Genomic DNA, 1,153,433 nt, shown 5'->3' with positions numbered 1-1,153,433 from the left:
ATTAACAACTGAGCAATTGCTGGCTGTGGGAGAGAGTTCTAAACTTCTACCACCTTTTGTGTGTCAAAGTGCTTCCTAACATCTCTGCTGAACGGCCTAATTTCTAGATGATGCCCCCTAGTTCTAGAATCTCCAACCGGTGGAAACGGTTTATCTTTAACTAGGGGCTGGTTTAGCTCACTTGGCTAAATCGCTGGCTTTTAAAGCAGACCAAGCAGGCCAGCAGCACGGTTCGATTCCCGTACCAGCCTCCCTGGACAGGCGCCGGAATGTGGCGACAAGGGGCTTTTCACAGTAACTTCATTGAAGCCTACTCGTGACAATAAGCCATTTTCATTTCATTTCATTTTCATTTCATCTTTATTTACCTTGTCTTTTCCTGTTAATAACTTGAAGATTTTGATCCGGTCACCCATTAACCTTCTGAGTTCTTGAGAAAACAGGCCTAATTCATATAATTTCTCCTCATAACTTAACCCCTGAAGTCCAGGTATCAATCTTATAAACCAAAGTTGCACTCCCCCCAAGGCCAAAATATCCTTCCTAATATGTGGTGCCCAGGTCTGCTGACAGTCCTGCACGTCGGGTCTAACCAGGGTTTTGTAAAGCTGCAGCATTAGCTCGGTGTCCTTATACTCCAGTCTTCTAGTTATAAAGGCTAGCATTCCATTAGCCTTCTTGATTACTTTCTGCACTTGTCCGTGGCCCCAGGTCTCTTTGGACACCCACTGGATTTAGCTTCATACCATCTAGAAAGTACCCTGATTTATCATATATTGGTCCGAAATGGATAACCTAACACTTGCTTACATTGAAATTCAACTGCCACAGTTTTGCCCATTCACGTAGTCTATCAACATCCCTCTGTAATTTATGCTGTTGTCAACACTGTCTACAATGCCACCTTAGTTAACAGTCTCTTATGTACGACTTCACCAAATGCCATCTGGAAGTCCATATAAACAACATCCATAGACATTCCCTGTCCACTACTTTAGTCACCACTTCAAAAAATTCAATGAGGTTTGTCAGGCAGGACCTTCCCTTCATGAATCCATGCTGGCGGGGCAGCACGGTGGTGCAGTGGTTAGCACTGCTGCCTCACGGCACCGAGGTCCCAGGTTCGAATCCTGGCTCTGGGTCATTGCCCATGTGGAGTTTGCACATTCTCCCTGTGCTTGCGTGGGTTTTGTCCCCACAACCCAAAGATGTGCAGGTTACGTTGATTGGCCACACTAAATTGCTCCTTAATTGGAAAAAATAAATTGGGTATGCTAAATTTAAAAAAACTTAATCCATGCTGGCTCTCCCCAGATTAACTGAACATTCCCAAAGTGTTCAGTTACCCTATTCTAGATTATAGACTCCAACAATTTCCCCACCACAGGTGTTAGGCTAATTGGTCTGTAATTCCCTGTTTTGTTCTCTTTCGCCCTTCTTAAAAAGTGGAGTGACGTGAGCAACTTTCCAATCCAGAGGGACAACTCCTGAATGTAGGGAACTTTGAGCATCTCAATGTTCTCCCCTACTTCCTATAATACCCTCAAATGGAAACCGTCAGGTTCTGGGGATTTGTCACTCTTTAGTTCCATTAATGTCCGCATTATCAATTACTTTAATTTTCTTTAGATTTTATTTGGTCCCTGTCTCCAATCCAATATTAATGTCCTCAGGACATTATCCTCCTTTTCTACTGTAAATATTGAGGCAAAGGCATTATTCAACAGTTCTGCCATGTCCCCAAAGTCACTGACAATATCCCCCCTTTCAGACTTTAGCAGCATTGCTCCTGACCACCTGCTTTCACTAAATGTAACTATAACAATTCTTATTGATTTTGATGTCCTTTGCAAGTTTCCTTTCATAATCGCTTTTAGCAGCTTGGCCCTTTGCTTGTGTTTGTATCTTTCCCATTTGGTTTGACCAGTGCTGTTTTTTGCAGTTTTGTAAGCCCTTTCTTTTAGTTTTATCTCTTATCTCTTCAGATTTCCAGGCTGTTTTTTCTGTCAAATGGAGCTGTTCCCTCTCAGCGGTATAATTTGGTTCTGTATTCCATTAAATGTTTCTTTAAGCATCTTCCACTAATCTTCAGTTGTTTTACCCATTAGCAGAATTTCCCAGTGTGTTGTGGACAGTCTCCACCTCATCTCATTCAAATTGGCCTTACCTAAATCTAAAACTCGAGTAGCTGATTTGTGCTTTCCACTTTCAAACCTGACATTGAACTTGATCATGTTATGATCACTATTCGATAAATGTTCATGCACAATTAGACTACTAATCAATTCCGGCTCATTACCCATTACTAAATCCAATATTACTTGTCCCCTTGTTGCATCCAGGACATATTGTTGCTGGAAATTATCCCTGACATACTCCTGAAATTCACTCCCCTTCTGACAGGTGCTTTTCTGCCTCTTCCAATCAATGTTAAAGTTAAATGTCCCATTTGTCATAATATACACACAAGTTTATGATGGTGCATAGACAGACACTGACTGACATACTGAATAACCAATCAGCACACAGGACACAGTAGCCAATCACCAGACAGGACACGGCCACTATAAAGCCAGAGGGCACTAGTTTTCCCGCTGTCTTGGGATGCAGCCTCTGAGACAGCCAGAGCCTGTGATCAGCAACACGAACATCTACCATGTGCTAGCAGTATAGTCTGGTCAGGTTAGCCTCGGGTCTCCAGTCAACTTAACATAGTGTCAACCCATAGTGCAAGTATGTTTAACAGCTCATAGTTAAATAAAATAGAGTTCTTCTACGAGTGTTGGTAGCCTGTCTCAATCACTGCTATGGTAAACACAGTCCTCACAGACCCAGCATACCCAATACATCATGGTACCAGTGCGTGATGTTACAGTTTGATGGACCCACCCTGAGATAGTCTGCCTTTGACCAGCGATCAGCCATCCAGTAGTATGGACAGCGTCCGCACTACCCCGCCGCTCCGCATCCCCGGCAACCTCGGTGCCAACTGGAAGATATTTAAGCAGAAGTTTCAGCTGTACCTCGAAGCCACCGACCTTGAAGCCGCCTCAGATGCCAGAACGATTGCTCTCTTTCTCTCCATGGCCAGGGACCACGCCATCCACATTTTTTACTCCCTCACATTCGCTGAAGATGAGGACAAGTCCAAGTTCAAAACAGTCCTGCTGAAATTCGACAGCCACTGTGACATTGAAGTCAATGTTTTGAACGCTACGTCTTTCAACAGCGTCTGCAGGGTAAGGATGAACCTTTTCAATCTTTCCTCACCCATCTTCGCATCCTTGCGCAATCCTGCAATTACGGTTCCACCTCCGACTCAATGATCTGCGACCAGATCGTTTTCGGAGTGCACTCGGACCCCCTACGCTAGCGGCTCCTTAAAGTGAAACACCTCACCCTCGCTATAGCCATCGAAACCTGCATTCTGCATGAGCTCGCCACTAACCGATACTCGCACATTCAAGCGGCAGAGACGGCGCAGCAGGGCCCCCACGATGCGGAGCGGGTGCAGGACGTAAAACAGCTCCAGAGCCTGAGCCTGGATGAGGGCAGCCATTTTGCGCGCATTTGCCGGGCTCCCACGCATGCGCGCATCGACCGAGGGGATGGCGAGGCCGAAGACCGAACTGCGCAGGCGCGCACAACGTACGACCACACCGCGCATGAACGGTGGCGCACTGAGTGTTCTGACGTCACGACGTGCAACAACTGTGGCTCCTCCCACTTAAAGCGGCAATGTCCCGCGAAATCGCGACACTGTCTCCAGTGTGACAAGCTTGGCCATTACGCAGCCCTGTGCAGGTCTGCTCAAACACCTGCCTCCTGTCGTTCCCAACAGCAGCACAGGAACGTCCAGACCGTACAACAACCGGTCACAGATTCCGACTCCGACATGGTTCCAGACCCTGACACCGAGGATCTCAAATCACCATTCCCGGTGGACATCATCACCAAGCACACGGTGCTTCAACAAAAAAAGGCCAAGCCCTTCCCAGTGATGAGCATTGATCCGGACGATGAGTGGTGTGCCATCCTTACGGTCAACCAAAATTCGTCGCCCACCACAGAGACTGAATTTATGAACTGACTGAATTCATGAACTGATTGTTTCGTTACCCTGGTTCTTCGTTTGCTCGTTTGTACATATTGTTATTTATATCCCATGTTTTGTTACATACACTCTAACTGCACTAGACACCTTCCCGTGTAAATATGTTAGGATTTTTGTATATAGTCAGGATCATGGTCATGTAAATATGCTCACATGCTCTCTATATAGTCAGGCACATTCACATACCACACTATTTATTGCCACGTACACATTTTTTTTTCAAAAAGGGGGAGATGTCATAATATACACACAAGTATATGATGGTGCATAGACAGACACTGACTGACACACTGAATGACCAATCACCAGACAGGACACAGCAGCCAATCACCAGACAGGACACGGGCACTATAAAGCCAGAGGGCACTAGTTTTCCCGCTCTCTTGGGATGCAGCCTCTGAGACAGCCAGAGCCCGTGATCAGCAACACGAACACCTACCATGTGCTAGCAGTATAGTCTGGTCAGGTTAGCCTCAGGTCTCCAGTTAACTTAACATAGTGTCAACCCACAGTGCAAGTATGTTTAACAGCTCATAGTTAAATAAAATAGAGTTCTTCTACGAGTGTTGGTAGCCTGTCTCAATCACTGCTATGGTAAACGCAGTCCTCACAGACCCAGCATACCCAACACATCACCATTAATACAGCTTTGCCTTTAAGACACACTTGCCTAATGTCTGCATTTATACAAGCTAGCACTTCCGAGCTGCTACCAGGAGGTCTATACACAACACCCTTCACAGTTTTAGATCCTTTACTGTTCCTCAGTTCCACCCACAAGGTCTCCACTGGATGCTTTCTCCTCATTATATCCTCTCTCACCAATAAATTATGTGTTCCCCCCACCACCGCTATTTTCCCTATCCATCCTGTAAACCAGATATATTAAATTCCCAGTCCTGACCATCCCACAGCCACATCTCAGTCATGCCTACTATATCATTATCTCCAATTTGAATTTGTGCCTGAAGCTTTTAATTTATTCCTTACACTCTGTGCATTTGTGTATAGAACTCTCTCGTGGGCACCTCAGCACTGATGCTTTCTTCACCCGTTTATTATTTCTCTCTTCCAGTTTAATCAATATACTTATTGTTTTTCCATTACCTGCCGTGTCTGAAATAGGATTCCTGATTGTTTCTTCACTCTCTGTCCTGTGACTTGTTTTTGAAACTGTATTGACTTCCCCCGAGGCCCCCCCACTCCCATTTACTAGTTTAAAGTCCGTGTGACCATCTTAGTTAGTCTTTTTTCACCAGGATACTGGTCATGCCTAACAGATTTGATAGAATGTTTTGATAAACTGACCAGTGTGTGGATGAAGGAAGTGCAGTTGATGTTGTTTATATGGATTTTAACAAAACCTTTGACAGGGTTCCACTTTGTGACAGATTGAGAAGGTTGATACATAGATACATAGAAGATAGGAGCAGGAGGAGGCCTTTTGGCCCTTTGACCTATTCCGCTATTTATCACGATCATGGCTGATCATCCAACTCAATAGCCTAATCCTGCTTTCTCCCCATAACCTTTGATCCCATTCACCCCAAGTGCTATATCTCTCTTGAATATATCCAATGGTTTAGCATCAACTACTCCCTGTGGTAATGAATTCCACAGGCTCACCACTTTTGGGTGAAGAAATGCACATGGAATTCAAGGAAAGTTGTCAAGATGGATCAGAAACTGGATGAGTAATAGGACACTAAGGACGGTGGTGGAAGGCTGTTTGAGTAACTGGAGGCTGGTGTCCAGCGGCGTACCACAGGGATCAGTGCTGGGTCCCTTATTGTTAGTTAGATATATAAATGGGACGGCATGTTGGTGCAGTGGTTAACACTGCTGCCCGACGGCGCTAAGGACCGGGTTCAATCCCAGCCCCGGGTCACAGTCCGTGTGGAGTTTGCACATTCTCCCCGAGTCTGCATGGGTATCACCCCCACAACCCAGTGGAATCGGAATCATTAAATGGTTTCAAGAAGGAGATAAATATATTTCTGGGAAAAGAAATGTGTTAAAGGGATATGGATTTGAGGCCAGGAAGAGATCAGCCATGATCAGATTAAATGGTGGAGCAGACTCGAAGGACTGAATTACCTACCTCTGCTCCTAATTCCTACGTTCCTATGTCCTATGTCCCTATAATTAGGGATAGGCAGGGATAGTGCAGGGGGGGATAAGCATAGGGTGTCCTTATATGCCGATGACTTGTTATACGTGTCAGAACCGAGTGTGTCAATAGGCGGAATACTGCAGCTGCTTCAGGTGTTTGGGTCTTTCTCGGGGTACAAATTAAATCTAGACAATAGTGGATATTTTGATTTTGTGGTGTAGGCCAGGGGTGGGGGGGCTGCCATTCTGCAGGACAGGGTTTAACTTTAGATACCTGGGGGTGCAGGTTGCTCGGGATTGGGGGCGGCTCTGTAGGTACAACATTTCTAGTTTGGTGGAGAGGGTGAAAGCTGATCTGGCAAGGTGGGATGGTCTCCCTCTGTCACTGGCGGGTCAGGCACAGGTGGTTAAAATGAATGTGCTGCCGCGATTTCTGTTTATTTTTCAATGCCTGCCGATTTTCCTGCCAAAGACATTTTTTAGAGAGATTGAAGAGATGATTACCTCATTCATATGGCCAGAATTAGAAAAGTGCAACCACAGAGAGGAAGGCAGGCAGGGGGTTTGGGTCTGCCGAACCTGATGTATTATTACTGGGCGGCGAATGTGGAGAAGGTGCGGAGCTGGTTCAGAGGGGTTGACTCCCAGTGGGTCAGAATGGAGGAGAGTTTGTGTAGGGTGTCGGGATTGAAGGCGCTAACAACAGCACCGCACCTGACGGCCCCAGGGAAATACTCGGGGAGTCTGGTAGTAATAGCTTCATTGAGAATTTGGAGGTAGTTTCGCCAGCACTTCGGGTTGGGGGCAGGGTCAAGGGAAATGCTGTTTCGGGGGAACCATAGATTTGAGCCAGGGAAGTGGGATGGAAAGAGAAAGGAATTAGGACACCAAAAAATTTGTTTCTTGGGGGTCGTTTTGAGGGATTGAAGGAGCTGGGAGTGAAATATGGGCTGGAGCAGGGGGAAATATTTAGATACATGCAGGTTCGAGACTTTGCCAGAGAGGAGAAAGTGAGCTTCCCAGTAGAGCCGGCTTCCACATTGCTGGAGGAGGTGCTGACTACAGGGGGACTGGAGAAGGGGGTAGTATCGGCGGTTTATGGGGCTATTTTGCAGGAGGCGAAAGGGCTATTTTGGAGGAGGAGAAGGCAGCGCTAGAAGTAATCAAGGGAAATTGGGAGGAAGAGTTGGGAGAGGGTATGGAGGAGGGGTTCTGATGTGAGGTGCTCAGGAGGGTGAACGCCTCCACCTCGTGTGCGAGGTTGGGGTTGATACAGCTGAAGGTGGTGTACACAGCACACCTTCCAAGGGCGAGGATGAGCTGGCTCTTTGAGGGATAGAAAATTTGTGTGAACGTTGTGGGGGGGGGGGGGGGGGGGGGGGGGGGGCGCTCATATGTTTTGGTCCTGTCTGATGTGTTGGGTGCTCTGGATCCGTGGAACACATACAGGCCACCAACACTTAAAATGGTACAACACAGGGCAGCACAATGGCGCAGTGGTTAGCATTGCTGCCTCACGGCGCCAAGGTCCCAGGTTCGATCCCGGCTCTGGGTCACTGTCTGTGTGGATTTTGAACATTCTCCCCGTGTCTGTGTGGGTTTCGCCCCCACAGCCCAAAGATGTGCAGGCTAGGTGGATTGGCCACTCTAAATTGCTCCTTAATTGGAAAAAATGAATTGGATACTCTAAATTTCGGGAAAAAAAATAGTACAACACTATTTTATTAAACTATAAACTGTTGAACGTACTCTTACTGTGGGTTAACACAATGTTAGATTAACTAAAGACCTGTGCCTATCCTAACCAGTCTAATCCCTCAGCACATGGTGAGGATCTGTGCTGTAAGTTGTAAGCTCTTGTACTTCTGAAAGGCTGCATCCCGAATGAGCGGGAAAAGTGATGTCTTTATCGTGAGTGTGCTCTAACTGGTGATTGGCTACGGTGATTGGTCCTACTCTATGTCCATCAGTGTGTGTGTCTACACCATGATATTATGACACTGTCCAAAGCTGGAGGATTACTGGAAGGAGGTGTTTAGGGTAATCTCTAAAGTGGTGCACATGAAACTGTTTTCGGGCCCTCGGGAGGCCATATTCAGGGTGTCAGACCAGCCCGGGTTGGAAACAGGCCTGGAGGCAGATGTTGTAGCCTTCGCCTCATTGATCGCCCGAAGGCGGATCCGATCAACCTCTCCGCCCTGTGGCACAGCGGGGAGACCTGCTGGAATTCTTGATGCTTGAAAAGGTCAAATTTGAACTAAGGGGAAGGATGGAGGGTTCTACAATTCATGGGCGTTATTCATTATGCACTTTCGAGAATTGGATCACATCAAACATTAGGGGTGGGGGCTGGATGGGTTGGGGAGGGAGGGACTGCATGTGTTAATGGTGACTGTGGATGATTTCTGATTCCTTTTTGTCATTTGTTAACATGGGGGTTAATGACTGTGGTTTGGTGGGAGGATGGGATCGTTTTTATTGATATGGGGATTGCTACAAGGCACATTCATTACTGATTATTGTTTATTGTTGGGTGTAAATGTGGGCGAAAATGCGAAAAAGGAGAATAAAAATTAGGGATAGGCAATAAATGCTGGCTCAGCCAGCGGCGTCAACATAACATGAATTATTTTTTTTTTAAAGTCCTTACAGGGTTTGAGGAGCTGTAGTCAAGGTAGCTGTGGGAAATGGCCACTGTCCCTTGTTGTTGAGTGTTGCTTCCCCTAAGCAGTGACATCAAATTTCCTATTACACATTCCTGGGCTGGATTCTCCGTCGGTGGGATTGTCCGTTTCGCCGGCAGCACACTCACGCCTGCGGATTTCCTGATGGTGTGGGAGTGCCCACAATGGGAAATCCCATTGGCCGGCTGCCGGGATGGAGGATCCCACTGCTGGCGGGGGCGCACGGAGAATCCCCCCCCCCCCCCTCGTTTTGCCACTATTAACACCTCAGTCTCTTTTTTTAAAATACGTTTTAGAGTACCCAATTCATTTTTTCCAATTAAGGGACAATTTAACATGGCCAATCCATCTACAAGGCACAACTTTGGGTTGTGGGGGCAAAACAGGGAGAAACTCCACACGGACAGTGACCCAGAGCCGGGATAGAACCTGGGCCCTGGGCGCAGTGAGGCAGCAGTGCTAACCACAGTACCACCGTGCTGCCTGTAATATCTCAGTCTCTAATGGCAACCCCTGTGCCCCATGTCCACGACATCCTTGCCAATCTTTCCTTGGCTCCAACCTATCACTGACTTTTCATTCTGCCCCACTCCCCCTCTCCCAGTACATAATTCATCACATTCCTACCCCTTTCAGTTTAGTAGAAGGGTCAATGAACTCAAAACGTTAACTCGGTTCCTCTCTCCACAGTTGCTATAAGACCTGCTGAGCTCGTCCAGCATTTTCTGTTTTTATTTCAGATTTCCGGCATTTGCTGTATTTTGATTTTATGTAAGCATTTTATTTTAAACTGGTGGTCAAACCAGCTTTTAAAACCATCTGCATCATTTTCAGATTGAGCTGTTGAGGTATTACAATGTCTCGATCTTTGTTTCTGCACGTGCTTTTTTGCAACATTTTCTCATTATCCCTGCCCTTATGAACCTATTGGCAATTATACAGTGACAGTAGCAAACATTGTGACCTAACACTCCACTCCCGCTTGTTCCCCTAAACCCATCTATCTTGCTGAGATGACCTATCTGTATCATGATTCGTTGCACTTTTGCAATGACTAATACCTGCAGCATATTCTCCAGCACAGTAAGCAAGTATTGCTGTTGAAACCAATGGTTTGCACCTGAATGCACAATTGAATGTGAAGTATGGGTGATCTCGCCAGAAGTCAATATCATTTTCCATGCACAGTTTACATCAGTTGAGATTCAATTGAGAACAAGTTGATAGATCTTTATTAGACAAGAGTATTTAGCAATTATGAAAAAAAGTTAGGAAAATGGATTTCAGAGAAAGATCAGCCATGATCTAAATCAATTGCAAACCCTGTGCAAGGTACTGAATGGTCTTCTTTTGTTCCAACGGATTGCCTCAAAGAAAACCCTGGGCTCCTCTCATTTTATTGGAGATGTGGGTGGAATGGCAGGGAAGATGGTGCGACCAAACTACACCGGTGCTGCTAAATAAAGTAAGCGAAGGGTTATCTTTGCTTTGAAAATCAGCCTGCTGTGGAGAATGGTTTTAGCAAATGAGACACTGCAGCCTGCATTGCTAAAGAGTCAGTGGTTAGGCTTGTGTGCAAGAGGAAGCCTCATGATAGAGATCACCACAAATCTGCAATGCATATCAGTCATTACCCAGCTATTTTCTTTCTCATCACTGGCTGAATCAGGCTACAGGAATATTGATTTTTGAGCAATAAATTGGAAAATTGAAGTGGTACCGCTCTCTGGACAAATGACAGAGAGAGTTATTTTACCTGCTGTTTGTAAAGAAAGGAGTGTTGTTGCTCTATCTGAATCATCATCCTTGGATTTGTCACATTCTTTCCTGCAGGTTTGGGTCTCTACCACCCAAACCTGCAGAATGGCTTCTTCCTGCCGTGATCTGAAGACCACTGAATTACTGGGGTGTGAAAAAACTGCTGAATGATAAAGAAGCAATTGCTACCTTATCTGATATTCTTCACCCGTATTGTACTTAATCGTTTTTGTAATCTCCTATGGGTCAACATGAAATGTTGTTCTAAGTATTCCACAAGACTCTGATTCTCCACACGAGCAGGCGTATCAAGTTGGACAGTGAGACACAATCTTAACAGTGCCGCAACTGACAGCATCTTAAAGGGAGATCATACCTCCCTGTGATTTCCCCGATGAACAATCTAGAACTGATTGAACTCCAAGGAAACATTAAAGGATGGTGTTCTCGTTTTTACAACCCCTGTAGAGATCGGTAACTTTGAAAAAGTGACAGAAATTTTCCAGTCACTAACCCATGACAAGATTTTGCTTTTTAAAACTTTTAAGATTTTAGGACTTTTACTGTAACAAACAAACCGAAATCAACATTGGCTAAGCATTAATTAGCATGCAACTAATATTCTAAGTTACAGAAAAGGTATTTCTTCTTAACTGAACAAAACATCCCACCCACATTTATACATTCCACTGGACTCTCAGCAGAAATGTAGGTTTATTTTTAAAGTCTCGAATCCCTCCCGGCATTTCAACAGGCTCCGTTCTCTCGGCGCAGGCTTGGAGGGCTGGAGGGCCTATTCCTGTGCTGCATTGTTCTTTGTTCTTCTACACCAGGGCAAATCTTCACAGCCCTTTTAAAAGTCCGTTCACTCGATCTTCCTGAGTATAACTGAATCGATTTTGAGCGGCATTTAAAATGGCTTCTCCATCTTTAAATCTCTGAAAGCTCTTTCTCTTCAAATGGAGAATCCATTTTCACCAGCATTCTGATCTCACAGCAAAAGCTTTCCTGTTTTGCACAGACAGAACTAGTGCGTCAACTTGACACCTGGATACTTCACATCATAACTGTGACCGTTTTTGATTTAAGAATGCACAACAACGTAAGGGGAGTGGAAATAGTAATAGAATTTACAGTGCAGAAGAAGGCCATTTGGCCCATCTGCACCGGCTCTTGGAAAGAGCACCCGACCCAAGGTCAACACCTCCACCCCATCCCCATAACCCAGGAACCTCACCCAACACTAAGGGCAATTTTGGACACTAAGGGCAATTTAGCATGGCCAATCCACCTAACCTGCACATCTTTGGACTGTGGGAGGAAACCAGAGCACCCGGAGGAAACCCAGCACACACGGGGAGGATGTGCAGACTCCGCACAGTGAACCAAGCCAGGAATCGAACCTGGGACCCTGGGGCTGTGAAGCAATTGTGCTAACCACTATGCTACCATGCTGCCCATGAAGGAAATGGATTAAGGAAAGGAGATTGTACACTTTGATCAAGTTCAAGAAAGCCAAGGATACTCAGTCATTCCATCTTCACTTTCCAAGTCATGCCACCTTTCAGGATGAGAGTGAGAAGTGAAGGACAAGTTGGACAAGGGTTGTTGCAGACTTGATGGGCTGAATGGCCTCCTTCTGCACTGTAGGAATTATATGGGTGTGTGATTGTATGATTCTTTCATCATGGGTCTCCGTTTAAGAGCGTAGACTTGTAATTTTTCAACGCTGACAGATTCCCTGCTCCACGATCAAATCGTATTTGGTATTAAAAATGAAAATCTTGGTCAGCATTTGCTTAGGCAGCACATTTTATTGTTAGAGGATGCCATAAATTAATGTCGAGTGAGTGAGCTTGTTGCGAGTCAGTAGGCAGATATACAGTCCCGGGGAAAAGGCTCAAAAGAAGACAACGTGGATGATGCAATTAATGCTGTAGCTCAGTTTAGAAAATGGCGCGCTGCAGCTGGTGGCCATTTTTCGAATGACGTAAGCAGTGTGGTGATGTGTGCACGTTGTGGCCGTGCCCACCGAGGAGAAAAATGCCCAGCCATCGGGAATGTATGCACGAATTATTGCGAACTTAAACATTGCACTTCACAGTGCCGTTTAAGCATAAACAAGCCTCAAATTAACACAAAAGGCTCTATTAATAAAGCCTTATTTAAAACAGATATCATCTGTTCATGTGAAGAAAGATTGGAACATACCATTAAAAGTAAATGGGCCCAAAATATTTTTCAAGTTGGATACTGGAGCTCTTGCAAATTTGATCACTGAATCAGACCTCTCTGACATACAGTGTCATCCTAGAATTAAAGCTACCAAATGCCAATTGAGGGACTACAACGGCAACATCATTAGCACAAGAGGATCGTGTTGTCTAACAGTAAGCAACAATTATATCCACCTGCCAGTGCTATTTGAAATAGTTGATGCCGATAAATTGTCTCTACTCGGTGTTGATGCTTGTTTAATGTTGAATCTTGTGAAAGGGATTCACAGCGCCAATCGATGTGTTGGTTCACAGCAAGATGACATAGAGGATATCCTTGCTAGGTTTCCAGATGTGTTCATTGGTATGGGAATGTTACGGTTACCTATAAAATACAGCTTAAAGAAAATGCTATACCAGTAATACACTCTGAGAAGAGCATCAGCCCCTCTCAAAGAACGTCCAGAAGGCTGTCCACCTCCCCCTTTACGTGAGTGCACCAGTTAGCAGATGGTTCTTTTTGGCGCCTAGCCAAAAGTATTGCACGCTCTAGACTGTGATGGGGGGGGGGGGGGGGGGGGGGGATCTTACTTATGTAAATACAAAGCTGCTTTTGAATGGGTGCATTTGGAGGCCAGTGATGTTGGCCAACCTGTTTTTAGCAAACAGAAATCTTGCTTGAAATTCCCTTTATTGTCATGTAATTAATTATCCAGCCTTCCGTCAATGTCAGGAGATCACATTTACCCCTGGCAGTATAAAATATTTTTTTGTTATCATTGGTACTGCAGGTATTTTGCCTCTGGATCTACTTTACATTTGCAATGCTGGAATATCAGTTAAAATTCAGTCCTGAGAAGGGCTTAGGACACAGTTAATGTGCAATTCTTCAATATAAGCAATTTTGATGGAAAGATTCTGTTACATTGTGCAGTGCGAGATTAGTGCAAATGCAAAACGTTTAGCATTTTGTGATAAAGTATATCAGTGTTGAATATGAATTCTACCTTGTTCCAGATTTTTAAATAAACTGTTGTAAAAAAAAAAGGGGCAGCAGGGTAGCATGGTGGTTAGCATAAATGCTTCACAGCTCCAGGGTCCCAGGTTCGATTCCCGGCTGGGTCACTGTCTGTGTGGAGTCTGCACGTCCTCCCCCTGTGTGCGTGGGTTTCCTCCGGGTGCTCCGGTTTCCTCCCACAGTCCAAAGATGTGCGGGTTAGGTGGATTGGCCATGCTAAATTGCCCGTAGTGTCCTAATAAAAGTAGGGTTGGGGGGGGGTTGTTGGGTTACGGGTATAGGGTGGATACGTGGGTTTGAGTAGGGTGATCATGGCTCGGCACAACATTGAGGGCCGAAGGGCCTGTTCTGTGCTGTACTGTTCTATGTTCTAACGTCTCAAGCAGGAACTTGATCGTATGCAGAAACATCATATCCAAATAACTGAACCTACGGATTGGGTTAGTTCCATGGTATGTGTATGAAAGCCTAATGGAGATTTCTGCATATGCATCGACCCAAAAGTTCTGAACAAGAATATCAGGAGAGAGCACTATCCAATTCCTAAGCACGAAGAGATTATGGGAGAGATGGCACACGTGAAAATTTTCTCCAAGTTAGATGCCTCAAAAGGATCTTGGCAGCGACAACTTGATAAGTCCAGCAGAAAGCTCTGTACTTTTAAGACCATAAGACATAGGAGCAGAATTAGGCCACTCGGCCCATCGAGTCTGCTCTGCCATTCAATCATGGCTGATATTTTCTCATCCCCATTCTCCTGCCTATTCCCCATATCTCCATCTTAAAGACACTCAGTGATTTGGCCTCCACAACCTTCTGTGGCAAGGATTGCCCATTTAGTCTGAGATGGTGTCCTCTGGTTCTAGTTTTTCCCTACAAGTCGAAACATCCTTTCCACATCCACTCTATCCAGGCCTCACAGTATCCTGCAAGTTTCAATAAGGTCCCCCCCTCATCCTTCTAAACTCCAACGAGTACAGACCCAGAGTCAACCGTTCCTCATACGACAAGTTCTTCATTCCAGGGTCTGCAACACTAGAAGAGCACAATTCCAGACTACGACAAGTGCTAAGATGCATTGATTCGTATGGATTGAAGCTCAACAAAGCCAAGTGTCAATTTGGGATTTCCAAACTGAAGTTTCTTGAGAGATCTCATATCTAAGGATGGTGTACAACCAGACAGTGATAAAGTTTTTTTTAAATATAAATTTAGAGTACCCAATTATTTTTTCCAATTAAGGGGCAATTTAACGTGGCCAATCCACCTAACCTGCCCATCTTTGGGTTGTGGGGGCGAAACCCACGCAGACACGGGGAGAATGTGCAAACTCCTCACAGACAGTGACCCAGGGCCGGGATCGAACCTGGGTCCTCAGCGCCGTAGGCAGCAATGCTAGACAGTGATAAAGTTAAAGCTATACATAAAACGCCTGTTCCGACAGACTAAAAAGCAGTCTCGAGAATGCTTGGCGTTATCAATTTATTGGAAAATTTATTCCGAATCTTTCGTCCAGGATGACAGCTCTTCGACAACTGATCAAGGAAAAGGTTTCTTTTTCTTGCATTTCACAACCTGATAAGGAATGGTCCGACCTCAAATCCACGCCGATCAGAGCCCCAGTTCTTGACAGACACGAGTCAAGGCGGGAAAGGAGCTGTTCTTCTACAGAAGGCCTCAGAAGATGTGTGGAGACCGGTAGTGTATGCTTCTCGAGCCATGACAGCCACAGAACAGCGCTATGCACAGATTGAAAACGAATGTCTTGGTCTGGTGACGGGTGTTGAAAAATGCCACTATTATATTATCGTCTACCTACATTTGTGATTGAGGCTGATCATAGGCCGCTTGTGCATATAACTCACAAGGGTCTAAATGACATGTTGCAATGAATGCTAATGAAATTAAGATGATATGATTTTTGTCCACCCAGGACCTCCCTTTAGGTTCTGTGGCAGAGCTGATGACGTCAGTGTGATAGACTTGGCAAGCAGCCAATCGGTGAATCTGAATTCTGAACTATCTCCTGTTGTTGCTTGGGATTGGTGGAGCCATTCAAAATCTTCCAGAAGAAAGGTGGGTCATGTGAAGAGCTCCATTTTGTCCTGAGTTCTGTGAAGATATTCAGCCTGCAAGCATCTGGAAGGCACTCTGCTCCCTCTCTCTCGATCTGCCAGGCGATTTTAGAAGCACCAGGTCAGATCTGTAAAGGGAAACTTCTGGAATGAAAGATTGCAAGCAGTTTCTCAACCAGGTCTGTGATTCTTTAATCCTATGAATGGCTGGGACGAACACAATCTGAGAACACTCTTTATAGCACAATTGGAATTCCTGCACAGAGGTCAGGCAAATGGAAAACACTGAAAAATTCTCTGGTTTAAAGTTCCAGTAATATCACACAGAGATGGAGGTTTCATCCAGTGGTCAGAGGCCAGAATTGCACCGATCTGAATCTCTTACATGAATCAATTCCCCAGTGGGTCGCATTCAGAGAAGACCGGCACCTACTGAGGCCACAATCCCAGCAGATTTATCGCAAACCTTTTCCTTCAATTCCGTTGTTTTCATTCTTCCCCTCCCCTTTCCGTTGTGTGTGTCTGGGTGGAGAGTATGACGGGGTTTTGTGAATAGGTAAACTAGTAGACCATAGTTCCAATTACAGCAGCACAGTGGTTAGCATTGTTGCTCAACAGCACCGCGGTCCCAGGTTCGATTCCCGGCTTGGGTCACTGTCTGTGCGGAGTCTGCACGCTCTCCCTGTGTCTGCGTGGATTTCCTCCGGGTGCTCCGGTTTCCTCCCACATGTCCCGAAAGACGTGCTGTTAGGTGAATTGGACATTCTGAATTTTCCCTCTGTGTACCCGAACAGATGCCGGAGTGTGATGACTAGGGGCAATGTAACTTCATTGCAGTGTTAATGTAAGCCTACTTGTGACAATAAAGATTATTATTATTATTTCCGTTATATGTTCATCTTTTACTCCTGTTATAAATAAACTGTTTGTTAATATTTTATTTATGAATCCGGTGTCGGTAACTCATTGAAGCAGTGACCTGGTGGAATTCCTGAGGCTGGAGAAAGTCAAGTTTATCCTGAGGGGGTCGGCTGATGGGTTTGCTCGGAGATGGAAGCCATTCATTGGCTTCTTTAAGGAAGATTAAAGGGTCAGCAAAATGGGAGTGGGGAAGGAGGCGTGTAAGGGTGTTAAAACGAGGAAGGCAGATGGGAGAAGGGGGCGATGATGGGGAGCAGGGGGGTTGGTGGGGGGGGGGGAAGTAAGTATTGGTTATTTATAATGTTGTATGACTTATCTTCTACTTTGGTTTGTTTTTATAAAAATGCCTGAATAAAATATATTTTTTAAAACTCATCGGAGCAATCAGGGGTTAATGATCTCAGGAAAACACCAATTATTGGTTAGTTCACTTACCTTGGGTCTCTGGGTTCTATGGGGCTGGAACTGATCGCACGCTCACCCAGGATGTGGTAACAAGATGTAAATAGACATAGGGACTTCTGTCTCGGTCATGGGGCACCAACCATTCCAGAAAATTCTTTTGGCGATCCAGCACCTGGACTTAAAGGACACTAAGGCAAGGCTGGCGATGTACACCGGAGAACAATTATTGGGACAACGATGACCCCGGTTACCTATGGATAACAATCAGTTCGCTTACCACTGGTAGTGGTGCAGGGGCCTGGACCCAGTCTTCTGGGCCGTGACTGGTTAGAGAGGCTCTGCCTAAATTGGCAACAGATCTTCATAGCGGATACAGGCGGATTGTACGGGTTCCTGGAAAAATACCCGGATGTCTTCCAGGAAGGCCCAAGTATTTCAGGGCCTGCCGAGGTCCATACGCCTTGTCAAAAGTGACGATGGGCTGAGCCGGCTAGACTACTTGGGGTTTATTCGCCCAGTCCAATTCACAGAATGGCCCCATGCCACACATGGAAGACATATGCGAAGTTGGGTGGGGGGCCATTCTTTCACGAAGCTGGACATGAGCCACACATACCTCCAACTGGAGTTGGACACAATGTCCAGAAAATACGTAACCATTAATACCCACAGAGGATTGTATGATTACACAAAACACCCATTTGGAGTATCGTCCTCAAGTGCCCTGTTCCAGTGGGTTATGGAAAACATTCTTCAATGGCTGTCAACATGGACAACGTGTTGATTACATTCGCCTCCGAGAAGGAAAACCTAGGTAACCGAGAAAAAGTTCTCAACGGATTCTCGGAAGTAGGTGTCCACCTGAAAAGAGGCAATGTATGAAATGAAATGAAATGAAATGAAAATCGCTTATTGTCACGAGTAGGCTTCAAATGAAGTTACTGTGAAAAGCCCCTAGTCGCCACATTCCGACGCCTGTTCGGGGAGGCTGTTACGGGAATCGAACCGTGCTGCTGGCCTGCATGGTCTGCTTTCAAAGCCAGCGATTTAGCCCTGTGCTAAACAGCCCCAGGCGAGAGAATTTATATACCTGGAATACCGGATTGACAAAGACGGGTTTCACCCAGGGGAAGAGAAGGTGCGAGCCATTAAGCAGGCCCCAATCCCAGACAACACGAATGAGCTGAGGTAATTCCTAGGGCTTGTCAACAATTATGGAAATTTATTCCAAATCTGGCAACCATACTGGTGCCTCTCCATGAGCTCTTAAAGAAGCACCAGAAGTGGGCATGGAAGACACCACAAGAAAAGGCATTTGTTAAAATAAAGCATCTATTATCTTCCATATTACTGAAGCACTATGGCCCGTCAAAAGCACTGATTCTCATTGCGATGCCTCCCCATTTGGCATTGGGGAAGTGTTGTCCCATCAGAGGGACAATGAGACAGAGAAGCCTACAGCCTACAATTACCTTGGCTGACACGGAGCGCTGATACGCTCACATTGAAAAAGAAGGACTGGCCGAGATCTTTGCAGCCAAAAACGTTCAACGATACGTCTTTGGACGCCATTTCACAACAATCATGGACCACAAGTCCTTACTTTTATTTTTTTTTAATATAATCTTTATTGTCACAGGTAGGCTTACATTAACAGTGCAATGAAGTTACTGTGAAAAGCTCCTAGTTGCCACATTCTGGTGCCCGTTTGGGTACACTGAGTGAGAATTCAGAATGTCCAATTCATCTCACAGCACGTCTTTTGGGACTTGTGGGAGGAAACCGGAGCACCCGGAGGAAATCCCTGCAGACACGGGGAGAACGTGCAGACTCCGCACAGACAGTGACCCAAGCCGGGAATCAAAACTGGGACCCTGGGGCATCAGTGCTAACCACTGTGCTACCGTGCCACCCACTTTGCCTTTTCAAAGAAGATGAAGGGATACCACCTATAGCTTTGCCCAGGATCCAGTGATAGACATCGCTGTTGGCAGCATATGAGGATACTTTCAAGTATTGCACAGGTGGACAGATTATGCACGTGGATGCCCTTAGCCGTCACCCATTGCCTATACGCCCATCCCCCGGTCCCCACCAGTAGAAGATGTTGTGTTGGCACTTAATATTATGGACAATTTGCCTGTCACGGCCACACAAATTTGAGTATGGACTCAAAAGGACCCCACATTGGCAACATTGCACCAGGTCGTCCTATTTGGGGGACTACAGCGGAAACCTCCAAAAGAAATGCGAGCATTTGCACCCAAGCAACTGGACTTAGTGTAGAGGACGGCATTCTCCTGTGGGGAGCCCACATGGTAGTACCAAGGCAAGGTCGAAAAAACATTTTGCAGGGCTTGCACATTGGACATCCAAAACAGAGATGTTCGCTAGGAGCTACCCGTGGTGCCTTAGGCTCAATGCCAATATTGAGAGGTTGGTGCAGCAGTGTGCGGCATGACAAGAACATCAAAAGCCACCGCCATCAGCCTTGCTCCACCCATGGGAGTGACCTGGCCACTGCGTTTGCACGCCGACTTCACTGGACGCTTCGTGGGGTCAATGTTACTGCTGCTGATCGATACTCACTCAAACTGAATGGTTATACACCGGATGCCTTCCGCTACTTTGGGAGCCACCATACAGAAGCTAGGCCAATCATTCAGCATTCATTCATAACAACACCCCCTTCACAAGTGAGCGATTTCTGGGTTTATGCAGACTAATGGGGTGAAACAAATTTGAACTGCTCCATCACCCTCCTTTTAATGATCTGGCTGAGCGGGCAGTGCAAATCTTTAAGAGAGACATGAAAAAACAAACCACAGGATCAATGGAAACAAAATTGGCATGTTTTAAAATGTAATTATTGGACCATGCCACCTGTTACGACTGGGGTAGCACTGGTGGAGCTACTGATGGACCGACGGCTCCGAACCCATTTAAGACTTACATTCCCAACCTTGGTGAAAGGTGGAGAAGAAACAAGACCTCCAGAAGAGACATTATGATTACTGGAAGCAGGAAAGAGGGATCAAGCCAAGGGACATAGTTTACGTCTGGAATTTTGTGGTCAAAACCAGAAAGTGGACTGTATGCAAGCATGTGGACTACCTCAAAGGCAGGGAGCGTGCACCAGAGGAAGCTCCGCCAGATGAAACGCCCCCCCCCCCCCGTCCCCCTTGCCTACTATCCGTAAACCCAGGGTGCACGGCTCTCCAGGGATCACGTCCCAGGTCTGTATGCGAAACAAGACTTTATATCAGATATGGGTACGGAATCCTCAATACTTTCGAAAGACAGTATGGTCAGAGACGCAACGGTCAGTGCAAAAACCACACTCCCTGATGTGTTACCCTTGGCCCAGCCCGACAACTGTTTGAAGTACAGTTACAGGCGAAGCAGTGAAGGAGACCTCCTCTGCATCCAGCAACTGAAGGATCTACGGACGTCCGGGAGGGCGGGTGGCACGGGGGGGGGGGGGGGGGGGGGGGGGGGGGTAGGGGATGTAATAACCCTCCCAAAACCATGGGGATGACTCGATTGATCTCCTGTGTGGCCCCCAGTATCTCAGCTCTCCCGCTGATGGGTGGAGGCCTATCAGCTGGGGGTCTTCTAATCAACCCTTAAAAGCCGGCCTGGATTGGGACTGCCATGATCGGTCGTCTCAGTTGGGACCTATGTGCTGCAGGCGTGCTTCGCCCCTTTGTTTTGGTTGGAAATAAGCCTCCATTTTGATTCCCTCTTTCGGTCTCCTGAGCTTTTATGAAAAGATTAGATAAGTTGATTAAGGAGCTGTTGATATGGAAACAGGGAGAGCGCATATGATTGCGACTGCCATTTGCGTGTAGCATAAACAGCACAGGCTGGTTCGACCCATTTCTCTGTGGTAATTTTGCCAATTCTGTTCAACATTTAGAAGATTTCACGCAATCTAGATGGGAGACAGCCAATGAGGAGAGACGGAGCAATCAAACCAGGTTTGGGTCATTCTTACCTTTGATTCAATACTTTCCAATCTGTCTCTGTGCCTTTTATTTGAAAGATTTTAAGAGTGAAATGACTGACTAACTCTTCAAAACAAAATTCCACTCTAACCACAATGAGATCTGACTATTCAGAGAGGATGTGTGTGTGGGTGTGTGCGTGGGGGGAGCTGGGGTGCGGTGGGAACATGGGGCTGGGGATGTGGGTGGGGGGAGTGGGCGGTCACAGATAATGTACACATCTTCCAATCTGAACATTTGCTTTGATAGGTCTCAAGTCTGACATGTAATTAATTATGATGTGGAGGCATCTGAGTCACCTGAGGAAGGAGCAGTGCTCCGAAAGCTCGTGTTTGAAACAAACCTGTTGGACTTTAACCTGGTGTTGTAAGACTTCTTAATGGAATTAATTGACAGTGTGTCTGGATACACACTTTTGCCTTTACCTCCTCATCTTTTGAAAGAACAGTTACCACAGTCACAGGAACAGCTCGCATTTTTATTCTATCTTTGTTAAGTAATGCCCTGTTCTCAGTTAATGAAATGCAGAAAACTCTTTTAATTGCATAGACTGGCAAGGATCAGACTCTAATCCAATAAAATCTATGCTCCAGTAAACATACATTGTCCAAATTACTGTTTGATAGCCAATTAATGTGGCAACACTCAAGTCGGACAAGTGGTCATGTTATTGATGTTATTTGAACTGCTCATGTCTTCAGTCAAGACACATCTATGTCTAGTAACTGCATTGTCCGACGTAGTTACTATTGTAAATCTATCCAAGGTAGCAGTGGGATTGTCCTGTTGAGTATGGGGCCAAGGGCCGGCCACGTAATTACCGGGCTGTTTTACAGAATCACAGAATTGTTAAGGCGTAGAAGGAGGCCACTCAGCCCATCGTTTCATCAACTCTCCAAATGAGCATTATGACCCAGGGCCATTCCCCTGCCTTTTACATATACCCCTGCACACATCAAACACTCTCTTGAATGTCTCAATTGAACAGGCCTCCGCCACACTTCCAGGCAGTGCATTCAAGACCCAAAATGCATTGCTCACATCACATTTGCTTCGCAAATCACTTTAAATCTATGCCCTCTCGTTTTTGATCCATTTATGAACTGGAACATTTGCTCTGTCAAGCCCTCTCATGATTTTGAACATCTCTACCAAATCTTCTCTTAGCCTTCTCTCCAAGGAGAAAGTCCCAACCTCTTCAATCTATCCTCGTAAGTGAACTTTCTCATCCCTGGAACCATTCTTGTAAATCTCTTCTGTGCTCTCTCCAATGCATTTCAGAGTCTTCTACTTCCAAAAAAAGCTCTTCTACTGCTATGTAATGGATTAAATGCTCAGAAAAGGCAGAGCTAATTGTAGCCCCTTCTCAAGCTGGAGGCTGGTCATCCAAAATGGATGGAATTTTAGGATTTCTACCAAACACTAATTGATAGGGACTATAGCCCCCAACCTTCTGCAACAAATTATTTGCATATACTGCCCATGCCAAGGCTGAATTTAACTTGCAATTTGGTCTATCTGCCAAAATTATCCGGAACATGTCATTCACTGCAGCATGGTTTCTTTCACACGCGCCATTACTAAATGGGCTTTCTGCAGCCATATTCATATTGTGATATTGCCGTTTTCACACATATTCCTAAACTCATCATTATCAAATTCTACCCCGTTGTCTGTAAGGAATTTTGCCAGTGGGCCCATTCCTGTCCCTATCAGTGGCGTGCAGAGGTCTGGTGATGCCCGGGGCAAATCTTGATTGTATGCCCCAAAGACTCAAGTATAAGGCCTAATATACTGAGAAATATTATGAGAAAGGAAAACATTTTGAATATATAAACACAGATGAAACATGAAATAAACGCTTTATTCGATTTTAATATAAATCAATCAAATTTATTAAGTTCTTTTCCCCAAATGATACCTCCTGTCACAAAACACCTGAGTTACTTCACTTTTTACATCAGCTGTGAGAAATTCTTTTTCAATGCTTATTAAAGCCAGGTTGGTCAGTAGCTCCTGTGACATAGAAGACCTCAGATATGTTTTTATTAATTTCAGTTTTGAAAATGACCTTTCACAGCTTGCGACTGAAAATGCGATAGTAAGCAGTAATCTGTATGAAACACACAGCGTCGGAAAGACATCCCTCCCATACTGCAGTAAAGACTCCAGAGCATCTTTAGGATCAGGGGGAACTCTATTCCCTCCAGCTCGAAAGAGCATCACAAAATCAATAATTTTGTCATATAACTGAATTGCAACCACATCATTGTCATAATAATTTGCAAAGTCTGAACATTCCTTTTTTAATTTCTCTCTTTCTTGTTCATCTTCAATCACTCCTGAATTCAAGTTCAGAAGAAAAGAAAATCGGTCACTGAGTCTTTGAAGACGGACACTGCGGTCTTCAATTTCAGTTTTTAATCTGTTCACAATCTCTACCATTACTCTATTCATTTCTTCTTGTGCCGTCAGTCCACTATCTCTTGCTGACTCTCCAGGCATTATTCTTCTTCTCCTTGTTCGTGCAATTGGTATTCCCCAATTTTGACAATATTCATTGGCTAAATCTATTCCATTGTGGATAATTTCGTCATTCTTCAAATTCAAGATATGAATAAGTCCTCTCAGATCACAAGAAGCTTCATGGAACCCCATTTTCGGATCCTGCAAACGTTTTGAGACTTTATCCACTGATGATAAAACTGAGTACCAAAAATTTAATAAAGCTATAAACGGGAACTGTTGAATAGAGTTCAGTAGCGATCCTGCATCAGATTTAGTTTCCCTTGAAAATTCTCCTTCCAGCAGGTGTTGAAGGCTTGCAATAACGTTGTCACACTCTTCGTGGATTACTTGCACAGCATCATGGCTGGAACTCCATCTTGTGTCACACTGTCTTTTCACAGTCCGAGTGACAAATGATTTTAACACTTCCCAACGAGAAGTAGATGAAGAAAAAAAAGTAAAGAGTTTTTCTAGAATGCCAAAAAATGTAACAACAGGTTGCACCTCACTTGCATGGACACAGGACAAATTGAGGCTGTGGTTCTCGCAGTTCACAAACACAGCTTTTGGGTTAACTTCAAGAATTTTTTGTTGAACACCTCCTCTCACTCCAGCCATAACTGCTGCGTTATCATATGCTTGACCACGACAGTCATTCATGGAAATTTTGTCTTCTTCCAATTTTTCCTGAATTTTATTTACCAGGCTGACTGCATCTTTCTTGTTGACTTGAAAAAATCCCAGAAATGTCTCCTTTATTTCTACTTTTCTGTTTTCATCAATATGAACGTAACGCAGAATTTCAGAAACCTGATCTTCATGGGCAATATCTGGAGTTGAATCCAGCATTATGCTAAAATATTTTGCGTCCTTAATTTCGGAAATTATATTTTTCTTGACAGTTTCACCAAGAAGATTGATTATTTCGTTTTGAATTCTGTTGGACAAGTAGGTGACACTTTTTGGTTTCTCTTTCCCTCTCTGCAAGTGTTTTGCTAAGATATTTGGCCAAAAGTCTGATTGTTGCTAGAAAGTTTCCTGTATTTTCACTGACTGTCTCCCCTGGCTCTGATAACCCAGATATTCCTTCTCCTCGATGTCCACGATAGGCCAGATTCTGTTTTGCCAGAAAGGATATAACCTCGACAATCCGTTCAGTTATAGCTTTCCATCTTTTCTTTTCAGCAGACAATTGCTGTTGAAGTTCAGCATCTATCGTAGTTGAATGATGGAGTCGAACTACGAGGTTCAGGTATTCCCTCATGTGAGCTCTATGAGAAGGGCTTTTTTCATGGTCAGGTATTGTTGGATTTAATTTTCTCCAAGTGGAGAAACCGTCTTCCTTTCCAAAGTTTAACACAGACGACAAATGCTCCTTTGAAAACAAAAAGCAAACAAAACAGTAGCATGCTTTCCGATATGGAGAGTATAACAACCATTTTCTCTCCACAATTTCTCCGTTTGTGGAAACTTTATCAAACCGCTGTTTGGAAAATGATCTCCCATCCTTCTCAGCAAATGGACCACTTTTATTCTGATATCTTTCAGGGCCATGTTGTAATATTGTCATCTTCAAATGATCTGGAATCGGTTTCTTCAAACAGCCAAAATCACTTCTTTGCAAAAATATGCAAAAATCTTCTTTATTTTCTTCACATGGATCATCATCCTGACAACGAGACTGAGGAGAGAGAGTATTATGTTCTGACCGAGCTGAATCCGTATCAGAAAAATCCTTCTCTGCACCCACATCATCTTTTACTTCTCCAGGTTCTCCTACTTCTTTACTTCTTTTTATCCATGCATCTAATGCCCCTCTTTGATGGGACTCTTCTTCGACTCTGGCCCTCTTTTTTTTCCTGTTCTGTGCTCCACTCGGTTGTACACGAAATACTCGTAACATTTCATTTTCTATCTCAAAAACCGTAAGACGCATGAGAAAATGGGAAGGAAATGGTAAACAATCGGTCAGTTGCAGACGGATAAACCATATTTCATTTCTTTGTTCCTTCGTATCAAATTATTTCACACTGATTCTCCACTGATAATTTTGTGCAATTTATATCATAGATTTGCAAATTAGTGGTATCTGTATTCGAATATTAGCATGTTAAGGAATAAATGTCTCCTATTCCGAGATTAAATGCCATAGCAGTCCTCTGATCATCCAGGCTTCACTCTTACTACATCCCACGTAAATATTTCATTAAATATCGCCAAAAAAACCTATAAAAACCGTAGTTACACCTGTTCTAGAGCTATTCACTGACATGAGTAGGTAAAAGAACTAATCTAGATGCACAAAAAGCAGAAGAAAAGACGAGTTATGACTCGAGGAAACGCAGGAACGAACAGCCATGTCTGCTTGTTGCTTTTGATGGTTGCACCACGTACATCATCCGCATGCGTGTGGGGGGATGGGGAGAAGGACCATTTTCTCTAGACAGAAAGGTTACACCATGTTAAAGGAATAAAGGGCTAACAACTGCCTCTGCAGTGTGGTGAGCCTCCAAAAATTGATTTATCACCGCTGAAATTTTAAAATTACTATCTTATTTCCTTCTCTGGGGCAGCACAGTGGCCTAGTGGTTAGCACAACCGCCTCACGGAACTGAGGTCCCAGGTTCAATCCCGGCTCTGGGTCAATGTCCGTGTGGAGTTTGCACATTCTCCCCGTGTCTGCGTTGGTTTCGCCCCCACAACCCAAAAAATGTGCAGAGTAAGTGGATTGGCCACGCTAAATTGCCCCTTAATTGAAAAAAATAATTGGGTAATCTAAATTTTTTTTAAAAATTTAAAAAAAAAAAAAAAAAATTTAAAAAAAAAAAATTTTTTTTTTTCCTTCTCTGATTGGATGCCCCCATCCAATGGATGCCCGGGGCCAATGCACCGTCGGCCCCCCCCTCTGCACGCCACTGGTCCCTATCCATTTTTCCACGATCTGATCCAGGATTACTCTATTTTGTTTACTAAGTACACTGGTTGATTGACTAAATCTGGTCACTAAATATACAAAATGCAAAATAAACATATTGCTAGCTTTATCTCAGATCTTAAGGTCCATGGCCGCAACGTCGTTAAAATCCCTGGCTAAAGGTAGGGTTACTATCGGTCATGATGGTGTCCTTCTGTACCTCCGACAAACCTTACAACGATCACTAACCTGTTCTATCAGCTTAGTATAGCCTTCATCCCTTAATGACTTTTTCAGCCTCCAAGGAGATGGATGCGCAAATTGCCGATGCAGTTTTAATACAAGCTTTTTATCAGCTAAAGCCCCATTTCCAGCTGCCAATGACACATCCTTAACAACTACACCTGCAATATTATTTTTCAGTAATGGAATACAATAGTGTCCTGACTGTGTAAATATGTAAGTCCACCGTCTTTCCAAAAACTGTTGCCTTATCCTATTCCATATCCAGTTTCATATGTGCTTTCTTCATTGACGGTCTGCTCAGAAGCAAAGGTCTTGATACAATATCTGTGCTAATGAAATGATTCACTCCGGCAATATTGCAAGGGATCACCTCTCTTTTCAGCGACTTCAGGGTATTATTATCCACAGACCTGAAACTTGTGGAGTTTTCAAATTCTTTAACCTTGTTACGGTTTTCAGCAGTCAAAGAGTACAGGTAACATTTTAACCAGTCAATTCCACACACAGTAGATGTGCAGCCACTGTCCAATCCAGCACAATTGAAGGATTCTGCGACCAACACTCATTACTGGAGTAAAACTGCTTGTTAATAGGACAATGCATTCTTTCTGGTCACTATCTTTTTCCTCTTCCGTGTCATGTGTAGCTTCAAACACTCTATTATAACGTGTTGGACAGTTGAAAGCATAATGGTATTGAGAGTCATACCGAAAACATTGGTTTATCATACCCCGGGCATTTCTGGAGTTCATTTTCCTATTACCATTCTCCATGTCCCTCCTCCTGTTATATGTTTTAAATGGGTTTCCGTTCTCTTAATTTCTGGGTCCCGATTTCCTTCCATACTCTCATAACCTGTTTGTAGCCGTACAATCTCGTCATCCTGTCAGTCATGTATCTTCCATAGTCTGCTTTGTTGCTGACTGACCCATTTGTGTCATAAGAGCCAGAGGAATTGAATGTTTCTCCAGAAACTTCTTTAAGGCCTCTATCATCTGATCGAATAATGTATCATTATCCGCAAACTTAACTCCTGCCAAAACCATGAGCCTATCCATATTGGTCACTCTGGTCCAGTCCAGTAACTCAAATGCCAACACGGACGGTGGAAATTCCGGGCAGTGTTTATACAACCTTTTGTATAGTCTGTTAAATTCCATTATATGGTCCTCATTAGAGATATCCTTTGTTTTCCAAAATCTATCAAATTCTGACCTGTCTTCATATGCACTTAATAAATCACCTTTTTGATAAACCTTATCCATAAAACACAATAGAGTCTCCAGACCTTCTTCTGAGTCTAACTCTTCCAATTCCAACTCAGAAAACACTTTGCTTTGGATTTTACTCTCATTAGGTAGAGAAAGAGCCAATGCCATACCTTGTTTCCTCTTTCCCATGGCAGTTACCTTAGTCCACATAACAACTGCACTTGTCCATTGGTCGTATGAACCCCTTTCAGAAAATCATGGTGGATAGTCATATCTGGACATCTTTAGTCTAGGTTCAGCCATATATATATATTTTTTTTCTTCTCACTCACTCCTTGAGTGATGCAGAATTTTTTTTTCTGGAAAAGTTGTATCTTTCAATACTTTACATTTGCACAGCAACCATCCTCTGCTACAACTGTTAGCTTGTGGCTACTGTTGAGTAAAGTGTCAAGAATTCTGCTCCTTTCACAAGACCCCTTTATTTTTTCCTTGAACACACTATACTACACTCTATAACCACACACGACCAAACAAATGCCTCCTGCAACCCCTTTACCTATCAGTGTTAATTATTGGATACTTAACACCAATGAGACATCTAATTGGAATCAGAATGTCCAATTCACCTAACTTGTGGGAGGAAACCGCAGCACCCGAAGGAAACCCACGCAGACACAGGGAGAACATGCAGAGTCCGCACAAACACTGACCCAAGCGAGGAATTGAACCTGGGACCCTGGCACTGTGAAGCAACAGTGCTAACCACTGTGCTACCTTACCACTAGTTTAACACCACTTTCTCAAGGATGATTACAAATAGACAATAAATGTTAACATTGCCAGTGACACCCATGTCTTGTGAATGAAAAAGATATTCACTGCCAGACAGTGAATAGGTGACAGTAGATTGGCTCCCCTAATTACAACCCACTCAATTCTCTTTTCCGGTGACTTGCTGATTTCCATTTCTCCATGGTCCCATCCGTTCACCCTCCAATTTACTTTCAAAACCAACTACAAATGGATCATTCATGCAGCTGTCTCTGACATCACTCTCCCTCATTAACATATTAAAATGATAGACAGGAAAAGCTGGTCCCATACAGTCGTGGAGCATCACGATCCCCAATGCTGTAGTTATAAACACTCTGGACCTGGAACAGGACAGGAAGAATGAACAGAGTCAACACAGAGAACAACCTGCTGAAAGAGAGAAGAGGAAGTTGAGGGACTCACAGCAGGAGGCCTTATTCACCAAGAGATTCAGTGAGCAATTCCTCTATCTTAAACTCACTGATCAAAAGTGTGTATGAAGTCTCAATTTTATGAAAAAGGTCTCACTGAAGTCTATGACCTGCTGCAGGCAGGAATGCAGTTGAAGAGCAAGGCGAGGATGGCCCTGCCAGTGGCTTTGAAGGTGACCGTAGCTATCATGTTCTTTGCATTGCGATTCTTCCAGGTTGGAGCAGGTGAGATCTCAAAAATCTCCATGTGTGGCATCCAATGCATCAGAGCTGATGGACTCATTAATGGTTTGGATGAGGGAACTAGATTTGGACGAGGGAACGAAACGTATTATCTCCAAATTTTCAGATGATACAAAGTTGGGGAGGTGGGTGAGCTGTGAGGATGCAGAGATGCTTCAGCGGCATTTGGACAGACTGAGTGGGCATATGCCGTATATTATGGCTAAATGTGTGGTTGTATGCTTCGGTATCAAAAATAGGAAGGCAGATTATTATTTGAACGGGTGTAAATTGAGAGAGATGGATCCTCAGGGAGACCTTGGTATCCTTGTGCATCAGTTGCTGAAAGTATGCGCGCAAATACAGCAGGCAGTAAAGAAGGCAAATGGTATGTTCAAAGCGAGAGAATTTGAGGATAGGAATAGAGATGTTTTACACCTATTATATAGTTTATTGGTGAGACACATCTGGAGTATCGTGCCGTTTTGGTGTCCTTATCTGAGGAAGGATGTTCTTGCTCTAGAGGGAGTGCAGCGAAGGTTTACCAGGCTGATTCCTGAGATGGCAGGATTGTCATACGAGGAGAGACTCAATCAGTTAGGATTATATTCATTGGAGCTTAGAAGAGTGAGAAGATCTCATAGAAACTTACAAAATTCTAACAGGATTAGACAGGACAGATTCAGAAACAATGTTCCCGACGGTGGGGGAGTCCAGAACTAGAGGTCATAGATTGAGGATAAGGGGTAAACCATTTAGGACTGAGGGGAGGAGAAATTTCTTCACCCAGAGAGTGGGGAATCTGTGGAATTCATTACCAAAGTAGTCGAGGCCAAAACATTGAGTAATTTCAAGAAGGAATTAGATATAGCTCTTGGAGCTAAAGGGATCAAAGGATATGGGGGGGGGGGGGGGGGGGGGAGGCTGGATCATGGTATTGAACTTGATGACCAGCCATGATCATAATGAATGGTGGAGCAGGCTCGAAGGGCCAACGGCCTCCTCCTGCTTCTATTTTCCATGTTTCTATGTAACACAACTCCCCATGCTACCATGGGGGCTTCACTGGCTGAGTTGCTTATGGACTGTTGCGTTAGAATCTGTTTGGACTCAAAGTTGGTGGGGAGGGTGGAGTCAGGTCAGACCTCCCAGAGAAATAAAATACATCACAGTGGGGTGACAGATCATTCCAGGTGGAGGACCTGGTTCTAATTTGGAATTTTGCCTTGGGCCCACTCTGGTTGGCCAGTCAGATTGCATCCCATTCAGAACCTGTATCGTATGTGGTTGAAGACAATGGCAGGATATGTGAGGAGATCAGATAGTTCCAACTACTGACACTGGCACTTTGTGGCCATTCCAGAGCGGAGGAAGTCGGGAATTTCGGAGCCAGATCCACCAGCTTTCCAGGAGGGAGCCAGTGAGGTGAGATGAAGATACTTGAACTGTTGCCTCCTGCTGACAACAATACTACCTCGAAGATTTTGGGGCCGGTTGGGGGACCAAGGAGGTCCATGAGGATTCGAAGTACTCCAGCCAGACTGAAAACGTGATAAACTTTTTCCCCCTCATGTCTCTTAACCTTGTATATATTTTGCTTGTAAAACATAGTGAGGAACTTAAGGGGGGAAGGATGTGGTAGTACGATCCCGTTTAAGGAGGATTTTGCGGTTCACGTGACTGGCTCAGGACCTATCGCGCAGCATCACCCAAACCCCTACCAATAGTGAGAGAGAGCGGCCCCTTGGAGCAGGGGCCGTGCAGTGTGGACCCCACAGCTGGAGAGTCAAGACCTACCCAGCATTGCTCTGTGCCTGTATAGAGTTGCCTTTACCTACTGTTAATAAACCCTTTTTTGTTGCCAAATGCTCTTTCTGCACTGTGGCAATTAGAGCTGTACATTGTATTCCAAGTGTAATTGCACCAATGTTTAAAAAATAATAATAATAATCTTTATTGTCACAAGTAGGCTGATATAAACACTGTAATGAACTTACTGTGAAAAGCCCCTAGTCGCCACACTCTGGCGCCTGTTCGGGTACACAGAGGGAGAATTCAGAATGTCCAAATTACCTTGGGCAGCAGGGTAGCATGGTGGTTAGCATCAATGCTTCGCAGCTCCAGGGTCCCAGGTTCGATTCCCGGCTGGGTCACTGTCTGTGTGGAGTCTGCACGTCCTCCCCCTGTGTGCGTGGGTTTCCTCCGGGTGCTCCGGTTTCCTCCCACAGTCCAAAGATGTGCGGGTTAGGTGGATTGGCCATGCTAAATTGCCCGTAGTGTCCTAAAAAGTAAGGTTAAGGGGGGGTTGTTGGGTTACGGGTATAGGGTGGATACGTGGGTTTGAGTAGGGTGATCATGGCTCGGCACAACATTGAGGGCCGAAGGGCCTGTTCTGTGCTGTACTGTTCTATGTACCTAACAGCACGTCTTTCGGGACTTGTGGGAGGAAACCGGAGCACCCGGAGGAAACCCATGCAGACACGGGAAGAACGTGCAGATTCTGCACAGACAGTGACCCAAGCCGGGAATCGAACCTGGGACCCTGGAGCTGCGAAGCAACAGTGTTAACCACTATGCTACCGTGCCGCCAATTATTTATAAAGCGGTGAGATTATCGAACTATTTTGGCTCAATATCGACCTTTTAATGCATTCAAACATCAAATTTGCTTTAACTTGATTCTGCCATAGTCGTGAGCAGAGCACTGAGCTTCAAAAGTCCTCAGTTCCTGAAGAAGTGTCATATTGGACTCGGAACGTTAGCTCTGTTTCTCTCTCCACAGACGCTGCCAGACCTGCTGAGTGTTCCCAGCCCGTTCGGGTTTCACTTCAGACCTCCTGCAATGCGATATTTTGCTTTTATTACTACAACATTTCAATAATGTGTTTCTAATAGTAACTGAAAATGCAGATTCTATGCGACCGTAACCTGATCAAGATTTTTAACCAGCTCTGGATCTGAAGTCGCAAGTGTTCCTAGTGGATTATCTTCTGCTCTCTGTATGGTCATTTGACCGACATGTTGTTTCATATAGCTCTGAATGAAAGAGTCACTCTGTTGATCATTGCACTCTCGTTCACTTCTGTTAGCCTGGATGACTGTATCATTGCTTGTGATGGTTGGCATTATTTGTCGGAAGTTCTCCATGGTTGTGTAATCAGTTATCTGTATAACCGTTGGTTTCTCATTGAGATCACTCCCAAGTTCTTGATCTGTTACATTGTATTGTTCGTTCTCTTGCAGCCCGCAATCTGTGAGTGTACTGGTGACCTCTTCGATTGTGTGAAGGCTTTCAAGTTCCTCTTCCGTTCCTACTAGAGGTGAGTTTGCTTTGAGATTTAACAATTCATTATCCAGATACGGCTGTTGATTCAAAAGAAAAAAAACCAAGATGTATTAGTCAGCTCAATACCTGTACCCTTTGCTGTATACATGTTGTCAAGAAAGACTCTCTGTTAAGAGGCAGCACGATGGTGCAGTGTTAGCACCCGGGTCACTGTCCATGAGGAGTTTTCACATCCTCCCCGTGTCTGTATGGGTCTCAATCCCACAACCCAAGGATGTGCCTGATAGGTAAATTGCCCCTTAATTGGAAAATAAATAATTAGGTACTCTAAATAATTTATTTTTTAAAAAGACTTTCTGTTAATATACTCATACTATAAAGTCTACTTCAAGGTGTCCAAAGCAGGATTCTTCATTAGTAGGAGAATCTAGAACCCGAGGGCACAGCCTCAGACTGAAGGGATGATCCTTTCAAACTGAGATGAGGAATTTCTTCAGCCAGAGGGTGGTGAATCTGTGGAACTCTTTGCTGCAGAAGGCTGTGGAGGCCAAATCACTGAGTGTCTTTGAGACAGAGATAGATAGGTTTTTGATCAATAATGGGATCAGGGGTTATGGGGAATAGGCAGGAGAATGAGGATGAGAAAAATATCACCCCCCCAACCAAGGTATGTAAAATATTTGCCCACGATATTTAATGGAATCTGAGGACTGTACATAGTGGTTACTGGGTAAATGGCTATGGAGGCGCATGTATAAAATGGAAAGAAAATGTTTACATACCAATGATGAACCTTTTCCTATAATCTGGATTGCGTGACTGTTTCCAGGATTTGGTATACTTGGCCAAAACACTTTCTTTGTTCTGAAATTAGAGTTATTTTCAATATTAGATATTTTGCAATGGCTACAATTAACACATCTAGTCGTTCACGAAAGAATGTCGCTGTCCAAATTAACCTTGTGAGGCAATTCATTTGACTTCTATTTTTCAATGCAGGCTGCTCATGGATTCAGCCGTGCCATTTACTGTTGCACAACAAAACCAATAAATAATATATTTCACCAAGAACCATCTTCATTCATTATCAAATAAAACAATTCAAAGAAACTAATATGTTATTCACAGGATAATTAAAAAACAAAGGGCCATACAGCCCATTTTCATTCATCATTTCGGAACCCTTAAACCTCCAGAACTGTTGCTTAAATGATTCTTGAGTTCTTGCCTCCACTACTGTGTGTGAAAGTTTATTCCATGTATTAATCATCAAGCACAACTCCCCTGAGCAACCCCCCCCCCCCAGCACTGGGACAGCAGTTCCAGTGCCATTGAGCTGCATTCCAGAAAACGGAAATGGCTAACCACCTCCTCAGTTTCCCTCAGCGCCATTGCGCCAGCTTCACGTTTTTAAGAAGGAATACTAAATGACGCCCACATGATTTCTCAATGGGGAGCTGGTTAATTGCAGGAGGCCGTTACATTCAATTTCAATCTCGCTAATGTGATGGAAATTACTGCAAATTAGGGGTAATGATATGCTCATCGTATTTGGGTGAGATCTGGAACTCGCCATTGGGAGCGGACCTGTTAGCAAATTGATTTGCGCCTTTTCCGCTATTTAACCAGTGTACCCAGATCCACGCCACGTGCAATGCAGTGGTTAAATCGTGCCCTTTCATTTGGTGACCCATCACAGTTTAGTGCACATTGCAGGGACTTCAGAAAGCAAGGGCGGGATTCACCCCTACTCGGTGGGGCGGGGGGTCCCGGCGGGACGGAGTGGCGTGACCCACTCCGGCGTCAGAGCGCCCCAAAGGTGTAGAATCCTCCGCACCTTCAGGGGCTAGGTCCGCCACAAAGTGGTATGCTCCCCGCCGGCCGGCGGGAAAGGGGCTTGGCAACACGCCAACCGGTACCGAAGGGCCTCTGCCGGCCGGCGTGAGTTGCCACATGTGCGGGAGCGCCAGGGCATGCTGGCGTAATCTCCGCGCGTGCGCAGAGGGCTTCGCATCCGCACCAGGAATGGCGGACTGGTACAGCCTCCGATGCGGAAGGATAGAGTGCCCCCACGGCACAGGCCCGCCCGCTGATCAGTGGGCCCCGATCGTGGGCCAGGCCACCGTGGGGGCACCTCCTGAGGCCAGATCCCCACTACGCCCCCCAAGGACCCCGGAGCCCGCCCGTGCCACCAGGTTCCGCCGGTAAGGGACCTACTCCAATTTATACTGGCGGGACTTCGGCCCATCGCGGACCAGTGAATTCGGGCTGCCCCGGCGCCCATTGAGTCGCGCCGCCCGCCTCGGAGAATGGCGGGGTCCGGCGCGACTCACGCGGGCCAATTTTTGGGGGGCCGGAGAATTAGGAGGACGGCGGGGGCGGGATTCACGCTGACTCCTGGCGATTCTCCAACCCGGTTGGGGGGCTGGAGAATCCCACCCCATATTTGGTTTTGTTGCCGACTGAATTTCAATCAGCCAAGTATCCCTGGGCCTGCAGTTGTACCTTCGCTGGATTTGGGCGGTCAATTTCCTCCACATTCCAACTCCTGACCTCCTGATCAGCTGCCTGCTCTATTGCTCTATTCAGCAAGGCAGAGTGAAAAATGGTTGCCACCTGCCTTTGCTGCTCAGGCCGGGCAGACCACTCCTGTCTCCTGGAGATGCTCAAGGCCACTAATTGGGTGCCAAACTGGCCTCTTGTCCAAATAGGGCATTATCACTCAAAGCTATCATGAGAGTGACACAGTTGAGGTACAGGATCAGGACCTAAAAATCATCCAATACTGGTTTCCCAACTCTGCTTTGACATTCTGGCTCCATATCTCCCGTCTACAATTATTTCTTCCACAGTTATTAATCCATCTAACTTTCTAGATTAGTTTTGAACATTGAATTCCATTTCCAATTTTTTGGCAAGTTGAATTTTATTCTTTTTCCTGGTTTCCTTATTTAATTTTTGATCCTTTGTCCCTTCCGATTTCACCTTTCTCCACATGATACTTTGCTTTCTCCTTTGAGCAGCCATTTTAGTGAAGTGTTTTGCTTCCATTCCAACACCAATGTTACTTCTGCTCTCTGTCGTAAATCAGACATTTCTAATCCCTTGCTTTATTAGATAAAATTCTCTACAGCAGCTCAGGACATTGGAGCCATTTCAGTTCAGTGAAGGCTATTGTATTGGTATTTTTTTTACATAGAATTTACAGTGCAGAAGGAGGCCATTTGGCCCATCGAGTCTGCACCGGCTCTTGGAAAGAGCACCCTACCCCCTACCCAAGGTCAACACCTCCACCCTGTCCCCATAACTCAGTAACCCCACCCAACACTAAGGGCAATTTTGGACACTAAGGGCAATTTATCATGGCCCATCCACCTAACCCGCACATCTTTGGACTGTGGGAGGAAACCGGAGCACCCGGAGGAAACCCACGCACACACGGGGAGGATGTGCAGACAGTGACCCAAGGCAGAATCGAACCTGGGACCCTGGAGCTGTGAAGCGATTGTGCTATCCACAATGTTACCGTGCTGCCTCTATAGTTTCCTCTTGTTATAGAAATCACTTCACTACCCTCAACATGTGAACCCTTCCCTCTTACGCCAACCCTGTAGTTTTGCTTAGATTTTTCCAATCTTCTGCATCTTTAATCTGTGTTTGGGAAACATTCAGGAGATTGCCATCCGATGTCATGTTTTTCTTCTTTATTTCAAATTACTCAAGTTATATTATATGTTGCTATTATCTGTCAACTATTTTAGAAACTGGAGATATCACAATATTCATTCACAAATAAGAAGGGACAATTCAGGGTATCATTGCTTTCAAGGACAGTCATTCATTAGTACTAAAACCAAGGAAGTCCTGTTTTTCAATCTAATGTCCCACTTTTAAAGTTCATCTGAAGTGTTCAAGCGCACTTCTGTCTGTCAGTTGTAACTTGACTTTTGATTGCTTTCCTTCCCTCTCTCAGAGTTTTTCCTCTACTCTGTGATTCATTCCTGATACCAGTGCAGTAACATGCCATTCATAACCCCTGGCTTAACAGGAAAAAACAATGGGCAGGATTCTCCGTCCCACTGCACCCGTTTTCAAGTGCGGCGCGCCTCCACCGGCAGCGGGATTCTCCGTCCCGCCAGCCGGCCAATGGGATTTCCCATTGTGGGCACCCCCACGCCATTGGGTAATCCGGGGGCCTGAGTGCACTGCTGGCAACACCGGGATCCCACCGGTGGAGAATCCCGCCAAATGTTCACTGCCCTGACTAGAGAATGTCCCACTGCTACCATTCTCCAAAAGTAGCTGGCCCACCTCTCTCACTGTCTTTGCAGTGCTTCCATGTTTCTCAAAATCACTGTCCTCTGTTTAGTTTGTTAACAACATAACTTTTAAGTCATTGCTGATTTACTTTGACCTGTTTTTGTGACATTTCTGTATTACAGCACTTCACTTTATTTTATCCACATTCATCTACATTTCTGTCAGCTCTTAAGTGCCATTAAGTCATTTATTAATGATAAAAACAATTGAACCTGGGGCTTAGTAATGAGGAGTGTTAGTGGGTAAATGATCAAAATAAATTCCTGTCACAGATTAAATGTTTAGTTCAATCAACATATTAGTGTTTTTTTATGCATTCATGGGTCATGGGCATCGCAGGTTGGGCCAGTATGTATTGCCCATTCTTTATTGCCCTTGAGGGGGCGGTTAAGAGTCAACCATGTGGTTGTGGATCTGGAGTCACATGTAGGCCAGACCAGGTAAGGATGGCAGATTTCCTTCCCTAAAGGGCATTAGTGAACCAGATGGGTTTTAATGACAATCGACAATGGTTTCATGGTCATCATTAGACTTTTAATTCCAGATTTTTAAAAAATTGAATTCAAATTTCATCATCTACAGTGGCGGGATTTGAACCTGGGTCCCCAAAGCAGTACTCTTGAATCTCTCGTTAACTAATTCAGGGCCAATACCACCGTGCCACCGCCTCCCAATGATGAGGCCTTGCACTTAATGGGGGCTGGTTAGCTCAGTTAGATAGATGGTTATGGTGGGGTTCATAATAATGCAGTCTAACAGCTTGGGTTTGATTGCCATTTTGGCTGAAGTAGACAGGGGACCTGCCTCCTCATCCCACCCTTGAGTGTGGAAGGCAAACCACAACTGACAAAGTAAAGTGACAAGAAAATAACTCAGGAGGAAGCATCAGGAGGCAATGGACCGAGGACTTGCCTTCAGGAAGAGCACTCATGAATAAATGAAGCACTTGACCACCGAATGCAATGGCAAAGAACTTTGAAAGACTTTCCTCCCTCATGTCCCGCAGAGGTGAGCTGAATGGCAGCATTGCTTCAGAGGTTTGTGTGTTCAGATCCATCCAGGACTTAAACCATATCATTGTGTCTGACACTTGAGAGCAGTATTGAGTATGTGCCACACGGTCTGGATGAGATGCTAAACTGAAGCCCTGGTTGCCTGGTCAGGCGAATGCAGGAACCAAATATGTGCGCACCACAGAGTCTCGCACTCATTTTCGGTTATGTTATTTGCACGGAAAAAGTATCGCAATAACAGTGAAGGTAATGTGCCTTTAAACGATCCCCTTTTATTATATTTCTCACCTTCTAATAAGGAAGAAGCAACTCCATGCCACCAGAAGCACAAAGACGATGATGGCAATGCTAACACCAGCAGCAATTTTGTGTAATTCACCATCGTCTGAATTGAAAAAAGAAAACCGTTAGAAAGCATGCTGTATCTAATGGTACCCAGATATATACCGAACATCCATGTGTAATTAGTTTACATTTAATCCACCTAAACATGCAACATTCGGTGATGTGTGCAGACTGAATAATAATACATTTGCGGCTACTAAAAGGGGGTGGCCATGGAAATCATGGATGCAGTGTTTTCATCTTCCAAAATTCAGTTTATTCTGGAAAGGTCCTGGCAGATTGGAAGGTGGCAAATGTAACCCCACTATTAAGGACCGGTTAGCCTAACATCAGTAGTAGGGAAAATACTGGAGTCTATTATAAAGGATCTGATACAGGACAGAAAATATCAACGGGATTAGACAAAGTCGAGATGGATTTATGAAAGGGAAATCACGTTTGACAAGCCTACTGGAGATTTTTGAGGATGCAACCAGCAGAATAGATAAGGATGACCAGTGGGTGTGGTGTATTTGGATTGTCAGAGAGCATTTGATAAAGTCCCAGATAAGGGGCGCGATCGAACGGCTTCATTGTGCCCGATTCGGTAAATCCCGTTTGATACCGGGGGTGTTCCCCGTGTTGCAGGCACCGAGAAACCCGCTAAATGTGCCCAAAACAGGACTCTGTTTCTTTTCCCGTTAAATCGAGCCCAAGAGGTTAGTATGCAAAATTAAAACACATGCGATTGGGGTAATATATTGGCAGGGATTGAGAATTGGATAGCAGACAGGAAACAGAGAGTAGGAATAAATGAGTCTTTTTTGGAGTGGCAGGCAGTGTCTCGTGGAGTCCCTGAGGGATCAGTGATTGGGCACCAGCTGTTCACAATATACATCAATGATTTGTATGAGGGAACTAAACTAATATTTCCAAGTTTAGTGATGACACAAAATTCTGTGGGCATGGGAATGGTGAAGAGGCTGTTAAGAGGATTCAAGGTGATTTAGACAAGTTGAGTGAGTGGGCAACTACATGGTAGATGCAGTATAACAGAGATAAATGTGAAGTTATCCACTTCGGTCAGAGAAACAGAATGGGAGGCTATTATTTAAATGATGATAGATTGGGAACAGTTGATGTACAAAAGGGACCCAGGTGTCCTAGCACACAGTCATTGAAAGCAAACAAGCTGGTACAGCAAGCAGTTAGAAAGGCAAATGGTATGTTGGCCTTCGCTGCTTCAGGACTTCAATACAGGAGCATGAATGTCTTACTACAGCTGTATGGGGCCTTGGTCAAAACAAACCTGGTGTAGTAAATACAATTTTGGTCTTCTTATCGTGCCACAGAGCAAGTGCAGCAAAGGTTCACCAGGCTGATCCATGGGATGGCAGGAAGCTTGTATGAGGAGAGATTGGGTGGATTGGGCCTGTATTCACTGGTGTTGAGAAGAATGAGAGGGGATCTCATTGAAACATATAAAATTCTGATAGGGTTGGACAGGCTGGATGCAGAGATGTTGCTCTCTCTGGCTGGGCGGTCTGGAACAAAGGGCCACAGTCTCAGGATATGGGGCATGTCATGTCCTCGCTGGGCATTAACGAGATTAGCATATTTAATGTTTTAATCCGAATTCCCTCGCCTCCTGCAATTCTCCCACCCGCTGGCGCAGCGAGTAACTGAGGTGAATCACTACTAATTTCCACAAACGGAGGCCCGGTGTGATGGCTATGCTGGCGGAGGGGGGAATGGCAGGGCAGTACCCTGACTCTGCCCCCTGGCCCGCTAACCTGACACTCTAGCTGCCAGGTTGGCAGTGCCAAGGGGTGGGACCTGAAAGGGGAAAGGACATGAGTCGGGGGCATGAGAACGAGTAGGGCGGGAAATTTGATGACCACAATAGCAGGGTATTTCTCATCTGTGCTGGAGGTGTCGCTTGTTCTCCTGATTGGGGAGGAAGGGCACTGGTACTGGTGATTGGGAGAGGTTGGGGAGGGGCGATGCTAGCAAGAGGAGGCGGCCTGTAGCGTTTTGATGAGATTGTGGCGCCCTTTAAAAATGATGGCCCGATCTCTGCAGAACTGGACCTGCTGGCATCTTTAGGCCCGCCCCTCTCAATGTCGGTGCAAATCACGTCACCCTTCAAAAAAATGATTAAGAACAGGAAGATCGCAATGAGAATCTTGCACCGATTTTCGCATCTGAAATGACACCTAGTAATGTTTTGGGAAAATTCTTTGCAATGTTTCTGTGACTGGCTGGGGTTCACAGACAGTAGGGGAGAGGTGGTGTGTAATGGTATTGCCGCTGGATTAGTAATCCAGCGACCCAGCATAATGTTCCGGAGACCTGGTTCAAATCCCACCATGATGAAATTTGAATTAAATAAAAATCTGGAATTAAAAGTCTAGCGATGACCATGAAACCATTGCCGATAGTCGTGAAACAAACCCCCCTGCCCCATATGGTTCATTAATGCCCTTGAGGGAAGGAAATCTGTCATCCCTTCCTGGTCTGGCCTAAATGTGACTCCGCATTGACAGCAACGTGGTTGACTTTTGAAATGATCTAGCAAACCATTCAGTCCATGGGCTGAGGCAATTAGGGATGGGCAATAAATGCTGGTCCAGCCGACAGCGCCCGCGTAGAAAGAAAACTATCTCCTTAAAAAACAGCAATTAACTGAAATAAAAGGACACATGATACATGCTCGATCATGTTTGTTCCTTTAACTGCTGGTGATTGGAAAAAGACTTTGTGAAACAAAGGGATCAGCCACTCATTGTATTTTAATAATAATACTTTTATCATCTTAATTATTGTCACAAGTAGGCTTACGTTAACGCTGCAATGAGTTTACTAATCCCCTGGTCGCCACATTCTGGCGCCTGTTCGGGTACGCTGAGGTTGGGACTATTTTTCTTGGAGTATAGAAGTTGGGAGAAGATTTGATCGAGATAGTCAAAAACATGAGGGATCTGGACACAGTAAGGAGGGAGAAACTATTGCTTTTGGTGGAAGGATTGAGAACAGAAAGTCACAAATCTAAGGTCTTCGTCAGAAGAAGCAATGGAAACATGAGGAAGAACCTTTCACGCAGCGAGTGGTTGGAATGCCTTGCTCGAGTATGTGGTAGTGGCAGGTTCAACTGAGGAATCTAAGAGGCAATTGATTTATTTTCTGCGAAGGAAGGATGTGCAGAACTACGGGAAGAAGGCTGGTGAGTGGTACAAGGTAAACTGTACTAGGGTGGCACGGTAGCATAGTGGTTAGCGCTGTTGCTTCACAGTGCCAGGGTCCCGGGTTCGATTCCAGACTTGGGTCAATCTGTGTGGAGACTGCACGTTCTCCCTGTGTCTGCTTGGGTTTCCTCTGGGTGCTCCGGTTTCCTCCCACAAGTCCCAAAAGACATGCTTGTTAGGTGAATTGGATATTCTGAATTCTCCCTCAATGTACCCGAACAGGAGTCCGACTGTGGCAACTAGGGGCTTTTCATAGTAACTTCATTGCTGTGTTAAGGTAAGCCTACTTGTGACATTAATAAAGATTATTATTTTTTCATTAACTGTGTGTTTGTAGAGCCAACACAAACAACGTGCCAAATGGCCATCTCCTGTGCTGTAACAATTCTGTAATCGGGGATTCACCAATTGAGAAACTACTTAAATAGCCCTCGCACTGTCTCACAATCAAGTCCCATACTGAGTCAAAGTTGGTTACAGGCGCTGTGTTCGGACCATGCAATCTTTGAACTTGCACAGAGCACTAGCCCGTCAGAGGCCTTAAGTGGACCCAGTAGTAGGTATTTAGTATGATTGTCTGTTAAAATGCTGGGATCCTAAGCTGAACCTTTGGTTGGTGAACAAGAAGCTGGAACAGAAAAGCCACTTTTCAGCCTTGACCAGCTGGCGGGCTACTCCGTTACGCTGCGGTCAATGGGGTTTCCCATTGTGAGGCAGCCCCACACCGGGCGCTGGCAAAACGGAAAATCCCACCAGCGGAGAATCCCGCCCAGGGCGTCAAGAGGCCAAACCTACACAGAATTCCTTGGTTGGATGTGATATGAATAACACCGTATCTGATGGTATTGCATCCCTTTGGTACAGGTACAGAAAGAAAATTGACTCCTTCATGCAACTCTACCTATTTTTTTTATTCGTAAATGGGAGCCCTTAGCTTGATAAGGCATTTCCGAAGGCGTGCAGTCACATGTAAGTAAGGACAGCAAATTTCCTTCCCTACCATACGTGTTGTTACAACAACTGGTAATGGTCACCATTACTGAGGCACAGATTTCAAATCCAGATTTAATGATTACATTTTAAATTCCATGATGAGATTTGAACCACATCCCCAGAGAATTAGCCTGGACCTCTGGTGACATTACCATCATCTCCCCAACGTGCCGTGAAACAATTAGGTGTAATCACAACTGCTGGATGAGTAGTTAGGGAAATAAGTTGGTTGTCATGGATTTCTCAATGTTCTGTATTCATGGACTGTAACAGTATGTTTATGTGAACATTACCAAATTCTTTTGTGGCAAAAGACACTGCTTCACTTCTGCTTCCTTCTCCTGCCTTAGTAAATCCTGAGATCTGTACGGCATAGACAGTTTTTTGCAAAAGTCCTGTGAGCATGTAGCACGTTGTAGATAAGTTAACTGAAATGGCTGAAAAGATACAAAACAGCAAAGGATTAGTTAGATAATGACCTAGAATTGCCTGGTGGGCCACTGGACTACCAGGAGTGAGGTTAGGGGGTGGCGAGTGCAAATTCAGCCCAACTAAAGGCTGGGTTTTACAGCAGAGTTGAGCATTAGTTTAGTTGCTGGTTTTTACCTGCAATTAATTGCTCTTCAACCAATGTCCGATGGAAAATGACATTATGAGCCTGCTTACCTCACCTGCAATCAAATGCAGTAACAACAGGAGAGGTAGAACTGATGGGAATCCTTTCCTCCAGTCCTGCCTGACAGTGATGTCAGGATGGGGGCAGTGGGCAGAAAGAGCATCTGGCCCACTTATAAACCTGCATCAGGATCCAAAATGGGCAGGTGCCCAGGGAAGAGCGGCAGATTTCACACCACTTCCTCTGCCCAGATTACAGGGTTCTGTGCATGGACTCAGAGATGAAATTGAGTTATTATTTAGTAATTGCCCTTATCATTGAATGTTACTTGATTTTCTTCACAACCCATAAACTATTCCCTGACAATTTTGGTTTTATTATGTATATTAAATAAATAAAGCGCATGAATACTGTCATGAAAACAGAGGTAGTTTTAAGTGGTCTATTACTATATTGTTAAATGTTAGAAATATAGATCAAGTGGGTTGTGGGTTTAATTTAGTGTTTTTGTGTAGGAAAAGGTAAAACTCTATGTCAACCAAAGGTGTATAGGAGTTTTTGGTTTCAGCTCAAACTGTGTTTCTATTGTACTGAGAGAGTTTATGACGTGCATCATAAATAAAAGATTGGGGATAGAATGAGATGTTGCTTAGCAACCAGGTGCTACTTTTAAGGAAAATAACTTTTTGAGGTCAGCTTTAACTGGAACCCAGAGTAGACTGAGCTTCGTAGGGAGAGAGGGAACATCACTTGCAGCTTTGCTAGAAGAAAAGCCATACAGTGGATGAAGGGGCTAGGAAACAAGGACCAGAAACCCAAAGAACAGTTCAGGAATTAAGAGAAGTTTCCAGGAAGTCTGAAGTTGAAGGAACACATAAACTACCATTGGAACAGAACATTGGTCATTGAAGCTAAAGACAGAACTCGAAGTGCAGACCTGGGTGAAATTGCCAGAGATCGGAATCAATTAAAAGTTTGGTGTCCTTATTTCTAGCCTTTGTAAATAATTGCAACAGTATTCTGTTGGGAACTGAGTACCTGAGATTTTGTGTAGCAGTTTGGATTCTGTGGCAATTCAAGGAATAGGAAACCCTGAAAAGACAATTGGAAAACCTGGAAACATACCCTTGCTAAAACAGTGAAGAGAAATACTTGTTTAAAAGGGCAGTTGGAAAACCTGGAGGCAGCTCCTTGATGAAAACAGCTGAGGGAGGGCATTGTTTGAAAGAAGATTTTAAAGGATGTGTTTTTCATAAGAAATCCGCAGGAGATCGATTGAGTGGCATCTGCCACTGGGTTTCAGAGTGGGGTGTTATCCTTGAAATCTGTGTACCTTTGTGAAGTTATATTGGAGTAAAGGAGTATTGTATTATAGTTAAACTTTTCATGGTTAATATATATTTTTTCCTACTGTTAAAAACTTATTAGCAGTCCTGTTAATCTGTTCCTCCGTATTCTCCAAACAAAAAAGTAAAATGTTTCAGTCTTCTGAGCCAGCTTTCCATTCTGGGACCTCTCTGTCCAATAGTAACACCAACAAGGATCGTAATATTAAGAATTCAAAATATTACGGTAATATTAGATTTTAAACATCAACAAAAATTAATACTGTAAACTTACATATAAAAGTATTTGTTTCGGAAGCCTTGTTCAAATAACAGAAAATCTTGTAGCCTTGAAGAAAACCTTGGCATTCGTCTTCAGGTATTCGATCCCATCTTATCATTGCAGATGTTTTTGAAATATTGGTGACCATAATATTATTGGGACCAGATCTTGGTGCTTGGATTGAGAGAGAATTCAAATATACATATGTTTAGTAATCTTATTTCTTTTAATTAAATAAATAAATAGCAAGTGTTAATAGAAATATAATAATATAGATTTGATCCAACATACTTCCTTCCAATGTGTAAACATCAACCATCCCAACTGTTATCTCAGTATTGTTAACATTTTTCCATTTTTCTGTTTTTTTGTGTAACATTATTCTGTATCGTTGTTTTGGCTGAAAGATTCCTGTAGAAATGAAAATGGTTTTATGTTCTGACCAACCAGCAATTTGACAAAAATCAAAAATCAGAGATCAAGTGCAAGATCAAACATCAGAGTGGTAGTATACAGCCTTCTCCTTTTAATTTCCATCTCTGAGCCACCAATTTTAATCGAGCTATTGATAGAAAGTGCTGAGTGCTGAAAAGGGGCTAGATTTGGTGGACTGCAAAAGTTTGGATACAGTTACAGGTGTCAACAGGGAGGACCCCAGAATTAGATTATCGCAGTTCATTCAGTAGTTTTGGAGATTAAAATAAAAACTCTTAATTCACGCCCCCCCCTCCCCAAATATTGATGCACCGTGGCAGCTGTGTGTACCAGATACAAGATGCATTGCAGCAAAGTGCCAAGCCTCCTTCCACAGGGCCTTCCAAATCTTCGACCTCTACCACCTAAAAGGACAAGGCAGCAGATGCATGGGAACGCCATTGCCTACAAATTCCCCACCAAGCTATACACCATGCTGACCTGCAGTTATATTGTCATTCCGTTTGGTTGCCTTCATTCAACACTAAGGAGCAATAAAAGCTTTGGTGTCCCATGCTTCTGAAGATAATATATTGTACCGATTAGTACTATTTTTCCAAGAAATTTCCTGAGTAACACAACCACAGTCCTTATATAAGTGCTAAAATTTGGTTATGTAATGAAGTTTAGTATTTAAGGGAAACACAGTGGTTAGCACTGCTGCCTCACAGCGCCACAGACCCGAGTTCAATTCCAGCACTGGGTAACTGTCTTTGTGGAGTTTGCACTTCCTCCGTGTGTGCATGGGTTTCCTCCGGGTGCTCCGTTTTCATTCCACAGTCCAAAAATGTGCAGGTTAGGTGGATTGGCTATGCTAAATTGCCCTGTAGTGTCTAGGGATGTACAGGTTAGGTGGGGTTACGGGGATACGGTGGGGGAATGGGCTTAGGTAGAGTGGTCTTTCAGAGGGTCGGTGCAGACTCGATGGGCCAAATGGCCTCCTTATGCACTGTAGGGATTCTATGATTCGCAGTTTAGTATTAGCTGAGGCCCATTAAAGGACTTTCTCACCTCTAGGTCAGAAGACTGTGGGTTCAAGATACACTTCAAGGGCCTGAGCACATTATGCTAAGCTGACACTCAAATGCGGTATTGAAGGTGCCGCTTTTAGGTTAACACTTTAAACAGAAGTTCCATTGTAAGCAATGTCTACTTCTTTGTATTTTGTATGAGCACTTGGTAGACGAAGGGTTAATTTTAGATGTGTACTGCCTGTGACACACTGTAACAAGAATTACTGGTATGAATTGTGAATAGGAGAAGGAAAGTAGGGACAGATGTCTGAACTATGTTATAAGTTGTGATCAAATGATTTGCTTTGAAATGTATCGATCAATGGACTTTGGAACTATAACTCAACGAGGATATTAATGATCAAATTTGGCAAATGGTTATACAGGAAAACGTTCATGCTGGGCTGTATAAGTGTTGAGGTTGGGTTCTTTTTTAAAAAATGTTTTTATTGAAGTTTTTCATTTTGTACACTGAACAATAAACAAAGGTATGTGGATCAGATACAATGTACAAGGGTTCAACATTGGAATTGGACCCCCATAACCCCAACTTCTTAGCGCCCCACGCACCCCTGTTTTTTATTTTAAGATATTTTATTGGATTACATATTTTATAAAAGGTGGTGATCATCTATTTACATATATGTACAGTTCTTTCCCCCCTTCCCTTCTTCCACCCTGTTGATTAATATCCTCCCCCATGCTTTAGATGTTTCTTTGGGGTCTTGTTCTTTGTGGCCTTATTCTTGGCCCTCCGTGGTCTATTCTGGCCGTCCCCAACCCCGTCTCCTCTCTCCCTGGCTTCCCTCCGCCATTCTCTCTAACTGCTTCTTGGTGTTTTTTGGCTTCTGTGTAACCCACCACCCCCCCCCACCCAAATCTCCCCTTGTTGTATTGGCAGTTGGCTTCAAAAAACTTGGTGAATGGCCTCCAAGTTTCGTGGAAGCCATGCTCTGACCCTCGGGTGGCAAAATTGTTTCTTTAAAAAATAATCTTTATTGTCACAAGTAGGCTTACATTAACACTGCAATGAAGTTACTGTGAAAAGCCCCTATTCGCCACATTCCGCCGCCTGTTCGAGGACACAGAGAGAGAATTCAGAATGTCCAAATGACCTAACAGCCCGCCGTTCAGGACTTGTGGGGGGAAACCAGGTGGAGAAAGTCCGACAGGTCTGCCAGCCAGTCCGTAACTTTGGCTGGTGCTGCTGTTGTGGGTATGGTTGGCTAGGCTTCCCTGGCATTATTCACACCTGTCCTCCACCTCCGGGAAGAACCTGCTCACTCGGGTTCTGGTTAGGTGTGCTCTGTGTACCACTTTCAATTGCATGTGGCTTAGCCTTGCACCACTTCCACTTGCGCATGCAAATGGAGGTGGAGTTTGCCCTGTTCTGTGCTTGGAACAAGGGGATGTTTAGGTCTAGTTTTTATGGGCTAAATTTGGAAAAAAGTGCCTATTATCTTGTCTTTTGGCGGAGAGCCACCTGATGTGTGACTGCTCAGCACACCCAGTCACTGGAAGTCTCTCCTGTTCAGGTTCTGACCACGGGACCATGACCTTTGGAAAAGTGGAATAACCACCACAATATCAGAACAGACGAAGAGCCCTTGCTACAGAGAATGAAATAACTCACTTGAAGAGATTTGTTGTGCAGATCTGAAAAAGACATGGAAACAAAGAGCAGAAGTCACAACAAGCCTTTGGTAGCTGGTGGAGCCAGTGGGAAGCAAGAACCAGTAAGCTTTGACAAAGAGTCATCCAGACTCTCAGACATTAGCTTTGTTCTCTCTCCACAGATGCTGTCAGACCTGCTGAGATTGTCCAGCATTTTCTGTTTATGAACCAGAATACTGACTGTCTTATTTTGTTAAGAATAACGTTTGTTGCTGACCATACTGTGCTGATACTACTTGTGGTTGACTCTTAACTGCCCTACCACTGAAAAGGCCTAGCATGCCGCTCAGTCCAAGGGCAATTAGTGATTGGCCTAGCCAGTGACACCCACATCCCAAGAACGAATAAAATCAAGTGTCTTCTTGTCTGAAATGTATTGTCTGGTCTCTGTACCTCTTACACCATCTGCCCTCTCGGGTGGATGTAAAAGATCCAATGTCAACTTTACGAAGACAAACAGCGGGGTTATTCATGGTGTAAGGCGAGTTATTCATTATTCGGGCGGCACAGTGGTTAGCATTGCTGCCTCACAGCTCCAGTGTCTGTGTCGGGTTTGCACGTTTCCCCCGTGTCTGCGTGGGTCTCCTCCGGATGCTCCGGTTTCCTCGCACCAGTCCACGGATGTGTAGGTGGATTGGCCATGTTAAATTGCCCTTAGTGTCCAGGGATGTGCAGGTTAGGTTAAGGGGCTACAGCGATAGGGCAGGGTGGAAGGGGGGAGTGCAAATGTGTAGCTCATTCGAAGGGTAGGTGCAGACTCGATGGGCTGAATGGCCTCCTTCTGCACTGTAAGATTCTATGATTCTGTGTCATCAGGACACAATGGTTTTATGCTGTCCCAGGTTCTCGGGAACATATTGTCCCGTTATCTGCATATTTCAGCATCGTGGAATAAGGGATATGATTTTTGAATCAATTCAAAAATTGAACTGGGGGTTGGTTTAGCACAGGGCTAAATCGCTGGTTTTGAAAGCAGACCAAAGCAGGCCAGCAGCACAGTTCAATTCCTGCACCAGCCTTCCCGAACAGGTGCCGGAATGTGGCGACTAGGGGCTTTTCACAGTAACTTCATTTGAAGCCTACTTGTGACAATAAGCGATTTTCATTCAATTCAATTACAAAGCTGGTTGGTTGTGTCTGTGTTCAGGCTGCTAATCCTTAATCTTAGGCAGTCTTAATCTGTATTCTCATTGTCATGAAGCCAAACTTCTAAATTATGTTACTCAGTTTTGCCTGGTTACTTAATGTGCCTTCATTGGCGTGGGAGAAACAAATGTGGAACAATAATGTCCTATTGAGGCAAGACAAAATTCTTTGAGATTGAGCCACGTGTTCAGAGCAGTGTATTGCACCAAACAACTCCTGCAACCGGCAAGAAACTTGTTTTATTCTGGGGCTGGATTAGCACAGGGCTAAAGAGCTGGCTTTGAAAGCAGACCAAGGCAGGCCAGCAGCATGGTTCAATTCCCATTCCAGCCTCCCCAAACAGGTGCCGGAATGTGGCGACTAGGGGCTTTTCACAGTAACTTCATTCGAAGCCTACTCGTGACAATAAGCAATTTTCATTTCATTTTATTTGTGTTGTACAATATAAAGTTTAATTCCCTCCAATTACACACAGTTACGCATAGTTACCTCCAACTTTGATAAGCACGGCTGTAAAGTCAATTAAGAAAAATCGATCCCATGTAATGATTCGAAAAGATGTTTAACCTTTCTACACCAGAATGATAATTGTGTTAATGAAAGAGCAAGAATGGAAAGCAAAAACATACCTTTCAGATTGTAAGTCTGAGATTGTTTCTTTATTTTTTCTGAGTGCTCAATATGTGTTTCGTTCCCAATGACAGGGCCCCAATCGACAATATAACCTTTTGTCAACTTATTCCATTCTGAGTTCCAGCTAATTAAAATACTGTTGTTTCCATGTGGAGTGGCATTTATCTTATTGTTTAAATCTGCATTAAATTGAAACATTACATTTTGAGTGCAAAACTCAGACATTTGCCGTAATTTTTCAGAGTGAGATTAATTAAATGCAAATAAAATTACACTTACTCAGCTGATTAAAAGGTGGGATTGCTATTTCATTTGCAGGTGAAGACCCGGCTGAATTGAAAGCTTTCACTCGGAATTTGAAAGGTCCTTGTGAAAGGATGAAGGTACACTCTTTGTTGACTGTGTCAAATGATTGGTTGACATTAATTTTGTTTGCAAGTATCCTTGCGATACTGATGCTGTATCCACGTACAGTTGCATTGATGGCTGTCACTGGATTCTGGAAAGAAAACCCTCTTAATGAAAAAGATCGACAGGAGTTTCTGGAACAAAATGAACATCACACCTTAAGAAGTAACAATTACACAAGCCCCTTTAGTGGCCTGGGGAGAAAAGAGTGAGGCAAACAGAAATCTCCTGTTGGGGTAAGATTATCACAGCATACGCACAAGGCACAATGCCGAACATCCAGAGCCAACAAACGTGGTTGATACTGTTTATTTATTGATTGCTGATACCTAATTGCCCTTGAGAAGCTGGTGGCGAGCTGCTGCCTTGAACTGCTGCAGTCCATGTTTTAATTCTTAAACTTTCAAACTTATCTTAGTTTCTTTTTTTACATTCCGATAATGTGGAAGCTATTAATTTCACTTGTCACAAATGTGGAAAAGTATTACCAATTAAAGAACACAAAATGTGTCCTTGGTATACAGAACTCTACTTAAATCAAAGTTTAGGATATTCATGGGAATTTAAGATACTAATAGGGTAATAGGTTTGCCAACTCTGGATGGACATATTCCAGGAGACATTGGCGGGAGTGATGTCCTGGAAAGCTTCTGGAAGTGTACCTGAGTGACAGATCCCATACACTACTCCAACCAACACCAGAACCCTCCCCTGGAGTGTGAGCCTGGAGCCGAGGCTTTTCACCGCAGTGCGTGGTGCCGGAGCCTGATGCCAATTCCGGCTTTTGAGAGCTGACAACCCTCGAGGGTGGTGCTCCAAAATCACCTGGATTCTGGACAGGGCACAGCGGATACGAAACCGCAATTGTAACACCACTATTCAAGAAAGGAGGGAGGCAGAAAACTACAGACTAGAGTCAAACATCTGTCATTGGAAAAGCATTAGAATCCATTATTATGAATGTATTAGCAGAACATTACAAAATCATAATATTATGAGGTAGTCAACATGGTTTTATGAGAGGAAAATTTTGTTTGATAAATCTATCAGAGTTCTTTGAGGATGTAATGAGCAGAGTGCATAAATGGAAACCAGTAAATGTAGTGTACTTGGTTTTCCAAAATACATTAATAAGATGGGTATTGGGATAATATATTAGCACAGCTAGAGGATTGGCTGACTAACAGGAAACAGAGAGTTGGCATAATTGAGTAATTTAAGGTTCGCCAACTAATTGTGGAGTCCCACAAGACCCAGTGCTGGGACCTCAATGATTTGTAATCTACATTTATGACTCAGAGGAAGAGATCCATTGCATTGTAGCCAGATTTGCTGATGTTTCAAAGACAGATAGGAGAGAAAGATCACAGTCTAAAGTTGTTGAACTCAGTGTTAAGTCCTGAGACTGTAACATGCCTAATCAGAAGGTGAGATGCTTCTTCAGTTTGAGTTGGGTTTCACCTGCGCACTGCAGCAAGCCAAGTTTGGAGGTGCGAGCATTAGAACAGGATGCTGACTTGAAGTGGTAAGCGACTCCAGCATCCGCAGTATCATCGAATCATAGAATTTACAGAAGGAGGCCATTCGGCCCATTGAGTCTGCACCGGCCCTTGGAAAGAGCACCCTACTTAAGCCCAGGCTTCCATCCTATCCCCGTAACCCAGTAACCTGACCTAGCCTTTTGTACATTAAGGGGCAATCCCCCTAACCTGCACATCTTTGGACTGTGGGAAGAAACCGGAGCACCCGGAGAAAACCCACGCAGGCACGATAAGAAAGTGCAAACTCCACACAGTCACCCGAGGCCAGAATTGAACCTGGGATCGTGAGGCTGTCAGGCAGCAGTGATAACCACTGTGCCACCGTGCTGCCCCTAGCCACTGTGCCACCGTGCCGTATTTTGCTTTTATTTCACTAAGCTAATGCCTGGGGTTGTATGATGAGGAAAGGGCGAGTAGGTTAGGCCTGTACTCATTGGAATTTAGAAGAATGGAGACAATTCAAAGGGGGCTTATCAGGGTGGATACTGATTCGTTGCAAAGGGGAATCTAGTACTAGGGGAAACAGTTTACGTGGTGCTCCGCTCAAGATGGAAATGAGGAGGAATGTCTTCTCTCAGACAATCATTAGTCCTTGGGATTCTTTTCCACAGACAGCAGTGGAGACTGTGTCATTACATATATTTGAGGCTGAACTAGACACATCTTTGATCTTCAGTCAGGTGTCAAAGGTTACGAGGGACAGGCAGCAAAGGGAAGTTAAGGCCTCCATCAGATCATGAATGAAATGAATGAATGAAATGGGGAGAATCAATGGATGAAGAACAGGCAGCTATGCCTGGACATGGGCTTTTCACTTCTCAGAGACAGAAAATCCCACCTCAGAAAACTGCCAGCCGCTCTCTCCAGTACCAATAGCACCAGCAGGAGAGGTGGTCAGTGCTGGTATTGCGCTCAGGCAATGTGGGTGCAGGGACCTTGGAGTCTCGTATAATTCAGCCCAGAGAGAGAAGAAAACAGTGGCCATTGTGGACAGCAAGAAAAAGGATATTCTCTGTTACCTACCAGGCAAAATGTTTGTGGGGGCTTATCTTCTTGCTAAAGAGAAGGAGCCTGCATAGATTTAAGGACACTGGAAGATTTGTCCTGATGAGGCCCAGGGAAGGAATCGCGAGAGTGGGCCTGGCTACTTGTTTCAGGGACTCAGAAGACAGAGGGAAATGAATTTTGATTTATGACTCAGTGAAATGGGGAGATGTGTGCCCATGGAAGCTGCAAGTAACTTTGAAATTGTTGCAGTGAAGACTATGGGTGTGATTCAATGGCCGCATCGTAACTGACTTGATGTCGGGACAAGGCCGTTGAATCATACTAGAAGCTTCTCAAAAAAATGACAAGTGTGACTCTGGACCTCACCCAAAAAGCCGGCGGCAAACACCCTGCCCAAAATGACACTTGAAATGTTTTGGTTCAATCGTGTCCAAATTCAGCAGTGAGTGCAGTATAATTTAACAGTGAGTGTGGCATAATGTATAAATGTGGTGTGGAGAAATGGGTCATGTTAAGAATCTAATTAAGGGATATTTATTCTATAGTTTCATGTATTAGTTGGCAATTAAGAAATGTTTAGTCAATGTTGATTTTAGTTTGTTACAGTAAAAGTCTTAAAATTTGAAAACCTGTGAGATTCCTTTGAGTCGATCTCTATGAATTCAACCTATTTTTAAAAATTGTTGCTCTCTACAGGGATCGTAACAGTAGATAGAAACTATTGCTGCTGATTCGGGATTCAGGAGACTAGCCTAAATTTCAGGAGTGAAATTAGAAAACATCTGCACACAGAGCCGTAGAAATTTAGAACTCTCGTCTACAAATGGCAATTGATGCTAGTTCAATTTTAAAACTGATATTGATACGATTTTGTTCATCAAACGTATTAAGGACTCTAGGCAAAGGTGGATGTATGGAGTTAAGTGGCTGATTGACCATGATTTAGTTCAATGGTGGGATAGTTTGAGGAGCTAAATAGTTTACTCCTGTTCCTGTTTCTATGTCTATTGCTCCTCCGGGGATGCCATCTTTTGGATAAGAAGTGTGGCCCCATCTGTCCTTTAGGTGGATGTAAAACATCCCATGGCAATATTTCAAAGAAAAGCAAGGAGGTTATCACTCATATCCAGGCCAATATTTATACCTCAAAAAACATTTGTAAGAAATAAAATCAGATTATCTGGTCATTATCACATTGCTGTTTATGGGGTCTTTCTGTATTTGTTCATCTTGCCCAGATTGACAAGCACCCACTTCCTCTCCTCTGCTTCACTATTGTTGTTTATAAGGTTTTTATGTTTTGGGATTGCTCCTTTAATTTTGGGTAAAGGGGAGGAACGAAGGGGCTCATGTGACCTGCTGTGAATCCTGCCCAACAACAAGCTTGGGTTAAAGGGGGACACTGGTTTTCTTATTGGGGAGAAAAGTGCAAGATATCAACACCTGTAGACAATAGCAAGACTATTTGTGCTGACTCTGAGTAAAGTATTGGTTGCCATGTCTCACAGGTAGGTGTTCGGAAAATCAAGATTTTACAAACAGATTTAAAGTTAAACTATCTATTTAATTTCAAGATAGAATAGAATTTCGGATTTAAAGGATACTAATTACCATTTCTTCCTGGATACAAGGCCCATACAATTCACAGCATCATGGGACTGGGCTTCAGGAAGGAATAGTCAACAGAAAGTTATTGTAGGATCAGCTTACATGGTTTTTCTAAGATATCATGGAACATGTCAGAAACAGGGCACTCTAAGAATCAGAGAGAGAGAGAAAGCAGAGAGACAAAAGCAGCAAGACTTTATTGTTCATCAGGCTAAATGAAGTTGGGACCTGTGCTTTCACTGAAGAGAGATAATTCATGATGATTTAAATGAGAGGCTGAAAGATTCACCTAGCTTTGGTTAGGGGAGGAATCTTCAGGGTGACATCACAAAGACACAAGAAACTCACGCTCACCTAGGAAATCAGTTTGGTGATCAGAGGTTATCTTAGTGGAAAAGAAAAAAGGAAGCAAATCATTGAGAACTGACAATAGCTTTGGACTACTTCCTGGATAATAAAATGTCTACTTAATGGAGAGAGTAAAGTGGGGATGGGGGTGGGGTGGGGGGGGGGGGGGGGGGGATGGGAGGGTGTGCAAATTTTCAGTCATTTAAAAAGTTAAATGAGGAAACTTTCCTGTAGTGTAGAGTATAAGTTGAAGTAGTGAATAGTAGTGAAATATTATTTAGTCAATGCTACTTTTAATTTGTTTGTTACCCTAAGAGTCTAAACATTTGACACAAAACAGAAATTACTGGACAATCTCAGGTCTGACAGCATCTGAGGAGTGAGAAGAGAGATAACATTTTGAGTCGACAGATGCTTTAAGACCTGTTGAGATTGTCCAGTATTTTCTAATTCTGTTGCAGATTCCAGTGCCCACATTAATTTGTTTTTCACATTTAAAAATAATAATAATAATCTTTATTAGTGTCACAAGTAGGCTTACAATTCAGAATGTCCAATTCACCAAACAGCATGTCTTTCGGGACTTGTGGGAGGAAGCCGGAGCACCCGGAGGAAACCCAAGCAGACACTGGGAGAACGTGCAGACTCCGCACAGACAGTGACCCAAGCTGGGAATCGAACCCGGGAACTGAAATCTTTCAAAAGGTTATCGGTCTCTGTGGGGATTGTAACACTATTTATCCATACCTGTTCATTAAAATCTTTGTGGAATACATTGTTTGTTAATATTTATTCCCACATATGTTGCATTTAGTTAGCTGGTCTAATAACATGGTCTTCAGTTAATAAGAACATGCATGCAATAATAAAATAGTGCTGCCCCTGGTCAGAAGCATTAAAATTAGTACACATACCTCCCATTGTATCGTAATAATGCGTTTCCCATCATTGTGCAATAGTTCAGTCACTGGTGTATGTATCAGTGGCATGTCTATAAGCTCTGTGATAAAGCAGAAACAATAAGTGTTTTTCAACCATACTCTGTGAAAGTAATCCTACACTCCCAGTCATCTGTTTTGAGTCTTCTGTGCTGCTCAGGAATGTTTTTGATTAGACTTATTTTGGTAGAAAAGAATGATATACAGATGGTGATCCGATGTGAATGTAGCCAGTGACAATTCCTCTTGCATTTTTAACAGGGATAATCAGTGATGACTTTAACTATCAACCTTCTCTTTCAATTAAAAATGCAAAGGTGCATTTGATTTAGATTTTGATTGATGACTTGATAAAATATAAAATTCTGTTGTCATTATATTTGTGTCTGGACTTCCTCAATATTGGAAAGCTTGTTACCATTTCAAATTAAAATAGAAGAAAAGGTGAAGTCCAAGAAATAAGTTAGCTGCCCTTTATATGATAGTCTGGCACACAAAGCAAGCTTTCAAACCCTTACACTATATATTTCTAAAATTCTTTCTTGATTTGGACATCGCTGGCCAGGCCAGCATTTGTACCCCATCCCTAATTGTCCTTGAGAAGGTGGTGAGCTGCTGCTTTGAACCGCTGCAGCTTGGATAACATGCAGGCTTGGGCTCCTTAGTGGCAAGTGACATTTGTGCACACAAGTGCCAGTCAATGACCATCTCCAGCCAGAGAGAATCCAACCATCTCCCCATGACCTTCAATGGTATTTCCATTGTTGAAACCCCCACTACAACATCCTGGTAGGGGTTACCATTGACTGGAATCTAAACTGGACCTGCCATATAAATACTGTGGCTACAAGAGCAAGTCAGTGGCTGGGAATTCTGTGGTAAGTAACTCGCCTCCGGACTCCCAACGCCTGGCCTCCATCTACAAAGTACAAGTCAAGAGTGCATTGGCACACTCTCCACTTTCCTGAATGTATACTGTTCCAAAAACACCCAATAAACTCGGCATCATCCAGGACACCCCATCCAGCATCTTCAACATTCACTCCCTCCTGCATTGACATGTAGGTGGAGGTCGCACGTTGGGTGGCTCCTGCTAGATATTTTGTTTTTTTGACCCATTTCACCCAGATTTGGGGGAAATTTTATACAATCGGCCTTCAGAAAAGTTGTGGTAATTCAAGGATGTCGAAACCCAATGGAAGAATACGGGATGAAAAGGAATGAGTGCAAGTCTGCCTGAGAGCTCGGGTTTGGTGTGGAGAACTGTGGGAGGAAGACAGAGGGGAGCAAGCTCGCTGGTTGGGGCTGCGCTCATTACGGTGACCATGCTGGCCGAGGTGATGGCGGTGGAGTTTGAGTGGCAGTTTGGCAAGCGTTTTGAGCAACATGGGAAGGGGATGATGGGAACACTGTAACAGTTGGTGGACGATATATTGGCCCCGATAATGGAGGCTCTTGAAAAGACAACAGCAGTGGGGGAGCAAGGAGGTCTTGAGGGGGTGGAGGAGGTATTGTCGCGGCACAGCGACCAGCTCGCCTTGATGCGAGAGGAACTGTGGAAGGGAGAGGAGAATAATAAAGGGCTGAGAGCCAAAGTGAAGGACCTTGAGAACAGGTCACGATCGCAGAATCTGCGGATACATAGATACATTGAAGATAGAATACATAGATAGATACATAGAAGGCCGAGAGTAGCAATGGAAGGGTGCTTTTCTAATTGGAGGGCTGTGACTAGTGGTATTCCGCAGGGATCAGTGCTGGGACCTTTGCTGTTTGTAGTATATATAAATGATTTGGAGGAAAATGTAACTGGTCTGATTAGTAAGTTTGCAGACGACACAAAGGTTGGTGGAATTGTGGATAGCGATGAGGACTGTCAGAGGATACAGAAGAATTTAGATTGTTTGGAGACTTGGGCGGAGAGATGGCAGATGGAGTTTAATCCGGACAAATGTGAGGTAATGCATTTTGGAAGGTCTAATGCAGGTAGGGAATATACAGTGAATGTAGAACTCTAAAGAGTATTGAAAGTCAGAGGGATCTAGGTGTACAGGTCCACAGGTTACTGAAAGGGGCAACACAGATGGAGAAGGCAGTCTAGAATGCATACGGCATGCTTGCCTTCATTGGCCGGGGCATTGAGTATAAGAATTGGCAAGTCATGTTGCAGCTGCATAGAACCTTAGTTAGGCCACACTTGGAGTATGGTGTTCAATTCTGGTTGCCACACTACCAGAAGGATGTGGAGGATTTAGAGAGGGTGCAGAAGAGATTTACCAGGATGTTGCCTGGTATGGAGGGCATTAGCTATGAGGAGTGGTTGAATACACTCGGTTTGTTCTCACTGGAACGATGGAGGTTAAGGGGCGACCTGATAGAGGTCTACAAAATTATGAGGGGCATAGACAGAGTGGATCGTCAGAGGCTTTTCCCCAGGGTAGAGGGGTCAATTACTCGGGGGCATAGGTTTAAGGTGTGAGGGGCAAGGTTTAGAGTAGATGTATGAGGCAAGTGTTTTTACACAGAGGGTAGTGGGTGCCTAGAACTCGCTGCCGGAAGAGGTGGTGGAAGCAGGGACGATAGTGACATTTAAGGGGCATCTTGGTAAATACATGAATAGGATGGGAATAGAGGGATACGGACCCAGGAAGTGTAGAAGATTGTAGTTTAGTCGGGCAGCATGGTCGGTACGGGCATGGAGGGCCGAAGGGCCTGTTCCTGTGCTGTACTTTTCTTTGTTCTTTATAGGAGCAGGAGGAGGCCTTTTGGCCCTTCACGCCTGCTCCGCCATTTATCATGATCATGGCTGATTATCCAACACAGTAGCCTAATCCTGCTTTCTCCCCATAGTCTTTGATCCCATTCTCCCCAAGTGCGATATCTAGCCGCCTCTTGAATATATAATCATGGGACTGCCTAAGGGGTTGGAGAGCCGAAAGCCGACGGAGTATTTTTTGGAGATGTTCGCCAGGTTGTTGGGGGAGGAGGAGGATCCCTCCTTCTTTGAGCTGGATAGGGCTCATTGGTCGCTCCGGCTGAAGCCAGAGACAAATGAGCTACCAAGAGCTGTGATCGTCTATTTTCACAGCTATCAGGTGAAGGAGAAGGTGCTGAGATGGACCAAACATAATCAAGAGGCGAGATGGGCAGGGGTATTCGTACATACCAGGATGTCACAATGGAGCTGGCAAGACGGCGGGCGGTTTTAACAGGGTGAAGGAAACACTTTACAGGAGTAATGTGCGGTTCGGTGTGGTCTACTCGGCAAAGTTGAGAATTACGCATAACTCCAAGGACTGGTACTTTGAGAAGGTGGAGGCGTTCGTGAGGCCTGAAGGATTGGGACTGAACTGAGTTTGGGCTTTGTTTTTGTATGTGTTCTCCCAGTGAGCCAGAGAAGACACAGCCAGAGTGAGACACAGCTAAGAGTGAGTTTGGGAATTTGAAGCTAGGTGGGAAGTTGAAGCTGGGTGGGGAGGAGGTGCTTTTTAACCCTGGTAAGTGACTGGTAAGTAGTCTTTCTTTTCTTTGTCTAATTTATTTATTTATTTTTTCTTTCATTTTTAATAAGTTAATCGAAGGTTTAAGACATGGCAGGAGGCCACATCTGGAGTATTGTGTTCAGTTTTGGTCTCCTTACCCGAGAAAGGACATACCGGTGCTGGAGGGTGTGCCGAGGAGATTCACTAGGTTAATCCCAGAGTTGAAGGGGTTGGATTACGAGGAGCGATTGAGTAGACTGGGATTGTACTCGTTGGAACTTAGAAGGATGAGGGGGGATCTTATAGAAGCGTATAAAATTATGAAGGGAATAGATAGGATAGATGCGGGCAGGTTGTTTCCATTGGCGGGTGAAAGTAGAACTAGGGGGCATAGCCTCAAAATAAGGGGAAGTAGATTTAGGACTGAGTTTAGGAGGAACTTCTTCACCCAAAGGGATGTGAATCTATGGAATTCCTTGCCCAGTGAAGCAGTTGAGGCTCCTTCATTAAATGTTTTTAAAGATAGATAGTTTTTTGAAGAATAAAGGGATTAAGGGTTATGGTGTTCGGGCCGGAAAGTGGAGTTGAGTCCACAAAAGATCAGCCATGATCTCGGTGAATGGCGGAGCAGGCTCGAGGGGCCAGGTGGCCTAGTCCTGCTCCTAGTTCTTATGTGGTGGTCGATAGGGGATGGTTTGGGAACGTTGGGATAATGTGTTAGGGTTTCTCCCCCTTTTGTTCGGGGCTTATCATGTTTGGTTGTTTCGAAGGGCTGTGTGTTGGGGGGGGTTTGTAGTTGGTATGTGGGGGGAGGGGGCTCTGGCGGGCTCACCTTGCAAACTTGTCAGCTAGTGAATGGGAGCGAGGTGGGGTGAGGGACCATGGGCGGCCGAGCTGGTGTGGAATGATTTGATGGGCGTGGGAGGTGAGAATGGGGAGGATGTGGAGAATGCAGAGAGACGTCTTTTGAGAGGAAGTAGTTAGGGTTGCTGGGAAGGGGGTGGTGTAGCTGGCTGAAGATGACAACGGATAGGGCTGGGTCCAGTTTGTGGGCAGGACCAGGGGTAATGGTCATGACCGGGGGTGGACAGTGAGAGACCCCCCAATCCGAATGGTAACGTGGAATGAGCGAGAGTTGGGGGGACCGGTGAAACGGGTGAGAACCTTCTCGCATTTGACAAGCTGGACAATCAATGTGCTGCTGTTTGCCCCAGGGAAATACTCGGGTAGTCCGGTGGCGGTGGCCACGCTGAAGATATGGAGGCAATTTCGGCAGCATTTTAAATTGTGGGCAGAGTTGAATGCGATGCCGATCCGAGGGAATCATGTGTTTGAGCCGGTGAGGCTGGGTGCTAAGTTTCGGGGATGGGAGGAATGTGGGGTGATGAAAATGAAGAGCTTATTTGGAAGGGCGGTTTGCGAGTTTGGGGCAGTTGACGGACAAATTTGGGATTCCACGGGGAGGCCTTTAGGTCTATGCACGTGCGGAACTTTGCAAAACAAGTTTTCCTGTCGTTTCCGGTGATATCGCCCGCCTCATTGTTAGAGGGGGTTTTGTCGGTGATGGGGTTGGAGTGGGGGGGTCTTCTCGGCGATTTATATGAAGATTTTGGAGGAGGATATCATGTCACTGGGTTGGATAAGGCCAAGTGGGAGGTGGAGCTGAGGTTGGCATTGGAAGAGGGGTTGTGGTACGAGGTGTGGAATGCTTCAACCTCATCTGCGAGGCTGGGGTTAATACAGTTAAAGGTGGTGCACAGGGCTCACCTGACAAAGGCGACTATGAGTTGTCTGAGTGGGTGGAGGACACTCTTTCCATCACCGCTCCTTTAGCCACTTGTTTACTTCCAGAAGGGGCTGATGGGAAATGGAAGTACCACCAGGGGAAGCGCGGGGACATATAAGAAGGACGCCGAAGGCCCGCCCTCGCCCATTGGACTGGAGAGTCAAGGAGGCAGGACGCGGAAGTTGAGCTCAGGGCTGCAAGTCTGGGCCTAGTTGCAGAGCATAGAAGAGCAGTATATTCACAAGTGCAATTCTGTAAGTAAAAGCCAACAAAGTAATTTATTGTGGAGCACAATAAACCATCCTTCAACTTCTAAACGACTTCGAGCATTCTATCAAGAAACATAACATGGTACAGGAGTGGCTTCTTTGAACAGAAAGAACCAACGCAACCAGCAAAAGCAACAGGCCGGCCGCCTGACTGTGGAAGACTTCGCAGCCTCTCGACTCCAGACGACCTTCTGAAACAATGGATCACACGCTACTTCCAGGGACAATGAGAACTACAGGTAATTTAAATTACAACTGGAAAATGTTTAAACAACAGTTTGAGATATACTTGTCAGCTCAGGACTTACATGCAGCCACCGATGACAGAAAAATTGGACTTTTACTCAGATCGGCAGGCCAGCAGGCGGTAGACATTTATAACTCTTTCACATATGCTGATACTGAAGATAAAACCAAGTATCAAGTGATAGTCGCAAAATTTGATGACCACTGTAAATCTCAATCCAATTAAATCATTGAAAGATTCACCCTGCGTAACAGACTCCAAAAAAACAGGGAGACTATCTCCCACTTTGTAACAGATCTACGCTTGCTAGCACAAGGCTGCAACTTCGGTGATTTAACAAACTCACTCATCAGAGATCAACTGATCTATGGTCTTGCCGATGGAAATCTAAAAGAATCACTAATACTGCAAAACGATTTAACACTTAAAACCACCATAGATAAATGCTTACTACAGGAGCAGAAAAAGCAGCAGTTACTGGAGCTATTTGACAGACATTCATTGCAAAATACTCACCACGAGGCAGATATAAAAATGGTGACCTCTCCTCACAGGCCGTCTCTTCCGCTCTCCGGCCCGTCTGCGCATGCGCGTCATCCCGAAAGACGCGATCCCGGAAGTGATCGGTACGCGCATGCGCACTTCTCGCAATACCGGCCCCAGACTGAAAATCGCACTGCGCATGCGCGAACGCAACATACGCATGACGTCATGACGTGTCATTATTGTGGCTCCTCCCATTTAAAAGGGCAATGTCCTGCTCAAGGAAAAAGGTGCAGAAAGTGTTCAAAAATGAATCACTTTGCCTCCCAATGTCAGTCCACAGCCAAATATCACTCAACAATGCAAAGGCATGGAAACTTGAAGGTACGCACAGTTGATGTAATGGACACTCCGGCACCCGAAGACAATTTCTCCGACCACGAAGAATTCAACTCCTGGGAGAACACGTACAGCATTGGAATTATAAACGCCACAGCGGAACCACAGGAGCTGACGACAAAACCTCGACACGTGCATGCTATCGACTCCGCAAGCGAATGGAATGCTACGGTGCAAGTCAATGACTTCCCCATCACATTCAAGCTGGACACGGGAGACTCCGCAAACTTGATGACGAGCAAAGATCTCGCATCCGTCCCAGGGACGCACGAGATGTTACCTGCCGCATGCAAGTTAACTGACTACAACGGAAACCAGATCACCTCAAAGGGATCCTGCCACCTACAAGTTGCCAACAAAACGGTCACAACAGGACTACGATTTGAAATTGTAGATGACAAAAGATCCTCACTGCTAGGTGCTCAAGCCTGCAAGGATTTGCGGCTAATTCAAAGGATCTTCATGCACGCGGCTGTATCATCACGCATTGCCGATGACACACAGCTGCTACTCAGCGGGTACCCCGACGTCTTCTCGGGCATGGGTACGCTACCCTACACATACAAAATCCTACTCAAAGAGGATGCCATACCGGTCGTTCATGCCCCACGGAGGGTGCCGGCTCCATTGCGGGACAAGCTAAAAGCTGAACTTCAACGTCTCCAAACTCAAGGCATCATCTCACGAGTTACACAGCCGACTGACTGGGTCAGCTCGCTGGTGTGTGTTAAGAAGCCATCTGGTGAACTCCGGATCTGTTTAGATCCCAAAGACTTGAATAAGAACATTCGCAGGGAACACTACCCTATCCCCAAGTGAGAGGAGATAACGAGCGAAATGGCACAAGCTCGCATATTTACCAAGCTTGATGCCTCACAGGGCTTCTGGCAAATGCAGCTCGATGAGTCCAGCCGCCTGCTGTGCACCTTCAACACGCCGTTTGGAAGGTACTGTTATAATCGGATGCCCTTCGGCATTATATCTGCATCCGAAATATTTCACAGAATAATGGAGCAGATGATAGAAGGCATTGAAGGCGTCCGTGTCTATGTTGATGACATCATAATATGGTCAACGACAGAGGAAGACCACATTGCGAGGTTGAAGCAAGTCTTCCAAAGGATCCACCACTTTGGACTGAAGCTCAACCGGGCCAAGTGCACCTTTGCACGGTCCTCTCTGACCTTCCTGGGCGACACAATATCAGAGAACAGGGTGAAGCCGGACGCTGAGAAGATCGCTGCAATTCAGAGCATGCAGAGACCACAGGACAAGAAAGCGGTGCTAAGATTCCTGGGATTCATCAACTTCCTCGGCAAATTTATACCGAACCTAGCAGCACGGACGACGGCGTTGAGGAACGTGACAAGGAAGGACACGGAGTTTGCCTGGAACCAAGATCACCAAGGTGAATGGGATGATCTGAGACACCAATTGATGGCAGCTCCAACGCTCGCATCTTTTGACCGGGCAAAACCTACAAAGATCTCCACTGACGCCAGTCAACATGGAATTGGTGCTGTGCTACTGCAACAGAATGACCAGTCGGACTGGGTCCCAGTGGCTTACGCTTCACGAGCGATGACCGCCACAGAGTCCAGGTATGCACAGATAGAAAAGGAGTGCCTAGGGCTAATCACAGGCATGACCAAATTCCACCACTATGTGTACGGTCTCCCCACGTTTCTCGTGGAAACTGATCATAGGCTGCTGGTCAACATCATCGACAAAGACCTAAATGATATGACACCGCGCCTACAACGCATGATGATGAAGTTGTGGAGGTACGACTTCACGCTGGTCTACACCCCTGGCAAGGACCTTGTGATAGCTGACACATTATCACGAGCCATGGACGCTGACAACCCGCCACTGGCTTCCATCAATGATGTGGAAGCTCATGCGCAGTGGTGCAAGGAGACACTCCCGGCAACGGACGAGAGGCTGCAGCAAATTCGTCAGGCAACACAGGAGGACGCCACCCTCCTTCAAGTCATACACAACCTTCAGCATGGCTGGCCAAATGGGCGGTGCCCACAGTTCCAAAACGTCAGGACTGAACTATCCGTGGTCGATGGCATTATACTACGAAGTGACAGAATCGTCATCCCAATGGCGCTCCGGGCGGACATCCTCCACAGGATTCACGAGGGGCACCTTGGTGCCGAAAAGTGCAAAAGGAGAGCACGACAATCTGTTTACTGGCCATGGATAAACGAGGAAATAACAAACATGGTGCTCACCTGTGACACGTGTCAAAGACATCGACCGGCACAATGCAAGGAGCCACTGCAGCAGCATGAGATGGCCACGTCACCGTGGGACAAAGTTGGCATTGACTTGTTCCACGCCATGGGCCGCAACTATGTTCTGCTCATCGACTACTACTCCAACTTTCCGGAAGTTCTGAAACTCCCGGATCTCACAGCGGCATCAGTCATCAAGGCCTGCAAAGAAACTTTCTCCAGGCATGGCATCCCACGGACGGTCATGTCCGACAATGGTCCTTGTTTTGCCAGCTGGGAGTGGACGGACTTCGCCAAGAACTACAACTTCAAGCATATAACGTCGAGTCCACACTTTCCGCAATCGAATGGCAGGGTGGAGAAAGGTGTCCACATAATCAAACAACTCATCAGCAAGGCTGCGGACTCAAAATCCGACATACACTTGGCCCTCTTGTCATACCGATCGTCACCTTTGAGCTCTGGACTATCACCAGCTCAAATGCTCTTCAACAGAGATGTGCGGACAACATTACCGGCACTACAATTCACCAATCCCGATCACTTGCCTGTCCTGGATAAGATGCGTCACCAACGTCAAGTGCAAAAGCAACACTATGACCAGCAGGCAAAAGTACTGCAACCGTTGGCAATCAAAGATACGGTGAGGTTGCGACACCCGGCTGGGGGCTGGTCTAAAATGGCGTCAGTCCTCCGCCAAATATCGCCACGATCCTACATCGTGCAGTCTGACGATGGAACAATGTTACGACGAAATCGCCGAGACCTTCTAAAAGTTACACCTCGTCAACGGGTATTTCCGACACTCGATCTGCAGGACGCACTGGATCTACAGGACGCTGTCATACAACATCCTGGAACTCCAGCAGCTGGTGTCCAAATGGACATAAAAGACCCTGGATCTCCATGCCCACTCAGGAGGTCTACCCGGATCAGACGTGCACCCAACCGTCTGAACCTATGAACATGGACTGACAATTGCATTGCCCTGCCTTGTCTTTTGTATATAAACCTAACTGTTTAAATTTGTGTTTAGTTACAGCTCTGCAACTACAAAAAAAACAGTGGAAAAGGGGGATGTAGTGATCCTCGCCTGAGTGTGTACAGAAGGGGCTGATGGGAAATGGAAGTACCACCAGGGGGCAGCGCGGGGACATATAAGAAGGACGCCGAAGGCCCGCCCTCGCCCACTTGGACTGGAGATTCAAGGAGGCAGGACGCGGAAGTTGAGCTCAGGGCTGCAAGTCTTTTGGGCCTAGTTGCAGAGCATAGAAGAGCAGTATATTCACAAGTGCAATTCTGTAAGTAAAAGCCAACCAAGTAATTTATTGTGGAGCACAATAAACCATCCTTCAACTTCTAAACGACTTCGAGCATTCTTTCAAGAAACATAACACTCCCCCTCCCACTTCAATATCCTTTCAAGTCGATCAGAGATGTCCCTCACTCTGGCACTGGGCAGTAACATACCATACTGGATTGTCGGTCAAAGGACGCTATCAACCCCCCAATTATAGAATCCCCTACAACTACCACTTGTCTTTTTGCTCCCCCCATTTGAATGGCCTCCTGTACCACAGTGAAGTGGTCGGCTAGCTCATCCTCCCTGCAGCCCTTTTCCTCATCCACATAGGGAGCAGGTACCTCATACCTCTTGGACAAGCTGAGGCTTCTCTGTTCCTGAATTCAGGATCCCTCTACCTGCTGCACTTTGTACTGACCACTGACTGACTTTGAGGTACTTAATCCACTGGGTGTGGCTGCCTCCTGAAACAAAGCGTCCAGGTAACTGTCACCCTCCAAGGCTCCTTCGACAGAACCTTCCAAACGTGCAATCTCTACAACCTCAAAAGACAAGGGCCGCAGCCACGTGGGAACACCACCATCTGCAAGTTCCACTCCAGGTTCCTCTCCAAGCCACACACCATCCTGACTTGGAACCAGATCATTGTTCCTTCACAGCACATGTACTGCAGCCCTCAACAAGGTGGCTTACTGCAACCTTCTCAAGGGCAGCTGGAGATGGGGAATAAATCTTGGCCTAGCCAGTGGCGCCCACAACCTATGTTTAAAAACAATTGGGGCGCATTTTCACCTGGATCTCTGATTTTGTCCAAAGTCAAAACTCTACCCAGTGCACTTGTTCTATCTCTACACTACAATGGAGATAGTCTTAGTCTGACTATGATTAAATTATCTGGTGCGTGTGTGTACGTATTTTGAATTATTAGAAGTCCAAAATTGGCAAAATTCTTAGCTCAACAGCAGGAAAAGCTGAGCTATCCAAGCCTTATTGTGATGTAAACCCCAGACATTCATAAAATGTAACCTTGTGATGTATAATCCCAAAGCAGCTACAGATTTCCGTGTTTTTGAAATTATTTGAGTGTCTGAAATTAAGACATTCCACTGTCTGAGGAGAATCATGCAAACTGTAATTTTTCAATTCCTGCTGCATTTCCATCTCACCATGGTACTTCCTGTCTGGATTATAGGACCAACGTAATGATCAAATTGATAACAGACAAAGGAGGGAATTGGAGTGGCTAACAGCTATGCCTGGTTGAGGTACTATACTTCACACATCTACAATACTTATTCAGATAGTGAGCAAGACCTGGACAAGATCCAGGCTTGGGCTGACAAGTGGCAAGTTCACCACCACCTTCTGAAGGGCAACTGGGATGGGCAATACATGCTGGCCTAGCCAGCGGTGCCCACATCCCGTAAATGAATTTCTAAAAGTTCCTTATTCTGTAAACATGCAATGTGTACAAGTAACACTCCAAGCCACAAACCATCCTGACTTGGAACTATATCGAAATTCCTTCACTATCACTGCGTCTAAATCCTGGCACCTCCCTTCTTAACTGACACTATGGGTGGACCTACGGAATAACGACTGCAGGGTCTAATGAGGGTGGCTCACCACCACCTTCTCAAGGGCAATTAGGGCTGGCCAATAAATGCTGGCCAAACCAGCAATGCCCACATTCCGTGAGTTAATGTAAAGTCCATGGGTAAGTATGTAGGTTGGATGTCCCAACAATCAGCTGATCGATTCAAACATGTTCCGCTGGCTGTTGGTAATAAGCGGAGTACAGACTGGACTGACCCAGTCCATGCTTGCAAAACGCCCAAATAAATCTACAGTTCAATGTGATTCCACAATTGGGCAGAACTTGCTGAACAATCCTAACACTAACAACCAATTTAAGATAATCAGCAAAGGCCATAACATTGCGTACTTACACTTTTTAGAAGTGATATACATTCATATACTGGGACCAGTGTTTGCACCTTGTTTGAATTATCCGGGAGCTTGGGGAGCCAAATGTTCCCCATTGCTTTCTCTATGACAAAGCCTCGGCCAATTAGAATTGACCTGCCAACTAATCAGCACCCCTTTGGTCCTGTTTTTTAAATTGGTGTGATTGTTTGAAATTTGACATTCTTCTGTATGTCCTGATGAATACAAAGCCAACAGCATGAGGTGTCTTTTTTCAGCAATAGACTGAACATTGAATTCAACATTATACGAATAATTACGATCAATGTCAATGTGTGATCATTCACCAACCCCCCCCCCCCCCCCCCCCCCCCCCCAGCTTCTCTCTCTCTCCTCTACCCAGCTCCTCCCACTCCCCCCTCCAACCCCTCCCCACCCACACCCCGCTCCCCCATCTTGGTCAACACACATAGTCCTCAATTTCAAAAGGGTAAATTTTGCATGTCATAGAAAACAAATACAGATATATTGTACAGCTGATGAGGATTTCCTTCCCTTGTAAATAAAGCCCCTCTTTCGCTTAAACAATTTGCCAATGTTATTGCAGCACATTTGAGATTGCCAACAGAAAGCAAATAAAACATCTGATAAAAATGCTAAAAGAAATATACTTGAGGAGAAAAAAATGTTTAAGGAGCAGCTTATTATGTCTCTTCACACACAATGCAATGCAGTGACCATTAATTTGACAAATTCAGCAGGGACTTAGTGCAAGTAAGATCCCACCACTAGAAATAAGGTCAATGACCAGATGGTTTTGACTGAGACAAACCTTTGTCTTCCTTCAATGCTCCGATTGCGTGCCTAGAATGGGACTGGAAGTTACACCGCCTTAATTATCAAAAATAAAATAAAATACAGATGTTTAAGCTGCTGCAAACACAAAATTCTAGACTATACAACCATGGTTGTACAGAAATGGTTGTTTGCAATCAGCCTTTCTGCACCAATTGCACTGGCAAAGAAGTTATCACTACCAGCTATGGAGCATCTATTAAAATCAATGGATTCACATTTGGTTTGAAGGCACAATGAATGGCAAGAACATAGGAATGGGAACTGGTCAATCTGCTACTGGCGCTTGCTCTGCCATTGTTAGTCAATTGGTGACCCTTGCCCCAACTCCACTGACACTCAGGCGACAGGGTGGCGCAATGGTTAGCACTGCTGCCTGACGGTGCAGAGGACACGGTTCGATCCCGGCTCTGGGTCACTGACCGTGAATGTTTTTTTAAAAACCCACTGACACTCCTTTTCACCATATCTCTTAAACCCCTTACCCATCAAGTGCCTATTGATTTCAGTCTTCAAACTTTCCATCGAACCAGCATCCATTGCCTTTCGTGGGCTGTGTCGTTAATGTTATAATTCATAAAGCATAACTACTTACCGGGAGGGACATGGTATATGTCACTCCACAAACTCCAAAGGCTGACTTTTGAGACATATGTGCAGCGCATCCGAAACTCATAAGCAGCCAGTTGTTCCAATTCTAGTGGTGTTCTAAGCGATGTCAAATCAACCTGTAAAATAGAGATGTAATTAGTATTTGCATTCTTGCTGCAAAATATAAGATTGCATTACTTATTTTATCAAGTTATTGCATGTTTTCATTTGAGTACTCATTGTCCGAACTAGAGTCCAACCTTGGAAGGACACTTCCGCCTGTTAGGAGGTACATTCATATCTTTGGACTTGTGTTGTTTCCTAAGGTGTTAGGGAGCACAGAAAGGAGCTTTCTCTCCTGCTCATTTGTTGCTCTTGAACACCTTCCAACTCAGAGGATTGGAGATAGTCAAGTGCAGTTGAGTGGAGTGATTGTAAAATGGCCCATATCAAAATCAGTTGCAAGTAATTGGGAGAGTAATAAGAATCCTAAAATAATGTGGCAGGTGGGTATTGGTATTTTAGGAACATGCAAGAGAAGAACCAGAAAATGCTGTAGGAAAATCATAATGGTCACGGGAATGGAGAAGCTAAATGCTAAAAGAATTGGCAGAAGTTTGTTTTAAGAAATAAACTTTTGAGTGTTGCTAAAAAAAGAGATGTTGTCAAAGCTTTTCAGCTTATAGTCATCAGGACAATTTGCAAGAACATGAAATATGAAGGGAACAATGATTTAAATGACCTGAAAAGTGAGTGCTGATTAGTTGGCAAGGGGACCCTGATTGGAAGAGGTGTTGCCATGGAGAATGCACCAGTTAACTCATGACTGGCAGTGAACTGCCAAGTTTTGTTTAAATTCAAATCAGGCAGGTTGAGTCGGTCAAGACCTAGCCCTGGGGATGGAATCAGAACTGGCTTGGCCATAGAAGACAGAGGGTAGCAGTGGAAGGGTGTTTTTCCGAATGGATATCTGTAACTAGTGGTGTTCTGCAGGGATCAGTCCTAGGACCTCAACTCTTTGTAATATATAAAAATGACTTGGAAGAAAACTAACGGGTCTGATTAGAAAGTTTTCGGATGATACTAAGATTGCAGGAATTGCGGATAGTGGTGAAGATTTTCAGAGAATACAACAGGATAGAGATAGGCTGCAAAATTGGGCAGAGAAATGGCAGATGGAATTTAACCCGGACAAAAGCGAGGTGATGCATTTTGGTAGATCCAATTCAGGTGGGAGCGCAGAACCATCAGGAGTATAGAGACACAGAGATCTGGGCGTGCAGGTCCACAGATCCTGAAAAGTGGCAGCACAAGTGGAAATGGTGATAAAGAAAGCATATGGCATTCTTGCCTTCACAGGATAGGGTATCGAGTATAAAAGCCCCCATAGCCCTTTATAGCCCCCTTGCCACCCATCATAGAATCATAGAATTTACAGTGCAGAAGGAGGCCATTCGGCCCATTGAGTCTGCACCGGCTCCTGGAAAGAGCACCCTACCCAAGGTTAACGCCTTCACCCTATCCCCATAACCCAGTAACCCCACGCATCACTAAGGGCAATTTTGGACACTAAGGGCAATTTATCATGGTCAATCCACCTAACCTGCACATCTTTGGACTGTGGGAGGAAACCGGAGCACCCGGAGGAAACCCACGCACACACGGGGAGGATGTGCAGACTCCGCACAGACAGTGACCCAAGCCGGGAATCGAACCTGGGACCCTGGAGCTGTGAAGCGATTGTGCTATCCACAATGCTACCGTGCCGCCCCAAATCTTATCCCTGCCATGCAAACTCACTTATATCCACTATATCTCAGCTATATCCACCATGTATCGACCTCAGGTCCCCTGTCGAGATTAAATAAACTAAAATGTCTATTGCAGCCTATGGGCGTTCACGCTGCCGGGATCCTCTGGTCCCGCTGATGGCTCACCCCTTCTGCGGGTTTCTGAGCAGCGTGGGGTGATTCAATAGGAAATCACATTGTCAGCGGCGGGACCAGACGATCCTGCTGTCGGCCACACCTGCAACCAAGAAACATGCTCCAGGGAGGCCAGAGCATCATGCCCTATATTCGGAAAAAAGAAAAACGCACTCATTCACATAAACCCTTTTATTACATTTACATTCCTTCAACTGCATAATCCCAAATAAAACAAACATTTAATTCAAGTGTTTAATCCTTTATAAAAATAAGCATTGGAATTCATAGTCCCACTCCAAAGAGTCGATAACTTCTTGAGGCTGCAAATCTAACTGTGAAATGAAAAGCATCTATTGTGATAACTGAAGTTGTAAAATCCGTCATGCAGCATTAATCATAACACTCATGTTTATGCCAACAGAGTGAAACAGTAAGCAATTGAACTTTTTTAATACTCAATGATTATCATTCAAAGATTTAAAGAACAAGAAGTGTAAATGCCTTGATAGTTTGACAGCTGTTTTTGACAATTCACTTCTGGCAGTTTGTTTTAACAGCTCTGTTGACAGTTCCAATGGGATTATACTTTCTATGTGCATTCATGTGTACTTTGGTTAAAATTCCAAAGGGCACCTCATCTCTCCTAAAGGGAGCTTACCTCTCCTACAGGGCACTTGATCTCCTCCAACGGTGATTTGGGACCATATCCAAAGGGGCATCCTACCTCTACAAAAGGGTACCCCTCCTCGCCAAAGGATTCTGCAAAGTTCAGACTTGCTCCTATCAGATCTAATTCATGCATGTAGGGGGGATTCTCTTGTCCGCCAGCCACGTTTTCCTGTGCTGCGCGATCTCGCCTGCAGCAGGATCCTCCATATAGGGGCTGGTTTAGCTCACAAGGCTAAATCGCTGGCTTTTAAAGCAGACCAAGCAGGCCAGCAGCACGGTTCGATTCCCGTACCAGCCTCCCCGGACAGGCGCCGGAATGTGGCGACTAGGGGCTTTTCACAGTAACTTCATTGAAGCCTACTCGTGACAATAAGCGATTTTCATTTTCATCCTGGCAGCCGGCCAACAGGATTTCCTATTGTGGCCACCAGATGCCATCGGGAAATGTGTGGGCGCGCTGTCAGCGGAGTGGGGGATCCCGCCAACAGAGAATCCCGCGGGTAATGTTTCACACTCTTAAATTACCAAAATCAGACATGAGTGGAGGTAGCTGTTGGTTTATATGGGCAGTTGGATGACTGAAACACACATGCATGAAATGTGACTCACTCCCGCAAAAATGGGAGGTGTTATGTTCAGGAGCGGGACTTCCTGATTTCAACCTCACCTGCCATTTCAAGCTTCCCCTCTTGGCAAATCCAGGCCTTAATAGGACAAGTGTAAGATTCGACTCACAGGAAGGAAAAATGAGCAAAGCGTACACCATGAAGAGGCTTGAAATACCCAAGTGTGAAGAGACCAAGAAGCCATGGTACATTCGTCACTCAATATATCCAGCCAATACAGAGTACCAGTCAACATTGCCGTAACAGCAAGTCATCAGAAGTGTGATCAAACTGCAGAGTTATCTGATAAACTACGCCTTGAACAATATGGTCATAGGAGACACTCTAGCAGAGAAGCAGTGCAAAGAAGAGCCACAAGTATGGTCCCAGTATAGATATAATTGTTATGGAGAAATCTGTACTTCTCAGCCAGGTAAGCAAACATTTGAGTGAAGGCCGAATATATAAGATAGGGTGGAGTAGTGGTTAGAACTGTTGCTTCACAGCGCCAGGGTCCCAGTTTCGATTCCCATCTTGGGTCACTCGCTGTGCGGAGTCTGCACATTCTCCCTGGGTCTGCGTGGGTTTCCTCCGTGTGCTCCGGTTTCCTCCCACAAGGCCCGGAAGACGTGCTTGTTAGATGAATTGGACATTCTGAGTTCTCCCTCTGTGCACCCGAACAGGTGCCGGAATGTCGCGAATAGGGGCTTTTCACAGTAACTTCATTGCAGTGTAAGCCTACTTGTGACACTAATAAAGATTATTATTATTAGATGACAGAATATAAAAGATAAGAAAAACAAGCTTGTTTTCACACTTGAATTAAGTGTTTCAAACGAAATGGTGCGTACGATAAAGGTCCACAGGTTTAAACCTTTAATGAGTGGTGGACGTGGTATCAGGGAGTTTTTCTACACATGATTTTCCAGAACAAGCAGTGCAGGTGAAAACCCTGTAATAGCATATGAAACTTTGTGATGCCATGTTAGATAGAGGGAATAAATTAAGCTGGACTAAACTGTCTGATGTTGTCATGCAATTTGTTCTAAAGTCAGATGTATATGACTGTTTTTTTTTTAAATGCGGGAGCGGAAAATACCTTTGAACACAAGCCTAAAATTATACTTGCAGCGATGACGAAGATAAGTGTATCTCCAATCTTCTTTTAATGTTGTATCCTTTTGTAGGTAAGAGCTCAGGACATGTGCCCCAAAAGAAGGAATGAACAGGTGAAGATAAGCGCAAGAAAACATACATCAATAACAACCAAGTCTGTGGATAACCAGTGGCAGGCCATGGTAGACAAACAAGAGAATACTTTAAGTAATTACAATACTAACTCCGCCACTTGTTGTAGCCATTTTTTTTTTTAAAGCAGCTAGATCTTTTGTGGTTTAATACTCTCAGTTTTGCAGACATTGCATGTTTACAGAATAAGGAACTGTAGGAAATATTGTAGATGTGTGAAATGTGGTATCTCAGTCAGGCGTAGCTGTTAGCCACTTCACCTCCCTGCTTTATATGCTTTCAATATTACGTTTTTGATGGGCCTATAAATCCAGACAGGGGGTACTATTTTGAGATGGGCCAGACACCACAGTGGAAAGGTGCATCATTTGCATAATTCTCCTCAGGTACCTGCTAAGTCTCCAAAAAGGCGGGATCAGGAAACTCCAGTGTTTGAAATCCATCCTCCCATTCTCACTGTCTTTTGGCAATGACTTTGCCAGAGACAGGAGATACCCTGTTCTTCACTGCTCACCCAGAAATTTTGGCATTAAAGCCAGGTGCCCATGTGTAACCAGCTCGCAGCTGATTATCTGATTGCTCTGGAAAGCTTCTGACAAAATTACAGTGGGCATTTTGGTTAGCTCCTCCACTTGTGGCCCTGACTATATGTCAACTGTGACAGGGCTGCTCGTTAGTTACACTGTCAGCCTCATTGTGGGATCTTTATCAGAGTCTCACAGCGAAGCCAGACTGTGAGCAGGTCAGTATACTTTTGTACACATTAGGCAACTACTCGGTCAACATTTTAGTTACCCTGGGAATTGATTCAGTTGAAACCACATATGCCAAAGTTATTGATTCATTGGGGACATATTTCAATCTCCGCAAGAACTACAGCACTACAGAGTCATGAACACACCCCATTCCATCACGCAAACCCGCTTCCCATCCATTGACTCTGTCTACACCTCCCGTTGCCTTGGGAAAGCGGGCAGCATAATCAAAGACCCCTCCCACCCGGGTTATTCTCTCTTCCAACTTCTTCCATCGGGCAGGAGATACAAAAGTCAGAGTACACGGACTCAAAAACAGCTTCTTCCCCGCTGTTACCAGACTCCTGAATGACCCTGTTATGGACTGAACTGATCTCTCCATGCATCTTCTCTACAGTTGTAGCACTACACTCTGTATGCTTAATCCGATGATTATGTCCATGTATTTACATTGTGTATTTATCGAATGTCCTATTTTTTTCAGACATGGAACGATTTGCTTGGACTGTACGCAGAACAATACTTTTCACTGCAACTTAGTACATGTGACAATAAATCTAAAGAACACTACTGGGGAATGCGCAAAGTTCAGTAAATAATAATAATATAATAATCGTTTATTGTCACAAGTAGGCAGCGCCGGCTCTAGGGTTGCTGGCGCCCCGGGCAAGCTGAACTTCGGCGCCCTTGGGGGGGGCGGGGCCGGGGGGGGGGGGGGGGGTCGGGGGGGCGGGGCGGGGGGGGCGGGGCCGAGGCCGAGAGGGGGGGGGCGAGGGTGGGGGCGGGGCTGAGGGGGGGCGAGGCCGAGGGGGGGGCGGGGCCGAGGCCGAGGGGGCCGAGGAGGGGGGGCGGTGTGGGGGGGGGGGGCGGTGTGGGGTGGCCGAGGAGGGGGCGGGGCCGAGGAGGGGCGGACCCGAGGGAGGCGGGGCCGAGGGGGGCGGGGGGGCGGGGCCGAGGAGGGGCGGACCCGAGGGGGGCGGGGGGGGGCGAACACGCGGGGGGGCGGACGGACGCGGGGGGCGGGCGGACCCGAGGGCGGGGCGGGGGGGCGGACCCGAGGGGGGCGGGGGGGGGACCGAGCGGGTGGGGGCGGACCGAGCCGGGGGGCAGCCCTGGGGGCTGGCGGCCACCGCGCATGCGCTGGTTGGCACCGGACCAACTGCGCATGCGCGGGACCCGAGTCTGGCGCCCCCGAGCACATGGCGCCCCAGGCAACAGCCCGAGTTGCCGGTGCCTTGAGCCGGCCCTGCAAGTAGGCTTCAATTAAGTTATTGTGAAAACCCCCTAGTCGCCACGTTGCAGCGCCTGTTTGGGGAGGCCGGTACGGGAATTGAACCCGCGCTGCTGGCATTGTTTAGCCCACTGTGCTAAACGTACCCAGAGACACTGGGAAAGCATCAACACATTTATTGATGATTTGCTCCGAATAGCAGAAGATGGTGAGTACGGGCATCTGAAAGAGGAACTGATTCGTGACAGAACAGTTGTTAGAGTAAGGAAGATATGATGTGGAGATGCCGGCGTTGGACTGGGGTGGGCACAATAAGATGTCTTACAACACCAGATTAAAGTCCAACAGGATTGTTTCGAATCACTAGCTTTCGGAGCGCAGCTCCTTCATTAGGCGAGTGGGAATGTTGCATTATCAGATCATTTGCAGTCCTGAGGAGACTTGAGGCTGGTAAAGGTGATTCAATTAAGTAGACAAATTGAGATCAGGGGGAAGGGAGAGACGTAGCAGACACAGTTGAATTCGTCAGACATAGAAAATGGGAAACAGAGAAAGGGAGACATCAGCGACATGAGAGAAAGGCACTGGCCTGGGAATTGTCCTGCCAAAGACGCACAATGCCATTAGTGCAAAATGATGGGGCTTTCTTTTTCATTCCAGGGATATGGCGTCACTGACTAAGTCAACATTCATACCCACAGGCAGTGTGAGACAGCAGTAAAAACAGAACACTCAAGAAGAAAATGTTTATAAAGGACAGAGTCCCATGAAGATGAAAATTTACATGTCATTGAAATAGGGGCTGTTTAGCACAGGGCTAAATTGCTGGCTTTGAAAGCAGACCAAGCAGGCCAGCAGCACGGTTCGATTCCCGTAACAGCCTCCCCGAACAGGCGCCGGAATGTGGCGACTAGGGGCTTTTCACAGTAACTTCATTTGAAGCCTACTTGTGACAATAAGCGATTTTCATTTCATTTCATTTTCAATACCCTTCTTAAGAGTGTAAAGAAATATATGGAAACTACTGAAATGCAGAGATCCTGGTTTTAGGACACACTTTAAACAAGAACCGCAGTTTCAGTTCATCCTGATACTGAACCATGGTTCAACAAACGAGTTACATAGAACATAGAACAGTACAGCACAGAACAGGCCCTTCGGCCCTCAATGTTGTGCCGAGCCATGATCACCCCACTCAAACCCACGTATCCACCCTATACCCATAACCCAACAACCCCCCCCCCCCCCTTAACCTTACTTTTATTAGGACACTACGGGCAATTTAGCATGGCCAATCCACCTAACCCGCACATCTTTGGACTGTGGGAGGAAACCGGAGCACCCGGAGGAAACCCACGCACACAGGGGGAGGACGTGCAGACTCCACACAGACAGTGACCCAGCCGGGAATCGAACCTGGGATCCTGGAGCTGTGAAGCATTTATGCTAACCACCATGCTACCCTGCTGCCCAAACCATGAAGAACCAATGGTTCTTCATGGTTCGGGCAGCAGGGTAGCATGGTGGTTAGCATAAATGGTTCTTCAACCATTCTGCATAAAGCCACATGGGCAGGAATAAAAAGAGCTGAAAGTTCTGTGAGAATTCATGATGGCATCACTTCAAGCTTTTCTGATTTCAGGAGTGTGACTGCAAGGGGAAACAATGGCATAGTGGCATTGTCATTGGACTCGTCCTCCAGAGACCCAGGGTCTCTGGCGACCCGGGTTCCAATCCTGCCATGGCAGAGGGTGAAATTTGAATTCAATAAAAGTCTGTAACTAATGATGACCATGGAACCATTGTCAATTGTCGTAAAACCCATCTGCTTCATTAATGTCCTTGAGGAAGGAAATAGCCCATTCTTGCCTGGTCTGGCCTACATGTGACTCCAGACCCACAGCAATGTGGTTGAACCTTCAGTTTTTAAATATCCTTAAATACCCAACATTTATTGCCCATCCCTAATGGGGAGGGGGTTGTTCAAAGGTTTAAATTAAGATTGATGAGGTTTCATGCTCATACTGTAAATGTTCAAGGGAAACAACAAAGTACATCAGATGCATTATCAGGCACTGATCCAGAGAATCAGTGCAATATATCTTTGGCTAGAACTGGCTTGGTTTTAGAAGACAGAGAGTAGTGGTGGGAGGGTGTTTTTCAGAATGGAGCTAGTGGTGTTCCGCAGATTATCAGAGCTGGGACCTCTGTTTGTAGTATGTTTGAATGATCTGGAGGAAAATGTGGGTGGTCTGATTAGTAAGATTACAGATGACACAAAGCTTGGTGAAGTTGCTGATAGTGCCGAGGATCGTCAGAGGATACAACAGGATATCGATAGATTGGAGACTTGGTTACAGAAATTTCAGATGGAATTTAATCTGGACAAATGTAGGTGATGCATTTTGAAGGATCAAATCTAGATATGCATTATACTGTAAATGGCAGAACCCTTAGGAACATTGAGCGGGAATCTCCGACCCCCCATTGGGAAATCATGTTGCTGCTGTATAAAACCTTGGTTAGGCCGCATTTGGAGTATTGCGTGCAGTTCTGGTCACCACATTATCAGAAGGACGTGGCAGCTTTGGAGGGATTGCAAAGAAGGTTCACCAGAATGTTGCCCTGGTCTCGAGGGTGTTGGCTATGAGGAGTGGTTGAATAAACTACGATTGTTTTCACTGGAAAGACAGAGGCTGAGGGGAGAACTGATAGAGGTCTACAACATTATGAGAGGCATAGACAGGGTGGCTAGCCAGAGGCGTTTTCCAAGGGTGGAAGTGTCAATTACAAGGGGGCACAGGTTCAAGTTGAGAGGAGGAAAGTTTAAGGGAGATGTGCGGGTAAGTCTTTCACGTAGAGAGCGGTGGGTGCCTGGAACAAGCTGCCAGAGGATGTGGTGGAAGCAGGCTCATTAGCAACATTTAAGAGGCATCTGGAGGTGTACATGAATAGGGAGGAAATAGTGAGATATGGACTGAGTAAGGGTTGAAGGTTTTTTTTAGGTTGGGCATCATGATCGGCCCAGGCTTGGAGTGCCGAAGGGCCTGTTCCTGTTCTTTGTAATCCATAAATTCGGATAACGAATTTGTGGAACAAGTAATGACGGTCCATACATTACTAACAATTATACCTAGATTTTGTGAAACCAAAGAGGCTCAAAAATCAGACGATGAAAGTAAGCAGATCAGAGAATTTTGCGTTAGATTTTTAAAAATAACTTTAGAGTTCCCGTTGGCATGGCCAAGTCACCTAACTTGCACAAGTTTTTGGGTTGTGAGGGTGAGACCCAAGCAGACACAGGGAAAATGCGCAAACTCCACACGTGACCCGGGGCTGGGATTGAACCCAGGTCCACAGCGAGGCAGCAGTGCTAACCACTGCGCCACCGTGCTGCCGAGCAGACAGCATATTTGACAGTGATCAATGGTGATGATAGAATAGTAATTCCAAGAGTATTGAGACTTGAAATCTTACAACATCTACATCAAGGTCATTTAGGTATTACCAAGAGCCAGGGTACAATATTTGGTTTGGTGGTTGCGTCTGTCAAACCCATTGGATGAAATGATATCCAGATATCACATGTTCAATTCACAGAGAGGGATCAATGAACCATTAATGTTGTCATCCTTTCCCACAAGGTCATGGAAATGCCATGAATATATTTATTTAAGTGTGAAAGGGAAACACCCATAATAATAGTACATTACTACTCAAGGTGGATTCAAGTGAAATAGTTGCATGGCCATACATCAGAAGTAGTGATAACATCATTGAAATAAATTTTCACTGTCCAAGGGACTCCTGATATTCTGATATCAAGCAATGTTCCGCAATTCGGGAATATAACATTTCAGGAGTTTACAGGATCACAGAATCCCTACAGTGCAGATTCATCCCACTGACCCTCTGAAAGAACACTCTACTCAAGTCCATCCCCCCACCCCCTCATAACCGCACCTAACCTTTAGACATTGAGGGACAATTTAGCGTGGCCAATCCACCTAACCTGCACATCTTTGGACTGCAGGAGGAAACCAAAGCACCTGGAGGAAACTCATAAAGACACGGGGAGAACGTGTAAACTCCACACAGTCACCTGAGGTCAGAATCAAACCCAAGTCCCTGGTGCTGTGAGGCAGCAGTGCTAACCAGTGTGACACCATGTTGCCCATAGATTATTTCGAGTTATTCACACAAGTTTGTCGGGGTTTCCTCAGACTAGTGAAGAAGCTGAGAGAGGCGTCAGAACTGTAAAGGCACTACGGAAAAAGAATGAGGATTCTCAGCCGGCACTCTTGAGGTATCGATCCTCATCCTTGCAGAATAGATTGGCTCCATGTAAGTCGAAACCAGGGAAAGGTTGCAGACATAGTTTTCTACCCTTCCGTAAACGTTGTATTATTCATTGTGTCTGAATAAATAAAGCTTGTAGTCTGACAGTTGAAGTAGATGCTTTATTTGTATGAGTTCGTTCTCTCTCCAGCGCTTATACTTTGTTACATCTGAGCTGCCTGTCTGTGTCCTGCTCACCAGCTGCCGTTCCTGTGAAGAGTGCCCCTGACTTCCTGTCTGTCTGTATTTATACATCTCATGTGCTCCCTCTAGTGATTGCTTAGTTGTATTGCATTTACATTGACCCCTTGTATATATACACGCACAGATCACTACAGACACCACAGGCCAAAGGCAGAGACTTAGAGGAAGTGCGGAAAGCGAGGAAACTTGTACCAGATGAAACCTGTACCAAATTATAACCTTCGCAGAGAAGCACATTATCATATCTATGACAAGGAGAACAGGTTTGGATCAGAGATCAATCACGATTTGGAAAAAAAGCAGAAAAATTGGGACACACGAGATGTTTTATTTGTGCAGATGCTACAGGACAGTAAAAAGAAACAGAAGAGCTTTGATTACAATTGAGCAACAGTGTGAAAATCAGACACCAGAGAGGTTGTAATCATCAGAAATGAAAGAAAACACAGAAGCAGGAGATTCTGAACCATCTACTAGTTTGAGTTCAGTGCAATGGCGCCCAGAGGATGAAGAGCTGAATGATAAGGCTTTGTCCCCTACAAACAAGAGGAGAACGAGGTACGGGAGGTTAGTAAAGGAACCACAATGCTTATCAAAGTATGGGAAGGTGAAAGGGAACGAACCATCAGAAGGAGAGAAATTAGAAAACAAGGGGATCATGGAGAAAGAAATAAAAACATTTACTGAAGAGAACTAAAATGGGGTACATTACCCATAGGTCGACAGAACACTGAAATGTTCAGAATGACGAGGAGACTCAAACATTGTTTCCAGGAATCTCAGAGAATACTGAAGTCTGAACAAAGACTTTGGGGAGGGGGGAATACAGTATCATAGACTATGCTGGACTAAGTCCCATAAAGAGTAACTTTAATAGTCCGTAATGTCTTTGAAGGAAGTGACATATACGGCAAGGCAGCACAGTGGCTAGCACTGTTGCTTCACAGCTCCAGAATCCCAGGTTCGATTCCCGGCTTGGGTCACGGTCTGTGTGGAGTCTGCACGGATTTCCTCCGGGTGCTCCGGTTTCCTCCCACAAGTCCCAAAAGACGTGCTGTTAGGTGAATTGGGCATTCTGAATTCTCAGTGTACCCGAACAGGTGCTGGAATGTGGCGACTAGGGGCTTTTCACAGTAACGTCATTGCAGTGTTAATGTAGGCCTACTTGTGACAATAAAAGATTATTATTATTATTATACAGTCATGTGATCATAGAATTTGGGAGAAAGCAGCATGGAAAGAAGTTTGTATAAAGCAGCGCTTTTATAACTACAATATGTTCGAATAAAATCTGTGTTAGCAGCCAACCCTCTTCGGGAGTTATTGAAACTACTCCAATCCAACATCACAATAGTGTACATTCATCAGGCAAGTTGAGGGTATTCCCTCACATTGCTGATTTGAGGCTTTGGAAAGTCGGGAGTGCAATACTCATTGCAGAATTCCCAGCCTCTGGCCTGTTCTTGTAGCCATACTACTTTTATGGATTGTCCAGTTCAGTCCCTGGTCAATGGTAACTCCCAGGACATTGATTAAAACTGCACCAAAATGAGAAGGTACTTTTTCCTCCTCAAGTTTCTACTCAAACCTATTTGTATGTTGGGAACCCAAAAACTGCCATGAGTCAGTATGAGAAGCATTTCACAAGGAATTTAACTAAAGAATCTGCTTTTTAAAAAAAAATCCCTGATATATTTAAGAATGCAGTTTGATTATTACAACTGAAAATGGGGTTATTGCAAAATACTCAAGAGGGATGAATTTTCCAGGCCCCGTGGCGGTGGGCTTGAAGGTGGGAGGGTTGTTGTGTGCTGGAAAAATAAGGAGGAGCGTTTGCCGGGGAGCATTTCCAGGGGAGAGCTTGGAACCACTTCACCGAGGTGGGCAGCCATTTTGAATGTATAAGGCCTCAGTTAGGGATGCTTTTTGTAAGCTCTCCCACCATGTGGAGCCCATCAAATCAATGGAGCCATCCTCCCTGTGGCAGGCTGGGGGTTCATTGGAGCTTGAGGCTCTGTGTCCAGAGGAGGCCTGATGTCACACAATAACCAAAACGATTCACAGAGAGGGCTATGTGCTCGACTCCAAGGGCCCGAGCAGTTTCAATATACTAAAATGTTTTTGATAGTGTGATGAATATAAAGAGTACATACGTAGATTTTATGTAGATATGGTCGTGTATGTAACAATCCAGACAATGTGTATGATTGTGCATGTAACAAACAATGTGCCTCAACGACTATCGTCCGGTGGCCTTGACATCGATCATTATGAAGAGCTTCGAGAGTTTGGTCATGAGGCACATCAACTCCATACGCCCAGAATGCCCAGACCCACTGCAATTCGCATACTGACACAACCGGTCCACAGCAGACGCCATCTTCCTGGCCCGACACTCATCCCTGGAGCATCTCGTCAGACTCCTATTCATTGACTACAGCTCTGCCTTCAACACCATAATCCCAGCCACGCTCATATCAAAGCTCCAAAACCTAAGACTTGGCTCCTCACTCTGCAACTGGGTCCTCGATTTTCTGACCTATAGACCACAATCAGTAAGGATAAACAACAATACCTCCTCCACGATAGTCCTCAATACGGGGGCCCCGCAAGGCTGTGTACTTAGCCCCCTATTATACTCCCTATACACACATGACTGTGTGGCAAAATTTGGCTCCAACTCATCTGCAAGTTTGCTGATGAAACGACCGTAGTGGGATCGGATCTTGAACACCGATGAGTCAGAGTACAGGAGGGAGTTAGAGAACCTAGTGGAGTGGTGTAACGACAACAATCTCTCCCTCAACATTAGTAAAACTAAAGAGCTGGTCATTGACTTCAGGAAGCAAAGTACCGTACACACCCGTCTGCATCAACGGGGCCGAGGTGGAGGTGGTTGACAGCTTCAAATTCCTGGGTGTGCACATCATCAACAATCTGTCTTGGTCCACCCATGTCGTTGCTACGTTCAAGAAAGCACAACAGCACCTATACGTCCTCAGGAAACTAAGAAACTCAGCAGGTCCACATTAACTCTTACCAACTTTTACAGATGCATCATAGAAAGCATCCTACCTGGCTTACCAACTTTTACGGATGCATCATAGAAAGCATCCTACCTGGCTGCATCTCACTTGGTATGGTAACTGCTCGGCCCAAGACCGTAAGAAACTACAGAAAGTTGTGAACATCGCCCAGTCCATTACACAAACCTGCCTCCCATACCATTGACTCTGTCTACAGCTCCCACTGCCTTGGGAAAACGGGCAGCATAATAAAAGACCCCTCCCACCCAGCTTATTCATTCTTCCAACTTCTTCCATCGGGCATGAGATACAAAAGTCTGAGAACGCGTACTAACAGATTCAAACCATGATGTGGAGATGCCGGCGTTGGACTGGGGTGAGCACAGTAAGAAGTCTTACAACACCAGGTTAAAGTCCAACAGGTTTGTTTCAAACACGAGCTTTCGGAGCACGGCTCCTTCTTCAGGTGAATCATTCACCTGAAGAAGGAGCCGTGCTCCGAAAGCTCGTGTTTGAAACAAACCTGTTGGACTTTAACCTGGTGTTGTAAGACTTCTTACTGAACAGATTCAAAAACAGCTTCTTCCCTGTTGTTACCAGACTCCTAAATTACCCTCTTATGGACTGATCTGATCTCTTCACACATCTTCTCTACTGAGAAGGACTACACTCCTGTATGCTTCACCCAATGCCTGTACGCATTTACATAGCGTATTTATGTTTGCCCGATGTATAGTTTCATGTATGGAATGATCTGCCTGAACTGTACGCAGAACAATACTTTTCACTGTACCTTAGTACATGTGACAGTAAGAATTCCAATCCAATCTTTATAAATACTTCCATGTTTGTGTTTGATAATCTGTGAATGTGTATTTTTTAAAATTTAGAATGCCCAATTCTTTTTTTTCACAAAAGAGGGACAATTTAGCGTGGCCATTCCACCTACCCTGTACGTTTTTGGGTTGTGGGGGTGAGATCCATGCAGACACGGAGAGAATGTGCAAACTCCACATGGACAGTGACCTCAGGCCTGGATCGACCCCGGGTCCTTGGTGTCATGAGGCAGCAGCGCTAGCCACTGCGCCACAGTGCTGGCCCGGTGAATGTGCATTTTGTAGTTATTGATAAAGGACACAATTTAATGGACAAGAAACAATCCTGTTTTATGCCCGTTTTGTGGGGTGTTTCCCAGTGCTTAATACCCCTATTAAATGGACTCTGCTTAATTTTCGGGCCTTGGTGAGCATGAACCAGCTCAGTTTGCCAGTGCAAGAAGAGGTCAGGGTGCCATTTTTCAATGCCCCTCCCGATCTCTGGATCCGCCCAGTGTGGCCTCCGGTTCTCCCCCAACACCCCAGCTTACCAATTAGGGGGTCCTCAACCCCCTTGCACCCCACGTCATAAGGACAGGGCACCTCTGGGCCAGATCCTGGCATAGGCAAGATGCTACCTGGCATCTTGGCACTGACAGCCTGGCATTGCCAGGGTGTCACCAAGGTCGCACTGCCAGGGTGCGAAGCTGGCAGTGCCAGGTGCCAAGGTGGCATCAGCAGTGCCAGGGTACCACTTTGTCCAGATCCCAACCTCCTCGGGGGCCCCGCCTCGGAGACCTCGCCCCCAAGTGCCGGTACGCCTGGTCCATGCTGTGAAAACCAGTGCTCAACAGCGCCCCCTCGGGGTCTCTGAGGCAAGGCCTTTAGAACATATAGCATAGAAAAATACAGCACAGAACAGGCCCTTCGGTCCACAATGTTGTGCCGAACCTTTGTCCTAGATTAATTATAGAATTTACAGTGCAGAAGGAGGCCATTCGGCCCATCGAGTCTGCACCGGCTCTTGGAAAGAGCACCCTACCCGTGGTCAACACCTCCACCCTATCCCCATAACCCAGCAACCCCACCCAACACTAAGGGCAATTTTCGACACTAAGGGCAATTTATCATGGCCAATCCACCTAACCTGCACATCTTTGGACTGTGGGAGGAAACTGGAGCACCCGGAGGAAACCCACGCACACACGGGGAGGATGTGCAGATTCCGCACAGACAGTGACCCAAGCTGGAATCAAACCTGGGACCCTGCAGCTGTGAAGCAATTGTGCTATCCATAATGCTACCGTGCTGCCCTTAAGAACAAATTAATCTACACTCCATCATTCTACCGTAATCCATGTACCTATCCAATAGCCGCTTGAAGGTCCCTAATGTTTCCGACTCAACTACTTCCACGGGCAGTGCATTCCATGCCCCCACTACTCTCTGGGTAAAGAACCTACCTCTGACATCCCCCCTATATCTTCCACCATTCACCTTAAATTTATGTCCCCTTGTAATGGTTTGTTCCACCTGGGGAAAAAGTCTCTGACTGTCTACTCTATCTATTCCCCTGATCATCGATTCCCCTGATCATCTAACAAACCTCTATCAAGTCGCCCCTCATCCTTCTCCGTTCTAATGAGAAAAGGCCTAGCACCCTCAACCTTTCCCCGTAAGACCTACTCTCCATTCCACGCAACATCCTGGTATATCTCCTTTGCACCTTTTCCAAAGCTTCCACATCCTTCCTAAAATGAGGCGACCAGAACTGCACACAGTACTCCAAATGTGGCCTTACCAAGGTTTTTTACAGCTGCATCATGACCTCACGGCTCTTAAATTCAATCCCTCTGCAATGAACAGCATTGTCTGACAGCATCGTATTTACTCTTCCCCCAATTGTAAACCTTACCCTGTTGCACGCATCAATCTCTCTCCATTACTAAAGTGCAAGTCACAGAATTGTGGTCACTATCTCCAAAATGCTCCCCCACGAACAAATCTATCACTTGCCCTGGTTCATTACCAAGTACCAAATTCAATATGGCCTCCCCTCTGGTCAGACAATCTACATACTGTGTTAGAAAAGCTTCCTGGACACACTGCACAAACACCACCCCATCCAAACTATTTGATCTAAAGAGTTTCCATTCAATGTTTGGGAAGTTGAAGTCACCCATGACTACTACCCTGTGACTTCTGCACCTTTCCAAAATCTGTTTCCCAATCTGTTCCTCCACATCTCTGCTGCTATTGGGGGGCCTATAGAAAACTCCCAACAAGGTGATTGCTCCATTCCTATTTCTGACTTCAACCCATATTACCTCAGTCGGCAGATCCTCCTCGAACTGCCTTTCTGCAGCTGTTATACTATCTCTAATTAACAATGCCACCCCCCACCTCTTTTACCATCCTCCCTAATCTTATTGAAACATCTATAACCAGGGACCTCCAACAACCATTTCTGCCCCTCTTCTATCCAAGTTTCCGTGATGGCCACCACATCGTAGTCCCAAGTACCGAACCATGCCTTAAGTTCACCCAGCTTATTCCTGATGCTTCTTTCGTTGCAGTATACATATTTCAACCCATCTCCGTGCCTGCAAGTACTCTCCTTTGTCAGTGTTCCCCACTGCATCACTACGTGCTTTGGCGTCCTGAATATCGGCTACCTTAGTTGCTGGACTACAAATCCGGTTCCCATTCCCCTGCCAAATTAGTTTAAACCCTCCCGAAGAGTACTAGAAAACCTCCCTCCCAGGATATTGGTGCCCCTCTGGTTCAGATGCAACCCGTCCTGCTTGTACAGGTCCCATCTTCCCCAGAATGCGCTCCAATTATCCAAATACTTGAAGCCCTCCCTCCTACACCATTCCGGCAGCCACGTATTCAACTGCAGTCTCTCCCTATTCCTAGCCTCGCTATCACGTGGCACCGGCAACAAACCAGAGATGACAACTCTGTCTGTCCTGGCCTTTAACTTCCAGCCTCACTCCCTAAACTCATTTATTACCTCCACACCCCTTTTCCTACCTACGTCGTTGGTACCAATGTGCACCACAACTTCTGGCTGCTCACCCTCCCCCTTCAGGATCCTGAAGACACGATCTGAGACATCCCTAGCCCTGGCACCCGGGAGGCAAAATACCTTCCGGGAGTCTCGCTCGCAACCGTTAAATCCCGTATTACTATTGCTTTTCTATTCTCCCCCCTTCCCTTCTGAGCCCCAGAGCCAGACTCAGTGTCAGAGACCTGGCTGCTAGGGCCTTCCCCCGGTAGGTCATCCCACCCCAACAGCATCCAAAACGGTATACTTGTTTTGAAGGGGAACGGCCACGAGGAATCTCTGCACTGTCTGCCTGGTCGTTTTCTTTCCCCTGACTGTAACCCAGCTACTCTTGTCCTGTACCTTGGGTGTGGTTACCTCCCTGTAACTCTTCTCTATAACACCCTCTGCCTCCTGGATGATCTGAAGTTCATTCAGCTCCATCTCCAGTTCTCTAACACAGTCTCTTTAGGTCCCACACCTTGGATAACTCTGATGTGAAAATATTTAAGTGTGCTTAACAGGCTTTCTCCCCAGAAACCCACCTCGATCACCAAAACTGTCCCATCGCCTTCCCTGTCATCAGCAAATCAAATCCCCTTGCAACTTCATCTGCTCTCTGGCGGGGCAGCCGAATACCACCGGTCCACTTCTAAAATTGCCCCACCAACCTCCGTCTCTCCGCCATCTCCACCACCTTGTAAGATATCACCACCCTTACCGATAGATACCGGGAGAGGCCTCCCCCAGGATTCCTGATGGCCGTTACTCCTCGCGAGGAGTAGACCGGGGGTAGCACGGCAGTTAGCACAGTTGCTTCACAGCTCCAGGGTCCTGGGTTCGATTCCTGGCTTGGGTCACGGTCAGTGTGGAGCCTGCACGTTCTCCCCGTGTCTGCATGGGTTTCCTCCGGGTGCTCCGGTTTCCTCCCACAGTCCAGGCTAGGTGGATTGGCCATGCTAAATCTCCCTTAGTGTCCACAAAAAGGATAGGTGGGGTTGCTGTGTTACAGGGATAGGGTGGAGGCATAGGGCTCACGTAGGGTGCTTTTCCAAGGGCCGGAGCAGACATCATTGGGCCGAATGGCCTCCTTCTCCACTGTAAATTCTATGAACTATGATCTACCAAATCTTTCCTGCATGCTGGCTGCATATCCCAGAGTTCCAAGTACACTTATGTTTATCTGAAGGACTGAGAAGAGGTTAATAAAATTATTCACGTTTTTACTTTTGTGGTTAACAATGTCATCTCAAGTCCAAAATGTGTCACTGCTGTTCTGGTTCATGCCCCCTCTTATATATGTTCAGAGCTAATCGTACAATATACTTAAAATAGTGCAAAGTCTAGGTTTTAAAAATAATCTCTACTTCGAAAGATTAACCCACTGCTCATTCTTAGCCACAAAAGTCTCAATATTTCCATTCATCCTTACATACTTATCTTTAATACATATTTTAGCCATTAACTTGGCATAATCATGATTGACTTGATATATCACTGCAGCTATAATAACTTTCCCACCCCCAGGAAACTCCACCAGCCTGCCTTCGCACAACCCCAAACTCCTAGGAACCCCCCCCCCCCCCCCCCTTAACTACCTCCATCCCCACCAGGAGACTACCCCCTTCCCCCCTTTCCACCCCCACGGGATGCCCCACCCTTACAAGATTTCTCCACCCACCTGGACTCTCCCTATACTATTTGGACTCTTCCACCACATGGGAACTACTCTTCCTGATTGCTGACCTTTCTTCCCCAAACCCCCAAGACCAACTCCATCCCCCCTCCCCTATCCCGCTGCCACTGCCAGGCCTGACTTTCCACCACTCCTGACCCCAGCACTCTTAACAATTGCCGTGCACCCGAGGCCTGGCCTGTTCCAAAAACCCTCTGAACCCGAACACAATGACATGGGGCGGGATTTTCCACACCTCCCACCCGCCCCAAAATTGCAGCAGAAGCGGGTCGCCATTGGCCGGGTGGGGGTGGTCGTCTTTGGCAGGATTGGAGATCCCACCGGCGGGAACGGCTGGAAAAAAAAGCTTACAATTACCCCTTAAACAATGCTAATCAGTACAGTGACACAATAACCCTCAACTGCTATCTTTACTTCCACTCAAACAACAGGACCATCTCAGATCCCTTTCCACTTTTAAATACAGTTAGCACTCGGGGATATTTGCTGTACACAGATCTCTTGAAACTCCACTTTGAAAAAGAGAAATCTTTTGAGACTGCTTTAAAGAAAGAGAGCTGACCTCGTCAGAGCACTGCAGGATCTCTAGCTGAAGACTTGAGAAACTGCCTTCATAGCTTGGCTTCCAGCTCCCAACAAAAATTCTGAACTGCTTGGAAAGTAACTGCTAGTTACTAACTAACTAACTACTAACTTCTGTTCACATCCCAATCTAACCCCAAACTGAACTCTCAACACCTGACTGCTTCAGCCCTTGGCTCTTCCCATTAACTACATCATCTTACTATCATTGAATTTACAGTGCCGAAGGAGGCTAATTCAGCCCATTGAGCCTGCATCAGCCCTTGGAAAGAGCACCCGACTTAAGCCCATGCCTCCTCCCTACCCCGTAACCCAATAACCCGCCCTTTTGAACACTAAGGGGCAATTTAATATGGCCAATCCACCCAACCTGCACATCTTTGGACTGTGGGAGGAAACCGGAGCAGCCGGAGGAAACCCACGCAGACAGGGGGAGAAAGTGCCAACTCCACACAGTCACCCCAGGCCGGAATTGAACCCGGATTCCTGGAGCTGTGAGGCAACAGTGCTAACCACTGTGCCACCGTGCCGCCCCACTGAACACAATGCTCTAATTAAATACTCAACAGGGAACTCTCTTAACATAAACAAAAATACATTCATCCAACCTTTTATGATGTTTTAATTGCACCTCTGGCTCTCAAAAAGCCTTGCTGTCTTACAAGCCAGGATTTTTAAAACACCACGACAGCAGTCGTACACATACTATTCCAAGGATTTTAACCCTTACTGCACAAAATATATGTAATACAATATATCTGAAATTTCTACATTCATCACACCATCACATGGCTGACCAGGAATCTCTCCCACTCTCGCCACCTACCATTGGCCTGTGAGGGAAGGATTTCCACATTGATATGTAGCCTGTTTGGTTGCATTGTGAAAGCACCTTCCTTCGCCATCAAGTGTAGCAGCGGGACTTAAACCTGCAGCTTCTGGCCTAGAAGCAGTCTGTTTCTCAGTGAGCCACAAGACCTCTGATACTGATACTGATTCAATCAGGGATAGGCGATGACTGCAGTTTGTCGTGCTCTATACACCTGAATTTTCAAATATTCTGTTGGTTCCATACCTCCACTAGTGTGCATCTTACTGACAATGGCTGCAATTATATGAAGCTCAAATTCAAATGCAGCCTGTGTCACAGGTCAGCAAAAACCTGCAGGAGTAGGATTGCCATTCCACTCCGAGTTACATGCCAGCTGCTCCTTTCTCGCCCAATCTTCGACTCAGGCCGGGCGAGGGCTGGAGACCAAGAAGTAAATAAGGCACGGCCCCCTTTTTATGGTACCAGCTTCCATAAAGCAGGAATGTTTAAATGTCCAGTCACATTCAGATGCCAGGGAGAAGGCAAGTTTGTAAAATATGTGGGTAGGAATGGTGGTGATGGGTCGGGTGGTCTGGGAAGTGGGGGCGTCACTTGGTCAGTGGGAGGGGGTTGGGTGGTCGAGGGGGGTCGGTTTGTCTGGTAGGTTGGTCAGAGGAGAGACAGTGTGGGGTGGTCAGCAGGAGACGGGTTGGATGGTCAGGGAGGGAGTCAAGAAGTTAGGTGTTGGTGGGGGGGGGGGGTGCTTGGGTGGTCAATTGGAAATTGGTCAGTGGGGGAAGGTTGAGTGAGTATTCAGGAGGAAGGGTGGTCAGTGTTGGGGGTGGGAGTCGGCGGTTCGGGGCATTTGGTCAATGGGGGTGGTCCTTGGGAGGAGGTCAAGTGTTCAGGGGGTCTCATGTGGGGAGGGGGGGGGGTTTACCATTTATTTTCCTTGAGTGGGTGGAGTCCCATGGGGAGGGGGTGGGTCAGTACTAACAGCAATTAGAAGTGGTTTTAATTCTTCTAACTTTTTCAGAACCACCTGAAGTTTGCGATTTAATTTATACTTTAAGATGGTTCTGAATGCAGGACAGTCACGGGATCTCCAGGAAGGGATTTCCCAGTGCATCTTTGCAGAGGTATGGCTCCTGGATAAACAACAACACAATGCAATATATTCTAGTGGTAATATTGATAAACACAAACATCATAAAAGAATCTGGTGGTCAGGATTTCTTGCCTTTTATATGCCTGATTGGAAGCTCTCTTGACTTAAATGGAGAATCAGGATGTGGAATAATGGTCACCGTTTACCATCTATGGCAACATTTGCGGCCGGTGCATTAGTCTTTGGTGTGACAATTTACCTTTCCTTTTATTGTGTGTGTGTGTGTCTTTGACTTGGTTGTTAGCTCATTTTTTGGTGAAAAATTGGTGTTTTAAATCCCATACCTGGCAGCGTGGGCTCATAATCTAAATTGAGCAAATGCACTTTTTGTTGTGCTTGCTTCAAATTACATGCTAAACTAATCCCATTTCCTGTTTAACTGAACAGGTGCCTGTTAAAACCTCCCCATAACACTCCACGCTGAGAGTTCTCCGGCTGTCCTCATCAACATTTCTCTCGAGGCTTGTGACATACAAACAGATTGATGAGGCTTTCAACTCACCAGTGTTAGCAGGATCTTACCCCCGTCCCTTGCTGCATTTATATGGAATGTGCTTTGAGATTGTTCCGAAACTCAAACGGTGCGATACTGAGAACCACCTGCTGGGCCTTTCCAACTTCTTCGTAGTTTTTTGTAGCTTTCTAGTGTTTGCGCTTTCCTCATCCCCCCCCCCCCACCCCGCCCCAAGGCATTTAATTTGCACATAAATATTTAATTTGTAATTCCAAAGATTGACTTTACTTACCGAATGCCAGTTTGCAATTCCAGCCTTCCTGTAATTTAACTCATACTGCAGTTTCTCTGAAAAATCATATTTCAAATGTAACCGACCAGTCATCCTCTTGTACGATATGTTCAAAGGTGTTTTGGGTCTCTCTGAAACAATCAATACCGACCAATTAAAATTTAGGCGCAATCATCCAACTTTGGTTATGCTATTATCTTTTTAACTGAATGTGACTCCCTGAACTGCTCAGTCACAGTGGTGTCCTCAACTTTGTGACAGAAAAGCATGAGCTTTTCTGTTAACCTTAATGATTTTGCTCAATTTTACATCAAGGGTTTTCATATCACAAAATCGGAAGAGTTGAGCTATAATAATCCATCAGATCCTTACACATCTGTTATACTCCAGATGTGTCGGTGACGACTTGATGGCCGAAGCTCCTCTTCTGCACTGTATTTTCTGTGATGTAAAACAGCTATACAGGGCATTGGTGCGACCACATCTGGAGTACTGTGTACAAGATGGGTCTCCTTGTTTAAGGAAAGATGCAAATACACTGGAAGCAATTTAGAGAAGGAATACCAGGAACGGGTAGGTTGGTTTATAAGAAAAGGTTGCGCAGGCTAGGCTTGCATCCATGCTGGTGTGAGCTGGCAAAAATGGGAACACCAGTCTGCTGCAGCAACATGACTACTCTCTGAAATTGCCGCATGAAGGTCTTGATCTTTATCAGGCTACTCAGTTGAACTGTATAGAAGGTGGAGACTTCCCGATAGGAAGAGAAGAAAACCGAAGCGCAAATCAATTTTGGCTACATAATTATAGAATACCATGCAGTGCAGAAGGAGGCCATTTGGCCCATCGAGTTCCTACTGACCCTCCAAAAGAGCACCCACCGAGGCCCACTCCCCTATCCTAACCCTGTAACCTCACACAACCCTGGACACCAAGGAACAATTTTATCATTGCTGATCCACCTAGCCTCCACATCAGAGCACCCGGAGGAAACACAGACAGGGGGAGAACGTGCAGACTCCACCCAAGGCTGGAATCGAAACCGGGTCTGTGGTGTCGTGAGACAGCGGTGCTAACCACTGTGCCACCATACCGTCCGTACTTAAAGAAGTGCTGGCTCCTTGAACTGGTACATGAGGTACGCTTCTGAAAATGAACCATAGCACAAGTGTTTTTTAAACCTGCCAAATGATCAGAAATGGCCTCAGATCTACATTTAGCTGCACAAATAGCTAAATGCCAAATCTGTTCCAAAATGTATTACCTAGTTATTTATTGGAAGGAATCCTCTTATTCTAAGCTAAAGGCCGTTGAAAGTGTTGCACATTCACCCTGCAGTGAACAGTTGAAAACACAACTCACAAAGTATTCTCAAGATTACCACCGATACAATGGTGCTGCAAATGTGTTGTGACCTTCAGCAAAAAAACCTATGTGTAACTTTCACTTTTGATTATTTTGAGGAACCTTTGAGAATTGACCAGTTTGACTTGTTTTATCCAATTAGTATTTTATTCCTGGTATCTTGATAAGCACTAATTTAGAGCCAGTAATTGATGTCTTATGACTGGGTCCTTCATAGAATACAGGTCAAGAAACAGATACGAATGAGATGCTTCCCAGAAATTAGAGTACGTTACCTGACTCCTGAGGTATCAGTGTGATAGGCCTTGTTCTCTGACTCATGTTTTTCGGATCTGTCGTTTCTACCCATATTGTTGCATTTTCCGAAATGTAAAGATCTTTTCGTTGAATTGTGTAATATGTACTGGTGGTGATTACAGATTTTATACTGTTACGAGATTTTCTACTGCTGAAAAGCGAAACAGAGTTGTTGCAAATTTCAATCATTTTACACGTGGAAAATGTGATCTTACATAATCATTTGTAAATAACTTTTCTTCATTAAAAACAATCAAAACTTCTTGTAAGGGCATCAATTATTGATTAATTATTGGCACATAATGATACAAGTCTGGAAATAACTATTAAAAAATAAGCAAAATACTGCAGATGCTGGAAATCTGAAATAGAAGCAGAAAATGCTGGGAAAACTGAGCAGGTCTGATAGGACCTGTGGAGAGAGAAACAATCCATACGACTTCTTGCTGCCAGTCATATAATTGGATGAATGTTTGATGCACTTGTATGATTTTCCACTCTCCGTTATTTTAACATGATTTAGTTTATTTAAAAATCAATACATTAATTCTTCAGTCGAAATAATAGAGAAATATTGGGCGCGATTTAACCAGACAAAAACAGAGTCCGGGCACCATTGTCGCCGTGAACTCCCCCCCCCCCCCCACCCTCACACCCAACCTCTGGACCCCCTCCACTGCACCCAACATATCTCTTGGGGGGGATCCCTGACCAGAGCCTGACCACCCAGGCCTGTGAGACCCCCCCCCCCCCCTCTCCCCCCCCCCCCCCCCCCCCCCCCAGCTGTCGCTATGCCTGGTCCACGTTTGTGGAAACCAGTGCGTAACGGCACGCGGGCGAGGTTCCCCAGGCACGGCCGTTATTTCCTGGGCTCTGGAGAATACGGCGCAGCCATATTTAAATGAGCCATTCTCTGATCTCACCCAGCAAGGGCGAGATCCAGATCGTGACGTCTCACAAGATCTCGTTAAATCTTGCGAGATGTTTTGAGCGTCTCGAATCTCGTGAAAGGCCTCTCGGGCTCGGCAAGGCCATTAAATCGTATCCGACATACACAGCAATATTGTCGGTAGTCTTTTTCCAGCCATACCGTGCGTCTTTAAGTTAGATTCAGCATTGCTCGGAGGTCAGTAATTGGGCTGGGAAAGAAGTTGATGAAGGATAGAGAGGGAGGAACATGAGGGGAGAAAGAAGTGAAAGTTAGGATGGGATATTTGTAGAATACCAACATATCCAAAGGCAGTGAAATGCTGATTCCAATCATCTGTCCCTCTAAATGCTGCAAAGTGAGACACCCATCCACCCCACTGACCCGACGCTGAGCCTGTCCGGAACAGCAAGACCAGAAAATTCCCCTGATAGCAACTATCCAATTAACAGCGAGAATCCCAGAAGACATATTGCAATGGGATGTTGCAGGGGTGAGGTGGGTGCATTCGATGAGACCCTTCAACAATGAATCTGTTCCATTTAAAGCTGTTTTGCACTTACATCATGCACGCCTGCCTAAGCCTCACTATTTCGCAGGGAATTAAATGATAAGGGCCGGAATTCTCCAACCCCCCCCCCCGCAGGGTCGGAGAATCGCCCGGGGCCGGCGTAAATCCCGCCCATGCCGTGGCCGGAATTCTCTGCCAAATGGAAATTGGCGGGGGGGGGGGAATCGTGCCGTGCCGGTCGGCGGGCCCCCCACGGCCGGCGATTCTCCGGCCCGCAATGTGCCGAAGTTCCGCCGCTGTCAGGACTCTCCTGCTGACGTGGTTGAAACCACCTCTGGTGCCGGCGGCCCGAGCGGGCCCCGGGGTCCTGGGGGGAGCGTGGGGCAATCTGACCCCAGGGGGTGCCCCCACGGTGGCCTGGCCCGCGATCGGGGCCCACCGATCGGCGGGCCGGCCTGTGCCGTGGGGGCACTGTTTTTCTTCCGCCGCCGCCAGGGACTCCACCATGGCGGAGGCTGAAGAGACCCCCTCCACCGCGCATGCGCCGGGGTGACGTCAGCAGCCGCTGATGCTCCAGCGCATGCGCGGACTCACCAGTGAAGGCCTTTCGGCCAGCTGTGGCGCCGGTCGGTGGGGAACCAAAGGCCATTCACGTTGGTTGGCGGGGCACCAACCACTCCGGCGCGGGCCTGGCCCCTAAAGGTGCGGAGAAATCCGCACCTTTGGGGAGACCTGACGCCGGAGTGGTTCTCGCCACTCCGGTACACCGGGACCCCCCGCCCCGCCGGGTAGGGGAGAATCCCGGCCAAGATTTGAATTCTCAAATAGTTGTCAAATTCAGAAGTCTAGAACTGACAATAACGAGCATTCTTCTGTTATAAAGAAAACAATTGCACTTCATTCCCAAGATGGACAGATTTCAGGAGGAGGAGCAGGAAGCAAATCAAGAGGTTGGAAGAACCTTTAATGTTAAAGAGATGGACAATTGGGTGTACACCCACAAACTTCTACTGATGGTTAAAGATTAGAAATTATTTCTCCCTGTTGAGGTAGATGCGCTGCAAAGGCCTTTACATGCGTAACGGGGGGAAAAAAGCAAATGGACTGCAGGGAACTCACAGCATTTCTCATCATCTCTACAGAAGCAGAAAAAATGCTGTACAACGAGTGAAGGAACTGGTGGCAGATCTTTCAATGTCCATCACTGTAGGCAGGTACTGACCACTCGTGAACTCTTAGTTTCACACATCAACCTAGGCAAGTTAACTTGCTGTGAAGTAGATCATCCAGATACAGCTTCTCTTCAATGCGAAGCATCCTGGAGCAAGTAGCATGCACATGATCCACACCACACAGAGATTTCTTGAAACTCCATGGAAATGCTGGGGAGTGATCTGTAACCCTGGCAGAGCTGGCTATCAACAGGAGGATCTACCTTTCCTGGAATGCTGCCAATGTGCCTGGCTTCTTGTGCTCTGATGAAAAGTCATCGACCTCTGTTAACTCTGTTTGTCCTTTCACAAACGCTGCCGAATCTGTTGAGTATTTCCAGCATTACCCATGTTTTAAATTTCATTTTGCTTTGAGCTTCTTGCATTGCCTGCTTTTCACCTCTAAGAATGGTGAAGTTGGAATCCCCTGGGTAAAAATATTTCCTTTTATTTCAGGGAAATTCCTCAAACCCCAGAATCCGACTTGAGAGAGTCATTAAAATGAAGCCAAGAACCTCGAAAAATAAGCAAATGAAACAGGTAACAAAAGATTGAAATAAGGTGCCTCACACCCTCAGACTGTGCATAAGAAGTTTATCCTCATGTCCCTTTTGGTTCTTTACCATTCATCTTAATTCGGTGTCAGCCGGTACTCAACTATTCCACCAATGAGGACAATGTGGTAACCAATGTTGGCCTAGTTTTGAGCCCGATTAAAATTGGACATCTCAAATTAAAGAATGGGACACGTTAAATTAAAATACAGTGCTCCGATTTAGGGAGGATGTCATTTACTGTCAAACTGAATGTAGGGAAAAGAGAGGGGCGCAATTCCCCCACGCCGGGTGGGAGAATAGTGGGAGGGCCTCCTGACATTTTTCACGCCCTCCCGCTATTCTCCCCCCCCCCCCCAACGCCACGAATCACCGCTCGCCATTTTTTACGGCGAGTGGCGATTCTCCGAGGCCGATGGGCCAAGCGGCCGGCCCTTCACGCCCGTTTCACCACGGCAGTAAACACACCTGCTCGCTGCCGTCGTGAAACGGGCACCAGATGCCCATTTGGGGCATTTAGAGGCCCGATTGGCACGGGAGCACCACAGCTGTGCTCGGGAGGGGACAGGCCCGCGATCGGTGCCCACCGATCGTCGGGACAGCGTCCAAAACAGACGCACTCTTTCCCCTCCACTGCCCGGCAAGATCAAGCCGCCACGTCTTGCTGGGCGGCTGAGGAGAAAGACGGCAACTGCGCATGCGCGGCTGACGTCATCGGCCGCGTCAGCTGCCATGACGCTTGACGTGCGGCCTTGACGACTGTCGTCAAGGCCGCGCCACCGTGACGCACGGGGCCGCGCTCCTAGCCCCGCCCAGGGGGGAGAATCGGCCCCGGAAGTGGCCATGAAGGCTGCCGTGGGTCACGGCCTGTCCCACGGCAGTCTTTACGATTTTCCGCATTTGCAGAGAATCTCGCCCCATGGGTTTGAGCCGGGGGGGATGGATAGTGTACACAGGAAGTGGAGGGAAGTGGGGCTGGTCAAGGTGAAGGATTTGTATTTGGATGAAGGGTTCGCCAGCCTGGAGGAGCTAAGGGAGAGTGTGGAGCATCCGAGCGGGAGTGAGTTCAGGTATATGCAGGTTAGTGACTTTGCGCGAAAGGTTTGGAGAGGGTTCCCTAGGTTGCTAGGATACACCGTTCTGGAGCGACTGCTACTTCCGGATGTGTAAGGGGAGGGAAGGATTGGGGATATATACAAGTGGTTGGGAGAGCAGGGAGGTGAGCGTTGGTGAAGATCAAGAAGAAATGGAAAGCGGAGTTCGGAGGGGAGACCAGTTGGGGAGTATGGAGTGAGGCACTGCATAGGGTAAACGGAACCTCTTCTTGTGCAAGGATGAGCTGATACAGTTTAAGGTGGTGCACAGGATGCATATCATAGAATTTACAGTGCAGAAGGAGGCCATTCAGCCCATCGAGTCTGCACCGGCTCTTGGAAAGAGCACCCTACCCAAGGTCAACAACTCCACCCTATCCCCATAACCCAGTAACCACACCCAACACTAAGGGCAATTTTGGACACAAAGGGCAATTTATCATGGCCAATCCACCTAACCTGCACATCTTTGGACTGTGGGAGGAAACCGGAGCACCCGGAGGAAACCCACGCACACACGGGGAGGATGTGCAGACTCCACACAGACAGTGACCCAAGCCGGAATCGAACCTGGGATCCTGGAGCTGTGAAGCGATTGTGCTATCCACAATGCTACCGTGCTGCCCATATGACTCGGACGAGAATGAGTGGCTTCTTTCAGAGGGTAGCAGATGAATGTGAGAGGTGTGGGTGGGGGCCAGCGAATCACACGCACATGTTTTGGGGTTGCGAAAAATTGGGTAGATTCTGGGCACGAGTGTTTGCGGTCTTAGTCAGGATAGTGGAAGAGGTGGACCCGAACATTTTTGGTGGCGATATTTGGGGTTTCAGAGAAGCCGGAGCTCATGGACAGGAGGATGGCCGATGTCGTGGCCTTTGCCTCTCTAATTGCACGGTGGCGAATTTTGCTGGAGTGGCAGTGGGCATCGCCACGGGGAGCAGCGGCATGGTTGGGTGACCTGTATGACTTCTTGCGGTTAGAGAAGATAAAGTACGAATTAAGGGGCTCAGCAGGGGAGTTTGAGAAAATGTGGGGGATGTTTGTGACCGTCTTTGAGGAGCTGTTCGTCACAGGGGGGTGGGGGCGTGAAAAGGGTTAAAAATCTGTACGGACTGTTGATTGTTGGGAAGTATGTTTCCCGCGGTGTTTATTTTCTGTAACCTGCTTTGATACATATTTGGAATAAAATACATTTTTTTTAAAAAAGGGAACATTTAAAAAAAATTGCAGTGCTCCAGCAAACGGCCTGATGAGAATTCGGACTTGGCCAAGTTGGTACATTCAAACTCAGACAGGTTGCCTGGGCATGTCTGGACCTGCCATGTCAATCACCTATCAAGAGATCATCACACCCTATTTATAGGCACCGGTCTGTTGTCCGCAGCCCAGATTGAGCCAGACTCCCGGGAGCCCAGAGTTTCCGCTGGTACCCTATTTGCTAAGGGGGTAGGTGCAGACCACGCCACTGGAGATGGACACCTGGGCGGGCTCAGCTGTCCTTTCAACTAATCATCATCCAGACCATTGGGTGCTGAGACCTCCTCTCGAGGCCTCATTGGCAGGAAGCCAGAGGAAGTGGCAAAAGGGCGCAAATGGATGGAGGATAAAAATAGGCACCCGAGATACATCGGCAGCAAAGGCTCGTGTGGGAGGTGACCGTCACCATCTGAAGACTGCCCAGGAACGAAGGAAGGAAGGAAGAAACTGTCAGCAAGACCCACCTCCATGACGGCGGACCAAATGGACTCAAGAATCGGGCCCACAGTTCAATCAAGCCATCTTTGGTGGGTAGTATAATTGAATCTTGGGTATTTCTAGGATAATATATTTTGGGTTAATTTATGGATTAATTGTGTGTTTAATAAAGATTGTTTAATTTATACTTGTGTTTGTCCTTTGTTCTGCTCTCTATTAAAAGACACCTAGGTTAAAACCCTTGAGTAAGTAAACTGGTCGAAAGTATCTGAATTGGACAGATACAACAATAGTTTCTTCCTATTTATTCTGTCTCGCCCTCTGATGATGTTGAAGGGCCCCCTCGAGGTTGAGGGAAGTTAAGGGTTTGAAATGGAAAGCAGCGTCACAGTGCCACCAATGGAGAAAGTGTGTATTTCAGGCATGATTTGTGACTGTGAGCCTACCCCACTGATTTTAATGCTGATGTTACCCATGCCCAGGAAAGGTGACCCAAACTTGATGTTTTATCTTGTTATGGACACAGGGCTGGATTCTCCCACCCCGCCCGCCGCAAGAACGCTACGGGCAAGACGCCGACAATGGAAAAAAAATCCATTGACCTCGGGCGGAATTCTCTGGTCGGCGGGCGGACGGAGAATCCCACCCACAGTGTTATAAGAACGTGAAAACACTTATGTGTCATCTCTTCCTCCCACCAATGACAATTCTGTTCATAGCCCAAAGGAACAGTTTTAGTCGTGTAAATGTAAGGGCCAGCACCCAAATTAAATGTAAAGACGTGTTATCAGATGTATTTATGTATATCTGCAGCAAATTCTGGCTCTCTACTCCAATACTTGTAGATCACCCTCAAATTTGCTCTGTCACTGGCTTGAAAATTCTTGAGTCCTTGACGCAGCGATGTTGGTGTGACTTGATGTGATTCATAGAAATATAGGAACAGGAATAGGTTATTCAGCCCCTCGAACCTGATCTAATAATAATAATTGCTGATTGTCACAAGTAGGCTTCAATGAGGTTACTGTGAAAAGCTCCTAGTCGTCACATTCCGGCGCCTGTTCAGGGAGTCCAGTTCGGGAATTGAACCCGCGCTGCTGGCCTTGCTCTGCATTACAAGCCAGCTGTTTAGCCCACTGTGCTAAACCAGCCCCTGCCAGTATTTCAACAAGATTATGACTGATTTATACTCTTATCATAGAATACTACAAATAGCATGAATTTGAAAAGTGTGGATAAGCAGCGAGATCTTGGTGTCCAGCGGCATGAATCCTTAAAGATGGCCAGGCAAGTTGATAAGGTCTTTATACGGACCGATGCTAGCAGCGTGGGTTCAGTTTCCGTACTGGCTGAGGTTACTCACGAAGGCCCTGTCTTCTCAACCTTGCTCCTCACCTGAGGTGTGGTGACCCTCAGGTTAAATCAACACCTGACAGCCCTCAAAGGGGGAAATCAGCCTATAGTCCTCTGGGATTGTGGTGACGTTTATATATAAATGGAGGGACAGAAAAGCAAAGAGATCGTGTTTGAACTTTATAAATCACTGGTTAGGCTTTGGCCATTCGGAAAATTCTAGGCATCACACTTCAGGAAAGATGTAAAGGCCTTAGAAAGGGCACAGAGGAGGGTTACCACAATGTTACCAGGGATAAGGGGCTTCAGTTACGAGGAGAGGTTGAACCTTCTCCTCAAGGAGACTGTCTTCCTTGGAACACAGAACCTAACACGGGTTTGCAAGATGATGCGAGGTTTTGCCAGAGTAGACAGAGAAAAGCTGTTCCCTCAGTCTAGTGGGTCGATAGCCAGAGGTTCAAAATCATCAGCAAAAGAACTAGAGGGGAGATGAAGAAAAATATTTTCACTTAGAGAGTTGTCGGGATCTGAAACATATGCTGAAAAAGTAGCGGAAGTTGATACCATAAATAAATTAAGAGTGAACTGGACTGGTAGTTGGGAATGAGGAACCTAATGGGCAATGGATTATAATCAGTAATGAAGCACTAAGCACAACTGCTTTTTCAAAGAATCAGCATAGTTATGAGCAGCTCTCAGTTCCCATGATTGTATCAACGCCCATCTTAACTCCATATCCCATTGTACCCTTGTGCTAGTAAAAACTGTGGGAGATAGTTTCACACTTCTACCAATCTTTGTATGAATAAGCGTTTCCTAACTTCTCTCTTGAACAGATTGGTTCTCATACTAAGGTGAATGTCCCCTTGTTCTAAACTCCTTCATCAATGGAAAAGATTTACTCTATCAATTCTTCTCAAAATCCTAAAAAACCTCAATCTTTACATTGCAGAGACTACAAGTTGAGTTTATAGACTCCCTACACTTAATTTAACCCTTGAAGCCCTGGTAATTTTCTGATGGATTCGTGCCAGAATTCCTCCCAGGCCATCATCCTTCCTAAGATACAGTACGCAGTACTTCAGATGTGGTCCAACCAGAGTTTTGTATAGCTGCAGCAAAACTGCCTCCTCTTTACATTCTGTCTCACTAGATAGCAAAGCTAATATTATGTTAGCCTTTTGGATTAGTTTTTGTACCTGACCACTATATTTTAATGATCTGTGTTCATAGATCCCTGAATCTCTTTTGACCCCCCACTGTTCCTTACTTTTGACCATTTAGAAAATATGTATATCTATCCTTTTTTGATCCAAAATGGATGCCCTTGTGGTTACTTACAGTGAAATCCATCTGCCACAATCTAGCCCACTCACTTAATCTATAAATATCGTTTTTCTAACATTCTGCTTTCATCTACTTACTACTTACTATGCCACCAATCTTTGTACCATTGGCAAACTTTGATATATGGTTCTCTATTGTGATATCCAAGTAATTAATATTGTGAATAATTGAACCTGCAACACAGTTCCTTGTGGGATATCCCGCAGTCACTTCCTACTAATGTGAGTACACACCCACTATCCCTACCTTCTGTGTTCTACCGTATAATCACTCTCCTAACCATGAGCTCCATTTTATTTCATAGAGTTTACAGTGTAGAAGGAGGCCATTCGGCCCATCGAGTATGCACCGGCTCTCGGCAAGAGCACATGCCTCCACCTCATCCCCGTAACCCAGTAACCCCACCTAGCTTTTTGGACACTAAGGGCAATTGATCATGGCCAATCCACCTTACCTGCACATCTTTGGACTGTGGGAGGAAACTCCAGAGCACCCGGAGGAAACCCACGCAGGCATGGGGGAGAAAGTGCAAACTCCACACAGACAGCCACCCGAGGCCGGAATTGAACCCGGGACCCTGGAGCTGTGAGGCAGCAGTGCTAACTACTGTGCCGTCATTTTAGCAATGTTTTCTTAGGTGGAATTTTATGGAGTATCTTTTGGAAGTCCATATAGGCTACATTCATAGACATGTTGCTGTTACTGGCTTTGTCTACTGCTTTAGTTGCTTCCTCAAAAAATTCAATTAGATTCGTGAGACATGACCTTTCCGTTGAAAAATCCTGTTGGCTTTCTCTAATGAGCTCAGTCACTCTGTTCTTAATTGTAGATTCCAGTAACTACCCCACGATATATGTTAGACCAGGGGTGGGCAAACTACGGCCCGCGGGCCGCATGCGGCCCGCCAAAGGTTTTTATGCGGCCCACCAAGATCAAGTCATAAAAAAATTTTTAAAAATTGTTTTTTGTAAAAAATGTTTTTTTTTATATAAGGTTAATTGGGGGGGGGGGGGGGGGCTGTTGGGTTACTGGTATAGGGTGGATACGTTGACTTGAGTAGGGTGATCATTGCTCGGCACAACATCGAGGGCCGAAGAGCCTGTTTTGTGCTTTACTGTTCTATGTTCTATATGAGGCGCCCAGAATCATAATCGGGTGAAGCGCCATTTTTGAAAAGTAGAGAAAAAGAGGGCTAAAGGCAGGATGCCGCCGGGGGAAGCGCTGAGGTATATGCCGCACGCTAATTGGTTACAACCGGGACTATTAATTAATATACTATGCGGCCCTTTAAAATTGTGAATTTCTGAATGTGGCCCTTGCACAGAAAAGTTTGCCCACCCCTGTGTTAGACTAACAGGTATATAATTTCCTAGTTCTTCTCTCACCATTCTTAAACAATGGAGTTCCATTTTCAATTTTCCAATCTAAAGGCACAGTTCCTAAGTTGAGGGAGCTTTAGAATATTATGGATAAAGTAACTGCACTTTCTGACCTACCTCCTTTAAAAACCTATGGTACAAACCAACAAGTTCTGGGGATTTGTCAGTCTTCAGAGTGGCTTTTTTATAATACTTCTAATACTAAGTTACATTTGTGCCACACAAGTAACAGGCATAGTGGTTAGCACTGTTGCTTCACAGCGCCAGGGGCCCGGGTTCGATTCCCGGCTTGCGTCACTGTCTGTGCGGAGTCTGCACATCCCCCCCGTGTCTGCGTGGGTTTCCTCCGGGTGCTCCGGTTTCCTGCCACAAGCCCCGAAAGACGTGCTGTTAGGTGATTTGGACATTCTCCCTCAGTGTACCCGAACACTGGGTATGTTCGGGTACATATGACGACTGGGAGGTTTTCACAGTAACTTTACTGCAGTGTTAATGTAAGTCTACCTGTGACACTATTAAAGATTATTTCCAACACGCAAGAATCTAACCATCTCTCCTCGACATTCAATAGCATTACCAAGACTCCTTAGGCAGCACTTTCCAAACTTATGACCTACCATCTAGCAGGTCAAGGGCAGTAGACTCAAGGAACACCGACAACTGGAAGCCTCCAAACCCGCACTATCCGAACTTGGAAATATATAACCATTCCTTCATGTTGCTGGGGCAAAATCTTGAAACTCCCTCCCTAACAACACTGGGTGTACCTAGGCCACAGGGATTGCAGCAGTTCAAGAGGGCAGCTCACCACCACCTTCTGATTACCACATACCATCCACTGTCAGCCGATGAATCAGTACTACTCCAAGTTGAACACCAGTTGGAGGAAGCACTGAGGGGGCAAGGGCACAGAATGTATTCTGGGTAGGGAACTTCAATGTCCATCACCAAGTGTGGCTCAGTAGCACTGCTATTAGCGAAGATAGCCGAGTCCTAAAGGACGTAACTGCTAGACTGATTGTACTCAGCCACAATCAGTAACCTCATGTCTCCCACTCTACCACCAAGCCAGGGGATCAACCCTGGTTCAATGAAGTATACAGGCGGGCATTCCTGGAGCAACATCAGGCATACCAAAAAATGAGGTGTCAACCTGGTGAAGACACAACACAGGACTACTTGTGTGCTAAACAACACAAGCAGCAAGTGTTAGATAGAGCAAAGCGATTCCACAACCAATGGGGCAGATCTAAACTCTGCAGTCCTGCCGATCCAGTCATGAATGGTGGTGGACAATTAAACAACTCACTGGAGGAAGCTCCACAAATATCCCCATTCTCAATGATGGAGAAGCGCAGCACATCTGTGCAAATGACAAAGCTGCAGCATTCGCAATAATCTTCAACATGAAATGCTGAGTGGACGATCCATCTCAATCTACTCCAGAGGTTCCAAGTATCACAGATGCCAGTCTTCAGCCAATTCAATTAACATCATGTGAGATCAAGAAATCGCTGAAGGCACTGGATACTGCAACGGCAATGGGACCTGACAATATTCCGTCAATGGTACTGAAGACTCATGCTCCAGAACTTCCCATGCGCCCAGCCAAGTTATCCAGTACAGCTACAACACTGGCACCTACCCGGCAAAGTGGAAAATTGCAGAGCTTTGTCCTGTACACAAAAAGGGGAACAAATCCAACTTGGCCAATTATCGCCCTATCAGTCTACTCTCAATCATCAGTAAATTAATGGACGTGATCATCAACAGTGCTATAAGTGGTACTTACTCAGCAATATGCTGCTCACTGACACTCAGTTTGCGTTCCGCCAGGGTCACTCAGCTCCTGACCACATTATTGCCTTGGTTCAAACATGGACCAACAGCTGAACTCCAGACATGAGGTGTGAGTGACTATCCTTCACATCAAGGCAGCATTTGATCAAGTATGGCATCAAGGGGCCCCAGCAGAACTGGAGTCAATGGGAATCGGGAGGAAACCCTCTAGTGGCTGGAGTCATACCTGGCACAAAGAAAGATGATGTGGAGATGCCGGCGTTGGACTGCGGTGAGCACGTAAGAAGTCTTACACCAGGTTAAAGTCCAACAGGTTTGTTTCAAACCACTAGCTTTCGGAACACTGCTCCTTCCTCAGGTGAATTCACCTTCCAAACCCACGACCATCTATACAGACAAGGGCAGCATATATTTGAAAACACCATCTCCTAGTAATTCCTCACCGAGTCATTCACCATCCTGACTTGGAAATATATCGCCGTTCCTTCACTGTCACTGGGTCAAAATCCAAGAAGTCCCTCCGTAACAGCACAGTGGGTGTACCTCCACCCTATGAACTTCACGGATTCAGGAAGGCAGCTCATCACCATCTTCTCAAGGGCAACTAGGGAAGGGCCAGCGAAGCACATCACGTAAAAATGAATTTGAAAAATATTTAAAATCTCAGGGAGGGTGACCTACTTCACCACCCAACATACTCTCCACCTGACCCAAGTAAACAGTCACTACTGTCCTAACCTACTCAATCAAGTGGCCACTGCCATTACCTGCGCAGCCAAGTAAATGTAGAAGACCCGGAGGAAACTCCGGCAGTCACGGGGAGAATGTACAACTTCACACAGTCACCCAAGGCCAGAATTGAACCCAGGTCCCTGTGCTGCGAAGCAACCGTGCTAACCACTATGTTGCCATACTGCCTTGTCTGTACACAAAATGAAGGGTACCTAAAAAATGTCCTCCCTCATTATAAAAGCAAGGATTACAGCACATATATAAACACAAAACTAGGTAAATAGAGCACAACCCCTCATGTCACACTACCAACCCAGCATGATTTTTGCAATATAACAGGATAACGGGCGACAAACACCTCTGAGCTCAAATATCATTCACCCTCGTCAGGATGAAAGACGTTAACACAAAATCAGCGATATAATCATAATAGAACATTACAGCGCAGTACAGGCCCTTCGGCCCTCGATGTTGCACCGACCTGTGAAACCACTCTAAAGCCCATCTACACTATTTCCTTATCACCCATATGTTTATCCAATGACTAGGGGCCTCACGGTAGCATGGTGGTTAGCATCAATGCTTCACAGCTCCAGGGTCCCAGGTTCGATTCCCGGCTGGGTCACTGTCTGTGTGGAGTCTGCACGTCCTCCCCATGTGTGCGTGGGTTTCCTCCAGGTGCTCTGGTTTCCTCCCACAGTCCAAAGATGTGCGGGTTAGGTGGATTGGCCATGCTAAATTGCCCGTAGTGTAAGGTTAATGGGGGGATTGTTGGGTTACGGGTATACGGGTTACGTGGGTTTAAGTGGGGTGATCATTGTTCGGCACAACATTGAGGGCCGAAGGGCCTGTTCTGTGCTGTACTGTTCTATGTTCTATGACTATTTAAATGCCCTTAATGTTGGCGAGTCCACGACTGTTACAGGCAGGGCATTCCACGCACTTACTACTCTCTGAGTAAAGAACCTACCTCTGACATCTGTCCTATATCCATCTCCCCTCAATTTAAAGCTATGTCCCCTCGTGCTTGCCATCAGCATCCGAGGAAAAAGGCTCTCACTGTCCACTCTATCTAATCCTCTGATCATCTTGTATGCCTCAATTAAGTCACCTCTTAACCTTCTTCTCTCTAACGAAAACAGCCTTAAGTCTCTCAGCCTTTCCTCATAAGATCTTCCCTCCATACCAGGCAACATCCTGGTAAATCTCTGCACCCTTTCCAATGCTTCCACATCCTTCCTATAATGGGGCAACCAGAATTGCACGCAATACTCCAAATGCGGGCGCACCAGAGTTTTGTACAGCTGCAACATGACCTCATGGCTCCGAAACTCAATCCCTCTACCAATAAAAGCTAACACACCGTACGCCTTCTTAACAACCCTATCAACCTGGGTGGCAACTTTCAGGGTTCTAAGTACATGGACACTGAGATCTCTCTGCTCATCCACACTACCAAGAATCTTACCATTAGCCCAGTACTCTGTCTTCCTGTTAACCCTTCCAAAATGAATCACCTCTCACTTTTCTGCATTAAGCTCCATTTGCCACCTCTCAGCCCAGCTCTGCAGCTTATCTATGTCCCTCTGTAACCTGCAACATCCTTCCGCACTGTCCACAACTCCACCGACTTTAGTGTCACCTGCAAATTTACTCACCCATCCTTCTACGCCCTCCTCCAGGTCATTTATAAAAATGCCAAACAGCAGTGGCCCCAAATCAGATCCTTGTGGTACACCAGTAGTAACTGAACTCCAGTCTGAACATTTCCCATCAACCACCACCCTCTGTCTTCTTACAGCGAGCCAATTTCTGATCCAAACTGCTCAATTACCCTGAATCCCATGCCTTCGTATTTTCTGCAATAGTCTACCATGGGGAACCTTATCAAACGCTTTACTGAAATCCATATACACCACATCAACTGCTTTACCCTCGTCCACCTGTTTGGTCACCTTCTCAAAGAACTCAATAAGGTTTTTGAGACACAACCTACCCTTCACAAAACCGTGTTGACTATCCCTAATTAAATTATTATTTTCTAGATGATTATAAATCCTATCTCATATAAACCTTTCCAAGACTTTGCCCAAAACAGAAGTAAGGCTCACTGGTCTATAGTTACCGGGGTTGTCTCCACTCCCCTTCTTGAACAAGGTGACAACATTTGCTATTCTCCAGTCTTCTGGCCTACTGGCACTGTTCCTGGAGACAATGACGACATAAAAATCAAAGCCAAAGGCTCATCAATCTCCTCCCTAGCTTCCTATAGAGAATCCTAGAGTAATCCCATCTGGCCCAGGGGGCTTATCTATTTTCACACTTTCCAGAATTTTTAACACCTCCTCCATATGAACCTCAAGCCCGTCTAGTCTAGTAGCCTGTATCTCAGTATTCTCCTCGACAATATTGTCTTTTTCCTGCGTGAATACCGCCAAAAAATATTCATTTCGCACCTCTCCTATCTCCTCGGACTCCACGCACAACTTCCCACTACTGTCCTTGACTGGCCCTACTCTTACCCTAGTCATTCTTTTATTCCTGACATACCTATAGAAAGCTTTATGGTTATCCTTGATCCTACCTGCCAAAGACTTCTCATGTCCCCTCCTGGCTCTTCTTAGCTCTCTCCTTAGGTCCTTCCTAGCTAACTTGTAACTCTCGAGCGCCCTAACTGAACCTTCACATCTCATCTTTACAAAAGCCTCCTTCTTCCTCTTGACAAGTGATTCAACTACTTTAGTAAACCACGGTTCCCTCGCTCGACCACTTCCTCCCTACCTGACAGGTACATACTTAGCAAGGACACGCAGTAGCTGTTCCTTGAACGAGCTCCACATTTCAATTGTGCCCATCCCCTGCAGTTTCTTTCCCCATCTTATGCATCCTAAGTCTTGCCTCATCGCATCATAATTGCCTTTCCCCCAGCTATAACTCTTTCCCTGCGGTATATACCTATCCCTTTCCATCGCTAAAGTAAACGTAATCGAATTGTGGTCACTATCACCAAAGAGCTCACCTACCTCCAAAACTAACACCTGCCCTGGTTCATTACCCAGTACCAAATCCAATGTGGCTTTGCCTCTTGTTGGCCTAGCTACATACTGTGTCAGGAAAACCTCCTGCACACATTGGACAAAAACAGACCCATCTAAAGTACTCGAACTATAGCGTTTCCAGTCAATATTTGGAAAGTTAAAGTCCCCCATAACAACTACCCTGTTACTTTCTCTCCAATCCAGAATCATCTTTGCAATTCTTTCCTCGACATCTCTGGAACTTTTCGGAGGCCCTTATAAAACTCCCAAAGGGACAAAGTTCGGGATTAGTGATGAACTGCAGGATAATATCATTGTCTACAGAGCTTGGAAAGGGTAAAACCATGATTGGATCGTCGAGCAACATCCAGCATCCATCCAGAGTTTCACCAAAGCCTTTGCACCTCCGCCATGTCATAGTCCTGAAGCCCCAGTAGTAGGAAACCTAGGCCCTGGAGGGTGGCGACAACCAGTCACATCAGGCCACCTCCAACCCTGCTCGGCAAACATTGGGGACGAGACAACACAAGAGCAGTGGTCAGAACCCTCAACCGGCTCCAACCTTGAAGACCGGACATAATGTGCTCCATCGAACTCGAAATGCCCAACCTATAGCTCGAGATTGTGACAGCTTGGCAGCCAGTTCTCAAATTCGACTGAGCACTCAGTCCCAAATCCCTTGGACGCCCAGGTGCACGTACACTCCCTGTGTAGCCCCATCTCCCTGAATTGAGCAGGATGTTTTTACATTGCGTGCATTCAGAGTTCCAAGGGCAGAGGATGAGCCCCCACTGAGCAGAATGCCCTATTTACTGATAGAATTCTCTTCCCCGCTTCATCTTTAGGTTATCTCACAGTTAACCAATGTGAGCACCAATAAATGACCTGTGCCATGGGACCGAGATCGTCATCCACTACTTCCCTCACAATGGCAGCCATCTCGACGTCAATGGCATCGCTGAGGTGTCGGCCTGCCCACTAGCGAAACCATCACTGCGAACTGGGGCCCACGCCAGCTGCCTCTGACCGCCTCAGTCAAACAAAGATTTTCTTTATTTAACGCAATTTCCCATCGCCAAAATCTAGCCAGGATCCTAGCACAGGGCATACACACCAGGATCAAATAATTATGGGTTGTGCATCAAAGAAAAAAAAGGATTAAAGGATGAGTAATGCCAGAGCTCGCAAATATGCAGCCGCTCCTGCGTTCCCCCCTCCCTGGCTTTTTTGGTCAGTCTTAGAAAGATATTCTATTTACCATGACCAAATCTTGATGAAGGATCGCACCAGAAAGACTCAGAACTGCTGACTGAATCTGGTACATTTCCAGGAACATTAAATGATATGATAGCGTACAGCATAGCTGTGTCATTAAAGAACTATCAAAATAGCTCACTCCCCTCTTCTTTGCATGGAGTCCTGCAATCTCTTCCTAACCATTTATCCAGTTCCCTGTTGAATGTTACCACTGAATCTGCTTCCATTAATTTTTCAGGCACTGCATTCAAATCAGAAGAACTTGCTTTCTTTGTGGTGTTTCCGAATCTTTGGCCATTTAACTTAAAGAGGAACATAAGAACAAGGGCAGGCCACTTAGCCCCTCGAGTCTGTTGTACCATTATCATATCAACAGATGTCAAAAAAAGCAGTAGTTGCAACACCAACCTCTGGGAAACGCACTACAGATTCCTTCTGGTCTGGAAAACAATAATTTGCCGATACGCTCTGCTCTCTGTCCCTTAGCCAATTCTGCATCCACACAGGCACTGCCACTTTAAACTCAAAGGCTTCAATTTTGCCAATATGCATTTGGTACTTTACCAAATGCCTCCTGAAAGTCCACGCATGCACGTTGACTACACTACCTTCATCAATCCATTCCATTACTTCATCAAAGAACTCAATCAAGTTAGTCAAAACACATTTTGCCTTTTACAAATCGGAGTTGGCTTTCATTTATTAACCCATAATTTTCCAAGTAATCTTGTCCTGGATTATTTTCTCTAAGCGTTTCTCCACCACCAGCATGCCTGGGCCTGTAGATGCCATGTTTATCTCCTATTTTTCAAACGGAGGTCTAATGATTGTAAATCCTCTAGTCCAGCGGCACCTCTCCCAAACTTAAAGAGTATTGAAATGTTGCGGACAGACTCCTCAACTTCCACCCTACTTCACTCAGCAGCTCAGCGTGTATCCTATCCAAACCGGGTGATTTGCCAATGCTTTAAGTACATCCTCTTTTATCCAATTTATCTATTTTTATCCTAACCAATTTCTGTACGATCTCCTCCTTTACTGTGACATTAGCAGCACCCTCAACTTTAATTAAGACCGATGATGAACACTATTTTCGTTCCTCAGTAATGCCTTCTGCCTCCACGGGAAGATCTCCTTTTTGGATCGTAATTGACTCCATCCTTTCTTTGACTATCCATTTACTATGTTTACGAGAGATTTTTGGATTCACTTGTATGTTACCTGTTAATCTAATCTCATGTACGTCCTTTGCTACTCTTATTTCCGTTCTAATTTTTCTTTGTGCTTTCTGTTTCTGGCTTAGTCTTCCAATTAATTATGGAACTGGCATTTATCATATGCCTCCTTTCTCGGTTTCATTTTAATTTCCATAACTTTAGTCACTCAGCAATCTCTAGCTTTGGATGTCCTTTCTTTCTCTCTCATGCGAATGTGTCGAGGCTATACCCCAAAAAAACCCTCTCTGAAGATCTCATTGAACTCATTTGCTTTATTTCTTGCCAATCTTTAATTCCAATCTACCTTGGCCAGATAACTTTTGAACTCAATGAAATTAGTCCTTCTCCAGTTGAGTTTTCACGTTTGATTTTCTCTCATCCTTTTGCACAACTGTTCTCAACATAATGATATTGTGATCACTGTTTCCCAACTGCTCCCCCACTGAAACCTACTCCACTTGGTCACTCATTGCCCAGATCCAGGAAAAACGCTGCTTCTTTCTCCATTTGGCTGACAAGATACCTCGCAAGCAAGTTATCTTTAGACATGTCAGGAATTCCTATTACACCAACACCTCCCCCCCCCCCCCCCACCCCTGCCCTTAATACTGTTATTTTCTCAGTCTGCTTTGTTTTACATTCCCAACATTTGCAATTTTTCTTTTTATACATTCATTATTTAACACATCCAAGTTAAAATAAAACAGAATCTGCAATGATGGAATCCAACTGAACTCACAGCCAGGATATGTTTAGTGTGTAGGCAGTAGCATTTGTGTGGTGACTTCCAGGGGTCCATGAGCAGGTCAAGCCATTTTCAATTTCTCCAACGTAGTAGCATTCCAGGTCATGTGGTCCATCTGACGTGCACAAGATCAAACACACATTCTTTATGACAATGCAAACTGAAATTATCTTTCATCACAACCACTTTTTCATGCTTCAGACATTTTGTAAAGGCATCAAGCTGCGCTGAGCTTCGCTCCAGAGCTATATGTGAGCCTGGAACTCACGGTGAGCGATGCAGTCATATGCAGCCTCTTCGCATGCACATATGAAATTCTACTCACTGCAATTTAAAATCACAAGAACCTGTGTTTATTTAGCACCTTTAATGGAGTAAAACAGTAGCATTAACAAACAGAATTTAGCACTGAGCCATTTCAGGAGACGTAAGCCAGCTGACTAAAAGTTTGGTCAAAGAGGTAGGTTTTAAAGAGTGCCAGGAAGCAGGATAGAGAGGCAGTGGACTTTAGGAAGGGATTTTCAGAGTTCGCGGCCTTGGTAGCTGAAGGTATGGCTGGCATTGGCGGAGTGATTAAAATTGTGGATGCTGATGGGGCCAGAATTGAAAACGTACAGTTGTCTTGGCAGGTTGTAGAACTGCAGGAGATTACAGAGAGAGGAAGGGGTGAGGCCATGGAGAGATTTGAAAACAAGGATGTCTAACATCCAGGGACAATGCTGGAAAATCTCTGCAGGTCTGGCAGCATCTGTAGGGAGAGAAAAGAGCAAACGTATCGAGTCCGATGACTCTTTGTCATTTCTCTGTCATTTCTCTCCCTACAGATGCTGCCAGACCTGCTGAGATTTTCCAGCATTGTCCCTTTCGTTTCAGATTCCAGCATCCGCAGTAATTTGCTTTTGTCTAACATCCAGGATAAGCAACATCAGACTTAGCTTGGTCAAGTCCACTTTAAACGGGAAAACAGACTGGTCCGAACGTTGAGGCGGGCGCACACGTGAGGGATGAGGAGCAACTTGCCGAGGAGATGCAGCCACTAGATTTTTTGACCCACGACTGTGGGCAGGCCAGCCAGCGAGGCGTGAGCGAAAGCCATGAGGTAGTAAGCGAGCCGGTCGGGGTCAGCAGCCGTGGGAGCAGCATAGGGAGCAGGCAAGTAGCAACTCGACTCAGTCACAGCTGAGGGCAGGCCAGCAACAGCAAGGTGAGAGGCGGCAAATCAAGCCTTACCAGCATAGTCAGGCAAGAGGCTGCCTTGATGACTCCAGGCAAGCGAGATTAGTGAGGCTGAGAGTGTGAGGGATTGGCACAGTGTCAGGGTGTGGGGGAGGGGAGTGTGTAGGGGTGAGATTAGCTGTGTCACAGACTTGCATTTAGGCAGTGATCCAGCTTGTATTTTTGTGGCTTGTGTCTTTGTGTTCTGTGGGGCAAGAGTGGGTGGAGTTGTGAAGGCCAAATATCATGGGGGTGGGGCGGGGAGCAAAAACAAAAGCGAGCGCGAGGCCCACAAAGTGGAAATCTGCCCCTGTTTAATATGACTTAGGTCGCAGGCAACACCATTTTAGACGAGTTCAAGTTTATAGAGGGTGGTACATGGGAGGCTGGCCAGGAGTCCATTGGAATAACCAAATTTGGAAGTAACTGTGTCTGAGACAAGGTTTTCAGCAGCAGATGGGTAGCACGGTGGCACAGTGGTTAGCATGGCTGCCTCCAGACCCCATCGGAGCCCCCCTCCCACAGCTCCAGGGATCCAGGTTCAATTCTAGCCTCGGGTGACTGTCTGTGTGAAGTTTCCACATTCTCCCCGTGTCTGCGTGGGTTTCCTCCGGGTAAACCAGTTTCCTTCCACAAGCCCCGAAAGATGTGCAGGTTAGGTGGATTGGCCATGCTAAATTGCCCTTAGTGTCCAAAAAGCTAGGTGGGGTTAGTGGGTTTCAAGGATAGGGTATATGATTCTATGAGTTGAGCTGAGGCAGAGTCAGGTACAATTATGACGGTGGAAATTGATATCATAGTGATGGCACCAATGTGTAGTCCAAGTTGTTTTTAATTAAGGGGCAATTTAGTGTGGCTAATCCACCTAAACTGCACATATTTGGATTGTGGGGGTGAGACCCATACAGGCATGGGAGAATGTGTAAACTCCACACAGACAGTGGCTGGGATCGAACCCGGGTCCTCAGCACCAACGACAGCAGTGCTAACTACTGCACCACCATGCCACCCTATAGTCCAAGTTAATCTCACAACCGAATATGGTTTTCTCCCACTGTCCAAAAATGTGCAGGTGAGGTGGATTGGCCACGCTAAATTGCCCCTTAATATTCAAACGTTAGGTGGGGCTATGGCAACAGGGCGGAGGAGTGGGTAGGGTGCTCTTTTGGAGGGTTGGTGCAGACTAGATGAGCCGAATGGCCTCCGTCTGCACTGTAGGGATTTCCTGACTCTATGACACCAAATGCAGTATGTAATGGAATAGCGATGAGGGACTTTCCATGCTATCCTTTACAAAGTGATCAAAACTATGGGGGCGATTCTCCGATATGGTGCCCAAGTGTTCGCGCCATCGTGAATGCCTGGTACGACCGATTCTACGGCGCTGGAGTGGTTCACGCCACTCCAGCCTCCTTTTGCGGCGCAGTTGGGCCGTACCAACCTGTGCATGCGCGGGTGACCTCTTTAGCGTGCCGGCCCCGACTCAACATGGGAGTCGGTGTTCAGGGGCCAGCGCGCCAGAAAGTAGGCCTGGGTGGGAGAGGCCGGCACGCCGATCGGTGGGCCCCGATCGCGGGCCAGACCCCATCGGAGCCCCCCTCCCATCATCACCCCCCCGCAGCGACCAGGGGTGAACGGCGCCGGCGGGGCTCTGCCGTATCGGCGCGGCCGCTCGGCCCATTCCAGCGGCCCGCGCTAATGGTGCCGATTCTCCGCATCTCGGAGAATCGCGCGCCAGCGTTGGGGCGCCGTGGCGCGGTTACGGCAATTCTCCGGCCCGGAGAATTGTTTTGAAAAGTATTCACAATACTCATTGGAATTTTGGATGTTTAATGAAGGGTACATTTTCCATTTGAACACTCCTGATCAGCATCATTCACTGGGAACATGTAATGGCTGTCCAGACATTCCGTTTAATTTTGTAGCTGGGGGAACCATAGACCGTTTGAACTCACTTTCCCAATGTGCACTCCCAACAGATGAATATCACCACTGAAAGTGTCCAAATACAACTTTCAGCTGTTTCTCCATTGCTTTTGATGGCGCAAGAGAAACTTTACTGACTGTGAATAACTGACTAATAAAATCCAAAAACATTACCATTGTTTAATTCATTTCATTGCCTGGAACATAGAACAGTGGCAACTGACAAACCACATTGTGTCAGGAAGCCTTGAGAGTAACAGTGTAAAATCTGAGCTGCTACTTTCATTCCTTGAATGTGAAATTATGCTTGAACTGTCAGTGCCGTGGATTAGAATAACAAGTAGAATGTTGTCAGTTTCAGAATTACAGAATACATTTAGCTGTCTAAATTCACTATTATTCACAAATAAAGGAAAATAATATGTACTGTAAATGAGTTAGATTGATAGTTTGGCCTTTAACGTCTACAGCACAAATTAATGCGGATGGAAATCTAAGACTAAGGATCTCAGTCTATATAGTTTGGCATTCTTTAGTTTAAATAAAGGTCCAAATGACAGTGCACTTCTAACTTCTACAACAAAATAAACTACAGCCATAATTATTATTCGTGTGATAGTTCAGAATACCGTTGCAAAGAATGTAGAACATTACACATTGCCTTCTGTAATATCATTTAGTCATCTTGTAGCCCCAGTGTGCTCAGGGGGTGGGAGGGGGAGTGGATGTTTTAGATGTTGCATGGGCTGCCAATCAAGCGGGTGGTTCTGTCTTGGATGATCCCATACTCCTTGGATGGTGTTGAAGCAGTAGCCACCCTAGAAGGGGCAGCACGGTAGCATGGTGGTTAGCATAAATCAGGGGTGGGCAAACTTTTCCGTGCAAGGGCCGCATTCAGAAATTCACAATTTTAAAGGGCCGCATAGTATATTAAGTAAAATAATTACTTCACCCGGTTAGGATTCTGGGCACCTCATATAGAACATAGACCAGTACAGCACAGGACAGGCCCTTCGGCCCTCAACGTTGTGCCGAGCAATGATCACCCTACTCAAGTCAACGTATCCACCCTATACCAGTAAGTAACCCAACAGCCATTAACCCATTAATCTTAAAAAAAAAAATTTTTTTTTTAAAATGACTTGGTGGGCCGCATAAAGACCTTTGGCGGGCCGCATGCGGCCCGCGGGCCGTAGTTTGCCCACCCCTGGCATAAATGCTTCACAGCTCCAGGGTCCCAGGTTCGATTCCCAGCTGGGTCACTGTCTGTGTGGAGTCTGCACGTCCTCCCCGTGTGTGCGTGGGTTTCCTCCGGGTGCTCCGGTTTCCTCCCACAGTCCAAAGATGTGCAGGTTAGGTGGATTGGCCATGCTAAATTGCCCATAGTGTCCTAAAAGTAAGGTTAAGGGGGGGGTTGTTGGGTTACGGGTATAGGGTGGATGCGTGGGTTTGAGTAGGGTGATCATTGCTCGGCACAACATCGAGGGCCGAAGAGCCTGTTCTGTGCTGTACTGTTCTATGTTCTAATGATAGAATCACTACAGTGCAGAAGGAGGCCATTCGGCCCATTGAGTCTGCACCAACCCTGGCAGGTGAATAATGTCGGAGACCTGATTTGTGCTTCACATGTGGTGGAGTGGCATCAGAGGATGACCACTTTCCACAAGATCTCCAGCCTCTAACCTACTCCAATAGCTACATCATTTATGTGGCTGGTCGAGTTGAGCTTCTGGTCAATGGAGATTCCCAGACCAGAGTTTCTCAAACTTTATTTGGTCAATGGTCAATTGGCCATGGCCATCCTTCGGAGCCAACGCTGGTTGACCTTCGGGTCCCACACCGGCCAGCTTCGGCACCCATGCCACGTTCGCTTATCCAGTCCATCCTGAATCAAGGCAGTGTTTGGGACATTAAAGTTTTCTTTACCCAGGCAGAGGAGGGAAAGAAAAGCATCTAATATTCCTGTTCTTAATCACTATTCACTAGGCATTGAATTTATGTCAGCATTGAGTGAGAACAGGATCAGATATGAATGTGATGTCCTTCTTTCTATGACAATTCACTGTCCAGAGACACATATGAAGGGCTGGTTTAGCTCAGTGGGCTAGGCAGCTGGTTTGTGATGCAGAACAAGGCCAGCAGTGTGGGTTCAATTCCCGTACCAGCTGAGAATTCAGAATTCTCCCTCTGTGTACCTGAATGTGGCGACTAGGGGCTTTTCACAGTAACTTAATTGCAGTGTTAATGTAAGCCTACTTGTGACAATAAAGGTTATTTATTTATTTAGTTACTCAGGAGAGATACTGGAGGGCCGCCAACAATTGTGAAACTGCATTCATTGTTGGACACTGCCTTGAGGAAACAAAGAAGCAAAGGAAGAAGACTGAGGAGACGAGAACAAAGAACAGATATCATTGGAGAGGTAAACCAGTCATAACTCTCAAGATAAAGACATTAAAATCTTGATTTATAGTTGGCTTAAGTGCAATTCAATTGCTTGATGTAATTGACAAGTCCCGAAAGATAATTTGGACATTCTGAATTCTCTCTGTGTACCCGAATAGGCGCCGGAGTGTGGCGACTAGGGGATTTTCACAGTAACTTCATTGCAGTGTTAATGTAAGCCTAGCTGTGACAATAATAATAATTATTATTTTGCTGCATGAGGACATGGATTATTTAAATATCTGAGGAATTGCAAATGGTGATGAACACTAAGCAATCATCAGTGAACAGCCTCACCTCTGACCTTATGATGGATGAAAGTCATTGATGAAGCAGCTGAAGATGGTTAAGCCTGGAACACTGCCCTGAGGAACTCCTGCAGAGTTGTCCTGTGAATGAGCGAACTGACCTCCAACAATCATAGCCATCTTCCTTCGCCTTGGGTATGACCCCAGCCAGTGGAAAGTCTACCCCCCTCCCTCATTCTCATTGACTTCAATTTTACCAGTGCTCCTTGATGTCACTTTTGGCTAATTGGTGGCTGGGTGTGCAGGGCAGTCACTCTAACCTCGTCTCTTAAATTCACCTCTTTTGTCCGTGTTTGGACCAAGGCAGTATTGAGGTCTAGAGTTGAGTGGACTTGGCAGAATCCAAACTAAGAATTGGTGAACCAGTTGTTGGTGAGTAAATACCGATTGCTAACCTATTTAATGGCTTAGTGAGTCACTTTGTTGATTGAGAATAAACTGATAGGACAGTATTGGCTGGGCCGGTGCGCCTCTGCTTTCAGAGGATAGGACGTACCTGTCAGTTTTCAACATTGTCAGCTAGATGCCAGTGTTGCAGCTGTACTGGAAAGGCTTTGTGTGACGCCAGCTTAAAATAAGGGGTGGGTTTCTCCTGTGTCCGGCGGGGCAGGGGTTTCCCGGCGGGACGGAGTGGCGTCGGCCCACCCCAAAGGTGCGGAATCCTCCGCACCTTCAGGGGCTAGGCCAACGCAGAGTGGTTTGGGCCACGACGGGGCCGAAGGGACTCCACCGGCCGGCGCAAGTCCACACATGTGCAGGAGCGTCAGCGGCTGCTGACGTCATCCCCGCGCATGCGCAGGGGGGGTCAAGCAACCGCCGACCAGCGCGGCGCGACCCCCCCCCCCCCCCCCCCCCCCCTCCGGCCGAATCTCCGGTGCCGGAGAATTCGGCGGAGGGCGGGATCCACGCCGCCCCCCCCCCCGGCGATTCTCCGACCCAGCGGAGGGTCGGACAATCCCACCCATGGTCAATAAACATTATCAGAAAAATGTAAAGTACTGATTAGGAAACAAACACGATGATAATGAGCAAAAAGACAGATAAAGATTAGTTGTGGTGAGAATATTTTTTAAAATGGCCTGCCAGTTTTGCTCAGTGTTTATATCATTTGGCTTAGAGTTCAAATACTGAAAACATATTTAAATTAAAATAGAGTTGCAAACGATAAAGAAATAATCAAAATCATTTTTACAATGCTGCAGAAAGTTGAAAATATGTTTGGCAACAATGGGAGGAAGAAATCTAAAAAAAATCAGACGGAAATGCAATGCAATAAAAGCGAAATAGATTAATGAAGATAACAGGAAAACCTACCCAAAGAAATCGAAATATTTGCGTTTCAAAAGTCATATTAATAGTTGTGACTTTCAAGCTGTACATTAATATCAATATGAAGCACTTCAATATTAATAGCTGAGTGTGGCCTGTTGTTAATTTTGCTGTAAAAATTAAGAATGGGCCATCATTTGAAACTCCAGTTTTAAACAATTCACTCACTTATTCCCAATTTCTCAATAAGAACCACCTCTTATGCACTGACATTTAAACATTAAGGGCTTTGGGTTAGATCCTGACATTGGGGTCAAAAAGGGATCCAGCATTGTGTGAGGAACAGACATCTATCTGGGAGTGAAGGTGACTCAAGAGCCAACAGGTGCCGGCAAGGCAACGGTGCAAATATTTGTGCCTGTGCACCTCCATACTTGAAATTAATGAAAATCACTTATTGTCACAAGTAGGCTTCAAATGAAGTTACTGTGAGAAAGCCCCTAATCGCCACATTCCGGCAGCTGCCCTCATCTGGGAGTAAAATTCTGACCCAATTCTTGGATTTGATCCTATTTAGAGTTCAGCATTTAGTGCTGGGCACGACATCTCAGAAAAGTTACACTGGCCTGTGACACAGTGCGGTGTCGATTCACCAGAAAGCTACATGGACTAACAGAGGTAAATAAGGAGGGTGGGTTGCATAGATTATACTTCTATAGGGAATATTAAGGTGTGATCTAATTGAGGTCCTTAAGATGATTAAAAGTATTCATCGAGTAGGTAGAGAAGGACCAGTTCTTTTGGTTGGAGAGTACAGAACAAGGGGCACAACATTATAAGTAAAGCATTCAGGGAAGTTGTGTGAGCAAGCACGCCTCCACACAAAAGGTGGAGGAAATCTGGAGCTCCCTCACAAAAGAATATTCTGAGGCTTGGTCAATTGAATATTTCAAAATTGAGATGGGTAGATTTTTTTTTTTTTGCTGGGTAAGAATATTGAAGTTTACAGAACCAACTAAAATGGCTGGATGAGGTTAAGACACAGATTAGCCTAGCCATGATCTAACTGACAGGCCGAGCTGAATGAATGCTCCTACTCTTGGTGCCTTTGTTCCTCAATCAAATCCTGAAGCTCAGAATCTGACAGGCACCGACCGAGGTACAGTGTTGCCAGACTGCAGAAGCCCGGGCAGAGAAGTTTAAAGAGAGATTATATGGAGGTCTTCAAAATCATGAAGAGCTGTTGATGAACGAGGAGTTGTCGTTTCTGTTGTCAAGGAGACAATAAACGGGAGACAGAGGTTTGAGGTATTTGGCCACAAGGACTCCTGATTTGAGACTCTTTAAGGTTCAATGTTAAACTACACGACGCTGAAGCTAGAAGAGATCGAGAAGCAGATAGCAGACTTGAATCATGAAACGCATGTGTGCAGTGTGTGAGGGTAGATAGAGGAAGCATGTTTAACAAAGTAGCTGTAAACGGCACACAATATTCCAATAACCAGGATTAGTTTATAACGGTCACTTACCTGTAGATTCACACAATGGCTCGTTTTCACAACTTGCGCTGCCTTGGGAAAAACCTACAAAAAAATAACAAAGGAGGTTTTGTCACCACAGTTTGTCTGGGTAGCCATTGTTGTACAAGAATGAATTGGTCTGGAACACTATGAGGGGGGAATTAGTGAAGGGTCTCACTTGTTCTGAGGGCGGCGAGCAGGCACAGCAGAGTAACACGCTTCATCTTGCTTCCCTGAATCCAGCAGTGGGACCCACAGGGCAGGCGATGTCTTCCTCACACACACACTCTCTCTCTCTCACCTTGGGAAGCTGCTGCACACATCAGCGCGGCTGCCAAACATACTGTGGGGAAGAAAGGTCCATCAGCTGGACTTCAGTTCAGGCAGAACACCAGAGCCAGGGACGTGCCATGAGGTGGTCAGGGGCTGATGGGAAACGCTGCTCTCCGCCTGGAGAAGATTGCGGGACTGATGAATAAGCCCCGCCAGGCTGGGGAGGCGGGGTCTGCACCGCCCCCTCACAGCTTGGTACTTTTCTCACATGATTCATCAGTTCGCACCCAGCCTCCCCCCTCCTCCTCTCCCAGTCACACATCCCCTTTCTGGACATTCCTCGGTCTATCTGGATTCGATTTTCTTTTTAAAATGTATAACATGATGTAAAATAAATGAATTTCAAATTTTCAGTAACCCAACACGTACGAATTGCTTTGATGCCGATTTACTGCCGTTAATTAAAATGTATTGTTCGAGACAATTGGAAAGTCTGTGTTGCACTTCAAAGAAGAGATTTCGCATCGCTCTTCAGAAAATGACGTTATTTTGTCAGCCTTGTAGTGCTGGTATGAATCTCCGGTGCACTGGTTCCCGAGGTTCTTTCCAAGAGCAGTCAGCACGGGCTGGTGCTGGAGACCAGAGACACCAGGGCTGGGCGTGGTCTCAGGTGTGAAGCTAAACCAAGTCTTCATTTGCTGCCGGCATTGCAAGCGTCACACATGAAGACGTTGTTGGTGGGCTAGGGGTAAGGTAATCTTCAGGTTGCTTGACGACCAACTGATTTTTCTCCCTGTCCAGAGTCCTCCAGAGAAAAATAGTTTTCACTATGCTTCAGTACACGTGACAATAAACAAATCCAATCCAATCTAATCCATTTCCCATCTAGCTCACCGGATGAAGGAGCTATCCTCCAAAGGCTAGTGATTCCAAACAAACCTGATGGACTTTAACCTGGTGTTGTAAGACTTCTTACTGTCTCCATCCAGCGGGGTCCAACCTCCATGCTCTGGGATTGTCTTTCGGAATGTCTATTTGTATCTAGGTTGGGGCTGTGCTATGGCCTGGCTTCCCATGCTCAGCTGATGTAGAATACTGCCTTTGTGTTTCAGGAATCCCCCAAGGGAACCATATGGCCTACTCTGGGATGCTGAGCACTGATGAGCAAGCTCTCCAGGTAGCTGACACATTGCAAAAGCGTCTGTATTATTGATGTTGGTCCTGCCATTTGAAGCTGCAGATAGATCTTAAGCAGAGACGGTGGAATGCATCTAATTGCTGCATAAGACACTATTAGTTTGTCCATGCCTCCCAGCCAAAGAGATGTGATGTGAGAGCCACTGCCTGGGAGACTTTGATTTTTACTTTGAGACAAATTGCATGCTCTCTCCAAATTCGTGGTTGAGGCTGCCGAATACTGAACTTGTTTTTGCCAGGCGATGAGCGATTTCATCATCCAACCTGATGTTGTTGGAAAGGATACTCTCAATATAGCAGAACTCTTGAGCTGAGTTGAGGGTATATTGCTGATTGTGACTGTGGAGACTTGGAGTTTGTGCTTAGGGGTACAAGATGGCTGTCTCCAAACATTTTGGAGTTTGGGCAAAGCAGCTGGATGTTCTCCAGAATGTATACGATCAGAGCATGGTTGTCAGCAAAGCAGGTTTACTTAGCAATTGTTGTGTCATCTTTATGCGAGCCTTAAGCTTTTGCAGATTGACGAGTTTGCTGTTCATCCTGAACGGAATGTGTGCTCCTATGTCAAAATCTTTGAGTGAGTACAAGAGTGCGGTGAAATGTAAATGACAAACAGAACCGGAGCCATTCGGCAACCTTGCCATTGATTCAAAATTAACAAGTCAGCAGGGCGAGTACTCTGTAATCAAAATTTATTGGCTTGTGCACAAGGAGAGCAACACAGTGGGATTCACTGCGATGTTCTGCGGAATCCAGTGAAACAATGATACTGAGAACATTTTTCAGCCAATAGGTTTACAGTAACAGTCCAATTCCTTAATTTTCATGTCAACACACCAATAATATCAAAGTTAAACTTTCATTTTAAACCAATGAAAGGATAGCATACTCTGGCCAATCAGAAATGGTGTATGTTAGACCAATAGAAAACAAATATTTTCAATCCTTCATTTGCATATCACATCTCATCATCTGTCCTCGGGTGGTTGTGATTTACAGAGAGTACATTTTGTTTGGTTACCTTCATCATTCTGAGCTCAGCAGATTCACACCCTTCGCTAAGGAACAGTTTATAATGGATTCCACACTGCCCCCCTTTTGTCCTTCAAGGACAACTCAGAACTATACTCAAGCTCTATCTCCCCTAGTCCCTGGGTTTCCTTACCCGTAGAAACGTGATCATTGAGGAGAGGGAGCTGTGCTGCTGGGTTGTTACCCAGGGCTTGAGGGGTCCTTAATTGGCAACCAGAGTGAACGCAGCGAAGGATGAGCTGTATGACCACATACAGGACGATAAGAAGGACAAGGCCTACCACAAGGTACTTGTATCCTCCAAGTCACCCTCCAAAATCAGGGAGCCATCCCCACCAGTCAGAGGTCTGTCGAGGCTCGTTGGTGGAAACAATGGTCGAGGCAGCCTCTGGGACTATGGCCACTGCACTGACGGTGAGATGCTTGCGAGCACCTTGGCGGCAGAATTTGACAAATACTGGCGGGTTGTGTTGAGAGACCTCTGACAATTGATGGAAGAGACCTCGGCTCCCATCCGTTTGGCGTTGGAGAGGACCAACAAAATTGTATGGCACATGGAGCCATGATACAAGGCATGGAGGAGGCCCTTTCGAGGTACAGTGACCAGATTGCCTCTCTGGAAACGGAGATGTGTCTGATGCTCGATGCGAATAAAGTGCTGAAGGCCAAAGTGAATGATTTAGAGAATCGTTCCAGGAGGCAAAACACCTGGATTGTGGGACTGCCAGAGGGGATGGAAGGCCCAACTCCCAGAGTATTTTGCAGAGATGTTTGAGAAGATGGTGGAGGGGGGTGGTCCTTTCCTGAGCTGAACCAAGCCAACCAGACATTCCGACAGAGGCCCCATCCCAATGAACCACCGCAAGCAGTAATCATGAGGTTTCACAGCTTCAAAGAAAAAGAGTGGGTCCTGAGATGGGTGAGGGAGCATTGCAACATTGCTTTGACAAAGGGTCATCACTCCCTACAGACGCTGCCAGACCTGCTGAGAGGCGAAGGACAATATAAAGACAAAAACTAAGGTATACCATGTTGCAAAGACCAGTGACAGGCTGGAAGATTGGGAAACTTTCAAACATAAACAAAGGGTTACTAAAAAATAATTAAAAGAGCTAAGGTAAATTCCGAAAGAAATTTAGTGCAAGACATCAAAAAGGATAGGAAAAGCTACTACAATACATAACAGGGAAGAGAATCACTAAAGTGAATGTTGGTTCCTTGGAAGATGAAACTGATGAGTTAATAGTGGAGAACACATAAATGATGGAGGTGCTAAATCAATATATTGCCTCAGTTTTCACATTGAAGGACACTAGCATCATTCCTACAGGAACAGGCAATTGAGAGGTAATAAAATGGGCGGAACTTGGAACAATTAGCATCAAGAGGGAAACAGTACACAACAAACCATTAGGATTGAAGGCAGACAAGTCCCCAGGGCCTGATGGCCTTCATCCTAGGGTGTTGAGGGAAGTGGCAGCGTAGACAGTGAATCCATTGGTTATAATATTCCAAAATTCAATTTCCACGGGAAAGGTTCCAGTGGATTGGAAAAATGCTAATGTAACGCCCTTATTCAAAAAGGGAAGAATGCAGGAAATTACAGACCAGTTAGTATAACATCTGTTGTTGGGAAATTGCTAGAATCCATTATTAAGGAAGTATGATCAGGACATTTGGAAAGTCAAAACTCAACCCATCAGAGTCAGCATGGTTTTATGAAGGGCAAATCATGTTTGACAAATTTGCTAGAGTACTTCAAAGATGTAACAAGCCAAGTGGATGATGTGGATCCTGTAGATGTAGTATACCTGCACTTCCAGAAGACTACACAGAAGGTTACTACACACGGTTAGATCAAATGGGATTAGAGGTCATTTATTAGCTTGGATAGAAGACTGGCTGTCACACAGAAGGCAGAGGGAGAGTCGGGATAAATGGGTCTTTTTCTGGATGGGAAGATGTAACTAGTGGGGTGTCACAGCGTTTGGTCCTTGGGCCCCAACTATTTACAATCCACATTAACAAATTGGATACAGGGATAGAAGGTTCTATAGCCAAATGTGCAGATGGCACTAAAATATGTGGGACAGTAAGTTGCAATGAGGAAATAAGAAACTTACAAACGGATATAGATAAGCTAGGTGAGTGGGTCAAAATGTGAAAGATGGAATTTAATGTGGATAAGTGGTCGGAAAAATGGAAAAGCAACTTATTATCTAAATGGGGAGAGACTCTGGGATGCCCGGTGCAGAAGGATCTGAGTGTCCTCGTGCACGTGTCGCAGGAAACTAGCATGCAGGTATAGCAGGTAATAAAGAAAATGAATAGAATGTTAGCATTTATAGCTAAAGGAATAGAGTATAAAGGTAAGGAAGTGTTGTTGCAACTGTACGAGGCATTGGTGAGACCGCACCTGGTTTATTGTGCATAGTTTTGGTCCCCTTAGTGGAGGAAAGATGAAGAGGCATTGGAAGCAGTTCAGAGTACGTTCCTAGAATCCTAGAACCCCTACTGTGCAAAAGGAGGCCATTCGGCCCATCGAGTCTGCACCGACCTCTGAACGAGCACCCTACCAAGGCCCAGTCCCCATCCTATCCCCGTAACCCCACTCAGGCGTTTAACACAACCAGTCTACCTAACCTGCACACCTTTGCACTTCAGAGCACCTGGAGGAAACCCACGCAGACAAGGGAAGAATATTCAACCTCCGCGCAGACTGTCACCTGAGGTCGGAATCAAATCCAGGTCCCTGGCCCTGTGAGGCAGCAGTACTAACCACTCTCCCACTCCCCTTCTAGGTTCAGCAGATTGATTCCAAAGATGAGGGATTTGTCTTGTGAAGAGAGATTGAGCAGTTTAGGGCTATACTTTCTCGAGTTTAGAAGAATGAGGGGAGATCAAATTGAAGTATATAAGGTGATAAAAGGTATGGATAAAGTAGATGTGGAGCAGATCTTTCCTCTTGTGGGGCATTCTAGAAAAAGAAGTCATAGTTTCAGGATAAGGGGTGGCAAATTTAAAACAGAGATGAGGAGAAACTACTTCTCCCAAAGGGTTGTGAATATGTGGAATTCGCTACCCCAGATTGCGGTGGATGTTGGGCCATTGAGTACATTTAAGGAGGAGCTAGACAGATTTTTAACCAGGAGTGGGTTGAAGAGTTATGGAGAACAGTCAGGACGGTGGAGTTTAGGCCATGATGAGATCAGACATGATCATATTGAATGGTGGAGCAGGATCGAGAGGCTAAATTGCCCACTTCTGCACCTGGTCCTTATGTTCTCAGAAAGAACTATTCTGTCTAGGGCGGCACATTGGAACAGTGGTTAGCACTGTTGCTTTCCAACTCCAGGGTCCCAAGTTCAATTCCCGGCTTGGGTCACTGTCTGTGTGGAGTCTGCATGTTCCCCCTTTGTCTGCGTGGGTTTCCTCCGGATGCTCCAGTTTCCTCCCACAGTCCAAAGATGTGCAGGTTAGGCGGATTGGCCATGATAAATTGCCCTTAGTGTCCAAAGATATGCAGGTTTGGTTAAGGGGATAGGGCGGGGAGTGTGCCTGCGTGGCGTGCTCTTTCAGAGTGTTGGTGCAGACCCAATGGGCTGAATGGTCTCCTTCTGCAGTGTATGGATTCTAATCCTGTATCTTGCCATTATGGTGGACATTCCCACCCTCCTTCCCGAGCCCATCACCTGCAAGACGGTAGCATGGTGGTTAGCATAAATGCTTCACAGCTCCAGGGTCCCAGGTTCGATTCCCGGCTGGGTCACTGTCTGTGCGGAGTCTGCACGTCCTCCCCGTGTGTGCATGGGTTTCCTCCGGGTGCTCCGGTTTCCTCCCACAGTCCAAAGATGTGCGGGTTAGGTGGATTGGCCATGCCAAATTGCCCGTAGTGTCCTTAAAAAGTAAGGTTAAGGGGGAGGGTTGTTGGGTTACGAGTATAGGGTGGATACGTGGGTTTGAGTAGGGTGATCATTGCTCGGCACAGCATCGAGGGCCGAAGGGCCTGTTCTGTGCTGTATTGTTCTATGTTCTATGTTCTAAGACATCCATGCCACATGTGGACTTGTACCCACACCATCTGGAGTCAGTGTGCTCCACAATGTATGAGGGTTCCCCCCATGCCAGCTGCACATACCACTCTTTATTAATGTGTTTCTTATCTACAGGCTGCAGCTGCTCCCAGTGATTATTACCATACCCTCTGCAGCCCAGTACAGAGTCTGCCACACTCAGGGACGTTGACTGTTGGGCACCTCTGCACACCAAGCTGTGCATTTTTCCTGTGAAGCACACAGCCCTTGACCATTCCTACAGCTGGAGTATACTATGTTTATAATGATTGTTCCTGCTGCATGCTCACTGCTCTTCTGCACTGTCTCCTATCTTTGACTTCAAACTGAGGTCCACACATCCCCCGAACTACCTGTCATCTGTGATTCTTGTCCATTTCACTGCAGTAATGTCTGCATTCTCTGACTCCTGTCTGCCAGCCCAGAATTTAAACAACAGCCTTGACATAGCTTCCATTTCCAATGAGGACAACAGTGACCTTCATTAACCCCTGCAAGCCTGGACCTGTTAAGTGTTTGTGGGAATTATCGCTGTGTCACACTGACCCACATCCATCTAATAATCTGCCGTCTGAGTGCATCCCCTCCCAATAATCCCTCTTCTTGCACAGCCCCCTTCCACAATGCCCCTGTGTTTAACCCGCCCCCACACCCAGCTCAATGACAATGCCCTTATTTTGTGACTTGCTAACAATATCGTGAAGCCAAAATTGCTTTTTTCAAACCCCATGTTATTCTCCAATTTTCTAAGAGGGTGATCAATTACGAGAATAATTTGGGCACGCTCCACCTTTTCCATTAAAATGGGAATCTCATCTCTTTTTTTATTGGCATCGAACTGGAGTAGAATCTCTGCAAGGGTCCCGGATCTCCAACTCAGTGACAGCAGAGCATTAGTTGAAGATAGAGAGAAACCCTGGTGAAACAATGTAAACCGCAGATTACTCAGGTTACCCTGAGGTTCTGGCAGAAGATTGTGATGGACACCTTGGAATTTTCTGGTATCTACTTTTCATATAAACATGGTTATTAAAAAGTGTTAATAACTTTTCGGCGGTTGTACCATGCGGTCTGACAGCTGCAATGCATAACATTGTGTTTGCATCAATTCTGAGTTACGTACGTAGATGCCTGTTCACACAATTTAATCTCAACCCATTGCAGAAAACTTAATCATACCTTGCAATCAGCGGTACCTGTGGATGCTATGAACATAATCATTGTAACAACGTCAATAATTTTAATCATATCAGATCATCAAATCACTTTACATCTTTTGTAGAAATGGTTCAAAGCACTAAAGGAGGTTGAGGTTGACTTGCAACTTGAAATAATTTGAAGAGACAGCAAGTTACACTTCTAATCTTTCTTTATCTTCAGACCTTGAAAATGAATGAAATGAAAATTGCTTATTGTCACGAATAGACTTCAATGAAGTTACTGTGAAAAGCCCCTAGTTGCCACATTCCGGCGCCTGTTCAGGGAGGCTGTTACGGGAATCGAACCGTGCTGCTGGCCTGCTTGGTCTGCTTTCAAAGCCAGCGATTTAGCCCAGTGTGCTAAACAGCCCCTAAAATTGCTTATTGTCACGAGTAGGCTTCAATGAAGTTACTGTGAAAAGCCCCTAGTCGCCACATTCCGGCGCCTGTTCAGGGAGGCTGTTACGGGAATCGAACCGTGCTGCTGGCTTGGTCTGCTTTCAAAGCCAGCGATTTAGCCCAGTGTGCTAAACAGCCCCTAAAATCGCTTATTGTCACGAGTAGGCTTCAATGAAGTTACTGTGAAAAGCCCCTAGTCGCCACATTCCGGCGCCTGTTCAAGGAGGCTGTTACAGGAATTGAACCGTGCTGCTGGCCTGCCTTGGTCTGCTTTAAAAGTCAGTGATTTAGCCCAGTGTGCTAAACAGCCCCTATTGGAGTAACTTCCTGAGCACTGAACTATTTCTCAGCTGGGAGGTTAGTTATATAAGCCAGGTTTATATAACTAACCTCCCAGCTGAGAAGATGTGTATGAGGTGTACAAGAGTGAATAAAGGCACAAAGAAAAACTTGCATCAATATTGCAACAAGCTTGACCTCAGGATGTCCCAAACCACGACACAGCCAATGAAGCACTTTCAAAGTATCATTCTTGCTGTCACATAGGAATGACGACAACCAATTTCCACCCATCTAGCTCCTGCTGCAATGAAATAAATGTCCAGGCTTTTAGGTTTTGCAATCTTTGGAAGAGAATTGGCGCTGAATTAAATAATAAAATAAAAGCAAAATACTGCAGATGCCTGAAAGCTGAGATAAAACCCAGAAAGTGCTGAAAATACTCAGCACGTCTGGCAGCATCTGTGGAGAGAAAAACAGAGTTAATTTGGCCAGAATTTTGCCGGCGGGATATTTTGGTTGAGCCCATGTCCAGGGGAAACCCCTTTGAGAGCGGTCAGATTAGAAGATCCCACTGCCCCCCAATGGTGGGCTGCCTCCACCGCAGCGAGACGAGGGGGAATCCCGCCAAATGTTTCGAGTCAAATAAGACTCTTTGTCAGATTGTCACGAGGTAAAAATGTGATGGCTTTTCTGCAATTGTTAGAGGGAGTGGAAACAAGTGGTGGGATTCTCCGCCAGCGGGATTCTCCGTTTTGCTGGTGCCCCATGGGTTTCCCGATGGCGTGGTGCTGCCCCACAATGGGAAACCCCATTGACCTTCCGGCATAACGGAGAAACCCGCCGGAAGGTCGAGGTAGAAATGTGGCATTGCGGGGGTGGAGAATCCAGCCCAAGAACTTTAAAAAATATATATATTTTTAGTGAACATTTTTTGATGACTACATGATGCTAAAACAGGAAAACAGACAAAAAATGATAGTACCCTCATCTCCCAAAAACCCTGCTGTAGTGCTATAATGGTTGTGTTATAATTCATCGACTGACCGCTAGGGGTCTCATTAGTATATAAGTGAATGTTAGAGTCAGGTGACCTCAGACTGACAAGGGAGCTGGGAGAGAGGTTGCTTGTGCATGATCATACTATTATTCACCTGTTGTTTGTATATATATTTGACCCACAATTAATGTTAATAAATCAATTATAGCTTTAGCTACAAGTGTTCTTGTAATATAAATCAGGCCACTTGACAAGATCATTACATGGTACCAGGATTGGATGGTATTAAACAGAAAAAATTATAACATCATCGAGTGAAGCCCTGCCACGAGGTCCACAGAGATTTGAAGATTTTGTAGACTGCAAGAAGTCTACATGGAGTCATTGAAACCACCAATGAGTCACAGATGTCATGGTAATGTGGTCAGCAACTGGCATGTGTTGAAACAACAATTTAATCTGTTTCTTACTGCAGTAAGTTTAGGCGATTAATCAGATTCGCGTAAGGTAGCGATGCTCCTAACAGTGGCAGGGCCCGAAGCAATTGCTGTGTTTAATATGTTTACATTTGCTAACAATGAGGATAGTAAACAATTTAACAAAGTAATTTGAAGATTTGATGAACATTGTCCCCCAGAAAGAATGAAATTCATGAACTCTATGTGTTTAGATCACGTTTACAGAAGACAGAAGTGTCCATAGATCATTTCATCACTGATTTAAAGTGAAATGCTAAAACCTGTAATTTTTCAGCCGTGGAATCTTCCATGATTCGGTACCAAATTGTATTTGGTGTGAATGAAAGTAAGCTGAGGGAACGGTTGCTGAGGGAATTGGAGCTGTCCTTGGATCAAACAGTTAAGATTTTTCACGCTCACGAGCTAGCAGCACAGCATTCTAAAATGTTTCTCAGTAATGACGGCATCTTCTTGAAGGAAAGAACTCTGGTTGTCACCCTTTTTCCAAAAAGGCGGGAAAGTTCCTGCAGCTCCGCGCACACCAAGAAACAGGTTAAAGATCAGGACAAAATACTTCCATGCAAAGCATGTGGTCAAAGGCACAAATGAAGGCAGTGTCCAGCATTTGGCAAGTTTTGTTCCAGATGCAAAGGGAAAAAATCACTTTGCTCAGAATTGTTACTCTAAGCTCAACCCCAGATCAGTTAGCACAGTGGAAAACACAGTCTCCAGTGGTGAAACATCATTGTTTGTTGGAGTAATAACAGAGAAGAAGAATTTTTTGGAGACATCAAAAAATTCTCCAGCACTTTAAAAAATGCAAACTGTTACTCCATTTAAAATAAATGCAGTTGATGAGGACAAATGGCTGGGAACACTTGAAGTTAATCCAATTGAAGTTAGACACTGGTGCCAAAGCCAATTTAATCAGCATGACTGATTTTAAAAATCTAAAAATTCAGCCAATTAGAAGAAATCACAATATATTCTTAGAGATTATAACGGTTCAAACATTAAATATTATGGTGCTTGTGACCTGAGTGTGGTGGTGAAGAACATAGTTTATACCGGCCCATTCTGTATTGTATCCAAGTGTTTGGAGTCATTATTAGGTGATCAATCCAGTGAAGAATCAGGTCTAGTGCAGTTAGTATATCGTATCCACGATGGATTGGATCAACACTCCGATGATTCTGAGAACATTATCAGCAAATTCAGCGATGAGTTCACTGATTTTAGTGCACTACCATTCGACACAATTTAAAGAAGCACCATACAAATATTTGCACTGAAATTGCTGAAGATTTAGATCTGCATGTCAATCTCATTTCTACCCGACCACCGTATCAGATATGAAACCACAAGTTATCAAGAAGATGGAAGAACCTATCAATGGGGTAAACAAAAAAATGGTGATGCTCTTCTAGGCATGGATCCCAAAGATCTTAATGAAAAAAGTGTACATATTGTAAAACAATCATTACAGAAAGCAATGGACAGCCAATCTGATCTATATCTCATGAAATCACGTTACAAAGCGTCATCATTGTCACATGGTAGATCGTCAGCAGAGTGAATAGAGTTTTGTGTACCACACTTCCATACGTGGCAAAGAAGGGGGAGAATACAGTGATACTGCAGGAAATGCAAAACATTAAAGCAAAACAAAAGCAGTTATACAATAGTGTCTGGAACTTTACCACCTCTGAGTAGTGATGACATTGTGAGAATAGAAGATTCAGATAATTGGTTGAGAAATAGCACCTCGTTCCTACAATGTACAGACAGAGGAAGGGTTGGTTTAAAGAAGAAACCATCGTGCACTTTTGAAAACCAGAGAAGATTTTCACAACATAGTGATGGATGACAAATCTAGGTCAGAATCAACGTCAGCTGCAGTGTCAGATAGTTCAGCAGTTCCTGAGCATGAGAACATTGAATCTACAAGTTCTGAGCAGCAAGGACAAACTTTGAGAAGATCAACTGGAGTCAGAAGAAAACCTGATTGACTCAATTTGCAGATTTAGACTATTTATACATACTATGCTTGCTGTTCTTGTGTAATATATATATTTGTTAAACCAGTTTTAAAAATTTTAAAGAAAAAAATTAATACTGTTAGACTCACAGGCTAATGATATCACATGTAAATATATTGATCATAATGTATTAATTTATTCCTCCAAAGGAGAGGAAATGTAGTGATCTCATGGTTGTATTGTAATTCACTGACTGACCACTCATTAGTATATAAGTCTCATTAGTATATAAGTGAATGTTAGATCAGGTGACCCCAGACTAACTAGGGAGCTGGGAGAGATGTTGCTTGTGCATGGTTACACTCTTATTCATCTGTTGTTTTGCATATGATTTTCACAGTAACTTCATTGCAGTGTTAGTGTCAGCCTGCTTGTGACAATAACAGTGCAATGAAGTTACTGTGAAAATCCCCTGGTTGCCACATTCCGGCGCCTGTTTGGGTACACAGAGGGAGAATTCAGATTGTCCAAATGACCAAACAGCAGGTCTTTGGGAACTTGTGGGGGGAAACCGGAGCACCCAGAAGAAACCTACGCAGACACGCGGAGAACGTGTAGACTCCGCACAGACAGTGACCCAAATCGGGAACGAACCTCGGACCCTAGCACTGTGAAGCAACAGTTCTAACCATTGTGCTACCATGCTACAATAAAGATTATTATTATTATATATTTGACCCACAGTTAATGTTAATACAGTAATTTGTTTATAGCTTTAGCGACAAGTGTTCTTGTAATATAAATCAGGCCATCCGACAAAAACATTACACCTGCCCCCCCCTCCCCAACAGCTGACGGTGACGAGCTCTTTAAAGTACAAAATAAACAGCTGCCGTCTTTTCCAGAACCTCTCAATCGCACCCCTCAAGGTATAAAAACCCCAGTCATACTGACGCATTGGGTGGAGAAGCTGACCTCCACTCCAACAGAATCCGCCTGTGAGCAATCTGAAGCGAAGGCTCGGACATCCTCCCCCCACTCCTGTCTGCAGCTCCCTCAGGTCTGACACCCCAAATATGGATCCTAAGGGACTGGGCTCAAGTTCGATTTGTAGAAACGCTGACATTGTGCTGAAGAAGCAGACTCAAAATCTCTCAACCTCAGGATATGCCCAGAACTTATGTACGTGGTTGGCCGGGCCCCTCCCACAATGCTCACACTTGCCCTCCGCTCCCTCAACAGCCAACCCATGCTAGACCTTGTCAAATGCGTCTGGTGTACCACTTTTAACTGTATAAGGCTTGCGCACGAAGATGTAGCATTCATCCTTTGCAGGGCTTCACACACACTCCTTCCTCCAGGTCCACCCCCAACTCCTCCTCCCACAAAAACCTCATCCCTTCCACCTCCATGTCCTCCCAGCCTCTAATCCTGGCTTCAAATCTTCCAGCTCAAACTTCTGGTTAGCACAAATCAGCGCCAAATACGACATCATTCCTGATTTAAAGTGCTGCCAAAATTGTCTCCGTTTTTTTCAATGCAACGAGCACTACCGGGTTGCCCGAATATTTCCCTGGAGAGAACGGAAATGAGACTGTCACCAGCGCCCACAACCCGACCTCCTACATGAACCTGGCACCATCTTTACCAAACCGCCTCCTGGTCCCCGCACCAGGCCAACATCTTGTCCACATTAATTTCCCAATATAACAGGCTCGGCAACTCCAAGCCAGTCCCTCTGTAGGACCGTTTTCGGAATCCTGGCTACCTTGCCCGCCTATGTGAAAGGCGAGATTATAGGAACATTGAAAATAGGAACAGAAGGAGGCCATTTGGTCCTTCGAGTCTGCTCCGTCATTCATTATGACCATGGCTGATCATCGACTCAATAGCCTAATTCCGCTTTTCCCCCCATATCCTTTGATCCCTTTAGACCTAAGTGCTAATCATAACTGTTTCTTGAAAACATACAACACTTTGGCCTCAACTACTTCCTGTAGTAACGTATTCCACAGGCTCACTCACTCGCTGGGTAAAGAAATTTCTCCTCATTTCTGTCCAAAATTGTCCACCCTGTATCCTCAGACTGTGACCCCTGGTTCTGGAAACACCATCCATCGGGAACATCCTTCCTGCATCTACCCTGTCCAGTCCTGTTCGAATTCTATAGGATTCTATGAGATCCCCCTCATTCTTCCGAACTCCAATGAATACAATCCTAACTGATTCAATCTCTCCTCATTCATCAGTCCCGCCATCCCAGGAATCAGTACTGGTAAACCTTTGCTGCACTCCCTCGAGAGCAAGAACATCCTTCCTCAGATATGGAGACCCAAACTGCATACAATATTCCAGGTGCAGCCTCGCCAAGTCCCTGTATAATTGCAGCAAGACATCCTTACTCCTGTCCTCAAATCCTCTCACAATGAAGGCCATCATACCTTTACCTTCTTTACCGTCTGCTGTCCCTGCATGTTTACCTTCAGTGACTTGTGACTGAGGACACCCATAGATCTTGTTGCATATTTCTTCTCCTAAGTTATGGCCATTCTGATAATAGTGTGCCTTCGCGTTTTTGCTACCAAAGTGGATAACCTCACATTTCTCCAAATTATACTGCATCCGCCATTCATTTGCCCACTCACTCAACTTGTCCAAATCACACTGAAGGATCTCTGCATCCTCCACACAGTTTACCCTCCCACCCAACTAGTTGTAATCTACAAATTTAGAAATATTAAATTTTGGTCTCTCATCAAATATATGTTGTGAATAGCTGGGGTCCTAGCAGTCTCCCACTATTCACTGCTGCCAATTTGAAAAAGACCCGTTAATTCCTTCTCTTTCTTTCCTGTCTGACAACCAGTTTTCTATCCATATCAATACCACCCCTAATCCAATGTGCTTTAATTTACACACTAATCTCTTATCTGGGGCTTTGTCAAAAGCCTTCTGAACATCCAAATATACCACATCTGCTAGCTCCCCCTCGACAACTTTACTAGATACATCCTGAAAGAATTCCAGTAGATTTGCCTAGCGTGATTTCTACTTCATAAATCCATGCTGACTGTCGTATCGGATCCTTCCACTGCTTTCTAAATGTTCAGCTATAAAACCTTTGATAATGGACTATATAATTTTCCCCTCTACCGGTGTCAGGCATATGGGGATGGACTCTCCGGTTTTGGGACTATCTGCCCAAGCCGTCGCAAAAACTATGGCCTTTCACGACAGAAAAACTGGCATGAATGGGCCATATATTCATAGCACTGCAGGGGGCTAGCAGTGAACTGTCGGGAAACTCGCAGCTTTTGCTGCAGATACGGCGCCCCGCACTTCTGGGCCAGAAGCCACACATGCGCAGAGTGGAGGCCTTCAGCGGCTGCACTGTGCTCCATGGCAGACTCAGACCATGGTGCTGGACTCTCCAAATGATGCCCCCAATCGGCCGCGCATCCGACCAGAACCGCCCACCCTAAATTAGTCCGGTGCCGTATAAGGCCCCCCCTGCCCTCTGATCGGCCCACCCCCGACCATAGTGGCGTGGACTGAGTCCGCAGCCGCCATGCTAGTATCCCGACCGGCAGGACCACATTACGTCCACACCGTAGGGACTCCGGCCAGTCGGGGGCGGAAAATGGCGGGACGGGCCTCCAGCAATGGCCGCAGGAACGGTATATGCGGCGCCCTACTGCCCCCGACATATCACCACCTTCCCTATTTGAAACCTAACTCTCTTGTTAATCAGGATTACTACCCCCTGGGCCCTCCCCTCATCAGTCATCTTTGTCACCTCCTCAAAAAACTCGATCAAGTTAGTGAGGCACGCCTCCCCTTCACAAAACCATGCTGTCTATCGCTTATGAGTCTCACTTGAAGGGAAAGACTGAATGGAACATCTAACCTACCCAACCCTTACAGAGCCTTACCTGGTCCTTGGGTTTCTTGAAACAGCATCATATCAGCCCTCAGACTCTTCAAGTGAGCAAAAACTCTCACCCGTTTTACCAGGCCATCCAGCCCCCCACAAATTCCATGTCGCCAAAAGAATCTGGGGTGTCTCACTCCCCCCTCCCCCCACTCCATCGCCCTCAACTCAACCATCACCACCACAAGGGATGCCCCCCACCAAACCCCAAAAACCAGAACCCACCCAAGATGGCACCCAGCGCCACCCTTCAGGTGAGACTCATAAGCGATAGAAAGCTTGGTTTTGTGAAGGGGAGGCGTGCCTCACTAACTTGATTGAGTTTTTTGAGGAGGTGACAAAGATGACTGATGAGGGGAGGGCGGTGGATGTTGTTTACATGGACTTCAGTAAACCCTTTGACAAGGTACCTCATGGCAGACTGGTACAAAAGGTGAAGTCACGTGGGATCAGAGGCGAGGTGGTAAGATGGATACAGAACTGGCTCGGTCACAGAAGGCAAAGGGTAGCAGTAGAAAAGTGTTTTTCTGAATAGCATTTTGTGACTCATGGTGTTCCACAGGGATCTGTGCTTGGGCCTCTGTTGTTTGTGGTGTACAGAAACGATTTGGAGGAAAAAGCAGCCAGTCTAATTAGTAAGTTCGCGGATGACACCAAGGTTGGTGGAGTGGCAGATAGTGTTGAGGATTGTCAGAAGATACTGCAGGACGTAGATAGTTTGGAGACTTAGGCAGAGAAATGGCAAATGGAGTTTAATCCAGACAAATGTGAGGTAATGCATTTTGGTAGGTCTATCATAAAGGGGAAATATACCATAAATGGCAAAACTCTTAGAAATATAGAAAGTCAGAGAGATCTGGGCGTACATGTACATAGAACATTACAGCGCAGTACGGGCCCTTCGGCCCTCGATGTTGCGCCGACCTGTGAAACCATCTGAAGCCTATCTGACCTACACTATTCCATTTTCATCCATATGTCTATCCAGCGACCACTTAAATGCCCTTAAAGTTAGCGAGTCTACTACTGTTGCAGGCAGGGCGTTCCACACCCCTACTACTCTCTGAGTAAAGAAACTGCCTCTGACATCTGTCCTATATCTACTAACCCTCAATTTAAAGCTATGTCCCCTCGTGTTGGTCATCACCATCCGAGGAAAGAGACTCTCACTGTCCACCCTATCTAACCCTCTTACTATCTTATATGTCTCTATTAAGTCACCTCTCAGCCGTCTCCTCTCTAACGAAAACAACCTCAAGACCTTCCCTCCATACCAGGCAACATCCTAGTAAATCTCCTCTGAACCCTTTCCAAAGCTTCCACATCCTTCCTATAATGTGGTGACCAGAAATGCACGCAGTACTCCAGGAGCGGCCGCACCAGAGTTATGTACAGCTGCAGCATGACCTTGTGGCTCCGAAACTCAATCCCCTTACTGATAAAGGCTAGCACACCATATGCCTTCTTAACAGCCTTATTAACCTGGGTGGCAACTTTCAGGGATTTATGTACCTGGATGCCGAGATCTCTGTTCATCTACACTACCAAGAATCTTGCCATTAGCCCAGTACTCAGCATTCCTGTTACTCCTTCCAAAGTGAAACACCTCACACTTTTCCGCATTAAACTCCATCTACCACCTCTCAGCCCAGCTCTGCAGCTTATCTATGTCCCTCTGTATCCTATAACATCCTTCAGCACTATCCACAACTCCACCGACCTTCGTGTCATCTGCAAATTTACTAACCCATCCTTCTACACCCTCTTCCAGGTCATTTATAAAAATGACAAACAGCAGTGGCCCCAAAACAGATCCACTAGTAACTGAACTCCAGGATAAACATTTGCCATCAACCACGACCCTCTGTCTTCTTTCAGCTAGCCAATTACAGATCCAAACCACTAAATCACCTTCAATCCCATACTTCCTTATTTTCTGCAATAGCCTATCGTGGGGAACCTTATCAAACGCCTTACTGAAATCCATATACACCACATCAACCGCTTTACCCTCATCCACCTGTTTGGTCACCTTCTCAAAAAACTCAATAAAGTTTGTGAGGCATGACCTACCCTTCACAAAACCGTGTTGACTATCGCTAATCAACTTGTTCTTTTCAAGATGATTATAAACCCTATCTCTTATAACCTTTTCCAAAATGTTATTCACAACCGAAGTAAGGCTCAGAGGTCTATAATTACCAGGGTTGTCTCTACTCCCCTTCTTGAACAAGGGGACAACATTTGCTATCCTCCAGTCTTCCGGCACTATTCCTGTCGACAAAGACGGCATTTGAAGATGACAAATGGACAAGGTAGTCAAGATAGCATATGGAATGCTTCCCTTCATTGGACAGGGCATCGAGTATAAAAACTGGCAAGTCTTGTGACACTTGTATAGAACCTTGATAAAGCCGCATTTGGAATATTGCGCACAATTCTGGTCGCCACACTACCAGAAGGATGTGGAGGCTTTGGAGAGGGTGCAGAGGACGTTTGCCAGGAGGTTGCCTGGTCTGGAGGGCATTAGCTATGTGTAGAGGCTGAATAGACTTGGACTGTTTTCATTAGAACAACGGAGGTTGAGAGGTGAGCTGATAGAGGTCTACAAGATTATGAGGGCCATGGATAGAGTGGATGGGCAGGCACTCTTTCCCAGGGTGGAGGGGTCAGTCACCAGGGGGCATAGATTTAAGGTCGGTGGGGAAAGTTTAGAGGAGATGTGCGAGGCAGGTTTTTTACACAGAGGGTGTTGAATGCGTTGCCAGGGGAGGTTGTGGAAGCAGATACATTAACGGTGTTCAAAAGGCATCTTGGCAAACACATAGATAGGACGGGTATAGAGGGAAATGACACAAAGAAGTGCTGAGGGTTTTGGCAACGGTCGGTATCATGACCGCTTTAGGCTTGGAGGGCCGTAGGGCCTGTTCCTGTGCTGTATTGTTCTTTGTTCTTGAGACAAAGAACAGCCTTCAGTCACCGTCAGAAAACTACCCCACCCCCTCCCCTTTCCCAGAAATCCCCCAACCACTTCCTTTTGAAACAGCACCTTGCTAAACCCATCCCCTCATCATTCACACTTGCTAGGCACGCCAAAACCTGCCTAAACAGGTTCAGCAGACTGCAGCCCCTCCCCCACCTCGCTCCCCTTCACGAGCGAACTGCAGTTTGCTACCCCCCACCCCCCATCAGAGTCCCCCTCCCAGCAATGAACAACAAAGGATAAGCAAACCCCCATACCCAACCCCATCCACCTCAAAGTATCAAAACTCCCCGGCCCCTACTCCACCCTAGCAACTGCTAATCCCCTCTCTGCTTCCATACATCCTCACAAATCCATGGAACCTCGAGAAAGGGAGAGAAGCAACCACAGCAAAAAGAACAATTCCCCAAACATACTTTCAATTGACAATAACAATGTATAGAGAGAATAAGGGGCTTCAGAAAAAATAAACAAAAGAAAACATATCCCCTAGTGCAACAATATCCCCAAACAAACCCATCCCAACAACAACAGCAAAGTACCACTTTCACCATTCTCAGTTCAGCCCAAATCCTTCAGCCTTCACGAACACCTCCGCCTTCTACGCCATCTCAATGAAGTCATCCCAGGAGTTATGTATGACCCTTCGTTTTGCCAGGTAGACCACTCCACCGACTGCTTGAGCATCTCCAGCATCTCTCTCCCATACCGTTCAAAGTGTTTGCTGAACTGCCATTTGAAATCAGCTGCCTTCACCTTTGCCAGCATAATAGGAGGAGCCTATTAGGTGGAGCTTGCCCCCACCATCTTCCCTCCCAATGTACTCTACATTGTGCTCGGCTTTTCCGCTGGATTAGTTTTCGCACCTTTCTTCCCAATGGTTTTAGACATCCTTTAATAACCAAGCCTCAACTGGGACGAGCTTGCTTACAAATTCTCCCTGAAAATCATCCAAAAACCGAGGGTAACGGGAGCTACCCAACGGGTGGCCTCCTCCAACATCTCGCCACTGAAAGGCGGTGAAACAAGAACTGAAGGGAAGGTCATAAAAAGTGTCGGTGCCAGGAGAGATTAAATGACACGGATGTCATGGAATAAAAGGCAAAGGGAATGGTAATGGTTGTTGACATGTAACAATACAGGATGAGTGTGAATGGCAGAATAATGAGCAGCTCTGTCCAAAAGCAGAAACATGGAAAACAAGATTGGGACCGGCATGGCAAAAAAAACAGAATCTAAATAGAGGACAGATCTGTTTGTCATTCTGCCATTCACACTCACTCTGGACAAATGCAGAGGCAAATTGCTTCTACTTTATTTTTTTCATGAGATGTGGGTGTTGCTCACACGGCCAATATCTGTTGCCCATCCCTAATGCCCTTGAATTAAATGGCTTCCTATTCAATTTCAGAGTTAACCACATTGCTGTGGGTCTGCAGTCACATGTCGGTCAGATTTGGTAAGGACGGCAGATTTTCTTTTATGGCATTAGTGGACGAGGTGGGTTTTTACAATAATCGAAGGTGACACCTCCTCCATGATAGTCCTCAATACCGGGGCCCCACAATGCTGCGTACTTAGCCCCCCTACTATACTCCTTATTCACACAAGACTGTGTGGCAAAACCTGGCTCCAACTCTATCCACAAGTTTGCTGATGACATGACCGTAGTGGGTCGGATCTTGAAGAACGATGAGTCAGAGTGCAGGAAAGAGATAGAGAACCTAGTGGCATGGTGTAACATCAAAATTCTCTCCCTCAACGTCAGCAAAACTAAGGAGCTGGACATCGACTTCAGGAAGCAAAGTACCGTCCACGCCCCTGTCTGTATCAATGGTGCCGAGGTGGAGAGGGTTGACAGCTTCAAATACCTACGAGTACACATCACCAACAATCTGTCCTGGTCCACCTACATCAATGCTACAAAGAAGAAAGCACAACAGCACCTATACTTCCTCAAAAAACTAAGGAAATTCGGCATGTCCCCACTGACTCTTACCAATTTTTACAGATGCGCCATAGAAAGCATCCTATCTGGCTGCATCAGTCTGGTATGGCAACTGCTTGGCCCAGGAGCGTAAGAAACTAGAGAGTCGTGAACACAGCCCAGTCCATAAGGTGAACCTGCCTCCCATCTATTGACTCTATCTACACCTCCCGCTGCCTGGGGAAAGCGGACAGCATATTCAACAATCCCTCCCACCCGTGTTATTCACTCTTCCAACCTCTTCCATCGGGCAGAAGATACAAAAGTCTGAGAACGCGTACTAACAGATTCAAAAACAGCTTCTTCCCTGTTGTTACCAGACTCCTAAATGACCCACTTATGGACTGAACTGGTTTCTCTATGCATCTTCTCTACTGTTGTAGCACTACACTCCAGCGGCAGAATTCACTGACAATGGGGCTATGTCCCCACGCCCGTGAGAGAACAGGCGCAAATCACTCTGGACTGTCAAGAAAAAAAGTCCAGAGTGATTCTCCATTTTGAAGGGGGCTTGCAGGGCCCCGGAGTGCTCCAGGCAGCTCTGGCTGCCGATACGGGGCCCTGCATGTTCAGCCACAGGTCCCTGCATTTGCACGGCCGCCACGGTGGCCCCACGCAACACGGCAGACCCACACAGCAAGCTGGCGCCAACAATATAGGCACTCCCAGATCGCGCTCGCCCGCGATCAGTGGCCCCCGATTGCGAGCCTGGCTGTGGGGGATCCGTCACTGGAGGCCATGGGGTGATCCGTCACTGGAGGACCCCCCCCCTCTCCCCCCAGTGACAGATCCCCCCGCTGCCGGCCACGGACTGGGTCCGCAGTCGCCATGCTGAGTGCCTGCGAGTGGAACCATGAGTGAACGATGCTGGCGGGAACTCGGCCAGCTGCCAACATAGAATCGCCGTGGGGGCCACTTTCAATGGCTCCCGACCGGCGCCGCGTCGATCACGCATGCGCGCCTGGTGGCGATTCTCCGGTCCATGGGGAATCATGGGAAGGTTTTGGACCCGATCGCGGGTCTGATGCCCCATTCTCCGCCCCGTGGCGAGCACGATTTTGGCATAGAGGCTCAGAAAACACTGCCCCATGTGCTTCACCCGATGTGTGTCTATGTATTTCCATTGTGAATTTATCATATGTCCTATCGTATGTCCTATGTATGCAACAATCTGCCTGGACTGTATGCAGAACAATACTTGTCATTTTAGCTCGGTACACGTGACAATAAATCTAAATCTAGTTGTCACAGTCTCTATTACTGAGACTAGTTTTGTTATATTCCAGACATATTAATTGAATTTAAGTTCCACCAAGTGTTGTGATGCTTCTTGTCAAGAAACAACATTTGGAAAATTCCTGAGGTGAATGAAAATTATTCCAGTGTTTGGACTGATCTGGACCAATTCTACTTTTAAAAAAGACCTTTAATGAAATGAAATGAAATTATTGTCACAAGTAGGCTTCAATGAAGTTACTGTGAAAAGCCCCTAGTCGCCACATTCCGGCGCCTGTTCGTGGAGGCTGTTACGGGAATCGAACCGTGCTGCTGGCCTGCCTTGGTCTGCTTTAAAAGCCAGCGATTTAGCGCAATGTGCTAAACAGCCAAGAAAATGGTGGCTGACGATCCTGGATTGAAGCCTGCTGTACAATTAGGGCGAGTGCCTTTTTAAAAACATGTCATCTCTTAAAGTACATTAAGGGTTCATACCAATGCCACATGGTGGAATTTAATCCAATAATTTTTTATTTAAAAATGACATGAAATGGTGGAATTTAAAATACATCTGTACATTTGCTCATATATGTCATACTCGCACCTCAGAGATTACAATGTTAAACCCACATGAGGCCTACGGGGGAGGGCTAATTAGCTACCCGGTGAGTCTCGTAGAATACGAGCTTCACCGCTGGAGGGGGGGGGGGGGGGGGGGGGGAGGGGGCACCAGCAGAGTAATGGACTCTGTCATAAAAGCCAGCCCAGATGGGAGCCAAGCAGGAGTAGTCACGGCTGGGACCTGGATTACACTGTGTATGTAGTTTGCTTTGCAATAAAATAAGTTTTTTTACGCCTCTCATGTTGGACTCCTCTGTGACCACTAAAACAATCGAACATGAAAAATATTTTGGAGTTTTGCTCGATTACCTCTGGAGTTCAAGAAGTGTTTACGCAGAGCTAACTAACCTTCAGGATTAGTGGCTCAGAGCCCACCATAATATAGATTCACTTGGCCTGTGAAAGAAACAACTTTATCTGTTAAACAATTCTTTCTCATTCCCGCCCTTGTGGCTAACCCAATGCTTGTTGCAGCAGCAACACCTGCCTATCTGTAACACTAAAGGTGACAACTTCACTCGCCTTCTTGTGCTTCAGATGGAGCTCAGTAAAGAGTTGGACCCCCACAAAAATAACCCACCAAGAAAAAGGTTTGACACATTTGTTTAAAACTAAGCTGGGGCCCACAGTTGAAAATCAATTTGGGTTTTGAGATACGGGAGAAGGGTGGCCAATTGTGTACGGTGGTAGCTATTATCTTGTGCAACTTAATAATTGGGGTCAGCTTTCTTTGTGCTGCATCAGATAATGCCACTGTGTAGCTGCCGTGAAGGAGAGAGCACAATAAAATCCCAATTACCAGCATCCCTTAGGTCCTCAAAATGCTTTTTAACTCCTGGCATTTACACATCAGAAAAACACAGGACAGCCACTCCTGTTTCCGTGACAATGGGAGAGATTCTGCAATAGTCTGGTGGCAATCTGCTACTTCCAATATTCACTGGATTCTATTCACAGGTTCAGAAAGTTTCTTTATCTGTAGTTTTCTGATTAAGGACTGCTGTTTATTGACCCACAATACTGCAGGCCCGTGTTACTGTCAGGCCAACAGACCGACGGACAGCAACACCTAAATGAGCGGGAGAGGGGAGCACCTGGAGATGAACAAAAGCACGCAGAGAGCTATCCAGTACAGTCCGACCGAGCCCAAGCTCTGATTCCAGAGGCAGGCCGACCGTGTTCGAAGAAAAATCAAAGTGTTCGATGGCAAGAAAACAGATGGTTGATTGGTTGGTCAGTACTTTTCTCATTTATCTTTCGAAACTCAGATTTGTTTTGTAATATTATGGTTTTACTAGTAGCAGTGAGGTTTGCTGTTAGTAACACAGCTTATTAGATTGACTGGCAATCATGTCTTATTTATCTTAACTGTTATGAACCCCACACGTACCTTATTGTAGAGTGCGGAGGTCAGGAACTCAAGTCCTGACTATCTTCAGCCTTCCCACGCACGCCTAGCTTTGGGCCTGGAACAAGCACTGCACTCCTTCACATAAAGAGAAATAGAAGGACGAGACAAACTCAGGTCAGATTGCTGGGTGCAGAATGCCATAGCCTAGAAGTGTCACAGGCAAGGGACAGGGGGGGGGGGGGGGGGGGAGAGAGAATGGTCCCAGTTGTGGTGTTCTTTGTGAATCTTGTTCTCAGGATGGATGTTGTAGTGTTCACAAAGACCTCAAGAAGCCATGTTAATAAACAAAGCTAACATTTATTTAGACTACTTAAATTAAGCTCGACCACTTACTTCTAAAGTAAACAATAACCTAATCTACAATCTATACTCAACTACTCTAGTCTTAACACTCTAATACTGCACTGAACTCTATCACTGCTCACTCTCGCTCTCCTCTCCAGCTCTCTCCCAGAGATCTGTGAGTCACTGCTTTATATACTTCTGTAATTAGCTCCATCTAGTGGTCATAGAATTTACAGTGCAGAAGGAGGCCATTCGGCCCATCGAGTCTGCACCGGCTCCTGGAAAGAGCACCCCACCCAAGGCCAACACCTGCACCCTATCCCCATAACCCAGTAACCCCACCCAACACTAAGGGCAATTTTGGTTATCTACATCATGACATTAGCCCTTTGTTATCTGTACATTTCCAATAACGTCACACCAGTCAGGAGAGCTGAGGTAGGGAGAGATCCAAAAAGGAAGGCTGAGGCAATGCCCCAGTAATTGAAGAGGGCCACTGTGGCAAAGGTGCCCCTATGGATCTTTAGCATTCTGCTCAGAACAGCCAAAGATCTAAGCTTGTGCCTTTAACTTGGTGTTTAGGTGCATTCTCGGGAATCGAGGGGAATGGAAAGTCAGGAGATGAGACTGAAACCATACGAGGCGGTCCGTAATTGATGCCATCTGAGTTTGGTAAAAGAAGAAGACTTAAGAGAAGCCATGAAGATTCAAGAAGGCAGCTGAATGTTGGTGTCTCCATTCTGCGGGCCAGTGGGGCAAAGGTACCAGTTTGAAGCAGTGGTGATTTCCTTGTCACTGCCAAAGAGCTGAAATTGTGCTTGCATTTGAGGTGGTGCTTGAGTGTACTCAGGAATCCAGGGGAAAGGAAAAGAATGAAACCTAAGAGGTAATTGAGGCCACCCAATTTGGAGAGACGTTTGGAGTGATTGCAAAGACAAGCTTTTCGAATGTGAAGGTTAAAATCCCTTGTGAAAGGTGGCATTTCAGTAAGATTGGTTGCCTTATAGAATTACTGACATCTGGGTGGGTTGGTGAGAATTCCATGGTATCCATTTTAGTTGCATTTGTCATTTATTGTGTAGTGTGGTGTATTCAACCACAGTTTATTTATTAATTCACATGTACTTCATATTTGACCTGAATGTTATAGAGCATAAGGTAGACATTGTAGATTGCTTTACCTTTCTGACTTTATGTAGTAAAGTTTAATTTTGTTTGTTATTCAGCGGGCAAGTATCTTAAATCTCAAACTCTGTCTACTTTCAACAAAAGTTATTGTCCCTAACCAGTTTAGTGCTTGTACTGTTTGTTTTTGTACAACTGTGTTGTTTACCGTTAAACATAATAAAAAAAAAATCAGAATATCCTACCCCCTTACCCCCTCCCCATATGTTGGTACAGAGGTGAGGGTACCCAGTTTCTCCAATGCAAAATTCGTGTTTGTACTGTTTGGCCTTGGACAACTGTAATGGTTACTGTTCTTAATAAAATATTTGACACATGTCAATGTGGCAATCAATCATTCAAACGGGGGAGTAAATAGGAATGTAGTGATCATAGACGGCTGTATAGTCAGGGCAATGGACAAAGCTCTCTGCAGCCGAGAGCGAGAGTCCAGATGGTTGTGTTGCCTGCCCAGTGCCAGGATTCAGGCCATCTGTTCAGGGTTGCGAATAAACTTGCAGTGGGGAGAGAGGATCCAGTTATCTTGGCCCACAAAGGTATCAACAACTTTGGTAAGACCAAGAAAGGTGAGGGAGTATGAGAAGCTTGGGGCTAAATTTAAAAAGCAGAACTTCAAAGGTAATAAACTCTGCATTATTTCCTGAATCACAAGCAAATTAACATTGGGTTAATAAGATTAGAGAGTTATATGTGGGAGAAGTGTGTTTCAACTCATGGGGCACTGGCATCAGTACCAAAGAAAGTGAGAGTCATGTTTTTGAGATGGTGGAAAACACAACGTGATAGGACCAGTGTTCTGGTGAGTTGTATAACTAGGGTCGGTAGAAAGGGTTTTGAATTAGAATCAGGGGTTGTGGGATCAACTGAGGGAAGATGTGATGAGTTAAAGAGAGATGACGAGGTAAGAGAGCTAGATGGCTTCTTATGTTTGCTTGGATGTCGGGATTGTAAACGGGTGGCACAATAGCACAGTAGGTAGCATGGTTACTTCACAGTTCCAGGGCCCCAGGTTCGATTCCCGGCTTGGGTCACTGTCTGTGTGGAGTCTGCACATTCTCCCTGTGTCTGTGTGGATTTCTTCCGGGTGCTCCGGTTTCCTCCCACAAGTCCCGAAAGACGTGCTTGTTGGGTGAATTGGACATACTGAATAGTCGTTCAGTGTACCCGAACAGGCGCCGGAATGTGGCGACGAGGGGCTTTTCACAGTAACTTCATTGCAGTGTTAATGTAAGCCGACTTGTGACAATAAAGTTTATTATTATTATTAAACGAGGTGTTTGATATGTTACTAGGAGGGGAAGAGGAGTATAGTAAGAGTATTAGGGGCTGGGCACCTGGGAAGAGAGTGGCCAGGGCGATTATGTTCTTGTTGGTTTTTCGGGCAGGAACCCTGGGTGGGGGCCACCTCACTAGCAAGCGGGAGTAATAATAATATTTATTATTGCTACAAGTAGGCTTACATTAACAGTGCAATGAAGTAATGTGAAAAGCCCCTCGTTGCCACACTACCACTGGGTTGTGGTCAACACTTCGGCGGGGGGAAGCTAGTCTGGGGGGGCTACGTTTCCACCTGGCAGGGGCTAGTTTTCGGTATTTGGGAGGCCTGGTGGTGCAGGATTCCGCGCTTCCCATGTAAATTGAATTTTACCAGCCTAGCGGTTGGGCTAAGTCTGACCTGCAAAACTGGGACAGCCTCCCTTTGTCCTTGGCGGCCATGTTCAATCCATCACAATAAACATCTTAACGAGATTCTTGTTCTTATTTCAGTGTCTTCTGGTATTTTTACCCTAAGTTATTTTTCAGGCGGGGGTTGGCGCGGGGGGGGGGGGGGGGGGGGGGGGGGGGGGGAAATACAAAATATCCAAACAACAACAATAAACTAAAAGATTGACAATAATAAACCAGGAAACCAACCTCAGTGTATTTGACCTTCTTGAGGTGAAAGAACATCATTAGGTCACTCATCCACGGTGCAGCAGGGTGGTGCAGTGGTTAGCACTGCTGCCTCACAGCGCCGAGGTCCCAGGTTCGATCTCGGCTCTGGGTCACTGTCCGTGTGGAGTTTGCACATTTTCCCCATGTTTGCATGGGTTTCGCCCCCAGAAACCAAAGATGTGCAGGTAGGTGGATTGGCCATGCTAAATTGCCCCTTAATTGGAAAAAATGAATTTTGTTTTTAAAAAGGGAAAAAAAGTCACCCAGCCACACCTAACACTTGGTGGCGTCACCAACCTCCAACTCATTAGGATTCACCTCGGAGCAACCAGCGAGGCGAAGGCTAGGACATCTGCCCCTTCCCCCGTCCACAGCTCTGACACCCCAAATATAGTCACCAAAAGGACAGGGCTCCAGCTCAATATTCAGAATCACCAACATGGTGCTGAAAAAAGAAACCCAAAACCCCACAAGCTTGGGAAAGGGCCAGAACATGTGTATGCGACTCGCGGGCCACCTCAAACAGCGCTCGCACCTTTCCTCAACCCCCACAAGGAAGCGACTCATTCTGGCCTTCATAAAATGGGCCCTAAACAGTACCTTGAGCTGGATTAGGCTCAGCCTCGCACAGGATGGCATTGCGTTCACCCTACGAAGGGCCTCACTACACACCTACCCCTCTAATATAGGCCCCAGCTCCTCCTCCCACTTGGCCTTCATCCCTTTCACTGAGACCAGATCCTTCCCAAAATCCATCCGTATACACCAGCACAGGATAAAATCCTATCCAGTAGGGTTGATGGAGGATTCACTGGGAATGTTCGTCAAATGTACCTGGGCATACCTAAACGCATCCGACTGTCTCTTTCAATTCCTCCAAGCTGTCAAACTGCCCCTCCAGGAATAAATCACTCACTCTCTCCAGCCCCTTCCCTTTCCATCCCTCCAAATGTGGCATCTAACTTCATCGGCTCCAACAGGTGGTTCTCACCAATGGGGGCCAACCTTGACACTGACCCCAACTTGAAGTGCCTCCCCACTTTTAAAGTGGAGACAACTGTTGGGATTTGATGAATATTTTGCCGGAGCAGAGACGGCAGAGATGCCGTCACCAGCACCGCCAAACTGGACCCTCTACACAACCCAGACTCCACTTACACCCAGGTAGATCCCGGATCTCCGCACCACCCCAACACCTTCTCCCCATTGGCAGTCCAGTAATAAAACGCCAATCTCCTGGATGGTGTGAAGCAGAGGCGTAACATCCTCGATCGCAAAAACAGAAAAATCTGGATAATCTCAGCAGGTCTGACAGTATCTATAGAGAGAGAAGGTTGCTCGCATCGAGAGTCGGGATAATTTTTTGTCAAATCTGGAGAGAACTGGAAATAGGGTTAGATTTGTACTGTTATGTTGGCGGGGGGGAGGTGCATGATGGCTAGAGCAGTGGGGCTGGATGGGGGACCAGGTGGAGATGGACAACGATGCCATGGACAAAAAGAAAAAGGGAACGTAAACAGTGGTGATCATGGCCAAGAAGGGTGCTGATAGTGGCACATCGAGAGATCAGAATGTAATAATGGCAGAACAAAAGTAAGCAGTGTGTCAAACCTAGACCAGGAAACAGGTGGCCCTAGTGGGATGGGATGGGGGGAGGGGAGACAGCGGTGAGGGAAAAATGGATCGATGGAAGAAATGAAAAGAAATTGATAGAAATAAAAGTGGGGTAAAGGCGGATGAGAAAGTTCATGGTCTGAAGTTGTTGAACTCGATGTTAAGTCTGGAAGGCTGTAACATTCCAGAAGAATGTAACATGCTCTGGAAACAGCCAAGCAGCTCTGAGGAAGACATCTTGGAGTCAAGCATGGAGAAGCTGTCATCCGCATGTTCCACCAGGGCAGATACTCACACCTTGGTGAGATTAACTAATAGGCAGGCTTCTGGGTCACCGACTGGTAAGCACCACACAGCTGAAGATCCACAGCAGGCAGAGGAAGGAACGTCCCAGGGAACGGACACTCGGAGGCATGCCAGAGCCTAGGACTCAGCTGAGCCCCTGGCTGGTGACATGCCCCTGGATCCGGTCATCCCAGGGCTGTGCGAATTGTAAAGGCAGAATTGCGAGCATCAAGAAGGGACGATAGCATCCCTCCTCGAACTACAAGGTGGACTGGAAGAATCCCATCGCCATCACTCCAACACAACAAGGCCAACACTGCGAGGGTTGCGTCTGCCATGACCTTCATGGCTAAGGGCATGGACTCCATGGTACAGGGCTTCAAGAGGATCTCATTTCAGTTGCCCCTCTATTCCATGGAGGGGTACAGATGACCTGGGGCACCTGAAGAGAAGAGGATTGGCAGGAACGCATCCCAGGCCTTCCAGCAGGTGACCCTGGGGGTGCCCAGCCCATCTGACATCCCACTCACTGTGTGCGACACACATCCAGCCCTGTACACCAAGGAGGGCAGCGCGACAATACTTGTGCAGCCCGAAAGCAGGCCAGGACTTTCAAGTTCTCAGACATCCTAGGCAACAAGGTATGGAAGGCAGCATGTTGCCTCAACCTCAGCTGTGAATCCTGAGGATACACTTAGATGTAGCGGTAGGGTGGTGTAGAGTAAGGCACCCCGTGGGCACAGGTGGATCTCGGCTAGAGATGTATTACAATGGTGACTAGTAGGGATGAGTCACCATTGTAATATTGCTTTTTTATTAAACATTACTTTGTTCACATACAGATCCTCCACATTGTCATTTCATTGTGCAATGGTCCACAAAACCCCGGGGCACACTCAGCACTTCATCCCCGTGGAGAATAGCAGTGCCCTCCCCACCTCCACAAATCAACATTCTTGCCTCTCATGTCAACCACTCTTCCCTAGTGATGAGGATGCCAAGGGCTGGCAGAGTTTTGGGAGCCTGTCCACATATTATGTAAGGTGAAAGAAAACACCAGGACCCCTAACGTTGGAGGGGGCAGTAGTAACTGAGATTTATCATCCAGCATCTCTGAACCCATGATAAGTCTGTTCATTGGCAGGACATGTTCAGCTGTTGGTCAGGCAGGACCTAATCATCGCCCCATGACATTCACTGGCATTGCCATCGCTGAATCCCCACAATCAACATCCTGATGTTTACCATTGATCAGAAACTGAACTGGACTAGCCACATTAATACTGTGGCTACCCGGGCAGGTCAAAGGCTAGGAATCCTATGGCAAGTAACTCACCTCTGACCTCCCCAAAACCTGTCCACAATCTACAAGGCACAAGTCAGGAGTGTATTAGAATACTCCCCACTTGCCTGGATGAGTGCAGTCCAATAACGCTCAAGAAGCTCAACACCACCCAGGACAAAGCAGCTGTTTGATTGCTCCCAAATCCACAAACATTCAAACCCTCCACCACCGAAGAACAGTGGCAGCCGTGTGTACCATCTACAAGATGCACTGCAGTAGCTCACCAAGGTTCCTTTGACAGCACCTTCCAAACCCACAACCACTACCACATAGAAGGCCAACAGCAGCAGATACCTGGGAACCCCACCACCTGGAGGTTCCCCTCCAAGTCACTCAGCACCACGACTTGGAAATATATTGCCGTGCCTTCACTGTCGATGGGCCAACTCCCTCCCTAACAACACTGTACCTTCACCTCAGGGACTGCAGCGGTTCAAGTAGGCAGCTCATCATCACCTCTTGAAGGGCAACTAGGGATGATCAATGAATGCTGGCCTAACCAGCGACCCCCACATCCCATAAATGAATTTATAAAAACGAATCAGCCATATCGTTGAGGATGAGGAACAGCGCTCTGTCCTCAATGCAAGTCAGCATCATTCTCCTGCAGAGTTCAGCTCATGCATTTAGCACCCTGCCCATGAATGTTGGAACTATCACAAGCACTTCCTGCAGGCACCACAATAGTGATTTGATGTCAAATCCCATGAAGGGACAGCCCTCCACACCCTAACCTGGTCGACTTAAACCAAGATGCGGAAATGTCCCTAACCCTTCGCGGGCTCTGGTTATCGCCTGAGGTCTTTCTTCCTCCCCCTCTGCATGTTGACCCTCGCCACTCTCTTCGATCTCCTCTTTACCCGAGGAGACGTGGCACTCCTCCACCTCCTCCTGGTCCAGCTGCTCATCCGCTGCACTACCAGGTTGTACAGAGCGAAGCAGCCCACTGTGATGCGGGACACTCTTTGAGGGCTGTCTTGAGGGGCTCCCCCAACCGGTCCGGGCACCAGAACCGCAACTTGAACAGTCCAATCGCCTGCTCGACCCGTGCACATGTTGACATATTAGCCTTATTGTAGCGAGTCTCGGCAAGTGTTTGCGGTCTCCACATTGGAGTCATCAGCCAGCTCCCAAGGGAGTACTCTTTGTCCCTAAGGAGCTCTCCCTCCAGCCGCTGCTCTTTCTCAAAGATGGCTGGGATCTGCCAGCACCCCAAGATCTAATTATCATGGGCGCTCCCCAGGAAACGGGCACGCACCATGTGCATCCTGTGGTCACAGACGAGCTGGACATTGAGGGAGTGGTATCCCTTGCGGTTCAAAAATGGCGCCCCTATTGCCATGGAGACAACAGAGCCAAGTGGGTGCAATTAAAGACACCCTGCACCTGGGGCATGCCTGCTATATGGAGAAGGCCCATGGAACTGGCATTCTGGCCTGGTCCCGGTCTAAGAATTATTTTGGCCCTCGCGAATAATAGATCTCTGATCTCCTTGTTGCACTTGTGCGGGCTAACTGTTGCGCTGATTACCTGTGCTGCCCTGAAACGAGCCACGGGCATAGAAGTTGAGAGAGGCAGTAACTTTCAGGGCCACAGGCAACAGGCGACCCCTCAGTTCATGTGGTGCCAACTCTTGTATCACCTGGCACATGCTCCACAATCTCCTGGGACAGAGACAGTCTTCTCCGGCACTGGAGCTCTGGCCTCTGGAGGTAGGAAGTTTCACATTGGAACACTCATGGCCGGTAGTGTCTGCTCTGAGATTTTGCCATATGTGGCCCTGTTCCAGGAAGATCAATGGTCCCTGCCTTCCTCTTCTGTACAGAGTGCGGTTCCTGGCCGAGGGCAACAGCACGTCGAAGTCGCTGCTGCTGCTCGATCACAGTCAATAGAATAGCCAATTCGACTCCCCTCTCAACTCCACTTGAATGAAGCGCTTTGACCCTTGAGTCTTAGTGGTCCCTAACCCCCAAACCCCCTCTTAGAGACCCCATTCTGCCCATGCAGCCTGACCTCTCATGGGACCCCAGCCAAGAACCTCAGCCACCCTCCTGTGCTGACCCTGTGGATTTACCTGCTCCCACCCACTTTTCGGCTGCCACTCTGGAAGGGAAATCCCTCGGTGGTTATACCACCACCAGCCCAGCAAGGAGGACAGGGGAAGATCGGAAGTGGCCATCTTGCCGGAGAGAATCTCGTTTTTCAATTCTGACTGAATTGTCCGCCCACAGTACGCTCACTGACAGCTGACGCAGGCTCAAATCACCCGCAGCATGTCAATTTTGAATTCCAAAATTAACCAGTATCTGATTCAATTTAGATAAGCACAATAAAATGGGTTAAAATAAAACCATTCTGACTTCCTATGTTCTATTTAGATTGACGTCCTTGCTAGTTTCACAAAATGTGAAATCAGCCAATCGGCTTTTTTTCTAGGAATCTGCTTAGTTCCTGAGATCTCAATAGGTGATTGCAGTTGAACGTTTGAACTTGAGGAAATGACAGCATTGAAAGGAATGCTGCAATTGCAGCATAATCGTTTTTTTAAATGAGAGATGTTTACTAGGTCGTGCATTTGAAGTTGATTCTTTAACTACTCTGCTTTTGATGCATTTGTCTATTTTGCTCAGAAATCAACCCGTTTTAATATGGCGGGTAGTACCGGTGGGAGGGGAGCGGACTTGTGCAATATGTTACGATGGAAGTATTGAAAGTACGTGGATGTTTGCACATTTTTGCCTTTTTTTGCTTTCTTTCTGATGATGTCTGTAACTGTTTATAAAGCCAAAAACTACCTCAATAAAATTATTTATTAAAAAAAAAGAAATCAACCAGTTTTATATTTGACACAGTGGCACCGTGACACATTTGCACAGTGCACCGTGAAACTGACTGGGTTTCACATCAATTCCCTTTCAGTCTCTCAAAAGTGTGTCAGAGATAAAGAACAAAATGGGGTTGGTGCAAATGAGCGATGAGAAAAGCAATAGGGGAAGTGGGAGTAGAAGAGGTAGGTCAGACCAGGTGTGAGGAGAGTGAGAAGACTGGGTGAGGGCGGAAGGGAAAGAAAACTTTATGAAAAGCAAGTGAGAAGAATGGGAGGGAGAGATGGGGGTCGAGAAGTGAAATGTCAACCCTCAAAATCACCTCAACCAGCCTTGCCATCTCTGCCCGCTCCCTCTCCTTGTGCATCCGAATGGAAATAAACTCCCCCCGAACCACTGCCTTGAGTGCCTCCCATAGCGTGGCAGCCCTACCCTTCCCCGTGCCATTAAGTGCCACATACCACCAGATGGCAGTCCGCATCCGTTTGTACACCTCCTCATTCGTCAGCAACCCCACATCCAACCTCCACCACGGACGCTGCCCCACCCCCGTTGCACACAGTGCGGCGCGTGGTCCGAGACCACGCTCGCTGAATACTCCGATTGACCACCTCAGCCAACAACACCCGGCCTCCCACAAAAAAGTCAATTTGGGATTACTTCCCACTCACCATCACAAACCTCCCACCCGCGGATCTGCCACAATGTTCCCCACCTCGATCGCCACCCGATTATTCACCAGCACCGCCACCCCCTCGTCTTCATATCCAGTCCCAAATGGAACACCTGCCCCACCAAACCCTTCCTCAACCTTGTCTGGTCCCCTATCTTCAAATGTGTCTCCTGCAAAAAGGCCATATCTGCCTTTAGACTCCTCAGATGCGCGAACACACGTGACCATTTGACTGGGCCATTCAGCCCCCTTACGCTCCACGTGACCAGCCTGGTCGGGTCGCGCCCCCCCCCCCCCCCCCCCCCCCCATACCTACTGACCAGCCATAACCCTTTTTGAGCGTGCCCCCGGTTGTGTCATTCCACCCTCCCGGCCCACCCTCGGCTGTCCATCATCAACGATCCTTTTCCAACTGCGCCACATCAACCACACCCATGTCAGCAACCCTCCTCCCCCTCTCCCAAACAAAACAACCCCCCCACCCCCTTCGCCTACCTCCATCTCCTGCCCACCCCCCACTGCACTCCCATTAGCTGGTTTAGCTCACTAGGCTAAATCGCTGGCTTTTAAAGCAGACCAAGCAGGCTAGCAGCACGGTTCGATTCCCGTACCAGCCTCCCCGGACAGGCGCCGGAATGTGGCGACTAGGGGCTTTTCACAATAACTTCATTGAAGCCTACTCGTGACAATAAGCGATTTTCATTTTTCATTAATCAGGCCGCCCAGCTAGCATGGTGGGTCCCCCGTTCAATTACCCCCTCCATCCACACTCCCCCAATAAACAGAAAAAGGCGAACTCACCTTGATGCTCCCACAATGGAGGGGGGGGGGGGGGGGGGGCTCCCTTCCAAACTCCCGCCATCAAGAACCAAAGAAAATTTCAAGGGGAAAAGTTTCCTGAGAACAGAGAAAAGAAAACAAAAAATAATACATCCTCACAAACTCCTCCAATGTTCAATGTCCTCCTTCTCCTCCCAGTCCATTGTCCCTCAAAAACTCCATTGCCTCCTCCGGCATGCCAAAGTAAAGCTCTCACTTCTGGAAAGTCACCCAGAGGTGGGGTGCGTACAGCATGCCGAATTTCATCCCTATCTTGAAGAGTAAGAAGTCTTACAACACCAGGTTAAAGTCCAACATGTTTGCTTCAAAAACTAGCTTTCGGAGCACTGCTCCTTCCTCAGGAACGTGTTGGACTTTAACCTGGTGTTATAAGACTTCTTACTGTGCTCACCCGTCCAAAGCCGGCATCTCCACATCTTGAAGAGGGCAGCCTTGACCCGATTAAACCCGCCCTCACCTTCGCCAATTCTGCCCCCATGTCTTGGTACAACCGCAGCTCGTTCCCTTCCCAGGACCACTTCCTCATCTGCCTCACCAACCAGAGAATCTTCTCTTCATCCAGAAAGCGGTGCACTCGCACCACCATCGCCCTTGGCGGCTCGCCGGCTTGCGGCCTCCTGATCAGCACCCTGTGCGCTCAGTCGACCTCGAGGGCCCGGTCAAAGGTCCACTCCCCCACCAGCTTCTCCAGCATTTTGGCCACATACGTGTCGGCCGCCGCACCTTTGATGCCTTTGGGCATCCCCATGATCTTCAGGCTTTGTCTTCTGGAGCGAACCTTCAACCTCTTCTGGGTCTCCCACATCACCCTAAACCTCGGCCACCAATGAGGCAACTGTGTCCTCCCCCGCCGCCTCCTCCACTTTCTGGAGCGCCCGGCCTTGGGACTCCAGCCTCTGCTCCACTCTCTCAATCCCTGCTTTCACCGGCTCCAACTCATTGACCATGTCCTCCCGTGCCTCCTTCCTCTGCTGGCTGAACTTAGTGTTCAGAAATTTCACCAACTGCTCCTTTGACAACTGAGCAGGCAGAACAAGAACTTTGCCCTCGGCCATCTTATCCTGCGGCGCACCACAGAGACTCTCCTGTTCCAGCAGCTCCTTTCTTCTTGCCCCACTCATAGTTCATGCATCCATCCACCAGCTGCACCAGAGGAGTTACACCTTCTCCAGGTGTAACTACACCTCTTTCCATCCAAAACCTCGCCTTTTAGATGCGGAAAGGACAAAACAAAATACATTGAGCGGGAGCAACCCGGTGAGGAAATGAAAGAATAATGGAGATAATGTACCACAATGTATTTGACTTGTGGGGGTTAGTGTCAGGTGGTTATAGGTATGTTTGATGCTTATGGGACGGGTAGGCTGAAGGTACAATTCCTGAGAATCATGGTAATGGTCCATTTTTCAGACCTGGGGAGGGTCCTAGAGTTGGTCAAGGCCAGAACAGATGTCCTGTTCACCCGAGGATCTCAGAGGGTCAGCCACAGGCCAGCAAGTGCCGCCTGGGAAGAAGTGGCAGTGGCCTTCAGCTCAGGCAGCGTGACCAGGAGGACCGGTACTCAGTGCTACAAGAAGGTCAACGACCTACACTGGGCCGCACGGGTGAGTTGGCACCGGATCCCCCACAATGGGAATGAGCCTGGCACCATTCCTGCCAAGACATGCCCTGGCCTATCCATGGCAGCCACGCTGCTCTCCCCAGACCTCCCTCCCCCATGCAAACCATTCTCCCCTACCCCAAGCCCCTGCCCCCATCCTCCCGCGGTAAATCACGCATGTGGCAAACGGTGCCATCTCTGTGTCCCCACAGGAAAAGTTGTCTCACAACTGTTGGGAGAGGGCTCAGGCAAGTGGTGGGGTGCCGGACATCAGAACCGTCAACACATTTGATGAATGGGCTCTGTACAGTCATCAACGTGGAGGTCAGTGCATGGATAGGATATGACCATGATATTCAGAGGGGGATGCCAGCGACACTCCTGCAGGTCCCTAGCCAATTGAAGGAGTCCCAGAGGTTATGGGTGCAGGAGATAGCATCGGCAATGCATGGCACCGAGGCCAACACTGCCGGGTGCACAACGTCAGCAGCATTAGTGAAGGTGCCCAAGGTTTGGTGCAGTCGGTGACGGCCATGGCTGAGGGCTTCGGCAGCGGGTGGGTCCGGCAAGCCCGGATGGCCAGGGAGGCCCTCATTGCCGCTCATTTGACATTGGACCTGCCGGGTCTGCCGTCACAAACCCTCCCTCCCTCCATCATTTCCCGTCCCCCCTTTCCCACCCTCCCAGGGTCTGTGTCACATCACTCCAGGGTGCTGAGACTGTGTGGTCACTGTCAGCGGTAACTGTCGAGGGCAGGGGGATGACAACCCGCGGAGAGCTGAGCACAGAAGCTCCTCAATCTATGCCATAGTCTGACCTCTGCCTAGCTGCTGAGTGCTCGCTCACACCCATCACCTGCACGTGGTGCACCAGGGGACATGGGGGGTCCAGGACCTCCATGTCTGGGGAGACGAGGGAATGGGTTTGGTGGTCGGCCTGCATTGTGGAAGAAAGTGGCAGAGGTGTTCTGCTGGTTGTGGTGAAGGTTTTTTATTGTATCTCACATAAGTGTCCACCACTGCCCCACGCTCCCAATGGTGCCGCCACTCTCTCCATCACCCTGCACCCACAACCACCCCTTCCTCCCCCCCACATGCACTCATACCCCTTTACCCTCTACCTACTTTTACCCCCTCTCAGTGATTCTTGATGTGTTTAGCCTTCCTAGCTCTATCGCTGCACCTAGGGGTTTCCCCAGGATGCACATCAGAGCTTGTCCTCCAGTCTCTGGCTGGTAATTCAGGTTCCTCTCCGGGATCGTCCTCCAGCCTTGTCCAGTGCCTCCTCCTCGTCCTTTTCATCCTCCTCCTCCTCCTCGGTGGGCACATGTGTTTCTTCCTCCACCTCCAGCATACGTTGCCCCACTGCTGGGGTGCCAGGTTGTGGAGGACACAGCAGACCACCACATAGCGGGCGACTCTCCGGGGGGTGTACTGCAGGACACCATCGGGTTGGTTGAGGCATCGGATCTGCAATTTGAGTAGTCCGAGTCCGATGCACTGCTCACTGACAACCCGGGTGGCCACATGGGCCTCTCCGCATCAGTCACCGGCCTCTGTACGGTGTCATCAGCCAAGTCCCCAGCGGGTACTCCAATCCCCCAAGAGCCAACCAGCCATCCTGGGGTGGTCCTCGAAGATGCCAGGGATATCTGATTGTCCCAGGATGTAACTGTCGTGCACACTCCCTGGGAAGAGTGCACACACCTGCATGATCTTAATGTGGTAATGGCACACAAGCTGGGTGTTCAGGGAGTGGAGCCCCTTCTTGTTGACATAGGGTACATCAACCATGTAGTGGTCCCACATGGACATTGCTGTGGTGCTCCAGAGCTTGGCCCAGTCAGAAAGGGTCATGACTAAGGACATCAAGAGCATTGGCCAGACGCTTACTGACCTGGGCCAGTCACAGAGGGACATGACTGAGGTGCAGAGGGACATGACTCACTCGCTGAGTGACGTAGCCCAGTCTCCGTGCCCCATGGTTGAGGGCATTGAGAGCTTGGCTGAGACGAGAGCAGGCCTCCAGGACTGGCAGCGCCAGGTGATGGTGGAACCTCTGGAGCTCACTCTGGCCTCACCTCCAACCCAAGGAGTAGCCCAGGGGGCCATTGAGCACCCTGAGGAGGAGTAAGTGACGGGGTCTGTGCCAGTACCTTCTGCAAGGATTCAGCATTTCTGAAACCGCCCCCCTCCCCTCACCTGACACTGGTACAACTGATGGGCAGCAGGCAGAACAGGCTGGCTGCTCGTCACCTGTGACACCCGATAGTCGGCTGGGTGCATCCAGGTCCAGGCCCTCCAGTAGGTGGCAGCCTAAGGCATCTTAGGTCAGAGGGTAAGACACGCAGCAAGCCGCCTCTACGCCTGATATGCTATTTAGGGCCAAATCGATATGGAGCGGCAGGCCACGTAAAATCAGGAAATTAGACACCAGTTAAGTTGGCATAGGTGCAGCACATAGGTTAGAGTTAGGTATCAGAGCACAATAATGTATATAGTCATTATTAAACACCTTTTTACCAACATTCCTACCTGCCTCAATCCTCTGTCTGGAAGGTTTGATGGACGGGCTGGGCTAGGTGTAGAGGGTGTGCCTGGTGGGGGGCTGTGGAAGGTTGTTGGTGCAGGATGTGGGTGTTGGAGAGTGACGTGAGACAGGGCCCCCAGGACCACTGAAGGTTCCACCTAGGGTCACCCTCAGAGGCAGGAAGGAATGGGGTCGGAAAAGTAGGACGACTTACCCACCATCTCCATAACTGCTCCCCCTCCATCCCTGCTACCTGCCCCTCCCCCCACCACACCAAAGAATATATGGGCCCATGAGATGGACTGGACAGCAGACATGCAGGGATCACCCGGACGGAGAGTGGGATGTGATCCTGGAGGCAGGAGTCAGACTTTGTCAAACGATGAGGAGTACCAGAGCTCATCTCACAGCGAGTCATCATCATCCTCCGTCCAATGGACAAGACCCGCGGATACTGCCTGTCCAGGGCCAACACCCTGTAGTGATGCTCGTAGGATTCTCACCCTTGGAAAGGTGATGACGAGCTGGGATGGTGGGAGGGAGTGAAGGGAGTATGGACAGAGGAGGATGTGAGCGGCTATGGGGAAGGGGGCACCATTTGGAAGGAGGCAGGGGAGGAAAGTGTGGAAAGGTGGGACAGGGTGGCGGAGCTGTCGGTAGCCAGGCCTCTGAGTCGGCAAATCTAGAGGTGATGAGGTTGCCCCATGTGAAGCCAGTGTGGAGCACACATTCGTCAGCCTGCCGTGCCAATCCCGGCTCCATGCCCGGTAGTTCCTGGTCATCCTCCTTATCGTCCTCGTCAGATGAGGCCTGGCGTTCCTGCTCCTCTCCAGCATGTCCCCCACTCTGCTGTGAGATGTTGGCCAACACAATGTGAGAGACCTTCCTGCAGCTATATTGGAGAGTCCCACCAGAGCGGTCCAGGCATCAGAAGCACATCTTGAGAACGCTGATACACTGCTCAATGTCGTTCCTGCATCAGTTGCTGCATAGACGTCATTATAGCGCATTGTTATAGCGGTTCTCCGCGTCGGTCTGGGGCCAAGTCCTCAGCAGGTAACCCTCGTCACCCAAGAGCCAACCCCTTACCAGAGGGAGCGTCTCGAAGATGCCGGGAACCGAGAAGTGCGCCAGAATGTATGCTGCCTGGTATTGGGTGCAAGATCCCCAGACGGTACATCTGGAGTGGAGGCGGCCTGCTGCGATTCGCACCCTGCTACCCATTAACGTCATCATCTGGGGCAACTGGGTCTGGATGGGCCCAGCTGCTGCTTGAGTGCCCCAGGTGGTGTGATGACACCCTGCTCTGCCCGCTGCCCTCCAGATGCGGCAGTGATGGGGTGGGGTTGGGGTGTCCGATATACTGCGGTCTTCCGGCACCTCGCATGCGGACTCACCAGGAAGGGCCCCAACGCCTCCTCCTCCCTCAGGGTGCCCAGTGGCCACATCACGCTGCGCCTGTGCCACCACCTTTTTGGGTCTGTGACATATCAGCCAGTGACTGCGCCATCTCCACCTGGGACTGGGCCACCTCCCTCTATGACTGCGCCAAGTCGGCCAGTGCCTGGGCAATGCTGCCAACGTTCTCAGTCATGGCCTGCTGTGACTATGTCACACTCAGAAGCGCATCTGCGTGTGTCCAGATGGCTCTGGCACATGCTGTCTGTGAGACCTCAGTCCTGTCCTGGGACATGGCCAGCACCTGCACAGAATTCCCCAGGCCTTGGGCATGCCAATCCATAGCCAAAACCCTCGTCCCCAATGCCTCCAACGTGGATGCCACCGGTGCGGTGTTGGCCTGGGTGGAACGTGTGGTTGGCACCACCTCCTGCTCCTGCACGCTATTGGACCTCTCCAATTGGACCTGCAGGTGCTGGATGCTCGCTGACATCCCCTCACATCGTCCCTGGCTCTGTGACTGCATCTCCATAATCAATGGGACTCTCTGTTCCAGAAGCCCAATACCATCGGACAGCAATTTAGTCCCTGGGGACGGGCCTATACTCCGACCGTCCACCCCTTTGGGAGTTCCTACCTCCACCTGCTGTACCGGAGCAGCTGTGTTGTGCGCACCAGATAGTGTCCCAGGAGCCTTTTCACTAAAGTGCCCAACCGAGGTGAGTGTCTCTGTGATGGTGACGGGAAATTAGTGTCACCCCAGACTCGAGCTCCGTGATGTCTTGGGCCTCGCATCGAGGGTCCGTTTTTTCCTCCTCCTCCTCGCTGCTCTCATCCTGAGGTTATGGTAGGGGGCACCAGAAGGGCACGACTGATTGCCAGATGATCCAGCAAGATACAAGAAAAGACGCATGATTGGACCGTGGGTTGGGATGGCGAATGGTGGTGGAGGGGGGGGGGGGGGGGGTTGTGTGAGGGTGGTGGGGTAGCAGGGTCCTCCCCAAGCAGCTCCAGCTCGTACAGCCTCAGTGCATCCCCCAGGACTGCAGTGACCAGGAGGTAGGCCACCATTCCTGGTTGGGTTCCGAGGTCCATTGTCTGCAGGGGGGGAAAGTCAAACATGTTAGCATGGTGTGAAACCCATGCACAACCAGGCCCCAATCTGCACTGCAGACCCAGCACCCGCATTCCCCCCCCCCCCACCTACACACCCACCTTGGCTGTTTCCCCTGGCACTCTACCTTCCGCAGGCCTGCCCCCATCGATGCCCAACATCGTGGGGGCTTCTTGCCCTGGTGCCCATTCCTGCTGCAGTTGTACCATTGGCTGACACTACCCATGTTAGTGGCACGCTCCGTGTTCCCGTTCCAGCGCCCTCTTCCAGGGGCTACTGTAGCCGCTGCCTTGGGTGGCGGCCATTCGGAGGCGGGGGGGGGGGGGAGAGTTGGTGGGGTTGGGGCACCCATACAGCTGATGGCACTCTGCACAAACAGGGGCCACAGTGGGCGGTCAGTGGAGTTCATAGCAAGATGGCTGCTTTGCAGGCCACAGCAATAGCGGATCCGTGCCATGACACCCCGGTCCTGTGGGGGGTCCCCCTGATCCCACGGTCCATTCACTGGTCACCCCCATCACCTTCCACCCCCCCCCCCCCCCCCCGCCGCAGCCTCCCCCGGGTCTGGCGAAGACCCCACCTCCCAGTCAGCCATGCCAGCGGGGGGGCCGGCAGCCACAGTCGTGTCTCTGTGTGTACTACCTCCTCTCTCCCCCTCATCAGCCATGATGTCTGCTTCCTGAATTTTAAAATCACAAGTGAAACACACCGTCAGTAATTCCGACCAACAGAGGCTGAGCATTGCAGATGCCCCGGAGAATACCAGGTCAGGCCTGCTTACGGTATACGAATGCCGTTTACTGTATGTGCGGCGTAGAACGCATCGGAGCCGCTGTCGAGGCACTGGAGCATGGAATTCTAGTGTGCGTCCGGCACCAGCCACGATTTTGGTGTCACGACCAATTCTCTGCCCAATCGCATTTCGCAATTTCGGCGTTGGTCAACAGAGAATCCGGCCCATAATTTTTAAGGACCATTGAATGATACAGCACTAACGATGGCCAAGTGGTCCATCGTGCATGTGATGATATTTTGGGAAAGCTAGTCCATTAGTTCCACTCCCTTGCTCCTTCCCCATGGTCTTGTCATTTTTCTCCTCTCAAGTAGTTCTCCAATTTCCTTTTTCATTGTTACATTTGAAGTTGTTTCTTGAGACAGTGAATTCCAGACTGTATAGAAATCAATGTTTTCACATCTTTGTCTCTGGTTCTTCTGCCAATCACCTTAAATGTCCTGTGGATACCAAACATTCTGCCATTTGGAAAAAGTTTCTCCTTATTGATTCTATCAAACCTGCTCATCACTTTGCACAGCTTTGCCAAATCTCCTCTTAAGCGACTCTGCTGTAAAGGGAACAACGGCAGTTTCTCCAGTCTCTCCATGGAACTGACCTTTGACTCCAATCGAGTCAATATCTTTTCCAAGCCTTGGCATCCTTTCTGATGCTGATTGCCGTGACCTGAACAGAATATTCCAGCTGAGGTCCAGACGAAAGGTCTAGCTTAACTTACTCGCCTTTCTCCTCTATTCCTTCAAGAAAATCAATAGCCCACCCGGAACCTGTTTTAATTCATCTGGTGGCATGTAAATGAGGTCCACGTGTTAAATCCCCCCCTAAGCCTCATTTCTGGATCAGTGGATGAGCTTTTAACTCTCCTTTCAGCAGTAATACTACACATTCTGCGAAAAATGTTAAATTGATGGACCGGATAATTTGTCTCTCTGCAGGTTTTTACAATCTAGGCCAGGCATTGTCAAACTCGGGGCGCAACCCACGGGTGGGTCACGGGCGGGTGTCAGGAGGGTCGCGGAGCCGTCCGGCGCGGAGCTCCCGATCGCGCAAATCTACGCGCAACAGCCGGAGCTGCCAGCTGTTAATAACGCCGGCTGCAAGCGGCCTTTAAAATGGCCACGAACATGTAAAAAAATGCGGCTGCACAGCGCGTGCGTGCCAGATCATTGGCGCACATACGCAAAACTACGTGCATGCGTGCCGACGATCGGGCACTCATGCGCAGTGCGGCCGCTTTTTTTAAAAAACGGTCGCAGCTTTTTGTTTTACAAGTTCGGGGGGGTTATATTAATTTATTTTATTCATTTAATTTTTATTTTTTTCATTTATTTTATTCATTTTTTTTTACAAGTTCGGGGTGTTTTATTTGATAAAATTTACAGGAACAAAATGCAGAACTTTGGACAGATGGAGACTGCATACTTTCCAACACCGGAAGGATTCACCTTCATCCAACCTGTTCCATTGGAGGAGTGTGTACAAGGGCCAAAGGGACCCAAAACCATTTTCCTCCATTTTTGTCAGCAGCAACCAAGGTAAGCGAAAATGGTGGGTCGCGCAGGTCGGCCGGCGTGGGTGACGAAGGTCGGCCGGCGAGGGTCGCGAAGGTCGGACGGCGAGGGTCGCAAAGGTCGGCCGGCGAGGGTCGCAAAGGTCGGCCGGCGTGGGTCGCGAAGGTTGGCCGGTTGGTAAAAATGGGTCCCCGGAAAAAAAGTTTGAAGAACACTGATCTGGGCCACATCATCTGATATCACAGCATTAATTACCACATGCACACTGACACCACCCAGCTCTGCCTTATTACAGGAACACAAGGCAACCGCCTCTCTCAACCCCTTAACTTAAACTGCCCGCCCGATTCCCAGTACTGGATGAAGAGAAATTTTCCCCAACTAAATATTGGTGAGTATGAAGCCATTGCTTTTTGTCCCCACCACAAACTCTGCTCCTGAACCCCTCTCCCGGCAACTATCAGAGGTTAAACTAGTCGGTTCGCAACCTTTCTATTACCTTTAACCCCGAGATGAGTTTCTGATCACATGTCTGTGCTAAGTCTATGCATTTCCATCTCGGGAACATTATCTGATTCAGTCCCAGGTTCAGCCGAAACCTTCACCCATTCCTTAAATTAATTTACGGGATGTGGGCTTCACTGGTTAGGCCAGTGTGGTGAATGTGATTCACACTATATATAGTTGCCAATATCACTCCATGTATATATGTTCGTTATCTACCCATTGTAAGTGCAGTTGCACTATCCGACCACCAGGGGGAGTCGCTCTGGGAGTACGCAAGAGTTTGTACTGGGCTCCTCCCTAGGCTCCGCCCAGAACTCCTCCCCCTGGGATCGATGTATAAAGATCAGTGCCTTAGAGCCAGCCTGCCAGTTCACCTGAAGTTCAACGACGAATAGGCTGGCTCTATTGTAAGTCTATTAAAGCTTCTGTTCAGATCCAACTACACGTGTTCGCTAAATTGATGGTTCCATCAATTTAATACACTTAAGAAGCTGCCGAAGTAAAGCATGGAATCCGCTCTAAAACCAGGACGTCTAGAACTCGATCCGCGGGATGCAGAGGCGAAAGAAACCTTCTCCCACTGGCTGAAATGTTTTAAGGCCTACCTGGCCGAAATCAGCACCGCTGAAACTACGGAGGAACAAAAGCTCAGCCTACTGCATGCGAGGGTAAGCCACAGAACGTCTACACAACTAAATCCAGCCGGTTCCTACACCACAGCGCTGGCGATTTTGGACAAAATGTATTAGGCCCATGAACGAAGTCTTTGCCCGCCATGTGCTCACGACTCGCCGATAAAGGTCTACTGAAACTTTAGCTGAATTTGCACGCGAGTTGACCAATCTCTCAAATGACTGCAATTACCAGGCCGTAACCGCGGCCGAACATAGGGAGCTTGCTGTGCGGGATGTTTTTGTAGCGGGCCTTCGATCTAGCTATGTATGCCAGAGACTATTAGAAAATGGGGCCCAGGGCTTAGAGACTACCGTAGAGGCTGCTATCACAATGGAAGTTTCCTTCCGCAGCCTCAACTCGTTTCCCGCGGACCCCGCTAACCCCGCATGGGCCCCCGACCTGAGGATCCCCCCAAGCCTGTGCCGCAAGGCCCCCCAGCTATCGCGCTGCCACAGCCGGTCCTACTGTCCCAGTCAAATACTCAAACTATCCAGCTGCTCCAGCTAATTACTCAGCTCCCCCAGCCAGCTACTCAGCTCGCCAAACCAGTTATTCAACTGCTCCAGCCTGCCACTACTCAGCTCGCCAAACCAGTTATTCAACTGCTCCAGCCTGCCACTTCTGTGTACAAAGCCAGCACCCGCGGCAGCACTGCTCAGCCCGATCCGCGACCAGCAGCAGCTGCGGGAAGAAAGGCCACTATGCTAGAGTGTGCCTCGGCAGAAGGGCCCCAGCCCTCAACACCCCAACAGTCCAAAAACATCGCTCCCAGCACCAGCAGGCCCGCGGGGCCCGAAACGCTGCAGCCTACGCTCAGGCTCCGCTCCCTCCCGCCACATGCGATCCATGGGGGCCGCCATCTTGGCAAATCTCCACCATGCGGCCGGCCATGTGCGATTCATGGGGGCCGCCATCTTGGACGCCATCTTCATCATCACCCCCCACGTGCGATCCACGGGCCCTAGCTGCATTCCCAGACTCAAACAGCTCATCGGAGGAGTACAGCCTCCCCGGGCAGTCACCACATGGCCTGCAACTCAGCGCAGTGTTCCTGCATCAAGCTCGCCAGAACGCAGCAGCAGCTACTCGACAGGACGCCCGATCAGAAGAATTCGACTCCCCCGGGCACCCACCACGCGGCCCGCAACTCAACGCGGTCACCCTCGACCAATCTCGCCCCAAACATCTGAGAAATTTGATGACGGAGGTCCAGATCAACGGGTACAACACGTCGTGCCTCTTCGACTCCGGGAGCACAGAGAGCTTCATACACCCAGAGCTGGTAAGACGCTGTTCCCTCCCTATTTATCCCGTCAACCAAACTATCGCCCTCGCTTCGGGCTCCCATTCCATCCAAATCCAAGGCCGCACTACAGCAACGCTAACGATTCGAGGCGCTAGCTATTCCAAATTTAAACTGTATGTCTTGCCCGACCTCTGTGCGCCACTCCTCTTAGGCTTGGATTTCCAATGTAACCTCAAGAGTCTCACCCTCAGCTTTGGCGGGCCCCTGCCCCCACTCACTATCTGCAGCCTCGCCATGCTGCGCATTGCCCCCCCCCCCTCTCTTCGCCAACCTCACCCCGGATTGCAAACCGGTAGCCACCCGCAGCAGGCGGTACAGCCTGCAGGATAGGGTATTTATCAGAACGGAGGTCCGAAGGCTGCTCAGTGAGGGGATCATAGAGGCCAGTAACAGTTCCTGGAGAGTTCAGGTGGTGGTCGTCAAGACCGGGGCAAAATTCTGCATTGTCGTCGATTATAGCCAGACCATCAATCGCTTTACGCTCCTAGACGCGTATCCCCTCCCCAGAATTGCAGACATGGCAAACCAGATCGCCCAATATCGGGTATTTTCCACGGTGGATCTGAAGTCTGCATACCATCAGCTCCCAATCCGCCCGGAGGACCGCCACTACACGGCGTTCGAGGCCGATGGCCGCCTCTTCCATTTCCTCCGGGTTCCCTTCGGCGTCACTAATGGGGTTTTGGTGTTCCAACGAGCAATGGACCGAATGGTAGACCAGTACGGGCTGCGGGCCACGTTTCCGTATCTGGATAATGTTACCATCTGCGGCCATGACCAGCAGGACCACGACGCCAAACTCCACCGTTTTCTCCAGACGGCCCAAAAAGTAAACCTTACATATAACAAGGAGAAATGCGTGTTCCGCACAAACAGACTAGCCATCCTCGGCTGCGTCGTGGAGAACGGAGTCCTGGGCCCAGACCCGGGCCGCATGAGCCCCCTCTTAGAACTCCCCCTCCCCCATTGCCCCAAGGCCCTCAAACGGTGCTTGGGGCTCTTTTCGTACGACGCCCAGTGGGTCCCACAATATGCGGACAAAGCCCGCCCATTCTTCAAGGCCACAGTATTTCCCCTGTCTGCTGAGGCGCGCCAGGCCTTCAGCTGCACGAGGGACGACATCGCCAAAGCAGCCATGCGGGCGATGGATGAATCCACTCCTTTTCAGGTTGAGAGCGACACCTCAGAGGTAGCGCTAGCAGCCACTTTAAACCAAGCAGGGCGGCCGTTGCATTTTTCTCCCATACCCTATCCGCTTCAGAACTCCGACACTCCTCAGTCAAGAAGGAAGCACAAGCCATCGTGGAGGCTATCCGTCACTGGAGGCACTACCTCGCAGGTAGGAGGTTCACCCTCATTACCGACCAATGGTCGGTCGCCTTCATGTTCAACATCTCGCAAAGGGGCAAAATTAAAAATGACAAAATTCTTCGGTGGAGGATTGAACTCTCCACCTACAATTACGATATCAAATATCGACCGGGAAAGCTCAACGAGCCCTCAGATGCCCTATCCCGCGGGACATGCGCCAGCGCGCAAATCAGCCGCCTAAAAGCCATCCACGATGACCTCTGCCACCCAGAGGTCACCCGGCTCACCCACTACATCAGAGCCCGAAACCTGCCTTTCTCCAACGAGGAGGTAAAAGCGGTCACCAGGGACTGCCCGATCTGTGCAAACCGCACTTCTATAGACCAGACAGGGCCTACCTGGTCAAGGCTTCTAGGCCCTTTGAACGCCTTGCGATCGATTTCAAAGGGCCACTCCCCTCCACTAACAAAAACATTTACTTCCTTAACATTATTGACGAGTTCTCCCGATTCCCCTTCGCCATCCCATGCCCCGATATGACCTCCCACACAGTCATTAGGGCCCTGCATAGTGTCTTCACCCTGTTCGGTTTCCCCAGCTACGTGCAGAGCGACCGGGGTGCTTCCTTTATGAGCGACGAGCTGCGTCAGTACCTGCTCGACAAGGGCATTGCCTCGAGCAGGACTACCAGCTACAACCCCAGGGGGAACGGGCAGGTGGAGAGGGAGAACGCGACGGTCTGGAAGACCGTCCTACTGACCCTCCGGTCCAGGAAGCTCCAAGTTTCCCAATGGCAGGAAGTCCTCCCTGACGCGCTCCACGCAATTAGATCCCTCCTGTGTACAGCTACCAACCAAACCCCCCCCCCCCCACGAGCGGCACTTCATTTTTTCCAGGGGCACTACCACAGGGGTCTCACTTCCGGCGTGGCTGAGGAAGCCAGGCCCGGTTCTCCTAAGGAAGCACGTCAGGGCGCACAAGACCGACCCCATTGTTGAAAAGGTGCGCCTGCTTCATTCCAACCCACAGTACGCATTTGTTGAGTTCCCGGACGGTCGCCAGGACACAGTATCCCTCTGGGACCTGGCACCCGCTGGATCTAGCCCCCCATCTACCCCCACCGAGGAACTTCTTTCCCCGTTCCCTATGCGGCCGCCCCCTTGCGCCCCCGATTCTGCGATCTCACCCCACCAGTCCCAAGCGCCAGCACCAGCCCGCCCCCTGCGCCCCCAGTCTCCATTCGACCAGGAGGTGTATGAGACTCGGACAAGACTCGCCCCGGAGCTGGCAACCGTACCCCAGACCTCGACGCTCGCCCAGCCACCGCAAGAGGCTGCAACCCCGGTGCTCCGCAGATCAAAATGGACAATTTGTCCAACGGACAGACTGACTCTTTGAGCCATCACCCCCGCCGGACTTGATTTTTTAACAGGGGGTAAATGTGGTGAATGTGATTCACACTATATATAGTTGCCAATATCACTCCATGTATATATGTTCGTCATCTACCCATTGTAAGTGCAGTTGCACTATCCAACCACCGGGGGAGTCGCTCTGGGAGTACGCGAGAGTTTGTACTGGGCTCCTCCCTTGGCTCCGCCCAGGACTCCTCCCCTTGGGACCGATGTATAAAGATCAGTGTCTTAGAGCCAGCCTGCCAGTTCACCTGAAGTTCAACGACGAATAGGCTGGCTCTATCGTAAGTGTATTAAAGCCTCTGTTCAGATCCAACTACACGTGTTCGCTGAATTGATGGTTCCATCAGCCAGCATTTATTTCCATCCCTCGTTGCCATTCAGTAGGTGGTGATGAGTTGCCTTCTAAAACTGCTGCAGTCCATGAGGTGTAGGTAAACCCACTGTGCTGTTAGGGAGGGAGTTCCAGGACTTTGACCCAGGGACAGTGAAGGAAGGCGATATATTTCCAAGTCAGCGTGGTAAGTGACTTGGAGGGGAAACTCCAGATTGTCGGGTCCCCAGGTATCTGCTGCTCTTGTCCTTCTAGATAGTAGGTTTGGAAGATGCTGTCTAAGAAACTTTGACGTGTTCCTGCAGATAGTACACATGGCTGCCACTATTCGCCGGTGGTGGTGGGATTGAATGTTTGAGGAAGGGGGAGCAATCAAGGAGGCTGCTTTGTCCTGGATGGTGTCGAGCTTCTTGAGTGTTGTTGGAGCTGCACTCATCCAGGCAAGTGGAGAGAATTCCATTACACTCCTGACTTGTGTCATGTAGAGGGTAGACAGGCTTTGGGGAATGAGGGGGTGATTACTCGTTGTAGGATTCCTAACGTTTGACCTACTCTGGTAACCACAGCATTAATATGGCTAGTCCCATTCAGTTTCTGATCAATGGAAACACCCAGTATGTTGATTGTGGGGGATTCAGTGATGGTAATGCCATTGAATGTCAAGGGGCAATGGTTAGATCCTCTCTTGTAGGAGATGGTCATTGCCTAGCCAAAGCCTAGATATTATCCAGGTTTTGCTTCATTATCTGAGGAGTCATGAATAACGCTGAACATTATGCAGTCATCTGCGAACATCCCCACTTCTGACCTTATGATGGGAGGGATGTCATTGATGAAGCAGCTGAAGATGGTTGGGCCTAGGATACTACCCTGAGGAACTCATTCAGTGATGTCCTGGAGCTGAGATAATTGACCTCCAACCACCACAACCAATTTCCTTTGTGCCAGGTACGACTCCAACCAGAGGACAATTTTACCCATAATTCCCATTGACTCAAGTTTAGCACGGCCTCCTTGATGTCAGAATAGGTTAAATGCTGCCTTGATGTCAAGGACAGTCACTCTCACCTCACCTCTGGCATTCAGCTCTCTTGTCCATGTTTGAACCAAGGCTGTAATGAAGTCAGGAGCTGAGAGACCCTGGTGGAACCCAAACTGAACGTCTGTGAGTAGGCTATTGCTACGTAAGTGCCATTTGATAGCACAGCTGATGACGCCTTCTATCATTTTGCAGGAGATACAAAAGTCTGAGAACACGCACTAACAGATTCAAAAACAGCTTCTTCCCTGCTGTTACCAGACTCCTAAATGACCTGCTTATGGACCGATCTGATTTCTTCACACATCTTCTCTACCGAGTAGTACTACACTCCTATACGCTTCACCCGATGCCTGTGTCTATGTATTTACATTGTGTATTTATGTATGCCCTATGTTCATTTCTCATGCATGAAAAGATCTGGACTATACGCATAACAATATTTTCACTGTACCTCGGTACATGTGACAATGAACAAATCCACTCCAATCCAAATGGTGGAGAGTAGACTGATAGGGTGGTAATTGGCTGGGTTGGAATTGTCCTGTTTCTTCTGTGCAGGACACACCTGGGCAAATTTCCACATTGCCAGGTAGATGCCAGTATTGTAGCTGCACTGGAATAGCTTGGCTAGGGGTGCGGCAAGGTTTAGAGCACACGTCTTCAATACTATTGTTGGGATATTGCCAGGGCCCATAGCCTTTGCGGTATCTTTGCAGTGTCTTCAGCTGTTTCTTGATATTACCTGGAGTGAAACGTATTGGCTGAATACTGACATCTATAATGCTGGAGACCTCCAGAAAACAACAAGATGTATCATCCACTCGGCACTTCTGGCTGAAGATTGTTGTGATTGCTTCAGTCTTGTCTTTTGCGCAGATGTGCTGGGCTTCTCTATCATTGAGGATGGGAATATTTGTGGAGCCTCCACCTCCAGTGAGTTGTTTAATTGTCCACCACCATTCACAGCTGGATGTGGCAGGGCTGCAGAGTTTAGATCTGATACGTTCGTTGTGGGATTGCTTAGCTCTGTCTATTACCTGCTGTTTATGCTGTTTGGCACACAGGTAATCCTGTGTTGTAGCTTCATCAGGTTGACACCTCATTTTTTGGTATGCTTGGTGTTGCTCCTGGCTTGCTCTCCTGTACTCTTCATCGAACCAGGGTTAATCCCCTGGCTTGGCGGTAATGGTTGAGTGGGGGATATGCAGGGTCATGAGGTTACAGATTGTGGCCGAGTACAATTCTGCTGATGGCCCACAGTGCCTCATGGATGCCCAGTCTTGAGTTGCTAGATCTGTTCGAAGTCTATCCCATTTAGCACAGTGGTAGTGTCACACAACATGATGGAGGGTATCCTCAATGTAAAGATAGGACTTTGTCTCCACAAGGACTGTGTGGTGGTCAATTCTATCGATACCGCGGGGAGGTCTCACCCTCCACGTTCTGGGAAGCGCTTAAGGCCGTACTAAGAGGGGAAATCATAGCCTACAAAGCGCAAAGAGATAGGGAGGAAAGGGTGGCTAGGCAGAAGCTGGTCGACTCCATACTGGAGGTAGACCATAAATACTCCGAGGCCCCGACTGTAGAACTCCTGGCGGAGAGAAAAGAATTACAAAGGAACTTTGACCTGCTCTCCACCAGGAAAGCAGTACACCAACTCCGCCAGGCATGCGGGGCCCTATACGAACACGGAGACAAAGCCAGCCGCCTGTTGGCCCACCAGCTGAGAAAGCAGGCAGCCAGCAGAGAAATTGCGCAAATCAGAGATACCAGAGGCACGTTGGAAACAGAACCAGAGAAGATTAACAAAACCTTCAAGGCCTTCTACCAAGAGCTGTACACCTCAGAGCCCCCAACGGGGAAGGCTGGGATGAACCGGTTTCTTGACGGACTGAACATACCAGTTGTGGGAGAGGGCAGAAAACGGGATCTGGAAGCACCACTAGCACTGGGGGAGATCATGGAGAGCATTAGCTCCATGCAGGCGGGGAAGGCGCCGGGACCGGACGGATTCCCGGCGGACTTCTACAAAAAATTTGCGACAGCGCTGGCCCCGCACATGCGGGAGATGTTCACAGACTCGCTAGCTAGGGGCACGTTGCCACCCACGTTAGCACAGGCCTCAATCTCGCTGATACCTAAGAAAGACAAAGACCCAACGGAATGTGGGTCATACAGACCCATATCTCTGCTGAATGCAGACGCCAAAATACTGGCCAAAATCCTAGCCAAAAGGCTAGAAGACTGTGTACCTGAGGTGGTCACAGAGGACCAGACGGGCTTTGTCAAAGGTAGACAGCTGACCGCGAACATCAGGCGCCTGCTGAACGTGATAATGACCCCCTCCGGGGAGAGAACACAAGAGGTGATCGTCTCCCTGGACGCAGAAAAGGCCTTCGACAGAGTCGAATGGATATACCTCATAGAGGTACTGGAGCGGTTCGGGCTTGGAACAGGGTTCACAGCTTGGGTAAAGCTCCTGTACAACGCTCCCATGGCGAGTGTACAGACCAACAATACCAACTCCCAATACTTCCAGCTGCACAGGGGCACCAGACAAGGATGCCCACTGTCCCCGCTGCTGTTCGCACTAGCAATCGAACCGCTAGCAATCGCGCTCAGGGCAGCAAAAATTGGAGGGGGATCCGAAGGGGAGGTAGAGAGCACAGAGTCTCACTCTATGCGGATGATCTGCTCCTCTATATCTCGGACCCACAAAGCAGCATGGACGGAATCATCGCGCTCCTGAAAGAGTTTGGAGCCTTCTCGGGCTACAAACTCAACATGAGCAAAAGTGAGATCTTCCCATTACACCCGCAAGGGGGGGGGGGGCAGCACTAAAGGGGCTGCCGTTCAAACAAGCCCGACATAAATTCCGCTACCTGGGGATCCAAATAGCCCATGACTGGAAAGGGATCCACAAATGGAACCTCACCAGCCTGACGGAGGAAGTTAAAAAGGACCTGCAAAGATGGAACACACTCCCGCTCTCCCTCGCGGGGAGAGTTCAGACGATCAAAATGAACGTACTGCCCAGGTTCCTCTTCCTGTTTAGATCCATTCCGATCTACATCCCCAAGGCCTTTTTCAAAGCGCTGGACAAACTCATCATGGCGTTCGTATGGGGGGGTAAAAATGCTAGGATCCCAAAGAAGGTCTTACAAAAAACAAAAACCAGGGGAGGGTTAGCCCTCCCGAATCTACAATTCTACCACTGGGCAGCAACAGCCGAGCGAGTAAGGCGATGGATCCAGGAGCCAGAAGCTGAGTGGGTGCGTGCGGAGGAGGCCTCCTGCATGGGAACCTCCCTCCGGGCCCTCGCCACGGCAGCACTCCCATCCCCACCCAAAAAACACTCCAGCAGCCCAGTGGTGACAGCCACCCTCCAATCCTGGAACCAACTGCGGCAGCAACTTGGCCTGACCAAAATGTCGAACAGGGCTCCCATCTGCAACAACCATAGGTTCAAACCAGCACTGACCGACGCCACCTTCAAAAGGTGGAGGCAGGACGGGGGGACACTGACAGGGACCTATACACGGACGACAGGATCGCAACACTGGACGAACTGACAGAGAAATTTCAGCTAGCTGGGGGGAACGAGCTACGGTACCTGCAGCTCAAAAACTTCCTACGAAAGGAGACAAGGACGTACCCACAACCGCCACGACAGACACTACTGGAAGACCTACTGGACGCAAGTATCCTAGAGAAAGGGAACTGTAGTGACATGTATGACCGACTGGTAGATAGGGACGACACCGTACTGGACGCAACAAGGAGGAAATGGGAGGACGACCTGGGGATGGAGATCGGGTGGGGACTCTGGAGCGAAGCACTGCATAGGGTCAACTCCACCTCCACGTGCGCAAGGCTCAGCCTGACGCAACTAAAAGTGGTACATAGAGCCCACTTAACAAGAACCCGTATGAGTAGGTTCTTCCCGGAGGTGGAAGACAGATGTGAACGGTGCCAAAGAGGCCCGGCCAACCACGCCCACATGTTCTGGTCCTGCCCCAGACTCGTGGAGTACTGGACAGCCTTCTTCGAGGTAATGTCCAAAGTGGTGGGAGTGAGGGTGGAGCCATGCCCGATAGTGGCGGTCTTCGGGGTTTCAGAACAGCCAGATCTATTCCTGGGGAGGAGGGCAGACGCCCTTGCCTTTGCCTCCCTGATCGCCCGCCGTAGAATCCTGTTTGGCTGGCGGTCAGCAGCACCGCCCAGAGCTGCGGACTGGCTGTCCGACCTCTCGGAATCTCTCCAAATGGAGAAAATCAAATTTGCCATCCGAGGGTCGGACGACGGCTTCCACAGAACGTGGGAGCCATTCATGCAACTGTTCCGGGACCTATTTGTGGCCAATGTACAAGAGGAAGAATAGTCGGGGGAAGGTAGCGGGAGGGGGGGGGGGGCTACAGGTTCGTTACGGGGGTTCGATGGCTAGCTAAGGCCCAAAACCAAGCTAAATAAACATGTTGAGGGGGGGAGGGGGGGGCGCAGTTACTACTACGAAGATGCTTACCTGTAAATATGTATGTTAATTTTTGCGTGTTTGTTTTTGTTTTTTTTTTTTTTCTCTCTCCTAACAATTTGTAATTTGTTCAATATAAAATACGAAAACTGAATAAAAACATTTATAAAAAAAAAAAAATTCTATCGATACCGTCATGGAGAGATGCATCTGCAGAAGGCAGTTGGTGAGGATGAGGTCAAGTATAGTGAGAGGATTTGAGTATAAAAATAGAGATGTTTTACTGCAATTGCATAGGGCACTGGTGAGGCCACACCTGAAGCATTGTGTGCAGTTTTGGTGTCCTTATCTGAGGAAGGATGTTCTTGCTATGGCGGGAGTGCAGAAAAGGTTTACCAGGCTGATTCCTGGGATGGCAGGAGTGTCATGTGAGGAGAGATTAAATCGGTTAGGATAATACTCATTGGAATTTAAAAGAGTGAGAGGGGATCTCATAGAAACGTACAAAATTCTAACAGGATGAGACAGGGTAGATTCAGAAAGAATGTTCCGGATGGTGGTGGAGTCCAGAACTCAGATTCACGGTTTGAGGATAAGGGGTAAACCTATTTGGACTGAGGTGAGGAGAAATTTCTCCACCCAGAGAGTGGCGAATCTGTGGAATTCATTACCGCAGTTGAGGCCAAAATGTTGTGTAAGTTCAAGAAGGAATTAGGTATAGGTCTTGGGGCTAAAGGGATCATGGGATATGATGGGGAAGGCTGGACCCGGGTATTGAACCTGATGATCAGCCACGATCATAATGAACGGTGGAGCAGACTCGAAGGGGCAAGTGGCCTCCACCTGCTTCTATTTTCTATGTTTCTATGTTTTCCCCTCTTGATCGTTCCCTCACAACCTGCTGTAGTCCCAGCCCAGCAGCTAAATCCTTTAGGACCCAGCCAATTCGGTCTGTGGTAGTACTACCTGAGTGATATGCCTGTAGATAATATTACATGTACCCAGCAGGTGGTGGCAGAGATCTGTCAGGTGACATCCGGCTACCAGAAGAAGTTTGTAATACTGTAATAACTTGGTCTGTATAAGATTCTGATCGTTACCTTGCCATATGTACATTAATAAATCATCTCGCTAAGTCACTGGCAGTTCTGTAGATTCATTGCAAGACAAGAACACGGAACACGACATGGTACCAGAAGTGCTGAAGATTTGAGGGTAATGTCGGAAGAGGCAAAGTTAAATCGGCTGAATAACCAACCTGGTGAACTGGCACCATTGTCGACTGAACGCAGTAAAATACACTGAAGTTCGAGATGGAAGGTTTAAAGGCACCTCATCAGATTCAAGTATCAGGTAACATCGACAAAAACTGGCGTGTCTTCAAACACCAGTTTAAGCTCCAGGTATCAGGCCTAGGCCTGCAGGCACAGCCTGCGAAAGGCAAATTGTGTTGCTGCTCATGGTGGCAGGTCCACAAGCAATTGAAATATATAATACTTTTGCTTTTGATAATGAGGAGGAGAGCATGAGATATGATGAAGTCATTGGGTACATTGATCGACATTGCTCTCCCCCAAAAAGAATGAGGCATTCGAGAGATACATGTTCCGTATGCATACCCAGAAACCCGGTGAATCTTTCAACAGTTTTGTCACTGCCTTGAGGCTGAAGGCCCAGTCCCTGCAATTTCAGTAGTCTGAAATCTTCTGTGATTGCGACCAAATTGTGTTTGGTATATCAAATGATAAGCTTCAAAGAACAAAGAACAATACAGCACAGGAACAGGCCCTTCGACCCTCCAAGCCTGCTCCAATCACGTGTCCTATCTAGACCAACCGTCTGTATCCTCCTATACCCCATCTGTTCATGTGCCTATCCAGATAAGTCTCAAAGGTCGCTAACGTATCTGCTTCAACCACCTCACTTGGCAGTGCATTCCAGGCCACCACCACCTTCTAGGACATAGAACATACAGTGCAGAAGGAGACCATTCGGCCCATTGAGTCTGCACCGACCCACTTAAGCCCTCACTTCCACCCTATCCCCGTAACCCTTCCTAACCTTTTTTTGTACACCAAGGGCAAATTAGCATGGCCAATCCACCTAACCTGCACGACTTTTGACTGTGGGAGGAAACCGGAGCACCCGGAGGAAACCCACGCAGACACGGGGAGAATGTGCAGACTCCGCACAGATAGTGACCCAGCGGGGAATCAAACCTGGGACCCTGGCACTGTGAAGCCACAGTGCTATCCACTTGTGCTACCGTGCTGCCCTGTGTAAAAGCTTCCCCTGCACATCTCCACTGAACCTTTCCCCCCTCACCTTGAACTTGTGCTCCCTTGTAATTGTCATTTCCGCCCTGGGAAAAAGCCTCCAACTGTTCACCCTATCTATACCATATTATTAGGTTGCCCCTCAGCCTCCGTCTCTCTAGGGAGAATAATCCCAGTTTATTCAATCTCTCCTCATAGCTAATACCTTCCATACCAGGCAACATCCTGGTAAACCTTTTCTGTACTCTCTCCAAAGCCTCCACGTCCTTCTGGTAGTGCAGTGACCAGAATTGGACACAGTATTCCAAATGTGGCCTAACCAACGTTCTATGTAACTGTAACATAATTTTCGAGCTTTTATACTCAATACCCCATCATATGAAGGCAAGCATGCCTTATGCTTTCTTTACCACCATTTCCACCTGTGCTGCCACTTTTAAGGATCTGTGGACCTGCACGCCCAAATCTCTGTGTCTCTATGCTCCTGATGGTTCTGCCATTTATTTTATAGCTTTGTGAGAGGTTGCAGTGTGAAGAAGATTTGGTATTGGAACAACCAATAAAGATTTGCCTTGCAATGCGAGTTAGCTGCACAGCAAATCAGCACACTCAGCTCAAAGGATTTTGGCCCCAACATAGAGGAAGACGCCAGTGCTATTAGTGCTGTGACACACGTCATAAAGAAATATAGGGCGAAATTCTCCGACCCCCAGCAGGGTCGGAGAATCGACTGGGGCCACCGAAAATCCCGCCCCCGCCGTGGCAGAGATTCTCCGCCACCCGGGAAGTGGCGGTGGCGGGAATCTCGCCACTCCGATTGGAGAGGCCCCTGCGGTGATTCTCCGGCCCGGATGGGCTGAAGTCCCGCCACTGGGAGGCCTCTCCCGCCGCCGAGGTCTGAACCACCTCTGGAACAGCGGGATCAGCGGCGCGAGCGGGCCCCGGGGTCCTGGGCGGGGCGGGGGGGGGCGATCGAACCCCGGGGGGTGCCCCCACGGTGGCCTGGCCCACGATCGGGGCCCCCCGCTCAGACTCCGGGCCAGTGCCCTGGGTGCACTATTTCTCCTCCTCGGCCGCCACGGCCTCCGCCATGGCGGAAGCGGTAGAGAACCCCACATCGCGCATGCGCCGGCAGTGACGTCAGCGGCCAGCTGTCGCTGACGTCACTGCCGGCGCATGCGCCGACCAGCGAAAGCCTTTCGGCCAGCCCCGCTGCCGGGGGCGCCGGTTTTTTGCGCCAGTCGTCTGGTGCCAACCGCTCCGGCGCGGGTCTGGCTCCCAAAGGTGGGGAGAATTCCCCACCTTTGAGGAGGCCCGACCCCTGAGTGGTTGGCGCCACTCCCCTACGCCGGGACCCTCCGTCACGCCGGGTAGGGGAGAATCCCGCCCATAGTCTCAGTGTGGGCAGCTATTTTAAGCAGCCGACAGGAGCCGCCATCTTTGCCAGAAATGTGGTAATCAGCATGGCCCATGGCCTTTGGAAAGGTCTGTTTCAGGTGCGGCCGTGTTGGCCATTTTGCGATACAATGTTTTTTGCGTCCTACAGTGGACCAAATATGATCAGTCGACAGGGTTGATGAGATGTCTCCTGACGAACAGTTCTTCATCGATCTCATTGCAACCAAAGACTTAAAGTCCAACTCATAAAGGTGAAGATATAATTTCAAAAAAGAACAAATCTATTAAGAACAAACTGGATGCCATCAAAACCAGATGGAAAACGATGGTGTTCTTGAATGACTCATTAGTACACTGTGACCTTGACATTGGAATGAGGGCCAACCTCCTCAGCCAGTCTGCTTTGCACAAGCTGAACACGCAGCCGAAAGTTGTTGATCGACCGGGACTGCTGGTATGCTACGGTATGAAAAAGACTGAGACATTGGGTGAATGTTAGCTTGAGTTAAGCGTGCACAACACAATATACATGTTGCCATTTCATATTGTAGACAGGAAAATCAAGTCCATCATAGGAGCAGTTGGATATGAATCTTGACTGGTGCCCCAGACATGGCTCAGTCTGTGACAGCCATCACTGAGGGCCTCGACATCATGTCCCAGTTAATGAGGGACATGTGCCAGACACAGACAGACAGGCACTCCAGAGCATGGCCCAGTCACAGAGGAACATCGCTGAGAGTGTCAACACCATGTTACAGACAATATGGAGCTGCCAGGACTGCCAGAGCCAGATGACGCAGAGGCCTCTGGAGCTCACTCCATCTGCCCCTCTATCCCATGGAGACCCCCAGGGCCTGACAGGCACTGTCAGAGAGGAAAATACTGGAGGCCAACCCAGGGCCTGCCACCACAGAAACGATGGCAGTCTCCAGTTCTTCCAAATCCTCCCACCCAACACCGGTGCGTCTCACGGGCAGCAGACAGAACAGGATGGCACGGCAATGCCAGTGACACGGGTAAGTTGGCTGGTGGGCCCTCTGCCTCCAGGTCCTCCATAGGATATCTGTCAATGGCATCAAAGGCCACAGGGTTTGGAAAGCAGCAGGCTGCTTCCACATCTGATATGCTCCTGGGGACACATCTAGATGTGGCAGTAGACCACAAAAGATCAAGAGGGAGGATAATTGAGTGAGCACTGGGGGGTCACTATCTGTAGCTGGGGGAATGGAAATGTCAAATGTTCACAATTAAGACATGTTACACCTGGTACATGTGAAACCCCTGTCACATTAGTCTTCACAGTGGGCCTGCCTGCACCCCCACCTGTTGCCCCCACCCCTGCCACCTGAGTACGGTGGTCCAAGATCAAACCCCCCCCCCCCCCAATGCAGACCCCTTTTAGAAGGTGGGTGTGATAATACTTTGGCATAGACTGCAGAGCACCAGAGTCACCATCACTGTCCTGTCCTGTATATTGACCCACTGACAATGCCAACACAGGCTCATCACCCTGGGGTGATGTTACTCAGACCCTTGGAGGATGGAATAGGGTATTCGGGATGGGGGGTGATGTGTGAGAGGGTCAGGGAATGGGGGGCGAAGGTGGGAGTGGGGGCACTGGAAGGATTGGGGGAGGGCGGATTGGCGAGGAGGGATGAGCTGATGGACAAAGCCTCATCCTCTGAGAATCAGACAAGGATGAGGGCTTCCCTGCTCCTCCCGGCATACTGGACCCTTACCGCTGTCTGTCCTCCATCCAACGGCACCCCCTGTGGCTCATCCCCAGGCTTGTCCTCCAACCCATTCTGGTCTGGCTTCTCCTCAGATGAGGCCACATGTTCCTCCTACTCCTCCAGCATATTGCTGTGCCAGTTTGTGAAGGGCACAGCGGACCACAAAGCGGGAGACCCTCTGGGGATGGCCTGCAGTGCACCAGCAGAGTGGTCCAGGTATCAGAACTGCATTTTGAGCAGTCCGATGCACCATTCAATGACAGCACGGGTGGCCTCATTATATTGGGTCTCTGTCTCGGTCTTGAACCTCTGCACTGGCGTCATCAGCCAGAACCTCAATGGGTATCCCATATCCCCTAAGAGCCAACCTATCATCCTGGGGTGGTCCTGAAAGATGGCAGGAATCTTCGGGACGCTCCCTGGGAAGTGTGCACACACGTGCATGATAAGTAGGCAATGGTCGCGCACAATCTGAACATTCAGGGAGTGGGACCCCTTCCTGTTATTGAAGGATACTCCTTGATGCCCTCGTGCGCGCAAGGCCTCATGCATGCCATCTATTACCTCCTGAACAATGAACAATAGTGGAGAATGCTGCATCCTGGGCATCTTGGTGGGCCTGGTCCAACTCAAAGTTGATATAGTTTGATGCCCGGACATATAGGGAATTGTGACCTCACAGATGCACTTGTGCGCTGTAGGTTGAGTTATGCCGCACAGGCCCTGGAATGTGCCGGCTGCATAGAAGTTCAGGGCTGCAGTAACCTTCACAGTGACCTGGAGTGGGTGTCCTCCTCCTCCACGGGGTGCAATGTTCACGAGGATGTGGCACAGGTGCCACACTATTTCTTTGTTGAGACAGAGCCTCCTGTGGCAGATGATGTCCATCATCTCCTCAAGACCAACAACGCCTGTACACCATGGGCAGTCGCTGGCATCCCCCTCTGGGTTGCTCCTCCACTTGATGGGTGGCCGGGTCTTCAGGGTGTGCAGCGACCCCCTGAACATTGGTCCCCCTCCAGCCTGCGTCAATGCTGCTTCAATCTTCCCTGCCATCTGGCCACCTGGGCTGGCACCAGCACCGCGAGGGCAACCTCTGCGGGACTGATATCACCAGCCATATTCTGTATATCTGTAAGGAATTGGAGAAGGAGAGAAACCGATAATCATTTGCAGCTGCCACCCCGGGACCCTTAAATCCTCCAAGCTTCCCACCCGAATGCACCCTGCCTTTTCTCAGAATGCCATCCAGCAAGTCATTTGTGCTGGAAAACCTCACTCTGCACATTTACTCCCGACCACAGCAGAAAAACCTAGACCCCAGACCCCAACTTCTGCCAGGACCATTAGGGAGACTGTGCTCAGGTGCCCTTTCCTGATCCACACAATTACCCGATGGTTGTGAGCATATTCCCAGTGCTGAAGTCCAGCTCTTGAGTGTTTGATTGTTGGCTTCTGCCTCTATGGTGCTGAAGCTACTAGACTTCAGGCAAACTGTTCAGGCTTCAAAGTTTAATTGAAATACAATAATCCTAATCTGAGACATTGCACATACACCCACGAGAATCCGCTTGAGAATAGCGCTCTCACAACTAACAAGGCCAATTCCTCATTAGCAATAGCCTTCAGCTGTGAAGCTACGGGCTGCTCACAGTCAAAGGGAGTGAAAGTGATCTTCAGCACAGCTGCAAATGTTCAGTAGGACAGGCAGGCATCAGCTGTAGTTGCCCCTGTTATGGGTATTCACAATATTTAAAGGTGGTTTGAAGGCCTCACAGGCAAAATGCCCCTCACTTCCCTAGTCCAGGGCTGACCCCCGACCTGGAACTCTTCAGCCTCCCAACGAAGCGAATGCAACGGAGGCAGGGACACAAACCTGCTTCCCATCCACTGACTTAATCTACACCTCCCGCTGCCTGGGGAAAGCGGGCAGCATAATCAAAGACCCCTTCCACCCAGCTTACTCACTCTTCCAACTTCTTCCATCGGGGAGGAGATACAAAAGCCTGAGAACACACAGGAACAGACTCAAAAACAGCTTCTTCCCCGCTGTTACCAGATTCCTAAATGACCCCCTTATGGACTGACCTGATTAATACTACACCCCTGTATGCTTCACCCGATACCGGTGTCTATGTATTTACATTGTGTACCTTGTGTTGCCCTACTTTGTATTTTCTTTTTATTTTAATTTCTTTTCATGTACTTAATGATCTGTTTGAGCTTTTCATTGTACCTCGGTACACATGACAATAAACAAATCCAATCCAATCCAATCTCACTAATGAGATGGAAATTGATGCAAATTATGGTGAATCATATGTTCGCCATATCTGGGCATGATCCAGAACTCGCCATCGGGAGTGGGTTGGTTAGATCGCAAACTAATTCGCACCATTTAACCGGTGCGCCCAGATCCACATCGGGCACAACACGGTAGTTAAATCATGTCCGTTATTTTTGGTTAGGCAGTTTAGTTACCCTCAATGTATTTGTAATCTTATTGAATGATATACATACATCTTTACCAATTTAGGCATATTACTAACTGAACTGATTTATCTGATAAAATTCCTGGAAACAAGTAGATGAGAGAGTATGTTAACCATAACCACATGGCATCACACCACTATTATGTGACTTGTGAGAAAATACTAAGGTGCTGCATATAACCTCATTACAGTAATTCTCCCCAGACTGCAAAATCTCACATTTTCCAGTTTCATACAAATATTCATTCTGAGACTAATAGATACAAGAAATCAACATGTTTTGCAGAAATTAATTTCAGAATGGAATGGGTTTTGCAGGTAGCATGGGTCAGTGTGCACATTCTTTTTGCTGAAGACTATTTCTGCAAGTTACTTGTGTACACTGTTGAGCTCCATTGGTAGAATCTGTTCACTTTAACCTTCAGCGAAACCAATCATGTTTCTGATGATAAACTGACGTGTGCAGAAATCTAACTGTAATCGCAGATTAGCCTCAGGAACGAAGGTTATGAACCACCAACAGTGGCAGACTGTCCAGGGTGTCAGCTTGCCCGATGGCAAGTGGGCCCCTGATGAAGTGGGCCACCTATATCAAATAAAAATGCAATAAAGAAACAAACACAGAGAACTGTTTTAATAATAAAAAGGAATAAGAAAAAAAAGAGAGTAGGACACAAATAAGCAGTGCATGAAAAGGAACGAAGCAGGGGAGGTAGTGGAAGGATGTGGAATAGGGGGGCCCGGGTTGGGCATAATTAAGGAAATTCCATGTTTTCAGCAAGAGTGTGTGAATTTAAAAATAAAGTTACAATTCGTGATTTGAGATGGTCAGCAACTTCAAAGGATATCAAGCAGTAGTCTTGGTTCAGCCGGTACATCGGTCCGGGGCCCGGAGAGCCAAGAAGGGGCCCGTGAATCTCTGAAGGGCCCTTAAAAATTATAATTAATTAGATAAATAAATCTCCAACTTCTTTCCTGAGATTTCTATTCTATCTTAATAAAATATAATTGTTTTTAAAAAGAGCAATATCAAATAAAAATGCAATAAAGAAACAAACAAATAATCACTCAGTGTATGAAGGAACGAAGCAGTATTAAACGGATATGAAAAGTAGTGGACTGTCTCCCCTTCTGAAGCTGCATAGGCCACAGTAGTATTGACTAATGAACATAGCCTATTGAAGTGTAAGTAAGTTATTTTATATTTTTTATCAAGTAGGGGTTTATCTGGCGTTCCTTCAAGTTATTCTTGCAATCATCAATATTCATTTTTCCCAATGTGGGCTATTTTTAATTAAGTTTTTATTTCAGGAATATTACCCCTACCAGCATGGAAAAGAAAAAGCATAAATCTGGGTCACTAAAACGCAAAGAACAAAAAGAAGCAGAAAGGAAGGAATCAGCCAAGCGATGCAGGCCTATTACAGAGTTTATAATACCACAAGCACAATCCACATCAATATCCAGTTCTGCAACAAATAATCAAGAAGCAAGAAACAATGCTCATGGTGATGATGTAATGACATGCAAGTTACAAGAACAGAGAAGAGCTACTTTGAATGTAGAGACAAATACAAGTGCATCCATTACTAATCAACCCAGGCCCAATATTTCTTCTGGCTTCCTTGTTCCGGTATCTGTACTGCCTGTAGTTGCAACATCTGAACACATAGCTTCAACTAGTGACAGGGAATCAGATATTCCGTCAAGCATAAATGACTTGGTTTCTGAAGCACATCCTGTAAATGAACCTACGCAAGAAAATGAAAGATCAATTACTGGAATCTTCCAATATCCATCACGAGCAAAGCTAAAACAGTTTTTTGCTGAACATCCACTTCAGCCACTTGATGATCTGCCATTTGATGCTTGTTTGTATGAGAGGAAAATTATGAATGACTCAGTCCCAAGAAAATGGCTAACATATAACAAAGAAAATAGATGCTTATATTGTTCATACTGCTTAGCCTTTGAGTTTCCCAACACTTGTAATCCATCACCCTTTGTACGTGGTTTTAGTGACTACAGGCGTATTAGCCAGAGCTTGACTTTACATGAATTGACAACACGTGTCAGAAATGCTCAGCAATATATCAGTGTGGTTAATGATGGCACCTTAGATAAATTTTTTGCAGCATCACTAATTAAAAGGAAAGAAGAAGTATTGAAGCAGAGAAGTATTTTCATGAGGATTATAGACATCATCATAAAGATGTTAGGCAAGCAAGCACTTCCTTTTCGAGGTCACAGAAATGAATCGGCCTACACTCTAGATAATGAGGTTCTGAATCATGGCAATTTTTTAGCTACAGTGCAGTTGATGGCAAAATATGACCCCATTATGGCAGCTCATGTTTCTGCAGTGCAAAACAAGTCTAAACAAAGAATCAAACGATTAGAGCAACAAGGAAAGGCTCAAAGTAAAGGTCGTAGTGGACTTGTTACATACCTGAGTAAAACAACTATAAACATGTTAATCAAAATTATGAAGAATATGATACAAGAAAGAATTAGTCATGAAGTTTCTCAAGCAAAATATTATTCTATTCAGGTTGATTCAACACAAGATAATTCATCCATCGATCAGTTTAGCATTATTATTCGGTATGTGCTTAAAGGTATTATCTGTGAGTGACTACTTTCAGTTGTGCCAAGTAATGATGGTACAGGACAGGGACTTTTTGATCTAATGATTGAAACATTACAGCATCTTAAAATTGACCCCCAAAAATGTTTATCTGATAGCAAGATGGCGCTGCAAGCTACCATGGCCAGTATAATGGTTTACAAAGTAAAATTGCTGATGTGGCTGATCAACATGTTCATATATGGTGCTATGCCCATGTCTTGAATTTGGTGATAACTGAAACAACAAAATGTTGTGTGCCTGCAGTTTCTTTTTTCAATTTGCTCTAGAATATAGCAACTTTTGTGAAAGCATCATGGCTGTATGGATAGAAGTTGTTGGAAAACATCTAGGACAAGAAAAAAATGAAACGATTAAAGCTAATTGGTGAGACCAGATGGTCAGGAAAATCCAATGCAGCAACAACTATATTTGGACGTTTTGATGATGCCACTGCCAGTACTTTCGTAAATCTATTGACATGCTTATCAATGATACAAGATTCAGAAAAGTTTGATGCAAAAACAAAACATGAAGCAAATGTTTTACTTCAAAGTCTTCTAAAGTTTGAAACCATATTGACAGCATTTACTTACTTGTATATATTTGAAACTACAACCCCGTTATCAAGTTATCTACAGACAAGTGGTTTAGATATGTTTACTGCATGGAGTTTGGAAGATTCAGCTACAACAAAGTTGAAGGAACAGACAAGAACATTTGATAACGTTCACAGCAAGGCTTTGGAATTTGTAAATAAATGTAATGACAGGATTTCACAGATGAATATGGATGAAAATCAAACATTGGAAATTGATGCATTGAAAACAGCATTGCCAGTTAAGAGGCAGAGGAAGAAGAAAAGAATGGCAGATGAGCTTATTGATGATGAAAGAAATTCCTCAGATTCTCTAGCTGATTTTCAAGTAAATGTGTTTAACCTAATAATGGATCGCATTGTCCAGTCACTAGAATCACGCTTTGTACAACACAAACAGTTGTATAAAGATTTGTCCTTCTTGGACCCAGCAAAGTTTAAAACTATTGCGGAGAAGGGCCTTGAAGATGAAGCATTGGAAGGTATTATTAAGCTGTTTCCACAAATCAGCAAAGATCAAGTAATATTGGAATTGTTTTTTTTTGCTTCAAACTTTGACATATTAAAGCTATTGCTTAATGATGGTGAGAATATGGATTCCAGTTGCAACAATTGTAACATTTGCAGCACTTGCCCATCGTGTGTACTAAAAATTCTGGCATCTAACAGACTTCATGACAAGGCATATGATAACCTTTATGAACTTTATAAAGTCATCTGCACACTATCAGTTACTCAAGTCCAATGTGAGAGGACATTTTCAAAGCTAAAGATCATAAAGATAAGGTTAAGAAATTCGCTGTCTGAGGAGAATTTGGAATCATACATGTTGCTATCCATTCAAAAGGAATTGTTAGATGAATTGGATGCAGAAGCAATTATTGGCAGATTCGCACAATCATCTAGCGAACACAAATGATTGCTCTTAATATAGTGGACTGCATGCAATGCTCTATTGTGCTTTTGAACTATCTGTTAATGTGTAAATTGTGCAGTAAACTATTTAAAAATATCAACCAATTACTTAGAATTTAAAAAAATAAATAAAAAATTTAATTATAACATTCTGTGTTTACATTTGGTATCTACTGCCAGTAATATGTACAGTGCATGTACACTGTAATTACTAAGAAATACACATTTTTTCCACAAAAATTTTAATTGTACCCTTTTTTCCATATGTATTTTTTGAAAATTTTATTTATTCGTTATGAAAATTAAATGATAACATTGTAGTTGTGGGTCTCCTGGCAACCAATATTTTTAGACCCAGTCCGCCACTGACCACCGAGATTAGATTATAGCCTTGGAATACATCGAGTCACCTCAACATTTCATGCAGTCAGTTCCACCAATGGAAAACAAAAGTGCAACGTGCCTGCAAAGGTAGTACATGCTAACTCCCCCCTGGGTCCGCTCATTTGCATATCGATTGGAGCGGTGGTTAGCAAAGAATTTGAGTAAAATGGGTGCATGGAAATTACAGTGGAGCTTTTTAACTGACTGAAGCCTGTAGCAACAACTGGGAAGCAATGAATAAGTGTTAATACGTTTTGCTTTCTCAGTTGACGGCCAGCTAACGTGATTAGATATCTCATGAGTGTTTTCCTGCCATTTTCTAAGAATGTATACTAAAAGAACACCAGAGGAAACCAAATAAGGAGCAAGGGGATGCCAGAGGGACAGAAACACAGATGTTACTATTTCACAGAAAGGGACTAGTCAGCCTTCCTGAATGAAATTGAGCCTACAAGAGGCAGATTGTCGAGTGCCTCCAGCAGGAAGCCTGACAGAAACCTCGGTCATGCCAGGTGGAGAGATTTGGAGCAGGTACGGATCGCCAGCACTCACCCCCCAGGACATGTGGCAACTGACAGATGTGACTCGAGCCTACCACTCGAATTTGCAACAATGTGAGGGGAGCTTTTCTTCCACTCTGATATAGGTAGTGGCACGGGATCAATCACTGCCATCACATCCACAAAATCACAGACTGTAACTTTACTGGCAGTGGGCGAGAGAGAGAGAGAGAAAAGTCACCAGACTACGGCAGCTGTGGTGTCTACTGTGTCTCTCGAAATTCTCAGGATCTGATAGCTACCGATAAATCAAGCACCCTGCTGCTGAATGGAGAAAGAGACCCAGGATCCAGTACAATGGCGACGGCTGAAGCTGACCTCGATGATATTACTGTCTGCTTCTTAGGCTGCCTAGAGGCCGACTGTATAGTCTAGTGTTCGTCTAACAGTGGGACAAGCTATTGGCATATATTTAGCCTTACTTATCCACTTTACCTTTATTCTTTTTTTAAAATCTTTTATTAATTTTAGAGTACCTAATTAATTTTTTCCCAAATAAGGTGCCAATCCACCTTCCCTGCACATCTTTGGGATGTGGGAGTGAAACACATGCAAACATGGGGCAGGGGGAAATGTGCAAACTCCACACGGACAATGACCCAGAGCTGAGAATCAAACCTGGGACCTCGGTGCCGTGAGGCAGCAATGCTAACCACTGCACCACCGTGCTGCCCTCACTTTACCTTTGTTGAACACTTACATGCCTGTGCGGGAGGCAGTGGTGTAGTAGTAATGTCACTGGGCTAGTAATCCACAGACCTAGCCTTCTGCCCTTGGAACACAGGTTCAGATCCCACCATGACAGCTGGTGGAATTTAAATTTCAGGGCTGGTTTAGCACACGGCTAAATCGCTGGCTTTGAAAGCAGACCAAACAGGCCAGCAGCACAGTTCAATTCCCATACCAGCCTCCCTGAACAGGTGCTGGAATGTGGCAACTTGGGGCTTTTCACAGTAACTTAATTTGAAGCCTACTTGTGACAATAAGCAATTTTAATTTCTGAGTGTTATGATCAATTCAATCCCCAGGGTCTGACCGTATTTCCTGCCACATCATAGATCTCGAGTGCCACGTACCACGGCCTCCAGTTCTGGTATTTCATTTTTGGTGCTTCAACCATTCCAATATTCACACTTTGTGATGGCCCAACTTCCTCTCTCATTCCTCAATCCTTTGTTTTATCTGGATTCTAGTTCCTGGGAGTCTCGCTGAACTTCTGACCCTATGCCTGTTAATTGAATAACTTAACACACGATCTGTCTCAGTTGATCCTTGCCCCACCACCTGTCCAGTAGAATTGATTTTCTCCTTCTGCCTTTTTGTTTCAGGCAAACGTTTTGGCTCTTGATTGGTTTAAGAGGGTCCGGTCTCACCTGGGCCAGTCTTTTTTTGTGGTGGATTTTTGAGTTGGTTATGAAGTTAACATTGTTGTACGTTGGGCATGCCTCCATTCATTCCTCTAGCCATCTCGTCAGATGACCTGTTCTGTGCATTCAAAAATTGACTTATTGTCTCACCAGATATATTCCAAGCTAAGAGATACAAATTACACCTATCCCAAAAATCATCAGAAGACATTCCTGAAGTGAATGGGTCGTTTTGAAAAGAAGAAAGTAATTATCTTAACTCACCAAGATGGATGTCTCGAAACAATGGATCCAGTAATCCAGGAACAATGAAGCAGGATGGGTCCCATCAAATTTGGCAAAGAAACCACAATTGTGAGACTGGTGGGTTTTAATAATAATAATAATAATAATCACTTTTTGTCGCAAGTAGGCTTCAATGAAGTTACTGTGAAAAGCCCCTCGTCACTCCGTTCCGGCGCCAGTTCGGGGAAGCTGGTACAGGAATTGAACCCACGCTGCTGTTCATGTTCTGTATTACAAGCCAGCTGTTTAGCCCACTGTGCTAAACCAGCCCCATATAAGGCCACAAAGGAGTCAACACTAAGTAGTTCAAAGAAACTTTGTTTATTTATTGGCTGGCTTTATATACCATACAACTGAAAATTGTTTAATAATAATAATCTTTATTAGTGTCACAAGTAGGCTTACATTAACACTGCAATGAAGTTACAGTGAAAATCCCCGAGTCGCCAATCTCCAGCGCCTGTTCGGGTACACAGAGTGGGAATTCAGAATGTCCAATTCACCTAACAAGCATGTCTTTCGGGACTTGTGGGAGGAAACCGGAGCACCCGGAGGAAACCCACACAGACAGGGGAGAACGTGCAGTCTCCGCACTGACAGTGACCCAAGCCGGGAATCAAACCTGGGACCCTGGCGCTGTTCAGCAACAGTGCTAACCACTGTGCTACCGTGCCTTTCTAAAGGTCCCCTGCCCCTGAATGGAGGAGCTCGGATTCTGCAAGGCTCATGGGGAAGTTTAAAAAAAAAAAATTTTTATTGGAATTTTTTCAAAAATATATATCAACAGAACAATAATAATAATAACAATAATAATAAACACCCCCCGGCACCCGAAACAACGCATGTAGCAAACCCCCCCACCCTCCCCCAAACCCAATAAACAACAAAATAATAAATTAACAATAAGCAAATGAACTTAAACAATACCCCCCTGAGACACCCCCCCCCCCCCTTTTCCCCCCTACCCCCCGGGTTGCTGCTGCTGCTGACCTAGTTCCTTATCATTGAGCCAGAAAGTCGAGGAAAGGCTGCCACCTCCTAAAGAACCCTTGTACCGACCCCCTCAGGGCGAATTTGACCCTCTCCAGCTTAATGAATCCCGCCATGTCATTGATCCAGGTCTCCACGCTCGGAGGTCTCGCATCTTTCCACTGCAGCAAGATCCTCCGCCGGGCTACTAGGGACGCAAAGGCCAAAACATCGGCCTCCTTCGCCTCCTGCACTCCCAGCTCCACCCCAACCGCAAATATCGCGAGTCCCCAGCCTGGCTTGACCCTGGACCCTACCACCCTCGACACCGTCCTCGCCACCCCCTGCCAGAATTCCCCCAGTGCCGGGCATGCCCAAAACATATGGGCATGGTTCGCTGGGCTCACCGAACACCTAATGCACCTGTCCTCACCCCCATAAAACTTGCTCATCCTCGTCCCGGACATATGAACCCTGTGCAGTACCTTGAACTGGATGAGGCTAAGCCTCGCACATGAAGAGGAGGAGTTCACCCTCTCCAGGGCGTCCGCCCATGTCCCCTCCTCAATCTGCTCCCACAGCTCCACCTCCCACTTAGCCTTCAGCTCCTCTACCGACGCCTCCTCCACCTCCTGCATCACCTGGTAGATGTCAGACACCTTCCCATCCCCGACCCACACCCCCGAAAACACCCTATCCCTTACCCCCCGCGGGGGCAGCAAAGGGAACCCCTCCACCTGCCGCCTAGCAAATGCCTTGACCTGAAGGTACCTGAACATGTTCCCCGGGGCGAGCTCAAACTTCTCCTCCAGTTCACCCAGGCTCGCAAACCTCCCGTCAATGAACAGGTCTCCCAACTTCCTAATGCCCGCCCTGTGCCACCCCAGGAACCCGCCATCCATGTTCCCTGGGACAAACCGGTGGTTCCCCCGCAGCGGGGCCTCCACCGAACCCCCCACTTCCCCTCTGTGTCGCCTCCACTGCCCCCAAATTTTGAGGGTAGCTGCTACCACTGGGCTCGTAGTGTACCTCATTGGAGGGAGCGGCAACGACTCCGTTACCAGTGCCTTCAGGCTCGTGCCTCCACAGGACGCCATCTCCATCCATTTCCATGCTACCCCCTCCCCATCCATTACCCACTTACGTACCATCGAGACGTTAGCCGCCCAATAGTACCCAGAGAGGTTGGGCAGCGCCAGCCCCCCTTTATCCCTGCCCCGCTCTAAAAAGACCCTCCTTACTCTCGGAGTCCCGTGCGCCCAAACAAATCCCAGAATGCTGCTGTTCACCCTCCTAAAAATGGCCCTCGGAATGAAAATGGGGAGGCACTGAAACAAAAACAAAAACCTCGGGAGCACCGTCATTTTAACGGACTGTACTCTACCCGCCAACGACAACGGCAGCATGTACCACCGTTTAAACTCTTCCTTCATCTGCTCCACCAACCTAGTAAAATTAAGCTTGTGCAGAGTCTCCCAACTCCTAGCCACCTGAACCCCCAGGTACCTAAAACTCCTCACTGCCCTCTTTAGTGGGAGCCTACCAATCCCCTCCTCCTGGTCTCCTGGGTGTACAACAAACAGCTCACTCTTGCCCAGGTTCAATTTATAACCCGAGAAACTCCCAAACTCAGCACGAAACACCATCACCTCCGGCATTCCCCCCACTGGGTCTGCTACATACAGCAGCAAGTCGTCCGCATACAGCGACACTCGGTGCTCCTCCCCACCCCGCACCAGACCCCTTCACCTCCCCGACTCCCTGAGAGCCATGGCAAGAGGCTCAATTGCCAACGCAAAAAGCAAGGGGGACAGGGGGGCACCTCTGCCTCGTCCCACAGTGGAGCCTGAAGTACTCAGACCTCCTCCCATTTGTCACTACACTCGCCATCGGGGCCTCGTACAGCAACCTCACCCATTTAATAAACCCCACCCCAAACCCGAACCTCTCTAACACCTCCCACAAGTACCCCCACTCAACCCTATCAAAGGCCTTCTCCGCATCCAATGCCACCACAATCTCCGCCTCTCCTTCTGCCGCCGGCATCATTATCACATTTAGCAGCCTTCGCACGTTAGTGTTCAGCTGCCTCCCCTTCACAAAACCCGTCTGATCTTCATGTATCACCCCCGGCACACAGTCCTCCATTCTAGTGGCCAAGATCTTCGCCAGCAACTTGGCGTCCACATTCAGCAGTGAAATCGGCATATATGATCCGCACTGCAAGGGGTCCTTATCTCACTTCAGGATCAGGGAAATCAGTGCCCGTGACATCGTCGGGGGCAAAACACCTCCCTCCCATGCCTCGTTAAAGGTCCGGACCAACAGGGGGCCCAACAGTTCCGCGTATTTCTTATAAAATTCCACCGGGAACCCATCCGGTCCCGGCGCCTTCCCCGACTGCATGTGGCCAATCCCACTAGCCAGCTCCTCCAACTCGATCGGCGCCCCCAGTCCCTCCACGTGCTCCTCCAGCACCCGTGGAAATCGCAGCCTGTTCAAAAAGCTCTCCATTCCCCCTCCCACCAGGGCTCCGACCGGTACAGTTCCCTGTAGAAGTCCCTAAAGACCCCATTGACCTCTGCCCCCTGCCGCACCACATTCCCACCCCTATCCTTCACTCCACCAATCTCCCTAGCCGCGTCCCGCTTGTGAAGCTGATGCACCAGCATCCTGCTCGCCTTCTCTCCATACTCGTAGACCGCTGGCTCATGGGGAAGTTGATCGTTCTCACCTTGTAAGACACTTGTGGCTTCTAACAGTGGGACACCCATGATTCTCCCTTTTAATCTTTAAGTGCTGCTTGCAGAAAGAGGACTTTGGTGTGTGTGTGGCGAGGGGGGGGGGGGGGGGGGGCTGCCAGGGGGAGGCTTACATCTCAGCCTGCGAAACATCAGAAAGCTACAGCCCCGTAAGCCCTTCAAATCTATTCCATTTTGGGTTCACCGAAACAGCAAACTGACCTCGTGTGACAGACGTTTTGTGACTGACAGAAAGTCCACCTCTCAACAAAGTCCTGCGAATAACTTTGCCATATGACTTAAGCTATTGAATTTATCTAAATTGATGTTGTATAAAATTAAAATCAACATTTTTCAATAAAAATTATTTTAAAAAAAAAGAATTTATCTAAATTGCATTTCATTGGCGAAGAAGTCCTTCCATCAGGCCTGAAACATATCCGAACATTAGACAACCATGTAAATCATGAACTATGAGTGTGTGAGTTGCCTGGTTTGGGTGGCTTGCATCTAGGTGGCGAATGGATGTGAGGTGGAGATAGAAGAAGGGCTATATCAGTGATTAGGATGTGGGGAATCAAACACAATATTTCCAAGTCTGCTGATGACATAAACCTACTTGGGAATTTGAGTTGAGGCAAAGAGGATGCAACGCAACCTCAAGGGGATATAGACAAGCTAAATGAGTGGGCAAGAACATGACATGGAGTATAATATGGAAGAGTGTGACGTTATCCCCTTTGGTACGAAAAACAAGGGTTTTTCTTCAATGGTGAGATATTGAGAAGTGTTGATGTCTAAAGAGACCTCGGTGTCCTTGCCCATAAATCACCGAATGTTAACATGCAGGTGCAGCGAGGAATAAGGAAGGCAAATGGTAAGTTGGCCTTCATTGCAAAGTACAGGAGGAAAGGGGCTCGATTCTCCGACCTGGGATGCATTCCCGATGAAATGGGGAATCGGTTGTCGCGGCAAAATCGACACGCTCCGTCCCACCGCTGGCTGCATGAATGAGTTCCACTCTGCACTCCAGCGGCAGCATGTAAATAAATGCATGTGGGTCGGAATCTTTTTCTTTCTTTTTTTAATTTTTCCAATTATAGGGCAATTTAGCGTGGCCAATACACCTACCTGCACATCTTTGGGTTGCGGGGGTGAAACCCACACAGACACGGGCAGAATGTGCAAACTCCATACAGACGGTGACCCTGGGCTGGGATCGAACCCGGGTCCTCGGCACCATGAGTCAGCAGTGCTAACCACTGCACCATCGTGCTGCCCTTTCAAGTGTGTCATAATGAGCCATTTGTAATTGTTTAGCAGGCTCGTGCCTTTTTGTGCACCCTCCCGTGATCCTCCAGTCTCTACAGCCAGGAATCACGTGGGTGCAGTTCACTTGTGGTCTCTATAATGGTGGCCCTGGCGTGCTGGAGCTCGTGGAGGGCCAATAGGGCGACGGTTGCACTGGTGCACTAATGTACTAATGAAATTACTCAAGCATGTGATTTCCCTGCACTTAACTCTCTTTAATTTGGTAAATGTTTACGGACAATGTGGTTTCACCATTTAGGCCACTGAAGCGTGAAAGGTTATGAATGGATCAAAGCTGCAAATGGTTTCTACGAGCTGTCAATCACAGACCACTACTCAAAAGCTATGAATGGATTGCACATAGTGGATCTGTGGGAACTAGATGCAGGCATAGCTACTTTCTTTCGATTATTGGACATGTGGAGCTGCAAGGAATGTATTGCAGCTATATTTCTTCCTTCTTCCATTGTCTGGACTGCTCTCTAACTTTCAAACATGGGTCCCTTTTCTGGAGGGGGGGCTGATTTGCAGTGGGCGGAGGAGGGGGGGGGGGGTTTGGGGCTGATTTGGAGTGCAGGAGCGAGGGTGCCGCCTGCAGGACCTTGCTATCGGGTCGTCCAATAGTGGGATTCCCTGGGACAAATTTGCATGGCATGGAAGACTGAATTGCATCCTGCTTTACGACTGCAAGGAGATCCTAAAACTGGTGCAATTCAGCTCCAGTGGAAGAACATAGTCTCCCAAATGGAGGCTCCAGCCCAAGAAGTCTTGCTGCAATTGTGCAGAGCATTAGTCAGAGTGCACCTGGAGTATTGTATATAGTTTTCGAATTATGTAAGAATGTTTACATTTGCACCCTCAACGGACCCAGTGCGCTCCTATTATTGCTCCTTATTTTCTAAATTCGCTGATGAAACCAAACTTGGTGGAGTGACAAACAGTGGGGATGAAATCAATTAACTTCAACAGGACACAGATAGGCTAGCAGAATGGTCAGACAAGTGGGAATGGAATTTAATACTGAAAACCGTAAAGTGATGTACTTTGGCAGAATTGGGATGGAGAAAGACCGATATAGACTCGATCGTACCATTGTTTAAACCGTGCAGAGACAGAGGGAATTGGGATTGGCTTCAATGGTGAACATTATAGGATGATGATGTTTTAAAATGTCCCATTTAACTCAAAGCAAAAGAGAGAATTTTGAAAAGGATTATACGCCTGATAAACATCTCTAGCTGCCTGGTGAGAGAAACTCAAACAGAAACTCATTGAGGCGGAGTGTTAGTTTAACATCTATCACAGTATCTCATAGAAAAAGGGTCAGCTGCAGCTCAGATGCTGGGACAAAGTAGCTGCTGCTGTGGAGGTGCAGGAAGCACTGTTTTGTGTTAAAGACAAGCACGGCGCTTCTCAGAGTTTGGTTTCTGCTCATAAGAAAGGAAGCAGAACCAACTGGGCTCTTGAAGATTTAAGGAACAGGGGACTTGGCAAGGTGTGCCTAGCTGGTGAATGTCAAGACATGGATTCTCCCCCGTCGAGATGCTCCATTTTCCCGCAGCCCAGGGGTTTTCCGATGGTGTGGGGCTGCCCCACAATGGGAAACCCCATTGACCATCTGACGAAAGGGAGCATCCCGCCGGCGGGGTGAAAAGAAATCTGGCGATGGAGAATCCAGTCCCATATCCGAGAAAACTTGGGAGGAGTGGAACAATTGTCAAAGGACACTGAGAGTTTGCAGCTGGCATGGCAGGGAGACGCGAGCCTCTGCTGGAAAGCTGGGAGGGACTTTGGGATTTTTCATTTAATGCCACGTATCCACCAGTAGTGTGACTATGACACAGTGAAAATTGTTGCTCGTAACTTCCGTGTGTTAGTGCCAGAAACTGACAAACATAAACTTAGGCATTTAAGGATGAAATAGAGTTGGACTCTTGTGGAATTGGCGAGAGAAAAGGAAATTGTATTTGATCAGTGAGGGAGGTCAAATGCAGGGAAAGCATGTGAAAGGTGTGGCAAAGCAGAAAGTAACAGTACTGAAAGCTAATGCTGAAACAGAGGGAGGAACACTTTGAAGAAGAGTGCTAAAGCTGAATCCAGTGATGATACTGGAGATCAGCGAGGAAGGGTACATGTTCTTGAATGTAAATTCGAAGTTTGAATCATTCTTGCTAGAATCCATCGAATCCATAGAACCCCTACAGTGCAGAAGGAGGCCATTCAGTCCATCGAGTCTGCACCGACCCTCCTATCTAGCCCACTCCTCAACCCTACCCCGTAACTCTGCAACCCCACTTAACCTGCACATCTTTGGACATTAGGGGGCAATTTTATTTTGAATGGCCAATCCACCAAATCCACAGGGAGAACATACCAGCTTCACACAGACAATCAGCCAAAGCAGGAATCAAACCCGGGTCCCTGGCGCTGTGAGGCAGCAGTGCTAACCATTGTGCCACCGTGCCGTCATTTGAATTAAACAAAGCTGTAAAAACAGAGAGAGAAAACAAAGCAAAGAGGATTGAAGAAAAGTTGTGAGCTGAATAAAGAGTAGCATCAAGTGACCTTGGATTACAAATACATCAATCACTAAAAGTTAGAAGAACATAAGAACTAGGAGCAGGAGTAGGCCATCTGGCCCCTCGAGCCTGCTCCGCCATTCAATTAGATCATGGCTGATCTTTTGTGGACTCAGCTCCACTTTCCGGCCCGAACACCATAACCCTTGATCCCTTTATTCTTCAAAAAACTATCTATCTTTACCTTAAAAACATTTAATGAAGGAGCCTCAACTGCTTCACTGGGCAAAGAATTCCATAGATTCACAACCCTTTGGGTGAAGAAGTTCCTCCTAAACTCAGTCCTAAATCTACTTCCCCTTATTTTGAGGCTATGTCCCCTAGTTCTGCTTTCACCCACCAGTGGAAACAACCTGCCCGCATCTATCCTATCTATTCCCTTCATAATTTTAAATGTTTCTATAAGATCCCCCCTCATCCTTCTAAATTCCAACGAGTACAGTCCCAGTCTACTCAACCTCTCCTCGTAATCCAACCCCTTCAGCTCTGGGATTAACCTAGTGAATCTCCTCTGCACACCCTCCAGTGCCAGTAGGTCCTTTCTCAAGTAAGGAGACCAAAACTGAACACAATACTTCAGGTGTGGCCTCACTAACACCTTATACAATTGCAACATAACCTCCCTAGTCTTAAACTCCATCCCTCTAGCAATGAAGGACAAAATTCCATTTGCCTTCTTAATCACCTGTTGCACCTGTAAACCAACTTTCTGTGACTCATGCACTAGCACACCCAGGTCTCTCTGCACAGCGGCATGCTTTAATATTTTATCATTTAAATAATAATCCTGTTTGCTGTTATTCCTACCAAAATGGATAACCTCACATTTGTCAACATTGTATTCCCTCTACCAGACCCTAGCCCATTCACTTAACCTATCCAAATCCCTCTGCAGACTTCCAGTATCCTCTGCACTTTTCGCTTTACCACTCATCTTAGTGTCATCTGCGAACTTGGACACATTGCCCTTGGTCCCCAACTCCAAATCATCTATGTAAATTGTGAACAATTGTGGGCCTAACACAGATCCCTGAGGGACACCACTAGCTACTGATTGCCAACCAGAGAAACACCCATTCATCCCCACTCTTTGCTTTCTATTAATTAACCAATCCTCTATCCATGCTACTACTTTACCCTTAATGCCATGCATCTTTATCTGATGCAGCAACCTTTTGTGTGGCACCTTGTCAAAGGCTTTCTGGAAATCCAGATATACCACATCCATTGGCTCCCCGTTATCTACTGCACTGGTAATGTCCTCAAAAAATTCCACTAAATTAGTTGGGCACGACCTGCCCTTTATGAACCCATGCTGCGTCTGCCCAATGGGACAATTTCTATCCAGATGCCTCGCTATTTCTTTCTTGATGATAGATTCCAGCATCTTCCCTACTACTGAAGTTAAGCTCACTGGCCTATAATTTCCTGCTCTCTGCCTACCTCCTTTTTTAAACAGTGGTGTCACGTTTGCTCATTTCCAATCCACCGGGACCACCCCAGAGTCTAGTGAATTTTGGTAAATCATCATTAGTGCATCTGCAATTTCCCTAGCCATCTCTTTTAGCACTCTGGGGTGCATTCCATCAGGGCCAGGAGACTTGTCTACCTTTAGCCCCATTAGCTTGTCCATCACTACCTCCTTAGTGATAACAATCCTCTCAAGGTCCTCACCTGTCATAGCCTCATTTCTATCAGTCGCTGGCATGTTATTTGTATCTTCCACTGTGAAGACCGACCCAAAAAACCTGTTCAGTTCCTCAGCCATTTCCTCATCTCCCATTATTAAAACTCCCTTCTCATCCACTAAAGGACCAATATTTACCTCACCCACTCTTTTTTATTTTATATATTTGTAAAAACTTTTACTGTCTGTTTTTATATTCTGTGCAAGTTTACTCTCATACTCTATCTTACTCTTCTTTATAGCTTTTTTAGTAGCTTTCTGTTGCCCCCTAAAGATTTCCCAGTCCTCTAGTCTCCCACCAATCTTTGCCACTTTATATGCTTTTTCCTTCAATTTGATACTCTCCCTTATTTCCTTAGATATCCACGGTCGATTTTCCCTCTTTCTACCGTCCTTCCTTTTTGTTGGTATAAACCTTTGCTGAGCACTGTGAAAAATCGCTTGGAAGGTTCTCCACTGTTCCTCAACTGTTCTACCATAAAGTCTTTGCTCCCAGTCTACCTTAGCTAGTTCTTCTCTCATCCCATTGTAATCTCCTTTGTTTAAACACAAAACACTAGTGTTTGATTTTACTTTGTCACCCTCCATCTGTATTTTAAATTCCACCATATTGTGATCGCTCCTTCCGAGTGGATCCCTAACTATGAGGTCATGAATCAATCCTGTCTCATTACACAGGACAAGATCTAGGACCGCTTGTTCCCTCGTAGGTTCCATTACATACTGTTCTAGGAAACTATCACGGATACATTCTATAAACTCCTCAAGGTTGCCTTGACCGACCTGGTTAAACCAATCGACATGTAGATTAAAATCCCCCATGATAACTGCTGTACCATTTCTACATGCATCAGTTATTTCTTTTGTTTATTGCCTGCCCCACCATAACGTTACTATTTGGTGGCCGATAGACTACTCCTATCAGTGACTTTTCCGCCTTACTATTCCTGATTTCCACCCAAATGGATTCAACCTTATCCTCCATAGCACCGATGTCATCCCTTACTATTGCCCGGATGTCATCCTTAAATAACAGAGCAACACTACCTCCCTTACCATCCACTCTGTCCTTCCGAATAGTTTAATACCCTCGGATATTTAACTCCCAGTCGTGACCATCCTTTAACCATGTTTCAGTAATGGCCACTAAATCATAGTCATTTACGATGATTTGTGCCATCAACTCATTTACTTTATTCCAAATACTACGAGCATTCAGGTAAAGTACACTTATGTTGGGTTTTTTTTTACCTCTGTTTTGAATCTTAACATCTCCAGTTTTATTCCTTTTGTTATTACTGGGCCTATTCACTGAGCTCCCCTCAGTCACTGTACCTTGTACTGTCGCCCTTTTAGATTTTTGACTATGTCTTCTCTGCCTTGCACTTTTCCCCTTCCTTTTGCTTCTATCCCTGTTTTACTACCTTCCAACTTCCTGCATCGGTTCCCAACCCCTGCCACATTAGTTTAAACCCTCCCCAACAGCTCTAGAAAACACCCCCCCTAGGACATCGGTTCCAGTTCTGCCCAGGTGCAGACCGTCCGGTTTGTACTGGTCCCACCTCCCCCAGAACCGGTCCCAATGCTCCAGGAATTTGAATCCCTCCCTCTTGCACCATCTCTCGAGCCACGCATTCATCCTATCTATCCTGACATCCCTACTCTGACTAGCTCGTGGCACTGGTAGCAATCCTGAGATTACTACCTTTGAGGTCCTACTTTTTAGTTTAACTCCTAACTCCCTGAATTCCGCTTGTAGAACCTCATCCCATTTTTTACCTATATCGTTGGTGCCTATATGCACCACGACAGCTAGCTGTTCACCCTCCCCCCACAAAATGTCCTGCAGCTGCTCCGAGACATCCTTGACCCTTGCACCAGGGAGGCAACATACCATCCTGGAGTCTCGATTGCGTCCATAGAACCGCCTGTCTATTCCCCTTACAATCGAGTCCCCTATCACTATAGCCCTGCCATTTTTCTTCCTGCCCTGCTGTGCAGCAGAGCCAGCCACGGTGCCATGAACCTTGCTGCTGCCTTCCCCTGGTGAGCCATCTCCCCCAACAGTATCCAAAGCGGTATATCTGTTTTGCAGGGAGATGACAGCAGGGAACACCTGCACTGCCTTCCTACTCTTGCTCTGTCTTTTGGTCACCCATTTTCTATCTCCCTCAGTAACTTTCACCTGCGGTGTGACCAACTCGCTAAACGTGCTATCCACGACCTCCTCAGCATCGCGGATGCTCCAAAGTGAGTCCATCCGCAGCTCCAGAGCCGTCAAGCGGTCTAACAGGAGCTGCAACTGAACACACTTCCTGCACGTGAAAGAGCCAGGGACAGTGGACGTGTCCCTGAGCTCCCACATCGCACACGAGGAGCATGACACGGGTCTGGGATCTCCTGTCATGTCTTAAACCTTAGGTAAACTTATACAACTACAATTTCAAATTAAAAATAAATAAATTAGACAATGAAAAGAAAAACTACTTACCAGTCACTTACCAGGGTTAAAAAGCACCTTCTTTCGCACGTTCGGCAGCTCCCGCCAGGAACGGACTTTTGGGCTCTTTTAAGGGCCCCCAGCGGTACTTGCTCGATGGTTCCCGACGTGGGAAGGTGTCTGCAGCGGATCCCCAGTGGTCTATGGTCTTGACCAGGAGCGGGGCCAGCAGAATAACGGTGGCAGAGCCTAAGAAAAAGCGGGGGAAGAGATCAAGATGGCGGCCGGCGGGGGCCTCGAGGAATGGAGGCAGGGGGCGCAGGTGCAGCAGGAGACTCTCCAGCGCTGTTTTCAGGAGCTAAAAGTGGAGCTGCTGGACTCGCTGAAGGCGAATACGGACAAGCTGCTGGCGACACAGACAGCCCAGGGGGTGGAGATCCGGGAGCTCCGACAACAAGCCTCCGAAAGAGAGGATGAGGCCGCGGCCCTCGCGGTAAAGGTGGAGATGCACGAGGCGCTCCACAAGAAGTGGCAGGAGCGGTTCGAGGAGATGGAGAACCGGTCGAGGCGGACAAATTTGCGGATCCTGGGCCTCACGGAGGGGCTGGAAGGGTCAGACCTGGGGGCCTATGTGGTCGTTTTGTTGAACTCGCTGATGGGAGCTGGGTCCTTGAAAATGAAATGAAATTAAAATCACTTATTGTCACGAGTAGGCTTCAAATGAAGTTAGTGTGAAAAGCCCCTAGTCGCCACATTCCGGCGCCTGTTCGGGGAGGCTGTTACGGGAATCGAACCGTGCTGCTGACCTGCTTGGTCTGCTTTCAAAGCCAACGATTTAGCCCTGTGCTAAACAGCCCCCTTCCAGGGGCCCCTGGAGCTGGAGGGGGCCCACAGAATACTGGCCAGGAGGCCCAAGCCGAATGAGCCGCCACTGGCGGTGCTGGTGCGGTTCCACCGGTTCGTTGACCGAGAGTGCGTGCGTAGGTGGGCCAAGAAGGAGCGGAGCAGCAAGTGGGAGAACACGGTAGTGCGGATCTACCAGGACTGGAGTGCGGAGGTGGCCAAGCGGAGGGCCGGGTACAACCGGACGAAGACGGTGCTCCACAGAAAGAGTGTGAAGTTTGGCATGTTACAGCCGGCACGTTTGTGGGTCACCTACAAGGACCGGCACTTTTATTTTGAGTCCCCGGAGGAGGCGTGGGCCTTTGTGCAGGCCGAGAAGTTGGACTCTGACTGAGGGTCGGGGGTTTGTAAATAACTGTGTTAACTTTTGGTGGGAAGGGTCTCTGATTTATGCTGTTTCATGCTGTTTTAAGCTGGTTGTGTGTTGTTTCTAGGGTGGGTGGGTGCTGTCTTTTTTGCGGGGGAGGGATCGGGCAGAGGGAAAGCGTGGGCTTTTCTTCTGTTTCCCGCGCTGAGGGTGGATGGGGGCGGGGTCGGAGCTGAGAAGCGCGGGCTTTTTTCCCGCGCATGAGAGGGAGGGGGAGGAGGAGGGTCTGCTGATGGGTCTGGGGGAGGAGGAGTAGCCCCACGTTGGGAGGGGTCGGAGGTGTGGCGGGAGCTGCCGGGGTCAGCAGAAGTTAGCTGGCTCACGGGAGTGCTACGGAGGGAGTAACGCGGCTGGGAGGGGCCCCTAGCCGGGGGGGAGGAGGGGGGGGGGGTACCGAGCTGCTGCTGAAATGGCCAGGAAGGAGCTAGAATCTGCAGGGGGGGGCCGGGGTGGGGGTTTGCCGCCGTGGGGAACGCGCCGAGCGAGGGGCGCTGGCCTGGGGCGGGCAAGGGACGGGTTATGGTTAGTTGGCAGGGGAGGGGGGCAGGGAGCCCTCTGATCCGGCTGATTACTTGGAATGTGAGGGGGCTGAATGGGCCGGTCAAACGGGCCCGGGTGTTTACGCACCTGAAGGGGCTGAAGGCGGATGTGGCTATGCTCCAGGAGACGCACCTGAAGGTGGCGGACCAGGTTAGACTGAGGAAGGGGTGGGTAGGCCAGGTGTTTCTTTCGGGGCTGGATGCAAAAAATCGGGGGGTGGCGATTCTGGTGGGAAAAAGGGTGTCGTTTGAGGCGTCAAAGGTGGTGGCTGACAGTGGTGGGAGGTATGTGATGGTGAGCGGCAAGTTGCAAGAGGAGCGGGTGGTGCTGGTGAATGTCTATGCCCCAAATTGAGACGATGCGGGTTTTATGCAACGCATGTTGGGCCGCATTCCGGATCTAGAGACGGGGGGCTTGATACTGGGGGGGACTTTAACACGGTGCTGGATCCACCATTGGATCGATCCATGTCCAGGACGGGCAGGAGGCCCAAGGTGTTGAGGGGGTTTATGGACCAGATGGGAGGGGTGGATCCGTGGAGGTTCACGAGGCCGAGGGCCAGGGAGTATTAATTTTTTTCCCACAAGCCTATTCCCGGGTCGATTTTTTTTTGTCCTGAGCAGGGGGCTGATTTCGAGGGTGGAGGATGCCGAATATTCGGCAATAGTCATTTCGGACCATGCCCCGCACTGGGTAAACCTTGAGCTGGGGGAGGAGAGGGACCAGCGCCCGCTCTGGCGCCTGGAGGTGGGGATGCTGGCGGATGAGAAGGTGGGCGGGCGGGTTCGGGGGTGTATCAAAAGGTACTTAGAGGCCAATGGTAATGGGGAGGTCCGGGTGGGGACGGTTTGGGAAGCATTGAAGGCGGTGGTTAGAGCTGAGTTGATTTCCATCCGAGCCCATAGAGAGAGGGGGGAGCAAAGAGAGAGGGAGAGGTTGGTGGGGGAGATGGTGAGGGTGGACAGGAGATACGCAGAGGCTCCAGAGGAGGGACTGACATAACCTTCAGGCCAAGTTCGACTTGCTGACCACTGGAAAGGCGGAAGCTCAGTGGAGGAAGGCACAGGGAGCGGTGTACGAATATGGGGAGAAGGCGAGTAGGATGCTGGCGCATCAGCTTCGTAAGCGTGACGCGGCCAGGGAGATTGGTGGAGTGACGGATAGGGGAGGCAATGTGGTGCGAAGGGGGGTGGACATTAATGGGGTCTTCAGGGACTTTTATGGGGAATTGTACCGGTCCGAGCCCCCGGTGGTGGGGGGGGAATGGGGCGCTTTTTGGACAGGCTGAGACTTCCGAAGGTAGAGGAGGGACAGGTGGGGGCGCCGATTGAGCTGGAGGAGCTGGTCAAAGGGATATGTAGCATGCAGTCGGGGAAGGCGCCGGGGCCGGATGGGTTTCCGGTCGAATTTTACAAAATGTATGCAGACCTGCCGGGCCCCCTGTTGGTTAGGACTTTTAACGAGGCAAGGGAAGCGGGGGGGGGGGGGGGGTGGGGGGGGGGGGAGGGAGAGGAGGTGAGGGGCGTTGGTTTCGGGGGAAGGAGAAATGTGTATATGTGTTTATTGAATATGCCGGGTGCTTATCTATTTCTTCTTTTTGTAGTTACTGGGGGGGGGGGGGGGGGCGGGTTAGTTTTGGGGGTTATTGTGTTTTTTCTTTTTGTTGTTGTTAATACGGTTTTCTTGTTGTAATTTTATGTTTTTGATATGTTTTTGAAAATCTTAATAAAAAATTTTTTTTAAAAAAAAAAGCACCTTCTCTCACTCTGCACCGAGTTACCAAGTTGCAAATCCCACTCTGGATGTGCATCACTCCGGCTGTGTCTCCTTGACTTGCCACGGATTCGCAAGGCAATTGTAAAGCAAACCAAACACTGGGTTTTATTTCTAGAAGGATAGAATTGAAAAGGAGGGACATTACGCTAAACATATATCAAATGTTGGCTTGATCACACTTAGATTGATATGAGCAGTTCTGGTTGCCATCTTACAAAACTAATATAGAGGCACATGATACGGTGCAGAGAAGATTTACAAGGATGATACCAGAAATGGATGAGTGCGTATATCGAGAAAGGATTGACAGAACCCGGGGCGGGGGGGTTTATTTCAGTTTCGTTTCTATATCTTGGAGGTTTTGTCTGGGTGTATATATTTGCTATGTGTTTGGGCGGGTGTTAACTTATTATTTTTGTTACTGAGTTTCCTTTACATTTTTTGCATTTTGTACTTTATATTTTTGTTGTTGATATTTTGTGAATATCAAAAATAAAAATTATTTTTTAAAAAAAGAAAGGATTGACAGGCTGGATCGCTTTTCTCTTGATGAAAGAAAGCTGAATAATGACATATTGGTGTTTGTTATAATTATAATCTTCATTGTCACAAGTAGGCTGACGGTAACACTGCAATGAGGTTTCTGTGAAAAGCCCCGAGTTGCCACATTCCGGCGCCTGTTCGGGTACACAGAGGGAGAATTCAGAATGTCCAAATTACCTAATTTTCGGGACCTGTGGGAGGAAACCGGAGCACCCGGAGGAAACCCATGCAGACACGGGGAGAACGTGCAGACTCTGCACAGACAGTGACCCAAGCCGGGAATCGAACCCGGGACCCTGGCGCTGTGAAGCAACAGTGCTAACCATTGTGCTACCATGCCGTCCATAAAATTACAAGCAGAGAATGGTTACGATCCATTGACCTCTGGATTATTTTAATTATTAAAGGTTTTGATAGAGTAGATACAGGGAAAATAGTTGCTCTTGAGGAGAAGAGCATAAGTAGAGGCCATCAATACAAGATTGTCACCAAGAAATACAAAAGGAAATTCAGAAGAAACATTTTCACTCACAAAATGGTAAGCATGTGGACCTCGCTGCCACAGGGTGTGGTTGAAGCAAATAGTATCGATGTATTTATGGGAAAGCTAGAAAAACATATGAGGGAGAAAGGAAAGGAATAAATTTAGATGAGGAAAGCTGGGCAGAGGCTCGAGTGGAGCGTAAACACCAGTATGAACTGATTGGTTCCAATGGCCTGTGCCGTATATCCTATGAAATTCAATGCAATCCTATGTACCTTTTACCATCTTGGCAGCCAGTCTGTTTGATAGATTAGCCGCAGTCCTACACATTATTCTTTTCAGTTAACGATACAATTTCTCTTTGAATGCTTTGATCAAACTTGCCGCCCCCCCCCCCCCCACGCGCACACACACACACACTCTCTCTCAGGCAGCACATTCCAGATCCTAACTGCTCACTGTGTAAAAAAAGATTTTCCTCATGTAAATTTGCCAATTGACCTTAAATCTGTGCCCTCTGGTCCTTCCAGCAATGCAAACAGTTTCTCCGTATTGACTCTCTCCACACCCCTCATGATTTTGAATACCTTCAGCAAATCTCTTCTCAACCTTCGCTTCTCCAAGGAGAACAGTCCCACCTTCTCCAACCTGTGTAACTGAAATTCCTCAACCCTGGAATCATTCTCTTGAATCTTTTCTGCACTCTCTCCAATGCCTCAATTTATTATTGTTTGAAAAAATCCCTCTGCCGCCCTCAGGCGCAGCAGTACACACAGCTATACATCCAGAATGTACATGGAAAGAACTTAGCTTATCCCAGCTTGTTCATGTTACCTCATCTTGAATGAAGTCATTTGTATCTGTCTAATAGACTTATAACACTTATTGAGTGTTTTATGATTTTTGGATCATTAAACATATTGTTGGACAATGATGGCAGGGGCTTTATGTCCTATTAGACTGTACTTCCTATCCTTTCTCTTTCTGAATTATAATCTTTGTTGTACAAGCCTTTGACGTCTTATCTCTTGCAAGCTCCACAGTAAAAGGAACCTACTCCCCTTGTTTATACTGCAGTAGTTTCCTTCTTTTACTCCTCCCTGCTGAAATAGCAAGCCTGTTTTTTAATAACCTAGGGGCCTCCTGAACACATTGAGTGGTGCTACCATGGCTTCGCACAGCCTAACCCAGGCATTGTCAAAGTCGGGGACGCGACCTGCCGGTGGGTTGCTGGCGGATTTCGGGAGGGTCGCGGAGCTGCCCGTCACGGCGCTCCCGATCGCGCAAATCCGCGCACAACAGCCGCAGCAGCCGGCTTTTAATAATGCCGGCTGCAAGCGGCCCTCAAAATGGCCACGAACATATTTTTAAAATGCGGCCGCACTGCGCATGTCTGCCTGCTCATCGGTGCGTGCGGTGCGGCCGCATTTTCTAAAATCTGGTCGCAGCCTTTTTTTTAATAAATGTTTTTTATTGGGTTTTTGAACAAGGTATAATTACCATTATGTACACAGAATAAGATACATATATATATATACACCTATCTAGAAGAGAAGGGCACACCCCATCCTACCAAGGAGAAGGAAATGGTACATAGTTAAAAAAATACAATAAAATATGAAATAGAATAACTGGTAGGGTATTGTGCACCAGCTCGACAGCGTCAGCTCTGTATACCTGGCAAAATTATTTACACCACGTAAGTAGGCGACTGTTTGCGGGGGGGAGGGGGGGGGGCGGGGATTGGGGAGGTAAATATACATTTGGGTGCCGGGGAGATAATTACAGTGTGCGATACTTGGCTGCTGTGGTGAATTATAAACCTCAGTAATTCACACTGTATTGTACCACATGTATTGAGCCTGTACTCTGTACCGGATTGTGTGTAATTGCGCGGCCCTGCCCATAGGGGGAGATGAGGAGTTTGTATGGGACTTCACCCGTGGCTCCACCCATGGCTCCGCCCATGACTCCTCCCCCAACCGGAAGTATAAAGATCAGCTGTGAGCCTGCTGCCAGTTTATCTCGAGTTCATCTCATCACAGGCAGGCTCTGTTGTAAGATGATTAAAACCACTGTTCACTTCGAAACCACGTGTTGCGTGAATTGATGGTCTCATCAATTTAATCGTCTTAAGAAACAGTAAGAAACGACTATCGAATCAGCCCTCAAACCTGATCGACTGGAACTCGACCCACAGGATGCAGAGGCGAAATAAATCTTTTCACACTGGCTCAGATGTTTCAAGGCCTACCTGGCTGAAGCAAGCATTACAGAAACTACGGAGGAGCAGAAACTCAGCCTACTGCCTGCAAGTGTGAGCCATCGTAGCTCTACTCAACTTAATTGTACCAACTCATATACGGAGGCCCTGGCCCTGCTCGACAGAATGTACGTGAGGCCCGTCAATGAGGTCTACGCACGCCACGTTTTTACGACTCGCCGCCAGCGCCCCACAGAATCGCAAGAAGAATTCCTGCGCGATTTAAAAGCCATATCCCAGGATTGTAATTATCAAGCTGTAACTGCTGCCGAACACAGGGAACTCGCTGACCAAGATGTATTCGTTGCAGGCCTCAGGTCCAACTACGTGCGCCAGCGGTTGCTTGAGAAGGAGGCCCAGAACTTAGAAGACACTGTAGAACTCCCCACTACTATGGAGGTCTCGTTCCGCAGCCTCACCTCGTTCCCCACGGACCAAGCAACCCCGTCATGGGCCCCCGACCAGCGACTGCCCCATGCCTGCACCGTGCAGCCACCCAGCCACTATACTGCACCAGCGTGCCACTTTTGTGGACAGCACCCGCGGCATCACTGCCTGGTCCGCAACGCGACCTGCAGCAGCTGCAGTCACAAAGGACACTATGCCCGGGTATGCCTGGCGAAGAAAACTCCTGCCCCAAACTCTCTCGCAGCCCAGAGCACTCGGTCCCCGAGGTCGCAGGCCTGCAGGCCCCGGAACGCTGCAGCCTGTACTCCGACTTCGCCCCCAACCGCCACGTGTGACCCATGGGGGCCGCCATCTTGGCAACCCCCTCCCCACGTGGCCGGCCACGTGCGACTCATGGGGGCCACCATCTTGGACGCCATCTTACCCGCCACCCGCCACGTGCGATCCACGGGGGCAGCCATCTTGGACTCCATCCTCTCCAAACTCAGAAACTCAAATCGAAGACTGCGACCTCAGCGGGCATTCATCACGGGGCCACTCCAGCACAGCTGATCAAGCCGCCGACTACCCGCAACTCAGCGCAGTCACGTTGGACCAGTCGCATCCGAAACACCTCCGCAACTCGATGATGACCGTTAAAATCAACAGGTACAGTACACCGTGCCTCTTCGACTCCGGGAGCACCGAGAGCTTCGTACACCCAGATCTGGTAAGACGCTGTTCGCTCCCTGTTTTTCCTGCACGGCAAACTATCCCTCGCTTCGAGCTCCCACTCTGTTCACCTCCAAGGGCGCACCGTAGCGACTCTAATGATCCAAGGTGTTAGCTACTCGCATTTTCAGCTGTACGTCCTGCCCGAACTCTGCGCCCCACTCTTAATGGGACTCGATTTCCAGTGTAATCTCAAAAGTCTCACACGCAGCTTCGGCGGACCCCTACCCCCACTCACTATCTGCAGTCTAGCGACGCTAAGAATCTCCCCCCTCCACTCTTTGCCAATCTCACTCCGGACTGTAAACCCGTAGCCACTCGCAGCAGACGGTACAGCCTGCAGGACAGGGTGTTTATCAGAACCGAGGTCCATAGGCTCCTACGTGAGGGGGTCATAGAGGCCAGCAACAGCCCCTGGAGAGCTCAGGTGGTGGTCGTCAAGACCAGGGAAAAATTCCGAATGGTAGTGGACTATAGCCAAACCATTAATCGGTTCACACTCCTCGATGCGTACCCCCTTCCCAGGATTGCAGACATGGTGAATCAGATCGCCCAGTACCGCATTTTCTCCACGGTGGATCTGAAGTCTGCATACCACCAGCTCCCAATTCACCCGGAGGACCGCCACTACACAGCATTCGAGGCAGATGGCCGCCTCTTCAATTTCCTCTGGGTTCCCATTGGTGTCACGAATGGGGTCTCGGTGTTCCAACGAGCAATGGACCAAATGGTGAACCAGTACGGGCTGCGGGCCACGTTTCCGTACTTGGATAACGTCACCTTCAGCGGCCATGATCAGCAGGACCACGACGCTAACCTCCATCGATTTCTCCAAACTGCCCTGAAATATAACCTCACGTATAACACGGAGAAATGTGTTTTCCGCACGACCAGGCTAGCCATCCTCGGCGCCCCCTCTTACAACTCCCTCTCCCTCATTGTCCCAGGACCCTCAAAAGGTGCCTGGGATTCTTCTCGTATTATGCCCAGTGGGTCCCTCAGTATGCGGACAAAGCCCGCCCACTATTTAAGGCCACACTCTTTCCTCTGTCAGCTGAGGCTCGCCAGGCCTTCACCTGCATCAAGGAGGACATCGCCAAAGCGCCCATGCGGGCGGTGGATGAATCCATCCCCTTCCAGGTGGAGAGCGATGCCTCAGAGGTTGCTCTCGCAGCCACACTAAATCAGGCAGGGAGACCAGTCGCCTTTTTCTCCCGAACCCTCTCCGCTTCGGAACTTCGACACTCCTCAGTCAAAAAAGAAGCACAAGCCATTGTGGAAGCTATACAACACTGGAGGCACTGCCTCGCAGGTAGGAGGTTCACCCTCATCACCGACCAAAGATCGGTTGCCTTCATGTTTGACAACTCACAAAGGGGCAAAATTAAAAATGATAAAATCCTGCGGTGGAGGATCGAACTCTCCACCTACAAGTACGATATTATGTATCGACCGGGGAAGCTCAATGAGTCCCCGGATGCCCTGTCCCGCGGCACGTGCACCAGCGCGCAAGACGACCGCCTGAAAGCTATCCACAATTACCTCTGCCACCCGGGGGTCACCCGGCTCGCCCACTACATCAAAGCCCAAAATCTGCCTTTCTCCACCGAGGACGTAAAAGCCATCACTACGGATTGCTTGATCTGCACGGAGTGCAAACTGCACTTCTATAGACCAGACAGGGCCCACCTCGTAAAGGCATCCCGGCCCATTGAACGCCTGAGCATCAATTTCAAAGGGCCACTCCCCGCGACCAATCGGAATGTGTACTTCCTGAACATCATCGACAGGTTTTCCTGCTTCCAATTTGCTATCCCGTGCCCCGATATGACCTCCCACAGAGTCATCAGAGCTTTGCACAGTATCTTCACCCTGTTCGGTTTCCCCAGCTACGTACACAGCGACAGGGGTTCGTCCTTTATGAGCGATGAGCTGCATCAGTACCTGCTCGACAAGGGCATCGCCTCGAGCAGGACGACTAGCTACAACCCCAGGGGGAACGGGCAGGTGGAGAGGGAGAACGCGACGGTCTGGAAGACCGCCCTACTGACCCTCCGGTCCAGAAATCTCCCGACTTCCCATTGGCAGGAGGTCCTCCCCGACACGCTCCATGCTATTTGGACCCTCCTATGCACAGCCACCAACCAGACCCCTCACGAACGGCTATTTGTTTTTTCTAGGGGCACTAGCACGGGGGTTTCGCTCCCAGCATGGTTGAATACACCGGGCCCAGTTCTCCTCCGGAAGCACGTCCGGGCACACAAAACTGACCCACTCATAGAAAGAGTGCTCCTACTCCACTCGAACCCCCAATACGCTTTCATTGAATACCCTGACGGCCGTCAGGACACTGTTTCCCTCCGGGACCTGGCGCCTGCAGGATCCAAGTCCACCACCACTACCGCCGAGGTACCCCTCACACTACACCCCACCCAACCCTCTGCGCCCTGCGCCCCCGCACCTACAGGTTCACTGCCCGTGCTCCGTGCCGCCGCGCCTCTAGGGTTCCGGCGCTCCCCGTCGCCCGTCGAACCAGTCGGGTACGAAGCTCGGACGAATCATCCCCGGAGTCCACTATCGTACACTCGCCGACCGCCCCCACCCAGCCACCCGAAGAGGCTGCAACCCCGGTGCTCCGCCGATCCCAAAAGACGACTCGGCCACCGGACCGGCTCAATTTGTAGACCCATCACCCCCGCCTGACTTGATTTTTTTTACAGGGGGTGACTGTGGTGAATTATAAACCTAGTAATTCACACTGTGTTGTATTATATGTATTATGTCCTTGTGGGCTCTGTATACGAGCCGTTGCGCGGCTCTGCTCATAGGGGGAGATGAGGAGTTTGTACTGGGCTCCACCCTTGGCTCCGCCCATGGCTCCTCCTACTAACCGGAAGTATAAAGCTCTGCAGTCGTGAGCCTGCTGCCAGTTCATCTCGTCGCAGGCAGGCTCTGTTGTAAGACTATTAAAACCACTGTTCACTTCCAATCACGTGTCTTGTGAATTGATGGTCTCATCAATCAGTCAACATCATAAAAACAGATTATCGACCCGGTGGTGGCTCTCTCCTAAAAACTTTGGTTTAAAACTTTTAATCCCGTCAAACGAGCATCAAAAGTGCAAAAGGTTCCCCAGCTTAACCTCCATCTACTACTTAACTGACCACACATGGAAACCATTCACCAGCCACACCCACACCACAGAGAGGAGGAGGGGAAATTTGCGCAATGCACCAAGAGGCGGGGGAGGGGGGCCAAGTGCAGGCCCACAATGCTGCCATACAGAGGGCGTAACCCACCATGCCAGAGCCCATCTCCTGTCTCGCTCTGTCCCAGGATGCAGTGCTCTCTAGGTAACCACCGCCTCAGGCCACCAAGGGGCAGCTTGGACCATATCCATACTACGCTGGTCACCACAATGTAAAGAGATCACTTACCTCTGTTGCCTTTTTTTTCTTTTGCTCTCGACTTTTGTTTGATAACACTCATGTAAATTTTTACCACATGGATAGTAAAAGAGTGTAAATGATTTGCAACCTCAGTCATGATCAATGCAACTGTACAATTGAACTGTATGATGACTAGACTTAGCTGTCATAAATGAAAAATTCCAATAAAGACATTTTTATAAAACAGATTCTCTGGTCATCACCGCATTGCTGTTTGCGGGAGCTTGTTGTATACAAAATGGCTGCCGGGTTTCTGACAGTACAACAGTGACTGCACTTCAAAGAAAAACTACTTAATTTGCTGGAAAGTGCTTTGAGGCGTCCAGAGAAAGGCTCTGTAAAATGTAAGACTATATTTTCCGAAAAAGAAATATGAAACAGGAAGGTGAACCCTGCAGCACTAGAAAGACTCAGGCACCTTGATTGTTGTAAACAGGATTTATGGAACGTTTTCTGTTGGAGAGTGTCTGGAAGTACTCGGGAGTGCTTTGGAAGCTGTTTTGATCCATTAAGCAGCAAGTGTTGCCACGTTCTCAGAGGAATAGATAACCTGTTTGCACTAAGGCTGCAGTTGGTATGAGGAGAGCAGTGATAGTTCATCTGGGTCTGCAGCACCACAGTGAGATATGGAGACTGCAGAGAGGGCGAGATTTGTGGGATGCCCTCCGCCAAGTTGGGACCAAACTCCTCCATGCTCCTTGAGAGTGACAGGAGGCTGTCCCGTTAGGCCAACCAATGCACCCAGCATCTGAGTCCTCAGCAACAGTGCTTGTCTAGCATCCTCTGGTGAGCTGGCAAAAGACCGATCCTTTACCCCTGACCTGCTTGCCCAGTGACTCACTGTGCACTGATCGCAACTTAATAATAATAATAATAATAATAATCAGTTATTGTCGCAAATAGGCTTCAATGAAGTTACTGTGAAAAGCCCCTAGTCCCCACATTCTGGCACCTGTTCAGGGAGGCTGGTACGGGAATTGACCCCACGCTGTTGCCTTGTTCTGCATTACAAGCCAGTTATTTAGCCCAGTGTGCTAAACCAGCCCCTAATAATAGCGGTCAAGGTATGTGCAGTCAGTGACTACGATAGATCGAGTGATGGGACGTCTACATTATCGCTGCACTGGCGCTCTCTACATCTCCCTCCTTGGGTTGTTGCAGCTGTGCAATTGGCATTTCTTGAGAAGGTGGTTGTGAGCTACCTTCTGCTGTTGTCCATTTCATGTAGGTGCACCTACAGGGCTGCAAAGAAGGGAGTCGCTGGACTTTAAGAGGTTTAGCAATGGTCAGGCCTGGGTAAAATGTATCCCAGGCTTTTAGAACAGAACAGAACAGAACAGTACAGCACAGAACAGGCCCTTCGGCCCTCAATGTTGTGCTGAGCCATGATCACCCTACTCAAACCCACGTATCTACCCTATACCCGTAACCCAACAACCCCCCCCCCCCTTAACCTTACTTTTATTAGGACACTACGGGCAATTTAGCATGGCCAATCCACCTAACCCGCACATCTTTGGACTGTGGGAGGAAACCGGAGCACCCGGAGGAAACCCACGCACACAGGGGGAGGACGTGCAGACTCCACACAGACAGTGACCCAGCCGGGAATCGAACCTGGGACCCTGGAGCTGTGAAGCATTTATGCTAACCACCATGCTACCCTGCTGCCCCTTTTAAGAGAAGCAAAGGAGGAAATGGCAGCGGCTCTGATCATCATTTTCAATCCCTTGGCCAACAGGTGTGGTGCTGGAGGACTGAAGGAATGCTAACATTGTACTTCAAAAGATACACTGGGTGCGATTTTCCCACCGCATTGGTGCTGAATCTGGCATGCCGGGTGAATAGTGGGATAGGCCAAAATTGAGATTCCCGCCGGTCATGAACCATTTTGCAATTCGCGCAGCCCGCTCCTAATGGTGAAATCCGGATGGCGAGAAGCTAATTAAGCCTAATTTGCCTTTAATACAATCTCGTTCGCAATACTTTTAAAAATAAAATAAATAATCTTTATTGTCTCAAGTAGGCATACATTAACACTGCAATGAAGTTACTGTGAAAACCTCCGAGTCGCCACATTCCGGCGCCTGTACGGGCAAAGTCGAATGCACCGGCCTCTCAGGAGTCACCTGACTCCCCAGTGAGAAGTCACGTGGGTGTCGATTTGTGCTCATCCACAAAAATGGGAACCTTGCGCAATGACTACCGAGGGGAAGTGAGAAGGTGGGTTGCTCTCTCCATTTACCGACATGTAGCTCAAGGGCACCAGAGCTACTGCCCCAATGCTCAGGGTAAGCGGGGTGTAGGCCTTAAGAGGGTTGGGTTGTTTGGGTGGCTTGAGGGGTCCAGATCAGGGGTCACCCCGGACCAGGGCGGGGGTTGGGGGGGGGGGGCTGAGGTGTTGGGTAGGGATTTGGTCTATGAGGTCTTCAAGCCATCTTCAAATATTATCCAAACTTATAACAGGGGCAATCACAGCTGCAGCCAAAACTCTCACAGGCAGAGCCCTGCTGCAGCTTCTCTCATGAAAGTCAATTGCACCCCCTTTGACTGTGAGCAGCCTCTAGCTTCACAGCTGAAGCTATTTCAAATGAGGAATTAGCCTTGTTCGTTGTGATAGCACTTGATGGTCTCTGAACTCTCAAGTGCCTTCCCAAAGGAACAAGTGCCCTGTCTGAGAGGATGATTAGTGAATGAATGCACTGGAACCTTTGATGCCTGAACAGTGTGCCTGTAGTCAAGGAGCGTCAACACCATAGAAGAAGCTGCCAACAATCAGACATTAAAGAACAGGGTTTCACGACTGAGGACCCTCTCGCAGCCAAAGGGTAAGTGTCTGAATGAGCGGAGGACAGCTGAGTGTGACCTCCCTAATGTTGCTGGCAAATGTGTAGGGTCTAGGGGTTCCTGATCTGGCCGGGCCTGCGTGTACAGAGAGATGTTTGCCAGCATGACTGGCTCGCTGGATGGCACTCTGAGAAAAAGGGGAACTGACATGTCATGGAAGCCCAAACTGATTGTCGGTCTCTCTCCTACTCCACTTCCTTCCAGAGACAAAACTGTTTGCTGAAATTCTTGCACTGGAGGCTACCGTTATTGTGCTTTCCTCAGCCGAGGCAGGCAGGTACCAAAGAAGACAACAAGACCAACGCAGGCTGGAGGCGGCTCCACATGTGCAAGGGGCTGCTGCATACCCCCAGGACCTAGCCAACCATCAGGCTGAGGTGGCGGCTGTAATGTTCTTGTCAGGTGGCCTGATTTATATTACAAGAACACTTGTAGCGAAAACTATAAACGATTTATTAACATTAATTGTGGGTAAACTATATACAAGACAACAAATGAATAACTGTAAAATCATGCACAAGCAACGTCCCCCTTCAGCTTCTTCAAAGTCAGCCTGAGGTCAGCTGACTTTAACATTCATTTATATACTAGTGAGACTCCGAGTGGTCAGTCGGTGAATTACAACATAAACATGATATCACTACATCCTCTTTCCTTTGAAAGAATAAATTAATACATTATCATCAGTATATTTACATATGATATCATGAACCCATGAGTCTAACAGTATTAATTTAAAAAACAATTTAAAACTGGTTTAGCAAATATACATATATATATATATATATTTATAAATTTAGTGTACCCAATTCACTTTTACCCATTAAGGGGCAATTTAGCGTGTTCAATCCACCCACCCTGCACATCTTTGGGTTGTGGGGGTGAAACCCATGCAAACAAGGGGAGAATGTGCAAACTCCACACGGACAGTGACCCAGAGCCAGGATCGAACCTGGGACCTCAGTGTTGTGCTACCACTGCGCCACTGTGCTGCCCTATATACGTATCTATATACACCAGAACAGCAAACATAGTATTTTTTTTAAATTGTATTTTATTACAAACATAAATCAAAACAGGTTACAGTAAATAAACACCCTGGGAAACATACTTCCCAACAATCAACTATACAGTTTGTACAGATTTTCCCCCTTCTCTCTCCCCCCCCCCCCCCCCCCCCCCCCCCCCCCGCGACGAACAGCTGCTCAAACATGGTTACAAACATCCCCTACCCTTACTCAAACCCCCTTGCTGAGCCCCTTAACGCATACTGTATCTTCTCTAACCGCAGGATGTCATACGGATCACCCAACCAAGCCACTACCCCTGGTGGCGATGCTACCAGCAAAGTTCACCATCGTGCAATCAGAGAGGCGAAGGCCACGACATCGGCCTTTCTCTTCTCCATGAGCTTTGGTTTCTCTAAAACCCCAAATATTACCGCCAAAGGGTCCGGGTTCACCTCCTCCTCCACTATCCTGGCTAAGACCGCGAACACTTCCGCCTAGAATCTTACCAATGTGCGTGTGATTCGTTGGCCCCCACCCACACCTCTCACACTCATCTGCTACCCCCTGAAAGAACCCACTCATTCTCACCCGAGTCATATGCACTCTGTGCACCACCTTAAACTGTAGCAGGCTCATGCTTGCGCAAGAGGAGGTCCCATTTACCCTATGCAGTGCTGCACTCCATACTCCCCAATTTTTTTTTTTTTTTTTTTTTAAATTTAGAGTACCCAATCATTTTTCCAATTAAGGGGAAATTTAGCGTGGCCAATCCACCTAGCTTGCACGTTTTTGGGTTGTGGGGGCGAAACCCACGCAGACACGGGGAGAATGTGCAAACTCCACACGGACAGTGACCCAGAGCCGGGATCGAACCTGGGACCTCAGCGCCGTGAGGCGATTGTGCTAACCACTAGGCCACCGTGCTGCCCCATACTCCCCAATTGATCTCCCCTCCCAATTCCACATCCCATTTCTCCTTGATCTTCACTACCCTCTCGCCTCCCTGCTCCCTCAGCCACTTGTACATATCTCCAATTCTTCCCTCCCCTCCAACATCTGGAAGCAGCAGTCGATCCAGCAGGGTGCATCTCGGCAACCTAGGGAACCCCCTCCAGACCTATCGCACAAAGACCCTAACCTGCAGATACCTGAACTCACCTCCCCTCGGCAACTCTACCCTCTCCCTAAGCTCCTCCAGTCTGGCGAACCTTTCCTTCAAATACAAATCCTTCATCTTGACCAGCCCCACTTCCATCCACCTCCTGTATACACTATCCATCAACAGCAATCATAGTATGTACAAATAGTACAAATCTACAAATTGATCAGGTTTTTTTCTGACTCGTTGACCTTCTCAAAGTTTGACTTTGCTGCTCAGAACTTGTAGATTCAATGTTCTCCATGACATTCTCATGCTCAGGAACTGCTGAACTATCTGACACTGCAGCTAGGGTTGATTCTGACGTAGATACGTCATCAATCACATTATTGTGAAAGTCTTCTCTGGTTTTCAAGAGTGAGTGACAATTTCTTCTAAAACCAACCCATCCTCTGTCTGTACATTGTAGGAACGAGGTGCTTCTTCAAGTACAATGGTTTTTCTTGACCAATTGCCTGAATCTTCTATTCTCACAATGTCATCACTGCTCAGAGGAGGTAAAGTTACAGAAACTCTATCATATAACTGCTTTTGTTTTGCTTTAATGTTTTGCATTTTCTGCAGTACCACTGCATTCTGGTCGTGTATGCATCACGATCCATGGCAACAACGGAGCAGGGGTATGCTCAAATCGAAAAAGAATGTCTGGGTTCAGTTGTAGGCTTGGAGAAATTCCACTACTGTGTGTATAGGCTGCCAACTCCTTCTTGGCCAAGTATGGAAGTGTGGTACGCAACCTTCTATTCATGAGTAACTCTGCTGACGATCTACCATGTGACAACGGTGATGCTCTGTAACTCAATAGTGCGAGATATGGATCAGATTGGCTGTCCATTGCCTTCCTCAACAATTCCTTGGTATGCAGTATTACACTGCCTGCCGTTTTGCTTGACAGTAGAGCTATTTTGGGATAGTTTGAAAGATAGTCTATGATAGTCTAGGTGAAAGAGATTAAGACCTACTTTCTGCCATGGTGCCGTAGGTAAATTAGATATTTGCTTAGGTTCTCTTGTTTCCTTGCATGTGTCACAACACCTGACCATCCTTTCAATATCCTGGTTTATACCTGGCCAGTAAACAGAGTCACAAGCTCTCTGTTTATATTTTTCAATCCCAAAATGTCCTTCGTGTATTCTCTTTATTACATCCTTGTGAAGAGATTGTGGTATGGCCATAGTGTTCAAATGAAGTACCACTCCTTAATGATACAGAGTTCAGATCTTATATTGCAGAACTCCATAGTTTGACCTCTGGGTCAGTGTGGGTTGATGTTCCTCATCACCCCTTGAAGAGTTTGATCCTTCCTGGTCTCTTCTTGGATATCACGCAGTTTTGCAACTGATAGTGGTAGTGTGGAAATAATTGATATGCAAATCTCCATCCTCTGCACTCTCGCCACCAATAATTTGCATCGGCGCTCTCGATAATGCAGCTGCTGGTGTGTGGATGAGATGGAAGTCATAGCATTGTAACTTCATCAACTTCTGAATGCACAGAGACATCTGGTTGAGATTTATTTAATGATGTTAACCAAAGGACGATGAGCTGTCTCAACTGTGAAAGTTGGAAGCTCATAGACGTAGTCATGGAATTTCTCCAAACCTACAACTAAACTCAGGCATTCTTTTTCAATATGAGCGTACCTTTACACTGTTGTGGTCATGGATCGTGATGTATACACGACTAGTTTCCAATTGTCATGCTCGAGTTGCAGAAGAACTGCCCCCTGATCATCTTTGGAGCATCTGCTGACACTTTAATCTGCTTAAGATGGGTCAAAAAATGTGAGAACTGGCGTGGTGGTTAGTGAAATCTTGAGCTTCTTGCTCAGTCCAAGTGAAATACGTTGCCTTGTGAAGGAGATCACGTAGATGTGTTGTTTTTGCTGACAGGTTTGGAATGAATTTTCCTATAAAATTAATCATACCCACCACTCTGAAGATGGCTTTCTTGTTGTGTGGTTTTGGCATGTTGATAATTGCTTGGATTTTGTCTTTGTCAGGTTCAATGCCACGTGATGAGAGCTTGTCATCTAGGAATGTGACATCAGTTACTCTAAATTGGCACTTTTGCTTATTGAGCTTCAGTCCATTTCCCTTGACGCTCATTAGAATTTTAAGCAACCTCGTATTGTGCTCTTCTATGGTTGAGCCCCAAACGATGATATCATCCAAATATACATGTACACCTTCGATGCCTTCGATTATGTGCCCCATGGCATGGTGAAACATTTCTGATGCCCAAATTACTCTCACCAAACAACATCCCAATTGAATGACCAGCTATCATTACCACACAATAGAGGGATGATACTCAAATCTGGGAACTGTCTTTTTCCTAGTCCAGCAAAGATATTTTAAAACTGCTGATACAAAGGTTTTCTGCACTGCCTTTGTTCTAAGACCTGCAAGCTTTTTGCTGGAAACCTGACCTTCAGGCTTGGTGGCTAGAACCTGCCTGTCCTCTTTCTGAGACTGTCAGATGGTAACTGCCTCTTTGCTTCTCAGGGTCTCGGCATGGCTAATCCACCTACCCGGCCCATCTTTGGGTTATGGGGGTGAAACCCACGCAGACACAGGGGTGCAAACTCCACATGACAGTGACCCAGGGCCGGGATTCGAACCCGGGTCCTCAGCACTGTAGGCTGCAGTGCTAACCACTGTGCCACGTGCCACCCTCCCCATCAACCTCTTGACTAGATATAAACATATGTACGTCTCAGGGATTTCCCAGTCAACCATAATCTGATTCGCCTCCATAAACTATTCACACTTGATTATTATCTAAACTGCCGTTCTGAACTTGTTACTGGGAAAGAAGCATACCAGTTGAGGCCCTTTGAAAACTGTCTACTGCTATCTCCAGGCAGATTTATGACAGCAAAATCTCACAGAAAGAGAACCCCCACAAATGGCGAGAGCTGACTGTATTAGAAACATTTCTGATGGCCTGCATAAATCATCACTTCGCAAGATACAGCTCATCAAGGACAATGAACATGGATTTATTAAGGGAAGATCTTGTCTAACTAATTTGATTTAATTTCCTGAGGAGGTAACAAGGACAGTTTATGTGGGCAACGTGGTTGATGTTGTCTGCGTAGATTTTAGCAAGACTTTTGAGAAGATCCTGCATTGCAACCTGGTCCAAAAGGTAAGTGCCCATGTGATCCAAGGGCAAATGATAAATTGGATCCAAAATTGACTCACTGACAGGAAGGAAAGAATATTGGTTGACAGATATTTTCTAATTTAATTAATAATCTTTACAAGTCGGCTTACATTAACACTGCAAGGAAGTTACTGTGAAAATCCCCGAGTCGCCGCATCCCGGCGCCTGTTTGGGTACACGGAGGGAGAATTCAGAATGCCCAGATTACCTAACCGCACGTCTTAAGGGACTTATGGGAGGAAACCGGAGCACCCGGAGGAAACTCACGCACACACGGGGAGAACGTGTAGACTTTGCACAGACAGTGACCCAAGCCGGGAATCGAACCTAGGACACTGGCCCTGTGAAGCATCAGTGCTAACCACTTTGCTACCGTGCCGCCCATATGATCAGAAAACTGTTTCCACCAGGGTTCCACGGGACTCAGGGGCAGCTCCCTTGCTTTTGATGTCAATGATTTAATCTTAAATGTAAGTAGCATGAGCAACAGGTTTCCAGATCATACAGAAATTGGCCCTGTGTTTGATTGTGAGAAAGAAAGCTGTAAACTTCAAAAAGATAATAGATCGATCAGGAAGGTAAAAAGTTGCAAAATGGAACTCAATCAGAAGATCTGTGAAGTAATACATTAATGCACTTGAGGAAGGCTAAATAGGCAAGGGAGTACACAATAAATGATAGGATATTGAGAAGTGTAGAGGGACAGAGGAATCTCTATCGAGCTCTTAGCGAATAGAAATTAGTCTTTCCTATCCACTCTATCTAGGCCTCACATAACTTTGTGCATGTCCACAGGCCCCTGAATGTAGCGAGAAAGGTAAATCAAGTGGTTAAGAAGATATACGAGTTATTTTCCTGTATTAGCTGAAACTAAAGAATATGAGAGCACGGGGAGGTTAATCTAGAGTGGTGTAAGACACTAACTAGGGTGCTGTAGTAATCCAGGAGGCATGAAGACAAAGGTTTAAACAGATTCATTCTAAACTGAAAAGTAAAGGCGCATCTGGGGTGCACAGTATGAGTGTCCCAGCTTGGAGCTAATGTAACACCTTGTCCGGGCCTAGGATAGAATTTGATGGGGTCAGTAATGGGACCCCGCTGGGCAGGCCTCCGTCCGTTACCATGGGAACTCAAACACCACGAGTCCAACAGGGAGATTGATGAATGATTCCCCGTGGTCCACGTGAGGGTTATCACAGGTACTTTTAGAGTTCTTCATACAGTTCTAGGCCACCGCGTTACAGGAAGGATGTGATTGCATTTGACAGAGTATCGAGGAGATGTACTGGGACATTTCCAGGAATGGATGATTTTATCTATGAGGAAAACTTGGATAGACAGGGATTGTTTTCTTTGAATAGAATTCACTGAGGGGAAATTCAATTGAGGCGCACAAAGTTATGAGGGGCCTAGATAGAGTGGGTAGGAAAGACTAATTTCTGTTCGCTAAGAGCTCAGTAGTCAGAGATTTATAGTAATTGGCGGAGGGATTTAGAGGGGAGCGGAGGAAAGATCTCTTCACCCAAAGGGTGGCGGGGTCAGGAAATCACTGACTGAAAAGGATGGCAGAGGAGAGTCCCTTACTGCGTATGAAAAATACATAGATATGCACTTGAAGCACTGTGACGTGCAAGGGTACAAACCAAGAACTGAAAGTGGAACTAGGCTGAATTGGTAGATGATGGGCTGAATTGCCTCCTCTGTGTCATAATGTCTATGTTTCGAAGAAGTATCTTGTTCCAAAATAGGATGCATTCATCAAGTGGGCAAAGAACATTATTCGCAAACTGCTTTTAAAAATAAATTTATTTCCTTTAGCCGTTTGCTGAACTTACAATGTGCTAAGATCTGTGACAGTGCATACAAATGCAATGTTTATTTTTTGCAGAACAAAAAAACTCAAAAACAAGAAATATGTTTACTTAGTGCCACCTCGTGGAGAGCAAAAATAGTGCAGGTTTCCATAATTTGAAGGCTTTTCATAAACTACTCCAACAATCTTGGTTCAACAAGTGACTATCTGAAATTCTATATTAGGAGACATAGAATTTACAGTGCAGAAGGAGGCCATTCGGCCCATCGAGTCTGCACCGGCTCTTGGAAAGAGCACCCTACCCAAGGTCCACACCTCCACCCTATCCCCATAACCCAGCAACCCCACCCAACACTAAGGGCAATTTTGGACACTAAGGGCAATTTAGCATGGCCAATCCACCTAACCTGCACATCTTTGGACTGTGGGAGGAAACCGGAGCACCCGGAGGAAACCCACGCACACACGGGGAGGATGTGCAGACTCCGCACAGACAGTGACCCAAGCCGGAATCGAACCTGGGACCCTGGAGCTGTGAAGCAATTGTGCTATCCACAATGCTGCCGTGCTGCCCTCAAATACAGTGCTGGGCCATAAATCCTTCTGAGAGAGAGAGAGAATGACAGAACAGACTTGGCAAACCTTTCAATGAGCAGAAAAAGAGAATTTTATCTGTCAAACAGCTATGTGATTTGCCCCTTTTTTGCATTAAAGCTCAGGGCCTCGGAGATTAACATGAAAAGTAGGTCACTGTTACTGGTGGAGTGGTGATTGGTGGCTGAAAAAGATGCATCAGATAGTGAAAAAAGGAGGCTGTCAGACATGAATGGTAATACAAAATCTGGAATTAAAAGTCCAATGATGGCCATTATACCATTGTCGATTGCTGCAAAACTCAACTGGATTACTAGTATCACTTAGGAAAGGAAATCTGGCATTCTTATCTGAACTGACTCCTGAGCCACAGCAATGTGGTTGACTCTTAAATATCCTCTGAAAAAGCCTCCCAAGCTAGGGGCTGGTTTAGCTCACTGAGCTAAATCGCTGGCTTTTAAAGCAGACCAAGCAGGCCAGCAGCAAGGTTCAATTCCCGTACCAGCCTCCCCGGACAGGCGCCGGAATGTGGCGACTAGGGGCTTTTCACAGTAACTTCATTGAAGCCTACTCGTGACAATAAGCGAGTTTCATTTTCATTTCATTTCAGTTCAAGGGCAATTAGGAATGGGCAACAAATGCTGGCCCAACCAGCAATGCCCACATCCCATGAATAAAATCTAAAATAATTCTTAATCTCCACCGTACTTCATGGTCTTCAGAGCCGAGATCCTTTCTCACATAGGCCCTTCTGTCATCTTTTACTTTCAGGGCTACCCCTCCAACTTTGCCATGTGTCAGTCTTTACAAAATATTGGGTGCAATTTAATGGCTGCTTTGCGTTTAGCCCAGTCCATCACACGAACCTGCCTCCCATCCATTGACTCTATCTACACCTCCCGCTGCCTGGGGAAAGCGGGCAGCATAATCAAAGACCCCTCCCACCCGGCTTACTCACTCTTCCAACTTCTCCCATCGGGCAGGAGATACAAAAGTCTGAGACACGCACGAACAGACTCAAAAACAGCTTCTTCCCCGCTGTTACCAGATTCCTAAACGACCCTCTTATGGACTGACCTGATTAATACTACACTCCTGTAAACTTCACCTGATGCCGGTGTCTATGTATTTACATTGTGTACCTTGTGTTGCCCGATTATGTATTTTCTTTTTATTTTATTTTCGTGTACTTAATGATCTGTTTCAGCTCCTCACAGAAAAACACTTTTCACTGTACCTCGGTACACGTGACAATAAACAAATCCGAATCCAAGCAAGAGCACGGCGAGGTTGTTAACTTGCAGGAGAAGCCAGAATCGAGAACCACGCTGGGTGTTGATCTGTTTACGATCGAAATGGCCCACTCTCATTGGCAAAATCAGGACCTCGCCTGAGCTTGGCGAGACACCGATAATCATGACTTAAACTCAATCTCCATACAATTAACGGGAAATACCCCTTATCTAATGGCCTCCCATGATCTAACCCCCTCTCCAGCAAGAGGTCACACGGGCGCTGATTAATGAATGGCAGAGGTCACTGTACTTCTTTTTGTATTGGTCCACAGTTCTGGGGTGTGAGACTTGGCAGTTGCGGTAAATGCCATCTCCCTCCACTGGGCATGGGGCACATTTCTCCACAGTTCCCTCCTGAGGAGGCCGGGCGTTCTGTCTCTCCCTTGCTTAATCAATTCCAGGAAAGCTTGGAGGTTGCTGTCACAAAAAAGTGCCAGCTTGTTTTCTGCTCCTTTCGTCCCTCTTCCGGCTGGTTGTCATTGCCAAATCCTACCGTGATAATCTTTCTTCAAAGTGGAACAAAAAAGACACATGATCCATCTAGTGCAATTAGCTATCAGTGGATTAAGTGATTCAAACAATTTGCTACTAACCTGCTGCTCCCTAAATCTGTTGCTGCAATCTTCAGCCAGGACAGGCTTTTTTAAAGGCTTTACTCCAATTCCCAATTACTTCCATTTTACATGGGACTCATGCCAAAGAATCTTCTGATGCGTGTGCAAATTAGCCACCCAATAAAATTCAGAAAGATTCAGCACTACAATGTAATATGGACGTGATTTATACTTGTCGGTGCAAATCCTGCTCAATTAACCACATGGGAACTTTGGACAGTGGCCATCAGGTAAAGTTCAGATTCCTGAAGAGATCAATTAAAAGGCTTCTGTTGTTCAGTAAAAACTGGATGAGCTCATATCGCAATATATTAACATACTGCAGGCTTCTTTCTAACATTTTAGGTCTTTGGAGGGTTAGAAACATAGAACAAAATAGGAGTAGGAAGAGACCATTCGGCCCTTCAAGCCTGCTCCACCATTCATTATGATCATGACTGATCATCCAACTCAATAGCCTAATCCCACTTTCCCCCATATCCTTTGATACCCTTCACCCTAAGTGCTATATGTCATAATATACACCAGTATATCATGGTGCAGACACACACTGATGGACACACACAGGGACCAATCAACATGTACAAACACCGCAGCCAATCACCAGTTAGAATACACACACTATAAAGGCAGAGGGCACCACGGTTCCCGCTCATTCTGGGTGCTGCCTCTCAGTGTAACAGGAATTTATTCAGCCCAGCACGGACTCACAACACGTGCTGAGAGAATCAACTGGTTCGGACAAGGCTTAGGTCTCTAGTTCAAGTTAGCATTATTTAGACCCACAGTCATCGTGTGTTAGTTAGTTAGAAGTAGTTAATAAAATTGAGTTGAACCTTCATCTGTGTTGGAAGTGTCTCTTCATCTCTCAAGCCTACACATCATGATACCAGGAGTTGAGGAATGCTCGCACTTCTGAGACCTACCCTTCAGTGTTCTGCCTTCCACCAGTCTCCAGCCATCCTACAGAATGGACTCCGTTCGCCCGCCGCCGCCTCTCCGCATTGCAGGGAGCCTGGGCTCCAACTGGAAACTTTTCAAACAGCGTTTCCAGCTGCACCTCAAAGCCAGGGACCTGGAAGCTGCCTTGGACGCATGTAAGATTGCTCTCTTCCTCTTCACAGCCGGTGACCATGCTCTGCACATTTACAACTCGCTCACCTTCGATGAGGGGGAGGACAAATCGAAGTTCAAGACCATAATTCTGAAGTTCGATAGCCACTGCGCGGTCGAGGTCAACGAGAGCTTTGAAAGATACATGTTCCAGCAGCAAACTCAGGGTAAGGCCGAGCCTTTCCAGTCCTTTATCACCCACCTCCGCGTCCTTGCGCAGTCCTGCAACTACAGGTCCATCTCCGACTCCATGCTCCGTGACCAGATTGTTTTTGGTGTTCAATCTGAGCGCTACGCTGGACCGCCCCGCGCATGCACAGTGGCGCGACAAACGTCCCAACGCTCCGGCGTGCGGCAACTGCGGCTCCGCCCACTTAAAGCGGCAATGTCCCGCGAAGTCCCGACTCTGCCTGCAGTGTGGCAAACGAGGCCACTACACTGCAATGTGCAGATCTTCGATGGCTGCTGCTTTCTAAAGGTCCACCCAGCCTCACAGAGACGTCAGGGCTATCCAGCCTGCCATCAATTAACCTACTCTACACCTTGATTCCGACTATGCCTGCAATGACCCACAGGTCCCGTTCCAAATCGGCGTCATTACTACCAACAGGATGTCCCCCAAGCGTGGCACTGAACTTGTCCACTTCCATAGCGTCAGCCAGGATGATGAGTGGTGTGCCACCCTTACGGTCAACCGGTCCCCTGTTAGGTTCCGCCTGGACACTGGCGCTTCTGCCAATCTCATCGCGTTGTCTGATTTCCGCAAGCTCTGCGTACAGCCTGCTATCCAGCCATCTGCCTGTAAATTGCTGGACTACAATGGCAATGCCATCGCCGCCAGCGGCTCCAGCCGCCTTGAGGTGACACATCGTGCTCACACAGTCATTCTCCCGTTCGAGATTGTTGCTGCCTCAAAAGCCTCCTTGCTTGGTGCGCAGGCATGCAAGCTGCTCCACTTAGTGCAGAAAGTACACTCTCTCTCTTCAAGTGATACACCTGCATCCTCTGACACAGACTTCAGGGCGCAGCTCGACTCCATCATCCAGCAATACCATGATGTCTTCGAAGGCATGGGCACGCTCCCTTACACGTACAAAATCTTACTCAAGCCCAATGCCACGCCTGTCGTTCACGCACCTCGCAGAGTCCTAGCGCCCCTCAAGGACCGCCTCAAGCAACAGCTCCAGGACCTCCAGGACCAAGGAGTCATCTCTAGGGCTACGGAACCCACAGGCTGGGTAAGCTCCATGGTCTGTGTCAAAAAGCCATCCGGCGAGCTGCGGATCTGTATTGATCCTAAAGATTTAAATCAGAATATCATTCAGGAGCACTACCCGATTCCGAAACGGGAGGAGCTCACGTCCGAGATGGCCCACGCCAAGCTATTCTCAAAACTGGATACCTCGAAGGGCTTCTGGCAGATCCAACTAGATGAGTCAAGCAGGAAGCTGTGTACGTTCAACACACCCTTTGGCAGGTTCTGCTACAACCGGATGCCATTCGGCATCATCTCTGCGTCCGATGTTTTCCACCGGATCATGGAGCAGATGATGAAGGGGATAGATGGCATCCGGGTATATGTCGACGATATTATCATCTGGTCAACCAGAGTTCGTCGCCCACCTCAGAGACTGAACTTATGAACTCTGTACACATGTGGACCTTTTGAAATGTTCTTTTTCCCATATTCTTTGTTGTTGTATTCGTTATTCAGTGATTTGTAAATAGATTCGTTGGTTGTTCCAGTTCATGGTAGTCATCTGCACCAGGCACCTTCCTCTGTAAATAGTCTTGTTCCCTGTATATAGCTTTGTACATATGTCTTCGCACCTCACACGTAGCTAGGTACATTCTCCACACACCCACACTATTTATTAGCATATGCCTAGATCAACATTTTTTTATAAAAGGGGGGATGTCATAGTATATACTAATATATCATGGTGCAGTCACACACTGATGGACACACACAGGGACCAATTAACATGTACAAACACCGCAGCCAATCACCAGTTAGAATACACACACTATAAAGGCAGAGGGCACCACGGTTCCCGCTCATTCTGGGTGCTGCCTCTCAGTGTAACAGGAATGTATTCAGCCCAGCACAGACTCACACCACGTGCTGAGAGAATCAACTGGTTCGGACAAGACTTAGGTCTCTAGTTCAAGTTAGCATTATTTAGACCCACAGTCATCGTGTGTTAGTTAGTTAGAAGTAGTTAATAAAATTGAGTTGAACCTTCATCTGTGTTGGAAGTGTCTGTTCATCACTCAAGCCTACACAAGCCAACACATCACTATATCCACCTGCTTCTTGAATACAAACAATGTTTTGGCCTCAACTACTTTCTGTGGAAATGAATTCCACAGTCTCACCACTCTCAGGGTGAAGAAATTTCTCCTCATCTCTGTCCTGAATGGTCTACTACCCAGCATCCTCAGACTGTGACCCCTGGTTCTGGACACTCCCACCATCGGGAACAGCCTTCCTGCATCTACCCTGTCCAGTCCTGTTAGAATTTTGTAGGTTTCTACGAGATTCCTCCCCCCCACCCCCCCGCCCCCCTCATTCTTCTGAACTCCAGCCAATACAATCCTAACTGATTCAATCTCTCCTCATATGTCAGTGAATTAGATTGTTCCTCAAAGTGTAACAGAAAATTGCTGATACTTGAAGGCAATGATAGGAAATACATGTCAGATCTATTTGCTCTGCCCATCAAACACACCATTTAAAATGACCTCCACCGACAAAACCGACCACACCTTGCACTCGAATGCAAGTCTTGACCCACTAGTCTGCCAATGGCGCTTGCAAACTTCAAGATGCAGCAGGAAACAAAATATATTTTCTGATCTTTAAGTTGTAATTCTTTGAGTGGTTTCAATACGTATCCTCAATTCCATGTTTAACTGTTCTGTTTAACTTAATTTCATGGCAAAAGTTTTGTTAAAAATTTAAAACTAAACCAATTAGAAGATCTCAAACAAGTTGTGCAGGATGTGCACTAATGTTACATGGTTACAATTTAAGACTCAAAGAAGGAATATACAAATTTGGGTACAGAATTTCATTGTGACGTGAAGGTTTGTGCTGTATGCCTGTTTACACTCATTTTATGTTCAAGTGTATGTTTTTTTCTCTTTTAAAAATTTAGAGTAACCAATTCTTTTCAATTAAGGGCCAATCCATCTATCTACCCTGCACATCTTTTTGGATTGTGGGGAGAAGACCCAAACAGACATGGAGAGAATGTGCAAACTCCACATGGATAGGGATCGAACCCGGGTACTCGGCAGCATACGCCAGCATTGCTAACCACTGTGCCACCCTGCTGCCCCCATGTTCAAGTCTATTCTTTTTTTATTATTAATTTACAGTACCCAATTCATTTTTTCCAATTAAGGGGCAATTTAGCATGGCCAATCCACCAAGCCTGCACAACTTGTTTTGGGTTGTGGTGGTGAAACCCACGCAAACACGGGGAGAATGTGCAAACTCCACACGGACAGTGACCCAGAGCCGGGATCGAACCTGGAACCTTGGCGCCGTGAGGCTGCAGGGCTAACCCACTGCGCCACCGTGCTGCCCTTCAAATCTATTCTAATAAGATTGGAAGGACACTTGGGCATAACCTGATCTCAACATAGCTGCATTTTTGGGTTTAATTTCTGGATCATAGTCGAACAAAATCCAGGACTTTAAATTATTAATGCTGCACCATGTGCGTGCACTGGTCTCAGTCAACCCGACAAAATAATGTAAATTTTTGCAAAGTTCAGATTCCCTTTGTAGCTTCTGGTTTGTTTCAGCACTGTGTCGTGAGGGGCCTGTAAACATGTGTGAAAGAGTTCTACCATGTAAAACCACATGCATGAGACATGGATTTGAATTGCTGTTTGTGACTGGACAAAATTAACTTTGTCAAATTTGTGCATTTTTGTACATGCGTTTTCCCCCTACTACCTGCTGCTGTTCTCTTTCAGTTTAGCATTCCTTTGATGCACGCCATGCACAGCAGAATTCCTAATGCCACTATATCGCCCTTGAACTGAAGACAGTGCTGACCAATGTTCCATCGAGTAAGCCACTGGCTAAGCCATTTGGAATGGGAAGTGGAAGTAGGGCCTTCTCCTTAAATTACTGTATCCTTTTTTTATTTGTTCATGGGATGTGGGCATTGCTGGCTGGGCCAGAGTTAAGAGTCAACTGCATTGCTGTGAATCTGGAGTCACATGTTGGCCAGACTAGATAAGGAGAGCAGATTTCCTAACGGACATTAGTGAACAATGGTCTTCATTAGACTTTTAATTCTGGATTTTTATTGAATTTAAATTTCACCATCTACCCATTGCCCTGGTCCTCTGGATTACTAGTCCAGTGACAATCCGACTGCACCATCACCTCCCCCTTATAGTGATGGTGTTTCCCACAGTAGTACGAGGCAGGGCATTCCAGGGCACTGACCCTGCAACATTGAAGGAATAGTGATATATGTCGAACAAAGGGTTAAAAGATGGGATATGCTAATGTATGTCGTAGATGGTGACGTACCACTGACACTGTTAGACTCTCAAGATAGAGGTTGGAATCATTCCTAAGAGCCATGTGCCTACTCTGTAACCTGCTTAGAAAGTACTAATAGAGAAGTATTAAACAGATCCCAGATTTTGTCTACAGCAGTGATGGATAATCTGGGCTAGAAGTGAGTGGAGTGCATGAAAGGCCCTCCTTCATCTCAATGAGCCGCATGATTGACATCAGGCATGTTCACTAACGATGGCGCCATGAATAAGATTATATACATTTAATACACACCAAATATTTCACACCACGTTATAGAAAATTCTCAATAATTTATATGTGGGGCTAAATAGCTGGCTTGCAATGCAGAACAATGCCAGCAGCGCGGGTTCAATTTCCGTACCGGCCTCCCTGAACAGGCGCCGGAATGTGGCCACTAGGGGCTTTTCACAGTAACTTCATTGAAGCCTATTTATGACAATAAGTGATTATTATTATATTAATAGAACTGTCATCAACTTCAAAAGGTAAAAACAGGAGAAATATTTACACTTTGGATTCAGAGAGAGAGCATGGCTCTCGCAGTCAAGGACCCAGTCTTGGAACATGGTTGCTGTGGTGGAGACCCTGATGTAAAGAGACATCAGTGTGACCAAAGGAACCACGGAGAAACCTTTGATACTGAACCAAGTGAGCAGTCCCTGTCCTAAACTGCACCAGTCTGGCTGCCTCAAGGGCAAGTATTATGCCCAGCAAGTGGGAGTTATACAAACACATTTTCTCAGGTACTGAACTTTGTTAGGTCTTCATGAAAAAGCACCAAAACTTCAAGCTAGTTCTTTCCTTCGTGGAGTAGGTCCGGTAGCAGATGACATTCTCTTAAAGCAGGGTGTGTGGAAATCCACCACAGGTTTTGATTCCATTATGAATGCCTTTGATACTTTTTATAATCTGCCATGGAACCTCGTCATCGAGCAGGCTGTTCTCGGTGCATTGATTCAGGCTATAAACCAGGGCAATTCAGAGGCTTTACAAGAATCCTTGATTGGGTCAGCCCATGGGCAGCAACCCCACCTGCTAAACCGGGCAAAAGGATGCGAAAGTGTGGTAGCTCAAAAAACAAGCATAGATGCCAGGACTGCCCAGCAGGGGGTGTGAAATGCTTCCAGTGTGGCAAAACTAGACATTTCCAACATTTATGCAAATCCAATCATTTGGATGTAAGTGCAAAAAGTACAGAAAGTATTTATGAAACATATTCCTTCCAAGTATAGAAAACGGCAATCCTACAGAGTTTTTTGGGAAGTAGACCATCTTAATCCAGATTACTGGTCTGTTACAGTGCAGGTTCAAGGTGTAATGATATGTCGACAGACATATAACTAAAGGGTTAATCACAACACCTAGCTGTGGCATGACGACTAGAGGGCATTACAAGACCCACTATATAATAAGAGCTCCCAGAGGCTCTCTTTCCAGCAGTCATTACCAGAGAACAGCAGTGTAGTAGATGATCTCAGCCTAGACACCACGTGTAGCTTAGATACAGTTTGTACAGTTAGTTATCCTTACTTTATTGCTAGAGGTAGTTCAGTAGACTGTCAGACTCATTTATTTGTTTTATCGTTACTTAATAAATTCTTTCAGTTTACTTTGAAGACTCGAGTGTTCTTCAACATCATCTACAGTTAGTAACGACATATATTACTTAAACCCAGTAAAATAACATGCTGCCAGGAGTAGCAATATAATATAACACGGTACCGGAGTGGTTACTGCATCTACCTAGTTAAATTTAGTATGTTTAGAGAGAAAACCAGACAGCTATTCAGCAACAGAAGCATCGCCTTCGGAACAAAACCTGATGATTCCCGGCACGATGGACAGACCACAAGCTCTTCGTCATCTCAGGATCACCGGTAACCTTAATGTTAACTGGCGGCTGTTTAGACAACAATTTCAACTGTATCTAGAAGCCTCTGACTTAACAAGCGTGACAGATGCTCGAAAAATAGCTCTTCTACTGACTATGGCTGGTCCACACGCAATAGAGATATACAACTCTTTTACCGACACAGAAGGTCAGGATAAGACAAAGTATGAAGCAATCCTTAAAAAATTTGGCAGCCACTGTAAAATACAGTCAAATGAAATATACAAGTGCTACATCTTTGCAAAGAGATTGCAAGGGAAATTTTTTGTAAATGTCCGCTTGGAATCAGTCTGGTCCCGGAGCCTTCCTGCCTGCATGGAGTTGATGCTCTCCATTACTTCTCCCAAATCTAATGGTGCATCCAGCCCCCATTTCCAATGTACCCTCACGGTGGCATGTCTAGTCCATCGAGTAACTGTTTCACCCCCAAGCCACCTGCGGGGAGCTCGGAGGTGTCCAGCCCCCAGTAGAAGCCCTCAAATGCCTTGTTGACCTTCTGTGGCTCCGTAAATAGAAAAAAGAACAAAGAAAAGTACAGCACAACAACAGGCCCTTCGGCCCTTCAAGCCTGCACTGACCATGCTGCCCGTCTAAACTAAAATCTTCTACACTTCCAGGGTCTGTATCCCTCTATTCCCATCCTATTCATGTATTTGTCAAGATGCCCCTTAAAACGTCACTATCGTCCCTGCTTCCACCACCTCCTCCGGCAGCGAGTTCCAGGCACCCACTAACCTTTGTGTAAAAAACTTGCCTCGTACATCTCCTCTAAACCTTGCCCCTCGCACCTTAAACCTATGCCCCTAGTAATTGACCCCTCTACCCTGGGAAAAAGTCTCTGACCATCCACTCTGTCTATGTCCCTCATAATTTTGTAGACCTCTATCTCCTCAACCTCCGTCTTTCCAGTGAGAACACACCGAGTTTATTCAACCGCTCCTCATAGCTAATGCCCTCCATACCAGGTAACATCCTGGTAAATCTCTTTTGCACCCTCTCTTAAGCCTCCACATCCTTCTGATAGTGTGGCTACCAGAATTGAACATTATACTCCAAGTGTGGCCTAACTAAGGTTCTATACAGCTGCAACATGACTTGCCAATTTTTATACTCAGTGCCCCGGCCAATGAAGGGAAGCATGCCCTATGTCTTCCTTCTCCACCTGTGTTGCCCCTTTCAGTGACCTGTGGACCTGTACACCAAGATCTCTCTGTCAATACTCTTGAGGGTTCTACCATTCACTGTATATTCCCTACCTGTGTTAGGCGTTCCAAAATGCATTACCTCACATTTGTCCGGATTAAACTCCATCTGCCATCTCTCCGCCCAATTCTCCAAACGATCTAAACCTTGCTGTATCCTCTGACAGTCTTCATCGCTATCCGCAATTCTACCAAACTTTGTGTAGTCCGCAAACTTACTAATCAGACCAGTTACATTTTCCTCCAAGTCATTTATATATACTACGAACAGCAAAGGTCCCAGCACTGATCCCTGCGGAACACCACTAGTCATAGCCCTCCAATCAGAAAAGCACCCTTCCATTGCTACTCTCTGCCTTCTATGACCTAGCCAGTTCTGTATCCATCTTGCCAGCAAACCTCTGATCCCGTGTGACTTCATCTTTTGTACCGGCCTGCCATGAGGGATCTTTGTCTCTGCTGTCTCTCACCTGTGCTATTTCCCTCTTGGCTGCCTGCTTTCTCAGCTGGTGAGCCAGCAGGCGACTGGCTTTGTCTCTGTGTTTGTACAGGGTTCCCCTGTTCCTGGCATTGCTGGTGTACTACTCTCTTCGTGGAGAGCAGGTCAAAGTCCATTTGTAGCTTTTCCTCTCTGCCAGGAGCTTCATGGTTGGGGATTTGGAGTATCACTGGTCTACCTTCAGCATGGAGTCGATTAGCTGTTGCCTAGCCACCCTTTCTTCCCTATATGTACATGCAATTTCACAACCTGATCACAGTCTCCCAGAACGTGGAGGATGAGACGTCCCCATTCCGGTAATTAGTACTATTCTTGCCTGTGGCCTGTGATATTTTCTTGCAGAACGCTTCATTGGCCCACAGGGCATGTCCAACCTCCATGGGGGGCATTGAGCACAGCCCGTCTCCAACCTCACATCAACGTTATATGGAGCATGGTCGGAGTTTATAATCGTGGAGTATTCCGATCTTCCAGTCCTGGAAGCACCAATTTGGCTACTACAAAGAAGTCGATCCATGTATATACCTTGTGTACCGGGGAGAAATAAGAGAACTCCTTCTCCCCTGGGTGCATGAACCGCCATGGGTCCACTGTCCCCATCTGCTCCATGAATTTGCCGAGTTCTTTTGCCATGTTAGAGGTCTTGGCGTTCGACCTATCTGTAGATGGGTCCTATACACAGTTAAAGTGCCCCCCTCCCCCCACCCCACTAATCGGTGCATGTCGATGTAGGGGTTTTCCACCGTGGTCCTTTTATAAACACCATGTCATCCCAGTTGGGAACGTACACATTGACCAAGACCACCAATGCCCCGACCAGGACACCACTGACCATGATGTACCATTGTCCCCTTGGGTCCATAACTGTCCTCATCACAGTAAACATCGTCCTCTTATTTAAGAGTGTGGCTAACCCCAGGCCGTCATCCTGCAGGAGTCTGTTCCACCCAGCCCTTCCTTACCCATAATCTGGCTTTCTCACTCAGGTGTATTTCTTGGAGGAAGACGACATCGGCTCTCAAACTTGAAATGAAATGAAAATGAAAATCGCTTATTGTCACAAGTAGGCTTCAAATGAAGTTACTGTGAAAAGCCCCTAGTCGCCACATTCCGGCGCCTGTTCGGGAAGGCTGGTACGGGAATTGAACCGTGCTGCTGGCCTGCCTTGGTCTGCTTTCAAAGCCAGCAATTTAGCCGTGTGCTAAATTTTTCAGGTAGGCAAAGACTCAGGATCTTTTTACCAGGCCGTTAAGTCCCCTGATGTTCCAGGTGACTATTCTGATGGGAGGTTTCTGTCCCTCCTGCGGGATCAACCATACTTACCTTGTGGATGTGCCCCTGCACACCGGGGTTTCCTTTTGTTAGGGGCCATCCAAAATGGCTGCGGTCACCATTCTCACCATGGGGCCGGGCCCCCGTGCTCCGGAGTTTCCCTTTGTCCAGGGGCCACCCAACATGGCCGCCAACTGTGTGTACGCCATGTGGGTGAACCCCTGCTCTCTGGGGTTTCTGTTGGTTCAGGAACCCTCAATAGTGGTTCCTTGCATGACTTTGTGTTCCAAGTCGCCACATATGGCCTGTTGTAGCCAGCCTAATGCCCATACTATCCGTGTTCCTTTGTTTCCCCTCTGATTCTTTCATCCTTCTCCCACTTATCTCTTCCCCCCCCCCTTCCTGTTGCTGTCCCCCCTTCTGTGTTCCCTTCCCCTATCTCTTCCCCTAGTTGCCCCCTTGTTAGTGATGCGAACACTCCTCCCCCGTTGCCAGGTGCTCTCTCCCTTGTGGGAGACGTGCTGTGGCCACTCTCGCTCGTGCTTCCTGGTGCTAGCTTTCCTGCTAGTGTGGTGGCTGCCCTCCCGTGGTTGGCTATACTGCTACCCTTTGCCTGCTGTCAGTTCTCCATTCCGGCTGTTCTCCTCACCCTTTCCTGCGCTCTACTGCCCTCGCCCTTTCCTTCCTACACTGTTGCTCCTATCCTCAAAACGAGGCAATAACGTCTCACGCAAAGTGACTGTCGAGTTGGTTAACTAAAGTCACTTTGGGTGCTCTTTTCACCGCTGTCCCTGATGCTGTTTTCTCAGCCTGTTCTCCTGGACAAATCTGCCCGCATCTGCAACGGGCCGTTAGGAAGTGTTTCCTGCCCTAGAATGTGACCCGGAGTTTGGCCAGATACAGGATCCCAAATTTTACACTGTTTTTGTACAGGGCTGTCTTTGCCCGGTTGAACTCTGCCTGGCGCTTGGCCAGGAGCGCCAATGTCCTGATAGATCCTGATCCGGTTGACCTTCCCACTTACTGTTTTTTTGTCTGTCTTGCCCAGCGCAGGACTCTTTCCTGGCCTGGTATCGGGTATCAGTGCATTTTGGTGATTATTGCCCTCGGCTGCTCTCCTGCCCTGGGTCTTGGATGGAGCGACCGGTGGGCTCTGTATATTTCTGGTGGGTTGGGGATGCTATCCCTTCACACCAGATCTCAGTGGGCTAGACAGCTGGTTTGGGATGCAGAACAAGGCCAGCAGTGCGGGTTCAATTCCCGTACCAACTGAGGATTCTGAATTCTCACTCTGTGTACCCGAACAGGCGCCGGAATGTGGCGACTAGGCTTGTCACAGTAACTTCATTGCAGTGTTAATGTAAGCCTACTTGTAACAATAAAAGAATTATTATTATAGATTGCCCAGCATCTGGCCACATAGTCCGTGGGTCCCTGCCTTCGATTCCTTCTGGCGGACCTACTGTCCTTAAGTTCTCCTGATCCTCTATCTTCCCCTTCAGACTCCCTTGCGTCGCGACCAACCTCGTTATTTCCTTCTCTGGGGTGGTGATCCAGTCGCTCGGGTCTGTTGAGGTCTTTTCTATTTCTTTTATGATGGTCCCCTGGCCCTCTAGTCGCCTCTATGCCTTGTCCAGGGCACCTAGTGGTCACCAGAGCCTCTGCGACCAACACACTAAACTGAGCCTGGATATCGGTCTTTGTCTCTTCTCTATGTTCTCTTAGTTCCCTGGAGAGGAACATCCTCCATCCACCCTCTGGTGAGGGCGGAGGGGCTCCATGTGCGGTGAGCCGACCCTTCTCGTTCTGGCGTGGCCGGCACTTCCTCGCCTCTTGCATCCGCCATTTGTTTCTCCTGGCTTTCCCATCTATTTGCGGCCTCTGGAATTGCTGTTGTTTGGCATCTTTGTTCGTATTGTTGGTCATTAGGGTGCGGGGATACTTTTCTCCCTGTATTAATGGGCTATTTTGAGTAAAAGAGCTTATTTTCGGGTTTGTAGGAGGAGAGCCACCTGATATGCGACTACTCAGTACATCTCCGGACCAGAACCTCTCTATGTTCCTCACAATCAACAGATATCCTTATTAAGTAGTGATGTTGGCCTCTAGGAATCCCAGCAAAACCAGAGGATTCTTATAGTTTAAATGACTCTTTCATGTAATAGTTTTCAACCTTTTAATTGGAAGTGGAAATTAAACCTTAAGCAGTGGAGGAAGTTTATACACTCAGCAGTAAGTTCCTTTCTTTCGCAAAGACACTATGGGAAATTTAGCATGGCCAATCCACCTAACCTGCACATCTTTGGACTGTGGGAGGAAACCCGAGTACCCGGAAGAAACCCACGCACACACGGGGAGAACGTGCAGACTCCAGACAGACAGTGACCCAAGCCGAGAATCGAAGCAACTATGCGAACCACTATGCTACCATGCTGCCCAAGATATTATCCTATTCTGCAGAAGATGACCTCCTACCAGACGCAGAGGAAATGTCTAGGGCTGGATTCTCTGCTTTGTGCTGCCAGAAGCGGAAATCACGATTGGGCAGAGAATTGTGCAAAATTGAAAAAAATCCGATTTTTGCCCGACGCAATTTTGATGCCATGCTACGGTCCCTTGCTGGTGGTGAAATTGACGTTTGTGCCCTGCCTCAGCAGGTCCATGAAAAAACTTTATTTGCATGGGGGTGCCCAGTGCTGAACGGAACAGTCCAGACACGGGACCCCTATCCCAGGGGATGGTCCCAGGATCAAGCCTTCAACCCCATCCTGAGCCCACCCAACCCCCAGGATCTTGGGGACCCACCCACCCAACCACCAGGATCTTGGGGACCCCCCCACCCAACACCCAGGATCTTGGAGACCCACCCACCCAACCCCCAGGAACCCCCCCCCCCCCCCCCCCCCCCCCCCAGGAGCAGGCTTGGATGTCTCTGCCCGGGTGTCAGTGTCAAGATGCCAGGGAATAGTGCACTGTTAGCAATACCAGGGGGAGGGGACTGAAGGGTGGTGGCTGAAAGGGGGAGGGGGGATCTGCAGGTGGTGGCTGAAGTGGAGGCTCAGGGGTGGGTGTTGTCTCACACTCATGCGTGCATGGCATGGGGGGGGGTTACCCGCTATTCCCGTGATTGGAAGGCAAGGACGATGTACTTCCTCGATGAGGGATTGGGGATTCTCCCCTTGCCAGCAGGGGGTGGGGTGGGGGTGTTGACATTTGCATTGCAGAGGAAGGGGGGCCTTTTGCTGGACTTTGGGATCGGGGCTCCCATTCCGAATGACAACCCGAGCTGGAGAGTGATTGGAATCCAATACACTTGTTGCTTTCGCTTATACTTGCATGTCAAAGGACTGTGACTCACACCTGGGCACTGCTCCTAGTGCAGGCAGTCCCGATTCCCTGCTGGTGGGAGCATTTAGACTCCGGAACGGAGAACTCCTCCCATCGTTTCCTGTTGCTGTTAAAAAGTAGAATAGCATACTTGGGAGCTGGGTGGCGGGGGAGGACTGTGAGAGAGGTTGGAATCATGCCTGGGAGCTACATATCTATTCTTTAACAGTTTAGAAGTAGTGTGAATAAACAACTGTTAAGCAGGTACCAGAGTATGTCTACAGTCTGTGCAAGAACCAAATCCCACGCCGAGAGTCCACGATAAAAGGACCCAATCTCAGAAAGTGATGGCAGCTCAGACTTTCTCTATGTCAGTCAGGCTTTTGTATAATTACTTTGCTGCTCCTGTCCTCAGTGGGAAAGGTTGCAGGAGCAAGAATAACCTTGGTGATTTGCATCCTACAGATCATATAACGTAGGATATTGATATTGATGGATGTAATAATATGTATATAGTCAGGTTAGTGAAGGGTTAATTATTACATCGCTGTGTAATTCAAACACTAGAGGGCACTACCACTTCTCTGTATATAAATCAGACCTCAGGGAACGCTGGGTAGTTAGTGAAGGAGAAAGCCTGAGAACAGCACAAGGAGAAGATTAGATTAGATAGAGTTAACACAAGGTTAGATCATGGTATAATTAGTGACTATTTAGATTATTGATTACTGCTCGGCAGATTCAACATTACTTAATTATTAACTATAGATCAGTAGAGAGTGCAAACTTCATTTAATTAATATTTATACAATAAATCAGTTTCTTTTAATTTAATGATTGGTGGATTCTTTGTCATTAACACAATGGACCATTCTCGAAGAAAAGACAAAGAACACAACATATTACCACCAAGGATAATATAACAACGGAAAGGGATAGATACTGAGTCTAATTACAGGAGTGCCAAGCAAGCAAACTACTCAGTCCAGCAAGGCATCAACCTTCTTGTGTGTTGTTGCAAACAGTGAGTATTCTGGGATGTTCCTACAGCGATGGAGTTGCTTTGAGGGGAAACAACCCATAGCAAGGCTCTACCTTGCACTTGCAGCCACAGTGTTGACATGACTGGTTCAGTTTAGCTTATCATTGGTGAGTCCAAGAATTCAATGGTGGGGCCTTAATGCTTTTGAATTACAAAGGGAGGTACCTTTTTGTTCAAAATGCAAAATGTTGCTTCGCACTTGTAAAGCCAAGTCTTGATGTTATCAAGGTCCTGCTGTAAGCTCGTGTGAGCTGCATCATCGAAAGAATTGTGAAACATTCCAACTCCTCGTTATTTGATGGAGGGAAGGAAGGTCAATGATGATGCAGCTGAAGATGATTGGGAACAGGATGCTTTCTTGAAAAGCCCTTGTTGTGATGGGTCTGTGTATCTTGGCTTCTATCTGACTTCCTTTGCATCAGGTGTGACTCGAGCAACTGGAGAATTTTCCCTTTGGCCCCAATTAAATTCAGATTTGAATCCAGTTCAGCGGCAATCTGCCAAGCCTCTGACTCTCACTCCCAGGCAAGATTGCCTTCCATTCACACTGGCCTCGGGCCAAAGATTTATTTCTTGTCATCTGTAAAACTACTACTTCTGTATTTTCAGAAAGAGTTCTGCAATATATAAAGCGTAGTTTTTCAAAAAGGATTAGTTGCGAGCATTCCATCTGAATTGATACATGTGATAATAAAATGTGGTGTAAATGGCAATAACAGATGGTGAGCGTGAAAAATATGGATCTAGCTAGTTAAAGCCTTAATACAATTGCAAAAAGGGAAAGTGCACTAGCGTCGATCTCTCATGGAGCTTAAGTCCTCAGAGATTACTGACAGAAACCTTGGAATATAAATTTTTGGCATTAGTTATTAATTTTGAATGCCAAAGATAATTTTTTAACATTTCCATGGAAACAGAAAACTTTGTTTTTTTTTAAAATTGGTTCTCTCTTGTTTCATTTTAGACAGCGTGGAGTGCCAGATGTATTTACTTCAGTGACTCCTTCATCAAAATAAACTTGAAGAGATTTCTCCTCGGAAAAGTTTTTGGAGGAATGATTAGTTGATATTTTAACAACTGTAGTTGCTGATAAAAATAATTTTAACGGACTTATGATAAGAATTGGCAGATACTACCAGAGAGTTAGCATCAAATTCTTCTTATCTTGAGAAGTTCCCTCCAACACCAGTCTTGACTTTGGTGGAAGATTGACAGGGAAGGCGGTGGCGTAGTGGTATTGTCACTGGACTAGTCATCCAGAGACCCAGGTAATGATCTGGGGTCCCAATGGCATTGTCGATTGTCATAAAACCCATCTGGTTCACTAATGCCCTTGAGGGAAGGAAACGTGCCATCCTCACTTCGTCTGGCCTAAATGTGACTCCAGACGCACAATGTGGTTGGTACTTAAATGCTCTCAGTTGCAGTCAACCACTATGAAAACACAAAAAAGGAATAAAACCAGACAGACCACCTGGTATCGACCTAGGTACCGAAAATAACAACGGCAAACCCAGTCCTATCGACCCTGCAAAGTCCTCCTTCCTAACATCTCTCGAGGCTTGTGCCAAAATTCAGAGGGCTGGATTCTCCGGTCACCGGTGCCGAAATCGCGTTCGCCGATTAGCCGAATCAGACAATCAAAGTTCCCGACCAAATCAGGGGCGGCACCGCTTCCGCGATGCTCCGGCCTCTCCAAAGCGGCGTACTCGGATAGTACCGCGTATTGATGGCCTCAGGCAATGTCCCCGATGCTCCGCCCCCACCGGCCAAGTTCCCAACGGCGTCGGTCGCGTGTGGTCTCATTGTCGGGCCCTTGGCACGGCGGCTGCGGACTCAGTCCAGCACCGCCACAGTCGGGGAGGGCTGATCCACGGGCAGGGGGGACTTCATCAGGGGCTGGGGGCATTGTGGGGGGGGGGGGTTCCAGGCTGTGGGAGCCGGCCAACGTGGAGGACTATTTTGCAGGCCAGGTCCGTGCGCATGCGCAGCCACGGACCCGGCAATTCTCTTGGTTGTATCGGCAGCTAGACAGCTAGAGCCGGGTGCTCTGTGCTGTCAGCATGCTAGCCCCCAGCAAAACGGGGAATCGGTGGCCGTTTTATGCAATTTTTTCTGCCGTAAAACGCCACAGTTCCCAAGCCGGCGTGGGGGCATAGCCCCAGAATCGGAGAATCCAGCCCTGAGAGCTGTCTCAAAAACTAGTCAAGCAACAGCCTGACATGGTCATACTCACGGAATCATACCTTACAGCCAATGTCCCAGATACCACTGTCACCATCCCTGGGTATGTCCTGTCTCACTGCACAGAGTTGGCGGCACAGTGGTAGACAGTCGGGAGCGAGTTGCTCTATGAGTCCTTAATATTGTGTATTGAGTCTGAAGAGATAGGAGAGGTCTTGAACAAGTATTTTTCTTCAGTATTTACAAATGAGAGGGGCCATATTGTTGGAGAGGACAGCGTGAAGCAGACTGATAAGCTTGAGGAGATACTTGTCAGGAAGGAAGATGTGTTGCGCGTTTTGAAAAACTTGAGGATAGACAAGTCCCCCGGGCCTGACGGGATATATCCAAGGATTCTATGGGAAGCAAGAAATGAAATTGCAGAGCCGTTGGCAATGATCTTTTCGTCCTCGCTGTCAACAGGGGTGGTACCAGAGGATTGGAGAGTGGCGAATGTCGTGCCCCTGTTCAAAAAAGGGAATAGGGATAACCCTGGGAATTACAGGCCAGTTAGTCTTACTTCGGTGGTAGGCAAAGTAATGGAAAGGGTACTGAGGGATAGGATTTCTGAGCATCTGGAAAGGCATTGCTTGATTAGGGATAGTCAGCACGGATTTGTGAGGGGTAGGTCTTGCCTTACAAGTCTTATTGAATTCTTTGAGGAGGTGACCAAGCATGTGGATGAAGGTAAAGCAGTGGATGTAGTGTACATGGATTTTAGTAAGGCATTTGATAAGGTTCCCCATGGTAGGCTTATGCAGAAAGTAAGGAGGCATGGGATAGTGGGAAATTTGGCAAGTTGGATAACAAACTGGCTAACCGATAGAAGACAGAGAGTTGTGGTGGATGGCAAATATTCAGCCTGGAGCCCAGTTATCAGTGGCATACCGCAGGGATCAGTTCTGGGTCCTCTGCTGTTTGTGATTTTCATTAACGACTTGGATGAGGGAGTTGAAGGGTGGGTCAGTAAATTTGCAGATGATACGAAGATTGGTGGAGTTGTGGATAGTGAGGAGGGCTGTTGTCGGCTTCAAAGAGACATAGATAGAATGCAGAGCTGGGCTGAGAAGTGGCAGATGGAGTTTAACCCTGACAAGTGTGAGGTTGTCCATTTTGGAAGGACAAATCTGAATGCGGAATACAGGGTTAATGGTAGGGTTCTTGGCAATGTGGAGGAGCAGAGAGATCTTGGGGTCTATGTTCATTGTTCTTTGAAAGTTGCCACTCAAGTGGATAGAGCTGTGAAGAAGGCCTATGGTGTGCTAGCGTTCATTAGCAGAGGGATTGAATTTAAGAGCCGTGAGGTGATGATGCAGCTGTACAAAACCTTGGTCAGGCCACATTTGGAGTACTGTGTGCAGTTCTGGTCACCTCATTTTAGGAAGGATGTGGAAGCTTTGGAAAAGGTGCAAAGGAGATTTACCAGGATGTTGCCTGGAATGGAGAGTAGGTCATACGAGGGAAGATTGAGGGTGCTAGGCCTTTTCTCATTAGAACGGAGAAGGATGAGGGGCGACTTGATAGAGGTTTATAAGATGATCAGGGGAATAGATAGAGTAGACAGTCAGAGACTTTTTCCCCGGGTGGAACACACCATTACAAGGGGACATAAATTTAAGATAAATGGTGGAAGATATAGAGGGGATGTCAGAGGTAGGTTCTTTACCCAGAGAGTAGTGGGGGCATGGAATGCACTGCCTGTGGTAGTAGTTGAGTCGGAAAATTTATGGACCTTCAAGCGGCTATTGGATAGGTACTTGGATTAGGGTAGAATAAGGGAGTGTAGGTTAACTTCTTAAGGGCAGCACGGTAGCATTGTGGATAGCACAATTGCTTCACAGCTCCAGGGTCCCAAGTTCGATTTCGACTTGGGTCACTGTCTGTGTGGAGTCTGCACATCCTCCCCGTGACTGCGTGGGTTTCCTCCGGGTACTCCGGTTTCCTCCCACAGTCCAAAGATGTGCAGGTTGGGTGGATTGGCCATGACAAATTGCCCAAAATTCTATGATTAACCTAGGACAAAAGTTCGGCGCAACATCGTGGGCCGAAGGGCCTGTTCTGTGCTGTATTTCTCTATCTATCTATCAACTCTGAAGTCTCATGGTTTCAGGTTAAGCATGGACAAGGAAACCTCCTGCTGATTACTATGTGACGTCCACCATCGGCTGATGAATCAGCACTCCTCCATTTTGAACACCACTTGAAGGAAGCACTGAGGGTGACAAAGTTGCAGAATATGCTCTGGGTGGCGACTTCAATGTCCATCATCAAGAGTGGCTCGGTAGTACCTCCATAGACCGAGCTGGCCAAGTCCTAAAGGACATAGCTGCTAGACTGGAACCAACAAGAAGGAAAAACATACTTGACCTCATCCTCACCAACCTGCCTGCTGGAGATGAATCTGCCCATGATAGTATCGGTAGAAATTACCACCGTATAGTCCTTGCACAGTCCCGTCTTCACATTGAGGATACCCTCCATCATGTTGTGTGGCACTATCACCGTGCTAAATGGGATAGACTTTGAACAGATCTAGCAACTCAAGACTGGACATCCATGAGGCGCTGTGGGCCATTAGCAGCAGCAGAATTGTACTCAACCACAATCTGCAAACTCATGGCCTGGTATATCCCCCACTCTATTATTACCAACAAGCTAGGGGATCAACCCTGGTTCAATGAAGAGTGCAGGAGAGCATGCCAGGAGCAACAGCAGGTGTCGATGTGGTGAAGCTACAACACAGGGCTATTTCTATATCAAACAGCGTAAGCAGTAAGTAATAGACAGAGCTAAGCAATTCCACAACAAATGCATCAGATCTAAGCTCTGCAGTCCTGCCACATCCAGACGTGAATGGTGGTGGACAAATGAACTACTCACTGGAGGTGGAGGCTCCACAAATATCCCCATCTTCAATGATGGAGGAGCCTAGCACATCAGTACAAAAGACGAGGCAGAAGATTTTTGAACAATCTTCAGCCAGAAGTGCCGAGTGGATGATCCATCTTGGTCTCCTCCAGAGTTTCCCAGCATCACAGATGTCAGTCTTCAGCCAATACGATTCACACCATGTGATATCAAGAAACAGCTGAAGGCACTGGTTGCTGCAAAGGCTTTAGCCTTGACAATATTCCGGCAATAGTATTGAAGACTTGTGCTCCAGAACTTGCCGCACCCCTAAGCCAAGCTGTTCCAGTACAGCTACAACACTGGCATCTATCCGGCAATGTGGAAAATTGCCAAGATGACTCCTGTACACAGGAAACAGGACAAATCCAACTCAGCCAATTACTGTCCTATCAGTCTACTCTCCATCTTCAGCAAAGTGATGGACGGATTCATCAACAGTGCAATTAAGTGGCATTTACTCAGCAATAACCTGCTCACCGACGCTCAGTTTGAACTCCGCCAGGGTCACTCATCTCCTGACCTCATTACAGCCTTGGTTCAAACATGGACAAAGGAGCTGAATTCCAGAGGTGAGGTCAGAGTGACTGCCCTTGAGATCAAGGCAACATTTGACCGACAATGGCATCAGAAGCCCTAAAAGCACTGGTGTCAATGGGAATCAGGGGGGAAACTATTCGCTGGTTTGAGTCATACCTAGTACAAAGGAGGATTTTTTTGGTGATTGGAGGTCAATCATCTCAGCTCCAGGACATCACTGCAGGAGTTCGTCAGGGTAGTGGCCTAGGCCCAAACATCTTCAGCTGCTTCATCAATGATCTTCCTTCAATCATAAGGTCAGAAGTGGGGATGTTCGCAGATGACTGTACAATGTTCAGCACTAATCGTGTCTCCTCAAATAATGAAACAGTTCACGTTCAAATGCAGCAAGGCCTGGACAATAGCCAGGCTTGGGCTGACAAGTTGCAAGTTACATTTGCGCCACATAAGTGCCAGGCCATGACCATCTCCTTGACATTCAATGTCATTACCATTGCTGAGTTCCCCACAATCAACATCCTGGGTGTTACCATTGATCAGAAACTGAACTGGACTAGCCACATTAATACCGTGGCTACCAGAGGAGGTCAAAGGCTAGGAATCCTGCAGCAAGTAACTCACTTCCAGACTACCCAAAGCATCTACAAGGCACAAGTCAGGTGATAGAATCTTTTCCACTTGCTTGGATGAGTGAAGCTCCAACAAAACTCAAGAAGATCAGCACCATCCAGGACAAAGCAGGCCGCTTGATTGGCACCCTTTCCACAAACATTCATTTCCTCCACCATTGACACACAGTCGCAGCCGTGTGTACCATCTACAAAATACACTTCGGGAACTCACCGAGGCTCCTTAGGCAGCACCTTCCAAACGTATAACCACTGCCTTCTAGCAGGACAAGGTCATCAGATACATGGGAACACTACTTGGAAGGTCCCCTCCAAGTCACTCGCCACCTTGACTTGGAAATATATCACCGTTCCCTCACTGTCACTGGGTCAAAATCCTGGAAATTCCTCCCTTACAGCACTGTGGGTATCTACACCTCAGGGACTGCGACAGTTCAAGAAAGCAACTCACCATTACCTTCTGAAGGGCAACAAGGGGTGGAAAATAAATGCTGATCCAGCCAGTGACCCCCACTTCCCGTAAAAGAATTTTCAATAAAAAATGCCCAGCAGAAAACCTACTAGCGAGAGGTAAAGAGCAGTCGGTGGTTTTAAGATAAGCAAAATTTGCAGACATTTTTCTTTTTCTGGGCGATCTGTGAAGGAGGTTGATATGACCACGAGCTGCTTGTCTTTGTATATCTGAATTGGCAATAGCACTGGATAAAATTCTTGGATTGTGAATAGCTGGTCTGTTTACTCTGGTTGTGCTGTTGTATATATATATGTAGGTTGACAAGTTTATCTTCACACAATAGCGTTGCCTCCACTTTCCATTAGCACACTGGGTTGGCAACAGCCGTGATTATGAGCACAGGTCATGCGCCAGAAATGATATTTGTGTGGATGTGGTATGAATTAAACATTGAAAGGTCACAAACTAAATCGCACCACATGCTGTGGACTTCCCACTCTTGATGGATTTTACACTCAATCGACCAAGGGACAAGTATTCTGTTAATGTGTTGTCATAATTCTGTAATGTTGTGATTCAGTGACATCTTGCTGGCAAATTACTCCCAACTGATTAACAGAATTGTTATTGTGCAGGAAGAGGCCATTCAGCCCGTCAGGGATATTGAGAGATCTTGGAATATCCTAGTGAAATGGATAATCTGAAGAATACAAGTGTTTTTTGCAGCAGTTGGCACTGAGCTCTGATATTCCTCTTTAGGACCTTCCACCCTGCCTGTGTTTTCATCGTGTTCCCCTGACCATAAAGATAAGTGTCGTTCTGCAGAGGTCAACCCCTCCCTTCTATAAATTTGAATCTGATGTTGACCTGAGGGCTCTGCACTGCGTAATGCAGAAATCCAATTTGTGTCTGGTTTAGTCCTTTCTGTTAAAAGTACAGACCTTTAAATAAATATTTTACATGATTTGTTTCATCTCATCATCAGTAATTGATGGCCTTTATTTGTGTGGAAACACTGGAAAGAGAACTTTCTGCACATGCACTGCCTATGATATCATTGACAGCAATGTCCCAGCCTGTATTAAAATGAATAAGGAACAAAATTAAAACCCAATATTGCTCTGGTTCCCCTCAGCCTGCAACCTATTACCATCTCCCCCTTGCAGCCCATTGCCACAGCCTCTCACCCTCTGCAGCCCCTTGTTGCTCCCGCATATCCTCCTACTTTCTTTGACTTTCCCCATGGCCCCTCATTAACTCACAGATCCCGCTCTCTCTCCCACATTCCCCATGGCCCATCGCCATTACTTCACATCCCTCATTCCCTCCCACTCTCCCTTTGGCTCGGAAATGCTTCCTTCACATCTGCCACTCCCTTCAGCTTTTCCCACAGCTCCTGGCAGCTCCCCTGACTGATTCTTCATATTCCCCCCTTTGTTCTCGCTTTTTTCTTAGTTTTTAGCTTGCTTCCAGGATGGACAGCGGGATGTGGAAGGAAGCAGCAGAGGGAACAGGGAGGGGACGCAGGAGGGAATGGAAAGTGGGGGAAGGGTTGGAGAAGCAGTGGAGGAAGCAGGAGGGAAATGAAATGGAAGAGAACAGGGGGGGAAGCAAAACAACAGTGAAGGAAACGATGAGGGGTCATGGGTGAATCAGGAGAGAGAGTGTGGGATGCGAGGAGAAGCAGCGAAGGGGACAGGTGTGAGGATGGAGAGGTGGTGAAGGTAGTATGCAGTAGGTTGGCAGGAGGGGGTGTGCAATGTGTCGGATGGAGCAGGCAATGGGTCGGAGCTAAGATTTTGGTACAAATGGCATAAGAGTTTAGGTAAACCACGCCTGCATGGCAGCCAGGGTGGAAGCTGACTTCCTGGTGGCGGCAGGAGGTACTGTGTTTGCAATTTAGGAACTAATTTCACAAACCGGTAGGGAGCCGCACGCAGCAAGGACAGGTCGGAGAATCACAGCTACAGGGCTGGATTCTGCACAACGGCACGGTGACAGTGGTTAGCAGTGCTACCTCACAGCGCCAGGGACCCATGTTGTTGGTTGTGTGTCTGCGGGGGTTTCCTCTGGATGCCCCGGTTTCCTCCCACAGTCCAAAGATGTGCAAGATAGGTGAATTGGCCATGATAAATTGACCCTTAGACTGGGGTTACAGGGAGGGTGATTGGGCCTAGGTAGGATGGCCTTTCACAGGGTCGGTGCTGACACAATGAGCCGACTGGCCTCGTTCTGCACTGTAGTGATTCTATAGGCAGTGCCAATCTTGCACCCTGGCAGTGATACCCAGGTGGCAGAGGAAACGCCAGGGCACCATCCTTCCTATAGGACATGCAGCTGGGGAACTCCGACCCCCTTGGGTACCCCGAGTGCCATTCCGTCTTGTCCCCATATGTGGGCACCAGTACCAAACGGTGCTCGCCCGAGGTCTCCGAGGAGAAAGGATTGAATCCCAAAGCCTCAGGTACCTTGGGAATCCGCATATTTGAATATGCTCTAATATGCAGACTAGTGATTGTGCCTATTGTGGGCAGGATTCCCCTTGCAACGTCTCCCGAGATTGCGTTGAATCTGCGAGGCTTTGCGAGCCGGTTAGGTCCAGGGAGCGGAGGTCTCCTGGCTTTCACCAGCCATGCTGCTCCGCGGCAAGATGCTTTCCGGAGCAGCGTAGCCAGAGCATCGCGCCCTATGTTCTCCCGCCAAAGCTGAATTGCACACGGTTTAGGATTCCCTCTTCAGAGCGCAAACCAGTAAGCGATTCAGTGTTCCTTGCCATGCAAATTTATGCATGGCGTGGAATACAAGGGATTCCCAGGGAATCCCGCTATTGGGCGGACGGCTTGATAGCAAGGTCCGGTGGCCACCCACGCACTGCAAAGCACCCTCGAACACCCATCCCGCAAAGCAGCCCTAACCCCTTCCACTGAAAATTGGTTCCAACCCGCTCCCCGCAAATCGGCCACCTACCCCTACGCACTGCATGGCAGCCTCCCTCCACCAATTAAGGGGGTGACCCAACGCGTACCCCCTCCTCCCTTCACCCACCTGGGTCCTCTATAATAGTGGTACCTCCCCCACAGGGACCCCTGTAATAGAGAGACCCCCATAGGGACCCTGTAATTGAGAGACCCCCCACAGCGACAAATAATGTTTGTAAATATTGGGGTTTCGCCATTTAGGCCACTGAACCGTGAAGGAAGATGAATGAATCAAAGCTGCAGGTAGTTTGTAGAAGCTGTCAATCACAGACCACTGCTGGAAAGCTATGAATGGCTTGCAGCTAATGGATCTTTGGGAACTAATTGCAAGTCGCAGCGGTTCTTCTTCCAGGAATGGACAGGTGGAGCTGCAAGGTAAGTGTTACAGCTGGAATTCCTCTCCCTGCCCCTGTCTGGACTGCTCTCTAGCTTCCAGAAAGGAGTCTCTTTCCTGGACCGTCTGTGTGGGGGCAACCTGTGGGGAGTCCCCTATTACAGGGGTCCGTGTGGGGAGGTCCCCTTATTACAGGGGTCCCTGTGGGGAGGCGTGGGGGAGGGGGGGGGTCTGGTAGAGGAGGCGTGGGCAGGTTGTGCATTCACACCGGATTCTCTGTCCCATCGATGAACACATTTCAGGCTTCCCAGGATGGAGAATCCCGCCCACAATGTTGGAGTTCAATTGCTGATTATCTCTTCAAGTTGCGAACCTGGAGAATTGAACTAGCTTATTAAAAAAACATATTGTCAGCAGGTTAGACGGGCACCAGATTTCCTCGGCCAGTGAATCTGGAATGAGAACACGTCTTTTGAAGAGACAAATCTGTTTCTTTCACAATCTATAGGCAATGACCAAAATCACAGAATTCCCACTGCTGACCACCTGCCCATTCTCGTCCCCATGTGAATGGGGAAGGGTCATATAACCATCGTCCCCTTGACTGCCAGGCATTGATTTGGGTTAAGTTTTAAAGATATAAACTGACACTGATTTAACCTGTTTTACTGCTAGCCTGTTGCACATAGCCCTGGTCCTGTGGGGTCTCACAGGAATTTATTAATCTCATTTTGGAAATCTATGCAGAAGCCTTTCCTCCTTTTTATGGCACCAGCTGCATATTCCGCTCAGGGAAGTGTATAAATGGCCCAAATGGCCCTCTTTGAAATGGTTATGGACAGGAGAGGGATTCATTTAAACAGCCCTGATTTCTCCTCCCACTACCCGTCATATGGGCGGCACAGTAGCACAGTGGTTAGCACTGTTGCTTCACAGCACCAGGGCCCCAGGTTCAAAACCCGGCTTGGGCCACTGTCTGTGCGGAGTCTGCACATTCTCCCCGTGTCTGCGTGGGTTTCCTCCAGGTGCTCTGGTTTCCTCCCACAAGTCCTGAAAGACATGCTGTTAGGTCATTTGGACAGGCTGAATCCTCTCTCAGTGTACCCGAACAGGCGCTGGAGTGTGGCGACTAGGGGCTTTTCACAATAACTTCATTGCAGTGTTAATGTAAGCCTACATGTGACAATAATACAGATTATTATTATTATAAACAGAAAGGTGTTTATTATTTTCTCCCTTTATAATTGGTGGCGTAATTTTTCCGAACCCTTAAATGTGGAATGTTCTAAAATCTATGAATAACTTACACAGCAAACTCAAGATAAAATAAAAGAGTTGATTCATTTCACACACACCGAAAAGTCAGGAAATGTGGGCGGCACGGTGGTGCAGTGGTTAGCACTGCTGCCTCACGGCGCCGAGGACCCAGGATCGGACTAAATTTATAAAGATTGGATTCATAAATATTGGCTTTGTATAATTATCAATATCATAACAACTTCTACAGATATACGTATCATCATTTATCCACCCGTTTTGTACAATTTTCTTTAAAATAGTACAGAAAATATGTAAAAAGAAAAAAAGGGGGATGTAGTGATCTGCATATCTGTATGTACATAAGGGGTTAATGTGTAAGCAGTAGCACAAGATGATCATGAGAGGGCCGGACCAACAGGGATATAAAAGCAACAGCATTGTGCCTCTCTCTCTCTCTCTTTCGGGAGTACTGTGACCAGGACAGGAGTATAAGATTAGCTCAGATGGTTAGTGTAGTCAAGCATATTTACTGTAGTTAGATCTTGTTGACCTTATCACTAGTATCAATGTTAAAATAAAGAATTCATGCAATTATTGTTATAAACCTTTGCTATAAACTCAATAAACCTTTTGTTACTACTGGACGAGTTTGAGTCTTCATCGAGATTCAGAAAACATCTTCAGCAACCAAGGTTTGAGTAATACATGTTACACTCCGTAGTATATCAACACACACAAAGGAGTGCAATAAAAGACATGTCTGCGTGGGTCCCACCCCCACAACCCAAAGATGTGCAGGTTAGGTAGATTGGTCATGCTAATTTGCCCCAAGTTGAAAAAGAAAGAATTGGGTGCTCTAAATTTATATATATATAGGCAGGAAAGGGGTATTGCAACATCTGCCCCTTTTGCACTCATACAACATAATAGGGATAAGGGAAAGAAAAGGGTCTGGATTCTCCTTCAGCGGGTTCCTCCGCTTTGCCGGGAGCGTAGTCACGCCCGCGGATTTCCATACGACGTGGGATACCCACAATGGGTAACTCCATTGGCCGGCTGCTGGGACGAAAATCCCGCTGCTGGCGGGGGCATGCCACAGCAGAAAACAGGTGCGGCAGGATGGAGAATCCCGCCCAAGATGTTCAGGGCAAGGCCACAATAAAAATACGATCTTGATTTTTATGTGAGTCCAGAATCCAACATCTAATGGCGTATTCCTTCAGAGCGTAGGCTGATTGTTGCAGGCTGATTTGGCTTTCCAGAAGGCAAGACTTCCATGATGGGGGAAGAAAGGCATGGAGAGACAAATTAGTCTTTTAGGCATACGTTCTAGTAGTTCACTGTGTATATGATGGCCAGGCATACACCTGGACAAATCTCTTTCTGCTGCTACCTGCTTGATGGTAAGGTAGTTGACAGCACCAGGCTGTTTGCATGATGTACTGTGTTCTTCAGAGGTCAAATTGTTACAATAAGATCCAGGGCTGGTTTAGCTCACTGAGCTAAATTGCTGGCTTTTAAAGCAGACCAAGCAGGCCAGCAGCATGGTTCGATTCCCGGACAGGCGCCGGAATGTGGTGACTAGGGGCTTTTCACAGTAACTTCATTGAAGCCTACTCGTGACAATAAGCGATTTTCATTTTCATTTCATTTCAATAGCTTATTAATTAAAGAAAGTCAGATTGCTCAATTCTCAGTCATGTGACCGGGTGATTTTGAGTTGAACAAGGTCCCTGGTTGAAACCCACTGTATTTTGGAGCAGGTAATGGTTGGGACATTAACGCCACTTTGGAGGTTCGAAGTCACAGCTGCCTTTCACAGCTGTGCTGGGGCAGACATATAACCTCTAGTGGATTGAGCTCTGCCTTAGAAATTTAAAAAAAAGTTGATGTATTCTTTGGAATTTGGTTATCAGCAGCCACAGAGGACATTGGCATCTCTTTAAAGATAATGAGGTCCATGCTGATTTTCTGAAGGTTAGAAATTCCTCTGGTATGAGCCATGGTTAGTCAGGGAGAAGCCTTGCCCATTTAAAAAATAAACAATAATTTTATAGAGTAGCCAGGTGGACGCAGATATGTATTTATATTTTCCTTCCTGTCACCTCCGGGACACTACAGAGAGAAGATAGTGAGTAGGGGTGGGTAAAGGTTTGGGGGTAAGGTGAGGGGGAAAGGGGGTAGGCTGGGTAAGAGGGGTAAGGTGGTAGGTGAATTAGCGAGTTGGTAAGTTAGGGATAGATCAGGTCGGGGGGGGTCAAGAGGTGGGGGTATCTCAGGTTGGGTCAAGGAGTAGCCAGGTCAGGTCGGGGGAATAGTTGGGTGATGAGGTAGTACTCAGATTGGGTTGATGGTGAGTCAGGGGGGTTATTGGGCGGTCAGGGGAGTAGAGAGGATCGAGAGAGTAATCAGGAGGGGGGGTCAGTGTGTGTGACTGCGTGGTTAAGTTGCATAGTTGCCCAGGTGTCAGGCTAGGTTTTCCTCTGTCCAGCATTTCCTGGGTAATTTTCCAATGGTGGCCAGCGGAGGGTCTTTGGGAGCGGGAGGATTTCCCATTGGAAGTTCAAACTTCCTGGGTGATTCCCATGGAGTCTTTGTGTAGCAATCTCCAAGGGTGCAATTTCCATGATATGTTCAGTCTCTGACTATCCAAGATCTGAGCTTGTAAATTGTAAAACAGTTGATTCTGGGACTGTGGGCACTGCTGGATAGACCAGCATGTTGCTCATCCCTAATTGCCCTCAAGAAGTTGGTGGCGAGCTGCCTTCTTGAACCACTGTCACAGACGAGCATTACAGACTCTCGGCAGTTGTGGCAAGGCCTAAACAACATAACGGGCTATAAAGAGAAGCTGAGCAGTATCTCCAGCAGCAGCGCACCCCTCCCCAATGAACTCAATGCATTCCATGCTCGGTTCGAGCAGGAAACTAATGATCCATTGTCGAGTGCACCAGCCGCCCATAACACACCCATACCCACCATCACAGCTTCCAAAGTCAGATCGGCTTTCCTGAAAGTGAACCCTCGGAAGGCAACGGGTCCAGGCAGGATCTCTGGTCGTGCAGCTGGCAGATTTGTCGCGGACATCTTTAACCTGTCCCTACTCCGCCCAGAAGTCCCCACCTGCTTAAAGAAGACCACCATCATACCGGTGCCAAAGAAAAACAGGCAAGGTGCCTTAATGACTACCGTCCGGTGGCCCTGACTTCAGTCGTAATGAAGTGCTTTGAGAGGTTGGTCCCTAGATGGATAAAGAACTGGCTGGGCAACAGGAGACAGAGAGTAGTGGTGGAAGGGAGTGTCTCAAAATGGAGAAGGGTGACTAGTGGTGTTCCACAGGGATCCGTGCTCGGACCACTGTTGTTTGTGATCTACATAAATGACCTGGAGGATGGTATAGGTGGTCTGATTAGCAAGTTTGCAGATGATACTAAGATTGGTGGAGTTGCAGATAGCGAGGAGAACTGTCAGAGAATACAACAAAATATAGATAGATTGGAGAGTTGGGCAGAGAAATGGCAGATGGAGTTCAATCCAGGCAAATGCGAGGTGATGCATTTTGGAAGATCACATTCAAGAGCGGACTATATGGTCAATGGAAGGGTCTTGGGGAAAATTGATGTACAGAGAGATCTGGGAGTTCAGGTCCATTGTACCCTGAAGGTGGCAACGCAGGTTGATAGAGTGGTCAAGAAGGCATACAGCATGCTTGCCTTCATCGGACGGGGTATTGAGTACAAGAGTCGGCAGGTCATGTTACAGTTGTATAGGACTTTGGTTAGGCCACATTTTGAATACTGCGTGCAGTTCTGGTTGCCACATTACTAGAAGGATGTGGATGCTTTGGAGAGGGTGCAGAGGAGGTTCGCCAGGATGTTGCCTGGTATGGAGGGTGCTAGCTATGAAGAAAGGTTGAGTAGATTAGGATTGTTTTCGTTGGAAAGACGGAGGTTGAGGGGGTCCTGATTGAGGTCTACAAAATTATGAGAGGTATGGGCAGGGTGGATAGCAACAAGCTTTTTCCAAGAGTGGGGGTGTCAGTTACAAGGGGTCACGATTTCAAGGTGAAAGGGGGAAAGTTTAAGGGAGATGTGCGTGGAAAGTTTTTTACACAGAGGGTGGTGGGTGCCTGGAACGCTTTACCAGCGGAGGTGGTAGAGGCAGGCACGATAGCATCATTTAAGATGCATCTAGACAGGTATATGAACAGGCGGGAACAGAGGGAAGTAGACCTTGGAAAATAGGAGACAGGTTTAGATAAAGGATCTGGATTGGCGCAGGCTGGGAGGGCCGAAGGGCCTGTTCCTGTGCTGTAATTTTCTTTGTTCTTATGAGGTGCATCACCTCCATACTCCCAGAACACCTTGATCCCCCGCAACCGGTCCACAGCAGACACCATCTCCCTGGCCCTACACTCATCCCTATAGCATCTCGCCAACAAGGACTCCTATATTAGACTCCTATTTATTGACTACAGCTCCGCTTTCAACACCATGATCTCAGCAAAGCTCATATCGAAGCTCCAAAACCTAGGACTTGGCTCCTCACTCTGCAACTGGATCCTCAACTTTCTAACCCACAGACCACAAACAGTAAGAATAAACAACACCTCCTCCACAATAGTCCTCAAGACCGGGGCCCCACAAGGCTGCACACTTAGGCCTCTACACACACAACTGCGTGGCGAAATTTGGTTCCAACTCATTGCCCGCAAAACTAAAGAGCTAGCGACAACAATCTATCGCTCAATGTCAGCAAAACTAAAGAGCTGGTCATTGACTTCAGAAAACAAAGTACTGTACACTTCCCTGTCAGCATCAACGGGGCCAAGGTGGAGATGGTTAGCAGTTTCAAATTCCTAAGTGGACACATCTCCAAAAATCTGTCCTGGTCCACCCGCGTTGACACGACCACCAAGAAAGCACAACAGCCCCTATACTTCCTCAGGAAACTAAGGAAATTCGGCATGTCCACATGAACGCCTACCAACTTTTACAGATGCACCATAGAAAGCATCCTATCTGGCTGCATCGCAGCCTGGTATGGCAACTGCTCAGCCCAAGACCGCAAGAAAATTCAGAGAGTCGTGAACACAGCCCAGTCCATCACACAAACCTGCCTCCCATCCATGGACTCCATCTACACCTCCCGCTGCCGGGGGAAAGCGGGCAGCATAATCAAAGACCCCTCCCACCCGGCTCACTCACTCGTCCAACTTCTTCCATCGGGCAGGAGATACAAAAGTATGAGAACACGCACGAACAGACTTAGAAAGAAATTCTTCCCCACTGTTTCCAGACTCCTAAACGACCCTCTTATAGACTGACCTCATTAACACCACGCCCCTGTATGCTGCACGTGATGCCGGCGTTATCTAGTTTTTAGCACAGGGCTAAATCGCTGGCTTTGAAAGCAGACCAAGGCAGGCCAGCAGCACGGTTCAATTCCCGTACCAGCCTCCCCGAACAGACGCCGGAATGTGGCGACTAGGGGCTTTTCACAGTAACTTCTTTTGAAGCCTACTTGTGACAATAAGCGATTTTCATTTCATTTCATTGTTTAGTCAGCAACAGTGAGGGAACAGCGATATATTTCTAAGTCAGGATGATACTGACTAAGGAACCTTGGTGAGTTTCCTAACTCTCTAAAGTCTGTCCACCATCTACAAGGCACAAGTCAGGAGTGTGATGGAATATTCTCCACTTGCCTGGATGAGTGCAGCTCCAACCATACTCAAGAAGCTAATACCATCCAGGACATAGCAGCCCGTTTGATTAGCATCCCTTCCACAGACATTCGCTACCCTCCACCAATGATGCACAGTAGCAGCAGTGTGTACCATCTACAAGGTGCACTACAATAACTCACCGAGGGACTTCCGGTGGCAGCGATGTCCGAGTGAGCCGCACATTCGGCGGGCTCTCACTCCGGCGGGGCTGAACAGCTGATTCCCCGCGATAGCGGGACCACGGGGGCGGCAGAAAGGCTGCCGTGAAAGAAGAGGAGAGCGAGCTGCAGCAAATGGAAGTGTGGGAGGCCAGCAGGTGAGGAAGAAAGAGAGAGAGACGGAGGCAAGGAGGAAGCTGACCTGAAGGGTAAGATGGCGGACCCACGGACCTTCCTTCCTCCAGGACAAAGGGAAAAAAAAGTTTGGAGTTGCTGAGGAGGGACAGCTTGGACCCACTTCAGAGGCCCAGGAGGTAAAATTTAAGGAGCTGGGCGAAGGAAAGCGGCAGCGAAGGCGCTGAGGAGCGGGCTGCGGCACATGGAACAGCGGGATTCCAGAAGGCAGAAGAAGAAAGAGAAAAAGGGACAGAGACAAGGACCTGAAGAAAATTACCTGGGACCTAAGATGGCGGACACACGGACCCCAAACTCAGCAATCCAGCTGGCGCTGGATAACATGCTCCAGGTAATGAAATCCAGTTTTGAAGCGCTGAAGCGGGACAGCTTGGACCCAATCCAGAAAGCGGTGGATCAGCTGAACCAGAGGCTGGACGCCCAGGATGTTAAAGTTAAGGAGCTGGGAGAGGTGGTGGAGGAGCAGGCGGATGCGCAAACGGTTGCAGCGCTAGAAGTGGACGGCCTGAAAGAGCGGCAGAGAAGACTGCTGGACAGACTGGAGGAGCTGGAGAATAGAGTCCGCAGGAACAATCTGAGGATGGTCGGCCTCCCGGAGGGGGCGGAGGGAGCTGATGTTGCAGCGTTTGTAGCAGACCTGCTGAAGCAGCTGATGGGGGCCGAAGCCTTTCCGCGACCACTGGAGCTGGAGGGGGCACACAGAGTGCAGGCAAGGCAGGGGCGGCCGGGCGGACCCCCCCGCCCGATGGTGATTAGGTTCCACAGGTTCGTGGACAAAGAGCGGGTGCTGCAGTGGGCAAAGAGCGCCAGGAGCAGCACGTGGAACAACAGTGTTCTCCGCATTTATCAGGATCTAAGCCAGGAGGTGGCTCGGCGGCGAGCAGCCTTTAAGAATGTCAAGGAGGTGCTGTTCAAGAAGCACGTGAAGTTTGGTCTGCTGTTCCCAGCTCGGCTATGGGTCACGCACCAGGGTCAACACCACTACTTCTCCGAGCCCGAAGAAGCGATGGATTTTGTGAGGGATCTGGGGCTGGTCCCGAAAGGAGGCCCCAAGGACGCGAGTTAGGGCCCGAGGATTTCTGTGGGAAGGAACGCCGAATGTGCCTGGACTGCTGCTCAACGGTTTGCTGGGCCAAAGGGGCCAAGCGGAACATTTGAGACTCTTTCCTTTGTTCATGGACATTTATGTGCTTTTTCTCTTTTTTCTGTGGTTTTTTCTTTTTTTTTTCCTGTTTGGGCTTTTTGTGCAGCTCGCGGAAGACACTGGAGCCGGCTTGCCCCAGTGGGTGAGGAGGAGGACGGGGAAACAAGGGGAATGGGACAGGAAGGCGCCGGAGTGTTGAGTCACCGGGCTAGCAGATTGGCTAGTCAAGGAAGTCAGATGGGGGGGGAAGTTACAGCCAGTAGATGGCAGGGGTGGGGGTATCGGGGGATGGGGTGAGGGGAGGGGGGGTTGTTCTGCTGACGGGAGAGGGACTTGAAATAGGCACTGGAAAGGAGGTCGAGGGTGGAGGCAGCCAAAGGGCGGGCCAGGAATGGCGCGACGCACGGGTCAGGGGCCGGCCCGAGAAAGGCTATGGCTGACCGGTGGGGTGGGGGGGGGGTGGGATGTGCCCCCCGACCAGGCTGATCACCTGGAATGTCAGGGGACTGAATGGGCCAGTTAAGAGGGCGCGGGTGTTCGCGCACTTGCGGGCCCTGAGGGCGGACGTAATTATGTTGCAGGAGACACATCTGAAAGTGTCAGACCAGACCAGGCTAAGGAAGGGCTGGATTAGCCAGGTCTTCCACTCGGACTTGGACTCGAAGTCCAGAGGGGTGGCAATCATGATCAACAAGCGCGTGCAATTTGAGGCAGAGGGCATATCCGCAGACAGGGTGGGCAGATACCTGATGGTACGGGGCAGACTGGAGGGGAGAAGAGTGGTGCTGGTGAATATATATGCCCCGAACTGGGATAACGTGGACTTCATTAAAAGAGTGCTGGGGAAGATCCCGGACTTGGATTCTCGCAGGCTAATAATGGGAGGGGACTTTAACATGGTCCTTGACCCGACTTTGGATCGGTCGTGTCCCAGAACGGGTAGACTCTCAGCAATGGCAAGGGAGCTGAAAGGGTTTATGGAGCAAATGGGGGCAGTGGACCCCTGGAGAGAGGGACAGCCAACAGGAAGGGGCTACTCGTTTTACTCGCACGTCCATAAAGTATATTCCAGGATAGATTTCTTTGTACTAAGCAGGGACTGTATGGGGGAGGTAAAGAACACGGAATACTCAGCAATTACCATTTCAGACCATGCCCCGCATTGGGTGGACCTGCAGTTCGGGGGAGCGAGTTATCAACGCCCGCAATGGAGGCTAGATGTGGGACTGCTGTCGGAGGAGGGGATCTGCGAGAGGCTTCGGAAATGTATAAAAAATTACCTGCAGGTGAATGACACTGGGGAGGTCTCAGCGGCGACCGTGTGGGAGGCGCTAAAGGCAGTAGTGCGGGGGGGAGCTGATTTCAATTGGGGCCCACAGAGCCAAGGCAGACCGGGCAGAGATGGATAGATTGGTCAGGGAAATGGGTCGGATAGATGAAGAGCACGCGGAGTCCCCGGGGGAGGTTTTACTCAGGGAGAGGCAGAGGCTACAGGCGGAACTGGGGGCACTATCCACGAGCAGGGCCGTGGAACAGCTTAGGAAGGCGAGGGGAGTGGTGTACGAGTATGGGGAAAAGGCTAGCAGACTGTTAGCGCAGCAACTCAGGAGGAGGGAGGCGGCCAGGGAAATAGGTAGAGTGAGGGACGAGGGGGGGCGCAAAGTGGAGGATCCGGCAGAATTGAATAGGGTATTCCGGGACTTCTATCGTAAGCTGTATACTTCGGAGCTGCCGGAAGAACCGGAGGGGATGAAAAGGTTTCTGGACGGGTTAACATTCCCAACAGTTGGGGGGGGGGGGGGGGGGGCGAGTGGGAGAGCTGGGGGCCCCGATTAGAGTGGTGGAGGTATTGGGGGGCCTAAAGGCCATGCAGTCGGGGAAGTCCCCGGGGCCGGATGGATACCCAGTAGAGTTTTATAGGAAGTTCTCTGAGCTGGTGGGCCCGGTCTTGGTGAGGGTTTTCAATGAGGCAAGGGACAGAGGGACCCTGCCGCCGACGATGTCTCAAGCCACCATATCTCTGATATTGAAGCGGGGTAAAGACCCGGAGGTGTGCGGGTCCTACAGGCCAATCTCCCTGGTTAATATAGACGCCAAGCTCCTGGCAAAGGTACTGGCGGGTAGAATGGAGGACTGTGTACCGGAGGTGATTGGGGAGGATCAAACGGGGTTCGTGAAAGGTAGGCAGCTGGCGGCCAATCTGAGGAGATTGCTCAATGTGATAATGATGCCCCCGGCGGGTAGAGAGGTGGAGGTAGTGGTGGCAATGGACGCCGAGAAGGCCTTTGACCGGGTGGAGTGGGACTATCTATGGGAGGTGCTCGGACGGTTTGGGTTCGGGGAGGGATTGGTGGATTGGATCAAATTATTATATCAGGATCAACAGAGAAGTGTCGGAGTACTTTAGGTTGTACCGAGGGACCAGGCAGGGCTGCCCGCTCTCCCCGCTGCTGTTTGCGCTGGCCATAGAGCCGCTGGCGATTGCGCTGAGAGCCGCAGAGGGTTGGAAGGGGATGGTGAGGGGCGGGGTTGAACACAGGGTTTCTCTTTATGCAGACGACCTGCTCCTGTACGTGTCGGACCCAGTGGCCGGGATGGGAACTATACTGGGAATGCTGAGGGAGTTCGGCCAGTTCTCAGGATACAAATTAAATACGGTCAAGAGTGAAATGTTTGTGGTCCAGGCAAGGGGCCAGGAGAACAGATTGAGAGGGCTACCGCTTAGGCTAGTTGAGGAAAATTTCCGGTATTTGGGAATCCAGGTGGCACGAGACTGGGGCAGGCTGCATAAGTTAAATTTGGCCAGGGTGGTGGAGCAAATGAAGGGAGAGTTTCGGAGATGGGATGCACTCCCGCTGTCGCTGGCAGGGAGGGTGCAGACTGTAAAGATGACAATCCTCCCTCGATTTTTGTTTATTTTTCAGTGCCTCCCGATCTTTATCCCACAGTCCTTCTTCAAAAGAGTTAACGGGCTGATCATGAGCTTTGTCTGGGCGGGAAAGTCTCCGCGGGTGAAGAAGGCGATGTTGGAGAGGAACCGCAGCGAGGGAGGGCTGGCTTTGCCGAGTCTGGTCAATTATTACTGGGCGGCCAACATCGCTATGATAAGGAAGTGGATGGTGGGTACGGGGTCTATTTGGGAGCGGGTGGAGGCGGCTTCGTGCAGGGGCTCCAGTTTGGAAGCCCTGGTCACGGCTCCTCTACTGCCGCCGGCCAAGTACACCACCAGCCCGGTAGTGGTGGCGACCCTGCGGATATGGGGCCAGTGGAGGAGGCATGTGGGGGAGATGGGGGCGTCTGTCTGGGCGCCAATCTGCAACAACCATCGGTTTGCCCCCGGCAGAATGGATGGGGGGTTCCGAGTATGGCGGCGAGCAGGGGTGGGAAGGGTGGGTGATATGTTCCTGGAAGGGAGCTTCGCGAGTTTGAGGAGCTTGGAGGAGAAATTTGGGTTGGTAAGGGGAAATGATTTTAGATACCTACAGTTGCGGGACTTTGTTCGTAGACAGGTCCCATCTTTCCCGCGCCTCCCGCCAATGGGGATCCTAGACAGAATAGTCTCTGGGAGGGACGAAGGGGAGGGTAGAGTCTCGGGTATTTATAAGGTGCTCATGAGGGAGGAAGGGTCCCAGACAGAGGAACTGAAACTTAAATGGGAGGAGGAGATAGGCGGGGAAATGGAGGATGGGCTGTGGGCAGAGGCCCTGAGTAGGGTAAACTCGACCGCGACATGTGCTAGGCTCGGGCTGATCCAATTTAAGGTCGTTCACCAGGCCCATATGACGGTGGCTCGGATGAGCAAATTTTTCGGGATAGAGGACAAATGCGCTAGGTGCGCGGGAGGACCAGCGAACCATGTTCACATGTTTTGGGCATGCCCTGAGCTGAGGGGGTTCTGGGAGGGATTTGCGGGGGTCATGTCCCAGGTGCTAAAAGCAAGGGTGGTGATGAGTCCAGGGGTGGCAATTTTTGGGGTTTCGGAAGACCCGGGTGTCCAGGGGGAGAAAGAGGCCGATGTTTTGGCCTTTGCTTCCCTGATAGCCCGGCGACGAATATTATTGGCGTGGAGGGACTCAAAGCCCGCGAAGACTGAGTGGTGGCTTGCGGACATGTCGAGTTTCCTGGGAATGGAAAAAATTAAGTTCGCCTTGAGGGGATCTGTGCAGGGGTTCACCCGGAGGTGGCAACCATTTATTGACTTCTTTGCAGGAGAGTGAGCGTCAGCAGGGGAGTGGGGGGATGGGGGGGGGGGGGGGGGGGAGAGTAGAGTAGGAGGGAAAATATGGCGGGTAGTACCGGTGGGAGGGGAGCGGGCTTGTGCAATATGTTACGGTGGAAGTATTGAAAGTACGTGGATGTTTGCACATTTTTGCCTTTTTTGCTTTCTTTCTGATGATGTCTGTAACTGTTTATAAAGCCAAAAACTACCTCAATAAAATTGTTTATTAAAAAAAAAATAACTCACCAAGGTTCCTTAGTCAGCAGCATCCAGACCCACAACTCCTACCATCTAGAATGTCAAGGGCAGCAGACACATGGGAACACCACCATCTTGAAGTTCTCTCCCACGTCACTAACCATCCTGACTTAGAAATATATCGCCGTTTGGAGCTGAAAGATAAGTGGGAGTTAGAGCTGGGGGAACAGATAGAGGACGGGACATGGGCAGACGCCCTGGAGAGGGTCAACTCGTCGTCGTCATGTGCGAGACTAAGTCTCATTCAATTTAAGGTACTGCATAGAGCCCACATGACGGGGACAAGGATGAGTCGGTTTTTCGGGGGTGAAGACAGGTGTATTAGATGTTCGGGAAGCCCTGCGAATCATGCACATATGTTTTGGGCATGTCCGGCACTGGAGGAGTTCTGGAAGGGGGTGGCAGGGACGGTGTCGAGAGTGGTGGGGTCCAGGGTCAAGCCAGGATGGGGACTTGCGATCTTCGGGGTTGGGGTGGAACCGGGGGTACAGGAGGCGAGGGAGGCTGGAATATTAGCCTTTGCGTCCCTGGTGGCTCGGAGGAGGATCTTGATTCAGTGGAGGGACGAAAGGCCTCCAAGTGTTAACACCTGGTTAAACGACATGGCAAACTTCATCCAATTGGAAAGGATCAAATTCGCCCTGAGAGGGTCGGTGCAGGGGTTTTTCAGGCGATGGCAACCCTTCCTGGACCTCTTAGATCAGAGATAGAAACTGAGGCCGTGACAGCAGCAACCCGGGAGGGGAGGGGAGGGGCGGGAGGGAGGGGGGGGGGAGGGGGGGGGAGGGGAGACAACAACGAAGGAAGTACGGTAGCGGTGGTGGCACGGGCAAGGCCTGCCCGAGGACACTGCCAGAAATGATAAGTTGGTCTGACTGTCGGTTCGCCGGCGGGGGGGGGGGGGGGGGGGGGGGGGGGGGGGGGGGATGCGCGATTAGGGGGTGGGGGGGACTTTTTTTTTTGTTAAGTAGGGGGGTCTGACTTTGTTTTGCTATAATTTAAATGTAAATGTAGGGGAGGTTAAAATGTTTGTATTTTGAAAAATTTCTTCAATAAAAATTATTTTTAAAAAAAGAAATATATCACCGTTCCCTCACTGTTGCTGGGTCAGAATCTTGGAAAACCCTCCCTCACAGCACTTTGGGTGCACCTACACTACATGTACTTCAGTGGGTTGGATTGGATTGGATTGGTTTCTTGTCACGTGTACCAAGGTGCAGTGAAAAGTATTTTTCTGCAAGGAGCTCAACAGATCATTAAGTACATGAAAAGAAAAAGGAAATAAAAGAAAATACATAATAGGGCAACACAGGGTACACAATGAACCTCGATAACACCAGATGAAGCCTCAGGTGAAGCATACATGAGTTAATGAGGTCAGTCTATAAGAGGGTAATTTAGGAGTAAGTGGGGAAGAAATTGAAAACATGTAAACACAAAAAGTCTATCCATGTGTGACATTTGTGCACAATCAAATAATTTGAAAGCAAGTACAGACTTTGGAATTCGTAAAGCAAATTTTTTTAGTCTTTTTAAAAATAATTTTTAAAAATAAATTTAGGGTACCCGATTCATTTTTCCAATTAAGGGGCAATTTGGTGTAGTCAATTCACCTAACCTGCACATCTTTGGGTTGTGGGGGCGAAACCCACGCAAACACAGGGAGAATGTGCAAACTCCACACAGACTGTGACCCAGAGCTGGGACTGAACCTGGGACCTCGGCGCCGTGAGGCAACAGGGCTAACCCACTGCACCACCGTGCTGCCCTCTTTAGTCTTTTATATAACCTTTCAAAATTCAGGACGTATTCTTCTATCCACTGATTACCAATCTTCTCAACTTTATTGAATATTGACCACACTTTGTAGGCTTCTAACAAGTCATTGTTTTGGTAAACTATGTCTGTAAATTATATTAGAATCAGCAATCAGTTCCGAATATACTGTGTGCGCGATCTAACCAAATGGGAGCGTGATGCGGCCAGTAGATGCCGGGAGAAGACTCCCACGAGGTGTCACGATTAGGATTCTGCCCACAATGGGCATGACCAAGCCTCGCACGCCCCCAAGTCAGTTTTAAACACAGTCAGACGTGCTCACCCAGGATCTACCAGGATCCCAGCATCTAACGGCCTCCCCAAGGAGATCCCAGCTTGCCGTCAGTCAATACTGGTCCACATGAATATGGACCGACACCCGGGAGGGTCCCCCGGGGCATTAGATGCCCTGGGTGGTCAGAGACAGGGCAGGATGGCCTCCTGGCCCTCCCCCTGGAACAGGGGCACCTTCGTACAGCCAGGCTGACACCTAGGCACTGCCAACCTGACATTGCCGGGTTGCATTGCTGGCAGGGTGCCCAGGTGCCAGGGTGACAGTACCGAGGGTCAGAGCCTGGGGAAGCCATGCCCATGAAAGGAGGGTGGGGGGGGTAGAACCTTTGGAAGGTTCGGGGACGGAAGTGTGGGGGTCCTGGAAGGGGGGCAGTCCAAAAGGGGGCATGGGAAGGCCTGAAAAGGGAGGGCCATCAGTGACGCCATAGTAGGGTGTCATCACTTGGGGGGGGGGGGGGGGGTAATGCCCATGTATGTGGGGGGTGACATTGTCCATGGGTGTGGGGGACTCACAAGCCCTCTTAGAGATAGGGGCACCTTTCAAAATGGCGGCCCGATCTCTGAGGAGCAGGTCTGGCCAGTGGGTTCAGCTCCTCAGTGGTGAAAATAATTGTAAGCGTGGACTTGACCACGGAGAAACTCCCCAGGGCATAAACAAAAGTGACTAACTGTGTTTGGATAGCGGCGGTGAGCTCGCTAACAGGGCTGGTGGGCAACTCCCAGCTAAACCCGCCACAAATGACATCTGGTAACTTTTCTGTTCCGTCGCGCCCTTTATTTCTAACTTTGCTCATTCCCGATAAAGACAAAGCCAAAGCCATACCTTGCTTCCTCTTGGCTAGTGAAGTGACCCAAGTCCACATCTCCACGATGTTCTCCCATTCTTTGTATGGTTTGAATTCTGAAAAGACTGGTGAGTAATTATAGTTTGTGATCTTGCAGCGTGACTGAGTTATTTTACCTTAAAAGCCACTGGGAGCTTTACATTTGTCAGAAACAGGGATTGCTTTATCTTCCCACCTGAAGAGATCAGAGTCAATTCTCTGCTACCATATTTTATGAATGAATATTCATTTACCAAATTAAGGCAATGCTATAAATCAGCACAAACACTAGTTTCCACTCTTTCATTTTGGATTCCCTCTCAGTCCAGAAGCCAACCCAAACTGGAGAAAAACCGAGCTTATTGAGTGCAAGCTTGAATGAGTATCACCTGCTACCACTTCACACTGAAGCAAGACCTAGTTTACTCTGAAAGGGACCTGCATTTCTAACATTGTTAGTCGCTGCCAAGAGTCAGGAAGGTCAGGATGTTGGCAGCCAGGGGCCAGTGTGACATGGAGTACTGGCATGTAATTGAATATACTGCACTGGGAGTAACTACCTGCAAATGTCAGAGCGGCAATGCCAAAGACCGCTGAGTTGTCACGGCAGTCAGTCACTGACCTATGTCAGTTGCTTCAAGTAGGCCCCCACAGAATGGGAGACATCCCTCTGCCATTAGCCTTAAAAATCACCCCGGTCTTGAAATTCTGCGTCATTCCAGGGCTCTGAGAGGGACATGTGTGGTATCTTCCAGTTAACTTTGGCATGGGCAAACACATATACACGTTTCTATCAAAACTATACCCAGCTCTGACTTGGAAGGAAGTTGCACATGACTCAGTTTTGACCCACTGGGAAGTAAGGGAATGTGCATCATCCGGTTCCCATGAACTCATAAAGAGTATGAACTCACCTGGAGCTTTGTCCTAAACATGGCTCCACAGTATAAAAACCCCGGCTTGGGTGCAGGTTGGGGAGAGTCACTCTTCTAGTAGTGTAGTAGTGTATCTTAATAAATCTCTTTCTTTATATTCGACCGTGCATCCTATGAGTGTTTCTTCCCAGTTGGATTCTAAACTGGCGATGAGGCTGAAGTAGAGTTGCTGCCGGCACTGAGTGTTCCACACCCGGATCACTTCATCGAAGCCACAAGAGGCTTTAACCAACTGACCAAGATGCCTCACACAGGAAAGCTGGAGGTCTTTGATGTGAGTAACGATGATTGGGCTCAATATTATAGACTGCATGCAATATTTTTTTCGGTCCAAAGCCATAATTGGAGATGAACGGCAGACCATAACCTACTAATGGTGGTTGGTGGCCAATGTATGCACTTATCAAAAGCATGATTCACCTTGATGCGCCTAACTCCCGGTGTTTTGCAGCTTTGATAACGTTGGTAGGAAACTGTAATGAACTCCAATTGGCTTTATTGGTTGGCCAATTGGAGTATGAGCTCCCTCAACGATAGCTCATTGAGGGGGCCCATATAAGCACCTGTGTAGGCTTTGTGAGCCAGTCTTACGTTGACTGGACTGCTAGAAGCACTGTTTGTAGCTGCTCCTGTAATATCGTTATTGTAAATAAATATTGGTGTGGTGACGGAACTCCTGCCTCCCGTGGATTACTACAGTGGTGACGAGGTAAACTAAGAATTTTACAGAGATCAGCTGCCGCACTTGGAGGGTAAGCCTTGCCATTTTAAAAATGCCGTTTTTTGGGAGGTTAGAGGCATTCGACCCGGCTATTGAGGACTGGTCCCAGTATGTGGAGAGAATGTGTTACTTCTTCCGGGCAAATGATATACTGACGGACGAAAGGAGACAGCTTATCCTCATATCGGCATGCGGACCCTCAGCTTTCGCCATTATACGTAGTCTGACTTATCCCGATGCGCCGGACACGAAAACTTTCCAAGAATTAACGGAATTGGTGAAAGAGCACTACGACCCAAAACCACCCCTCATTTTGCATAGGTACAGATTCTACACAGCGAAGCGGGAAGACAGGGAGTCAGTCACAAATTTATTGACCCGCCTGAGAAGGCTGGCGGAAAAATGTGAGTTCGGCCCGACGCTAAATGAAATGCTTCGGAACTGGTTAGTGTGTGGTATAAACGACCTCACAATACAGAAACGCCTGTTGGCGGAAACGGAGCTAGACTGCAGGCAGGCGGTACAGCTCGCACTGTCCCTAGAAAAGGCAGCAAGTGGGGCGCAGGAACTACAGGGCACGCCAATGGAGGTAGATACCTGTGGGAGGGACGACCACAAAGGGTCCAGCTACCAGATAGCCGCTCTCAGGAAAAGCCTGAGGAATAGAGGGAAAAAGGAAAACCCCAGAACTGCCCCCAAGTCTGCCAGGACTAACTGGAGACAGAGGGAAGTACCGGCTGAGGCTCCCCCAACAGAGAAGGACCGTTTCTGGCACCAGACAGAGTGGGGTAACAGCGACAGAAACCCTAGAAGGAGGTGGCAAAAGAGGAATAGCAGGTGGGGACGCAGGGAAGTACACAACCTAGACGCCCCATCCTCCTCCGAAGGGGAACAATTATATAATATTGCAATGAAGAAAGCAGAACCCATTAAGATTACCCCACGGGTGAACGGGCGGCCGACAATAATGGAAATGGACACGGGTGCGGGCGTATCAGTAATGGGAGTGGCAGCATTTAGAAAAATCAAAGATGGACTCCAGCCACTAACCCTAACAAAAACATCGACGAAACTTAAAACCTACACGGGGGAACCCTTGGAAGTTCTAGGCACGACTCATGTACCCGTGGAATATGAGAAACAATTGCTCAGATTACCGTTGATGATAGTAGAGGGCTCCGGACCGAGCTTAATTGGACGAAACTGGCTGAAAGACCTAAAATTAAATTGGATGAAAATTTTCCAGAGTGGAAGCGGGCAGTTGAGTGGAGTACTCCAAAAATATCCGAAGGTCTTCCAGGAAGGTTTGGGGGAAATCAGAGGCGCCAAAGCAACTTTGCACGTGGACCCAGAAGCCCTTCAAAATTTTGTAAGGCCAGGCCGGTACCTTTTGCATTAAGGAAGAAAGTAGATGACGAAATATAAAGGTTACGGTGCGACGGCATTATCAGACCAGTACAGTTCTCGGAATGGGCAGCGCCAGTGGTACCAATTTTGAAGCCAGACGACTCGATAAGTCTCTGTGGAGATTTAAAACAGACGGTAAACAAATACGTACTGCTGGACAAATACCCAATCCCGAAAATAGACGACCTATATGCCAAATTGGCAGGTGGGCTTTTGTTCACGAAACTGGACATGAGCCACGCCTACCTGCAGTTAAAACTGGACAAGGACTCCCAGAAGTTCACTACGATCAACACCCTGAAGGGCCTTTTCCGTTATACTAGGCTACCTTTCGGAGTGTCATCAGCCTGCGCTATATTCCAGCGTACGATGGAAAATATTCTGCAGGGACTACCGCAGGTAGCGATTTATTTGGACGATGTCTTAATCAGGGGTAGGACAAACAGGGAACACTTAAGGAACCTGGAGGAAGTGCTCAGGCGTTTCGCAAAGGCAGGCGTACGGCTAAAAAGGGAAAAATGTGTTTTCTGGCCCCACAAGTGACGTACCTGGGATATAAAGTAGACGAGTCAGGCTTACACCCATTAGAAGACAGAGTAAGGGCAATAAAAGAAGCCCCAGCTCCCACCACGGTCCAGGAGTTACGATCATTTCTAGGGTTGGTAACCTATTACGGAAAATTTATTGAAAATAGGGCGTCCATCCCAGAACCCCTCCACCAGCTACTAAAAAAGGGGCAAGAATGGAAATGGTCCACCCGCCAAAACCGAGCATTTAGGGACATTAAGGAACAGCTGTCATCCGAAAATGTCCTAGAGCATTATGACCCAAGGAAGGAGTTGGTGGTCACTTGTGATGCATCCCCCTATGGGGTAGGAGCCGTCTTATCCCATAGAGGAAGGAATGGGGAAGAACGGCCAATAGCCTATGCTTCGAGGACCTTGGCGATGGTTGAGAGGAAGTACGCCCAAATCGAGAAGGAAGGACTGGCGGTGATATTCGCAGTAAAAGATTTCACCAGTATCTGTACGGGCGGAAATTCACCATCGTGACGGACCATATGCTGTTATTAGGGTTATTAAAAGAAGACAAGTCAATACCCCCGATTGCATCAGCTAGAATCCAACGCTGGGCGTTGCTACTGGCGGCGTATAGATACGTTCTGGAGCACAGACTGGGAACACGAGTAGCACATGCAGATGCTTTGAGCAGACTTCCCCTCCCGGACACTCCGCCGCAAATACCAAAAGTAGAGGAGACAGTAATGACTCTAAATTTTTTGGACACCCTACCAGTAGACGCACAACATATTCGGTTGTGGACGCAAAAAGACCCAGTTTTAGCCAAGATTAAGTATTTACTGCTAACAGGGGAACTGGAAAGACCACTGGAGCCCCAGATGCACCCATACTGGAGCAGAAGGGACCAAATAACCGTAGAATTATTATGGGGAGTCCAGGTAATAGTCCCAGCTCAGGGCCGTCAGGCAACCTTAACCGAGTTACATCATGGACACCCAGGGATGTCTAAAATGAAAATTCTAGCTCAAAGCTACGTTTGGTGGCCAGGTTTGGACACAGACATAGCAGCCTTGGTACGTTGGTGCCAGGAGTGCCAACAGGGGCAAAGGGTGCCACCAGCGGCGCCATTGCACCCGTGGGAATGGCCAGGCAGACCGTGGACCCACCTGCATATTGACCATGCCGGCCCTTTCATGGGCTCAATGTTTTTGGTGATAGTGGACGCCCACTCCAAATGGTTGGACGTCCACCGGGTAAACACGGCAAGCACAGCACCGACAATTGAAAAGCTCAGGGCCTCGTTTGCAACACATGGACTTCCGGAGGTATTGGTGTCGGACAACGGAACGGCATTCACAAGTGGGGAATTTGGGAAATTCCTGAAGGAAAACGGAGTCTGTCACATCAAAACGGCCCCCTACCATCCAACGGCCTGGAAGAGAGAGCGGTCCAGACACTTAAAGCGGGACTCAAGAAGCAGCCGGCAGCGTTAATGGACACAAAGCTCTCCCGCTGGCTGTTTGATTACAGGACCACACCGCATTCCACAACGGGCATACCGCCAGCTGAACTCTTAATGGGAAGGCTCTTGCGAACGAGGCTGAGTCTCCTTTTCCCAAATTTAACGGGGAAAGTGGAGAAACAACAGGAGGCCCAATGCAGGGGGCATGATAATAGTCGGCAGCAGAGACATTTCCAGGTGTGGGCACCGGTTTGGGACATGAATTTTGGGAATGGGCCAACGTGGGTCAAAGGCACGGTAGAGTCCCAAACAGGGCCCATATCCTATGAGGTTTCGATAGGAGGTAAGGTGCTGAAGAAACACCTAGACCAAATAAGGGCAGCGGAACCGCACCTGGAGGCAGGCGAAGCAGGACCACCTCAAGCTGGGATAGCCCAGACGGAAAGGATACCCACACCCCAGCCCCGAGCAATTTCTCCAGACCCCGTCATCCAGTCATCAGAGTCGGAAATGGACACGTTCGACGAGGGCACCGCGACACCTCTCCCCGAGGAGGAGGAAGAACAACTTCCAAGGAGGTCGTCAAGGAAAAGACGGGCACCTATAAGGTACACCCCGCCCACTTCGGAGAACAACCCGGCGGACGACACAGAGGTGACAGACCCACACATGAGGAGCAGGAAGAAGCTCAGAGGAATGCCAGCTGGCAGGAATTCCTCGGACCTTAGGGGGGAGGGGTGTAATGAACTCCAATTGGCTTTATTGGTTGGCCAATTGGAGTGTGAGCTCCCTCAATGATAGCTCATATAAGCACCTGTGTAGGCTTTGTGAGCCAGTCTTAAATTGACTGGACTGCTAGCAGCACTGTTTGTAGCTGCTCCTGTAATATCGTTATTGTAAATAAATATTGATGTGGTGACGGAACTCCTGCCTCCCGTGGATTACTACAAAAATCAAATCTGCCACTCATTGCTCACCGCTTCCGCTTCCACACAGCTACTCAAGCCCAAGATGAATCAAACAACGGTTTCTTGGCGCATTGAAAGGAGCTGGCTGGCCTAACCTGAGTGAATTCCTTTGCGGCCATTTTGTCTGCGGGATTTGGGATGCTGCCACACAGAGGAAGTTGCTAACCGAAACCCAGCTGATTTTGCAGTGGGCAATTGAGGTTGCCGTATCCTGCAGAGCACGGACCTTGGAGTCCAAGAGCTTCAAGGCATGGTGGAATTGAATCTGGGGCACTCCGGACGATGCCGCCAAGATCCTTCACAGCCGGAGGACCGAGAGACCAGGCAGTGGAGTGCCCGCCCAAAAGATGGCAGCGGCCGCTGCAGAGCAGCCATGGAGTGCAGGGATGAATCCGCGGAGCAGGGTTACCCAAACAAATGTCCAAGCCGCGTCCCAGTGGACTACACATCGAGCAGCCTGCCCGCCGCCCCTCCAGGCAGTTCCGCTCCCCTCGTGACAGGGGACATGTCGACGACCACAAAGAGGACCCTTACCAACACTCCGCAGTGTTATGGCACCTCCAGTCACTCCAATTTGAGTGTCCCATTTGGTAAATGGGCACCCCATTGACATGGAGCTGGTTACATTTACAGGCACACATCCAGGGTCTACACTGACCATAAGCTATGTTCTCGCCGGCTGAGAGCAGGCGTGGACGGCGCCGATGGGAATCGTCTTTTTTACGACGGTTGCTCGGACCGAGAATTGGCAGGGGGTTGCGTAGAGCGGCCCGCGACCGGGGCCGCGCCAATGGCGAAGAATCGTGTGACGGCATCGGGGCGGCGTAGCGCGATTTTGCCGGTCCTTTTCAGGGATCGATGTTCCTGATCATTGTAGACGCACACTCAAAGTGGCTCAACGCCTACAGGATGCAGGCAATGACCTCCAGGATGACAGTGGGCCGCCTGCGCTATACCTTCAGCACACACGGTATCCCGGAGGTACTGGTCGCCGATAACACAGCCGCTTTCACTAGTGCAGAGTTCATGATTCTCCGGCCCGGCCCTATCTTGTTATGCTATTTAGGTGTAGCATAAGCGGCTTCCTTGTGGTGCACTCGACACAGGAAGGATCAGACGTGAAGATAACTTCAACACGTTTATTAAACTATGTACACTATTATAACTTGGGTTCGACACTACTGTAAATCCTCCTATAGCTCCTCAGACTGACTAACCAGATTGCTACACTCCACGTGGTGGGAATGATATCGAATCAACCTTGTCTCTGTACTCTCTGACTGTCTCCACTGGAAAGAGGCAGATAATGTGTGTGGTGTCCTTAATATATGAGTAGGTGTAATGCCCTCCTGTGGTCGTGTCACCTCTGTGAGTATCGTGAGTGCCCATTGGTCGTGTCCTATCTAACTGATCTATTGGTTGAGCGTGTGTGTATGATGTCTCTGGTGCTCCCTCTAGTGTCTAGCTAGTCTACATGTATGTACATTAACCCCTTGTGTATTTACAGTGATGAACATCACCACAGGCCCCAGGCTGAGAAAATCCCGCCCAGGGCATTCACTACCTGATGATTTGAAGGCCTATACCTGCAAAATTCTGATGAACAGCATGGAGGACGGTGGCCTGGGGTGTCCAAAATGAAGATGCTCACCCACAGTTATGTCTGGTGGCTGGGCATCGACACGGATACAGAGAAGATGGCCCAACATTGCAGGCCATGCCAGGAACATCAGAAAGCTCCGCCATTGCACCCTTGGGCATGGCCAGGCCAACCATGGTCACCCCTTCACACAGATTTTGCCGTTCCTTTTCAGTGATCGATGCTCCTGATCATTGTAGACGCACACTCAAAGTGGGTCAACGCCTACAGGATGCAGGCAATGACCTCCAGGATGACAGTGGGCCGCCTGCGCTATACCTTCAGCACACACGGTATCCCGGAGGTACTGGTCGCCGATAACACAGCCGCTTTCACTAGTGCGGAGTTCATGGCATTCGTGCTGTGAACGGGATCCGTCACATGTGGACCGCCCTGATCACCCAACCTCAAACTAACTGGCCAAACAGACAGTCCAAACATTTAAGATAGGAATGAAGAAGCTGATCAACAGAACCTGGGAAACCCGGTTGGCCCGCTTTCTGTTTAGTTACAGAATGACACCACTGGCGACCACGGGGGTAGCACCGGCTGAGCTACTCATGGGTTGTCAATAAGGTCATTTTGGACATTGGGAAGAAGGTCCGGCAGGGTCAACAGCAGGTCCGAAGCCAATACGGGACGTCAGAGGTCACTATGCAGTTTCACTCTTGGGGACGCAATCTCTGTCAGGAATTTTGGCAATGGAGCCCCAGGGATCGTGTTACTCCAAACTGGGCTGGTATCTTACTTTGCATGGGCTTTGGGCTGGGAATCTAACCGCCATGTGGACCACATCCACTGCTGCCTCCAGGAATTGCCAGCGCCCACTACCAATGCCCAGATTCCACAGATACTTCAGCCATAACCTCCGCCGCAACTGGCATCCCCTCCAACTGTTGATGGCCAAGAGGTCGAGTTGCCCGACGCCATTTTCTCAGATCTCGACTCGGACTCCGACATGGACGATCAACAACAGGAAGACACAGATCCGTGGCACCAACACTGATGCCGCGCCTGTTTCTCCTCCAACCAGCCCCACCAGTCTAGCCTCAACGCTCAGCATGAAAGCGCTGCTCACCGATCAGGTATCCGCCTTCTGGGGGAACCCCTTCAACGCTGGAACATCGACATCAGGCAAAACGGACAAAGGATCCAATGGATCGGTCAGAAGACTTGGACATTTCTCCAAACTTGGGTGAGGGGGCGGTGTTAGGACCCCTGGGAAGTGAGGGAGTGTGCACCATCCGGTTCCCATCAATCGTAATGAGTATGGACTCCCCTAGTAATTGGGGCGGAGCATCCCCCAAACAGGGGAAGACCCCACAGTATAAAAATCCCGGCCCGGGTGCAGGTCGGGGAGTGTCACCCTTCGGGGCGTTGGAGTTTAGAAGTGTATCTTAATAAATCTCTTTCTTTTTATCCTACCCGCGTGTCCTGTGAATGTTTCTCGCCCATCAGATTCTACATTACCCGTGCTCCAATTCCAAATAAGGCCTTGCTGAGGGTTCCCTCAGTGCACCCACAAACTATGGAATGCCTGAGCTGCAGACACTGTTGAGCCAACTGTGAATGATGGCTGATATGGGTCATGAGCATCATATTCTGGCTTAGCTGCAAGGTTCCAATCTCTTGACCTAACAAGAGTTGACAAACACAGAAACCTCCACGTGAAATATGCCACTAGTTCTGTCACACCACAATAAATAGTGGGCGAGATTCTCCGGCTTCCCGGCTGCGTTTTTCTCGGCGGCAGGAGGCAACATGCCATTCTTTTGCGGTGGGATTCTCTCCTTCCGCTGCTGTTAATGGAAATTCCCATCCCATGTTGCCGGGTGTCCCGCCACCAGCGAACGACCTGAGAATTCTGACCAGTGTGTCCATAACACCCACATCAGCCGTCATTGATTGTCAATGTAGCACCCAAGCCCTTAACAAGAATGATCCCTGAAATGAAGAGCTTGTTGTCTGAGGAATGTTTGAGGACTCTGGGCCTGTACTCATTGGAGTTTAAAAGGATGAGAGGGGATCTTATTGAAACTTACAGGACACTGAGAGGCCTGGATAGAGTGGAAATGGAGAGGATGTTTCCACTTGTAGGAAAAACTAGAACCAGAGGACACCATCCCAGACTAAGACAGAGATGAAGAGGAATTTCTTCAGCTAGAGGGTGGTGAATCTGTGGAACTCTTTACCGCAGAAGGCTGTGGAGGCTAAATCACTGAGTGTCTTTAAGACAGAGATAGATAGGTTCTTGATTAATAAGGGGCCAAGGATTATGGGGAGAAGGCAGGAGAATGGGGATGAGAAACATAACAGCCATGATTGAATGGCAGAGCAGACTCGATGGGTCAAATGGACTAATTCTGCTCCTATGTCTCGTGGTCTTATTGTCTTATGGAGAGATTTAGTTAAGAAGAGAGATTGGATAGACTTGGATTGTTTCTCTTGGTGTAGCCATCTATGATGGCCACTTCCACAATACAAAATGGACGCTCGCAAAGAATGGACAATGTTAGGAAAACAAGCAGCACAGAGCCTGTATGCACATTGGAGAGACAGCTCCCAGACGGAATTGAAACTATAGGTCAATTAGCATATTGATGGCCCATCTCCGGGAAACAAAGGAAAAACACTCAAGCAACCGATACTGTTTCAGACATCCCGGCGCCAGTTCCCCAAACCGAAAGCACAAACAAAGCCAGGCCAACGGCCACCTAAGACACGCCCAGCCATCAGTGCACCCACCCTTTATTGGTCAAGATCGATAACAGTGATTGAGAAGCGGCCCAATTAATTGGGGCCAAGTTTAAGGCCCGCCTAAAAGTGCGCGAAGCCCCTCCAAGTATAAGAAGGAACCCCCACGAGATATTCTCTCTCTTGGAATTGGCTCTCAAAGCGGAGAGACCCATCCACCAGCATCACCAGAAGCAAGTAAGTCCAAGGTCAACGCTCGCTACCAGACGGACGGCCTTAGCTGTTCTCCTGTTACCTCTTCGAACCCAACAACCTCAGATCCGAACAACGGCCATTGTTCCTCTGACTGAGTGGGCACCCGAAGTTAAGTATAGGCGTTGCATTAGAGATAGTTTAGTTTGTAGTACTTTGTGCATGTGTAGATCTTACAGTGTGTGTAAATAAATAGTATTGACTTTGAACTAATTAACTGGTATATTGGCTCTTTGATCAGTATTCGGGTTTGAACCTTGTGGAGGTATCGAGAGATACCTGGCGACTCTAAAGCAAACGTAATTAGGATTAAGGAAGGCGACCATATTGACTGCTATATTTATGGCAAGTAAACAGAGCAACATTGGAGCAGAGGAGACTGAAGGCAGACATGATTGAGATGTATAAAATGACGAGGGGCATAGATAGAGTAGACAGGAACAAACTGTTCCCATGGTGGAGGGATCAATGACCAGGGGGTATAGATTTAAATGAAATGAAATGAAAATCGCTTATTGTCACAAGTAGGCTTTAAATGAAGTTACTGTGAGAAGTCCCCAGTCGCCACATTCCGGCGCCTGTTCGGGAAGGCTAGTACGGGAATTGAACCGTGCTGCTGGCCTGCCTTAGTCTGCTTTCAAAGCCAGTGATTTAGCCCTGTGCTAAACCAGCCCCGAAGGTAAGGGGCAGGAGGTTATGTGAGGAAAAGTCTTTCTACCAAGAGGGTGGTGGGAGTTTGTAATTCGCTGACTGAAGGAGTGGAAGAGGCAGAGACCCTCATCACATTTAAGAAGTATTTTTTTTTTTATAAATGTTTTTTATTCAGTTTTCATGTTTTATAGTGAACAAATTACAAATTGTTAGAGAGAGAGAAAAAAAAAAAAACACGCAAAAATCAACATATATATTTACAGGTAAGCATCTTCGTAGTAATAACTGTGGCCTCCCCCCTTTAGCCGGCATACATATTTTACATTCCCCAACATGTTTATTGGCATTTATTTAGTTTGGTTTTGGGCCTTAGCTAGCCATCAAACCCCCGTAACGAACCCGTAACCCCCCCCCCCCCCCCCCCCCCCCCCCCGGTACCTTCCCCCGACTATTCTTCCTCTTGTACGTTGGCCACAAACAGGTCCCGGAACAGTTGCATGAATGGCTCCCACGTTCTGTGGAAGCCGTCGTCCGAGTATTTTGATGTACACTTCCAAGCTCAGGGCGTACAAGGCTATGGGCCAAGTGCTGGAAAATGGGATTAGAATGGTTCATAGAATCTTAGACTCATCGAATTTACAGTGCAGAAGTTACAGAGTCTCCACCGGCTCCACTTAAGCCCATGCCTCCACCCTATCCCTGTAATCCAGTAACCCCATCTCACCTTTTTGGATACAAAGGGCAATTTAGCATGGCCAATCCACCTAACCTGCACATCTTTGGACTGTGGGAGGAAACTGGAGCACCCGGAGGAAACCCACGCAGAAACGGAGAGAACGTGGAGACTCCGCACAGACCCAAGCCAGGAATCGAACCTGGGATCCTGGAGTTATGAAGCAACTGTGCTAACCACTGTGCTACCGTGCTGCCCTTAAGTAGTTGTTTTTGACCGACACTGATGCAATGGGCCGAAGGACCTTTTCTGTGCTGTATGATTCTAAGACTCCATGAGAGCACTCATCCCGCTGACCCAGACAGCACTCACAATCCTGCCCCAGACAGCGCTCACCTCCCCTGCCCCAGACAGCGCTCACCTCCCTTGCCCCAGACAGCACTCACCTCCCCTGCCCCAGACAGCACTCACCTCCCCTGCCCCAGACAGCACTCACCCACCTGACCCAGACCGCACTCACAATCCTGCCCCAGACAGCGCTCACCCTCCCCCTGCCCCAGACAGCGCTCACCTCCCCTGCCCCAGACAGCGCTCACCTCCCCTGCCCCAGACAGCACTCACCCCCCTGCCCCAGACAGCACTCACCCTCCCCCTGCCCCAGACAGCGCTCACCTCCCCTGCCCCAGACAGCACTCACCTCCCCTACCCCAGACAGCGCTCACCTCCCCTGCCCCAGACAGCACTCACCCTCCCCCTGCCCCAGACAGCACTCACCCTCCACCTGCCCCAGACAGCACTCACCTCCCCTGCCCCAGACAGCACTCACCTCCCCTGCCCCGGACAGCAGTCACCCCCCCTGCCCCGGACAGCACTCACCCTCCCCCTGCCCCAGACAGCACTCACCCCCCTGCCCCAGACAGCGCTCACCCCCCCCTGCCCCAGACAGCACTCACGTCTCCTGCCACAGACAGCGCTTGCCCTCCCCTGCCCCGGCCAGCAGTCACCTCCCCTGCCCCAGACAGCGCTCACCTCCCCTGCCCCAGACAGCACTCACCCTCCTGCCCCAGACAGCACTCACCCTCCCCCTGCCCCAGACAGCACACCCTCCCCCGCCCCAGACAGCACACACCCTCCCTTCCCCAGACAGCACTCACCCTCCCCCGCCCCAGACAGCGCTCACCTCCCCTGCCCCAGACAGCACTCACCCTCCCCCGCCCCAGACAGCGCTCACCCTCCCCCACCCCAGACAGCACTCACCCTCCCCTGCCCCAGACAGCACTCACCCTCCCCCTGCCCCAGACAGCACTCACCCTCCCCCTGCCCCAGACAGCACTCACCTCCCCTGCCCCAGACAGCACTCACCTCCCCTGCCCCAGACAGCGCTCACCTCCCCTGCCCCAGACAGCACTCACCCTCCCCCTGCCCCAGACAGCGCTCACCTCCCCTGCCCCAGACAGCACTCACCTCCCCTGCCCCAGACAGCGCTCACCCTCCTGCCCCAGACAGCACTCACCCTCCCCTGCCCCAGACAGCACTCACCTCCCCTGCCCCAGACAGCACTCACCCACCTGACCCAGACAGCACTCACAATCCTGCCCCAGACAGCGCTCACCCTCCCCCTGCCCCAGACAGCACTCACCCTCCCCTGCCCCAGACAGCACTCACCTCCCCTGCCCCAGACAGCGCTCACCTCCCCTGCCCCAGACAGCACTCACCTCCTCTGCCCCAGACAGCACTCACCCCCCTGCCCCAGACAGCGCTCACCCTCCCCTGCCCCAGACAGCACTCACCCTCCCCCACCCCAAACAGCACTCACCTCCCCTGCCCCAGACAGCACTCACCCCCTTGCCCCAGACAGCACTCAACCCCCCCTACCTCAGACAGCACTCACCCTCCCCTGCCCCAGACAGCACTCACCCTCCCCGCCACAGACAGCACTCACCTCCCCTGCCCCAGACAGCACTCACCCTCCCCCTGCCCCAGACAGCACTCACCCACCTGACCCAGACAGCACTCACAATCCTGCCCCAGACAGCGCTCACCCTCCCCCTGCCCCAGACAGCACTCACCCTCCCCTGCCCCAGACAGCACTCACCTCCCCTGCCCCAGACAGCGCTCACCTCCCCTGCCCCAGACAGCACTCACCTCCCCTGCCCCAGACAGCACTCACCCCCCTGCCCCAGACAGCGCTCACCCTCCCCTGCCCCAGACAGCACTCACCCTCCCCCTGCCCCAAACAGCACTCACCTCCCCTGCCCCAGACAGCACTCACCCCCTTGCCCCAGACAGCACTCAACCCCCCCTACCTCAGACAGCACTCACCCTCCCCTGCCCCAGACAGCACTCACCCTCCCCGCCACAGACAGCACTCACCTCCCCTGCCCCAGACAGCGCTCACCCTCCCCCTGCCCCAGACAGCGCTCATCTCCCCTGCCCCAGACAGCGCTCACCCTCCCCCTGCCCCAGACAGCACTCACCCTCCCCCTGCCCCAGACAGCGCTCATCTCCCCTGCCCCAGACAGCGCTCATCTCCCCTGCCCCAGACAGCGCTCACCCTCCCCCTGCCCCAGACAGCACTCACCCTTCCCCTGCCCCAGACAGCGCTCACCTCCCCTACCCCAGACAGCACTCATCTCCCCCTGCCCCAGACAGCACTCACCCCCCGCCCCAGACAGCGCTCATCTCCCCTACCCCAGACAGCACTCACCCCCCGCCCCAGACAGCACTCATCTCCCCTGCCCCAGACAGCACTCACCCTCCCCCTGCCCCAGACAGCACACCCTCCCCCTGCCCCAGACAGCGCTCACCCCCTCTGCCCAGACAGCACTCACCCTCCCCCTGCCCCAGACAGCGCTCACCCCCTCTGCCCAGACAGCACTCACCCTCCCCCTGCCCCAGACAGCGCTCACCCCCTCTGCCCAGACAGCACTCACCCTCCCCTGCCCCAGACAGCACTCACCCTCACCCCTGCCCCAGACAGCACTCACCCTCCCCTGCCCCAGACAGCACTCACCCTCCCCCACCCCATACAGCGCTCACCTCCCCGGCCCCAGACAGCACTCATCTCCCCTGCCCCAGACAGCACTCACCCTCCCCTGCCCCAGACAGCACTCACCCCCCCTGCCCCGGACAGCACTCACCCTCCCCCTGCCCCAGACAGCACTCACCCCCCTGCCCCAGACAGCGCTCACCCCCCCTTCCCCAGACAGCGCTCACCCTCCATTGCCCCAGACAGCACTCACCCCCCCTGCCCCAGACAGCACTCACTTCTCCTGCCACAGACAGCGCTTGCCCTCCCCTGCCCCAGACAGCAGTCACCCCCCCTGCCCCAGACAGCACTCACCCCCCCGCCCCAGACAGCACTCACCCTCCCCTGCCCCAGACAGCACTCACCTCCCCTCCCCCAGACAGCACTCACCCTCCCCTGCCCCAGACAGCGCTCACCCTCCTGCCCCAGACAGCACTCACCCTCCCCTGCCCCAGACAGCACTCACCCTCCCCCACCCCAGACAGCACTCACCCTCCCCTTCCCCAGACAGCACTCACCCTCCCCCACCCCAGACAGCACTCACCCTCCCCCACCCCAGGCAGCACTCACCCTCCCCCTGCCCCAGACAGCGCTCACCCCCCCTGACCCAGACAGCACTCACCCTCCTGCCCCAGACAGTGCTCACCTCCCCTGCCCCAGACAGCACTCACCCTCCCCCCGCCACAGACAGCACTCACCCTCCCCCTGCCCCAGACAGCACTCACCCCCCTGCCCCCGACAGCACTCACCCTCCCCCTGCCCCAGACAGCACTCACCCTCCCCCTGCCCCAGACAGCACTCACCCTCCCCTGCCCCAGACAGCGCTCACCTCCCCTGCCCCAGACAGCACTCACCCTCCCCCTGCCCCAGACAGCACACACCCTCCCCTGCCCCAGACAGCACTCACCCCCCTGCCCCAGACAGCACTCACCCCCCTGCCCCAGACAGCACTCACCCCCCCTGCCCCAGACAGCACTCACCCCCCTGCCCCAGACAGCACTCACCCTCCCCCTGCCCCAGACAGCACTCACCCTCCTGCCCCAGACAGCACTCACCTCCCCCTGCCCCAGACAGCACTCACCCTCCCCCCTGCCCCAGACAGCGCTCACCCTCCCCCTGCCCCAGACAGCACTCACCCTCCCCCTGCCCCAGACAGCACTCACCCTCCCCTGCCCCAGACAGCGCTCACCCTCCCCTGCCCCAGACAGCACTCACCCTCCCCCACCCCAGACACGCTCGCCCTCCCCTGCCCCAGACAGCACTTACCTCCCTGCCCCAGACAGCGCTCACCCTCCCCTGCCCCAGACAGCACTCGCCCTCCCCCGCCCCAGACAGCACTCACCCCCTCTGCCCCAGACAGCACTCACCCCCCTGCCCCAGACAGCACTCACCTCCCCTGCCCCAGACAGCACTCACCCTCCCCTGCCCCAGACAGCGCTCACCTCCCCTGCCCCAGACAGCACTCACCCTCCCCTGCCCCAGACAGCACTCACCCTCCTGCCCCAGACAGCACTCACCCTCCCCCTGCCCCAGACAGCACTCACCCTCCCTGCCCCAGACAGCACTCACCTCCCCTGCCCAGACAGCGCTCACCCTCCCCCACCCCAGACAGCACTCACCCTCCCCTGCCCCAGACAGCACTCACCTCCCCTGCCCCAGACAGCGCTCACCCTCCCCTGCCCCAGACAGCACTTGCCCTCCCCCGCCCCAGACAGCACTCACCCCCTCTGCCCCAGACAGCACTCACCCCCTCTGCCCCAGACAGCACTCACCCCCTCTGCCCCAGACAGCACTCACCCCCCTGCCCCAGACAGCACTCACCTCCCCTGCCCCAGACAGCACTCACCCTCCACTGCCCCAGACAGCACTCACCCTCCCCTGCCCCAGACAGCACTCACCCTCCCCTGCCCCAGACAGCACTCATCCGCCTGCCCCGGACAGCACTCACCCTCCCCCTGCCCCAGACAGCACTCACCCTCCCCTGCCCCAGACAGCGCTCACCTCCCCTGCCCCAGACAGCACTCACCCTCCCCTGCCCCAGACAGCACTCAACCCCCGCCCCAGACAGCACTCACCCTCCCCTGCCCCAGACAGCGCTCATCTCCCCTGCCCCAGACAGCACTCATCCCCCTGCCCCGGACAGCACTCACCCTCCCCCTGCCCCAGACAGCACTCACCCTCCCCTGCCCCAGACAGCGCTCACCTCCCCTGCCCCAGACAGCACTCACCCTCCCCTGCCCCAGACAGCACTCACCCTCCTGCCCCAGACAGCGCTCACCCTCCCCCGCCCCAGACAGCACTCACCCCCCCCTGCCCCAGACAGCGCTCACCCTCCCCTGCCCCAGACAGCACTCACCCTCCTGCCCCAGACAGCGCTCATCTCCCCTGCCCCAGACAGCACTCACCCCCCTGCCCCAGACAGCACTCACCCCCTTGCCCCAGACAGCACTCAACCCCCCCTGCCCCAGACAGCGCTCACCCTCCCCTGCCCCAGACAGCACTCAACCCCCGCCCCAGACAGCACTCACCCCCTTGCCCCAGACAGCACTCAGCCTCCCCGCCACAGACAGCACTCACCCCCCGCCCCAGACAGCGCTCACCCTCCCCCTGCCCCAGACAGCACTCACCCTCCCCTGCCCCAGACAGCACTCACCCACCTGACCCAGACCGCACTCACAATCCTGCCCCAGACAGAACTCACCCCCCCTGCCCCAGACAGCACTCACCCTCCCCCTGCCCCAGACAGCACTCACCCTCCCCCTGCCCCAGACAGCACTCACCCTCCCCCTGCCCCAGACAGCACTCACCCTCCCCCTGCCCCAGACAGCACTCACCCTCCCCCACCCCAGACAGCGCTCACCTCCCCGCCACAGACAGCACTCAACCCCCCCTACCCCAGACAGCACTCACCCTCCCCTGACCCAGACAGCGCTCACCCTCCCCTGCCCCAGACAGCACTCACCCTCCTGCCCCAGACAGCACTCACCTCCCTGCCCCAGACAGCACTCACCCTCCCCCACCCCAGACAGCACTCACCCCCCTGCCCCAGACAGCACTCACCCTCCCCCACCCCAGACAGCACTCACCCCCCCCTGCCCCAGACAGCACTCAACCCCCCCTACCCCAGACAGCACTCACCCTCCCCTACCCCAGACAGAACTCACCCCCTTGCCCCAGACAGCACTCACCCTCCTCTACCCCAGACAGCACTCACCCCCCCTGCCCCAGACAGCACTCACCTCCCCCTGCCCCAGACAGCACTCACCCTCCCCTGCCCCAGACAGCACTCACCCTCCCCGCCACAGACAGCACTCACCCTCCCCCTGCCCCAGACAGCGCTCATCTCCCCTGCCCCAGACAGCACTCACCTCCCCTGCCCCAGACAGCGCTCACTCTCCCCCTGCCCCAGACAGCACTCACCCTCCCCCTGCCCCAGACAGCGCTCATCTCCCCTGCCCCAGACAGCACTCACCCTCCCCCTGCCCCAGACAGCACTCACCCCCCGCCCCAGACAGCACTCATCTCCCCTGCCCCAGACAGCACTCACCCTCCCCTGCCCCAGACGGCACTCACCCCCTCTGCCCCAGACAGCACTCATCTCCCCTGCCCCAGACAGCGCTCACCCCCTCTGCCCAGACAGCACTCACCCTCCCCTGCCCCAGACAGCACTCACCCTCCCCTGCCCCAGACAGCGCTCACCCCCTCTGCCCAGACAGCACTCACCCTCCCCTGCCCCAGACAGCACTCACCTCCCCCTGCCCCAGACAGCGCTCACCTCCCCTGCCCCGGACCGCACTCACCCTCCCCCTGCCCCAGACATCACTCACCCTCCCCTGCCCCAGACAGCACTCACCCTCCCCCACCCCATACAGCGCTCACCTCCCCGGCCCCAGACAGCACTCACCTTCCCTGCCCCAGACAGCACTCATCTCCCCTGCCCCAGACAGCACTCACCCTCCCCTGCCCCAGACAGCACTCACCCTCCCCTGACCCAGACAGCACTCAGCTTCCCTGCCCCAGACAGCACTCATCTCCCCTGCCCCAGACAGCACTCACCCTCCCCCTGTCCCAGACAGCACTCACCCTCCCCTGCCCCAGACAGCACTCACCTCCCCTGCCCCAGACAGCACTCATCCTCCCCCACCCCAGACAGCACTCACCTCCCCTGCCCCAGACAGCACTCACCCTCCCCCACCCCAGACAGCACCTACCCTCCCCTGCCCCAGAAGGCACTCATCCCCTTCCCCGGACGGCACTCACACCCCCACACCAGATGACACTCACCCTCCCGCCTCGGACTGCACTAACCCCCTTCCCCAGATGGCACTCACCCCTCCCCTTGCCCCAGACGGCACTCACCCCCCTGCCCCAGACAGAGCTCACCTCTCCCTGCCCCAGACAGCTCTCATCCCCCCTGCCCTAGACAGCACTCACCTCCCCCACCCTTACCCCAGAAAGTGACTCCTCCTCTACCCCTACAGATAGTGTTCACCCACTCCGTCGATTATGCTTATCCCCTCCTGCACCCACACTCCCGCTCCCGGCTGACCCTCTCGAATCCCTGGCTTCTGCAATGTTCTTGTCCGATGGTTGATTTTTTACAAGACTACTTGTAGCTAAAGGTATAAACGATTTATTAATATTAGCTGTGGGTAACTATATTCAAGACAACAGATGAATAACAGTAAAATCATGCACAAGCAACCTCTCTCTTCAATTTCCTCCAGCCAGTGTGAGGTCAGCTTCCTTTAACATTCACTTATACACCATGATGTGGAGATACCTGTGTTGGACTGGGGTGGGCACAGTAAGAAGTCTTACAACGGCAGGTTAAAGTCCAACAGGTTTGTTTCGAACCACTAGCTTTCGGAGCGCAGCTCCTTCCCCAGGTGAGTGACGCAGACTCACCTGAGGAAGGAGCTGCGCTCCAATGCTAGTGATTCAAAACAAACCTGTTGGACTTAAATCTGGTGTTGTAAGACATCTTACTTATATACTCATGGGACTCCTAGTGGTCAGTCGGGTGAATTACAACACAACCATAATATCACTACATCCCTTTCCTTTGAAAGAATAAATTCATACATTATCATCAGTATATTTACATGTGATATCATGGGCCTATGAGTCTAATAGTATTACTATTATTTTTTTAATTTTTAAAACTAGTTTAACAAATATATACGCACAAGAACAACAAGCACAGTGGTACAAATAGTCCAAATGTATAAATTGCGTTGATCAGGTTTTCTTCTGATCCGGTTGATCGTCTCATAGTTTGACCTTGTTGCTCAGAACTTACAGATTCAATGTTCTCCATGACATTCTCAGACTCAGGAACTGCTGAACTATCTGACACGGCTGCTGACGTTGATTCTGACGGAGATGCATCATCAATCACATTGTTGTGAAAGTCTTCTCTGGTTTTCAAGAGTGAACGACAATTTCTTCTTAAAACCAACCATTCCTCTATCTGTACATTGTATGAACGAGGTGCTACTTTTTCAAGTATAATGGCTTTTCTCGACCAATTGTCTGAATCTTCTATTCTCACAATGTCATCACTACTCAGAGGAGGTAAAGTTCCAGAAACTCTATCATATAACTGCTTTTGTTTTGCTGTAATGTTTTGCATTTCCTGCAGTACCACTGCATTCTCCTCCTTCTTTGCCATGTATGGCAGTGTGGTACACAACCTTTTATTCATGGATAACACTGCTGGCGATCTAACACGTAACAGTGGTGATGCTCTGTAACTCAATAGTGTGAGATATGGATCAGATTGGCTGTCCACTGCTTTCTTAAACAATTGCTTAGTAATATGTATACCTTTTTTGGCTTTCCATTGGCTTGAGTGTACAACGGTAATATCTAAACAACATAATGGGCTACAAAGCGAAGCTGAGCAGTATCTCCAGCAGCAGCGCACCCCTCTCTGATGAACTCAATGCATTCTATGTTCTGTTTGAGCAGGAAACTAATGATCCGCTGTCGAGTGCCCCAGCAGCCCATAACACACCCATACCCACCATCACAGCTTCCGAAGTCAGATCAGCTTTCCTGAAAGGGAACCCTCGGAAGGCAACGGGTCCGGACGGGATCCCTCGTCATGCACTAAGAACCTGCGCGGACCAGCTGGCAGATGTGTTTGTGGACATCTTTAACCTGTCCCTCCTCCGTTCCGAGGTCCCCCACCTGCTTCAAGAAGACCACCATCATACCAGTGCCAATGAAGAACCAGGCAACAAGCCTCAATGACTACCATCCGGTGGCCCTGACTTCAGTTGTAATGAAGTGCTTCGAGAGGTTGGTCATGAAGCGCATCACCTCCATACTCCCAGAACACCTTGATCCACTGCAATCACTCACTCTGCAACTGGATCCTCAACTTTCTAACCCACAGACCACAATCAGTAAGAATAAACAACAACACCTCCTCTACGATAGTCTTCAATACCATGGCCCCGCAAGGCTGTGTACTTAGCCCCCTACTATACCACCTGTACACACACGACTGTTTGGCAAAATTTGATTCCAACTCCATCTACAAGTTTGCTGACAATCCGACCATAGTGGGCCGGATCTCGAATAACGGCGAGTCAGAATACAGGAGGGAGACTGAGAACCTGTTGGAGTGGTGCAGCGACAACAATCTATGGCTCAATGCCAGCAAAACTAAAGAGCTAGCGACAACAATCTATCACTCAATGCCAGCATCAATGGGGCTAAGGTGGAGATGGTTAGCAGTTTCAAATTCCGATGGGTACACATCTCCAAAAATCTGTCCTGGTCCACCCACGTCAATGCTACCACCAAGAAAGGAAACAGTGCCTATACTTCCTCAGGAAACTAAGGAAATTTGGCATGTCCACATTAACTCTAACCAACTTTTACAGGTGCACCATAGAAAGCATCCTGATCTGGCTGCATCACAGCCTGATATGATAACTGCTCAGCCCAAGGCTGCAAGAAACTTCAGAAAGTTGTGAACACAGCCCAGTCCATCACACAAATCTGCCTCCCATTCATTGACTCCACCAACACCTCCCGCTGCCTGGGGAAAGCGGGCAGCATAATCAAAAACCCCTCCCACCCGGCTTACTCACTCTTCCAACTTCTCCCATCGGGTAGGAGATACAAAGGTCTGAGAACACGCACGAACAGACTCAAAAACAGCTTCCTCCCCGCTGTTACCAAATTCCTAAACAACCCTCTTATAGACTGATCTCATTAACAATACACCCCCGTATGCTTCACCCAATGCTAGTGTTATGCAGTTACATTGTGTACCTTGTTTGCCGTATTATGTGTTTTCTTTTATTTCCTTTTCTTTTCATGTACTTAATGATCTGTTGAGTTGCTCGCAGAAAAATACTTTTCACTGTACCTTGGCGCACGTGACAATAAACAAAATCCAAATCCAAATGTAACTGCAAAGTGTGGCCACTTTTTATCGCTTAAACAAGGACAATTGTCACTCATGACAACTTGAGGAATTCTGTGCCTGGCAAAAATTGACTTGGTATGAAATATTACACTGCTTGCCGTTATGCAGAGACTTTTCAGGATAGTTTGAAAAATAGTCTTGGATCATTAAATAATCTTTCCATCGTAGGTGAAAGAGATCAATAGCTACCTTCTGCTGTGGTGCCATAAGTAAATCAGATATTTGCATAGGTTCTCTTGTTCGCTTGCGGCGGTGAATCTGGCATGTGTCACAACATCTGACCATCCTTTCAATATCCCGGTTTATACCTGGCCAGTAAACAAAGTCATGAGCTCTCCATTTATATTTTCAATCCCAAGCTGTCCAAAATGTCCTTCGTGTATCCTCTTTAGTACATCCTTGTGAAGAGATTGTGGTATGACTATAGTGTTCAAATGAAGTACCACTCCTTAATGATACTAAGTTCAGATTTTATATTGCAGAACTCCATAGTTCGACCTCTGGGTCAGTGTGGGTTGATGTTCCTCATCACCTCTTGAAGAGTTTAATCCTTCCTGGTCTCTTCTTGGATCTCACGTAGTTTTGCATCTGATACTGGTAGTAGTGTGGAAATAAGATTGACATGCAGATCTACATCCTCAGCACTCTCGCCACCAATACTTTGCAACGGCGCTCTCGATAATGCAGCTGCTAAGAACAAATATTTGCCTGGTGTGTAGATGAGATTGAAGTCAAAGACTTGTAACTTCATCATCAACCTCTTAATGCACAGAGACATCTGGTTGAATTTGTTTTGATGATGTTAACCAAAGGACGATGAGCTGTCTCAACTGTGAAAGTTGGAAGCTCATAGAAGTAGTCATGGAATTTCTCCAAGCCTACAACTAAACTCAGGCATTCTTTTTCGGTATGAGCGTACCTCTGCTCTGTTGTGATCATGGATCGTGATGCATAGCATGACTGGTTTCCAATTGGTCATGCTCGAGTTGCAGAAGAACTGCTCCCAGATCACCTTTGGAGCATCTGTTGACACTTTAATCTGCTTAGACGCATCAAAATATATGAAAACTGGCATGTGAAATCTTGAGCTTCTTCTACTTTTGCTCATGTTGCTCAGTCCAAGTGAAATCCATTGTCTTGTGCAGGAGCTCACGTAGATGTGTTGTTTTTGCTGACAGATGTGGAATGAATTTCCCTATAAAATTGATCATAGCCATCACTCTTAAGATGGCTTACTTGTCATGTGGTTTTGGCATGTTGATAATTGCTTGGATTTTGTCTTTGTCAGGTTCATTGCCACGTGATGAGAGCTTGTCATCTAGGAATGTGACATTAGTTACTCTAAATTGGCACTTTTGCTTATTGAGCTTCAGCCCATTTCTCCTGACGTTCATTAGAATTTTAAGCAACCTTGTATGGTTGAGCCCCAAACGATGATATCATCCACGTACACACGTACTACACCTTTGACACCTTTGATTTTGTGCTCCATGGCATGGTGAAAAAATTCTGATGCTGAAATTATGCCAAACGGCATTCTCAGAAAGCAGTACCATCCAAATAGCTATTAAAAGCATAGTATTTGATACTTTGTTCCTCTAGCTTTAGTTGCCAGAAACCCTAAGATGCGTCAAGTCTCGTAAAGAATTGTGCCCCAACTACCTCAGATGTGATTTTCTCATGCTTTGGTATTTGGTAATGTTCTCTTTTGATATTCTTGTTCAGAGCTTTAGGATTCATGTATGTGCGAATATCGCCATTCTTTTTCTTTCCACAAACCATGGAGTTAAACCAGTCAGTAGGTTCTTCTATCTTTCTGATTACTTTTAATTTTGTCGTTCTGTCCTACTCATTTTTGAGGCAATCCCAAAGAGGTGCAGGTATTCTTTCTAGTGCCTGTATCACAGGTTTTGCATCCTTTTTGAGTTGTACCTTGTAGGTGAATGGTAGTGTACCAAAACCTGTGAACACATCGCTGAATTTGCTGATAATGTTATCAGAATCATTGGAGTGCTGATCCAATCCGTTGTGGATGCTATATGCCAACTGCACGAGACCTAATTCTTCACAGGACTGATCACCGAATAATGAATCCAAGCCCTTGGATACATTATAGAATGGTACGGTATAAACTGTGTTCTTCACCACCACTCTCAGGTCACAAGCATCATAACATTTAATGCTTGAACCATTATAATCTCTCAGAGATATTTTGTGATTTCTTCTAATCGGCTGAATATTTAGATTTTTAAAAATCAGTCATGCTGATTAAATTGGCTTTGGCACCAGTGTTTAACTTCAATCGGACCACTGTACCACTCACCTCAAGAGGTAGCAGCCATTTGTCCTCATCAACCTCATTTATTTATTATTGAGTATCAGTTTGCATTTTTTCAAGTGCTAGAGAATTTTTTGCTGTCTCCAAAAAATTATTCTTCTGTGTTATTACTCCAACAAACAATAATGTTTCATCACTGGAGACTGTGTCTTGCACTGTGATGACTGATCTGGGGTTGAGCTTAGAGTAACAATTCTGAGCAAAGTGATCTTTTTCCTTTGCCTCTGGAACAAAACGTGCCAAACGCTGAACACTGCCTTAATAATAATCTTTTTCCATATTGTCACAAGTAGGCTTACATTAACACTGCAATCAAGTTACTGTGAAAAGCCGCTAGTCACCACATTCCGGCGCATGTTCGGGAATGCAGAGGGAGAGTTCAGAATGTCCAAATTACCTTACAGCACCTCTTTTGGGACCTGTGGGAGGAAACCGGAGCACCCGGAGGAAACCCACACAGAAACGGGGGGGAATGTGCAGACTCCACACAGACAGTGACCCAAGCCAGGGAATCGAACCTGGGATCCTGGAGCTGTGAAGCAACAGTGATAGCCACTGTGCTACTGTGCCACCAATTTGTGCCTTTGACCACACCTTTTACACAGAAATACTTTGTCCTGATCTTTAACCTGTTTGTTGGTGTGCAAGGAGCTGCAGGAACTTCCCCACCTCTTTTGGGAAGTTTCCACCCTTTTTGGAAAAGGGTCAGCAACTAGAGTGTTCTCCTCCAAGAAGACACCGCCATTACTGAGAAACATTTCAGAATGCTGTGCTGATAGTTCATGAGCCTGCCAAATCTTAACTGTTAGTTCCAAAGACAGCTCTGAGTCCCTCAGCAACCGTTCTCTCAAGCTTATTTCATTCACAACAAACACAATCTGGTCCCGAATCATGGAAGATTCCATCATTGAAAAATTACAGGTTTTGCTTTTAACTTTAAATCAGTGATGGGATGATCTATGCACTCTCCTGTCTTCTGTATACATTATCTAAACACATAGCGTTCATAAATTTCATTCTTTCTAAGGCTGCAATGGGCATCATATTTTAAAATGACTTTGTTAAAATTTTTACTATCTTCATGATTTTCACATTTAAATGTATTAAACACAGCAATTGCTTCAGGTCTTGCCCTATTAGGAACATCGCTACCTTACATGAATCTGATTGATCTTCTAAATTTACTGCAGTAAGAAACAGATTAAATTGTTGTTTAAACACTTGCCAGTTGCTGTCCACATTACCATGAAAGCTGAAACTCTCTGGTGTCTTCAATGACTCCACGCTGATAATTCTTCAATCTGCAAAATCTTCAAATCTCTGTGGCAGGCTTTGTCAGTGTTTAACAGCATCCAAACCTGGTACCATGTAATGTTCTTGTTGGATGGCCTGATTTATTACAAGAACACTTGTAGCTAAAGCTATAAACCAGTTATTAACATTAACTGTGGATAAACTATATTCAAGACAACAGATGAATAACTATAAAGTCATGAACAAGCAACCTCTCTCTTCAACTTCCTCCAGCAAGTCTGAGATCAGCTGACTTTAACATTCACTTATATACGAGTGAGACTCCTGATGGTCAGTTGGTGAATTACAACACAACCATGACATCACCACAGCTTATGTCCGGACAATGTGAGAAGATATTCGGCAAGTGGCGATGAGCTGAGAATTTTTGTGTTTTTCTTGTATACTCTAGAGTTTTGAAGAATTAGAAGTAGTCTCATTGAAACCTACAAAACACTTAAAGGAACAGTCAAGGTAGAAGATGCAGGTAAGATGTTTCCCTTGGTCAGGGAGTCTAGAACCAGGGGGCATGATTTCAAAATAAGGGGGTGCCACGTAGGACTGAGATGAGAAGTTTCTTTACACGGTGGGGGGCTGTGAATCTTTGGAATTCTCTACTCCAGAGAGCTATGGATTTGCCATTGTGTGTCTTCAAAGCAGAGATTGACAAATTTCTGATTAACAATAACGTGAAGGGTTATTGGGATAGTATGTGTAAAAGAGATTGAAGTGTCCGATCAGCCATCATCGTGTTACATGGCGGAGCAGGCTTGACGGGCTGAATGTCCTATTCCTGTTGCTATGTTCCTAATTGCACAGAGCTCTCAGCCAAAAGGCGAAGTGTATTTAACAGCCATGGACAGCTGCAATATAACTTGGGTATTTTACTTAACACCACATTATTCCTTATGTTGTAATACAGCTGAAGACTGGGGCATACCTTTGAATATTCTGGTGGGCTGGCGGTGAATGTGTGCAGGATTTCTGCAGATTTAATGATAACGTTTATATGTGTCAACGTTCTCAGTGCTCTGTGGTGCAGCGACTTTTGCTTTGGACTTTATGAATACCTAGAACCGTGAGTCTTCCAGAAGCTTGAAAAAGCCAGAACATTTGCTTCACTGTGAAGCTGACTCTGTGAATGCATTGCAAACATTCCCGTATCAGCCTCCCCGAACAGGCGCCAGAATGTGGCGACTAGGGGCTTTACACAGTAACTTCATTGAAGCCTACTTGTGACAATACGCGCATTTCATTTCATTTCATTTCATTTTCATTGTACATACTTCTTGCGATTGCTTTCTGTTAGTTATCCTGTTTGAAAAATGAATGTCTGTGTAAATATTTCCCAGCACAAACTACGCAAGATATAATTTTGGCTTGTTCCAATTATCCAGAGAACTCCCAGATTTTTGGCAGTGATCTCCAGTCATGCAGTGTTAATTGTATCCGTGCGGTTTCTCAACTACTACATAGTTTCTCAGAGTCTGTCTCCATTGATATTACAGTGAAGCGGTTAATTAACCAACATCTGGGGAAGCACTCTCAGTAGAAACAGGAAACGCAGCTTCACAAGTATAACAATCATACAGTGAATGGTAGGGTTAATTTAATAAATCATGTACTTAATTTGAGTTGATATATATTCATTTATGTCGATAATATAAAATTGGATGAGATTAATTCTTTATATCATCCCGCTCGTCCAACGTAGTTCTGTTCCTCCTCCAATCGTGCCACAGCTGGCACATTCAGAACATGGATGATGATGCAATAGGGTAATCACATAGAATCATAGAATTTACAGTGCAGAAGGAGGTCATTCGGCCCATCGAGTATGCACCGGCTCTAGGAAAGAGCACCCTATCCAAACCCACACCTTCACCCTACCCAGGGCCGGCTCAAGGCACCGGCAACTCGGGCAGTCGCCCGGGGCGCCATGTGCTAGGGGGCGCCAGAGACTCGGGTCCCGCGCATGCGCAGTTAGGCCGGTGCCAACCAGCGCATGCGCGGTGGCCGCCCTCCCCAGGGCGCCCCCCCCCCTCGGTCCGCCCCCCCCTCGGTCCGCTCCCCCCGCCCCCCCCCCTCGGTCCGCTCCCCCCGCCCCCCCCCCCCCCCTCGGTCTGCTCCCCCCGCCCCCCCCTCGGTCCGCTCCCCCCGCCCGCCCCCTCGGTCCGCGCCCCCCGCTCGGTCTGCTCCCCCCGCCCCCCGCTCGGTCCGCTCCCCCCGCCCCCCCGCTCGGTCCGCTCCCCCCGCCCCCGCTCGGTTCGCTCCCCCCTCGGCCCCCCCTCCCCTCGGCCCCGCCCTACCCTCGGCCCGGCCCCCCGCCCCCTCGGCCCCGCCCCCCCGTAACTCAGAAACCCCACCCAACACTAAGGGTAATTTTGGACACCAAGGGCAATTTAGCATGGCCAATCCACCTAACCAGCACATCTTTGGACTGTGGGAGGAAACAGGAGCACCCGGAGAAAACCCACGCACACACGGGGAGAACATGCAGACTCCGCACAGACAGTGACCCAAGCCGGGAATTGAACCTGGGACCCTGGTGTTATGAAGCAATTGTGATAACCACTATCCTACTGTGCTGCCCATTACAGCATGACAAAGAATGAAAGAACAAACTTGCATTTATATAGCACCTTCCACATTCACTAGACATCCAAAGTGCTTTACAGCCAACAAAGTGCTTTTGAAGCATAGTAAATGATAGATTCATTGGCTTTCTATGTCACAGATGCTTCATAATTACTTTGAATGGGTGAAAATAGGGGGTGTCAGGAAATGTACTTCAAGATGTCCGGAGTATGTGGAAGGCACTAGATAAATGCAAGTTTGTTTTTTCTTTCATTCTTTATCATGCTGTCATGGTCTTATTGCACCATCATGTGGTCCTGAATGCCTGAACAACACTATAGTCACTCGGTTCTCCTTTTAAAAGGATGTTACAGGGTTACCTCAGGTTGGATCCTCTTTATTAAAGGTCTGTCAGCCCAGTATTTATAAAAAAAGGTGGAATTTACTCCAACTACAGGTTGAAAATCCCTTATCCGAAATGCTTGGGGCCCGAGTGGTGTGTATCTGATTTCTGAGCTTTGGGGATTTTGGAATATACTGCGTAGGTGCGGCATGCATTGGGAACTTAGGGCGCGATTCTCCGCTGCCCACGACGGGTCAGAGAATAGCGGGAGGGCCTTCCCGACATTTTTCCCGACCTCCCGCTATTGTCCCCCCCCCCCCCCCCCCCACGGCCGCCCCACGACACGAATTGCTGCTCGCCATTTTTTACGGCGAACAGCGATTCTCCCCAGGCCGATGGGCCGAGTTCCCAGGCCTTTACGGCCGTTTTCACGAACGCAAACACACCTGCTCTCACCGTTCGTGAAAATGGCCGCAAAGTGCCGTCCCGGACAACCATGGCACTGATTGGCACGGCCGTGGTGCGGCCGTGCCAAGGATGGCATGGGCCTGCGATCGGTGGGCACCGATCGCAGGCAGCGTGTCCGATACCTGCGCACTCTTTGTTCCTCCGCCGCCCCGCAGGATCAGTCCGCGGGGCGGCTGAGGGGCATGACGGCCCGCGCATGCGCGGGTTTGTCGCATATGCGTGATGATGTCATCCGCGCATGCGCGGGTTGTAGCCGTCCAACCTGCGCATGCGCGGCTGACGTCATCGTGCGCGTCAGCCGCTGTGAAGCTTGGCGCGCGGGCTTAGCGACGGTCGATCAGCCCGCGATGCCGTGCTTCACGGGGCCGCGCTGCTAGCCCCGCCCGGGGGGGGGAGAATCGGGTCCCGGGAGGGGGCGTGGAGTGTTGCACGTTTTACTATGGGCGTAAAACGCGTTTATTGGAGTGTATTAACACGCCTCCGAGTTCGACGTGTGCTTAACACTGCTAGGCTCTGTTCTATGTAATTATTTAGCTCTGGAGTCGCCAGTTGCCGTATAGGCAACGTCACAAGTATTCCAAGGTCAAGTTCAAAGTAATAAAGACGATACACCGATTAGTAAAGTTCAAACGATCAATATTTATTATACAGTTATAATAAATACTCATGCACACACTAAGAGACTAAGCTATAACTAAACTTAAGCAAACAGAATACTTATCTAACAGGAACAGGCAAGGTCAGAGAACGAGGCCTTCGTCCTGGTTTTGTCTGCAGCCTTCAGCAAGCGTTCTGGTACTTGGGAGTCTAGTGGGCTTGGATCGCGTAGCGAGCGTTGAACTTACGGTTTCGGCGGCTGGTGCTCAACGGCTGGAGTCAGGATGCAAGGTGTCAGTCAGAGCCGGAGCACGGGTTTAACAGACCGGACAACACGAGGTCCCTATCTTTTATAGGGGTTCCATTGTCCTTCCCTCTTCTCGGGCGGGCTCTACCTATTGGATCAATTTCTTATCGATACTGGATTAATTCCCCAATGCGAGGGGGTCTCCGTGATGGAGGGGGCGTTTCTTATGTCCTTTTGTTTGGAGGTTTCTGGTGCCTCGATGTCTGGGTCTTGATTAGAATGTGTCCATTCAGAACCAAATGTATCTATTGTGTGGGTGTTCAAGTCTGATGGCCTCATTAGCATGCAAAGCGTTTTGCCATTTGCACCTAGCTAAGGTCTTTTCACCTGAGCCCAAACTGGTTTCTGCTGCTGCAGAATGCAAACTGCTCTTTGCAGACTGCTGTTCTGGCTAAACTGTCTGTTTCCCAGCAGTCTTCCATTTTAGTTTGGCTCAGTGTCCATTTTGCGTGGCCAGCATGGCTACATTCCCTCCTTGTGATCCTCACAATCATACTATTGTGAAGGATCACCTATGTACTTTGCCTTCCTTGTGTTCTGACCTCTTGCCAGTTCCTGTTCTACTCTGTTCTAAACTATGGGAAGAAGAGAAAAAAAATTTTAACTAACATTTCTACTTGGCCCTATGTCAAAGGGACATGCATTACTACAACTGGGAACCTCTACCTATCACTATTAACCTTAACCTTAACTTAAACATTTAATCACTCTAAAACCTTAACCATTCACACCACAACATCACACTTCCCAACTCGGCAGTCGAGTATGGAACAATATAATACATGGCTGAATTTTATTTACAGAGTGTTGTAATCAGTGAGGGGTTGAGGGGTTTGGTGGAATCCGAAGATGGGGGATTGCACTCTATAGATGGGTGAGGTGCTGGAACGAGAGGCTCTCCTCTTCCATTTCCTCAACCTGAGGGTCTGCACTAGGATGATGAGGATCGCGATCACCAACAGTGATTCGATTATGTAGGACATGGAGTACCACGTCATGAATTTAGTACACCAGGTCTGAACCTCGCTGATCAGAGCTGAGCACTGGGGGTTTGTTGTACTAACATTTACGGTGGGGGTTGTGGGGGAAACGTGTCTTGTTTCCACACATATACATATGACATTAAACAGTAATAAGTGGGCTTCCATCATTTTGCTGTTCTTCCTCTTTCTCTTCCTTCTTCCTCCGGTATTGACAATCCTGGCTTCGACCTCTGTCTCGTCCTTTGAAACCTTTGGGATCAAGCACAGTATCTGTCAATACACAGTTTAAGACCTTTACTTGTTAGTGCATCTGTCTTTCAAATCCCAATTGACCCTTTTAAAATGACTGGCTAAGTCACACCCTGTGACTCCCCTCATTTTTTTTTTTCAAAAAGCGAATTTAAAGACCAGCATACACCTAACAATCCTTCCTTCTGCGAGCCGTCTCGCAGGCTTTGCTGATTTACCATCCGAATGTTCCCGGATGTAAATAGCATGTGGGATGGCGGCCGAAGGGCTACCTAACGTAAAATGAAAACAAACTTGGAAACAAACATCCGAATGAGTTGCGTATGGGCCGCTACGGGTACGAGTTGGATGGGATCCCCGGGTAGGGCGTGCTGTGCCATACCCGAGCTTGGCTGACCAAGGGTTGGTTCTCAGACAGGGCGGGTCCTCAGTGCCGTTTGTCCACTGCCTGAGTAACCTGGAAAGAAACGGGTACGAATGTGTTGACCATGACTTGCAGCCTCTATTTCGCCGAATAGAGGGGCACCTAAAAAACCAAGGGAGCCAAGATGCTCCAACTGAGGACATGAGCTGGTCTTCAGATATTTTAGACGATACGGTGAGCTGCTCACCAGGCTGTCACAAGTGTTACAACTTTGGAAAAGATCTCCAATCAAACCGAAGTTCTCAAAAGTATCTGCGGACAAGCTAACGTGTATGTGAGGTGGTCACAATCTTTTCAGCTGAAAAGAAGATGTCCATCCTCCAGCTGAACAATGTACATTCCTGAAAACAAACAAACATAAAACGAAGACAAACATACGTGCAGGTTCCATCAGAAAGGACATCGTTTCCCTCAGACGATTCCTATCTTACATCATCTGGACACCTCACTTTGATTCTGCCTCTGTGAACAGGGTCACAAAGGGGTTGCCGTGTCGGGAGTCAGACACCGTGTCGTCCTGCTCTCCCGGATCCCACACCCTTGTGTGGATCAGGCATGCTATTTTGGAGTTGTGTGACCGGGGGTCACTCTCGTCATTGCGGACAAGTCTGTAGGAATTGTCCCTGTGCCATTGTGTAGCGTCGAGTGTGTTGTCGGGGTAGTCGGGGTCGAGTGGTGGTTCTGGATATTTGAGGTAGGTGACTTCCATGGGGTCACTGGAGTCGGGGTCGTAGTTGGTGCAGTGTGGGCTGTATGGCTGTGTGGTGTCGCTGTCTTCAGAGTCAGTGTCAGTCCTACTGTCTCTGCTGTGGCAGCTTGTGGGCGTGTCGGGGCGTGGTCTGTAGTGGTCTGTGGGCGGAGTCGTGGGCGAGTCCGTGGATGAACTGGTCTGTGAGGGGGATGGTGGAAAAGTGTCTCTGGTGGGCGGGGTGAAGTGTTCTGCTGCATCCAGCAGGACATGGTGAGCATGGTTGGCCTGTGTTCCATAAGCCTGTAACTGGTTTATATGGAACCACGCGGTCTTTCCATTAGGATACTTTATCCTGTAAACGGAGGGGCTAATTTTGTCCGAAATTGAGTAGGGACCGGAATATTTTGGAGCCAAAAAACTGCTGGGGTTATAAACAGATAACATTACCTGTTGCCCAACCTGGAATTCTGTGGTGTGGACGGTCTTATTGAAACAGGCAGTACGTTGCTGTCGGCGTTTCCCTAGCTGGACTGCGGCTGCGAGCTGTGCAGACCTCACAGTCTCAACTAGATCTTTAACTGCCTTTTCATGTGTGAGGGCCGTCACTTCGGGGCTTGTCATGTCCAGTCCTAAAAGGAATTCTGTACCTTTCATAGGGCGTCCGGTCATGAGTGTGTGTGGTGTGTATCCTGTCGATGTGGAGACAGTGTTCCTTATGAACATAAGTGCAAAGGGGAGCACTGAATCCCATGTGGAATTATTCTCCTGAACCATTTTCCTAAGGGTAGTTTTTAGGGTCCGATTCATGCGCTCCACAATCCCGCTGGACTGTGGATGATACGCAATATGGAAGTTCTGTTTGATTCCGAATATTGTCAGGACGTTCCTCATGACCCGTCCTGTAAAGTGAGATCCCTGGTCCGAATCGATACTTCGGGGTAAACCCCATCTCGTGAAGATGTGGTGGGTCAGGATCTTTGCAGCTGTCTTTGCTGTATTTGTTCGTGAGGGAAATGCCTCTACCCACTTGGTAAAGGTATCTATCACCACCAGAACGTATTTATAGCCATTCCGACAAGGGGGCAATGGACCTATAAAGTCGATCTGGAGGTTTGTCCAAGGGCCGTTAACTGGGCGAGTATGCCGAAGTTGTGCTTTCTTAGAATACCTCTCCGGGTTATTCTGAGCACAAATCAGGCAATTCTCTATGTAATGTGTTACATCATTCCTGAGATTAGGCCACCAACAGAGTTGCCTGAGGTGCCTCGTTGTTGCATCAATTCCCTGATGCCCGTGTCCGTCATGGAACAAGGCAATCATCTGATTCCTGTCCTGCTGTGGGACCACATAAAGTTGGTCCTTAATGATCACACCCTCATGTGTGGTCAGTGCGTGTTTAAAGTGCTCGTACGCAGGCACAAAGTTTCCCTTGAAAACCTCCCTGAGGTCTCCGTCCTGTTTCTGTGCTGCCACGAGATCTTTAATATCAGTCTGTGAGACTTGGACTGCGCTCACAGGGGTGCTAGCTGGTGCGCTAGCTGGGGGGGTCCATAAGTGTCCTCTCCTGGAACCTGCCTTAGCCAATGCGTCGGCCTTTACATTCCCAGGGGGTGATGACCTATGGTGGCTTCTTACTTTTATTATGCCGAAGGTCCTGTCCTTCGCTTTCTCTAGGATATGCTGGAGTAAGGGGGCTGATGGAAGGGGTTTTCCGTCTGCGGAGACAAAACCTCGTGTCCTCCACAGGGGCAGAAAATCTGTTAGGCTATTGCAGACATATAAGCTGTCTGAATATATGTCTGCTGGGCTGGGGAAAGAATCGGGGTGGTCCACTATGTACGCTATGGCCGCTAGCTCTGCTGCCTGCGCGCCTAAGTGACCTGGTAACTTAAGAGCTATCTCTTCGAGAGCGCGCCCCTGCGCGTCCTCTACATAGATGCCGCATCCTGTGATACGCTCACCATTTAAAACTGTGGAGGAACCGTCTACATAAATCCTCAAGGGTCCACACGTGTCTGTGGGCTGGGGGCTTTGTTTTGGGTTCCCTATCTTCCTGGGGGGTGTTTTTGCTAAAAAGGGTCCTGTGTTATGCAGGGGAGCTACAATTTCACAGTCATGGGGCTGTCCGGGGTATTGGAGGTTGTCTGCTAAGTATGTGTGGGTGCGTGTCCGTTTCACTGTAATGTCCCGTCCTTGTAAAAGTAGGGTCCACCTAGCTGCCCTAATCTGGCTAACTGAACCGTCCTTCAGGCGACCGTCTAGTAGTAGCTGTGTGGGTGTGTGTTCGGTCAGAATAGTAATGGGGTTGAGTCCGGTGATGTATGAGAAATACTGCACTGCCCAGAAGACAGCAAGGAGGTGCCTCTCACAGGCTGAAAATCCTTGTTCTACCGGGTCTAACAGTCGGGAGGCATAAGCCACTGGTCTTAGCTGCTCGTGCCGTTCCTGAAGCAACACGGCCGAGAGGGTCAGATCGGTGCTCGCTACCTCTATTGCGTACGGTGAAAGTTGGTCGGGGACTAGCAGCGCGGGTGCTGCACTAAGGGCTCGTTTCAACTCTTCCACAGCGCCTGTATGCTGCGGAAGCCATTCCCAGGGGGCTCCTTTCTTAAGGAGGTCTGAAAGTGGGGCGGCTTTTGTCGCGAATCCGTCTATGTGGTTCCGACAATAGCCAACCAGTCCTAAAAACGACCGGAGGGCTGATACATTCTGGGGAAGGGGCAATTTGACAATTGAATCAACTCTTTTGAATTCGATCTCGCGTTTGCCGTGCGTGATGACTGATCCCAAATACATCACTTTACTTTCCAATATTTGGGCCTTTTTCGGGTTAACTTTACAGCCAATTTCAGTTAAGAGTTCCAGGAGTTCGGCCAGAAGCGAAATGTGCTCTGCCTTTGTGTCTGTCTGCAGTAGTAGGTCGTCTACATACTGTACCAGACATTCGGGTCGGGAAAATTTTTCTAATCCACTTGCCAGCTGTCGGTGGAAAATGGAGGGTGAATTGTGGAATCCTTGTGGGAGGCATGTCCACGTGTACTGCTGAGTTTTAAAAGTGAATGCGAATTTGTATTGGCACGCTTTTGCCAATGGTATTGACCAGAATCCATTACTGATGTCCAATACCGTGAAGTACTTGGCGTTGAGACCCTGCTTGAGCATGGTCTCGGGACTAGTAGCTACCGTTGGGGCTACTGCGGGGGTTACTTTGTTGAGTTCCCGATAATCGATGGTCAGGCGCCATGATCCATCGGGCTTCCTCACTGGCCAAATAGGGGCATTGTTGGTGGAGGCTACCGTTCTCAGTACACCTTGGTCCAACAAGCTGCCTATAACCTTTTCTATTTCCACCTCTGCCTCGAGGGGAAATCTATATTGCTTTTGCGGTCGGGGGTCCTGTCCGGTAACATGAACTTGTCCAGTCATTCTACCACAGTCATGACGGTGACTTGCAAATGCTGTCCTGTGTTTGTTTAGTAGGGCCTTAATTTGTCTGTCGGTGTGGAGCGTAGTCAGGTCGAATGAGTACTCTCCCACTGCGCTAATCCGATTAGCGTAGTCTCCTACTGTGAGGGTGGCTGGGGCTCTGTCTGATCTAGCCATTCGCCAGACACACTGGTTCACTAGGTCGAACGACAAGCTGTGAGCGTTCATAAAATCTATCCCCAGGATGTGCTCTGCTGTCCGGGGAAGATTTACTAGAACTACGGGGTGCCTTGTGCTAATGTTCCCTAGCTGAATTGCTATGGGTGCTGTAATGTGTCCCTGCTGCGAGTGTCCGGTGAACCCGCTAAGTGTGATGGTGGAGGTGGTCGGCCACGTGTCTGCGTGTGCCGTGGTTGTGGAGTTAATGGTGGTGCGGGATCCTCCTGTGTCCCACAGTAACTCTATGGGCTTCCCTTTGACTTTTGCCGTGACTACGGGCCTCCCTGATGAGTCCCATAGTGTGTCACAGACCCAAGTGGGGGAGCCCGAACACCGTCAGTTCGTCTCGTCCACATTGGTGGGTCCTGACTGTACTGCTACATTGTGGATGGGTTTTGCTTTGTTGCGGTTCAGAGTGCCTGTCTGCTGGCCTCTCTGAGATCGCTGGGGTGCTTGGCATTCTTTTGCCCAATGCCCTAACTGTCCACAGTTATAGCATTCCTGTCCTTTCTGTTGAGGGCTGCTCTTGCCTTCATTTACCCATGCGGGCTTCTGGTGCTCTCTGACTGCTTGGATATCTGCAGCAGCCTGAGCCTCTTCTGGGGATCTAACTTTTCCTTTTGCCTGAAGCGATTGCTCCCAAGCGTGGGACAATCTTTTCAGGACCCATTTTTCGTTATGGGCCTCTTCTGAGGGGTCGTAACTGTTGCAAGCGCTCTGTCCTGCTTCTGTTGCGTGTGAGATAATTGTGCGCGTCCACTTAACCATGTTTTCGCGGGTTAAATGCGCTCTATCTAGCTGTCCGAAAACTGCGCTGAAATGAATCCACAGCCTTCCTGCGAATGCTGTGGGGTGTTCGGATCTCTTCTGCCTGCACTTATTCAATCCTTCTACGGGGTCACCTCTATTGTACCCGATGGCATCTAAAATGGCAGTGTGCATCTCCTCTAGGCTGCCTCCTGCCACGTTCTGTGGGTCGGGGAGGGCTGCCACTACACTCTGGTCTAAGCTCAGCACGGTGAGCTTAACCTGCTCTCTCATCCAGGCCGTACATGGTAGCCTGCTGTTTTACTTTAGCGAAAAACTGGTGGGGGTCTGCGGTGGGGAGGAACGGAGTGATCTTTTCACAAGCGTCCCTTAGCTGGGTTACTGTTAAAGGGGTGGTGTAAGTTATGTCTGGGGCGCCTTCTGATTCGGCTTTCCTCTGTGTGGTTACGGGATTCATGGGTGCGGTTATGATCTGAGCTGTGGGGGGTTGGGGTGCCTGTCGTTTCTGCTGAGCTGCTGGCGCACATGTTCCCTGAACATAACGCTGCGCTGTCTCGCTTAATTCCTGCCAATCTGGGGCGTTTTCCCCATCTAACTGTGCTCCAAAGGTGCTTTGGAAGCCATTCTGCACCGAAAGCAGAGATTGCAGTTCCGCAATCTGTTTCCTGCATTTCGCGTGGTCAACTGTGCTTTGTCTTTGTTCGGTCGTTGCAGCATGGAGTGCTCTCAAAGCTGCTTTGAGATCAGAACATTGCCTCTGCAATGCCTCCACCTGCTTCTCCGATTCCTGTCTTATCAGAACGGCACGTTGCACGTCCTGATAGGCTTTCTCATACTGGGTCTGGGAACTGTTCAGATGAGCTAGACAAGACTGGTGAGCCCTCTTGGCATCATCCACCTCTCTACCCTTCTCTGCCAACTTCCCTTTTAATTCCAGGTTTTCTTTCTCGATATCCCTGACATCGACCTTACTCATTCGGTTCCTTTCCTCTAAATCTGTCCGGAGCGTCCTGATGACCTCCTCTGCGCCTCGCAACTGTGCCAAACAGGACACAATCGCCATCGGCTTGCGTGCTTTACCTAAACTCTTTTTGTGTATTTGAGAGAGGTTCTCCCACCAAGTATGACCTATACTTCCGGGACCTGTCTCCTCATTTGCACAAAACTCTTTCCAAAGGGGCCATCCCTTTCCCTGCAGATATTTGCGGAGTTCCAGCTCCCACGTGGGACACTGGCCTACCCTGCTACTGCTGCTGGTCGCTGCGACCACAAACTTTGCTGGATCCATCAGACGTTCCATTGCCTGCATGGCCATTTCCTCTGGCTCTCTTTTTATAATTTGGAACAGGGGGTTGCTGGGGTGGTGTTTCGAGAAACGGGTACGGCTTACGCTATTTTCCGATCACAAAACTACCGAAAGTTTGTCGCAACAAAAAGCTTTCAGTTTTACCTTACAGCCCTGTTAGTACGCATGCACTAAACACACTTCCGAATTTCGCTTATTATTTTGAACACCTTGAATACTTGTGATCTCTTTCTTTCTCTGCAATTTGGAGTTCTAATTCAAATTTCAGGGTCCTGGACACTGTGGTGTTTCCACTTACAACAGGGTCCCGGCGGATGTCGCCACTAAATGTTGCACGTTTTACTATGGGCGTAAAACGCGTTTATTGGAGTGTATTAACACGCCTCCGAGTTCGACGTGTGCTTAACACTGCTAGGCTCTGTTCTATGTAATTATTTAGCTCTGGAGTCGCCAGTTGCCGTATAGGCAACGTCACAAGTATTCCAAGGTCAAGTTCAAAGTAATAAAGACGATACACCGATTAGTAAAGTTCAAACGATCAATATTTATTATACAGTTATAATAAATACTCATGCACACACTAAGAGACTAAGCTATAACTAAACTTAAGCAAACAGAATACTTATCTAACAGGAACAGGCAAGGTCAGAGAACGAGGCCTTCGTCCTGGTTTTGTCTGCAGCCTTCAGCAAGCGTTCTGGTACTTGGGAGTCTAGTGGGCTTGGATCGCGTAGCGAGCGTTGAACTTACGGTTTCGGCGGCTGGTGCTCAACGGCTGGAGTCAGGATGCAAGGTGTCAGTCAGAGCCGGAGCACGGGTTTAACAGACCGGACAACACGAGGTCCCTATCTTTTATAGGGGTTCCATTGTCCTTCCCTCTTCTCGGGCGGGCTCTACCTATTGGATCAATTTCGTATCGATACTGGATTAATTCCCCAATGCGAGGGGGTCTCCGTGATGGAGGGGGCGTTTCTTATGTCCTTTTGTTTGGAGGTTTCTGGTGCCTCGATGTCTGGGTCTTGATTAGAATGTGTCCATTCAGAACCAAATGTATCTATTGTGTGGGTGTTCAAGTCTGATGGCCTCATTAGCATGCAAAGCGTTTTGCCATTTGCACCTAGCTAAGGTCTTTTCACCTGAGCCCAAACTGGTTTCTGCTGCTGCAGAATGCAAACTGCTCTTTGCAGACTGCTGTTCTGGCTAAACTGTCTGTTTCCCAGCAGTCTTCCATTTTAGTTTGGCTCAGTGTCCATTTTGCGTGGCCAGCATGGCTACAGGAGGCTGCCGTGAAACACGGCCAGTTTCACAGCAGCCTTTACGACTCGCCACATTTGCGGAGAATCGCGCCCTTAGTATGTGCGGTGCGTGTTGGGAACTGCGCATGTGTAAAATGTTGGGAACTGCACATCTGCAGCGCACGTTGGGAACTGCAGCGCGCATTGGCAACTGCGCTTGTGCAGAGCGTGTTGGGAACTGTTCATGTGGAGTGTGCATTGGGAACTGCACTAGTGTGGAGCACGTTGGGAACTGCGCATCTGCAGCACGCTCAAATAAGTGCGGGTTTTGGAATTTTCCGGTTTTTGGAATTTCGGATAAGTGATGCTCAACCTTTACTTCATTGGCTCTTCATTTTTTTAATGCTCTTTCAAAGCATAAAGTAACAAAGCAACATGCACCCTTTTATAACCTACCTTCCTTCCATCTGTCGATGTTTTTCAAGGAAACTGCAACTGAACATTGCTCATGTAGCACTGCAACACAGCGACATGTGTCACTGACCAGCCCAATATGTCTCTCACAATCAAGGTACTCTTAAGTTTCCACCTGTATAGAGAAGTCAAAGCAATCAGTGTTTGTACAATTAGCGTTCATATTTTAATGATTGATTTACTCAACTGCATAAAGTTAACATTGATGGATCCCTTGAGTGCACACCAATGTTTACATCTCTTCTTTTAGTAATAAAGTTGAGATTACCAGGAGAGGTGGACTTCCTCTTTTAACAAAAAGCAGCAGAGTGCCTGTTTGTTTCTGGATCTAATGACTCACCATCAAATTTGTAGTGAAGGTAACTTTGAAATGTGTAATTTATGAGTAGTTAATTGTACTGACAGATTGTTAATTACCCAGAAAAACAAGCTGTCTCCCATTTGTGATATAAAGAGGAATTTCTGATGCTAGTCCATAAGCCTGATATCTGAGGGGAGGTGGTGAGGGAACTGGCCCTACAGAATTAAATGGCAGGATCTAATTTGAATCGTGGTTCTCCATTTCCCCAATTCCCACCTCCCAGTTGGATTGAGAGGCTGGCGGATGGGTAGGATGGAGCAGGTGACAGGAGAAGAGAGAGATAGATCACGTCAACACTACGATTAGCCGAGTATACGTGTGTCTTTCCTAACAACGGAATGGTGGCACAGTGGTTAGCACTGCTGCATCACAGCATCAGGGACCCGGGTTCAATTCCGGCCTTAGGTAACTGTCTGTGTGGAGTTTGCATATTCTCCCCGTGTCTACGTGGGCTTCCTCCAGGTGCTCCAGTTTCCTCCCACAGTCCAAAGATGTACAGGTTAGGTGGATTGACCATGCTAAATTGCCTCTTAATGTGCAAAGATGCAGAGGTTATATGGGGTTATAGGGATAGGGCAGGGAAGTGGGCTTACGTGGGGTGCTCTTTTGGAGGGTCGGTGCAGACTCGATGGGCAAATGGCCTTCCTCTGAGCTGTCTGAGCTAGGGAGTCTATGGGCAGAAGAGAACACAGGGTTGGGGTGGGGGGGAGGATCAGGAGGCGCGATTGCAACATCAGATTGGTTGATGTGAGGTCAGCTAATCATAGAGATGGAGACAGGTTGGCTGGGGAGAGAGGGTATAGGCTGCTCTTCACCTCCTCATGGTCCACCTTTTATTACCACAGGTTATTCCAAAGTGCTTTATAACCAATTAATAGAAATCAGTAATATAAGGTAGGAAATGCAACAGCTAATTTGCACACAGCAAGATCTGATAACCAACAAGGTAATAAAGACCAGATAATTTGCTTCAGTGATGTTGAGTGAAGGAGAAATATTGGCCAGGACACTGGAGAAACTCTTTGCACTTCCTCAAAATAGTACCATGGGATCCTGCGTATCTGAGAGGCAGGCAGGGTCTCTTTTTAGCTCTCATCCGAAAGATGGCATCTCTCACAGTACAGCATTCCCACAGCCCTGTGTCTTGTTTCTTTTGTATTCAAACCGCCCCCCTCCCCCACTTCCAGTGTTTTTGAAGGTGAAGGGGGGATTTGTAAATTAAGGCCTTCCCATCGACTTCCCACCCACTCACGACTTGTCTGACTGCAAGTCTGTGCTGAGGCACTGAAGTGGCCGGTGAATGGCCAAGTGGCCTCATTCTGCCTCTGTTGCTATTTTACATGTGGCAGGGAAGACAGAGAGGAGGTGAATAGCCCACAGTTTTCACTGCACGGACTACTGTCAGGCAGGAGGTTTGTGGTGGTGGTGGTGGTTGGGGTGTAGGGGGGCCGTTCCCCCCTCCCCCCCTTTAATCTTGTGTCTTGGTCTTACAAACCCAGCGCCCCACAACACCTCTCCTCACTGGTGTTCACCAGCCAGACTGTCTAAAATTACAGACTTGCATTTAAGTCTGGGCTCCATCAATCTTATTCCATGGGGACAGCCTGTAGTGCAGGAGTGTCCAGCAGTGCACCACCACTCCATCCTGGCACTGCTGGGACTACAGAGACGCTGGCCAATCTGGCCGGCAGGTCTGTAGTGCAGTTCATCCTCTTCATTCCAGGTTGGGGCAGAATTCCCACTCTGGAACAAATCAGGCTGCTCTCCGCGATATCACCCCAGGGCAGCCAGGTGGACGGGCTGATGTCCGACTGGCTGGGCTTCGGGCGGGTAGGGAATACAGTCCCTGTAACGGGATTGGAACCTGCTACCTTGTAATTCAAAGGGGCACGTTCTACTAAGCGGGTCATAGCTGACACTGGATCTAGAAGTTGACACGTTCCTTCAGCTGCCTGCTTCCCCAAACCCTGGGAAACCTGGCCACAGTAGCTAGAATACGTGCCATCTACTGGCTGCACTAGACCAATTCACCAAGGACTCGTCAACAGAAAATCCCAAACACACAACCTCTACCGCCTAGCAGAACATGGGCAACAATTGCAGGGAGCACCATCACGTTTCTCACCTCGTCACACACAATCTGACTTGGAACTGTAACGCAGTTCTTTCATTGCCAATGGCTCAAAATCCTGGAACTCCTTCCCTAATGATACTACGGGTGTAGGTACACCACATAAACTGCAGCAGCTCAAGAAGGTTGCTCAGCGCTGCTTCTCAAGGGCAATTAATGATGGGCAATAATTGCTGGCCTTGCCAATGACATTCAGCTCTCAAGAATGAATAAATATTCATTAAATATTCACCGGGAGGTGGGGGCACTGTAGTATTGTTACTGGACTAGTAAACCAGAGACCCAGAGTAATGCTCTGGGGATCCAGGTTCAAATCCCGCCACTGCACATGGTGAAATTTGAATTCAACAAAAATCTCGAATTATTGAAACTACATTTATCCAGATTAGTGGGCAGTATTCCCTCAAGCCTCCAACTTGTATCATGCACAAGATGGACAGGGTTTGGGGGACTCACAAGGTCACTAGACAGAATGAGGAGCGTCTGCAACAGAATTGCTCACAAGCCATCCTCAATCAGGAGAAGACAATGCACAGCAAGCATGAGATGGTGAAGATGGGAGGGGGCATGCCAGAAATCTACCCCTTCACACAGTTTGAGCAGCGGACTGCCGAGCTAGCAGGAGAGGACCATGACTGTGCCTGTGGCAGTGGAGAGGCTGGCCTCTGCCCAGTCATCCAGTGAGGAAGTATGCTTAATCTCTGCCAACTGGAACTGTGGCTGAGGCTCTGCGCAATGTAGGAGGCAAACCATGCAATCACTCATTCTCTCCTCTTTCATTACAAACACCATCCAGGAGAGGGCAAGGCCAGACTCCATGCCTGAAATCAGCTCCCCACCCAACAAAGACACATGTCCCTATAGATCCAATAGGCTGGGCCTCACACCCTTGTTTGTTCCCCCTCACTGTCTTCTGCTTTCCTCCCTCATTGACTGGGAGAGGGGGAGGGGAGTCTGATGAGGACAGGGGGTGTCCGGTGTAGGGTCGGACCAACGGAAAGTTGGTGGTGATGGGGGGGGGGGGGGGGGGGGGGGGGGGAAGGGTTGCATGTGTGTCTGGTATTGGGTTGGGCCAGCGTCAGACTGGGGAGGGAGGGTGGGCTTCCGAGAAGGTAATCCCCCACCTCCAAATGTGATGCTGGGGAACCAGGAAGTTATGGCCCATTAACCCTCTTCTGCTGACTGTGAGCATCCAATAGTTCAAATGCTCCTCTACTATAAACTTCTGTAATAATGTTGTCTAAATTCAGAAAACTGTTTTAAAATTGCTACTATATACTTGTTGGTCTGAAATGTTTGGGGTAATAACTTCTATCGGACAAATACAAAAGGCAAAGTTAGTTTCTTGGAAATGGGAACATCCTTAATTTCTAAAGAAGGAATGATTAAGAGTTGAAGAACTTGTACATCTGGTTCTTTACTCTATATATTTATCAGGTAATGCCCAGAAGGCTTCCCACTTGAGTTTATTTTGTTTTATAAGCAGAGTAAGAAGTCTTACAACACCAGGTTAAAGTCCAACATGTTTGTTTCAAACACTAGCTTTCGGAGCACTGCTCCTTCCTTAGGTGATTCACCAAAGGAAGGAGCAGTGCTCCGAGAGCTAGTGTTTGAAACAAACACATTGGACTTTAACCTGGTGTTGTAAGACTCACCCCAGTGCTCACCCCAGTTCAATGCCGGCATCTTGCGGGGCGGCGGAGGAAAGGAATGCATCTCTCAGAGAGGCCGGCCCACCGATTGCGGGCCAGACCCCTTTTGAGCGTGGTTGGAGCCGGCGTGAACACGTCGTATTGGGCAGGCCACTCGGCCCATCCGGGCCGGAGAATCGGCGCTCGCCCGTTACAAATAGCGAGCAGCGATTCTCCGAGCGGCCTGCTGGGGGGGGGTGGGAGAATCGCGTGCGGGTGCCGGGGCGGCGTGACGGGATTCGCCCGACGCCCCCGCGATTTTCCCACCCGGCGTTGGGGGGGGGGGGGGGGGGGAGAATTGTGCCCCTCATCTTTTCGGTTGAGATGCTCGATTGATGTCTAAAGTTGGATTTTCCACTTTGATGAAACTCCACTCAGGGAAACTTTGACTCAGTCAGGATACTGCACTGACCCTGCATGAATTCCCGAGGACAGCCCAATTTTAATGATTTCAATGGGCTTCCAGTGTGATTTATAGGGGAAACCCATTCAGAAAAGATGAAAAATCACCAAATCAACTCCTGAATTTCCACTCCTGGGATCCACAAACAACTTTCCAAGGAGAAAATAAGTCTTAAATTCCCTCTTTTCCATCCCCATAGCCTAAAATATATTTTGGAGCAAACAAATCTGACCATATTTTTGGATGAATCTGAGTAATCGAACTCTCACTAAAAGTGGCCATTTTTATTATTTATTCTTGGTCATCACTGGAAGTGGACTATTTATTGTCTGTCCTATTTGCCCTGACGGCATTGAAGGTCAACCACACAGAGGAAGGAGCTGCGCTCTGAAAGCTAGTGATTTGAAACAAACCTGTTGGATTTTAACCTGGTGTTGTAAGACTTCTTACTGTGCTCACCCCAGTCCAATGCCTGCATCTCCACATCATTTTAATTAACAAAGAAAAATTTCAACTCTATCAAACAAGGGGCTGGTTTAGCACAGGGCTAAAGTGCTGGCTTTTAAAGTAGACCAAGGCAGGCCAGCAGCACGGTTCAATTCCTGTACCAGCCTCCCCGAACAGGCGCCGGAATGTGGCGACTAGGGGCGTTTCACAGTGACTTCATTTGAAGCATACTTGTGACAATAGCGATTTTCATTTCATAAATGTATGAATATAATTTTCAGCACATTCACAAATGAAAGTGACCCACAGTGATCCAGGACACTGTCGGTGCAGTATTTCAGTGGACAAAACTCCTCTGCCTCTGGTGGGAAGGCAGCAAGCTCTTACTCTGTTTCCACAGTTTGGGAGATTGTGATCTTTATTCCAATGATCTGAATGACAGAATCACAGAATAACACAGTGCAGATGAGGCCCTTCAGCCCATCGGGTCTGCATCGACACAAGAAAGAATCCTGACCTGCCTACGTAATCCCATTTGCCAGCATTTGGCCCATAGCTTGGAATGTTATGATGTGCCAAGTGCTCACCCAGGTACCTTTTAACGGAATGTGAGGCAACCCACCTCTACCACCCACCCAGGCAGTGCATTCCAGATGTCACCACCCCTCTGGGTAAAAATATTTTCCCTCAAATCCCCACTAAACCTCCTGCCCCTCACCTTGAACTTGTGTCCCCTCAAAACTGACCCTTCAACTAATGGGAACAGCTGTTCCCTATCCACCCTGTCTTCTCTGCTCCAGGGAAAACAACCCAAGTCTATACAACCTCTCTTCGTAACTCAAACGTTCCATCTCAGGCCACATCCTGGTGAATCGCCTCTGCACCACCTCCAGTGCAATCACATCCTTCCTATAATGTGGCAACCAGAATTGCACACAGTACTCCAGCTGTGGCCTCACCAAAGTTCTATAGAACTCCAATATGACCTCCCTGCTTTTGTAATCTATGCCCCGATTGATAAAAGCAAGTGTCCCAAATGACTTGTTCACCACCCTATTAACCTACCCTTCTGTCTTCACAGATCTATGGACAAACATTCCAAGATCACTTTACTCCTCGGAGGGTGGTGACATCTGGAATGCACTGCCTGGGAGGGTGGTAGGGGCTGGTTGCCTCACATTCCGTTAAAAAGTACCTGGATGAACACTTGGCACATCATAACATTCCAAACTATGGGCCAACTGCTGGCAAATGGGATTAGGTAGGCAGGTCAGGATTCTTTCTTGTTTCAGGCCATTCATTGAGTACTTCCTTGTCACATTACTCCTTCCAAAGCGTATCACCTCACATTTTTCAGGGTTAAATTCCAGCTGCCACTTTTCTGCCCATTTAACCATCCCGTCCATATCTTCCTGTAACCAAAGACACTTAACCTCACTGTTAACCACTTGGCCAATCTTTCTGTCATCTGCAAACTTACTGATCCTATCCCCCCCAGATAGTCATCTATGTTGTTTATATAAATGACAAACAATGGGGATCTAGCACAGATCCCTGTGGTACCTGTATCCCTGTGGATACTGTCTTCCAGTCACTAACGCAGCTGCCTGTCATCTCCCTATGTCTCCTACGGCTAAGCCAATTTTGAATTCACCTTATCAAGTTACTTTGTATCCCATCTGCATTTGCATTCTTTGTAAGTCTCCCATGTGGGATCTTGTCAAAGGCTTTGCTAAAATCCATGTAAATTACGTCAACTGCACTATCCTAATCTACACACCTGGCCACTTGCTCAAAAAATTCAGTCAAATTTGTTCGGCATAACCTTCCCCTGACAAAGCCATACTGACTATTCTTGATCAAACCTTGCCTCTCCAAGTAGAGATAGATTATTCTCTCCTTCAGAAATTTCTCCAATAGTCTCCCTACCACTGATGTGAGACTCACTGGTCTGTAGTTCCCTGGCTTATCTCTACAGCCTTTCTTTTATTTTTATATAAATTTTAGAGTACCCAATTATTTTTTCCAATTAAGGGACAATTTAGCGTGTTCAATCCGCCTACCTTGCACATCTTTGGGTTGTGGGGGCGAAACCCAAGCAAACACGGGGAGCATGTGTAAACTCCACACGGACAGTGACCCAGAGCCAGGATCAAACCTGGGACCTCGGCGCCGTGAGACTGCAGTGCTAACCACTGAGCCACCATGCTGCCCGTCTACAGCCTTTCTTAAATAGTGGGACCACATTAGCTGTTCTCCAGTCCTCTGACACCTTCCCTGCGGCCAGAGAGGAATTAAAAATTTGGGTTAGAGCCACGGCAATCTCTTCCCTCACCTCCCACAGCAGCCTGGGACACAATTCATCTGGACTTGGAGATTTGTCCACTTTTAAGCCTGCCCACACCTCCAATATCTTGTCACTCCCTATGACAATTTGCTCAGGAACCTCACAGTCTCTCTCCCTGATTTCCATATCCACCTCCTCATTCTCTTGGGTGAAGATAGATGTGAAATATTCATTCAATACCCGACCAATGTCCTCTGGCTCGACCCATAGATTTCCCTCTTGGTCCTTAATGGGCCCAACTCTTTCCCTGGTTATCCTCTTCCCATTGATATACATAAAGAATATCTTGGGATTTTCCTACTTTTACCAGCCAGAGCTTTTTCATATCCCTCTTTGCTCTCCTAATTCCTTTCTTAAGCTCCATCCTCCACTTTCTGTACATCACTAATGCCTCCATTGATTTGTTTCCCTTGTAATTGCAAAAGAACACACTTTTCCTTCTCATCGTATCGTGAATGTCTCTGGTCATCCGTGGTTCTCTGGGCTTGTTACTCCTTCCTATTACCCTCGAGGAACATGTTGGGCCTCTAACCTCCCCATTTCCTTTTTTGAACGTCTCCGCAGCTCTTCTGTAGATTTCCCCACAAGTATCTCTTTCCAGTTTACCTTGGCCAGATCCTGCCTTATTTTACTGAAACCTGCTCCTCCCCAATCCAAAACCTTTTTTGCAGCTTGTCTATTTCTGTCTACCTGGATTAGGTACTTGCCGAGGGAAAGAGGATGAGCTTGCATGGACAACTTTCTAATAGCTGATTATACAAAACAGAGATGAGGAGGAATTTCTTCAACCAGAGGGTGGTGAATCTGTGGAACTCTTTGCCGCAGAAGGCTGTGGAGGCCAAATCACTAAGTGTCTTTATGACAGAGATAGATAGGTTCATGATTAGTAAGGGGATCAGGGGTTATGGGGAGAAGGCAGGAGAATGGGGATGATAAAATATCAGCCATGATTGAATGGCGGAGCAGACTCAATGGGCCGAGTGGCCTAATTCTGTTCCTATGTCTTATGGTCTTTTGGTAGATGCCTACACATTTTTTTATTTTGGTCTTCTTTTTAGAAGAGAGACTTTTATTGATATAATGTGACTGATGGCTTCAAGACATCCCAAGGCACTTTACAACCAATGCAGAACTTTCTTGAAGTGTTTAATGTAGAAAATGTGGCAGCCAGTCACACACAGCAAGATCCCACAGACAGCAACACAATAATGGGAAGGTAGCTATTTTGCAGTAATGTTAACTTTGCTGCTCTACTTCAGATAGTGCCACAGAATCCTTGACATTCACCTGAAAGGGCAGCCAGTGCCTCAGTTTAATGTCTCATCTGAAGTTGAATCGTCAACAGTGCAACACATTCCAGGTACCACACTGGAAAGTCAGCCTAGATTTTATACTCAAGTCCATGGCATGGGGCCGAATTCACAACCTCCTGGCTCAGAGGTGCGAGTGGTACCATAAACCACAGCTGACACTTGCAAATTCTGAAACTGACATGTGGCAGTGCGACACTGAAAAAAATGGAACGACGAGTATAACTTTTTTAATAACGGAGGAAGTAACGAAGGAATGTGGGTTACATGATTTCCTGACTCATTGATGCTGGCATGCATTGTATCACAGTGTGGCAGTTTGTGGCTTACGACCTAAAGTTCCTCACAGAATGAGTTCCTTTATTCAGCTTGTTGAAAACAAGCAGGGTAGAGAAGGAGAAAGTGCAAGGTGACTGCCACTATGGGCTGGATTTAGTCCTACAGTCACGGTGCCCGTCGACGGACCAGGAAGTTGTCGGGGATCTGGCACGGGGCTGAACTCGATTACCTGACCACAGGCTAATGAACGTGGGTGATGCAAGCTTGTTGCTGGATCAAGTGGCAGAGAGCCTGTGTGGCTCTGATATCAGAAAGCCCACATCACCTGATGGCAGTGCAGGAGCCGGCACCCTACTTCAAGGGCAGTCGCTCTACTTCAGAGTGGGAAATTACCTGGCACATTTATTTCAAGTAATTGCAGCTTAAATCTCCAGCATCTGAAATTCTGTTGCTCCAGCATAAAAGGTCATTCCAAAGTCCAGGGAGAAGAATCCCGACCGCCACACAAGATCATTCAGGACAAAGCACCCCGCTTGATTCCTCCCCCTTCCACAAACATTCAATCCCTCTACCACCGTTGCAGCATCGACAAGCTGCACTGCAGGAACTCACCAAGGTTCCTCAGGCAGCACGTTCCAAACCCACAACCATTACCATACTGAAGAACAAGGGCAGCAGATACCTGGGAACACTCACCATCCTGACTTGGAAATATATCGCCGTTCCTTCACTATCGCCGGGTCAAAATCCTGGAACTCCCGAGGCGGGTGTACCTACACCTCCGGGACTGCGGCGGTTCAAGAAGGCAGCTCCCTGACACTTTCTCAGGGGCAACTAGGGATTGGCAATAAATATTAGACAGTGCCTAGACATTGCCTGGACAGTGACATCCACATCCTGTGAATTTTTTTTTTTAATTCAATGGCGTCAATGGGTTCAACTGATGTCTGAGATGTCACAGTCAGCATTTCCTCCAGTGCTAAAAGGTGGATGATTCCCATTCTTTCTCTGCTTGCCCTTTTCCTTTCAGGCAGTCTCCTTAATGTCTTCCCCTCAAGGACTTAGATCTGTGATGCTACCTTAAGGGATGGCCCCTCTGCACCTTAGATGTGTGTTGATCCTTTAACCTTTGGATCCAGTACCTCTGGGTTCGGAATTTCCTGCCTAAGGCTCCAGCCCTCAAAGTGTCAGCTCAGCATGTTTTTTCGCAGATAGACAGCCTCCAAGATCAATCCAGCGCCCTGGAACTCAGTTTCCTGGAAATCCAAATGACTCTCGCAGTGAGTCAAATAAGCCAATTGGAAGTTGCCAACTTTCTTGGCGGTTGCTGGCGGCATGAGACAGACATGTGAATTTCACTAAAATAGCCATGCAGAATTGAATACTGTTGAATTGCAATTAAATGTTATGCAATTGGTCAATTATGCATATCAATTAGCTTCCCTCCATTAATGGGTGGGGAGTCTGACAGATGGCCTATTGTGCAATTCTCCGTGTCCGCGCACCATCTTGCCCACTCCAGCAGACTCCACAAAATAGTTGAGTCCTGTGAACTGCCTGAGGGCTAGTGCTGGATGAGAATTAAGAAAGGTAAAGAAGTGGAACTGCATTGTTACAGGAACATCAGAACATTGGACGTAGGAGCAGGAGTAGGCCATTCTGCCCTTCGAGCATGCTCCACCATTTAAGAAGATCATGGCTGATCTAACTAATGATGTCCTCAACTCCACTTTCCTGACTGCCACCCGTAACCCTTGACTCCCTTGTCTACCAAAAATCTATCTAACTCAGCCTTGAATAAATTCAATAACCCAGCCTCCATTGCTCTCTGGGGTAGAGAATTCCATAGACTAATGAGCCTCTGAGAGAAAAAAAACTTCTCATCTCCATTTAAATTTAAACTGTATCCCCTAATTCTAGTCTCCCCCACAAGAGGAAACACCCTCCTGTTATCCACCCAGTTTAGTCTCCTCAAGATCTTATATGTTTCAGTAAGATCACCCCTCATTCTTCTAAGGGTGGCACTGTAGCACAGTGGTTAGCACTGTTGCTTCACTGCACTAGGGTCCCAGGTTCGATTCCCGGTTTGGGGCACTGTCGTGCGGAGTCTGTAAGTTCTTCCCATGTCTGTGTGGGTTTCCTCCGGGTGCTCCGCGGAGTTTCCTCCCACTACTCCCGAAAGACGTGCATGTGAGGTAATTTGGGCATTCTGAATTCTCCCTCAGTGTACCCGAACAGGCGCCAGAGTGTGGCGACGAGGGGATTTTCACAGATATTTCATTGCAGTGTTAATGTAAGCCTACTTGTGCGATAATAATAAGAATTATTATTAAACTCCTTGGGCATGGGCATAGACCTGGCCAGGTTAAACTTTCTTCACAAGATAAAGCCATTCATCCCAGGAGTGAGTTGCGTGACCCTTTTCTGAACTGCTTCTACGGACATCAATGGAAATTAAAATTGGGCAGAATGTAGAAAAAGCCGGCCAATCCAATCCTGTCAGTTTTCCAAATACAAAAAAAACTACTGGACTGCAGGTCTGGCAGCATCCGTGGAGAGAGAACCTGTGAGTTGATTATGACTCTTGGGGCGGGATTCTCTGGCCGCGCCCACCCAGTGACCAGAAATTCCTGCCCGAGATCAATGGTCCTTTACATCAGTGTTCTTGAAACTTTTTTTCCGGGGACCCATTTTTACCAACCGGCCAACCTTCGGGACCCACGCCGGCCGACCTTTGCGACCCTCGCCGGCCGACCTTCGCGTCCCACGCCGCCCGACCTTCGCAGCCCACCATTTTCACTTACCTTGTTTGCTGCTGACAAAAATGGAGGAAATGTTTTTGGGTTCCTTTCTCCCTCGTACATGCTCCTCCAATGGAACCTGCTGAATGAAGGGGTAGCCTTCCGGTGTCAGAAAGTATGGAGTCTCCATCTGTCCAAAGTTCTGTTTTTTTTCCCTGTAAAACTTTATCAAATAAACCCCCCCGATCTTGTAAAAAAAAATAAAATGAATAAAATAAATGAAAAAAAATTAAAAGAATAAAATAAATGAATAAAATGAATAAAACCCCTCCCGAGCTTGTAAAACAAAAAGCTGCGACAGTTTAAAAAAAAACAGCCGCACTGCGCATGCATGCCCGATCATCGGTGCGCATGCGCAGTTGTTTTGCATGTTCGCGGCCATTTTGAAGGTCGCTTGCAGCCGGCTGCTGCGGCTGTTGCGCGCAGATTTGCGCGAGCGGGAGCGCTGCGACGGACGGCTCCGCGAACCTCACGACACCCGCCCGTGACCCATGGGTGGGTCGCACCCCCGAGTTTGACAATGCCTGCTTTACATGACCTGCGTCCCGCCCATGACGATCTTGCGGCGGGCAGGGCGGAAGAATCTAGCCCTTGATCTGCAATATTTTGCTTTTATTTTCCTGTAAGTTCCCTGTTGGATGAGTTAGGTTAGGCACACCCAGCAGATATTTTGCAAACTGATCAGGTCCTGTCTTTAATTATATTAGCACTGGGTTTCGATTTACCTTGAGTGCCAGGAATGAAAGAGCAGGCACTAATCAACAATGACTGCCACATGAATCCCAAGTTACAATATGCACCATACTTGTCAGAATCGTACTTAAAAATCTAGGAAACTAGCAAAAACAAAAAGGGCAATTATATAACGATCTTGATTATTAGATTATAAATTGTGAAAACAAGTAGTTACATAAGCTTTGTAACTTAATTTGTAGGTGTAAGTCTATAAATAGGTCTAAGTTACTTGGAAAATATTCAGGAAATGAACATTGCACCTTGAATTATTGCGAACACCGAAATGATAAAACCTAACCTAACCTGGGAGCCAGGAATATTAAAAACAAGAATTAGATGTGTATTTAAAAAAAAGGCTAAATTCAATGAAGTGAGGAAATGCAAGTAGATTGGGGAACTTGGACACTGAAAATTCACTCAGTAGTACAATAGTAAGAAGGTGGACAAATTAGAGGTAATAAACATAAATGATGCAAATGGACTTGAAATAAAGGATAGTTATAAGCTGTAAATATTCTTGACGAACAGTTTCACCAAGAGTAAGCTCGAGCAATGTGCCCACGCCAAACTATATCTCTATTATAATCAAATTCTTTATTATAAATTAGATAGAGAGTTAGCTTGTCGGGATGAAAACAAATCCTCAGGTATGAGTATTTATCCCAGAATGCTGAAACAGACTAGAGACGAGATTTTTTAGACTACGACGATCAATAAGAAGGAGTCATTGGACTCTGGAGACATACAAGAAGATTGGAAATGGACTAACCCAGTGCTCATAATCAAACAGGAGGAGAAAAGAGTCAATCAATTAATAGCATATTAATTTACTTGCATTGTGCATATAACAGTGAAATTAATTATTAAGGAGTAAACTTGAGAACCAAAAAAAATAATCAAGTGAACTCTTATTGTATGCCGAGATAGAATTGTCAAATTATGAAGGCGGTGAATGAAAATATACCATCTGACAAGACTGATGTTAAAGAAAGAAAATACTTGCATTTTTCACAACCGCAGGTTGTTCCAAAGCGTTTTGTGGTAAATGAAGTATTTTTGAAGTGTAGATGTTGTTGTAATGCAGAAAATATGGCAACCAATTGGCACACTATTTCCTACAAGCATCAACCAGATGATCTGTTTTTGGTAATGTTGATTGATAAATATTGGCCCGGGCACTAGAGATACCATCCTTTCTCTTTGTCAGATTAATACCATTGGACCTCTTACAACCAGCTGAGGGCAGACAGGAGCTGGGGTTAACATCTCATCTGGGTCAGAGGGAGATGGGCAATGAGTGGGTGGAGTCAGTGGAAGGGGTGGGTCAGAGAAGGCGGGACAACTGGTGGGCGGAGTCAGGGAAGGCAGGGACAATAGGTGGGTGGAGGCAGCGAAGCTGGGACATTGGGTGGGTGGAGTCAGAGAAGGCAGGGACAATGGAGGGGCGGAGTCAGAGAAGGCAGGAACAATCATTGGGCGGAGTCAGAGAAGGCAGGCACAATCAGTGGGCGGAGTCAGAAAAGGCAGGGACAATGGATGGGCAGAGTCAGAGAAGGCAGGAACAATCGGAGGGCAGAGTCAGAGAAGGCAGGCACAATTGGTGGGCAGAGTCGGAGAAGGCAGGGACAATGGATGGGCGGAGTCAGAGAAGGCAGGGACAATGGATGGGCGGAGTCAGAGAAGGCAAGAGCAATTGGTGGGCGGAGTCAGAGAAGGCAGGCACAATTGGTGGGCGGAGTCAGAGAAGGCAGGAACAATTGGTGGGCAGAGTCAGGGAAGGCAGGGACAGGGGTGAGGTGAGAGGGAGGCGGGGCAATTGGTTGGCAGAGTCAGTGGGAAGGAGGCGGAGTCAGTGGGAGGGACGGGGCAATGGATGGGTGCAGTCAGCAGTAGGAGGCAGTCAGCAGGAGGGGTGGGGCGATGGGTGAGTGGTGGGTTCAGCAATAGAAGGCGGAGTCAGCAGGAGGGGTGAGGCAATGGGTGGGTGGGTGGAGTCAGCAGTAAGAGGCAGAGTCAGCAGGAGGGGTGGGGCAATGGGTGGGCGGAGTCAGTGGGAAGGGGCGGTGTCAGCAGGAGGGACGGAGCAGTGGGTGGGCAGGGTCAGCAGTAGGAGGTGGCCACCGGGCAGGGCGGGTCAATGGGTGGGTGGAGTCAGCAGTAGGAGGCAAAGTCGGCAGGAGAGGTGGGGAAATGTGTGGGCGGAGTCAGTTGGAAGGGTGGTCAGAAGGAGGGGCATGGCAATGAGTGGGTGGAGTCAGTGGCAAGGGGCGGAGTCAGGAGGGGCAGGGCAATGGGTGGGTGGAGTCAGCAGTAGGAGGCGGAGTCAGCATGAGGGGTGGGGCAATGGGTGGGTGGAGTCAGCAGTAGGAGGTGGTCACTGGGAGGGGCAGGGTGATAGGTGGGGGGGAATCAGCAGTAGGAGGCGGGGTCAGCAGGAAGGGCAATGGGCGGGTGGGGTCAGGGGGGAGGGGCGGCGTCAGAAGGAGGGGCGGGACAGTGAGTGGGCGGGGTCAGCAGTAGGAGGCGGGGTCAGTGAGAGGGGCAGGGTCAGCAGTAGGAGGCGGGGTCAGCAGTAGGAGGCGGAGTCAGCGGGAGGGGCGGTCAGCGGGAGGGGCGGGGTCAGCAGTAGGAGGCGGAGTCAGCGGGAGGGGCGGTCAGCGGGAGGGGGCGGGGTCAGGAGGAGGGACGGGGCAGTGAGTGGGCGGGGTCAGCAGTAGGAGGCGGGGTCAGCAGTAGGAGGCGGAGTCAGCGGGAGGGGCGGTCAGCGGGAGGGGCGGGGTCAGCAGTAGGAGGCGGGGTCAGGAGGAGGGACGGGGCAGTGAGTGGGCGGGGTCAGCAGTAGGAGGCGGGGTCAGCAGTAGGAGGCGGAGTCAGCGGGAGGGGCGGTCAGCGGGAGGGGCGGTCAGCGGGAGGGGGCGGGGTCAGGAGGAGGGACGGGGCAGTGAGTGGGCGGGGTCAGCAGTAGGAGGCGGGGTCAGAAGGAGGGGCGGGGCCTGGTTGGAAGGAGCCCGGGAGGGAGGCGCGCGGGCCATTCCTCAGCTGGCTCTGCACTACAGCAAAGTTGCGTGTGTGCGAACAGGCGCCTCCCAGCCGCAGCATGTAGAGCAGCAGCATTAGCTGCTTCTCTCTCACCAGTTGTGTCCGCAGTGCCAACTGGAGTAGCAGAGAAGAAATCTCCTCACTCCAGGCTCCCGGCATGGAGGGCAAGCTGGAGGATTTGCCGGAGAAAGATGCTTCTGAAAGCTCGTCTGACACACTGTCCGAGGGCGAGCAGAACGACTGCTCGGACTCTGAGCTGCAGCAAGTGGCCGCAGAGCAGAGGGACAAGGAGGGAGACCCCGAGGAACACAGCACGGACGAGGAAAACCCCGAGCGGGACGATGCCGAGGAGAGTGAGCGGGTTTGTACAGCTTGATCTCTTCGAGGTTCTTTATTTTTTAGGTACAGACTGCCAAGGGTTAAATATGTCAGTGATGTTGCTCTGTGTCTGCTTGGTGTCATCAAGAATCGACACATGGCTAAATCCAACTTCTGGTACAAACGGTTGTAATTTACTAACAGCATATGTTGCAACATATGTTATTAACTGAACCTTTAGACTGCCGTTTAATTGATGCTAGATATTGTCAAAGACCTGCAGTTACTGCAGGTGGGAAGTAACATGCCAACAGGTAGATAGGCAGAACAGAAATTGTCTTTGGAGGGAGGGGGGTAATAATAATCAATATGGCAAAGTTATAGCCGATTGATAATAAATGTACATCTTCCAATAATGTGGATTGTGCAATGTAAATAACATGGGAAACAGCAACTTGCATTTATGTAGCGCCTTTAACACAGTAAAGTACCCCCGGGATCTTCACAGAATCATTCTCCAACAAAGTTTCACCACCTACAGAGCTATTTAGGACAGATGACCAAAAGTTTAGCCAAGGAGGTTTAAAGGGACAATTTGAAAGTGAAAAGAGAGTTGGGAAAGTTTTAAAGGAGGCAATGCCAGAGTTTGGAGACATGACAGTGTAAGGCATGGCTGTCAATAATGGAGAGATTAAACTCTGGGATGCACAAGAGGACAGACTTGGAGGGGCACAGATATCGGAACTGCAGGGCTGGAGGGGATTAAGGAGAAAGGGAGGGATGACTCCAAGGAGGGATTTGATAACCAGGATGAGAAGTTTAAAATTTGAGACGTTGCCCAATTGCGAGCCAGTGTCAGTCACTGAGTGCAGGGATGATGGGCGAATAGACCATGATGACTTTTAGGACGTAGGTAGCAGGAATCTGGATGAACTGAAGTCTATGGAGGCAGAAAAACTGTGGATGCTGGAAATCTGAAATAAAAACTGCGCTGGAAAAACTGAGCGGGCCTGGCAACATCTGTGGAGAGAGAAACAGAGTTAATGTTTCCGCATGACTCTGCCCAAAACATTAACGATGTTTCTCTCTCCACAGATACTGCCAAACCATAGATTCAGATTTATTTATTTCACATGTACCGAGGTACAGTGAAAATATTGTTCGGCGACAGTCTTGGCAGATAGTTCCATACATGAAAAATGTAGAACATACGATAAATACATGAGCATTCACCTTGAAAATACATAAACGTAGACAGCGGATGAAGTATATGGTATGTAGTGCTAACACAGGGTGACGTATATGGTATGTAGTGCTAACACAGGGTGAAGTATATGGTATATAGTGCTAACAGCGGGTGAAGTATACGGTATATAGTGCTAACACCGGGTGAAGTATACGGTATATAGTGCTAACACCTGGTGAAGTATACGGTATATAGTGCTAACACCAGGTGAAGTATATGGTATATAGTGCTAACAGCGGGTGAAGTATACGGTATATAGTGCTAACACCGGGTGAAGTATACGGTATATAGTGCTAACACCGGGTGAAGTATACGGTATATAGTGCTAACACCGGGTGAAGTATATAGTGCTAACGCAGGGTGAAGTATACGGTATATAGTGCCAACACTATACATGGGTGAAGTATATAGTGCTAACACCGGGCGAAGTATATAGTGCTAACACAGGGTGAAGTATACGGTACATTGTGCTAACACCGGGTGAAGTATACGGTATATAGTGCTAACACCGGGTGAAGTATACGGTATATAGTGCTAACACCGGGTGAAGTATATAGTGCTAACACAGGGTGAAGTATACGGTACATTGTGCTAACACTGGGTGAAGTATACGGTATATAGTGCTAACACCGGGCGAAGTATATAGTGCTAACACAGGGTGAAGTATACGGTATATAGTGCTAACACAGGGTGAAGTATACGGTATATAGTGCTAACACTGGGTGAAGTATACGGTATATAGTGCTAACACTGGGTGAAGTATACGGTATATAGTGCTAACACTGGGTGAAGTATACGGTATATAGTGCTAACACTGGGTGAAGTATACGGTATATAGTGCTAACACCAGGTGAAGTATATGGTATGTAGTGCTAACACTGGGTGAAGTATACGGTATATAGTGCTAACACTGGGTGAAGTATACGGTATATAGTGCTAACACCAGGTGAAGTATATGGTATATAGTGCTAACACTGGGTGAAGTATACGGTATATAGTGCCACAACTGTAGAGAAGATGCGTAGAAAGATCAGTTCAGTCCATAAGATCAGTTCAGACCCTAGAAGGGTCATTCAAGAGTCTGGTAACACGGTGGAAGAAGCTGTTTTTAAATCTGTTAGTTAGCGTTCTCAAACTTTTGTATCTTCTGCCTGATGGAAGAGAGAATAACCCGGGTGGGAGTGGTCTTTGATTATGCTGCCCGTTTTCCCAAGGCAGCAGGAGGTGTAGACAGAGTCAATGGGTGGGAGGCGGGTTTGTGTGATGCACTGGGCTGTGTTCACGACTCTCTGTGTTTTCTTACTGTCTTGAGCCGAGCAGTTGCCATACCAGGTTGTGATGCAGCCAGATACGATGCTTTCTGTGGTGCATTTTCTGTAAAATTGATAAGAGTCAATGTGAACATGCTGAATTTCCTTAGTTTAAAAAAAAATTTAGCATACCCAATTCATTTTTTTCAATTCAGAATGGGCAATCCATTTATCCTGCACATCTTTGGGTTGTGGGGGCGAAACCCATGCAAATACTGGGAGAATGTGCAAACTCCACACGGACAGTGACCCAGAGCTGGGAGTGAACCTGGGACCTCGGCGCCGTGAGGCACAATGCTAACCACTGCGCCACTCTCAAATTTCCTTAGTTTCCTGAGGACACTGTGCTGTTGTGCTTTCTTGATCGTAGCATCGAAGTGAGTGGACCAGGACAGATTGTTGGTGATGTTTGTACCTAGGAATTTGAAGCTCTCAACCATCTCCACCTCGGCACCATTGATACAGACAGGGGTGTGTGTATGATACTTTGCTTCCTGAAGTCAATGACCAGCTCTTTAGTTTTGTTGACATTGATGTTGTTGCACCACTCCACTAGGTTCTTTATCTCCCTCCTCTACTCTGATTCATCGTTGTTTGAGATCTGACCGACTATGGTCAAGTCATCAGCATTCTTGTGGGTGAAGTTAGAGCTGAATTTTGCCACGCGGTCGTGTGTGTGTATAGGGAGTTTAGTAGAGGGCTAAGTACGCAGGCTTGTGGGGCCCCAGTATTGAGGACTATCGTGGAGGAACTGTCGTTGTTTATCCTTACTGATTGCAGTGTGTGGGACAGGCAGTCGAGGATCCAGTTGCAGAGGAAGGAGCCAAGTCCTAAGATTTGAAGTTTGGATATGAGCTTAACTGGGATTATGATCTTGAAGACGGAGCTATAGTTTTTGAACAGGAGTCTGACATAAGTGTCCTTGGTGTCGAGATGCTCCAGGGATGAGTATAAGACCAGGGAGATGGCATCTGCAGTCGATCGGTTTTAGCAGTATACAAATTGCAGTGTATCAAGGCATTCTGGGAGTGTGGAGTTGATGTGTCTCATGGCCAACCTCTTGAAGCACTTCATAGTAATAGATGTCAGCCAGTAGTCGTTGAGGCATTTTGCCTGGTTCTTCTCAGGCGTCCTATCTAGACCAACCACCTGTATCGTTCTATACCCCGACTGTTCATGTGCCTATCCAGATAAGTCTTAAAGGTCGCTAATGTATCTGCCTCAACCTCCTCACTTGGCAGTGCATTCCAGGCCACTACCACCCTCTGTATAAAAAAAAAACTTCCCAATAGGGGGAGGTTAAAGATGTCTGTGAACACACCCACCAGTTGGTCATCGCAGGACTTGAGTGCCTTACCAGGGACTCTCGTCAGGACCTGGTGCTTTCCATGGGTTCACTTTTGAGCGGACTGATCTAACTTTGGAGACAGACGGTAAGTTGGGTGTGTCCGAGGCTATTGGGGCAGGTGATATTGGTTCGTTCCTGCTCAAAACGAGCATAGAATGCATTGAGTTCATCAGGGAGTGGTGCTCTGCTGTTGTGGATTCTACTCCGCTTTGCTTTGTAGTCTGTTATATTGTTTAAGCCTTGTCACAACCAATGAGAGTGTGCGTCGTTGGTCTGGAACTCTAGCTAAGTTTGGTATTTTCTCTTGGCATTCCTGACGGCTTTGCGGAGGTCATATCTAGATTTCTTGTATAGGTCAGGGTCACCTGTCTTGAATGCCTCAGACCTGGCCTTCAGTAGGGAGTGAATCTCCCGGTTAAACCATTGTTTCCAGATGGGGAATGCACATACTACCTTCTTTGGCACGTGGTCCTCGACACACTTGTACCCAATGATTTCCTTTTTTCCAATTGAGGGGCAATTTAACTTGGCCAATTCACCTACCCTGCACATCTTTGGGTTGTGGGGGTGAGACCCACGCAGACACGAGGAGAATGTGCAAATTCCACACGGAAAGTGACCTGGGGCCGGGATCGAACCCGGGTCCTCAGTGCTATGAGGCAGAAGTGCTATCGTGCTGCTGCCCCTCGACACTGGCTGATGAACATAGAACAGTGCAGAAGGAGGCCATTCGGCCCATCGAATCTGCACCGACCCACTTAAGCCCTCACTTCCACCCTATCCCCGTAGCCCAGTCACTAAGGGCAATTTATCATGGCCAATCCACCTAACCTGCACTTCTTTGGGCTGTGGGAGGAAACCGGAGCACCCGGAGGAAACCCACGCACACACGGGGAGCATGTGCAGACTCCGCACAGATAGTGACCCAGCGGGGAATCGAACCTGGGACCCTGATGCTGTGAAGCCGCAGTGCTATCCACTTGTGCTTCTGTGACTGTAGTGGCATACTTGTCTAGGTTGGCCGCTGATTTTTTGAATATGGACCAGTCCACTGGCTCTAAGCAGTCGTGTAGGAGCTCTTCCATTGCCTTGGACCAGCATTGCACAATCTTCTTAACCGGATCCTCCCACTTAAGTTTCTGCTTGTACGTCGGGAGAAGGAGCACTGTCTTGTGGCCTGATTTTCTGAAATGTGGTTGGGGGATGGAGCGGCAGGCACCCTTGATGGTTGTGTAGCAGTGGCCAAGGATGTTCGGGCCCCTGGTGGGACAGGAGATGTGTTGGTGGAATCTTGGCAGGACACTCTTGAGGTTGGCCTGGCTGAAGTCCCCGGCCGCAATGAACAAGGCCCCCGGGTATTCCATTTCCAGGTTGCTAAATTTATCCAGCATTTTCTGTTTTTATTTGATGTTTATGGAAGGTGGGTGGTTGGCCAAGAGTGCATTGGAATAGTTGGATCTGGAAGTAAAAAGGACATGGATGACAGTTTCAACACTCGATGACTGAGACAGGGATGGAGTTGGGTGATGGTATAGAAGTAGAAATAGGTGGTGTTCGTGGTGGTGCAGATGTCGGGTTGGAAGTTCATTCTGGGGTCAAATATGACATCCAGGTTGCAAACCCAGTTTGCATGGATGTCAGACAGTTGCCGAGTAAGGGGTGGAGTCACTGGCGGGGGTGTGGAGTTTGTGGCAGGGATTGAGGAAAATGGCTTTGTCCTTCCCGGTGTTTAGTTGCAGGAAATTCCTGCTCATCCAGTGCTGGATGTCAGACAAGCTGCCAGAGTTGAGAGACAGAGTACCCTTCGTCGTCCAGTACTTTCCTGGGGCGGAGAAACTACGACATCTTCTTCGCAGCCTTCAACACATCATCAATGAAGATGCACATCTTGCCAAGGTCATCCCCACACCCCCACTACTTGCCTTCAAACAACCGCGCAACCTCAAACAAACCATTGTTTGCAGCAAATTACCCAGCCTTCAGAACAGCGACCACGACACCACACAACCCTGCCAGGGCAATCTCTGCAAGACATGCCAGATCATCGACTTGGATACCACCATTACACGTGGTAACACCACCCACCAGGTACGCGGCACATACTCGTGCAACTCGACCAATGTAGTCTACCTCTTACGCTGCAGGAAAGGATGTCCTGAAGCGTGGTACATTGGCGAGACCATGCAGACACTGCGACAACGAATGAACGGGCATCGTGCGACAATCACCAGGCAGGAATGTTCGGGGAACCCTTCAGCAGTCAAGGGCATTCAGCCTCTGATCTCCGGGTAAGCGTTCTCCAAGGCGGTCTTCAGGACACGTGACAACGCAGAATTGCCGAGCAAAAACTTATAGCTAAGTTCCGCACGCATGAGTGCGGCCTCAACCGGGATCTTGGATTCATGTCGCATTACATCCACCCCCCACCATCTGGCCTGGACTTGCAAAATCCCACCAACTGTTCTGGCTTGAGACAATTCACACCTCTTTAACCTGTGATTATCCCTCTCCTTGGATCTGTAATGATTTGATTACCTGCAAATGCTTGCATTCCAAGCATTGTCCAGCATTTCTGACTTTGTCTGTATAAATGTTTCTGGAACATATCTCGCCATTCACCTGAGGAAGGAGAAAGCTCGTGTTTGAAACAAACCTGTTGGACTTTAACCTGGTGTTGTAAAACTTCTTACTGTGCTCACCCCAGTCCAACGCCGACATCTCCACATCAGAGTTGAGAGAGAATGGAAGGGGTTGTGAGACATGGCGAAGTGGACCTGGTTGGCGTCAGCGTAGACGTGCAGGGATGAGAGATTTCCACCTTCTGGCAGCTTTCCCGGACTTTGGAATTCCACCATTGCAAACATGTTTCTAATCTCCTCCTCCTCCGCTGTCCAAATGGAGCTGAACAGTTGAAAGCGCAGGTATCGGTGAGAGAGGGAGAATAATGTAGAGTTGTGATCAAAGGACCGGGAGCATGGGATAGACTGAATCTGTGAGGAGCTGCTCCTCCAGACATAGATACTGTGTTTCTTACACGTGCGCCTGTAGTTCCTGCAATCTCGGGTTATCCCCCTCCCCTCCCACCTGCTCTTGCTGTCTCTCCAGAGACAGAAACTGGTCCTGTTGCCGCCATTGAAGGAGAGTTTAGATTACGCTGTCACCAATGACTTTGACTAGATTTGGGGACCAGTTCGGTCCGTAATGCCAAAGATGAGAAGTTGTCTGAGCAGAAAAGAGATGAGACAAGGGGCGGCATGTAGCCCAGAACAAAGTCTCTCTGGCAGCTCCTCGGTCGCCGTAGCCATCAGTGCAGCCAAAGCTGGGATGAGAGAGTCTTGGAAACGGCAGAAAATATCCACCAGGAATGAGACTGGGAGCAGACTTGGGGAGCTGCCTGTATGAGAACGTCTTTATAGTCTGCAGCCAGTGGAGAGAAGATCACAGTATTGGACCGGGGTGGGGGTGGGTTTGTGGGGAGGGGGAGGGGGGGAGTGTGCAAGAACAACAGTTAATGTTCAAAGTACCACCTGCGGCCGGGGCGGGGCGGGGGGGGGGGGGGGGGGGGGGGGGGGGTGGGGGGGGGGGAGGGGGGGCGGATTAATATGTGCTCGGTTTCACTCTACCAACCCCGAGGTGTACAGAGGCGGGCAGGAAACTCCTAGGAGAAAGCTTGTTCTGTTTTAAAAGGTGTCTTCTTCGTATCAACGAGGAAGGTGAGAAAGGTTTAATTTCTATAGAGGAGCGAATCGACATCAACACTTTGTGTAAAATGCAGCATTTAACGATTGTCCGCAAACTGTGGGGGTTCGTACCGGGCATGAGCTGGAGTGGGGGGGGGGGTTCTGTACTGGGCTGGCTGTTGCTCTGGTATGCGCAAGGCTCCCCGTGTTCGAGAGTGGGAAACCAGCCTGGGATTGTTGTAACAATACTTGGGAACCTTTCTGTTGGGTTTAAGGGGGTTCCATGCACCATCCTTTGATCACAGGACTATGATTGACCTTGTGGTGTTTGAAATTGTAAGCAATGGCCTGATATACTGATGTGGAATGTGGCAGTGCTCAGTCCCACGATATTGCATCAAGGTGACAGGGGAATGTGTTGATTCTTGGCTGCAGCATTGTTCCACTGAATCTGTCAAGATCAGTGCTTGGTGGCAGTACGGTGGCGCAGTGGTTAGCATTGCTGCCTCACGGCGCCGAGGTCCCAGGTTCGATTCCCGGCTCTGGGTCACGGTCCGTGTGGAGTTTGCACATTCTCCCCCTTGTTTGCGTGGGTTTCACCCCCACAATCCAAAAATGTGCAGGCTAGGTTAATTGGCCACATTAAATTGCCCCTCAATTGGAAAAAAAAGAATTGGTGCTCTAAAATTTATTTAAAAAACGATCAGTCTGCTTGGCAGAGAGAAGCAGCTGAACCTGGGAACCTCCTGGCCTGAGATTACTGTACAGGTTTGCTAAGCCTTCGGGATCTTAACTGCTACCTTTTAAACAAAGAAACCCATGGTGCTGATGGGCGGGGAGATCATGACAAAGTGAGAGGAGAAACGATCAACTATGCTGAAATTCATTTGGTTTAACCCATTGCTTACATAAACTGCTTCTTATGCTTCTGCTCCATCGTGTCAAATAGTTGAGATTTGACATTAATCTGATCTTGTAAATTCGGAATTGTATTTGGTATTCCAATTGAAGAGAAAATACCAAGGAAACGAGGGTAAATTGTATCCTGAACTCCTCATGTTAGCTTCTTTCAATGACGAGGACTGAATTGCCTTGAATTCATAGTTGATATGCAGAGTGTTCAGATGACAATTTTAACTCCTGGGTGGGGACACCTCGCTCCCTTATTGAAGCTTCCCTGCTTGTGGTGTACATAATGTGGCACGGTCATGTCCTGCTGACGGTATGGACTGTATTATATGCACTAGCTGGGTGAAAGACTGAATGGTGAATTTTAATTTCACCCATTTGGAGTGGCATGGAAACCTTTGCATTTCACTAAAGATCATAAGTGCTATAATTTTCCGACTTCTCACATAGCAGTGACGTTGCCACTTTGTGCGTCAACGTATACATGATTCCTTGTCACAAAATGTTCTGGCCTTTCTTGTCTTCAGCCGCCCTTGTCCCTGCATGTGGAAACTCTCCTTTTGGATCAAAGTTTTTCAGCACTAGAAATTGTTGGAATTGTGAACCAATAAGATCACAGCAGGGGCACCTTAGCGAATGATGGAGCCGACAGTCTTATCATATCCAATCGTTTAAGGATGAAATAAGAAACAGGTATGTCGGAGAAGGAAATTAGATGACTTTGGGGGAAATCCGACTTAGAAATGAGAGAAAGGAACATAGAACATAGAACGATACAGCGCAGTACAGGCCCTTCGGCCCACGATGTTGCACCGACATGGGAAGTCAAAAACTAAAGGCCATCTAACCTACACTATGCCATTATCATCCATATGCTTATCCAATAAACTTTTAAATGCCCTCAATGTTGGCGAGTTCACTACTGTTGCAGGTAGGGCATTCCACGGCCTCACCACTCTTTGCGTAAAAGGGGAACAATAATTGAATAGAGAGGGGGATGAAAAGGAACAAAGGAATTTCTTTTTACCCTTTTGAACTTACAAAAAAGACTAACAATTTACTACCTGTAAGAATGAAGCTCCACACTTTCTGTTGCTCTCTTTCTGAGCTGGAAAGGTTGAGCAACATTGCAGGGACGTAAAATTCATTGTAAAAAGGTACTTATGCTCTTGGATGCCAGACCTAACTTGCTGTGGTGAGTTAATCGGTAATTAAGGTGCAAATGCTGCAATTTCTTGAAACTCCTCGGGTCGTTGTATTTTGATACCTCTTTTTGTGAGGCAAATTGTCCAGCCACTTATGATTTACAACTCCGTGGCACATCGCTTCCCCACCACAAGCTGCTGGTCAAATTACACAGTAACATTAGCGAGCGCTATTAAACCTGCTGTTACTTTGCATACAAATTCTGGCTGAGTGTTATGTTTTAATTTTTCCGATGGATGGGTGAACCACCAAGCTTTTTCTCAAAATGTCAATTTAAATTCGCTAATATATCTTTACTGCTTTGCCCCATGAGCCTCTGCACCAAATAACTTCTCATCCTCGATGATTTAAAACTCATCATACTCTCTCTCCTCCCACTGCCCTCCTATCCTCCCTGGATCTCACTTTCCAACCCATATTCACAGCCACCCCATTGACCTTGCCATCTTGCACAGCCTCACCAATTAATGTCAATTTCAGATATGGTCATCTCCGATCACTTCTTTGTATTGCGCTCCACCCACGTTCCTCTTCCTCCCTTCAAATCTACTTTCCCCAGTGGCTTATCCAAGAAGAGCTCTCCGAAATCGCTTACAGTGGCATTTTGAAAATCCCAGCTGTAGCCTGTGGCCCTCCATTTACCGTAATGTTTTTGTACCTAGTGATTTTCTCAATCACACTCTACCTTTGATGTGCTAATCTGTTAGTGTTAGAGTCGAAGTTCAAATCCCCAAAAAGGGGAAATCAGCCTATGGTCCTATGGCAACTTTACTATTTACTAATCTCCATTAAAACCATTTTTCTCTTTCACCTTGATTATTCCCATTGGTATTGTCCTCATTGCTGCTCCCTTAAATCCAAATGACTTTCTGGACCACTTACCATAGTGTTCTGCCCCATTTGCTAAAACGTCTCACTGTTCCAGGAATGCTTCTTTTCTCTACCTCAAGCTACCTTCTTAAACCCTACTCCCCTGTCTCCTATACCCTGTTATAGACGCCTAGTCAGTTCTCAACAGCATCTAAGAGACTGAACCAGAGCCATAATTATTTTTAATTTTAAGGTGGTGCGGAAAGATCGATTTGTTCCAGGAGTGATATTATAATAAATAGGGTGAGGTTATTTTGTAAATAAACTTTATTAAAACAAAATAAAACAATATTTAAACTTCAACTCTAACACTAACAGATTGCTTGTAGTTTCTTAACCTTAACACACTCGTACCAATTAAAAAAGCACTCTAACAGGACAGCACGGTGGCACAGTGGTTAGCACTGCTGCCTCACGGTGCTGAGGTCCCAGGTTTGATCCCGCCTCTGGGTCACTGTCCATGTGGAGTTTGCACATTCTCCCCGTGTTTGCGTGGGTTTCGCCCCCACAACCCAAAGATGTGCAGGGTAGGTAAATTGGCCACGCTAAATTGCCCCTTAATTGGAAGAAATGGGCACTCTAATTTTTTTTTAAAAAGATCAGAACATGCAGTTTTCATTAAGCTTACACAGACAGGAAAAGACAATACTTGCATTTAACAAAGCAATTTTCCTTCTGTTAGGGACATTCTTTCAGAACCCTTTTCCAAAGACTGCTTCTGTGGCAACATTTATGACTCTCTCAGTCACGTTCCAAAGCCTTCTGCCCTGTAACTGTTCAGAACAGCATTCTTTCTCTCTCTCTCGAAGCTCCGCCCAGCCCCTCAAACAAACTGGGTGGGATTCTAATTGGCTGATGCCAAAATCACGAAACGCGATTGGATGGAGAATAGGTTCCGATGTTAATATTGCGGCGGGTGCCGATTTGACACCAAATGGCTTTCCTCCGTCACCTTGACAGCGGCGTCAATGTGATCTGGAGCACATTTACAGTAAACACCATTTGCATGTCGCTAGCGGGCCCGAGCCGGTATTCACTGGAGCCGCCGCGATTCTCCTCCATCCGATGGGCCGTGTTCCCGATGGCACAGTTCACTTGTGCTTTTAAAAATCTTGAAACCACGATGCTTGAAAGGAGCAGAGGAGAAGAGGGGCTGGCGTTGCCGAACTTCAGCAGCTATTACTGGGCGGCCAACATAGCGAAGATAAGGAAATGGATGGTGGGTGCGGGGTTGGTTTGGGAGCGGATGGAGGCTGCTTCGGGCAGGGGCACTAGCTTAGCAGCCCTGGTCACGGCGCCTCTGCCGCTTCCGCCGGCACGGTACACCACCAGACCGATAGTGGTGGCAGCTCTTCGGATCTGGGGCCAGTGGAGGAGGCATGTAGGGGAGGTAAGAGCATCGGTGTGGACCCCAATCTGCGGCAACTACCGATTTGCCCCGGGGAACATGGACTGTGGAGGAGGGCGGGGATTGTGAGGATGGGGGATCTGTTCCTGAAGGGAGCTTTCCGAGCATGAGGGCGCTGGAGGAGAAGTTAGGGCTGGCAAGAGGGAACGACTTTAGATACTTGCAGGTGAGGGATTTTAAACGCAGACTGGTGCCATCCTTCCCACGTTTCCCGCCGAAGGGGAAGCAGGACAGGGTAGTTTCTAGGGGAGAGGTGGGAGAGGGTAGAGTTTCAGACGTCTACAAGGAGCTAATGAGAGCTGAGGATACGCAGACCGAGGACCTGAAGCTTAAGTGGGAGGAGGAGTTCCGGGGGGGGGGGGGGGGCTGGAGGACGGTATTTGGGCAGAAGCCCTGAGCAGAGTAAACATGACCGCAACATGCGCCAGGCTCAGCCTGATCCAGTTTAAGGTTGTGCACCGGGCCCACATGATGGGGGCCTGGATGAGCAGATTCTTCGGGCTGGAGGACAAGTTGCTAGAAGCGCCGGAGGGCCGGCTAACCATGTATACATGTTCTGGTCGTGCCCTAAACTCAGGGGGTATTGGCAGGGATTCGCAGATGTCATGTCCCGGGTATTGAAAACTGGGGTGGTAATGAGCCCGGAGGTGGCAATCTTTGGGGTTTCGGAGGACCCGGGAGTCCAGGAAGAGAGAGAGGCCGACGTTCTGGCCTTTGCTTCCCTGGTAGCCCTGCGACGAATACTGTTAGCATGGAGGGACTCAAAGCCCCCGAGGGCTGAGGTATGGCTATCGGACATGGCGAGCTTTCTTGGCCTAGAGAAAGTCAAATTCGCCTTGAAAAGGTTCGCTGTTAGGGTTTGCCCAAAGGTGGCAGCCATTTATTGACTTCTTCGCAGAGAAGTAAGCGGAGGGGAGGGGGGGGCAAGTGTAGAGTAGATTAGAGTAGGGGGATATTGAGGCAGGTCCATGCGTGAACAGAGCCGTGGTTTGCACTATGCGTATTTTGTAATTTGTGTCTTGACTTTTTTTTGTACTGTACAATGTCACTTTTTCTAAATGCCTAAAATGCCTCAATAAAATTGTTTGTTTAAAAAAAAAATCTTGAAACCAGCATCATGGCTGCTGGGATAGAGAGAGGTGATAGGGAAAGTGTTCAACCTCGCCATAGTTTTCTGATGGTTGTAGAGCTGCTGGGGGGCTTCTGCCAGGGCCAGGGTGAGTAGCGGGGGCTGGCCAGGAGGTGGGCTGTGGGGTGGGGTGGACAGGCACGGAACACCATTGCCGAAGCCGGCAAGGCAGCCATGCAATTGCGCTTGTCGCTACCAGCTCACTGTGAACGAGGATCGTATAGGTGTCCCCACAGGCCAGAATCCTAGGTGCCCTCTGACCCCAGCCGACCCATCAGCTGTATGGGTGCTCTCCAGCACAACCAGTGCCGTCTTGTTGGGATGAGTGTGTGTGTGGGGATTGTAGTGTGTATAAACGGCTGCAGCATGTCAGCCTCCCGAGTGTCAATCGTGGACCCAGCGAATCCCACACCATTTTTAATTGGAATGGATTGTGTTCCCTGTGTTGCCGGTGCTCGCCCCTCCACAGTTGCTGGATCGATCCAGGTTCGGCGCCAGTTTTGCTCTCGTGATAGTCCACTTAGTCTCAGAAACAGAGAATCCCGCCCAGGTTCTGTGCTGGGGTTTCCATCAGTGTTATCTTGGCTGTTTGATTACCTACTGCAGCTTATACAAGAGAGCAGAACCATGCTATTGATATTCAACTAACCTCCCATTGACGGACAAAGAGGCCATTAGAATCTGTAATGGGCTAATAGCTGGTCAGACAGGAGTGTCCCGAAGAACAATGGATCTGGGGCATCCTGTGTATTCCCGCTAATAAGTTTACGTCTGACTGGGATAATGAAACAAGGCAAGGTGTGACCCTCTGACTCTGCTAGCAGGGTTTTCCCCCCTCAGATAAAAGCTATGACTCTATGATAGCACTCATGTTTAGCACCTTGGGACATTTTACTAAATTAATGGCACGATAGAAATACAAGTTGCTGCTATTGTTACAGGGATTGGAGAGAAATTTGGAAAAACTGGAGCAAACATGCAAACGTGAGATGATAAATGTTGAGAATAAGCAGAAAGCGAAAAAACAACATAAGCTGTGGAAATAAAGACAATTGATGATCATTGTTTAGATCAGATGCCAAACTATTTTTATTGTACTGATGGTGGTCACCCGTAATTGTTATGTTCAGAATCATAACGCAGAGCTAAAACCAGATTCATTCTGGGAATAAATGGTGCTTTGGAAGAGACACCCGCATAGAATCTCTACAGTGCCGAAGGAGGCCATTTGGCCCATCGAGTCTGCACCGACCCTTGGAAAGATGCCCACGCCCCAACCCTATCCCTGTAACCCAGCAACCCCACCTAATCTTTTGGACACTAAAGGGCAATTTAGCATGGGCAATCCACCTAACCTGCACATCTTTCGACTGGGGGGGGGGGGGGGGGAGAACCGGAGCACCTGGAACACCTGGAAGAAAGCCACACAGTCACCCAAGGCCGGAATTGAACCCAGGTCCCTGGCGCTGTGAGGCATCAGGGCTAACTCTATGAAACAGATCATTCCATTGCATATTTTGCGTCATGTCCAATTTTGGTGAGCGGTTATAATGGAGGAACTAAGTCACAACGTTTGCTACTTGGAGAGATATGAATAGAAACCTGTCTGATATAGGATTTGAAATATTGTATGTTTGGGTAGGGGTTTGCATCAGCATTCTAACAGTGTAAGGGCTGGAATTATTCAGATTGCTTGAGTTTTGTGTTTGTGGACAATGAACTTATCAGAACTCCTGAACTGCATTAATAGAAGCGCACTCTGGCCAATTGGCCTATCTTTAATAAAGGGAGCTCTGTTGAAAAGGTACATTTCCATACTTTAATTGAATCCTTTCTACATCTTAGAAAACATTTGCGTTTTTTTTCCCCATTTGACGAGATGGGTTCACCGTATATTCGAAAATTATGTCCCGCTGAAGAAAATTGAACATTATTTTATTGTCTGCATTTGTTCATCCAGCTTTTGATGTGCTGTCTGCAAATTTTAGAGTTGGACTGGAAAGGAGAAGCTGGGGGATTCAGTACTTGAGTTTTTAAGCACATCAGTAGTTGAAACCCTGCCATTCCAGTCACACAGATCTATACCAATGGAACCTCTTTCAAATGCTAATTAGTGGTTTTATGCCATTGATTCATGCTGTTTGATGTAAATTTCAACACATTACTAGGTAATACAAAACAGAGGCATACCATATTGATGAATATATTAATATTATGTGACAGCATTTGATTGAAATGTTCATATCAGCACCACTGCTTTTGGAGCAATAATTATTACAGGACTTGTGTCTGTTTCTGAGTTCCTTATGCAAAAGGTTAGAATAATTGACCATTTCTGTCTATTTATCTCCATAGCTTTCGGATATGTTCCTGACTAGATATTTATCGAACTTTTTTTCAATTAGTGAAATTCTGGCTGCTTTTGTTTGGTGACGGGTGGGGGAGGGGAGAATGTTGACGGAAGTTACAAACATTCTTTACACTCTAAGCTCGCTGGAGTCTTTTTTTACAACTTTAATTCTGCATCTTTCTGTTTTTGTACACATCCTCCAAGTTAACGAGCATGGTTCGGTATCATCGATGCAGTTTAAAGACCGAGGTTACGTTGCCATCCAGCTTTAGGGAAAATAAGTTACGTTTTACGACTCTCTCCATTAGCTTTGAGCCCTATGGCTTGACTCATCTTTGTCTTTCTGAACTCATTCCCCTCTAACCAGGTTAAGCGGCCGCACTCCTGCCAATGATGGAAGCAAGATTCAAATAGTGTGTTTTGATTTGCATTGAAATGAAAATGAAAATCGCTTATTGTCACGAGTAGGCTTCAAATGAAGTTACTGTGAAAAGCCCCTAGTCGCCACATTCCGGCGCCTGTTCGGGGAGGCTGTTACGGGAATCGAACCGTGCTGCTGGCTTGCCTTGGTCTGCTTTCAAAGCCAGCGATTAGCCCTGTGAGCTAAACAGCCCCATGGTATTACATGCTGTTACCTCAGTTGCATGCTGTTACCTTAGTGTTGTTTCAAGGCAGTGTGTCATGGCATACGGGTGGGAAATTCTTTCCCCATTATTCTAATGCCAGAGTATTCACGATGAGGTCCTGCAGCAGGAATTCGGGGCTTTTGGTAGAAAGTTAAAATACAGGACTTCTAGGGTTGTAATTTCAGGATTACTCCTTGTGCAACATGATAGCGAGGCTAGAAATAGGAAGATAGTACAGCTAAACACGTGTCTAAACAGCAGGTGTAGGAGGGAGGGTTTCAGATATCTGGACCATTGGGATCTCTTACGGGTCAGGTGGAACCTGTGCAAAAAGGAGGGGTTGCATCTAAACTGGAGGGGCATAAATATCCTGGCCGTGAGGTTTGGTAGTATCACACGGGAGGGTTTAAACTAGTGTGGCGGGGGGTGGGAACCGGAGCAATAGGTCAGAAGGTGAAATAACAGGGGGAACTGGAGAACAGGGCCAGTAAGACTCCGAGGAAGAGCAGGCAGGGAGATGTTGCTGAACACAGCAAGTCTGGTGATCTGAAGTGCATTTGTTTCAATGTGAGAAGTACAACAGGTAAGGCAGATGAACTTAAGAGATTGGATTAGTACTTGGAACTATGATGTTGTTGACGTTACAGAGACTTGGTTGAGGAAGGGACAGGATTGGCAGTTAAACATTCCAGGATTTAGATCTTTCAGTCGGGATAGAGGGGGATCTAAAAGGGGTGGGGGAGCTGCACTACTGGTTAAGGAGAGTATCACAGCTGTACTGCGGGAGGACACCTCGGAGGGTTCATACAGCGAGGTAATATGGATAGAGCTCAGGAATAGGAAGTGTGCAGTCGCAATGCTGGGGGTTTACTACAGGCCTCCCAACAGTATGTGGGAGACAGACGAGCATATATGTATGCAGATTTTGGAAGGTGTAAAAGCAAGAGAATTGTTGTGGTGGATTATTTTAACTTCCCCTATATTGACTGTGACTCACTTAGTGCTCGGGGTTTGGATGGGGCAGAGTTTGTAAGGAGCATCCAGGAGGGCTTCTTGAAATAATCTGCAGATAGTCCAACTGGGAAACGGGCTGAACTGGATCTGGTATTGGGGAATGAGCCCGGCCAGGTGGTTGAAGTTTCAGCAGCGGAGCATTTCGGGAACAGTGACCATAATTCAGTAAGTTTTAAGGTACTGTTGGATAAAGATAAGAGTAGTCCTCAGGTGAAGGTGCTAAATTGGTGGAAGGCTAATTCTAACTATTTGGCAGGAACTGAAAAATCTAGATTTGGACAGATGTTTGAAGATTAATCAACATCTGTCATGTGGGAGGCTTTCAAATGTCAGTTGATAGGAATTCAGGACTGGCATGTTCCTGTGAGGAAGATGGATGAGTATGGCAAGTTTCAGGAATGTTGGATAACAAGGGATATCGTGAGCCTAGTCCAAAAGAAAAAGGAAGCGTTTGTAAGGGCGAGAAGGCTGGGAACAGACGAAGCCCGTGAGGAATATAAGGAAAGTAGGAAGGAACTTGAGCAAGGAGTCAGAAGGACTAAAAGGGGTCATGAAAAGTAATTGACAAACAGGATTAAAGAAAATCCCAAGACTTTATACACTTATATAAAGAGCAAGAGGGTAGCCAGGGAAAGGGTTGGCCCAGTCAAGGACAGAGGAGGGAATCCATGCGTGGAACCAGAGGCAATGGGCGAGGTACTAAATGAATACTTTGCATCAGTATTCATCAAAGAGAAGACCTTGCTGGATGATGAGTCTGGGGAAGGATGTATAATAGTCTGGGTCACATTGAGATCAAAAAGGTGGAGGTGTTGGGCGTCTTGAAAAACATTAAGGTAGGTAAGTCCCAGGGCCTGATGGGATCTACCCCAGAATACTGAGGAAGGCAAGGGAGGAAATTGCTGAGGCCGTGACAGAAATCTTTATATCCTCACTGGCTGCAGATGAGGTCCCAGAGGACTGGAGAATAGCTAATGTTGTTCCTTTGTTTATAAAGGGTAGCAAGGATAATCCAGGGAATTACATGCCGGTGAGCGTTACGTCAGTGGTAGGAAAATTATTGGGGCGGATTCTTAGAGACAGGATTTATTCCCGTTTGGATGGAAGCAAATGGATATATTAGTGAGAGGCAGCATGGTTTTGCGAAGGGGTGGTTGTGTCTCACTAACTTGATCGAGGGTTTTGAGGAAGTGACAAAGATGATTGATGAAAGTAGGACAGTGGATGTTGTCTGCATGGACTTCAGTAAGGCCTTTGACAAGGTCCCTCATGGCAGACTGGCGCAGAAGGTGAAGTCACACGAGATCAGAGGTGAGCTGGCAAGATGGATACAGAACTGTCTCGGTCTTAGAAGACAGAGGGTAGTAGTGAAAGGTTGCTTTTCTGAATGGAGGGCTATGACTCGTGATGTTCTGCAGGAATCAGTGCTGGAACCGTTGCTGTTTGTAATATATATATTTGGAGATTTGGAGAAAAATGTAACTGGTCTGATTAGTAAGTTTGCGGATGTTACAAAGGTTGGTGGAATTGCAGATAGTGATGAGGACTGTCTGAGGATACAGCAGGATATAAATCAGTTGGAGACTTGGGGGGTGAGAAGGCAGCTGGAGTTTATTCTGGGCAAATTTTGGAAGGCCTGATACATGTGGGAAATATACAGTGAATGGTAGAATCCTTAAGAGTATTGACAGGCAGAGGGATCTGGGTGTACATGTCCACAGGTCACTGAAAGTGGCAATGCAGGTGGAGAAGGTAGTCAAGAAGGCATACGGCATGCTTGCCTTCATTGGCCAGGGCATTGAGTATAAAAATTGGCAAGTGATGCTGCAGGTGTACAGAACCTTAGTTAGACCACACCTGGCATACAGTGTTCAATTCTGATTGCCACACTACCAGAAGGATGTGGAAGCTTTGGCGAGGGTACAGAAGAGGTTTACCAGGGTGTTAGCATAAAAGCAAATTACTGCGGGCTGCAGGAATTTGAAACAAAAGAGAAAATGCTGGAAAATCTCAGCAGGTCTGGCAGCATCTGTAGGGAGAGAAAAGAGCTAACGTTTCGAGTCCGATGACTCTTTGTCAAAGCTAACAGACAGAGAAAGTGGGAAATATTTATACTGTGGAGTGAGAATGAAAGATGAGTCATATCCACAGAAACTCAGGGAAACCGGGTGTTATTGGCCACAGAAACCAGGAGGAAAGAGTGTTAATGGCAGTCCCAGGGAAACTAACATCAGAGGATGAACTGTAGATGTGGGGGGAGGGGAAGGGGGAAGCAAAGAGGAGAAAGGTGAAAGAAAGGTGGATAAGATGGGGGCGGGGGAATTAAATATATAAAGGAAGGAATAAATGGTAAAAGACAGTTAAAATGAAATGGGATGAAAACAAATGGGTCGAGGTGGTGTAGAGCTGATCATCTGAAGTTGTTGAATTCGATGTTCAGGCTGGATGGCTGTAGCGTGCTTAACCGGAAGATGAGATGTTGTTCCTCCAGTTTGCATTGAGGATACCAGGATGTTGCCTGGTATGGAGGGCATTCGTTATGAGGAGAAGTTGGATAAACTCGGTTTGTTCTCACTGGAACAACGGAGGTTGAGGGGCGACCTGATAGAAGTCTACAAAATTATGACGGGCATGGACAGAAGGCATAGTCAGAAGCTTTTTGCCAGGGTATAAGAGTCAATTACTAGGGGACATAGGTTTAAGATGTGAGGGGCAAAGTTGAGAGGAGATATGTGAGGCAAGTCTTTTTTACACAGAGGGTAGTGGGTGCCTAGAACTCGCTGCCGGAGGAGGTTGTGGAAGCAGCTACGATAGTGACGTTTAAGGGGCTTCTTGACAAACACATGAACAGAATGGGAATAGAGGGATACGGACCCTGGAACTGTAGAAAGTTTTAGGTTAGTCAGCCTGCATGGTCGGTGCAGGCCTGGAGGGTCGAAGGACCTGTTCCTGCGCTGTACTTTTCTTCTTTGATATTTGGAAAAACATAGTATTTCAGAAATTTGACAAACCACAGTTTTAGATGAAAGTCTTTTCTCACTTTGTTTGTGCCCCACGGTGCTTAGTGTTGAACAGTCGCTGGGTAACAAAAGGTTAAAATTACTGTTGCCACCTTTTTAAAAAAAAAAAGAATGTTTGTGTTGGTGTCAAGTTAAATTACTTGTGTCAAATAGATTTAGTAAAAGGCTTGCATTTATATAGCACCTTTACTTCCCAAAGCACTTTACAGCCAATGAAGTGCAATCACAGTTGTAGGAAATGTAGGACCCAAAATTGTGCACAGCAAGCTCCCATGAACAGCAGTTGAGGGATAAATATTGGTGAGGACATTAGAGCTATCTCCCCAGCTCTTTGAAATGGTGCCAGGGGATCCTTTACGTCCTCCTGATGGGGCAGGCGTCTTGGTTTAATGTCTGTCAAAAGATGGCACCTCAGACTGTGCAGCACACTCTCGGTAGTCACTGGAATGCCAGCCCTGAGGTTTACTCTCGGACCTTTGGAATGGGACCTCAACACACAACCTTCTGACTCGAGAGCTGAGAGACATTGAATGTTGTGGGAACTTACCGAAGTACAAGATATCGCAGATGCTGGAAGTTTGAAATCATGACAGAAACTGGTGGGAAGACTCAGCACGTCAGGCAGCATCAATGGAGAGAGGATGGTGGGGGATAATGTTTCGGGTCAATGAGTCTCCCATCAGTGCTTTTTCCAGTTTTAATGAAGGTTCATCGGCCTGAAGTGTTAGCCAAACACTCTGCTCCCCACAGATGTATTCTGGCTTTTTGCATGTTCCCAGTAATATCCTTAATGAAATGTTTAGGAATGCTTACGATGAGCCAAATTCAAACTAGGATTTGCATTGTAAAGCAGGAATTTTACAATGCGTCATGTTATCCCATTTTGAGGTGATTAACAGGCAGATAACTATTCAGAGGGTAAGTTACAATACTATTGCTGTTTCTGCTTCTCAATATCTGTTATTTTTGAGGATAGTATTTAATCATCTTTATTATTGCCAAAAGTAGGCTTACATTAACACTGCAATTAAGTTACTGTGAAAATCCCCTAGTTGCCACACTCCGGCGCCTGTTTGGGTACACTGAGGGAGAATTCAGAATGTTCAGTTCACCTAACAGCACGTCTTTCGGGACTTGAGAGGAAACCGGAGCACCCGGAGGAAACCCACGCAGCCACGGGGAGAACGTGCAGACTCTGCACAGACAGTGACCCAAGCCGGGAATTGAACCTGGGACCTTGGGCTGTGAAGCGACAGTGCTAACCACTGTGCTATATTTGAAACTGAGTAATTGACTGCAAATACTCATGAGAATTTTCTGTTTAACTGCGTTGAACGTGTTTTGTTGAACTAAAAAATTAAACCGCCCTCCACTACCCCAGAATCCTCTTCCCTGCTTTGTAGCACAGGTTTCCACTTTGTTTCTATTGACGCTGAATGGGATGCTTTCCAATGTGGACAGGCCAGTGTGTGTACTCCCTCCCAAAAAAACCTGTAGTCAGTGCTAATATTAGAACATGGTATATAACCTTGTATGAGGTTACATGTATTTACAGCAGTTCTTCTGGCAAGCATAGCTATTTGAAGTTGTCCAACTGTGAGCGATATTGAAGTTTTTATTTTAATTAGAGTAAACTTCACAGTTCCAATGCACAATTCACAAAACTCCCTTTGATAGAGACGCGTGGATTAATTATGCCAATTTAAATACATTTTATTTGACTTGAGATGAAAGCATTCAAGTTTCCAACTGCGAACATTCGTTTAGAAATTGTTTGTAAACAGAAACTTGTGATAGTGACATGTTTATTCTGCTGCAATTAAACACAGCTGCAGTCCTCCGTGAACAGTTATTAAGCTGGAATCAAGAATATGTGGTGATGTGGCTGATTAAAAATGTTGATGGTGCAAAATGACAGATTTGTGTTAACACATGACAGAATGAAGCTGAAGACTGGATGTTGGTCTTAAAGACTATCCCCTCCAGCCTGAAATACTGAGAGCACTAATGTTTTTAACAGAATTGTTGAATGATACAGTGCAGAAAGATGCCACGTTGGCTATTGCGCCTTTGCCTGCTCTTTAAAACAGCTATTCAATTACAAGCATTTGGGCAGCTCGGTAGTATAGAGGTTAGCACTATGGCCTCACAGCTCCAGGGTCCCAGGTTCGATTCCCGGCTGGGGTCTCTGTCTGTGCGGAGTCTGCATGTCCTCCCCATGTCTCCGTGGATTTCCTCTGGGTGCTCCGGTTTCCTCCCACGAGTTCTGATACATGTGCTATTAGGTGAATTGGACATTCTGAATTCTCCCTCGGTGTACCGAACAGGCACCGGAATATGGTGATTAAGGGCTTTTCACTTGTGACATTATTATTATTAGAAGCAGGAGTAGACCACTCGGCCCCTCTAGCCTGCTCCGCCATTCAATAAGATCATGTCTGATCTGATTGTAACTTCAACCCCACATCCCTGCCGCCCCCCCCCCTCCTCCCACCCTCCGCCCCGATAACCTTTGTTAATCAAGAATCTATCTATCTCTTTGCTTGAAAAATATTCAAAGATCCTGCTCACTCTGCCTTTGGAGGAAGAGAGTTTGAGATTCCCGATCCTCAGAGAAACAATTTCTCCTTATTTCTGTGTTAAATAAGCGACCCCTTATTTTTAAACAGTGGCCCACTAATTCCAGATTAGTCCTACTCTGCTGCACTTTCTGTCCTGCCAGCATTTCCCTTTCAAGTATTTGTCCAGTTTCCTTTTGCAAGTTCTGAATCTGCTGCCACCACCCTTTCAGGCAATGCAGTCCAGATTATTATAATCCACTGTGCAAACAAATATCTCCTCCACTTGCTGCTAGCTTTCTTGCCAATTACTTTAAAACCGTGTCCTACGAGCGTTTCTGCCATTGCAAATAGTTTATTATGTACTCAGTCAAGCCCCTTTGTGATTCTGAACAATCTCTATGGCATCTCCAATTAATCTTCCCTAGTCAAATGAGAATAACCCCAGTTTCTCTCCTCTTTCCTACGTCCCAGACGTCCTGCATTTTTGGTAAATCACTTCTGCATCTTCTCTAAGGCCTCGACATCCCCCTTAACGTGTGGTGTCCTATCCTATCCAGTGCTAAAAAGAGGTTATCACCGCGACCGCGTATATGCTTTTGCATTCGACATGCCTACTAATTAAGGAGAAGATCAAATGTGCTTTTTAAACCGCCTTCTCCACTTGTCTTGACCCCTTCAATGATTTCTTGTGTATATGTTTGGGCCTCAGTCCATATGGTGTAGGTGCTTCCACAGTGCTGATAGGAAGAGAATTCTAGGATTTTAACCGAGTGGCAGTGATGTATTTTGAAGTCAGGATGGTGTGTGTGACTTGGAGGGGCCCTTGTCCTTCTAAGTGGTAGAGATGGTGGGTTTAGAAGGTGCTGTCGAAGAAACCTTGGTGAATTGCTGCATTGCACCTTGTAGATGGTACAAATTGCTGCCACTGTGTGCTGGTGGAGGAAGTGGACATTTAACGTGATGGCTGCTGCCTCCACCACCCTTACAGGAAGTGGATTCCAGACTCCCACCACCCTCTGGGTGAAAAAGTTCCCGCTCGCATCCCCTCAAAAGCTCTTGCACCTTCCTTTAAATCTATGCCCCCAGGTCATTGACCCCTCCACCAAGGGGAACTGTTTTTTTTCCTGTCTATGGAGACAGTGGCATTGTCACTGGGCTAGTAAACCAGGCACCCAGGGTAATGTTCTGGAGACCCAGGTTCAAATCCCACCACTGCAAATGATGAAATTTGAATTCAATGAAAATCTGGAATTAAAAGTCTAATGATGACCATGAACCCATTGTCGTTTGTCATTAAAACCCATCTGGTTCACTAATGTCCTTCAGGGAAGAAAATCTGCCGTCCTTGCCTAGTCTGGCCTACATGTGACTCCAGACCCACAGCAATGTGGTTGACTTTTAACTGCCCCCTCTCGGGCAATTAGGGATGGGCAATAAATTCTGGCATAGCCTGTGACACCCAGGTCCTGCGAATGAATAGAAATAACTCTATCTACGCCCCTCATAATTTTATACATCTCAATCATGTCCCCCCTCCTCGGTCTCCTCTGCTCCAAGGAAAACAACCCCAGTCTATCCAATCTCTCTTCAGAGCTAAAACTCTCCAGCCCAGGCAACACCCTGGTAAATCCCTTTCCAGTATTTATCACATCCATCCCCTAATGCTCTGGGGCCAGGGGTTCAATTCCCACGATGACCGCCGGTGGAATTTAAATTCAATTCACCAAATCTGGAATTGAAAACTAGCCTCAGCAATGATGAAACCATGAAACTATCACCGATTGTCGTAAAAACCCATCTGGTTTACTTAGGGAAGGGAATCTGTCGTCCTTACCTGTTCTGTGACTCATAGCAATGTGATTTGACTCTTAAATGTCCTCTGATATGGCCGAGCAAGTTCAAGGGCCATTAGGGATGGGCAGCAAATACTTGCTGGCGGCTCCACATCCCATGAAGAATAATCAAAAGAAGGGAGCAGGGTGATTGTTCCTTTTGCGTTCTGACGTGGGTACGTTCTCTATACTGAGAATTTGGTCTAGGTTTCTGTTGGCGAGATTGGCACAGAAACGAGTGTTAATTTCAGTGTAATTCCGTGGGCCCCACTTTCCTGCAGAAATATGTTTGATGGGGTACAGGTGGATTGTAATAGTTTTTTAACCCTGCAGGGAATTGACATTTGATGAGTTTCATGGTCTTTCTCTGATCAGGGGCTGGATTCTCCGGTCCCCCAGGCGTCCTATCTGCTGGCAGCGGGATTCTCTCTTCCCGTCGCTTATCAATGGAATAACCCAATGAAGCCACCCCGTGCCGCCGGGAAATCCACAGGTGCGCTGCCAGATGGAAAAGCGAATCAAAACGACCAGAGAATTCCAGCCCAAATGTTTGTGAATCATGGAAAACGTAACCGTTCTTTGCTGCCACTGACCGGGGGCTAGATTCTCTGGTTTTGAGACTATGTGCTGACGCCATCGTGAAAAGTGTGGTCTTTTACGCCAGGAAACCTGGCATCAAAAGGCCACAGATTCCTAATTTTGCTGGGGGCTAGCAGAGAGCCGGTGTAGAGCTTGCAGCTCTAGCTGCCGATATGGCCCCCAGCGTGTCCGGTTCAGAGGCCGCGCATGCACAAGGCGGCGGCGGCCTGCAGCGGCCACACATGCTTCACGGTGGACTAAGCCCGTGGACCTGGACCGCCAAAGTAATACCCTGCATCGGCCGCTCGCGCGCCCCGGACCACCTGCCTGCATTGCCCTCAGCCCCGAATGAAGCCCCCCTGCCCACCAATCTTCCCTCCCCCGACTGTGGCAGCCCCGGATTGAGTCCGCAGCCGTCACGCGAGGATCCCGGATGGTGTGAGCACACGTAAGCCACGCCGTCGGGAATTCAACCGGTCGGCAACGGAGCACCGCGGGGCGGGCCTCAGGCAGTGGATACTCGGCGCGGTGTACTTCTTGAGTGCACCGATTTTCAGGGGGTGCCTGAGGCGGTGAATTGAAAAACCGGCGCCACTCCCAATTTAGGCACCAAAACGGATTCTCTGCCCCGTCGCCGAACGAGATTTTGACACCGGGAAGCGGAGAATCCGGCCCCAGGACGGCATTTATTTTCATTCCCAAGTTCTCGTGTGGAATGCAGCCCATTGAATATGATATTCTGCATTTGTTTCATTGCATAACCTGTCCATTTCTGTTGCTGTTTATATTGAGATTGTGGTGGTGGTATAGGTTTAGATTTCATGTCGGGCATCAGATCTTGGCTGCGTCGAGGTGATACCCCACAAGGAAAGGGAAGTGATGATTGGTTGGTTGGGTTGACCTGGGAACATTCGGAGAAGCAGTTGGTGTGCCGTTCAGGAAAAGCATAAAGGGGGAAGAAAGGCGGAACGACGGAGTAAGAGGGAGAAAAGGAAAGATTCCAGTTTAGGAAGGATGTAAAGTGGACATTATGGGTTAATTTGACTTGCCTGCAGTCCAGCTGGGAGCCTCCACTGTCACAAGCACACTTTGACAATTCAGACAGACTCTGCTTATGTATTTCTGATGCGTGCTCCCAGCAGGAGATGTTCACCACTGGATGGGGGAACTTGTGCCTAATGTCCCTTTCTGGTTTTGCTTGTTTTCAATGCTGTCACTGCTGTAATTTATTTTGCATATACTGTACGAATTCCATTCCTAATCCCTCCCTTTCAACGCTCACCACTTTTGATCAGCTTCCTCAATATGTCCTGCTTTTGGCTCAGGTTCTGTGAAGGTTTTTCTACGTTAAATGCGCAAGTTATTATCTGAAATGTGCATTTTCCTCCGGCGCGAGTTGATGGAAATGAAACAGAGTTCCGTGTCTGACAGGTTTAGCTGGGTGTTTCCCGCTGTGGCAGTACTGAGAATGATCTATGTATTGAAAGGGGCTTTGCTTCTTTTCTGGGCTTCAAGCTCAGCTTGTCGGTACAGGAAGAGATCATGGCGCTATCTCTGAAAACCCCACCCTCTACACACACACACCACCCTCACCCACCCACTCGCCAATTAGCGGGCCATCGAGCCCCCGCCCCGCACCCTACCTCATGAGGGCAAGGCATCCCCAGGCCTGATCCCCTGGCATGGGCAAGATGTCACCTGGGCACCTTAGCACTATCAGCCTGGCACTATGGCAGTGCCCCTGCCAGCCTGGCAGTGCCATCTGGGCAGCCTGGCATTGCCAAGGTGGCACCCAGGTGACACGGCCAAGGTGCCATACTGCAGTGCCAGAGTGCCCAAGTGGCATTGGGGGTGCCAGGGTACCACGCTGCCCAGAGCCCGACCACCCAGGGGCCTGGGACCAGGATCCCCCACTCTCCCAAGTGCTTGGTCCACGTTTGTGGAAACCGTACTAAATGCCGCCTGCTTGGGGTCTCCGAGGCGAGACTGTTTGATCCCGGGCGAGTAGAAATGGCGTAGATATATTCAAGTGATATTAACTACTCACTTGAATATGCAAATCTGGATCCCGACGACACGCGAGATCTCGTTAGATCTTGTGAGGTGTGATGAGGACGGTAAATCTCGTGAGAGGCGAGATTTATTGACCTCATCACCTCATCGCATATCGAGTCAGGTACGACGAGGCCAATAACTCGTGCCCTCGTACTGTATGATGTTCAGCTGCATTTCAGATTCAGTTTTCAGAGTCAAAACACATACATTTGATCAGTTGATATTGCCAAACAAATATGTGTTTTTGTTATAAGGTCTGCTCAGTTTATCTCGCATTTTGTGGCGTAGACTGAATATTCCGGAATTTGATGAGATTATGCTCCTTCCTTCGGGAACCTCTGCAAAACTACTTTCCATTGCTAGCCTCCCCTTGATTTCCGAAACCTCTTGGGAACTCCTATCTTCGACCATGTCTTGGGTCCCCTCCGGTCCTCCCACTTTAAAATACTTATTGGGGATCAGCTCCCCTTTGTAACCCACTGGAGAAGCCCTTTGCTCTGATTTGCTGAATATATGGAATACATCGCACTTTGGATTGAGTGAAATTAGAATTTGAAATTTTCTCGTGGATTCTGGCCGGCTTTGCCTCTTTTCCTGCAGTTTTGATCCAGTGACCATAAAGGAATAATGATCAACGGCAATGGGATTTTGCATTTTTAAAATGTAAAAAGAGACTTCAGCTTCTTTGAAACAGCAGTACAGTGGCATTTCCCAGTGCTTAATTGCATGCTTCTCTGCCCTGCCCACAACGGAAAAATATTAATTTTGGATCCTGTACCACATTGGGCTTTGAACTATTTCAAACCATTGTTATTCCTTCTTGAGCATGAGAGAAAGGAGGCAACTCCTTAAAAGTCCTGTCCTCATGAGGGACTTCATGGTATCCTCGATGCGCGGCCCGCACTGAGCATTAATAGGGTTTTGGTGCGGATGGTGCAAACGATAGTTTAAAAAAAAAATTACCTCCAGGCATTGATGAGTCACCATCCTTGGGTAAATACAGGAGTGCCTCAACGTTCGAATAATTATCCCACTTAGTGAGATGATTACATAATTTAGAACTCTTTACTCCTGTCTTAAAGCCAGCGAGTTCCGATGAAATCCGGAATCTGATCAACATTGGTTTGTCTTCAGATCCTGTTTTGCATTGAAATATCATATCATGTTAAGTAAGAATTTTACAATATCCATATTTTTAATATAAGATTAAATTAAACATTGAAATTAATTTTCCTCTTTTTTTAAAGAAAGGAGTTATTGGCATGTTAACATGACCTAACCTGCACGTTTTGCGTTTTGACTGACATGAGAAGGCTCATTATCTGTCTTCAGGCCAGGCTTAATGATCGTACACTTGATTGTTGTTGCAGGATACAATTGGCAGATTCAGCAGTATCTCTCAGGAGAGACTGAGAGGGCAAGGCAGTGTTATCCTGTTCTATGTAAACTGAAGGCTTTTCTGATGGTGGATGATTTCAGATGTGTCTATTATTTTCCGTTTCATGCAGAAAATAATTAGAGACCCCCCACTATATTGGTGCTGATTTTTCAAATCGCTTTCCCCACCTCGTCCTCCCCATCCACCGCATGTTTTGTGTTTGAGCCCTTTGGTGTCAATGCCCATGCATCTTTCTCTAAACATGAACACCGTTAATTAGGGGAGTTCCTATCTTTTTTTTAGGAAAAAACCTGAATTTAATTGCCTACATAATCATGAAACCATATGTTGGCGATGTTCAGCTGGCATTGTTAATTGTTCTCCTTGCTACCACCGGGGAATTCATTAATGTTCCCTTTCCTTCACTGCTCTCCAGGTAGAGATTTTTTTTTGTAAAATATTTTATTGAACATTTTTAAATATAAATACAAACCAAAGAACAGCCCTAAAACAACCCCTTGCCCTAGCTTTTGATGGTGGCCAGTTCTTTGAAATACATGACAAATGGCTGCCATCTTATGTAAAACCTCCCAATTGAACCTAGCAACGTGTATTTCATTTTGTTCAAGGTACAGAAACTCCATGAAATCCCCCCAGCCATGCCGAGGCACTGGGTGGAGAAGCTGACCTCCACTCCCAACAGAACCCTCAGCGAGGCGAAGGCTAACACATCTGCCCCCGTGCCCGTCGGCAGGTCCGACACCCTGAAAATGACTTCTCGGTGACCAGGCTCCAATTCCCTTTGCAGGATCACCGACGTAGTGCTGAAGAAGGAGCCCCAAAGGTTTGCCAGCTTGGGACATGCCCAAAACATAGCACGTGATTCGTTGGGTCCCTCCCACACATTCACGCCTATCCTCTATCCCCTCAAACGCTCGACTCAACCTAGCCCTTGTTAAATGTGCCCAATGCACCACCTTTAATTGTATGACCACGAGTCTTGCACAAGGCAAGGTGGCATTCACCCTCTGCAGGGCTTCAAACACACACACACTATCCCCCCCCCTCACTCTTCCTCCCACTTGTCCTTAATCCCCTACAGTGTCACTATGTCCTTCGCCAGAATCCTCCCATAAATTCCAGACGTACTTCCCTCCTCCGCCCCCGCCAACAACAGTACCCTCTCCACTAATGACGATGGCGGTAACATGGGAAAGGTGGAAAACCCCTCCTGGCTAAATTCCAAACCTGCAAGTATCTGAACGTTTCCGCCTGCCCAAGCCTGTACTTCTCCACTAACTCCTCCAAACACGCAGACCGCCCCTCCAGGAATAAATCCCCCATTACTGCCTCCCCCATGTCCTCCCAACCCCTCAACCTAGCATCCAATCTAGTCGGTTCAAACATCTGATTGCCGCTAATCAGAATCCCAATCCCCGCACCCCCTACGGCCTTAAAATGGTGTCGTAGTTGCCTCCGTAGTTTCAATGTGGCCATCACCACCGGATTCCCTGAAAAATGTTCCTGGAGCAAACAGAAGTGGAGCTGTCACTAACGCCCGCAGCCCTGCCCCCGTACATCCTTGCATGAGCTGGCCCCCATCTTCACCCAGACTGCTTCCTGGTCTCTGCACCAGGCCAGCACCTTCTCTGCATTCGCTGCCCAATAATAGTGCATCAGTTTCGGCCGTGCCAAACCCCCCCCAGACTGCCGGTCTCTCTGTAGGACTCTTTTCAGAATCCTTGCCAGCCTGCTCGCCACCTTCCACCCCCACAAAATACACAAAAAAATCCCTCCCTGCATTTCGATCCCGGCCCCGGGTCACTGTCCATGTGGAGTTTGCACATTCTCCCCGTGGAGTTTGCACATTCTCTGCATGGGTCTCACCCCCACAACCCAAAGATGTGCAGGGTAGGTGGATTGGTCATGCTAAATTGCCACTTGATTAGAAAAAAAAAATTGGGTACTTATAATTCTTTTAACATAAATTTAAGGAGGAGGCACTGACATAGTGGCATTGCCGCTGGACTAGTCATCCAGAGACCCAGAGTCATGCTCCGGGGTCGTGGGTTTGATTCCCGCCATGGCAGATAGTGAAATTTGAATTCAATAAAAGTCTGGAATTAAAAGTCTCAAGGTGACCATGAAACCATTGTCGATTATTGTAAAAACTCACCTGGCTCACTAATGTCCTTGAGGGAAGGAAACCTGTCCTCTTCGTTACTCCAGATCCACAGCAATGTGGTTGACTCTCAAATGCCCTCGGGGGTTGGTCAATAAATGCGGCCCAGCCGGCGACACCCACATCCCATGAACAAAAAAAAAAATATTGGGATAGGGCGAGGAAGTGAGCTTGCATGGAATACTCTTTCAGAGGGTCGGTACACACTGGTAAGCCAAATGGCCTCTTTCTGCACTGTAGGGATTCAATGATTCTATGAAAGCATGCTGCATTGATATAGATATAGTGATTTTGTGTGGATCCTTGGTTAGAATGTTTAAAAAAAATATTTATCCACATGTGTTTGCTGACAGGAGTAAGCAGTTGAGTTTGGGAACAAAGAAACAGTTCCAGCTTTGGTTTAGTGTGAGGAAGCCAACATGAAATAGTACTAAGTTAATCCTGCACTTCATATTGAAAACTATCCTAACTTATAATAATAATGTTTCTTGTCGCAAGTAGGCTAACATTAACTTTGCAATGAAGTTACTGTGAAAAGCCACACTCCGGCGCCTGTTCAGGTAAACAGAGGGAGAATTCAGAATATCTAATTCACCTAGCAGCACGTATTTGGGGACTTGTGGGAGGAAACCCACGCAGACACCGGGAAAACGTGCAGACTCCACACAGACAGTGACCCAAGCTGGGAATCGAACCTGGGACCCTGGAGCTGTGAAGCAACAGTGCTACCCACTGTGCTACAGTGCCGCCCATGATTTCGTCACCGCATGGAATGCAGGTGGGGCTCGTCTCAATTTGAGTCTTTGGAGGGAAAGTCAACTGGAAAATTTGTTCCAGCTGGTAGCTGCTGGAAGAAATCCACAGTGATCCTCACCGTGCCTTGTGGCAGATGCAGCCAGCAGAGTTAGCCTGGAAAGCTGTGGGAAGATATTTGGTATCTGCTAATAACTTTGCCAAAGCCAGTCTTCCAACACCAAATGCCTTTATTGAAGTAACAAAAATGACCATTGCCGTGGCTCACAATGCACACACCCAAGCCGGGGGACCTATAATGGTGCCAATCAGGTTGGAGCAGTGGATTTTAAGTTCAGACCATACATTTCCAATCGGGAGAGCCAGTGCCTGCTTAATAGGGGAATTTGTATCCCCCCCCCCCCCCCCCCCCCCCCCCCAATGTCCTTTGTGGCCACCACAATAGCTGACAACCCAAATAAGAAGCGGAGACATCTACAGTTGAGGTCTATAAAGCAAATGTAGAGGGAGGATCGCATAGCCAAAAATCTCATGGAAGAATCCCCATAGAATCTTACCTCCGAGGAATAGCGGGAACATTGAGGAGAATTAAAGTGAATTCCAGAGAGCTGTAGCATATCTTTTGGCCTGGCCCCTAAAGAATTGATTGCACAAATTCTTGGTGGGAGGAAATGAAAAGTAGAATGGAGTTCATAGCATGATTAATTATAGACTCTTTGCTTTGTTTACTTATATACAATAACGTTTATTTCTATTTAAGAATAGGAAAACTTTAGCCTAGCTCTGTTGGTTGATTGCTGGGTGTTTGGATTTCTCTTTAAACTTAATGATCCTTAAGGAAATTGTAGCAAAGGGCAAAGAATTGTTGGGATTCAAGTGATTGTTATACCTGTCTTGCTGAACACTTTTCTTTACTCCTGTTCCTTCTGTTAATCACACAGCAGAATCACACTTTTTCTGCTATTTAAAGAACATTTTTGTAATGGATTGTGCATTGTAATTTTTTTCTGCTTCAGTTATCTCCATGGGGGATGAGTGCATAATTTATTGCTCGTGTCTACCTTTTGGAGGTGGTAGGTCATCATGGATTAGCCTGCTTTAATCCTAAAGAGGATATGGTCTGCTCAGCCAGCCCTCATTGGCTGGGAAAGTAAATTCCTGCAGGGCTAAGTCAAGACATTTGACTTCCCTCTCCTAAATGCTGTAGGGAAATGGGGCGAAAATCAGGAAGGATGCTCCACAGCTGCATTGAAAATAAGCAGCATGCCATCTCTGTGGCTGGTGCCTGGAGGTTCAGGAAGTGTTAATATAATCTTTATTGTCACAAGTATAGGCTTGCATCAACACTGCAATGAAGTTACTGTGAAAAGCCCCTAGTCGCCACATTCCAGCACCTGTTCGGGTACACACAGGGAGAATTCAGAATGTCCAGTTCACCTAACACCACATCTTTCAGGACTTATGTGAGGAAACCGGAGCACCCGGAGGAAACCCATGGAAAATTGAGAAGAACGTTCACAGCGACCCAAGCCGGGAATCGAATCTGGGACCCTGGCGCTGTGAAGCAACAGTGCTAACCACTGTGCTACCGTGCCGCCCAATGTACTGAAGGATAAATAATTCTGGGTTGTTGGAACAGGAAGAAAGTGTTGTATGAATTACTAAGAATTCTCTGTCTTGCCTCATCACATTCGGGTGTCAAAATGACCTGAAGTGCCTTTGCATGGTAAATTACTTTTGGAATACAGTGATTGTTTTATGTGGGCAGATATCATAGTGCCACCTCATGCAGCACTGCAGAAGGAAAGGATGGTAACCTGGTAACTTCACAGATTGTGAAATATTTCAGTGAGACAGTGAGAATAGGCTGACCATACCAGCAAATCAGTTGGGTGCAGAGCAGGCTGGGGAAGATTACAACATATCTGATGAGCTGTTTAGGCAATGGTTTAATTGTCTCTGGTGAATTATGAGACAGTTCAAACCCTGAGCCTGGGAGCAGTGAACTAGTGCATATGATCTCCTGAGTGTAGGCAGAGAGCTTGGGGGGGGGGGGGGGGGGGTTGGAGAATACAATATGGTCAGACCAATTTAGCACCGTACTATGCATTTGTTTATTCTGTTACACAAGGAAAAGGAGCAGGAGTAGAACCATTGAGCCTGCTCTGCCGTTCACTATGATCATGGCTGATCCTGGGCTTGAACTCTCCAGCTCCCAATTTCTCTTGATTTCCTGAGAGATCAAAAAAGCTGTCTACGCAGCCGTAAATATATTCCACAATAGGGTGTAGACAATTCCAAAAATATCCCAGCTCTGAGTAAAGAAATTTCCCCTCATTCACAGTCCTAAATGATCGAACCCTGAAACTGCCCCCTTGTTTTAGATTGCTCCAGCTAAGAGGAAGCAATCTCTCAGCATCCACCCTCTCAAGCCCCTTTGGAATTTTGAACGTTTCACTGAGATCGCCCCTCATTCTTCTAAGATCCAGAAAATATAAGCTCTAATTTTTCAGCCTCTGATGAGACATCTCCTTTGTTCAAGAGATTAATTTAGTAAACCTTCCCTGTGCAGCCGCTAAGAAACAAATGTTCTGCCATAGATATGGAGATCAAAACAGCACACAGATGACCAGATGTGATCTTAGCAAAGCCGATAGAGTTGTGGAAATATTTCTTTATTCTTTTACTCCAGTCCACAATAATAAAGGTCAATGTACCATTTGCCTTCCTAAGTGCTTGCTGCGTCTGCATGCTAACTTTCTGCGTATGAGTACACCAAGTCTCAAAAACATTTACAAGCTCAATACCTTTTGAAAAATATTCTGCTTTTCTACTCTTGCGTCCAAAGTGAATAAATTCATGCCATCCCATCCTATACTCCAACTGCCATCTTGTTGCCCATTCGCTTAACCTGTCTATAATCTGTTTGTAGCGCCTCTGTGTCCTCCCCATAACTTGCCTTTCCACCTAACTTTGTGTCATCAGCGCCGAGATATCAAGGGAGAGGATTTGCACTGATTAACTTTTAATGACCTGTTCCACTGGTTATGGTCTTGACCTAATAACTGGAGCAAGATCATAGTTATTAAATGTAAGGATTGAGCTAAAGTGATGGAAATTAATCAGGGTGCACTTTAAGGTCCAGAACTGTTGCTGAACAGGCAGCACATAGCCAAACTAGATGGGCCTGGGCTTGAGCCCCGGGTCAGGTTTCAATAATTTGTGCCAATTTCTGTTGCCTTTCGCATCCTCAAAGGCTGCTTGCCCATTGCAGCAAATTAATTTTGAGTGGCTTGTTTTGTAGGCAGCTTTTCCCACGAAGGGGAGGGGGGGGGGGATATTTCGGCTTTGTCTGGCTCCAAGTGAATATTTAAAAAACAAACATGAGCTTATCGTTTCAGTAACGACTGGTTCCCAGCGCCTGTAAAAGCTGAGCAGAACAGACCTGACACCTACTCTGGGGCAGCAGATGTTCTCCCGTGCCAGTACATGCAAGCTGCAGAACGCCTCCTTGTTTCTCAGGTGTTCATGGGATGCAGACCATAGCCCTACGATAATCGATCATCATTGCTACTGTTTCCTGCCCATGAAAATGGGAACAATGATTTTTTTTTTTATAAATTTAGATTACCCAATTATTTTTTCTATTAAGGGGCAATTTAGCGTGGCCAATCCACCGACTCTCAATATTTTTGGGTTGTGGGGGCGAAACCCACGCAGACACGGGGAGAACGTTCAAACTCCACACGATCAGTGACCCAGAGCCGGGATCGAACCTGGGACCTCAGCGCCGTGAGGCGGTTGTGCTAACCACTAGGCCACCGTGCTGCCCTAAAATGGGAACAATGATGACCAATTTCTACCCCAAATGCTTTTGGTTTTACCACAAATTTGCCTTTCCTGTCAGAATCTAATACCGTTGGTGATCTATAAGAGTTTTGTTTTTCTGCAAATTTCTCCAAATTCTCTTTGTTCTCTCGCTCTAACTTACCATATGTTGCAGAAAGCTCAAATTAATAAAAGTAAATCCATTTTCAAGTGAAATCATGAGTATTTTTATGAACAGATTTGCCCATTTAAAAACCCATCATGGGACTGGAATCATACATGGACGATTTGAACGGAGCTGGGAAATTTTTTGTTTTGTTACTTAAACAGGATCAAGGTTCAACAGGGAGGTGAAGTACTGACAGCAGAAGACCAAGCTGATTTACAGGGATTGTGTGTGCTTTTGTCATTTGGCCTGTGCTATTGCTGCACATACCACTTGAGTCGAAATGTTTTCAATTCCAGCAACTTACTTTGGATGGGGGAGGGTTTTTGGAAATTGAGTCAAAACATTTGAATTTATGTGTAAGTTTTGCTACGTGATGTTATTTAACCAAGTACTGAGGAGCTTATTCTTGGTAAGATGTCTTGATGGCTCTTGTGTGACAGCGGAATTTTCCCATTTTTTCCCGGTGCCCAAGGGTTCGCTTTGGCGAGGTATGAAAGGGGGTGAGGTGGGGGAGGATGAATCATGTGACAAGGGGGTTCAGCAAGTATGTTTAAACGTATTTCAATGAGGTTCCTGCCCTTTACCTCGTTATGGACTGAATGGGCACAGTGGCTTCTTCTGCACTAGAGGGATACTATGTCACCGCCGGAGGGCTTGGCACATTGGATAACGCGGTCCTCTGGCGAGAATCGTTTTCTGATTCGGATTTTCCACCCGTGTCTTTGTTCTCACTGCCGGCTAACACAGGCTGAAAATGGGCCCCTTTGGTTGTAAAGCACAAGATGAGGGAACTAAAATGGGACGGAAATTAGCTTGGCAAGGATGGCAGCACGGTAGCATAGTGGTTACCACAGTTGCTTCACAGATCCAGGGTCCCAGGTTTGATTCCCGTCTTGGGTTACTGGCTGTGCGGAGTCTGCGTGGGTTTCCTCCCACAGTCCAAAGATGTGCAGGTTAGGTGGATTGGCCATGCTAAATTGTCCTTAGGTTAGGTGGGGTTCTGGTTTATGGGGATAGGGTGGAGGTGCGGACTTAAGTGGGGTGCTCTTTCCAAGAGCCGGTGCAGACTCAATGGGACAAATGGCCTTCTTCTGCACTGTAAATTCTATGGTTCTATGAAGGATGCCGAGTCAGATTTTGGGAGGGGAGGGAACGATACCTTGATTTAATTATTTTTTTGATGACAATCGGGTACCTGATTAAGATAAACTATGCACTGCATATCATGAAGCATAACGATAGACATTTTGTCAAAACAGTTTTGCCATGTGTTGAATGTGTTTTTAAGTATGCTGAAGTAGTGTTCACTAGCAAAGTATTTGCTTTTTGCGAAAACGTTTATCTGGTTTTTAATGTTTTCCTGAGTAAGATCATTATAAACAATCTCTTCCTCCTTGGTTGCATTGTTGGCTTTAAAACACATCTTTCTGGCATCAAAAGTTAATTGGCTGTATGACTATATCTGTAAATGCAGGGGACGTGACCCCAGTAAAGATTTTCCCAGAAATGCTTCAGGAGCAAGACATTGGTTAATTGCTGCTCGCTTGCGAATTGAACAACTATCCTAATAAAATGGAGCAAGTTTTAAAAGGGGTTGATCTTTAATTTCAAAAGAGAGACAAATATATTAGGGTGAATTTTCAATGTAGCTTGGAGCTTAACCTTTGTATTCTCCCTTGAATTGTCACATCTGTTTCTTCAGATTGGAGAATGTGATTTCCGTGGGAACGAGAAGCAGAATTGAAATAAAATTCAGCAGATGTAACGTTGTGCTTCTGACAAGGAAAACAATTGCTTTTCTCAGCTAAGTGAAGCGAACCAATTAAGGAAAGATCATCAGTGTTTTTTTTAGTGTAGCTTTCCAGTGTATGAGTGGGTTAGTGTCCTGAATTACAGTGTACATTCAAGCTCTTGTGATAATACCCAAGCGGGTCCTCTGTCTCCACCAAGGGAAAGGAAGTGTGAAAGATGCGTCACAGTCTGATATTGAACCTCGATAATGGTGTTTGAATAAGTATTTAAAGACTACATTGATGCACTTGTATTCTACACATATACCTTTCCATTTCTTGAGCTATTTATATTACGGGCTGGAGTTGGGGAGATTCTGGGGATTGCGGTGGAGGAGTGTTGGCTGGGATCTGATTTCCAGGGTTCCCAATTTTCCGTCGTGTCTCTTAAGGTTTCAAGTGGTTTGGGTTGTGAGCCCAACCCTGCACTCCAGTCCTGGCTGGTTCCATTGCGAGGATAGGCATGTCCCAGAAGACCTTACTTTTTTTTCATGATAACTGGGATGGAGTCCCACAGCACCGAGGCGTACCTTTGGTAAACCGCCTCCATAGGTACCCAGCAGCCCCTAAAGCTGCACCTGAACTCCTTCCCAGGTCAGCTGGCCCAACTGCATCCCGCACTCCCCACACTGCAAATCTGCTGCAGGATTCTCCATCGTCCACTTGGCTGGCATTGCATCCACGGCCACGGGTTTCCGATGGCGTGAGGTGGCCACAATAGGAAACCCCATTGGCCGGCTGCGGGAACAGAGATTCCCGCTGCCGGTGGGAGCGCACCACGCCGGAAAACCTGGCTGGCGGGACGTAGAATCCCGCCCCGATCCTTCCTGACACTGCCTCCGGAGGCAAGCCAACTAACTTGGGAAGTGTTTAGGAATTTGTGATCTTCTGCTCGTCTCGAGGCTGAAAATCCAGCCCTGTATATCCACAGTCCAGCTTTATCTATCTAATTTAATAGTTTAAATATATTTATGCGTTAAAGTAATTGTGCATTACCTCTGTGGTGACATGGCGGTATGTTATTGCCTTTCAGAGGTTGAGGTCAGAAAGTTAGTATCTGGATGTAGCTTTTTAGTCTCCTCTACCCTGAGACAGCTGGCCATCACCCACACCACCCACAGATGTGTAGGGTAGGTGGATTGGCCGTGCTAAACTGCCCCTCAATTGGAAATAAAATGAATTGGGTACTTTAAATTTATTTTAAAAACTTGCATTTTTGTAGCACCTTTTTAAAGTAAGTAAACCATCCCGAGGCGCTTCACTGGAGTTTTACGAACTAAAGATTAACGTTGATTCAATTAAGGGAGCTGTTGGGACAGATGAGCAAATACTTGGCCAAGGAGGAAGGTTTGAAGGAGCGTCTTCATAATAATAATCTTTATGTGTCGCAAATAGGCTTACGTGAACACTGCAATGAAATTACTGTGAAAATCCCCTTGTCACCACGCTCCGGTGCCTGCTCGGGTACACCGAGGGAGAATTCAGAATGTCCAAATTACCTAACAGCATTTCTTTCGGGGCTTGGGGGAGGAAATGGAGCACCCGGAGGAGACCCACGCAGACACAGGGAGAATGTGCAGACTCCGCACAGACAGCAACCCAAGCCGGGAATCGAACCTGGGACCCTGGAGCTATGAACCAACACTGCTAGCCACTTTGCTACCCTGCTGCCTTTTAAAGGACGAAAGAGAGGCGGAGAGCTTCAGGGAGGGAATCCCAGATATGAGGGCCTTGGCAGCTGAACATATGCCGCTAATAGCGTAATGATTAAAATCGGGGTGGGAAAGGAATTGGAGTGCAGAACTCTCGAAGATTTGTTGGGCTGGAGGAGATTACCCATCCCGACTCTCTCGCCTGTTAGCCAGTTCTCATCTATGCTAATATATCAGCTCGTACACACCATGAGCATTTATCTTGTGCAGTAACCTTTTATGTGTCACCTTATCGAATGCCTTTAGGAAATACAAATACATAACGTCTAATGGTTCCCCTTTTTCCACAGATCTTCACATCCTCCAAGAACTCTAATGAATTTGTCATGCATTATTTCCCTTTCACAGAACCGTGTTGATTTTTCCTGATAGTATTATAATTTTCTAAATGTCCTGCAAGCGCTTGTTTAATGTTGGAGTTCCCAGCAGTTTCTCAATTATGCCCGCGGGCAGCACGGTAGCATTGTGGATAGCACAATCGCTTCACAGCTCCAGGGTCCCAGGTTAGATTCTGGCTTGGGTTACTGTCTGTGCGGAGTCTGAACATCCTCCCAGTGTGTGCGTGGGTTTCCTCCGGGTGCTCCGGTTTCCTCCCACAGTCCAAAGATGTGCAGGTTAGGTGGATTGGCCATGATAAATTGCCCTTAGTGTTCAAAATTGCCCTTAGTGTTGGGTGGGGTTGCTGGGTTATGGGGATGGGGTGGAGGTGTTGACCTTGGATAGGGTGCTCTTTCCAAGAGCCAGTGCAGACTCGATGGGCCAAATGGCCTCCTTCTGCACTGTAAATTCTATGATTCTATGTTAGGCTAATTGGCCAGTAGTTTCCCACTTTCTGTCTCTCTGGAGCATCTCTACAACAAGGACTCCTACATCAGTCTCTTATTCTTTGACTACAGCTCCGTCTTCAACACTATAACCCCAGCCAAGCTCATATCCAAACTCCAAAACCAAGGACTTGGCTCCTCCCTGTGCAACTGGATCCTCGACTTCCTGACCCACAGACCACAATCAGTAAGGATAAACAATGACACCTCCATGATAATCCTCATTACCAGGGCCCTGCAAGGCTGCATACTTAGCCGCCTAATATACTCCCTGTTCACACACGACTGTGGCAAAATGTGGCTCCAACCCCATCTATAAGTTTGCTGATGACAAACCGCAGTGGGTCAGATCTCAAACAATGACGAGTCAGAGTACAGGAGGGAGATAGAGAACCTAGTGGCATGGTGCAACTCCAACAATCTCTCCCTCAATGTCAGCGCAACAAAGGAGCTGGTCATCGAAGTACTGTACACACCCCTGTCTGTATCATGGTGCCGAAGTGGAGATGGTGTACACATCACCAACAATCTGTCCTGGTCCATCCATTTCGACGCTACGACTAAAAAAGCACCACAGCGCCTATACTTCCTCATAAAACTAAGGAAATTCAGCCTGTCCACACTGACTCTTAACCAATTTTTACAGATGCACCACAGAAAGCACCCTATCTGGCTGCATCACAGCCTGGTATGGCAACTGCTTGCCCAAGACCGTAAGAGCTGTGAACACAGACCAATCCATCACGCGAACCCGCCTCCCACCCATTGACTCTGTCTACACGTCTTGCTGCCTTGGGAAAGCGGACAGCATGATCAAAGACACCTCCCACCCGGGTTGTTCTCTCTTCCAACCTCTTCCATCAGGCAGCAGATACATAAGTCTGAGAATACGCACTAACAGATTTATAAACAACTTCTTCCCCGCTGTTACCAGACCCCTTAATCACCCTCTTATGGACTGAACTGATCTCTCTATGCATCTTCTTTACTGTGGCAGCACTATACTCTGTATTCTTCACCCAATGCCTGTGCCTATGTATTTACATTGTGTTTTTATCGTATGTCCTATGTTTTTCATGTATGGAACGATCTGCCTGGACTGTACCTGGGTACACGTGACAATAAATCTAAGTCCATTCAGCCAAGACTTGGAATTGATGGTGAGATCTGAGAAATTGCTGCGCAGTAATGCCACCTTCATTTAACTTGTCCTAAATTGTGTCGGAGATGAAATATTTTGCCATCAATTGCATGGTATGCTTTCATGGCTTTGCATAAAAAGCCATCTTTCATTGACTGTTTATCAAGCACCATACCCTTGCTGACTGACCCTTGTGTTACTGAAAAATCATTTGTTAAAAATCCTATCAGGAACAATTTGTGGCCATATGAAAGGTTGACTGAATATCAACTGCAGCTGCTGCTTACTATGGCATCTCATCAACTCTGAGGCGTTTCTCTGCTGCCTCCTGCTCTGCTTCCTTCTCCACATTAGTAAAAATTGATAGAAGTGACCTTGGGCTGAGGCACGGCACTCGTGCAAGTAAAAGCAAAGAGATCATTTAAAGTGCGCTCACTGTAGGCACCAATAGCTCAATAGAGTGTGAACAGTAAATCAATTGAATGACTGACTTGTTAATCTATTGGTTGGTAATTGAGAAATATTTGTTCGGACCAGGAGGATTTCACAACTGATTACTTGATCTTTTTTCATGGTGGGTGAGGAGGAAACTTCACTGAAGACCTGAGAGCTGGGGGTCAAAGTTGCACCTGGGCACTCACCACACCATTTCAAACTGTTCATGTCGGTTCGTAATTTAACTGGAAATTGGGAGAATAGTAATTCACCCAATTACTATTTGGAGAAAGGAAAGTATTATCTACTGCTGCGTTTTTAATTTAATTTAATTTCTTTCATTTCCTATGATCAACCCGATGGTATATGGTTAATGCGTCTTCTATAATTTTCACCGTCTCTGTTTGTGATGCATACTTGGCCTCTGATGGATGTACAAAATCACAAGTGTCGGAGGGTTTCCCTTCAGGCAGATCTCCCAAATATGTTGGCGCTCATCAAGCAACGACGACTTTGCTGGCTTCGACACGTTTGCAGGATGGAAGATAGATGTATGCCCAGGAATTTACTAAAAGAATGAAGCCACGGTGCTCACTCAAAAGAATTTTACAAAGCAAAAATCGAAGAACATGAATATTCATAACAAAGCTCCATCTTGAATGATAAATTAAGTTTAAAAATATTTAAAGTGCTTATTTTACACAGTTGCTTATTTTCTAAACTGCGCTTCCTAACTCAAATGTCCTGTGACACCCATTTGACGAGCAACCCGCCCCCCTCCGCCCAGCCCCCCAACAAATAAAACTCCAGCCAGATACTTAACACAATTAACACTACTTGGCCTGAGGTATGCTTTCTGGCTTCTATTTACGTCTGGCAAGGTTTCCCCTTCAAATCTCCTCCAACCATCATAAGTTTGTAGACTCCTGGTTGGACGTAGGTGTGGCGAGTATTTCAAGCGCAGTCACGTCGGGTCAACTCTCCTGGTACCGTTTCTTTCTTTAACTCTTGAGTTCGGCAATTAGAACTCTCTCACTCTGCTTCTGAGCTTGGCTATCCCAGAAGTCTAACTCATGTCAGGTGTCCCTTCAGTTAACAAGAGGTTTAAACTCTCATAGCCAACACACCAAATTTCAAATGAACTCTTTTGGAAAAAGTTGTGTTTTGCCCTGCAGACAGTTTGTCCCAAAACCTCAAACTGCTGGAGACCAGAACCACACTTACAATCTACTCATTCCTATAATCCTCAAACTGCTGGAGACCAGAGCCACACTCTCAACCTACTCACCCCTATAACTCCTCAAACTGCTGGAGACCAGAACCACACTCATAATCTACTCATCCCTATAACTCCTCAAACTGCTGGAGACCAGAACCACACTCATAATCTACTCATCCCTATAATTAACATTTGTTGACTATTTTCTATCCTATTGTTTATCTTGGTCCATAGAATCCCTACAGTGCAGAAGGAGGCCATTCGGCCCATTGAGCCTGCACTGACCCTCGGCATGATCACTCCGCTAGGCCCCTTGCACTACCCCCGCTCATTAATCATGGCCAATCCACCTAGCATGCACATCTTTGGCCAGTGGGGGGGAAACCGGAGCACCCGGGGGGGAAACCCGCATGGATACGGGGAGAACGTGCAGACTCCGCACAGACAGTCACCCAAGGCTGGATTTGAACTGGAGTTCCTGACGCTGTGAGGCACCAGTGCGCCAACCACTGTGCTGTCACAAGAACACTTACTGGAAGCCAGGCATTTTACCAGAAATCAAACCGAGAGAAACCCAGTTCTTAAAGGGGCCATCACCCAAGAATGAAATATAGTTTTTTTTTGCCAAAAGCACGTTGGCCCTCGCAGTGTGGTAAGACAGCTGAAGTCAGATGTAGGGCACCCAAAGTTCTCCTTCAAGGGTGCGTAGAAACATAAAAGAGTAGCACAGTGGATAGCACTGTTGCTTCACAGCATCAGGGTCCCAGGTTCGATTCCCCGCTGGGTCACTGTCTGTGCGGAGTCTGCATTTTCTCCCCATGTCTGCGTGAATTTCCTCCGGGTGCTCCGGTTTCCTCCCACAGTCCAAAGACGTGCAGGTTAGGTGGATTGGCTGTGATAAATTGCCCTTAGTGACCAAAAGGGTTGGGGGGTTTATTGGGTTATGGGGATAGAATGGAAGTGAGGGCTTAAGTGGGTCAGTGCAGACTCGATGGGCTGAAAGGCTTTCTTCTGCACTGTATGTTCTATGTTCACAGCTCCAGAGTCCCAGGTTCGATTCCCGGCTTGGGTCACTATCTGTGTGGAGTCTGCACGTTCTCCCTGTGTCTGCGTGGGTTTCCTCTGGATGCTCCGGTTTCCTCCCACGAGTCCCAAAAGACTCGTTGGGTAATTTAGACATTCAGAATTCTCCCTCTGTGTACCTGAGTAGGCGCTGGAGTATGGTAACTAGGGGCTTTTCACAGTAACTTCATTGCCGTGTTAATGTAAGCAACTTGTGGCAATAAAGATTATTATTAAAGACCCTCACCACACAATCCTGTAGCTGGGAGACACTTGCTAACATAGGAAAGTAACACCGTGCCCTGTGGGCCACTATGACCATCAGTGACTAAGTGCTTTGGCAACCAATGTCAACACCTAAAACAAGAACCCACAATGACACCTGATAACCTAGATGGGTTTGCCACTACCGTCACAGGCTTCATCAGAAAGTGTGTCGAGGACTGCATGCCAAAGAAGGTAATACGTATGTTCCCCAACAGGAAACCATGGTTTAAACAGGAGACTCACTCCCTACTGAAGCCCAGGTCTGAGGGGTTCAAGGCCGGTGACCATGACCTATACAAGAAATCTAGGTACAACCTCTGCAAAGCCATCAGGGACGTCAAGAGAACATACCAGACTAAGCTAGAGTCGCAGATTAGCGACACGGGCTGTCGTCGGTTGTGGCAAGGCTTAAACAATATAACGGGCTACAAAGCAAAGCCGAGTAGGATCTCTGGCAGCAGAACACCACTCCCTGATGAACTCTATGCATTCTATGCTCGTTTAGAGCAGGAGGCCAACAAACTGATGTCACCTGCCCCAATAGTCTCGGACACATCCATACCTGGTTTAGGGGTTGGTTTAGCGCAGTGGGCTAAACAGCTGGCTTGTAATGCAGAACAAGGCCAGCAGCGCGGGTTCAATTCCTGTACCGGCCTCATTGAACAGGTGCCGGAATGTGGCAACTAAGGGCTTTTCACAGTAACTTCATTGAAGCCTACTTGTGACGATGAGCAATTATTATTATTATTATTATTATTACCTACCTTCAGTCTCCAAAGTTAGATCAGTCTTCTCGAAAGTAAACCTACGGAAAGCAACGGGCCAGAATCCTTCACAGATCTGGCAGATGTGTTCGCGGACATCTTTAACTTGTCCGTACTCTGCCCCAAGGTTCCCACCTGCTTCGAGAAGACCACTCTCATACCGATGCCGAAGAAGAACCAGGCAACGTGCCTCAACGACTGCCGACCAGTGGCCCAGACATCTGTTATTTTGAAGTGCTTCCAGAGATTAGTCATGAGACACGCAACTCAAATCTTCCAGAATGCCTTGATCCACTGCAATTTGCCTACTGCCACAACCGGTCCACAGCAGATGCTATCTCCCTGGCCCTACACATTCTTGGGGCATCTCGATACAAGGTCAGACTTCTGCTCATTGATTTCAGCTCTGCCTTCAAAACCACAATCCCAGCCAAGCTCATATCCAAACTCTAAAACCTAGGACGTGGCTCCTCCCTCTGTAGCTGCATCATCGACTTCCTGACCCACAGACCACAATCAGTAAGGATGAATAATGACACTTCTTCCATGATAGTCCTCAATACTGGGGCCCCACATGTCTGCGTACTTAGCTCCCATACTATACTCCCTATACACACATGACTGCATGGCAAAATTCGTCTCCAACTCCATCAGCATGTTTGCTGATGACGCGACTATAGTGGGTCAGATCTCAAGCAACGATGAATCAGAGTACAGCAAAGTAACCTAGTGGCATGGTGCAACAACAACAATCTCACCCTTACATCAGGAAAACTAAGGAACTGGTCATCGATTTCAGGAAGCTAAGTGTCATCCACGCCGAGGTCGAGATGGGTGACAGCTTTAAATTTCTAGATGTAACCATCGCCAACCATCTGTTCTGGTTCATCCATGTCGACGCTATGACCAAGAAAGCACAACTGTGCCGATACTTCCTCAGAAAATTGAGGACATTTAGCATTCCACATTGATTCTTACCATTTTCTATAGATATGCCATAGAAAGCATCCTATCTGGCTGCATCACAGTCTGGTGTGGCAACTGCTCAACTGAAGGCCATAAGAAACTACAGAGAGTTGTGAACACAGCCCAGTCCATCACGCGAGCCCACCTCCCACCCATTGACTCTGTCTACGCCTCCCGCTGCTTTGGGAAAGCGGGCAGCGTAATCAAAGACCCTTCCCACCCGGGGCCTTCCAGGCTCTTCCATTGGGCAGAAGATGCAAAAGCTTGAAAACATACACCAATAGATTCAAAAAACGCTTCTTCCCTGTTTTTACCAGTCTCCTGACTGACCCTCCTAGAGTCTGAACTGATGTAATGGACTGGACTGAACTTTCTACGCATCTTCTCTACAGTTGTTGCCTTTTCTCCTTTTACTCTTTTACTCTGTCCTTTCTGTGGCTCTGTTCTAATTATGGCAATCAGTGAATTTGCCCTTCTTTCTATGTTATCTATGTCCTAATGCTTAGAGTCGCCAGGTATCAAATGATACCACCACAAGTTTCAACCGGCTATCGATCAAAGAGCCAAACACTAGTTCAAGGTCAAGGGTACTTAATTTACACACAATTAGTCATGCAACATAAACACTACTAGTTAACTACACCTATCGACTAAGACAACCTGTACTTAACTTCGGGCACCCAGCTTAGACCAGAGAAACAGTGGCCGCTGTTCAATTCTGGATCTATTGAGTCCGAAGGAGTAACTGCTGCTCAGATAGGCTCACCCGTCTGGTAGCCAGCATTGAACTTGTACTTGCTTCTGGTGTTGCTGCACTTGGAGATGGCCGTGACTGGGGTACCAGGTCCAAGAGAGGACGAACATGTGGCGAGCTCTTCTTCTTATACTTGGGGGTTTTCGCGCTCTTTTGGGCGGTCCTTCGGTTTGGGCCCTACTGGATGATCCTTGATAACTCTGTTTTATTCCTAACCAATAAGTGGGCGGGGATCTGGATGGCTGGGCGTGTCCCAAGCGGTCACTGACCCCGCTGTTTGCGTTTGCCTTGAGCAGGGAGTGGCGCCGAAATGTCTGGGACTGTCCTGGTTGTTCGAGTACCAGTCCTTTGTTTTGGTGAGGATGGCCCATCAAATGCTAATCGGCCCATCAAAATGCTAATTGGTTGGAGTTTCGATACCGTCTGGACTTCTTGCTGACAAATATGCATTTCTGGCTCTGAGCCTGCCTGAGTCTTGGCTTTGTCCATTTTACCCGCTAGGCTTTGCGAGTTTCCCTGTACCTAGTTGTAAGTGGCCATCCCAGGTGGCTACACTCTATTTTCATTATGTATCCTCATGTGTTTATCATATGTTATGTGTTAATGTATGGAGTGATTTGCCTGGAGTGTACACAGAACAATACTTTTCACTGTACCTCGGTACACATGACAATAAATCTAAAGCTAAATCTTATCTAATTCATCTGCGGCACTTGTGGAAGAACCTGCCCCTCACTGGCCTGCCTCTCTCTCACTGATCGGCCTCTCACTGATCGGCCTCTCACTGACCGGCCTCTCACTGACCTGCCTCTCACTGACCTGCCTCTCATTGACCGGCTTCTCACTGACCGGCCTCTCACTGACCGGCCTCTCACTGACCGGCCTCTCACTGACCGGCCTCTCACTGACCGGCCTCTCTCTCACTGACCGGCCTCTCTCTCACTGACCGGCCTCTCTCTCACTGGCCTGCCTCTCTCTCACTGATCGGCCTCTCACTGACCGGCCTCACTGGCCTGCCTCTCTCTCACTGACCTGCCTCTCTCTCACTGGCCTGCCTCTCTCTCACTGATCGGCCTCTCACTGATCGGCCTCTCACTGACCGGCCTCTCACTGACCGGCCTCTCACTGACCGGCCTCTCACTGACCGGCCTCTCACTGACCGGCCTCTCACTGACCGGCCTCTCACTGACCGGCCTCTCACTGACCGGCCTCTCACTGACCGGCCTCTCACTGACCGGCCTCTCACTGACCGGCCTCTCACTGACCGGCCTCTCACTGACCGGCCTCTCACTGACCGGCCTCTCACTGACCGGCCTCTCACTGACCGGCCTCTCACTGAACGGCCCCTCACTGAACGGCCCCTCACTGACCGGCCTCTCGCTGACCGGCCTCTCGCTGACCGGCCTCTCGCTGACCGGCCTCTCACTGAACGGCCCCTCACTGAACGGCCCCTCACTGAACGGCCCCTCACTGACCGGCCTCTCGCTGACCGGCCTCACTGACCGGCCTCTCGCTGACCGGCCTCACTGACCGGCCTCTCGCTGACCGGCCTCACTGACCGGCCTCTCGCTGACCGGCCTCTCTCTGACCTGCCCCTCACTGACCGGCCCCTCACTGACCTGTCCCTCACTGACCTGTCCCTCACTGACCTGTCCCTCACTGACCTGCCCCTCACTGACCTGCCCCTCACTGACCTGCCCCTCACTGACCTGCCCCTCACTGACCTGCCCCTCACTGACCTGCCCCTCACTGACCTGCCCCTGACTGACCTGCCCCTGACTGACCTGCCCCTGACTGACCGGCCTCGCACTGACCTGCCCCTCACTGACCTGCCCCTCACTGACCTGCCCCTCACTGACCGGCCCCTCACTGACCGGCCCCTCACTGACCGGCCCCTCACTGACCGGCCTCTCACTGACCGGCCTCTCACTGACCGGCCTCTCACTGACCGGCCCCTCACTGACCGGCCCCTCACTGACCGGCCTCTCACTGACCGGCCTCTCTCTCACTGACCGGCCTCTCTCTCACTGACCGGCCTCTCTCTCACTGACCGGCCTCTCTCTCACTGACCGGCCTCTCTCTCACTGACCTGCCCCTCACTGACCTGCCCCTCACTGACCTGCCCCTCACTGACCTGCCCCTGACTGACCTGCCCCTGACTGACCGGCCTCGCACTGACCTGCCCCTCACTGACCTGCCCCTCACTGACCGGCCCCTCACTGACCGGCCCCTCACTGACCGGCCCCTCACTGACCGGCCTCTCACTGACCGGCCTCTCACTGACCGGCCTCTCACTGACCGGCCCCTCACTGACCGGCCCCTCACTGACCTGCCTCTTCAGCTGTCAGTAACAGTGCACCGTCCCCAGTGATTTGATTTGCTGAGTGTCCAGCATATATTGCGTAGATGGAAGGATGCCAATGGATAAATTATTTGCTCAAAATCTCATCACATGTTATCTCCATTTGGAACAAAACCATTCAGCCCCTCAAGCTTGCCTTCCTCTTCAGGTAGATCATGATTGATCTACAGTCTAATTCTATTTGCTTTACCCTTAACAAACCCTTTTTTTTTATCTCCGCCTTGCAATCCTTAATTTGCTCCATGGACATGTTTTTCAGTAGCGAGGGTTTCCGATTTCTGTTACGCTTTTGTGTGAAAAGGTGTGCACTGATTTTACTCCAAAAGGGCCTAGCGTTCATTTTAACATTATGCCCTCTTGACCTTGATGCCCTTTGCCAGAGGAAATAGTTTCTGTTGCCCTGTCAGTTCCTTTCAATTGTTAAAAATGTTAAATAAGATCATTGTCCACCTTCTATTGTCAAGGCAATACAAGCCCAGTTTGTATAACCTGCTTTATAATTAAAAGTTGTATGCCCTCTGTGCTGCACTCTCACCCAAGGCCAAAGTATTGTTCCAGTAATATCCCGCACGGGATCTACAGGGTGGGAATGCTTTCTTTCCCGTACAAACTCACTTGCTAGGGGCGGGGTATCTCAATTACCAGATGTATACAAGGTCGGCCAGTAAGGCACCCACCTGAGAGACGGGACAGGTAGGGTTCTACCGGGTAGTATATTGAATATGAAATATGAAACCGCTTATTGTCATAAGTAGACTTCAAATGATGTTACTGTGAAAAGCCCCTAGTCGCCACATTCCGGCGCCTGTTCGGGGAGGCTGGTACGGGTAAATAAAACTTTGTTCATGTTTTACTTGCTGTGGACTCCCCGTGTCCTTTGTAAACTTCCTTGTGGTGTGGTGCCTCAAATTGAACGCGGTACTCCCAGATGGGGTTTGATCAAGGTTCTGTGTAACTGAATCAGCATTTCCTACCTTTTGTATCTACGGACATGTTTGTAACAGATCACCGAATTTACATGTCTGATCTTCTATCTTCGGTAATACACGCACTTAACTACACACATATTTCAAATCACTTTTATTCCAGGTCAAAAATCTATTTATAGTGAGTAGGAAGCCATGTCATTATTTTTCCACATAGCTAAGTTATTGGAATCAAACATTGTTGGGCAAAATGCATAATGATCTGCAGCCTCTTAAACATTTATGACATCCATATAAAAAAAGATACTTTCTGTGCTGTTTCCCTTTGTGTTACTGTTGTGCATTTTACAGGTTTATGATTTTTGCCATCCCCCATTTGATACCCTACTAAGTGAGGGACATTTGTTCAAGATTATGAATACAGTTGAGCATCCCTTTATCCAGACTGCTTGGGGCCGACTGTGTATCGGATTTTGGAATATAATGTTCGAGGGGGCTAAATATGTTTTGTACTTACCAAAAAACATTTTCAACATGATAATCACAGCGAGTGACATAATTTACTGCACTAACGTCTGGCTATGATGAGGTTTTGCCCTATCTCGGGCTTGTAACCATCTGCGGCGAGTTGGAACCTGCGCATCATCCAGGAACCTTCCCAGACCCTTGTAGGATTTCTCACTGATGACGTCACGTCCATGCTTGGCAGAAAAGTGTGGATTTCGGGGCTTTTCGGAATTTCAGATAAGGGATGCTCACGTGTAGTATTTTATAGTAGAAAATTCAATTTTATTTTGATCCAGTGCTTCGTGTTATTTCAGCTCTGTTTATTTACATGTTTGTGTTAGGGTCCGGTTGATACATTTGGACGGTAAGATCCCAGAATGGAACCCTGGCTCAAAAGACCGTAACTTTTACTTTTTATTTTAAGGGGCAGCATGGTGGCGCAGTGGTTAGCGCTGCTGCCTCTTTGCGCCAAGGACCTAGGTTCAATCCCGGCTCTGGGTCGCTGTCCGTGTGGAGTTTGCACATTTTCTCTGTGTCTGCACGGGTCTCACCCCCACAATCCAAAAAGATGTGCAGGATTGGTGAATCGGGCACGCTAAATTGCTCCTTAATTAGGATAAAAAGAATTGGGTACTCTAAATTTTTTTTAACTTATACTTTTTAAAATAAGACATGAAGTAACAGAGTCACAGGACTGTTACTTCATTTCAACAACAAGAAAAAGAATTAATAAACATGAAAAAATTGGATTATAATACAATATTCCTTTACTCCCCCTTTACCTTAACAAACACACACAGCTTTTAAGGTTAACACAGATTACAAAGTACATCTTAAATTACGATAGTCTCATTCACAAAACATCTCTCTAAGCACATAGATTGGCTGTGGTCAAATACGCAAACTCAGCTCTGAACCAAAGCTAATGTCTGTGAGTTTCTCCTCCAAATTCCCCCAGATGATTGTCACGTGAGAGTTTCTAAACATGGTTTAAAATCTTCTCTCACAATAATGCTTTCCAGCATTAGCGGTTTGCATTCCAAAATCCATTTCAAGTTCTCCAAATGACACTTTTAAACAAAGCTCCCACTCTACTTTTAACAGCAAACCAGTCCAGGATTTTATAACAGCCCCTTTAGAATTTCTTTTTTGACTGCTGGACAAACTGTTCACAATTGCTTTAACTCTCGATTCCCAGACTCTAGTAAAATGGCATCAAACATTTTACTTACCTCAAGTCTGCTGTCCCACTTTAAACCTAGTTACTGCAGTTGCCTTTTAAACTTCGAACACTCTTCCTTCAATTCTTCTGAACAATACCTTGGTCTCTGTTCTCATAACTTCAGTCACCTTCAGGCATTCTTTCTGTCCCAATTAGGTGGTTATCCGGACTGTAACTAGTTCCTTAGGAAGCCTGCATCTATGCAACTTCCTTGCAAAGCTTCGCCTGGCAGAGTTGAGGAATGTTCACTGTCCGGAGTCCTGTCTCCAGCTGCCAACAAATTCAGCTAAAACTAAAGCTTAAATGCCTTTTTTATCCATCCAAGGGCCTCCAGTTGCTAGCAACCCCTGCTAGTTCTATTTATTCTTCATGCCGTAACCTTCTCTAAGCACAATAGAAGCACAGTTGGAATTAAAACCAACCCTCACACATACAAACACCATTATCCAGCATGACTCTAACTTGAGGTTTAACCCTTCCGGGTGGCGAAACATTAAATTAAACACGCTTAACCAATACAAATCTAAATTCCTTAAAACCACCTTTTGCTTTCCTAACATTTATAATGTGTAAACGTAGCTTTGAGCATTTAACGTGACCAGTAATGTATGAGGTGCTCATTTTAGGACACCTTTAAGACATTCCCTTACCATCCCTTATTTAAGCAAGAATTAACCCAGAATACCTGTAAGAAGTAAACACGTTCTTAGTGATTCCTGCTCAAGAAAATGTTTATTTATGATGAATCAAATCAAAGGAAATGTTTTTGATGAATGGTATGCCCCTTTGATCTGTGATCTGATGGGATTCAGACGTTAAAGAGCAGAAATTAATACTGTATAATCTTTAATTTACTGCTTCTTGGGCTTGATATCGGATGGAAAAATTGGTGCAAACTGACTGTGAAATTGCAGTCCCTCTCTCTTTGCAGCTAAGTTTTTTTCCTTTCTGATTTCCATATGTGGGGCAGGGGTATTAATGAGGTGTCAATGTATTCATTTACTACTGAAGGATCAATTACAGATGTACACAATTTCCTCCTTGGTGCCTGACAGGACTTTTCTTTCATTTGGTATGCAAGGAAATTATTTTTATATCTTCTTCTCTGGAGACTTCAGAGCAGCCGTAGTCATTGGAGATACACCATGTTACACATTCTCCCCATGTCTGCGTTGGCTCACCCCCACAACACAAAGATGTGTTGGCTCACCCCCACAACACAAAGATGTGTGCGGTAGATTGATTGGCCATGCTAAATTGCTCTTAAATTGGAATTTTTTTTTTCTAATTTTAAAAAGGAAATACACACATACTTTTTACAAGGGAGTTGACCAATTTTTTTGATTTATGACTGATTTATTGCACAAAGTTGCTTTGTTTTTCGTGAACTATACAATTGTATAATACAGGTGAGTTTGTAACCTGTCACCAGTGCCCAAGAGCAATATCCCTTTTCAGAGGGTTCAAATGGTACACAATCATTACACGGTGGCACAGTGGTTAGCACTGCTGCCAAACAGCACCAGGGACTCGGGTTCGATCCCAATCTCTGGTCACTGTGCACATTCTTCCCATGTCTACGTGCCTTTCCTCCAGGTCTCCCCCCCCCCCACACACACACACACAGTCCAAAAATGTGCAGATTAGGTGGATTGGCTATGCTAAATTGCCCCGAGTTGGGGTTACAGGATTGGGTGGGATTTGGGGCCTAGGTAGGGTTTTTCAGAGGGACTCGATGGGCTGAATGGCCTCTTGCACCGTAGGGATTCTCTGATTACCCATCATGATTTTATAGAAAGAGGAGATCGCATTGAACAGCTTCAGAAGGCAGCCAATTTTCCCCGGCATCTAAATAGACTGCCTCTGCCCATATAGTCAAATGCCTTGGTGAGATTGATGAAAACAACATGTATGTGTCACCTTTGTTGGGATTCCGGGTGCATGAGTTCATCCAGAATCTACAGTCTGACAATGGCTACATGAACAAGCTCAGCACAGAGTTGCCTTGATAGTTGTTACCATCACTTTTGTTGCCCTTATTCTTCCACAGGGCCACAATCTTTGTTTCAGGCATATCTTGGGGCACTGCCCCCTCCCTCTGACAGAGAGAGACATTTGTGAGGATATTGCAGCAGTGTTGGCTTTCTGTGCTTGGTGAGTTCTGTCAGTTGTTACAACTAAACCTACTGTTTCTTTCCCTTACTGCCTCTAACCAGTTTATTTGTATGAAAGAATTTTTAAAAATGGCGTTAAGGGTTACTGGGTGGGGAAGTGGGCCTAGTTACGGTGCTTTTCCAGACGGTCAATGCAGACCCGATGGGCATAATGGCCTCCTTCTGCACTGTAGGATTCTATGGTTCCTCCCCTGGTTCTTGGGATGACAGAATCCTACAATGCGGAAGGAAGCCATTCAGCCCATTGTGTCTGCACCAACCCTACCGGGGGTGGGGGCGGGGGGGGGGGGGGGGGGGGGGGAGAGAATAATCAATCCTATCTCAAGACAATTAACAGCCTGACTCTGCCCCCAGTGTAATGGCTTTATGATTGCATTCACTTTAAAAACAGTCACTACTTACAGTCGCAGCAAAGCACGTTATGACTGTTGATATTCACATTTCCAAATAGTTGGATTGTGGAAGATTGCGTACTTTGCTGTAGTGAATAAAAAATAAATGGTTCAGCAACTCAATTCCAGTTTTCTTGCACAAGTTATCCCTATGTGGTCTGATTAATCGCCTTCTAAACAGCAGGATGTTTTTAACACCAGTGTTAATCTGGAAAAACAACCTTGACATCCGTAGGCTAGTTTGCTAGGGATCAGAAACATTTTGCCTGTGTTCGAACAGATGGTGCTTTAGCGCCTGGGTGGTTCGCTCCACTTCTGTGTTTGATATGGTCACTTGAAGGGATTGTGCAGGCCTAATCAGTGGCTCTGTTTTGTGGGTTTGGACATTGGTGAACGTGCACTGCTTGCTACCTGGCAGATTTGATGGTTCCTATTTTTGTGATTAATCTTTTCAAGAATTAGTGTTTCAGTCTGTATCATGTGCAACTATGTGCTGAAGTGTGTTCATGGCGAGGAGAAGTGACACCTCTTGTGAGGAATGACAACCCCCAATAGTGAGAGAAAACTATAACATGCTAACTAGGCAGCTTTAGCATCTGGCTGACCCAGGCCATGCAGTGCAGGCCAGATGTTGGTGAAAGCTGTTTGCACTCTGTTTCCAGAATCCCAACCATCTAATCCGATATGTTGAATCTTTTCTCCGTAGGCCCTCCACCACATTCAAACTCCTGATTGGCATTGTCAATTGCCCTAAACAAATAACAGTCTTTAACATTGCAGGAAGTATTAACTAGCATTGCAAAAAGACTTGTACACCATCAGATAACTCATCTCATTTCCTTTTCTGAAAGGAAAACGGCAGGATCTGATGACTTCTGTAAACACAACTGATTTTGTCAGCCACCAGTAACCAATTTGACATTGTGTGTGATTTGACAACATAGAATCATAGAATTTACAGTCCAAAAGGAGGCCATTCGGCCCATCGAGCCTGCACCGGCTCTTGGAAAGAGCACCCTACCCATGCCCACATCTCCACCCTATCCCCCTAACCCAGTAACCCCAGCCAACACTAAGGGCAATTTAGCATGGCCAATCCACCTAACCTGCACATCTTTGGACTATGGGAGGAAACCGGAGCACCCGGAGGAAACCCACGTACACACTGGGAGAACGTGCAGACTCCACAAAGACAGTGACCCAGGCTTCAAATGAAGTTACTGTGAAAAGCCCTTAGTCACCACATTCGGGTGCCTGTTCGTGGAGGCTGGTACGGGAATTGAACCCTCACTGCTGCCTTGGTCTGCTTTACAAGCCAGCTATTTAGCCCACTGTGCTAAACCAGTCCCTAATGCTTTGACGACCCGGGTTCGAATCCCACCACGGCATTTGAGTGGAATTTAAATTCAACAAAACATCTGGAAATGAAGGTCTAATGGTGACCATGAAACCATTGTTAATTGTCACTGAAGTCTTTTAGGGAAAGAAATCTGCCAGAAAATCCTTACAATGCCGAAGGAGGCCATTCGACCTTCCGAAGAAGCAGGCTACCTAGACCCACTACCCCGCCTGATCCCCCAAAATCTTGTGCATTGATCATGCCCAATCCACCTAACCTGCACATCTTTGGACTGTGGGAGGAAACCGGAGCACCCGGAGGAAACCCCCGCAGACACTGGGAGATGGTGAAAACACCACACAGTCACCTAAGGCTGGAATTGAACCCGAATCCCTGGCACTGTGAGGCAGCAGTTCTAACCACTGTACCACTATCCTTACCTGGTCTGGCCTGCATGTGCCTCTCAAACCAAAGAAAACACAAAGGAATGAAACCGATGGACCACCAGCATTTAAAAATTTTTTAAAATAAATTTAGATTACCCAATTATTTTTTCCAATTAAGGGGCAATTTAGCGTGGCCAACCACCTACTCTGCACATTTTTGGGTTGTGGGGACGAAACCCACGCAGACACGGGGAGAATGTGCAAACTCCACACGGACAGTGACCCAGACCGGGATCGAACCTGGGACCTCAGCGCCGTGAGGCGGTTGTGCTAACCACTAGGCCACCATGGACCACCAGCATTGACTGAGGCACTGGAAACGACAACGGCAAACGCAACCCAGTCAATGCTACAAAGTCCTCTTGAGGGCTTGTGCCAAGTCTTGGCGAGCTGTCTCACAGACTAGACAGGCAATGCCTGTCATAGTCACAGAATCATGCCAAGAAGACAGTGTCCCCGACACCATCACCATTCCTGGGTATGTTCTGTCCCATTGGCGCAGCAGTTTACAGTTGAGAGGAAGCTAGGAGTCATGAACATCAACTCTGGACCCGTGATGTCCCATGGCACCAGGTCAAACATGGGCAAGGAAATCGCCTGACTATTTACCGCACACCGTCCCCCTTCTCCCCTTCAGCTGAATCAGTATCATGTTGAACTCTACTTGGAGGAAGCACGGAGGGTGGCAAGGGTACAGAATGTACACTGGGTGAACATCTTCAATGTTAATGTCCATCACCAAGAGTGGCTTGGTAATCCCACCACCGACTGAAGTGGCCGGATCCGAAAGGGCATAGCTGCTAGACTGGGACTGCAGCAGGTGGTGAGGGAACCAACAAGAGGGAAAAGCATACGTGGCCTAATCCTCATCGACCTGGTGTCACAGATGCATCTCTCCATGACAGTAGCGGTAGGAGTGACCACTGCACAGTCCTTATGGAGACAAAGTCCCGTCTTCACATTGATGATACCCTCTATAGAGCTTTGTGACACTACCACCATGCTAAATGGTTTAGACTTTGAACAGATCTAGCAACTCAAGACTGGGCTTCCATGATGCATTGTGGGCCGAATAATTGTACTCAGCCACATCTGACCTCGTGGCCCAGCATATCCTTCACTCTACCAAGTCAGGGGATCAACCCTGATTCAATGAAGAGTGCAGGAGAGCATGCAAGGAGCAATCCCAGGCACACCTGGGTGTCAACCTGGTGAATCTACAAAACAGGACTACTTGCATGCCAAACAGCATAAGCAGCAAATGGTATACAGTTAAGTGATTCCACAATCAGCGGATCAGATCTAAGGCCTGCAGTTCTGCCACATGCAGCTGCGAATCGTGGTGGACAATTCAACAACTCCAATATCCCCATCCTTAATGACGGAGGAGCCCAGCACATCAGAGCAGTAGATACGGCTGAAGCATTTGCAAAATCTGCAATGCCGAGTGGGTGATCCATCTCCGTCTCATCCAGAGGTCCCCAGCATCATTGAGGGCAGCACTGTAGCATAGTGGTTAGCACAGTTTCTTCATAGCTCCAGGGTCCCAGGTTCTATTCCCGGCTGGGTCACTGTGCGGAGTCTGCATGTTCTCCCCGTGCCTGCGTGGGTTCCTCCAGGTGCTCTGATTTCCTCCCACGGTCCAAAGATGTGCCGGTTAGGTGAATTGGCCATGCTAAATTGCCCTTAGTGTCCAAAAATGTTAAGTTGGGGTTACGGGGATAGGATAGATATGTGGGCTTCAGTAGGGTGCTCTTTGTAAGGGCCAGTGCAGACTCGATGGGCCGAATGGCCTCCTTCTGCACTGTAAATTCTATGATTCTATCACAGGTGTTGATCTTCAACCAATATAATTCACTCCACCTGATATCAATAAGTGGCTGAAGGCACTGGATGCTGCAAAGACTATGGGCCCTGACAATATTCCAGGCAACAATAGAAAAATAGGGCGGAATCTTACCAAAAAATGGGTGTTCTGGTGAGAAAAGCTGCGTGTCAGTAAGATTTCTCACCAAATTTTGAGCCTTTTAAAGAATTATTTTTTCCCTCACGTGAATTATGGTGCACTCTTGGCAGCCTCCCGCTGATTCGCTCATCCAGGGTAACCTAATCACTGGGAACTTCATTTCAGTGCTTGTTCCAGATCCGTTCGAGGAGATGGCTGCCAGGAAGCCAGCACTGTGTTTCTCCAAGGGAGCCCTGACCAGACTACTGGGTGGTGTGCAGAAGAGGTGGGATTTCCTGTACTTACACTCTGGGAAGTGGTCCCCCAGCAAGATGTCCACCAGCAAGAAGCCCATCCCCACTTGGGAAGGCATTGTGGCTTTAGTTGGTGCCAGCTCCTGCAGAAGAGGATGGGGCAGCAGTTCCATTTATAATAAAAAAAGAATGACCTTCTTCGTGTGGCCAAGGTAAGTCTGTCACCTCCCAACGTAATCCCTCGCCCACCTCTTGTACCTTCCAAAGTGATCTGTCAGCCAGGTACCTAACGGGCATTAGGTGACAGCGCTACTGAGTGGATGCATGGAACCCACTTCTGCATCTTTATGGGACACCTCAAAGAAGCCCCCCATTATAACCTGTAAAGGGGTGATTGAAGCCTTGCATTGGGGTGCACATCATTGTATCCGGTGTGGTGTAAGCTCTTGTATGAGTATTGGTCTTCCTGAGTATGGAGTTCTTCCTGAGTGTGAGCTTTTACTCGCAGTTCATTTGTGCTTCCCCAAGTGAGCGGGTCTTCATTCCTCATGAGGCAGGAAAGTAACCTATTCCTGAGAACCCCATTTTGCCCTTGCAGTCTGGTTTCTCATGGCACCCCACCCAGGAACCTCACAATCTTCCTCCCGTGGTGACCCTCAGTATTCACCTCCTGCCACCCAATGTTCAGCCCCCACGCAGGATGGGCACTCTCTCAGCAGTTATTTGGCGTCTAGCCCAGCAGGGAGGACATGGGAAGTGATGCCAGCCTCCAGACCTCCTTAAAGCAAGGGCCACCCAGGTGAATGAAAGGTAAGGCCTGCTGGCGGACCCCCCCCCCCCCCTCCCCCCGGAGATTGAGTGACTGAGCGCCGGCCCCAAGTTGAACATCAGTGTCCCTCACATCCTCTCCAGTGCACCCTGAGCAGTGAAGAGCCTGTAGAACCAAGGCCTGATTGCTCACCTCCAATATTGCTCTCGGAGGTGAAGCCGCCAGGTTCACGCTTTTGTAGGCCTGTTGTAAATGGGGCTGGGGTGATGTCATGCTGGCATTGGGTTAATATTCCATGTGGGGAGTGAGGGGTACTGAAGTTGCTCGCTAATGACATGCTAATGTAGTAAAATGAGGTTTCTGGGCTCCCTCGACGTGATGCACATTACTCCCATCGGAGGGGGGGGGGGGGGGGGGGGGGGAGGGGGGCGAGCAGGATGAAAACACCAAAACCCAGTCAAACTAGAGATAATTGCCTCCCTTCAAACTCAAATGCTCCATCCCAGGCAACACTCTGGTGAATCTCCTCTGCACCCTCCAGTGCAATCACATTCTTCCTATATTGAGGCGACCAGAACTGCACACACTACTCCAGTTGTGGCTAAACCAAAGTTTTGTACAGCTCCATCATTACCTTCCTGCTCTTACCTTTATCAGTCATGGCATAGAATGTAAGTGTCCCGTATGCCTTAACTACATAATTAACCTGTCCTTCCAGCTTCAGGGACTGTAGACAAGCACCCCAAGATCCCTCTGTTCTTCTGAGCTTCCGAGTATCATGAATACGGAAAGCTTGTGCTCCAGAACTTAGTGCGCCCCTAGCCAAGCTGTTCCAGTACAGCTGCAACACTGGAAACAACCTGGAAATGTGGAATATTGCCCAGGTATGTCCTGTACAAAGGAGATGGGGCAAAGCCTTTTTTTTTTTTTTTTTTTAATTTTTTTTTAAGAGTACCCAATTATTTAATTTTTCCAAATAAGGGGCAATTTAGTCTGGACTATCCACCTAACCTGCACATCTTTGGATTGTGGGGGAATAACCCGTGCAAACAAGGGGAGAAAGTGCAAACAGCATTGGTGTCAGATGTGGTTTGGTCGCAGTACTCCTGCCTATGAGTCAGGAGACTTTTGGGACTTCAACATTAAAGCTGCGGCTGAGCCTCCAATGCAGTACAAGGGAAGGCTGCACTGTCTGAGGTGCTGTCTTTCGGAGGCCCATTTTGCTCTCTCGATTCTATAATGTAGAAAAGCTGGGGACTCCGCCCCGGTATCATGGTCAATATTTATTCCTAAATCAACTTCAATAAAATAGATTTTCTGCTCATTTCCTTTTCCAACATTTGTTGGTTGTGGGGTCTAGCTGTGTGCTAATTGGCTAGTTTCAGCATTGCAAAAGTGATTATACAAAAGTAATTCATTGGTAGTAAAGTATTTCTGGAAGTCCTAAGGTCGTGAAAGATGCTGTATAAATACAAGTCTTGCTATTTACTTTGCAGTTCTAGTCTAACAGCTGTTAAACTCTTTTATTGCGCGTAAAGAATTTAATACAGCGTCTGGTTCTCATTTTAAAAATGTATTTTATTCAAACCTTTGGTTACGAAACATAAACAATTCGGGGAACGAATTCCCCAACACGCAACTATACACTTCACCCCCCCCCCCCCCCCCAACGCGACGAACAACTCCCCAAACATGGTCACGACCATCCCCCACCTCGCTTCAAAACCCTCCTCTGAACCCCATAATTTGTGTTTGATGTTTTACATCTGAATAAAGTCATAAAAGTCACCCAGCCAGGCCGCTACGCCCTGTGGCATTGCTGACAGCCACTCCCAAGAAAATCTTTCGCCGGGTAATAAGAGCGACGAAGGCCACAACGTCTGCCTTCCTCCCTTACATCAGCTCCGGCTTCTCCGATATCCCAAATATCGTCCGACCACCTCCCACTATCCTCGCTAGTGCTGCGAATGCTCCTGTCCAGAATCTCTCCAACTTTTCACAGCCCCAGAACATATGTACGTGATTCACTGGTCCCCGCCCACACTTCTCACATTCGACCGCCACCCCCTGGACGAACCCACTCATTCTTGCCCGAGTCATATATACCCTGTGTACCACCTTGAACTGTATCAGGCTCATTCTTGCGCATGAGGAGGTTGCTTTGTAGCGCCTCACTCCATACTCCCCAGTTTATCTCTCCTCCCAACTCCCCCTTTCACTTCTCCTTAATCTTCACCACCTGCTCCTCACCTCCCTGTTCTCCCAGCCACCCGTATATGCCCCCGATCCTACCGGATCCTTCCACAGCCGGAAGCAACAATCGCTCCAACAGGGTGTACCTCGGTAACCTGGGGAACTCTTTCCAAACCTTCCGCGCAAAGTCTCTTACGTGCAGGTACCTAAACTCGGTTCCTCTCAGGAGGTCTATCTTCTCCCTCAGTTCCTCTAACTGGCAAGCCCCACCTCCAGGTACAGATCCCCCACCTTAACCAGCGTAACTTCTCTCCACTCTATCGCTGTTGTCCATCAATCTCTCGGATCTGCGACCCCTGTGCCTCCAAATGCTTTCCTACCCTCTCCATCGAGCCCTTCAGGAGTGCCACAGCCCCTTCAATGGCCTTCGAGCAATCCCCCTGCATCTCCTTCCTCTAGTCGTGGAACTCTTCTTTAATGAAGGCCATCAACTTTTCCATCTGGGGCTTTCTTACTTGCACTGACCCTCCCCCACTGCCATCTTTTCACTAGCTGATGCGCCACAGGTCTCCTCCAACTCCTTGGCCACGTCCTTCATTTTCTGCCGGGTTTGGTAACCAGCAGACATGCCACTCCCGTGGAGAACGTCTCCTCTGGTCTTCAGTTACACTTTTCCATCGAAGTTACACCTGATTTGGGGTAGAAAAAGCTCTTTTCTATGCTTTCAAGCAGGAGCTGCCCTGTGTGCGACAATTCAGTCACACCATGGTCACCACAGGAAGTCTCTAGCATTTGGTTCTTAACATGCCTGATGTGGTTCATAGAAGCAGAAAATAAGAGCAGTAGTAGGCCATTCAGCCCTTTGGGCCTACTCCACCATTTAATATGTACCATGCATTTTCATTATTTTGGATATTTCTTGTAATATTTAAAATAAATTGAAATTCAGTTCAATGTTTGGGGCCAATTGTATCCACAATATTCAACATTCCTGTTGTGTGGAGTTTGCACTCCCTGTGTCTGCGTGGGTTTCCTCTGGGTGCTCCGGTTTCCTCCCACAATCCAGAGATGTGCAGCTTAGGTGGATTGGCCATGATAAATTGCCCCTTAGTATCCAAAAAGGTTAGGTGGGGTTACTGGGTTACGGGGATGGGGTGGAGGAGTGGAACTGGGTAGGGTGCTCTTTCCAAGGGCCGGTGCAGCCAGGGAACCCAGGTCTCATTGCACATTACCCCCTCTTAATTTATAGCTATTTGGATGATAATTTGCCTTCCTGCTTTTGCTAACAAAGTGGATAACCTCACATTTATGTAAATTATGCTGCACCTGCCAGGGGCCAATTTAGCTCAGTTGGCTGCACGGCTGGTTTGTGACTCAGAGTGAGGCCAACGGCATGTGTTCAATACCCGCACTGGCTGAGGTTATTCTCAACCTTGCCCCTCGCCTGAGGTGTGGTGATCTTCAGGTTAAATCACCACCAGTCAGCTCTCCCCCCTCAAAGGGGAAAGCAGCCTATGGTCATCTGGGACTATGGTGACTTTACTTTTACTTGAAATGAAAATCTTATTGTCACAAGTAGGCTTCAAATGAAGTTCCTGTGAAAAGCCCCTAGTCGCCACATTCCGGCGCCTGTTCGGGGAGGCTGGTACGGGAATTGAACCGTGCTGCTGGCCTGCTTGGTCTGCTTTCAAAGCCAGCGATTTAGCCCTGTGCTAAACAGCCCCTTCACTGCATCTGACGTTCATTTGCTCACTTACTCGCTTTTTACAAATCACACTGAAGGATCTCTGCATCCTCCTCACAGCTCACCCTCCCACCCAGCTTTGTGTCATCTCCAAATTTGGAGATATTAGTCAGTTCCATCATTCCAGCACCGAGGCCTGTGGTAGCGTACTAGTCACTGCCTACCATTTTGAAAAAGACCAGTTTATTCCTCCTCCTTGTTACCTGTCTACCGACCAGCACCATCACTAATCCCGTGCGCTTTAATTTTACATGCTAATCTTTTATGTGGTATTTTGTTAAAAATCTGCTGAAGTTTAGAATTATATTCTGTAGCTGCGAGCAATCTTTGTTTACTAATTAATTTAAAATAACTTCTGCATCACCAAGGAGAACAATTCCGTGAGAAGATTTTAAAAATGCATAATTTCTCAATTACAGATTTCTAGTTTTGCAAAACGACGATCATTAAAGAAATGCATGAAAAATCTCAACGAAAAAATATTGAATTTTAATTCTCCAGTGTCATACTTTGTTCATTGTGTATTCCTCTTGCCTTAGAGGTAATTATCTATCGCCGGAATGTGGCGACTAGGGGCTTTTCACAGTAACTTCATTTGAAGCCTATTGTTCTTCTCTACCTTTCACGTTAAGAAATGATGAAGTAGGGCGGCACGTGGCACAGGGTTAGCATTGCTGCCTACGGCGCTGAGGACCCGGGTTCAAATCCCGGCCCTGGGTCACTGTCTGTGTAGAGTTTGCACATTCTCCCCGTGTCTGCTTTCACCCCCACAACCCAAAGATGTGCAGGGTAGGTGGATTGGCCACACTAAATTTCCCCTTAACTGGAAAAAAAAATAATTGGGTACTCTAAATTAAAAAAAAAAGAAATGATGAAGTGAAGCCAAATTGTGTCTTCCTTCCTGCTATAGAGAAGACCCACCCTGGTAATCATTTGAACTGAAAGATGCCGTAGGTTTGGCAGCACTTCCAAATTGGAGACGTCAATGTTTCTGTCTGCAATACTATTCACCAGAGCACACTCCAGCATCTGCCTTTTTTGATTTGTTTTTTGTTTGCCTTGCTGTTTTTTTTTTTTGTTAACTACTCTTCAATTTCCATCTTGTGAGATTCCTTCATTGAAATGTAATGCATCAGTTAAATCTATTTCATTGAAAAGGGCAATTTCTTGGGGGGCTTTTCTTGTATGTGAAAAAGTGAGAATTTGGTGATATGTCAACACATTGTGGTTTGAGATACTGGGCTGCATTTCTTGTGCCCATGCTGGGTATGTTTTCGGGGAGCTGGTGGGGGATGCGGTGTAAGATATTTTGGGTGCCCAGCTCCCCACTTCCTGTTACCACCATAATATGGGGATGGGTGACCAGTTGCCAAAATCGGCAACCTGCTGGCCAGATTTAAATAATAAGCAAGGGCCAATTGACCTTGTTAACTAGCCAATTTGCCACAATAAGGGTGCGCACGCCATAAAACGATTGGCGTGAGTAGCTGGGCAGGAGTGGACAGACACCTTTTATAAAGAAGTCCCCCCCCCCACCCCAGTTCCATTAAACATAGCACAATCTGCCCCCCCTCCCTAACCTGCCCAAACTATCCCAGCCCAAGAACCCGGATGTATCGGGATCTTGGGCTGCTTTCTTCCTGGTTTCAGTATTGGCAGTGTCCACAAATGTGCTCTTGGCACTGCTGGGGTTGATGGAGCTACCAGCTATGTCCCTATTTAGGCTACCACAAAGTTAGTATGCAAGTTCAGGTCATTGGGGAGACAAATGGACTGTTGCCATTTATTTAAAAGGAAATGGGATATAGAAGTAGGGAAGTCCTGCTAAAACTACACAAGGCACCAGTTAGACCACACCTGGAATACTGAAAAACGTTTTGGTCACTTTATCTCGGAAAAAATATACTGGCATTGGAAGCAGTCCAAGAAGGTTCACTAGGTCAATCCTGGGTATGGAGGGATTTTGTTACGAGGAGGGGTTGAGTAGATTGTGCCTGTATTCATTGGGGTTTAGAAGATTGAGAAGGTGACCTTATTGAGACACATGGGATTGTCAGGGGGCTTGACGGGGTAGATGCTGAGAGGATATTTCATCTTGTGGGAAAGTCTAGGACCAGAGGGCATAATCTCAGAGTAAGGAGCTGCCCATGTAAGACCGAGATGAGGAGGAATTACTTCTCTGAGGGTAGTGCTTCTGTGGCATTCTTTATGTCAGAGAGCTGGGTCAATAAGTTTGTTGACGGTTGAGATAGACCGATTTTTAATCAGCAAACGAGTCAAGGGTCATGGGGATAATGCGGGAAAGTGGAGTTGAGGATTATATCTGATCTGCCATGATCTCATTGAATGATGGAGCAGGCTTGATGGGCCAAGTGGCTATTTCTGCTCCTATGTTTTATGGACTCTGCAAATTCTCTTTTCGAAGCGAGGATTTGATCGGCGTGTCTCTTCCAAACTCATTGGTTTGCATTGTTTACTCTTAGCTAAATGTCCTTTGTCTTTTGATGCTTTGATGGCATTCTTCAATGACTGTACCAGCCTCTCTGCCAATCCATTTGTGGATGGATGATGAGGCACAGTTTTTAATATGTCGTATCCCATTTTTCGTAGGTAGTGCATGAATTCCTTTGATGTGAGCTAGTCCCGTTAGCGCTAAGTAGTTGTTCCAGTTTCCCAAACGGTGCAAATACTTCGTCCAGACCTTCGAATGTCTTTTCAGTAGTTGGCAACTTCGTTATCACTATTCGGGCCATTTGGAATGTGCATCCACCAGGACAAGATACATCTAGCATGCCAAATCGCTATGTATGCTTTGTCACGGTTGCTTTGGCCTATTTAAAGGGTGACGTGGTTGAAGAGGGTGGAGTATTTTGTATCCTAGCACAGGACTGACACTGACTTACTCTTTCTTCAATCTGTGAGTCGAGAAATACAACAGAAATAACTCCTTGCGAGGTTTTTCATCTGTATGATTTCTGGAAGACCTTCCTGGAGTTTGTAGCCACCTGGGGTGACCACTGCTCAAACACAAAATGGAAGATTGCAAGGAATGCAGGGAAAATTGGACAGGTTGTAAAAAGCAAGCAGCTTGCAGAGTGCTTGTATATTTGGACTCCTGCAGAAACCAGTTTGGCTGTTGCTGAAACCAGACAGCGCTATGAAAAGAAACAGTTAGCATATTAATGAGGCGATACTGGGCGATCCCCAGGCACAAAAGACACAAGTTAACACTAATCGATACATTGGATGGAAGGCCAGACTTTTCGGCGCCAAAGAAGCCCAAAACAATAAGTCCCAAGAACCGCCCCAGTGAACGAGCAACTGCCCTGCTATTGGGGAATTCAAATCAATCGATTGGGAAGAGACTCCAGTTCGCTCTCTCTGTCAGCCTCTCCTTGACCAGCTAGCCCTCCCAGCAGGACACCGTTGCAGCAGAAGAACCTTGTGCAGGAGAGGTCTGGGCAGAAGCCGCCAGCATGTAAGTCACAACGCACGCTACGGGAATAGACACTCCTGACCCCTTTAGACCATAACCACTGGAGTCCTGCGGACCCTAGACAAAGCTAGAAGCCGTTGTCCCCATATCCGGCAGTCCCCTTATCCAGATAAGCATTTGGCCTAGTAGTGGTAGGATTAGCCTAGTCTTATAGTTATATGCATGATTAGTAGATTATTGTAATATAATAAACGTGTCTTGTTTGAACTTACTAATTGGTGTATGGTTTTATTGCTTTGAACTTGACCTTGAAACTTGTGGCGGTATCTTAACGCTACCTGGCGACTCCAAAGCTAAGTAACGAAACAGAACCAAATTGAGTGCTAAGCACACTCACCCAGAACGAGCAACAAGTTGATCTGGTATACGACTCCACAAGCATGGGGGAATGATGATTTGTATTCCCCCGTATAAGTACTTCATTTTGTACCATTAATTCAAGTTCCCTTGGTCAGTACGGCTTGAAATACAGATTCTTCCTCTGTTTACCTAGTGGTATACTTTTCAAAATTATGTCCGTGACTTTCCCCCTTACCGGATCTGACCTTGAGTCTCTTTGCACTTGAAATGCAGTAACAGGTACACTATCACCTGGGGAAAGTGCACGTAGTTTCATAGTTCTCCTGTGATTTGGCTTTGTCCTGTATTGGTAAAGGTGACAGAGAATTGGCGTTCACATGTTGCTTTGATCTTCTGTATTTAATCTGTAATTCTGAGCCGATGAGATGTAAATGACTCACAGCTAGAGGCGGCATTCATTTGTTTGGACAAAAGATTGTTGTCAAAGGCCTGTGGTCTGTTAACCAGGTAAAATGTCTCCCACATAGATAGTGATGAAATAATTTGATTCCAAATATTATACTCAAGACTTCTTTTCGCAATGGAGCATAATTCTGTTCAGCGCTTATCAACATTCTTATCAACATAGGGGCAGCACAGTTACACACGTGGATAGCACTGTGGCTTCACAGCGCCAAGGCCCCAGGTTCGATTCCCCGCTGGGTCACTGTGCGGAGTCTGTACGTTCTCCCCTGTCTGCGTGGGTTTCCTCCGGGTGCTCCGGTTTCCCACAGTCCAAAGATGTGCAGGTTAGGTGGATTGACCCCGATAAATTGCCCTTCGTGTCCAAAAAATGGTCAGGAGGGATTATCGGGTTTTGGAGATAGGGTGGAAGTGAGGGCTTAAGTGGGTCGCTGCAGACTCGATGGGCCGAATAGCCTCCTTCTGCACTGTATGTTCTGTGGTTCTATTCTTGAAGCGAATGCTATTGGTCTTTCATCTCCATTTGGCATTATATGAGAGACAGCCGCACTCACCCCATACGCCGATGCGTCACATGGGAGTTGGATTTTCAACTTCTGGTCGAAATGAACTAAAACTTCCGACTACTTTGCCATATTTTTAACTTCAGTATATACCTCTTCACAGTCTTTTGTTCAAGTCCATTGTTGGTGTGCAATAATAAGATATGGAGTGTTATTAATATAGCAGCGAGATTTGAAATTCATTTTCCACAATGATTGATGAGTCCCCCAAAAAATCTTCATTGTGATATATTCTGTGCTCCAGGTGCATCTAAATTCGCAAAACATCCTCTCAAGTTCCTTGTGGAGCCCGTCCTTACCAATTACATGGCCAATATAGCATGACCAGGATTCTACGCTGAGTCCGCCCTGTTACTGCTGCTAGCGAGTTCGGAGAATTTGACATTCCGCCAAATCTCCCATTCACTGCAGCTGGACTGGAGAATCCCACTGCTGTGAACAGGCGGAGAATTCCGGCCCTGATTGATGATTGGAAAAAATTGCATTTCTCTCTCCTGGGGTGAAATTCTCCGACCCCCAGCCGAAAATCCCGCACCGTCGTGGCAGAGATTCTCCGCCACCCGGGAAGTGGCGAGGGCGGGAATCATGCCATTCCGATCGGCGAGGCCCCTGCGGCGATTCTCCGGCCCGCGATGGGCCGAAGTCCCGCCGCTGGGAGGCCTCTCCCGCCGCCGAGGTTTGAACCACCTCTGGTGGCGGCGGGATCGGCGGCGCGACCGGGCCCCGGGGTCCTGGGGGGATCACGGGGCGATCGGACCCCGGGGGGTGCCCCGATTGGTGGGCAGGCCAGTGCCCTGGGGGCACTCTTTCTCCGCTGCCGCCGCCACGGCCTCCGCCATAGCGGAAGAGAACCCCACAGCGCGCATGCGCCGGCGGTGACGTCAGCGGCCAGCTGGCCGCTGACGTCACCGCCGGCGCATGCGCGAACCGGCGAAAGCCTTTCGGCCAGCCCCGCTGCCGGGCGGCGGGCCTGAAAGGCCGCTGGCGCCGGTTTTTGCGCCAGTCGGTGTGGTGCCAACCGCTCCGGCGCGGGGCTAGCCCCCAAAGGTGCGGAGAATACCGCATCTTTGGGGAGGGCCGACCCCGGAGTGGTTGGCGCCACACCCCTACGCCGACCCCCCGTCCCGCCAGGTAGCGGAGAATCCCGCCCCTGATGTGAAGATTGTGTCTTTCAAGATGCTCCAATGTGTTTTCTGAATTCTTTAGGTTTTCCTGTTCAGTCCTGCTGGCAACTAAAATGTTGTCCAAATAACATGGAATGGTATGGTGGCACTATGGTTAGCAATGCTGCCTTTCAGCGCCAGGGACACTGGTTAAGTTCCAGCCTCCAGTAACTGTCTGTGTGGAGTTTGCACGTTCCCCCTGTGTGTGCGTAGGTTTCCTCCGGGCGCTCTGGTTTGCTACCACAATCCAAAGATGTGCAGGTTAGATGGGGTTATGGGGATAGTACTAGGTGCTCTTTGAGGGTCGGTGCAGACCCGATGGGCTGAATGGCCACTTTCTGCCCTGCAGGGATTCTATAGAACACCATTGAGGCTCCATTAAGGATTTTGTCCATGGACATTTGCAATAGGGCCTGTGCTGACGTTATTCCGAACAGTAGGCGCTGAAATCTGAACAGTCCTTTGTGTGTTATAATGGTTAGGAAAGGCCGTGACTCACCTGCTACCTTCGTCCGGAGGTACGCTTGGGACAAAGCTATCTTACTGACCTATCCAACAATCCAGCAAATAGATCCCCTATTGATGGTAAGGGATACTGGCCGGCACATGTTATTGGGTTTATTGTCATTTTAAACTCACCACTGATCCTTATTAAGTCATCTGGCTTGACAACTGGGACAATTGGGATTCCCCAATCACTTGTCGTTACAATGTTTTTAAAAAATAAATTTAGAGTACCCAATTCTTTTTTTCCAATTAAGGGACAATTTTGCATGATCAATTCATCTACCCTGCACCTCTTTTTGGGTTGTGGGAATGAGACCCATACAGACATGGGGAGAACATGCGAACGCCACACGGGAAGTGATCTGGGGCCAGGATTGAACCCGGGTCCTTGGCGGCGTGAAGCAGTAGTGCTAACAAGTGCGCCACCGTGCTGCCCACTGGTTGTTACAATCTTGATTACTGCATCTTTGATCAATTTGCCACGTTCCAATTCGACTTTGGTTTGATAGCATAAAGCACAGTTCTTGCCTTTAAGAATTTAGAGATGCTATCAGGTTTTATATTAAGTCGCCACTCACTCCAGTCATTTTCCCCTAAAGTGTTTTCAAATAGCTTCTTGTACTTTTCATAAGAGTTTCTGTAATGTGTTCTTTACAGTGTTCCAATTTAGTTTGATTTTGTTCAACGATGCTCTTCTGAAAAGTTGAGGAAAATTTTGTTTTACGACATTTAATAGTAATTTTCAGATTGACCATTTACTTCCACTTGCACCAAGATATAACCCTTCACTGAAACTACCTCCGTTTAAGTTCTCAATATTATATCAGATGGTTCTAATGGTATGTTTTTGAGCTTTTGCTGATATAATTTTTCAGAGATAAGAGATACAGTGCTTCCTGTATGTAATTCCATTTTAATGTTGTTCCCATTTAGGTTCGGATAGACTTAAAATCTCTGTGTAGTGCCTTGGATTGATAATATACCGAGTTTTAGTTCTTTGATCTCCGTAGACCTCGTGTCTTCCTGGGAATTTTTATTGTCTTTGTCATTCTGTAGGTTTTTTATTTGGATTTGGGAGCGTTCTTGCGTTTACCCATCTTAGAGGTTTGAGAATTTTGCCTGGCCCGGCATGCCTTTGCTATGTGACCTTCCTTGCCACATTTGCTTTCTTTACACCAAAATTTCAGAGGAGAATGCCCTACCTGGGCACACCTATGACATTCTTGCATGGTGAGAGTTCTTCTTTTCTCAGTATTAATCTTGTTTATTGACACTGCTATTTCAACGGTGTTAGAAAGCTTGTCTCCTTTCTCAGTCCACACACCAGTTTGTCTCATAGCGTGTCCTCGAGGGTCAATCCCAAACTCACAATTCTTAGCTAGCTTCCACAGCTACAAATTGTGGGATATTTTCACCCAGTACTTGACTATGTTCATGAATTCGGAATCTCTCTGCTATGGTTAGTGGTTTGGGCGAGAAGTGTTCATCTTTGTCAATTCTTTGTAAGTTACTGTACTAGGCTTTGCAAGATGGACAATTCTTTGTAATAGGGTGAAACATTTCTGTCTAATTGCACTCCAGAAAGTTGTCACTTTAATTTCATCCGGAATCCTGTTCGCAGAAAGGTAGTATTGGAATCTCTCTTCACAGGAAGTCCATGATTCCGCACTCTTAGCAAATGTTCCCATAGCGCCATGTTTTCCTGCCATCACAGTTCTTAAGCTGTGGTACTTTGTTTAACTTTTCCTCCCCTCCAATTTATTTCCTCTTCCAATTTAATCATATAATTTACAGTGCACAGAAGGAGGCCATTTGGCCCATCTAGCCTGCACTGGCTCTTGGAAAGAGCACCCTACCTAAGTCCACACCTCTACCCTATGCCCGTAACCCAGTAATCCCAGCTAACATTTTTTGGACACTAAGGGCAATTTAGCATGGCCAATCTACTTTAACCTGCATATCTTTGGACTGTGGGAGGAAGCCAGAGCACCCGGAGGAAACTCGCGCAAACACTGGGAGAACATAAAGACTCCGCACAGTTTTTCAAAAATTTATTTTGTTTCTTTAAAAAATGTATTATCTTGGTTGGGCTGTGGCTTTAAGATAGTTTTTCTTTGCATAAACACCGATCTGTTTTAAAAACAGAAGATTTTAACTGTAATCCTGTTTAATCTTGGTCACTATCACATTATTTTTCCTTTTTGAGCAGTTGAGTTTCCCAAAAGCCGGTCTCTCCCTCTCCGAGTTTGAGGATCCGATGCTGCAGCCCGCCAAGTGTGAAGGTGCACAGCTGGAAAAACTACTCAACTCAACAAATAACGTTTTTTACAGCCTATCCCCTTATTTCCTGCCTTTCTCTTTTCTTGGAGGTTTTATTTCTGAGCCCACCGGTTGTGCAAGTCAACTGGCACGACAGGCGACGCTCTCGCTGAAAACTATTTCTCTTTTCCCGCCTCCGACTCTTCAAGTGCACCTAGGTCAGTAACAAAGAAAAAAAATTAAAAACAGTCCAGTGTGTTTTCTATCACTTCTAATGTTAACATGCATGGGTTAAAAAAAACTGTTCCCGACTGCCAGTTTTCACGCACTTTTATGATAGTGGAGTGGTCTCCTGAAAATCGATCTTCGCCTCGAGATCAAGGTCTGGGTTGTTTTTTTTTTTCTTGCTCCCGACTATTACTGGAAAAACATCCTCGTCGCCAGCTTTGTTTTTAATACTATTATGTTTTCGGGGTTTTTACTTTTACTCAGAGCAGAGACAAAGGATAACCAGCTTGCCACACCGTAGGTTGCTTAATTGGTTTTCAGAGTTTATTGCAGAGGTGTTCCTTGCTCACAGTCTAAAATCAGTAAGAAGTCTTACAACACCAGGTTAAAGTCCAACAGGTTTGTTTCAAACACGAGCTTTCGGAGCACGGCTCCTTCTTCAGGTGAAGAAGGAGCCTGAAGAAGGAGCCGTGCTCCGAAAGCTCGTGTTTGAAACAAACCTGTTGGACTTTAACCTGGTGTTGTAAGACTTCTTACTGTGCTCACCCCAGTCCAACGCCGGCATCTCCACATCATCACAGTCTAAAATGGAAGAGGAGGGAAATCTCCCAAGTGTCTCTGTCACCACGTAATCATGTGACATACCACACAGCGGGAATTGGTTACAATACACAACAGCTTAAAACCAATTTAAGATAGGCAATATAGTGCACTAATTTGAAAATATTGAACCTTGGAACTTATTTTTGCTGAAGTAATTTCATTTTATAGAGAAAATAACATTTTGTTCCTGCTGCGTGGTTCACGAATGTTGGAACATTCAGGAAATTGCCTATCTTTAATTACTGCTGTTTTTTCCACCTTGTATTCAGTAAATGAATAATTATTACACTTGTGGGGGAAAGTGTCTGGGAACTAATTGTCCCACTTTTAATTATCAATGTAGAATTAACTCTCAGAAGATCAAAGGACGCCGTCTCTTGTGTGCATTCACTATTTCATTTATGCTTTCCTCCCCTCTTAAGTAGTTGCCATGGCAATGGAAGGTTGGTTACTGAGAAACAGTTACGCCCGCCTAATTATTCATGCTCAGCACAACCACTTCTTTCCTCCATTATTGCCTCTTAATTTGAGAGGTGGTTAAATTAATTGCAATTGTCACATTAGAAGAGTTGTGCAGCCACGGTATTAACGTACCTCTGTCAGTTTATTCCTACAGGCTCATAGCATTTTTCTGTCAGGTTTCGCAACAATATTTTTGTTTTTGGAATAGTCTGAATATCTTGATTGAGCTGGTGCTTCTAATATTGAACCAGCACTGCTAAACTTTTGAGGCAGTTTTGGAATAATGAGCTGCTTTGAGAAACATAAAGGTGCACTAAACGATACAGCATACAATGTTTTCTAAAACTTCTTTAGGATGTTTGTCAATTAAATACTTCTTTGAACTTAAGAATTTTTTTTTTTATAAATGTTTTTTATTCAGTTTTCATGTTTTATATTGAACAAATTACAAATTGTTAGAGAGTGAAAAAAAAACACGCAAAAATTAACATATATATTTACAGGTGAGCATCTTCGTAGTAATAACTGTGGCCTCCCCCTCTTTGCCGACATACATATTTTACATTCCCCAACATGTTTATTGGCATTTATTTAGTTTGGTTTTGGGCCTTAGCTAGCCATCAAACCCCCGTAACGAGCCCGTAGCCCCCCCCCCTCCCCGCCGGCTACCTTCCCCCGACTATTCTTCCTCTTGTACGTTGGCCACAAACAGGTCCCGGAACAATTGCATGAATGGCTCCCACGTTCTGTGGAAGCCGTCGTCCGACCCTCGGATGGCGAATTTGATTTTCTCCATTTGGAGAGAATCCGAGAGGTTGGACAGCCAGTCTGCAGCTCTGGGCGGTGCTGCTGACCGCCAGCCAAACAGGATTCTACGGCGGGCAATCAGGGAGGCAAAGGCAAGGGCGTCCGCCCTCCTCCCCAGGAATAGATCTGGCTGGTCTGAAACCCCGAAGACCGCCACTATCGGGCATGGCTCCACCCTCACCCCCACCACTTTGGACATAGCCTCGAAGAAGGCTGTCCAGTACTCCACAAGTCTGGGGCAAGACCAGAACATGTGGGCGTGGTTGGCCGGGCCTCTTTGGCACCGCTCACATCTGTCCTCCACCTCCGGGAAGAACCTACTCATACGGTTTCTCGTTAAGTGGGCTCTATGTACCACTTTTAGTTGCGTCAGGCTGAGCCTTGCGCACGTGGAGGTGGAGTTGACCCTATGCAGTGCTTCGCTCCAGAGTCCCCACCCTATCTCCATCCCCAGGTCGTCCTCCCATTTCCTTCTTGTTGCGTCCAGTACGGTGTCGTCCCTATCTACCAGTCGGCCATACATGTCACTACAGTTCCCTTTCTCTAGGATACTTGCGTCCAGTAGATCTTCCAGTAGTGGCGGTTGTGGGTACGTCCTTGTCTCCTTTCGTAGGAAGTTTTTGAGCTGCAGGTACCGTAGCTCGTTCCCCCCAGCTAGCTGAAATTTCTCTGTCAGTTCGTCCAGTGTTGCGATCCTGTCGTCCGTGTATAGGTCCCTGACTGTCAGTGTCCCCCTGTCCTGCCTCCACCTTTTGAAGGTGGCGTCAGTCAGTGCTGGTTTGAACCTATGGTTGTTGCAGATGGGAGCCTTGTCCGACATTTTGTTCAGGCCAAATTGCTGCCGCAGTTGGTTCCAGGATTGGAGGGTGGCTGTCACCACTGGGCTGCTGGAGTGTTTTTTGGGTGGGGATGGGAGTGCTGCCGTGGCGAGGGCCCGGAGGGAGGTCCCCATGCAGGAGGCCTCCTCCGCACGCACCCACTCGGCTTCTGGCTCCTGGATCCATCCCCTTACTCGCTCGGCTGTTGCCGCCCAGTGGTAGAATTGTAGATTCGGGAGGGCTAGCCCCCCCCTGGATTTTGTTTTCTGTAGGACATTCTTTGGGATCCTAGCATTTTTACCCCCCCATACGAACGCCATGATAAGTTTGTCCAGCGCTATGAAGAAGGCCTTGGGGATGTAGATCGGAATGGATCTAAACAGGAAGAGGAACCTGGGCAATACGTTCATTTTGATCGTCTGGACTCTTCCTGCGAGGGAGAGTGGGAGTGTGTTCCATCTTTGCAGGTCCTTTTTTACTTCCTCCGCCAGGCTGGTGAGGTTCCATTTGTGGATCCCTTTCCAGTCATGGGCTATTTGGATCCCCAGGTAGCGGAATTTATGTCGGGCTTGTTTGAACGGCAGCCCCTTTAGTGCTGCCCCCCCCTTGCTGGTGTACTGGGAAGATCTCGCTTTTGCTCATGTTGAGTTTGTAGCCCGAGAAGGCTCCAAACTCTTTCAGGAGCGCGATGATTCCGTCCATGCTGCTTTGTGGGTCCGAGATGTAGAGGAGCAGATCGTCTGCATAGAGTGAGACTCTGTGCTCTCTGCCTCCCCTTCGGATCCCCCTCCAATTTTTTGCTGCCCTGAGCGCAATTGCTAGTGGTTCGATTGCTAGTGCGAACTGAACTTAAGAATTGATAAGATTTCACTTCCCAATCAGGCTGTCCAGCAGGTTGATTGAGATTAAAAACAATTTGTTATATCATGGCAGTCCAGGGGCTGGATTCTCTTTTCAGCGGCTAAGTGCCTGCTCAAACGGAGAATTCGCTGGAAGTCTCCGACTAAAAAATTGCCACCGAACCCTCACTGATTCTGGGACCGGTGAGGGGCTAGCAGCAGTGCCAGGTGAAACTCCCGGCTCCTGTGCCAAAAACGGCCGCATAATGGCCGGGTCCCTGGCTGTGCGTGCACACTGTTGATGACCTACAGCGGTCCCGCCGTTTGCAGACCCGACCCACCATCCGCGATCCCATAGGCCAGCCGCTGGCTACCCCCCACCAGTCCCCCTTGCCCTTGCGGAAGCCCCCCTGGCCAGCAACACGGATCCTGGACACAGTCCACAGCCGCCACAACAGGTTCCCGACCACTGAGGCCACATGTGTCCCGCACTATTGGGAACTCGGTCTATCGATTCAGAGTATCGCGGGCGGGCCTGCCTCTTGCGCCGTTGCAACAGCATGCGACGCGATAACGCCATTTCAGAGGGGTGGAGCATGGCTGACCGGCGTCAAACCAGGTCCGACCTCGATTTCGGTGTCAGAGTTGCTTCTCCGCCCGATCTCTGATTACGTCGGGCAGCGGAGCATTAAGCCCCAGATCATTGGATTCATTTTAATGAAGCATGTAGGTGGTCAGGCTACTCATGCAGAGAGAAATGCCTGAAAATAATTTACGGTGCCGAAGAGAAGCAACTCCATTTTCCTCTGCCAGGGAGAGATTTGAAACCAGGGACAGGTCATGTGCTCAGGAGGGGGAGACATAGGAGCTTGGTAGCAATAGTGAGGGAAAAGTGGGAAAACTAAGAAGAGTATTGAAGCTGGAATGGTAGACAAACTATTTAAACATTGGAGAGGGAATGCAATGGGTAAGGAGATAAGGCGACAGGAATTGGACATACGAACAAGGAGCAGGAAATTAGGGGTGGCACAGTGGTTAGCACTACTGCCTCACGGTGCCAGGGACCCGGGTTCAATTCCAGCCTTGGCAGACTGTGTGGAATTTGCACTTCCTCCCCGTGTCTGAGTGGTTTTCCTCCGGTTGCTTCCCAACGTCCAAAGATGTGCAGATTAGGTGGATTGGTCGTGCTAAATTGCCACTTAGTGTCCAAAAGGTTAGGTGGGTTACTCGGTTGCAGGGACCAGGGCGGGGCATGGGCCTAGGTGGGGTGCTGTTTTCAAGGGTCAGTATAGAGTCGATTGGCCAAATGGCCTCCTGCACTGTAGCGATTCTATGATTTTATGATTTGGAGTGAATAGTAAAGGCCTTTTGTAACCAGAGTCACATTGTACAATGTTAGATAATCAGGGTTAATAAAGATAAACTATTTCCACTGGCTGGAGATTCTAAGATTAGGGGGTATAGTCAAAAATTAGGGCCAGACCATTCAGAAGAGATGTTGAGAAGAACGTCTTCACTCAAAGGTTGGTAGAGATTTGGAACTCTCTCCCACAAACCGTATTTGAAGCTAGAACAGTTGTTAAATTAATACCGAGATAGATGTTGTTAAACAAAGATATTAAGGGATATGGGCCAAAAGCAGGTATATGGACTTAGGCCACAGAATAGCCATGATCTCATTGAAGGCTCGAGGGGCTGAACGGCCTACTGTTCCTATGTTTAATATAATGGAAATTTTAGCAAGATGTTTTTTTCTCTCGTAAATTTAGAGTACCCGATTCATTTTATTTTCCAGTTAAGGGGAGATTTTGCGTGGCCAATCCGCATACCCTGCACACCTTTTGGATTGTGGGCGTAAGACCCACGCAGACACAGGGGGAATGCGCAAACTCCACATGGACAGTGGGCCGGGACCGAACCCAGGTCCTCGGCTCCGTGAGGCAGCAATGCTAACCCTGTGCCACCGTGCTGCCCTTATTTTAGCAAAATTAAAGGGACAGTAGCAGTATGGGTGAGAAATTGACTAAGGGGCAGAAAGTGGTGGGGGGACAGTGGTTTTTCCAGACTGGAGTAAGCATTCACTAGTGTTCCTCAGGGGTCACTGTTGGGACCAGTGCTCTTTTTGATATATTTAAATATCTTTTTACTGAAGTCTTTTTCTCGAGTGACCAGAGACGAGGCAGATAGTAACAGACATCAGGAGGTTATAGACTGTGAAATGGGAAGACAGAAGATAGTTGAAAACAAATGTGTGGACTGTGCATTTTGGTAGGAAGAATGAATAGAGGGAACATTAGCTAAATGGCACAGTGGCAGGAGCACAGGAAACTGGAGTGCATGTATAGAAATCTTTGAAGATGGCAGGATAAGTTGAGAAGGCTTTCTTCCAATGCATGTCGGAACCTTGGCTTCACTAATAGAGGCAAAGTGTAAAGTAAGGATTTGCTGCACTTTTCTAAACACTGGTTGGGCCTCAGCTGGAGTATGATCAGTTCTGGCCACCACACTTTAGGAAGGATGTCAAGGCCTTGGCGAGGGAACTGAAGAGTTGTCTAGAATGGCACCGGGCACGAGGGGTTTTAATTATTTGGAGAGATTTGAGAAGCTGCTCTTGTTCTCCTAGTAACAGCGTTGGCTAGGATGCGATTTGGTTTGATTGGTTTTCAAAATCATTATAAATCATTAGAACAATGGAGGTAGAGGGGTGACCTGATAGAGGTCTACAAGATTATGAGGGGTATGGATAGAGTGGATGGGCAGGCACTCTTTCTCATCGTGGAGGGTCAGTCACCAGGGGGGCATAGGTTTAAGGTCCATGGGGCAATGTTTAGAAGAGATGCGCGAAGCAGATTTTTTTACGCAGAGGGTGGTGAGTGCCTGGAACGTACTGCTAGGGGAGGTTGTGGAATAAATACATTTAGAGTACCCAATTCATTTTTCCCAAATAAAGGGGCAATTTAGTGTGGCCAATCCACCTAACCTGCACATCCAGAGCCGGGATCGAACCTGGGACCTCAGCACCGTGAGGCAGCAATGCTAACCACTGCGCCACCGTGCTGCCCCCAAGGTTGGTATCGTGACCGGTACAGGCTTGGAGGGCCAAAGGGCCTGTGCCTGTGCTGTATTGTTCTTTGTTTTGATGGAGTAAGTAAGGAGCAACTGTTTCCATTGGCAGAAGGGTCGGTAATGTTTTGGGTTTGGTGAAGGAAACATGATCATTTGCACAGCAAGTTGGTGTGACCTGAAATATGCTGCCCAAAAAGGCAGTGGGAGCAGGTGCAATATTAAATTTCAAATAGAATAGGGTAAATAATTGAAGGAGGAAAAATAATTCGGGGAGGGAAAATTATCAGGCCATGAGGAAAGGGCGGCGGAGAATTAGATAGCTCGAGCAAAGCGCTGGCATAGCCATTGTTGGCTGAAAGTCTTCCTTCTGTGCTGCGTCATTTTATTATTCTATGGTTCTGTGATCAGTGGGATTGGGAGATTAATGTCAACCGGCATTATTCTGGTTCTGAGCAATAGCTGTTATATGCTCAGCCTTGGTTACCTATCAATTTTAGCTACCACTTTATACTTAGCTACCTTTCTATGATAAGGCAGAAAAGTGTTACGGCGGGGCTGTTGCAGAAATGGGTGGTGTTTTGACTTAGCTGTAGACTTTTCACTTCTGAGATCTGCCATCAAAATTCAGAGTGTTGAGGTGAAACTCTCCTCTGCCTCGTGGCCGTAAGGGTCTTGTGAGGTACTCGAAAGGGAATTTGATTGCTGTCTGAAATGAAAGAATGTGCAAGATTACGGGGATATGATGGGGGCGTGGGACTAGGGAGAATGCTCTCTCAGAGAGCCAGTGCAGACTCGATGGGCCAAATGGCCTCCTTTTGGACTGTCCAGATCCTGTGGGTTGTCTCGATCCTGTTCCTGATGGACTTGAGCCATTGCACAAAATCGCGCTGTTGTGTCCAAATTAGCACTCTAATTAATGAACACAAATTAGACAGGCCTGGGGTTGGAATGTGGTGCATCGGGGGGAAAGTATTTGAGTTCGGCATGTGGCTGAGGTAAGAATCAACATAGCTTTATTCTGGATCTGACTGTGACATATATGCATCATGTTAGCTCTTGTTTTCAGTACAGTATCTTTTTAAAATTAAAAAAAAAATTTAGAGTACCCAATTATTTTTTCCAATTAAGGGGCAATTTAGAGTGGCCAATCTACCTATCCTGCACATCTTTGGGTTGTGGGGGTGAAACCCACGCAGGCACGGGGAGAATGTGCAAACTCCACACGGACAGTGACCCAGGGCCGGGATTCGAACCTGGGTCCTCAGCACCGAAGGCAACAATGCTAACCACTGTGCCACCATGCTGCCCTTCAGTACAGTATCTTAGGAGTATTATACTGGAATGGCTGCATAGCTAATTGGATTTGTTACTAAACTTGCTTAAGATACTATCGTGGAATTCCAAAACATGGAGTGGGCATAACCTCAACACTTTAGAGTAGAACTCTGCACACGGTTTCTTCACATGAATTATGCTCAAAAGATAAAATACAGAGATTGAAGACCACACCTACAGATAGTTTTTCACAATCTAAATGAGGCAGATGCTGGAAATCTGAAAATTGAAACAAAAGTTGCTGGATGTACTTGATGGGTCAGGCAGCATCTGTGGAGGGAGGAATAGAGATGAGGGTTATTAACCTGAGCAGATGTTGCCTGACATGCACATAGTTTTTGTTGTTTTCCATAATTGACTTTTGGCAGAAGAAGTGAATCAAACAAATATTGGGATGAGTATATTGATAGCTTTGCATATCTTTCTCTTCTCATTTGAATTCAATATTGATTGCAGTTCCTGTTTGCTTGGGTTACAGGGTGACCTTTGATGTGCAACATTGCTTTCTGTCCTTGATTGCTGATATTTTTACTGTCACTTTTGCAATGTTTAGATACATAATCAATTATATTGTCCACATTAATTTCAATATTTGCCCTGCATGAGACATGCTGTGACTTGGTGTTTTTATTTTAAATTGGATTGAAATAATTCTCAATTTGCCATTTTCCTAGATTATTCGTGTTTGATTGCCAATACGGTCTTTTGATTTAGTTTATTTCTATATTACAAACTTGCATTTGTATAGCATGTTCCTGACCTTGGTGTCCCACAGCCTCGTACAGTCAATGAAACAATTTGTAGCCACTGTTACAATGTTGAAAAGAATGGCAGCCAACTGGTGCTTAGCAAGGTCTCAGTTTAATGTGCCTTATCTACAATCCGGTACCTGGAGCACCAGTCTTGGTTAGGTGTTCATGTCTATGTGGTAGGACTTGAATTCACAACGTGATTGGGTGGCACAGTAGCACAGTGGTTAGCACTGCTGCATCGCAGCACTGCTGCATCACAGCACGGGGGCCCGGGTTCAATTCTGACCTTGCGTGTCTGTCTGTGTCGAGTTTGCACTTTCTCCCCGTGCCTGCGTGGGTTTCCTGCCACAGTCCAAAGATGTGCAGGTTAGGTGGATTGGCCATGCTAAAGTGACCAAGTGGTGTACAGGTTAAATGGAGGGGATAGGGTGGGGGGAGTGGGCCTAGGCAGGGTGCTCTTTCAGAGGGTTGGTGCACTTCTGTAGGGATTCTATGAACGTTCTGATTGAGAGGCGGGAGTGCTACCAGTGCGCCATAGATGACACTTTGTATTGCTGAGTGCAAATTATAATGCTAGCCGTGTAATTTCTTAACAAGCTGATTGGAACTATTGTTAGAATTGGATTATCTGAGTATATCACTCCACCCAGTAAAGATTATGGATTGAGGGATATACCACATCAACTGACATAAAACTGGTAAACGTTTCTTGCCCTTGGATTTGCAATAATCCTTTTGAGATTATAGGATATTATAATGAGGAGTGGTGATTGGCACATATTGGCTGACCTGTGAGCCATGCTATCCCTGTCTCACTTTCTCCTCCTCTCCCTTTTCCTCCTGCCTATCTGAGATTTCTGTATCTGCCCAAAGTCAAGTCTGCTGTGTATTTAAATCACAGAGGATCAAGGATGTTGAAATATGGTGAGAGACGGCTTTGTACATTCATATCAGAGCAGTAACAGTCATTTGGCGTGTTCCCACGAGTTTTTTATTAATGTAGCATCTTTTGATCCAAACAAAATTATTTTTAACTTCCATTATAAATGTACTTGTTTGTGGCAGGTCGATTTATTTGGTTAAAAAAGGCAGTAATTTAGGAAACACCAGGAAAGATGTGAAGGTCCTTGAGAGGGAGCAGAAGAGTTTGGCCAGAATGGTTCCAGGTATTGGGCGGTGGGGTGGTGTGGTTACAAGGTTAGATTGGAAAGGCTAGCGGTTGTTCTCCTTGGAGCAAAGACGATTGAGGAGATATTGGGTAGATTATGACGGGCTTAGATAAGGTTGACAAAGAGAAACATGTCCCATTCATTAGCTGATGGTATGAGGACTAGGAGACACAGATTTCAAGTTCTCGGCAAGAGACACGGGGGAAGGAATGTTTTGATGCAGTGAGTGGTAATGTCCTGGACCCCAATGCCCATGAGGGTGTTGGAAGTAGAGACGATCAATGATTTTGAAGGGAAATTGGATGGGCGCTTGAGGGAAATAAACTGGTAGGCTGGTGGGGACTGAACAGGAAAGTGGAATTGACTTGCTTTGCGGGAAGCTGACATGAACTTGATGGGCTGAATGGCCTCCTTCTGTGTTATAAATCACTCTATGTGGACATAAATTGCCGCAGTACTGTTGAGCTTGATGACTGTTCCCCATTGTGACTAATCATTGCCTGCTGTGGAGACTAGAGTTCATAATTGTTGCTATTATCAGCATATAAACAGCACCTCATGTTAGTAAGGATCACTAAAACGATTCAAAGGAGGATTTTCCCTTGATTTAGGTGACCAAATTTAACTTGATGTGAAGGTTTTCATCTCATTGCTTCCCCTTCCTCTTCCCACTGCTTTCTGTTCCGTGCTATCTCTTAATCTTCCTATTGAATAAGAATAAGTTTAATTTTCGTATGAATCTTTCAACTGAGTCTGCTTTTTTTACACTAAGTAGCACAGTGTTCAATACGAGCATGTGATAGTGACAGACCATTACTGCCAAGTTGGGGAATCAACAATCTTCAGCCAAATGCGCCAAGTGAATGATCTACCCTGGCCTCCTCCAGAGGTCCCCAGTAGCACAGATGTCAATCTTCAGCCAATTTGATTTGCTCCATGTGATATCAAGAAATGGATGAAGACACTGCAAAGGCCCTGACAACATTCCAGCAATAGTACTGAAGACTTGTGCTTCAAAACTAGATGCACCCTTAGACAAGCTACTGTAGAACAGCTACAGTGTGGAAAAAAGCCCAGGTATGTCCTCCCTACAAAAAGCATGTCCAACCCGGCCAATTACTGATATCAATCTGCTCTCGTTCATCAGTTAAGTGATGGAAGGTGTCATCAACAGTAACATTTGCACCACACAAGTGTTAGGCAATGGCCATCTCCAACAAGACGGAATCTAGCCATTGTCCCTTGACATTCAATGACATTACCATCACTGAATCCCCCACTATCAACAACCTGGGAGTTAGGATTAACCAAAAACAGAATTGAACCACCCATATCAATTCTGTGGCTACAAGAACAGGCCAGAGGCTGGGAATTCTGCAGCAAATAACTTGCCTCCTGACTCCCCCAAAGCTCGTCCACCATCTACAAGGCACAAGTCAATAGTGTAATGGAATACTCTCCACTTGCCTGGATGAGTGTAGCTCCAACAACACTTAAGAAACTTGACACTGGGCGGCACGGTGGTGTAGTGGTTAGCACTGCTGCCTCCCGGCACTGAGGACCCCGGTTCAATCCCGGCCCCAGGTCACTGTCCGTATAGAGTTCGCACATTCTCCCTGTGTCAGCATGGGTCTCACCCCCACAACCAAAAGATGTGCAGGGTAGGTGGATTGGCCACGCTAAATTGCCCCTTAATTGGAAAAAAAAATGAATTGGGTACTTTAAAATTATTTAGAAAAAGAAACTTGACACTATCAAGAACAAAGCAGCCTGCTTGTTTGGCACCCCATCCACAAACATTCACTCTGCCCACCACTGACACATAATGGCAGAGTGTGTACCATCTCCAAGATGCACTGCAGCAACTCAGCAAGCCTTCTTTATTTTTTTTCAAATTTAGATTACCCAATAATTTTTTCCAATTCAGGGGCAATTTAGCGTGGCGAACCCACCTACTCTGCACATTTTAGGGTTGTGGGGGCGAAACCCACGCAGACCCGGGGAGAATGTGCAAACTCCACACAGACAGTGACCCAGAGCCGGGATCGAACCTGGGACCTCAGTGCCGTGAGGTAGCTGTGCTAACCACTAGGCCACCGTGCTGCCCAATCAAGCTTTCTTTGACAGCACCTTCCAAACCTGTGACCTCTACCAGGTAGAAGGACAAGGACAACAGATGTAATGAACACTACCCGAAAGTTTTCCTCCAAGCCACTCACCATCTTGACTTGGAACTATAGCGCCTTGCCTTCACTGTCACTGAGTCAAGATCTTGGCACTCTCTTCCTAACAGCACTGCCGGCGTATCTACACCACATGGCACTGCAGCGGTTCAAGAAGGCAGTTCACCCACCACCTTCTCAGCGGGAAATTCGGGATGTACAATAAAAATGCTGGCCTAGCTAGTGATATCTACACCCAGTAAATGAATTAAAAAAGCGACAGGAAAACATCCAGTGGTATATTTTGTGTCTCCCACGTGTTCGTATATTCCTGTCTCATGGAATAGGTTCTGTGAACAGCAGAGTGTTAGCTGGGAATTTCTGCTCCTTTGCTCACCATCCCACAATTCTCCATCCACCCACTTCAGGAGGTGGAACGCTGCAGGAGGGGGGTCTGCAGATTTGGAAGCACTCGCCTCTACAGCCACGTTCCATCTGAGAGAAAGGAAATGATGAACAATCTTTCCCAAGTGTATCTTCCCGAATGCTCATTCCTCTGACTCCCTGTGACTGCACGGGAAGGCTGCGTCTTCAGCTGCCGTAACCCCAACCTCTGTGATTCCTTCCCTAAACCACTCTGCCTTTCAATGCTCCTCTTCTTCTTCAGGACACTTCTCCAAACTTAGACCAAGCTTCTGGCCAGCTGTTCTAATACCTTCTTGTAGCTTTGTGTTCAATTTTGGTTAATTGAGTTCCTGGCGATGTTTTACGATTTTAGCATTGCTACTTATAAATGCAAGATGTAGGAGTAGCAGCTGTAACAGTACTCGGTCACCAAAGCCTATTTAGCTAATGGATCTGTTGATTTGTTTACGAGCATTTTTGTTCAGGTGTAAAATCCAGTGATCAGAGTCATTTTTCACCTTCTAGCTCAAGAATCTTTGCAATCAAACTGACAGAATGCGTTTTCTCCAGGTGTGAAAATTGCTTCATTTGGTGATGGTGAAGATTTGTAATGTTTATAAATTACCCACTCGCCAGTTGATCTGGTGGCTCTAGCTACAACGCGAGAGTTAATTGATGAGTTTAATCAAACAAAATCTCTTGAACATAGTATTTTCAGATGTGTTCAAAAAAGACTCTGGGTGGGTTTTCCATCCCCCCCGTCCCCAAAAGCCGGCAGGATCTTCCGGTCCAGCTAAAGTCGACCCCTCGTGGTGGGTTCCCCGTGAGGTAGGGCGGTGGGGGAGCCGCACAAAAGCAGGCCTGGTAGATCTCGCTGGCAGCCAATGGCTCTCTAGGGTCTGCTGTCTTAGGTTTTTTTTCAATTTAGAGTGCCCAATTCCCTTTCCAACTAAGGGGCAATTTAGCATGGCCAATCCACCTACCCTGCACATCTTTGGCTTGTGGGCGTGAAACCCACGCAAACACTGGGAGAATGTGCAAACTCCACACAGACAGTGACCCAGAGCCGGGATCGAACCTGGGACCTCGGCACCGTGGGACAGCAGTGCTAACCACTGCGCCACCGTGCTGCCCTGGCCTTAGGTTTCAATTAAAGATCTTTTGCGCCGCCCTGCAATATTGTAACAAAGAAATTAAATAAGAGCAAGTTTGTCCCATATGGTCCCTGTATACTCATTCAGTAAGATTATGGGTGATCTCTGATTTCAACTCCTCCTTCACACTTGATACCCTTTGAATTCCAATAATGTGTTGATGTCAGCCTTGCATAAGCTGAGCTTCCACAGCCCGTTGGGGCAGAGAATTGCCCAAATTCACAACGCTCTTAAATGAGGCAAGTTCTCACCTTCTTGGTCCTAAGTGGCTGACCCGTTCTCCTGCGGTTATGCACCCTAGCTCTAGATTATACAACCACAGAAAACAGCCTCTTTACGTCCCCCATGTCAGGTCCCTAATAATCCTACTTGTTTCAATGACATCATCGCTCCGTGGGGCAGCATGGTAGCATGGTGGTTAGCATCAATGCTTCACAGCTCCAGGGTCCCAGGTTCGGTTCCCGGCTGGGTCACTGTCTGTGCGGAGTCTGCACGTCCTCCCCGTGTGTGCGTGGGTTTCCTCCGGGTGCTCCGGTTTCCTCCCACAGTCCAAAGATGTGCGGGTTAGGTGGATTGGCCATGCTAAATTGCCCGTAGTGTCCTAAAAAGTAAGGTTAAGGGGGGGTTGTTGGGTTACGGGTATAGGGTGGATACGTGGGTTTGAGTAGGGTGATCATTGCTCGGCACAACATCGAGGGCCGAAGGGCCTGTTCTGTGATGTACTGTTCTATGTTCTATGTAAGTGTTGGCTGCATCGATCGCACATTTGCCTCTGGCTCACAAGGTCCTAGAGTAGTGTCCTAGGCCCAACCATCTTCAACTGCTTCATCAATGACCTGCCTTCCGTCATAAGGTCAGAAATGGGGATGTTTGCGGATGACTGCGCAGTGTTCAGCAACATTCGCAACGCCTCAGTTAATGAAGCAGTCTGTGTCCAATATCCAGGCTGGGCTGACAAGTGGCAAGTTATATTTGCGCCACACAAGTGTCAGGCAATGGCCATCTCATACAAGGTAGGATCTAACCATCGACCCTTGACATTCAATGGCATTCCCATCGCGGAATACCCCCACATTCAACATCCTGGATACATTGATTATAACCACAGAAAACAGCCTCTTTACGTCCCCCATGTCAGGTCCCTCAGAATCCTACTTGTTTCAATAACATAATCGCTCCGTAAGTGTTGGCTGCATCGATCGCACATTGATCAGAAACATTGATCAGAAACTGAACTGGACTAGCCACATTCATACTGTGGCTACCAGGACAGGTCAAACACTAGGAATCCTTTGGTGGGTAACTCACTTCCTGACCCCCAAAAGCCTGTCAACCATCTACAAGGTGCAAGTCAGGAGTGCAATGGAATACCCACCTTTTACCTGGATGAGTGCAACTCCGACAACACTCGGGAAGCTCGACACCATCCAGGAGAAAACAGCCTGCTTGATTGCTCCTCCTTCCACAAACATTCAAACCCCTTATCACCGACAAACATTGGCAGCCGTGTGTACCATCTACAACAGTGTTTTTTGATCTTTCTTCCCCCGGGACCCACTTTTAGCAACCAGTGGAACTTCGGGAGCCATGCTGGCTGACGTTAGCGACCCACGCTGGCTGACCTTGCCTTTAATGCGACAGATGAGCTTTTTTGGTCCTCACGATCTCACTTTCTTGGTTCTCACAATCTCACTTGCTTCATCATTCAATGCTACATTTCTGGTGAGGAGTTCGCCATGCTTAGTCTTCAAATGCCTTTGAAGATTTTACTGTTTTAAGCTTTCATTTGCCAGTACTTCCCTGAATATACAACACGTGGGTTTTGCATCCTGATTTGCAGTGGCACAATAAAGCCATACCTCAAGAAATCATCTTTATACTGATTTGTTCCCGCCTTCAGTTTGTTCTTAATGTGTTGTTCACCAGAGACCCTGGGGCTCTGGATACAGCTCACACTAGCACTGCTTTGCCTTGCGGTGAACACTCCTGACAGGTTCTCCCCAGCAGATTCAATTGTGAGATACTGGCCTGTTTAAGGGGGCTGGTTTAGCACAGTGGGCTAAATAGCTGGCTTGCCATGCAGAACGATGCCAGCAGTGAGGGTTCAATTCCCATACCTGCCTCCCTGAACAGGTGCCGGAATGTGGCAACCAGGGTTTTTTCACAGTAACTTGATTGAAGCCTACTTGTGACAATAAGCTATTATTATTATTATTATTACTGTGTGCATGGCCCTCCCTTCCTTAGTAAAAAATAATCCATCTTCACACAGGCCTGTTGCTTGTTTGCTGGCAGCTACATAATTGAGGAATCTCTTCTCCGTAATTTCACGCCCAAAGCAAGGGCGTGCAAGGCGTGTGCCGTCAGTGTATGTGCAGGGCGCGTGACCTCCTCTCTGCCGCTTCCTCTGGCGGAAAGACTCCATCGTTCATAGTCAAAGGCTGGTTGCGGCCGGCCTTTTTAAGCTTTGAAACTTTATTTCCAATACCTGATTTTTCCAAGTATATGACCTATTACACCTGAAAATTAAACAATTTCAGTTGAACATGCACATTCTTATGTTAAAACACAAACTTTGTTTCAAATATATACCTGTTTCGTTAGAAATTTAAACAAGGATAGGAAAAAGTACAATCTATTTTTTACTTTACAAACTATGACTTTAGACGAGATGAAGTAACTTGTCAACACATAATATGTCACAATATTTCTTATTGGTTCCACTATCCAAACATCCAAGTCATCTCCTTCTCCATTATCTTTTTAAAATAAATTTAGAGTACCCAGTTCAATTTTTCCAATTAAGGGGCAATTTAGCATGGCCAATCCACCTACTCTGCACATCTTTTTTGGCCGGCAATCCTAACAACAGTCGCGGCCGATGGGACTTCTTCCGGCGAACGGGAGCGCCACAACCGGTCACTCAGCAACCCTCCCGACACCCGCCTGTGACCCACCCGTGGGTCGTGACCCTGAGTTTGAAAAACCCTGATCTACAAGATGCACGGCAGTAACTCTCACCAAGGTTCCTTAGACAGCACTTCGCCATCCCACGACCACTACCATCTAGAAGAACAAGAGCAACAGATACCTGGGACCCCCACCACCTGGAGGTTCCCCTCCAAGTCACTCACTGCCCCGACATGTAAATATATCGCCATTCCTTCACTGTCGCTGGGGCACCATCCTGGAACTCCCTTCCTACCAGCATGTGGGTGTACCTACACCTGAAGGACTGCAGTGGTTCAAGAAGGCAACACACCAACACCTACTGAAGGGCAACTAGGGATGGACAATAAATGCTGGTCTAATCAGCGACGCTCACATCCTGTAAATGATTTTTAAAAAAGTGTCAAGTGCCATTTCAGGACTTGAGCATACTCGCACTCAAGTGCAGTACTGAAGGAGTGCTGTTCTATTGGCGATGTTGTCTTTCAGATCAGATGTCAAATCAAGTTCCCATCTGCCGCCTTGAGCGGATGTAAAAGATTCCATAGAATTATTTTGCAAAAGAGCAAGGGAGTTATCTCTGGTGTCCATCCAATATTTATCCTTCAATCAATATTCATCCTTTAGCCAATATTAGAAAATCAGATTGCCAAGTCTTTATCATATTGCTGTTTGCGAGAGTTTGCTGTATGCAAATAGGCTGCCGGATTTCCTGCAAAACAACAATGACTGCACTTCACAGAATCACAGAATTGTTACAGTGCAAAAAGAAGCCATTTGGCCCATTGAGACTATATTCTCTGTCTCTCTCTCTCAAAGTTGTTTATCCCTGGAATCGATGCCTTCACACCCTTCCTCCAGTATGATGCCCAGAACTGCCCTGTCACCGTCAATAGCTTATCTACATATACGCTGAGGTCCTTTTGTTCCTGCACCTCCGAGAGTTTCTCCCTTTATTTCATACTGCTTCTTCGCATTCTTTCAGCCAAAATCATCATCTCCCACTTCTGCATCGAACTTCATCCGTCACTTAATTGTCTGCCCAATCTACCAGTATGTCTATGTCATTTTAAACTTCAATATTATCCTCATCACAGCACAGCCGACAACACTTCTCATCTTCATATCACTTGCAGATTTTGATATCATGCCCTGCACACCAAACTCTAGGCCATTAAAGTACATCAGGAAGAGCAAGGATCCCAACACTGACCCTGGGGAACGCCACCACAAATCTTCCTCCAATCTGAAAATTAACCATTTTTCACTCCTCTGTTTCCTGTCACTCAGCCAATTTCTTACTGAATGCACTTCATTGAGATCGCTGGTGATCATGAAAGGCATGAGATAAATACAAGGCGTTTGTTGCTTTTCATGCCGTCTCCTGTCCTGCCCTCCCCTCCCTTCCTTTCTCTTATTAACCTAGACCCATTCAACTTGATCCCTTTCTGTCCATGAACAATCTTCTCATCCCACCAATCAATCTGATACTTTTATTGCTTCACCTCTAAGTTACTTAGATGTGGCGATCAAAACAACACACAGTACTCCAGATGTGCAAATCCCTGTTCAGTTGCAGAAAGACTTTCTTATTAAATAAAAGCAAATTACTGCGGATGCTGGAATCTGAAACGAAAGAGAAAATGCTGGAAACTCTCAGCAGGTCTGGCAGCACCTGTAGGGAGAGAAAAGGGGTGGGATTCTCCCATTCGGCGGCAGAGTATCTACGCCGTCTGAAACGCCGTCGCGTTTCATGATGGTTGTGAACGGGCCGCTGGGTGTACCGCTCCAGCCTCCCATCCGACGCGAACTGTGCGCCTCGCCAGCGCCCGCATGCGCAATGGCGCCGGCGTCAACGATGACATGCGCAGTGGCCTCCCTCAATGTGCCGGCCCCGACACAACATGGCGTGGGAGTTCATGGGCCGGTGCGTACAATAAATAGGCCCGGGGAGCGAGAGGCTGGCCCGCCGATTGGTGGGTCCGGATCGTGGTCCAGGCCCCATCGGAGGCCCCCCCCCCCAACCACAGGTCGCCCCCCCGACCCTGCGCGCAGAGATCCCGCTGGCTGCGACCAGGTGTGGACGGCGCCGGCGGGACTCTGCCTTTTCAGAGTGGCCGTTCGGGCCGGAGAATCGACGGCCCGGCAGCCTAGAGCGGCTCGCAACCGGCGCAGTGCCAAACGCACTGGCACCAATTCTCTGCTCGGCGTCGGGGCCACGTGGTGCGGTTGTGAGGATTCTCCGGCGTGGGGCTGGGAGAATCCTGCCCACGAGCTAACGTTTCGTGTCCGATGACTCTTTGTCAAAGGACTCGAAACGTTAGCTCTTTTCTCTCCCGACAGATTCTGCCAGACCTGCTGAGATTTTCCAGCATTTTCTCTTTCAAGACTTCCTTACTCTTGCATTCCAACTCCCTTTAAGTAAAAGCCAACATACCATTTCCCTTCCTCGCCCCTGTTTCTTGGTCTCGTTGTAAACAATGTATCTCAAAAACTAATGAAATGAAATGAAAATCACTTATTGTCACAAGTAGGCTTCAAATGAAGTTACTGTGAAAAGCCCCTAGTCGCTACATTCCGGCGCCTGTTCGGGGAGGCTGGTACGGGAATCGAACCGTGCTGCTGGCCTGCCTTGGTCTGCTTTCAAAGCCAGCGATTTAGCCCTATGCTAAACCTGTGCACAAGAAGGATTTGGCCCAAGGAAGAATTGATTGATTTTTGGTGAAGACCTGGAGAAGAATCCTGGAATTTTTTAAAGGATCCATTAAAATTGGGAGATGGAGTAAATCGACTTTTTCGTATAGAATGCTTTGGGTTATCTTATTTAGAACGCTATTGATTATTTTAGAATATTAGATTATTAATCTAAATAATTAGATATTTTAGAATTTTGTAGATTGCCTCAGCAGCTATGGTGCAATCACCCCCCCTGCCAATACCCCTTGAGTTTAGGACACGACCAGAACATGTGTACATGGTTAGCTGGCCCTCCGGCGCATCTAGCACACTTGTCCTCCAGCCCGAAGAATCTGCACAATCGGGCCCCCGTCATGTGGGCCCGGTGCACGACCTTAAACTGGATCAGGCTGAGCCTGGCGCATGTTGAGGTCGTGTTCACTCTGCTCAGGGCTTCCCAAATCCCCCTTTTACACTAATATTTTAAAAATAAATTTAGAGTATCCATTCATTTTTTCCAATTAAGGGGCAATTTAGCGTGGCCAATCCACCCATCCTTCACATCTTTGGGCTGTGGGGGCGAAACCCACGCAAATGCGGGGAGAATGTGCAAACTCCACAGGGACAGTGACCCAGAGCCGGGATTGAACCTGGGACCTCGGCGCCGTGTGGCTGCAGGGCTAACCCACTGAGCCACCGTGCTTTTTACACTAATATTCAATAGTTTTTCTATTCTTCCGACTAATCCTCGCATTTCTCCACACTAAACTCCATCTGTTGACTTCTTGCCCACTCACTTAATCTATCTATATCCATTTGCAGACTCTTCTTATCCTTCTTGCAAAGCTTGGTGGGAAAGTAAGCTGCATCATCAGCAAGCTTGGATACATTGCACTGAGCTCCTTGATCTAAGTGATTGTCATAAATTGTAAATAGATGGCGTAAATACAAACAGCAATAATTCTGGAAATAGTCGGCAGCTTAAACAACATCTGTTAAGAGGGAAACCAAGTCCATTTGTTTTAGTATTTCCAGCATTCAGGGTATTTTGCTTTCATTTCAACACAAATGCACTTCTAGTTATTCACATCTGTGACCATTTTTATTGTGCTATAACTGCAATCCAGTTTACCTTCCATTGTTCGCCTTGTTTCAAATGACGGTGGGGTTGAAACATTTAAAAGAGTAAAAGAATTAAGTGAATGAAATTGCTCGGCGAAATCATGAGTAATTTAGTGGAATTGCACTGTTATATACATTTGTATATCTGAGTTATTTGCTATCTTCTCGCTATTTGTTCGGTGGCACAGACTTTGAATGAGGGACAAGGTACGTTTCCTCCTCCACTGCTCAAATGTTCTGGAAAAAACAATTTTAAATGCATAACGTCTCGCGACAAAAAGAACCACGTCTGTAACTCGTGCCATAAACTGTGAGCAATGTTACAAGTTCCGTGAACCAGTCCTGCAGCTGTTGTTTCTCTTCGAGTCCTGGAATTGTCCTTGCCGTTGTTGCTCCCTTTGTGAATCCTCCCAGTGCACAAATATCCTTGTGAAGATAGGGAGCCCGGAATTGTACACACTATTCCAAATTGAGTTCTGCAGTGTTATAATAAGCAAATTTGACTCAAGCCCTTGAAATGCATTCCAGCCTAATTGACAATACAGTTCTTTTTCCAAGATTTCTTTGAGGAGGACCTCCTGCATATGTTACGCTGCAGGGAAACTATACAAATATTGACTCGGACCCTGGTCCTAAATTCTGAAAGACATGAAGGAAGTCTTATAATAATAATAATCTTTATTATTGTCACAAGGAGGCTCACATTAATACTGCAGTAAAGTTACTGTGAAAATCCCCTAGTCACCACATCCAGCGCCTGTTCGGGTACGCAGAAGGAGAATTCATAATGTCCAATTCACCTAACAAGCATGTCTTTTGGGACTTGTGGGAAGAAACCGGAGGAAACCCACGCAGACGCTGGGAGAACGTGCAGACTCTGCATAGACAGTGACCCCAAGCATGGAATCGAACCAGGGACCCTGGTGCTGTGAAGCTACAGTGCTAACCACTGTGCCACCGTGTCACTACTGTGCCATGACCTTATGGGACTTAATATTTCATATGGTCTTCTATTCTATTCTTCTATTTTATAAATCCTGATTCTGCATGCATCACACTTGAGCCGTCCACATGAATCGTTAACCGATTTGAGACAGCTCTGCAGATTAAGACTAAACTGTATGGTTATATTATAGCCTTTTCATTTGAATTTAATGATAAAGTAGAATGTTTTGCAATTCTGCCCTCATCTATTTCTAATTAACTATTTCAGCTGAGAGAAAATCTAGAAAACATTGACTACATACTTATTACCAAGTGTTCATTTTGCATTGATGTATGGAATCCTTTCAAATGAAGATGAGTCTCAAAGGATCCAGAGCATGATGGCAAAGCCAGTATAAGTGTGAGACGTGAGAGACTAGAGGGGTTAGTGCAAAGAGCTGGGGGGGAGGGACACACACATATACACACAAAAACTCTTTAGGGTGAGGAACAAAAGGAAGGGAAAGCTAGCAGAAGAAATCCGTGAAGAGGCGCAAAAGAAATAATGCTTCAGGGCGTACAGTTGATTTGAGGCAGAGCTGGGGGGGTGGGGGGGGGGGGGGGGGGTGCAAAATAGAAATGATTTTAAAACAAAAACGAGTTGCGAGAGAAAATGCAAATTCCAGAGGCAAAGTAAATTTAAGGTTGTGGAGGAAAGGCTGAGGTGAGGAACCCAAAGCATCCACACGGAAAGGATTGAAAGGAAGCTCGGTCAGGGAAGCGAAATATTCTCATGTTGTTCTGCACTTAAATCTGTTTTAAGATTGTAAAGAAATAAAACAATCCAAGACCCTCTCCTAGAGCTGGCAGTGCTGCTGGTCACATATTGGTTTATCACAATGTATTAGAGCCATTGTTATTTCAGGAAGTGTTTCCAGTAGCACCATCACTCACATACTTGTATTGATTTCTGAAATTTGATCATTAAATACATGTGAGGTGATGAACAAGGGCTTAATAAATCATGAATAATGCTGAGGCTATAGAAGTGTATCTTGTGTCCCTGTGAAACCGCTGAAATAGGGGGGTTCCGCATTACATGGCCTGTGCGCCATTTACATAGTATGGAAAGAACCTGGCTGGTAGCTGGGCAGCTTTTTAAGTTTCTTCCGGATAGAAAAGAACCGACTATTCTGTGGGTGTTTCTTTAACCCTTTAGAAACTGGGCCTGGCAGTTAATGGAATTGCTGAACAGAGCTCTGTGTTTGGCTTTGTGCATTTCAAATGTGTTTTCATTGCTTTCAGAATTTTTTTTCGAGGGTGTCTTTGCTTTTTTCCCCTTTTGGGGAAGTGGGGGAATATTCCCGAGCTGATTAACAGCATGTTAAACAGCGTGTTAAACGCACCTTACGCAGCCAACATGTCCTGCCGTTGGACTTGAACATGAAGCTTCTGGTCCAGAGGCAGGGAAATGAAAATGAAAATCGCTTTATTGTCACGAGTAGGCTTCAGTGAAGTTACTGTGAAAAGCCCCTAGTCGCCACATTCCGGCGCCTGTCCGGGGAGGCTGGTACGGGAATCGAACCGTGCTGCTGTCCTGCTTGGTCTGCTTTAAAAGCCAGCGATTTAGCCTAGTGAGCTAAACCAGCTGTACCCACTGTGCCACAAGCCATCCTGCAATGTAGCCAGATGTGGTTGCTTATATCAAAACGCGGTGCTGTGGGTATGACCTGAGGGCCGAGATCTTTGGAGGTGGTGGGGAGAGAGGGGGATCTCCTGAGCAGGTTTCGAAGTGCATCCCACATTCATTTCACATGCTCCAATGCAGAACCATTTTTAGAATCCGAGATTGTGTTGTTTTAAATGATGTACTCAAGCTAACTTTGTATCGAACCACCCTGTGGACTGTCTAAATAGCCTTGACTATTATTAGAGGCCAGGATGTATTCATGGACGTGGAGCCTACTGAAGGACAGTGTGAAATGTGTTTATCTTTCAAGGTAGCCCTGTGCTATGATGGCAATCCCACTTCAATGAGCAAGCAGCTGCATAAACTGCCTCAAGTATTCAGCATGCTTAATATGTTTTAAGCAGCTCCGTTGTAATGGGCGTCTGGTGAGTGTTATTTACCTGAGGCAAGTGTCTTCAAGATAAAATGCCAAAAGACCTACATTTGTATAGCACCTCTAATGACACTGACTTGTAAAAACCAAATGTAGTCACCGTTGTAATATAGATAACACGCAGCTAATTTACACTGAGCAAGATTCCATAATGTGCTAATGACCAGATATTCAACATAATGCAAAACAAATATTGAGAGATGATTGTTGCCAGGATACTGGGGGTACTCACCTGTTCCTTGGAATAGTGCCATGGGATCCTTTACAACCACCTGAGGGGGCAGACAGGACCTTGGTTGAAAGTCCCATCTACAAATGGCAACAGTAAGTTTTTAAAAAAATATTTTTATTGTACTTTTTCACATTTTCTCCCAAATTTACACCCACCAACAATAAACAATAATCAGTAACGAATACAATGTCAATCTCCATATCAACAATAACAATCCCATCCTCCCACCAAACCCCCAAACAGCATCCCACATGTTAACATAAACAAATAACAAAAAGGATTGAGGAACACGCATAGTCACCATTAACACGTAGTCAGTCCCCAAAGTTCAATGTAATCCAATTCTCGAAAGTGCATAATGAATATCGCCCATGAATTGTAGAACCCCCTCCATCTTTCCCCTCAGTTCAAATTGGACCTTCTCAAGAGACATGAATTCCAGCAGGTCCCCCCGCCACGCCAGGGCACAGGGTGGAGAGGTTGATCTCCATCCCAACAAGATTCGCCTTCGGGCGATCAACGAGGCGAAGGCTACAACATCTGCCTCCACATCGGTTTCCAATCCCGGCTGGTCCGACAAACCGAATATGGCCTCCCGAGGGCCTGGGTCCAGTTTCATGTGCACCACTTTAGAGATTACCCTAAAAACCACCTTCCAGTAATCCTCCGTCTTTTGACAGGACCAAAACATATGAATGTGGTTTGCGGGGCCCCCCACCCGCAACGTTCACACACACCTTCTACCCGCTCAAAGAGCCGGCTCATCTTCGCCCTTGTAAGTTGTGCTCTATATACCGCCTTCGACTGTATAAGCCCCAACCTCGCACACGAGGTGGAGGCGTTCATCCTCCGGAGCACCTCACACCAGAACCCCTCCTTCATACCCTCTCCCAACTCTACCTCCCACTTTGCTTTGATCCCATCCAGCGGTGCCTTCTCCTCTTCCAAAATAGCTTTGTAAACCGTGGACACTACCCCCTTCTCCAGTCCCCTTGTCGTCAGCACCGCCTCCAGCAATGTGGAAGCCGGCTCCACTGGGAAGCTCTGTATCTCCTTTCTGGCAAAGTCTCGAACCTGCATGTATTGAAACATTTCCGCCTGCTCCAGCCCATACTTCGCTCCCAGCTCCTTCAATCCTGCAAACCGACCCCCAAGAAACAAATCTTTCAGTGTCCTAATTCCTTTCTCCTCCCATCTCCGAAAACTTCCGTCCCGCTTCCCTGGCTCAAATCTATGGTTCCCCCGAATTAGCATTTCCCTTGACCCTGCCCCCAACCCGAAGTGCTGACGAAACTGCCTCCAAATTCTCAGCGAAGCTATTACTACCGGACTCACTGAGTATTTAAATGGCAACAGTAAGTGATGGGGAGTTTTTTAAAAGTCATTCACGGGATGTGGGTGTCGCTGGCTAGGCCAACATTTACCATCCATCCATAGTTGGTCTTGGAGGGAGTTTGAGAGCTGTCTTTAGAATGTACAGTGCAAAAGGAGGCCATTCAGCCCATCGACTGTGCACCAGCCTTGGAAAGTGCACCCTACTTATGTCCACACCTCCACCCTATCCCCATAACCCTTCCTAACGTTTTGGATACTAAGGGACAATTTAACATGGCCAATCCACCTAACCTGCACATCTTTGGACTGTGGGAGGAAACCAGAGCACCCGGAGGAAACCCACGCAGACACGGGGAGAAAGTGCAAACTCCACAAAGGCAGTCACTCAAGGCCGGAATTGAACCTGGGTCCCTGGAATGTAGGTACATCCACAGTGCTTTTAGGGAGGGATTTCCAGGATTTTGACCCAGCGACAGTGAAGGAACGGTGATATAGTTTCAAGTCGGGATGGTGAGTGGCTTGGAGCCAAACTTGCAGGTGGTGGCGTTTCCATGTGTATTCCGGCCTTGTCCGTCTAAATGGCAGCAGTCGTGGTTTTGGAAGGTGCTGTCTAAGGAAGCTTGATGAGTTCCTGTAGGGCATTTTGTAGACGGTACACACAGCTGCCATTATGTGTCAGTGGCGGAGGGAATGGATGATTCTGGAAAGGGTGTCAATCAGGTGGCTGCTTTGTCCTGGACGGTGTTTAACTTTTCAAGTGTTGTTGGAGCTGCACTCATCCGGGCAAATGGAGAGTATTCACTCACACTCATGATTTGTCTTTGTAGGGCGTGGACATGCTTTGGGGAGACAGGAGATGAGTTACTTGTTGCTGGATTCCTAGCCTCTGACCTGACCTTGCAGCTACAGTATTTATATGGCCAGTCTAGTTCAATTTCTGGTCAATGGTAACCCCCCCAGAAGGTTGATAGTGGGGTATTCAATGATGGTATTGCCATTGAGTGTCAAAGGACGATGATTAGATCTTCTCTTTTAAAAAAACATAAATTTAGAGTATCCAATTTTATTTTTTTTCCAGTAAAGGGCAGTTTAGCATGGCCAATTCACCTACTCTGCACATCTTTGGTTGTGGTAGATCCTCTCTTGTTGGAGATGATCATTGCCTGGCAGTTGTGTGGCGTGAATGTTATTTATCACTTGTCAGCCCAAGCCTGGCTGCATTTGGACATGGACTGCTTCATTATCTGACTAGTGAATGCTGCTGAACATTGTGCAGTCATCAGCAAACCTCTCCACTTCTGACTTTCGGGTGAAAGGAAGATTATTGATAAAGCAGCTGAAGATGGTTGGGTCTAGGTCACCTGCAGTGATGTCCTGGAGCTGAGATGATTGAACTCCAATAACCACAACCATCTTCCTTTGTGCCAGATACGACTCCAAAGTGGAGAGTTTACCCTTGATTCCAATCGACTCCAGTTTTGCAATGGCCCCTTGATGCCACACTTGATCAACTGCAGTCTTGATGCCAAGGGCAGTCACTCTCACCTCACCCTTGGAGTTCAGCTCTTCCGTCCATGTTTGAACCAAGGTTGTTATGGGGTCAGAAACTGAGTGACCTTGACGGAACCCAAACTGAGCATCATTGAGCCAATTGTTATTGCAAAGTAAGTACCACTTGATAGCGTTATTGACGAACCTTTCTATCACTTTATTGATGATCGAGAGTAGACTGATGGGGCAGTAATCAGCCTGGTTGGATTTGTCCTGCTTTTTGTGTGCAGGACATACCTGGTCAATTTTCCACATTGACGGGTAGATGCCAGTGTTGGAACTAATTGTGCCAACAGAACCCATGACTAGTAACGTGGAGTTTTTTAGGCAGACAATCATTCTTGTTAGTGAGTGATCGCCAATAAAATACAGCAGTGGTGAAATATAAAGATCTCAAAGAAGCTTGTGAGGGGATTCTAGAACTAAGGGACAGTCTAAAAATGAGGGGATCTCCAATTTAAAATGGAGATAAGAAGGAATTCCTTCTTTGAGGGTCATTAATCTTTGGAATTTTCTTCCAATGGAGGCTGGGTCATTGACTATATTCCAGGCTGAGTTGGACAGATTTCTCATCTCTGAGGGAGTCTAGGATTATGGGAGAAGACAGAAAAGTTGGGTTAAGGTCACAATCAGATCAACCATGAACTTATTGAATGGCAGAGCAGGCTTGAGGGGCTGAATGATTTACTCCTGCTCCCGCTATGTCCTTAAGGAAAACCATAAAAGACGCAAGAGCGAAATCAAGGATCAGCAGAAAACAGTAAATATTTTGAATTATTATTTCCTCCCAGGAAAGACTGGGGGCGGGATTCTCTCCCCCCCCCCCCCCCCCCCCCCCATACGCCGGGCTGGAGAGGGAGGGGGGGGGGGGGCATCGGCATGAATCCCGTCCCGACGCTGGCTGCCGGATTCTCTGGCGCCATTTTTTCGACGGGGGCGGGAATTGCGTTGCACCGGTCGGGCGCCATTGGCAGTGGTTCCCCTCCCCGGCGATTCTCTGCTCCGCAATGGGCCGAGTAGCATCCCGTTTTCGGCCAGTCCCGCCGGCGTAAATTAAACAATGTCCTTACCGGCGGGACCTGGCTCTACGGGCGGCCTGCGGAGTTCTTGGAGGGGAGCGGGGGATCTGGCCCGCAGGGCGCGCCCCCATGGTGGCCTTGCCCGCGATCGGGGCCCATCGATCTGCAGGCCGGCCTGTGTCGTGGGGGCAATCTTTCCCTCCGCGCCAGCTGCTGTAACGGTCCGCCATGGCCGGCGCGGAGAAGAACCCCCCTGCGCATGCACTGGGATCACGCCAGAGCACGCTGGGATCACGCCAGAGCACACTGGCGCTCCTGCCCATGCGCGAACCCGCTCCGGCCGGCGGAGACCAACCGGTACCGGCCTAGCCACTGAAGGATTCCGCACCTTCAGGGCGGCCCAACACCCGAGTGGTTCACGCCACTCCTCGGCGTCGGTACGGCCCGTCCCGCCAGATAGCGGAGAATCCTGGCCCATAGTACCATTATTTCTCCAAACAAGTAACCAGAAGCAAGGATTGTTGACTGATGGAATGTAGTCTGGAGCAGCTGTCCTTACTGCTGTGGCAAGACTGCGTTCAGTAAGTGAGCTAGCAATAATAAACTGCAAATAAGTGAGAACCTGAGCACGAGTGCAAGTTGGTAAACATTCTGAATGATTTATTTTCCTCAAATGTTCACAAGGGATGTTGTGAATAACATTCCTGGAGGTGTAAAGTAATGGGATTGATTTCCAGGAGTGAAATTGAAAACTTTCTGGGCAACAATACTGGTGAGGGCAATAGTGGAGACGCCATCAGAAGATTCTGCCTGACAAACATTCTTGACTTTGCAGAAGTGATATGACACCTGGACTGTGGGAAACCATATCATATGGCATAACTTGATTTTGCAAAAGGAATTTGTGTCACGTTGGCACAGTGGCTTGCACTGCTGCCTCACACAGTCCAAGGATGTGAAGGTTAGGTGGATTGGCCACGCTAAATTACCCAAATGGTTCGGTGGGATTACTGGATCACGGGGATTGGGTGAGGCTTGGGCGCAAGTAGGGTGCTCTTTCAAAGAGTTGGTGTAGACCCGATTTACCGAATGTCCTTCCGCATTGTCGTGATTCTATGATTCTCCTATGAATTTGAACATTCCACACATTACTACACACTACTATTTAAAGCCAAAGGTGTGGGTAATTCAGTGCAATTCCAAGAAATTAATAAGATTGGATGCAAGATGGAAATCAGTGGATAGTTGGAAGAGTTAATGTCTGGTTTGGGAAGGATGTTTTGAATGGTGAGCACATGCCTAGGTATCCGGTCCACTACCGTTTCTAATTCGAATAAATGACTTAGGATTCAGAAGCCCCTGTAAATTAGCCAAATTTGAAAGTAGTGCTCGCTAAAGAAGGGGCAGTTCATAAATTACAGAATAATTTGGCAGAATGTTCAGTGGGCAGAACAGAAACGCTGTGAAATGTGAAGTACAACACTTAGAAAGGAAAAGTGGATGACACACTTAGCGCATGAACGATGTTGAAATCGCTGAAGAACACGTTGAAGGAGAAACTTGAGCCTTGGTAAATTTGACATTTAGCATATCCAGCCATGCAGGGCGGCCATAAAATAGGTCACAGATTGTCATCGCAGCACTCTACAGTGCTCTGGATAGACTGCACCTCGAATGCCGGTGTCTAATTCTGATCAGCAAGAAACAAAACAGACAGTTGGGAGAATGGGGTTAATGCAGAGAAGAGCCAGCAGGCTGATCCCTGGTGATGAAAGGCTAGGTTCTGAAGAAAGGCTGTGCACATATCAACCTCAAAGTAACCCAATTGGGAAGACAAACAGCCCTGGACGTGGGTGCTGCGATACAGATTAAAGACACGTTGGACAGAAAGCGAAATGGGACACCATCTTGTCAAAACCCAAGCTGCCGGTGTACATAAAATAACACTTTGCATTCGGTGGATTCAGAATTTACTAAAGAGGCAGATGAGCGCTGAAGGCGTTAGATTTATTTTCCAATTGATTGAGGAGCAATCTGAAACCTTTTGACACTTGACATCATTTTGGTGACGATATCTGACACGGAGCCAAAATCACAATACCGTCTTTGTTACAACTATTATACCATGCTCCGTTTTATTACTAAATCCTGGCAATGTCTTGCAGGCACACTGTTGCTTTACAAATGTTGGATGAATACAATTTTTAAAAATTACTAATGCTTGGCATAATGCAAAAAGCATCATCACTTAAGGTGCTGATTTGTTGCTAATACTCTTTGAAGTATGATCTCTTGAAAGAGAACAATTTTACAAATCTGCACTTTACCATGTGTGTAGAAACGTTGCACAATAATGTAAAGGTTTATTTTTTCCACACTGTTCATTTCAAAGACTACGTGAAAGCCTGCCTGTATGTTACACGAGTGAGATGGAGACACTGTTGTATAGCACAACAGGATGTTAGCATTTAATCTAACAAGAAATGTGCGCTATGAAACACTATGACCTGATGTGACCTGATGTATTTTATCTCAAATTGTTTACCTCGTTAGGTAGCATTTAAGTCCGTTATTTTTAAAAAAACATTTTATTAAGGCATTTCTAAGTTTTTAACAACAATTTCAAGAGAAAACACACGTAAGTAACACCCCCCCCCCCCACAACCGACAACCCCACCCAGCCAACATGTCTTACATACACAGTTCCCCAGTCCCCGTCCTCCACTTACTAATCCCGCCTTAAATCCCCCCCCCCTCTTTTTGTATCTGCTGACAGTTTAATTTTCCCCCAAAAAGTCGATAAATGGCTGCCACCTCCGGGTCATCGGCCACCAAATAGTAACGTTATGGTGGGGCAGGCAATAAACAAAGAAATAACTGATGCATGTAGAAATGGTACAGCAGTTATCATGGGGGATTTTAAGCTACATGTCGATTGGTTTAACCAGGTCGGTCAAGGCAACCTTGAGGAGGAGTTTATAGAATGTATCCGCGATAGTTTCCTAGAACAGTATGTAATGGAACCTACGAGGGAACAAGCGGTCCTAGATCTTGTCCTGTGTAATGAGACAGGATTGATTCATGATCTCATAGTTAGGGATCCTCTCGGAAGGAGCGATCACAATATGGTGGAATTTAAAATACAGATGGAGGGTGAGAAAGTAAAATCAACTACTAGTGTTTTGTGTTTAAACAAAGGAGATTACAAGGGGATGAGAGAAGAACTAGCTAAGGTAGACTGGGAGCTAAGACTTTATGGTGGGACAGTTGAGGAACAGTGGAGAACCTTCCAAGCGATTTTTCACAGTGCTCAGCAAAGGTTTATACCAACAAAAAGGAAGGACGGAAGAAAGAGGGAAAATCGACCGTGGATACCTAAGGAAATAAGGGTGAGTATCAAATTGAAGGAAAAAGCATATAAAGTGGCAAAGATTGCTGGGAGATTAGAGAACTGGGAAATCTTTAGGGGGCAACAGAAAGCTACTAAAAAAGCTATAAAGAAGAGTAAGATAGAGTATGAGAGTAAACTTGCTCAGAATATAAAAAGACAGTAAAAGTTTTTACAAATATATAAGACAAAAAAGAGTGGCTAAGGTAAATATTGGTCCTTTAGAGGATGAGAAGGGAGTTTTAATAATGGGAAATGAGGAAATGGCTGAGGAACTGAACAGGTTTTTTGGGTCGGTCTTCACAGTGGAAGACACAAATAACATGCCAGCGACTGATAGAAATGAGGCTATGACAGGTGAGGACCTTGAGAGGATTGTTATCACTAAGGAGGGAGTGATGGGCAAGCTAATGAGGCTAAAGGTAGACAAGTCTCCTGGCCCTGATGGAATGCATCCCAGAGTGCTAAAAGAGATGGCTAGGGAAATTGCAGATGCACTAGTGATAATTTACCGAAATTCACTAGACTCTGGGGTGGTCCCGGTGGATTGGAAATTAGCAAACGTGACGCCACTGTTTAAAAAAGGAGGTAGGCAGAAAGCAGGAAATTATAGGCCAGTGAGCTTAACTTCGGTAGTAGGGAAGATGCTGGAATCTATCATCAAGGAAGAAATTGCGAGGCATCTGGATAGAAATTGTCCCATTGGGCAGACGCAGCATGGGTTCGTAAAGGGCAGGTCGTGCCTAACTAATTTAGTGGAATTTTTTGAGGACATTACCAGTGCAGTAGATAACGGGGAGCCGATGGATGTGGTATATCTGGATTTCCAGAAAGCCTTTGACAAGGTGCCACACAAAAGGTTGCTGCATAAGATAAAGATGCATGGCATTAAGGGTAAAGTAGTAGCATGGATAGAGGATTGGTTAATTAATAGAAAGCAAAGAGTTGGGATAAATGGGTGTTTCTCTGGTTGGCAATCAGTAGCTAGTGGTGTCCCTCAGGGATCCGTGTTGGGCCCACAATTGTTCACAATTTACATAGATCATTTGGAGTTGGGGACCAAGGGCAATGTGTCCAAGTTTGCAGATGACACTAAGATGAGTGGTAAATAGAAAAGTGCAGAGGATACTGGAAGTCTGCAGAGGGATTTGGATAGGTTAAGTGAATGGGCTAGGGTCTGGCAGATGGAATACAATGTTGACAAATGTGAGGTTATCCATTTTGGTAGGAATAACAGCAAACGGGATTATTATTTAAACGATAAAATATTAAAGCATGCCGCTGTTCAGAGAGACTTGGGTGTGCTAGTGCATGAGTCACAGAAGGTTGGTTTACAAGTGCAACAGGTGATTAAGAAGGCAAATGGAATTTTGTCCTTCATTGCTAGAGGGGTGGAGTTTAAGACTAGGGAGGTTATGTTGCAATTGTATAAGGTGTTAGTGCGGCCACACCTGGAGTATTGTGTTCAGTTTTGGTCTCCTTACTTGAGAAAGGACGTACTGGCGCTGGAGGGTGTGCAGAGGAGATTCACTAGGTTAATCCCAGTGCTGAAGGGGTTGGATTATGAGGAGAGGTTGAGTAGACTGGGACTGTACTCGTTGGAATTTAGAAGGATGAGGGGGGATCTTATAGAAACATTTAAAATTATGAAGGGAATAGATAGGATAGATGCGGGCAGGTTGTTTTCACTGGCGGGTGACAGCAGAACTAGGGGACATAGCCTCAAAATAAGGGGAAGTAGATTTAGGACTGAGTTTAGGAGGAACTTCTTCACCCAAAGGGTTGTGAATCTGTGGAATTCCTTGCCCAGTGAAGCAGTTGAGGCTCCTTCATTACATGTTTTTAAGGTAAAGATAGATAGTTTTTTGAAGAATAAAGGGATTAAGGGTTATGGTGTTCGGGCCGGAAAGTGGAGCTGAGTCCACAAAAGATCAGCCATGATCTAATCGAATGGCGGAGCAGGCTCGAGGGGCCGGATGGCCTACTCCTGCTCCTAGTTCTTATGTTCTTATGTAACCCTAACGTTGGTCCTCTCAGGGCAAACTTGATCTTCTCAAGTCTGAGAAACCCGGCCATGTCACTAACCCACACTCCTGATTTTGGGGGCTCTGAGTCCCCCCACGCCAATAAGATCCGTCTCCGGGCTACCAAACCTCGGAGTCTCTCGCCCTCCGAACTCGTGGGTCTTCCAACACACCAAAAATCACCACCTCTGGACTCTGAACCACCCATACCTTCAACACCGTGGACATGACATCGGCAAATCCTTGCCAGAATCCCCTAAGCTTCGGACATGCCCAAAACATATGGACATGATTCGTGGGCTCTCCCGCGCACTGCCCACACCTATCCTCCACCCCTTCAAAGAACCTGCTCATAGGGACCACAGTCATATGTTCCCTGTGGACACATTGGGCGCGATTCTACGCACCCCACGCTGGGGGGGGGAGAATTGCGGGAGGGCCGGGCGAATCACGCCACGCCGCCCTGGCATCCCCCACGATTCTCCCACCTCCCAAAATAGCGTGACAGGCCGCTCGGAGAATCGCCGCTCGCCGCCGTTTCTCATGGCGACTGGCGATTCTCCGGCCTGGATGGGTCGAGCGGCCTGCCGAACCTGACCGGTTCACGGCGGCGCCAACCAGACCTGGTCGCTGCTGGCGTGAACAGCATGCGACCGGTGAGTGTGGGGCCTGTGGGGGCGGAGGGAGGATCGAGCACCACATGCTCAGCAGGTGTCTGGCCCGCGATCGGTGCCCACTGGTCGTCGGACCGGTGTCTCTAAAAGACGCACTCTTTTCCTTCCGCTGCCCCAAAGATCAAGCCGCCATGTCTTGCGGGGCAGCGGAGGGGAAGACGGCAACCGCTCATGCGCGGCTGACGTCACTTCGGCGCCGCCGGCCGCATCATTCCCAGCGCGCCGCTTTGACGCAAGCGTCAAGGCCCGGCGCGCGGAATCCACGTGCCGCCGCTCCTAGCCCCCTCCCAGGGGGTAGAATAGGGGGCGAGGAGCGGCCTCCGACGCCGGAGTGAAACACTCCGGGTTTCACTCCGGCGTCGGCTGTTTGTCTCCCGATGGGAGAATTCCGCCCCTTGAATTGTATCAGGCTGAGCCAGACTCATGACGAAGACGCGTTGACTCTACTCAGGGCATCCTCCCACAAACCCGCCTCTAATTCCTTGCCCAACTCTTCCTCCCATTTTCGCTTTACCTCCCATATCGGGGTTCCTTCCCATTCCATGAGCTCTTTATAAATTTCCGCTGTCCTACTTCCGTTTTCGAAACTATCTTGTCCTGTGTCCCCTGTGGCGGTAGGAGCGGAAAGGTCGTGACCTGTCTCCCAGCAAAGTCCCTCACCTGCAGGTAGCGGAACCCATTCCCACCTGGCAGCTCAAACTCCTCCTCGAAGTCCTCCATGCACAGCAAGCTGCCCTCAATAAACAGGTCCGCTAACCGCTCAATCCCAGCTCGCTGCCACCTCCGAAGCCCCCCCCCCAATCTAGCCCACCTGGCACAAACCGGTGATTGCCACAAATTGGAGTCCATACCAATGCTCCCTCCACTCCCATATGCTTCCGCCACTGGCCCCACACCCTCAAAGCTGCCACCACCACCGGACTTGTGGAGTACCGAGCTGGTGAGAACGGCAGAGGTGTCCCTAAACCTGTGCCCCGACACAATGCTGCCTCCACCCGCTCCCACACTGACCCCTCCCCCACTACCCACACTACAGAATTGGCTGGCCGAAAGAAAACAGCGAGTGGTAGTGGATGGAAAGTATTCCGCCTGGAGGTCGGTGACCAGTGTTGTCCCGCAGGGATCTGTTCTGGGACCTCTGCTCTTTGTGGTTTTTATAAATGACTTGGATGAGGAAGTGGAAGGGTGGGTTAGTAAGTTTTCCAATTACACTAAGGTTGGGGGAGTTGTAAATAGTGTTGAGGGTTGTTGCAGGTTACAACAGGACATTGACAAGATGCAGAGCTGGGCTGAGAAGTGGCAGATGCAGTTCAACCTTGATAAATGTGAAGTGATTCATTTTGGAAGGTCGAATTTGAATGCTGAATACAGGGTGAAAGGCAAGATTCTTGGAAGTGTGGAGGAACAGACGGATCTTGGGGTCCATGTACGTAGATCCCTCAAAATTGCCACCCAGGTTGATAGGATTGTTAAGAAGGCTTTCATTGAAAGGGGGATTGAGTTTAAGAGCCGTGAGATTTTGCTGCAGCTTTTTAAAACTTTAGTTCGACCACACTTGGAATATTGTGTCCAGTTCTGGTCGCCTCATTATAGGAAGGATATGGATGCTTTGGCGAAGGTACAGAGGAGATTTACCAGGATGCTGCCTGGACTGGAGGGCATGTCTTATGAAGAAAGGTTGAGGGAGCTAGGGCTTTTCTCACTGGAGCGAAGAAGGCAGAAAGGTGACTTCATAAGAGGTGTACAAGGTGATGAGAGGCATGGGTAGAGTGGATAGCCAGAGACTTTTTTCCAGGGTGGCAATGGCTTTCACGAGGTGACATAATTTTAAGGTGATTGGAGGAAGGTATAGGGGAGATGTCAGAGGTAGGCTCTTTACACAGAGAGTGGTGGGTGTGTGGAATGCACTGCCAGTGGAGGTGGTGGAGTCAGAGTCATTAGGGACATTTAAGCGACTCTTACACAGGCACATGGACAGCGGTAAATTGAAGGGGCGTAGGTTAGGTTGATCTTAGATTAGGATAAACGGTCGGCTCAACATCGTGGGCTGAAGGGCCTGTACTGTGCTGTACTGTTCTATGCTCTTCTATGCTCTATGTAAACATCTCCTGTGAACCGGCCAATATTTATCCCGCAATCAAGAACAGAAATCACAGAGATTATCTGCTCATTATCACAATGCTTTTTGTGAGAGTTTGCTGAGCCATTTCCTACATTACAAAGTGTGATTGCGTGCAAAAAGATATACATTTTATTGGTTGTTAAATGCTTTGAGACATCCAGTGGTCATAAAAAGCGTAATGTAAATGCAATTCTACTTTCACAAACAGCAATTTCACACAATACATTTAAATGGTGAGGCAGACAACAAGATGCTATTTTTATGCAGTTAACTCAGACAACGCTTTTTAGACTTTTGAGGTTAACTGTAACCCTGTTCCTGAGGTTCGTGTGTCTTTTGTACAAGTAGTGGTGAATGCAATTAGCCTCATTATTAGGTTGACCGCAAAATCTGGGCATGTATATTGCTTGATTTTATTGTAATTCGTCATGACGAGTTCATTTGATTTCTTCAAGGAGAGGCAGGCTTCTCTCATTGTACTTGCTCGCGTTATCAAGACCAATATAATGTTATCTTTGAATTGTATAAAGCAATTGTCCAAACGCCTGAGGGTTTAAACTCCAGAATGGACCTGAATCAGACATTGGATCTGCTGATAGGTTGGCAACCGTACATTTTGTAAGTCGATTGTTTTCACCGTGCTGGTCAACTCTGTTGAGCATTTCTTGGTGCGACTCAGGAGCCTCACTCTGGCGTGGCAGTCTCTGCCACAGTTGCCGCAGAGAAGACAGTGGGCAGTAGTGCCACGGATCGCTGGCCTCTGTTTTCTCTGGGCTCTCTTCGAAAACAGTCAGCCACCCAAGGTCATGGCAGCCAGTGGCTGTCTCCCAAATTGTCCGTGTCAATTATGGTCATTAAGTATATGGCAGTCATCTACCTGGTGAGCGGGTTGAGTCAGTGCAGATCTCATTGGTTTAGCAGTGAGTGTATACTAATGGAATTAGCTTGCTCCAGGATCTCTGAGTTGGTGATTCCGTCCTGCTGTGAGACGCTGAAGGTGGAAACTTCTCAGCCTTTTCTACTGTTTAGCAGACGTTGTCCAAGTGTCATATGGAGGAGTGCACTAGGACGCAGACTTGGTCGACTCAGTCTTTGATTGCTGTTGTTTCCACACTGTCTATCTCAGCTTGGACATAACAGCTGTAGGTTCTGCGACGCGTGTGTTAATTTTAACATCAAGTGGCAGATTGTTGGTAGTTGTGGGCCTAGATATGTGAAGCTATCGACATCCTCCAACATCATATTGCCAGTGTTCATTGGTGATGGTGTGGCAGCATCCTGGACTATGTCATTTGCAGATAGGCAAGCACTGAAATGCAAACATTGCTTCTTTGTTCAGTTTGAATCAGCTGAAGGTTTTAGATGGCTCTATTTAGATAACGATTGTACTTTGGAGAAGTGCTTCACTAGTTGTGAAGCACAGTAGTATGTCCTGTGGATGCAATAACACACCAAATAAATAAAATCCCTTTCAGCATGTTCCGATAGTAGCCCTCTTGCATCAGAGTTAAAAAGTTTGGTGTTTCAAGTTCTGCTATGGAACTTGAGTTTAACATAATTTAAGCTAAAGTTTTTGTGCAGTGTGTTGCAATGTTGGCGTTTTTGGCGACATGAAATGCTGATCGTGTCTATCTGTTTAGGGGTAACATTAATGATTTTATGCTTTTATTTGAGCGTTCTACCCACTGCCCTGGCCAACCAATACTACTATATGTATTTAATGGGGCCGCATCCACAGACCATGTGACCGTCTCAGGGCCAATTGTGCGGGAGCACACGAACCCTGACGAATGTGCAATTTTCACGGGGCCCTGGGAGCAGGACGCTGGGAAATGTGGACCAGGAAGCTGAAGTGTAAAGACCTGTTGTATAATGTTCTGTGCCTGTTTTCTAACTGCCTTTACCTTTCTTCAATAAACTCCTTTGTTTATTTTTAAAAAAATGTAAATTCATTTACGGGATGTGGGCTACGCTGGTTAGGCCAGCATTTATTGTCCGTTCCTAATTGCTCTTCAGAAGGTGGTGGTGAGTTGCCTTCTTGAAACGCTGCAGTCCCTGAGGTGTAGGTGCACCCTCTCTGCTGTTTGGGAGGACGTTCCAGGATTTTGCACCAGCGACAGTGAAGCGACGGCGATAGATTTCTGGAATTACTGGAAGCCTCCAGTGTATGTCTCAAGCCGCCATATTAGCGATGGGGGGGGGGGGGGGGGAGGAGGAAAGAACAGTTGCAAAAGTAGAGAAGCTCCAGCAAAAGTGTGAATCATTTAAACAGTGAGTGGAAATGCCTATTGTTGGGAAACTCGAGCCATTTGACCAGAGGGTTGATGATTTACGCTAACACCACAGTTGCCACTGAACACAGTGGACAAGAGTTCTGAAGATGAGCAAAGTATCAGTTGAATGCAGTCCAATTGAATAAAACTGCTCTGATTGAAATTGTTTTAAGGGTAAATGTGAGACCCCTTTAAATGGGAATCGACACCGAGTTTTGGTGACTGTAGTGGGTGAGCTGAAACACAGTTTTTAAGCTTGAAGTGTACGACAGTCAAGCTTTCGACATACACCGGGGAAATTTTAAGCTGGCTTACATTAACACTGCAATTAAGTTGCTGTGAAAATCCCCTAGTCGCCACACTCCGGCGCCTGTTCGGGTACACAGAGGGAGAATTCAGATTGTCCAATTCATCCAACAAGCTTGTCTTTCGGGTCTTGTGGGACGAAACTGGAGCACCCGGAGGAAACCCACACAGATACGGAGAACGTGCAGACTCCACACAGACAGTGACCCAAGCGGGAATTGAACCAGGGACCTGGCGATGTGAAGCAACAGTGCTAACCACGGTTCTACTTTAATTTTGTTTCCAGTTCCTGATAATCCCGAAACAGGTCCTCTTTCCTGGTCTTGCCTATGTTGCTGATCCCAAAGTGGACCACAACAACTGGCTCCTCCCCCTCGTACCTGTTGGACAAGGTCAAGAGCTGAGGCTCCTCTATTTCTGAATGTAGGATCCCTCTACCTGCCTCACTTGCAGTCAGACCTTGCTGTCCCTGGCCACTGGCTGAATTTGAGATTTTGTTTTTATTTTAGAGTACCCAATTCTTTTTTTTCCACAATTAAGTCGTAATTTAGCCTGGTCAATCCACCTACCCGGCACATCTTTGGGTTGTGGGGGTGAGACCCATGCAGACACGGGGAGAATGTGCAAACTCCGAAGGGACAGTGACCCAGGGCTGGGTTTTGAACCCGGGTTCTCAGCGCCGTAGGCAACAATGCTAACCACTGCGCCACCATGCTGCCCCTGAATTTGTGGTACTTAATCTATGGATTGTGATTGCCTCCTGAAACATAGTCGAGGTAACTCTTCCTATCCTGGATGTGCCGCAGTGTCTGAAGATCAGACTCCAGCTCATCAATCCAGAGACGAAATTCCTCAACCAAATGAAAATCGTTTATTGTCACAAATGAAGTTACTGTGAAAAGCCCCTAGTCGCCACATTTTGGCGTCTGTTCGGCGAGGCCGGTACGGGAATTGAACCCGCGCTGCTGGCTTGCAATGCGATCTTCCAGCTCCCACATCATACAGCGACAGCACATCACCTGCCCAGCCATCTCTACTTAGTTAGTTAATTAATTAATTCAGTTGTGTTTTTTAAAATTTAGCCTACCAGCCAATCAAGAGCAAACCAGCTAGTTCCACTCTCTCGCCTATCCCAGAGCCCTGTAAGTTTTATTTCTCTCCCGGTGCTCACCCGACTCCTTTTCGAATGCCACCTTATCAGGAATTGCATTCCAGATGCTAACCATGTCTAATCTTTAATGTCCCATCTTAAAGATGTTGGGCGTGATTCTCCGGCCGTGATTCGCTTGAGCGAAATGAGGTCGGTGAATAGCGAGAGAGGCAGAAAATGAGAACTGCGCCTGGCGCCAAACAATTTGCAATGCAACTGGCCCGCGCTCGTAGGTGAAATTGGGATCTTGCCATAGCATGACGAGAATTATCACCACTTAAGCCCTATTTCAATACAATTAACAGGTGCCATCCCATATCCAGTCGTCTCCCGCCATTCATTGGCCTCCCCAGCAATGGTCACGCTGGCCTTGATTAGTACTCCTCTTGAAACACATGAACCTGCTGGAGGGGCTTCAGTGGTGAGCCGAGGAGGTGAGTCGCCATCTTAGCTCACAGGCAAAGGGCCCGGGGGCACTGAACTTGCCAATCCAGTGTTCGGCGGGGGGTGGAGGACCCTCCGCAGGGGTGGACCACCATGGGAGGGTGAGGGGGAGGCGCTGGGGGCAGTGGGAGTTGCAACTGCTTGCGGCACCACCATGCCAACACATGGGTTGTGTGTACCCATTCTGGGGGCAACCCTAGTGCCTGCCCAACCCACCACCTATAACCCCCACCAACTGCTGAGGCCTCTGGCTGTGTGGCTGAAGGCTATTGCTAATAAGGGGTTGCCAATCATGGTGAAGTGAACACTTCACACAATCTAAGTGGATTCCTATGGGTAGGCAGGCCATGTAGCTTGTGGGAGTCATTGCCTAGCATCCCAATCAAACCGTGATGCCTGGACACTGTGCCTGAGCGCTGCGAGAGGCAACACCACGCACGCAACAGTGGTTAGCACTGTTGCTTCACATCGCCAGGGACCCGAGTTTGATTCCTGGCTTGGGTCACTGTCTGTGTGGAGTCTGCTCGTTCTCCCAATGTCTGTGTGGGTTTCCTCCGGGTGCTCCGGTTTCCTCCAACAAGTCCCGAAAGACGTGCTGTTAGGTGAATTGGACACTGGCAGGGATTTTGGACCCAGAACGTGCCCTGGTGGAGCTGCTGGTAGCCTGGGCAGCCAGGCGGCGGCCGCAGGAGCGTCTGCAGATGCTTGAGGCGGCCCATGTGCCAGACCTCACCCTACGCCCTGTGGGCCCGGCTGCCCATCAGTCTCCGTGTTGGTGACCACTCTGTCCTCGGTCACCCCAGTGACCTCCGGGGCCCATTCCTCGAGGTGAGGGTTCTTATGTCTGACACACCACCGTCGGTCTGGGTCCTCTCCCGGTGATTGTGCAGAGCTCCTGAGGAGTCAGAGGGGGCATCATTAGCCACAGGTATGGTTCACATTGGTGAGAGGGGGGGGTGGTTGTGAGGTGACGGAAGGGCTGGGAGGGGGGTTGAAGGGACGGTTGGGGGTTGCATGGAGTGTTGGGGTGGATGCTCCCGTGGAGTCGGCAAGGTCTTGGGGGGGGGGGGGGGGGGGGGGCGCGGTGGGAGATGAGGATTGGTGTCCACTCACTCATGCTGCCTGGTGCAGGTCGTTGCCCTTTTTTTGGCAATTGAGGCCAGTCCTCCTGGTCACGCCCCTGGAGCTTACTGCCACCTCGCCCAGGCAGCACTGGCCGCCCTATGGCTGGTCCTCAGGGGAACAGGGTATCCCTCCTGGCCTCCACTGCGCCTAGGAGCCTCCCCAGATCTGCATCCCCGGATCTCCTGGGTCTCCTGGGCGTATTGTTGCGAGTTTGCTGTTGCAAGTACAGTTAAAGTTATGATCGACTTTGTTAAGGGGGGGGGCTGGCGAGAATTACATTTTCATTGAACTGTATTTGCTACCTATCTGCCCATTTTGCCTCCGACAATGTCTTGCATTTCTCTTCACAGCTTTTCATGTAGGTTATGTCACAAACTTTGATCTAACACCTGCTGTCCTTGTGCTCTGGTCATTTATATAACCTACTGAAAGTGGATACATTAAATAGAAAATGTTTGCATTTTTTTTAAAATCGGGAGCTTTTTGGAAAGAACTGCATTCAAATGATACTATACATTGCTCTTGGGAGGGAGAGTCAAGGAATGGTTTAATGCATATTTGGCATTCCACTTGTACCCTCGCCAAGGCTAAATGCATTGTCTTCATACCTCGGTATTTAGTCAGGATTATTGTACACTGGGGAAATCAGAAGTGAACTATACCAATTTAAAATTATCATCCTTGCATTAATGCCCCTTCGTAGCCTTCCTTTACATCTCTGTAAACCTCTTCAGTCTTTGTCTGACCTCTCCGTTCCTCAGAATGGCCTCTTCCACGTCCTGTCCTTCGCTTTGACTTACCATTGACAGCTTTACAACAATCTTTATAATCTTTACTAGTGTCACAAGTAGGCTTACATAAACACTGCAACAAAGTTACTGTGAAAAGCCCCGAGTCGCCACACTCCAGCGCTTGTTCGGGTACACAGAGTGGGAATTCAGAATGTCCAATTCACCTAACAGGCATGTCTTTCGGGACTTGTGGGAAGAAACTTCAAGCACCTTGGCTGCAGACTGGAATTCCCTCTCTCTAAGAAGCACATTTTAATAAAAAATTTTTTTTGAGTGCCATAGAAATGTGAGCTGCTATTATCAGAGAATATGCCTTCATAGATGGAGGTGAGGCAGGAGGTGGGACAATCAATTCAGTGAACTCATTTCTGAGGTGTAAGGTTAACCAGAAGCATTTTGAGAATTTTGTTAAACAGCATCTTGGTTCTTCTGTGCTAGACCTTCACCAACTATACCTTTGTCTCTGCCTCTTTGATTTATTTGGACAATTCAAAGCCATATTCATGTTATGTAAATATGGTGACCAGAATGTAGAGCGTTACATATCCACGGTGAAGGCAAAAATAGGTTCTTCTGATCTTTGGTCGTCTTTGCACTCGTTAACTTTGCATTATTGCCCTTTAGGTTTTGCGATCAATGTTTACTTAATCTATCTTATCTGTATCTCATTGTGTTAAAGACCTTGAACACCTGTGAAAAGCGGTTTGGGTTCTATTCTTTTGTTTGCATAACAACCCCAAGTCCAAGAATCAACCTTGTTAAGTGCCTAAATTTATTTTGTATTGCTCCTTATTTTAGATTTATAACCTGCACCGTTCCTCTATAACCCTCCTTGCCTGCTATCTGTATCTGTGGCCTGTAAATAGCTGTTCAGGTGCCTAGTTTTATTCCGAGTTATAACCTTACATTTTGTTCATCTGAGCATGTTTTTTTTAAATTTCTGCAGATATTCCGTAATCTTTTTGTGATTCTGTATAAGCCTTAATACCTCTTGTTTCTGGAATGATATTATCAGCAGTTTTTCTGTGTCTATGTAATGACCCCTGAGGGAGTCACAAAAATAGATGAACCTGGCTAAAGCTGGGGGGGGGGGGGGGGGGGGTGTGGAGGAGGAGGAGAGTTCTTTATCTTTCAACACAATTGAGCCAGATCCCAGGAGTTCATTATCTTGCAAACTTTGTTTCCTATTTTCTTCATGGTTAAATGAAGTGAAGTTGTTTCTCAATCTGATGCAGATACAATAGCAAAACGGAGATCTAGCCATTTTTATATCTAATTAAAGAAGAATTCTTGGGCATGGTACCTCACGGTAGCATGGTGGTTAGCATCAATGCTTCACAGCTCCAGGGTCCCAGGTTCGATTCCCAGCTGGGTCACTGTCTGTGTGGAGTCTGCACGTCCTCCCTGTGTGTGCGTGGGTTTCCTCCGGGTGCTCCGGTTTCCTCCCACAGTCCAAAGATGTGCGGGTTAGGTGGATTGGCCATGCTAAATTGCCCGTAGTGTAAGGTTAATGGGGGGATTGTTGGGTTACGGGTATACGGGTTACATGGGATTAAGTAGGGTGATCATTGCTCGGCACAACATCGAGGGCCGAAGGGCCTGTTCTGTGCTGTACTGTTCTATGTTCTATGTTCTATATGTTTTTATGGCTCCGCTGCCATGACACAAGGAAATAGCTTGATGATGGAACACAAAATCTTGTATTTCTGCCAAGGTAGTTTTAGAAGCTGGGTTTGTAAATTGGTCTGAAATCCCCTAGGAGTCTACATTTGTAAATTGACAGAGAATGTGCTCTTGAATGCTTTAAGCTCCACATGGCCAGGCAGTGACTTGATGCATGACACCTTTCAGTGGCATTTCTAATATTGGAAGGGTCTGATTTCCAGCATCACATGGTCAATGAGGTGGCATTGATCTTTCTATTTACCTTTAAAATTGGGATTCATGTGGGCATGTTGGTTATAGCACCTGACCTTCTTAAAGTTTAGTCTCTAGGATTTTTTTGCCTATAAACAAATTGGAGATATAAATCCTGCGGGTAAGTGCAAAGGAGGCATAATGTGGAAGGGTGAGAATTGATGGTATGGTATCTTTGTTATATATCAGTTAAGCTAAAACTCCAGCATTAAAACAAAATAACTTCCTGTTATAATTGAAAAAGCTTTTAATTTCAATTACTGCGCTAATTACTTATTGATGCAGTTTTGCAAAGCACTGGATGCTATCTGATGAGGCTTTCTAACCAATAAGAAGATTATATTTGTAGATGTGAATGTGTACTTTGCGTTTTGTATAGCTGGCACATTAAAAGCATTATTTTCTTTTGAATAAAAGTGGGAACAAAATATGAGTTTTTATTGTTTAAAGAAACTGGTTGAAGCGGTGATATTTATTTACACCTAGAGGCTGGTTTTACAGCATGACAGTATATTTTAAAGCAAACTAACCTCTGATTTAGCTGTCAATTGCAGTGTAGATTAGTGTTTAATGAATTCCAAATTTATAGCCTCGGCTTTCATTTGGGGATGATGGGGGCCCAGTGGTGTTTCATTGGAGCTTTTATGTATTCACTGCATCAACAGAGCACTGAAGTGAATGGAATCCTTAAGAACTCCAGATAGATGATTTGTTTCATGTATGCTGTGCTTGCCTTTTGATTTTGTTTCAAAATTATTTTTCAGGAGGAGAGGGAATTCTGTGTGCTGAAGGCACAGAAATTGGTTGCAGTAATTTATCTGGTGGTACAGGAGAATGACTGCTACTGTCATGTGCGATAGCAACAAGACTGAAATAGAGAGTTGGTTGGGCAGCTGGTTCGTGATGTGGATAAAATACCTGTTTTAAAACAAACTATCTATGAACTGGGGGGGGGGGGGGGTGGGTGGGGGGGGGGGGGGGGTGGAGGGTAGAAAAGGGGAGAAGACCATGATTGAATATAAGACTAAACCAGGATTGCCATTTGACCATTTTGTCCAGCGGTAACTTTGTTAAATTCTCCTCCTCGGGTCCCAAAGCTCAACGGACCTCATCACATATTATTCTGCAACCTTGCTGTATTGATCTTAAAGGTTGTTGCACCTGGCTGTTTTCAACACTAAAGGCATCCTGCACCATACGGAAGCTTTGGCCCTTCACCAAGGTTTCTCAGCTGCGGAAGTCATAGCGACCTTACCACACAGCAAGACGTCACTTGGCCCATCGAGTCTATGCCTGCTCTCTGGAAATGAAAGTTGCCAAAATCCCAGAGGACCATCGGCTGCTCTCCCCTTTTTGAGAGAGAGCTGACTGATGGCGATTTTACCTGAGGGTCAAAGTTGAGAAGGCGGGAATAACCTTGAGTTGAACCCGCGCTGCTGGCGTAGCTCCGCATCACGAACCAGCTGCCCAACCAACTCTCTAGAGCAGTCCTGTCAGTTCCATCCACCCATTCTATTCCCCAAACCCTACAAGTTTATTCCTCTTAAGTGCTTATTTCCTTTCCTTTGAAGTCATTAATTGCCTCTGCTTTTACCATCTCGTAGGTCACGAGTTCCAGGCCATTATCACCCAGAGTAAAACAATGTGTTCCACAATTCCACCTCCCTGAGTCCAAAGCCTTAAACCTGTGTTTCCTTAGTCCTGGTACCGTCACCTAAAGGGAGCTGCTTTACTTTGTCTGTCATATCTAAACCCATCAGAGTCTTATACACCTCCATCAAATCGCCCCTCAATCTCCTCTGCTTCAAGAACAACCCTAGCTTCTTCAATGTAACCTCCTCTCGAAAATCCTTCATCCCTGGAACCACTGTGATAAATCTCCAATCCATCCTTCAAGAGCTCTCTCATCCTTTGTGAAGTGTAGTGACTAGAACTGGATGCAATACTCCAGTTGTGGCTTAACTGGAGATTTATAAAAGGGGTGAGGAGAACTTTGTATCTTCTGTTTCAGCCCCTGATTTTGTTATTTTTATTTACATAGCATTAAATGGAGTTTGCAGCATTGAAACAAGCCATTTCACCCTCCTGATCTATGCATGTGTTTTATACTCTACACAAACCACTTCACACCTCATTTGATCCCACTCTATCATATCCTTCTGTTCCCATCCCCCTCAAACACTTATTTGACTTCAATACATCATTGCCAAAGTAATATGCATTCTCTTGATCAGCAGGATATCTCCTACCAGTGGTGCCATCAAATGTGCCATGAGATTGTAGCACACCAGTTGGGTCTCTAATTCGACATCAGGTTGATCCCAATCGAAGGTAGTTTTTTAGTTAGATTCCGAAAGCAGCGCCCACGGCTCTAAAATCCATACGTGAAAGAACGTTGGCTGTTTCTGTGCCCCTTGCAGAGGCCGATTTGTGCAGGATAAGCAGAAACAGCGGGCGAATGTCAGTTGTTGTCCTACTTGGCTGGAGAAGGGGGATAAGCTATCACGAAGGAGCAAGCCAAAATAAAATAAACAGCTTGCCAATTCAATGTCTTAAGGCGCTTCCTCAAAAAGTGTAATTGGAGAAAAATTGAAATTGAACCAAAAGAAGAGAATATCAGGAGGGGTGATTAGGGACCTGGTCAAACTGATGGGTTTCAAGGAGTCTTCAAAGAAGAAGAGGGAATTGCTGGCTTACACACTTTCGCTATATGTTGATGAGAGACAGTCAACCTTGTCTTGGTGCTTCCATAGTTAAATTGGTGGAAGCTGGACATGCTGCCTTACCTATAATTTCTGTTATGAATGACGTGAGAATAATCATTTAAAATATAACCCTCCTCTGTTATGCTTGCCAGTGAGGCTGGCATTTATTGATCATCATTATTGCCTTGAGAAGGTGGTGCGCCACCTCTTGAACTACTGCAGTAGTGTCTGAATGCAGCTGATTGATTTTTCTAGGCCAATTGAGAGATAAGAGTGAACAGCATTGGTATGGGGATGAAATCCCACATTAGCCAGTAGGTTTTCTCTTCAGTTAAGGAAATGAGAGAAAATAACCTCTTTGAAAAAGCAAATACTGTTGATTCTTCAATGATTGTGGTGGCTGTATGTTTATGTGACAGGAGGAGAAAGGTTGAGTCTGAACATTTTTTAGTTCTCTTATTTTTATTTTCAAAAATGAAAAAAGCGAATTTAAATGGAATTTTATTCAAAATAAAAACTTTTGCGTAAAAGGGAGTAACAATTCTAGGGGCGAAATTGGACAGCGATCGAAAATGCATGTGGGGAATCACGATCTCAACCTTGCCCGCTGTTGCCATTGCAGGTATCGCACCCGCTTTGTGCTGCCTGCTCATTTACGTTATTGCCTGTGCAACCAGAGCTCTGGAATGGGCTGTCCACCTCAGCCGGGGGCCCAAGTTCATGTGAGCCCAGCGCCATTTAAAGCTAGCCTGCGCTTCTTGAAACCAGCCTACACCTCTTAAAGAGGAAGTGTATACTGGCTGGAACAGGTGCTGCAACTGTTTGTGCAAGAGAATCTGAACAGGAAGAAGGAGGAATTATTAAGTAATAGTGGAGCAGACGTGCTGCAAGGTTCTCTGACGCTGCACTGCCTGCCATGTTGGAAGAGATTGAGAGAAGATATGATCTATCCACAGGAGACGTTCTACACAAACTTTACGAAGGCAGATAGCCATGGTGGTCAGAGCCGGGTATCCAGCCCCAAGTGTGTGGATGCAGTGCTGCAAAACAATTCACTGACCTCACGTGATCGGTCAAGGTCAATAAACCTATTTTCAAATGTCATCTTACCAGCTGCACCACTAGCACCACTGGCTCTGTGCCTCTCAGTACAGGTCAGAGCTGGGTATTTTGTAGTGAGTACCTCCACTTGACCACCCAAAGCCTGCCCACTGCCTGCAAGGAATAAGTCAGGAGTGTGATGGAATACTCTCCGCCTGCCTGGATAAGTGCAGCTCCAACAAAACTCGAGAAGCTCAACACAATCCAGGACAAAGCAGCCCGCTTGATCAGCACCCTTTCGGCCACTCCACTCACTCCCTCCCCACGGCACACAGTGGCAGCAGTGTGCACCATCTACAACTTGCCAAGCCTCCTTCAACAGCACCTCCCAAAGCTGTGACTTCTACCTCCTCGAAGGACATGGGCAGCAGGCACGCGAGAACACCACCATCTGCAAATTCACACACTATTCCGACTTGGAAACGTATCATACTTCCTTCATTGTCAGCGAGTCAAAATCCGAGAACTCTCGACCTAGCAGCACTGTGGGTGCACCTGCACCACATGGACTGAAATGATTTGAGAAGGTAACGCAAGGACAGCTCTGGATGGACAACAAATACCGATCTTTCAATGAATGTACAAGTCCCACGAATGAATAAAAATATGAATTTTGGTTTGGAATGTTTACTTGGTGATGTTTTTTATTTTAGCATTGTTGGTGCCCGGAACTAGTTGGACACAAAGAGAAGGTGAGGTGTGGGGCTGTTGGTGAATGGGAACTTGAGGTTGTCTTTGCCTCATCCAACTGTGATAGAAATAATCAGTGGCAGCTTCCTACTTCTCACTGTTTAGCTAGTGTGGGGGACAATGTCGTGGTGATGGCATGCTCGTGCAGACCACTGCTTCACACCCTCCCAACGAGTGCTACAGGGCTCCTGCACCACAGTGCAAGCAGAAAACCCATTGTTCCAGCACCTCAGTGGTCTGCTCTGTCACGTTGCACAACAACATGGCTTTCGTTGCATCCGTGCTGCTCACGTATAGCCTCAAAATAAGGGGAAGTAGATTTAGGACTGAGTTTAGGAGGAACTTCTTCACCCAAAGGGTTGTGAATCTATGGAATTCCTTGCCCAGTGAAGCAGTTGAGGCTCCTTCATTACATGTTTTTAAGATAAAGATAGATAGTTTTTTGAAGAAAAAAGGGATTAAGGGTTATGGTGTTCGGGCCGGAAAGTGGAGCTGAGTCCACAAAAGATCAGCCATGATCTCATTGAATGGCGGAGCAGGCTCGAGGGGCCAGATGGCCTACTCCTTCTCCTAGTTCTTATGTTCCTATGTTCTTATGTATGCGTGGATTTTGCACCGGGGCCATTACCTATGTGTCAAAGAATAGGCCTTGTCACTCAGTCGTCACCCTCTGGTTTGTCGTGGTAACTTAAATGCGGATGACGCACAAAGAATAGAAGTAGGAGTAGACCATACAGTCCCTCCAGCCTACTCCGCCATTTAATATAATCATTCTCTATTCTGCACCTTCCTTGCCTGCTTCCTATTGTCCTTGATTACCGAGAGACCAATAATCTGTTTGTCGCAGCTTTAAATCTGTGCAATGATGGAGCATCCACAGCCCTGTGGGGTAGAAAATTCGCAAGGTTCACAACCCTCTTGAGTGAAATCATTTCTCCTCCTCTCTTGGCGAAATGATTGGTCTCTTATCCTGATTCTGTGCCCTCGTGTTCTATGTTACGAGCCAGAGGAAACAATTTCCAGTGACTAGAACCATGTATATTTCAATGCGATCACCTCCCATTCTTCTAAACTCCAGAGAGTACAGGTTCAATTTACTCATCCTCTCATCATCTGAGAACTGTCTCATCCTAAGAACCAATCTAGCAAAACTTAGCTGCACTGCCTCCTTGGTAAGCATATACTTCCTTAGGTATGGAGGCCAAGACTATGCAATTGTAGCAAGACTGCCTTATTTTTGTACTCCCATCCATTATATAATGGCCAACATGCAATTTGCCTTCAGTACAGTAGCATTGTGGATAGCACAATTGCTTCACAGCTCCAGGGTCCCAGGTTTGATTCCGGCTTGGGTCACTGTCTGCGGAGTCTGCACATCCTCCCCGTGTGTGCGTGGGTTTCCTCTGGGTGCTCCAGTTTCCTCCTACAGTCCAAAGGTGTGCAGGTTAGGTGGATTGGCCATGATAAATTGCCCTTCGTGTCCAAAATTGCCCTTAGTGTTGGGTGGAGTTACTGGGTTATGGGGATAGGGTGGAGGTGTTGACCTCAAGAGCCGGTGGAGACTCGATGGGCCGAATGGCCTCCTTCTGCTTCTGTAAATTCTATGATAATCTATGATTAATTGCTTGCTGTACCGGCGTGCTAACTTTGTGTTCCCTGTATGAGCACACCAAAGCATTTCTGAATATTATTCTTTAGAAGTTTGATGCCATTTAAAAAACATTTTGCTTTTTTCTGTTGACCAAAGTGAGTAACCTCACACTTTCCCACTTCTTTATATTCCATCTTGCACCTTGCCCACTAATTGAATCTGTCTTTATCTCTTTGTGTCCTCACAGTTTGCATTCTAACCGAGCGATGAATTGTCAACAAGCTTTCTATGCGTTATTCTGTTCCTTTGTCTAAGTCATTAATATAAATTATAAAAAGCTGAAGCCTCAGCACTGATCCTTGTGGCTCACCATTTGTTACAGCCTGCCCACTTGAAAATGCACCATTTTTCTCCCTATCTTTGCTTTCTGTCCCTTAACCGATTCTCCACCCATGTTATTATTCCCAACTCCAACTCCATCAGCCCTTATTTTGGCAAATTAACCTGTTTTGTAGCATCTTATCGAATGCCTTTTGAAAATTCCAGAATACTACATCTACTGATTCACTCACTCCCCTTTGTCTACTCTACTGGTTACATCCTCAAAAGCCTTGTCAACAAGGACGTCCCTTTCTAAGTGCATTGTTAAGACTTGCGTAATAACAGATTTCAGCATTTTCCAACGCCTGATGACAGACTAACTGGTTTGCAGTTGTATATGTTACCTGTTCCCTCCTTTTTTGAATAGCAGTGTTACATTTGTTAACTTCCAATCTACTGGGGCTGTTCTAGCGTCAACGGAACTGTGGAAAATCCTAATCAATGCATCCGCTATCTCTGCAGCTACCTCTTTTAGAACCTGGGATGTGGGCCATCAGATCCTGCAAATTTGTTGGCTTTTACTCGCTTGAGTTTCTCCAGTGCTTTTCCACTGATGTGACTTCAGCTTCCTTGCTTTAATTACTCTGTTGGAAACCTTCTGATACGTAATTTGTAACTTCTGCTGTGAAGACAGGCACAGAATGTTTGTTCAAAGTCTCTGCTATTTCCTCATTCGCCGTGATAATGTCTCCTGTCTCTGCCTCCAAGAACAAACATTTACTTTTACTGCTTTGATTTTTATATACTTATGAAAGCTTTTATATTCCTGGCTAGTTTACACTCACATTTTATGTTCACCAACATATTGGTGGCCGTTTGCCAGTTTCTAAATCTTTCCCAATCCTCGGGCTTACTACAATTGTTTACAATAGTGTAAGCCATTTTTTAATGTAATGCTATCCTTAAGTTCCCTAGTAAGCCACATATGGATCTTTCTTCCCGAGTTTATTCGAATGTGTATTTTTTTGAATTGTTTCTTTAAATGTTTTCCCATTGTTTATTTACCTTTTAGGCTGATTAGCTAACCAGCTTTAGCTAGTTCCCCTGCTAGTTCTTCCCTCCTACCTATGTAAATAGCTTTGTTTAATTTTAAGATCCGTGTTTGGGATTAGAATATGTTGCTCTCAAGCTTGATATGGAACTCAGTTGTTTTATGATCACCTTTTTTTCCCTGAAGAGTATCTTTCACTATGAACTTAGCTTGTAACAAAATACTATAAAATAGGGCAGCACGATGGCACAGTGGTTAGCATTACTGCCTCACAGCGCCGGGGTCCCATGTTCGATCCTAGGTCTGGATCACAGTCCGTGTGGAATTTGCACATTCTCCCCGTTTTTGCGTGGGTTTCGCCACCACAACCCAAAGATGTGCAGGGTAGGTGGATTGGCCACACTAAATTGCCCCTTAATTGGAAAAATTGAATTGGGTATTCTAAATTTATATATTAAAAAAATGCTGTAAAAGATCCTTAAAAGTGGCAGAACAGGTGGAAATGGTGGTAAAGAAAGCATATGGCATGCGGGATATTGAGTATAAAAGCCCAAACATTACGTTACAGTTATGTAGAACGCTGGTCAGACCACATTTGGAATACTGTGTCCAGTTCTGGTCACCGCACTACCAGAAGGACGTGGAGGCTTTGGATAGAGTACGAAAAAAGGTTTACCAGGATGTTGCCTGGCATGGAGGGTATTAGCTATGAGGAGAGATTGAATAAACTGGGATTGTTCTCCCTCGAGAGACAGAGGCTGAGGGCACCCTGATAGAAGTTTATAAAATTATTAGGGGTATAAATAGGGTGAACAGTTGGAAGCTTTTTCCCAGGCCGGAAATGACAATTACAAGCCGTATGCTTGTAATCAATGGCACCCTGCACCATGGGGAAACCTGAGGTCCTTGCAAAGCTGCATGCTCACTCCCCTGCTTTTTCTGGCAAGAGAGGGTGAAATGTATTCAGTTCTCTTAGAAAGTACAGCCTGAGGGATCACATTTGTTCAACAGTGGAATGTGGAGATGTTGCAAATATATGAAAGGAACCTGATTCGTAGAAGTTCAGAATTTTCAAAGCCACTGGCAACGCTGTCCTCACCCTGTTTTTAAGGTTGCATTTGCAGCTGCAGCACGTGGCAGATATGAGAGACGTTCTCGGAGAAGCAGAGATTTCGGATGCATTGTACCTCACTGGAGTTCATGTAGGGGAGATGTTCCCTGAACTCCCTGGCCAAAATGACCTTGTGCTGAGTGAAATTATTTCCCTCTTTACCCTCTTCCTCCCCCTTCCAGCAGTGTCAACTCTACTTCTTCTCTCTGTCATGCAGTAGTCCAAGCATACTACTGTACCCAGATCTGGGAGCAAGTGGTTTTTTTGCAGAGGTCTTGATGTCAGGGCTAAATCACTGCACCACATGCCAAACAAACCCTTGGAGACTTTAGCAACATTAAAGAGTGCTCAAAACGAGCAATCACTTCACTGATCACAGCGATGACCAGTAGAAATCAATCCGCAATGAATGTGAAAGCAGTTAATGATCCCTCTAAATAATGCTGGAGTGTATCTTTTCTGCTGTTGAATGGGTTCAGCTCTCAGTTCAAGAGAGGGTATTAACTGGAGTGTTGAGCTTCAGAATGGCAGCATTGCACACTAATGGATGTAACAATCTGCCTGTTGTCTACTTCCAGTGGATGATCCTTGCTTCCATCATCTTTCTTCAGCAGCTCCAACTCACTTTCTTCAGCAGCTCCAACTCACTTTCTTCAGCAGCTCCATATCACTTTCTTCAGCAGCTCCATATCACTTTCTTCAGCAGCTCCATATCACTTTCTTCAGCAGCTCCATATCACTTTCTTCAGCAGCTCCATATCACTTTCTTCAGCAGCTCCATATCACTTTCTTCAGGAGATCCATCTTCTTTCGAGAGGTTCATCTCATTTTCTTCCGGAGCTCCATCTCACTTTCTCTAGGATGTCTACCTCATTTTCTTCAGCAGCTCCATCTCACTTTCTTCAGCAGCTCCATCTCGCTTTTGCGTAGGTGGGTTAGTTATGGTGGCCGTCTTTTCAATGTGGCACGCAGATATGATGATGGGCGTGCACAATCAAGCTCGCCCTGCCCTGTATTGCAGTGCTAAACCCCTGGATGCATAAGGATGTTGGGGCAAGAAAATATGGTGTGGTTTCCTGTTTGCCTCCGCAGTGGGAAACACTACCTGTCCCCATCCCCACCATGGGACTCAGTCTCAGATGGGAAAATTCCTCTCAAAGTGTTTGCTGGTGACCATGCTGGATGAATTGTCAAAGTTGGTAAGAGAGCTGACAATTTTTATCATTTAAAAACAAAATTCCAAGCATCAACTTTCAGAAGTTCACTCTACAGGTTGCAATTACGCTGCAACAATGTGTGAAGTTGTTGAGGTAATCGTGCATCACTTATCTGAGTTCAGTGTTTATCCACTGTGGGGTAATATGATCTGTTGTCATAGAGAAGAATGACTTGCAGTAGGAGACGATATGTAGACCCTGGATTTTTACACATTGAGGTGTGCAACAAATGAAGGGCATGCAGTCTGGAACACCCACTGTCAGGCTGTGTCAAACTCCATGGGCTGGATTCTCCGCCCCCCCTGCGCCACATTTCTGCCCCAACCCGCCGGTGGGATTCTCCGTTACGCCGGCCGGTCAATGGGATTTCCCATGGTGGGGCAGCCACCCGCTGTCTGGAAACCCCTGGGCGCTGGCAAAACGGAGAATCACGCCGGCGGAGAATCCCGCCCCATTTCCCCCGGCTGGGTGAGCCAGATTCCATGCAACCTCTTCTTTCCGTTTGAGTAAGGACAAAGCTTTCATGTCTGCGACATTGCTCACCCTCTGCCTTTTGCCTCATTGCTCCCAGGTCACCCACCTATGCCTTAAAGAACTTCAAATTTGATTTTGCCAATGACAACATCTATTCTTTGTAAAAATTCAACTGAAATGTTGCTGCCTGCTTTACCCATCATCCTCGTAGGCTCCACACCCTCGTCAAATCAAATTTAAAATCCTCATCTATAAATCTTTCCACCCTTAACTCTCCATTCCTCTCCAACTTTGAATCCACTCTAGTCTGCAGGCTTCTGATTTTGAACTCATCACCCTTGGATGACCAAAATATTGGCCTTACTCTTTGGAACTCTTGGCCACAGCCTTGTTTCTCCTTTCCATTTATTAAGAGCCTTTTTTTAAACCTATCTCACAGAAAACTTACATTCACCTCTTCCGCTCTTACTGCACATTCTACTTCTTTGCAAAGTGCATTGAGATGGTTTTCTATGGTGAAAGTGATGTGTAATGTTTCAGGACGATTAACCTGCTACAGTCCAGATCGAACAATTTAAGAGAAGATTGACGCGCCATTGTGCCAGCCGTGGCTCAGTTGGTAGCAGTTTCCCCTCTGAGTCACAATGCCCCATCTTCAAGCCTCACTCCAGGACTTATGAGCACAAATTGAGGCTGCTCTCGAGTACATTACTTGGGGAGTGTTGGAGGTGCTGACCTTCAGATGGGATTTTAAACCGAGGCCCCATCCACCTTCTGAAGTGGATGTAAATGCTTCCATGACACAATTTCACAATCGAACAGGGGAGCTGACTCTGATCCTTGACGGGGGGGACTTGACAGGGTGGATGCTGAAAGAATGTCTCCCCTTGTGGGAGAGACTAGAACTAGGGGACCCAATTAAAAATAAGGAGTCTCTCATTTAAGGCGGAGATGAGAATTTTTCCTTTGAGGATGGTGAATCTTTGGAATTCTCTTCCAAGGAGGGCGGTGGTCACAGAGTCGATGGATATTTTCATGGCTGAACTAGGTGGATTCTTGACTGAGAAGGAAGTCGAGGGTCGGCATAATTGTGGAGATGAGGCCACCATTAATTCGGCCATGACTTAATTGAATGGCGGAGCAGGCTCAAGGGGCTAAATGGACTACCCATGCTCCTAATTCACATCTTTGTTTGTATTTCCGTGTGGTATCCTGGCCAATATTTATCCCCTAATCAGTGTGATAAAAATAGATGATCTAGCCATCATCACATTGCTGTTTGTGAGATCCTGCTCTGCTCAAATTGGCCACATTTCCTACATTACAGCATAACTACATTATGGCTGTTGGTTGGGAAGTGTTTTGAGATGTCTGTTGGATGTGGAAAGTGCTATAAAAATGCAGGTCTTTTCAACATAATTTTAGCAGGCAGTACCGTGACGGATTGTTTAGATGTTCCTGGTAGCCGATTCCCCTTTCCAGTTTTGTAGATGCCCAAACCATTGTTCAGTGAATGGGCGCAAAGTGTTTGAGAGCAGAATTCCAGTCAATACAACATAAACCGGGTGGTGACAAGTGGAAGCAAAACAGATCTTCCTTCAGGGCAGAACAATTAATGTTAGGTTGGTACCCAAGAAAATATTTAGTGTTTGCTTTGTTTGACTCTTGTACAATAATTTTTGTTCTATTTTAAACCGTGGAATCTTGTGGCTTCATTCTTCTAGTAAATAACTGGGATTTGGGGGAATAAAAAGTCACTGGCCTATACCTAGAGCATCATAATTAAAACCTTTCAATTTAAAATAATTTAAAATTTGCTTTGACTTGAATTGCCAATTATAAGTTAGCTGTGATAAATACAACAGTTTTAGTTAATCACCAATTACCTTATTAGTTGTGGAAGACACTGATGGATAATTTACCGTTACTCCTCGATTTGAAACAATCGGGCATCATACGAAAGCATCTTCAATTCAGTGCTATTGTGTAACTACCTTTGTCCGGGAGATTAATAAGATACCTGTTTACTTGTGATTATCAGCTGTAGCTGGAAATTAAAAGCTGATTGGTATTCTGTTTATTGGAGGAGGAAAAGCCTTGATGAATTTAATTCGGAGCCTCTAAGGTCTTGAGCTCTTGTGCGTAGTATGTGATATTGCATTCTGTAAAGAGCTGAGCTAGAGTTAATGAATGCAATCCTGTCAGTGTTGCAAGCTATCACACAATGCATTCTAGTCAGGAACTTCTGCGGCAGTATGAAGTGTGGATCTTTTAATAAGCATTGACGCTTTGAAAGAATAACCTGTGGGGAATATATTGTATCTGTTTTATTACTTATTTGTTAGATTTTGCTGCCGAGCAAACCAGCAGCGAATCTCTAGATGGATCATGTTAGTTTGTAGGAACAAACGGCTTCCTTTGGATCCCCAAGGCTGTTGAACGAATAATGCACACAACATGGCTTTTCTGTTATTTGCTCTTACAAAGAATTAGAATGCCTTCAGAAGGATGACAAACATGCTGTTTTTCTGCGTGGGCAGACTGCCTTTATATGATAAATATTCACAGCAAATATTCAGTGAGCTCTGATCTGAAACCCTGTTCTGCTTTTTAATTGAATTGAAAGGTTCCTCTGAATGCACCGTGATGTCAACAATTGATGAAGTTGACTGGGTATTTTCTATTTTGTCCCCACTTCTTCACATCCGATCATCAATATTGTGGAATCAGAAGTAAATTACTGTTTAGAACATAGAACATAGAACAGTACAGCACAGAACAGGCCCTTCGGCCCTCAATGTTGTGCCGAGCCATGATCACCCTACTCAAACCCACGTATCCACCCTATACCCGTAACCCAACAACCCCCCCTTAACCTTACTTTTATTAGGACACTACGGGCAATTTAGCATGGCCAATCCACCTAACCCGCACATCTTTGGACTGTAGGAAGAAACCGGAGGCCCCGGGGAAACCCACGCAGACACGGAGGAATGTACAAACTCCACATAGTCACCAGACATCAGAACCGAACCTTGGTCCCTGACGCTGTGAGGCAGCAGTGTTAACCACTGTGCCACATCCTGGAGGAGAGGAAAAGTCAGCACATCTGTTTGACCTGTAAAATTGACCGCCTGTTACTAATGCACTATTCCTTTTTAAAAATCTTGACTGCAGTGAGTCTGACATGTGAAAAGCATCATCATTTATTAATAATTCTTCCATTGCAATGCTGATGGGAAGCTTGAAAGATCTAACGAAAGACACAAGCTAAATACAAGCAGTGGTGATTTGATGATAAGACTGGCTGTATAATGAAATTGCTTTGCAAATTTATTTAATTATATGACTGGTCCTATTCCCATAGATTTTATTAAATAAATTGCAATATTGGGTAATTGGTGACAGTGGAATTGCTTTTTTTAATTTTATGAGTTTGAGTAAATTTGTAAGTGAAATAAAAATATTTTTTACACAACAGGCTTCCCTACAAATTCATGAGTGAATGGGAGAGGGCAGGATTGTGTCTGCACTAATATTCCAGAGAATGGGAATTCAATTCCCGGCAGAAAATTTGAATTCTGATTTATATTAAAGTCTGGAAATGAGTTGGTATCAAAAGGTCAACTGTCATAAGAGCCCAACAGATTCACTGATTTCCTTTAGGTAAGGAAACTTGCTGTACGTAACTGCTATGGCTTCCAGGCCCATGCTCCCTATCAAAAAGCACTGTGCTTTTGCCTACACCACATGGACTGCACCATTTAGCAGGCAGTTCACCAACACCTCCAATAAATGTTGGCTTTGCCAGGAACACCCGCCAACCCAAAACAAAACATCTACGTGTTTGACTCTGAGACCAGTTTTGAAAAGCAGTACACAGGACAGTTATAAACGAGAAGACAACGTACCATGACTACCATCTCAGGGCAACCTAGGGATGTGTGTACACTGTGAAAATGAATTAAGAAAAATTAAAAGTAGCACATGGAGCCCTCAAAAGTAAAATTAATCCCTTTCACTGAGCACCGGCTGTCATTATTTAGCTAAGACGTTTATTGGGATAAAGGGAGAAGCTAAAATTGGAACTTAGGTGGATGGGTTCGGAGAACCCAAGATGGGACTCTCAACTTGGATCTCTGCTGCTTCCTGGCTGAGGTCCCTGTGCTGGCTTGACTTAAATTGAATGATGTTTTTGTGAGCACATAGATTATCATAGAATTTACAGTGCAGAAGGAGGCCATTTGGCCCATCGAGTCTGCACTGGCTCTTGGAAAGAACACCCTACCCACGGTCAACACCTCCACCCTATCCCCATAACCCAGTAACCCCACCCAACACTAAGGGCAATTTTGGACACAAAGGGCAATTTAGCACGGCCAATCCACCTAACCTGCACATCTTTGGACCGTGGGAGGAAACCGGAGCACCCGGAGGAAACCCACGCACACACGAGGAGGATGTGCAGACTCCGCACAGACAGTGACCCAAGCCGGAATCGAACGTGGGACCCTGGAACTGTGAAGTAATTGTGCTATCCACAATGCTACTGTGCTACATAAAATATAATTTTTCGTGAAGTGCTTTAAAAATACCGATTTCGATATGATCCTTTTAATATGTTGCTCGATAATAGAAGCATGTCAATTATATATTGGATATTACAATTCTGCATTATTGCTGTTTTGTTTTTCTTGGTATCGGGGTTGCGTTCATTTTCAAGTGTTCAAATGGGGTCGTGTTGGAAAACATCTTGGTGCACTGACCTAGATGATCACCAGCCCAGGGCAGAAAAGGGGTAGAAACCACATACTGGGGAGTGGGAAATTACCAAAATATACATCAGCGGGTCAGGCAGTATCAGAAAATATAACAAGAAATGTCAAGAAAAATCCAGGAACTGAATAGTGCGTTTTGGAACGTACATAAAACTCTTCAAGTAAGGTGCTAAGTGGTGGAAAGGCAGAGATGCTACATCACCATCTCGTGCTGAAAGCCGATCAAAGCCACGTGACTAATCATTTTTTACATCATGCATTCCAATGAAAAACAATATTTAGATACATATATCCAATTACAAGTGTTGACAACAGCAGTTTCCATTGTAAACCTTGACATTAGAATTGTTGCCAGATTAAGGCTTTGTGGACAGGAAATGACTGCTGTACATTGAACGTTAATGCAGTCCTCATAATTTACGTCAATTGAATTAGGAGTGTTGTATAAAAATTTCTGCAGAGACCCGCTTAGTACCTGAAGGCTGCAGCTAAGTGACAGTTTAAAAGTCAAATAGGGAAATGTTGACACAAGAATATATAATAGGGGGAAGGGGGGGGATTCTAATGAAATGTCATCCAGGCCCACTACAAGATTAAAGTTGTAAAGGCACTTCCAATGCTCTGGATAGACCACACCTTGAATTTTGTGTTGAGTTCTGATAGCTCGGTCACAAATGAGGCTTTCAGTTCAGGTAAGAGTCATGAGATTGACCTCTAATGTCAAACATTTGAGGTGTGATGAAGCACGAGTAAAATGTGGGCTCTTTCATCTGGAAGTGACAGAGGTAATCTTGGAGCATGTAAGATTATAAAGAGTAGATGCACAACATAACTTCAAATAACAGATGAAATAAACAGAGTAGCGAAAGCAGAACCCCTGGAATTATTGGAGAAACGGTGGATGTTTCAGGAGATTGCAGGAGCTTTCTGGATTTTGAATAAGGATTGCACTAATAGGTTTCTTTATCTGTATTTACCATGTGAAAGCTGATCCCCATGCTAAGTAGAGATGATCCTATCTGGCCATTTTTCTTCAATCTGCATAATGCCACATTCTGAACCTCAAACATGCCAAATTGCTTATTGAACTTCGTGACTAGTTTGAAATGAATTGACTGCAAAAGCAGATCCCAATTTTCACCAAGCAATATTCCAAAAATAGCAATGAGATGGCGACCAGTTAATCTGAAGATTACCTCTCAGTCATTTCTTTTCAAGATGAAAATGGCCATATTTTACTCGTGTTTTGACATACCTCAAATGTTTGACAGGAGAGGTCAATCTCAGACACTTAGCTGAATTGAAAGTCTCATTTGTGCCCCAGTTATCAGAACTCCCCACACAAAGCTCAAGGTGTGGTCTAGCCAGAGCATTCAAAGTTAATTTACAACTTCAGCCTTCCAGCGAGGCTGAACAATATTTCCTCAGAATTCCCCACACACCATTGTATAATCCTGTGTCTACTTGTCCCATTTATGTTTTCAATGTTAACTGTCTTAATTTAGCTGCAGGCTCCAGGTATTAAGCGTCTCTCTAGAACAAGCTTTTAACATCATTCTAATTCAATTGAGGCAATTTAAAATGGCAATGCCGTACAATATTTGTGTACAGCATTCCCTGCCAGAAAATCCGAATCTTGCAACAATTCTAATGTCACGATTTTCAGTGGAAACTGTTGATGTAACGACACACATATATCCACTTATAAATGTTTAGAAGTGATGATTTCCGGTGGCGGATGTGGAGTGAGTGGTTGCACTCAGGGTGGCTCCTGCTTGAAGGCGTTGGTTTTGGCCCCTTTTTTGTGAACTTTGGGGAATTTTGGCGGAAAGGTTGTGTGGAGAGTGGAGGGGCATCAGTTCTCTGTCGGATGGGCATGTCTGTGGGTTACCTAATTCAACAGAAGACAGTGAGAGCCCTGGCTAAAGAGTTGGAGGAGACTCGTGGCGTAGCATCAATTATAAAAAAGGCCGAGGGGGAAGGATCATCATCAACTGGAAAACTGCTGATGGAGCAGTTGTTGCCTGTTTCTCTTTACTGGGCTCTTTACTCTGGCTCTGTTCCAGGTAGGGCAATCAATGAATTTACCTTCTTTCTATACCGTCTATGTCCGAATGCTTAGAGTTGCCAGGTATCGAATGATACCACCACAAGTTTCAACCGGCTATCGATCAAAGAGCCAAACACCAGTTAGTTAGTTCAAGGTCAAGGGTACTTTATTTACACACAATTAGTCATGCAACATAAACACTACTAGTTAACTACACCTATTACTAAGACAACCTGTACTTAACTTCGGGCACCCGGCTTAGGTCAGGAAACAGTGGCCGCTGTTCAGGATCTCTTGGGTTCGAAGTGGTAACTGCTGCTCGGCTGGGTTCGTCCTTCTGGGCGTTGTACTCGAACTTGCTTTTGGTGTTGCTGCAGTTGGCAATGGCCGTGACCGGGGTACCAAGGCCAAAAGAGAGCAAGCATATGGCGAACTCTTCCTTTATACTTAGGGGGTTTTCGCGCTCTTTTGGGCGGTCCTTCGATTTGGGCCTTACTAATTGGGTGATCCCTGATCACTCTGTTCAATTCCTTAGCCAATAAGTGGGCAGGGATCTGGAAAGGACCAGTCCTTTGTGCTGGGGGAGATGGGCCATTACCTGCTAATCGGCCTGATTAACATGCTAATGGGACGGGGTTTCGATACCGTCTGGACTTTGCTGACGAATGTGCATTTCAGGCTCAGAACCTGCCTGACTCTTGGCTTGTCCATTTTACCCATTAGTCTTTGCAGGTTGCTGTGTGCTAGTTGGAAGTTGCCATGTCAGATGGCTACACAGTTGATGAGCTTCACTAAGGACGAATTTCGGCAGCAGTGTAAAGAAATGCAGAGTGACTGGTCAAAGGCAATTGAGAGGGCAGTGGCACCACTTCGCGGGACAGGGAACGGGTGGAGAAGCACCAAAAGGCACAAGCGATGATCCAGGAGGTGGAGAAGGCGGTCTCTGATCAGAGAGACTGGATTGTGTCATTGGAAGCAGAGATGGCGATCCCGGGAGGACATGTGTAAGACGCTGCGAGCGAAGGTGGAAGTCAGGAGAACAGGTCCAGGTGGTAAAATCGTCGGCCTACCAGAGGGAGTGGAGGAACGAGTGCAACATGATAGGTAGCTGGCCAGGCTTGTGGACGAGAAGGTGCTGGGCAAAGCCCTGGAGGTGAATAGGGCCAATAGGTGCCTGAGGCAGAGGCCAAGAGAGGGGGAACCGCCGCTGGCGGTTATTGTGTGTATGAACACGTTCCAAGACAAGGAAACGATTCCAAGGTCGGGCAGCACGGTAGCGCAAGTGGTTAGCACTGTGGCTTCACAGTGCCAGGGTCCCAGGTTCGATTCCCCGCTGGGTCACTGTCTGTGCGAAGTCTGCACGTTCTCCCCGTGTCTGCATGGATTTCCTCCGGGTGCTCTGGTTTCCTCCCACAGTCCAAAGATGTGCAGGTTAGGTGGATTGGCCTTGCTAAATTGGCCTCAGTGACCAAAAAGGTTAGGAGGGGTTATTAGGTTACAGGGATAGGGTGGAAGTGAGGGCTTAAAGTGGGTTGGTGCAGACTGGATGGGCTGAATGGCCTCCTTCTGCACTATGTTCTATGAAGGTGGGCCAGAGCGCAGCGGGATTGCGATTGGAAAGGAAACCGAATCGGGACATTGGAGAGGCGGATGGGGTTCAGCAAGGCCAAGGCACCCCCACAACCCAAAGATGTGCAGGGTCGGTGGATTGGCCATGCTAAATTCCCCTTTACTGAAAAAGAATAATTGGGTATTCTAAATTTATAAAATAAATAAATAAATGTGTGACTTTTCCCAACATGCTGCCACTGGAAGGCCCAAGCCTGGATATTATCCAGGTTTTACTGCATTCGGACATGGACTGCTTCAGTATCTGAGGAGTAGCGACTGGTGCTCGACATTGTGCAATCGTCAGCAAATATCCCCACTTCTGACCTTATGTTGGAAGGTAGGTCATTCATGAAGCAGCTGAAGATAGACCATAAGATATTGGAGCAGAATAAGACCATCCGGCTCATCGAGTCTGCTCCGCCATTCGATCATGGCTAATATGTTCCTCCTCCCCATTCTCCTGCCTTCTCCCCATAACCCCTATCCCCTTATTAATCAAGAACACCAGATTTGTGCTCGAGATACTGTTACCTACAGTGCGACAGACCAAGAGGTGGAAAGTGGAATTAGACAGAAGAGTTCTTTCTTAGAACATAAGGACTAAGAGCAGTAGGCAATTTAGCCCCTCGAGCCTGTTCCACTGTTCAATGCGATCATGGCTGATCTCATCATGGCCTCACCTTCCCCGTCCTGCCTGCCCTCCGTAACCCTTCAACCCATTACTAATTGAAAATCTGTCTAACTCCGCCTTAAAATTTACTCACTGTCTCAGCATCCACCACACTCTGGGGGTAGCGAATTCCACAGATTCACAACCCTTTGGGAGGCATCATTTCTCCTCATCTCTGTTTTAAATTTGATACCCCTTATCATAAGACTATGACCTCTTGTTCTAGAATGCCCCACAAGAGGAAGCATCCGCTCCACGTCTACTTTATCCATATATTTTAGCATCCTGTATACCTCAATTTGATCTCCCCTCATTCTTCTAAACTCTAGAGAGTATAGGCCTAAGTTGCTCAAACATAACCTCATCTCCGGTTGGGCCCAGGACACTGTCCTGAGGAATTAACGCAGTGATGTCCCAGAACTGAGATGATTGACCTCCCACAACCATCTTCACTTGTGCCAGGTATGACTTAAGCCATTGGAGAGTTTTCTCCCTGATGCCCATTGCCTCCAGCTTTGCTTGATGTCACATTGGATCAAATGCTGCCTTGATGTCAAGAGCAGTGCCCCTCACCTCACCTCGGGTGTTCAGTTCTTTTGTCCATGTTTAAAAACAAGGTTGTAATGAGGTCAGGGGTCAAGTGAACCTGGCAGAACCTAAACTGAGCGTACGTGAGCCGGTTATTGCCAAGTATGTGCCGCTTGATAGCACTGTTGATGGCTCCTTCTATCACTTTACTGATGATAGAGAATAGACTGATGGGGCGGTAATTGGCTGGGTCCAGATTTGTCCTGTTTCTTGTGTACAGGACATAGCTAATTGCATTTGCACCTGGGGGTCTTGATTTAACGCCACATTATGTTTCACTCCTGAATTTGAAGGTTAATTTTACCCACCTACATAGCTGGATTTGTCTCTGTCACATGGTCAGAAATGACCAAAGAATAAGCAAAGTTGCCCATTATATTTGGAACAAACTCAATTCAAGACACCAATATTCCACCCCTTAAGCTATTTTCAGATTAACAGTGAATTTTAGTTCAATTTAATGTCCCTAAGTCTTTTACTTTATCTGCCAATGAAATAATATCTGTCTAACCCCAGTCCTATGATCCCAATTGATGTTATAATTGGAAGAGAAGATCCCAGAATGGAACGCTGGCTCAATTTTTAATTTTAATTTTTTTTAATGAAGCATGGAGGAACAGAGTGATAGGACCACTAATTCGTTTTAACAAGAAAAAAATCATTTGGATTATGATACAGTACTCCTTTACTCCCCCTTAGCTTAACCATTACACACAGAATTTAAGATTAACACGGATTACAAAGTATATTCTAAACTACAATGGTCTCATTAACCACACCAAATGACTGTAGTAAGGTGCACTCCTCCCTGAAATCAAGTGAATGTCTGGATTTCTCCTCAAAATCCCCCCGGATGATTCCTGTGCCGTACAATCATAGAGTCACTACAGTGCAGAAGGAGGCCATTCGGCCCATCGAGTCTGCACCGACCCTCTGAAAGGGTACCATACCTTTTCCCGTAACCCAGTAACCCCAGCTAACCTTTTTGGACAATAAGGAGCAATTTAGCATGGCCAATCCACCTAACCTGCACATCTTTAGACTGTGGGCAGAAACCGGAGCACCCGGAGGAAACCCACACAGACACGGGGAGAACGTGCAAACTCCACACAGTCACCCATGGTCGGAATTTAACCAGGGTCCCTGGCGCTGTGAGGCAACAGTGCTAACCACTGTGAGCCACCTTGTCACACAGAACTCCAGCTTCCACGCAAATGGTTTCAAATTCCACTTTCAAAAGTCACACTTTCAAATCATCTTTTAAATTGTGCCTCCCCCCCGGTGCTTCCATCAAGGTTTCACGTTCAGGTTTTACACCTTTCCCTTCAGGTTTCCTTTGTCTTAAAGATTTTCACACAAACTCTGAGGTTCAACCACTGATTTCCACAATTATTTCAAATAATGTCTCCCAAACTGTAGGGCACTGTTGCTAAGTTTGCAGATGATTCAAAGCTATGTAGAGGGACAGGTAGTATTGAGGAAGCAGGGGGGCTGCAGAGGGACTTGGACAGGCGAGGAGAATGGGCAAAGAAATGCTGAAGTGTTCACTGGTACCATTGAAAAGATGCAACATATTGTATCGCGCATAATGGCTTCTAAACAATGAAAAGACTAGATGTTGCCAAAATAGGAGGCGTATCAAACCTGCCTTGATCTGGTTTTTGAAGGGATGGTAATAGTACATTAAACCTTTTATTGTTCTGTGGTTTATTTTTGAACAGGCCTATGAATTGGCGAAAGCAACATAAATCGCCCAGACTTATTAATTTTAAAATGTAACCGACCATTCACCTAATCGAGAAATAATTCGCGCTTGAACCATCATACGAAGAAGGGAACCTTTATTTTGCATCGCGCATTTATTCTTTTCATCGACAACAAATGGAAATGTATTTAGCTTTAATTGCTGCCATTGTTTCTGTTGGTGAAAATGTGATTCAGGATGACCTTATGAAACTGCTGATACCACATTTGAGACAGAAGAGTGCCTGACAACTGAAGAATTATTTAGCATTATAAATAAAAGATGCCGAACTGAACAAACATGCTGGATCAAGGGAACCGGTTTTTATATTTTCTATCTTGGGTCATTATATGTTTCCAGCATGATCCTAGCAGATCTTTCCTGTAACAGTACACCATATTGTGTCATTGTATAATGCAGTAAATACCTCCTGCAGGATTTTTGAAGTCTTTCACTTACTTTGAATAGAAATTCCAGGAAGCAAAGTTGATTTTTTTTGAGATGAGGAAATTATCCTATGTGGAGAGAATCAATAGTCTTGGGGCAGCACGATTTACCGGTCACGCTGCTCCTGAAAAGCAGCGCAATGTGGCTGGTAAATACTGGGAAACCCCATTCCCGGGATCTACCCGGCTCGCCACACCTCGCGAGATCTAAAGTGATCTCACGAGATGTTGCGATGTGAAGCCTGCCCCGTGGAGGCATTGGAGGCTTACACTGTATTGCTCTTTGTACATTGTGGACGGGGTCACATTTTTGGCAAATCTGCATATCAGAGTGAGACAGCTAGTCTCCGTCTAATATGTATTCCCAAAATCTAACCAAGGCGTGGGATCTTGGAGACTTTGGTTGTGTGCCGTTCAGTGCTGGTCTCCACAAATGGGGACCAGATGGAGTGGCACTCACGGGGGTTTCCCTGGGGATCGGAGGCCTCCAGGTGCTTGTCTTCTGGCCAGAGTGGTACACTGGCATTGCTGGCGCCTCCTGGGCACCCAGGCATTGCCAACCTGGCATACTGGCACTGCCAGCCTAGCACCTTGGCAGTGCCACCTGGGGGCCAGCCTGGCACTCCAAGATGCCTGGTTTGCACTGCCAGCTGGCAGGGGCACTGCCAGGGTGTCAGGCTGGTCATGCCAAGCTGGCATTTTCTGCACAGCGGTGATCGGGCCGGGGCTGCCCAGTGCGGGGAGGCCCAGGGACCCCGTTATAGTGTGTTGGGGCTGGGGGAGTTGTTCAGAGATGCATAAGGGGTTTGTGATGGTGTTTAAAATTGGCGTCCCGCTCTCGCTGCAGAAGGAGTTCCAGTGAGTGGAGCTTCTCAGTGCAGAAAGCAGGGCTAAGTGCAGCCTCGACGGGGCATTTCCCCCCTGAGGCCATGGCTGGGGAGAGGCGCGAATCCTACACTGCTGCCGGCTGCCCTATTCTCCGGTGCTGTTTTTCGGGGGCTGGCGGGGTTCCCACCAGACCGGTTGGGGGCCGTTGACAGCCCCCCCCCCCCAACCTTGCCGGCGATTCTGCAGGTCCCGATGGGCTGAGTGGCCGTCCAGTTTTGGTCAGTCACGCCGGCGTGAATGACTCACCTCAGGCATGGCGGGACCTGGCAGGTAAGAATGCGGGGGCGGTCAGGGGGGTGGGGGGGGGGGGGGGGATCTGACCCCGGATGGGGCCCCCATCATGGCCTGGCCCACGATCAGGGCCTATCGATACAGCACGCGGGCATCTTCCATGGGGGCCTTCTTTCCTCCGCGCCGGGTCCCTGTAGCGCTCCGCCATATTGCCTGGGGGCTGGCGCGGAGAAAAGAACCCCCGCGCATGTGCGGAAATATGCCGGCCGGCCGTTACACGCATTACTCCCCAGAAGGGAGAATCCTGCCCCATGTATCTAACCAGAGTCACATTAGATAGCATTGTGTTTCTGGGCACTGCGATTAAACGTGCTCGCTATAAGAACATAAGAACTAGGTGCAGGAGTAGGCCATTTGGCCCCTCGAGCCTGCTCTGCTATTCAATGAGATCATGGCTGATCTTTTGTGGACTCAGCTCCACTTTCCGGCCCGAACACCATAACCCTTAATCCCTTTATTCTTCAAAAAACTATCTGTCTTTGCCTTAAAAACATTTAATGAAGGAGCCTCAACTGCTTCATTGGGCAAGGAATTCCATAGATTCACAACCCTTTGGGTGAAGAAGTTCCTCCTAAACTCAATCCTAAATCTACTTATTTGAGGCTATGTGCCCTAGTTCTGCTGTCACCGGCCAGTGGAAACAACCTGCCCGCATCTATCCTATCTATTCCCTTCATAATTTTAAATGTTTCTATAAGATCCCCCCTCATCCTTCTAAATTCCAACGAGTACAGTCCCAGTCTACTCAACCTCTCCTCATAATCCAACCCCTTCAGCTCTGGGATTAACCTAGTGAATCTCCTCTGCACACTCTCCAGTGCCAGTATGTCCTTTCTCAAGTAAGGAGACCAAAACTGAACACAATACTCCAGGTGTGGCCTCACCGTATACAATTGCAACATAACCTCCCTAGTCTTAAACTCCATCACGCTAGCAATGAAGGACAAAATTCCATTTGCCTTCTTAATCACCTGTTGAATCTGTAAACCAACTTTCTGTGACTCATGCGCTAGCACACCCAGGTCTCTCTGCACAGCGGCATGCTTTAATATTTTATCGTTTAAATAATAATCCCGTTTGCTGTTATTCCTACCAAAATGGATAACCTCACATTTGTCAACATTGTATTCCATCTGCCAGACCCGAGCCCATTCACTTAACCTATCCAAATCCCTCTGCAGACTTCCAGTATCCTCTGCACTTTTCGCTTTACCACTCATCTTAGTGGCATCTGCAAACCTGGACACATTGCCCTTGGTCGCCAACTCCAAATCATCTATGTAAATTGTGAACAATTGTGGGCCCAACACGGATCCCTGAGGGACACCACGAGCTACTGATTGCCAACCAGAGAAACACCCATTAATCCCCACTCTTTGTTTTCTATTAATTAACCAATCCTCTATCCATGCTACTACTTTACCCTTAATGCCATGCATCTTTACCTTATACAGCAACCTTTTGTGTGGCACCTTGTCAAAGGCTTTCTGGAATTCCAGATATACCACATCCATTGGCTCCCCATTATCTACTGCACTGGTAATGTCCTCAAAAAATTCCACTAAATTAGTTAGGCATGACCTGCCCTTTATGAACCCATGCTGCGTCTGCCCAATGGGACAATTTCTATCCAGATGCCTCGCTATTTCTTCCTTGATGATAGATTCCAGCATCTTCCCTACTACTGAAATTAAACTCACTGGCCTATAATTTCCTGCTCTCTGCCTACCTCCTTTTTTAAACAGTGGTGTCACGTTTGCTAATTTCCAATCCACTGGGGCCACCCCAGAGTCTGGTGAATTTTGGTAAGTCATCATTAGTGCATCTGCAGTTTCCCTAGCCATCTCTTTTAGCACTCTGGGATTCATTCCATCAGGGCCAGGAGACTTGTCTACCTTTAGCCCCATTAGCTTGCCCATCGCTACCTCCTTAGTGATAACAATCCTCTCAAGGTCCTCACCTGTCATAGCCTCATTTCTATCAGTCGCTGGCATGTTATTTGTGTCTTCCACTGTGAAGAAGGACCCAAAAAACCTGTTCAGTTCCTCAGCCATTTTCTCATCTCCCATTATTAAAACTCCCTTCTCATCCTCTGAAGGACCAATATTTACCTCACCCACTCTTTTTTAATTTTATATATTTGTAAAACCTTTTACTGTCTGTTTTTATATTCTGAGCAAGTTTACTCTCATACTCTATCTTACTCTTCTTTATAGCTTTTTTAGTAGCTTTCTGTTGCCCCCTAAAGATTTCCCAGTCCTCTAGTCTCCCACCAATCTTTGCCACTTTATATGCTTTTTCCTTCAATTTGATACTCTCCCTTATTTCCTTAGATATCCACAGTCGATTTTCCCCCTTTCTACCGTCCTTCCTTTTTGTTGGTATAAACCTTTGCTGAGCACTGTGAAAAATCGCTTGGAAGGTTCTTCACTGTTCCTCAACTGTTCCACCATAAAGTCTTTGCTCCCAGTGTACCTTAGCTAGTTCTTCTCTCATCCCATTGTAATCTCCTTTGTTTAAACACAAAACACTAATATTTGATTTTACTTTCTCACCCTCCATCTGTATTTTAAATTCCACCATATTGTGATCGCTCCTTCCGAGAGGATCACTAACTATGAGATCATGAATCAATCCTGTCTCATTACACAGGACATGATCTAGGACCGCTTGTTCCCTCGTAGGTTCCATTACATACTGTTCTAGGAAACTATCGCGGATACATTCTATAAACTCCTCCTCAAGGTTGCCTTGACCGACCTGGTTAAACCAATCGACATGTAGATTAAAATCCCCCATGATAACTGCTGTACCATTTCTACATGCATCAGTTATTTCTTTGTTTATTGTCTGCCCCACCATAACGTTACTATTTGGTGGCCGATAGACTACTCCTGTCAGTGACTTTTTCGCCTTACTATTCCTGATTTCCATCCAAATGGATTCAACCTTATCCTCCATAGCACCGATGTCATCCCTTACTATTGCCCGGATGTCATCCTTAAATAACAGAGCAACACCACCTCTCATACCATCCACTCTGTCCTTCCGAATAATTTGATACCCTCGGATATTTAACTCCCAGTCGTGACCATCCTTTAACCATGTTTCAGTAATGGCCACTAAACCATAGTCATTCACGATGATTTGTGCCATCAACTCATTTACTTTATTCCGAATACTACAAGCATTCAGGTAAAGAACACTTATGTTGGTTTTTCTACCTCTGTTTTGAATCTCCAGTTTTATTCCTTTTAGTATTACTGGGCCTATTCACTGAGCTCCCATCAGTCACTGTACCTTGTACTGTCGCCCTTTTAGATTTTTGACTATGTCTTCTCTGCCTTGCACTTTTCCCCTTACTTCCTTTTGCTTCTGTCCCTGTTTTACTACCTTCCACCTTCCTGCATCGGTTCCCATCCCCCTGCCACATTAGTTTAAACCCTCCCCAACAGCTCTAGCAAACACCACCCCCCCCCCCCCCCCCCCCTCCCCAAAGGACATCGGTTCCAGTCCTACCCAGGTGCAGACCGTCCGGTTTGTACTGGTCCCACCTCCCCCAGAACTGGTCCCAATGCCCCAGGAATTTGAATCCCTCCCTCTTGCACCATCTCTCGAGCCACGCATTCATCCTATCTATCCTGACATTCCTACTCTGCCTAGCTCGTGGCACTGGTAGCAATCCTGAGATTACTACCTTTGAGGTCCTACTTTTTAGTTTAACTCCTAACTCCCTGAATTCCGCTTGTAGGACCTCATCCCATTTTTTACCTATATCGTTGGTGCCTATGTGCACCACGATAGCTGTCTGTTCACCCCCGCAGCCGCTCTGAGACATCCTTGACCCTTGCACCAGGGAGGCAACATACCATCCTGGAGTCTCGATTGCATCCACAGAACCACCTGTCTATTCCCCTTACGATCGAGTCCCCTATCACTATAGCCCTGCCATTTTTCTTCCTGCTCTGTTGTGCAGCAGAGCCAGCCACGGTGCCATGAACCTTGCTGCTGCCTTCCCCTGGTGAGCCATCTCCCCCAACAGTATCCAAAGCGGTATATCTGTTTTGCAGGGAGATGATCGCAGGGGACACCTGCACTGCCTTCCTACTCTTGCTCTGTCTTTTGGTCACCCATTTGCTATATCCCTCAGTAACTTTCACCTGCGGTGTGACCAACTCGCTAAACGTGCTATCCACGACCTCCTCAGCATCGCGGATGCTCCAAAGTGAGTCCATCCGCAGCTCCAGAGCCGTCAAGCGGTCTAACAGGAGCTGCAACTGAACACACTTCTTGCACGTGAAAGAGCCAGGGACAGTGGACGTGTCCCTGAGCTCCCACATCGCACACGAGGAGCATGACACGGGTCTGGGATCTCCTGTCATGTCTTAAACCTTACGTAAACTTATACAACTACAATTTCAAAATAAAAATAAATAAATTAGATAATTAAAAGAAAAACTACTTACCAGTCACTTACCAGGGTTAAAAAGCACCTCCGAAAAAGCAGCTTCTCTCACTCTGCACCGAATCACCTCACTGCACCAAATTACCAAATTGCAATTCCCACTCTGGATGTGCCTCACTCCGGCTGTGTCTCCTTGACAATGGGACACATTTCCATTTGGTTAGATCACGCCCTGGGCCTATACTCTGGATTTTAAAAGTGTAAAAGGGGAGAAGAATGAATGGTGATCTGGCTGAAAAATATGTAGTTTTAAGGGGTTTTGACAGTGCAGATGCTGAGAAAATGTTTCTCATGGCCGAGGTTCATCTTTTCAGCATTGGAGGATGGCCATTTAGGGCTACGTTGTGAAGAAATATTTTCACTCAAAAAGTGCTGTAAATCTTAACTGCCACTGGAATGGCTGAGTAAACCACTCAGTTTTAGGGCAGTTCGGGGTGGGCATCAAATAATGACCTTGCCAGCGTTGGCCACGTCTCATGAAATAATTTTTAAAAATTCAAGATGGAGGACAATAGATTTTTGGATACTAAGGGGGTTCAGGGATATGGAGATAGTGTGAAAAAGTAGAGTTGAGGTAGATGTTTGATGAGCAGAACAGGCTCAAAGTGCCAAATAGACAACTGCAGCTCTTAATTCTTATGGTCCTGTCCCTTCTCTATATAATTGGTTCTCACTCTTGCATTTTATACCTGTTTTAATGCAAATCTTGCATCAGTTATCTCTGGACAGCTGTTTTATGCAATACCAGGAGTGTAGGAATGTACAGGGCTGCAAGAACACTCTTATGATCCACCTGGACTGTCTGCGCTTAAAATGCTTTTCCACTTTTCTGTTCCAAATATCTACCAAGTTTCATCTTTAACTTGTTGACCAATTTCATTTTTGTTGGCTCTTCAAGGCGGTTGTTCCATCCATATAGTTATTACCTTGTGCAATTGTCCTCTGCTGTACTTCATTCTTTCTCCCCTTCCTTTCGATTACATGAAGCACGATGTTGAGATCTAATTCATTTGTACCTCCACGGTCCAGTGGCGTGCAGAGGTCTGGTGATGCCCGGGGCAAATCTTGATTGTTTGCCCCAAAGACTCAAGTATAAGGCCTAATATACTGAGAAATATTATGAGAAAGGAAAACATTGTGAATATATAAACATGAAATAAACGCTTTATTCGATTTTAATATAAATCAATCAAAGTTCTTTTCCCCAAATGATACCTCCTGTCACAAAACACCTGAACTACTTCACTTTTTACATCAGCTGTGAGAAATTATTTTTCAATGCTTATTAAAGCCAGGTTGGTCAGTCGCTCCTGTGACATAGAAGACCTCAGATATATTTTTATTAATTTCAGTTTTGAAAATGACCTTTCACAGCTTGCGACTGAAAATGCGATTGTCAGCAGTAATCTGTATGAAACACACAGCGTCGGAAAGACATCCCTCCCATACTGCAGTAAAGACTCCAGAGCATCTTTAGGATCAGGGGAACTCTATTCCCTCCAGCTTGAAGGAGTATCACAAAATCAATAATTTCGTCATATAACTGAATTGCAACCACATCATTGTCATAATAATTTGCAAAGTCTGAACATTCCTTTTTTAATTTCTCTCTTTCTTGTTCATCTTCAATCACTACTGAATTCAAGTTCAGAAGAAAAGAAAATCGGTCACTGAGTCTTTGAAGACGGACACTGCGGTCTTCAATTTCAGTTTTTAATCTGTTCACAATCTCTACCATTACTCTATTCATTTCTTCTTGTGCCGTCAGTCCACTATCTCTTGCTGACTCTCAAGGCATTATTCTCCTTCTCCTTGTTCGTGCAATTGGTATTCCCAATTTTCACAATATTCTTTGGCTAAATCTATTGCATTGTGGATAATTTCGTCATTCTTCAAATTCAAGATATGAATAAGTCCTCTCAGATCACAAGAAGCTTCATGGAACCCCATTTTCGGATCCTGCAAACGTTTTGAGACTTTCTCCACTGATGATAAAACTGAGTACCAAAAATTTAATAAAACTATAAACGGGAACTGTTGAATAGAGTTCAGTAGCGATCCTGCATCAGATTTAGTTTCCCTTTAAAATTCTCCTTCCAGCAGGTGTTGAAGGCTTGTAATAACGTTGTCACACTCTTCGTGGATTACTTGCACAGCATCATGGCTGGAACTCCATCTTGTGTCACACTGTCTTTTCACAGTCCGAGTGACAAATGATTTTATCACTTCCCAATGAGAAGTAGATGAAGAAAAAAAAGTAAAGAGTTTTTCTAGAATGCCAAAAAATGTAACAACAACAGGTTGCACCTCACTTGCATGGACACAGGCCAAATTGAGGCTGTGGTTCTCGCAGTTCACAAACACAGCTTTTGGGTTAACTTCAAGAATTTTTTGTTGAACACCTCCTCTCACCCCAGCCATAACTGCTGCGTTATCATATGCTTGACCACGACAGTCATTCATGGAAATTTTGTCGTCTTCCAATTTTTCCTGAATTTTATTTACCAGGCTGACTGCATCTTTCTTGTTGACTTGAAAAAATGCCAGAAATGTCTCCTTTATTTCTACTTTTCTGTTTTCATCAATATGAACGTAGCGCAGAATTTCAGAAACCTGATCTTCATGGGCAATATCTGGAGTTGAATCCAGCATTATGCTAAAATATTTTGCGTCCTTAATTTCGAAATTATATTTTTCTTGACAGTTTCACCAAGAAGATTTATTATTTCGTTTTGAATTCTGTTGGACAGGTAGGTGACACTTTTCGGTTTCTCTTTCCCTCTCTGCAAGTGTTTTGCTAAGATGTCATCATATTTGGCCAAAAGTCTGATTGTTGCTAGAAAGTTTCCTGTATTTTCACTGACTGTCTCCCCTGGCTCTGATAACCCAAATATTCCTTCTCCTCGATGTCCACGATAGGCCAGATACTGTTTTGCCAGAAAGGATATAACCTCGACAATCCATTCAGTTATAGCTTTCCATCTTTTCTTTTCAGCAGACATTTGCTGTTGAAGTTCAGCATCTATCGTAGTTGAATGATGGAGTCGAACTACGGTTTCTTCAAACAGCCAAAATCGCTTCTTTGCAAAAATATGCTAAAATCTTCTTTATTTTCTTCACATGGATCATCATCCTGACAACGAGACTGAGGAGAGAGAGTATTATGTTCTGACCGAGCTGAATCCGTATCAGAAAAATCCTTCTCTGCACCTACATCATCTTTTACTTCTCCAGGTTCTCCTACTTCTTCTTTACTTCTTTTTATCCATGCATTTAATGCCCCTCTTTGATGGGACTCTTCTTCGACTCTGGTCCTCTTTTTTTTCCTGTTCTGTGCTCCACTCGGTTGTACACGAAATATTCGTAACATTTCATTTTCTATCTCAAAAACCGTAAGACGCATGAGAAAATGGTAAACAATCGGTCAGTTGCAGACGGATAAACCATATTTCATTTCTTTGTTCCTTCGTATCAAATTATTTCACACTGATTCTCCACTGATAATTTTGTGCAATTTATATCATAGACTTGCAAATTAGTGGTATCTGTATTCGAATATTAGCATGTTAAGGAATAATGTCTCCTATTCCGAGATTAAATGCTATAGCAGTCCTCTGATCACCCAGGCTTCACTCTTACTACATCCCACGTAAATATTTCATTAAATATCACCAAAAAACCTATAAAAACCGTAGTTGCACCTGTTCTAGAGCTATTCACTGACCTGAGTAGGTAAAAGAACTAATCTAGATGCACAAAAAGCTGAAGAAAAGACAAGTTGTGACTCGAGGAAACGCAGGAACGAACAGCCACGTCTGCTTGCTTTTGATGGCTGCACCACGTACATCATGCGCATGCGTGTGGGGGGATGGGGAGAAGCACCATTTTCTCTAGACAGAAAGGGTACACCATGTTAAAGGAATAAAGGGCTAACAACTGCCTCTGCAGTGCGGTGAGCCTCCAAAAATTGATTTATCACCGCTGAAATTTTAAAATTACTATCTTATTTCCTTCTCTGGGGCAGCACGGTGGCCTCGTGGTTAGCACAACCGCCTCACGGAACTGAGGTCCCAGGTTCGATCCCGGCTCTGGTTCACTGTCCGTGTGGAGTTTGCACATTCTCCCCGTGTCTGCGTGGGTTTCGCCCCCACAACCCAAAAAATGTGCAGAGTAGGTGGATTGGCCACGCTAAATTGCCCCTTAATTGAAAAAAATAATTGGGTAATCTAATGGATGCCCGGGGCCAATGCCCCGTCGCCCCCCCCCCCCCCTGCACGCCACTGCCAAGGTCTTCCTCTAATTGTGTCCTCTGCAGTTTAAACACTTTGATGTGGTGGGGGGCGGGTTGTTCTGTGGGGTGTGCCCTCGATCTCAGCACTCTGTGCTTGACCAAGGGACCTGGCATCAGGCAGATCTGTGGCAGCTGAACACTTCATGGCTTGAGCAGACCATACTGGGGCATGTGGTCTGAGGTTGAGTAGCTGCGGGAGATATTGGTTGCTCAGGGTTTTATTTGGTCAGGTTCCAAGTGAGTTCGTGTTTCTTTTCCAGCTACCTTCGAATGTGTTCAAATGTCAGCGTTCTGTACAGTGCGAACACCAAGTACTCTGTTAATCAAATACTCAGGGATTATCTTGAGATTTTGTGTGGAGTGATTATATGTCAGGTTAAAGGTGAGTGCAAACTGGTGAGAGGGAGCTGAAAACATGCCCATTGTTTCCAGTGAACCCATTGAACCAAATGCAGCCTTCTACTCCAGCCGACGTGAGCCCAGACTTTGGCAGAAACTATATGATACATTTTTCCCACATGTAATTTATATTCTGTTTGTTTTAACCAAGTGAGTAGTATAGTAAAATGATTCCAGTATCCTTTAAAATGTTAGACAATCGCAAATTATATTTTTAAAAATGTAGTATGTAAATGAATTTAAACGTCACTTCAGAAAGATTTAAACATCAAAGCAATAATTTTCTATTACCTAAATAATTGGAGCTCCTTATGGTATTTCTTTGTTGATATGCAGTATTATTTCTTGGTAATAATGATGCAGATTAAAAATCAGTAAATTCCATCCCTTGATTTTCATTTGTGATATGTTGGATGTGTACTAATGACATGGAAATGCCTTTTATTAAATTATAATTTAGCAGAAAATCTCTTCAATTCAAGAAGAGTAGGGGTGGTGGGTGTGGTATGAGTGTAGACTGATTGTGTAAACATCCTTACTGGCTAGAACAGTGAAGAAGCTTCACGTTATTCGACATATTAATGTCAGAATACAATTTGCCTTGGGAACTTTTATTCTGTTTAAACATCAAAGCTTCTGCACCAAGACTTGGATCACTTGAGACCCATCAAAATGGTATCTGAAAAGTTTTGCCTTGTTCGATGGTTGTAAAGAAACAAATAATAATTGAACTAATTAGCATGCTTTGCATTCTGCTTTCACAGAACAACAGCTGAATGCTCCCTGGTACAATCAAAACAAGTCCATGTTCCTTAAAAACACTTCCCAGCTGCACCTCCTGAATTTTATTTTCCTTGGCCAAGCACATTGCTCCTGATGTACCGTTTTCCCTTTTGAATCTTCCCTTATCTGATCTGAAATAAAAGTCGCCATAGTCCCCAAGGACCATAGGCTGCTCTCCACTTTTGGGAGGGAGCTGGTGGTGATTTAACCTGAGGGTCACCACACCGCGCTGTTGACGTCGCTCCGCATCATGAACCAGCCATCCAGCCAACTGAACTAACCTCCACAGAAGTCACACTTAATTACCTTCATTTTGTGAGTCCGCCGTTCAGAATATAATTGCACCTAATCTCCTCCTTTGAATCTCTAGCATCTTACTCAAACCCTTGATGCCCTGTTCTCCCATTGTTACCAACTTGCCATGGGTAAAAATGTATTCACAGTGTCGCTAGGCTCGTCAGCATATCAACACACTATTTCCAAGGACAGGGTGCCGGACTAAGCATCGCCCTTGCCACTGTAATATTGTGGCGCAGTTGGGGCGGGCGAGAGCCCAGTGGGAAGGCCGGCCATCGGATTTTACAGCCACCCCCGCCTACAAACCTGCCAGCTTTAATCGGTAAGGGAATAGAGGATTATCAGGATGGATGGCACGATGGCGCAGTGGTTAGCACTGTTGCCTCACAGCAGCAGGGATTCGGGTTCAGTTCCGGCCTTGGGCGACTGTGTGGAGTTTGCACTTTCTCACGGTGGTTGCTTGGATTTCCTCCGGGTGCTCCGGTTTCCTCCCACTGTCCAAAACTCTGCAGGTTAAGTAGACTTGCCACACTAAATGTCCAAAGGTGTGAAGTTAGGTGGGGTTAGGGCAGAGGAGTGGCAGAGAAGGAGTACACTTTCAGAGGATCGATGCAGACTCGATAGGCTGAATAGCCTCCTTCGGCACTGTAGGGATTCTATGGTTCTATAAGGCGGGAAAGAGGAGTTGGGTAATATCAGATCAGTCATGATCCCATTGAATGGCGGAGCAGACAAGATGGGCTGAATGGCCTACTTCTCCTATGTCGTATGGTCTTATGGGAGCATAAAAACCTGCCCATTCAGTCTGAGATAGCAATAACATCTGGCTCTCCCTTTGTTTTCAGGTATGAAATATGGCATGTGGATGAATGTAAGTCTTGACCTGAGTCGTCTGTCACCCTGGTAGCCAGGGCACATCAGCTGGGTTAGCCGGGGGTCACATGCCCCTTTTCATTGTTATTTTGCGTTGAATTTAATAAGACAATGCGAAATATAACTTTTGTATGTGATATGCCCTCACATTTGTAACACTTTCCAGGCAAAATATGCCTACGGGGTGGGACTGATTATCTTCCCTGTGGCCCCCGCGGAGTACGAGCTCCCCCGCTGAGGGGCGGGGCAACTCCATTTAGCATTGTATAAAAATTCGGCCAGTAAGGCACCGACCAGATAGAGACCCGGTAGGGAGGTACCGGGAAGTGTATATACTGTAATTGTAAATAAATCAAAGCTCTTGTGCGGGATTCTCCGTTAGCCGACACCGAAATCGGGGAGTGCGGTCAGGCAGAGAATAGCTTCTGACGGCAAAATCGCAGCAGACGCCGGTTTGGCGGCAAATCGCGATTCCCGTCATCTTGAAAACGGCGTCATTGCATTTCATTCCGCGAGTACTTTAAACACAGTTCGCATATCATGAGGGTCCACCCGCGATTCTCCGCCTCCAATGGCCAAGTTCCCGACAGTGTGGTTCACTTGTGCTTTTAAAAATCGTGAACCTGGCATGGTGGCTGCTGAGGGTGAGAGAGGGGGTACAGACCGTGTCCAACATCGCCATAGTTCGTCTATAGTCGTGCTGCTGGCCGGGGGGCTTCTGCCCGGGCCGGGAGGAGTAGTGGCGGGTGGCCACGAGGTGGGCTGTGGGGTCGGTCTGGACGGACATGGAGCACCATTGCCGTGGTCGGCAGGGCGACCATGCAGCTGTTCACACCGCTGACAGCCCACTTTAAACCTAGTGCCAGGGGCCATATAGGTGTGTCCCCTTGGGGCTGCCGCTTGTCAACTTCCTGAGTGTCAGTCACGGACCTGGCCAATCCCGCACCGGTTTTCATGGGAATCGACCGTGTTCCACACGGGGTCAGTGTTAACCCCTCAATGGTAGTGGAATCGGTCCAGGTGCGGCGTCAGCACTTGGTCTCAGAAACGGAGAATCCGGCCCCTTTATTTTACTCGGTGTGGACACCCGTGTCCTTATTAAAAAATTAATGAATTGATGATGCTGAGAATGAATTTTGGCACGTGTCTCTTTCAGACTGGGCGCTTTATGCCCGGTATACCCACACTTCACTGGCGGGCCACTCGGTTGTTTACCAGAAATGGCAATACAATACAAACAGCAAATTCAAGGAATGTAGCGTGATGGAGTGAGTGGGAAGTGAAATAATGCAATATACATTATTCAGTGTTTAATTACACAACAATTCGATGAATACCACATTAGTTTTGGAAAAGAATTGAATTTGGACACATGGAAAAGTTCTATTTTAAAATTGGTATCATGCAGTTCCTTATGTGGTTGTATTCCATTGGGTTTTCAACGGTGAGAATAATCCTTACTGACACAAGGTGGGAAAGTACGGTGCATCACAAGCCATTCGACTAGGATAAATGCTTGCTTTTATTGGCAGATCTCCGAATGATTCTTTTCCAGATAATGTAAGTGCGATTCGCCGTTGTTGACTGAAGGGGCATTTTTATTTATTGTCTATTGTATGTGACTGCATCCCTCTCTTGAGGAACCGGCAGGAGGATGTACATCATTTTGGAGTTATTGAACAAAAGAAGCACTCTCGGGCGCATTTTGCACTCGAGGAGCCGATGTAAAACTGGCATAATGTCTGTACATTCTTTGACAATTGGAGTTGTTTGACTATCGTGTGGGTAGATAGTGGGAAATGGCATGGCTCTTGTAGGCTAATTGGGGCCTACGCTTGCATGCAAGTCATAGTTTGGGCAGCTCCTGCAGTATTTACACTGTCACTTTTATGTTGACATTCAGCAGTTTTGGAAGCCCATTGAGGCAGAATGCCAGGTATAATTCAGGATAGGGTCATGGTTTTTGACAATTATTCAACCCCGCTGTGCACTTCAAAAAAACTTTTCAGTTTTGTTCATGGGAATAGCATTCTTAATAAAAGTGTAAATATAAAGTGTTTGCAAAGTTTGTTCATTTGCCAAATGCCAATTGCCTATTCATCTTAAAGGTTATGACCCTATGTGGTGAGACTGTCTTCACATAGATGTTGCTAAGCAGTGTTATCATCAGCTGAAAAAGCTAGTTTCAGTCAGAATATCCTTATGGTGTTTGCCCATTAAAGGGACAAGGACGGGACGGCACGGTGGCACAGTGGTTAGCACTGGGACTGTGGCGCTGAGGACCCGGGTTCGAATCCCGGCTCTGGGTCACTGTCCGTGTGGAGTTTGCACATTCTCCCTGTGTCTGCGCGGGTTTCACCCTCACAACCCAAAGATGCGCAGGTTAGATGGATTGACCACACTAAATTGCCCCTTAATTGGGGAAAAAAAAAAATTGGTTACTCTAAATTTTGAACAAAAGGGACAAGGACCATCACAACAATCCTGGTAATGGGAAACTCGAAAGCAGCAAATCTTTAGTATTTTAACCAAAACCTTCATGCGGTGTCTCTTGTGTCTTTTTTTCCCCCTTTCAGTTTGACCACATCTTGTACCCGCCATCCTTTCCATTTCGCAAGTCCAGCAATCCTGATGTTTCTTGTGGTATGGGCAAGGCCTTGAAATTTAAGAGACAGCTGAGTGAAGATGCCAAATACTTGAGAAGAGGCAGTTTGGGTGGAGCTTTGACTGGTATGTAAAAAGTAACTTCAAAGTCCCGTGGTGTTTTAAGATTATTTATGCGGTAATCTACTTGTTGGGGATTTTAAATTTTGTAACGTTTGTGTTTTGCTTGTATGCCAATTTTTTTTTCCCCCAAAGTAAAACCCACTGTGAAGATTTAATTTAATTCTGATCAAATGCGTTGATGATCTTTATCCAGAAGTCATTCATCTGTTTATTTTACAGCAGTGGAATGTTTACCTGTTTTTGTGGAGTTTCAATGTACATGCTTCCATTAAGAATCATAGAATTTACAGTGCAGAAGGAGGCCATTAGGCCCATCGGGTCTGCACCGATCCTTGAAAGAGCTTCCTACTTAAGCCCACAGCTCCACCCTATCCCCGTAACCCAGTAACCCCACCTAACCTTTGGACACTCGGGGGCAATTGAGCATGGCCAATCCACCTAACCTGCACATCTTTGGAGTATGGGAGAAAACCGTAGCACCTGGAAGAACCCACGCAGAAACGGGGAGAAAGTGCAAACAGTCACCCGAGGCCGGAATTGAACCCGTGTTCCTGAAGCTGTAAGGCGGCAGTGCTAGCCACCGTGCCACCCCCCTAGTAAAATGGTGTTCAGTTTACATCAAAATCTAACACCAGGCTTGCACACATTATTTGATAGAAACCTTGTTTTTTTCCTCAGAATAGGCAACACTGCTCTTTGTGTTTTGACTTTTTGGGAGTTTAATGCAATATTTCTCAAATCTACCAGTGATTAATATGATGCCATTTTGAGTGTGTGTGTGTGTGTATATATATATATATATGTAAAAATATAAAACCTTTTTAACAAGGACAATGGAATGGCAAAGATCAGAAGTATAAATATTTATTATGAGATTGTGTGCATATTGGAAGACACAAGAGAAGCTCATTGTGGATAAGCAATGATTTGAAAGCTTTCCAATAAAACTTCGTCCCCAGCTGTGAATGTTTAAACAAATCAGAGAGATTTATCCTTCGGTATGATTCTTCTGGAATTCCCACGTTTGAAGATGAAGTTACTGTACTTTATGACATATTAATGGACTGTGGCTTTTGCCTTGTTACTTTTCTCAATCAGCTTGATGGAATGGAATCTTTCTGTAAATATTGAAAGCTGTCATATTTCATGGGTTTTGTAAAGGTGGCATTTAATTGACGAGGGTGCCGGATGAAAACTTGCCTGGTGTCTCAGTTGCTTTAAAAAAAAATGATCACTAAGCTATTTTTCTGAATGCAAAATGCAGAGCAACTGCAATAGATCATCATCAGATGACATTAACCTGCCAGAAATAACTTGATAATATTGGCGGGTATGACCTGGATTCTGTGGGCGGCTGTGAAGGAACGGTGTTCACGATTCACCTCACTGATAAAAATTTAACCAGCTTTAGAGAGGAGGCCGCCAGCCACTGGTTGCCTGCTCCAGTGCTGTGCCCTCAACAGGGGAGATCTGACATCGGCTAACAGGACAAGAAACAGTAAGGCGCCTTAACCAACTAAACTGAAAAATGCTCACTGAGACATGCAGAGTCCAAACCAGGAAACTCAAAGGAGGAAATATAAATTAAATTGAAATCATATATAGAGAGAAAGTGATATTATGATTGGGAAATACAGATGGGATTAAGAGAGAGAAAGAGACAAAAGAGACTATCTGAAAAAGTAAAATAAAAACTCAGATTTAAATTTTTTATTTTAAAAAAATCTGTAATAATTTTCTTCTGAGGAGATCACTTGTAGCTGTACTTGGTTTCTGCTTAAACACAGTATGGGTAAGATTATCTCTGTTTCTAATTGCACATTTTGCTTTTGACTTTTCTTCATAACTTTTTCTTTTGCTTTCCTCGCCCGGGACCAACTTTCTTCCCTTTCCTCCTCCCCTAAAGTTGCTGACTCTTTGCTGAGGTACAATTTGGCAGACATCAATTGCCTTATGGTACCTTCTCCAAGTTGCCATTCTGTATAAGACCATATGACCATAGGAGCAGAATTAGGTCATGCGGCCCATCGAGTCTGCTCTGCCATTCAATCATAGCTGATATGTTTCTCATCCCCATTCTCCTGCCTACTCCCCATAACCTCTGATCCCCTTATTAATGAAGAACCTATCTATCTCTGTCTTAAAGACTCGGTGACTTGGCCTCCACAGTCTTCTGCGGCAAGGCATTTTCCACAGATTCACCACTCTCTGCTGAAGAAATTCCTCCTCATCTCTGTTTCAAAGGATCGTCCTTTTAGTCTGAGGCTGTGCCCTTGCGTTCTACTTTCTCCTACTAGTGGAAACATCCTCTCCACGTTCACCATATCTAGGTCTCTCAGTATCCTGTAAGTTTTAATGAAATCGCCCCCCCTTTTATCCTCCTAAACACCAATGAGTACAGACCCAAAGTCCTTAACCGCTCCTCATATGACAAGTCCTTTATTCCAGGGATCATTCTTGTGAACCTCCTTTGGATCCCCTCCATGTGTGCAACTAGATTGCCATTTGGTTATTTCATGTTTACATGTGCTGTTTAATGATCCAGGAACACCGGTTGGTGTTAACTCTACTAAACATAAATGCACTGACGTCAGTTGAGTCTACCAGCTTATATGGCCACCCGAGTTGATTCTTTATGTGGCCCAAGTTAGTGGAACTTGAGCACCCTAGTTATATAAATTAACCATTGCACTATTGAAAATCATACCATTTGGCTTCTACTTGTACTTTTTGTGTGTACAACTCTGTCTGCTATGAATATCAGTCCTGTTGAGAAAATGTTATACCTGTTACGGAAGGGATATTTAAACAAACATTCAATCTCGGCTTGAAAATTGCTTGACCTGTTCTTCAGAGAAGTATGCGGTGCTTGATCGACTTTATAAAGAAACTTTTAAAACATTTTTGTTCGAACCTCAGGAAAATATCTTCTTCCACTGGCTTCTACAACACTATCATGGCAACAGGCTATGGAAACGACAAATCTCGTTCGCATGCAGAGCCAGACATTGGGTCAGTCAGCTCCTTCCCTCACTGCGAGTTTGGTAAGTCCATTCTTTCAAACTTTAGTGCATTTTGGAAAAATGTAACAGAATAAGACATTGATAGGTGGCGAATAGCATTAATAGCTATTCAATTTATTTATTTCATATCTGTTATTTTCTTCCTTTCTCTTCTCTCCATTTCAATCTTGCATTTTTATTCACCGAAGTGACGAGTGGTTGGCAAAATAAAATTCCACTTGTATGCAAGATCTGTATGTCTATTTTTGGACCTGGCAGGAAAACAGGTTGGAGCTTGTACAGATTGTACAGATTGCCTCAATGTGAATTTACAGATACGAATGTTGCCACAGTCCGCATGCTGCTTTTCTTTCCACCAGTGTGGAGACTATTTTATGCTCGATATTAGGTGAGGAACCTCTAATTAAATACATTCATACTGAGGTGTACAAAAATAACACAACAGCAAAGAAATTTTGGGTTTACAGAAAGCTGATGAAAGATGCTGGATTAATCAGGGTCGACGCAGGTAAGATGTTTCCCTTGGTTGAGGAGCCTAGAACCAGGAGACACAATTTCAAAATAAGAGGGAGGACACTAAGGACCGAGATGAGGAGAAATTTCTTTGCACAGAGGGTTGTGAATCTTTGGAATTATTTACCCCAGAGGGCTGTGGAACTCAGTCGATGTGTATGTTTGCCCTTTATGTCTGCTGGCTCTTTGCTGAAACAACAGAAGCCTCAAGCGTGCTGTCTCCCTTTCACACATGTTCTCCCCCTCTGGCGTGCGGGCTGCCTTTCCCCTTTGGCACACAAGCTCTCTTCCCCCTCTGGCGTGCGGGCTCCCTTCCCCTTCTGGCACGCAAACTCTCTTTCCCCTTCTGGCGCGTGAACTCTCTTCCCCCTCTGGCACGCAAACTCTTCCCCCTCTGGCGCGTGAACTCTCTTCCCCCTGGCGCACAAGCTCTCTTCCCCCTCTGGCGCGCAAACTCTCTTCTCCCTCTGGCACGCAAACTCTCTTCTCCCTCTGGCGCACAAACTCTCTTCCCCCTCTGGCGCGCAAGCTCTCTTCCCCCTCTGGCGCGCAAGCTCTCTTCCCCCTCTGGCGCGCAAACTCTCTTCCCCCTCTGGCGCGCAAACTCTCTTCCCCCTCCGGCGCGCAAACTCTCTTCCCCCTCTTTCTTTTTAAATGTAGAGTACCCAATTCAATTTTCCAAATTAAGGGGCAGTTTAGCGTGTTCAATTCACTTACCCTGCACATCTTTGGGTTGTGGGGGCAAAACCCAGGAAAACACTGGGAGAATGTGCAAACTCCACACGGACAGTGACCCAGAGCCGGGATCGAACCTGGGACCTCGGCGCCGTAAGACTGAAGTGCCAGCACTGCGCCACTGTGCTGCCGTCTCTTCCCCCTCTGATGAATAACTCTCGTCTCCCTTTGGCACGCAAAGTCTCTTCCCCCTCTGGCGTGAATTTTCTTCCCCCTCTGGCGTGAATTCACTTCCCCATTTGGCGCGCGGACTCTCTTCTCCCTCTGGCCCGCGAGCTCTCTACCCCCTCTCCGATCCCAATCCACTTTTAAATACAATTAGCAGACCCAGGCATACTTGCTGAAGAGATGTTCCTTGGGATATGTTCTCAGAGCTAGACCTGAATCCTGACAGAACAATGCAAGATCTCTAGCCGAAGTCTTCAGAAACTGTCTTCAGGGTTTGACTTCCAATAAGCAACTCCACAATCTCTGCTTCTCGGCCAAAATGCTTGGTAGTCTAGCTCCTCCCATTAGTTACATCATCTTACTAACCGAACACAAAGGTAGCTAATTTAATACTCCACAGGAACCCTCTTGAGTCCGAACAAAAGTCCATTAGCCCAAGTGTTTACGATGCACCTCTGGCTCCCAAAATCTTTCAAAGCAGGTGAATGCCTGAAACGCGTTGCCAGGGGAGGTTGCGGAAGCAGATACATTAACGCCGTTCAAAGACATCTTGACAAATACATGGATAGGATGGGTATAGAGGGATACGGCACAAGGAAGTGCTGAGGGTTTTGGCCAAAATTGGTATCAAGACTTGGAGGCTTGGAGGGCCGAAGGGCCTGTTCCTGTGCTGCATCGTTCTTTGTTCTGTTTCTGCAGCAGTCACATGCTAACCAAAGCTTTTAACCCTTCAGGCACAAAATACATTGAATACAATATATCTGAAATTCCTACATTCATCATGCGTGGCAGCTAATCAGATGGCCTCGTTATTACAGATCAATAAATCCATGATCTGTTAGTTTTTGCTGGAGAAGTCTGCGGCAGTGGGGCTTGAAGTAAGGGAAAGAAAACCAATGGGGCATGCACGCTCAGTGGGCCTGGAAGCAGGCAGGAAACCTGCTTCCGACTGGGAAAGGCACAGCGCTGCCAGGGAAGGTGGGAAGTGAGCATCTGCTGAGAAGAGGGAGGGTACAGTCTGACCCTTCTAAGTGTGCTCCGTTGGGGACAGGTGACGTGGAACTGTCTGAGGGAGCTGCCGACCTGTTTTTAAAAACTTACAATGGAGAAATGCTGCAAGGAGTATCTAGGCAGCATATCCAAGCACAAACCTCAGTGCCCAGATACCTGTTTGAAATATTATGTCAGCTCTGACATTCAATCTTGCCCTCGATTGAGGTTGTAGCTAAAACACAAAGGCAACCTGGCCAATCGACCAACCTGCCAACCATTAAAGCAGACAGGCCACGAAAAATTGAGTTCAGTTGGCCCTTAGTGAGCGAAATTGCCTGCTTGATTGTCAACTCTTGCAAGCACCCAGCAACCTAAATATCGTGCAGGTGTGCAATGACGTTGGGATGCATGCCATAATGTCGTCTTGCGTGATTGAGTGTTCTTCCGAACAAGATTCTGGACCAAAATCAATTGGAAATACGGGAGGGAAAATGTTTTTGACCAGCATTGATATGTATATATAGTAACAGTTCAAAGCTCAAAATTGCACTAACAGAATTCCTCACATTGAGTGAAAACTCCTTCGCACTTAGATATAGAGCTTTGAGTCAACAATCCATCACACACATGTGTACCTGTGTATATAAATGAATAATTTCTTTATTCCCAAAAATGTGATCTTTAGAAACTTTTTACTGCCAACTTAGCTAGGCTATAATGCATTTATAGGTACTGTACCTAGAGACAAATTAAACTGCCTTCGTAACAACAGTCACGGCATTTCAAAAATAAGTTTCTTCCCTCCCTTTTTTCTAGTCCCCTCCCTTCTTCCCTCCCCACCCACCATTCAATCCTGTACGAATATAGATACTGAGTTCTGGTATTCCTGCTTACATCTTCTGTAAATCTTATTAAATTCAATTTACAGTGTCCTTATTTCATTATTAATTTGGTGATAATTAGTGTTCAATATTTGTTAATGCTTTGTTTTTCAGGATTGGTCAGACGGTGTGCTAGGTTTCACTGACCAAGTGTTGTCAGTTAGCACGCTGAGCGGCAAAACAATCACCTACACAATGCTCTCATTGCCATGAAGAGCAACATCCAGGTGAAAGAGCAAGTTTATTGAAACAAATTGCTGGAAATACTGAATTCAGAAGGTCGAGCAGCGCCTGTGAAGATTGAAACAGAGGGTGGGATTTTGACATCGTTGCTGGTAGGGCATGGGAATTCGGAGAGCGGTAAAAAGTCAATTGACTATTGGCTGCTCTCCAAATTTACCTCCCCAAGCCCCCCCCCCCCCCCCCCCCGTGACGATGCTCCGCTGCCGCTCTGAAGTGTTAAAGTGAAGAGTCCTGAAGAAGCCATTTTCAATGTTGTTTTACTCTCCACAGATGCTGCCAGACCCCGCTGATTATTTCCAGAATGTTTGTTTTGATTTCTGATTCCCATCATCCGCAGGGTTTTGCTGTATTGGTATACGTGTTTTGCCTGATGCCTGATTTTAGAAACCTGGAAACAGTTAGCTGCCAAAAAGCCCAAGTATGATGGCCTGTCGAAAAGATGCCAAGAATTCCACTCGAATTCACCCCTGCCATCAACCTTCATTTGAAAATTAGCCTTCAAAACCTTCTTATGTTTTTGCTGCAGCTTGAAGCACTATAAAATACTGTCACCCCTACTGTTTGCTATAAAAACAGTGGGCAGAGTTTTTCACTCATACCAGCAGCGAAAATCACTTAATTTGGCGGGAGGCAAAAAAAATCTGTTTCCCAATGGCTGGATAAACTCCATTTGCATGAGCGTTTTATGCATGCCCATTTAAAAAGCCTGTGGAATTAGGTTTGTCCTCCAAATTCAGTTCCTCGCCCGCAAGAGTTTAGAATGTTCAATTTTATGATCATTTGTAAGTTGTGTGCACCCGTGAGCTTCACTTCTTCCATGACTTTGAGGGCCATGGGTGTTGCTTTCTCCTTCTCTGGGCACCTTGCGTAACTTCACTCGAGTGCGGTTACCAAATGTTGCACCAAGGGAGGCAGACAGAAGCAAGCAGGGTAGGGGTGGGGTGGGGTGAATAGAGTGCAAGAGAATAGAGCGAAGGCTCGGCAAGAAAGGCAGGTTTACAGGAGAAGGGCGGGGAGAGTACCCGAGTAGTAAGAGTGTCTTGGGAAATTGGGGCTGGAAGGGGGGGCTCTTAGCGGGAAAGGTGGTTAATGTCAATGATGGGGTCCTGGGGGAAGAATGCGAAGTACTGGTGATACAAGGTGACAGTGATCGGGGAGAAGGTGGTGGCGAGAGTTTGAATGGTGAGTGCACCATTTTTCCAAAGTGATGCACTGGCAGTCTATGGAGTGCCTCCTGGTCAAACAGGGAGGCTTTTCATCACAACCAGAACTTCTCCAACTCATTGCCATTAACATAAGACTTATTGAGAGCACAGAGGTGTTTTTCAAGTTTTGAATTTCGTTTGGAAATGTTTCACATTGCATTCATATCTGCATCATTATTTGTTGAGGCTAGCTTAGTCAGAGCACTAAATGTACTGGCATGCCTCATGGTTGGTACGCATTGATGGTTACAGGGGACTTTGGGACATTTCGTGATTTTGGACAGAACAATCTTGTGTTCTTGCATTAACACTTTACTAAATATTCACATTCGTGTCCAATGTTGTTCTCGTCAGTCTGTGGGACTGCTGACCCCCCTTCACTGCATTGTAAAGGATGAGGGCCGGGATTCTCCCCTACCCGGCGGGGCGGGGGGTCCCGGCGGGACGGAGTGGCGAGAACCACTCCGGCGTCGGGCCTCCCCAAAGGTGCGGAATTCTCCGTACATTTAGGGGCCAAGCCCTCACATTGAGGGGCTAGGCCGCGCCGGAGTGGCTCCCGCTCCGCCGGCCGGTGGGAACGGCCTTTGGCGCCCTGCCAGCTGGGGCCGAAAGGCCTTCGCCGGCCGGTGGAAGTCCGCGCATGCGCCGGTGCGTCAGCGGCTACAGACGTCATACCGGCGCATGCGCAGGGGGATAGTCTCTTCCGCCCCAGCCATGGTGAAGGCCATGGCAGGGCGGAAGAAAAAGAGTGCCCCCACGGCGCAGGCCCGCCGGCCGATCGGTGGGCCCCAATCGCGGGCCAGGCCACCGTGGGGGCATCCCACGGGGTCAGATTGCCCCGTGCCGCCGTCCGCGCTGCCGGTACCAGAGGTGGTTTAATGGTTTAAACCACGCCGGTGGGAAAGGCCTGTCAGCGGTGGGACTTTGGCCCATCACGGGCCGGAGAATCGCCGCGGGGGGAACGACGCGGCGCAATTCCCACCCCCGCTGAATCTCTGGGGACGGAGAATTCGGGGAGAATTCCGCCCATTATCTGAGATCACTCTCACCGGGATAATTGAAATGTTGTAGGTGAACTCAAAACCCTGTAGGGACTCTGCCAGTAAAAATCCTGAGATGGACCCACATTTCAAGAATCATAGAATCCCTACAGTGCAGAAAGAGGCCATTTGGCTCATCGAATCTGCACCGACCCTGTGAAAGAGCACCTTGGCCTAATCCACCACCCTATCCCCGTAACTCCACCAAGGAATAATTTAGCATGGCCAATCCACCTAACCTGCGCATCTTTGGACTGTGGGAGGAAACCGGAGCACCCAGAGAAAGCCCACGCAGGCACGGGGAGAACATGCAGACTCAGCACAGACAGTCGCCCGAGGTTGGAATCGAAACCGGATCTCTGGCACTGAGGCAGCAGTGCTAACTGCTGTGTCACCGTGCTGCCAGTATTGCAGTAGTATTGACACTGCTCTTCAAGTCCCTTATTTTCATGCCAGAAAACTAAGTCTAGCTAAATAAAGCTCGTCCCAAACTATGTTACTAAGGGTCGGGTGCTTTTTGGCCCCGATCTTTTGGCGCCGTTTTTTTGGCGCTCAGTTGTTATGGCGCTCATTTTCCTGGCCCACCACGGTTTGGCGCCAAAATTTAAATTAAAGCATGTAATAAATGGATTAAATGAAACTAGGATAAAAATACGAAACCTTTATTCTGGCCTAAAATATTTATGTAAAAGAAAAAGAAAATAATAATTAAAACTCAGTAATTTAATGTATTTCGTAATTGTGGGCTATACCACGCAAATATTCTAATGGTTCTCTCTCATCAAACTGGCGCACAATATTCAAAATGCGCTCGTCAGCTCTCACAAGTTTTTGTTTTGGAGCATGGCCAGCAACCAATTGTTCATAATATGCATCTCGGTTGTTTTGAATTTTTCTCAGTCCATCAATAAATTTCCATATAATGGGGTGGTGAACTCCTAATTCCGCGTATACCTTTCTATGTGCTGCTTCTGCGTGATTGTTAGTTCGGTCCTCTCCGTTGATTGTTCGATTGTACTGGTTCCACATCTCTGAAGGAAAAAGAGGGGGCCGCCTGCCATTGCCTCTTCTCATTGGTCGTCCTACGTAATTATCTTCAAACCAGTTAAGCAGCGATTGAAGTTCTAACGGCAAGTCTTCTGACAGGGTATCGATGTAGTTATCCAAGTAAGGAACAGGCACGAAGCATAAGGCTATGATCATTTTAGCTCTTAAAGCAAATTCGGAATCATTGTTATATGAAACCTGGAGCCCAATCTGTTTAAGATGCTTGTACATGTTATGCGCTAAATGGAAGAAACATCCTTGTATCGTTACTCCTGGAAAACATTCTTCCATTGCAGAAATAGCTGCCTCTTAATAAGCATTAACTAGGTAATATTGGCATACATTCACCAGAGTAATGCTTGTGCAAAAAGGGCTAAATTGTTAAATTGTTTGGGCAGGTTTCGTAACTTAAAATTTGTAGTGGGTTAGTCAGCACTGAATATTGGCGGTGCCAAATCGTTGAATGCCAAAAGCATGGGCGCCAAAACGACGGCGCCACAAAATCGGCGCCAAAATGGCGAGGCCAAATGGTACCATTCCCGTTACTAAGGCAAAATGACCAGGCTGATCCTACCACATTCAGAGTGCCAAGCCGTTACCAAACTCCTCAATGCCCCCATCCCAACTCCATGCTCTCTGTCTTTCCCCCAAACCATCAGTGACTCACGCTTGCTGGTTCCGAGTTTCCATTCTCCTGATCTCCTTCCTTGTGCCACGGAGTTCAACCAGGAAAAACTTTGACCGCCGAAGCAACTGCACAAAGCCAATTGGTGAAATGAATGTGAACTAGGTGCCATGAGGCTATCATGAAGGTAGCTTGTAATTACAAAAAGCTTTTGTATAATGGGCATTATTGGTAAGATAATATATTACAAGTAGGAGTCCTTCACTAGTCGACATGAGGCCCAACCCGTCATTAATACCCTTAATAACCTAGTTTGGGTGGCGTCCTTAATTGTTGATTTTCAATGGAACTTTGATACCTTCACAATTGAACGTGTACAGAGACCACAGCTACAAAATTAATATGCGTGTTCCTTCAAAATGTCTCTTGACAAAATGAATTGAATTCTGAGTTCTTCATTTATTAAACAGCTACTTTAGAAGATGTAACGTAACTCAAAGAACATGTAAACTGAGAACTAGAAACGTGGGAACTGGTTGTGGGGGTGGGTGGTGGTGGGGGGGGGGGGAGGGGAGGAGAAGGGGGTGGGGTTGGAGGAATGGGTTTTGGAGTAATTTTATCTTTAATGATGCATCTCTGGGTAGCCTTACTCTGTCCAGGAGAGGGAGCCAGTACATACTGTAATGGAGAATCAGCAGTTTTAAATCGACACACAACAAATAATATTTTTGGGTTGTGGCAAAGCAAATTAAAATTGACGATTGAAGCGAGATACAGTTTTTTAAAAATGGGTATTGTCAGCGTAAGTCAAAAATCTGTTAATTAAATTGAGAATTCAAGTGAGTAGCGTTTGAATTGTTACATCGTTCTTTCGTACCGAAGTTTGTATCTCTCAGTGTTCGAGATGTAAATGAAAATGAAAATCGCTTTTTGTCACGAGTAGGCTTCGAATGAAGTTACTGTGAAAAGCCCCTAGTCGCCACATTCCGGCGCCTGTTCGGGGAGGCTGTTACGGGAATCGAACCGTGCTGCTGGCGTGCCTTGGTCTGCTTTGAAAGCCAGCGATTTAGCCCAGTGAGCTAAACGTTTTGTAACTGAAAAGTTTTGTAACTAGTTATTAGATCTGTAATGAAATGAGTTGTTAGGTCGAGATAATTTGATTACTCAGTAAAATTAACTATGATATAGCGGACACCGCATTGAACGTCAGAGAAGTCACTTGTACAGTGGTGTGTGATAACAAATGAGTTTTAACAAGTGCTTCTCTTCTAAGCCTGTAATTGAAATTATATTGCTTTGATTAATGGTGCAAAAACGGAATGTGTGTATGCTTGATGCACAACTAGTGGTAAACCATCCAGTTACTCTTTAACACAGTAAAGGTTCTGTGCTGATTGAATTTATAACATCCTTAAGAAATTGGAAAATAATTTTCAGCCTTTTAGGACTGATATCTCGTGGTAATTGCTGAATCCAGTTAACTTCTTCAACATGACTGACATATAAAAATATCAAAACCATACACCGACGTCCTGTGTGCTCTTCTGGTGATCCGAGTTTTACACTTACACTGACCAGCCTCCACACTCTGTAGATTGCTTTGGGATGGGGACTGGAGAAGAATAATATGGAAAACAAGGGCGGGGATGTACTTCTGAGGCTGTGATCAGACAGGATGTGTTGGCCTTGGAAAGGGTCCAGAGGAGGTTCACAAGAATGATCCCTGGAATGAAGGGCTTGTCATATGAGGAGCGGTTGAGGACTCTTGAGTCTGTACTCATTGGAGTTTAGAAGGATGAGGGAGGTTCTTATTGAAGCTTGCAGGATACTGAGAGGCCCAGATAGAGTGGATGTGGAGCGGATGTTTACACCAGTAGGAAAAACTAGAACCTGAGGGCACAGCCTCAGACTGAAGGGATGAATCTTTAAAACTGAGATGAGGAGGTATTTCTTCAGCCAGAGGGTGGTGAATCTGTGGAACTCTTTGCTGCAGAAGATTGTGGAGGCCATGGTCACTGGGTGTATTTAAGTCTGAGATAGATTGTTGCTCGTTCTGGGTGAGTGTGCTTAACACTCAATTTGGCTCTGTTTCGTTCCTTAGCTTTGGAGTCGCCAGGTATCGTTAAGATACCGCCACAAGTTTCAAGTTCAAGTTCAAAGCAATAAATCCATACACCAGTTAGTAAGTTCAAACAAGACACGTTTACTATATTACAGTAATCTACTAATCATGCATATAAAACTATAAGACTAGGCTAATCCTACCACTAATAGGCCAAATACTTATCTGGATAAGGGGACTGCCGGATCAGGGAACTACGGCCTGTAGCTTTGTCCTGGGTCCGCAGGCTTCCAGTAGTTATGGACTAAAGGGGGTCAGGAGTGTCTACTATCGTAGCATGTGTTGTGACACTTACTTGCTGGCGGCTGCTGTCCAGACCTCTCCTCCTCACGGTTCTTCTGCTGCAACGGTGTTCTGCTGGGAGGGCTGGCTGGTCAAGGAGAGGCTGGCAGAGAGAGAGAGCTGGGGTCGGGGTCTCTGTTTTACACCTCTCTCAGGGTCTGGGTGGACCTTCTATTCACTCGCAATCGATTGGGTCTCTTCCCAATTGATTGATTTGAATTCCCCAATAACGGGGCAGTAACCTCGATCACTGGGGCGGTTCTTGGGACTTATTGTTTTGGACTTCTTTGGCGCCGAGAAGTCTGGCCTTCCATTCAATGTATCGATTTGTGTTTAACTTGTTTCCATTGTGCTTGGGGATCGCCCGGTATCGCCTCATTAGTATGTTAACTGGTTTCTTTTCACAGCGCTGTCTGGTTTCTGCAGCAGTCAGAACTGGTTTCTGCAGTAGTCTGAATATACAAGGGCTTTGCAAGCTGCTTGCTTTTACAACATGTCCAATTTCCCTGCATTCCTTACAATCTTCCATTTTGTGTTGGGCAGTGGTCACCCCAGGTGGCTACAAGATACATTCCTGATTAATAAGGGGATCAGGGGTATGGGGAGAAGGCCGAAGAATGGGGATGAGAAATGTATCAGCCATGATTGAATAGTGGAGCAGACTCTATGGGTTGAATGGCTTAACTCTGCTTCTATGTTACAAGGAACAAAGAACATTACAGTGCAGGAACAGGCCCTTCGGCCCATCAAGCCTGTGCCGATCCAGATTCCTTATTTAGACCTACTACTTATTGCCCAAACGATCTGTATCCCTCCATTCCCTGTCCATTCATGTGTCTATCAAGGTATATCTTAAATCTTGCTATCGTCCTACTTCACCGCCTCCATTGGCAACGCGTTCCAGGCACCCACCACCCTCTGCATGAAAAACTTTTCACACCTCCCCAAAACTTTCCCCCTTTCACCTTGGACCTGTGCCCCCTTATAATTAAGCTTTTCACCCTGGGGAAAAGTTTCTGACTATTCAACCTGTCTATATATCTCGTAATTTTGTGGACCTCAATCAGGTCTCCCCTCAGCCTTCATCTTTCCAACAGGGTAGCATGGTGGTTAGCATAAATGCTTCACAGCTCCAGGGTCCCAGGTTCGATTCCCGGCTGGGTCACTGTCTGTGTGGAGTCTGCACGTCCTCCCCCTGTGTGCGTGGGTTTCCTCCGGGTGCTCCGGTTTCCTCCCACAGTCCAAAGATGTGCGGGTTAGGTGGATTGGCCATGCTAAATTGCCCGTAGTGTCCTAATAAAAGTAAGGTTAAGGGGGGGGGTTGTTGGGTTACGGGTATAGAGTGGATACGTGGGTTTGAGTAGGGTGATCATGGCTCGGCACAACATTGAGGGCCGAAGGGCCTGTTCTGTGCTGTACTGTTCTATGTTCTAAAAACAATTTGCGTTTATTCAACCTCTTCTCATAGCTAACACCCTTCAGACCAGGAAGCATCCTGGTAAACCTGCTTTGTACTCTGTCCATAGCATCCATGTTCTTCTGGTGGTGTGGCAACCAGAACTGCACGCAATATTCCAAATGTGGCCTCACTGAAATTTTGTACTAATGTAACATGAACTACCAACCCTTGTACTCAATGCCCCAGCTGATGAAGGCAAGCATGCTGAATATCTTCTTGATCACCTTATCCAACTACATTGCCACTTTCATGGAACTATAGATCTGAATGCTCAGATCCCTCTGTGTGACAATGCTCCTAAGGATTCTGCCATTTACTGTATAATTCGCACTTGAATTTGATCTTCCAAAATGCATCACCTCACATTTGTCCAGGTTGAACTTCATCTGCTATTTCTCGGCCCAACTCTCCAATCTATCAATATTCTGCTGTATCCTTGATGATCCTCTTCACTATCTGCAACTCCACCTACATTAGTGTCATCTGCAAACTCGCTAATCGGATCATCTACATTTTCCTCCAGATCATTTATATATGTGTATATATATGACAAACAACAGTAGTCTTACGGTATTAAAACGCGCTGCTGAATTTTGATGTGAGACTATATTACAAAACAGGGGTGGCACGTGGCACAGTGGTTAACACTGGGACTGCAGCGCTGAGGACCCGGGTTCGAATCCCGGCCCAGGGTCACTGTCCGTGTGGAGTTTGCACATTCTCCCCGTGTCTGCGTGGGTTTCACCCCCACAACCCAAAGATGTGCAGGTTAGATGGATTGGCCACGAGAACGGGGAGAAATTGCCAAATGGCCTCCTTCTATCTATATTACAAAAGGTGCTGCAGCCAGCCCTGGTCATATTTATACATATGGAGTTGAAACTAATGAGGGATTGCCTATTTAATTATTTATTTCTCCATTGTTTACTTTCTATATGTTTTTTAAAGCTGGATATTATTCAGTAAGGATTTAAGGCAGAAACGCTGGTATGTTACCCTCCTTCCATGGGGCTACAAAATATATGTTGTGGTTTTCCAGTGTGCTAGGTCAACCATATTTTGTATTTGAAATGCTTTAGGGTATTTTAAAAATTGAGTACTTTTTGGGTATCAGTTCATGGTTTGTTTAAAGAAATATCAACTGCCCTGCCATGATGAGTGGATAAAGCTGGCATCTTTTGTAATCCAATTAATCTTTTTGTTGTTTCCGTGTGAACAAATTATGATCGAGTGACTAGTAATTTTGCAAACTTTTGTGACTTTTTAATTGACCTGATCAATAATAGCAAAATATTTGTTTAGTCTCAGTCTAGATAAATTGCCATATCTAATCTGACTGCTTCATAATTAACTTCTGGAGAGAAAATGCTGTGATAGCGCTGGCGTATTTCCATTAAGCGTGGCATGTCAAAGCTTTGATTCTACTATAATGTTGCTTGTTTTGGATGCTAGAACTACTCAGAAATTTTAACTGCCAGCGGATATCCAATGGTGAACTAATAATAATCTTTATTATTGTCACAACTAGGCTTACATTAACACTGCAATGAAGTTACTGTGAAAATCCCCTAGTCCCCACACTCCGGCGCAGTGAGGGAGAATTCAGATTGTCCAATTCAGCTAACAGCACGCCTTTCGGGACTTGTGGGAGGAAAGCGGAGCACCCGGAGGAAACCCACGCAGACTCGGGGAGAACGTGCAGACTCCGCGCAGACAGTGACCCAAGCCGGGAATCGAACCTGGGACCCTGGAGTTGTGAAGGAACAGTGCTAACCACTGTGCTACCGTGCTACCCATCCCAGTGTGCTACCCTGCCGCCCTGGTATCAGTTAGATTCCACCGCCATCGAGAGTTTAACGCTCTAACCTCATTTCGCAAGGCGCTGGCTGCCTTGGCAACCAGGGAGGAGCTGCAGCATTGCGGAGGTTTAAGTGGTCAGAGGTTACCCACCAGCATTTGAGCAAGTGGACTGACTGGGTTTCAAATGGGTGTTTGAGGAAGTGGGAGTGGTCCGGGGGGGGGGGGGGGGGGGGGGGGGGGGAGGAGAAGCGCTGTGGTTTGAGGTATTTCAAGAGGGGTGTTGGTTGAAATTTGGGGCGGTGGAGGCCTAAACTCTAGTTCCTTAAAACTTTATCGTGAACACTGCTTCTGATCCTCTTCAGTGCACCTGGTAGCAAAGTCGTAGCACTATTTCCACTGGCTAGGAGTTGTAAGTGGGGTCAGGGTTAATAATAATAATAATTTTTATTGTCACAAATAGGCTCACATTAACACTGCAATGAAGTTACTGTGAAAAGCCACGAGTCACCACATTCCGGCGCCTGCTCAAGTACACAGAGGGAGAATTCAGAATGTCCAAATGACCTAACAGCACGTCTTTCGGGACTTGTGGGAGGAAACCGGAGCACCCGGTGGAAACCCATGCAGACACGGGGAGAGCGTGCAGACTCCGTGCAGACAGTGACCCAAGCCAGGAATCTAACCTGGGAACCTGGCGCTGTGAAGCAACAGTGCTAACCTCTATGCTATCGTGCCACCAGGTTGTTGGATCCCGACTTGCATATTTAAAGGAGGACCCGGCTGATGTTGGGCAGCTTCAGCTGCTGACTACTTAGAAACGCAAGTTAAAATTTAAGGCAGTCGGGCCCAGAAGGGACATTGTGAGTAAATAGACAGGTTGATTTTATCTTGCTGCCTGCCCAGTCTGTCATTTTCTACATTGTCGCAGTTGTTTTGTGTGATCTTTGACATGAGTTTTTAATTTTACATTACTGTAAAGCAATGATTAATGAGAATAATAGCCATGGCCTGTCTTGATTTCTATATCAAAATATAATCATACGAGGAAATATGTTCCCCTGAAGTGCCATAGTCTCTATTGTCAAAATAGAAACCGCAGCAGGTCTGGCAGAATCTGTGGCTAGAGAAAGACAGTTAATGTCTTGAGTCCATTGACAATTCTACAGAAAGGTTGTGATGCCCACGCCATTTGTGCACAACTGTGTAATCTCCACTGATGTTTATTTCCATAAAGTTTACAGCAGAGGGATACATTTGCCTTAAACCACAAAGTAATGGGATGAAAATTCATGCAGGCTTGCGCGAAATCATTGCCAAAAGAGAAACAGAAATCTGATTTGGGGAATTCCCCTCCCACTAACTTCTGTTTTCCCTTGGAAGCCTTCGCCTTGAGCGGAGTACAATTTTATCCGTCTTTTTAATTGATTTTACTGACTGTACTGCCATTCCGTAAGCGTTTTCCTATGTTTCACAGACTTTAATTTGTCTTACTGTTAACTTTCCTATCCTGTACTTTTACATTTTTGACATATGTTACATTCGCTTTCTGAATATTGAATGTACAAATAAATGTTCTTGCTTTTGTTATGGAATAAGATAATGCAGAGCCCAACAGACCTGTCTACATTCGGTGTTTGCCGATATTTTGCAATTGGTTCTTCTGCAGTGATCACCGAGCTTTCTCCTTTAAAATATTCTCTTTCTGGCATTCTGTCACCAGTTCTGATGTTGGCTCCTATAATGTATTGTGATTTTGAGTACCTTTGTTTTTCTCGAAACACCATGTGCATCTCAAACCCCTTCTGATCTCACGCATTTGTTGAAGGAATCTGTTCCACTTCGGGCTCATTAGTTTCAGGCATTTCTCCATGATCTTTCAGTTCTATCATGTCAGCAGCAGCAATGCTGCTAACATAAGGAATGTCTTTACCTACACCCAAATGACATTTGTTTTTTGCCTGCTGTACTGCTCAGAGGAGAGGATAGCTGAACAGTTATTCTGGTTCAGTTTAAGATTACAACACTTTAAAATCCAGCCTGCTGTGGTTTATTATAGTAATAGTATTCTGATCTCTTCCCCCCCCCCCCCCCCCCCCTCTCTCTCTCTCTCTCTCTCTCTCTGACTTGCCTCTGATATGCTCTCTAATTATTCTCTGTTTGCACAATACCCTTGGCCTGGAATAGGTAATGTGTTTGCAGGTTTAAAACAAAACTTTGCATAGATGTACATCATGAGAATGAGACAGACGACTGCTCGCCATCACTAAGGTAATTTTAAACCTGGAAAGCCATATTGGAAAATCCCAATTTTGTGACTAACAATGCAAAGTCTATTATCTGATCATTATTAAGGTCGTATGCAATTCGCTGATAGTTGCAATCTTGACGTTTAGAATATTGGTTGACCTTCTTCCAGCTTAGTCCTAACTAACTTTAGTTGTTAATAGTACTTCCCATTTCAGTTTAATTTAGCTACATGTTGTTTTTCAAGTTGACCTCTCCCTGCTCCTGTACCACTCTACACACTAAGTGAATTAGATGACTTCATGATTCGTACACCAATACGTGTGAATGCATAAATTACCGATCTGGAGCATATCGCCGGATTTCAACTGATGTGAAGTAGCAGCCTTTGTTGAAGATGGATTTTACTTCGGAATTATAATAAAGGAACTGGTTGTTCAGGACAAGCAATCTGGTTTTGGTTTCTCCTCCGCCAAAGCAGTCGGCCTCATCCCATATATCTCATCTATTCCCTCATCCCGTTTAGCATCCTTTCCTGCAATCACCTATCTAAGGTATTCTTAAGTGTTTGACATGAACCCTGCTTCAGTCCTCGGTGTTGAAGTTTCTCCAACGCTCTGAAATCTCTTGTATGGTAATCTTAAGTCCCTTGTTTTAATACCCTTCAACCACCGGAAACAGCCTGTTTCTATCTATCCTGCTCCATGCCTTCAGCTTTTGTGCGCTGCTGGTTTGAAAAAGGTCACGTTTTTTTTTCTAAATTTAGAGTACCCAATTCATTTTTTCCAATTAAGGGGTAATGTTGCGTGTTCAATCCACCTACCCTCGACATCTTTGGGTTGTGGGGGCGAAACCCACGCAAACACGGGGAGAATGTGCAAACTCCACACGGACAGTGACCCAGAGCCGGGATCGACCCTGGGACCTCGGCGCCGTGAGACTGCAGTGCTAACCCACTGCGCCACCGTGCTGCCCGAAAAGGATCACATTTAACTGAATCATTGCACTAAGACATCACAAAAGATGGTCAAAACATCAACACATTTAAGCGAATGAGAAGCCTCATTAGATTGTGTGAAAGTTACATGGCCCTTTGGTCCGTTTTTATGGAATTCTCAATATCTCAGTGATGACTTTGTCCATTTGTGTATTCGCGATTAGCATAACTCTGGTGCCATAAAATGGAAGACCTTGGGTAATATAGAAATGAATATGCGGAGAGAGGTATGCATCTTAATGCAGTCGAAGTATAATCTGCTTTGGTGACTCCATAGTGACTTTTGTCTCAAATGGCCGTTTAGTATCATGTATCCTGAGAACTTCAATGTGGTCAGCTTGTCAATTGATTAGAAATTTACTTTGATGTTGCCTTAGTCTGTGTAGCAATGCAGCAAAGTGATTGTTTTTTGTGGGTGTATAATTCGAGATGCTTGAAAATGATTAGAAAGTAGGTTTAACGATTGTAATTTGGGGGATGTATGATCACTAATTTGAAATTGTAACCATAACTCATCTTGCAATGTAACATATTTTGTCCATTGATTTGATCAAAGTTGATGGTGTACCCCCACCAAATGGGTAATGAGTCCCATAGTGAGCCTGTTTAGTCATGTGTTCCTGCCACTCACAGCACTGCGTAACACAACGCTATCTAACGCAACTCCAGATAGTATGGAGCCTCAGTGAGGAATGGACGGCTGAGGCCGCACATAGGTCCCATTTCCTGCTCTGAGGAGCCCTGCTCGCCGGAGCTCCTCTGTGCAGGGAGAGATCGGGACACCGTTTAAAACCATCCCTCCAAAGCCCCAACTCGCCGATAAGGGTGTGCTGAGGCCCCCCCGCTCCCCACCTCGTGCACATGACATCCCCAGGCCCTATGCCCCGTCAGTAATAGAAATGCCAGTTTGGCACTTTGGCAGTGCTCCTTCCAGCTGGCAGTACCACCTGGGCACTGTGGCACTACCAAGGTGCCACCCTGCCCAGAGGGCAAGTACCTGGGGGCCTATGATCCCCTGTGAGACCCCCATGAGTGCCATTCTGCCTGGTCCCCAATTGTGGGGACCAGTACTGAATGGTGCTCTGCCAAGGTCTCTGAGGCGAAGGGACATACCAATGCCATGGTTATCTCAGGGAACTGCATATTAGAGTGAGTCTAGCTCTCTCCTAATATGCAGATATAATAAAAAAATATATATTTATATTCAAATTTTAAGTTTACAAATCCATAAAGTAGTCAACCAGATTCATACAATATACAAAAAATATCCCCCGCTGCCCAACCCGTCCCCCACGAATGGAGAGGAATGACTGGAAAGGTACCAGCCTGAGGGCATTGCTTACAGCTCCCCCTTTGTTTTGCCCATTGAAATGGACTGTCAATCTGATGGTGGTGGCCACCTTTGAAATATGGGGACAATTTAGACGGCACTTCAAACGGGGAACTATATCTTCTTTTAAAAATATATTTTATTCCAGAGGTGTATCAAAACAGGTTACAACCCATAAACATCCTGGGAAATCAACTGGGAAACACAGTCTGTACAAATGTTTTCCCCCTTTACCCTCGCGACGAACAGCTCCTCAAACACGGTCACAAACATCCCCCACCTTTTCCCAAACCCCTCTGCAGAGCCCCTTAACGCATACTTTATCTTCTCCCATCGCAGGAAGTCATACAGGTCACCCAATCATGGTGTTACTCCCAGTGGTGATGCTGACCACCACACAGTAGAATTCACTGCTGTGCAATCAGAGAGGTGAAGGCCACGACATCGGCCTTCCTCCTCTCCATGAGCTCCACCTTCTCTGAAACCCCAAATATCACCATCAAAAGGTCCGGATCCACCTCTTCCTCCACTATCCTGGCTGAGATGAACTCCCCGCCCAGAACCTTCCCAATTTTTCACAACCCCAAACCATTTTCGCTGGCACCTGCCCACATCTCTCACACGCACCTGCTACCGCCTGAAAGAACCCACTCAATCTCGCCCGAGTCATATGCACCCTGCGCACCACCTTAAACTGTATCAGGCTCATCCTCATACAAGAGGAGGTCCCATTTACCCTACGCAGTGCCTCACTCCATATTCACCAATTGATCTCCCCTCTCAACTCCGCTTCCCATTTCTCCTTGATCTTCACCACCCGCTCGCCTCTCTGCTCTCCCAGCCACTTGTATATATCCCCAATTCTTCCCTCCCCTTCCACATCTGGAAGCATCAGTCACCCCAGCAGAATGTATCCCGGCAGCAAGGAAATAATGACCAAAAAATAGTCAATCCTGAAATAGACCAGGTGGACCTGAGAGAATAACGAGAAATCCCTCTCCCTGGGGTGTAAAAATCTCCAAGGGGTGAAAAAAATCTCCAAGGGTCAGCTCCCCCCACCTGCCCCATGAAGGACAACAGATCCCTTTGCCATCCCAAAAGGTCTGAACACCTTGATTTATCTAGTCGGAGGTTTAAATCTCCAAAAGACTCCAAACGACCCCACCCATTTCCCAAACCAGTTTACTTCGATTTGGATACAGTGCACTTATTTCTACCCAAGTCCGTTCCTTCAAATGAACACTTGAGTTTTATCTCAAAGTGATGATGTTCCGTCTCATAGGTCACCCCCAAGACGTGTGGGGTAAATCATGGCAAATCGAACATTCTTGTGATGCATTGCCGCTTTCGCCTCGTTAAAAGCTGCAGGCCTCCGAGCCAGCTCCGAACCAACATCTTATTATATTTGCACTCCCTGCCTTCCCATCTGCTATTCCGGTGTTCTTTTGCTCCTCAAGACATTTTTCCTTTCCTGATAACTGTGGAACGGGACCAGAAATGCCCGAGGTGGCTCCCCAGTACGAGGCTTCTGTCTCAGTGACCTATAACCCAGAGCACCTATGCCATGAACTCAGTCGGATTTGGACCCACCAACCCCTCTGGCAAGACAACCAACCTCAAATTTTGTCTTCTCGACCAATTTTCGAAGGTTGTCTATCCTTGCCTTCAGACCCTTATTATCGGTTGCCATCTTCACCATTTCTACTTCCAAATAGGTAATGTGATCACTCTGCCTTGACAGGGCAACTCCTGCAGCTCTGCAATCTGCTGCTTCACTACCTCCTCTACCTTGGCCATGGCCTGTCGGTTCGAATAAATAGTCGGCAAGGTAGCACAGTGGTTAGCACTATTGATTCACAGCTCCAGGGTCCCGTGTTCAATTCCGGTTTGGGTCACTGTCTGTGCAGAGTCTGCACGTTCACCCCTTGTCTGTAGTTTCCTCCGGGTGCTCCAGATTCCTCCCACAGTCCAAAGTCGTCCAGGTTGTGTGGATTGGCCATGATAAATTGCCCTTAGTGTTCAAAGAAGGTAGGTGGGGTTACTGAGTTACAGGGATAGGGTGGAGGTGTGGGTTTAAGTCGGGTGCTCTTTCCAGGAGCTGGTGCAGACTCAATGGACCCAATGGCCTCCTTCTGTACTGTAAATTCTATGATTTGATTTGACTTGATATTTGCCGCCTTGATTGCCTTCTCGTGGTCCTCTGAAAGCTCCTAGCGCATCTTCTATAACTCAGCCGCCAAAGTCTCCACAGTTTAGGGGAATGGCCCCTGGCACTGTGATCGCCTCCGCTGCCATTTTCTTTTGTCTTGATGTCCTCGAGGTCTCCAATCTTAATGTTGTTTCTTTTGGTGTCTGCTTTGACACCTACCCACAGCCCCTTGCTGTGGGGAGTTTAAGCAAATAAGTTTGTGTGTTTTGGACGCAAGTTGCCAGCAAATAAAGTAGAGCAAAATCGCTATCCCTGGCGGGAGCTCCTCCACACGCGGCCGATCCGCTACATACCACACTGTAAGTCCCTCTAATATGCAGATTTGCCAACACGTTACCCTGCCCAACATCGTGAGGCGTAGCGAGCCGGGTAGTTCCCAGGAGCGGGGTCTCCCGGCATCTACTGGTCACGTTGCTCCGTGCCGACTTTCAGGCGTAACATGGCCAGTAGGGAGCACCCTTAATGTTTTGAAACCGGGGCAGTGTTAAGGGAAATCTATAAATTGAAAATAACTTTTGCTTATTCTAATGTTGCATAATGTTTCGGCATCATGACTTGTGGCATGTCATTACTGATGGACGGGACTATTTAACGAACGCTAATGCACTGCAGCAGTGATTTTTGTATTCAGAGCATTAATGTATTTAAGGGCGAGTTCAGGCACATGAATGTTGCATTATGTCCAAGGTAATTTTATTGCACATATATTAACATTGAATATATTTCTTGCCCAGTAATTAAGTTGCATTCATTTTATATTATGAAAGTGCTTCAGTATAAAAGAGGTGTGGCTAACAGGTACAATAGGTAAAAATCTATTTAAATGTGATTAATTTTAAACACGATTAATTTGAAACAGGAATTTGAACAACTTTTAGTTCTGCCAAAACTCCTCAAATGTAAACTCGAGTAGAAGAGCTACCACTTGGACCATTCTGTTCTGTGACACAGTCTGTTCTGGTACAATCAAATGCAGCCTGACAGCTGCACCTGGGTTTAACCAGCAGACACAAGCTCAGATGTAAAAGAAAAACCCAACCATCTGCATTTATTTGGCAAGTGCTCATGTAAATGATTATCTGAGTGTTTTGCTGGGGCAAAGTGGGATGTTGGTGAATAAAGGGGAATAGTTGAACACTGAGCAGGCACACGTTGAATTTAGGGGGAGGTTGAATAGACCGCTGTTCGAGAGGTTTGGAAGGCAGAGAAAGTGACGTGGGGGAGAGATTTTGCATAGGGATTGGATAGTGTGAAACTTTTGTCGAGTGCAGATCGGACCAAGTAGGGATGGCAGGTCATTTCCTGGAGCACATTAGGGACCATTTTGAATTCTTCCGGTATTCTTGACTGTTTTTTGGCGGCATGGTGGCACAGTGGTTAGCACTACAACCTAATTAGCTATGAGGAGCGGTTGAATAAACTCGGTTTGTTCTCACTGGAACGGCGGTGACCCCGGAAGTGTAGAAGATTTTAGTTTAGAAGGGCAGCATGGTTGGCGCAGACTTGGAGGGCCGAAGGGCCTGTTCCTGTGATGTACTTTTCTTTGTCTTTGTTCCAACAGCGCCAGGGACCCAGGTTCAATTCCAGCCTTGGGTGACTGTTTGAGTGGAGTTTGCATGTTCTCTACGTATTTGCTCCGGGTGCTGTGGTTTCCTACCACAGTACAAAGATGTGCAGCTAAGGTAGATTGGCCATGCTAAATTACCCGTTCATGTCGAATGGTTAGGTGGGATAATAGGGATAGGGAAGGGGAGTGGGCCTAGGTAGGACGGAGGAGTGGGCCTGGTAGGACGGGGGAGTGGGCCTGGTAGGGTGGGGGAGTGGGCCTGGTAGGGTGGGGGAGTGGGCCTTGTTGGGCAGGGGAATGGGCCTGGTTAGGTGGGGGATTGGGCCTGGTTGGACGGGGAATGGGCATAGTAGGGCAGGGGAGTGGGCCTGGTAGGGCAGGGGATTGGGCCTGGTAGGACGGAGGAGTGGGCCTGGTAGGGCGGGAGAGTGGGCCTGGTTGGGCGGGGCATTGGGCCTGGTTGGGCGGGAGAGTGGGCCTGGTTGGGCAGGGGAATGGGCCTGGTTGGGTGGGGCATTGGGCCTGGTAGGGCGGGAGAGTGGGCCTGGTAGGGCGGGGCATTGGGCCTGGTTGGGTGGGAGAGTGGGCGTAGTAGGGCAGGGGAATGGGCCTGGTAGGACGGAGGAGTGGGCCTGGTAGGGCGGGAGAGTGGGCCTGGTAGGGCGGGAGAGTGGGCCTGGTTGGGCGGGAGAGTGGGCCTGGTAGGGCGGGAGAGTGGGCCTGGTAGGGCGGGAGAGTGGGCCTGGTAGGGCGGGAGAGTGGGCCTGGTAGGGCGGGGGAGTGAGCCTGGTAAGGCGGGGGAGTGAGCCTGGTAGGGTAAGGGAGTGGGCCTGGTAGGGCGGAGGAGTGGGCCTGGTAGGGCGGAGGAGTGGGCCTGGTAGGGCGGAGGAGTGGGCCTGGTAGGGCGGGGGAAGTGGGCCTGGTAGGGTGGGGGAGTAGGCCTGGTAGGGCGGGGGGAGTGGTTCTGGTAGGGCAATGGAAGTGTGCCTGCTGGGCTAGAGTGTGGGCCTGGTAGGGTGGGGGAGTGGGCCTGGTAGGGCGGGGGAAGTGGGCCTGGTAGGGCGGGGGAGTGGGCCTGGTAGGGCGGGGGAGTGGGCCTGGTAGGGCGGGGGAGTGGGCCTGGTAGGGCGGGGGAGTGGGCCTGGTAGGGCGGGGGAGTGGGCCTGGTAGGGCGGGGGAGTGGGCCTGGTAGGGCAAGGGAAGTGTGCCTGCTGGGCTAGGGTGTGGGCCTGGTAGGGCGGGGGAAGTGGGCCTGGTAGGGTGGGGGAGTGGGCCTGGTAGGGCGGGGGAGTGGGCCTGGTAGGGCGGGGGAGTGGGCCTGGTAGGGCGGGGGAGTGGTTCTGGTAGGGCATGGGAAGTGTGGCTGCTGGGCTAGGGTGTGGGCCTGGTAGGGCGGGGGAAGTGGGCCTGGTAGGACGGAGGAGTGGGCCTGGTTGGGCGGGAGAGTGGGCCTGGTTGGGCGGGAGAGTGGGCCTGGTTGGGCGGGAGAGTGGGCCTGGTTGGGCGGGAGAGTGGGCCTGGTAGGACGGAGGAGTGGGCCTGGTAGGGCGGGGGAGTGGGCCTGGTAGGGCGGGGGAGTGGTTCTGGTAGGGCAAGGGAAGTGTGCCTGCTGGGCTAGGGTGTGGGCCTGGTAGGGCGGGGGAAGTGGGCCTGGTAGGGCGGGGGAGTGGGCCTGGTAGGGCGGGGGAGTGGGCCTGGTAGGGCGGGGGAGTGGGCCTGGTAGGGCGGGGGAGTGGGCCTTGGAGGGCAAGGGAAGTGTGCCTGCTGGGCTAGGGTGTGGGCCTGGTCGGGTGCTCTTTCGGGGGTCGGTGCAGACTCAATGGACCTTATGTCCTGCACTGTAGAGATTCTATGATTCTACTTTTTAAATATAATTTTGAAAACTTCTATTTAGTAGTCACCATGGCTATCAAAATGCAGTAATTATTTTTGAGCCTTCCTTCAGATTTATGGGGCGAAATTCTCCGACCCCCTGCAGGGTCGGAGAATCGCCCTGGGCCAGTGTAAATCCCGCCCCCGCCGTGGCCGGAATTCTTCGCCACCCGGGAATTGATGGGGGCGGGAATCGCGCCGCGCCAATCGGCATTCCCCCCGCGTCGATCGGCTTGCCCCCTGTGGCGATTTTCCGGCCCGCGATGGGCCGAAGTCCCGCAGCTGAGAGGCCAATCCCGCCATTGTGGTTTCAACCACCTCTGGTGGCGGCGGGATTGGCGGCGTGAGCGGGCCCCCAGGGCGATCGGACCCCGGGGGGTGCCCCCACGGTGGCCTGGCCTGCGATCGGGGTCCACCGATCGGCGGGCGGGCCAGTGCTGTGGGGGCACTCCACAGCCTCCACCATGGCGGAGGCGGAAGAGAACCCCCCTACCGTCATGCGCGAACCGGTAAGGCCTTTCGGCCAGCCCCGACGCCGGGTGGCGGGCGTCAAAGGTCGTTGGCGCCGGTTTTGGCGCCAGTCGGCGTGGCGCCAACCGCTCCGGCGCGGGCCTAGCCCCCAAAGGTGCGGAGAATTCTGCACCTTTGGGGAGGCCCGATGCCTGAGTGGTTGGCGCCACTCCGCTACGCCGGGACCCCCCGTCCCGCCGGGTAGGGGAGAATCCCGGCCACAATCTCTCATCCCCGGTGATATTCTTGTCATATTTTGATTCACTCCATGACTCTGTAGGGCTGATTTTCTATTGTTCTGAATGGAAAATGGCTATATCTGTGCTTTGCCTGTACAGCATGGTCAGATAGATGTTGTAGTCTGTAATCAATGAGCCAGGAACGTTTGCAACACTTTTTTCAGACTCGGCTACTAGTCTGACATTTAATGCGTGGTCATCCTTGGATTTAGCTTAGATGAAGGAACAGGTCTTTAAAACAACTAATGAGAAGGTGGCAAGTGTGCACGATCAGTAGCAAGATGTTCTGAAGTCTGCATATAGTATCTTTAGAATCATAGAATGCCTACAGTGCAGAAGGAGGCCATTCGGCCCATCGAGTCTGCACCGACTCTTGGAAAGAGCACCCTAATTAGGCCTACACCCCCATCCTATCCCCATCACCCAGTAACCCCACCTAATCTTTTGGAAACTTGTGGGGCAATTTATCATGGCCAATTTATCTAACCTGCACATCTTTGGACTGTGGAAGGAAAACGGAGCACCCAGAGGAAATCCACGCAGACACAGGGAGAATGTATCACCCAAGGCTGGAATTGAACCCGGGTCCCTGTGAGGCAGCTGTGCTACCCACTGTGCCGCCGTGCAATTGAAGTTTAGACAATTATGGGGGGCAGTGGTTAGCACTGCTGCCTCACGGCACCGAGGACCCGGGTTCGATCCCGTGTTAAGTTTCACATTCTCCCTGTGTCTGCGTGGGTCTCACCCCACAACTCAAAAAGATGTGCAGGGTAGGTGGATTGGCCGTGCTAAATTGCTCCTTAATTGGAAAAATGAATTGGGTACTCTAAATTTATTTAAAAAGAAAGCAAAAAAAAGTTCACATAATAGGATTATAACCACTGATAAGTTTTGTAATTAAGTTTGAACCATTGGGAAAAGTATTCCATTAATAGCTGGGTTAAAAGATTGATGTTTCAGGTCCAACCCTAAGGTTACTCACTCCATCACTGACACACGATGGTAGCAGTGTGTACCATCTACAACAGTGTTTTTTCAAACTTTTATTCCTGGGACTCACTTTTGGTAACTGGCCAACCTTCGGGACCCACGCCGACCGACCTTTGTGACATACATTGAACGACCTTCGTGACACTGCCATGTTCCCTTACCTTTTAATGCGAAAGGGGGAGTTCTCACAATCTCACTTGAATTCGGTTCAAAGGATCAGCGGGTAATGCACATATCAGATGCCGACTTTAGCCAGTTCCTATGTTCCATAAAGATGAAAACGGAAAATCCAACCTCACACATTTAGGTTGTCGTGAAGGGCAATAGCAACAAAACCTTTACTCCTGGGCAATACTACACCAGAATGATTACAGCCTCATGGGCTTTTGGTGCATTTGTCATGTATCATAGGTCAGCTACAGCAGCATAGTCATTTAATTTGGAGTCAGCTCTAAGTTAATAACTGACACTGTGTGCTCAACCTAAAACGGAATTTTTCACACACCACTTATTTCAAATTCTGAAACTTTGCTCATTGGCCAGTACTTCCTTGCATATAACACACATGAGCTTTGCCACCTTATTTGCCTTGTCACAATTGACAAAACCATACCTCAAGAAATCATCTTTATACTTCTTTGTTCAGGTTTAAGTTTCTTCTTTCAGGGCTGTTAACCAGAGGTCCTGGAGCTCTAACACTACCACTGCTCTATTCTACTCGGGACTCTCCTGAAAACTCTCTCCAGCAGATTCTGTGGTGAGATCCTGTCCAATAGGTAAATTGCCTATTTGAGCCTCTGGCCATCTCTTATTTTTTAAAAAACCATTGATCTTCACGGTTCAATTGTCTTGCTTGTCAGCAGCCACAAAATCGAACCATATTTGCCCCCTGCTTTGACACCTAAAGCACGTAGCAGGTCGGTGCTTCACGTCAAATCTACTTGCAGGGCGCATGACCTGCTCTCTGCTGCCACTTCTGGCTGGAAGACTCCACACAACCTAATGTATCTTCATTTAAAGGGCGGCAGCGGCCGCAATTCTCGATGTACAATCTGGCAGCAGTTGTTAGGCGCTTCTCCCGCTATTGAGACCACCGGGGAAAGGCGGGACCGATCGCTCCACGACCCTCCTGACATCCGCCCGTCACCCACCCGCATGTCACGACCTTGACTTTGAGAAACCCTGATCTACACGATGCACTCCAGAACTCGTTAAGATTCCTCCAATGGCATCTTTGCAACCTCTTATCACCTAGAAGAACAAGAGGCAGCAGGCGCATGGGATTATCACCACCTACAATTACCCTCCAAATCTCACATCATCCGAGATTGGAAACATAATATAATAATTATTATTAAATCTCACATCATTCTGAATTGGAAATATATCACCGATCATTCATTGTCGCTGGTCAAATTCCTGGAACTCCCTTCCTAAAAGCAATATGTGTGTACCTGTATGGGATGGACTGCAGTAGTTTAAAGAAGTTGTCACCCCCACCACTTTCTTGAGGGTAATCAGTGAAAGACAAAAACTGCTTATGTTTCCAGAAGATAAGAATTAATGAATTAAAAAGACTAACTGTTGAAATGTACAAAAATGCTAGTTGGAATAATGTTCTGAAACCGCAGTTACAGTAACTCACTATGCCTTGTACTCTGCTTCACCTATTGTTAAAATGAGCTACTAAAGTTAATTTAAAACAGATTGTGGATAATATTTGCAACTTGCTGGGTCACTAGATGGTGGAAGAGTATGGTTGTCATCTGAGCCAGTATTTAGAATGGGACACTTAACGATTGAAGAAAGATTGACCGTCTTTTTAAAACATTCGTTGATGAATGTGCTTTTGTGGACATGACCTGGACAGATTTCTGGTCACATATGACCCCAGGATATTGATGGTAGTGGTTTCAGTGATGGGAATGCCTTTGAATATCAAGGGGTGGTGGTTCGACTCTCTTGTAGGAGCTGATCGTTGCCTGGTGTGATGTGAATATTTCTTGCCTCTTATCAGCCCAAGCCTGAATTCTGTCCAAACCTTACTGCATTTGACACTGGAGGTTAATTCTCAGAGGAGTTGCAACTTAAATTGAACATTGGTGTTCAATCATCGGTGAAGATCCCCACTTCTGACCTTATGATGGAGGGCTGGCCATTGCTAAGCAGCTGAAGATGGTTGGATCGAGGACGGTACCCTGAGAAACCCTTGCAGTGATGTCTCGCAAATTACCTATTTGACTTCCAACAGCCATAATCATTTTTCCTATGTGGATGAAAGATCTCCAGCCAGGGACTAGTTTTCCCCTTTATTCCCATTGACTTAATTTTACTGAGGCTCCTTAATGCTACACTTGATCAAATGCTGCTTTGATGTCATGGGTAGCCACTCTCATTTCACTTCTGGAATTCAGCTCTTTCATCCATATTTGCATCGATGCTGCAATGAAGTCTGGAGCCAAATGGTCTTAGTGGGTCCCCAACTGGCCGTCCGTGAGTAAGTTATTGTTAAGTAAATGCTGTTTAATAATCCTGTCGACAACACCATCCATAACTTTGCTTATAATGGGATGACAGTTGGCCAGATTGCAGTTTTCCTTTCCTATGCACAGGACAGATCTGGGCAATTTTCCACATTGTTGGATAGATGCCAGTGTTGTAACTATACTGGAACAGCTTGGCTTGGGACACTGCTAGTTCTCGAGCACAAATCTTCAGCACAATTGCTGGGTTGGCACCTGGGCCAATCTGCGGTATGCCGTGTGCCCAGCTTTTTCTTGATATCGTGTGAAATGAATTGCATGGCTGAAGAATGGAATCTGTGATGATGAGGACTTCCGGAGGAGGCTGATGGGCCATCCACTTGAAGGTTGCTAACACTTTAATATTTTTTGCACTTAAGTGGATCAGACCCTGAAGCTGCTTCTTTTTCTCTTGTTCCCATTTCCCTCTTTTCTCTCCCTTATCGGCCCCATTTCTCTCATTGAAAGTACATACGATTTAAGTAATAACTTCAACAAACCTAAAGCTGTGAGGCTGGATTCTCCGGCCGCCGACACTGAAATCGAGTTCGGCGATCGGCCGGAGAATCCAAGCTTACGACCAAATCGGGGGCAGCGATGCTTTCGTGATGCTCCGCCCCCTCCAAAGCGGCGTACTTTAGGAGGCCCACCCCCCCGATTCTCTGCCCCCGAACGGATGAGTTCACGACGACAAGTAGTCCCATCCGTTGCGAGCTCAGCATAACGGCTGTGGACATAGTCCAGCGCCGCCACAGATGGGAAACGGCCGAACCGCGGACGGGGGGGGGGGGGGAAGAGAGAGACTGTGTTAGGGGCTGGGGGCACTGTGTGGGGGCGATGCGGTGTGCGTGAGCCGGCCAAAGGGGGGCTGGTTGCCTCCACCATGGAGCACGGCGCAGCTTCTACATGCCGTTGCCGTGCGCATGCGTGGCCACGGACCCGGCAATTCTCCAGGGCGTATCGGCAACTAGAGCTGGGTGCTCCACACTGCCGGCATGCTAGCCCCCCAGCAAAACGTGCAATAGGTGGCCATTTTACTGCTTTTTGTCTGGCGTAAAACACCATCGTTCCCACGCCGGCGTTGGGACATAGCCCCAGAATTGGAGAATCCAGCCCATGACCTTTCGTTCTAGATTGCCCCACAAGATGAAGCATCCGTTCTATGTCTTCAGTCTTATACACCTCAATTAGATCTCCTTTCATTCTTCTAAACAGGGTTGGTTTCAGAAACCTGGAAATAGAACAGGATAATATTTGTGGAAGCTGAGAAGGGATCGGCTGGTGAGAAGCTAAGTTTCTAAAGTAATCCTAAAATTTGCAATTTCTAACTGCAGTCTGCGAATCTGATTTTGAAGTAATTGGGAGGACAGTACTGGCTGGATATCAGAATTTGTGTTCCCAGTGGACATCAGTCGAGACAGAGGAATCCTATGGATTGGTGCAAAATCCTGGAGTGGATTCACTGGTAAATGTGGAACGGAAGCTCTTTTCAAAAGAATTCTTTGGAAAAAGTGGAGTGGATTATGGATTGCAACGTATGAAATTATGGAAAGCCTTATTCGAAAGATGGTTTTAAAGCATATTTTTGGGAGTGGCGTTTGAAGACTCATTTTTTGAAAATGTACTTTATTCCAAACGTGTAAAAAAACAGCAACATATAAAACTCTCAGTTCACAGTCTACACAATTTTTACCCTGTTAACCCCCTCCGCCCCCGCATCAAACAGTTCCACAAACATTGTCATGAACAACCCATCGCATCTCGAAGCCCTTCGCTGACCCCCTCAACTCAGTAACAAGTCTTACAACACCAGGTTAAAGTCCAACATGTTTGTTTCAAACACTAACTTTCGGAGCACTGCTCCTTCTTCAGGTGAATGAAGAGGTATGTCAACTCAACTCAACTTAAACAAACATTTCCAACCAGAGAAAATCGTACAAGTTCCCCAGCCAGGCTGCCACCCTCGGCGGCATATCTGACCTCCAATATAGCAATATCCTTCGCCGGGCAATTAGAGAGGCGAAGGCCGCAATATCAGCCCCCTTCCCTTCCAGTACCTCCGGCACTTCCGATACCCCAAAGATCACCACCATTGGGTCCGGCCGGACGTCCAGCCCCACAATCTTAGATAACATCCTAAACACCGCTTCCCAGTATCTCTCCAGCTTCTCACAACCCCAGAACATGTGAGCATGATTCCCAGCCCCCAGCCACACATCTCACACTCATCGGCCACCCTTTGGAAGAAACCACACATCCTCGCCTGGGTCATATGGACCCTGTGCGCCACCTCAAGCACATTGTCGCTCAGGAGGAGGTTGAGTTCAGGCTCCACATTGCCTCACACCACAGTCCTCAACCTATTTCCCCCGCCCAACTCCTCCCCCTCTTTGTTCTTGATCCTCACCCCTGCTCCTCCAATCACTCGTATATATCACCAATCCTACCCTCCCAAACTCATCCGGGACCAGCATTTGCTCCAATAAAGTGTATTGTGGCAACCTGGGAAATGTTCTCTGCTACTTTTGGGCAAAGTCCCTCACCTGCATATGTCTAAATTCACTCCCCCTCGGCAACTCAAACCTCTCCCGCAACTCATCCAGACCTGCAAACTTCCCTTCCAAGTACAAGTCCCTCGCCCTCACCAGCCCCATCTCTCTTCACTTCCCATACATACCATCCATCTCCCCCAGCTTAAACCTGTTGTTCCCACACAATGGCGTCAACACCGACATCCCCTCCAACTTAAAATGTACTCTCAGCTGATTCTGCACCCTTACCCTCGGCTGCACCGCTGGCTCCCCCAATACTTCCCCGGAGCTAATAGCCACCCAATAATAGTGCAACAGGTCCGGTAATGCCAACTCACCTTTCAGCTTCTGCCTCTGCAACTGAGCCCTCTTTACCTTCAGCACCTTGCCCGCACATATGAACTCCGAAATCACTCTCTTCAATTTCCGGAAGAAGGCTTAAGGGAGAAAGATCGGAAACAAACAGGAACTTTGACAGCGCATTCATCTTTACCACCTGCACCCTCCCTGCCAGTATCAGGTGTAATGTATCCCATCTCTTAAAATCCCCCCTAATCTCCACCACCAAAGTCCTTCACCGGCGCATTGTAGCCCATTCCTTTGTCCCCTGAATCCCCAAATGCCTGAACTTTTCCCCAGCTACCTTAAACGGCAATACCGTCAAGTTGATCCCCTGGTCACCAGAAACACCTCACTCTTCCTGACATTTAGCTTGTAGCCGGAGAAGGCCCCAAACCTCTCCAATATTCCCACAATCCCACCATATTCTCCAGCCGGTGCGACACAAACAACAAGTTGTCCGTGTACAATGACACAAAGAACAAAGAAAAGTACAGCACAGGAACAGGCCCTTCGGCCCTCCAAGTCTGCGCCGACCACGCTGCCCATCTAAACTAAAATCTTCTACACTTCCTGGGTCCGTATCCCTCTTTTCCCACCCTATTCATGTATTTGTCAAGATGCCCCTGAAACATCACTATCGTCCCTGCTTCCACCACCTCCTCCGGCAGCGAGTTCCAGGCACCCACTACCCTCTGTGTAAAAATACTTGCCTCGTACATCTCCTCTAAACCTTGCCCCTCGCACCTTAAACCTATGCCCCCTAGTAATTGACCCCTCCATCCTGGGGAAAAGCCTCTGACTATCCACTCTGTCTATGCCCCTCATAATTTTGTAGATCTCTATCAGGTCGTCCTTCAACCTCCGTCGTTCCAGAGAGAACAAACCGAGTTTATTCAACCGCTCCTCATAGCTAATGCCCTCCATACCAGGCAACATCCTGGTAAATCTCTTCTCCACCCTCTCTAAAGCCTCCACATGCTTCTGGTAGTGTGGCAACCAGAATTGAACACTATACTCCAAGTGTGGCCTAACTAAGGTTCTATACAGCTGCAACATGACTTGCCAATTCTTATACTCAATGCCCCGGCCAATGAAGGCAAGCATGCCATATGCCTTCTTGACTACCTTCTCCACCTGTGTTGCCCCTTTCAGTGACCTGTGGACCTGTACACCTAGATCTCTCTGACTTTCACTACTCTTGAGGGTTCTACCATTCATTGTATATTCCCTACCTGCATTTGACCTTCCAAAATGCATTACCTCACATGGTACTCCCTGCTCTCCCTTCAATCCCCTCCCACTCCACAGACTCTCCTAAGGGTCATTGCCAAGGGGTTAATTGCCGTCGCGAACAACAACGGCGACAGCGTACACCCCTGTCTCGTTCCCCTATGCAGCCCAAAACTTTGTGAACTAATTTGTCGTTACACTCACCACTGGAGCTACATACAACAGCTGCAACTGCGCCCCCAACACCCACATCATCAACACTGCTTGACTCACCACAAAATAAATCCGTTCCCGAGTACTCCTTATCAGACATGATTGAATGGTGGAGCAGACTTGACGGGCCGAGTGGCCTAATTCTGCTCCATGTCCTATGGTCTTATACATGCGCAAAGTCATTGGCCTCTTCTGGTGTCTCAGAGTAGCACTCCTGGCCTTCAAATGTGACCCACCGTTTTGCTGGGTGTAACACCCCAAACGGAACCTACCTTCGGTACAACACCATCTTCGCCCTGTTATATCCAGCATGCCTCTTCGCCATCTCCACGCCAATGTCCTGGTATATTCGGACACCATTCTCCTCCCTGGACCACCTTACAATCTTCTTCTTCATGAACTTGTGCAACCGCACAATCACCGCTTCCGGCAGCTCCTCCACCCTCAGCTTCTGTGTAAGGATCTGTGGGCCCTGTTCACCTTTGGGGCCTTGTCCAGCATCCTCTCCTTCACCAACCCCGCCAGCATCCTCGACACATACTTGACACATACTTAGTGACGCTCGTTCCTTCCACACCTTCTGACAGACCCACAATTTGCATGTTCTGCTGTATGGGCCTGTTCTCCTGCTCCTCGACCTTCACTGGCAGCGACTTGCATCGATCCGTCAGGATCCCCACCTCTGCCTTCAAGAGCAAGACCCGATTGCTCTGGTCGGACACCATCTTCTCCACCTCGCGTATCGTCCGCCCTTGCGCCTCGGGGCACTTCTCTACCTGCTCCCTTAATGGTCTTTGACCTGTCACCATGCTCGTCATGCATCTCCTTCCTTTGCTGCCGAAATTCCTATTTGATGAAGGCCATTAACTGCTCCGTCTGGGGCTTTCCCACTGGAAATGACCCTTCCCCCTTCGCCACTCTCCAATTGTTGCTACACCACAGGTCCCCTCTAATTTCTTAGCCAGGTCTTTAACTGCATTTTGCCGGGTCTGGTAACCAGTAGACATACCAATCTTGGGGAGAACCTCTCTCTCTACACTATCTGCACCACTTTCCTACTGGAGTTACCCCACTAACGGATATAAAATGCCCAAACCACGCCTTTGAGCCGGAGCTGCCCTGTGTGTGACCATCACTCCATGGCCACCACCGGAAGTCGTTTGAAGACTCTCGTATGACAATCAGCTGGGGGTGTGGATTCCCAGGAGAAATCCACAGACATTAACTTGGGTTCAGAGTGGCAAGAGTGTTTGGTCACCGCCAATCTATGTGCTTTAAAAAGGACTTTTTTGTGCTAATGAGACCGACCATTGTAGCTTCAAAAGTACATTGAGAGCTGTGTTAATATTAAAACCTGTGTGCATTTGTTTCAGCTAATTGAGGAGTAAAGGAGTATTGTATAATAATCAATTTTTTTAAAGTTTAATTTTTTTGGTCTTTGTGAAAACTAATTAGCAGCCCCGTGACTGTTCCCCGGCATTTGATTTGAAAAAAGAGTGAAAGTTACTGTCTTTTGAGCCAGGTTTCTATTCTGGGATCTTCCCATCCAGTTGTAACATCAACTGGGATCGTAACATGTACTTGGGCGTCCCCTTGCTCTGGGATTATGCCCTCTGATCCTAGACTCTTACAGAAGCGGAAAGACCTTTACAGTTTCTACCTTGCTGACCCCCCCTGAGAATCCTTTATGTCTCAATAAGATCACCTCTCATTCTTCTAAACTCCAGTGAGTACAGTCACAACCTACTCCATCTCTCCGTGCAAGAGCAGACTCTTAAGGTCTTCTCCTATTTCTTATGTTCTACTGAGGAAAGGTGTTTTGGTGGCCGGATGAGTGAGCTGCTTTTTTTTGTAGAAAGTACATTAAAATTGGCGAGAATAGTATTTCAGCAATGCTTTAGAAAACATCTCATCTGTTTATCCTGTATTTTGATTGAATAGTTCCAGAAGATAATTTGAATAATAATGACCTAGTACAATGTGATTTAACGCTGTCTAAATTTGAGCATCTGTTCAGAATTAATTGTTGCCTTAAAGCAGTGCACATGTAAATTTGTTTATTTACCCAAGTGACTAGATCCCTTGATAGGTTTGTCTATAAAAATGATTTTCTCAAACTTTTCTCGTGATCATAGAATGTTATTAAATTGGGACTGGCACATAACCATATCTAGGGAGGTAGACATGTCAATTTTTCACAAGGTTAAATAAACAATCAAAATGGATGAATGTTTGAATCTAAATTGATCATTTTATGAGCTACAATGTGTACTTTATTAACACAGCTATTCAGTTACAATAAAAGTGTATTATAGGACTTATCACCATGCACAGTTGTGTCGTGTGGGGGAGGGGAGGACAGGAACAGGGTGCCACCAATTTCCATCTGAGAACGACTTTCTCTTGAGCAAAAATAGGCTCATACTTCAGGAGAAGGGAGGTTCCTGTTTGTTTTGTTCCAACGGCACCTTACATGGTCAATATATTTGGTCGTCTAACCTGGAATTCTTATCTGCTGTTTGATTTTCTTGAATTGTCATTTAGACCAGTGCTTCTCAAAGTGTGGTACGCGTACCGGTGCCGGTACGTGAGGCATCGTCTGCCTGTACGTGGAGTGTTTCCAGAAAAGAAAGAGACAGTAATCCTGGATTGGCTTGTTTCGCTCACCGGTCCCTGGCACATTGAAAAAAAAACTGCCGGTCCGCCACATCAGATAGTTTGAGAAGCACTGATTTAGATGAGTCTGGATTAGCATTCTTCGAGATCCTAGACACTGATCTAGACAGTACAATATAGCACAAGAATGGAGAGCCCCTATCAAAACAGACCTTTCTGTTCATTCTTCGAGGTGAAGATGACCATGTTCATCTTCTGGTGTTTGTGGTAGGGTTCCGGTGGGCTCATGGGTGACTGCTAAAGCTGATCTGTGCTCCGAAGGTTCTGAAATGAAATGAAAATCGCTTGTTGTCACAAATAGGCTTCAAATGAAGTTACTGTGAAAAACCCCACATTCCGGCGCCTGTTCGGGGAGGCTGGTACGGGAATTGAACTGTGCTGCTGGCCTGCGCCTGCTTTCAAAGCCAGCGATTTAGCTCTGTGCTAAACCAGCCCTTCTGTTCTGTTCTGTTCTGTTGCAAATAGGACAGGATACTGCAGACAATTGAGTTGTTGGCTTGGAATTTCCTCTCCTTGCATTTTCCCTCTGTCTCTAATATGTTTCTGCTTACCCGAGTCTCGGATGTGCTGAACAGAGTTTTTCTCTACAGACTTTCAGTTTGGGAGGCAGACTCACTCCTCTTTGTTTCCAGACTAATGTCGGATGTCTGCCGAAAGCTGCACTTGGGCAAATCTTACATGTGTCTCATTGTCAATGTGGACAGCCCAAGTAATGAGGAAATCCCATAGAATGTGATCATTTATTGCAATGGGGATTGAATACAGAAGATTATGCTTCAGTTCTACAGAGCATTAGTGAGACCACATCTGGAGTACTGTGTTGTAATAGTGGTCACCTCATTTATGGAAGGATGTAAATGTGTTGTAAACAGTTCAGAGAAGTTTTACCAGATTAATACCTGGAATGGGCAAGATGCCTAATGATGAAAGGTTGGATAAGTTAGGCTCCTATCCATTGCAGATTAAAAGAGTAAGAGACAACTTGATTGAAACATACAAAATCCTGACGGGTGGATGTGGAGAGACTGTTTCCTCTTGTGGAAGAAGCTAGAACTTGGGAGGCGGGGGAGGGGGGGGGGGGGTGAGGAGGGGCACTGTTTAAAATAAGGGGCTGCCAATTTAAAGTGGAAGTGTGGTGAAATGTTTTCTCTGAGGGCCATGAGTCTTTGGAACGCTTCATCAAAAGGCGGTGGAAGCAGCGTCTTAGAATATCTTTAAGGCAGAGATGGATAGATTCATGGCGAGCAAAACAGTGATCGGTTATTTGGGGTAGGTGGGCTGCAAATTTGAGGATACTATCAGATCAGCCATGATCTTATTAAATGACACGATGTGAAGAAGACGTGGTTGGACTGGGGTGAGCACAGTAAGAAGTCTTACAACACCAGGTTAGAACCCAACAAGTTTATTTCGAATCACTAGCTTTCGGACCACAGCTCCTTGGAAGGAGCAGTGCTCCGAAAGCTAGTGATTCGAAACAAACCTGTAAGACTTATTATTAAATGATGAAACAGGCTCAAGCGGCCTCCTCTTCCTGCTTGTTTGTATGTGGGAGTGGGCAGTAAACTGGGCTTAAGTTCGATGGTGAGGCGGGATCACATTGAATGGTGGAACAGGCTTGAGGGACCGCATGATCTCCATCTGCTCCTGTTTCTTCATTCTCTCTGTGCCCTAAGGATTATTGAGCCCAAAGTTCAATTTTAATCAGTGGTGTAACAAATTCTCATGATTTTTCTCCTCTCTCCCATGATAAGCCAAGCAGAGTCTTTACTACTTTATTATTTTTAAGCACCTATGTTTTGACCTCAAGCCTATGTGATTACTTTAAGTAGGTCATTGCTCAAAGTGATAGGAGTTGACAACAAATCAATATTTTTCATGGTACATTTGGAGATGTTGTTGTGATAATCCTGATCTCAAAGTTCATTAAAGTCTGAAATTCACCTTGATTTTCTGTCTGTTTCTGTCCTTCACTGCTTTTCAAGCCTGTTACCACTTGAATTCCTGCAAGTGAAGAAAACAAAATATGGATTCATACTTGAGTGTCCAGTTTGCATTCAAGTGAAAATTATTGTTTAACCGCAGGCTGTGTAAATGTTGGTGGTTTAAGCTTAAATTGTTCCTTTGACAGGCTGTCTAACACTGCAGATGTAGATTTAAGTGGAATTCTGAGCTGGGAAGGCCAAAAGATTCCCTGACTTCTACGGAAATGTTTAAATACTTCAAACTAAAGGAACCCCCGGTGAGAATTTTCATTTATCAACTAGCCATCTGTGGGCCACTCCAGGCTGCCACTGTTGCTATGCCTGTGTTTCTTCTTGAGTTTGTAGGTGTAGTTTCTGGGACAGATTGCAGTGGTTGAACTGGTAAGATGGCATTCTATCATTGCAGGTCAGATTCTGTGGAGAGGCTCTATACCAGACTGCAACTTCCCAGAACTGCACTAACCATTTGGAGTTTGGGGAGAAGGGCCTTCCTAGCGAACTGGAATGGCCACAGTTGCATCTGAGGCTGCTGGTCCTCCAGCGAGGTTATCAGGAGATACGCTGGTCAAGATCCAGGACCAGGTATATCGGTTGACGAGAGATGAAGCTGGTGGACTTGTTATTGACTGTGTCTTGGGTTTAGCAACAGTGCCAGCTGTTCCTGATGCTGATTAAGGCACATTGGGCGGGATTCTCCAATCCCGCGGCAGGGTGTCCATGTCGTCGTAAACGCTGTTGCATTTTACGACGGCGTGAATGGGCCGATCCCAGGGATCCGCAAATGCGCAGTTGCGCCGGTGCCAATGAGGGCATGTGCAGTGGCCTCCTTCAACGCGCCGGCCCTAACGCAGCATGGCGCAGGACTACAGGGGCCGATGCTTAGGAAAGGAGGTCCCAGCCACAGAAGCCGGCCCGCCGATCGGTCGGCCCTGATCGCGGGTCAGGCCACATCGAAGGCCTCCCCCGGGGTCGGACCCCCCCTCCCCCCTCCCCTTCCACGCCGAGGTCCCGTCGGACCAGAGCAGGTTGGAACGGCACCGGCGGGAGTCGGCTCTTATCTTAAGGCGGCTCAGCCCATTCGGGTCTGAGAATCGGTTGTCCGGCCGCGTAGAGCGGCCCACGAGCGGCTTCTCGCCAACCACGCTGGTGCCAATGGCACTGATTCTCCACTCTGTGGAGAATCGCGGGGCGGCGTGCCCGTTCACAGGGATTCTCCGGCCCGGCCCAGGGCTGCGAGAATCCCATCCATTATTTTCATGGACGTTGACTGGAGCTGCACTTCTCCACTTGTCTGATACCATTCAGGCCCATCCCTAGGTTGCACTTGCAACCCCTTGCAATCAGGACTGAATATTCTGTCTTCTGCATGAATGTTTCTTTAACCTCTCTGAAGATGGATTGAGTTTCCCAGCAGATGTCGTGAAGCTTGTTAGGTTGCCTTATTTCATAGTCAGTTAATCACACAGAGCAACAGATCTGATCATGTTTGCTTAAGTCAACTTCAGAAAAAAGATAAAAACCTGTCACATTGCCTCGTAAGCTGACTTCCTTGATTTATACAAGAGATCTCCCAACTTCTCCTTGAGAACTGCTGATTTTCTGAGCTTGCTGCTTTATTTTAAACAGAAGGGGGTTGTTTGTTCGCCACCAACCCCACTCTCACAGGAATTTTGGGGTTTGGTACCAGATCCTGGCCTTGTGGTCAGAGGAGCTGCAAATCAAATCTTATTAACGTATCCTTCCCTTTCAAACGCCCTTCATTTAATGTTCAGCAGGAATTTCATAGCATCGCCGCATAGTGTGATCAGCCCCCGGGCTGTAACTGCCTTGTGGTTTGTGATTATCTTGGGTATTGGACCCTGATAGTGATTTCAACATTGGCTGAGAGGGGTAGCCGTGTCTGCTTTCCTGATAGAAGAACAGTAACGAGAACAAATTTGTATTGTGTGCACTAATTCCTCAAGACATTCTAGCTCGGTTCTTTAAAAGTATGACTTTAAACCAAAACAAAGGTAAGCAAAGCAAATGTCCCCAGAAGGATTAACATATAAACTGGAGTTTGGTTTCTCAGTGAATCCCTCCCCGACTCCCCCCTCCAGCTCCATTTGTCCCCCCTCCCTCACCCCCCAGTAGCTCCCGCTCTTCTGACTCCCAGCGGCTCTCTCTCCTCATCCCCTCCCTCCCCCAAGTCACAACGGTTCCCTCTTCTCCCACCCCACCCTGGCTCCCCCTGCCTCCAACCCGCAGCGACTGCATCCCCAGTCTCTGTTATTTGAATGTGGAAATAGTGAATCAATGGGTCTTTTGGACATTTGGAGCGGGGCAACGAGCAAGTGAGACAGCAAGTGGAGCAATGATATGGCTGCCAAGGGCTTAGGAGCAGCATAATAGTAATGATCGTTGTTATTGTCGCAATAGGCAATAAAGTTACGATGAAAATCCCCTAGTCGCCACATTTCGGGTACACTAAGGGAGAATTCAGAATGTCCACATTACCTAACAGCACGTCTTTCGAGACTCGTGGGAAGAAACCAGAGCACCCGGAGGAAACCCACGCAGACACGGGGAGAACGTGCAGCTTCCACACAGACAGTGACCCAAGCAGGGAATCGAACCTGGGACCCTGGTGCTGTGAAGCAACAGTGCGAACCACTGTGCTGTCATGCGTGCCTTATAGTGCATATTGTGACATTAAATGGATATATCCTCTCTATTGCATCGTAGTTGATGTAACAAAATGATGTGGAATTGATCAAAAGTAAAGCAAGGTATTATTGTATAACTAAAAAGAGATTAATTTCCATTGCAACTCTCCTGAGTTCAGGATATTCCAAAATACTTTACAGCCAATGAAGTACTTTTTGAAGCGTAGTCACTGTTCTAATATAGGAAGCCTTTCTAATAGTTCTTATGAATTGGGTTTCAAAACTGAAATACTTGTTTCAGTCACAATTCCTCCTTAATGCCAAGACTCAGAGCTGGGGAGTAATTGAATGAATTTACTATATAGACTTTGTGAATGACACATGTCAGCGTCCCAGTTATTCCCAGCCTTCCATACGCTATTCATCCCTGGAATGGTTTCTCAGGTCTTTGTTGGCTGCTATGTGGAAATTGGCTGAAGAAATGTCTATTAAATGGAATCTGCTTCTATAAATAGGACAGTTTAATGAGTTGACAGAAACACAAATATTTAGATTTATCTGTCAGATCTGACAGCCCATTTGTACTTAACAAGGTTTTAGCGATAAGCTTCTTTACTGCACAATCCCTCTTCTAGATTAGTATTAAAAAGTAATCATGACACATGCCTACAATGAGTCGGTTTAGCCTGCCGTCCATACACCTTAATGCCCTCCGAGCTCCTTAATTAAGGATATGCCTTAAGTTTTTGGTTTAATGACTTGTAAAATCCCTAATAGTGGGCAAATAGTTAATCTTTGTGATTAAGGTTGGGAGAAACTGCGAGCTATCTGGCTGAGGTGCAGGGGTAGGATAAAATCAAGTTGATCTAAAAGAAATGGAGAAAATAAATCCTTATTAGTAAGCTTGTGAAAGAAGATAGAGAGTGGAATCAATATCACAGAGAGAAGGACAAACAAGGATGATTGAGCAATTGGAATTTTTTCTCGGGCAGGTTTCCGTGTATGGTGTCAATCACAGGCAGGAGATTGTGTATTGATATAGAAGGTGAGGCTTTTTATATTGGATGGAACTTTTAAGAGAAGAATACCACTGTTATACCGTCAATTCACTGTGAGTCCGTGAGAACGAGTGAACATTTGGCTTTAATATCCATGAACTCTCCTGCCAGTGTCGGCTGTACAAATGAGTTCCACCCACAGGTGGCCGGAATATATATGGCCCCGGTGAGGATGGAGCCAGAGGCGAAGCCCACCGGGGTTCCAGTACAGTACCTGGAAGTAGCCCGTATCATCACTTCCAGGTCATGGGTCACATCATTATACAGACAGCTCATGCATTGGGTGAAATACATTCAGCACAACCACATTTACATGGAGCTGCTTTTAACTTGATTACGTGATTGGGCATTGCATTGCTGCTTTCACTGTGACGACTACATAAGTGTAAATCTATTCAATTAAACATAAAAGGTTAAAAAAAATAGGTAAAGAAGCCTCCAAAAAAAAAAAAACAAATCCAAAAACTTTTCTTGTCTTGCTGGCTTTCTGAGATTCATCTTTTCCTCTGCCTACTTTTGACCTTTCCTTCTTCCGTGTCTTCTATCCCTTCCACTGAGAAGGCTCTGCGGTTGAGCATCATAGAATCTACACTGCAGAAGGAGCCCATTGCGTCTGCACTGGCTCTTGGAAAGAGCACTCTACTTAAGCCCACACCTTCACCCTATCCCCATAACCCAGTAGCCCCACCTAACCTTTTTGGACACTAAAGGGCAATTTAGCATGGCTAATCCACCTAACCTGCACGTCTTTAGACTATGGGAGGAGACCGGAGCTCCCGGAGGAAACCCAGGCAGACACGGGGAGAACATATAGACTCCGCACAGACAGTGACCCGAACCGGGAATCGAGCCTGGAACCCTGGAGCTGTGAAGCAACAGTGCTAACGTACCACCACATGTTCAAGATAGAAATGTGCAAGACAGTTTTCTGGTTTCCAGGGATATGGGGGGGGGGGGGGGGGGGGGGGGGTTTAAGAGGTAGTAGCATCATTGCACTGTTAATGTAAGCCTACTTGTGACAGTAAAGATTATTATATTATTATCAGCTGTTGTCTGTTTGAATGGCAGAGTAGGCTCGAGGGGTCAAAAGACCTACTCTTGCACCCATTTCCTATGCTCCTGTTTTGACCTGGTATTTCCTCCACACTTGGGCTCAAGTGCACACGCTACGTGGGTTCAAGGATTTTGTGCGGCTTTACAAATCCTGTCCGGATCCTCACTGAAACCTATTGCACCCAGTTCAACCACCTGTCATTTATTCCTTTAATCAATATAGCTCAGAGAATACATCAAACCAGTAAGGCATGTTGGTGTGAAATGTTGCAGATGCAATTTTGTTTTTTGATAAAACGCACCCATCAATGTTGGCTGGTTGGACCTGGGTGCTGCTGAGGTTTGGGCTCATACGCAGCAGGTGATTACTTTATACCTCCTGCGCATCTGTCTTCAATAGTACGGGGAGATGACTGATTAATTCCTATATGCAACACTTTAAATATGTTTGCAAACAGAGCAGCAAGGAAAGGAAAACACGGTGAAAAGAGTATCTGATGTGGTCAGGGGCACATCCAGGTGCATCAAGTGAAGTGGAAAATAATCAAAGAGAATACAACGGGACCCAAAATGATGAAGAAACGCTTTACGAAAATTAGTTTTTTTTTCCAGTCTAAACAAAATCGACCAATTATTTGAAATTCTTTTTCTTTAATAGTGTACATCACAGGCAAGCAGAGATTCACCCCGGAAGGTGGAATATTGAAGCAGCATGCATCGGGTGATTTCTGCTGGCAGCTGGTGAGTCAGGATGCCAGTAGCAACAAGCCGAACAGTTCTTTTGAGTTGAAGATTTAAAGCTGAAAGAAATATACTATTGTAGGTTTGGAATTTCTTTGGGACATGATTATTGCTGCTGATTTCTGCCCGTTTTGATTTCGGCTGCTTCCGAACGAGATCAGATGCAGTGTTTTCCAAAATTGGCAGGAAGGGTTCAGCCTCAGTACAATTCTGGGTTGTGCCATGCAGGAAACTCCAGTCCTTTGTATTTTTCTGCCTTTTTTCCTGAACTTTCTGCCACTTTTCCCTCTTTTTTAAAAAAAAAAATATTTCTATCTTCCTCTTCTCCTACTTCTAGCTGATTCCCACGTCGGCTGAAATGGTGGCTGAGGCAGTAATATCTGCACCTGCAGCTGGAAAACTCGGCCCCAATGATCCAGAAGAATTTCCCACATTACCGGAATGTTTTGCCTTCCTCATTACTGTTCGTTCTTTTGCCACTGGCATCCTGACTCACCAGGTGCCAGCAGAAACCACCCTATGCATTCTCCTTCAATGCTACATCTTCCAAGGTGAATCTCCGCTTGTTTGTGGCGTACAGTGTTAAAGATAAAGCATTTTAGTCTGGGGAAACAAATTGTTCGTATTTCACACCGACGTACTTCTAAAGACATCCTGTGGTCTGTATTTGGTAAAGGAATATCAGACAGGTTGCTGAAGTGGAAGCTTTCAGTGCAGAACCGAACAATCTGCACATCCTCACCGTGTGTGCGTGGGTTTCCTCCGGGTGCTCCGGTTTCCTCCCACAGTCCAAAGATGTGCAGGTTAGGTGGATTGGCCATGATAAATTGCCCTTAGTGTCCAAAATTGCCCGTAGTGTTGGGTGGGGTTACTGGGTTATTGGGATAGGGGGAGGTGTTGACCTTGGGTAGTGTGCTCTTTCCAAGAGCCGGTGCAGACTCGATGGGCCGAATGGCCTCCTTCTGCACTGTAAATTCTATAATAATATATAATATATATTCGGAAAGCTGTGTTAAAATTAGGCTGGAATTTATCAGAAATTTGTCACAATTGTGTACTGTTATATTCTGCTATGCAATGCTTGTTTTATATTTTTTCCCGATGTTTGATGAGTTTGAGGTATCCCCATGTCTGTACAATATTGTTGATGACGTACAATGTTAGATGGCACAGTTGTTAGCACTGCTGCCTCACAGCGCCAGGGACCGGGGTCCAATTCCAGCCTTCAGTGGCTGTCTGTGTGGAGTTTGTACGTTCTCCCCGTGACTGTGTGGGTTTCTTACGGATGCTCTGGTTTCCTCTTGCAGTCCAAAGATGTGCGCATTAGGTGGATCGGCCATGATAAATTGTCCCTTAGCGTCCAGGGATGTACAGTTCAGGTTACGGGATAGTATGGGTGGGGGTGGATATGGGTGGGGTACTCATTCGGAGGGTTGGTGCAACCCGATGGGCCGGATGGCCTGCTTTTTTTTTTAATAACAGCACAGAACAGGCCCTTCAGCCCTCGATGTTGTGCCGAGCAATGATCACCCTACTCAAACCCACGTATCCACCCTATACCCGTAACCCAACAACCCCCCCCCCAATGTTTCTGTTAACACACTGAAAAAGTAAAAAACTGCTTGATGGAGCGTGCGCTGACTTGCACATCTCACTGTATCCTGCTACAGAGGAACAGAGGCTTTGTTTAAAAATGAGAATGGAGCTTTGCTGGGCCACTCCTGTGCGGTTTGTATTCGGGAGGGGAGGATGGTATATGCTCTGAGTACTCTGAACGAAAGAAGGACGTTAAAATTTTTATATGAAAGAAGTTTAACAAATGTTCTCACTGCCAAGTCTTAATGTATGCTTGTGGGCCCTGTGTAGACTTGATTCCATTCACGGAATCATTTGGTTGACTGAATGACAAAGTAAACATGCAGCCAGCAGAGGGAACACTTACACCTCCACACAAGCACAGCTTTTACAGTGCCTGTTGCCGTCAATTCTGGAATTCATTGCCATGCTTAGCTATTTGACAATCTTGCTGCCCAAATCAACAGTGTTTTGAGGGCTAAGATGTGTCATGCCGTATGTATTATACTGTGCCAGGATTTCACGATATGATGGGAAGTTTAAGCATCCAATAACCAGGAGTTACCAGTCTACATCAATACTCCATAATGTACATCTCTCACTTTTCTGTACTAACTACTGTCAAATTTAATTATTGTTTTTCGTCAGGAAAATGTGGACTGCCCTGACACCTTGAAAGCTTTTTTTTACTCATCTATTGATATAATACTGAGCTCTACAGCAGAACTGGATCAATACATTTTTTCTTCCAAATATTATTCTTTGTAAATAATTTGAAAACTGTAATCATATGAATATGTTGGCTCAGTCGGTCATGTACCCATGTTTGTGTATACAACCTAATTTTTAAAAAAAAGATGAACCCTGCCTTTCATCAAATCTATTTAGTGGTGGAACTTTTACTGCAAAGGAATAATTGCATCTGATCTACAGAAATGGGTGTACTTGAAGCCTAATGTGCAGAAATGACCTATGGAACGGTGCACACACAACAGAAAATATTGTCCATCAGAAACATAGCCTTATCTGTGTGGAAATTTAGACTTGGAAATACAGGTGAAGTTTTTGGTATCTTTATAATCTTTATTATTGACACAGGTAGGCTTACATTAACGCTGCAATGAAGTTACTGTGAAAATCCCTTAGTCGCCACATTCCGGCGCCTGTTCGGGTATACGGAGGGAGAATTCAGAATGGCCAAACTACCTAACAGCACGTCTTTCAGGACTTGTCTGAGGAAACAGGAACACCTGGAAGAAATCCACACAGATACTGGGAGAGAACATGCAGACTCTGCACAGACAGTGACCCAAGCCGGGAGTCGAACCTGGGACCCTGGAGCTGTGAAGCAACAGTGCTAACCACTGAGCTACTGTGCCGCCCATCACACCACTTTTTACCGTGTAGTTGGTCATGGCAATCGTTCGGAGTGTATGGAGAAGTATTTCAAAAGTTTGAGTGGAACTTCCTGAGCTAATGTTGGACAGTTCTTTGCCTGAAATAATAGGAATAGTGTATTCTATCAGGAAGAGACGGACAGAAGATAGTTCATTGCCACAGTTAAGGCAGTGTCTTCGGGCCAGGACCTCCCTAATTGTCAGTTCTTGATAATTGTTTGGTTCCAAAATGCAGAATTAATCGTTTTAATAACTAATGTTTATGCGCGAGTACTCTTTGAAAACATGGTGAATCTTAATTTTAAAAATGGCAAGTATTAATGCGACCTGCCATTCAAGTTGAATGTTTTGGAAAGATTTGCCTGAATGGGGCAAGGTTGATTCTGATGTTTTGCCACTGGACATTGTCATTTAGTAACAATTAAGTTCATCTGTGTTTAAGCTTAAAAGATGCAGTAATATTTAAGCACTGTTTCATTAGTCCAATGATGTGAAAGGCTGAAAGGAAAGATGGGGGAATTAATTTATTCTGTTGATATTTTATAAGGGCCAGCTGCATCTGGCATTATTACCTGTCTGTGTATAGCATTCTATTTTTTAATGCAGATGTAACGTAACAAGATGCTCGATCTGTTTATGTAGTAAAAACATAAATTCACAGATCTATGTTTACAGAAGTGGTTTCAACATTTTGTGTGAATCCAGTTGTTGACCGGAATTGTGCCATTCAGTGTCTAAGCTAGCTGTGTGTGCGTTCTAAGTCACCGGAAAGCTGAGTGCGAGACGGGGCTTTGCTGTGCTGCCAACCAGCTGCGTCCCAGTTTCCCGTCGTCAAATCCAGCTGCTGTGGTTGCCGAGGTGTCACCGCTGATTTACCCTCGTGTTTGACCCTAAAACTCGTTTTGACGCGCCGATGGGGAAGGGGAAAGCTGTGCTTTACGTGGGTTCGACATCTTTCAAAATGATTTGAAGGAAGGGGAGGGGGTTGACAACTGTGAAGCATTTTTTGATTTCAAGCTGGCAAGTGTATGTGCGAGCGAGCAGTGCTGGAGCCCACTTGCTGCTATGCACAGCAGCATTCATGATCTCCTGAAGTTACTGGAGTGAATAACTAAAAACAGTCAGCTGACTTTCAGTCTCCAATCGGAATTGCTGTGATGTAAGTGTTTAGCAGCTGCAAGGATTAGAATTAGCATGGTGAGGTCTGTGGCACTGCAGCATGGCCAGACAGTGGAAGAAATGAGAAAAAAGCGAAGGGTAACATGGATGAGTCAAGCATTCTCCGGCGTCGAGGGCTTCAGGTAGGAAGAGGCTTTTTATTCTTGAGATGAGACACATTTGCACTGTCGGAATTATTAATAATCTTTTGCTGCATTCCTTTAGGATGTTTAGGAAAAATGTTGTAACGTAGAAACATTTTGTCTTAATTTAGTATGTAGAGTTCTGGAAAAGGTGGTCCTTTAAACAAAATTTTGCTCTTAAGTGGTGTCATAGGAAAAAAACAGGCTGATATCTTGCAGGTACACTCAATTGAATTAGTTACAGACGGTTGTATTGCATTATTTGAAAGGCAGGGGAAGAGACGCTCTGCTTAAACTACTTGCACTACTCTTTGGACATACGATAGATTTTAGTAAAGTTTTTGCAGAGGCCGAAGAGTGAAAATGACCAATTCATTCTTGTGGTAAATATGAACTCTCCTCTTTAAATCTAATTTTTACATTCCTGTAATAACATCAGAGTTCACTTTTACTGTGCACTCTCATTGTGATTCAGAAAGTAGCACATTGATAACATTTAAAGCAGAGATGATCCTTTAACCGGCTCTTTGTATTGTATTATCACGGATTTCAATTGCTCTCCATTTTCACTCGGTGCAGGTTGTGAGTTGAATGTTTGAAATTTTTGAATCATAAATTAAGGACGCTTCTCTTTTGATACATACAGTCCATCAGTCAGGCATGCAACAACATAAAACAGTTCTATATTTTCATTCATGGATCTAATGCTTCTTTGCTTTGCCAATCTTTTGCCATCCTCCCCCCCCCCCCCCCCCCCCCCCCGCCTCCACTCCAAAAGGTGCCGATGTTTTTTTGGGTCAGGGTTTCGCAGATAGCCTTCCTGCAGTTTGCCTAAGCAGCAGTTCATTTTGGAGAGTCTACACAGTGAGAAACGTCATGACTATTGGGAAGCCATCACTGCCCAAGTTTGATCTTGTGCTAACTTTGTGTTTGGACTGCTGGGCTTGCCTGTTGGTGACCAGGAGTTGGAATCCGGGCTGATTTAACATGCGCCGTCTCCCTTTGCTGCCTGTGCTGACATTCGATTAGCTCAACAGAAGCTGGTAATTACATCGGGTATCTTGCTGACCTGTGTGACTAAGATTCTTCCTACCTTTAAATAAGGGAACTTGTGGTTTTATTCCTGTCCATTCACTTGCGTTGTCAAATACCAACCTAGTCAGCCTAGCTGAGATGAATTTATCCAAGCAGGTGTACGGCTGTAAATATTCTGTGTTAAAGTCCTAATTATGGAATATTACGTACATTAAATCAAATACAGTTTCAACTGGGATCAGGTTTGGTGATATTTCACAACTTTGCAATTCAGGATGAAATTGAGAAACACTTATGGTGTATAGGAATGCTGTTGCCCTTCAGTCTGAGTCCAGAATTGACAGACCCGATTTGACTTTTGAAACGGATTGCATCTGATGATCCAATTTTAATAGCAAAGTTTATTTAAATGATTGCCGTGAAATGTACAGTATGCGGGAGGCTGCAGGTTGAATGTGTCCAACGGGAAACTTTTTGTATTGTTTTACATAGAGGGAGTGCCTACTTTCTAAGGAAGTGACCCCGAGAGTGGAAATCGGTCAAAAGATCTAGATAACATACAATTGTCATATAATAGCTGCCTGCTACTTGTACGCTTGTAGAGATGCCACTTTACACTAGAGATTTAAACCATTCATGCAGATGTCTGCGTCACAGGAACAAGCCAAATGAACACCAGCTCTTTGATCATCATCGCAGCTTTGAGTTTTAAAGATTGTTCTGTGACGGATGTATAGATTATCTATAATATATATATATAGGTCCTGATACGGGGTTAGAAATTTACAGGAGTATAATGCATGTCGGCTGTGAACCAATTTCCATCTTTTGCCTCGTGCGTAAATTAGCAGAAATTTTGTTTCTGGTATTATTCACTTTGCATCTTCTGAATTTCTTTTATTTACAATTTGTACGAGGCCAGCACGAGAAAATACTATGTTAGCAATCCTGGGGCTTGACTTATGAAGGAAGGCCTTCCAACAATCTACAGGTGTGGTTTTGTCCTCTAGCCCCTACCCTCAGCCAAGTCGAGAGGCATTGGCCATAAAGTATTTATAGCTATTGACAGTAGAGGTTTACTTTGGGCCCTACTAGTTATTGGGAAATTGCTTCTGCCTGAGCTGCTACTCTTGTGTCCCCAAGTCCACGCAAAGGACAATTTCACAAGTCAAACATGTGGAGAATTGGTAGTAACAACATTCACATGCATGCGGTAGAGGAGTGATTATCTTGTAGGGCAGATTAAGCAGCTTTTGTGTGTCATTTAGTGACACTATCTGATTCGTAGGTCTGGAATTCTCTGGTAATCTTAATAAAATAATTAGGTTTGATGGGTGATTCAAAGGGGAAAAAGGCGCACCGTGCATCAGCAAAGATATGTAAAATCAGCCGTTAATGTGATAATTACATAGTTCAGTTCCATGAATCTGCTGCAATTCAGTTGAACTTTTTGCTGATATGTGCAAGTTTGCAGCGATGTTTAAGTGTGGATAGAAATTGGTTATTCAGCACCAGGATTTCCACACCAATTACTCCTCCCCACCCCCGTCAAAATATTCTATCTACTCTCAAATTGCTAAATTCAAATATTTTGATTTCCAATTTTTAGCACTAATTTTCCACATTCAATTCCACATTTTTAGATCTCTGCTATTTATTCTCCCGGGCTCAACATAGTGGGGAGCAAAACCGGATTCTTTAAGGGCTTGTGACCCACTATGCTGGACTTTTCTTAGGCAGGCCCTCAGGTTGAAGCTGAATTTTTTCCACCCTGGGGTTGTGGATGCTGAGGTGACGACAAAATCCAACGCTGGATCCCATAGAATCCCTACCGTGCAGAAGGAGGCCACCCGGAACGTCGAGTCTGCACTGACCACATTCTCCCAGTGTCTGCGTGGGTTTCAGCCCCACAACCCAAAGATGTGCAGGTCAAGTGGATTGGCTACACTAAATTGCCCCAAAATTAGAAAAAAAATTAATTGGATATTAATTAATTTATTAAATAAATTGAATTTATTTAAAAAGAGTCTGCACCGGCCCTCCGAAAGAGCTCTGTACCCAGAACCATTGCCCCACCCCATCCCCAGCTAACCTGCACATCCTTTGGACACTAAGGGGCAATTTGTCATGGCTAATCCTCACCCTTGGATTCACGCACCTTACCGCCAGCAAATATTTGATGAGGTGGGTGGGTGGGATGCTCTGATTTAAGTCTGCTCCTTCTTGGTAGGCTAGTGTTTATCAAATCTTTTTCTCCGGACCCACCTTGCCAACTGAACTTCATGACCCACGCCGGCCGACCTTTGTGACCCACGTCGGCCGACCTTTGTGACCCATGCCAGCCGACCTCTGCGACCCACGCTGGCTGACCACTGCAACCCACGTCGGCCGACCTTTATGACCCATGCCGGCCGACCTTTGCGGCCCACGCCGGCCGACCTTTGCGGTCCACGCCGGCCGACCTTTGTGACCCACGTCGGCCGACCACTGCAACCCATGTCGGCCGACCTTTATGACCCATGCCGGCCGACCTCTGCGACCCACGCCGGCCGACCGTTGCGGCCACCGCCGGCTGACCTTTGCGGCCCACGCCGGCCGACCTTTGCGGGCCCCGCCGGCCGACCTTTGCGGCCCACGCCGCCCGACCTTTGCGGCCCACGCCGGCCGACCTTTGCGGCCCACGCCGGCCGACCATTGCGGCCCACGCCGGCCGACCTTTGCGGCCCACGACGGCCGACCATTGCGGCCCATGCCGGCCGACCATTGCGGCCCAGGCCGGCTGACCTTTGCATCCTTATTTGCATTGGCAAAATAAACAAAGCTACACTTCAAGAAATCATCTTTATACTGTTTTGTTCCTGATTTCAGTTTCTTCTTAATGGGCTGTTCACTAGAGGCCCTGGAGCCCTGGGTACAACTCACAGTAGTGCTGCTTTGGCCTGCCCTGGTCTCCTGAGAAGCTCTCTCCAGCAGATTCAGTTGTCAGATCCTGGCCTGTTTGTCTCTCTGCGCTCTCTTCCCTAGTACCAAAAGATCCATCTCTTTGGTCTTCGCACAGTCTTGTGGCTTGCATGGGAGGAGTCTCTCCATCATGATTTCACGCCCATTGCACCTACAGGGCACATGATGTCAGTGTACGTGCCGGGCGCATGACCTGCTCTCTGCGGCCGCTTCTGGCGAAGAAGACTCCAGCATTCACATTTAAAGGTCGGTCGCGGGCAGCATTCTCAATTTAAAAGTCGGTCACAGCCATTGGCCGTTTCTCCCACGATCGGGAAGGCCACGACCCTCCCGACACAGACCCTTGACCTATCCGCAGGCCACGACCCTGAGTTTGAAGAACCCTGTTGCTGACCACTACCAGGAGGACGAAGATGCGAGAGTATCACATTGTGTTGAGAGCTGCATGTGTAAACTCTTAAGTGTAAACTGTACATCTAGATGGAACAGCTCAGTGAGTCGCATGAGCTGATCTAAAGATTGAGGCTATAGTTGCTTAGCTTTGCATTTCCAGCTGGTTCACCATGCCGATATTTATGCAGTGTTTGCATTTCACAGCTTGTTTCATTACAGGCCCTTGCAAGGCTTCACTGTTTGCTTTTGCATTCCAGCGTTACAGTTTCCATCCAGTGCATCACTTTGCGGCGCAGTTTATTTCCAGGCATTATGTTTCCCTGTTTGCATGAATCAGGATTGTCATCGTTGCTATTTTGACTTCAGCGTTTGGTGTCAGTCGGGAAAACTGCAAGTTTTACGATTCAAACTCTTCCACAGTGGCTATAGAAAAGCCCGCGTGTGTGACCCTGAGGGAATAACAGCCTTGCTCATTAACACAAATGATGCAAGTTTACTTAGTGCCTGTAAAGTAGAGAAATATTCAGAGATGCTTCTTCGCAGGAGTGTAGCCAAACAGAACTTGACACCGGACAGAAGAGGAGAGCAATAGGAGGGGATGACAAAAAAGGTCGATCAAAGCGATCGGTTTTAAGGAGAGCCTGAAAGGAGAAGAGACCGTGACGGAGGTTGTGTTATTAAAATCGCAAGCCAGAAATGTTATCACACTGTAATTTGCATAATTGTTGTGTGGCTACCATATTGTCCTGAAGATTAAATCACCCCATTGAAAGTAATCCAAAGTTTTTATCCATATGGATTTATCGAGCAGAAAGATTTTTTGAAATTTAGGATTTATTGTGCAAAATACCTGCCCAGTGACAAAAATTTTTAGAAACGCAACCTTCATACCTGCCTCTTCTCCTTTAAAACTGATCACTTTGACCGACGTTTCGGTCATCCCTTCTATTACCCTCCTCTTTGGTCCCGTGTCAAGTTCTCGCCGGTTATGCTCCTCTGAAACATCTCTGAATGTTTCTCTGTGTTACAGGCACTAGGTAAAAATGCACCATATTTTATTAATGAATGAGCCTGTCTATTCCCTCGGGGTCACACTGCGGTGTTCTGTAGCCAACATGGAGAGTTTGCACAGCAAATCCTGCAGTTATGACAAAGGTAGTAGGCGATTCTGGGCATGAATCGCAATGATGCTGAGGCGGCAGCTGTGGTACATTTCTGGACCTGTGGGAGGATTTGCTTTGTACTTGGCGTAAACTATGACTGATGGGGCAATTGTGTACAAGTGGTGCAGAAAAGGATTTTGGCCAAGCAATGAGCTAGGTGTCGCGAGATGTAATTTTGGCTTCAGGCCTGTTGAATCAGACATGACTGTGCAAGTATATTTAAGAAATGGCATCTTTATTTATGATCTGCTTCATGTATCAACAAAGCAGCGACGTGACAGTAGCAGCAAGAACATGCGGCATTACATTTTTACGATGGAGTAATTTTACCAGCAGTGATTACTTCTGTCGTGCAGTTGTCTTTCTTCTCTGTTGGTTTCAGTGTAACTCCCTGCCGAGCTGTATCCCTCTCCCTTTATACCCGTCCTTGTCATTGTTATGGGACAACTATGCTGCAAGTTCCTATTGTTTCAGAGCTTCCCATGAATTTTATTGTAAGAAGTCTTACAACACCAGGTTAAAGTCCAACAGGTTTGTTTCAAACACGAGCTTTCGGAGCACGGCTCCTTCTTCAGGTGAAGGAGGAGCCGTGCTCCGAAAGCTCGTGTTTGAAACAAACCTGTTGGACTTTAACCTGGTGTTGTAAGACTTCTTACTGTGCTCACCCCAGTCCAACGCCGGCATCTCCACATCATGAATTTTATTGACACTTATCTGAACAGATGGTGCTGGTGTTCCTTGCAATCAACCACCTATAACCCCGCATATTCTTTCACTTTCTGGTGACAATTAAGCTTGAGGAGCCATCTGATTTGCATGTCCACCGACACTTCTTATTCATGCAATCCCAGTATTTCCACGCAAGCATCTGCTTACGACCTGATTTGTTCCCCCACAGATTTCACTTCAAACATCCCAGACATGGTTCACATATTTCAAGATGTCATGGTTTAAAGCTATGTAAACCGCACTATTATGTTCCTTTAGATGAACAGGTAGCATTTCGCAGAATTACCATAAGACATAGGAGCAGAATTAGGCCACTCGGCCCATCGAGTCTGCTCCGTCATTCAATCACGGCTGATATTTTACTTATCCCCATTCTCCTGCCTTCTCCCCATAACCCCTGATCCTGTTATTAATCATGAACCTATCTATCGCTGACTTAAAGACACTCAGTGATTTGGCCTCTACAGCCTTCTGAGGCAGAGTTCCACAGATTCACCACCCTCTGGCTGAAGGAATTCCTCCTCATCTCTGATTTAAAAGATCGTCCCTTTAGTCTGAGATTGTGCCCTCTGCTTCTTGTTTTTCCTACAAGTGGAAACATCCTCTCTACCTCACAAAAGAAACCGAGGAAGAAAAATAAACAAAATGGAAGCAGAGATTATACTTTGAAATGAATGAACTCACTGTTGATTCTGAAAGGTTGGAAAGTACGTAATTGAACGATTATGGCCGGGATTCTCCACTCCCTGTCGCAGATTTCGTAATCGGCGATCGGGCGAAGAATCCCTTTTGACGTCGAAATCCGGGGCGGCGCCAGTTTGACGCAGGTTTTATATGCTCCGCCCCCACCAAAATGGCATCATTGAGCCACGCGCCGCTCGCCGTTGGGACGGCCTTAGCCCGTCACCTGAATGCCCTCACCCGATGCGCCGAGTTTGCGACCACGCGAGGGGCGTGTGGACTCAGTGGTTGGGAACACAGTGTGCTGGCTTCGGTCTGTATCCAATGCCGCCACGGTCGGGCGGAAGCCGCACTGCTGGCCGGGGGAGCGTCCACGAGGGCTGGGGAGACTGGTGCGGGGTGGCCAGGGGGTGTCCAGAAGGGCACTATCTGGCAGGTCGGGTCCCATGGCTGGCACCATGTTTTACGCTGGGCCGCTGCACAGGTGTTCGCCGTGCGCCTGCGTGGCAACGAACCCAGCCATTCTCCGACCGTTTGTATTGTGGGAACCGGCAGTTCTAAGCGGTGTAGCTGCTAGCCCCCTCACCAGTTGCAGGATCGGTAAAGGGGCTCTGCCGATTTTTTTCACGTAAAATACCACAGATCCTCCGCACATAGCTCACTGAAAGGGGCAACACAGGTGGAGAAGGTAGTCTAGAAGGCATACGGCATGATTGCCTTCATTGGCCGGGGTATTGAGTATAAAAATTGTCAAGTCATGTTGCAGCTGTATAGAACCCTAGTTAGGCCACACTTTGGAGTAGAGTGTTCAATTCTGGTTGCCGCACTACCAGAAGGATGTGGAGGCTTTAGAGAGGGTTCAGAAGAGATTTACCAGGATGTTGCCTGGCATTCGCTATGATGAGAAGTTGAATAAACTCGGTTTGTTCTCACTGGAACGACGGAGGTTGAGGGGGGGACCCGATAGAGGTCTACAAAATTAAGAGGGGCATAGACAGAATGGATAGTCAGAGACATTTTCCCAGGGTAGAGGGGTCAATTACTAGGGGGCATAGGTTTAAGGTGCGAGGAGCAAGGTTTAGAGGAGATGTACGAGGCAAGTTTTTTTACACAGAGGTAGTGGGTGCCTGGAACTTGTTGCTGGAGGAGGTGGTGGAAGCAGGGACGATAGTGACATTTAAGGGGCACCTTACAAATACATGAATAGGATGGGAATAGAGGGATACAGACCCCGGAAGTGTAGAAGATTTTAGTTTAGATGGGCAACATGGTCGGCGCAGGCTTGGAGGACGGAAGGGCCTGTTCCTGTGCTGTACCTTTCTTTGTTCTTTGTTTGTTCTTAGCCTCAGAAGCGGAAAATCCAGCCCGATATTCTGTTCATCAAGCTTGCCTTGAACTTTATTGGAACTCTGTCAGAGTCTGAGGACTTGAGAGGTCCGAGATGGAGCGAAGTGGAGAATTATAATGACAGAAGACCAGAAGCTCAGGGACATGCTGTTAGGCTGGGCAGAGATGTTTTGGAAAACAGTTCCCCATTCCTTATTTGGTCTCCCCCACGTAGTGACGACTAAATTATGAGCAGCGAATACGGTCTATTAACTTGAAAGGACTGTAAGTAATTTCACCTAGGAGGTGTGTTTGGGACTTTGGAAGGTCAGAAGGGAGGAGGTTTAAGGGTAGGTGTTGCATCTTGTGTGCTTGCATGGGATGGTGCTGTGGGAAAGGTAGGGAGTGTTGGGAGTGGATTTTGGAAAGAACCAGGCTATCACAGAGGGAACCTACAAGATATAAAATATAGGAGCAGAATTGGACCATTTGGCCCATCTGTCACTTCGCAATGCTGAAGGGAGATTGGAGGCGAAGATGTGCTCGAGTGCAAGCATCACGCTGGAAATGGTGGCAGATGATCTTATCTCTGCTGCTTGTCTGCCATCAACATCTTATTCCACTTACTCATTCTCTCTGACCCACATTGGCTGCCAGTCCCCTCATTTGAATATATTGATTTTGCCTTCCTTATTTCTATCGTCCCGCAGCACTACAACCTCCTCGGCCCCTTCACAAAATCCTTCAGTTCCTCTGACTTTGGCCTCTTGTAAATTCACCCCCCCCAACCCCATTGACAGTCTCATGTTAAACTGAGCCCCTCCCTCCCTGTAAGGTGGACGTGGTGGTACTTCAAAGTGGAGAATTGGAACGTTTCCTGGTTTGTTGGCTAATATTTACCCCATAACCAACAGCACAAAAAACAATGGTCGCAATGCCATTGTTGTGTGTGGGACCTTTCAGTGTACACGAAGGCTGCTGAGTTTCTGAGATTGCAATGATAATCACATTTCAAAAAGTACATCATTGGTTTTATGAAGTCCTGAGGTGCAGCATCTTCCTTTGTGTTTCTCTATATACTATATATTGATATCAATGGTAAAATAAAAATAATGTTTGCAGCACTGTTACTGTACGTTTGGAGGCCTCAGCAGTTGTAAGGGCAATGCTCCATATTTATGTTTTGTATGCTGTATATCATGGGCCTTACGTGACCATAAGGGGGAAGAAACATTCTGGTGTGTCATATACTACAGTTGTGACCGGGTCACATTTATTGTTGACGAGGCAGAATCTGATGGCAGTAGTTAGCTGCCATTGAAGCTACTTAATGAGCAACATTGGGAAGAGTGCCAGGAATTTGTCTTGTTTGAAATAGCAACTTAAACTGAATGTATTTGGTTGGAGGTAGGGAAGGGAGATAACGAAAGTTGAAATGGGTGCATTCAATCTCCAGAAGGCAATTTGATGGAGCCTTCCAAATGATTTAATGGATTAATTTTAACCCGTTGCAGAAAACTGCAGCACAGTCTGTGAATATATTTCGGCACAGAAATATTGACATATTTTGGTGGTACTCCAAGGCTCTGTCAATTTGTCTTCATTTTTTTGTCTATTGATAAGTATTAGACATTTATTATAAGGTAAATAACTGAGAGCTGCTTAGAAGGAATGCGTAAGATTTGTTAAGACCTCTATTTTGAAATGACGAGCGGGAATGTAAATTATTCATGAAGCTGGCAGTATCCAGAGTGAAATGAAAATGAATTATTTCTCCTGAGCAAAGCTTGTAAATGGGGGTCCTTAAAAGCTCGTTTTACAGTTCTAACTCTGAAATATGCTGTTTTTCTCTCACATTGACAGATCAACAATGTGTTCATGTTTCCAGTCTGATTTGGCCAGATTCTGCCATCACAGTTATTTTTTTGTAGGTTTAGGAAAACTGATAAACTCATCGTAAAATTATTGTTTTGTTGTGCAAGTGCAATTTCTGCTGCACACCATTAACATAAATCCGATAGCATTTCAGCAGATTTTACTTTATCTTTAAAAACTAGCAAGAGGAAATTATAGTAAGATTTCAGATCTTAATTGCTAACCTCATTAAAATGTTCTATATATTAATAGTATGAATATTAATGTTATGAATAGCATTTCCACTTAATGAAAAAAGCATGTTCCACCCTGAATTTTTCGCACATTAAAATAAGTTGCATATATATTTCCTGACTTTGAGGGGAGATTTTTAGTGGCCAATAAAGTTTGACTTTGCTTAATGATACATTTGACGTATTCATGATTGGATTTTATCAGATAATTTGTCATATTTATAAACTTTTTTAGTGGGTGTAAAATTGCAATAGATTTGACACTTTGCATGCCGACTGTTCCATGCCCTTCCATCAGATCCGCAAGTTGAAACAGTCATTTGATGGTTGTCGATAAATTCAGGCCACGAGTTCAGCAAGGTTACTTTGATAATTCCAACCTTTCAGGACCTGCTCGGCCGATCTTACATGGGCACTGACGTGTTGGGTACTCTGGATCTGTGGAGACTGCCTTTACCTTAGCAGTGACATAGACAGGCTACCAACACTTGTAATAGTACAACACTATTTTATTAAGCTAGGATCCATTGAACATACTTTCACTGTGGGTCGACACTATGTTAGATTAAACTGAAGACCTATGCCTATCCTGACCAGTCTAGACTGTTAGCATATGGTGATGGTTTGTGCTATAAGCTGCGAACTCTGTCCTTCTCAGTGGCTGCATCCCGAATGAGCGGGAAAACTAGTGCCCTCTGGCTTTATAGTGAGCGTGCCCTAACTGGTGATTGGCTGCTGTGTTGTGTGTGTTGATTGGTCTTAGATCATAGAACAGTACAGCACAGAACAGGCCCTTCGGCCCTCGATGTTGTGCCGAGCAATGATCACCCTACTTAAACCCACGTAACCCGTATACCCGTAACCCAACAATCCCCCCATTAACCTTACACTACGGGCAATTTAGCATGGCCAATCCACCTAACCCGCACATCTTGCAGTGTGTCAGTCAGTGTGTGTCTGCACCATTATATACTGATGTGTATATTATGACAGGTACCAAGGCTACAGGTCTCCTCTGTGTAGATTTGAGAGTCCCAGCCATTTTCTTATGCATGCTTTGACAAAGTCTGCATTCATCGTGCTAGGTGTCAGTCTGTCACCTTGATTAACCTTTAGCACGCTGGTGAGCTTTTATCAGTTTTAATGAAGAGAAATGCCAGGAGCGACCTTGAGTGAAGGAGGCAGACGATGGTGGTGGAAGATTGTATGCTGCTCCGGTGATGCCAGGCAGAAGGTTCAGGCACTCGGACACTAGCTTGACACTACTGCTGTGCAGTCAGCCTCCCCATGTCTCACTGTATGAGCAGAGGATTCCTGGGAGTTGTATAGCTTTATCTACTAAAGTGTGTGAGGGGTTTGGGGGGGTGGGGCGCGGGGGGAGGTGGCAGCTCAACTGTTAAGCAACAGAGGTTTAAAAGTACGATAACCCCTTCCGATGATCTGTGTGAAGCTGGAGTAACGGCATAGTGGTTAGCACTGCTGCCTCACAGCTCCCAGGGATTTGGGTTCAATTCCGGCCTTGGGTGACTGTTGTGTGTGTGGAGTTTGCACTTTCTCCCTGTGTCTGTGTGGGTTTCCCCTGGGTTTTCCGGTTTCCTCTCACAGTCGACAGATGTGCAGGTTAGGTGGATTGGCCATGCTAAATTGCCCCTTAGTGTCCAAAAGGTTAGATCGGGTTACTGGGTTTATGGGGACAGGGCTGAGGCGTGGGCTTAAGTAGGGTGCTCTGTCCAAGGGCCGGTGCAGACCCAATGGGTTGAATGGCCTCCTTCTGCACTGTAAATTCTATGATTCTATAAATTGTCATGAGAATGTCACTTTCAGAAATGTCTGTCTGCTCATGTTACTGCAGTGATGTCAGAGTGTGGGTGGAGCTGAGCTCTGGCTCTGTTCTTTAGTTTCACTTTGAGGAAAAGCTTGGATGTATCTGTTTTTTTGGTTTCGTTTTCAGTGTTGGAGCTGAAGCCAGACAGAGCAGGTGTACTGCTGTTCTCTCTGCCATGAAAAGACTATCTCTTGATCATTTGGTGAATTCAGAATTATAAATGGTTTCAGTAGTGAATGTAAACCTGACGTGCTTCCATTAAAAAGTGTTTCTTTTGTCTTCTCGATGTTGTTTGGGAAGTTATTAAGGATTACTTAGTGTTGTATTCTTTGGGGGTTGTATTTGAATTAATGGTTGCTAAGATGTTCACTGCATGTTTTAAAAAGGTTAACTTGAGTTCATAGAATAAACATTATTTTGATTTTAAAAATACGTTTCCATTTCTGCTGTACCACACCTGTAGCGTGGGCCGTGTGCTCCCCATACCATAATCAAAAGTTGTGGGTCAGGTGAACTCCATGATACACTTTGGGGTTTTCTAAACCCTGGCCCATAACAAATTGAAGATAATGCTGAGTAGCTGAAGTGTGTCTGGAAAGTGATAGGGGAATATCAGGCTGTTAAAGTACAGGAAAGTGTTCCAGGGCTGTGCATCTTAATAATTGCCGTTTGAATAAGCATTTAAAGATATTTAATGAAATGAAGCGTAAGTGACTATAATAATCTCCCGATGTAATACAGAATCCAATGTTTTTAGCACAGTGGCAGCCAATGATGAGTGGGCTAGCACTGTCCGAAGTGCCTGTGTCAACATTTCAGCCTCGTGCCTTCAGCTAGGGTTGGCAACACAGCATGGAACACCAATTCACATTTAATTAAGGAAAGCCACACTTGTGAAGTGTCTGTCAGGAAGGATCTTTTAAGTCTTTGACTACACCTCTGTGGAATGCCATAACATTGAAGTGTCTCCTGACTGGTTATGTGGAGGAGCTACACGTATTCAGGACACTAATACCCAGACACATTGAATATGACAGCTGTCTCATCTTTCTCCTTACAAACATAACACAACTCTTACCAGCACTGTTAGTTGTTTACCTTGGCAACTGTCGTCGTGCTAGAGTTCCATGGTCTATCTTCTGCAGTGATTTATCTCCCTCACACACAACTCTTCATTAAAATAACTCGCAGGATAGAGACAGGTCACTGGACCCAACTATATACCAGTGTTTGTGCACAAGAGTCCTGTCAATCTATTTCATCAAACTTTATTAGCATATCCTTATGTTCCTCTCCCCAAATGCATCTGTGCAATTTGCTTCCATGTGGTAGCAAGCTCCGCATTCTAGGCGCTATTATTAGGGATTATCCTATACTATGACCCCCATGTCCAGTCTCCCCACAAATGGGAACATCCCTCTGCCTTGCAGCTGCAATTATTTGCACAGTGGTTATTGGCACTTGCTGTTGTGCGTAGAAGTTGTCAATCGGGCAACTCTTAGCCTATTAAAATGCCAGTCCAAACACTGGATTATAGACCAGTCGAGTTTCTTAACCTGTGACCAATTTTGATGAGGCCTGGACTTTACAATATGGGAGCACCTGTATAATTGCGGTGGCACGGTAGCACAGTGGCTAACGCCGATGCTTCACAGCGCCAGGGTCCCAGGTTCGATTCCCACTTGGGTCATTGTCTTGTGCGGAGTCTGCATGTTCTCCCCGTGTCTGCGTGGGTTTCCTCCAGGTGCTCCGGTTTCCTCCCAAAAGTCCCGAAAGGTGTGCTATTATGTAAATTGGACATTCTGAATTCTCCCTCCATCTCCGAACAAGTGCTGGAATGTGGCAACTAGGGGCTTTTCACAGTAACTTCATTGCAGTGTTAATGTAAACCTACTTGTGACACTAATAAAGATGATTTTCATTCCTGCGTTTGAGCAGTCAGGTTAACAATAAATGTCTTGAACAGAAACCAGCCACTGTATACTGAAAGAACAGAAAAACGAGAAACAATTGTCTCGTCGAGGTTTCTCAGCAAAGCTGACCAGCCTCGTAAATGGTGTTTTCCATTTTATCATAGAGTTAAAATACCTTGTCACAGCTCATTTTTAAATGCGCACATACTTGATTAGCAGACTAGTGCCAATTTGCTTACATGGCAATAGTGATTTATTGATTCAGAGTAATTAATTCTATGTGGATTACTTTGAGATGTCTTGTTACGAATATACCAATGCAGAATTGTAAGGTGGTTCTTATATTTTTTTCGGCCTGGTAATGTAGTATAATGAAGCACTGTGACCATTGTAATGTCAGTTTCTGGTCATGGTGGTATCATCGGATATCATGGGGAGATGGTTAGGTTCTCTCTTGTTGGAGACGCCCATTGCCTGGCACTTGTGTGGTGTGATTGTTACTTGCCCATTTATCAGCCCAAGCCTGAATATTGTCCAGGTCTTGCTGCATGGACTGCTTCAGAATCTGAGGTGTCATGAATAGGGCTGAACATCGTGACATCGTCAGCAAAAATCCCCACTTCTGACCTTTTGGCAGAGGGAAGATTATCGATGAAGCAGCTAAAGATGATACAGCCTGGAGCACCTTTTATAGATGCTCTAGAGAGAGAGATGAGAGAACACATATGTGTTTACAGTATGATGATACTTCAATGCTGTAATAACTAAGGAAACGCTATGCAAGTAGTCTGTGATGATGATATGAAGATTGAGGTTAAATTGACATCATGGATAATGCTCCTTTCCTACAGAGCATTGGAATACTTGTAAAGAGCTATGTTTGAGATATTGCTTCTACTTAGCATTTCAATTCAACAATATCTTCCACGATTCTTATTGTATTTCATTGTTGACTACTCAGTTCTCCTCAATCGCAATGGTAAGATTCTATCTTGATACCATTCTTGGGTTGTAACTTGTGCTGAGTGGCAAGTTATGGGTCCTTGTATGTCCCAATTCAGGCATTTAATTTGCTTGACCAACTTTTACTCCCGTGACTGTCGCAGAATTTCTTTACTAGTCCCCTTCCCTTTATTGTCTACGTGTCACCCACTTTGTGATATTAACTTCAACCAGCTGCTATGGGTCCAGACCAGAACGCCAATTTTGGTTAAGATCACTGATTAGAACCCAACTATTTGCATTTGGTAAAACTGAAGAAATGTTACTGCACCACAGGAGTGATAACACTGAGCAGTAGACAGTATTTATATTAAAACAAACTTTAACTTGAACACATAATTAAGCACATAACAAATAAAAAACTTTACAGTTAAAAGATACAACGTCAGGGGTGGCATGGTGGCGCAGTGGTTCGCACTGCTGCCTCACAGTGCCGAGGACCCGGGTTCGATCCCGGCCTGGGGTCACTATCCATGTGGAGTTTGCACATTCTACCCATGTTTGCGTGGGTCTCATCCCCACAACCCAAAGATGTGCAGGATAGGTCGATTGGCTACGCTAAATTGCCCCTTAATTGGGGAAAAAAGAATTGGGTACTCTAAGTTTATTTTTTTTTAAATGTACAACATCTTAACTTGCTTTCTGAAACCTGCCACTACATTCTAATTAAGGCACCCATATATTTAAAATACCACTTAAGTATAAAGTTGACACCCAGGTTTTACTTCCTTATCTTGGTGCAGAGTCCTCGGAGAGGGAAATCTTTTTTTAAGGACCAAGCTGAAAATCATCTCATTTTAGAGCCCTGGAAGTCCAAACTGACCTGGCCCATCCCATTATCTATACTAGCTGCACACAAAGCATACCTCATTCTTTTGTCTCTTGTTACAATATGTGCCTTGATTGGTTTAGCCGGGTTCAAACTGTTATGACATTACGTTAGCTGCCCATCTGCAAACGGGTAAAATGGCTTTTCACATCTCTTAGCAAAACTCAGTTTTAATCACAGCTCCAGCAGACATACTGGGTGGGATTATCCTCCGGCGGGATTCTCCGTTTTGCCGGTGCCCGGGGGGTTTCCCGACGGCGTGGGGCTGCCCCACAATGGGAAACCCCAGTGACTGGCTGGCGTAATGGAGAATCCTGCCGGAGTCTCGAGGCAGAAATGTGGCGTGGCGGGGCGTAGATTCCAGCCCACTGTCTGTAAGCATTTTAACCTAGGTTTTAAAATTAAAATTATAAAATACAACACTTTTTCTATTCATTACCACAACTCTCTACTCCCACCATTGACTGCAAATCTGCTACGTTTCTACCATTCGCTCTGTATTCCTGTTTAATTGAGTTGCAGTTCCTTCAGTACAATGTGGGGATGCCACAGCCATCTGTTTGGTTCTTGGCACCTGTGAAACTCTGTGGCTGCTTGATCAGCCTTTTTAGTAGCAATGACAACTTGTATTTATACAGCGCCTTTAACATAATGAAACATCCCGAGGTCCCCACAGGTGCTTTATAAAGCAAAGTTTGACATTGACGATATTAGGACAGGTAACCAAAAGCTTTGTTAAAGAGATTGGTTTGAAGAGTGTTTTAAAGGAGAAAATTGAGGTAGAAAAGGTAAGAGGTTATGGGAGAGGCAAGCCGGCTGAAGGCAAGGCTAACAATGCTGGAACGATTAAAATTGGGCGCGTTCAAGGCCCATATACGAGAACTGCAGATGTATCGGAGGGTTGTGGGTTCTGAGGAGATTATGGGGGTAGGGAGGAGTAAGGCCATGGAGGGATTTGGAAACAAGGATGAGAATTTTAAAATTGAGGTGTTGCTTAACGGGTCGCCAGTGTAGGTCAGCGAGAACATGTGATAGGCAAATGTGACTTGATGAGAGTTAGGACAGGGCCAGCTGAATATTAGATGACATCAAATTTAAAGTAAGTTAAATGTGGGAGAGCAACCAGAGATATTTGACCGTCGAGAAGGAGTCTTTGGGTGAAATTCTCCGTTTGAGAGACTAACGGCGCGATTCTCTGGTCGTGTTGCGCTCAAGCGCGAACACAACATAGCCGGATAATCCCAGGGGGAGCGCAACATAGCCGGATAATCCCAGGGAGAGCACAACATAGCCGGATAATCCCAGGGGGAGCACAACATAGCCGGATAATCCCAGGGGGAGCGCAACATAGCCGGATAATCCCAGGGGGAGCGCAACATAGCCGGATAATCCCAGGGAGAGCACAACATAGCCGGATAATCCCAGGGGGAGCACAACATAGCCGGATAATCCCAGGGAGAGCACAACATAGCCGGATAATCCCAGGGGGAGCACAACATAGCCGGATAATCCCAGGGGGAGCGCAACATAGCCGGATAATCCCAGGGGGAGCACAACATAGCCGGATAATCCCAGGGGGAGCACAACATAGCCGGATAATCCCAGGGAGAGCACAACATAGCCGGATAATCCCAGGAAAGCCCTCTCGCGAGCCTCCCGACAGCCTCTGCCTCGCGGGAGTTCACTGAAATCCCGCGAGACGTCAAGAGTCGGAACTCTGTCCAAAAGGGGCGGGACTGAATGGCACTCACAGAAGTAGGTTGTAAACCTACTTACGACCTACCTGCCCTGGATCCATTCTCCGGACTCCCCAGGGAGGCTGCAGCCAGGCACCGATCAGTGCTGGTCCACACAAACATGGACCAGACCGAATTGCCCCCGGCCGGGGGAGGTGGGGGGTCGGGTCGGGGGGGGGGGGGGTCTCCCCGGCCGTCAGAGACCCCGAGTGGACAGAGTCAGTGCACTCAAACCCCCTTACAGCACCCCCTCCCTTTCTCACGAGTGCCAGGGTGGCAATCCCAAGGGTCAGGGGCCGAGGGGGGCTATGCCCATGAAATGAGTGTGGAGGAGGGTTTGAAGGGTGAGGAGTGCAGGATAGGTAGGTAGGGGCTTCTGGGAGGTTGGGGGGGTGGTGGCTGAGGCTTCTGGAAGGGAGGGGTTGCTGTAAAGGGGTTTGGGGGGGGCTGAAGAGGAGAGACCCCCAGGGACCCTATAACGGGGTGTCTTCACTTGGGGGGTGTGGGATAATGCCCATATGTGAAGGGTGCATTGCCCATGGTTGAGGGGGACAGGACGACCCACAAGGTCACTTAGAGGTCGGGGCACCCTTTTAAAATGGCAGCCTGATCCCTGAGTTCAGCTTCCCGGTGCTAAAAAAACAGTCTGGGCTAAACGGGTGCGAAACTCCCCAGGGCCCAAAAGAAATCACTTAAGTGTCGTTGAATAGCGGTGGGAAGCTCCCTGAAAACCCCCCCACAAAAGAACTTGGGGCGTGATTCTCTGGAAAAATTTGGTGTTGACGCTGGGACTGAATTACGTGTGGCTCACGTTCCCTTTGGGGGCGTTATTTGTGGAGCAATTCAGGACATGCTAAAGGGTCAGCACTCTGCTAATACAAATTCCGAGCACTTCCCAGCACAATGGGCAGTCTAACCGCTGGGGCTGGTGTGAGCAACAAAGAGCCTGATTTTAAGTGCTCCTCTTACCACACACTCACTGCAGGCACCAAGGTGGCTCAGAGAGGACTGCCCCCTGTGGTCAGGAGTTTGAGGTGGATCCATAACAGAGGGACACCTGCTTCCGCAGTATGGGCTGCAGATTTGAGCCTGCCCTCCTGAACATTGCCTACGAGATGGTGACAGAGGCAGTCAGCATTGCCCAGTCTCACCAGGAGGAGTCAGCTGGTGATCAGGAGGGGTTGGGAGTTACTTGTGAGTCCTCTGCCCTGAGAAGGTCAGAGAACCAGGGAGGGTTCCAAAGGCTTTGGTGCAGGTGTCCTTTGGTTGGGGTGAGCTCTGCTGATCCCCTGCTTCCCCTGCAGTGTGGAAGTGCTTCTGAGGACAGCCAACACGCGGTGGGCTCTTGATTGAGCTTGGCTCTTGTTGACACAGCTGGGTATGAGGGTGTACAGAGGGGCGGCCTGGGTGACCTCCCAGACGACCAGAGGCGTTTTCAGTATTTAAAGGACACAGGCAGCACTCATCAGTGTGAGCAGCCAGGAGCCCGTAAGTAATACCAAAGGGGTGCATTTAAAAGAGCGATTGGAGCAATTGGCGGTCCGAGCCAGGCCACTCCAATCCCGAGGGGGACACAGATCCAAAGACTTGACACCCAAGTCACTACCCACTACAGCCTCCGGCTCAGCAGCTACCCCCCCCCAGAAAGCCCGAGAGTTTTCAATGGGTTTTCCGCAGCTGCGGAGGGGGGCGAAAAAAATCACAAAAACCATTGAAAACTCTCGGGCTGTGTCCAACCCGCTAATCACATTTAAAGGCATGCAAATGCCTGTTTTGCATACCAGCACAGGGCGCAAACCTCGTTATCACCACCTTTGAGGGACCAGGCCATGGTGCCTAAATTGGCGCTGAGCATAGACCTCGATTTTGACTGGACGCCGGATTCCCTGCCCAATAGTGGCTTGCGTTTGCGGTGTGGCGAGACGAAGAATTTCGCCCATTGAGTTTGGTATTCGTGTTCCAACATTTTGAAATTTATGTTGCTCGGAGATAATTATATATTCAGACCATAATCCATTAAGGTTTTGGAAAACTTTAAGAAACAAAATGCTAAACTGTCCAGTTGGAGTTTATTGTTTCAACCATTTAGCTTTTGAAAAAAACTATACATGTAGCAAGAAGAGAAAACATGATTGCTGATGCTTTATCACGACTTTGAAGTGTGAGATGACTGGGACATTCGAACGTGGAAAGGAAAGAATAAAATGGACGATACACATGTTTACATTTGCATGTTTAAATGTAATATGAGATGTATCTTTAGAGTATTATTTTTCGTTAGTAATGAGAAATGTTTTGAGTTAAAAGGCTTTTGAAAAATCAAGTCATCTTTATATATAGCGGGTTCATTCCTTTTAAGAGGGGAGGTGTGATGAATGTAGGAATTTCAGGTTTATTAAAGGCAATTATTGGTCCAGGAAGTGCCTGGGTTAGAGTGTGTTTGAAAGGCAAGTATATTTTGGGAACCGGGGTGCAATTAAAGTATCGTAAAAGCTTGCGCGAATGGAATTTTAATTTGATTAAGAGGATACCTTGTGGAGTTAATTAGGTTTCAACTTGGTAATGTGCTGCAGACCTGGCTTACTAGATGGAGCTAAGATATCAGACATTTTGTAGGAAAAGCAGGCCAGTGCAGTTCTGGATGAAGCTGCGATCACAAATCAGGCTGGTTATTCTCTGCAGTTCAGTTAAAAGATTAACAGTCTATAAAGCAGATACTGTACCATATCCCTATTTCTTCATGGAATCACTCTGAGAGCCAAGTATCTTTTCCTCACGGTCTTTCAAAATTGAAATAAAACATTTGAGTTTAAAGTTTCTGTCCAGTATCCTAGCCACTGTTGGGGTCTGGTCTTGTATCATCATAAAATGCATGCAAGGGCTACAAGTGAAATTACTGGCTACAGAGGAAAAAGGGCAAAGAAAACACAGACAGAGGCTGCAAGGAAATTACTGTGAGTAAAACTGGCTGCAGTATATATTCCAATCCCATCTCTAGTCAAATTGAAAAATGATGCATGGCAAAACTAAGTTTTTCCACTTACAATGGTAAAACTATGAGGCTTAGTTAACAAACCTGAACCAAAAAGAATAGGTACACTGCTAACGCTACTTTGGAGGGACTACTACAACAGAGATTTTGAAAGCCCTGAATGTACATTCTGAACTCTGAATGAATGCTGCATATGAACATAGAACATAACAGCGCAGTACAGGCCCTTTGGCCCTCGATGTTGCGCCGACCTGTAAAACCACTCTAAAGCCCATCTACATTATTCCCTTATCATCCACATGTTTATCCAATGACCATTTAAATGCCCTTAAATTGGCGAGTTCACTACTGTTGCAGGCAGGTTATTCTACGCCCTTACTACTCTCTGAATAAAGAACCTACCTCTGATATCTGTCCTATATTTATCTCCCTCAATTTAAAGCTATGCCCCCTCGTGCTAGCCATCACCATCCGAGGAAAAAGGCTCTCACTGTCCACCCTATCTAATGCTCTGATCATCTTGATATGCCTCAAAACGTTATGCATTCAACACTAGAGTTCAGAGTGAAAATGAGACCATTGACTGGTACTGTACATGGTCGTAATGCAGCTAGATGATCTGATTAAAGATAGATTGGTCTTAGGCGTGCGAGACCCCTCGGTGGGAGAAAACCTGCTGAAAGATTAAACTAAAGCTAAAGAAAGTGATCAGACTGTTGAAATGTGCAAGCTGTGAAACAACAGCTAGAGCATATGCATGGCAGAGCAAACTAGAAGGTACATTATGCTGAGGGGCAGTCCAAGCAATAAGAAATGAGCAATCACAGACAACGTGCAGGAAGCAAATACTGCGGAGGACAGGAAAAGAAGGACCACTCAGCGTTAGGGATGCAGTGTTTTGCAAGAAGTCAAATAATTTTATACACAAGTGCTTGACCAGCAGAAAGCAAAACAAGTATATACAGATGGCCATGGGCAGATTTCTGCAGATGAGTTTGATGAAGAACTATACACGATTCAACCACGATTCAACAGATTCAGCCAAGACTCTAGGCGACAAATGGTTTGTGCCTGTTATATAATGCTCAACAAGGAGGGAGAGTATCAAGCAAAAAAGTGTCAAATACACACGTGTGTATTGCAACATAGTGACCGTCCCAGATTTGTGTGAAGTGGCTCAACATGATGATCTGCAAACTAAACCCACGAGGCTCTATAATGGCACAAGATTCATACTGAGAGGACAAATTATTCTGACAGCCCGATGCAATGGCAAGAAGGATGATATTAAGTTCTAAATGATAGATGGAAGGCAATGGCCACTCATCTTAGCTGGAGCACGTCTAAAGGTTGGGCTTGTAACTCTGAATGTGCCAACACAAAGAGCAGCAAAAGACCCCAGAGATGGGGAGACAGTATTCAAGCAAACCACAAAATGGTTGCTGACCATTTCCGTGCAATGAAATGCACGAGGCAAAGGTAAATGTTCTACAGGATTACAGTGCGTATAGAAGGGACAACCTGGACAACTCGCAGCCATACAGGATCGGGCATGCAAATGTGTTGTTTATTCACTGGGCAAGTGGGGATGTATGGTCTTTTGGTCTTGTGGAATGTTTGAATTATTTTTCTATTGATGAAAAAGGGGATGTTTTGGTTTGGGAAATGAAATACTGTAATCCCCGACTAACTGGTTTGCCATAGTCCTGTGATTATGCCATGAGGCTGCCTCTGGAGACAAACATTTTCATGTCTGTTCAATAAAAAGCTCTCACTGAGTTAAAAAGTGTAAATGTCACCACAATCCCAGAGGACTATAGGCTGTTCTCCCCTTTTGAGAGATTTGACTGGTGCTGATTTAACCTGAGGGTCATTACTCCTCAGATGAGGGGCAAGGTTGAGAAGGCAGGGCCTTCATGAATAACCTCAGCCGGCACCGGGATTGAACCTGTGATGTTGACATTAGTCCGCATCATAAACCAGCTGTCCAGCCAACTGAGCTAACTGACCCCTAAGACTGTTTTGCTCAATTCATTCAAAAGGCACTGGAAAGCCCATATCTTCACCATGCTTCAATCTCACTTGTCCTTCATCTCTCTTGTCCTTAGAACCTTTATTCTTATTAAGTGCTGGGACATGTCCTCATTGGTGAGTACCATGCAAACAAAAGTTGCAAAGGATTTGTGGATTATACGTGGGAGGAGATTGTGGTGCAACAATTAATCATAGAACATAGAACATAGAACAGTACAGCACAGAACAGGCCCTTCGGCCCTCAATGTTGTGCCGAGCCATGATCACCCTACTCAAACCCACGTATCCACCCTAGACCCGTAACCCAACAACCCCCCCCTTAACCTTACTTTTATTAGGACACTACGGGCAATTTTAGCATGGCCAATCCACCTAACCCGCACATCTTTGGACTGTGGGAGGAAACCGGAGCACCCGGAGGAAACCCACGCACACAGGGGGAGGACGTGCAGACTCCACACAGACAGTGACCCAGCCGGGAATCGAACCTGGGACCCTGGAGCTGTGAAGCATTTATGCTAACCACCATGCTACCCTGCTGCCCCTAAATACCTTGAAGCTCACAATCAACTACCCAATTTTGTTGATTTATGGTAGAATTTATCAGTAATTAAGAGTTCAATTTGTATCGTGTTAAATGAAACAAATGACTTTCAGTCAAATCATTATAATTCTGTAATATTTCTATTTGGAAAAAGTGCTTTTTTCAATCGAAAAAGACAGGATTTATATAAATTGCATATCAGTGGGGCATAACACAATGCGGCAAATTACTGTGTCTTGTCCCTTAGCGCTCTCTAATCACTTGTAATTTATAAAACTGACAGTGGCAGTATGAAATTTTTCAAGAGGTGGATTTGAACGTCATTACTGCCCAATATTTAATATTTTTTTCCAGCCATTCACTACACATGACACTCTTTGGCCGCTGAAGCAGAAACTGTGATAGAAAATGTACCAAGTGGAGCAAATATCAATGACGGAGATAAATGAGCTTCAAGGTACTTATGGAACAGATATTAATGTGTGTATACAATGGGGGAGGAAGACCAGGTATATATAACCATAACTGGACAAATGAGTTATTTGACAAAGAATTTAAATCACTTCATTGAGTTCGCAGCTTAGCCGTATGTAAAATTTATACTGAAATTTTGGAATGATGGGGTGGTTTTTAAAGAGAGGTTTTAACAAAATCATGTGTAATTGTGAGGTAACTGGGAACATGCCCTTTTATAAGGAACTAAAGATGGACCAAAATTTTGTAAGGCGAAGAATGCTTTCAGATGGTTAAAATCCTGTGTGTGGTGCTTCTGCATGACTTATGCCAAGTTATCTGGAGATGTTGACATCTGACAACCTAGCAGAGCTAGAGTTAGAAAGAGAAGGAAAAGAGTCGGCCGTTTCAGCATCCTTCACTGCCTCAGGGTGCGTCAATGCACTTTTTAATCAGTCGGGTACGTTAAGTGCCGCTGTGGTCATGCAGGAAATCTAGTGGCATTCTTTGCGTGTGTTTTTCCTCAATAACAGCAGACATTTGGCCGCACCATGGCGCATTTATTAGCACTGCTGCCTCACGCCGTTGAGGACCCGGGTTCGATCCCAGCCCCGCGTTACTGTCCGTGTGGAGTTTGCACATTCTCCCCGTGTCTGCGTGGGCCTCACCCCCACAACATAAATATGTGCAGGGTAGGTGGATTGGCCAGGTTAAATTGCCCCTTAATTTGGAAAAGAAAAGGATTGGATACTTTAAATTTATGGAAAAAAAAAACCCCAGAAATTCCTTTGCATCTTTGAAATGTAAAGAATATTGCCTCTCTCATGAAATTTCGTTTCTTTAGAAAATTTGCAAAGGTTGGTGCTGACTAAAGGTTTCAATATTAGACTGTACAAGAACCTCATTTTAAGGAAGAGACTCGCACTTTTATTATGCGATTCAATCTTTATTCCCTTCTAGTATTTATACTGTTTCCTGCTGTGTTCTTCTGTTTTAATGCAATTATTTTGGTAAATAGACTGAATTAGTTTTAGCTAGGAGAGTGGACAGGATAACACGGTGTGGAATCAACGGTGTGGAATTAATGCTTTCAAGTAGGAAAAAAAAGTAATTTTTAGTCCTATGCCATGTTGTTTCATGCATAGGATTGTAAATCCCACCATGGCAGCTGGTGGAATTTGAATTCTGTTGATAAATCTGGAATTAAAGCTTGTCTCAGTAATGGTAACCACGAAACTATCATTGATTGTTGTATGAACCCATCTTGTTCACTGATGTCCTTCAGGGAAGGAAATCTGCCATTCTGACCCGGTCTGGCCTACATGTGACTCCTGACCCACGGCAATGAGATTGACTCTGAACTGCCCTTTGAAATGGTCTCAGTTCAAGGGAATTGGGGATGGGCAACAAATGCTGGCCTTGCCAGTGACACTCACATCCCATGTAAGGATAATGAAAAGAATTATTATCATTGAATATGTTAATTCTGCTTCAAACTCTTAGGGCACGATTCTCCGCTCCCCACGCCGGGTGGGAGAATCGCGGGAGGGCCGGGCGACTCATTTCACGCCCCCCCCCCCCCGGCGCCCCCCGCGATTCCCCCACCCCCCGCTCGGAAGAATCACCGCTCGCCGTTTTTCATGGCGACCGGCGATTCTCCGACCCGGATGGGCAGAGCGGCCTGCCGTTCGCGACCGTTTCACGATGGCGGCAACCACATCTGGTTGCCGCCGTCGTGAACATGGGCGGCAAAGTTTGAGGCCCGTTTGTGGCTTGTGGGGGGCGGAGAGGGGAGTGAGCACCACGGCCATGCTCGGGAGGGGACTGGCCCGACGATCGGTGGGCACCGATCGCAGGACGCACCGAGCCGGCGTCTCAACGGGACGCACTCTTTCCCCTCCGCCGCCCCGCAAGATCAAGCCGCCACGTCTTGCGGGGCAGCGGAGGGGAAGACGGCCACCGCGCATGCGTGGGTTTGAGCCGTCAGCCGTTGTGACGTCAGCCGCGCATGCGCAGGTTGGAGCCGGCCAACCTGCGCATGCGCGGCTGACGTCACATAGGCGCCGCCGTCGCGTCATTCTCGGCGCACCGCCTTGACGCTTCCCGGCCCCCGGGAATACCGGAGCGCTGCTCCTAGCCCCCCGGGTGGGGGTGAATACGGTGAGAGGAGCGGCCTCGGCCGAGTTCACTACGGTCTTCCCGACTTTTCCCGGGAGCGGAGAATTACACCCTTAGTTTTTGTTGAACCTCCAAATGCCTCCTGCATTCAATCTTGCGAATGCCGTAGTAAAAAAACTAGTGACGAGGAAGCCGAACGATTGCAGCCACTTGAAGAAAACACAAAAGAAAATATAAGTGTAATAAAAGTAATCAAAATTTTCACCCCACAAAAGCTGGCGGAGAGGAGTCAAACCAGCGTTGCAGATATCCGGAGGGGGAAAAAAACCCACAAAATGTGAAGACAGTAACTTTGCAGAGAAGCTCACCACTCCTTCCGCCCGAAACAAACTCTGTAGCCGTGAGTAGCAATTACTCTGCAGCAACAAATCTAGAGTTGGGGATGTTGTAAAACGCAGAAGAAAACAGACTGGGCTCAGGTTCTGCCTTGTTTTGCGAGAAAGGAAGCAAATTAGTGCTAAACATTTGTGGCACATTGTGCACACGTAGGTCCTTCCATAGGGAAAACTGGCAGGTGGTATTGGCGCCGTGGAACCACTTGATCAGAATACAATGCAATGGGGCTTATATAGAAAACAATTTGACTATTTTGTTCAAACTAATAAGATAACAGCAGATATAAAAGTCCCAACATTCCAGAGCCTTGGGGGGGGGGGGGGGGGGGTGTAAGCGAAACCAAGAAGAAGGGGAGTCAATTGCACAGTTTTGTAGCTACACTGAAAAGATTGGCTGAACAGTGCGAATTTGGGGATGTATTAGACGATACCATCCGAGGCATGCTAGTGGGTTGAAGAGCGAGGCAATTCAAAAGCAGCTGTTAACCGGAAGCAGCCTGACTTTAAAGAAAACCTTGGAGGCTGCTGTATAAATGCAATTGGAAGTCAAAGAAGCTCAGCAGTTGGGTTGAATTGAATTTGTTTATTGTCACATGTACCGAGGTACAGTGAAAAGTAGTTTTCTGTGAGCAGCTCAAACAGATCATTTATTACATGAAAAGAAAATACATAATTGGGCAACACAAGGTACACAATGTAAATACATAGACACCGGCATCGGATGAAGTATACAGAAGTGTGGTATTAATCAGGTCAGTCCGTAATAGGGTCGTTTAGGAGTCTGGTAACAGCGGGGAAGAAGCTGTTTTTGAGTCTGTTTGTGCCTGTTCTCAGACTTTGGTATCTTCTGTCCAATGGAGGAAGTTGGAAGAGTGAGTAAGCCGGGTGGGAGGGTCTTTGATTATGCTGCCCACTTTCCCCAGGCAGCGGGAGGTGTAGATGGAGTCAGTGGATGGGAGGCAGGTTTGTGTGGTAGACTGGGCTGTGTTCACGACTCTCTGATGTTTCTTGCGGTCTTGGGCTGGGCAGTTGCCATACCAGGCTGTGATGCAGCCAGATAGGATGCTTTCTATGGTGCATCTGTAAAATTTGGTAAGAGTCACGTGGACATGTCAAATTTCCTTAGTTTCCTAAAGAAGTAAAGGCGCTGTTGTGCTTTCTTGGTGGTAGCGTTGACATGTGTTGACTAAAACAGATTTTTGGTGATGTGCGCACCATGGAATTTGAAGCTGCTAACCATCTCCACCTTGGCTCCGTTGATTTGGTATATGGTAAATGGAAAAGCCCTGGGGAAAATTGACGTACAGAGAGATCAGGGTGTTCAGGTCCATTGTACCCTGAAGGTGGCTGCGCAGGTCGATAGAGTGGTCGAGAAGGCATACGGCATTCTTTCCTTCATCGGAAGGGGTATTGAGTACAAGAGTTGGCAGGTCATGTGACAGTTGTATAAGACTTTGGTTCGGCCACATTTGGAATACTGCGTACAGTTCTGGTCGCCACATTACCAAAAGGATGTGGATGCTTTGGAGAGGGTCCAGAGGAGGTTCACCAGGATGTTGCCTGGTATGGAGGGCACTAGCAATGAAGAGAGGTTGAGTAGATTAGGGTTACTTTCATTAGAAAGACAGAGGTTGAGGGGGGACCTCATTGAGGTCTACAAAATCATGAGAGGTATAGACAGGGTGGATAGCAAGAAGCTTTTTCCCAGAGCGAGGGACTGAATTACTAGGGGTCACGAGTTCAAGGTGAGAGGGGAAAAGTTTCAGGGAGATATACGTGGAAAGTTCTTTACGCAGATTGTGGTGGGTGCCTGGAACGCATTGCCGGTGAAGGTGGTAGAGGCGGGCACGATAGCGTCATTTAAGATGTATCTATACAGATACCTGAATGGGCAGGGAGCAGAGGGATACAGAACCTTAGAAAATAGGCAACAGTTTTAGATAGAGGATCTGGATTGGCGCAGGCTTGGAGGGCCGAAGGGCTAGTTCCCGTGCTGTAATTTTTCTTTGCTCTTCTTTGTTCTTTGATGCAGACAGGGGTATGTACAGTACTTTGCTTCCTGAAGTCAATGACCAGCTCTTTAGTTTTGCTGGCATTGAGGGAGAGATTGTTGTCGTTACACCACTCCACTAGGTTCTCTATCTCCCTCCCGTATTCTGACTCGTCGTTATGAAATTAAGTGAAAATCGCTTATTGTCACGAGTAGACTTCAATGAAGTTACTGTGAAAAGCCCCTAGTTGCCACATTCCGGCGCCTGTTCGGGGAGGCTGGTACGGGAATTGAACCGTGCTGCTGGCCTGCCTTGGTCTGCTTTAAAAGCCAGCGATTTAGCCCAGTGTGCTAAACTAGCCCATTCGAGATCCGAACCACTATGGTCATGTCGTCAGCAAACTTGTAGATGGAGTTGGAACCAAATTTTTCCACGCAGTCGTGTGTGTGTAGGGAGTATAATAGGGGGCTAAGTATGTAGCCTTGTGGGGCCCCGATATTGAGGACTATCGTGGAAGAGGTGTCATTGTTTATTCTTACTGATTGTGGTCTGTGGGTCAGAAAGCTGAGAATCCAGTTGAAGAGTGAGGAGCCAAGTCCTAGGTTTTGGAGCTTTGATCTGAGCTTGGCTGGGATTATGGTGTTGAAGGCGGAGTTGTAGTCAATAAATAAGAGTCTGGCGTAGGAGTCCTTGTTGTCTAGATGCCTCAGGGATGAGTGTAGGGTCAGGGAGATGGCGTCTGCTGTGGATCGGATGCAGCGGTATGCGAATTGCAGTGGATCTAGGCATCCTGGGAGTATGGAGTTGATATGCTTCATGACCACCCTCTCGAAGCACTTCATTACGACTGATGTGAGGGCCACCGGACAATAGTCATTGAGGAACGTTGCCTGGTTCATGTTTGGCATCGATATGATGGTGGCCTTCTTGAAGCAGGTGGGGACCTCCAACGGAGAAGGAACAGGTTGAAGATGTCCGCGAACACATTGCCCGCAGGCTCTGAGTGCTTTCCAAGGGTTCACTTGCAGGAAGGCCGATTGCGTTCAGACACAATACTTCGCAAGATGTCAGCCGAAAGTGGAACACTAACACGTACTCGCACTTGCCATAGGTGTGCTAAAATTGTACACTCAGCAGCAGATTGTTGGTGCAAAGACATCATGTGCAGAAATTGCAGGAAAAGGGACCACATTGAATGCTTCAGGTAAAAGTTGTAAAAAGTAAACCAAGCCAAATAAACCAAGATAAAGGAAAAGTGTTAATGTAGTACAAAAAGGAGGTGAGGAGAGACCCGATTCACAGTCCGAGGGTGAACTGTCATTAAATGTACGAGCTATTGCTTGGTGCTACAATTGGTTTTGGGCCACTGCATTGCTGGATGGACAGCCGGTAAAAATGGGGATGGATACTGGGGCAGCCGTCTCACTGGTACCAGAGACTGTTTATGAAGAAAAGCTTTGACATCTCTCTCTCAAATGCTCAAAGATAGTGTTAAAAACTTACACTGGAGAAGTGGTTCCGCTGAGGGGCCATATTGATGTGACAGTATAATTGGATGGACAGACCGCAGATATGTCCTTGCACATAGTCAAAGGAAATTATCCTGCATTAATGGGACGAACCTGTTTGGAAAAGATCAAGTTACATTGGGTGGAAGTAAACAGATTCCGAATCAGGCCTACCCAAAATCCTGAAGAAACACAATATTGTTTTCCATGGTGATCTGGGAATATGAAGGATACCTCAGTGAAGTTGAAGGTCAAAGAAGAGAGTAAAGTGAAATGCTTAAAGGCTAGGTTGGTGCTTTATGCAATCCGACTTAAAGTAGAGGTAGAATTGGAGCGACTGGTCAAGCCTGGAGCCTAAAACCTGTTAATGTGTGTGAATGGGCTACACCGATCATACCTATAATGAAAAAAGATGGATTATTATGAATTTGTGGTGATTTCAAAGTTACTAATAGTCATGTTCTCGTGCGGAACAATTCCCTCTACAACTGATTGATGACCTGTTCACGGGGTTGGTCGGAGGCCAAAGATCAATCTCAGCCAAGCATATCTACAAATGAATGTGGATCAGGATTCACAACTGTTCCTGATGGTTGTGACACACAAAGGGTTATTTCGATACAGAAAAGCCCCGTTTGGCATGACTTCAGCTCCGACATTGTTCCAACAGGCTACGGGCCAAATTTTAAGTGGGTTAAGCGGAGTCCAGTATTGCCTGGATGATACCCTGGAAGAACATAGAACATACAGTGCAGAAGGAGGCCATTCGGCCCATTGAGTCTGCACCGACCCACTTAAACCCTCACTTCCACCCTATCCCCGTAACCCAATAACCCCTCCTAACCTTTTTGGACACTAAGTGCAATTTATCATGGCCAACCCACCTACCCTGCTTGTCTTTGGACTGTGGGAGGAAACTGGATAACCCGGAGGAAAACCACACAGACACGGGGAGGATGTGCAGACTCCACACAGACAGTGACCCAGCGGGGAATCGAACCTGGGACCCTGGCGCTGTGAAGCCACAGTGCTATCCACTTGTGCTACCGTGCTGCCCTAAAAAGACCGAGGAAGAACATCTCCGCAACCTAGATGCCACACTTCAGAGGTTAGAAGGTTATGGATTCAGAAGACAAATGGGAAATTTTACAATCTACAATGGAGTATCTGGGACAAGTAATCGACGTTGCTGAGGGACTGCGGAAGTCGCCTTCGAAGGTCAAAGCTATTATCGAGGCACCCGCACCTCAAATTGTTAACCAACTTCGATCTTTCTTTGGGTTACTAAATTACTACTACTAAAATCCTTGAATAATCTGCTGGGTCAAAATTAAAAGTGGAAGTGGGAGAATCAATATGAGTGAACATATATGCAAACCATGCAGGCGCTGCTCAAGTCCGATGTTCTGACGCATTTTGATCCGAACTTAACCCTGCAGTTGGCATGTGATCCTATGGTGCTGGGCTGGTGGTTTCCCACATCATGACGATAGGTGAAGAGAAGCCTTTGCATCCAGAATGTTGAATAAAGCCGAAAGCAGTTATGTACAGATAGAGAAAGGAGCCTAGCAATCATGTTTGGGATAAATTGCCCTTAGTGTCCAAAAAGGTTAGGAGGGGTTATTGGGTTACGGGGATAGGGTGGAAGTGAGGGGCTTAAGTGGGTCGGTGCAGACTCAGTGATTTGATATTGCGATATTGACAACAACAACAAAATAAACAATGTACATGAATCTATAAACATAGTGCAAAAGCCGTCTTCCTCCCTTAACAGGTCCCACCTTTATTAACCCCCTACTCGAAACTAAACTCTTCCCCCCCCCACTGACGATTAGTTTTCTGCAAAGAAGTCGACGAACGGTTGCCACCTCTGGGCGAACCCTGACATTGACCCTCTCAAGGCGAACTTGATATTCTCCAGACAGAGAAAGCTAGCCATGTCCGATAGCCAGGCCTCCGACTTTGGGGGCTTTGAGTCCCTCCAAGCTAATAATATCCGTCTCCGGGCTACCAGGGAAGCAAAGGCCAGAACATCTGCCTCTTTCTCCTCCTGGATTGCCGGGTCTTCCGACACCCCGAAAATCGCCACCTCTGGACTCAGCGCCACCCTTGTTTTTAACACCGTGGACATGACATTTGCAAACCCCTGCCAAAATCCCTTAAGCTTCGGACATGTCCAGAACATGTGGACATGGTTCGCTGGTCCTCCCGCTGACTTTGCACACCTGTCTTCTACCCCAAAGAACCTGCTCAGCTGGGCCACTGTCATGTGAGCCCAATGAATACCTTGAATTGTATCAGGCTGAGCCTGGCACATGTTGCGGACGTGTTGACTCTACTCAACGCGTCCGCCCATAGACCATCCTCCATCTCTCCTTCCAACTCCTCGTCCCACTTGCACTTCAGCTCCTCAGTCTGCGTCTCCTCTGACCCCATAAGTTCCTTGTAAATGTCAGAGACCCTCCCTTCTCCCACCCACCCTCTGTAAACTACCCTGTCCTGAATCCCCCTTAGCGGTAGGAGCAGGAAGGTTGAAACCTGCCTATGTACGTAGTCCCGCACCTGCAGGTACCTGAATTCATTTCCCCATGCCAATCCAAATTTCTCCTCAAACTCCCTCAAGCTAGGAAAGCTCCCCTCTATAAACATCCCCCCCCCATCCTCTCAATCCCTGCTCTCTGCCATCTCCAAAACCCCCCGTCCATCCTCCCCGGGGCAAACTGGTGATTATTTACAGATTGGGGACCAGACCGATGCTCCCTCTGCTCCCACATATCTCCTCCATTGCCCACAGACTCTCAGTGCCGCCACCACAATGGGCTGGTGGAGTACCGTGCCGGCGGGAACGGCAGAGGCCCTAAGCTTACATGAAGCTGCCTCCATACGCTCCCTTGCCGACCCTCCCCCAACCACCCACTTCCTGATCATGGCTATATTCACACCCAGTAGTAGTTATTGAAGTTTGGCAGCGGCAGCCCGCTCTCTCCCCGGCTCCGCTCCAGCATCCCTTTCTTTACTTGCGGGGTCTTTCCCGCCCATACAAAGCCAGTGATCACTTTGTTGACCCGTTTAAAAATGGACCGCGGAATAAAGGTGGGGAGACACTGAAACACAAACAGGAATCTCGGGAGGACCGTCATCTTCACCGTCTGCACCCTCCCAGCTAGTGACAATGGGAGCGCGTCCCACCTCCGAAAATATTCCTTCATTTGGTCCACTATTCGGACCAGATTTAGTTTGTGCAGCCATTCCCATTCCCGCGCCACTTGGATGTCTAGGTACCGAAAGCTTCCCCCTACCACACTAAACGGCAGCTCCCCTAGTCGCCTCTCCTGTCCGCTCGCCTGGACCGTAAACTTCTCACTTTCCCCCATATTTAGTTTATACCCCAAAAACCGGCCAAATTCCCCCAGAATCTCCATGATTTCTTCGATCCCCTCTGCTGGGTCCGATACATACACGAGCAGGTCGTCTGCGTAAAGCAAGACTCTTGTGTTCTATCCCCGCCCCTTCCCAGACCAGCCCCCTCCAGCCCCTTGAGGCTCTCAGTGCAGTTGCCAGTGGCTCTATGGCTAATGCGAACAACAGTGGGAAGAGGGGGCATCCTGCCTCATACCCCGGTGTGGCCTAAAATAGTCCGATGTTGTCCTATTCGTCCGTATGCTTGCCACAGGAGCCTGATACAGCAACCTCCCCAGTCAATAAAGCCCCGCCCAAATCCGAACCATCCCAGTACCTACCACAGTTATTCCGATTCTACTCGATTTAAGGCCTTCTCTGCGTCCATTGCGACCACTACCTCCGCCTCCCTACCTTCCGGGGGCATCATGATCAAGTTTAATAGCCTTCTTACATTGGCCACCAACTGCCTTCCCTTAACAAACCCCTTCTGGTCCTCCCCAATAACGTCCGGAACATAATCCTCAATCCTAAAATTTTGCCCAGCAGTTTGGCGTCCACATTCAATAGGGATATCGGCCTGTAGGACCCACACAGCTCCGGCTTCAGGATCAGCAAAATTTTGGCCTGTGACATTATCGGAGGATGCACCACTCTCTCCCTTGCCTCACTGAATGTCCTCATCAACAGCGGCCCCAATATCCCAGATAACTTTTTATAGAACTCCACTGGGTACCAGTCCGGCCTGGGGCTTTACCCGACTGCATGGCCTTCAGACCCTCCGCTATCTCTTCCATCTTGATCGGGGCCCCCAGCCCTCCTACCAGCTCCCCGTCCACTGTCGGGAAATTCAGCCCACCGAGGAAGTGCCTCAGCCCCTCCGGCCCCGTTGGGGGTTCCGACTCATACAACCTACTATAAAACTCCTTAAACGCCTTATTCACTCCTGCTGAGTCTCCAACCAGGTTCTCATCTCCATCCTTTACTTTTCTTATCTCCCTGGCTGCCTCCCTCTTTCTAAGCTGCTGTGCCAGCATTCTGTTGGCCTTCTCTCCGTGCTCATAAATCACCCCCCTCGCCTTTCTCAGCTGCTCCACCGCCTCCCTGTGGTTAATAAGCCAAACTTTGCCTGTAGTCTCCGCCATTCTCTTAAAAACTCTGCCTCTGGGGTCTGCGCATACCTCCTGTCGACCTGTAGTATCTCCTTTACCAGTCGGTCCATCTCTGTCCTGTCTACCTTCTCCCTGTGGGCCCGTCCCCTCCAACCACCGCCTTCAATGCCTCCCAGAACACCGCTGCCGAAATTTCCCCCGTGTCGTTGACTTCCACGTAGTTCTGAATACATTTCCTCAGCCGCCCGCACACCTCATCGTCTGCTAAAAGACTCACGTTCAGCCTCCAGTGAGGACGCTGATTACTGTCTTCACTAACCTGTCGGTCAACCCAGTGCGGGGCATGGTCTGAGATTGTGATTGCCGAGTACCCCGTGTCCACCACCTCCGTCAGTAAAGCCCTGCTCAGAATAAAGAAATCAATCCAGGAGTACACTTTATGCATGTGTGAGTAGGAGAACTCCTTCACTCTCGGCTTCCCAAATCTCCACGGGTCCACCTCCTCCCATCTGCTCCATGAACCCTTTTAGCTCCTTTGCCATTGCTGGCACCCTGCCCATTTTTGAGCTTGACCGGTCTAAACCAGGGTCAATAACTGTGTTGAAGTCCCCACCCATAACCAACTTATGCAAATCCAGGTCTGGTATCTTCCCCAGCATTCTCTTTATAAACTCCACATCTGGGGCAGCACGGTGGCCTAGTGGTTAGCACAACCGCCTCACGGCGCTGAGGTCCCAGGTTCGATCCCGGCTCTGGGTCACTGTCCGTGTGGAGTTTGCACATTCTCCCCGTGTCTGCGTGGGTTTCGCCCCCACAACCCAAAAAATGTGCAGAGTAGGTGGATTGGCCACGCTAAATTGCCCCTTAATTGGAAAAAATAATTGGGTAATCTAAATTTATAAAAAAAAAAACAAAAACTCCACATCGTCCCAATTTGGCGCATACACATTTACCAGTACCACCTGCACCCCCTCCAATTTCCCACTGACCATAATGTACCGATCTCCTACATCCAAAACTATTCTTCCCGCCTCAAACACCACCCACTTGTTGATCAGGATCGTGACCGCTCTAGTCTTTGAGTCCAGTCCCGAGTGAAAAACCTGTCCGATCCAACCTTTCCTCAATCTAATCTGTTCAGCTACTCTAAGGTGCGTCTCCTGCAGCATTATCACGTCCGCCTTCAGTCCTCCCAAACACGTGAACACGCGTGCCCTCTTGACCTGCCCATTTAGCCCTTGTACATTCCAGGTGATCAGCCTAGTTGGGGGGCTCATCGCCCCCCCCCCCCTTGCCGATCTGCCATCACCTTTCTTGGGCCAGTCTCCAGCCCGCGCCCCGCACCTCCACCGGCCAGCCCCAGGCAGCCTCCACCCCCGACCTCCTCTCTGTCCCTCAGCAACAGTCCCTCCCTCCACCCACCCCCCCCAAACAGCTCAATGTAAATCGACCCCTTTGATAAGCCTAACCCCTGCTCACCCCCCACTACGCTTCCGTGAGCTAGACTGCTCAGCTTGCTTGGTGGCCCCCACCCCTGGCACCAGGCATTCTCCCACCTATTGTTCCCCCCCCACTCATACACACACATTCAGATGACAAACAATCCTAACACAATTGCCCAACAGAAAAAAAACGCTAAACAAAGAAAAGATCAAGCAAGAGATCCAGCATATAAACAAACACACCTCAATCCCCCAACAGTGCAAATGTAAACTTTAACTCACTCAGCTCTGCAACTGACCCCAAATCAAAACAGAAGGCATTACAAATAGCGTCCACAAAACAAAAAACGAGAAACTTTTTAAAACATGAACGTTGCAGCAAAGTTCAAAAGTTCTCAGTCCACCACCAGACCTTTCCTTTTCGAGAAGTCCAGCGCTTCCTCAGGTTGACTCAAAATAAAAATGTTGCTCCTCGTACCTAATCCAGAGACGGGCCGGATACAGCAGTCCGAACTTCACCTTTTTCTTAAAAAGGGTCGACCTCATCTGGTTAAACCCCGCTCTTCTCCTGGACACCTCCGCACTCAGGTCCTGATAGATCCGCAGGATACTGTTCTCCCATTTATAGCTCCGTGTCTGCTTGGCCCACTGTAAAATACGCTCCTTACGCAAATACCTGTGGAGTCTCACCACCATTGCCCTCGGGGAGTCTCCCATTCACTGCTTCCTCATGAGTGCTCTGTGAGCCCTGTCCACCTCCAAGGGTCGGGAGAATGCCCCATCCCCCAGCAGCTTCTGGAACATGTCCGCTGTGTATGCCCCAGCATCCGCTCCTTCGGACCCCTCCGGGAGCCCAGCGATCCTCAAGTTCTGCCGATGGGACCTATTCTCTAGGTCCTCCACCTTGTCCCGGAGCCTTTTCTGCTGGTCTCTCAGCATCCCCACCTCCAACTCCACCGCAGTTTGAAGTTCCTCCTGGTCAGCCAGCGCTTCTCTACTTTCTGGACCGCCCGATCGTGGGCATCCAATCTAAGCTCCAGTCGCGCAATTGACTCTTTAATCAGGTCCAAGCAGTCCCGCTTCTGCTTGGCGAAGCCCTCCTAGATAACTTGCATCAGCTGCTCCGTTGACCACTGGATCGACAAGCCAGAGATCTGGTCCAGTGCAGCTTCAGCCCAAGCCTTCTCTGTCCGTCTGTTTCTGCCTTTGCGAGCACTTCTAGTCCTCCCCTCCATGCACCGATGTGGGAATCTAGAACACAATTGCCTCTATCATCGATTTTCCAAATCAAGTCCGGTACAAAATCGGGGGGAAAAGGTCCAAAAGGCCGACCCGAGCGGGAGCCACCAAATGTGCGACTTCCACCTTCATAGCCGCCACCGGAAGTCTCGTTCTCAGATTACTTTGGCCACTTCCATCATCTAATCTTTCTGTTTACTTCAGATAGCCACATGCAACTAGGACGTACACAAGGCCAGACCTATATGGGGGTGGGTTGCTGGAGGTAGAATGCACTTTTTTAAATGAAATGACAAATACATCTGTGGTACGTTTGTGTAATATTAAAACCTATTCCAAGAGGGCAGCACGGTGGCGCAGTGGGTTAGTGCTGCTTCCTCACGGCGCCGAGGTCCCAGGTTCGATCCCGGCTCTGGGTCACTGTCCGTGTGGAGTTTGCACATTCTCCCCGGGTTTGTATGGGTTTCGCCCCCACAACCCAAAAGATGTGCAGGGTAGGTGAATTGGCCACACTAAATTGCCCCTTAATTGGAAAAAAACGAATTGGGTACTCTAAATTTATTTTTTTTAAACCCATTCCATGTCCCTTCCGTACGTAAATAACATGTTGATATTAAATAGGCTTGATTCGGCTTTGTATTCTACTGTTGGGGATTTGGGTGGTGAGATTTTTAAGGTAAGAACAGGCATTAATGTGTATTTTCGAAACCTAATTAAATACACTCAAGAATTTTTGAAATTTAACTTTTCGATTTAATCTAATAATTTTTGGAGTTGGCAAGACTCTGCTTGAATATGGCAGATGTGAGGTTATACTTCTGCACAGTACAAGGTGTTTTTAAAAAAAATAAATGTAGAGTACCCAATTCTTTTTTTTTTCCAATTAAGCGTCAATTTAGTATGCCAGACACATCTTTGGGTTATGGGGGTGCGACCCACGCAGACACTGGGAGAATGTGCAAACCCTACACGGACAGTGACCCAGGGCCAGCATCAGTCCCGGGTCCTCAGCGCCGTGAGGCAGCAATGCTAGCCACTGCGCCGCCGTGCTACCCGCACGTAAAAGGTGTTGACCGAAGGGTGTTGCAAGTTGCCATAAGCAACCAAATTAAATATTGAGCTAAAATCAACCCTTTTTCTCACTCTCATTTCTTCTCCTTTCTTTTCTTTCACATGAGTGCTATTTTTATTCTTGTGCTGTATCCATCTCACGCACACATGCAGTTTTTCTTTTTCTATCCACAAACCCTACTGGCATCAAATAATTCCCACTCCAGAGAGTTTCCAGGCACCCCACTGTTGCATCCTATAATCAGTCACTTCAGCTGCAGCTTACATTATAGTGTGTTGGCTCCTTTGATGTGGTTCTGCACTGAATGCTGTTAAGAAATGTTTCACAAAAGGATCAGCATTTTGTATTATCCTTTGGAGAAGCAAGGACCTAAAGCTTTTCAAATGACTCTACCATCATGTGATTAAAGGTTTTGTTTTCAGTACATGCCCGTGTTTAAAATCTAAATATTAAAATATGCAGCTAATGTATCAGAAAGTTCAAATCTGATAGTTTGTGTGTTGGTCAAATATTACTGCTAACTTACATTAGTAGGTTTCTTGCATATTATTAGTTAAAACTTGTGCAATGCAGCATCACTTTAGAAAATTTACGATATGATTCTCCGATATGGCGGCCAAGTGTCCGCGCCGTCGTGAACGCCGTCGCGTTTCACCACGGCGCGAACAGGGCCTGGGCACGTCCTATTCTGGCCCCCATAGGGGGCCAGCACGCGCTGGAGCGGTTCACGCCGCTCCGCGCCAACCCGCGAATGCTCATTTGGGGCAGCTCAGTCCTGCGCATGTGCGGGGAACTTCTTACACGCACCGGCCCTGACGCAACATGCGTGGGTGTTCGGGGACCGGTCGCGGTGGAATGTAGGCCTGGGGGGGGAGGGGGGGGGGGAGTCCGGCCCGCAGATTGGTGGGCCCCACCCCTTCGGAGGCCCCCCCCCCCAGTGATGGAGCCGCTCCCCCCCCCAACCACCCCCCCCCCCCCGAGCGTTCCCGCATAGTTCACGCCGGCAGCGACCTGGGGTGGACGGCGCCGGCGGGACCCTGTCGTGTCGGAGTGGCCACTCGGCCCATTGGGGCCGGAGAATTGCCACTCGCGATCTTCCGAGCGGGCTGGCGCGATTCACGCGCCGCTGGTTTTTGGGGGGGGGGGTGGGAGGATCGCGTGCAGGGGTCGGGGCGGTGTGGTGCGATTCTCCCACCCGGCCTGGGGGGGGGTGCTGTTGGGGGAATACCGCCCCATTGGCGGAATCTTACCCTTTTTTTTTCAAACTGACAGGCTCATACTGAAAACTGGTGTGCAGTTGGACTAATTTTGATAATGAGCCTCTCTGAGTAAGAAAAAAAGAGTTGGCGGGGTTTACGTCATCACTCTGGCAGGGCAGGGCCCGGCAGAGGCGACTCCACAGATATTGGGGTGCCACCTTTAAAAACAGCCCCAATCAGTACTGAAGTGGAACTGTCCCCGGGACAATCATCGGCTCCACGCCTGCAAATCATCGCCCACCACTGCAGAAGTATCGGCAGTAACAATAATAATAATAATCTTTATTGTCACAATTAGGCATACATTAACACTGCAATGAAGTTACTGTGAAGAGCGTTCCCCACCCCTCACGGCACCCTCTTCCGCACGGACAACTAGGACCACTCCCCCACCCCCCACAAACGGGGCTCCCACAAGGCCCCACCCCTGCATTGCCTGTCCCTGCACTGCCCATTGGCGCAGTGCCAACCTGTGCCATGGGACATAGTCCTCTCCTTCCAGGCACTATACTTACCTTTGTACCCACCGATGGGATCTCCCGACTGCAGCTCGTCTTTCAAACCTGTTGTAAACCACGCTGACGAGGTTTAAATATTCGGGGGGGGGGGGGGGGGGGGAGTTGTGGAGACGGTTGAGGATCTCCCCCTTTGTGGGTTTGAACCTTGTGCCATTACCGGTGAGGAGTGCGAAGAATCGGGAAACGCGATTTCTCCAGAGATAATTGAGTTTCCCGATTTACTCGCGATTTTCCGCCCAATGTGCAGTTCTCTCTGACGGCGAACGTGGGCAAAAAATCCGCCCCCCGACATGCTTTTACTGCAGGGTTGTTCTACCAGTAGAATCCTTGAACATTGCAGCCAGGAAGATCGAGAAAGGGCCCGGCCAACTGCCCCTCTCGTGCCTCAGCGGCAATACAGTGTTTTTGCAGCGTTCACTCGCTCGCTGTAGAAAAGTTGAGGCTGAATCTATTTCCAGCTAAAATTCTCCTTTCCTCTGTGCATGTGCTCCGTGGATATACTGGAGTGAGTTTGTGACAGTGTGCATCATAGGGTAAAAGTGAGTGCGTCGCAGCAGTAAACAGATGGTGGGATGTTGTTGAACATCGTCAAATTTTCGTTCAGCATCCTTAATGAAGTAAACATCCTGTGGTGCCCCACAGAGGAGAAATGGATGTGCTCAGGAGTAGAAAACTGAAGAGCATGATTGAAAGGATAACCTGGGGTCAGCTTTTAAAGGCAGAATGTTAAGTGACAGGGTAGGGCTGGTATGAGTGAGGGTGGGGGAGTGCAGGGGACCTGATTCAAAAGCCTGAAGGGTAAGGGGCAGCACGGTAGTTTAGTGGTGAGCACAGTTACTTCACAGCTTCAGGGGCCCAGGTTCGATTCCCGGCTGGGTCACTTTCTGTGCGGAGTCTGTACTTTTCTCCCCGTGTCTGCGTGGGTTTCCTCCGGGTGCTCCGGTTTCCTCCCACAGTCCAAAAGATGTGCAGGTTAGGTGGATTGGCCATGCAAAATTTCCCTTAGTGTCCGAAAAACAAAAGGTTAAGTGGGGGTTACGGGGATAGGGTAGTTACATAGGGTGCTCTTTGTAAGGGCTGGTGCAGACCCGATGGGCCAAATGGCCTCCTTCTGCATTGTAAATTCTATGATCTAAAGGCTGGGCATACCTCTTCAGGAGGTCACTGGGGTGGGGGTTGTTGGAGAGGGGATGGGAGAGGTACTCAGATGGTGGTTTAAAGAAATCTGTGGCCCAGGACGGGATCCATCACCATTGTAAAATCGAGCAGAATAAAGAAGGAGTCTACCCTTGTCAGATAATCTGTATATTTGAAAATAGACTGAGGGTGCTTATTGCGCAGTAATCGGAAAGACCAGCCAGTTGTGAAAGTGAAGTGGGGGCAGATAATCGATCATTTGGACCATGTGATTAGAGTACCGTACAATTATTCGTGTCTTGCTTTAATTTGATCATTTTTGTAGCTGGGTGGATCGGGTAGACCCCCCCCCCCCCCCCCCCCCCCCCCCCCCAACTCCCTGTGGTGAGCAGTGTGGGTGTAGAATCTCTGATCTTCTTTTAATGTATACTGGCAATTTATTTTACGGCAAGATTTTACTTCAAAATAATTTGCTCTTCCTTGGTGGGGATTTTGTGGTCAGTGTGGTTTATGTTCTGTGAATAAATTGTTCCGTTCTTTGAAATGATCTCCTTTAGAATTGCCATTTTACCTTTCAATTTCTTTCCAATTCTTTGAAGTTGTGGGCGAGCAACAGGAAAGCTTTCTTTAACCTCACCCAGGACATGCTTAGGAACTAATTTAGATAAGCCAAAACAAATACTTCTACCAGTTGTAAATATTATTTGAGGTGCAGAGCAGGATAAGTGTGATGCCCAGTCATCGAAGCTAAGGGATTCTACTGGCTACACCATGTACTGTGTTTTTGTTTTATAAATTTCGAGTACCCAATTCATGTTATACAATTAAGGGGCAATTTGGCGTGGCCAATCCACCTAGTCTGCACATCTTTGGGTTGTGGAGGTTAAACCCACGCAAACACTGGGAGAATGTGCAAAATCCACTGAGGCGACCATCAATTCACTCGAAGACTCGTGTCGAAGTAAACAGTGGTTTTAATCAGCTTACAACTTTGCCTGCCTGCGACCGGTACAATACTGAAGGCGATCCCGCAGGTCTGCTGCTCTTATACTTCCTATAATGGGCGGAGCCCGTACATGCTCCACATCTCCCCCTGTGGGTGAAGCCACACAATGGCCCATAGATGGAGCCCACAGGATTAATAACATGGTATAACGTAATACAGTATACTGGTGAATTAACAGTATTTATACATTCACCACATCCACATGGACAGTGACCCAGAGCCGGGATCGAACCTGAGACAGCAGGGCTAACCCACTGTGCCACAGTGCTGCCCCCCATACTGTGTTTTTATTTTAAAAAGGCATGCGTGTCTGTAACATTTGCACAAAGCTATATTCCACAGGACATACTCTCATATCAGCAGGGACAGGAGCATATTTTCTCAACATATTTAAATATATATATTTTGGAAAGTTAAGTGTACAGGATTCCCAGCTGATCCTGTGGACAGTTTGGCTGTTTCTGAATGAGTCTTTGCACGTACTGGAGTTGTACTGAACATAGTGTGGCGTACCAGCAGTATGAATCATCAACTGAAGTCAGCACTTCCAGGCAAGAACTGATCGATATTGGCTAAGGCCCTTTGAGTGGAATATTGTTGCAGGTACCTCACTTGCCAGAAATGTTAATCCAAGGCCTCCTCTGCCTCCTCTCGTTATGTAAAGACGGATACAAAAGCGAAACACTGAACGCTGAAACTAAAACAAACAAAAGAATGTTGGAAATACGCAAAAGGTCTGGCAGCATCTGTGGATAGAAACTGAGTTGACACTTCAGGTCGACATCAACTCCGTTTCTCTCCACAGATGCTGTATGACCTGCTGAGCATTTCTATCATTTTTGGTGTTTTATCTCTGGCTCTTTTAAGGAACTAGTTATTTTTATATCCATAATAACCGCCACCAAGGATAAATGGACTGATCATTCACCTTATTTAATGGTTATGAACTCTGGCTGTATGTAAACATTTTGTCAGAGCACAATGACCTAATCTGCAGATTAGCATACTTAAATAAGAGTTTAAGTATGCTTTGTCAGTTGATAGAATCATAGAATTTACAGCGCAGAAGGAGGCCTTTCAGCTCATCGGGTCTGCACCGGCCCTCGGAAAGAGCGCCTTACTTTAAAACCCGATTCTCCCCATAGTCTGACGCACCCAACTCCCCCGACGCCGGCGCAGCTGAGGCAGGTGGAAATCACTATTGGCCACCACCAGTGGAGATCAGCCACCAGTGGAGATCAGCGCACATCGGGGGTGCGGTGGGGGCGGGGGGAGGCACTGATAGGTTGGCTGGTGGCTGGACCTGAAGGGGGTGGGGGAATCTAGGGATCCCATAGTGGGGTATCACTCACTGATGGGGAAGGTCACTGGTACCAGTGACTGGGTGCGAGGCTCTGAAGGGAAACCCAATGGGGGGAGAGGGAGGGTGGACCGATGACTCTTGGTGGGGCAGGGGGGATGGCTGAGGTTGGCATTAGGCCTGAGCTGTCACTTTAAGTTTGGGGTGTCCTTTTTAATGGGCGTCCCAATCTCGTGAAACTGGGCATGCCAGCATGTTGAGGCCCTGCCTCTCTCTCTCTCTCTCTCCATTGTGAAACTACCCCCACTTCCAAAAGTACTTCTAAGTGTGGGTGGGATTGCGATCTGACTTTCGCCCAACCACCCAGCGGGAATCATATCTCATTTCCTAACGGAGCCCACACTTAGACATTTTTGGGAGAACTCGACCCACTGTTACAAAACATGTACAATTAAATATAAAAATGTATAAAGATGCTACGGAAACATTCCAGCTTCTGTCTGGAGGCATCTCAATTATATTGATTAGTTGTGTTTTAATATTTGTCCTCACTGCTATTAAAGACAGACATACGCCGTACTTTTCATTTTCATCTACAGTATTAGTAATAAGTAGTCTGCAAAATCTTCCTTATTTATTCTTTCACAAGTGGATCTGAAGAAAATAAATCGCATCCGATAATAGTTGACATTTTTAATCAAAATTGCCGAAAGAAAAAGAAACATATTATTGATTTAGATTAGGGAACCCAAATGTGGGCAGCACGGTGGCGCAGTGGGTTAGCACTGCTGCCTCACGGCACTGAGGTCCCAGGTTCGATCCCGGCTCTGGGTCACTGTCCGTGTGGAGTTTACACATTCTCCCCGTGTTTGCGTGGGTTTCGCCCCCACAACCCAAAGATGTGCAGGGTAGGTGGATTGGCCACACTAAATTGCCTTTTAATTAGAAAAAAAAATGATTTGGGTGCTTTACATTTTTTTAAAAAGGGAACCCAAATGTAATATCTCCAAGTTTGCAGATGACACAATGTTGGGCGGGAAGGTGAGCTGTGAGGAGGATGCAGAGATCCTTCAGTGTGATTTGGACAAGTTAACGGATAAACGTGAGGTTATCCACTTTGGTAGCAAAAACAGCAAGGCAGACAGATGATTATCTAAAGGGCTATAGATTGAGTGAGGGGAATGTGCAGCGTGTTCTGGGCATCCTTGTAGACCAGTCACTGAAAGCAAGCATGCAGGAGTTTAAAAGAATGAGGGAGACCTCATAGAAACCTATAAAATTCGAACAGGACTAGACAGGAAGAATGTTCCCAACCCCAGGGCTGCCCAGAACCAGGGGTCACAATCTGAGAATACGGAGTAAACCATTTATGTCTGAGATGAGGAGAAACTTCTTTACAGCAAGCAGCTGAGGCCAAAACATTGTAAGGTTTCAAGAGGGAGTTATGTGGCTCTTGGAGCTAAATGGATCAAAGGATATGGAGCGGGAACTGGTTACAGAGTTGGATGATCAGCCATGAATAGCGGAGCAGCCTCGAAGGGCCAAATTGCCGCCTCCTGCTCCTATTTTTTATTTATGTTTCCAAGCTCTTCACTGCAACCACTAGTGTGTGCTGTCCGACTATGTAATGTTAATGAGTGAAAGCATTACTGGTCTCCTGCATCCAATGTAACTGGAATTAATTCTGCTCATAACAGACTGTGGCTCTGAACACCTACAAAGTGTGAAAGATCGTACTGGGTGGTGGTCGACCAGACAAAAAATGTTACTTCTTTACCCCTCTGAACTGAGTGACACGAAATTGGAAGGAGGGCTGGTTTAGCTCAGTGGGCTCGACAGCTGGTTTGTGATGCAGAACAAGGCCAGCAGCGCGGGTTCAATTCCCGCACCGGCTTAACCGAACAGGCGCCGGAATGTGGCGACTAGGGGCTTTGCGACTAGGGGCTTTTCACAGTAACTTCATACTTGTGACAATAAAAGATTATTATGATTATTATTATGAAGGTGAGCTGTAAAAACTGGACTCTGAGGAAAAGCTCTGTTGAGAACTAATATGTAGAAAATAGGAAGGCATGGAATGTGAGGTAAACCATTGGGATGGACTGAAAACTGATTAAAGTCGAGAAATTTTGGGATAACTGAATGGAACGATGTTGATTGGTGGGTGCAAAAAGAGGCGATGCCAATACAATTGCTATTTAGATCATAAAATGAGTTGTAGCTGAGGACTGAAAGGAAACTGACTGAAGTTTGCCCGTGACACCAGATTTGGAGGCAGTGGAAGATGGTGCAGTGTTCAAGCAGTAGGTTGGGAAAGTGGCTAATGAGTGACAAACTGCGTTTAAGGGGAAGAAATTCAAGTTAGCGCGACTAAGGAAAGGGAATCATCATCAGCTAATGTAGAGGGATCCGGGTGTTTTTGTGGTTTATTCACTGACTCATCGTATGTTTGATAGTACATTCAAAAGGGAGCTGGGCAAGTTCGCCATGAGTGACAAATACAAACCTATCTACATGTCGAAGATGGGAGAATTCCCTGCTCTGTGCCAGCCTCCCCGGACAGGCGCCGGAATGTGGCGACTAGGGGCTTTTCACAGTAACTTCATTGAAGCCTACTAGTGACAATAAGCGATTTTCATTTCATTTCATTTTTCAGAGTGTTGGGTGAGGCGGGTAAACCAGCATGCAGCTCTCCAGCTGCGCAGCCGAGTTTTCTCTCCAGATCTGGAGGTGTGGCCCACACCGTTACGGTGGTGATGTGGGTGGGCGGGGTCTGATAGAGCCAGCAGTGCCAAACGACGCCTGGTTCCATATTAAACCCCCTCTCCCACAGATAAAGCAGATCACTCCTACACACGTACTGGGGCAACACTGTACCCTCTCTTCTCTCCCCCCCCCCCCCCCCCCCCCACAACATTCCAATGGAACTCCCCAAGGGGACCCACCTGGAAGAGCCAGGGTACTGCCTAGACTTGTCCCTCTTCCCCCAGCGGCTATACTTACCCTTGCACCCCAGGTGAAAACCTTTGCCTGGTTTATGTCTTTCAAAAGTTTTGGCCTTAAACCCCTCACGCCAGCGAGGGGGGAACTTCTACTGGGGGAGGGGGAGGGGGGGGGTGCGACATATGGTGGGGTGGCCCTTTAATTGTATTGTAATTGATAGAAATGAGATTAGTAGGCCACAAACGAGCCCGAATTGAGAAGGTCAAAAGAAAACTTGGTTTATTGCAATGCAATTATCTTTACAATATACATCAGGTCCCAGCCGGGTCTGCCCTGTCGGTTTCATACCTGGCCGTCTTTATACAGATCTCAAACATGAATGTCCTTGGGCTTCCCGGCCCCTTCGCGGTGGGCTTGTATTCAGCGACACATACGGGGAGACTAATTGCTCCAATCCCGCATGTCTCGTGCAGGTTGTAACAGTGGGGGACTGCTGAACATAATAATAGTCTTGAACGGTCACAGCACAGCACAGAATGAAGCCATTCTGCTTGCCACATCCATACAAGCCCTCTGCAAGAGCAATTAATCTAATCCCACTCCCCCCGCCTTTTACCTGTAGGTCTGCAAATCATTTTCTCTTCACATGATTATCCAGCACCCTTTTGAAAGCCATGGTTGAATCTGCCTTCAGCACACTCACAGGGAAAAGGTGCATATTCAAGCAGGAATCACTAGATGGCAATGAAAAGCAGACCGCTGCACGAGGGGAACTTTGTTATTTACCAATGCAGTCTTGTAAGAGATGGAAAGTATTTTGATTTGCACGATTTTCTGTAAGTGTATCCACTCGAATAAGTACTCATTTAGAAAAGGTAAAAATGAAATGCTAGTTAAAGGTTCCGTTTGCCGATGCTGTGGACGGTTTCAGCAGTTTCTTCAAAGTAATTTTATCGTTAAAAAAAAAACTGGTGTGAAGGTTATGCTTGAAACAAGGCAGTGGTGAGATTAATATATTGCTGGCATCCTCTGCATAAATTGCAGACTCAGGCACTGAGCTAGTAAGAACACTGCTTGAGCATGTTACTTAAACACTGAATTTTATGATCTGTTTCTGAGCTATTAACCTCATTTTGCAAACTGAAAAAGTTAAGCTCCACAGTCCGTGCCAGAAACAATTGAGTTGATCATTCTGTAGCTGCTTCAAATACAACTTTCTTTTTCTTTTGCAGAAAGAATTGAGCCTTCCCCGTCGAGGAAGTCTGTAAGTAGAGATGGTTTAAATATTGCAGATATGCCCTTGATTGTCTTTGTTTTGTAATTGGTTTGCAGTTTTCTGAAGTATATTACTTTACTCAGTTCAGGCTTTGACCTTCTGTGGCATTTTTATGCAAATGTAGCCATTATTTTGTTGACGCGATGAGATCATTATCTTGCACAGCTGCCTGAAAATGTGCTATCTGAATGGCTCAATGGCTGATGTATATTTTGTTTGTACAGTTCTAAGAAGGAGATAATTGCTTGATGAGGTAGCTGTTGTTCAGTTGGTCTGTGCTTGCTGGTTGCAATTAAATATTTACAGTCTATTTTGTGTTAATAAGCAATATGTGTAAACTGCATTCTTGCTGGGGGACATTTAACTTGAATTGGTTGGAGAGAACTGCATTTTTCTGTCGTTGTATCTGTGCATTTTCAAGTAACTTCACGGGCCTTCAAGTTATTGGGTCTTTTAAGAATAGAAGCTAATGAGACAACTTTCACACTCCCAATTAGTAAGAATATGGTGCTGCCTGTTTTGTTCAATATGTTCATTCAATATGTTAAGCAGGCAGCCATTTTGATGACCCCTGAAGTAGGGCTGTTCATTTTACATGGCCTATACAAGTTCAAATCAAGGATGGGAAAGTGGAGTTGAGGATTATTATATCAGATCAGTCATGATTCATTGAATGGTGGAGCAGACTCGATGGGCTGAATGGCTGATCTCTGCTCCTGCGTCTTTTGGTCTTAAAGATATTTGGTGCAGTCAAGAAGGCCCAACAAAATCAATCTCAAAAATTGCCCGTCCCACATTGACCAACAAGTATCTTAGTCATTTTTTTTAAAGTCAAGAAGACCACCGTCCACCTTGCTGCAACTGATGTGAAGAATAAATCTGGCTTTGGCAGCACTATCCACATCTTGAAAATATTTATTTTTAAAACAATTGGGTAACTTGATATCTCAAATTATTTTTCAAAGATTTGTTCAATGCTGAGGGCAGAATTCCGGGAAATTTCACCATAACTGCACTTCAGTTAGTCAACTTTGCTTTATTGCAGTTGGAGTAACCTTTAGAGCACGTGTCTGCACTGCTGTAGCTGCACCTTATATAATGGGGAGAGGAGGGGGGGGGGGGTGTAGGGAGGTGAAATTGTAAAGGTGAGTGTCTGACTTATTGCAGTGGGTTAAGTAATGGATTGACCTTTTAGCTCTAGGACCTGCTTTTGAATGCATTTGGATGGATGGAATGAAAGCGTCCACAGGTTATCAGACGACAAACGTTTTGTCCGTCTGCATCCGATTAGTATTAAATGACTCCTTGTTTATGACTCGCACTGAAACCACCGGTTAGTTCTCAGCACTATATACAGTTATATAGCCAGATGTGATCACCTGAAGGAATGAGTAGAAATCCCAGAAAGTGTTGGCTTAGACACCATATTGCACAGTGACCATCCCATAAGACATAGGAGCAGAATTAGGCCACTCAACCCGTCGAGTCTGCTCCGCCATTCAATCATGGCTGATATTTTTCTCTTCCCCATTCTCCTGCCTTGTCCCCATAACCCCTGATGCCCTTATTAATCAAGAACCTATCTGTCATAATATACATCCATTTATATGATGGAGTGCAGACAGGCAGCGATTGACACACAGGATGACCAGTGAGCACACAGAACACAGCAGCCAATCACCAGACAGGACACGACCACTATAAAGCCAGTTTTCCCGCTCTCTCAGGATCCAGTCTCTGAGACAGTGAGAGCTTGTGAGCAGCAGCCAGTGAAAACACCATGTGGTAGTCAGTTAGTCTGGTCAGGTTAGCCTCAGGTCTCCAGTCAAATCAGCATAGTGTCAACCCACAGTTAAGCATGTAATATAGTTAGATGTTAAATAAAATCGTGTTGCATCTCATCAAGTGTTGGAAGCCTGTCTCTCTCTACACTGCTTCAAACGCAGTCCACATAGACCCAGCATACCCAACACATCACTATCTATCTCTGTCTTAAAGACACTCAGTGATTTGGCCTCCACAGCCATCTGCGGAAATGAGTTCCACAGATTCACCACCCTCTGGCTGAAGAAATTTCTCCTCATCTCTGTTTTAAAGGATCATCGCTTTAGTCTGAGATGATGTCCTCTGGTTCTAGTTTTTCCTACAAGTGGAAACATCCACTCTATCCAGGCCTCGTAGTATCCTTTAAGTTCAATAAAATCCCCCTCCTAAACTCCAGAGTCCTCACCCGTTCCTCATATGACAATAGATGGAAAGGCACCCGGATTGATTGAACAAGATAGGAACTGAGCTACAAGAAAACGCGTGGCGGGGCCTGCCACGGGGGATGTGGTTGGCCAACCCAAAGTCCATCGACGTTTGGTGTGACCGGAAGATCCGACCAGTATGTGGGACCGTAAAATCTTGCCCACATATAACTGCTAGAAATATTTACACAGGTTGGGCAGAGGGCATGAAGTTAACTTTATTCAAGTAGTTTCGATGAGCAAAGGGATGGGTGAGCTGAATCCTAGTATGATTAATTTTAACATGAATCGCAGGATGCGAGGCCATTGATCAATCTTAGATTGGAAAGACCTAATTTCCTGACTCAAGCTCCCCACCTCAGTCGCAAAAATTCAACCTTTTAAATATTGGAGTTGATCATAGAACATACAGTGCAGAAGGAGGCCATTCGGCCCATCGAGTCTGCAGCGACCCACTTAAGCCCTCACTTCCACCCTATCCTCAGAACCCAATAACCCCTCCTACACTGTCTGGACACTAAGGGCAATTTAGCACGGCCAATCCACCTAACCTGCACGTCTTGGACTGTGGGAGGAAACCGGAACATCCGGAGGAAACTCTCGCAGACACGGGGAGAACGTGCAGACTGCGCACAGACAGTGATCCAGCAGGGAATTGAACATGGGACCCTGTTGCGGTGAAGCCACAGTGCTAACCACTATGCTACCGTGCTGCCTTTGTTGGAGAGAAATTTTCCAGAGTTTTTACACTAATTCACTATAGATTTTCCCATCTTTTTATCTGCCCGAGGAATTAATATTGCCAGTGGTCTGAGACATATGCATGATCAAAATAAATAATGTCCAGGTCTTCTAAGCTCTTTCTGTCCTCAAAACCGTTATACCTCCCTTTACCTGTGTACGTTGAGTAATGTGCAGAATCATATCATTAATGAGAGTGACCTTACATTAAGTTTAGAATTCAATGGAAATCTTTTTCTTTAAAATGGTCTTTTCTACAGCTAGGCAGAGGCTCTGCTCCTTCAACCCGTGCATATCTAAATAGATGCAATTGTTAACGCTTTTTGTCAGCGTCCAGAGAGGCACACTTGAGCTAAATTGGGAGGGTTTCCTGAGCAAGTTTTTCCTCTTTGAAATATAATCCAGCCGAGACCTTGACTTGAAATATCAAGAAGCCTGTTCATGGAGTTCTTGTGACACCCCCCCCCCCGCCCAATTTGCACATGAATCGACAGCTCCTCCTTCACATTGGCAAGTCTGGGTGGAATACGGGATTTAATTTAAAAAAACAAATCCGTTTTTAGACACAGAAATATGTTCACAACAACTACTGCAAGCTGTGCCAAAATTGTACTTGATATATGGACCTATGCCTGTTTAGTCAACTCAACCCTGCACAGTTCAAAGTGCAGCAGAACAGTTTAAGTACACATTTTGTAATACAGATAGTAGTTCTGCCAATTTACAGGCAGACAACCTACTTGTTCGGAGCTGTACGTCATTAGTGCAGTTGTGTGTTTTTCACTGGGTTTATTTGCTGCGTGGTACTTTTATGCAATCGGTAGGGGCATTAGTGAATACTTTTGTGGTTTTTATTGATTTCAGGTGACTCTGTTCCATTTCAGTGGATTCTTTTTATCCCAAGGTTTAGCAGAATTTGCGGATCCACGTGATAAATGCGACCTGTGAGAACATTGCTTCTCATCTTGATCAAACTTGGAAGTATTGCACTTACTTTTTCTACCTGATCATGCAAGGAGGGGAAACAAAAGTGGAGCCCAGCCAGAAGTGAAAGAGACCTAAATATGCAATCTCCTTAACAGTGAAGGTCTGGCTTCCATCAGTTTGTGCATTGCATAGTCAGGCCTGAGAAAGCAACAGGCTTGACGGGCTCAAATATCTTTTCCTGTTCCATTTTGTTTTGTGTTTTATGCTCTTGATATTATGGGCCTTGGAGGGTTTACTGTTTTATTACATAATTTGATGATGTGTTATCCTTCTGTCCCACTCCCATGAAATTTACCATTGCAATCTGTCTTATGATTTACCAGCTCGCATCGATTGGTAGCACTCTTGTAACCGAGTCAGCATATTGTATGCTCAAGATCACACCAGCACCTTGTCTGCTTATTCAATTGGTTCATGCAACAACGTATAAAAGTGTACACACATCCGTATATGGACCTATATGTGATATAGTCCATGTGGATGCGAAAGATCGCATGACTCTATCTGTAGACGAGCAAAGAATTCTTCCAGTGTCTCCTTCAACCAGGCCCATCAAAAAGAGATTCCTCGTCATTCATTCCTTTGTTGTTTGTGGGAGCCTGCTGTGTGCAAAATAGCTGCAGTCGCTGCACTTCAAAGTATCCATTAGGTGTTGCTCTACTGTACCTGTGAGACCTGGTAATGTACCACGCAATACACATTTTTCTTTTCCGTGTGTCAAAGAACAAAGAAAAATTACAGCACAGGAACAGGCCCTTCGGCCCCAAGCCTGCGCCGATCCAGATCCTCTATCTAAAACTGTTGCCTATTTTTTAAGGATCTGTATCCCTCTGCTCCATGCCCATTCATGTATCTGTCTAGATACATCTTAAATGACGCTATCATGCCCGCCTCTACCACCTCCGCCTGCAATGCATTCCAGGCACCCACCATCCTCTGCGTAAAGAACTTTCCACGCATATCTCCCTAAACTTTTCCCCTCTCACCTTGAACCCGTGACCCCTAGTAATTGAGTCCCCCACTCTGGGAAAAAGCTTCTTACTATCCACCCTATCTATACCTCTCATGATTTTGTAGACCTCAATGAGGTCCCCCCTCAACCTCCGTCCTTCAAATGAAAATAATCCTAATCTACTCAACCTCTCTTCATAGCTAGCGGCCTCCATACCAGGCAACATCCTGGTGAACCTCCTCTGCACCCTCTCCAAAGCATCCACATCCTTTTGGTAATGTGGCGACGAGAACTGTACGCAGTATTCCAAATGTGGCCGAACCAAAGTCTTATACAACTGTAACATGATCTGCCAACTCTTGTACTCAATACACCTTCCAATGAAGGAAAGCATGCCATATGCCTTCTTGACCACTCTATTGATCTGCGCAGCCACCTTCAGGGTACAATGGACCTGAACACCCAGATCTCTCTGTACATCAATTTTCCCCAGGGCTTTTTCATTTACCGTATAGTTCACTCTTGAATTGGATCTTCCAAAATGCATCACCTCGCATTTGCCCGGATTGAACTCCATCTGCCATTTCACCGCCCAACTCTCCAATCTATCTATATTCTGCTGTATTCTCTGACAGTCCCCTTCACTATCTGCTACTCCACCAACCTTAGTGTCATCTGCAAACTTGCTAATCAGACCACCTATACCTTCCTCAAGATCATTTATGTATATCACAAACAACAGTGGTCCCAGAACGGATTCCTGTGGAACACCACTGGTCACAGTTCTCCATTTTGAGAAACTCCCTTCCACTACTACTCTCTGTCTCCTGTTGCCCAGCCAGTTCTTTATCCATTTAGCTAGTACACCCTGGACCCTATGAGACTTCACTTTCTCCATCAGCCTACCATGGGGAACCTTATCAAATGCCTTACTGAAGTCCATGTATATGACATCTACAGCCCTTCCCTCATCAATCAACTTTGTCACTTTCTCAAAGAATTCTATTAAGTTGGTCAGACATGACCTTCCCTGCACAAAACCATATTGCCCATATAAGCCCATTTTCTTCCAAATGGGAATAGATCCTATCCCTCAGTTTCTTCTCCAGCAGCTTCTCTACCACTGTCAGGCTTACCGGTCTATAATTACCTGCATTATCCCTGCTACCTTTCTTAAACAAGGGGACAATGTTAGCGATTCTCCAGTCTTCCGGTACCTCACCCATGTTCACGGATGCTGCAAAGATATCTGTTAAGGCCCCAGCTATTTCCTCTCTCACTTCCCTCAGTAACCTGGGATAGATCCCATCCGGACCTGGGGACTTGTCCACCTTAATGCGTTTTAGAATACCCAACACATCCTCCCTCTTATGCCGACTTGACCTAGAGTAATCAAACATCTATCCCTAACCTCAACATCCGTCATGTACCTTTCCTCGGTGAATACCGATGCAAAGTACTTGTTAAGAATCTCACCCATTTTCTCTGACTTCACGCATAACTTTTCTCCTTTATCCTTGAGTGGGCCAACCCTTTCTCCTTGTATATGAATAAAAGGCTTTGGGATTTTCCATAATCCTGTTTGCTAAAGATATTTCATGACCCCTTTTAGCCCTCTTGATTCCTCATTTCAGATTGGTCCTACATTCCCGATATTCTTCCAAAGCTTCGTCTGTCTTCAGTCGCCTAGACCTTTAAGTATGCTTCCTTTTTCCTCTTGGCTAGTCTCACAATTTCACCTGTCATCCATGGTTCCCTAATCTTGCCATTTCTATCCCTCATTATAAGCGGATTTCCCTTCAAACAGCTGCTCCCAATCCACATTCCCCAGCTCCTGCCGAATTTTGGTATAGTTGGCCTTTCCCCAATTTAGCACTCTTCCTTTCGGACCACTTGCGTCTTAGTCCATGAGTATTCTAAAACTTGCGGAATTGTGATCACTATTCCCAAAGTAATCGCCGACTGAAACTTCAACCACCTGGCCGGGATCATTCCCCAACACCAGGTCCAGTATGGCCCCTTCCCGAGTTGGACTATTTACATACTGCTCCAGAAAACCCTCCTGGATGCTCCTTACAAATTCTGCTTCATCTAGACCTCTGACACTAAGTGTACCTCAGTCAATGTTGGGAAAATTAAAATCTTCTTTCGCCACCACCCTGTTGCTCCAACATCTTTCCATAATCTGTTTACATATTTGTACCTCTATCTCATGCTCGCTGTTGGGAGGTCTGTAGTCCAGCCCCCAAAATTGTTACCGCACCCTTCCTATTTCTGAGCTCTGCCCATATCGCCTCAGTGCTTGAGTCCTCCATAGTGCCCTCCTTCAGCACAGCTGTGATATCCTCTCTGACCAGTAATGGAACTCCTCCATCCCTTTTACCTCCCTCTCTATCCCGCCTGAAGCATCGATATCCTGGTATATTTAGTTGCCAATCATGCCCTTCCCCCAACCAAGTCTCAGTAATAGCAATAACATCATACTCCCAGGTACTAATCCAAGCCCTAAGTTCATCTGCCTTACCTGCTACACTTCTTGCATTAAGTCTCTGCATTGAGTTCATTCCTACGTTTTCCCATAGCTGTGACACAGGTGTTTTCTTTACCTCTTCAGAAACAAAGCTCTTGATAGGTTCAAACTAATTGGGCCTCGGCCATTCTGAAAGTACTATTTCTCGCAAGCTTCGATTGTTTCTCCTAAATGATTTCATTGATTGCAATGATCTAGGCTGCTGCAGAAGCAACTGTTCTAGTAGCCCGCAATGTGTTATACAGACCATGTCCAGTTTGAGTACCTAAAAACTGAGTTTAAAATGCTGTACAACCCAATATAGATTGTCCCTTCTGATAAAAATGCACGAGTAACAAAACGTTTCCATTTCCCTGCACTGTGCTGGAAGGTGTCTTGTGTCACGTGCCATGTGGGATTACATTCCAAATTTTGCTTAAGGTGAAAGACCTCGCCATCGGATGAGTCTGCTGCAACTCTGGCTTTAAGCCATGTTTTCATCTAATTATTTCAATGCCCAGTTCTGGTTCAGTGGACAGCACGGTAGCACAGTGGTTAGCACTGTGGCTTCGCAGGGCCAGTGTCCCAGGTTCGATTCCCTGCTGGGTTACTGTCTGTGTGGACTCTGCACGTTCTCCCCATGCCTGCGTGGGTTTCCTCAGGTCCTCCGGTTTCCTCCCACAAGTCCCGAAAGACATGCTTGTTAAGTGGATAGGACATGCTAAATCGCCCTTAGTGTCCAAAAAGGTTAGGAGGGGTTATTGGGTTACGGGGATAGGGTGAAAGTGAGGGCTTAAAGTGGGTTTGTGCAGACTCGATGGGCTGAATGGCCTGTTTCTGCACTGTATGTTCCATGTATCGTTGTCAACAATTTCTTCCATCCCTCAACCTTGTCCTTTCTGTCAAAAAACATTCCCTAGTTGAGTGGCTAAGCTGATGGCCTGTTCTCGGGCTACTGTTTCTCTTTGGAATAAAAATGCATTTGCCATTTCCAGTAAGTTTGTATTGTCATGAAGAGTCAGCTGCATATATGAGTGAATGTTTTCAGGGTGGGATGTCCAGCATCATCCCTTTATGGCGGGAAGCTGCGGGTTATTTGTAATTTTCTACTACGTGTGCAGTATTACTTCTGAGCTTAGGATGTATGGAATGACAGCTGGAAGCATCATGCAACATGTTTCTGTGCCATTAAGTGAGCGGAAACTAAGATGACAAAGGCAGCCCTGAAATAGATTCCCGGGAGCCGTTTTCTTTGTTTAAAATAAACACTTGTGCCAGTTGTTGTTTTTTGTGCTTTGTTGACCTTTAAATGGTGAAGTTGGAGAAAGAGCCACATTTTTTCTGTGTTAGTCACTTTATTTGATGTCTGCTATGACCAGAAGATATATACAATGAGGAGCATTTTTGCAGTTAATAGTGGTGACCTATTGCAGATTCCTTTTGTGTCTAATCTACTTTGTTCTGAGTTTGCAGTTTGAATTTGGTGAGGGCTTTCACCTTTTACACAGTAATTTACCAGTGAACCACCTCCACAGCCATTCACCGCCTATCTGTGTGTACGACTATCAAAACATAAATTCTGCAGGCGGCACGGTGGCGCAGTGGTTAGCACTGCCGCCTCACGGCACTGATGACCCGGTTTGATCCTGGCCCCGGGTCACTGTCCATGTGGAGTTTGCACATTCTCCCCGTGTCTGCGTGGGTCAATCCAAATAAGTATAGGTAGATTAGCCACGCTAAATTGCCCCTGTATTGGAAAAAAAAGAATTGGGTACACTAAATTTATAAGAACAACATAAGTTCTGCACAGTTGCACAACAATAAATAACAGGAAATACAATTTATATATTTTTTTAAGTAACCCAACAACAACATATTTAATTTGCTTTTTGTGACATCAGGCTATCCCAGACATGTACGTTTGAAGTATGCACTGTTGTAATTGAGGAAATCTGGCAGCCAATTGATAAACTACCAGAAGCAGCAAATGTCATCAGTCTTGTAATGCAGTGAAATCCGTTGATTTTCCCCCGTGAAGAGATCAACTTTTATTTTACACAGTGCCTTTAATCTAATTCAATAGCTCGGGACGCTTCGCAGCATTGTAAAACAACACTTCGCTGAGCTGCATGGGAATCTTTGAGGGCAAATAGGCTAATGCTTGGCCAACGAAGTCGGCTTTGAGCAGCATCTGAAAAGGGGAAAGAGAGGCAGAGAGAATCAACAAGGGAATTTGCAGAGCTTACAACCTGGCAGCTGCAGGCACAGCAACCAGTGGCAGAGCAATTAAAATCGGAGATGCTCCTGAGGTATGCAGACAATTGGGAAGGTTGCAGGGTTGGAGGAGATTATCGAGCTAGCGGGGGGGGGGGGGGGGGGGGGGGGGTGCTGGAGGAATTCGTAAATGAGGATGAGAACTGTAATAATTGAGGCAATGCTTAACTGGGAACCAGTATAGGTCAGTGAGCGTAGCGGTGATATGTGAAGGGGATTTGGTGAGAACCAGCAGAAGAGGTTTGGCTGTTTTTCGATAATAACCCTCACGAGACCCATTGGGATACGCTGATCCATCTCCCCATTGGACTTGTAGAATAGCAGCTTCCCTGCTGGTGAGGGAGGAGGCCCATCCAGCTGTGGCTTTAAAAGCCGGCCCGGATGGGGACCGGCACTTACGGTAGTCCCGACCGGTACCTTTGAGCTGTAAGCTGCGTTGCAGCCTTTACTTTGGAAAATAGATGTTATTGCTTTGTTAAATAGATGTTATTTAGGGCAGCACGTTGGCACAATGGTTAGCATTGCTGCCTACGGCGCTGAGGACCCGGGTTCGAATCCCGGTCCTGGGTCACTGTCTGTGTGGAGTTTGCACATTCTCCCCATGGCTGCGTGGGTTTCACCCCCCACTACCAAAAATGTGCAAGGTAGGTGGACTGGCCATGCTAAATTGCCCCTTAATTGAAAAAAATAAAATAATTGGGTACTCTAAATTAAGAAAAAACAATTAGATGTTATTAAACGTACCTCCTTGGGCCTCGTGAGCCTTTATGGTTTTACATTTACGGAGGGTAGAACATAGGAGACAATCCAGGAGTGTATTAGATCAGTCAAACCTGGAGGTAACAAAGGCACATGTGAAGCAGATAAATTGAAGCAGAGCTGAAGCCGGTCGATGTTATGAAGGTGGAGAGAGGTGGCTTTAATGAAGGAGCTTACCTTGGGGTCAAATGCAAACCGTTTAGTTCAGCCTCAGATACGTTGCTGGGGAGAGGGATGGAGTTTGTATTGGGGCCCGAAGACAGTGGCCTCAGTTTCTCCAATATTTAATGGGAGGACATTTCTGCACATCTAGTGCTAGCTGTCAAGACAATTAAGCAACCCAGACAATTTAGAGCCAGTGAAGGAGTCAAAAGAGATGGTGATGAGCTGGGTGTTGTCAGCGTATGTGTGAAAACTAATGCTGTATTTTTGGATGATGGTGCCGAGGGTCAGCATGTGTACAGGAAAGTTTTTTAATTTTTTAAAATATAAATTTGGAGTACCAATTAAGGGACAATTTAGTGTGGCCAATCCACCTAGTCTGCACATCTTTGGGTTGTGGGGGCAGAACCCACACAAACATGGGGAGAACGTGCAAACTCCACACAGATAGTGACCCAGAGCCGGGTTAGGAGAAGGGAGAGTGCTGGTCGATACTGATGGGATGGTCTCATTGTTACAAGGAAACATGAATTCCTTGCACCTGTTGAAGGTGAAGAGGAGACTGGGAGATATATTGAAGAAGAGTATGCAGTCGCGAAAAGAAGCAATATATTGGCTGCGATCTACCGGCCACATTGCGCCCGACTCAGGAAGCACCAAGGCCGTTGAATCTCATGAGAGGGTTCTCGCAAGATTTAATTGCTTTGACCTGCCGACAATGGGCAGGATCCAGATTTGCATATTCAAGTGTGCAGTCAGGCACGCTTGAATATGTTTGTGCCAGAGTTAGCCAAGGCGCAGAACGTAACCCCTGCGTCTTGGAGATCCCGAGCGAGCGCTGTTCAGCACAGGGTCTCCGCCAACGTGGGCCAGGCATATCGGCACTTAGGCGGGGGTAGGTGGTCAGGGGTCCCTGAGTGGTCGGGCTTTGGACAGGGCTGTACCCTTGTACCCCCATTGACATCCAGATTCTGTGACACTACCACCCGGCACTGTGACACAGTCACCTGGGCACCCTGGCGGTGCCATGAGGGCGCCCTGGTGGTACTGGTAGACTAGTGGGGGCACTGCTAGCATGCCTTGGCAGTGCCAAGGTGCCAGGCTAGCATCTTGCATTGGCAAGCGGAGCTCATTAATGCAAGAAATGAGACTGAGTGTGGCCTTGGCAGGGCGACTTCGCCGAGGTCCAGAAATAAAGCAGAAGCCCATTTAAATCGCGGGCTTATTCTCGGCACTGCCAGCGCTGGGGAATACCCGGCTAAATGTGCCCGACACGGGACTCTGTTTTATTTCTGTTAAACCGTGCCCGTTATCTTTACTCCAGGGTCATGCAGGATCAGAGAGCAGTTTAATCTCCGAGGTTCTGTTTTCTGGCCAACCAAAATGTTCCACAGAAAAAAACACCACCACCTTCCCGGACAGGGACCTCCCTACAGTTCAGGGGGAGGGAAGGTATTTGGATATCAGAGCTCCAGTCATGATCCGACCGACCAAGCGTACCTGCTCCGAGTTCAGCAGAGCAGGCAGTCAGAGTCAGGAAGCCTTGTTTGTTACTGCCACGCACACTGCCAATGAGCATTAGGGCCAAAGGCAGTGCTCCCCTTGCCAACTCAGCAGAACTCCTCAACTCAACAAAACATAAGGATTCTTACTAGCCTGTGCAACTCAATATTGCCCTGTCCAACAAACTATCGGAGAGCCTATTAGTATTCACATTCAAGTTAAAAATTAGGTTGCTATGTTTATAAACCAATGTTTTATTCTATTTTAAAATGTATGAAGCTTTAGGAATTGATTGCTTTACTTTTCTGTGACAACACCCTTGGAAATTCATAGTGTCAACTATGTAATGAAAATGTGTTATTAAAAATTGATGCCCCATCCTGCATTCAGCCATTCTAATCAACAACCTGTCACTCAAACAGAGAACTCAGCAGTAGTGTCTGTTTTAAGATTTTCCTTTCACAAAATGCATGATGACCTACTCTGTCTGCCATTCCTCATTCTTGACTACTTTTCTATCCATTTTCTTGTTGATGACAATGGTACTCTTATCAAAGCTCCACACTAGGTAACGGTAACTTGGTCACGCATGTAGCTCATGTTAACTATACTCCTCACAGGTAGCGTGGCTAGTTGTCTTGGTTATTGGAATGGTCACCGCTCGTGACCAGATTTTTATTCTGTCTGCTATCTTCTCAGACTTTCCCTTTTACGGATCGACATCAATGATGTTGTAAGAGCTCAGAGTACTTTGCTCGTTACATGCTTTTTTAAGAGACTTCATGAATTTTTCAAATGTTGGAAATTGTTCCACGGGGAGAAAGCCAGAAGTGGTATTGCTCAGTCTGTACACTATTCAAAAAAAGCCTGACGGTGCAGCAGCTTTTTTGCTGAAGTGGCAATGCAGGTGAGCAGCGGAATGGTGAGCAGGGTTGGTCATTGTAATGAGTTGCTTCAGAAGATTGGTTTGTGCTCAGAGATTTAGCTGGAGGCAGCCTCTCTCATCGGGTCACCAGACCTGACACATTGGGTGGATTCTCCCAAGCCCTGAAGGGGCTCTTGAGTATGCGATGGCGGACACGGCGGAAGGGCTAGGGACCTGTTCTATGCCTACTTGAATTTACAGCAAGATGCTCTGCTGGTGCCCGCTTTGGCGGCTCGGAAAACCTTCCAGAGGCTGGCATGAACTCATTCCCATCTCATTAGTGGGAGAAGTGGTTGTGAGGCGGTGCGAAGGGCCAAAGATGTCCACAGAGAGGAAAAGGACTGAGGGGGGTAAGGGTGGAGGTGGGCGAATGGATTGGGGAGGGTGTGTGTAGGGCTGAGGGTGTCTGGGGAGAGGTCGAGATGGTGGCAGAGAGAGGTAGGTTGTGAGGGAAAGTGTCTCGAAAGAGGTAGGAGTGAAGGAAGGGTGTAAGGAGCAGTGAAAAGATTTGGGGGGGGGGTGGGTGGGGGGGGGGGGGGGGGTAGTAGAGGCGAGGGTGTAAGGATGATACCGGACTAGTGGAGGTTGCAGTGAGGGTGGATGAAGGAATGAGGGAGGGAGTGTGGAGTGCCATAGGAGTAAGGGTTGAGGAAGAGGTGGGGAAGGAGTCAGGAATGCTGAAGGCAGAGGGGAAAGGGACAGGGTCAGGAAGGATGAAGGAATGGAGGTGGAGGGGAGGGAGGATGTGGGACCGGAAGGGGAGGATGGAGTGAGGAAGATGGTGGAGTGGAAGGTGAGGACAGGGTTAGGCTGGATGCCAAAGGGACAGATAGGAGGAGGGGGGGGGGGGGGGGGGGGGTGGGGGGAGAGCTGTAGGAGGGAGGGGTTTAAGGTCAGGTTTGACGGAGGGAGTTCTCGGTGTGCTTCGGGAGGATGCATGTGCCGAGGGATAGGATAGGATGAGGGTAGATGCGGGAGATGTTGGGGAAGGGGGAATGTCACGGGAGCCGCCGTGGAACCTGTTGTTCGCCATTGTTCTAGTACCAAAAGTAATCTCAGCCCACGTGTTGGATGGACACGGGTGCTGCATTGGAGTGGGTGGGTGGAGGCTCTGGTCAGCCCAGATGGAAAACTGAAAGGGAGCCCCAGCATTGGAACGCGCCCCCCCCCCCCCCCCCAACATCACAGTCATCTGGCCTTCAGTGCCTCTTGTCTTCCCACCGCCCCCAACCATCACCATCACCATATCGGGGCCCACCCAAAATGTCTCCCTCCAGGCCCTTTCCCCTTCTTGCCAGCAAAGACCCCATCCCCAGCCTGCATCTGCCCCCCCCCCCTTCAGCTTAGCAACACCCCGTTATGGGATTGCGAGATGCCCACTCCCCTTCATGGCCTCTCCTACTTCACATCCCCCTTCATGACCACATCCCTATGCAGTGCCAATTTGGGACCACCTGGGTCTCCAGTCGCCTCCAAGTCCCCTGGTGTGGCCTTCATGTCTGGTCTCTGGTGGTGGAGACCAGGAGTGATTCCCTCTGGTTCTCTCACTGTGCCGGCAGGGGTAGGGACTACTGAGAGAATCTGGATTGAAACTGACAAAGCATATTTAAATGGTGATTTAAATGTGCTAATCACTGGGCGTGAACCACATTGCCTCAGCTTCAACGGGGCATGAGAGTCGTGTTTTGTTTGCTGCCTGGTGTAAATCCCGTTTAGGGACTCTCCCGCTATTCTGCCGGCATAATAGCAGAATGTGCATCAGGTACAACATGGCTGGAGAATCGCCCCTATTATTTTAGAAAGTTTGAACATCTTTACATGAAGTGTTCACCTGGACGGAGATCGAGGTGCCCCGTTCACCTCTTGCCTTGCCACTTACGAATTCACCCATGGCAAGAGCGATGGATTGCAGCTTTGCACAGCTCTCCACATTCTGCTGGATAAGGGTCTCCATGCCTCAATACCCAGAGACCCCTCTGCCTCGCGCTCCATATTGCTAATGGCATCCAAACGATCTGTATGATATCGCTCAGGCTCTCGCAGCCTCTCCAGACTAGTGCCTCACAGATACCTCTTCCTCATCTGTCCTCCGAGAGCTGGGCAGCTCGGCTGAACCTGCCCCTTCCTGCTGTGGACAGATGTCCGTGCAGTGACCACCAGTTTGTGCCACCCGACCTGCAATGTCTCTCTTACCCTCCCGTGGTGTGTGTACCTGAGCTGGTGGAGGGTGCAGGTAAGTGCTATGGCACCTCTAATGGTGTGGAGCACTCCTCTTTTGCTCCCTCCTTGCTTCTGTCAGGGCTGGTGCTTGGGCTAAGTCTGGGGGTGGAGAAGGGGTCCTCTCCCTCTTCCTCTTCTGGCCTTGGTGACTTCCTGAGTGCTCTTGCAAGTGAGAAGGGAGAGTGCCAGTGACATCAGTAACTGCCTCCAAGGTGAAGGTGGAGGCACATTCCACCCCAGGTCTTTGTTCAATGGGAGTGTTATTACCAGGTGGACAGTGAAGGTCCAGCTCCACACTGCCGATGGCTGAGTCCTGTCCAATGTCCACGGGCTTCAAGGACCTCTCCTTGTACTCAGTGAGAAGTCTGGAGGAGCCCCTCCAAATCTTTTCCCACTCAGGCCGGTTGTACCGGAGCATCTCCTGGTCAGATCGGAGAACGCTTGAGAGGGGTTGCATGTTATATAGATTGGATCACTGCATTTCAGATAATTCAGCATTTACCCCTTTGTAGGATACCCCTGCTGCATGCAGTGACCCACGTCTGCCGAAGGGCGAAGGAGGCACAGTGGTCACTCCACCACTGCGTGGGTACACTGAAGTGGGCTGTGAGGCAGGTAATGCTGTTGACACTGGTCCTTGGACATTTTGGAATCTGTGTTGATTGTGCGACCATGGATGAGACTTGCCCTGGCGGAGTTAATGAGGCCGTTCATCTTCTTTTGGGCACTGGCTGCTGACCTTCTCTGCACCCCAAGGGCGCTAATGGCATCGGCCACCTGCACCCATGCCGGGTTTGCCTTCCTGTGGGACCTCTTTCCTCCCAGATTCCGGGAATAGGATATCTGTCCTGATCACTGCATGGTCAAGGAGAATGTCCAGCGAGGCATGACCCTCACCGCCCCTTCCTGACAGCATCTTGGGCAAATGCTGCTGACAGTGGGGATGTTGGGTGCCGTCTAAATATAGCACCCGGATATGAAGGCGCGTTAAGTACAACCCGGGACTGCCCCGCCACTGAAGACGGAATGAAACACACTGGTGTATAACTAATGCGGTCAGGGCTGGAAGGTTTGCTGTATTTTCCTGCTGGCCTCCACAGTAGAAAACACTCCACGCCCCCAACCTCACCAGCACACTTAGTCTCGAATTGGGAGAAGTCCGCCTGTTCATTCTGTTTCTTTCCTCCCAGATCTGTAAGACCTGCTGAATATTTCCAGCATTTTCCGATTTTATTTCCGATTTCTAGCATCCACAATATTTTCCTTCAGTTTTGGATGTCAGCCTTGGCTCACTGGTAACATCCTCGCCCATGTGTTAGAAGGTTCAAGCCCCCAGGCTAGAGACTTAAGGACATAGTCTAGGCTGGCACTCGAGTGCAGCACTGAGGGAGTGCTGTACTGTCAGAGGTACAGCCCATTAGATGGGGCATTAAACCAATGCCTTGTCTGCTCTCTCGGGTGGATCAGGCAAATAAGATCCTATTGCAGTGTTTTGAAGAAAGGTAGGGGGAGTTAACCTCAAGGTCCAGGCCAATATTTATACTTGAATCAACATCACTAAAGCAGATTATCTGGTCTTTATCACACTTTTACATGTGAGAACTTGCTGTATTCAAATTTTTCTGCCTCATTTCCTACACTATAACTGTGACTATATTTCAAAAGATTTCCATCGCCTGTAAACGTGCTTTGGGACTACCTGAGATTGTGGAAGGTGCAAGGGTAAATGGAAATGTGTCTGTTTTTATATGCCTTGATGATGGGTGATCACAGCTGTTAGCAGGGTTATCTTCTCCTCCCAGTTCAGCAGCTGTGAGCCAGTGATACAAAAGCAAAATACTCTGGATACCAGAAATCCTTTTTTAAAATATATTTTATTCCAAACAATGCAACAAATTCCGCAAACATTTTTTAAATATAAATTTAGAGTACCCAATTACTTTTTTTTTTTCCAATCAAGGGGCAATTTAGTGTGGCCAATCCACCTAACCTGCACATCTTTGGGTTGTGGGGGTGAAACCCACACAGACATGGGGGGAATGTACAAACTCCACACGGACAGTGACCCAGCGCCGCAGTCCCAGTGCTAACCACTGCGCCACCGTGCTGCCCTAAAATTCCACAAACACATAAAAAAATACACACGGATAGATTACACACAGTTTGTCATGGTTTTTATCTATTCTAACCCCAAATCCCCCTGCCCTCCCACCTCTTCCCCCCCCCCCACCTCTAATTGCTGCCGACAAATAGATCCTTAAATAGCGATCAATTGCCTCCACCTTGAGTTAAATTCATCTTCTGACCCCCTTAATTTTTCTACTAGTCGCAGAAATTCTGCCACATCCCCCAACCATGCCGAGGGGATAGGTGGCATGGCCGACCTCCAAGCAGAATTTACCACCGGGAAATCAGAGAGGCAAAGGCCAAGGCATCGGTCCTCTTCCTCTCTCAAAGCTCCAGCAAATCCACCACCCCAAAAATCGCCATCAATGGGCATGGCTCCCCGCGATCAGTGACTGATGCCAAGTACTCGACCAATTTCGAACAGGACCAGAACATATGCAAGTGGTTTGCTGGTCCCCTTAGACATCTCTCACACCTATCCTCCACCACAGGCAAGAACCCACTTATGTGGGCTTTGGTCATGTGTGCCCTATGGACAACTTTCAGACTCAGCCTGGCGCTAGAGGAAGTAGAGTTTACCCGATACAGTATCTTACTCCAGGCCTTCCCTCCAGCGCCAATCCCAATTTTTCTTACCACTTCTCCTTTATCTCTTCGAACAGAGCATTCCCCATCTCCAGCAACCACCCACATATATCCAAGATCCTCCCTTCCTGCAGCTCATCACAAGATAACATTCTTTCCATCAATGTGTGACTCGGGAACGAGCGGAATGAAAGGAGTTCTTTACGAACAAAGTCCTGCACCTGCATATATCTAAACTCGCTACCCCTCGGGAGTTGGTATTTTTCCTTCAACTCCTCCAGCCCCGCAAACTTGCCTTCCACAAACAGATCTGTAATCCTCTCGACCCCCTCCCTTTTCCAAATCCTGCAGGTAGCATCTATCCCAGACGGTCCAAATGTTTGATTTCCGACAATACTGACTTACTCCCCAATCTAAAATGCTGCCGAATCTGTGATTCCAGGTTTTAAGGTAAGCCACTGCTACCGGGTTCGTTGTCTATTTGGCTGGGATAAACAGGATCGGGGTAGTGACCAATGTCCTTAAACATGACCCAACACAGGAGGCCTCTTCCTTTTGCCCCCACCTGACCCCAATTCCCCCACCACCATCGCAACTTCTCAATATTCGTCGCCCAATGGTAGAATAGTCAATTTGGTTATGCCAGCCCTCCCGCTCACCACCCCCACTGCAGAAAGGTTCTCCGAATCCTGGGTGTCTTACCTGCTGACACAAAGACCGTGATTAACTGATTCATCCTAACAAAAAAGATTTGAGGATGAAAATCGGGAGGGACTGGGACACAAATAGGAATCTCGGCAAAATTTTCATTTTGGTCGTCTGTACTTTTCCCGTCAAGGACGTGGCATCCCACCTCTTCAGATCCCTTTTCACCCCTCCACCAGACTGGCCAAGTGCAATTGGTGCAACAAGGCCCAATTGTGAGCCAGTTGAATCGCGAGATACTTAAATTAACTTGGCTAGCTTGAACAGTAGCATTCCCAAATCACTCCTATCCAGGGGCTTCACTCTTGGTCATGTTAAGTTTGTATCCCAAGAAGGATCCAAACTTCCTTCACAGTGCCATTATCTCCTCCATACATGATAGAGGGTCCGAGACCTACAACCACAGGTCATCCGCATAAAGGAACACCCTTAGCTTCCTACCCTCTCTCTCAATATCTCTCCATTCATCTGACAACCTACGTGCGATGGCCAACAGTTCAGTTGTGAGCGCAAACAACAATGGGGCAACGGGCATACCTGTCTCGTGCTCCTGTACAGCCGAAAATATCCTGAGCTCACCGTATTAGTCCTGACATTCGCCAAGGGAGCAGTGCAAACAATCTCACCCAGGAAATAAAAATTGACCCAAAGCCAAAATGTCCCAGAACCTCAAATGAGGTACCACTCTACCCGATCGAAAACCTTCTCTGCATCCACACTATTGAATGAACAGTATTAAGTGTAAGAGGTAGATTTACCTATTTATTGTTTTCTTCTAAAATACTGAAAAAAAATGAAGGCACTTTTATATTGCTGCAAAAGACACATGTCATTGAAACTTTTTGTCTTGCCCTCAACAAGACAAGACACAAGAATACCAAATTTCAAAGGAAAACACAACTTATACTGCATGGGAAAAGATGATTGAATGACACTCGGACAGTGGTCGAGGTGTTGCCATGGAGAATGCACTGAAGAACAATTGTCCCAAAGCTTTTATTTAAATCCGTTCTGGTTGCAGCGGTGCTATGGGTCATGCGCCAGGGAACAGCTGTTCCCCATGCTTTTGTTTAATTGAAAAAAAAGTGCAACATCTGGTCTTTTTTTTTGTTGCGAAGGACAAGGCCCTGTGTTTGAATATATGTAGCTTCTAACAAGTTTGGGTGAGCCACATTGTGCGCCCAACTGATCTTAAATTGGTTGTTCGTGTAATTCGTCTACCTCTGGGTTGTTCAGTAAGTGCTGTCCAATCACAGAACCACATCTAATGTTGGACACTATATGTTCTGAGTTTTGGAAGCATGGGTTGGTTGAGCACGGTCAGTCTTTTATTATCTTATTTTAAAAAAAACTTAAACAAAATATTATATTGCTGCAATATGTAAAATTAGATATTTTCACAACACGCTTCCTTTGATTTGAATCAGTCCTTCCCTCCAGTCCAAAACTTCCCTGCCTTGGGCAAATTTCCTGTTTGACGCTGTTGAAAACTTTCCTTAAATTTAAATATATTGGGAGTGATTTTGTCAAACAATTTTCCTCGATGCAAAGCCTTGCTATCTTTGTCCTGGGAAGCTAGACAGCATTTTGTCTATGAATACCAACATAAATCGTAATATCTGTCATCCATTGGTCAGTTGATCCCCTGATATTGTATTATACCAGTTTCTGATGATATACCATAAGGCCGTAAGACATAGGAGCAGAATTCGGCCATTCGACCCATCAAATCTGCTCTGCCATTCAATCATGGTTGATATATTTCTCATCCCCATTCTCCTCATGCCTTCTCCTCATAACCCTTGACCTCCTTATTAATCAAGAACCTATCTATCCCTGTCTTAAAGACATTCAGTGGCTTGGACTCCACAGCCTTCTGCGGCAAAGAGTTCCACAGATTCACCAACATCCGGCTGAAGAAATTCCTCTACATATTGGCGATCAAGTTGGCTCTAAACCTTTATTTTAAGAGGATTGGAATACAGTAAATGTTTGAAGGGGAAACATTTAATAGCCTATGTGGATTAACCGGCTGTACTGAAGCGCTAGCACAGGCACAGTGGGCCCAATGGCCTTGTTCTGAGTTGTATCATTCGCCAATTCTAAGTGGTTATAACTGCGTTAGGAGAGAATAACTTAAAATTTAAAAAAAAAGTTTTATTTAATGATGTTAAATACCATTGGAAAATGCGCAACTTCAAAAAGTCTCATCCTACCTCACTTTAAACGTGAAATCAATTTGAATATTCGAGCTGTCCTTTTGAAAATATTTCAGCCTTTGATCTCAGAGTCTGGGTACTTCAGTAACTATGACAACTGAAAAATCTACAGATTGGCTGCTGCTCTCGCTATCTTGAGGGTTCAATGAGGTATTTACATTATAGAGCTATTGATTTTTCAAAGATGAATTTGCGGAGGTTCATTTGTAATGCATTGTTGCAGTTCCTGAGCAACTCTGTGCACAACTCCAGAGAAAATAATTGTTGCAGATCTTTTGTGTTGGCGACACCACACTCGATGAGTCCCGAGGTAGCATTTGCAATATTCTCGTTAATCATTTTGCACCTGTGTTAGGAAGGGATGATGACGATTTTCTGAGGAAGTTAGCAAATTAATGCCCAGGAACTCTGCCCTGGGTTTATCCCTTGAGGAACTGGTTCAACGCAATATTCCGCACCCTTGCTACCAATGTGGCTTTGACATTCACTCAAAGAAGCGATTTGCATTGGTGTCTCCAGAGACAACTGCACTAAACATGACTGGCAAAATAAGTTTCCTGCTTGCAACAGGGTTGAGTGGTTTGCCCCACCTGTGCAGTAGAATTCTGCATTGTTTTGCTTCCCTGGTTGCTGGAGACGCCATGGAAGCCAAGAAGCAAAATCACAAATGGTGTCCTTAAAAGCAGCTGCATACTGAGTCCTGATATAAATGGGATCACTTCACACTATCGGGCTTCTTAAACAATATTATTGAACCTACTTCTGCATAGAATGCTACCCGTGATGTGTACTGTGGAATAGAATCCTAGAATGGATACAGCCCAGGAGGAGGCCATTTGGCTCGTTGTGTCCATGGCAGCTCTCTGGAAGAGCAACTCCCCTCGTCCCACTCCCCTGACTTTTCCCCAGACCCCTGTCAATATTTTCTCTTCAGGTAATTATCCAGTTTTATTTTGAAAGCCTCGATTGAATCGAATCTGCAGCACAATCTGCAATGCATTCCAGATCCTAATCGTTCCCTGCATGAAGAAGCTTGCCCTCATGTCATTGTTGCTTCTTCTGCCACTGGCTTCAAGTCGGTGTCTTCTGGTTCTTGACTCTTCCACCAGCGGGTGAGTTTCTTTCTATCTACTCTGTCCAGGCTCCTCATGATTCTGAATGTCTTTATCTTGTATCCTCTTAGTTTTATCTTCCCGAAGGAGGACAACCTCATCTTCTCCAATCTATCCACTTAACCCGTGACAATTCTTGCAAGCAGAGATGCTGTCGCTATCTCAAGCAAACAACTGCAAAGAAGGTTTTGGCAAGATGGATGTCTTCAGCTTTAAAGGGAGATGTCTGAAAGGGGACTTTGTACAAGTATGTAGGGTTTTAACATGATAGAGAAATCAAACTTACAAATAGTGTACCGATTTGGGGTTGTGAAGAGCAAACTTGGTATGGATGCCAGGAATATTTCTTCAGCAAAGTCAGACAGTGCTGGAAATACTCAGCAAGTCGGGCAACATTTATGAATGGGCGTGATCAGCCACACCACGCCCAAAAAGCAGCTCCTAGCGGTGCAGCACGGCCGATAAAAGCCGGAAGACTCCGCTCCCAGGATCTACCCAGCTCGAACGCCTCACAAGATCTATCGCAATCTCGTGAGACGTTTTGGGCAGCACTATAGCACAAGTGGATAGCACTGTGGCTTCACAGCGCCAGGGTCCCAGGTTCGATTCCCCGCCGGGTCACTGTCTATGCGGAGTCTGCACATTCTCCTCGTGTCCGCGTGGGTTTCCTCCCATAGTCCAAAGACGTGCAGATTAGGTGGATTGGCCATAATCAATTGCCCTTAGTGACCAAAAAGGTTAGGAGGGGATATTGGGTTACCGGGTTAGGGTGGAAGTGAGGGCTTAAGTGGGTCGGTGCAGACTCGATGGGCCAAATGGCCTCCTTCTGCACTGTATGTTGTATGTAAATCCCACTCATTTAGGTTGAGATCACTTTTAGGCTAATCTGCATATTAAAGTGAGACAGCTAGTCTCACTTTAATGCCCAGTTTCCCGAGGTACCCGAAGTATTGGGATGTACCCCTTTTATCTCAGAGACCTCGGGCGAGAGCCGTTCAGTACTGGTCTCCACAAATGGGGACCAGATGGAAAAGCATTCGTGGGGATCCCCCAGGGGATCGGAGGCCCCTAGGTGCATGCCCTTTGGGCAGGGTGGTACCCTGGCACTGCTGGTGCCACCTGGGAATCATGGCACTGCCTGCCTGGCACCGCCATGTGTTCAGGTGGCACTGCCAGCTGGCCTGAGCACTGCCAGGTTGGCACTTGGCGCGTTGGTGATTGGGCTGGGGCCGCCATTTATGGTTGTTGGAAGGGGGGTCTGGGGATCCTCTCATAGTGCCTTGGAGCTTGGGGGGGAGGGGGGATCGCTTCAGGGATTCTCTCTACACTGAGGATTTCCGGCAGATGGAACTCCTCGTTGCACAAAATGGGGCTATGTGCAGCCTCGGGCACGCCTATGAGTACCCAATTATTTTTTGGCAATTCAGGGGAAATTTAACGTGGTCAATCCACCTAACCTGCACATCTTTCGGTTGTGGGGGTGGACGAATGCAGACACGGGGAGAACTTGCAAACTCCACACGGTCAGTGACCCGGGGGGGTGGATGGAACCCGGATCCTCAGCACCATGAGGCAGTAGTGCCAGCCACCATGCCGCCCTAGAGGCCCTCTATTTAATCCGGGTGCCATTTTATAGCGTTGTGATTGTTGGTGCTGCAGCTAAACGCGCTCGCTATGGGACTTTGATATTATTATTTAGTTGAATCACGGCTAGCGTTTCAAGCCGATGACCTTTAATCAGAACCTTTATATTTGCTTGTGCGTTTTCTTGCAGCTTGGGTGATCAGTAGCTGGAAACGGGGTACCAGGGAAGCTGGTTGTGGCCAGGATACTGGATTCATTGAAAGAACACTGAGGTGCTGTAATAGGACAATGGGTGGGTTCGTGTTCTGGAGGGATGGGAGAAAATAGGCTGGGGGGGGGGGGGGGGGGGGGGGGGGGGGTTCCATCCTCAGCTATACCTAACTTGTCGATTACGATTAATACCTTTTGTCTCATTGAAAGACCGGTCGGTGAGAAACTGAGAAGAGAGGCTTGTGTGTCTGATTGTTCTAAAAAGGACACGTGGAAGCAACAGGCCTGCAGAGTTACTGAAATAGCAATGTTCGTTTATCAGTTACCAATGCTTTTTGCTGATCAATCCCCTCCCTTTGAACAAACTTTCTGCTTCAGAACAGGTTGGTGCCTCCTCTCACTACAAATATGCCATGTATTAACGGAGCAGAGTTGCTCCTTTCTCGCGTTGCACTGAAAATAGAAAAACAAACTTTGTCATCACTGTGGTGAAGCTACTAAGTTGTTAAAATGTTGCTCATTTATACCATCAAATTAAAAATCTGCCGGGGTTCCCACGTTGATCAATAATGTTAGTGCTGCCTCTGATGTAACAGAGTTTTATGACTTTTCCTTTTATTTTGGCAGTTAAACCCCTCTATGTGAAATTATTTAAGAAAACAGAGATTGCTGCAATGGATGTCGAATGGATAGCATTTTTGTTTTCCCTGTTTGACAACTATCATCAATATCAACAATTGAGAATTAAATTTTGATCCATTGATGATGCGTTACTTTTGGTATTTCTTGTAATATTTAAAATACATTGAAATCAGAGGGATTCAGATTTCTGGATAACTGGGGCTCTTTCTGGGGAAGGTGGGACCTCTATAGACAGGATGGTCTACATCTGAACCTGAGGGGCACCAATATCCTGGGGGGGAGATTTGTTAGTGCTCTTTGGGGGGGGTTTAAACTAATTCAGCAGGGGCATGGGAACCTGGATTGTAGTTTTGGGGTACGGGAGATTAAGAGTATAGAGGTCAGGAGCACAGATTTGACTTCGCAGGAGGGTGCCAGTGTTCAGGTAGGTGGTTTGAAGTGTGTCTACTTCAATGCCAGGAGTATACGAAATAAGGTAGGGGAACTGGCAGCATGGGTTGGTACCTGGGACTTCGATGTTGTGGCCATTTCAGAGACATGGATAGAGCAGGGACAGGAATGGTTGTTGCAGGTTCCGGGGTTTAGGTGTTTTAGTAAGCTCAGAAAAGGGGGCAAAAGAGGGGGAGGTGTGGCGTTGCTAGTCAAGGACAGTATTACGGTGGCAGAAACGATGCTAGATGGGGACTCTTCTTCCGAGGTAGTATGGGCTGAGGTTAGAAACAGGAAAGGAGAGGTCACCCTGTTGGGAGTTTTCTATAGGCCACCTAATAGTTCTAGGGATGTAGAGGAAAGGATAGCGAAGATGATTCTGGAAAAGAGCGAAAGTAACAGGGTAGTTGTTATGGGAGACTATAACTTTCCAAATATTGACTGGAAAAGATATAGTTCGAGTACATTAGATGGGTCGTTCTTTGTACAATGTGTGCAGGAGGGTTTCCTGACACAATATGTTGACAGGCCAACAAGAGGCGAGGCCACATTGGATTTGGTTTTGGGTAATGAACCAGGCCAGGTGTTAGATCTGGAGGTAGGTGAGCACTTTGGAAACAGTGACCACAATTCGGTGACCTTTACGTTAGTGATGGAAAGGGGCAAGTATACCCCGCAGGGCAAGAGTTATAGCTGGGGGAAGGGCAATTATGATGCCATTAGACATGACTTAGGATGTGTAGGTTGGAGAAGTAGGCTGCAAGGGTTGGGCACACTGGATATGTGGAGCTTGTTCAAGGAACAGCTATTGCATGTTCTTGATAAGTACGTACCAGTCAGGCAGGGAGGAAGGGGTCGAGCGAGGGAACCGTGGTTTACCAAAGAAGTGGAATCTCTTGTTAAGAGGAAGAAGGAGGCCTATGTGAAGATGAGGCGTGAAGTTTCAGTTGGGGCGCTTGATAGTTACAAGGAAGCGAGGAAGGATCTAAAGAGAGAGCTAAGACAAGCAAGGAGGGGACATGAGAGGTCTTTGGCAGGTAGGATCAAGGAAAACCCAAAAGCTTTCTATAGGTATGTCAGGAATAAAAGAATGACTAGGGTAAGAGTAGGGCCAGTCAAGGACAGTGGCGGGAAGTTGTGTGTGGAGGCTGAGGAGATAAGCGAGATACTAAATGAATACTTTTCGTCAGTATTCACTCAGGAAAAAGATAATATTGTGGAGGAGAATGCTGAGACCCAGGCTATTAGAATAGATGGCATTGAGGTGCGTAGGGAAGAAGTGTTGGCAATTCTGGACAAGGTGAAAATAGATAAGTCCCCGGGGCCTGATGGGATTTATCCTAGGATTCTCTGGGAAGCCAGGGAAGAGATTGCTGAGCCTTTGGCTTTGATTTTTAGGTCATCATTGGCTACAGGAATAGTGCCAGAGGACTGGAGGATAGCAAATGTGGTCCCTTTGTTCAAGAAGGGGAGTAGAGATAACCCCGATAACTATAGGCCGGTGAGCCTAACGTCTGTGGTGGGTAAAGTCTTGGAGAGGATTATAAAAGATACGATTTATAATCATCTAGATAGGAATAATATGATTAGGGATAGTCAGCATGGTTTTGTGAAGGGTAGGTCATGCCTCACAAACCTTATCAAGTTCTTTGAGAAGGTGACTGAACAGGTAGACGAGGGTAGAGCAGTTGATGTGGTGTATATGGATTTCAGTAAAGCGTTTGATAAGGTTCCCCACGGTCGGCTATTGCAGAAAATACGGAGGCTGGGGATTGAGGGTGATTTAGAGATGTGGATCAGAAATTGGCTAGTTGAAAGAAGACAGAGAGTGGTAGTTGATGGGAAATGTTCAGAATGGAGTTCAGTTATGAGTGGCGTACCACAAGGATCTGTTCTGGGGCCGTTGCTGTTTGTCATTTTTATAAATGACCTAGAGGAGGGCGCAGAAGGATGGGTGAGTAAATTTGCAGACGACACTAAAGTCGGTGGAGTTGTAGACAGTGCGGAAGGATGTTGCAGGTTACAGAGGGACATAGATAAGCTGCAGAGCTGGGCTGAGAGGTGGCAAATGGAGTTTAATGTGGAGAAGTGTGAGGTGATTCACTTTGGAAAGAATAACAGGAATGCGGAATATTTGGCTAATGGTAAAATTCTTGGTAGTGTGGATGAGCAGAGGGATCTCGGTGTCCATGTACATAGATCCCTGAAAGTTGCCACCCAGGTTGATAGGGTTGTGAAGAAGGCCTATGGTGTGTTGGCCTTTATTGGTAGAGGGATTGAGTTCCGGAGCCATGAGGTCATGTTGCAGTTGTACAAAACTCTAGTACGGCCGCATTTGGAGTATTGCATACAGTTCTGGTCGCCTCATTATAGGAAGGACGTGGAAGCTTTGGAACGGGTGCAGAGGAGATTTACCAGGATGTTGCCTGGTATGGAGGGAAAATCTTATGAGGAAAGGCTGATTGCATTGAGGTTGTTTTCGTTAGAGAGAAGAAGGTTAAGAGGTGACTTAATAGAGGCATACAAAATGATCAGAGGGTTAGATAGGGTAGACAGCGAGAGCCTTCTCCCGTGGATGGAGGTGGCTAGCACGAGGGGACATAGCCTTAAATTGAGGGGTAATAGATATAGGACAGAGGTCAGAGATGGGTTTTTTACGCAAAGAGTGGTGAGGCCGTGGAGTGCCCTACCTGCAACAGTAGTGAACTCGCCAACATTGAGGGCATTTAAAGTTTATTGGATAAGCATATGGATGATAAGGGCATAGTGTAGGTTAGATGGCCTTTAGTTTTTTTCCATGTCGGTGCAACATCGAGGGCCGAAGGGCCTGTACTGCGCTGTATCGTTCTATGTTCTTAATGTTTGGGGCCAGTTGTATCCACAGTATTCAACATTCCAGTTGTGTGGAGTTTGCACTCCCTGTGTCTGCGTGGGCTTCCTCCATGTGCTCCGGTTTCCTCCCACAGTCCAAAGATGTGCAGGTTAGGTGGATTGGCTGATGAATTGCCCCTTAGTGTCCAAAAGCTTGGGTGGGGTTACTGGGTTAAGGGGATGGAGTGGAGGCATGGGCTCTTCCCAAGGGCCGGTGCAGTCTCGATGGGCCGAATGGCCTCCTTCTGCACTGTAAATTGGATGATTCTATGATTTTACTGTTGAAAATGTTTGCATATTCCTTTGACGCCGGTATGTTGTTTCTCCAATTAGAAGAGTTATTTCTTCAACATACTCGTACAACAGCCAGCATGAATTTGTATTGACAGTATTAGAGCATTTCAATTGTGAGCGTTGCTATCCTATTTGATAGAGATGTTCAAAATCTTGCATGTGCTGGACAGGGTGGATGGGGAGAAACTGATAATGTCCTTCTCTAATGTCCTTCAGGGAAGGAAATCTGCCATCCTTACCTGGTCTGGTCTACATGTGACTCCAGACATACAGCAATGTGGTTGACTCATAAAGGCCTTCTGAAGTGAAATGAAATGAAGTGGCCTCAATTGTATTGAACTGCTACAAATTGAACAAAAAGGAATGAAACAGGACGGACCACCTGTCATCGACCTTGGCACCAGAAAGGGCAATGGCAAACCAAGCGCTGTCCACCCTGTAAATCCTCCTTACTAACATCTGGGGGCTTGTGCCAAAATTGGGAGAGCTGTCTCAAAGACTAATCAAGCAACAGCATACTCTCGGAATTATACATGTGTCACAGGGCAGCACGGTAGCATGGTGGTTAGCATAAATGCTTCACAGCTCCAGGGTCCCAGGTTCGATTCCCGGCTGGGTCACTGTCTGTGTGGAGTCTGCACGTCCTCCCCGTGTGTGCGTGGGTTTCCTCCGGGTGCTCCGGTTTCCTCCCACAGTCCAAAGATGTGCGGGTTAGGTGGATTGGCCATGATAAATTGCCCGTAGTGTCCTAATAGTAAGGTTATGGGGGGGGGAGTTGTTGGATTGCGGGTATAGGGTGGATACGTGGGTTTGAGTAGGGTGATCATTGCTCGGCACAACATCGAGGGCCGAAGGGCCTGTTCTGTGCTGTACTGTTCTATGTTCTATACCTTGCAGCCAACATCCCAAGCACCACCATCAATCTGCTGGGTCTGTCCTGTCCCAGCGGCAGGACAGACCCAGCAGAGGTGAAGGCACAGTGGTTTACAGTCGGGAGGGAGTTGCCTTGGGAGTCCTGAACATAGAATTTGAATTCCATGAAGCCTCATGGCACCATGGGCAAGAAAACCCCCCGCTGATTACCACGTACTGTCCCCCATATTGAACACTGCTTAGAAGGAAGGACTGAGGGTGCGAGAGGTCCAAATATGATCTGGGTGGGGGACTTCAATGTCCATCACTAAGAGTGGCTCATTAGTACCACCACAGACTGAGCTGGCCGGGTCCTAAAGGACACAGCTGCTAGACTGGGACAACAGCAGATGGTGAGGGAACCAACAAGAGGGAAAAACATACTTTACTTCATCCATGACAGTGTCGGTAGAAGTGAGCACCGCACAGTCCTTGTGTAGATCAAGTCCCGTCTTCACATTGAGAATGCCCTTCATCGTGTTGTGTGGCACTACCATTGTGCTCAGTGGGATAGACTTCACATAGACTTAGCAGCTCAAAAATGGGTATCTATGAGGCGCTGTGGGCCATCATCAGGAGCAGAATTATACTCGGCCATAATCTGTAACTTCATGACCCAGCATATCCCCCACTCTAACATCACAACCAAGCCAGGGGATCAATCCTAGTTCGAAGAAGAATGCAGAAGGATATGCCTGACCAACATCAAGCTTACCTAAAAATAAGGTATCAACCTGGTGAGGCTACAGAACAGGCAAGTCAAGTCAAACAACATAAACAGCCAAAAATAGAGCTAAGCAATCCCACAACCAACGGATAAGATCTAAACTTAGCAGTCATGACACATATAGCCATGAATAGTGGTGGACAATTAAACAACTCACTGGAGAAGGAGGCTCCACAAATTTTGATGACGGAGGAGCCCAAAGATAAGGTTGAAGTATTCAGAACAGTCTTCAGCCGTTCGTGCCAAGTGGATGATCCATCCTGGTCTCCTCTGGTGGTCTCCAGCATCACAGGTGTCAGTCTTCAGCCAATTTGATTCACTCCACATGATATCAAGAAACAGTTGAAGGCATTGGATACTGCAAAGGCTATGGGCCCTGACAATATCCCGGCAATAGTACTGAAGACTTGTGCTCCAGAACCTGCTGCACCCCCAGCCAAGCTGTTCCAGTGCAGCTACAACACTGGCATCTACCCGGCAATGTGGAAAATTTCCCAGGTATATTCTGTACACAAGAGACAGGACAAATCTAGCCAGCCAATTACCACCCCATCAGTCTACTCTCGATCATCAGAGAAGTGATGGAAGGGGTCAGCAACAGCACTATCAAGTGTCATGTATTCAGCAATAACCTGCTCAAGGTGCTCAGTTTGGGCTCCGCCAGGGTCTCTCAGCTCCTGACTTCATTACAGCCTTGGTTCAAACATGGACAAAAGAGCTGAATGCCAGCAGTGAGGTGAGAGTGACTGCCCTTGATATCTAAGCAGCATTTGACCGAGCATGGGATCAAGGAGACCTAGCTAAACTGGAATCAATGGGAATCAGGGGAGAAACTCTCCTCTGGTTGGAGTCCTACCTGACATAAAGGAAGATGGTTGTGGTGATAGGAGATCAATCATCTCAGCTTCATGATTTAAAAAAAAAAAAGTTTTTGGGACATGGGCATCACAGGCTGTGCCAGAATGTATTGTCCATCTCTAATTGCCCTTAAGGGGCAGTTAAGAGTCAACCACATTGCTGTGGATCTCGAGTCACATAGGCCAGACCAGGTAAGGGTGGCAGATTTCCTTCCCTAAAGGACATTAATGAACCAGATGGGTTTTTACAACAATTAACAATGGTTTTGTGGTCCAAATTCCAGATTTTTATCGAATTCAAATTTCACCATCTGCAGTGGTGGGATTTGAACCTGGAACCCCAGAGTACACTGGTCTCTGGATGACGAGTTCAGTGACAATACCACTATGCCACTGCAGGGGTTGCTCAGGGTCGCATCATAGCCACAGACATCTTCAGCTGCTTCATCAATAACCTTCTTTCCATGACAAGGTCAGAAGTGAAGATGTTTTTGCTGATCACTGCACAATGTTCAGTGCCATTCATGACACCACAGATACTGAATGAGTCCATGTCCAAATGCAGCAAGACCTGGAAAATATCCAGCTTGAACTGACAAGTGGCAAGTTACATTTTGCCACACAAGTGGCAGGTGATGACTATCTCCAAAAAGGGGTGTTCCGCAGGGATCAGTGCTGTTCGTAGTATATATAAATGATTCGGAGGAAAATGTAACTGGCAATTCCACCAACCTTTGTTTTGTCTGCAAACTTACTAATCAGTAAGTTTGCAGACAAAACAAAGGTTGGTGGAATTGCGGTTAGCGATGAGGACTGTCAGAGGATACAGCAGGATTTAGATTGTTTGGAGACTTGGGCAGAGAGATGGCAGATGGAGTTTAATCCCCGTAACAGCCTCCCCGAACAGGCGCCGGAATGTGGCGACCAGGGGCTTTTCACAGTAACTTCATTTGAAGACTACTCGTGACAATAAGCGATTTTCATTTCATTTCCAGACATATGTGAGGTAATGCATTTTGGAGGTCTAATAAAGGTAAGGAATATACAAGTGGTAATAAATGGTAGAACCCTCAAGAGAATTGACAGTCAAGAGAGATCTAGGTGTACAGGTCCACAGGTCACTGAAAGGGGCAACATAGAGGGGGAAGGTAGTCAAGAAGGCAATATCGGGTAGGGTTCCCTTGTCAGGCACTCAATACCTGATTAAGGAACACAGCATTGAGAATGCGGGGTGGGGGGTGGTGCTTACTGAGAGGCCTCCACTCCCCTTTGCCCTTGTTGCCAATGTTCCTCACCCCTTGTCAGTGATGCTTACCTGGCAATCCTCATTCCATCCTCCCTCACCTGTTCCTGGGATTATGGTGATCCTGCCTCAGCTGTGTGTAGTACTAGCAGCAGTCAATGTCTCCCAGTAGAACTGCTGGCCTCTGCTGAGGCACTTGGTAGCTGGGACTTCTGCCTACACAGGCCTTGATCATGAGCAAGTCCCACCACTACCCAGTTAAGTGTCTGATTAGCAATTGGGGCAACACAGAGCTCTCTTGTGAGACATCTGTCTCCTCCATTAAATGCCATGAAGTACAAACCACAACAGTGCATTTTAATATTCTTACAGCCTGCAGTTATTAACAACATTCTGTAAAGCAGGATTTTGTCAATTCAAATGTGTAGGGTCCTGTGCTGTTCATACCTGGCCTGACTTGATAATGTGTTGATAGCTAAAATTGCTTTCAAATTTGTAATCAAATTGATTGACGCAACCTTTGCAGGGAGTACTTTCTAATGGATTGCATCTATTCCCCGGTATCATAATAGTCTCCATTTATTATGATTGAGTAGGGCAACGACTTGAAAAGGTGACAATAATCATGTACGCCGCCACATTGCAGTAACTAAGTAATGTGCAATGCATAAATTATTCATCCCGACAACTTGTGTATGCTTACAGTTTATGGGATTTTACTGTTGTGCTCTTGATGTGCTGGTTAAAATATGTGCTGCTTAAGGGCACAGGGATAAATATTTTAGATTTTTAATAAATTGCCCCCTTCTCCTGCAGAGTTTCTTTTTGCGACACTAGACTTCAATTGCCCAGACTGCTAATAACACATGCGGTTCAACAGTCTATCTGATCATGTGATTTTCAGCCTCTGGGATTTCCAGGAACATTTGATTGCTCACAATTATCCATCTCTGGAACAGTTTGTCGTCACTTTAGCTTTACAAATACTTTAACCAATTTTAGACAGAACAAAGAAAGTCAGGGCGTGGGAATTTATTGTGAAACACATTTTTACCACATAACTTGCACAACTGTACATATCGTCATGTATTTTTCCTCTATTTTCTTTCCCCTCCCTATCTAGCCCCTTCCCACCTACATCTGTGACTCTTGCAATGCCCTCATCACCTTGACAGTTTCCTGGCTCTCTTCACCATGGGCATCTCATCCAAACATATGAACAAGCAGGAGGCTTAGGCCCTTCAGTCCTTCGTGCCTATTCCGCCATTTAATAATGGCTGATCTGATAACCTCAGATCTGCTTCCCGCCTGCCCCCAATAACCTATCATTCCCTTGCTTGATAAGAATCTATCCACCTCTGCCTTAAAAATATTCAACGACTCTGCTTCCACCATCATTTCAGGAAGAGGGTTCCAAAGACTCACCACGACCCTCTGAGTGAAAAGACTTTGCCTCATTTCCATTTTTATTGGGCGACCCCTTATACAGCCCGATCTATCTACATCTCGGGGCTGGTTTAGCACAGTGGGCTAAACAGCTGACTTGTCAAGCAGAACACGGCCAGCAGCGCGGGTTCAATTCCCGTAGCAGCCTCCCAGAACAGGCGCCAGAATGTGACAACTAGGGGCTTTTCACAGTAACTTCATTTGAAGCATATTCGTGACAATAAGCGATTTTCAGCTTCGTCCCCCAGCGAGACAGCCTGAGAGCTCTCTGCTTCATCCTTGAAATGATGAGTGCCTTACCACCACCCTCATCCACCTGACTTTAATTCCTTTAACTCTGTCCGCTTCTTTGAAATGTTGCTCTGGGTACCCAAGTGGTATCCTAACTACCTTGCCTTTTTATGCGATATGTGGAATATTCCTTGTTCCTGTTCTACTCAGGACACCTCCCCACCCCCCAGGCGCCCATCATCCCTTTTCTGATACATTAATGACTCACTGCTGCCGTTTTCAGCCCTTGCCCTGAACTGAAAAACTTTGTTTCTGATTTCCATTCTTCTCTCATCTTCAAAGGTCCCTCTCTGATGCTTCCTTTCGCTTAGCTGATATCTCTGTCTCCATTTCTGCAGAAACTACTATTCACCGCAAACACACAGCCTTCCACATCTGCCTTGTTTATACATCCTCACGCACATTTCCTGTAAGGATCCTATTACACTCTTCCAGTTTCTCAGTCTCCCATCACATCTGCTCTGGTAATGCAACTTTGCATACTAACGCTTCAGACGTTGCTTCTAGTTTCCTCAGCTAATGATTCCCCCCCCCCCCCCCCCCCCCCCCCCAACCCACTGTGGTTGAATCAGGACCCTCAACTACGGCAATTCCATTTCCCACACTTTACCCTTGCCCCATCCCCTACAAGCACTATAAGGTTCCCTAATCCCCACCTTCCACCCTATAAGTCCCCATATTCAATGTCCTCCACCATTTCCACCACTAGCATGATGCCATCACCAAAGATTTTCCAGGGGCCACTCCCCTTATGATGCTGCTATCTCATCCTCAGACACTCTACACCAGATGAATTGCAAGCAATTCGGGAACATAGAACATACAGAACATACAGTGCAGAAGGAGGCCATTCGGCCCACCGAGTCTGCACCAACCCACTTAAGCGTCCACCTATCCCCGTAACCCAATAACACCCCCTAACCTTTTGGGACACGAAGGGAAATTTAGCATGGCCAATCTAGGAGGAAACCAGAGCACCTGAAGGAAACCCACGCACACACGGGCAGAACGTGCAGAGTCCGCACAGACAGTGACCCAGTGGGGAATCGAACCTGGGACTCTGGTGCTGTGAAGCCACAGTGCTAACCACTGTGCCACCGTGATGCCGTAACATAACTCCCCCCCCCCCCCCCCCCCCCCCCCCCCATCTTATTGAAGGCAAATAGGGATGGCCAATAAATGAGGGCTTTGCCAGCAATGCTCTCACCCCAAGAGGTGAAACTAAAATAAAGATCTGGTAACTGCTTGGCAAACCATCTTTCTTCCATCTGCAAATGTGACCCCCACCCCCACAACCCAAAGATGTGCCGGTTAGGTGGATTGCCCACGCTAAAATTGCCCCTTAGTTGAAAAAAATGAATTGAGTACTCTAAATTTAAAATTAAGAAATGGAAAAATAGAGAATGTAATAAACTAGAATCCAAATATCAATGGATTCTTTTTGTAAATGTGAATGGTTTTAAGATTTGTGTGCGTGGCAGTGGCAGACATATTATCTGTGGCCCGTGGCTTTGTGGGCCTGTTCCCGTGGGTGTAAACCCCGTTATGGGGCCGCTGACACTTGCGAGAGGGCTACAGTGGGATTTGCACCGGGGAGATCTCAGATCACGCCTGTCCCCCACCGGTGACACACTGAGGCTCACGTCCAGAATAAATTTGCATTGATTTGAATATTCCTAAACGGCGTAGTTCCGAGGGTTTCAGATGTTTTGCGGGAATTACTACTGCTCTCCAGTATTCGAGATGACCATGCCGAGGGTGTGGAGACCAGTGTGGCGCTTGGTGGTCTGCGACACGGTCAGCAGGGCACTGGCAGTGCTGGGGGTGAATCGCCGATGGGCGGGTGGGACAAATGCAGGGTTTTAGATATCCTGGATTATAAACATTTGGCAATTTAAGGGTTAAAAGCCTGGGCTAGAGTGTGTTTGACTGCAGTAGTCATGTTTTTGAAATAATCTTGTTTTGAAAGAACAGAAAGCTTTTAGGAGCCAGAGGTGAAATTGACCATCGTAACAGCCTGGGCGAATGCACTGTTATTTGACTAGGGGGAGGCCCTGAGGAGTTAATGTGGTTTCACTTTGGGGGAATGGTGTCATTGCTGGGTGGAGCTAAGGCATTTAGACATTTTGAGAAAGCTTTTGAGTTGAATTCTGATCTGGCTACCCTTTAGACCACAAAATAAGTATTTTGCTCTCGCAGTAGGATAGTTTAAAAAAAATGATTAACAATATTTAAAGCAGTGCAGCCTTGTCAGAGGACTAGAGGGAAGCTGAAACAAACCAGTTGAAACAGCTCTTTGAAGTCATCCAGCCAGTGTCTGCAGGGATTCTAACAGGAGCCAAATCTGTTCTGGAAAGCAAGTTCTTATAAGGAAGTAACAAGCAAGTTAGACAAAGGAGAACCAGTGGATGTGATTTATTTAGATTTCCAGAAGGCCTTTGACAAGCTGCCGCAGTGGAGACTGTTAAATAAGTTAAGAGCTCATGGTGTTCAGGGTAAGATCCTGGCATGGATAGAGGATTGGCTGACTGGCAGAAGGCAGAGAGTCGGGATAAAGGGGTCTTTTTCAGGATGGCAGCCGGTGAATAGTGGTGTGCCTCGGGCCTGTGCTGGGACCACAACATTTTACAACATATATTAATGATCTGGAAGAAGGTACTGAAGGCACTGTTGCTAAGTTTGCAGATGGTACAACGATCTGCAGAGGGACAGGTAGTATTGAGGAAGCAAGGGGGCTGCAGAAGGCTAGGACAAGCTACGAGAATGGGCAGTGAAGTGGCAAATGAAATACAATGTGGAAAAGTGTGAGGTTATGCCCTTTGGAAGGAGGAATTTAGGCATAGACTATTTTATAAATGGGGAAATGCTTCGGAAAGCAGAAGCACAAAGGGACTTGGGAATCCTTGTTCATGATTCTCTTAAGGTTAATGTGCAGGTTCAGTCGGCAGTTAAGAAGGCAAATGCAATGTTAGCATTCATGTCAAGAGGGCTAGAATACAAGACCAGGGATGTACTTCTGATGCTGTATAAGGCTCTGGTCAGACCTCATTTGGAGTATTGTGAGCAGTTTTGGGCCCCGTATCTAAGGAAGGATGTGCTGGCCTTGGAAAAGGTCCAGAGGAGGTTCACAAGAATGATCCCTGGAATGAAGAACTTGCTCTATGAGGAACGTTTGAGGACTCTGGGTCTGTACTCGTTGGAGTTTAGAAGGATGAGGGGGGATCTTGTTGAAACTTACAAGAAACTGCGAGCCTGGATAGAGTGGACGTGGAGAGGATGTTTCCACTTGCAGGAAAAACTAGAAGCAGAAGACACAATCTCAGACGAAAGGGACGATCCTTTAAAACCGAGATGAGGAGAATTTCTTCAGCCAGAGGGTGGTGAATCTGTGGAACTCTTTGTCTCAGAAGGTTGTGGAGGCCAAATCACTGTGTCTTTAAGACAGAGATAGACAGGTTCTTGATTAATAAGGGGATCAGTGGTTATTGGGAGAAGGCAGGAGAATAGGGATGAGAAAATATCAGCCATGATTGAACTTTGCTGGTAGGGACTGCTGGTTTTCAATCATTTGTGCCAGATTGGCTACAGCAGTCACAGTATGTGGAATTTTATGCTCGTGGAAGACTAGATGGGCCAAGTGGCCTAATTCTTCTTCCATGTCTTATGGTTTTATTAATCTGTGCCATTGGGATGTAGGATGGATTGAGAGCTGTATGTTTTTCCTTTCTTATTTAATTGGGAATAGCGATAGTCATTAAGGGTATTGTATTTACTGTATTTAGTATTATTGTTTAAGGGGTAATTATCAACTATTTTAGGGTATGATGCAAAGGAGTTTCATAGAATCATAGAATTTACATTGGGGAAGGAGGCTATTCGGCCCATCAAGTCTGCACCGGCCCTTGGAGAGAGCACCTTACTTAAGCCCAGCAACCACCCTATCCCAGTAACCCCACATAATCTTTTGGACACGAAGGGACAGTTTAACATGGCTAATCCACCTAACCTGCACATCTTTGGATTGTGGGAGGAAACCTGAGCACCCGGACGAAACCAACGCTGACATGGGAAGAAAGTGCAAACTCCACATAGACAGTCACCTGAGGCCGGAATTGAATCCGGGTCCCTGGAGCTGTGAGGCAGCAGTGCTAACCACCGTGCCGCCCCAGTGTAATATTGTGTTAATAATAAAGTTTTGTTTTGATATACCAAATCCTCATTTCTTTGTGCATTCACTCCTGGAATGAAGTTTTCTTTCTGCACAGTCTCATAAAATAAACTAAAATACTGGGGGTTTTGGTCCAGTACCCTGTTGGGATACAGCCACTGTTGGGGTATGATCTGGGGTCATATTGGGTGGTGGGGGGATTGGCAGCGATGGTGGATGGGGGTGGGGGGGAAAATTTGCCACTACAGATGGGAGGGGGCGGATGGGAGATCGTCGTCGCTGATGGATGGGGTGGGGGGGGGGGGGGGGGGGGGGTGGTGAGGGGGTATTTCCGACAATGATGGATGGGGAAGGAAAGTTGCAGGCGATGTTGGATAGTGGGGGAGATTTACCACAATGTTGGATCAGGTGGGTGGTGAAATTGTTAACGGTAATGGATGAGGTGCGGCGGCAAGGGATTACCGGCGATGATGGATAGTCTGGGGGTGGGGGTGGTTGAGGGCAATGATGGATTTGGGGATGGGGGGGGGGACGATTGGCAGTGATGATGGACGGAGGTAAGATTGCCGGCGATGATGGATAGTTGGAAGATTGCCAGCAATGATGGGGGAAGTTGGGGGTGGATTATCGGCAATGATAGTGGGGGTAGGATTGCAGGCGATGATAGATAATGGGGTTGGGGGGCGGATTGGCAGCGAGGATTGGTTGGGGGCTCCTGATGCCAGTGGGGGAGTGGAAGGGAGGCTGTCGCTTAATTGTGAGATCTGTGTGGAGCCGGGACTACTGGTGTCTAGGCCACGCCTGTCAAGATTGATGTTGCAAAACAGTTTTTTTTTGGACCAAGTGGCAGAAGATCTGGAGAGAAAAACTGGCTGTCTCTCTGGGGAGAAACATGCCGCTTTTCAGTCAGAACCTGACACTTTGCCATTTTGGGGGAAAATCCCTCCCCATGTCTCAAACGGTTAGACTGTACTTCTTTAGTCTTGCACTGATTGAAGAGGTTAGGCACCAGCAACCAATCTTCATATTTTACCTAGTTTTGGGGGATGGGGGTAGGAGGGTGGGGGGGGGGGGGGGGGGGGGGAATGGGGGGGGGGGGGGGGAATGGGGGGGGGGGGGAAGAGTGGAGGCCAAGTAATCTATCTCTTCTCATTTAATTCTCGATCTGCGAGTTTCTTACTTGAAAGTGCCATTTGTTAGTTTCTTTTCTGTTCAGCGTCTTCTTGAGGGCTCATCTCCTGGGGCCTGTATGTTTCCTCCATACCTGAATTAAATGGATATTCTTCAGGTGAGAGCCTGAATAATGAATGTTGTCAGGCTTGTATTCAGGGGCCGTCATCAGCGAGACCTTCTCTGTTCAGAACCGATCTTCATAAACCTGTCGTAGAGTGAAATGTTGCTGATTAACCAGTTGCCCTAACCCCATAATTCTGAAACTACTTGTATCACTCTGAGTGCCATCCCTGCTGAGACCGGGTAACTTGGACAGGTATCAAATTGGGTTGTACGGCCAAAATGCTGCCTTTGCTGAGCGGGACATTGAAGATGTTCGGTTTGTTTATATAATTCATGTGCAACTTTGTCTTTCATTTATTGTCTAATTAGTAATTTAAACTCCATTTTTGAATGCTTTCATTTTCCTTTTAAATACAGATGTTTAGAGAGTTGCATTAATTTTGTTTAATTACTCTGTGGGTTCTGCTCTAAGTTTGTAATTGTATTGCAGCTGCAAAGGAGAAATACATTTTCTCTAATTTGAGTACTTTCATTTTTCAGAATAGTTCCTCTCCCACCACTCTAATGAATCAAACATTCTGATGTGCATCAATAGGATCTTCTTGCACAGTTGAATGGTCCCCGCACACCCTGAACAATGTTCAGTTGGCCCCATTACTCTGCATTTTCAGATTCACCACACCACCGATGATCCACTTATATTTCTTGTACAGTGTTCGAGCCTCGTGCATAATCTATGCTAATTTCCAGCTGCAAAATGATTTATTGCAATGTTTTTCACATTCAACTACCTCCTGATGTAATATCTTTAATACTTAATTTGCTGCAATGCGTTTGGTTCCAGTATCGATGCTGTGGTGTTCACTGTGCTTTTTTTTTTACTTTTACCAATTTGACAGCTCATTCTGCAGTATAGTTTGCACAGTATTCCCTTTTCTCTTAACGGGTCACGGTTACATTTTCCCTAATTTCCCAGAGCAGTTTCTCAGAACGCTATTTTGCAGTGATTTCCCTTGAGTGTTTGAAGGGACTTTGCTTGTGATCTTGTTTCTGATGTGCCACCGATTGTTTAAGTTTGTTTCAGTTGGAACTCTGGAAGCTCCTTAAATTCTCAGGAATGCAATGACGGTCATTTATCTTCAAAAGTGAATGGAAACGCACTTTCCAAACAACTTGCACCTTTATTGTAATCAACCGCCCCAAAGCGCCTTTTCAGGCAGAATTTGACACCAAGCCGCGTCAGGCAATATTGTGGTGGATGGCCTAAAGGTTGATTAAAGAGGTGGATTTTAACGAGCATCTCAAGTGAAGAAAGTGGGGCGAAGATGTTCAGGGTGGGAATTCTCGAGCTTGGGGCCAAGGCAGCCAAAGGCCCGGCTGCTAATGGTGGAGCAATTAAAATCGGGGAATTAGATGAGTAGAGATGTTTTTGAGCATTGAAGGGTTGGCGATTACAGAGATGGGGAGGATTGAGGGCATGGAGAGATTTGAACACAGGGAATAACAGGGAATTCCCGTAACAGCCTCCCCGAATAGGCGCCGGAATGTGGCGACTAGGGACTTTTCACAGTAACTTCATTTGAAGCCTACTCGTGACAATAAGCGATTTTCATTTTTCAATAGAACTCCAAAATCAAAGTGTTGCTTGACAGCAGCAACACAATTATTTCACCTTGTTCTTCTTATGGTGTCTATCAGTGCTGTTTAATATTGGTTTGAGCGAGAGAGTAAGCCTATGGGAATTCAGTAAGAGTTCAGTGTTGATGCCAAAACACTACATTTAAAAACATTTTTTTTTTAAGAGTACCTAAATCTTTTCCCCCCCCCCAATTAAGGAGCAATTTAGCGTGACCAATTCACTTACCCTGCACATCGTTTTGGGTTGTGGGGGTGAGACCCACGCAGACACGCGGAGAATTTGCAAATTCCACGCAGACAAGGGCAAGATCGAACCCGGGTCTGCGGCGCCGTGAGGCAGCAGTGCTAACTACTGCACCACCGCGCTGCCCGAACACATCACATTATTGAATGAGATTAAGGAGCAACTTCATTAGATTGAATTTTAACCCCCCTCAATTTGTGAGACAGGAGTGCGCTACAGTACCAGTTAAAATGAAGCATGTCTGTTTTGCCTTCAGTTCCTGCCGATTTCCCATTTAATGCTACTGATTTTAATGGTAGATGAGACTCCCAATATTTTAACTCAGCAACTATGATGGAACAGTGATATAAGCCCAAGTCAGGATGGTGCATGACTTAGAGTGGAGTATGTGAAAAGAATGGCACCCCTACCCATCTGTTGCCTGTGTCTTTTTAATGTGGAGGTGACAGTCCTGTCATGTGCACTGTGCCCAAGGCAGATCCTTGGCTCAGTATCTGCAAGTGCTTCATCAGAGTTTTTGTCAGTTGTGGATTTCCATTGCTTTCCACTGGTGGTGGCAGGTTGGAGAGGAAACCCAGGAGGCTAACTACAGTGCATCCTGCTGATAGCCCAAACCCCTGACACAGCAGTGGTGACATTTTAGTGGTGACAGTGTAGGGTAGTGGTTGTGATGCCTATCAAAGGACTGCTTTGGCATGAATGGTGTCAATGTTCCGAGTGTTGTTTCAGCCTGCTTCATTCCTGGCAAGTGGGAGAGTGCACCCACAATCCTAATTTGCATGCTGTAGGTGGTGGAGTTAGTTTAGGGCGAGAGGAGGTGAGCCAGTTTCTGCAGAATACCTGATTTCCGACTTGCGCTAATAGCCACAGGATTTATGAGCAGGTTCAACAGAGTTTCTATTCAACAGTAACCCTAGGATATTGATGGTGGGAGACTCAGTGATGGTAATGCCATTGAATGTCATGATCTGGTGGATAGATATTCTCTTGTTGGAGACGGCACTTGGGTGATGCAAATGTTACTTGCCACTTAATTAGCCTACATCGCTGGATGTTGTCCAAGTCCTACCGTGTGCCAGCATGGACTGCTTCATTATCTGAGGAGTTGTGAATGGAGCTGAACCCTCATCAGTGCACAGCCCCATCTCTGACTTCATGATGGAGGGCAGATCATTGATGAAGTAGCTGGACCACAAATATAGCTCTGATGGACACCTGCAGTGATGCCCTGAGGCTGAGATTGCTGGTTTCCAAACCACAAGCTTGATCCATTGTGTTAGGTATGACTCCAGTCAGTGGAGAGACATCCCCCTGATTCCCATTTACTTCAACTCATTATCGCCAAAGTTGCTCAGATGCTGCCTTAATATCAAGGTCAATGCCACTTAGAGTTAATTTCTTGTGTCCATGTTTGGCCCAAGGCTACAGTGATGCCTAGAACCAGGTAGTCCAGTTGGAGCCCAGGCTGAATATTGGTGAGTGGATGCTTCTTGCTAGCAGTAGCAATGATCCCTTCCCTCACTTTGCTGATGATTGCTTAGGTTTGCTGCAGAACAGATCCAACATGGCCAACTATCACCATATTGTCCTGCACCCAATCATCAGCAACGTCCAACGTTGTCGCTTAAAGGTCAATTTTTGCGATGCGCTGAAACAGCTTGGCTAATTCATGTACTCCATTTTAAAGGATAATTTAGATACTATATGTGGGAAAGTGAATTTCAAATACCATTCGAGTAGCTGACACCACTTAAAGTGCAGGGCATATTAATCCAAGAATATGATGGTGAAAGCTGAACTGATTTTAAGAGGATTAAGGGCCTGTTTAATAAATAATTACATTTCATCAATTTGTGCTTTGCGACTGCTGCAGTAGCTTGCAAGCTGGTGCTTTGTTAGTGACAGTCTATTAAATATAGTTTAGAAAAACCTGTAAGATCACAAAGCATTTTCTAATAAAAATCATGGGTTGTACTTGATCCCTGTATGTTGAACAGTCTTATCGAATGAAAGAAGCAGGCATATTTTAAAACGCCCGTAACAAGTGCTCTCCTTGGTATTTTGAAACTGCATTGTAATGAAGAGGATTTTTAATGTGGTTGATTTTAAGTGCGTATGTGTTTGTGTTGGGATATACTGGTGCTAGTGACACGTCTGTTATTAATAAAACCGAAGATAAAGCAGATGATGTCACTGTGAGTAACCCACTTTCCTAATATTTTATTTTTGTTTGGCTAAAACAATTTCAGTGCTAATGGTTTGTATTTGGTGTGGTGTGGCCAGCTGACGTTGCTTTTGTGGCTCCTGACGGTGGAAGAACCCAAAACTAGCCCCCCCTCCCCAAGAGGGATTTAGTCCGTTCCTTTCAGAGAGGTTCATTTTGGCTCTCTGTCAGCGCCAGGATGCTGGCAGTGATTTTGTCATGGTTACAATAGAGTGTGGTAACAAACGGCAGCCATGAAAGCCCAACGGGAAAGACTCCGAATTCCGGGCTTGACCTTGGAGTAAGTATTCCTCTGTTTAATAAATGATTTGGAATGATTTTACGGTTGATATATCTGAGCCTGCGTGCTGACATTTCCTTTCTTTTTACTCTGAGGTTTCAGGAGGCACGTTTTGTATGTACATACTGCAGCTATGAATAATTACTGTATTTGCTTTACGCTACGGCACTGCAGGCTTGGTATGACAGGCAGTCGCATAATCAGCACATCAGAATCAGGAGGAAAAGCAACCTTGTTGGGGGTGGAAAATATATCTTGCCAGCGTATGGTAAATTAATGTATCTTCATGCCATGATCAAACGGAACGCAACAGTCGATCCTGCAGTTATTTGCTAATATAAAATGCAATGTCAATCCAACACTGTCTCGGTCACTCAGAAGTAGCAGGCCATGAATGATGCATAGCAAAAATTTGAAATTAAGAGACGGGAAAATATGAAATAGAATAACACCAACGTGCCTGCGACATAAAGGCTTAAAGTTAGCTGTTATAATTTGATATTTATTACCATGGGAATAAATGTATGGTTAATGAAGTGATTAATGTTGGTAATGCCGATCAATTCATGTTATAAAATCGATCTGCTATCGTACACATGTACCTGTGTACAATTTTAGTTTTTTCATTTCGCTTAAAATTATTTGAGATCCCCATACCCCCATTCTGCTCTCTCTCCCCCCCCCCCCCCCCCCCCAAAACCCCCAAGGCCATGTGTTGCAAAAAAACGTAGTTAACAACTTCCTTCTGAATTCTTATCCTGCTGTAAAAACAGCAGCTGCAAAGTATACTTTGGTTGACGTGCCCTCGGATTGATTTTGTTATTAACCCCTGGGGAAGCAATGCCCTATTTAGACTGGCTAAAATGAGAACTCAGCACATAGGGGAGGACCATCTTCTAACTCTATATCTGGTAAAGTATACCAGTCCACCAACACATCGTGTCTTCAGAGCTGTCAAATTAGAATCCTGACTGTAAATTTCCTTTTGAACATGAATTTCAAAAGGTAAAGGATATATTTTTTCAATCAGTATAATTCTTGGCATTTGTACTGGGCCTCTGATTCAGTTCTTATAATTAATTAATATTTAATTCAGATATCTGTAATGGAAGCTGAGCTGGTGGGAATGTGGGCCATCCTTTGAAGATGAAAATGGGTCAAGATGGGTCGGGGAGATGATCCCATTTCCCATGAAGTATGCCTGCTGTGAGCCAGCATTGAATCAGATCATTCCAGTGTCCATTGAGGCCTCAAAATCTGCACTTTCTGATTCTGAAATCCGAGAAATGATCAACTTGTGGCAAGATTGTATAAAATTATATATAGGCATAAAGTTACTAAATTCAGGTATTTTAAGAATTTTTAAATTGCAAGATATCTTCGTACTTGATTCCTTGGTGTTTTTGCACACCAATTGTGTTTATATTTTATTTTTTTAATTGCTTGTTCCATGTGAAGCAAGTATTGCACAGATGCATCTTAAGCTACATATATGCACCTAACTAGTTTGCACCATCATCTGAAGTCAATCTGTCATTTTATTTGGAATTACCTCCAAAGCAGTTACTTGTCTTTGCATCCCCATCCCATCTAATACATATTTGATCAGGACATTAATTATTTTGCTGAACAAAGAGACATGTTGCTGAAGTTTTTATCCTGTACTCATTAGGACAAATACAAGAATGCCAAATTTCAAATTATCACAATTTGTACTGCAGGAAAAAGGTTGTTTTCTGTATGACAACATTTCAGCCAATCAGAGTCAATTTGCCAACCAATCAGCCCTCTTTTCTTCTGCAGGGTGAACCATGGTGATTGTTTAAAATTTGGCGTTCTTGCATTTGTCCTAATAACAAACGTTCCAGCAATGTCTTTCTTTTCAGCAACATTCACCAATTTAAAATGATCACCAGAATGTATAATTATACTCTTTATACCTTTTAAATTAATGTTCTAACATTTAAATATATATTTATAGGTTAATTTCCATATCTATAAAAAAAATAAAGGAGCAAACATTGCTTTTGATGAATATGAACACAGAGATTGGGACAAATCAGAAAACCTTTGTTTGGATCTTAAAACTGCAACAGAAGGGTTGTCAAGTTTAAAGATGGCTAGACTAAATGTTAAACCCTGTAACCCACAATTAAACCTGTTTGATGATGCACAAGACACTATATTTTTTATTTTTATGGTGCAATCATTCAATTGGCTGAGAAATACCATAGAAAATGCATATAAATTTAACATGTTCTTGTTAAAATGTATTTTAATTATTTTCTGCTCTACATATTTTACTATTATTCATTGCTGGTGGGTATGTGTCCAAATGCAGCCTACTCCAGGTTATTTGCCTTTAGTGCAATGCAGTTTGCCAATAGATGCACAAAAGCATCCTGGGGTGGGTTGTCTTTTTTTCAGAGAAAGCCTCACTTCCACTTGATCATTGCACAGGTGGCCTAGTTTGTAAGTCAGTGAGGAATTGAGGACATGAACAATGGTCTTCCCACATCATTGTTCCGGACTGTAGTTACCCACCATGTAATTTTTGTCTATATTTTTGTAGTTTCAATCAGATAAACCAGTATTCTTGATCTTAACACAGATTAGTCCAAAAAGGTTTATCAATCTTAGTCTTGAATGTACCTGTGGACCCAGCATCCTCAGCTGTCTGGGATACAGAATTCCAAATATTTACAACTCCTTGAGAGTTGGCACAACATCGTGGGCCGAAGGGCCTTTATTGTGCTGTAATGTTCTATGTTCCATGTTGGTCCGAAACGGCTGCCCTTTCAGACTGAAACAATGGCTCCTCGTTCTAGACATTCCAGCCAGGAGAAAGGTCTTTAGGCATCTCAAGTCCTCTCTCTATCTTCTATGTTTCAATAAGATCCCATCTCATTTCTCTAAACTCCAGAGACTATGGGCCCATTCTACTTAATCTTTCCTAATAGGACAGCCCTCTTACCCCATAATCAATCCGTCAATTAAACTGTAAGCAAACAAGCTGAGGGAAATACACAGGCTAAAACAAGCTGAGGGAAATACACAGGCTAAATGAAGCTGAGGGAAATACACAGGCTAAAACAAGCTGAGGGAAATACACAGGCTAAAACAAGCTGAGGGAAATACACAGGCTAAAACAAGCTGAGGGAAATACACAGGCTAAAACAAGCTGAGGGAAATACACAGGCTAAATCAAGCTGAGGGAAATACACAGGCTAAAACAAGCTGAGGGAAATACACAGGCTAAAACAAGCTGAGGGAAGCACACAGGCTAAAACAAGCTGAGGGAAATACACAGGCTAAATCAAGCTGAGGGAAAAACACAGGCTAAATCAAGCTGAGGGAAATACACAGGCTAAATCAAGCTGAGGGAAACACAGGCTAAAACAAGCTGAGGGAAACACACAGGCTAAAACAAGCTGAGGGAAACACACAGGCTAAAACAAGCTGAGGGAAACACAGGCTAAAACAAGCTGAGGGAAATACACAGGCTAAATCAAGCTGAGGGAAATACACAGGCTAAAACAAGCTGAGGGAAATACACAGGCTAAAACAAGCTGAGGGAAGCACACAGGCTAAAACAAGCTGAGGGAAATACACAGGCTAAAACAAGCTGAGGGAAACACACAGGCTAAAACAAGCTGAGGGAAGCACACAGGCTAAAACAAGCTGAGGGAAACACACAGGCTAAATCAAGCTGAGGGAAATACACAGGCTAAATCAAGCTGAGGGAAATACACAGGCTAAAAAAAGCTGAGGGAAGCACACAGGCTAAAACAAGCTGAGGGAAATACACAGGCTAAATCAAGCTGAGGGAAAAACACAGGCTAAATCAAGCTGAGGGAAATACACAGGCTAAAACAAGCTGAGGCAAACACACAGGTTAAAACAAGCTGAGGGAAATACACAGGCTAAAACAAGCTGAGGGAAACACACGGGTTAAAACAAGCTGAGGGAAATACACAGGCTAAAACAAGCTGAGGGAAACACACAGGCTAAAACAAGCTGAGGGAAATACGCAGGTTAAAACAAGCTGAGGGAAATACACAGGCTAAAACAAGCTGAGGGAAATACACAGGCTAAAACAAGCTGAGGGAAGCACACAGGCTAAAACAAGCTGAGGGAAATACACAGGCTAAATCAAGCTGAGGGAAACACACAGGCTAAAACAAGCTGAGGGAAACACACAGGCTAAAACAAGCTGAGGGAAACACAGGCTAAAACAAGCTGAGGGAAATACACAGGCTAAATCAAGCTGAGGGAAATACACAGGCTAAAACAAGCTGAGGGAAATACACAGGCTAAAACAAGCTGAGGGAAGCACACAGGCTAAAACAAGCTGAGGGAAATACACAGGCTAAAACAAGCTGAGGGAAACACACAGGCTAAAACAAGCTGAGGGAAGCACACAGGCTAAAACAAGCTGAGGGAAAAACACAGGCTAAATCAAGCTGAGGGAAATACACAGGCTAAATCAAGCTGAGGGAAATACACAGGCTAAAAAAAGCTGAGGGAAGCACACAGGCTAAAACAAGCTGAGGGAAATACACAGGCTAAATCAAGCTGAGGGAAAAACACAGGCTAAATCAAGCTGAGGGAAATACACAGGCTAAAACAAGCTGAGGCAAACACACAGGTTAAAACAAGCTGAGGGAAACACACAGGCTAAAACAAGCTGAGGGAAACACACAGGCTAAAACAAGCTGAGGGAAACACACGGGTTAAAACAAGCTGAGGGAAATACACAGGCTAAAACAAGCTGAGGGAAACACACAGGCTAAAACAAGCTGAGGGAAATACGCAGGTTAAAACAAGCTGAGGGAAATACGCAGGTTAAAACAAGCTGAGGGAAACACACAGGCTAAAACAAGCTGAGGGAAATACACAGGCTATGAGGCTAGACTTGCAGCACAAGGGGGGAAAAACTCTCTTCTCTTTCACCCACCCCCACTCATTGAATGGAAAATATTTCCCCTCCATCCGACACACAAATCAGTTATCAAGCGCTCCTGTTTATAATTAGAATTCTAAATGTCTAACGTGCTGGATCTTCACTTTAACATGAACTGATTACAGTAGCAGCCAGTAACTTTCACAGGGAGGGTAGAAACTTCTTACTTATGTGAATTGTGACGCTAACCAGTGAATATTAATGATGAATTTGTGCGTCTGCAACACGTTTCAACTGTAGAGAATATGTATTCATTGTGAAAATCACCTGTATTATATCTTGCTTGACTCTACGCTTTGTTTTTACTGTAATGCTAATTTTTTCCCCCCTTTGTTTAAACCTAAGCCACTCTTCACATTTGCATATGTATTAGTGTATGGTTTTAAGTCCCTATTAAGATGGTTATTTGGCACTTCAATTTAATTGTGCAAAGTAATTTTCATCGCGCTAGAGAACAATACTAATTCAGCCACTGATCTACTGAATAAGTTAAATCCCATTCCTATTCTATGACATTCTGAATTTTACTGGTATTTTGGGGGTCACTTTCTGCAATCCTGTACATTTAGAGTGGGTTATGAGGACTAAGCATCAAATTTAATCAGCAATGTACATCTATGTTACCACTTCTAATGCAGTAAATGTTTCAAGGTGCTGAAAATGGAGGTGGGGAGCACATATAATTGCACAAAGATGGGGGACAGATCAAAAGATGGGGCAGTATATAAAAACGGCAAAGAATGACAGAAAGGTTAATAAGGAGAAAAACAAAAATAAAGTAAGAAAGCTAGGTGGAAACACAAAGACAGAGTTCAAGTTTCCATAGATATGTAAAGACATTCACTATAGAGGATACAAGTAACATCCCAATAATAGCTGTAAATCAGGAAATGGAAAAGAGGGGCGAATTGGGGAAAATTATAATCACCAATGAGCAAATTGTTGGAGCTGCAGGTTGACTAGTCCCCAGGTCCTACTGGACTTCATCCAAGGGTCCTAAAGAGGTGGCAAGAGGGTTTTTCAAAACTCCGTAGATTTGGGGAAAGTTCAATTACATTGACACATAGCAAATGTCACTCTTTTAGTCAAAAAGGGAGACAGCTTAATATCTGTCATTGAAAGAACATTAAAAGCTATTATTAAAGATATTATAGCAGGGTACTTAGAAAAATTCAAGATAATCAGGCAGAGTCATCACAATTTTGTGAAAAGGAAATCACAAATTTAACCAATTTATTAGAGTTTTTTGAAGAAGTAATGTGACCTGTGGATAAAGGAGAACCAGCGGATGTACTGTGCTTAGATTCCCAGGAGGCATTTGATAAGGTACCAAATCAAAGGTTATTGCGGAAAATAAAAGCTCATGATGCAGGGGGTAATATATTGTCATGAATAGAAGATTGGCTTGCTAACAAGAAACAGAGGGTAGGCATAAGTGGATCTTTTTCTGGCTGGCAAGATGTAAAGGGATCAATGCTGGGGCCTTAACTTTCCTGATAACACAAACAAAGAAAGGTAGGAAAGTAAGTTGTGAGCTGGACATAAGGAGCCTACAAAGGGAAATGGATAGGTTGTGAGTGGGCAAAGTACAGGAGTATAATGTGGGTAAATGTGAAATAGTCCATTTCGGCAGGAACAATTAAAAAGAAGCATAGTGGGCGGAATTGATCAATATTTTTTTCAGTGTCAGGCTCTGACTGAAGCTCGGCATGTAGTACTCCAGCTGTACAGCCGTTTTTTAGTTCCGATTTTGAGCATCGCTGGGGCGGGGGTTGAATTCAGTGGGCATAGTTTATGCCATCACTGGGGCGGGACCTGCTGCACAGAGATTGGGGCGAACGGTGCCCCAATCAGCAACAAAAGAAGCCCCCCCCCCCTCCCATTAGCATTGGGGATTTCTTTCTTTCACCCCCTGCAACCACACCACCACGGTCAGTATTGGGGTTCAACATCCAGGCTGATAGTGCCAGGTTGGCAGTGCCGACCTGTGCTGGGAGCAGTGGCAGCGGACAACATATCCCTCTTACCCCGGGGACTATACTAATCTTTGTGAGCCCAGCGAATCCCCTCGACTGCTTCATGTTTTTCCAAACTCTTGTAAACCTCGTTGACGTAAAGTCACGTTAGTGTAGTATGAATATTCAATGAGGGGGGGATCGGTAATGAGATTAAAATGTATTAACATGGGGTTCCCGCCCTTACTGAGCATGAAACTTGTTACCTCACCGGCGAGGTGTGTGGAAATTCTCGCATGTTTTTCCGCCCATGTCGCTGTTCCCACTGACGGCTAACGGGGCTAAAAATCACCTCCACTATCAAAATGGGGAGAGATTGCAGAACTCTATGATGTCGAGGGATATGCATGCTTTAGTGCATGAATCGGAAAAGGCCAGCATGGAGGTACAGCAAGTAATTAGGAAAGCTAATTAGAATGTTACAAGTTATTGTGAGGGAAATTGAATATGTTATGCTTCAATTATACAGAATACAGGTGAGACCACATCTGGAGCACTGTGTACAGTATTGCCTCCTTATTTAAGAAAGGATGTAAATGTTTTGGAAGCAGTGTAGAAAAGGTTTACTAGGCTCATGAGGAATGGGCTGATTGTCTTATGAGGAAACTTTGGACAGGATAGGCTTGTACCCACTGGAGTTTAGAAGAAGAGAAAGAAGCACCTTGATTGAAACATATAAGACCCAGGGAGTCTTGGCCAGGTGAATGTGGAGAGGATATTTTCTGCTGTGGGAGAATCTAGAATCAAGATTCAATATTTCAAAACAGGGACCACCCATTTAAGGCAGGTATGAAAAATAAATGTTTTCCCTGTAGCAATGAGTCTTTGGAAAGCTCTTCATCAAAAGGCGGTGGAAGCAGGGTCTTTGAATATGTTTAAGATAGAAGTAGACAGATTCTCAATAAGCAAGGGGGTGAAAATTTTCTGGAGTAGATTTGAATGTGCATTTGAAGTTACAATCAGATTAGCCATCGTCTTATTGACTCACGGAGCAGGCTTGAGGGACCGAGTGGCCTCCTCTCAATTTGAATGTTCACAGAGAAACTGTTGAGTCTCTCCGAATTAGAGATTGCAAAGAGGACATGAACTATCAGATGGTGAATGTGGTGGTTTTAATCTTCAAGACAAATACATCACCCCTCTACACTTGGTGTTGACAATGCTGGTGGAGCAGGTTGGACAGTGGCTTATCATGGAGAAACAGAGAGGGGTACGAGAATTAAACTAAAGAGAGTCAGACACAACAGTGCTTAACACGATTGAGTCAGCTCTTTCGATAAATAACTGCACTGGTCATGTATCCATTGCACTCAAATTTGAAGCACTGGGAGCTGACAGGGAAAAGAAGGAGTCTTAGTGGGAAACAACCTTGAGGATGCATGATTTCATGAGTTTTGGAAAAAGATGAGGGAATAATTAGTCGATCAAGCTTGAAAAAGGTACCTTGGTGGGTGCAAGATCAAGAGGAAGACTTGTGATCTGGAGTGGATTAGTTAAGGAGCTGGGGGAGAACTTTTTCTGCAAAGGTTTTATTAGAGGCTAACGAGACTGAATATGTGAGAGGATGAAATAGTTAGAGATGGTCGCATCAAGATCTCATTGGGATTACAAGAGGTTTTAATGTGGGGGTGGTGGTGGAAGACTGGGTGTAGGTACAGATGGATATAGGAAGAGGAATAGGCCATTCAGCCCCTTGAACCATTGAAGTAAGTCATGGTTGCTCTATAACTCAGCCCAATTCATTTAGCTCTGGACATCTTGATAAACTTTGAGGGAATTTACTTTTTAGGGTGAAATTGAGAATGTCAAATTCTGTCATTATATAGGATTCCATTTTATTTACTGGTATTTTGAGATCAAATTCCACAATTCTGCATACTTTTCCAAGCCATCAGCCGTTGGCCTAGCTGATTTAATTTTTTTCCACATTTAGAAACCTTTAAATCTACAAACAGCGCAATATAAATCTTGAGGTTTGTTAATATTTGAACAAAGTGCAACTTTTAACCACAAAGAGTAAGTGAAATGTATGAAAAAGATGCCTCTGAGAAATGTGTTTAGTAGCAGCCTTCTGTTCTCGAAAAATCAGCTGAAATATTTACATGGCTCTTAAATGTCTTCAAAGAAGGAGACACCGGGATAACCATTTCAATCTTAACTGTCAACAGCACTTCCTGATAAATTTATAATACCTAATGGCTGAATTCCAGCAGGAAATATATTTTTAACAGTGTTTGTCAATTGTTGCAGCTTTTTATGTTATCCATCTATTCACTGTGGCATGATATAAAGAACAGCCAGTTTTCTGATTAGATGTGACATTTTAACTTTCAGCCTGACACCAAGAAGCTTGAGCCCTACTCCCACAAGTCCTTGCAGTCCATGTAGTCCACTACATGCTTTTCACTTTTGGAGGTAAGGGTATGATATTGTTTCGGCCTGCCTAGGGAAAGTTCAATTGAAAATAATGTTTGCTTGTGCATTGAGGACGGACATCCAGTCTTTAAGATTAAGTGTCCGCTGTCAGCTTGATCGTTTTATTCCTTATTTCTGTGCAATGGTCTTTTTGTTGTTATGTCTTTCGTTTGACAATTTTCTTCCTTAGTTTTCTTTTGCAGCCTGTTCTGTGTATTTTCATTGACCACACTTTCATTTGTCTCATTTTTTGTGTTCCCATTCCAAACCAACTGGTATTCTCCGGCTTACCACCTGGGCTGTGGTTCTTATGACGCAACGAGCATTTAGTTATTCTCGCCTGGAGGAGAGCTGAAGGGGGTCTGATCATCTTTCTGTTTTACTTTCCAATTTTTAAAACTAGAGAGCAGAATTGGGCAGTGTGCTAAACGAGGGTTTGATCCAGTTACGTTATTTTCCCCATTTGGGTGGGTTAGGGTAGAATGACTCTCTCAGAGTATCCAGCCGGAGGTAACGAGAATAAATATTTGTGAGGAATGATTAAAGTTCCTCGCAGTTGTCTGATATTTTGCCGAGCACCTGTGTTGGGTCAATAAGTGATGCTGCTTGCAGAGATGGTGAATTATTTAGCTTGACCTGCATGTTTATGCTGCACTTTTGTTCGATCATGACTTCTACTGTTGCTTCCTTACATTTTTAATTAAATTATTTTGTATTTTATCTTTTTTCTTCTGGACTCTTTGTTTTGTGGGGTGCATTTCCATGGGGGTCGATTGCCATCCGGTACCTAAGTCACGCGATCACTGTTTTATTCAGCTTTTGTCATTTTACACAAAAATACAAACGACAACAGTAACCGTAAACTAAAAAGAACAATAAACTAATTCATGCATACATGATCATTATTTATGTGTGAGCTTTGCCTGTCCCCGTCTTAGTGGAAGAGCTATACGTGTTAGCTTTGGAAAGCCATGGCTTTGCAAAAGCGGACAGTGCTAAGAAGTTTGCAGCTCAAAAGCAGACATGTTTTTAGAGCTTATGACTTGCAAAGATGGAACTGAGAGTACAATGGGGCTTGAGTTTACTACTATTAAAGCTGCAGGTACATGCTTAACCTTCCATCACTTCATTGAAAAGGTTCCAGGAGCAGATAAAATGCACAAAATGTTTAATGGATTGAATTAATGAATTGTGAAACCATTAAAGGGACATGTGAATCCGGAGGACAAGAGATTTAGTGTTTAAAGAAGCCTTGGAGCATGCCAACTCCATGCCGCCCGAGAATTTAATTTTGCTAGTGTTTGATCTAGTAGGTTTTTTTGCCGCTTAGAGTCCACTGTAATTGTACCTGCTCAAGCCATAAATAATTTTGACTGGAAGGGTTATTGACTCTTTGTGTACCAGTCGGTTTTTGGCATTAAGTTACATATGGGAAGTCAAGATCTAATGTACTTTCTGATGAAGTTGGATTAGAGCAGGTGAAATAATTGGATTGGGTTTGCAATTCATTTAAAAGTCATGCATTCTGCCGTCGTTCATATCTTCATTTTAAATTTCTGTGTCTTGAATGATCATGGAAACTGCCTGTGTAAACTTGCCGGGGTCCATATGTGTGATGCCAGGGAGCCCTCATAAAATTGAAGTCAATTGGAGTCAGGGGAAACTGTCCACAGTCAGTCAAGGCACAGCAGCGCCTCCACTGGGGCACAACATGATTGCAGTATGACAACTTTACAAAGGCAGTTTTCATTATAAGTCTGGACTTATAATGACTTATGGGAATTTATAATGGAAAGAGCTGACAGGATGTACACACTATTGCAAGATTTTTAATTTATGATTTATTGAACTCCCGTGATGGTGCACATGAAAGGCTAAGGACAGGTTGCAGTCTTCAGTTGAAATGTTCATTTCCTTTTGAAATGAAATGAAATTGAAAATTGCTTATTGTCACGAGTAGGCTTCAATGAAGTTACTGTGAAAAGCCCCTAGTCGCCACATTCCGGCGCCTGTCCGGGGAGGCTGGTACGGGAATTGAACCGTCCTGCTGGCCTGCTTGGTCTGCTTTAAAAGCCAGCGATTTAGCTCAGTGAGCTAAACCAGCCCTTGCCTACACTCATTTCAAGCCCATTTTTGCCTTTTGAATCTACGAGCAAAGTTTACTTGCAAATGCTGGAAACAAGTCGTTATTCACTACAATCGTTAAAATGGAAATGCAGAACATTTAACATCAGCAGCCGAATGTTGTGAGTTCTTTGATCCATCTATGACTAACTGCGTGGCTGCAGGCTGGGTTTTGTAATCTGATCCTCTTATTGATTATTAATGTTTACAGCTCATATTTACACGTGGACGTTGACCTGATTATGAGAGCAAACTCAACGCCTCCATGTGCACACAACCTGCATGTCACTCTCAAAGTCATTGAATCTAACTATGTTGTATTCGTTTACAAGCAATCGCAATGAAATACACCGTGTGAAATCCAGAATTTGGTGAATCTCAGTGACAGTACAGACAAGTAGATCTATTCCTATTCGTCGTTGGTCATGTTTCAAAATTAAGCAAAATGCATCATCTCTCCTACTCCACTTCCTTTTTAATTTCCAAAACCTGGAATTATATATTAAAGATAATAACAGGAATGTCGAAATATCACCAATTAATGCATTTATACCAGAAAACAACCTTCTTATCTCAAATTAAAATGAGCTACAATTAATCTGGAAAGAAATAACCTTCACATACAGTTGGGCATACCCTGATGAGATCCTTTTATGGAAGAAAAAGAAGCTGCATTTTAAGAGATTGCATATATTACTCCTTTGGAGATAAAACTGTTGACGAGCTTCAGTTTCTGAAAAGTGGAATAGCTGCTTTAAAAGCAGACATTTTGTACGTATGGGCAATTAAATCGTGGCCAAACATGACCTGGCTTTCACTTGATTTCTATACATATTTTTGCAGTAGGAATTGTTCCAATTAATTTGTGTTTAATTAATGTTCCAATTAATATGGGTTTAATGTAAAGTACCTATTACATTGATCTAGGATCCGTTATTTGTCAAGGATATCCAACTCTGTCTTTTACTAACTCCAAATCTGTTGATACCAAGTCTATCGGTCCCGAAGTTGAAGTTGCAGAGGAGTCAAAGTTCAGTTCTATTCAAAATCCAGTTACCCCTTTGCCTACAGTACCATTGTGCATCTAAATTCAGCTTCATTGTTGTCCCTGATGGTCTACCTAGGATAGGTATTGCACAACCATGCCATTCTGTTGACCTGGATACTGAATGCCCTACCCCTCTCTATTCGTTGATATTCTACCTGATGTCCTTATCACCAAATAATTGATTTCTTGAATAATCTTTGTACTGGCTCCTCCCCTATCCTATTTACAAGAACTAACAAGTGAACTAACAAGCCACATTGTGTTAACTCAACATCATTGCAATTGCACAGCTCTTCCTTGAGGCTTTTCAATGCCGTGTTGTTGCTGAGTAGCTACTAAGCTGCAAAAATACATATTTTTATTAAGAGCTTCCATCTCACTCATCCAATAACCTGCTCTGAAAACTCTGCTCACATTTGACAGCTGTGACAAATTGCACAAGAGGAGCTGAGGTAGTCCTCAACATTCTAAATAATCAACAAAATTGTAAATAAAACGACCCAAAAGATTCGTTTTTTTAAAAAGTCAATGCGCCCCATCTCCCAATGTTCACAAATCCTTGAAAGAATTACAGAGTCCGTTCCGGATCAACAAAAACAAATCAGTTCTTCCTTTGTCCATACCCTATCGAAGTATCAGGTTTTGTTGAAATCTGTCCATTAACGGTTGAGATATATTGTTTACTGACAAATAGACTAACAACTCTGGAGGTGAAAACATGACCTCTGCATACCTTCAGAGGTAATTAAACTAAATTGAATCAATGCATGGATTTGTGTTGCACACTATCAAAAGCATACTGAGATGCTTGCGAGGATACAACATTTCAACAGTATACAGCTTAATGTGAAGAAACAAATATAAGAAAACCTTGAAAGATTGTGTCATTTCTCACAAGAACACGAGGAACCGGGGCAGGAGTAGACCATGTGGTTTGTCCAGCCTGCTCTGCTATTCAGTACAATCGTGCCGGATCTTGGGTTTCAATTCCACTTTCCTACTTTCTTTTCATTTTCTTTAATTCCCTGAGAGACTAAAAATCTCTCTATCCCACCCTTAAATATTCAGTGATATGGCATCTATAACCATCTGGGGCAGAGAATTCCAACAATTCACAACCTTTTGAATGAAGTAATTTCTCCTCATCTCGGTCAGAAATGGTTGCCCCCCCCCCCCTTTACCCGAGACAGTGGCTTCCAATTCCGATTCCTGATCTAAGCTGCATTCAGTTGCAGCCAGTGTTAGACCAGTGTACCTAACACGACATGATACCAGGAGACTACTAATTTAAGGTTGCTTACCTCAGTCCGTTCCATGACGACCAGAAAATGTATCCCGGCACCATGGAGAAGATTCTCACCAGCTCAGGACCTCCGGCAATCTCAGTGCCAACTAGCGGATATTCAAGCAAAAGTTTCTGCTGTACATTGAAGCCTCAGACCTCGAGGGTGCATCTGATGCAAGAAAGATTGCGCTTCTCCCCTCAACAGCGGGTGATCAAGCCATCAAACTCTTCAACTCGTTTAACTTCACCGAAGGTCAGGGCAAGACAAAGTTTCAGACCATCCTGGACAAGTTCGATAGTCATTGTGAAGTGAACAATGAAATATTTGAGCGCTACATATTCAAACAACGCCTACAAGGTAAATATGAATCTTTCAACTCCTTAACTAGCCTCCGCCTGCTAGTGCTGTCCTGCAACTTTGGTGATATTGCTGACTCCATGATCAGAGACCAAATCATGTTTGGAGTTCTCTCTGATCCTCAGAGAGCAGCTCTTAAAAATCAAGCATATGACCCTGCCAGTCACGATTGAAACATGTACAGTCCATGAGCACGCAAAAAATCGGTGTTCCCAATACAAATCGGCTGAAAATGAGAAACGTGCCTCTCACGCGGCAGTGAGTGTGCAGGCCATCTCCCGGATGCAGCGCCTCAGCATTGAAGACAGCGGCCATCTCGTGCACTTTTCCCAGAGCCCCACGCATGCGCGATGCAAATGGGATAGCGAAGTCTGCCGACCACACTGCGCATGTGCGGCGACGTACACCGCGTCACGACGTCGATGTCATGACGTGCCCAAACTGTGGCAACGCCCACTTAAAGGATCACTGCCCTGCAAGAGGCAGGCGATGATTAAACTGCGGGAAGCCTGGACACTATGCAGCCTTGTGTAGGTCTGTACCACCAGTAAGAGGCCAGCGCTCCCAATTCCGACGACGGCGCTTCCAGAATGTGCAACGACGAATACGGGATTCTGATCCTGGCAGTACAACGGATCCAGTGGACGGGTGCCTGGAGTCCGCCTACCGAGTGGGCATCATTACCACAAGTGGACATGCCACACCTAACTCATCTCCATTCAGTCCATCCTCGCTGTCGATTTGGGGGACAAATGGCGTGCGGTGATGCAGGTCAACCGCTGCTGCATCCAGTTCAAGCTGGACACAGGCAGACTTCAGACGCATCAAGAAGCCCCCCAAGGTCCTTCCAGCAGCCTGTCAGCTCCTGGACTATAACAGTAATGCCATCACGGCACTGGGGTCCTGCCATCTACTCATCTCCAACCGGAGTACCCATGCACGGCTAAGGTGTGAAATTATCAAGCCGGACAGGGCATCCCTACTGGGCGTGCATGCCTGCAAAAAGCTAAACCTGGTGCAGCGGGTTTATTCAACGACATCCTCCAACATGGATCTTCAAGCTGGCATTGACGCCATCCTCATTCAGTATCCAGATGTGTTTGACGGGATGGGTACTTTGCCATATTGGTACAAGATCCTACTGTGACCTGATGCCAAGCCAGTGGTCCATGCACCACGCCGGGTCCTGGCTCCGCTGAAGAAGTGCCTGAAGGAACAGCTCAAGGAGTTGTAGCAGCAGGGGATCATTTGCAGGGCAACCGAATCGACTGACTGGGTCAGCTTAATGGTGGTGGTTAAAAACCCTCTGGAGACCTGCACGTCTACATTTATCCCAAGGATCTCAACCAGAATATAATGCGTGAACACTACCCCATCCCGAAGCGGGAGGAACTCACCAGTGATATGGCACATGCACCGTTTTTCACAAAGTTAGATGCGTCACATGGATTCTGGCAAATTCAGCTGGATGAGTCCAGCAGAAGGCTCTGCACCTTCAACACACCGTTTGCCAGGTACTGTTATAACCATATGCCGTTCAACATCGTCTTGGCATCGGAGATATTTCATCGCATCATGGAGCAGATGATGGAGGGCATCGAAGGCTTCCTGTGTACGACGACGTCATCATATGGTCCATGACCCCTGAGGAGCATGTTTCCCGTCTCCAGCAGGTATTCCGCCGTGTCCACGCCAATGGCCTGAAGCTGAACAGGGCCAAATGTTGCTTTGGCATGTTGACACTCAAATTCCTAGGAGACCAAATCTCTCAGCAGGGCGTGTGCCCAGACACAGACAAGGTCAAGGCCATCGCAGCCATGAAGTTCCCGGAAGACAAGAAGGCGGTATTGCGCTTCCTTGGCATGGTCAATTTTCTGGGCAAGTTCATCCCAAACATGGCCTCACACACCACGGCCCTATGAAACCTAGTGAAGAAGTCCACTTCCTTCGACTGGAAGGCGGCCCATCAGGCAGAGTGGTTGGAGCTGAAAGCCAAGCTCACCACTACACCCGTATTGGCATTTTCCGACCCAGACAGGGAACCAAAAATCTCGACAGATGCGAGCCAGGATGGCATCAGTGCGGTCCTGCTACAACGTGATTACCCTTCATCATGGGCACCAGTTTCCTACGCATCAAGGGCAATGACGCCCACCGACCAAAGGTATGCACAAATCGAGAAGGAACGCCTGGGCCTTCTCACTGGCATTCCCAAGTTTCACAACTATGTCTATGGCCTGCTGACATTCACAGGCCCCTGGTCCACATTATCCACAAGGACCTTAATGACATGATGCCTCGGTTGCAGCGCATCCTCCTCAAACTCTGAAGATACAACATTGACCTACACGCCTGGCAAGGAGCTCACCATTGCCGATACACTGTCCCGCTCCATCACCGTGCCTAGTGAACCACTGAACGTCATCTGGCAAATTGAGTCACAGGTTGAGTCACGGGTGTAGCTGTGTGCTAGCACTCTCCCGGCATCTAATGAGAAGGTGATTCGTATCCGTGAGGAGACAGCCAAAGACCCCCTCTTGCAGTGTGTGATGCAACACCTAGCACTCTCCCGGCATCTAATGAGAAGGTGATTCGTATCCGTGAGGAGACAGCCAAAGACCCCCTCTTGCAGTGTGTGATGCAACGCCTAGCCAATGGCTGGCAAAAAGGACAGTGCCCTCAATTTTTCAATGTAAAGGACGACCTGACGGTGGTCGATGGTATCCTTCTCAAACTGGACCGGATTGTAATTCCACATAGTCTCCAGAGCTTGGTGCTCCGTCAAATCCATGAGGGCCACCTGAGTGTGGAAAAGTGCAGACGCAGAGCCAGGCAGGCTGTCTACTGGGCCGGGTCAGCAAGGACATTGCGAACATGGTCCTTAACTGTGCGACCTGTCAACGCTTCCAGCCAGCGCAGAGTAAGGAGACACTTCAGCAGCATGAAATCGAAACCTCTCTGTGGTCCAAGGTTTGCATCGACCTCTTTCATGCAAATGGTCGTGATTATGTGTTAATCATTGATTACTTTTCCAATTACACTGAAGTCGTGAAGCTCTCAGACCTCACATCTCGGACCGTCATCAAGGCCTGTAAGGAGACAGGCATGGTATCCCACTCACTGTCATGAGTGGAAATGGCCCATGCTTCAGAAGCCATGAATGGTCTCTGAAGACCATTCGTATCAGTTCAAACACGTCACTTCCAGCCCACACTATCCGCAGTCAAACGGAAAAGTCGAGAAAGGGGTGCACATAGTGAAGCAGCTCATCTGCAAGGCCGCGGATTCTGCGTCTGACATTCACCTTGCGCTGCTTGCAAACAGGGCGACCCCACTGTCCACTGGCATGTCACCGGCTCAACTCCTGATGAAGAGGGACCTGCGAACGGCACTTCCAGCCATACCCATGCCCAACCTGGATCACCACCCAGTGCTGCAGAAGGTGCATCAACTCCGAGACCGGCAAAAACAGGGCTATGAAGCTCATGCCACCGATTTGCCCGTGTTATCCCCGTCAGACACTGTTTGGGTCAAGATCCCTGATGGAGGCTGGTCAGCTCCAGCTGTCGTTGTTTGACAGGCTGCCCCCCGCTCGTATGTTGTGCATCTGGCTGATGGTTCTGTTGTGCGACGAAACAGATGGGCACTGTGCAATGTTGCCTGCCCGCAACCACATTCTTCTCCATTTCCTTCTGTTGTTTTGCCACCTCCTGATACCTCGACTCACGAGGCCACCAGTCAGGCTTCAATCCCACCCATCAAGGCGCTGTCGTCCCCACCACCACCTCTCCGGCTGTCGACCAGGATCAGACGCAAGCCACGGAGACTGGACTTATGAACATTTGTTCTGTTTGCTATGTTCTGTGTTCTCGCATTAGACAGCTGTTTTTACATTTACATATGTTTACATCCACTGCATGTATATATGTTAATATTGGCCTATTCTTGTAAATACGTTCACATATGTCATCCAAACATTTAAAAAAAAAAAGGGAGATGTCATGATATGCAGACACACACATAATGCTATACAGACAAGCAGCTAATGGACACAAGGAACAGGACATGATCAATGAGCAGGCAGGACACTCGGGGGTGGTATCTCACTATAAAAGACACGAGGCACTCGCACTCCACCTCTTTCCACTGATGAACGTCTAGAGAGTCAATCAAGGGTGTTGTTACAATCTCATACCTCCACCATGTGGTTAAGAGCTAGTCTGGTTCAGTCAGGCCGAGTAACCACACTTAAGTTAGCAGAGAGTCGAACTCACAGAGAACTGTGCTATTCAATAAACCTGATTGAACTAACTTCAAGGTCTGGAGTATCTTTCTGATCTAAGCTGCATCCAGTTGCAGCCAGTGTTAGACCAGTGTACCTAACACAACAGTAGCAGCGCATGAGGAAGTTATTGCGACACCGAGAGAATTATACTTGGTGGAAGCCTGCCACTGCACGGTTGGGGTCCTGTTGCATGGCCTATCGTTCATCCTGAAGATACGGGTGAGGACAAGGGGGAACCGGTGAGAAGCCCGTTAAGCCTGGTGTCTCCAGTGAGATGGTGCAGAGGTTCCCAGCTGAGTTTGAGCACTGGCTGCCATGATTTGGGAATCTCAATCTGGAGGGTGGACAGCTCGGATTTGATGGAGCCCGTCTTTGAAGCATGGGGTTGGGGTGGCCTTTCAACCTCTTGTGTGTGATCATTGTTCCCGGTGTCGCCTGGGAGCGGGGGGACTGCCTGAGCCAGCTGGGCTGACCCCCCCCCCTTTACAATCCTCCTCTCCTCTGCGGGTAACTAGGTTGTTGACCGCCTGGACCCAGTAGAATCAACAGGCTGGAAGTAATGAAGCTTATGTTCCAATCGTTGAAATCCTTAGAAGATCCTGAAGGATCCCCTCCGTTATAGATCCTGTTTTCTCCTTGATGTGTACTTTCTTCATGCACCAGTGGAGTGGACTTCATTCTGATGACAAAGTCGCTTCTCAGTTGTGAACCCGGACTTTACTCCCTGATAATCATGTTGTTGTCTGTTAATGTTGTTATTTTATCTGCTTGCAGGAAAGGGAATTATTTGGGGGGTGATGTCTTGCACTGTCAATATTCCTAAATTAATAAGCTGTATCATGTTAAGCTGGAAATTGGAAGTGGGATTTGGGCAGAGTTTCTTTACCCTTTTTGTATCGTTGTGTGGGAAGATAAGCAGTGCTGGGGCGTGGAGGGTGTGGGTAGTAGGTTACTTTTATCCTCGCTATGTTCGAGGAAGGGTGGTGGTGGGATTGGATGGGGGGTTCTTGGTAGTCCTTATTGTTGTAGCAGCGCTGGGCTAGGCCAGGCTCGGTGTCCCGGTCATTATCCAGCTGCTCCTCTGGTAATGGCACCTCCTTTAGGGATGCTGTGGGGTGTCCCGAGGTGGGTGATGCACATTCGGAGAGACATTGAGATGGGGTAGGTTTAACGGTAGGGCCCAATCTTTATCCTCGGTTATTTTCCTGAGCGTTTGATGGACCCACGTGGCGGTTGGTTTGCCTGTCTTTGTTTTATCATATTATGTTCAATCCGAGGGTTTAGTTCTGACAGTTCTTGTTCTTCTTCCTCATTTTTCTTCGGACCTGGCAAAGTGTTAGGGACATTACCTATATTCCTGGTAATTTTGATTCCCTTGCGGGCTAGTGGCGGTACCGTTGGAGGGATTTGGTGGCACGGACAAACAGATATTGTTTTTTGTTGTGATTTCAGCGGCCAAATCCTTTCCTTAATTTATTGGTCATGGGTGCAGGGCGGGGGGGGGGGGGGGGGGGGGGGGGGGGGGGGAGGGGGAGTTCAGAAGAATGAGGGGGGATCTCACAGAAACCAATAAAATTCTAACAGGACGAGACAAGATAGATGCAAGAAGGATGTTCCCGATGGTGGAGGTGTCCAGAACCAGGGGTCACAGTCTGAGGATACGGGGTGGATCATTTATGAGATGAGATGAGGAGAAATTACTTCACCCAGAGAGTGGTGAGCCTGTGGAATTCATTACCACAGAAAGTAGTTGAGTCCAAAACATTGTATGTTTTTCAAGAAGCAGTTAGATATAGCACTTGGGGCGAAGTGGATCAAAGGATATGGGGAGAAGGCGGGATTAGGCAATTGAGTTGGAAGATCAGCTATGATCATAATGAATGGCAGAGCAGGTTTGAAGGGCCAAATGGCCTCCTCGTCTATTCTACATTTCCATGTATAAGTGCTCCTATGCAATGGGCGGCACGGTAGCACAGTGGTTAGCGCTGTTGGTTCACAGTGCTAGGGGCCCAGGTTCGATTCCCAGCTTTGATCATTGTGCGGAGTCTCCACATTCTCCCCGTGTCTGCGTGAGTTTCCTCCGAGTGCTCCGGTTTCCTCCCACAAGTCCTGAAAGATGTGCTGTTAGGTGAATCGGACATTCTGAATTCTCCCTCAGTGTACCCAAACAGGCGGCAAAAGGTGGCGACTATGGGATTTTCACAGAAACTCCATTGCGTTGTTAATGTAAGCCTACTTGTGACAATAAAGATTATTATTATTATGCAACAGGCATACATGAGCCACATTACAAACTTGGCTGATTATCTTGAATTGGTTATTACTGTTGCTGTTACAGCTGTGGTATTTTCCACTAACAAGATGCTGCCATCAGTCCAAATAGATATTATGCCTGCAGCATAATTGTGCCATGTTCTGTTAATTTCAGTGCCAGTGCGATGCTGGGTCCATAAGCCGTATGTCCCAACAACTGGCTGATCGAATCAAGCAGCGTGTTCCTACCATTGTGTGTAATAGGCAGAGTACAGACTGTACCCAACCGGCCCGCACTGCTGAAACCCAAAACAAAACTACTTTTAAGCAGGGTTCTGTGATTGGGCAGCAATTGCTCCCCAGGAGCTTGGGGAATTTTATAGTTCCCTCGTTGCTTTCTCCATGCCTCAGCCGATCAGAGTTGAATTGCCAAATAACCAGCACCCCTTTTCCCCGACAGTATAAAGTGAGATTGTTTGAAATTTGGCATTCTTTTGTTTGTCCGGATGAAGATGAAAATCCTCGGCAACATGTTTCTTTTCGCCGATATTTATTTATTTCCGTACTTAATAATTATGGTAGAAACTATGCCATCATTCGTAATTATTTTGGATAGATGGTTGAAGAGAAGCTGGAGGGCTTTGGGAACACAGTTGGATAAATGCGATTGAGTTGTTTGCTTGCTTGGTGGTAAGTGCTGATGTGGACTCACTGGGCCAAATAGCCTGATCCTGTGTTGTAGTCTTAATATATTTCTAAGAAACTATACAGTTTGTGTCCTTTCTGATCATTCATTGATTTTGTCTCTGTAAAGCTCCCTACCCCAGGATCTATTTTGCAAATCCCTCGAGGATGTTACACCACCTAATTTGAGCAGCTTTCTCCATCTGTACGTGCTACCCTACATCCTTTGGTTCTGGATTACTCTTAGTCTCTCGCTTCCTTTACCCACCACCATGGACAATCCTGTAACGTCTTCCCCCAGTTTGGAATATTCTTCCAAAACCAGTTGCCTTTTAAACCTTGTTTTCAATATTAATTGACTCAGTAGTATTCTTACCACTAAATAGGGTTGTGAGTTCAATCCCTTCCCTAATCCGAAGCGCATAATCTATATCTTTTATCTGCTACTTCAATTTCGTGTTCAAGCTGTAAATCAGATGAAATGTTAAAACATTTGCTGGAAGCATCTTAGTGAGAGTGGGATTCTCTCACTCCGGGGCCGGGCCGGAGAATCGTGCCACGCCACCCCGATGGCTGTCTGCCGATTCTCCAGCGCGGCGCCGGTCGGGAGCCGCTCTACGGGGCCCCTCCAGTTTAAAAAAAAGTCGGGACCTCAGCATGGATGTATCCGGGGGCGGCCTGGTTGGGGGAGGGGGATTCGTGCTGGGGAGGGGCCTCCACTGTGGCCCGGCCCGTGATTGGGGCCTACCGATCAGCGGGCCGGCCTTTCGGGCTTGGGGCTCTTTTGTTCCGTGCCGGCCCCTGTAGCCCTACGCCATGTTGCGTTGGGGCTGGCGCGGGGAAGGGAGCCACTGCGCATGCGCAGATTCGCGACGCCCATCTGACACTGGGGATCGGCAGCTGGAGCGGCGTGGGTCGCTGCGGTGCCGTGCTGGCACCCTGTAGGGGTCAGAATTACTGCTCCTGAGGCCATGTTGATGCCGTCGAGAAATGCGATGGCGTTTATGACGGCGTCAACACTTAGCCTCAGGACCAGAGAATCCTGCCCCCCCCCCCCCAACTCCACAGTAGTGTTTTTTTCTTTTTTTCCCACCTTTCACACCTTTTTTCCTTCCCTTCTTCCTGCTCGACATTCTTCTTTTATGTTTGTTCAGTGGCCCGAGCTGTACTGCAGCTTCTATATTTCCAAACATTAAGGTGTGATTTCTTCCAGTTGTGACGTTTTGAAGGCGATTAAGGTGCGATTTCTTCCAGTTGTGACGTTACTCCGGTGGATCTCAAACCCGGGTTGGTGGCCCTCTGCGGGGAAAGGTGGTGGTGGTGGTATTGCTCGATTTCCAAGATCCGCAAAATGATGTGAAAGTGCGAACTGGGAGGCCGGAGTGACGCACGCCAGCCGCATGTGCAACACAGTGTGTGTGCTGGCTGACACATCTGGAGGGAGTGCATGGAGGAGCACTAGGCGCAATCCTTAAAAGCATTACAGCTCACAAGGCAGAATTTCCATATTATAAGTCTCGATGGAGGGATCTGTGATTACAGAAGTTCTTGCTTATTGTCGTCATTGTGTTCCTGACCATTGCAACTTTAAATGAAACAATGTTAAGCGAATCAGATTTTTTTACATCCAAAATAGTTTAACAGCTTCATCTGTAGGATCTTTCCTGTCAGAGAAAAAAAACACTGAAACATTGTACCCTGTGTGACAGACCACAGAAGAAAAATGAAAAAGTTATCATTGAAGTTGGGGGAAGTGCAGTTCCCAGCAGGCTCTGGCAGTGTCTTGGAATGACTGCATATACGCAGTTTGTACTTTTCATGACCTACACATTCTGCACATGCACTGGCTGGAGAATGGCTGTACGTGTGCAGTTAGGCCAGTTCAAAGATATGCGGGTTAGGTGGATTGACCATGCTAAACTGCCCCTTAATGTCCAGAGATGTGCAGGTTAGTAATGGGGGTAGGGCAGGGAATGTAAATGGGCAGAGTGCTCATTTGAAGGGTTGGTGCAGACTCAATGGGCCAAATGGCAGCTTTTTGCACTGTAGGAATTCTATGTCCTTGCCTTTAGTCTGATAAATAGCTTTGCGCACGTGGGCACTTTGTTTCTTCTATTTTTTTCAGCTGGAAACTGTTTCTGTGTGTCTGCACCGAAGAGAAAGAAGACCACAAAAGTGAAACAATGTAAAAAGAAAGTCAGGTGATCTAGAAGAGAGCGCCATTCCACAGAACGTTTCGGAAGAAAGGGGGCAGGAGCTGCAAGGAGCAGGTCCAAAACAGAAGGAGAAAGTCCCAATCCAGGGAATGAGATGGAAAGAGGTCCCAGGAAGACAGTCCAGTCAAGGGCCAAGGACAGGAATCTGAATCAGATCCTGTTCAGTGAAGTTAAACAGAAGGAGCAGAGGGGAAGACACATAATTAAAGAGACAGAGCTGCAGGGAGCAGACTCAAGCAAAGTGGGCATGAGAGAGGCCAGAAGAGCCAAGGAGATAGCCAAAGGTTGGTGACTCCTTACTATGGGCTTTTGGAGCAGTGGTGTTTTTGCTTGGCATAGCTGGCGTCTGAGTGAGTGCATGTGGAAGGTAATGCTGGAATGCAAGACGAGTTCTAGGGGAAGAAACATCAGAAGGTGAGCTTGCAACCTTGGAGGTGGATCCTTGTCGAAGACCTCAGAGAAAGTGTTATTTGGGGGAGATTTCCAAGATGAGCTCTTTAAGTGTGGAGTCTGGAAGTCCTCGTGTGAAAGACGAGAGTTTCAGTGACTCAGGTTGGCTCAAGATGTGACGAGCATTTTGGTTGGTGGGGGCAGTACGGTGGTTGATGAAAGATTGATAGAATCTCCTTTTGGGCAATCTGTCACTTGGTTTTGGAGTGTGGTGACGTCCGACGACAGTTCATCCAATAGTTTACAAGAGCTGAACACTTACTGCGAACTTTAGAGTATAAGCTGGATTTTGTAACTTCAAAATTTGTAGATGCCTGTAAAGGTAAGGTTGGGGTCAAGGATTAGTGCAACATTGTTTGTCTTTTCTTGTTTAATAAACATTTTGTTCTTGTGTTAAAAGTACACCAGCACACTCCTGTGAATATGCTCAGGAGCCGCTGCTTATGCTCTAAAACAAAACATAAATGTTAGGATTTAGCAAGTTGGGTTCCAACCTGAGATCTGATTTTCCCAGTAGTAATATCAGTTGGGATCATAACACCTCGAAGTTTAAATACTGCACATTGCTAAATTACTATGTTCATAAATGAACCAATTTTTAAAATAAAATAAGTCTTCAAATATAAAAATATACTCGCTCTACTTGCTTCTCACTCGCCAGCCCTCCCACTCCTCATGTCTGCTGCTCACAGCCACTCCCCTCACTGGCTGACCCTGACACTTGTCACTTCACTATTCTTGAACCTTCGTTGTGAGAAAGTGTTCGGGAGATGAGTGGGGAGAGACGGGAAGCAACCTACAAAATGAGAACAGCTTCATGTTGCAAGGTGTCTGAGATAAGCCACAAGCTGGACATGCGGCCAGCGACTGAGGGAGGGTCAGAGGGAGTGGAAGAGGCCACTCCAAAAGGGGCTGATCAGGTCATGCAATCCTTTGTCACACCTGGTGTGAATGCCATTAATACAAATCCACAGTGCTAATCGCGAATACTCGGCCGATTTTTTAAAAAACGTGTCGTTAAATTTAAAGAGGGACAACTAATGTCCGGCAATCAACATCTCCAACAAGAAGAATTTTAACTACATCTCCTTGATGTTCAGTGTCATTGGTGTTGATGACTCCCTCACCACAAATTCCTGGAGTCACCATTGATCAAAAACTGAACTGAACAGGCCTGATAAATGTTGTGGATACAAGAACAGGATAGTGGGCAGCACGGTAGCATGGTGGTTAGCATAAATGCTTCACAGCTCCAGGGTCCCAGGTTCGATTCCCGGCTGGGTCACTGTCTGTGCGGAGTCTGCACGTCCTCCCCGTGTGTGCGTGGGTTTCCTCCGGGTGCTCCGGTTTCCTCCCACAGTCCAAAGATGTGCGGGTTAGGTGGATTGGCCATGCTAAATTGCCCGTAGTGTCCTAAAAAGTAAGGTTAAGGGGGGGTTGTTGGGTTACGGGTATAGGGTGGATACGTGGGTTTGAGTAGGGTGATCATTGCTCGGCACAACATTGAGGGCCGAAGGGCCTGTTCTGTGCTGTACTGTTCTATGTTCTATGTTCTAAGAGCAGGTCAGAGCCTGGGGAAGTGAGTAACTCACTTCCTGGCTCACCAAAGTCTGTCCACCGCCCAAAAGACACAAGTTCAGGAGTGTGATGGAATACTCGCCACTTGCCTGGATGAGTGCAGTTCCAATAGCAGCGGCATACTTGATTGGCAAGAGTCAGTAATGTGTAAGTAAAAGTAAAGTCGCCATAGTCCCAGATGACCATAGGCTGCTTTCCCCTTTAAGGGGAGAGCTGACTAATGGTGATTTAACCTGAGGATCCGCACATCTCGGGCGAGGGGCAAGGTTGAGAAGGCGGGGCCTTCATGAATAACCTCATCCAGTAGAGGAACTGAACCCCTGCTGTTGGCCTCGCTCTGCATCACAAACCAGCTATCCAGCCACCTGAGCTATACCGGCCCCCAAAAAGCAATGGTACCCAACGTGCTGCTTGAACCCACGACCCTGAGATTGAGAGTCACGTGTTCTACCGACTGAGCTTATATGGTATCACCTCCAAGATGCACTACAGCAACCTGCCAACCTCCTTCAATAGCACCTGCCTCCTCTACCATCTAAAAGTGACAGGATGTTGGTCACATAAGAACAAGTGCGACTCCCTGCAAATTCTCCTCCAGTTCGCACACCATCATGACTTGGAAATGTCGTACCACTGCGTGGGTCAAAACCCTCGGATTCCCTACCCAACAGCACTGTGGGTTTACCAAAAGCAGATCAAGTCAGCGGCCAACGACACCTCCTCAGAGACAATTAGGGGTGGGTAATAAAGTTGACCTCATCAGAGACACTCGCGTCCCCTGAATACATTTTGTAAATTTGAGAAAGGTGCCCTTCAACCAAAAGAAAATTGGGAAGTGCTGTTTTAGGCTATTGTTTATGGAATTCCTCTCATGTTCATTTCTGGTAGCGATTTTGTGCTGTCTCATGCTTCTGTGTGTTTGTATTGCTGATAATAGGTTGGCAATCCGTTGCTATGGATGTTGCCAGGGGAATGTTGCAGTGCGGGGGAGGGGTGGCATAATGCAGTGGCGCTGCTCTTGAAGTTGAAGTGATATCTGTGCGTGACCACTGATAAATTAATTGCTCTCAAAAATACGCAGTCTTAAATGCTCCATTACAGATTATTGATGTGTGTGCATTTGGCTTTCTTATTTAACCAGAAAATGGAATTGTTTTTGCACTACTGTGCTGTGACTTCAAAACTAAAGCAAGCTTAATTTTGTAGAAGCCCTTTGGCTCAAGAATGGCACCTTTAATTGAATTGAAATCATTAGTTCCTTCTGTAATTTCTATTTTTAATTCCCTTTTCAGAGTTACAAAGCCAAAGCGCAGAGTGGCAAAACCCTAATCCATCTCCTTGCCCGCTCAAAAAACTGATTCAAATTCAAGTTGGATCTAATTCATGGTCCCCAAAAGAGAGAAATACCAGATGCAGGCATTACACCTGGGGCTGGATTCTCCAATTTTCAGGCGATGGCCTGACGCTGGTGTGGGACTGAAAAGTCGGTGCAAAATGGCTACTGATCCTCTGTACAGCTGGGGGCTAGTAGGAAGGCAGTGTAGAGCACCCAGCTCCAGCTGCCGATAAGGCCCGGGGAATTGTCGGGTCCGTGGCTGTGCATGGCGCCGGCCGCTCATAGACCTGGCCTGCAAAATAGTGCCCCCCCCCCCTTGGCTGACTCTCGAGCTCCAGACCAGCCTCAACAGTGCCCGCAGCCCCTGCCAAAGTCCCCCCCTGCCCGCGGATCGGCTCTCCCCCCGCCATGCCAAGTTCCCGACAAATGATAACACAAGTGACCGATGCTATTGGGAACTTGGACGGTCGGAGGCGGAGCATCAGTAGGATAGGAGCGCCCTCCCCCCCGGGGTTGCTGCTGCTATTGACCAAGATACCTATCTTTGAGCCAGGAAGTCCAGAAAAGGCTGCCATCGTTTATAGAACCCTTGTATTGATCCTCTCAGGGCAAATTTGACCCTTTCCAATTTTATAAATCCCGCCATGTCACTGATTCAGGTCTCCACACTTGGGGGCCTCGCATCCTTCCACTGTAGCAGGATCCTTCGTCGGGCTACTAGGGACGCAAAGGCCAGGACACCGGCCTCTTTCGCCTCCTGCACTCACGGCTCTACCGCAACTCCAAAAATCGCGAGTCCCCACCCTGGTTTGACCCTGGATCCAACCACCCTCGACACCGTCCCCGCCACCCCCTCCCAGAATTCTTCCAGTGCTGGGCATGCCCAGAACATATGGGCGTGGTTCTCTGGACTCCCCGAACATCTGGTGCACCTGTCCTCACCCCCAAAGAACCTACTCATCCTAGTCCCGGTCATGTGGGCCCGGTGCAGCACCTTAAATTGGATGAGACTAAGCCTCGCACATGAGGAGGAAGAGTTGACTCTCTCCAAGGCATCCGCCCAAGTCCCGTCCTCTATCTGCTCCCCGAGTTCCTCCTCCCATTTAGCCTTCAGCTCCTCCACTGATGACTCCTCCACCTCCTGCATTACCTTATCGATGTCAGACACCTTCCCCTCTCCTACCCACACCCCCGAAAGCACTCTGTCCATCGTCCCCCGCGAGGGCAGCAGAGGGAATCCCTCTACCTGTCGCCTAGCAAACGCCTTTACCTGCAAGTATCTGAACATGTTCCCTTGGGGAAGCCCAAATTTATCTTCCAGTTCCCCCAGGCCCACAAACCTCCTGCCAATAAACAGGTCCCTCAATTTACTGATGCCCACCCTTTGCCACCCCCTAAATCCCCCATCCTTGTTCCCCGGGATGAACCGATGATTGCCACCCAGTGGAGCCTCCATCGAGCCCCCTGTTTCCCCCCGATGCCGTCTCCACTGTCCCCAGATTCTTAGGGTCGCCGCCACCACCGGGCTCGTGGTAAACCTCTTAGGGGAGAGCGGCAACGGCGCCGTTACCATGGCACCCAGGCTCGTACCTCTACATGACGCCATCTCCATTCTTTTCCACGCCGCCCCTCCCCCTCCATCACCCATTTACACACCATTGACACATTGGCCGCCCAATAGTACCCCAGAAGGTTGGGCAGCGCCAGCCCGCCTCTATCGCTCCCTCGCTCCAGGAACTCCCTCTTCACTCTCGGAGTCCCATGTGCCCACACAAAGCTCAAAATACTGCTAGTCACTCTCCTAAAGAAGGCCCTGGGGATAAAGATGGGCAGGCACTGAAAAAGGAACAAGAACCTCGGAAGCACCGTCATTTTGACGGACTGCACCCTCCCTGCCAACGACAATGGCAGCATGTCCCACCTCTTGAACTCCTCCATCTAGAACATAGAACATAGAACAGTACAGCACAGAACAGGCCCTTCGGCCCTCGATGTTGTGCCGAACAATGATCACCCTACTTAAACCCACGTAACCCGTATACCCGTAACCCAACAATCCCCCCATTTACCTTACACTACGGGCAATTTAGCATGGCCAATCCACCTAACCCGCACATCTTTGGACTGTGGGAGGAAACCGGAGCACCCGGAGGAAACCCACGCACACACGGGGAGGACGTGCAGACTCCACACAGACAGTGACCCAGCCGGGAATCGAACCTGGGACCCTGGAGCTGTGAAGCATTGATGCTAACCACCATGCTACCGTGAGGCCCCAAAGATCTGATCTACAAGTCTGGTGAAATTATGTTTGTGAAGAGTCCCCCAGTCCCTGGCCACCTGCACCCCCAGGTACCTAAAGCTCTCCCCTGCCCGCCTAAGCGGGAGCCTACCAATTCCTTCCTCCTGGTCTCCAGGGTGCACCACAAATACCTCACTCTTGCCTAAATTTAATTTATAACCTGAAAAGGTCCCAAACTCAGCTAGCAGCTCCATCACCCCCGGCATCCCTCCCACCGGGTCCGCCACATACAGTAACAGGTCATCGGCATACGACACCCTATGTTCCTCCCCATCTCGCACCAAGCCTCTCCACCTCTCTGAATCCCTCAAGGCCATCGCCAGCGGCTCAATTGCCAGTGCAAACAACAAGGGGGACAGGGGGCAACCCTGCCTGGTCCCTCGGTAAAGCCGGAAGTACTCCGACCTCCTCCCATTCGTGGCCACGCACGCCATCGGGGCCTCATATAGCAGCCTCACCCATCTAATAAACCCTTCACCAAATCCAAACCTCCCTAACACCTCCCATAGGTACCCCCACTCCACTCTATCAAAGGCCTTCTCCGCATCCAGCGCCACCACTATCTCTGCCTCCCCCTCAATCGCCGGCATCATGATGACATTCAACAATCTCCGCACATTCGTGTTCAGCTGCCTTCCCTTCACAAAACCTGTCTGGTCCTCGTGCACAACCCCTGGCACACAGTCCTCTATCCTGGTGGCCAGGATTTTTGCCAGCACCTTAGCATCCACCTCTACCCCCTTCCGCACCACATTCCCACTCTTGTATGAACCACACTGCTGGGGGTCCTTGTCCCTCTTTAAAATTAACGAGATCAGCGCCCGCGACATCGTCGGGGGCAAAGTCCCCCCTTCCCACGCTTCATTGAGTGTCCGTACCAGCAAGGGGCCCACTAGGTCCACAAACTTTTTATAAAATTCCACCGGGAACCCATCCGGTCCCGGTGCCTTCCCTGACTGCATCTGCCCGATCCCCTTAACTAGCTCCTCCAGCTCAATGGGCGCACCCAACCCCTCCACCTTCTCCTCCTGCACCTTCGGGAAAGTAAGCCCGTCGAGGAACCTCTCCATTCCCCTCCTCTCCTCCGTTGGCTCCGACCGGTACAGTTCCCCGTAAAAGTCCTTGACGACCTCATTCACCTCTACCCCCTTCCGCACCACATTCCCACTCTTGTCTCTCACTCCAGCAATTTCCTTAGCCGCATCCCGCTTGCGGAGCTGATGAGCCAGCATCCTACTCGCCTTTTCACCATGTTCGTACACTGCCCCTTGTGCCTTCCTCCACTGTGCCTCCGCCTTTCTAGTGGTCAGCAGATCAAATTTAGCCTGCAGGCTGCGCCTCTCCCCCAACAGTCCCTCCTCTGGTGCCTCTGCATACCTCCTGTCTACCTCCAGCATCTTTCCCACCAGTCTATCCCTCTCACTCCTCTCCCTGTGTGCCCGGATGGATATCAGCTCCCCACGAATCACTGCCTTCAGGGCTTCCCAGACCATCCCCACCTGAACCTCCCCCGTATCATTCACCTCGAGGTACCCCTCAATACTTGTCCGGACCCTCCTACACACCTCCTCCTCCGCCAACAACCCCACATCCAACCGCTGGTCCCGCACCTCCCCCATCTCCAACTCTATCCAATGCGGAGCGTGGTCGGAGATTGCAATGGCCGAATACTCGGCCTCCTCCACTCTCGGAATCAGTCCCCTACTCACCATGAAGAAGTCTATCAGAGAGTAGACCCTATGTACGTGGGAGAAGAAAGAGTACTCGCGTGCCCTCGGCCTCACAAACCTCCATGGATCCACCCCACCCATCTGATCCATAAACCCTCTCAGTACCTTGGCCGCCACCGGCCTCCTACCCGTCCTAGAGCTGGACCGATCCAGTGAAGGATCCAACACCGTATTGAAGTCCCCCCCCCCCCCGCCATGATCAGACCTCCCGCGTCCAGATCCGGGACCCGTCCCAACATACGCCTCATAAAGCCTGCGTTGTCCCAATTTGGGGCATACACACTAGCAAGTACCACCTTCTCTCCTTGTAGCCTGCCCCTAACCATAACATACCTACCCCCCTTATCCGCCACCACCTCCGATGCCTCAAACAACACATTTTTCCCCACCAGAATCGCCACTCCCCGGTTCTTCACATCCAACCCAGAGTGGAAAACCTGCCCCACCCATCCCTTCCTCAGGCGGACCTGGTCCGCCACCCTCAGGTGGGTCTCCTGAAGCATTGCCACATCTGCCTTTAGCCCCTTCAGATGAGCAAGTACCCTCAACCACTTCACCGGCCCATTCAATCCTCTTGCATTCCAGGTGACCAACCGGATCAGAGGGCGTCCCGCCCCCCCCCCCCCCCCGTCGACTAGCCATAGCCCGTCGACTGCCCGCCCCAGGCCAGCACCCCCCTGCCCGACCCAGTCCCCACAGCGACAACACCTCACCTCTGTCCCCCCAGCCCCCACCAGCTCCTTCCTGACCCTACCAGCAGCAACCCGGTATTCCCCTTTCCTCCCCTCCCTTCCCCCCCAGGCTAGGAACCCTCCCAGCCGCGAACCGTCCTCCATTGTACTTCCGTGGGTCAGCTAACTTCTGCTGACCCCGGAAACTCCCGCCAATAACCCGACCCCTCCCAAAGTGGGATCATCCCCCAATCTATCCCTCCTCCAGGCACCGCTCCAGCGCTGGGAAGAATCAGTTAAGGCCCCGCCTCCCCCCGTCATCGTCTCCGCCCCCCAGCCCCGCAGCGCGGGAAACCAGAGGAAAGCCCGCGCTTTCGCACTGCCCCACCACACCCTTCTGACGCAGCTCCCAAATACCAGCCCCACTCCATACCCCCAACCCGACATAGAATACAACAAACCCCCCCAACCCTCCCCGCAAGATACAAAACTCAAACAATGCCCCACAGCAAAACAAAATAACAGAACAACACCCCCATAAATAACCATATCAAAATTGCAAAAGTACAAAAAAAGAAGAACACAGCAACAGCAGAATCTAGCAATAAAGCATTACAACTGACCCCGCAACCCCCAACCCCTAGTTCAAGTCCAGTTTCTCCGTCCGCACGAAGGCCCATGCCTCCTCCGGAGAATCAAAATAATAATGCCGGTCCGAATAAGTTACCCACAGGCGCGCGGGCTGCAACATTCCGAACTTTATCTTTTTCCTGTAAAGCACCTCTTTCGTCCGATTAAATCCAGACCGCCGCTTAGCCACCTCCGCACTCCAATCCTGGTAGATCCTTACTACCCCATTCTCCCAATTGCTGCTCTTCACCTTCTTGGCCCAGCGCAGCACACACTCCCGATCACTGAACCGGTGGAACCTCACCAGCACCGCATGCGGGGGTTCATTCTCCTTAGGCCTCCTGGCCAGTACTCTGTGTGCTCCCTCCAGCTCCAAGGGCAGATGGAAAGACCCGGCCCCCACTAGCGAGTTCAGCATTGTAGCCACGTAGGTTGTCAGGTCCGACTCCTCCAGCCCCTCCGCAAGGCCCAAGATCCGCAGGTTTTTCCGCCTCATGCGGTGATCAAGCTCCTCGAAGCGTTCCTGCCACTTCTTGTGGAGTGCCTCGTGCCCCTCCACCTTACGAGGACCACGGCCTCCTCCTCTCGTTCAGTGGCCTGCGTCTGCAACTCCTTGATGGCAGCACCCTGGGTCGTCTGAATCTCTGACAGCCTTCTGTTCATTTCCTGCAGAGAGCTCAGTACCTCAGCCTTGAAGTCTGTAAAGCAGTGCAGGAGAGCAGCTTATTGCTCCTGGGCCCACTGCTTCCACTCCTCTGGAGCTCCGCCGGCCGCCATCTTGGATCCCTTCCCCCATTTTTTTCTGGGGAGCTGCTGCCGTTTTTTTCCCCCTTTCCACTCCGAGTTCGAGTCATGGACTGCGGGGAAAGTCGATCAGCACACCTTCTCCCACCGGGAGACGTTTAAAAATATTCCGTTTTGGGCTCTCAAAAGAGCCGAAAAGTCCGTTTAAAACGGGAGCTCCCAAATGTGTGGCTTCCTACGTCATCACCGCCACCGGAAGTCGCACCAGAGACGTCATGACATACAGACATTCAACCAATAGGTCAGTAAGATAGGACACAACCAATGGGCAGTCAAGACACACCCAGAGGTGACACTACCACAAGGAGGCAACCCATATAAAAGGATAGGGCACGCATGCTCTTCCTCTTTCTATAGGCGACACTCCGAGAGACAGGGGCAGATCAGGAAGCATCACACCCACCGCATGGCTGAGAGCAGAGTGGTTAGTTAGATTGAGTTACTATAGGAAGATCAGCAGGAGAGTCAAACTCAAGTAGGAGAATTGTTAACAGTTTGATAAATGTATTAAACCTATCTCCAAGTCTGAACATTCCTTTGTCAGAGCATACATCAAGGAAGCAGCTTATACTACAAGAAGAAGCATAACACAACACCCTTTGCATCACTTGTCATGAATAACAGATTCTGATCTTAATAATAATAATCAGCACTGTGGTGCAGTGGTGAGCATTGCTGCCTCACAGCGCCGAGGTCCCAGGTTTGATTCCGGCTCCGTGTGGAGCTTGCACATTCTCCCCATGTTTGCGTGGGTTTCGCCCCCACAATCCAAAGATGTACAGGCTAGGTGGATTGGTCATGCTAAATTGTCCCTTAATTGGAAAAAATGAATTGAGTACTCTAAAAATAATATTAATAATAATCTTGATGTGTCACAAGTAGCCTTGCATTAACACTGCAATGAAGTTACTGTGAAAAGCCCCTAGTCGCCACATTCTAGCGCCTGGTCGGGTACACAGAGGCAGAATTCAGAATGTCCAATTCACATAACAAGCACGTCTTTCGGGACTTGGGGGAGGAAACTGGAGCACGCGGAGGAAACCCACACAGACACGGGGATAATCTGCTGACTCCACAGAGACAGTGACCCAAGCCAGAATTCAAACCCAGGTGCCTGGTGCTGTGAAGCAACAGTGCTAACCACTGTGCCACCATGCCGCCCCAAGTGAAGATGTTTTTTGAATATTAGAACAGGAGCAGGCCATTCATCCCATCGTGCCTGTTCCGCCATTTAATACAATCATGACTGATCGGGCACTTCAATGACTTTTGTACCCACTATACCCACACGCCTCCATGTGGGTAAAGGATGAAGGGGGCTTGAGATAGTGGACGTGATCTAGCTGCCTTGGTTGCGTCCCGAGAGGCCTCCCATGAGATTTACTGGCCTCTTCATGCCTCGCAAGATCTTTTTTAAAAAATATTTTTATTAAGGTATTTGAACATTTTTATAAAAATAACATTAACAATGACATCAACATGGTTGAATAAACATTTGCCCCCCCATCCCAATCTTCACACACCCCAACCATTAAACAAATATCCCCCCCCCACCCCCCCCTGGAATACTGCATCTGCTGACATTTTAATTTTCCCTGAGAAAGTCGACGAACGCCTGCCACCTCCGGGTGAACCCGACCATTGACCCTCTGAAGGCGAACTTTATCTTCTCGAGACTGAGAAACCCAGCCATGTCACTAACCCAGGTCTCTACACTCGGGGGCTTTGAGTCGCTCCACATTAACAAGATCCGTCTCCGGGCTACCAGGGAGGCAAAGGCCAAGACGTCAGCCTCTTTCGCCCCCTGAACTCCCGGATCTTCCGACACTCCAAAGATCGCTACCTCCGGACTCTGCACCACCCATGTTTTTAGCACCGTGGACATTGCCTTAGCAAAATCCTGCCAGAACCCTCTAAGCTTCGGGCATGCCTAAAACATGTGGACATGATTTGATGGGCTTCCCGCGCACCTCACACACCTATCCTCTACCCTGAAAACCGTGCTCATCCTAGCCACTGTCATGTGTGCCCTGTGGATTACCTTAAATTGTATCAGGCTAAGCTTGGCACATGATGAGGAGGTATTAACCCTGCTTAGGGCATCCGCCCACAGACCCGCCTCTATCTCTCCTCCTAGCTCGCCCTTCCACTTGCCCTTCCACTTGCCCTTAAGCTCCTCCACCGGAATTTCCTCCGCCTCCGAAAGCTCCTGGTAAATATCTGAAACCCTCCCCTGTCCCACCCAGGTACTGGAGACTACTCTATCCTGTATCCCCTGTGGCGGCAGCAGCGGAAAGGCCGGCAACTGTTTTCTCAGGAAGTCTCGCACCTGCAAATACCTAAACTCTGCTGGCAATTCAAATTTATCCGCCAAGGCTTTCAAGCTGGGAAAGCTCCCGTCTATAAATAGATCCCCCATCCTTCTAATTCCTGCCCTTTGCCATCTCCGGAACCCACCATCTAGCCTACCCAGTACTAACTGATGATTATTATAAATCGGGGTCCAAACCGATGCTCCCTCCACTCTCTTATATCTCCACTGCCCCCAGATTCTCAGAGCCGCCACCACCACCACCAGACATGCGGAGTATCGGGCCGGCGAGATCGGGAGAGGTGCCGTTATCAGTGCTCCCAAACTGTGTCTTTACATGTCGCCCCCTCCATCTGCTCCCATGCCGACCCCTCCCCCACTACCCACTTCCTAATCATCTTTTTTTTTTAAATTTAGAGTACCCAATTAATTTTTTCCAATTAAGGGGCAATTTAGCGTGGCCAATCCACCTACCCTGCACATCTTTGGGTTGTGGGGGCGAAACCCACGCAGACACGGGGAGAATGTGCAAACTCCACACGGACAGTGACCCAGAGTCGGGATCGAACCTGGGACCTCAGCGCTGTGAGGCAGCAGGGCTAACCCACTGTGCCACCGTGCTGCCCCCACTTCCTAATCATGGCTACATTAGCCGCCCAGCAGTAATTGCAGAATTACTGTGGACCCGCCCACACAAAGCCCGAAATAACCTTAAAGCTTGAAAAAGGCCTTTGGGATGAAGATGGGGAGGCACTGAAAGACAAACAGAAATCTGGGGAGGACCGTCATTTTCACGGTCTGTACCCTCCCTGCCAGTGATAGCCAGAGCATTTCCCATCTCGGTTTAACTTGTGCAGTGCCTCCCATTCCCAGGCCACCTGGATTCACAGATACTGAAAGCTCTTCCCGACCATTCTGAGGGGCGGCTCTCCCAGTCTCTTCTGTCCTCTTACCTGGATCGCGAACATCTGCCTTTCCTCCATGTTCAATTTATATCCCGAAAAATAGCCAAATTCCCCCAGGATTCGCATTACTTCCCTCATCCCCTAAACGGGTTTGAAATATACAAGAGCATCTGTGTAAAGCGAGACCTGGTGCTCTCTCTCTCTCTCTCTCTCTCTCTCTCTCCCCCCCCCCCCCCCCTCCCCCCCCCTCCCGGCGAACCAGCCCTTTCTAGTTCCTAGAGGCTCTAAACGCCATGGCTAATGGCTCTATGGCCGGAGCAAACAGTAACGTGGGGAGTGGGCACCCTTGCCTCGTCCCTCAGTGTTGTTTAAATTACCCCGACCTCAGCCGGTTACACCTCGCGAGATCTAATGAGGCGTCGCATTCTAGATCCTACCCATTGAGGGCAGAACCTAGATTTGTATATTCAAGTGAGTAGTCAGTCTCATTTGCATATATCTGCGTTGGATCTACCCAATGTCCGGGATGGAACGGCGTCACCTCGGAGACCCCACTGTGGGCACCCTTTAGTACTGTTTTCCACAAACATTTAAAAATGGCTCGCCGATCTCTTCCTGCACTGGCCAGCAGAGCTCGTTATTGCAGGAAATGGGACTAAGTTTGTCCTCAGAGGGGCGTTCCTCGCCGAGGCCCAGAAACGAAGCAGAGTCCTGTTTAATAGGGCCAGCATTTATTGCCTATCACTGAGGGCATTTAAGAGTCAACCACATTGATGTGGGACGGATTCACGTCTCGGCCAGACCAGGTAAGGGAGACAGATTTCCCTTCCCCAAAGGACCATTAGTGAACCAGATGGGGTTTTACGACAATTGACAATGGTTTGTTTCATGGTCATCATTAGACTTTATTTAGTTCCAGATTTTTTAAAACTTAATTTACATTCCACCAACTGCCCTGCTGGGATTCGAATCCGGGTCCCCAGAGCTGCCTGGGTCTCTTGATTACTAACCCAGTGAAATACCACTAAGCCACTGCCTCCCCAAAGAGGGACAGAAACTGATTATTATCAGTGCCATTAATGCCTCCCAACAAAAGGGTTGGCTACAGGATAACAAAGGGTCAGGAGCCAACCAAGAGTCCATATTCCCCTGGCGCATGCTCACCATCACTGATGAGAAAGGGAAAAAACCCTGCTCAGTCAAATAAGAAAGCGTCCGACCACATGGGAAAGGGGACAAGAAGATATCAACTAAAGTGCAGAATTCTGCTCAACCTCAGGCCCCTGTGCCCAGAACAGGGTAACCATAATAAGTGTCTTTGGGAAGGGACATCCCAAGCTCCAGGAGGGACAGGATACCAACCTCAGAACCTCAGCTGGTCTAGCCCAAACACGCTCTAACGAAGTCAGCCCCCCGCAGGAACTCTCACACACCCCAATTCCCATACCCCAGCTGGTCCCGCACCACCTCGTCCACACCCAGGGCAGCGCACCTCCTCAACCATTACTCAATAAAAGATTTCACCAGCCCAAACCGGGGATACCCCATCACCAAAGAGAAGGAGAATCGTCAAGACACCCAGTAAATGAGGGCCCTGAGAGAGGGGGGGGGGGGGGGGGAGGAGGAGAACTCCCTCCTCCCTCCTCCCTGATACAATAGGGGGAGTCCCCTAGGGAACCACCAAATTAAACCAGGATTAAAAAAAAAATTAAGAGTACACAATTCTTTTTTTCCTTTTGAGGGAATTTTAGCGTGGCCAATCTACCTACCCTGCACATTTTTGGGTGTGGGTGTGAGACACCTGCAGACACGGGGCGAATGTGCAAACTCCACACGGACAGTGACCCAGGGCCGGTATCAAACACAAGGCCTTGGCGCCCTTAGCGCCGTGAGGCAGCAGTGCTCACCACTGCGCCACCATGCCGCCCTCCCCAGGCTTTTGACCAAGAAAAGCATGGACTCTTAAATTCAAGATAACAAAAAGCAACCTAAAAGACCCTACAACCCAACACCGCACCACCAGTACCACCACTCACCCTGCCGTGACTCCACTCATCTTCACTATCAACAAGGTGAGGGGGTGTCCAAAATGCACACCCTTCCCATAACTACAAGGATAACAGCACATAACAGTAAGAGAATAAAACTGCACAGATCACATTTCACATTATCGACTCAGTATGGTTTTTGCTAGAATGGGATAACCGGCGACTCTCGAACCCGTGCTCACATTCGCTGCCCTTACAAATACTCACCTGCATAATCACAAGGGAGTAACATCCAGGATTGATGACGAACTGCAGGATAATGTCACCATCAATGTTGCTTGAAAAGGCCAAGCCATGATAAGATCAGAACCATCGAACACTTTTCAGGCTCTCGCGAGGATTCCAACAACTGAAGCACCTTCACTTAACAGGATAGTATATCCCAGCAGCCGGGTAGCTTAGAATTCCATGTGAACTAGGTTCACGTCGCAATCATAGAATCACCACAGGAGGCCATTTGGCCCATCGAGTTTACACCAACCCTCTGAAAGAAAAACTGATCCTGACCTCCAGCCTATTCCCTGCAAACCCCACGTACCCCACACATCCCTGGACACGAAGGGGCAATTTAGCAAGCCCAATCCATCTAACTTGCTCATCTTTGGACTGTGGCAGGAAATGCACGCAGACATGGGGAGAACGTGCAAACTCCACACAGACGGTCACCCAAGGCCGGAATTGAGCCTGGGTCACTGGAGCTGTGAGGCAGCAGTGCTAACCACTGTGCCACCATGCCACTGGCATCCAGCAATGTTGATTATTCGGAAGTTGTTGGAAAGCGAGTGTCACAGTTTTCATTGTATCCCACAGTACTTTGATGGGATTTATAACCATGTTGTCTTTGACATGTAGGGTAGGGATATTTTGTGTTCATATCTTCCACCTACGACTTTCTGGTTGCTGGACTTTGCTCTGTTGCGTGATCCCAGGAGCCCAATGGTCAAAGGTGAGGAGGTAGCACCATAATTCTTGGGTTTCCCAATGGAAGGGGAACGGTCTGAAATTGCTGCTACACATGGTTTTTACACATTGTGTAAGGTTTTCGAGAAGCTCTCCTTGCCGACATGGGAAAGGAATTTCAGCAGGCACGCGTTCAGCTCAGGAAGCACAATCTTGTAGGATTCATCTGGGTTACAGTTGACCCTTACTGCTTTAACTGGCTGGAAACGATTCACAGCCACCTGGCTCTCACTGGCTACAATTAGGGAATTATCTCATCCTGCATGTTCCAGGAGGAGCTGGCAGTGTGGGCGGTTAGTTAGGGATTGTGTGGACAGAGGCAGAGGTCAAGGTCTAATGGGTTTGCAAATTTGTTTTTGTTTGTGTGATCCAAAGTAAGATAGCCTTCCTTTTTAGACTGCTGACAATTCTGCTCCCCAGTCTTTATAATGGGAACTGCCTGGAGAAATTTTCTAGATTGCCATTGTATTTAAGTCTGAATTATCAGAGTCGTTTTTCATCAGCTGCTGACAACAGATTATTTGGTTTCTGTCTGACTTGTACTGGACTCTTGAAGTGATTTATGTTTATTGGCCTCTGTTGGCTTTCCAACTCTCTTACCTTCCTTTCCAGTGTTGTTCAATGTCTGGCAGTCATTAGTTGTTTAGCATGATTCCTAAGCACTACCACTATTGTGAAGTGGCAGAGTTGCCTTAAATTTGATCAAGGTTTAGGTATCCTGAATCAGAACTCTGACTCTCAGCAGAGGGCTCGACTTGGGATCCAGTGTAATGAAGTTGGGGTCATAGAATCATAGAATTTACAGTGCAGGAGGCAATTCAGCCAATCGAGTCCGCACCGGCCCTTGGAAAGAGAACCCTACTTAAGCCCCGCGCTTCCGCCCTATCCCCGCAACCCAGGAACCCCAACTAACCTTTTTTGGACACTAAGGGCAATTTATCATGGCCAATCCACCTAACCTGTACATCTTTAGACTGTGGAAGGAAACCGGAGCACCCGGAGGAAACCCATGCAGACACGGGGAGAACATGCATACTCCGCACAGTCACTGACCCAAGCCGGGAATCGAACCTGGGACCTTGGAACTGTGAAGCAGTACCCACTGTGCTACCATGCTGTCTTGTAGGAGGCAATATTTTGTCCTCTCCCGATAGCTGGTGTGCCAACCGAGAAATCCACTAGGTTTGATTACGATGCCTGCTTCATGACCTGGACACCATTCATCACCAGCAAAATGGGTATCATGTTCCGCGTTGTAGCTGTAGTACTGATGCACACACAACGTCTAGTTCCTGAATGAGTAAGATACTTTATTAACAGAATGAACAAGTGGAAAGATAACAAATGAACTATGATACAAATGGTAACAAAATAAATGAATTCAGTGAATTCTCTTGGAGCTACTTCTAGTGCGGCTATCCTCTTGTACGACTTACTACCAACAGCCAGATATCTCGAGTCAAATGGTAGATCTCTATCGCCACCAACTCGTTGGAGGTCATGTCGATAACTATATGCATTAATGGATAGCTATGTTCATTAATGTGCACAGGCATATAAACACAATGGAATGCCCTCATTCAAGAGAGGGTTTAAGGCCATTCTTAGTTACTGCAGGTTAGTTAGTTTTACATCAACAGTGGATAGGGTTTTGGAACAAATAATAGGGGAAAGAAATCAGCAGGCGTTTGGAGAGGTTGGAATTATTTGAGGCTAGCCAGTGTGGATTTGAAATGGCAGATAGTGCTTGATTAATCTAATTTAATTTTTTGATGAAGTAACAGTGAAGGCTGATGAAGGGAAAATAATAGATGTTGTTTATATAAATTTTAAGAATGTCTTTGAGAAAGTACTATTTAAAAGGCTGGCTAACAAAACTGAGGCAATCCTATCACTGAGCAGTGCAAGGTTTCCTTCCGGGCACAGCGCAGATCTGATCAACGTGGATCACCAACTCAAGAGCAGGCTCGATCTGATTGGCAAAAATTTTGACAGAATTTTGAGCAGTGAATTGGACTGCCAATTTCAAATTTTCCTCCTCTTTTCTCCCCTTCTACTCGAAGACGAGGGTGATGATTCCTTTCCTCATGGATCCTGACGTGCTGCTAACCAGAAGGACACTGTCATGCACTTGCAGCAGTGCTCGGCTGATCCCACAGAGTCGAATACAATTCCAGTGGTAAGCTTTCGCTTCTGGGAGTTTTACTCATCTCAAGCGACCTGAGGCTTTTGTGACCTTGTCCAGAGCTTGCAGTTTGTCCAGCTACTTTATGTAATCTAAGATCTCCATGATAGAAGACAGGGAGGTCGTACTGATCATGGGCTTCAAGTCGATAGCCTGCAGTAAAACAAAATTCTGATTATCAAGTTGTGATGATACTGAGGTGTGGTTTTTCTTTGGGCTGCTAATCGCAGAGCTTTCTATATCTTGTGGAAGAGGAAACATGAGCACATCACATCCTGCTCCACAAAGTGGATTCTGGACCAGGAGGTGATCATGGAGGCTTCTGCAGGAAGTATTGAGGCCTGCTGGGTCTTTATCTCTTGGGGGTCATCCCTGACATTGACCTTTGTCGACTCAGCAGGAGCAGATTCTGCGTGTTTTTCTGGGGTTAGGGCATTGTCTTATCTTCCTTGACCATGATGTGGAGATGGCGGCGTTGGACTGGGGTGAGCACAGTAAGAAGTCTTACAACACCAGGTTAAAGTCCAACATGTTTGTTTCAAACACTAGCTTTCGGAGCACTGCTCCTTCCTCAGGTGAATGATCATCTGAGGAAGGAGCAGTGCTCCGAAAGCTAGTGTTTGAAACAAACATGTTGGACTTTAACCTGGTGTTGTAAGACTTCTTCCTTAACCAGAGATCAGGTTGTTGGTAAGATCCGGTTAGGGCCTCATAGCATTTTGTTTAAAGTAGTCAAAGTTTGAGATCCAGGTTTTGAACAAACAAAAATAAAATTCATGATACAAGTTTAGAAAGATAAAACAATATACAAAATCCACCTTGTACTGCAACATTCAGAGTAATTATGAGGTATGTGCTCTTTGGGAGGCGTGCTGAACATGATTAAGAAGCGAAGGAATAACGGACGTGCCAAGAAGAGCCGTGGCCACGTCCAGCCCATTCGGTGCACAAACTGTGCCCACTGCGTCCCCAAGGACAAAGCGATTAAGAAATTTGTCATCCACAACATTGTGGAGGCTGCTGCAGTTCGAGATATTTCAGAGGCCAGTGTCTTTGATGCTTATGTGTTGCCCAAGCTGTACGTGAAGTTGCATTACTGTGTCAGCTATGCTATCCATAGCAAAGTGGTGAGAAATCGTTCACGAGAGGCCAGGAAGGATCGAACTCCACCAGCACGTTTCAGGCCAGGCGCCAACCTCTCACGTGGACCCCCTCCGAAGCCTATGTAAACATTGGGAATCCAATAATTTGGTTTGAAATATAATAAAAATGTTGGACCATTTATTAAAAAAAAATTGAGGTATGTGAATTAACAAGCCAATTTTGGTCAAGCACACGAGATTATTCAATAAATGCTAAATGCTACCAAAACCGGTTCCATGGGTTTCGCGCCCAGATATTTGTAAGACGATTATTCAACTAATCTTTGTCTCTGACACAAGGGTTTCGAATCTTCATATTCGAAGGTCTTGCTTTGGAATTCTCCCCAAAAGTCGCTTCAATGATGGCCTACATTGCAGGGTTTCAATCTCATCTTCTGAGATTCTATTCTCCTGGATTCCTGCGTACACGTAAGCATTGCAAGCACAATTTCAGCTCCTTGGCTATGCAAAGCAGAATACCACTGCTCCAAAGAGGTACGTTTGCTCCTGACGTCCTCGAGCACGGAGTCACCAATCTTCAACTGCCTCCTTGGAACTTCAGTGCTTCTCCCAAGTACACACTTAAATTTTGGTCCCAGTGGCCCTTTTTCTGATTGGAGCCTGTTTCTCTGCTCTTACATTTTCCTTAATTGGGACCTGTTTCTGTCCCCGCGTTTGTCCTTTACTGAAGACTGCCTCATGGAACCTCTCCCTTGTCCCTCTCTCCAGAACACTTCTTGATTCTGGTGCTCTGCCACATGCCACGGGTTTTTTGCGTCCTTTTTGTTTCTTTCTATGCACTAGTATGCAGTGTCTGTTCTTGGCCTGGTGAATGTAAAGGTGTCGAACTCTGCTTGTGCAGCCTGCCCCCGGCCTGCACATGTGCAGGAGGTCCGAAGACCTAAGGGACATGGAGTTCCCAACCTCCGATCCTGATGAGCAGGTGAGTATGAGTTTCACAGTACATCGAGGAGGAACAATCTCTTGACGTTTGCTTTGATTTTTTTTCTCAACATGAGGGATTTTCATGGTTCTCCAAACTTTGTAAATTTTGTGAGTTCATCAATGTTATCCAGGGTCAACAAATTCACTTCCAACCTCCTGTGTCCCCTTCCCACCCTCTTGACCACCTGTGACAGGAGATAGTGGTCAGAGAACAATATGGACTACCTCGGTGGAGATGACCTTGCATGCTTGGAACACAAAATAGGAATGGATGGATGGTCTGCCTTGACCAGGCATATCTATGTGGTGCTTTGTCTGCAGGATTCATGAAGATGTTTTGACGAGATGCAATAGGACTGCACGGTGGTTGAGGAGATGGAATGGATCTGATTTGTAGTCAGTGACACATTTGTGTGTAATGACTGCATATAGCACCTTGATTCTGAACAAATCTTCATCAACTTGGCTGGTTGCCACGGACCTTCTGTGGGACCCTGGATACAAACTTGTTCTCCCAACTGTAAACTTGGCAAATCTGTACCTGATTTTTTTTTTTATCATGCATGTTGATTTCTTGTAGTTTTAAAAGTTGCTCTTTCGTTTCTGAGAGAGTAGATTGGTTAAGTGTAGGTAAATGGGTATGCACTGCCAAATGTGAACTCCTCCAGCGCTGGAATGTAATCCATAGAACCCCTACAATGGGGAAGGAGACCATTCGAGGCTGCACCTACCCTCCGAAAGAGCACTCTACCTAGGCCCACTCCCCCGCCCTATCTCCGTAACCCCACACATTGATCATGCCCAATCCACCTAACCTGCACATCTTTGGACTGTGGGAGTAAATCGGAGCACCGGGAGGAAACCCATACAAACATGGGGAGAGCATGCAAACTCCACACAGGCAGTCACCCATGGCTGGAATCAAACCCGGGTCCCTGGCGCTGCGAGGCAGCAGTGCTAACCACTGTGCCACCAGTCCGCCCCTAAAGTAGTTGACGATAACGATGAAGTTAGTGCCACGGACGTGAAAAAAGTGTGATGCTATTTTGGACCAAGAATGAGTCGGAGCTTCATGTGGAATCAATGGTGCTTTGTGCTGACTTAGCATATGCTGAGCAAGAGCATATTGACATGTCTCTCACTTCTTGACAATGACTTCAATGTCATTATTCACACCTGACCGATAGTCTCTCTTGCAAGTCTTTTTAAAAAATATATATTTTTATTCTCCTTTTCCACATTTTCTCCCAAATTTGCACCCACCAACGAATACAATGTCAATCCCCATATCAACAACAACAATCCCATCCTCCCACCAACCCCCAAACAACTGCCCGCATGTTAACATAAACAAATACCAAAAAGGAATCAGGAATCACCCATCGTCACCATTAACACAGACGGTCACCCTCCCCCACTAATGTTCAATGTTATCCAATTCTTGAAAGAGCATAATGAATAACGCCCATGAATTGTAGAACCCCTACATCCTTCCCCTCAGTTCAAACTTAACCTTCTCAAGAGTCAAGAATTCCAACAGGTCCCCCCACCACGCCAGGGCACAGGGTGGAGAGGTTCCCCTCCATCCCAACAGGATCCGCCTTCGGGCAATCAACGAGGCGAAGGCTACAGCATCTGCCTCTGCACCTGTTTCCAACCCCGGCTGGTCCGACACCCCGAACATGGCCTCCCGAGGGCCCGTGTACAGTTTCACGTGCACCACTTTTTAGAGATTACCCTAAAAACCTCCTTCCAGTAATCCTACAGCTTTGGACAGGACCAAAACTTGTGAGCGTGATTCCCCCCTCAACGTTCACACACATCTTCTACCCCCTCAAAGAGCCGGCTCATCCTTGCCCTTGTGAGGTGTGCTCTATATACCACTTTCAGCTATATCAGCCCCAATCTTGCGCACGAGGTGGAGGCGTTCACTTTCCGGACCACCTCACACCAGAACCCCTCCTCCATACCTTCTCCCAACTCTTACTCCCACTTTGCTTTGATCCCTTCCAGTGGTGCCTTGTCCTCTTCCAAAATGGCCCCGTAAACCGTCGACACTACCCCTTCTCCAGTCCCCCTGTCATCAGCACCTCCTCCAGCAATGTGGAGGCCGGATCCACCGGGAAGCTCTGTATCTCCTTCCTGACAAAATCGCGACCTGCATGTATCTAAACATTTTCCCCTGCTCCAGCCCACACTTCACTCCCAGCTCCTTCAATCCTGTAAACTGACCCCCAAGAAACAAATGTTTTAGTGTCTCAATCCCCTTCTCCTTCCATTTCCGAAAATCTCCGTCCCACTTCAATTGCATGTCTTCTTGTCTGATCTATGCCCATGTGTGAGTCATGATGTGGAGATGCCGGCGTTGGACTGGGATGAGCACAGTAAGAAGTCTTACAACACCAGGTTAAAGTCCAACATGTTTGTTTCAAATCGCTAGCTTTCGGAGCACTGCTCCTTCCTCAGGTGAATGAAGAAGTAGGTTCCAGAAACATATATTTAGACAAAGTCAAAGATGCAAGACGATACTTTGAATGCGATAATTTGAAGGTAATTAAATCTTTACAGATCCAGAGGGAGGAGTAATCCCAGGTTAATGAGGTGTAAATTGTCTCAAACCAGGACAGTTGGTAGGATTTTGCAAGCCCAGGCCTGATGGTGGGGTGTGAATGCAATGCAACATGAATCCAAGGCCCGGGTTGAGGCCTTACTAGTGTGCGGAACTTGTGTGAGTGATGAAGTATGGTGAAGAATATCAGGTCTTATAGATGATCTGTCTGCCTTTAAATCTGACTCCCAGGAGATGTACAGCTCATCCTGATAAGGCCAAAATGGTCTTGGGTGTTTGTGTACATGTTTATTTGAATCAGGCCATCCTTCAATTATGATTTTCCACAGTTTTTATAGTGTAGAATCGTTCACCATTTCTTCTTCTCACTGTTGCCATTTGATTGTGCAAAATGTACCAGATTAATTTGGAGACCATTTTCAAGTTCAATGTGAATGAAGTTAACTTTTAGACCGAAGAATATATTTTCAAATTTCACTATGTTCGGCAACTTTCTAAGTGTGTCGATATGACCATCAAGTTACCTAGGCATCTTTGAAGATTGTCCTTTTTTTGAGTTGATATGGCTTTAGTATGCTCCATTTTGCTTGGATTGGGTTTTTTTAATTCATTCACGGGATAATCGCATTGCTGGCTGGCCCAGCATTTATTGACCATCCATTATTAACCTTGAACTGAGTGGTTGACTCGGTCATTTCAGAAGCCATTTCAGAGTCAACTACGTTGCTGTGGGTCTGGAGTCACATGTAGTTAAGGATGACAGATTTCCTTCCCTAAAGGACATTGGTGAGCCAGATGAATTTTCAAGATAATCAGCAATGGTTTCATGGTCATGATTACTCTTTTAATTCCAGCTTTTATTGGATACAAATTTTACCAACTGACATGGTGGGATTCGAACCCATGTTCTTGCTTTGTTCTTCCCACAACAGTCATGTCGTCTATGATACAGATGCAGGCTGGAACAATGCAGGTAATGTGGTCCATGTGAGCATGAAAGTGATCCTGGCTAAAAGCTTGAAAGGAAGTCGTTGAAAACAGTATCGTCCAAATGGGATACGAAATGTGGTAAGACTAGTAATCACAATTTGCGTCAAACCTGGAACAGAATTCTGCACCTGCAAATCTTGCATTTAACTCTTCTGATGTGGGTGCTTTATTTTGTAAGGACAATGTTTTATGCTATCCCTTAAAGGTATATCGCAGCCGCTTTCCTCGCTGGAGAAGCAACAGGTCAGCTTTGACCGCTAAGAAGAAAGCTCTCTAAAAGTTCAAACCATTTAAACTGTGAATACTTTGATTTTCTATGCTTGGGTCTGTAGCTGCATACCGTTTATGAACTGATCACCCCTGGGTTCGAATACCTGCCCTGGTCACCCATGGGAGAGTTGTTCTGCCGCAGTAGCAGGAATAGGGTTCGGGCTGCCCTCCGCTGGTCCTGTCTTAACTCTCAGTTCCTTCTCTGGGACTTCCCGGAGCTGAGGTGCTCTGGATGCTTCGCTGATTCCGTTTACCCGGAACTGGGATGCGCTGGTTAGGTTGCTGCTCTCAGCCTCCCGGAGATGGGGATGCACTGGGTGCTGCATTGCTTTTGGCTTCCTGAAGTTGAGATGTGATGGGCAGGTTGTTGCTCCTGGTATTCCGATGCCGGGGCAGCCTTTCGACATACCTGTCACTCTTGAGGTTTGATGAATGCTTATTTTGCCCTGCCTTTTTCATCTGACAAGTGTTTGGCTCACCTGCCTGTTTGTTTTAATTCTGTGGAATTTGCACTTATCGATCAGAGTTTACACAATGTTGCCTCACTGCATAGGCTGGTGACATAAATCCCCTCCCATTTGACCTAATTCCCTCTGATTTTCCTGACTAGATTAAATTCAAAGTTTTTTCCATTGTATTTAATTTCCATGTCTCAGATACTGTCAACCATGCTGATGTAAGAACTGTGGGATTGATCCCCGAATCGGAATATCCAACAAGGGTACCAGATGAATCTTCATCAAGGAGCTAATGATGATTAAATTTGATTTGCCGAACTGTATTGTATCAGCCAGTCTGGATTAACATCTGCATTACAATCTTCCATCAAAATGTACAGCAGTTACCAAGTGAATGAAGTGAAATTGTGCGATTAATTTAGGATTAGTCTCATTTAGATAGCTGACAAGTTGCCAGCCTGTTGAATAGAAAGTCAATATGCTTGAAAGAATAATGTCGCAGAACCTTAATGATCTCGTCCTTATGAGCTGGGGTGGATGAAATGGTTACCTTGTGTTACCGATGTGGGTAATTACGGCAGTGCAGTGTTTAGATGACTGGATTAGTGATCCAGGGGCCTGGATTAATAATCCACAAGACATGACGATTCGAATTCAGTGAAGCAAAACCTGGCACAGGATTTTCTGCTGTGTCAGGCTGTGAGGGTAAAGGCAGGCAGCTGCGGAAATTCATGTTGTTTGCCAAGTCGTCAGTTTTTACCTGCACTGTTCCACCCCAAGCCATTTTCCCTTGTAGGAACCAGTTGAACTAGTTAAAGACCTATTGCGGCCTATTGTCAGACGTCTGATTGGAGACCAAGGGGGCAGTGTTCCAGGCAGGTATTGAGGCCCTCCACCCCCACTGCAATAAAGGCCGGGTTGCCGAGGCCATATTTAAATTCAAATGTTTAAAAGTTTGCAGAGAGGGTGCCTTAAAACAAGGTCTCTCTGCCCCTCTCGTCTGATCTGTAGGCTTCATCTCCGCCTGAGCTGGAGGGCCTCCTGTTGGCTTGCCTGCTGTCCTTAATTGCACAGCGATTCCACACTCTACCCATTATTTAGCAAATTTGAGGAAAATCACCGTTTTTTAAAAATTCATTTTTCACTGGATGTGGACTTCGCTGGCTAGATCAGCATTTGTTGCCCATCCCTAATTGCCCTTGAGAAGGTATCTTCTTGAACTGCTGAAGTCCATGTGGTGTAGGTTAGGAGGGAGTTCCCGGATTTTGACCCAGTGACAGTGAAGGAGCAGCGATACATTTCTAAGTCAGGATGGTGAGTGACTTGGAGGGGAGCCTTCAGGTGGCGGTGTTCCCATGTATCTGCTGCCCTCATCCTTCTAGATGGTAGTGGTTGTGGGTTTGTAAGGTGATGCCGAAGGAGCCTTGGTGAGTTCCTGAAGTGCATCTTGTCAATGGTGCACACTGCTGCTACTATTTCTCGGTAGTGGATGGAATGAGTGTTTGGGGAAGGGGTACCAATCAAGTAAGCTGTTTTGTCATGTATGGTATTGAGCTTATTGAGTGTTGTTGGAGCTGCACTCATCCAGTCAAGTGGGGAGTATTTCATCACATTCCTGACCTCCGCCTTGTAGGTGGTGGCCAGGCTATGGGGAATCAGGAGGCGAGTTATTTTTTTGCAGGATTCCTAGCCTCGGACCTGTTCTTGTAGCCACATTATTTATATAGCTAGTCTAGTTCAGTTACTGGTCGATGGTAACCCCCAGTGGGGGATTCAATTATGGTAATACCATTGAATATCAAGGGACGGTGGTTAGATCCTCTTTCATTGGGGATGGTAATTGCCTGGCACTTCTGCGGTGCGAATGTTACTTGCTACTTGTCAGCCCAAGCCTGGATATTGTCCAGGTTTTGCTGCATTTGTGCGTGGACTGCTTCAGTGCCTGAGGAGTCGCGAATGGTGCTGAACATAGTGTAATCATCAGTGAACGTCCCCATGTTTGACCTTATGTTGGAAAGAAGGTCATCGACGAAGCAGCTGGGCGGCACAGTGGTGCAGTGGTTAGCACTGTTGCCTCGAGGTGCCGAGGACCTGGGTTCGATCCCGGCTCCGGTCACTGTCCGTGTGGAGTTTGCACATTCTCCCCGTGTTTGCTTGGGTTTCGCCCCCACGGCCTAAAAAAGATGTGCAGGTAAGTGAATTGAATATTACAAAACAGAAAGGTGCTATCCACTCCACCTGGGTTCTCTGTTCGCAGATAATTTAAGTCTTCCATGCTAGGAACTCGATCTGATCTCACTGAGACGGCAGGCAAAACTGTTCATCGAAACAACATTTCAGTATCTGTCATTATCTCTTTATTTAGCGGTACAATCTTTCTAATTTTATGAAGGTACTCTTCGACATACACTAAACAAATACTCCTACATCAACTAGCACAAAATAAAAGAACTCAAAATAAACTGAGGCTTCATAACTGAGAAATATACACGAGCGTCAAAAACACTACCTTGTATGTTTTCCATTTCTTATTTAATCATTCAAGCGATGCGTGCATCTCTACCAAGGCCAACATTGACTGTCTATTTCTATTTGCCCTTAATAAGGTGCTGTCCATGTGATGAAGCTACACCCACAGTGCTGTTAGGTAGGGAGTTCCCAGGCTTTTGACCCAGAGATATTGTTCCAAGCCAGATTGTTGTGTGACTTTGAGGAGAACTCTCTGGCAGTGGAGGCCCAATGTGCCTGCTGTCCTGAATTTTCTCGGTGGAAGTGGTCACTTGTTTAGAAAATGCTGTTGAAGAAGTCTTTGGCCAGTTGTGTAGTGTATCGATCATGGTAGCATCACTGTCTAGATATGGCAGATCAGTTATTCATTCTCCAGCTTCTTGGATCATTTCTAAGAAAGGGTTGCATACAGACCCTGATAAGGCAGGGTATCTGGCGGCATGGTAGCACAGTGGTTGCCACTGTTGCTTCACAGCACCAGGGTCCCAGGTTCGATTCCCGGTTGGGTCACTCCCTGTGTGGAGTCTGCATGTTCTCCCCGTGTCTGTGTGAGTTTCCTCCGGGTGCTCCAGTTTCCTCTACAAGTCCTGAAAGACGTGCTGTTAAGTAATTTGGACATTCTGAATCCTCCCTCCGTGTACCCGAACAGGCGCCGTTTTGTTGTGACCAAGGGATTTTCACAGTAACATCATTGCAGTGTTAATGTAAGCCTACTTGTGACAATAATAAAATAATTGTAGATTATTATTATTATCTTTATGTTCCCCCCTTACCTCACTGTCACAGGGTCTGGGGTGCTTTGTGTTCTTAGCCTGGCAAAGAATGTTTTGTTTTTTATAATCCTTTGCAGTTTAACCACCATTAACACTTATCTTTCAGAGGATTCAATATGAGTATTGCATTTAATCCGAGGCTGCCACTTTCGATTTTCTACTGGAGTCTGTCCCATTATGGTGAATAAGAGATCCACTGATGGATTTAAATTTCATTGAATTTACAGCTTTCAATAGTACAGTTTAAATCGACAATCTGCTGAACTATGTGGTGCTATGCCTCTAAGCAATATCATAGATGTGTGCGACCTCCAAGCAGTAGGTGGCGGTGCAGACACACCATGCGGTCTCAAGACAGTAGTCTTGAGTGGGGACAGATCTGGCCATCACCACATGGTTGTAGGAGATGGTTGTGAGATGTACCAGTGAACAGTCGTGCTAGGTGTAGTTCCAGACGAGTCCAAAGAAACTCCATGACAACGTGCTCTGTAACAGATCCCTATCTTACGACGTGTGATTCAATAAAGATCCTGGTCTGGACAAGTCGAGGTATTTGTTAGATTCCTTTGCAAGACATCGAAAGTCAAACACAACAAACTATGCTGCGTTAGGTCATAGATTCTTAACGTGATGGGTGGGCAGTTTTGGCTGTCCAATTATTTTATTCAGTTGCATCCTTCCTTCGAAAGATGCACCACAGATTTGGTAGTTAGGAGACAGGTTTCATAATCCCAGTGAGCCATGGCACAGGCCCCAGAAAAGGTGCCAAATTGCTGTGGAATAAGTGTCAATAGCATGATAAAATATGTATCACAAGTTGGACTGGTTTAAAAAGTAGAAGTGATTTATAACTTGGCTTAGCTTTAGTATTTGGCTTGCTGATAGTTTCAGAACAGCACTGGCAGTGGGGCTGATTTTTGCTCTGGTCAGGGGGTGAATAAATGGGTGTGTCAAGGAAAGGGAGAGGAAAATGCATGTACACGCCAACTCATGTATGCATGTTCTCTCTCACATGTATACATGTGCCCTCACCCATGTGCAGCCTGACTCTTACCCATCACATGCTTGCTCACATGCGCTTATTTCTTTTCTCAGGTTCTCTCACACACTTGTTCTTGAGTGCACCTTCTCTCACGTGTGTTCTCTCTCTCTCTCTGTCTATATCACATGCAGATTTGCTCACTCTTGCTCTCAACTATTTTGTTTAACACAAAGAACTAAGTAAGCAAAATCAAATGAACTGAAGGATGAATTAAAGGGGCAGTCCTTTAAAGGTAAACTGCCTTAAACAAAGAGCAAATCACAAATAAAACGTAAGACATTGAACCAAAGTGTGACCTACGGGGTTAATAAGGCACCCCAGCCGCTGTGGTGCCCAATGGGCATGCAAGGTCTCAAGGGTGTCTGTGGATACCAAATGCTCCCTCTCCAGGGACACGCGCTGCCAAGGTAGCTACGGAAGAGGGGCAGAGAGTAAGATCAGACAACCTCCTTGACCACCAGCTTGGGCAATTAGGATTGGCCAACGAATGTTGACCTTGCCACACCCAATGAATGAACGCATTAAAATAAGTGTGATTGTTAATAGAATTATTTCAGAAGGAGGTTATTTCAGAAATGGAAGGTATACAAGCTAGTGTTTTGACACAAGTGTTCAATGTCTAAACCTTAGTTATGTATGTGCTCAGCGAGTTCTTTCAGTAGTTTTTGTAACATTTGATGTCCTAATCTTTGGTTATGGGTACGTGGAAGGATAACTCAGTAAAATCTGGAAGTGCGTCTCTGACAAAGGATAGGTTCACTGCAGTTTAAACTATGTAGCTACCCCACCCAACCTGTCCCAACTTCTCTCCCGCTCTCCCTCACCCACATCTCCGCCACAATCTCTGCCGCCCTCCCTCTCACCCTCTCTCACCCTCTCTCCCACCATCATTCTCTCTCTACCCGCCAGCTCTCCCTCAACTCTCTTCCCACTCCCAACTCTCTTCCCACCCCACCTCTTCTTGCCCCATCTCTTGTATCCCATCTCTTGTATCCCATCTCTTGTATCCCATCTCTTGTATCCCATCTCTTGTATCCCATCTCTCTCTGCCCCATCTCTCTCTCTGCCCCATCTCTCTCTGCCCCATCTCTCTCTGCCCCATCTCTCTCTGCCCCATCTCTCTCTGCCCCATCTCTCTCTGCCCCATCTCTCTCTGCCCCATCTCTCTCTGCCCCATCTCTCTCTGCCCCATCTCTCTCTGTCCCATTTCTCTCTGCCCCATCTCTCTCTGCCCCATCTCTCTCTGCCCCATCTCTCTCTGCCCCATCTCTCTCTGCCCCATCTCTCTGCCCCATCTCTCTCTGCCTCATCTCTCTCTGTCCCATCTCTCCCTGCCCCATCTCTCTCTGTCCCATCTCTCCCTGCCCCATCTCTCTCTGCTCCATCTCTCTCTGCCCCATCTCTCTCTGCCCCATCTCTCTCTGCCCCCTCTCTCTGCCCCCTCTCTCTGCCCCATCTCTCTCTGCCCCATCTCTCTCTGCCCCATCTCTCTCTGCCCCATCTCTCTCTGCCCCATCTCTCTCTGCCCCATCTCTCTCTGCCCCATCTCTCTCTGCCCCATCTCTCTCTGCCCCATCTCTCTCTGCCCCATCTCTCTCTGCCCCATCTCTCTCTGCCCCATCTCTCTCTGCCCCCATCTCTCTCTGCCCCATCTCTCTCTGCCCCATCTCTCTCTGCCCCATCTCTCTCTGCCCCATCTCTCTCTGCCCCATCTCTCTCTGCCCCATCTCTCTCTGCCCCATCTCTCTCTGCCCCATCTCTCTCTGCCCCATCTCTCTCTGCCCCATCTCTCTCTGCCCCATCTCTCTCTGCCCCATCTCTCTCTGCCCCATCTCTCTCTGCCCCATCTCTCTCTGCCCCATCTCTCTCTGCCCCATCTCTCTCTGCCCCATCTCTCTCTCTGCCCCATCTCTCTCTGCCCCATCTCTCTCTCTGCCCCATCTCTCTCTGCCCCATCTCTCTCTGCCCCATCTCTCTCTGCCCCATCTCTCTCTCTGCCCCATCTCTCTCTCTGCCCCTCTCTCTCTCTCTGCCCCATCTCTCTCTCTGCCCCATCTCTCTCTCTGCCCCATCTCTCTCTCTGCCCCATCTCTCTCTCTGCCCCATCTCTCTCTCTGCCCCATCTCTCTCTCTGCCCCATCTCTCTCTCTGCCCCATCTCTCTCTCTGCCCCACTGTCTCTCTGTGCCCCACTGTCTCTCTGTGCCCCACTGTCTCTCTGTGCCCCACTGTCTCTCTGTGCCCCACTGTCTCTCTGTGCCCCACTGTCTCTCTGTGCCCCACTGTCTCTCTGTGCCCCACTGTCTCTCTGTGCCCCACTGTCTCTCTGTGCCCCACTGTCTCTCTGTGCCCCACTGTCTCTCTGTGCCCCACTGTCTCTCTGTGCCCCACTGTCTCTCTGTGCCCCACTGTCTCTCTGTGCCCCCACTGTCTCTCTGTGCCCCCACTGTCTCTCTGTGCCCCCACTGTCTCTCTGTGCCCCCACTGTCTCTCTGTGCCTCCACTGTCTCTCTGTGCCCCTTCTCTCTGTGCCCCCACTGTTTCTCTGCCCCATCTCTCTGTGCCCCCACTGTCTCTCTGTGCCCTTTCTCTCTGTGCCCCCACTGTCTCTCTGTGCCCCCACTGTCTCTCTGTGCCCCCACTGTCTCTCTGTGCCCCCACTGTCTCTCTGTGCCCCCACTGTCTCTCTGTGCCCCCACTGTCTCTCTGTGCCCCCACTGTCTCTCTGTGCCCCCACTGTCTCTCTGTGCCCCCACTGTCTCTCTGTGCCCCCACTGTCTCTCTGTGCCCCCACTGTCTCTCTGTGCCCCCACTGTCTCTCCGTGCCCCCACTGTCTCTCCGTGCCCCCACTGTCTCTCTGTGCCCCGTCTCTCTGTGCCCCCACTGTCTCTCTGTGCTCCCACTGTCTCTCTGTGCCCCCACTGTCTCTCTGTGCCCCCACTGTCTCTCTGTGCCCCCACTGTCTCTCTGTGCCCCCACTGTCTCTCTGTGCCCCCACTGTCTCTCTGTGCCCCCACTGTCTCTCTGTGCCCCCACTGTCTCTCTGTGCCCCCACTGTCTCTCTGTGCCCCCACTGTCTCTCTGTGCCCCCACTGTCTCTCTGTGCCCCCACTGTCTCTCTGTGCCCCCACTGTCTCTCTGTGCCCCCACTGTCTCTCTGTGCCCCCACTGTCTCTCTGTGCCCCCACTGTCTCTCTGTGCCCCCACTGTCTCTCTGTGCCCCCACTGTCTCTCTGTGCCCCCACTGTCTCTCTGTGCCCCCACTGTCTCTCTGTGCCCCCACTGTCTCTCTGTGCCCCCACTGTCTCTCTGTGCCCCCACTGTCTCTCTGTGCCCCCACTGTCTCTCTGTGCCCCACTGTCTCTCTGTGCCCCCACTGTCTCTCTGTGCCCCCACTGTGTCTCTGTGCCCCCACTGTGTCTCTGTGCCCCCACTGTGTCTCTGTGCCCCCACTGTCTCTCTGTGCCCCCACTGTCTCTCTGTGCCCCCACTGTCTCTCTGTGCCCCCACTGTCTCTCTGTGCCCCCACTGTCTCTCTGTGCCCCCACTGTCTCTCTGTGCCCCCACTGTCTCTCTGTGCCCCCACTGTCTCTCTGTGCCCCCACTGTCTCTCTGTGCCCCCACTGTCTCTCTGTGCCCCCCCCACTGTCTCTCTGTGCCCCCCCACTGTCTCTCTGTGCCCCCCCACTGTCTCTCTTTCCACTCCCATTCTCCCCCCCCCCCCCCCTTCCTACCTCAACTACCCCGCCCTCACTTCCCCTCTCTTCCCCTCCTGCTTCCTCTGGGGCTGGTGGAGAGGCGATCGAGCACTCCTTCTCCTCCTGGAGTGCTATGAAAAGCACTTAACTGAAACCATCGGCTTATACTGCCTCCCTTTAGTTACCAGGTTTCCCAAGCCCACGGAAACCCCGCTGGCCAATGTTAAAATAAAAGATCTCCCCAAATTTGAGGAATGAAGTTTCATTACCACTTCCAATGCTGAGCACATATCCAGTGCAGATTACTCCGAAGGCTCCAAACCCATTGTGGTTAAAATAAATAGAGGTGTATCTGCAGCAGATGGGGGCTGGCTTTCCTATATTTCCCAATTCAATGCTCTAGCAGCTCTAGCCTGCTCAACCGTAGGGGTCAGGCTGCATGAGTACTGGTGACATCTGGCTCTATTTCTTCACCATTGCTCGTGAATCCTCCACTGCTTCTATGTTATCAACCTCCTTGTCCTATGCTGAGTCATTGCTATTCCAGTTAAACATTGGGAATACTGAACCGATCACCTTCCATCTCCAATTCAAACACAGGACCCCCATCAGAGATTATACCCCGCTTAGTGGCCTGTTTTAGATTGAATCCGAGTGTTCATACTTTTGTGTCCTGCTGGGTTCTGAGCTGGGCTTCCAACCTCTCTGTCACAAGGACCACCTTCTTAAATCTCCAATGTCAGTGGTCTGCAAGCTGACCTCAGTCCATCTGATGCTTAATCATGTATTCCTGCCTTCGTCACCGATGGACTTGACTATTCCAAAACAGCCAGAGTAGAAAATTATTAAGTTTAGATAATATATTTTAAAATATCAACATGTCCTACTTTTCTTGTGTGTATATTACCAATTGGCTGGTCAGAAATCAATATGCAGTGCATTGCATCATTTTATTGGACGGCACAGTAGCACAGTGGTTAGCACTATTGCTTCAGTGCCTGGGTCCCGGGTTCGATTGCCGCTTGGGTCACTGTCTGTGCAGAGTCTGCACGTTCTCCCCGTGTCTGCGTGGGTTTCCTCCGGGTGCTCCAGTTTTCTCCCACAAGTCCCGAAAGACGTGCTGTTAGGTGAATTGGGCATTCTGAATTCTCCCTCTGTGAACCCGAACAGGTGCCAGAATGTGGCGACGAGGGGATTTTCACAGTAACTCATTGCAGTGTTAATGTAAGCCTACTTATGACAAAGATTATTATTAACCATTTTGAAGCTGTGTACAGTCTCCCTTTTGGAGAAATAATCCGATGTGATATACATGAGTATGATTTTTATTGAGTGGAGATCAGTGTGGAAGTTCACAGCCAGAATGTCCTTGAAACAGATATACCCAAATCCATTTCAAATGTCTTAATTTTGAAAGCATAATAAATGGCTTTAGAACTCGAGGTTAGGGAGTCAAAGGCATTTTTGAAATATGGCAGGTGGACAGGAACGTGTGTCTGCATTTTAACTATTGCGTGACTGGATGAAGCGAAGCCGCTTCTTGTGTACCAACATGCTTCCAATTATGTGGCCACAGAGAAGGGTCAGAACCGAACAGTTTTATTTAATTGCCCTCAATATCTTTTGCTTTATGAATCTTCATTGATCCCCTTCCTCCAGTTCTCACCGCTGCAGTCCATTTAAAAAAAATCCAACCAGGCGTCCACCATAAACCCAGCCCAATCATCATGCTTAAAAATTTCCACACTAAGTGACGGAAAAGTCTCCCAACATTTCTAATTTGTACCTGCTGAACCCACATTTTTGTCCCTTTTTGGGATATTCCTCACTAACCCAAGCACAGGTTGCTGGTGCAGAATTAGGGACTGCGAATGTATAGAAATTCTGCTACAGTTTAATGCCCAACTTTTTTATAGTTTTCCCAATTAAGGGGCAATTTAGTGATTGGGGTGCTTTATTGACACCTTTAACTGCACTCATTTGATGTCTTTAAGTTTCCGTTGATCTTTGTTATATTCGGGCAGTGCCCCTAACAGGAGCGCCCTTTTCTTTTTGCTTTGTCCCTCAGTTTGTTTCCTTTCTTCTGTTTTGTTGGTGGACCTCAAAAGAGTGGCCAGACTACTTACCCTGCACATCTTTGGGTTGCGGGGGTGAGACCCACACAGACACGGGAGAATGTGCAAACTCAACACGGAACAGTGGGCCGGGATCGAACCCGGGTCCTCAGTGCCGTGAGGCAGCAGCGCTAACCATTGTGCCACCATGCTGCCTTAAACAGCCCAACGTAACTTAAAGAACATGAATGACTATCTCGATGCCTGTCTGAGCTGTTTCATATGCCTCTTTTCCCGCCCCCCTCTTTTTGTCCCCCTCTCCAGCGTCCACTGTTTTATTTTCTCTGCCTTATGGAGCATTCTGAGGCATTTCTCCGTACATCAGCACCCATATTGTTGTCGACAAAAATTGATGTGGAAATAGCAGGTGTGATATTCTTTGCTTTCTGAATGAGGATGGCTTCGAAGTGTGGGGTCTCACAAGGAACATCAAGCTATGTTTTGAACAAAGCTAATTTATTAACAGTACAACTAAATAGATTTGACTTGCTTGCTAAGAGATAAAAGATTACAGATTCACTAAAATTGATTCTAATTACAGAGCTCCTGATAACACGACTATTCTCTATCTCGCCTAACAACCTTCTCCCCGAATCAAGAATATCACGTGATCCACGTGTATGCGCTTGATCACCATCTCGTGGTTGGATGTAGTTAAAGTAAATTGTTAACCCTTCATTATTCTTAGAATACACATATTGTCACAGCAGGTGCAGTATATGGATTTAACAGGCCCAGAAAACAAATTCTGCAAAAGTGATGAACATTCGAACAGACAATAACTTTGGAACATGTATGGCGAATATGAAAAGTTGCGCACCTGTTACGCTCAAGTGCTACGTTTTGAAAAGGTTTCTCCATTTGAATTTAAAATGACTCGAACAATAGTAAGAGAAACAGAGATGGAAAATGTGACGGAAGCATAAGATAATTTATCCAGCAGTCTGGATTACTGAGCAAACTGGGGAAGCTGAAGGAGGCGTGTTGTTAACTTCTTTAGCCGAGAGTTTTCCTGTTCTTGGGAAGAGTGGCTTCTGGTTCTAAAGTTTAACTGGGGAGAAAATATAGAAACTTGTTTCCTTAAAAACAACCTTTTGAAAATGACAGAGTACATCTTCCCAAGGGTAGTTAAGGATGTGCAATAAATTCTGGCCCAGCTGTGAATGAAAATGAATACTTTTTTTAAAAAACCACAGAGATTTGTAATTTTGACAAGAATGCTAAGGAGCACTTCCAAAAAAAAAAGCGGTGGTCAGTCAGTCAGCACTGGAAACTCACCGTTCTGCTGCTTCACATTTACAATTGGACATTTAAAGACTGCCTCTGGGATGCAGGAGACTGACCTTTTGTGGAAGCAGATGCAGACGACTGCCACCAGTAATTCAATCGAGCACATGCAGTATGTGAGGAATCCAGGCCTAACATCAGTAGGTTATCTACAATGGAATGCAGGTCTTCAGTGTTCCATGAAATCATCTTTTTGAAGATGACTTGCTTAAGAATGTGTGGAGTACATGAAAGCCAAGTATATTTTCCTACCTCTACTTAACGTACAGAGACCCAGCAACAGCAGCTTGCATTTAAATAGCGCCTTTTATTTTTAAATAGCGTTGTGGTAGCATAGCAGGGGCACAGTAACACCGTTACTTGGGTCATTGTCTGTTTGGAGTCTGCACGTTCTCCCTGTGTCTGCGTGGGTTTCCTCCGGGTGCTCCGTTTTCTTCCCACAAGTCCCGAAAGATGTGTTAGATGAATTGGGCATTCTGAATTCTCCCTCAGTGTACCCGAACAGGCGCTGGAATGTGGCGACTAGGGGCTTTTCACAGTAACTTCATTGCAATGTTAGTATAAACCTACTTGTGACAATAAAGATTATTATTATTATTTAACTTGGATAATTATGCCCAGGTGCATCACTGCACTTGCTTTGAATGTTTTTGGCATCTTTTGATACATGATCTGAAACAGCTTTGTAATATTCTTGTCATTATAACAAGTAATCGAATTTTACATCTGATTGTTCTATTCAAGTGCTGTGGTTTGAATACATTGGCTGTCAGCAAATGTGCTGAAATAAATTTCCTGCCCTTGTCGCTGATGCAGCAGAAGCTGGTGACTTATTGCCTGTTAACCTGCAGCCAGGTGGGCCTTCCAGAATGTTCCGTGGTTCGCTCTAATGAGGTTTTCACGTTGTGAACATTTGGCCTGACACTGGGAATCCATCAAAGGCCTTTTGTGGATGTGGTGGCTGAAGTGAAAAGAGCATGTGAGTCACAGCCCTCCAAAGATAAGTGCCCACTTGTGTGAAAGTTACAATGGTTTTTGCTTGTGCAAAGGTTGCTACATGCATTCAAAAAAACATTTTCAGTCTTTCCAAGGGTTGTATGAAGCAAAACATTGCAACAGCCAGTGGTAATCATATTCAGTTCGAGGGTAGTTGGTTTGTTGCCGAATCATTGATACATCCAGCATATCTGCAGCCTTGGTTCGGCTCGATTCAGTTCAAACAAACCTTATTACCCATTTGGAAAATATGTTGCCTGTTCATTAAATAAATCGCATATAAATGAATAATTAATAATGAAAAAGAAAAATTACATCATTGGAAAAATTTGACTGATTAAATGTATGTTAAAAACTATTTCAGTGCGCTTAAAAATAATGAGGCAATACAGCCGTAAAAATCACATATATTGTACCATCACTTAAAATTCCTTAACCGCTCCTTAAAATTTCCAAAGATTTTGAGAATTGAAGCCACCGTTCCGTAAATAATTGCACCGCTTATTCTGAAAGGGGGTCATTAAACCCATCATTAGTGCATATAAAAATGTAAAATATCATTATGTTGTTGTACCTTTTCAGTATTACATTTGTCGTTTCAAACACTGTGCTCCTTTTCAGTTCCAGCCTACAAATATTGCATGTGTCAGTCTTAATTTCATTTGCCTTAAAAATAGAATGGATAGGTTTTACAAGTTGAGCAAATACCAATTTCAGGAATAGCTGAAAACAAGATGGCAGAACCAAACAGTGCACCCATCGCAAAACTCCATATCTGTAACACTTCTAGGAATGAGCTGTTGACTGAAAAATGAACTCAGTGTTCCTGTATCTACTTAGCAATTGCTGTCGAATCAGGAACTGATTTTTCCTACATCTGAGGGTGATGCGACCATAAATTCACACGAGACAGAGTTGAAGTGAACAGTGGCTTTAATCAACTAGAACAGTGCCTGCCTGCGACTGCTGTGCACTGAGAGCCGCCTACAGGGCAGCTGCTCTATATACCTCCCCTCAAGGGGCGGAGCCCACAAGGGCACCAACATGATACAATCGGTGTAATACAATAACGGTTCATTCCTAGAAGTGTTACAGATATGGAGCTTTGCAATGTCCATAGGTGGAGCCCACATGGACAACAGCATAGTACAATGTAGTACAGTGGTGAATACTTACCCTAATACGTTCACCACAGAGGGATTGTGATAGCTTGCAAAGCAGTACTGCCGCTGCACCAGATGGGTTGGCCTATCTGGCACTGGAGGATTACAGTTCAGCTGGGGAGGTGGGTGGGATGGAGCGCAGCACGTGGCCCGCAAGTAGTATTGTGAAGATGTTACCTCCTCCAAGCATCAGCCTTCGCCTTGTTTAGCTACCCAGGAAACGCAGCCAGTCAGGGTTATACGCAGAAACTAGGTTAATTCTCAGGCATGCAGATAAATTAAAAATATAGAAATTAGTCAGTTATAATATTGAAATGACTAACCCACACCTGGGAGTGGTTTGGTTGGTTGTGTCCCCCATCCAGCCTGTGTTAAAACCAGAAGTGGGACATGTTTGAGATTTTATTTTTCACATCTCTACCGACCTAAACCCACCGTTTCTTTCTGCTAACGTTCTCCCTCTAGTCTCAGTTTGTCCCCTTGTTACCAAGATGGATTTTATGTGCCCTGCCATTGCATGCTTTTTGACAATGGGCATGTGAAATAGTTCAGCTGGCATGCCCAACACCTTCCCACCCACTCCCGAGCTGACGCCCATAATAGGCGAGATGGCAAGCAGCGGAATCACAGCCTGCTCACCATATGTAAATAAACAATCAAAGGCGTGAGTGAACGGCCACACTGCGCCCGAAAAGCAGCTTGGGTGCCTGCTCACAATGCCTCATGAGATCACGTGGTCTTGCGAGATGTTGCAATATAAATCCCGCCCATTTTGGGCAGGATCATGTTTTAGCAAATCTGGAGAGGAAAGCGAGACAGCTACTTTCACTTTAATGTACAGATTTCCGAGGTACCCGAGGCGTGGGATCTATCCCCTTTGCCTCACAGACTTTGGGCGAGCGCTGTTCAGCCCTGGTCCCTACAAACGGGTCCAGGTGCAACAGCACTCGTGGGTGTCTCCCAGAGGATAGGAGGCGTCCAGGTGCATGCCCTTTGGACAGGGTGGTATCCTGGCACGGCTGATGCCACCTAGGCACCCTGGCACTGCCAGCCTGGCACCCTGGCGGTACCACCTGGGTGCCAGCCTGGTGGAGCCCAGGTGACACTGCCAGCTAGCAGGGGCACTTCCAGGGTTCCAAGCTGGCATTTCTGTGTGCTGGTGATCGGGCCAAGGGTTCCTTGTGCATTTGTTTGGGGAGTGGGTCGGGGCCCCCCCATTGAATGCTTAGTGTGCGGGTGTTCTGGGGGGTCCCGGGGATCCTCACATAGTGCGCTGGGGTTTGTGGAGGGTGGGGGTCAGGGATCACATCGGGGGCCTCAGAGATCGGGTTGTCATCTACACTGAGGCATTCCGGTGAGCAGAGCCCCTCGGTGTAGAAAACAGGGTTATGTGCGGTCTTGGCTACGCGTTCCCCACTGAGGCGTTGTATAGCCATGTGTTTCTTGCCGCTGCGAGTGCCGGGAAAGATGTGGCTAATTGCGCTCGCTATGGGAATTTGTTCCCATTTAGTTGAATTGCGATGTACAGGCTTGTTAACAAACTTATTAACCTGGCCAACATTCTGCCCAGGCAATAACATGACAGGAGTGGATGGACTGACTATGACCTACATGAACAAAGGCAGGAAGGAAATGGAGAACCTCATTCAGGTGCCCTCAACACACCACGCACGCACACAGCCCGTCACTCCAGAACCCTTCCCCAGTTAAAACCTACAGCTTGCCTTTCTTGGGCAGCTATCCATCACCTCTCTGCTCCTTCTTGTAGTCCCAGTAATGTCCACTACTGAGCCGTGGCGCTGCTGGCCAATCTGATTGGATGGCAGCTCCCGAGTGCATGACTTCCACCTATTGAGGGGCAGCAACCCCACTCTTAACCATTTAAACACACCCACATGTCGGTTTCCAGCCTGTGAGCAGTCCATCCCCCACCCTGTAAAAAAAAAAGCCCCCTGTCCACCATTCTGTGGCAATGTTAATTCATTATTTACTGTGTCAGAACCTTTTTTTTGTGGACCCAATTCTTTTTTTTCCCAATTAAAGGGCAATTTAGCGCGGCCGGTCCACCTACCGTGCACATCTTTGGGTTGTGGGGGTGAAACTCACGCAGACACGGGGAGAATGTCCAAACTCCACATGGACAGTGACCCAGGGCCAGGATCGAACCTGGGTCCTCAGTGCTGTGAAACAGCAGTGTTAACTACTGCGTCGCCATACCGCCACCTGTCAAATCCTTTCTTAATTCTGAAAGCCATAATATAATATCTTTATTCGTGTCACAAGTAGGCTTCCATTAACACTGCAATTAAGTTACTGTGAAAAGGAACATGGGACTTGGAGCATGAGCAGGCCATTCAAGCTAACAGAAATAATACAATAAATATTAAACTGTAATAAATACAAGCCTGTACCTGAATCTCCCATCATTCTTGCATCTTTTAGTGCAGAATAAAATATCTCTTTTAAAACTGCATGCTTTGATTCACATGATCTGAAACAGCTATGGTTTAGCAATGCAGCTGGTTCTGTGTTGTACTTGAACCAGCACTTGTCTCTGGTCATTTTTAAGTGGTTTTTTCAAACCACAATAGTAATTGTGGGATATGGTTGTTGTTGTACCTATCGTAACTCATTTGAGGCCTTATAGATGGAACGTAAAAAACAAAAAGGGGACAATAATTTTGCTGTGAGTGTACTGTAACCGGTGCTCCGGTTTCCTCCCACAGTTCAAAGACGTGCAGATTAGGTTGTTGCTCGTTATGCTCTCTCCTTAATTTTCTCTGTTTTAATTACATTAGCTCAAGAGTCGCCAGGTATCCTTTCGATACCGCCGCAAGGTTCAAAACCGAATATTGATCAAAGACTCGATACACCAGTTAGTAAGTTTGAAATCAATGCTCATTTATTTACACACACAGTCAATTATTACTCGTGCGCAAACTCTACTCACTAAGCTACAACTACTACTAAAAGCCTATACTTAGCTTTGGGTGCCCACTCAGTCAAAGGAACAATGGCCGTTGTCAGGTTCTGAGGCTGCTGGCATCGAACTGGTATCGAATAGTAGCTAGGAGCGCCTATCTCGTAGCGTGCGTTGACCTTAGACTTACTTGGCTGGTGCTTGGCGGATCTCTCGTCGCTGAGACGCAAGGCCAAGGTGAAGGTGAAGAAGAAGAGAGCGATCTGTCTTTGGTGACTCCTCTTTATACCCCAAAGGGGCTTCGCGCTCTTTTGGGTGGTTCCTGAACTTGGCCCCAATTAATTGGACCATGTCCTAATCATTTGTATTGATTTATCCAATAAAGGGGTCATTGCTTGATCACTGGGCGGGTCCTAGGTGACCGTTGGCCTGCCTTTGTTTTAGTTTCCACTGGCGCTGGGGAGTCTGCCCTGGTACCGATTGCTTAAATGTTTCTCTTTTGTCCCCGGAGATAGCTCATTACTATGCTAATGGCTTGTAGTATCGGTTTTGTCTGGGAGCTGCAAATTCCAATCCACAGGCAAACGTTGTACCTGCTTGTTTTCTTAGCACTGTCCAATTTTCCCTTTTACTCTTCGCGAGTGTCCATTTTGAAATCGGGACGTGGCCACCCCAGGTGGCTACAAGGTGGATTGGCCATGATAAATTGCTCTTGGTGTCCAAAAAGGTTAGATGGGGTTATTGGGTTACGGGGATAGGACAGAAGTGAGGGCTTAAGTGGGTTGGTGCAGAATCGATGGGCCGAATGGCCCCCTTCTGCACTGTGTGTTCTATGTTATAAGCCCCCAAACAGTCTGGGAGAGGTGGAATAGCCGAATAAAAGGCAAATCTCCAAGAAGTATAAAAATAATAAGGTAAAAATAGTCAGGAATTTCAACTTGCCCAATATTAAAAGGGATAGTCAAAGTGTAAAAGAACTCTTACAGTGCATCCAGGAGAGTTTTTTGTGCCAGCATATAGGAAGTCCTACAAGAGAGGGGGCGGGGGGGGGGGGGGGGGGGGGTGATGCTGGATCTACTTTTAGGGAATTAAGCCGGGTAAGTGGTAGAAGAGTCAGTGGGGGAGCACTTTGGTGATAGTGACCATAACTTGGTAAGATTTAAAGTAGTTATGAAAACAGGCAAGGTAGACTCGAAATAAGTGTTCAGAATTGGAGCAAGGCCGATTTTTATATGACAGGATCTGACCAAAGTGGACTGGGATCAACATCTGAAAATCCACATCAGAACAGTGGGAGTCATTCAAAATGGAAATAAACATGTTATTAACATGTACTAGCTGCTGTGGTATGAAGAGGCAAGAGTTCAGCTCCTTTTTCACCAACACACCTTTAATGGTTCAAACTCACTCTGCACAGAACTCTACAGATCATCACAAGCTCCAGAGTCCACCTGAAGCCCCTTTACATATCAGTATCAATCATTGAACACTTAACATAAATGAGACAACTAATTGCAATATCTGTTAACCCATTATTTAAAGTCTCCCCTTCCTTGGAGAAAAAAAACAATTAGGTAAAAACAAAATTTCAAGAAACTAAAATTTCAAGAAACTAAAACACACCTGATTCCCCCTTTTTTTTAAAGTAGAAGAAAAAAAACCATTCACAGAAACAGGCGCCCTTCATTCAGGATATCTAAAAGTTTCTGTGAACTAGCCCCTCTTTTCGTGAAACAGTCTGACAGTTGATAGCTACTGTCAACCCATTTAATTTTTGTTATTTCCCCTCTGTCGAACATCAGCTTTAAACTTGCGATGTCTATCCGTAACCTCTTTTCATTGACACTTTTTGTAGAGTGCACATTTTCCCACAGAGATGTATTGTCAATGTGACAGTCAATAGGTATATTACCTAAATCCTCTAATCCAAAAATTTCTGTCAATATCTTACTTATATAAAAGGCCATATCCACCGCTTCCACTAAGCTTAATGTCTCAGCAGCCAAAGTGCTTTTGACCACTCTCCTTATTTTCTTTGTTTCCCACACAAGAGGGCAACATTTACCATTGTTCCCCAAAAGAAAAATTATAAAACCTCCTGCGCTTGAAACTCCATCACATAAATTTGCATAGGACGCATCACTATAATCTATGAGTTTCAAATGCCTAGGATCACCTAAAACAGGGAACTTCAAAACACACTCCTGCATTTTTAGTTTGGCCAACGCTTTATTTGCTCTTATTATGTCTTCCACTTTGGGATCATTCACCTTTGTACTCAACTCTAAAACATCAAAACTCACGTCCGGTCTAGTCTGTCTACCTAACCAGTTCAGTTGCCCAATTAAACTTCGCAGTTGCTCTTTTTCTATCTTCGAAACCATTGCGTCTTTTTGTGAAACCCGGCCACGACTAATTGCTATTGGACTGATGCTTTCCAAGTAAGATTGCTGACGTAAAGTTGCCCCTAACTGAGTCTGTCCGATTTCCAAACCAATATATTTAAATGCACTGGAAGCCTGACTTCCAACCCTGAATTCTTTCCTCAAACCAGAGATTACAATAGCTTCAAAATCACTAGTCCTACCCACAAAAAATCATCGACATGCATCATGAAGATGCCAGCAAGATTTCCTTTATAGTGCCAGTAAAAGATTGCAGGATCTGCTTTCAACTGGCAACAGCCTAACTTTAACAAGACTGACCTCACCGAAAAGTACCACACTCTAGATGCATCATTTAATCCATATACACATTTTTTCAACTTCCCTTCTGTGTTAGCTGCTTCTTTAGGAGAACGGAGAAAAATGTCTCTCTGGAGCTGATGCCCCTGCAAAAAGGCAGCTTTTATATCTATAGATTTGCAGTCCCATGCCTTTGTGGCTAATAGAGCCAAGAAGATCTTTAAAATAACCTTTCCTGCTGTCGGTGAATCTACCCTTAAGTCCTGATCGTCTAAGTTTTCTTCAAATCTCCTTGCCACAAGCCTGGCCTTTGCCTTATAAGTTCCATCTGGAAGAACCTTTTCTGTACAAATCCATCTGTGGGATAGAGCTTTTTGTCCCCTATCCGGTATTTCCGTGTATACCCCAAATTCACTCCAACTATGCAATTCTTGCTGTTTAGCATCTTTGATAACTTTTTCATCTAATTTATTTGAAGCCACCAAAATCTCACGTGCATGTGGGCCTCTACTTCTATTAGTATCCGTAGTCTTACTCCTGTTCCGAGATCTTGATAAACTACGTCCCCTTTCCTGCCTGGTATCTCGTTCTGTACTGCTACTGCTTGATCTTTCTCTTCTGTAGCGGGATGTCCTTTCAATAGTTCTCGCCCATTTCCTGTGAATCTGTTCACTATCCGATGTACTATCTGAACTAGCACTGCGTTTCTGTGCCCTCCATTTTTGAACTTCGTTTTCCCAATCCATTGTCTTAACTTCCTCCCATGAATGCTGTACATTCAACCAATGTTTATACTTTCCAGTGGCCTTCCCTGCTCTACTAATAACAGTTGCATCCTTCCATTGACTATACCCTTCAGGCAAGTATGTCACTTTTGTACCAACCTTTGGCAGTTGCCCTTTTGGAAAAATGGCCTGATCTAATTTATCAGAAGTATCGTGTTCCTCTACAGAAACCCTGTCTATATCAGTTAACTGGTCCTCATAGTTCTGTAACACATGCGTACCAGATGACTCTGGTTCCTCGTCTTGTCTGTCTGCTCTGTCTAAATTTGAAAATTTGTAATCGGTACCCATTATCCTTGATGAATGTACCCTAACAGTTTGATTACCATGTTTCAAAATAAATGTTTTGCCATCTATGCCTATAATCTTTCCTAGGCCTTTCCATTCATTAGAATTGTCTCTCTTCTAGTATACCATTTCTCCTTGTTGAAAAACGGCATCTGATGGCCGTACATTATGTCTTAAAGCTCTGCGAATTCTTTCAGAGACTTCTGCTTCCAAAAAAGCTTTTCTACTGCTATGTAACACGTTTAAATGTTCAGCAAAACCTGAGCTAATTGTAGTCCCTTCCCAAGCTGGAGGCTGGTCATCCAAAATGGAGGGAATTTTAGGATTTCTACCAAACACTAATTGATAAGGACTATAGCCCCCAACCATCTGCAATGAATTCTTTGCATGTACCGCCCATGCTAAAGCTGAATTTAGCGTGCAGTTTGGTCGATCTCCCAAAATTTTCCGAAGCATGTCATCGATAACAGCATGATTTCTTTTGCAGACACCATTACTAAACGGGCTTTCGGCAGCCGTGTTCATAACTCTGATATTCATGTTTTGACACATATCCCTAAACTCATCATTAGCAAATTCTCCCCCATTGTCCGTAAAAAATTTTGCTGGTGGACCCATTCCTGTCCCGATCCATTTTTCCACAATTTTGTCCAGAATTACTCTCTTTTCTTTACTTCGTACAATCGTTGATTGACTAAATCTGGTAGCTAAATGTACAAAATGCAAAAGAAATATATTATTTGCTTTATCCCAGATCTTAAGGTCCATGGCCACAATGTCATTAAAATCCCTGGCCAAAGGTAGGGTTACTATCGGTCGTGCTGGTGTCCTTCTGTACTTCCTGCAAACTTCACAGCGATCACTAACCTGTTCTATCAGCTTAGAATAGTCATCATCCCTTACCCCTGCATCCTTTAATAAATTTTTCAGCCTCCGAGGAGACGGATGTGCAAATTGCCTATGCAGTTTTACTACAATAAGCTTTTTACCAGCTAAAGTCGCATTATCAACTGTCATTAATACATCCTTAACCACTCTACTTGAAACATTATTTGTCAATAATGGAATACAATAATGTCCCGACTGTGTAAATTGTAAGTCCACCGTCTTTCCAAAAACTGTTGCCTTATCCTGTTCCATATCCAGCTTCATGTGTGCTTTCTTCATCGACGGTTTGCTCAGAAGCAAAGGTATTACCTCACTTGATACAACATCTGTGCTAATAAAATGATTCACTCCAGCAATATTGCAAGGGATCACCACTCTTTTCAGCGACTTCAGAGTATTATCATCCCCAAACCTGAAACTTGTGGAACTTTTAAATTCCTTAACCTTGTTATGATTTTCAGCATTCAATGAGTCCAGATAACATTTTAACCAGTCAATCCCACACACAGTAGATGTGCAGCCACTGTCCAATACAGCACAGTTAAAAGATTCTGCAACCAACACCCTCATTACTGGCGTAAAACAGCTTGTTAATAGGAGAATGCCTTCTTTCTGGTCACTATCTTTTTCATCTTCTGACTCTTCCGTGTCATGTGTCGCTTCAAATACTCTATCATAACGAGTTGGACAGTTGAAAGCATAATGGTATTGAGAGTCACATCGAAAACATCGATTTATCATGCCCCGTGCATTTCTGGGGTTCATCCTCCTATTGTAGGTTCTAACTGAGTTTCTGTCTTCATAATTTCCTTGTCTCAGTCTTCTTTTATAGTCTTGAGGCCTGTTCGTAGCCGTACGATTTCGCCATCCTGTTAGTAGTGTATCTTCCATATTCTACCTTATAGCAGGCTGACCTATTTGGGTCATCAGAGCCATTGGAATCGAATGTTTCCCCAAAAATTTTTTAAAAGCTGTTGTCATCTGTTCGAATAAGGTATCGTTATCTGTAAACTGAACTCCTGTCAAATCCAGGAGCCTATCCATGTTGCTCACTGTAGCACAGTCAAGTAATTTAAATGCCAAGAAAGACTGTGGAAATTCCAGCCTGTGTTTCTGCAGCCTTTTCTGCCAAATTCCATTATATAGTCTTCCATAGATAAATCCTCCATTTTCCGGAACTTATCAAAATCCGACCATGCTTCATACGCACTTAATAAGTCACCTTTCTTATAAATCTTGTCCATATAAAGTAATAAAGTCGCCAGACCTTCTTCTGAGTCTAACTCTTCCAACTCCAGCTCAGAAAGCACTTTGCTTCGGATTTTACTGCCATATGGTAAAGAAAGAGCCAATGCCATACCTTGTTTTCTCTTTCCTAAAGCAGTCACCTTAGTCCACATAACTACTGCACTTCTTCATTGGTTGTATGATTCCCTTTCAGAAAATAGGGGAGGATAATCATAACCAGCCATCTTTGTCCTGGGTTCAGCCATGTTTCCCTTTTTCTTTTTTTTTCACCTTGGTTTGATCTGGAAAAATTGTATCTTTCAAGCCTTCACATTTACACAGCAACCATTCTCTGCTACCATTGTTAACATGTACTAGATGATGTGGTATGAAGAGGCAAGAGTTCAGCTCCTTTTTCACCAACACACCTTTAATGGTTCAAACTCACTCTGCACAGAACTCTACAGATCATCACAAGCTCCAGAGTCCACCTGAAGCCCCTTTACATATCAGTGTCAATCATTGAACACTTAACATAAATGAGACAACTAATTGCAATATCTCTTAACCCATTACTTAACACATGTTCCTGTAAAGGTAAAGGGTGAGACCAACATGTCCAGAGAACCCTGAATGTCCAGGGATGTACAGGATTGGATAAGGAAAGAAGGGAGGCGTATGGCAGATACTGGGGCTCAAAACTGTGTATGCTTAAGAGGGGTACAGAAACTGCAGGGAGGTTTTTAAAAGAAATTAAGAGAGTGAAGAGAAGGTATGAAAAAACACTGGCGGGAAAAATAAAGCTGTTTTATAAGTGCATTAAGGGCAAAAGTGTAACCAGGGAAAGAGTAGGGGCCATGAGGGACCAAATTAGCAATCTATGTATGGAGCCAAAAGATGTAGGTGTGATAAATTAATATTTTGCATCTGCGTTCACTATGGAGAAGGATGGTGCAGATATAAAAATCAGGGAAGGGACTGTGATATAATTGAACAGATTAGCATTGGGAGGGAGGCAGTATTAGCAGTTTTAGTGGGCTTAAGAGTGGCTAAATTCCCAGGCCCAGATGAGATGTATCCCAGACTGCTGTGTGTGGCAGCGGAGATTGCAGGGGGTTTGACGCTAATTTTCAAATCCCCTCTGACCACAGGAGAGGTGCTCGAGGACTGGAGGATATACAAGAAGTGAGGGAAAAACCAGGTAATTACAGGCCAGTGAGTCTAACGTCAGTGGTAGGGAAACTATTGGAAAATCTCTGAGGTACAAAATTGATCTCCACTCGGAGAGGCAAGAATTAATCAGGGATAGTCAGCAAGGCTGTGTCTGGGGGAGATCATGTCAAACAAATTTGAGTGAATTTTTCGAGGAGGTGACCAGGTGTGTAGATAAGGGCAGTACAGTTGATGCCGTCTACATGGACTTCAGTAAGGCTTTTTACAAGGTCCTGCATGGGAGGACTGATCAAGAAGGTAAGAGCCCATGGGATCCAGGGCAATGTGGAAAATTGGATCAAAAACTGGCTTAGTGGCAGGAGGCAGAGAGCGATGGTCGAAGGTTGTTTTGGTGACTGGAAGCCTGTGTCCGATGCTGTTCCACAGGGATGAGTGCTGGGTCCTTGCTGTTTGTAGTGTACATAATGATCTAGAAGTAAATTGAATGCAATTTATAATAATAATAAGTAGGCTTCAATTATGTTACTGTGAAAAGCCCCTAGTCGCCACATTTCGGCGCCTGTTTGGGGAGGCCGGTACGGAATTAAACCCACGCTGCTGGCCTTGTTCTGCATTGCATGCCAGCTATTTAGCCCACTGTGCTGAACCAGCCCCAGAATTTTCAGCTATGAAGAGAGCCTGGTTAGGTTGAGATTGTTCTCCTTAGAGTAGAAAAGGCTGAGGAGGCCTGATTGAGGTGTACAAAATTATGAAGGACATAGGGTAGATCGAATAAACGTTTCCCCTTATAGAGGGGTCAACAGCCAGGGGCATAGATTTAAGGTAATGGGCAGGGGATTTGAGGGAAAATGTTTTCATCCAGAGGGTAGTGGAAATCTGGAACTCCGTTTGAAAGGGTGGTAAAGACGGGAACCCTCACAATATTAAATAAATATTTAGATGAGCACATGAAACATCATAGCATACAAGGCTACGGACCAAGTGTTATAAAATGGGATTAGAATAGATAGGAGCTTGGTGGCTGGCACAGACACGATGGGCCAAAGGGCATCTTTCGGTGCTAAAGACCCTATGACTATTGGTTTCTTTGGCATTCCATTGTGCATCTTGTGTCTCTTCATTTGAGAAATATTGTGATGCTCGAAAAACAACCCCATTGGTATTTTTCTTTTTGCTTCTTTTTTAAAATACATTTAAGAGTACCCAATTATTTTGTTTTTCCAATTAAGGGACAATTTAGCGTGGCCAATCCACCTAACCTTCACATCTTTGGGGAACCCCACACAGACACGGGTAGAATGTGCAAACTCCACACGGACAGTGACCCAGGGCCGGGATTCAAATCTGGATCCTCAGCGTCGTAGTCCCAGTGCTAAACCACTGCGCCACGTGCCGCTCCCCCATTGGTATTTTTCAATAATTGTTGCAGAATTCCATAGTTTGGACTTGGGGACAATTTTGTTCTCCCTGAGCTACAGTGAAACCTCGACAGTGTAAATTCTATTTCTCAGGCGTGCTCTTTGACCGTTTTCCTGTTCTGTTGAATTTTGTGAATGCTTACATCACAAGTAGTTTTTGAGAAGTTAGTTGTGACTGTTTCACCATATTCCTGGACACACACACACACACTTAACAAGCCTCTACCCACCGCACCCCCACCCCCGAGAATTCCAATTTAGATAGAACGTCTCTTATGCCCACTCCAGGCTGAGCACATCATAAATGGCAGAATATTAAAAAGAAGTTGCCCCACACAAAGTACATCAGGATGCCATGTGGGTGTTGAAAGCCAGCTAGCACGTCTTCTGTGGCTTGGTAAATATTCTGGCCCTCGCCTACTTGATTTGCACAGAGGAAATGATCCCATTGGTTGGGCAATTATCCTTCTCCCCGTCCCCCACCCTCTCCCTGCCACATGCGATTAGTCATTCTCAGTGCTGCCTCCTGGGCTCAGCTGAGACCTGTCTCACTTGGAAGCTCCTATTTATGTGAGAGAGAGAGGTGATTTGTTTATTTATTTTTAATACGCATGGAGATAGCGAGAGATATCTATGTATCTAAATATTGTATAACTATATAATCGCTTTTGGTGTCCAGCATTGTATTTGGATCTAGAACCCTGTCCTGCTGGACTGCTCTTTTTGAAAGTAATTATCTTTACCTGCTCGTAGGTAAGAATTGCACACAGAAAGGATCAAGAGATTGCTTCTATAGAGGAGATGGGGAGGGAGGAGAATCTTTATTAAAAGTTCCAGATATTTATCTTTGCATGATTAATATGGATTCCATGCATAACTTAAAATAGTAAAAAGATAGAATAAAGCCAAATGCAGTAGCAAGATTTCCAACTTTTGTTTTTGGTTAGTCTATTGTGGTAAATACTTCCCTCCCAATTTCACAGAATGGTAGTTTCCAAATAGATGATTTACCTTAGTGTCGCAACTAAACACCAAAATAATGCAGAATGGAATTGTGCTGTGCTCGCTGCTGTCTCTGACAGTGCACAGGGTGTAACTAGAGAAGGCTGCAGAATCTTTCAGATGTAAAATAGCAGTAATAAGCGAACTGAGAGGCACAGAGTTTTTTTTAATGTAGACGGTGCAGTATGTCAAAGCTTGTTGTTTGAGTCGGACTGCAGTTTTGTGGCAAGCGTTAAAAAGGAGCCGCTTTCGACTGATCTCACAGCCTGACTGATGATGCTTTCCCCTCATGATTTAGAGTGCACGTCTTCGCTTTGAACGTGGAGGACCTGTCCGTTTTTGAAAGTATTCCGAGCGTTCACTTTTGGATCATGTCTGACTCAAGCTTGTGGTCTGTTCTCTCGAACATCTCAATGCCTCATTTTCTAAGTAGAGCCAGGCTGCGACGGTCTAAAAGGTAATTCGAAACATTTAGCCATCAGTGCTGTTGGTTCAAGTTTTCTGAAAACACTTGTTTTATGTTTTGAAGTTGACGGCTGTGTACTGCCTCGAGAGTTTGGTAATTTAATGACCAGCTTTGTTTTCCATGACGATTCAAATATAATATACCCAGCAGCTTCCACGGTAACCTGACAATTGAAGCAGTAAGTTGGGGAAGTGCGAGTCAGTTTTGTTCACATTGTCATCGGTGTCAGTTATTAATTTCGGAGTTGTAAATCTGTCTAACTGAGAAGTCTTTCATCCTCCTTTCTGGAATTTGCAATGGGAGTATACAACACAGTCCTTCTATTTCTGCAAACCTTTCCATTTGAAAAGGTAACAACTAAACTAAAATATTTCTGCCTGATGAAAAGAATATGAAATATACAGAAGAAGAGCAAAGTCATAGTCAGCATGGTTTTGCATAGAACCGTCGGCATATAACCAGGCAATCTGCCGATCACCTTCTATTTCTTGCTCCGTTATACTTACCTAGCTTCCCCTTGAATGTTGGTCAGGTCAACTACTTAATGTGGCAGCAGGCTCCAAATTCCAATAACTTTCTAAGTAAAGACGTTCCTTCTTAATTTCTCATTGAATGTATTAGTGCTGATCTTAACCGAAAGGCTTACATTCATGTAGCACCTTTCACGATTGCAGAATGTCACAAAACATCCTTTCAGGCAATTACGTACTTCTGCAGTCTATTCACTGTTGTAATGTAAGGAATGTGGCAGCCAATCTGCACAGCAAGCTCACAAACAGCCATGCGATAATGACCAGGTAATCTTGTTCTTGGTGTAGGGTGGCACGGCGGTGCAGTGGTTAGCACTGCTGTCTCACGGCGCCGAGGACTGGGGTTCAATCACGGCTCCGGGTCACTGTCCATGTGCAGTTTGCACATTCTCCTCGTGTCTGCGTGGGTCTCACCCCCACAACCCAAAAAGATGTGCAGGGTAGGCAGATTGGCCACGCTAAATTGCCCCTTAATTGGGGAAAAAAGAATTGGGTACTCTAAATTTAAAAAAAACTTGTTCTTGGTGATGTTGATTTGAAGAATACACCGGGGTGAACTAAAATAAACGCAAACCACTGCGTAAATCTGAAGCATAGTGGTTAGCACTTCACAGCGCCAGGGTCCCAGGTTCGATTCCCGGCTTGGGTCACTGTCTGCGGAATCTGCACGTTCTCCCTGTGTCTGCGTGGGTTTCCTCCGGGTGCTCCAGCTTCCTCCAACAAGTCCCGAACAGATAGTGGGATTCTCTACTACCGCAACTTGTCAATAGGATTTCCCGTTGAAACATTCTGAATTCTCCCTCTGTGCCGCCGAACAGGCGTCGAATGTGGCGACTAGGTTCTTTTCACAGTAACTTCATTGCAGTGTTAATGTAAGCCTACTTGTGACAATAAGAAAGATTATTATTATTAAAAGCCGAAAATGCTGGAAAAGCTCTTGTGGGATTCTCCAACCATTCGCTGGCAGCCGGCAGCACATAACCTGCCCGGGGTTTCCTAGCGCCCCGGGGTAGTTTCAACGGGAAATCCCATTGACAGGTTATGGGAGAAGAGAATCCCACCATCCGCGAACAGCGCGGCCAAATTCTCCCCGCTTGCAGCGGTAGGGGGGCGGACTCGCAATGGAGAATCCCGGCCAATATTTTTATCCACTATGACTCTCCAATTTGCTCTTCTAGATTTTAATCGTTCCACCATTAGCTCTGTCTTAAGCTGCATAGGCCCCAAGCTCTCGAGTTCCCTACCTAAGCCTCTCTTTCCTCCTTTAAGAGACTTCTTCACACCTACCCTTTTGACCAAGCTTATAAACACCTGTCCTGCTATGAAACATAGAAAATAGGAGCAGGAGTAGGTCATTCAGACTTTCGAGCCCACTTTGCCATTCATTATGATCATGGCTGATCATCCAACTCCTTCTTGAAACATGCAACGTCTTGGCCTCAACTACTTTCTGTGGTAGCGAATTTCACTGGCTCACCACTCTCTGGTGAGAGAGTCCTAAATCTCAGTACTAAATTGTTTATCCCATGATCTTAGACTGTAACCCCTGGTTCTGGATTCACCTGCCATTGGAAACAGCCTTCCTGTTTCTACCATGTCTAGTCCTGTTAGAATTTTACACGTTTCTAGGAGATCCCCTCTCATATAATCCTAACCGACTCATACGTCAGTCCTGCCATCCCAGGAATCAGTCTGGTAAACCTTTCCTGCACACCCTATAGAGCAACAACATCCTTCCTCAGATAAGGAAACCAAAACTGCACAATGTTCCGTGTGTGGTCCCACCAAGGCCCTGTACAATTGCAGCAAAACATTTTACTCCTGTACTCAAATCCTATCGCTATGAAAGCCAACGTACCATTTGCCTCTTTTACTGCCTGCTACACCTCCATGCTTACTTTCAGTGACTGGAGTACAAGGACAGCAGGTCCCATTGTACATTCCCCTCTCTCAATCTATAGCCATTCAGATAACAATCTGCCATCCTGTTTTTGCTACCAAGGTGGATAACCTCACATTTATTCACATAAAACTGCATCTGCCATGCATTTGCCCACTCACTCAACTTGTCCAAATCCCACGGGACCATCTCTGCATCCTCCTCACTGCTCCAACCCCCATCCAGCTTTGTGCTTTCTGCAAATTTGAAGACAATGCATTCAACTCCCTCATCTAAATCATTAATATATATTGTGAATAGCTTGGTTCCTAGCACTGATCCCGACAACACACCGCTAGTTAACGCCTGCCATTTGGAAAAAGACCCGTTTATTCCTATTCTGTTTCCTGCCTGCCAACCAGTTTTCTATCCATCTCAATACACTAGCCCCGATCCCATGCACTTTAATTTTCTACGCTGATCTCTTATGTGAGACTTTGTCAAAATCCTCCTGAAAGTCCAAATAAAGCACATCCACTGGCTCCGACTTGGCAACTCTATTACTTACATCCTCAAAGAATGCCAGTAGATTTTAAAATCATGATTTCCCTTTCGTGAATCCATGCTGACTCCGTCCGATCCTGCCATTGTCCGAGTGCTCTGCTATTAAATCTTTTATAATGGATTCTAGCATTTTCCCCCACTAATGACTTCAGGCTGACTGGTTCTCTCTACACTCCCTTTTTAAATAGTGGGATTACATTAGCTACCCTCCAATCTGTAGGAACTGTTCCACAGTCCATAGAACTTTGGAAGATGACCACCAATGCGTCCACTATTTCTAGGGCCACTTTGTTAAGTGGTCATTATCAGGCCCTGGGGATTTATGTGCCATTGGTGTTGAAGATGATTTCTTGCGGTATTGTTTTGAAAATTGTACCAATGCAAATAAGGATGCAAAGCCCATGTGTGTTATATGCAGGGAAGTACTGGAAAATTAGAGAAGTTTCAGATTTTGAAAGAGAAGTGGTGGGTGAAAAATTCCTTCTGAGGTTGAGACCCCTGAGTCAATTATTAATCTGCAGCTGACTCCAAATGAAAGACTACGCTGCTGTACCTGACTTAATGTGATAGCACATTAGAAACACCAAAAATCCATGAAGCAGTCAGCATTCTGGAGTTGCATCTCCCAGGAATGTCCACTGCTGAGTAAAACAATAATTGTTTTGCTTTTGCCCTTCACGACGACCTACATGTGCGAGGTTGGAATTTCCATTCTCACAAAGATGAAGACAGTTTAAAAGAACTGGCTGAACTCTGTAGAATATAGCCCTTACAAACGATGTACCACAAAATATACAAACTATAAGCAATAAAAGTAGGAAATAATTACCTGACTATACTTGCCCAGTCAGCTGCTTCCACCAACCCCACGTCACTTTTGAATCCTGACATCACTTCAGGAGCTCCAAACTCCAAGCTTGCACTCAGCTCTCAGTCTCGCTGTTTCTCGTGCTCTTTTATCCTCCTGGTTCTGCTGCCAGTCCCGCTGTTTCTCGTGCTCTTTCATCCTGGTTCCGTCCCCAGTCTCGCTGTTTCTGGCACTCTTTTATCCTCCTGGTTCCGTTCTCAGTCTCAGCTTTCTCGTGTTCTTTTATCCTCTTGCCTTATATGTGACTCAGTGTCAAATTTGGCTTGGTAATATCCATGTCAAGCTCTCTGCTCTCTTATTGAGTTATCTATTCTCAGGATTTTTTTTAATGTCCTTATGTGTTGGAATACCCCACGGTGGAAATGTATTCTCTACTTCTACCCCATCAACCCTCATACTCTCATTTCAGAGACCTTTATTTACTGAAGAGAGATCATGGCCGGGATTTTCCAAGCCTCCGCACTGCAATCGTGCTCGAAGCGGGCCGGAGAATGGGCCATTGAGAATGGACTCGCGGTCAATGCGGCGCCGGTCGAGGGCCATTGATTCTCCGCCGGCAACTGGGCACGTTCCCACCGGCGTGGTTCACTCATGGTTTCACCCGGCGGATGCTCGGAGTGGCAGCTGCAGACTCAGTCCGCAGCCGCTCTGGTGGGGGGGGGCGGAGGGATCCAGGTCGGCCATGCTCGCGATCGGGGCCCACCGATTGGCGGGCGTGCACAATCTCGGCAGGGGGCGAGGGGGACTATATTGTCGGGGCCGGCCCGCGGTGTGGGGCCGCCATGTTGCGCGGACCCGTAGCTGGAAGTGCAGGGCCCAGTATCAGCAGCCGGAGCTACGAGGAGAACTCCGGAGCACTGCTCGCCCCCTGCAAAGCGGAGAATCACTCTGGACTTTCTCCAGGAAAGTCCAGAGTGATTCATGCCCGTTTTCTCGTGGGCGTGGGAATTCCGCCCCATGTCTGTGAAATATGTAGGCTCTCTAACAACCAAGGTGAATAATGGGAACTCGGTGAGTGTTATTTATTTAAATTTTAGTAAATGTACCATGTGGCCTAATCTTATTCGCAAGATCAGAAACTATGGAATTGAGGTGAGCTACAGATGTGGGTCAGGAATTTCACAATTGGATGAAGCAAAGGATAGGTTAATGTGGATTTGGTACGGAAGAGGGTGTTTAACAGTATTTCAAAGGTCAGTGCTAGAAATTGTTGTTCACGTATTATGTACGTGATTTGGAAATGGGGGCTGTAACAAAGCTATCTAAATTTACCAATGAGGAGAGAGCTGCAAATAACACAGAACAACTTGACAAATATTTATTATGTGTTGGTGAATTGAAGTGGTCGGAGCTATTTAATGTTGACAAATGCAAGGGTACGTCAGTTGGATAGGGCAATGGTAGTGGGAAAGGAAGACCATTGTTCAGTCACAGTACACAACACAAGATACTGATAGATGTCTTACTGAAACCATCAAGGTAGCTAGCATGTGACAACAGTAAGGAAGGCTCCTTGAGGTGTAGAGCTAAAGGGGTAGAAGATAATAATGGTCTGTTGCAAAACAGTTCAAGCTCACCTACTGCATAGAATCATGGTCACATTCTTGTAAGGGCCTCGAGTGTGCAAGAGTAGCAATTAAGTCAACACCAGGAATTTGTCTCCTAAGCCGTGAGCAGTGATTAAGGATGACTTATTTCCATTGGGAAAAAGGGCTTGAAAATTTGATGAAGTTTCATTCTTCCTCTTTTGAAAACAAAATGAAAAATATCAAGATAAAGATAGATAGTTTTTTGAAGAATAAAGGAATAAAGGGTTATGGTGTTCGGGCGGGAAAGTGGAGCTGAGTCCACAAAAGATCAGCCATGATCTCATTGAATGGCGGAGGAGGTTTGAAGGGCCAGATGGCCTATTCCTGCTCCTGGTTCTTATGTTTTTAAAGAACAAAGAAAATTACAGCACAGGAACAGGCCCTTCGGCCCTCCAAACCTGCACCGACCATGCTTGAACTAAAACCCCTACCCTTCTACGGACCACTACGGACCATATCTCTCTATTCCCATCCTGTTCATGTATTTGTCAAGACCCCCCTTAAAAGTCACTACCTCATCTGATTCCACGACCTCCCCCGGCAGCAAGTTCCAGGCTCCCACTACACTCTTGTGTAAAAAGAAACTTGTCTCGTACATCTCCTTTAAACCTTGCCCCTCCCACCTTAAACCTATGCCCCCTAATAATTGACTCTTCCATCCTGGGAAAAAGCTTCTGACTATCCACTCTGTCCGTGCCCCTCATAATTTTGTAGACTTCTATCAGGTCACCCTTCAACCTCCATCGTTCCAGTGAGAACAAAACAAGTTTCTCCAACCTCTCCTCATAGCTAATGTCCTCCATACCAGTTAACATCCTGGTAAATATTTTCTGTACCATCTCCATGGCCGCCACATCCTTCTAGTAGTGTAGCGACCAAAATTGAACACTATATTCCAAGTGCGGCCGAACTAAGGTTCTTTAAAGCTCCAATGACTTGCCAATGTTTAAACTCAGTGCCCCGGCCGATGAAGGCAAGCATGCCGTATGCTTTCTTGACTACCTTCTTTACCTGCCTTGCCACTTTCAGTGATCTGTGTGTCTGTACACCCAGATCCCTCTGCCTATCAATAGTCTTAATGGTTCTGCCATTTACTGTATATTTCCCATCTGTATTGGACCTTCCAAAATGCATTACCTCACATTTGTCTGGATTAAACTCCATCTGCCATCTCTCCGCCCAAGTCTCCTACTGATCTATATCCTGCTGTATCCTCTGACAATCCCCATCGCTATCCGCAATTCAACCAATCTTTGTGTCATCCACAAACTTATTAATCAAACCAGTTACATTTTCCTCCAAATCATTTATGTATATATATATATGTATATATATATATAATTACAAACTGCCACCCCTGGTGCAAAATGAGGAATAATTTCAGTACAAAGACATGCAGGTTAGGTGGATTGGCCATGCTAAATTGCCCTTAGTGGCCTAAAAGGGTGGGAGGGGTAATTGGGTTACGGGGATAGGGTGGAAGTGAGGACTTAAGCGGGTCAGTGCAGACTCGATGGGGTGAATTGCCTCCTTCTGCACTGTATGTTCTCTGTTCTGATCTTGGGATCTTAGGCAACATATTGTGGCAAGGAGACTTCTCCAAAGAATCTTTAGACGGAGATTATGATGTGGAATCAGGTCATGGGGTCCAACTAGTCCGTATTCTACCTTCCACATGAGCAGCAATCCTAATGTCATGTGTCCATTCAGTTCCAACACTTTTTTTTCCTTTGCCTTCAAATCCCTATCCAACCAGTAAATAAATGTTAGGTATCTATTTGATTCGGATTGTCCTCCTCCATGGTATGGAGGAAAACATATTAATTTCCCAGGGGCACAATGGAGTAAAATGGCTAAAATTGACCTCTCTATCCTCAGCCAAACCACCAGTCTGTGATAGACCAAGCATAGAACATAGAATATATACTGCAAACAGCCACTCAAGAGGGCATCAGGGCAGAGGGAGACCCCGGAGCGCAGGGGCGCACCCGTGTGGTGTACACACAGCTGGTGGCCACATTGGGTGCCCCCTGGGCAAAGGGAAACCCCTGCGCGCTGGGACCCGACCCCATGGTGAGCCTGGAATGTAAGGGGACTCAACGGCCCAGTGAAAAGATGCAGAGTGTTCGCCCACCTAAGAAGCCTTAAAGCAGACATAATCTATCTATAAGAGACGCACCTGAGGGAGAAGGACCGACTGCTGGTAAGGAAGGGCTGGGTGGGACAGATGTACCACTCATGCTACGGGACGAGGGCTAGAGGGGTAGCAATAGTAATTAGCAAAAGGACGAGGTTCACAGGAACCAAGACAGTTACAGACCCAGGGGGAAGGTATGTCATGGTCAGCGGTGTCCTGGAAGGGGCACCTGTCGGACTGGTAAATGTGTACGCTCCCAACTGGGACAACACAGTATTTATAAAGAAGACCATGGCAGAAATCCCCGTCCTTGACACACACCGACTGATTATGGGGGGTGACTTTAACTGCGTGCTGGACCCACTGACCGACTGATCAAACCCCAGAACGGGGAAAACGTCTGGCATGGCTAGGGAGCTAGGGGCCTTCATGGAACAGTTGGGGGTGGTGGACCCATGGAGGTTCCTGCATCCAGGAGAAAAGGAATTCTCGTTCTTTTCGCAGGTGCACAAGGTATAAACCGTATCTACTTCTTTGCAGTGGGGAAATCAGTGCTTCCAGGGATCACGGGAACGGACTACTCTGCGATGTTATCTCCGACCACGCTCCACATTATATGGATGTGAGGTTGGAGACAGGCTGGGCCCAGCGTCCCACATGGAGGCTGGACACGAACCTCCTGGCCGACAAGGCTTTCTGCCAGAAAATATCGCAGGCCATAGGCGATTACGTTAGTAACATCCAAAACGGGGAGATCCCACCCTCCACATTCTGGGAGGCACTGAAGGCCATGATTAGAGGAGAGATCATAGCCTACAAGGCAAGCAGAGATAGGGAAGAGAGGGTGGCCAGGCAACAGCTAGTGGACTCCATTCTGGAAGTCGATAGAAAGTACTCCGAGGCCCTGACCGTAGAACTGCTGGCGGAGAGGAAAATGCTGCAGATGGACTTTAACCTGCTATCCACTCGGAAAGCAGTGTACCAGCTCTGCCAGACATGGGGGACCTTCTACGAACATGGAGACAAGGCTGGCCATCTATTGGCTCACCAGCTGAGAAAGCAGGAAGCCACGAGGGACGTAGCGCAGGTTAAGGATAGCAAAGGCAGACTGGTAACAGACCCAAAGGAGGTCAATCGGGCATTCGAGACCCTCTACCGGGGACTGTACACCTCTGAGCCCCCCGATGGGGATGTGGGTATGAAACAGTTCCTAGACGGACTGGAACTAACAGTGGTGGGGGATGACAGATGGGGGGAGCTGGAAGCACCAATAGACCTGGGAGAAATCATGGAAAGCATCAGCTCCATGCAGGCGGGGAAGGCACCGGGACCCGACGGGTTCCCAGCGGACTTCTACAAAAACTTTGCCCCAGTCCTGGCCCCACACCTAAGGGACATGTTCGCGGACTCGCTGGCAGGGGGCACTCTGCCCCCAACGCTAGCGCAGGCCACAATCACATTAATGCCCAAAAAAGATATAAAGACCTGACGGAACATGGATCATACAGACCCATTTCACTGCCGAACGTGGATGCGAAAATACTCGCAACGGTCCTAGCCAAAAGACTGGATGGCTGCGAACCAGAGGTGATCACAGAGGACCAAACGGGCTTTGTCAAGGGTAGGCAGCTCACAGCGAACATCAGGCGGCTGCTGAACGTAATAATGACCACAAGTGGATCCTGACCAGCCTGGTGGAGGAAGTAAGAAAAGACCTTCAACGGTGGGGTTCACTCCCACTCTCCCTGGCGGGAAGAGTGCAGACGATCAAGATGAACGTACTGCCAAGGTTCCTCTTCCTGTTTAGATCCATCCCGATCTTCATCCCCTAGGCCTTTTTCCAAACCATTCAATATTCAACAGCGTCAGGGACCTTGGTTTGATTCCTGGCCTGGGTCACTGTCCGTGCGGAGACTGCAAGTTCTCCCCGTGTCTGCGTGGGTTTCCTCTGGGTGCTCCGGTTTCCTCCCACAAGTCCCGTAAGACGTGCTTGCTAGGTGAATTGGATATTCTGAATTCTCCCTCCGTATACCCGAACAGACGACTAGGGGCTTTTCACAGAAACTTCATTGCAATGTGAATGTTAGCCTACTTGTGACAATAATAAAAGATTATTGTTATACCAGCCTCCCCGGACAGGCGCCGGAATGTGGTGACTAGGGGCTTTTCACAGTAACTTCATTGAAGCCTACTCGTGACAATAAGCGATTTTCATTTTCATTTCATTTCATTAAACAGTAGCTCTATCATTTTTGCTGAAGCACTGATATTATGTTAAACTAGTTGCATCAGTTTCATAGTGAATGTTTCTGGATAAAATATAATGATGCAATTGTACTAATACACAGTCCTGTCAATTGTTTTTCATTAGCAAACACAAGGTGCTACACCCAACTATATTAACCACGTCTAATATTACAGAGTGCATGACAACACTCGAATGTTACTCAGTTACAAAACCATGAACCATTAATTATTTCATAACCGATCATGTGTTTGACTTAAATCCCTAGCTGAGCACTCAAACTTTTCTGTCAGCACTTTGCAATATTTGAAATCCAAACGATTGCTTTTGACGTCTATTATTGACAGTTGGTTCTTTTCGAAGCACAATTTTTTTTTTCAACAGTCCTGAGTTCAATTGATTTCATTCGGCAGAATGTTTCTTTTTTTAAATGTTTAAACCATATTTTGTGGTGGGGCTCTATTATTGTTATTGACTTTTGTATGACTTTTAAATGCTAATCTAATATTCAAAACCTTAATGGGAAAACCATGTACTTGGTAGATAATGCAATCATTGGAGAGAGATTAGTAGCATTCCCTTCACAATTGTCCTGGTTCCAGCAGTAGTACCGAGCAGCACAGAGGGTCTTGTGAGTTGTCACAGATTTGCCAGTTATCAAGTACCGAGTGGAAAATAAATTTGTGAAAATGTGTGCCGGGAGGGCAGTATCGCACAGCAGTCCCAAAACCAGCACATGAATGTTGAGTGCCTTCTATCTTTGTAACCGGAGGGCAACAAAATGTCCCATTGTTGGCAAACATGATGTAATACAGTAAAGTGTACATTGGCTACTGTCAAGAAGCTGCTATCCAAAGAAATGCATGTTTCGTGCTATGCCAATGGAATTAGTATTGTATGCAAAATCTTAGTACCCATCCCCCTGTCATTAATGTGTGAATTTCTCAGTAATTGTTTTTAACTGGACGCAAAACGGACGGCAGGGTAGCACAGTGATTAGCACTGTTGCTTCACACCGCCCGGCTTGGGTTGCTGTCTGCGTGGAGCCTGCACGTTCTCCCCCTGTCTGCGTGGGTTTTCTCCGGGTGCTCTGGTTTCCTACCACAAATCCTGAAAGATAATAATAATAATCACTTATTGTCACAAGTAGGCTTCAATGAAGTTACCGTGAAAAGCCTCTAGATGTGCTTATTAGGTGAATTGGACATTCTGAATTCTCCCTCTGTGTACCCAAACAGGCATCGGAGTGTGGTGCCGAGGGGCTTTTCACAGTAACTTCATTGCAGTGTTAATGTAAGCCTACTTGTGACACTAATAAAGATTATTATTATAATACCCAAATTTCTGCCATTGAGATGTGTACCAGAATAATTTAGTGCTAAGTGATAACCTAGTACCCTCTGCCAACAAATCAATAGTGTCAGAATTATGCTGCAACTGAACGGAATTCTTTTTTGACGTGATTTTCTTTCACGGTCTCCACAATAGCTTAAACGGGGCGGTATAGAACATGGAAAAGTACAGCACAGTACAGGCCCTTCAGCCCATGATGTTATGATGACCATTTATCCTAACCTAAGATCAACCTAACCTACACCCCTTCAATTTACTGCTGTCCATGTGCTTGTCTAAGAGTCGCTTAAATGTCCCTAATGACTCTGACTCCACCACCTCTGCTAGCAGTGCATTCCACACACTCACCACTCTCTGTGTAAAGAACGTACATCTGAAATCTCCCCTATACCTTCCTCCAATCACCTTAAAATGATGTCCCCTCGTGACAGCCATTTCCACCCTGAGGAAAAGTCTCTGGCTATCCATTCTATCCATGCCTCACATCACTTTGTACACCCCTATCAAGTCACCTCTCTGCCTTCTTCGCTCCAGTGAGAAAAGCCCTAGCTCCCTCAACCTTTCTTCATAAGACATGCCCTCCAGTCCAGGCAGCATCCTGGTAAATCTCCTCTGCACCCTCACCAAAGCAGCCACAGCCATAGAACATAGAAGGAGGCCATTTGGCCCATCGAGTCTGCACCGACCCACTTAAGCCCTCACTTCCACCCTATCCCTGTAACCCAATAACCCCTCCTAACCTTTTTGGTCACTAAGGGCAATTTAGCACGGCCAATCCACCTAACCTGCACGTCTTTGGACTGTGGGAGGAAACGGGAGCACCCGGAGGAAACCCACGCAGACACTGGGAGAACGTGCAGACTCCGCAAAGACAGTGACCCAGCAGGGAATCGAACCTGGAACCCTGGTGCTGTGAAGCCACAGTGCTATCCACTTGTGCTGCCCACAAATAATAAAGGTGTTTGGAGAAGCTACTGCTTTCAAACTGCAAAGTCTTTTTCTCAATACAAAGTTAGACATCATACCCAAGTAATGTTTTCCAATTAAGGGGCAATTTAGCGTGGCCAATCCATCTACCCTGCATATCCTTTGGGTTGTGAGGGCGGAACCTGCAAAGTCACCGGTGTGTGAGAAACTGTGCCGTGGAGTATTATGCAAAACTGATTCATCAAACTGATTGAATTTTCCAGTGATTGTGTAATTTCGAATGTGCAAAAATATTTCTTAAATGGTAAGCGATTAGCGAGTGTAAATGTACAAAGGGACCTGGGTGCTCTCATCAATAAGTCACTGAAGGTTAACATGCAGGTGCAGCAAGCAGTTAGGAAGGTCAGTGGTCTCTTAGCCTTAATTGCAAGAGGATATGAGTACAGGAGCAACAAAGCCTTGCTTCAATTGTACAGAACCTTGGTTAGACCACAACTGGAGCACTGTGTGCAGTTTTGGTCCCCTCACCTTAGGAAGGATATTATTGCCATCAAGGGAATGCATCAAAGGTGCACGAGACTTGTTCCCAGGATGGCAGGACTGTCCTATGAAGAGAGAGTGGGGAAACTGGGCCTGTATTCTCTCAAGTTTAAAAGAATGAGAGATGATCGTATTGAAACCTACAAAATACTTAAATGGGTAGACAGGGTAGGCGCAGGAAGATGTTTCCATTGTTTGGGAAGTCTAGAACAATTTCAAAATAAGGGGAAAGCCACTTAGGACTGAGATGAGGCGAAATTACTTTTACTCAGAGGGTTGTGAATCTTTGGATTTCTCTACCCCCAAAACCTGTGGAAGCTCAGTTACCGAGTATGTTTAAAGTGGAGATTGACAAATTTCTAAATACCAGTGATGTAAAGGGATACGGGGATAGTGAGGGGAAAAAGACATTGAAGTGGAGCATCAGCAATGATCGCATTGAATACAATGTTGACAAATGTGAGGTTATCCATTTTGGTAGGAATAACAGCAAACAGGATTATTATTTAAATGCTAAAATATTAAAACATGCTGCTGTGCGGAGAGACCTGGGTGTGCTCGTGCATGAGTCGCAGAAAAGCTGGTTGATAGGTGCAGAAGGCAAATGGAATTTTGTCCTTCATTGCTAGAGGGATGAGTATAAGACTGGAAGTTATGCTGCAATTGTATAAGGTGTTAGTGAGGCCACACCTGGAATATTGTGTTCAGTTTTGGTCTCCTTACTTGAGAAAGGACGTACTGGCACTGGAGGGTGTGCAGAGGAGATTCACTAGGTTAATCCCAGAGTTGAAGGGGTTGGATTAGGAGGAGAGGTTGAGTAGACTGGGACTGTACTTGTTGAAATTTAGAAGGATGAGGGGGGATATTATAGAAACACATAAAATTATGAAGGGAGTAGATAGGATAGATGCGGGCAGGTTGTTTCCACTGGCGGGTGACAGCAGAACTAGGGGACATAGCCTCAAAATAAGGGGAAGTAGATTTAGGACTGAGTTTAGGAGGAAATTCTTCACCTAAAGGGTTGTGAATCTATGGAATTCCTTGCCCAGTGAAGCAGTCGAGGCTCCTTCATTAAATGTTTTTAAGATAAAGATAGATAGTTCTTTGAAGAATAAAGGGATTAAGGGTTTTGGTGTTCAGGCTGAAAAGTGGAGCTGAGTCCACAAAAGATCAGCCATGATCTCATTGAATGGCGGAGCAGGCTCGAGGGGGCCAGATGGCCTACTCCTGCTCCTAGTTCTTATGTTCTTATGAATGGCAGTCGAGGCTTGATGGGCTGAATGGCCTACTCCTATTTTTGTTCACCGAGCTGATGCTTTAAGGACGCCTCAGTTGCCATATCTAAGTTCTTTGTCACAACTTGAATGTATCTTTCTTTACCCTGTTCAATTGCACAATTGACTGATGTAATCATCTCCACTTGTCACCTCACGCCATCCTCTGAAGTCATTCATTCTCTCCCAGTCTGGACTCGCTCAGGATTTTTACAGTCTGCTACTATCAGCAAGTCACTGATGGAGCTATGCAAGGCCAGAGACCTGCATCATGACCTGGGTATAAATTCTCTGGCCGTTTGCTGGTGGCGGGGTTCTCGGGATCCCACAGGCAGCGCACCCTTGCCCGTGGGTTTCCCAGCGGAGTGGGGTAGCCTCAACGGGAGGTCCCATTGACAGTGGCGGGCGCAGAGAATCTCGCTGGTAGCAAATGGCGCACCCCCCCCCCCCCCCCCCCCCCCAATCAAGGAACACGTGGCATGTGGGCTGGAGAACGACACCACGGATCTCACCACAGTGCAAGAAAAATTAATCTTTAACATTTGAAATGTAAGTGTGTACTGAGTTGGAGAACGTTCCAACGAACATAAAGTTTAAAATGCTCCAAATCCGAGTTGGAAAGAAGAGCATGGGGCTGGTTGTACAATGAATTAAATGTGTTTCTAAGAATAAGGAATATCACACCAAGAGTCGGTGCAATTCATATTTCCTTTGTTTATTCTCTACAGACTTTTATGTATTTTTTAAAAATGTTTTTTAAAATTTAGAGTGCCCAATCAGTTCTTTTTCAATTAAGGGGCAATTTAGTTGGCTCAATCCACCTAACCTGCACATCTTTGGGTTGTGGGGATGAAACCCATGCAGACACGGGGAGAATGTGCAAACGCCACACAGGCAGTGACCTGAGGCCGGGATCGAACCCGGGTCTTCAGCGCCGTAGGCAGCAGTGCTAACCACTGCGCCACCGTGCCACCCTATCAGACTTTTATATTCTTTATTAGTGTCACAAGGTGGCTCACATAAACACTGCAATGAAGTTACTGCGAAAATCTCCTAGTTGCCACACCACAGCTCCTGTTCGGGTACACAGGGAGAGAATTCAGAATGTCCAATTCACCTAACAAGCATGTCTTTCAGGACTTGTGGGAGGAAACCGGAGCACCCAGAGGAAACCCACGCAGACACGGGGAGAACGTGTAGACTCCACACGGACAGTGAGCCGAGCTGGGAGTCGAACCGAGGAACCTGGAGCTGTGAAGCAACAGTGCTAACCACTGTGCTACCGTGCCAACCTGAAATTACACCACAGCAGTCAATCTACCATAAGGACCATAGTGTTAAAAAAAAAAGTTTTATTCTTTGCAAAATATCTCGAAACAAGATTGCTATATAAAACAGCGAATACTGACAACATAAAAGCAAAATACTGCTGGAAACCTGAAATAAAGACAGAAAATGTTGGATAAACTCAGCAGGTCCGATAGCATCTGTGGATAGAGGAACAGGGTTAACGTTTTGCATCCATATTACCATCTTCTGTGCCGTCATCATTTGATGACTCCATGGACAGGATTTTTTCAGCAGGTAAGTGGCCCCACCACCAGCACCAAAAATGTTCAACCCTGGGCAGCATTTTACTGGCAGCAACCTCTTAATTGGCTGCTGCTATCCGGTCAAAAATGGCAATGTCCTCCCACAGCTGCTAATCCAACTCATGGGTCAGCAACTCTGCAGCCTTGGTACCATGACCATCAGAGCCGGCCTTTGCTCAGGCTGGAGGAAGGGGAGCGCACCCCCATGCTGAAGCACACTTGAAGACAAAAAAAATTAACTTTTTCCTGATTGTGCCACCAAAAGATATAATTTCTTTTTTTAAATGTTAAACTATATCCATCATCTTTTTTCCCTTTCTGTTGGACTATTTCCCACATTAGGGCGAGAAGCTTTCACCTCCCCGTAGTGTGTTTCCCGGCGGCAGGAGGTGGCCTGCCGTTCACCGGCGGCAGAATCTTTTGGTTCCACCATTATCGATTTCCCATCGAATCCACTCCATGTTGCCGGAAAACCCGCAGCGGGAGTGCGCTGTCGACTGGACCGGCATGAACAGCCGGCATGAACAGCCGGAAGATATCGCCCAAGGTTTTGGATCCAAATGATTCTCCTACAGAGTAGTTATATTTTGTTATTTCTGCAAAGAATTCATATGGTTGTTCAAGCATGCCCTACCTTTCCGATATCTCTGCTGGATCCCCTTGATCAATTAGCTCATGCCTCTGCATGCACTTATTCCATAATCTTATTCCATACAAAATAAACTCCAATTGTTTCCCAGCAACAGGTCTATATTACCCTGATTCATGTGCCTCTCTAAAGCGGGTGCTGCTGTTGCAATCTTGCAGTCTCTATTGGAATTCTCATAGAATTATGGAAAATTACAGACCGATCCTCCACCGTGTGTTTCTCCCTGGATCCTGAAAACAACATAATCAGGTCATGCTGCTTCTACTGAAATTTGCAGGGGTTTGTTTGTGCTGTTTCTCTTTCTTGCAGCAGGACCAGAAAGTCACAACAGCGGGTGGGGCCAGAAAATGCTGGCCTTAATCTTTCTGTTGATCTTCACGCATTTGCTAATTCTCTCACGTAATCCCTGTCAGTCTCTCCAATCTCCCTTTTGGCAGTTTTCTGCAAACTTTGCCTCCCCTGCCTTCATTCTTTACCTGTCCATGAGTAGAATCCATAGAATCCCTACAGTGCAGAATGAGGCCATTCAGCCCATCAAGTCTGCACCGACCCTCTGAAAGAGCACCCTACCTAGGCCCACTCCCCCGCCCTATCCCTGTAACCCCTCCTTACATGCACACCTTTGGGCATCAAAAGGCAATTTAGCATGGCCAATCCACCTAACCTGCACATCTTTGGAAATAAACGACCATTTAATTTAGGTCAAGGATTTCTCCAGAACTGCACTTCCTCTCCAGCTGTAATTCTGCCAAACAGTGTGGCAGAAACACTGTTTTTGTGCATAAATTTGATTTCCGTTGTTCTTTTCATGAATTAGGGACATGGAACAGGGGCAGCTGCAAGGAAATTCTTAATCCTATTTGCAGATTTACCCTGACCTCCCACACTTCTGTGGAAATCTCTCTCGTTCTTTTTTCTGAGAATATACTTGGTTTTTACTCTTTTCATCTCCTCACATAGTTTCCTTTTCCTTTCATTTAACTGGGGTGTCAAATATTTATTAATGTCACTGACATGTGCTTTTTCCATTCAAGGATGCGCACCCTTATCATTTTATTTTCTTTGTCTTCCACTGCACTGATACTTGTGTGTGTGTGTGTGTGTGTGTATATATATATATATATATATATATTTATATTATGGGAATTAGGTCCTGAATATTTGTCTGCTTTTAGGTCACCTACTTATTCCACTTGATTACCTAAACCAGGCAACGTTGGTCTTGTTTATTGGAGCAACAAGGTAGTCCTGAGCAGACAACCCAGAAAACACTCCAACGATACTTTCTTTCCACAACAATAATCCTTTTCACAATCCTTGTCTATTTGTGAAGAGTAAAACAATCTAAAATCTTAACTCTTTTGTTAATGCATTCACCTTCAGTTTACTAACTGGCTATCGCCCCTTTCCTTTCCATGGTCCCATGGCTCGGACTTTGAGGCGGTAATATTAGCAAATTGTCGGCGTTCCTTTTTTCCTTTTTCTTTTTTCTTTTTATTTTCATTGGTATATTTAGTTATTTTTACTTCGTTTGTTTTTGGCACTGCAGTTGTATAAGTTAACCGAAGGTTTAAGACTTGGCAGGAGATCCCAGACCCGTGTCATGCTCCTCGTGTGCAATGTGGGAGCTCAGGGACACGTCCACTGTCCCTGGCTCCTTCACGTGCAATACGTGTGTCCAGTTGCAGCTCCTGTTAGACCGCTTGACGGCTCTGGAGCTGCGGATGGACTCACTTTGGAGCATCCGCGATGCTGAGGATGTCGTGAATAGCACATTTAGCAAGTTGGTCACATCGCAGGTGAAAGTTACTGAGGGAGACAGAAAATGGGTGACCAAAAGACAGAGCAAGAGTAGGAAGGCAGTGCAGGTGTCCCCTGCAATCATCTCCCTGCAAAAGATATACCGCTTTGGATACTGTTGAGGGAGATGGCTCACCAGAGGAAGGCAGCAGCAGCCAGGTTCATGGCACTGTGGCTAACTCTGCTGCGCAGCAGGGCAGGAAGAAGAATGGCAGGGCTATAGTGATAGGGGACTCGATCGTAAGGGGAATAGACAGGCGGTTCTGCGGACGCAATCGAGACGCCAGGATGGCATGTTGCCTCCCTGGTTCAAGGGTCAAGGATGTCTCGGAACGGCTGCAGGATATTCTGGGGGAGGGGGACGGTGAACAGCCAGGTGTCGTGGTGCACATAGGCACCAACGATATAGGTAGAAAATGGGACGAGGTCCTACAAGCTGAATTCAGGGAGTTAGGAGTTAAACTAAAAGTAGGACCTCAAAGGTAGTAATCTCAGGATTGCTACCTGTGCCACGAGCTAGTTAGAGTAGGAATGTCAGGATAGATAGGATGAATGCGTGGCTCGTGAGATGGCGCAAGAGGGAGGGATTCAAATTCCTGGGACATTGGAACCGGTTCTGGGGAGGTGGGACCAGTACAAACCAAACGGTCTGCACCTGGGCAGGACTGGAACCGATGTCCTCGGGGGGGGGGGGGGGGGGGGGGGTGTTTGCTGAAGCTGTTGGGGAAGGTTTAAACTAATGTGGCAGGGGGATGGGAACCAATGCAGGAAGCTGGAAGGTAGTAAAACAGGGACATAAACAAAAGGCAGTAAGGGGGAAAGTGGAAGGCAGAGAAGCCATAGTCAAAAATCAAAAAGGGTGACAGTACAAGGTACAGTGACTGAGGGGAGCTCAGTGAATAGGCCCAGTAATACTAAAAGGAATAAAACGGGAAGTAAAAACATAAATGGTAAGCGACGTGGCAGGTTGTTACATGAAGATATAGGTTCAACAACAAGGAAATTTAGGAGAACAGTTAAGAGGAAATATAACTTAGGAGAGGTTACTGATCGAGGTGTTAAGATTCAAAACAGAGGTATGAAAGCCAACATAAGTGTACTTTACCTGAATGCTCATAGTATTCGGAATACGATAAATGGGTTGATGGCGCAAATCATTGTGAATGACTATGATTTAGTGGCCATTACTGAAACATGGTTAAAGGATGGTCACGACTGGGAGTTAAATATCCGAGGGTATCAAACTATTCGGAAGGACAGAGTGGATAGTAAGGGAGGTGGTGAAGCTCTGTTATTTAAGGGTGACATCCGGGCAATTGTAAGGGATGATATCGGTGCTATGGAGGACAAAAAATCAGGATGTGATGAAAAGAAATCATGCCGAGCCGAGGAGATTCAAATACATAAGAACATAAGAACTAGGAGCAGGAGTAGGCCATCTGGCCCCTCGAGCCTTCTCCGCCATTCAATGAGATCATGGCTGATCTTTTGTGGACTCAGCTCCACTTTCCGGTCGAACACCATAACCCTTGAAATGAAATGAAATTTGCTTATTGTCACGAGTAGGCTTCAACGAAGTTACTGTGAAAAGCCCCTAGTCGCCACATTCCGGCGCCTGTTCGGGGAGGCTGTTACGGGAATCGAACCGTGCTGCTGGCCTGCTTGGTCTGCTTTCAAAGCCAGCGATTTAGCCCTGTGCTTTATACTTGGCTGTTGAAATCTGTGTGGGTAGTGGCCAGCTTATATTTAATGCCTTTTTATTATAAGAAGGAGGTAGCTACTCTAGTCCAGTGTTTTTAATTTTAAAAAAATTTCGGGGACCTATTTTTACCAACAGGCCATCCTTCGCGACCCATGCTGGCCGACCTTTCACGACCCACGCCACCCACATTTCACAACCCACCATTTCCGCTTATCTTTAATGTGACAGATAAGTCTGCTTGGTCCCCGCGATCTCACTTGTTTTGTCATTCATTGTTACATTTCTGCTAAGCATTCAGCTGATGATTTAAGACAGTATTCTTCGAACTTTTTTTCCGGGGACCCATTTTTACCAACCGGCCAACCTTCGGGACCCAACCCGGCCAACCTTCGGGACCCAACCCGGCCGACCTTCGCGACCCACGCCGGCCGACCTTCGCGACCCACGCCGGCCGACCTTCCCGACCCACTCCGGCCGACCTTCGCGACCCACTCCGGCCGACCTGCGCGACCCACCATTTTCTCTTGCCTTGTTTGCTGCTGACAAATAGAGGAAATGGTTTTGGGTCCCTTTGGTCCTCGTACACGCTCCTCCAATGGAACCTGTTGGATGAAGGTGAAGCGTTCCGGTGTCGGAAAGTATGGAGTCTCCATCTGTCCAAAGTTCTAAATTTTTTCCTGTAAAAGTTTATCAAATAAAACCCCCCCCCAAAACTTGTAAAAAATAAATAAATAAAATGAGTAAAATAAATGAAAAAAATGAATAAAACCCCCTCGACCTTGTAAACAAAAATAAAATGAATAAAATAAATGAAAAAAATAAAAATTAAATGAATAAAATAAATGAATAAAAACCACTACGGAACTTGTAAAACAAAAAGCTGCAACCGTTTTTAAAAATAACAGCTGGGCAGCACGGTGACGCAGTGGTAGCCCTACAGTCTCACGGCACCCAGGTCCCAGTTTTGATCCCACCTCTGGGTCACTCTCTGTGTGGAGTTTGCAGATTCTCCCCGTGTTTGTGCGGGTTTCGCCTCCACAACCCAAAGATGCGCAGGGTAGGTGGATTGAACACGCTAAATTGCCCCTTAATTGGAAAAAGTTAATTGGGTACTCTAAATATATTTTTAAAAAGTGCGCATGTGCATTGTGGCCGAATTTTTTCACATGTTCGTGGAATGCGCATGCGTGCCGATCATCGTGCGCCATGCACATTCCGCGAACATGTTAAAAAAAATTCGGCCGCATTGCGCATGCGCACATGATGATCGCCGCGTATGCGGAATGCGGCCTAAATTTTTGTTAACATGTTCGCGGCCGCTTGCAGCCGGCGTTTTGAAAAGCCGCCTATTGCGCGGGGATTTGCATGTTCGGGATCGCCGCAGACAACGGCTCCGCGACCATCCCGACACCCGCCCGCGACCCACCTGTGGGCCGCGCCCCCGACTTTGAAGAAAACTGATTTAACATCTCACTGTATCCATTGAAAAAAAATCAAGCGGTTTGCCCTCGAGCTCGCCATGCTTAGTCTTCAAATGCCTTTGAAGTTTTGAGGGTTTTAAACTTTCATTTGCCAGTACTACCCTGCATATAACGCACAAACCCTGCATCCTGATTGGCATTGTCACAGTTAACGAACCCATACCTCAAGTAATCATCTTTATGCTGCTTTGTTCCTGTTTTCAGCTTCTCTTCTTGGGTTGTTCACCAGAGCCCCAGGAACTCGCACCAGCCCTGCTGGCGGCTACAAAATGGAGGACTCTCTCTCGCGCCCAGAGAACTATGACCTGCTCTCTGCCGCCGCTTCTGGACAGAAGACTCCCATTGATTTTTTTAAAGAATCTGCTCCCGGGGTCAGCGCTCTGACATCAGGAGGAGGCAGTCTGCCTCGCTGGGCTCTGGGCCTGCGCACTGCTGAGGAGGGCACGCATGCACGGGACGGCCGGCATTCTGGAAGTCGGTCGCAGCCGGCATTTTAAAAAGCTGGTCACGGCCATTGAGCACTTCTTCCTGCGATCGGGAATGCCGTGACCGATGGCCCCGCAACCCTCCCAACACCCGGCCGCGACCCACCCACTGTACGCGACCCTGAGTTTGAAAATGACTGTTCTAGCCCTTTCCAGTGCCATTGGGATAGACGATATTTCTCAAGTTGCTGGAATCCCTACCAAGCGATGCATGAGGCTGCCTGAGTTCCTGTGAAGCATATAGTCATTTGGCAATACAGAACTTGAGTATCGCTGAAAAAGAGATGCAAGTCTAAGCTTTTTGTCTTGCACTTATCAGGGCACTTCACAAGAATACCAATACAAGAATACCAATGGACAGGAAAAACAACTATAAGTGACAGCCATTCGCTGATTCATTCTTCATGGAAATGCCTTAACCTATCAGGGTCAAGCCAGCTGGTTACGTTTTGAAAAATACTTGGCAGTTGACTGTCAGCCAAATCAACTGGAGCATTCTCCATGGAATGCCTCTACCAATCAGAGTCCACCTGCCAAACAATTGGCATTTTTTTCTCGTATAGTATAAATTGTTTCCCCCTTATATCGGTTTCCTTGTGCAGTGTCCTGATGAGTGCCTGACGGAAAGCTATGACATGTCTTCTTTCAGCAATACTCTTGTGAAACACTTGGGGCGCAATTTAAATAATTGGGAACAAAGTCACATAGCGAGCGCGTTTAGCCGCGTGTTTCACTCCACTCGCAGCACCGAGAAACACAAGAAATCGCAATTCACGTTTGATAAGCGGCCTCAACGGTGAACGTGCAGCCGAGGCCCCACACAGTCCCGTTTTGTCCATTGATGAAGTCTGCTCGCTGGAACTCCTCAGTTTAATGAGAGATCGGGACACCATTTTTAAATGGCCTCCCGATCTCTGAGGACCCCGAAGTGATCCCCGCAGAAGCCCCAATGGTCTATCGGAGGGTCCTCTTCCCCCCCCCCCCCCCCCCAAAACATCGGCACAGAGCACCCCTGGTCCGATTGCATCAGCGCACAAAATACCAGCTTGAGGGCAGCACGGTGGCGCAGTGGTTAGCACTGGGACTACGGCGCTGAGGACCTGGGTCCGAATCCCGGCCCCGGTCACTGTCCTTGTGGAGTTTGCACATTCTCCCTGCGTCTGCATGGGTTTCACCCCCACAACCCAAAGATGTGCTGGTAAGGTGAATTGGCCACCCTAAATTGCCCCTTAAATGGGGAAGAAAATAATTGGGTGCTCTAAATTTATTTTTAAAAAATACCAGCTTGACATCTTGACCATGCCAACCTGGCACCCTGGTAGTGCCCCTGCCAGCTGGCAGTGTCCCCTGGGCACCTTGTCAGTGCCACCTGAGTATCAGCCTGGTAATGCCAGGGTGCCACCAGCAGTGCCATGGCACCAGCCTGCCCCAAGGGCATGCACCCTGGGGGCTTCCGATCCCCTGGGAGACCCCCACGAGTGGCGTTCCATCTGGTCCCTGTTTGTGGAAACCAGTTGTGAGCAGCGCTCCTCCGAGGTCTCTAAGGCGAGGGAGATTGATCCCACGCCTCTGGTAACTCCGGAATCTAGCTGTCTCGCTTTAATATGCAGATTTGCTAAAAAGTGATCCACAATGGGCAGATTCACATTACAAAGTCTTGCGAGATTGCGTTAGATCCAGTGAGGCGTGGTGAGCAGGTGGATCCCGGAAGGTGCTCTCCCAGTTTTTATCGCTGCACCGCGGCGATCTGCTTTTCAGGCGCAGCTTGGCCATTAAATGGTGCCAGTCGGATCTCTGGAAGAAACACAGGGTGCTATCCAATAATATGTTCTGGTTGTGGAGTTTTAAGTTTCACCTTGGATATAACCGCAATAAGGAAATGGTTGTAGAATTTCTGGTAGGTTCCACTGGGTTTTCGATGATAGTTCTCTTGATATTGGCCAAACCAATAAAATAGACTTGAGAAATTTAAGGTGCAAAGCACTTTCAGGACAAATTGAATTCCTTGATCTTTAACACCAATTTAAAAATCATTGGGCGCGATTCTCCGCAAATGCAGCGAGTCGTAAAGGCTGCCGTGAAACTAGCCATGTTTCACGGCAGCCTCCGCGCCCCCTCCCGGGACCCGATTCTCCCCCCCCGGGCGGGGCTAGCAGCGGAGCCCCGTGAAGCACGGTCGCTAAGCCCACACGCGAAGCTCCACGCCGGCTGACGCGCACGATGACGTCAGCCGCGCATGCGCGGATTGGACGGCTCCAATTCGCGCATGCGCGGGGCCGTCATCTCCCTCGGCCGCCCCGCGGACTGATTCTCGATCAGTGGGCACCGATTGCGGGCCCATGCCCCCCTTGGCACGGCCGTGGTACTGCCGTGCCAATCGGGGCCCTGGATGCCCAGAACGGACATGTTGCGGCCGTTTTTACGACGGCAGCAAGCAGGTGTGTTTGCTGCTGTAAAAACGGCCGTAAAGGGCTAGGAATTCGGCCCATCGGCCTGGGGAGAATCACTGTTCGCCGTAAAAAACGGCAAGCAGCGATTCGTGTGGGGGGGGAGAGAATAGCGGGAGAGCGTGAAAAATGTCCTCCCGCTATTCTCCGACCCGTCGTGGGCAGCGGAGAATCGCGCCCATTGTGCAGGAATCCAGCCCTGACCTTGGTACAGTCTACACCCCCAATTGAATTAATCACCCTGCCGAATTTTGACGAGCTACACCCATCTAGGAGGTTCTTAAAATGTTGCTTTTTTTTAAACAAGGATATCAATAGGCAATTTTTAAAGAAGTTTAAATATACCAAGGAACTGACTAGTATACACCAGTAAAGCTAATAACTGATGCTGTTCATTTTTAAACTCTGGGTACTCACAGGTGATGCACCTCCCGGGAATCTGCATTTATGGTTTTGCACTGTGTGTTTATGGGCCGTGGACTACAAATCTCTCTCTCTCTGTCTCTGCCACTCCAACCCGCCCCATCCCCATCCCCCCCCCCCCCCCTCCCCCCCCCCCCAAGCCAGAGGAAATAACATGGCTGCATCTAGTCTGTCCAGCCCTGTCAGACATTTATACAGTTCAATGAGATCCCCTGATAGAGGGTGTTCTCCAGTGCATCTTTGGGGTAACAGCCCTCCCTCCCCCAGGCCCACTATCCTGGAGCTTAGAAGTTATGGTCCCTCATGTTTATTCTGGGTGTTCACGTTAAAGATACTTATTGTTGACTTTTGTATGTTGACTCTTATAATAATCTTTATTAGTGTCACAAGAAGGCTTACATGAACACTGCAATGAAGTTACTGTGAAAAGCTCCTAGTCGCCACATTCCAGCACCTGTTCGGGTACACAGAGGGAGAATTCAGAATGTCCAATTCACCTAACAGCACGTCTGTCGGGATTTGCACAGTAAAACATCTTCTGTTTGTTTAAAACCACTGGGTCTTGAGGTTTTATTCTCTAAGTAAATACCTGGAATTTTACTAGGGGCTTTTCACAGTAACTGCATTACAGTGTTCATGTTAGCCTACTTGTGACAATAAAGATTGTTATTATTATTTTACGTGTTACTGGTCCTTTACATGACTGTAACATCTTCGGACAATGATTCAACGTTTTTTGTTTGCGAGAAATCGATCTTCCACTCTATTAATGTAACTGTCCCAGGTTCCAAACCTTAAATATATCAAGAAATAATTGTTTATGCAAAGAAAACTTTAATTCTGAAACAGTGCCTGATTGTTCAAATTCATGGAAAATCTTGGGTTTTTGATTATGCAAATAGGCTTAAATGGAAACTGGTACCATGACTTTGCTTGTGAAAGCTAGCACCCACTTGCCACTTGCATCCAAAGGAGAAACTCTATACCTACCCTTAAGCACAAATCTTTGGTGTGTGATTCACGACTTCAACTTGTCAGTAAGAGGATTTTCTAAGTGATATCTTGGTTCCGCATTACAAACCGAAAATGATTGAAATAGAAATAGCAACATTAATATTTTAGAACTGGCTTTTCAGAATTGCTTCCGTACCCAATGAAGAAAATAACATAACGACTTTTAACTACAACTCTGCATGGTGCTCTTTCCATGAACTCACTGTGGATGACTGCCGCCTTTATTTTATTTCTTAAGGTGTCATCATGGCTTGGGAGTTTCTGATCACCAACAAGAATGAGTGATGTGCGGGATTTTCCAGTCCTGCCCAGTCAGCAGGATAGAAAATTTGATGGACCGACAAAAAGGTCTGTTGGCTTCAGGTGGGAGTTTCCGGTCCTTCCTGCTGCGTAACGGGAAAATCTCGCTGATTGTTTCTCGCAGATATTTACATAGAATTTACAGTGCAGAAGGAGGTGTTGCACGTTTTACTGTGGTTGTAAAACGCGTTTATTGGAGTGTATTAACACGCCTCCGAGTTCGACGTGTGCTTAACACTACTAGGCTCTGTTCTATGTAATTATTTAGCTCTGGAGTCGCCAGTTGCCGTATAGGCAACGTCACAAGTATTCCAAGGTCAAGTTCAAAGTAATAAAGACGATACACCGATTAGTAAAGTTCAAACGATCAATATTTATTATACAGTTATAATAAATACTCATGCACACACTAAGAGACTAAGCTATAACTAAACTTAAGTGAACAGAATACTTATCTAACAGGAACAGGCAAGGTCAGAGAACGAGGCCTTCGTCCTGGTCTTGTACTGCAGCCTTCAGCAAGCGTTCTGGTACTTGGGAGTCTAGTGGGCTTGGATCGCGTAGCGAGCGTTGAACTTACGGTTTCGGCGGCTGGTGCTCAACGGCTGGAGTCAGGATGCAAGATGTCAGTCAGAGCCGGAGCACGAGTTTAACAGACCGGGCTCTGTGGGGAATTTGCTTTTATACCCCTCTCTAATGTCCTTGCCCCCTTCTAGGCGGGCTCTACCTTTCGGTACCGATTGGAACGTTTCCAAACGGCTACCTTCGAAATCCTCCAATGCGGGGGCTTCCCTCGATGTTGGGGGGTGGTTTCGATATTCTTTACTCTGGTGCCATCCTGTCTGCTCCACCAATTAAGTGCTACATTGAGATGGAAATGTTGCCATTGTGTGTGCCTGGATCTGGGCTGCCTCATCAGAATGTTAAGCGCTTTGCCATTAACACCTTTGGCTTGGAGATCTGCACCTGGCCAGAAAACTGGTTTGCTGCTTGCAAAATGCTAATTAGTTGAGAGCAGGCTGTCTGTTCTCACTAAACAGGCTTCCCCTGCTGTCTTCCATTTTAGTTTGGCTCAGTGTCCATTTTGCGTGGCCAGCATGGCTACATTCCCTCCTTGTGATCCTCACAATCATACTATTGTGAAGGATCACCTATGTACTTTGCCTTCCTTGTGTTCTGACCTCTTGCCAGTTCCTGTTCTACTCTATCTTAAACTATGGGAAGAAGAAAAATTTTTTTAACTAACATCTCTACTTGGCCCTATGTCAAAGGGACATGCATTACTACAACTGGGAACCTCTACCTATCACTATTAACCTTAACCTTAACTTAACATTTCATCACTCTAAAATCTTAACCATTCACACCACAACATCACACTTCCCAACTCGGCAGTCGAGTATGGAACAATATAATACATGGCTGAACCTTTTATTTACAGAGTGTTGTAATCAGTGAGGGGTTGAGGGGTTTGGTGGAATCCGAAGATGGGGGATTGAACTCTATAGATGGGTGAGGTGCTGGAACGAGAGGCTCTCCTCTTCCATTTCCTCAACCTGAGGGTCTGCACTAGTATGATGAGGATCGCGATCACCAACAGTGATTCGATTATATAGGACATGGAGTACCACGTCATGAATTTAGTACACCAGGTCTGAACCTCGCTGATCAGAGCTGAGCACTGGGGGTTTGCTGTAATTGAAGCATTTACGGTGGGGGTTGTGGGGGAAACGTGTCTTGTTTCCACACATATACATATGACATTAAACAGTAATAAGTGGGCTTCCATCATTTTGCTGTTCTTCTTCTTTCTCTTCCTTCTTCCTCCGGTATTGACAATCCTGGCTTCGACCTCTGTCTCGTCCTTTGAAACCTTTGGGATCAAGCACAGTATCTGTCAATACACAGTTTAAGACCTTTACTTGTTAGTGCATCTGTCTTTCAAAACCCAATTGACCCTTTAAAATGACTGGCTAAGTCACACCCTGTGACTCCCCTCATTTTTGTTTTTTTTCAAAAAGCGAATTTAAAGACCAGCATACACCTAACAATCCTTCCTTCTGCGAGCCGTCTCGCAGGCTTTGCTGATTTACCATCCGAATGTTCCCGGATGTAAATAGCATGTGGGATGGCGGCCGAAGGGCTACCTAACGTAAAATGAAAACAAACTTTGAAACAAACATCCGAATGAGTTGCGTATGGGCCGCTACGGGTACGAGTTGGATGGGATCCCCGGGTAGGGCGTGCTGTGCCATACCCGAGCTTGGCTGACCAAGGGTTGGTTCTCAGACAGGGCGGGTCCTCAGTGCCGTTTGTCCACTGCCTGAGTAACCTGGAAAGAAACGGGTACGAATGTGTTTACCATGACTTGCAGCCTCTATTTCGCCGAATAGAGGGGCACCTAAAAAAAACCAAGGGAGCCAAGATGCTCCAACTGAGGACATCACTGAAGTTCTCAGAGATATCTGCAGATAAACTATTTGGCGTGTGGCCATACAACTTTGGAAAAGATCTCCAATCAAACCGAAGTTCTCAAAAGTTTCGGCAGACAAACTAACGTGTATGTGAGGTGGTCACAATCTTTTCAGCTGAAAAGAAGATGTCCATCCTCCAGCTGAACAATGTACAATCCTGAGACAAACAAACATAAAACGAAGACAAACATACGTGCAGGTTCCATCAGAAAGGACATCGTTTCCCTCAAACGATTCCTATTTTACATCATCTGGACACCTCACTTTGATTCTGCCTCTGTGAACAGGGTCACAAAGGGGTTGCCGTGTCGGGAGTCAGACACCGTGTCGTCCTGCTCTCCCGGATCCCACACCCTTGTGTGGATCAGGCATGAAACTTTGGAATTGTGTGAACGGGGGTCACTTTCATCATTGCGGACAAGTCTGTAGGAATTGTCCCTGTGCCATTGTGTAGTGTCGAGTGTGTTGTCGGGTTAGTCGGGGTCGGGTGGTGGTTCTGGGTTTTTAAGGTAATTGACTTCCATGGGGTCACTGGAGTCGGGGTCGTAGTTGGTGCAGTGTGGGCTGTATGGCTGTGTGCTGTCGCTGTCTTCAGAGTCAGTGTCAGTCCTGCTGTCTCTGCTGTGGCAGCTTGTGGGCGTGTCGGGGCGTGGTCTGTAGTGGTCTGTGGGCGGAGTCGTGGGCGAGTCCGTGGATGAACTGGTCTGTGAGGGGGATGGTGGAAAAGTGTCTCTGGTGGGCGGGGTGAAGTGTTCTGCTGCATCCAGCAGGACATGGTGAGCATGGTTGGCCTGTGTTCCATATGCCTTTAACTGGTTTATATGGAACCACGCGGTCTTCCCATTAGGATACTTTATCCTGTAAACGGAGGGGCTAATTTTGTCCGAAATTGAGTAGGGACCGGAATATTTTGGAGCCAAAAAACTGCTGGGGTTATAAACAGATAACATTACCTGTTGCCCAACCTGGAATTCTGTGGTGTGGACGGTCTTATTGAAACAGGCAGTACGTTGCTGTCGGCGTTTCCCTAGCTGGACTGCGGCTGCGAGCTGTGCAGACCTCACAGTCTCAACTAGATCTTTAACTGCCTTTTCATGTGTGAGGGCCGTCACTTCGGGGCTTGTCATGTCCAGTCCTAAAAGGAATTCTGTACCTTTCATAGGGCGTCCGGTCATGAGTGTATGTGGTGTGTATCCTGTAGATGTGGAGACAGTGTTCCTTATGAACATAAGTGCAAAGGGGAGCACTGAATCCCATGTGGAATTATTCTCTTGAACCATTTTCCTGAGGGTCGTTTTTAGTGTCCGATTCATGCGCTCCACAATCCCGCTGGACTGTGGATGATACGCAATATGAAAATTTTGCTTTATACCGAATATTGTCAGGACGTTCCTCATGACCCGTCCTGTAAAGTGAGATCCCTGGTCCGAATCGATACTTCGGGGTAAACCCCATCTCGTGAAGATGTGGTGGGTCAGGATCTTTGCAGCTGTCTTAGCTGTGTTTGTTCGTGAGGGAAATGCCTCTACCCATTTGGTAAAGGTGTCGATGACCACCAGAACGTATTTATAGCCATTCCTACAAGGGGGCAATGGACCTATAAAATCGATCTGGAGGTTTGTCCAAGGGCCGTTAACTGGGCGAGTGTGCCGAAGTTGTGCCTTCTTAGAATACCTCTCCGGGTTATTCTGAGCACAAATCAGGCAATTCTCAATGTAGTGTGTGACATCAGTCCTGAGATTAGGCCACCAACAGAGTTGCCTGAGGTGCCTCGTTGTTGCATCAATTCCCTGATGCCCGTGTCCGTCATGGAACAAGGCAATCATCTGATTCCTGTCCTGCTTCGGGACCACATAAAGTTGGTCCTTAATGATCACACCCTCATGTGTGGTCAGTGTGTGTTTAAAGTGCTCGTACGCAGGCACAAAGTTTCCCTTGAAAACCTCCCTGAGGTCTCCGTCCTGTTTCTGTGCTGCTACGAGATCTTTAACCTCTGTTTGTGAGACTTGTACTGCGCTCACAGGGGCGCTAGCTGGTGCGCTAGCTGGGGGGGTCCATAAGTGTCCTCTCCTGGAACCTGCCTTAGCCAATGCGTCGGCTTTTACATTCCCAGGGGGTGATGACCTATGGTGGCTGCGAACTTTTATAATGCCGAAGGTCCTGTCCTTCGCTTTGTCTAGGATATGCTGGAGTAAGGGGGCTGATGGAAGGGCTTTTCCGTCTGCGGAGACAAAACCTCGTGTCCTCCACAGGGGCAGAAAATCTGTTAGGCTATTGCAGACATATAAGCTGTCTGAATATATGTCTGCTGGGCTGGGGAAAGAATCGGGGTGGTCCACTATATACGCTATGGCTGCTAGCTCTGCTGCCTGCGCGCCTAAGTGACCAGGTAACTTCAGTGCTATTTCCTCGAGTGCGCGCCCCTGCGCGTCCTCTACATAGATGCCGCATCCTGTGATACGCTCACCATTTAAAACTGTGGAGGAACCGTCTACATAAATCCTCAAGGGTCCACACGTGTCTGTGGGCTGGGGGCTTTGTTTTGGGTTCCCTATCTTCCTGGGGGGTGTTTTGGCTAAAAAGGGTCCTGTGTTATGCAGGGGAGCTACAATTTCACAGTGATGGGGCTGTCCGGGGTATTGGAGGTTGTCTGCTAAATATGTGTGTGTGCGTGTCCGTTTTACAGTAATGTCCCGTCCTTGTAAAAGTAGGGTCCACCTAGCTGCCCTAATCTGGCTAACTGAACCGTCCTTCAGTCGACCGTCTAGTAGTAGCTGTGTGGGTGTGTGTTCGGTTAGAATGGTGATGGGGTTTAGTCCGGTTATGTATGAAAAGTACTGTACTGCCCAGAAGACAGCAAGGAGGTGCCTCTCACAGGCTGAAAATCCTTGTTCAACCGGGTCTAACAGTCGGGAGGCATAAGCCACTGGTCTTAGCTGCTCGTGCCGTTCCTGAAGCAACACGGCCGAGAGGGTCAGATCTGTGCTAGCTACCTCGATTGCGTACGGGGAAAGTTGGTCGGGGACTAGCAGCGCGGGTGCTGCACTAAGGGCTCGTTTTAACTCTTCCACAGCGCCTGTATGCTGCGGAAGCCATTCCCAGGGGGCTCCTTTCTTAAGGAGGTCTGAAAGTGGGGCGGCTTTTGTCGCGAATCCGTCTATGTGGTTCCGACAATAGCCAACCAGTCCTAAAAACGACCGGAGGGCTGATACATTTTGGGGAAGGGGCAATTTGACAATCGAATCAATTCTTTTGAATTCGATCTTGCGTTTGCCGTGTGTGATGACTGATCCCAAATACATCACTTTACTTTCCAATATTTGGGCCTTTTTCGGGTTAACTTTACAGCCAATTTCAGTCAAGAGTTCCAGGAGTTCGGCCAGAAGCGAAATGTGCTCTGCCTTTGTGTCTGTCTGCAGTAGTAGGTCGTCTACATACTGTACCAGACATTCGGGTCGGGAAAATTTCTCTAATCCACTTGCCAGCTGTCGGTGGAAAATGGAGGGTGAATTGTGGAATCCTTGTGGGAGGCATGTCCACGTGTACTGCTGAGTTTTAAAAGTAAATGCAAATTTGTATTGGCACGCTTTTGCCAATGGTATGGACCAGAATCCGTTACTGATATCCAATACCGTGAAGTACTTGGCGTTGAGACCCTGCTTGAGCATGGTCTCGGGACTAGTAGCTACCGTTGGGGCTACTGCGGGGGTTACTTTGTTGAGTTCCCGATAATCGATGGTCAGACGCCATGATCCATCGGGCTTCCTCACTGGCCAAATAGGGGCATTGTTGGTGGAGGCTACCGTTCTCAGTACACCTTGGTCCAACAAGCTACCTATAACCTTTTCTATTTCCACCTCTGCCTCGAGGGGAAATCTATATTGCTTTTGCGGTCGGGGGTCCTGTCCGGTAACATGAACTTGTCCAGTCATTCTGCCACAGTCATGACGGTGACTTGCAAATGCTGTCCTGTGTTTGTTTAGTAGGGCCTTAATTTGTCGGTCGGTGTGGAGTGTAGTCAGGTCGAATGAGTACTCTCCCACTGCGCTAATCCGATTAGCGTAGTCTCCTACTGTGAGGGTGGCTGGGGCTCTGTCTGATCTAGCCATTCGCCAGACACACTGGTTCACTGGGTCGAACGATAAGCTATGAGCGTTCATAAAATCTATCCCCAGGATGTGTTCTGCCGTCCGGGGAAGATTTACTAGAACTACGGGGTGCCTTGTGCTAATGTTCCCTAGCTGGATCGCTACGGGTGCTGTGATATGTCCCTGCTGCGAGTGTCCGGTGAACCCGCTAAGTGTAATGGTGGAGGTGGTCGGCCACGTGTCTGAGTGTGCCGTGGTTGTGGAGTTAATGGTGGTGCGGGATCCTCCTGTGTCCCACAGTAACTCTATGGGCTTCCCTTTGACTTTTGCTGTGACTACGGGCCTCCCTGATGAGTCCCATAGTGTGTCACAGACCCAAGTGGGGGAGCCCGAACACCGTCAGTTCGTCTCGTCCACATTGGTGGGTCCTGACTGTACTGCTACATTGTGGATGGGTTTTGCCTTACTGCGGTTCAGAGTGCCTGTCTGCTGGCCTCTCTGAGATCGCTGGGGTGCATTACACTCTTTTGCCCAATGCCCTAACTGTCCACAGTTATAGCATTCCTGTCCTTTCTGTTGTGGGCTGCTCTTGCCTTCATTTACCCATGCGGGCTTCTGGTGCTCTCTGACTGCTTGGATATCTGCAGCAGCCTGAGCCTCTTCTGGGGATCTAACTTTTCCTTTTGCCTGAAGCGATTGCTCCCAAGCGCGGGACAATCTTTTCAGGACCCATTTTTCGTTATGGGCCTCTTCTGAGGGGTCATAGCTATTGCAAGCGCTCTGTCCTGCTTCTGTTGCGTGTGAGATAATTGTGCGCGTCCACTTAACCATGTTTTCGCGGGTTAAATGCGCTCTATCTAACTGTCCGAAAACTGCGCTGAAATGAATCCACAGCCTTCCAGCGAATGCTGTGGGGTGTTCGGATCTTTTCTGCCTGCACTTATTCAATCCTTCTACGGGGTCACCTCTATTGTACCCGATGGCATCTAAAATGGCGGTGTGCATCTCCTCTAGGCTGCCTCCTGCACCTTCTGTGGGTCGGGGAGTGCTGCTACTACACTCTGGTCTAAACTCAGCACGGTGAGCTTAACCTGCTCTCTCTCATCCAGGCCGTACATGGTAGCCTGCTGTTTTACTTTTGCGAAAAACTGGTGGGGGTCTGCGGTGGGGAGGAACGGAGTGATCTTTTCACAAGCGTCCCTTAGCTGGGTTACTGTTAAAGGGGTGGTGTAAGTTATGTCTGGGGCGCCTTCTGATTCGGCTTTTCTCTGCGTGGTTACGGGATTCATGGGTGCGGTTATGGTCTGAGCTGTGGGGGGTTGGGGTGCCTGTCGTTTCTGCTGAGCTGCGGGCGCACATGTTCCCTGAACATAACGCTGCGCTGTCTCGCTTAATTCCTGCCAATCTGGGGCGTTTTCCCCATCTAACTGTGCTCCAAAGGTGCTTTGGAAGCCATTCTGCACCGAAAGCAGAGATTGCAATTCCGCAATCTGTTTCCTGCATTTCGCGTGGTCAACTGTGCTTTGTCTTTGTTCGGTCGTTGCAGCATGGAGTGCTCTCAAAGCTGCTTTGAGATCAGAACATTGCCTCTGCAATGCCTCCACCTGCTTTTCCGATTCCTGTCTTATCAGAACGGCACGTTGCACGTCCTGATAGGCTTTCTCATACTGGGTCTGGGAACTGTTCAGATGAGCTAGACAAGACTGATGAGCCCTTTTGGCATCATCCACCTCTCTATCCTTCTCTGCCAACTTCCCTTTTAATTCCAGGTTTTCTTTCTCGATGTCCCTGACATCGACCTTACTCATCCTATTCCTCTCTTCTAAATCTGTCCGGAGCGTCCTGATGACCTCCTCTGCGCCTCGCAACTGTGCCAAACAGGACACAATCGCCATCGGCTTGCGTGCTTTACCTAGATTCTTTTTGTGTATTTGAGAGAGGTTCTCCCACCAAGTATGACCTATACTCCCGGGACCTGTCTCCTCATTTGCACAAAACTCTTTCCAAAGGGGCCATCCCTTTCCTTGTAAATATTTGCGGAGTTCCAGCTCCCACGTGGGACACTGGCCTACTCTGCTACTGCTGCTGGTCGCTGCGACCACAAACTTTGCTGGATCCATCAGACGTTCCATTGCCTGCATGGCCATTTCCTCTGACTCTCTTTGTATAATTTGGAACAGGGGGTTGCTGGGGTGGTGTTTCGAGAAAAGGGTACGGCTTACGCTATTTTCCGATCACAAAACTACCGAAAGTTTGTCGCAACAAAAAGCTTTCAGTTTTACCTTACAGCCCTGTTAGTACGCATGCACTAAACACACTTCCGAATTTCGCTTATTATTTTGAACACCTTGAATACTTGTGATCTCTTTCTTTCTCTGCAATTTGGAGTTCTAATTCAAATTTCAGGGTCCTGGACGGTGTGGGGTTTCCACTTACAACCGTGTCCCGTCAGGATGTCGCCACTAAATGTTGCACGTTTTACTGTGGTTGTAAAACGCGTTTATTGGAGTGTATTAACACGCCTCCGAGTTCGACGTGTGCTTAACACTACTAGGCTCTGTTCTGTGTAATTATTTAGCTCTGGAGTCGCCAGTTGCCGTATAGGCAACGTCACAAGTATTCCAAGGTCAAGTTCAAAGTAATAAAGACGATACACCGATTTGTAAAGTTCAAACGATCAATATTTATTATACAGTTATAATAAATACTCATGCACACACTAAGAGACTAAGCTATAACTAAACTTAAGTGAACAGAATACTTATCTAACAGGAACAGGCAAGGTCAGAGAACGAGGCCTTCGTCCTGGTCTTGTACTGCAGCCTTCAGCAAGCGTTCTGGTACTTGGGAGTCTAGTGGGCTTGGATCGCGTAGCGAGCGTTGAACTTACGGTTTCGGCGGCTGGTGCTCAACGGCTGGAGTCAGGATGCAAGATGTCAGTCAGAGCCGGAGCACGAGTTTAACAGACCGGGCTCTGTGGGGAATTTGCTTTTATACCCCTCTCTAATGTCCTTGCCCCCTTCTAGGCGGGCTCTACCTTTCGGTACCGATTGGAACGTTTCCAAACGGCTACCTTCGAAATCCTCCAATGCGGGGGCTTCCCTCGATGTTGGGGGGTGGTTTCGATATTCTTTACTCTGGTGCCATCCTGTCTGCTCCACCAATTAAGTGCTACATTGAGATGGAAATGTTGCCATTGTGTGTGCCTGGATCTGGGCTGCCTCATCAGAATGTTAAGCGCTTTGCCATTAACACCTTTGGCTTGGAGATCTGCACCTGGCCAGAAAACTGGTTTGCTGCTTGCAAAATGCTAATTAGTTGAGAGCAGGCTGTCTGTTCTCACTAAACAGGCTTCCCCTGCTGTCTTCCATTTTAGTTTGGCTCAGTGTCCATTTTGCGTGGCCAGCATGGCTACAGAGGCCATTCGGCCCATCGAGTCTGCACCAGCTCTTGGAAAGAGCACCCTACCCAAGGTTAACACCTCCACCCTATCCCCATAACCCAGTAACCCCACCCAACACTAAGGGCAATTTTGGACACAAAGGGAAATTTATCATGGCCAATCCACCTAACCTGTACATCTTTGGACTGTGGGAGGAAACCGGAGCACCCGGAGGAAATCCACGCACACACGGGGAGGATGTGTAGACTCCGCACAGACAGTGACCCAAGCCGGAATCGAATCTGGGACCCTGGAGCTGTGAAGCGATTGTGCAATCCACAATGCTACCGTGCTGCTGTTGGTGTTGTCATGTTATGCAAACATGCAACCAATGAACACTCAGAATAGGACACAACCAATGGGCAGTCAGGACATTCGGAGGTGGCCCAACAAGGGGGCATGCATAAATACTATAAAAGGGATGAGGCTCTGACACCCTGCCTCTTTCCACAGACAGACATCTAGAGAGTTAGACAGGGTTGATCAGCAGCATCACACCCCAGCACATGGCTTAGAGCAAGCTGGTACAGTTAGACTGAGTTACTACAGTTAGATTAGCAGAGAGTCAAACTCATTTGAGAAGTGTGTTAATAGTTCAATAAACACGTTGAACTAATTTCAGAGTCTGGAGCATCCTTTAGTTAAGACTGCATCAAGTAGCAGCCTGTGTTATCCGAAGCAGCATAACACAACAGGTGTTAGCAAGATTACTTATCAGATACAACGCGGATGCTGCCAAAAAATAAACTCCCGGCAGTTTGAAATGTGCTCGCGGCCCAAATGTAATCTCTTTCTTACATTGGATTGGGATTGCAGATTTCAAGGACAAAGAAAAGACATTCTGTATACTGACCAATGAAAACGTTAGCACTACCGGGACTACAACACTGCTGCAAGGGCGGCTGATAAGTCCCATTGATCGGACTGAACTCCGAAGGCCTTCCTTGTGATTAGTCTGGGGTCTGGAATACCGCTGAGACAGTTATGTGTTAACTTGATTCCTGCATCTTTTAAGTGCATTGCCTAAGAGCTGTCTGCACGGAAGTTGCATGACCTGAGGTGTCTGGTGTTCTTTGTGTTGCTTATTTAGGATGGTTGGCGTCGTGTTCCACAAAGACCACAGTATAGCTTTTACTTGAACAAAACTATGATTTTTATTTACACTACTAAACTAGGTTTTGACACTTAGACCTTCTAGAATTCAGAATTAATCAAAAACATCTAACTACACTCATCTACTGCTAATCTCACTACTTGTATAAACTATAATCTAACCTTCTACCAGCACGGTAGCATGGTGGTTAGCGTCAATGCTTCACAGCTCCAGGGTCCCAGGTTCAGTTCCCGGCTGGGTCACTGTCTGTGCGGAGTCTGCACGTCCTCCGTGTGCGTGGGTTTCCTCCGGGTGCTCCGGTTTCCTCCCACAGTCCAAAGATGTGCGGGTTAGGTGGATTGGCCATACTAAATTGCCCGTAGTGTCCTAAAAAGTAAGGGGGGGGGGGTTGTTAGGTTACGGGTATAGGGTGGATACGTGAGTTTGAGTAGGGTGATCATTGCTCGGCACAACATCGAAGGCCGAAGGGCCTGTTCTGTGCTGCACTGTTCTATGTTCTATGTTCTCACACTAACTGCTCTTATGACCTTCATCAGCTGTCTTCTGCACACCCTCCTCCCCTAAGGTCTAACATCACTGCTTTAGAAAGTAGTATCTGCCGCTCCCTCTAACGGCTATTCATGATACTACATTAACCCTTGTAATGCTGGTAGTTGTGATAATACCACAAGGTGAATTTAAGTTTAATTGTAATTGAAGTGAATCTTTCCAGTTTGCCTAATGTTGACAAAATTTCCCATTCACAAGATCAAAAAATCCCAGTATGTCTAACTTGCTCTCTTTTAAAAAAAATATCCACCTCAGATACTTTCAGATATGATGCCTGAAATGTGACTGACTTCATGAACTTTTATGTAAATTTATATGGTAGGTTTACCGGAAATAAAACTCCTGTATTAGCTGTGAAGCGTGGCAATAAACAAAATCAGTATAAAGCGCACTGTGTCAAGACAAAATGACTATGATTCACAGCTGATTACAGATGAGATATAGAAATATTACTTTCACATTTTGTATTTCCATTTGCGGCAGTGGTTAAAGCTTGGAAATGGAGCATCGTTTCTTGCCCGGTTAGGTTCATTAATATTTGACGGTAAAGTGAATATTTTGAAAGCTGCAGAGCAAGTTCAGAATGCCACTTGAATGGAAATGACATCCCCCAAAAATATTTGGGCGGTGGATCCTTGACTCTATTTTCAACCTGCTACCTGGGCTCACAACCGGTGATGCAAACCTGTCACCTGGTATTAAAACAAGCTGATTATCATTCCTATTGATTCTGAAGGGAATACTAATTAGGCAGCAATGAACACCAGTATTCTACCTGGACGCAAGTTGAGTCCAGTACATCACAGACTAATAACCAATAGTTATTCCAGTTTTCCTTTGTTATTTCTCGAGACAGAGAGGATGTGGACTCAATCTTCTGGACTTTGAATGTTTTTGGGCCTTGGGACCGTTTTTGGATCCTGACCCCTTTTGCAGCTTCAGCTGATCTTTTAGGAGAACCAGCCCATGAGGGCCTGCTTCCAGGATCATTTCCAGGCCGTCCAGCTGCCCTGGCAGCATCTCCCGTGAGAGTGCTGTCGAAGAGGAAGCGGCAGGAGAGTCAGGGACACGGTAGAGGCGCCACCATTATCAGGGGAGCGGCTGGCATTGCGGCAGTGACTAACCGCCAGGAAACCCTCACCCTTTGGAAAGCCTCTGACATGGGAATGCATCAGCCTTGCTCTGAAATTTCGCCCACTTCCGACTTGTGAAGCCTGGGGAGGACAATGTGATGTTCGCAAAATTATCTTGTGCTGGGAACATTGCTGAAAATTGATTAATTAGCCAACTTAATAGGTTTCCTGCTGTGAATGAGTGGGTTGCTGACATCAAATTCAGCCCGCCCTGCTGGACGGGAACGAGTTGGCAAACAGGCCTAATACATTCCTCCCCAAAATTTACGCGCCTCTCGCTTCCAAATAGCGTCTGGGAAAATTTCCCTCTTTTTGTTTTTGGTCCAACTATCTTAGATCTAAGAGTACACAGTGCACTGGCACAATGAAGACACATGTTGCATCATTTCTGTTTTTCACGATACCTAACCCAATCGAGGTTTGCTGTGTGAGCGTGATGATTTCAGATGCAATTTGTAAATGTCTTTTACAACTTTTTTCCTCCTCTTGAACTTTTGTTCGCCCATTTGAGTGAACGTTTTGGGAAATTTTACTTTTTTTAAATATCTCCATTCCCACTGCTTTTAAAGTTATTTTATGCTCTACAGTTTTATTTTAATTCTCTTGCCGAATTATTAGGCTCCCATTTTTTTAGCGCTCTTAAGTTTAAAATTTTCATAGAATGAAATTCAACTTCAGGAATGGTGGAAAACGGGCAGTCGTCGATTGGTCAGCACACCCAAGAGAAATTTCACTCCCTTAATGGATTGGTCTCCCAATTAAGTGGTCCCACAGTTACCAATTGTGAACTTGCGCGGTGGCCCAAGTCCTCATGTTTGTCAATTGGAGGTGGAAGTGGATGGGTAAGCTTGCTTTCTTTGGGATTTTTAAATTTTGCTTCAGTGGGGTGTTGGGAAGTTGGTGCACAGCGAAAGGCTCACAATGCGGCTCAGTTAGTGTGTGGGTGTGAGGGAGGGGGGAGGTTGCAGCTGGTTCCAAGGTGGGTTGGAGCCAGAATGAGTTGGAGGTCTTAAGTCTTGGGCGATTCCGACCCAGTTGGGGAGCAGTTGTTGGCTCAATGTGCGGCGTTGAGATGGGCTCCTGGTGGAGCAAGGTTGAAAGTAGTGGGGATGTTCATGGAGAGACTGTGGAGCCAAGTTTGTGTTGAGGCTCAAACTGGCGGAGGGGGCTTTGAGAGAAATGATTGAAGCAGTATCAAATGTAGAAATAACAATTATTGACATAAACCCAAATTCCAATTGAATAATTTAGGATCAATCTGGCAGCGTCTTCACATGGGCATACTTTGTTAATTAGAGATTTGAGTGAGGTGTGTTGGATACTGCTATTCCTGGCAAAATTGCCATGATGGTTTTAAATGTTACCGGTACATTTAAAGCATCACTTACAGGCAGTATTGATGTTCCCAGTCCACCTTGGCACTTTTTTCCTCATGCCTTTTCCATTTACAGTGCTTGACAGAAGAATTTTCGGTGTGTTCTTAAATAGAATATGGGTATCCACTCAGTATTTTCACAATACAGTATAATAGATTGTGTCAAACAGAAATTCAAAGTAAGGTACAACGTTGTCATTTGTTTACAGGCAGCATCGGGCCATTTGGGTGAATGGCACATCGGTTAGGAATGCTGTACTTATTTCAACTCTAGCTTGCAAAATGCTATATTTTTGTCAAGCGTTTTAATTTGTAAATAAAGGTGAGCTATGCAAAGCATCACCTTTGTGTTAGGTTATGAGGCACATTCTGCAGTGATGTAGATTGTCAATTGCGTTTTGAAAAAGAAATGGATTCATCTGTTCCTCACTATTTTAAAAATGTGACTTGAAATCAGATTGATTTTAAAATTCAGTCTGATTATGATGTAGGATGTGCTGCGGGTTGGTGAATATCGTAGGAAGTCGCTTGAGAACTCTCTCAGTGCGGTAGGGTGAAATCCTTGAATGCCTGAGCAGATTAGACACTGAATAACTCATAGTGCCTGAAAGCAAATATTCTCATGTCTGTTGGTTGGACCAATACTCACTCCATACAGTACCTTCCACTTTGTTGTGTTTATGCATTTCAAATAAATTGCTGCCTTTGAATTTTGGAAACTACTCGTAATGTGATCTCCTGATAGTTCAGTGAGTTTTTTTAAAAAGCAGCTGACCCATACAGGCCTGGAAGATGCCAGGAACTGAGGGCAGGATTCTCTGATCTGCTGAGGCTAAGTGTTGACGCCGTCGGAAACGCCGTCGCGTTTCTCGATGGTGCCAATATGGCCTCAGGATCAGTATATTCTGGCCCCTACAGGGGGCCTGCATGGCACTGGAGCTGCCCACGCCGCTCCAGCTGCTGATCCCGGCGTCAACTGGGCGCCGCGGCGTCCAGTCATGCACAGTGGCGCCGGCACCAACGCATGCATGCGCAGTGGTTCCCTTCTCCGCGGTGGCCCCAACGCAACATGGTGTAGGGATAAAGGTGCTGGTGCGGAAGAAAGGAGGCCCCCAGCCCAAGAGGCCGGCCCGCCAATTGGTGGGCCCCGATCGCAGGCCAGGCCACAGCGGAGGCCCACCCCCGGAGTCGATTCCCCCGCCCCCCCCCCCCCAGGTCGCCCCCGGAGCCTTCCACGGCGAGATCCGCCGGCTGAGAGAAGATTAGAATGGCACTGGCGGGACTCGGGCTTTTTGTTACGACCGCTCTGCCCATCCTGGGCCTAGAACCAATGGGGGTGGCCGCGTAGAACGACCTCTGACCGGCGTCACGCCTTGGCGCCGATTCTCCGCTCTGTGTGATTTCTCCAACTGTGGGTCGTAGGCATCCAGTCATTAATGAAATACAAGTTGATCTCGATCAGCAAAGCAGATCAAATATTGCAGAAGTGCCTTGATGCATTTCATGAATGCGTACAATCCTCTTCCGACCTCTGTGGGAGTGAGATATCAAGTATTAGGGTTGGCATCTTGGTCAGCCAATCTGAGTTTGCACCTCAGCTGCAGGGCTGTGTCAGCAAAAGGTGAACAGTGCAAATGCAGCTCCAGGGCATGACGGGCGCTTTCTGGTTGCGACTGGGATGTCTACTACATTTGCCCAATATTCATTAATCTGTTGCATCAATCAGTTCACAAGGAGAAGGAGGTTGAATAATGGAGCCTGCGCACAATGCTGCCTTTTTGATGGTGGTGATAAGAAGGAGGGCCCTGGTCCTGCCCAGCGCAGCTTCGGGAGGAGACCCCACCTCAGGTCTATTGTCCAGGGGATCCTCAGCAAGAGGTAGAGGGTGAGGAGGTTAGATCCATCCCACAGAAGTGACTCGCAAGACCAAGAGTCTGCTCAAGAAAGACTTTCCTTTCTGGAGATGAGCGAAAGACAATGCCATGTCCGTTTGCGCTTCTCAAGATGGATCATTTCTGCCACACCCTGTGGGAGGAGTTATGCCATGTGGCCTGAAAGGACATCCCCTGCCAGCGCCCCTGAAGGTCATTGTCACTTCCAATTCTTCTGTCTGCAGATCGTTCCAAGAATCCACAGGGGACCTATGTGGCATCTCAGAGTCCTCAACACAAATGTATCAAGGAGGTGACATGCCCTTCAGGGTAAGGCTCATCATTTTGTGAAGTTCACACTCAATGAAGCTAGCCAGACTGCCCGATGTCTGGGGTATACAACGATCTTTGGCTTCCCTAGAGTAGAGTGCAATTGGTTGCCGACATGTAGCTCTGAGAGCTCCATGACATCAGCCCCTGATGTTCATTAACAGAAAAGGGCTCCACTGCCTGAATGTTCAACTGGTGTGTGATCATCTGAAACACATCACGCATGTTTGTGCCAGGAAAAGTGGCTCGTGGGCTTCTTCCAAAAAAATGATTCCTATTGAAGGGCAATTCAGCTTCATTTATTCCTGCATGGGAAAATAATCTGAACGCAGCTGTAGACTTTGCCACAACTTGAATAAATTCAGTCCGCCATGTTTCTGGGGGATTCTGGTTATTATCCTGCAGAATGGCACAGAAACGGGGCAAAGTGAGTTAGCTCTTTTCTGAAAGTGATTTGCCTCTGCTTGGTATCCAACCTGAGATGTGGAGGAGCCGGTGGAAAATTGTTGGAAATAATCCTAACAGAGCGTATTGTTGCCACCAAGCCACCATCACAGCGTTGGGACCACAATCAGTGATGTAGCAGCTTGACTCAGCATAGCACTCCTGTCTCAGAGTCAGAAGCTTGTGCATTCTTGCCCTGCTTACAACACTGGAGTACATGATCTAAGATGTAGCTTTTCAGTGAGTGCTGGCAGTCTGGGTTTGCTTTTTTTCTTTATTCTTTCATGGGACGCGGGCGTCACCGACAAGCCCGGAATCTGTTGCCCAACCCTAATTGCCTTTGAAATGAGTGGCTTGCTCAGCCATTTCAGGGGACTGTTTAAGTGTCAATCACATTGCTGGGTCTGGAGTCCACGTGTAGGCCAAGCCAGGTAAGGATGGAAGGTTTCCTTCCCTAAAGGATGTTAGTGAACCTGATAGGTCCTTGCAACAATCCTCATCGCTTTTGCATTCCAGCTGCCCTGGTGGGATTTGAACCCCTGCCCCTCCAGAGCATTAGCCTGGATGACTTGGGTCATCCTGAGGTTGTCAAATGTGCGGCACAAATTAAAATATTTTTGTTATTGCTCCTTTTCCCCATCATTGAATAGGAACATCCAGGCCAATTGGATAATTCCCTATCAACCCAGCTGAGATGGGAAAACCGAAACCAAAGCTGCAGATGCATTACTTAGTGTGGTCTTGAACCATGACAGGAAAGAATCATTTTCTCGCTTAGTCATCTTGCTATAGGCAAGACGGAGTAAGAGCGACTTCATAAAGCAGCACTGTTTCCTGACATTCTTTGGAGCTGGGAATGGTAAATTGAAATATTTTCTTAATAGTGAGAGGCTAGGAGTAGTAGGGGAGCAATAGTTTTGGGGTGTCCATGTCAAAGGCATCATTAAAAACTAGTACAGTGGGCAGCACGGTGGCGCAGTGGGTTAGCCCTGTTGCCTCACGGCGCCGAGGTCCCAGGTTCGTTCCCGGCTCTGGGTCACTGTCCGTGTGGAGTTTGCACATTCTCCCCGGGTTTGCGTGGGTTTCACCCCCACAACCCAAAGATGTGCAGGGTAGGTGGATTGGCCACGCTAAATTGCCCCTTAATTTGGAAAAAGTGAATTGGGTACTCTAAATTTTTTTTTTTTAAACTAGTACACAAAAAGGTTAATTGGCTTTGATCTCAAGGAAGCTGGATTAGGAAAGTGAGGAAATTGTCCTGCAGTCAAACAGTGCTTCAGTCAGATCCCATCTGGGATATTGAATTCAGTTTTGGGCAGTGCACTGAAGTAAAAGCATACTGGTCTTTGGGATGCTTTGAAGATGTCAGCAGAATGCGACCAGACTCGAGATGGCCGGTTTAGCTCAGTTGGCTGGACAGCTGGTTTGTGATGCAGAGCGTGGGTTCAATTCCCGTACCAACTGAGGTTATCCATAAGGGTCCCACTTTCTCAATCTTGCCCCTTGCCTGAGGTGTGGTGACCCTCAGGTTAAATCACCACCAGTCAGCTGTCCCCCTCAAAGGGGAACGCAGCCGATGGTTATCTGGAATGATGGCTCACTTACTATACCTACCAGACTTGAGGTTAAATTCTGAGGCCAGATTGCATGACCTGATTTACTATTCCCTTGATTTGGAAAGTTAAATGATGATCAAGTCAAAGTATTTAAAATAATGAAGGGACTTGATCGGAAGAAATTATTCCTCACTAGAATCTAGAATGAGAAAGCATAACCTTGAGTGAAATCAGGAGGTAGATTTTCACACAAAAGGGCAACGCAATGCTTGGTCTTCTGGAAGGTTCTGAATGCTGGGTCAATTCAATCTTCAAGATTAAGTTGGATCTATTTTCATTAGGTGAGATTGAGTTGAGAAACCGATCAGCTTTGATCCAATGGAAGGGTAGAACGGGTTCAAGGAGCTGAATGATCTACTCATGTTACTGTGTGAAAACAGTTAGTGATTAATAATGTCTCATTTTATTCATTGCGGCTCTTTTAAAGCAGCTTTAATTTGAAGGTGTGACTCCTAATAGCTGAACGAGTGAGGTTAGCGTTAGGTTATTGTGCCCCACTGTAGCAGACATGTTTTGTAAAAACGGGTCTGTTTGCATGTGAAAATTTGGCAACCTGTTCATCTTTTAATAACAGCATGAAGACATTTTTAAAGGGTCAGGGTGAGGCAGGGAACAAGAGAAGGTAGTTTTGTTGGGATTACCAAGAGGAGGTGGCTGGTGTATGAAGTCATAATGGGTTTAACGCTGCATTTGGAAGCTGATTCATTCCCTCTGTAATTCATCATCCAAAATAAAACCAAGATCCAATATCCTGTAGAGTTCCAAGTCACTTGCAGCTGTTGTAAGTGACCCATGCCTTTGATACATGGGACCAAAAGGTTAGCGCAGAAAATGTCCTCATGAGGCAGCAATAATTTTCCTTCCCAGATAGACACCTGAAGGCATCTCTGTTCCCATTTCCTGTCAATCCAACTAAAAGCTGCAAGAAAATGGAAACGTCAGCTGCGTAACCACCATACCAGCAACTTAAAAACAGATCACTCTTAACACCTATTCCTTCTGACAGTTTTTTAAGCGATAATTATAGGTGCAGTTAGGGTGACTTGTGAGGTGCATAAATACTGAATGTTAGTATGTTGATCAGAACGAATAATTATCCCTTTGTGCATGTGTTGCATCATTTGTTTTGACGACTTGCCGCAACAGGATCACCTGAAATAGCATTTACACTTGCCACTGCCGCCACCACGTTGATGCCATCCCAGTTCGGATTTAAAACCGAGTTCATCCCAATTACCCAATATCTGATGAATATTGATTGGACTTGTACATTCTGTGGTGTCTGGCACAAGCAAACATGTGTCCAATGCTGTTGTTGATCATGGTACTGTTACGAGGAACAAGGTTATTTATAAGCTGGATTTGAGAAAACATTTGACACTGCTCCATGTCATAAAATGCATCGTAAAGTTCAAACCCTGAGAAAGATGAGAATGTACTAAAATGGTTGGTTGGTAGACGGTAAGTTTATAGTGCATGGTAAGGTACCTGGTTGGTAGTCAATTTGCCAACAGGGTTGGGACCATTGTTGTTTATGAATGATTTAGACTAAGGAATTTTTGTCCAGGATGTCAACATGGGCAGCGGTGACAAATGGATGGCCATCAACTGGTGCACAACCTCAAAAAAATATTGTGATGAACTTTATATGCAAACAGAGAAATTCCAGATGCATATTGGCATAAGGAAATGTAAAATTTGGCAGACGGAAGGTTGATGTGAACTATATAGTGAATGGGAATATACTTGAATTACGAGAGTGGAGAGAGACCGAGATGTTTTAGCGGTAGATCAGTAAGACTATCAACACAATGGGCAAGATCATGCTAGAGTGGGGTATCTTGTGGCGTATGCCATTAGTTAGACATTTACTGGGGCAGCACGATGGCGCAGTGGTTCGCACTGCTGCCTCATGACACGAGGTCCCAGGTTCGATCCTGGCTCTGGGTCACTGTCCGTGTGGAGTTTGCACATTCTCCCTGTGTTTGCGTGGGTTTCACCCCCACAACCCAAAGATGTGCAGGGTAGGTGGATTGGCCACGCTAAATTGCCCCTTAATTGGAAAGAAAAATGAATTGGGAATTCTAAATTTAAAAAAAATAGTTCGACATTTCGTTGAGCTCAAAGGTTATTTGCGCTGTAACTTGGTAGGTGTAAACTGATGAGTGTACACCGAGAGGAGACCAAGGTGAGATGACATTTATGCAAAGCAAACAACAGAGAGGCATAAATCCACCAAGAGGTTTGAGATTGGCAACTCCGTGAATAGACCAGATCTCATCAGTAAATGGGATTCAGGATTACTAGAATATTTTTTATTCTTTTCGCAGAATGTGGGTATCACTGGCTAGGCCGCCATTTTTATTGTCCATCCCTAATTGCTCTTGAGAAGTGGTGGTGAACACCCACAGTGCGCTAGGGAGGGAATTCAAGGATTTTTACCCTGCAACAGGGGCTGCACGGTGGCACAGTGGTTAGCACTGCTGCCTCACAGAGCCAGGGACCCGGGTTCGATTCCAGCCTTGGGTGACTATCTGTGTGAAGTTTGCACGTCCTCCCCGTGTCTGCGAGGGTTTCCTCCGGGTGCTCTGGTTTCCTCCCACAGTCCAAAGATGTGCAGGTTAGGTAGATTGCCCCTTAACTGCCAACGGTTAGGTGGGGTTACGGGTTTGCGAGGGAGTGGGCCGAGGTGGGGTGCTCTTTCAGAGGATCGGTGCAGACTCGATGAGCCGAATACATCATTCTGCACTGCGAGGATTCTATGGTTCTATGCTAAGTTCTATGATAGTCAAGGAAGTCAAGGAAGTCCAAGTCAAGATGGTGACTTTCAGGTAGTGATGTTCCCATGCATCTGTTGCCCTTCTACGTGGTAAAGGTTGTCGATTTGGAAGGTGCTTTCGAAGGAACCTTGATGAGTTCCTGCAGTGATCTTGTAGTCAGTACACACTGCTGCCACTGTGCATTGGTGGTGGAGGGACTGCATATTGAAGATGGTGGATGAAATGCCAATCAAATATTATCTAGAATATCTTGAATGTTGTTGGAGATGCACTCATCTAGGCAAGTGGAGAGTAATCCATCACACTCCTGACTTGCACTTTGTCGATGGTGGACAGACTCTGGGGAGTCGGGAGTTGATTCTAGCCTCTGACCAGCTTTTGTAGTCACAGTATTTATATAATAGTAATGATAATCTTTATCGTCACAAGTAGGCTTACATTAACATTGCCGTGAAGTTACTGTGGAAAGCCCCGAGTCGCCATATTCCGGCGTCTGTTCGGGTACACCGAGGGAGAATTCAGAATGTCCAAATTACCTAATAGTATGTCTTTAAGACTTGTGGGAGGAAACCGGAGCACCTGGAGGAAACCCACGCAGATTTAGGAAGAATGTGCAGACTCCGCACCGTCAGTGACCCAAGCCGGGAATCGAACCTGGGACCCTGGCGCTGTGAATTCTAGCCAACCATCTAGTTCAGTTTCTGGTCCCCAGGAAATTGATAGTGGGGAGATTCAGTGATGGTAATGCCATTGAATGTCAAGGGGTGATGATTGGCTTCTTTCTTGATGGAGATGGTCATTGCCGGCTGCTTGTGTGGTATGGATGTTACTTGCCATTTATCAGTCCAAGTCGGAATGTTTTCCAGTTCTTGCTGCATATGGACACAGACTGTTTCGGTAGCTGAGAAGTTTCAAATGTTGACGAACATGCAATTTTCACCTTCTCCAGGGCGAAAAAACTCCAGCAGACTGGGGCACAGCCTGGAGAAGCTGACCTCCACCCCAACAAGACCCGCCTGCGGGCGATCAGCGAGGCAAAGACTAACACATCTGCCCCCGCACCCGCCTGCAACTCTGGCCAGCCCGACACCCCAAATATGGCTTCCAGGGGACAGGGCTCCATATCTACATGCAAAACCCCCGAAATGGTGCTGAAAACTGTCCTCCAAAACCTTTCCAACTTCGGGCAGGACCAAATCATATGTACATGGTTAGCAGGGCCTCTCCCACATCGCTCACAGACATCCTCCACCCCCTCAAACAGCTGGCCCATCCTTGACTTTGTTGGGTGCACCCTGCACATCACCTTCAGCTGTATCAGCCCCAGCCTCACGCATAAAATCGAGGTATTCAACTGCTGCAGCACCTCCCATCACAATCCCTCCTCCAGTGCCGCCCCCAACTCTTCCTCCCAGTTAGCCTATAATTCCCTCCATGGACACCTTATCCCCCTCCAAAATTCTCCCATAAATCACTGAGGTGACCCCCTTCTCCAACCCCCACCACTGACAGCACCGCCTCCAGCAACGAGCACCCGGAGGAAACCCACGCAGACACGGGGAGAATGTGCAGACTCCGCACAGACAGTGACCCAAGCTGGAATCGAACCCGAGACCCTGGTGCTGTGAAGCAACAGTGCTAACCACTGAGCTACCATGCCGCCCACATATTGCTGTTCCTTTACTGTTGCTGGGGCAAAATCCTGGAATTACCTCCCAAAAAGCATAGTGGGTGTTCCTTCACCTCAAGTACTGCGGCGGTTCAAGAAGACCGCTCACCACCACCTTCTGATGGGATGGGCAACTAGGGATGGGCAATAAATGCTGGCCTAGCCAGCGATGCCCTCATCCCGTAAATGAATAAAGCAAACCCCCCCACCCCCCTGCCAAATAAAACCCCAAATGGAACACCTGGCTCAACTAACCCTTCCGAAGCATCATCTGATCCTTCACCCTCAGGTGGGTCTCTTGCAGCATCACCACATCAGCTTTTAAACTCTTCAAATGTGCAAAAACTCTCTCTCTCTTCACTGGTCCCCCTAACCCCCTCACGTTTCACCTCACCATTCTGACCCCGTCTCTCCTATCCGCCATCATCATTATCCCAGGCCTTGGAGCTCCTGGCGGAGAGGACAGAGTTGCAAAGGAACTTCAATCTGCTCTTCACCAGGAAAGCAGTGCTTCAACTCCGCCAAGCACGTGGGACCCTATACGAACACAGAGACAAAGCCAGCCGCCTGCTGGCACACCAGCTGAGAAAGCAGGCAGCCACCAGAGAAATTGCGCAAATCAGGGATACTAGAGGCGCATTACAAACAGAGCCAGAAAAGATCAACAAGCCATTCAGGGCCTTTTACCAAGGGCTGTACACCTCAGATCTCCCAATGGGGGAGGCCGGGATGAAACGGTTCCTTGATGGACTGGACATTCCAGTCGTGGGGGAGGGCAGAAAACGGGGCCTGGAAGCACCACTAGCACTGGGAGAGATCATGGACAGCATTAGCTCCATGCAGACGGGGAAGGCACCGGGACCGGACAGATTCCCGGCGGACTTCAACAAAACATTTGCGACAGCACTGGCCCCGCACCTGCGGGAGATGTTCACAGACTCGCTGGCCAAGGGCACACTGCCACCCACGCTAGCACAGGCCTCAATTTCGCTGATACCTAAAAAAGATAAAGACCCAATGGAATGTGGGTCATACAGACCCATCTCACTGCTGAATGCAGATGCCAAAATACTGTCCAAGGTTCCAGCCACAAGGCTAAAAGACTGCGTGCCAGAGGTGGTCGCAGACACCAGATGGGCTTTGTCAAAGGTAGACAGCTTACCTCCAACATCAGGCTCCTATTGAACGTGATAATGAGAACACCAGAGGTGATCGTCTCCCTAGACGCAGAGTAGGCCTTCGACAGAGTCAAATGGAAATACCTCATAGAGGTACTGGAGTGGTTCGGGCTTGGAACAGGATTCACCTCCAGGGTAAAACTCCTATACAACGCTCCCATGGCGAGCGTACGGACAAACGACACCAACTCCCGATACTTGAAATGAAAATGAAAATTGCTTATTGTCACGAGTAGACTTCAGTGATGTTACTGTGAAAAGCCCCTAGTTGCCACATTCCGGCACCTGTTCGGGGGGCTGGTACGCTGCACGAGGCACCAGACAAGGATGCCCACTGTCCCCGCTGCTGTTCGCCCTAGCGATCGAGCCACTAGCAATTGCGCTCAGAGCGGCAAAAAGCTGGAGGGGGATCCAGGAGACAGAATCTCACTCTATGCAGATGACCTGCTCCTCTACATCTCGGACCCACAAAGCAGCATGCACGGAATCATTGCGCTCCTGAAAGAGTTTGGTGCCTTCTCGGGCTACAAACTCAACATGAGCAAAAGCGAGATCGTCCCAGTACACCCGCAAGTAGGTGGGGCAGCACTGACGGGACTGCCGTTTAAACAAGCCCGACTCAAATTCCGCTACCTGGGGATCCAAATAGCCCACGAAAGGGATCCACAAATGGAACCTCACCAGTCTGACCTGCAAAGATGGAACACACTCCCACTCTCCCTCGCAGGGAGAGACCAGATGATCAAAATGAACGTACTGCCCAGCTACCTCTTCCTATTCAGAGCCATCCCGATTAACATCCCCAAGGCCTTTTTCCAAGCAGAAGACAAACTAATCATGGCGTTCATATTGGGGGGGGGTGGGGGGGGGGGTGTGAATGCGAGGAGCACAAAGAAGGTCTTACAAAAAACAAAATCAAGGGAAGGACTAGCCCTCCCAAACCTACAATTCTACCACTGGGCGGCGACGGCTGAGCAAGTAAGGGGATGGATCAAGGCGCCAGAAGCCGAGTGGGTGCGCGCGGAGGAGACCTTCTGTAAGGGGACCTCCCTCCGGGCCCTCGGGACTGCGGCACTCCCATCCCTACCCAAAAAACACTCCAGCAGCCCGGTGGTGATAGCCACCCTCCAGTCCTGGAACCAGCTACGGCAGCAATTTGGCCTGACCAAATGTCAAAGCTCCCATCTGCAACGACCATAGGTTCCCACCAGCACTGACTGACTCCACCTTCAAAAGGTGGAGACAGGACGAGGGGACACTGACAGTCAGGGACCTATACACCGACGGCAGGGTTGCGACACTGGACGGACTGATGGAGAATTTCCAGCTGGCCAGGGGGAACGAGCTAAGGTACCTGCAGCTCAGAAACTTCCTACGAAAGGAGACAAGGGCTTAGCCACAACCGCCACGACAGACATTACTGGAAGAGTTACTGGACGCAAGCATATTAGAGAGAGGAAACTGTAATGACATGTACGACCAAATGGTAGAAGGGGCCGACACCATACTGGATGCAACAAGAAGGAAATGGGAGAGGACCTGGGGATCGAGATAGGGTGGGGACACTGGAGCGAAGCACTGCATAGGGTCAATTCCACCTCCACCTGCGCAAGGCTCAGCCTGACGCAACTAAAAGTGGTACATAGAGCCTGCTTAACAAGAACCTGTATGAGTAGGTTCTTCCCGGAGGTGCAGGACAGATGTGAACGGTGCCAAGGAGGCCTGGCAAACCACGCCCACATGTTCTGGTCCTACCCCAGTCTTGTGGGGTACTGGACTGCCTTCTTCGAGTCAATGTCCAAAGTGGTGGGAGTGAGGGTGGAGCCTTGCCCGAAAGTGGCGGTCTTTGGGGTTTCAGACCAGCCAGATCTATTCCTGGGGAGGAGGGCGGACGCCCTTGCCTTTGCCTCCCTGATCGCCCGCCGTAGAATCTTGCTCGGCTGACGGTCAGGTGGAGACACCTAAAGCTACAGACTGGCTATCCGACCTTTCGGAATCTCTCCAAATGGAGAAAATCAAATTTGCCATCCGAGGGTCAGATGACGGCTTCCACAGAACGTGGGAGCCATTCATCAGATTGTTCTGGAATTTGTTTGTGGCCAACAAACAAGGAGAAGAATAGCCAGGTAGCCATGAACCAGGGGAAAGCAGCCAAAGCATGAGGGGGGAGATAGAACGGGGGGAGGGGGCGGAAACAACTAACTAAGAGGAAGGAAAGGCGAACCACGGGGGTGGGGGGGAACAGTAGAAGAGAGCCCGGGGGGGGGGGGGGGGGGGGGGGGGGGGGGAAGAGGTGTGGTGTAGACAGGGAAACGTTAATCAACCTGACATCCACAGGAACAGAGAAAAAGGAGAAGACAGGTGGAGGATGGGAGGGCCGGATAAAGCGGCAGCGTGCACGAGAAGACAATGGCGGCGAAATCCGACCGGGAGAAGCGAGGGGCAACGCCGGCACCAGACCCATTTGAGGATTGCCCTCCGGAAGTGTCTCGCCGGCACGAACGGATGCCTACTTACGTGTATATAGATATATCATATCCTGGGTAAATAACGGCAAAATATACTCTGCAAAAATCCAATAAAAAAATATTTTATAAAAATTAAATTACCCCAGGGCCTTGTCCATCCGGCCGGACATGCCCCATTCTATTGTTACTGTCTCTCCCCCAACTTCCTCTTGCAAATACCTCACCCGGTATTGATTCCTCCCCCTCCCCCCACCGTTCTCAACTCCCAGCTCCATCGAAACCGCCTCAACCAGGCTCCAAAAACCACGGGCCCTACCCCCACTACACTCCCGTTCAGTAGCCACCTCTGCTGGTAGCGAGGTGATCCCTGCCCCAGCCACCCCTCCTCCCCACATTATCATCAGAAACCCAGCCCCTCATGCCCAAAACCCCACATTCCCCAAACCAAGAAGGAAGAAAAATTCATCCATAATGAGAAACAAGAACCCTACCCCGCAATTGAGAGACAAAAACAAAACCCCAATCTAAGGAAAAAAAATCACCATTCCTAACCCCACCAACAAAGTCCAAATCCCAACTCTCATCTCAGACCCAGTCCTTCAGCCTTAACGAACGCCTCTGCCATTCAAAATAAAATTCCTTTGATTTATGAGTGACTCTTAGCTTCGCCGTGTAGACCACTCCGAATCTCACTGCGCTGCCGTACAATTCAGCCTTTACCCGTCCAAAGGCTGTTGCCGTCAGATCTTGGTATGTACATATACCAACGCCATCACACTTCCCATCTCGTCCCTGCTTCGCCCAGCTCAAACTCTTCTACTTCACATGGTAGCTGTGGAAGCAGACTATGATCGCCCTTGGTGGCTCATTTATTTTAGGCTTTGGCCGGAGTGATCAATGCGCCCTGTACAGCTTATAGAGGGAGGGTTCTTCCCCCTTACTAATCAACTCCGCAAACATCTTTTCAAACTACTCGGTCGGCCTCGGGCCGTCCACCTCCTCCGGCTGACCCATGATCCTGAAATTTTGTCTCCTCGACCTGTTCTCCAGGTCCCTCACTTTGGCTCTTAACCCTTTATTGACCTCTGCAGCTCCTCGCCCAAGAGGTGAACAAGTCGCTATGTTGCGAGAGTGCCTCCTCCACCCCCTTCAACTTCTCTCCTTGCTCCCCCACCTCGAAAGATGTCTTTGTCAATCCAACCTTTATCAGGGCAATCACTCTTTCAGTGAAGCCGTCATCTCCCTCCGAAGCACCTCAAAATGTTTGACAAACAGCCTTTCAAACTCCACTGACACCACTTCGGTCAGAGATTCAACCGTGATGGGAGCAGCCCCCACCGAAGACCCAGCCCTGTCATCTTTCCTCCTGCTAGTCTCACAGCAACACTCGCCGGCGGACCTTTACTCGCCCCCTTCTTTCCAAGACCTTTCTTCTGGAAGTGCGACATTCCCCCAGCTCCTTATGACTTCCCACACCAGCTCATCCAGAAACTATCACTGAGACCGGGCAGAAAAGTCCAGAAATCGAATAATCTAGCGGGAGCCACCTCCACCTACATGTCACCACCAGAAGTCCCCCTGGATCCGTCCATTAACATTGAAAAATAAGGCAAATTTATTTATTTTATTACCATATTGTGGATTGTCTCAGCTTCTGTCATGGGATTAGTTAGAGCGATCAAAATCAGAGTTTTGAGAGCAGGCTGTTGGATGTTGATTGGCCTGAAGCCTCCTCGGCAAGCTGGAAGCTCTAAATAAAAAATACTTATTTGTTCAGCTTTATAGTTACAGAGCATCAGCTAGGAAGGTTGAACAGAAACCACTCTAAACTAAGTGATCAGCATCTCCTTTATGTTTTTGAGCACCGCCACATGACCATTAGTTACACCGGATTGGTAACGGGCACCAATAGCAAAAACAACAAACCACAACAACGCTTGGAACCTTTCATGTGCGTCACTTGTGGCGGAACCTGCCTCTCATTGGTTGCCCCTTTAGCCATCAGTGAAGGTGTACCACATGAAGACATCTTGTCTGAAATGGATTGCTTGCTGTGTGCCCGTCATCTTTTGTCGGTGCAGGGATACTGATGGAAAATAGCTGTGACCTTTCAGTAGCTTAGTGCCAAGCAGAAAGTCTTTATTGACACATGAGCACACATTCAAGCTATCATCTTCACCAGACACCACCTCATTGTCAGATTAATTCTCCTGTCAGTAACTAGTGGAGTTAATTTGTTTTATCAACTTTGGGAAAAGGAATTTGGCTCAGGTTCAGCCACGGGGAGAGACTTGCATTTTATTATTTTTAAAAGGCTGCATTTATCCTAAATGCTTCGTTCAACTACAGTAGAAGGCTCTATCAGTATTGCAGAAGCTTTCCTTTTTATTTGTGCGTGTATACCATGACTGCAATGTTTGCCGTCTTGGAACCTTTGGAACTGAATACCACAAGCACAGAGCGTAGATCAAGTCCTCACACTACCCCTTGTTGCCCAGGGAAACACAGGGAGATCAAACGCTTCCTCTGGCATTCAACCAAGTCTGTTTACACTGGCAGAGTGCCAATATCTATTAAGTATGGAACTCATGCTTGTCTGACAATGTAAACAGAGTGTTAGTTTCTATAGCAAGTTAGTTTCTATAGCGAGTTATGTGGGGTTGAAGGGCCCGGATTTTGTGGACTCTGGCTAAGTGACACCATGCGCTGCCAAACCTGAAGAAACATATGAAATAGGAGCCATGCGGTCCCTCAAGCCTGCTCTGCCATTCAATAGGCAGCCCATCCCCACCATAACCCTCAACTACCCTATACTTCAACAATTTGTCCATCTCGGCCTTGATGACCCAGCCCCCATTGTTCTCTGGATAAGAGAATTCCAAAGACCCTTTGAGAGAAGACATTTCTCGACATCTCCACCTTAAATGGGTGATCCCTTATTCTTTAACTGTACTCCCTAGTTCTAGATTCCCCCACAAGGGGAAACATCCTCTCAATATGCATCCTGTCAAAAGGCCTCGGAATCGTATGGCCGGGTTTCCCCAATGACCACGGCAGCCCTGCATCCATTTAATGCTGCGTGGAGTGTTAATTAGCTGGAAACGCAACTTCTGTCCATCCCTCGGGTGGAAGTCTCACCTCAGACTGCAGCTGGCCATTCCGATTGACTGGAACCCCTGTTACTTTTGTCATGATATGCAGACATGCACATAATGAGATACAAACAGGCAGCTAATCAATACAGAGAACAGGACATAACGAATCAGCAGGCAGAACACTTGGGGGTGGTTTCCCACTATAAAAGGCATGAGGCACTCACACTCCGCCTCTTTTCACTGGTGACATCTACAGTGTGAGTCAGAGTGTACTTATCATATAACTCCGACTGCATGTGGCAAAGAGCTAGTCTGGTTCCGTCAGACAGATTAATCACACTAGGTTAGCAGAGAGTCGAACTCAGAGGATTGAGCTGACTGTGTGACAGGTTCAATAAACCATATTGAACTAACTTCAAGGTGTGGAGTATCTCTCAGGTAAAGCTGCATCCAGTTGCAGCCCGTGTTATCTTACTGTGTTTAACGCAACAACTCCCAGTAGTGGCCAGAATTGGGACTACAAACAGTCCCTAGATTCTGAGTCCAGGTCCAGATAAGTGCAGGTGGTGGTGGTGGTAGGATGGGGTCTCATGGTGGAGTGGGGAGTGACCCCCCCCCCCCCCACCACCACCCCCCAGGGGGCTGAGCAGCTTGACGTGTGGGGCTCCCCCGTCACCCTCCCCTCCCCACTCCTGAACTCCTCTGCCAGCCTCACAACAGCACAGACGGTCATTTGTCCCATTGTGCCTCTGCTGGCTATTTAGCTCATCAGTTAATCCCACTCCCCTCTTATCCACAGTATTTTGTTTATGATTCTACATCATGAACTTCCAAACAATTTTACTCATTATCAAGTGGATATCACTGTTGGAACACCTTGGGTTGGGACACGGTTCATCCTGGAGCACAGGTCTACAGTATTACAGTTCGGTCCTAAAGTCTTTGCAGTATCCAGTGCCTTCAGCTGTGAAATGATATCAGGTGGAGGCCACCAGATGTGCTGGAGACCGGATTTTGTGATGTTGGAGACTTCAGTAAACCAAGCAATTAAAATGCAGTGATTATCCTTCACTTTTTATTCATTTGACAGACACTGGAAATAAAGTTAGGGTTATACACATTAGAAAATGGAATGTCATAAATGTTCTTTTATTAGCTGTCGAAATTATACTTTACAGCCAATGTCCCAGACTCCTCCCTGTGTATGACCTGGCTCACCAGAGGTGGTGGTATACAGTTGGGAGGGAGTGTCACTGGGAGTCCTCATCACTGACTCAGGCCACCATGATACCTCTCGGCATCAGGTCAGACATGGGCAAAGAAACTTCCTGCTGGTTGTACCTACCATCCTGCTTCAGCTTATTAATCAGGACTTGTCTACGTTGAACACCACTTTGAAGAAGCACAGAGAGTAGCAACATACTCTCAGTGGGAGGACTGCAATGTCCATTACCAAGAGCAGCTCAGTTGAGTCCTGAAGGACATAACTGCCAGACGGGACCTGTGATAAATGATAGAACCAACAAGAGAAAAAAACCTATATGATCTTATCCTCACCAGACTACCTGTTGCAGATGCATCTGTACATGACAGTAGAGCTAGGAGTGACCAGCACAGTTCTTGTCAAAGTCCTGTCTTCACACTGTGTATACCCCCCATCGTGCTGTGTGGCACTGCCACTGTGCTAAATGGGACAGATCTAACAACTCCAATCTGGGCATCCATGATGCACTGTGAACCATCAGCAGCAGCAGAATTGTACCAACCACATTCTGTAACCTCATGGCTTTTTATCAAATTGATTCATGGGTTCTGGGTGTCATTGGCTGGGCCAAATTTCTTGCCCATCCCTAATTGCCCTTGAACTAAGTGCCCATTTCAGAGGACATTTGTCACATGTAGGCCTTTCCAAAAGGATATCAGTGAAGCAGATAGGTTTTTACAACAACTGACGATGCTTTCAAGGTCATCATTATTCCAGATTTTTAATGAATTCAAATCTCACCTTCTGCCGTGTTGGGATTTGAACCTGGGTCCGCCAAGCATTATCCCGAGCCTCTATCACTAGCCCAGTAACAATACCACAATGCCATTGCATCCCCTCCTATATTCCTCGCTCTACTGTTACCACATCAGGGCACCACCCCTGGATCAATGCATTCTGAAAGAGAGCAGCCCCAGGCATACCCAAAAGTAAGTACCAACTCCCTGAAGTTGCAGCGTATGCCATATAACGGAACGCAGCACATTCTAAACAGAAGTAAACAATCCCACAATTGATGGATCAGATTAAAGCTTTGCAGTTTTACCATATCCAGTCATAAATGGTGGTGGACAATTGAACAAGTCACTGGAGGAGGAGGCTCCACAAATACATCCATCCTCAATGGTGGGGGAAGCCCAGCACATCAGTGCAAAAGGCGAGGCTAAAGGTGGTATTGTCACAGGACTAGTAATCCAGAGACCCAGGACAATACTCTGGGGGCTCAGGTGCAAATCCCACCAGAGCAGATGTTGACATTTGAATTGAATAAAAATCTTGAATTAAAATGATGACCATGAAACCATTGTCGATTGTTGTACTGATGTGTCCACTGGGTGCTCTGATTTCAGTTAGGCAGACTGGCCATGCTAAATTTCCCCTTAGTGTTCAGGGATGTACAGGTTAGGTTACAAGGATAGGGCGGGGGAGTGGGCCTAGTTAGGATGCTTTTTCAGAGGGTTGGTGCAACCTCAATGGGCCAAATCACCTCCTATAGCAATTCTATGAATGTCCTTTAGGGAAGGAAATCTGCTGTCCTTACCTTGTCTGGCCTACATGTGACTCCAGATCCACGGAAATGTGTCTGACTCTGCCCTCTCAAGGGCAACTAAGGATGAGCAATAAATGTTGGCCCAGCCAGTGACGCCCATGACCCAAGAACAAAAAAAAAATTAACAATCATTGTCAGCCGGAAGAGCTGAGTAGAGATCCATATTGATGGGGCTGTTTAGCACAGGGCTAAACCGCTGGCTTTGAAAGCAGACCAAGCAGGCCAGCAGCTCGGTTCGATTCCCGTAACAGCCTTCCCGAACAGGCGCCGGAATGTGGCGACTAGGGGCTTTTCACAGTAACTTCATTTGAAGCCTACTCATGACAATAAGCGATTTTCATTTCATTTCATATCTGCCTGCTCCTAGGGCAGCACGGTGGTCTAGTGGTTAGCACAACCGCCTCACGGCGCTGAGGTCCCAGGTTCGATCCCGGCTCTGGGTCACTGTCCGTGTGGAGTTTGCACATTCTCCCCGTGTCTGCGTGGGTTTCGCCCCCACAACCCAAAAATGTGCAGAGTAGGTGGATTGGCCACGCTAAATTGCCCCTTAATTGGAAAAAATAATTGGCTAATCTAAAAATTTTAAAAAAAATTTTAAAAATAAAAATAATTTAAAAAAAAAATCTGCCTGCTCCTGCGGTCCCCAGCATCACTATGCCAGTCTTCAGCCAATTCAATTCACTCCACCTGACAACTGTCGAGTTAATAGGAAACCAGGGGAAGACTCTCCACTGGTTGGAGTCGTACCTGGCACAAAGGAAAATGGTCGTGGTGTCACTGCATGAGTTCCTCAAGATAGTGCCCAATGCCCAATTATATCTTCAGCTGCTTCAACAATGACCTTCCTCCTGACCCATAAGGTCAGAAGTGGAAATGTTTGCTGATGATGTTCAGTACTATTAGCAATTCCTCAGATACTGAAGCAGCCAGTGCCTGCATGCAACGAGACCTGGACAACATTCAGGGTTGGACTGATAAAGTTATGGGCGCGATCGAACCAAGTGGGAACTATGTACCAGAGTGAACACATTTAGCCGCATGTTTCCTGGTGCTTGCCTCAAGGTCTGGTCACAATTTGTGGGGACCAGTACTGAACCGTGCTCGCCTGAAATCTCCAGGACGAAGGGAATAGATCCCAAAGCCTTGGTTACTTCAGTGAACTGCATATTAGAGGGAGACTAGCTGTCTCTCTCTAATATGCAGATGTATCAAAAAGTCGTGAACATAGCCCAGTCCATCGCATGAACCTGCCTCCCATCCATTGACTCTATCTACACCTCCCACTGCCTTGGGAAAGGGGGCAGCATAATCAAAGACCCCTCCCACCCAGCTTATTCACTCTTCCAATTTCTTCCTTGGGCTGGAGATGCAAAAGTCTCAGAACACGTACTTACAGATTCGAAAACAGCTTCTTCCCTGCTGTTACCAGACTCCTAAAGGACCCTCTTATGGACTGATCTGATCTCTTCACACGTCTTCTCTACTGAGTAATACTACACTCCGGTATGCTTCACCCGATGCCTGTGTCTATGTATTTACATTGTGTATTTTATGTTTGTCCTATGTATTTTCTTTTCATGTATGGAATGATTTCTCTGAGCTGTACCCAGAACAATACTTTTCACTATACCTCGGAACACGTGACAATAAACAAATCCAATCCAATCCAGTGGTGCAAGAAGGCAGCTCATTGTCACCTTATTGGGGGCAGTAAGGGATGGGCAATAAATTATTAATTTGTCATCAGTGCTCCCATCCATGCATGAATTAAAAACAAATATTCTTCCTACTCTTGTTTGAAAGCAGGAAGAATTTCTATCTATTTGTCCTTTGTCAGTTTGAACATGTACTTCCTTGTTTTCCTGTCTTTCGTTTGCTCTGAAGTATTGCAATAGATGAACTTACTTCAGCAAGCAATGGTAATTAGATTCTAGGCTCCTATTGGCCGGAGTGACCGGTGGGCCTTGTCCAATTCGTACTGGGAGGGATCCTCCCCCATCAACTTCGCTAGCATCTTGGCATATTGGTTAGCACTGTTGCTTCACAGTGCCAGAGTCCCAGGTTTGATTCCCGCTTGGGTCACTCTCTGTGCGGAGTCTGCGCGTTCTCCCTGCGTCTGCATTGGTTTCCTCCGGGAGCTCCGGTTTCCTCCCACAAGTCCTGAAAGACGTGCTGTTGGGTGAATTGGACATTCTGAATTCTCCCTCGGTGTACCTGATCAGGCGCCGGAATATGGTGACTAGGGGCTTTTCACAGGAACTTCATTGCAGTGTTACTGTAAGCCTGCTTGTAAACTATAAAGATTAGTAAAGTAACGGCTTTGTGGGTTAAGGCCCAATATACTTTCAGGGAGTATTACTTTAAGCGGTATGCCCCTTTAATTTGTCCCTCAGTTTATTTGATTTAGTTTAATTGTGTCCTTCGTGGTCACCATAACATCACCCTCCCACCACCAAGTCCATTCCTTCTCTAGCTGACTCACTGCGAGAAAGTACTTTCCGCTGTTGATGATTACTCTGAGGTCAGCCGATGGTGGGACTGGATCTGGTGTGAACCCAATTGAGGACTTTAGTTTCTGGAGGGAGTGCTGAAGAGTTACTGACCCGGATTGCTCTTTGGGATCTGCTTCAGCCGGGGAACTAACTTCTTCTGCTTCTATCTGGAGTCCACGTACCTGCTTTCTGGACGGTCGGGCTCTGGGTCGGCTTCGAGCCATTACCCAATACTGGCGACAGTCACCTCCGTGCTTCGTAACTGGGCTTGCTCAGGGATGGACTCCCTGCTCCGAGGTGGTCCATGCATTTCTTTACGATCTTACCCTGGACCTTCACTCTGTATGACTTGGCCCCGTTTTCTCCATTATGATTCCAGGGACCCAGCTGAGACCATCTCCGAAGTTTCGCACATAAACCTGATCACCAGTTTTGAATGTTCCTTCTGTTCTTGCAGCGTCGCAATTTATTTTACGGTTCTCTTGTTGGGATTCCACTCTCCCCATCAGGTTTGGGAATTATCTCGTATGAAGCTACCTTCCCACAGGGGTAATTCCTGTTGTTGTACGAGGACTGGTCCTATAGTCGGATAAAATTTGTGCCAATTTCTTCTCTATGTATGCCATAGTTTGTTTCTTCATGCCAGTTTCAAAAGTATGCACCAGCCCATTCGACTGATGATAAGGTGCTGTTCTGATGTGTCTGGTGGCAATGGATAGCATGAGGTTTGGGAACTCACCACTGATGAAGACAGTACCGTCATCGGAAACCAGGACTTCTGGTATTCCGTGGGTGCAAGAACTGTCGTAATTTCTCGATCAATTTTTAAAAATAATCTTTATTGTCACAAGCAGGCTTACATTAACACTGCAATGAAGTTACTGTGTAAAGCCCCTAGTCGCCACATTCCGGCGCCTGTCCGGGTGCACAGAGGGAGAATTTAGAATATCCCAATTACCTAACAGCACGTCTTCCAGGACTTGTGGGAGGAAACGGGAGCATCCGGGGGAAACCCATGCAGACAGGGGGAGAACGTGCAGTCTCCACACAGACAGTGACCCAAGCCAGGAATCGAACCTGGGACCCTGGGGCTGTGAAGCAACAGTGCTAACCACTGTGCTGCCGTGCTGCTCTATGTAGCATGGAGTTCATGCGGTGTATCTCTAACCATTTGGAGTATGCATCTACCAGGGTCATGAATATGGGACTCTCAAAAGCTTGGCAAAGTCCCTGTGCACCTGCACCCATGGCCTGCCACTCCCATGGATATAGGAAGGCTGATGGCGGATTCTTTGATTCTTCTGGCATAGATCGCACCATATCACTCAGTCTGTAATGTCTGAGCTGAAGTCGGGTCACCAGACATAGCTCCCAGTCAGTATTTTCTTATTTGATACTCCAGGACAGTCATTATGTAGTTCCATAAGCCTCAGGCGCTGTCTGAGCAAGGAACCTCCAGAGAATAATACCGTCCTTAACCCTGAGCTTGTCCTTCTTAATCAGGTGGGGTTTCATTTCTTCTGAGGGTTGTCCTCTGAATCCACTTTAGTTTAGACAGAGTTGGATCTTTTTGTGTCCAGGCAAACTCTGTTTTAAAAAAAAAAAATAAGGGTCAGCGCGATCTCCTCCAATGCTGGTAAAGGAACTCTGTTTGCCACCTTGCATATGTATTCATATTTTTATCAGTGTATATTGGTGTAAAGTATTTAAAACTCCAGGGCAAAATCTTCCATTCTGGAGTCTCATTCCTGGTGACGGGAGCGAAAGTCGGAGTGACGTCTGCTGGAGAGGGGAGAGGGCTGAATGCACGAGATCTGCATTAGTCAGTTAATTAACTACACATCCGCGAGGACCATGTTGAATCTTGTGGCGTTTATAATTCAGAGAACCAGGGCAATTCTCTGGGGTCCCAGGTTCGAATCCCATAACCACGGCAGATGGTGAAATTTGAATTCCAGTAAAAATCTGGAATTAAAAGTATAATAATAGACATAAAACCATTGCCGATTATCATAAAAACCCATCACTAATGTTCTTAAGGGGAGGAAGCCTGCCATTTCCATCCTTACCCGGTCTGGCCTACAGGTTACTCCAGACCCACAGAGCAATGTGGCTGACTCTTTAACAGTCCCTATTGAAGTGGCCTAGCGAGCCACTCCGTTCAAGCGCAATTAAGGATGGGCAACAAATGCCAGCCCAAAGTGACGCCCACATCCCAAGAACAAATTTTAAAAATTGTACTGATGATTCATTCTTTGCCTTTGGGAATCTGAAGGGTTAATTCTTTGTCGACGTTTATTTTTTTTTTGCTTCTGATCTTTTGCTTCAAACTTGCTAAAAATGGCTGGTTTTATATCACCTGCTGGCCAAACCCTTTCTCACGGTTCACAAAGGCAGCCGTCTTTGTCATGACTTCTTTATATTTCCTTGCCCTTTGAAAACATTGCGAATCTGGCCAGACTGAGGGTAACACAGCAGTTCATCTTCAACAGTCTGAAAAATCCAAGTTATTGTTTTGAACTTGGTTAAGCTTCCCAGCATGCCTTCTGAACAGTCCAGTTAAACGGTTCTGTTCTCTGACCTGTGTTGTTGATGCTTTTCACCAAATTCTGCTCCTTTAATAAGTAATCCAAATTTTGAGTCCGTGGTTTTAGTTTTCCTTGAAACTGGTATTGGAAATTGGCATTAAAAAGTCCAAAATCCTTCATTAGAATGGCCCAGATTTTGAGACTTATATGACATAAGATCAGAATTTGAGATAAGACCAAAAATCTTTTTTTCGGATTGATGTGCAGAGGATCAAGTTTTGTTTTTGTGCATGATGATCAGGTTTAGTATTGAAACAAGATTGTCCCCATTTTCTTGTAGGAAGAGGTACAGGCAGAAAATACAGTTTGACTCTAAATGGAACTGTTGGGAAGTTACAGGTCGAACTTCAATTTTGTTTGGGTGGTAGGTGTGATAAGCGGAAAGGATGTTTCCCCTTATGGGAGTCATACATAGAAACAAGCATACAAAATAAAAGCAGGAGGAGGCCATTCGGCCTGTCGAGCCTGCTCTGCCATTCATTATTACCATGGTTGTTCATCAAGTTCAATATCCTGATCCCGCCATCCCCCCAAATCCCTTGTTCCCTTTAGTCCCAAGAGCTATATCTAATTCCTTCTTGAAATTACACAACGTTTTAATAATAATCTTTACTGTCACAAGTAGGCTTACATTAACACTGCAATGAAGTTACTGTGAAAAGCCCCTAGTCACCACATTCCGGCGCCTGTTCGGGTACACAGAGGGAGAATTCAGAATGTCTAAATTACCTAACAAGCACGTCTTTCGGGACTTGTGGGAAGAAACCGGAGCACCCGGAAGAAACCTCCGCAGACATGAAGAGAATGTGCAGACTCCACACAGACAGTGACCCAAGTCGGGAATCGAACCTGGGACTGTGGAATGGTGAGGCAACAGTGCTACCCACTGTGTGACTGTGCTGCCAGGCTTTGACCTCAACTACCTTTTGTGGTAGTGAAGTCCACAGATTCACCTCTCTCTGGGTGAAGAAATTTCTCATCACCTCAGTCCTAAAAGGTTTACCCCTTATCTATAAAAATCTATAATAATCTATAATCTTCATTAGTGTCACAAGTAGGCTTATGTTAACACTGCAATGAAGTTACTGTGAAAATCTCTTGGTCGCCAGACTCCAGCGCCTATTTGGGTACATGACCCCCTAGTTCTGGATCCCCCCCCCCCCCCCCCCCCCCCCCCCCCTACCATCATGAACATTCTTTCTGAACCTACCCTGTCTAATCCTGTTAGATTTTTATAAGTTTTCATGAGATCCCCTCTCTAGAACTAGGGGGAACTATTTTAAAATCTGGGGTCCCAGTTATAGGGCAGAGATGAGGAGAAACTTTGATCACAGAGGGTTGTGCGACTTTGGAACTCTCTGCCTCAGAAGGCGGCGGAAGTGGGGTCATTGAATATTTTTACTGCGGAGGCAGATAGATTCTGGTCAGCGAGAGGGATCAAAGAGTATCACGGTAGATGGGAATGTCGAACTTGGAGCACAAACAGCTTAGCCATGATCTTATCGAATGGCGGAGCAGCCTTGAGGTGTAGAATGGGCCACCTCTGCGCCAATTTCGTGACTTTTGTTTTTCCTCTTTTGCTGGGGTGATGCGCAGGTTTCGAGCAAGAATTTCTGTTTGAACTGAGGGCAATGCGTGGACATCCTTTCTGGAACCATCTAACCCTGGCCTGCAGTGATTGTGCAGCTCCCATGTGGATTGGAGAGATAAGGGCTCCTGCTGACACTTACGATTCTCGGCTGTTGGACTTTTGATTCCAGGCACCTTTTGATGATGAGAATATTCTCTTTACAGGAAGGTTGCATGGGTTGTTTCGGTCGCCAGTGGAGACGAGGCATGCTGTCTGTCGCTGTTTCTGCTACTATCAAACTCCTTTGTTTCCAAAGCCAGCTTTCTTCTGTTTCTGAATTTTTAACACTTCCTTTCATGCTCGAGCATTATTTATTCATAGCCACAGTGCTGCTTTCACCGTGCTCTTTTCCCCCGAATTCCACCATTTCGAAGCCGAGTGGCGACCTTCGGTAGATTTGTTATCAGACTTTGAAAAGCTATGATTTATTTTCACATCGCTTCATTTTGTTTAAGCATGAATGCTCAACGTGTACTCACCAATGGGTGATTTTACACTGTTTTCATTTCGCAAGAGCCACGTGGAGATCAGTGAAATGTGTGGCGTGGGAATGCTCCGTTATAATAAATTAATCAAGTATGGTTGCATTTACAGTGCTGCCGATAGAAATAGTACCGTTGGTGTCCGGAGACCGCTCACCACCTTCAGTAGATTGTACTTACTGCAATTACTTGGAACCTGGTACCATCCACATGACTAAACGATCCAAAGGAATCTGGATTTTAGATCTGCTAAAGGAAAAACATTGTCTTCAAAAAAGATATGAAAGTAAAACATTCATGGCATGTGAGCAAAACTGGCCTTTATTGCCCTTACGAAGGTGGTGACGAGCCACTTTTCTGAAACTGTTGCAGTCCACGTGGTGTGCAGGTACACCCAGACCGCAGTTAGAGAGGGAGTTCCAGGCGTTGACAGTGAGGAAACAGTGATATAGCTTTGAGTCAGGATGGGAAAGGCGGCACGGCGGCGCAGTGGTTAGCACTGCTGTCTCGTGGCAACGAGGAACCCGGGTTCAACCCCAGCCCTGGGTCACCGACCGTGTGGAGTTTGCACACTCTCCCCATGTCTGCGTGGGTCTCACCCCCACAACCCAAAGATGCACAGGGTAGGTGAATTGGCCACCCTAAAATTGCTTCTTAATTGGAAAAAGTATGTTTTAAAAAAATAAGAGTGAGTGCAGCAACCAAGTACTGGACAAAGGAATTGGAATCTCTGCGAAGTATATTGCACAGGTTAGATTCCCAAATGTTGTTGGAAATTGCTAAGATTTTCCTAAAAATAGAAGATTAAAGCTTTGACTGGTTTGCCGAAAGTATCCAAGAGTCATTTAACTGAACAGGCAGATAAATTGGAATTGGAATTCCTGCAGGGGTGAGGAAAGCTGACATTGAAAGCCTAGCAAAGTATTTAAAATTGCAAGAGTTGTCAGATGGACCAATTTCTTCAAAAAATGTGGAAATTGAATTGCTAAAATTCAATTACAAGTGAAACAATTAAAAATGCAGGAAAAATAAATAGAAATGGCAAAATGTTGATCTAGAGATGCAGGAAAAGCAAAAAGAAAGGGAAAGAGTCAAAGAGAGAACTTTTCAGGGGGAATTGGAAATGGAAACGTTAGCAATGGCAGAAAGAAAAAAGAAGAGAGAGAATTTCAACTTAAAATGCAGGAAGTTAAAGCAAAGACAATAGAGCAGGTGGAAGAAAGACATAGTTTTAGACATAGTTTTAGTGGGAAAATATTTAAATTTGCACAAGTGCTTCCAAAATTTGAGGAAAAAGATGTGGAAGTACTCTTTATTTATTTTGAAAAGGTAGCTAAACAGATAAAATGGCTAAAAGACATTTGGGCATTACTTTTACAAAGTAGACTGGTAGGTAGAGCTAGTGAGATGTGTGTATCATTGTCAGAAGAGGTATCTGTGGATTATAATGTAATAAAGAAAGCAATCCTTAGTGCAAATGACTTGGTTCCTGAGGCGTACAGGCATTAATTTCAAAATAGCAGGTCGGCATGGTGGCACAGTGGTTAGCACTGTGGCCTCACAGTGTCGAGGACCCAAGTTCAATCCCGGCCCTGGGTCACTACCCATGTGCAGTTTGGACATTCTTTCCTTGCCTGCGTGGGTCTCACCCCCCACAATCCAAAAATGTGCAGGATTGGTGGATTAGCCATGCCAGCTTTCCCCTTAATTGGAAAAAAAAAAGAATTGGGTACTTTAAATTTGTCTTTTTTAAATTTCAAAACAGCAACTGGCCTGGACAGACTCATATTGATTTTGAGACGATGTAGTAAGATAGGTTTGACCATTAGACAGACACGGGCATTAAAGATAGAACACATGAAACCCTTGGAGGTGATTACTTTAGAAGAATTTAAAAATTCACTTCCTTTGGTTATTAGGACGCAGGTTGAAGAGCATAAAATTAAAACTGCCAAGCAGGCAGCAGACCTAGCTGATGATTAAGAACTGGTACATAGATCAAAATGTTACAGCTATATAGAACGTTGGTTAGGCTACATTTGGAATACCGTGTACAATTCTGGTCACCACACTACCAGAAGGGCGCGGAGACATTGGAGAGAGTGCAGAAAAGGTTTACCAGGATGGTGCCTGGTATGGAGGGCATTAGCTATGAGAAGTGATTGAATAAACTGGGATTGTTCTCCCTAGAGAGACGGAGGCTGAGGGGCGACCTGCTAGAAGTTTATAAAATTATTTGGAGTATGGATAGGGTGAACAGTTTTTCTCAGGACAGAATTGAAAATTATAAGGGGGCACAAGTTCAAGGTGAGGGGGGATAGGTTTGGTGGAGATGTGTGGTGGAGGTTTTTCTCACAGAGGGTGCTGGTGGCCTGGAATGCACTGCCAAGTGAGGTGGTTGAGGCAGATACGTTAACGACCTTTAAGAATTATCTGGATAGGCACAGGAACAGACGGGGTATAGAAGGATACAGGCGGTTGGTCGAGATAGGACACGTGATCGGCGCAGGCTTGGAGGGCCGAAGGGCCTGTTCCTGTGCTGTATTGTTCTTTGTTTTAAGTAACATTACTGATGCATCAAATGGACATTGAGAAAACAACTGAAGTACTTGTAAAATTGGGAAGTATGAATTGTCTGCCAGAAGGACTGAAATTGCAAAGAGATTTTTCGGAATCAATGACTAGAAGTTCTGATTTTAAAATGATTGACGGTGATACTACACAAGATGTCGTGGTTGGAAGAAAGGCAAATGAACATTTTGCCAAAGACCATTCAAACTCTACTGAGAACTGGACTGAGATAGTTCAAAGCTTGCACAAAAAAGTTGAAGGATTAGAACGAACTATAAAACTTCAGGGCGAAGAAGTAATTGACTCGAACTGAATTGAAAAGAACTTGTTTAAAATGGGATTGGGAGAAACAACAAAATCACAAAAAGTACAAAGAACAAACAAAGCAAGAGTACGATACAACTTGGAATGAAGCATCTTAACAAATATCTTGAAACAGCTCAGTGATTTTGGCAAGAAGAAAATAAATAGTTGATGCACAAATATGACATTTTGACTGTTTTAAATTGAAATGTGAATTTGCCACATGTGAATTTGGAAAGTGGGCTTGAGGTTGGAACTTTGCCTACAAGGGACGTAAAGGACAATTGCACTGTAGTCTTAAATGAATCATTGTTTTCCGAGTTGAAGACTGTAAATCAGAAGAAAGGGAACACAAAACTTGAGTATGATAATGTTACCATGTATAGATTCTGATGTTGCTGTTGAAGCTTTGGGTCATTATTATCCAGGTCAGATTCTATGTGCTCTCGCCAGCGGAGAATCAGGATTACGTCCTGCAGCCACTAGGGGCGTTGCTGTGGAGGGATTCTCATGGCTTGACTCTGCAGAAGTATGCATAGTGTGAACATGCCAGTTTCCCTGAAGTTACTGGGATCGGGCCACCATTTTAATGGGTGCCCCGATCCCAGCGTCCAGGGACAGTGCAAATGTTGACCTCTTGCTGATCAGGACGCCACCTCCAGTCACTCATCATGGAATGGTACCTTCCCTGCACCATTTGAATTATGGGTCCCCCCCTCTCTCACACACACACACACTACACACACCACACAAACACCATGAGGGTTCCTCTTCATTCTCCGCTCCCTGGCATTCACAACGGTGCACTGCCCCCTAACATCATGGCACTGACACCCTGGCAGACTCCTTAGTCTGGCACGATGGACCCTGAGTGGGGTCAAGGGTGTCAGCCCATTGCTCATGTGCCTCTCTGCCACTGCCAGGCCACAGAGTGTGGATCACCCAAGGGTCCTGGCAGTTGGTGTGCTTGGTAAGGGATTAACCCCGGGACCCAGCCCGGGATGAGGGTCTCATGTCTGAACTATCCCTCCTAGCCCTGGGCAACCTAAAGATCACTGTTGGCGTGGTGATCTCAGGCAGCCCTCTGTTCAAGATTTCCATCCTGATCTGACCTGCTTAAACTTTGAAGTGGCCTCACTCTGAACTGCTCTGCCTGACCAGACAGTCGATGAAGAAGCAAGCCAGGAAGACTTCCCGTTTCCTCACATCCGCTCCTTCAGCCTTAAACTGCTGCTTATTGAAGTGTCAGAGCCTTCCTATGATTGACAGCTGCTGACGACTTCAACAATGCGAAATACCTACTGCAGTTAGAAAGGGGGAAGTGAAACCACTTAGCTGCTGCCAGTCATAATGAGCATGTTTATAAACATTGCACTTCAGATACATTCAAGCGTGATGGGAAAGATAAATAAACCTCCTGGCAGCTGTGTTTAAACCATTAATCTGTCAATCAAAGGCAAGTTGAAGCTCCTGCAATTGCAATTTCAAAGGATCTCGGAGGATTGCAAGCCTTTTCAAGTGTTGTGGGCTTCGAGGAAGGTTCAGACAGCATCCACTGCATTCCCTTCCACCTTCCCTATTAGATTAGTCAAGTAGGATCTGCCTTTTACAAATCCATGCTGGCTGTTCTTGATTAGCTCAAACCTCTCCGATGCCTGTTGATTTTCCTGTTCCTTGATTAAGTATTCCAAAGTCTTGCCCATCTCTGATGTTTGACTAATTGACCTGTAGTTGCCTGTTTTTTGCACCCTATTTTGAATAAGGGTTGTCAGATTTGCACTCTGCATTCCTCTGGCAGCTGTATATATGTAGCCTGCCTGGCGCACAGAAGGACATGCTCTTTCCTATCCCCTTAATGCTCTCAGCTCTGAAACTAAACCCTGAATAGTGATGGTATCAAACATTCTTTAATTGACTGTGCTGGATTTCACTGGCAAATTGTAAAATATGAAATCTAAAAAAGTGATGAAATGAAAACGGTTGTGGTTGTATTTATTTATTTTCTTCTTTTAATTTCAGTTGCCGCACTAATAACAGGAAAAGCCTGATCGGGAGCAGTCAGTCGACAACCCTTCCTCGACCTCACTCACCTCTCCCTGCTCATTCAGGTAAGAAATTACTATTCGAGACAATCTTTTCATTAGATTGGTGTCATTCGGTGGGATGATTTACAATGCATCAGTCAATACGAATAGGTTGCTGCAAATAATGCAGAACTCTACATTGCTGTTGTTTTGGTTAATCAGTCCACTCATGCAGATGATAACCAGAATAATGTATGGTATCTGAAGCAAGCATGCAAAGTTAAATATTATTTGGGGTGTTGACATTAATATTTCATGGGAATGTACTGTGTCAATTGCATGTTCAAAAACTGATACCACGGCAGTCTAGAATATATCGCTGTTCACATTTACAAAAACTGAAATCGTAAGCCTGGCCTTGACACTGGCTGTATTGTTGGACCATCATCATTTTATTCTGATGACCACTATTCCAATATATGCCTTCTACATCCAGTTAAATCTGCTGGGCCCTTAATGTTTAAGGTCTTGACTCAGTGCTGGCAGTCTACTGAGAGAGAGCAGGACTGTGGGAGAGGAGATATTAAATGGAGGCCATGCTTGCACATCAGCGGGATGCAAAAGATCCCATGGCATAATTTGAACCTTTCTCCTAATGCCCTGACCAACATTGATCCCACAATCTACGCCTACAAAACAGATGTGTCGTATTACCATAACTAGCAGCATTGCAATGGTTAATGTTGTGTCAAGCGTAGCCATTAAAGGGAGCTACAGTTACTATGTAAGGCAGTGATGCTCGACCTTAGGGGAAGGAATGTATGCAGGAGTTAGCTTGTGAAGGTCAGAAAAGCAGATAGTGCAAGTGAGAGTAGTTAATAGTTCAAACCAGTGGTGAGCTTGGCTGTAGATGGGTATAGTGTAGATGTCATTGATCAACTGTGTATTGTTAAGGAGTACGCGTCAAATCCAAGTTAGTCGTGTCAATAAATTAGTAGCTTTGTTTAAGTTAAAGCTATTTTGTGGTCTTTGTAAACACTACACCAACCATCCTGAAATAAGCAGCACAGAATACCACAAGGCGATCTGATCACTTATTTCAATGCTGAAGTGGGAGCCTCACCATGCACAAATTTGTGTCACATTTCTTACTCTTCAAAAGTACATGTTTGACTGTTAGGATGTCCCAAGTCTCTTTTTAAAAAAATTATTCCAAATATGGCATTTTGCTTATTATTTTCTTTTGTGAAAGATTTATTTGTCATTTTATTGAATGCATTGCATGGAAAGTCTCTTCAAAAAAACTAATCTTGTTTTTAAGCTATGTTTTCAACAAGCATCTGCCGTAATATTTTTATGACAATATCATGTAATCTTTAACATTTATTGAATTGGTTTTGAATTTCACAACCTGTTTGAATAATATGCGTAACTTTCTTATTGAAAATATAAAAGTTGTGATTAAAAATTGCATTCAGATGTGATGTTACGGTATGGGGGGAATTGTGGGTGTTATGGGGCTGTTAGTTGCATATTACTGCTTTTTGCTATACTTTTTGTTATATTTTCTGCAAAAAATTCCAATAAAAAAATTAAAAAAAAAAAAAAAAAAAAATTGCATTCAGTTGAGCCAATCAGGGAATGAAATCTTGCTTCCCCAACCACCACCCCATATTGCCTGTGTTGTTATTGTAAAGTGCACTTTGTAGGATGGCATTCTGATTTTTAAACTAAATTATTTTCCTGCAAACAAAATGCAGCCGACATTTTAACCTGAATATTTACTTCCTGACCTGCTGGGTTTGGATGGGTCAGAAAGGCATGGGGAACTCAGAAATTGGGATGACTTGATACACTGTAGGGTTTTAACTCCATGGCGTGCATGACACCACCAAACGGTTCCCTGCACAGCAGACAGCCTGAATTCAAGGGGGTAGAACCAGGTTGGTTTATGGGGGAGAGGAAAGGGGAGTCATCCTCGATCCAAGAGAGGCTGCTCATCGTAGGCACCCAGAAAGAGATCAGAGGGCATAGAGGGATTGGAGGGAGGTGATCAAAGGGGGAGAGGGTTGAAGGCCTCGGAGAATGGCAGCTGGAGGTCTCGTGAAGAAGGTCACGGTGGGGAGGTTGCCCATTTCTGAGGATTGCTCAAGCAAGCATACTGGATCAATGTGGTAGGTGTAAAGGCACTCACTGCCTGAATCCATCAAGTCTTGACCTGTTTGTAGCTGGCAGGTTGCCTGAGTACAGTTCAAGTTGAACAGCTTCATTATCTTATCTAAAATGCCAGCCTGGCTCTTTGGAAAGGGTTGGCTAACGGCCTACCTTCGCACCTAAGTTAAAACCAGAGCTGAGCAGTTGGAGGTGCATTCGGAGCTCCATTCGGAGCGGGAATCTGATTTTTAAGACTTTTAATCCTTCAACATACCCTAAACATGCTAATTTGTTTGGTTAAAATTCCCCCTCTAACTCCCTGAGTAGATTAATCTTGTAAAAGACCAGTAAAGTGACAAAGTTGAAGGTGCTGAGTGCGTTAGCCAGGAGCTTTTAGTATTCAGTTGCCAACAATGAAATGGGCTATCGCTTCTCGGCCCTTTGGCTAAAATGAGCTTGAGGTCAGGTGTAATGCCTGAATCTGTATGCCTCTCTTGTGGAGCAGGCTAGGAGCTGGATTAGGTGTTTGTCCCTGTCCTGAGTTCTGGCTTTGTAACTCTGATAAAGGAATTTAATTGAAAACAAAACAATGAGATGGGCTTTCCATAAACCTCCACTGAGAGATTTGTCTGTAATCTCTGAACTCTGAATAATTTAATCCTCATTTCATAATGGAGACTCCCTCTCCCTAACCTCCATTTTACTTCCTGAGTTGATCGGATAGAACTTTGAGAGCAGTTTCCATTTTGGTTATAAATTTTATATGATAAAACATATCGCATTGTTATCAATAGCTAATGGAAGAGATATTAAGCAGAAGATTGGACAGGTTGGACATAATCTATCATTGCTCGAATTTCAAAGTGATGATGAATCTTTTCTACACCATGTCAATTGATGATTCTGAAAAAGAATTGTGTACCATTAAGAAAGACGTTTGAAGCATAAGTCGTGTAAGGTTACCGTAATGGCAAAGGTGGTCTAAGCTAATGAGTAGTTGAACTACTCAGGCAAAAGATGAGCCCTCCAAACTTGTGAGTTAGACTAACTCTGACGGCAATGGTTTAAAGTGCAGCCATTGACTTCCACGCTCCTGAATAAGGGAACAGAAAATCGGACCGGGTCCTCTTACATTTCTCTTCATCAACAACTCACATTAATCTAATGCCTTTAACATAGAAAAATACCCCAAAGCATTTTATGGATCTTTCAAAGAGGGTGGGTTTTATATATTATCTACCTGAATTTCTTTAATCCACTTGGCATTAAAATCTATCCAAGCTCACACAGGCCATGCAGTAAGCCTCCAGGTCAGCATATGCCAGATATGAAGGGACGGGAAGAATGTCCGAAAACAGAAGAGTTACTCAAGTGGAGGACTATAGAGGAGATTTGAGATGCTCGATCTTATTAGGAGAGTGTCATTTTCTGCTGGTGAGATAGCATTAGATTGGAAACGGGTTAATGTTTTCCCATGTTTAAAAAGATTAACAACGATGAATTGGGCAAATATAGACCCTTTAGGTCTTGCTTCCATCCCATGTCAAATAATTGGATCGATTATCATGAGTAAATCTGAGGATCATCTGTAATCTGGCACCAGATCACAGAAGGAGACATTAAATATGTCAAAGACATGGGTTTTAAGGAGGATCTTGAAGTAGCAGCTGCAGCAGGAGGAGAGGGATTTGGGGAATGGAATAGCTGGGTCTGAAGGCATAGCTGAGAGCGGTGCGGGAAGATGCATAGGAATTGGAGTCTGATGAGTGTTCAGGAGATGTTAGTGCTGGAAACACTTACAGAGCAACTCTTAATTTATTTGTGTAAGTTATGAAATTGTATTGCTCAGATGTTTGAGTGGCACAATGTTTATGAATGTTTCATTTTTTTCTGGTAAGAAAATCAAGATGAGGGAAGTTGTTTAATTCCAGGTCAGTTTATACGTTGCGATCGCCATCGGAGCAAAATTCCCTCTGCCGGCCCCAGCTTTAACACTAACATTCAAAATTACAGAGGCTATGATATCCCATACTAGCCACCTTGTGGCCTCTTTGAGTAATATTTTCAACTCTTGCTGAATTAGAAGTATTTTATGCTACCTGCAAACATCTAGAATAAGTAGGGTTGGAGAATTTTCCAAATTCATTTCACTATTGTGAAACTTGCCTTGGCGCTTACCCACTGGATTAGTTGTTAATATGCTGGTAGCCGCTTTATGTGGTCCCCAGATGAAACAGCACTTTAAAACAATGTTTAAAAAACAAAATCAAAGCATAAATGGTTCATTTGCGGCAAAGATCTGGGCTGAAATTCTCCTGTCTTTCACTGGCGGTGGGATTCACTGGTCCTGCAGTCAGCATCGCCTTGGTCAGTAACCTCTCCAAAGTTATTTTTCCTCTTAACTTTTCTCATAATTTTCCTTGTCGTTGAACCCATACCTTCATGTAACAACCCGCCGCGTCGCTTTCCATTTTATGTTTTTACTTCCTGTTTTATTCCTTTTAGTATTACTGGGCCTATTCACTGAGCTCCCCTCAGTCACTGTACCTTGTACTGTCGACTTCCTGCATCGGTTCCCATCCCCCTGCCACATTAGTTTAAACACTCAACAACCGCTCTAGCAAATAGCCCCCCTAGGATATCAGTTCCAGTCCTGCCCAGGTGTAATCCATCCAGTTTGTACAGGTCCCACCTCTCCCACAACCGGTCCCAATGCCCCAGGTATCTGAACCCCCCACCCCAACACCATCCCTTCAGCCACGTATTCATCCTATATATCCTGTCATAGTCTACTCTGACTAGCACGTGGCACTGGTAGTAACTCTGAGATCACTACCTTCAAGGTCCGATTTTTTAACTTCCGTCCTAGCTCCCTGTATTCTGCTTTTGGGACCTCATTCCTTTTTTTTATCTATGTTGTTTGTACCGATGTGCACCACGACCACTGGCTGTTCACCCTCCCCCTACAGAATATCCTGCACCCGCTCCAAGACATCCTTGACCCTAGCACCAGGGAGGCAACACAACATCCTGGAGTCTCATTTGCGGCCACAGAAGCGTCTGTCTATTCCCCTTATAATTGACTCCCCTAGGGCGGCACGGTGGCACAGTGGTTAGCATTGCTGCCTACGGCGCTGAGGACCCGGGTTCGAATCCCGGCCCTGGGTCACTGTCTGTGAGGAGTTTGCACATTCTCCCCGTGTCTGCGTGGGTTTCACCCCCACAACCCAAAGATGTGCAGGGTAGGTGGATTGGCCATGTTAAATTGCCCCTTAATTGGAAAAAATGAATTGGATATTCTAAATTTAAAAAAAAAAAAAAAAAAAATAAAAAAAAAAAAAAAAAAAAAAAAAAAAAAAAAAAATAATTGACTCCCCTATAACTATTGCACTGTCACACTTATCACCCCTCCCTTCTGCAGCAGAACCAACCGTGGTGCCATGAGTTTGGCTGTTGCTGTTTTCCCCTGAGAGGACATTCCCCTCAACAGTATCCAAAGCAGTATATCTGTTCTACAGGGGGATGGCCACAGGAGATTCATGCACTACCTGCCTTGCTGTGTCTGGTGGTCACCCATTCCCTTCCTGGCTGCGGAGTCTGAGCCTGTGGTGTGACCACCTCTCTATTCATGCTAACCACGATGCTCTCCGATTCGCAGATGCTCCACGGTGTCTCCAGCTGCCGCTCCAGCTCTGAAACTCGAGTTTCCAGGAGCTGTAACTGGAGACACTTCCTGCAAACGTGCTAACCCTGGGGACTGTCCCCAGCCTGCCACATGGAGCAAGAGGAGCAGACCACACCTTGGAGCTGTCCTGCCATGATTTATTCCTTTAAATTAAACGTTTGAATTTAGACTTTAGTAAGATGTTTTTGTGTCGGACTATATCCAATCTCCTGTATACTATTTAATTAGCTTTATCCCTGAGTATTAATCTTGCTTGATCTGACAATAAATTAAATAGTTATTTAATTGAAATTTTAAAAGTTATTTAATTAAAATTTTAAATGTTTTTTAAATCAATTTAAAAATAGTAATTTAAATCAACCCGAAATAGTTATTTAAGTGAGATTTAAAAATTAAAAAATAGTAATTGAAATCAACTTAAAAGTAGTAATCTCAGTAAATTTAAAAAATAGTAATTGAAATCAGCTTAAAAATAGTGATTTAAATCAAATTAAAACTAGTAACTCCACAAATATTCAAATTTAGCCCTTTCAGCCAATCAGGTCACAGTCTCCTGTGACGTTACTTTACCGGGGTTTTTTCAATTTTGAAACAAACAATAAGACAAGCAGCTGTCTGACCTGCAGCAGTGTCCCCCGCATGTCCGCTCCTCTCTGCTCAGCCTCGAGCCTGCCGCTGCCTTTATCCTCTCCCCTGCAGCCCCCGCATGACCGCGCCTCTCTGCTCAGCCTCGAGCCTGCCGCTGCCTTTATCCTCTCCCCTGCAGCCCCCGCATGACCGCGCCTCTCTGCTCAGCCTCGAGCCTGCCGCTGCCTTTATCCTCTCCCCTGCAGCAGTGTCCCCCGCATGTCCGCGCCTCTCTGCTCAGCCTCCAGCCTGCCGCTGCCTTTATCCTCTCCCCTGCAGCAGTGTCCCCCGCATGTCCGCTCCTCTCTGCTCAGCCTCCAGCCTGCCGCTGCCTTTATCCTCTCCCCTGCAGCAGTGTCCCCCGCATGTCCGCGCCTCTCTGCTCAGCCTCCAGCCTGCCGCTGCCTTTATCCTCTCCCCTGCAGCAGTGTCCCCCGCATGTCCGCGCCTCTCTGCTCAGCCTCCAGCCTGCCGCTGCCGTTATCCTCTCCCCTTCAGCAGTGTCCTGCACAGGTCCGCTCCTCTCTGGTCCCGGAAGGTAAGTTACGGGGAGCAGACAGGAAAGTGGACTTCAGGCCACAATAAATCAGCCATGATCTGATTGAATGACGGAGCAGGCTCCAAGTGCCACGCGACCCTCGCAAGGCCAACTTTATCCTCTCTAACCTGAGAAACCCAGCCATGTCACTGGCCCAAGCCTCTACCCTTGGGGGTTTTGCGTCCCTCCACATTAACAAGACCCTTCTCTGGGCTACCAAGGAGGCAAAGGCCAGAACTCCGGCCTCTTTCGACTCCTGCAGTCCCGGATCGTCAGACACCCCAAATATCGCTATCCCCCAGCTCGGTTTTACCCGACTGCCTAAGACCTTGGACATAGCCTTTGCGAAGCCTTTCCAAAATCCTGTAAGTGCCGGGCATGCCCAGAACATATGGACATGATTTGCTGGGCTCCCTGAGCACCTCACACACCTGTCCTCCACCCCAAAGAACTTGCTCATTCTCGCCACTGTCATATGCGCCCAGTGCACCACCTTAAACTGAATCAGGCTAAGCATGGTGCAAGATGAGGAGGAATTGACCCTGCCCAGGGCGTCAGCCCACATGCCCTCATCCAGCTCCTCACCCAGCTCCTCACCTAGCTCCTCCTCCCACTTGTCCATCAGCTCCTCCACCGAGGCCTCCTCCACCTCCTGCAGCTCCTGGTATATTTCCGATATCCTGCCATCCCCAACCCACACGCCCGAGACCACCCTGTCCTGTACCCTCCGAGCAGGCAGCAGCGGGAATTCCCCCACCTGCTTTTTCACGAACGCCCGAACCTGTATGTACCTAAAGGTATTCCCCCAGGGGGGTAGCCCAAATTTCTCCTCCAGCGCCCTCAGACAAGCGAAAGTGAACAAGTCCCCCATCCTTTTGATACCTGCCCTGTGCCTACTTCGGAAACCCCGTCTATATTACCCGGAACGAACCTGTGATTGTTCCGTATTGGGGTCCAAACTGAGGCCCCCACCTCCCCCCTGTGCCGTCTCCACTGCCCCCAAATCCTCAGTGTCGCTGCCACCACCGGGCTCGTGGTATACCACGTCGGCGGAAGCGGCAACGGTGCCGTTATCAGTGCCCCCAAACTAGTATCTTTACAAGACGCCGCTTCCAACCGTTTCCACGCCGCCCCCTCTCCCTCCATTACCCATTTCCGAATCATGGATATATTCGCTGCCCAGTTATACCTGCAAAAGTTTGACAGCGCCAACCCCCCCCCACCCCGACTGCGCACCAAGAACAGTCTCTTAACATGCGGGGTCTTGTTTGCCCACACAAATCCCATAATAATCCTATTTACCCGCTTGAAAAAGGACTTGGGGATGAGAATGGGAAGGCACTGGAAGACGAACATGAACCTGGGGAGCACCGTCATCTTTACGGACTGCACCCTGCCCGCCAGGGAAAGCGGTAGCATGTCCCACCTCTTAAAGTCCTCCTCCATCTGATCCACCAGCCGCGCTAAATTGAGCTTGTGCAGGACACCCCAGCTCTTAGCCACCTGAATGCCCAAGTAGCGAAAGCTCCTCTCCACCATCTTAAGCGGTAGCTCTGCCAGTCTCTTTTCCTGGCCACTCGCATGTATCACAAAAAGCTCACTTTTTCCAACATTCAGCTTATACCCCGAAAAGTCTCCAAAATCCCTCAGAATCTGCATGACCTCTCCCATCCCCTCCACCGGAACCGCAATGTACAGGAGCAGGTCATCCGCATACAGTGAAACACAATGCTCCCCCCTCCAGTTTCTGGACTCCCTCAACGCCATGGCCAGTGGCTCGATCGCCAGGGCAAACAGCAGGGGGGACAGGGGGCACCCCTGCCTCGTCCCTCGATGTAATCTAAAGTACCCCGACCACAGCCGGTTCGTTGACACACTCGCTACCGGGGCCTGTTACAACAATTTGACCCACCCTATAAATTCCTCTCCAAACCCAAATCTGCCTAACACTTCCCACAGATACTCCCACTCCACTCGATCAAAGGCTTTCTCCACATCCATTGCCGCTCCCACTTCTGCACCTCTCCTTCCGAGGGCATCATGATCACATTCAGGAGCCTCCGCACGTTCGTGTTCAACTGCCTGCCCTTCACAAACCCCGTCTGAACTTCATTGATCACTCCCGGGACACAATCCTCAATTCTAGTGGCCAAAATCTTGGCTAACAGCTTGGCATCCACATTAAGGAGTGAAATCGGCCTAGAGGATAGCTGAGCACCGTGTTACCCCCCCCCCCCCCATCTCTAATTCCCCCAATCTCCCTCTCTTCCGCAGCTGATGCGCCACATTGCAACGGGTTCTTATCTCGCTTGAGGATAAGCGAGATCAGAGCCTGCGACATCGTCGGGGGAAGGGTTCCCTTTTCCTTAGCCTCACTGAAAGTCCTCAACAACAGCGGACCCAGCAGCTACGGGAATTTCCTATAAAACTCTACGGGATACCCATCCGGTCCGGGGCCTTCCCGCCTGCATACCCCCTAACCTCTCAACCAGTTGCTCCATCTCAATCGGGGCCCCCAATCCCTCTGTTCGCCCCTCCTCCACCTGTGGAAACCTCAGTTGATCCAGGAACTGCCCCCCCCCCCCCCCTCCGGGGGTTCTGACTCGTACAATTTGCCATAGAAGTCCTTGAAGACCTCGTTAATCCTTGCCGAGCTGAGCACCGTGTTACCCCCCCCCCCATCTCTAATTCCCCCAATCTCCCTCTCTTCCGCAGCTGATGCGCCAGCATCCTACTTGCCTTCTCCCCATACTCGTACACTGCTCCCTGTACCTTCCTCAACTGAGCCTCAGCCTTCCCCGTGGTCAGCAAGTCAAACTCCACCTGCAGGCTCCGGCGCTCCTTCAACAACCCCTCCTCGGGGGATTCCGCATACCTCCTGTCCACCCTAAGTATCTCCCCCACCAATCTCTCCCTCTCCATTCTATCCCTCTTCTCTCTGTGGGCCCTGACTGAAATTAGCTCCCCTCTGACAACTGCCTTCAGCGTCTCCCAGACCACACTCACCGAAACCTCCCCGTTATCATTGGTCTCCACATAGCTTTGGATACACCTCCGAACCCGCCCACAGACCTCCTCGTCCACCAGTAGTCCCACGTCCATTCTCTACAGAGGGCATTGGCCTCTCTCCTCCCCCAGCCCCAACTCCACCCAGTGCGGGGCATGGTCCGAGATCGCAATGGCCGAATACTCCACCCCCTCCACTCTCGGGATTAGCGCCCTACTTACCATGAAAAAATCAATCTGCGAGTACGCCTTGTGCACATGGGAGAAGAAGGAAAACTCCTTCGCCCTTGCCCTGGCAAATCTTCACGGATCCACTACCCCCATCTGGTCCATGAACCCGCTCAGGACCTTGGCCGCTGCCGGCCTCTTACCCGATCTCGACCTAGACTGATCCTGTGCCGGGTCCAGGACCGTGTTAAAGTCCCCCCCCCCCCCTCCATAACCAAACTGCATGACTCCAGATCTGGAATCCTACTCAACATCTGCTTCATGAATCCTGTATCGTCCCAGTTCGGAGCATACACATTCACTAACACCACCCAGGCCCCGTGCAATCTGCCACTCACCATAACATATCGACCCCCTTTATCCGCCACAATACTCGCCGCCTCAATTGCCACCCGCTTGCTCACCAAAATTGCGACCCCCCCCCCCCCCCCGTTCTTCGCATCCAGCCCTGAGTGGAAAACCTGCCCCACCCATCCTTTCTTCAGCCTGGTTTGATCTGCGATCTTCAGGTGCGTTTCTTGTAGTATGGCTACGTCTGCCTTTAGCCCCTTTAAGTGCAAAAACACACAGGCCCTTTTGACTGGCCCATTCAGGCCTCTCACGTTCCACGTAATCAGCCTGGTCAGGGGGCTTCCCCCCTCCGGTCCCGACTCTCCCTTTTAACATCGATTCCCCCTCAGTCAGCACTGCAGCATCCCAGCCCTCCACCCCCTTAACCCCCCCCCCAGTCAAGCATCCGCTTAACCCCTCTACCCCCCCCCCCCATTGCACTCCCATAAGTCATGCTGACCCCGACCGCTCCCGCCTCCACCTCCAATCCCCCTGTGGGTTCCCCTTACAAATCTCCAACCCCCCCCCCTTACACTCTGTGTGAACAGAGAAAGAAAAACAAAACAAAGTACCGTACACACAAACCCCCAGCTTCAGGTGCCACCCCCACCATTTTGTGGGTAAACCGCGCTCCCTGCCTGGGCCGACCCCACCTCCTGTGACGCAGCTCTTCCCAACTGCGACCTCGCCCAGAGCCTCGAGGGCCCAGGGCAAAGGGGCCACAAAAACACGGCAAAGGGGCAACATAACACCGCCCCTTCCCCCCCACCAACAACCCCCACAACATACTGCAGTCCATTAACTCGAGTCCAGCTTCCTATTCTTGATGAAAGTCCAAGCCTCGTCCGGCGTGTCGAAATAGTGGTGCCGGTCCTGATATGTAACCCACCGCCCCGCTGGTTGTAACAGCCCGAATTTCACCCCTTTCCGTGGAGGACCGCCGTGGCCCGGTTGAATCCCGCACGCTTCTGGGACAGCTCTGCACTCCAGTCCTGATAAATACGGATCTCGGTGTTCTTCATCCTGCTGCTCCGCTCCTTCGCCCATCGCAGGACACACTCCTTGTCGGTGAAGCGGTGGAACCTTGCCACCATAGCTCTCGGCGGCTCGTTTGCCCTCGGCCTGCTTGCCAGGACTCTGTGCACCCCGTCCAGCTCCAGGGGCCGCGGGAAAGCCCCCGCGCCCATCAGCGTACCCAGCATCGTGGTCACATACGCCCCAGTATCTGAACCCTCCACGCCTTCAGGGAGACCCAGAATCAGCAGGTTCTGCCTCCTTCACCTATTCTCCAGGTCCTCCAGCTTCTCCTGCCATTTTTTGTGCAGCGCCACATACGCCTCCACTCTAACCGCCAGGCCAAGGATCTCATCCTCATTATCAGAGGCCTCCTGCTGCACCTCCTTGATCGCCGTCTCCTGCATCTTCTGGGTCTCCAGCAACATTTCAATCGATGCCTTCGTAGGGGCCAGCATCTCCGCCTTTAAATCCGCAAAGCAGCTTCTTAAAAACTCCTGCTGCTCCCGTGATCACTGGGCCCACGCTGCCTGATCCCCGCCAGCCGCCATCTTGCTTTTTCGCACCCGACCTCCTCCCTTCTCCAAAGCTGCTTTTTTGACCGCCCCTCTCCTGGTCCACTCCATACAGCGCTGGGGGACCCTCACTGTTTCCTTCCCACACCGGGAATCGTCGTCAAAGTGCCGCTGGAGCTCCTTAAAAGGGCCCAAAAGTCCGTTATCGGCGGGAGCTGCCGACCGTGCGACCTACCCAGGCATAGCTGCAACCGGAAGTCCATTGCCTATTATACATGCTCTGAAACAGGTGAATGTACAGTGGATATCACTAGCACTCTTAATTTGCTAGCAACAGTGAGATCTATTTAAAAAACACTGATAAAATAAAAAAGTTTGGCGAGCTAACAAATCCGTTGGCTGCTGTTGGATTAAGCAGGATACGTGAGGCGGTGGTGTTGTGGTAATGTCAGTAATCCAGAGGCCCAGGCTGATGCGCTGGAGACCCGGCTTCAGATCCCAACAAAGCAGCTGGCGAAATTTGAATTCCATTAATAAATCTGGAATTGAGAACTATAATAATGATCTTTATTGTCACAAGTAGGCTTACATTAACACTGCAGTGAAGTTGCTGTGAAAAGCCCCAGTTGCCACATTCTGGCACCTGTTCGGATACACAGAGGGAGAATTCAGAATGTCCAAATTACCCAACATACCCGACTTTCGGGACTTGTGGGAGGAAACTGGATCACCCGAAGGAAACCCACGCAGACACGGGGAGAACGTGCAGACTAATCTAAACAATGAAACTATCATTGTTTGTCATAAGAATCCATCTGGTTTAGTAATGTGGCGAGAGAGGATTTTCTCAGTAGCTTCATTTCATTGTTAATGTAAGCCTACTTGTGACACTAATAAAGATTATTATTATATAATTATAAGACTGCTACCCATTTGATTGAACATCAATCTCAATAACTCCTGTCTCTTAGTTTAACACTTTTTAAGAAATACCAAGAGCTGCCTGAAGTCATTGATTGGTGTGCCAAATTTTCCATCTGACCCATGCTGATTCCCACCATGAGCAGGACAGGAAAATCCCAGCCTAAGGGTTTGTACAATGATCTTAAAGACTAAGTTCCAAATTTGAAGCATTGAATGCTATTGTCGGTGGTTTTCATGGCATTTTAAAAAGCTCTAACATGCATAATATTGTTGCTAGTGGGAAGTTGCCAGTGCTGAAGGTAATGCAGGTGAATCCTTCATTAAAACATGAAGTGAAATCATTTAGGAGGGCGGGTGTTGGTAATAATCTTACCAGCAGAGCGTTGCCACTAATGGTCAATGTTCTTGGCCATCTGGTGGATCTTCACGATAAGGTAGAGGGACAGCAGTTGTGATAATGTCAGGGTGATTACACCACCTCCATTTTTTAATCAATGGATCAAGGGGTGATTGCTACCTTCGAGCTCCATTACCAAGAAGAACCTTTGGACAGGCTATCCAAGAAACTGAAGGTGATGATGCTGCTACCCTAAAATAATTTTGGAAGAATTATAACATCTTAAGGCCATTAATAAAGGCATCGAGATGAGCGCAAAGTATGGTGTTAAGATAGGGGATCAGCCATGATCATGTTGAATGGTGGAACAGGATCGAAGGGCCGAATGACCGCCCTGTGCTCCTATTTTCTATATTTCTATGATAACATCTCTGTGGAATGAAATCAGTTACCTCATCCGATATGAATGGTGCGTGGAGGAAGTTGCTGCTGGAGCTAAAGGCTACGTGAACCTATTGAGAAAATGAAAAAGACAGTTGTGGAATTGGGCAAGCAAATTGGGTTGGATGAGCTAAACACAGAGGATGTTGCAAAGTTTCTTGCCTCTCATGCAGAGGTGTTGTCCACCGAGAGCTTGAAAGAAATGGAACAACAGAGGGCTGTAGAGAAGGGAGAGAATGATAAGCGAGAAGAACAACCAAGCCAGACAATCAACTCAAGTTCACTTTGTGATGCGTTGAAAAGTCTTGAAGAGGCAATGGCCTTCTTGATGATGATGACCCTGACAGAAAGTGTAGTTCAAGAATTAACATATGAACAATGCAGTCAACTGGTCCAGGGAACTTTACAGACTGTCACTGGAAAAAAAGGAGGCAGCAAGGAGTCCTAATACCCCTTCAAGAAGTCCCACAAAATATCCTTTCACTAGCCCTCCAAAAGGTCCTTTCAACTTCCAGTGAAACTCACCACTTATCCATTCCCTTAAGTGAATCAAGGCTCACAGCTATGTAAGTACCCAGACTTTTTGGGTGGAATTTAATGGTCACTTGCAGCAGGTGGTGTTGGAGGGGGTTGTGCTTGTGAAATGCAGTGTGTGGCCTACTCACCACCCGTCTGTCCACACCTGACCTATCTCCCATTTTATGATGGAGACATTGGGTGACCCACCCACCCGTGGACGTATTGAGGCCCTTAAGCGGACAATTAATGACCAATAAGTTTCTCATCCTGCCCCTGCTGTTATCTTGCCCAATTCAGGGGAGGCCTATGCCAAGTGGGTAGTCTGACATATTTAGCTGGTGTTGGGCAAAAGTGGGATGTGATGACATTTGGGGTCCCCTTCTGTCCAGCAGACGTCCTACCTTATGTTTTGTTTACTTAGCATTCTCATGTTAGAATATATGTATTGTGTTTTCTTAACTTCAAAATGTTTATGTGCCTGGTGGTATGGAAACATATATTCCAAAGATGCTTGGGTCACAATTTCTGGGAACCAATTTCTAACAACCCATGGACTTCCTGCAGTGCAAAGGCATTAAACACGAGTCGTGTGAATCACTAGGAGACGGCAGCTTTCAGTCTGAGGATTTGAAACCTCGCTTTCTCCTGTGTTGTCAAGTAGGAGTGATTGGATGTGGCAACTAACTCTAAACATCATCTTTCTCCCAGATGTATGACTTTCAACATTAAAACAAAGCATGAAACTGACATGAAACGTAAAGGGAGATAAACTATGAAACTAGTATTATCATTGCTGAAGAAAATCATTTAGATGCAAAGTCTAGAAGTTAAATAGGAAAGGACTAGGGCGGCACAGTGGCACAGTGATTAGCACTGATACCTCACAACGCCAGGGTCTCTGGTTCAATTCCGGGTGACTGTGTGTATGTGCGTGGGTTTCCTCCGGGTGCTCCAGTTTCCTCCCACAGTCCAAAGATGTGCAAGTTAGGTGGATTGGCCATGATAAATTGCCCCTTAGTGTCCAAAGGGTTAGGTTGGGTTATAGGGATAGGATGGAGGTGTGATGCTCTTTCAAAGGGCCAGTGCAGACTCGATGGGCTGAATGATGATAAAGAACTGCAACGCTATTGAAACATTTTGTCAAAGTCGCAATATCTTTAGAGCTGCAATGCCATTGGTCAAGCACCAATGACAATAGAAAAGTGGACAGAGGCACATTTATGGATTTCTGTACAACAGCGTTTCATCGATACTCATTTGAACATTAAAAGTTTTTGATAAGTTCCTAATTATGCACACGACGTTAATAAAAGTTTAAAACATCGAAACAAGCTACTTCTCGACTCTTTCCTTAAATGAAAAGAAAACTTTTCACGCAGGGCTGCAACATTTTGTTGCTCAATTAGCTTCTCAACTTGCCTTTTATAAAATCTATACTTGAAAACACATGTTTTTACAGATAAGTAAATCCAAAGGTGGACAGTATGCCATGTGCATATGTATTCAAGTCACACAGTAAGCATATGGCAAAGAATCCCAAGCTTCAAATACAATTTGGTCTTTTTTTTAAGTTCGTACATTTCAGTCCATTTGTGTTTAAGTGCCCATGGAAATGTATCCCTTTCTGAATCTTCCATGTTGGATTACCAATCTTCTGAAATTAGAGGCCCACATATCCTTGCTGTGTAAACTCGCCAGTTCAAGTTGTTGCTCTACATGGCTCAGTCCTCTGAAAGGTTTAGTGCCAATGTGTCTGCTTTAGGAAGTTTTTTTCTTTTTTTTTTATAAATTTAGATTACCCAATTATTTTTTCCAATTAAGGGGCAATTTAGTGTGGCCAATCAACCTACTCTGCACATTTTTGGGTTGTGGGGGCGAAACCCACGCAGACACGGGGAGAATGTGCAAACTCCACACGGACAGTGACCCAGAGCCGGGATCGAACCTGGGACCTCAGCGCCGTGAGGCGGTTGTGCTAACCACTAGGCCACCGTGCTGCCCTTTTAGGAAGTTTATACATAAATTGTAAAGTTATGCCTTCGTCATAAGAGTCACAGGGGTCTGCAGCACAGAAAAGGCCCTACGGCCCATCACGTCTGCACCACTCAAAAAGCCACCTTCCTTTCTAAAATTCTGAAGAAATCCTGCAAAAGGTTCTTGCATTTCATATCTTTGAGGTTTCCCTTCTTGGGGATAGTGTTTAGCCGTTCTTTCCGTTGTTTCAGTGATGATGCATGAGCACGGAAGCCTGGCTCGATGTCTCAGTGCAAGTTTGCGCTCAAACGATAATACTTCATCAAAAAGAGAGAAAGCCGGGCAGCACGGTGGCGCAGTGGGTTAGCCCTGCTGCCTCACGGCACTGAGATCCCAGGTTCAATCCCAGCTCCGGGTCACTGTCCGTGTGGAGTTTGCACATTCTCCGTGTGTTTGCATGGGTTTCACCCCCACAACCCAAAGATGTGCTTGGTAGGTGGATTGGTCACACTAAATTGCCCCATGGGTACTCTAAATTAATAAGAGATCAATAATTGGATTCGGAATCGAAGATCTGTGTTTCTGAATCACAAATCTTGTCCATGTTTTACACTTTCATTGACGAAAGGCTGTAAATCGTTTTGGTTACTTTTGCAATAAAACTTTCAGTTGAAAATCAGCCATCAGCCTAATTCACACATCACCTCCACATTGGAGGAAACTACCAACTGAATCACAAAATGGTAACCTGCAGGAACGAAAAGGTAATTTTTCTAATTCATTTTCACCGGAGGTGGGCTTTGCTGCCAGCATTGTTGTCCGGCCCAAATTGCCCTTGAGAAGGTGATGGTGAGCTGCCTCTTGAACCCCGCTACAGCCCATGTGGCGTAGGGTCACCCACTGTGCTATTAGGGAGGTATTTTCAGGATGTTGCCCCAGCGACAGTGAAGGAGCGGCGATATGTTTCCAAATCAGGGTGGTGGGTGACTTGGAGGGGAACCTCCAGTTGGTGGGGTTCCCAGGTATCTGCTGCCCTTGTCCTGCTGGAGGGTAGCAGTCATGAGTTTGGAAGGTGGTACCTAAGGAGCCTGGGTGAGTTCCTGCTGTATACCCGCCTGCTACTGTGCATTGGTGGTGGATGGATTGAATGTTTGTGGAAGGGGTACTAATCAAGCGGGCTGCTTTGTCCTGGATAGTATCCAGCTTCTTCAGTGTTGTTGGAGCTGCACTCATCCAGAAAACTGGGGAGCATTCCATCACACTCCTGACTTGTGCCTTGCAGATGGTGAACAGGCTTTGGGGGGGGTCAGGAGGTGAGTTACTCGCCGTAAGATTCCGAGCCTTTGACCTGCCCTGGGAGCCACATTATTAATATGGGCACGGGCAGCACGGTAGCACAGGTGGCTAGCACTGTGGCTTCACAGCACCAGGGTACCAGGTTCGATTCCCCGCTGGGTCACTGTCTGTGTGGAGTCTGCACGTTCCCCCCGTGTCTGCATGGGTTTCCTTTGGGTGCTCTGGTTTCCTCCCACAGTCCAGAGACGTACAGGTTAGGTGGATTGGCCATGATAAAATGCCCTTCGTGTCCAAAAAGGTTAGATGGGGTTATTGGGTTACGGGGATAGGTTGGAAGTGAGGGCTTAAGTGGGTTGGTGCAGACTCGATAGGCCGAATGGCCTCCTTCTGCACTGTATGTTCTATGGCTCGTCCAGTTCAGTTTCTGATCAATGGTAACCCCCAGGGTTTTTGTGTACAGGGCACACCTGTGCAATTTTCCACATTGCCGGGTAGATGTCAGTGTTGTAGCTGTACTGGAACAGCTTGGCTAGGGGCATGGCAAATTCTGGAGCAGAAATCTCCAGTACTATTTACGGAATATTGTCGGGGTCCATAGCCTTCGCAGTATCCAGTGTCTTCAGCCATTTCTTGATATCACATGGAGTGAATCAAATTGGATGAAGAATGGCATCTGTGACCCTGGGGACCTCTGGACAAGACCGAGATGGATCATCACTTCTGGCTGAAGATTATTGTGACTGCCTTGTCTCTTGCACTGATGTGCTGGACTCCTCCAACATTGAGCATGGGGATATTTGCGGAGCCTCCACCTCCAGTGAGTTGTTTAATTGTCCACCACTATTCATGACTGGATGTGGCAGGACTGCAGAGCTTCGATCTGATCTGTTGGTTGTTGGATTGTTTAGCTCTGTCTATTACTTGCTGCTTATGTTGTTTGGCATGTCAGTAGTCCTGTGTTGTAGCTTCACCAGGTTAACAACTAATTTTTCAGTATGCCTGATGCTGCTCCTGGCATGCTCTCCTGCACTCTTCATTGAACCAGGGTTGACCCCTTGGCTTGGTGGTAATGGTAGAGTGGGGGATATTCTGGGTCATGAGGTTACAGATTGTGGCTGGGTACAATTCAGCTCCTGCTGATGGCCCGCAGCACCTTATGGCTCATGGTTGCCCGGTCTTGAATTAGAATCGAATCACTACAGTACAGAGGGAAGCCATTTGGCCCATAGCGTCTGCACCAACCCTCCGAAAGAGCACCCCCTCCCCCCCCTTTGCCCACGACCCCACCCTATGCCCATGACCCCACCCTATGCCCATAACCCGGTAACCCCACCTAATCTTTTTGGACCCTCAGGGGCAATTGATCATGACCAATCTACCTAACCTGCACATCTTTGGACTGTGGGAGGAAACCGGAGCACCTGGAAGAAACCCCTGTAAAGGCGGAGAGAACATGCAAACTCCACACAGACCAAAGGCTGGAATTAAACCCGGGTCCCTGGCGCTGTGAGGCAGCAGTGCTAGCCACTGTGCCACTGCGATTTTAGATCTGTTCTGAATCTATCCCATTTACCACGATGGTAGTGAGTGAGTGACAACATGATTGACGGCATCCTCAATGTGAAGACGGGACTTTTTCTTCACAAGGACTGTGCAGTGGCCACTTCTACTGATACTGTCATGGACAGATGTATCTGCGGTAGGCAGGTTAGTGTGGATGAGGCCTAGAATGTTTTTCCCCTTTTTTTGGTTCTCTCACCACCTGTCGCAGTCCCAGTCTAGCAGTTATGTCCTTTAGGACTCAGCTAGCTCGGTCAGTAATGGTGCTACCGAGCCACTCATAGTGATGGACATTGAAATCCCCACCCAGAGTACATTCTGTGCCCTTGACAGCCTCAGTGCTTCCTCCAAGTAGTGTTCAACATAGAGGCATGCTAATTCATCAGCTGATGGAGGACGGAACGTGGTAATCAGCAGGAGGTTACCTTGCTCGTGTTTGATCTGAAGCTATGAGACTTCATGCAGTCTAGAGTTGATGTTGAGTACTCTCAGGGCCACTCCCTCCCAACTGTATACCACTGTGCCGTGTCGCTATCTCTGCTGGAGCTGTCCTGTCGTTGGGACAGCACGTACCTAGGGATGGCGATACTGGTGTGTGCGATATTGTCTGTAAGGTATGTTTCTGTGAGTATGATTCTGTCAGGCTGTTGCTTGACTAGCCTGTGATACAGCCTTTCCAACTTTAGCACAAGCCCCCAATTGTTAATAGGGAGAACCTTGCAGAGCCGACAGGGCTGTGTGCTATTGTCATTTCCAGTGCCTGGGTTGATGCCGTGTGGTCCGTCTGGTTTCTTTCCATTTAGACTTTGTAGGTTTTGATACAACTGAGTAGCTTTCCAGGCCATGTTAGAGGGCATTTAAGAGTCGACCACAATGCTGTTAATCTGGAGTCACTTGTAGGCTATACCAGGTGAGGTCTGCAGATTTCCTTCCCAAAAAGACATTAATGAACCAGCTGGGTTTTTTTACAACAATTATTTCATTGATGACTTTTAATTCCAGATATTTATAGGATTAAATTTCTACTATCTGCCGTGGCGGGATTCAAATCCAGGTCCCCAGAATATTAACCAGGGTCTCTGGAACACCACCAGTCCAGTGACAATACCACTACGCCACCACTTCCCTAAATTGCATAGTGGTTAGCACTGTTGCTTCACAGCTCCACGGTCCCAGGTTTGATTCCCAGCTTGGCTCACTGTCTGTGCGGAGTCTGCACGTTCTCCCCATGTCTGCTGTCGGTTTCCTCCAGGTGCTCCGGTTTCCTCCCAAAAGTCCCGAAAGATGTGCTTGTTAGATGAATTGGACATTCTGAATCCTCCCTCTGTGTACTCGAACAGGCACAGGAATGTGGCGACCTGGGGATTTTCACAGTAACTTCATTGCAGTGTTAATGTCAGCCTAATTGTGACACTAAGAATAAAAATTATTTAATTGGAATTTTGGCCTTTAATGCCAGGGCAATGGGGTGTAAAGATAGGAAAGTTAAGCCGCAACGTACAGGACATTGGTGAGATAATGTTGGAGTCCTGTGTACAATTGTGGCTTCCTTATTTAAGGAGGGATATGCTTGCATTAAAAGCAGTTTAGTGAAGGTTATTGACATGATTTCTGGGATGAAGGGGCTATCTCACAAGGAAAGGTTGAGTGGCTTTAGTCTGTACTCATTGGAGTCTGCAAGAATGAGAGCTGGTTCTTTTGTTACACTCCTGTATCGTCTTTTATTACACTTCTTTATATGTTTTGATATACTACGGAGTGTAATATGTGTTACTCAAACCTTGGTTGCTGATGAGGTTTTCTGAATCTCGATGAAGACTCAAACTCGTCCAGTAGTAACAAAAGGTTTATTGAGTAACTATAACAATAATTGCGTGAGTTCTTTACTTTAACATTGATACTAGTGACAAGGTCAACAAGATCTAAATACAGTAACTAAGCTTGACTACACTAACCATCTGAGCTAATCTTATACTCCTGTCCTGGTCACAGTACACCCAAAACAGAGAGCGAGAGGCACAATGCGGTTGCTTTTATACCCCCGTTGGTCCGGCCCTCTAGTGATCATCTGGTGCTTACACATTACACATTAACCCCTTATGTACATGCACATAGAGATCACTAGCATGGTCTCATTGAAACACATTAGATTCTGAAGGGGCTTGACAGGTAGCTACTGAGAGAATGTTTCCCCCTGTGGAGGAATCTAGAACGGGGGTGAAAGTTTAAATTGAGGGGTTTCCATTTTAGATGGAGGTGAGGAGGAAGCTTCTTCTCTCAGTGGATCAGTAGTCTCTGCCTCCACTACCCCAGAGAGCAGTGGAGGTTGAGTCATCGAATATATTCAAGGCTGAATTGTATTTTTGATTTACAAGGGAGTCGAGGGTTATGTAGGGCTGGCCGAGTAAGGATGACTGATTTTCTTCCCTTAAGGGAACCAGATGGATTTTTACAACAATCGGCGATTGTTGCCATGGGTGGCACGGTTGGATAGTGGTTAGCACTGTTGCTTCACAGTGCCAAGGACCCGGGTTTGATTCCCGGCTTGGGTCACTGTCTGTACGGAGTCTGCACTTTCTCTCTGTGTCTGCGTGGGTTTCTGAATTCTCCCTCTGCGTACCCGAACAGGCGCCGGAATGTGGCGACTAGGGGATTTTCACAGTAACATCATTGCAGTGTTAATGTAAGCCTACTTGTGACAATAATAAAGATTACTATTATTATACCAGATTAGTGCCTCATCCAAAAAACTGTGCAGTAGTCCCTCAATGCTGAACTGGAGGGTCAAGATTGATTTTTGCGCTTAAATTGAGGAGAAGGACTTGAACCATCAACTGTGTGACCCCGGCAACAGTGACACCAACTGAGTTAAGGCTGGAGAGCTCTGAGTGGGAATGAAATTTTTAAAAAGGCAGGGTCCAGCCCCCAGCCCCCCCCCCCCCCCCAGCCCCCCCCCCCCCCCCCAACCCAGGTGCATACTTCTCGTCAGTGTGCCATTCCAAGATGGCGGGATTCAATCTTCCCGCCGCTTGGCAATGGAATTTCCCACTGAAGCCACACCAGGCCGCAGGGAAATCCATGTACGAGGGAAAATAGAATCCCGATAGCTGGAGAATTACAGCCCAAATCAGATATTCTTCGGGGGCTTTGTGTATGAATAGCGACACTAATGATCTGCAACAATTCAACACTGTGGCTAACTGCAGGATTACACATTGATTAATTAATGTTGTCAGCACCTACTGACTTCTGAGCAGCAGCTACAGTGCAGCTATCGGTTAATGGTAGCGGGACACATTAAATCTGCTGAATGCACAGATGAATTTGAAGGTTATGTATATGTTTCATTTTTAAAAAACCTTTTCCTAATAGTTTTTCATCAGTATGCAGATGGATTAATGTTCCCCATCACAGGATACATATCTTTCATTAATGGTTATCTTAATGACACCAATTTGGAAAGAGTGAAAGGTTGTAATTAAATTGACGATACTTTGCAGCACAGTCGGTGCTTGTGTACCCAATACAAATTGTGCCGTATATGTTGTGTATTTGACCATTCAGATTATGCATTTTCAGGGAGGATTCTTCTGATGAGTAAGTCGTACGAATAACTCAATCTGCCTTTCTTTTTTTTTAACTTTAGAGTACCCAATTCATTTTTTCCAATTAAGGGGCAATTTAGTGTGGCAAATCCATCTAGCCTGCACATCTTTGGGTTGTGGGGGCGAAACCCACGCAAACACAGAGAGAATGTGCAAACTCCACACGGACAGTGACCCAGAGCCACGTCGAACCTGGGACCTCAGTGCCGTGAGGCAGCAATGCTAACCACTGCGCCACCGTGCTGCCCTCAATTCGTCTTTCATATGAACATTCAAAATAGAAACAAGAGTAGGCCATTCAGCCCCTCAAGCTCATTCAATAAAATCGTGGCTGGTCTGATTGTGGCCTCAACTCCACTTTCCTGTCTATCCTCTTTCACTCTTTGATTCCCTTGTTTTAGAGACTTTTTAAAGTGATGTTTTAAAAGTATTAGGGGATTGGCAAAGTGTCAGGTTCATACTGAAAACCGGTATGCAGGCTGGTTGTCCATCGTGATCTTCCCACACTTGCCATTTCTTTTGAAGGGGGGTGTGCTTTGGCACTGTGACGGGCGAGGCCTAAACACGCCAGCAAGCCCGGCTTCACAGAGATTGAGGCGCCTGAACTCAAGTTGAATTTAAAGATCACCATCCCCCCCTACTGACATCAGTATCTCTCACTCATTGATAGGCAGCGTTGGGGCCCTCCCAAAGGGTCTTCCTTCAGGACCCGCCCCCTTGTGGCGCCAGGTTTGCACTGCCAGTGGGCAGGCCACGTCCCCAACCACCTGGGGGCTGCAATGGCCTCTGAACCACCCGGCTTGGTTATCCCGTCTGGTCTCGGTCTGTGGAGACCTGTTGTGATTCCCACCAGTTTCATGTCACACTGACAGGTGGGAAGATATGGCATTCCCGGAAGATTCGGTGTTAAACCAATTTTGCACATTTAAATGCCTTTAAATCCATGGTCCGCTGGGAGGACCGGGGAACATCATGGGAAGGTTTCTCCGTCCCACCGCGCCAGATTTCTGGTTCAGCACGCCGTCAGGATTCTCCATTTCGCCGGCTGGTCAATGGGGTTTCCCATTGTGAGGCAGCCCCACGCCATCGGGAAACCCCCGGGAGAATTCGATTTGATTTGATTTTTTGCCAAAGTACAGTGAAAAGTATTTTTCTGCGGTCGATAACATACACAGTATGTACATAGTAGACAAAAAGAATAATCAACAGAGAACATTGACAAATGGTACATCGACAAACAGTGATTGGTTACAGTGTGGAACATGGGCCAAACAAAGCAAATACATGAAAATGAAAATCGCTTATTGTCACGAGTAGGCTTCAATGAAGTTACTGTGAAAAGCCTCAAGTCGCCACATTCCGGCGCCTGTCCGGGGAGGCTGGTACGGGAATCGAACCATGCTGCTGGCCTGCCTTGGTCTGCTTTAAAAGCCAGCGATTTAGTCCAGTGAGCAGAGCAGCATAGGGCATCATGAATAGTTTTCTTACAGGGACAGATCAGTCCGAGGGAGAGTTGTTGAGTCTTTTAGCTGTGGGGAAGAAGCTGTTCCTATATCTGGATGTACGAGTCTTCAGACTTCTGTATCTTCTGCCTGATGGAGGGTCTGGAAGAAGGCAATGCCTGGGTGGGACGGGTCTCTGACAATGCTGTCTGCCTTCCTGAGGCAGCAGGAGATGTATACAGAATATATTTGGGGGTGTCAAGCTTGTGTGATGCATGGGGTTGAGTTCACCACACTCTGCAGTTTTTTGCGATGTTGGACTGAGCTGTTGCCATACCAAGCTGTGATGCAGCCGGATAGGATGCTCTCTATCGCACATCTATAGAAGTTTGTGAGAGTCAATGCAGACATGCCAAATTTCTTTAGCTTCCGTAAGAAGTTGAGACGTTGTTGGGCTTTCTTGACTGGTGCATCAATGTGAGTGGACCAGGACAGACTGTTGGTGATGGTGACCCCCAGGAACTGAAAGCTATCGACCATCTCCACTTCGGGTTTACACTTGACACAATCCCGTTATGGCCACTTGCAAGAGTTTCTGGCCACAACAGGATTTGCACCTGATAGTAATAATCATTATTATTGTCACAGGTAGACTTACTTTAATACTGCAATGAAGTTACTGTGAAAAACTCCTAGTCGGCACACATCCTACGCCTGTTTGGGTACACAGAGGGAGAATTCAGAATGTCCAATTCACCTAACAAGCACGTCTTTCAGGATGTAACAGGTTCAGAAAATCGCCCCCCCCCCCATTATTGCACAGCAGTTGACAGAATAATTTCTATTGAATATCGTCTCTGGCGTGCGGTCTGATTTTGTCAGCTGCACTGTGGAATAAAATGACTATGTTTGCAATTGGTCAAAATGCTGTAATATTGTTGAAATGTGACATTCCATCTCGGATTTGGGAACTCAGTTTGAAATCTCGAAGGCTGTTTAATTTTTTTAAAATTTAAGCTGTGAATTAAGTATTTGCTGTATTATTTCTCCCTTGAGGTACCACAGTTCATTACCTGCTACCATAGTTCATTACCTGCTAAATGCATGACTGGCACGTCAACCTACTCAATCACAGCAGGAACATCCAAGCTAATTACCGCATGCTAACCCATTCTGAGACTACATAGCTACATAGCAGCCAGTGATATCCAGTAACAGCGGGGCTTTGGCATGAATTGAAGCCGACCCATATGGACTGAAAATTATCTGGAAGAATCTTCCGTTTAAATATCCATTTCCATATTTATTGATGGATGCTCAATATGAGCTCAAGTGTACGTCCCTCAAGACTATCGTCCCTCGCCAGGAGTGCACAACTGCTATGAGCAGCGAGGAAAATATTCATATTAGTAAAATCATTCAGCATTATTTCTGCTTGCATATTTGTGTGCTGGTATCTGCTTTTGGCTTTGAGTATAATTTGCAGCCATAAAGTGAGAAATATAAGTGACCACATAAGAGTGGACATAGTGACCAATGGAAGCCATCCATTGCTATTTATGTACCACACCAGGTTAAAGTCTAACAGGTTTCTTTGCAATCACTAGCTTTCGGAGCGTAGCTCCTACATACGGTGAGTCTTAACTGCTTTTGGAACGTAGCTTCTTCATCCGGTGGGTCTTCATTCACCTGATAAAGGAGCTATGCTCCGAAAGCTAGTGCTTCCAAAGAAACCTGTTGGACTTTAACTTGGTGTGGTAAGACTTCTTACTGTGTCCACCCCCCATCCAACGCCGGCATTTCCACATCGTATTTATTTACTGCTTCACAATCCTTCATAATCTTGAAGTTTTCATTCAATTCAGACCACCACTTTTTAGCCCAAGTGAAAAACCTTAACCTCACAAGGTTTTTCTTATCTGTCACCTATTATCAGTGCTGGTCCAATTCAGTGACCGGGAAATGGAAATATCCAGGATGTTGATGGCGGGGGATTTGATATAATGTCATTGAGTGTCAATGGGATGTGTTTAGATTTTCTCTTGTCGGAGATGATAATTGTCTCGCATTTGTGTGGCGCAAATGTATTCCAGTGCCAGGATTATATGGCCCTTCCCACCCGGTGAGATATTACGATCTGCTACTTCTACATGTGGGCTCTGACTGCTTCATCATCAGTTGTGACTGGTTCCGAGCTTATGATGGAGGGAAGCCGAATGATGAAGCAGCTTAAGAGGGTTGGGCCAGGAACACACTGCTGAGGATCTCCCTTTGCAATATCCAGGGGCTCAGATAATGAACCTCCAACAAACACAACCATCTTCCTTTGTGCTCAGTCTGACTCCAACCGGTGGAGAGTTTTCCCCCGATTCCCATTGACTTTTGTTTTGCTAGGGCTCCTTATAGCTAGAATTATTCAAATGCTGCCTTGTTGTCAAAGGGCAGTCACTCTCACCTCACCTCTTGAGTTTAGTTCTTTTGTCCATGTTTGGACCAAGGTAGTTTTGTGACATAGCTTCAACAGATCATTTTTAGACATTCTTTTTTTAAATTTAGAATACCAAGACCATAGAATACCAGAGGGGCTGGTTTAGCTCACTCAGCTAAATCGCTGGCTTTTAAAGCAGACCAAGCAGACCAGCAGCACGGTTCGATTCCCGTACCAGCCTCCCCGGACAGGCGCCGGAATGTGGCGACTAGGGGCTTTTCACACTAACTTCATTGAAGCCTACTCGTGACAATAAGCGATTTTCATTTCATTTTTTTCAAATGATTTTTTCCAATTAAGGGGCAATTTAGCGTGGCCAATCCACCAAACCTGCACATCTTTGAGTCGTGGTGGTGAAACCCACACAGACACGGGGAGAATGTACAAACTCCACACGGACAGTGACCTGGGGCAGGGATCAAACTCTTTTCCTCAGTGCTGTAGGCAGCCGTGCTAACCACTGCGCCACCATGCCGCCCCATTTTTAGGTATACCTGCTGCTGTTCCTGGCATGCTCTCCTGCACTTCTCATTGATCCAGGGTAGGTCCCCATGCTTACTGGTATTGGTGTATATGTACATACCTCAGAATGTTCCAGAAATTAGGTTACAAACTGTAGTTCAATACAATTTTGTTGCTGTAGCTGATGATGGATGACCAATTAGGGGCAGGTTTAGCACGGGGCTAAATCGCTGGCTTCTAAAGCAGACCAAGGCAGGCCAGCCGCACGGCTCAATTCCCGTACCAGTCTCCCCTAACAGGCGCCGGAATGTGGCGACTAGGGGCTTTTCACAGTAACTTCATTTGAAGCCTACTTGTGACAATAAGCGATTTTCATTTCATTTCATTTCATTTCAATTTTGAGCTGCAGGGTTGGTTCTCAATCTCTCCTATTTAGCATGGTGGTAATGCTACACAGTGAGATGGAATGTGCCCTCAATGTGAAGATGAGAGTGTGGTGCACACTCCTACTAAAACTGCAATGATAGATGTATCTGTGTTAGGTAGAGTGATGATGATGAAGTTTAGTAGAGATTTCCCTGGTGTAGATTTACTGACCACCGCGGCAGATCCAGCCTGGCAGATGTGGCTAGTCCAGTTCAGTTCAGTTTCTGGTCAACCCCCTCGCCCCCCCATTCAGTTGATGTGTGGGAAATATCATAGTGACATCTTGGGGGCGATTCTCCGAGCCCCGTGCCGGTCCCGAGAATCGGAGCAACCCCACCACGATGCCCAGACACGGCGCGCGATTCTCCGAGGTGCGGAGAATCAACGGCACTTGCGCCGGCGCGTTTGGTGCGGCGCGGGCCGCTGGAATTGGCGGGGCTGTCGATCCTCCGGCCCAAATGGGCTGAGCGGTCGCTCCAACGTGACAGAGTCCCGCCGGCGCCATTCACCCCTGCTCGCTGCCAGTGGATACTCTGTGGGAACGTCGGGGGGCGGCCTGTGGGGGGGAGAGGAGGGCTCCCTCACCCGGGGGGGCCTCCGATGGTGTCTGGCCTGCGAGCGGGGCCCACCGATCGGCAGGCCGGCCTCTCTGTCGGCGGGCATCCTTTCCTCCGCCGGCAATGTTATATCACTGCGCCATTTTTGTGCGGGACGGACTGGGGGAGGACGGCCACTGCGCATGAGCTAGTTGGCGCCTGCCCAACTGCGCATGCGCGGGACCCAAGGCTTTTACTCTATGCCGGGGCTCCAAAGCCGCGCCAAGGCCCCGCCCCCGCAAATTGCACCACGCCCCTGCCAGCCCCACAGAGGCCCCAGAATGGAGTCTGGGAACGGGCGCCGACGCCAGAGTAAAGCACTCCGCTTTTTACTCCGGCATCGGCACTTCGACTCCCGTTGTGAGAATCCCGCCCCTTATTTGCAATGAAGGAGTCATTTGTGTAAGCACTTGAGTTTAATGTGTTCTAAATCTTCTTACCATGCCTTTCATTTAACGTTTATTTCTGGGTTAATCAGCTTTCTTCCATCAAACAAATATTACAAGTATCACACTAACATTACATGATAACTTTCAAAGCAATTTCTGTACATCAATCATATCTTGTATCTCCTCTCCATGCACTCTGACCTGTTAGTACATGTGTCAGATGTGAAAATAGGTTTTTCCTGCGTGGTGGAATTTCATCTTTATTCAGTTCCCTTTTTATGAATTTTATTACTCCCGAGTTATTTGATTCTTTACCCTCCCTGTATTGACATGCATGAACATGTTTCAGGTATTTAGTTGTAGAAGTTAGTTTATGAATTGGGCTGAAGTAAAGGGCTGCATTTTCCGGTCCCCGAGAGGGTGGAAACAGAGGTGGACGAGTCCCAAAAATACTGTTATAAGTTATCACCACTTGTAATATGATCAGCCTTCCTCCATTTGACTGCTGGGTAATCAGCGGCAGGCCTGAGAGGCCAGTACTCCAGGCAGCATGTGCAGCTCTGTAGAGGAATTCCAACAAAGCCTCCCCCCGCCCAGTGTTGAGTGAAACTCCGAGTTCTACAGTGTGCACTGAATTTAAGTGGTGTAAAGTTCCAGATGAGTGACCACGTGGAAGCGATGACTGTAAGAAAAACGCAAATTTATTGTACCTATTATTCTACGCTTCCTACTCGCCGAAGGGTCTCTCGCGGCCGGCCCACACTTGGGTCGGGGTATTAAAGTTCCAGAGGCCTCTGGCTTAAGGGGCTGCCTCCACCCCCTCATCTAGTGAGATCATCGTGAGGTGAGCCTCTGTTCGGGTTATACATCACACCCCCCCCCCCCCCCCCCCCCCCCCCCCCGGCCGAGTCCGATCATCTTCCATCTCAATGGCAGGAGGGGGAGATCCTTCACCCGCTTTGCTTGGGGCTGTCTCTCGGACACCCGCTGTTCTGGGTTCGGAGGGGTGTAATGAACCGGGCAGCGATGTTTGCGGCCGAATGCCTGGGTGGTTCCACTGTGCTTGGCCTGGCGGTCGCTACTGGACCTGTTTCGATTGCTGTTGGCAAAAGTCTCCATGTCCGATTCTGGGTCACATCAGTTGACCGCCCACATCTCCAAATCGAGGGGCTCATCCACCTCACTGGATATCTCAGACTGCTGCTCTGGAGGAAGGGGCTCCACCGGTCGTGGGGGGCTTTGATCTGTTTTCGAAGGCTTGTAAGGCTCGGCTCCAGAGGTGGTCAATGTGGCTGTTCGATTCTTTACTTTGTACACGTGCGGAGTACGAGACCAGTCCTGATCGCTTTACTGGCGTCTCTGGGATCCACAATGCCCCGTTAGCAAAATTTTGGATGTAGACCACGTCGCCAGCCACAAATCGTGTTTCAGTGTGTTCCTGCTGGTCGCGGACCTTTTCTCTGACATCTGGCAGGACGAAGCCCGACCTCGTGCACAGCCGACGGCCCATTGACAATTCCGAGGGCGTCACTCCGGTGGTGTGGTGTCGTGTGGTCCAGCAATAGAAAAGGAAAAGGGACGGATGGGTATTCGGGGAACCCGAGTTGTGTTTTTGCATGCCTAGCTTAACTGTCTGCACAGCCCGTTTGGCCAATACGTTGGACGATTGGTGGTAAGGTGCAATCCGTACATGGCAGATCCCATTTTGCTTCAGAAAGTCGACGAATTCTACACTTATAAAAGCCGTGCCGTTGTCCAATACCAACGCTTCGGGAAGCCCGTGAACACTAAAGGTTTGGCTGGTCCCCTCAGAAGTGGCCCGCAATGTCGTCATGGTCATTCGGTGAACATCCATCCACTTCGAGTGGACGTCCATGATAATTATATACATGGCTCCTTCAAAGGGTCTCGCGAAATCCACATTGAGACTGCACCATGGTCGGCCCGGCCAATCCCATCCTCGTCGCCAGTGTAAAGTTCCAGGCAGGTGACCATGTGAAAGCGATGACTATAACCAAAACCCAAATTTATTTGACCTATTATATTTCACCTCCTACTCCCCGAAGTGCCTTCCGCACCCAGCCCCCACTTGGGCTGGCATATTTGTGTCCCAGAGGCTGCTGGCGTAAGGGGGTGGCTCCGCTCCCAAATCTTGGGAGATCATACTTGGGCGAGGCAACAGGGACCCTGAGGTTGCAGACACCATGGGTTGGGTTATAACAAGTGGCTTCCATTCTCCAAAGACAGTAGCCCTTAAGTTTGAAGCACCCGCATATGGAAGCCAAATATTTATGTTTCAGCAAGCGAGAAAGTTTTATTAAAACCACCGTGAGTGCCAGTGCTACACTTCTGGCAACTTTTAATATGGGGCATTGGGGGTGTTAGTATTGCAGTGAAAAGTTCATGCACTTTAAAGGAAGTACTGCAGATTTCCTGGATTTATTCTAACATCCTTTTAATTAATTATCAAATGATATGGTTGAAAAATGAGTTCACCACGTTTTGTTAACTTTCTGCTTGATTGAACAGTAAGGATTTAAATTGTATCATTTACAAGTAAAAGTTCCCCTCGTTCTCCAAACTAATCTTTAAGAACTTTCCATCTAATCCCGTGTTTTTATTTTTAGCCGATTCAACAAGTCTGATTTATAGCAAAAAAAATAACATTGACACAAAAGTAACAAAGGATTTCGAAGATAATCTTGCCCCCTGGTTCTTTATAGATTTGTGGTGGTTTATGTTTAAGTGGTAGGAACGCTCAGTGTGTGTTGTTGGTAAGCCTAGGGCGCTCTGAGCCACCATGGTACTCGGACAGATTCCACTGGATCGGCCGGCAGAAATACATTTCCTTCTTTGTGGTATGGAGACTGGTGTTCAGCAGTTTCCTGTACCTCTGGTGAGAACACAGTGTGTCCCTTGGGTACTGTATTATTTAAACTGCTGCCAGTGTTAGTGCTGGTCAGGCAAGATGCAAACCAAATATTTTCACTCAATTTATGAGGGTGGTTGAAGTTTTATGCAGTTATCTCTTCATGATCGATTAAATCTATTATGTCGTTTTAGTAACAGCAGCTTTATTATCGGCACTTATAATGCAACCACCCTCCCTCCATCTGACTGAATTTGAAACGCACCAACCCTAGACTAATCATTTTTAGTTGCGCGCACGGAAACATCTCCCAAGGTTGTACAATGAGCGCATGTACTAAATAAATCAGAGAAATATTGTTGGGTTTATTCAAGCCAGGCGTCATCCTGGAGGCTTACTTCGCTTACTTTGCCTCATCTCTTTAATACGCGCTGCTTCCTTCGGGCCATCCTTTAATCCCCCGTTCACTGCACGACCTCCAATAGTCACTTGTAACAACTGCTTTATTTTACATATTTAAAATATCTGCAAATATCTCCTTTTGGGATAATTCTATATCTTGAAAGGATTATGGGAAGATTCAAGAATGCTTGAAATACAACCGTCAAAAATAAATCTCACATCTGCAATTCTCACCTCAGTGCTCAGAAATTATTCAAAAACGAACGGATTCCATGGAGACCCTTATACAAAAATTACAAGATAAATTATGAATAGAGGAAGGCTAGATATGCCCATCATGTCCAAACTTGTGCAGGTTAGGTGGATTGGCTATGCTAAGTTGCCCCTTAGTGTCCAAAGAGTGATTCTGTGATTCTAGCCATGGGCTCAGATTGGGAGCAATTTGTTAGATGTGTCCAGGAGGGATTTTTGATAAAGTATGTTGGCAATCCAACCAGGGGGAGGGCCATACGACTTAGTACTGGGGGATGAGCCAGGCCAGGTGATTGATGTTTCAGTGGGGGAGCATTTTGGGCTCAGCAACCCTAATTCCATAAGGTAGTCATGGCTAAGGACCAGCATGGCAGCGGGTGAGGGTGCTGAATTGGGCGAGGGCCAATTACGTCCAAATTAGACAGGAGCTGGGGAACGCGGATTGGGAGCAGCTATTTGAGGGCAAATCCATGTCTGACATGTGGGAGGATTTTCAAGGGCAGTTGATTGAAGTGCGGGACAGGCGTGCGCCCGCAAAAAATAAGGATAGAAATAGCAGAATTCGGGATTCATGGATGACGACGGAAATTGTAAGCTTAGATAAAAGGAAAAAGGAAGCATATGACAGGCCTAGGCAGCTGGAGCACAGTGAAAGTAGGAAAAAATTTAAACGTGAAATTAGGAGAGCTAAAAGGGGCCATGAAATGTCTTTACCAAACATGGTCAAGGAGAATCCCACGGCTTTTTATGTGCATATTAGGAGTAAGAGAGTAGCAAGAGAAAGGGTTGGCCCACTCAAGGGCCGAGATTCTCCCCCACCCGGCGGGGCGGGGGGTCCCGGCGTGTTCGAGTGGCGTGAACCATTCCTGCATTGGGCCGCCCCAAAGGTGCGGACGTCCCCGCACCTTTAGGGGCCAAGCCCTCGCATTGAGGGGCTAGGCCCGCGCCGGAGTGGTTCCTGCTCCGCTGGCTGGCGTGAACGGCCTTTGGCGCCACGCCAGCTGGGGCCGAAAGGACTTTGCCAGCTGGCGTAAGTCCGCGCATGCGCTGGAGCGTCAGCGGCTGCTGATGTCATCCCGGTGCATGCGCAGGGGAGGGGGTCTCTTCCGCCTCCGCCATGGTGAAGACCATGGCGAGGGCGGAAGAAAAAGAGTACCCCCACGGCACACAGGCCCGCCTGCCGATCGGTGGGCCCTGATCGCAGGCCAGGCCACCGTGGGGGCACCCTCCGGGGTCAGATCACCCCGCGTCCCCCCAGGACCCCGGCGTCTGCCCGCGCTGCCGGTCAGGTAGGTGTTTTGATTCCCGCCGGTGGGAGAGGCTTGTCAGTGGCGGGACTTCAGCCCATCGCGGGCCGGAGAATCGCCGTGGGGAGCCCGCCGACCGGCGCGGCGCGATTCCCGCCCCTGCCGAATCTCGGGTGGCGGAGAATTCGGGACACGGCGGGGGCGGGATTGACGCCGGCCCCGGGCAATTCTCCAACCCGGCGGGGGTCAGAGAATCCCGCCCAAGGAAAATGGAAGTAAGTTATGCATGAAACTACAGGAAGTGAGTGAAATCCTTAATGAGTACTTTGTATCGGTATTCACCAGGGAGGACATGACGGATGTTGAGGTCAGGGATAGGTGTGTGAATGCTCTTGAGAACGTCAATATATCAAAGGAGGAAGTGTTGAGTATCCTAAATTGCATTAAGGGAGACAAGTCCCTGGGATCGGTTGGGATCTATCCCAGGTTACTGCAAGAGGCAAGGGGAGAAATAACTGGGGCTTTAACAGATATCTTCATATACTCTTTGACCACAGGTGAATTTCCAGAGAACGGGAGAATAGCCAATGTTGTTCCCTTGTTTAATAAAGGAAGCAGGGATAATCCAGCAAATTATAGGACGGTGAGCCTGACATCAGTGGTGGGGAAGCTTTTGGAAAAGATTCTGAGGGGCAGGATGTATGCCTATTTGGAGGAAAATGGACTAGTTAGTGACAGGCAGCATGGTTTTGTACAGGGAAGGTCATGTCTCACCAACCTTATTGAGTTTTTTGAAGAGATGATAAAGAAAATTGATGTGGGAAGGGCTGTGGATTTAGTTTATTTGGACTTTACTAAAGCGTTTGACAAGATCCCACATGGCAGACTGGTACAAAAACTTAAATCACATGGGATTCGGGATGGACTGGCTAGGCGGATACAGAACTGGCTTGGTTATAGAAGACAGAGTAACAGTGGAAGTGTGTTTTTCAGAATGAAGATCTGTAGCAAGTGGTGTTCCGCAAGGATCAGTTCTGGGACCTCTGTTGTGTGTAACATATATAAATGATCTGGAGGAAAATGTGGGCAATCTGATTAGTACGTTTGTGGATGATATGAAGATTGGCGGAGTTGCTGATAGTGCCGAGGATTGGCGGAAGATATAACAGGATATAGATAGATTGGAGACTTGGGCACAGAAATGGCAGATGGAGTTTAATCTGGACAAATGCGAGATGATGTATTCTGGAAGGTCAAATCAGTGTATGGCAGAACCCTTAGGAACATTAACACAAAGAGGGATCTAGGCATGCAGGTCCACAGTTCCTTAAAAGTGGCCACATGGGTGACCAAAGTGATTAAGAAGGCATGCTTGCCTTCATCAGCCGGGGCATTGAGTACAGGAATTGGGAAATCATGTTGCAGCGATATAAAATCTTGGTTAGGCCACATTTGGAGTATTGTGTGCAGTTCTGGTCACCACATTATCAGAAGAACATGGAGTGATTGCCTGGTCTCGAGGGTATGAGCAATGAGGAGAGGTTGAATAAACTAGGATTATTTTCACTGGAAAGACAGAGGCTGAGGGGAGATCTGATAGTGATCTACAAAATTATGAGAGGCATAGACAGGGTGGATAGTCGGAGGCTTTTTCCAAAGATGGAAGTGTCAATTACAAGGAGGCACAGGTTCAAGGTTAGAGGGGGACAGTTTAAAGGAGATGTGCGGGGTAAGTTTTTCACGCAGAGAGTGGTGGGTGCCTGGAATGCGCTGCCAAAGGATGGAGTGGAAGCAGGCTCATTAGCAACATTACAGGGACATCTGGATGGATACATGAATAGGGTGGAGATAAAGGGATACGGGCTGAGTAAAGGCAGGAGGTTTTTTTTTTAGTTAGGGCATCATGGTCGGCACAGGCTTGGAGGGCCGAAGGGCCTGTTCCTGTGCTGTACTTTGTTCTTCGTTCTTATGTGCAGGTTAGGTTGGGTTACGGGATAGAACGGGGGTGTGGGCCTAGGTAGGGTGCTCTTTCAGAGGGCCGGTGCTAACATCGATTGGCACGAATGGCCTCCATGTGCACTGTAGGGATTCCATGATTCTATGTCGAACATGCTGCCTTTATTTGAATGTGGGTATGTTGTTTGAACAATTTGAACTCGTCCTTTTTATTTATAGATTTATTGTCTTGAAAGGTAACAAAGCAAAAAAACTCCGGAGAAGGAAAATATTTCCTTCCGAGCAGCATCTCATCTTTTAATTAGACTTGAAGCTGCAATAAAAGTCTGTTTAATTGCGTAACTATTGCCAACAAAAACAGCGGTTTCTCAGCATGTTTATCGATCTCTTGAGGTAATTGCTGTTTTCATCTTTGCTTATTACAGTGGTTAAGTTAGCTCTCAAGTACTTTGCAACTGAAGATACGTACACACCAAACCAACAATTTAATTTTGCTCTAATTATTATTATTACTGGATTTGCTTCCCACCAGTTCCACTCCCTCCCTGGCTGCTGTCTCCGAAGGAGGTATTGGCTTTGGAGAGGGTGCATTGCAGATTCACCAGAATGATAGCGGGCTTAGATGTGCTTAAAGTATGAGGACAGATTGCATAAATTTGGCTTGTATTCCCGATAGTAGAGAAAGTTGAATAATCTGATTAAGGTTTTAAAAACATTAAATGGTTCAGATAGGATTGATATAGGGAAACTATTTCATCTGGTGGTCAGGTATGAAGAGGGCATTGAGTCATACAGCATGGTGACAGTGGTTAGCACTGCTGCCTCACTGCGCCAGGGACCCAGGTTCAGTCCCAGCCTTGTTGACTTGTTGTGGAATTTGCACGTTCTCCTCATATCTGAGTGGGTTTCCTCCGGGTGCTCTGGTTTCCTCCCACAGTCCAAAGATGTGCAGGTTTGATGGATTGGCCATGACAAATTACACCTTGGTGTCTAGGGATGTGCAGGTTAGGTGGGGTCATGGGGATAGGGCGGAGGAGTGGGCCTGGGTAGGGTGTTCTTTCGGAAGATCGGTATAGACATGATGGGCTGAATGGCCTCCTTCTGCACTATAGTGATTCTCTGGATGAGAAGATGATTCGGCCCATACTACCATGCCAACTCTTTGAAAGGACTGCCCAATTACTCTCAGCCCCCTGTTTGTTCCCGATAGTCCCAGGAATGAAAATCAAAGCCAGACTATTGAAGACAGAAATCAGAGGCGCGATTCTCCGACCCGGCGCAGGGTCGGAGAATCGCCGTTGGGGGAGGGGGGGGGGCATGAATCACGCTCAGCCGATGACGGCCGGGGGCCGATCAACGCGGTCCCCTCCCCCCGCGATTCTCTGCGCCCGCCGAGTCCCACTGCCGACGTTCACGTGTGGCCCTACCCGGCGGGACCTCAGCGTTCATGCTGCGGGGGCTGTCCTGGTGTGGGGGAAGAGGGATCCGACTTCGGGGTGTCTCCACAGTGGCCAGGCCCGCGATCGGGGCCTACCGATCGGCGGGCGGGCTTATCGGGGGGGGGGGGGAGGGTGCGCCTATGTTCCTCCGCGCCGGCCCCTGTATAGCTCCGCCATGTTGCCCGGGTACAGGCACGGAGAAGGCAACCCACGTGCATGCACAAACTCGCGTCGGCCGTGACACACATGTGCGGACCCGCGCCGATGTGCTGGCGCCCGTATCGGCATCTGGAGCTACGTGAAGCGCTCCAGTGCTGTGCTGGCCCCCTGTGCGGCACAGGATCGCTGCTCCTAGGGGCCAGATGACGCCGTCGTAAAACGCTCCAGCGTTTACGACGGCGCCAACACTTAGCCCCAGGATCGGAGAATCCTGCCCCAGGAATCACCTTGTCACACAAAATGTAGCAGAAGCCTGGAATTCTCTCCTCCAATGTGGATACTAGGACAGTTGGAACTTTCAAGATCGATGAGATTTTTATTACGTTAAGCTGTTCTGGGGCTGGAGATAAATAGAGTTTTGGTGCAGATTAGCCATAATCTAGTTGGACAGCAGGATCAAGGGGCTGAATGGTCTATTGCTCTTATGCAACCAGACTATTTGTGCCGGTTTGATCCTGAGTTGAGCTTCTAACCTCTAGGCTTCTTCTTCAAAAAGACCGTCTACTTCCACCTCCGTAACATTGACCATCTCCACTCAGCTTATCTGTTGCTGAAACCCTTTCCTCCCCAGTCTCCTCATGGATATTCAACAATCCATGTTGATTGTGCACACCAAGTCCTATTTACCCATCTCTCCTGCATTTGTTGACCTACATTGACTTCCAGTCCCACATACCTGAGATAAAGTTCCTCACTCTTGTGTTCGAACCTCTCCATAGTCTCACCCATCCCTATCTCTCTAACCTCTTTCCTGTCAACAGCCCTCCAAGATCTCCGCGTTCTTCCAAGTCAGACTTCTTGTGAACCCCCACTCCCTTCACCCCACCATAGCAGGCCATACGTTCAGCTATGTGTAGACCCTAAACACTTCTTCGCCTCAACATCTCTGACCCACTACCTCTCAATCTCCTCCTTTAAGTTATCTTAAAACCTACCTCTTTAATTTGTCACTCATCCTTGCCATCCCTCTTAGGCTCAGTGTCAATTTTTGTTTGTGACACTCCTGTGAAGTGGCTTCGGGTGTTTTCTTACACTAAAGCTGATATCTAAATGAAACTTGTCTTTTTTAGTATGCCCTCCAGACCTGGAGGAAATTGCTCATTTTCGCAGTAATAATTAGCACGTCAACTGACATTATTGGCAACCATCATCAAACTCAAGAGTCTAAAGTAAATTGCAGAGAAAGTTGCAAATAACAACTTTCTACTTGACTAATATGGAGTGTGTACCCCTGCCCTGCACACTTGCATTAACCCAGAGAAACCTGTGGGCCGAGTGGTGAGAAGCAAAGCTATGTAACCTCAATTATACATAGCTGGTTAAAGTCAGTGATGCCCCTAAAAAGAGCACACTAGCACAGGGATTTTGGTTGTTTTTTTTTTAAACAGGAGTCTCTACCTGTTTGATGTTTAGTGGAACAAATCAAATAAATGACTGCCCCACCTCAATGCGTCCGATTAATGAACCAGATACGGTCTGTTGGTCACCAGCAGCACCTGAGATTCCTGCAGACCTGTCCAGTCACCAATTCACTTATTTCCTGTAGATCCTCCTGGTGTGGGTGGCACGGTAGCAAAGTGGTTAGCACTGTTACTTCACAGCTCCAGGGTCCCAGGTTCGATACCCGGCTTGGGTCGCTGTCTGTGTGGAGTCTGCACGTTCTCCCCGTGTCTGTGTGGGTTTCCTCCGGGTGCTCCCGTTTCCTCCCACAAGTCCCGAAAAACGTGCTGTTAGGTAATTTGGTCATTCTGAATTCTCCCTCTGTGTACCCGAACAGACGCCGGAATGTGGCGACTAGGGGCTTTTCATAGTAACTTCATTGCAGTGCAGTAAGCCTACTTGTGACAAAAAAGCTTCTTTGTTTTTTAAATGAAGGTGTTAATGCCAAATAAACTATACATTCCTCCCACTTGCTCTGTCCTGTCTCCCTAGCCTAGGAGAGTTGTCATTTATTGGTTATAAAACAGTTGATGAACACAATGTACCATGTGGTGGTGGGTAAAATGGCTTCTGTCCTCAATCCTTAACTCAGAGAGGTATGACACCAGAGGTCGCATAACTGGCGAGTTACAGTACGCAGATGCAGATTCTCCAAACATCCCCCTTTTCATTAAAAGAAGAAAACTCATTGCATGCATTGTTATTTGCACCCACTCTCAATCTATAAATAAAGTCATCACCCGAGAGCAGAAAACTGATCATTCCAGTTTATCTCTACATTTGCGTTGCACATGCAATCTCCCAATCCTTCAGGTATTCTAATGATGAGCGTTGAGGTTGTTGTTTGTTCGTCTGGTGTTTTCTGGTTCCTGGTGTGACATTGTCACTCTGGGGAATGCCGTTGCCGAGGCGAGTGTCAATGCTGATCCATGGCATATGGTGGGGAGTAGTTGACTTCTGGGACTGATTTGACCTCTGGGACTGATGGTCAGTCCAGTTTCTGTTCAGCTGGTGAAATCACCTCTTCCTCATCATCTGTCTGCTGTCAAGGGACAGTTCCGTCGGTTGCATGTTGTGTGTCTGTGGTTGTGACAGTATATCCGGTTGGCCAATTTTATTGTGTACAATTGACGTGATCACTACTATACCCAGGGTCCAAGTTGCCAAGTAGATTGACTTCTGTTGAATGCATTGAATGTTTGCACTCTGACTAGTTCTCCAACTCTCAACTCTAGCAATGATTTGATCACTCTGGCAAAGTGAAATTTGGCTTTCTGTCGTTTCGCTTCGATCTCGTCACGTACTCCTGTTATTACTTCTGGCGACGGTATTTTTTTAGCTGATTCTTAGCCTGTTGCAGGTTAGCCTTCAAAGGCATCCAATGGCAGTGGAAGGATCCATTGAGGATAGCTTGCAATGTCCAGGAGATTGATTCCTGGACACCCCAGGCCAATCCCGGAGGACTGGCACTCTAGTTACACCTTCCTGACACCATGCTCCATGTAGTGGGTAAAATGGCTTCTGTGCTCAATCCTCTACTCACAAAGGAATGTATCAGAGGTCAAATAACTCAGGCCACATGACTATGGCAAGCCACAGTACCCAGTATGCACAATGCATCAAGGCAAAGGTAGTTCCTCCAACACAGGTTTTAGCTCTTACTGGATGGATATCGAGATACTGAAAGCTGGTAAATGGCACGATTCGCCAAAATGTGTGGGAGTGTATTACAGTCATCATCCTGCTCACCATATGCACACTTGAAATTATCCCCTTTGGGCACTGGCTATACAGTTGGCGATGTGAAGCTTCAGCAACGATGACTTACCTTGCTGTAATCTAATCAAGGTCGGCAGCAGTGTCTGGATACCTGAGTGCATTTCTACATAACCAGCCTCTAGGTAGTACTTGCCAGCAGCTGTCTCCCCGAGCCTCAGTGTTTCCACATCACAAGGCTGGCACAGAAATGCTTTCAACGTAGCGGAAGGACCCATTGAGGATAGCTTGCAGTGTGCTTACATTTAACGGAGGAAACATCTATCGACACTTTTACAAAGGGAGGAGAAAAATAATAAGTGGGGTGAGATAAAGAAACAGTCACTTGTATCAGCCTGACTCAGCTGAACCCCAGGTATTGCTTATACATCTTCCTGGCAGGTCATCCTCATCGCCATCGAATGTAATGTTTGTGGAATGTGTACAATCAAACTAAGAACCACAAAGTGCTATATTCCCTCATAGGTATTGTAATAAAATTGTACGATGCATCACAAAATATGCATATGTGCCTTCTTATGAAACCTTTAGAAACCAGTGTCCAAGATTTAAGATGTTGTCCACCTAAAAGGGCCTTCATAAATTTACAATGAAAATACGTTCCTATTATAATAGCATTTCTAATGGCTATATACACTGATCAAAAGACATTCATCTCTTTAGCAGGAAACAGCCCTCAAGACAGCCCAAGAAATTTCTCTCCTAGTGCCTCAGCTCATTTTTCCTTCGCTCGAAGGTGAGTAGATGCTAAATTTTAGCAAACAAGGAGTATCTTAGACATCAATGCTGCATGTAACCATAGCGTTTTAATATCTTGTAGAAGTGTATTAAATATACATTTTTGGATAACTTTTAAATTATTCTAATTATAAAAATCCATTGTGGCCACCCGCAGGTGATTAGATATGTAATCAATACATAAAAGTGCAGTAGAATGTTTTTTAAATTGTGGATCGCGGAAAATAAGATGACCCCATTTTTTTTCGCCACCAAAAAACACGTTTAGGGCAACACGGTAGCATGGTGGTTAGCATAAATGCTTCACAGCTCCAGGGTCCCAGGTTCGATTCCCGGCTGGGTCACTGTCTGTGCGGAGTCTGCACGTCCTCCCCGTGTGTGCGTGGGTTTCCTCCGGGTGCTCCGGTTTCCTCCCACAGTCCAAAGATGTGCGGGTTAGGTGGATTGGCCATGATAAAATTGCCCGTAGTGTCCTAAAAAGTAAGGTTAAGGGGGGGTTGTTGGGTTACGGGTATAGGGTGGATACGTGGGTTTGAGTAGGGTGATCATTGCTCGGCACAGCATCGAGGGCCAAAGGGCCTGTTCTGTGCTGTACTGTTCTATAAGGTTTAGGTCTATATTCGGTGCCAAGTTAAGCCATTTTCTCTTCTTAAGAAATGCTGTACTCTCAATAGGAGGCAGCTTCAATTTTTCACCTTAAATGTACATTTTACTCGCCTTTGGCGGCATGGAGTCACAGTGGTTAGCACTGCTGCCCTACAACGGCAGGGGCCCGTTTTCGATTCTGACCTCGGGTGACTGTGTGGAGTTTGCACTTTCTCCCCGTGTCTGCGTGGGTTTCCTCCGGGTGCTCCGGTTTCCTCCCACAGTCCAAAGATGTGCAGGTTAGATGGATTGGTTGTGCTAAATTGCCCCTTAGTGTCCAAACGGTTAGGTGGGGTTACTGAGTTAGGGGGATAGGGTGGACGTGTGGGCTTAAGGGCCTCTTTCCAAAGGCCGATGCAGACTCGATGGGCCGAATAGCCTCCTTCTGCACTGTAAATTCTATGATTATAAGTCAGTGCATGGGATCAAGCAGGCAATACTAACCATGTTGCCAAGAAGATGGATGGCATTTAAGTCCCAACTGAGCAGGCCACATGTTTTTTCAATTCATTTAAATGCTGGGCCAGCATCTTTTGCCCACTTCCCGAGGTCTGCGATCCCCACTTTCCGATGTCAGCGCTCCCCACCCACCCCCCGATGTCTGCACTTCTCCCGATGTCTGCCTTCCTCACCCCTCCCGATGTCTGCGCTCCTCCTCTCTCCCTCCCCCCCCCCCCCCCCCCCCCCCAGATGTCCACCCTCCCCAACATCCCATTCACTTACTTTCGAAACCTTCCTTCTCCCTTTCAATGGGACCAATAAACCCACCTACTTTACGGCAGCTAGTGCTGTTGAAAGGGGTGTGGCCTCCTTCACTCCGCTCCTTTTTTTAAAAAAAATGTTATTGGAATTTTTTGAAAAATATATATCAACAGAACAATAATAACAATAACAATAATAAACACCCCCCGGCACCCATAACAACACATATAACAAACCCCCCCACCCCCACCCCCCAACCCAATAAACAACAAAATAAATTAACAATAAGCAAATTAACTTAAACACTATCCCCCCCCACCCCCCGGGTTGCTGCTGCTGCTGACCTAGTTCCTTATCGTTGAGCCAGAAAGTCGAGGAAAGGCTGCCACCTCCTAAAGAACCCTTGTACCGACCCCCTCAGGGCGAATTTGACCTTCTCTAGCTTAATTAATCCCGCCATGTCATTAATCCAGGTCTCCACGCTCGGAGGTCTCGCATCTTTCCACTGCAGCAAGATCCTCCGCCGGGCTACTAGGGACGCAAAGGCCAAAACATCGGCCTCTTTCGCCTCCTGCACTCCCAGCTCCACCCCAACCCCAAATATCGCGAGTCCCCAGCCTGGCTTGACCCTGGATCCCACCACCGTCGACACCGTCCTTGCCACCCCCTTCCAGAACCCCTCCAGTGCCGGGCATGCCCAGAACATGTGGGCATGGTTCGCTGGACTCCCCGAACACCTGACACACCTGTCTTCGCCCCCAAAGAACCTACTCATCCTAGACCCGGACATGTGGGCCCGGTGCAGCACCTTGAACTGGATGAGACTAAGCCTCGCACATGAAGAGGAGGAGTTCACCCTCTCCAGGGCATCCGCCCATGTCCCCTCCTCAATCTGCTCCCCCAGCTCCACCTCCCACTGAGACTTCAGCTCCTCTACTGACACCTCCCCCACCTCCTGCATCACCTGGTAGATGTCAGACACCTTCCCATCCCCGACCCACACCCCCAAAAGCACCCTATCCCTTACCCCCCGCGGGGGCAGCAAAGGGAACCCCTCCACCTGCCGCCTAGCAAACGCCTTGACCTGAATGTACCTGAACATATTCCCGGGGAGAGCTCAAACTTCTCCTCCAGTTCACCAAGGCTCGCAAACTTCCCGTCAATAAACAGGTTTCCCAACTTCCTAATGCCCGCCCTGTGCCCACCCCAGGAACCCGCCATCCATGTTCCCTTGGACAAACCGGTAGTTCCCTCGCAGCGGGGCCTCCACCGAGCCCCCCACTTCCCCCCCCCCTGTGTCGCCTCCACTGCCCCCAAAATTTGAGGGTAGCTGCCACCACCGGACTCGTAGTGTACCTCGTTGGAGGGAGCGGCAGCGGCGCCGTTACCAGTGCCTTCAGGCTCGTGCCTCCACAGGACGCCATCTCCATCCGTTTCCATGCTGCCCCCTCCCCATCCATTACCCACTTACGTACCATCGAGACATTAGCCGCCCAATAGTACCCAGAGAGGCTGGGCAGCGCCAGCCCCCCTCTATCCCTGCCCCGCTCCAAAAAGACCCTCCTTACCCTCGGAGTCCCGTGCGCCCAAACAAATCCCAGAATGCTGCTGTTCACCCTCCTAAAAAGGGCCCTCGGAATGAAAATGGGGGGGCACTGAAACAAAAACAAAAACCTTGGGAGCACCGTCATTTTAACGGACTGTACTCTACCCGCCATCGACAACGGCAGCATGTCCCACCTTTTAAACTCCTCCTCCATCTGCTCCACCAACCTAGTAAAATTAAGCTTGTCCAGAGTCCCCCAACTCCTAGCCACCTGAACCCCCAGGTACCTAAAACTCCTCACTGCCCTCTTTAGCGGGAGCCTACCAATCCCCTCCTCCTGATCTCCCGGGTGTACGACAAACCGCTCACTCTTGCCCAGGTTCAATTTATAGCCTGAGAAACTCCCGAACTCAGCAAGAATCTCCATCACCTCCGGCATTCCCCCCTCCGGGTCTGCTACATACAGCAGCAAGTTGTCTGCATACAGCGACACTCGGTGCTCCTCCCCACCTCGCACCAAACCTCTCCACCTCCTCAACTCCCTTAGAGCCATGGCAAAAGGCTCAATTGTCAACGCAAAAAGCAAGGGGGACGGGGGCACCCCTGCCTCATCCCACGGTGGAGCCTGAAGTACTCAGACCTCCTCCCATTTGTCGCTACACTCACCATCGGGGCCTCGTACAGCAACCTCACCCATTTAATAAACCCCAAACCCGAACCTCTCCAACACCTCCCACAAGTACCCCCACTCAACCCTGTCAAAGGCCTTCTCCGCATCCAATGCCACCACAATCTCCGCCTCTCCTTCTGCTGCCGGCATCATTATCACATTTAGCAGCCTTCGCACGTTAGTGTTCAGCTGCCTCCCCTTCACAAAACCCGTCTGATCTTCATGTACCACCCCCGGCACACAGTCCTCTATTCTAGTGGCCAAGATCTTCGCCAGCAACTTGGCGTCCACATTCAGCAGTGAAAGTGGCCTGTATCATCCGCACTGCAAGTGGTCCTTATCACGCTTCAGGATCAGGGAGATCAGCGCCCGAGACATCGTCGGGGGCAGAACACCCCCCTCCCATGCCTCGTTAAAGGTCTAACCAACAGGGGGCCCAGCAGGTCCGCGTATTTCTTATAAAATTCAACCGGGAACCCATCCGGTCCCGGCGCCTTCCCCGACTGCATGTGGCCAATCCCTCTGACCAGCTCCTCTAACTCGTTCGCCGCCCCCAGTCCCTCCACCTGTTCCTCCTGCACCCTTGGAAATCGCAGCCTGTCCAAAAAGCTCTCCAGTCCCCTCCCACCATCGGCGGCTCCGAGCGGTACAGTTCCCTATAGAAGTCCCTAAAGACCTCATTGACCTCTGCCCCCTGCCGCACCACATTCCCATCTCTATCCTTCACTCCACCAATCTCCCTAGCCGAGTCCTGCTTGCGAAGCTGTGCACCAGCATCCTGCTCGCCTTCTCTCCATACTCGTAGACCGCTCCCTGCGCCTTCCTCCACTGTGTCTCCGCCTTTCTGGTGGTCAATAAATCAAATTTGGCCTGCAAGCTACGCCACTCCCCCAGCAATCCCTCCTCCGGGGCCTCTGCATACCTCCTATCTACACTCAACAGCTCCCCCGTCACCCTCTCCCTCTCCCTCCTCTCCCCCCTCTCCCTATGGGCTCGGATGGAGATCAGCTCCCCCCTAATCACTGCCTTCAGAGCCTCCCACACCATCCCCACCTGGACCTCCCCAGTATCATTGACCTCGAGGTACCTCTCGATACATCCCCGGACTCTCCTACACACTTCCTCATCAGCCAACAACCCCACGTCCAGACGCCAAAGCGGGCGCTGATCCCGCACCTCCCCCATCTCCAGATCCATCCAATGCGGAGCATGGTCCGAAATCACAATAGCCGAATACTCGGCCTCCTCCACCCTTGGGACCAGTCTCCTACTCAGAACAAAGAAATCAATGCGGGAATAAAACCTGTGCACATGGGAGAAAAAACAGTACTCCCGAGCTCTCGGCCTCCCGAACCTCCAGGGATCCACTCTTACCATCTGGTCCATAAACCCCCTCAACACCTTGGCCGCCGCCGGCCTCCTGCCTGTCCTTGAACTAGAACGATCCAGTAGGGGATCCAGCACCGTATTGAAGTCCCCCCCATGATCAAGCCCCCCACCTCCAGGCCAGGAATGCGGCCCAACAAACGCCTCATGAAACCAGCATCATCCCAATTTGGGGCGTACATATTTACCAACACCACCCTCTCCCCCTGCAGCTTACTGCTCACCATCACATATCTGCCGCCACTATCAGCCACAACCTCAGACGCCTCAAACGCCACCCTCTTCCCCACCAGGATCGCCACCACCCGGTTCTTCGTGTTGAGCCCTGAATGGAAAACCTGCCCCACCCACCCTTTCCTCAGATGGACCTGGTCCGCCACCTTCAGGTGGGTCTCCTGGAGCATGGCCACGTCCGCCTTCAGCCCCTTCAGATGCGGAAACACCCGGGCCCGCTTAACCGGCACATTCAACCCCCTCACGTTCCACGTAATCAGACGGATCAGGGGGCACCCCGCCCCCGTCGACTAGCCATAGCCCATCGACTGCTCGCCCCTGGCCAGCACCCATTCGGCCCGTTTCCCACGGCGATAGAACCTCACCCCGACCCACCCCGGCAGCTCCCGCCCTAACTCCGACCCCTCCCGATATGAGGTCACCCCTCCTCCCCTGCATCGGCTCCTTGGCACCGCTTCAGCACGGGAAAAGGAATCTGATAGCCACACCCCTTGCCACCAGCTCCACCCCCCTCGTCCCGCAGCTCGGGAAACCAGAGAAAAGCCCGCGCTTTCACACTGCCCCACCCCACCCCTCCCCAACGCAGCTCCCAAACAGCAGTCCCAACCCACCCACCAACTCCGTACAAACAAAAACACAGATCAACCACAAACCCTAATATCCCCCTTAAAACACAAAACCATAACCAGCATCATCCGAAAGCGAGAGAAAAAACAGAAACAGACAGAATAACCAGCAACAGCATAAACAGTGATTCAGAAATTTTAAAAACCAACTCCCACAGCCCCCAATCTCTAGTTCGAGTCCAACTTTCCAGCCTGCACAAAGGCCCACGCCTCCTCCGGGGACTCAAAATAATAATGCCGGTCCTTGTAGGTGACCCACAGGCGCGCAGGTGGCAGCATGCCGAACTTCACCTGCTTTCCGTGGAGCACCGCCTTCGTCCGGTAAAACCCGGCTCTCCGCTTGGCCACCTCCGCACTCCAGTCCTGGTAAATACGCACTACCGAATTCTCCCACTTGCTACTCCTCACCTTCTTGGCCCATCGCAGAACACACTCCCAGTCACTGAACCGATGGAACCGCACCAGCACCGCCCGCGGGGGTTCATTCGCCTTAGGCCGCCTGGCCAGTACTCTGTGGGCCCCCTCCACCTCCAGGGGCAGATGGAAGGATCCTGCCCCCACCAGCGAGTTCAACATCACGGCCACATAGGCCGGCAGGTCCGACCCCTCCAGCCCCTTCTCAAGGCCCAGGATCCGCAAGTTCTTCCTCCGTGACCGAACCTCCATCTCCTCGAGACCGATCTTGCCACTTTTTATGAAGCTCCTCGTGTATCTCCACCTTCCCCACGAGGGCCGAAACCTCATCCTCGCGCTCAGAGGCCTGCTGCTGCAACTCAAGTATCACTGCACCCTGGGTTGTCTGGGTCTCCAGCAGCTTACTAGTCGTTACCTTCAGGGATTCCAACAACTCCCTTTTCAGCTCCGTAAAATAGCGCAGAAGGGCCGCCTGCTGCTCCTCAGCCCACTGCCTCCACTCCTCAGGGGCTCCACCGGCCGCCATTTTGTCCACCTTCCCCCGCTTTTCCAGGGGAGCTGCTGCCGTTTTTCTCCTCGCCCCACTCCGAGTCCGCACCATAAATCCCGGGGGGTTTTGTTCCAGACCCCTTTATCCACCGGGAATCGTAGAATCAGCGCCGTTTGGAGCCCTTAAAAGAGCCCACAAGTCCTATTAATGCGGGAGCTGCCGAACGTGCGGCTTAGCTCCGCATAGCCGCAACCGGACCACGCCGCTCCTTTGACAGTTTGCCACTGGATCCACTCGAGTCTTACCCGGCCTGAGTCTGGAAGGTCAGGCGAGACGGGCACTTTCGAATTTAAAAGTAGGTTAGTTGCTGTCCGCCACAGATTGCCAGTCTGAGGAAGTTACGACCCAATGAATTTAATGTGGTTAAAAGTATCTTTGTAAAATTAATTCATTTAATGCAACGCATCACACTCAGTAATTTAAATTGCTGTTTTTTTCACATTTCAAAATGGCGTCTACCTACACCCACACCAAACATTTAAAGTTTGATACTCCGTGTATAGATCAGTTTATGGATGGATATTTTAAGGCTGCTTATGTACCATGACCTACGGTCGTTAAAATAATGGGCGGTTGGCCTTGACATTGTTGGAGCCTGATTGATTGTACTGTGATGCCATTTTGTAAGAGCTTAATTGATCTGTATGAAACTCAAAATTTGAACAACTTGAGCTGTCAGTATATAGGAATTGGTGGCCTTTTTGGGATCTTGTAAGAAGAGCATTTACTGGAAAAGGGTGTGCTGTCTGATTGTTTCTCTCATTTTGTCGCTCATTATATCAAGATTGAAAATCTTAAGTGTACAATTTTACCTTTGTTTTTCTGCCTCTAAACTACCCTGTGGTATCCTTCAGTCATGGCCACAGAACCGACAGGTAATCTTAGCATGAGCGTAAAACTGTTTGTATCATGCCACTTACTTACCAAAGCAATTTTTGTCTGCTTTGTCTTAACTTGTGTCTTTTCCTCGTTTTAATTTTGGCTGTGCAATTTAACATCTGTGTTTTCACTTGTTTTTTGAGAGAGGGAAATCCTGCAGGGTGAGGGGGACAGTTAGGGGTTAAGCACATATTTTATATCGCTCAGAATTTCATTTTCATTTTCCAAAATGAACCCCTGTACCTTGCAATTTGGACACTGAAGTTGGAAACGACATGTATTTAATGAACAAACTTTAACTTCTCTCTATTTGTCTTCATTTCCTCTCCTCTGGGAATACTTATTTTTCATGTATAAAGCAGGCGTTTATGCATTGGTGGAATGTCATTAAACGTTCCGTTAGGCTTTGGTCTAGGGAGGACGTTGGAAACACATTTAAGATTTGGAACCCTTGTAAAGAGAAAAAGTCAAGACTTCGGATTTGGGGAAAATGCTTAACTTTGTCAGGTTTCCCCAACGGAATGTGGGTCATACAGACCCATATCTCTGCTGAATGCAGACGCCAAAATACTGGCCAAAATCCTAGCCAAGAGGCTAGAAGACTGTGTACCTGAGGTGGTCACAGAGGACCAGACGGGCTTTGTCAAAGGTAGACAGCTTACCGCGAACATCAGGCGCCTGCTGAACGTGATAATGACCCCCTCCGGGGAGAGAACACAAGAGGTGATCGTCTCCCTGGACGCAGAAAAGGCCTTCGACAGAGTCGAGTGGAAATACCTCATAGAGGTACTGGAGCGGTTCGGGCTTGGAACAGGGTTCACCGCTTGGGTAAAGCTCCTGTACAACGCACCCATGGCGAGTGTACAGACCAACAATACCAACTCCCAATACTTCCAGCTGCACAGGGGCACCAGACAAGGATGCCCACTGTCCCCGCTGCTGTTCGCACTAGCAATTGAACCGCTAGCAATCGCGCTCAGGGCAGCAAAAAATTGGAGGGGGATCCGAAGGGGAGGTAGAGAGCACAGAGTCTCACTCTATGCGGATGATCTGCTCCTCTATATCTCGGACCCACAAAGCAGCATGGACGGAATCATCGCGCTCCTGAAAGAGTTTGGAGCCTTCTCGGGCTACAAACTCAACATGAGCAAAAGTGAGATCTTCCCAGTACACCCGCAAGGGGGGGGGGGGGCAGCACTAAAGGGGCTGCCGTTCAATCAAGCCCGACATAAATTCCGCTACCTGGGGATCCAAATAGCCCATGACTGGAAAGGGATCCACAAATGGAACCTCACCAGCCTGACGGAGGAAGTTAAAAAGGACCTGCAAAGATGGAACACACTCCCGCTCTCCCTCGCGGGGAGAGTTCAGACGATCAAAATGAACGTACTGCCCAGGTTCCTCTTCCTGTTTAGATCCATTCCGATCTACATCCCCAAGGCCTTTTTCAAAGCGCTGGACAAACTCATCATGGCGTTCGTATGGGGGGGTAAAAATGCTAGGATCCCAAAGAAGGTCTTACAAAAAACAAAAACCAGGGGAGGGCTAGCCCTCCCGAATCTACAATTCTACCACTGGGCAGCAACAGCCGAGCGAGTAAGGGGATGGATCCAGGAGCCAGAGGCTGAGTGGGTGCGTGCGGAGGAGGCCTCCTGCATGGGAACCTCCCTCCGGGCCCTCGCCACGGCAGCACTCCCATCCCCACCCAAAAAACACTCCAGCAGCCCAGTGGTGACAGCCACCCTCCAATCCTGGAACCAACTGCGGCAGCAACTTGGCCTGACCAAAATGTCGAACAGGGCTCCCATCTGCAACAACCATAGGTTCACACCAGCACTGACTGACGCCACCTTCAAAAGGTGGAGGCAGGACGGGGGGACACTGACAGTCAGGGACCTATACACGGACGACAGGATCGCAACACTGGACGAACTGACAGAGAAGTTTCAGCTAGCTGGGGGGAACGAGCTACGGTACCTGCAGCTCAAAAACTTCCTACGAAAGGAGACAAGGACGTACCCACAACCGCCACGACAGACACTACTGGAAGACCTACTGGACGCAAGTATCCTAGAGAAAGGGAACTGTAGTGACATGTATGACCGACTGGTAGATAGGGACGACACCGTACTGGACGCAACAAGAAGGAAATGGGAGGACGACCTGGGGATGGAGATAGGGTGGGGACTCTGGAGCGAAGCACTGCATAGGGTCAACTCCACCTCCACGTGCGCAAGGCTCAGCCTGACGCAACTAAAAGTGGTACATAGAGCCCACTTAACAAGAACCCGTATGAGTAGGTTCTTCCCGGAGGTGGAAGACAGATGTGAACGGTGCCAAAGAGGCCCGGCCAACCACGCCCACATGTTCTGGTCTTGCCCCAGACTCGTGGAGTACTGGACAGCCTTCTTCGAGGTTATGTCCAAAGTGGTGGGAGTGAGGGTGGAGCCATGCCCGATAGTGGCGGTCTTCGGGGTTTCAGAACAGCCAGATCTATTCCTGGGGAGGAGGGCGGACGCCCTTGCCTTTGCCTCCCTGATCGCCCGCCGTAGAATCCTGTTTGGCTGGCGGTCAGCAGCACCGCCCAGAGCTGCGGACTGGCTGTCCGACCTCTCGGAATCTCTCCAAATGGAGAAAATCAAATTTGCCATCCGAGGGTCGGACGACGGCTTCCACAGAACGTGGGAGCCATTCATGCAACTGTTCCGGGACCTATTTGTGGCCAATGTACAAGAGGAAGAATAGTCGGGGGAAGGTAGCGGGAGGGGCTACAGGTTCGGTACGGGGGTTCGATGGCTAGCTAAGGCCCAAAACCAAACTAAATAAACATGTTGGGGGGGGGGGGGGGCGGGCGCAGTTACTACTACGAAGATGCTTACCTGTAAATATGTATGTTAATTTTTGCGTGTTTGTTTGTTGTTTTTTTTTTTTTTTTTTTTTTTTGTTCTTTTTCTCTCCTAACAATTTGTAATTTGTTCAATATAAAATATGAAAACTGAATAAAAACATTTATAAAAAAAAAACTTTGTCAGGTTTCTAATTCTTAAAGCTATGAATGTTTTCCCACAATTTAAAGTTTTGATCCCTTTGTCCATTCTTACTCTTCTATTCTTCTTGGTGGGTGTCCTGTGCATCAGCCATGCTGATCCCCCCCCCCCCCCCCCCCCCCCCCCCCCCCCCCCCCCCCCCCCCCCCCCCCCCCCCTCAGCTTGTCTTCTCACAGCCTGCCATTCGCCTGGCCCAGACCCTACCATCTCTACCATCTTCTGACAATAGCTGATGGATGAGTGATGAGTAGTTCTGAGCTGTGAACCCTTCACCATCTGCTGGGGAGCCAGATGTTGTTCTGCCTCTCCTTTCAGACCACTCGGTTTAAAAACGTTCACCGATTGCCCGTGCAGAATCAGACATGGGGCAGATTTTTGCTCTCAAGATAACAATGAGGCTAATCTGCTTGTTGTTATTTATGTGTCACTGGGTACTGCAGCTCCAGGCAAGGACCAGTTGTGCTGTTAAGTGTAAATATGCAAAAGTTGCTGTCAGAATTGTGCTACTCCATCATTGGTTTTGCTATGTGCCTTTTCATTGAAATGTATTGAATAGCATGAGGTTGATATATATGTGCAGTAGACAAGAAACAGAGCGATAAATCATTTCGAGTTTAATTATCGTTTAACAATGTGCTAAATGTTAATTACTGCCATCCAAAATTAACTGTTACATTTGCGAATTCTCATTTCTTCAATTTTTAATTGTTTGAGATTCATAATATGTAAAACATTCAATTTAATTTTTTTTTTAACTTTTCTGTTTCTTGTTTCTCTTAATCCAGTCATTCTTCCCTCCGGTTAGTTCTGTCTCTGTACCTGAATTCACCCACTCAATCTCTGCACTGTTTATTTCTCAGTCTTTCAATCTGTCTTGCAGGACGTTCACAGTGGCTGCTTGCCCTGTTCCCTCAGATCCTGTTTGGATAGTTTCCCTTGTTGCCGCATTATCAGCTCGTACTTTTAGCAACTTTCCACATAAAAGTGTAAAAACTTAAAACAGGTCTAACTAGCGGCAGATGCTGTGAGATATTCTGCTACAGTAAAATCTGGGCCATATTCTTTGAGGGAATCATTCTTAAAAATGTTTTTCTTTAAATTTCCCAACGTTCTGTGTTTTATCATAAATGTTTCCTGCTTTTTCACCATTTGTATTGCTTACCATTTGCCGGCAATTCCAGTCCAGAAAATAATGCACCCTGGATTTTGATGGATGACATTACTAACCTTCTTTGGTGTGCATTTAGACTCCAAGATTATGCTTGTAACTACAGTGTCAGGGTGAAGTGAAACAACTTTTCATCTCCACAATGGTTGTAATATTATTAGATGCATCTCATGTGTTAAATAAAAAATGACAAAGGCAAATTAAAACTGTTGTCATTGTGGATGTTTGAGGTTTAATGGCCGTTAGCGCTTATGATGAAATAGCTTTTAACAATTATTTCAGGAGTGATGGACGTCGATGGTCTTTGGCTTCCCTCCCGTCATCTGGCTATGGCACAAATACACCGAGCTCCACCGTGTCCGTAAGTTCCGTTTCACCTTGACTCCATGAGCTGTCTTATCTCTAGCACTGACAGCTGTAAAATCACCTGTGAACAGACGCCAACCAACAATGATTTCATGCCTTAACTTGTTGAAAGCTGAACCTATTTGTTGTATGCCAGCTAAGATAGCACTGAGTATACTATTTTCTGGTATGCTGGAGCGATGTGCTTCCACATATTTTGGTTTCTATTCTTTAGAAGCTAAGCCATTCAGGGTTTCAATCAGATAAAGGATTTAACAATTTTTAAGTTTTCCAAGCCTCACTCAGTAAATAAAGTGACTTTGTTTTGAAGTCAATTTCTAATTTCTTTTCTGTTTCTGCACCAGATCCATCCATTAAAAATTAATTTGGGTTGGATGGCGTAATAAGGCGGGGAAATGTTGACAAAGTGCAAGCTGGAGTGAAGAGATTAAATGTTGAGAATCTAGTCCTTGGGTTATCTAAAAACATGTGGAAATCAAAAATATATAAGCTGCAGTTTATGCTTCCAAGCTTGTTCGGATAATTGTCCAGTCTAATCAGTTGAATAATCAGGTAATTCTCATTTAGTCTGGGCAAGGAACTGGTAACGGGAAGGTCAGCAGATTTAGTTAATGATGTATAATTTGGAGCTGTTTAAGTGGAATGTTCTGAAACAAAATTACTTTTCCCTGACTCCTTGGAAGTTCTCATGTTAATCTGGGAAGTATTATTTGTTATCTCCTTCCCTGCTATGAACTTATATCGGTTAGCATCTGTTAGCCTCCCTGGACAGGCGCCGGGATGTGGCGACTAGGGGCCTTTCACAGTAACTTCATTGAAGTCTACTCGTGACAATAAGCGATTTTCATTTCATTTCATTTTCATTAATAGGTTATGAATTTTTAAAAATTAGCCTCGATGTAAAAAGAGGCATGTCACCTCCACTTTTTCTTGCACTCCCGAGGTTCCATCCTAGCCCCGAGTCACTGTCCGTGTGGAGTTTGCACATTCTCCCCGTGTCTGTGTGAGTTCCATATCCACAATCCAAAATGTGCAGGCTAGGTGGATTGGCCACGCTAAATTGCCCCTTAATTGGAAAAAAAAAATTGGGTACTTTAAATTTTAAAAAAATTATTCCTTGCACTTATCGGGACAGATCGCATGATTACCAACAGTAAAGGGTGTAATGTTCTTTGATTGGGCTGATGTGGAATCTCGATGTTGCCGCCTGAACAAAGAACATTAGACTTTGTTTAACTAAAATGTCTAAGATGAATACATTTGGATATAAATGTCTTAACACTAACTTACACTAAGATACGACAGAGCTACTCTAATATGCGACTGCTACCAACTCCTTGCAAACACCTTCTGATGGAACACATGGGTCCCGTGCCTGCATACTCGCCCCACCTGCTGGTCGGATGCTAGAACTACAACGGTAAAACATGTAACTTATAAAACACATGCAGATGATGATGAACTAGTCATATTATATACAGATGATAGTCTACCTATCATCACAAAGGGAACAACAATTTCTACCTCTTGAGAAGAGAGTGTTAATTGGTTGACAAGTGAACTCTCAGCATTCAAGCCAGCATGCTAGCATGCTCAAGCAGGACTCTTTTCTCGTGTAGTATAAATTGTTGTTCCCTTCACTGTTGGTAATCTTGCAATCTATCCTGAAGAGTGCAAGATCAGAAGCTTGGACAGCATGTCACTTATTTCGGCAATACTCGAGTTCTGTACTGCCAATCACCTTTTAGGTTGACGATCTGTTAATTGAGGATACTGTTTTTTATTGGTCCTATATGCGTTTCTTCCAGGATTCCTGGCACCTTTCTTCATATCCAGCAACCTTTTATAGTGAAGGAAATCTATAAATTGAACCGTAATGTTCTCCCTCTGTTATTTTTCTAGTCGTCATGTTCATCACAGGAAAAGCTGCATCAGTTGCCATACCAACCAACTCCAGATGAACTGCACTTTCTTTCCAAGCATTTCTGCAGTACAGATGCCATCGCCAATGATGAGAAACGCAGGCTTCCTTCAATGCGACCACGCTCCCGGAGTCTTAGGTTTGTAGTCTGCGGCTTAAGGACTAAAAGCTTTTCTCGTTAATACTAGTGAAAAAAGTCATTGTGAGGAAACGTGATTATTTTTTGCGTAAAATTAGGGATGGCAAGAACTTTGGTCCTTTTATTTAAAAAAAAGTTAATGCTAAGCCTTAATATTGCAGGGTGCACAATGGAGATTTAATCCATTCAATGAAAACACCAGTTTAAAAGTTTTTGAAATAATTATTTCAAGTCTGTTAAACCGTTTCAAAAAACTCTGTCAAAGTGGAATAATTCTGATCCCAGTCGCAAATATTTCTAGATTTAAGATTTCCAAATTCTATTGGATTTATTGGATTCCATTGGAATTCGATAAGGGTGGAATTATATTTGGCTTTTATGTATTTGAGTACTCTGGGGCACAATCGTGGATCATACATGAATACTGGCACCTTGAATGAAGTATCAGGAGAATGTCTGGCACACTGATAACATACCTCATGGCTGGTGATGGGGCAGGAAAAATAGATTTAAGATTTCTATTCTCCTGATGCTTCATTGAAGGTGCCAGTATTCATGTATGATCCATGATGGTGCCCCAGAGTACTCAACTACATAAAAGCCAAATATAATTCCACCCTTATCGAATTCCAATAGAATGCAATGAGCCAAAATTGTCAATTGACCTTCCTGCTGAAAATGACTCATCTATTCATATAATAAATATGCTTCATCCTATATTCTGTAATTATTCATTTTTTCATTGATTTTCAAATCAATGACCGCTCATTTTCGGATTTAGAAAAGAATCCCTACAGTGCAGAAGGAGGCCATTAGCCCATCGAGTCTACACCGATCCTCTGAAATTGCACCCCCCCCCCCTCCCCCATATTCCTGTATTCTATATTCTATTCCTGTAACCCCATAACCCCACCGAACATGGACACCATGGCCAATCAACGGAACCTGCACATCTATGGACTGTGAGAGAGAACCGGAGGAAACCCATGCAGACACTGGGAGAACGTGCAGTCTCCACACAGACAGTCACCCAAGGTTAGAATAGAACTCGGGTCCCTGGCGCTGTGAGGCCAGCAGTTCTACCCACTGTGCCATGTGCTGCCGTTGTCAGAAGTAGGACAAATGTTGCTTTTATTGCCAACGTCAGACAGGTTGTTGATGTTGGCTTAAGTGTTGCTTTCACATCGGCATCAGCTGCCCTACTATCTGTTCTCTGGTTTCACCATTACCATTTAGTTAGATTTTGAGCAGTCGGATGAATTACAGAACGCCCCAGTTGGGGCAGCTCAGCGGTTAGCACTGTTGCATCAGAGCTCCAGGGTCCCTTTTCGATTCCCGGCTTGGGTCACTGCCTGTGGGGAGTCTGCACGTTCTCCCGTGCCTGCGTGGGTTTCCTCAGGGTGCTCCGGTTTTCTCCCACAAACCGCGAAAGATGTGCTTGTCAGGTGAATTGGGCATTCTGAATTCTCCCTCAGTGGACCCGAACAGTCCCCTCCCTGCCTTTTATATCTGCACCGTCTTTCTCCAGTTAGCACAGATGCAAAAAACTCATTTAAAACCCCACCTAAGTCTTTCGGCTCCACACACAAATTGCCACTTTTGTCCCGAATGGGCTTTATTCTTTCCCTGGTTAACCTCTTGCCCTTAATATATTTACAACGCACTTTGGGATTTTTCTTTATTTTGCCCACCGGTGTTTTCCCATGCCCCCTGTTCATTCCCCTCATTTATTTTTTAAGTACCCCTCTGCATTTTCTATACTCCTCTAGGGCTTCCACTGTTTTGAGCCCCCTGAGTCTGCCATAAGCCTCCCACCTTTTTTCCTTATCTAATCCTGTATAGGGACTGATTTAGCTCACTGGGCTAAATTGCTGGCTTTTAAAGCAGACCAAGCAGGCCAGCAGCACGGTTCGATTCCCGTACCAGCCTCCCCGGACAGGCGCCGGAATGTGGCGACTAGGGGCTTTTCACAGTAACTTAATTGAAGCCTACTCGTGCCAATAAGCGATTTTCATTTAATTTCATATCCCTTGACATCCCGGGTTCTCTGGACTTGCTGGTCCCACTCTTCACCTTTACGGGAACATGTTGGCCCTGTATTCTCTCTATTTCCCGTTTGAATGACTCTCACTGTTCTGATGTGGCTTTTCCTACAAGTAGCTGTTCCCAGTTTGCTTTGGCTGATCCTGTTGTCTCACAATAAATTCGGCCTTCTCCCCAATTCAGAACCTTTACTTCTAGTCCATCATTGTCCTGTTCCATAACTACCTTAAATCTTACTGAGTTACGGTCACAATGAGCGAAATGCTCCCCCATTGACACTTCCATGACCTGCCCGCTTCATTCCCTAAAATTAGGCCCAGTATCATCCTCTTTCAAGTAGTACTTCCGACATGCTGGCTCAAATTGCCCTCCTGATGCACATTAAGAATTCCGCCACACTCTATACCTTTATTAAGTTGAAATCACCTGCTATTATTACCCTATTATTTTTACACTTCTCTGCGACATCCCTATATACCTGCCCTCCCTGACTGCAGTAATGGATTCCTTGATCAATAATGCAACAGCACGTCCCCTTTTCCACCCCCAGTCTCGCCTGAAGGTTCTACACAGTTGCCAGTCCTGGCCCTCCCTCCACCATCTCGCCGTGATAGCAATGATACCATGCTCCCATGTGTTAATCAACACTCTCGATTCATCTGTCTTACCCGTAAGACTCTTAAATGCCATCCAGCCTTGTTATATTTCCTGTGCCTTATTACCATGTCTATTTGGCTGTGCATCACGGCTACTGTACCTCCATTCCTTATCCCACCTCCCTGCCAAATTAGCTTAACCCCTCTCCCAACAGCAGTAGCAAACCTCCCTGCAGGGGTGATGGCCCCATTCCAGTTCAGGTGCAGTGTGTCCCATTTGTGCAGCTCCCACCTTCCCCAGAAATGGACCCTATGATCCAGGAAACAAAAGCCCACCTTCTGAACCATCACTTCAGCCACGCATTCATCTGCTCTCTCACCTCCTAGTCCTATACTCTCTAGCATGTGACACTGGGAGTAATCCAGAGATTAGAATCTTTGAAGTCCTTCTTTTCAATCTGCTACCTAGCTCCCTAAATTCTTATTGAAAGACCTCATCCCTCTTTCTACCTGTGTCGTTGGTCCCAATGTGAACCACGACCTCTGTCTGTTCAAACCCCCTCTCCCCCTTCAGGATGCCCTACCGCCCCGTTCAGTGACACCGTTGACTCTGGCACCAGGATGGCAACACACCATCCTGGAGTCATGTCGCAGAAACACCTGTCTGCACCCCTCACTGACTTACCACTATTGCTCCTCCACTCTTACTCTTCCCCCCTTGTGCAGCTGATCCACCCACAGTGCTGTGAACTTGGCTCTGGTTGTGCTCCAACAAAAGACAAAAAAAGTTATTGAGTGAGAAGCAGTCTGGGGCTTTTCTAACTATCTGCCTGCCTCCCTTCTTCTGCCTGGTGGTCCCTGTGACTGCACTTCCTTAAGCTGTGGGGCTAAAAATGTGCTCATCACGTACCTCTCAACCTCGCGGATGCACCTCAGTGCCTCCAGCCGACACTCAAGCTGGTCAAACTGGTGGCACTTCCTGCAGGCAGTACAGCACACAGAACTGAGCTCCCCAGTCATACTTTTACCTTAAAGATTTCTTACCTTAAATTTATGCCAAGTAAAGAAGGAAATAATTATTTAAGTTTTTTTTCTCAGGAAACTAGAACACTTGCCTTCATGTAGCTTTAGAGTGGAGGAAACAGCTTACCCCGCAACCTACCAACCAGCTCTCTCCCTTGTACTGATGTCCCTATTCGCAAATTGTCATCAGGCTTTTGAACTCTGGCGCCGCCAAGTGTCTGGAGTTTGAGGTGCTCCGCCCCACTGCCTCCCCCACAATCCAGCTCCTGAATTTTCCCAGGGAAAGTGACAATTTCGAATTATCTTGAGTAATGAAAAGAAAGCTTAGTCAGAGGCGCACTGTTGATATAAAAAACTTTTGACCCTATGGCTGCATATAATGCAGTTGAACTAATGATTCCAAACACGTCTGGGAATTGTAGGTCATCACCTTTACTCTAACTGGCACATGTTGGCCGGCAACAGAATCTAAGGCTGCTGGCATCGTTTCAGATCCTCTGTGTCTGGAAAAGTCTTGGCTGAAACTCCCAGACTACACACGAGCTGTAATTAGCTCTGGGTAATCCTTGGACAAGATTGCCTTCTGTCTCCCAACGTTAGGAATGCGTTTCCGTGAAAGGTTTGGGGCAGCAGGGTAGCATGGTGGTTAGCATAAATGCTTCACAGCTCCAGGGTCCCAGGTTCGATTCCCGGCTGGGTCACTGTCTGTGTGGAGTCTGCACGTCCTCCCCCTGTGTGCGTGGGTTTCCTCCGGGTGCTCCGGTTTCCTCCCACAGTCCAAAGATGTGCGGGTTAGGTGGATTGGCCATGCTAAATTGCCCGTAGTGTCCTAATAAAAGTAAGGTTAAGGGGAGGTTGTTGGGTTACGGGTATAGGGTGGATACGTGGGTTTGAGTAGGGTGATCATGGCTCGGCACAACATTGAGGGCCGAAGGGCCTGTTCTGTGCTGTACTGTTCTATGTTCTATGTTTGTCTTTGTGTTGGCAATTGTCAAGTAATTAATATTAACCGATATTTTGACTTCAGTGTGGCATGAGGCTTGGTTCTGGGCTTTATGATTTACAGCCACTTTATCATTGACACCATCTATCTTTTTTGCTGGAGAGTGTTATGCAAAGTGGTCACCCAGCATGACTCCGCTTTGTGGACAAGCTTCACTCAGTCGGTCAGTATGACCCTGACCTTCCTCTTGCCTGTCATTTCAGCCCAACATCTCGCGGTCATGCTCATATTTACGTTCTTGGCTTGCTGCAATGTCCCAGTAGAGGAACAGCACCTCATTTTCCGATTAGGCACTTAATAGCCATCTGAACTTAACATTGAGTTCAACAACTTCGGATCGCAAACTCTCTCCATTTCAATCTTTAAAAAAACATTTTTTCCCCCATCGCAGCCTCCCCACAGGACCATCTGTAAGCTGACCCTTGTTCTATAATTAACACATTCCACTATCTTACCTTTATGCTACTATTAGCACCTTCTTAGTCATTAACACTATCATTAACAGTCCATCTGCCTTTTGTCCATGACATCTTTGCCAAATCTCTCCGGAACTCTCACCTATTTTTTATAGAACAGTACAGCACAGAACAGGCCCTTCGGCCCTCGATGTTGTGCCGAGCAATGATCACCCTACTTAAACCCACGTAACCCGTATACCCGTAACCCAACAATCCCCCCATTAACCTTACACTACGGGCAATTTAGCATGGCCAATCCACCTAACACGCACATCTTTGGACTGTGGGAGGAAACCGGAGCACCCGGAGGAAACCCACGCACACACGGGGAGGACGTGCAGACTCCACACAGACAGTGACCCAGCCGGGAATCGAACCTGGGACCCTGGAGCTGTGAAGCATTGATGCTAACCACCATGCTACCGTGAGGCCCCCTATTCCTGACCTTCTATTTTGTTCCACCCCGTCTTAAACAGTGTAAAATCCATCATCTTTCCCCCTCTCTTCAGCTCTGGAGCAGAGTCAACGGACCCAGAACAGTAACTCTGTTTCCCTCTTCACAGATGCTAGCAGACCTGCTTAGTTTTTCCAACATTTTCTGTTTTTAGTACATTTCCCCACTTCTTCTCAAATGGAAGCACGCTAATACAGCAGCACGCTAACTGGTATGAAGAATCCCAAAAGAATGTATGAGGTTCCACTTTGGGTGCAATCAATGATTCTGGGCTAAATTGAGCCTGAATTTGAAAACTGTTTCCCTCTCGCCCTGCTCCGGACTGTGGGTTTCTGCTCAAACTCAGTTGCTTATTGCCGTAGCAAAATCTGGCACATTTTAAAACATACATTCTTTTAATAAGATGTTGCCTTAAAATACATTCCTTGATATGTTTAGGAGTGCTAACTTGATAGAAGTTTATAAAATTCAGCTGAAAATGGGTTTATCACAAAAAACAATTGTTTTACTGAAAATGATTTTTCTTAAAATATTCAGAACTAATCTCTGGTTGCATTGAGGTACAAAAGTCAGTTTTTCACTAAATTGAAAAGATAAATTTAATTCAGACTGTCTCCGTACGTTTCAAAATGTACTTATTAGTATCCTTCTCTAAAAGAACTCGCTTAGATTTCGGAGTCACCTCAAGGCTGTCAAGTGACGTAATTAGCATCAACTCCCAATAGAGATTATTCCAAATAGGGGACGTATCCAGCTTCCAGAGTGTTGATTTTAGGCGCGCTAGAGGTCGTGGAAACCTAGTTGTACGGAACACAATTTGTGCTTAAAATCTTTTGAACCGAGTGTGTGAATATTGGGTGAAGTGAATTGCACTGATAAAATCACTTCAATTGAACCGAACTCCAGGCCCAAGTAAACGTTACACTGTCCTCTATTTCTGCACCTCGCTCGACTCTAATGAGCTGAGGACTCTGATACCAAACCCATCATAATTCCCCTATCACCCAGAACAGGTAATTTATCTAAACTGCACCTAGCAGTAGCGGGGCTGGTTTAGCACAGTGGGCTAAATAGATGGCATGTAATGCAGAACATTCCCTTACCAGCCTCCCCAAACAGGCGCCGGAATATGGCGACTAGGGGCCTTTCACAGTAACTTCATTGAAGCCTACTTGTGACAATATGCTATTATTATTATTATTACCTAAAGATATTTTCAAAAATGGAAATATGTTTGGAGAACAGATGAAGCTTTTTTGATCTGTTTGATCTTGAAGATAATGCGACCCTGAATGCAAATATATCCCAGTACCTTTTCTGCATACCATCAATGACTATAGAATAAATTGTCAGGAAAACAAAGGTAGTTTTAAGGGATTTATATTTATTTGGAAACCTTTAGAGATAAGGTATAGTTTTAAGTGGGTTTAATTTTCTGTTTCTGTGCTTGGAAGGGTAAAACCGATAGTTAGATTCATGCTGAACAAAGGTGTTTTGTACATGTCGGGGTTAGTTTCAATTCCAGCTGTGATTCTATTGTATTTGGAGAGGGCTACGGCATGGTGCCTTGTAAGAAAGATATGTTTTTAAGTTTTAGTTTAGCTAATTTGATTGCAGTTAGAAATAGGTAGTGAGAGAGAAAGCTCTGCTAGAAGCAGTTGGTTTTAGAAGGCTAAAGAGGGAACATCTCTCTCAGCCTTGCTCGGAGAAAAGCCATATTATGGAGTACTGGTGAAGAAAACTGGTGCCAGAAATCTAAAGTCCAGGTAGTTCAGGAAACTAGAGAAATGAAGAGAAGTTTCCAAGAAGTCTGGAGTTAACGGAACAGAGAAAACTGAGAACCAGAACAGTTACTGTTCAGTAAAGTCACACCGAGTTGAAAAGGGAATGGATTGTGAGAGGCCATAAATATATCCGCAGTAATACTAAAGTTTGTGAAAAATTACTACAGTTTGGGAGACGTTAGTTGAAATAATTGTGGAAATTGGTGGCTGGACCTTGGAATTTGTGTAAAAACCTTTTAGATAAAGGAAACCTGAAGTGGGAGGTGTAAAACCTGAAAGTGAAACCTTGATGGAAACAATGGAGGGAAAGCATAATTTAAAAGAAGATTTGAAAGTGTTAATCTTAAAATCTGTAATTGTTGAGCTAAGGGGGAAGTAAAATAGTATTGTATAATAATCCAACTTTTCATAAACAATAAATGTTTTGTTTCTTGTTGTTAAAATGAATTAGTGCCCTATGACTCTGGTCCTCCACATTTTATATATAGAAAGGTAAAAGTTGCAGTCTTTTGAACCAGGGTTCCATTCTGGGATCTTCTCGTCCAGTTGTAACACCAATTGGGATGGTAACAAAATACATTCATAAATGTGTTGCAGCATCATTATTGAAAAGTAGTTCTACTTATTGTAATTTTGTGCAATCGATATTTTCTGTAATTTTATATACCTGAATACTTTTAAACGAACTATTCAAACAGAAATTCAAAGTGAGCTGCCTGGCATAAATGCCCATTATGTGTCACTAAATAAAAGCTGACGGTAAAGCATTTTGAACCAAATGCCTTAGCTAACTGAAGTACTGTTGAAGAAAAGATATTCTTTGTTTTAAATGCCATATTTATACAAATAGTTATTTCATGTTAAAATGTTTTGAATTCTGTTGACAATTCAATCACGGCTAACAAACCTGCATCAATGTGAAATGGCTTCAGATAATTGTTTTCACTTTAAGAGTTGTGTAGACATGGCATCATAACCGTAAAAGTTCTGGGAAATTTACTTTAATGCAGGCCAGATTGCGTTGTAAGATCATTGCTGCATTAAAGAGCATTTGCAGTCTGGCCTGATTTAGAACTGATAGTTATCTGCTCTTAAACAATTTGGAAGGGCAATGTCTGCCAAAATAGTTTAGGTAGTTCATGCCGAAGTTGCCACCTTTTGTAGGTTATCTCGGAGGAATCTCAAGAACGTTTATTAAATCTTGCACTGCTTGAAGTGGCTGTCGTTTATAAAGTGATATTTGCCTTGTTCGTAGCCCTGGACGTTCTCCAGCCTGCTGTGATAATGAGATTATCATGATGAACCATGTCTACAAGGAACGATTTCCAAAGGCAAGATTGTTTGCAGATGATGCATTTTAAACTATAGTAAATTATCAACATCTGGATGTGCTCATACGCTTCTGCAGTCGAAACTTGTGCAGTTTTCAAACTCATATTTTGAGCCCTACAAATGCCATCGACAAGTTTGCAGGGTTATAGGGTGAATATGCTCAGCCGCTGCCTTCTTGGTTTGCTGTGCAAAAATGCACTAAAGCCTCAGCCGGGTAAATTGAGCAAATCTGGGCCCGTTCACTGGCCAATTTACTAAACCTGCTCCCGGTTCAAAATGTACAGTAGGAAGCAAACGCAGGTCCACAAGTTAAATATTAAAACCCTTATTTTGAAGGGAAAATGTTGTGTGAAGAGAGGATGGACTTGATTGTTTATAGCCAAAGTAAAATCTAGATTAAAATAATGAAATTTACGCAGCCGCTGAATTGAAATAACGGTAGCTCAATAAATGGGCAATCCTAGTCTTTAAGAAGGTGTATTCCTGTAATTTTAGTAGTTTAACATAACAGGGCATTAGATGAAAACATAACCATCCTTGCCTGAAAGAAAATGTCCTTTTGATGAGCTTTTAAAAAGTTGCTGAGCATAATCTTTCAAACACTCTAAAACATGTATGATTGAAGTATTTTTCAATGGTTTGCAGAGGAGAAATGCTGCTGGAAACATGCATAACTTATCTTATAAAGAGGGTACATTATTAAGAGCCATTGATAATGATTTATGCCCCACAACTAGCTGACCTGATGGAATACTTCACAGACTGATCAGTGTCAATAAATTTTGGTTTGAAGTGTATAACTAACCCAATGTGAAAAAACCATTATGGCTAACTCGAGTTAAGTAGTCCTTTCAAATGTATAAACATTGTAAAGTAAGTTTAGCAATGTAGTTTCAAAGGAAAGACCTAAAGTGATTTGTTACGTATTATAAAACCAAGAATCAGTGTTTCTGATTTCTGCATGCGATAAGATGGCAGCTTTTCAAAGATTGTAGTATTTTTGTGTGAGGTTTGGTACTTAACACATTAACCGAGTTGTTTCAATCCTTAGGCCACAGCCCAGATGGAAGAAAGGCTGCAGGACATTATCACTAGCTATTCTCCTGACAATATTCTTCCACTAGCAGATGGAGTCCTCAGTTTTGCGCATCATCAGATCATTGAACTGGCACGAGATTGCCTGGATAAATCCCGACAGGGCCACATCACCTCAAGATACTTCTTTGAATTGCAGGAAAAATTAGAAAAGTTGTTGCAAGAAGTAGGTATTTCCAAATATGTTTTTTTTGCACTAATTGATTAACAACAGATTTGATTTCTTGTGATGCGGAAACCCATGTGGCTGCCTTAGGTAGGAGTGGAATATCTGTAGCTGTGAGATAAACTGCTTAGAGTAAGATGAATAAACAAAGGGATATTGTAAACCAGTTGCAATTCGCCTCCAGTGGGAGAACATTCGACTGGATACTCCGATTTTGCAGCTATGTCCGGATGAAGCGTTTGGCCTTACGACCAAAAAGTCAACGCCACCTCTGCACGATGCTCTGCCCGGTGGGGGGCTAGCAGCCGTGTCATGTAGGCTTAACCTGCAGATACGAATGCAGATGGCTGAATCTGCGGTTGCACATGCGCACAGCGGCGGCCTGTGGCTCTGGCAGTGAGCGGACACAGCCTGCCAGATAGTGCCCCCCCCCCCCCCCAATAACACCCCTCACCACGCCCGGACCACCCCCTGGCAGCGGAATGCCCCCCCCCCCCCCCCCCCGGACTGTGGTGCCGCCGCTGGAGACAGTCCGCAGCTGCCACGCGAGGTCACCAAAAATAGAGGGGACACTCGAATGATGCCGTCAGGAAGTTGGCGCATCGGGGGAGGGCCTCAGGTGACATCCTGAGTCCGTCCCAACGGTGTGTACCATACCGCTCGAGTACGCCGTTTTTGAGGGGGCTGAGCAACCGAAAAATGGCGTTGCCCCTGATTTCGGCGTAATACCCGGCCAATCGTCGAACGAGATTTCGGCGGTGACAATCGGTGATTCCCACCCACAGACTCCAAAAATGGAGAATCCCGCCCACTATGTTTACCAGAGCAGGTCAACGGCTAGGGGCGCAATTCTCCGCTCCCCACGCTGGGTGGGAGAATCGCGGGAGGGCCACGCGACTCATTTCACTCCCCCCTGGTGCCCCCCCTGCGATTCTCCCACCCCCCTGCTCGGAAGAATCGCTGCTCGCCGTTTTTCACGGCGATTGGCGATTCTCCGGCACGGATGGGCCGAGCGGCCTGCCGTTCGCGACCGATTCACGACGGCGGCAACCACACCTGGTCGCTGCCGTCGTGAACATGGGCGCCAAAGGCCTGTTTGAAGCTTGTGGGGGGCGGAGAGGGGAGTGAGCACCACGGCCGTGCTCGGGAGGGGACTGGCCCGCGATCGGTGCCCACCGATCGTCAGGCCGGCATCTCAAAGCGACAAACTCTTTCGACTCCGCTGCCCTGCAAGAACAAGCCACCACGTCTTGCGGGGCAGCGGAGGGGAAGACGGCCACCGCGCATGCGCGGGTTTGAGCCGTCGTGACGTCAGCCGCGTATGCGTGAGTTGGAGCCGGCCAACCTGCGCATGCGCGGCTGACGTCACATAGGTGCCGCCGTCGCGTCATTCTCGGCGCGCCGCCTTGACGCAAGCATCAAGGCCCGGCAGCCGAGAATAACGGAGCGCCGCTCCTAGTCCCCGGGAGGGGGTGAGTAAGTTGAGAGGAATGGCCTTCCCGATTTTTCCCAGGATCGGAGAATTCCGCCCTAGGAATCCTGCGGCGAGTAATTCATCTACTGACCCCTCGACCCCCAAAGCCTGTCCACTATCTACAAGGCACAAGTTAGGCGCGTAATGGAAAACCCTCCACCTGCCTGGATGAGTGCAGCTCCAACAACAAGAGGCTTGACATCATCCAGGACAAAGAAGCCCGCTTAATTATTCCCCCTTCCACAAACATTCAAACCCTCCACCACCAAAGAACAGGGGCAGCCGTGTATACCATCTACAAGATGCACTGCAATAACTCACCAAGGTTCCTTAGGCAGCATCTTCCAAACCCATAACCACGGGTAGTGGGTGCCTGAAACGCATTGCCAGGGGAGGTTGTAGAAGCAAATGCATTAACACCATTCAAAAGGCATCTCGGCAAATACATGGATAGGATGCGTATAGAGGGATATAGCACAAGGAAGTGCTGAGGGTATTGGCAAAGGTTGGTATCATGACCGGTACAGGCTTGGAGGGCCGAAGGGTCTGTTCCTGTGCTATATTGTTCTTTGTTCACTACCATCTAGAAGGACAAGGGCAGCAGACACCTGGGAGCCCCTCCAAGGCACTCACCATCCTGACTTAGAAATATATCACCGTTCCTTTACTGTCACTGGGCCAAAATATTGGAACTCCCTCACTAACAGCACTGTGGGTGTACCTACGTGTCAGGGATGCAGTGGTTCAAGAAGGTAACTCACCACCACCACCTTCTGAAGGGCAGCTCGGGATGGGCAATAAGTGCTGACCTAACTTAAAGCCTCATGGAATAAAAGGGACAATGGCTGCCATGGGTGCAAAGCCAGCTGAATGACAAGAAACACAGTAACAGGGCAGCACCATAGGATGGTGGTTAGCACAATTGCTTCACAACTCCAGGGTCCCAGGTTCGATTCCCGTCTTGGGTCACTGTCTGTGCGGAGTTTGCACGTTCTCCCCGTGTGTGCGTGGGTTTCCTCCGGGTGGCTCTGGTTTCCTCCCACAGTCCAAAGATGTGCAGGTTAGGTGGATTGGCCATGCTAAATTGCCCTTAGTGTCCAAAATTGCCCTTAGTGTTGGTTGGGGATACTGGGTTATGGGGATGGGGTGGAGGTGTGGGCTTGGGTAGGGTGCTCTTTCCAAGAGCCGGTGCAGACTCGATGGGCTGAATGTCCTCCTTCTGCACTGTAAATTCTATGATTCTACTAACAGAGACTGGAGGAAGGTGTATAGTGGGATTGCCGAGGAATCGGTAGTTGGATCACTGTTTGTTCTGATTTATATTAATGACCGAGACTGGGGCATTGACTGTAGGATGTGATTTGCTGAATGTGACAATGTCAGACTGTTGCTTGATTACTCCGCGGGATAGCTCTGCCAATTTTGGCATAAATTTCGGAATGAGTGAACAGTTTACAGAATCAACCATCAAGCGTGGGTGGGTCGGTGGGCCCCATGGCATTTCTGCTGCGTCGGTTGCTGCTGGGTCCTCCATCAAGTTTGATTTTTTTAAACTTTACTTTTGTGGTTTGATGCAATAGAATGATTTTCCAGCGCAGGTAACGGCAACGGATTCCCTGCCCGAAGGAGGTGTCGCTGCCTATCTTAATTCTCTTTTCACTTTACCTTTGAACTTTCTACAAAATGCCTGACTCTCTCGGGTATTAGCAATCCGTCATCCTCAACTTTTCTATTTCAACTTGCGCTCTATGTCTTTCATCATCCAGAGAGCCCTGGTTTTGGCTGCTCTATCTTCTCTCCTCATACGGATGGACCTCGACTGCATCTAAATCAATTCCTCTTTAAAGGCAGGCCATTGTTCTACTACTGTTTTGCCTGCCGATCTTTGATTCCAATTTACCTGGAGCAGATCCATTATCACCCCCCCCACCTCTGAACTAGGCCCTCCTCCAATTCAATATTTATAGTCTGGGTTGCTCCCTGTGCTTTTACCACAGCTAAGCTAAACCTTTCCTTATTTGAATTGATATGTTTAACTTATTTTCCACACCAATTTTCTTCCCTCATTCCCAAAGGCCACTGACAGCCAGCCGAGAAGGTGTTCTCTGCACTTCAGGTGCCCTCTGATTCCTCAACCAAATGGCCATCAATCACGTATAAATCCAGAAAATAATTGGCAACACATTATATCGCATTGCTTTGCAGGACTGCTGGGGCCTTACATATTCACCATACATTTGCCTGTGCAGCAAGGAATGCCAATACCACTTGGAAGCCACTGGCTGATTTCTCCCTTCCTTAATCCAGGAGACCTGGGGGCAGTTGCAACCGCACACTCCTCCCCCCTGCCAATACCCTCAGTTAAGATTGTTCCCAGAACAGTTTCAGTCTGAACAGCTGAGTGATTCTTATAAAAACGTGCCGGGCCATGAACAGGCCAAATTTGAATCTTCAATTAAAAGAAATGTTTTATTTCCAGTGGAATTGTTTTAAATCTCTTAACTTGCAATCATTTTCCCCGTAGGGTTCAACTATGTTTAATGTTTAAATCATCAACTTCAGCAAAGAATTTTTGGTTTGCTTGTTTAATGCTGGAATAACTAGGTTTAAATTCGGCTGAAATATACTTCAAGGGCAGCGCAATGTTTAGCAATGCTGTCTCATGGCGCCGGGGACCCGGGTTCAATCCCGGCCCTGGGTCACTGTCCATGTGGAGTTCGCACATTCTCCCTGTGTCTGCGTGAGTCTCACCCCACAACCACAACAAGTGGACAGCGCAGTAGTATAGTGGTTAGCACAGTTGTTTTGCAGTTCGAGGGTCCCAGGTTCGATTCCCGGCTTGGGTCGCTGTCTGTGCGGAGTCTGCACGTTCTCCCTGTGTCTGCGTGGGTTTCCTCCGGGTGCTCCGGTTTCCTCCCACAGTCCAAAGATGTGCGGGTTAGATGGATTAGCCATGCTGAATTGCCCATGGTGTCCATAAAAGAGGTTAAGTGGGGGTTACTGGGTTATAGGGATAGGGTAGAGGCATGGGCTTGAGTAGGGTGCTCTTTGTAAGGGCCAGTGCAGACTCGATGGGCCGAATGGCCTCTTTCTGCACTGTAAATTCTGTGAACCCAAAAAGATGTGCATGGTAGGTCAGTTGGCCACACTAAATTGCTCCTTATTAAAAAATAAGAAATATACTTGATCTTTACTTTGTAAATTGCTCTGCATATATGATATGAAACCCCTACAAAAAATGAGGTTTTCCTGTGTGCCTATATGAATTGATAAGTAGTTCAGATCTAAACCCTTTGCCCCAGAAGTCCCTCACAAGTCACCGTTGATTGATATCAGTGCAGGATTTAAAGCAGGCCTTTCGTCACCTTGAACTTAGTTTCAATGCTGGACAGTTTACAGGCACAATTTTCTTTAAATTGGCTTTAATATTGAACCTCTTTCAATTTTATTTTGTGTTCCGCAATCAGGAAGATGAGACTAATGATAGCTCAAAGTCTAATGTTATTTTTACATCACAGGTGCCAGTTTCATTCTGGTGTTAGTCCAAACATGGCACCAAATTCAAATTGTGATTGGAGACAAAATTAATGTGCCCCTTTAAGTGAGATAAATCTGAATAAATAACCTGCCTCTGAAGGGGCACCCAGCCCAGTAAAACAACTCGAGTTAACAGTTAACAGTCTTGGAAGTCAAGTCGCATCCTGGTGTCACAGTGTCCGTACAAATGATCTGTTTGTGAAAGTTCAACTGATTCTGCGCAAGTTCAGTTGATTAATATCAGTAAACAATTTTTTTTGGTAAGTATTTTTATTCAACATTTTTACAATGATACACAACCCACCCCCCACCCTGACAACAACCAGATCTCCAAAATGTAAAATAAACAAGCCCCATCCCTGGTCGATCCCCTCATCCACCTCACTCAGAGCAAATTTCACCTTCTCCAAATACAGGAACTCCGTTAGATCCCCCAGCCACTCCAAGGCACTGGGGGGAGAAGCTGACCTCTAATCCATCTCCCTGACTCAATCCCATGACTCCCTTTTATCTGCATCACCCCAATTTGAAGTATTGTTGGAATTGCCCCAAATCTTCAGCGTGGCTACCACTACAGGATTCCCCGAATACTTCCCCAGGGCAAATGGTAGCAGAGCCGTCGCCAGGGCCGCAGTCCCAACCCTTTGCAAGAACCTACCTCCATCGCACTCAGAGAGCCACCATCTCCTTACTCCAGCCCTGCACCTTCTCTGCATTTGTCACCTAGTAATAGTGCACCAAGTTTGGAAGAGACAAGCCCCCGACTGCCGCCCCTTTGGAGCAACACCTTCCTTATCCTCGTGACCTTCCCTGCCCACACAAATGGCAAGACCAGCCTATCCACCCCTCGGAAAGGTGCTTTGGCAAAAAGACCAGCAGGCACTGGAACAAAAACAGAAACCGTGGCTAAAGATTCATTTTGACTGCCTGTACGCGGCCAGCCAATGACAAAGTACACTATCCCACCTCCCCAGATGCTCCTCCACCTTCCCCACCAGGCTTGTGAATTTCAGTTTATGGAGTCATGCCCAGACCTGCGCTACCTGTGCCCCTCAAGTACCTGAAGTGAGTTGTCGCCACCCTAAATGGCAACCCATCCATTCACGCGACCTGCACCTGGAGAACACATGACAAAATATTCACTCTTCCCTAAATTGAATTTATATACCAAAAATGTCCCAAATTTCCCAAGCAACTCCATTATGTCCCCCACCGATGAGCCCGGGTCTGAAATGTACAGCAGCAGCAAACCCCCCCCCAGCCTCACTATCCCCCTCCATACGCCCAAACCCCCCCCAGTGCAACAGCCAAGGGCTCAATCGCCAAACCGAACAAGACTGGAGACATGGGGCACCCCTGCCTTGTTCCCCGGAATACTGGGAAGTACTCTGACTGCGTCTCATTCGTCTGCACACAGGCTGTTGGTTCCTTATATAGCAATTTTACCCAAGCCACAAACTTCGGCCCAATCACAAACTTCTCCAGTACCACAAACAAATAACTCCACTCCACTCTGTAAAACGCCTTCCCCACATCTAATACCACCACCACCTCTAACTCCCTCCCCTCCGCCGGAGAAAGCACACATTCAGCAACCACTGCACATTCGATAACATGCCTGCCCTTGATGAACCTCGTCTGATCCTCCCCCACCAACTTCGGAAGACACACCTCCAGTCTCACCGCCAACACCTTCGCCAGTATCTTGGCATCCACATTCAGTGGCAAAATGAGCCTATAAGACCCATACTCCACCGGATCCTTCTCCTTTTTCAGTAACAATGAGTTAGATGCCGGCCTCATTGTCTCCGGCACCCCGCCCTTTACCAGTGCATCCTCAAATATTTTCACCATCAGCAGCGCCACCTTGTCCTTCAGCTTCTTACCGAACTCTACCGGGAACCCATCCGGTTCCGGTGCCTTACCGTCTGCATCTTCCCTATCGCTGCCTGTACATTCTCCACTCCCAATGGCTCCTCTCCCCTTCTCCCACCTCTGGCCTCTCCAGTCACTCCAGAAACTCTTTCATCTCCGCCTCATCGTCCAGCGGCTCTGACTGATTTAACCCCCTATAAAGTTCTCAAACACCTTATTCACCTGCTCCAGAGCCACCCCTCCCGTTCTATCCCTAATCCGCACAATCTCCCTCACCACTTCCTGCCGACAGAGCTGGTCTGCCAGTAATCGACTGGCCTTCTCACCGTACTCATACACAACCCCCTGCACTCACCACAACTACCGAACCACCCTGCCCATAGATAGAAGGTCAAACTTCGCCTGCTACTCCTTCCTCCTCATCAATTGCCCCGGCTCCAGATCCTTCGCATTTCTTCTATCAACCTCCAAAATCGTCTTGATCAGCCGCATTCGTTCCTCCGGCACCTCCCTATCCAGCTTCACCTTGAATGAGATTATCTCAGCCCTCAATACTGCCTTAAACACCTCCCCAACCACCGACGACAAGACCTCCCCATTTCGGTTAAACTCCTCATGCTCCTCCGCTGTCGAAGTTCTCTCCAATTCCTCTCTTACCGGAGCAAGGGTCTCACCCATCCAGGCCTTAGGCGAGGCCATCATCACCATCTGCTGGTTTAGCACACTGGGCTAAATCGCTAGCTTTTAAAGCAGGCCAGCAGCATGGTTCAATTCCCGTACCAGCCTCCCCGAACAGGCGCCGGAATGTGGCGACTAGGGGCTTTTCACAGTAACTTTATTTGAAGCCTACTTGTGACAATAAGCGATTTTCTTTTCATTTCATTTCATCTGATCCCTTTCGAAATGCTTTGAAGACAGCCGTTCAAACTCTCCACCCATCGCCTCTGCCATCGTCACTACCGCAATGTGCACGGCCCCACCCGACGGCTCTCTCCCACCACCTTTCCTCCTACTGCATCCCTCACCACGTTTGGCAGTAGACCTTCGCTCACTGCCTTTCTACCTGGATTCTCCTTTCCGGTTTTTGACATTCTACAAACGCCCCAAACCTTCCCACGGCTTCTCACAAACAAATCTTCCCCAGCAAATGGGCATAAGAGGCCTTAAAAAGACAGTCCTGGCAGGAGCAACCAAATATGTGGCCTGCATGCCGCAACCATAAGAATCCAAGTAGATTTAATTGTCTATGGTTGAGCTAAACACCAGGTTGAGAATATAAGGAAGGTGCCAACATTTGGTAGTGGGGTCTCGGTATAAAACAAACTATTTTTTGGTGTTGTGATGGGTGTGGTGCCTCACAATGCTGCTTAAATTAGACAAGCAGGTTTACACTTGCCCTGAAACTCAGAATACCTCTGAAACGAAAGTCGCTTTTACATTGTAGCTCCAGCACAGGAAGAGCAGATTAACTCCACTAATGTTCTGAATTGAGTGACAAATAGGTGTTTGTGTGGCTAACGAGGGCTTGCCATTGCACACCTTTGCAGACTCCCCACAGCATTTTGATGTTGTGTGATGTCACTGCCAAAATGTGTCGGTAACACCGCAACCATTTTATTTACTGATCCCAAAAGGAGGGGCAGCAGTTTAAAAAGTTTGCTTTAAAAGTGGGTACTTCAGAACCTCTGGTCTTAAGAGATTTGACAGGTTTATCATATTGATGCTGGCAGCACTAAATTGAGCATTACAGAATCTATGACCACATACCAATGCAAAATGCAGCTATATAATGACATTGTATGTCTGTGTTAGGCATGTATATGCAGTGGCAACATTGTACATCCGTGTTAGGCATGTATATGCAGTGCCAACATTGTACATCCGTGTTAGGCATGTTTATGCATTGCCAACATTGTACATCCCTGTTAGACATGTATATGCAGTGCCAACATTGTACATCTGTGTTAGGCATGTATATGCAGTGCCAACATTATACATCCGTGTCAGGCACGTATATGCATTGCCAACATTGTACATCCCTGTTAGACATGTATATGCAGTGCAAACATTGTACATCCGTGTTAGGCATGTATATGCAGTGCCAACATTGTACATCCATGTTTGGCGTGTATATGCAGTGGCATTCTGAGTTTCAGGGCAAGTGTAAACCTGCTTGTGTAATTTAAGCAGCATTGTGAGGCACCACACCCATCACAACACCAAGAAATAGTTTATTTTATACCGAGACCCCACCACCAAATGTTGGCACCTTCCTTACATTCTCAGTGACTTACGCAGCACAGTGCTGCAGGATCTCAAAGCATTATTGTCGGCAATTGTGGCTTCTGACAAAACCGGTTTGAGCAATTCAAGTCTGTTTAGATTATTTTTTTAAACAAGCATTTTAATTCTCAAAGATTCTGGCAAATTTGGATCATTTGCAGCACCGTTTCAGTTGTCTCCACTGCAGAGTGAAACATAGCAATCAAAAGGCTGAAGTAAACAGCTACATCTGCAGTCATCTCCGCAGTTTTATAGTACTGGTATGCCATTAGTAAAAGCTTAAATGCTAGACATTAGTCTCCGTGGGGCTCTTTTGTGGTAATAGCTGGAGAGGGCAGAATTCCTCCCACAAAATGGGGATAAGGTTGATGCTGGAACTGCAAATTTATTTAAATTCAAAGCTTTCTTTTCACTCCCCATTACCTCCCAATATGCTACGGAATCTAAGGGATATGTTTTCCACATTGTTGATTAGTTTCATCGCTGGACAGTTGTTTGTCATCCCAACAGCAAAATAGAATCACAGAAACCTAGAGCACAAAAGGAGACCATTTGGCCAGTCGCACCAATGCTGACTATTTGAAAAAGCAGTCATGCTTAGTCCCGTTTTCCTACTTTTTGTAGCCCTGCAAATAACTCATCCTCACTCACTGAGGCTAATGTGGATTTTTAAGTTGCAACTTTTAGGGCACTTTTTCTTTCACTTTTAGAACCCAGGGCGGCACGGTAGCATAGTGGTTAGCACTGTTGCTTCACGGCTCGAGGGCCCCAGGTTCGATTCCCGACTTGGGTCACCGTCTGTGTGGAGTCTGCATGTTCTCCCCGTGTGTGCGTGGGTTTCCTCCGGGTGCTCCGGTTTCCTCCCACAGTCCAAAGACGTGCAGGTTAGGTGGATTGGCCATGATAAATTGCCCTCAGTATCCAAAAAGGTTAGGTGGGGTTGCTGGATTGCGGGGGATAGGGTGAGGTGTGGGCTTAGGTGTAGGGTGCTCTTTCCAAGGGCCGGTGCAGGCCTGATGGGCCGAACGGCCTCCTTCTGCACTGCACATTCTATGATCTATGATCCTAGGATGTTTGTTGTTTCCCCCCCCCCCTGCCTTTTTTTGGCTATTTTAGTAACAAGTAAAAATGCTAACTGCTTCAGATTTCTGCTCGATGCCTTATGAGCAGAAATCAGGCCAGTCAGGATCTGCCCGTAATGAAGCTCATTTGGTGTTTTTCGAGTGGCTAAACAGCCATTTACCTCGTTAAATAACGACAGAAGATGTTTGATCCAGCTGTGGAGAGGAGAAAACAGTAGGAACTAAAGAGAGCATCGAATTGTGCATCCCAAATAAACCAACGTGTTCAAATTCTGACTCTTGAAGAGCTAATTTATCAATTTAGACTCAGGCGTTTTGTCTCCTATGTGGAATCAACCACTAGACATAAAAATCAGATACAAAAGATTACCTGCTTCGGTTTTTTTAAAAAAACGTATATTTGTCTGCGCAGACCGAATTGAATTTTTTATTTAATTTATTTGTTCTTTTGGCTTGAAGGAAGAAAGTCTTCTGGTTTTTGATTTCTCCAGAGAGCTAAGTAGCATATCCAGCCTTTTCAGCAGTTTGCTGCAGATCTGTTTAAAGCATCGCTCAGCTGAGATAACTTGTATTTATTTGGCACCTTTAACAAATTAAAGGGCAGCTGTTTTCACACTTGGTGGTTTTTGACAATATTTGTTGGTGAGGGTACTCTGGTGCAACCTGCACTCTAGGATTGCCTATTTCCACAAACACAAGATCAATTAATAGAACGGTTGTAGCACAGAAGGTCGCCATTTGGCCCATCATGCCTGTGCTGGTCCTCTGGAGGTCCAATTTACCCCTGCCTTTTCCCTGTAAGTCCTGCAATTTCTTTCCTTTTCAGCTAATGATGCATAATGAAGCTTTCCAGGGAAAAGAAGTGTTAGCTGAGCAGGGATGGGATGGGGTGAGGTGGGTGGTGTTTGAAGCCTCTGCTACTGACACTTTAATAGTCTGTCTAATTGGGACTGGGTTGTAAGAATAACAATTCTAAAAGAAGATTTGTGAATGGGTGCTTTTCTCTCAGCAGTTCCACACTTCCCATTGTTATGATTTGGCTCATTGGTTATGGACCTGCTGCATATTGGGTAAATGGACATGGAAGGGGCATAAGTTACATTGAGTTGGCATGGGCAATATGAGGGGCCATGGAGAGTGCCTGGGTGCATTAGCTGACATTGGAGAGTATAAGGGGTCCTGGGCATGGATCGGACACGGGTTGGCACTGAGTTGAGAAGATGGAGGCATAAACTTGCTTTTCAAAACATTCCTGAAATCAGACTATGGTTCATGGCTTCACCGAGGGGCTTTGAACCACATATCATGGACAAGCTGGCCTGACACCATGAAGATTGAGGGTTGCTAGGAGATGCCCACCCTTCCAATAGAGCTGGCCAGGAGTGCAGGGTGTGGGCTCACAAGCAGGACCCTTAACCTGCACTGGCAGTAAGTGTTGGAACTGGGAATGGGAGCGGGAATCACAGAATACAGTCCTGCCCACCATCTATAACTATCTCTGGGCATTAGTCTCTGGTTTCCATTCATCTTCCAGTTTTCCATAAACTTTATTGCCAATACTACGATAATCTAAGTGTAAAGTAGCCCCTCGTGACGCAGTTGTCTTGATGAATATAAATACTCTACATTGCTTCTACTTTTTAGTCTCGTGAAGACTAAAATTCATCTTGGCTGCATGTTGTGACTTCGGTACACTAAAACTCTGCCACGGGGATAAAAGTTACACTGGTTAAATAATTTTAAAGAAACTCTAAATTGTACTGATGTGACATTAAAGTCAAGAGTTTGTTCATATTAGACAAATGATTTAAATAACGCTCTCAACCCAGCGCCTGATGCTCAGAGGTTCATGTTCTTAAAGTGAGAGAAAGAAAGATGGTGCTAAGTGACTCAGTTAATTAATTTAACAGTTTGCTCTACCACTTTGTGCCACTAGAAAGAACTCCAGAGAGGATGTTTAAAAGTCAGAATCCGTATGACGACGATTCTGTGTTATATTTCCTTTTTAAAAATAGATTTAGAATATCAATTCTTTTTTCCCCCCAATTAAGGGGCAAGTCGGTGTAGCCAATCCACCTACCCTGCACAGCTTTGGGTTGTGGGGGTGAAACCCACGCAAACACGGGGAGAATGTGCAAACTCCACACAGACAGTGACCCAGAGCCGGGATCGAACCTGGGACCTCGGTGCCGTGAGGGAGCAGTGCTAACCACTGCGCCACCATGCCTCCCACTGTGTTATATTAAAACAGTTGAGCTTTGAAAGATGAAATACAGAGCACTGTACCAACTGATCGTTTGCTTTCCCTTCAAAGTGTTGTTATGCATCCACACAGCCAAGTGTTAATGGAAAATAGAGGAGCTGGCATAAATAATCTATGTTGTGTGATCAGGGGGCTGGATTCTCTGATTCCCCAGCTGCGTGTTTCTTGGCGGCGTGCCATTCACTGGCATTGGGATTTTCCACTCCTGCCGCTTGTCAATGGGGTTTCCCATTGAAGACACCTCAGTCCACCCGGAAACCCATGGGTGGGGGTGTGCTGCCAGCGGGAACAGAGAATCCCAACGGCCGGAGAATTCCGTTCCTGGTATTGCCACCTTACAACCTTGATTTTTAAGAAGTGTTGTCGGGATCACAGCAGGAGTGTGAAGTGGTTTTCCTGGAGGCGTAACCAAAATGAAATCAGATGTTCCTCCTATGCTGGTGGCTCCAACTTTGTCCCTTCCCACTTCTATTTGCTTCCAGCATCTCAGTGATATTGTCGTGCATTACATATATTTGAAAATGTAACAGTAATTATTGACAAATTGTCACTCAGCTGTGGTACTTTTGTACTCCTGCTCAATAGTAAGATCATTTTAATACACACTAACACATGAACATACGGATTAGGGGCGGGAGTAGTCCACTCAGCCCCTCGAGCCCACTCTGCCATTCAATTAGATCATAGCTAATTTGATTATAACTTCAACCCCACATTCCTGCACCCCTGTAATCTTTCACCCTCTTGCTAATCAAGAATCTATCTAGCTCTGCCTTGAAAATATTCAAAAACCCTGCTTCCGTCAGCTTTTGAGGAAGAGAGGTCCAAAGACACACAACCCTCGAGAGAAAACATTTCTCCTCATCTCTGGCTTAAATGGCGACCCTTTATTTGAACCCTTTTGTGATCCTTTTGACCCTTATCCAATGACGTGCGCCATGAGCAGTTATTCTTAAAATAATGAAATGCTATTGTAATTAGCTGTACCAATAACTTTTTTTTCTCTGAAATAAGTTGTTACCCCAGTGCCTTAATTGGTTCCTGGACTAACTCTGCCAATGGGGAAGCATAGATTGACCAGAATGATAACTAGGCTCTAGAGGGTTAAATTACGAGGTAAGATTAGACAACTAGGATTGTATTCTCTGGAATTTAGGAGGCCAAGGAATGAACTGATTGAGGTATTCAAGATATTATGGGGAATTCATAGGATAGATAGAGCAAACGTCTATCTCTGATTGAGGAGTCTGGAACTCGGGGTCGTAGTCTAAGAATTGGAGCCAGATCTTTTTGGAGCGAAATTGGGAAACCTCTCTACATGCAAAGATAGAAGTTTGGAACTCTCTGCCACAAATAGCAGTTAATGTTCAATCGGAATCTGTATGGCCCAATTGGTAGTGCTTCTATCTCTGAGCCAGGAGGCCCAGGGTTTAAGTCCAGTAGTTTAGTTTAGAGTAGGGTGTTGGAAAAAGTGGGACATGTGAGGGAGGAAGACGGCTTTTGCACTATGTTTATATTTGTATGTATGCTGTTTCTTCTGTTATTGTTATAAAACCATAAATGCCTCAATAAAATGTTTGTTTTTAAAAAAAAGTCCCACTCCAGGACTTGTTGGCCACAGAAGAACTCGGCCACTGGTGCAGGGAAGAGTCAGCCTGTATCGGGGCGGGTCCCCAGCCTGGGCAAATGGGCAGGAAGGTGGGAGGGGGACATCTACCTGCAAATACCACCCACCCAATCCAAAACAAACGATGATCGATGTGAAGGGTGATCAACCAGCATTAGGGCGACCCCATGTAACATGGGGAAAGTTGAAAGAGGGCGGAAGAGCAGGAACAGATGATGCAAGACCATTCCTTCTTTTTAAATCCAAGATTAATAGATTTTAGTTAACCAAAATGCGTTAAGCAAAATGGGACAGACGTGCATGGAGTTAGGTCAGCCATGAATTTACTGAATATCCGAACAGGCTCTCGGGGCTAAATGTCCTCCTTCTGTTTTATAACTGACTCATACCATCAGCCCCAGCTGCTAGATATTGTATTTAATAGTGCTCAAACGTCACGCTAAACAGCTTCCTGAGCCTCATGTCTTTAGTGATCTTTATAGTGGGATGATTGTCAATGCAAACAGTTGTAATTTACCTTTAATACAGGGAAATTGCTTTGGATTAAAGACAGAAAATGGTTCATATGCTTGGTTGAATTTAGAAAATATTTTATTTTAAATAGTTTCATTTCAGTGATGATCCTTATGCACAGATTATTAAAATGTTGCACCCGTCATTGCTTTGTCTCTGTCTAGGCCCACCAACGCTCTGAGAGTAATGAATTGGCGGTCATTGATCAGTTGGTGCGGAAATTACTGATCATCATTGCTCGCCCAGCCCGATTGTTGGAATGCCTCGTAAGTCCTTTTCTAAAACAAGAAAAAGATATACATATGCAGAATGGACTAAGTCATAATGTACATCAGCTGTAGCGCGCCTAGTCACACTATAAATACGCTATCATGTGTGCAAGTGGTGTATTTAAAAACATTTTGTGGGGAGAGGGGGTTTGCAGACATACATTTGAGACAGCTGATTGTAAGGCTGTGTTCGTTCAACGTTGATACGCAAGAGGAATACTCTGAAATGATTTAATATTTTTGTTGCCCGAGAGGATTTTCTTTTGAGGCACAGTGACATTTTTGGGATCTTTTCCCAATAAACTGTACGCAGGGGAGTAAATTTGCAACATTCGAGACAATTAAAGAGTTGACTGGGTATTTATTTTTTAAACATTGTTCCAGGAATTTGATCCTGAAGAGTTCTATCACTTGTTAGAAGCAGCAGAAGGGCATGCTAAAGAAGGCGAAGGCATTAAATCGGATATTCCCCGTTATATCATCAGTCAGCTGGGCCTCACGAGGGATCCCTTAGAGGGTGAGTGCCAGTGTTAACCGTGCTGTGTGCAAAGTATATTTTACCTGGTAAAGCACTTAAATCAAGTGTTGAATAAATATTAAGGGACTAAGTCATGAAGGCATTATATTCCTGGTGCACTTAGGTAAAACTTGTTTCTAACAAATCCGAACTTCAATTTGATCATTGGTTAAATATCTTCCACTGAAATGGTTGCATTTTTAACACGATCCTTATAAACATTACTGAAACTTTGTTCTCGTGTATACTTTTAATATCTTTGAGATCAGTCATTCTTGAAAGTATTGAGTTAACAATCATTCACTTGTTACTCAAAAGTGCTTTGATTTTGCGCTGTGGGATCTTGATATCCTCGAGGATTTCCCTTAAGGCATGATGAGACATTTGGGATGTGCCCTCAATAAGGTTTATGTATGTCTGTGTCCAAAAAAAACTTAATACATCTTCCATCGTCAGTACCCACTGTAAAATACAATGTGCTGAAAGTGCTGTTGAACAGAACGTATTAATTTTGCAGCTGATATAACAAAGCGCAAATGGGTTTTTTTTAAAGGAGAGAAAACATTATTTAGTCACCTCCCTATCGAGATCTGGAAAAATTAGCATTTAATTAATAACTGAGGCACTCTTCTGACATGGATTATGCATTAGGAAACTGTACGTGTTATTTAAGGCTGCCTTATCCAGGTTCAGGTAGCTTGCATCTGCTCTGCATAATTTGTGTCTTGCCCCTGCTCATTTGGCACAGTATGACCATCAGTGGCACTCATTTTTACTTGCCTCGCTGGTCTATTAAACCCCAAATGCAGCAGCAGTTGCACATTAAAAACAGTCATTAAAAAGGCATTTGAGCATCTAATTGGAACCCATATAATTAAACAAATGTTTCTGTTTCTGGTTCTCTCACATCTCTCACAAATTGTGCACTCCGAAGTACCCACAATTCTTTAAGGTGCTTTAGCCGTTTGAATAGTCTACAGATTTTCTTTTCAGATCAGTTACCATTACATGTTGCATGCTGGCCACACCGTCGTCCGAACCACTGCTGGGAAATGGTGCCAAATGCATTCAGTTTTTTTTCTCCAGATGATAATTAAAAATTAGATTTGCAACCTATTAGGCATCAGTGACTGCATCGCAGATGGGTTCTCCAGGAGGAAATTTTTATCATTGTGTTAGTATCAGCAGTCTTTGTATCATGGGCCTTGAGAAATGGTTTACTTGGGTATAAAGGACAGATGGTCCGCTGGTTCACAAATGCGTTAAACGTCTCAACAGGCGTTGTTAGCTACTTCGTTTGCCCACTGTTCAGTTTGAGGATTGTATCAGTTTCTAACAACTGCTCTTGAGTTGTGATACGATTTAAAGGTCTGAGATAATTAGTGTAATAGGGGAAAATGATCCCAAACAGAGTGGAGAAAGCACAGATTGCTGTGCCAAGCACTAAATAGAAGTTTAGGAGTCCCTTAGAAATGCTGCTCGATGTAGCAAAATGTGGAAGGTACTATAACTGGAACAAATGCGACAGTGAGGTTAATCAAAGTGAAGCCTCTGTGTAACGGCAGCATAGCGTTCAAGGGAAATGACAATCTTTAACAGCTGGTTTTACAGTGTGTATTGCTTTCTGTTAGCTTTAATGAGTAACCTTTCCCCTTTCAATCAACAATGTTCTTTTCCCTAATCGATAACTTTTTCATTCTCAAAAGAAATGGCCCAGTTGGCTAACTATGACAGTGGGACAGCAGAGACTCCTGAAACGGATGACTCAGTGGATGTAAGTATCCTTACCATGCCTCTCTTCACATGCTAACAGCATAAATCTCCAGAGTTTGGCATCATTTCTATCTTGTGTATCGTTAATTCATAAAGCTGTCTATTGAATGTCTCCGTGGGCAGAACTTGTGAAGTTATTCAAGTTTTGAATTGGCTAGTCTTAGCAACTTGACTACAGTTTTGTCACACAAGACGAGATTAGAATACATCGTCATCTGAACCTGTCGTCTTATGAATCCATGGGTGCTGGAATATTACTGTAACCACCAAAGCTATGAGTGGCTGCAAATCTCAAAGCCAGAATCCTGTTATTTGATGCATCCCACATAGGAAGGCATCCTATTTGCCTGTTCCCAAAGGGCTTAGAAGCAGATTGACAAGAGCTAAGATATAGAGAAGCGAAAGGGCGCGCAGGGATATTACTGTGTTCAGCCATCTAAAGCCATGTAGCTTGTCCAGCACAAAGCACTCAAAAGCCAGGTCAATGCTCCATGTTAAGTCTAATAGGTTGGTGAGTTCCTAAAGCAAGTGGTGAGAATTTATGTCCACTTGTGATATTAATGAATCAGGCTGCCTGGTCAATTTAACAACAGTTCTGTGGAAAAATGCAGACTTTCCTGATTGAGATATCAAATTATCAAGCCTGCCACAAGAGAGTTGATGGATTTCCATCCAACAATGCTACATTTATCACCTTGGGACTATTTTAACCACAAAAAGACCTTGTTTAACTTCCCAGCAAGGTAGTAACTAATATCTTCAGAACAAGTAGCACTTTGAAAAACTTTTATTTGTAAATGTTTTGGATGTTATGTTGAAAAAAAATACTGGATAGATGTCCTCAACTCCTGCCATATGTTAACAGTGAGGAATTGCTGTTTAAAAATTGTTTGTCTCCTCCCAGAGGCATGGGGACGTGGGATGATAAGACGATAGACGTGGCCTTTAATTAGGCCCTTACCTGGCTCAACTAGCTGCCCAGTGAATCGCCACTCTGCTGAGGTTGCCACTGTGGGTAATATGCCATGGCGGCAAGAAAGATATCAGACTCTCCCCACGACGCCATCTCCCACTATCTTGTCATAGAGATCTACAGTACAGAAAGGTTCCCTCAGCCCATTCCATCTGCGCCAATCAAAAACAACCACCTAACCATTCTATTCCCATTTTCCAGCACTTGGCCTTATATGCCCCTGGATTGCAAGTGCATATCTAAATGTTATGAGGGTCTCTGCCTCCACCACCCTTTCCATTGAACCTGTCTCAGTTAGTTGGTGAGTTCCAGACTCCCACAACCCTCTGGGTAAAAATGTTTTTCCTCACAACCCCTCTGAATCTCCTGCCCCTTCCCTCAAATCCATGCCACCTGATCATTGGTCCCTCTACCAAGGGGAAAGGTTTGTTTACTCTGTGCCCCATATAATTTTATACAACTCAATTATGTCCCCCCTCAGTCTCCTCTGCTCCAAGGAAAAAAAAACCCTCCAATCGTCCAGCCCATCTCCATATGGTTGGGAAAATTCCACCCCTCTGTGTCAAACATGGTCAAAGTGCTCGCTCCAGTAGAAGAGATGCCCGAACCTTTTTTTTTCCTGTAGGTTATATAGGTGCTTATCTTGGTGTCTCTGGTACCACATATAAAGTTTATTCCCACTTTGCCATCAAGTTGGGTGTTTAGATTGGGCATTTACCTGTCGATTATCAGCTGCCCTTTCCAGACCATCCGGGCTTCCAAATGGGAAGTGCAAGCACAAAGAGAACTAAGTTTCTTACAGCTTCTAAGGTCTGGTTGATCGACTCTGTTTAATTCCTCCTTTTCCACAGCCCGGGGTGGGGGGGGGGGGATCCGATTCTCCCAACCCCGCGCTGGGCCAGGGAATCGGCGCAACCATGCCACGATGCCCCGCGCTGGCACGCGATTCTCCGACGTGCGGAAAATTGGCGCCATTTGCGCCAGCGCGTTTGACGTGGTGCCGGCCACGGGCCACTGGAATCGGCGTGGCTGCCGATTCTCCGGATGGGCCGAGCGGCCGCCCGGATACGACAGAGTCCCGCCGGTGCCGTTCACTCCTGGTCGCTGCCGGCGGGAACTCTGCGCGCAGGGTCGGGGGGCTGGCCTGTTGGTGGGGGGGGGGGGGGGGGGGGTGCTCCATTCCAAGGGGGGCCTCCGATGGGGTCTGGCTCGCGATCAGGGCCCACCAATCGGCGGGCCGGCCTCCAGCACCATTCTGGCCCACTGTGGGGGACAGAATCGGTCGACCCCGAGCCCATTTCGCGCCGTCGTGAAAAGCGGCGGCGTTCACGACGGCGCGAACACTTCATCTCCATTTTGGAGAATCGCCCCCCTGATATCCCTCGCTTTGCTGAGCACAAAGAAAGCATTGGAAAAGCACTTCCGAAATTTATTGTAACTTTTGTTTGATGAACGCAATGATTTGTCATTTAACACCAACTTATTTCTAAACATCGAATGTATTGACAGTTGAAGTTAGAATAAGTTCAGGCACAGTAACAGCAGTGGAAAACCGCGACCGCTAAAAATCGTGTCTTTCCTTTGCAGAGGCAATATTTCCTATTTCTAAGAGTTTCTGATTCCATAATTCTTGCACAGTGAAGTTGAAAAATGAATTCTTTCCTCCTCCTCCTCAGAGCTTTAGTCCTTCAGTTCAAGGTAGACGTAAGCCACGGGAAATTGACTTTGAAACTATGAAGTTGATCAGCAATGGAGCCTATGGGTGAGTGTTGTGAGCGAGCAGAAATGGAGTCATCAGTGTTCCCTCCTCGCAACAGTGAGTCGTTGGCCAGTCAAAGGAGACCATGTTCATCTTGTGTTTCCTGAATGACCACGTTTGAGTTGACACTGCATGATATAATTAAACACTTCAGAGTCACTGTTAATGTTAAAATATTACTCAATTTTCATCTTTAGTTGAAAATAATGGAGTTTTGATTTTTCTAATCTGCAAGGTGAGTTTTAATTGGATTCAGTGTGTCGTTATTTTTGATTGAATCTGAAGTATTCACATGAAAAAGTAAGTGTAATGGGTCATAATCACTCGTTCTTTAGTAATAGTTCTTCCATACCAGATTGAAACATAGAATCCCTTCAATCCAGAAGGAGGCCATTCGGCCCATCGAGTCTGCATCGACCCTCTGAAAGAGAACTCCACCGAGGCCCACTCCAACACCCTATCCCCATAACCCAGTAATGCTACCTAAAGACTCTAAGGGGCAATTTAGCATGGCCAATCCACCTAATCTGCACATCTGTGGACTGTGGGAGGAAACCGGAGCACACGGAGGAAACCCACGCAGACACGGGGAGGACGTGCAGACTCCACACGGACAGTGACCCAAGGCCGGACTGGAACCCTGGTCCCTGGCGCTGTGAGGCAGCAGTGCTAACCACTGTGCCACCGTGACGCCCTCACCTGGCTGTCCTGAAACATGATAATTGTATCAGTGGTGTGCAGACCTGAGGACTGACTGCGCCTTCTGTTTCTCCAGAGCTGTGTATTTGGTTCGCCATAAGGAAACCAAGCAGAGATTTGCCATGAAGAAAATCAACAAACAGAACTTGATCCTTCGAAATCAGATCCAACAGGCATTTGTAGAAAGGGACATCCTGACATTCGCAGAGAATCCATTTGTCGTTAGCATGTACTGTTCCTTTGAAACCAAGCGCCATTTGTGTATGGTGATGGAATATGTGGAAGGTAATGTGCTCACTTTTAAATAAACTTGTAGTTTTTTTTTTGTCCCTGGCAAGACCTATTCTTGCTCAGCGTAGAGCAATCATCATGTTTGATTGTTGTTGGTAGGTGAAAAGTTATTTCCGTTCATTTTTAGGTGGAGATTGTGCTACACTGTTGAAAAATATGGGCCCCTTGCCAGTCGATATGGCAAGAATGTATTTTGCAGAGACTGTCCTTGCCTTGGAATATCTGCACAATTATGGAGTTGTACACCGCGATCTGAAACCAGATAAGTATGTATCTGTAAAACATGTTGACCTCAGATTTTACTTAGTTACAATTTGTAAAAATTTGCAAATCTACTATTTGATTGCATATGCAGGGTCTAACTTTTGTCAATGTCTTGCTGGATGTTGTTGAATATGTATCTTCCATAAAACCTTAGATGTGGTGTAATGTGATAAAATAAATGATAAAAGTGGGTATTAGCCCGAATATTTTGCGATTTTTATTTATTTATTTATTTTTTTGGAAGAGATATGCACCCTCATTACTGCATAGTTAAAAGTAAAAGAGTCTCTTATGTTATTGGCTTTTATTGCTGTACAATTTGATTGACTTTCTTCTAAAACCATTGGGGGTGATTTTCCACACGCCCCAGCGACGTGTTCCTCGGTGAGGGGAGGAGGCCCACTGTTGGCCGGTGGCCTCTTCTGTGGGATTTCCCATTGAATGCGCTGTGGGCTTTACTGTCAGCAGGGCCGGTAAATTGAAAACTCCACTGGTTTGGCACAAACGTTGAGCTCGGTGAAGATCAGATCAACAGCATGTCATAATCAGAATGTGTTTGACCAGAAAGAACTTTTGATGCTAGGGCTGAGGTAAACCTGCAGGATTTGGAGCAACATATTCTCTGTCCTAGAGAGCCCCAGCATAGAAAATGTAATCCTAAATGGAAACAAGAGGTTGGAATTTGTGTAAATGGATGTAAGGAGATACACTCTGCTAGAAACTCCGATTTCTATTTGCAGTCTCATAAAGTTGTACCTCTTGGCTTCATTAAGCACATTGTCGACAAGTGCTTTCTATTAGCCAGCAGATCATTAAAGTTAAATTCTCATTGTTTCAGAGCTTGTGGCAAATCCGAGCAGCGTTTTAAAGCAGCCGCAGATGTCCCACTTTTCCAATGGTTGGGAATTATTCATTTAACTTTCACTATTTTCAGCCAGTGGTTGAAATTGTGCGGTATTGAGTTTCTTTCCCCCTCACCTGGTGTGAACCCCTGCTGGCTTTCAGAATTGCTATCGTCATGTAATCAGTTTTCATTAGCCAGGTGCCTCTGAGTTTGATCTTTCAGGAATTTCCGTGTGGTTCGCTCCCAATTCAAGCTTTAAAAAAAAAATTAAGTACTCAAATTTTTGAGGAACTAATATGGACTTATTTTTTAACTTCTCTGTAGTTTGCTCGTAACATCGCTGGGGCATATCAAACTGACGGATTTTGGATTGTCAAAAGTTGGGCTGATGAACATGACAACTAACCTTTACGAAGGACACATTGAGAAAGATGCCAGAGAGTTCCTGGACAAACAGGTGAGAGCCACATGGGGCTGGGCAAAGCGGTAATTTTGCCGAGCAGCATCCGTGTTATCTCAGCTGCTCCATATAATTGGCAGCTGGGATTTGAAAGCTGAGATAAGACGCAACTTGTCACCTTCTTGAAAATGGCGGCCGGAGATTGTTTTGTTGGGCCTGCCACACAAGTAAACCTCCATAATCCAGAAGCAGAAAAGACACTTTAACTTCATAACATTAAGCACAAAACTAGCATCAGATAATTAATGTAGGTATCAGATCATTTGATTCAGCGTTTCATTGATTGGACGGTTCAGGCTATTCAAATCTTTGTGTAAGATTGAGAGTCCTTTTATTAAGCCGGACTAAACCGTAGGGCAAATGTCTGTATGTTTAGACAAGCCTTTTGCAGACGATGTCTGATAACTACTTGGTCACTGATGGTCACCTATACGGAAAGAAAAGCTGTAATTTCTGTCATGAATTTGTAATTTTGGTAAAGGAAGGTGGAAACTGGGATTTGTGCTAGCGGGATTTCAGTTTGGGATTTCCCTGCCCCTTCCGATGTTGCAGTCAGGTTCAAACCCAGGAAAGATCCAAGCCTCGTTAGCACATTTTCTAATAAATTTGAATCTAATTATCGGGCCGAAAGCCACAACTTCTGCCCTCACAGCATTGTTCTACCCAGCCGACATGCTGGCGCGAATCACTGCTGGTTTCCAGAAAGGAAACCCAGCCGTGATAAACACATTGGGGGAGCACAGGTAAGTATGCCCCAAGGTGGTGAAGGATATGGTGTGGCAGTGCCCTCCCACTGCCCCCCAGGCACTGCCAATATGTCAGTACCGGGGCTAGGCCCTCTGGGGAGCCCCCATTGGGGGATTTGCCTGTGAGGGGGAGGTCCATCACTTGTGGTGAGTCCTCCATGTCTGGCGGGGGAGGTGCTTTATGTTTAATTCCAACCCAGATCAGGGCTTGGTTCCATCACGCCCCGCCAGAGTGATGACACAACCCCCTCCCCGATTCTCTGTGCACAGAGTGGCAGAGACTCTAGAGTGAAAACTCGACTGTGCATCTGGAGCGGTACACGCTGGATATCAGTCTGAACCTGACACTCTGCCAGGTTTTGGGGAATTTCTAGCCAATATATCGGAATATTGAAGGTGTAGATGAGAGATTCCCATTTTTCAAGTTCATGAGGTGTTTTAAAAAGAAAATCTCGGGGCAACACGGTGGCGCAGTGGGTTAGCCCTGCAGCCTCACGGCGCCGAGGTCCCAGGTTCGATCCCGGCTCTGGGTCACTGTCCGTGTGGAGTTTGCACATTCTCCCCGTGTTTACGTGGGTTTCGCCCTCACAACCCAAAGATGTGCAGGGTAGGTGGATTGGCCATGCTAAATTGCCCCTTAATTGGAAAAATTAATTGGGAACACTAAATTTTTAAAAAAAGAAGAAAATCTCACTTTTAGCAACCGACAGCTGCAACAATATAAGTCCAGACACAGACCTGAACCATCCCTGCAGTGGCTGACAGACACTTGAATTTGTCACACACGAGCAGGGAAATATGAATGATTAGGATCTCAAACTGCAGCAGGTGGAATTTGAAACAACACTTGTGTGGAAACCAAACAGAGAAAAGGAAAGCTGAAAGAATAAAGAAATGTATGGATACATAGGGGACAACAATTCAAAGAGAAAGAAAATTCAAACAATTAAATTCATATACTGCAATTGCAGAGAACCAGCTGGAGGGAAATTAAAAAAAAAAACCAAAGTGTATTCACTGCTCCTGGTTGGGATGGTGGAGTTAAAAATGCGGTCTGCGTTGCTGCTACATTTACACTCTTTCCCCTTCCACCAGGAACGTTCAGATATGTATTAACCTCAAAAAAATGTTGAGCCACTTCCATCCATAGATAATAAGATGGGTCATTTTGCACCCAAATAGCAAGAATCAGTGAAGAAATAAATGGAGACCCCTCACTGGACAAATCGGAATCTCTGCAGAATATTTCCGAAATCTGTATTGCACGGTACACCTGCAGAGGGTGTCAAATTCAAAGAAATGCCCTGTTTCCATTTAAACATGGAGTTCGACAAAGGCTTTGACAAAAAGTCATCCAGACTCCACAGATGCTGTCAGACCTGCTGAGACAGTCCAGTATTTTGTTTTTGTTTCCTTTAGCACACCTCATTGCCAAATGATAGGAATTTGGTCCCTATAAAAATTGCTTTACTATTCCACTCTCTTGCCAATATTCAGTATGAGATGGAATGCAAACTGTTTTTCCATATTCTGACTCATATTGACAAAGATTTACAATGGTAGTGAAAGGCACCTTGCTCCTTACGATTCAGTGCAAATCAGAGGTAATTATATATCTAGGTTCTATTAGGACTGGATACAGTCAGTCGCTTCCTATCCATGGCTGCTCTTACAGTGATGCTAATGTAGGTATTTTGTTTGTAACCTCACTGGTGGAAGACACAGTAATAAAAGGCAACACAGCAGTTTTACATAAAGGATTCAGATTGTGAGAATAGAAAAGCTGCAATGATCTGATTTGTTTACTGCGTATATACTCATGTGCGTTTGAGCCATGGTCCCAGCATTGTTGTAGCACATTGAGGCCATTCAACCCATCGTGTCTGCACCAGGGGCGGGATTCTCCCGCAATCGGCGGGATGGCCTGGCGCCAAGAACAGTGCGAACCACTCCGGCGTTGGGCCACCCGGAAGTTGCGGAATCCTCCATCTTCCTTGGGCTAGGCCGGCGGCGGTGGGGTTGGTGCCGTGCCAACCGCCGTCGAAGGGCCGGCGTGTTCTGGCGCATGCGCAGGACCACCGGCTTGTTCTGGCGCATGCACAGGGGGTTTCTTCTCCGCGCCAGCCATGGCGGAGCCCTACAGAGGCCGGCGTGGAGGAAAGGAGTGCGCCCACGGCACAGGCTCGCCCACACATTGGTGGGCCCCGATCGCGGGCCAGGCCACCGTGGGGGCCCCCCCCGGGGCTGGATCTTCCCGCGCCCCCCCCGAGGACCACACCAGCCAGCCTACCAGCCAGGTCCCGGCGTGTGGGACCGTGTCCATTTCACGCCGGCGGGACTGGCCAAAAACGGACAGCCGCTCGGCCCATCGGGGCACGGAGAAATGCCGGGGGGGCCGTTGCCAACGGCCCCCGACCGACACGGCGTGATCCCCGTCCCCGCCCGAAAACCGGTGCCGGAGAATACGGCAGCCGGCGGTGGGGCGGGATTCACGCCCCCCCCCCCCCGGGGATTCTCCGACCTGGCGGAGGGTCGGAGAATCCCGTCCCAGATCTCTGTAGGACTAATTTACCCGGTGCTAATTCACCCCCATGTTCTCCCCATAGCCCTGCACATTCTTCCTTTTCAGATAACAATCCAATTCCCTTACTTATTTGTTTTATCTCATCATTCCAATCAATGCCCTTCCTATGGTGCAGGGAAACAGAGATTGCTTCTGTAAAATGCTGCTGAATTTGACAAAAATGGCAACAGACTTAAAACCCGAATGTATGCCGTGTAAATATCTGTAAAATGTAGTTTAAAAATTCAAAGCCTGCTTTTCACTCTCCCTACATAGTGGAACTGGGCCAGTGGGCGGTTCTTTGGGGAGATGGTGGTAATATCACTGAGGCCCAGGCTAATGCTCGAGTGACATGGATTCCATTCCCATCGTGGCAGGAATTAAAATTAAATTTATAAATTAATTAATCTGGAATATAAAGCTCGTGATGCCGCATGATACATTCATCGATTGTTTTAAAACCCCACTTGGTTCACGTACATCTTTCAGGGAAGGAAACCTGTCGCCCTTGCCTGCTCTGGCCTACATGTGACTGCTGATCCGCAGCAATGTGGTTCGACTGGCTCCACCATGCTCAGTTCAAGGACAGTCGGGGATGGGCTACAAATGCCTGCCAGCGATCCCATGAAAGAATAAAGAAAAGTGAAGTTAAAATCAGCACAGCAATATGCACCCTCCAATCCCAGTGTAACTTGAACCTGAGGTTTTTGTGGGACACCTATTGGAAAGCAACCTGGGCCTTCTTTAAAAATGCGGATCGTGCCTGACCTGCCAGGTCAGCCCAGTGACAAACAAGAGCAAGGCCAGAGAAGATAACACAAAGCAAATTTCATTTCCTGCCCACTCCAAATCTTAGCCACTTAGTCAACTGCTGGGAGCCATTCGGTTGGCTTGCTAGGTAGGGCCTGCTGCTCCTGAATGCCTCCCTCAGACCTGCTGGTCAGCTGACGCTGCCTGACTGGCTTGGGCCTGTGCACCTCAATTCCTGCCTGCGGACACAACTGACCCAGGTGCGCTAAAGATAAAACTGTAATTGAAATAAAAATACCAAATGGAAGAACCGGACAGGAGATCACCCAACACCCATAAAGTATCAAGTTAGTCTAACACTTTCTGCTGCGCACCTTTATTGGTGCAGTGCCAAGCGTTTTATGGCCACTTTCATTAAAATGCCTTTCACAAACAGTGTAAACTGCTTCATTGTTTGCTAACACCACATTTACAACAAGTACATGCTGGTTTTTATTGTTATTGTATTGCAGGTTTGTGGAACTCCAGAATACATAGCGCCTGAGGTTATCCTGCGGCAGGGATATGGCAAACCAGTGGACTGGTGGGCTATGGGAATAATTCTTTATGAATTTGTTGTTGGATGCGTGCCTTTCTTTGGAGACACACCCGAAGAGCTCTTTGGACAAGTGATTAGTGGTGAGCATCAAGAAATATTCTTTTTGAAAATGAAATGAAAATCGCTTATTGTCACAAGTAGGCTTCAAATGAAATTACTGTGAAAAGCTCCTAATCGTCACATTCCAGCGCCTGCTCGGGGAGGCTGGTACGGGAATTGAACCCGCGCTGCTGGACTGCCTTGGTCTGCTTTAAAAGCCAGCTATTTATTATTTTTATTTTTATACATATTTTTATTCAGGCATTTATAATTTTAACTATTTTAACAAGATATCAAAAGAGCAAGAGGAACCCCCCCCTCAACAACAACAAAATCCAGCCAACATGGTTTTCCTAAAAAACTCCCTAATCCCAATTTCCCACTAATTGGTGACAATTTATTTTTTCCCAAAGAAGTCGATAAACGGCTGCCACCTCCAGCAAACCCTATCATCGATCCCTTCAGGGCGAACTTAATCTTCTCAAGCCTGAGAAACCCAGCCATGTCAGTAACCCACACCCCCGACTTCGGGGCTCCGTGTCCCTCCATGCCAGTAAAATCCGTCTCCGGGCTACCAGGGAGACAAAGGCCTCTCTCACCCTCTGGACTCCCGGGTCTTCTGACACACCAAAGATTGCCAACTCTGGACTCGGAACCACCCTTTTTTTGTTACATAGAATTTTCAGTGCAGAAGGAGACCATTCGGCCCATTGAGTCTGCACTGGCCTTTGCAAGAGCACCCTACCTAAACCCACAGCTCCACCCTATCCCCGTAACCCAGTAATCCCACCTAACCTTCTTTGGACAAGGGGCAATTTAGAATGGCCAATCCACCTAACCTGGACATCTTTGGACTGTGGGAGGAAACCGGAGCACCCGGAGAAAACCCACGCACACAGGGGGAGAACGTGCAGATTCTGTACAGACAGTGACCCAAGCCAGGAATCGAACCTGGGACCCTGGAGCTGTGAAGCAATTGTGCTAACCACTGTGCTACCGCATTACCCTTGCCTTCAGTACCTCCGACATGAAGTCAACAAACCCCCACCAGAATCCCCTAAGCCTCAGGCATGCCCAAAACATATGGACATGTTTCGCAGGACCCCCTGCATAGCGCCCACACCTACCTTCCACCCCTTCAAAGAACCTGCTCATCTGGTTCACAGTCATATGCGCTCTGTCGACCACCTTATATTGTATCAGGCTAAGCCTGGTACATTACGAGGATGTATTGACTCGCCTCAAGGCCTCCTCCCACAACCCAGCCTCCAACTCCAAACCCAGCTCTTCCTACCACTTTTGCTTCACCTCCCCTATCGGGGAGCCCTCCCACTCCATCAGCTCCTTTTAATTCTCCGATACCTTCCCCTCCCCGCTCCAGTTTTCGACACTACCTTATCGTGTAGCCTCTCAAGAAATATTCTGATATGTGAAGCTTGCCAGGAAGAGGAAAAAGTTAATTAAAGCAAGAAATGTTTGAAGCCAGGATGTATTATCCCCAACTATTGTTGATGCCATTTTCATCATGTTGACCAAAACCGTTTAAATCTACCATCTCGGGTTTGCTTGTTACTCTGCACTCCATAGCTATGCAGTAGAGGTTAACATTGGAGACCATGTTAATTTAGCCACATTAAATAGCTAGAAAGGGGGCTGGGTTAGCTCACTTGCTGGGCGGCTGGTTCATGATGCAGAGCGATGCCAACAGCGTGGGTTCAATTCCCTGAGGTTCCCTCCCTGAGGCTGAGGTTATTCATGAAGGGCCAGCCTTCTCAACCTTGCCCCTCGCCTGAGGTGTGGTGATCCTCGGGTTCAATCAGCACCAGTCAGCTCTCCCCTCAAAGGGAAGGGCAGCCTATCGTCATCTGGGACTATAGCGACTTTAATTTTCATTTCATATCTAAAATCAATCTTTATCCAGTTGAGTCTGATTTTGAAGTTTAACTTTGCTTCAGATGATTGGCTTATTATGCTTGCATTTTTTTTTATACATAGTTATTAACCTCCAGTCTTTTGAAAAGTGATTTTTTTTGTCCTTGGCAAAATGACTGATGTGCTCTGCAAAAACCTCTCTGGCAATTATGGAGCGCCGGCGCACCCAGCTGGCTAAAACGGGAACTGACGTGGCTTTAAGATTTTCTTCCCCTTTAACATTGCTGGCTTGAAATTCCCGATCCGCCAAACATTTCTTCTCGAGTTCCTTGGAATTTGTCCCGACCCATCTGCCTTATTTCCAAATTAATTTCAAAATGAGCCACCGTTTTTCTTTTTAAAACAAGAAAAGGACAGTCTATTCCGAGGGACGATGTTTTCTCAGGGCAATCCTTCAGCAAAACAAAAGGATATTTATTGGAGGACCTTGAGAATAAAAACGGAAAATGCCGGAAATACTCGAAGGGAAAGATTAAATGACGGATGATCATCGAGCTGAAACGTCGACTCTGTTTCTTACCCCGCAGATGCTGCCTGACCCGCTGAGTATTTCCAGCACTTTCTGTTTTGAATTCCGATTTCCAGCACTGAATTGCTTTTGTTTATGTGTGTGTGTGTGTGTGTGAGAAGTATGGTCTTTGTTCAGGGATTCCAAGCTCACACGGGTCTGTTTCTGAGCCAGACAATTGCAGTTACTGTGATACTACAGCCGTCCAGAGAGACGCAAGTCAATTCCGTTCCATCTTGTTTTGTCATGTGCCACAGAGTGAGAGAGGCTGCGGGAATTGAGTGATTAATTAAGAGCGTTGTGAATGGCTGTTGGTGCGCAATTGCTCATTTGCATATTCATGTATCATTTCCTCATGATGTAATTACATTTATGGAGCAGCCTGCTGGCTAAACAAACCAGAATAAATTTATTTCTAAATTGTGTGGTGTCCCATGGCCTTGAGCAGTTGTTAATAGAATTGCAAATTGCGCCTGCAGAAATAAATTTAGTGATCACTAATTTCATTTTTTTTTTGTTTCTGCAATCCAATTAAATTATAACCTCTGATTCACGGTTCGTTTGTATTTGTAAAATATATCTATGCCCTTGCTCAGTACCATTTATGATGGCACTGTAATTGGGTGCATCTGCCAGCTATTTTGTAATTAGTGTTAATATTTGTTTAAATGATTCATTGCACAGAACTCAGTATTGTTTAGCATCATGTCGACAGCTTGAGGTGCAGGATTCTCAACAAATAACAATAAACACTTTGCACTTTGTGAAATAGCACCTGGCTTCCTTTCAGCATTGTCATCTTGCTCTCGAGCACAAAGTCTGCTGCATTGAAGACACTTCCCCACAGACGAGTTGCTCAAGGTGGTCAGTGTGCTAATCAAAGTGACAGGTATTAGTGCCCTTTCCACTTTCTGACCCCAGTCCCTTTTGGGTAGGGAGAAGGCAAGCCACGAATGCAAGAGACGTTCCCTTTTTCTCGCACCTACCCTCCTTAATGGCCTCTCGTGGGCAGATAACCTAATGTGCTCGTGACAGACTGAGACACAAAAGCCTGACATCTTGCCCACATTGCAGAGCCCTCCCAAGATCGTTGTCCATATGGTTAAGAATAATTGTGTGCCGTGGGAGCCAAATATGTTTGAAATAAATGTTCCATGAATTTGCACATTGCCTCAAGCCATTGATACCAACACATCTTTATTGGTTTTCTGATTTGGGATTTATCCACCAACGATACAACACCACGAACATCAGTCATTTTGTACCTTCAGGGCCACTATATTCAAAGAAGGTGGCGGTTAAGAAATGGAGATGCAATGAGGCACTTTGGGGACTGAACTGCTGAGGCTCACTGGCTCAGTCGATAAGATTATGGCGAAATTTAGAAATTCCCTAAGTTTTGTAAAGATTATTCTCTAATTCTAGTTCGGCTCTTTTTGTGCCTTCCTGCTTCCTTAGATGAGATAAACTGGCCAGAAGGGGACGAAGCTCCTGCATCAGATGCCCAGGACCTCATCACAACGCTGCTCCGACAGAATCCATTGGAGAGACTGGGGACAGGTACCATGAAGCTATTTTCAATATTATTGCCCTACACTTAGCACATTGCTCTGAAAATCGCTGAGTCTAAAATCTCTTTAAAATGTGATGATCCTGTTATTGATAATCAATTCTGTTTAATGGATTGGTGTTCTTTGTCATGTGAACCAAATATTGGCTGTTTAATATAACAAATTCTAGATGACCACACTCTGGTGACTTTGCATTTGACTAAACCACGGAACATCTCTTGACCAATTGGACTGAGGTTGACCTGTCCCCTGTAAAAACAAAGCTGAATTATTTCTCAGAAAACTTTTGTTTACTCAAGTACAGAATTATCACCATAAAAATATTTACTTTATTGAGAGCTGATGCCATGGTGGAGAAGTACAATTTTGGCCAACTTGAAATATCCCTTCTTGCTGCAAGTTTTATGACACTGGGGAAAGTTCTAAACACTCGCTGGCATTTTGGACAGCGACTCTAAATGACTGGTGTGGAACTAATTTGTTTATGCCTTCGAGTGGTGCTGTTCAGTTCAGAGAAGTCTGTGACCATGTAATCTGGGATGTTTCTGCTGTTGTAGTAAACTGGTCCATTTATTTCATTAACTCAGAAAGTGGACCTTATGCCAACTAGAATAATGTGTTATTTTGATTAAAGTTTGAAGCGAGAGATTTATTAAAGAAATATGCGGAATAGAGTGCCACGGTGTTTTTCAATCATTTCTCTGGAACCCTACAAGTTCTCTATTTTCAATTAAGGCGCAATTTAGCGTAGCCAATCTACCTATCCTGCACATCTTTGGGTTTGTGGGGGTGAGTCCCATGCAAACACGGGGAGAATATGCAAACTCCACACGGACAGTGACTCGGAGCTGGGATCGAACCGGGGTTCTCGGCGCCGTGAGGCAACAGTGCTAACCACTGAACCACCGTGCCACCCCAGAACCACACAACTTAGTTTGATATACTAATAAGCAGCAGTTCAAGTACTGCAGCAGGTTGTTGAGTATAGAAACTAATATCGATCCAAAGTTTTTCCCTTAGTAGACAGATTTTCCATTTAATGACTGCTCGGTATGGCAACTGCTCGGCCCAGGACCGCAAGAAATTTCAGAGAGTCGTGTACACAGCCCAATTCATCACACGGACCTGACTCCCATCCATTGACTCCATCTACACCTCACACTGCCTGGGGAAAGCGGGCAGCATAATCAAAGACCCCTCCCACCCGGCTTACTCACTCTTCCAACTTCTTCCATCGGGCAGGAGATACAGAAGTCTGAGAACACGCACGGACAGACTCAAAAACAGCTTCTTCCCTGCTGTTACCAGACTCCTAAATGACCCTCTTATAGACTGACCTCATCAACACTACACCCTGTATGCTTCATCTGATGCCGGTGCTTATGTAGTTACATTGTATACCTTGTATTGCCCTATTATGTATTTCCTTTTATTCCCTTTTCTTTCCATGTACTTAATGATCTGTTGAGCTGCTCACAGAAAAATACTTTTCACTGTACCTCGGTACACGTGACAATAAACAAATCCAATCCAATCCAATCCAGGTATTGTGTGTGCGCTTGAATTTAGATAATTTTCTCACTGAGATTGAGGAACAAAAGTCATTTATCCTAAAGGCACATGGACAGAGTAAGATTGCAGCCTTATTATGCATACGTTTGAACCATGGACGAGCACAAGCAAAAACATTTTCATCATTTGCATGGCTTGATCCTTTTAGTTCTTTGAAGAGATAACAAATAGGTTAGACCAAGGAGAGCCAATGGATGTTATCTATCTTGACTTCCAAAAGGCCTTTGACAAGGAGAGACTGCTGAGTAAAATAAGGGCCCATGGTATTCGAGGTAAGGTACTAACATGGATTGACGATTCACTGTCAGACAGAAGGCAGAGAGTTGGGATAAAAGGTTCTTTTTCGGAATGGCAACCGGTGACAAGTGGTGTTCCGCAGGGTTCAGTGTTGGGGCCACAGCTGTTCTCTTTATATATTAACGATCTAGATGACGGGACTGGGGGCATTCTGGCCAAGTTTGCCGATGATACAAAGATAGGTGGAGGGGCAGGTAGTATTGAGGAGGTGGGGAGGCTGCAGAAAGATTTAGACAGTTTAGGAGAATGGTCCAAGAAGTGGCTGATGAAATTCAACGTGGGCAAGTGCGAGGTCTTGCACTTTGGAAAAAAGAATAGAGGCATGGACTATTTTCTAAACGGTGACAAAATTCATAATGCTAAAGTGCAAAGGGACTTGGGAGTCCTAGTCCAGGATTCTCTAAAGGTAAACTTGCAGGTTGAGTCCGTAATTAAGAAAGCAAATGTAATGTTGTCATTTATCTCAAGAGGCTTGGAATATAAAAGCAGGGATGTACTTCTGAGGCTTTATAAAGCACTAGCTAGGCACCATTTAGAATACTGTGAGCAATTTTGGGCCCCACACCTCAGGAAGGACTTACTGGCACTGGAGCGGGTCCAGCGGAGATTCACACGGATGATCCCAGGAATGGTAGGCCTAACATACGATGAACGTCTGAGGATTGTGGGATTATATTCATTGGAATTTAGGAGGTTGAGGGGAGATCTAATAGAAACTTACAAGATAATGAATGGCTTGGATAGGATGGACGTAGGGAAGTTGTTTCCATTAGCAGGGGAGACTAGGACGCGGGGGCACAGCCTTAGAATAAAAGGGAGTCACTTTAGAACAGAGATGAGGAGAAATTTCTTCAGCCAGAGAGTGGTAGGTCTGTGGAATTCATTGCCACAGAGGGCGGTGGAGGCCGGGACATTGAGTGTCTTTAAGACAGAAATTGATAAATTCTTGATTTCTCGAGGAATTAAGGGCTATGGGGAGAGAGCAGGTAAATGGAGTTGAAATCAACCATGATTGAATGGTGGAGTGGACTCGATGGGCCGAATGGCCTTACTTCCGCTCCTATGTCTTATGGTCTTATGGTCTTTTCCACATCAGTCTTTGGTCATTGAATAGGTAGCTAAGCTCCAGAAAATAGCCATCATCTTGGTATAGCCAAAGGACCTGAGATGTCCAAGCTTGCAGCCAGGAGGAGGCCAGTCAACCATTCGTGATGGCTCTTTGTGACAGTGTTCCAAAACTATTCCCACTGCCCTTCTCTCTTTCCCCATGGTCCCTATAGTGCTGGGATCTTCCTCTGTTACAATCTGCTGCCAGCCATTCCTTAAAAGATACTGCAAGTCCCTGTCTAACAATCTTCTGAGTTAATGATTTCTCCTACCCCCCTACACACACACACACTCTCTCTCTCGGTGACAATTATAAATCAGGAGCACCCTCCACCCCCTAGCCATTGGCTCCTTCACCACTGGAAAAAGCCATTCACTATTCATTCTCCGAGTTCCCTTCAGATTTTAAGAAGCCTGTATGAGTCTTCTCAGAACGTTAAACAGCTGCCCTGTTACCTCCTCCTTGCTCACCATACCAGGACCTAAATACTCTTTTCAGGTGAGGCAGAGCTTCACGTGCACCTGCTTCTATCTGGTCTCTTGCATTCCCTGCTCCCAATGCTGTCTACTCTACATCGGAGAGACTAAACACAGACTGGGTGACCGCTTTGCAGAACACCTTTGATCCGTCCGCAAGCAGGATCCAGACCTTCCTGTCGTTTGCCATTTCAACCCTCCGCCCTGCTCTCACGTCCACATGTCTGTCCTTGGCCTGCTGCAATGTTCCAGTGAAGCCCAGTGCAAACTGGAGGAACAGAACCTTGTCTTTCGATTTGGCATGTTAAAGCCTTCCGGACTTAACATTGAGTTCAACAACTTTAGACTGTGAAATCTCTCCTCCACCTTCACCCCATTTTTATTTCTAACTATTTATTTTCATCTATTGATCTGTTTTTCCCTCACTATTGTCCCCCCTCTCCTCCCACCCCACTTGGGCCATCTGTTCCCTGTTCCTCATTGCCCTTTGACATACTGCCCACCTTTGTTCTGCCACTGTCAGCACCCTTCTTAGCTTAATCGCCCCATTTCTGTCCACATCACGTTTGTCAATCTCCACCTAGCGCTGGCCCCCTATCCAGCCCCACCACTTCATGCTGCCCACAACAGTATAAATCTGATCCTATTTCCAGATCTCTCCAGCTTTGACAAAGAGTCATCCAGACTCGAAATGTTAGCTCCCTTCTCTCTCCACAGATGCTGTCAGACCTGTTGAGATTGACCAGTCTTTTCTGATTTTGGGCCTTCCCTGCTCTGGTGGATGGATGTAAGCCTAATCTTTATCATTGTGGATGTATCTCCAATCATCCTAATGAATCAATGCTTTCCCCATGCCCTTTGATGCCCTTTCAATGATGGGTCCTCCAAAACGACACATACTATTGGGTGGCCTTGCCTTTGCTTTGAAAAATACCTTCCATTCGAAGCAGTTTTCAAGGACGATTTGACATCAAATAAAGTATGAGTGATGAGCTAATTGTAAAAAGAAAAGTTGCTAAGCCCATAAATTTCAGGATCCAGGTTCATTCAGTACGACTCACATCACCTATCGCTGTCCCTTCCGACTTCCCTAGTGAACCATAATTACCACCGCTCTCCATGTATCCATCCATTCACTCGGTGTCCAGTCACACACAAGCAAGTCTCTTGTCAACCACTATGTTACCGAGCCCAACTGTGTTGACATTGTGACTTTTACTGAAAATTGGTTGGAAATGAATGGATCCAATGAATGGCAAAACCATACTGTTTTCTCCCTGTCTTTCCATTATCCGCCTGTCTGCCGTGACAATGTGGTCTTGACCACCCTTTAATTCCTGGCACCTTCCCCTCCGGGCACCTTGCCTCGATCCACCTCTTGCCTTTCATTTGAAATCGTACTTGGCTACAGCCTCACCGAGCCCCATTGAGTTTCCATCTGATATCCTCCCCCGTTTCCATCCTCGCCCCTTGAAATTCCTTATCCTTGGTCATTTCAATTTCTATCTCCGCCATCCCCCCCCCCCCCTCCAAATTCACAGCCACCCCAGCAACCCTGCCATCTCATGTGGCCGTTTGACTTGTATCACGGACAATACCATCTCCAAATATTACTTTGTATCCTTCAACATTACCCCCAACCCTGCCCCAAATTTCCAAATCCACTTCTTTTATGCATTTGTCGCAGGAAAACACTCTTTTCCCAAGTCGCTTACAGCTGCAATTTCAAGATGCTTAGCCTTTGATCTTCTGCAGCTGTTAATCTGCCTTCCCTCCACATTTGATGCTCTGTAAAACCTGTTTCCTTGACCCCATTGTCGTTCCTACCTGCTTTAGACCCACATCCACTCTTCTTCAAATCCAAGAGGTACAGACTTGGGTATGCCTAATACACGGCTGATTTAGGCATTATCACTGGTTTGGACTGGACTTGATGGGCCTTGCATTGCTCTGTTGAAACAGCTCAGTACTCCATTGATCAGCCTGGAGAAGCCGTGCCGCCTTTTCTCCACTGTTAACGGTTTTTAGCCACCCCGCCTTCCTCTCCCCTCCATTCTCCTCTCCAGCAACAACCACAAGGAGCTCATGCACCTCTGTTGTTTCCCTGCTTTCCCAGAAAGCCAAACCTCTCCCGAGGCACCTTCTGCAACTAGCCATGGTCTTGACGCCTCCCCCACTTTATTTCCAACCTCCCTCCTTCCCCATTTGAGTCCACCGCTTTCGATTCCATTCCCACTCACATTCTGACCACCCAACCTCTCTTCCTCGCCCCATGTTAGCTAACATTGTAAATAAGCCTCTCTGCTCAAATATGTAAATTCTCTGCTCAGAAATCCACCTCTACTTTTATGGCGGCACGATAGCACAGTGCTGAGCACTGTTGCTTCACAGCGCCAGGATCCCAGGTTCGATTCCCGGCTTGCGTCACTGTCTGTGTGGAGTTTGCACGTTCTCCCTGTGTCTGCGTGGGTTTCCACCGAGTGGTCCGGTTTCCTCCCCACAAGTCCCTGGGTACCGTTAGATAATTTGAACATTCTGAATTCTCCCTCCTTGTACCCGAACAGGTGCCAGAATGTGGCAACTAGGGGCTTTGCACAGTAACTTCATTACAGTGTTAATGCAAGCTGAAGCACCGCTCGATCACACCCCTGGTCGCAGCATGAGCGTCATTGTAGCCGGTCTCTGCGTCGGTCTGTGACCTCCAGATAGGTGTCATCAGCCACGACCGCAGAGGATAACCCCTCTCACCCAAGAGCCAGCCCATCACCCAATGGTGCACCTTGAAGGTGTCAGGAACCGTCGAGTGTGCCAGGATGAAGGCGGAGTGCTCACTATCCAGGTATTGGGCACAGACGTGTATCTTGTGCATCTCATGGTCACACACCAGCTGCAAGTTCATCGAGTGGAAGCCTTTTCGGTTTGTGAAGACCGGCCCATCATGGGTGGTGCTCGTAAGGGGACATGCACTCCCTGGACCCGGGGCATCTCGGCAATGACGGGCATCCTGGTGGCCTCGGTCCATGTTTAATTTGATATATTGTGCCGACCAAGCATATACGGCCTCAGTGACGTTACGTGGATACACCTGTGCACCAAGGTCTGGGTGATCCCAGACAGGCCTCAACTCGGCACCCAGAAGGACCCTGGGGCGTAAAAGTTCAGGACGACCGTCACCCTGATGGCCACCAGGATCGGGAGCACCATAATCCTGCAGATATGCCGCACGGCCCACTCCTGCTCAGCCGAGGTCTTCGGCGGCATGCCCGGACCAGCAGGTCCTCGAAGAACAGGCGCTGTCAGTACACATGGGACCTCATGCGGCGCCTCCTTTCCATCTCCTTGGCCTGTTGGGCGGCCAGCTCTCCATCCTCACCGGCTGGCTCCTGATCCTCTGGGGTACGCTCCACCGCTTCAGGGTCCCGCTCCAGCAGCTCCAGTTCGTATAGCCTCAGTGTATCTTCAAGGATGATGGCCACCAATCTTGGTTGGATTCCAATAGCCATTGCCTGCAGGGAGTGAAAGGCAGACATGTTAGCATCGTGCATATCCCAGTGCCCAACCAAATACAACGGGCTACACTGCAGTGCCTGCCCCTGTGTGTCCTCTTCCCGGCCCCTACCACCCTCTTCCCCCAGCCCCACGCCAACCATCGACTGTTCCCCCGGCACACTGCCCTCCTCACCGCACCTCTGGCCCGACAGTTCCCGTCCCTGCTGAAAAGCACCCATCAGTGCTGGCAGGGGTACTGGTACTGGTGGTTGGTCCTACACGTCAGCTGTATGCTCCATGGCCCGCCCAGCTCCCTCCTGGAGGGGCTGCTGTGGACATTGCCATTCATACGGCCGGTGTCACTCTGCGTAACTATGGGCCATGATGGGAGGTCAGTGCCCCCCCCCCCCCCACACGGTTCCCGCCGGCCCTGCCAGGCACCCAGCCAGCCCTGCAGGCGGCAGGACTGGCAGCCCACGGTCACCCCTCTGCGTGCTCTACCTCCTCTGGCTCCCTCATCAGCTACGCAGCCACAAGTGATACTCGCCGTCAGTAATTCCTTCGGGGCAGCCCCAGAGGATACCAGTTCAGGCCTGTTTGTCAACGGCATTTACTGTACGTGCGGAGTAGAATGCATTGGCGCCGCTGTCGAGACACCGGAGCAGGGCATTCTGTGGGGCGCCTGGCAACGGCCATGATTTTTGCCTCACACGTGATACTCCTCCCAATCGCGTTTCGCGATTCCGGCGTCGCTTGCCAGAGAAACCTGCCCAAAGTGTTTGGAGTTAAAGAGACAATTACAGTAACTAGATTTAAAGTGGGTCAGCATACTTGGAGATAAATGAAACGTCTGATTCTACTTTAATAAGAGTCTGGGAATCGAGAGTTAAAGCAATTGTGAACAGTTTGTACAGTAGTCAAGACCAAGAAATATTTACGGGATGGTATAAAATCCTGGACTGGATTCACTGGTAAAAGTGGAGCAGAAGCTCTGTTTAAAAGTGTCATTTTGAAAACCTGGACTGGATTTTGCTAAGCAAACCGCTATGCGAAAGCATTATTGTGAATGAAGATTTTTAAGTTTGTTTTCTGGGAGTGGAGTTTGGAAACTCTCACGTGACAATGATCTGGGGGAATTTAAAAAAAAATAAATTTAGAGTACCCAATTCATTACCCAATTTAGAATGGTCAATTCACCTACCATGCACATCTTTGGGTTGTGGTGGTGAGACCCACACAGACACGGGGAGAATGTGCAAACTCCACACGGACAGTGACCCGGAGCCGAGATCGAACCCGAGTCCTCAGCACCGTGAGGCATCAGTGCTAACCACTGTGTCACCATGCCGCCCAATGTGGGGGAATTCTGAGGAGAAATCCACAGGTGTTCACCCGAGGTTCAGAGTGGGGGGTGTATTTGACCTCCACTCTGTTCCTCCACCTTTTGTAAAAATGAAGTTAAGTAAAAACTTAAGTGAAAGCTAAAATACATGAACAGGATGGGAATAGAGGGATACGGACCCCAGAAGTGTAGAAGATTTTAGTTTTGATGGGCAGCATGGTCGGCACAGGCTTGGAGGGCCGAAGGGCCTGTTCCTGTGCTGTACTTTTCTTTGTTATGAGGCGGGATTCTCCGTTCCGGCAGTCGACCAATGGGGTTTCCCATTGTGGCCACCCCACGCCGCCGGGGAATCTGCAGGAGTGGGTGCACTGCAGGCAGACTGGAGGATTCGCTGATGGTCGTCTGAATCAGGGTTCCACTCTGGGATCTTCGCATTCAGTTATAACATCAACTGGGATTGTAACACGTCAACACTGCTGGCCTCCTGTAGGGATTCTATGAATCTACGGACATAAATGTGGCACATCAGTACTACTAGTCATGTTCTTTGTTTTTCTGTGTAACCTATTTTAATTTGAAATGCTTTTAAACCATTAGACTTTCAAACTCTAGCTTTGATGTCTTACTTCCGCTCTCTCTTGCTCCATCAGGTGGTGCCTATGAGGTAAAGCAGCACAATTTTTTCCGTGGCTTAGACTGGAATGGACTTTTGAGGCAGAAAGCAGAATTTATTCCTCAGCTGGAGTCAGAGGATGACACGAGCTACTTTGACAGTGAGTGTCAAAGATAATGACGTCTTCCCTTGTGATAAGATCACTTCAAACCTTTTGGATAAAATATTGCAGATTGAAGACATTGCCCGATTCTCATATTTTCAAAGATTCCTGTTTTATTAACAGACTATGCAATTATTAGAGAATCTGGTGTAATCTATACAGTGGAATAGTTTTCCTCTACTTAGTCCCATGAATATGGATTATTCCCGCAGTCTGCAATTCTGAGGTGATGCAGCGCACTTTGAGAAATGTGTCTGCAATCCAGTCGAGCGGAGATTAATTAAATAAATGTTTAGGTTAGGATTGGACTCCGGAGAGGAATCAAAGTGGGTGGAAGTTTGGGCAGGTGTCAAATCGTCCACTAACCCCAGGTGCAACAGGAGGCCGGGAGATTTACCGAAATTGGTCTGCGTGCCCCCCCCCCCCCCATTCCCGAAACTAGCAGCTGCCGGCTGGTGGATGGGAACAGGAGGCTGCCAGGTGGGGTCACAATTCAATGAAATAAGCAATGGCTGCTGTTACAAGGGAAAACCCTCCACAGGATAACCTGTAGCTGAAGGCGGGAGGGGGACGAGGGGGTGCGTGGGTTGGTGTGGCGATTAAAACAGGAGGCATCCATGGGCCGCAGTTAAATTGTCCAGCCTGACTAACCACTGCTGCTGGGCAGTAAACTTCTCAGGCGTTGACCTGCCTCCAGGAAGTTTGGCTTCAGTAGGAATGCGTCTATCCGCTGACCCAACACATCTTCCTCTGAAATGTGTTCCATTTCCCACCTTGTAGCCCGCCCCTGTGATACCCGGAATACTCCATCCATTGTGTCAAATCTTGCCTGTTGCCAAAAAAATTTCGGCCCTTCCTGCTGGTGGGATTTTCCGGTCCATCATATGGTGACAACCCACCGCCCTCCCCGTGGCGGGTTCCCCAGTAGCAGGTTTTGTGGGAGTGAAGTTGACTGAGTGACAGGAAAGGGAGCAGTGGTGAGTGGTGGTTTTTCAGCCTGCAAAACGCTATACAGCAGGGTTCCCGAGGGACAGGCAGACCTGGGTACGCAGAGCACAATTGTGAAATTTGCAGATGCCGCAAAACTTGGAAATGTTGTGAACTGTGCGGAGGATCGTGATGGGCTGCAGGTTGCCATAGGCCGGTTGGAGGACATGTGGCAGATGAAATTTACTCCAGAAAAATGTGAAGTGATTCATTTGTAGCAAGAATGAGGAAAGACAATTTTAAGTCAAAGGTGCAATTTCAAAGTGGGTGCAGGAGCAGGGGATATTTCTAATCTCTGAAGGTGACACGGCCTTGTTCCGAAAGTAGTTGGTAAAGTCATATGGGATCCTGGGCTTTCTAAGTCGAGGTATAAAGTACAAAAGCAGCAAAGTTATGGTGAACCTTCACAAGACACTGCTTTGGCCTCAAACAAAGTATTGTGTCCAGTTCTGGGCACCACTCTCCAGGGAATATGCAAAGCTAGTTCCATGGATGGGAGACTTCAGTTAACAAGATGGATTGGAGATGCTTCTTTTGAGAAGAGAAGGTTGACAAGAGATTTGATAGAGTTGCTCAAAACCATGAGGAATCTTGACAGAGGCGACAGATCAAAACTGATCCCATTGGTGGAACGGTTGAGAACCAGGGGCAAGCTGATTGGCAAAAGAACCGGAGGCAACTTGAGGAAGAATGTTTTTGAAGCAGCAAGTGGGTAAGATCTGAAATGCACCGCCTGAGAGTTTGGTGGAGGCAGATTCAGCCGCAGCTTTCAAAACGAAATGGGATAATTACCTGAAGAGAAATAAATTGTAGAGTAACAGAAAAAAAAGGGGAGCAGGTCTAGTCAAGTAACTCTTAGAGACAGCATGGACACAATGGGCTGAATGGCCTTGTGTGCTATAGCCATTCCATGATTCAATGCTGTATAAGCACAAGCGTGTAGTTTTTGATTTTGTCTTGTGAGTTGCGCCACATTTGATTTTCTTTCCTCTAACTTCAATCAGCTCGGTCTGAGAGGTACCATCATATGGAAACGGAGGAGGAGGATGAGACAAATGAGGAGAATTTTAATTTGGAAATAGGACAGTTTTCATCGTGCTCCCATCGATTTAGCAAAGTGAGTACAATCAAATGGCACATTCTTGCATCGTTGATTTATATTGAGACAACTGACCCCTTTCTGAATCTGCACACTGATATTTCACATCCACTGCAGACATCCACTTGTGGGAAGATAGCACACAGCTCTACCTCTCTTGAAACCATCGCTGCTTCCGTGCTATCAGACTACTTGTCTGGCACCCAGTTATTGGATGAGCTGTAACTTAGCCAATTACATCGCGAGCAGACCGAAGCCCTCACCTTTGAGCCCTGTCTCAAATTCTGTACCATCGCCACTGACTCCATCCCCCTCCTTGGTTACTGTCTCAATTTAGCCAGACTGTTTGGAACCTGTTTGACCGTGAGTTTTCAGGATGATATTCTCTCCATTACAAAGGATCTCTGTTGCACCGCCCATCTTAACCCCTGCCTCAGCCATTGAGAAACAAAGAATGGATACTTAACACGTATCCATCGGCCTGCCCAGCGAGGCCACCACCGGGCTCCATTCAGCCCTGGTCCACACAGGGCTGAGTTAAGTTTCCCAAAGCCGGTTTTGCTTCCTTCTGAGCTGCAACCATTCTTTCTTTCTCAATGGCTGAGGCAGGGGTTAGGATGGGCGGTACAACAAACGTGGACCAGGCGGAACGGCACCCGGGGGGGTCTCCTGCGCCAGTGGGGACTCCTGGGTGGTCAGGGATAGTGCAGGGTGGCCCGCTGGCCCTCCCCCTGGAACATGGACACCTTGGCACTTCACAGCTGGCAAATTGGAACTGCCACCCTGGCATTGCCAAAGTGCCGAATGGCAATGCCAAGCTGGCAGAAGCACTGCCTGGCTGGCAGGCCAAGGGTGCTCGAGTGCCAGGATGGCACTGCCAAGAGGGGGGGGGGCATGCGCAAGAAAGGAAGGTGAAGGGGGAGGCTTGAAGGGTGGGGGTGTGCAGAGCAAATAATTAGGGGCCTCCGGGAGTTTGCGGGAGAGGTGACAGGTGGGGGTCCTGGAAGGAGCGGGTGCTGTAAGGGGGTTTGGGGGGGAGGGGTCCCAGGGACCCCATAGCGGCACATCCTCTTTTGAGGTGTGTGGGGTAATGTTCATGTGTGTGGGGGGTGACATTGCCCATGGGTGAGGGTTGTGGGGCCCCCACAAGCTCACTTGGAGATCGCGGCATCCTTTCAAAATGGCGGCCCGATCTCTGAGTTCAGCTCCCCAGTTCTAAACAAAATCTAAGTGTGGGCTAAACTGGTGAGAAACTCCCCAGGGCCCAAAAGAATGACTAAGCGTCATTGAATAGCGGTGGGGAACTTGCCGGCAGAGCCAGCGGGAAACTCCCTGGAAAAACCCGCCACAAATGAACTTAGAAATTTTTCTGAAAATTGCGCCCTATGACTCTTATTTAAAATGATGTGGAGATGCCGGCTTATTCTTATTAAAAAAAACAAGGATTCCCATGTGCCTTAATAGCCACTTTCTCAGCCTGCCCTGCCACCATCGATGATTTGTGCATAAATGGCCCCCAGGTCCCTCTACTCCGTCAATTCGGTTAGAATTGCATCCTTTGTTTTATATTGCCTTCCTCACTCTGCCGACCAAGATATATCACTGCCCATTACTCTGCATTAAGTTTAATCTCTGCTCAAAGTCTCATGTATGTTTCTGCTCACCCATCACTCTGCTGCTTCTGTATTGTTCTGCTGATGTTTATACGGGCCCAGCTCCAGTAGGGTAATGACATGTGGCCTGGAATGGCTCTGTCCTTCAAGGCCTCTGACAAGCCATCATTTTAGCTTCAAGTTATCAAATTGCATAGCTGCTGTTTTTAAGAAATAACGGCAGCCTGAGCCTTTCAACCACGCCACGCTCACTTCTGGCTGCGATCAGCCTTGCAACACGATTTCACACTGGCTGTTAATTAACGGGCAGCTTGAGTGAAACGCACGCTGGGAATATCTCTGTGTTGCTGGGGAAGAGGGCAGGCGCCCGGAAAAGGGAGGGTGCGGATTGGGGCAGTACGGTAGCACAAGTGGATAGCACTGTGGCTTCACAGCACCAGGGTCCCAGGTTCAATTCCCCGCTGGGCATTCTCCCCGTGTCTGCGTGGGTTTCCTCTGGGTGCTCCGGTTTCCTCCCACTGTCCAAAGACGTGCAGGTAAGGTGGATTGGCCTTATAAATTGCCCTTAGTGACCAAAAAGGTTAGGAGGGGTTATTGGGTTGCGGGGATAGGGTGGAAGGTGAAGGCTTAAGTGGGTCGGTGCAGACCCGATGGGCCAAATGGCCTCCTTCTGCAATGTGTGTTCTATGTAATGTGCTCCCTCAGGGGGACGGCCATTGCGGAGCTGTATCGGGGAGCAGCAAACCTGTTTTTAAAAAAAAGTTACAGTAGAGAAACAGTGCAAGGAATGTCTAGGCAGCACATTTTAAGCACAAATCACAGCCCCCAGACACCTTTTAAAATTTATTCCAGTCCTGACATTCATCCTGTAAGTTTGCAGCTAAAGCGTAAAGGCCGCCTAGCCATTCAGCCCACCAGTCAGCTGTAAATCCAGATGGGCCATGTAAAATTGTATTTAGGTGGCCCCTTAATGGGCTAAAGTGCCTGCTTGATTGTCAGCGGGCACGCTGCTGACTCTCGTGCATGCCTGCTGACTGACAAATCGCACAGGTGCACAATGATGTCGAGATACGTTTTTCTTGCCCGGTTGGGCGCACGCCTGCCTGGGCAATGTTATATTCTGACCTGCTTGTTTGATTAACAAATATATCGTCATGCAGTGAGTTGAAATAATCTAAACCATGCCCATTGGCCCATTTGTTAGTGCATCTAAAACTCTCTACTTGTTCGATTATTTTGGAAACTAGTTTACTAGAATCAACACTTTTAGGATTTGTTTAATCTAAAGGTCCAATTGGCGAACCTTACCAGTCTTCACCTTGTTTTAAAGCTTCATTATCCTGTGAGATCGCCTAAAATGTCAAAATAGACACAATATACCAGTCAAAATAGCTTCTCTCTTAAGGTTTACAAAAGCATGGACCGAATCTCCCCTGTTGACGAGAAAAGATGTACTGAAAGAAATCGAGGCGAGCATGTTAATACAGGCGGAAAATTAAAAAAGGCTAATACCCTCCACGTTGACTCAATTACCTGGATTCCTGATTCTGAAATGTAAGTATTGTTAATTTGAGCAAAATCTGTCCCTTCTTAGTTTTTCATTGCATATTCTGTCTGCCAACATCAGTTACTAAATGCAAATTCGATTTTCAATCCCGGGATACAGACCTGGTTGCAAAGTGGCCAAAGCAGGGAAGAGAATATTTAAGGGGCTTTGACATTTTGGAAGGACAGGGAGAAAGGAAAAGGAGGTGGGCTAGCTCTGTTAATAAGGATGGAATCAGTACAATCAGTGAGAAATGATCTTGGCTCAGACTGTGGGTGGAATTAAGAAATATCAAGAAGGCACTGCTGCTTCACGGCACCGAGGACCCGGGTTCAGTCACGGGTCACTACCACTGTACATTCTCCCCGTGGCTGCATAGGACTAACCCCCCACAGCCCAAAAAGATGTGCTGGGTAGGTGGATTGGCCACGGTAAATTTCCCCTAAAGCGGAAAAAATAATTGGGTACTCTAAGTTTATTTAAAAAAAAGAAATATCAGGCAGGCACTGAAGGGAGTAGTTTATAGGCCCCCTAACAGCAACACACCATAGGACAGAGTATAACATTTTTTAAAAATGGGGCCGGGGCGGTGCTTGTAGGAAAAGTACTACAAAGATTATGGGCGATTGCAATCTCCAGATAGATTAGAAAAATTTAATTAACAAAAGTAGGAGACAGAAAGCAGGAAACTTTAGACCAGTTAGCTTAACATCGGGAGAATACTTGAATCCATTATTAAAGAAATAGTAACAAATCATTTAGAAAATAATAGTATAATTGTACAGAGTCAGCATTATAGAATGAAAATTGAAGTGACAAATTTATTAGAGGTCTTTAGGGTGGATAAAGAGGAACCAGTAGATGCAGTAAGGGGCCACATATAAAGTTACTACACAGGCTAAGAACTTATAGTGTGAGGGTAATATAGTGGCATGGAAAGAGGATTGGCCAACTAAGAGGAAATGAGTCAGGGCGAATGTGTCCTATTCAGCTTGCCAAGCTAACTGGTAAATTGGTGCTTAGGGACTCACTATTTATAATCTACGTTGATGTCTTGCATGAAGGGACCCAATGTATTGTCGCCAAATTTGTTGTCAATTCAAAGATAGGAGAGTGAGTTGTGAGGAGGAAACTGAGTCAGCAAAGGCATATGGATCGGTTAAGTGGGTGGGCAGAAATCTGGAGGAAGGAATATAATCTGGGAAAATGTGAGCTTGACCACCTCCGGTGAGAATAGGAAAGCAATGATTTGCCTGTAATAGCGCCTCCTGAATGCCCTCTGACGGAAAACTCACACTGATGTTTCAAGAAAGTGGGGAACTACCTGAAGGTACAAACGTCCTTACCAGGTTGATTGCAGTAAAGTGTAACCGCATATAAAAAAAATTCTCTTTCAAAATTTAAAATAAAACCTTTCTTTCGCATCATCCCATTTATTTAAACTGATTTAAATCCAGTTAGAATGAGCAGGTCAGAGAATGCAGTTTCTTGTGATTCACTTTTTGATTGTAAATACAATTCCAGGCCTCTTACAAAAATGGGAATTTTGTGTAGTAAAACGTAGTTGGCTTTTTGCTGTTTCAGGCAACACCTGTCTCTATCTCACACATCAAGTAGTGAGAACAACAACTGTTACCAGCGATCTGGGATGCTGCCAAGCTTTGCGATCTCTGCTGAGGATGATGAATCTTTGTCCCAGGAAGACTCTCACACGGACCAAGAGAAGATCATGTTTTCCATAGGAACATCTCAGGATGAGATTGACGCAACCACCCCCAGCACCATCAGTAGTTCAACTCTTTCAGGTACCATTCTTCTTTAAAATAAAAATATTTTAATGTAACAGGCAACCACGCACTGTGGGACTACATTCACGTGCCAATTCGGCGGGACCAGGCAGGGTCCTGTCCCTGATGGACATGAGGTCTTGTCGCAGCAATTCAGCAAATGTCCTTGTTATATTCCTGGTACCAGATTCACTTCAATTTTATAACTTGCCATGGTAGGATTTGAACTCTCTCACATTCCTGTACCAAACTCTCTAAGTTGTATGGGATAATTACTATCACTGAGGGTCAGTGAGGGTCACTGAAGTATATCCTCAGTGTTTGGATATACACTGAGGGTGTATCCAAAAACTGAACAGAACCTGAGCCAGCACGCGCCTCACTGACCTTTTACACAGGGAGCCAGTGACCCCAGCCAACCCAAATCCTGCCAACCAGACAGAACCTTTTGCACAGGAACTCCATGAGCCACACCTTAATTTGAACTTCAATCTGAGACTCTGCCTGTTACTTGAACCTAAATTGTGCAGATCGCAGATGGTGCCACAGGCGGAGAGGGAGATTATTCAGTGATACACCTTACATTTCTGGCCATTTTATTTACTTTAGACTATACCTACCCTAGGTTTAGGCTATTGGAAGGTAAGTAGGCCCAGACCTACGATATATATATCGAAAATATCTAAATACAGAAACACGACCGTCTCCAAGATCTTCTGGTAAAGGATACTCCACCCGAATCTAGGATTTTCAAAACAATAAGATAACAAGAAATAAGAGCATGAGTAGCCCTTCAAACCTGTTCTGCCATTCAGTATGAATTTGGTTGACCTTCGGCCTCAATTTGGTCTCCTGCTTGCTTCCATTTCCCTTGATTCCCTGAGTGACCAAAAATCTATCTCAGCCTGAAGTATGATAAATGAAGGAGCACGGATGACCCTATGATGTGGAGAAATTCAAAGGTTAACAACCCTTTCAATTAAGAAATTTCTCCTCCCCACAGCCCTAAATGATTGACTGCTTTTCCTGAGACTGTGTACCTGTGTTCTGGATGCCCCAGCCAGAGAAACAAGCTCTGTGTCTACCCTATCAAGCCCCTTTGGAATCTTATAGTTTTCAATGAGATCAGCTCTCATCGAAACTCCAGAGAATTTAAGTCCAATTTACTCGGCCTCTCATTGTAGGGCAACCCTCTCATTCCAGGAACCAATCTAATTAATCCTTGCTGTACTGCCTGCAAGACAAGTATATCCATCCTTAGATAACGGGACAAGGATAAGGAGGTCTTGCTACACTTGTGCAGGAATTAGGAGCAGAAGTAGGCAATTCAACCCTTTGAGCCTGTTCCGCCATTCAATCAGATTATGGCTGATCTCTTCCTACTCTCAAATCCACCTCCCTGCCTGTTTCCCATATCCCTTTAACCTGTTTTTAAAAAAAATCAGAAATATATCTGTCTCCTTCTTGAAACCGTTTAATGATTCAGAATCCACCACACTATGGGTCAGCAGGTTCCACAAATTCACCACCCTCTGCGAGAAGTAGTGCCTCCTCATCTCAGTTTTAAACCTACTGCCTCTCAACCCATATCTGTGACCTTTCGTTCTATGCTCTCTGGAGTTTAGAAGAGTGAAATGGTCTCTCTGGGTAGCTGTTGAGAGATTGTTTCTTCTACTGGAGGGCTAGAGCCAGAGGGTCATTGTTTCAGGCTAATGAGTGGGCTATTTAAGACACAGCAGCACAGTGGTTAACACTGTTGGTTCACAGCGCCAGGGTCCCAGCTTTGATTCCCGGCTTGGGTCACTGTTTGTGCGGAGTCTGCACGTTCTCCCCGTGCTGCGTGGGTTTCCTCCAACAAGTCCCGAAAGACGTGCTGTTAGGTGAATTGAACATTCTGAATTCTCCCTCAGTGTACCCGAACAGGCATCGGAGTGTGGCGACTAGGGCATTTTCACAATAACTTCAATGCCCAACGTAAGCCTACTTGTGACAATAATAAAGATTACTATTATGGGACTGAGATGTGGGGAAATTTCTTTACTTAGCACATTGTGAATCTTTACAGTTCCCTGCCTTCCTAGAGGATTGTAAATCATAGAATTTACAGTGCAGAAGGAGACCATTCGGCCCATCGTGTCTGCTCCGGCCCTTGGAAAGAGCACCGACTTAAACCCACACTTCCACCCTACCCCAGTAACCCCACCTAACCATTTTGGACACTCAAGGCAATTTAGCATGGCCAATCCACCTAACCTACACATCTTTGGACTGTGGGAGGAAACCAGAGCACCCAGAGGAAACCCGGGGAGAATGTGCAGACTCCGCACAAACAGTGACCCAAGCCGGGAATCGAACCTGGGACCCTGGAGCTGCGAAGCAACAGTGCTAACCACTGTGCTACCGTGCTCGCTGTTGCCATGTATTTAAAGCTGGGATTATTAGATTGTTTTTGACTCTCTGGGAATCGAGCCGGGAAGTGGAGTTTGAGCGTGGGGATCAACCGTAATCTTATTAAATTGCTGAGCGAACCTGAGGGGCAGTTTGGCTTACTGCCATCTCTGATTCTTACGTTAAATCCCGAGTCTTCCTGCACATACATCCAGGGAGGGAGAGACAAAGCGGAAGGGAAAAGCCCAAACCAGCAGTGCCCACAATATCTTCGTAAAACACGGAAAGGTTCCGTGGCTGTTTTTTGAGTGGCCTCTGGTGCTCCTTTCAAGGAATGTTCGTTAAGACACGCAGGGTGCAAGCTCCACCCCTTTGTACCTGGGTTTTGTATTGAGGTCCATTGCAGCAGCTGATGGAATTTAAATTCAGTTCACAAAATCTGGAATTGAAAGCTGCTGTCAGTAATGGTGACCATGAAACCTTCACCAGTTGTTGGAAAAGCCCATCTGTAAATGCCTAGTCTGGCCTACACGAGACTCCAGATCTGCAGCAATATGGTTGACTCTTAATTGCCTTCTGAAATACCCTAACAAATGCTGGCCTTGCCACCAGCAACGCCCCCACATCCCATGAAAGAATAAGTAAAAATTGGGTGCTAGTTTTCTGTGTTTATAAACACTTTCACATACTTCACTCCGTGTTCAACAGCACGATAACTCCACTGGTCAGTTAAGTCTGCCCCCACCCGCCCCTCCCCGTCCAGTTAATTCCTTGTCACTGTCCTTTCTCCAGGCACAAAATGGGGATCTGTGAGTTCAGTATCATCATCAAGTTGTTCAAACACCTCAAAACCCTTTGATGTATCTTGGATGTGAGTGAACATTATAGTCCACACTTCTGATAACTCTGAGAAATCTACGGGTGCATCTCGAGAAGCACCTTAGACTGAAGTCCTTTCACCTTATGACTTACCTTATTTATATATATCCTTGCCGTCAAGCGTCCTAAAAGTATATTTTGTGATTATACGCTGGATTAATCGCCCACACTGATCAACAACTGGAAAGAGTGTGGGATTGAAAATGTTAAATTGTACAACTCTATTTTGTGGTTTGCGACTTGAGGTAAATTGCAATTTGCAGTGTTATCTAAATATTCAGATTTGTTTCCCCAGTGTGGCCCAGGACTCCCCTGAGCTTGCTCGCTTCTGTAAAATGTAAATTTTTTGAGTTAGGAAATCGAGATAATGTTCGATTCAGTTTCCAATCAGTGAAACAGTTCAAATGTAGGAGGCAGCGTAACTGAATCGAATTGTGTTTTTCATAAGCATTACCTCAATTGTCTTTTCTTGTCTCATATACATTAACTTTACACAGCAGCTGGTCCTCCAGTGCTTTCTCGGATTGTTATATTCTATCTGGAGAAAGGGGAGAGAACTAAAATAATGAAAGGGTGAATGTCAGTGCAATATAAGCTGATTTCCAATTCATTTTGAAATATTGCTATTTAGATTTCTTGCAGACCACTGGGACTTTCTGCTTTTCATTTAGATGTTTAGATTAATGTAATACTTTCATTGTCATATTTATATGGGTGCGCACTTAAAGAATGCATAATGAAATGGAAGAAAAACTGATTGAATGCATTTATTTGTGAACAGTTGGCAGTTTTTCAGAACATCTGGATCAGATTAACACCAGGAGTGAGAGTGTGGAAAGTACAGATATTTCTTCAAAGACTGCCAGTGACAATGTTCCTCAGCTGGCCCGTCAGCGATTAGAAAGTACAGAGAAAGAAAGAACGGGCAAAGTGATGAAGTCGGCCTCCTCCACTGCTCTCTCCCTCATGATCCCTGCAGGTATAAATATCAGTGGCAACACGTACAAAACACACCGCACGTGAGCTTTGCAGTAGACAACTGTAATTGGTACCTATAAATTTTATTCGGGCCAAATCCATCTTAAAACTAAATTCGAGCAACTTCTGTAAATGAGATCTAATTTATTGAAAACATTCTGTTTAATGTTTCGCAGATGGTTTTGAGATGATCTTGCTGGCAAGAGAGTTACATCTTTTGAGTCATTTTATCAACACCGTGTATTGTTTCCCTGGGATAACAATTTGCTTCCAATATTATATAGAGCCTCAGTAAGCCATTTATACCCCAGCACACATCAGGAGATTGCACCTTTTATTATCTCATTAGGATAAGCTTTTGTTTTGCCCGCAAAGTCGGTTACATTAGATTTTATTGTTTTCCAACATGTTTTCTCATTCTAAGCTGCCTCGTCCACACTTTCAGGTGTACCCTAATAATTTGGGCATTGGTAACAGGAGTTCCTCAGGGCAGTGTCCGAGGCCCGACCATCGTCAGCTACTTCATCAGTAACCTTCCCTCCATTATACGTTTAGTGGTGGAGATGTTTGCTGATGATTGCGCCATGTTCAGTACCATTCACAACTCCTCAGATACAGAACATGCCAGTGCCCCCATGCAGCAAGTCCGGTATAATATTCAGGCTTGGGCTGATAAGTGGCAAGTAACATTTGTGCCACACAAGTGTCAGTCAATGACCATCTCCAACAAGATTAAATCAAACCATTTCCCTTTTGCATTCAACAGAAATGCCATCATTGAATCCCCCACCATCAGCATCTTGGGATGCTGTGTATCCAACAAGTTGCTGTGATGCTTCTAGTTTGTGTGTGGGTGACGAGAGTTAGCATGTTTTCTCTTGTGTGTTAGTTTGCTTCTCATTTTCACCCCACTGCTGGCTATGAATAATCCAAAAAAGTGAGCCAAATGTATAAATCTTTCTCTGTCAGTACACAGTCTCTCCATTGGCAAGTTGCTCAGCTGTGCCTGCTCAGGTGACACATGGAAACTGGGCCCCTCACAGCCTGAGACGTAAGCTTCAGAGGAACTCAGTGTGCAGGCTCACTGGCATGTGGACATGCCCTGGCACTCACTAACCAAACCCTTATCTATGAGAAAATAGCTCCATTGCCTTTTGGATACTTCTGGAGAATTGAAGGCTGAGGGAGTAAACCTTGACAAACCTGGAGTTAGGCCAAAAGCGGACTGACATCCAAATATGTCACCTTTCCAGCAATTCCTGAAACCAAGCAAGTGCCAGACATGATGCTTTGCATTCCTTTGGACTCAGCTGAGAGTGTGAGGGGGGCATCCTGATGTTTGAGCGGCCTGAATCTTGGCGACGACACACTATTCTTGCTGCAGAGCATTAACGCAACGCAGTTACAAGTGACAAGTCCAACTCAACTGGCTTAAAGATCTGATTCTATGGGCTGTCTCACTGGTCAGCCACTGCCCATCACAAATCCGACTAGGAAGGTGCTGACTAGGAAGGATCCACCGCTGTCCATCTGCTTCATTGGGTGCTCAGAGCTTCGAGTCTGTGATAAACAGGTAGACAGAGTCTGCTGACTGTGATACAGGTCGCTTCCTGGTGTGTGTGCTCGGTTAGGATGCAATTCCTCAAGATTTTTCATTCAAAGCAGAAATGCCAATTTCTTATTGACATCAGTGTTACGTTCTGGTGTTTGGCCGGACGGAATTAGTGCGCTAGAGAACGTCTACTTTGTGACTAGCTGAATGTTTATTGATTAACAATAACGTGTGTCAGATAATAACATGAAAACTACTAAAACCACTAACGATTAAATTACTATTATAAAATTATCCAAGAGCTAATACAAATGCGACTATCCACTACGACGACTATCTCCAGACTCCCCGGCGTTGCAGTGTTACGTGGTTGTTCTTTACTGCAACCTGCTGGTTGGAGGTCGTGTCTGTTAATATTTACATAACTGCTTATGCATATCATCACAATCAGCAGTAATGCATACCCAGGTAAAAAAACAACAGTTCCTCAACTCAATTGAACAAGTGCTCTCCAGTATACTGACAAAGAGTGTAAAAGTAAACTGGACCATAACTTGAGATGGCATCATCGATACCGCGCTCTCACCATAAGGGAAGCAAATTGAGCAGGAAAATGCTGACTGGTTCGACGCTAGTGTCACTGCGAAAGAGCCTGTCACTGAAGTCAGCACTTATTAATTACAAGAGAGATCAGAGTGAGAAAACTCTGAATGCACTAAAAGCCACTTGAAGCAAAGTACTACAGATTGCTCGGTGGTGTGCCAATGACAAATGTTTACAACTCTGCCAGAATATTCAGATATCCTTTGACACGGGGAATGCTAGGGGCACATATGAAGGGATCAAAAAAGCAACAGGTCCATCAACAAAGGTAACTGCTCCATTGATGGCTAAGGCAGGGGGTCATCACCATCCACAATAAACAGTTGGAGAGATGGGTGGAACACTGCTTCGACTTAGAACAAAAGAACAAAGAAAAGTACAGCACAGGGACAGACCCTTCGGCCCTCCAAGCCTGGCCGACCATGCTGCCCATCTAAACTAAAATCTTCTACACTTCCTGGGTCCGTATTCCTCTATTCCCATCCTATTCATGTATTTGTCATGTATTTGTCACTCTTGTACTCTTAAGGAAAACGCTGTCATCAAGGAAGTTCCAGGCACCATAAAAGGCTTGCCTATCACAGCCAAGCTGGATACCGAACCTACAGTGGTGGAATTTAGCAAAGCTATTGACTCACTTGCCATGGGCAAAGTTCCAGATGGTGATGCTATACCACCTAACTCACCAAACATTCCTGCAGCATTTACACAAATGTCTCTGTCTCTGCTGGAGGGAGGAGGCAGTGTCCTAGAATATGTGTGACACAATGATAGTGACCCTGCACAAGAACAATTGGCAATTGCAACAACGATCGAGGCATCTCCCTTGCTGAGCATCGTGGGAAAAGTATTTGCCCGTGTTGCGCTTGTCAGACTGCAGATCTTGGCTAAACACATCTACTCCGAATCTCAGTGTGATTTCAGAACTGACTATCTACAATTGACTTGATTTTCTCAGTCTGGAAGCTGCAAGAGAATGCCATGAAGAAAGGTGACCATTATACATTGTGATCTCGCCAAGGCATGACCATGTGGTCAGAAACAATTTATTTAAGCTACTGGAGAAAATTGTCTGCCTGCCAAACAGCTCAGTGTGATCTTCTCTTTCCATCACAACATGATGGTCAGGTTCTGCTGTGGTGGGATCTGCAGTGGGTTCAAACAGGGTTGTGTTCTGGCTTCAACACTGTTTGGCATATTCTTCCCTTTGCAACTGTTATGTGTCTTCAGGTTTTCTACAGAGGATGCCCACGTACATGCCTGAACTAATAGAACGCTGTTCAGCGTTGCTCACCTAACAAAGGTACGCCAAGTCGTCATTAGAGAGTTGCTCTATGCCTGTGGTGCCACACCAGCATTCTGTACTAAGGAACATCTGCAGCAGCAAAGGGACAGACTCTCTCATGCCAGGGAAGTGTTTGGTTTGATCATCAGCATCAGGCAGACTTGCCCTGGACCAGAATGTTGCTACACCGCCATCCATCAGCATTGATTATGTAATGCTGGAGGCTGCTGATAGCTTCACCTATCTAGACTCCATAATCACCAGCAGTCTAGCACTTAGTGCTGAAACCTACACAGATTGCAAAAGCTACAGCTGTTCTGTTCATGCTGGATAAAAGTATGAAACAACAGCAACCTGACTGAAAACTCCTCCACAGTGGTGAGATCTAAGCAGGATTTAAAGGCTGAACAGTTTCCATCTTCACTGTCTCAGACGTAACCACAGCATCTCTTGGCAGGAGAAGGTCACCAACTCGAGAGGTTCAAACAGCATATCCTCATTGCTAAGCCAACGATGCCTGCGCTGGCTCAGCCACGTTCAACGGACGGGTGAACGGTTGTATAGCCAGAGACCTGAATGGTGAAATGGCCACTGGGTCGTGACCTCCTGGGCATCCATACCTCTGCTAATAGGGCACCTGCAAGATAAATATAAAAGATGGCAGATATTGACTTACAACTGGGAGACAATCACCGACGATCGTGATCTCTAGAGGCTGACAGTTTGGAAGGGCTTTGGATGATTTGAGCAAAGTCAAAATGCTTAGCTGGCCAAGAAGAGGGTCCAGAGAAAAGTGAGACCAGTGAATCGCACACCTGCTCAGTGCGGACAATATGGACCCAGCAGGCCTGTTGCTGTTGGACTATCTCCAAGCACTTGAAACTGCAATGTATGGGCATACTGGATTCACGTCATCACTGTCTGTCATATATATCTGCCTTAGGTTCCAAAACTGCCCTCGATTATATCCATATTATTGAAGACACTGTTGGAAAAGACAGAAGCAATATTAGCCTACTTCATGCACCATGACTGTGCTCAGCCATCTCCTCAGACCTTGGATAAATGTGAGGTTATCCACTTTGGTGGCAAAAATAGGAAGGCAGATTATTATTTGAATTCTGGTAAATTGAGAGAGGTGGATACTCAGCGAGACCTTGGTGTCTTCGTGCACCAGTCGCTGAAAGTAAGCGCGCAGGTACAGCAGGCAGTAAAAAAGGCGAATGATCAGTTAGCCTTCATAGTGAGAGGATTTGAGTATCGGAATAGAGATGTTTTACTGCAATTGTATAAGGTATTGGTGAGGCCACACCTGGAGTATTGTGTGCAGTTTTGGTGTCCTTATCTGAGGAAGGATGTTCTTGCTATGAAGGGAGTGCAGTGAAGGTTTAGCAGACTGACTCCTGGAATGACGGGACAGTTATATGAGGAGTGACTAAATCGGTTAGGATTATATTCATTGGCGTTTAGAAGGGTGAAAGGGGATCTCATGGAAACATACAAAATTCTAACAGGATTAGACAGGGTAGATTCTGAAAGAATGTTCCAGATGGTGGGGGAGCCCAGAGCTAGGGGTCAAAGTTTGAGGATAAGGGGTAAACCTTTTAGGACTGAGATGAGGAGAAATTTCTTCAACCAGAGAGTGGGGAATCTGTGGAATTCGCTACCCCAAAAAGTAGTTGAGGCCAAAACATTGTGTAATTTCAAGAAGGAATTAGATATAGCTCTTGGCTAATGGGATTAAGGGTTATGGGGAGGAGGTGGGATCATCAGCCATGATCATAATGAACGGTGGAGCAGGATCAAAAGGCCAAATGGCCTTCTCCTGCTCCTATTTTCTTTGTATGTTTCACAGATTCCGTTTTTTCTGGGGTTGCAGGTATTAGCGGTTAGTTTTGTTTAGCTTATTGTGAAAGTACGCTCTGGGATTTTAGGAGAACGTGTCCAGCAGTAACAGTCTGATATATGTTTATGCAAAGCATATTATTCACCCAGAAGCAATGCTAAAATTTATTCTTACAATGAGTGGAAAATAATTCTGCATATTCAAAGAAATAAGGCACATGGTAGATTATTTTTGTGGATAGGAGGCTAAAATTAGTCAATTTGTCAAGCTTTGTGCCTCTTTTAATTTGTAGCACAGCTTAATTAGGAACCAAGGCAAATTTTGTCACAGTAGCAAGCTGGTAATGAGAATTTAAGATTTGATGATGTGTGCACTTTCTTTAAAAGAATTGTTGCACATTATAGAAATCTCTGCACAGTGTGACTAATAAGCAAGACTGAAGTTTTTATGTGTGGTTAATGTGCTTCTGGGTGTTTTGAAATAACTATAAATAAAGCTATGTTAATGAAGATGGTATCGGTAAAGATGTTGAAATTCATTGCTACCATGGAATTGTTGCTGGAAAGGAGATGCAGTACCAGCCGTGCTCCTTGTTCACTTAGACTGGATGATCTGTTGGAAGTTGCAGTTATTTTTAGTGGGTGGCATGGGTGGCACGGTAGCACAGTGGTTAGCACTGTTACTTCACAGCGCCAGGGTCCCAGGTTCGATTCCTGGCTTGGGTCACTGTCTATGCAGAGTCTGCAAGTTCTCCCCGTGTCTGTGTGGGTTTCCTCCGGGTGCTCAGGTTTCCTCCTTGAAAACAGCGATTCAAAGATGGCGCTGGAGCGAGGCGACTCTCTGCAAGCTCTCCCCAACAGATCCACTTTTAACTTTATTTATACTCGTTCTAACCTTTTAAAAATTAATTCTAAAGCTAACATTATTACTAACCTCTCTCTTTTATCTTCTCTTGCAGGCTTGAAGCCCTATTATGTATTCTCTTGTATTTTCTTGAATTCTGTTTAATTCCCTTTTCTCCCCATGTACTGAATGATCTGTTGAGCTGCTTGCAGAAAAATAAAAATACTTTTCACTGTACCTCGGTACACGTGACAATAAACAAATCCAATCCAATCCAATCCCACAAGTTCCAGAAGACGTGCTGTTAGATAATTTGGACATTCTGAATTCTCTCTCAGTGTACCCGAACAGGCGTCGGAATGAGGCAACTAGGAGATTTTCACAGTAATTTCATTGTCGTGTTAATGTAAGCCTACATTTGACAATAATAAAGATTATTATTTAAAAGGGGAGATGGGCAGGGAGGAGAATCACCTCGGGACACTGTCCATTGAGGCATTCACATATTTCTGCAGTAATTTTCACGCATGGATATTGGTCCAGTAAAGGTCAAGTCAGTTCCAGTCAACTCACCTTGTTGACAGTTCATAGCGGTTTCCCCTCAAACTCACTGTCATGTTTTGTGGCTCCTCCTCTGTGACTTGTAGCAATGGTGCCTGGTTAGGCTGCCTGCAGTCCTGCCCAAGTCCCAGGAATATAAAAGCCGACTGCAAACTCAACTAAATGGTCCATCACACCTATCGAAAACTATAATGGAAGTCTGAATGTGAGCCCTTCAAGTGCATGTGAATCATGCAGTTTAATTTTCTTTGGCAGGCAGTTCACATCGATTTTTAAAAAATGATGACACTTTTATTCTATTAAAATTGAGCACAGCAGAACATTGCCTGATCCAAACAAAGGACATGCTCTCAGAGAAATCTGAAGCTCCTTGGATACAGATTTTTGAAAGAAACAAATCTCTGGCGGAGACAAGGGTGGTGAACTTATTCCACATGATTTTCCATCCATTAAGAAAATCGTGTGAAAATGCTGATGTCCATCCTAAATTTCCAATTCACATGACATTCTCACAAAGCTCTTGTTTTGGGGACACTTATTCATAAAATTTACCCCCGGAAATCAGAATTTAAATACAGCCCCACCCAAGAGTTCCTGCCTTCCACATCCTTTCCGCATTGGAGCTGATGGACCCAGGTCACTCCCTTTTAGCCTGCAGCTGACTACACTACAGTACTAAGGTCTGTCCCACAAAATAGATTGGACCTGCCATCTGCCAGGCTTTGTCTCCCAAAACCTGCCTGTGGTAAAAATCAAACCCAGAGCGTTTAGACGTGTTCCTGATACTGATTGTAAGATTGAAGCTCCAAGCTGTCATAACCGTGTTTTCCAATGTATCTGGCCAACAGTTAGCCACGGAGCTAAAAGTTTTAATTTTTTTTCCTTGTGTCCTTTCATTCCAGATGTTTTTGGTTCTTCGCCACTGACTAGTCCAATCTCCCCACATTCCCTTTCTTCTGACCCCTCATCAAGAGATTCATCGCCGAGTCGGGACTCCTCCTCCACGAGTTCTGGAAGTCCGAAGCCTCCCATAATTATCTACAGTTCAGGAAAGAAGTATGGTTTCACGCTGCGGGCAATTAGAGTTTACATGGGTGACAGTGATGTTTATACAGTCCATCACATTGTTTGGGTAAGTGCATGCGAGACAGCACTGTGTAGAATTTAATCCCTTATTGAAACTTGTGAAGTATTTATTGTTTCTTTTTAATTTTGGCCGCTAGAATGTTGAAGAAGGAAGCGCAGCTCACACCGCTGGATTAAAGGCTGGCAATTTAATAACACATGTAAATAGCGAACCAGTACTCGGCCTCGTTCACACTGAGGTGGTGGAATTGCTTGTCAAGGTACACTCAAAAAGTATATATATCTGTCAAAAGATGTTATTGTGGGCAGCACGGTGGCACAGTGGGTTAGCCCTGCTGCCTCACGGCGCCGAGGTCCCAAGTTTGATCCGGGCTCTGGATCACTGTCCGTGTGGAGTTTGCACATTCTCCCCGTGTCTGCGTGGGTTTCACCCCCACAACCCAAAGTTGTGCTGGGTAGGTGGATTGGCCAGGCTTAATTGGATTAATTAATGAAAGGAGAAGTGCAGAGTAAAAGCAACTTATTTTCTTGATCATCAGAATTGTCACGGTAGTTTAGTTCTGAAAAACAAATATTCGTAGAATTTTCATAGAATTTACAGAGCAAAAGGAGGCCATTCGGCCCATTGAGCCTACACCGGCCCTTGGAAAGAGCACCCTACTTCACCCACACTTCCATCCTAACCCCCGTATCCCAGTAAACCAACCTAACCTTTTTGGACACTAAGGGCAATTTATCATGGCCAATCCAACTAACCTGCACATCTTTGGACTGTGGGAGGAAACCAGCGCACCCGGAGGAAATCCACGCCAAAATGGGGAGAACGTGCAGACTCTGCACAGTGACCAAGCCGGGAATCGAACCCAGGTCCCTGGTGCTGTGAAGCAACAGTGCTAATCACTGCTACTGTGTCGTGATGTGCAGTGATGATTTTTAAATATTCATTCAAGGGATGTGGCTTCACTGCTAGGCTAGCATTTATTACCCATCCTGAATTGCCTTTAAGAAGTTGGCGGGGAGCTGCCTTCTTGAACCGCTGCAATCCAGCGGAATACCCACAGTGCTGTTGATACAGCAACAATGAAGGAATGGTAATATAGTTCCAAGTCAGAATGGTCAGTGGCTTGGAAGGGGACTTCTAGGTGGTGGTGTTCCCATGTATCTGTTGCCCTTGTCCTTAATCAGATCATAGTGGTCATGGGTTTGGAAGATGCTACCTAAGGAGCCTTGGTAAATTCCTGCAGTGCATCTCGTAGATGGTACACACGGCTGCTACTACACATCACTGATGGAGAGAGTGAATGTTTGTGTAAGGAATGCCAATCAAGCAGGCTGCTTTGACCTGGATGGTGTTGAGCTTCTTGAATGTTGTTGGAGCTGCACTCATCCAGGCACGTGGAGAGTGTACCATCACAATCCTGATTTGGATATTCTAGATGGTGGACAGGCTTTGGAAAGTCAGGAGCTGAGTCACTCGTCACAGGATTCCTAGCCTTTGACCTGCTCTGGTAGCCACAGTATTTAAATGGCTACTGCAGTTCAGTTTCTGGTCAATGGTAACCCCCAGGATGTTGATTGTGAGGGATTCAGTGATGGTAATGCCATTGAATGTCAAGTGGCGATTGTCAGATTCTCTTTTGTTGGAGATGGGCATTCCCTAGAACTTGTGCGGCACAAACATTACTTGCCACTTTGTCACCCCAACCCTGGATATTGTCCAATTCACGCTACATTTGGGCATGGACAGCTTCAGCATTTGAGGAGTAGCGAGTGGTGCTGAACATTGTCATCAGCGAACATCCACACTTTCTAAAAATTATTTCATGGGCCAGCATTTATTTTCCATCCATAATTGTCCTTAAGGGGGCAGTTCAGAGACATTGCTGTGGATCTGGAGTCACATGTATGCCAGGATGGCAGATTACCTTCGGAAAGGACATTAGTGAAGCAGATGATTTTTTACAACAATCGACAATGGTTTCATGGTCATTGTTAGACTTTTTTAAATTCCAGATTTTTTTTGATTGAATTTAAATTTCACCATCTGCCATGGTGGGATTTGAACCCGGATCCCCAGAGCATTACCCTGGGTTTCTATATTACTAGTCCAGTGACAATACCACTACGCCTCCACTTCCCCTGACCTTGATTATTGTTATATATTCAAACAATTCTTTTCTAATACAGTCAGGCCTCAATTAGCCACTCTTTTCATTTATTAATATTTTAAGAGCCAGCCTCATGGAATCATAGACTGATACAGCACAGATAGAGGCCATTCAGCCCATATGTCAGGGTCAGCTCTTGGATAGAGTTATCCAATTAGTCCCACTTGCTTTATGTTTCCCATAAGCCCGGTAAACACCTTCCCTTCAAGTATTTAATCAATTTCCCTTTAGACGTTACTAATTAAATCTAATTTCACCAAGTCCTCGTGACAAAAAATCATCCAGACTCGAAACGTTAGCTCCCTTCCCTCTCCACAGATGCTGCCAGACCTACTGAGATTGTCCAGTATTTTTTGTTTTTGTGTCCGATTACAGCATCCCCAGCAATTTGCTTTTATCCTCATGACACTCGTGTTCTTTTGCCAATCAGTCTCTCCTTATTTATGTTATCAAAGCGTCTTTCAGCCAATACTTGGCATTACTTTGCCCTTGCCACCTTATTCCTTGTATTCCATAGCCACCCGAAACTGGGTACCATGCATCTTCAGAAATATTGTGTATGTGCTGAGAAATTGCATGTCGTCTTTTTCAGCGTTACATGAGACCGTTGCTTCGAAGTAGCTTTTTCTGTTCCCTTTAATTTTAATAATCTTTATTGTCACCAGTAGGCTTACATTAACACTGCAGCGAAGTTACTGTGAAAAGCCCCTCGTCACCACATTCCGGCTCCTGTTCAGGTACACGGAGGGAGAATTCAGAAATGTCCAAATTACCTAACAGCACGTCTTTTCGAACTTGTGGGAGGAAACCTGAGCTCCCATAGAAACCCATGCAGACACAGGGAGATCGTGCAGACTCCGCACGGACAGTGACCCAAGCCAGGAATCGAACTGGGACCCTGGCACTGTGAAGCAACAGTGCTAACCACTGTGCTAACGTGCCACCCATCCAATTCTGGGTGAAGGAATTGACTCATCTGTTATAATGAAAAAATGGTTCTTAGCCCCTCTTCCTCCCAGTGAGCTGGTAAACTGTTATGCAATTTACATTTTAGATCAGTCATGGTCTCATTGAATGGTGGAGTAGACTCGATGGGCCGAATGGCCTACTTGTGTTCCTTTGTCTAATGGTCTTTTTAAATACAAGACTCACTCAACAGAGCAGCTGAATTAATTGAATATTAGGTATTTACATTCAGCAGTCTGAACACCTTCCACCACATCACATGGACAAACGCCATCCCACCCATATTGCTGCCACCATATGTGCAGCAAATCTTATCACAGTGATCTTTTGGACTTCACATACGACAATGGACTGAAATGTAGCTTTGTAAAAACATCCTCTCAAAATACTTCCCACTTGGTCACACTCTAACACTCTTTAGGTACCATCTCTTAGAGATGTTTAACTATAAAACGCCACTAATATTACATAAGGTAATACTATGACACTTTAGTGAGGCAATTCACACGATATCTCACTTTTCGCTTCCACTCTGCTGTGGAATTTCAACCTTCAGACACCGGAAAGCTGTTTGCAGCCCCAAACGTTTCTGGCTTAACTGGCATATCTTTCTCCACTTAGTTGCTATTAACCCACCATGATTCACGACTGTATATTGTAGGACAGGATGTGAGCATTGATCTGATCCAATGGGTGCGGGATCGCTTAGCTCTGTTTTATTACCTGCTGTTTGGCATGTAAGTAGTCCTTTAGTGGAGCTTCAGCATTTTCAGTATTCATGTTGATGCTCCTGGCATGCCCTCCTGCACTACAACGGCTTGATGGCAATGGTTTGAGTGAGGGATGTGCCGTCCCATGAGGTTTCAGATTGCGGTTGAACACCCAACATGCCTCTTGGAAGCTGCTAGACCTGGTCTGAATCTATCCCATTTAGCACTGTGGGAGTACCACACAACAAAATGGAGTTTATGCTCAATGTGAGGCCAGGACTTTGTAATCACATGGATTGTGTGGTAGTCAGTTCTACCTCTACTGTCCTGGACAGATGCATCTGTGGTGGGTAGATTGGTGAGGACAATATCAAGTCGATTTTTCCCTCATGGTGGTTCCCTCACCCTGTGCCACTGTCCCGGTGTGGCAGATACGTCCATCAGGTCTCGGCTACCAGTCAGTATTGGTGCTACAAAACCATTGTTGGTGACGGACATTGAAGTTCCCCACCTAGATTACATTCTGTTCCCTTACCAACCTTTGCGTTTCTTCCAAATGGTGTTCAACTTGGAAGACTACTGCTTCATCAACTGAGGGAGGGTGGTAACTGGTAATCAGTAAGTGGCTTTCATGCCCATGCTTGACCTGACATCATGAGGATTCATGGGGCAATGGCAACTCCTTCCTGACTGTGTATACCGCTGTGCCTCCCGCCACCTCTGCTGGGTCAATCCTGCCAGTGGGACAGGACATACGCAGGGACAGTGATGATGGCGTCTGGGGTATCGACTGTAAGGAATGATTCCGTGAGAGTGACTGTCCGGCAATTGCTCAACTCTTCTGTCAAACTGCTCTGCCAATTTTGGCACATGACCCCAGGGTTGAGTGTGTTATAGTAGTTTCCGGTAACTAAATAGATGCCAGCTGGTTAGTTCGGTTTTATTCCTTTTTGACTTGTCTATAGCGGTTTGGTACAACGATGTGGCTTGCTAGGCCCTTTCGGAGGACAGTTAAGAGACATTGCTGTGGGTCTGGAGTCACATGTAGACCAAACCAGGTAACTGGGCGGCACAGTGGTTAGCACTGTTGCTTCACAGCGCCAGGTTCGATTCGCTGCTTGGGTCACAGTCTGTGCGAAGTCTGCACATTCTCACTGTGTCTGCGTGGGTTTCCTCCGGGTGCTCCGGTTTCCTCCCACAAGTCCCGAAAGACATGCTGTTAGGTGAATTAGACATTCTGAGTTCTCTCTCTGTGTATCCGAACAGGCGCCGGAGTGTGGTGACTATGGGATTTTCACAGTAACCTCATTGCAGTGTTAATGTATGCCTACTTGTGACAATAATAAAGATTATAAAGGTACGGCAGATTTCATTCCCTATGGAGCATTACAAAAGGACGTTTATACGCCATTCGATAATAGTTTCCTGGCACCATTATTACTGAGACTAACTTTCAATTCCAGTTTTTTATGAAGTAAAAATTTAAATTCCAGCTGTCATGGTGGGATCTGAACCTGTGTTCCAAGGGCAGAAGGCTAGGTCTGTGGATTACTAGCCCAGGGACATTACTACTACACCACTGCCTCCCACACAGAGTGACTGAATATATGCAGGAATGCAAGGAGAGTAATAAGATTGAATCTGTGATCAATGTGGTGATAATGGTAAAGGGAAGTATTAAATACTGATGATGGTAGAAATTTAATATTCGAATCCCTCCTCCGAACCTCAAATAGCTTACCTTTTTCATACTGTTATACTTTGGTTCATAGGTGCTTTGCTTCCAAAGAAATGAATTCTTCTGGTCATATATCTTGCCCGTAGGGGCAGCACAGGGATACAGTGGTTAGCACTGCTGCCTCAGGGCGCCGGGGACCTGGATTCAATCCCGGCCCCGGGTCACTGTCAGTGGGTGGCGTTTGCACATTTGCCCCGTGTCTGCGTGGGTCTCAGGCCCCAACCCAAAGATGCGCAGGGTAGGTGAATCGGCCATGCTAAATTGCCCCTTAATTGGAAAAAAGAAATGGGTGCTCTAAATTTATTTTTTTTAAATGTATCTTCCACTTTTGATTAAAAAATATGATCAATATTTCAATAATAGCACATATTCATTACATAGTTTTAATTCTGGCATTGAATTGCAGCTCCAGATTAATATTATCAGAGAAATTAGGTTAATAAGTATTTTCAGCAATTGAATGTTGACCCCTGGTCTAGTAACTCTTTTCCTATCGCTTGTGACTAGAGTGGAAACAAGGTCGCTATCACGACCACACCGTTTGAGAACACATCAATAAGAACTGGTCCGGCAAGGAGACACAGCTACAGGAGCAGAATGATGAGGCGGAGCAAGAAAACAAAAAAGAAGGAAGGTCAAGAAAGGTACCTGTTACGCCCTTGCCTTTTAAAACTGAATATTCAGCAAGAAAACATTCAGTCTTAACGAGCCCATTCCTTCCAGAGTTCAAGAGTGATTATTTTATCACCGATTCTCTTTGCCCACCCCTCTTTACTTCTATCCTGGGGGGAGGGGGGGGGGGGGGGGGGGGGGGGGGGGGGGGGCGTTGGAAGCAAATCAAACTTAGCTATCAAGATCTCCAGCCAATATTTCCTCTCAATTTTCCCATGGGCAACTAACATTTGGAAAGTCACTGAACTTTGACCAAGTTGTGAACGGCCTCTTTATTTCAGTGTGCGGTGGATTACAGATTGCTGTATTGCTGCATGTACAGGCATCTTACAGGACCCATTGTTTCTCCCACATTACCATGTGCTCGTTGTCCCCCCTTGTCTCACTGGTTCCATTCTACCTCTCCTCACTCTCATCCCATTCAACCCCCTTACTCTCACACGGCCCATTCTAATTCTCCGTTCAATTGTTGTATTTTCCGTCTCCACTCGCACCCCATTCCATTGCTCCCCACATCTGTACCCTTCCACCTTCCCTCACACCTGAACTATTAGCTCCGCTTTCCTGACACAGCAGTTCACGCTTTCAGGAGAGTAGATGAAATGCGAAGGGAGCAGGAAGAACGCGTGCTGTTAGAAAGTCTGAGCTTAGACCATGAGCAACCTTGAACATACATTCCACCTCACCAAACAGAACAAATTGAGCTAATTCAATCATTTACCGACCCTAGACAGCTTCAATTAAAGTGCCATTTCCAGGCTGGCACGTGTGTCTCAGTCAACACTTAGAGGCAGGTGTTCATTGGTCATGTTTCATGGCTACAATCAATCATGAGCCTGTAGGTCAGAAGGAGGCAGATGTTCATTGAAGTTCAATCCCATGATCATCTTCACTCCGGATAATGTGCGTTTATCTGGCATTGATGGGCTGTGCCTCCTGGATTGGTGATCTATTTGCAATGGGATTTCTGGGCTGTTCAGCTCCAGATTGAGCCCTGGAGCTTTGAGCGCTGCTGCATCGGGTCCACTCCCGAGTCTCACTCGAGACCAGGGCCGGCAACCAGATGCTGCCCAGGTTGCATCACCTTTACCTGTCTCAGCTCTTCCTCTCCCCTCTCAACACAGGCTAACCGGCGAGTAGGGAATTTTCCCCAAGTCCCAGAATTCCTGGAATTGTGTGCTCCTGCGACATCCCATTGACTGAAGAATCTGAAGCTCTCACCGCCTGAAGCTCAGTCTTTCCAGGGCCTCTGGGGCTTTGTCCCAGTTCTTATCCCTCCCCTTCTCTCAATGCACTGGTTATTTCTGGGCACAATTCTCTTCCCCCAACCCGTTTGCTCAAGCTCTTTTCCAATCACAGATTCCATTTCTAACCCACTGCTCCTCAAATCACACATCCCCTCTCTCCAACTACTCCTCCAATCACAGATCCCCTCTCTCCCACTACTCCTCCAATCACAGATCCCCTCTCTCCAGCTACTCCTCCAATCACAGATCCCCTCTCTCCAACTACTCCTTCAATCACAGATCCCCTCTCACCAACTACTCCTTCAATCACAGATCCCCTCCCTCCCACTGCTCCTCCAATCACAGGTACCCTCCCTCCCACGGCTCCTCCAATCACAGGTCCCCTCTCTCCCACTGCTCCTCCAATCACAGATCACCTCTCTCCCACTGCTCCTCCAATCACAGATCCCCTCTCTCCCACTGCTCCAATCACAGATCACCTCTCTCCCACTGCTCCTCCAATCACAGATCCCCTCTCTCTCACTGTTCCTCCAATCACAGGTACCCTCCCTCCCACGGCTCCTCCAATCACAGGTCCCCTCTCTCTCACTGCTTCTCCAATCACAGATCCCCTCTCTACCACTGCTCCTCCAATCACAGATCCCCTCTCTCCAACTGCTCCTCCAATCACAGATCCCCTCTCCCACTGCTCCTCCAATCACAGATCCCCTCTCTCCCACTGCTCCAATCACTGATCCCCTCTCTACCACTGCTCCTCCAATCACAGATCCCCTCTCTCCAACTGCTCCTCCAATCACAGATCACCTCTCTCCCACTGCTCCTCCAATCACAGATCCCCTCTCTCTCACTGTTCCTCCAATCACAGATCCCCTCTCTCCCACTGCTCCAATCACAGATCCCCTCTCTCCCAGCGCTCCTCCAATCACAGATCCCCTCTCTCCCACTGCTCCTCCAATCACAGATCCCCTCTCTCCAACTCCGCCTCCAATCACAGATCCCCTCTCTCCCACTGCTCCTCCAATCACAGATCCCCTCTCTCCAACTGCGCCTCCAATCACAGATCACCTCTCTCCCACTGCTCCTCCAATCACAGATCACCTCTCTCCCACTGCTCCTCCAATCACAGATCCCCTCTCTCTCACTGTTCCTCCAATCACAGATCCCCTCTCTCCCACTGCTCCAATCACAGATCACCTCTCTCCCACTGCTCCTCCAATCACAGATCCCCTCTCTCCCACTGCTCCTCCAATCACAGATTCCCTCTCTCCCACTGCTCCTCCAATCACAGATCCCCTCTCTCCCACTGCTCCAATCACAGATCACCTCTCTCCCAGCGCTCCTCCAATCACAGATCCCCTCTCTCCCACTGCTCCTCCAATCACAGATCCCCTCTCTCCAACTGCGCCTCCAATCACAGATCACCTCTCTCCCACTGCTCCTCCAATCACAGATCCCCTCTCTCTCACTGTTCCTCCAATCACAGATCCCCTCTCTCCCACTGCTCCAATCACAGATCCCCTCCCTCTCACTGCTTCTCGAATCACAGGGCAGCACGGTAGCACTGTGGTCAGCACAATTGCTTCACAGCTCCAGGGTCCCAGGTTCGATTCCCGGCTTGGGTCACTGCCTGTGCGGAGTTTGCACGTTCTCCCCGTGTGCGCATTGGTTTCCTCCGGGTGCTCCGGTTTCCTCCCACAGTCCAAAGATGTGCAGGTTAGGTGGATTGGCCATGCTGAATTGTCCTTAGTGTCCAAAATTGCCCTTAGTGTTGGGTGGGGTTACTGGATAATGGGGATAGGGTGGAGGTGTGGTGTTTGGTAGGGTGCCCTTTCCAAGAGCCGGTGCAGACTCGATGGACCGAGTGGCCTCCTTCTGCACTGTAAATTCTATGAGTCTAATCACAGATCCCCTCTCTCCCACTGCTCCTCCAATCACAGATCCTCTCTCTCCCACGGCTCCTCCAATCAGAGATCCCCTCTCTCTCACTGCTCCTCCAATCACAGATCCCCTCTCTCTCACTGCTCCTCCAATCACAGATCCCATCTCTCCCACTGCTCCTCCAATCACAGATCCTCTCTCTCCCACGGCTCCTCCAATCAGAGATCCCCTCTCTCTCACTGCTCCTCCAATCACAGATCCCCTCTCTCCCACTGCTCCTCCAATCACAGATCCCATCTATCCCACTGCTCCTCCAATCACAGATCCTCTCTCTCCCACGGCTCCTCCAATCAGAGATCCCCTCTCTCTCACTGCTCCTCCAATCACAGATCCCATCTCTCCAACTTATCCTCCAATCACAGATCCCCTCTCTCCCACTGCTCCTCCAATCACAGATCCCATCTCTCCAACTTATCCTCCAATCACAGATCCTCTCTCTCCCACGGCTCCTCCAATCAGAGATCCCCTCTCTCTCACTGCTCCTCCAATCACAGATCCCCTCTCTCCCACTACTCCTCCAATCACAGATCCTCTCTCTCCCACGGCTCCTCCAATCAGAGATCCCCTCTCTCCCACTGCTCCTCCAATCACAGATCCCATCTCTCCAACTTATCCTCCAATCACAAATCTCCTCTCTCTCACTGCTCCTCCAATCACAGATCCCCTCTCTCACTGCTCCTCCAATCACAGATCCCCTCTCTCCCACTGCTCCTCCAATCACAGATCCCCTCTCTCCCACTGCTCCTCCAATCACAGATCCCCTCTCTCTTACTGCTCCTCCAATCACAGATCCCCTCTCTCCCACTGCTCCTCCAATCACAGATCCCCTCTCTCCCACGGCTCCTCCAATCAGAGATCCCCTCTCTCCCACTGCTCCTCCAATCACAGATCCCATCTCTCCAACTTATCCTCCAATCACAAATCCCCTCTCTCTCACTGCTCCTCCAATCACAGATCCCCTCTCTCTCACTGCTCCTCCAATCACAGATCCCCTCTCTCCCACGGCTCCTCCAATCAGAGATCCCCTCTCTCCCACTGCTCCTCCAATCACAGATCCCTTCTCTGCTGCTGCTCCTCCAATCACAGATCACCTCTCTACCACTGCTCCTCCAATCACAGATCCCCACTCTCCCACGGCTCCAATCACAGATCCCCTCTCTCACTGCTCCTCCAATCACAGATCTCCTCTCTCCAACTGCCCCTCCAATCACAGATCCCCCTCTCCCACTGCTCCTCCAATCACAGATCCCCTCTCTCCCACTGCTCCTCCAATCACAGATCCCCTCTCTCCCACTGCTCCCCCAATCACAGATCCCCTCTCTCCCACGGCTCCAATCACAGATCCCCTCTCTCTAACTGCTCCTCCAATCACAGATCTCCTCTCTCCAACTGCTCCTCCAATCACAGATCCCCTCTCTCCCACTGCTCCTCCAATCAGAGATCCCCTCTCTCCAACTGCTCCTCCAATCACAGATCCCCTCTCTCTAACTGCTCCTCCAATCACAGATCTCCTCCCTCCAACTGCTCCTCCAATCACAGATCCCCTCTCTCCCACTGCTCCTCCAATCACAGATCCCCTCTCTCCAACTGCTCCTCCAATCACAGATCCCCTCTCTCCCACTGCTCCTCCAATCACAGATCCCCTCTCTCTCACTGCTCCTCCAATCACAGATCTCCTCTCTCCAACTGCTCCTCCAATCACAGATCCCCTCTCTCCAACTGCTCCTCCAATCACAGATCCCCTCTCCCACTGCTCCTCCAATCACAGATCCCCTCTCTCCCACTGCTCCAATCACTGATCCCCTCTCTACCACTGCTCCTCCAATCACAGATCCCCTCTCTCCAACTGCTCCTCCAATCACAGATCACCTCTCTCCCACTGCTCCTCCAATCACAGATCCCCTCTCTCTCACTGTTCCTCCAATCACAGATCCCCTCTCTCCCACTGCTCCAATCACAGATCCCCTCTCTCCCAGCGCTCCTCCAATCACAGATCCCCTCTCTCCCACTGCTCCTCCAATCACAGATCCCCTCTCTCCAACTCCGCCTCCAATCACAGATCCCCTCTCTCCCACTGCTCCTCCAATCACAGATCCCCTCTCTCCAACTGCGCCTCCAATCACAGATCACCTCTCTCCCACTGCTCCTCCAATCACAGATCACCTCTCTCCCACTGCTCCTCCAATCACAGATCCCCTCTCTCTCACTGTTCCTCCAATCACAGATCCCCTCTCTCCCACTGCTCCAATCACAGATCACCTCTCTCCCACTGCTCCTCCAATCACAGATCCCCTCTCTCCCACTGCTCCTCCAATCACAGATCCCCTCTCTCCCACTGCTCCTCCAATCACAGATCCCCTCTCTCCCACTGCTCCAATCACAGATCACCTCTCTCCCACTGCTCCTCCAATCACAGATCCCCTCTCTCCCACTGCTCCTCCAATCACAGATCCCCTCTCTCCCACTGCTCCTCCAATCACAGATCCCCTCTCTCCCACTGCTCCAATCACAGATCACCTCTCTCCCAGCGCTCCTCCAATCACAGATCCCCTCTCTCCCACTGCTCCTCCAATCACAGATCCCCTCTCTCCCACTGCTCCTCCAATCACAGATCCCCTCTCTCTCACTGTTCCTCCAATCACAGATCCCCTCTCTCCCACTGCTCCAATCACAGATCCCCTCCCTCTCACTGCTTCTCGAATCACAGGGCAGCACGGTAGCACTGTGGTCAGCACAATTGCTTCACAGCTCCAGGGTCCCAGGTTCGATTCCCGGCTTGGGTCACTGCCTGTGCGGAGTTTGCACGTTCTCCCCGTGTGCGCATTGGTTTCCTCCGGGTGCTCCGGTTTCCTCCCACAGTCCAAAGATGTGCAGGTTAGGTGGATTGGCCATGCTGAATTGTCCTTAGTGTCCAAAATTGCCCTTAGTGTTGGGTGGGGTTACTGGATAATGGGGATAGGGTGGAGGTGTGGTGTTTGGTAGGGTGCCCTTTCCAAGAGCCGGTGCAGACTCGATGGACCGAGTGGCCTCCTTCTGCACTGTAAATTCTATGAGTCTAATCACAGATCCCCTCTCTCCCACTGCTCCTCCAATCACAGATCCTCTCTCTCCCACGGCTCCTCCAATCAGAGATCCCCTCTCTCTCACTGCTCCTCCAATCACAGATCCCCTCTCTCTCACTGCTCCTCCAATCACAGATCCTCTCTCTCCCACGGCTCCTCCAATCACAGATCCTCTCTCTCCCACGGCTCCTCCAATCAGAGATCCCCTCTCTCTCACTGCTCCTCCAATCACAGATCCCCTCTCTCTCACTGCTCCTCCAATCACAGATCCTCTCTCTCCCACGGCTCCTCCAATCAGAGATCCCCTCTCTCTCACTGCTCCTCCAATCACAGATCCTCTCTCTCTCACTGCTCCTCCAATCACAGATCCCCTCTCTCTCACTGCTCCTCCAATCACAGATCCCATCTCTCCCACTGCTCCTCCAATCACAGATCCTCTCTCTCCCACGGCTCCTCCAATCAGAGATCCCCTCTCTCCCACTGCTCCTCCAATCACAGATCCCATCTCTCCAACTTATCCTCCAATCACAAATCCCCTCTCTCTCACTGCTCCTCCAATCACAGATCCCATCTCTCCAACTTATCCTCCAATCACAGATCCCCTCTCTCTCACTGCTCCTCCAATCACAGATCCCCTCTCTCCCACTACTCCTCCAATCACAGATCCTCTCTCTCCCACGGCTCCTCCAATCAGAGATCCCCTCTCTCCCACTGCTCCTCCAATCACAGATCCCATCTCTCCAACTTATCCTCCAATCACAAATCCCCTCTCTCTCACTGCTCCTCCAATCACAGATCCCCTCTCTCTCACTGCTCCTCCAATCACAGATCCCCTCTCTCCCACTGCTCCTCCAATCACAGATCCCCTCTCTCCCACTGCTCCTCCAATCACAGATCCCCTCTCTCTTACTGCTCCTCCAATCAGAGATCCCCTCTCTCCCACTGCTCCTCCAATCACAGATCCCCTCTCTCCCACGGCTCCTCCAATCAGAGATCCCCTCTCTCCCACTGCTCCTCCAATCACAGATCCCATCTCTCCAACTTATCCTCCAATCACAAATCCCCTCTCTCTCACTGCTCCTCCAATCACAGATCCCCTCTCTCTCACTGCTCCTCCAATCACAGATCCCCTCTCTCCCACGGCTCCTCCAATCAGAGATCCCCTCTCTCCCACTGCTCCTCCAATCACAGATCCCTTCTCTGCTGCTGCTCCTCCAATCACAGATCACCTCTCTACCACTGCTCCTCCAATCACAGATCCCCACTCTCCCACTGCTCCTCCAATCACAGATCCCCTCTCTCCCACTGCTCCCCCAATCACAGATCCCCTCTCTCCCACGGCTCCAATCACAGATCCCCTCTCTCTAACTGCTCCTCCAATCACAGATCTCCTCTCTCCAACTGCTCCTCCAATCACAGATCCCCTCTCTCCCACTGCTCCTCCAATCAGAGATCCCCTCTCTCCAACTGCTCCTCCAATCACAGATCCCCTCTCTCTAACTGCTCCTCCAATCACAGATCTCCTCCCTCCAACTGCTCCTCCAATCACAGATCCCCTCTCTCCCACTGCTCCTCCAATCACAGATCCCCTCTCTCCAACTGCTCCTCCAATCACAGATCCCCTCTCTCCCACTGCTCCTCCAATCACAGATCCCCTCTCTCTCACTGCTCCTCCAATCACAGATCTCCTCTCTCCAACTGCTCCTCCAATCACAGATCCCCTCTCTCCCACTGCTCCTCCAATCACAGATCCCCTCTCTCTAACTGCTCCTCCAATCACAGATCTCCTCTCTCCAACTGCTCCTCCAATCACAGATCCCCTCTCTCCCACTGCTCCTCCAATCACAGATCCCCTCTCTCCCACTGCTCCTCCAATCACAGATCCCCTCTCTCCCACTGCTCCTCAATCACAGATCTCCTCTCTCCAACTGCTCCTCCAATCACAGATCCCCTCTCTCCCACTGCTCCTCCAATCACAGATCTCCTCTCTCGCACTGCTCCTCCAATCACAGATCCCCTCTCTGCCACTGCTCCTACATTCACAGATCCCCTCTCTCCAACTGCTCCTCCAATCACATCCCCATCTCTCCCAGTGCTCCTCCAATCACACATCCCCATCACTCCCACTGCTCCTCCAATCACAGATCCCCTCTCTCCAACTGCGCCTCCAATCACAGATCACCTCTCTCCCACTGCTCCTCCAATCACAGATCCCCTCTCTCTCACTGTTCCTCCAATCACAGATCCCCTCTCTCCCACTGCTCCTCCAATCACAGATCCCCTCTCTCCCAGCGCTCCTCCAATCACAGATCCCCTCTCTCCCACTGCTCCTCCAATCACAGATCCCCTCTCTCCAACTGCGCCTCCAATCACAGATCACCTCTCTCCCACTGCTCCTCCAATCACAGATCCCCTCTCTCTCACTGTTCCTCCAATCACAGATCCCCTCTCTCCCACTGCTCCAATCACAGATCCCCTCCCTCTCACTGCTTCTCGAATCACAGGGCAGCACGGTAGCACTGTGGTCAGCACAATTGCTTCACAGCTCCAGGGTCCCAGGTTCGATTCCCGGCTTGGGTCACTGCCTGTGCGGAGTTTGCACGTTCTCCCCGTGTGCGCATTGGTTTCCTCCGGGTGCTCCGGTTTCCTCCCACAGTCCAAAGATGTGCAGGTTAGGTGGATTGGCCATGCTGAATTGTCCTTAGTGTCCAAAATTGCCCTTAGTGTTGGGTGGGGTTACTGGATAATGGGGATAGGGTGGAGGTGTGGTGTTTGGTAGGGTGCCCTTTCCAAGAGCCGGTGCAGACTCGATGGACCGAGTGGCCTCCTTCTGCACTGTAAATTCTATGAGTCTAATCAAAGATCCCCTCTCTCCCACTGCTCCTCCAATCACAGATCCCATCTCTCCCACTGCTCCTCAAATCACAGATCCTCTCTCTCCCACGGCTCCTCCAATCAGAGATCCCCTCTCTCCCACTGCTCCTCCAATCACAGATCCCATCTCTCCAACTTATCCTCCAATCACAAATCCCCTCTCTCTCACTGCTCCTCCAATCACAGATCCCATCTCTCCAACTTATCCTCCAATCACAGATCCCCTCTCTCTCACTGCTCCTCCAATCACAGATCCCCTCTCTCCCACTGCTCCTCCAATCACAGATCCTCTCTCTCCCACGGCTCCTCCAATCAGAGATTCCCTCTCTCCCACTGCTCCTCCAATCACAGATCCCATCTCTCCAACTTATCCTCCAATCACAAATCCCCTCTCTCTCACTGCTCCTCCAATCACAGATCCCCTCTCTCTCACTGCTCCTCCAATCACAGATCCCCTCTCTCTCACTGCTCCTCCAATCACAGATCCTCTCTCTCCCACGGCTCCTCCAATCAGAGATCCCCTCTCTCCCACTGCTCCTCCAATCACAGATCCCTTCTCTGCTGCTGCTCCTCCAATCACAGATCACCTCTCTACCACTGCTCCTCCAATCACAGATCCCCTCTCTCTCACTGCTCCTCCAATCACAGATCCCCTCACCCTCTGCTCCCCCAATCACAGATCCCGTCTCTCCCACGGCTCCAATCATAGATCCCGTCTCTCCCACGGCTCCAATCACAGATCCCCTCTCCCACTGCTCCTCCAATCACAGATCCCCTCTCTCTAACTGCTCCTCCAATCACAGATCTCCTCTCTCCAACTGCCCCTCCAATCACAGATCCCCTCTCTCTAACTGCTCCTCCAATCACAGATCTCCTCTCTCCAACTGCTCCTCCAATCACTGATCCCCTCTCTCCCACTGCTCCTCCAATCACAGTTCCACTCTCTCCCACTGCTCCTCCAATCACAGATCTCCTCTCTCCCACTGCTCCTCCAATCATAGATCCCCTCTCTGCCACTGCTCCTCCATTCACAGATCCCCTTTCTCCAACTGCTCCTCCAATCACATCCCCATCTCTCCCAGGGCTCCTCCAATCACACATCCCCATCTCTCCCACTGCTCCTCCAATCACAGATCCCCTCTCTGCCACTGCTCCTCCATTCACAGATCCCCTCTCTCCCACTGCTCCTCCAATCACAGATCCCCTCTCTGCCACTGCTCCTCCATTCACAGATCCCCTTTCTCCAACTGCTCCTCCAATCACATCCCCATCTCTCCCAGGGCTCCTCCAATCACACATCCCCATCTCTCCCACTGCTCCTCCAATCACAGATCCCCTCTCTGCCACTGCTCCTCCATTCACAGATCCCCTCTCTCCCACTGCTCCTCCAATCACAGATCCCCTCTCTGCCACTGCTCCTCCAATCACAGATCCCCTCTCTGCCACTGCTCCTCCATTCACAGATCCCCTCTCTCCCAGGGCTCCTCCAATCACAGATCCCCTCTCTCCCACTGCTCCTCCAATCACAGATCCACTCTCTCCCACGGCTCCAATCACAGATCCCCTATCCCACTGCTCCACCAATCACAGATCCCCTCTCTCCCACTGCTCCTCCAATCACAGATCCCCTCTCTCCCACTGCTCCTCCAATCACAGATCCCCTCTCTCCCACTGCTCCAATCACAGATCCCCTCTCTCCCACTGCTCCAATCACAGATCCCCTCTCTCCCACTGCTCCAATCACAGATCCCCTATCCCACTGCTCCTCCAATCACAGATCCCCTCTAACCCAGCGCTCCTCCAATCACAGATCCCCTCTCTCCCACTGCTCTTCCAATCACAGATCCCCTCTCTCCCACTGCTCTTCCAATCACAGATCCCCTCTCTGCCACTGCTCCAATCACTGATCCCCTCTCTGCCGCTGCTCATCCAATCATTGATCCCCTCTCTAACTCTGCTCCTCCAATCACAGATCCCCTTTCTGCCACTGCTCCAATCACAGATCCCCTCTCCCACTGCTCCTCCAATCACAGCTCCCCTCTCCCACTGCTCCTTTAATCACAGATCCTCTCTCCCACTGCTCCAATCACAGATCCACTCTCTCTCGCTGCTCCTCCAATCACAATCCCCACTATCCCGTTGCTCCAAGCACAGATCCCCTCTCTCCCACTGCCTCTCCAAGCACAGATCCCCTCTCTCCCACTGCTCCAATCACAGATCCCCTCTCTCCCACTGCCTCTCCAATCACACCAGGATCTTTCCCTGTTCTGTGTCCAGACGCACCCCATCCCCACAGCTCGCATGCGCAAACGTTTCCTGACCCTCCCCACTGGCCCCAGACTCCCCCATCAGAAACCCCCGTCAGTCACCACTATTTGGAAGCTGAATAGCAGTCCAGGCAGTAGGGTGAAAAGTAATTGCATTTTCACTGACCCCTCCCAAACATCTGCCTCAGACAAAAGTGCTTAAATCAGCAACTGTTACAAGTGTCAGAGGCTTTCTCGAAAGCCAACTTAATCAGGGGTGATTTTGCCGCAGCCAGGAGACTGATACCGGGCCTCTGCCACAATAGAGTGGCACAGTCACCTATGCAGCCCATAGATTCCCGACGGATACACTGGCATTGGAAGCAGCTCGGAGGAGGTTCACTCGGATGATCCCGGGTTGAAGGGGTTGTCTTATGAGGAAAGATTGAGCAGGTTGGATCTATATTCTTTGGCGTTTAGAAGAATGAGAGGGGACCTTATTGAAACATATAATATTCTGAGGGGCCTTGACAGGGACGTTACTGAATCTAGAACTAAGGGGTCTCCTCCTCCTTCAAGTACCAGGCCCGCCCAGAGAGGTCTTTGGCGAGCACGGACCTCCGTTGGGTTGATCCGTGACTGAAGTATTGCAGTGGCTTGTCATTGCCTTCTGCAGAATGGCAGCCCAGTAATCTCCCTCACTCTTTACCGCCAGGCATAGTGTAAGGATTTTACAGGCTGATAACCACACTGTTTGGCCATGAAGTGGGACTTGAACCTGCGGCTTCTGGCCCAGAGGTAGGGGCGCTCCCCACTGTGCCACAAAACCCCCCATGGTTCAAAAAAATAAGATGTCTCTCATTTAAGATGGAAATGAGGAGAAATGTCTCCCCTTGAGTGTGGTTAATCTTTGGTTGGAATTCTCGTCCCTCGCAGAGCAGTGGAGCCGGGTCGTTGAATATATTTAAAGCTGAATTAGACAGAGTTTGATATGCAACGGAATGAGGGGCTGTGGGGGGCAGCCAGGAAACCTGGAGTTAAGCTGCAACCCTGTCAGTCGTGATCTTATTAAATGGTAGAGCAGGCATGAGGAACCAAATAGCTTTGTACCTGCTCCCCTCCCTGACGATATTACAAAGTCTTCCACTTTCGACACAGCACGTTCTTTAGTAACATTGTGTGTTCGAGATCACTTAGTTACGTTCTCTAAATAAAAAGATTGATCTCAAATTTATTTTATTTTTTTAAAACTGCACAGTTTAACCAGTAGCATCTGGTGCATTAATTTTCAACAGAAGGAGATCGCTCTTTAAAAGGTTTGCAAAGCAGCCCGTCATTCTTCACACCAGCCGGAGTTTCACCTCATTGAACCGTTCGCTCTCGTCGAGCGACAGCCTGCCTGGCTCGCCAACACACAGTTTGTCTCCTAGGTCACCGACACAAAGCTTCCGTTCGGCCCCTGATTTCCCCTCTGGTGAGTTTTCAGCTTGTCTCTGAGATATCCGCGTTGGTTAATTTTTTTGGGGGGTGGGGGGTATCGTTTTCTTCTCGTGAGACTAGAATGCTCCTCCGTCAGCTAAGCCATTGGTGGCATGATCGTTTCACAGTTAGAATTACAACACAGATTCTAACTTCTGAGAGTTGCTGTCAACTTGACAAAATTGTGTGTCAGCCGTGGCTCAATCCGTAGTGTGTTGCTTACCTCTCTGTGTCAGGAGGTGATGGGTCCAAGCCCCATTCCAGAAATCCGAGCAGAAAGATTTAAACTGACACTCCAGTGCAGTGCTGCACTGTCAGAGGTGAGAGATTTGCGTTAAGATGTTTAACTGAGGTGCCATCTGCTCTCTCAATCATACAATACCAGAGTGCAGAAGGAGGCAATTTGGCCCATCGTGTCTGCACCGAAAGAGTACCCGAACCTAGGCCCACTCCCCCTCCCCGCCCTATCCCTGTAACCCAACCTATCCAGCACATCTTTGGACTGTGGGAGGAAACCGGAGCACCTGGAGGGAACCCATGCAGACACGTGGAGAAAGTGCAGACTCCACACAGTGACCCAAGCGCAGCATCAAACCTGGGTCCCTGGCGCTGTGAGGCATCAGTGCTGACCACTGTGCCGCCCGTTGAATCAAGGATCTCATGACACTATTTCAAAGAAGAGCAGTGTCCTGAGCAATGTCACCCCTCAATCAGAAAAACTTTTAAATAGAAAAGAATCCATTGTATAATTGGTTATTATCACATTTCTGTTTGTGGGAGCTGGCTGGGCACAATTTAATTATAACGACAATTTAAAATGGCTTCCCCGACTGCGAAGAACTTTGGGACATGCCGAGGTTGCAGAAAGCATGTATAATTGCAACCCTCTATTTCCCTTTAACATCCTAGCACATGCTGTTGAACATCTAGAAAATAAACACCCAAACCTGTTCAGTTTTCTAAAATATTTTTGAATATATTTTGTCAATTATGCACACATTTGTCCCAAGATTAGTAGAACTGTCAAATTTCATTGTAGGAGACAATCATTGCTATTGCTTTCTGAACTTAAAATCTCCATTTATTATAATGAATAAAGCCGAGAGCTAATGTAAAGTTCAGTTTAATGACCACGCAATGTAAAACCTTCACCCTGACCTTAATGCGAGCCATTAAAGTGATGGAAAGAGTTATCAAGTGGCCTACTCAGCAATAACCTGCTCAGTGATGCTCAGTTTGGGTTCTGCCAAGGTCACTCAGCCCCAGACCTCATTACAGCCTTGGTTCAAACATGGACAAAGGTGCTGAATGCCAGGTGTGAAGTGAGAGTGACTGCCCCTATCATCAAAGCAGCATTTGATCGAGTATGGCATGAGGGATCCCTTGCAAAACTGAGAGTCAATTGTAATCAAGGGCGAAACTGGTTGGATCATACCTGGCACAAAAGAAGATGCTTGTAGTTGCTGAGGGTTGGTCATCGTAGTCCTGGGACTCTCACTGAAGGAGTTCCTCAGGGTAGTGTCCTGGACCCAACTATCTTCAGCAAGCTTCATCATTGATCTTCCTTCCAACATAAGGTCAGATGTGGGGATGTTTGCTGATGGCTGCACAATGTTCAGTACCATTCGCCCCTCAGACACTGAAGCAGTCCACGTGCAAATGCAGCAAGACGTGGACAATATCCAGTCTTGGGCTGACAAGTGATAAGTACCACACAAGCACCAGGCAATGAACATCTCCTACAGGAGAGGATCTAACCACCACCCATTGACATTCAATGGCATTACCATCGCTGAATCACCCACAATTAACATCCTGGGGATTACCATTGATCAGAAACTGAACTGGACTGGCCATATAAATACTGTGGTTATGAGAGCTGGTCAGAGACTAGGAATCCTGTGACGGGTAACCCCCCAAAGCATGTACAGCATCTACAAGGCACAAGTCAGGATTGTAGCTCCAGCAACACTCAAGAAGCTCCACACCATCCAGTCCACTTGATTGGCACCCCTTCCACCCCTTCCCCTTCCACAAATATTCAGTGCCTCCACCGCCGATGCACTGTTCCTGCAGTGTGTTCCATCTGCAAGGTGCACTTTAGGAACTCACCAAGGCTCCTTAGGCAGCACCTTTCAAACATATGACCACTACCATCTAGAAGGACAAGGGCAGCAGATACATGGGAACCCCACCACTTAGAAATTCCTCTTCAAGTCACTCACCATCGTGACTTGGAAATATATCGCCATTCCTTCACTGTTGCTGTGTCAAAATCCTGAAGCTGCCTCTCTAATAGCACTGGGGGTGTACCTACAACTCGGGGACGGCAGCGGCTCAAAACGGATGCTCACCACACCTTCTCAAGGGCAATTGGGGATGGGCAACAAATGCTGGCTTAGCCAGCAAAGTCCACATCCCATAAAAATGAATTTTTAAAACAATATTGATTCTGCTGGTCCTGCCATCTTAATAATAGAATTTGACTGCAAACGCATTTGGTGCTCAGAATATGTAGAATGCATGCCAGAAGGACCCAATAGGCTGACTCTCCCAATTTACTCGCTCTTTTCCCCTGTCTTTGTGAAAGTTTAGACTCATGCTGTGGTAACGTTCCACAGTTGTCGTCAGTGTCTATGGACAATGATCCCTCAGAAATGACAGCTGTCCTCACCCGGCATTTCCCAGTAGAGGTCATCAGAGAAGGGACCCGAGCAATACTTTCATCTTCCTTGCCTCAGTCAGAGATTTGTGTCCACTTAGTTTAGAAGAAAACGCATTTGAAGTGTTGTCCATCACCAAAGTTAGATCTGTGGAGCAGGGTTGTCTCGAGCGTCCTGTAGCAAGAAAGGTGGGAAGGCAGAAGTCACTTGATGAGGCTGATAAAGAGAAACTAAAGGCGATAGTTGTAAGGAAGAAAAATTGGAATGTGATACGAGAATCTCTCTAGAAAACAAAATGCTATACAATAGCCGAACTCTGGACATGAAAAGGCTGTTGAGGCAAATTGTAATACTCCGAATACCACATGGCAATGCTAATATGGTGACAATGCACGATTGAACACGATGACTTTGTGACCGACTGTCTAAGTAGCTTATTACTGAGTGTTTTCCCCCATTAAACCTCAGTGGCTCTTTAGAATTAATCCTTGGAGTTACTTTCATAGAATTTCATAGAATTTACAGTGCAGAAGGAGGCCATTTGGCCCATCGAGTCTGCACTGGCTCTTGGAAAGAGCACCCTACCCAAGGTCCACACCTCCACCCTATCCCCATAACCCAGTAACCCCACCCAACACTAAGGGCAATTTTGGACACTATGGGCAATTTAGCATAGCCAATCCACCTAACCTGCACATCTTTAGACTGTGGGAGGAAACCGGAGCACCTGGAGGAAACCCATGCACACACGGGTAGAATGTGCAGACTCCGCACAGACAGTGACCCAAGCCAGGAATCGAACCTGGGACCCTGGAGCTGTGAAGCAATTGTGCTAACCACTATGCTCCCGTGCTGCCCGTTGGCTTAATGGCTTCAATCGTATACAGTGGTTGTTATCATATTCTAATTCCAGAGATTTCACAGTTGAATTCAACAATTTACCATTTAATTATTCATAATAAATTACTGCAAAGTCTTGTCATTATCAGGATGTTGCCTACTAACATTCAAATCTTGTATCGTGGCAAGTTTAGTGAGGTGATGCAGGGACTTTCACAAAGCAAGGTAAAATATACAAAATCGGGCTCATAGTTTGGGCAAACTAACTGTTTGTAAAATGTTCTGTTTCAACAGGTACAAATTCTTCGCAAAGCAGCTCCCCCAGTTCAAGTGCTCCAAATTCTCCTGCTGGCTCTGGTCATGTTAGACCAAGTACACTTCATGGATTGAGTTCAAAGCTAGCTGGACCAAAATATAGATCGGGCAGACGTAAATCAGCTGGCAGTATCCCTCTCTCCCCATTGGCACGAACCCCTTCTCCTACACCCCAACCAGCTTCACCTCAGAGATCGCCATCACCCTTGCTTGGCCACTCAATCGGTAGTTCCAAAATGGCACAGACCTTTCCTGCTAAGATGCACTCGCCACCGACTATTTTAAGGCACATGGTTCGGCCTAAAAGTGCAGAGCCTCCAAGATCACCATTATTAAAGAGAGTGCAATCTGCTGAAAAACTCTCTCCGTCTTATACTTCTGACAAGAAACAACTGTGCACCCGCAAGCATAGCCTCGAAACATCTCAAACAGAAGGAAGGAAAGAGTCCTTACAGAGAGATTTGTGTCTACATAGTTTAGACGAGAACGCATTTGAAATGTCGTCCATCACCAAAGTTAGACCTGTGGAGCAGGGCTGTCTCAAGCGTCCCGTCGCAAGAAAGGTGGGAAGACAGGAGTCACTTGATGAGGCTGATAAAGAGAAACTAAAGGCAATAGTTGTAAGGAAGAAAAATTGGAATGTGAGACGAGAATCTCTCCAAAAACAAAGTGCTATACAAGAGCCGAACTCTGGACATGAAAAGGCTGCAGAGGTGGCTGAGTTTAAGTTGGACATTGCTGAAGATTCGAAGCGTACTGAAATCAAAATGCAACGTACAGACGAACAGTGCATGTCCGCAAGCGACTCACTGATACCTTCTTGTAAAAAGCTGGGTACCAGCTCCAGTATTCACGATGACATCCCATCAGTGTTGCAGACTGCATACCCTGATTCAGGAGTTGAAAGTTCCACATCGACTCCTGGCGTATTTGATGCCGAGAGCATTGCACAGCCATGCACAGCTTCCTTTGAGGTGAAGATGTTCTGTGGAAAGGATGTTGAGGCCGAACGGACTGGAAAACACACTAAAGAGCCAAATGTTTGTGAAAGGTTGGAAACCAAAACTTCGAATGTGGAACCCATCGGAAGCAAAAAATGTTCCAGAGAAACTAATAATGGCATGGGTTCTTCGGAGACATTCAAGGGTGAAATGTTCTCGCCTGCCCACAACACACAGCCAAAGACACTAACATCTTTGAATAAAGAAGAACCTTCCATTCTGAAGAAAAACAATTCACCAGCAAATACTGCATGCACTGCTCACTGTCATTTGAGGTCAAGCCCGTCTGACTGTTCCAAGGTCGTAACTGGAATGGCTCAATTTGCTACGGACAAACCGCAGTTAGGTTTAATGACTGAGAGTGTTACCAGGCAAATGACTGAATGTAAACTGGATGGTAGATCTATCTTGAGCCTAAAGCCACTGGAAGGTACTCTTGATGTCGCTTTCTTGTCCAGTCTGAGCACATCAAAGGCAGAGACACATTTATCTTCAAGACACGAGAAGCAAAGCTCCTCAGTAAGGGACACGTTATGCCACAGGCCCAACCCTAATAATAATGCACAACCATCTCTTTCAAAAAGCAACACACCTGCTGCTCACTGTGGCAAGGGAGATGAAACAAAGAATGTCTCTCAAAGCTTGCCTCTTAATCGTTTAACATTCGAGACCCTGTCAGTAGGTGGACTGCCTGAGACAAAGGAAAGCAGTTCACTCTGTTCATTAAAGGACAAAGTCTGCGAGGCCAAATGCAGCCTCGGCTCTGCGCCTCAAAGCGCAAGTTCAGAAATGTGTGCACCCGCTGAGAGAAAAGACACCACGGACCCCAAGGAAAATAAGCAAGGTAGCCGGCCGCAGTCATGCACGGTGAAGAAAGGGAACACTTGGAACGATCCATCAAAGTTGCCCTCTTCTCAACACCATTCTCCCTCTGGTGCACATCTGGAAGTGGGCACAAGCAACCAAAAACAATGTCCCAAGGAAGCATCACAGGGCAGGCAGCCTAAGAATTCATAGCAAATTAAAATAAGAGGGTTTTAGTCAGTGAAAATGAGGGCAACATTTCAAATGGTGTAAATAAACTGACCGGTACTTCCCCTCGTCCACAAGCAGGGCAGAATTCTGTTTCTCAGAAACTAAAGTCTTTGGCTTAACACCTTTTAAAAGAGAAAGTTAAAATATTGTTTTCTGTCCCTCCCCTCCCCCTCACCCCAACCCCCACAATTGCCTTGTTTATAATGACCAATAGAAATATCCTGGTATCTATACAAGGTCACTTTGAATGTCCAAAATATTTTTTATGTAATAAACAGCTCTCGCAGTTTTGGGGAAGAACATTGCAGCGTAATTTATCCATGAAAACACGTAACACACTCCTTGTCCTCTGTGGTAACCAGAATAAATGTTCATTGTGTGGTTTAAAAAGTGGTGGCGTTATTTTATCTGTAACATTTTCACATGAAAACACCCAGTGGAATTCAGTAAAATTTGCTGTATAAATAGAACATTTGTGTGGGTATGGAAAAGCTTGCTATTTTTAGCAGGTAATGCTAAAATCTACATTCTGTATGAATGCATTGAGTAACTCTGTACATTTCAAACAGCGTCATTTCATTTGTGAGGAAAAACTGTACATATTATCCACAAAAAGGAGTTTATGGAGTTTCTTTTCTGTCCGAGAAGAAATGGAGTTACCCGGTGCTGAATGGAATAGTTTCTTTTCTAAATTAATTTTGCTAAGCCTTTATTTATCCATCTCTGTGTAGAAAACAGGATTCAGTGTTTGTTTTGGTTGAAGTAAATGGGAATGCTGGGGTAGAAGCACATCAGTGCTGAAAAGATTTGGGCACATATTACTCGATTGAGGAAAATCCCAGTAAAGATGTCGCCTTCTGTTCTACGGCCGTTAAACAAAATCTGTGCTTTTTAGCTGGTTATAAAGCATATTAAATACTCTTGTTTACAAATGTATCAGAGGTGTAAATAACTACAGTATATGGCAATGTTATGTTTGCCAAATCTATGTGTGGCATTTTGGAAATCTCACAGGTATTTTGTTTGTAAATGTACCAATTTATGTTTTGGTAATAATGTACCAGCAAACTGTTGAAGATGTGAAGAATGTTGGGCTGTGGAATCTGGTTTGTTGTGTTCTGTTGTGGCGCAGGTGGTGTGTGCTGTACCTGTTGATTTGGAGTACTCGCTATCGTTGGACTGATGCTTAAAGCAATGATTTGAAATATGCTGTCAGAACTGTGCAATAAAAAAAGATGTTTGCAGCTTCTGTGTTTTGGTTTTCCACCACAGAGCTTCGTGAATGTTCTAACTGTCGTATTGTAATGGAAAAGAAATATTTATACTTATGCATTTGCATATCACAAAAAAATAAATGTTTTTCAGCATGAAAAGTTGTCCGTTCATTACAGCGGCCTTAACGTTCTTCCAACAAACAACTTGAGAGAGAAAAAGCACTAAGCAGATCACAAAGTCAGCGAGCAATAATCTGTGGTCTTTAAATGTAACATCTTGAGAAAGCATGTCTCAATGGGTTTTCTTTTTACACTTTCATGGGATGTGGGGGGCAACTTTGCCCATCTTTAATTGCCCTTGAAACTCACCAGGCCACATCAAAGGGCAGTTAAGAGCCAACCACATTGCTGTGGTTCTGGAGTCACATGTCAGCCAGACCAGGGAGGAATGGCAGATTTCCTTCCCTACAGGAAATTAGTTGAATCTGTTAGGCATTTACATCAATTGATAATAGTTGCCATGGTCACCAGTACCGAGACCAGGTTTGAAATTGCAGGTTTATCAATTAAATGTAAATTCCACCAGCTGCTATGATGAGATTTGAACCCACACCTCCAAAGTATTAGCCTGGGCTGCTGGATTATTAACCCAAGGACATTACCACAATGTGACTGTCTCTCCACATATCTACGCGTTTGTTAGAGCTACCTGTTATTCTTCCTTTAATTGTCCTGTGATTTGTCAAGCTTTTAAATAAGTTGTATTTTGTTTTTAATTTTTCCAATTAAAAATAAATATAAGGTACCCAATTTTTTTTTCCAATTAAGGAGAATTTAGCGTGGCCAATCCACCTACCCTACACACCTTTGGGTTGTGGGGGTGAGACCCAGGCAGACACGAGGAGAATGTGCAAACTCCACTCTGACAGTGACTCGGGGCCGGGATCGAACCCGGGTCCTCGGCGCCGTGAGGCAGCAGTGCTTATCAATACTTCACAATTCCTCATGTGAAGAAATTTCTCCTCATCCAAGTCCGAAATGATTGGGCTGGCCCCCATTTTCGAGATTCCTGAGGCAGGGAAACCCCCTCTCGTAGTCTACCCTTTAAAGCCCCTTCAGGATCTTGTTTTTTTAAATACGATCACCTGACCAATGAGTTCCTCTGACATCTAGGCGCAATTTAATCAGCCTCTCCTCATGGCACAATCCTTTCATTCCAAGAACCACTCTAGTGAACGTTTGCTGCACTGCCTCCAATATAAATACATTCTTAAATATGGAGACCAAAACTGCACTCCACATATAGTCCCTGTACAATTATTGCAAAACTTATTCTTGCACTCCAATCCATTTGCAATAAAATATGCCATTGCCTTACATCCAGCAGAGGGCAGCAGAGCAGAGCTTCTGATTGGCTGTTCCGGGGAGATTTGCATACGTGCAGTGCGGTCAGCGTAAGTTGAAGGTGTACCTGCGCAAGTGACCCGAGGAGTTCGAGGGAAGGCAAGCATCCAGCAGAGGGCAGCAGAGCTTCTGATTGGCTGTTCCGGGGAGATTTGCATACGTGCAGTGCTGTCAGCGTAAGTTGAAGGTGTACCTGCGCAAGTGACCCGAGGAGTTCGAGGGAAGGCAAGCATCTAGCAGAGGGCAGCAGAGCAGATCTTCTGATTGGCTGTTCCGGGGAGATTTGCATACGTGCAGTACGGTCAGCGTAAGTTGAAGGTGGTTTGTGAAGGGGCTGTTCTCGAGTGACAGCTTTACCCGAAACACTACTTACGTAGTGTCTCCCACCCATCCTCCTCCTCTAACCAAAAAAAAAGTTCTGTCCGTCGGATTGCTAAACTAACAAGTTTTTTTGTTTAGTTTTCAGTAGTTGGGAAGTTAGTTCAGTGGGAATGGAGGCTAAGGCAGTTGAATGTTTCTCCTGCAGAATGTGGGAGGAAAGGGTCACCTCCAGTGTCCCTGCTGACTACATCTGCGGGAAGTGCACCCAACTCCAGCTCCTCGAGAACCGCATTAGGGACCTGGAGCTGGATGAACTTTGGATCATTCGGGAGGCGGAGGGGGTTATTGAGAGGAGTTATAGGGAGGTAGTGACACCTCAGGTAAAAGAAGAAGGTAGATAGGTTACCGTCAGGGGAGGGAGAGGGAACCGGCAGGCAGTGCAGGGATCCCCTGTGGTCATTCCCCTTTATAACAAGTATACCGTTTTGGATACTGTTGCAGGGGACGACTTACCAGGGGTAAGCAATGGGGCACAGGTCTCTGGCACAGAGTCTGTCCCTGTTGCTCAGAAGGGAAGGGAGAAGAGGAACAGAGCACTTATCATTGGGGACTCCATAGAGGAACAGACGGGAGGTTCTGTGGGAACAAAAGAGACTCACGGTTGGTGTGTTGCCTCCCAGGTGCCAGGGTTCGTGATGTCTCTGATCGTGGTTTTGGGATCCTTAAGGGAGAGGGGGAGCAGCCCTAAGTCGTGGTCCACATAGGTACCAACGACATAGGTAGGAAGAGAGATGGGGATTTGAGATAGAAATTCAGGGAGCTAGGGTGGAAGCTGAGAGCTAGAACAAACAGAGTTGTTATCTCTGGGTTACTCGTGCCACGTGCTAGCGAAGTGAGAAATAAGGAAAGAGTGGAGTTGAACGCGTGACTACAGGGATGGTGCAGGAGGGAGGGTTTTGGTTTCCTGGATAATTGGGGCTCATTCTGGGGTAGGTGGGACCTCTACAAACAGGATGGTCTTCACCTGAACCAGAGGGGTACCAATATCCTGGGGGGAGATTTGCTAGTGCTCTTCGGGGGGGTTTAAACTAATTCAGCAGGGGGGGTGGGAACCTAAATTGTAGTCCCAGTGTACAGGATGTTGAGAGTAGTGAGGTCATTGATAGAGTTAACAGTTCGAAAGAGGGCACCGGCAAGCAAGACGCTGGTTTGAAGTGTCTACTTCAACGCCAGGAGCATCCGGAATAAGGTGGGTGAGCTTGCAGCATGGGTTGGTACCTGGGATCTCAATGTTGTGGAGATTTCGGAGACATGGGTAGAGCAGGGACAGGAATGGTTGTTGCAGGTTCCAGGATTTAGATGTTTCTGTAAGAACAGAGAAGATGGTAAAAGAGGGGGAGGGTGTGGCATTGTTAATCAAGGAAAGTATTACGGCGGTAGAAAGGACGTTTGAGGACTCGTCTACTGAGGTAGTATGGGCCGAGGTTAGGAACAGGAGAGGAGAGGTCATCCTGTTGGGAGTTGTCTATTGACCTCCGAATAGTTCCAGAGATGTAGAGGAAAGGATTGCAAAGATGATTCTCGACAGGAGCGAGAGTAACAGGGTAGTTGTTATGGGGGACTTTAACTTTCCAAATATTGACTGGAAATACTATAGTTCGAGTACTACAGATGGGTCAGTTTTTGTGCAGTGTGTGCAGGAGGGTTTTCTGACACAGTATGTAGACAGGCCAAGAAGGGGCGAGGCCACATTGGATTTGGTACTGGGTAATGAACCCGGCCAGGTGTTAGATTTAGATGTAGGTGAGCACTTTTGTGATAGTGATCACAATTTGGTTATATTTACTTTAGCAATGGGCAGGGATAGGTATATACCGCAAGGCAAGAATTATAGCTGGGGGAAAGGCAATTATGATGCTATTCGGTAAGATTTAGGATGTATAGGATGGGGAAGGAAACTGCAGGGGATGGGTACAATCGAAATGTGGAGCTTTTTCAAGGAACAGCTACTGCGTGTCCTTAATAAGTATGTACCTGTCGGGCAGGGAGGAAGTTGTCGAGCAAGGGAACCGTGGTTTACTAAGGAAGTTGAAGCACTTGTCAAGAGGAAGAAGAAGGCTTATGTTAGGATGAGACATGAAGGCTCAGTTAGGGCACTTGAGAGTTACAAATTAGCCAGGAAGGACCTAAAGGGAGAGTTGTTAAGAGCAAGGAGAGGACACGAAAAGTCGTTGGCGGATAGGATCAAGGAAAACCCTAAGGCTTTCTATAGGTATATCAGGAACAAAAGAATGACTAGAGTAAGATTAGGGCCAATCAAGGATAGTAGTGGAAAGTTGTGTGTGGAATCAGAGGAGATAGGGGAAGTGTTAAATGGATATTTTTCATCAGTGTTTACACTGGAGAAAGACAATGTTGTTGAGGAGAATACTCAGGTTCAGTCGACCAGGCTAGATGGAATTGAGGTTCACAAGGAGGAAGTGTTAGCAATTTTGGAAAATGTAAAAATAGATAAGTCCCCTGGGCCAGATGGGATTTATCCTAGGATTCTCTGGGAAGCCAGGGAGGAGATTGCAGAGCCTTTGTCCTTGGTCTTTATGTGGTCTTTGTCGACAGGAATAGTGCCAGAAGACTGGAGGATAGCAAATGTTGTCCCCTTGTTCAAGAAGGGGAGTAGAGACAACCCTGGTAATTATAGACCTGTGAGCCTTACTTCGGTTGTGGGTAAAATGTTGGAAAAGGTTATAAGAGATAGGGTTTATAATCATCTTGAAAAGAACAAGTTGATTAGCGATAGTCAACACGGTTTTGTGAAGGGTAGGTCATGCCTCACAAACCTTATTGAGTTTTTTGAGAAGGTGACCAAACAGGTGGATGAGGGTAAAGCGGTTGATGTGGTGTATATGGATTTCAGTAAGGCGTTTGATAAGGTTCCCCACGGTAGGCTATTGCAGAAAATAAGGAAGTATGGGATTGAAGGTGATTTAGCGGTTTGGATCAGTAATTGGCTAGCTGAAAGAAGACAGAGGGTGGTGGTTGATGGCAAATGTTCATCCTGGAGTTCAGTTACTAGTGGTGTACCGCAAGGATCTGTTTTGGGGCCACTGCTGTTTGTCATTTTTATAAATGACCTGGAAGACGGTGTAGAAGGATGGGTTCGTAAATTTGCAGATGACACGAAGGTCGGTGGAGTTGTGGATAGTGCTGAAGGATGTTATAGGATACAGAGGGACACAGATAAGCTGCAGAGCTGGGCTGAGAGGTGGCAGATGGAGTTTAATGCCGTAAAGTGTGAGGTGGTTCACTTTGGAAGGAGTAACAGGAATGCAGAGTACTGGGCTAATGGCAAGATTCTTGGTAGTGTAGATGAACAGAGAGATCTCGGCATCAAGGTACATAAATCCCTGAAAGTTGCCACCCAGGTTAATAGGGCTGTTAAGAAGGCATATGGTGTGCTAGCCTTTATCAGTAGGGGGATTGAGTTTCGGAACCACAAGGTCATGCTGCAGCTGTACATAACTCTGGTGCGGCTGCTCCTGGAGTACTGTGTGCATTTCTGGTCACCAATTATAGGAAGGATGTGGAAGCTTTGGAAAGGGTTCAGAGGAGATTTACTAGGATGTTGCCTGGTATGGAGGGAAGGTCTTACGAGGAAAGGCTCAGGGACTTGAGGTTGTTTTCGTTAGAGAGGAGAAGGCTGAGAGGTGACTTAATAGAGACATATAAGATAATCAGAGGGTTAGATAGGGTGGACAGTGAGAGTCTCTTTCCTCGGATGGTGATGACCAACATGAGGGGACATAGCTTTAAATTGAGGGGTGGTAGATATAGGACAGATGTCAGAGGCAGTTTCTTTACTCAGAGAGTAGTAGGGGTGTGGAACACCCTGCCTGCAACAGTAGTAGACTCGCCAACTTTAAGGGCATTTAAGTGGTCACTGGATAGACATATGGATGAAAATGGAATAGTGTAGGTCAGATAGGCTTCAGATGGTTTCACAGGTCGGCGCAACATCGAGGGCCGAAGGGCCCGTACTGCGCTGTAATGTTCTATGTTCTATGAACTGCTTGCTGGACCTGTATGCTAACTTTCAGGTTCCCTGCACAAATACACTTAAGTCTCTGAATATTAACATTTAGATGTTGAGTGCCTTTTGAAAAGTATTCTGTTTATTCTTGTTACCAAAGCAAATGGTCTCACACTTCCCCACATTATGCACCATTTGTCATCTTGTTGCCCATTCACTTAAGATGTCTGTCTCTTTGGAGCTTCTTTTGTGTCTTCCTCACAGCTCACTTTCCCACCTTGCTTTTTATGTTCAGAAAACTTGGAAATTCTCTGGGCTTTTTTTGTCTTGAAACATTAGTATAGGCCGTGATCTAACGGAAAGGTTTCTAAGTGTCATTTGTGGTGGGTTTTGCCAGTACTGGTCTCATAAACGGGGACCAATGGACCGGCACTCATGCTGGTCGCCCAGGGGATTGAAGGCCCCCAGGTGCATGCCATTTGGGCAGGGTGGTAGCTTGGTACTGTTGGTGCTATCCTGGTACTTCTGGTGCCAGCCTGGCACCCTGACACTGCCACCTTGGTGCCAGCCTGGCATGGCCAAGGTGCCCAGGTGGAATTGCCAGGTTTGTACTGCCAAGCTGGCAATTTTGTGATTGCCATAAGGCTGGGAGTGCCCTGCGCAGGTGTTTTGGGTTGTTGTGGGGGGAGGGGCCCCAAAATGCATTGGGGTTTGTGGGGGCGGGGATAGCTTCGGGGGTTCCAGAGATCCGGCGAGCGGAGCTCCTCAGTGCATAAAACGGGGTCATGTGCGGCCTCGACTGCGCGTTCCCCGCTGAGGCCTCCTATCTGACCCAGGTGCTGTTTTATAACGTGTTTCTCGGTGCTGTGACCGCCAGAGCCGCTCATTTGAGGACCCCCACACCCCCCACCCATGGACAGTGTCAGCCCCCCCCCCCCCCCACATGCACACACATACATGGGCATTACCCCACAAACCCCCAAGTGAGGACAGCCACTATGGGGTGCTGTGTGCTCCCCCCGCCCCCCCCCCCCCTTTTCAGATATTCCCATGCCCCCTTTCGGGACTGCCCCTCTTCCAGGACCCCACCCTTCCAAAGGCCTCTTCATATCTGCCCTGCAAACCCCGCCTTTCATACTTCCCATCCACCCTCCTTTCATGGGCATGGCCCCCCCTCAGGCCAGGACCCTTGGCAGTGCCATCTTGGAACCTGGGAAACCTGACTGCCACTCTGGGGGTGCACCTGTTGGCCCTGCGGTGCCAGATGAGCACCTTGGCAGTGCCAGGGAAGCAACACTAAGGTGTCTGCATTCCAGGGCGGCACCTTGCACTATCCCTGGCCACCCAGAGGCCTCTGATGGCCTAGAAGATTCCCCAATGCCATTCCGCCTGGTCCTCGTTTGTGTGCACCGGTATTGAATGGCAGCAAGCTGGGGATTCCCTGGGGAGATCATTAGATGCCAGGTGGCAGGTAGACCCCAGGTGAGTAGATCTTATTAAGTTTAAAATCCACCGAAATGAGCGCAGCTTGGTCCTGCCCATTGTTTGCGGGATTCTGGATCCCACAAGGTGTAGTGGTTGCTGGGAATCCGGCGGGAGGCCTCACCTGGCACCTGCCAGCCACATCGTGCACCCGGTCGGGCCCATAGATTGTAAACAGCTGAGATCCCAGTGCTGACCCTTGCAGCACTCCACTAGCTGCAGCCTGCCAGCCTGAAAGTGCCCCATTTTTCCACATTCTCTGCTTCCTCTCAGTTAGTCAATCCTCTATCCATTCTAATATATTACTCCCCACCCCATCATCGTGTATTTGGTTGCATCTTCCTAAATATCTTTTGCAAATCCAAGCACACTACAACTACTGTTAGTTACATCTTTAAACAAAAGCCCCTTAATTTGTCTAACACAATTGTCCTTTTGTAAAACCATGTTGACTTTGGCTGATCATGCTAAGCTTTGCGAAATGCATTGTAAAGACGTCCTTAATAATAGATTCCAAAGTTTTTCTGACAGCTGAAGTCAGGCTGACTGAGTTCAGTTTTCCATCTATCTTTCTCAAATAGCAGTTTTACATTTGCGAACTTCAAATCTGTTGTGATTATTCTATAGTCTAGGGAATTTGGGAAGCTCGGCGTCCAGCACCTCTGCAGCTGCCTGGGGCTGGTTTAGCACAGTGGGCTAAACAGCTGGCTTGTAAAGCAGAACAAGGCCAGTAGCGCGGGTCCAATTCCCGTACCAGCCTCCCCGAACAGGCGCCGGAATGTGGCAACTAGGGGTTTTTCATAGTAACTTAATTTGAAGCCTACTTGTGACAATAAGCGATTTTCATTTCATTTTCATTTCTCAGTCTGTAGGCCATCATGTCCCTGGGATTTTTTTAACTTTTGAGTCTCAAGTATTTCCAAATCTGCTTCTCTGCTGATATTAATTATCTTCCCTTTCTCAGTTTTATTGGCCCCTTGGATCCCCTTTCTTTCCGGTATGTAATTTGTGTCTTTTAGTGTGAAGGCAGGTTTAAAAATATTCATTCAACATCTCTGACATTTCCACATTCTCCATGGTGATTTCTCCTGTTTCTAGTGCTCTGTTCCGAGGAACCGATGTTTATTGTAGTTACTCTCCTCCGTTTTATTAACTTTCAAAGCTCTTCAACTCCGTTTTTATATCGGAGATGGTATTGAGGATAGCGGCTCATCCCCAAGAACTGTCGGCCTAATCAGAATTGGTGGCCATTGAGAGTGGTGCTGATTGCTGGAGCTGAAAAAGGGCGCGGTGATGGCTGTGCCCCCTTAACGTAAGGTAAATGTGGTCAGTGAGCGCCGGAGCCGGACTGGCAGACCCTGGCGAGGGTGTCAGGTGGTGCTGTTGCCACAGGGATGGCTGTCGCCAAGGCGGCAAACATCTCCATGGGTCAAAGTACCAAAAAAGGAAGCTCCCCCCCCCCCCCCCCCCCCCCCCCCCCCCCCACTCCTGCCCTACACATTGGAGGGCCTCTCAGCCGCTGCTAAGATACCAGAGGAGGTGGAAAGAGGCCAGTAATTGCCACTTGAGACTCAGGGGGAAAGGGAAGTCTGCCATTTTTCCTGCCACAGAGTAAGAATGGCAGCCAGGCCATCTTCCTGCGCCTTCCCAATCCTCAAACAGTTCTGGAAAATTCAGCCTCATAATTCTCCGAGAGTGCACTCACTCTTTAGATAAGCCTAAAAATAGCCCAAACGTTTTGTGATTATTCTCATGACTGTTTGTGAGGGTGTGCAGAAGATGCAATAGCGACTAGCTTTCAAATAGTAATTCATTAGCTCCCAAGCACTTTAGGACGTCCTGAGGACGTGAAGGATACGACATCGATGTAAACTCTTGGTTTTTTTTAAATAAATGGGGCATAGCTGTGGAACTGGGCAGGTTTGTGCTCCCTGCAGGCCCCAAACAGACAGAACTGGGCAGGTTTGTGCTCTCTGCAGGCCCCAGACAGTCAGAACTGGGCAGGTTTGTGCTCTCTGCAGGCCCCAAACAGACAGAACTGGGCAGGTTTGTGCTCTCTGCAGGCCCCAAACAGACAGAACTGGGCAGGTTTGTGCTTTCTGCAGGTGTGCAGAAGATGCAATAGCGACTAGCTTTCAAATAGTAATTCATTAGCTCCCAAGCACTTTAGGACTTCCTGAGGACGTGAAGGATACGACATCGATGTAAACTCTTGGTTTTTTTTTAATAAATGGGGCATAGCTGTGGAACTGGGCAGGTTTGTGCTCTCTGCAGGCCCCAAACAGACAGAACTGGGCAGGTTTGTGCTCTCTGCAGGCCCCAGACAGTCAGAACTGGGCAGGTTTGTGCTCTCTGCAGGCCCCAAACAGACAGAACTGGGCAGGTTTGTGCTCTCTGCAGGCCCCAAACAGACAGAACTGGGCAGGTTTGTGCTCTCTGCAGGCCCCAAACAGACATCCTGTTGCAGCCCGCTGGCTCCTGGTGGTGTCGCCTCTGGGAGGCTCAAACCCTGACCCGGCTGACCGGGAGGTGTAGGACGGACAGTCCAGTACGATGCCAGCCCAGATTGTTCTGACCGAGCACAGCTGCTGCTTTTGGACACACCCAGTTCTGCCGCTGGGAATGGTGCAGCACCAATTAAATGCTGTCCTGCGTCCTCTAACTCCCAAACAGCTAACACTGTCAGAGGATAATAACCCAATGTGAAAGCAGCCACCACAATGTCCCTCCACAATGATTGGCTCTGCTGCATAGCTTCGTTCTTCAGTATTTTACCCCCTCCTGGTGCATTGCCTGGTCTGATGGTTCCCAAAGAGCTCTCCTGTTGAGAACACTGTAAATCTGACTTTACGGATAATTGCTTCCAGCAGCTGAAATGTGGCTCGAGAGTCTTTCAGCCAAGCAGCGGGGTCGAGTTTCTGTTTGCCTGCGCTTTCTTTCTTTCTTTCTGGAGGAACACATCACACTTATTTATGTACAGAAAGCTGACTTGCAAGTTGCCAATAATAACAGTTCGGTGGAGATGTGCTCAGGGTATTGTTTCGGTTTAATCAGCACAGCCCACTGACATGGCTGCGTGTCCAGCAAACACCAGCTTATTAGCTGTGACATTAACTTTTGTAGGGTTATCTGGAGCTGAATGGGGGAAGAACAGTTTCTCGCAGGGTCCGGTCCGTCCCTCGAGACCCTGTTAATCACTCTGAGCTACTGCTACAGTTCCAACACTGCCCCCGTGTGTTGCAACCCTGCTCAGCCTGAGGTGTCGGGTTACTGATGTTCCATTGCCTTGTATTTCACTATGGAGCTAATTCAATGACAGAATGGCCTTTCATTATTGTCTTGGATCAATATCGTGCTGGGATACAGCTGACAGGTGGCAAATAGACTGCGGTAATGTTCAGGGGACTGGTTGGGTGGGTTGTTTGCCTTTTGGCTGGAGGAGCTAATGTTTAATATAATCATAGAATTTACAGTGTAGAAGGAGGCCATTCAGCCCATTATGTCTGCATCGGCCCTTGGAAAGAGCACCCTACTTAAACCCACACCTCCAAACTATCCCAGTGACCCCACCTAACCTTTTGGGCCCTAAGGGGCCAATTGATCACGGCCAATCTACCTAACCTGCACATCTTTGGACTGTGGGAGGAAACCAGAGCACTCGGAGGAATCCCACGCAGACAAGGGAAGAGAGTGCAAACTCCACACAGACAGTGACCAAGCTGGGAATCGAACCCAAGTCCCTCCCGCTGTGCAGCAACAGCGTTTACCACTATGCTACCGTGCACCTTTCTTGATCAAGTGCATTTGTTACACCTGTATTACTATTGTATTTGTTACTTCTTCCCTGATCCTAGTTAGTTCACATTAGCTTTCCTCATTCTTTCTTCCAAAAGACAAATGCCTCTCATATGGCAGGGGAAGCATCATCAATTATATTCCCCAAGCAAAACCAGTGGAAGCCGTATATTATCCGTATTTATTGTCACAAGTAGGCTTACATTAACACGACAATGAAGTTACCGTGAAAAGCCACTCGTCGCCACATTCCGCCGCCTGTTCGGGTACACTGAGGGAGAATTCAAAAACTATGAAATTATACTTCTAACCATGTATTTGTTCCACAGGCCATGGTTGTTATTATAGGATTGAGCAGAAACAGAATCCAAATGGGTCCAAACAAGTAGCAGCCTTCCTCAGAATTGCGAGTGAATTTAAAACTTTAGAAAAACATTTCAGGCATCTGAATCGCTCTTGAGACTCATTTTGAAAATCATGGCCGGAATTCTCTGGCCATTGGGATTCTCTCTTCCTGTTGGCAGCGCACCCCTGCCTGGGGAAACCCCATGGGCAAGCGGCGGGAAAATAGAATCCCGGCACCAGCGAACGGCACGCGGCCGAAAAACCGGTGGCTGGGGGCCGGAGAATCCTGCCCCAGATCTTTACAGCGGCTGGATAATATACGGCTTCCACTGGTTGTGCTTGGGGAATATAATTGATGATGCTTCCCCTGCCATATGAGAGGCATTTGTCTTTTGGAAGAAAGAATGAGGAAAGCTAATGTGAAGCCAGGAAGGACCTAAAGGGAGAGTTAAGAAGAGCGAGGAGAGGACACGAAAAGTCATTGGCGGATAGGATCAAGGAAAACCTTAAGGCTTTCTATAGGTATATCAGGAACAAAAGAATGACTCGAGTAAGATTAGGGCCAATCAAGGATAGTAGTGGAAAGTTGTGTGTGGAATCAGAGGAGATAGGGGAAGCATTAAATGGATATTTTTCGTCAGTGTTTACACTGGAGAAAGACAATGTTGTCGAGGAGAACACTCAGGTTCAGTCGACCAGGCTAGATGGAATTGAGGTTCAAAAGGAGGAGGTGTTAGCAATTTTAGAAAATGTCAAAATAGATAAGTCCCCTGGGCCAGATGGGATTTATCCTAGGATTCTCTGGGAAGCCAGGGAGGAGATTGCAGAGCCTTTGTCCTTGATCTTTATGTCGTCTTTGTCGACAGGAATAGTGCCGGAAGACTGGAGGATAGCAAATGTTGTCCCCTTGTTCAAGAAGGGGAGTAGAGACAACCCTGGTAATTATAGACCTGTGAGCCTTACTTCGGTTGTGGGTAAAATGTTGGAAAAGGTTATAAGAGATAGGGTTTATAATCATCTTGAAAAGAACAAGTTGATTAGCGATAGTCAACACGGTTTTGTGAAGGGTAGGTCATGCCTCACAAACCTTATTGAGTTTTTTGAGAAGGTGACCAAACAGTTGGATCAGGGTAAAGCTGTTGATGTGGTGTATATGGATTTCAGTAAGGCGTTTGATAAGGTTCCCCACGGTAGGCTATTGCAGAAAATAAGGAAGTATGGAATTGAAGGTGATTTAGCGGTTTGGATCAGTAATTGGCTAGCTGAAAGAAGACAGAGGGTGGTGGTTGATGGCAAATGTTCATCCTGGAGTTCAGTTACTAGTGGTGTACCGCAAGGATCTGTTTTGGGGCCACTGCTGTTTGTCATTTTTATAAATGACCTGGAAGAGGGTGTAGAAGGATGGGTTAGTAAATTTGCAGATGACACGAAGGTCGGTGGAGTTGTGGATGGTGCTGAAGGATGTTATAGGATACAGAGGGACATAGATAAGCTGCAGAGCTGGGCTGAGAGGTGGCAGATGGAGTTTAATGCGGAAAAGTGTGAGGTGGTTCACTTTGGAAGGAGTAACAGGAATGCAGAGTACTGGGCTAATGGCAAGATTCTTGGTAGTGTAGATGAACAGAGAGATCTCGGCATCCAGGTACATAAATCCCTGAAAGTTGCCACCCAGGTTAATAGGGCTGTTAAGAAGGCATATGGTGTGCTAGCCTTTATAAGCAGGGGGATTGAGTTTCGGAACCACAAGGTCATGCTGCAGCTGTACATAACTCTGGTGCGGCCGCACCTGGAGTACTGCATGCAGTTCTGGTCACCACATTATAGGAAGGATGTGGAAGCTTTGGAAAGGGTTCAGAGGAGATTTACTAGGATGTTGCCTGGTATGGAGGGAAGGTCTTACGAGGAAAGGCTCAGGGAATTGAGGTTGTTTTCGTTAGAGAGGAGAAGGCTGAGAGGTGACTTAATAGAGACATATAAGATAGTCAGAGGGTTAGATAGGGTGGACAGTGAGAGTCTTTTTCCTCGGATGGTGATGACCAACACGAGGGGACATAGCTTTAAATTGAGGGGTGAGAGATATAGGACAGATGTCAGAGGCAGTTTCTTTACTCAGAGAGTAGTAGGGGTGTGGAACGCCCTGCCTGCAACAGTAGTAGACTCGCCAACTTTAAGGGCATTTAAGTGGTCACTGGATAGACATATGGATGAAAATGGAATAGTGTAGGTCAGATAGGCTTCAGATGGTTTCACAGGTCGACGCAACATCGAGGGCCGAAGGGCCCGTACTGCGCTGTAGTGTTCTATGTTCTATGAACTAAATTGCATAATTTAAAAACAGGGCAGGTGCTGGAATAGGGAAGTCTGGAAATTTCTGTGCACAAATCAAATGGCAGGACAAATTGATATATTTTGATGCATAGAAGCATAAGAGTACAAAGCAAGGAAGTTGCTCCCTTTGAAATTAGGCATTCTTGCATCTGTCCCGATGAGTGCAAAATGAAAAGCTTCGACAGAATGTCTTTTTTTCAGCAATACGCTAGTCAGATATGCTAAATCTTTATAAACCACTATATTGGCCCCAACTGCAGTATTGTGCCCATTTCTGACTGCTGTTGTGGAAAGATGTCTTGTGCAAGGCGGCACGGTAGCACAGTGGTTAGCACTGTTGCTTGACAGTGCTAGGTTCCAGGTTTGATTCCCGGCTTGGGTCACTGTCTGTGCGGAGTCTGCAGGTTCCCCCCTGTGTCTGTGTGGGTTTCCTCCGAGTGCTCGGTTTCCTCCCACAAGTCCCGAAAGACGGGCTTGTTAGGTGAATTGGACATTCTGAATTCTCCCTCCATGTACTCATATAGGTGCTCGGAGTGTGGCGACGAATGACTTTTCACGGTAACTTAATTGCCGTGTTAATGTAAGCCTACTTGTGAGAATAAAGATTATTATTGTTATAAGGGCTTAGAGGAGGATTATTAAAATGGCATTATGGTTGACCATTTTCATTTATGTGGAGAGAACAGAGAAGCTGAGATTGTCTCCTTCAAGCAGAGAAGTTGACGGGAAATATACAGCTTTTTAAAATTTTATTCTGATAAACAAGGAGAACTGTTTTCACTAGCAGGAGGGTCAGTAACCACAGAACACACATTGTCAAAAATGCCAAAGGGGAGATGAGAAATAATTTATGCAGTACGGTGCCTAAAAGGGTGAGGCAAATAAATTCAATAGTTGTATTCGGAATTTGATAAATACTTGAAGGGGAAAACAGAGGGAAAGAATAGGCCAGCGGTTTAAGTGGGTAGTTATTTTTTTCAGAGCTAGTGCAGGGACAATGGCCTTCTTCCATGTTGGTTTCTATGGACATGAAGCATCTGTCCAGAAAACTTTCCCAAGGCTGAAATGTGATCTTCCAGTCAGCAGGTGGCAGCATTGAATGTCTTTCCTCCTGAATGTGCATGAATGTGTCAATAATATGCAAAAAGATAAATTTGAATTGGGGATTTTTTTTTAAATGGTGATTTTAAAGATAGCCACTCAATTCTTAGCAGGATAGGATTCGCCAGGCTGTTTGAGAAATTTCAGATCAATGGCAGTTCGGATTTGAAAAGCAAACTTTGCAGCAATTTGTAATGGAATTTCTGATAGCGTCTGCCTCTGGATGAACTTTGTTCCATTGGCAAAATGCAAAACTGCAGAGGACATAGCAGACAGACACAGGAGGGGTAACCTCACCGGAGGTACAGTCATCCTGTGAACACACATACCTATGTGCTGGAAAACTGGCCCTGGCCAGTCATTATTGCTAATTGTCCTCACAGGAATTTTCTACCTACAACTTTAAACAGATTTAAGACATGTCTCCATGAGTATTGTCTGCTATTGATGTTCTCGTTCAAATGTTTTCTTTGTAATTCCTTTTCTAGTAGCCAATTTACATTGGAATTTTCATATCACGCATTCCGTGTTGAGCTACTGACTCGACAAGATATTATGAAATGAAAAAACCAAAATAGCTTGTCACAAGTAGGCTTCAAATGAAGTTACTGTGAAAAGTCCCTAGTCGCCACATTCCGGCGCCTGTTCGGGGAGCCTGGTACGGGAATTGAACCGTGCTGCTGGCCCGCCTTGGTCTGCTTTCAAAGCCAGTGATTTAGCCCAGTGTGCTAAACAGCCTCCATCTTCAGTCTGTTTGCTCGCTTGTGGCTCAAGATGATTGACTGTGAACTTTGCCTGCTAGAAGCTAAAAGGTGGCTGAATACAACATCCTTTATCCCTTGCAAGCCAGCCGTAATTGGGTCAAACCCTTTTTTCTTTGCCAGTACATCTGGGGGGAAAAGGGCAACTTGAAATTTTGCCGTCAATAACATGACCGGCTCTTTGACACAAGGAATTTTTCAACAGCTTGGAAAAGTTTTCAACAACTTTTCCTCCTCTAAGGGATCTTTTAACTGTGAGGCAATAGGATGGTGAGCTCACTACATTAATAACTATTGCAGCTCCAAGCTTTGAGATAATCAAAGTGTCTCCTGTAAGAACCATAATGAATTGATTCTTTGTTGCTGCCCATTCTGGCATACTCGATATCTGGACACTGTTTGACCTTCCCATACGGCCAAGCATGTGTCATCTTTGATTTCTTGTCTTGGTTTAGTTGGAAAGTCTTTCCTCCGTCCCAGCCTTACTCCTCCTCATAATTAACATATTGGACACATGGGGCGCGATTTAAATAAATGGGAACAAAGTCCCATAACAAGTGAGTTTAGCTGCGTGTTTAGAAGGTTGGTTAGTAACATTTCATTGCCGCCCAGTAGCTTTTCTGGCCAGACATTTTTTCCATCAAGGAATACTGTTTCAGCGCTGCTCCCATATTTCCGCCCAGTCTGGAGCTGGTCAGTTTCACAGAGCTTCTGAAAGCTGCCCACTCCCATGAAGAACACGAGCAGCGAGAAGACGTGCTCTTAAGAAGCTTCCTAATGACCTTCACATGCCCAGTTAACCGGGTGGGCAACGTCACTTTCCCACCCAACCCCTACCGCTCTCCGTCCCCATTCTCAGGAAAGTCAGCAGAGTCTGGAACGGGGGGAGGGGGCACAAAATCGGCAGACAGGCTGCTGCCGCCGTTTCCTTTAGTCCAGCACCCATTCCGTCCTAATTCTGGAAGGGCAAATCCAGCCCCTTGATTGTCAGCTGTGTCACCCTTTGAATCGCGTGTTTCTGGGTTCAACACCCACTCCAGGGCATGAGTACAAAAATCGACACTGACACATCAGCGCAGAACTGAGGGAGTACTGAACTGTTGGAGGTGCCATCTTTGTCTGCTCGAGTGGAAGTGAAAGATCCAATGGCAGGAGTTATCCCCGGTGTCCTGGCCAATACTTATCCCTCTATCAACATTACAAAAAATGCAGAATATCTGGTCATTATCATATTGCCACCTGCAGGAGTTTGCTGTGGGCAGGTTGGCTGCTGTACACCTTATGTTATTACCGTGAGTACACTCCAAAAATACCTAACTGGCTGTAAATTACTTTGAGACAATGCTGGGGCTATGGAAAATGCTATATGAATGCAAGTCTTTTATGAATCTGATGCAGTATTTTATAACCTCTCGTCTGTTTAATTGGAAACTTGTACAGGTAATAAAGAGAATGGTGTCACCATTCAATTTAGACGTGTGAGGTGAACACCTCTTCTCACCTTGCTACACTAGCCCTGGGTGGATTTTCAGAATGGCGATAATGTAGGCAGGTCATCCATTGTAGAAAATGGGTAGGATTGCGATGGTATAAAGTCCTGTGGCACCTTAAAGTGATAGGCCATGTGACTTTCACACTCTTCGGGGGGAAAAACAGTTAGGTAACTGGGTCAAAGATACCTAAGAAGTACTCTTGGGAGGCTGTAAAAACATTCTCTTAACTGGCGTTAGGAAGCCCAGTGGGAGGAGGAAGGCGGAGCCACTGGGTCTAATAGCACCTTTCCCATCCCCTGCACATCGGAGAAAATGCCTCATTTAATTTGGGGGCTTTTCTATGACAGTCATGTTTCAACCTTGCATTACTGTGTGTTAAACACATACAGCACTTCTAATTATCATCTCCCTCACACTGTATAAAAGTACTTCAGCGCTTGCCAGGAATTGAAGTGATTGAGCAGAGTGTGCTATTGAGCACCCAGCTGTCACCTGACACGCATTTCGGCCCCTTCTTAACACTCGGCAGTCTCAGTCGAAGTGAAGACTTTGATTTGATTTGCATCTTCTGCAGGACCTTGGTGTCCTCAGCCTGCTCCTCTGGTGCCTCTGATGCCGAACACTAGGTACATGGTTACAGGCCTCTAGCCGTGTACTTCAATGCATTTCCAGGGCAAGGCCCTGGGCCAAGTTGGGCATGTTCCCCTGTCAGGGTGCTGGAGTTGGCGGGCGGGCAGGCTCGGAGGGAAATTGGTCCAGGTGTGTTCAGGTGCTTTGCTTTTCAATGATGCTAATGAATTGATGTTATGAGATAGAATCTGCTGTTACTGGTCACAACTCCTCAGGCCGTCTTTACAGCCCATGAAGTGCTCAGCAGGATCCCATAAACAGCATTCTGATAATGACCAAATGATCCAGGGATTATTTAACTTGAGAGGGCAGACGGCTTAACATCGCATCAAATGCTGCATGACTGGAGGAGTGCTGCACAACTGGAGGTGTGCTGCATGACTGGAGGTGTGCTGCATGACTGGAGGTGTGCTGCATGAATGGAGGAGTGCTGCATGACTGGAGGTGTGCTGCATGACTGGAGGTGTGCTGCATGACTGGAGGTGTGCTGCATGAATGGAGGAGTGCTGCATGACTGGAGGTGTGCTGCACGACTGGAGGTGTGCTGCACGACTGGAGGTGTGCTGCATGAATGGAGAGGTGCTGCACAATTGAAGGAGTGCTGCATGACTGAAGGAGTGCTGCATGACTGAAGGAGTGCTGCATGACTGGAGGAGTGCTGCACGACTGGAGGTGTGCTGCATGAATGGAGAGGTGCTGCATGACTGGAGGTGTGCTGCATGAATGGAGAGGTGCTGCACGATTGAAGGAGTGCTGCACGACTGGAGGAGTGCTGCATGACTGGAGGTGTGCTGCATGAATGGAGAGGTGCTGCATGAATGGAGAGGTGCTGCATGACTGGAGGTGTGCTGCATGAATGGAGAGGTGCTGCATGACTGGAGGTGTGCTGCACAGTTCAGTACTGCACTGGAGCATTAGCCTAGATTCAGCAAGGCAGGAAACCATACCATAATTAATCGGAGGCAAGTGTGCCATGGCTAACTTCTATCTCAATCTGGTTACAAAATGTCTGCCAGCATTTTTATAATTAATATTTTTTTCTATGCACCTCACATAAGTGTCATTGGTTATTGTTTGATTGGGCGCCAAAAGATACCCCAGGTCTGTTTGAAAACAACATTGGCAGTGGAGAGAATGCTCAGCCTCATTTTCTCAGGATCTGTGGTGTTATTAAGCTACATTAATCAACAGGAGACTCAAAGTGATCACGTAAAGCCAAGGCCCCTATTGACCCACTCAGATGGACATAAATGATCCCGTACAGTAACCCAGCAAAGTGCTAGGGAGTTCTTCTGTTAATACCTGAAAGAAACATCAACACGATTCATTACTGATCACTGAACTCACTTCTTGGGCTGGATTCGCTCTGTGAATCCCTATCTGGCAGAGAATCCGGCGTCTGGCAAAAATAGAGGTTCCTGCCCGGCACTGATTCATGCACCATGCTCTGGACCCTCCTCAGTGGCAAAAACTAGGCTTCCGCCCTGTGGCGGCTGAGGCATGCAAAACCAGCATTTGCATGCATTTAAATGTAATTAGTGGTTGGACACTTCATGCTCCATCCTGCTGCAATGCTCTGTCCCTCTCAGACAGAAGTCTCTCAGGTATAAATTACTCCAGGTATTTACAAACAGGGACTGGGCACCATGGCTGTGGGAGGGAGGGAGTGGGAAGCTAAAAAAACACTGACAAACCATTGGGCTTGCTGGGGGAATGGCAGCCCGGGCCGGGGGCAGTAGCGGGGAGCAACTTGGTGCCGAGTCCATGACCCAGGGTGTCCCCCTTGGGATTGGCGTGGCCTGGTTCACACCTCCATTGCTGCAGTCTGTCTTTTAAACGCACCCCTTTGATGCTACTTACAGACTGTTGCCTGTAATCCTCGGGTACTCAGGGAGTCCACCCAGGCCGTCCCTCTGCACACCCTCGTACCCCAGCTGTATCATCAAGGGCCAAGCTCAATCAGGGGCCCAACAAGCATTTGCACTCCTCATTTGTGCTGCCCCATTGCAGAGGATCAGCAGAGCTTACCCTAACCAGAGGACACCTTTGGAACCCTCCCTGGTTCTCTGCCTCTCTCAGGGCAGAGACCTTGCCAGTGACCCCCAACCTTCACGATCACCAGTTGTTTCCTCCTGATGAGGCGCTCAGTGCTGACTGCCTCTGCCACCACTTCCCAGGCGCTGTTCAGGAGGGCAGGCTTGAGTCTGCGGCCCACCCTGTGGAAGATGGTGTCCCTCCTCTCCTCACTGGCATGGAGCTGTGGGTCTAACTTGGACACCTAACCTCGGGGGAGGGGGGGGGGGCGGGGGGGCAGGTCTCCTGTGAGCCATCTTGGTGGCTGCAGTGAGTGTGTGGTAAGTGGAGCGCTTAAAAATTATGTGTTATGTACTCTGGGATAACACAGGCTGCAACTGGATGCAGCTTTAACCAAAGATACTCCAGACCTTGAAGTTTGTTCAATCTGATTTATTGAACCAGTAGCACAGTTAGCACAGTTCTCTATGAGTTTGACTCTCTGCTAACCTAAGTGGGGTTACTCTGTCTGACTGAACCAGATTAGCTCTTAGCCACGTGCTGGAGGTGTGATACTGTAAATACACCCTGACTCACTCTGTAGATGTTCATCAGTGGAAAGAGGCAGAGTGTGAGTGCCTCGTGCCTTTTATAGTGAGATACCACCCCTAACTGTCCTGCCTGCTCATTGGTCATATCCTGTTCTCTGTGTTCATTAGCTGCCTGTCTGTGCCTGTCTGTATATCATTATCTGCATGTCTGCATATCATGACAAAAAACAGCTGCAGCTGCCAGGCTCTTTCACGCCATCTCCGCTCCCAGTGGTTAGAACCCCTGCTGGGCCAGGAATGCTTAGAATCCATGCCAGCTGAGTGCTGGCCTATTAGCATATCCTAAATTGCTCCACAAGTCGAGCCCCCAACAGGAACACAAACCACATGCATTTCAGTTCCAGCATCAACACTTTAGTCTCCCAATTGGAGAATCCTGCCCCTTGTGTTAATCAGCTGCCACACTGCCCCACATTGCAACAGTTTCACATTATTTCAGGAGCAGCTGTGAAGACTCTTTGAGACATCTAGAGATTGTGAAAGATTCAGTGTAAGTCCAAGTGTTCCTCCTTTCCTAAAAATAATTATTTAAAGTGGATTTATTGGGCAAGATCTTAACTAATTAAAAACCCAGGCGGCACGGTGGCGCAGTGGTTAGCCCTGCTGCCTCACGGTACTGAGGACCCAGGTTCGATCCTGGTCCCAGGTCACTGTCCGTGTGGAGTTTGCACATTCTCCCCGTGTCTGCGTGGGTTTCACCCCCACAACCCAAAGATGTGTAGGGTAGGTGGATTGGCCACACTAAATTGCCCCTTAATTGGAAAAAAAAATTGGCCGCTCAATTTTGTTTTAAAAACCTAATTGAAAACCCATCCACTCACTGAGTTAAAATTGAGTTTGTTGACTTGCTGCTTGATCAATGACTCCAGAAGTGAGATTGGATGACAATTGAAGGCTTTATTGGACTAGATGTTTCCCCCAGCAGCGCAGGTACAGAAAGCAGCAGCTAGGGAGACACAGGCTCTTATACTCCGCCTTACTGGGCGGAACCAGCAGGCAGACTTCACCAATGAACTTGCTGTCTCTGATACTTCCCACACCAATGGTCTTACAGCATCAACCTAGGTACCGTAATACCCCTAATACCAACTACCACATGAGTCTACTGTGATTTTGAGTAAAGTGTTTTAGTTCTGTCTGATGCTAAACATTAATTATTCATGATCCAAAGGTTTCGTAATAATGTGTAAAGGGTCTGCAGCCTATGATCAAATCTGTTTAAAAATATGACGTTGAAATGATGATTAAAGTCTGATCCTCATGTGCTAATCAGTTTGGCATAAAATCCAACACAATGTTCTGGAGGTCCCCAATATCACATCTTCAGCCAATTCGATTCACTGCATGTGATATCAATGAATGGCTGAAGGCACTGGATACTGCAAAGGCTATGGGCCTTGACAATATTTTGGTAACAGTGCTGAAGATTTGTATTCCAGAACTTGCTGCACCCCTAGCCAAGCTGTTCCAGTACAGCTACAACACTGACATCTACCAGGCAATGTGAATAATTGCACAGGTATGTACACTAAAAGCAGGACAAATTAAACCCAGCCAATTTCCGCCCTATCAGTCTACAATCGATTATCAGTAAAGTAGTGGAAGGAGGCATCAACGGCACTATCAAGCAGCACTTACGGAGCAATAACCTGCTCACGGATGCTCAGTTTGGATTCCGCCAGGGTCACTCAGCTCCTGACCTCATTCCAGCCATTGTTCTAAAATGGACAAAAGAGCTGAACTCCACAGGTGAGGTGAGAGTGACTGCCCTTGATATCAAGGCAGCATTGTAGCAAGTGGCAAAACCAAAGTCAGCGGAAATCTATTTTGGAGTACAGGAGTAGTGATGTCTTGCTGCATTTATACAGGGATATGGGGCAGTATTCTCCCCTACCCAATGGGGCGCGGGGTCCCGGCGTAGCGGAGTTGCACCAACCACTCCGGCGTCGGGCCTCCCCAAAGGTGCGGAGGGGCTAGGCCCGCGGCCGAGTGGCTCCCGCTCCGCCGACTAGCGCCAGCGGCCTTTGGCGCCACGCCGACCGGCGTCGGGACTGGCCAAAAGGCCTTCGCCGGTCGGCGTGAGTCCGCGCATGCGCCGGAGCGTCAGCGGCCACTGACGCCACCACCGGCCCATGCGGGGTGGAGGAAGTCTCTTCCCCCTCCGCCATGGTGGAGGCCGTGGCGGCCGCGGAAGAAAATGAGTGCCCCCACGGCACAGGCCCGCCCGCCGATCGGTGGGCCCTGATCGCAGGCCAGGCCTCCGTGGGGGCACTCCCCGGGGTCCGATCGCCCCGCGCCCCCCGCCAGGACCCCGGGGCCAGCTCGCGCCGCCTGCTCCCGCCGGCACAGAGGTGGTTTAAACCACATTGGCGGGAAAGGCCTGACAGCGGCGGGACTTCGGCCCATTGGGGGCCGGAGAGTTGCCGCGGGGGGCATGGCGATCGGCGGGGCACGATTCCCGCCCAAGAGTGATTAGGGCTGGGCAATAAATGCTAGCCTCACAGCTAACCCACATCTCATGGATGATTTTTTTTTTAAATGCAACTGCGTTTGTTGATGTCTTTTCTAAAAACTATTTGGTTTAAAAAATAAATGGGAATGTGGGACTCAAAAGGTGGAGGGGGCCATTAAGCCTTTGTGTGCGCTCTGCCCTTCAATAAGGTCATAGTTCAGCTGGTCATGGCCTTCACTCCACTTTCCTGTCTGACTCCAAAACCATTGATTCCCTTGTTGATCGAGAATCTAACTTAGCCTTGAACAAATTCAATGACCCAGAACTCATAGCTTTTTGAGGAAGAGAACTCCAGAGGCTAATGACCCTTTGAGAGAGAGAAAAATTCTCCTCATCCCCTTCTTAAAGGGTAAGCCTTTATTTGGTAGCACAGTGCGTGGCGCTGTTTCTTCACAGCTCCAGGGTCCCAGGTTCGATTCCCGGCTTGGGTCACTGTCTGCACGGAGTCTGCACGTTCTCCCTGTGTCTGCGTGGGTTTCCTCCGGGTGCTCCGGTTTCCTCCCACAAGTCCCGAAAGACGTGCTGTTAGGTGAATTGGATATTCTGAATTCTCCCTCACTGAACCCGAACAGGCGCCGGAATGTGGTGACTAGGGGATTTTCACAGTAACTTCATTGCAGTGTTAATGTAAGCCTACTTGTGACACTAATAAAGATTATTATTTTTCTTAAACTCTATCCCCTGACCACAAGAGGAAACATCCTCCTGGTAACCGTCCTATCGAGTCCCCTCAGGATCTTGTATCTTTCATCAAGATCACCTTGAATGCTTCTAAACACCAAGGCCAACCTATCTGTAAGATAGCCCCTTCATTCCAGGTACCAGTCGAATGAACCTTCTCTGAACTGCTTCTAATGCAATTATATCATCTTTCAAAGAAGGAGACCAGAACTGTGCACAATACTTCAGATGTGGTCTCACCAAAGCCCTGTGCAGCTGCAATAATATTTCCAGCCTTGTATATTCCACTCCCCTTGTAATGAATGCCAATTGAAGGTTTCACACCCAAAACCAGAAGAGAAATTTGATATTTATCAACAGGGCCCAGAGGGAACATTATCCTCTGATAACATCCAACTGAAAAATGCAATCACTGTTTCAATTATTCCTCACATACACTGCTTGTTAACACCAATTCAATTCAATTCATTTTTACAGCTCCCTGTCACACATTCCCTTACTGCAGGACACCATTGACTTTCCATGTCTGAGAAAATTCCCTCAAGTGCCAAGATTTACCCATCTACTGTGTTTTAAGATCCCCAAACCATTTAGTTTTCTTGGGGTTTCTTTATGCTTCGATTTTCCCACGCTGAGCTGTCCGCTGTGTATTTGCTCCATTTCTGCTTAAAAGCTCCTTATCACAATTGTTTCACTCCTACCTCCTCCATCATCTGCTTAATGCAGAGTTCAAACACCGCTCCTGCTCCATATCTTCATCCAACTATTCTCCCACATAAGAAATGGGAGCAACCGCCTCACGGCGCTGAGGTCCCAGGTTCGATCCCGGCTCTGGGTCACTGTCCGTGTGGAGTTTGCACATTCTCCCCGTGTCTGCGTGGGTTTCGCCCCCACAACCCAAAAATGTGCAGAGTAGGTGGATTGGCCACGCTAAATTGCCCCTTAATTGGAAAAAATAATTGGGTAATCTAAAATTTATTAAAAAAAAAGAAATGGGAGCAGAAGAAGGCCACTCAGCCCCACAAGCTTGTTCCACCATTTAATACAATCCTGTTTGATCTCCCGCCTCAACTCCACGTTCCAGCCCACTTCCCACACACCGGGGCCGGGATTCTCCGAGCCTCCATGGCGAAATCGCGATCGGGTCCGACGCCTTCCCGCAATTCTCCGTGGGCCGGAGAACCGGCGGCAGTCGCGCGAGCGCGGTTGAAGCGGCGCCGGTCGGGGACCATTGAAAGATTCTCCGCCGGCAGCTGGCCGAGTTCCCACTGGCGTGGTTCTAACATGGTTCCACCCGGTGGGCACTTGGAGTGGAGGCTGCCGCAGCCACCCTGGTGGGGGGTGGGGGCATCCGTCACGGGGGGGGGGGGTGTCCTCCAGGACAACCAGGGGTCCGATCGGGGACCACCGATTGGTGGGCCCATGCAATCTGGGGGTGAGGGGGGCCTATTTTGTGGGGGCTGGCCTGCTGTGTGGGTCCGCCATGTTGCGCGGGCCGCCGCTGCGCACATGCGCGGACTTGCGGCCGGACGTGCAGGGCCCCGTATTGGCAGCTGGAGCTTCGTGGAGCACCCCGGTGCCCTGCTGGCCCCCTTCAGGTAAGTGAAACGCTGAGCCAAGGGCCGACTTTAACGCTGGCATGAAACGCTCCAGTGTTTACGCCGGCGTCAACACTTAGCCGCCGTTTAGGAGAATCCCGGCCGTTGGGAAATTGATTATTGCAGCCTTAAATATATTCAATGACGGAGCAGCCATGAATCTCTGCGGTTCCATGGAATAGGGTCCTAATTACCCCATCCAACTTATGGGCAACATTCTCCATCTTGTTTTCTAAGTACAGTGACGGGTGGCTCTGGCAGCATCATTGCCGCTGGCTGGAATGACGCAAACTCGTGCCCAATTCTGCATTTGCAGCCTCACTAATTATGCATGTGTGAACATCTCTCCGAATCAACCCGGCAGGCCAGGATCTGATTCATCCAGCTGCCATCAACTAGTGGTCCAGGGTTCACAGGTCCAGGTGCCATATGTAATTGCTAGGCCAGTGAACGTGTATTGCTCCCTGCAGCCCACCAGTCTCCACAATACCGTGCAGGATGCCTGGCTGGCAGTGGCAAAAGGCTAGCTGAAGAAGATGTCTGTATCCCGACTCAACCACCATGTGCTTGAGGCCTTGATTCCAGGAGACCGGGGAGAGAGGCATGTCCTCTCCCCAAGTGAAGCACACCAATCTCACCTCTCCGGCCAGGGAGGCTGTTGCTCAGGAAGGCAGTGCAATCGACAGCCATGCCAGAAACATTCAGTATAGGTATTGGATGAATAATCTCATCCGCTCAGTTAAGTGAGCCTTCTCTCAGCTCCCTCCACTATCAAGCTCTCATCATGGCATTGTATACTCAAACGCAACTCTTTTTATGGATTGCACATACCATTAATGGGTGACGCATATTCTCCCATTGGCATTTTCACATCATCTGTCATGTTACACTCCATCCTCTGGCCCTCCTGGGGAGGGCTCACCACTGTGAACAGCCAGATTGTGAAGGGCCACAGCAAACTGTGATCATGTGGGGGAACCCTCTCTGGTGAGCATTGCAGAGAGACACCTGAGTGGTCCAGGCATCTGAATCATATCTTCAGAAGTGCGATAGTTTGCTCTATGAGGGAGCATTTGGAGCTGTGAGCAGTGCTGAACCTCTCCTCAGCATGTGTCTGAGGGCAACGCACTGGAATCATCAACCACTGTTAAACTGGGTATTCCTTATCCACCAGCAACCATTCCTGCAGACATCCTGGATCCAGGCATTGTTGTGATGGATAGACATTCCAGCCTCCCCCTGAACCCACCACCTGCGAGGCATCCCATGCCCCACATGGATCACTATCCACCCCATCCTGAATCTGCATGCATCCCCTTCCGGTAAACAATCTGATATTTATTTGATCTCCTTGTTTGTGAGCATTTCATGCAGGTTTGTCGGGGTCCAGCTTCTCCTCCAACCCACCCCCCCCCCCCCCCCCCCCCCCCCCCGCCCTCAGTCATCCCTCTGTCTTCTACTGCTCATCTTCTTCATCCATCTTCTGCCACTCTGCCTGCGATCGTGCACCTCTGCCTTTCCTGCCCCCCCCCCCCCACCCTTCCATAGGCCTTCTTCCACATTACCCCCATTATCTTTGTTAGCCACTCCACCCGCCGCCTCACTTCACACCCACCCCTGGTTGAACTTCAGTCCATTGGAGTGAAAAGTCAATGACCCGCAGCTCGGCATGGAGCTGGAGGGTACAAACTGGTCTGCCCCAGCACAGTGGCATTCGGCCCAACAGGAGCGGTGCGATACTACGGCAGGTAGGCTGTGTATGTTGCATCACCTTGAAGTCTCTAGTGAACGGAGGTCCACCTCGTGCCTGTCACTGCGTTTGACGGTCACGGGATTTTGGTGAGTAGCTGTTTCAATGAGCATTCATGCAATGCAAATAGCGTCCATGGCACCAGACAGCGGGCGAGCAGACCCACCATTAACCCACTGTTGGGAGAACTTCAAACTGTTTCCACGCTTGCACGAAGGGGCTATCAGGGCATGCTCAGTGCCAGGGAATGCAATCAATAAATACTCCAGACGAGACTCAAATCTTATTAATGATTGAAGAAACAAGACACCAAATTAAATGATCCTCAAACTCTCTGGGTTGAAGCCAATTCCATTTCCCATTATCCATAATTGATTGAGATAATTGTTTCAAAGATATATGTTTCCCATGGGGCTTAGCTTAACAGGACCTTTTACACCACAAACATTTGGCAGAGGGTGACCTATTGTTATGACTGTAGAGCCATTTATATGCCAGACATCTGTGTATCAGACAGGAATGTAACAGCAGAATGGCAGGAAATTCTAACAATGGTGTCATAGAAAAGCAATTTGTGGGTTAGATGAAATGCATGGGTCAACCGGCAAACATTCTGCCCTTTGCCTTGAGACAGTTATTCCTCAAATGAACACTGCTCATGGAGTAGGGAAAACCAAGACCAATTCATGCCCAGTCTCGTGTTTATCTTTCTTTCACTCACCTGACAAATATTAGTTGAGTGCATTATCATAGCAACAGAGTTAAGTAAAAACTAAGGTTTTGATTGGTTGGTCCATGTCCAACCATCCTGGATCAGACTGTCACAGAATCATAGACCCCCTACATTGCACAGGAGGCTATTCGGTCCATCGAGTTTGTACCGATCCATTCCACCCCATACCCGTAACCCCGTAACCTAACTTGTCCATCCCTGAACACTAAAGGGGCAATTGATCTTGGCCAATCCACCTAACCTGCACATCTTTGGACTGTGGGAGGAAGCCGGAGCACCCGGAGGAAACCCATACAGACTCTTGGAGAATGTACAAACACGTACAGAAACGTACAGCACAGGAACAGGCCCTTCGGCCCTCCAAAACGCGGCCGGCCATGCTGCCCATCTAACCTAAAACTTTCTACACTTCCGGGGCCCATATCCCTTAATCCCATCCCATTCATGTATTTGTCAAGACGCCCCTTAATCGTCACTATTGTCCCTGCTTCCACCACCTCCTCCGGCAGCGCGTTACAGGCACCCACTACCCTCTGTGTAAAAAAAACTCGTCACTACCTTCTCAATTAGGGTTGCCCCACATCCTGTAGAAGAACAAGAAAAAAGTACCAAATTGTTTCCTGGTCCCAGCATTGACCTTGCTAATGTTTGAAAATATTTGGATGTCTTTTCTACTCACTCAATTTTCTCTTCGTCTGAAATTTCTGACTTCTCACTCGGGTGCCCCTGGCCTATATGTATTCCAAAAGAATGTCCATTTTCTTGTTAACTTTGTCGGTGAGTGTTGAGATGCTATTCAAGGCTGTGGTGTTTTACAATTGTGGCTAGATCCTGTCCTCATGCCCTCTTCCCCACAACATGTGCACATCCAGTGATCAGGAGTAGGGTTCTCCACCCCCTCCCCACCCAACTTCCCGGACCCAGGGGCCTAACAGACTGAATTCAGCTAAGGGGGAACATAAAAGGGATTAAGCCTGCGAGCATTCTGGCCTGGAATTTTGGAATTAGGGATGGGAAAAATGCGGCCTTGTCAGCAACTCTCACATCCAACGAAAGAATAATAAAAAACAAATTTAGCAATGCACGGGATAAACTAGCTGAGCTGTCATGGAATTGCTTGATCAAATCTTTATCACATGCCAACTGTCATTGCACAGGGAAACATAATCGTAAAAATAATCCATCAGTGGCCTCTCTCAGCCTTAGAAACAATCTTAACTCAGGCCTCAAAGTTTGAAAGGAGCCCATGTTCCATAGACTGAGTTGTCCAGGCAAGGAGTTGTAAAAATGTGCTGAAATGAAGATGTAATAGCACTTCGCTCTGGAACTCCCTTGCAGCAGAAGCCTGCTAAATTGAATCAGAGAGGCGAAGAAGAACCCAGGGGGAAAAACCCATCGAAGTAGGGGGGCCAGGCAGCATTAGGGAGCAGTTAGAAATGAGGTGAAAACTATTAAAGATGCAGGCCGTCTTAAAATTGAGTATCAACACATGATTAACCGTCGGAAGGATTGCTTCGTCCAAGTATTCATTGGGCTGCATTTAAAGGGGGAAAATTGGGCAGGCCGTCACTGTCACCTCCCCCCAACCTTCGCTCACCTCAAATGGGCGGTGATGATGTCAGTCCAGCATTACGGTGTCTTCGCGATGGTCTCCAAAACTCCAAAATTATGGAAGGCGAACCCTGGTGAGAATAAGAAGCCTACCCGCTTCTGATGACTAACTGATTACTAGTTAACGATCCAATTGTTTACAATCGTTCGGTACCCACTTTTTGTTCGAGTATTAGATGTGAAAAGGATTGGGAGTGTTTTATTGCAGCTATGACGAGGTGGCAGGCAGGTGGAGGAAAAGGCTTTCACATGGGGCTGAGGTAGTCCAAGGATGTGCAGGTTAGGTGGGGTTATAGGGGTGAGGCGGGAAAGTGGGCCGGGTGAGGGTGCTCTTTCAAGTCTAATGAAGTAGACTTGATGGGCCAAATGGCCTCCTCCCTGCACTGTAGGATTTCTATGTCTAACCTTTTTGAGCCTTCAATAGCAAATAAAGACTGATTCTGAGAGTGGGACTTGCAGCCATGACCGACTTTCTATCTGCAGAATTGCCCCTCTGCTGCATGATGTCTTGTCCTATCATCCCAATCGCGTGCAGAGCCCCCCTTTGCACCTGTAATTGGCTTTGACCCCCCCCCCCCCCAACTAATTGGCTATCCAATGCTTGATTGGACAAGTTGAGATGGGGTAGGGGGGTAGCAGCGAGCGAACAATTCGGTTTCCGTGAACCCCTCCCTCACCCACCGAAAAATGTAAAATCCAGCCCATAAGGGAAAATATGAGAATTATGCCTAACACTTTCTGTCTTGAACATTTTCAATGACTGAACTCCCACAGCCCTGCGGGGGAGAATTCCAAAGATTAACAACCCTGTGAGTGAAGAAATTTCTCTTCATCTCAGTCTTAAATGGCCCAGCCTTTATCCTGAGATTATGTCCCCTGGCTTTACACTCACCGGCCAAGGGAAACATTTTATCCTCATTTACTCTGTCACACCCTGTGAGAAATTTATAAGTGTCAATCGATCAACTCTGGAGAATACAGGGACAGAAAGCCCCCACCCAGAGCATATTCTGCACCTTTGCCACCCTCCGTGCTCCGGTTCCTAAAACAGAATGTTCTAATTCGCCAGCTGTGGGGAAATTAATTTGGAGGGAGAGCGTGTTTCCGGTGAAGTGGCCTTTTACTGAGTGTGCGTGACATAATAATGAATGCTTCTGGGGTCTCCGACATTATTTGTCAGGAAGTTTGCCCACCTTTAATCTGCTTTTAAAGTCGGGAGAACAAAATTCTAAACTATATTCCCTCCGTTGGGAAAGTAATTTTTTGACTCATGCTAAATTAAGTGGCCCTGCCTGCCAGGGTGTGAAAGATTCGGCCCCCTTTGTTGGGACTAAAATCCAGCTGCGACAGATGTTATGAAAGGCTGACTGGGTCCAAGGCGAAGTAACTTTCTGCAGTTTCAACCTCGTTCGTAACGGACTGGAGCCCAGAGGACGAAACCGTGCCCCTGATGTTCTGCACATGAATCACAGCCCACTGACCCTACTTTCCTGCACAATTCGCTTCCCTTTCAGTGCTCCTTTTTTCAAGCAACAATCCTCTTTTGAAAGAATTGATGGATCAAGCGAGGGGCATGGAAGAGATTTATGCATTTTAACCACTCTTTGTTTGAATATATTTTTTTCTAACCTCCCCTTTAATCTTTTTTTGCGTTGCACCTAAGTGCGTGCCACAATCGGCCTCTGCACCGCCAGTTAGGGATGGCAGAGAAATGTCATCTCGTTGTGTGTGGATTTCAGATGAGAACAGGCTCATTCAGGCCCCTGCAGCGAGTCTAACATCCCTCGACAAAGCCTCACAAGCAACGGCTCACTGTCACAGTGGAACTATCGGCTAGTCAGGAGTTAACATGGGGAGGACAGGAGGTCTGAGGAGAATAATGGATAGGGAGACAAAACTGCTCTTCATTAGAAATGACTGCAAGCTCCTGCTGTTTTACTGTTCTTTCTATTCTTTATTGAGTTTCTAATGTGTCCCACATGAATATGTGTTGTAAAATCCTGTCTCTCAAGTTTCATCCTCTGTACTTCAAGTGACTTTAAAGAGAAACCCCATTTCTCTGACTGCGCACATGTTGTTTATAGCAATTCGTTGCTTATAGTTTGATATGTCTGGGCAAACTGGCTCCAGGGTAGAGGGATCGTTAGTTAGGATATTAGGTGTCAGCTTCATGCCTCTTTGTGCAATAAAATAGAATTGGTTGTCTAAGTACTGCTCGACAGCAAAGTGGGAATTGTACAGCCAACAATCTGCTGATTAAGTATATACGACAAAACTGGAAGTTTTAAACATGAATTTTCCGTTACTTTGACGAGACCGTGTTCCCGTGAGAGCAGGATGAGCGGGACGCTGCAGCTGTGTGATCTTGTCCACACTTGATTCCAATTCCCAGAATAGTTCATGGCACAGTGACAGACAGCTTCAGTATCATGATTGTCATTGGGGGCAGAAGGAAGAACCTACTGGAAAAATAATTTTTTCAAAAATAGGCTTGCATGCATACCTTCCTTTCAGTTCTGGCATTTATATTAGGAGCACCACCCCCGTGTTCATAGAATCCCTACAGTGCAGAAGGAGGACATTTAGCCCATCGAATCGCACTGACCCTCCGAAAGAGCACCCTCCAAGCGCGAATCCCCCATCCTATCCCCGTAACCTAACCTGCACATCTTTAAGGGACTGTGAAAGTAAACTGGAGCACCCAGAGGAAACTCATGCAGACATGGGGAGAACATGCAAACTCCACACAGTCAGTCACCCAAAGCCAGAATCAATCCCGGGTCAGCTAGTATCCATAATTGTGATCACAAAATGCTCTGTATGTCGTGAACTCCCATTTGATTCACGAATATCTTTGAGGGTAGGAAACTTGGCATCCGGGATGTGACCCTTCAACGTCCTTTGATGAAATATGAGGCTGAATTTGGGGTCAGCGGTGTTATAATATACACCAGTACATCATGGTGCAGACACACACTGATGGACACACACAGGGACAAATCAACATGTACAAACACCGCAGCCAATCACCAGTTAGAACACACACACTATAAAGGCAGAGGGCACCACGGTTCCCGCTCATTCTGGGTGCTGCCTCTCAGTGTAACAAGAACTCATCCAGCCCAGCACAGACTCACACCACATGCTGAGAGAATCAACTGGTTCGGACAAGGCTTAGGTCTCTAGTTTAAGTTAGCATCATTTAGACCCACAGTCATTGTATGTTAGTTAGTTAGAAGTTAGTTAATAAAATTGAGTTGAACCTTCATCAGTGTTGGAAGTGTCTGTTCATCTCTCAAGTCTACACTAGCCAACACTTCATGGTACCAGAAGTTGAGGGATGCTAGCACTTCTGAGACCTACCTTTCAGTGATCTGCCTTCCACCAGTCTCGCGCCATCCTACAGAATGGACTCCGTTCGCCCGCCGCCGCCTCTCCGCATTGCCGGGAATCTGGGCTCGAACTGGAAACTTTTCAAACAGCGTTTCCAGCTGTACCTCGAAGCCAGGGACCTGGAAGCTGCCTCGGATGCACGGAAGATTGCTCTCTTCCTCTTCACAGCCGGTGACCATGCTCTGCACATTTACAACTCGCTCACCATCGATGAGGGGGAGGACAAATCGAAGTTCAAGACCGTAATTCTAAAGTGCGACAGCCACGGCGAGGTCGAGGTCAACGAGAGCTTCGAGAGATACATGTTTCAGCAGCGAATTCAGGGTAAGGACGAGCCTTTCCAGTCCTTCATTACCCACGTCCGCGTCCTTGCGCAGTCCTGCAACTACGGGTCCACCTCTGACTCCATGCTCCGTGACCAGATTGTTTTTGGTGTTCAGTCTGAGCCCCTGCGCCAGCAGCTACTAAAAGTGAAGCAGCTCACTCTCTCCATGGCCATTGAGACCTGTGTACTTCATGAACATGCCTCCAAACGCTACTCCTGCATCCAGGCCGCTGAAACGGCGCGGCAAGGCCCTTACGAGGCAGAACGGGTCCAAATGATTAAACCTTTTCAGGCTCTGGATCTGAACGATGGTGGCCATTTTGCATGCTTTTTGCGGAGTCCCGCGGTTACACGCAGCGAGCGTGCTGACTTCAGGGACCGCTTCACGCAGGTGCGCGCTATGCTGGATCGCCCCGCGCATGCGCGGTGGCACGACGAACGTCCCGACGCTCCGGCGTGCGGCAACTGCGGCTCCGCCCACTTAAAGCGGCAATGTCCCGCGAAGCCCCGACGCTGCCTGCAGTGTGGCAAACGAGGCCACTAAGCTGCAATGTGCAGATCATCCCTGCCTGCTGTTTTTAGGAGGTCAACCCAGCCCCACAGAGACGTCAGGGCTATCCAGCCTGCCATCAATGAACCTACTCCAGACCTTGCTTCCGACTGTGCCTGCGATGACCCACAGGTCCCGTTCCAAATCGGCATTGTTACTACGAACGTGGCACTGAACCCGTCCACGTCCACAGCGTCAGCCAGGATGATGAGTGGCGTGCCACTCTTACGGTCAACCAGAGTTCGTCGCCCACCTCTGAGACTGAACTTATGAACTCTGTACACATATGGACTTTCTGAAATGTGTTTTTTTTCTATATCCTTCATTGTTGCATTCGTTATTCAGTGATTTGTAAATAGATTCGTTGGTTGTTCCAGTTCATGGTAGTCATCTGCACCAGGCACCTTCCTCTGTAAATAGTCTTGTTCCCTGTATATAGCTTTGTACATATGTCTTCGCACCTCACACGTAGCTAGGTACATTCTCCACACACCCACACTATTTATTATCACATGCTTATATCAACATTTTTTATAAAAGGGGGTATGTCATAATATACACCAGTATATCATGGTGCAGACACACACTGATGGACACACACAGGGACCAATCAACATGTACAAACACCGCAGCCAATCACCAGTTGGAATACACACACTATAAAGGCAGAGGGCACCACGGTTCCCACTCATTCTGGGTGCTGCCTCTCAGTGTAACAAGAACTCATCCAGCCCAGCACGGACACACACCACGTGCTGAGAGAATCAACAGGTTCGGACAAGGCTTAGGTCTCTAGTTTAAGTTCGCATCACTTAGACCCACAGTCATCGTGTGTTAGTTAGTTAGAAGTAGTTAATAAAATTGAGTTGAACCTTCATCAGTGTTAGAAGTGTCTGTTCATCTCTCAAGTCTACACTAGCCAACACTTCAAGCGGCAAAGATCACGCCAATGAACTTGCAAGCAGGATTGAGGGATGTGACCCTCGCCAGCAGGACCCATGATTGCACCATATTGGTGGCAGCCAATTAAATACAGGTGAAAGTATAATTATAATTTTATTATTGTCACAAGTAGGCTTACATTAACACTGTAATGAAGTTACTGTGAAAGTCCACTGGTCGCCAAATTCCGGCGCTTGCTCGAGTATACTGAGGGAAAATTCACAATGTCCAATTCATCTAACAACCGGAGCACCTAGACAAAACGCAGACAGGGAGAGAATGTGCAGACCGAATGGGAATCGAACCTGGGACCGTGGTGCTGTGAAGCAACAGTGCTAACCACTGTGCTACCGTGCCACCTAGTGGCCACTGTCGGTTTTGCATGTAGAGGAAGGTTGACATTCACGCTCACAACCAGAGAAGTGGGGTTTTGGGGTCTCCGGTGTGAGATGTGAGCAGGAGTGCCTTTGGAGGGTTCCCCACTGTTGGTAAAATGCTGACAGAGGTGGAAAAAGGCTCTTGGTTGGCCACTTATGTGCCACAATTGACCTTTAGGTGAGAGGGCCTTCGCTATCTCACTGGTCATCAGGAAAGATGGCACTGGAGCAGGAAGTTGGTGGGCATGTCACCCCATGCCTTCCCTTGCTATTTTATAGACATACCTAACTCCCAATCTCTCCCCACAGGGCCAACAAAATCCAGCCCATGATTTGCAGCACCCATCCAGGAGAATTGGGTTGTCAACACCATGTCAATTTTTCTTTGCTGCTGTTTCACACCGCACAATAATTAGTTCAACAACAATGGAAATATGAGTCAAGAACAATAAGTAACTCTCAATCTGACAGGATAGACTTGGAGAGAAAAATTGAGTTTCTCTATGCTAAAGAAGTTGAATGAAAACCTGTTTCCTGAAAACCAATAATCTCATTCAGATTTCTTTTGTACCATTTCTTAAAATGGATATTTTCACAGGTACAATGTGGATGTGACTCAATCTGCTTTAGCCTGATGCATGATAAATCAGAAAAAGGATTTCATTAAACGCAGCCAGAAACCAAGAAAAATATATTTGGTTTGAACATAAATGGATAATTCTTGCTATAGCCAAAGCATTTCAGCTTCTTTAGAAAGTACTATGTGTTTTTTCACTGGTGATTTTAAGCTACAGTCACACATAATTTGAGCACATTCCACTATGTTGCCTGCTGATAATTCAATTGAAATCGTTTCTCTCAACCTTGTAGATTGCTGAAGCTGTGTAAAAATACTCTTGTGGGACACATTAAAAAAGTTCAAGCTTTGCGACTCCCAGAAAAGGCTTGCGTGATCTTACATGTTTTACAACAGTTTTCTCAAGTCAGAAAGGTCCAGGGTTTACCCATTTTGCTGAAATGTAAATCTTCAAAGGTAAGTCGATAATTACAGCTGAAATCTAATGCTGCTGTGTTGAGCACTCGGTAACTGGTTGACACAAGTCTTGCTGATACTTGAGTGATGTATAAATATTCCGCAAAGAACTCTTGTCAAAATCTAAATAAAGCTTTTTAACAGAGGCATGAGTGAACGAGGAGCACAGGCTGGCTCTTGAGAGCAAAGATTTATCTGATTTCATTCTCGTTCAAACTGAAATGTGTCAGAAAGCTCGATATATTGTGGTAAATGAGATAAATGTGTGTCAGATCAAACCTCTCAACTTGGTATTAAGCAATGAAACGTCTCTCACCAAATCAAAATTCAGCTTGTAAAAGCTGATTCCCATCACAAACACATGGCACAGATGTTAGAACATTGAGCGATGCTAGCTCAATAACTCCTCATAGACTCCAGTCTGAAAGAGAGAGTTCAACATGCGCAGGATGGACAGATCAGTGTTCTGGCTATTGCTGCCTGTGAAAGCGACAAATCAAAGTGCAGGTTTAAATGCTATATTTCGGGCTGCACTAGTTGCTCCCTTTCAAAGATTTTAAATCACTTCAATACGAAAACCAAATTAATTCTGTTGAAAATTTTAGATTCTTCAATAGGTGAAAGGAGGCTATATCGGCGAAGTTGAGCTTGCTTTATCATCTATTGCTTCAACATGGTTCAAGCCTTCATATAGAAGGAACTGACACCCGTCAGTACTAAGAAGTGGCAATGGGCAGAAACCAGCAGCAGTTTCCATTCACAATACGGGCCTGAGATTTGCACATTCAAATAGTTTGGCATCTGAAAACAAGCAAAACATGTAAAATTACAGCATCAATTGAGCACAGATTTTAAATACATACAACAAGATTGCAGAGTCCTTGATTATAATATAATCTTTATTATTAGTAGTGTCGCAAACAGGCTTATATTAACACTGCAATTAAGTTACTGTGAAAAGCCCCTAGTCGCCACATTCCAGCGCCTTTTCCAGCACATCTTTCGGGACTTGTGGGAGGAAACCGGAGCACCTGGAGGAAACCCACGCAGACACGGGGAGAACATGCAGACTCCGCACAGACAGTGACCCAAGCCAGGAATCGAACCTGGGACCCTGGCGCTGTGAAGTAACTGTGTCACCGTGCCACCCACTGTGCTACCGTCCCGTCCCCCCACTGTGTTGCTACATAGGTATTCCCTTTATTTATGCTTTCTCACAATATCTTTTGATCACGGATAAGAAGGGGAGAAATGATCAGGAGTGGAATGTCTGATTGGTTGAGTGATGTGTTTTGTAGGTTCGAGGTGCAAAACCTCTAATCTGAGTGTTCTCATTATCTGTGCACTGGGGTGTCTTTGAATCCTAGGAATTTGGGGCGGTTAGGAGAGCAGTAAGCTTCGGAAGAGCAATGGGAAATCTATAGGAATTGGGTAGGGCAGCAGCAGGAGCCAGTAGTTTGTTAACAGTACATTGTTATTTAGGTAAATGTCTTCAACTGCTAAAGGTAGAAATAACATTCCCAAAATATGCTTTTGAATATCCTAACCTGCACACGCAAACTGTTAACGTTAGAGGCGTGAGTGAAAATCCGAATGTTTGTGCAATGACAATGTACATTCATACTTTGTCCTTTAATGTAGTGAAATTCCCCAACGTACTTCAGGATTGGACATTAAAAGTACCAACAACAATAATGTTCATGATATTGCTTGCCTAAGAGCCTAGGCTCTTTCAAGGGCTTTATTTCATAGAATTTACAGTGCAGAAGGAGGCCATTCAGCCCATCGAGTCTGCACTGGCTCCTGGAAAGAGCACCCCACCCAAGGTCAACACCTCCACCCTATGCCCATAACCCAGTAACCCCACCCAACACTAAGGGCAATTTTGGACACTAAAGGCAATTTATCTTGGCCAATCCACCTAAACTGCACATCTTTGGACTGTGGGAGGAAAGCGGAGCACCCAGAGGAAACCCACACACACACGGGGAGGATGTGAGTGAATATGTTTGCATATGTTGACGTTGCTTGATTGACATCTCTGTGAGGTTTGAATAAGTTATATTTTCTGCGATCACATTTATCAGTGTCTGTATGTTTATTTGCACAAGACTAAGAGATGTTGAGTGTTTATGTTATTGATACTTTAATGGTCTGTTTCATTGAAAGATTTATAAGGCTGAGGGAACTAAAGATTTTTTCAAAAGAATTATGAATTAGATTTTTTTCTAAGCAGTTTCACACATGCCATTATTATTATAGATTATTAGAGGTGGTATAGACTCTGAAGAAGTCATACAGAATCCAAACTTTAACTCTGTTTCTCTCCACAGATGCTGACAAACCTGTTGAGTTTTTATTTTATTATAGAGCGCATTGGTTCTGAACATAGTGTACATTGGGTGAATGGGCATAGAAGAGCCATGACTTGGCATGGAGAATATGTGAGGCCATGGGGGTTGGAGGGGGGGAGTTGAGTTGGCATTGAGTTGACATTGGAGGGAGAGCATGGATATGACCTTTTGAAGTTACCTTTCAAAAGGTTCCTTAAGCCTCCCGGGGAACAAGGATGGGGGATTTAGGGGGTGGCAAAGGGCGGGCATCAGTAAATTGAGGGACCTGTTTATTGGCGGGAGGTTTGCGGGCCTGGGGGAACTGGAAGATAAATTTGGCCTTCCCCAAGGGAACATGTTCAGATACTTGCAGGTAAAGGCGTTTGCTAGGCGACAGGTAGAGGGATTCCCTCTGCTGCCCTCGCGGGGGACGATGGACAGAGTGCTTTCGGGGGTGTGGGTCGGAGAGGGGAAGGTGTCTGATATCTATAAGGTAATGCAGGAGGTGGAGGAGTCGTCAGTGGAGGAGCTGAAGGCTAAATGGGAGGAGGAACTCGGTGAGCAGATAGAGGACGGGACTTGGGCGGATGCCTTGGAGATAGTCAACTCTTCCACTTCATGTGCGAGGCTTAGTCTCATCCAATGTAAGGTGCTGCACCGGGCCCACATGTCCGGGACTAGAATGAGTAGGCTCTTTGGGGGTGAGGACAGGTGCACCAGATGTTCAGGGAATCCAGCGAACCACGCCCATATGTTCTGGGCATGCCCAGCACTGGAAGAATTCTGGAAGGGGGTGGCGGGGACGGTGTCGAGGGTGGTTGGATCCAGGGTCAAACCAGGGTGGGGACTCGCGATTTCTGGAGTTGCGATAGAGCTGGGAGTGCAGGAGGCGAAAGAGGCCGGTGTCCTGGCCTTTGCGTCCCTAGTAGCCCGACGAAGGATTCTGCTACAGTGGAAGGATGCAAGGCCCCCAAGTGTGGAGACCTGGATCAGTGACATGGCGGGATTTATAAAATCGGAAAGGGTCAAATTTGCCCTGAGAGGATCAATACAAGGGTTCTATAAATGATGGCAGCCTTTTCTGGACTTCCTGGCTCAAAGATAGGTATCTTGGTCAATAGCAGCAGCAACCCGGGGGGGGGGGGGGGGGTTCCTTATTGTAGTTTCTATTCTGTAACTTTATATTGTGTTAATTTGCGTTGTTGTTAAAATGCTGTGTTGTTCATGGAGGTGGGGCGAATGTTTATGATTGTTAATATTATTGTTATTTTTGGTATTTTACTAAGGTGCGTTATTGTTGTATAAATTCAAAATTTTTCAATAAAACTTATTTTAAAAAAAAAGCTTCCTGAAGCCAAACTGTGGTCCTTACTTCTCTGAGATCTGTGAGTCACGAGTCATGGAGAGGCTGGCCAGCCTTCATGAAAATTGTAAGATCTAGGCCGTCCCTGCAATGGACAGGTCAGGAGTGCAGGGTCCGGGTTTGCTACTCCCACCCCTATCCTGTGCCAGCAAAAATTGGGGTTCCCAGGAATGGAGACGGGAATCCTGTAATTGGGTCGCACCCACCATTTTTAAATGGTTCCGGAATCCTTCCAACTCCACAAACATCTGTCCCAAACGTATGTGACTAAGTGCAGGTTTACCAAAAAGGGTGTGCAGACTGTTCACCATTCACAACAAAATCTGACCCACTGTATTGAGCTGAGGTGGGCATTCAAGAAGTGGAGTGGGGTTGAGGGGAACGACATTAGGGTTTAAATGAATAGCTTCAATCTCACCACTGTATTGAGCTGAAAAGCATTTCTTTCTCTTCCACAACTTTATGCCAGATAGACAGCTTGGCACAACAGCATCATGGCAGTAGAGCAATAAAGTGGATATCGGATTGTTAAAAAGGAGCAACATGAAAAAGCGAAGAGCGCTATAGACAGACGTACAAACTTCACGAGTAACAAAACAAAGTGACTTGGGCACCTCAATCTAAATCCCGACAGCCTCCGCTAAAATGCTCCTTTTCTAAAGTTGACAGCCTGCTCATTTTCCACAGTTTGTAGCGATAAAACATCTATCCAAATTCATCTATGTCTTTAATTAAAAGTTGTGAAGCTGCCACATACTCGGCGTGTGTGTAAGCCAACGTGTTTGAGCAGTAATGTGGCTGCAAGGGATCCAAGTGTATCCATGGTGCATGACACATATTAATTAGTTTTCTTTTATCGAGTATGGGATGTAAGACAACAAAACACACATTGTGCTTCCCTGTAAAACAGATTCCACAATTACCTACTTTTCAGGAGCCATGTTAGTTCCTCATCCGCCCCACGAGCACATAGGATAGGCTCATACAGCACAGAAGGCAACCATTTAGCCCATCGTGCCTACCAGTTCTTGAATGAGCTATCTTGTAATCCCACTCCCCTCCTCTTTCTGCATAGCCTTGCAAAATGTCCCTTTCAGGATGTATTCCTTTCAAAATTTCCTACTGAATTTGCACCTAACTTTTTTTAGACAGTGCTTTCCAGGCACATAAGGTCTCCAGGTAAAAACAAAACATTTGTTGATATTTATTATTATGTTAAATAGCTGGTATCTGATGTTGGACACCAATCCCAGTCATCCAATTCAATTGATAAGTTCACTGCAAGTACGGGCCGTGTTGTCGATGGCATTCACCAAATACTATCACCAAGGAAATGATCAGGATAAAGATTATTAGCAACACATCGGCAAACTGCTGACAGGATAGCTAGCAGAAATACTGTACGACTTCCCCAAAATGACAGTGGATATTGAGTTTGTTACATTTTTAAAGACAGCGATTGATGGATTTTTGTCGGGCGAGCGTATCAAGGGATATGGGTCTAAGGTGGGTAAGTGGAGTTGTGGTACAGATCAATCATCATCTAATCCAGCAGTGGGTCAGAATCGATTGTCCCTCAGGGCGGCATAAGGGAGGTAGAGGCCACCTGTGCCACGTGAAGTCTCCCTCACACTCTCACCCCTCCAACCAATATCCCCCAACCTCTGGGCCTCACTTTTATTTGACCCTCCAGTTGGGGGGGGGGGGGGGGGGGGGTGAGGGTGCGGTTAAGGTGCTAACTTCTGCTATGGGTTGAAATGAAGCCTTGGGGGTCTGAGTCTTTTACTTCTTGGGTTAAGTGAAATGGCAGACGCAGGGTATCAGACTGGGCTGTTGCAACAAGATTCCCCATCATTCCCTCCTTGCACAAATCACTGGGTTGCTTGACACTCTGTACTCCAAGCACAAGTGCGGAAGAGTCAAATGAACAATCCTCAGCAAATACTCAGCTCTTGCCTCTTTTGAAAAAAAAATCCCCTGATAATGGGAGATCACTCAATTGTTTACCTAGCTTGTCAGAACCGAGGGCTATAATTAACAGAACATTATGTACCCTGGGAAATAATTGACTAAATTCACTTGAGCAGCTATTAATATTTTCTCACAAATACAACAAACGGAGTCACGCAATACTTATTGGAATGTTTTAAACAGGATTGCTTTCCAGACTTGTAAATAAAACTGCCAAAAGTGCTTGCTTTGGGCTTCTATTGCTGAGCAGTTGTGTGGGACTGGTGAACACATGTTGGCTGTTTCCCGACTGCAAAAGAAGTCCTTAGGCCCAGGCTCTTGTGCACCTCCCAGTAAGTGATTCTGAAGCAGCCACCCAGGGGGAACTAATTCTTAAGCCAGATGGCAATGGAATGGACAGGCAGGTTCTCATAATTGATAAGTTAAGGGATCTCTCAGGAAAGTCATACACAATCTTAATGTTCCCCAATACCCACTGCATACCCAATAGGTGATCATGACGTTTTAGAAATAAGAGCTGAATTATAGCCTGCACATAGGCCAGGATTCTTTGGGGCCGCCCACCTGTGGCTGGAATCCCGACAGCTCGGTGAACCTGGCATCAGGCCAAAAAATGGGTTTCATGCTTGTCGTGAGTCTCCCAGTCCTGACAGCCCCAGTGAGATTCCCGATGTCCCCGATGAGGTTCCCGCCCAGATCCGGTGGGAACATGCAAATAGCTCATTAGACCTGTTTTGAATGTAATTATGGGCAGGACGCCCAATTCATCAGCCCCCTGGGATGCTTCAGCACCCCTCCCCAGCTGGCATGAATTGTTGCAAGGCCTGAGAAACAAGCATCTGGCAGTCTGCAGGCTGAGGGGTGGCAAGAGGGTTAGTACCCTCCCTACAAATGCCTCCTGAGTGCCGAGGTGGGGGGGGGGGGGGGGTTTCTTCATAGGAGGTGGGGATCAGGGAGGCTAGTGCTGAGTTGGAGGTGCTCAGGTTAGGGGTCTTTCCTGGGATGGGTGTCATCTGGCAGCTCTTCCCATCTACAGCCTTTTTACCCTTTAAATAGTCTATTAGTATCTCAAAAATACAGTTCAGTAATAATAAAGTGGAAGTGTTTTTATCTGTAGCCCTAATCCCTTTGAAAGTGTCAGTATTCCAAGTTCAAGATCTGTGAGACAAAGGTAAAAGTATTCCCTTTAATGTGATGGAAACCTTTGAATTTTCTTTTCACTGTTAATTCCATTTCCCTTTCATTATTTCTTGCCTGTTTGAATGCCCAGAAGTCTGAAAGCTTTGAACTGCATCGTTTACATTCAATTTCACAGACTATTGCCTTTTACAAGCCTTCTGATTGACATGCTCAGGCAGTTTCAAAGGAAGGCTTAAGTTGTTTATTTATATCGCTCTACAGGGATTCATTAATTCGGCTGAGCAGCTGTTTTTCTAACTACAGTTTTTTAAAGAGGCTCTCTCTTTGTTCTCAGCACCTGGAAGCTCTTGAGAACAAAGAGGCAGCCTCTTAAAAGAAATTATGGTTAGAAAAACCGCTGCTCCTCTGAACTGGGTGGGGAGGGGGTGGGATGGTCATGGGGGAGGGGGGGGGGGTGTCTGCAGCAGCTTTCTGAGGTTGGGGCACCCTTGGTCTCTGAGGAGCCGGACCTGTCAGAGAGATTTGGTCCCGCCCCCATTGGGTCCAGCGAGAACCCTGGTGTGCCATTGAAAGGCACAGAAAACTCAATTGAGAGTAGAAAAAGAATTCTAAGTGCCAATGAATGGCATGTCAGGGTCATTCCGAGCACCAGCACTAGGGAATCGCTTGGGTTTTCCTACTGGTGGGTGCACTCAGGAGAAGTGGGTGCACTCAGTGTCTCCAATCAGGAGAATCACACCCATAATCTGTGGGGAAATATTTCTTCCTCCTTAAAGTTAACTTTCACTTAAAGGAAATCTCTTTGGAATAACTAGAGTGTTTTGGGGGACTAAAATCTCTGCTTTTTCAAGATGGTAAATGTTTGCTTGATTGCCATCTACAAATAATAATTTTCCATCCAGGTAATAAAATAACAACTTCACTTCACGCTAATCTGAAAAAAAAAGCTTTCTCATGATTGCCCTTCTCATGGTCTTTGCGTTGGCTATGAATTGATGATCCTTTATCATTGGCCGACTAGAGGAAATTGAGTTAAAATTTCAGAACACCTTGTTTTCAGATGTGGGTTTGTGATTTGCGCCCTGCTCATGCTTGTTGCCATTGAGGCAGGCAGCTTGCAAACCCACACTACAGGCTGCCTCAGCACTCAGCAGTGGGTTGAGCAGTGTGCACTCATCTCATGTCATGTAGCCAACGTGCTCCTCTTAAGGGTCCCTCTGGGGCCACAATCAATGGAAAGGAATTGCTGCAGGGTCTGTGCACCAACACTGACTGCATGTCTTCTTGGCCTCGCTGTCTTGAGAGACAATAGGTGATTGATTAGGGGGTGTCAGGTTCTCTCTCCTTGCGGCATCATCTCACGCCTTGCCAGCTTTTGAATCTCTCCTCTTCGCCTCTTTTCACTACTGCTGCCTACTGTGCTGTTTTGGTCGCTGGGAGGTGACAATGGAGTGACTTCTCCAGGGCGAGTGCCTGGGCAGAATATGGGGCGGTTTTGGGCTGCTCAAGCATTGGAATCCCCTCTTGGCCCTGCTGGTTGAGTCCAAAGGAGAGCAGAGTGTAACGTTTGGCTGCAAAAGCTGCCAGAACATGCTGAAAATAACACATGATTGCCTTACGGGTCTCCACTCAGGGTTTTCTGTTAGGGATTACTCCCTTAGCCTAGGCCATCCTGAGAAGCTCACAAGGCATTATCTTGTATCCCTGAGCAGGGGCCCTGTCCGGATACTGTCAGCGTGAGCTAGCTGAGCCCGGACTTGCGAAGGCATGGTCATCACTCCCTGAAATAGGCGCTACCCACTACCTTAAACTGGCTGCATGCAAGAGTTCTGGAAGAGAGGGGATTCTGAGATCTGAGATTCATGGATGTGGTGCTGGAGGCATTAATGGAGGTGAACATGAGGAGAGAGAGAAGTCATATTTTCTTGGGGGTGGGACACGGACAGGCAGCTCTCAAGGACCACCCAAGGCAGTCAACCTCTGGCATCTGGCTCCAAGGATCTGGCAGTAGTGCCAAAAGAGTTTTAAAGACTTCAGGTTGGTGGTCAACATGAATGAATGCATCTTCACATGATGTCTCCTATCGGCCATTCCACCAACCTCCCACACTGCCCAATACACCATGTCCTATTACTCTCCCAGCAGTAATCCCTAGCTTTCAGAGTTTGCATCTAATATCCAGTTACTTCACCTCACCTTCACACACATTCCACTGATACCAGCCTCACACCCAGCCACCACCTCTTCTACAAACCTCCAGCTATTCCGCTGTGGCAGATACATCACCCAAACACAGTGCAACACACTCACTGACGTTCTTCCCTTTCTTTGCATTTACTGGCGCAATACTGGCTGAGTTCCCGACGGCGTGGTTCTAGCCACATATCGGCCGTCGGGAACCTCAGGTGACGGCTGCGGAATCAGTCCGAGGCTGCCCTGGTGGGGGGTGATTGATCACCAGGAGGGGGGACGCGGGGAGGACGGCCAGGGGAGCGATCGGGCGGCACAGATTGGCAGGTGTGCGCAATCTCGGGGGGGGGGGGTCCTACATTTTTGATTGCGGTGCGAGTCCGCCATGTTGCATGCGCTGAGAAGCACTCCTGGGCCCTGCCAGCCCCCTGCAGGTAGGAGAATCACTCAGGACATTCTTAAGGAAAGTCCAGAGTGAAACGCAAGCATTTTTATGCTGGCGTGCGGACATAGCCCCATTTCTGGAGAACCCCGAGGACTTTGATGGGGCAGCAGGAGGGTGCTAATAAGATGCGCCTGACTGCAACTTGACAGAGGGCTTTGTGCAGAACCTGTCCTCTACCACAGCCTTTGCTCCAACTCCCTGTCAGGCTGTGGACTCAAAAGCTAAAGCACTGCAAACATGGTGCCTATACCTGTTTCAGTCTTCATCTGGGCTGGTCACCACTCCTCTGCCCCCACTGTGAGTATTCAGTAACACAGCCCCCCACCCTCCCAAATCCAGCAACTCTCCAGAACGCCTCCAAAATCACCTGACAATACTTCCAGAAACTGAGTAAGTGCATACACTGGCTTAAATCACCACACCTGCACGTTTTTGCCAGTTAAATGCACGGGCCCATTGAATGGATGTTGATTGATGAGCAACAAGCCAAGTTGTTGAATTGACCTGTGTGATCCAAGTTTGGAAATTGTGAGTCCGACCAGCTGCCATGGCTGTTTGACATGATGAGCTGGCCAGTTGGGAGGCTCCGGGTGTTTGTATGGCACACCGACACCCTTCCCAACGCAGGTCACCATGTGGTCAACACCAGAAGGAAGCATTCTGCGCCTCACTTGAAAGACTTCAGCAGCATGGGCTCCAGGGGTGGGATGGAGCTGAATTTCTTGGCCATTGTCTTCATCAAAACCCTGCGCAACTTTAGTACCTCTTTCGCATCACACCTCGTCTACGCTTTCTTTGCTTTGATGGATAAAGTTCCAGTATCTTGAGACTGGTTGGAATGAGAATATCTCATCCCTACCATTATCCCAGTAAATCTATACTATACATTCCCTGTGGTTTTAATGTCCTTTCTATAACAAAAACTGCTTTCGGTGAGCGAGCTCATGTTTCTTACGCTGTTATCACTACTTTAATCTTGTATTCCTTGCTCCTACTTTGACTTTTGCTTCTGGGATTTTTGTTCAAATCATTATCCTATAACCCATACCCACAGGATCATTAATAAATTGCACAGCTAGAGAATGTTCAACATAAAGAGAGCATCAATTGTTGAGTTCAAATATATTCCGTTCTTTTTTCACAGACCGTGCTGCCAGTAGGATTCTGAAGGGGATAAATTCACGGTGTTAATGGTCACTGATTCCCATGCTACCTATATGAAGAATTGTTCTCTGTCCTAAATCAAGCACAGTGCTGCATTTCGGCTTGAGCTGCCGGAGAAAGGCAAATTTCCAAATGGTTTAATTAGAATAGAAAATTGAGTGATTAACAAAATTCATGAAAATATTATCTTTAATCAGAGACATCTGCCAAATCGCAGAGAGTCACTGATTACAATGCAAAAAAGTGACCTCAAGCTGCTAATTCTTTCCCACTCGCGCCGTACTGGTCGAGGAATGAAAATGAAATGAAAATCGCTTATTGTCACAAGTAGGCTTCAAATGAAGTTACTGTGAAAAGCTCCTAGTTGCCACATTCCGGCGCCTGTTCGGGGAGGCTGGTACGGGAATTGAACCGAGCTGCTGGCCTGCCTTGGTCTGCTTTTAAAGCCAGCTATTAAAATCTTCAGAAAAAGAAAGGGCGATTATTGCGCAGCTAAAAATCTTTATAATGTGACATTGGGAAACCTCCCCTTTTACTTTCATCCAGCTGGTTGTAGTCTCTGATAGAGTGTAATTTTTCTAATGATTTAAAGCCTTCTTTTAAATCCATTTTAAACCTATTTGCTTATAAATTTGTATCTGGACATGACATGAGGGGAGTTCGTCATATTTCAGCACAATGAGGCTTGGAAGCTGTTTCAAATCACTCCGAACATCTGGGTTTCTCCTCAGCCTAAATACTTTCCACTTCAAAAAAACTTTGTGTTTCAAAAAGAGCGTTATTTGTTTCAATTCTGTGGTTCTCAGCTTTTTATTCTGTATTTGCATGCAATGTGAGTGAGGACAGGGTTCGGAATATACATAGAGTCGGCCTGTTTCTTACTTATCGCATACTGCACACAATTTTGCGATGGAAGGAGAATTGGTGTTAATGAGTGTTTGTGAGAGATACTCATTAACAACCCCGGTTTAATGCAAATGAGTAGAATTTGTTGTCAGTTGTGATTTCTAAGTTTTTAATAAAAGCTTTTTTTCATCAGATTTGGGCATCGTAGGCAGTTTGTTGCACCTCTCTAATTGCCCCTGGGAAGGTAGTGATGAGGCACCTTCTTCAATTCCAACAGTCCAATCAGTCGTAAACAGTGAAAGTTAGGGAGGGAGTTCCAGGATTTGGACTTGCCGACAGTGAAGTAGCGGCAAATACATTTACAAGTCACGATGGTGTGTGACTTGGAGGGGAACTTAGAGGTAGTGGTGTTCCCATCCTGACTTGTGCCTTGTAGATGGTGGACAGGTTTTGGTGAGTCAGGAGGCGAGTTACTCAACACAGGATTCCCAGCCTCTGGCCTGTTATTACGGCCAAGGACTTGGAAGGTGCTGTCGAAGACAGCTTGGCGCGTTGTTGCAGTGCATCTTATACATGGTACGCACTGTTGCTATTGTGCGCCAGTGATGGAGGGAGTGAATGTTTGTAGATGGGGTGCCCATCAAGAGGGCTGCTTTGTCCTGATTGGCATTGAGCTTCTGAAGTCTTGTTGGTGCTACACTCATCCAGGCACATGGGGAATATTCCACCACACTCCTGACTTGAGCCTTGTAGGTGGTGGACAGGTTTTGGGGAGTCAGGAGGCGAGTTACTCAACACAGGATTCCCAGCCTCTGGCCTGTTATTGTAGCCATGGTATTTATATGGCTGCTCCAGTTCAGTTTCTGACATTTCACAAGGAGCGCCGATAAAACCTTCATCCTTGCCTCTATTATCTGTAGATTTGATTATTCCAATGCTCTCCTGGTTATCCTCCCATCCAATCACAAATTGGCATATAATTATTTGGACAGGTTACCTAGGAGGTATCTCCATCTCTAAATCACACAGTCGCTTGGAGGAGAAGCCCATGGAGCTAGTGGCCATTTGTTCTGCTTTTGGCCTGCATGTATAATGGTGTTTAGCATTGTGTTTCTGCCAGCTTAAGTAGCATTGCATAACACAGACATAGCTTTTTATTATCTTCCTCTATCTCCACAATCTCAAAAGAGATCAGTGTGCATTCAACTCTACATGGTAACCGTTATTGCTAACATCCATCTCCATTAGGTTGCCCATCTTCATTCCAATCATAGACTGTCTTCTACTGGGAAACCACAGAACCAGTAGAAAAGCTATGGGGCAGAAAGAGGCCATTCAGCCCATCGTGTCTGCGCTGGCCAAAATAGAGAAAAAAAGAAGCTAGCCGTTCATTTAAATCCCATTTTCCAGCACCTGGTCTGTAACCTCACAGGTTCCAGCAATTCAGATGCAGAAACAAGGTATCTTTAAAATGAGTTGAGCGTTTCAGCTTGTACCATCAACTTAGGCCGTGAATTCCGGATGTCCAACACCCATTGAGTAAAAAAGATTTTCCTCATGCCCCTCCAATCCTTTTACCAATCACCTTAAATCTATGCCCCGTGGTAATTGATCCTCAGCTGGGGAAACAGGTTTTTCTATCTACCCTGTCTAGGCCCCTCATCATTTTTCAAAACTTAATTAGGTCACCCCTCAGCCTCCTCTATTGTAAGGAAAAAACCCCAGCCTATCCAATCTCTCCTCATGGCTGCAATTTTAAAACCCTGGCAACATTCTTGTAAATCTCCTCTGCATCCTCTCTAGCGCAACTATGTCCTTCCTGTAATGAAATGAAAAATGAAAATCACTTGTCATGAGTAGGCTTCAATGAAGTTACTGAGAAAAGCCCCTAATTGCCACATTCCAGCGCCTGTCCGGGAAGGCTGGTACGGGAATCGAACCGTGCTGCTGGCCTGCTTGGTCTGCTTTAAAAGCCAGCGATTTAACCGAGTGAGCTAAACCAGAAGTGTGCACAAAATTCCAGTTGTGGTCGAACCAGCATTTTATACAATTCCATCATTGTATCCCTGCTTTTGTATTCAATACCATGACTAATAAAGGAAAACATTCCATATGCTTTCTTGATCACTTTGTCCGCCTGCCATGCCACCTTCAAGGGCCTGTGGACTTGCAATCTCTCATTTCCTCAACCCCTCTCAATATCTTTCTGTTCATTGCGGATTCCCTTTGTTTGCCCTTTCCAAAAGGATTGCCTCATACTTTTCCAGATTGAAAACCTTTTTGCCACTTCTCTGGCCACTCAACCAAATCATGAACATAATTCTTGGGTTGACAGCTATCCCCTTCACTATCCACTACATCGCCAATTTTTGTGCCATCTTCAAATTTCCCAATCATGCCTCCCACATTTAAATCTAAATAATTGATATATACAACAAACAGCAAGGGCCCCAACACTGAGCCCTGTGGAACACCACTGGAAAACGCTTTTGACTCAGAAAAGTATCCACCGAACATTACCCTTTGTTCCTTGTCATTGATGCTATTTTGGTTCCAACCTGCCACCTTCCCTTCTATCCCATGAGATCTCACTTTTCTGACCAGTCTGTCATGTGGAACCTTGTCAAATGACTGAAATCCATGTAGACAACAACCACTGCACCACCCTTATCAATTTTCCTCGTTACTTCCTCAGATCTATTAAGTTAGTAAGACATGTTAACAAAACCATGCTGATGATCCCTGATTAATCCATGCCTTTCTAAGCGACAATTTATCCTGTCTCTCAGAATTGTTTCCAATAATTTTCCCACCACTGAAGTCAGACTGACTGGCGGGTAGCTTCCTGGCTTATCCATTGCCTCTTTTCTAAATAACGGTTCAACATTTGCAGACCTCCAATTCTCTGTGATCTCGCCTGTGTCTAGTGACAATTGGAAAATCCATTAGGACATTCATTATATCCTTCCGGGCTTCCTTCAACAGCCTGGGATACAATCCATCTGGCCCTGGTAATTTATCCACCTTCAAGAATGCCAATCCCTCCAGTACCTCCAATAAAGCAATATGTTTATTGTATCTAATATTTCACATTGCTCTTCTTGAACTAGAATGTCTGCATCATCCCTCTCCTTAGTGAAGACTCATTGAGATCACTCCCCTCATCTTCTGAATTAACGCACAACTCTTATACTTCCTCTTCACACCTGCCAGCTTGTCTCCTCCCACTGCTCTCCTTGCTGACCTCCCATTTGCTCCCCTCCATAAATCTCAACTTTCCAAAACTCTGATTAGCATCACTCTTATTGGCTTTCCATCTCCCTGACGGTCAATTCAAAGTCTAACGGCAACTCGGCATGGCTTTGATCTACCCTACATAGAATCATATAGACAGAGTGCAGGATTTTACCCTCCTCCGCCAATGGGTTCTGAAGGCAAAGTGCCACCCACCTGCCGTTGCCCCCATTGCAATTATACAGGAGTGGAGTTGGGTGGCACAGCTGCCAGTATGCCAATTGAGACCCTTAGGTAGGCAATTAATTCACACTTAAGGGCCTAATCCACCTGCCAGAACTGCAACCTGTACTGCAAGAATTTAACCAGAGGCGATAGCCCGGCAGGTTTCCCGGGTTAGGGGTGATAGAATCCCTCCTTAACAGGTCCCTTGGGTCCACCGGAGGCCTCCCCTCAAAGTCCTGCCCTCCTCAGGGTGCTGCCTTCTCATTGGCCTCTCAAACTCCAGTCCCCCCAACCCCCTCACCCCTCCTACAACAGTGCCTGCCATCTTGGGTTCATACTACCTCTCTGCAGAGCAATGCAGTCAGTCCCATTTCCCCACTCTTCCCATATACTCATACAAGTTTATCTGCTGTCTCATTACCTTCTGCAATCAATGTCTCCAGTTTCCACCAGCCTTTATATTTATTTTGGGTGTGATACGGTGGCCTCGTTTCACTTGAGCGAGAACGCGACGAGGCTGGTGAATAGCGGAAGAGGCCAAAAACGAGAATCGTACCGGGCGCCAAACCTTTTGGCGCCTGGCTTAACCCTCATCTCGACACTTCATTAACCCTTGCAGTTCTTACAGTTATGATAATACCACAGCAGGTGGGGGGGGGGGGGGGGGGGGGGGGGGGGGGGGGGGGGGGTGGACCGCTCCGGGTGTGCTGGTGCCATCTGCTGGAGATCCTGTGGGAGACTGGATATGTGGTCAGTGGGATGGATGGGTCAGTGTATATGGCAATAACAACTCACGTTTGACAGGTCCTCCAGGTGAGGCACGCTGGATCCTTACTTCTGCAGCGTATGCTGACCTCTGCATTAATGACCGCACTGTCCTTGACCACCCCATCTCTTCCTTGCCAAGAAAACACATGTAGTGAAGAAAAGAATGGAACCAAGGCATTCTGGAAATGGCAGCAGAGAATGAAAAATTTAAAAAAAAAATGAAAATCGCTTATTGTCACGAGTAGGCTTCAAATGAAGTTACTGTGAAAAGCCCCTAGTCGCCACATTCCGGCGCCTGTTCGGGGAGGCTGTTACGGGAATCGAGCCGTGCTGCTGGCCTGCTTGGTCCGCTTTCAAAGCCAGCGATTTAGCCCAGTGTGCTAAACAGCCCCTTGGGAATGGGAGGAGGCGCTAGGGATTCGCTGGTTTCCTATTGATTAGGTAAGAGTAAAATTCAATGATGGCAGTCCCACTGATCAGGAAAATGGAGGAAAGGCATTAGAGGAGGATTATGTGTCCGACATGTCAAAGAAAGCAAGGCAAGGAGGCTAGGAAAGGAAAAAGCACAATAATCTTAGTCACCAGATAATGTTGTTTGTGGCTTTGGTTTGGGGCTGTTTTGGCACTTTAACAAGTTGTTTGCCATCCTTCCAACCACACCACAAGATTGTCCCTCTCATTCTCTCTGTCCATGAGTGTGAAAGAGCATAGATTTTGGAGGAGTCATGTTTAAGGAATATGGAGGGCAAAATGAAGCTTGTGATGAGGTGATAGTTTACAGAGTGAAAGGGGTCTCCAAATGGGTAGTCTCAAGCTGGGTCTTTGAACTCCTTTTAGTTTTTGCTGGAAGTGAAGGTAGAGTTGGGATAAAAGGGTGTGGAGAAGTTAAGTAGGGGTTAACTTTGCTCTTTGGGACAGTCATGGAGCAGTGGATGCTTTTGGCAGAGAAAAGTGATGTTCCATCACACTTAATGTGATTCACTGATGATAGGTATCAGGGTATGGTAGCACATGAGTTATGCTAATGGACTACCGGAGACAGGAAAATGATAAAATGTGTGCATATATGTTCATACAGATTAGAATGAGAATTGAGTCCAAAGTAAGTTTTTTTTTAAATATGCAAAACAGTCCTTGACTCATGAGGAGGAGATGACTGAGCGTTGCGATTCGAGATTCTCATAATGCTGACTTCACAGGCGAATAGTGCCATGGGAGTGTCCCTATAAGAAAGGTTTTTTTCTTATCACGTGGCTTCAGTGATGTCATTTTGTGGGTGGAGCTGAACTGTGGCTATGAGATTTGTTTTACTTTCAGTTTCAGTTTTTGGACTGTTGTGGACTCAGACAGAGAAAAGAAGTGATTTGGTCTGTCACTCTCTATTTTCATTTGAAATATCTGTTCCAGAAGTAAACAGGTTGTGACTACCTGCTTTAGTAACTTAAAAGATATATTCAGGGAAAGCTAGTCTTATTCAAGTGAGAGTGCAGAGTGCTGGGCCACACCCTTGAAAAGGGGTTTTTAGTGTAGGGGATTTTGTTTTTGAATTGGAACAGTGAAGAGAGAATTCATTGCTGTAGCTGCGGGGTGTCTTTATGGTTGTAATTGATAAAAATCCTTGCTGTGGTTTAAATATATGTTAACTAAGTTCTTAGAATAAAGCTTATATTGATTAAAGTGTCTAGAAAGACTGTGTTTATCCTAGCCAAATTCAACATAAAGTTTGTAGGTCAGGTGGACTTCATAGTATACTTTGGAGTCTCTAAGTCCTGGCCCATAACAATAGTTAGTTTTGATATTAAGGGCTGGTTTAGCACACTGGGCTAAATCTCTGGCTTTTAAAGCAGACCAAGGCAGGCCAGCAGCACGGTTCAATTCACGTACCAGCCTCCCCGAACAGGCGCCGTAATGTGGCGACTAGGGGCTTTTCACAGTAACTTTATTGAAGCCTACTCGTGACAATAAGCAATTTTCATTTAATTTTTTTTCATATTCCAGTAGCATTGGCTTTAGTAGGCGAATAGTCGGTTCTGCAGTTTTGCCGAAGAGGTTTCCCTGCTTCCGTTCCAACCAAGGTCTTTGCTGATTTGGCTGACTTCAACAAAAAGAGACATATCCCTGCAAAAATACTTGCAGGGGTATTGCTGCTGGCTGGCTTCTTCTTTGGTGTCACATGTGTTCTGAAACGCTAGTACCGGTAATACATGTGTTGTTCCTTGTGTCTTAATAAAGCTCGTAGTCTCAAAGTTGGAGAAGATGCTTTATTGTGAATTTGTTCTGTCTTCAGAACTTAACTTACAGCTACCTCAAAATGCTGCCTGCCTGTCTTGCTGCCAAGTCCACCTTCTGTGAAGTGTGTCTTTGTGAAAAATTCAAGTTACTTCTTCCTTTTGATCTCAACTGGATTTCAGCGTTTTCTCTATGTGAGAAGTTCAAGTTACTGTTTCCTTTTGATCTGAACTGGACCTCAGCATTTTGTCTCTTTGAAAAATTCAAGTTACTGTTTCCTTTTGATCTGTACTTTTCACTCGCGATTTCTAGACTGAACCCTTTCTGCTCTGATAGTGATTGTCTGAGTTTTGCATCACTCAGTCTCTATGCAGTTTGGCCTCTGAGCATACCGTGCTGTTCAAATTCCTTACAGTACTCTTCAAATTTTTTTAGTATTATTTGTAAGTTGTTGCTGTCTTCAGCTTTTGAGTATTTAAAGCCGTTATATACTTTCCGAGCTGCATGTCCTGCGATGAGCATTGCTATTTTCATTTCGTCTGAGGCTGCTGCTAAATCATTAGCTACGATATATATATCGAACACTTGTTTAAATCTTTTCCAGACATTACTTTCATTACCGGTTAGGTCCAGCTGAGGTGGGGTTCCAACCCACATCATCGAATAAGCGAGGTCTTCCCAAGTCCAATGCCCGGTAGGAGTTCTTGCCATTTTGGTCTTTCTGTGTCTGCAGCTGAGTTGTCTTGTAGTAAGCGATGAAGTCACTCCTGGGTACCATGTGTTGTTCCTTGTGTCTTAATAAAGCTCGTAGTCTCAAAGTTGGAGAAGATGCTTTATTGTGAATTTGTTCTGTCTTCAGAGCTTAACTTACAGCTACCTCAAATGCTGCCTGCCTGTCCTGCTGCCAAGTCCCCCTTCTGTGAAGTGTGTCCTCACTTCCTGTCCCTCTGTATTTATAGCTCTCCCGTGCTCCCTCTAGTGCTTGCTCAGTTGTATTGCATCTACACTGATACACAATCACCACAATACAGATGTAAGCGCACATGAACACGCATGCGCAAACACATGCACACACACAACAGCCTTTCAAATTGCTTTTATCCCAGTCTTTGTATATTCTGAAAGGCAAAATCCATCAATCTGCCTGGATGTTATCAACAGGATACCTCAATGAGATGATATGCATCTCCCATGATCTCCCATTGTCTCCATTGGAGATGCATTTGTTTCTGCCCACTCTAGAAGTATCTTTGTCTGGAAATAGGGTGAGGTTCCATTGTCTCTCACAGTATCACCCACCAGCAATTCCGCCAGTGACTGACTTTACATCCTCAGCCATCTTCGCTTGTCTGTCCATTTAAAAAAAACTTTGAGTCCTTATTTAAAGTTCAATATTTCCAGACGTAATTCGGTGCTTTTTCTTCATTGTTATGAGAGCAGCAACATAGTGATCATGCAGCAACATTAGAATAGAATCCAGAACAGGAACAGATAGGTCAGCTTAGAGTGAAAAGTGCCAGCAGAGCAGCAGCAGTGACACAGAGGCTGTTTTAGCAGAGAACAGGGTCTCATTGGAAAGTAGCAACAAAGGTGAAGGTCATAGTAAAGGCCAGAAGCCAGCAGAAAAATGAATGTACAGATGTTGGAATGTTGAATAACAAACAGTGCACCCTTTGTAAGTCCATGATATTACAGTATACAAGTACCTTGTGTTGGTAGTGTGCTTATGGAAACCCAACTTCCAAACTTCCAAGATTTATGTGCAACATTGGAAGCAGATGCCAGTGCCAACAACCAAGTCTTCCCTAAAACAATATGAGCATGGATGTGTATGTGTGATCGAACTATAAATTCTTAGAATTTCACAGTGCAGAGGGAGACCATTCAGCAATTAGAGTTTATGCTGGGTCTCTGAAAGAGCCATTCACTTAGCCCCATTCCCCTCCCATTTATGTGTAGCCTTTCACAGAGATGAGAGGTTGTTTGAATCCTTTAACACTGCCTCAATGAGGCTGTACAAGGTTGTGAAGAAACTCAATGTGACATGCATTCAATGGCTTTATACTTTGAGGATGTAGTCTTACTCTTTTCCTCAATTTGCCTGTTTGAAACAAGATGGCGTTTGCATCGATACCATTCAGTATTTCTTGGCTTTTAGTCAGTGATTGTTGCCATAAAATTCAGTGTGGGTTGGGCCCCTTTCTATCAGTGCTGTTCCAACCATATAGGGAAGTTGCTTTACCCCTAAATATGGTCAATGGGAATCCTTGAAAGAGCAGGTTAAAATTTACGGTGGCCAGACTCATGTCAAGAAACCTCTACCACCTCGAAGCACAAAGACAAGAGTGGAACATACACATATCATCCTGACTCAGCTATATCACCGTTCGTTAATGTTTTCTGGATCAAAATCATGGGACTCTCTTTCTAACAGCACTCTGATAGCACCTACACCAGATGAACAGCAGTGGATCAAGAAGATGGCCCACCATCACCTTCTTGAGGGCAACTAAGGATGGACAACAAGTGATGGATTGTCAGCGATGTTCGCATCCCATGAAGAAACTAATTGACGTTGAGCCCGAGGGGACAGGGAAGGAAGGCGTTGCTTGGACAACAACGAAGGAGGAAGGGAAGAAAGAATTTGTTGGCAGTGAGGGGGTGGGAAGGGAAATAGGGAAGAGAAGTGGAAAATGCGATGTAATAAAGGTGAGATAAATGGTCTCGACAGGGAAAAGGATGATGATGAATAAGGGGGCCATGAAGTGGGGGACAATGTGGAAGAAAATTAGGGCGATGGTTTTGGATGGAAGAGTGTGAGCAGCAAGAATGGTGGGTGCGAATAAAGAAAATCCTATTGACTGAGAGGAATCAAACATATTCGTGTGAACTGGGAGGGAAAGAGTGACACCTTGAACTGAGGGGGTTGCAGGTGCGAAAGAGTGGCAGCATTAACTGAGAGGTGGTAACACAATACTATATTCAACAGCTTTTGGAGAAGGTTAAGATAAAGGAGGAGAGGGGGGACATTAATGAGTTCCAGCTGGAACGTAGGGTGAAGGAAGAATTGCAGGTAACGTTGAAGAGGAGGAGTTGGACTGGGAGGAAACGAGAACATCCGGAGGAAATCCACGCAGACATGGAGTGGTCGTACAAACGTCACACAGACTGTGACCGGATTTCAACCCGGGTCCCTGGCATTGTGAGGCAGCAGCGCTAGCCACTGTGCCACCATGCTGCCTTTCTTCTGGGATTAGCGAGCTGATCATTAAAAACGGCCCAGGATTTCAAACTGGACCTGAAAGAGTTGCAAATCTAGATCCTGACCCAAAAATCCACCTCCCCCTCTGGTGTGCTTCCTGCCCCCTCCAAACCGGACTGTCAAGGCTGTAATCAGTGTTATTCTTCAGCTGTCAGCATTTTTTGGGGACGGCGTCAAGTTATTTTTCAAGCTACATTGGTGAGTTATATTTTTCTCCAATTTTCAAGTTTGGCAAGTTTGCACTAATTCACTTGCTCTCCTCTTCCAAATCATTTTTGACATTACTTTTCAAACGAGGAAGCCTCCCCTTAGTTTGAACAAAAAACAATTCCCCAGTCCACAATGTGGTGAGCTTTCCAGGAAACCACAGTGCGTGCTCGACAATCCAGGTCCTGCTTAATTTCTTTGGAATCAAACTATCTCCTCTGATTGAAGGCACGGAATATTTAAGAAATGAAAAAATGTTTGGAAAGCTTCCTCTATTTGACACAATGTAAACAAAGGGGCTGGTTTAGCTCACTGGGCTAAATCGCTGGCTTTTAAAGCAGACCCAGGCAGGCCAGCAGCACGATTCTATTCCCGTACCAGCCTCCCTGGACAGGCGCCGGAATGTGGCGACTAGGGGCTTTTCACAATAACTTAATTGAAGCCTACTCGTGACAATAGGCGATTTTCATTTCATTTCAAATCCATACTTTGACACATTCTCAGTCCGTGGTGGGGCAAAATTAGAACTGTTTGCTTTAAATGATGGTTTTCTGGTTTAGCACACTGGGCTAAATCGCTGGCTTTCAAAGCAGACCAAGCAGGCCAGCAGCACAGTTCGATTCCCATACCAGCCTCCCCAGACAGGCGTTGGAATGTGGCAACTAGGGGCTTTTCACAGTAACTTAATTGAAGCCTACTCGTGACAATAGGCGGTTTTCATTTCATTTCATTAAAAGAAAAAGGTGATAAAAGATGGATTCAAATGCACAGAAGTAACTCACGATTAATATCTTCAATTGTCTTTTTTATCCCTATATTTTATTCAATGCATTTATTACTGGCCTGTGAATGATCTCTTCAGATAATATTCAACTCAAAGTAACATCTGAGCAGTAATTAAGAATAATGCCCTTTTGTTTTGATTACATGTTGAAAAGCTTTGGCTCTAACCCCCTCCAGGAGACATCCAGTCTGCCACAGTAGTCTAACAAGAGCTCACTTCACTAACTGAGGCATCCATTCGCCAATTATAAATGGACTTAACTTGTTAATCCCTCCAGTCAGTTAGAGCAGTACAGCTGAAAGTACTCATTTGTGCAGTGAACTGATTCTCAGAATTCAGCCAGCACATATTTGATCTTTCAGACACAATGAACTGGAACAGAATTCCTGGCACAGAGAGCCGGTTCTGGCTCACACTAAAGAGAAATCTGAAACCAGTGATTTTCCATTGCAAGGGGAAAGTGATAATTGATGTTGACCCCCACATGGTGCGAATTTAATCAAGAACATGGGATGTTTTCAGATTAGTTATGTGATATGTTGTGTATGAGTTCGCTGTCACACAAATGGATTCAGGAAGAGAAGAAGAGAATTTAGCTTGTTTGGTCACATCCCCTCTGAATACTATGTATACCATAACAGATTCTAGCTGTTCCTTAAATTAGTTCAGTGCTATGGTTTCCATCTTTGCAACCTGTCCCATTTCTAAATGTAGAGAAGTACTTTCCTCATTACTGATCTGAATTTGCTCTTCCCAACTCTGCCCTGTTGTCCGATGCCCTTATGTGTGGAATATGTTGTTCCAGATTTATGTCCTCTGACATTAAGTATGAACTATGATATTTGCGTAGCTTTGTCTGGTCCTTTCTCAGACATTATCATAGAATTTACAGTGCAGAGGGAGGCCATTCGGCCCATCGAGTCTGCACCGGCTCTTGGAAAGGGCACCCTACCCAAGGTCAACACCTCCACCCTATCCCCATAACCCTGCAGACTGAAGTCTGCAGAGGGATTTGGATAGGTTAAGTGAATGGGCTCGGGTCTGGCAGATGGAATACAATGTTGACAAATGTGAGGTTATCCATTTTGGTAGGAATAACAGCAAACGGGATTATTATTTAAACGATAAAATATTAAAGCATGCCGCTGTTCAGAGAGACTTGGGTGTGCTAGTGCATGAGTCACAGAAGGTTGGTTTACAAGTGCAACAGGTGATTAAGAAGGCAAATGGAATTTTGTCCTTCATTGCTAGAGGGATGGAGTTTAAGACTAGGGAGGTTATGTTGCAATTGTATAAGGTGTTAGTGCGGCCACACCTGGAGTATTGTGTTCAGTTTTGGTCTCCTTACTTGAGAAAGGACGTACTGGCACTGGAGGGTGTGCAGAGGAGATTCACTAGGTTAATCCCAGAGCTGAAGGGGTTGGATTATGAGGAGAGGTTGAGTAGACTGGGACTGTACTTGTTGGAATTTAGAAGGATGAGGGGGGATCTTATAGAAACATTTAAAATTATGAAGGGAATAGATAGGATAGATGCGGGCAGGTTGTTTCCACTGGCGGGTGACAGCAGAACTAGGGGGCATAGCCTCAAAATAAGGGGAAGTAGATTTAGGACTGAGTTTAGGAGGAACTTCTTCACCCAAAGGGTTGTGAATCTATGGAATTCCTTGCCCAGTGAAGCAGTTGAGGCTCCTTCATTACATGTTTTTAAGGTAAAGATAGATAGTTTTTTGAAGAATAAAGGGATTAAGGGTTATGGTGTTCGGGCCGGAAAGTGGAGCTGAGTCCACAAAAGATCAGCCATGATCTAATTGAATGGCGGAGCAGGCTCGAGGGGCCAGATGGCCTACTCCTGCTCCTAGTTCTTATGTTCTTATGTTCTTATGTTCTTATGTAACCCAGTAACCCCACCCAACACTAAGGGCAATTTTGGACACTATGGTCAATTTATCATGGCTAATCCACCTAACCTGCACATCTTTGGACTGTGGGAGGAAACCGGAGCACCCGGAGGAAACCCACGCACACACGGGGAGGTTGTGCAGACTCCGCACAGACAATGACCCAAGCCGGAATCGAACCTGGGACCCTGGATCTGTGAAGCAACTGTGCTACCGTGCTGCCCTTAAACATCATGGGCAGAATTTTGCCGGCCCCGTGGTGACAGGTTTAAAGGTGGGCACCTCTTATCACCTTTGAACTGAGTGGCTTGCTCGGCCATTTCAGAGGGCAGGTAATAGTCGACCACATTGCAGTGGGTCAGGAGTCACATGTAGGTCAGATCAGATAAGGCAGATTTCTTTCCCGAAAGGACATTAGTGACCCAGATGGGTTTTTATGTCAATGGATGATTGTTCCATGGTCACCATTACTGAGATTAGCTTTCAATTCCTGATTTTATTAACTGAATTAAATTCCATCAGCTGCTGTAGTGACATTTGAACCTATGTCGCGAGAGCATTAGCCTGGTCCCCTGGATTACTAGTCCAGTGACATTACCAATATGCCACCATCTCCCTCTTTACACACAGGACATCTGAGGGCAGACGTTAGAAGGCCGGGACCTTTGGAGACTTGCTATGTGGAAAGCCAGTATTGAGACATGTTCATGGAAGGTTTTCCAGATTCCCTGCAGTGAGTACTGGCAAGGCAAGGGAGCTGGTGAGGATTGTGGGGGAGAGGAGGGGAGGGGGGATTTCTGAATTTGATTCCTCCATCAGGAGGAGAGTGCGAGGGAGGCATTATCTCAGCCAAACGGTGAAGGGCAGCAATGGGTAGAGGAGCACCGGTGACATGGTACCAAGATGGGATGCAGGCGTAGAGACCGCATGGGTGCAGTTAGTCAGTGTTATGATCAAAAAAGGTGGTAACAAATGCAAGGGATGTACAGACAGAGGCTTAGCTTCATGGAGATATGACAACATTAGTGTTTTAAAAGGCTGCATCTGCTAAGACGGGTGGTGGCTGACCTATGCAGAATGCTGGAGGAGGGATTCAGACCTCTAAAATGTGTTGGTGAGCCAATCCTATTAGCTGTTTGAAGGAGGCTGTGGTGCTCAACCTTTTCATTATAAGATCCTCCCAGAGGCATTTGTGGAAACTCTCAGGACTGGTCAATCTGCATCAAGCAGTTGATGGATGCCTTGTTATGGAGGGCAGAGGACACGGTGTGCTTGATCCGGTTAGTCAGACTAAGAGGGTGATCAGATAAGGCACTATGGCAGAATTGCCTCAGATCCAGGAGGTTATAGAAGGCACACATGTGGCCATAAAGTCTCCCTTAGAGCAGCCAGGCACATTTGTCAACAAAAAGGATTTTCACTCCCTCAATGTGCAAATTGCCTGTGACCACCTCAAAAAGATCCTGCAGGAATGTACAAGGTCCCCGGAAAACATCCATGCCCTGTTCATCTGAGTCCCAAGAGCCGGAACTGCCCAGACCACCCAGACCTTCTTTTGTGGGTAGATCCTGGTGACAAAGGTTATCCATTAAAGACATGGCTGCTCACACTGATGTGAAACCCTAACAATATGCCTGATGAAGTATACAACTTCTAGAACTAGAAATATAACAAGTGGGCAAAGCAGCTGTCCAAAAATACCTAGACTGAATGGCGGGGACCCCCAATAAGATCCCTCAAGGATCCTCTGCATTATGGTGCTGTGCCCTGCACAATCTGTTGCAGCAGAAATAAGTTGAACTGGCAGCAGATGACAATAGTGAGCTTGCCACCTTCTCTCGCCCGAGGAACATACAAATGCACAAATTAAGAGCAAGGGTGGGTCACTTGACTCCTCGAGCCTACTCCACTGTTTCATAAGATCTTGGCTGATAGTGTCATCAACTCCACTTTCCTGTCTATCCCCTACAACCGCTGACTCTCTTAACAATCCAGAATCTCTCTAACTCAGCCTTCAAAATATTCAGTGACTCAGCCTCCACCTTTCTCCAGGGAAGAGAATTCCATAGACCAATGACCCTCTGAGAGAAGAGAAATTCTCCTCCACTCCATCTTAAATGGGGGACCCCCCCTTGTTTTTAAACTATGGCTCCGAGCCCTAGTCTCTCCCATAAGGGGAAACACTCTCTTAGCATCCACTCTGTCAAGTACCCTCAGAATCTTAAATGAGGGAGGTGGGGGTGAAGCATAGCTGGACCTGGTGTGCAATAATCATACAGATGAGGAGACGATGGTTATGTTGATCATGCCATTCAACAAGTGGGGGGTGGGGGGTTGGGGGGGGGGGGGGGGGGGTTGGGGGGGTGGCAGAGGCATAGTGTTATTGTCACTGGATGGGTAATCCAGAGACCCAGGGTAATGCTCTGGGACAAGGTTTTGAATCCCACCAAAAGGTGGAATTTTAAATCAATTAAAATCTGGAATCAAAAGTCTAAAGGTGACCATGAAACCATTGTCGTAAAAACTGATTCACTAATGTCCTTTAGTAGAAGAAATCTGCTGTCCTTGCCTGGCCCGGCTTACATGAGACTCCAGATCCACAGCAATGCGGTTGACTCTGAAATAGCCGAGCAAATTATTCATTTCAAGGACAATTAGGGATGGGCAACAAATGCTCGCCCAGCCAGTGATACCCATAGCCCATGAATGAACAAAAAATCAATTTGTATTTAAATACTGAAAGTATCCTAAGGTGCTTCACATGAAAAGAATCAGATAGAAATTGAGGGAGGCAAAGAAGGAAAGATTAGGAGGGATGAGTAGTTATGGGGACCTGGGTTCAAATCCCGCCATGGCAGATGGTGAAATTTGAATTCAATAAAAAACCTGGAATTAAACGTCTAAGAAAAGGTGATCATGGACGAAATTCTCCGACCCCCGGCAGGGTCGGAGAATCGCCTGGGGCCTCCGAAAATCCCTCCCCCGCCGTGGCTGAGATTCTCCGCTACCCGGGAATTGGCAGGGGCGGGAATCACGCCCCTACGATCAGCATGATGTCCGCGCCGATCAGCGAGGCCCCTGCGGCGATTCTCCGGCCCGCGATGGGCCGAAGTTGCGTCGCTGGGAGGCCTCTCCCGCCGCCGAGGTTTGAACCACCTCTGGTGGCGGCGGGATCAGCGGTGCGAGCGGGCCCCCGGGGTCCTGGGGGGGCGCGGGGCGATCGGACCCCGGGGTGTGCCCTCACGGTGGCCAGGCCCACGATCAGGGCCCCCCGATCTGTGGGCGGGCCAGTGCCATGGGGGCACTCTTTCTCCTCCGCCACCGCCACGGAGGAAGCAGAAGCGAATCCCCCAGCGCGCATGCGCCGGTGGTGACGTCAGCGGTAGCTGACGCTGACGTCACCACAGGTGCATGCGCGAACCGGCGAAGGCCTTTCGGCCAGCCCCGGCGCCGGGCGGAGAATTCTGAACCTTTGGGGAGGCCCGACGCCGGTGTGGTTGGCGCCACTCCCCTACGCCGGGACCCCCCGTCCCGCCGGGTAGGGGAGAATGCCGCCCCATGAACCCATTGTTGATTGTCGTTAAAAGCCCATCTGGTTAACTAATGTCCTTTAGGGAAGGAAATCTGTCATCCTTATCTGCTCTGGCCTATATGTGATTCCAGACCCACAGCAATATGGTTAACTATTAAATGCCCTCAGGGATGGGCAATAAATGCTGGCCTAGTCAACGACGTCCACATCCCATGAACGAAGAAAACAAAATCTACAGAGTTGTCAGAAGCATTCATATCGTGGCTGTCATTTGTTTATACACCACAGTAGAATGTATAATTAACCAGGATCACCTCTGACTTATTTATGGTAGCAGACTAATATGCTACGTTAAAAATATACCTCATAATATCTGCATTGAAAATGTATTGCAATAATGTAACAGGTTTTCTTAATCCCCATAAAACTTGCAAGCAAGTGACTGCTGAAAATGTGCCAAATGTGCTAAATATCACTACTAAAAATAGACAATTTTAAACCATGAAGTTTCTGTATTAATTTGAGACTAAGATTTGAAGGCTACGCATCTGACCCACTGAGCTAGTCAAATTGCTGAACTGAATGTTTTTACTTGTGTACTTATATCACCGACATCGCAGGCTTTCAGGAAAAGTAAATATCCTGAATATGTGAGTGAGGCAAACCTGATCCCTCAATGGAAATTGGGATAGAACATGGAATGGTTTTGGCACAAGGGAATGCTCTTTCCAACATGACTGGAATTTTTCAAGGATTACTTTGAAAAATTGTGACAGATTTTGTACAAACTTGATTGGATCTTTAATCTTGCCATCGATGTTTGTGATAGCTGTCACAGAATGGTACATAAACCAGGACTGGGGAATTGACTGTACGTTTTACTTACGCAGTACTTAGCACGGTGTTGAGAAGTTAATGACGTTAGCCACTGCCTTGGCAAATTATCTAGTCCACAGTGAAAGATTGAACAGATTAGAAACTATCTATGAAACTTGCTGAAGCCCTGTGGTGTTGCACATTAACTATCTTTTATTCATGATCTGGATGAAAGCTTTGTCGGCAAGATTGTGGATGACACAAAGATCTATGCGAGCATTAGAAACTCGGATTTAGAAGAATAACTACAATCAGATGTAGATGAGATGGGGAAATGGTTCACATCTGGCGGACCTCATTTAATGTAGATAACTGCAACATTATGCATGTGGGTAGAGTAAACACTAAGAATGCACATACCGTGCAGGGTTCAGACCTAAAGTCTATCGAGGAGAGAAAGAAATGTGTCTTTCACAGTGCATGAAGGTCTGAATGTTCATGCCCATTGTCATGGAGGGCTGGTTATTGTTATGGGGACTGGTTCAGCACAGTGGACTAAATAGCTGACTTGTAAAGCAGACCAAGGCCAGAAGTGCAGGTTCAATTCCCGTACCAGCCTCCCTGAACAGGCACCGGAATGTGCCGACTAGGGGCTTTTCACAGTAACTTCACTTGAAGTCTACTTGTGACAATAAGCGATTTTCATTTTCATTTCATTTCATGACATTATAGAAAATAGGTAATGAGATGTATTGCTAGAATGCTTCCATCCAAGCCAAAAAAAACCACTATCTTGTCCTTCTATAAGGCCTTGGGTTAGGACTCACCTCATAAAATGAAGATAATCTTCCACTTCTGTACAAAATAGATGCAAATTTGATGGAAGGACTGATGTGTCTGCTCAAAGCGTGGCTTTCGGAGTTGTGCATTGTTTTCAGCATCGTCTAAATGCTGCCAATCAACTGCACCATCGAGCTGGTTGCGAGACTGTACTGGGGAAGGGAGGTGAGTTGAGAGCAGGAGGTGTGATTGTGGGTTTTGGAGAGATTATTACAGTTTGGATTCCACCAGGTTCACTCAGTTCCTGACCTCATTACAGTCTTGGTCTAAACATGCATAAAATAGCTGAACTCTGCTTCCTTCCCCATTGGAATTTTGTTGTGGTGTCCCAATCATTATTAGAACACTCTATGCAAAGAGTTGTTTTGTTACTTAAAAATAAAATGTGATTCCTTTCCCAAAATTAGGCCAATTTAAAATACTGTTGAATATTTACCCACTTTGTGAGGCTTTCTATACCTGATTGATCAGGGAGACAAGTTGGGCAGGAAAGGACCTCATTACAGCCTTGGATCAAACATGGGCAAAAGAGCTAAATGCCAGAGTGAGGTGTTAGTGACTGTCCTTGACATCAAGGCAACATTTGACCAAGTATGGTATCAAGGTCATAGATCCTTGAAGATGGCAGGACAGGTGGACAAGGTGGTCAAGAAAGCATATGGAATGTTTTCCTTTATTGGGCAAGGTATTGAATACAATACCAGGGCTGATGGAACTGTACAAAATGCTGGAATTTTGTGCATAGTTCTGGTCACCAAATTTCAGGAAGGAAGATTTACAAGAGGAGATTTACAAGAATGCCAGGGCTTGAAAATTGCAGCTATACGGAGAGTTTGGATAGGCTAGGGTTCTTTTTCTTAGAACAGCGGAGGCTGAGGGATGACCTAATTGAGGTGTACATAATTATGAGGGGCCTAAACAGGCTAGAAGGGAAAGACTTGGGGCGCGATTCTCCGCACCCCACGCCGGGTGGGAGAATCGCAGGAGGGCCGGGCGAATCACGCCACGCCGCCCTGGCATCCCCCGCGATTCTCCCACCCCCCCAAAAATGGTGTGTCGCGTTTTTCGACAGGCCGCTCGGAGAATCGCCGCTCGCCGTTTCTCACGCCGACCGGCGATTCTCCGGCCCGGATGGGCCGAGCGGCCTGCCGAACCCGACCGGTTCACGCCGGCGCCAACCACACCTGGTCGCTGCCAGCGTGAACAGCGCGCGATCAGTGAGTGTGGGGCCTGTGGAGGGAGGATCGAGCACCACAGGCGTGCTCAGCAGATGTCTGGCCCGCGATCGGTGCCCACCGATCGTCGGGCCGGCGTCTCTAAAAGACGCACTCTTTTCCCTCCGCCGCCCAGCAAGATCAAGCCGCCATGTCTTGCGGGGCAGCGGAGGGGAAGACGGCATCCGTCCATGCGCGGGTTGGCGCCGACCAACCTGCGCATGCGCGGCTGACGTCACTTAGGCGCCGGCGGTCGCGTCATTCCTGGCGCGCCGCTTTGATGCAAGCGTCAATGCCGGGCACTCGGGATTCACGCGCCGCCGCTCCTAGCCCCCCCCCCCCCCACCCCCCCCCCCCCCCCCCCCCCCCCCACCCCCCGGTGGGGGGGGGGGGGGGGGGGAGAGAATAGGGGGCGAGGAGCGGCCTCCAACGCCGGAGTGTCACTCCGGCGTCGGCTGTTTGTCTCCCTTTGGGAGAATTGCGCCCGAGTTTCCCCGAGCTGAAAGGTCATTTACCAGAGGTCACAGATCTAAGGTGACTGGCTCAAGTATGAGAGGAGACATGAGGAAAACCTTTTTCACACAGAGGGTGATGGACGTCTGGAATTCACGGCCTAAGTTGATAGTTGAGGCTGAAACGCTCAATTGCTTTAAAAGGTACCTGAATTTGCACCTGAAGTGCTGTGACTTGCAAGGCTATGGGCCAGGGTTTGGAAAGTGAGATTACAATGAGTGGCTAGATTCTTTTTTCTCTTTTTTGGCTGAGGCAGACATAATAAACTGATCGGCCTCTTTCTGCACCATAACCTTTCTATGGTTTATCAGAATCTATTAATACTTCCCCATCTAAAGGAGACAGAAATGTTAATGTTTGATTTTGACATAGGGCTTAGGGTTATTATCCAGGTACGGTTTAAGCATGTCAGTGCTTAAAGAATTAAAACAAATTACTGGCAGGTTTAGATATAAATAGATGTTTAGCTAATATAGAGACGGATTTAAACAGCGTGCAAATTATCATTCTAATGTTGGCAAGTTCCAGAAACCAATTTGGTTACAATTTCAATATTGTTGACAAAAATAAGGAAAGAAGTAGGAATTGAGAGCTACAGTGAGATATTGAGAGTGAAAATCTTCTTTATTACAACTGACTTCTTCATGAGTAAATCAATAGTCAGATTGTACCAGGCAAGAAAAATATACGATGATACTGCATCTTATTAATCTGTAATGATCTCTTTCAGCTTTGTGCGGAACCAGTTATATAGCATGATAAGCTGTGGTACCGAAGTTACTGTTCATTTTTCAGTATCAGGGAATTTATTGCTATCTATCTAGTGATGAGTTTTATTTACTTGGCACATAGACATATTTACTTTTTAATCAACTAGAAATAGGAAATACACCACGGTGCAAGGTACAGCAATTGCTGCTTGGTCATCTTGTTCCATGTTCCATAATGAACTAAAATTCTGATCGGGATTTTCCGTGTTCTGATTTTTTAGTGAGAGAGAAACAGGACACGGGCATGCTGTATTTTAATAATGAGGAACAGCACTTCAATGTTCCTGCCTGAAGACTCCTTTAGCAGCTTGGAATCTTTCTTGGATGCAAGAACTGTTGGTTGCGGCAGGATATGGATTGGAACATGATTATTGAAAGATACAGGATATGGAGGAAGCACAGAAAGTGAGGAAAAGGTGGAGGGGTGGCTCTGTTAATGTTGGTATTAGTACAATACAGAGGGAGGACCTAAGTTCAGGACACCAGAATTTAAAATGGTTTGGGTAGAGATGAGAAATGGTAACGACATGTATTCACTTGTGGGAGTCGTGTACAGGCCCCCTAACAGTAACTCATAGTGAAGGTGCATCGAGGTATCAGTGACCATAATATGATTGAATTTTCCATTCAGTTTGAGGGAGAGAGGAGTAGGTCTGAGACTATGGGTGAGATTCTCCATCCTGGGGCACCCGGAATGTGTTCCCCGATGGGATAGAGAATCAGGCATCGGGGGATCCGAATGCAATGCTCTGACCCCCCCCCCCCCACTAGCAGCATGAATGACGTCCACGATGCGCGCCGGTGAGTGAAGGGGGGGGGGGGGGGCCTTATGACTTATTTGCACCTATCCAGCAGGCCGAGGACCCTATGCTTCGGCCTCCCGTGATTCTCCAGTCCCCGTGGCCAGGAATCACAAGGGCATGGATCACTTGTGGTCTCAGCACGAGTGGACCTAACGTGGTCTCCCTCATGGTGGGCCAAGTGGGTCCATGGTCCACCGCAAGGTCCACCTCGCCAGGGCCACGTAGAGTCTATCCAAGGGTTACCCCCACAATGCACTGCTAGACCATGCCTCCTCCAGCAGACTCCCCCCCCCCCCAAACACCCCCCCCCCCCATAGGGAACCTGTAATAGCTGGGGCCCCCAGAGACCCCTGTAATAGGGGAAGCTCCCCACAGGGCTCCATGTAATAGGGGAAGCCACAACCGAGACCCCTGTAATAGGGGACCCCCTACAAGGACATGAGTAATAGGGGGCAACCCCACAGGGAACCCTGTAAGAGTGGGACTCCACAGAGATCCCTGTAATAATGGGGCTCCCACAGCAACTCCTATGACAGGGGGACCCCCACAGGGACCTCCATAATAGGCGGACCCCCACAGGGACACCCTGCCTAAAGGAACCCCTTCCACAGACTACCCCTACACACAGACCCTCCCCCTCCCCACACAGATCCCCCAACCCAGAAAACCGAGAGAGCAGTCCAGGCAGGGGCAGTGGGAAGCTTTATAGCTGTAATACATACCTTTCAGCTCCATGTGTCCATTCCTTGAAGGAGATCTGCTGTGCCTGAATCTGGTTCCCACAGATCCATTATCAGCAAGCCATTCATAGCTTTTGAGTAATGGTCTGTGATTGACAGCTTGTAAAAACTATCTGCAGCTTTGATCCATTCATATCCCTTCACCCTTCAGTGGCTTAAGTGGTGAAACCCCAATGTTTGTAAACATTCACCACATCTAAGAGATGTAAGTGTATTCCAAGCACGAAGTGCATTCCAATCACTCAAGCATGTGATTGCACTGCACTTACCCCTCTTTGGGTAAAGAAGTATTGTGTCGCAATCCTATTTTTCATGTTAAAGAAATGTTTTTTTCCTATTGTTCAAATTAATTAACCGTCCTTTAGCACTGTTCTTCCATGTTGTATTTTTAAAAAACTATGGTCTTTTCAGCCTGGGTTCCATTCTGGGATCTTCCCATCCAGTTGTAACATCAACTGGGATCATAACATGGGGTGTTAAAAGAAATGTCTAGTGAAATAGTTGATGCATGTTTTAGTATCCAAAGCTCCCTAGATTTGGGGAATGTCCCATTAGATTGGAAGGTAGCAAATGCAACTCCATTATTCAAGGCACGATCAGTGTGTGTAGAGCAAGCGAACTTGCCAGAAATCAATTATCTGAAATGTTGGTCGGAGAAAGTGGCGCAAAAACTAACAACGTGGCCGACGCCATTAATGTAGTGACGCACCTAAAAAAAAGTGCTCCAGATGGCAGCCATTTTAAAATTGATGGCAGCCATTTTACACATGACATCACAAGCGTCATGACATGTAAATGGTGTGGCAACGCCCATCAGACCAAAAAAATGCCCTGTGCGAAATGTCACAAGATAAACCATAATGCATCTCAGTGTAGATCGGGAACAAACTTGCAGCAGTTTAAAAAGCTTAGTACAGTGAACAAAGGAAGAGCTGTGCAAGAAGTAATCATGAAGAAAAATGTTAATCAGGCGATCAAGCCTGACTCGGAAGATGAATTTGACTTAGAGGATTCTTTGTTGAAACAGTGGAAAGCGTAGAAAGGCACAACAGAAAACTTCCAATTCGGAACTTTAAAACAGATTTCCATTGTTCAAAATACTGATGATTGGATGATTCATTCAATAATAAATAGAACCAACATAAAGATGAAATTGGACACCAGAGCAAGAGCTAATCTCATTAATTAGACAGACATAGCCAGATTAAAGATAAAACCAGTGGTTGATGAGAATGATTGTCAACTGTGAGATTGTAATGGCAACTTGGTAACTACAATGTTTACTGTTATTTAACTGTCGAGGTTAAAGAGAAGAAGATTCCGATTAAATTTGAGATTGTTGAAACAAAGAGATCATCATTACTTGGTGTTCAGGCATGTGCGATTCTGCAGCTCGTGAAACGCATTTACAGCTCGGACAGGATTTCATCCAATTGAAATTACCAGATTGAGGCGATTATCCACAAATTTCCTCACGGAATACATTTTCATGATATGGGAACATTACCATCTAAATACAAAATCCATTTAAAAGCAAATGCCAGACCAGTAATTCATCCACCTCGGAGGGTACCAACTTCTTTGTGGGAACGTTTAAAAGTGGAACTTGAACGCATGCAGCAGTCGGGGATAATCACCAAAGTGGAAGAACCAACTTATTGGGTCAGTTCAATGGTTTGTGTGAAGAAAGCCTATGGTGACCTGAGAATCCATATCGATTCCAAGGATGTGAATCAGAATATTAAGTGGGACCCAATTCCTAAAAGAGAGGAAATTAATAGTGAGATGTCAAGTGCCAAGATCTTTACCAAGCTAGATGCATCCAGGGGTTTTTGGCAACTAAAGTTAGATGATGCAAGTAAAAAAACTCTGCACGTTTAACACACCATACGGGAGATACTGTTTCAAAATTCGCACCAGTTCCATCGTCCTTCGATCCCAAAAGCTCTACGAAGATCTTGACAGATGTCCACAACGATGGCATAGGCGCAGTGCTGTTACAACAGACAGGCAAAGGGCTGTGGCAACCAGTTGCATATGCCTCGAGAGCGATGATGCAAATTGAAAAGGAGTGTTTGGGTCTACTCACAGGGTTGGACAAATTCCATAACTATGTGTATGAGTTACCCACATTCACAGTTGAAACCGATCATCGTCCTCTTGTCTCAATTATCAAAAACAATTTAAACGACATGTCTCCACGACTACAGAGAATGGTCATGAAACTTCAACGGTAAGAATCTGAGTTAGTCTACACGCCAGGAAAGGAGATAGTTGCAGCTGATGCTGATGCAACCATCAATTCACTCGAGACATGAGTTGAAGCAAATCGTGGCTTTAATCAACTTAGAACAGTGTCTGCCTGCGACTGAACAAATGCTGAGAACTGCCTGCAGGTCGACTGCTCTTTATACCTCCCTTCAAGGGGGAGGAGCCATGGGCGGAGCCCATACATGCCCCAACATGTTCCCTTATGGATAATGCCATACAATGGCCCATAGGAGAAGCTCACATGGGCAACAGTATGGCACAGATACAAATATACAAATACAAGCGTGATAGCACAGATATAAATACACTGGTGGATTATTAGTATAATACATTCACCACAGATGCGCTATCACAAGCAACCGATGATCCAGGGATGACAGACATCGTACAGATCATTGTTGCTCAAGCAAACCTCATTGAAGAGAACCTACCTGTGTCTGACGACAAGTCGAAATTGATTAAAGAAGAAACAAATAAGGACAAAACTCACCAACAAGTGTTAAAATACATGCGGAATGGTTGGCCCAAAGGAATATGTTCCATCTAAGAAACATACGAGCAGAACAAGGTAGTGTAAATGGGTTCCTGCTCAGGCAGAATTGTATTGTAATACCAACTTCTGTACCACAAATGATCCTTAGCAAGGTGCATGAAGGCCATCTGGGGATGGAAAAATGTAAAGAAGAGCTCGGAAGTCCGTGTATTGGCCAGGAATCAACAATGACATTAGCAACCTAGTTGTGAAATGTGTCAGAAGTACCAATCCCAGGAAGCACTGACTATGCACAAAATCGTCACAACTCCATGGTCGAAATTAGGCATTGATCTGTTTTTCCTTCAAGGCAATAAATACTTGTTAGTCATTGACTATTTTTCGAATTATCCTGAGGTAATCAAACTACCCAACACAAATTCAAAGGCAGTCATCAAGGCTACGAAGGAAATATTTGCTAGGCATGGCATCCCATTCACCGTCATGAGTGACAATGGACCGTGTTCTGATAGCAGCGAATGGACTGAGTTTTTGAAACAATATGACTTCCAGCGTGTAACCAACAGCCCGCTTCTTACACAGTCCAATCGAAAGGCTGAGAAGGGAGTGCATATTGCTAAGAAGTTACTTAACAAAGCTTGGGATTCCAACAGCGACCCAAACTTAGCTTTGTCAAGCTACAGAGCGACACCACTTGCGACAGGATACTCACCAGCACACTTGCTGATGAATCAAAAGGTTCGTACCACGTTACCGTGTCTTACTACAACAAATCCTGAGAATGAAGATGCAATCCAAAAAATCAAACAGAACAGAAGGATTCAACAACAGCACTATGATGGAACAGCAAAAAACCTATCACCGCTAGAACAAGGTCATACTGTCAGAGTAGAACTTTCAAATGGATGGCCGAGCATGGCACATGTAATTCACCAAGCAGCTGCACATTCCTATGTAATAATAACGGAAGAGGGATCTATCTTAAGGTGAACCCGCAGAGCATTTCTTAAGGTGAAGACGACTCAACCCACATTTCCAAACATCACAATGGATACAGAGCTACTCTAAGCGACTCCAATAGCATGTCAGGAAGATGCCGTTCCAGCAGTGAACATGACAGCAGCATTCGAACAAACACAACTGGGAAGATCCACATGTCTCAGGAAAAAAAACAGACAAGACTTAATTTGTAATGAACAAAAAATTGTTAACTCATGGACAATAACAGTGAAACAAGCATTATGTACTGTAAATATGTTTGAATGCATATCCAAACAACTGCAAAGAAAGGGGGATGTGACAATATGTATATTGTAAGAATAATGAAGGGTTAACAATTTAGTGTAACTGCATCCAACCACTAGATGGTGATCAAGTGCATACACGTGGAACACATGATACTCTTGATTCGGGGAGAAAGTTGTTAGGCCAGGTGGAGATTAGTCCTGTTATTAGGAGCTCTATCATTAGAATCATAGTTCAGTGAATCTGTACTCTTTTATGTCTTAGCAAGCAAGTCAAATCTATTTAGATGTAATGTAAATAAATGAGCTTTGTTCAAAACTTAACGTGATGTTCTTCGTGAGACACTAAACTGCGAAGCCATCCTCATTCAGAAGGCAAAGAACATCACAGACACTAGATTGGAACATACAAGATCCTGAGGGATCTTGATAGGGTGGATGTGGAGAAGATGTTTCCTCTTGTGTGAGGGTCTAGAACTAGGAGTTGCTGGTTAGAAACGGGGATGGAGCGAAATGTTTTCACTCAGAGGGTCGTGAGTCTTGGAATTCTCTTCCTGAAAAGACAGTGGAAGCAGAATTTTTGAATATGTTTAAGGCAGAGGTGGACAGGTTAAGCAAGCGGGTGATAGGTTATCGGGACTAGGCAGAGTTCATGTTTGAGGTTGCTATCAGATCAGCCAAGATCTTAAGTGGCTGAGCAGGCTTGAGGGGCTGAATGGCCTACTCCTCCTTGCCCGTATGTTGTGTAAAATTTCTGCGCAAGTGGTCTATTTTTTTTTTAATAAACAATTTTATTGAGGTAGTTTTTGGCTTTATAAACAGTTACAGACATCATCAGAAAGGAAGCAAAAAAGGCAAAAATGTGCAAACATCCACGTACTTTCAATACTTCCATCGTACCGTATTGCACAAGCCCGCTCCCCTCCCACCCGTACTACCCGCCATATTTTCCCTCCTACTCTACTCTACCCCCCCCCCCCCCCCCCACCCCCCTGCTGACGCTCACTCTCCCGCAAAGAAGTCAATAAATGGTTGCCACCTCCGGGTGAACCCCTGCACAGATCCCCTCAAGGCGAACTTAATTTTTTCCATCCCCAGGAAACTTGACATGTCCGCAAGCCACCACTCAGTCTTCGGGGGCTTTGAGTCCCTCCACGCCAATAATATTCGTCGCCGGGCTATCAGGGAAGCAAAGGCCAGCACATCGGCCGCTTTCTCCCCCTGGACGCCCGGGTCTTCCGAAACCCCAAAAATTGCCACCCCTGGACTCATCACCACCCTTGTTTTTAGCACCTGGGACATGACCCCCGCAAATCCCTCCCAGTACCCCCTCAGCTCAGGGCATGCCCAAAACATGTGCACATGGTTCGCTGGTCCTCCCGCGCACCTAGCGCATTTGTCCTCTATCCCGAAAAATTTGCTCATCCGAGCCACCGTCATATGGGCCCGGTGAACGACCTTAAATTGGATCAGCCCGAGCCTAGCACATGTCGCGATCGAGTTTACCCTACTCAGGGCCTCTGCCCACAGCCCATCCTCCATTTCCCCGCCTAGCTCCTCCTCCCATTTAAGTTTCAGTTCCTCTGTCTGGGATCCTTCCTCCCTCATGAGCACCTTATAAATACCCGAGACTCTACCCTCCCCTTCGTCCCTCCTAGAGACTATTCTGTCTAGGATCCCCATTGGCGGGAGGCGCGGGAAAGATGGGACCTGTCTACGAACAAAGTCCCGCAGCTGTAGGTATCTAAAATCATTTCCCCTTACCAACCCAAATTTCTCCTCCAAGCTCCTCAAACTCGCGAAGCTCCCTTCCAGGAACATATCACCCACCCTTCCCGGCCCTGCTCGCCGCCATACTCGGAACCCCCCATCCATACTGCCGGGGGCAAACCGATGGTTGTCGCAGATTGGCGCCCAGACAGACGCCCCCATCTCCCCCACATGCCTCCTCCACTGGCCCCATATCCGCAGGGTCACCACCACTACCGGGCTGGTGGTGTACTTGGCCGGCGGCAGCGGTAGAAGAGCCGTGACCAGGGCTTCCAAACTGGAGCCCCTGCACGAAGCCGCCTCCACCCGCTCCCAAATAGACCCCGTACCCACCATCCACTTCCTTATCATAGCGATGTTGGTCGCCCAGTAATAATTGACCAGACTCGGCAACGCCAGCCCCCCCTCGCTGCGGTTCCTCTCCAACATTGCCTTCTTCACCCGCGGAGACTTTCCCGCCCAGACAAAGCTCATGATCAGCCCGTTAACTCTTTTGAAGAAGGACTGTGGGATAAAGATCGGGAGGCACTGAAAAATAAACAAAAATCGAGGGAGGATTGTCATCTTTACAGTCTGCACCCTCCCTGCCAGCGACAGTGGGAGTGCATCCCATCTCCGAAACTCTCCCTTCATTTGCTCCACCACCCTGGCCAAATTTAACTTATGCAGCCTGCCCCAGTCTCGTGCCACCTGGATTCCCAAATACCGGAAATTTTCCTCAACTAACCTAAACGGTAGCCCTCTCAATCTGTTCTCCTGGCCCCTTGCCTGTACCACAAACATTTCACTCTTGACCGTATTTAATTTGTATCCTGAGAACTGGCCGAACTCCCTCAGCATTCCCAGTATAGTTCCCATCCCGGCCACTGGGTCCGACACGTACAGGAGCAGGTCGTCTGCATAAAGGGAAACCCTATGTTCAACCCCGCCCCTCACCATCCCCTTCCAACCCTCTGCGGCTCTCAGCGCAATCGCCAGCGGCTCTATGGCCAGCGCAAACAGCAGCGGGGAGAGCGGGCAGCCCTGCCTGGTCCCTCGGTACAACCTAAAGTACTCCGACACTTCTCTGTTGGTCCTGACGCTGGCCCTCGGGGCCTGATATAATAATTTGATCCAATCCACCAATCCCTCCCCGAACCCAAACCGTCCGAGCACCTCCCATAGATATTCCCACTCCACCCGGTCAAAGGCCTTCTCGGCGTCCATAGCCACCACTACCTCCACCTCTCTACCCACCGGGGGCATCATTATCACATTGAGCAATCTCCTCAGATTGGCCGCCAGCTGCCTACCTTTCACGAACCCCGTTTGATCCTCCCCAATCACCTCCGGTACACAGTCCTCCATTCTACCCGCCAGTACCTTTGCCAGGAGCTTGGCATCTACATTAATCAGGGAGATTGGCCTGTAGGACCCGCACACCTCCGGGTCTTTACCCCGCTTTAATATCAGAGATATGGTGGCTTGTGACATCGTCGGCGGCAGGGTCCCTCTGTCCCTTGCCTCATTGAAAACCCTTGCCAAGACCGGGCCCACCAGCTCCGAGAACTTCCTATAAAACTCTACTGGGTATCCATCCGGCCCCGGGGACTTCCCCGACTGCATGGCCTTTAGGCCCCCCAATACCTCCTCTACTCTAATCGGGGCCCCCAGCTCTTCCACTCGCCCCCCCCCCAACTGTTGGGAATGTTAACCCATCCAGAAACCTTTTCATCCCCTCCGGTTCTTCTGGCGGCTCCGAAGTATACAGCTTACGATAGAAGTCCCGGAATACCCTATTCAATTCTACCGGATCCACCACTTTGTGCCCCCCCTCGTCCCTCACTCTACCTATTTCCCTGGCCGCCTCCCTCCTCCTAAGTTACTGCGCTAACAGTCTGCTAGCCTTTTCCCCATACTCGTACACCACTCCCCTCGCCTTCCTAAGCTGTTCCACGGCCCTGCTCGTGGATAGTGCCCCCAGTTCCGCCTGTAGCCTCTGCCTCTCCCTGAGTAAAACCTCCCCCGGGGACTCCGCGTGCTCTTCATCTATCCGGCCCATTTCCCTGACCAATCTATCCATCTCTGCCCGGTCTGCCTTGGCTTTGTGGGCCCCAATTGAAATCAGCTCCCCCCGCACTACTGCCTTTAGCGCCTCCCACACGGTCGCCGCTGAGACCTCCCCAGTGTCATTCACCTGCAGGTAATTTTTTATACATTTCCGAAGCCTCTCGCAGATCCCCTCCTCCGACAGCAGTCCCACATCTAGCCTCCATTGCGGGCGTTGATAACTCGCTCCCCCGACCTGCAGGTCCACCCAATGCGGGGCATGGTCTGAAATGGTAATTGCTGAGTATTCCGTGTTCTTTACCTCCCCCCTACAGTCCCTGCTTAGTACAAAGAAATCTATCCTGGAATATACTTTGTGGACGTGCGAGTAAAACGAATAGCCCCTTCCTGTTGGCTGTCCCTCTCTCCAGGGGTCCGCAAGTGGTCTATTTTACGTGAAGATTCAGATGTTATGGAATAATAAGAAACAGATTTTCAATTGTCAACTATTGAATGGGTGATTCATTGTTCCTGGCAGGAATACTGAATCTATCAATTCTGCTAATGGGTCATTAATGTGGCTGAACCAGCCCTGGTCTTTTGATTTCATGCAAATAAGTTTTTCCTTTATTTAGTATTCAGTAGGGAGGACTTCTAAATTGAATTAGAAACCATAATTGATATCAATTTTATGGACTTAAAAGAACTGAGAACAATTGTTCATTTCCTGGACCACTTTCAATATTTTGGAATATTTTTCAGCTGCGGGTTATTACTTCTCACTGAAAATGCACGTCAATCGCATTAAGTTTGCATGTTAACATGATAATTTCAGGTATTTTGCAATTGTCTGCCAGAGAAATGTGCTTTTGCCAACGATATTTAAAAAACAAACCTGGAAATGACTTTTAACGTGGAGGAGCATGTGGGTTTGGGAGCAGTCAGATGGATTCAAACCATGGAAAAATTAGAGCTTGCCGGAAGCCCGCTCCATCCCACCAACGTTCGGGTATTACTGGAGCGTGTTAGGTTACCTGCGTGCAATTCACTCAGAAAAGACTGGTTGGCAATTAATTCATATTAATCACTCAACTGCCTGCCAGCCCACCAGCTGCCTTGCCATGTTTTCCTTTTTTTAAATTCAGAGTACCCAATTATTGTTTTTCCAACTAAGGGGAAGTTTAGCGTGGCCAATCCACCTAACCTGCACATCTTTGGGTTGTGGGGGTGAAACTCAGGCAGACAGGGGAGAATGTGCAAACTCCACACGGACAGTGATCGAGGGCAGGGATTCGAACCCGGGTCCTCAGCGCTGCAGTCCCAGTGCTAACCACTGCGTCACGTGCCGCCCTTGCTGTTTTTTCCTGCCATATTCTCAAACGCTTAGGAAAAGAGGTTTAAGGGGCGAATCCGATGTGGTTGTGCTGGTGGGGTGGCCTCTGAATGAGCCCGATCCGCCAGCAACCTTGGCTGCTGGGAGATCGGGGCATCCTTTTTAAAGGGTGCCCCTATAAAAACTAAGATCCTATTCCCCCCAGCAGACATGGAACTTCTCCAAGCCAGGGAACGTCCCCCCCCCCCCCCCCCCCCCCCCCAGCGATCACAGGCCTCCCTCCCCCCTCCCCAAATGACATGGGAACCGTAACAGAAGCATCACTTTCAGTGCCCCCTGGCAGTGCCTGTTTGCAGTGCCCCCTGGAAGAGGCCCTGGTAGTGCTAGGGGCAGTGCTGGGACAGTGTCACGGTACTGCTCGGACATGACCATCTCCCTCCTGGAGACTGGACTTAGCTGTGTGCACCTGATGGGGATCATTTGCCAGGTCTCCGCATGAAAGGGCCTGTTGTTAATCCCATCAATGTGACATCATGCCAGTGGGAGCATCCTTCATTGTGGAGGGTACTACTGCAGGCAGCCAGCTAATGATATTCAAATATATGGGGATGGAGTTCCCTACCGTTCATAGCAGGAACCCCAATAAATCATTGGCAGGGGACGGGAACCATCTCAAGAGGAAGTCCCACCAACATAAATGCTGTTCTGGGGCTCCTGTTGCATTCACCGCCCTGATAGCTTTCCTGTTCGATGGAAATGCTGGCGGAAAATCTCCCCCACAATCCTTGAAATTAACATTGGGTCCACAAGGTGTGTGTGCTTCCTGAAACTCACCAGTGAAAGCACAGCAACAATACATCTCCTCGAAATATATGGATAAGTACTCAGTATTCACAGCTAATCATTGAAGAATCATAGAATCATAGAATTTCTACAGTGCAGAATGAGGCCATTCGGTCCATCGAGTCTGTGCCAACCCTCTAAAAGAGCACCCTACCTAGGTCCAATCCACTACCCTATCCCCATAATCCTACCTAGGGGCAGTTTAGCATGGCTAATCCACCTAACCTGCACGTCTTTGGACTGTGGGAGGAAACTGGAGCACCCGGAGGAAACCCACGCAGACACGGGGCGAAGGTGCAAACTCCACACACAGTCACCCAAGGCCAGAATCAAACCCGGGTCCCTGTCGCTGTTCAGCAGCAGTGCCCTCCTCCATCTCTACCACCACCAATGACCAGTGGCAGCAGATACACAACAGCAACTCATCAAAGTTCCTTCAACAGACACTTGACCTCTACCACTTAGAAGGCTAAGGGTAGGATGCATGGGAGCACCACCAGCAGCAAGTTTCCCTGCAATCCACTTGCCATCTTGACGTGAAACCATATCAGATGGACTGGAGCAGTCCAAGAAGACCATCTCCTTCTCAAGGGCAATCAAGAATGGACAATAAATGCTCACCTTTCTAGCAATGCGCGTATCTTTTGGAATCATTTTTAAAAGTGTGGGTCTTGATCACGCCTACTACCACTGATTAGGAGGCTACAACGATAATGAGTTGTGTTACTACCACAGCTGATGTTAATGCTGAATGAGTCAGGTCTCCGATTTAAGTCCGTCTTGGCTGATCATAATCTTTTTTTTTGTTGTATTGTAAAAATATGGAGGGACAGTTACTGAACACAAAACAAAGAACTCCAGTGATAATTTTTAAAAATTGAAGAATTAAAAATATTTATTAAAAGAAAAGATAAAACTTAAACACGCAAGATAAAAGGTACACAGTTAGAAAATATATTACAAGTTCACCCCTGAAAAATGTCTTACGAAAGGTACACAATGAAAGTAACTTTTTTGGCAACAGCCCTTATAGATTCTTAACTAAAATAAATCCAGGAAATGTTACACAAAATCAAGAGATTGCCTTTTACTGCAAACAGAAGTACACTCAGCCACTTCCCAGAACCAATGTGGTTTTCCAAAGGCAGATTCAGAAGATTATTTTCTCCACTCACAACTTTCCAGCAAACTCCAACACAAAGAAACTGATCTTCAGTCGCCTTACTCCACTGCAACTCCACTCCAACCGAAAACCAATCCTCATAAATACACTTTTTCCCTTTCATGTTTTCTTTCTGGGCGGCACGGTAGCGCAGTGGTTAACACTGTTGCTTCACAGCGCCAGGGACCTGGGTTCGATTCCAGTTTGGTGACAGTCTGTGTGAGTCTGCACATTCTCCCCGTGTCTGCATGGGTTTCCTCCGGGTGCTCCGGTTTCCTACCACAAAATCCCGAAAGACGTGCTTGTTAGGTGAATTGGACATTCTGAATTCTCCCTCTGTGTACCCGAACAGGCATCGGAATGCGGCGATTAGTGGCTTTTCACAATAACTTTGTTGCAATGTGAATGTAAGCCTACTTGTGACACTAATAAAGATTATTATGATTATTATTATTCCATTGTCTTCACAAATCCCTTTGAATTTGGGCTCCCCAAATATTAAAACCATTCATCTTTCTATATTGCCTCTATTTTTGGATCTATAAAATTGAAAATGCCTGCCCCTGTTTACTTGCGAATCTCTTGTGAGATGCAAATGTTCCTCGTCACCTTTCAACCTCTTCTGAAGAATTGCACAACTATTTCAGCATATCACCCCAAAATAAATTTTCAAACCTGCTCTGTTTTCCTGGAAACTAAGGCTCAACACTATGGGCCAAGTGCTGGCAACTGGGATTAGGCAGGCAGGTCAGGTGTCTTTCATGTGCCGGTGCAGACTCGATGGGCCGAAGGGTCTCTGCTGCACTGTTTTATTCTGTGACAATCCACCATAGGTCCTCATTAGAAATGTAAAAACCCTTCTACACCCCAGACAATCTGACTCCAAAAGCCTTTGACAAAGAGTCATCCAGACTTGAAGCGTTAGCTCAATTCTCTCTCCACAGATGTTGTCAAACCTGTTGAGATTGTCCAGCATTTTCTGTTTTTGTTCCAAAAACCTCTCCTTTGATTAACCCTGGACACACACAGCCACTGCTTTCTTTAACTATACAGAAGATAGACATAGCACACAAACCATACGAAAGATACCCATATCATCACAGTTGGCTAAGCTTAAAGCCACTGATGGATTCGCAGAGCGCACTTCAGCGCTTCCTGGATGATATTGGCCCCTGCCACACATTCACGCCCGGCTTTTCAAGCATGACAGTGAAGAAGGTCAAATTGTTTAGCTGATCCTGTTCGGATTTTGAGCCAAACCTTCTTTTGGCTCAAATGAACTTTATTTTTTTCTTTTATCTGGGAAAGAACAAGATAATGGATCATTTGCTTTGACAGACGTCTTTGGTCTTTTATTATCTGGATGATTGATCTATTAATTTCTTCTCATTTTAATCTCAAACCAAATTGTGAAGAAAGCTTTGCTTTTGTTACGGTAAAGACTATTCTTGGAATGTGGTATAAACATTAATTCCTTCAGCCAGTTTCTTATGAGTGGCTGCTGATGACTCACAATGCCGTTATGTAAACCATGTGCTTTGGCTGTGGTTCATGGTGCCTTTTTATTTAATTGCCATCTTGGCAAGCCCACTCAATCGTCTTTTTCCTCCATCAAAAAGATGAAGTCTAATAATGTTGAAAACGCCCAGGAAATAATTTGTCAAATCATTTAGTTTGGTTTTGGGTGGAGGAATGGGATGTTAGTGGAGTTAGAATTATGCAGCACATTAATATCACAGACAGTGATAAAATGATGCATTTCTTTTCATGTTAAAATGCAGCCGGTTAAGATGGCGATGAATGGGTTAGTTCCAGCTATTGCTTTTAGGTTACACTGGATACAGTTATCGGTCAGATCAATTGGGTTGGATTGGATTAGATTGGCTTAATGTCACGTGAACCGAGGTAGAGTGAAAAGTATTTTTCTGCGAGCAGCTCGACAGATCATTAAGTACATGAAAAGAAAAGAAAATACATGATAGGGCAACACAAGATACACAATGTAACCACATAAACACAGGCATCGAGTGAAGCATACAGGGGTGTAGTGCTAATCAGGTCAGTCCATAAGAGGGTCACTCAGAAGTCCGGTAACAGTGGGGAAGAAGCTGTTTTTGAGTCTGCTCACGGTGTTCTCAAACTTCTGCCCGATGGAAAAAGTTGGAAGAAATTGCAAAAGATTGTCAAATAATAAACATGGCTTTATTGGTTTTTGCTCGAGGCAATACCTTTCCCCTTTGAGATGGAGTGTTGTGCACCATTCTAAGACTATTGCAATGGAATAGGCCATTCAGCCCATCAAGCCTGCTCCGCCAATCAATACGATCATGGCTGATCAGATACTTCAATGCTTTTTACCCATCACCCTTTATGTTTTTATTAATCAGAAATGTATCCGTCTCTACTTTCAATGGACGCAATGGCTGAGCTTCCACAGCCCTCTGGGGTAGAGAATTCCAAAGATTCACAACCCTCTGTTTAAAGATATTTCACCTCATCTCGGTCCTGAATGGTATCCCCCTTTTTAAAAATTGTGGCTCCCTGGTTCTAGATTTCTCAACCAAAGCAAACATCCACTACCCTATCATCCACTACCCTGTCTATTCTTTAAGTATTTTGCAGGTCACCGCTCATTCTTTGAAACTCGAGAGAATACAGGCCCAGTTTGCCCAGTCTTTCAGCATACGACAGTTCAGCCATCCCCAGAACAAGCGTGGTGAACCTTTGTCGTTTTCCTTCTGTGGCAGTAGTACCCTTTCTGAGTTAAGGGGACCAAAACTACCCACAATGCTCCAGGTGCGATCTAACCAAGCTCTGTACAATTGAAGCAAGACTTCAGTACTCCTGTACTCAAATCCTCTTGCGATAAAGGATTAGCCTTGCAGCACCTACATATTAGCCTTAAGTGACTTATGGACAAGGACATCCAGGTCCCTTTGTACATCTACACTTCGTACTTTCCTACCATTTAGGAAATACTCTGTACATCTGTTCCTTCTATCAAAATGGATTACCTCACATTTTTCCATTTGTATTCCATCTGCCATGTTCTTTCCCACTCACTAACCCTCCTGTAGCCACTTTACATCTTCACAACACACCATTCCCGCCTAGCTTTGTATCATCCGCGAGCTTGCAAATATTACATTTGGTCCCCACATCCAAATAATTGATACAGGTTGTGAACATTGGGGACCTGAGTACTGATCCTTGCAATAGCCCACAGCCTGCCAATGTGAGAATGACCTGTTTATTCCTACTCTTTTCTGTCTGTTAGCCAAACCTAAATCCATTGCCTCCTATCTTATATACTTTTATTTTGCTAATCAACCTCCTCCTGTGGGGGGGCCTTTGGAAAATCCAAATATATTACGTTCATCGACTTTCCATTATCAATTCGTTAAACACACCACAATGCACAATAAACGGTAAATATGACCAAGGCAGATTCCATGGATTTCGCAACAACCCAGCCAGATACTGCTAATAAACACTGTTAGTCAGCCAACCTTGTTGAAACTCTGGGCTGGATTCTCCCCTACCCGGCGTGACGGAGGGTCCCGGCGTACGGGAGTAGCGCCAACCACTCAGGGGTCGGGCCTCCCCAAAGGTGGAGAATTCTCCCCACCTTTGGGGGCCAGCCCCGCACCGGAGCGGTTTGCACCAGAAGACTGGCGCAAAAAACCGGCACCCCCGGCAGCAGGGCTGGCCGAAAGGCACATGCCGACACCACCAGCGCATGCGCGATGTGGGTTTCTCTTCCGCGGAAGAGAAATAGTGCACCCAGGGCACTGGCCCGGAGTCTGAGCGGGGGGCCCCGATTGCGGGTCTGGCCACCATGGGGGCACCCCCCGGGGTCCGATCGCCCCCCAGGACCCCCGGGGCCCGCTCGCGCCGCTGATCCCGCCGTTACAGAGGTGGTTCAAACCTCGGCAGCGGGAGAGGCCTCCTAGCGGTGGGACTTCGGCCCATCCGGGCCGGAGAATCACCGCAGGGGCCTCGCTGATCGGGGTGGCGAGATTCCCGCCACCGCCACTTCCCGGGTGGCGGAGAATCTCTGCCATGGCGGGGGCGGGATTTTAGGCGGCCCCAGGTGATTCTCCGACCCTGCTGGGGGTTGGAGAATTTCGCCCTCTATTTCTCTCGCAAGGGATTCCAGCCTTCACATTAAAAGATCTCGTCTTGGACTTCTTTCCACAAGACGCTCCGACATGAACGGTCTCAATGATGGGTTTCAATCTTTATCTTCCGAGATTCTATTCCCCTGAATTCCCAAGTATGCACTCGCGCATCAACTCACAAGCATAACTTCAGCTCTTTGGCCACGCCAAATAGAACACTACTGCTCCAAATGTGGTAACTTTGCCGCAACAGCCCACAGCCACCGTGTCACCTACCTTCTTGTGTCTTCACTTCTCCAGAGCCCTCTTCACTTACAGTCAGCTAACTGCAGCCCTTTTTATGCTTGGAGCATGTTCCTTGAATCCTTTCTTTTTATTTGAAACTTAATTGGGACCTCTCCTTGTCCGCCACTAGCTTTGGGACCTCTAGTTGTCCACTACCTGGGACACATGGGCACTCTGCTTCTGGTCACTCACCTCTGGTTTTTGCGCTGTTTTCCCTTTCTTTTTTTATGCGCAAGTCTGCTGGGCCTGAAGATTAATGTTGAATTACTCATGTGAAACCTGCTCCCAGTCTGCACGTGCACGGAAACAGGTCTGTTGAGATTTGAAGTTCTCGATCTCTGCTCTCAAATCCAAGGTATGTCTAATTTTCATAACAACCTCTAAAGCATTAAACTATTTTTGCAGGGTAGCATGGTGGTTAGCATAAATGCTTCACAGCTCCAGGGTCCCAGGTTCGATTCCCGGCTGGGTCACTGTCTGTGTGGAGTCTGCACGTCCTCCCCCTGTGTGCGTGGGTTTCCTCCGGGTGCTCCGGTTTCCTCCCACAGTCCAAAGATGTGCGGGTTAGGTGGATTGGCCATGCTAAATTGCCCGTAGTGTCCTAATAAAAGTAAAGTTAAGGGGGGGGGGTTATTGGGTTACGGGTATAGGGTGGATACGTGGGTTTGAGTAGGGTGATCATGGCTCGGCACAACATTGAGGGCCGAAGGGCCTGTTCTGTGCTGTACTGTTCTATGTTCTATTTACATGGCATCAAACTAAATTAATATTGTGTTTGGATATATCCTTATATAAAGCAATAAATTTACAAGTCTCTAAAACGGTCTGGCGATTTGCTTATCCGTCCAGACTTATTTAAAGTGATCTTGGATGGAGGCTGCTTTATGTTTTCAGAGTGCTAGTTAAGGCTGCTGTGTTTGCTTTGCATCTTAGACCATGGGTGTAATTCAACTGCCTTGTCTCGTCTTGACACATTGACTCTTACCAACTTTTAAGGGTGCACCATAGAAAGCATCCTATCAGGCTGCATCACAACCTGGTATGGCATCTGCTCAGCCCAAGAGAGAGTCGTGAACACAGCCCAGTCCATCACACAAATCTGCCTCCCATCCATTGACTGTCTACACCTCCCACTGCCTGGGAAAGCAGGCAGCATAATCAAAGACCCCTCCCACCCGGCTTCTCACTCTTCCAACTTCTTCCATTGGGCTGGAGGTACAAAAGTTTGAGAACACGCACAAACAGATTCAAAAATAGCTTCTTTCCCGCTGTTACCAGACTCCTAAACAACCCTTTTATGGACTGAACAAAGAATAATACAGCACAGGAACAGGCCCTTCGGCCCTCCAAGCCTGTACCGGTCATGATACCACCCTTGGCCAGAACCCTCAGCATTTCGACACTTCGACTGATCTGATCTCTTCACACATCTTCTCTACCGAGTAGTCCTTCTAACTTATAGTGGTTGACAGATTGGAAGGTGCTGTCAAAGGGAGCTTGACCCACTGCTGCCACTGTGTAGTGATACAAAACCTGGAAGTATTGTGAACAGTGAGGAGGGTAGTCTAGAACTTAAAAAGGGCACAAACAGTTTGGCGGAATGTGTGTACAAGTGGCAGGTAGAATTTAATGCAGAGACGTCTGAAGTGATTACTCTTGGTAGATTAGTCTGTGGGCAGCACAATGCTTAGCACTGCTGCCTCACAGGACCGTGGACCCAGGTTCAATTCCCGCCCTTGGGGGACTATCTGTGTGAAGTTTGCACGCTCTCCCCCTGTCTGCGTGGGTTTTCTCCCAGTGCGCGATTTCATTCCACAATCCAAAGATGTACAGGTTAGGTGGGGTTACGGGGATAGGGCGATGGAATGGGCCAAAGTAGGGTGCTCTTTCGGAGGGTTGATGCAGACTTGATGGGCCGAATGGCCTCCTTCTGCACTGTAGGGATTCTATATCCCAGTTCCATTGTATAGGAAGAACATGGAGAGATAATATTAAACCAAGGGTACAATAACAAGTGGTGCACATGGGCCTGGGTATATATGTGCATAAGTTACTGAAAGTGCAGCTTGGCATGACTGGTTGAGAGAGAGGTGTAATAGAGTGTGAAACACCCTAAGTATTATTAATAGGGGCGCAGGGTACAAGAGCAACGAGGTATTGTGAAAATTGTATAGAGCACTGGTTCAGCCACAACTGGAGTATTGCATCCAGCCCTGGGCACCATACGTTCGGAAGGATGTGAAGGCATTAGAGAGAGCACAAAAATGAGGAACTTCAATTGCAGATATATTGCAGAGGTTGGGACTGGTTTCTTTTGGAGAAGAGAAGGATGTGAGGGCATTTGAAGAAAATATTTGAATCTGAGGGGCCTGGACAGAGTAGATTGGGAAAGCTATTGGGAAGGACATTTCCACACAGCGAATGGTTCGATCTGGAATGCACTCCAAGAGACTGGTGGAGGCAGATTCAATCGAAGCATTCAAGAGGGAATTGGTTTATTGTCTCAAAAAGTAGGTTGTGCAGGGCTACGGTGAAAAGGCTATCCTTCAGAGAGTCAGCACAGACAAGACAAGACAAATGGCCTCCGTCTGTGCTATAGCCATTCTGCAATTCTTGGTTGAAGGGGTGCCAATCAGGCGGGCTACCTTGCCCCGGATGGTGTCGAGCTTCTTGAGTGTTGTCAGAGCTGCTGTCATCCAGGCAAGTGGGGAACATTCAATCACACTCCTGACTTGAGTCTTGGGGAGAAAGGCTCCAGGGAGTCAGGAGATTTGTCACTTCACTTGCTTCAGAATACCCAGCTCTGATCTGCTCTTGAGCACAACTGTGTCTACATGGCTGTTCCAGTTAAGTTTCTAAGTGTAACCGAGTTATGGACTGGAATCTTTCAGACTTATACAATTTGTGGGTTTTGGGACCATATCTGGGTCCCAACCACACCCTTGCCATCTGTGTGATCGTACAGGAGGCGGGCAGTTATCAGCCTTTCTGCTCATTCTTGCTGTTCTAGTCAGATTGTGGAATCTTGTGCTACATTGAGGTCTGGTCCTGCGGTGATGGTGGAGGCATTGACCCTTTCAGCTACTTCTGTGTAATCCAGCTGAACCTTGGAGAACCATTGCAGCTTCTGGAGAAGAGTTGCTCCTTCTGTCCTTGCCTAAAATCTCAAGGAGACATCAGTGAAATGTAGGCCGTGTTTTGGTTCATCTTGTCTGCCAGGAAGTCTTTTCAAATCGACCCCATCAATTTATAAGTAGTTTCAACACAGGAATTGAAAGCGGAGAAAGCAACGTGTATCCTCCCACAGCCTCAGACTGAAGGGACAATCCTATAAAACTGAGATGAAGAGGAATTTCTGTCGCTAGAGGGTGGTGAATCTGTGGAACTCATTGGAAGACTGTTGAGGTTAAGTTACAAAGTGCCTTTAAGACAGAGATAGATAGGTTCTTGATTAACAAGAGGATCAAGGGTTACAGGGAGAAGGCAGGAGAATGGGATGAGAAACATATCAGTCATGATCACATGGCGGAGCAGACTCGATGGGCTGAATGGCATAATTCAAATCCTATATCTTACGTTCTTATGGTCTCTGGTACATAATTGGGAATCATGCTGGATATTGTGTGTGCCACAGGCGATTGTGAACACAGCTTATCCAGGATATTCTAATGCATTATCCAAATTCTGGAGAGATGTTTGCCTAACGCAAAGCCATTTTGTTCGACGCTTCAGAAGATTTAATTTTTGAAATTCAGAAGTGAGAAGATTATCTGACTCTAAAATCTGAAAGCTTAGGCCAAATATTAACTGCTAGGTGTGTAAGTACAACTTCCTTTAGAGGGACAGACTGCCTCTCAGAAGAGCGGGCTGGCTGTCTATATCGCCCATTTCTAATTGTCATTGAAAATGTGGAGATCAGTCTTCTCCTTCAACCATTGTAATCCATGTGGCAAAGATACCCTCACAATGCTGTTAGATGGAGAGTTTCAGAATTTTGACCCATCAACAAGGAAGAAACAATAATATATGCCCAAGTCAGGATGGCGTGTGACCTTGGAGAGGGATTTTGAGATGATGGTGTTTACATGTATTTTTTATTTTAGTATTTTGTGGGATTATGGGTGATGCTGGCAATGCCAGTGTTTGTTTCCATGCCTAATTGCCCTTGCGCTATTGCCAATTCAGGGGGCAGTTCAGAGCATATCACACTACTGCGGGTCTGGAGATTCACATGTAGGCTGGAACCAGGTAAGGACGGCAGGTTTCATTCCCCAGAGGAGATTAGGGAACCAGATGGGTTTTTACGCAAATCAATGATGGTTACACGGTCACCATGACTGGAAAAGACTTTCCATTCCAGATTTTTATTCATTGAATTTAAATCCCACCAGCTGACATGTCCTTAGAGCATTAGCCTGGGGCCCTAGATTACTCATTCAGTAACATTACCACTATTATCCCATACCTGCCCATACCCGCTTAGGTTGTAAGGGTTTGTGAGTTTTGGAAGTGCTGCTAAAGATGCCATGAAAACTTGCTGCAGGCTGTTTTGTAGATAGCACACACTACCATCATGATGGGCCATTTGTGAAGGGAGTGGATATTTAAGATAATTGATACAGTGCTGTTGTGTTCTGTGATGTAACCATTGTCATGATGTGCACAGGACATAGAGTTGATTAACTATAAAGATGATTTATTAATAAACACGTGGAAAAGGTAACTAAGGAATTACAGTACAAACGATGGCTACTAAAGGAATTCAGTGAATTCTCCTGGAGCTAAGTGCGACTGTCTTCTTGTACGTCTTACTACCAACTGGCGGGGGTCTTGCGTCATGTGATAGGTCTCTGTCGCCACCAGCTGGTTGGAGGTCGCATTACTAACTATATGCGCAACTGTACATAGGCATATCACCAAAGGTGCCAATGTGTTTTCAATGATGTTGAGCTTCTTTTGCATTGTTGCAACTGAACACATCTAGGCAAGTGGAGGGTACGCTATCGTATTACTGTACTGACATGCACATAGTAGTTAGTGGAGAAAGCATGGGCAGCCTCTGACCTGCTGTAGAAGCCACAGCATTCATTTGGCATGTTCAGTTCAGTTTCTGGCCTATGATAAGCCATGAGATATTGATTTTGGGAAACTTGGTTAAAGCTATTGAATGTCAATAGGAGGAGCTTAGCTTCTTTTGTTAGAGATGGTCATTATTTGGCACTTGTGTAACATATTTGCCACTTTTCAGCCCTGGGGTTGGATATTATCCAGGTCTTGTTGTATGCAGAGGCAGAGGACTGGATTCTCCGTTGATGCCGTGGCAGGATTCGTGGATTTTCACGACAGCAGAACTGGCGCCGAACCTGAGCTAATTGAGGGATTGAGGAGGGGCTAGCACCGGCGCCACATGGAACACAATCGATTCCAATGAAAAATGATACGGGATTCGCCGGCTCTATGATTGACACTTGGGAGGCTGACAAGTTGCAGCTGCATATACACATATACATGGGCTGGAGCATGTCCATACAGCTGATGGGTCGGGTGGGGCCAGATGGCAACTAGGGGGATGGCCTGGGGGGGGACCTATATGACCGATGGCCCTATGTTCACAGTGCGGGTGTCAGCGGCGTGCGCAGCTGCATGGCTGCCTTTCTGGCTGCGGCAATGGTGCCCGTCCATCCCGGCCCCACAGCCCACCTCTCAGCCACTCCCCACTACTCCCCTGGTCCTGTCAGAAGCCACCCCCGGCCAGCGACACAACTGTGAGTAAACTATGGTGATGTTGGACACTTTCTGTACCCACTCTCTCTCCGTCAGTAGCCACACCGCCGGTTTCACGATTTTTAAAAGCACAAGTGTACCGTGCCGCCAAGAACTTGGCCCATTGGAGGCGGAGCATCGCGGAGGCCCTGGAGAATACTGGGTCAGGCCCGCTAATGATATGCAAACGGTGTTTACTGTACGTGTGTTCTGGAACGCATTGACGCTGCTGTTGAGGTGACAGAGGATTGTGATTTGCCGTCAAATCGGCGTCCGCTGCGATTTTTTTTTTTAAATTTAGATTAGCCAATTATTTTTTCCAATTAAGGGGCAATTTAGCGTGGCCAATCCACCTACTCTGCACATTTTTGGGTTGTGGGGGCGAAACCCACGCAGACACGGGGAGAATGTGCAAACTCCACACAGACAGTGACCCAGAGCCGGGATCGAACCTGGGACCTCAGCGCCGTGAGGCGGTTGTGCTAACCACTAGGCCACCGTGCTGCCCTTTCCGCTGCGATTTTGGCATCGGAACCTATTCTCAGCCAATTGCGTTTCCCGATTTTGGAGTCAGCCAAGGGAGAATCCCGCCCAGTGTGTTTCATTATCTGAGGATTGGCAAATGGAGCTGAACACTGTGTAATCATCAGTGAACACCAGCACATCTAACCGTACGGTAAAGGGAAGGTGATTCATGAAGCAGCTGAAGATGACTAAACCCAGGATGCTGCTGCAAAGAACTACGTCAGCAATGGCTTGGGGCCAGGAGAACAGCCACAACAATCTTCCTTTGTGCTAGGTATGACTCCAACCAGTGGAGAGTTTTCCCCTCATCCCCAATGTATGTTTAACTGGATTCCTTGATGGGACAGTCAGTCGAATGCCGCCTTGCTAACTAAGACAGTAATCCTCATCTAAATTTTGGAATTCACCTCTTGTAGCCATATTTGGTCCATGGCTGCAATGAAGCCTGGAGCTGAGTGATGCACTATCAATTATGACGAGACGAGAGTAGAGTGTAATTGGGGCTTTATTATGGAGAGATGGGGAGCCTCCCACAGCTGCTGCCAAAATGGCTGCAGCTTGGAGAGCCCACAGGCCTTGGCGGAGCCAGCAGGCAGGGATCTACCCCTGTACCTGTAGTAGAGGAGCCTTACCGTAATACACCTCATATGAGATATACACAATATAACAGTGGTTACTACCACATTCACCCCTGTTAAAAAACAGTCCAGCGGGGGTGGTGGAAGGCCATTTACATGCAGGTGTTTAACATTTTAGGGAAAATTTACAAATTCAGACGATCGGGTGCCTTGATCCGTCGTTGCGAGCGCCGCAGTCCTGGTGGCGATGCAGGCGTCGGTTCTGACGTCAGTGACTCCGGGAGCATGTCGGCCTCATCTTCATCCCCGGGTGCGACCAAGGGAAGGACGGATCGTCCTGGAGCGGGGGCTGTGGTGGGGTGCGCTGGGGGAAGGGAGGGTGGTGCCGAGATGGGGGGGTGGGGGGGTGGGGGGGGTGGTGTGTGGGAATCCAGCTGCCGCCAGGCCCCTGAGGGAGACTGGCGGCCATCGGGCTACGTCACATAGGCGTACTGCGGGTTCGCGTGAAGTAGCTGTACCCTCTCAACCAATGGGTCTGTCTTGTTGGGCCGCACGTGCTTGCAGAGGAGAACGGGTCCTGGAGCTGCCAGCCACGTTGGGAGCGAAACCACGGAGGTGGACTTCCTGGGGAAGGCATGGGGAGTTTTGTTAGTCGCAGTGCACAGGAGCCACGGGCCTGCCTGCCTGGTTGAGGGTGGCGGCCAGAGCGACATCTGATGCATCGCTCTCAACTTGGAAGGGGAGCATCTCGTCGACCGTGTGCATCGCGACCTTGGTGATGTCGTCCTTGATACGGTTGAAGGCCTGGTGTGCCTCAGCCGTCAGGGGGAAAACGGTGGAGTGAATGAGTAGGTGGGCCTTGTCCGCATAGTTAGGGACCCACTGGGCATAGTACGAAATGAACCCCAGGCATCGTTTGAGGGCCTTGTGGCAGTGGGGATGAAGGAGTTCCATGAGGGGGCGCATGCGATCGGGGTTGGGCCCTAGAACTCCGTTTTGAAACACGTAGCCGAGGATGGCTAATCGGTTAGTGCTGAACACACACTTCTCCTTGTCACACGTGGGGGTTGCAGGGACAATAGCGGCGATCGAGCGGGCCTGGCACACAGCAGCGAAATGTCCTTTCTTCCCGCAGGCCTTACAGAGTGCGCTGCGCGCCGGGCAGCACTGCCGGGGGTGTTTTGTCTGTCCGCAGAAGTAGCACTTTGGGTCCCTGGGGTTGGTTGGCTGCCGCACGAACGCCTCAGCCGCCTCCGCTGTATCAAAATAAAAGTCTTTGGCGTTATACGTTACCCTCAGCTTCGCTGGGTACACCACAACAAATTGCACCCCCTTCTTGTACAATGCCGCCTTCACTTGCCCAAACGGCGCTCGGCTTTTTGTCAACTCCACCATCAAGTCCTGGTAGATCCGAACAGTAGTACCATCCCACAGCACCTCACGCTTCTGCTTCACCCAGTTTAATACCTGCTCCTTCATGCAGAACTTATGGAAGCAGATAATTACTGCTCTTGCCGGCTTGTTCACTTTGGGCGTCGGCCTTAATGACCGATGAGCTCGGTCTAGTTCGTACATGGATGGGTCCTCACCGTCCCCCATCAGCTCCGCCAACTTCTTAGCGAAGTATTGTGTTGGCCTTGGGCCCTCTGTCCCTTCGGGCAAGTCCACAATTCTCAAGTTGTGCCGCCTTGAGTGGTTCTCCAAGTCTTCGAGCTTTGCTCATAGTCCTCTGTTGACTTCCACCACTCTCCGCAGCTCGTCCCCCATCGAGGTGACCTGGTCGCTGTGTCATGACACAGCCTCCTCCATTTCCTTCATCTTCTCGCCCTGCTTTCTCACCTCGGCCGATGCCTTTGCCACCGCCACCCTCACAGGGGCAATTCCCTCCTCCACCAATGACTTCAATGCGACCACCGTCTCCTTCCTCAAGGCCTCCATGTGCCTCGCGAACTGCTTTTCCAGCTCCACCGCCATCACCTCTGTCATCTTCTCCACTGTAAGTAGTGCGGCCCCGCCTTGCAGTTCGGCTTCCGCCATCTTATCAGCACTTTTGCTCGTCTTCTCATTCAGCGGCGAACCCACGTTTCCTCCTTTCTTCGACGCTGCTCTTCGCATCCTTTTGCGGCTTATTCTTTTTTCTTTCTTTTCTTTTCTCTCCTCTTCCACCTTCATCAATCTGAATTATTCAAAACAATTTTTCTTCCTTCACACACAAAAAAAGGGGAAAAAGGGGAGGGAAAAAAAAACTTCCACCAAACATCTTTAAACCTTCTTTCTCTTCTCCTCTGCATTCCCGCAGAGCTCCCCTGGGACCGGACTTCAGCCTTCTTACTTCGTCCTAGGTGGGAGTCATCCGATGTGGGACACCCCACCTACATCGTGCCCTGGTCTCGGGCCTGCTGCCTCGGCCTCCTTGTAGCTCCGCCCCCGCTGCTCCGAACGCCACGCAGTGCTGGGCCCAGCGCCTCAGCCCCCGCCGCCCGACACCCATGCGGGGTTCTTCGCCGGTTTTTAAACCGGCCCCGCTAGCTACCAGGGGCTGTTTAGCACACTGGGCTAAATCGCTGGCTTTTAAAGCAGACCAAGGCAGGCCAGCAACACGGTTCGATTCCCGTAACAGCCTCCCCGAACAGGCACCGGAATGTGGCGACTAGGGGCTTTTCACAGTAACTTCATTGAAGTCTACTTGTGACAATAAGCGATTTTCGTTTTTTCATTTTCATTACCCGTGACGGCCCCAAAGGCCGACGATAATCGGGGGGGTGGCTGATGACTTGGGGAAAACCCCGAAATCGCCGCAAACCATGGCCACCGGCGGGAGCTCTTCTTGATGCGGCCGCTCTGCTCGCCCTTTTGGAAACCCGTGCGTAACGGCACCCGGTCGAGGTCTTGCTGGCGCCGTTGGTGAATCCCAGGCGTCGTGTGATAGTGGCATCCAGGTATTTAAATGAGCCTCATGGCTCATTTAAATATGCTGATCTGGATCATACCCAGCGAGGACATGATCCCGATTGTACCAGGTGGAGTGAGTCAGGTAACTCGCAATCGGGCCCGGTGCTCAGCGTAGAGCCCAATTTGGTGCTCTCGCGGGATTCACCTGTTGCGCCCGGCTCCGCAATGGATACAACCTAGTGGCTTAATCGCACCCTTAGCCTCCCAAATGGAGAATCTATCCCCTTAGATTGGAAGGGAAGTCATTGATGAAGCAGCTGAAGATGGCTGGGCCTAGGACATTACCTTGAGGAACTCCTGCAGTGTGTCTTGGAGCCGCGATAACTGACCTCCAACCACCACAGCCATCTTCCTTTGTGCTACGAGAGTTTTCCAGTGGAGAGTTTTCCTCTGATTCCCATTGACTCCAGTTTTGCTCGGGTGCCTTGATGCCATATTCAATCAAATGCTGCCTTGATATCAATGACAGTGACTCTCACCTCACCTCTGGAGTTCAGCTCTTTTATCCATGTTTGAGCCAAGGCTGTAACGAGGTCAGGGGCTGAGAGACCCTGGTGGAAACCAAACTCTGCGTCCGTGAGCACGTTATTGCTGAGTAAGTGCTGCTTGATAGCACTGTTAATGACTCCTTCCATCACTTTACTGATGTTTGAGAGCAGACTGATAGGGTGGTAATTGGTCGGTTTGGATTTGTCCTCCTTTTTGTGTACAGGATATACCTGAGAAATTTACCACATTGCAGGGTAGATGCCAGCGTTGCAGCTGACTGGAGCAGCTTTGCTAAGGGTGCGGCAAGTTCTGGAGCATGAGTCTTCAGTACTATCGCTCGAATATTGTCAGGGCCCATTGCCCTCAGGTGAGACCTGAGGAAGGAGCAGTGCTCCGAAAGCTAGTGTTTGAAACAAACATGTTGGACTTTAACCTGGTGTTGTAAGACTTCTTACTGTGCTCACCCTAGTCCAACGCCGGCATCTCCACATCAAGGGATATGGGGGGAAGACAAGATCAGGGTATTGAACTTGATGATCAGCCATGAACATAATGATTGGCAGAGCAGGCTCGAAGGGCCAAATGGCCTCCTCCTGCTTCTGTTTTCTATGTCTGAATGTATGTACGCTGGGCACCTCTGGAGGAGACGGAGATGGATCATTCACTCGGCACTTCTGGCTGAAGCCTGATGTAAATGTTTCAGCCTGGTCTTTTGCACTGATGTGCTGGGCTTCTCCATTGAGGATTAGATTGGATTTGTTTATTGTCACATAATCCGAGGTACAGTGATAAGTATTTTTCTGCGAGAGCTCAACCGATCATTAAGTAAATGAAAAGAAAAGGAAATAAAAGAAAATACATAATAAGGCATTTGTGGAGCCTCTTCCTCCAGTGAGTTAATTGTCCACCATCATTAATGGCTGGATGTGGCTGGTCTATAGAACTTAGATGTGATCCGTTGGTTGGGGGATCGCTTAGCTCTCTCAATCACTTGCTTACATTGTTTGGCATGCAGGTAGTTCTGTGGTGTAGCTTCATTAGGTTGACATCTCATTTTTCGATATGCCTGATGCTGCTCCTGGCATTCTCTCCTTCACTCTTCATTGAACCAGGATTGATCCCCTGGCTTGGTGGTAGAGTGGGGGATATGCCGGGCCAAGAGGTTACAGATTGTGGCTGAGTACAATTCTGCTCCTGCTGATGGCCCACAGCCTCATGGATGCCCAGTCTTGAATCATCATGTGTTCTGAATCTATCCCATTTAGCACGGGGTAGTGCCGCACAACACGATGAAGGGCATCCTCAATGTGAAGGCAGGACTTTGTCTCCATGAGGACTGTGCGGTGGTCACTTCTACCGATACTGTCATGGACAGATGCATTTGCAGCAGGCAGGTTGGTGAGGGTGAGGTCTAGTATGTTTTCCCAGTTGTTGGTTCCCTCACCACTTGTTGCAGACCCAGTCTGGCAGCTATGTCCTTTAGGACTCAGCTAACTCGGTCAGTAGTGGTGCTATTGAGCCCCACCCAGAGTACATTCTGTGCCCTTGCCACCCTCAGTGCTTCCTCCAAGTGGCGTATATGGAGGGGTATTGATTCATCAGCTGAGGGTGGACGGTACATGGTAATCAGCAGGAGGTTTCCCTGTCCATGTCTGACCTGAAGCCATAGGACCTCATAGTTCCAGGTCAAACATAGATAAGGAAACCTCCTGCGACCACGAAAATGCTTGAAGACAAATCAACCGGACGTCTTTACATTTAGCAATTCCAATGTTCCAGTGTCTGATTTCTCACAAACCAAATGCCTTGTACCGAGCAATGCTGTCACATGGTGGCGCTGTCCCTTATGACACCAGCTCCAGCATGCCCGGCACCAGCTTCCTTAAATGCTGGCATAGAACGTTACAGCGCAGTACAGACCCTTCGGACCTCGATGTTGCGCCGACTTGTGAAACCCCTCTAAAGCCCAACTACACTATTCCCTTATCGTCCATATGTCTATCCAATGACCATTTGAATGCCCTTAGTGTTGGCGAGTCCACTACTGTTGCAGGCAGGGCATTCCACACCCTTACTACTCTCTGAGTAAAGAACCTACCTCTGACATCAGTCCTATATCTATCTCCCCTCAATTTAAAGCTATGTCCCCATGTGCTGGACATCACCATCCGAGGAAAAAGGCTCTCAATGTCCACCCTATCTAATCCTCTGATCATCTTGTATGCCTCAATTAAGTCACCTCTTAACCTTCTTCTCTCTAACGAAAACAGCCTTAAGTCCCTCAGCCTTTCCTCATAAGATCATCCCTCCATACCAGGCAACATCCTGGTAAATCTCCTCTGTACCCTTTCCAATGCTTCCACATCCTTCCTATAATGGGGCGACCAGAACTGCACGCAGTACTCCAAATGCGGCCGCACCAGAGTTCTATACAACTGCAACATGACCTCATGGCTCCGAAATTCAATTCCTCTACCAATAAAAACTAACACACCGTACGCCTTCTTAACAACCCTCTCAACCTGGGTGGCAACTTTCAGGGATCTATGTACATGGACACCGAGATCTCTCTGCTCATCCACACTACCAAGAATCTTACCATTAGCCCAGTACTCTGTCTTCCTGTTATTCCTACCAAAATGAATCACCTCACACTTTTCTGCATTAAACTCCATTTGCCACCTGTCAGCCCAGCTCTGCAGCTTATCTATGTCCCTATGTATTTGTAACATCCTTCTGCACTGTCCACATCTCCGCCGACTTTCATGTCATCTGCAAATTTACTCACCCATCCTTCTACGCCCTCCTCCAGGTCATTTATAAAAACAACAATCCTCAACACGATCTGCAACTCCACCAACCTTGGTGTCATCCGCGAGGAGTCATCAAGAACATCAACTCCATGCAGTCGGGGAAGGTACCAGATCCAGACAGATTTCCGGCGGACCTCTATAAAAAAGTTTGCGGCACCACTGGCCCCTTACCTGCAGGAGATGTTCGATGATTCACTATCACAAAGGGCCTTCCACCCATGTTGGCACAGGCCTCGATATCACTGACCCGAAAATAGACAAAGATCTGACGGAAAGAGGATCAGACAGTCCCATCTCACTCCTAAACACCGACACCAAGTCCTGGCAAGGCGACTGGAGAGTTGCGTGCCAGAGGTAGTTGTGGAGGATCAGACAAGCTTTTTCAACTAACGAAGAACATCAGACGTGCGCCTAACTGGATTATGGCTCCACCCAGGTGGAGACATCAGAAGTGATCAGCTCCCTAGAAGAAGACAGGACCAACCTGCTCATGCAGCAGTGCAAGAGATGCAGCCAGCAACTTGCTCATATAGGGACCTGGTTGCTCGATGGCAATAAATTCCTGTCCCCCCCAAGGTAACACTTAGAAGGGGACGTTAATTTGGGTTAAGAGTTTCAACATTACTCATTGGTACCAAGGGGAAGCATGGTGCACTCGGCAAATGTACATACTAGATTGTAAATAAAATTATGGTTGCAGTGCAGTTGTACAGGCAAACATTGTTTTTGGCAAGGTTTCGAAGTGGTGTTAACAAGGTAGCATGAAGGGGAACTGTGTGAGTTGGTGCACACAGAGAAGGATCTGTTTTTATCATATATTTAGGATAGGAAGAGATGGCTGTTCCTTCAATGGGCCAGTACAGTAGTCAAGTCTCTTGTATCAAATTGGCATGGTTGTTATTTCAATTGGCAACAAGTATCCTCTTTCGGATGGTTCTGTTTGTCTTCATAATCCCTCTGTGCCTATCATGATGCATCTTCTTTATAAAGCATAGCTAAGCAGTATGTAATGTATATTTGTATCTATGAGACTGTAGCTGGTTCATATGTCAAGTGCTTCTGAGTAGCAGGAGCATTACATCAAAATTAACATGTCCTGAAATTTATGAAGTTGATTAAAATTACTGGTGCTTTCCTAGAACAGTGATTGGTTGATGTCCTCAAGTATTTCACACACTAGAACCTAGACTCTTGAACACTATTGGATGATTCACTGGCCTCTGCAGCCTCAATCCCAACGGGAAAGATTTGGAGAATGTTCCCACTGATGTAAGTGGCCACCGGAAAAGAACTTCAGATAGATTTATATAAGAGAGATTCTCTGAGGTGGTGTGGGAGGATCTAGTTGCAGAAAAGCGAGCATCGTAATGACTTTCATAGATATGGGAAGAGGCGTTGCAGGCATTTTTAATGAGTCAGCTAGCAGTAAATGGCTTGTCAATCCCTCTGTACCCAGTCAGGTAAATCCCCTCCAATCTCCCAGGTAGATATGGCTGGATCTATAGATACTGACAGCAGCCAGCATGGACCCTCGGTGATTTTAGGTATGTGGATGGTCATGAATCAGCCCATTTAATTGAATTCATGCAGCTCCATGGAAACAGCCAATGGGAATGCAAGCCACCCAACCATGTTGACTTTAACTTTTATGGTATTTGATAAGACTTCAAGAGATGAGGCTTTATAGTTTGAAGGTGGACACTGGTGAAAAGGAGGACTAATTGGAGAATATAAGCTGGTCAGTGCCAGAAGTAGAAACATACCCCAGACCAAAAGAAGAGTACTTCAGCATCAACAGAGAAAGTCACTTTCCTTTAACAATTTCTGCGAAGCTCCTTTGGCAGTCATGTGGTCGCCCCATTTCCCAGCTGTGGCTCAGTGCATGGGCCTCTGTGTCAGGAGGTTGTGGGCTCAAGTCTCACTCCAGGGAACACAGTCAGCTGACAATTCAGTGGAGAATGGAGGAAGTGGCTGCATTTTTGAATGAAATGTTAAACTGAGCTGCTACCCTCTTAGATGGATGTGGTATGATTGTGAAGACTTGTAAGGGAAATGTCACCTGTGTTTTGGCCAGTATTTATCCCTCAATCAATTGCTAAAAACAGATTATCTGGTCAAAAACACATTGCTGTTTGTGGGAGCTGTGTTTTATTCATTTGCAGGATGTGGGAGTAGCTGACTAGGCCAGCATTCATTGTCCATCCTTAATTGCCCTTGAGAAGGTGGCGGGGAGCTGTCAACGCCACAGTGCACGTGGTGTAGGTGCATCCACAGCGCTGTTAGGGAGGGCATTTCAGGAATGTGACCCAAGATGTTGGAGGTCTCAGCAGACAGGACCACCACTTCTAGGAATCCTATATGCGGTGATGTCTCGATAGTGGCCAATTAAGAGCCTGAGTGGCAGATGATTCTATTGGGCTGCTAGGGAGGGAGTTTCAGAAATTTGACCCAGCAACAGTGAAGGAACAGTATTATATTTCCAAGTCGGGGTGGGCAAATTCTAGGTGGTGGTGTTCCCAGGTATCTGCTGTCTTTGTCCTTCTAGATGGTAGTCGTCGTGGGTTTGGAAGGTGCTTCCAAAAGAACCTTTGTGAGGTCCTGTAGTGCATCTTGTAGGTGGTACATACAGCTGCCACTGTTCATCGGTGGTGGAGAGAGTGAACATTTGTTGAAGGGGTAGCAATCAAGCGGGCTGCTGTGTCCTGGATGGTGTTGGAGCTGCACTCATCCAGGCAAGTGGAGAGTATTCCATCACACTGCTGACCTGTGCTTTGTAGATGATGGACACGCATTTTTGCTCTGCATAGGTTGGCTGCCACTTTTCTTTGCCAGTGACTACACTTCAAAATTGGCCATAAATCATATTGGGATATCCTGAGTTCATGGAATAAGTTATATAAATAAAAATCTTTATTGAGGATGGAATCCTGCCTGAAATTTGGCAATAATACCTCCTCCATCATGTTAGCGATGTCAAGCTAATGAGCTTTGCGTCTGTCTGTAACTTGGCCTTATTCTGCTCCCATCCCCGTAAATCCCTCATTACAAAATTAATTTACATCCGTTGCCTGTCACTGGCTCGATCCTGTGTCAGCAGCAGAGCCTAGCTTGGAAAATGGCTGCCGAGGTGCAGTCTTCAGCCAATAGTTTGCCCTTAGTTCAACATGGAGAAGGTAGCTGCCTTGGTGGTACCCTGCCTCGCAGCCATTTTCAAGTGTTTGCATGCAGATATCTGAAGGTGTTAATTGTTCTCCCTGTGTTCTGAGAGTTCAAAATAATGATTAATGACACATGATTAAATATCCTTCCAGGCTGGCGGAGCACAAAATCCTACGGCGAAGGAAAAAGTAGCACACGTAAAGAAGAAGAATAAACAACAAGCACAGTCGCAGAGAATGGGCAGCATCATCACTTTCAGTCACAAGATTAATATCGAACCTGTTTAAATGAGTGAAAGAATCTTGGAGTAAATTCTATGAATGCTAAGTGGGATTTTAGTCCCTGTATTTCAGATGGCGGTACAATTTGTGATAACAACAGGATACTAGAGACTGGATTTTCCTCAGAGTAACGGTGGTCTGTTCGGTCACAGTTTCCATTCATCGACCTGACCCTCCTGCAGCACGACCCCCGAGCAGTGTTTCCACTGCCGGGGTGGAGTCCACTTGTGCCAGTGGGGAAATCCTCAGAAGTGGCAAGAAGTGTTTCAATTGTGGGATACGGCCATTGCTGGCAAGGTCAACGTTTATTGCCCATCCCGAGTACTCCCTGAAAAGGTGGTTCTGAGCCTTTGGCTTGCCAGATCCCTTCAGTTAAAAGTCAATCATATTGCTGTAGGTCTGGAGCCACTTGGAGGCCAGACTGAGGAAGGACAGCAGATTAACCTCCCACAATCCAGTAGTCGTGGTTACTGATACTAGCTTTTTATGCTGGATTCATTCAATCGGTCCAATTGACATCCCCCAGATACTGTGCATGGATTTTAACCGATGAGCTAAATATCGGGCTTCAGGGCCCCAATGTCAGGATGAAATGGGGATCCCGAACTCGCACTTACCAGCAGCGAGACCAGCTGAGCAATATTCCAGAAGACGGCCTCCTAAAGTGCCTGCCTCCAAGCTCGTCATCCAATCCAGGACAGTGGGCGGGCTCTTGATGATGCTGGCCCAATCGGAGGGAGAGGTGGGCGCTCCTGATAGTCGCACCATGAGGGCAGCAGTCAATTAAGGTTTTCCAATTGGGGGCACGGCGAACTTTGTACATGCCGAATTGAAGAGATCGAGAAGTGGCTTCCAAATCTGCTGCAGACTGGGCAATGACACTCTGCATTCAAGAAACTCGGCCTGACTTTGAATGTTGCCAAAGTAAAACTGATTTATTTACCCACACTTGGTCAGCCAAAATTCCCACCATGGAATTCTTACAGTGCAGATGGAGGCCATTCGGCCCATCGTGTCTGCACCCACCCTCTGAAAGAGCACCCCATCTAAGCCCACCCTCCCGCCCCTTCCACGTAACCTCATAACCCCACCCAACCTGCACATCTTTGGGCTGAGGGAGGAAACCGGGGCACCTGGAGGAAACCCACGCAGACACAAGGGGAAAATGCAAACTCCACGCAATCTCCCAACGTCCGAATTGAACCTGAGTCTCTGGCACTGTGAGGCAGCAGTGTTAACCACTGAGCCGCCCCCACTTCCCATATATGTTAAAGGAGAGACTCCAGAATATGTTGAGTACGTCCCATATCTTGGCGTCAGCTCTCTCAAAAACCCCCACTAACGAGGAGATCCAATACAGGATCAGCTCAGCCTTCTACAAAATACAATAGCGAATGTGTGACAACAAAGATCTCCACAAGTCAATAATAGTCCTACTGTAGAGAGCAGTTGTTACCACCAGACTCCTGTAATGCAGTGAGACCTGGACTGCGTGCAAGAATGCAAGAGAAATTCCATCCGTAAGCCTCCACCGTGTTCTCCAGATTCAATGGGGGGATCGTTAAACCATGAAACCAGCTCTGCAAGCATTCAGGCAAAACTCCTGTAAAGTCAATTTTGATAGACTGGACACTGTATCCAAATGGCTGAAAAGTGTCTCCCTCGCCAAGTCCTGTTTTCCCAAGTCTCAGAAAGGCCAACATTCTTCAGGAGGACAATGATAATAATAATATAACAAAAAGCATGGTGGCACAGTGGGTAGCACTGCTGCCTCACAGCGCCGAGATCCCAGGTTCGATCCCGGCTCTGGGTCACTGTCTGAGGGGCTGTTTAGCACAGGTCTAAATCGTTGTCTTTTAAAGCAGACCAAGGCAGGCCAGCAGCACGGTTCAATTCCCGTACCAACCTCCCCGAACAGGCGCCGGAATGTGGCGACTAGGGGCTTTTCACAGTAACTTAATTTGAAGCCTACTTGTGACAATAAGCGATTTTCATTTTTTTTCATTTTAATATAATAATAATAGAAAATAATAATAAAGAAAATGCTTCAAAGACACTCTGACGATCTCCTTGATGCTCAACAGCTTTGCTATTAGTGACCGGAAGGAGTTTGCTGCCAATTAGTTGAAAATGGCGATAACTTGTCCATCAAGCTGCATCGCACTTTGAGACGTCTTAATGATGAGGCGGAGTGGCAGCAGAGCAGAAAAGGATGCAAATCTTGCTCTCCAGATCACTCCACCCTGTGGAATATCCTGCCCCATATGCTCAAAGTTTCATAGATCATAGAATTTACATTGCAGAAGGAGGCCATTCGGCCCATTGAATCTGCACCGGCTCCTGGAAAGAGCACCCTACCCAAGGTTAACACCTCCACCCTATCCCCATAACCCAGTAACCCTACCCAACACTAAGGGCAATTTATCATGGCCAATCCACCTAACCTGCACATCTTTGGACTGTGGGAGGAAACCGGAGCACCCGGAGGAAACACACGCACACACGGGGAGGATGTGCAGACTCCGCACAGACAGTGACCCAAGCCGGAATCGAACCTGGGACCCTGGAGCTGTGAAGCGATTGTGCTATCCACAATGCTACCTTGCTGCCCTAAGTTCTGTGGGTCAAGGATCGGCCTGTGGAGAACCATGGCAGAAACTCTTCACCCTGAGTAGACATGATCCTTGAATTGAGGGACAGCCAACAATGGATTTTATGTTTATCCATCCTGGTAAGTGCTAAGATGGAAGTTCATCCAGGGCCAGTCTCGTATGCATATTGGGAGTGGGTTCCTGGAGGCTTTTGTGCACCCTTGATTGTTAATTGGAGGTGGAGGGGAGAAGGCACAAAAAGTATATTGCCCTGGTGCAGTGTAGTGTAACAGAATGATTAAGGATACAAATGCATTATTATTCTTATTATGTAATTGATGGCAGAAGAGGAGAAAATGTAAAAATTGTTTTTAAATCACCCTGTAATAATTTTAAAATTGTTTTGTGGATGTAGCTATCACCACTACATGATTGTTTGCAGTAGGCTAAGTAGCCCTTTAAACCACCCCTCACTCCCACCACCTCCTTTGTGGTGTTTTGTATTGCTGACATGCAGCAATGATAAGGAATTAACGACAGGATATTTTCCCATTATTAATCTCTAACTTGGATGCATTTGTCCAAACAAAAATGCATGGATATATTCAATGCCTGAAACTTCTGGTGGGAAATTTTCATGGTGATGGTTAATGTTGGTGGGATTGCTCCCTCTTAAGTTCCCACCTTCAACGCGCTCCCCTCTGTTCTTGCATTTAATTGGTAGGTAACAGGGTGCAAAAAAAAAATCATCTTGACACATCATCAAAAATTAATCTTGTTGGTTAAATGAAAACATCAATCTATGAATTGCATTGCGGAGTTGCGGTGTTGGAATCTTTAATGGGATCATCTGAAATTCCTCCCGTAGCTAGTTAAGCAGAAGTGCAGACAGGTCTGTAGAATCATGTAGAGGAATATTTCAAACAAAGACATTGAGCATTCTTATATCGGTATTTCCTTGTAAAAGTTCAGGGCCTTGGCGAATTTATAGTCGATTCTAAGGAGTAAAAACAGTGTTCCGGAGGCCTAACGCATGCTCTAAAGCCACAGCTCAGCAAACAATTCAGCATCGGAGGATTGGGTGGTAACAATGTCCAGAAGGGATATAGACAGATTGAAGACATCTGAGCTTTACCCCTGCTCAATGTGTCTTTGTACTGATATGAAGATGGTCAGGCATAGTTGCTGTACGAACATATTTAAACTCCGATTGCTCATTGCAAACTTTTACAGTTTAACAGCTTTTAAGATATTAGGCGGGATTTTTCACTTTGTACAGAGGGCGGGAAACCTGACGTGTAACTTTCCAGCTGCACAACCACGTTTTCTGATTTCCTAGAACTCTGTGCACAAGAAATCTGGAGGAGTCTTCGCCGTCACGCTGACAGAGTGTGGTTTGATAGAGCTGGCACCACCGAGATTGGAGCGCCATTTCTCAAGGGTGCCCCGATCGGCACTGGAAACCCCCCCCCCCACAAATGGAGGTCCCCAGAGGGCCCACCCCTGGAGTGGTGCCAGGTCACTGTCTGGGCACTGTCTGGGCAGATCTCTCTCCACCACCCCCTCCCCTACCCCAGGGGCCATACTTACCTGTGCACCCCGGCGGGTTCCCCTTAACTATTTTATGTTTTTCAAAAGCAGTTATAAACCTTGCCAACGTGGGGAATTCTAAATGTGGGGGATTAGGGGGAAGCCCGTTAATAATATTCAAAATGATTAAAGTGTATTCGGGCAGGAACCTCGTTACGCCACCAGCAATGGGCATGGAAAATTGGAAAATTCTCACCGATGAGTATCTCGTTTTCCGATTCCCGCAAGATTTTGCTCTCAGGCCGTTTTCGCTTATGGTTAACTTGAATGCATTGTTTATTTTTATCTGACTTTTGCCGAGGTGGTCTTTGATTAGCCTATGAGCAAAATGTCTCAGGAGGGTTCTGGAAAGGGGTTCCAATTGGAATAATTAACTTGTCTTTCTCTATCACAGGGTGAATCAACTTGAAGTGCATGTACGGCACTTCTCTATCGATCAGATTTCCAACGTTCATATTTTTTTCTTTTTTTTTAGTCCCTAACCGAATGGTGAGCAGTGAATACGTTACAATTAGAGGTCCTTAACTGTGTCTTTTGTTCCCACAACAAAAAGGACAATGCACAGAGCTCTGAGGTTGCAACCTGCAAACTGTTTTGAGTAATTAAAAAATAAATGAAATGGTTGACAGTAAATATTTAACAATTTACAACACTTATTCTTCAAGTTACATTCTCTACCAAGAAATGAAATTGTTGCGCTGTGGTGGTGTAAGACGCCAATGTTATAATTTCCTCTACTTTTATGTGGCATCATAAAATAGAGTGGTCTCGGGTGCTTTCCATGATGTTTGACTGTAAAACGTAATGCCAATAAGATTGAAAATTCTCATCTTAAAACTCTTCTGTGTGCAATAGATACTGTGCATGTCCTGTGTACAATTCTTTTGTTGGGTTGTTTGGTGCACCCCTTCTGGGGTCAGTGAAATTAATTGTGCAATAAATATCTGATTGACAAGGATTTTTCTTTGCCAGGAGGTTTGCTATGTTCTGTTTCAATCCACTGGAAAGCTACTGACCCTGCCAATGATTCTACCTTGAGTTATCTGTTCACCGGTTGCACTTATTAGGTGGGATTTATTGTGGTCCGCGACAGTATGTTGTGAGGTGGAGGGAGGAGTGAAATTGGAGCGGGAGGTGTCGCCTCAGAACCCTGATGGTGTGATGTCGGGTCGGCATTCTGCCAGTGGCAAGAACCCTCTGAGGTGGCTTTGTCGCTGGTTGTGGGGCACGGTGGCATAGTGGTTAGCACTGCTGCATCACAGCGCCAGGGACCTGGGTTCAATTCCGGCCTTCCGATCTTTCAGCTCGTAACAGACATCAACAGATGCTGAAAGATGCCCTCGTACGAACGGGATATGGCGCTCGACTCATAGATCGACAGTTCCAACGGGCCACAGCAAAAAACCGCACCGACCTCCTCAGAAGGCAAACACGGGGTACAACTGACAGAGTACCCTTCGTCGTCCAGTACTTTCCTGGGGCGGAGAAACCACGACATCTTCTTCGCAGCCTTCAACACATCATCAATGAAGATGCACATCTTGCCAAGGTCATCCCCACACCCCCACTACTTGCCTTCAAACAACCGCGCAATCTCAAACAAACCATTATTTGCAGCAAATTACCCAGCCTTCAGAACAGCGACCACGACACCACACAACCCTGCCAGGGCAATCTCTGCAAGACATGCCAGATCATCGACATGGATACCACCATTATACATGGAAACACCACCCACCAGGTACGCGGCACATACTCGTGCGACTCGACCAATGTAGTCTACCTCTTACGCTGCAGGAAAGGATGTCCTGAAGCGTGGTACATTGGCGAGACCATGCAGACACTGCGACAACGAATGAACGGGCATCGTGCGACAATCACCAGGCAGGAATGTTCCCTTCCAGTTGGGGAACCCTTCAGCAGTCAAGGGCATTCAGCCTCTGATCTCCGGGTAAGCGTTCTCCAAGGCGGTCTTTTGGAAACGCGACAACGCAGAATTGCCGAGCAAAAACTTATAGCTAAGTTCCGCACGCATGAGTGCGGCCTCAACCGGGATCTTGGATTCATTTCGCATTACATCCACCCCCCACCACCTGGCCTGGACTTGCAAAATCCTACCAACTGTCCTGGCTTGAGACAATTCACACCTCTTTAACCTGGGGTTACCCGTATCTCTGGATCTGTAATGATTTAATTACCCGCAAATGCTCGCATTCTAAGCATTGTCTGGCATCTCTGACTTTGTCTATATAAATGTTTCTGGAACACACCTCTCCATTCACCTGAGGAAGGAGCAGTGCTCCGAAAGCTCGTGTTTGAAACAAACCTGTTGGACTTTAACCTGGTGTTGTAAGACTTCTTACTGTGCTCACCCCAGTCCAACGCTGGCATCTCCACATCAAGAGTTTAGAGTGTAGCTAGAGGGTTTGCAGTGAAGCCAGAGTGGTTCAGGAGTTTCCGGCGAAGCCAGAGGAGTTCATAGATTTCCCGATCAGCCAGTGTGGTTCAGGGACTTCCAGTGAAGCCAGAAGGGTATAGAGATTTCCAGTGCAGACAAAGGGATTCATTGTTTCCAGTGTGGCCTGAGGGGTTCAGGAATTCGCAGTGCAGCCAGAATATTTCAGGTGATTCATAGAATTTGTTTCATAGAATTTACAGTGCAGAAGGAGGCCATTCAGCCCATCGAGTCTGCACCAGCTCTTGGAAAGAGCACCCTACCCAAGGTCAACAACTCTACCCTATCCCCATAACCCAGTAACCCCACACAACACTAAGGGCAATTTTGCACACTAAGGGCAATTTATCATGGCCAATCCACCTAACCTGCACATCTTTGGACTGTGGGAGGAAACCGGAGCACCCGGAGGAAACCCACGCACACACGGGGAGGATGTGCAGACTCTGCACAGACAGTGACCCAAGCCGGAATCGAACCTGGGACCCTGGAGCTGTGAAGCGATTGTGCTATCCACAATTCTACCGTGCTGCCCCGAGGCTGCCAGAGTGCTTCAGGAGTTTCCAGTGCAGCCTGTGGTTCTCTGGTGTTTCCAGGGCAGCCTTGGTGGTTCAACTGTTTCCAGTGAAGCCAGAGGAATACAGAAGTTTCCAATGCAATCAGGGGGGGTGTAGGGGCTTCCAGTGCAGCCAGAGGGGTTCTAGAGTTCCCAGTGCAGTCAGAGTAATAAGGGGTTTTTAAAGGTGGCGTCAGTACTTGCCTTTCTGCAAGGTTTACACCAAGATCAGTAGTTACTGCAGCTGCCTTACAGCGCCGGGTCCCAGGTTCAATTCCAGTAACTGTATTCCTCGGGTAACTGCATATTCCCCCCGTGTCTACGTTGGTTTCCTCCGGGTGCTCTGATTTCCTCCCACAGTCCAAAGATGTGCTGGTTAGATGGATTGGCCATGATAAATTGCCCCTTAGTGTCCAGGGATGGCAGGTTAAATTATGAGATTACCGGTATGGAGTGGAGTGGATTGGTGCAGACTCAATGGATGAATGGCCTCCGTCTGCAATGTGTGAACAGTGCCTCACCCTCACAATAGGATTGGTCAGCACTGCGTTTCCATGATGTAAAATGCCAGCCGCTGCGTGAATGCGATTGACTGGGCGCCTCCCTCCCCTTTGGGGATGGTACCAGCCAGGTCTGTCACCCAGACCTTGCCAAGGGAATTAAAATCAGGCCATTGACTTGTAACCTGAATAGTGTCTTGAGGCGTTTGTTTTTGAAATGTTAAACGTCTGTCCCGCTACAGTTCAGGTGAGGTTTGATTTCAGGTATCATTGAGCTTTCAATGCAGAAGTGCATGAGATCATAAATGGGATTAAAAGGGAATCGAGATTTAGCTAAACTGGAGTTGGAGTGTACAGATTTAGAGTTTTAAAGAACAAATTTAGCACAAATAATAATAATACTCTTTATTGTCACAAGCAGGCTTACATTAACCCTGCAATGAAGTTACTGTGAAAATCCCCCAGCGGCCACATTCCGGCACCAGTTCGGGTACACAGAGGGAGAATTCAGAATGTCCAATTCACCTAACAGCACATCTTTCGGGACAGTGCGACCCACTGGGCTACTGTGCAGTAAGTATTCCTTTATTGCAGAGAATACCAGTAAGTATTCCTTTACACAGAGAATAACCAATAGCTGGAATCGTTTACCAGGAGGCACGTCGAGACTCGGACAGTGGAAAGAAGCTGATGTTGTAATGAGAAGACAGTAGGAGCAATATCTGAAAGAATGAGAGCAATCAAGCTGGAAGGCCTCCTTCGTCCATAGCGACCTTCCGATCTTAATGATGTGCACAATCTATGCAGCAGATCTGTGAAACAAACATTAACAATGCTATTTTTAACTCAAATTCTCGAAAAATGTCAGTTACAAATCAGCCCGAGTGCTATTATTTATGTCAGCTATTTATAAATATTCATGATGCAACCCTAGCTACATTTTACTCACTACTATCTGTTACTCTTCCTGAAAATGTGCTCTACATTTGAGTGCTCCGTGCCCAGTATGGCTTGGCATCTGATCATCCTTTTGGTCTTTATTTTGTCTCATTGGTTAACCAAAGCAGAGTAAGAGCCAATTTTTTAATCCTTTCTCATTATACTGGTTGGATGAATTAACGGACCAGAAAACTGACTTCGGTCTGCTCTGAATTAATGCTCAGGGATCAGCCTTAATCCTTTTGAAATCTGCACCAATCCTGTCGCTATAATAAATATAAAAATAAACTGTGCCAAACATGTCAAGATGCAACAGAGTTATAGTCGCTCCTACGTGCCTTGCTGAAATGCCAATGCCAATAAATGTCATTAATTCTTTCTGTCCGCCCTTTCTGTTCTTCTGGGCTTCGAGTATGGACACGATTTGGAAGAATGTTTTCTGACGCTGTAGAAACTCAACTGTGTCCGGTGATACCGGACTGATTCGGATCCCTGAAATATTTGTTGCTCTGCGATCAGGCCTAAACTCGGATTTATCCATTCTCCACACCCATCTCTAGTTGACTTCTTTAGGTGGATCGGCCATGCTAAATTGCCCGTAGTGTCCTAATAAAAGTAAGGTTAAGGGGGGGGGGGGGGGTTGTTGGGTTACGGGTATAGGGTGGATACGTGGGTTTGAGTAGGGTGATCATGGCTCGGCACAACATTGAGGGCCGAAGGGCCTGTTCTGTGCTGTACTGTTCTATGTTCTATGTTCTTCCTTCTTTCTTCTGATGGAAAGAAGGAAAGATTTTAATTTATATTGTGTGTTTCATGACGTCAAGACATCCCCAAGTGTTTTACATCACACACCGCAGTATTTTTTGAAGTGTGGTCATTGTTGTGATTTAAGGGATGCGGCAGACCATATGGAAATAGATTTCCACAAGTTCCAACAAGGCAACAACCAGTTAGACTGTTTTGGTGATCTTGGGCGAGGGATGTACACTTACCAGAACAATGCGATCTCTTACTCTGCTCCACGACAGAGTCACCCTTGCAGCACATCCCCATGTTAAGGGCTGGAGGGTTGACAGAAATGAGCTATTCATAGAATTTACAGTGCAGAAGGAGGCCATTCAGCCCATCGAGTCTGCACCAGCCCTTGGAAAGAGCACCCTACCTATGCCCCACGCCTCCCCCCTAACCCAGTAACCCCACCCAACCATTTAGGACATAAGGGGCAATTTAGCATGGACAAAGCACCTAACCTGCACATCTTTGGACTGTGGGAGGAAACCGGAGCACCCGGAGGAAACCCACGCAGAAACGGGGAGAACGTGCAGACCGCACACAGACAGTGACGCAAACCGGAAATCGAACCTGGGAGCTGTGAAGCAACTGTGCCGACCACTGTGCAACTGTGCTACCGTGCTGCAATTGGTCTCATTGTAATAATAGTGGAAAACATCTAGCACATAATAATAACCTTTTATTGTCACAAGTATGAAGTTACTGTGAAAAGCCCCTAGTCACCACATTCCGGCGCCTGTTCGGGTAAGCTGGTACGGGAATTGAACCCGCGCTGCTGGCCTTGTTCTGCATCACAAACCAGCTGTCTAGCCCACTGAGCTAAACTAGCCCTCTCACACCTTCAGAGGGAACTCACAACATGCCTGGATCCAGCTTGGTCCACGTAGCAGTGGTGCTCAGCTAAGTCTTGTGGAACAGGTGGGGACTGGGAATTAGCTCAGACGTTGGGAGCTCACAGTCAAGAATGTTCTTTAAAAAAACAGAGATAGCTGTTTTCTGGCGGTGGGCAGCAGCAAATACTATAAATTGCTGCCCAATTTATCCGAGGGATCCTTAAGAAGGTGACAGGACCTTTTTTTTTAACAAACAATTTTATTGAGGTATTTTAGGCATATAGAAAAAGTGACATTTTACAGTACAAAAAAAAAGAAGTCAACACACAAATTACAAATTAAACATAGTGCAAACCACGGCTCTGTTCACGCACGGACCTGCCTCAATATCCCCCTACTCTACTCTACTCTACCCTTGCCCCCCTCCCCCTCCCCCTCCCCCTCCCCCCGCCCCTCTGACACTTACTCCTCTGCGATGAAGTCAATAAATGGCTGCCACCTTCGGGCGAACCCTAGTAGCGAACCTATCAAGGCGAACCTGACTTTCTCTAGGCCAAGAAAGCTCGCCATGTCCGTTAGCCATACCTCAGCCCTCGGGGGCTTTGAGTCCCTCCATGCTAACAATATTCGTCGCCGGGCTACCAGGGAAGTAAAGGCCAGAATGTCGGCCTCTCTCTCTTCCTGGACTCCCGGGTCCTCCGAAACCCCAAAGATTGCCACCTCCGGGCTCATTACCACCCCAGTTTTCAATACTCGGGACATGACATCTGCGAATCCCTGCCAATACCCCCTGAGTTTAGGGCACGATCAGAACATGTGTACATGGTTAGCCGGCCCTCCGGCGCATCTAGCACACTTGTCCTCCAGCCCGAAGAATCTGCTCATCCAGGCCCCCATCATGTGGGCCCGGTACATGACCTTAAACTGGATCAGGCTGAGCCTGGCGCATGTTGCGGTCATGTTTACTCTGCTCAGGGCTTCTGCTCAAATACCGTCCTCCAGCTCCCCCCCGAGCTCCTCCTCCCACTTAAGCTTCAGGTCCTCGGTCTGCGTATCCTCAGCTCTCATTAGCTCCTTGTAGACGTCTGAAACTCTACCCTTTCCCACCTCTCCCCTAGAAACTACCCTGTCCTGCCTCCCCTTCGGCGGGAGACGTGGGAAGGACGGCATTAGTCTGCGTATAAAATCCCTCACCTGCAAGTATCTAAAGTCGTTCCCTCTCGCCAGCCCAAACTTCTCCTCCAGCGCCCTCATGCTCGGAAAGCTCCCTTCCATGAACAGATCCCCCAGACAGGACCATTTTATAATACTAGTATCCTAACAGTGTGCAGTGCAATTTTTACCAAACGCATGTTGGCCAACTATTTAACCTTAAACATTAAGGTGCATTAATAATCATAACTCACCATAACTTGAATGCTGTAGATAGATTGTTTACAGTTGAGATATGGAGGTGACTGGGAGAATCTGTCATGGGACAGCAAAGACAAGCAAAGTAAAAGAGAAAGCAAGGTAAATCGGGATCTCGTGGAACCAAGCTTGGCCCTGCAAATCCCCCAGTGTTGCTAAGAGCGACCACCAGGGATCTACCATGGACCCCACCACGATTCACAGGCCTGGGAATGTGATATGATTCAGCTGCCAACAGTGTGTGCTCACAGTTAGCTACAGTGTACAACATTTCATGGAGGAGCCCCTGGTCATAGCAGGAGAGCTTAGGTTTGAGACTCTCAAAGAAACAACATTTCGCTGGTTCACAGGTTCCTTCAAGGGCAGCACGGTAGCATTGTGGATAGCACAATTGCTTCACAGCTCCAGGGTCCTAGGTTCGATTCCGGCTTGGGTCAGTGTCTGTGCGGAGTCTGCACATCCTCCCGTGTGTGCATGGGTTTCCTCCGGGTGCTCCTGTTTCCTCCCACAGTCCAAAGATGTGCAGGTTAGGTGGATTGGCCATGATAAATTGCCCTTGGTGTTGGGTGGGGTTACTGGGTTATGGGGATAGGGTGGAGGTGTTGACCTTGGGGAGGGTGCTCTTTCCAAGAGCCGGTGCAGACTTGATGGGCTGAATGGCCTCCTTCTGCACTGTAAATTCAATGGTAAAATTCTATGGTTAGATGGGACCGTTGTACAAAATATTGTTTGTTGAGAGAATAAAAAGATTTTCTCACTGGCGGCTCAGGCCTGTTCTGGAAACTTAGTTGAATTCTGCCTATTGTGAGGAAGTACTGTGACCTGACAAAGAAAGCTCTGTAATGTTTCCGGGACGTGGGAATCGCAAAATAGGCAACCCTGGCCCCAGATCATGGTGCCTTTGAGTCGGTTCTATGCTCTTCAGGGGTAGATTGAAGTCAGGACTAATTCTCAGCTATTTGAGTACAGAAGGAAGGGAAGGCGGAATGGGGTAACACGCTACGAGGTAGCGAGAAAATGAAATAAAGTTGGAAATTGTGCAATAGGCCCTGATTTTAACACAATATGTTGGGAGCAGGGAGACAATGTCAGGCGGCATATTTACACCCTCGATAAGAGCTAGGACAGTTCAGAGGAGCATCAGCGAACTATAACGAAATAGGGAAGGTTGAACAGATGCTGTAGGCGAGAGAAGCAACATTTGCTTAACAAATATCAAGAGCCTGCAGGAGGTTTGGAGAGATATTAAAGTGAACAGAGCCGTCAGCAATACAAAATCTGTTTGTAATCTCGGATGAACCTGGGCTTCTTATAGAGTTAAGGGTTGTGAAGGAAATGAAACTTTTGGCTGAAAGAGGAAATTCTTGCAGGCAGCTTTCACAACGGAAGAGATGCGGTATTTCCCTTTACAGTCAGAGGAGATTGTGAGGCCAAGAATATTGATAAAAATAGGACGAAGGGTGAAGCGAGTGAAAGAAAAGTCATCATATTTTGTGGCTAACCTTGTGAAAAACGTTACCTTTATAGCACCTTTCATGAAAAACAAATTTCTAAAATGTTTTAAGTATGTTTTTAAATGCAGTCACTTTTGTAACGTATGATAGAAGTGCGGCAAATTTGCATACAGCAAGTTTCCATAAAAAGCAATGAGATAATGACCACATCGTTTGTTTTAGTGAATTTGGTAGAGGAATAAATATTAATGGCCAGGATATTGGGTAGAACTCTGCTTGGAAGAGTGCCATGGGTTCTTTCATGAATCCTTGAGAGGCCAGACATGACCTCATTTGAAGATCTCATCTAAATTATGCCACCCTCTGACATGGCAACATTTCCTCAGCATGGCAGTGCCTTGGGGCATCAACCTACTTTATATACTCCAGACTCCGAATGCTTAAGACAGAAGACTGGGGGGAGATTTGATAGAGGTGTTGTATTTGGTGTTCGATGTCTATCAAGGAACCTACCAAACGACTTGTGACTTGTCCAAACCAGGATCCTTATTAAATCACACGTGGTAAGATAGCGATCTGTCACAGAGCAACTTATCAATGGGACAGCAAAGACAAGTTATCATGGAGTTTCTTTGTATTCCCCTGGAACTACCCTAGGTACGACTGTCCTCTTGTACATCTTCTAACCATCTGTCGATCACCGGATATGCCCCCACTTATATCTGAGTGCCTTGTCACATGACCACTGTCTCCTGACTGCATGTACCACAACCTACTGGTTGGAGGTCGCACCACCAGCCAATATTGCTTACAGGCACATCACCACAGAGGTGTTCAAAAGCATGAGGCTGTCTGGACAGACTAGAATGAGAATAACTGTTCCCAATGGCAGTGGAGTCTGAGGACACCAATTGTGCGAAAGAAACAAAGGCTTTTTACCGAGTGTTAGAGTGAAAGTGAAAATTTGTCAGAGGCTCAATCTAGACTTTCAAAGGGAATTGGATGAAAACCAAAAGGGGAGAGATGTGAGGAAGGGACAAGGGGAGTGTGACAAGTGAAATTGCTCTTGTAGAGAGCTTGTATGGGCTCATCATATCATAGAATCCCTACAGTACAGAAGGAGACCATTTGGCCCATTGAGTTTGCACCGACCCTCCAAATGAGCACCCTAACTAGGCCCACATCCCTGCCCTATTCCCCTAACCCCACCTAACCTGAACATCTTTTGGACACTAAGGAGAAATTTAGCATGGCCAATCCACCTAACGTGCACACGTTTGGTCTGTGGGAGGAAACCGGAGCACCCAGAGGAAACCCACGCACACACGGAGAGAACGTGAAAACTTCACACAGGCAGTGTGGAAGTCTGGAATTAACCTGGATGCCTGGCTCTGTGAGCTGTGACATTGCAACAGGGCTGATGATTTTGTGCACTGAAGACATGTGATCTGAAAAGGGTGTAGTGTGAATCTGGTTGGGCAATGTTGGATGATAAGTTATTAACGTGATTTCCTGGTCGATTTATGCCACTTTTATTTTTGCTTTGCACAAATGGCATTTCAGCCTTTCTGGTAATGTTAAAAACGTTCTCAACTCACTTACGTGAAATTGTCCCCCACCGGATCTGCTCTGCTTCCTCCTGACATGTGTCACCTTTTCCTGTAAGAGAGAGGGGGAGAATGTCAGTGATTATGTTGCAGTGCATTTGGGTGATGTGCTTGTCATAGTCAAATAGATGGAGGTATAGGGAGACCATGGGAGCTGGGTGTGTGGGGCTTACATCATAAGAATGCATGTGAGGTGCAGTATCTGGATGTTTGGCCTGAATGATACGGACTGCAAATGGGGGTAGGTGCACGGAGCAGTGTGGGAAGTTGGTGGTGCAAAGTGTATGTGGTCATTTGTAGATGCACTAACTGACATTGACCACCCACATGAGCTCTTTAAATTTCTTGTGGAACTGCTGCCAGGCCCTCAGGGCTATTATATGTGAACATAGGAACATAGGAAAAAGGAGCAGACATTGGGCGGAATTCTCCGCTCCCCACGTGGCGTGGGAGAATCGTGGGAGGGCCACCCGACATTTTTTACGGAAAAATCGCCACTCGCTGTTTTTCACGGCGAACGGCGATTCTGCGAGCCCGATGGGCCGAGCGGCTGGCCCTTCACGCCCGTTTCACCACGGCAGCAACCACACCTGGTCGCTGCCATCGTGAAACGGGCGCCAGATGCCCGTTTGGGGCATCTAGGACCCCGATTTGGACGGGAGCACCGCGACTATGCTCGGGAGGGGACAGGCCCGCGATCGGTGCCCACCGATCGTCAGGCCAGCGTCCAAAACGGACGCACTCTTTCCCCTCCGCCGCCTGGCAAGATCAAGCCGCCACGTCTTGCCGGGCGGCGGAGGAGAAGGACGGCACCGTGCATGCGCGGGTTGGAACTGGCAAGCCACACATGCGCGGATGACATCAGAAAAGTGCCATTTCCGTGTCATTTCCGGCGCGACGACGTCGCAGCCGGGAATGACGGGGGCCCGCTCCTAGCCCCCAGGGTGGGGGTGAATTAGGTGCGGGGAGCGGGCCCCAAGGCCGTCGTGAAGCTCGGCCAATTTCACGACGGCCATCCCGATTTTTATCGAGAGGGGAGAATACCGCCCATTGACTTTCCTGGATACCTGCTTCAATTCCTATCAGAGGGCAATCTTTGATGGCATCCTCTTCCCCTCCTCCCCTCATTTGAAACATACCCTCTCTCCTCCATGAATAAGGCCTCCAGATGCTCCATAGCAACATCCATGAACCTAGGGGTCCCCTCTCTTTCTTTGAGGAGATCCATGTGTCAGCTTTGACAAGGAGTCATCGGACTCAAAACTTTCGCTTTTTTCTCTCCCTACAGATGCTGCGAGACTTGCTGAGATTTTCCAGCATTTTCCCTTTCATTTCAGATTCCAGGATCCGCAGTAATTTGCTTTTCTCCACGTGTGCAGATCCTACATACAGCCTGAATCAGTACTTGTTTAAACATGTATTTTATTATAAACTTGTATCAAAACAGGTTGCAGCAAATAAACACCCTGGGAAACATACCTCCCAGCAATTAACTATACAGTCTGTACACATTTTTCCCCTTTTTCACCCCCCCTCTGCAACGAACAGCTCCTGAAACACGGTCAAAAACATCCCTCACCTTTACTCAAACGCCCCTGCAGAGCCCCAGCCAAGCCGTTAACCCCGGTGGCGATGCCGACCGCCACTCCAGCAAAATTCGCCACCGTGCAATCAGAGAGGCGAAGGCCATGACATCGGCCTTCCTCCTCTGCATGAGCTCCGGCTTCTCTGAAACCCCAAATATCGCCACCAAAGGGTCTGGGTCCATCTCCTGTTCCACTATCCTGGCTAAGACTGCGAACACTCCCGCCCAGAATTTTCCCAATTTTCGCAGCCCCAAAACATGTGCGCGTGATTCGCTGGCCCCCGCCCACACCTCTCACACTCATCTGCTACCCCTGAAAGAACCCACTCATTCTCGCCAAAGTCATATGCACCCTGTACACCACCTTAAACTGTATCAGGCTCATCCTTGCACAAGAGGAGATCCTGTTATCCTTCACAGTTTCTCACTCCATAGTCCCCAATTGATCTCCCCTCCCAACTCCGCTTCCATTTCCCATTGATCTTCACCACCCGCTCACCTCCCAGCTCCCCCACCTACTTGTATATATCCTCGTTCTTCTCTCCCTTCCACATCCAGAAGCAGCAGTTGCTCCAGCAGGGTGTAGCTCGGCAACCTAGGGAAACCCTTCCAGACCTTTTGTGCAAAGTCCCTAACCTGCAGATACCTGAACTCACTCCCCCTCGGCAGCTCTACCCTCTCCCTGAGCTCCTCCAGACTGGCGAACCCTTCCTCCAAATACAGATCCTTCACCTTGACAGCCTCACTTCCCTCCACCTCCTGTATACACTATCCACCCCCCCCCCCCCCCCCCCCCCCCCACCCCGGCTCAAAACCATGATTCTCGTACAGCGACATTAACACCAACATCCCTTCCACCCTAAAATGCCTTATCAACTGATTCCATATCTTCACCGTGGACTACACCACCAAGGTCCCTGAATATCTACTCAGAGCCATTGGCAATGCTGCCGTCACCATAGCCCTCAAACTAGACAAGATTTCTCCTCCACTTAACCCACTCTACCCCTTCTCCTACCCACCACTGCCGCACCTTGTCCACATTCGCCACCCAATAATAATGAAGCAAGTTCGGCAATGCCAAGCCCCCTGCTATCTAACCCACTCTACCCCTTCTCCTACCCACTTGCCTCTGTAGCAGGGTCCAGCTCACTCTCGGCTCCTTCCCGCCCATACAAAGTTCAAAATGATCGTGTCCACTTTCCGAAAAAAGGCCTTTGGTATAAAGACCGAGAGACCCTGAAAAATAAACAAGAACCTCGGCAGAATATTCATTTTCACCACCAACAGTCCAGTGCAGTGTATCCCACCTCTTAAGATCCTCCCGGGCCTCCTCCACCAGCTCTACTTATGGAGCCCCGTCCATTCCCTCGCTATCTGAATCCCCAAATACCTAATCCTATCCCTCGCTACCGTAAATGGCAACCCCCTAAATTAGCCTGCTGTCCCGGCTCATTCACCGGGAATACCTCACTTTTCCCTACATTCAGTTTGTACCCCGAGAACCCTCCAAACCTCCCCAGCAGGCCTTCCTTTCTATACTCTCCAACGGATCCGAAACATACACCAAGAGGTCATTGGCATAGAGCGACGATGCTCCCTCTGTCCCCTCATAATCCCCCAACACTCCGCTGACCCCTTAAGAGCCATCACCAATGGCTCAATGGCCAGGACTTGTATCAGTACTGGCAACCAACTGCAACTCCTTTCCGATGATTGGGGCAGCCTGCCTTTAAGGGAGACAGACTGACCACATCGATTGCTTGGCCTTCTACTGGGCACGAGGCAGCCAGCAATGCTCAAATGAGGTTAATCCGGAATGGGCACCAAGTTTGCATGCTCCCTGCCAACAGTAACAGTCACTGGCAGGTCATTTACCATGGCCCCCAGGATCAAAAATAGGCCACAGTGAATTGTTAACTTTCATTGTCTAGTAAAAATACCACAGAAAGATAAGTCTTGTAATCAACTGCATGAGTACCTTTTCAACAACGTGATAATTATTAATGCAACACCGCAGAGACAGCACAATTTAAACTGTGGAGTCTCATTCCTTCAGGTAGTAAATGGTTTTCGGAGATTTTAAAATGCCAACTTTAAAATGTTTAGATATTTTTCTCACTTTGCCTTCTGTCTCTTTGTTGCCCTTTTAAATTGGATTTAAATGTGAGCTGTTGTACAATCTCGAACTCAGCATCCATTTGGAACCTGGGTTATCATTGCAATGATATCAAGTGCTGGCTGCTTTTTCTAACCCAGGATACAATGAGTATCAGTGATCAGTAAATAAATGTTGACCGATCTTCACATTGAAACGCCGGTTCTCAGGCAGCATTTTTGCTTTTACATGTCCATGTGCACATCCTGTTCTCATTTTAATACTTATCTGTCACAAATCTTCTTATATATAGCCACAAGTCAAACTGTTAAAAAAAAAAGTTTTCTGTACAGAACAGTGTAATTTATGACTGAGCCCAAGAGTCTACCAACCAGTTAGCTTAGTTCGGGTCATGTAGTTCAGGCTAAATCAAAATAAATCAACCAAACAAAACATTTAAATGAAGGCAAACCTTGGTTTACTTTGCAAAAGAAAACTCAACTTTTTTAAAAAACTAATGCCAGAAAAACCAAATAGTAAAAAGCACAATTTTTTTTTTGTTTTGCTGGCATATTTGATACCTTTTACTTATAGGAACACTCTACTGGAACACTTGGTTGTATTCTACTGCGTCCTGGCATTTTGCTGATATACTTATAAAGTCACGCACAGAACTTTGCAAGAGATCTAGTGAAAAGTCTTGCATCATTTAAACAGGGACTGACTGGCCACATCACTTGCTTGGCCCTCTACTGGCCACTTTGGTGACGCAGGAGGTAGTCCAGGCTTGACTGCTGGGGATCTCAAGCCAGAACAACAGGCCGTGCTTTATCATGAGTTACTGTGGGGTGTGCTCAGTCGTCGCTGGACCTTGCTGGATAGTCATGCCTCGACAAAATCTGCAATTAAAGGGGCAGAATCTTTAATTTGGGTTTATGGGCACGGGAAACCTCATTTTGTATTTTGCTTAACTCCGTTTTTTTGCGATGTGATATATAGACTTGTGTTTATATAGCCACGTTTGTGTTCTCTATACATATCAAAACACTTTACAGCCAATTAAGTACTTTTGAATTGCAGACTCTGCTATAAATGTAAGAAATCTGGCAGCCAATTTGCACATAGCGGGTCCCACAAATAGAAATGTGATAATAACTAGAGAAATGTTTTGTTAGGTTAATTGAGGAAAAACCCCAGCTCATAGTCAAAACAGTGTCTTGGGATCCTTGATCTACCTGAGAGGCCAGTGGGCCTCGGTTTCGTATCTCATCAGAAAAACAACAAGTGTGGTGGCAGCACGGTGGCGCAGCGGTTAGCACTGCTGCCTCACGGCGCCGAGGTTCTAGGTTCAATCCCGGTCCCGGGTCACTGTCCGTATGGAGTTTGCACATTCTCCTTGTGTCTGCGTGGGTTCCACCCCCATAAACCCAAAGATGTGCAGGCTAGGTGGATTGGCCACGCTAAATTGCCCTTTAATTGGGAAAAAATTTGGGTACTCTAAATTTAAAAAAACAAAGAAAACAAGCGTGATTCAACCAGCACGTTGTGCCTGGTGTGGATGTGGAGAACTGCGCAGGTGTGAACCAGTTTGCAATTCATCCAGCCTGATTCAGGTGACGAGTTCTGGATCTCGCCCACTGATGGCGAGAATATTATTAACCGTCATTTGCATTTATTTCAATCTCATTAGCGAGATTGAAGTCGAATGCAGCAGCCTCGTGGGAATTAACCAACTTCCCCATGAGAGGGCGGCACGGTGGCACAGTGGTTAGCATTGCTGCCTACGGCGCTGAGGACCTGGGTTCGAATCCCGGCCCTGGGTCACTGTCTGTGAGGAGTTTGCACATTCTCCCCGTGTCTGCGTGGGTTTCACCCCCACAACCCAAAGATGTGCTGGTTAGGTGGATTGGCCACGTTAAATTGCCCCTTAATTGGAAAAAATGAATTGGATATTCTAAATTTATAAAAAAAAACTTCCCCATGAGAAATCAGGCGGGCGTTGTTTCGTCTTCCTTTTTTCCATTTTCCAGCATGCAGCTCAAGGGCACTGGATCTGCTGTCCCAGGGGCGGGGGAGGGGGAGGGGGCGGGGGATGGGGGGGCAGGGGAGGGGGGCCTTGGACCCATCAGGGATTTGGGCTTAGTTGAGGGGCTGAAGCATTCCAGGCTGCCCTGGGATGGGGGGGGGGGGGGGGGGGGGGGGGGGGGCTATGGGACTGTGACACCTTGAAGCCAACTTTAAATGTTGTGGAGACCCATGTTAGGGGCAAGCTGCAGCCTGTCTCTTCCAAGGCAGGGCCTTGCTGTGCCTTCAAAGTCAATTTCACTCCCTTTGACTGTGGGCAGCCTCTAACTACACAGCTGAAGGCTATTGCAAATGAGGAGCTGGCCTTTTCATTGCGAGAGATCTTCACATTCCTCAACTCTCAAGTGCTTACTCCAGGGTTAACGTGTCATAACTCAGAAGATGATTAGTGCACAGCGCCTCAAGGAAACATTGAAACCTGAACAGCGCGCCTGAACTGTAGGAGCGTCAATGCCATGGAGGCAGCAGCCAACAATCAAACACTTAAGAGCAGAGCTTCAGCACTGAGGATGCCTCGTGGCCAAAGGGTAAGTGTGTGGACCAGGGGAGGTTACCAGGCAGAGGTCTGGGGTGTTGAGGGTCCTGATGTGATGGGGGTAAGTGTGCAGAGCAAGGTTTATTGCCACAACTGGTTTGCTAGATGGCACTCTTAGAGACAGTCATGATAAAGGGCCGGGGGGGGGGGGGGGGGGGGGGGGGTTGTCTGCTGGGCTGGTGGCAGCTGAGGCAGGCAGGTGCTGGAGAAGGCAGCAGCAGATACGTCGCAGGCTGGAGGCAGCATCCCCATGAGCAGGGAGCTACATCCAGAAGATCCGCCCGCCCATCAGGCTGAGGAGGAACCTAGAGGGGAAGATCAGCAATGGCCCAAGGTGTATAGGTGGCATTGGTCTTTCGATGAGATGATGGACAGCATGTGCCACAGGAGACTCCATCTCAACAAAGATATAGTGTGGCACTGTGCCATATCTCCACAGACGTGGCACCCTGTGGAGGAGAACACCCGCTCCCTGTGGCCGTGAAGGTCACCTCATCCTTGAACCTTTATGCAACCGGCACATTCCAGGGTTCGAGCAATGACTTGTGTGCATGTCAAATGTACAGCCAACCGGTGCATCCAGTGTGTTGTTCCTCGTGTCTTAATAAAGCTCGTAGTCTCAAAGGTGGAGAAGATGGTTTATTGTGAATTTGTTCTGTCTTCAGAGCTTAACTTACGGCTACCTCAAATGCTGCCTGCCTGTGTCTGTGTCCTGCTACCAGTTCTGCCTTCCGTGAAGTGTGTTCTCACTTCCTGTCCCTGTGTATTTATAGCTCTCCCGTGCTCCCTCTAGTGCTTGCTCAGTTGTATTGCATCTACTCAGATCTACAATCACCACATCCGGGAGATCACGGATGCCCTGAATACCTGGGCATCAGACCTTTATCACTTTCAACCTGGACTTGGCCCATCAAGATCCCGGGCTGCAGGATTCTCTGCCACCGTCAGGATGCCCCAGGTCCAAGGGGCAATAGACGGCACACATGTTGCCTTCCGGGCATCAGGGAGTGCCCTTCATTAACAGGAATGGGTTCCATTCCCTGAATGTTCAGATCATGTGCGACCATCGCTTTGTATCATGTACATGTGTCCCACTATTCAGGGATTATGGGTCCCTGACAGCTACATCCTGGGATACTTAATTTAATGATAATCTTTATTGTCACAAGTAGGCTTACATTAACACTGCAAAGAAGTTACTGTGAAAAGCCACATTCCGGCGCCTGTTCGGGTACACTGAGGGAGAATTCAGAATATCCAATTCACCTAACAGCACATCTTTTGGGACTTGTGGGAGGAAACCGGAGCACCCGGAGGAAACCCACGCACACTCAGGGACACAGGGAGAACATGCAGACTCCGCACAAACAGTGACCCAAGTCAGGAATTGAACCTGGGACCTGGGAGCTGTGAAGCAACAGTGCTACCCACTGTGCTACTTAGAGATCCCCGGCATTGTCGAGGACCACCCCAGGATGATGGCTCTTGGGGATAAGGGGTTCACACTGAGGTCCTGGTTGATGATGCCAGTGCAGAAGCCGGAGACCGAGGCAAAGGCACGATATAAGACGTCCATGTTGCCACACATGCTGTCACTGAACGGAGCATCAGACTGCTCAAAATGCAGTTCCCTCTGTGGTGCTCTGCTTTGCGGTGGTCGACTGTGCTGTTCATACCTGGCATAGCAGTGGGGTGGCATGCTGGAGGAGGAGGAGAAGGAGGCACATGCAGCAAGCAAGCAGGAGAGGCTTGAGGATGAACCTGGGGAGGAGTTCGAGGAGGGTTCAGACATTGGAGGACAGGCAGTGGCAAGGGTCCAACATGCCCTGAGGATCAGGAAGGCCTTTATCTTCACCAGATTCACATAGGAATCCCCATTCCTTCCTTCATCCCCATATCCCAACACACACCCCTGGCCACCATTTCCATCATACTGTCCCTCCCTGACCACCTTCTTCAGGGGCGCAGGGGTGGGGGGGTGGGGGGGGGGGACGGGGGGGGGGGGGGGGGGGACAGAGGGCAACAGGGGTTGGGGATGCAGGCAGGCCGGCTGTGAATGTACCTGACATCCCCTCCTGAATGTCAAGGCTCTGGCGTCTCAGCTGCATCAGCTCTGGGAGAACCTTTTCCAGAGGTTCGGCATCTGACTGGGATGAGCTGAGTCCTGGGGTCCAGCAGTCCTCCAATTGCTGACTCCCTTGGATGTTCTTGCCTCCACCTAATGTGCACCAGCATATTGAGCCCCAGAAGCATGTACACTAATATCACCCATCGATGTGTGTGTCTCTGTGTTGGTGGAAATGGGGGTGATAGTTGTGATGCTTCAATGGTGGTCTTCTCGGAGCTCTCCTCCGAGGTCGGCAGGGGGTGGCAACAACTCTGGATGATCCAGCCTCATCAGATGGGGATCATGTGGTCAGTGAGAGGGAAGGATCATTTTGTCTGACATGAACTATTCACATGAGACCGGTCATCTGGGTGAAGGGGCAGTGGAACATCACCACTGTGGTGCAGGCCAACCTTGCTGTTGGTGACTGCTCGCTCCTTGGTCAACCCTGTGATCTTCAGCGCCTGCTCCTCATAGTGGGTGAGGACTTGGATCTCTGGGACTCCAGCCCCCGTCATCGCCCTTTCCTGCTTATTATGGTCTATCTTCTCCTGGGGGAATGAAGAGAGGGCTTTGTGAACTGCCCACTTGATGGGTGAGGGGGGGGGGGGTCTATAGCAAGTGGCTAGTCTGGGCACCGCACCAAGACATGAAGAGGTTGTGCTGGTGGGTACCAGTGGGTTCTGAGGAACAAGCACAAAAATCAGATTTGGGGAGGGTGCGAGGTGTCAGCCATTGGTCTGTGGGTCGTGGGGGTGATAGTTTGGGAATTTGAGGAATGTAATGGAATACTCTCCACTTGCCTGGATGAGTACAGCTCCAACAACCCTCAAGAAGTTCAGCACCATCAAGGACAAAGCAGCTCACTTGATTGGGACCCCATCCCCAAATATTAACTCCCTTCAAGACCAACACACAATGGCAGCAGTAGGTATCATCTACAAGATGCACTGCAGCAACTCGCGGAGGCACCTTAAACAGCACCTTCCAAACCCATGATTATTACCATCTAGAAAGATGAGGTGAATGTACATGGGAACCCCACTACCTGGAGGTTCCCCTCCAAGGCACTCACCACCTTGACTTGGAAATATATCGCCGCTCCTTCACTGTCACTGGATCAAAATCCTGGAACTCCCTCCCTCACAGCACTGTGGGTGTACCTACATCTCAGGGACTGCAGTGGTTCAAGATGGCAGCTCACCACCACCTTCTGAAGGGCAACTAAATGCTGGCCCAACCAGCAATGCCCACTTCCCGTACCAGCCTCCCCGGACAGGCACCGAAATGTGGCGACTAGGAGCTTTTCACAGTAACTTCATTGAAGACTACACGTGATAATACGCGATTTTCATTTCATTTTCATTTCATTTCACATCCCGTGAATGAATTTCATAAAAAGAACATAGAACATACATACAGTGCAGAAGGAGGCCATTCGGCCCATCGAGTCTGCACCGACCCACTTAAGCCCTCACTTCCACCCTATCCCCGTAACCCAATAACCCCTCCCAACCTTTTTGGTCACTAAGGGCAATTTATCATGGCCAATCCGCCTAATCTGCACGTCTTTGGACTGTGGGAGGAACCCGGAGCACCCGGAGGAAACCCACGCAGACACGGGGAGAACGTACAGACACCGCACAGACAGCGACCCAGCGGGGAATAGAACCTGGGACCCTGGCACTGTGACGCCACAGTGCTATCCACTTTTGCCACCGTGATGCCCGAAAAAGAAGGTATATGTAATCCAGATTCTCCCATTTAACACTGGCAGGGGTGATAAAAGTGCCAATGAATAGGGCAGCACGGTGGCCTAGTGGTTAGCACAACCGCCTCACGGCGTTGAGGTCCCAGGTTCGATCCCGGCTCTGGGTCATTGTCCGTGTGGAGTTTGCACATTCTCCCCGTGTCTGCGTGGGTTTCACCCCCACAACCCAAAAATGTGCAGAGTAGGTGGATTGGCCACGCTAAATTGCCCCTTAATTGGAAAAAATAATTGGGTAATCTAAATTTAATTTTTTTTAAAGTGCCAATGAAGGGGTTGCCAAAGAATATTTCTCCCAGCTCTGTCACTTGTGTCAGAGCTAGTGTGTACTCCCAGTGAACAGCCCTGCCTCATCATATTTATTTGCAGCCAGAGAACATGTATGAGCAATAACAATTCCAACAGAAATTCATTCTAAAATATTGCGGTTCATCAATTTATATTTATGCCTCAGATTGCACTTTCCTGCTTTAATTTGAAATATTGTGGGGTTACCTTCTGCCACTTCAGATTTTAAACATTTTGGTGAGGGTGCCCTATCAGCAATCATTTTTGCTGAGCAAGTGGATTGATCCTCTCTCACTGGCGGAGCAGGCTCGAGGGGCCAGATGGCCTACTCCTACTCCTAGTTCTTATGTTCAACCTTCTTCATAGTTCATCTGTTTTCCTTGGGGACAGGCTTGCTGTTTTCTGCATCTTCTCCAATGGATGTCTTTGTTTATTGTGGCATGTCGACCTGAATTGTGCACAATTTTCCAAGCGAAGCCTTTTAAAGCCTTCGTCTAACATCTGGAGATTTGTGCCGAATTGATCCATTACTTTCTATTGCTTTTCCTTTATACACTTGAGCACATTGCAGTCTTTCAGAACTTTCAAAATCAACTTAGTTTGTGGGGTACAACAAGCTGTTCCAAAGTGTACAGTGCGTGTGACAGAAGACGAGTGCTTGTCGAAATGAGAGTACATCATAGTTCCCTGTGTCCCTGGGAAATTTCAAAGCGTCACTTTGGGCCATGTTTAAAACTCAAACCTCAGTGTCACCACAAGCCTGTGCTCAAAATGGGAAATATTCATCTTAGCATAATGACCAAGGCAATGTGCTGTATAAATCTTGATGATAGATATTAAGAGAGCTAAATTTACTCTCAGGTTGCAGTTGTGACTGCAGAAAGTGGTAGGTTTCAAATGGGACGTCCTTACTTTTCTCTTATTAGTTCGTGGGAAGTGGACATTGTTGGGAAGGCAATTCAGGGTGGGCAATAAATGCTGGTCTTGCTGCCTGTGATGTCCACATCCAATTAACAAATTTTGAAAAAGAATGTCCTCGCTGAAATTTGTCCGCTCCTGCAGCCACATCTGAAGGGTAAATGCCTCGCACACTGTTCCTCACCGAGATTCTCTTCAGAGGATTGTTTGCTGAACAGCCTGGGCAGATTTGGCCTCCTGCTGAGAGTCCTTTTTCCACTTAGTTTTCCAGCAGCTTGCCCTGTTCGTATGGGCTCCGTTCATCCTCCAGATCAGGCTGCATTCTGAGGGGAGTGCCTCCTGGTGCTCCATTTCAGGGGACCAATTGGCAGAAGTCAGTTCAAACTCCTTCCGGACCTGCCACATCACCGTCTGTAGCTATTTAAACAGTTATAAATACTTGAAGATTCAACTCAAAAAAAGAAAGAACCTGTAACTAACCTGTAAGTAGTTGATGACCCCTTCAGTAGCTCTGAGAGAGGATTCTTTCATTCTGCTGAATGAATATTTTGCTGTATGAGGTTGATGGAGGGAATAGTTGGAGCACTGAGCTCCAAATTGTCACCACCGGCATCAATTCAGCATTACACAATGATTAATGTTATGATCTGCCTACTCTGCATTCTTCCGATCACTGTTCACTGCCTCGTGCTAACACCTTCACCAATGTGGCATTTGACTTTTACACAAGTATAATTTGGAACTCCAAGTGCACGCAGAGCGCTCCAAAATTGAGCACAAAGGATACCAATTTCTCTCCCAACATCTTTTGCTGTAAGATGGATTCAGTGCCCCCAAACTCCTGCTGGCATGCATTGGCAGCAGTATGTGTGGTAGCACAGTGGTTAGCACTGTTGTTTTACGGCACCAGGGTCCCGGGTTCGATTCCCACTTGGTCACTGTCTGTGAGGAATCTGCACGTTCTCCCTGTGTCTGCGTGGGTTTCTTCCGGGCGCTCCGGTTTCCTCCCACAACTCCCGAAAGACGTGCATGTTAGATGAATTGGACATTCTGAATTCTCCCTCAGTGTACCCGAACAGGTGCTGTAGTGTGGTGACTAGGGTATTTTCACAGTAACTTCATTGCAGTGTTAATGTAAGCCTATTTGTCCCACTAATAAAGATTATTCTAATTATAAAAGCTGCACTGCAACAATTCACCAAGGTTCCTTCGACAGAACGTTGCAAATTCACAACCTTTGCCACCTTGAAGGAGAAGGACAGCAGACAAGAGGGAACGCCACCATCTGCTGCTTCTCCTCCAAGCCATACACTATCCTGACTTGGAACTATCCCGTTCCTTCACTGTTCTTGGAATCACCTTCACAGCACACCGTGGGTGTGACTACACCAGATGGATTGCAATGTTTTCAAGGGCAATTAGGGATGGGCAACAAATGTTAGCCTAGCCAGTGACGCCCACATACCAAGAAAGAATAAACAAAACAATTATCTTCTCCATCTTTAGAATCAACGCTGATATATTCTTACAATTCACCGCACCGCTTTTGTAAAGATTTTCATTCAAAACTATGGATTCTTCGTTTTAGCGCTAAGAATGACTTTCAAATATTAAGCTGTATCAAGCAATTTGTCTATTTTGTCACACTTAACTAATTCCATCGCGGCATCGACCCCTCCGATGCCACTCCTTCCGAGGCCATATTCTGCCTCCGCCTTCTTCAACCCATGTCATTCCATCCTTCCCATTCTGCCCCTCCCATACCATCCTATCCCTTTCATGCTATATCCATCCCAATTCTTTCCATCCCTCCCATGTCCTTCCCATCCTGCACTTGCTATGCTCAGATTCACAGTGATATAATCCTTTAATTTACCTGACAGCGTTTTTAAAGAAATTTCCATCAGATCTGCTGACTCTTCAATTTTAACGCGAAGCATAGTAGCTTTAGAACAATAGGCTCCTCAAATAATTATCTCTGGTATTTTGCTACAGTTAAACAATTCCATCATTTCATCTACCCCTCCCATGTCAACATTCCTCCCATCCCCATCCCATCCATGCTATCCCTGTTGTGCCAGACCAAACCAATCCCTTCTATGCCATCCCTATCCTCTCCCATCAATCCCATCCCATCCCTCAAGGCAGTAGTCAGGGTAACTTTATTGTCAGGCTCCCTTTGCCTTGGGCTGTTTTTATCCTCCATCAGCCCATCGCCATCCACCCAGCCTGCTGCCACCACCACCACCAACCATTGGCGGCTGCACGTGTATCACGTGCTCTGCTGCTCCACACATTCCTCATACATCAGGCTCTGCCCAGCAAATTAACCCGCCAACAGACCTGCCCCTTAAACTGACCAACTAAATAGTCTGGATAGAAAAAAAACACTTGATAAGCAATTGATTAAAAACCAAGAGGACTTGTTTGGACTCACAAGGCAATGAGTGTGTATTAGTGCAATACACATGGTCATAGCAGAATTCTGGAGTAACAGGATGAAGCTGTGTCAGAACAATGTAATAATCCCCAAACCACTGGCATGGCCACTGTGATTTCTATTCTGCCCATGCTGGGATCGTCTCTTTTGCGAAACCTTCTGTGTTGGCGAGCCGCGCCATTTTTATGCTGTTGATTAAAAGCAGCTTTTTTTGTTTCAGGGTTTACTTATGGACGCCCTCAGGTATTTGAACTGCTCTGGAAAACGCATTGACTTTTTTTTGTGGTGATTTTCCAACCACGTCAGCAACTCTTAATGGTGGGTGGGTGGGTTGGGTTCATGTGTGCTAAGAGCACACTTTACAATCTTTTCGAACTATCCAATGAGCCCACATAAATATAGCGTGGAGAATTCAGGTTTCCACATGTGCCTGCCGCCCGGTGCCAATTTTTCTGTAAGGCGCAGAAAGGCGATGTATAATTTGCATGGCTCAAGTGGTTTACTGTCAGGAATTATGGAGCTGATTGGCAGATTTTTGCGCCAAATTCTGATTGAGTGGCTTGTTTTTCCCATCAACCGCAGAGCCTTTCCAATGGAAAAGTTTTGTGTGTTGGTGGCGGTTAATTTTGTGAAGTTTGTCTGACAGAAATAACCCCCCCCCCTCCACCCTTAGTACCACTGAAAAGAAATCTCATTCCGACTAATGGCTGCACTTGGAAACAAAACGTTGCCAGTTTTTTTTTCGGGAGGTGGGGGGGGGGGGGGGGGGGGGGGGGGGGGGGGGGGGGCGGGGGGGGTCAATGTTCTCCAGTTCAGTAAGTCAAAGAAAAATAATGAGCATTTCTGGCTATTTTCCGAATGCCTGGAGGAATTAAGGTTTGACTTGGCAATGAAGAGTGAGTGTTTGGCAGTGTCAAGCAAAAAGATTACTGACTGTCCCTCAGAGTATACTAATAAACATGGAGAATAAAGTGGTCACAGAGCAAGGTTTGGGCAAGCTTTAAGCTCAGTGAAGTTTGTTTTTATTACAGAAAATAATTCAAAAGTCCACGGAGCAACATCTCTTTCTGTTGGTATACATTGCCTGCAGCTATGTTAGCCTGAGTTTTTGCATTGTCAGATTCATCATCATTAAAAGAAAAGCGCTGAGGTCATTTCAGAGGTAGTTTAAGCAATAGTTTGAGTTCTGGGAGCCCAAAGGGATTATTATGTTTGTCTATGTGTTCGTATAAACTAACTGTTGCAAGTGCCTATTGTCAAAGTGTTACTTTCTGAAACAAAAATTCACAGGATCTCAGTGAAAGATGGATTAATGTTTTGGGTGTTCATCCGAACTAAATCCTGTCACTTTCTGTCCATGGACATGGGCGGGGAGATACATTTTAGGGCAGGGTTTTTCAAACAGCAGGTCGCGACCCGCGGTTGGGTCACGTGAAGGCGTTGGGAGGGTCGGGGAGTGATTGGTCACGGCGTTCCCGATCGCGGGAGAAGCGGCCAAGGGCCGTGACCGGCTTTTAAGTTAGGAATGTCGGCCGCGAACAGCCTTTAAATATGAATGATGGAGTCTTTCTGCCAGAAGTGATGGTAGAGAGCAAGTCACATGCCCGCCATGTTCATGGACATCACGCGCCTGTACTTCCATGCTCTAAGTTTGCGAAATCAGCACATTAAAAACATGCCGCAAGTCTATGAGGCTGTCAGCATTCTTGGTTAGCGTCTCTGAGGAGTAGTCTATGCTGAGTAAAATAAGCGTTTTGTTGTTTTTGCTCTTCATGTGCGAGGTTGGATTATATGTCCTCACAAAGATGAAGATAGCACAAAGGAACCAGCTGATCTCTGCACCTGATATGCACCTTACTCTTTCCTCCTGTGTATGTGATTAGAGTCAGATCGTGAGGACCAAGCAGGTTCACCTATCTCATTAAAGTTAAGTGAAAATGGTATGCTATGAAGGCCGGCCAATGTGGGGTCGCGAAGGTCGGCTGGCACAGGTCCCAAAAGTTGGTAAAAGTGGGTCCCGGAAAAAAATTTGAAAAACACTGCTTCAGGGTGTAGCATAGAACAGACAACAGCAAATCAGTAATTGGGTGAAATGCAAAGCAAGTTACTGAATTTGCCTCGCCTGTTTTGCCTTAATCCTCAGCCAAATTTTATTCCAATTTCTGACCACTCGTGGTTGTTCCTTTTTCCGGTTCCTTTACGGATTATTTTCTTAGCTTCAGCTTGTTGTACATCTGCAAAAAAAAATAAAAAAATGCTTGTGTGGCAATTTCTATGCTTACATGTTGTATAATTATTAGAAATGCTTCTCTTAATTTAAAGGGGAGTTTGGACCTTGTATTTGTTTCAGTATTTTAAGCTGTGTGACAAACTGCGTTTTTTTGTTTTGAAGATATTTGCAGCTTGTAACGTTTCTTTTGCTTCGGTGACTCTCCTGGGCAGGAAGGTGCCATTTGCAGGTGACTTTTCAGCTACAAAGCTGTTCTATAAAACCCACTCTAACATTTATGGTTCATATACAAGTATGTACCGTTGTCAACCAAAATGTTGAGTGTTTTGGTCCAGCAATTGCATTTTATGGCACCGCTGTGAAGACTTCGAACTGCTGCAGAGCTTGTAACTTTTGCTGAAGAACATTACAGCAAAGGCTGGAATTTTACAGCAGAAGTGCTGGACCCAATTTTTGGATTTCTGAGAGATAGTTTTTCACCTTTGCCCTCACCCACAGAAGCACACATTAGAAATCTTCCCTTTGTTCAGAAAAAATATTTCAGTTTCTTCCAGAAAGATGTGTAATAGCAGGCCAGATTTTTTTTAAATCTCTTTGGCTGATGTCATGTATATGGGTGTATTTAAATTTGTGTAAAAGTTCCATGTTTATGTCCACGTCATCAGTCACAATATTATACGAATGTGAAGTTTTATAAGATGATTTTATTTTGGACTGTCGTTTAATTTAAGGCAACATGGAGTATTGCAGACAATCAATCATGTGGCGGCCTGCTCTGCCTGACAACAAGCCTTGGTTACCATGGAGACTGGGGGTCCAGGGTGCGACCTGCTGAGAACAACAGGTGCAAAATGTTCACTTCTGGAAAAGGAAGGCAGGAGTAGCTGGGCTGACTGTGGACAGACTATCTCAGAGGTTTTGGACAGCAAGAGAGATCTTCCAGAGACAATAGGCTGTCGCTGGTCTCGTTGGCAGGAGGAAAGCTTTGGGTCCTCTGCTATCTATCGGGCAGAATGTGGGAGGGGAGACAGTTTCGGGTCAAAGCGATGCATCCCATGACAATCCAAAGACTCTGGAAGAGGCGAGGAGAAGGAATCGCCAGAGTGGGGCCGACTGCTGAAAGTTGGTTCAGGAATTCTGAGGAGATAGGCACAGGTACACAGGTCACTGAAAGTGACAACGCAGGTGGAGAAGGTAGTCAAGAAGGCATACAGCATACTTGCCTTCATCGGCCGGGGCATTGAGTTTAAAAATTGGCAAGTCATGTTGCAGCTTTATAGATCCTTAATTAGGGTGCACTTGGAATATAGTGTTCAATTCTAGTCACCACACTACCAGAAGGATATGGAGGTTTTGGAGAGGGTACAGAAAAGACTTACTAGGATGTTGCCTGGTATGGAGGGCATTAGCTACGAGGAGAGGTTGGAGAAACTTGGTTTGTTCTCACTTGAATGACTTTGATTTGATTCGATTTATTATTGTCACATGTATTAGTATACAGTGAAAAGTATTGTTTCTTGCATGCTGTACAAACAATGCATACCGTACATAGGGAAGTAAGGGAGAGACTGCAGAATATAATGTTATAGTTACGGAGGTTGAGGGGCAATATGATAGAAGTCGACAAGATTATAAGGGGAATGGACAGAGTGGATAGTCAGGAGCTTTTTCCCAGGGTAGAAGGGTCAATTACTAGGGAGCATAGGTTTAAGGTGCGAGAGGCAAGGTTTAGAGGAGATGTACGAGGCAATTCTTTTTCACAGAGGGTGGTGGGAGCCTGGAACTCGCTGCCGGGGTAGGTAGTGGAAGCAGATACGATAATGGTTTTCAAGGGCTGTCTTGTAAAATACATGAATTGGATGGGAATAGAAGGATATGGTCCCCGGAAGGGTAGGGATCTTTAGTTCAGACGGGCAGCATGGTCAGTGCAGGCTGGGAGGGCCGCAGGGCCTGTTTCTGTGCTGTAACTTTCTTTGTTCTTTTGACTGAGGGAGAGGATCTTTGACGGTCACAGGACCTTTGGTGAACTGAGGGTTGCCATTCCATTGGAAGCTGGAAGTGGCTGTGGACTATTTCTCGAAAAGACTGAAATTCCTTGGAAGCATGTTGCAAAGTCGATGGGTGCGGTTTTTCAGGTCCATTCACCTCGTGCGCAAATCCCATTCTGGCTGTTAAATCTCACAAGAAGACCATAACAGGATTTTGGTTTGAGATCTTCAGATGATTGGGCATGAACCTGATTTCCGTAAATATCCAGTGATTTAAATCTCATTAAATGACTTCACACCATCCCCTCCAGCCACGTGTAAAGTCCCCCCCCCCCGCCCCCCCCCCCCCCCCCCCCCCCCCCCCCCGCCGGCGACGTGACATCACGCTGACATGAATCACTACTGGTTTTCGAAAACAAAAAGCAGTCATGATGACCACACCAGGGGTGTGGAGGTGCCTGGAGGACCCAGGGTTGCAGGCTGAGGATGGGTATTCCCCCTTTGCACCTGGCACTGCTGGGGGCAGTACTGAGGTGGGCTATGAGGTGCCATGGGACAGTGCTGGGGGTGTTAGCCTTCTTCATTGGGGGAGGCGGGCTTCCCCTTATGTGTGGCGGGAGAGAGGGAACGATGAGCACCCGAGAACACACACAGGTGGGAGGAGAGGGGGAGTGTGCATCCCAAAGCGAGGGAGGAGTCATAGAGTTGTAGAGTTTTACAGCACAGATGGAGGCCTCTTCGGCCATTGCATCCACACCAGCCATCAAGCCCCTGACTATTCTAATCCCATTTTCCAGCACTTGGCCCATAGCCTTGTATGCTATGGGATTTCAAGTGCTCATCGAAATACATGAAAATGAAAAAATGAAAATGAAAATCGCTTATTGTCACGAGTAGGCTTCAATGAAGTTACTGTGAAAAGCCCCTAGTCGCCACATTCCGGCGCCTGTCCGGGGAGGCTAGTACGGGAATCGAACTGTGCTGCTGGCCTGCTTGGTCTGCTTTAAAAGCCAGCGATTTAGCCGAGTGAGCTAAACCAGCCCCTTAAACATCTTAAACATTGTGGGGGTTCCTGCCTTTACCACCCTTTCAGGCAGTGGGTTTCGGATTCCAACAACCCCCTGAGTGAAAAGATTTTACCTCACATCTTCTCTAAATCTCCTGCCTTTTACCTTAAACCTCTGCCTCCTAGTTATTGACCCCCTCCACTAAGAGGAAAAGTATCTTCCTATCCATTCTATCTATGCCCCTCATAATTTTATACACCTCAATCGGGTGCCCCTGCAGCCTCAAGGCCATGGGGGGGGGGGGGGGGGGGGTGGCTTTGGGAGGGAGCTCCAGTGTTTCATTGGTCAGTGCACTGGCTAAGGTTGGCACTCTAATCGCTGTGTAAACGGACTATCAGGCCCCGCCCCTCCAGAGTGACAGTGCAAAAAAACCATTTTTTTTTCTGACGGAGTGTCAGAAGATCTGGCCAGAAAACCTGACTGTGTTTCAGAATACTTTGCCCTTTTTTTGGAAACTTCCGCCCCATATTTGCGGCGTGGTGTTATCAGTCATGTTAATCCATTAAGAAGAGTTATCTTTTTGTAGTTCAGGGCATTAATTGCCCACTTACCTGTAAATATTCATGTAAAAAAATTTTGTGTTTTCCTTTTTTTTTCTCTCTCTCTCTAATAATTTGTAATTTGTTATATATAAAATATGAAAACTCAATAAAAAAACATTTATAAATTAATTGCCCACTTAGGTAATGTTTAGTGAACTTTGGTTTTAGTTTGTGTGTTATAGTAAAAGTCTTAAAACCTGCTCACTGGAATTTAAATCTCTTGTTTAAAGTTATTGGACTCTGAGGGAATCATAATAACAACCACACAAGAGAATACATCCTATACTGTAGGCTGTTTTATGCAGCTTCCTGTGCTGAAATTGCTATATGAATCATTCTACTTTAGTGCTGTGTTAGCATTTTCCGAGAGCTTTGGTGGGGGCTAACCCAAGAACCAACTAGTTGGTCACACGGATAAGGGAGAAAATTGAGGAGCTCGAGAGCAGAAGTATTGAGTCTCTAGCACCGATGTCTGTGTGGGAACCAACAATGATGAATATTGGTGCATGCTCAGAATGTAGTGCAAAATTCAATATTTTAATAAACGTATACGTCATTCTAAAGTTGGGATTGTGAAGGTTACAGTAAAATATTCACATGTAGTGGTGTTTGACAACTACTGTACTTCCGCTAAGCCAAGGTCTTCACACCTTTGTCGCTTTGATGGGCGGAGGTGACATTCAGATGTCGACATTTTAGCTGTCATGCGCTTTACAGTAAACACCAATTATTAGAACATAGAACAGTACAGCACAGAACAGGCCCTTCGGCCCTCGATGTTGTGCTGAGCAATGATCACCCTACTTAAACCCACGTAACCCAACAATCCCCCCATTAACCTTACACTACGGGCAATTTAGCATGGCCAATCCACCTAACCCGCACATCTTTGGACTGTGGGAGGAAACCGGAGCACCCGGAGGAAACCCACGCACACACGGGGAGGACGTGCAGACACCACACAGACAGTGACCCAGCCGGGAATCGAACCTGGGACCCTGGAGCTGTGAAGCATTGATGCTAACCACCATGCGACCGTGAGGCCCATATTGTTTGAGTTTTTTTCCAAGAACTTTAATTTTCATTCATGGCTAGACAGCAATAAATACCTGATGAATAGAAACCCATGTCATTGTTATCCACTGGTTAGTACAGCAAAGGTGAACAGTTAACCTCTAATCTTCTGATATCACTTACTGAGAAAACTTGGCACATCCACAATATCACCTGCGAAGTTAGAAAATAACAACGCCCAATTCCAGTTCTACAGACTTGATCAGATTGATTTATAGATGGAGTAATGTACGTAAGCTAAGAAATACCAATGCAATTAACTGATCAAGCTTATTCAATATCATAAGATTCTGAAATCCCACTGAAGGTGTGCCATGAAGCTCTTGAGCAATCTAATAGTTTTAACTGCGCCACCTGTTTAAAAACTGGAAAATACAACCCTGTCCATATGTTTGGCATGGAATCAGCGTATGTCCTTCAAAGAACCTTGAATGATTAATTGGGATTTTGAAAGCAAACTAGTCAGGGTTTTCCGCTTCTGCGTTCGCCAGCCTGTGGTTTTTCTGCCCACTGTTTTAATGGGCAGAAGATCATGGCCTGGCAAACAGAGTGGAAAATGCTGGTCACTAGCTGAGGCAGGCATTACAGTTTTCCAAAGAAGTGCTCCGCTTCAATTTTGAGGGCAGCCCAACATTTAAAAATGATAGATCAAAGCATACAACTAGGATTTAGGGTGAGGAAGGAGTTGGGGGCAAACAGAGGCATCTGCGCTGAGATCACGCATGTTGAGAAAGAATAACATCTTTCTGGCTCAACCATCTTAAACCAGCAGTTAACAGCTTTCTGGACCAGTGATTGTGTTGATTCGGATAAGCCCAGGGCTTTGCAAATTAGGATTGCTGCCATTCTTTGCTGATCAAAATATAGAAACCGTGTCCAATCCAGCCCTCTCTGAGTTTTTAATGATCAGGCTGACAGCCTTCTGTCAACCTAATGTTTGATCATGTATTTCCTTTCCGCAAAAAAAGGTTGGTATTCTTTTTATTTTTGATAACAAGGCTTATACTTTATTTTAAGTATTGCGATTTTAATCTTTGCCATTAAGATGATCTTTTTTCATTCTAACAATTGAGTGTCTGTTTGCTAAGATGGTGCAGAGGATTTCTGCGGGCATGTTTCCATGATATCAATTCAGCCTGCCATGCTGTGGCTTGGTGAGCACCAAGTGTGTCTGTTTGAGGGATAGTGCTTGTGGTAACTGGGCTTAACCTGGGCTATCTTAGACATGAGTCACACTTTAGGATCTGAACATGGCTCACTGTCATTGTAATTTAAAAAAAATTCTTTAGTGGGATGCAAGTGTTATTGGCAACGTCAACATTTATTGCCCACCCCTAAGTGCACTTGAGCAGGCGGTGGTGAACCGGCCTTCCTGAACCAATTCAGTCCATGTGGTGTAGGTACAACGACAGTGCTGGTAGGAAGGGAATTCCAGATTTGACCGAGCAACATTGAAGGAGCAGCGAGCGATACAATACCAAAATCAGGATGGTGAATGACTTGGAGGGGAACTTACAGGTGGTGTGTTCCCATGCGCCTCCTGCCCTTGTCCTTCTAGGTGGCAACAAATAGATTTGGAATCCTTGGAAAATTTTAATGCGTGGTATTTGAATCCATTGAGTATAAGAAGGGGAGATGGGAGAAATTATATAAGTTCCAATCACAATGGTCAACTGATTCGAAATGCTGCCCATCTTTTATTAGCTCTTTGGATAAGGCACTGGTCCATCTGCTGTTATTGCCTATTTCTTGTTGCCTCAAAAGGTGGTGGTGCGTCTTCTCCATGAACTGCTGCTATTCCTGTGCTGGTGGTACTCGGTGGTACTCCAATGATTGTGTCAAATAGGGAGTTCCAGGATTTTAACCCAATAACAATGAAAGAGAAGATGTCAAATGAGTTTGAGGAAACTTGATGGAGCCCTCATAATGGCCCAATTCTTCCCATGGTAGTTTATAAGGATTGGGAAGTGATGCTAAAACAATGAGCAGGGTATTATTCGAGTCACAGAGATAGAGACGGCAGCGGTTCAAGAAGGCAGCTCACCTCCACCTTCTGAAGGGCAATTGGGATGGGGGCAATAAATGCTGGCCTAACCAGCGACGCACACATCCCATAAATGAATAAAAATTAAATATAAAAATATTTCTTAGATTTCAAGACATGCGTTGCAATAATAATCTCAAACGTTTTCATTCTTGGGGAGTGACATCACTGGCAAGGCCATGCATCCTAGTTGCCCTGAGAAGCTGGTGATGCCCATTCTCTGTGGTGTCCAGCACCGATGGAGCGACATTTCGGCCAGACTAGGTAAGGACAGCAGGTTGCCCATTCCAAAGGACAGCATGAGTGAATCAGTTGCGTTTTTACAACAACCAAAAGTTTTGTGGTCTCTTGTTACCTTTTTTATAATTAATTCATGGGATACAGGTGTCAATGGCTAGGCCAGTGTTTATTACCCATCCCTACTTACCCTTGAGAAGATGGTGGTGAGCTGCCTTCTTCAACCGCTGCAGCCCATTGCAAGGGATTGAATTCAAATTCTGAGACCACTGGGATTCGTTCTACCGGATCATTTGACTGGGCCTCTGGATTGCTAGCTACGCTAGGCCACCGCACTTATATAACTTTTAGAAGCCTGAGATTTATCAGTTCTAATTTCCTGCTCTTTATGTGGCTGTGAGTTTATTTCGTTGGGGGCAAGATGAGCATATGGACAAGTTCAAGTGACAGTCCCCAATAAAGAGGCGCCTGAACGCTTTCTTTGGAATTTTGCAGACAGGCTGAGTTTATAGACCTATTGAAACTGATGACCATTTTTAGGGTAATGGTTGCTATTTTAGCACATGGCCTGTGCAGCAATTAGACACTGGGGTGAAATGGTAAATAAATAAATTTGGAGAGTGCTTTTTTTTAAAACTTTTTTTTAAAGAGAGCCGAAACAAATCTTTTGGCTCAGACTCCACCATCTCCTGAGTGCTGCATTCATCCACTGGGCTTCTGAGCCTTTCTCTGCTCGGCATGAAGTTAATTCCTCTATTTTTAGCCGCCTCGATTAAAAAGGTCCCTTTTGACATTTGCAACAATTCAGATTTTCTGCACTGTTTACTAAATAGGCTTGGGTTCAGCTGCCAGCTCGCCGCAAGAGAGAGAGAGAGAGAGAGGCAGGCACCCACTGGGCAACTGGAAAGGTCAGCAAGTGAAAATATCCGAATCGTTCCCATATGTTCAAACAACTTGCACAACTGAGGATCTGAATGTAATGCATCTGAACGAAACCGGGGGTGGTGCCCGCCACGATAGGAAGCCAGAAGTACAAATAAATGTTCTGCCGGTAACTGGGAATGTTAAATTGTTGGAAGGGTGGTAGCTGAATGATCTGCCTGAGCCACATGGTACCGTTTAAGATATGTTCGCCAGTCAGCTGTGATGAAACTTCCAATTTTTAAAATAATCTTTATTAGTGTCACAAGTTGACTTACATTAACACTGCAATGAAGTTACTGTGAAAACCCCAGTTAGCGTTTATATGCCAGGCGGCTGAACTATTTTTGCTCCCCTTGCCACCGTCAAACGCACATCTTTCGACTGCCAGGGGGTATGGGCTGGAGGGCAGGGGGGTAAGAATGGATGGGCCAAATTCTAACTAGTGCTATTCCCTTATTGACTGGCAGGAGGTGCAGTTGGAGCAGAATTAATGCTGCCTTTTCTCTCTCTCTCTCTCTCTCCTTCAACACCTCCCCCACCCAACCTGACATTTCACTGCATCCCCCATGTGGTACTCCTTGCCTTGCAGTCTGGCTGAAATATGCTGAAATATATTCCAAGCGCAGTCTGTAGTTTCAGGGGACATGCAGTGCTCGGCCTGTGCGTGTCAATTACAGGTCAGTTCCATAACATTCCAGCTGAAGCTGCCAGTGTTCTTTCTGTGTACTCGATGCTGAGCTGCAAGCCAGGTTGTCAGGGAATACATTACTGGAATAACATTTATATAACTTTCGAACGAAAAAAAAAAGACTGACTGCGATGAAATAATTGGGGAAATTAGATCAGGGATGAAGTGCTCGATAACATGTGTGGCCATTCTTCCATTGCAAAGCGGCGGGCCTGTTAGAGGTCGGCGCGTTTGCACGCAGTTTTCTTTTATTGCCTGCTCAATGCTTGCATTCCTTTCTCGTGGGAGGGGAGAGAAGGAATTACTGCTGAAACTCCTCCATTTCTGTTTCAGATAAGAGAAAAATAAACTTAATTTCTCTCTCTCTCCCCCCCCCCCCCCCCCCCCCCCCCACGCTTTTTCCCTATCTCCCCAGACTCGCTGTCGGCTGGCTGGCTGCCTTCCAGTATCTTTGCATAAAAGGGTGCAGAGACAGAGATCTGCCAGAAGCAAAAGCAGAAAATGCTGGACATTCTCAGCAGGTCTGACAGCACCTGTGGAGAGAGAAGAGAACTAACGTTTCCAATATGGATGACTGGCAAAGTTAGAGAGAACTGGAAATAGGATGAGATTTATGCTGTTGGGGGGGTTGGTTGGGGAGCAGTGGGGCTGGAAATAAAAATCACTTATTGTCACGAGTAGGCTTCAATGAAGTACTGATTACTGTGAAAAGTCCATAGTCGCCACATACAGGAATTGAACTGTGCTGCTGGCCTGCCTGGGTCTGCTTTAAAAGCCAGTGATTTAGCCCAGTGTGCTAAACCAGCCCCTGGTTGGATAGGGAGCCAGCCATAGTGGAGATTGACAAAAAATGTTGTGGACAAAAATACAAAGGGAATGCAAACGGAGGTGATCATGACTAAGAAGGGTGCTGATAGCAGCACATTAAGAGAGCATTAAGACATTCGATATTAGATATTGAGAGATCTGCGAGTGTCCATATACAGGTTTCTGAAGGTGGCTGCATGGGCAAGTATAAGAAGGCATAGAGGATCCAGTAGCATGATAAAGAGTGCAGATGCCAGGAAGATACCGTAAAATTTATAAATCACTGGTTAGGCCCCTGCTGTGCGCAATTCTGGTCGCTTCGAGAATGGTTAAGGGGATGAAAGACGGTTACATTGCAGAGACTGGAGAAAGCTGGTGTTCTCCAAGCAGAGAAGGTTAAAGGGAGATTTGATGGAGGTGTTCCACATCATGAAAGTTTTTAACAGAGCAAATAGGGAGAAACTGTATCCAGCATCCTACTGTATCCAGTGGGGACTGGTTTAGCACCGTGGGCTAAACAGCTGGCTTGTAAAGCAGAACAAGGCCAGCAGCGCGGGTTCAATTCCTGTACCAGCCTCCCCGATCAGAGGCCGGAATGTGGCGACCAGGTGCTTTTCACAGTAACTTCATTTGAAGCCTACTTGTCACAATAAGCGATTTTCATTTCATTTTCAGCAGCTGGAGGGTTGGCAACTAAAGGATCCAGACTTGATTTGAGGTAATTGGCAAAAGAAAAGCAAAGAAGGATAGAAAACGTTGTTATGAGCTAAGTGAAAGGCTGGTGGAAGCAGATTCAATAATAACTCAAAAAATGAATTGGACAAATACCTGAATGGGGAATATTTGCAGGGATTGAGTTATAGAGACTTATAGCACATGAAGGAGGCTGTTCGGCCCATCGTGTCCGTGCCAGCTATCAAGCACCTATCTAGCCTAATCCCATTTTCCAGCACTTGGTCCGTAACTTGTATGCTCATCTAAATGCTTCTTAAAAGTTGTGAGGGTTCCCGCCTCTACCATCCTTTCAGGTAGTGAGTTCCAGATTCCCACCACCCTCTGGGTGGAAAGGTTTTTCCTCATATCCCCATGAAACTGCCTGTCCTTTACCTTAAATCTGTGCCCCCTGGCTATTGATCCCTCCACTAAGGGGGGAAGTACCTTCCTGTCCAGCCTATCGATGTCCCTCATAATTTTGTTCACCTAAATCAAGTTCCCCCTCCGCCTTCTCTGCTCCAAGCAGAACAAGCCCAGCCTACCCTGTCTGTCTTATTAGCTGAAACACCCCAGCCCAGGTAACATCCTGGTGAAACTCATCTGCAACCTCTCTAGTGCAATCACTTCCTTCCTGTTGTGTGGTGACCAGACCTGCACACAGTACTCCAGCTGTGGCCTAACCAGCATTTTAGACAGCTCCATCATAACCGCCCTGCTCTTGTATGCTATGCCTCGGCTAATAAAGGCAAGTATCACGCAAGAGAGACATTAGGAAATTAGGTCCAGAAATGAGACCCCAATGTAGCAGGCAATTTAGGGGTTAAACAGACTGAGGAAGCAAAATCTGCTAGCACAGAGTCAGAGGGATATGCCCACACCTGGCCGAATTACATTGTCCCAGTCAGACTTAAACTCATTAGTGGGAATGCAATGGATGCCCCAGATCCATTGGTCTTCACGACACTCCTGTCTGACCAGCTATTAGCCCGTTTCGGAGTCTAATGACTTCTTTGTCCGTCAATGGGAGATTATTTGCTTATCAATAGCATGGCTCTGTTCTTTTATATGAACAAAAGTGGGAAATCAAACAGACAAAATAACACTGATGGGTTCAAACCAGGAAACCGCAGCAGAGAACCTTTGTTTGAGGGGCTGGACGAAGCTTAGAGAGAAAGTGAATGCTGTTTTGAACAGTTACAGGGGGGAGGCTTTGTAAATCGACTGAGAAGGTCATAAAAATTGCCACTGAGGCAGGATTTGGAAAAAGGGTTAAGAACGAATGTTCCTACCAGAAGAAAAATTGCTTTGTAAATGCAAGTATTGCCTTTGTCTGCCTGTGAAAGAGGTATGAAAGCTGCATATCTGTTACAGTGTTGTTTAATGGGAACTAATGTGCTAAGGTTAAGAAACTGCATGTAACCTGTTACTGTTAGGGTTTTTGTTTAAAAGCTTAAATATTGTTTTCTTTTAATAAAGCTTGTTTATAAAATAACCAGACCATATTTCTTATCTTATTACTCTGGAACGAATCGACCTTTCCACAACGTCTTAAAACTAAAAACGTTACAGCTCTGGTTCAGCCTCTTAGTCACTGTTGAGAGCTGACGAGGCATCAGTAACACAAGTGTCCCATAAGCCTTCTTAACCACTTTATTTATCGGTCCTGCTGCCTTCAGAGATCTTTGGACATGCACCCCAAGGTCCCGCTGGTCCTCTCTATATCCTAGTGTCCTATCATTCACTGTGTATTCCCTTGCTTTGTTAGTCCTCCCAAAATGCATCACATCACAATTTTCAGGATTAAATTCCATTTGTCATTGTTCTTCTCATTTACCCGTTCCTGTGCTGTACTTTTCTTTGTTCTTTATTTTAGACGGTTGGCGCATGGTTGGCGCAGGCTTGGAGGGCCGAAGGGCCTGTTCCTGTGCTGTACTTTTCTTTGTTCTTTGGGCAGCTCACCTATATTATCCTGCAATCCTCACTATTTACCACACCACATATTGGCAAAACGCAGTGAAATGGGATTCACTAGATATCTCTCAAAGTGCACATGGGGGAAAATTACATCTTCTCTGTAGAATCATCTTTGATTCTAGGCAGTGGCAGTTCTTATTGTTCAAGGTAAGATAATAAAGCAGGAGACCTGAAACAAGACTTCTGGCTGTCGGCTAGATGTACCAACACTCCAGAGTTAGGTTCGAGTCTCTGGAAATGAAGGATTAATCTCCTGAACATTACTGTAAGCAATCCAGGAGGAAAACCATAGGGGTATTAAAAATATTACCCCAGATGTTGTGAATATAGAATTCATCACTATTGAGGGCGGTAACAGAACTACAACTTCCAGACAGCTGACTTATGCTCAAATCTGGAAGTTGTGGTTGCACCTGAATGGGCGCCTATTGATACATTTTCCTGATGGCCTCTTTATGAATGCTTGGTTGAGCTCCAAAGATGATTATGGATTCAGTCCAGCAGGTGTTTGTTTACACTGTTACAAAAGGGATTGCTAACTTTGTTTGACTATCAGGTTTATAACCCTTGCAATAATGTGATCATTGTTTGAAGTGTTTTTAAAAATTGTATATGTGTTTATTGTGTTCCTGCAACTTCCACTGCAGTCATGCCCTTGCTCCAAACAGCACCAAGTAAAATTGTAGGGATAATGAGTAGAAAGTGGGAGCACCCGTGTGAAATTAGTATGGATTCTGCTGGTCTACCTTGATGTTCAGAGACAAATACATTCATTCCAATTGGAATACTTTGGGAATCTTTGGCCTGGTTGTATCCATAACTAGTTTGGTTGTTGATTCCAATTCAGGGACAATTAAAAGATCTCTTACTTGAATCTTCATTCCCATCCAACGTGATCCTCTGAGGCATTCTTGCAGCTCTGCGTTAACCATTAGAAATTACTCCCTTTCAACGGGGCTCTTGAATGCTACAAACAGATGGGTCTATCCCAGCTCCATCTGCTACACAAACTTAATCTATTCACCTCATATGTACTGCAAAAACGAGTTGCATTATGGGCTATCTTACTGTTGCATCTCTACAGGAATAAACATTAGTACATAACCCAGGTCCAATTGAATGACCAGGCTGAGAACTCTGATCGACATTGATTAGGAAAGTGGACTCCGAGATACATTGAATATCATCGGGCCACAAGATAAAGAGCAGAGGTGAGTGAGTTGCATGAATTAGTTCCCAAGTGCAGAGAAAGAGCCTGAGGAAGAAGGCAGTGGACACGCTTTCCTTAGGAAGGCTGTGTCAAAGCAAGATAAAGGTCTCAGGATGGAAGAAAACCTTCCCATTGTTATGAGTGGCCCCACATCATCCATGACAATTCAGACATTGTACCACTGATTGCATCATACTGTGCGTCATTGTTTTTCTTGTTAGAGGAAGTTTACAAACTCCTTTAATGATTTATGAAATACAAGTTTCTTTCAAAATGGCCAATAAAGCAAAACTGACAAGGATGCTAGTGTAGCCACCTGGGGTGGCCACTTCCCGATTCCAAAATGGAGACCCTCAAAGAATACAGGGAAAATTGGCCAGCCACAGGAAAACAAGCAGGTGCAAGGTTTCCTGTGTATTAAGACTTGCAAAAACCCAGACAGAACCATCTACATATTAATGAGCAATCCCCAGGAACAATTAGATACATTGAAACGATTGGGACCAAACCAGACTCCCTGGCGCCAGCGGGAGCCAGGACAAAGGCAGGCCAACGGACACATAGGAACCGCCCAGCGATCAGGGAACAGCTCCAGTATTGGAGAAATCGATCCAAACGATTGGGACTTGGTCCAATTGATTGGGACCAGGTCCGGGGTCCGCCCAAAAGGGCGCAAAACCCCTGGGGACTATAAAACAGAGTCCCCAAGTTCAATTCGTCCTTCTTGGCAGGGTCTCTCAGCAGCTCGAAACAACTCTTGACCGTGACTCTCAACAAGGAGAGACCTGCCTAGCAGCTGCACCAACCAAGTAAGTCTCCAGTCAACGCACGCTACGAGGTAGGCGCTCCTAGCTACTATTCTATACCAGCTTGAAGCCTGCAGACACAGAACCGGACAAAGGCCATTGTTCCCCTGACCTGGTGGGCCATTTGAAAGCTAAGTACAGGCCTTTAGTGCTAGTGATAGTCTAGTAAGTAGAGTTTTGTGCATGAGTAGTGATTGACTGTGTGTATAATAAATGTGTTTTGATTTGAAACTTACTAACTGGTGTATTGAGTTATTGATCAGCACTTGGCTTTGAACCTCGTGGTGGTATCAGAAAGATACCTGGCGACTCTAGAGCAAAGGTTATTAAAACAGAGCAATTAAGTAAAAGCACACTTAGCAACACTATGAAATTCTAAAAATAAAAGTAGAGCATCAGGTATAACGGCGTAGCCCACACAAAAATTACAATCAACATATTGTGGTGGTTGTAGAAGACCTAACAGATGTTGCTTTGCATAGGACAGGGCAGACAAGCATATCAGATCCTATCATTTAAAATACCGATCAGTGCCTTAACTAGGATTATCTGTCAATGCTCTAAGTCTTTAATCTACCCAAATGCTCCAAAACAAAGCAGAAACAGACTTGATGAGTATGAATGCTGTCGGCCAATTTGAAGTCCCTGTGTTAGCCTGTGTTAATTATCACAGCATTGAAAAATATCCAGGTTGTCAGGCTGCAGTACATCCTGCTGGCCTACATAATTCCAAATACCCAAAGATGTGTCAGACAGTGCTGACTCAGGGCTGACGTATAAACACTGTTGCCTAAATATTGCTGCAGACACATGACAATAGCAATTATAATGAATATCTCCCACACTTCCCTTCCTTTGTCTTTCTATTTCAATTTCTGGGGATACATTGTCCACTAGTATCCATTACAAACCCACTGACTCCCACAGCTACCTCAACCACAGCTCTTTGCACTCCATGTCCTGTAAGGACTCCATCCCATTCTCCCAGTCCCTTCGCCTCTGTAGCCTCTGTTTCAATGTTGCCACTTTCCAAAATAATGCTGCTGACATGGCTTCATTCTTTGTTAATCGTGGCTTCCCACCCACTGTGGTTGACAGAGTTCTCAACTGTGAAATGAAAATGAAATGAAAATCGCTTATTGTCACGAGTAGGCTTCAGTGAAGTTACTGTGAAAAGCCCCTAGTCGCCACATTCCGACGCCTGTCTGGGGAGGCTGGTACGGGAATCGAACCGTGCTGCTGGCATGCTTGGTCTGCTTTAAAAGCCAGCGATTTAGCCGAGTGAGCCGACCCATCTCCCGCACACCTCTGCCCTCACCCCTTCCCCTCCCTCCCAGAACCAGGATAGGGTCCCTCTTGTCCTCACGTTTCACCCCACCAGCCTCCGCATTCAAATAATCATCCTCTGCCCGTTCTGCCAACTCCAGCATGATGCCACCACCAAACACATCTTCCCCTCACTCCCGGTCAGCATTTCACAGGGACTATTCCCCCAGGATACCCTGGTCTACTCCTCCATCACCCCCTGCACCTCACCCTCTTCCTACATCACTTTCCCATGCAATCACAGAAGGTGTAATACTTACACCTTTATCTCCTCCCTGCTCACCATCCCGGGGCCTTTTCAGGTGAGGCAGCGCTTCTAGTGCACCTCCTTCAATCTGGTCTGTTGATTTGCTGCTCCCAATGCCATTTACTCTACATTGGAGAGACTAAACGCAGACTGGGTGACCGCTTTGCAGAACACCTTTGGTCGGTCCGCAAGCAGGACCCAGACCTTCCTGTTGCTTGCCATTTCAACTCACCATCCTGCTCACACATCCACATGTCTGTCCTTGGCCTGCTGTAATGTTCCAGTGAAGCCCAGCGCAAACTGGAGGAACAATAACTAATCTTCCAGTGAGGCACATTACAGCCTTCCAGACATCTCTCCTCCACCTTCACCCCATTTTTATTTCTATCAATTTATTTTCATTTCTTCCATTGATCTGTTTATTCCTCACCATTGTCCCCCCCCCCCCCCCCCTCTCCCACCCCACTTGGACCATCCCTGATCCCAGTTGCCCTTTGACACACTGCTCACCTTTGTTCTGCCTTTCACACATTCTAATCTCTTTATGTGAAACTATCAGTGCCCTTCTTAGCCTTAATCGCCCTGATTTACATTCCTTTTCTGTCCACAGCACCTTCGACAATCTTCACCTATCGCTGGCCCCCTATCCAGCCCCACGGCTCCATGCCTCCCCACAACAGTATAAACCTGACCCTCTGTCCAGTTATCTCCAGCTTTGACAAAGAGTCATCCAGAATCGAAACGTTTGCTCCCTTCTCTCTCCACAGATGTGTTCAGGCCTGCTGAGATTGTCCAATATTTTTATTTTTGTTTCTTTAAATTAAAAGTTAGGCTGCCTACATTAGTTCAAGTACTTAGAAAAAGACATTTAAAAATAATTATTCATTGGCCCTTAAATATCCAATCATTTAAACAGGCATTGAAAGTCCTTAGCACACTGGGCTAAATCGCTGGCTTTGAAAGCAGACCAAGGCAGGCCAGCAGCACGGTTCGATTCCTGTAACAGCCTCCCCGAACAGGTGCCGGAATGTGGCGACTAGGGGCTTTTCACAGTAACTTCATTGAAGCCTACTCGTGACAATAAGCGATTTTCATTTCATTTCATTTTTTCACATTTGTCTGAATTTTTGGAATCTTTCTGGAAACCTTTGCGGAAATTGGTCCTCATTTACACTTACTGTCTGGGTATAAAGGGCCAACATAGTGGTGGACTCTATTTGAGAAATATTGCTCATTGCTTAAGCAATTATCTGGTGACATCATATCATGATTTTCTGTTTTCACTGTGGAGGTGAGATTTCAGGGTGCAGGTTAGACTTCATTCTGCATGTTGTCAAACGGATGAAATGAACACCAATTTCGGGGACATATGTCCCATGCCCAACGTACCTCTGAAAGACAACCATCACAGTATTTGGTTGGGCTAATTTTCAGGCACCCCGGCAGGTGCCTAAAGCAGGAATTCAACCTGTTACATGTAATTAGAGGACCCAACAGAAGTCTTGACAGAAATCATTTTGGGATAAAAGGACCTGGAACTGGGCCCATTCCATTTAGGATTCATCAACAGGCCTCATGTGACACAATGAGGTCCCATCGACAAAAGTGAGGTGTTTTAAAAAGCAGGACAAATATGTCGGGCCGCTTCAGCGGAAATAATTCAAAGTCGTCTTTTGAGCATGTTTGGCAAGGTATTTCTCGGTAGCTGCAGCGCCGAGATTCACTCCTTTGGGGCATGGGGGGGGGGGGGGTTTCTCCCCATTGGGGCCACACTTTCATCGATTTTCTGGATGGCTTCCCATAGATCGGTCCACCGTTTTGAACGGCAGCCCTGATCTCTGCACCCCACCTTTCAGGCTCCCCTTGCTTTATTGACCCTTTCCTTCACCCCCCCAAACCTTCTTGAGGCTCCTGGAAACAGTCCCCCTCTAAAGGTTGAGACCCCCCTCCCAGGCCCAACCCCTGGCAGTGCTAACCAGGCACCTGAGCAACTTCGTACTGCCAGCGTAGCAGTGCCCATGGCACCCTGGAAGTGCTGCCTGGTCACCCTGGTGGTGTCAGGGTGTCACTGCCAGGGGTCAGGTCTGGGCAGGTCTCACCCTTTAGAGGGGGAGTGCCTGTCTGCCAGGTGGAACACCAGGGTGCTACCCTACACAGTCTCTAATGTCCTGTGAGACCTCCCGAGGTGCCATCGCGCCTGATCCACATTTGTGGAAACCAGTAGTAAATGGCTCTCGGTCGAGGTCTCGCAGGCACGGCCGTTACCTCCCTGGTGCTGGTTGAAAGTGCCATCCAGGTGCTTAAATGGGCCTAATGGCTCATTTAAATATCATTATCCAGATCATGCCCAGCGAGGGGGTGATCCAGATCGTGCCAGGTGAAGCGAGTCGGGTGACTCGTGCGAGGTTTTGCGCCCAGTGCGGAGTCCGGATTTGGAGCTGTGGCATGATTCAGCCATTGCACCCGGATCCACGCCGGGCACAGCACGGTCGCTGAATCGCACCGATCCCTTCTCCCTAACCTTCAAAGGCAACCTGCAGTTTCTTCAGGGTGGGGTGATGGTGGGGATTCGACCAGGTAACCGAATGTGAGAAATGTGTACCTTGTACACTCAGATTCTCCACTCAGGCTGCTTGGTGGAGGAGTCTCTCAGTGACTGACCAATAGGCCGACGCTCCCTTCCCAACGAGGAGCCAAAAGCCGGCCTTTGGAATGATTCCCAGTGGTCCGACAATGGCGGCCCGGATCTGTGGCCATTTTTCAATTCTAACATTTTAAAGTGGGTAGGAGGGTGCCTCAGGATGGAGCTGCCCTCGTTCTTCAGCTTCTTCCTAGTTGGAGGGCTTCTTATTGCGCCTCCAGCTTCGAGGGCCAGTCCACCCCGGACCTACTTGGATGACAAGTGTTCCCTTGACCCCCCCACCCCCCAACCTCTTTGGCTAATTTAGGCTAATTCACTGGCGAGGTCTTGCTCCCGGCACAGCGCAGAGTCAGGATCCTCATTTGACCCTGACATCAGGTGCCCCAACCCCAAATGCTAAATCCTTTCCTTTTGAACCTATTGGAGTCAGATGTTTTGTGCATCGTGCATTGCAAGATCTGGGCTAACCAGTTTATTTATTTCTGCGTTCTGGAGTCAGCAGATTGCTGTACTTGATATTAGTGCATGCACGTTCAAACTTGAATGTGCCTTCATATTTCAAATGGACTAATGTCTGTTAAAATAATGCATAAAACACAATTAAATGAACAAGTCACGTATGCACAAAGATTTGGTAGGTTCCTACGCTTTTTAATCCATTAATAAAATTCAGGTAAGTGGCAAATTGCGCATAGTTACTAACCCAGTTAACAGAATAGCATCAAACTTGACCCCCACCGATGCATTCATCTATCATTGTGTCCATTGCACAGAATGTAAGAATGAACCCTAGTCATTGTTTTTAAAAGTAAATATTTTTTGTTGTAAAATTTTGTATCTGAGACTTATGAGCCGCGATTATGTTTGACATCCCGTAACAGATCTTCACTCATGAAATTATTAGCAAACTATAGTTGAAAAATAGGTCACACAGATTTCTGAAAGGGTTTTTTTTTTTGCGCAGACGTTTTAAAGCGGCAGACAGGATTTTCTCGTTTTAATCCGGCATTAATTTGTCTCCGGGATTTGTACAAACCAGATGTATGTTGGTTTTGATTCTGAAGTTTCAGTTCCAGGAATGTTTGCTTTCAACATATATAATTTCATTTGCATCCTAGCAGGGATATTCCCAGAAAAATTGACAAACCCCCTTTTTTTAAAAAAATGCCTGCTGTGAAGAGAAAAATGCAATAGTCGCACGCAAGTGTAATTGCTAACTGAAATGTTAAACATAATTTGCCATTGAGTTCTTACTCGACTTCTGTAAATAAAGATTTTCTTTGTCAAGCACGCCATTCATTAGTGGCTTTCTGGATTGCAAGTCTCCCTGACTTCAATAGATATTTTGCTGGGAACTTTCTGTAAATGCCAATGATTTTTCTGCCTCTATGCCACATCAGCACCTCCCCCAGCACCACCTTGCAGCTGTGCTAAATGTAGCAGCCCAGATTCCATGATGGTGCAGTGTGCTTCACAAATGCAGCATTTCTATCTTGACAAAGCAAAATGAAAACCGTCCTCCACTCTCGTGCGACTCAAGAGGCGAACAGCGTTTTCAGATTTCTTTGCAGAATAAACATGGGTTCTCCACGCACTATTAGAGTTGACAGATTAATTTTCACTGCACAGTCATCGAATGAACAGGCCGCAGTCCATGTACTCCTTTGCTTTTGGGTAGTGTGCCAAATTTCTCTTCATAAAAGCATTGTATTTTCCAGGACGCTGGATCCGATGCTCCTACTTTAGGAATGAAAATGGGAATTCTGAGCTTGCAGCAGTCCCCCCCCCCCCCCCCCCCCCCCCTTTAAATAGGGCTCATTCTGTATTTAAACTGCCGGTACACAATGTCCCTATTGAAAGCTGTGCTTCTTCACCAGCTTGAGCTAGAAATTGCTTGAAGTCTGAGCCTCTCTCTTAATAATATGTTCCAGATGTACCCAAAGTGGACCAGGTCTGTGACTGAAACACAACCACTTGGTTGCGCTCTGCACGTTAGTGGTGAGCCATCTTACACAGAGACTTAACATTAAAGTAATCTTAAAGCAAATAATGAAAATCTGTTTTTTTTAATTTTAAATCCCCTTCTATAATGGCTGTAATTTGTACTTAGACCCAATTTAAAAGAACAAAATACCTTCCATTTCATGTATGCACAGGGATCCCAAATATTCCTGAAATTTCAGCTCTTCCATACATTTCCCTGCCTCATGCCCTAAAATAGTGCAATTATTGGCTCCACGGAAAATGTTTTTAAAAATAAATTTAGAGTACCCAATTCTTTTTTTTCCCAATTAAGGATCAATCCACCTGCCCTGCACATCTCTTTTTGGGTTGTGGGGGTAAGACCCACACAGACACAGGGAGAATGTGCAAACGCCGCACGGACAGTGAGCCGGTGCCGGAATCGAACCTGGGTCCCCGGCGCGATGAGGCAGTAGTGCTAACCACTGTGCTGCCCCCTCCTCCACTAAAAATGTTATGCACCATGAAAGCTAGCGTATGGAAAGAGGGGAATAGAACAACGGTGAAAGTGAGCATTCTTAGTTCGATTTTGTATAAGACAAGGAAATCACTAATTAGCAAACATTGGGTGTGACAGAATATTTGCATTGAAGTAACAAGCGAGGGGAAAGAAAATATGATGCCCATTTCTTGTCGTACAAACATGGAGACACCCCAAATAGGTAAAGACTGATTGGTCCATCAGGCCTGTTGCAGATCATCTTGATGCCTGAAGGATATTGATTGGACAGGTCACCCCACAACCGTTAACAGCCAATTTCTTGGCCGGGAGGTGTGGGGGGGGGGGGCGGAGTAGAAAAACATAAAAAGATTAATTCTTTTAATTCAAGTCACATTCGCACCACACTAGTGCCAGGCAATGACCGTCTCCTACAAGAGAGGATCTAACCATCGCCCATAGAACATAGAACGATACAGCGCAGTACAGGCCCTTCGGCCCACGATGTTGCACCGACATGGGAAGTCAAAAACTAAAGGCCATCTAACCTACACTATGCCATTATCATCCATATGCTTATCCAATAAACTTTTAAATGCCCTCAATGTTGGCGAGTTCACTACTGTTGCAGGTAGGGCATTCCACGGCCTCACCACTCTTTGCGTAAAAAACCTACCTCTGACCTCTGTCCTATATCTATTACCCCTCAATTTATGGCTATGTCCCCTCGTGCTAGCCTCCTCCATCCGCGGGAGAAGGCTCTCACTGTCCACCCTATCTAACCCTCTGATCATTTTGTATGCCTCTATTAAGTCACTTCTTAACCTTCTTCTCTCTAACGAAAACAACCTCAAGTCCATCAGCCTTTCCTCATAAGATTTTCCCTCCATACCAGGCAACATCCTGGTAAATCTCCTCTGCACCCGTTCCAAAGCTTCCACGTCCTTCCTATAATGAGGCGACCAGAACTGTACGCAATACTCCAAATGCGGCCGTACCAGAGTTTTGTACAGCTGCAACATGACCTCATGGCTCCGGAACTCAATCCCTCTACCAATAAAGCCCAATCGACTCTACGACCAAGAAAGCACAACAGCACCTATACTTCCTCATGAAACTAAGGAAATTCGGCCTAGAAAGCATCCTATCTGGCTGCATCACAGCCTGGTTTGACAACTGATGGGCCCAAGACCGTAAAAAACCACAGAGAATCGTGAACACTGCCCAGTCCATCTTGCAAACCTGCCTTCCACCCATTGACTCTGAAATCTGAAAACGCTGTTCGTCTCTGAGTTGCACGAGAATGGAGGACGATTGCCACTTTTCTTTGTAAAGATTAAGGAAATTAAAATCTGGAAATTTCCCCTCTGACTCCTTTAGGTGATGGGAACCAGGAGGCCACATTGACCATATTTATGCTACCTGGTTTTAACCTCCCCTTTATAAGATGCAATCTCTTGCCCATTCGGGAAATCATAGAATCTTAGTGTCCTTACAGTGCAGAAGGAGGCTATTCGGAACAGCACCCTACCTGGGTTCGCTTTCCCACGCATATTCCCGTAACCCCACCTAACCTTTGGACACTAAAGTGCAATTTAGCATGGCCAATCCACCTAATCTGCACATCTTTACATTGTGAGAGGAAACAGGAGCACGTGGAGGAAGCCCACGCAGACAAGGGGGGAAAGTGCAAAGTCCGCACAGTCACCCAAGGCCGGAATTGAACCCAGGTCCCTGGCGCTGTGCGGTAGCAGTGCTAATCGCTGTGCCTGGTCTTGCTCTCTTTTGGAAGTTTTGAGAGTCAACATTCAACACATAATCTGGCAATTTGTTCCATAGGTCCTATCCTCTGGAAAAGAGGAACACCCTTCCATCACTTCAGAGCTAGGCTCAACCATCTTCAGCTGCTTCATCAATGACCTCCCTTCCACCATAAGGTCAGAAGTGGGGATGTTCGCCGATGACTGCACAATTTTCAGCACCATTCACGACTACTCAGATAATGAAGCAGTCCATGTGCAAATGCAGCAAGACCTGGACAATATCCAGGCTTGGGCTGACAAGTGACAAGTTAAATTCGCACCACACTAGTGCCAGGCAATGACCATCTCCTACAAGAGAGGATCTAACCATCGCCCCGTCAACTCTACGACCAAGAAAGCACAACAGCACCTAAACTTCCTCATGGAACTAAGGAAATTCGGCATAGAAAACATCCTATCTGGCTGCATCACAGCTTGGTTTGGCAACTGATTGGCCCAAGACCGTAAAAAACTACAGAGAATCGTGAACACTGCCCAGTCCATCATGCAAACCTGCTTCCCACCATTGACTCTGCCTACACCTCCTGCTGCCTTGGGAAAGTGGGCACAATAATCAAAGACCCCTCCCATCTGCGTTATTCTCTCTTCCAACTTTTTCCATCGGGCAGGAGATACAAAAGTCTGAGAACACACACCAACAGATTCAAAAATAGCTTCTTCCCCACTGTTACCAGACTCCTGAATGACCCTCTTATGGACTGAACTGATCTCTTCACTCATCTTCTGTACTGAGTGGCACTACAGTCCGGACTCTCACCCAATGCCTGTGCCTATGTATTTACACAGTGTAGTTATGAATGTCCTATGTTTTTCACATATGGAAAGATATGTCTGGACTGTTCAGAACAATACTTTCACTGTAACTTGGTACACGTGACAATAAAACAAATTCAAATTGACATTCAATGGCATTACCATCACTGGAACCCCCACAATCAACATCCTGGGGTTACCATTGATCACAAACTGAACTGGACTAGCTATATTAATACTGTGGCTACGAATGCAGGTCAAAGGCTAGGAATCCTACAGCGAGGAATTTACTTTTGACCCCCCCTCCCAAAACCTGTCCACCATCTACAAGGCACAAGTTAGACAGCACCTTCCAAACCCAGTATCGCTATCATCTAGAAGGACGAGAGCAGCAAATACCTGGGAACGCCACCGCCTGGAGGTCCCCCTCCAAATCACTTGGAAAAATAGCGCCGTTCTTCCATTGTCGCTGGAGCAAAATCCTGGAACTCTCTCCTTAACAGCACCGTGGGTGTACCTGCACTTCAGGGACTGCAGCAGTTCAAGAAGGCAGCCCACCACCACCTTCTGAAGGGCAACTAAGGATGGGTAATAAATGCTGGCCGAAGCAGCGATGCCCACATCCCATAAATACATTTTAAAAAGCTACGGCACCTGTTTGTCTACAATTTATCAATTCAAAACAATCTGTCAATAGGAACAGCATTTTTTATTCATGGAACATGAGCGAGCCTTGCAAGGCCAGCATTTGTTGCCCATCCCTAATTGCCTGAGTGGCTTGCTGGGCTATTGCAGAGTCAACCACATTGCTGTGGATCTGGAGTCAATGTAGGCCAGACCAGGTAAGGATGGCAGATTTCTTTCCCTCAAGGACATTAGTGAACCTGATGGGTTTTTACAACAATTGTCAATGGCTTCATGGTCATCATTAGGTTTTCAATTCCAGGATTTGTTTTATTGAATTCAAATTCCACAATCTGCTGTGGTGGGATCGAACCCGGGTTCCTGGAAGATTACCCTGGGTTATTAGTCCAGCGACAATACTATTACACACCACCTTCCTTATTCCCCTGTTTCCAAAAGCTAACTTTCATGGTTTCATACTTTAACTACCTTATCTGCCTCAATCAAATCACCTCAAAGTCTACACATCTCTGAAGCAAATTGACTCAGTTCATTAAGTCACCTGAGTAACGAGACTGCTTTAAGCTGCAAGTCATTCTTGTGGTGATCCTCCTCTGCACCTTTTCCTACACTGTATGTAACAAGTGCTCGACTCAGTGAAAGTGCTATAAAGAGGCTAACGTGACCCAAAACAAGATACAGTATTCTAAATTCAATCTAATCAAAGTCTTGCACAAAGACAACATTGTGTGTTTCATATTGTTCCTTGTTATTACAAATTAATATCCTTGTTCCTTTGGTTCTGGCTTCACAACATTCGTCAAGGTTTTTTTGAGAAATATGGGGCGGGCTTCTCTGATTCTGCGGCTATTTCCGCAGGATCCATCTGGTCTTACGGCCAGAAAGTCGGCGGCGCCCCCACACCGATCCTCCACCCGCCTCGGCTTTACCTGCTGATATGGCTGCAGAATGGCCAGGTCCGTGGCCGTGCATGCGCATGGTGGCGGCTGCGCCGTGCAACGTGGCACCGGCCGCGTGTGCGAACGCTACCTGCCAAAACTGCCCCCCTGTAACCAGCCTCGCCACTGCCAGACCACCACCCACACCAGGCCGCCCAGCCCCCACTGTAGCTCCCCGTGCCATCAGAACAGCTCCCCCCCCTCCCCCCCCCCCAACTGTGGAGGGGCTGGCAGAAATGTATTTTCCTCCTCAATAACTCTGGCCTTAAATGACCTGGACTAGCCATATATTAGGGGCTGGTTTTTCACAGTAACTTCATTGAAGCCTACTTGTGACAAGAAGCGATTATTATCATTTATCATTATTCAATTGGATTGGATTTGTTTATTGTCACGTGTACCGAGGTACAATGAAAAGTATTTTTTTGCGAGCAGCTCAAACAGATCATTTAGTCCATGAAAATAAAATAAAATATAAAGAAAATACATAACAGGGCAACACAAGGTCCACAGTGTAAATACATAGACACCGGCATCGGGTGAAGCATACAGGAATGTAATATTAATCAGGTCAGTCCATAAGAGGGTCATTTAGGAGTCTGGTAACAGCGGGGAAGAAGCTGTTTCTGAATCTGTTCTTGCGTGTTCTCAGGCTTTTGTACTCCTGCCCGATGGAAGAATGTTGGCTGGGAATTCTGTGGCAAGGAAACACACCTCCTGCCTCCCCAAAGCCCGTCCATGGTCCCCAAGTCAGGGGAGCGGGGTGGAATATTTTCCACTTGACTGGATGAGAGCAGCCCCAACAACACTCCAGAGGCCCGACACCATCCAGGACAAAACAGCCCGCTTGATTGGCAACCCATCCACCACCTTAAACATTCACTCAGTCCACCACCAATGCACAGTCACAGTAGTGTGTACCACATACAGGATGCACTGCAGCAATTCATTAACAGCACCTTCCAAGCCTGCGTCCTCCACCACCTAGAAGGATATGGGCAGAAGATTATGGGAACACCACCTCCAAGTCATACACCACCCTGACGTCGAGTTGTATCGCCAGTCCTTCACTGTTACCGGGTCAAAATTCTGGCACTTCCTTTCGAATAGCGTGTGCACCGGATGCTCTGCAGCAGTTCACGAAGGCAGCTCACCACCACCTTCTCAAGGGCATTTAAAGATGAGTGACAAATGCTGACCTTGCCAATGGTGTTCACATCCCATTAAATAATGAAAAATGTGTTAATATTATTTGTAAAGATGGCATAAATCTTTGATTAGAGCTGGCATGGATGACATCTTCCGATCAGTGGGGGTGGGTGTTGTAGCCACCTAAAATGGACGCTGAGCTACAAAATAAGCCAAGCGCTAAGACTGCTGGGAAACAGACAGTTCAGCCAGAACAGCAGTCTGCAAAGAGAGCATTTTGCATTCTGCAGCAGCAGAAACCAGTTTGGGCTCAGGTGAGAAGACCTTAGCTAGGTGCAAATGGCAAAACGCTTTGCATGCTAATGAGGCAATCAGACCTGAACACCCACACAATAGATACATTTGATTCTGAATGGACACATTTGAATCAAGGCCCAGACATCGAGGCACCAGAAACCTCCAAACAAAAGGGCATAAGAAACGCCCCCCCTATCACGGAGACCCCCTCGCATTGGGGAATTAATCCAGTATCGATGAGGAATTGACCCAATAGGTAAAGCCCGCCCAAGAAGAGGGAAGGACAATGGAACCCCTATAAAAGACAGGGACCTCGTGTTGTCCGGTCTGTTTTCTGTGCTCCGGCTTAACTTCGGTCAAGTTCTGCTTTCCGTGCTCCGGCTCTGACCAAGACCTTGAAGATCCAAGCTGACTCCAGCCGTCGAGCACCAGCCGCCGAACCGTAAGTGCCAGTACGACGCTCGCTACGCGAACTAAGCCCGCTAGAACCCCCAGTGACCAGAACGCTTGCTGAAGGTTGCAGCCCAAGACCAGGACGAAGGCCTCGCTCCCTGACCTTGCCTGTTCCTGTTAGATAAGTATTCTGATTACTTTAGTTTAGTCATAGCTTAGTCTCTTAGTGTGTGCATGAGTATTTATTATAACTGTATAATAAATATTATCGTTTGGACCTTACTAATCGGTGTATCGTCTTTATTACTTTGAACTTGACCTTGGAATACTCGTGACGTTGTCTATACGGCAACTGGCGACTCCTAAGCTGAATAAATACATAAGACAGAGCCTAGTGGTGTTAAGCACTTGGAAGTTAATACACCCCAATAAACGCGTTTTGCGCCCATAGTAAAACGTGCAACAGTGTCATCAGTCAACATTCAGTGGAGGGATACAGGAAAATTCTTCAGTCTGAACCAATGCAAAGCAGCTGCTTTTTTCAGTTTTAATTACTATCACAGAGTCTTTGAATTTTTATTACCAGTATTTAAAAAGTCTCTTTAGTGCTCGTGAATTCAATTTACGGCTCGTCATAATATAAATTAAACAGTGTCATAATCTGCTATTTACCTAATATCCAAACTATAACATTACACTTTGGAGGAATAAGCATATGTTGAGGAATAAGTTAGCTTCTCATTATATAGTGGAAAATGCTGAATCAGTCATTTACCTAGGCAGCTGTAGCATACTGCAAAGCAATGTATGTGTTTGGTCTGGACCTTGTAAACATAATTCTTATCCATCTACTTTAGGTACAAACTCCAGCCTTGTCTCCATTTATATTAATTGATGACATGGCTTCTCAATAGCAAATTAAAGTTTATGGGGGCGATTCTCCAAAACAGAGTATTCGTGCTGTCATGAACGCCGTTGCATTTCATGACAGCGCGAAACAGGCACGGGGGTGACCGATTCAGGCCCCCATAGGGGGCCAGCACGGCGCTGGAGCGGTTCACGTCGCTCCAGCCTCCTTTCCCGGCGCCAAATGGGCACCGCGCCAACCCACGCATGTGCAGTTGGGCTGCGCCAACCTGCCTAGAGGTGGACGTCTTCAGCGAGCCGGCCCCGACTCAACATGACGTCGGTGTTCAGGGGCCGGCCACGTAACAAGGTAGGCCCGGTGGGGGGGGGGGGGGGGGGGAGGCCGGCCCGCCGATCAGTGGGCCCCGATTGCGGGCCTGACCCTATCGGAGGCCCCACCCTCCCACCCCCGGTGAAGGATCGCTTTTCCCCGCCCCACATGCCGCCCCCTGACTCTTCGCGCAGAGTTCCCGCCGGCAGCGACCAGGGGTGAACAGCGCCGGCGGGACTCAGTTGTATCTGCGCAGCCGCTCGGCCCATCCGGGCCGGAGAATCGGTGGCCTCGCCGATTCCAGCAGCCCGCGGCCGGCGTCACGTCAAACGCGCCGGTGCAAATGGCGCTGATTCTCCGCCCCTCAGTGAATCGCGCGCGGCGTCGGGGCATCGTGGCGCGGTTGCGGCGATTCTCCGGCCCGGCGCGGGGCTCGAAGAATTGTCCCCTACATGTTAATCACTATTAGTTTATGATGTGGAGATGCTGCCGTTGGACTGCGGTGAGCACAGTAAGAAGTCTTACAACACCAGGTTAAAATCCAACAGGTTTGTTTCGAATCACTAGCTTTCGGAGCACTGCTCCTTCCTCAGGTAAATGCACCAGATTCACCTGAGGAAGGAGCTGTGCTCCGAAAGCTAGTGATTCGAAACAAACCTGTTGGACTTTAACCTGGTGTTATAAGACTTCTTACTATTAGTTTCACACTACGCCAATATTAACAGTAATAATTAGTGGACAGAAACATGGGGTGATATCTACCGGCTGCATTGCGACCAAAAAGCAGCGAGGCCCGGCCAGTAGATGCCGAGAGATCCCTCTTCCGGGATCGACCTGGATCGTCACACCTCGCAAGATCTAACGCAATCTCGCGAGACAATGTAATGTGAATCCTGCCCATTGTGGGTAGGTTCACCGACTGGAAAATCTGCATATTAGGGTTAGTCTCACTCTAATATGCATCCCTGAGGTCTAACCAAGGTATGGGATCTAACCCCTTCATTGCCTTTGAGTACTTGGGTGAGTGCTGGTCTCCACAAATGGGGACCAGATGGAATGGCACTCAGGGGGGTCTCCCAGGGAATGGGAGGCCCACAAATGCAGGATAGGATGGAACTGCTAGTGCCACTTGGGCACCTTGGCATGGCCAGCATGGCACCCTGGCAGTGCCACCGGTGTGCCACCTGACACTGCCAAGGTGCCGAACTGGCATTTTTCACGCGACAAGAATTGGGCCCGGGGGTACTGTGTGGGGGGATGAGGGGAGGGCCGAGGAGCCCCTTATAGGTGATTTGGGTCTTTGGGGGGATTCAGGGGTCACTTTGGGAGGGTCACAAGATCGGAAAGCTATTTAAAAATAGCATCCCGATCTCTCCCTGCACTGAGAAGTTCTGGCGAGCGGAGTTCCTCAGTGTAGAAAATGGGAATAAGTGCTTGGCTGAGGCTCCCGATATACCCAAATGGCCATTCGATAGTGGGTGTTCCTCGACACTCCAAGCTTTGGGAAACACCCGGCTAATCGCGCCTGCTATGGGACCCTGTGCCCATTCAGGTAGATAGTGCCCAAGACTTTCCTTTATTTGAGATGTTAAATAATGACAATACCCCATTGAATAACTTTCTACTGACTTATGACACTGTCTTTCTTGTATTACAGAACTGCCTGAAGATGTGAAGAAGGTGATATCTACCCATTTTGCGTTTCAGAGTGAATGCCACAGCACCAAAGCAGCAGGTAAATATCAATGCTGTAAAGGAGCTAATCGTTCGGGCATTTCTGAATCCATACTCCAAGTTGAGAGAGGCTCCATGGACAGAGTTATGATTTCGGCATTGATATGGGCAACGTCAGGAAGCAGAAAGAGTGGAATAAACCTGGAACCTTCTTTCCTTCCACACAAAGTCTGTTGGCGTTAACTTTGTTGAACATGTTAAAACTGAACTTGCTAGATTCTTGTTCGTTAAGAGTATTTAGAAATATGGAGGAGGCTCTAAATTTAATGATCCCAAATTGGGCGAGGGTGGGGTGGGATTGCAAAGTATGATTAATCTGTGCCTGTTCTGACTGATGCAGGCAGCACACAAAGTTTGTGCTACCTGCTAATTTAAATAATTGTAGTGTGCAGCCCAGCGCTAAATGCAATGTTGAGTGGCTGAGTACTTCATCAAGTTCATGCAAGGCTAACACCACTTAAAGTCAGCCTGCGCTACTTAAAACTAGAGTGCCCCTCGAAAGGGGGTGTGAGGGGGTGCCTTATAGCTGGAACAGTCGTGGAAGGGGCTAGGGTGGACATTCAGAGCAGAAGAACCGTGGCTAAATGGTGTAACCTGGCACAGAACCTGCTCCAAGGTTCTTAAATGCAGCACTGGAGGCCTTGGTGCGAGAAGAGGTTTAATGGCCTTACCAGAGAGTGCAAGGTGAACGAATTCATCTTCAAGTGCTACATCCTTACAACTGAGCTACTAGCCTTGGAAACTGTTCATCACCCGCACCCATCCCCCTTCACTCACCTACCAACAATCCCGATCAATCAGAACTCATTTCTTTTCACTTCCCCCTTGCTCCACTGGAATCTATGATTAAGGAGGTAGTAGCAAGATATTGAGAAAACACAATCAGGGCAGAGTCAACATGATTTTATGAAAGGGAAAATCATGTTTGACAAATTTATTTGAGTTCTTTGAGAATGTAAGAAGCAAGAGGGCAGGAAGTTATGGCCACAATCTGGCCAGCCATGATTTTATTGAATGCTGGAGCAGGCTCCGGGATGGCTACCTGCTCCTCCTCCTCCTATTTCTTTAAAAAAAAATTAATTTAGTGTACCCAATTAATTTTTCCAATTAAGGGGCAATTTAGCGTGCCGAATCCACCTACCCAGCACATCTTTGGGCTGTGGGGGCGAAACCCACGCAAACACGGGGAGAATGTGCAAACTCCACATGGAGAGTAACCCAGAGCCGGGATCGAACCTGGGTCCTCGGCGCCGTGATGCAGCAGTGCTGCCCTACCTCCACCTATTTCTTCTGATCTATTGATTCTTCTGATTTACAAGCTGCACGTGATGTAAACAGTAATTTCCTGCTTTTCCTTTGCCCCCTCACCACACCTGCTCCCCTCTTTGTCCTTTCGAATGCCTGAGGACTGCCACTTAACCGGGCAGTAGAAGGGATAAAGATATGAAACGGCACAAAGGTGATTAAGAAACGCTGTAACTCACTCTTACCTGAGTGGTGACCAGCTCACACAGCATGCGCATTAAGGAGAGGTTAGAGATGAGATCTGCACATGGAGAGACAGCGGGCATGAGGGTTATGCAGTCAGGGCAGCAGACCAGATCTCTGGTGCGTGAGGTCACACATGAGCTCTGCAGCTGAGGACTCAGATGAGAACTTCAATGAGGTGGCCTACATGGAAAAGGCTGGTGAGTACGCCTGGCGAAATGCTGGCTGCATTGGCAGACCTGCTAGAAAGCCTGTGGTCAATGTCGAGGAGCATGAAGGATTCCGGCACCAACAAGATTTAGCGCAGACTTGAGATTATCCTTTCTAGTTCCCGTGTTCCTAGTTTAGTTGGGATTGGCAACAAATAGACTAAAACAGTAATAAATAAGTGTCCTGCATCGACTGAAATCATAGCATGTGACACCTTTAAGATTGTCAGATATGAATCGCCATTTTAAGTAAGTTGTCATTGGCGGCAGTCCTTCAAAATGTTTGTTAGGCTTGGTGAGGGGCCTGATTCTGGGTCTGTAAGTTTTTTTTAAAATAATTTTTATTGAAATTTTTACAAAATATAAACATCTCAACTCTATTAACAAAACAACCGCGGTAACACCCCAAGAATAATAATACCCACCCAACTTCAAAAGCAACTACAAACAAAAGAAAAAAACAAAAGAACACCCAAACAACAAAAGGGAAAGAGATAACACCCGCCACATCCCACAAGCCCATGTACACAGTTCTCCCTCCCACCGATCCAAACCCGCCCCCCCCCCCCCCCCCCCCCCCCCTCCTTCCGGGTTGCTGCTGCTGCCGGCCTATTTCCCTACCGTTCCGCCAGGAAGTCCAGGAAAGGCTGCCACTGCCTAAAGAATCCTTGTACTGATCCCCTCAGGGCAAATTTCACCTTCTCCAACTTGATGAACCCCGCCATATCATTGATCCAGGCCTCCACGCTTGGGGGCCTCGCATCCTTCCATTGGAGCAAGATCGTCCGCCGGGCTACTAGGGACGCAAAGGCCAGAACACAGGCCTCTTTCGCCTCCTGCACTCCCGGCTCCACTGCAACCCCAAAAATTGCGAGTCCCCAGCCTGGCTTGACCCTGGATCCCACCACCCTCGACACCGTCCTTGCTACCCCCTTCCAAAACTCCCCCAGCGCTGGGCATGCCCAAAACATATGGGCGTGGTTCGCTGGGCTCCCCAAGCACCTAGCACACCTGTCCTCGCCCCCGAAAAACCTACTCATCCACGTCCCAGTCATGTGGGCCCTATGCAGCACCTTGAACTGTATGAGGCTAAGCCTCGCACAGGAAGAGGAGGAATTCACTCTCTCCAGGGCATCCGCCCACATCCCCTCCTCAATCTCCTCACCCAGCTCCTCTTCCCATTTACCCTTCAGTTCCTCCACCGAGGCCTCGTCTACCTCCTGCATCACCCGGTATATGTCCGAAATCCTCCCTCCTCCAACCCACACCCCCGAGAGCAACCGATCCCGCACCCCTCGTGGGGGCAGCAAGGGGAACCCCTCCACCTGCTGCCTGGCAAACGCCCTCACTTGCATGTACCTAAAAATGTTCCTCGGGGGGAGCCCAAACTTCCCCTCTAACTCCCCCAATCCTCGAGTTGGCCTTATGTACGTGGGAGAAAAACGAGTACACCCTGGCCCTTGGCCTCGCAAACCTCCAGGGATCCACCCCCCCCATCTGGTCCATAAATCCCCTCATCACCTTAGCCGCCGCCGGCCTCCTACCCGTCCGGGACTTGGATCGATCCAATGGGGTTCCAGTACCATGTTGAAGTCCCCCCCCATGATCAGGCCCCCCAGCTCCAGGTCCGGAATGCGGCCCAACATACGGCGCATAAACCCCGCATCGTCCCAATTTGGGGCGTAAACATTCACCAACACCACCCGCTCCCCCTGCAGCTTACCACTCACCATCACATATCTCCCGCCACTGTCAGCCACTACATTTAACGCCTCAAACGACACCTTCTTCCCCACCAGGATCGCCACCCCCCTACTCTTCTGAGTGAAATACTTGGCCCACCCATCCCTTCCTCAGCCGAACCTGGTTCACCACTCTCAGGTGTGTCTCCTGGAGCATGGCCACATCCGCCTTCAGCCCCTTCAGGTGCGCAAATACCCGGGCCCGTTTGACCGGCCCATTCAGCCCCCTCACATTCCAGGTTATCAGCCAGATCAGAGGGCTCCCTGCCCACCTCCCATGCTGATTAGCCATACCCCATCCCTTGCCCACCACCGGTCAGCTTCCCCCACTCTGCCAGTTTCCCACGGCGGCAACTCCCCCCCTCCAGCACCCCCTGCGTCCTCCAGCTCCTTCCTGACCGTTTCAGCAGCAACCCGGTACCCCCCCCCCCCCAAGGCTAGGACCCCCCCTAGCCGCGCCCCTCCCTCCATAGCACTCCCGTGAGCCAGCTAACTTCTGCTGACCCCGGCGACTCCCGCCCTACCTCCGACTCCTCCCCACGTGGGACTACCCCTCCTCCATCGTGCCCGTCAATGGGTCCCCCCCCCCCCCCGCTCTTGCGCGGGAAAAGAAAACAACCAGCAACGACCCGCGCTTCTCAGCCCTGGCCCCGCCCCCACCAATTCCCAGCGCGGGAAACCCGCAGAAAGCCCGCACTTTCGCCCTGCCCGGCCCCGCCTCCTCTAGGGCAACTCCCATTGTCAGTCCCCCCCACCAGCTCCCCGAACTCCCCATTTACCCCCCTGCCCGAACCCGTCCACCAGACCCCTACAGAGAAACCCATACAGAAAAGACAAATCGACATCACCCCACCCACCCTAAGGCCAACCCACATCTTACATTAAACCAAGCAAATGCAAATACAGTATTATACAGCATCCCCCTTCTTAGACCCTCAGTTTGAGTCCAATTTCTCGGCCTGCACAAAGGCCCACGCCTCCTCCGGGGACTCAAAATAATGGTGCCGATCCTTATAGGTGACCCACAGACGCGCCGGCTGCAACATGCCGAACTTCACACTCCGTCTGTGGAGCACCGCCTTCGTCCGGTTAAACCCGGCCCTCTGCCTCGCCACCTCCGCACTCCAGTCCTGGAAGATCCGCACCTCCGTGTTCTCCCGCTTGCTGCTCCGCTCCTTCTTGGCCCACCAGAGCACACACTCACGATCCACGAACCGATGAAACCGCACCAACACCGCCCGCGGCGGCTCGTTCGGCTTGGGCCTCCTAGCCAGAATTCTGTGGGCCCACTCTAACTCCAGGGGCCCCTGGAAGGACCCAGCCCCTATCAGCGAGTTTAACATAACTGCCACATAGGCCGCCAGGTCCGACCCCTCCAGCCCCTCCGTGAGGCCCAGGATCCGCAGATTCTTCCTCCTCGACCGGTTGTCCAGCTCCTTGAACCGCTCCTGCCATCTTTTATGGAGCACCTCGTGCATCTCCACCTTCCCCGCGACGGCCACGACCTCGTCCTCCCTTTCGGAGGCCTGCTTCTGCAGCTCCCGGATCGCAGCCCCCTGGGCTGTCTGGGTCTCCATCAGCTCCCTGGTGGTTACCTTCAATGACTCCAGCAGCTCCACCTTAAGCTCCTGGAAGCAGCGCAGCAGAGTCGCCTGCTGCTCCTGCGCCCACTGCCTCCAGTCCTCCGGGTCTCTGCCGCCGCCAATTTGTTTTCCTTCCCCCACTTTTCCAGGGGTGCTTTCTCCGTTTTTCTCCTTACCCCACTCCTGGTCCGGACCATAGGACCGTAGGGGTCGACTCCTGTCCTCTTCCCACGTCGGGATTTACCGACACAGCTCCGTTGGGGGCCCTGAAAGAGAGCCCCAAAGTCTGTTTTCAGCGGGAGCTGCCGAATGTGCGGCTCAGCTCCGCATTGCCGCCACCGGAAGTCGTCCTGGGTCTGTAAGTTATTGCACAGCGAGGGCTTGTTGTTGCGCGAATGAGTGGAATTCGCTGGCCTGGATTGACTTCCTCCTCCTTCCTTTTCCCCCAACTTTCTGCCTGTTTCAACTGCAGGGATCGTGATCTCGCTGGGTGTGATTTCCCAGCCAGGAGAAATGAGGCAGCCTATTTTTGGGGCATCTTTTCTAGCCCCCTCCCCATCTGGGGTGAATCCATACAGAGCAGAAGGAGGCCATTCGACACATCGAGTCCGCACCAACTCTCTGAAAGAGCACTCTATCTAGGCCCATTCCTCCATCCTATCCCCGTAACCTAACCTACACATCTTTATACACTAATGGGCAACTTTAGCATGGCCAATCCACCTAACCTGCACATCTTTGGACTGTGGGTGGAAACCGGAGCACCCGGAGGAAACCCACGCAGACAAGGGGAGAAAGTGCAAACTCCACACAAACAGTCACCCAAGGCCGGAATTGAACCCGAGACCCTGGTGCTGTGAGGCAGAAGTGCTAACCACTGTGCCACTGTGCTGCCATGTAGAGGGCTGCTCAGTCAGGGATGCAGCTGCCTAAAGGCTCTCCTCTCTTGAAACAGGTTCCCGACAACCACCACGCATTTACTGCCTGGGCGTGTAGTGATATGTATCACTGTAAGTACACAAGGGGTTAATATAAATACATTTAGACTAGCTGAACACTAGAGGGAGCACCAGGGACATGACACACAGACATTCAACGAATAGGTCAGTAAGATAGGACACGACCAATGGGCATTCACGATACACACAGAGGTGACACTACCACAGGAGGGCATTACACCAACCAATATATAAGGCCACAGCACACATGATCTTCCTCTTTCCAGTGGAGACACTCAGTGAGTACACAGGGTTGATTTGAAACAGATCACACCCACCACGTGGATTGCAGCAGACTGGTTCGTCAGTCTGAGTAGCTATAGCAGGATTAACAGGAGAGTCGAATCCAAGTAGGAGAATCGTTAATAGTTTAATAAACGTGTTAAAGCTATCTCCAAGTCTGAATCTTCCTTTGTCAGAGTGCACATCAAGGAAGCAGCTTATGCTACGTCAAGAGCATAACAAAACAGGGTGCAGAACCTTGACTGGGTGCCTCCAGGTATGACAGTCCTGTTCCTGTCATCAATACTCCGTAGCCACAGGGCTTTTACTTTTGCCTGACAGAGGCCTGCACGTGGCGTTGTTTAGTGTGGGGTCTCCAGTGCACGTTCGGATCCCACATGCTATTAGCAAGTCTGACAGCATCTGTGAAATTAACAAAGAGTCACCCAGACTCGGAACATTAACTGCCTTCTCTCTCCACAGATGCTGGCAGACCTGCTGAGATGGTCCAGTTTTTTGTTTTGTTTCTGATTCCAGCATGTTGCGTGGGTTTCCTCCGGGTGCTCTGGTTTCCTCCCACAGTCCAAAGACGTGCAGGTTTTGTGGATTGGCCATGCTAAAGTTAAGTGTCCAAAAAGGTTAGGAGGGGTTATTGAGTTACAGGAATAAGGTAGAAATGAGGGCTTAAGTGGGTCGGTGCAGACTCGATGGGCCGAATGGCCTCCTTCTGCACTGTATGTTCCATGTTCTATATGCAGTAATTTGCTTTTAACCTACATGCCCTTGGTGATTGGTGGCCGGATCCAGTGGCATGTCAGACCACGATAACTGGGGCCGCTTCCTCATTGCAACCTTCTTCTGTCTCCTTATGCCTCACAGTCTGGGGATATGGGACAAACCATTTGTGACTGAGTTATGGAGAAATATCTTCAGCAAGGGAGTGGCGTGCCTGTGGTATTCACTACCACAGAACGTAGTTGAGGCCAAATCATTTTATGATTTCAAGAAGGAGTTAGATGTATCTCTTGGGGTTAAAAAGATCAAAGGATATTGGGGGGGGGGAAAGTGGGAACAGGTTACCGAGTTGGATGATCAGCTATGATCATAAAGAATGGTGGAGCAGGCTCGAAGGGCTGGATGGCCTCCTCCTGCTTCTATTTATTATCTTTCTGCCTGCACTGCTGTTGAGGACTTCTTAGATTGTTCTTACTCTGGACACCCCCCAACCCCCCCCCCCCCCCCCCCCCCCCCTCCCCCCCCTACTGCCATGGGCCGCCATGGGCTCTGGGCGGCATCGTTCTGGGCTTCATTGGAACACGCAAGCCTCTCCACCGTGGAAAGGTGACAATCCTCGGATCATCGTATACATAATGGCCTTTCCGAGGGCAGTATTCATAGCACCTAATTAAATGTATAAATTCTGGAACATAGGGCCCAAATTTTCAAATGCACCGGGCTTATATCCATTGCAATTCAATTGAGTACTAAAACCTGTCAGAGAGTGCAAGTTGAATAAATGGAGGTAGTGTAGGCAGACAATAAATATAAGATGTGAAATTATATTTGGGCTGATAAAGAGCATTTTTGTGCAGGATGATGAATAGATATTCCGTTATGACATGATTAACTGCTTATTATGATATGCAGTGCACATGACATTTCTGTTCTAGAAAATGCTGTTTCATCACATAGAACAAAAGCTCCATTGTCCTGCACTAATCCTTTGAGTAATGAGAATTCAAATGATCAAATACAACCTCTGCAAAAAGGAATTCTCTGCGGTTTAATCAAGAGCATCGGAAAACGATATTTGAGAAATATACACATTCACAAGACATTTACAAATGGATGCTAATCTTGGGCTATGTAAAGTGGACGTTTTATTTTCGGGGTTGTGGTGCAAGAACACGCCGAACCGCGAGACCTCCCAGCAAGTGGGTGTGAGGAATTGCCGGAGGAGCCTCCAGGTCAGACTCACCTGGTGGAAGCTTGAACGAGCTGCTGTGGATTGGAGCCAGCAGCCTGTGCTGGGGGCACCGAGGATCTTTCTGATTAACATTTGCAAGTTACCTAAGTGAAGGTTCCCTATCTTAAAATCAAAAAACCTCAATCATGTGGATCACCACAACAGCCTAGCGAAGAGATAAAGCACGCCTGTGCTGAGTTCTGAAAGGCTCCCCGTGCATTCTTTGCTTTGACGTGATTTATTTGAATAGATAATCAGGCTGTGAAATATCTGCCTTTATATTCCTTTGTTCATGTATGTGGGCAGTATCACACAGTATCTGAAAAGGCTGGGAGGACAGACTCTGTTAAGAATGTCAGGTGGGCATGCTCGACTGGAACAATCTGAAAACAGCTAGAAAAATGTGCATAGTTTGGCATCATGCCCGGGTACTTTCTGAGATTTGAGGTGAGTGCTGAAATCAACCCACCTTCTTGTTAATCTTTGTTGGGTGACTGAGTGCATGAAACAAACGGAGTAGATTTTGGACTATCGGAGAAAGAAAAAAGCCCATAGGCAGGATTACTAATATGCAATGGTTCATTCCTTCACGGATTTGTCCTTGATCAGTTCAATGCAACAAGTGTTTTGAGAAGAAATTATTTTTAATGAATGATATACTTATTGGTGTCTTTCGTTGGACACAGTTCGAACAATGGACAAGATTCTCCAGTCCGCCAGCCGCGTTTTCCTGGGCGGCACGCCCTCGCCGGCAGCTGGACTTTCCGTTCCCCTCATCTGCCAATGGGATTTCCCATTGTGGCCACCCCATGCCACCGGGAAACCCATGGGCATGCGTGGGCTGCCCGCGTAACGGAGATTCCCGCCGTTGGAGGAACCAGCCCACTGTATTAAAAGCAAATTACTGCGGATGCTGGAATCTGAAACGAAAGGGAAAATGCTGGAAAATCTCAGCAAGTCTGGCAGCATCTGTAGGGAGAGAAAAGAGCTAACGTTTCGAGTCCGATGACTCTTTGTCAAAGCTGGGTAATTTCCAGCCCAATGTATTTCCTGATTGGCCTAATTTTAAGTCTCCACATGTTGTGATTTATTTGGCCAGAATTCCCTACATCATTCAGTTGTACAAATTCCAATATTAGCTCTTGTTAATGGGTTTAATTGTACAAATATGCTAATATTGCTTTTCTCTCCTGCTCCCATTCACAAAAACAGAACAAATTCTCATTTCTATGTATTATAAAGAAGAACATGTGCAGTGCATTGGAAGAGTCACATGAAAGAGTCTACTGACTGGTCATCTACGACATTTTCCGTGCTTTGATTTCCTTTAATGAATAAAATACCTTGCAGTTTTTCTCTGCTCAATCTTCTACGGTGCCATCATCTCCTGATGGTATTAACCACATTACATAGGTGCAGGTCCATGGGACTGTTTGCCCTTCAGTACCTTGTTAGAGCAACCATTGATCATGTGAGAGGACTGAACTGAATGTCAACAGACTTACACAACAACATGTGGGCAGCACGGTAGCCTTGTGGATGGCACAATTGCTTCACAGCTCCAGGGTCCCAGGTTCGATTCCGGCTTGGGCCACTGTCTGTGTGGAGTCTGCACATCCTCCCCGTGTGTGCGTGGGTTTCCTCCGGGTGCTCCGGTTTCCTCCCACAGTCCAAAGATGTGCAGGTTAGGTGGATTGGCCATGATAAATTGCCCTTAGTGTCCAAAATTGCTCTTAGTGTTGGGTGGGGTTACTGGGTTATGGGGATAAGGTGGAGGTGTTGACCTTGGGTAGGGTGCTCTTTCCAAGAGCCGGTGCAGACTCGATGGGCCGAATGGCCTCCTTCTGCACTGTAAGTTCTATGACATGGGCCACTGCAGCCAAGCACAGCCCTATTTTCAGACATGTGCATGCCCACACAGACATACTGCCAGGCACATATTCACACACATACGGATACTGACCTTTGATTGTTTCCAAAATCTGGACTGGTTCGGTGAGAAATCTGGATCCGTCGTGTCGCTATACGGGATGGCGATACGGATGCTGGAGGCCCTCCAACTTGGACACACTGTGCCGTGCTCTCTTTCTGCTCTGGTGTTCCATTTGCCTTCTTTAGAATTGTGTATCAACTGTGGCCTTCTGTGATTCCGTGCAGATTCCCTTTAAGAGGGACAGACTGTCTTTAAGAGCTGCTGGCTGTGCAAGAATAAAAGTGATTTCTTTTTTTCTTCTTTCTTTTTTTTCCCCAAAGACAATTTTTGGTTTTCTGGGACTTCTTGAAGGTAAAGCGATTCTAAAGTTGGAAATCAAAATATTGGCAAAGCAGGAGTTTGTAAACTCATTCTCTAACAAAGAATATCAAAGAAATGAGAGTCTCAGTGCTCAGCAACAATTAAAGTTTTCCTTCATATGCACCCTGACCCCACTCCCACAATCCTCCTCCAGTAGCTGATATTCAAGCAAGCCCAAGGCCTTCAAGGTCAGGCTCTTCTGGATTCGCTGGACTCCTAATTATTTCTACATGTCAAAAGTTTGTTTAATAAAAGAAAACACACACAACAACCAAAAACAAAATTGTCTGGACAGACAGACACATCTGTAGCCGAAATATTTAAAGTAAAACCCAAAGGGCAGAAAAAGAAAACTGAATTGATTGATTGATTTTGGATTTTCTCTGAATTTTCTCCCTCAACCCCAGATCTCTCCGCAGGAAGCACCTCGCTTGTTGTCCCAGGCAATAATTTTCAAATGAACATTGCATAGAGCCCTGCATTTATATTGCACTGCTGCTGTTCTGTACTTATCACATGGCTGGACATTTCTGCATAACTCCAATGTTGAGCTTGCGAGAGTCGGATCTCAGGTAAGGTGGGGAGCTGACAACCTTGGGAACGCGTTATAAACCTCAGACAAGATTGTTTCGCGTAACGTCAGCTTTTCCAACAACCAATGAAGTGAGGACTCCCTGTACTTTGAGCTTTCCTCGCAAGATCATTTTTTTGGACAAAAATAAAGGGTGAAGAAAAACATTAGAAAGGATTCATCTGTTTGGTTTGTTTTTTGTTTTTCAAGCAGTATTTGCAAGCCAGGCCCAGGAGGAGATTTTTACAACAACAAAAAAATTATTTTTAAAAAATGGTTGGGAAAATCATATACATAAATAAATAAGCTAGGCTGTAAGTGTGAATCCCCGAAGCTCCTTAGCTGTAGCCGACACCCTCTCGAGCTAAACCGTCCAGTCTTGAATCCAGGACCATATTAAAGTCTCCCCCAGAATCAGCCGATGAGAGTTCAGATCCGGAATCTTCCCCAGCACCTGCCTCATAAATTCCACGTCATCCTAGTTCGGGGCATAGATGTTGACTAACACCAACGGAATCCCCGCTTACCATAACGTACCTCCCCCCAGAGTCCGCCACTATATTTCCCACCTCGAACACCACAGACTTATTGACCAAAATTGTCACCCCCCCCGCCCCCTCGTTTCAGAATCCAACCCTGAATGAAATACTTGCCCATCCCATCCCTTCCTCATCCTAATCTGGTCCCCCACCTTCAGGTGCGTCACTTGTAGCATGGCCACATCTGCCTTTAATCGCTTTAAGTGTGCGAACACACGGGCCCTTTTGACTGGCCCATTCAATCCTCGCATGTTCCACGTGTCCAGCCTGGTCGGGGGCCCGCCGACCAACCATAGTCGCTCTTGGGCCAGCCCCCAGCCCGTGTCCCGCACCTCCCCAGGCCCGCCCTCGGGTGGCCACTGTCATTGATCCTCCTCCGCTTACACTTTAAAAGCCCTACCCCTGTCGGCAGTACTTCCCCCCCCCCCCCACCCCGAGAGCCCCCAGCAACAACCCTTCCGTGAACTAGCCCGCCCAGCTAGCCTGGCGGCCCCCGCCCATGGCGATAGCATCCATGCAATTTAGCATGGGCCAATCCACCTAACCTACACATCTTTGCGTGGTGGGGGTGAAACACACGCAGACACGGGAGAATGTGCCAACTCAACACAGTCAGTGACCCGGGGCTGGGATCGAACCTGGGACCTCAGCGTTGTAAGCAACAGTGCTAACCACTGTGCCACCATGCTGCCCTAAATGTAAATGAGAGTTCATGATGTTCTCGCCATTTTGGGGCGAGATTTGGAAGTCGCCATTGGCAACGGGCGGGTGATTTGGTTCATGGCCGGCGCGAATCTTGATTTTGACCTTTCCCGCTATTTACCTGGTGCACCCGGATCCGCACCAGGTTCAAGGCGGTGGTTAAATGTTTTGGCCTCAACTGCTTTCTGTGATAGAGAATTCCGCATGCTCAGCACTCTCTGGGTGAAGAGATTTCTCCCCATCTCAGTCCTAAGTGGTCTGCCCCGTATCCTCAGAGCCCTGGTTCTGGACAGCCCACCATTGTGAGCATCCTTCTGTGGCTACCCTTTCTAGTCCTATTAGAATTTTATGGGTTTCTATGAGATCCTCCCTCATTCTTCTAAACTCCAGTGAATATAATTCTAATTGACTCAACCCTCTTCTCACATGTCAGTCTCATCTGGTAAACGTTTGCTGCACACTCTCTATAGCAACCTTCCTCAGATCAGGAGACCAAAACTCCACACAATATTCCAGGTGTGGTCAAAACTAGGCCCTGTGTAACTGCAGCATGACATCCCCGCTCATGTACTCGAATCCTTTCACTATGAAGGCCAACACACCATTTGACGCCTTTACCGCCTGCTGTACTTACTTTCAGTGACTAGTCTCATTGCACAGGCCTCTCTCTCAGTCTATAGCCATTCAGATAATTCCGTTTTTGCTACCAAAGTGGATAACCACACATTTATCCACATTATACGGCATCAGCCATACATTTGCCCACTCAAAATCACACTGAAGCATCACTGCTTTCTCCTCTCAGTTTACCCTCCCACCCAGCCTTGTGTCATCTGCAAATGTGGAGATATTGGGCGCGATTCTCCACAAAAATTTCTAAGTTAAGTGGTAGGTTTTTCAGGCATGTCTGAGTTCCCCACCGCTATTCAGTAACACTTAGTCACTTTTTTGGGCCCTGGGAGTTTCTCACCGGTTTAACCCGCACTTAGGGCTGGATTCTCCATTATTGAGACTATCGCCGCGCTACATTTCTGTCTGTGCTCCGTTACGCTGGCCGGTGAATGGGGTTTCCCATTGTGGGGCAGGCCATGGCGTCGGGAAACCCCCCTGGCTACCGGAAAAACGGAGCATCCCGCCGGCAGAGAATCCCGCCCATGTCAATCAAAACGGTGGAGTTTTACTCCTGAAATTCCTGCAAAAAAGTGAAACGAATTCTTAGCCCTGCAGGGGTCCAGCAGGGACCCGGAGTGAACCTCGCAGCTTTTGCTGCAGATACGGGCCCCGCACGTCCGGGTCAGAGGCCGCGAATGAGCGTGACGGCGGCCGCATCGTGCTCCATGGCAGACTCGGACCGCAAAGCCAGACCCAAGAAAAAGACCCCCCGAACGGCCACGCGCCCGACCCTCAAACCTCACACATTAATTCCCCGGCTGCCTATCAGGCCCCTCTGGTCTCCGATACGCACGCCTCCGACCAGGGCGGCTGGGGACTGAGTCCGCAGCCGGGAACTTGGCCGGTTGGGGCGGAGGATTGCTGAGGGGGCCTCTGGCAGTGGGCCCCCCGGCGGCGCGGCGTATTCCACGGTGAAGCCGATTTCCGGTGCCCGGAGAATCGCTGAACCAGCGCCGGGCCCAATTACGGCGTCAAACTGGATTCTCCGCCCTGGCGCTGGCCGCGATTTCGGCTTCGTGGTGCAGAGAATCCAGACCTTAGAATTTTTCTCAGCACTGAGGAGCCGAACTCAGAGATGGGGGCCGCCATTTTGAAGGTGTGCCCCGATATCCAAATGGGCTTGTGGGTCCCCCATCCCCCCCACCCATGGGAAATGTCACCCCTACACACATGGGCACTACCCCACACACCCCAAGTAAAGGCACCCAGCTATGGGGTCCCCCCTCTTCATGCCCCTTACAGCAGCCCCTTCCTTCCAGGACCCCCACCCATCAGCCCTTCAATCTCCCAGAGGCCCCTACTTACCGCCCTGCACTCTCCCACCCTTCAACCCTCCCCCCCCACCCTTATTTCATGGGCATGGCCCCCCTCGTCTCTGGCCCTTGCACTTGCACTGCCACCCTGGCACCTAGGCAGTGCTCCTAGCTTGGCAATGCCAAGGAACCATCTTGCCAGTACCATGGTGCCCACGTTCTGGAGGGAGGGCCAGGGAGCCCCTGCACTGACTCTGGCCACCCAGGGTACTCCGATGACCTGGGAGACCCCCGGGTGCTGCTCTGCCTGGTCCATGTTTGTGTGGATCAGCGCTGATCAGCGTCCGGCTGCAGCCTCCCTGGGGAGGTCGGAGATTCAACGGAGGCTGGAAAGATCCCAAGCAGGGAGGTCGTAAGTAGGTTAACAACCTACTTCCACGAGCGTCATTTGGTCCCGCCCATTTTGGGAAGAGTTCTGATTCTGACATCTCGCGGGACGAGGGTGAATGCCGCGAGACAGGAAGGCTGTTGGGATGTCTGCTAGAGGCCTCTCCCAGGATTCTCCGGCCTCATTGTGCTCTCGTCTGAGCGCAACGCAGCAAGGGAATCGTGCCCATTATATTTAATTCCCTCATCTAAATCATTAACATGAATTGCTGGGGTCCTAGCACTGATCCCTGCAGTACCCCACTAGCTACTGCCTACCATTTGGAAAAAGACCCGTTTATTCCTCCTCTTTGTTTCGTGTCTGGATGGCCTATTCTCTAGTTGGTTCTTCAATGTATTACATCTACACAGTGGCCCAGGTAGGTCACCTCAGTGGCTTTTTAGGTGCACGTCTCTTTCTTGAAGTGAACACCGCTGCCTAAAATCTGTTAAACACCTCTTCTAAGTTTGCTACATGCTCGGCCTCTTTCAATCCAGTAATAAGGACATTATCAAGTTATACTATAATCTCCGGCAGCCCCGGTAGCAGACTCTCTGTAATATCCTGACAGCCGGGCAACCACCGATGGATTAACGAATGAATGATTTATTTAATGATTCCGCCGTAGGCCACCCTCCGGGTGGGGGTGGATGGGTGTCGGGTTATGGGTGTGTGGGACAGGGGTTACTGCCAGAGGCACTGTGCTGCCTAATCACCCTGGCCACCCTGAGTAGGCCATGCAGTTTATTGCGGCACCGCTGGCCGGTTCGGACCTTTGCCCGGGGTACAGGGTCATCCTCCCCATCTCCACGGCGTCCAGAGGATCTCCAGCTCAGCATCCGCGAACATTAGTGCCGCTCTCCTTGCTGCCACCTTGTTGGCTGGGATGGTGTGTGTGGGGAGTGAAGTGTGTCTATGCGGCTGCAGCTTGTCAGCCTCCTGAGTGTCGATAACGAATCCGGCACCGTTTCTCATTAGAATCGGTTGTGTTCCACGTGGTGCCGGTGCTGACCCCTTTAACAGTAGCAGAATCAGTCCAGGTGCGGCACCAGTTTTGCTGTAGTGAAAGTCCACACATTCTGCAATGGCGTCAGGAGAATCTGGCCACGTAGGTTTGCTTGGAACCCAACAGAATCATGGCAGCAGGCTATTGAACCTCAGCTGCAATATCTGAGCAATATTGTTTTTGGCATCATTTGTAATGTTCTTGATGGCCTTTTTTAGATAAATGTTGTACTCCTGATCTTTCTGTTGTATCAAAGTTCATGTGTAATTTATATGCAATTCTAAATTCTTACCCAAGACTTTATACAAAGACAGTGCACTGTGTTTAGTTTTGTAATTAATCATCCTGGCAATAAGTCTTAACTCTTTATATTTTTTTTAACAGCCTTTCAACAATGATTCAAACATCCAGGTACTATAAAAGATGGAACTTTCTTCCGCTCAACAATCCTGCGCACATATCCTTGTAAGGGATACATTTGATGCTGGTCTTACTTTACAATTATCTACAATAAAAGACATCTGACAGATACCGACTCATTTATAGCTGTCACATCTGATCCAAATGCAATCTATTCTTTTCCATCTTCAGATCTTTAAATGGGTTTTCACATCATCAGCAAACTTGTGGTTAGTTCTTCAAATGTCTTGCTCCAGATTGTTGATAAACATGATGAAGAGTAGCAGCCTTACCACTGACCCCCCTGGATCAGCACCAGTAACCTGTATCGCAGTACCTAGGTGGGATGTACCGTATGAGTGGTAGAACCTGCCTGCTGGTTCCGCTCAGCAGGCGGAGCATAAGAGTCTGTGTTTCACCCACAGCAGTCATTCTGTACCGGAGCTGCTGGGGTAACTACTTGTTCTTTAAAGCCTTCAATTGGACTACAATCTCGCTTCAGTAGTGATTGATCGTGCATCAATTTAATCAACACAATTGAAGAATGGCTGCTCTCCGCATCAAGCCAGAGTGTCTACAAATCAACCCCCACAAGCTTGTGCAGTGCGGCAGCCAGGAAACCCAGGGGCGGGGCGGGGGGATACTATTTTTGAAGGCATAACAAACCCCCCGGCAACGCTGCCCGGCCCGATCCAGAATATGCAAGGGCTGCGGAAAGAAGGGGCACCTTGTGGCAGTATGCCAGCCCCAGTCGACTGCCGCTGTCTCCACAGGCAAACCGGGCCCGCTGCCATTCCTCTCCTCACAGGTCATGTGTGATTCATGGCGGCAGCCATCTTGGATGACGTCTCAGGACCCCGACTCGGCTGGCTATGTATCGCCTGATGAGATCTCCCAGCTGGCCATGTGCGATTCATGGGGGCAGCCATCTTGGATGCCATCTCAGGACCCCGACTCAGGTGACCGTGTATGGCCTGACGAGATCTCTCAGCTTCCGCCACAACTTGCCTCAGTGACACTGGACCAGTCTCGGCACCGAACGCATTCAATCGCTACGACGTCGGTACTCATCAACGAGCACAACACATCCTGCTTGATCGAGTCTGGGAGCACGGAGACCTTCATTCAGACCAATATGTTAAGACACTGCTCCCTCGCTGTACACCCGATTATACAAAAGATCTCCCTGGCCTTTGGGTCCCACTCTGTGGAGATCCAGGGATACTAAATAGCCAACCTCACAGTCCAGGGCATGGAGTTCAATAACTTCCGACTCTACGTCCTCCCCCATCTCTGCGCTGCCACACCACTGCGACTGGACGTCCAGTGTAACCTGCAAAGTTTAACGTTCAAATTCGGCGGCCCCATACCCCCCCCTCACTGTCTGCGGCCTCGCGACCCTCAAGGTCGACCCGCCTTCCCTGTTTGCAAACCTTACCCCTGATTGCAAACTCATCGCCACCAGGGGCAGACGGTACAGTGCCCAGGACCGGACCTTCATTAGGTTGGAAGTCCGACGGTTACTGAAGGAAGGTATTATCGAGGCCGGCAGCAGCCCCTGGAGAGCTCAAGTGGTGGTTGTAAAGTCATAGAGAAACATAGGATGGTCATAGACCATAGTCAGACCATCAACAGGTATACGCAGGTCGAATCGTATCCTCTCCCCCGCATATCTGAAATGGTCAACCAGATAGCGCAATACAAGGTTTTCTCCACAGTAGACCTTAAATCAGCCTCCCACCAGCTCCCCATTTGCCCAGACGACCGCAAGTACACTGCATTCGGAGCAGATGGGCGCCTCTACCACTTTCCGAGGGTTCCCTTTGGTGTCACAAATGGGGGCCGCGATTCTCCCAAAGGGAGACAAAGTGCCGACACCAGAGTGAAACCTCGCCCCCTATCCCCCCCCCCCCCCCCCCCCCCCCCTCCTCCAGGGGGCTAGGAGCGGCGGTGCGTTAATCTCTCGTGCCGGGCCTTGACGCTTGTGTCAAAACGGCGCCGCCTGAATGACGTCACCCGCGCATGCGCAGTTGCCATCTTCCCCTCCGCTGCCCCACAAGACATGGAGCATAGATCTTGCGGGGCGGCGGAGGGAAAAGAGTGCGTCTTTTAGAGATGCCGGCCCGATGATCGGTGGGCACCGATCGCGGGCCAGACCCCCCCTGAGCACCCCCCCTGGTGCTCGATCCTCCCTCCGCCCCCCACAGGCCCCAAACGCAGCGGGGGCGTGCTGTTCACGCCGGCAGCAACCAGGTGTGGTTGACGGCGGCGTGAACCGGTCGTATTAGGCAGGCCGCTCGGCCCATCCGGGCCGGAGAATCGCCGCTCGACCGGAGCGCTGATTCTCCGAGCGGCGTGTCGTGTTTTGCGACAGGGGTTTTAGGGGGGTGGGAGAATCTCGTGCGTGTGCCAGGGCGGAGTGGCGTAGATCGCCCGGCACTCCCACGATTCTCCCACCCGGCGTGGGGGTCGGAGAATCGCGCCTGGGGTCTCGGTCTTCCAACGGGAGATGGACGGAATGGTTGACTGGTACAGTCTGCGGGCCACATTCCCATACCTCGACAATGTCACCATCTGCGGCCACGACCAGCAGGAGCACGACACCAACCTCCGCAAATTCCTCCATAGCGCAAAAATCCTTAACTTAACCTATAACAAGGAGAAATGCGTGTTTAGCACCGATGGCCCAGCCATCCTCGGCTACGTAGTGCATGATGGAGTCATAGGCCCAGATCCCGAATGCATGCGCCCCCTCATGGAGTTTCCCCTCCCCCACTGCCCCAATCTCTGAAACGTTGCCTGGGCTTCTTTTCTTATTACGCCTAGTGGGTCCCCAATTATGCGGATAAGGCCCGCCCACTAACCCAGTCCACAGTTTTTCCCCTATCGGCAGAGGTCCGCCAGGCTTTCAGTCGCATCAAAGCAGACATCGCCAGGGCGACGATGCACGCAATCGATGAGTCCCTCCCCTTCCAGGTCGAGTGCGACACATCAGACGTAGCTCTGGCTGCCACCCTCAATCAGGCGGGCAGATCCATGGCCTTCTTTTCACGCACCCTCCTCAGAAATCCGCCAATCCTCCGTCGAGAAGGAGGCCCAAGCCATCGCCGAAGCTGTGCGGCATTGGAGGCATTACCTGGCTGGCAGGAGATTCACTCTCCTCACTGACCAACGGTCGGTAGCCTTCATGTTTGACAATGCACAGTGGGGCAAAATTAAGAATGATAAGATCTTACGGTGGAGGATCAAGCTCTCCACCTATAATTACGAGATCTTCTATCGTCCCAGGAAGCTCAACGAGCCTCCTGATGCCCTGTCCTGCGGCACTTGTGCCGGTGTACAAGTAGACCGACTCCGGACCCTCCACGACAACCTCTGTCACCCGAGGGTCACCAGGTTCTTCCACTTTGTTAAAACCCACAATCTGCCATACTCCATCAAGGAGGTCAGGGCCGTAACCAGAAACTGCCAAATCTGTGCGGAGTGCAAGCCGCACTTCTACAGGCCAGAGAAAGCGCACCTGGTGAAGGCTTCCCGTCCCTTTGAACGCCTCAGCGTCGATTTCAAAGGTCCCCTTCCCTCCACTGATCGCAACGCGTATTTCTTAAATGTGATTGATGAGTACTCCCGGTTCCCTTTCGCCATCCCCTGTCCCGACGTGACGGCTGCCACCGTCATTAAAGCCCTCCACAGCATCTTTACCCTGTTCGGTTTCCCCGCCTACATCCATAGCGATAGGGGGTCCTCCTTCTTCATGAGTGACGAGCTGTGTCGATTCCTGCTCAGCAAGGGCATTGCCTCCAGCAGGACGACCAATTACAACCCACGGGGAAACGGGGAGGTAGAGAGGGAGAACGGGATGGTCTGGAAGGCCGTCCTACTGGCCCTACGGTCCAAGAATCTCCCAGTGTCCCGATGGCAGGAGGTCCTCCCTGATGTACTTCCCTCCATCCGATCACTACTGTGCACTACTACCAACGAAACACCTCATGAATGTCTCCTTGCCTTCCCGAGGAAGTCCTCCTTAGGGACCTCGCACCCAACATGGCTGGCAGCCCCTGGGCCCGTCCTACTCCGCAAACACGTACAGGCCCACACGAGAGTGTACATCTCCTCCATGCTAACCCCCAGTACGCTTATGTGGCGCACCCCGACGGCCGACAAGACACGGTCTCCCTCCGGGATCTGGTCCCCGCCCACCCTCACCCCCCCCCCCCCCCCCCCCCCCCCACCTGCCCCAACCATTTTTTCACCGGCGCGCATCACCGCAGCCCCCTTCCCAGGAGGATCCGTCCTCCCACTGGCTCCATCCGGATGTGATAAAGCTGAAGACGACACGCTCCCAGAGCCACGGATGCCCGAGCCGATGCCAGCATCACCGCTGGGACTGCGACAATCGCAGAGGACGGCCAGGGCCCCCAACCGGCTGATAGTCTCATTGTAAAATGAACTTGTAAATAATTGTCTGTAAATATGAATATTGCACGTAAAGGCACCGAAGGGTACCGCTATAACCTCTACCACTGTAAAAGCAAGGCCACCATCCCTGCTGGTCTCTTTTTTAAACAGGGGGTGAAGGTGGTCGGCTATATTAGGGGTACCTAGGTGGGATGTACCTTATACTGCAGTATGAGTGGTAGAAGCTGCCTGCTGGTTCCGCCCAGCAGGCGGAGCATAAGAGTCTGTGTTTCACCCACAGCAGTCATTCTGTACCGGAGCTGCTGGGGTAATTACTTGTTCATTAAAGCCTTCAATTGGACTACAATCTCGCTTCAGTAGTGATTGATCGTGCATCACTGTCCCATCACAGAATCACTAATATTTAAAGAAACCTCCTGCCTACAGAAATGCAGCCAATTCCTTACCCAACTACAGAACTCAATCTTGTGAAGTCAGACTTGTCCAAAGTACGGCCTGGGGATCGGATGTGGCCTGCGAAGCCCCCTCCAGGCGAACCCCGGAACCAGCTTTGAAATCCCAGTCAAATAGATGAGTTTCAGTGGCATTATTATTCTTGGAGATACTCCTTGACTCATGGGCCAGTTCTCTCCCGCTCCAGCTTCTGATAGGCCTGTTGGCAGAAAATGAGGGAGTGAAATAGTGTTTGATTGGAGGAACAGAAGTAGAACATTCAGCCCCTTTGGCCTAACCCGCTATTTAATGAGATCATGGCTAATCGAGTCGGGGCCCGGGAGTGGAGGTTTGGCTCGGATCCCAGGAGAGGGAATTCAAGTCAATGTCCAGGAGAGCAGGTTTGGGTAGGGGTCCAGATGAGGGAGTTTAAATCGGGACCCAAGAGAGGGAGTTAGATTTAGGGTTCAGGAGAGCAGGTTTGGTTTGGGGCCCGAGAGAGAGAGTTCAAGTCAGGGTTCTGGAGTTCAGATGTGGATCAGGGGCTGGGAGAGCAGATTTGGGTTGGAGCCCGAGAGAGGGAGTTCGAGTTGTGGCCCGAGAGAGGGAGTTCGAGTCAGGGTTTAGGAGTGCAGATTCAGATCAGGGCCCGGGAGAGCAGGTTCAAATCGGGGCCCAGGGGACCATTTTTAGGTCAGGGCCTGGGAGAGCAGGTTCGGATTATCATAGAATTTACAATACAGAAGGAGGCCACTCGGGCCATCGAGTCTGCACCGGCTCTTGGGAAGAGCACCCTACCCGAGGTCAACACCTCCACCCTATCCCCATAACCCAGTAACCCCACCCAACACCAAGGGCAGTTTTGGACACTAAGGGCAATTTAGCATGGCCAATCCACCTAACCTGCACGTCTTTGGACTGTGGGAGGAAACCTGAGCACTCGGAGTAAACCCACGCACACACGGGGAGAATGTGCAGACTCCGCACAGACAGTGACCCAAGCCGGGAATCGAACCTGGGACCCTGGAGCTGTGAAGCAATTGTGCTATCCACAATGCTACCGTGCTGCCCTGGAGCATGGAAGGGCAGGTTCAGGTCAGGCCTGGGAGAAAAGGTTCAGGCCGCGGCCCGGGAGAGCAGGATCAGATTGGGGCCTCTGAGAATGGGTTTCGGTCAGGGCCTGGGAGAGAAGGTCCAGGTCAGGGCCTGGGAGAACAGGTTCAGGTCAGGGCCTGGGAGAAAAGGTTCAGGCCGCGGCCCGGGAGAGCAGGATCAGATTGGGGCCTCTGAGAATGGGTTTCGGTCAGGGCCTGGGAGAACAGGTTCAGGTCAGGGCCTGGGAGAACAGGTTCAGGTCAGGGTCTGTGAGAACAGGTTCAGGTCAGGGCCTGGGAGAACAGGCACATCTTTGGACTGTGGGAGGAAACCGGAGCATCTGGAGGAAACCCACGCAGGCACGGGGAGGCACGGGAGAGCACGGTAGCATTGTTGACAGCACAATCGCTTCACAGCTCCAGGGTCCCAGGTTCGATTCAGGCTTGGGTCGCTGTCTGTGCGGAGTCTGCACATCCTCCCCGTGCATGCGTGGGTTTCCTCCGGGTGCTCCGGTTTCCTCCCACAGTCCAAAGATGTGCAGGTTAGGTGAATTGGCCATGATAAATTGCCCTTAGTGTCCAAAATTGCCCTTAGTGTTGGGTGGGGTTATTGGGTTATGGGGATAGGGTGGAGGTATTGACCTTGGGTAGGGTGCTCTTTCCAAGAGCCGGTGCAGACTCGATGGGCCGAATGGCCTCCTTCTGCACTGGAAATTCTATGATCTATGAACATGCAGACTCCACACAGACAGTGACCCAAGTCGGAAATCGAACCTGGGTCTCTGGGGCTGTGAAGCAACTATGATAACTATTGTGCTGCCGTGCTGCCCCAAGAGTGTAGGTTCATGTCGAGGCCTGGGAGAGAAGTTTAAGGTTAGGGCCCAGGAGAGCAGGTTTTTGTCAGAGCCCTGGGGTGCAGGTTGAGGTTGTCGCCTGGGAGAGCACACCTACACTAACCCTCACACACACACCTACACTAACCCTCTCACACACACCTACACTAACCCTCTCACACACACCTACACTAACCCTCTCACACACACCTACACTCACTATCACACACCTACACTAACCCTCTCACACATACCTACACTAACCCTCTCACACACCTACACTAACCCTCTCACACACCTACACTAACCCTCTCACACATACCTAGACTAACCCTCTCACACACCTACACTAACCCTCTCACACATACCTACACTAACCCTCTCACACACCTACACTAACCCTCTCACACATACCTACACTAACCCTCTCACACACCTACACTAACCCTCTCACACATACCTACACTAACCCTCTCACACACCTACACTAACCCTCTCACACACCTACACTAACCCTCTCACACACACCTACACTCACTATCACACACCTACACTAACCCTCTCACACACATCTACACTAACCCTCTCACACACACCTACACTAACCCTCTCACACACACCTACACTAACCCTCACACACACCTACACTAACCCTCACACACACACCTACACTAACCCTCTCACACACACCTACACTAACCCTCTCACACACACACCTACACTAACCCTCACACACACCTACACTAACCCTCTCACACACACCTACACTAACCCTCACACACACCTACACTAACCCTCTCACACACCTACACTAACCCTCACACACACACCTACACTAACCCTCTCACACACACCTACACTAACCCTCTCACACACACCTACACTAACCCTCTCACACACCTACACTAACCCTCTCACACACACCTACACTAACCCTCACACACACCTACACTAACCCTCTCACACACACCTACACTAACCCTCTCACACACACCTACACTCACTATCACACACCTACACTAACCCTCACACACACCTACACTAACCCTCTCACACACACCTACACTAACCCTCACATACACCTACACTAACCCTCTCACACACACCTACACTAACCCTCTCACACACACCTACACTAACCCTCACACACACCTTCACTAACCCTCTCACACACACCTACACTAACCCTCTCACACACACCTACACTCACTATCACACACCTACACTAACCCTCACACACACCTACACTAACCCTCTCACACACACCTACACTAACCCTCACACACACCTACACTAACCCTCTCACACACACCTACACTAACCCTCTCACACACACCTACACTAACCCTCACACACACACCTACACTAACCCTCTCACACACACCTACACTAACCCTCTCACACACCTACGCTAACCCTCTCACACACCTACGCTAACCCTCTCACACACACCTACACTAATCCTCTCAGGTCAGGGCCTGGGAGAACAGGTTCAGGTCAGGGCCTGGGAGAACAGGTTCAACTCAGGGCCTGGGAGAACTGGTTCAGGTCAGGGCCTGGGAGAGCAGGTACAGGTCAGGGCCTGGGAGAACAGGTTCAGGTCAGGGCCTGGGAGAACAGGTTCAGGTCAGGGCCTGGGAGAACAGGTTCAGGTCAGGGCCTGGGAGAGCAGGATCAGATTGGGGCCTCTGAGATCAGGATTTTGTTGGAACCCTGGGGAGCAGGTTGAGGTTGTCGCCTGGGAGAGCTGTCTTATTTTCGAGCCCGGGAGAGCAGGATTTTGTCGGTGCTTGGGAGAGCAGGTTTGGGTTGAGGCCTGGGAGATCCGGTTCAAGTTGGGGCCAGGAGAGCAAGTTTGAATCGAAACCCGAGTAAGCAGGTTTGGGTCAGGCCCAGGGGGAGCGGGTTCAAGTCTGGACCCGGGAACGTAACTTCAATGGATTTGTGTGTCACGCATTCTCATTAAATCACATGGGGCGGGATTCTACCGCAACTGGCCGGATGATCCGATGCCAGCGCCAAGAGCGGTAGGAACCACTCCGGAGTCGGTCCGACCGGAAGGTGCGGAACCTCCGTACTTTGGGGGCTAGGCCGGTGACGGAGGGGTTGGTGCCGCGCCAACCGGCGCCGAAGGGCCGGCGCGAGTTGGCGCATGTGCAGAACCCTCACACACACACCTACACTATGTGCAGTAAGGCGTTTGATAAGGTTCCACACGGCAGGCTATTGCAGAAAATAAGGAAGTATGAGATTGAAGGTGATTTAGCGGTTTGGATCAGTAATTGGCTAGCTGAAAGAAGACAGAGGGTGGTGGTTGATGGCAAATGTTCATCCTGGAGTTCAGTTACTAGTGGTGTACCGCAAGGATCTGTTTTGGGGCCACTGCTGTTTGTCATTTTTATAAATGACCTGGAAGAGGGTGTAGAAGGATGGGTTAGTAAATTTGCAGATGACACGAAGGTCGGTGGAGTTGTGGATATTGCTGAAGGATGTTGTAGGATACAGAGGGACATAGATAAGCTGCAGAGCTGGGCTGAGAGGTGGCAGATGGAGTTTAATGCGGAAAAGTGTGAGGTTCTTCACTTTGGAAGGAGTAACAGGAATGCAGAGTACTGGGCGAATGGCAAGATTCTTGGTAGTGTAGATGAACACTACTTGGTAGTGTAGATCTCGGCATCCAGGTACATAAATCCCTGAAAGTTGCCACCCAGGTTAATAGGGCTGTTAAGAATGCATATGGTGTGCTAGCCTTTATAAGCAGGGGGATTAAGTTTCGGAACCACAAGGTCATGCTGCAGCTGTACATAACTCTGGTGCGGCCGCACCTGGAGTACTGCGTGCAGTTCTGGTCACCACATTATAGGAAGGATGTGGAAGCTTTGGAAAGGGTTCAGAGGAGATTTACTAGGATGTTGCCTGGTATGGAGGGAAGGTCTTACGAGGAAAGGCTCAGGGAATTGAGGTTGTTTTCGTTAGAGAGGAGAAGGCTGAGAGGTGACTTAATAGAGACATATAAGATAGTCAGAGGGTTAGATAGGGTGGACAGTGACAGTCTTTTTCCTCGGGTGGTGATGACCAACACGAGGGGACATAGCTTTAAATTGAGGGGTGATAGATATAGGACAGAAGTCAGAGGCAGTTTCTTTACTCAGAGAGTATTAGGGGTGTGGAATGCCCTGCCTGCAACAGTAGCAGACTCGCCAACTTTAAGGGCATTTAAGTGGTCACTGGATAGACATATGGATGAAAATGGAATAGTATAGGTCAGATAGGCTTCAGATGGTTTCACGGGTCTGCGCAACATCGAGGGCCGAAGGGCCCGTACTGCGCTGTAGTGTTCTATGTTCTATGTTCTAACCGCCGGCGTGTTCCTGTGCATGAGCAGGGGGGTTCTTGTCTGCACATGCCATGGCGGAGCCCTACAGAGGCCGGCGCGGAAGGAAAGAGAGAGGGTGACAGCGATGCAGGGGTGCAGGGGCATGGCTGTACGGGGAGAGAGGGTGACAGCGGTGCAGGGGTGCAGGGACATGGCTGGCCGGGGACAGTGGGTGACAGCGGTATGGGCGTACAGGGGCATGGCTGTACGGGGAGAGAGGGTGACAGCAGTGCAGGGGTATCGGGGCATGGATGTAAGGGGAGTGAGGGTGACAGCAGTGCAGGGTTACAGGGGCATGGCTGTCCGGGGAGAGAGGGTGACAGCGATACGGGCTTACAGGGACATGGCTGTATGGGAGAGATGGTGACAGCGATGCAGGGTTACAGGGACATGGCTGTCTGGGGAGAGAGGGTGACAGCGATACGGGCTTATAGGGGCATGGCTGTCCGGGAAGAGGGGGTGACAGCGATGCAGGGTTACAGGGACATGGCTGTCTGGGAAGAGGGGGTGACAGCGATGCAGGGTTACAGGGGCATGGCTGTCCGGGGAGAGAGGGTGACAGCGATACGGGCTTACAGGGGCATGGCTGTCCGGGGAGAGAGGGTGACAGCGATACGGGCTGACAGGGGCATGGCTGTCAGAGGAGAGGGTGACAGCGGTGCAGGGGTACAGGGGCATGGCTGTCGGAGGAGAGGCTGTCAGCTGTACGGGCGTACAGGGGAATGACTGTCGTGAATCTCTGTGCCTCGATGGGCTGAGTGCCCGGCGAGTTCAGGTGAGTCCCGCTGGCATGGGTTACGTATGGTCCTACCCGGCGGGACCTCAGAGTTCTGGCTGCGAGGGCCCTCTTGGTGGGGGGGTGTGGGGGGGGGGGGTCCGACTCCGGTGGGCCTCCACGGTGGCCAGGCCCGCGATCGGGGCCTACCGATCGGCGGGTGGGCTAATTGCGGGGGTGGGGGGGTGCCTATGATATTCTGCGCCAGGCCCCTGTAGGGCTCCGCCATATTGGACCCTAGGAACGGCCCCTCACCCATTTTCTCCATCCGCCCATCTGGTAAGGCCCCTCGGCCTGATCCTTGTCAGTCCCAACTTGGCACTTGGGCACTGTCACCTTGGCAGTGCTACTGAGCACCCTGGAAGTACCAGGGTAGCACTTCCATGCCAAGCTGGCAGTGCCAAGGTGCTGAGGGAGTGCCAGGGTGCCACCCTGGTCTGTCCCGACCACCCAAGGGTCTCTAATGGCCTAGGAGACCCTGTCCCCACCAGGTGCCATTATGACTGGTCTACGTTTGTGGAAACCAATACCAAAAGTCGCCATGGCAATGTCTACCAGGTGCAGCCGTTAGGCCGCGGGCAGTGGGAGAATCCCGGGAATGCATATTTAAATGAGTCCACGCCCAGTGAGGGCTAGACCCAGATCGTGACATCTCGCGAGACTCCGTTAAATCTGGCAAAGCATTTTGAGTGTCGCAATTCTCGTCAGAGACCTCTCGCGAGATTCAACTGCCCTGTCCCGATATCAAGTCGGGCGCGACAGGGGCCATTAAATTGCGCCGAATGTGTCAGGCCAAATTATTTCAGATTTCCAGCATTCACAGTATTTTCCCCTCCTCTTATCTTATGTTTCCTTTACTTAAATCTGTTCCCTCCCACTTCTGCCTTGTACTGTTATCCATTGTATTATTTAATCATACCTCCCCCATACCACAGACCTTTGATTCGCCACATCCCACCCCATTACGACTTCTCTGGCTCCCTACTTACTGTTAAACTGGCCGTTTTTCTTCCAGTTCTGATGAAACCTCATTCAGTTGAACCATCTGTTTCCCTCTCCACAGATGATGCCTGATCTGCTGAGTATTTCCAGCCTTTTCTGTTTTCCATTGAACTGTCTGTGGCGTGGATTTTTTAAATCAAGTTGCCCATTTCGGAATATCTCTGAGGGATATGATAAAGACTAGTCTTTCTGTTTGAATTTCTGGCTGTGCGGAGTAATACTTAATTTCATACTGGCTGTAATTACATGGTCGGCATTTCTGTTGAGTGAACATTACGACATAAAAGGGACATCTAAAAATATAACTTAGCGGAATCAGATAACTCGTGGCTGAGATCTCTCTTCCCTCAGTTTCAAATGTTTGGTCATTTCCTCTCAACAGTTGTCAATGTTTTTTTTTGCTGATAATTCTCCAACTTATTATTTTACTTTAGAGTACCCAATTGTTCCTTTCCAATTAAGGGGCAATTTAGCACGGCCAATCCGCCTAACCTGCACATCTTTGGGTTGTGGGGGTGAAACCCACGAAAACACGGGGAGAATGTGCAAACTCCACACGGACGGTGACCCAGAGCTGGGATTCGAACCCGGTTCCTCAGCGCCGTGAGGCAGCAGTGCTAACCACTGTGCCACCATGCTACCCTATAATACTCCAACCTTAGCCCCTCCTTCAATAGGGGGCATCTTCAGTTGCGCCATCCCTTTGAAGGTATTGAGAAGCTGTCTGTATTCCTCAGCTATTATTTGAATGTTGGAAAATTTATCTTTTCATTTTAGCCCAGGTATTATAGTGGCTATTGGCTTGGGGCCAGTCAGATTGAATTTTCTTTTGCATCAGTGTAAAATCTGATCAGCTCAAAATTCAAAAGGGAGGAATTTTATCTGCTAAGGATGGGTGGCTAAAAACGTTTAAAAAATGGGATGACTAACGCCAGCCCACCTTCAATGTACCCACTTCCACTGTTAAAAAAAGCAGGTTGCGGGTTTAGTTGACGAACCGCTCGAAGACAGCATTGCTGATCATTAAAATATTTAAATATGGCTCCGTTCCTAAGATTTATCCCTGTTTCAGATTTACCATTGGCTGGCCGGGTATTCCATCCCTCAGGAAACTAGGCTGTTGACAGCACGATGGCACAGTGGTTAGCACTGCTGCCTCAAGCGCCAGGGACTTTGGTTCGGTTATTGCCATGTGTGACTGTGTGGCGTTTGCACTTTCTCCACGTGTGTCTGCGTGGGTTTCCTCTGGGTGCTCTGGTTTCCTCCCACAGTCCACAGATGTGCAGGTTAGCTGGATTTGCCGTGATACATTGCCCCCTGGTGTCCAGGGACGTACAGGTTAGGTGAAGTTACGAGGATAGGGTAGTGGAGTGGGTCTCGGTAGAGTGCTCTTTCGGAGGGTTGGTGCGGAGTCAGTGGGCTGAATGGTCTCCTTCTCCACTCTAGGAATTGCACGGTTCTAAGGAAGGTGAAAACAGCTGGATGGTGTAAGTGTCTTTCCAGCACTGCTTGTGGACCAAGAAGAGCATGGTTGTTTCTTCTCAGCAGTCCAATATATTCTCCTTTCATCCCAATGACTGGACTCTCACAATTCGGTTAAACCTCCCCCTCGAGAAACATTGATGGAACCCCAGTGTCTGACTCATTCTTCTCCAGCGTCCAACCGATGACCAATTCCTTCCTCCGACATCTAATCCTCTCCATCTCTGATTCCCCAAACGTCTGATTCCTTAAATATCCACCTCATGCAATTTAACCCCCCCCCCTCCCCCGCCCGTACTCACTGGGTACCATGTTTTGTTATGCTCTTGACATAGCATAAGCTGCTTCCTTGATGTGCACTCTGACAAAGGAAAGTTCAGACTTGAAGATAGCTTTAACACATTTATTAAACTGTTAACAATTCTCCTACTTGGATTCGACTCTCCTGTTAATCCTGCTATAGCTACTCAGACTGACGAACCAGTCTGCTGCAATCCAGGTGGTGGGTGTGATGTGTTTCAAATCAACCCTGTGTACTCACTGAGAGTCTCCACTGGAAAGAGGAAGATCATGTGTGCTGTGTCCTTTTATATGGGTTGGTGTAATGCCCACCTGTGGTAGTGTCACCTCTGTGTGTGTCGTGAATGCCCATTGGTCGTGTCCTATCTTACTGACCTATTGGACGAATGTCTGTGTGTCATGTCTCTGGTGCTCCCTCTAGTGTCTATCTAGTCTACGTGTATTTACATTAACCCCCTTGTGTATTTACAGTGATGCATATTACCACATCCAGATCACTTGATAATTTAAAAGTGATAACTGTCTTGTGTAAAGAATTTATACCTACTGCTTTGTTAAAAAGGGTGTTTGACTTATGGATGTTGTTAATAATAATAATCGCTTATTGTCACAAGTAGACTTCAATGAAGTTACTGTGAAAAGCCCCTAGTCGCAACATTCCGGCGCCTGTTCAGGGAGGCTGGTACGGGAAAGTTAGGAAGTTAGGAAAGTTATTACGGGTCACATTTAGAGTACTGTATCTGTGTGGGGGGGAGGGGGGGTAGTTGAGTTGGTAGTTGATAAAATGTTTACTCTGTGTTTATAAAATGTTAACTGAATTCATAGAATAAATATTGTTTTGTGTAAAAATGCTTAAGATCTCTGTTGCATCACACCTGGAAGGTGGGCCCTTTTGCTCCTCATAACCAAAATCTATTAAAAGTTGGAGGTCAGGTAAACTCCATGATATACTTTGAATTTTTCTAAACATTGGCCCATACCATTGGCCTCAAAGCTTTAGATCAATTCAGAGTAACTTTCCCCACACATTCTGTTAAATGACTTTGCGCAGCCTCACTCCTCTGTCCTCTCCCTCTTGCAGCCGCCTGCCATTGTCCAACGATGGTCTACCCCTAGTTATAGCACCAACCTCTCTCCCAGGCGAATGGGAGAAGGGCAAGACTGCAGGAGGGGAGGGAAGGAGGTGTCAGCGAGGATGGGCGGAGATGGCAGGAAAACTGCCTCTCTCTAACTACTGCTCCTCATTCTCCCTCCTTGTGCCTCGGCATTTCCTCTCCATCTCCTCAGCCACCTTCTTACCGGTACTGGGTGTACTGGGCTGTAATGGCTTATCTCATCTCTGAACGTCACTCAATGTCCAACTTCCCCTGTCATCTATCGCCCCACCCTCAGATCCAACTCCCCACAATATCTGCCCCTCTCACCTTGTCTAATTCTGCCCCACCCGCCACATGGCTACACTTAAAGCAGTCCACTGGTGCAGGCATGATGGCGGGAAGAGTGCTGGGAGAACCAGGGAAAACCTGTATCTGACTCCTCATGTCAGGAAAACTGTCCCCTGGATAGGATGGCTCAAGGATTTAACGGGACTCACATGGGTCTCCCATGACTCCTGTTGGCCTCCCAGAAAACCTGATCGGGGGGGGGTGCGCAGGGAGAACAATGAAGTGGGAGTTGGAAAATCTGTTTTTCAACTCATCAGGGTGAGTTGCCATTCCTGCCAGCGGCAGGCTTGATGCCGATTTGCATCCCGTTAATGGGATGCTGATGAAGCTCCAACTGGAATTGTCCCCCAGTCCAATTATCTGCGCCAATGCAGGGATGTTATGCCAGTCGGAACACAGCCACACCAATGTGGCATGGTGTGTGCTAGAGTGGGGATTAGAGGGTGGAGGGAGGGCAACGTGACCACTTGCAACTGTCCAGAACCCCCCTCACCAACACTCTGCTGTCTGAAATGTCCAAATACACATAAGGAACAGTTCGCATTGGCTGATGAAAACCTGACATGTCAGAGCCAATTTGAACTCTATCCATTTATGGGAACCAAATAGGGTGGGGGGGGGGCTGCTAAAATCAGCCAGGTAACCCGCCCACTGCTGTGTCACAATGCTCCCCCTTCTGAGCAGGAGGCAATGACCCCACCGAAATTTGAAGGGGGTTTGTCTGTCTAATGCAGTTCAGGGTGTGATGATGTTACAGGGCAGTTTTAGCTGATGGTTTGGGTGGGGGGGGGGGGGGGGGGGGGTGGGGAGGTGAAGACACATCACTGTCACTTCCCGGCAGGTGGAAAGATGATCCAGGGTCAGAATAACCCCGGAATTTTTCCTTTTTACCTTTCCCTGTGGGTCTCAAGAGGATCAGGAGTAACTCACTGGGAAACATTCAACTTCCCATGCACTCAGCTTCTCCACCCATTCTACCATGCAGAACACGCCATCCCTCCTGGGACTCCTTCCCGACAACTTCGCCGATTGCCAAAAGCTCTTCTTCCGCTACTCTGCAGCTAATGCCACCCAAACTCCAGCTCCCACCCCCTGGCCATCTGCTGCTTTCCCTTCATTCCAGGGACCCAACAGAGACTCTGTTGTGTAACCAATGCCCAAGAGTTAAAATCGTGGGCCCTCATGCTCCTCATGTCAGCAGGGGTTTGTCGCATGCCTCCCCCTGCCCCCACCGAGCTCCAGTCCACCACTCAGCTCTTTCCCGCTCCTTGTTAGCTCAGTGGTTAGCACTGCTGCCTCACAGCGTCAGGGACCCAGGTCCGATTCCGGCTTGGGTCACTGTCTGTGCGGAGTCTGCACATCCTCCCCGTGTATGCGTGGGTTTCCTCCGGGTGCTCCAGTTTCCTCCCACAGTCCAAATATTTGCAGGATAGGAGAACTGGCCATGCTAAATTGCCCCTTAGTGTCCTGGGATGTGTAAGTTAGGTGGGGTTACGGGATAGAGCAGAGGATGCTATTTCGGAGGCTTGGTGCAAACCCGATGGGCTGAATGGTCTCATTCTGCATTGTTGGGACTCTGTTCTATTCTTTTTAAAGTATTTTTATTTCACAGATTTTCAATGTTTTTACAATTTACGGCCCCCAAAAAACCCAACCCATTCCGCCCCCACCCCCGTCCTGCCCCCCACCCGAACTCCCCAAAATGCAAAATAAACGCATCGCTGCCCCCCCCCCCCCCTCCGTCCCCCCTGCCACGCCGAGGCACAGGGTAGAGAAGCTGACCTCCACCCCAACAAGACCCGCCTGCGAGCGACCAGTGACACAAAGGCTAAAACATCTGTCCCCACTCGCCTGCAGCTCCAGCTGGTCTGACACCCCGACTATGGCTTCTAGGGGACCGGTCTCCACATACAGAACCCCCAAAATGGTGCTGAACCTTTCCAAAACCTTTTCAGCTTCAGAAAATCCCCAAACATATGTACCTCCCACATCACTCACAGACATCCTCCACCCCCTCGAACAGCTGGCTCATCCTAGACTTTGTTAAGTGCACCCTGTACACTACCTTCAGCTGTACCAACCCCAGCCTCGCACATGAAGTCGAGGCATTCAACCTTTGCAGCACCTCACACCACAATCCCTGGTCCAGCGCTGCTCCCAACTCTTCCTTGCACTTCACCTGAACACCCCCCCCCCCCCCCCCCCCCCCCCCGCCATGGAAGCCCCATCCTCCAATAACAGGGAGGCAAGCCCTATCGGGAAGGTTGTGAAAATGCTCCTCGCAAAGTCCCACACCTGCATATACCTGAAACCTTCCCTCCGCGACAGCTCAAACTTCTCGCTCAGCTCTTCGCAAACCGCCCTCCCAGAAACAGATCCTTCATTTCCTTAATTCTCCTCTCTTCCCACCCCTTTAACCTTCCATCCATCCGCCGCAGCTCAAACCCATGATTCCCCCTAATTGGCATCCCCACCAACCCCGCTCCCAACCTAACATGCTGCCGAAACTGCCTCCAGATCTTCAGAGTGGCGACCAGCACTGGACTCACCATGTACCTCCCTGGGGCCATTGGGAGGGGCGACATTGGCAACACCCACCTCCATTCTCACCCGTAAAACCCCCACCTCCCTCTTCCATCCCTGAATCTTCCCTGCATTCGCCGCCCAGTAATTATACATCAAATTCGACCCGACTGCCTTCCCCTCTGCAGTACCAGCTTCCTAATCCTAGCCACCTTCCCTCCCCAAACAAATGAGGAGATCAGCCTGTCCAACCCCCCCCCCCCCCCCTGAAAAATGCAGGCACTGAAACAAGAGCAAGAAATGCGGCAAATCTTTACTGACTGTATCCGGCCCTCCAGCGACAGAGGGAGATTGTCCCACCTCAGGAAGTCAGCCTTCGCCCTCCAAAACAAGCTAGTGAAATTGAACTTCCAAAGCCCTGCCCAATCCCTGGCCACCTATACCCCCAGATACCTAAAGTGAGACACTGGCAAACAAAATGGCAGCCCACCCACCCTCGCTCTCACTCCGGGAGAAGAGACCACAAAGAACTCACTTTTCCCTAAATTCAATTTGTACCCTGCAAACGTCCCAAATTACTGAGCAACCCCATTATACTCCCCACCGAAGAGCTCTGGTCCGAAATATAAAGCAACAAATCATCTGCATATAAGGCCACCTTATGCTCCAGCATCTCCCCTTCACTATCGCCTTCAACAACCTCAAACTCCTCATCGCAATGGCCAAGGCCTTTATAGCCAATGCAAACAGAAGGGGGGACATGGGGCATCCCTGCCTCGTACCCCGGTGCAATGCAAAGTACCCCAAATTCATATTATTTGTGCGCATGCTCGCCATTGGCTCCTTATACAACAGCTGCAACCCCGTCACAAACTTCGGCCCAATCCCAAATTTCTCCAACACTTCCATCAAATAATTCCGCTCCACCCGATCAAACGCCTTCTCCGCATCTAATGCCACCACCACCTCCATCTCCCTTCCCTCTGCTGGAGAAAGCACCACATTCACCAGCCTTCTTACATTCGATGGCAACTCTTTGCCCTTATAAAACCCGTATGATCCCCCCCCCAATCACCTTCAGAAGGCACGCACCTTTGCTAATATCTTGGCATCCACATTCAGCAGAGATACGGGCCTGTATGACCCACACTCCACCAGATCCTTGTCCTTCTCAAGTAACAACGAGATCGAGGCCTGCCACAGTGTTTACGGCAACACATCTCTGTCCACTGTGTGCTCGAACATTCCCACCATCAATGACCCGAAGTATTACTCCTCAATCACCTTCCCTATCTTTTCACTGAAGCTCCAATCCACCAATAGCCCCATATCCATCCTCCACCCCAGCTTCTGGGCTTCCCCCTTCCCCAGTACCATGTCTAATCAATGTGGCGCATGATCCAAGATTACAATTGCCAAATACTCTGTTCTCTTAACTCCTGCCGGCAGCGCCTTCCCCATGACAAAAATGATAATTATAGAGAACACCTTGTGCACCGGGGAGAAAAACTAAAACTCCCGATCCCTCAGGTGTAAAATTCTTCACAGGTCAACCCTCCCCATCTCCCTCATGAACCCAGCCAACGCCTTTACTCCCCACCGCCCCCCCCCCCCCCCCCCCCATCCAATGGGGTCAGCGTGCGTGGCTGGGACCTGTCCAGTCTCGGATCCAACACAGTCCCCACCCCCCACTATCAACTCAGGCGTATCCAGATCCGGAATGGCACCCAATGTTTCTTCACAAACCCCCCATTTTCCCAATTTGGGGCATATAGGCTTACCAGCACCACCAACTTCCCCTGCAATGCACCCATAATGATCACCTACCCTGCCCACAATCCGCCACGATCTTCTCCATCTGGAACGTCACCCACTTGCCCACCAAAATCGCCATGCTCCAAGCTCTACAATCAAACGCCGAATGAAACACCTTGCTCACCCAAGCAGCACGGTAGCACAGTGGTTAACACTATGGCTTCACAGCGCCAGGATCCCAGGTTCGATTCCCGTCTTGGGTCACTGTCTGTGTGGAGCCTGCATGTTCTCCCTGTATCTGCGTGGGTTTCCTCCGGGTGCTCTGGTTTCTTCCCACAGTCCAAAGATGTGCAGGTTAGGTGCATTGGCTATGCTAAATTGTCCTTAGTGTCCAAAAAAGGTGAGGTGGGGTTACGAAGGTAGGGTGGAGGTGTGGGAATAGGTAAGGTGCTCTTTCCAAAGACTTGTGGAGACTCGATGGACCAAATGGCCTCCTTCTGCACTGTAAATTCTATGATTCTATGATTCCAAGCTTCATCTGATCGTTCGTCCTCATGGATCTCTTCCAGCATCACCACATCAGCTTTGAAACTCTTCAAATGCGCAAAAAACTCTCTCTCTCTTCACTGGTCCCCCTAACCCCCTCACGTTCCACGTCACCATTCTGATCAGGGAGCTCTCACCCCCCACCCCTGCCATCACTATTACCCCAGGTCAACCCGCTCCATCCTTTTGTTACCATCGACCTCATACCCCCCTCCCAGAATCCCCCCATCCACTTCCTCTTACAAACACCTCACCCAGTATCAATCCTCTCCCCCCACTTTCACACCTGCTCAACCAGGCTCCAATGACCGTGGCCCTTCCCCCTACCACACTCCAGTTCACTAGCCAAACTCTGTTTGCCAATGCAGTGACCCTTGCCAGAGACCCCCTCCTTCCCACCCACTCCTTCCCACCCCCTCCTCAGTAACCCAGCCCCAAGTGCCCGAGACCATCTCCTTCGAACCAAGGAAGAAAAAGGAACTGCAGACATAAGAAAAAGCAATAACACATGAAAATAAACTCCCCCCTATTTGAGAGAGAGAATCAAAGCCCCAATCCAAGTAGAAAACTCTCACTATGAAAAACAATCCTCGTCCTCACTAACCAAGTCTATATCCTAACTCTCATCTCAGTCCCAGTCCTTCAGCCTTAACAAACTCCTCCGCCACCCCTGCCGTCTCAAAATAAAAATCCCTCTTCACTCTCAGGTTCGCTGGGTAGACAACTCCGAATGTCACTCCGCTGCCATACAATGCCACCTTCACCCGTCCAAAGGCCGACTGCCTTCTCACCAACTCTGCCGTCAGACATTGGTATATACATACCAACGCCTTCCCACATCACATCTCGCCTCTGCTTCGCCCAGCTCCAAACCTTCTCCTTTACCCGGTAGCTGTGGAAGCAGACTGTGACCGCTGTTAGTGGCTCATTCACTTTAGGCTTCAGCCTGAGCGACCGATGTGCCCTGTCCAGCTCGTAACATCTTTGCAAATTACTCGGTCAGCCTCGAGCTTTCCACCCACTCAGGCAGCTCCACGATCCTCAATCTGTTATCCAGGGTATCCACTTTGGCTCTGGGCCATTCGTTGACCTCCACCACCCTCCACAGCTCCCCACCCATCAAGGTGAACTGGTCGCTATGTTGTGACAACGTAAACTTCTCCCCTTGCTTTTGCAACTGGACCGACATCTTCATCGCTGCCGCCTTTACTGGGGCAATCGCCTCTTCCATCCACTCTTTAAGCAAAGCTGTCATCTACCTCCAAAACACCTCCAAAGCTCCTCCAAATGCTTGGCAAACAGCCTCTCTAACTCCCCTGACATTATGACGGTCAGAGTTTCCAACCTGAGGGAAGGGCCCCAACCGACGACCCAGCCTCCGCCATCTTACTTCCTGCAGGATTCTCAGCAGCATTCGTCGGTGGACGTCTGCTTGTCCCCTTCTTTCCAGAACCCTTCTTTAGGGACTTTGACGTTTTTCAACCTCCTTATGACTTCCCATACCAAATCATCCAAAAACTACCTCTGAGCCCAGGCACAAAAGTCCAAAAACCTAACGTGTGACCTCCACCCACATGTCGCCACCAGAAGTCAGATTCTATTCTATGAATTCTATTCTATCAGGGCTGGACTGATGACAAGTCAACAGTGCTGGTTCTATGTCAAGTGCTTGCATCCAACCAGTGCATGTCGCATAATGCTACCCCTGATGGCAGAATCAAATCTTTTTTGAAGAACTTACCTCTGTTCACCAAACATTGGGCTTCTGCCTTTTTTGTATCTTTGTATTATTTACCATCTCCAGCTTTGTGAGTGGCACTTGTTAACAAAGGCCAAATAATTCATTTATGCTTGTTATTTTGCTAAACGTATATTATCATGTTACCTTTCATCGAAGAGCTTATTTTACAGCTGGCACTAACATGACCATGGAAAAGTGTTTTCTAGCAGCTTGGTGACAATTAGGAGCAGTTACTGCAAAAAGGGGCCTTTTGTCCACACTTCGGATGATTCAGCTATCCGGGTTTTTGTATCAGAACACTCCGATTATCTTTTTTGTAATACTATATCTCCAGTACCTGTGTCTCTGTGCCTTTGTGATGCAGCACTTTACGTCACCACGGAGACCTATTCAACTCTGATGTGAAGCTTATTATACAAAATAATAAAGTCCAGGCGATATTTAGTGCCCCTCACTGTTTGAACTTGCACACACTTGCACCTTTGTCGTTCATGCGGTGATCTCAGACCAACTCAGAAACATATATCAGTTGGTCCGTCAGCCCCTTGGCAATTCATTGTTGTATATTATCAAAGGTCATGGAGACTGTTGGAAACATAAATCCCATTCCAACTTTGGTTTCTTTACTGTTTGATCATTAGCTGCCTGAGCATGCCCAGAATATAAAGTGTACTGATGAGCGTAAACTCTGAACATTGCTACAAAACAAGGTGACAAAAGTAAGAGCAGAGGAAAAACGATAAAGTAATGAACATAGTTTTAAAAGATATATTAAGAACTTCTTAGGTTGAGAAAATAGCGCAAATCACACTTTGTTTTGCAGGCATCCAAACACCCCAAATCATTCAAGAATGTGTGCACATATTCTACATTTGAAATGCACCGCTCACCATATTGGTAAAAGTAGAGAAAACATCCAAATCTGTGCTTGAAACAGCTATTAGTACAAAGAACAGAGAAAAGTACGGCACAGAAACAGGCCCTTCGGCCCTCCAAGCCTGCGCCGACCATGCTGCCCGTCTAAACTAAAATCTTCTACACTTCCTGGGTCCGTATCCCTCTATTCCCGTCCTATTCTTGTATTTGTCAAGATGCCCCTTAAACGTCACTATCGTCCCTGATTCCACCACCTCCTCCAGCATCGGGTTCCAGGCACCCACTACCCTCTGTGTAAAAAAACTTGCCTCGTACATCTCCTCTAAACCTTGCCCCTCGCACCTTAAACCTATGCCCCCGAGTAATTGACCCCTCTACCCTGGGAAAAAGTCTCTGGCCATTTAGGCCTTTGACTATAGTCTCTGACTATTAGGTTCTGTGCATATGCAGACGAAAAGCCTGAAGCCTATTTGAGGTCTCCTTTGCAGAACTGATGTGCCCTGAGCAATGCCCATGCCAAGCGAGCTGTTTTCAGGAAAATATGGTCTGCATCTGGCCTTACCAGCAGTCGTTAAAAGGATCACTGGAAGCTGTCATTAACAAATGTGTGCACCTCCCATTTCCACAGGAATAGCAAAGTTCGTCGCTGGCTCCACCCTGTCCCCTGATTAATCGCGCATTCTCCCCTGCCCCCATCAAGGCAATGTCAGAGTCACCGGCGGTGACACAAGGGCCTGCAATTCAAATCAGGTGCTTTGCCTCAATGCTTAAGAGCAACCAACAAGTAGCTGCAACCAGCATAAGGCCCATTGCCCAAGTTTGGATGTACCTCAGGCTACCCAATCGAGCACACTGGTATGAAGCAGTTTCTAGCCAAAGGATGCAAGGGGAAATTTCTTTGCACCCAGAGCAATAATGGGAATCTGGAACTCTGAAAGGGTGACAGAAAGAGTCATAACGTTTAAAAATTACTTGGAAAGCGGGATTATAAAATGGTGGCTATTTGTTGGCTGTCAAAGACACAATGGGCCAAATGGCTTCCTTCCATGCAGGATATTTCACAGATTCTGTGTATGATATAGATTTGAAACAATCTTATAGATCAGTGATTCCCAACATTTTGTATGTCATGGCACATCTCTATACTATAAACAAACTTTGAGGGGCACCTCCGATTTTCTCTGTTTTCTTCCCTTACAGGGAACTTCATTTTTAACTTCTCCGTGTTCCAGTCACTCCTTGAATTTAATCTACAACACTGCAGCTGAATCCTGTGAGGGAGTTGTATGTTGTTTTGAGTTTGTTTTTTATGGTGTCTATGTGTCGGTGGAATACATTGCAATCACGCTTGGAGAAGACAAACGGAAAACATTTGATGGTCAAAAGAATCTGTGCAGATGCTGTTTTGATTTGAAAATTAGCTTTGCTGATATAAAGGAAACCTTATTAGACGTCGCTGCATCAAATTCAGATATGTGAAAGCTGAAGACAAATCTTTAGCAGAGAAGATTGAAAAGTGCGATATTACTGCTTTTACTCTTTTTGGGAACCGTTTACTTCAAAGAATTAATGCCATCAGCAAATCACTGAAAAATGTTGATACAGCTTTATTGAATGCTGCACAATTGTTACCCCCAGCTAAAAGTTTTGTTATGGACGTTCAAAATGACTATAGCTGGTTGGAAGCAGAGGCACCAACATTAACAAAACATACTGGTCCCTCTGATGATGTGAAGTGTACAAGACACAGGAGGCTATTTTTTGGTGAAACTAGAGACAATTAAATCACTTTAGAAAGGAAAGAGAAGATCATCTTTGAAACTGTCAATATTATTTGTGACACAATAATGATGCAATTACAGAGCAAAAGTGAATCCCTGAAGAAACTGTAGATTTATTTTGTGTGCTTTTCGACAGATGTTTCGATGCGAATGCTAAAAGACCATGCAGTAAGAAATTAAGTTAATTCTACCAGGAGGACACATAGACGCTAATCTTTATGAAGGTGAAGTGAAAAAACTTATTCATTTCATCGGTAATGATAAGCTCTGCTCGAGATCACCAGCAGATTTGTACAGACTTGTATGTGATGGTTTGTAAACACCCTTTCCAAATGTGGAAACCATTCTGAAAATACATTTAACAATATCTGCCACAAATGCTTCCAGTGAACATTCTTTTATTGTATTGAAAATAGTTCAAAATTATTTGCAAAGTACGATGAGTCAGGAACATTTGACAAGTTAAATAATATTGACGATTGAAAGTGCAGCTTTACAAGATTTTGCCCATGATAATGTAATGAATGATTTTGTGAAGAAAAAGTATAGAAAAAACACCTCTCTAAATTGCCATGGCAGCCAGGGGTGAAGTAAAAAAATCTTTAAAATTCTGCCCATCTTCCATATTCTTTTGTTTGAATTCTGTTTTTCAAAATGGACTATTGCTGGTCGGATAACGAAATGAAAATCGCTTATTGTCACGAGTAGGCTTCTGTGTTAGTTACTGTGATAAGCCCCTAGTCGCCACATTCCGGCGCCTGTTCGGGGAGGCTGGTACGGGAATTGAACCGTGCTGCTGGCCTGCCTTGGTCCGCTTTAAAAGCCAGCGATTTAGCCCAGTATGCTAAACCAGCCCATTGGCTGCAGCTGGTCACATGCTGATAGTTATAACCACCATTGTTCTCCAGGCTGACCTTTAGAAAGTCTCTTCTAGGACAAAGAACAGAATCCTGCAGACAGAGCCACTGATATCGGACTTGGACTCACTGGATACTCCACTCACATGAATTTACGACAATAACTTATTTAATTTTGTGAGAGGAAGTTAATTTTTGAAACTGAATGAGACTCTGAAATGTACTGAATGGCAGGGTATGCCTCTTGCTGATTGGAGTATTTGCTCCTGCACTGGACCTGCTCATTCTGACCTGCACTGGCCTGTGCTGCATTGATTTAATTGGCTAATTTTTCCATCTCATTGTCCATCAGCAAGTTCCCTATTTTCCCGCCTCAAGACACACATTGCAATATTGACCATCTTTACCGTCAGGTAAGCTTGGATTTCAATTGAGCAATTATTCATATGGGTGTGTTTTTACAAGTTAAAAAGCACTAAAGCAGCGAAGCAGTGATCAATTTGTGTATTTCTGTGGCTTGCATCTTTCATTCTGTGGGGTGGGGGAGGGCAGGTCAGGAGGGGTGTGATGCATTTGTAGGGGGGGGGGGGCATGATGTAATTGAGAGGGAGGGGTGTGAAGTAATTGGGGAAGAACCCCAGAAATGAAAGGAAGCGCAGGGCCCCAAAAAGTGAAAGTCAGCCACTGCCTGAATGGGCGAGTTAGAATGATAGCAAGCTGAGTTTCCATCAACCACAATAGGCTTCTCATGTCTTTTGACTTATGTTCTTAATAAAAGCTGGCATACTGTCCTGTTACACGATTCTCTGAAGTCACCTAGCTTCGTTTAATTTGTATTGACTGGGGGGGTATTGAAAAATAAAAATAAAAACAGGTATTGTTAAAACACACCGCGCAGAAAAGCAGACTTGACTCCATTTCAAATTTACTGAAGACATTTTCCACTGCACAGACCCTGCCAAAAACAATAAGAAACGGAAGGACTCAGAGACAAGGTCAGAAGTAAAATACTTAAATGCAGCAGGGTAGTCAGGGCAACCACAAGTCCGCATGGTTTTTGTCAGTTGCCATCAAGTACATCTCGCCTCGGCTGGCACCAAAAGCTCATTTACATTTAAGCAAATGCAAGAATAAATCACAGCTAGAGCTGCAAGCGCAGATTTATGTGGCGCTTTCATCCTCCCAGCATTCATGAGATGCCGAGGAACAATGGGAACGCTATAGACTGCCCCGACTGTGACCTCTTCGCAGCTTGACGTGTGTGCTCACAACTCAAAACCCAGGTATAAATATGTGACCATCCTGCACCCACACAAGCACCAGCTTCACTAAAGCACTGAAACAGAAGTCCTTTTGGTTTCAGCCTTGCTCTGTATTTTGCCAACTGCTTCGAGTTACTGTGTTTACAAGAGAATGTGCAGCTGCGCGTCTGAAAAGTACATGGATGTCTGTAAGTGGAGAAGGGAAGGCAGTGCATGCCTGCTAAAATCAGGTCACGCCATATGCATGACAGAGAAGATTAAGAACACTGTGAATGGATTGTCCTCAGACTTCAGCCAGACTGCATACCTTTCAACTTTACGATTTCAGCGTTGGCTCAAGACACGCAGGCTGCTTTAGGCCCAAGAAAATTGAAAGATTATAAACTGAGCAGCAATTCCTTTCTGTTCTGTACCATTCCATGATCCTGTGACTCCTTTCTGACCCCTGACCAGATCGGAATTGCTGAAGACCTTCTCTCAAGGTGTCCACATTGCCGCCGCATTTTAAAAGTTGCAATCTCAGCTGACACTTTGGGCTGGCATTTAACCATTTAAATCCCGCTGCCAACTATTCACCCATTCTGGGTGAGAGGGGACAATAGATTGTGCAGCGCGGAGCCTGCCCATCAATACATGTAAACGGTGTGATTGGCTGCTGTGTATATGTTCCTCAGGGAGGAATGGGGGGGGGGGGGGGGGGGGGTTTGGTGGTTAGGGGCAAAGGCAGTAGATCACGGCAAGGGTGGTCTCAGAATTGCTAGTGGGATCAGGGTGAGCACTCCTGCTCCTCCCAATTCCATAAGGAAAATTTAAAAAAATTATTGCAGGCTGAGTGGTCACGTGAGAATGCGGTTCCAAAAGAGGTCACATGATGGGAGCGTGGGAGTTATCCCCTGGAGCGCAGGCAGGGCACAAGTGTTGAAGGAGCTGCTAAGCTAGTGAATGAACTACTCTTTGTTCAAAACCCTTGCTGTCAGTGATTGAGGGACCCACAACATAAACAACTATAATGTGCCAGTTCTCACGTCAGTTGGTTCTTCTTTTGGTTGGGAAGCCCGTGAAGGGGGTGGTGGGGGCGTGCGGGGATAAGGTGTGGGGATGGGGGGTTGTGGGTGCTGGGGGGGGGGGGGGGGAAGGGGGGGGGGGGAGAATGGATCATAAACAGACCAAGAGCAGGCCTGAAAATGTTTGTAAGGGCTGGAAAATAATTCATGCACCTCTTGGCCCCAGAAACAAAAAAGCTTCAAAATAATACTCTTAACTTTTTGAAGAGGATTCCAGAAGCCCTTTAAAGGACTTTTACAGAGGCCTCTCAACGTCTGGAAAACCTTCCTGCCTATTCCGAGCAGTGGTGCTGGACAGCCATTTGGAGGGCTGCCTGAAAGGTAAGCAAAAAGACATACAAGGAAACTGCAGATTTTCCTCTGTCACTCATCTATTGACAGGCAGCCGCAAGTTGAAAGTATCTTTTGTATCTGCTATTGTCAGACTTACAGCATCTCCTCTATTAACAAAATCTCCGTCCTTCCCCTGGAAAGTACCATATGGAAAATAAGCCGATTCCAAGATGAAAGGCCTCGCAATTAAATCAACTCCACAGGTTGGTTCACAATCGTATAGGCCTCGTGATCATTCAGCTTGATGCAGCTGAAAGAACTCAGGTGGTGTAGAGTTGTCGTTGGAGATTAAGTACTAATTGGGGGGGGGGGTCTTATGATTTGGAGGCACAAGCGAATCGGGGAAGGGTTTCTGGAGATTTTGCTGAATTGGGTGGGTTTTTGCAGAACTTTATTTGGGGCAGGGGAATGTTGCTGGTTTCTGGTAGTTCTGTGGCAGCAAGGTTTAACAATCTTGTGTGTCCTTTGTGCCTGACCATTACTATTGCCAACTTCAGCAGCAGAGATGAACGGTAAACTACAAATAACTGAATGTCCGATTTAGAAATAGGGAATACAGAAAATACACCAGTATGAGAAAGTTGGACCAGAGGGGCAGGATTCTTTGCTCCGCCATCCGCATTTTTCCTGGGCGGCGCGTCCTCGCCGGCAGCGGAATTCTCCATCCCCGCCACCTGCCAATGGGATTTCCCATTGTGGCCACCCCACGGTGCCGGGAAACAGCGGAATGCAGTTACAGTTCTGCAAAGCTGTTTCTCAGTTTCAGTGCAAAGATAGACCACCCTTTCTCCCCCCCCCCCCCCCCCCCCCCCCCCCCCCCCCCCCCCCCCCCACCCCCATTGCCACGACGTACACTGATCTCTTCTGTCCTGAAATCCAGTGCAGGTTCTGCGTTGCCACCCAGCGGAGAATCCCACCGGCGGAGAATCCAGCCCGAGATCTCTTATCGGAATTTCCGGAATAAAACTCTGACGAGTGGTTCCGCTTGAAATAGTATGGCGGATTCTGTGGCCCTGTGGGAGCAGAGGGAGCACTCGATTGGGAAGGCGGGCCCGGTGCCAAATTCCTCCTGGTCTGTAATTCCGCACCCTTCTATTTTTAGTGAAGTGCCTATTTCCTTTGCAAGCCTCATTAAGATGTTGGATTTAATGCGTAAATATTTAAATGCACACCCAACGTTAATTGTGTTGGGTTTACCCTTTTCCGTCTGCTTCTGCAACCAATTCTTCGCCCCTCAGAACCTGCACTAGATTTCAGGGCAGACAAGACCAGGGTACATCGTGGCAGTGGGGGGGAGTCTATCTTTGTATTGAAACTGAGAAACAGCTTTGCGTAACTGTAACTGCATCCCGCTGTCCTCAGTCTAATGAAAGGAAGAGGTTACGGTCTTGGCGGACAGTGTCGAGTGACTCCATTAAGAGCGAAAATAGAATTAAAAGGCACATGATATAAAGAGACATAAATCTGGAGGGATTCACTGAACAATTAAAGCAAAAAGGCTTTAACGTGTTCGGGAAGGAATAGAAAAAACACTTGTGAACATAAGATCGAAATTCAGAAAAAAATGAGTCACTGAGGAAATTAAAGTCAACAAAAGTGAGGGCAAGTCAGGGTTAATTTATTCAGAGAGGTGAAACCTCCAAAAAACAAATAATAAAAAAAAGGATGCAAAGATAAAGGAACAGGCATTTGAATTAAGGCTCACAAAGCAGATAGACATCATTGATGTGTGCTACAGATACTTTTCTGATTATTTTAAAGAACTTCTAGTTATTTCTAGGTAAGTCACCACATGGGGTAATGTTATTGAAGGGGATGGTTCAGGATTCATCTCAGTTGATACTGGGTTTTTAACACAGAGGGTATCATTTAATGACCTCTCCTGGGTGGGTTTGGTGGTAGGGAGGCATTTAAACGAGTGGGAGAGCAGTGGGTGGGTAAGGCGAAAGTCGCCATTGTTCCCCAGACAGCAATCGGTTGCTTTCCCCTTTGAGGGGGAGAGCTGGGAGGGGGAGTGGGTGGGTACCCCACCATCTTCTAATTAAGTCTGTGGCTGGAAGGCCCGTGGACAGTAAATGCCTACCCAAAGACCTCATCCTGCTGCCATTGCTTGGATGCTTGCCAGGAGGCTTGCCAGGAGGCAGGAGACTTGCCATGCAGGAAGCCTATCAGGCACGCATCGGCTGATTGAAGGACCCAGCTTCAGGAAGTGGTTGGGAGGTGGGGACGAGGTGGGGGGGGAGGGCGCTCGCTGAGAGATACCCTTCCTGCCCTGGCTGCTGACACCCCTCCCCTGCAAACCCCACCCTGTGAACCCCTTCCATCATTACTCACCTCATGTTTCAATGTAATGTCAGCTGATATAAATACACCAATAGACTGAGCACTGAAGGAGCAAGGGTCTGGACAAAGGAGCAGAGACTCAGATCGACAGGTCTATGCCCGCTGGATGCTGCACCAGTAATATTGGAGTTTTACACGTCAAGGTGAGGACAGCAGAACCAGGCCTCTGCTAAGACAACTAGTAAGTGATACGAGACCATTTAAACATGCCATTCCTTACCCTTTCCATCAATTAAGGTTGCTGGATATGCTAAGGTCAGAAACATGCAGGAAAGCAATCTGCATTCCAGTGCCAACACTGAGGGAGTGCTGTTAGAGATGAGACCTGGAATTCCAGATGAGGCCGGGAATTCTCCGGCTGTTCACTGGCAGGGATGGGAACTAGAGCTATGGATCAGAGGATAGGGTAGCTGTTGAACAGACAGAAATAGTATGCAGCAGGTCTGTGAGGAAGGATAGACAGTTGAGAGGGCAAAGTTGCACTCAGTGGAATGGGCTAAAGTGTGTCTGTTTCCCTCCCCCCCCCACCCGTCCCCACCTCCCAGCCACTTCCTGATGCTGGGTCCTTCAATCAGCCGATGAGTGCCTGATAGGCTTCCTGCATGACAAGTCTGGTCCCACTACCAGCACACCGCCACCCGTGGGTTTCCCGGCGGCATGGGATGGTTTCAATGGGAATTCTCATTGACAGCGGTGGGAACAGAGAATCCTGCCACCAGCGAACGAGCGCTGCCAAGAACATGCGGCTGGGAGGCCAGAGAATCCCATCCAAGATGTTAACCCAATCAACTTGTCTATCTGAGTCTCTGCTGCTTTGTCCAGACCCTTCCTTCTTCCGTCCCCTCTCAGGTGCGTGTAAACGATCCTGGGCTGGATTCTCAGATTGCCGACGCCGAAATCGCGTTAGGCAATTGGCCGGACAATCCGTTTTCACGCCGATATCGTGGTGCGGCGCCACCCCCCCCCAAAAACTGCGAAATCTCTGAGTATGCCGCACACCAATGGGATAGCCTCAGGACGTCACCTGAGGCCCTCCTCCTATTCTCCGCCCCGATGGGCCGACTTCCCGACGGCGTCGGTCACATGTCCTCACAGTTTTTGGGGACCTTGCGTGGCGGCTGCGGAGTGTGTCCACCGCTGCCACAGTTGGGAGGGGAGCCGTTCCGCTGGCTGGGGGACTTCGGTGGGGGGACAAGTGGGGGATGATTCAGGGGCGGCGAGAATAGTTACAGGGGGGCATGATCTGGCCGGGTAGGTCAGCGCGCGGCTGGCTCCACGTTGTACGGCATGGCCGCCGAATCTCCATCCGTATCTGCAGGTTAAGCTGGGTTTTACATGGCGCAACTGCTCGCCTTCCACTGGGCAGAGCATCGGTATGGGGGCGGAGCTGACTTTCTCATTGTAAAACTAGACACGACGACTGCAGTTTCTTATGGCCTTGTGCCGAGGAGTTGCCATACCAGGCTGTGATGCAGCTAAATTGGATACTTTCTATGGTGCATCTGTAAAGATTGTTAAGAGTCTATGTGGACATGCCGAATTTCCTTAGTTTCCTGAGGAAGTATAGGCGCTGTTGTACTTTCTTGGTCGTAGCGTCTGCAAAGACCTGTACTAATTCTCACCCACATGATTCCCACCAGCGGGGAACCGGACACCAATCTCTTTTGCCCCATGCTGGATTCTCCACCCTATCACGAATAACCCTTCCGGCATGGCAAAATAGAGAATACAGCCCTCTATGACACTATTCCAAAGAGGTGTGGCAGAGTTATCACTAGTATCCCGGCCAATATTTATCATTCAACCAACATCATTAAATGTGATTATTTGGATATTAGCGGATTGCTTTGTGGGAATTTTCTTTGTGCCAATTGGCTCCTGCAGCTTCTATGTTACAACAGTGAACAAACTACAGTCAAGTATTACATAGGCTGGAAAGTATCACAATGGGTTGCAGCCCTACCTCTGACCAGAAGCTCTGGGTTCGAGTCCAACGCCATGACGTATTGGCCATGGAAGGAGTGTTCATAACACGGTTCAACGGGCTGATAATCATCTCAGGAATCCTTCCACCACTTTCCCCAACTACTATTCCCCAAAGGGTAAAACAGTCTCAGTGTGAAGATAGGACGATTTTTAACATTGAAATATGTGCTTTGGGATATCGGATGTTCATGAAAGGCACTACACGGATGGAAGTTTTTTTTATATTCCACATCATAAATAACATTATTATTATACATGAAAACATACTCCAAACTAATTTAACAAAAATGTAAATGGTTTCTTCATAAACTTGATGCATTTGCACTTGATACTCACCAGTAGACTAAATCACATTTGTGGATTATGCTTTTTAATGACATTAGTATTGCTCAGAGTGTGAACTCTGAACTTTCATTTCATTTAAATTATAATTTTTCATTGTCAGGACATGACTGCCGAATCTTCACTAAAACATGCAAACTTTGGCAATCTGAGAAGCAATCGATGCATTTTCTCAAAATTGTTCGTAGGTAATGGGCCTCACTGACAAGACCAGCATTTATTGTCCATCCAAACTTGTCCTTGAATTAGGTAGTGAAGGGCCACATTCTTAGGGCACTGCAGCCTGTGTGGAGAAGGTGCCCAACACTGCCATTCGATGGGGTGTTCTGGCATTTTGACGCAACAATGATGAAGGAAGACTGGTATATACCCATGTGTAGATGGGCAAGCTTGAATCCCAGGCTAGCCACATGGACCCCCGCCAGTCTGCAAGACATAACGGGCTACAAGATGAAGGCATGTAAAATCGTCGGCTCCAACGCACCCTCCCTGATGAGCTCAACACATTCTATGCCCGCTTTGAGCAAGAGATCAGCGAGAGCGAGCCCTCCACCCCAGAAGCCTCAGATGAACTTATATCTGAGGTCACTGTTGCGGATGTCAGAGCAACCTTCTCGAAGGTCAACTCATGGAAAGCCACTGGCCTGGATGGGGTACCCAGACGAGCACTCAGGTCTTGCGCAGATCAGCTGGCGGGGGTATTCGCAGACGTCTGCAACCACTCTTTAAAACAATCTGCAGTCCCTACCTGCTTCAAGAAAATGACCATCATCCCTGTACCAAAGAAAAGCCAGTAAGAAGTCTTACAACACCAGGATAAAGTCCAACAGCTTTGTTTCAAACACTAGCTTTCGGAGCACTGCTCCTTCCTCAGGTGAACTCAGGTGATTCACCTGAGGACACAGCCTATACGCTATACGCTATACGCTTTTGCTCAGCAATTTTGCGTTGTCGCGTGTCCTGAAGACCGCCTTGGAGAACGCTTACCCGGAGATCAGAGGCTGAATGCCCTTGACTGCTAGCTAAGTTCCGCACACATGAATGCGGCCTCAACCGAGATCTTGGATTCATGTCGCATTACATTCACCCCCCACCATCTGGCCTGGACTTGCAAAATCCTACCAACTGTCCTGGCTTGAGATAATTCACACCTCTTTAACCTGGGATCACCCCCTATCTCTGGATCTGTAATGATTTGATTACCTGCAAATGTTCGCATTCCAAGCATTGTCTGGCATCTCTGATTTTGTCTATATATATGTTTCTGGAACACACCTCTCCATTCACCTGAGGAAGGAGCAGTGCTCCGAAAGCTCGTGTTTGAAACAAACCTGTTGGACTTTAACCTGGTATTGTAAGACTTCTTACTATCTCCTATCATAACAGTGTCCTCAAATGTGTTGTAGGTCTTCTACAACCCAGCCGATGAAGGAAAACCTCTCCTTCTACCCACACCTTAGACCAAGATTTCTAAAACGTGATGGGCAGTATTTTTCGACCCCCCCCCTCCCGCATTGTGTTTTCCAGTGGTGGAGGCAGGATCTTCCAGTTCCACCGATGTCTGTGGCGTTTTGCGTGCCTCGCCCATCCTGCAACTGGGGAACCCGCTGAGGTGGGGGTGGGGAGGTGACCTTCGGCAGGAAGGCCTGGAAATCCCACCTGATGACTCTCTCACATGTTCAGCCATTTTTCAATCTTTCCTGGCACAAAAGGACTCCCTCCACTTCCTCCACCCACAACCCACCTCCACTTTAAATGGGGCCAGCTGTTTCAAGTGGCACTATTGGACAACCTGCCAGTTCGCTCAGTTGGCTAGATGGCTAGCGTGTGATTCAGAATAACACCAACATTTGATTCCTGTTCCAACTGAGGTAAACCTAGAGCCGACCTCCTTGTCTTGTCCCCGAGAATGAAATGCAATGGCAAGTATGCACTGAAAAAGAAAACTGCCAAGGAATGGCTGAGGATGAAGCATCGGCAGACAATGCACCAAGAACCTGCCTTTTAGCAGAGCGCACATGTGTCGATATTGGTGATTGGCCTCCCTGCTGATACTTGTAGCCAATGAACAGTGAGTGTAACATTAGCTGCATGGAACAATCATTTAGAACAGCAGAGAACATAAATAAAGAATACTGCCTGAATTGCAATCCATTGAAGGTTAATTTGTGTAACGCCTGGGCATCTTCAGCAACTCAATGTACTGAAGTGTCAGCCTAGGTTATGTGTTCAGACCTCCAGATTGGAGCTTGAATCCATGAGTTACTGACTCACAGCTGAGGGTGTTGCAAAAAGGACAATTATAAAGCAATACCAGGGCACAAGACCATCTGTCCCATCTGCGCTCAGCATGCCTGAATTAAGTAGCATGTTTTACGGTTTGCTGTGTGTTACCTTCCGAGAATTGAATTTTTAATTAAATCTCTTTCACATAATTATGGGTATAGTTCCCACTCGTTAAAAATATGTCTGGCAGAGTTGGCATTGAGACGGGCGGTGCCAGTTACACCTCACCTCACGAAGGCAAAACCTCTGGCCAAAAGGACTGGAATGAAAGGAATAAAAGTAAGTATGCCAGCAGTGACGTGCTTCATGCCCTTTGTATTTCAGCAGCAGGCGTTACCTTGAGCACCTCTGGAGCAGAACCAACTTTATACAGGTTTAAACATGTTGGCAATCAGACACGATTGTGAAACCGGCCACGGTTTCAGGTCTTTCTAGATTAATAATTAGACCTTTTTAAATTTTATTTTCCTCGATCGATATTCGAGTTGTAACCTTCAAACCCAACATGCAAGTGCGTGATGCCCTTTGATGTCCCTGGAGATTAATGTCCGCCTTTGCTATTTCCAGCTCACATGTTAACTCTAAGCTGATATATTGCCTCTCTTCGCCGCAGCGAGAGCTCCACATATGCCACATAACCCCGTGTTACTCTCACTGCAACAGCCCACAATGAAAGCTATTTGTACACTCAGTACTTTGGTTTATCTGCCTGATCTTCAAATACCAAAATAACCTTAGAGTTTTCAAAAAGGCGCACTCATTTTCTTTCAAGTAGCTGCATTTAGAAAAAAATTAGATTGGGTTCGGAACTCTGGCGGTGCTGTTTTTCATCAAATGTGAGGTGGGGCGAGGCTTCGGACCACCGTGACATTCGGTGCTAATCCTGCTGTAAGTCAGGCGTATAATTAGCATACTGAGTGGTATGCAAGGGGTGTAAATTCAGTCTGCAATACCTCAGCTATGCCAGAAGTCTGCGTGTTGGAATACTATGGTTGACCTGGAAAGGATGTCCCGAGGCGCGGTACATTGGTGAGACCATGCAGACGCCACGACAACGGATGAAACATTGACATCAGGAACACCTGATACTGATGTAAACATTGATGTAACTATGATGCAATGTCACATGACCAGAGACGGAGATCGGGTAGGAAGCAGAAGTACAACCTCGTGTTGGGTACTGAGGTTTTATTTTCCTTATTATTTCATGGGATGTGGGCGCCACTGGCAAGGCCAGATTTTTTGTCCATCCCTAATTTCCCTTGAACTGAGCGAGCAGTTAAGAGTCACATGTCGGTTGGACCAAGTAAGGGTGGCAGATTTTCCCCGAAGGAGATTAATGAACCAGATGGGGTTTTATGACAATTGGTGATTTTTTGCAAATGAGGGAAGATTTAACCCTCGCAGTAGAAATAGTGCAACAGACTGGGTTCCGAGAGAAAAACAGAATGGTTAATGGAGGAGAAAATGATGCCCCTTATCAAAAATATTGAAGCAATTCAATATGTCACGAGAGATATTGTAGGCCTCATCAAAAAGAAAAAGGAGGCATTTGTCAGGGCTTGAAGGCTGGGAACAGACGCAGCCTGTGTGGAATATAAGGAAAGTAGGAAGGAACTTAAGCAAGGAGCCAGGAGGGCTAAAAGAGGTCACGAAAAGTCATTGGCAAATCGGGTTAAGCAAAATCCCAAGGCTTTTTACACGTACACAAAAAGCAAGAGGGTAGCCAGGGAAAGGGTTGGCCCACTGAAGGACAGGCAAGGGAATCTATGTGTGGAGCCAGAGGAAATGGGCCAGGTACTAAATGAATACTTAGCATCAGTATTCACCAAAAGAAGGAATTGGTGGATGTTGAGTCTGGAGAAGGGTGTGTAGATAGCCTGGGTCACATTGAGATCCAAAAAGACGAGGTGTTAGGCGTCTTGAAAAATATTAAGGTAGATAAGTCCCCAGGGCCTGATGGGATCTACCCCAGAATACTGAAGGAGGCAAGAGAGGAAATTGCTGAGGCCATTACAAAAATCTTTGGATCCTCACCATCTTCAGGTGATGTCCCGGAGGACTGGAGAATAGCCAATGCTGTTCCTTTGTTTCAGAAGGGTAGCAAGGATAATCCAGGGAACTACAGGCCCCTTCCGTCAGTGGTAGGGAAATTACTGGAGAGAATTCTTCGAGACAGGATCTACTCCCATTTAGAAGCAAATGGACGTATTAACGAGTGGCAGCACAGTTTTGTGAAGGGGAGGTCATGTCTCACTAACTTGATAGAGTTTTTCGAGGAGATCACAACGATGATTGATGCAGGTAGGGCAGTGGATGTTGTCTATATGGACTTCAGTAAGGCCTTTGATAAGGTCCCTCATGGCAGACTGGTACAAAAGGTGAAGTCACACAGGATCAGGGGTGAGCTGGCAAGTGGATACATAACTGGCTAGGTCATAGAAGGCAGAGAGTAGCAATGGAAGGGTGCTTTTCTGATTGGAGGGCTGTGAATAGTGGTGTTCCGCAGGGATCAGTGCTGGGACCTTTGCTGTTTGTAGTATATATAAATTATTTGGAGGAAAATGTAACTGGTCTGATTAGTAAGTTTGCTGACGACACAAAGGTTGGTGGAATTGTGGATAGTGATGAGGACTGTCAGAGGATGAAGCAGGATTTAGATCATTTGGAGACTTGGAGAAGGTAGTCAAGAAAGCATACGGCATTCTTGCCTTCATTGGCCGGGGCATTGAGTATAAGAATTGGCAAGTCATGATGCAGCTGTGTAGAACCTTAGTTAGGCCACACTTGGAGTATAGTGTTCAATTCAGGTCGCCACACTACCAGAAGGATGTGGAGGCTTTAGAGAGGGTGCAGAGAGTTTTACCAGATGTTGCCTGGTATGCAGGGCATTAGCTATGAGGACTGGTTGAATAAACTCAGTTTGTTCTCACTGGAACGACCGAGGTTCAGGGGCGACCTGAAAGAGGCCTACAAAATTATGAGGGGCATTGACAGAGTCGATAGTCAGAGGCTTTTTTCCAGGGTAGAGGGGTCGAGGACTAGGGGTCATAGGTTTAAGGTGCTAGGGGCAATGTTTAGAGGAGATGCACGAGGCAAATTTTTTACACAGAGGGTAGTGGGTGCCTGGAATCTGCTGCCGGAGAAGGTGGTGGAAGCAGGGACGATAGTGACGTTTCAGGGGCATCTTGACAAATACATGAATAGGATGGGAATAGAGGTATAGGGACCCTGGAAGTGTGGAAGATTTTAGAGTAGACGGGTAGCATGGTCGGCACAGGCTTGGAGGGCTGAAGGGCCTGTTGCTGTGCTGTACTTTTCTTTGTTCTTTGTTTTTTGTTGTAGGAAAAAGAGAAAGTGCGGTGAAGAAAAATCCTACAGAGTCAGGAAAAAACGTACCTACCAACATCTCAAAATGTTCTCAGTGTGGCGGGAAAACCTTACACCAGCAGAAAGAATGCTCAGCAGGGGGAGCAGAGTGCCAGAACTGTGGGAACTTAGGACATTTAAATATAGCCTGCCAATCCAGAGTTCCTACAGCTCATAGGAAGAAAGATAACAAGAAAATCATGTAGAGTCCAAGAAGTGGAAGAGCCACGGAAAAAAACAAATAACCTTCTTCCGAGAAGTTAATAAATCAGAAAATAATTCTTGGAGCATTAATTAGAAGTTGATGGTCACCACACAGAATTTACCTAGACACTGGTGCGGGTGTTTCAGTATAATCTGATTAAATAAAATGGCTCAGAAATATCGCATTGCAGCAATCCTCCATCCAGGTCCAGGAGGGACATCATTAAAGTTATTAGGCCAGCACTTAGCAAGCTTATAATTCAAGAATGATTAAATTGTGGAACCCCTGTATGTGATAAATGAACCAAGAATCATCATTACTGAGCAGCTAAAGCTCATTTACAAACTTTGTGACGTTCAGTCCAATGAGGTATTCAGGAATGAATTCTAATCCCTATTTTCAAGCATCAGAAAGCTGAAAATAGAATTCCACACAACTCGGAGGGCGCAATTCAGCGGACTCTAGTAAAGTCAGCTGAATGGCGAATTTGGTGCAGTGTTTCTTGACACCTGCAGTGCTGAGAAAGACCCCGCTTATTCAACGGCACTTTGTCTTTTTTTTGGCCTCGGTGAGGAACTGCCCGTCGAGGCCACTCTTGAAGACAGTGACGGAAGACTACTCGCAGATTGAGGTGCCATTTTTAAAGACAGCCCTGATGTTTCCCCCCCCCCACCCCCGTACCCCTACCTTGGCCTCAGGATCCCCTCTATTCACCCAACCTATCTCTTCTGGGGTCCTTAAACCCTCCTCCCACTCTACCTCTTATGTGAAAGCCACCCCGGCATGGAAAACCCGGCATCCAGGTGCCTTGGCACTGCCAGCCTGGCACCCTAACAATACCCCTGCTGGTTTGTCAGTGCCACCCAGGCACCCTGGCAGTGCCAGGGTGGCACTGCCAAGGTGACAAATGCTGGGGGAGTGCCTTGGTAATAAAAATAACAACAATCATCACCTTTATAAGTGTCACAAGTAGGCTTACATTAACACTGCAGTGAAATTACTGTGGAAATCCCCTTATTGCCACACTCCGGCCCCTGTTCAGGTACACAGAGGGAGAATTCAAAATGTCCAAATCATCTTCAAGAACGTCTTTCGGGACTTGTGGGAGGAAACCTGAGCACCCGGAGGAAACCCACGCAGACACGGAGAGAATGTGCAGATCCGCATAGACAGTGACCCAAGCAGGAATCTAACCCAGAACCTTCGTGCTGTGAACCAACAATGCTAACCACTGTGCTACCATGTCACCACCACCCTGCCCAGTGCCTGACCACCTAGGGCCTCCCCAGCAAGACCCCCTAAGATGCCATCATGACTTGGTGAACACGGCGCCTGGTTGAGGCCTCGCTGGCGATTCCTGTGAATCCCGGTCCTTCGGTGAATTGGCCAACTGCATATTTAAATGAGCCTAATCGCTCATTTAAGTATGCATGCCTGCTCTTGTTCCGTGCGAGCAAGGACCAGGTTGTGCCGCAAGATTCCGTTGAATTACGTGAGATGTTTTGAGCGTCGCGCATCCGAATGCAGATATCCCGACACCAAGTCGGACATGACGAGCCCGCGCAATCTCGCCCTATGGTTTTTCACAGCAAGGAAGCTCTCTTTCCCACTCATAAACAAAGTCAAGAACGAGATTCAATCAACAACGAGTCATCTCTTTAATAACCATATGGACAAAGTGGTGTTCTGGAATAGTTGCATTACCAAAGTCTCCTGGTTCCATTAGAATCTGTGCAGACTTGACTCAATTTAAAAAAAAATTCCAATTAAGGGGCAGTTTAGCGTGGCCTATCCACCTGCCCTGCACAACATTGGGTTGTGGGGTGAGATCCACGCGGACACGGGAAGAATGTGCAAACTCCACACAGGATAAAACCTAGGTCTTTGGCGCCATGAGGCAGCATTGCTAACCACTGTGTCGCCCGTGGACTTGACTCAATTAAACAAGATCAAAAGGCTCCTAATTTCACCAGAAATTCTACCTCACTATGTTCCAAAATCGCCAATGATTGTAGTAGCAAACACATCGGGTTAGGTTTTCCGCCCCGCCACGCCACATTACTGCAGCACGGTAACATAGTGGTTTGCACAGTTGCTTCACAGCTCCAGGGTCCCAGGTTCGATTCCCGGCTTGGGTCACTATCGGTGCCAAGTCTGCACATTCTCCCCGTGTGTGTGTAGGTTTCCTCCGGGGGCTTCAGTTTCCTCCCACAGTCCAAAGATGTGCAGGTTAGGTGGATTGGCCATGATAAATGGCCCTGAGTGTCTAAAAAGGTTAGGTGGGGTTACTGGGTTATGGGAATAGGGTGAAGGCCTGGGCTTAAGTGGGGTGCTCTTTCCAAGGGGCGGTGCAGACTCGATGGGCTGAATGGCCTCCTTCTGCATTGTAAAGTCTATGATTTTTGTTTCAGCAGGCCAGCGCGATGCTCTATTTCGCCGGCGGGTCAATGGGGTTTCCCATTGTGGGGCAGCCCCACACCCTCGGGAAACCCCCGGGCTGCCGGCAAAACAGAGCATCCCACCGGCTGAGAATCCAGCCCATCATTTACAGGCTTGGGTGCAGGGCAGTTTAAAGTTCAAAAAGATGGACAAAGAAGACCGTTTGTTACCCCTCTGGATCTCACATGGACACAGAGAAGAGGTACGCAATCATTGAGAAAGAAGCATTAGCAGCCACATGGCCTGTGAGAAGTTCCCTGATTATATAAAAGAGGCTTAAAATGGAATTGGACCAGAAACCATTTGTTACTCTTCTTAACCTAAAGGAAATTGCAAAGATGCCACCTAAAATTCAGCATTTTGTACTGGACTCATGAGATATGATTCATTTGCTGAGTACATTCAAGGAAAGTACCAGACAACTGCAGATAGATTTTGAATAATCCAAGTGGAAGGAATACAACTGGAAGATTTTAATTTTATTGAGCAAGTGGAAGCAGATACTTTGTTCATTACTATAGACTTGTCAGCTACTGAGGAGAGATTAGAAAAAATGCACAACAGGAGGATGATGAGTGCATCAAACATCCCAGTGCTTCACCAATACTGTGAACCTTAGGGTGCAATGCTAGTGTCTCTACCACTGGAAATACACTTTCACCTTTCAAGAATGCCCCACTATTACACGGCCAAGAATAAACATGACAATTGTTGCAATTGTATAGGGTGTTGGTGAGACCACATCTGAAGTATTGTGTCCAGTTTTGGTCTCCTTATTTGAGGAAGGATGTGGTGGCATTGGAGGCAGTTCAGAGGAGGTTCACCAGATTGACTCCGGGGATGAAAGGAATGATGTATGAGGAGAGATTAAACAGTTTGGGCTTATGCTCGCTGGAGTTTAGGAGGATGAGAAGGGATCTGATCGAGGGATATAAGGTACTAAAAGGGATTAATAAAGTAAATGTAGACCGAATGTTCCCCATATAGGGCAATCTAGAATAAGAGGTCACAGACATAGGTTGAGAGGCAGTAGATTTAGAACTGAGATGAGGAGGAACTACTTCTCGCAGAGGGTGGTGAATTTGTGGAACTCGCTGCCCCATAGTGCGTGGAATATGAGTCATGAAATGGTTTCAAGAAGGAGATAGATATATTTCTGATATTAAAAATGGGTTAAAGGGATATGGGGAACAGGTAGTGAGGTGGATTTGAGGCCATGAAGGGATCAGGTTGAATGGCGGAGAAGGCTCAAAGGACTGAATTACTTACTTCTGCTCCTAATTCCTATGTTGCTATATAGCAGACGTTCCGTGTTCAGATCCAAAGCCAGGACGTGTTGACCACAACCCAGTTCAATGGGCTGATAGTCAGCTCAGAAATCTTTCCACTACTTCCCCCACTCTTCCCCAAAGAGTAAAAAGAACAGTATATGGATGTGTGGAGGTCTGCTAACAACAAATATTAGCAGGGAAATCATTTCAGAATCAGCATGATTTCTTTGCTTTTAATGACAGACTAAAAGTCACTAAAACACTTGGACTCAACATTCTCCAGAAAATCCATCAAGGTCTCTTGGGAAGAGGGAAGTGCCAAAGAAGAGCCCAGCAGATTGCGTGCCAAAGAAGGCAGTACGTATGTTCCCCAATCGACAGGCAACCCTGAGCTATACCGAAATCCAGGTATGACCTCCACAAAGCCATCAGGGATGCCAAGAGACAATACTAGACTAAGCTAGAGTCACACATTAACGAGACAAGCTCTCGTAGGTTGTGGCAAAGCTTAAACAACATAATGGGCTACCACGCAAAGCTGAGTAGAGACTCCTACAGCTACGCACCCCTCCGACGAACTCAATGAATTCTATGCTTGTTTCAAGCAGGAAACTAACAAACCGGTGTCAATGGGCGGCATTGTGGCACAGTAGATAGCACTTCTACCCCACAGCGCCAGGGACTTGGGTTCGACTCAAAACTCGGGTGACTGTCTGTGTGGAGTTTGCACTTTCTCCCCCTAGTTTGCGTGTGTTTCGTCTGGGTGCTCTGGTTCCTCCCACAGTTCAAAGATGTATAGCTTAGGTGGATTGGCCATGCTAAATTTCCCCTTAGGGTGAGGTTACAGGGCAGGGGATTAGGCCGAGGTAGGGTGTTCTTTCGAAGTGTCGGTGCAGACCCAGTGGCCGAATGGTCTCTTTCTGTAGTGTAGGGTTACTATGAACTGCCCCAGCAGCCTTGGACACACCCAAACCTACCGTTACAGCTTCCAAAATCAAATCAACCTTCTTCAAATTGAATCCTCGAAAAACAACAGCTCCTGATGCAGTCCCTGGTTGTGCACACAGATTCTGCATGGACCAACTGGCGGGTATGTTCGCGGACATCTTCAACCTCTCCCTACTCTGTCCAAGGTTCCCCCTTGCTTCAAGATGACCACCATAAGACCGGTGCCAAAGAAGAATGTGGCAACATGCCTCAACAACTACCATCTGGTGGCCTTGACATCTGTCATGATGAAGTGCTTCGAGAGGTTGGTCATGAGACACATCAACACCATTCTCCCAGAATGCCTTGTTCCATTTCAATTTGCAAACCGCCACAACAGGTCCACAGCAGACGCCATTTCCCTGGCCCTACACTCATCTCTGGAGCATCTCGACAGCAAGGACCCCTATGTCAGACCCCTATTTATTGACTACAGCCCCGTCTTCAACACCATAATCCCAGAAAGCTCATATCAAAGCTCCAAAACCTAGTACTTGGCTGCTCACTCTGAAACTGGATCCTGACATCCTGATGCATAGACCACAATCAATAAGAATAAACAATTACACCTTCTCCACGATAGTCCTCAATACCGGGGTCCTTCAAGGCTGCATCTTAGCCCCCTACTATACTCCCTATACACACACACGACTGTGTGTCAAACTTTGCTCCAACTCCATCTACAAATTTCCTGATGACACAACCGTAGTGGGCAGGATCTCGAACAATCATGAGTTAGAGTAAAGGAGGGAGATGGAGAACCTAGCGGAACCTAACAATCTCTCCCTCAATGTCAGCAGAACTAAAGAGCTGGTTATTGACTTCAGGAAGCAAAGTATTGTACACATCACTGTCTGCATCAATGGTGCCGAGGTGGAGATGGTTGACAGCTTTAAATTCCTAGGTATAAACATCACCAACAATCTGTCCTGGTCCACCCACATCGACTCTACCACCAAGAAAGCACTACAGTGCCTATACCTCCTCAGGAAACTAAGGAAATTCAGCATGTCCGCTTTGACGCTTATAATTTTTCCAGGTGCACCATAGAAAGTATCCTATTTGGCTGCATCAAAGCTTGGTATGGTAACTGCTCGGCCCAAGACCAGAGGAAACTACAGAGACATGAACACAGCCCAGTCCATCACTTGAAACTGCCTCTCATCCATTGACACCTCCCACTGCCTTGAGAAAACGGGCAGCATAATCAAAGACCCCTCCACTCGAGTTATTCTCTCTTCCAACCTCTTCCATCGGGCAGGAGATATAAAAGTCTGAGAACACGCTCTAAAGGTTCAAAACAGCTTATGAACTGATCTCTTCACACATCTTCCCTACTGAGTAGTTCTACATTGCGCATGCTTCACCCGATGTATGATTCTATGTATTTACATTGTGTTTTTATTGTATGTCCTATGTTTTTTTCATGTATGGACCGATCTGTCTGGACTGTATGCAGAATATTACTTTGCACTGTACCTCGGTACATGTGACAATAAATCAAATCCAATCAAATCAGTCAGCCTGGTGGCATCAGACAATCTATTAAAGAGATAATCATGGATTGCTTCTGAACAGCCAACAGCAGAGTGAACCACTAATATCCTCCATCTTTCCTTTGTGGCCACGGAAACACCTGGGAATGGATTTATTTGAGGTCAAAGGCAGTTTTCATCATCGTCTTTGATTACTAATCCAGATCCTTTGAAGTGAGTGGACTGCACAACACCATGGCAGAAACAGTCATATCAATGAGGAGAATGTTTGCGACACGTAACATCCTGGACATTATGGTGTCAGTCAAAGACCACTCTGCTCCAAGTCACAGGTCATCTGATTTGATTTGATTTATTATTGTCACATTATTAGTACGCAGCGAAAAGTATTGTTTCTTGCATTCTGTACAAACAATGCATACCGTACATAGGGAAGGAAGGAGAGACTGCAGAATATAATGTTACAGTTATAGCAAGGTGCAGAGAAAAGATCAACTTAATACGAGGTAGGTCCATTCAAAAGTCTGATGGCAGCAGGGAAGAAGCTGTTCTTGAGTCAGTTGGTGCGTGACCTCAAACTTTGGTATCTTTTTCCTGACGGACGAAGGTGGAAGAGAGTATGTCCGGGGGCGTGGGGTCCTTAATTATGCTGGCTGCCTTTCCGAGGCAGTGGGAATTCTAGTCAATGGATGGGAGGCTGGTTTGCGTGATGGACTGGACTACATTCACCTTTTGTAGTTTCCTGCGGCCTTGAGCAGAGCAGGCTCCATACCAAGCTGGTTTGCTAACCAGCTTGCTAACAAGATGTTCTGCAATTTTCCGCAAGACTTTGGTTTCATACATGTGACTAGTTCGCCACAATATTCTCAGTCAAACATAGAAGCAGAAAGAGGAGTTTGAAGAATCAAGGATTGATGAAAAAGAGTGAAGATATTAACTTAACCTTTCTTAACTACAGACCCTTACTGCTAAAATACAGGTTTCCGCCGCCAAAACTATTGATGTGAAGGTGGCTGCAAACACAGCTCCCAGCGTAACTTTGCCTCAGATGACTGTGAGAAATCTAGGAAGTGTGAGGAGCAACAAAGAGACAGTCAAGTTTGCAACTCCAACTTCATGCACAGAGCAGGATATTTGAAAGGGCTACAGCCAGGATGAGAGTGTGGATCAACAGAAAGGAGATATTGGAGCAGCAAAAGCTTCACAACTGAGATCTTATTGAATAGAGGTGGACCAGGGAAATATCAGAAAGAACCGAAGAAGCAAGGTGTGTTATATTACCCTTTGTGGTAATATGTTGTGTTCTTTGTCTTTTTTTTTAATAGAACAGTACATTCTTCCAGAATGGTCTGTTGTGTTGATGACAAAGAATCCACCAATCATTAGATTGAATCAAAACTGATTTATTGACTAACTATTAATTAAATGAAGTTTGCACACTCTCCTGAGCTATAGTTAATAATAAAATAATATTGAATCTGTCTAGCAATAATCTAAATAGTCACTAATTATAGTATGGTCTAACCTTGTGTTAACTATCTAATCTAATCTAATCTCCGAGTGCTGTTCTCAGGCTTTCGCCTTCACTAATACCCAGAATTCCCTCAGGGTCTGATTTATATACAGAGAAGTGGTGGTGCCCTCTAGTGTTTGAATTACACAGAGATGTAATAATTAACCCTTCACTAACCTGACTATATACATATCATTACAAGGTGAACGACAAGTTCCACTGTATTCTTCCTTGCAGGCTCTCTGTCTGTGTGGCATTCTTTCATTCATTACTGGTCTCAAAGCAAGTCAGAGGTGTATGTATTGTTTGGACACTGAGTGGTGAAAACTCTGCAGAAATCATCCGCCTACTCCCAAGCCTATGGAGTAATATATCTGGGGCCTTGTTCTTAAAACAAGGAAGTCAAATGAGCATCGCACTCGCATGGAAGCGTTGAGGACCACTTTGGAGGGCTGAGATGAATGTCAGGGATCATGATATAGACCAATGCCATCCCCAGTAAATATGAAAGGGCAGTATTACTGAGATGGGCGATGACCTCAGGACACCTGTATCCAGCCTCCCTGACAGAGAGGCCTCCAGTTCATCCATCCAACATGGTTGCTTCGACCGTTAACCTTCACACTTTGGGACACCACCAAGAAAGTTGGTAAAATGTTTCTGAGAACAGTTGGTCTGTATCTAATACAACCGGATATGTCCTGCCTCTGATCAATGACAAAGGGATCTACAAATGTCGTGGCTGGAAATCGCCCTCATGATAGACCGCTCACTTCATGATGGAGTTATTTTTAGCCTGCCCCCTCAGACACTTGCTTGTGTAAGTGGCTGGAAGGCAGGACCAGGTTGTGTGTACACACGTGAACTGGGGTCGCCGCTTGCTGAACCATCTGTCCAGGGCATAGAATTCCTTATCGAACACCATTGCCGAAGGACCATCACCACAAGTGAGGCAGCCATATAAGGGGAAGTCTGCTCAGGACATCAAGAGATGGACAATAACCATGGCGTTGCCCACATCCTGAGACCAAATAAAATATAATTAAATTATAATAGGAAGTGCAAAGATTTGCCAAATGCTACTGTTGCATACAATCTGCCCCTGAACGGTCCAAACTGACCTTGTCCCATTACATTCCCGTACCAGCCTCCCCGAACAGGTGCCGGAATGTGACGACTAGGGGCTTTTCACAGTAACTTCATTGAAGTCTACTTGTGACAATAAGCAATTATTATTATCACACCAGCTTATTTGAGTATAAAAAATAGAAAGTGCAGTTTACAATGTGATGTAAGAAAGCTGCAGCCACTGGGGAAGGTTATCAAGCACCAACTCCTGTAAGTAAAATAGCTGTCCTTATGACAGTGCAAAGTCCAACTCACTCTGGCAGCATGGCAGCTCATTGGTTAACACTGTTGCTTCCCAGCGTCAGGGACCATGGTTTGATTCCCAGCTTGGGTCACTGTCTGTGCGGAGTCTGCACGTTCTCCCCGTGTCTGCATGTCCTCCGGGCGCTCCGGTTTCCTCCCACAAGTCCCAAAGAACATGCTGTTAGGTGAACTGGGCATTCTGAATTCTCCCTCCGTGTACCCGAACAGGCGTCGTAGTGTGGCGACTAGGGTATTTTCACAGTAACTTCATTGCAGTGTTAATGCAAGCCTACTTGTGACAGTAATAAAGATTTTTTTTTTTAAATGATAAAGTATTGGAAAGAATGCAACAGACTTTGCAATGCGGCGTGTCTTGATCTGGAGGAGGCCGTCCGATAATGCGAGTCTTTGTGGTCTGCCTTGAGGTGCCTGTTACCCAGAGCTAACATCGCTAACCTTGAAGAACACTAAAATCAGAGCTGTCAATGTTTTTGATAAATGTGAGATTTTCAGAGACAGTCAGCCTGTGGCATTCATGCACACCAAAATAGAAACATTGCCTAAAAGAGAAAATAGTATCTGTCACAGGGGACAAGAAATTGCCATTAATGTAATCTAATTTTCCTCTTTCTTATCCTCCTTTTCTCATCCTTCCTATATATTTGTATGAACATACAAACATATGAATTAGGAGCAGGAGTAGGCCTCCACCATTTAATAAGTTTGTGGCTGATCTAATTTTAACCTCAACTTCACATTCCTGTCTACCCCAATTAGTTTTCACTTCCTTAGTTTTCAACAATCTATCCAGCTCTGCCATAAAGATATTCAAAGATCCTGGGCTGGATTCTCTGGTCGGCGGTGACGAAATTGCGTTCGGTTATGGGCCGGAGAATCCAAATTCCCGACAGAATTGGCGACGACGGCGCTTCTGCGATGCCACGGCCTCAGGACATTGCCTGAGGCCCACCCTCCCCGATGCTCCGCTCCCGACAGGCCAAGTTCCCGACGGTGTGGGTCTCTCGCGGTCTCACCTGTCGGGAACTCAGCGTGGCGGCCGCGGACTCAGGCCAGTGCCGCCACAGTCGGGGAGGGCCGATCCGCGGGCAGCAGTGGACATTTTCGGGACTGGGGGCACTGTGGTGGTGTGGTCTGGGGCGCACGATCCGGCCGAAAGGGTTGATTATTTCGCAGACAGGGTCCGCAAGCGTCACCAGCCATGAAGCACGGCACGGCTGCAGCAGGCCGGCGCTGTGCGCATGCGTGGCCACAGACCCGGCAATTCTCCGGGGCTTGGCATAAAATGCCACCGTTCCCACACTGGCGTGGGGACACAGCCTCCAAATCGGAGAAACCAGCCCCCGACCTCAGCCACCTTTCAAGGAAAGGAATTTCAAGCTGTCACAACTCTCTGAGAGAATGTTTTCCTTCACCTTTGTCCTGAAAGAGTGACCCCTTATTTATTTTATTTTTTAAAAATAATTTTTATTAAGATTTTCAAAAACATATCCAAAACAGATAATAACAACAAGAAAACAATATTAACAACAGCAAAAAGAAAAACACACTAACCCCCAAAACCAACCCCCCCCCCCCCCCCCCCCCCCCGTAAATACAAAAAGGAGAGATAGATAAACACACGGCATATCCAATAAACACATATACACTTTTCTCTCTTCCCCCGAAACAAACCCCCCCGCCCCTCCTCCCCCCCCCTCACCCCCCCACCCACCCCCGGGTTGCTGCTGCTGCCGGCCTATTTTCCTACCTTTCTGCCAGGAAGTCCAGGAAAGGCTGCCATCACCTAAAGAACCCCTGTACTGATCCCCTCAGGGCAAATTTCACCTTCTCCAACTTGATGAACCCCGCCATATCATTGATCCAGGCCTCCACACTTGGGGGTCTCGCATCCTTCCATTGAAGCAAGATCCTCCGCCAGGCTACTAGGGACGCAAAGGCCAGAACCCCGGCCTCTTTCGCCTCCTGCACTCCCGGCTCCACTGCAACCCCAAAAATTGCGAGTCCCCAGCTTGGCTCGACACTGGATCCCACCACCCTCGACACCGTCCTTGCTACCCCCTTCCAAAACTCCCCCAGCGCTGGGCATGCCCAGAACATATGGGCGTGGTTCGCTGGGCTCACCGAGCACCTAGCACACCTGGCTTCGCCCCCGAAAAACCTACTCATCCTCGTCCCAGTCATGTGGGCCCTGTGCAGCACCTTGAACGGTATGAGGCTAAGCCTCGCACAGGAAGAGGAGGAATTCACTCCTTCCAGGGCATCCGCCCATGTCCCCTCCTCAATCTCCTCACCCAGCTCCTCCTCCCATTTACCCTTCAGCTCCTCCACCGAGGCCTCATCCACCTCCTGCATGACGTGGTACATGCCCAAAATCCTCCCCACCTCCAACCCACACCCCGGAGAGCACCCTGTCCCGTACCCCACGTGGGGGCAGCAGAGGGAACCCCTCCACCTGCCGCCTGGCAAACGCCCTAACCTGCATGTACCTAAACATGTTCCCCGGGGGAGCCCAAACTTCCCCTCTAACTCACCCAGGCTCGCGAACCTCCCATCCATAAACAGGTCCCTAAACCTCCTAATACCTACCCTGTGCCAGCCCAGAAACCCGCCATCGATGCTCCCTGGAATAAACTGGTGGTTCCCCCGTATCGGGGACACCATCGAGCCCCCCACCTTTCCCCTGTGCCGTCTCCATTGCCCCCAAATTTTGAGGGTAGTTGCCACCACCGGGCTCGTGGTATACCTTGTTGGAGGGAACGGCAACGGTGCCGTTACCAGCGCCTCCAGGCTCGTGTCCACACAGGACGCCATCTCTATCCTCTTCCATGCTGCCCCTGCCCCGTCCATTACCCACTTACGCACCATCGCTGCGTTGGCAGCCCAGTAGTACCCACAGAGGTAACCCCTTATTTTTAACCAGTCACCCTTAGTTCTAGATTCTCCCACAAGAGGAAACATCCACTGCACCTCCATCCTGTCAAGTCCCCTCAATATCTGAAAGGTTTTAATAAAGTTGTCTCTTACTCTTCCAAACTCCCACGGATATAAGCCTACCCTGCAAGATTTAGTGAGAGGGAAGAATTGAGAGAGATCAATAGAACATAGAACACACAGTGCAGAAGGAGTGCCATTCGGCCCATCGAGTCTGCACCGACCCACTTAAGTCCTCACTTCCATTCTATCCCCTTAACCCAATAACCCCTCCTAACCTTTTTTGATCACTAAGGGCAATTTATCACGGCCAATCCTCCTAACCTGCACGTCTTTGGACTATGGGAGGAAACTGGAGCATCCGGAGGAAACCCAAGCAGTCACGGGGAGAACGTGCAGACCCCGCTCAGACAGTGTCCCAGCAGGGAATCAAACCTGGGACCCTGGCACTGTGAAGCCACAGTGCTAATCACTTGTGCTACCGTGCTGCCCAAATATTAGTAGAGAAATGGTGCTGGGAAAATTAATGGGATTGAAGGCTGATAAATCCCCAGGTCCTGATAATCTACATCCCAGAGGATTTAAGGAAGTGGCTCTAGAAATAGTGGATGCATTGGTGGTTATATTCCAGGATTCTATAGATTCCGGAGCAGTCCTGCAGATTGGAGGGTAGCTCACGTCACTCCAATATTCAAAAAGGGAGGTAGATAGAAAACAGGTAATTATAGACCAGTAAACCTGACGTCAGTAGTGGGGAATATTCTCAAATCCATTATCAAGGACTTTATAGCAGAGCATTTAGAAATCAGACGGAGTCAGCATGGATTTATGAAGGGGAAATCACCCTTGACAAATCTATTCAAATTCTTTGAAGATGTAACTAGTAGAGTTGACAAGGGGGAGCCAGTCGATGTAGTATATTTGGACTTTCAGAAAGCGTTTGACAAAGTCCCGCACAAGAGATTATTGCATGGGATTGTGGAAAGTGTATTGAGATGGAGGGAAAACTAGTTGGCAGAAAGGAAACAAAGAGTAGGAATTAATGGGTCCTTTTCAAATTAGCAGGCAGTAACTAGTGAAGTGCCACAGGGATCGGCGCTGGGACCCCAGCTATTCACAATTTATATTAATTATTTGGATGAGGGAACTAAATGTAACGTCTCAAAGTTTGCAGATGATACCAAGTTGGGTGGGAGGGTGAACTGTGACGAGGATGCAGAGATCCTACAGCATGATCTGGACAGGTTGGGTGAGTGGGCAAATCAATGGCAGATGCAGTATAATTTGGATAAGTGTGAGGTTATTCACTTTGAAAGCAGAAACGGGAAGGCAGATTACTACCTGAATGGCTGTAAGTTGGGAGAGGCGAGTGTGCAGCAGGGCCTGGGTATCCTTGTGCACCAGTCGCTGAAGGTAAGCATGCAGGTGCAGCAGGCGGTAAAGAAGGCAAATGGTAAGTTGGCTTTCATTGCGAAAAGTTTAGAGTACAGAGCAGGAATGTGTTGTTGCAATTATACAGGGTCTTGGCAAGTCCACACCTAGAATATTGTGTGCAGTTTTGGTCTTCTTTTCTGAGGAAAGATGTTCTTGCTTTCAAGGATGTGGAGCGAAGTTTTACCAGGCTGATTCCAGGAATGGCGGGACTGACGTATGAGGAGAGATTGACGAGGTTAGGATTGTTGTCGCTGGAATCCAGATGAATGAGGAGGATCTCATGGGACTTATAAAATTCTAACAGGACGAGACAGGGCGGATGCAGGAAGGATGTTCCAGATGGTGGGTGTGTCCAGAACCAGGGGTCACAGTCTGAGGATTCGGTATAGATGATTTAGGACAGAGATGAGGAGACATTTCTTCACCCAAAGAGTGGTGAGCCTGTGGAATTTAATACCACAGAAAGTAGTTGAGGCTAAGACATTGAATACATTCAAGAGGCGGCTAGATATGGCTTTTGAGGTGAGTGGATCAAGGGTTATGGGGAGAAAGCAGGATTAGGCTATTGAGTTGGATGATCAGTCATGATTGTGACGAATGGCAGAGCAGGCTCGAAGGGCTAAATGACCTCCTCCTACTCCTATCTTCTGTGTTTCTGCCCAACCTTTCCTCATAAGCCAACCCACCCCATTCCAGGTATTAACCCAGTAAACCTCTGAACTGCTTCCGGCGTATTTACATCTTTCCTTAAAAGAGACCAATACTGTACACAGTACCCCAGATCTGGCCTCATCAATGCCCTGTGCAACTGAAGCATAACCTCCCTTCTCTTGTGTTCAATTCCCATCACAATAAATTATAACATTCTATGAGCTTTCCTAATTACTTGTTGCACCTTATACTAGCCTTTTGTGATTCATTCAGTCGGACACCCAGGTCCTTCTGCATCTCAGAGCTCTGCAACCTCTCACCATTTCAATAATATGCTTCTTTTTAATTCTTCCTGCCAAAACGGACAATTTCATATTTCCCCACATTATACTCCATTTGAGTACCCAATTTAGAGTACTCCATTTTTTTTCAATTAAGGGGCAATTTAGCATGGCCAATCCACCTATCCTACACATCTTTGGGTTGTGGGGGTGAAACCCACGCAGACATGGAGAGAATGTTCAAAGTCCACACAGACAGTGACCTAGGGCCAGGATTCAAAGAACAAAGAAAAGTACAGCACAGGAACAGGCCCTTCGGCCCTCAAAGCCCGTGCTGGCCATGCTGCCCAACTAAACTAAAATCTACATTTCCTGGGTCCATATCCCTCTATTCCCATCCTATTCATGTATGCCCCTTTAAACGTCACTATCGTCCCTGCTTCCACCACCTCCTCCGGCAGCGAGTTCCAGGCACCCACTACCCTCTGTGTAAAAAACTTGCCTCGTACATCTCCTCTAAACCTGCCCCTCGCACCTTAAACCTATGCCCTCTAGTAACTGACCCCTCTACCCTGGGAAAAACTTTCTGACTATCCACTCTGTCTATGCCCCTCATAATTTTGTAGACCTCTATCAGGGCGCCCCTCAACCTCCTTCATTCCAGTAAGAATAAACCAAGTTTATTCACCCTCTCCTCATAGCTAATGCCCTCCATACCAGGCAACATCCTGGTAAATCTCTTCTGCACCCTCTCTAATGCCTCCACATTCTTCTGGTAGTGTGGCGACCAGAATTGAACACTATACTCCAAGTGTGGCCTAACTAAGGTTCTATACAGCTGCAACATGACTGGCTATGTTTTATACTCAATGCCCCGGCCAATGAAGGCAAGCATGCTGTATGCCCTCTTGACTAACTTCTCCACCTGTGTTGCCCCTTTCAATGACCTGTGGACATGTACACCAAGATCTCTCTGACTGTCAATACTCTTGAGGGTTCTACCATTCACTATACATTCCCTACCTGTATTAGACCTTCCAAAACGCATTACCTCACATTTGTGCGGATTAAACTCCATCTGCCATCTCTCCGCCCAAGTCTCCAAATGATCTAAATCCTGCTGCATCCTCTGACAGTCCTCATCGCTATCCGCAATTCCACCAACCTTTGTGTCATCTGCAAACTTACTAATCAGACCATTTTACAATTTCCTCCAAATCATTGATATATACTACAAACAGCAAAGGTCCCAGCACTGATCCCTGCAGAACACCACTAGTTACAGCCCTCCAATCAGAAAAGCACCCTTCCATTGTTACTCTCTGCCTTCTATGACCTAGACAGTTCTGTATCCTCTGATCCCATGTGACTTCACCTTTTGTACCAGTCTGCCATGAGGGACCTTGCCAAAGGCCTTACTGAAGTTCATATAGACAACATCCACTGCCTTACCTGCATCCATCATCTTTGTGACCTCCTCGAAAAACTCTATCAAATTAGTGAGACACAACCTCCCCTTCATAAAACCATGCTGCCTCTCTCTTGCTTCCAAATGGGAGTAGATCCTGCCTCGAAGAATTCTCTCCAGTAATTTCCCTACCACTGACGTAAGGCTCACTGGCCTGTAGTTCCCTGGATTATCCTTGCTACTCTTCTTAAACAAAGGAACAACATTGGCTATTCTCCAGTCCTCCGGGATATCACCTGAAGACAGTGAAGATCCAAAGATTTCTGTCAAGGCCTCAGCAATCTCCTCTCTAGCCTCCGTCAGTATTCTGGGGTAGATCCCATCAGGCCCTGGGGACTTATCTACCTTAATATTTTTCAAGACGCCCAACACTTCGTCTTTTTGGATCTCAGTGTGACCCAGGCTATCTACACACCCTTCTCAAGACTCAACATCCACCAATTCCTTCCCTTTGGTGAATACTCATGCAAAGTATTCATTTAGTACCTCGCCCATTTCCTCTGGCTCCACACATAGATTCCCTCCCCTGCCCTTCAGTGGGCCAACGCTTTACCTGGCTACCCTCTTGCTTCTTATGTACGTGTACATATGTGTACGTGTACAATTCGAACCCGGGTCCTCAGCGCCACAGTCCCAGTGCTAACCACTGCGCCACATGCCGCCCCTTTTAATCGCCTCTTAATGGCCTTTTGCAGCTGTGAGTTTCTGCATAAAGTCTGGGCTGCAGTTTGTATATTTGCAGGCTGCAGCTTGTCTGTGTTCAAGCCCGGCTGAATCTCCCATCACTCGTTGCGGGAGGCCATTTTAGATGGCCACAAAATCATGATATAAATTGTAAAGAGTTGAGGGCCATGCACTGATCCCTGAAGCACACCAGTTATTACATCCTGCCAACAAAAAAAGACCCATTTATGCCTACTCCCCCATTCCTGTTAGCTAGCCAATCTTCCATCATGTCATTATGTCATCCCCGACACCATCTCTGTCTCCATTAAGCTCTGCATAGCTTTCACTCTTTATAGCTTGCTTCGGGAGGTATTCATACTGACTTTTTCTTTCACTGAACAGTGAGAAAGTGATGGCATAAAGCAATAGCATCAAGACTATCCCAACAGGTGTGTAGTTAAAAGTTACATCCTCTATTAAACACCTGGGCGCGATTCTCCGCACCCGCGAAAAATCGCGAAACTGTCGTAAAAAACGGGCGCGTTTTACGACGGTCGGGAAGGGTCCATTTCCCGACGTATTCACTTCCGGGAAATGGGCTAGTAACGCGGCCGCGTCAATCACGTGCGCGATGACGACGGAACGCGGCGACGACACGATCACGCCCACGTGACGCCGCCCGACGCGTAAAAAGGCGCGGGCGAGCACAGAATCTGTCGGCCATGATGTCGGAGTCCAGGAGAGCTGCACCTCGTTTTGTGGAGGCCGATGTCGAGACTCTGCTCGATGCCGTCGAGCAGAGGAGGGGCATCCTGCGCCCGCGGAGAGGGCATCGCCAACCTGCCAGCGTGGTACGCCAGGCCTGGCGTGAGGTGGCCGTTGCCGTCAGTGCTGTGGGGCAGAACCCTCGCTCTGCAGAGCAGTGCCGGAAAAAGCTACACGACCTCACCAGGGCTGCCAGGGTAAGTGCCAAGAAGGTGCCCCCTGGTCAAAACCATCCCTCCCCCCCCCCCCCTTTACCTAATCACCCACCTCCCCCCCTGGCACGGGGGGTGGAGGGGGATTGGGCCAGAGTTATTTGAGGATGGTTCACAAAGTTGTCACAGACCCAGCGCTCTGGCCCCGTGGAGAGGTGCAATCGTCTTATGACAACTTGACCCCCAAACTGTGCCAGTATCTGAACGGACTGCTGATACCTGCCGTATTGTAATGATCTACCTATGTACCCTCCCCCAACAGGCCAAGTCCGCTCACAACAACCGTGAGCGGCACAAGACTGGAGGGGGTTCGCCCAACCTGCACCCCCTCACCACCTTTGAGCAGAGGGCACTGGACCTTGTTGGGGGGTCTGCCACCCGGGATGTCGCGCTATGCGAGGTTGGCGGATCTGCAGCAAGTGAGACAACCCTCCTTGACAAACACCCACCCCTCTCCCATCCTCTGTCCCTTCACACACCCTGCCCACTGGGATACCTCCCCCATCCTCTGTCCCTTCACACACCCTGCCCACTTGGACACCTCCCCCATCCTCTGTCCCTTCACACACCCTGCCCACTGGGATACCTCCCCCATCCTCTGTCCCTTCACACACCCTGCCCACTGGGATACGTCCCCCATCCTCTGTCCCTTCACACGCTGCCCACTGGGACCGTCCAGCGGCCTGCCGAGCAAATCTAAATAACCCGTCTCATTCTCTTCCCTAGGACGTGATGCCGAACGACCAGGGCCGTCTGGCTGCAGACGGACACAGGCATCTGCCGCCACCTCACCCGGGGCCGCACGACAGAGGGTGCCCGATCAGCGGGGAGCCCCATCCTCCCCAACCCAATCTGCGGATCAGGACGCCCAGAGGGTGGCGAGAACACAACCCCCGGAAATGGCCAGGGATAACCCTCCGGACTCTGAGCGGCCCCACACCATTGAGGAGGGGCTAAATTGCGAAAACATCGGGCTTGCGGCACTGCTATCTCCCACGACATCCATCATCCCAGAGACACTCACCCCGGCGGGCCTATTTAGTGATGAGTCTCCTGGGTCACAGTCTGGTTTGCACATCACAGCTGAGCAGGTACAGCAGGTGGAGGTCGGAGCAACCGAGGGCCCGGACTCGCGGAGGCCAGACCAGGCCCAGGATGCAGCTGGCTCCCAGACGTTTTCGGAGTTCCTGGAGTTTCTCTACCCACCCGCACAGCCGATGCCTCAAGAAACCCAGGGAAACAACGACGGGATGAGGGCTTCCTTCCAGACTCTGCAGACGCTGTTAGAGGAGTCGAACCGCGTCCACGAGCAGGGAGTGGTGCCGCTCATGGCAGAGACCCAGTCCGACACCGCACGGGTGGCATCCGCAGTGGAGGCAATGGGTCAGGTGATGCTTGGCATTGGGGTTCATATGCACGCGTCATCCTCGGCCCTGGACAGGGTTGCCCTCTCACAGGCAGCAATGTGCCAGAGGCAAAACGACATTGCCGGCGCCCTGCAGGCCTTGGCCCAGTCTCACCAGGTCATTGGCCAGTCGCAGCAGTCAGTCGCCGAGAGCATCAACCGTCTGACACATGTGCTGGATGGCGTCGTGCACTCACAGGTTGAGATCGCACAGTCCCTGGCGGGAATGTCTAACACCCTGGACTCCGTCTCTGCAAACCTTCGGATCCTGGTGGATACCGTTGCAGGCCTCCAGGACTGGCAGCGCCAGGTGTCGGTGGTGCGACGGGGCACCTCCCCGCTCGCACCTCTGTCCCAAAGTGAGGCCCGGGGGCCACCGGGCTCCCCGAGGGAGGAGGAGGTTTCGGGGCCCGTCCCATTAAGTCCATCACGGGATGTCCCGGAATTCTCGGCCTCCCCCCGTCCCATCCCTGGTGCATCGGGTGGGCAGCAGGCAGAGCAGGGTGGCACAATGTCACCCGAGACGCCCGCAGAGCAGCCTGGCCCATCAAGGCCGGGTCGCCCCAGGAAACGCTTGGCCAAGGAGAAACGAGTCGAGGGGGGCGATTCGCAGCAATCCTCCTCCACTCCTGCTGTATCATCTGGGGAGTCACTTAGATGTAGTGGTAGGGCCCGTAAGGCAACTAAGATAGACACTGAGTAAGTTGGCACGGGTGAAGGGCACAGTTTAGTTGTAGGGGCTAGGGCACCTGTAAATAATTGTTAACATTAAACGCACTGTTCCACCTTACTTGTAATACCGTGTGATTGTTCCACAGCCACAGGATTTGTGATGGTGACCGATTGTCGCTGGGGTTGACGAGTGGTGAAACTTCGGTGCCGGGTGTGCAGTCCCTGCCCCTCCCCCCCCCCCCCCCCCAACCCCTCCCACAGCTAGCCCACGCGGGCACGTGATGGAGTGTCAGTGACGATCTCAGCTGCCACCAAGGTGGATGGTTCAGCTATCGCCATGGGTCAGACTCTCTCTAACAATTCTGAGCTCACAGCTCATCGCAGAGCGGGCTGTCATCATTCCACATGGCACTGATCACACCCGCTGACACAGCCATCAATGTTGTGCCATACTGTCTGGACCCAGTGGTAAGGGTGATGTCGAAGTGGAGCAGGGTACACTGAGAGGGGGTGGGGGGGGGGGGGGGGGGGGGGGGGGGGGGGTTGTGGTGGTGGAAGTTGTGTGTTGACCCTCTGCACGACTAGCGATGCAGGTGGTGGTTTGGTGTTCAGCGGGGACGTCACATGCGATGCGTGAACCGTGCTGCCACCAAGGCGTCACGTGTCCGCCGTCCTCGCCGGGTCTGTCGTGCCGCCTCCTGGACATCACCAGCACCTGGGTCGTGTCTGCGTGCTGCGCCTGCCACTCCACCAGCCTCCTCCTCCTCCCTCGCCTCCTCCTCCTCCTCCTCCTCCTCCTCCTCCTCATCCTCCTCTGTGCTGGCACCACTGCCACTGGCTTCTCCCTCCGCCTCCTGCAGCAGGTCATCTTCCCTCTGCATCGCGATGTTGTGCAGCGCACAGCAGACCACAACAATGCGAGCGACCCTTTCGGCCTGGTACTGCAGGGCCCCTCCGGAGCGGTCCAGGCACCTGAATCTCATCTTCAGGAGGCCAAGGCAGCGCTCCACCACACCCCTGGTTGCTGCATGGGCCTCGTTGTATCGTGTTTCCGCATTGGTCTGAGGCCTCCGTATAGGCGTCATCAGCCAAGACCTCAGCGGATAACCCCTGTCGCCTAGCAACCAGCCCCTCAGCTGGGGGGGACGTCTCTCAAACATCGCAGGGATGAACGACTGCGCCAGTATGTAGGAGTCATGCACACTCCCTGGGAACCTTGCAGAGATGTTCATGATCCTCATGTGGGGGTCGCATGCCACCTGGATATTCATGGAGTATGTCCCCCTTCTGTTTGTGAACACATCCCTGTCCCCTGCAGGCGGGCGCATGGGGACGTGAACACAATCGATTGCCCCCTGCACCCTCTGTATCCCGGCCACGCTGGCAAATCCACGAGCTCGTGAGTCTTGACTTGCTTGGTCCTCGGGAAAGGTGATGTAGCGGTCCGCGATGGCATAGAGGGCGTCGGTCACATCCCGGATACACCTGTGGACCGATGACTGGGAGATCCCGGAGACATCCCCGCTCGGAGACTGGAAGGAGCCGGTAGCATAGAAGTTAAGAGCGACTGTCACCTTGATGGCAACCGGGATCGCGTGTCCTCCCCCCATTCCACGTGGGGCGAGGTGCGACAGGAGTTCGCAGATATGTATCACCGTCTGCCTACTCAGCCGGAGTCTCCTCCTGCAGATGATGTCCGTCATTGTTAGGAAAGAGACCCGGACACGGTACACCCTCGGCTTTGGTCGTCGCCTCTGGCGCCGTGGCTGCACCCTCACTCTCTCCTCTTCCTCTTCCTCCTCATCCTCCTCCTCCCCCCCCCCCCCCCCCATGCTGCTCGACGACTGGCAACTCCTCGGCCCTTCCCTCTGCTGCTGCAACTGGCCCTGCAGCCACTGCGGGTTGTGGGTGTGGATGCTGCTGCATCGCCAAATGCAGTGCAGCGGCCCCAACCACTGCGCAGAACATAGCCGTTCTGTTCACAGACATTGTGCTAACCTACAGAAGGGTGGTGGGGGCAGAGAAACGGGACATGTTAGACGGAGGTTAGTCAACACCTCGGCAGCCGCCTGCCACGGGATACCTGTGTGTCCCGGTGGCCTGGTCGCGTTGCTGACACGCGGGCAGCCTAACCCCTGGTCACTTTCTGCATCCAACGGCCAGTAAACTATGTCCTCCTCACGGGTGCGTCAGTGGCCTGTGGCCGTAAGCCACAGGGCAACCAGCGGCCGTTCCTCGTGACCGGCACGCCATGGCATGGTGGCAGACATTTTGTTACGGGGTTGGACGGGTCACTCGCTCACTCTCTCCCTAACACCCCCCCCACTCCCACTCCCCCCCCTCCATCTCCCCCACTCCCCCACTCCCCCCTCCGTCTCCCCCACTGCCCCCCCCGTCCCCCCACTGCCCCCCCCGTCCCCCCCACTGTCCCCCCCGTCCCCCCCACTGCCCCCCCGGCCCCCCCACTGCCCCCCCCCCGGCCCCCCCACTGCCCCCCCCCGGCCCCCCCACCCCCCCCCCCCCCCGTCTCCCCCACTGACCCCACTCTGGACCCCCCCTCCCGTTCTCAGGGATGCCTTCTCCGTTGTGGCCAGACTCGAGCGGTGCGCTGAGCGGTGCGCTCACCTCCTCCAAGCTGTCGTCAGCCAGCCCGACTGGTTGACGAACTTAAATAGCAGGTGTGTTTCACGCCGTGCAAACAGGGCGCGATGATGTCGGGACTACGGCCCATCCGGGCCGGTGAATAGCGGGGGGGGGCTATTAGTGGCGAATCTGGTCGTGTCAGGGGCGGGAAGGAGGCGTTTGTCGGGAATGGCGACTCCGAGATTTTGCGGGGTTCGGAGAATAGCGGGAGGGCGTCGGAACAGCGTCGCTGTAAAAATTTGCGACGCCCGCTATTCTCCGAACCGTCATGAGTCCGGAGAATCGCGCCCATAATTTCTAAAACCAAGCATCAACCGTTAACAATAATAATCGCTCATTGTCACAAGTAGGCTTCAATGATGTTACTGTGAAAAGCCCCCAGTCGTCACATTCCGGCGCCTGTTTGGGGAGGCTGGTCCGGGAATTGAACCCGCGCTGCTGGCCTTGTTCTATATTACAAGCCAGCTGTTTAGCCCACTGTGCTAAACCAGCCCCTAAGTCAACCAGCCCCCTTAGTCAAACTCCTTCATATTCTGGTTCACAACAATACACTTTGAGTACACGAGGCACTTGATGGTCAATATTTGGAACAGACTTTATGAATATACAGTAAAATGTCCCATCTAACCAAAAGTAGTTCTTTGGTTTTTGTAAACGTCACAGCCCTTTAAATACCTTTGAAAACCATGCTGCTTTATACACCTTGAGCAATATTCTCTCGTCCGCCGGCTACATTTTCCTGGTCAGCGCGCCATCTCCGGCAGCGGCATTCTCTGCTTATTTTGCTTACATCTGGGGCGGGATTCTCCGTTACCGGACGGCGATATCGTAATTGGCGATCAGGCGGAGAATACCTTCCAACGCCCAAATCATTGTCGGCGCCGTTTAAAACCAGTTTTCGATTCTCCGCACCCTCCGAAATGCCGTCATCGCATCGCACACAGCACGCCGTTGGAGCGCCGTTAGTGCGTCATCTGAAGGCCCTCCCCCGATGTTCCGCCCCTCATGGGCCAAGTTCCCGACTGCGCGGTTGACATGTGGTCTGAGCGGCCGGGAACTGTGTCCAGCACCGCCACAGTCAACCAGGAGCTGTACTGCTAGTCGGGGAGGGGCTTCCACAAGGGCTGGCGAGTCTGGTGGGGGGTGGCCTGGGATGGCCAGGGTTGGCCTGTGGACCATATTTGGCAGGGCGGTTCTGCGCACGGCCGGCGCAATGGTGTACGGCGCAGCCGCTGCAGGTCGTTACCGTGCACTTGTGCGGCCATGGACCTGGCCATTCTCTAGCCATTTTTAGTGTAGGAGCCGGGACTTTTACCCGGCGTTGCTGCTAGCCCCTCACCACTCCCGGAATCGGTGAAGATTCGGCGCCGATTTTGGCATCGTAAAACACCACAGTTCCCTCATGATGGATAAGTTGCTGAATCTTTTGAAAACAGTTAATTTACATGAACAGTTTACAAGTTCATCAGTTCATAAGATATAGGAGCAGAATGAGGTCATCTCGGCCCATCGAGTCTGCTCCTCCATTCTATCACAGCTGATATGATTCTCATCTGCTACCTACAATGCTACAGACGAAGAGCTGGATTGCGAAATCAGCCAGAGCATCTCCTCACACATGACCGAGGAGCAGGAGTAGGCAATTAAGCCTCCCAATCATAAACACCTTCAATGTGACCATGGCTGATCCCATTATTGCCTCAACTCCACTCTTCAACCCATTACCAATTAAAAATCTGTCTAACTCCTCTTTAAATTTACTCACTGTCCCTACATCAACCGCACTCTGGGGTGGCGAATTCCACAGATTCCCAACCCTTTGGGAGAAGTAGTTTTTCCTCAAATCTGTTTTAAATTTTCTGCCTCTTATTCTAAGATTGTGACCTCTGGTTTTAGAATGCCCCACAAGAGGAAGCAACAGCTCCACCTTGACTTAACCAGAGATTTTAGCATCTTGTATACCTCAATTAGATCTCCCCTCATTCTTCTAAACTCTCGAGAGTATAGGCCTAAACTGTTCAATCTCCCTTCATATGACAAACCCCTCATCTCTGGAATCAACATAGTGAACCTCCTCTGAACTGCCTCCAATGCCGCTACATCTTTCCTCAAATAAGGGGTCCAAAACTGTGCAACAACACTTCCTTACCTTTATACTCAATTCCTTTTGCTATAAATGTCAACATTCCATTTGCTTTCCTTAGTAGCTGTTGCACCTGCATGCTCGTTTTCTATGACTCATGCACGAGGCACCCAGATCCCTCTGCACGGAGCACCCCGAAGTCTCCCTCCAGTTAGATAATAAGTTGCCTTTCCATTTTATCGACCAAAATGCATGACGTCACACTTATCTACTTTAAACTTCATCTGCCACATTTTGGCTCACTCTCCTAACCTAATATCCATTTGTAAGGTTCTTATTTCCTCATTGCAACTTATTGTCTTATCTATTTTTGTGTCATCTGCAAATTTGGCTATAGAACCTTCTATCCCTGTATCCAAGCCATTAATATAGATTGTAAATAGCTGGGGCCCAGGACTGAACTCTGTGGCACCCCGCTGGTTACATCTTGCCATCCAGAAAAAGACCCATTGATCCCGATTCTCTGTCTCCTGTCCGTCAGCCAGTCTTCTATCCAAGTTACCCCTAATCCCATGTGATCTCAGCTAGTGAATTAACCTTCTGTACGGAACCTTCCAGAAGTCCAGATATACTACATGTACAGGATCCCATTATCCACTTTCCTTGTTACATCATTGAAGAACTCGATCAAATTAGTCAAATATGATTTGCCCTTCATAAAACCATGCTAACTCTATTGAATATCGCGGCAGCACGGTGGCCTAGTGGTTAGCACAACCGCCTCACGGCGCTGAGGTCCCAGGTTCCATCCCGACTCTGGGTCACTGTCCGTGTGGAGTTTGCACATTCTCCCCGTGTCTGCGTGGGTTTCGCCCCCACAACCCAAAAATGTGCAGAGTAGGTGGATTGGCCATGCTAAATTGCCCCTTAATAGAAAAAATAATTGGGTAATCTAAATTTATAAAAAAAAAACTCTATTGAATATCGCTTTGGCTTTCCAAATGTCCTGATATTACGTCCTTGATAATTGATTAAGTTGTTTATCTTAAAGGTACTTCTCTAAAATAAAACCTCCGGGCGCTAAAGTTTCTGTGAATTCTTCAAGAAGCAGCTTCATGAATCCTTACTTCCCTCTGTCTATGTTTACTAGATTAACAATTTAAATTATACTTTCATTGCTCCCAAATGATGTCACTTCAGTCTCTGATTTCCCCCGCAAGCATTTTGAGCAGGTTTTCTTCTGAGACACCTTGCCGTTGTCCTGTTTGTATTGAAAAATCTGTTGTTCCAGAATACAAAGAATTTTGATTAT

The 1,153,433-nt window shown here is 47.3% G+C and overlaps 3 protein-coding genes across 19 annotated transcripts; 2 read left to right on the top strand and 1 right to left on the bottom strand.

Moving 5' to 3' along the window:
- Positions 1–32,186: 32,186 nt before the first annotated feature.
- Positions 32,187–149,036, bottom strand: LOC119970654 (interleukin-6 receptor subunit beta). 3 transcript variants are annotated; one of them, XM_038805620.1, is made up of 17 exons: positions 148,938–149,036; positions 145,533–145,628; positions 121,695–121,859; positions 121,526–121,579; positions 112,828–112,948; positions 93,950–94,122; positions 92,313–92,443; positions 69,446–69,578; positions 55,831–55,916; positions 50,283–50,502; positions 50,000–50,182; positions 45,355–45,474; positions 45,076–45,237; positions 43,133–43,276; positions 38,566–38,662; positions 33,727–33,808; positions 32,187–33,021 (listed from the first exon to the last, which is right to left on the bottom strand). In XM_038805620.1, the coding sequence occupies exons 3-17, from the start codon at positions 121,738–121,740 to the stop codon at positions 32,572–32,574; spliced, it is 2,202 nt and encodes a 733-aa protein (XP_038661548.1). In that variant the 5' UTR covers positions 121,741–121,859; positions 145,533–145,628; positions 148,938–149,036; the 3' UTR covers positions 32,187–32,571. The 3 variants fall into 3 exon arrangements, with proteins under 3 accessions (XP_038661548.1, XP_038661547.1, XP_038661549.1); XM_038805619.1 differs by lacking the exons at positions 145,533–145,628; positions 148,938–149,036 and having other exon boundaries at positions 121,695–121,993; XM_038805621.1 differs by lacking the exons at positions 145,533–145,628; positions 148,938–149,036 and having other exon boundaries at positions 93,950–94,119; positions 121,695–121,993.
- Positions 149,037–323,356: 174,320 nt separating this feature from the next.
- Positions 323,357–911,819, top strand: LOC119970652 (microtubule-associated serine/threonine-protein kinase 4-like). 15 transcript variants are annotated; one of them, XM_038805601.1, is made up of 31 exons: positions 323,357–323,737; positions 476,061–476,214; positions 479,131–479,255; positions 572,970–573,001; positions 625,651–625,731; positions 761,024–761,112; positions 801,848–801,920; positions 809,550–809,570; positions 814,072–814,150; positions 816,058–816,215; positions 824,832–824,907; positions 825,960–826,169; positions 840,988–841,089; positions 841,477–841,609; positions 843,316–843,383; positions 846,032–846,117; positions 846,890–847,098; positions 847,232–847,370; positions 848,537–848,669; positions 853,244–853,409; positions 857,267–857,368; positions 866,314–866,436; positions 868,431–868,543; positions 871,544–871,692; positions 873,269–873,489; positions 877,520–877,717; positions 885,309–885,538; positions 885,630–885,752; positions 891,582–891,718; positions 904,409–904,587; positions 908,390–911,819. In XM_038805601.1, exons 1-31 carry the CDS (start codon positions 323,534–323,536, stop codon positions 910,426–910,428), a joined length of 5,952 nt encoding a protein of 1,983 aa, XP_038661529.1. In that variant the 5' UTR covers positions 323,357–323,533; the 3' UTR covers positions 910,429–911,819. The 15 variants fall into 15 exon arrangements, with proteins under 15 accessions (XP_038661529.1, XP_038661534.1, XP_038661533.1 ...); XM_038805606.1 differs by lacking the exon at positions 625,651–625,731 and having other exon boundaries at positions 801,851–801,920; XM_038805605.1 differs by lacking the exon at positions 625,651–625,731.
- LOC119970653 (40S ribosomal protein S26-like) lies at positions 658,754–659,176 on the top strand. The gene has a single exon (XM_038805618.1). It carries the CDS (start codon positions 658,773–658,775, stop codon positions 659,121–659,123), a length of 351 nt encoding a protein of 116 aa, XP_038661546.1. The 5' UTR covers positions 658,754–658,772; the 3' UTR covers positions 659,124–659,176.
- Positions 911,820–1,153,433: the final 241,614 nt, after the last annotated feature.

Source organism: Scyliorhinus canicula, chromosome 8, assembly GCF_902713615.1.
Source record: "Scyliorhinus canicula chromosome 8, sScyCan1.1, whole genome shotgun sequence".
Classification (NCBI taxonomy): Eukaryota; Metazoa; Chordata; class Chondrichthyes; order Carcharhiniformes; family Scyliorhinidae; genus Scyliorhinus; species Scyliorhinus canicula.
This window is presented reverse-complemented; position numbering and strand designations above follow the sequence as displayed.

Coding starts and splice junctions, on each gene's coding strand:
- LOC119970654 (XM_038805620.1), bottom strand. CDS start 121,740: ATGAAGCGTGTTACTCTGCTGTGCCTGCTCGCCGCCCTCAGAACAA. Junction 69,579..92,312: donor GAATTGCAAACTGGCATTCG/GTAAGTAAAGTC, acceptor TCTATTTTACAG/GTTGATTTGACATCGCTTAG. Junction 33,809..38,565: donor TGCTTCTTCCTTATTAGAAG/GTGAGAAATATA, acceptor CTCTAATTTCAG/AACAAAGAAAGTGTTTTGGC.
- LOC119970653 (XM_038805618.1), top strand. CDS start 658,773: ATGATTAAGAAGCGAAGGAATAACGGACGTGCCAAGAAGAGCCGTGGC.
- LOC119970652 (XM_038805601.1), top strand. CDS start 323,534: ATGGAGGGCAAGCTGGAGGATTTGCCGGAGAAAGATGCTTCTGAAAGC. Junction 843,384..846,031: donor AAACGGATGACTCAGTGGAT/GTAAGTATCCTT, acceptor CCTCCTCCTCAG/AGCTTTAGTCCTTCAGTTCA. Junction 885,753..891,581: donor TGGTGGAATTGCTTGTCAAG/GTACACTCAAAA, acceptor GCTTGTGACTAG/AGTGGAAACAAGGTCGCTAT.